At 46.4% G+C, this 1,153,433-nt stretch overlaps 4 protein-coding genes and 1 pseudogene across 5 annotated transcripts; 1 reads left to right on the top strand and 4 right to left on the bottom strand.

Moving 5' to 3' along the window:
• Positions 1-185,176: 185,176 nt before the first annotated feature.
• Positions 185,177-310,833, bottom strand: GPN2 (GPN-loop GTPase 2). The gene is made up of 6 exons (XM_085637717.1): positions 310,258-310,833; positions 289,574-290,018; positions 277,372-277,528; positions 276,553-276,713; positions 222,997-223,127; positions 185,177-185,575 (listed from the first exon to the last, which is right to left on the bottom strand). Exons 2-6 carry the CDS (start codon positions 289,982-289,984, stop codon positions 185,503-185,505), a joined length of 933 nt encoding a protein of 310 aa, XP_085493843.1. The 5' UTR covers positions 289,985-290,018; positions 310,258-310,833; the 3' UTR covers positions 185,177-185,502.
• A 130,031-nt stretch (positions 310,834-440,864) lies between these two features.
• LOC146775860 (uncharacterized) lies at positions 440,865-447,342 on the bottom strand (annotated as a pseudogene).
• Positions 447,343-452,236: 4,894 nt separating this feature from the next.
• Positions 452,237-960,559, bottom strand: USP21 (ubiquitin specific peptidase 21). Of its 2 annotated transcripts, XM_085637764.1 has the most exons (15): positions 960,283-960,559; positions 934,591-934,767; positions 862,647-862,740; positions 841,511-842,408; positions 731,033-731,092; positions 715,442-715,565; positions 679,423-679,534; positions 637,958-638,095; positions 594,625-594,689; positions 575,074-575,177; positions 525,132-525,218; positions 514,813-514,894; positions 510,533-510,640; positions 486,895-487,009; positions 452,237-452,704 (listed from the first exon to the last, which is right to left on the bottom strand). In XM_085637764.1, exons 3-15 carry the CDS (start codon positions 862,727-862,729, stop codon positions 452,617-452,619), a joined length of 2,064 nt encoding a protein of 687 aa, XP_085493890.1. In that variant the 5' UTR covers positions 862,730-862,740; positions 934,591-934,767; positions 960,283-960,559; the 3' UTR covers positions 452,237-452,616. The 2 variants fall into 2 exon arrangements, with proteins under 2 accessions (XP_085493890.1, XP_085493891.1); XM_085637765.1 differs by lacking the exon at positions 960,283-960,559 and having other exon boundaries at positions 452,244-452,704; positions 514,813-514,891; positions 934,591-934,725.
• Positions 872,742-873,131, top strand: LOC146775859 (protein LDOC1-like). The gene has a single exon (XM_085637061.1). The coding sequence runs from the start codon at positions 872,742-872,744 to the stop codon at positions 873,129-873,131; it is 390 nt and encodes a 129-aa protein (XP_085493187.1).
• A 95,804-nt stretch (positions 960,560-1,056,363) lies between the features above and the next one.
• On the bottom strand, positions 1,056,364-1,134,484 carry UFC1 (ubiquitin-fold modifier conjugating enzyme 1). Its single transcript, XM_085638664.1, has 6 exons — positions 1,134,328-1,134,484; positions 1,100,043-1,100,110; positions 1,085,947-1,086,010; positions 1,084,225-1,084,301; positions 1,058,738-1,058,828; positions 1,056,364-1,058,064 (listed from the first exon to the last, which is right to left on the bottom strand). Exons 1-6 carry the CDS (start codon positions 1,134,448-1,134,450, stop codon positions 1,057,993-1,057,995), a joined length of 495 nt encoding a protein of 164 aa, XP_085494790.1. The 5' UTR covers positions 1,134,451-1,134,484; the 3' UTR covers positions 1,056,364-1,057,992.
• Between the last annotated feature and the right edge of the window lie 18,949 nt (positions 1,134,485-1,153,433).

Genomic DNA, 1,153,433 nt, shown 5'->3' with positions numbered 1-1,153,433 from the left:
CACAGAAAACTTTTAAAGTTGTGTGCTAACTCTTTATAAATTGCCCAGCACTGTTCTTCTGAAATTGTACGATTGAATCTATTGCTACATACCTGGCTACTATCCTGCTATGTAACCTATTTTGGCCTATAACAATAAAACGTTAAAAAAAATATGGCAGTGTTTCAGTTTAGTATATTCGATTACAACATTGCCTTGACATTAATATGAAGTGAAAATTTCTAAACATGAACTTTAAAAAATTCATAACCCTCCCTCTTGACAACACCAGTAGTGAACAAAGTGAACCAATTATCTGGTGTGCCTTACCATGGCCAATATTATTGTTAGCAATGGTGGAACATTACAGGTTAATAAAACATACAAGTGAGTTTTTTGCATACAGTCCATCTTAAATTGAATTGCTTGAAAGTGCTCTCAAATGTCACTATCAATTAAATTGGACACATGAAGAAAATTGATTTGACTTATATCACATAATTTAGTCATGCAGTAAATCCAGGATTTGGTCTCAGTCTTCCTGGTAACACATAGTGCTCTTAACCCACTGACTAGATTAATTTATTTTCCTCAGTCCCCTTTAAAACCATAAGACAGTGTCTTATACTTTTCTGTAAGATGAATAGTACACCGTGTTAATTAAATACAGATCACAGGTTAATCTGACACAATATCTGGAAAAAAAGGCCCTTAATAAAGGTATGGAAACGCAGGACACCATATGCCAATATCACTGGCATTTTAGACATTATATAGCTATTCCAGAGGTGGGCGAGCCACTGAGCGCTTGAGCCAGGCTCGAGCTTGAAGCCTGGTTCTGGCACAGCTCAAGGTCCTGTTGGACCCTACAGCCCATAACAAGCCAGGCTTTCATATGGCTTCTGCTTGACTCCCTCTTACCAAGGACGTGGTGTTAGGGCCAGGGCTGTCGACTCTGGAACTGGGGAATGAGGTTTGAGTCTCGGCATTGGCTCAACATCCTGTGATTCTGGGCAAACCACTTAATCTCCCCTTGCCTATAAACAATGGATGTGACCTTGTGTAATGTAAGTAGCTCTCATGTAAAGTGCTCCAACACCTCTGGGTTGAGCTCACGCTACATAAAAACTGCAGAAAAATGCACAAAGAAGTAAAATCGAAGCCTTAATAGAAGGAAAGACAAATACATACCCATTTCCTGGTTGATTTCTACAAAGTTAAATTAGAAACCTGCATAAATCGCGGCTTCCCTGATTAAATTGTGTGATCTTAGGCAAATATTTGACTTCACCCAAACTTTTTTTCTTCATTAATGCTTATGAAATCACTTTCAAATATTGAAGTTTCAAATACAAGTTGTACAAATACCTACTGCATTTTATTTAATAGTCTATAATGTGACAAATTAACATCAGTACGTCTAGTTAAAGAAATGCATTTCTTTTGAATTTTGAAACAACGTTCATATTTTACATGATGTTTGTTATATGATTTAAATAAACATATCCAGGCTCAGTTCATGCATGGACTTTAAGATCCAAGCCAGACCCTTGGCTCGGCTCTCCTTGTTAATTTGGTAGCTCACCCACCTTTAAGCTATTCAATGCACAGTTGAAGTGCGCTACAGAAAGTATAAATACAGCAATGGGGACGGGGTGATTGAGCGCGGAGGTGGAATCAAAGGTGTGACTTAAAAGAATAAAATATTCTGTAACTATTCTGTTGGTCTTTCACCGTCAAGTAACTACATATAAATTAACGCACATCTTAACTGAAAAATAAATAAAAGTCAAACAAATCAGTGAGGAAAGCACTATTTTATGTTATGAAACCTCTCTTGGTTAAAGCTATCACTACACATGTCCATGTATGAAACCAGAGACCCATAAAATTAAATCCTGTTTAGTGCAGCAGGGAAAAGTGATGTGTATTTTTGTGCTAAGAAGTCCCCGGAAGCCCTGTGAATGTTCAAGCCATTATTTTAAACATGCATTACACACAGTATATTCTAGGCTGGCACGAAATGCACATATACATTTATGATAAGGATAAAAAGTGCATCTAAAGTATAGATTTCAGTAAGGTGGAGATTATACCTAGTGCAAACGTGTTTTGTAACTGTTCATTAAAAGCAGGCACTCCACAGCTCAGCTTCGAATACACTCACAATACCCTTCAAAATGAAAATCTCTTTGTTTTTAGGAAGCTTCAAATGACTCCATTGATTAAGTCCTGTACTTGCTCCCAAGCAGCCTTTAGATTTACAGATTAACCCATTAACCCATTGCACATATTTGCATTTGCATTGGAGAAGCAGATACCCTAGTGAGAAGGCTTGTTTCTTTTTAGCGGTCTGCTCCTCCATCAGGAACACAGCACATTTGCCTCCCTCCCTTCCACTTTTGCTGAGGAATCTCAATTGTGTAACTTAAGGCCTTTAGCTGAAAGGCTAACATTACGGAGAAATGCTGTCCGTTAAGACATCAATCACGGACAATAGACATTAGGACCAATTTAGGGACAATCTGTGAAAATTACAGACAGGTGGGTGCCCTACCTAAGACTTAAAATACAACACCAATCAATGTAGGATGTAGATTAACGTGTATCAGGTCACTGGCTTGTTTGAGTACGTTTGGAAGATGGGATTTGCAGGAGCACACAATATCTGCAGTAAATGTGTTAGTCTACTGAGGCTTTTCTGAAACTAGCCTCAACTATGGGGTCTATTAGGATGGCGGGCGGTGGCGGGAAATGCCTTTTCCCACACGCCAGCAGCGGGCCGCATGCCCGCCATATTAGTATAGCCAAACACAGCCAATTTCCCGTCCGCCGCGGTGCGACGTGCGATGCCATCAAAGTGCGCCCGCCACCGTGGCGGTGAAAGCCAATGGAGACTCACTGCCGTGCGTAATAATGTCCCGTCCGCTGTACAAATCAGGATGCCTCAAAAAGCCAGTCGCACCGCAGCGAAGAAACCACCCAACTAGAGACGGCGGAAGCTCCACAGCGGAGCGCGAAACCTGATGCCTGGTCCAGACCGCAATGGATCCAGCTCTTCACGTCTTTCCGGTGCTGTACCTGATACTCATGGACCATCGCGGACACTGCCGCAGGTACGCAACTACACAATCCCGCACAAAACCACAACACACAACCCATGGGCTGATACAGGGTCCCTGGCCACACCAGACACCCTGGTGGGGACAGGAACACAGCCACAAGTGTACCCACACATGTTCTACCTGCCACCAAGTCACCCCTCCGCAGTCAGGTCACACATCACCGCGATCTCCAAGTAATGTCCCGGTCACGTCACCGCAGCAGTGAAGACAAGGGAAAACATGCACACAATGCAGAAGGCAGGGCCAGCACCAGCCATGGGCAGGGCATAAAGTACGCAGGGCCACACCTCCCCACTCCACACACTGCCCCCCCCAACATGAATGGATATGCCATGTGCACCCCCATGCCCAACACCAAGGTAGGTGAATCCACACCCTGCACCACACAACAAACAACTAGGGAGACAGCCACAGCAGGGCAGGAGTGGCTGCAGAGAAACACACAGCACAGAAGCACAGGCCCAGGGCAACCCACACACCACAACAAAACCACATTCATGGCAAGAAAGCTGAGTATAAGCACAAAATGAACACACACATATACAATGAACAAACATCCTACTGGACACACATCCTGCCAAGTCACACAGACATACCCCACACTGACACACAGCCACATACACAGACCACATGCCACCAGCAATGGAGCACAACATATAGGAAAGCCAAAGTGAGATGCACACAAATGGGAGGCCAAGGAGACAACTAACAAGCATGTGAACATCACATGCAAGACAGGGAACAGAGAACAACACCCTCACCCCATCAAAGCACACATGGCTGGCACAGTGAGTGAACTCAAACCACAGTCACCTCAGTGCAACAACTCAGGGAGACAGCAAAGCAACCCATGTAAACAGCCACACATATGTCCACAACAACTACACAGGAGTATGCCAGCAGCACAACACACAGGGCACATTGACACACTCCATGACTGTCTAACACAAGTAGGATTCTTCACACATACCCCCCTCACACCTGCAGCACACAACCCCAGTGTCAGACACACAGAAGGGTGTCAATAATGTCCAGTCAATACACAGACAAACATTCACACGCCCTGGGGGTATCCACAAACATCACACACACACAGGGATGCCAGAACCAATGTCTGCACAAAAACAACAGCCAAACACATAACTCAACAGAAACACACACAGAACCACAACAAGACCACACATGACCTGTGCAGCCAAACTGTGGGAAGGCAATGGGAGCACAGACACAACAGGAGTGCACAACCTCATCAGTCAAGAACAATGCACAGACAACATACCACAACACAGACAAGAAGTGCACCATCACAGAACAACACAGTCACATCAAATACACAACAGATGCACATGACAATAAATAACACAGCAAATACATCAGGCCATCAGGGGATGCACATCAGGCCAGGACACGGCAACATACACCCACAGCACTGCATGCACAACAAGCAGTGTGTGAACACACAACATAACAGTCTCACACAGCCATGAGTGACCCACCATGAACACCCACAACAACAATCAAAATAGCACACTGACATCACACTCAGGAAGTCAAGCAGTACCCCAGCATACACACATACACCTAACACAACACACACAGATGCACAAGTCTGGGACACAAAAGTGGAAACAACTTGACCAGACGACTGGGCAGCATAAACAGTTGAACTGCACATGAGCAACCATGACTGCTGAACAGTACAAGAACAACACAGATAACTAATTGGGGAAATGTCATGAGTGGCACAGTGCTCCTGGCCAAATATCTGCACCACAAAGCACAGTGTAACAAATGAAGTGATGGGGAGGCACACACACAGGCAACACAAGGGACAGCTGACATCAAAGTGAAGTGGTGTGCACTTCAGTAGTGGACATGGCAGGAGTGTACCATACACGAATAGAGGGAGTGCTGACTCACAATGTCAAGGCATCTGAAGCACATATAAGGGGATGGTATGACACTGCACACCACATGCCACACTGGAGGCAATAAAGCACCATGTGACAGCAATGCATGAGAACATCACACCCACAATGTCAGTGTGGTTGAGCAGGTATGCACAGTGAGTACAAACAGTTTCAAGACACACAGCTGTTCAACAAAACAAAACCCTGACTTGCCAGTCACACACTCTGCATACTCACAATTGTCAAAAACAAGTAGGAGTCATCCAGAACTGCAAGGACATACCAACACACTGCACAGTGCACAACATACAACTCACACATGTGCACACAATCACAGGCCTGAACAATCACACAAACAGGCACTCTACTCCTGGGTGACACATGTGTGTAGTTGACATTGCATGGGCACACACACATTAACACTCACGACAAACTCACCCCCTTCAAACTGCTCGCTACTTGACCACCCAAGTGGACACATTGAAAGTAACCCATGTGACTAGGATGACTGCCCATCACAACATGACCATACACCTACACTGCTGGGCACACAGAAAGTAAGAACACACATACATGATGACCCTGGCCAGCCTGCCTCCAATCCTGTGGAAAGAATCCCACACTGTGCTGGCAGTGCCCCCAAACCTGACGTGTACAATATAGCCAACATGAACAAAGAATGAAAATTACAACGGCGTACCATCTAAAAACAACATCATTGCACCCACAAGTATCACAGTCAGGAAGAACTGAAGTCCTTGTCACCCCAGTACAAAATTGAACAAGTCAGACAAGCCATTGGCAATGTTGAAGTGGCACACAGGCCATGTGGCACAGTAAACCATATACACACAGGGAAAACGTTATTCAGTAAGGACACTGACAAAACAGACAACAGGAGCAACTGTCTTTATTCACAAATTGCACAGATAGGCCCCATTAGAGAAGAGCAAGGCACACAATGCAGAGCTTGTCCATGAGAAGCTGCACAGGCAGGGGGCAAATAGCAAGGCCAGTTGCCAGTCCAAGGTGCAGATGAGGTACATGAGAAGCTGAACAGGGAATAGTTCAACACAGCAAGGAGCAACAAGGCCAGTGGTCAAAACGAAGTGCAGAGCTTGTCCATGAGAAGCTGCACAGGCAGGGGGCAAACAGCAAGGCCAGTGGCCAGTCCAAGGTGCAGATGAGGTACATGAGAAGCTGCACAGGCAAGTGGCAAACAGCAAGGCCAGTGGTCAGTCCAAGGTGCAGATGAGGAACATGAGAAGCTGCACAGGCAAGGGGCAGACAGCAAGGCCAGTGGCCAGTCCAAGGTGCAGATGAGGAACATGAGAAGCTGCACAGGCAAGGGGCAAACAGCAAGGCCAGTGGCCAGTCGAAGGTGCAGATGAGGTACATGAGAAGCTGCACAGGGAATAGTCCAACACAGCAGTGACCGACTAGGCCAGTGAGCAGGACAAAGTGCAGAGTGAGTCCATGAGAAGCTGCACAGGCAGGGGGCACACAGCAGTGAACTACAAGGCCAGTGGGCAGGACAAAGTGCAGAGTGAGTCCATGAGAAGCTGCACAGGGAATTTGTGCAACTGAACCCTGCCATGGTCAGCAACACAGTCTGGGGTGTCACGATGGGTAGCGCAGGCCCCGCTGTGGGAGAGATAGGTGTGTGAGGTTGACCAACATTCAGACTTGGCTGTCAGTCAGACTGGGAGCTGGCTGTGTGTCGGGCACAGTTGGAGCACTTGACTTTGGAGAGAGAGGCCCAGCTGAGGTAGAGCTATCAGTGGCTTGGCAAACCGGAGGGCTGCTTGGACCAGGTGGTGTAGTGGCACGTGGAGGTGGAGTCATGCAGACGTGAGACACAGTGTGGGTGGGAGATTGTGGAGGGGTGCCTTTCCACTTCTTGGGGATTCTAAATGGCTTGCCTGACTTTGGATCAATGGGAAGTGGGGTGGACACAACAGGCACACTCAACACCAAAGCTGCAGCAGACGCTGCCCCCCCCCCCCCTCTGGGGACGTGCTGGATCCAGTGTTACGCTATGCATGGCCTTGCCTTTGTCCCTCCATCCCCTGTCTATCAGGTGTTCCCCCTACAGTGCTCTCCTTTCCCTGCTTCACTGGGCTTGGAATGGGAGTCGAGGTAGTGGGTGAATCTGCCTTTGAACCCTTCTTATGTGTACCCTTGGCAGTCACCACCTTCTTAGTGTGCACGGAATTTGTCTGCTTGTCTTTGCGAGACAGGAGAGTACTTGGCTGGGGATGGCTCTTGGCATGTGACCCTGAGGTCTGCTTCTTTGCTTTTTGGCCCCTGGTGTCGCCTGACGGGCATTTGTCTTTGCGCTCTGGGGTGGCTTTGGTTTTCTGTGGGGATGGTGTCTGCAGCCTGGACCGCTTGGGCTGCTGCTGCTGCTGTGTGCTACGTGTGCTGTATTGTGACCTTGAGGTCTGTGGAGTGTGGTCAATATCGTCAGACGCGGCCACTGGCATGGGGGTGGACAAAGGGACTGGAGCTGGACTCCGAGATTGTGCCAGTTGAAGGGCTGCCGTCACTGTGGAGGACAAAGACTGGACAGTCCGGTGCAGCCCACCCACATCTGAATGTATGCCCTCCATGAAAGCAACCACCTAGGCCAATTTTTTGTCGTGGCCTATGAATGCATTGAGGAGAGCTGTCTGGCCTACACACAGCTGGCGCAAAAGGTCCACAGACTCAGCACTGATGGCAGCAGGGGGACAGGGGAAGGGGCTGCGGTGCCTGGGGTTAAGGACACTCTTCCCCTCTTACTGGTGCGAACACGGGCAGCACCAGAGGAAGTGGCTGGGAGGGTGGGCACTGTACGCTGTGTGGTGGAAGATGATACAGAGTCCCCGTTCCCTGTGCCCGCCAACATGGATACGTCACCGCTGGCATCAGATGACGTTGAACTTTGCGTCTCGGGCTGTGATTCCTCCAGCAGACTCCTGTTCCCCTCTGAGGCGCTGGTCACATCTGTGTCACTGGGCTCCTGTGCAGCTGTTGTGCTTGTTTTCCCACCACTGGTGTCCGTCCCCTCTTCCTCTGTGACCACGGGAGATGCTGCATGAGAGAGAGAGATGTAGGGTCAGTTCAGTGGCAGCAACAGAACAAAGATATGCAAGCAAAGTAACCATGAAGATGACTAAATCTACATGTTGCACGCCACCCTGTGCAATAACATTGTGCAAACACACTTTTGTTACTCAAACAGTGCGTGTAAACAAGAAAACCAGGCCTAAGTGAGCAATGTGATGACCACACAGCACAACATCCTGCATGTGGCTCCATTCAAACAGTAACACAAATAGCTCAGACCTGAAGCCCACCACCCAGAATGCTATTGAAATGCCCAGTACTCGAATTCCCTTGGGAAGTACAGGTAGGACAAATGCATGACAGCTGCACCCAGCACAGAGGCCACTTACAAGCCACTGCATCACACTACCAACATCACATAGCCCAGCGCTGGCACATGCTGTGTACACATGCAGCCACACACAGCCAAAGTCACCCATCCCAGAATACTCACCCCTAATTTGCTGCTGATGCTCCTTCAATCGTTTATCCAGCTCAGGGTGTGTCACGGCCAAGATGCGGCACATTAGTGGTGTCATGCAGCGCCGTGCCAACCTGCCAGTGCGAGGGAGCAGCCCCAGTGTCATCTCCGCAACGTTCTTTGCCAGCCGTGAGATGTTGTCCCACCTCTTGTGGCAGTAGGTGTGCCTTCAGTTTGAGACACCCAGAGCCCGCACCTTGCTCGCAATGGCCCTCCACACGGCCTTACGGTGCTTTACTTTGAGCTGCAAGCGTGGGAGACAAGAGGGGGCAAACATCAGTGACACAGTGTCATGTAACAAAATCACTCAGGACAGTAGCATGAAACTGATTCATCACAAATACACAGATTTGTCTTGCAGAGACAGGAATGCATCTCACATGGTACATCTGCATGTGAGAAGTACACGTAAATGCATGCAGGTGTGAGGGGGGACACAGTGCCTGCACATCTCATGTACAAGCAGGATGCCAGCACAGAAAGCCATGTGTATTCTGCCCACATCTACTGTCCATTTCAAGGTAGAGCAAGACATACGTCACATATCAACATGTGTTTGGGGGGGATGCTCACTGTGTCCAACACTGTGCAGGCCTCAACGACCTTGCCCTGTGAATAGCTCTCAGTGTCATGTATGTCACATTGAGGCACATGATCTCACAAACCCACACCCTTCTCACAGGGCCAGTCGTGTGCAATCTACAGGGTTGATATGGATCATTGATGGAGAGTCCTGCAAAAAGCACACATGTAACACTCTGTACATTCAGTGATTTGTCCTTGTCAGATTGGGCGGTGACTGTGCGGGCCAGGTGGGCTCACACTGAGATGGACAACAGGGATCCACACAGCCATTCACACAAGCAATCACTGTCCTGACTCCTGCATTACCAACTTACTGCGTCACTGTATGGCTGACAAGACAACACATGTCCCTCCAATCTTGATGAGCAGGCAGGGAAATGTGTGGAGTAGGGTACACCCCCCTTCACCCTAGGAAACAGCATGTTAGGCAGTGCATGACACAACTCCACACTCACCATATAGCCTTGGGTACTGTGTGAGCACCACGTCCACCAGGACCTCCAGCTCCTCGCTTGTGAAGGGACTGGCACGGATCTTCTCAGTCCTTGCCATCACTGTGGACATGAGACAGCAATGGTGGCAGTTGGTGGTGAGGGGTCTCAGGCAGCCGCCCCTGGGGGCGGCAGCAGGTGAGGGGTCTCAGGCAGCAGTCCCTGGAGGCAGCAGCAGGTGAGGAGTCTCAGGCAGCAGTCCCTGGAGGCAGCAGGTGAGGGTTCTCAGGCAGCAGGCTCTGTGAGTAGTGGAAATGTGGGGCTCTCTCTCACACATACATAGCCCCCTGGTGTCGTTTCAGTGGTCCTATGCTTGGTGTTCCAGGTCAGCCTTTTTCAAATGCATCCAATGACCGGCTCCGCGGTGGCGGAGCACGCCTACCGCGATTTTCAAAATTGCATCATGCTACCGCGATAGCAGATCCCATTCGCTGTAAGGACATGGTCCTTGGCGGTGACACACCACAGGGCCAGGCGGGCGCTACCGTGGTGGTGCATCTTTCAATTGCATCCAATGACCAGCTCCGCGTTGGCGGAGCACGCCTACCGCGATTTTCAAAATTGCATTACGCTACCGCGATAGTGGATCCCATTAGCTGTAAGGGCATGGTCCATGGCGGTGACACACCGCAGGGGCCAGGCGGTAGCTACCGCGAGTTGGGTGCCATACAGAGACATGGGTGACCGGGATTTGGGTGGCGGAGCATGGCAACCACCATTTCACCATGTGCATATGTCTATCACTACCGCAATTGTGTCCCGGGCATTGGCGGTGACACACCGCAGGGGCAGGTGGTAGCTACCGTGAGTTGGGTGCCATACAGAGACATGGGTGACCGCGATTTGGGTGGCGGAGCATGGTAACCGCCATTTCACCATGTGCATATGCCTATCACTACCACGATTGTGTCCCGAGCATTGGCGGTGACACACTGCAGGAGCCAGGCGGTAGCTACCGCGAGTTGGGTGCCATACAGAGACATGGGTGACCGGGATTTGGGTGGCGGGGCATGGCAACCGCCATTTCACCATGTGCATATGCCTATCACTACCGCGATTGTGTCCTGGGCATTGGCGGTGACACACCGCAGGAGCCAGGCGGTAGCTACCGCGAGTTGGGTGCCATACAGAGACATGGGTTACCGGGATTTGGGTGGCCGAGCATGGCAACTGCCATTTCACCATGTGCATATGCCTATCACTACCGCGATTGTGTCCCGGGCATTGGCGGTGACACACCGCAGGGGCCAGGCGGTAGCTACCGCAAGTTGGGTGACATACAGAGACATGGGTGACTGAGATATGGGTGGCGGGTGACTATGACAGCACCAATAGACACATCATGCTGTGTCAATGGCCATCTGGCAGTCATCGACAGTGCACAGTGGCCACATGGTTGATGGCACGTCATAGTGCACACAATGCCAATGTGCCATGTACCCCACTGCTGAGCACACATGCCATGTTTGTGTATGTGATTTCTTAGATTGGCATGTACTCCCTCACATGTCATTTGTGACATTGATGGGTCTGTACACAGGACAGTGTTGTAATGGACTCCCCAATGTGTACACATGTCAATGTTTAAAAGTGCAGGGAAAATCACTGCAATATTTTTCAAGATGAAGATTGTCCATATGTGCTTGTTCGCTTATGTTTGACCATGCAAACACTCATCATGTACGCTCAGACTGTGGTCATTGTGTTGTTGATGTGTGCCAGGTTCGACGAATGCCTGAAGGTGTGTCAGGTGCAGCAGCTAGGTGTGAGACAGTGGTGTTGAATTTGTACACTAATGCTGGATGATATACTCCCAGGCGTGCCCATGGTGAACGTGGCCATATCCATATGTGCATTCTCATATGGAAAGTATGATTTGGAGGTACTTGCTGTGTGTCAGTTGAAAGGTGTACGATCAGTGTAGCTGGAAGAGTCCCTACATGTCAGCTGGTCTGTAACACAATTTTGATGACAGTCATTTTTTGCATTGTGTCCGCTAAAACATGAGATGCTGTGCCCATCTCATGATGTATTGCATTGGCATGTGTCCACTTTCATCTTAACTAGGAGGAGACCAAATCTGTATCGTCCCTTCACAGTGCTGGCAGACATGGAGAATGAGGAGATCATCCGGAAATTCCGTCTGGATAGACCCACCCTACAGACCCTTTGTGCTCAGTTGGAGCCCCACATGCAGCCTCGCCGAACATATCCAACAGCTTTCACCCCCACGTCTAAGGTGATGGCGGCCCTGCATTTTTTTGCCACTGGATCATTCCAGCACACGGTATCCAGCGCAGGTGGGATGTCGCAACCGATGTTCAGCATGGTGCTACGGGATGTCCTGTCTGCCATGATGACAGACAAGGACACATATATCCATTTCCCCAGGGGGCAGGAATTGGCTGCTGTGAAGTGAGATTTTTATCCCCTTGGACACATCCCCCGTGTTGTTGGTGCCATTGATTGCACCCATGCTGGGCTTGTACCACCACAGGCACGTGAGCACATCTACAGGAATCGGAAACATTTCCACTCCATAAATGTGCAGGTGGTGTGCCAGACAGATATGATCATCTCGCACGTGTGTGCCAAATATCCAGGGTTGACCAATGACTTCTACATCCTGCGGAACAGCATTGTACCACAGCTGATGGCTAATCTGCTTCCCGAGCGTGCATGGATTGTGGGTGAGTATGCCTAGTCAAATAGCGTGCTGTGTGTGTGACATGCTGTCCTCTGACCCAGCAACATTGCAATGTGTATCTGTGTTTGTCACACCTAGGTGACTCTGCATATCCCAAACGTCCTTGGTTGCTGAACCCACTGCGGAATCCCAGGACACCAGCTGATGTCCGCTACAATGATGCCCATGGGAGGACATGTTATGTGGTGGAGCGTACCTTTGGTCTGCTGAAGTCACGTATCTGCTGCCTGTACAAGACCGGAGGTGCACTGATGTACTCACCCGGGAAGGTGTCAGATTGTAGTGGCATGCTGCATGCTCCACAACCTAGCCATTCGCAAGGGGATCCCCCTGATCCAGGATGATGATGAGCAGCAAAGGTCCCCGCCTGCAAACCAGCCCGTGTCCAGTGATGAGGACAGTGGAGAGGAGGAAGGTGTTGACCTGCGTCAACAGCTCATCACCCGCTACTTCACTTAAAGGTGAGTGACAATGTACAACTGATCCATTGTCTGATGATGTTGCTGTTGTTGTGAAGGTGTATGCGGGCTTTGTGACTGCAGCCGGTTGTTGACTCAGTGGTGGCTGACAATGTTTCTGGAACAGGGCAGTTTTGTACATCAACAGGATGTGTATGTTGGCACTTGGTGCCCATTGTGATGTGTGCATGTTGGATTATCTTGATGGTAGGTGTTGTGTGATGTCTGAGATGCCACACTCAGACTAGTGAATGTTGTTCTGTTGTGTTTTCCTAGGTGCCTTCAACCTCTCCTTGCCTACATACATTCTATACTCCTGGTACATTGTAATCATGTTGAAGACTGTACATCCTGGAATAAAGACGGAGCAGACACAACAACATGTGTGTAAGGATTTATCATTTACAATGGTGGCATGTGAGGGGGGAGAACATTTAACATTGAGGTGATTAGTGGAGCAGTGAGTTGACAGTTGTGGTAAATGAGATAATCGAGTAGTCACAACATTGATGTGGTGACCCAGTCAAAAAGGCAGATGCCATTCACAAGGCAGTGTGGAGAAGGACAGTCCAAAAAGTCAATGCAGTGATGAAGAGGGTTGCCATCATGGCTGGCTCCGTGACTGTCATTTAGAAGGTGCTTTGCCTCCAGTCACTCCCAGGGTTTTCTTCGGACGGCCCCTTCGTCACTTGGCAGGGAGGAGTCCTGCTGTAGGGCCAGTGGGGTCTGAGGACTCACCCCTCTCTGTGGCCACAGGGGAGGATGGTGAACTGTCATCCTGCAGCCCACCAGAGGGAGGTGGAGATGTTGGTTGTGGCACAGGCCTGTCCCTCAGTACCGCCACTTGCCGGCCCAAGAGGTCCACAATTTGTCCCATGCGGGTGTCGATGGACCTCATCAGCAGGATGAGCTCACAGAACACTTCTTCAGACCGGCCCATTCGTCCCTGGGCCCCAAGGACTCTGATAATGTTGTCCAGGGATTGGGTCCCAGCATCTTGGTGTCTGTGAGTGACCCTGCCCCTCCCACCTTACCTGCTGCCACGGACCTGTTGTCTCACCACTGTAGGCACCCACATCCTCTCCCTGCCCTCCTCCGTCGGTGGGGTGGGGTGGTCAGGCAGCACTGGTGGTGGTGATGTTGGTGGTGGTGATGGTGGAGGACGCACAGGCCGTGACAGCAGGGGTCTGCAGAGACGTTGGTATTGCAGCAGATGTGGTGGGGGGACAATGGGGTCCTGGGACCTGTTGCGCCCTGGCACACCAGATGGGCCAGCTTCGAGCTCATCATCCAGAGAATCCCGGGAGTCAACATCCGAGACTCCATGTACATGGGGGAGACTGGCTCTGCAGGTTGCTGGTGTTGTCTCTGCAGTGAGTTCTTGGTCACCTGTGGGTCAGATGGGAGATGGTCATTGTAGTGCACCCCAAAAGCTTTGTGTTAGCTGTATATCATTCACTGTTTGTACACCACACAGTTGACTAATCATCAAATCTTTTTCTATCTGTACTACTGTGCCTCCTGACATGATGCTGTGGTACATGCATTACTTGTCCATGGTGTGAGTTGCATACCTACAATGCGCGACGTTCATAATTTGTGAGTAGAGGGACATGTTGCCATCTAGGGAGTCGCGCAACCAAAATTTCCGTGAGGACTATTTTAGGCTTACTCTGCCCTGTCAGACATTACATCTGGGCATGAACTGGCCATTATCATCTCCTGCATACCTTGAACTTGTCATGTGCACATCTGGATTCGTACCACCAACCATGCTTTCTTGTTTCTAATTTGGTCCTTGCTGCTCTGGCCCCATGGCACTTACACATAGAATTCAGTGCTGTGCATGATTGTGCCCAGACTTTCTTCTACATGTGCATTGGTGTGTCACACTTTGGTTGCTGTGACAGTTTCATTTGCTTAGCTGTGTGTACACTGTGAGTGGCAACATGATCTGTGTGTATGTGTGTGCAATGGGAGGGCTGGTGTTTTCTTGTGGCACCATGCTTTTTGAGGAGAATGGATGTGTGCACATACTGGCTACTTGCCTGTTATGTTTTCCCATTTGGCTTTGACTTGACACATCTGTGTGTGTGTGTGGTGGAGGCTTGCATCCTGCTCAGGGGTGTGACAAGCAAGCATGATATGTCTACCTACCTGTTAGTTTGTTTGTAGCGATACAATGGCTGACACATGCATCTGGGTGGGAGAGGAGGCTCCATCGTGATGGTCTGGGGGACAAGTTGGCCTGGGGTGAGTTGTTGTTCAGGCATCCCACCCCCAAACAGACCTCCCAGGGAAGATGTCTGCCTACCTGTTAGTTTGTTTTTAGGGAGCCAATGGCTTGGAACTGCTTCTGGGTGTGGAGTGCTCCATCCTGCTTGTGTTGGGACAGGGCTGCCTGGTGGGAGTTGTAGTGCAGGCCCCCCACCTCCCTGTGAGGATGGCTACCTACCTGTTAGATGACGGTGAACAATGCAATGGCTGCAACATGCTTTTGGGTGGGGGTGGTGCTCCATCGTGCTCAGGTGTGGGACAGGGTGTGTGGTGGGAGTTGTAGTACAGTCTTCACACCCACAAACACCCCTCACTATTAAGATGGCTACCTACCTGTTAGTTTGTTTGTAGTGGGACAATGGCTTCCTGATGCTTCTGGGTAGGGGCAGTGCTCCATCCTGCTCAGGGGTGCGACAGGGGGCATGGTGGGAGTTGTAGTGCAGGCCTCCCAGCCCCAAACAGCCTCCATGGCAAGAAGGCTACCTACCTGTTAAGTTTATTTGTAGTGGGACAATGGCTTCCAAATGCTTCTGGGTGGTGTGGAGTGCTACATCCTGCTCAGGGGTGGGACAGGGGGCATGGTGGGAGTTGTAGTGCAGGCCTCCCAGCCCCAAACATCCTCCATGGCAAGATGGCTACCTACCTGTTAGTTTGTTTGTGGTGAGACAATGGCTTTCTGATGCTTCTGGGTGGGGGGCAGTGCTCCATCCTGCTCAGGGGTGGGACAGGGGGCATGGTGTGAGTTGTTGTGCAGGTCTCCCACCCCACACAGCCTCCATGGCAAGATGGCTACCTACCTGTTAGTTTGTTTGTAGTGGGACAATGGCTTCCAAATGCTTCTGGGTGGTGTGGAGTGCTACATCCTGCTCATGGGTGGGACAGGGGGCATGGTGGAAGTTGCAGTGCAGGCCTCCCAGCCCCAAACAGCCTCCATGGCAAGATGGCTACCTACCTATGAGTTTGTTTGTAGTGGGACAATGGGTTCCAAATGCTTCTGGGTGGTGTGGAGTGCTACATCCTTCTAAGGGGTCGGACAGGGGGCATGGTGGGAGTTGTAGTGCAGGCCTCCCACCCCACACAGCCTCCATGGCAAGATGGCTACCTACCTGTTAGTATGTTTGTAGTGGGACAATGGCTTCCAAATGCTTCTGGGTGGTGTGGAGTGCTACATCCTGCTCAGGGGTGGGACAGGGGGCATGGTGGGAGTTGTAGTGCAGGCCTCCCAGCCCCAAACAGCCTCCATGGCAAGATGGCTACCTATCTATTAGTTTGTTTGTAGTGGTACAATGGCTTCCAAATGTTTCTGGGTGGTGTGGAGTGCTACATCCTTCTCAGGGGTGGGACAGGGGGCATGGTGGGAGTTGTAGTGCAGGCCTCCCACCCCCAAACAGCCCTCCCAGGCAAGATGGATACCTACCTGTTAGGTGAGTGTGAACCATTCAATGGCTGGCAAATGCCTCTGGGTGCGGGCAGTGCTCCATCCTGCTCAGGTGTGGGACAGGGGGCATGGTGGGAGTTGTAGTACAGTCTTCCCACCCACAAACACCCCTCACTGTTAAGATGGCTACCTACCTGTTAGTTTGTTTGTAGTGATAGCATGGCTTCCACATGCATCGGTGGGAGGGAGTGCTCCATCTTGATGAGCTGGGTGACAAGGGTGAATGGTGGGAGTTGTAGTGCAGGTCTCCCACCCCCAATCAGCCTCCATGGCAAGATGGCTACCTACCTGTTAGTTTGTTTGTGGTGAGCCAATGGATTCCAACTGCTTCTGGGTGTGGAGTGCTCCATCTTACTGAGCTGTGGGACAAGGGGGCCTGGTGGAAGTTGTTGTGCTGGCTGCCTGTGCACATGCTCCCACAGTGATGTTGCTAGCTACGTTTGGGGTGGATGTGAGTGAGTGAATGTTGGATCTGTGAGACATGTATTGAGGAGTGTGTGATACATATGAATATACTTGGGCCTAGGAGGTGTAGCTTTGTAGTTGTGCAAGACAGTACATAGCAGTGTGGTGGTAGTCATTTGTTTGTACTTACCAGCCTCCACACCCCCAGCTACTCCTGTGAGACTCTCTGGATGCAGTATGGAGAGCACCTTCTCCTCCCATGCAGTGAATGTTTTTGGTGGGATGGGAGGGCCACCGCCAGTCCTCTCAGCCAGCTCACGGTTCTTGCTCCTCTTCTGTTTGACAACCCTCTTCAGGTCATGCCACCGCTTCATGATTTCATTTTTTGAGCATGGGGTGGTCCCTACTACATTGACCTTATCGACTATCCTTGCCCACATTTGAACTCTTGTGGCTAATGGTGTCTGTTGGACCAGGCTACCAAACAGATGTGGTTCCACTCTGACTATCTCATCTACCATAACCTTCAACTCACTCTCTGTGAATGTTGGCATTTTATGTGTTGCCATGGTGTGTGATGTGCAAAGGGGTTATGGGTACAGGGGTGTGAGTGGTGGGGGTAGAGGTGATGTGTATGGTGTGTGATGTGCAGTTGGGTCAGAGGTGCAGGTGTGGAAGTGGTGGCGGTGCTGTGTGTGGTGTGAGTTGTGCTGGTGTGTTGCTTTGCCAACCTTTGTTGTCAGGGTTAGTGGTCTCCAGTCTTGGAATGTTGCAAAGGATTGTGGTCAGGGAAGTGACTGGTTTTCTACTCAGCTATGTGGGTGTGTCCAAATGGGGTATTTCTGTCAGGTGTGTTGTGTGGGTTGTCCTGGGATTTGTATTTTTGTATTTGCCATGTGGTTGTGTCATTGGGGTGTGTTCTGTGTTTTTTGGGGCATGGCTAGTTTGCTGTGTGCACTTTGTGGGCTTGTTGTGGGTTTTTCTTTTGTCGCCATATTTGTCACGGAGCGTCCGCAGCAGTGGCTGTGCTGCAGCTCTTCCGCCGGTTCTCCCATTCATCACTGTTTGCGACTGTGGCAGTCGGAAACTGCGGAACGTACCGCGTGGGCATCGGGGTTATCCTAATTTGACGTGCGGTGTCTCCGCTGTCCTGGTGGCGGTTTGATTGTTTACCGCCACGAATGCGACCACTGTGGACGGGTTTTGGCCATCTCCGCCCACTACGGGCGGTTTTTCTTGGCCTCGTTCCGCCGCGGTCGGTGTTTTTTGGCGGTTGTTCCTAATTTGGATGCCGGATTTTCCACGGTGCCGGCGGGCGGTTGATTTCCGGATCCATGGTGGTCGGGGTAGTTTTCCGCCCGCCATCCTAATAGGCCACTATGTGTTTACACTGTCCCAGAAACAACTGCGACCCCGTGCCTATGTGAATAGCAAGATGGAGAGAGAAAGAAGCATCTCAAAAATGTGTTCTCATTTTTCTGTTTAAATCCCTAATCTTACGTAGTGCGCTCACTCAATGAGCGCTCCATAAAGGGTCAGTATTTACATGATGGCATAAGTGCTCATGAATAAGAATTTGCAGATGTAAATATGTACAATTTATAGATGTATGACCTACATGAGTATTTTGCAAGAATCATATACATGTAATTGAACTATGCAACAATACCTGTTGATATGCTCTTTCAGCTCCATAAATACAATTCTGCCTCTTGCACATTTGGTTTCTCCGTGTCAGTGGACAAGCGATCCTCTGCACATGGCTTGCATTATTTATTTAGAAAAGGTGGACATTCCTTGAGAACAGGAAGGAAGTCCTAAAGCAGGTGGTCTCACACACCACACTTCCTTTGGTATTTTATAACAGTTATATAAACAGCAGGGAAGCTCCCCTGTTAAGTAGGCAATATTTTCCACTGAAGAATGGGAAACACCATAAGAAACATGGCAGGAGATTTTCTGCAAGACTCTGAAAGTAATTAATTGTAAAAACAAGAAATACGAGTACAAAGAAATGCCTCTACCATAATCCAGAGTGGAAGGGTTGGACCAAGGTGTGAAAGAGTAAGTCACACTGTAAGAAATTGGCATAATAATTAAGGTGGATGGCTCCCCACCTCAGGGAATAATCACAACCCCTGTCAGGGTGAACCCTTATAGTCACAAAATTGACCTGAGTCCAACTACTGGTAGTTATAGCACAGAGCGGACAGACTTAATTTAGGGCAATGTGTCAAGTATTTATGCAGTACCAAACCAAAACAGTAATTAAGTCAAATTGCAAAACAATAAAAATCCCAAACCAAATTAGAAATATAGAGTATCATTTAATGAACAAAATGACACCAAAATTACAAAAATTCCAGTGATGGAAATTGAGATATGATTTTTTAGAGTTTTAAGTCCAAGTAGCAACAGGACGCATAAAGTGCCAATGACCGTCCTTGGTCGTGGTAGACTAGGACATAGGCACACTTTAATGCTGGCCACAATGGAGCACGGTCGGATACACCAACCAGGTTCGCTCTGGTCAAAGATTTTACCTTCTGACTTTAGTTCATTAAGTACCAATCCACCACATTAGTACACATCTAAACTCCCCCCAATTACCTTAGGGGAGGCACCTAGAAACTCGCAGGGTGTCAGGCGGAGGCCAAACAGTAGGGTCCAGTCCAGGTCCAGTTGCCACTGGCCTGCTGGGCAGTTGCAGGAAAAGGCTTCTTGTGTCTCTGTAGCTTTAATAGGAGGTAGGCCTTAACCCTTAAAGTCCACTTCCTTGTCATTAGTACAAAAGGGAGAGCAGGTCCAGTCCTTTCGAGCTCTTCTAAGGTCATAGACAGCAGTTTCAGCCCATGTCTGATATTCCACAGGTCCAGTAGTGTTCTGAAGTGGGTGCCTTGCAGTGTCACATTTATGCCTGAAACGAGCTAGTGGGTAGGAATGACAACTGGGCACGCCTTAACGAATTGGGATAAAATTTCAAGGTACAATCCTACCCACTTTTGTCATTTTCAATATATCGGAAGTGTTCGGAAGCACTAAACTTGGCTCAGGGCTGGGTGTGTATGTGTGTGGGGAGTATACTATGGTAACCCTACTGTCCTCCCCCTCAACACTAACAACTGTTTGGGGAAGTCACTGTACTCCAATAAACATGGCAGAACAAACCCCCAATAAACCCTGGTAGAACAAAGCAGTGTTTTCCAACAACTAGACAGTAGATACACAAGAACTATTTTGGCATCTTGTTTCTTGTCCCTTGAAGTGCGCCCCAAGTGTTATATGTAAAACATAGCAGACCTGTCATGCAGGATTTGACATTCAAGTAGGATAAAAAGGATGCTTTCTTCCCCGGAGCATATTCTGTCAGGTTCAGAGGGGTCATCTATGCCCATTCATATTGCCAATTGTTGGCTCCTGGGAGACATTTAATACTCATTCACACCTATTCAAATGCTAATTACTGGCTAGCAGAAGTGGGAAAGCAAATGTGCCTCCAGAGTGAAAAGGAAACTTTCTAAAGTACATTTTCCTTCGCATTTATCAGAAATCAAACTTCACCGTTGAATTGGATTTTTTATTACTAAGAAAAATAGTTGTTTAATTATTTTTCCACCTACTTACTAACCACAATTTGCAATAACCTAGTGTTTCCCCATGGTACAGCCAGTCTTGCTACAGCGAAAATAGCTTTTGGGGCTTTTTCACTGTAAGGACATTTTTAACATTAAATTCCTACAGGCCCTACTTTTAAATTCCATGCACCCTGCCTTATGGGCAATATGGCGTACAAAAGTGTGGTGTATAAATATTTAAAATGAAGGTTTTGATCTTTCAAAAGGGGTTATTTTGACAAGTCTGATTAACAGATTAAACCTGCAAAAACTAGACTACAAATGGTAGGCTTGAAGTCATTTTTGCTCTGTCACTGTAGGGGGTGGCATAATGGGTGGTGTAGTCCCCTAGTGACATTAATCCTACAGAGTTTGTACCATATATTAGGGACCTGTAGGTAAGTTAAATATGCCAATTAGTGGTATGTCAATTCCACTATGTTGAAAGGGGGAACACAGGCACTTTATCAATGGTTAGCAGGAGTAAAGAGCACAAACTTCTACAGACAGCAAAAATATATGGTCCAGCAAAGACCAAAAATCCGGGTAAACCGGTAGAAATGGCAAATTTCCTACACACACCATGAAAGATATTTATTAAACCCCATTCTTGTGCTAGGATGGGTTGTAGTCCAACCATTGGAGCTGGAAGAAAACTTATTACCAATCGATTTCTCAAAGATGGAGAATTGTGAAATGGTATTTGATGTGTAACACTCACTACTGTACGAATGGTTTCTTCTGCCTTGAGGACAAGCTAGAGATTTGGACAAAATACCCCTGACGCCCATCCATTTTTTGCTGAACGCGGTTATAAACTGTGTACCGCCTTTTCTTGGTGTTCTCTACCTAGTTGAGAAAGACAATTTAAAACTACATTCAATTTTGTGGTATAGCGGAGTAGGTTAAATCGGTCTATAGGTTTAGGGAAAACACCTGAATGAGTTTTCATTTACATTCTTTGGTTAAGGATAATAATGGTGGGACACCCATGTTTCTATGTATGCAGTTATTTGGCAAGTAGATGGGATTGTGGTCCATACCGAGTTGCCATGCACTTCATATGGGTGGGATATGGAATGAAAGTTCAACCAGTGTGTCAGCGAGGTGAGTGTCATGCAATGTTAAGTTTCTGTTTAATTTGAATGGGGATGAAGATCAGTAGAACTGTAATTTAGCTTCACATGGATAGAATTATGTTGGAAGTGCTCCTGGGTTTACTTTGCATACTTTGGGGTCAGTGTATTTGTTTCATTGTTGTTTTCAACTGCTCGGGGAAATGTGTTCTGCTGTATCTACACTTTACATCTTATGTATCTGCCCTCAGGTATGCTACTGGTACTTTGGAGGCAGTACATCAGAAATCATTATAACATAGGTACCTTTTACTGAATTTACATTAGGAGTCACTACATCGCAGTGGACATTACTTCACAGAAAAGTCCTAGTAAGTATTTTTTTTATAGTACTTAATCTTTTATTATATATGTTTTATAAATATGTATGGATGAAGGAAAAATTCAGACAAAGACTAAACACATATAAAGTAAAGACTACATTTAAAATAATTTACATTAGAAATAATAGCACATAGTTAAGAATTATTAAAATGGCTAATGTAATAATATCAATATATTCATAAAGAATCATGTACATTAATAATGATAGCATTTAAGGACATTTTAAAGTTTAAAAAGTGACCAGGAATAAAGTACAAATATGTTAAACAAAAGAAAAAAGGATTTTGGTAATGTATACGAGTCTTAGAGTGAAACAAATATCATGCAGAAAAGGAAGTAGGAGTCCCATGTTGCCACTGCAGTTGAGTACTAAATGTAAGCCCCGGAAGACCTGTACTGTAATGATTTACTCAACTCAGTTGCTGGGAGTCCTGTGCGGTTCACAGAGGGGTCTGTAAGTGATGGAAGGGTGACTATGGTTGCAGCTACCAAGGAGGGCCCTGCCTTCATAATAATCTGTAGCTGGAATATCACTGTGCTGGGTAAGAAAAAGGATAATGAGTCCTGGATGAATACGATTTCAGACTTCCAGATTGTGGGCTTACAGGAGACGCGTGATCCAGATAACTCGTTTTACTTGAATTGTTATATTTTGTTTTTTTCTCCAGCTAATTCTTCATCCATAGGTAGCGCAAAGGGCGGTTTGCTCACTTTCATATTCCTGCACTTCCGGTGTACCCGTACCCAGTTAGAATCTGGTCATAGTAATCTACTGATTGCTCAGTTAGATCTTGAAGGTTTACTGAGTATTTTGCTGTAACACTTGTATAACTCTTTTGGGAAGGAAACCACATCTGAGCATCTTCTGGGTGCTATGGTCCTTTTCGATAAGCATTTGATCAGAAATTTAAATTACCATACTCGGTTATTTTATTGGGGGGATTTTAATTTGCATCTATGCCCTTTATGTTTTTGTAATTCTGAGACCCACTTCGATATAGTCCAGAGCTGAGGCATTCTTTTTGAGCTCTCTGTTGAGGGAAGTATGCTTGATGAAGTCCTTGCAGACTTTAACTTGGTGTCTTCTGGAAATGGCTTAGAAGGAGAAATGATTCCCACTTTTAAGGTTATGGGGGCTGTAGGAAGGTGGAATCTGACTGCATGGTCACCTCCACTTTCTTCCTGGTGTTTTGCTGGTTTTCGACTTAGTTTGACTGGGATCCTGCTAATCAGGACCCCAGTCTATCTGCTTTCTCCCTAAATTGGTTGTTCATGTACTTTAGGTACACTCCAGATTGGATTCTGGGGTACCCTTATAAGTCCCTAGTATATGGTATACTATATACCCAGGGCATAGGTACCCCAGATGCCTCTCAGGGGCTGCAGGAAGTATTACGCCACCCCCTGGGAGACCATTCAAAATGACCCAACAGGTCTTCTACCGCAGCCTGTGTAAGGTGGTGCATGCACCCCTTACTTAGATATAGGTTCACTATATCTATCCTAATCACTGCACATATAAGCCTATCAGTCACCCCTATGGCAGGCCTTATCAATCCTGAAGGCAGGGTGCTGGGTTTTATGTGAGAGGGTGCCCCATATGAATAGAGCCCCTCTGCAGCTTTCGGACCTTATATTCCGGGGTTGTTTGTGATGCAGCCAACCATATATACTTAAGCGCATTATAACCTCGCGGTAAATGGTAACTTTAAAAAGGCTGCATGGAAACATGTCGTGTTTGGTGTCAAACACCTTGGAATCATAACTCCACACCAGTAAGTTCTTCTCAGTTCCGATCCAGGCTTGGATCACACCGGACACCTTTCCTCTTCACGGCAGCAGCACTTTGCAGCATCACGCCATTGAAAACAACGAAGATTCCCGACACCATTTGACACCTATGCACCGGCTTCCCTGGGTTAGGTACAACGGTGCTCACATGGGTGCTGGCCATAGAACCTTCTACGTTTGAAAGGGTTTGCTCAAAGTCCTCTCCTAAGTGTCCTTAATCTTTAACATTCCAACCTGCGACTTTCCCATAGGATTGTACGGAGCTCGCGGCTGTCTTCTCACACTGCACGCGTCCCCCGTGGGTCCCCTGTGTCACTTCCTTGGGTAGTTCCTTGGGGTCCCAGCGATTCTACGTGCTCTAGGCACTGTGTCTAGTCAAGTCGTGGTTGTTATACCACTTTCTTAATATATGGTTTGGTCTCCCCCTGGGGCCCACTGTGTATTGTGCTATTTACTGTCGTTCTATTGCTTTAATATTGTGTATCTTGTTCTCTAAATTCATAAAGAGGTTAGTAGTGAGTGTTTAGTAATAAATACATATATTTTATATATACCTTGTGTGGTTCTCCTTTCATTTGGTCATTCAGGAGGTTATAATCTGGTAAACCAAGCTACTTTACATTCCTTCGAGACTTAGCCTGAAGGCTGCTCTCCATAGCTACCACTAGGATAGCTTTCAATAAAGGTTGTCTTTAACCTACTCCTCAATAAGGGTAGTGTGGACTGGTGCAAGGTGCCCACTATAACTAGTGGACAGCATATATCAGGCCAACTTCTCACAGAGGCTAATACTGTGATTGATTATATGTTCTTGTCAGCTCACTTAGCTCAGTTTCTGCGTAGTTTTAAGGTTCACTGGTCTGAGTTTAGTGACCATAACCCGCTTAGTTTATTTCTGGAGTGGGTTGGTAATTTGATTCCAGCATAAATATTGGCCCTAGTGACACTGATATTGACCCCACAAGATCAGGGACACAGATTAAGATGAAGTAAGATCCCACTTGACTCATTTTGTAACAACCTATATGCTACGTGCGGCCATGTTATTCACCCATGTATGAAGGACTCCACGAATCATGAACTCCTCCTGAGTTCTTTTAGTAGGATTAGGCAACAGACTGCCAATAAGCTTAGGGATACTGGCAGTAAGAGTGTAAGCATAGGGGAGAGGTGGTTTGATTCCAGCTGTTCCAAGGCCCATCAAAATCTACCAGTGGCTGTAAAGAGATTCCCTAGAGTTAGGGCCAAGATCGTAAGGAGAAGAAAGGAATATAAGCAGGCCATGTTAACGCGGAAAAGTCAAATTAAAGAAAGAGCATGGGAAGAACCCTTGGACTCTTACATACTTAGTAACGGTGGGAAGTTCTGGCAAAGTATTAATCGCCCCTTTTTTTCAGGTGTAGCAAACAGCACAGTAACCTGTGCAATTTTCCTGGAGATGTGGGTTAAACATTTCTCTGGGATCTTTAGTAGTTTAGTGGAGGTCCCTTCAACATCGCCCACAGGCTTGGTGATGGGGGTCACTCTATCTGTTTTACCAAGGAATAAGTAGCGATGCCTATAGAAACCATGGCAAAGAATAAGGTGCCAGGATCAGATGGGGTCCCAGCAGATTTATTCAAACACAACCCCTTGATATGGGCAAAACTTTTAACTCACGCTTTTAATGCCACATGGAGGAAGGGTTCCCTTACTTCATGGCAAAGGGCTGTAAATAATTCTGGTGTTAAAAACGGTAGATAGGTCTGATCCCCAGTGTTATAGGCCTATCTCTGTTATAGATTCGACAGTTAAGGTGTTAAGCAGGGTGGTCATGGCTAGATTGTCTGCCTGGTTTGAATAAAACAACGTAATCTCATGTCTCCAGTACGGTTTTAGACAGGGGAAAGAAGCACTCGATCTGTGCCATAATCTTCACTTGATAATTGGCAAATTTACTCTGTCCAAAAGAGGTCAGGTACATTTAGCCTTTATGGACTGGTCCTCGGCCTTTGATAGTGTCAATAGATCTAAATCATGGTTCATGTTCATTGAATCAGGGTGTGATAGAAATATTGTTAATTTTCTCTGTGATCTTCATTGCGACCTTACAGCTGTAGTCATATATAACCAGAATGGGTCCCTGTCATCTCCAATAACGGTGCATAAAGGGCTCAGGCAAGGTTGTATCCTTGTTCCATTACTATTCATGCTATATATTAATAATCAAGGCCCTTTCCAGTTTAAGGCGTCCAAGGATATACCTCGGGTTGGATAGCAGTTTATCCCAGCCTTAATATACGCCGATGTTTCGGTCTTCATATCTAGAACAGCTACATATTGTTGAGATGGAAGAACTTGCCGCTGACAATTTATGGGCGAGTGTATCTTATTAAGATATTGATCCATACCAAATTGACGTATCCATTTAACTGCATCCACCTCACCTTCCCGAGATCAATTATTCACAAGATCTATGGGAAAATAGTTCGTTTTATATGGGCTTCTCCTGGGGCAAGATTGGCACGGAGGAACTTGAGGCTTAGGCATGAGAAGGGAGGTTTAGCCCTACCTGATTTAAACTTATATTGCATAGCATTTCAGTTGAAAAACCTTTGGATGCTCCTGGGAAAAACAGTCAGTACAACAAGGGGAAAGCTTTTAGGCGAAAAGATAACGGAGTTTGGAGAGCTTGATTTTTTGTGTAAGTTAGGTGCTCTAAAATCTTTTAAGAAGGTTCGACTAAAGTTTTAAAGACAGCGTTAAACCTTTGGTACAGGGTAAGCAAGACACTTAATAGTGGACACTATTCTGATTTTGCTCCCATATGGGACTCTCCTGGCACCCCAGAAGGCATGAAGGACGGGCTGAGTCTCCCATTAAGGCGGGCAGGGATGGTGACCTCAGGGGGACTTGATGGCAATGCAGGGAATTTTACTAAGGGAAGTCCTGGAAGCTAGAACTGGGGATAGCCTTTCTAGGTTCAAATATGTGCAGTTGTCATACTGGTTTGAGGCCTCAACCTCGGAGATTGGGGGAACTCGGAACTGGAGTCCTCACTCCAGGATGTGAGACCAAACAGAAAGGAAGTAGCCACCTGGTATTGGAAGCTCCTGGAAGCTGAAGATAAGAACATGATAGCACAATTTATGGTGTGGGAGGATACTTTCCAGGGGGTGGACTTACACCATTACGGCATAATTCCTTGAGATTGTTATATTCGGTCGTCAAGCCCACAAATCTAAAGCAAAATCACTTTTTTCACCATCAGTAAACTATACTGGACACCCCAAAAAACTGCAAAGTTTGTAACGCAGTCCACTCCCAGGTGTAGAAGATGTGGCTTTCTGAAAGCTGATGAAGAACATGTTTTCTTTACCTGTCCCTGCATTAAGGTGTTGTGGGCAAACATTGAAACCATCTTAAAAGACATTCTAGGGGTTACAGTGGTATTACACTCCGTATTAGTCTTTTTGGGGGTATACAATACTATGCATAGTATACTGAGTAGGGAACAAAACAGCCTTATATTTTATCAGATACTGCTAGCCAGGAGAGAGAGCTGTAAACATTGGATCGATCCATTACCTTCGGGTGTAATAACCTGGATTAAAGCAGTAAAATGGACTTACACATGGAAAGTATGCCAGGAAGGACGTCTGAGGTATGGGCTTAGTTTATCATATGGAGTGGACTTGAGGGAAGGAGCACAGATAGAACATTAGGTCTATGATTATACCAAGGCACCGCTCAAGTTGATGGCCCGGTAGGCTGGATCAGTGCAGTGGGACCAAACGTGAATGCAACAGACCGAGTGGTGGACAGAAAGGATCAAATGGCCTGAGAATTGCAGAGGCTGTAGTGATATAAGGACAAAAAAAAATATAATAATATTGGACCTTCCCAGTTTAAGGCGTCCAAGGATATGCCTTGGGTTCGGTCTCAGTTCATCTCAGCCCTAATATACACCAATGACTCTGTCTTGATATCTAGACAAGCGGTGGGTTTCCAGCAACTCCTTAACACCTTTTCAGAGTTTCTGGCTTCCCTTGATATGAGCTTAAACTACACCAAATCCCACACTATGGCTACCGGCTATAAAAATAAACTCCAGTTAAAGATATTTGGAGAAAAGCGTGAACTAACCAGAGTTTCTACCTTCCCATATTTGGGGGTTATTTTTGACGAGAGGGGTTCGCGGGTCCCGCAAAGAATGATCAAAATAAATAATTTGGCTAGATCAGTAGCCTCCTGTCTTAGATTTTTCGGAAAGACTGGTGGCAAAGCCCATACAGGCTATGGTTAAAGTTTAACAAGCAAAGTGTCTATCAATCGCTGGCCATAGGAGGTATGTATGGGGCTTCAAGACCTGTGGATAGATTCGGCGACTGGTGGAAAACTACTTCATTAAAAGACTTTATCAAACCCAAAAGTCTGTAGCTACTGCAAACACGGAAAACTGGGGCTAGAGTATATCTCCAAAAGTCAGATGGTGTAAAACTTATTCACACTCAGAATTAGGGTTGGCCCAGGCTAATATCAGAGACTGTCTTTCCTTGGACAAAGGCCACACTATCCCTTGACTTCATTATACTAAAGATTCCCTAGAGAAACCAAGCTGTACTCGGCTAATGAGCCCCTAACTGGGGTGACACTGGTCCTTGGTTTCTTGTGTTCTGGTTCAGGGAGGACCTGTCTTGACAGTTAGGGTCAAGACTGATTTGCACATGTCTGGGTCCAAGCCGAGGTGGCATGATGAGCAAAAGAACTATGGGCTGGGGTGCTACCCTGAGCTATTGCTAATGGTTAGATTTATTGCAACCAGCCTCCCATCACGGGGGCAGAAGCGCCATTTGAGACGCGGGGGAAACCGGCGGAGCTGGAGCCCCGAACAACGCTCTTTGTACCTGAGCCCTTGCACCAGTAGCCTGCACTTTGATCCAGGTCCCTGCCAGTCGGCCCCGCGGGAGGAGTCACGAGCGCAGGAGCGCCATTTGAGATGCGGGGGAAAACGCTGCGCGGGAACGCGCACGCGGACGCAGAGCGGGCGAAGACTGGGCCAAGACGGGCCCGTCTGAGCCCATCAGAGTACATTAGAGGACGGGCCGGGACCTTCCTCTTGAATGTTTGCCAATTTTCAGGGACTTCTGTGTACAATTGACCCGGATTTGAAATCCTAGAAGCACTAGAGGTAACGTACTGTTCCTGAACTTGACATTTGTGAATGATTTAGTGAAATCAAACAGAGAGCAAAATTACTGTGAAAATGGGGAAAAGGAAAATGCAAATAAATCAGGTACCACATACTAAAAAAGTGGTAGGAGACGCCCAGAAGACATTACTCACATACTGGACAGGGGCAATGAGGGCAATTGAGAGACAGATATCATCAGTAGAGGAGTCCCTAGAAATTAAAACACAAATGGCTTGTGAAACTAATAAATTAAATGAAACTCAGGCTGTGGTGGTCACGGTGGAGAACGCTAAAGCTAACAATACACACAAAAAGGCTCCAAATCCTAATCCACAAACAAACGGTTCTATACAGCATGTGATAGAATCGATAGATTAAACTCTATCTAGTGACCAGGACTCCCTTATCCAGCCCCCTCAGAAGCGATCAAAGATGCCACCCGAAAGAATAGAAGTAATAGCAATATCAGACCCTGTAAATCCTACTGTAAATAATACCCCACAGAGAGTAAAAACCACTAAAAGAGCGGTATTGGGGGAAAAAATAGCTGCAAAGGTGCCCATAGAAAGACTTGCAGAAAAAACTCAGCGGGAGAAAAAATCATTGGCCAATCAAGAAGAATCTGATATTAGAAATCTAACTACTATAGTACAAAATGTGGATCATTTTCTAAGAGATTCAATCACAAATATAGAGGGAAGAGTAACAAGGATAGAACATACCTTAGTCAGCCTCTTAGATAGAGTAGTCCCAAACAAAGGCCCAATTATGGAGGACAAACAACAAATTGAGGTACATAACACTGCAGGGACTAGTACAACAAAAAACAAGCAGGGCCGATCCTCCCAAGAGTCAGTTTGGGCAAATCTAAGTAGGACCCAAGGAAAAAAAGGGGATTTCCAACGGAGTGTTACCCCCAAGAGAGGCTTTAGAAACCCAGAAACAGAAATGGAAGCTCATTATACAAGGCAAAATCCTGCACATAAGCAACTGGACATTGAATTTACAAAAGACGCATCAAAGGACCATTTATATTTAGATCTACCACCAGCCTGCACCCCCTACACAATAATATTACCAAATGTCCCCAAATTCCCACCAAATAAAAATGAAACTTGGGAAAGCGTGAGAAATAAATCACTTAACTGGTTAAGCAGTAGAGTAGGACTAACCCAAGAACTTTTTTTGGAATTCAAAATGGTGAGAAGGATAAAATGGGTAGGGAAAGGGCAGAAATCCCTTCCCGGGGATTGTATAGTTTTAACTTTAGATCACCAGAATTAGTAAGGAGGATTTTATGGATGGGGGGAACCAGGCTTTTAAACATAGCCACTATAAACATATTACCATTGGGCTTTTTCTATAATCTAGCAAATATACCTATGAGAGATGAGATAGACCAAAATGGAGGGAAAAGTGTGGTTTACCCCCAAAACATCTTGATAGAAAATCGGTATGCTCCACTGACCTCTTTAGAGGAGCTAGATTGACTGGGCGAATGTATTAGTGACCCCGGTGACACCGCGGCGCCTGCTTTCCTCCTAAATGGTCAAATTTCAGTTAGGCCTAAATCAGGAAAAAAATGATATACCCCTATTAAAGGGTCTCAAGTTAAACTGCTCTCCTGTTGAGATTATGTTGGACACAGACACGGTCCTAGAGAATAAAACTTACCTCGATCTAGTAGTACAAGAAAGCAGTCGAGGTCTGAGAGAAACGCAAAGAGAAGCAATTATAAACGGCGTGAAAGAGCTAGTCCCTTCATCAAGTGAAACATACACCAGGCCAGAATCTGTAGACGTATCTATTTGTGTACATAACGATAATTCAATCCAGGGAACTGATAATACACATAGCATTGTAGTACTCTTTTGGAATATCGCAGGACTCCGGTCTAAACTATCGAATCAGGTTTGGATCAATTTCGTGAAGAAATTTGATATTTTATGTCTACAAGAAACATGGTCCATGGAGGAACTACACATTGAAGGGTATAAAACTTTTCATACACCAGCCCTTCCGTCAACCAGAGGGAGATCAAAGGGCGGATTATGTATCTATGTGTCAATTCTGTTAGGGCTCAATAAAATATCGTTGATTATTTCTGAACCTAACTATCAAGTACTGAACTTGAAAATAGAAAAGTGTGATATTATAAGCTTGGTCAACTTTTATAATAACATAAAGAGGGAAAATGTGATAGTGATAATGAAACAGTTAACAGATGATATGTTGAAAATATTGAACGATCATAGGGAAGAGCTCTTATTAGTCTGGGGGGTGATTTTAACACAGCTTTATGTCCACATAGCGATGAGGCACTGTGTGGATTATTAGACGTAAGAGAATGCAATATCCCTCACTTTCTCCACAACTCACAGGGGGATGCTCTGAACACAATTTTATTTTTCCTAGACATGGGGTTTGCAAACGATATGACTTCCCCACCTACCCCGTTTTTGCAAACATTTCATGGGAGAGGGGCAAATTCAATTATAGACTTTATAATAATTCCGAATAGGTCAGCTTCAAGGATACTAAGTTTTAAAACTCACAAAAACATTGTTAGCGATCACTTTCCTCAAAGTGCAGTGATATGGATGCCAGCAAAAGCAAGAAATGTAAAATCCAAAGAGATATTAAAACTACAAGGTTTAGAAATAAATAAAATAAACGGTTACTCATTAAAATGGGACCAGGTAGACCCTTCTGAAATAACGAAAGTGGTACTTAAAAATAGCATGGATGATATTATTATGTGTTTAGAAGAGGATACAATGCCTGAAGACATAATAATGGCATATAGCCATATAGCGGACACTATTAGGGATTCACTGAGAAGGGAATCGAAAAAAGGGAAGGGTAAGAAAGAAGGCTGGTTCGATAATAATTGTACGAGAGCCTATGCAAATCTTAAGAAGGCCCTACATAGAAAGGAACGGGATAGAACGGAAATAATTCAATTAAGGAATAAATATAATCAAGTATTAAAAACAAGAAGGAGAAGAAGTATGGGCTGAGTTACATAAGGCGAGTATAGAAGGGGACAGCATAGCTTTTTGGCGGGTGGTAAATTCACCTTTCATGAGACCTCAGACAATGCAGAGACTGGAGATGGCTATAACCGAAAGGAAATGGGTAGAACATTTTACCACAATGTACACAAAGAAAAATGAACAAATCCACCAGTTAGACTCCCCTGCACCTTTCAGTCCTTCAAACGTGTCCTTTCCGATAAAAATAGACTTTGCATTGGATGAAATCGAACTTGCTCTGAAAGTTAGCAAGGGCGGGAAAGCACCAGGACCAGACGGGGTGCCCATAGACATATTTAAACAAAACTTGGATCTCTGGGCACCCCTAATAAAACAGGTACTTGCAGCAGCGTGTAAAATTGGACTAATGGATTCATGGTCTGAATCACTGATGGTCCCTATCTTCAAGAAAGGTGACAGACAAAATCCGTCAGCATACCGGCCGATTTCTTTATTAGATTAGGTGGGAAAGGTCTTGGGTCGTATTATTTTAAATCGCCTCCAGGAATCGGCTGAATATACAAACGCACTGACTGACTTGCAATTTGGATTTAGGGAAGGTTTGGGGACTATAGAACAGGCCCTAAACCTAACAATTCTGACAGAAAAACTTACAAAGATAAAAAAAAGGGAATTTGTACCTGGCCTTCGTCGATCTCTCCACCGCTTTCGATTGTGTATCCCACAAGAGTTTGTGGCAGATCCTCGAAGTGATGGGAGTCGACCTAGTGCTAATCCAACTTATAAGGGAGTTATATTCAAATGGTAGAGCGAGGGTAGGGTATGGACCAAATGGAGAACATACAGTTCCTTTTGCAGTAGAGAGGGGTGTGAGACAGGGCTGTGTCCTGGCACCCTTACTGTTCACCTTGTATACAAATGGTTTAGAACAGGAGATTTTAGTGGGATGCCAGGACCTGCCCAGGGTACAAAATCACCCTATACCCATCCTACTCTACGCTGATGATGCAGTGATAATGGCACAAACACCTTTAGAATTGCAACGGGCACTGCATAGGTATAATGAGTTTATGGAAAGATTAGACCTAAAGATAAACGCCACAAAAACCTATATAATGACATGTGGGACGGTCACAAAAAAGGAGAAAACTATTTTCATCGGTAAAAACAAACTAGTAAGTACTAAAACATATCCATATTTGGGCATCCTTATGGACAATAAAGGTTCATGGAAGCAGGCCGTTGGGGCTAAAAAACTTTTATTTATGAGGTCCACAACCGCCCTTGTGAATCTCGCACAGAAATTAGGCAAAAGGCCGCCATTAGAACTACTTAAGATCTACCAGGCCAAGTGCGTTAGTGCGGTCATCTATGGGGCAGGGATTTAGGGATACTGTAACGTATCAGAGTTACAGAAAGTTGAAAATGCCTTCATCCGCTATGTATTGGCGGTCCCACGATCTACTTCAATTTATGTTTGCCATACAGAGTTGGGGCTGCAATATTTAACGGATAAAATAAGGGCCGAGCCACTTTTATTATGGCATCGTATTTGGACTTCTTTTAAAACAACTTTTAATCAGAGTGTTATAAGAGATTCCTTAAAATTGGAGCAAGCTCTAGCTATCAGATGGTTGAAGTACATTAAGGATTTTATGACAGACTTAGGACACCCCGAATTTTTTAACGAACCTTTAAAGATGAACAAAATTTCTAGGACGGATTTTAAAAAACAATGTATGGCGCACTTGGAAGAACTTAGCTGATTTTGGTGTCCGCAAAAATTCAACCCTATCTGACTTACCGCGGATCTGGTTATGATAGATTTGTATTGGTTCGTTTCAGATTAGATTCTTTTCACCGCCTAGTCTCATTCCCCACAATAAATGATTGGTCGAAAAACTTAAAACCTTGACCCTGTGATGGAGTAGCTTCTCAATCAACTATTCATATTGTGTTATTTTGCAAATATTATGGGGAAGACAGAAAAAGGTGGATCCTTCCAATCCTAAAAATCTGGGGTTTGAGGCAATGTCGTCCGGCCTATCTGGCACTCCAATTTTTGGAGAATGAATGCTATACAAGAAATATTTCACTATTTTTAAAAGCTGTAATTAAATCTAGGAAATATATATAAATTTACGAATGTGTATAAACTGTATAAATTGTTTTTAGAGTATAATTTTATACAGAGTAATATTTTTATGGGAATACGTGAAATATGTGAAAATGAAATAAGAATACAATACAACAGGTATATTTTATAATTAATTGATTTAAAAACTGTATTATGTATTTCTGTATTCTGCTTTTATGGTTTTATTTGCATTAGAAAACCGAATAAAGTGAAATTTTGATTTGATTTTGACTGTTTGGCAATGCTCTGCTTAGAAGTAATTTTCACCATGAGTTTAAGTAATGCTTTATTCAAAGGTGTCAAAGACAATTCTTTATTTATAGGGTCATTAATGCTGGTAGTAATTCATATTCCTGAAAGGGTGCAGTGTTTTATTACTGATGGTGTGAGCACCTTATTGGAAAGCTTGAATATTCATAAAAAGTGCAGAGGGGTAATAGTTAGTGAATTCAGTGATGGAATGAAGTATTACCATAACATGTGATTCTAGTCTTGACATGCAACAACACTGACCTTATGTAAACTGACAACCCCCCCCCCCCATATAGTTATGTTCCATTGTACATGAATACAAGTGTACAGTGAATTTTGGGGTCATGACCCTATAGGGGTCAAATGTAAAGTTGCCAAAGGTATTTCAACCAGCTTTATGTATATTTGTAAATGTACTTTTATTTTAATAAAGAGAAGTACAGACTAGACAATTATTTATTGAGTGTCATTTCTGCGTGCCAGTGAATGGTGATTACTAGCCCACACCACCTACCTCGAGTAGGCCTTGGACTGCTCTGCTTCGCAACTCTGAGAGAGTGAAGTGCTACAATGGGGTGTTTGGTTCCCAGGGGAGGGCGAATGTGGACCTGTTCAGGCCACACATCTCTTGGGCAGTTCCCTTTTATTGGTTTCCTGCAGTGGAATACATAATATCCAGTTTCGTTATGCATTGCTCTGAGAGGGTTGCAAAGGTTTATATGAACTAAAGATAGCAAAAGGAAAGCCCCTGCACACATATATATCATGTGAAAACATTGATGTTTAATGTTTAAACTGTGTTGTTATGTTATGATTTGGGGCATTACAAGCGTAAAAATATTTAGGAAAAGAAAAGGGGTATGGGCAGTACTCAATTTATTTAAAGAATAAGTGCAGAGGTACTCATCAGGAGGCCACTGCAGCATGCACCACCCATTGCTTCTGCCAGTGCTGTCAATGACAGTACCAACTGTTAGAAATGGGGGTCTCCAATTGGCAGAGGTATGCACCTTTGTCCAAGTAGGGACCCTTGCTTCTAGTCAAGGTAAGGGGGTTACACGATTAAGATAACCCCTGCTCGCACCCTTGGTAGCTTGACACAAGCAGACAGGCTTATCCCAAAGGAAATGTGGTCTTCTAGTTCCTACAAATCTATATAGGTTCTGCACGTTTAGACAACATAAACTAAGGGATTGGTGTCCAGGCTTGTTCCAGACATCCCAAAGGATATGTTAGCCTGCAGACCAGCTATAACTTATAACTATAAGCCCCACAACCTTACCAAGGAGCAGATAGTTTCTGGCAACTATCAAACATGACAACCCTTACCCCCCAGGGATCGTGGAAACAGTTCAGTACTTTTTGCCCAGTTACTCGTGCTCAGTGATATATATAGAATAAACGAAAGGGACGTTTTTAATAAGTACTTTTTGAACCAGTATCATTCTAGTATAAAATACATGTGCTGCACCAAGCATTAGGCAGAAACAGATATTTACAATTACAAGCACCAACAGAGTAAATAAAAGGTAGAATTCTACCATGGTGCTAAAACAGTGAATATATGTAGACATATTGATACATGGCAGTAATCATGCATACTCCTAATATGAGTACCCTAGCTAAGTGTACCTAGCATGTATGTAAGTGTTAAGCCAAGAATCCCCCTAGGAAAGAGCCAACCATTTTACCTGATGGGAGAGAATGAAGGACTCCGTCTTGGTTTCAAGTTGGACACCCGGCAAGGGATGTCAGACCACTGTGTCCCGGAGTGTCTGTGTGCAGGGGCTTCAGCGTTTCGTGTCAGAATGGAAGCTTCTGCTCTGGTTTGCCCAGCAAAGATGTAGTACTTATGTAAGTAACCATGTCTTAGAGGCATAAAAACATTGTTAAAAATGGATGTAAAAACATCTAAAAAACATTGTTTATGTAAAAACGATGTAAAAAGCTAAAAAAGATCTACAAGTCCTCTAAATAGTCAATATACTGTTTAGTTTAGACTAACTGGGCACATCAAAAGCCATGGAGCTCAGAGGGAGCAGGAGAGAAAAATAAAACAAAAATGATGATTTCGAATTCCAATTTGGGTTGTTTTAAAAAAAAAGGCGGAATTGTTCCCATCACACAGAGAGACAAATGTTTATGTGTCCTGTGTGGGAGATGCAACATCACTGTTTCTCGCCTTCGCAGATGACGGTCCATGTAACACCTCTTGGATCAGGTCAATGGAGCAAAGGTGATCTTCTCCGGTTCCCACAGCAGCCACTGAGGAAGCACTCGACATCTGTGAGCATGTTTCAGAGCCGGTGTCCATTCCGACAGGAGCTGAAGCATCCTGCGGTGGCTCTAAGAATGCCGACATCAACATGGAAATACGCTGTGGATACTGTAATACGTGGGCATTTAAGGAGACTAGTAGTACGTCTCTGTCCGGAGGCGCAACCGATGGACATGTTAGACATATGTCCAACACGCATTCATATCTGCAGAACATGCAGCGGAGCACAGGCAAGACATAGACTGATCTGAACAATAAGAACCAATGCTCGCTTAACTCCGAAGCCGAGGTGTGCCCAGATGGAGTACCATGCGTTCACGGCAACGTCACACCAAGAGTACTTTTTCCATCTATTTGGAGGCTGGAACATCCATTGCGTAAAATGAAAATTAAAACCAGGATACCCATTACAAGTAGTAGGACCAGCAGAAGCCCTCCAAAAACGCTTCCTAATACGGAGTGTTTAAATGATGGAATAACTCTGAAGATCATCTGAAAGGTGCTCAAAAGTCCAGGACCTGTGCTCTTAAATAGGTGTACTATCCCACTCGTATCAGACATGTTAAAGATATGATGTACCGTTCCCTGAAATGGAGCAGGAAATTAGTTCGGACTAGTGCCTGTAGCTCAGCTGAAGACCTTGCAGCCTGGAGATCAAAAGTCTCAGCCTGCTCAGAGAATTAAGCCATGTAAGGGAAACATTAAACGAAGGCCAAAGTGGCACCTCCCTGACTGTGTGGGTCGGTGGAAACAATACTTGCATACAACTAGTAACCCTGGAACTTACTGTGATCAGATATGGGATGCCTGGCAGCATCCAACAACAACCTTGATCATTCAACATCAAATAACTTCCATTCGAGAGCAGTTTGAACACCGGATGACTCACGGCAGCTGGGGATCCTTTCAAGTGACATAAAAGGTTTGCAACTGAAGCATTGCATGCTCCATGAAGCATAATATCCTGACAAATTAGAGACCCACTTAAAGAACCCTCACAGTCTGAACCGCTGAGAAAAACTTTAGTGTCCCCATTCCTGCATCTGAATCTGTATGGTAATTCCCAAGATTCATGAATGTATTCCTTACCCAACGCGTCATACCTGCCTACTTGGTGATACAGTAGACAGTATTGAAATTGGAATGTCGTGACTGGCAGTGTAATATGCAATCTAAGGAAGTCAGCGCACTACAAAATAATGGGTAAAGAAACAACTATTCTATGCAATTCATCATTCTAAAGCAAGAACTGCGTGCAAACCGGAAGAGGTAGCCACCCTGAACATGCTAGGATATTCAGATGTGCTGCATCTGTATACCGGATGCACAGCTGAAATGTAATTTAAGAATGTAATCCATGAAGCATACTATTAAACATAATTTTTTGTTAACATCAATCAAAAAAAATAGGAAACAATGTTATTGTTCATATTAATGTTATGGTCTCATTTACTTCATGAATAAAAAGATACCACAGTCGCAGCACATTTCCAGTTCAACAGCACGTTCTCCACGTCGCTTTTTGCGCAGATCTCTTACTCACACGGAGTGGTCTATGTTGGTCCAGTTTGTCTTGCTCAGGGTGAAGGTTCTATGTAGGTTCCTCTACTTATATTTTATCACTCTATTTGATTTAGCTTTTCACATTCAATCATTCACCCTATTGGTGTGGTGTAGGACATTGTACAGGTGCGTCATTTTCACTCTGGTCATTAATAGATGTATCCATCCGGTATTGCATGAACGTTTAGGATTAGGAGCCTCATAACGCAGTCAATTGTTGCTATATGGTTTTGTCTTCATTTTCTTTCTTACAGGCCCCTGAAGAAGGGATTATGTGAAAATCCCGAAATGCATTGGGCTTCTACAACCTCAATCGTCATTGTTCAGTAACAGTACCAATGTAATGTTGTTGATATTGACAGACAATTGCTTATTCGCAACATATTCTTTACAGCATAATTGGTTCTGTCTTTTGTACTTATCTTATTTGTTTGTGATGTTTTCAGAATAACACAACTCATGAAGTAAATGAGACCATAACATTAATATGAACAATAACATTGTTTCCTATTTTTTTTGATTGATGTTAACAAAAAATTATGTTTAATAGTATGCTTCATGGATTACATTCTTAAATTACATTTCAGCTGTGCATCCGGTATACAGATGCAGCGCATCTGATTATCCTGGCAGTGTAATATGGCCATGGATTAACCATTCTGTGGAGGGTGACTCAGCCACCGGAAAAGGTAATTGGTCCAATTTTTCAATGTGCCGCATTGTATATTTTGCATCTCTTCATGCCATTGTTGTCTGTCTTTCTGTTAGATTGTATGCAGAAAACAGAGAAGTACTGTTGCTATATCACCAGGGCATGTGACCAGAGCGCAATGATTGTACCGTCCAGCTAAGTAATAGAATAGATCGCTATTGCAATTGCAGATGTTGAAGAATAGACAAATCCTGTTTTATTATATCTATTGCAGAAGACACAATGTTGCCCAGTGAATAAATCCTGGATGTCAGTGTGGTCATGCCATTGTAGACCACCACCAAAGCCTTTTCTAGATTAACACTGTCTTTCTCTTTTTCAACTTTATTTCGGCAAAAGCCATAAAAGCAATACACATAACATTTCCAGCGGTTAAATACAGTTAATACATATACACAGACCAATGTTCAAATAATACACAGAATAGAATGGACGAGCAATTAATCTATCACAATAATTACGCAACTACCGCGTAAAATCGAACAGAACATTATGAATAATTTAAAAAGCCAGATTTAAAACTTTCATCTAAAACATTTAAAAAGAAGAGAGCAATATTATCCAATCAATTTTTCATTTTTTCTAGACACGGGAATAAGACCCACAGCAATTCATTACAACTTACAGCCGATCTGTTTCCTAATAAAATACACACTAAATAGATACCTACTTATACAAAACACCACCAATTGGGTGGTGTGTGACTTGAGTATACGCTCTGCTTCCTTATATGACCTAACCCCCAAGTTATTACATAGGGGTTTGATCCAACGATCTCTTGGTTTTTTGTAAACTGGGCAGAAAAATAATAAGTGGGCATCATTTTCTTTTGCGTTTTGGAAACAGAGAGTACACAGGCCGCTATCGTTTTTGCCCCCCCACCTACAAGTATTAGCGGAAGTTTGTAAAACCCCATATCTAAATTGCAGGTATAAAGTTTTGGCTAGGGGTGGTTCTATCTCGTCCATAAATTGTTCAAATTCAGGGGCATCCTTTAGAATCAAGAATTTCTGGGACAATGTGCCAATGGTTGAGCTATGAATTAGTTCATCACTAACGTATGACCAAAAAGTAAATTTTACAAGCTTTTTAAGAGAGGGTGTCATGTTCTGGGGTTCTTCCCATAACTGGGAGAGTCCCAGCTTGTTGAGCCACTGAGAAATGTGCTTTAGCCATGCTATTCTGGTAGACCCAACATTCTGGATTATTTCTGTCAACCCGCTCTTATAGTCGCTCAACTCCGGGGTTGTCCAAAGTCTAACCCAATACAGTAATGGCCTTAGTATTGCATGGTAATCTGTCCTTTTGAGATTAATGTCCAGAAACACTGGTACTAAGGGAGTTCTTGTAGGTATCTTAAGCATCCTGCGTATAAAATAATTTTCTTCCTTCTCAAAAGTACTTTTGCAGGAATGCCCACATAATTCCGCTCCGTAGAGTGCGGCTGATTGTGCCTTTACCCTAAATACTTCCAGTGCCGGAGTAATAGCTTTAGAATAGCTACCACTATGCATTTTTAAAATGGGCATTGAATTTTGTTTTAAGGATAATTTACTTTTTTCCAGCTGCCCCTTCCAAGAAAGCGTACAATCCAGTGTGATTCCTAGATAGTTAAAGCTCCCAACGTACTCCAGTTTCTGGTCGTTTAGTATCAAATTTTTCCTAAAGGACTTCTGTGGGTTTATGGACATATATTTTGTTTTGGATGAGTTTATTTCTAATCCTTTCCCCACGCAGTAGTTACTAAAGGAGTTCACTAGGTTTTGTAAGCCCTTAGGTGTTTGTGAGATGAGAATCGTATCGTCAGCAAAAAGTAATGATGTGATCGCCTCACCTCCTAACTTCGGGGAGTCATGATCACAATTGCTTAAATAGGTGGGTATATCGTTGACATATAGTGAAAAGAGTGTGGGCGCTAGCACACAGCCTTGGCGCACACCCCGACCTATAGGTATAGCCTTTGAAACTTCACCACCCTTCCCCCATCTGACTTTGGCATAATTCCCTGTGTGTAACCTAATTAGTTCCTTAAGCAACTCGCCAGGGACTGCCATGTTTTTAAGATTAGTCCACAACAAATTACGTGGTACGAGGTCAAAAGCGGCTCTCAAGTCGATAAATGCCACGTACAAACTGCCCTTCCTTATATTAATATACTTCCAGCCGATGCACGTGAATCTGAATACTTGGTCGATCGTGCTGGTTTTGGATCTAAACCCTGCCTGGTATTTAGTTAATATTGAAGTCTCCTCCATCCATACTAAAAGACGGTTTAAAATATGTCTGGCGAAAAGTTTTTTGTAAAAGATCTATTAAACTTATCGGGCGGTAGTTGCTCGGGTCATAACGATCCCCTTTCTTGAAAATTGCTACAATTTCAGCCCCTTTCCAGGTTTCTGGAATCGGTGTTCCTGCCACAATAGAATTACATAAGAAATTTATATAAGGCCCCCAAACTTCATTATCATGCTTAAATAAATCTCCAGGAATCTTGTCTGGACCAGGAGCTTTACCCATTTTAACGGCCTGTATTGTTTCAGTGGTTTCCATTAAGCTAAAACGCAAGGGAGCAATGTTCGATACTGAGATAATCTCTTGGTCCCCCATGGGTGGCTCCGCGTCGTTAGTAGCATACAGTTTCGAAAAATGGTCGCACCATGTTTTTTCGTCTAAATAGATATCCCTAGGAGATCTACCCTTTTTGTTCCCCTTTGAAATTAAATTCCAGAAGGTACTCTGGTCTCTCGTTTTGGCCGCATTTAAGAGATCGGCCCACAAGACATCATCCCAATCTTTTTTTGCTTGGGTCATGGTTTTATTGTATGCCTGTCTTCTATCTCTTATATCCTTAGGGTTCTTTAGTTTAACTGCCTGAATCAGAAGTGACTTGGCTGTGCGACAGTCCTTATTATACCATTGATTGGCTGGTTCTACATGATTATCTTTATTATTATTGCCCTTTTTATAAATTTTGCTCAGAAGAGGGTTTAGAGCGTCTACTAATCTATAATGCATGTCTAAAACGCCCTGTGTGCCTATTAGGGGCATCTGGCGTTCTTCCACAGTATCAACAAATGCATTATAAATTTTTAGCAACGTCTCTTCTTTGCCCAAGATATATGGCCATTTTACTGCACGCCTATTATTTGTTATTTGAGGTTCCTCAAGTGAGCAACTAGATGTAGGTTCTCCAGCTTGATTACGTAAAAAGGGCTCGGAATCCAGCCATAATTGGAGCGGAAAATGATCACACTCTGTTCTGTGATCAATATTAAAATCGATTAATAAATGCCATAAGTTCAGGGACACCAGTATGAAATCTAAATGTGACCTGCAGTTGCCTTTACAGAATGTAGAGGCGGAGGGTCTATCGGACTGAAGACGACCATTACATGCCCTTAAGTCATGGGTCACAGACAGCTGTAGGATCTGGATAGCAGCTGTAGAGCTCTTAACTGATCCTGTGGAATCCAGGGACGGGACATTATTTGCAGAATCCTGGTCGTCAAACAAGTTTTCCAGGCCCAATACTGGTTCGTATTTACGATTAAAGTCCCCGCCAACCACCACCTGTGCATCTGGGCTTAATTTGTCCAAAACAGAATCCAATAGTTCTATCACCTTGGATTCCTTATTAGATGGATGTGGTCTATTGTATATATTAATTAGGTGTATAATACCTTTACCCCTTGTGTCCATTTTTAATATCAATAGATCAGGAGAGGAAAATGATAATTGGGCGACATCTATGTCTAAAGTAATCCTTACCCAAATCACCAGTCCCCCTGATGCTCTCCCTCTTACTGATGGGATAGCACCACAACAAAATGTCTTATATCCTAATCTATGGGGAGTTCCAACATCCCAAGTCTCCTGGAGAAGAATTATATCGAACTTCTCGATGTATGAGCACCAATCAGCGTCCTGTAAGTTCCTACTTATACCTGCTATATTCCATGATATTAATCGAACGGAAGAATTCCCTTCTGGGCAGGATGGATTTACCTGCACCAAACCATCATGCTCAACTACTCCAGATACAGAGCTAGCTACAGTGTTTATTTTTTCTGTTATGAATTTTATAGTATTATTATCCACGGACTCAGTGGGCCAAGTACTACACTGTCCACCCACACTCAAATCGGGATTACTAGCTTCCATAATATTTGAGATCTCGTTTGTTATCACAGATTTATGAGTCAGGGTGGTTATAAGTCCAGCGTTGTTAAATAATGAAGAAACCCCCAACCGAGGTTGATCGGACTCTATAATACTCGTGCTCTGCTCCCCTGACTGTGTATCGGCGGATATCTCTGGATCAGAAGTACCATTCAACGAGAGTCAATCGTTCTGGTCCAGAGAACTCAATGCCAGGTATCTGTTAGTAATGGGAATCTGAAAGATAGGACATCTGTTAGAGTTTTGGAGACTACTTGGAATAGCGGCATGGGGGACCCTAGCTAGATGACTATAGAAATACCCCAAGGGATGCACACCCACACTATTTTCCCCCAGTACCAGCGACGCCGCTCTAAGTAGCACGGTCGCCACGTGTTGGGGGTGTCTGAAGTTTATGATTATACAATCACCTCTGCAAGCCTTTCTAGCATTGCCAATCCAAGGAACCCGTCTGGTTAGCAATATCTGGTCCGCAAAATTTACTGGAAACCCACAATTTTTATTCAGCCAGGAGACTGTTTTACGTTTGAGTGAGTCGTGAGATTCATTCCGTGCATTGGGTAGGGACAAGTCCAGGGGTGGGACGTTTGAGAGAACAACTACATATGGCTCACACTCTGGGGGCAAATTGGTTGAGTGAGTTTTCCTTAGTGAGCCTGGAGGCATCGCCAACCTAGTTGGAGCCTCTGTAGTCGGGGGGTTATTAATTCTCGTCTGACTTAACTTAATAGGTTTGGGACTCTTTACTCTCTCGGTCGATGACAACCGTACTGCTGTTTGTACGTGTTGGTCCCCCATCTCCCTTAGCAATATGCTATGGTCATGACATGTTTTTAGTAAGAGACCACCCAACCTAGTCACTTCAGCTGATAGTGAGTCAATCTTATCTACAAGTGGCTGCACAACCGCTTCGAGTTTGTCTTCAAATATCTTTGTTAATTGAGCCAGAATGTCTGTATTCGTATCTATGCTAGTATCACAATTACTAGTCATAGTTTCCTTATGGAAAAACCCATTACTCCGGGTCGGGACAGGTAAGGACTTGTGTGATAACGGCCCCCGCTTAGGCTGCGTTTTCCTGCATTTCCTTACAATTCTCTTAACAGGGGAGTGTACAATTGGAGCTGGCATGGGAGCATCTAGTAAGTCCTGTTGTAGTACATCCTGGACAACCGATAATGCGGAAGTCTCACCCAACAAGGAATCATTAGTAGGGGTTGCAACAATTACACTACAGTTATCATTAGGTGTGGGAGACAATGGGGGCGGAGAACAACCCCGACCCAGTGATTTCCTTCTTTCATTATTAATTTTACTCACCACCTTTACTAGGTAATTATCCATAGTCAGTTTATTTTTAGACATTAGTTTGCTAAAACAACTCAAATGCAACACAGTATATCCAGTCTTACGGGCACTTTTTGGGGATAAAGAATAACCACAGTTACACAGCAATAATCTATGCACTACAGCTGCGCACTTGTAATATGTGAACAAAGTCACCCAAGCTCCCCTCAAACTAGTAAGAAGCAGCTTAGCCCCTTAGAATATCTAAGTGGCAATAGATAAATTGATCAATGAGAGAGCGCCCACGGTTTTATCGAATGTCAAAGTGTGCCTCACATAAGTCTCTCGTACGGGGCAGAAGCACAGGTGTACACGACCTCAATAGCCCTCAATAGGACCCAATCAATGTCCGCAATTCACAACTATAGGAACAGTCTCGCATCAGATAACCAGCAGAGATGTCAAGCAAGACGGCGATGCATGCAGTATTGGTGCCGTGGTCATGAAGCTCCTCTTACCTCCACCTAAGGGGGGTGGCCCAGCCCGGCCTCCTTTGGCCCCTGACGGCCACAGACGGCCCGCCCTCTGCCCGGGCTCAGCCCGGCGCCGCCCGCGCGCGTCCCACGACGCGGAGGGAGCCTCTGTATTTGAAGCGCCTCCGGGCGCGCTGCTGTCCGGAAGGAAGGCGGGTAGGGAGCAGAGGATGACGGGAGCTGTAGTTCCCCCCCACTGCGGCCAACGAGGAAGTGGCGGCGAGGGGAACAACAGCGTCAGCGTCCCGTAAGCGTCCTGGTGGTCCAGTGGTCTGCCCCCGAGATATGCGCCTGGTAAGTCCGCCGCCTGACAGGATAAGTGCCCCCCGCTCCACCGAGGGAGCCTCTGTATTTGAAGCGCCTCCGGGCGCGCTGCTGTCCGGAAGGAAGGCGGGTAGGGAGCAGAGGATGACGGGAGCTGTAGTTCCCCCCCACTGCGGCCAACGAGGAAGTGGCGGCGAGGGGAACAACAGCGTCAGCGTCCCGTAAGCGTCCTGGTGGTCCAGTGGTCTGCCCCCGAGATATGCGCCTGGTAAGTCCGCCGCCTGACAGGATAAGTGCCTACTTGTTTTGCTGCTGCTGCCCTGTATCCCAATGCTGCTTTTGCTGCTTCTGCGGGGGGGGGGGGTTAGGGGGGGAGGTAAATTGGCAGCCTTTAGATCCTTGTTGTCCTCATGACACAGCCACCGCTACCACTTCGCAGCCTCACCACTTCGCGTCCTTGCGCTTTCAGAGTGCCACAATCTCGGGTGCCTTGGCTCTTGCTCTTTCAGGGATGCCGCCGCGCTGTGGTGTAGAGCTGCAGTCTGTGGACTACGGGATGCGGGCTACACTGTCAATAAAGCTCCAGGCCCATATGGGATACCGGGGGATCTGTTCCGTTTTAACTTAACGGAATGGGGGTTACTTATCTCTTCACTATTAAATGCTTCGTATTGTGGTGCAGCACTTCCTGATTCTTGGATGGGTGCTGAGGTCGTTCCGATCTTCAAGAAGGGGGGCCGGGACGACCCAGCTAATTACCGGCCCATAAGCCTAATTGACTCTTCCCAGAAAGTGGCGGGGAAGGTGGTTCTGGGGAGAGTGCTTCAGTGGGTGGATGACATGAAAATTCTCTCAGACCTACAGGCTGGGTTTAGATCAGGCACCGGGACTATTGAGCAGACATTTAGATTGATGCTCTTGTATTGGAAAGTGGTTGTCCTGGGTAAAGGCAGTTTGTATCTTGCCTTTATTGATTTACGTTCAGCATTTGACCTTGTCCCTCGGGGCTGTTTGTGGAAGGTTCTGTCGGAAATGAGAATTCCCGCATATTTATTATCCTTGGTAATGAAGCTCCACACAGGAAATTTTGCACAGGTGAGGTGGGGTAAGCAGGGTGAGAAGACAGCTAGAATACCAGTGAATAGGGGTGTCCGACAGGGGTGTGTGCTTGCTCCCACTCTGTTCACTTTGTATGTGAACGGTGTGGTGGAGCATCTTTTGGAAAATTCTACCGATTCACCATCCCTGGCGGGCAGGAGTATACCTACTTCAAATTAATACAGATAAAACTAAATATCTGATCCTTAATCCCCCGAAGAAACTTGGAAAATGTCCAATTTTAAATGGGGTGCCTTTGGAAAGGGTCAAGGAGTTTGATTACCTTGGTATCCGTCTCACTGATACTATGCGGTGGACTTCCCATCTCCAGAAGATGTTGCTGAGTCATAAAAGGGTGATAGGGGCTCTTCTTAAAGAGCAACGATTATCCACCTCAAAACCCATCGCTCCTGTGTTGGACATCTACACAGCCAGAGGGGTTAGTGCGGCCCTGTATGGTGCTGAGCTATGGGGTTTGCAGAACACTGACCTGCTAGCGTGTTCAGAGAGTAAATTCCTGAAAGATTTGTTGTCCCTCCCATATAGTACCCCGTCCTTACCTCTATTTATGGATATGGGCTGCTGTTCTATTAGTGATCAGGCCAGGCTTCGCCCCTTGCTCCTCTGGGCTCGCCTATGGAGAGTCCCTGAATTAGTGAGTTATGCAGATGGGCTGAGGGAGATTCTATCGCTGCCTGGCTGGTCAAAAATTGGGTGGTTAAGGGATGTTACATTTTTGCTGGGGGAATTGGGTCTCTGGGAGTCATGGTATTCCAGGTCTGCCCCTCCCAAATCCGCCTTGAAGAAGATTTTTTGGAACTGGGTAGTGGGTAGGAACAATTCTAACCCAAATTTATGTAGATCCTCCAGTGAATTCTTTTTGGTTAAGGATGTGTCGTCTCGGGAACCTTATCTCGACATAATCTCAAAATCCAGAGACAGGGCCTTGTATATCAAATTCAGAATTGGGGTTCTACCTGTGGGAGAATTGACTGCCCGCTGGAAAATCCCGGCTCAAACTAGTCCCTTGTGTGTTTTTTGCTCGCAGAGGACTGAGTCGGTTGCCCATCTATTGTTTGAGTGCCCTGCCTACAAAGCGCCTAGATCTAGATGGTTAAAACCATTATGCAAGGTGTTGGGTACTAGGCACTATATGGTAGCCTTGAGAATATTGAAGTCAGATTCACGGCTCCTAATTGTGTGTGCCATGGCAAAGTTTTTAAGTTGGGCGTCGGTGATCAGATCAAGAAGGCTTAAATTAATTGTTTAATTGGAGGATTTTAAATCTGTGTGTTCAAGGTAACTTATTAATGTTATTTGTTTATGGTATATTTTATTGACTGTACTGTATTGTTATGGTTTTGTTTTTTCACCATATTGTATGTACTGCTTTTTAAGATAAGATTTTATCGAAATAAAGGCTATTGACTGACTGACTGATTAACAGTGTCAATTTCACGCAATCTCTCCACAGCCTCCTGTTAAGGGATTTTCCATACTTAGTTGTAAATAGCGTCTAAGAAGTGCTTCTGACGTGATTTCTGGGGACCTAACGAAACATCCCTAAGATCCATGTCATCTGAGAGTAAGGACAAGTGTTGTTTCACCTGGGACAATGTTGATGTTTTTAGCCACTCTAGGCATAACTTCCCAATACTGTAAGATATCACCACCTGAGTGTTCTCGTTGTACATAGCGCTGGTCAAGCCAATGGATACTAAACCCTTTGAGTGGTACCCCTGATTCTTGACTAACACCTATTTGTGTCGATAGACTAAACGAACTATCCCTTCCAACTGGGGTCTGAAGAATTGTATGAACCATCATGTATAATGTCATGTGGCGTATCTTCACTATGTTGTATATAGTTTCGCCACCCCTCAAAGTGTGCGAGAGAGGGAATCTGAGGTGTGTTCAAGTCCTTCATCTTAGCTAACCCAAGACAGGAAGTCTGTTGCACAGGGTCGTTCAGGAAATGATCTTCTGTGGTATGAGGCATGCTCTAAATAAGGCCTCAGTTCCCTGAACTTGCCAATCTTTAGTCCCCCGGACAGATTTTGTGTCTATGGTGTCCCTCCACAGGTGTAAATCCTGTAAAGATGGCTGCGAAATAAAGAAAGCAGAGTATATCTTTTTCATGTTGGTGAGAATATTTTTCTTTGCAGGTGTAGGTGTACCCTTATAATAATAAGAGGTCAGGTCTGAAGTGTTTAACCCAGAAAAAATAAGCAAACTTCTGTGTAGACATTTCTGAACTACCTTTTAGTGGTGTTGGGCAATGTTCCCATTGATGGTAAATGAAAACATTAAGTGGGATACTTGCTTTGTGCAAGAAGTGATGACCATATTGTTGATAACAATACATGTTGTCAAAACCAGATATATCATCATACAACTCATTACTGGAAAATGCAGCCAATTGTTCTAAATCAGACAGCATAATATTTACAGTATCAAAGTCCCAATCATCAGAGAAAGTACTGGAGGTGATGATATCATTCAAAGAAATTATAAACAAGTGAAGTATTTTCAAAAGTTTAGTTGATACATATACATCATATGAAACGCTATCCCAAACTATGCCTTATAAAACAGGAACTGCTGTAATGTTCACAAAGGACGGGTCTCTTTGTTCACGGTGTGGTGATGCATGTGGCTTTAGGACCAAGTTCACATGTTGTACTGCGGAGCGTTCTGGGAGATTATGTCCATTCACGAGCAGGTAAAAGACAGTCACTACACCTATCCGAAAGACTAGGAAAGGTAGGCCAATTGCAATCCAGAGCTATAGCCATGGAGAAACAAGGTAAGTCTTTTTCAGCCAAAGGTAGAGATCGTACAATTTCGGATTGTGGGAAACAGGAACTGGCGGTGACTCTGGTTCACTTGGATCCAGAGAAAAGGTGTCAAAGTCAATGAAGTAGCCAGACGCTGTTCGATCTATCTTTGGTAGCTCAGCAAGTTTTTTAGAACTGGCAGATGACTTGTTTCGAGACATATTCACATAGATGACTGTATTAGGCCGAATTGAGATCTGTGTGTTTTGTTGCTGTTCAACTCCTTCATTTCGTAGAGTCAAATCTTCAAATTTCATTAATGTTTCTGTCTGAACTTCCTCAATGGTAGCGAGAGGAGATCAGCGGCTACCCAGGAGCCCACAAGGCCTACTATTCAATATTGGCCACATAATGTGGTTTGATCAGATCAATGGAGACAAATCTCCTTTCTCTCTTTCCGGCAAGAGGCAGGAGAAGTACTGTTCTTGTTCCTTTGACAGCCAGGACAGGTACAGACACTCTGTAGGATGGCCACATTCTTTTTTGTCCACAATCTTTTCTCTGACCAGGTCCCCGATCTTCGGGACCTAGGCAGGTCTTGCTGAAACAGCTTTAACTTCCCCAGTGGCGGTGCGTTTTACTTGGATGTTGCTTTGTAATGCCCGGAAGTCATTGAGTTCCTGTAAAACAGCCAAACGATCATTGATGTCAAAAGCTTTTTCATCCGCCACTGTGCCCACAATCAAGGTCGGGTACCCGCATTCTAGTCCCAAACAGGACTTCGTATAGAGTACGGCCTCCCAGGGAACTTCCTGGCATGTTGTTAAGTGCCCTCTGGACCCCATATAGGTGATTGACCCAACTGCCACCTGAGCCTAATACCCTCGCTGTTAAGGATTGCTTTAAGTCCCGGTTTTTCCTCTTCACAATCGAATTTCCCTCGGGATGATACGGAGAGGAGTACCGCAAAACCACACCCAGACTTCCCATGGCTTCTTTGTAAGCCCGAGAGCTAAATGCAGGGCCACTGTCGGAATGTAATGTGCCAATTGCGTATGTCCCTATAAAAACTCGCAAATCCTTTATAACAGTGTGATCATCAACTGAGCGCTGGGGCCAAACCCAAACGGATGTAAAGCATGAATCCATTGCCACCAAGATGTACTTGTAAGCCCCGTCAGATTGTGAGGGGCTGCAGTGGTCCAAATAGACACATGCAAGAGGTCTGTCTGAAATCAGTAGCAGCTTTGTGGTGGATGTGCTATGGTGGAACCTTTCATCTGCTGACAGATGTCGCACTTGAGAACAAAGCCTTTGGTCTGTTTAGTGAGACCTGGCCACCATTAATGCTGTTTTAGTAATGAAACTGTTGCAGTAATACCTGTGTGTGCTGAACCCAGCCCCTTGTGAGCAGCTAGAATTAAACCTAACCTGCGATCCATGTTTGGTATCACTTTACCTCCCACTTTTGGAATTTGAGCATACGGTATGTTTTGCGCATCTAACTTGCAGGAGTACTTACGTGAAAGACCTTTTTGGCAAGGCTGAGCTGTTGTTGCGTGTAGCGTTTACAGCTGTAATTATCTTTCCGTCTATCCTCATACTAGAATGAGTGATTGCAGCAATGGCAGCAGTTCTCACTGTCGCCTTGGCGGTTTCATCAGCCAGTGAATTTCCTTCAACATGCATGCCAACACGCTGATGACTCAATGTGTGAATATCATGAGCCCGTGGCAAGCCTTTTTTCAGCTCTGCGCCTTGTTCCCAAAGCAACTTGTGCTTTACTGTGCAACCTTTAGAATCTCTAAACCCAGTCTGGCCCCAGTAGGGAAGATATTCATTGTAAGACTGGACACAGTAAAATGAATCCCACACAATAAGCGTGGGGAATTCCCGATCCATGTTTTTTAGTGCCAGTTTATCAGGGCTTTTAGTTCTGCCAGCTGTGCAGTGCAATCTCCTAGAGACTGCCTCTGCGTATTGCTAGGACAGAACTTACCATCCTGCATACGTCGCTTTACAATCACACATGCGGCGCTGCATTGCTGTTTACTTCCTACGGCCGGCTGAGCAGACCCGTCAGTGTAAATTATGTATTCATACTGATCTAGAGACATTATTTCATTTGGGAGAGGATATTTTTGTTTGTACTGCAGGAATGCTTGTGTTTTTAATGTAGAATCATATTTGTAATCTACATCTGTTGCAGTGAGAGAATTAGCCCATTGTATCCATTGCAGATGCAGTGCCTTTGGGTTTGGAAAGCTTGCTTTTATAACTGCCTCTACGGTTGGTACTGGAGCCATGACAATTATTTGTTTCTCCTGAGCTAGTGTTCTTTCTCTCACTACAGCAGTGTGTACTGCTGTCAGTATTTTTTCTGTTGATGCAAAACGCATTTCAGCGTTTGTGTACAAATGAGATTTGTATGCAATTGGTGCAGTTTCGCCTTCATTGAAGGTGAGGTAAGTATACCCGGATTGACCAGCGATTACACGGATCACCAAATTCGTGGTGTTTACGTGTGTGTGTAAGTGTTTGGAAGCTATCATGTCAGCTTGTAAGGAACAGAGAATTTCTGTGTGTTCCTGTGTCCAATGTCAAACTGAAAAATCAGGTTTAATTAAGTTGTAGAAATGTTTAACTTTTTATGCGTAATCCAAAAAGTATGTTCTGCCAAAATTTAGGAATCCTAAATGGGCTGTACATTTTTCAGAGTCTTTGGAGGTTGGAGCAGAGCACATTTCCCTAAAAAATTAGCTGGTAGCCTTTTTCCTTCACTTGAGAGCTCATATCCTAAAAAAAGGACATTGAGGTGGGTATTTTTTGATTTTTTAAAGTTACATTTGTAGCCCTCAGAGGCGAATCCCAGAATTTCAAATGATCCAATAGTTCATCGTCCATCAGATAAATATCATCTACAGAGGACAATGCCTCCTCATCAAAATTTTAAAGCAACTCTGATACTCTTGCTGAGAACAACCCAAGGCTATTCTTATACCCTTGGGGCAGTCTACAAAGTTAGCGCTGAGAGCCTAGGGTCGAAAATGCAGTAAAATATCTGCTTTCAGGTGCTATATTTTGACAAAATAATCCATTTGAGATATCTAGTGTCGTTTTGTATTTCTTCCGCACAATGTTATTCATTAATGCGGCACTGTATGCATATTGTACTGCAAATGTTTTCGTGCATGTGTTCAAATGCCTGTAGTCTAAAAACCAGACAGTACGACTTGTTGGTTTCATTACTGGAAACAAAGGATTATTCATGGAGGAGGTGCAATTCCCGAGTACACTTTGGTACTCAAGCTGATCTGACCTGTTTCTTTGCATCATGTTTAATTGGGTACTGCCTCTGTGGAGTCAGAGTAGTTTTAACTTGGATTTTGTGGTGAGGTGACTTAGCATCCCACCCTACATGATTGCGACATAATGCAGGAGCTAGTGCTACCTCCCACTCCTGCGCGTAGGAATGATTAAGTCATTCTCGAAAGAGTTTGGAGAAGGCTGGTAATATTACGGCTTCTCCTTTTTGGCTGTTTATAACGAACTTAAGTAGCCAATCTTTTTTAGCCAAAAGTATATCTTATCTATATGTCAGGTTCTCCCAAAAGAAACCTTTCACTTTTCTTGAAATGTCCCCCTCCATTTGGAGTGTTATTTCGTATACCTGATGTGGGACACTTACCCTAGTATAAGGTGTTTCCACAATGATATGTTCATTCAACGCTGCTGTCACCAGAAATTCCATCAGGTTCTGGTGTGCTATTGCAACTTCTGCTGCGCGGACTAGCATTGTCAGAGCCCATTCCCCATTCAGAAGTTGAGACCTCATTAGCCTGGGTATTTCTTATTTTAAGGCCATCTACCACCTACTTTTTAAATTTAGGTTTTGGCTTGGGTTTATCCTCTTGTTTGATAATGTAGTCTGAAGTGCGATGTGTGTCTCTTGGTCTTGCTCGCTCTTATGATCTGCGTTCTGACCGTTGTTTTTGGACGAACCCTGAAAGGAACGTGTATCAGTATTCTGATACCTGTTAGTGTTTTTTTAATATTATCATAGCTTCTAAGGTTATATTCCTGTCAGAGGGTTCCTGTTGAGGAGACCCACCCCGTGATTTGTGATGCATTCTGCTTGATTTTTGATTGTTTATTATCCCATTTCTTTTTAGAAGAATCTGGTGGTTGCTTGTAGTTATCCTTTTCAGGATTACTCATTAATTGTGGTTTCACAGGTCTAGCTCCCAAATTATCTCTACCCGACGAAGCATAGGTCTCTGTGATAATTTTAAGTAATTCCTGCTCCTGTTGTGCAGGAGTGTATTCCCCCAGGCGTTCGTGTATAGCTACCGCTGCTGCCTCCCTTTTTATGTTGGCTAAAATAATTGTGGATACCTGGGCAAAATTGCCTATCAATTTCATCCCTAAGTCCAGGGCAGGTTCTGCCCTGTACTCATTCTGTATTTGCTTCAAGCCTTCCAGTGGTGCGCAGACAGAATATCGAGTTTTAAATGTCGACATACACAAATATCGAGTTGAAAATATCGTGATACAGAAATATCGACATCAAGAATATTGTGGTCAAGAATATTGACTTTAAGGTAAGAAATATCATTTTTGAAAATATCGAAGTCATTAATATTGTTTACAAAAATATAGTTGTTTAAAATATCGTATTTGTATCGATATGTATTTTAGTATGTATTTTAAAAGTATATCATCCATTTTTTGTATAAGTATTGCTTTTCTTTTTTAATATATGTGTTACATTTTTAGTAGTTATTAATTTTATGTAAATTACATTTTGTGTTTTTTAGTTCTGTAGCGGGTTGTGGGTTAATAGTGGAATTGGGTGGGAAGTAATTTAATTATATTAATTAGTTATTTTTATTTATTAGTATTTATTTAATTTAGATTTTATAGTGTTAACTGTGGGAATTAATTTATTATTATTAATTGGTTGTTAATTTTTAATAATTAACTAATTGGTAACTATGCTAATTGTGTCATTTTTTGTAGGAGCGGGTTGTGGGTTTATAGGGGAATAGGGTGGGAAGTAATTTAATTATAATCAAATTATTAATATTTTTATTTATTAATATTTATTTAATTTATATTTTACAGTGTTAATTGTGGGGATTAATTTATCATTAATTATTGATTGGTTGTTAATTATTATTAATTAATTGGTAATTATGTTAATTGTGTCTTTTTTTAGGAGCAGGTAGTGGGTTTTTTGGGGAATAGGGTGGGAAGTAATTTATTTATAATCAATTATTAATTAATGCTAATTAATTAATTAAAATTTAAATATGGCAATTGTGCAATTAATTTGAAAAGTGAGTTGTGGGGTTTATAGTGGTAAAGGGTGGGAAGTAATAAGTATGTGGAGCCTGAGAGTCAGACGGTGGAGGAAGAGGCGATGGAGTTGTGATTTCAGTCACCCAGTGTACCAACCTGCCAGGAAGCCTAGAGACAGGACGTGATTTCCGGATACTGCGGGACCTGGAGCATGGATTCCATCATGAAGTAATACGGTCAAGCCTTCTTAGAAAAATGGCACTAAGACTCCCTGCACTCGTCCCTCCACCAGCCGCTGTAGACCTCCAGTGCTGGCATTAAACAAGAAGCGACGGAAGAGGTTTGTCTCAGTGTGCCTTTTCAGTGACTGATAAGAAAACTCGGAGGAACCTTCCCTTGACGATGGAAAATACTGGCTGCTGTTTTACCGTTTTGTTTAGATATTTCTTTTCATATTTGGAGCTTCAATAATAAAAAGTTCAAATCTATCTTGTTTCTGTTTTAAAATGGATTTTGTTTTATGCTCGTTACCTGGCACTCTTGATGGAAGGAAATAATTGTAACGTTTCATTTCCTTTTCCAAGATGCCAAGATAAATGAGCAACTTAAAACACCTGGAGAACGTAATCAAATACCCAAGGAGAGATTTACCTCATTGCCTTGAGTTGGCCTAACGACTAGGGCGGTCGCCCTCGAATCTGGGGAACCGGGTTCGAGTCTCGGCAATGACACTGAACATCCTGTGTTTATGGGCAAATCGCTTAATCTCCCTGTGCCTAACAAAAAATTAATGTGACCTCATGTAATGCAACTGGTGCTATGTAAAGCAGTCTGATACCCAATACCGGGTCAAGTTTGCGCTATATAAAACTCGGTAAAAAAAAAAAATAGTAATTTTTTTTTAATTGATTAATAGGTTGTTGTTAATTGATATTAATTTATTAATGCAAAATTAGTTATGGAAATTGTGTAATGATTTTTAGGTGTGCGTTGTGGTGTTTATTGGGGTATTGGGAGGAAAGTAATTTAGGTTTAATTAATAATTAGTTGGTCATTAATATTAATTCATTAATTGATAAGTATTTATGGGAATTGTTTATTTTGAGTGTGGATTTTGGTTTTATAGGGGTAACGTTTGGTGAGTAAATTAATTTGTATCTGTTTTTATTTGTTTTTTAATTAAATATTATTTGTTTAGTTGATAATTAATTATGTTAATTATGGAGGCACACTTTTTTTTAAATGTAGATGTATGTTGGGAATTGTGTGGTGTTATATGGTAGGAAATAAAAAAAATATGAAATTTATGTAGCAATTAAAGTTTATGATTATAATTAATTTCTATTAAAATAGTTATTTGTTTGTAAATTATTGATAAACTTTTTCAAAATAATCTTTGTAGGTAAGTTTTAGATTTTTGTAACATTATAATATGTTTCTATCTTTTGTAATTTTTAATATTTCTATATAGGTTTTCTTTTTTTGTTTTTCACCATAATTTGTGTTGTAGTTGATATTTTGTTTGTTTTTAATTTTGAATTGACTTCAGTGGGAATAGTAATTTTTACCCCTCCACTATCCAACTTTTTGCACTCACTGGAGTGGGAATATTCAGTTTTACTCCTCCACTATACAACACTTTCCCTACTGTTGCACCCACTGGAGTGGGAATAGTGATTTTTACCACTCCGCTATCCAACACTTTCCCCACTGTTGCAGTCACTGGAGTGGGAATAGTAATTTTTACCTCTCCGCTATCCAACAGTTTCTCTACTGTTGCACTCACTGGAGTGGGAATAGTAATTTTTACCCCTAAGCTATCCAACACTTTCCCTACTGTCGCAGTCACTGGAGTGGGTATAGTAACTATGTTATTTTATTTATTTCATTTTTTATATAGGCCAAAATCCTTCTAAGTCAGATCTTTTTCTAATATTATTTTATAGATGTTATTCATCATGGCTTCCTGATGAAGGCTGTAGAGCTGAAACGCATGTAGGGTCAGTATCGGTTAAATCCTATTAACCATGTTGCACACATTTTAATTTAATTAAGTGAACAGAGTTGCAATTTCTCCTTCTAACTTTAACAAGCCACGAAGATCTAGAATGTTTGGCCACTGATATGAAATGAAATAATAGTGATTCTCATTGGTCCATCATATTGTGATGCATTAGAAAATGAACTGGTATATATCACTGTTCAATCGAGAATGAAGATGCATCTGTACACTCCATAGGACAGGTTTCTATGTGAGTTTATAGCTTCATTGCATCAATCCTAGAAGAATGAATGTGGGAGTGTGAGTGAATATACAGACTTGTTTCATTAATTTATAGATGTGGATACCTGTTGCCGTTTTATGAAAAATATGTATAATCATGAACAATACACTTTTATTTATTTAATGTACTTTGAACATGTTTTACATATAATTCGTATTTTTGATACAATTAAATTGTTTTTGCTATAGATCTTGATCTGGGTTCTTCCATTTAGTATTTCATCTGTTCACCCATGTTCTCATTAGTTTCCTAGGTATTTATGTATATATTTGTGGCTCAGTGGACTAATGCATCCACTGCAGGGGCCTGTGTTTGACCTCATGGTCACAAGTTCCCAGTGGATCTACTCAGCCTTTCATCCTTTCTGAGGTGGATAAAGTGAGTATAGTATAGTATATAAACATCTGTTATTCAGCGGCAAGATGCCCCTTTGTGGGTGAACGTGCGCTTTACAAATACACATGTTATGTTATGTTATTTCTTCCGTAGTGTAAGAATTAAATGTATGTGTGTGCATCTGCAGGAGGAAATTTAACCCAAGAATAGAACACCTCTGTTCCGTGTGCCTTAATCATGAAGGTAACGGTCCCACCTAATGATGAGAGACCAAAATCGGCTAGTTTTATAGTAAGTGTATTTCTGCAAGTTTCTGAAATGTTTATAGCACCTTCCTGCTCAGCTTCCTCCCTCCTAGTAGCACTATCACTTGTGTTCGCCTTTTGAGACAATATGGGTGGAAGTTCTATGGAAAAAGAGATAAGGTTTTGCACAATGTAGGGAACTATAATCCTTCAAGCTTGAACAAACATACAGCCAATATCCATATTTGTAATAATAATAATAATAATAATACCCACATTTGTAAAGCGCGACCAATCACCCGTTAGGGTCTCTAGGCGCTGGGGGCCGTCAGGAAGATTAAGCAAGCTATTGCCCAGAGTCACATGGTGCTGGGCTAATCTGCCGCCGTCGCCGGGGATCGAACCGTGATCTCCAGATTCCAGAGTCAGTCGTCCTTACCGCTGCGCCACACCTCTTCCTTCCTCTTCCTCCAATACATAGGATATACCTACTCGGTTGTGGCGGATTTTCCCTCCCCACTCCAGATGTCTCTGGGTTAATGTGAGTAGGGGTCTCTGAGAAAAGCACGACTGAACTACTCAGATTTAACCGTTAAATACGAACCAAATCAACATTGGGAGTCATGTTGTGTAGTTCCTACAAATCTATATAGGATCTGTGCATTTAGATAACATAAACGAAGGGATTGGTGTCCAGATTTCAGACACCCCCGAAGGATATGTTAGCCTGTAGATCAGCTAGCTCACAGTGCCACTATAAGCCTCACAATCTTACCAAGGAGCGGAAAGTGTCTGGCAACTATGGAACATGACAAACCTGACCCCTCCCAGGGATAATGGAAACAGTACAGTACTTTTTGCCCAGTCACTCGTGCTCACTTCTTCGCAGAGCGATATAAAGAATAAACAAAGGGGACTTTTTCAAGAAGTATTTATTGAACCAGCGTCATTCTAGTATAAAATACGTGTGCTGACACAACCATTAGACAGAAACAGATATATATGATTACAAGCACCAACAGAGTAAATAAAAGGTAGAATTCTACCTTGGTGCTAAAACAGTAAATATATGCAGGCATATAGATACATGGTGGTAATCATGTGTACTCCTAATGTGAGTACCCTAGCTAAGTGTGCCTGAGTGTACCTAGCATGTATGTAAGTGTGAAGCCAAGAATCCTCCAAGGAAAGAGCCAACCCCATTACCGGAGGAGAGAGAATGAAGGACCCCCTCTTGTTCTCGAGTTGGACACCCGCAAGGGATGTCAGACCACTGTGTGCTGGAGTGTCTGTGTGCAGGGACTTCAGCGTCTCATGTCAGCATGGAAGCTTCTCCTCTGGATTACCCAGCGAATATGTGGTACTTATATACCCCAAAAGGCCCCGAAGAGATCGTCCATCACCCCTTGTTTGCGGGACTTACATTGGCTGCGTATAGAGAGCCGTATTAAATTCAAGGCTCTTTGCGTCATGTTTAAAATCAAACATGGTTCGGCACCTCAGTACTTGCGTTCACGGGTCCACCCTTACGTCCCTTCGCGCGCTCTTAGATCAGCCTCCCAGGGCAATTACGTGATCCCCAGATTCAAATTGGCGAGAATGGGGGGTTGCTCCTTTTCGCATCTGGCCCCTAATCTTTGGAACTCCCTGCCTGTATCCCTAAAATGTCAATCCATTTTTACACAGTTCCGTAGGGGCCTGAAAACTTGGCTCTTCGCGCAGTAGACAATTAGATGTATCATGGTACTGTGAGCCTGTCGTCCACGGATGACGATAGCGGTGACTTTTTTTACAGCGTTATTATGCAGAAAATGGTAATCCTGCTGTGATACTAAGAATCCTCATGCATAATAAATGCGGCTAGTTTTTGAAGAATACCTCACAACATTTATTCGGCACCTAACTACGTAAAAGTTTAATGCCAGAGTCGTTATGTAGAGTAAGGTAGGACAAATGTAGGTTCAAGGTCGTGCATCTACCTAGGCCTATATTGGGTTACTTTGAATCTCATAACAATGTGTAAAGTCTTTGTACTCAAAATGCACAGTAACACAGTGAAAACACCACAAATGCACACCACACCAGTTTAGACAAATAAAGTATCTTTATCTAAACCGAACAAGACCAAAATGACAAAAATCGAACATACATGTATCAAATTATGACTTTAGAGTAGTTTTTTCAGAAATAGAATTTAGCTCCAACTGGTGCTATAATGAAGTTGTAACAGGCATAAATCCAAAGTAGAGCACCGACTGTGAGGTGCGCAGCATCAGGCACGGAGTTACATGGACCCCCCCAACAACAGTACCTTGTAAACAAAGTCTATGGACGAAGGACAGCGTCATGGAGGTAAGGCATTGGTGCCGAGGTCGAGGCCAGTTCCCTGGTTGCCACAGGGGAGGCGAGGCGTTGTGTCCGAGAGAAGGTGAAGCATTGAGACCAGGACAGGGAAGTTAGGCGGTGAGGCGTTGGTTCCAGTGAGGCAATGCGAAGTTGAAGAGTTTGTGAAGTCACCCTAGTCGGTTATCAGCTCCATGATAACAGGATGCTGGCAGTGACGGTGACAGCGTAGGTACGAGCGCTGGCATCAGGAAGGCCGATAACTGCAGACGTCGAAGGGCATCGGAGCTGTGGTGCAGGTGTGGCTGTGTGGCGTGCACTTCAAGAGAGGTTCCCCTTGCCTCTGGGCAGGTCGCGGCAGCACTGGCGGCGTCACTGTCTCCAAGTTGTTTTTTTTGCTTTGCAGCACAAACCACTCAATTCTCAGGGTCCAGGAACTAGAATTGGTGCCCTTTTGAATACAGGAGTCCACAGAGGAGTCCAGGTGCTGGTCAGTGGGTTGATGATGAAGTCTTTGTGTCCCTGAGACTTCACAACAGGAGGCCAGCACACACAAGCCCTTGGAGATTTTTCTTCAAGCAGGTTCACAGCAAAGTTCCAGTCTTTGTCCTCTCCTTGGCAGAAGTAGCAACTGCAAGCCAACCCAACAAAGCACACACAGCAAAGGGGTAGTTCTCCTCCCTACAGCTCTCCAGCTCTTCTCCTTGGCAGAAGTTCCTCTTGAGTCCAGAAGCGATCTAATTCTCTGGGGTTTAAGGTCAAATACTTATAACCCATTTTCTTTTTGTTCTCTTTGTGGCAAGGGTCACTGAGCCCAGCCCAAACCAACTATGTCATCTCTTGAGCAGTATCACTCCAGCAGGTGTATACAGCATTGCACTGAGGAGACACTACCTATTCAGGTGCAAGTGAAGCTCCTCCCACGACTCTAAATGCAGCCGAGGTCTATTCAGCCCAACTATGAGTCACCCAGGAAATGCAGAACAAACCTCAACCCCGCCCCTCCCCTCGGTGGGGGTCTGCAGTTAATGCACATCCCCAGCTTCTGTCACTCCAAATCCAGTCGGTCAATACACAACCAGGCAGAGACACACAGAAATGGTTAAACAAGAAAATGCCTACTTTCTAAAAGTGTTACAGCAAACAAATGATGGACGGAATGCTGACAATGCAAACATTCTCCCCAGTCAAAAGATCTGGGTTAAATCCATCATTCTTTTGCCCACTACGCCACCCCAGTTTGGACCCAGCCATATGCAAATCAGTCTTGACCCTGTGCCCCGTGGGAACAGTCCAGACCGAACTGCCAGGCCAGGTCCTCCCTGGACAGCAAACAAACATCCTGGGACCGGTTTCAGGGTATGTCACCCTTCTTCAGCCAGGCTAGCTTGAATCCAATGGCACAGTGAGCAAGGGACCCACGTCTGGGCATACCCATCCCACTTAGGGCGAAAAGTGTTACAGCAAACAAATGATGGACGGAATGCTGACAATGCAAACATTCGCCCCCAGTCAAAAGATCTGGGTTAAATCCATCGTTCTTTTGTCCACTACACCACCCCAGTTTGGACCCAGCCATAAGCAAATCAGTCTTGACCCTGTGCCCCGTGGGAACAGTCCAGACCGAACTGCCAGGCCAGGTCCTCCCTGGACCGGAAACAAGCATCCTGGGATCGGTTTCAGGGTATGTCACCCTTCTTCAACCAGGCTAGCTTGAATCCAGTGGCACAGTGAGCAAGGGACCCACGTCTGGGCATACCCATCCCACTTAGGGCGAAAAGTGTTACAGCAAATAAATGATGGAAAGAATGCTGACAATGCAAATATTCTCCCTCAGTCAAAAGATTTGGGTTAAATCCATTGTTCTTTTGCCCACTACGCCACCCCAGTTTGGACCCAGCCATATGCAAATCAGTCTTGACCCTGTGCCCCGTGGGAGCAGTCCAGACCAAACTGCCAGGCCAGGTCCTCCCTGGACCAGAAACAAGCATCCTGGGACCGGTTTCAGGGTATGTCCCCCTTCATCCAGGCTAGCTTGAATCCAGTGGCACAGTGAGCAAGGGACCCACGTCTGGGCATACCCATCCCACTTAGGGCGAAAAGTGTTACAGCAAATAAATGATGGAAAGAATGCTGACAATGCAAACATTCTCCCTAGTCAAAAGATCTGGGTTAAATCCATTGTTCTTTTGCCCACTACGCCACCCCAGTTTGGACCCAGCCATATGCAAATCAGTCTTGACCCTGTGCCCCGTGGGAACAGTCCAGACCGAACTGCCAGGCCAGGTCCTCCCTGGACCAGAAACAAGCATCCTGGGACCGGTTTCAGGGTATGTCACCCTTCTTCAGCCAGGCTAGCTTGAATCCACGTCTGGGCATACCCATCCGACTTAGGGCAAAAAGTGTTACAGCAAACAAACGATGGACGGAATGCTGACAATGCAAACATTCTCCCACAGTCAAAAGAGCTGGGTTAAATCCATCGTTCTTTTGCCCACTACGCCACCCCAGTTTGGACTCAGCCATATGCAAATCCCTGCCCCATGGGAACAGTCCAGACCGAACGGCCAGTCCATCATTTGTTTGCTGTAACACTTTTCGCCTTAAGTGGGATGGGTATGCCCAGACGTGGGTCCCTTGCTCACTGTGCCACTGGATTCAAGCTAGCCTGGCTGAAGAAGGGTGACATCAGTGGTGGCCCCTCCATAGGGGCGTTTGGGCGTCGCCCCACTGCTTTCTCGCAGTGCGAGAAGCAGAAACATAAAATAGTAAAACGACCATTTTATGTTTCTGCTTCTCGCACTGCGAGAAAGCAGAAGTGCTGGGTTGGGGGCGGGCAGGTGGGCGGTCCTGCTCGAGGGCAGGGGGGGAGTGGCTTGCCCACTGTTGTGGGTACTGACTGTTTGGTCGGCCCCTGGAGCCGACCAAACAGCCAGTACCCATAACAGTGGGTAAGCCACTCACCCCCCCGCCCTCGAGCAGGACCGCCCACTCTCCCTTTTTCTCTATGCAGAGAAAATGGCCCGCCTGTGGGGCGCTCTCCTGCTGCGCCTTCCCAATCACAACGCTGCCATAGCAGCTTGTGATTGGCTTGTGTAGGGGAGGGAAGCTGCCTGCGGCGGCTTCCTGTTCCTGCAGGAGTGGGACCTAGCTGCACCAGATTACACCGTGACCCGACCGGCCAGGCAGGAGCGGAGGCGGCTTGGTAACCGGCAGTAAGGTCAGTTTCATTTTGAATTTTTTATACCCACCCTCCCTCCCGCGAGCATGCCGGCCATGGCTGAGCTGCGGTTTCCCCAGTGAATGGCCAGGATAATCATGACCCGCGCTTCCCAAGCCCTGTTTGCCGCTGCCTGGGGCACAGGGGCCTGGTGTTTTGTGGTCCCAGCCTTTCCACGCTTGTCGCAGGCTGCCCCCGGGATCTGCACTAATTAGGTGGGCGCTGCTGCAGGAATGCATAAGTGCATCGTGCAGACCTGAACCACGCTAGGAACTCGTCTGTAGAAGGTTTGCCAGTTCCAGTTTATTTTCCGTTTGCTTCAGAAAACGAAACAGCAGGGGGTAGCGTTGGGCGGGTCCATCAGTTGCAGTACGATGAAACTGGGCTTTTTTCGGGTCCTATATTAGTCCATAGCTTTACTGGGGAAAACACATAGTGAAAAGGCCGTACTAATCGTAAACACAACCTATGTCAGCGAGGTAGCTCCTGTTTACATTTCACGTTTAACGTAATTTACTTTCCCAAGAGCATTAGCTTTTCCCGAATGTTGGTTTCTCGGTTTTCTTTTCGCATATTATTATGCAATAGCACATACAGTGACCTAGATCGCCTGTAAATATCAGTGTGAGTCGGGTGAGGGTGTGTGTGTGTGGGGGGGTTATAACGGTGTGTGTAATTTGTACATTTGAAATGATACATAATTGCATTCGACAGCCTTTGCATACGTATGCCCCAATGACAAGCTATGCGGGACTTTATGCTCCATTAACACGCACTATGAGAAACTCATCGTGTTCAGCCTTAACTCTAGAGATTCTCAAAAGTTACCTGAAACAAACATCACGCAACTTTAGGTGAACGCACAGTTACAGCATAAAAACCGTCCACTGTTTTTTGGTGAAATTCACAGTTGCGTACCGCTCTCAGAAAACTGTAACCTTTTTTGGTGAGATTCGCAACAATCGTGTAACCGCTCACAGAATGATGTAACAGTTTCTAGAAAAGTATATCCATCGGTGGCGACTTGATTTCAAGGCTCTATAATATATGCACCAGCGGCTCGCCTGCACCTGCGCCAGGCCGGGCTCCTCTGGAGGTTGTAATCATCTTTTTGAAGCCGTTGAGGGCACGGCCGAGTGAAGTCCGCGTGGCCCTCCGAAAGTCACTCCTCTGAAAGAGAGCCAGCATGGGGCTGCTCTCGAAGCCCCCGGCCTGCCAAATTCCAACAGAGCCCCTCACAATCGCTTCACACAGGCTCCGCTTCTCTGTCGTGTGTAGGGAACCCCATACTATTGAGAATGTGCCTGTATTAGCACCTGCATTCCCCCGATAACAGAGGGTCACATATGCCTTTTATTTGCAGCAACTTTCTTTCAAGCGCAATGCACAATCGGCGGTGCTCACCAGTTCTTTAGCCGGTCGTTTGCACCGCTTCGGTCATGCCTTGATTCCCGCCCTTAACCCCTGGTCCTGGTCATTGTGACCTCCCCGCAGCAGCAAAACCCGATCATCCCTGAGCGCGTGCAGCACACACCAGCCTTTGCCGGCACTTCCAGAGGTAAGCGCAAATAATGAAACAGCGTGAATGTGTGTTATGAAGCTGCCTGCTGTTTGTTTATTACTTTATTTGTGAAAGTGAGGCAGATGTTGACGAACTGCTTCAACTTAACTGAGAAAGGGGGGTTGCAGGCTGGGGAGTTTGTTTTTCTGCACAATTTAGCTCCCACGTGCCTATTGGTACTTTAAGTACATCTAAAGTCTCTGTAGGTCTTTTTTCCGCATTTTAAGCCTACTTAAAGCTCATCCCTAACTTTTACGCCTCACCACTTTTAAATGTCACCAGCCACCACTGGGTGACATACCCTGAAACCGGTCCCGGGATGCTTGTTTCCGGTCCAAGGAGGACCTGGCCGGGCAGTTCGGTCTGGACTGTTCCCACGGGGCACAGGGTCAAGACTGATTTGCATATGGCTGGATCCAAACTGGGGTGGCATAGTGGGCAAAAGAATGATGGATTTAACCCAGATCTTTTGACTGGGGGAGAATGTTTGCATTGTCAGCATTCCGTCCATCATTTGTTTGCTGTAACACTTTTTGCCCTAAGTGAGATGGGTATGCCCAGACGTGGGTCCCTTGCTCACTGTGCCACTGGATTCAAGCGATCCTGGCTGAAGAAGGGTGACATACCATGAACCCAGTCCCAGGATGCTTGTTTCCGGTCCAGGGAGGACCTGGCCTGGCAGCTTGTTCTGGACTGTTCCCATGGGGCACAGGGTCAATAATGATTTGCATATGGCTGGGTCCAAACTGGGGTGACGTGGTGGGCAAAAGAAGGATGGATTTAACCCAGCTCTTTTGACTGGGAGAGAATGATTGCATTGTCAGCATTCCGTCCATCATTTGTTTGCTGTAATATTTTCTAAAAGTGGGATTTTCAAACACACAATTCAACAAGCATTTGCAATACAATAGGTCTCGCATTACTGAAAGTTTGACCTATTGGCATTGCAAATAATAATGCAATGCAGTAGCTCAAACTTTCAGTAATGCAAGACCTATTGCATTGCAAATGCTTGTTTTTCTTTTTTAATCAGTGCCTGTCAGTGGGTTAAACATTTGCATCGCCAGTTTTATCTGCCTCTAGCCGCCATAACATTCGAAGCACCACTCCATTGTTCTATGTGAGTGCTTTGTCATGGGAGACAACATTTTAGAACTTTGGAATAGTTCGGAGGCTGAATCTTTTGCTCTTTTCCTTCATCCTACACTTGTCGTAAGTTTGACTGTAGCAGTTACAAGAGCCTGTGATATAGCATCTTTCACAAACATGACATCTCAGGGCACTGCCATTGTGTTAAGTCCCAGTTTAAGTGTGTTTGTTTATGCATCCTTTTGGCAAAAATAGGTTTTATGGACTGTATTTACAAGCCCCTTGCGCCGCTGGTGCGTCACTTTTAACATGGGAAAAAGTGACCCACGGGTGGCGCAAGGGGCTTGTAAATAAGCCCCTATGTGTTCTTGCTTTCTAATCGACGAATGTAACTAACCGATTTCTTATCTCCTCTTTTCATCTTTCGTTCTTGAACACGGTCATCACGCTAGGCCAAGCAATTGGCATCCTCCAGTGGCCAAAGCACATTGGGGCATATCAGCAAGGGCCGGCGATAATTTTCGCTCAGCGCGAGGATAATTATCGCCGGCTAACGCTGAATTTTATCGCTGAGATAGCATGCTATCAGCAACGCTGATCTCAACAGCGATAAAATTCCAGGCGCAAGCTGCCAAATGTGCGATTATCGCTGGAAATCCAGTGATAATCGCACAACATTTGGCGATAGCTTGTTGATAGGGCAGAGCAGACTCAGCCATGATATCCACCTTCCAGTGGATATCATGGCTAAGTCAGATGAAAAGCAGGCGTAAAGGAAAGTAGCGATAACCTTGGTTAGCGTTACTTTTCTTATCGCTCTTGCAGGGTAGCGTGAGGCTAGATAATAGGAGAAATGTCGCTTAGCGACATTTCTCACGTTCTTTTGGGAAGGTACGCACACTTTGCATCTCATTAGAGATGCAAAGCTGGGCGTGAAGGGGAAGGGCGCTAAGGCAAGGATTCAAGCAATAGCGTGACCTTGCTGATAAGGTGATAAAATTATCGCAGCTTTTCGGACGCAAAAGCAGCGATAATTTTATAGCACCGCCTTGATGATATGCCCCACTATGACTTCTCCAGTTCTCCTCCGTGGCGTGCGAGTACGTGCGATTGTCAGAGAAGTTCCTGATACAGCGCTCGCCTCGGAGCTGCAGCGAGAAATACTTCAGCCACTCTCTCTGGATCAGGGTTCAAAAATAACTACCAAAGCGTCATGCTATCTACTGTGTTGTGTCATCCAGCTTGCCTAAGCCAGGCTATTTGAGGAAACCTGGTTTGCGTAATAGTTGGAGTGAATAGAAATTCTGTCATCATTATGCATGTTTAACATACTGTGAGTCTTTTGATAATGAAGTATTCGAAGAATTTACGCTTTTGTATTTGTTTAATGACCGTATTTTATAACGTGTGGTGAGTTCCTCTTCTACACCCTGGGCCCAGTCCCCTAGAACACCGAAAACACAGTGACGCATTTTTCCCAATTAGCAAATTGGGGGACCAGACCAATAGCAGAATTCCAGCGGGGGTACTTAATGAAAGTGTATTGTTATTTAAGAAAAGAAAGCCACATCGCCTGATCCTCATTACTACCCGAGGCAATTATTAGAATGATTGTGACGCCGACTCTCAGAGTTCCCTTGTGAAGGGGCAGCCAGGTATCTGACGTCACGCGTGCAGTTGAAGCACTGCGCCTACTTTAGGGGGCCCAGATCTGTGAGCGTAGATCAGAGCTGTCAGAATATGTCTCTCGTGAAGCAGCAGCACGTGACTGCCTATAAAGGATGGATATGGGCAGTGCTTTAAGTGGGAAAAAAAAATGGGGGTGCTCTAAAAGGGGCGTGGTTATTGTCTTGAAGGGGCGTGGCCTATCCGAGTAGGGGCGTGGTCTAAATCAAAATATCTAGCACTGTGTGCTTAAGAAAATCATGAAGTCGCATCCTCTGTCATTACACACTGTAAATAATGGGGGTTTTCTCTACCCAGTGTAATGACACCAAAGATGTCCTTTTAAAAAGCGCAGATCATTTAGCGTGACTGAGTGCATAATATCACACCAACAGTATGATTACTAAAGCAGTAATGGAAAAGCACTTTTTGAAAATGAATGCTGCAGCCACGCCAGGAAAAACACCATTGCCAAGTATCTATGATCATACTTAGATTTTCGCTGCCTAATGTTTCCAGTGGCCTCGGACATGGAATCTCCTACTATTTCGGGCCGCCCCTTTTCCACTGCAGGAAAAAACGGTTCAATGTTGTTGGCAAATAAACATTGCAAGTGTAAGCATATGAACAATATAGTTGTTACACAACTGCCTGGCGCGGTACAGTCCTGGTCAGGAGGCATTGGCTTAATGTATATGTTCCTCAAATCGTTATGAGCTTTAGGTCAGAAGGTGACACAGCATATTTCTTTTGTAGAGAAGGGACCTGAGTGATTAGGCTGTTCATTATGGCTTCAGTAATCGCACGTCTTAATCTTTACCTGCCTGCATGGTGTGATCCTTGGCAAATGACGCTCAATTCTGTCTTCTACGGTCGTGTCATAAATGTAGTAAAAAGCACAAATGCTCCAGAACAGGTGTTTTTGTAACACCTTTTGTAAAGGGTGGTTCTACTTTAAAAAAAGAATACGTACGGCCCAGTTATGCTGAAAGAGCCGCGGCTTCCTGCCTTTGTATTCATTCCTTCTTTGTGGTGGTGTGTAATGCTTGCATACAAAGCGATGACCACGTAGTTCCAAAAGTTTGTCAGCCGTGCACCATGCAAGCAGCATTTTCAGTCCTGTTTTCTTCATTGTGGGGCCGGTGTTCATCTGCTCGAGTCCCATCCCCCAGCTGACAGCTGGTGTAATCCTCGGCATGGGTTGGTGCTTACAAGCAGCCCCTGTGGCTGTAAAAAACAATCCCTTAAAAATGACAGATACATTTAATTCTGGTGATTGTGCAGGAGGACGTTTGTTATGTGATCCCTAACAGTGCAGCAACAGTGGGCAGAGTCTGAGCACCGGCAGTTTTTTTTTGGGCCCTCAAAACGGGTCGGAAAAAAAAAAAAATAAAGAACGGACTACCTTTAGTAGCCACGAAAATAGAGCCCGATAGAGACCCGTTTCGAGGGCCCCAAAAAAAAACTGCCGGTGCTCTGACCCGGACAGACCCGGCCCACTTAAAGCCCTGGATATGGGTCTGGCAGCCGTGGCAGACAGGCAGCTGGGCAGGCCTCGTACATGTGCGGGGCTAGCTTTCGTTGGCTGTGAATCGTAAGGCAATGGAGGCCACAAATAGACCCGTGGGGGGTAATCTAATACATGGCGGCTTTCGAGTCCTGTTTTTAACTGCGGGACCTCTGTTTCCTTTCTTAGGAGTAAAATAAACAGCACGGAGAGGGAAATGTTGAGAATTTGATGCTTTAATGGAGATATATATTGTTTTTCTTTTAGGCTCTTGGGGCCTGCTTACCAGATCCCAAGAAGCAAATAAAACAAGCATCGCGTAAACACACGATGTACGTGAAACGGGTGCTATGGTAAATAAATAACAAGCATTGAAAATGCAATAGGTCTCGCCTTTGATTAAGTTAAAGCCATTTGCTTTGCTAATGGTATTGTATAGCAAAGCAAATGGCTTTAACTTAATGAAAGGCGAGACCTATTGCATTTTTAATGCTTGTTTTCAACTCTGGCTGATTACCGGGACAGGTCACTCTTGTTGTGCCTAATGCCGCTGTGGGTGACTCCTGACTGCTACGAATAAACACGACAAATAAACCAAACAGGTGAAATAAATAAACAAGCATTTGCAATGCAATAGGTCTCGCATTTGCGAGTGTTTAAGCTATTGGTATTGTAAATGACAATGCCTTTTATTTATCTGCTTTCAAAACCAACACATAGATAAAAAGTTTGTCATTTACAATGCCAATAGCTCAAACTTAAACAAAGGCGAGACCTGTTGCATTTTCAATGCTTGTTTTTGTTAGGCATGGGGAGATTAAGTGAATTGCCCAGAATCACAGGATGTTCAGCGTCATTGCCCAGACTCAAATCCGGTTCCTCAGCTTTGAGGTCGACCACTCTAGCCGTTAGGCCAACTCCTCTCCCCATTCTCCCAACTCATTATCACTCTTAATAACTACTTATTTATGTGTATTGCTCTATTTTAATTGTAGTTGTTATTAATATGTAAGGGGTTTATATTGTAATGATTTTAAGTAATTGTGCAATAAATAAATATATGTAAGTCTGTAAGCAAACATGCCAAGATACCAGATTCGGGCGTAAAACTCTCAAATTTATAAAGCCAAAAAAAATGGCTCTATATTTCACCCAGCCCTAAGATTGCCTTCACTCCAATGCAAGTCAATGGAGCGAAATAAATTCCCCCGATTTATTTTTCATAACCTGCATCTGTCCTGCTTCCAAATGTTGACAGGTATAGGGCATTCCCCCGGGCTCTTTGCTTACACTGTGTGCTTTAGTGGGCACAAGGAAATATATTTTAGTGCAAGGTATACTGTACTATGGAAATACGATGCTACAGTCTGCTAATAATGACATGGAACCACTGCTAGAGAGGTGGACCTCAAAGTTGGGGAAATGGGCTCGAGTTTCGGCAGGGACGCTCAACATCCTGTGATTCTGGGCAAATCACTCAATCTTATCGTTCCTAGCTAAATGAATGTCTCCATCTTAAATGCAACTGGCGACCATGTAAAGCGCTCTGATACCTTTGGGTAGAGTTCGCAATATATAAAACTCACCCCCCCAAACAAAAAAAAATGCACAGGAACCCCTATCACCCACCACTCACACCCAGGCTTTAAATGGGCTGGGTCTCGCCGGTGCTGAGCACCGGCAATGTTTTAAAGGGGGCCTTGAAACAGGTTTCTATTGTGCTCTGTTTTGTGCCCTGGCACAGGCAGTCCACTTTTTCTGGACTGCAGTGACAGCAGACACATCTCACTTTTCACTAGTGGAGAAGTTACGGTATGATGTCATGCCAGGTGAGCGTTGTAGGGGAAGGGAAATCCTTTAAAGAGAGTCAATTTCTCTCTGGATTTCCCTTCTCTTTTTGGAACTCAGGAACAGCAACATTGTTGTGGTGTCACCAGAGCTTTATGTGGAAGCTTTTTCAATATTATATACAAGTCAAAGTTGCTGCTTATTTATCTTATGCAACTAACAACCATTGACAAAGCCAATAGTCCTGACTTGTAGGTATGATGTTACTTCTTGTGTCATATATCTGGATGCAATGAAAGAAACAGAAAAATACAAGTCAGGCGGTACACTATGCAAAGCACAGATTTTTAGTTTAGGAGTTTTTAAGCCACGCCGTTAATTACATTGGCCACGCCCCTTTGAGATACTCTCCAGCTATTTCACCCCACTTAAAGCCCTCCTCACACCTATTCCGTTCCCCCTACACTTCGATCCACCAAAGGCACTGTGGAGCTGGCTCTGCTTCGATGCACACAAGGGCAGGTGCATGACCCGAGGAGAAGGGACCGTGCTGGCAAGGATGAGGCGACATGCCCAATTAGAGAGGGTAGCGTGCTTAAAGAAAACTCCCTTCTTTCTACATGTCAAGGTCAGGAGGGGCGAAAAGAAAACAAAGTGTTCCTTGCTTGGCTGGCGCCCTCTGGCGGTTAAGCTTCCAAGACGGCTGCCGTTCCCGCCAGAATTCTAAATGCATGCACAGCCAGCATGGGGGCACTGGAAGCATGGGGGGCACCCGGGGCAGGTCAAACTGCCCTGCTTACCACATCTCTCCCCCACCGTGGCAGACCTCTCGACAGAGCGCTCACTGCAAACAATTTGGCCATCTTCGGAAACTGTCTGAACTTTTCAAGATGAAGAAATGTTCATTGGAAAACGCCGTGTAAATATTAAAAACAATATATAAAATGTAAAGTTTCCATAATGCTGTTGCAAAAGATTTTTAAAAAGTAATTACCCCCCTCCTCCGTCCTCGGACGTGCCTCAGTGTTTAATAAAGTTTAGCGGAAGTGAAAGTATGAACAAGTGTGCAAAAGAACGTCGCTTCAGGGCTCATTAATTTTTGCCCTCACAAATTCAAAGTCCTGTGTTTGCACGCCAACGGTGTTCACAATTCTACGCATGCAGGAAGCAGGGTGCCCCGCCCCAAGGGTTTCACGCCTACCGCCGGACACACAGGCTTTTCTCTTCCCATTCAGAAAATTGTGACTAAGCTCAGACAAGACAAGCGCTTGCCATGACGTTTTCGTTTGCCTTTTTAGGTCTCGCTAGCGTAAGGCTGCGCGCATGCGCAGTCTCGCTGGCGAGATTTAGTGTTAACAGGGTATTTTCAGTAAGGGGCATTAAGCCCCGCCCCTCTTTCCCATTGGCCGGCGTCACCGTTTATGGTAAACAGCGGCCAGCCATTGGGAAAGAGGTGCTGGTGACGTTTTCGCTTGGCTTTTTGAGCCGTCCCATTTGGACGGCCTCGCCTGCCTTCCTTCTGCTGCAAAAGGTTTCTTATCTTTATGGGGCCAAACACATGGCCCCATAAAGAAATGAAACCTTTTAGCAGGGGAGGTCACGGCAGAAAAAGCCAAACAGAAACGTCATCGCGAGCGCTTGAGCTCGGGGGTGTGTTTACATTCTACCGTTGTGTAGGTTGTGGGGCAGCGCTGGTGCTGTAGTAAAGACAAATAAAACGCTTTCCGAGGTTGTAGTAGTTCGTTTCTGAGGCTGTGAGTATTAACTGCCATATTTAGCTGAAGATATTCTTATTTCTGTGTAGTTAAATCTGGACCAGACTTTTCAGCGGTTACAAGTTCAGATCCCGCCCCCGGCAGATGTCTCATCTCTGGTGGTAGTACCTCGCTCTACGCTCGGTGGCTGCGGAGAGAGGTGCGCCAGCCGCCCGCGCTCACGGCTCAGACTCCACTCTTAGATGGCTGCCGCCGAGCTGAGCTTCCGGTCCGGGTCTGTGGGGTGTGCACGTTGGGAGAGCCAGGGGCAGAGGGGCTGGGACTCGGAGCAGAGAGAGTACAGAGCCGTCAGGTGAGAGGCCAAGCACCGGGCGGGGACGAAGGGGCTGGGGCGGAGACAGGCACAGCGCTGTCAGGTGAGAGGCCAAGCTCTGGGCAGGGGGTTGGTGAGAGGCCGTGCATGGGGCAGCAGGGTGTGCTGGCAGGTCCCCTACAAGGGGGCTCGCACCTGTGACAATAAGATGGCGGCCGCCGAGCTGAGCTTCCGGTCTGGGTCTGTGGGGTGTGCACGTGGGGAGAGCCAGGGGCAGAGGGGCTGGGACTCGGAGCAGAGAGAGTACAGAGCCGTCAGGTGAGAGACCAAGCACCGGGCGGGGAAGGAGGGGACAGACACGGGGCTGTCTGGTGAGAGGCCAAGCACCGGGCGGGGACGGAGGGGCTGGGGCAGGGACAGGCACGGCGCTGTCAGGTGAGAGGCCAAGCACCGGGTGGGGACAAGCACGGCGCTGTCAGGTTGGAGGCCAAGCTCTGGGCAGGGGGTTGGTGAGAGGCCGTGCATGGGGCAGCAGGGTGTGCTGGCAGGTCCCCTACAAGGGGGCTCGCACCTCTGACAATAAGATGGCCGCCGCCGAGCTGAGCTTCCGGTCTGGGTCTGTGGGGTGTGCACGTGGGGAGAGCCAGGGGCAGAGGGGCTGGGACTCGGAGCAGAGAGAGTACAGAGCCGTCAGGTGAGAGGCCAAGCACCGGGCGGGGAAGGAGGGGACAGACACGGTGCTGTCTGGTGAGAGGCCAAGCACCGGGCAGGGACGGAGTGGCTGGGGCGGGGACAGGCACGGCGCTGTCAGGTGAGAGGCCAAGCACCGGGTGGGGACAGGCACGGCGTTGTCAGATCGGAGGCCAAGCTCTGGGCAGGGGGTTGGTGTGTGGAAATAAAATTGACAATTGTGCCCCATCATTTCCCTGTTTCTGCCTGGTAGCCATTTGCTTCAGACAAACACCCATTTTGTGTGTGACATGCTCTTAGCAACTTGTCTGAAAACATCCCCATTGAATCTTGCACAACCCCCTGCTCCTTGTGGTCGAGCCAATTCCAAGAAGCCTGCCTGTGTGCCTTCCCCCAGTTGTGCCAGAGACTCAGCCACATCCTGTCCATTGTTGGTAACTCAGCCTGTCACACAAGCTGCCCTGTGACCACCCCCAACTGAAAGAGGAAGCACAAGGTTAGGCCCTGAAACCACACCAATTAATAGAGGAAGCACAAGGATGTACACTGTGAACACACATTTCTGTGGTTCTGCCAATTCCCAGAACCAGCAAGATAGTTCCTGTTTTACACAAGATGGTTCCTGTTCTTGACTCTAAGTCAGAGATAAACCCCCGAATGAGTAAGGGCCTTCAACTGAAAGAGAACACATTTCCACACATCACATGCCCTCTCACGAGACACAAGACACGCCCCTACCTTGACACATCTGTTGGAAATTACTGCTTGTCACTTCCCTTTTTCTTGTCACTTCTCCTTTCTTCTTTTGCCTATTGACTGAAAACTGTATAAATATTCTGATGTGTGAATAAAACTGCAGACCACTCCTGTACCCGCTTGGTGCTGGAGCTCTCCCCTTAACTCGAGTTACTGGACCTTTTTTTTTTACTCGAGCACCACGGACTCCTCTCTTTGCATTGACTGAAATTATGATTAAGTATAGAAATTCTGAGATGAGGTAATATTGAATTAATTTACCACATTAATTGGCGCCCAACGTTGGGCCTTTTATTTTCCCCACGCGCCGGCGATATTGGACCCGCTACTGTCCCCTCCTGACCTTTGACGGACTTCAAAGTGCACAACGCGGGGAATTCCCGCTAACTCCCTCGAGGCAAAGAGGGGGACCAACTGCGGCCCGGCATCCACACGAGGCAGTGAGGAAGATTGCGGAACGTCCTGAACCAGAGCCCAACCTGTGAAGAGATGAATCCGAGGTTCTGCGAGTCCCACCTTAGAAGCTACGCGCTTTTTTAAGATCTTCAAGAGGCCTTCCAGTTATTTTTTTCGGTGAGTACTGCTGAAAAGTATAAAGACGGACTCACCACTTTGTGGGTGCGGTAAAGATACAGGTTTTTGTTGGTTTCTCACTTATTTTGTGAGGACTGCTAAACTAGTATAAAAGACGGACTCACCACTTTCGTGGGTACGGTAAAGATATATGTTCTGTTTGTTTTTCTTTTTCTCTCAATTCTAAATCTTTGAAAAATCTTGCCATCATGCCTATTTTCTCGAAAATACGTAAGATAGCAACCAAAAGGAGTATTCTTGAGAAGGAAATTCCCCTTCCTCCTCGGGATACTCCAGGACACTTCATGTATGCAAAACATGGTGTCGGTGCAATTATTTATTGTGAATTATGGGTGGATTATACTAAAGACCTCGAACACAGATATAGATGGCCTGAAAATGGTACTTTTGACATGGAATGTATTATAAAATTAGAGGAACAGTTGTGGAAGACAAAGGGAGTCCGCCAGTCACAAAGTGACTCGGTGGAATTATGGAGAAAAGAAGCCCATAGGAGGCAACAGAAGGAATTGCATAAAGTTGAAAATGGTAAGAGAATGTCAGAGCAGGCCAAGAAAGAACAGTTACAAGAAATAGGGAAAGAAGTAGTTAGTGAAAGGAATAAAAGGGAACAAACAGCCATTTCTACTGGTTTTTATCCTGTATTGCCATCTGCACCTGAAAACCTTAACATCGCACCACCTAAGACACAACCTACCGCCCCATCACCAGAGGATACTTTCACCAATTTCCTCTTAGATACTCCACCTCCATATGAGGTTCCAGTAATTCAACACCCTCTGCCTCCGCCACCCTTTTTACAATATAACACACTACCTCTCACTCCAGAAGGGGGTGCCGTAGGTCCAGACCCAGGTAAAACAATTCCCGACTGCCCCTATGACCCGACTCCGAGCAACACAGGGGAGGCGGGCCGAATAAGTAAAATACTTCATGTCTCCTGGGAAGAAATAAGACATCTACCAGCAATTGACACGTTTCTTCAAGCGGCCTCTGAGTTTCTTCGTACTGGAGAGAACTCACGAGCCATAAACGCTATGACTACAAGAAGATCACACCCTGTAAAAATGCACATGTATAGGTTCCTCCATTGCTGTTTCATAAAACACATACAAGCAGAGGAAAGAAATGTACCAGTTTCACTTTTTGACTTATTAGATTCCGCATCCGACCACACTAGTCTAGAACTTATAAATGATGCACTAGACAGGTTCACCCGTAATGTGACCCGAATTCTGCAAAACTTGCAAACAAATGAAGAGAATAAGAAACTTGAGGAGGAAATTACTGAACCTACTGAAAAAGTCCTACCCGTTCGTACTTCCGCCCCTAATTCACGAACACCCCCACCTACATTCCTCCAAGGTCACTCTGAACGGTCATCTCCAGATGAGTTATTTGAAAAAACATCCAATGCATTAGACTACTGGTTAGACCAGGAACCTCCGCTTACACCGGAGGAGGAGGAAATAGCCAGAACTGCGACCCTGTGGGTCTCTCAATATAAGATATATGACAATGATCTCATAGCCCAACTTTTTCTAGCATTACCACGCTCACATCAAAGATTAGCAAGTCTCTACATGGTACAACATCTCATCACACTCAATGACACTCATTTTAAACATGATCCAAGACTGGAAGATTTTCTGTCTGACTGCGCTGATATCATGTTCCTCCACAATAGTTCAGTTTTTCTCAACACATTTATAGATTTTAGACAGAAATACCAGAAAACGACTGAATATAAATCTTTCAATAATACTTGTGGACCAATTAATAGACTTCCTCAAACACGCCAGTTCCCCATGAGAGAGGTCCACCCCAGAGCTGACACGAATGGCGCGCTACAACGCGTTTTTATTTATGTACCCTTGACAAAACTTGAGTTACTAAGGATAAAAGAGATGGTTCCCTCCCACTCAAAAGATCCTGCTGGATTCTTTAAAGAATTAGGAGATGTATTAATGATGGGAACATATACTCTTTCTGATATCACAGCAATTCTGAAATTATTGTTGCCATCGGGTATATATGACAAACTAAGAGAGAAAGATTGGGAAGTAGCAGGTGAACACATTAGATGGACCGAACTTCAGAATGACGAAAATACTAGAGTAGCAGGTCAAGGTATAGGAGACAGACTAAAAGCACTTCCTGGCACTATTTTAAAGGTGCTACCACAGTTACTGACAGTGAAAAAGGAGGACTGGGATACCATTTCCTCCTGCAAACAGAAACATGGTGAAGACATAGGAGATTATTACACCAGACTTGAAAAATGTTTTGCGGTAAATAGCGGCCTTACACCGACAAGCGAAGCTTACCCGCATCTGTTTGTTTCCAAATTAGTAGACAACGCCTTGCCAGCTATTAAGGAAAGAGTACTAAAAGTAGAAAGTACCTGGCAAGCACATACACCACCACAGGTGTTACAAATGCTACAATACCACCAAAATCGCATTAGGGATGAAGAAGAAAATGATAAGAAATGCATGAAAGACACCAAGATGAAAGCGTTAGTAGCCCAAACTGCACCCCAGCGCCAACAGACACCAGGTAGCCAGACAAACGTGCAGAGCACTTGTAATTATTGCAAAAAGACGGGACACTTCGTTAAAGACTGCCCTGTCTTAAAGCACAATTTGGCTACTGGTAAGACACAGCCTCGTCCATATCAGCCAAAACAGAATGTTTCCCAAGGCAGTTCAACACCTTCAGTTCCACCGACAACACAAATGGCCCAAATGAACATTATAGACAGCGACTACACTGAATACTACCCAGATTTTTCATGATGTTGCCCAGGTAGAGAAGATGACAAACTGCCCCTAATCCCCATCCCAGTAGATCAGATAGGCCCATTTATAGAGGTCCGACTTCTTGGGGAGGATAGAAAGTTTCTACTAGACACTGGGGCCAGTAAAACAACAATAAGCCATCAAGAGGTCCCAGAGGCTCCTCTCTCGGGTTTAAAAAGTATTTCTCTGGGTTTCTCCGGACAACCTGTGTCAAACGCCACGTCAAAACCACTGCCCTTGCAGGTTGGTCCGCTCACGACAACTACAGATCTTATATTGACAAAATCATGTCCAGAAAATTTGCTTGGTATAAAAACATTGAAAGAATTAGGAGCTGTTATTGTTTGCTCACCTAAAGATGTCAGATTATTTCTACGAGATTTTAAGGGCCACAACCCAAGTAGAGAATTAGACGAGCGTTTGAAAGATTTGCCACATACCCTTTGGGCCACTGATTCCACCACAGTAGGATGTATGGAAATAACACCTCACAAGGTTACACTGAAAGATGGAGCCCAACCATCACGTATAAGACAATACAAAATTCCACCTCAAGCTGAACAAGCATTAATGTTAATTATTCAGGACCTAATACAGTCAGGTGTGATTAAAGAAACAACTTCGAACATTTGCAATTCCCCTATTTTACCAGTTCATAAAAAAGTGGAACCAGGAACACCACCCGTCTACAGACTAGTGGTGGATTTGAGAGAGCTCAATAAATGTGTCATTAGGTCAAAGATTTGTGGGGGCCCGAGGGGATCAGACCCTTTTCGTACCTTCAGGACACATACGACCTGGCCCGCACTGAATACTTCAGATACATGCAGATTAGGCACTCCCTCCAGTCCAACATACCACCAGGAACTAAGCCCCCACAGGCCTCCCCACTCGAGGACAGGTTGTTGGGTGGTCACATGCCGGAGCACGCCATCTCCCTCACATATAAAAAACTAATCAATAATTCCCCTGACCCACTCGGGTCCCTAAAAGAGAAATGGGTGGCGGATGGACTTGAGATTGACGATGAGGACTGGGTATGGGCGCTGGCGTCCCCTAGAGAGGTGGCAATTTCGGCCAGATTCCGGCTCATACAACTGAAGATATTGCACAGAGTATACATCTCTTGCACTAGACTGCAGGCGATGGGACGGGGGGGGAGGGATTGTGCAGGCAGGGCTGCGGAGAGACCGGCTCCTTCTTCCATATCCTGTGGGACTGCCCGAGTGTGCGGAGGTACTGGAGGAGGGTGGTGTCTTGCATGCAGGAGGTATGGGAGGTAGAAATATGCCCGGAGGCGAAGAGATGCCTCCTCAACATATGGGAACCCACGGACCTGCCGGTGAAAGGGAAACTCTGGGTCACACTGGGGCAAATGGTGGCTAAAAGGAACATTGCCCGCCTCTGGGGTGCACCCGCTCCGCCGAAATTGGCCGAATGGCAAAGAGACATGGACTGGTGTATGCTGCAGGAAAAGACTGTATACACGGCACGAGGGTGCCCCCGGAAGTGGGGGGAGGTGTGGTCCAAATGGAATGAATACAGAGGTTACATCTGTGAGCCCCCGCAGGCTCGCCGCTCCGGCTTAGAGGCCATAGACTAACATATTGACCGCTCCTAGCTAATTCACAGGAAACGCTAACTCATACTGTCTCTGTGTGTCACCGGTGTTCGAATGACGTTAATGCGAATCCATTGACCATGTTGTTGATTTGTTTATTTCTGCAAATAAAAAAAAAATTTTAAAAAAAAATGTGTCATTCCACAACACCCTGTGGTCCAAGACATCTCCACTTTACTCACAGCCATAGATGCAGAAGCAACGCATTTTTCTGTCATTGACTTAAAAAACGCATTCTTCAGTATACCCATTCACTCAGACAGTCAATACCTTTTCGGCTTCTCCTTACAAGGACGAAGTTTCCAATTCACAAAAGCTCCTCGAGGTTTCCCCGAAAGTCCAAGTGTATATAGCCAAGCGCTGAAAAGACAATTGGACACTATTCAAATGCCCACGGATACAGCCATACTATAATATGTTGATGATATCCTCATTACGGCCAGATCTGACGCAGCATGTGCTGAAGCATCACTACTAGTACTAGAATTCCTAGCTGCAAATGGCGATAAAGTTTCCCCTGGTAAGCTCCAATTTTGTTTACAGCAAGTGGCATACTTAGGGCACTTGCTGTCAAAGGAGGGTAGGCAGCTTACACAGGAACGCATCCAGCTCATACAACAAATACCACAACCAACAACACAGAAACAAGTTCGAGCTTTTGTTGGTCTCACCTCATATTGTAGACAGTGGATCCCGCAATTTGCACTCATTTCTAAACCATTAGTGCAGCTGACAACACTCGAAGCTGGCGCTACTCCACAATTACCCTGGACAGATGAACACACGCAAGCTTTTCAGTCTCTTAAAAAGGCTATGTGTCAAGCCCCAGTGTTAGCAACACCTGATTACACCAAAGATTTTACCTTGTTTGTAACAGAAAACTCAGGTACAGCACTAGCAGTCCTGACCCAACTTCAAGCAGACAGAAATAGACCATGTGGTTATTTTTCAAGTACATTAGATCCAGTAGCACAAGCATTACCTGCATGTCTAAAATCAGTAGCAGCTACTGCACAAGCTATTAGACAAAGCGATGCTATTGTATTGGGACATCATCTGATAGTCCAGGTCCCACACGCTGTAGAACTTCTGCTAAACAGAACGTAAACACAGCATCTGACAATAGCCAGACTCACCGGATATGAGATGACGCTTTTTCAGCCACATATTGAGATTAGACGATGCAACATTTTAAACCCAGCAACACTGTTGCCACTGACCTCTCCTACTGAACAACTTCACGATTGTATTGACATAATTGATTTAGTAACCAAACCCAGACCAGATTTACAAGTTACTCCCCTTTCTAAGGCAGAAATGACACTTTTTGTTGATGGTTCTTGCATGAGACTCCCCACTGGAGAACTAGCAGCAGCCTATGCCGTCACAAATGGTACAAACACCTGGAAGCACACAAGATAGAGATACTGTCGGCACAAGCAGCCGAACTCATAGCACTAACACAAGCATGTCACTTAGCAAAAGGAAAATCAGCTAACATTTACACTGATTCACAGTACGCTTTCGGCACATTGTGGAAAGAGAGAGGATTCCTCACATCACACGGGTCTAAAATACAGCATGCTACACTCATCACTGCCCTCTTAGAGGCCAGTCAGTTACCAGCGAAAGTTGCAGTATTAAAGTGTAAAGCGCACACAAAAGGAACCGATGAAATATCAAAAGGAAATGATTCCGCAGACAGTGCAGCCAAATTAGCAGCAAACACAGAATTGAATATACTACACCGCCAATACGCAATACGAGACCCCTTTTCTGACATCCAGGATGTCCAAAGTCACACCACACCACAGGAACTGCTAGAATGGAAGGAAAAAGGAGGGGTCTTACAGATCAGGGTTGGATGACACCTGAAAGAGCAGTATGGTTTCTGCCGGATCCTATGGTACAGGTTATAATAAACACCATACATGGACCAGCGCATCTGGGAGAAAAAGCAATGTTAGACAGCATACAGAACATATGGCATAACAAACATTTGAGAGCTGCAGCCAAACAAAAAGTTAAAACGTGCATGATTTGTAATCAGTTCAACCCAGGTAAAGGCACAAAGGTGGAGCAGGGTGGATTCCAACCCCCTGACCATCCATTTGAAGTTCTCCAAATGGACTATATCCAGATGGAGAGATGTAGAGGTCACAAGTATGTGCTAGTTGTAGTATGTGCTCTGACCAGATGGACAGAAGCCTATCCCGTCCCAGATTACACTGCAACGACAACTGCTAAGCAACTAGTAAGAGAATATTTCCCGAGATATGGGTTGCCCCGCGTCATCTACTCAGACAACGGCCAGCCCTTCTCCTCTGAACTCATGAAGCAAGTGTCTCTTCTGTTAGGGTACACTTGGAAATTTCACTGTGTAAGACATCCTCAAGCAGCAGGTCTAGTAGAGAGACACAACCAGACTTTGAAGACAAAATTGGCCAAGATATGTACAGACAAAGGCGTGGACTGGATGGTAGCCTTACCGGTTGCCCTCTTCTACATGCGTATGGTAGCACATTCCAGAACTGGTCTATCTCCGTATGAGGTGGTCTTTGGCAGACCACCAAATATGTGGGGTACGCCAATGCCTAAAAGAATTACTGATGTAGACAGCAGAATATTGACTGATTACCTGGCTTCCTTGATGTCTGCACTCCAATCTTGTCGTTCACATGTCGCTGCAGCCTTCCCTGATAAAACCGCCCCTGGAGAACACACCATCCGACCCGGCGACTGGGTGATAAGAAACTTCGACAGGACCAGTACTCTTCAGCCCAGGTGGAAGACTCCGAAGCTCGCGCTCCTAACCACGCGGACGGCGGTGAAGGTCGAAGGCAGGAAGGGCTGGCTACACGCGAGCCACTGCCGGAAATATTTTGGACAAAGAGACACTGTTGCCGGCGACGCTGCCAACCCAGTGACATTGTAACAGAACAATCGTTTGTGCCTTTGGAACTGACCCCACAACAAGAATATAAATCAAAGTTGAGGTCTGCCATCCGGACTCTGGCTAATTAAGTCCACTGGGCGCAGGTCCAGTGGTGAAGCGGTTGGAGCATGGGGATGGATTTAAACACCTTGACTATGTGGGAAAAAGATAGAATGAAACGCAGAAACAAGAACTTTAAGAAATTGCGTAGTGGTTCTATCATATGTTTAATGATATTGTTTTTCTTCATAACCATTATGACGTGTCTTGGTTGGATCCTCGACACTGTTTTCCTCCAACACCACACACCTCTCATGCACCCAACAGCACTCAGGAACACACATATCATGACCTACCCCCTCATGAACAAGCCCATAGACTAGCCTTGCAAAACAATACCTTTATACAGATGTTACACTACACTCATCAGGCCAGCAATAGCACAAATTGCTGGATATGTGGCCGCCTCCCACCTCATCAGAAAAAGGGAGGGATGCCTCTTTTCCCCTTTCCATTTTCCTATAATGGGACTTGTGAAGCCTGGTTCGCCCCAATAACAGCTGACGATACCACCCCCACCTCCTGCCCTGACGGAAATAATTCATGCAAGAATGGGTGGCCTTGGGGGAACTTAAACAAGGTACTTAATGCTGCCTGTCACCCAAATAAGGATGGAAGTCCTCAGGCGACAGGAACAGTCCTAGAAAGTGAAGAATACAAGCAAGGGAACATGACCATGTCCTACAAGATGTTAAATACCAAACCTAAAAAGAATGCTGGTCCCCCTTCCATCTCGGTCTCACCAGTAAAAGGACACCTGTGCATCCAGAAAAATGGCTATGTTCCATAAGGACACAGTGACTGTCATACCACTATAAGTTTCGAAGACAGAGGAAAGTCCTCATTTCAAGCATCTCGCCATACTTATTTCGTCTGTGGCCAAACGGCCTATGTGCAGCTGCCCTTGAACTGGGGGGGAACTTGTTATATAGCATTCCTGTTACCCCCTGTCTTTGTGGCCCCATCCACTTGCCACCGAGACCTCCTAGGGCCCCATGTCAGACATAAAAGAACGATCGATACCTCCTTTGTTGACCAAACAGAAACCTCATGGGAACAGTATACAGATTTTAACAAAGGGTTCTTCTTCTTTGTTGGCCCTGTACAGAACAGCAAGCTTATACGCAGGTTGACAAGGACCTTAGAGGCTATTGTAAACCAGACGGCGTCTGCCCTGGGGAGCTTAACCCAGGAGCAGTCCGCCATACGATTGGTTACTCTCCAAAATCGCCTTGTCCTAGACATCATCCTGGCTGACAGAGGCTCTAGCTGCTGCATATTTATTCCTGATAATTCCCCATCTGTATACACGGCCATAACAAAATTACACAAGATAGCCGTAAGTTTACATCAAGAACCTGGCACCTGGACGTGGTCTGATTGGTTCTGGAAGATAATATTGTCCTGGGGATGGCAACTGCTGTCAGCAGCAGGTATAATATTCCTGATAATAACTGGATGCTGCCTTTGCATCCAATGTGGTCCTGCCTTGTGCGGTCTATGCGCTGCAAACTGCATTCCTAAACCACTTGTCCAGCAGAGAGAAAGGGAAAGAATTATGCTACAAGAATGTATAGATGATCTCATGCAAATTGAGATATAATATGGGTACACTCTGGGGCAAGGAGGGAATGTGGAAATAAAATTGACAATTGTGCCCCATCATTTCCCTTTTTCTGCCTGGTAGCCATTTGCCTCAGACAAACACCCATTTTGTGTGTGAAATGCTCTCAGCAACTTGTCTGAAAACTGTCCTTCACATCCCCATTGAATCTTGCACAACCCCCTGCTCCTTGTGGTCGAGCCAATTCCAAGAAGCCTGCCTGTGTGCCTTCCCCCAGTTGTGCCAGAGACTCAGCCACATCCTGTCCATTGTTGGTAACTCAGCCTGTCACACCAGCTGCCCTGTGACCACCCCCAAGTGAAAGAGGAAGCCCGAGGTTAGGCCCTGAAACCACACCAACTAATAGAGGAAGCACAAGGCTGTACACTGTGAACACACATTTCTGTGGTTCTGCCAATTCCCAGAACCAGCAAGATAGTTCCTGTTTTACACAAGATGGTTCCTGTTCTTGACTCTAAGCCAGAGATAAACCCCCGAATGAGTAAGGGCCTTCAACTGAAAGAGAACACATTTCCACACATCACATGCCCTCTCACGAGACACAAGACACGCCCCTACCTTGACACATCTGTTGGAAATTACTGCTTGTCACTGCCCTTTTTCTTGTCACTTCTCCTTTCTTCTTTTGCCTATTGACTGAAAACTGTATAAATATTCTGATGTGTGAATAAAACTGCAGACCACTCCTGTACCCGCTTGGTGCTGGAGCTCTCCCCTTAACTCGAGTTACTGGACCTTTTTTTTTTACTCTAGCACCACGGACTCCTCTCTTTGCTTTGACTGAAATTATGATTATTAAGTATAGAAATTCTGAGATGAGGTAATATTGAATTAATTTACCACAGGTGAGAGGCCGTGCATGGGGCAGTAGGGTGTGCTGGCAGGTCCCCTAGGAGGCTCGCACCTGTGACAACATAACCGGTCTGTCTTTGCCCGCCTCACAGGAGGCCCCAGGCTGCGGAGGCCGGGCTTGCCTCTGTCCCTGGGGGCACCAGTGTAGGTACAGTCTGTGCCGTGGAGGGGGGGGGCGCGGTGTAGTGTGGTTTTAACGAATGAATCCAAAAAAGAGGTTATAAAAATATGTTTATTAGAAGAACAGAACCCATGACCTCCTGCTTACAGCTTCAATGCAGGTTCTACAATGAGCCAACTACCAACATTCGCATAATAAGAATTCTACAACCAACATTCCTTAAAGTAAAACACCTAAATACATTACCACATATTACAGGGGGCTGGACTGCCAGGTTCAAGGCTGGGGCACTGAGCTCGCCTTGATGTGGATTACAGAGTGAGGTACAGAGGTAGGGTGGGAGGGTGGGAGGGGGAATGAGGTAGGGTGGGATGGGGAGTGGGTTACTGGTAGGGTGGGATGGGGAATGAGGAACAGAGGTGGGGTCGTATGGGGACTGGGGTAGAGGTAGGGTGGGGGTGGGCAGTGATGTACAGAGGTAGGGTTGGATGGGGACTGGGGTAGAGGTAGGGTAGGGGTGGGCAGTGATGTACAGAGGTAGGGTGGGATGGGGAGTGAGGTGGGATGGGGACTAAGTTACAGAGATGGGATGGGGAGTGAGGTACAGAGTGTGGTTTAGACTGGGGTGCCGTGCAGCTTGTACACGTGGTATGGGGAGTCGGGCACAGATAAGGGATACTGAATGGGGGCTGGCTGGATGCTAGTTGAAGGCTTAGAACCGGGTCTTACATGTGACACACTGTGAGGTATCGGCTGGCCTGTATTGTGAGTTGTAAAGGTGAAAGGTAACCTGTAAGGTGTAGACTGGCTGCACTGTAGGGTGGAAACAGGATGAAATGTAAAGGTGGGCTGCGGACTCCCAGTTATAGGGTGAGTGTACTGTGAGGTATAAGGGTGGCATACTGATACTGAGCTACGTATAAACCAGTCTAGAGTCTACTGTAGAGCTGTATGTAGGGCGAGGTATGATGTCTGGACTGGTAAGTGAGGTATATAGACGGGGTGCAGGTTGACATGTTGAGATACTTAAGAAGCTATGGAAATTGGGTTCAGAGTGTGAGGTATAGATGTGGGGTGCAGATATTGTAAAGTGGGGTGCATAATGTGGAAGATTGTGGATTGAATGTCTAGGGTGGAAGGCGCAGTTCAGTATGTCAGATTAATATATTAAATCGGTAACTATGTGGTATTGGCGAAAGGTGTACTGGCGCCTCATCTGATTGGCACTTGTGTTTCGTACGCTATTCTATGACGGTGCTACTGGGTGTAGAGGAACCACAAACTCTACAAAGAAAACCAACAATAATTCATTTGAATCCCTAGCACACGTGAGTAAGTATTTATAACATAATTTAGAGATTAAGAAGTATGCACATTTAGTAAGTAATTGCAGAGGACATGAGTCAGATCTTCATTCTTTCTTTAATATAGACGTGTTCTTTAGAAACTCCACAGCCAACACGTGTTTCGTCGTTACGGGAAGAATGGTCCCACGACTTTCTCAAGGCTGTACAAGCAAAGAAACATCAATGAAGAGCGATACAGTCTTTCATATATTCCCAATAAAAGGGTCAATAGATAAAGAAGTAAAATAACAGAAATCCAACAGGAAAATGAAACAGAAATGTGACCACAAATGAACAGAGTAGAACTATGATCCCAAAGGATGGAGAGAGAAGAGGAAATGAAAAAGTGAGTGAGTCGATCCTATAGTATGGATTCGAAATCGTGGTCCGCGCCATACGGGTGAGGGAGTCATGTGAGTTATGTGATAACCGAACAAAAGGCAGAACGAGATAGAATAGAAAGCCAATGACTAGCGTATTTCCAAAGTGCTATAAAATTCAAACACAACCGTGAAAACTCGTGTGAAACACCCTACGTGACCAATTGTGATCAAATACCTATTCTTTCTCGTTTCTCGTTTCTAAAATAATCAGAAATATAAAGAAAACACATCAGAGGGAGTTTGTATGTGGGATGTCAGTGCCCAAACCACATTAAATTAACATCATGTGTACATACTCGAAGCGTGGTACAAATTCCGGACCACACGGGGTTCTGTTCGTGGACGATGTAATGAAATAATTTCATGCAGATCCCTCCTTCGTTACGAGGTCTATTGATCGTGCTGTAAACAAAATAAATAAATACCCGCGTCGGTTTGAGTAACAAGAACCAGTGGCAGCATAAACAGCGTTATTAGACTAGCCGTTAATCGGAAGTCCTCCGAATATGGACTGAAATTGATTAAGTTCTTTGTCAGTATATAATCAAATAGCCATCCTCCACTACGTTTCCTTCACACGCCCAACTCTCTACGTCACTACTAATTACAGTGACAAACCTTTCCTACGCGCCCTCTACACGTAAAATTCTTTGTACCACGCTTCGAGTATGTACACATGATGTTAATTTAATGTGGTTTGGGCACTGACATCCCACATACAAACTCCCTCTGATGTGTTTTCTTTATATTTCTGATTATTTTAGAAACGAGAAACGAGAAAGAATAGGTATTTGATCACAATTGGTCACGTAGGGTGTTTCACACGAGTTTTCACGGTTGTGTTTGAATTTTATAGCACTTTGGAAATACGCTAGTCATTGGCTTTCTATTCTATCTCGTTCTGCCTTTTGTTCGGTTATCACATAACTCACATGACTCCCTCACCCGTATGGCGCGGACCACGATTTCGAATCCATACTATAGGATCGACTCACTCACTTTTTCATTTCCTCTTCTCTCTCCATCCTTTGGGATCATAGTTCTACTCTGTTCATTTGTGGTCACATTTCTGTTTCATTTTCCTGTTGGATTTCTGTTATTTTACTTCTTTATCTATTGACCCTTTTATTGGGAATATATGAAAGACTGTATCACTCTTCATTGATGTTTCTTTGCTTGTACAGCCTTGAGAAAGTCGTGGGACCATTCTTCCCGTAACGACGAAACACGTGTTGGCTGTGGAGTTTCTAAAGAACACGTCTATATTAAAGAAAGAATGAAGATCTGACAGATTAATATATTACAACAGCGGTGATGCATGCAAACGCAATTAAAATTTTAAACAGAGTTAAAATGTGTTGTACAATCACCTCACCGTCTGCAGTATTCGCGCAGTCAATTTCGGTAAGTGCAGCCTGTCGAAATTGGCCAGTGACTTACAAGTTCCAAAGCATGCGTGGTTTGGTGTGGAGCGCACCGATTCCTTCATAGCGGTGTAGAGACATAGAGAACGCCATGAAAGCAAGGCACAACACAGTCCACACATAAACAAGCATTTGCAATGCAATAGGTCTTGCTTTTGCAAGAGTTTGAGCTATTGCCATTGTAAATGACAATGCCTTTTATTTATGTGTTTTGAAAACCTGCAAGCGGTGTGTAACCACACACGTTGTACTTATATTCCTTGCTTATGAGAAGCAAGGCTGGCAGTAAAAGGGGCGCAGTTACTGCCAGCCTTGCTTCTCGTAAGTAACGACTAGAAGTACAAAGAGTGTGACAATACTCTGCTTGCAGGTTTTCAAAACACAAAAATAAAAGGCATTAACATTTAGCAAATGCGAGACCTGTTGCATTGCAAATGCTTGTTCTGCCATCCCACTTGGACGGCCTTGCCTGCTAAAAGGTTTCTTATCTTTATGGGGCTATGTGTTTGGCTCCATAAAGATAAGAAGGAAAGCAGGCGAGGCCGTCCAAGTGGGACAGCAGAAAAAGCCGAGCGAAAACGTCACCAACAGCTCTTTCCCAAAGGCTGGCCGCCGTTTAGCATAAACAGTGACGCCGGCCAATGGGAAAGAGGGGCGGGGCTTAAAGCCCTTTACTGAAAAATCCCCAAAACATTAAATCTCGCCAGCGAGAATTTAATTTACGAAACGCACACCAAGTGCGAAGAGAAATGCACGATGATCAGGAGACAGGAAATGAAACAGACGGAGAAAAACAAAGAATCAAACAATGGCACGTGACGAAAGAAAACACCGCATTTGTGAAACAAACGCTCCTGTTTCAAGCAGACTGGACTCAAATAGGTGGAGAGAAATACTAAATAATAGCGCCACGTTGTGAGAGGCCTCTAGCGCCTCCGGCTTCAAAGCTCCTTGTGATACAGAATAAAACCGAGGCGGTTAAAGGATAAGAAAGGAAGCGGATGGTTGTAAACACGGACGGACGGCGAGGCCGCACTTTTTAAAAGCAACAAAAAACAAGTGCGGCCGATTAAGGGGTCTGTGTACTGCCGCCAGTAAAAGATCCAGTCCCAGTGGGCAGAGTCAAAAGTGGACAGGGCGGCAACTAGGAGGGACTAAAAAGCCTCCTTAACAATAGAATGCCAGCGTTTAGCCTAAGCTATGATGCGAGCGGGAGAAAGGCCATTGTTTATGCTGCAACAGCCTTTAATAAGGTAATGTGTATTTGTAAAGCTCAAGTTCACCCAAGGGTATCTTGGCGCCTAACAACAGATGTTTGTTACCAAATTAACAGCACTCAATTTTATCAGCCTCAGAAGGATGAAAGACTGGGTGGACCCGCCGTGATTTCAGTAGAACATCGGCCCCTACAGTGGAAGTATTAGCCCACTAAGCTACCAGACCAGACTTTATCATGAGAACACTCCTGCAATATTGCAGTGCATAATAGCAAGCAATGGCTGATGTCCCATAATGCAGGCACCACCTCCTCTGAGCACCACGAAACAAACTGTGGGCCGGCAGCAAGGCCGCCCCAGCAGACCTGGGATTAATGCCGGACAGCAGAGAGCACTTTCCCAGGAGGCTGAAGGGTGAGGGACACTCTTTACTGGGAGTTCCTTGTATACCTCAGTTTACAGGTAACAATAAAAGTGACCAGAGAACTCTGGTGGTTAATGCACCTGCTGGAGAGGGATTGGAGTTTTGTCCATGGGCAGTTTTGACTCATCTAAGGTAGCTCAGAGGGTTAATATGTCAGTTGCAAAGAACATGTACTATGCAAATCAGAGAACAGCATTTTATGTGCATAGCTCAGCGGGTTACTGCTTTTGTCACAGATCATTTTGTTATTGAGCTGTTCATAAATTACAATTATAATCTAGGTTAGAAAGCTTTGCACCCCCCCCCCTTTTTCATTATTCAAGTGTTGCTAAAAAAAAGGGGTTTGTTTGGGAAGAAATATATTATTATTATGCTCAACCCCATCTGGTGTATGGGGATGGCCTGCGAGTCCTACACCTTGTAGTCTCCCATGTCTTTTTTGAAACACTTTATACACCTTTCATAGTGTGTAATGTGAAAGTGCTCCAACACCCTACACTTGTATGCGATGGAATCTCTGCAGAGCCCCAATAAAGAGTTCAGCATCCTGGTGCACTGTAGGGTTATTTACTATGCTATAAAAGCCAATATAATAGACTAAGTTATGTGTTGTAGAACACAGTTTTGTGACACCGCTCCCCCCCATTATTTGGGATGGAGCACCCCGACTGTAGTGGGCAGACTCGCTGTACACCGTATGGTGGACTGGCCTGACAATTTGCCCCGACTGCTTCGAGTTTCCAGTCCGGCCCTTGGGCTGCGCCCCTTTCATGTCAGGTCACGGAGATCTACAGCTGGTCCCCGGGTAAGCATTCCAGACAGAGACGTTTTAATGCAGGGGCAAAGTGGGCTCTGGCCCAGGGCCCCAGCCTTTCAGGGGGGCCCCCTGACAGAGTCAGCTCCATTCGCCAGAGTTTTGCCCTAATGACCTTGATTATTTTTTAAACGGATTGTTTTAAATACTGTTTTCCTTTAATTTATGTTTTATGTGCCTGATGTGTGAGAGTCTAGTACAGCCATTTTGCTGCGAATGTTGTGTTTATGTTTCATGCAGTATACAGAAAAAAAGTTTCTTTTAGATCAAAACAAGGCCTAACATATAAGAAATGGGAGGGCGTCACAGAGATTATTTTCAGTAATATTGGTGAGCTGCTGCTGTGTTACAATATTGAAAACACACATACCTATCCCTGAATATTAGATGTAAACACATTTAGGGCCTTATTTATGAGAAGTGATGCATCGCTGTGTGAAAACAGGGATGCGTCACTTCTTAGTGCACCCTCCTTGCGACATGACGGATGCGTCATATTTACTGTATGTCGCATCATGTCGCATGGAGTTAAAGATACGTCAGTATTTCTGGCGTATCTGTAGGCGCAAAATTGATGCATTGCTGGGGTGTGTCTGAAAATAGACACAAGTCCAGCAATGTGTCCTTTCACATGGGGGAAGCCCCATGTGAAAGGGCCTGCATCAGTCTTACACCTGGTGTGAGGCAGGTGTAAGATATTGACGCAATGGCCTCCTAGAAGTGGCGCACTGAGTTTTCATAGATTTAAATGTGCCACTTCTACGAGGCTTTTTGTGGGGGAACACCCACCCTGCATACATTATACCTGGCGCAGGTATAATGTGGTGCAGGGGTTTACAAAGTGACGCATCTGCCTAGATGCGGCACTTTGCCAATAGGGCGCAACATGGCACATTTTTGTCGCTGCCGGTGAGTCACAAAAAGTGACACACCGGCTTCATAAAAGTGAAACAAGGCCTCATAAATAAGGCCCTTAGAACTTGGACGAGTGTTCCTTTGCACTGTCAGGGACCTAATGAAATGAAATTAAATAATGTATTTAATAAAGTGCGCAGCCACTCAGACTAGAGTGTCCTGGCACATGACAGCGGGAGGAAAACGTGCGTAGAAGACCCATCAGTTATTAAAAAGCCAGGTTTTTAAGTTCTTCCTGAAAGAGAGTAGGTCTGTGGTTAGTCTCAGAGACTCAGGGAGTCTATTCCACAATTTTGCGCCTAGAAAGCAGAGGGATCTGCCTCCAGTGCGGGCACGGCATATTTTCGGCATATTTTAGGCACGATGGCCAGGTAGGCATTGGAAGATCTTAGGGGTCTAGATGTTGTGCAGTGATTAACGCGCTTATTTAGGTAGCCGGCTCCTAAGCCGTGGAAAGCTTAAAAGAAGATGGTCATCGCTTTGAAGTTGATCCGTTCTTTTATGCAGAGCCAGTGTAGAGACTTAAGAATAGGGTTCATACTAGGTCTGGGTTTAGGTCTCAGGATGGCTCTGGCCGCGTTTTGTACTACTTGTAGGCGCTGGAAAAGGGCTTTGGGAAGACCGAGGTACAAGCTGTTGATATAGTCAAGCTTTGATGTCACCAGAGCCTGCACCACGATCTTTCTACTCTCATGCGGTAACAGTGGCAGGAATTTTTTTAGCATCCGGAGTATGCCAAAGCAAGCGCCAGTTAGATTTTGGATTGGAAAGCGCATGGAGAGTGTCTTGTCTATGACAATTCCTACGTTTTTGACTTTCTCCTTTTCCGTGGGCGGGGGCAGCAGATCTTTTGGCCACCAAGAGCTCCAGTCAGGCGTTTCTGGATTACCAAAGAAAATAACTTAGTTTTGTCAGGATTGCACTTCAGCTGATTGATCTTAAGCCAGTTAAAAACCTTTGTGAGGCAAGACCTGATCATTGCACCATCAAAGTCAGTTCCTTTTTCACATGTAAAAATCAGCTGAGTGTCATCAGCATAGGAACCAATTTTGGCGCTCTCTTCCTCTACCAGAAATGCAAGGGGGGTAGATATATATTAAAAAGGGTATGACTGAGAATGGAGCCCTGAGGGACACCTACATTCATGGCCGGAACTGGGGATGAGAAAGGTGGGAGCCAGATGTCCTGAGATCTATTTGCCAAGAAGGATGACATCCATGTTAAGGCGCCCTCCCAGGTCGATGTCAGCAAGTCTCTCCAGGAGCCTCTCATGTGGGACCGTATCGACGGCCGCCGACAGATCGAGCACTATCAGAACAGCCTTGCCTCCCTGGTCCAGCTTACCCTTGAGAAATTCAGTCACATCCAGGAGAGCGGACTCCGTACTGTAGTTAGCCCTAAAACCGGATTGGGACTCATGAAGGAGCTTCCCATCATCAATGTGTTTTTGGAGGACCTTGTTTACATGCTTTTCTAATACTTTGGAGAGGGCACGAAGAAGGGAGATTGGCCTGTAGTTGGCAGGGTCCGTCAGTTTGGCGTTAGCCTTTTTCATCAGTGGAAGAATCTTAGCATTCTTCCATAATCTCGGCATGTTGCCTGAGGGGAGGGAAGCATTAAAGAGCTGGTTTACCGTGGGGTTTATGGTGGGAGCTAATAGGTTTCAGGATATTCGCTGGACATGGGTCGGTAGGAGAGCCAGACTTAATGCTTTGGAGAAGGGTCACTGACTCTTCAAGCTAAAACTCGGGGAAACTAGTAAAGATGGAGGATCCAAGAGGTGAAAGTTGCTATTGGAACTAAGGTAGAAGGTCAGTTCTTCCTCTGAGATGTTACTGAAGGCTTGTTAGATCACAGATCTTTTTGTGGAAGAATTGAGCTATTTGCTTAAACCATACTTCCGTACATGGCCCTTCCTTTGTGCCTGCTTTTGGGACAGTAAAGGATTTAACTATGCTAAAGATTTCCTTACTCTTATTTTGGGCATTTTCTATTTTGGTTTGAAAGAAGTTTTTCTTGGCTGCCTTCACAAGAATGTAATGAGCTTTTAAGGTGTCTTTATACACCTTCCTGTCCTCAGGTAGATAGGATTTACGCCATTTCCGTTCCATTTTTCTACAATTTCTTTTGCTAGATCTGAGGGAACTGTTAAACCACGGAGCTGGTGAGGCCGACCTCTTTGAGGAGCGGGAAACAACTGGTACCACTGTACCTATGTTGGTACGGAGCTATGAATCTATTGAGAGGGTGTCCGAGTCGGGGCAGCCAGACAGCTCCAGTGAGGAACAACCGAGGGCATCTGCTAACATCGGGATGGATATTTTATGGAACATCCTGTAATTAGGGACCCTCTGCCCTGTGTTAGCCCGAGGGGCTGTGGCAGAGTTGGGAATGACACATTTTAATAGGAGGTGGTCAGACCAGGTACTGGGAAGAGGAAGGCTTGCTTATATGTCAACGTTGTGAAAGATTTGGTCTAGGGTATGGCCCTTCTCATGGGTGGCCGAAGAAATAGATGAAAACATGTTGCAGGCCTGCAGCGTCCCCAACAAGGAAATTGTTTGAGGGTCTTTTCCATTGTCCATAAACATATTGAATTCTCCCAGAATAAGGCAGTTGTTGTATTTTAAGGCCAGGGAGGTGGTGGCTGTATTAAGCATAGTAATAACACTTCCAATTGCACCGAGAGGTCTGTAAATCAGAAAAACAGCTATGCTATGATGGGGGGATAAGGTACAGCAGAAGCCTAAGGACTCTGCACCCTTGATGTTTTCCATTGGTATGGGAGAGCAGTCTAGTTTTTAATTGTAAATTATGGTGACACCGCCCCCCTTCCCACTTTGTTGGTCTCTTCTAAAGATTTTATAACCCGTAGGGATGGCCAAGGTGATAGTAGGGTTGGAGGCTACAGACAGCCAGGTCTCAGTGAGAAATAAAAGATCAGGCTGTTCGTCTAAAAGTAGGTCATAAATGTGTGGTTCATGCTCTTGCGTAGAACGACAATTTAAAAGGGTGGCCTTTAAGTCCTCTGTTTTCTTATTGTTTTTACACTTATTGTTACGTGGGAGGATCTTGGATGCAAGTTTCCTAGGCTGGAGGAGAGACCAGTTGCACTTATTAAATCGAAAGTCTACCTCCAAGCTCGGATCAGCGGCTGTACACTGACATAATGTAGCCGCCAAAGGCTAAGCAGTTTTTCCCTATTGTAATATAATGGAAGAAACTCACCGGAGGGGAACTCGGCAGCATGGCCAGAGCCAGACGCCTCCGGGATGCTGACGGGCGCAGAGGGCCTTGCCTTTGGCACACCAGCGGCGCGCCGAAGGCACATGTCCGTTTGCATCGGGAATATATAGCATAATGCCTTTGATGAAACTGGACCGCTAATGCAGCTGAGGAAGCGGAAAATACGTGGGCGGAAGTGAGGAGCACGATAGCAGCCCCAGCCCTCCGCACAATCGGCGTATCAGCCACGGCGGACCAGGACTGGAGAAAAAGCGAGATGCGAATCGGAGCAGCTAAGGAGGTGCAGGCAATCAGAATCAAGTAAAGTGCAAGTGCGCGCAGGTAGAAGAAATTGTTAAAAAGCACAGAGTAATTAAGACACAATATACAATTTAAAAATGATTAAAAACCTAGTAGCAGGGCTGGAAACACTAAATCTTACCGCTGTCAGCTGCACACGTCTGTTTGCCTATGATGCAAACTGGACCGCTAATGCAGCTGAGGAAGCAGAAACTGCGTGGGAAACAGGGGCTCAAATTGGATCATAAATTCAAAGCTGTTCTGAACAGGGGCCCCCAAAATATGTTTGGCCCAGGGCCCCCAAAATCCTTAAGATGTCCCTGATTCCAGATATGTCCCCCCTGTAGCTCGGGGCAGGAATGCTGCTCCCCCAGACCTGAAGTACCAGTGCGACCAGATGCCTGTCCCGCGAGCCAGTCACGTAGCCACTCAGCGCCGTAAATCACCTCACGCGTGAGCAGGAAGCAAAACAGCGTTCAGGTGAGGCCCAAAAAACAAGTGCGCCCTCAACATGCAGAACAGATTTCCCAATTAGGCCTTGACCATCCACCTATACCCCCCCTCCCCCCCCCCCCCCCCCCCAGCCATGTCCCCTCGTGCCCAATCCGGTCACAGCAAGTTAGCAAGTGGCACGGCACACAGAATGCTGGGTGACTACCACATCGCTGCAGGTGAGGTGATTAACTGCCTGGCCCTCCCTTCAAATGGGGGGCAATATGCGGAAACCATATCAATAGTGCCACGTGAGCGGGTGTGACGACACCTTTTAGGAGAAACAAAGGCTCTCATTCAAAACCATCACCCACAGAGCCTTCACAGGGTCCCACGTGAAATATGGAAACCACCCGTTAATTATATGAGTTTTTAAGAAGTAGCTTGGAGGAAAGTTCACGCCGCTCTGCGGGCTGCAAAATAATAATAAGTAAAAGGCAAGCCGTGCCACAACGCCGTACACAGAACAGGTGCGCGGGTTTAGTGTAAAGCAACTCTACACCCTAAGAAAGGGGCGTCTCAATTTCACACCTAGAACAGAGCTGGTTCTGGCGTGTGTGCCCCCAAACAGTGAAAACTACCATTAGACCTCCCCAGAAAAAAAATCGCGGAGTCTGCTGTCCAACCCCAGTACCGCACAACCGGTTAGATACTATTTTGTATTTATAGCTCACTCCCCGTCATTGCCTCGCAGCGCTAGATATCAGCATATTTTGTCCACTACATTAAAACGTAATGTTTTTAACTCCACAAATGAGATTAGCCGTTTATTCTTCTGTGGGAATTAGTAGGAGATCTCCCTGTTTAAATTAAGTAGGGTCCTCGAGGCCTATTGTAGTGACCAGTGTTCTACTCGAGTCACCTCGCTCCTTCAAGGAGCTATGCTCCTGCACCCAGGAAGCCGCTCGCCATTTTAAACACTCCACAGCCTAATCGGCCGATGGGTAGCTCCCACCTGGAGCACGTCCGCAGGAGCACCGCGGGTGGTCTCTCACTTCGATTCCTCCCTCCTCCCCCCCAAGACCTACCGTACCCCCTTGGAGGTTGAGGCCAAATGGAATACTGGTCAATAATCTACGTGAAATTACCCCCCACCCACTGAACAAGGGCCCCTAAAACGTCTGCTCGGAGGACCGCAGAAAGTATTTTGGCTGCTTGAGGACCCCAGTTATACACTTCAGGCTGGACCCCCATCCTTGACAAGCGGGAAGAAAAGGGCGCATGTTCCAGTGCTCCGAAGGGACGTGGCGCTTAAAGTAACAGAGGACAGTGAGAAGTAGCAATCAAAGGGTGGTCACAAGACACACGAGCACCATCTGGTGTGTGTGGATGGCCTGCGAGTCCTACACCTTGTAGTCTCCCATGTCTTTTTTGAAACACTTTATACACCTTTCATAGTGTGTAATGTGAAAGTGCTCCAACACCCTACACTTGTATGCGATGGAATCTCTGCAGAGCCCCAATAAAGAGTTCAGCATCCTGGTGCACTGTAGGGTTATTTACTATGCTATAAAAGCCAATATAATAGACTAAGTTATGTGTTGTAGAACACAGTTTTGTGACACCGCTCCCTCCATAATTTGGGATGGAGCACCCCGACTGTAGTGGGCAGACTCGCGGACGGTACACCGTATGGGGGACTGGCCTGATAATTTGCCCCGACTGCTTCGAGTTTCCAGTCCGGCCCTTGGGCTGCGCCCCTTTCATGTCAGGTCACGGAGATCTACAGCTGGTGAAATGAAGTGAGGGGTGAGATGCACTCCGGGTAGTCCATATTTCAACCAGTGTTCTCTTTCAAACTTTGTCGGCGTGCAAATCTTGCTTCGCGCATCGTCCCATTACGCTGTAAATACTATGAAAATCCACAACAAAGGAACCAACTTTTAGTTCCGTCAAGCTGCACTGCCCCGTCGTCGCCTGAGTCTAATGAATTAAGTTCATCCATTTTAAACAACTTTTCACTTTTTCCTTTTACTCCATCGTTTTCATCCTGTCTTTTGATTGTTTCAATTCATTTTACTCAATGCATGTTAACCATCGCTGTTCAACATAAACTCAGAAGCATGAGGTGGGTTCCATATCATGATTTATTTGCCAAGCCCAATGCATTTCGGGAAATAAAATTCCCTTCGTCAGGGACATCTGAAAATACGAACAAATATGCATGCTTAAAACCAATTTCTCCCCATCAGACATTTTGTTAAGGATTAAACAATTAATACCAATTTTTACACTGAGTCTCTCAATGGTCCACTCGCCAATGTTCAAATTCATATACAAGTAATTATCGCTAACCCTCAACATACCAACATTTTTATGCCCTTATTTTATGTTACTCCGAAGCTCAATAGCTCCAAACTATTGAATAGACCTCGCTTATTGGGAGAAAAAAAAACAGTTCACTCAATTAAAGGCTCAAAGACTTTTTAACAGTTCAAAAACGTTTTTAAACTTTGGAAAGCTTACCATGACATGCAATCAAATCTTTAAGTTTCCAACATCAATTCCACGGTAAGTTAATACCAATTTAAATATGTGTAGCAAGGACGTGATATTATTTTCATTTTCACCAGCGTGCCAAAGCACGCGTATCTTATTTAAATTGAAAGCTGAAGCGCAAACTCCAAAACGCCGCTTTTTAATGTTACCGCGCCTTTTAACTATCCCCAGGTGATTCATTACGTCAAACTTTATCGGAACCCAATGTTTAAACATGAACAATGTGTAATGCGATCAATTACTCCTTCCACTGTGTTTTGGCCCATACGACTTCAAATCCCAAAATGCAATGTATCACAACTCCTTACATCTGGTATAATACACAGGTCTGCCCAATGAATAAACTGTTAAATTAATATAAATGAAAGTTAATATGTATAAAATTTGAGTCTCTGCTTCCGGAACTGCCTTGTATACATGAGATGCCTTGATGTAGTGAATTCTATGCAAATATTTTCAGTATACCTTCTTTCATACGTTGCTTGTAACCTTTAAATATTCGTAATGACGGAACTAAAAGTTGGTTCCTTTGTTGTGGATTTTCCCCGGATAAGCATCCCAGATATGTCCCCACTGTAGCTCGGGGCAGGAATGCTGCTTCCCCAGACCTGAAGTACCAGTGCGACCAGATTCCTGTCCCGCGAGCCAGTCACGTAGAACCACTCGGCGCAGTAAATCACCTCACGTGTGAGTGCTGGAGCAGGATTTTCTGATGAAAATCTATTGGGTTTTTAAGCTCTGGTTTGTCTATTTGTCATAATTAAAATTACTAATTATTAATCACTAATTATTTGTTTTGTGTATATGTTTAAACTTATCAACATGAACTAATGAGAAGAAAACTGACACGAGGGAATGCTTTCGTATTGCTATTTAATAAATGTGCATGTTTTATTAAATAAACGTTGCTGAGTGCTGTTTATTTTAAAGCACGAAACGCTTTTGAATTAATACTTTTCTGTGTTGCAAAAGCTAGATAATTACATACACATAAGGGTATTAGTGGGGTTAACACTGTTTAATCACTATGCTGTGGTAACGTTGTTTTTGTCTCTTTTAATTAAGATGGTCCATTTTGGCCTAGCATAAAATGTCCGCCGTTTGCAGCCTGGCCTCGAGTGAGAGATTTGTGATGAGAGGGCCTTGCTGAATATGGTTGAATCATCTGACCACAGTCTTCGCCTGGTTAAAATTTTCCGTGAGGACAGCAGTAGTGCTGGGCAAGTCTCCAAGAACCAAGAAATTTCTGAATAACCTTGGAGGACAAAGGAGCCATAAAGAATGAACTGAATGGACTCTGAAGTCATCATGTTAGTTCCGAGGAAATGTGGATGTTAAAAGATACATTTTTTTAGTTCCTGTTCTGTTTTTCTTATTTTTGTGATTTTTCCTGAGCGGAGATTTTCCAAATGTAGCGATGCTACATCCTTTCCTTCTCGCTCTGCTCAGCGGTTCGGCGGACGTGTAGAACATTTAATGTTTCTATAATATTGCAAGTTTCATTATAAATATTGTTAGCCTAGAGAGGGTGGGAGGCCACTTTGCCACTTCTTCCCAAACCTGCGTTGGTGAGGATCGATGCTGTGAGGACGGTGACTCGGGAGACTTCTACTGAGAGACTTGTCCTGATGACCCATTCTGACATTTAGCTAGAATAGGTAATTATGAGAAAATGATTTACTCTGATTAATTTCTTTCGACTAATTTTAGATAAAGAATCATAATTTTAAATACGGTGTTGGTGATTATTTCTTGTCAATTATTGAGTACTCTATTTGATTATTGTTGTATAGATTGTTTAGATTATGACTCAGGACAATTACAATAACTAGGTCTTTTCGACCTCAGTGTAGATGTGGGGTGTTTAGGAGTTTTCTTTCCACAGGTTCAGTGCTGGTGGAGTATTTGAGTGTATGTTAGTGAAATGGGCCCTAGTGTATGGTGAGTGTATGTGCGTGTAACTGTGAAATTACTCTATCCGTGGAAGTAGGGAGATTTTGTACACCCCAATCTGCATCAATTTCCTGGTAGCAGAGTGAGGATGGTTATTGATGATTGTCTTGATCTGATTAGATTGCTTGTACATTAGCTTATTGATTATTGATTATTGATTGATGTTGGTATATGTACTAATACTATATGTTGGAGTCGTCATGTTGAGTTATATGTAGTGCTTCTGGAACTTGGGAGCTAGTAGCAGTTCCGTAGTAGGGCAGAGGAAAGTATATCCTGCTCTCGGGAAAGACGGGATTGTTGGTCCTGTATGTATGCAGGAAAAAGAAAACGTGTGACAATCGAAGTTGCGCGTCACATTGTCTGGGTTCGGAATCAGTGACATTGTCGTATGTTACTATTAGAAATATTTCTGGTATATAAGGAGTGCGTATGGTAGTGAAGGTTATCTGTGAAACTCTGGTCTTAAGTCCCAGGGATCCGTAAGGTTCGCCGTTAAAGCTTATCGCGGGAGAAGTAATAGGTATTCTCTGAGCTTGTTTGAGAAACTGGGTAGAGGTAAGCTGCTTGGTTAATGTGTGTTATAATTCTGTAGTAGAGCAGATTGTTCGCTGTTCTCGGGAAAAGCAGGATTCTGTGTGTATGTACTATATATTTTCTTGTATGAATGTGCGTGAATGCTCATATATTTAGTTGATTGTAAGACTCTTTGGACAAGTCCTAGAGGAAACAATTAATGAATGTATGTTAGAAGGGCAGAGTAGAGGGATGTGCTACTGTGTCAACGGGATTCTTGTGAAATAGATTTTCTTTACTATTCTGTGGTTAGCGAAGCAGACAATGGAGATGTTTATATGTTGTAACTAATAGATTTTGTAAAATTTGACACGGAGTCTACTGAGAAATTTTGTAAAGGAGGGGTAGACGAGTGACAAGAGACAGGAGACAGAAGCGACTGCAGCGACTGCTGACGTCAAACAGACCGCGCTCTGATTGGATATTAGATCAGAATAGTGCTCGCGCTGAGATTGGTGCGTTGGTGTGAGCCGCGCAAGGATTGGAAGAGCTATTCTAGTGACGTAAACGCTTCAGGATTGGTGCGTTAGTGTGAGTCGCGCTGTTATTGGTTGAAAAATCATATTGTGTAGTTGTATTACGGAAGGGATTAGAAAGTTTTGGTAAACGTTAAAATGTATTACCAAGAAGAGAAAAAGAAAAAATCTTTGTTCAAAAAGATTAAAAATTGGTTCGACAAGGATAAAGATGTTAAAACGAGAGAGGGTGAATTGTTACCTCCATCGAAAACGCCTGCATCCTTCATGGCTGCGAGATATGGGTATCATACCTGTATATGGTTGGAAAATTGGGTTAGGTATACCAAGGAAGATGGAGTTTTAGCATTTCCAGAACATGGTTCATTTAATCTGGCCGTGTTGAAAAATTTACGGGAAAAGATGTTATGTCTTGACCCAAGACCAAGGCCGACACAGTTCGAGGCTTTAGTGGAATGGGAAGAGGAAGTGCATGAGCGAGAGAAACAGAGGTCTGGAAGCAACTATAGGTACATGTTCGGGAGGAGACATAGTCGTGAAACTCATCATGATCGAATGACGAGATGGCGAGATGCTAGTATGTCAGAGGGATTATATCCTATGAGAACAGTTGAAGAGGGAACAGAAAGGGTTCCTGAGGCAGAAGTGAGAAGATATGGAGTTAATGAATATGAGGATGAGGTTTTAAATGACATGATTTACAAAAGACCACCTCCATATAGACCGGAACCGGAAGAGAGTACACCAGTTGTTTCTCCGATAAGAGATACAGTGCGTATCATTGAGACAGAAAATGTGACACCTGAGTTAAGAAGTGGTAATCCTTTCAGGGAAAGAGAGAATAGAAGCAGTGGCGAAAATACGAGAGAATTAGCCAGAACTACATCGGAGTTGACTGAAAAGATTAAAGAGCTGACAAAGAATCTAGACGCTGTTACGGTGCCCGTAACCATAGGTCCGGTTATTGATAAGCAGAGGACGGGTGAGAATGGTTTGGTGATTCCATATGTTGGGAATAGATTGACAAGTTTGGCTGGTCCTTCAGGAGATTCAGGAAAAAAGGCAGGAAAATTCAGACATGACACATGTAGTGAAGGATTAGAGGTACAGTCTAATTCAGGACTGGATGCTGGTGAAGCTAGTTGTTCAGGGATGCCAATTTTAGAACCGCAGAAGAAAGTGGTTCCAGTGAGAAAATCTACTGAAATAACAGCTGAAGATTTGAATGAATGGATGAAAGTTCTTCAAAAGAGGGATAAAGATTCACAAGCAATTGATGTTGCTAGGTTACGTGTAGAATTAGAAGAGCTTGTTGCAGGGACAGTTCCAACAGAAATTCTTAAAAATCATCACGATGGTGAATTGTTGTTTATGTGTAAAAATATCACCTGGAGAGCGAGAAATACACATGACAGATTAAGAGCAATAGCAAATGACTATGGAGTTGACATTGATAAAGTGAAAGTTTTGCAGAAGTCTTACAGGATGGATTTCACAGATAAAGATATTGAAAATTTGAATGGTACTGGTAGAACAGGACAGATTAAAGAGATGATCGCTTTATTGCGAAAATGGGGTGATGTTGAGAAGTGGAAGGATAGGTGGTACAAGAAGAGAGAAGAATCAGGAGATAGGACTTATTCAGCATTTCCTGTGAGAGAAAAAGAGAAACCAGTGGATACTTATCCTATGAGAGAAATACCTGGAGGAGGATATGTACATGTTCCATGGACCAGACAGGATATTTTATCATTTACGAATGATTTCCCTCGATTGAGAGAAAAGCCCGTCGAGTGGTATAGGCAGGTAGACAGGTTTGTGAAATTGTCAAAAGTGCTGTGGATTGACCTGAATAGTCTGTTTGATATAATTGTTCCAGCAGACTTGTGGGCTGAGTGTAAAATAGTTGTGAGTTGGCCTACTGAGGAATATCCAAGAGATCAGAGAACAGGAGCACCAGATCCAGAAGTAATGAGAAAGTATGAGCAGGTGATCGTATACCTGAAAAATAAAGTACCTCCAAAAGAGACAGACTGGGTTAAAATAGATCGAACACATCAGGAAGCAAAAGAATCAGTTCATGCTTTTTACGAGAGGCTGATACTGGCATTTAAACAATTCAGTGGAGATGAACACCTGGGTGACAAGGATTTGAGTCATTTTGTATACAGATTTGTATATGGCCTGAGACTTGAGATTAGTGAAAGAATTCGTGAGTATACTGTGGATTGGCAGAGTTAGAAAATAGATGAGATTCTGAGACATGCAAAATACTTCAGTGATGAAATTGAAGCAAAACAGAGAAAGCTGAAAGAGAAAGCAATGTGGGCACAAGTGAAAGTTGCGGAAAGACAGGAAGCACAGTTGGTGGAACAGGCGAATAATGCAGGAAATAATGCAGGGAATAGACCTAGGTATGCAGGGAAAGGAAAGGGGAATCTTGAGGAAGCTAAAAAAAAGTTCCCATGTCACAACTGTGGCCAACTGGGACATTGGAGATCTGAGTGTACCAATCCACCATTAGTGAATAATGAGGGAAAATCCTTAAATCAACAGGTGCAGAACGAAGGGAATAATCAACAGCAGCAACAACAGAAAGTTGTGAGACAGCAGAGTCAAGAGCCAAAACCGCCCTTGCCGCAGAATAGAGGATCACAAAAGTATAATCCGGATTCGGGATTCTACAATGATGAGCAGGTAAACAAACCAAGGCGTTCTAACCAGGTACAACAGTACTTGTTAAAGAATGAAGGGAGTGAGTCTGAGGGTGATTATTGACGGTGCCGAAGAGAGGAGGAAGAGTGCATACTTGGTGCAACTCTAGAAATAGACCAGGCAGGACCATTTGTGGATGGAAAAATAAATGAAGAAGGTGTTACTTTTTTGGTAGACACAGGTGCGACAAGATCAACTGTCAGGTCAACAGATATTAGAAATCTTCCTCTCTCGGATGAAGCAATCCAAGTAGTTGGTGTAGCCAATACACAAATAAGGACACGTCTTACTGAACCAGTAAGAGTACAAATAGGGAAATTTTCAGACATGCACAGATTTATCGTCTGTGACACAAGTCCAGTGAACCTGTTAGGTAGGGATCTACTTTGTAAAATGAATTGTACAATTTTTTGTACACCGGATGGAATAGCTTTTGAAACACCAGATGAGGATGTTTTGTACCGAATGACTCTAGAAAATAGAGAGAGTGAGTTAATTGGTGCATATGCTGTGTTTGATCCGGAGGATTTGCCTCAAGAGCTGAGAGACACAGTGAAAAGGACAGTTTGGGATTTTACTGGAGAGGATGTGGGATTGATGAATAATGTAGATCCTGTGAAAATTTCAGTGAAAGAGGGAATTACTTATCCTAACATTCCTCAGTACAAAATGACACCAGAAATAATTGAGGGAATAACTCCTATAATTGAGAAAATGATTCAGCAGGGAGTTCTGAGAGAACTACTGAGTAGTCCGTTTAATTCACCGATAATGGGGCTAAAGAAGCCTAATGGGAAGTTCAGGATTGTACAAGATTTGAGAAAAGTTAACCAAATTGTGGTGGCATGTTGTCCTATTGTGCCAAATCCATCAGTGATTTTGTATCAGATTCCACATGATGCTGAGTGGTATACAGTGATTGATTTGTGTCATGCTTTCTTTTCAATTCCATTGCATCATGACAGCCAGCCGATTTTTGCATTTAGATTTGGCCAGCGTATTTTAGCATGGTGTCGTATCCCACAGGGGTATACTGAGAGTCCTTCAATATTCAATCAGTTATTGAAAAAGTCATTGGAGAGTTTGATCATGCCTGAAAACTCAGTACTAGTGCAGTATATTGATGACCTACTTGTGGCATCAAAGACACGTGAAGCTTGTGAAGTAGATACTATAGCTTTACTGAATCATCTGGCAGATGGAGGGTTAAAAGTATCTCCAGCCAAATTGCAATTCTGCAAGAAAGAGGTGCATTATCTTGGACACAATATTGAAAAAGGTCTGAGAAAAGTGACTGATGACAGGATCAAAATTATCAGGGAAATGAAGGCCCCAAAGACCCAGAGGGAAGTGAGAATGTTCCTGGGAATGGTGGGTTATTGTCGTCAGTGGATAATTAATTTCTCGCTGATAGCAAAGCCACTGATTAAGCTGACAAAAAGTGAGATGACAGACCCATTGGAACTAGATGGAGAACAAATGGCAGCATTTGAAGAGTTGAAAAGCAGAATGTGTGAAGCCCCTGCTTTGGGTATGCCAGATTATGAAAAGGAATTTGAATTGTACTGCAGTGAGAGAAATGGATGTGCACTTTCAGTGTTAATTCAGAAGCATGGATTACTGAGAAGGCCTATTGCGTACTTCTCATCGACACTTGACCCTGTAGCTGTAGGTTTACCAGGTTGTCTGAAATCTGTGGCTGCAACATGCAGAAGCCTAGAACAGAGTGAGGGAATCATAATGGGATATCCTGTAAGGGTATTCGTACCTCATAATGTGGCAATTCTTTTGACAAGAAGCAGAACTCAGTACATGTCACATAGTCGGTTGACTAAATATGAGAAAGTCATTCTGGGAGCATCAAATGTGACTTTGGAGAGATGTGTGAATGTGAATCCAGCGACATTGTTGCCGGATATTGAAAATGTGGGTGTGAAAACAGAAGATGATCACAATTGTTTGGATGTGCTTGATTACTGTACAAAACCGAGACCAGACATAAGGGATCTTCCCTTGCATGAGAGTGATCATGTGTTGTTTGTGGATGGATCATGCCTGAGGAATGATGAGGGTGTGCTATGTGCAGCATATGCAGTGTGTAAGGTTTCAGAAGTAATGGAAGCATCATCATTGAAAGGAGTGAAATCTGCGCAAGTTGCTGAATTAGTGGCTTTGACAAAAGCTTGTGAAATTGGGAAAGATTTGAGAGTGACTGTGATGACTGATAGTCAGTATGGATTTGGAGTTGTGCATGACTTTGGCCAACTTTGGCTGCAAAGAGGTTTCTTGACGTCGAGTGGGACTCCAATAAAGAATGCTGAAGGGATTGGGAAATTACTTGAGGCGATACAGCTGCCTAAAGAATTAGCAGTTGTGAAATGTGCTGCTCATGGACAAGGAGATGATTTTGTGACAGTTGGCAACCGATATGCAAATGACATTGCTCAATATTGCGCCAAGAATAACCAATCAATTAATCGGGAACGAGAAGGTGAAATGTCTTTTTGTTCTGTGATGTTTACTAATGTCTTAGAGACGTGGGATGAAGTGAAACAGTTGCAGGATGAGGCAGAGGAGGAAGAAAAGAAAGATTGGATCAAGGCAGGTTGTGCCCCAAGAGAGACAGACCATGTTTGGGTCTATAGAGATGGCAGACCAGTAATGCCGAACTCCATACTGTCAGCAATGGCAAGGATGTATCATGGCCAGGGACATTTGGGAAGGGATGCGATGATCAGGTCTTTTAAACAAACCTGGTACAATGCAAAGTTCAGGACAATTGCAGAAAGTATCTGTCAAAGATGTTTGATTTGCCAGCAATTTAACACTGGGAAAAAGACAGTGGTGAGTCTGGGAACAATAGGCAGAGAAGGAGGTCGTTTTACAAGAATGCAGATTGATTTCATTGAAATGCCCCAAGTGAACAGACTGAGGTATGTACTAGTGGTAGTCTGTTTGTTTTCAAGATGGGTTGAGGCCTATCCGACTAGGAGAAATGATGGAGTAACAGTGGCAAAGTTACTGTTAAGAGAGTTGATTCCTAGGTACGGATTTCCGGTAACGATTGAGTCTGATAGAGGTGGACACTTCTATAATGAACTCATGAGTTTGATTTGTGAAGCATTAAGCATACAGCAGAAGCTACATTGTGCATACAGACCAGAGGCTTCTGGTGTTGTTGAGCAGATAAATGGCACAATCAAGAACAGGATTGGTAAGATGTGTTTAGCCACTGGTATGAAATGGCCGGATGTCTTGCCTCTAGTGCTAATGACTATTAGATCTACTCCAGATAGAACTACTGGTTTAAGTCCGCACGAAATCATAATGGGACGTGCGATGCGACATGCATATGTACCTGTCAATAAGTTGATGACAATAACTGATGACATGATTTTGGATTACTGTAAAGGCCTGGCTGACGCAGTTCATTCTGTGTTTCACCAGATTGGAGAAGAAGCTACCACACTTGAGAAGAAGCAAGCTCATGATCTGAGTCCAGGAGACTGGGTGAGGATTAAAGTTCACAGAAGAAGAAATTGCTTGGTTCCAAGGTGGGGAAGACCAAGACAAGTCATTCTAACTACGACAACTGCAGTGAAGTGTGCTGGTGTGAAAAACTGGGTACACGTGAGTCATACTCTGAGAGTTCCAAACCCAAAGGATGGGACTGGTAGAGAGTATTTTGAAGAGTCAGATTCCAGTGATGATGAAGACCCAGAACCAGTGAGAAAAAGTCAAAGTTCAGGAAAAGAAGCAGAAAAGACTTCAAGAGAACCATTGAGAATCTCAGAAAAGAGATCAGATTCTGTAAGAGAGCCTGAAGTTCCAAAAAGCAGTGGAGAAAAAAGAAAAGAAAAGAGCAGTTCCACAGAAATTACTCCTGAATCAGAGGAGGAGGAGATTGAAGAACCACTTGAGATTATACCTGAAGAAGTAGGGTCAGAAGAAGATAGAGAGGAACAGATTGCGGAAGACCCCCGAGGAGGTGTAGGGAACATTCTTGACAAGCTAGGTGAAGGGACAAGTAGACAGCAAGAAGATTGCGTGTCGGAGACCCGAGGAGGGACAGAAGTAGGGAAGTCTCAAATAGTGGTGAAAAAGACTGTGGAGCGAAAGAAAACTGCTGAAGAACAAGAGGCATTTGAAACAGAATCGGATGAAAGTGAGAATGGAAAATCAGAGGGTCGAGTTCTGAGAAAGAGAACTTGGATTGGAGAAAGAAATAATACAGAAACAAGACAGAAAAAGGTTGTGAGAGGAGATTTTTGGCCTAACAACAGAGTAAAGAGGCTGAGATACAGACTGATAAGAGGGAATACATCGAAAGCTGAACAAGTGAATGAAGTGTCGAGTCAAAACGAAGTAAAGAGGAAGGAGCAAAAGGAGTCAAGAGAACCTGAGGAGATAAAGAGAATTAGAAGACCCAACCAAAAGTACAGATCACCGGAATGGTCTTATGTGGCACTGTCTGAAGAAGGAGAAGAAGAAACAGTGAATCGAGACAATCCGGAAGGGATCTTGAGAAAAGTGGTTGAGGAAAAGGAAGAATCTGTTGGAATCTTAAAAGTTATCCTGACTGACATTGGAGAAGAGTCGGATGCACAGGATGTTGTTGATGATCTGATACAATTTGATGTTGCTGAAGAAGAAGGAGTGAAAAGTGATGAATATCCAAATTGAGTGAACAAAAGAAATCACTTGGAGAAAAGTGAAAAGGAGAAAGTCTGAAATTCAGCTGTCTGAAGTAATCCAAAGTTCGAGAAATTTCAGTAGTGGAGTAGTAGAGGCTAAGTCAAAAGACAAGGTCAAAGTAGTAAAATGGCTAACATAGAGAATAATCAAAGTAGATGTGCCTTCTTAAGAAGATGGTGTAGAATGTGCTGCTGCTGTACTGGATTATTAATGCTACTATGGGGTGTTTTAGCTTCATTAGTTACATTTAGAGTTTCAATAGGTACATTTGAAATAAATACTGAGAATGAGACTAATGTGGAGAAGAGTTCGCAAAAAGTAGTTCCAACTAGAATTAGTAATACTTACATGCATAAAGATAGGTCAATTAATGATTTTTCTAGTAATGTTTTTTCAAAGTTGTTATACGAATATGTGAAAACAATGGAAGTTAGGGATTGCTATGTTTGTATGCAATTACCTGCATCCGTTTCAGAGGGTGTTACTTATCACCATTTACCAGCTACGTATGGAATTTCTTGTAGTGTATTAAGTAGTGTTTTTTATTTGCTAGGGAAAATAGATTATAAGATGTCTAATAAAGATAGTATTTTTGGGCACTTGCCAATGAACAAAGAGCTGAATCCAGCTAAAGAAGCTAACATTTTTGGTGAGATTTTTATTGAGAAAGAAGAATTAACATTAGATTACATTTTTAAGAATAATTTAACTTGTAGTTTAGAAGAAGAGGAGAAAGCTTTCCTAAACATGGTGGAGGAAAGGAGATTGAGTATGCATGAAAAGGCAGGGAAATACAAAGTGAGTGAGACAATTTGGGACATTGAGATGGGAAAAGAATTGAGAAATGGAGCTAGTCCAACTTTAGCTTTAGATGCACCACAGAAGGGTAAGCTGTGCATTACAAGAGGGAAATCCCAATATGATACATATTTTGTTGGGACTAGTGAATGTCATGATACATACTTCATTGCAACAGGATGGGGTTTCAGAGGTGGAGAAGATACAATTTTTCCAGGACTGTATTATGTTTGTGGGAACAAGGCTTATTACAAGTTGCCTGACCATTGGTATGGCACGTGTTATGTGGGCCTGGTTTTTCCAAAGATCTTTCATATAGATAGAATAGAAGATGTAGAACATATTAATTTACTAATGCGCTTCAAGAGGGAAACTTGGTCTGAAATAGTGGGTGACATTTTTGGAGCTTTAATTCCAGCAGTGGGAATTTCTTTGAATGCTTATGGGATTCGGAAACTGTCAACAGTGGTGGATCGCTTATCGAAAAATACCGCTGGAGGGTTTCTTTTGGTGAATACGGAACTAATTGCCGTACGTGCCATGTCTATGCAAAATAGACTTGCTCTTGATATTCTATTGGCTAAGGAGGGTGGAGTTTGTGGAATGCTGAAAGTTCAACATTGTTGCACTTACATTCCAGACGAAAGCAAAGACCTGAAGGTCTATATCAAAAATATTACTGATTTGCATGAAGAATTAGTACCACTTGAAGCTGAAAGTATTTGGACTAAAATAGCTAATAAAATAGTTGCTGTTAAGAGTTTTATTGCAAAAATAGGTAGTACTATTATAGGTAAGATATTGTTTCCTTTAACTTGTATAATTGTTGCTTTATTGATATTGAGATTGGTGTGTTTGTGTTGTAAAAAAAGGGGAGGGAAAAAGAAATTAATTAAAAGAAACAATGAAAAGAGAAATAGAAGGTTGAAAAGAGAACCACAAGAAATTGAATTAGAAGAATTAAGGGAGAGTGTCTATTTAGAAACAAAGAGGGATGATGAAAGAGTGTCTGGTGTGTAGTGTTGTGTAAGGAGGAAAAAGACATTTCCAATTTCTCCTAAAATGGGACTAAATTTCACTAAATTTTTTTTTTTGGGGTTATTTGGTGATAAAATCACCAAAGGGGGGATTGCTGGAGCAGGATTTTCTGATGAAAATCTATTGGGTTTTTAAGCTCTGGTTTGTCTATTTGTCATAATTAAAATTACTAATTATTAATCACTAATTATTTGTTTTGTGTATATGTTTAAACTTATCAACATGAACTAATGAGAAGAAAACTGACACGAGGGAATGCTTTCGTATTGCTATTTAATAAATGTGCATGTTTTATTAAATAAACGTTGCTGAGTGCTGTTTATTTTAAAGCACGAAACGCTTTTGAATTAATGCTTTTCTGTGTTGCAAAAGCTAGATAATTACATACACATAAGGGTATTAGTGGGGTTAACACTGTTTAATCACTATGCTGTGGTAACGTTGTTTTTGTCTCTTTTAATTAAGATGGTCCATTTTGGCCTAGCATAAAATGTCCGCCGTTTGCAGCCTGGCCTCGAGTGAGAGATTTGTGATGAGAGGGCCTTGCTGAATATGGTTGAATCATCTGACCACAGTCTTCGCCTGGTTAAAATTTTCCGTGAGGACAGCAGTAGTGCTGGGCAAGTCTCCAAGAACCAAGAAATGTCTGAATAACCTTGGAGGACAAAGGAGCCATAAAGAATGAACTGAATGCACTCTGAAGTCATCATGTTAGTTCCGAGGAAATGTGGATGTTGAAAGATACATTTTTTTAGTTCCTGTTCTGTTTTTCTTATTTTTGTGATTTTTCCTGAGCGGAGATTTTCCAAATGTAGCAATGCTACATCCTTTCCTGCTCGCTCTGCTCAGCGGTTCGGCGGACGTGTAGAACATTTAATGTTTCTATAATATTGCAAGTTTCATTATAAATATTGTTAGCCTAGAGAGGGTGGGAGGCCACTTTGCCACTTCTTCCCAAACCTGCGTTGGTGAGGATCGATGCTGTGAGGACGGTGACTCGGGAGACTTCTACTGAGAGACTTGTCCTGATGACCCATTCTGACATTTAGCTAGAATAGGTAATTATGAGAAAATGATTTACTCTGATTAATTTCTTTCGACTAATTTTAGATAAAGAATCATAATTTTAAATACGGTGTTGGTGATTATTTCTTGTCAATTATTGAGTACTCTATTTGATTATTGTTGTATAGATTGTTTAGATTATGACTCAGGACAATTACAATAACTAGGTCTTTTCGACCTCAGTGTAGATGTGGGGTGTTTAGGAGTTTTCTTTCCACAGGTTCAGTGCTGGTGGAGTATTTGAGTGTATGTTAGTGAAATGGGCCCTAGTGTATGGTGAGTGTATGTGCGTGTAACTGTGAAATTACTCTATCCGTGGAAGTAGGGAGATTTTGTACACCCCAATCTGCATCATGAGCAGCAAGTAAAACAGCGTTCAGGTGAGGCCCAAAAAACAAGTGCGCCCTCAACATGCAGAACAGATTTCCTAATTAGGCCTTGACCATCCACCTATCCCCCCCCTTCCCAAGCCATGTCCCCTCGTGTCCAATCCGGTCACAGCAAGTTAGCAAGTGGCACGGCACACAGAATGCTGGGTGACTACCACATCGCTGCAGGTGAGGTGATTAACTGCCCGGCCCTCCCTTCAAATGGGGGGCAATATTCGGAAACCATATCAATAGTGCCACGTGAGTGGGTGTGACGACACCTTTTAGGAGAAACAAAGGCTCTCATTCAAAACCATCACCCACAGAGCCTCCACAGGGTCCCACGTGAAATATGGAAACCACCCGTTAATTATATGAGTTTTTAAGAAGTAGCCTGGAGAAAAGTTCACGCCGCTCTGCGGGCTCCAAAATAATAATTATAAAAGGCCAGCCGTGCCACCACGCCGTACACAGAACAGGTGCGCGGGTTTAGTGTAAAGCATGGGTACTCACAAACTTTCTCTCAGGGGGCCAAATTTACAGTGTGGTTTGTGGCCGAGGGCCGCACCGGTGGGGGCGGGGTCAGAGGGGGAGGGGCGAGGCTAAAGCAAAAAATAAATTGTGACCATGAGGTTGAACACAGGTCCCTGCAGCAGACTCCTTCGTCCATTGAGCCACCAGACCCGGTATACACACACCTCTCTCCCTCTCCCTCTCTCTACCCCCTCCCTCTCTCTACCCCCTCCCTCCCTCCCTCCCTCCCTCCCCCTCCCTCTCCCTCCCCCGTTTCTCTCCCCCTGTCTCCCTCCGTCGCCCTCCTCCCTCTGTCTCCCTCTGTCTCCCTCCTCCCTCTGTCTCCCTCCGTCTCCCTCCCTCCCTCCGTCTCCCTCCCTCCCTCCGTCTCCCTCCCTGTCTCCCTCCCTGTCTCCCTCCCTGTCTCCGTCTCCCTCCCTCTCCCTCCCTCTCCCTCCCTCCGTCTCCCTCCCTCTCCCTCCGTCACTCTCCCTCCGTCTACCTCCCTCTCCCTCTGTCTCTCTCCCTCCGTCTCTCTCCCTCCCTCTGTCTCTCTCTCTCCCTCCGTCTCCCTCTGTCTCTCTCCCTCTGTCTCTCTCCTCTGTCTCCCTCTCCCTGTCTCTCTCCCTCTCTCCCTCTGTCTCCCTCCCTCCCTGTCTCCCTCCCTCTCCGTCTCCCTCCCTCATCTCTCTCTCTCCCTCCCTCCCTGTCTCTCTCCCTCCCTCTGCCTCCCGCCCTCTGTCTCCCGCCCTCCCTGTCTCCGTCTCCTTCCCTGTCTCCGTCTCCCTCTCCCTCCCTCTCCCTCTCTTTCCCTGTCTCTCTCCCTCCCTCCGTCTCTCTCCCTCCTTCTCCCTCTGTCTCTCTCCCTCCTTCTCCCTCCCTCTCCCTCCCTCTGTCTCCCTCTGTCTCTCTCCCTCCCTCCCTCTCCCTCCCTCTCCCTCCCTCTCCCTCCCTCCCTCTGTCTCTCTCCCTCCATCTCCCTCCCTCCGTCTCCCTCCCTCTCTCTCCCTCCCTCCGTCTCCCTCCCTGTCTCCCTCTGTCTCCCTCCCTCCCTGTCGCCCTCCGTCTCCCTCCCTGTCTCCCTCCGTGTCTCTCTGTCTCCCTCCCTCTATCTCTCCCTGTCTCTCTCCCTCCCTCTGTCTCCCTCCCCCTCCCTCCCTCTGTCTCTCTCCCTCGGTCTCCCTCCCTGTCTCCCTCTCCCTCCCTCTGTCTCCCTCCCTCCCTCCGTCACCCTCCATCTCCCTCCCTGTCTCCCTCCCTCTCCCTCTGTCTCTCCCTCCCTCTCCCTCCCTGTCTCCCTCCCTCCGTCTCTCTGTCTCCCTCCCTGTCTCCCTCCCTGTCTCTCTCCCTCCCTCACTTTGTCTCCCTCCCTCTGTCTCCCTCTCCCTCTGTCACCCTCCGTCTCCCTTCCTCCGTCTCCCTCTCTGCCTCCCTCTGCCTCCCTCCCTCTGCCTCCCTCCCTCTCCCTCCCTCTCCCACTGTCTCCCTCCCTCTGCCTCCCCCTCGTCTCCCTTCCTCCGTCTCCCTTCCTCTGTCTCCCTCTCTGCCTCCCTCTCCCTCTCTTTGACTCCCTCCCTCTCCCACTGTCTCCCTCCCTGTCTCCCCCAGACTGTGCCTCTCTGTCTCCCTCTCTCTGTCACCCTCTGTCAACCTCTGTTTCCCTCGCTCTCCGTCACCCTCTGTCATCTCACCCTGTGTGTGTGTCAGCCCTCGGCCCGGGCTGAGACAGCTTCCCAGCGCGCGCACACAGCCCAGCCGCACTGAGACAGCTTCCCAGCGCGCGCACACAGCCGCACCCGAGTACTTCACAGGTCTTTAAAAGACCCTTTACATGTTAATAAGCTTTGTTGTATTTCACCTCTTAGGCCCCTGCATCTCCACTTTGACAATCACTGGAATACCCCGGCCCCCACAGAGCAGAGTCTCAGAGTCCGGGCTGCTGCACCCGGCAGTGTTTGCTAACACTATTTAATTTTTTTTTTTTTTTAAACACAGGTAGGATGTCTGCAAGGTCCGCGGGCCGCCAAGGAAGGATTGCCGGGCCGCTGGCGGCCGTACTATGAGTAACCGTGGTGTAAAGCAACTCTACACCCTAAGAAAGGGGCGTCTCCATTTCACACCTAGAACAGAGCTGGTTCTGGCGTGTGTGCCCCCATACAGTGAAAATGACCATTAGACCTTTCCCGAAAAAAAATCGCGGAGTCTGCTGCCCAACCCCAGTACCGCACAACCGGTTAGATAGTATTTTGTATTTATAGCTCACTCTCCGTCATTGCCTCGCAGCGCTAGATATCAGCATATTTTGTCCACTACATTAAAACGTAATGTTTTTAACTCCACAAATGAGATTAGCCGTTTATTCTTCGGTGGGGATTAGTAGGAGATCTCTCTGTTTAAATTAAGTAGGGTCCTCGAGGCCTATTGTAGTGACCAGTGTTCTACTCGAGTCACCTCGCTGCTTCAAGGAGCTATGCTTCTGCACCCAGGAAGCCGCTCGCCATTTTAAACACTCCGCAGCCTAATCGGCCGATGGGTAGCTCCCACATGGAGCACGTCCGCAGGAGCATTGAGGGTGTTCTCTCACTTCGATTCCTCCCTCTTCCCCCCAGCACCTACCGTACCCCCTTGGAGGTTGAGACCAAATGGAATACTGGTCACTAATCTATGTGATATTACCCCCCACCCACAGAACAAGGGCCCCTAAAACGTCTGCTCGGAGGACCGCAGAAAGTATTTTGGCTGCTTGAGGACCCCAGTTATACACTTCAGGCTGGACCCCCAACCTTGACAAGCGGGAAGAAAAGGGCGCATGTTCCAGTGCTCCCAAGGGACGTGGCGCTTAAAGTAACAGAAGGACAGTGAGAAGTAGCAATCAAAGGGTGGTCACAAGACACACGAGCACCATCATGAAGACGCTACTGAAACGTGAGCCATGCAGGAACAAGCGACTGACAGACCAATGAGAGAGCTGACTGGCGCATGCTCCAGACGTGAAGCCAGCGTGGTTGCAGGACGCCTGGTGCATGCTCCTTCACGGCTCTCTCGTGAAGACATTTCTTATCAGCTTGTTAAATAAACAAGCTGATAAGAAATATCTTCACTACAGACACAAACCAGGCAAACCAGTCCGGCTCGGAGAGAAAGGGCGTCCACAGAAAACCCTCATTTCCAATGGCAGGCCACCGTTTACCATAAACGGTGATGCCAGCCAATGGAAATGAGGGGCGGGGCTTAAAGCCCTCTTTTGAAAGTCCTCTCTTACAAAATCTTTCGCGGAGGCGGAGCAGGGCTCTGCCCTGCAATGCCACGTGAGACAAAAAAAAAAATCAAAGCGGGCGTCGCACTGAAACATGGAGCGGCGCTCGTGATTATACAACTTGCGTGCGTGCTGGCCTGTAATGCGCATGGCACGCTGAATGTTGTAGGAAAGCATGTGGTGCCTGCCGTAGGAGAAACGCATTAAAGAAAATAGTGCTTACAAACTAAATAAGACGTACAGTGTAACAAACAAAGTAAAAGGGCAGTCCTCATGTTAGGTTACAAATGAAGACAAGGAGGGACTAACAAGCCTATTAACCAATCAGAAGCCAGCATTTATGAAGGGCAATGACACAAGCCAATGACAAATATGGTACGCAAGGGGGGTGGTCCTAGTGGAAGCACAATATTACATAAACATCAACATCACCTGATCAACCAATTACAAACAATACTTATACATATTGGAAATGTTTAATTGCGTTTGAACGTATACATCATCATGTTCAAAACACATCATATTCATCAAACAAATTTATGCATAGGTGCCCCTGATTGGAGAGGGGAGGAAAAAGTGCATCAAGGTGCAGACGTGAGGGTGAGTGATGGGAGGGCAGTGAACAGTGTATACATCAAATACATAAAAAGCTTGTCCAGCCTTAACCAATGCTAAACTATTTACAGAAACAGAATGTCAAAAAGGACACGGTGAAGCTATCACTGTTGTCCACATTCAATACAGAAAATAGAGCTGTCGACGTTTCGACCCTGGGTTGGTGTGGGGAATTCTGCTCCTTACAAAAGGGTCTTCATCAGGACCATAGGGTGGCACCCTTTGTCCACCTGGGAATGTGGTGGAGAGAGAAAAAACGGGCCCGAAGGCTCCAAAGGCCAGAGAGGGACGGACTCTTGGTGAGTAATGTTTATATATTCAGTTTGTTCACTTGATTTAATTATAAGAGGCGTGAAAGCATCAAGGTGCTCCTTCCGTCTTGGAAAATGACTTTGTGCTGCTTTGCATCCGTCCGCTTGCTATTGACAAATATGGGCGGAGAGTGGGCAGGGGCTTCAAGTACACACTCCAATACAGCATGCCTCGCAGAGAAGCACATGCACTGCCCAGGCTCGACCTAAAAACCACCTTCCTAAAAAGATGCGTTATTAAGTTTTGAGTTCAGAGAACCTACCCTCCATTCCTCTATCTGATACCAATGGAAAGTGATACTTGTAAGATGTTACAAAGTAACTGCCAAGTTAGCCTACGGGACAGATAGCGTTTCAATAGTGAAAAACAAAATTGGCAGTATTTCACTATCAGGACATGTAAACCACACCAGCACATATCCTACTTTTGACATACACTGCACCCTGCCCATGGGTGTACGCTGGGCCTAACTGAGGCGTGCCTTAAATGTAAGAAAAGGGAAGGTGGGGACCCGGCAACTGGGTGCACTTGCCAGGTCGACATGGCAGTTAAATACTGCACGCGCAGACACTGCAGTGGCAGGTCTGAGACATTTGAAAAGGCTACTTGTGTGGGCGGCACAATCAGTGCTGCAGGCCCACTAGTAGCAGTTGATTCACAGGCACTGGGCACACACAGTGCACTGTACTAGGGAGCTACCTAGTAAATCATGGATAACCAATCACAATAACACTTTATACAGGGAACACTTGCACTGTGACACTGTTCAGCAGTGGCAAAGTGACCAAAAGCATCAAAGCCAGCAATAACGACACACCGTAGATGTCAAGTCTAACATGTGTTCCCTCCAGCTGAGAAGTGGGAAGAAGTGCCCACCCTCTTGGGAGTTCTCATCACTAAGGTGGAAAAATCTGGACAGACCATCAGCATTGGTGTGTTGTGTACCAGGGGAGTGTTCCACCGTAAAGTCAATTCCCTGTAGTGAGACTGACCACCTCAACAGATTTGAGTTCTCACCCCTCATCTGCATCAACCGTCTGAGGAGCCTGTGGTCAGTCTGAATCTGGAAGTGAGTCCCAAACAGCTAGTGGCGTAGTTTCTTCAGCACCCAGACAACAGCAAAAACTTCTTGCTCATTTGCACTCCACCTCTGTTCCCTGGCAAGTAGCCTCCGACTAATGAAAGCTATAGGTTGGTCTAAGCCCTCGTCATTCAATTGTGAGAGTACTGCACCTACGCCATGCTCTAAAGAATCTGTCTGTACAACAAATTCTTTAGAGAAATTGGCTGCCTTGAGCACGGGCACCGTGCACATGGCAGATTTCAGGGCATCAAAAGCAGTCTGACAAGTCCAGATCACTTTCCTTGTTTGATTCCTTGAAGTCAGCTCTGTCAAGGGGGAAACACTGGTGCCATGGAGACATGTGTGGGCCTGCTAAGACAGCTTCAAAGACTCGCCCCCCTTCTCTCATTTACGGCACTCCGAATGGCTGTGTCAGCAATGATCATAACACGGATAGACTATGGAAACTCTCTGTATATTGGCCTCCCAGAGAAGCTGCTAACGAAACTCCAGGTAATCATGAATGATGCTGTCAGATTGATTTTCAGGCTCCCAAGGCGGGCTCACGCCACCCCCCTACTGCAGCAGCTGCAGTGGCTTCCGGTCAAACAGAGAACCAGGTTCAAGGGTCTATGCATAGCTCACAAAGCCATCCACGGTCAGGCTCCAGCATACATTAAGGACCGCCTTGTAAACTTTGTGCCAGTTTTCTGGCTTGCTCCCGCTTTAATACTTCCTCCAAAGGGGGCAGAGCCTTTTCTACAATGATCCCTCGACTCTGGAATAAGCTTCATGCAAACCTTCGTAAGGAACCGGTCCTCCTTCCATTCAGGAAGAAACTCAAAACACTTCTTTTTATTGAAGCCTGGGGCACAACCTAGGCCAAATTTCGGTGCACACGCCTGCAGATGTGTCGAGGTTGGGCTCTCTCTCATAGCCCTTAGAGACCTGTTGGTGATTATGCGCTCTAGAAATCCCAGTTAACATTAACATTAACCCATTTCCTTGGGGATGATAAGGAGTGGTGAATTTGTACATTACACCACACTCCTCCCAAAAAGACGGCATATACCTAGATATGAAGCTGGCACCCAGGTCAGATACCACCTCTTTGGGGAACCCCACACGGGAAAAGATCCCCATCAATGCATGGCTCACCACAGGGGCCGTGGTTGCCCTGAGAGGGACAGCTTTTGGATACCGGGTGGCATGGTACACCAAGATATACTTGTTGCCTAAGGCTGTCTTGGGTTCCAGTGGCCCCACAATATCAATGCCCACCCACTTGAAAGGGGTGCTCACCACAGGGAAAGGTTGGAGGGGAGTCTTAAACTTCCTTCACTCTTGCTGCTTGCCTGGCAAGTCTGACAAGATTTAGAATAAGTATCAGTGAGCCTTCGCATCAGGGACCAAAAGAAGTGGGTGACAAGCCTGTGAAAGGTCTTGTCACGCCCCAAATGTCCTGCTAAAGGCACATCATGAGCTAGACCTAGTATGAAGGTCATGAAGCTCTCGGGTACCACCAGTACATGAGCTGACCCCGGCTCAGCAACCTTAAGCTCCCTGTTAGACCTGGCACCATTGGCGTGGGTCTCCCTTCCATTTTTCGCTGTTGTCTCCTCTGTTTTTGCTGGTGATAGATGCTCTGGGCGCTGTGCCACTGCCATTCAGTGCCACAGCGCGCATGCTCCCTGTGTAAAGATGACATGTGAATTGGTATATCCATGATTGGCTTATTTGGTTTACTTGTTAGTCCCTAGTAGCGTGGCCTGTGTGTGCCCAGGGCTGGTAAACCAAATGCTGCTGGTGGGCCTGCAGTGCTGGTTTGCGCCACCCACAGAAGCAGCTTGTAAAGTGTGTCTCAGACCTGCCACTGCAGTGTCTGTGTGCAGTCTAGAACTGACATCTTGGCTGTGAAGTGCACCCACTTCCCAGCCCCTGAACCTTCCCTTGGCATCATGTAAGCCACCCCTATGGTAGGGTGCATTGTAAGTGTAAGGTAGGACATGCTCTGATGTGTGTAGCATGTCCTGGTAGTGAATTACACCCAATTTCGTTTTTCACTACTGTAAGGCTACCTGTTCTCCATAGGCTAGAATTGGAGGTTTGGCTATTACATTCTATAGTCCTAACTGACCCACAGAACATAGTAGAAAAACAAATTTAATATGCCTGAGCTCAGAATATTAAAATACATCTTTTAGTGAAGTTTATTTTTATATTCTGTGTTTGAAAATACCACTTTGAGAAAGTAGGTATTTTCTTGCCTAAGCCTTCCAGTGTGCTCTGCTGTTATGTGTATTGGCTGCCTGGTTTTGGAGGGACAGGGCAGGCTGAGTCAGACCTGGGTTGAATAGAGAGATCTACATTGGAGTATGGGGAGGGGTAGCTCCTGGACCTGAATAGGGCTGTGCCTGGCAAGGTGAATGCTGGCTCGACCTCCCACTGTGCGTCTGATGGCAGACCCCCTCTTTCTGAAAGGAAGGATGCAGTCTGGTAAACAAAGTGCTCCAGGGCTGGGCAGAACTGGTTCTGGCTGGGTTCAGTGACTTGTGACTTTTTAGAACAAAGACTTTTGGGGTATAAATATCTGTGCTGAAACCCCTACAATTTGTATTGCTCCTGGACAACAAGAAGAACCTCTGTCCGTGTAACTCAAGGAATCTGCAGGAGAAGGACTGTCCTTGTGCTTGTGTGCTGTTTCTTGGACTGGCCTGCCGTGGTTACTACTGGACTTGGAAGAAGAGGAAAAGGACTTTGAAGGAACTTTTATTTTTGCTACAGCAATCACCCAAGGGCTAGAAGAGAGCTAGCCTCCTGCAGGAGTCTCAGGCACATCAGACTCCACCACCAGCCTCCTGTTTCCTCCCAGCGAGGATTTCTATCTGCAGGTGAGGCTCCTGTGAGTTCCAGGGCCTCTAGTTCTACTGTGGAGAAGAGAGTGCTGAAAATCGTCGCTTACCCCCCGTTAGCAAGCCGCTGCAGCTGGAGAGCGTACGAAAAATCGTCGCACTGCTGCCGCCGAGTGCTCGCTACCGGAGATCATCGCATCGCCGGTCTGCGGGCCTGAAAACGCTCGCTAACCCGAAGATTATCGCATTGCAATTTAGCGGGCCCCAAAACGCTCGCTAACCCCAGTTCATCGCATCACCTGTCTGCGGGCCTGAAAACGCTCGCTAACCCAAGTTCATCGCATCACCTGTCTGCGGGCCTGAAAACGCTCGCTAACCCGAAGATTATCGCATTGCATGTTAGCGGGCCTCAAAACGCTCGCTAACAAAAGATCATCACATCGAGTTCATCGCTTCACAACATCGCAGAGCGGACGCCGAGCGTTCACCATTTTCGTCGCATCGCATCAGGATCGTCGCTCCCTCGCGGAGCGCCATTTTCTTTCATCACAACAAGATCGCACACGCAACAGGCTCAGCGAATCATCCTCCCTTTGCGACAAGGATTTTATCGCATCGCCGGCTTAGCGTGCAGAAGTTTGTCGCTTTGTCCTGCACACAAACCAGCGCATCATCCTCCCTTGCGGTAAGGATTCAACGCATCGCTGGTTAGCATGAGGAAAATCATCGCTACAACTCCTTAGCGACATTTTTGTTGCTTTGCTACAGAATCCAGGTACCTTGTGAGTAAAAGGGTCGCAGAGACCACTGCCTTGAACTGAACTCCTCTTTGCACACCTTGAACTATGTTTGCAGCCTTTTTAGAGTAACCCTATTTTCTAGTATTGTGGCTTTTTACTGTTATTGGTCTTGTGTTAAGTCTATATATAAAGATACTTATTTTTTATAACTACTTGAGTAGTGTCCATGTGTAGTGTTCTTCACTGTGTTACTGTATATGGTCATAAATGCTTCACACACTGCCTCTGAGATGAGCCTAGCTGCTCGTGCTACGTTACCACAGGGTTGAGCAGGGGTTATCAAAGGGTGTAGTCTGCTTACTCTGACTTAGGAAGAAGGGTCCCTACTTGGACAGTGGCCAGCCATTGCCAACTAGAGACTCCCATTTCTAACACTCACTATATAGGAAACCGTTCTTCCAATAAATCCAGTTTGATCCAGACTGATCACCTGGCGCCTGGTCTAAAGACTGTTGCTGCAAACCAACAAGAGTAGGCACTCCATCTGCACCTTGCAGAACTCCTCCCTGGTGGGAACCCCTTCCTACTGCCAATGTGTCAGCTCAGGCAGGTCTCCCAGTTTGAACACTTGCTCCCCTGTAGGTTCCAGGGCATCCCCTTCAAGGTCTGCCTCCTCCTGAGCAGTAGGAACTTCTGGGGTGGGTTTCCTATGCCCCGGCCCATCCTCTTCCTGGCAGGTACCAAGGCCACTGTGTCAGGCTCCAGGTTCTCTTGATTGCTCCCTAATGGCTGCCATCGACTGAGTGGTCACAAAGGCCCACTCAGGTAGACCCAGCATCTCCAAATAAGCCCGTAATTCCATCTCCTTCCAAGGGAAACTCTCCAGGTCATTGCCAAGCAGACAATCAACAGGCATGGATGAACTCACAACAACCTTCAAGGGACATGAGACCCCCCCCACACACAAAGGGAACTTGTGCCACCTTACACAGGCGCTCAGAGCTGTCTGCAGCAACTGCAGGGTGAAGTGCATTGGGGATTACCTGCTCTTCTGACACCCATTGACAGCTCACAGATGTCACACTGGCTCCAGTGTCTCTCAGTGCTTCCTCTCTCCTCCCATTGATGGTCACCCACTGCAGGTACTTCTTAGTGTTATTCGGCAGACAGGTTTCCTGGACCATCTCTCTATCTCCTAGCGAGATAAGGGTCATCACAGCTGGCCGCCCCCATCACTAGGAACCAACTCCTCCCCTAGCACTACACTAACTAACCCCAGTGACGTTGCACCAGTGGGTGCTGGTGTGGCCTTGGGACACTTAGGATCCCCACGTATATGACCCTCCTGACCATATACATAACACTTGCGGGATACACCATCGCCTGGTTTACTTCTAGGGGGCCATGGCTTTTTACCACTGGGGGGGCTAGGAATCTTTACCCTGGGAACTATTTTGGAGCCCTTTAGAGAACTCCTTTTGGTTACCCTTGTCCCCTCATTCTTCTGCTGGGGACCCTGCCCACCCATGACTGGGTTTACCACATACCCCTTGTGGACCCAGATAGTCATCCAGCAGTCCACCTCCTGAGCAAGCTTCCTGCGGTCAGTCAGCTTACTATCCATTAGATGCTGGCACACCTCTGGAACACAAAGACTAGACTAGTGCTTTAATGCAATTAAATCATACAGCCCCTTGTAGTCAGTTACTTTGCTACCCTTTATCCAACCATCCAATGCTCTGCAAAAGAAAGTCACACATTCCACCCAAGTGTTTGACTCAAGCTTCTTAAAAATGTAAACTTTTCCATGTACTGCTCAGGTGTGAGCCCATTCCTGAGGCATAAAGCCTCCTTCATATTGAGATAAGTGAGAATACCAACCTCCTCCAAAGGTGACAGGGTGTTCCTCCCATAGGCCTCAAAGTGTTTCCACAGGCCCCCCTCCCCCCAATGTTTCTCTGGGACCTCATTCCTGCAGAGTGCTGCCTCATAAGATGCAAACCAAGTATAAATATCCTCCCCTTCTGAAAGCCCTGCACTAGATCTTTGGGAATGTAGACCTTACCCCCAGACTGCACTGGCGGTATGCAGCCACCATTTGCTCTAGACTCTGCATGTTTGGCTTTGATGACAAGTTCTCTCATGCAAAATTCATGTGCCAAAGGCAACTTCTTTTCTTCCAAGGCACAAGCTTTCTCATCTTCCACTGCAACATTTTGGGTCTCCATTTCCATTTGCATCATCTGGAGCCTCATAACCTTCAACTCATGATCTCTGGCCCTCTGCCTATCATCTATCTCCTCTAGAGACAACTATCTGGAAGTCAGACTGCTGCCAGGCCTGGAGGGCGCTCTCCTCACAGGCAACTCCTGAGACACAAAGCCCCCTTCTGGGAAATCCATAGCCACACCTGCTTCTTCTGTCCCCCCAGCTTCTCTGGCCTCCCACCAGGCACTCAAGGCCTTCTACTGCTCCTCTATCCTAGAGGCACTCCTCATGGGGCATTCAAAGGTTTTGCAAAATTGTCTGATTTGATCCACTTTGTATATAAGCAACACTCCTGTGGAGAAGTGTGGCTCAATGGTTAGAGCGGCAGACCCTGATGCAGAGGTCTGGCCCGGGACCAGGGTTCAATTCCCACCTTGGCGGCTCTTGGATTCAATTTCCCCGGACCTGATAATTCTCGCCTCAGTGCCTATTCTAATCATGGGTGCCACTGTGCAACTCTGGGCAATAGCTTGCTTAATCTCCACAACGGCCCCCACAGCGCTAGGATGCCTGGCTTCACCTTGGGGGTGCCCAGGAGTGGACATCTCACAGGAAAACCAGGAAGGGTTCCACAGCGGTATGAATACAGCGCTACGAGACCCCTGGGTAGAAGTGCGCTATATAAGTACAAATACATTTACTCCAATATCAGACTCCAATTCTGCAATATCACTTGCTGGATTACCATTTAGGGACATGGTGCCTGGATACAATTAGGGTCAATCAAAAATAGAACCAAAACCACAGTCTGTGGTTGTGTAGTGGTCTGCACTAGACTAGTGATGTACACCAATCATTGTGGGTCAAGTACAAATACAAGTTCAATCCTCACCGCTGACAACCAAAGTTAGAAATGGGGGTCTCTAATTGGAAGAGGTATGCACCTTTGTCCAAGTAGGGACCCTTGCTTCTAATCAGGGTAAGGGAGTTACACACTTTTCATTGACCCCCTGCTCCGCCCTTGGTAGCTTGGAACAAGCAGAAAGGCTGATCCCAAAGGCAATGTGTAAAGTATTTGTACTCCAAATACACAGTAGCACAGTGAAAACACCACAAATGGCCATCACAACAGTTTAGAAAAATAAAGTATCTTTATCTAAACCAAACAAAACTCCAACACACATGTATCAAATTATGACTTTGAACAGTTATTTCAAAATAAAACTTGTGGAACCAAAATAGCTCCAACTGGGGCTATTACGACATTGTGACAGGCATAAGTCGAAAGTATGGCACCGACCGTGAGGTGTGCGGTCTCGAGCATGGAGTCAAACGGACCCCCAAACAACAGAACCTTGGGAAAAAAGCCTATGGATGATGCACGGCATCATGGAGGTGAGGCGTCTGTGCCGAGGCCATTCCCTGGCTACAACGGGCAAGGCTAGATGTTGTGTCCACAAGGAGGCGATGGATTAAGTCCAGGACAAGGGAAGTGAGGCAGCGTCGGCGTTGAGGCATCGGTTCCGGTGAGGTGATGCAAAGGAGAAGAGTTCGTGAAGTCACCCTCGTTGGTTATGGGCCCCGCGATAACAAGATACTTGCGCTGGTGATGACGTTGGTTGGTGCGAGTGCTGGCATCGGTAAGGCCGAAAACTACAGGCGTCGGAGCTGCAATGCAGGTGGGGTGGTGCTTTATACACTTCACAAGCAGTGCCCTGGCATCGGTGCAGGTCGCGCCATCACTGGCAGTGTTGCTGACGGCGTTGGAGTTGCTTTCCTTGCTTTGCAGCCCCAACCACACAATTCTCAGGGCCCAGGAATTTGAATTGGCACCCCTTTGAATGCTGAAGTCCACAAAGGAGTCCAGGTGCTGGTCAGTGGGTTGCGGTTGAAGTCTTTGGGTCCCAGAAACTTCAGAACAGGAGGTCAGCACACACAAGCCCTTGGAGATTCTTCTTCAAACAGGTCCACAGCAAATTTTCTGTCTTTGTCCTCTTCTTGGCAGAAGCTGCAACTGCAGGCCAACCAACAAAGCACATACAGCAAAGGGGCAGTACTCCTCCTTACAGCTCTTTTCCTTGGCAGAGGTTCCTCGAGTCCAGAAGTGTTTAATGTCCAATACGTATATCCCATTTTCTCTTTGTTGTCTTTGTGGCAAGGGCCTTTGAGCCCAGTCCAAACCAGTTCTGTCCTCTCTTTTGCAGCATCACTCCAGGAGGTGGAGACAGCAGTGTGCAGAGGAGACACTGCCTGTTAAGGTGCAAGTGAAGTTCCTCCCACCACTCTAAATGGAGCCTAGGTCTATCAGCCCAGCTATGAGTCACCCAGAAAAGGCAGGACACACCTCAACCCCCTCGTAGCTGTCTACAGTAAATGTACAAGCCAACCCATGTCACTCCAAAACCAGACAGTCAATACACAACCAGGCAGAGGCACACAGAAATGGTTAAACAAGAAAAAACCTACTTTCTAAAAGTGGCATTTTCAAACACACAATTTAAAAATCACCATCCTAAATAGATGGACTATTAAAGTCTGAGAGCCTAAACTCCATTTCTCTATCTGGTCCCAATGAAAAGTTATACTTGTAAGGTGTTACAAAGTAACTCTCATGTTAGCCTATGGGACAGATAGCCTTTCAATAGTGAAAAAACAAAATTGGCAGTATTTCACCATCAGAACATGTAAACCACACCAGCACATGTCCTAGCGTTTACATGCACTGCACCCTGCCCAAGGGGGTACCGTAGGCCTACTTGAGGGGTACTTTACATGTAAGAAAAGGGAAGGTGGGGGCCGGGCAAGCGGGTGCATGTGCCAGGGCGACATGGTAGTTAAAAATGGGGCGTGCAGACACTACAGTGGCAGGTCTGAGTCACATTTGAAACGGCTACTTGTGTGGGTGGCACAATCAGTGCTGCAGGCCCACTAGTAGCATTTGATTCACAGGCCCTGAGCACTCACAGTGCACTGTACTAGGGACATACCTAGTAAATCAAATAAGCCAATCATTGATAACCAATCACATTAACATTTTATACAGGGAGCACTTGCACTTTGACACTGATAAGCAGTGGCAAAGTGCCCAAAGCATCTAAGCCAGAAAAAATGAAATCCAGCATACCATCAAAAATACAGGAGGTAGAGGCAAAAGTTCAGGGGAAACCATGCCAAGGATTCCAAGTCTATGACCACCACAACTACTAAGAATCACACGCCTACAAGTGTGACAATTCAGATTATTCAATGCCCCAAGCCTATAGGAATTACTTGAGTGGTAGGTATTAATAATTTTCAATGTATAATTAATAAATAAACAACTCTTGTGCTAATCCCTCAATCAGACAGACAGCACCGCCATGTGGCTGACTGTCATAAGTGCTGGTGCTGAGCACCGGAAACCACAGGTCAAATTAAGCACTGGGTATAGGGGTTCACCCTTTCACCCATTATAGAAAAAAGTGGGGCTGCTTAGGCAAATTTCAACTCTTGGTGCTTATAGGCCCCTGGCGTTCTGGCGTCGCCTATGGACTACCCCGGAGTTATCCCTTTGGGGCTGCTTAGGCAAATTTCAACTCTTGGTGCTTATAGGCTCCTGGCGTTCTGGCGTCGCCGATGGACTACCCCGGAGTTATCCCTTTATGCAAAGGCACTGTTGGAGGTAAAAGATCTGGGGGGCTCTCATAGAATTAGCTGGCTGTCAGAAAATCTTTAGGGAAACATACTGGCAATGGTCACTATGCAAACGCCACACTCTTTTGACTAGCAGCTCTTTGACTACAACTTATCTGACCACTAAGGATCAACCCTCTCTCGAGGCATATTGGGATGTAATAACCAAGAAGCAGGTTCGGAAATTATATCACCAATTTAGAACCGGATCCCTTCCATTATGCTCCTTTACCTCAAGTTGGACTATTAATGGCAATGATAAATGCCCAACTTGTAAGAATCTGGTTGAAACAGTTGATCACTTTTTATTTGTTTGTCCGGAATACCACCAACCTAGAAGAGCTTGGTTGCGGCCTGTGTGTCGTGAATTAGGTATCAGATCAGCTCAGGCCGCTAGAAGGATTCTTAAAACAGACGCATCCTCTCTTGTGGTTATTGGTCTAGCTAAATATATTAGCTGGGCCTGGCTCTTACGGAGTAGACGAAACACTTCTAACTCCCCGGTCTCAAATACTGAAGCATAGTATCTCTTATTTTTATGGAGTATGTTATAATCAATTTCAAGTCACTGCTATCGTATTGTTTAATACTATTTTATCACTGCTTTTAACTTGTTATTTATTTTTTGATAAATGGTTCTTCATGTTTATGATTTAAATAATCTTATTCCAATTTTAACTGTTCTGATGAATTATTAATATGTCTTTTAAGATGAAATATTCGAAATAAAGACCATTTTGACTTAATGGGTGTCTTCTATATTTTGCGCTGTTTCTTCTATACTTCATTTCCTTTCGGATGGTTTTTATTTAAATCCATCCCTCTCCACTGTCAGGTTGCAATGGTTTCAAAGTAAAGCTTTGGTTTAAAATTAAAGTTTATTCAGTAGAATGTTCCTTCTTTAAAAGGAGCAGAGATTCTTGTGTACAGGCATCCTAGGAGCTTTTATATTTCAAGGAATATAGCTCATTCTATATCTCCTCCTTGGACCTTCCTTTAGTTTGAAGTGTTTACAGGCTAATCACATTAAATCTGCAGATTTGAAGTGTTTGTCTTATAAAGTTGCTATCACATCTGAATGTAGTTTGAGTGAACTTTCTCTGTCGTTCACCCTTCCTAAGATTTTCAGATGATGCAGTGATCTTGAAATCTGACCCTTCTTTCCTTCCTAAAATGAATTCCAGGTTTCATTCTTTAAAAAAATAAAAAAATAAATTATATTTATTTATGCATTTTCAAAAAGAAAAACATTACAGGTACAAGCAATGCATCACACCCAATGTACAGGCGCAGTCAAGAAAATAAAGACGATGAGACAAATATTAAGGATAAATCGGAAAACAGTAAGTCACAGAGCAATACAGATTATTAGAGGCAATACAATGATTGTAGCAGTAGATCATGTACACTGGAAGTCTTAGTTACGTCAGATGCGTCAATGGATTGCAGACAGTCAAATGGAAAAATAAAGGATTGGTCTGTAAGAGGAGATGGGCAAGCATGATTTAGATAGTCGCCACAAGGTCAGGCTGTACGTTGTCAACTGCATTGAGTGGGTGAGAGAGTAGGTAGGTCGTGAGGGGTCCCCAGATGTCGCAGGGACAGGAGGTAGGGGGAAGCAGTTCATCAAATATATACATTTGTTCCTGCCAAAACACCATATCTCGGATCCATTCCTTAAATTTAGGTGCCCTGCCCCGCCCCCATCTGCATGCTATCTGCCGTTTAGCTAAGAGGAGGCTGAAGGAGATGAATTTCCGGTGTGGCACCGCTAGTTTCTCAGTGTAACCCAGTAAGGCGAGAAGGGGAGAATGCTGAAGGCGCACTGATGTCATTTGGTCCAGGGCCGTAAGTACCTGTCGCCAATATTCCTGTACAGCACCACAGTCCCAGGCCAAATGGAGAAAATCAGCTCCTATGGCGCCACAACGATCACATCTGTCATTATCACGTAATTGATAGCGGTGAAGTTTGGCTGGTGTTTAATATGTGCGGTGGAGGAACTTATAGTGCAGTATACGAAGGCGGCTACTGGACGTGCTGTGTTCTGTCTGCTTACTGCAGTAAGTCCACTGCTCGTCAGTGAGGACAAAACCCATCTCCACTGACCATCTGTCTCAGGCTGCGCTCTGTGTGGGACCTTGTATAGTGTAAAGAGTATGATAGAGTGAAGAAACTAAGTGGGGTGCCGCATCACTACGCAGTATTAGACGCAATGGGGCATTCTCTGGAGGCTCCTGGGGATAAGTAGGTGTATGTTCCTTGAAGCCCTGGCGCAAGCGAGCGTAGAGAAAAATATCCATAGGAGAGGGCGGCTGTGTAGAGAAGAGTTGCTGCGATGTGTGAAATTTACCATGAAGGTAAAGATCCCCCCAAGTTGTGATTCCATATTTAGTTCGGGTTTTCCTGAAAACTCCCTCCTGGAGGACAGGCATCTTTGGATGATAGACTAAAGGAAGCAGGGGCAAGTACAGCATGGGAGCCTGGGATCGCTTGGCAATTGCCTGCCATGCCTTCACAGTACTGGTGACTGGTGATGCGTCTTCGGTGCGTGATGTGGTGACAGTAAATATGGCGCCTTCGAGTGGAATGGGTTCGGATGACCAGTGTTCTGTAGCAACTTGCGGCATGTACCTGGGAGGGTGGAACCAGAAGTGTACGTAGTGAGTTTTTGCGCAGATATAGTAAAGTTCAAAATTTGGTACATCGAATTTGCCTTGCGAATAAAGCCTAGTGAGAGTATCCCACTGTATTCTAGGTTGTTTGCCATCCCAGGTAAGGCGTATCAGCTCTGAACGAAGCAGGGAGAAAAAGTGTCTGCCCAGGTCATATGGAATATTCAGAAATAAATAAAGGAGTTTGGGGAGGATAACAATTTTTATGAGGGAGATGCGTCCTGGAAAGGAGAGTGGCAGGGCAATCCATTGTGTGATATTATCTCTGATACCCTCTAGGACGCGACCATAATTGAGTCACATCAATTCGTCGTGGCCTGCAGAGATATGTATCCCAAGATACTTTACCTCCTCAGTGCACCACTCAATAGGGAAGTCAGGTGCAAATCTCGCGACTGATGCGGTAAGAGGGAAAATTTTGGAATTATTCCAATTTATATGAATACCGGAGAGTCCTCTTAAGCGCATGAATTCTCGGAGCAGCGGGTTAAGGTTAAGTTGGGGCTCCCTCACGTAGAGCGTGATGTCATCCGCGTATAGGGAGATCAGAATGTGTCTAAGTGGGCATCGAAGGGCTTTATCTTGATGATGCTGTCGTATCCTGGCTGCAAGTGGTTCAACCGCAAGGGCGAAGAGGAGGGGAGAGAGTCGGCAGCCCTGACGGGTACCCCAGGTGATAGGGAAGGAAGGAGAGGTATGGCTGTTGATGAGAACCTTGGCTTCGGGGTTAGTGTACAATAGGCGGACCCATGAAATGTACCACTTAGGCATGCCCAAGTTTTGGAGTATGACGAAGAGGTAGTCCCATTCGACCGAGTCGAATGACTTAGTGGAATCAAGAAATACGGCTGCTAGGGGCAGTGTCGGGTCTACCGACCATAGTATGGAAAAGAGCGTGCAGAGGTTGTGCGATGTTGCCCGGCCAGGGATAAAACCCGCTTGATCTGGGAGAACTAATTTTTGGATAATGAGATTAGCCAGAATTTTTGCTAGGATCTTGGCATCCGTATTGATTAAAGAGAGAGGCCGATACAAATCACAGTAGTCTGCCGGCTTGCCCGGCTTCAGGAGAGAAGAGATCAGGGCCAGCCTCATGGACGGTGGGAGGCTACCCAACTCTTGTGCCTCATTGAAAAAGTGCTTGAGAATGGGGAGTAGCTGAGCAATGTAAGTCTTATAAAAGTCGATGAGGAGACCATCCGACCCAGGGGCCTTCCCGGACTTCATTTGCATTATAGCCTCATGTATCTCATCGTTTTCAAAGCAAGGAACTCCCTCTGGGAATCACCGAGCCAGCCAAGTTATATCTTCCAGGAATGGGGTGAAGTCTGGAGGTTCAGCTCTGCAGGTTCCATACAGATCAGTATAGAATTCAGTAAAGGTGCAGAGGATATCTAGACTGTCTCTATGTTGCGCACCAGAAGAGTCTCTAATTTCAAGGACATAGTTAGAGAATCGGGGTAGTCGGATGTCTTGCGCTAACGCCCTGCCTGGGCGGCCACCCTCGCTGTATCTGCCTGCAATGTGATATTTCTCCCTAAATCGTGCCTCCGAATCTGCCATACGTTTGTAGTCGGAAAGCTTTTCTCGGAATGTCGCCAGATGCTGCCCTAAATTATCATCCCAGAGATCTTTCTCCAGTTGTTTAAGCTCACCTTCAAGCGTGTGGAGTGTTTGATGAAGGTCTTGTAGCACCCCAAAGCTTTTGGCCATGCAGGAGCCACGGATGGTGACCTTAAAGGCCTCCCAGACCATGCCTAACGACGTAACAGAGCCGATATTGTTCTGAAAGAATTCAGTGATTTCCGTGCCGATTTCCGCCTTGAAGACGGCATTAAGTAGTGCTTCCGGCGTAAGTCGCCATAATCTAGGAGAAGAGATCATGTTAGGTGGGGCTATTGTTATAAGGACCGGGGAGTGATTGGAAAATGTTCTGGCAAGGTGAGTTGCTTGTGTGATCCACAAGACCACCCCTCGGGAGACCACCCAATAGGCTAGGCGAGCCCAGGAAGCGTGCAAAGCTGTGCAGTGAGTACCTTCCCGTCCAACCGGGTGAACATGTCACCATGCATCTGTAAGTCCATGAGCTGCAAATATGCCCGCCAGGGCTTCTCGCGTCTTAGTATAATGTTGGGATGACGGATTGGATCTGTCTGCAACGGGATTGAAGGCGGTGTTGAAGTCGCCCCCCAAATAATGTGAGTGGAGCCTATTTGGAGTATACGCCCCCATAATGTGGTGTAGAAATCGGGATCATCAATATTGGACCCATAACAGCATACCAGTGTGACTGACTGAGTACCTAGTGTACCCCATATCATACAGCTTCGCCCAAGAGAGTCCAGATGTGTGCCTCCCAGAATAAAATATATATTCCTTTTTACAAGGATCACAGTACCTCTGGAGTAGGTAGAATAAGAGGAGAATGCTCAAACTGCAGCCCAGTTGCTGGCAAAGGTAGGGGTACGAGAGGAGTCTAGGTGTGTCTCCTGTAATACCGCAATGTGGATGTTATGCCTATCCAGGTACGTCAGGACTTGCCTGCATTTCCGGGGATCTCGAAGACCCCTAACATTCCACGTGAGTAGATTAAGTTGTAGTGCCTCAGTGTGTGTTGACATGGTACTTTAAGGTAATTATACCATGGTGCGCTCTGCGAAAGTAGGAAGTGAGTGCGCCTTGGAATATGAAGGCTGGGTCTACCTGTTGGAAAGAAAAACAACATACAACAATGGAACTAAGCCCCCCCCTCCACCCCCACCCACAACAGCACCCCAACCATGCCGGCATTGGTATCCCTATCCACCTCAAACAAAAACAATTGCAGCAGTGCAATAAAGAGAGAGTCATACATGGAGTATAAGGGGAACACCCGCGTGGGGAGCGCTAGTGTGCAACGATAACCTCCCCCTCCTTGTAGGTGTAAAGTCTGACTCCAAGTGGTGGGAGGAGTCAGATAAAAAGGGGGGGGAGTTGCTTGGCATAGTTTGATACATGAGCTAAAAAAACACAGTTAACAGAGAGGGACATTGTCCGCCAATAAAAAAATAGAACTGGCAAAGTTGAGTTTGCAGCACTTATCTGGCGATGGGCGGCAGGTCTTCAGGAGCCAATCTTCTACGATGTGGTGAGGTGAGACGTTGAGCGGGTAATAAGAATGGCAGCCCCAATAACAGGCACAAACCCGAGCAGCCCCTGGAGGAGGCATGAAGACCACCAGCAATGACAATACCTCTAGGCAGGAACACTGAAGACGAGAGAGGTAGAGCAGGGGTCATCAGTCAGAGCCCAGCGATGGAGATTGAGAGCGGCGGTCCTGGGGGATCTCTGGAGGGAGAACGTTTTCTGATGGTACGAAGGAAGTCGTCAACCTGCTGCCCATTTGTGAAGAAATGTTGCTTGTCACGGTATGTGATCCTCAGCCAAGCAGGGTAAAGTAGGGCGTATTCAATTTGCAGCTTGCAAAGCTTCTGCTTGGCTGGCAGACATTTGCGGCGCGCCTCTTGGACCGCAAGCGTGAAGTCTGGGTATGAGGAGAAGTTGGAGCCTTCGAACTGCAAGTTTTTTTGTTTCTGTGCCAGTTTCAGTGCGGTGTCCCGGTCCCTATAGTTGAGAAGCCGGGCAACGATCGGGCGTGGATTTGTGTCTGGAGGTGGTCGAGGGCCAAGGGAACGATGTGCATGTTCAACGATTAGCTGGGCGGAGAATGCATCCGCACCAAAGGTGGTGCACAGCAGACGTTCGACAAAGTCCTCCATGCAGCCAGTGTTTGCGCATTCAGGAATTCCAGTGACGCAAATATTGTTGCGCCGGCTGCGCGCCACCAAGTCCTCATTTTTCGCCGCAATTATTTTGAGTAGTTTGTCCATTTGGTCCACCTGTTGTGTCACCTGAGTTGTGGCATCTTCAGCATCGGAGATCCATCTCTCCGCTCCTTTAAGTTGTTCGTCATGCTTCTCCACCTTCAGCAGTATATAGTCCATGCGGGTATTCATGGAGTCCATTTTGTTCGAGAGATCCGTAAGGCTGTGCTGCATGGCCAAGAGGAGAGCCTTCACTTCATCCACCTGAGTTGGCGGGGGATTTGTCGATTGCGCCTCAGTAAGCTGTTCAGGTTCTTCAGAATTAGATCGTGTGACAGCCTTCTTGGTATCAAAAAGGAGTTTGGTCTGTCGGCCATCTGGCTTCCCCATGGCGGAAGGCGCACTTGAAGCGAGGATGTAGCGGTAATGGGAGGCTTAGGGTAGTTCTCGTGCAGTGACTGTTGCCAAAAAAATGTCCCTGAAGCAGAGCTCCCTTACGTTGTATCTGACGGAGGGACGTGCACTGAGTATTGCAATTGGGGGCGTGCTGATGGGTGCAGAGTGCGAATGAGTCTCCCTTCGCAAGGCTGAATCTCCGTCAGGGGATGTAGGTGCCGCAATGGTGAGCCGGCCAGGTGTGGAAAGTAGCACCAGGGAAGGCAAAGTAGGTGGGAAGGGAGGCAGCCGGCAGTATGACAACAGGGATATTCACCGCCAAGTGGGTTGGCACTGGGTCGAGCAGGGCGAGGGAAAGGCAACGTTATAGGTAGTCCACATACCACGCCACTAGCGCGGGAGAGGGCGAGAGCCAGCAGAGGCGCCTAGTTTGATGCCTTGGAAGCAGTCCCGATCACGGCTGATAGCAATCCACAGTTAGCAGTCAGTGGAACAGTAGGGTTCATAGGAACAGGGGGCCAGTGTCATAGGAGCCAGGCACCACGAGATGGTGGTGCCGGGGGGCCCAACAGGAAGTGCCTCGCTAAGCTGATCCCTGCCTCGGGAGGATGATGCCTGGAGGGTGTTGCGCTTACATGCAGGAAGCCCCGGGGACCAGTCTATATCGGCGCAGTGAAGTTTATAGCAGGCAGGCTCACTGTGTTCAGGAGGTGATCCAGGTGTTATGGGCTCGCCAATACCAATGGCAGGGCGGAGGCGACCAGAGTCAGTGTCGCCTACCGCCCCATGCAGAATACGTTGGGGGTCCGTATATCGCCCAAGGGCTCAGAATGCAGAGAGCCGTCGCGGTGCGGCAGGCGGCACCGGAGCAGCACCGCTGCTCGGAGCGGCCTAGACACCACGTGGAATCCTCGGCCCTCTCCTGCACGCTCGGGCCATCAGCAGGGCTCCACAGAGCGCCGTCCTCAGCTCGGGCAGAATGATGCGACACCTCACACCACCCAGCGGGGGTCTTCAGTGCTAATTCAAGCACCAGAGCGTAGCTGAAAACTTCGGGAATCTCAACGGGTACTTTATTTTAATGTAGCTTGCAATTAACTCAGGATAAATGATGAATGTTACAGCCAAGCGCCCAAAGCCTCACAGGTGCGCGGCCATCTTGGTCGTGCGCCACCTAGCGCTTGTTCCAGGTTTCATTCTTGCCAATAAATTATTCTACTCTCTTCCACTCTGTTTCTTTCCTTCTCCTTATTCTGATGATGAGATTGCTGAGTCTGTTAGATGTTAAACGTGGTTTAGCTGTTTACTTTGACAGGGCCACTCAGTACAGATAAACAACCATTTGTAACTCAGGTTTTGGCTGGTAAAGTTAAAAAGGCTAAAAAAATAACTTTAAGCCGATAGATTAAAGAGACAATTTTGAACACGTATTCAAGCCATCAATACCATGTCCAATGTTCAAGTACCTGCTACAAGAAGTGTTTCTGCATCATGTATACACAGACGGGGAAGAGGGACATTTTTAAGAGGTGAGAGAATTATCCTCTAAACAACACAAATACACAAAAATATCCCAGACCTTGAGCCTTTGTATACACAAATTGGGTACAGGTTTTGGGCTTCCTGCCACCAGGACGTAAGGCACTCATTCACTTAATAGTTGGCATGCTTCCTCATGGGACCTGCCTTGTCATCAGTCATCTTGATCCAGGTTCGAGCTACAATCTAAAGAAGGGAGCTTGAGAGATATATCTTATATGCTAGGGTATTCATGGCTAGCTCTAGGAAGATAAGAGCTAGAGGTGGTGTAGGCCTAAATGTGCAGAGAGGATGAGGAAGTAAAACTAAAATTACCTGTTACTGGGTGTAAGAAATCGTTATTGTGGTCCTCTAAGGGTGGGATTAAAATCAATAGGGTTGGGGGGGCGCTAGAGGGCGCGCACGCAAAATGGCCGCACTAACGTGAGGCTCCTGCAGTCTGGTGCCCTAACCCTTCCATTATCCTGCTTGAGGGGTGAATAACCTGCCCGGAAATCTAAGGAAACGGTGGAGAGGTGGCGTGGCAGACTCGGTAACAACGCCGAGATTGAGGGACGGACCCTTCCCCTGTACGGACCGCGAGAACATCTCGCCGAGTGAGGGATCAACGCGGCACGGTGCCGGAGACGGCCTCACCATCCACGCGAGGCCACGGTTCCCCACGAGGAGACAGGGCCGGCGCCGAGGGGAGTTGCCGGATCCAGGAAAGGGCCCGCTTGTGGTGAGTTTCTCCGGACAGCTGCGGCTTCGGCGGGGAGGGGATCGACCCACGCCGCACCCGGGATTGGGGGGAGAACGTTGAGGTGCTGACCGGAGCGGAGCGAGGGCTCCCGGAGCAGCGCTCGAGGAGGGGCCACGGACCCTTGCGACGCAGACGGACGGCGGGGGAGAAGGCAGAGTGTGGCCGGGAGCGGGGCCTGTGAGGGGGCCCTTCCCCCCCCTCCCCCTCAGCGGGGATATAGGAGTGTAGAGGGAACCGGCATCGGTGGCCCTGGGGGGGGGGGTGGAGGAGCCCCCCGGCCCGGAGACTGGTGACGACGGGGCCTTGGCGGGGACCCTCACCGGGCTGTGGCAGTGGCTGGTCGTTCGCCCTGGCTCTTTCCTTACGCAGCGCTTTGCCTGGTGGCCCGTGTGCAGGAACAGAGGCGCATTCAGAGGCCTGATTCGGCGCGGCGGAGGGGTCCTTCGCTTGGTTTCGATCCTGGACGACGGAGCGAGACCCTCTGGGGGATCCGAACCCGGGGCCTCGCACCTGATGGTGAGCACTCTGGTCCTCAGCGCACAGCGGGTCACGAGGTGCCCGGACACAGAAGGGCCCACAGATACTGCGTTGACCGATCGTCGCTTGGACGAGCCCAGGAGCTGGGAGGCGCGTCGAGGGGACCTGAGAGGGCGGCGCGCCCAGAAACCGGCGACCGGCCTTGTCCCGGAGCACAGACCTCGGAGACGTAGCTGCGCACACTGGGTGTGTGATGTTGCGGGGGTGTGGACCTCCCTCCTGAAGGTCAGAGGGGCAAGTTTCTGTTGGGATCCAACGTGGTGAGAGGCCGGTATAAGAGATCAGAAGCAGACCTATCGTGGATGCTGGTGACCCGGGCAACGATGGGGAAATCGGATGCCAAGCAGCCCAAGCTGGACTTTGAGGCGACAAAAAAGGCCCCACGAGCAGTGTCGAGTGATCGTGAAGCTGAGGGGGGAACAGGAGCCCAGGGAGGCGCTGCGCCTCTAAGCCCGGACGTTCTGAGCATACTACAGGAGGTGCGACAGGGATTTGCCACCATTGTTGACAAGGTGGATCAAATGTCCACCCGTATGGATGCCATAGCACACAAATTGGAGGGCCACGATGACCGATTAAAAGAAGCGGAGCGGCGAATCTCTGAGGGGGGAGGACTCGACGTCCAGCCATGCAACACAACTTGCCAACATGGATAAACTCCTCAAAATAATTGCAGCAAAAAATGAGGATTTGGAAGCGCGCAGCCGACGCAATAACATCCGCGTACTTGGTATTCCAGAGTCCACAAACATCGGGAAAATGGAAGAATATGTGGAGAAGATGTTGGTATCTACGATTGGCGCTGAATCCTTTTCTTCGCAGTTCATAGTGGAGCGTGCCCATCGGGCTTTGGGGCCTCGCCCTCCTCCTCCTCCTGGCGGCACTCCGAGGCCTATTATAGCGCGCCTGCTGAACTACAGAGATGTTGCTCTCAGGGCGGCGAGAAACAAACAGTCCTTGGTTTTTGAGGGGAACACGTTTACTATCTTCTTGGATTTCACTCCGCTGGTCCAGGAGGAGCGTCGCAAGTTTATGGCAGTAAAGGTTAAGCTACGAAATGCACAAATTGACTACGCGCTACTTTATCCGGCACAATTGAGGGTGACACATCAGGGGAACCAGCAATTCTTTACTAAGCCGCAACAGGTGGAGGACTTCCTTAAGCGGCTAAAGCGTGGAAATCACATGGAGGACAATGGAGATGCTCAGCAGCGCCCCTCGCAGAGCGGGGCGGGAGAGGTCTAATGAGTACAATAATTCAAAGTTTACATCGATGTCCTGTGAGGAGAATGACAAACATGCTATATGAGTGAGAGACTGCTTACACAGATTCTTGACATTGGGTTGCCTTGTGTGCTTCTCCCCTGCCTGCTCCTAGGGTGGGGTGATTACTTCTGAAGCAATATCTACGTCGCACCAGACGCCCTCCACCTGCATGAGCCTGGACTGGCCCCTCGCGATAGGCTCTGCAGAAGGGAGGGATCGGTGCTGCCCTCTGGCAGCATCCCACTGCGGGTGTTCCCCGGGGACAGACTACTGTTGGTTGTATGCGGGGTTGTTCTTTTTTTGTTTGGATGTGGGGGGATTGGGGTGGGCTGGGTGGGAGATTAATGCTGGCAGATTGGGGTTGCTTCAGTGGGAGGGGGAGGGTAGGAGCGGGATGGGTGGGGATGTTTCACAGTTTTGTTTTACGGCGGACCTCCCGTTGGAGGAATTGAAGTGGTCTTCATGCCTGTTGGAATATGAGCATAGTCTGCGTTCTGAGAAAATGCAGAGGGCAGGGGAGTGGGGCAGGGCTGTCAACTTAGTAAGTGTTGTCCTGGGTAGGAAGGACTGGCTTGTACCATGATAGAGAGTGATTCCGGGAACTTAAATATCATCACATGGAATGTCAGAGGCATGGGTGACCCTCGGAAGAAAAGACAAATCTTAGCATATCTGGCTAGACATAAAGTGCATATTGCCATGCTACAGGAAACATATGGCACCACAGCGCCCGAGCCAGTTTGCGCGCAGATGGGCGGAATATAGAATCTTCTCCTCTTACTCCACGTATGCGCGGGGGTGGCAATCCTTATAAAAAAACAGGTACCGTTTCATTTGGCTGGAACCTTCAGTGACCCGCAGGGGCGTTACTGTCTGGCATGGGGGAGACTGGGGTCGACCTCAGTCACACTCGCCTGCTGCTACGGCCCCAATGTAGACGCACCTGACTTCTTCACTTCCCTTTGGGCAAGGATATTTGATATAGGCTCTAGTCACGTAATTTGGGGAGGGGATTTTAATGCAGTGTATGACCCCGATATGGATAGATCGCATTCAGCACCGCACCATTACACCAGGGCGCAAGCTGTTCTCCAGGACACCATAGCAGCTTATCAACTGGATGACGCATGGCTCCATACCCATCCACATGATAGAGAAGGGACGCACTTCATGGCACAGGCAGCATCCTGGGCGCGCCTGGACTACTGGTTGGTTTCCAGGGGGGTGGTGCCTGCGATAACACAGGTGCAATATTTGGCCCGTACCTACTCGGATCATGCCCCCGTCATGCTTACATTGGCTTCTGCCGCATTCTGCGTGCCTCGCAGGGCGTGGCGCCTGCATGCGACTGTCCTACTGGACACCGTATTCCAGGCTGAGCTGCGCGATGAGACAGAGGAGTTTTTTGCTTGTAACAAAGGGTCGGTGAAGAGTGTGGACACTATCTGGGAGGCATTTAAGGCCACGATCAGGGGTTTCTGCATCGCCAAAGGGGCTGGAGTGCTGAAGGACATACTTCGCACCTTGAACACACTGGAGAGTAAACTCGGGTCCTTGGAAATGCAGCTTGCCCGCGACCCACATGCCGATACCCTGCTACAGTTTAGGGAGACACTCACGGAATACATGGTCATGGCACAGAGGGAGGCCCGGTTTCGGGGCAAACACTGGGTAGCTAGATGCTACGGGGAGGGGGACAGACCTGGTAGGGCTTTGGCACAGATGGTCAGCAGGGCTCGACACTCTGGGTATGTTATGGAACTGGAAGATGCAGATGGGGCAGTTTTCTGGGATAGCGACTGCATTCGGGAGGCATTTACGCAACATTATCAGCAAATATACACTACCAGGGGGAGGGATGGTCTGGACTTGGAAAATTTCTTGGGGGACGTGGTGCTCGGCTGGCTGAGCGACCGACAAAGGGAATTCTTATGCGCTCCGTTTGAGCTGGACGAGGTCAGGGAAGCGATCATGGGTATGCAATCTGGGAAGGCCGCTGGATCGGATGGATTTCCAATAGAATTCTATAAAACGTAAATAGACCTAATGGCCCCCATTTTACGTGAGGTATATGAGGAATCCTTCGAGGAGGGTGGACTGCCTTCTTCAATGAGGGAGGCTATTATCGTCTCTCTTCTGAAGCCTGGGAAGCCCCCCCGGCGACTCCTACAGACCGCTCTCTCTCCTCAATTGTGACGCCAAAATCCTGGCCAAACTTATAGCCACACGACTAAACCTATTAATGGAGAATCTGGTTCTCCTGGACCAGTCTGGCTTCATACCAGGCAGAGCCACCTCGCACAACCTGAGAACGCTCTTTGCCGTCCTGAACAATGTATCGCCTGACTTGCCGTTAGCTGCGGTTTTCCTAGATGCCATTAACGCATTTGATTCCCTTGAATGGGATTATATTTTTGGAGTGTTGTCGCGGATGGGCTTTCCACCCCTCTTCTTATCTTGGATTAAATTACTATACCACAAACCGGTGGCCAAGGTACTTATTAATGGTTATGCCTCACCAGCCTTCCCGGTCACCAGGGGCACCCGGCAGGGATGCCCTCTATCCCCTCTATTGTTTGCTCTGGCGGTGGAGCCCCTGGCGGCAAAACTGAGACAGCACCACAACAACAGGGCCCTGAGATGCAATCTGCGGCAGATCCTCGTATCGTTGTACGCAGACAACATCACACTATATATACGTGACCCACAACAGAATTTAAATCCAGTGCTGAGAGAATTTATAACATTTGGGGGACTCTCGGGAGTCCACATTAACTGGGGAAAGTCTTGCTTTTTCCCGCTGACGGCGGCGACGACACGTTTACCGCTGGACTTCCCTTTGGAGTGGTGCGAGGACGACATACGGTATCTGGGTATTCGTATCACCAAAGATAGGGAGGAACTGTTGCGCTTAAATTATGGCACTGTGATGGACCGCATATCGGAGAATATCAATCGTTGGATAGCACTTCCTCTCTCCATGGCAGGGAGGGCCTCCCTTGTTAAAATGGTTATACTCCCGCAACTACTATATTTGTTCTTAAATATCCCGTATTATCCGGGGCTCTTTTTCTTCAAGACATTGAGATCGGAACTGTCGCGTCTGGTATGGGGAGGGAAGCAGCCCAGACTGAAATGGGAGGTACTTATAAGACCATATGCGCAGGGTGGATTTGGCATACCACACTTCGAACTTTATTACCTTAGTGCGCAGGCTCACTATGCATGGTTCTGGGTGAAACAGCCGAGATACATGCGGCAAGTGGCGGCTGAACATTGGCTGGCACACCCTACACCGTTGGAGGGAGTGATACATGATCCGATTGCTCCTAGGCACAGGGACCCGACCACGATCACTTGCACCGCCATGGCTTGGCAGCGCATAGGGCGCTTACTGGATACGGGGCTGCTCTATTCTCCTTTATTGCCTCTTTGCTATTACCCGGGTATGCCTCTACTTCAGGAGACTGTCTTTCGACAATTTCAACAACGTTCTAAGGTGACTAACGGGGGGGACCTCTTTCATAAAGGGCGTTTCCGTTCTCTAGAACACATTTTTCAAGATTTGCCACAGACGCCGCTGGATGTATTCTTATATATACGCTTACGACAGGGGATACGGTTGTTGGTACCGGAATTTCCGGCGGAACCGCAGGTGACTGCCCCACTTCATACAATACTGAAAAACACTACAAATAAGCAGCTGGTGTCTCAGATATACAGATCGGTGCATGAGCAAAGTGTACGGCCTAGTACGCCCTCGGGAGGGCGTTGGAGCAAGGAGCTGAGACTCGATTTAACAGATGAACAATGGGAATATTGCTGTCTGCAAACAGAGCGGGTGTCGGCCAGTAGCAGGCTTCGTATCCTCCACTATAAGTTTCTCCATAGGTTATATTACACCCCAGTTAAGATGCATAGATTTAAGTTGAGGGACTCGGACAGGTGTCATGCTCCAGGGGCGGACTTTCTGCATCTGGCGTGGGACTGTTCTGAGGTACATCACTATTGGGAGCAGGTCTTCGCTGCACTGGCGCAAATGACAAACACACAGTATGAACCCATGCCACTGATGGCACTGCTTGGCTATGTAAAACCGGTGCCTGCAGTGCACCGTAAATACGTTTCTCTTGCATTGCTTATGGCCAAGCAGCGGGTGGCCTGTCGCTGGGGCAGGGGACGGGCACCAAAGTTTAAGACGTGGCTAGAGGATTTAGTGATCGATTAACCACGTATGCTGAACAACTGCCAGTGGCCTCTAGGCCTAGAGATATATGGGCCCCATTGACATGCTATTTATTATCGGAGAGACGGGGGAACATGTCCTCGGAGGCAGAGGCTCCATCTTAAAAATCAGTGTTTGCTACGATGTGTGGAACGTGGGGATATGCATGGGGCATCAGCGCTATGTGAGAACTGTGCACTGCAATCAAGGTTATATATGATATGTGATGTTCAACTGTGCCTAGAATATTTGATCAGGGAATCACTAAATGGAGGGGGCAGCCAAGCTCATGTCATGATGTAATATGCTCACAATGAGGTTTGAAATGTTAGGGATCTAATTGTAAAATAATAAAAAGAAGTTTAAAAAATAAAATCAATAGGGTTAACTAGACCCATTCTAGGAGGCCAACATGTTTCTGCTCTATAATACCATCTAAGGAGGTGTCTGGGGCTTTCTTTAGGGTCAAAATCTTTCAGATACTAGGACAAGGACGAGTTGGACTCTGTCAAATTTCCTACTTATGTTTCCGCAGGAACACCATGCAAAGATGAAAGGTCCCAACCTCTCTTGGTCACGTATTGCACCCAACTATGTCAAAGTGTCAACATTGACCAGGGGAAGAAGGGAAAATAGAGAAAAAAGAAATGTCCCACGACGTACCCCACTCTAGGATAGAACCAAACAGCCAGGGGAAAAATCTGTTGAACAAAAGACAGAAAGTGTAAGTATACAGGGAAATACTAATCCTACAAGTCTATACTGGAACATATGTGGAATTCTAACTACCTGAATAGTTCCCTTCTTTCACTAATACTGATAAGTTGTTTGAGAGGGGGGTGCGTTTTTGTCTAAAAAAAAAAAAGAGAAAAGTAAGAGCATAAATGAAGAATTCAGAAAATAGAAATGAGAAAAGAAAATAGAAGAAGAGCACACTGAAACCCACCTATGGGCTCACGATGAGTGGGTTTGTACTTCCAGAACCAATATTCGAATGTAAAGTCAACATAGGGTAGATGTGATAAAAATGATATAAAATAAAGTTCACCTTTGCCTCAGGTAGGTCTAATAGAAATTCCTTTGCTTTTAGGAATATTCTTGGAATAATCAAAGGCAGTAAAACAAAACAGATCTCCAAGGACACTGGTTCCACATCAGATAAGTATTAAAGTAATACAAAAAATAATTTGTATATTCAGCGCTATTACCATAAAGGAGTAATGCAGCCTTCTTGTTGCTTTTCCCTTTTTAGGAGTTTCATCTGAGATGCAGTCACAAGGGAGCTGGGGTCAAACCATGGAGTAACGTGAGGAGCTACCCGGGAAGGAGCCAGGAGAGCCAAGAAGATGAGCAGGATGCTGGGAGATGGAGACTCGACGAAAGGAAGCAAGACGCCGGAGCTGGAGACTCGATGAAGAAGGAAGCAGGATGCAGAAGACCCAACGAAGGATCCGGCGAACAGAGGACCTGGAAGTTCAGGTAATGCTCTGAATACTGAAGCTGGAACGCAAAGCGTCTCAGCTCGGGGTTGGAGAGGCCACGCTCCCATGCAAATGAGGGAACACCCTCTTGTAATAGCGTGCCAGTGCACCAGCACTATCAAGTTACAAATTGAGTGGTCTCCCTGGTGTACCTATGCCCTGGGTACCTTAGTACCATATACTAGGGACTGATAAGGTTGCACCATTGTCCAATCTGGGATGTACCCAAATACTTACCAAACCAATTTAGGGAAGAAAACCCAGAGACGGGGGTCCCGATTAGCAGGATCCCAGTCAGACAAGTCAGAAACAGTATTACATCAAGCAAAAAGTGGGGTTAACCACAAAAGCAGATCCTACTTTCCTACACACGGCCAAAGTGTAATGTGCCAATTGCGTATGTCCCTATGAAGACTTTGAGATCCTTTATAACAGTTGGAACGTCACCTGAGCGCTGGGGCAAAACCCACAGGAATCTAGAGCATGAATCCACTGCCACCAAGGTTTACTTGTAAGCCCGTCACATTGTAAGAGGCCGCAGTGGTCCAAATAGACACATGCGAGAGGTAGGTCTGATATCAGTAATGGTGTTTGCGGTGGACGCACTACGGTGGAGCCTTTTATCTACTGACAGCTGTCGAACTTAAGGACAAAGCCCATGGTCTGTTTGGTTAGACCTGGCCACCAGTACCGTTGTTTTAGAAGTGAAACTGTCTCAGTGATACCTGCATGTGCTGAACCTAGACCCTCGTGTGCAGCTAGAATTAAACCTAATCTGCGATCCATATGTGGTATTACCGTATCCCCCAATCCTGGAATTTGAGCATACCGGAATGTTTTGCGCATCTAACTTGTAGGACTACTTAAGGAGTTAGACGGATAGCTTAAAAGAACGTGGAGGCTGGTGTTTGAACCAGCATTTATATTGAACTGTGTTAAGATGAAGCACATTACATATGTGAGAAAGGGGTTAAACTAGAGGCTTGAAACCACGGTGATGACATGGGTGTTATAGTGGTATACTGGTGATGTGTATGAATGCTGAGGTGTGGGTAATGTCATTGCAGTAGAAAGAATGTGTGAATGAATATGGGGCCTGGAGAGAGTGTTGACCACCACTTGAGAAGTAATCAAGTCATGATCATGAAATTGATGAATGGGGTATGATGGTTGAAACCACAACGAAGTAAGGCATTTTTTATGAGATGGAATCAATTATTTATATAAGAATAGAATAAGAATGTGATTCCATTTAGAATAATTATAGTGGGCCCTTTATTTGTGTTTTACCGAATACATGTCATAGGATCCGTTGAAACATTGTCTTGCTAAGTGAATCTCAAGAATAATAATTTTACGTAACATTGACTAATAATGATATTAAATTGTATATGTATTAAACTTCACCACACAATAGTCTGACATCTCGTGAGGGGTGCATTGTTTGTGACCAAAACAGGGTCATTCATTCTCTCCCATCAGGTAATGGGGTGGGATCATCCCTTGGGGGAATTCTTGGCTCTACACCTACACACACTCTAGGTACACTTAGAGTAGGGTTCGCATAGTAGGAGCATGTTCGATTATGGCCTTGTTCTATGTGCCTGCATACATACACTGCTTTAGCACTATGGTAGAACTATATCTTTCATTTTATTTTTTAACTTTATTTTGTCTGTAAGCCATAAAGCACATGAATAAAACATAAATAAAACATTTGGCATTTACAGTATAAATGTGCGAAATTCAATACAATAATATAATCAATGAAGCAACCTATGACTCTTTGCTATGAAGCGGGCTCCTACAGCGTAAGGATTTATTGCAATTTGTCTGGGGTGCCTGGTACCTCCCTAGGCTTAAATTAATTGTTGAGTGTTGCAGATCACCGGAGGGGGGCTATAGGAACACTGTCTCGGCGCGCTGGGACGACGTAGCCGTCCGAGAAGCGCCAAAACAAACTACACTTCCCAGAATTCTCGGCGCGCTGACGTAACGACATCAAGGCGCGCACGAGGCGTTTCGTAGAAACCGCTACCCGGGCAGCATAACGCTGCCGCTTACTTCATCCCGGAGGAGCCGTGCTGAGAGCTAGAGGCGGGTACCGCATTTCAAGTCCTACCTTTGTTCAGTACGTACGCTCAACTTCCCCGAGTGGCTGTCTAGGGGCTCCGCACTTTGCTTTGGGAGTGCTCCGTTGGTGGTACCAATTGCCGGTTCCTTGCGGAGCAACCCCTACGGCGGGTCCCACGTCCCAGCATTACCCCAGTCAGATATAGACATATGACTTTGGGGTTTTACCTGGATTGCGTGCTCACTTCATCCTTCCTGAATGGTGAAAGGGAGACAAACTGTTGTACTACTCGTTTTCCCTGTTGGCGAGCCGCCTTCGGCTCTTGCAGGGGAAAACCTAACTCATTTTTTCCCTGTTGGCGAACAACTCCGGTTCATGCAGGGAAAACGTTTATGGTTTCATTATACTGCTTTTCTACTGCCAGGCATTATTGGTGGTCCTAATCTTTTATCATTTATTTTCCTTGGATGGTGATTGTGAGAAACAAACTTAATTCGCCTCTGGAAAGAGAGGGGAACTATCCTTGGTGTTAAAGGGATAGAAACCCTGTTGCAAGGTGCATGTACTATGTTTTGTCTCTGCGTGTGAATACAGCCTCTACCCAAGACGTATTGGGGATGAGGGCCCGACAAATTCTCCGCTATTGCTGGTACTGTGCTACTTGTGAATGTCATGTGATCTCTTTATGTGTCCTGCAGAAGGGGTATTGAGAGGGAGCCGAGGACAGCTCTTCCGCACCCCTGTCTCAAACTTCAGGATTGTTCCATGGTTGAGTTCTAGAGAGCAACAGCCATTAACCTTGCAGAATAGACGAGCGGTGTTTCTTTCCTTACAGGTATTACAGGTAGAACTCTGGGTGAAGTTACAGTGGGACCCGGGTAGAATAGGAAGGAACGGTACACATGCTCTGGTGATTTATATTACTGATATTGTCTTTCCAGGTCTCCCTCCCTGCTGTCCCCTTCCTTCCCTTACCCCACTTGACCACTCCATGGAGTCTGTGTTTATCTACATTCAGACCATGGTGGAAAGAGAGGTGGACCATTCTGAGCAACGTACGATCCTGAGGAGTCTCGGCCACAACATTGAGATAATTGCAAATGCAGCTATCCTGAAGCTAAGCGATTGTGGCTTTCTGGGCAATAACATAGGTTATTTACCTGCTAAAAGGTTAAAAGAATATATTAGCCTTCCTATTCTCCAACAATTGTACAGCTGTCAGGTTACTGTTCGCCACTATACACGTTTCTTATGAGGAATCTTGACTTGTACCTTATTCTCCACACACTCGTCTGAAAATGAGAGGGAGCAAAGATTGACAACCTGCATGTGTCGTATCTCAGAATCCTGAGTGCTTCCTTATGTTCCCTAACTCCCAATTTATGACAGAGCGGAATAATTCAACACCTCCTTTGCGAGACGTAGATTGGACAGCAGCAGATAATGTGCTCAATGGTTTCTTTTTGATTCCCACAGGCCAGTCAATGCAACTCCTTTTCCCATAGTACACGCCACCACTTTGCAGTACAGGCCCAGACGGGTAAAGATCCATAACGGAACTGCAAGTAATGACGCTTAGCTGGAGGAGGCTCTATTTCGTCCAGGAAGTCCTCTAGCTTAAAGGAATCCTTAGCTGTGAGATAGGCATTTATTAGAGTTCCATGGCCGACTGGCTACACATGCGATTATCTCTATATTGCCATTATGCAGTTTTAAATATGTAATTTGGAACTAGCCCCGGCCTGGACCGGGTCTTCCATAGACTCTCAAGGCCTATCGCTATTAATGTACCCTTTACATGCTTTAGCTATGGAATTCTGCTAGAGCCCACTAGGAACAAGATTTCCTCTCATCCCTGTCGATAAGCAGATAGCTCCGGGGTGACCCAGATCCTCCTCCAATACAGTGTGGGGCGCAGTGCCACTTTATCTGTGATATTTCTGCCCCCAAAGTCCAGTCTAAGTGGGAGCAAAGGCATGCTTACTGGTAAATGGACCAGCTGTCACATAAAACGATTTCCCACCATTTCCAATGAGATTGTACCCTGATGTCCACACAGCTCGACAGCACAAGCACCAGTCCCCAAAGCTTTAAGATTGTAAATTTGGATCGCTGGTAGAATTGGGCGATACTGTGAACTGCGTGACATTTTGAGAATGCCCCCACTACTTGCTCGGTTTTTAATTGTGGTTGTGTAATGGGAGTCTGCCACCCCAGGTGTTCTGTAAGTGTGAGGCCTAAGTACACAAATATACGGACACGTTCTAATGGGGCCCCTGCCAGAGTGAGATGGTCGTGATCGAAGGCCCAGGATTAAGCACCATATACTTGGTTTTACTTACATTGATCAAACTGATCCAGAAGCCTCTGAAGTCCCGTTGGCGTTTTGGAGATCAGTAAGGGATCATCAGCAAACATGAGGGCAGGGACCCTCATGTTTGCCAATCTAGGCGCGTTGTTTTCACATTGGTCCAGAAATTTAACTAGGCCGCTAATGTAGAGTGTAAACAGCGTGGGTGCCAACACGCACCCCTGCCTGACTCCTCTAAGGTGAAAGGATTGGTTAGCTCTCCTGATCTGCCATGTCTTACCAGCGCAAAGTTGTTAGAATGTAGCCTGACTATGGTATCTAACAAAAAGCTTGGCACTCCCATTTCAAAGAACACCTGCCAGAGGGTTAATCTTGGTATCAAGTCAAAGGCAGAGCGCAAATCTCCAAACACGACATAAAGGTGCCCGCCTCCCAGTGTAACTGTTTTCCAGTACAACATTTGTAAATTAAAAGCTTGATCAATTGTGCTTGTGGACTTTCTGAAGCCTACCTGTCGGGGTGTCAGAATCTCATTATCAGCAAGCCAATCATGTAGTCTACCTAGGATCACTTTGCTAAAAAGCTTTTGTGTACTGTCTAGATTTATTGGACGATAATTCGTCGGCAAGTCACGTTAGCCCTTTTTAAAGATGTGGATTTTTTCGGCCCAAGAATGTGGTATGGGTTCCCCATTAAGGATAGCCGAGTACAGTACTGAGAAATAGGCACTCCATGGGTTTGTTCTCGCTCAGGAATAGATCACCTGGAATTTTGTCTATACCTGGGGCTTTATTCAGGACTATTCCCCTTATTGTGAGGTTAATTTCCTCCACTATAATGTCTTTGGACTCCTCTTCCTGTGCATAGGTGGTGGGCCGTGGTGTGACAATCTTATGATTCACCACCCCTTGTACCCTGAGCAGTTGGGGGTTTTCCCCTACACCCAACTGTCCTCCTGTGTTAACTAGCTGATCTCCCTTCTGCATGTATAGACTGGTGAAGTGTACCACCCAGTCTTGAGCTGCAATATTGTTGTCTATGATGCTATATCCATCCCTGCTTCATGTTACTACTATGTTCCAAAAGGAACGTTGGTCTTTCATTTTGGCAGCATCTTGGAGAGCCTCCCAAATTTCCTGCTCCCATTCTTTTTTCACATTCATTGATACAATCTTATAGCTCCGCCTAGCAGCCTGGATCAGCAGTCTATCACTCTGTTTGATCGTATTGATCAGAACAGACTTAGAGTCTCGTCATGTTTTGTTAAACCAAGATTTGGGGCGCTTCCTACCCACTGTACGCCTTGTTTTGGCTAAAAATAAGCTCCTCAGATTCGTATACATTCGTGTGTGGGTTTCGATTATCTCCCCAAATGACTCAGGAGTACTCCCTGAGCTGATCAATGGAACCATATCCTCCATACCTGCCTCGACCGTCCTGTAGGTCTCACTAATAGTCTCCTGGGACTGTCCTACTGTAGTCCATTTGACTCTACGTCCATTGCTAGTTATTCTAAGCCTTCTATCAAAGAGCTCCCCGGATAAGTTTAATCAACCGATATGCCAGGTCTGGATACCTGCAGTTTATAATCACACAGTCCCAGTCTATAGTTTTAGGGGTGGTCCCAATCCAATTAATTCTCCTTACTAGTAGGATATTATCATACTCAGAGATGGAGAATTTTGTATTCTGGAATAGCCAGTGGCACACTCTGTTCTTCAATTCCTAATGGATCTCCTCTCTGTCATGGGAAAGGGAAGGGGCTCCAACCAAGACTGCCACATAAGGGCAGCAATCTAGGGATAGATCGAGATTAGACAAGGTTTGACGAAGTTGGGATTATGTCATCCAGTCCTGTGACAGCCACCTGCCTCTTCTATTAGGTTCTTCATGTTCCATATTTCCCCTTCTTACAGAGGTATGCAGGATACAGAATGGCTCAATCTGCCGGGCGTGGGTGAGTTTACATGCGCACCAGGTGGTAGTGCTGGATTCTGTGGCAATTGTAATATCTGATCCGCTGGGTTGGTGTCGATGTTAGCACTGCTCCCCACATTGCCCAGTGCTTTATCAAGGAACTGCTTGATGGCTGGGCATGCCAGCAGGGTCTCTATCTTAGATGACGAGTCTCTTACAAGGCATGCACCCTATCCAGTAGGAGAGCAATGGCGATTCTCACCATTGTAGATACTTGATCCCGGGCAATGTCCCATCCCAGTATCATCTTCCCTTTCTCCCCACTCTCCGTGGGAGCAAGCTCTGACTCAACCTCTATTGAGCTTGAGCCTATTGATTTACTGGAGCGGGTAGAAGGACCAACAGCTGTCCTTGGCCTTTTATGTTGGATGGTTGTTGGACCTAGTCTTCCTTTCCTCTTTCTCCGGACCACCGTCTCGCTGGGTGAATTAGTCACATTGTCCTCAAGGATAATAGCCCCTTCTACTATCACTGATTTGTCTGTGTTACTTGGCTTGGTCCCCTCCATGAGCTGCACCCTTTCCTTGGTCAAAGAGGGTGGATAGTCTACAGCTTCAGAAGGGGGTAGGTGAAGTGATGGACAGCCTGCGCAAACCCTTGAAGATGACGCCAGCTGGGTCTGTGTCAGATCCCCTCTCCGAGAGGGAAAACTAAGCGTCTCCCCTAAATCAAGAGATAATCGTCTCTCTACCAGGTTTATCTCCTTAGCGACAACACTCACTGCCCATGCCAGAAAATAATCCAAGGTGGTTCCACTTCTTGGTCCACTGACCTCCTTTTTCTTGCCCATTTCTTAGAAGGTCGAAAGCCAGAAGAGTGGGTAATAAATCATCTTTTGGGTTGCCAATGGTTTGTCACTGATGCTATCAACATCAATGTCAGTCACAGCTAAACCGAGGCCAAGCCAACAGCCAGGTCAATGTCCAGGGAGTTTCTCCCATGACCCAAGAGGACCGGAGGGAGTCAATAGTGTGCAGCTCTATTCAGGGTTCAGCTAACACCTAGGTTCTAGCAATCTTCCGACCAGTGGAAGAAATGCGACGAAGCTCTGCCGATTGGGTATAATCGATCAGAGAGTCAATTGCTTCCCTTTGATTAATAACTCTCTCAGGAGAAAGCCAAGAAAAGGCCACGCAAAAGATCCAACAGTGGTACAGCAGCAGGAGGCAGCAAACAGGTAGCAAAACAGCAGCTCCGCAGTGGCAAATAGCATGTATGGCATTAGGCAACAGGTAGAAGAAGCAAGGCTACCCAACTCCACCGCACCACTCAGCTTAGTCTATTAATATTGCTACATTGCCACTTACCTCCTCCCCCTGTTCCTAGTTCCAGTCCGGTCCTAGTCCTGCAGCCACCTTCACCCACGCAGCAGTGATTGCTGTGTCCTAACTCACTGTCACAATGTCACGATGTTTTGATGATATAATGATAGGCTGATGGGATGGTATGCCTCAGCAACTGTCCCGGTAGCAAAGGCACAGGCACAGGGTAGTTTGGGGGTGACACCTTTCGGCAATATAATATATAATGTTTAAAAAAAACCTCTAGCAGCCATGCCTCTGCGCCACACAGCTTCAGAAGCCCAACAACTGGTTATTGGCTCACCACCCCCAATACTCTGCCATCCTAACGCACATCTGCGCCTGCCCGCATCCATGAGCAAGCCGGTCGCAGTGACTATGAGCAGGGAGCTCGGAGCGAGTTGAGTGACAATAGCAGGACTTTTTTCTTGGACCTGCAGCAAGGAGTCAAGTCAGCCAGACCGAAGCCTCCCTAAACGCACCAGTATTTAATATTCAAGGCGGCAGATGTGGTTGCGGTTACCCCGAAACCGGTCCTAGGATGCTTGATTCCAGGGAAGACATGGCTTGGCAGTTCGGGCTGGACTGTTCCCATGAGGCACAGGGTAAAGTCTGATTTGCATATGGCCATGTCTGAACTGGGGTGGCGTGGTGAGCATAATAACAATGGATTAAACCCAGATCTGTGACTGGGGGTGAATGTTTTGCCAATGTGCAACGTTCCGTCCATCATCTTGTGTGTTTTGCTGTTCTTCCTATGTGGGAAGAGTATGCCCAGACATGGGTCCCGTGCTCACTACGCCACTGAAGTCAAGCTATCCTGGCTGAAGAGGGGTGAAACCCCGAAAACGGTCCTAGGATGCTTGATTCCGGTCCAGGGAAGACATGGCTTGGAAGTTCGGGCTGGACTGTTCCCATGAGGCACAGGGTCAAGTCTGATTTGCATATGGCCATGTCTGAACTGGGGTGGCGTGGTGAGCAAAATAACGATGGATTAAACCCAGATCTGTGACTGGGGGTGAATGTTTTGCCAATGTGCAACGTTCCGTCCATCATCTTGTGTGTTTTACAGCTCCCTCTCCATGCTTGGATGCTCCCGTGCCTGTGAGTCTGCGTGGGTGGGCACGAGCACGGCGTCTTGGCCTTTCGGGGGAGGAGTCCAATTCCGTTCCAGCAATATCGAGCTTCCCAATGTCTGCTCCAGGACAGCCACGGCTGCTGACAGGACACCTGACCTCCCTTGGCTCAGCTGGTAGTGGCGTCTCTGGAAAGAGAAATATCAGTCCTGCTCTTGAATCTACTATTTACGCTTTTGGTGCTTGGAATCACTTTTATCTGTTTCTGTCGATTAATCATTGCAGCAGACATATTTTATACAGGAATAATGTTTGTTCAATAAACTTATTGAAAACGTCCTACTGTGTATTCTCTGTATCCTTCTCTGAGAATAAGTGAGAAAGAGTGAATGAGCGAAAGGTTCTGTATTGTTTCCACAATCCCTGAGGGCTCAGGGTTGTCATGTTAAGTGGCTGTCAGAAACCAATCGCTCCCTGATATTTTAGGGGGGCTTACGGTGGCACTGTGAGCTAGCTGGCCTAGAGGCCAACAAATCCTGTGAGGGTGTCCGGAATCAGTCTAGGCACCAAGCCACTAGTTTATGTTGTCCAGCAAATACTCAGCTCCTATGGATTTGTAGGTGGGATCGGCTCCAGCTGCACTGGTCCCGTGGTGGGAAGCTGGATCGAGTAACAATGGCTTATTTGGAGGCGTGGGCCCTCCTCGTCAGTGGCCTGCAGAGAAACGACCCCGGGGGACTCACAGAGCCACCCAGCACAGCGCTCCATCGCGGCCGGACATGTAAGCAGTGATCGAGCGGTTGAGTGCAGCCCGACTTTGAGGTGAGAGCCATGTATCAGTCCGTGTAGATGGAGGGCCCCTTTCTCCTTCTCTCTCCCACCCCCATCTCTACCTGGCCTGCACGTGTGGGGCCGCGGGGCCCTGCAGGGGGGGCCCACAGTGAGGAGACTTACAATGACGGCGGAGGGTTGGATGTGGAGGTGGCTGCGGCGGGCTACTGAATTGGGCCCCTGGGGCTACCGATACCTCTCTGCCAGGCTGGTGGCTGGACTAGGCCTGGGCTGAGCTATGGTGAGTGTGGCAGGTGGCTGCAGTGATGAACTGCGGGGCGTTTCACCGGCACCTTGAGGGGCGAGCAGAAAAGTGAGAACTTTGGCTGACCTGGACCCAGTGTGGTGAGGGGGGGAGCCTCCTGGGACTTTGGTCCCCCTTCCTGAAACCTCCGCTAGTGGCACTCCGAGTTGGATCCTTGGTGTTTGGAGTGCAGAGAGTGCAGACTGGCCATGTGCCTGAGGACTGAGCCAGGGCCCTGGATGAGAAGCACAGGTGTCGGCGGTGAACTGCTGTTGACTTACTGCCTCTGGGGTGGCAGGTGTACGGTGACTTGCTCAAGGGGAGCGGGCCGAAGGCAATGGCCTGAGCGGGAGCTCTCCTACCTCACGCGCCCATCTGTGAGCTGTTCTTGTCATCTCCTTTCCCCAGCTCTCTGGGATTGGCTCTTAAGGCTATGCTGACTGGTGTTCTGGCTGGTCGGAAGCACCCCCTTTGGGCTGCCCTAGTTCCTGACCTGGTGGTGCGCCTATTCCCTCCCTATCTGTTCATTGAACTCTCAACTCTGGAGGATGGGGCGAGGGAAGGTTCCGCCGCAAACTCCAGCCCAAACAAAAATGCATCAGTACGCAGTCACACCGACAGCTCCTCATGAACATGGAGAGGATTCTAGAGAGCGAAGGCCTGATTCGGCGCAGCGGGGGCGGCGGATCTAAATGTGGTCCTCAAGGACATACAGGACTCTAAGGATGCTGTGGAGTCCAAAGTGGACGGTCTCTGAGTGTATCTCTCCCTGCCTCGCCAGGATCTGTGGAATGTGGTGAAAAGGACCACAGAGGTTGAGACACGTGTTTCTTCAGCTGAAGATGAGATTTCAACACTCAAGAGCCAAATGTCCCAACTGTCAGCTTCGGTATCCTCCCTGACAGCGAGGGTGGAAAACGCTGAAAACAGGTCTTGGCGTAACAATCTTAGACTTATTGGCCTACTGGAATCGTTGGAGCAGAGCGGCCTGGCAGGGTTGCTGGAGGACTGGTTCAAAATATGGGTGCCCGAAAAGAAACTGTCTCTCTTTTTTGTTATCGAAAGGGCGCACCGCTCCCTGGTGCAGAGGTCTCCACCTGGTGCATCCCCGCGGCCTGTGATTCTGAGGTTACTCAACTTCAAGGCCCGTGATGTGATATTACAAGAGGCCCGCACCCATCCTGACCTGCTGTTCAACAACTCAAAGATTCTCCTATTCCCTGATTATACAAAGGTGGTGCAGCAGCAGCAGCACTCCTTCGCAGAAGCAAAGCAGAAACTCTGTATATTTGACCTCAGTATATACTTCTATTTCCAATCCGACTTAAAGTCTTCTTCCAATCCCGCACTCTCTTCTTTGACACACCGGATCAGGCTTGGGAATGGGCAACTGAGCGCCGCAACTGCTGCAGCCTCTGCCGTGCCAATGTGGGAGCACAAGGGAGCAGACTGGTCGCATTCCTGCCCTCACTGGAGGGGGAGGACATTCCCACTCTCGGAAGGCCCGGGTGGAGTGAGGGGCCCATGAGGAGGGCTCAGCTCAGGAAGAACTTACTTGAATCCTGCTTCATTGAGGGAGGTTGAGAACCTCTTAGATACTCCAATAGTGTTTCACTCTGCAGAAGTAGACCTGTGCTCCTCCCAGCTTTCCGGAATGTCATGACTTAATGCTCCTCCCCTACTTGCACAGATGGTCGTGATGTGAGGGGCAGGTCAGGAGGGACTGTCGGAGAGGATGATTGGACTCGCCCTCTCTTCCCCTTCCAATGGGGCTTTGGCCTGTGTTACTTTCTCTATTCTTGCTGTTACTTCTGTTGGATACCAAGGGGAAAATTAATACTATGTAGTGTGCTTTAGTTGTCAGGCGCTAGATCCTAATGTACGGGTGCCTATGGACCACAGAGGTTTTCTACCCCTCTAATTAGAGGTTTTGGATTATTTGGTTAGGGCGACAGTTGCTTCCTGCGGTGAAGTGTGGGGCGAGGGGTGTTGGGGGTGGGTAATTTATATGGGCCTCTGAGCCTGGTTCATTTCTTTGACTGTTTTGTTCTAACCATGTTCTCTCCTTCTAGGTTGGTAGCGGTGATTACGCAGACAACAGTAGTTAGCTTGCTATGGCTGGGAACGGCAGGCCCTCAGGGTATTGCATCTCTTCTTGTTTTGGGTGGGTGGTAGTCTTTGCTTTTCCACCTGCCTCATGAACCCCCCTAAGATAACGGTGCTCTCCTGGAATGTGAACGGCCTCCTAGACCGTATTAAACGGTATGCAGTGTTGGGATATATCAAGCGGCACAGACCTGCAGTCGTTTTACTGCTGGAAACCCATCTATTGGGGGCAAACTGCCTCTTTCTAGGCAGTTTTGGCTACGACGGAGTTTACCACTCAGGTTTTGCATGGGCTACAGAGGAGTCGCCATACTGTTGCACACATCTCTCCCCCTGCAGTTGCAGTGCAGCACACAGTCATTCAGGGATGTTATGTGGTTATTGAGGGCTGTTTGGAAGTGAGGCATTACAACTTTATATCCCGTTATGTCCCGCTACCCTTGCTGCAGTCCTCCTTACAGTTACTGAAATATTTCATCCTAACTCTCCCTCAGGGCGTTACGGTGATTGGTGGAGATTTTAATGCACTTCCTGATCCAGCTTTGGATGCATCCTCTGCCCCGTATCCTGCTAGGCGTTCCCAGTTAGTCTGCTTATCCTCGTGGGCAGATTCACTGGGCCTTTGCGATGCATGGGGCTCTTGGCAACCTGCCCACCAGACCTATACCCATCAATCCGCTGCACATGCAGTGGAATCTCGCACAGATGAGCTGTGGTTACTGGCTGCAGATCTTCTCTCAGTTCAATCTGTGTGCATTCTGCCGCGCGGTATTTCCGATCATGCCCCGCTCTTGAGCAGCCCTCCATCCTGTGCCCGGCCTCGAGGTTTAATGCATGGCACTTGCAATACTCTGAATGTGAGGCCTTTATCAAGGAGGAACTGCATCAGTTCTTTGCACTCATCATGGGCTCAGTAGCCTCAGCATCAACGCCGTCTTTGAGAGCTCGTATTAAGGGAAGAGGTGTGGCGCCGCGGCCAGGCCGACTGCCTCCGGAATCTGGGGATCACGGTTCATTCCCCGGCGCCGGCGGCAGATTAGCCCAGCACCATGTCACTCTGGGCAATAGCTTGCTTAATCTTCCCGACGGCCCCCAGCGCCTAGAGACCCTTACAGGTGATTGTTTGCGCTTTACAAACTAGCGGTCCCGGGCTGCACCCCCCTTGTTCCGTTATTTTGGGACCTGAATATACGTCGCTTGGACGATCATGCTCATTTACGTCCATTACTGTACTGGGTGCGCCTGTGGTCCACTGATGAGCTTGCAGACTACAGAGATGCATTAAAGGAAATAATTCAAATAAAGAATGCCACTCGGCTGGTTTGGTTAGCGTATATCGAAAACTGGTTTATAAAGCTGGGCTTACGCAATTTTTGGACAGATCCTGATTCTCTTACTAATTCTTCCAAAAAATTGCTGAAGGACACATATTGGGACTACATTTATAATTCTGTACTACATAACCCCAAACTTGGATCATTGACCCTTAAATTTTTATATTTTAAATGTGGAAGCAAATTTGAATATTTTATGGATGAAATTGAGCCCCGTTTGGCTAAATCACTGTACTTAAAGTATCGCTATGGCATTTTACAACTTAATTCTAGAACATCGAAGTGGGCGCCCAATAATAACAACAATAAATCCGATTTGTGCCAATTGTGCGATATGAATACTAAGGAGGATGAGACCCATGTCCTATTTATATGCCCTGCATATATGCGGGCAAGGATAACATGGATTAAACCCATCTGCCTGAATTTGGGTCTTCGGCGTATCCAAGATGGGGAAAGATTATTTAAGGGCGACACGTCACAGAGTATAGTATTTAGCCTGAGTCGTTTTTTATTTAATGTAGCGATAATTAGGAAAAGAAATGGCCAAAAAATGTAATGGTACTGTCATTTATCACTGGTTCTTAAACTCTTTTTATTCTTATTTTAAATGGTTGATAAACCAGTATTGTACTTAAACTAATATTTAAAGCCTTTTATATTGTATCTATGTATGGATTATTTGCACTCACTAGAATGCTGCATTTTGTCATAATGATTGTTTTTTATATTGTATGGAACTCTTTTATGGTTATTTGTAACCGAAATAAAGAAAGAAAGGATTATTATTAACGGCTATGTTCGTCAAGTCAAGGCACTCCGTGTGGCGTGCCCGACCAACTTAGAAGCCCAGATATTACGCATGGAAGCTGCTCTTCGCCGCCGAGATACTGAGCTTTCCGTCGTCTCCTTGCTGTAGCTCGTAAAGAGCTGTGGCAGGTCTCCTTAGAGGAAGCCTGGCAATGCTGGAGGACCTCTACGCAGAGAGTGTATGCCTCGGGAGATAAGTCAGGTAAATTATTGTATTGGTTGGCGACCCGCAGTGTCTCCCAACTGAGTGGTTCGGTGATTCAGGACTCGGTGGGATGTCTCCAGGAAGATCTTCCCGTAATAGCCCAGACTTTTGCTGAATTTTATCGGGGTTATACTCACGATGACCTCCGCCGCCAGCGAAAATTGCAAATTCCCACCTAGATAGCATACAGATGCAGACTATAACCAATGCCTTGACCCAAGAGCTGGACCAAGCCCGGACACTGGAGGAAGTGAGTGCTGCGGTGTCAGGGTTGCAGGCTGGGAAGTCGGCTGGCCCAGATGGGTATCCCATTGAATATTACAAGCGCTTCTATGTGATCCTAAGTCCCCATCTTCTGAACTTTTATACAGCTGCTTTACAGTAGGGGTCCTTTCCACCAGAATTAGACTGTGCCACAATGTTGCATATGGCTGGGTTTGAACTGGAATGGCATGGGGAGGAAAGAAACCGGTGGATTTAGGCACATATCTCCGTACTGGGGGGAATGCTTGACATTGTTCAGCAGTCCGTCCATCAATTGTTTTTTTTGCATTCGTACCCCGAGTGGGATGGGTATGCCCAGACGTGGGTCCCGTGCTCTCCATGACACTGGAGTCAATCTAGCCTGGCTGATGAGGGGTGATACCCCGAAACCAGTCCCGAATTGCCAAGCCAATTCCTCCCTGGACCGGAAACAAGCATCCTGGGACTGGTTTCGGGGAGATACTCCAAAACAGCCTGGCTAGCTTGAATCCGAGGGTACAGTGAGCAAGGGACCCAAATCTGGGCATACCCATCCCACTTAGGGCGAAAAGTGCTGTGGCATAAAAAATTGTGAAATGCCTCTGCTCACATTGAAAAATAATCCGTTATAAAGACTGTGGTTTAGACAGGGGAGTTTAAGCTCAGTGAGTGATTCCTTACAACCCAGTTATTGGCAGCACTTAAAAGTAGCAAAATGCTGTATGAAGAACTATTTAATTCAGGCTTCAATTAATTAAACTCCTGCGTCTGACATATCCAATTCTTAGCACTTCTCTCACCGGACACACACTACTTCAACCCTTGTTTAGTGGCCAAAAATCGTCAGCTAAACACATGCCTTCTGTTGTAACAGTGAAGTGCCCTGTCCAATGTTGAGCTCTGCAAAGTTCGCAAAGTTAAAAAAAACATCTGTCTTCCTGCCGTTTACAATTTAGGCTCTGAGCAGTGGGATTGCTCAGCAATGCTATAAAAAAAAAAGACTTCATAACGAATATCATGAGCCATAATTATACAACGGTCTTGTGACCCATATGATGGCACTTACACAGATCAATGCAGTGTCTCCAACCACCCAACGGGCGCGAAGTGCACTATGGGCCAGTAACAGACTTTGCAGATTGTAGAGAAAAAATAAACATCAATAAGCAATAAAAAGAACCACAGCTGCTATAACAAGACAGTCCGGCCAGTGCAGTGGGGTGCTGGCATGCGTCATAGCCACGTCCACCAGGGTCAGGGGGAAAGGGGTAGGGGTGGGGAGGGTGGGTGATGCTCACAGTCCCTTAACATCACAGTCCCAGGGAACCATCACCTCTGGTCCATGCAAGGAACGAGTCTGCTAACGCACTAGCTCCCCCTCCATGGACCCTCGAGCACACAACCATCCCGAGCATTTTCTCTTTAAGCCCCCTCCACAATTGTGGCTGGCCTCCCGGCAGGGCCGACTTTAACACTGGTGGTGCCCTGTGCGACAATGTTTGTTGGCGCCCCCCCAATGACCACCACTGCCAGGGATTCCCTCACCTGCACCCTTTAACAGTGCCCCTCAAGTCTCCATAACCACTGTCTCTCAGATTAATTTAGTTTTATAGCACCACTCATACCAGTGTAAGGTCTCGTACCACTTTACATCTCACACACACACATTGCACAGAGACAATCATATGTGTGTAAATCACTGTATGGGAAATGTTACACCAGACAGGACTACAAGGTGTAGTGTACGAGGGACATGTCATCGGCACTGATAGGCAATATAGTTTGAGTCCTTATTCTGGAAAAGCACAAATTCAGAATTTAAAACATAACACCATCGTTAGGGGTTCTCTTTAATAATAAGAATTGTTTTCTACCCAAATGAACCCTTTTGGCAAGGTTAGAATAATGAACAAGCATTGGTAATGAACAAGCATTGGCATAGCCAATAGGTCTCGCCTTTGGGACCTTATAAGTGTTTAGCCATGCAACAGTTGATGTTGCACCAAGGATATTGTGCTGAATAACTAAATACTTATAAGGTCCCAAAAGTGAGACCTATTGGCTATGCCAAAAAGCAATTACATTGGCTACTTTCCAGTTTTTTCATCCCACTTAAAGCCCTGGCGACGGCAACATGGACGGAGGAGGGGGCAAGGCAATGCAGGTGAGGCACAAGGAGGGGGTAAAAGTACACATGGGAGCGAGCTGAAAAAGACACACTCTAGCAGAGTATTTAAGCACAAATAAAAAATATAGCGCTTAAAAAGTGAGCACTCGAAGGACACAAGTGATGCATCGATACTTCGGGTGAGAGACAAACAAGTGAAGACGAGGGAAGCCAACAGAAGCTGACAAATAAGCAAGAAAACGAGAGTGACAATGAAGACGGCTTATGGTAAGCGACGGACGCCCACTGTTTAGAAACCAAAAGATCTTTAAATATCCACTTCACCACTTTATGTAATTATGCACAAGTTATGATTCGCCCTAGGTGGTATTACTGTAATAAGAAGACTGTCTTAATGACAAGTTTCCAAACGTGCATCATGAAACTGATGCTTTACGGATACGCATGGTTGGCTTGATTTATCAAACAAAAACAGTAGCAACAGCACCAAGTTAAATGTATGAAAAATAATCCAGCTTGTATCCTTGTCTTCATCTCTGTTGATATAAGTGACACGTGGGATGCAACATCACACAGACGTGCTTGTGGATAACAATAGATAAGCAATTTTACCATTAATATTTTTGCACAGCCCCTGAACTCATAAACAGATCAGCAGAGACAAGCACTTCATAGCAAGAGGCAGATATTGCAGGTCTCGGTGGAGTTTCACAGGTAAATGCGACAGGTAAGCGAGGCTGGCGGATGCAGTCGGATGCCCCTGAGGACAAGATCATCGAGCTGCGTAACTTTAACAATTCACGGACTGTCGTGCATGTGCTTCGAGGAGATTGTGAAGCCACGCTAGGCAATGCATCACCTCGGGGAAGCATGTGTGATGCCAACGTGAAAATGATTCCATAGACCTTTAGCAGTTTACCACATTGCGGCCCTTCCCATTCCAACAAAGCATAGCGGGCCGCACTAACCAAGTCAGAGCAGGGGGAACGCAGCCCTCAATAAAAACAAGCATTGCCCGCGCTGCCGACAAAGTGACACGGCTGCGCGGCCCGGGAAAGTGAAAGTGATCGCGATAGCGATCAAAGACCGGTGGCGGCTGCGCGTGTGTACGCAAGCGCTAGGCCACCAAAAGCCTGTGGCAGCACTTTGAAAACCACACACTAAATTTCTCGCAGAGCAGCGCATGCGCTGGCTCAGCGAGACCTAAACACCGTACAGTTGCTACATGTGACCACAGAAGAAGATGCTGTGTACCCCTCGTGGAGTCATTGCCCAGACCAGCAGCACACAGCATGCAAAGCGACCAAACTGTTAACATAGTACAATCACAAAGTACAAACGCATTAAAAAATGACGTACAGTTACTACATGTGACCACAAATAAAAGATGCTGCGCACCCCTCATGGGGTCATTGCCTAAGCCAGCAGCATACAGCATACAACTAGACAAAAACTGTTAACATAATACTATCACAAAATACAAACGCGTATATTAAAAGCAGCAAGACCAATGGCAAAAAGCCACACAGGGCTTCTTATTTGGAATCTCCTAGTGCTTTAGTGGGTTAGGCTGATGCGTGAGGGAGTCTATAATACACATCTGAAGGCGTATATTGTATGAGAATATGTCCATGGGTCGTGTTATACAGGGCAAAAGATGGTCAGTCCCAATGCGTTAGTGGTGCAGTGGTCAATATTATGCTATGGTATATGTTGGCTAAGGTACTCGCCTTTGGTTAGGAATGTGTAACCTCAGGTGGGTAACCAGATAGGGTTGCCACGATAAAGGACGTACAAAAGCAAGTGCAGGGACAATAGTTCCATAAGCACACTCCAGGGTACATTGGGCCTGGCGCTGTAAGATGGGACTGTTGCCGATAAAACAGTCACATGTTGCCACGTTTTACATCTAAGGCCGTGAAATTAGTGTTCAAAAGTTATATAAGCAAAAAGTCAAACACAAGGCATTATCCGACAGGGTAGTATCTCAGTACTGGGTGCTACATACCGTATAAATCATGTCAGAGTGTTGAATGAAACTCCAAATTGTAATGGTTTCCTTGCGGGAGTAACCCATATCAAACGTGTGCTGGCGATTCCATAGCCTCCTTGATAAGAGCCCAAGAGCTGCGTCTGGCATGGAAGAGAAGAATACCATGGTGAGCAATGTTACAGTGATGTGCGGGTGAGCCCCGCAATGTTTAAAAGACAGGGTCTAACCAGTGCAAGCACGAAAGTCCGGAGTAAATTAGTTAACGAAGATCCATGTGGGACAATAAGTTCGAGGGGATTTAAGAAAAAGCAAAAGCAAAGGAAAACGGCGACCCCAAGTGGCCCGGAAGGGATAAGTGTTGGTGGCTGCCATGGTAGTTAGTGACCCAAGTTTTAAAGGGCCAATGGCGCGCACCGTGTAATACAGGCAAAAGTGTTTTGAAAAGGGGGGGGGGGGATGCAAGCACGGACCCTTCGGTGGTGGAAAAAAGAGACTATGAGGGGTGTAGGCCGGCATGTGTAAGTAAGTTCTGGATAACCAGCTGCTGCCCCGTGAACCCTAAAGCCACCCGTGGTTGGGAAGTCGAGCCAGTAAGCAAAGTATGGTGCCCCAGGTGGCCAGTACGAGCCCTATGATGTGTGGGCTGCCGTGTGGCGGTGAAGAGTAAGAAAAGAGGACATCCGGGGGAAGAGCGGAGGCAAATGACATGATGGTACCGTGACATATTATCTAACAAGCAATAGCAGCGCGGCCGTGAAAGTGACACGGCCACGCGAAAGGAAAATGAAGCCGATAGCCGCGCGGCCGTGAAAGTGACACGGCCGCGCAAAAGTGAAAGGAAAAAAAAAGATTGCGGCTGCGTGCGCACTCTCACGTGAACGCAAGTGCTAGGCCACCAGGTAGCACTTTGAAAACCCCAATACTAAATGTCTCGGATCAGCGCATGCGCTGGCTCAGCGAGACCTAAAAACTGGGCAATACAACATTTAGCTCTAACATATACCTTGCAGTTTGCATGCAGCTCTTTCATAACAGTTAATAGCTCAATGTTCTATATTAGGATTTTGACTTATAAACGACAAGTAACAAAGGAGCTCTCTGACAGAAGCAGTAACCTTCTGACCTATTTACATTATATGCACTTTGTTATCTGCATGGTAAACAGGCATTTTAACCCTCTGCTCTACATTAGGAGGAGTAAAACTTCCACTAGACAAACTTCCAGTCTCTTTCCAGGAAGACAATTAATCACCGAGTTATCTTGACAATTTAATTGATGCCTGAAAATTTCTGGAGGCCAGGAACGTGCAGCAGGTGCTTTTAAAATGATAATATACTTGCAAAAATGACGCCCCCACCCCAAGTCAGCGCCCGGTGTGTTGGCATCGATCGCACTGCCGTAGAGCCGGCCCTGCCTCCCGGAGTTCTCCAGTAGCAGCCCTTGACGATACAACACGACCAGTCTCCGTAGAGGCATTGTCTCGCTCCGTTGCTGTCAACTGGTTCACCATTTTCTCCCATCATCTAAGGTCTCTTTCCGCATTCTCATAACTTCTGAACATGCACAGCTGTATCTCCTCTGCCAGGGCCAACTCCCGTAGGTCCTCCTACCTTTTGCCCACCAGAGGTGATGCGGTAGACGTCCAATGGATGGCTATTCGCCGCCTGACCAGGACTAGTCCCAGGACCGCAAAGCGGGCCCAAATCTTCGCCTAAATGAGAGACGTCAGCATGAGCCCAAGCAAGCAGAGTCTGGGAGAGGTTTATGGCCGCTAGCCAATCACCCCAGAAGCTCGTTGTTAGACCTGTCAGCCCTTTGGGTGGTCCCTCCTCATCATTATTTATTTTGTCCCACTTCTGCCTCAAACCCTGTTATAATTTTTTTCCTTTTTGGGAACCACCAGACTTGTTAGTGTTGATGCAGGGTCAGGGAGCCATTTTCCCTACCCCTGGAACTTCTGTCTGAGGGCCTGAGACACAAAATGGTGGCCATCCATTGTCACCTGTGACATAACCAGAACTCACTGGAGGTTTCTAGAACCTCCTGGAACATTCTAGAATCCTGTGATAGTGGGAGGCAGTTTAGAATGTTGGGAGGCCATCTCAGAGTGGCAGTTGGCATCTGACTGGAGAGGAGAGAGGACAGAGATAGGAGGAGGTCGGAGTAAGGCAGCAGAGGTGGAAACCAGTGCTTGGAGTGGGGTCCAGAAACCCACCCTTGATGCTAGTCCCTACTGACCAAGCCCAGCCTAAAGCCCTGTGTGGGACCAAGACCAGAAGAACCATCTTAAGGATCTGAACATTTGGAACAGGCCTTAAAGAGGAAGAACAGCAAGCTCCTGACCTGTTCAGCGGCGACCTCCTGAAGTCCTGACGTCGAGAAGCCTGGAGACCTGGGGCCTGAGGTAGAGAAGTGGCGCTGACAGAAAGCAGACGTCGTACCCGGAGCCGTCAGAGGTCGAGTGAGGGCGCCGACGGAGGTCGTGGAGAGGCACCGGAGGTCGAGTAGGGAGTCACCAGAGGTCGAGTGAGGGCGCCGACGGAGGTCGTGGAGAGGCACCGGAGGTCGAGTAGGGAGTCACCAGAGGTCGAGTGAGGGCGCCGACGGAGGTCGTGGAGAGGCGCCGGAGGTCGAGTAGGGAGGCACCTGAGGTCGAGGTGAGGCGTCGACGGGGGAGTGAAGTCCGCCCACCGGAGTCGCCGGAAACTGAGGTGAAGCGCGCCGGAGGTCGGGAGTGGAGATCGCACTCCGGAGACACCCGGAAGCGGGGAGACCGTGTCCCTGCGACGCCGGAAGGCGACATCGAGTCGAGGCCGCCCAGCGACATCGAGTCGAGACCGCCCAGCGACATCGAGTCGAGGCCGCCCAGCGACATCGAGTCGAGACCGCCCAGCGACATCGAGTCGAGGCCGCCCAGCGACATCGATCCGGAGCCGCCTCACGGCGTCGACACGGAGCCGATCGTCGAGGAAGGGACAGTAAGTGGTAGAGGGGGTGTCTGAGGCCCCGTGGAGCCCTAAAGACCATCCTAGGGGTTAGAGGGGTGTTAGGACCGGCCTGGGAGTGCCAGGGGTGAACTGAGACTGGTACAGTGACCTTCGTAAAGGGCTGTGTAGTTTGGAGGGCCAGATCTTTAGGTTACCCTTGTTCTGCCTCAGCTTAGGCCCCAGCCTTGACCAATCTAGGTGGGACACCCCCATGCCATCCAAATGACCACAAGCTGTGTATGGGCAAAGTAAGACCAAGTGACCTCATGAAAGTGATCTGATCTGTAATTGTCATTGATTGCTTTACCTTAATTATTGAAGGTGCTTTATTTATTGTCTTCCACTAATTTATTCTTGCACTGTATTTATTGTCTGACAGTATTTATTTGCCGTCTGTATTTATTGCACATCTATTTATTCTTTGCTTAGTGATGACCTGAACCTATTTGTTGAAATTCCGAAGTAGCATTGTTTATTTGACCTGCTCTTTTGAAGGAAAATCCTATTGTAATGTATTTATGATGTGAAGCCTGCAACTAAGAGAAAATAAGATAAAGACATATATATTTTCATCTTGACTTCCATAATTTTTACGGTGTAGTGTCGTTTTTGGAACGGATGAACGCATGGTTATTGTGAGGGTGGGACGTACGCTTAACACGGTGCCTGACCCCCAACCGCTCGAGCCAAGCTACCACTGTGCTGGGAACCTGGTGACTGCTAACCCGGTTGCCCGGTTTCCAACATAAAATTGGTGTTCAGCGGTGGGATAGAGCTGTGCTTGCGTCTACTCGACAATAATTTTGGGTAGTCCATAGGCCTACACCGGGAGTTTTCTCCAAGCGGACTTCCTAATTTTGAGTTTTGTTTTTTCCAAATTTACTTCTGGTGGTGGGAGGAGGTATTACAAAAGGTACCCCCCTGCATAGCTTCTGTAAGCAACTGTCTTCTATCCTGAGTGGGCAAAATGGAGTTTGTGTTGGAGGATGTGGAAACTTACACTGTGGCCCAACTCAGAGAGTTTTGTCAGCGAGAGGGGGTGTTTTGTCCCCAAGGTGCAAAGAAGGGTGAGCTCCAGACCAGCTTGAGGGCTTGGGGGGAGGCACGACGAGAAAGTAAGGTTGAGAAGGAGGACAGGGATGGAGAGACTGACAGCGCGGGGGCTGGTTTGTACCAACCTGAGGTGGGGAACCTATTAGCGGGGCCCAGAACACTTTCAAGGAAGGGCAGCAGTATCTCTAGCAACGGCTTATCAGAAGCAGAATTAACTGACCGGAGGGAGAAAAGACAGCTCACCTGGGAGTTGGCGAAGCTGGAGAAAGAAAAGGAGGAACGGAGGATGGCTCACGAGTTGAGGCTCAGGGAGATAGATCTCCAGATCCTACGGGTCGGAGCACACACTGTTCCTAATGGTGGCAGCGAAGAGAGAGCAATCACCAGGGAACCCAAACCCTATCTGCCAAAAGACATAGTAGCCAGCTATAGTGCGGGAGATGACATCGCCAAGTGGCTAGCGGCCTATGAGGTCTCTTTAAGAGCCCATGGGGTTCCAGAGAAATATTGGAGAGGGGGATTGTATAAATACATGCCTCCAGCTGGCAGGGATACATTATTGGCCCTGGAGCAGGATGAGCAGACCCACTACCCCACCATGAAAGTGGCGCTCGTGAGGAAGTTTGGACTAACACCCGAGAAGTACAGACAGAAGTTCCGGGGTAGCCACAAACTGGGCACACAGAATTGGGTGGATTTCCTGGACTATGCAAAGAAGGCATTAGAGGGTTGGATACAGGGCAGCGAGGTGAGGGACTACGAGGGGTTGTTTGATTTGATGTTGAAGGAACACCTGCTCGAAAAATGTTTCCCTGAACTGCGTCAACACCTGGTGGATAGCAAGCTGACCAATCCCCGGAAGCTTGCTGAGGAGGCGGACATTTGGGCTAGTACCCGGGTGTCCACAAGGGGGACTGGAGGGGACTCTCAAAAGACCGGACAGGGCGCCCCCCAGAAGAAAGAGGGAGGGGAAAAGAAAACGGAGTTCTCTAAAGGCCCCCAAAATAGTTTCCAAGGGAAGGGAACGGGATTCACCCCTAGGGCTAACCCACCCAGAAACCCTAATCCTGGCCAGAGTCAGCAGCCGAGGGTTGTCCATTGCTTCGAGTGCGGTGGTGTCGGACACTATAAGGGAGATGTGAAGTGCCCGAAAAGACCACCCCCTCCCATCGGAGGAAAGGCCCCCGGAGTAGCTAGTGTAGTGCTCGGGGAGGAGATGCCTTTAGATAAGGGAAGGGAGTGGGCGGGTGTCACTTTAGTGTCCCTGGGAGAACGGGAGATGGTTCCTAAGATCCAGGTGCCCGCAAATACCACAAAGTATGGGCAGTGGGTCACCATCAACGGCCAAAGAGGGGAGGCTCTGAGAGACACAGGAGCCAGTATGACTATGGTACGTAGCCAACTGGTGTCTCCAGAGCAGGTGATCCCCACTGTATTCCACCCTGCCGCGATGGCTGACGGCAGAATGGGCCACTATCCGGTGGCCGAGGTTCCATTTGAATGGGAAGGGGTTGCAGGGTTGCTTCGAGTTGCCGTAAGCCCTGCCGTGCCAGTCGATTGTCTGCTGGGGAATGACATGGAGCATAATGCTTGGAAGGAGGTGGAATACCGGACTCATGCTGAGATGCTGGGTACACCTGACTGGGCCTGTGTCAGCAAAGGGTCTGCGACTACCCGGAGAGGGAGTTCGTTTAGGCGGGAGCCTGGAACAAAGGCACCGCCGGCTGCCGACCAAGGGAAGAACCGAGGGCAGGAGGAGCCTGCCTCGGCATCCGCGCCCCGTGTGACGGATAGGCCACCGGAGGTGGTGGACCAGGAGTCCGCGGAGGGGGATGTTACCGAACTGGAGAAACTACCCATCCCGGCCGAGTGGCACGTGGAAGGAGGGCCGACCAGGGAGGAATTCTGCAAGGGCCAGAGGGAGTGTCCTACCCTTGAGGGACTGAGGCGACAGGCCGAAGCCCAGGCAGCAGGGAACGTTGAGGGGAACTACAACATTTACTGGGAGGATGGCCTCCTCTACAGTGAACCCAAGGCACCCATGCACGGATCGTCACGGGCCTTGGTTGTCCCTCAACGTTATCGAGCCTTTCTCCTGGAATTGGCTCATGAGATCCCCTTGGCAGGACACCTGGGGCAAGACAAGACCTTTGCCCGGCTTGTCCCACACTTTTATTGGCCTCAAATGAAAGTGTCGTCCGACACCTACTGCCGGACGTGTGTGTCTTGTCAAGCCAGTGGGAAAACAGGGGTGAAGCTGAAAGCTCCCCTGGAACCACTTCCTGTCGTTAGCACCCCCTTTGAAAGGGTGGGCATCGACATTGTGGGTCCGTTAGATCCGCCTACTACAGCTGGTCACAGGTTTATCCTGGTTCTGGTGGATCATGCCACACGGTACCCAGAGGCTATACCTCTGAGGACCATTACTGCACCTGTTGTGGCTAGGGCCCTGATGGGAATCTTTACCCGAGTGGGTTTTCCCAAGGAAGTTGTGTCTGACAGGGGGACCAACTTCATGTCAGCATACATGCGGGCCATGTGGAAGGAGTGTGGAGTGACCTACCGGTTCACCACCCCTTACCATCCCCAGACCAATGGTCTGGTGGAGAGGTTCAATAAAACCTTGAAAGGCATGATCAGAAGTCTGCCTGAAAGCCTGCGGAGGAAATGGGACGTCCTCCTACCCTGTCTATTGTTTTCTTACAGGGAAGTGCCACAGAAGGGAGTGGGCTTCAGCCCCTTCGAGCTTTTGTATGGGCACCCTGTGCGTGGACCTCTCGGCCTGGTGAGAGACGGATGGGAAAGAACTCCCAGAAAGCTTCCCCAGGACGTGGTGAGCTACATGCTGGCCTTCCGGAGCCAAATGGCTAAGTTGTGGAAGCAAGCTTCTGACAATTTGGAAGCCAGCCAAGCAGCAATGAAGGCGTGGTATGACCACAATGCTCATCCGGTGGAATTGGAGCATGGCCAGAAGGTGTGGGTGATCGAACCAGGAGAGCTTAGCGCCCTCCAGGATCGCTGGTCAGGACCCTTTGAGGTGTTGGAGAAGAAGGGTAAGGCTACCTACTTGGTGGATCTGAAGACCCCTCGCCAGCCCCTACGGGTGCTGCATGCCAACCGCCTCAAACCCCACCATGAGATGCCCGAAGTCATATTGCTGATGGTGACTGACGGAGCAGAGGACGTGGAAAGCGAGCCTCTCCCCGACTTATTTGCGTCTCAAGAGAAGGATGGGTTGGTGGAGGGAGTGATTCTCTCCCCGTCCCTAACTCCTGAACAGCAGGAGGACTGCCGCCAGGTCCTGGGGCAGTACTCTTCGTTGTTCTCCTTTGTTCCGGGTAGGACTCACCTGTGCGTCCATGATGTGGACACAGGAGACAGCCCACCTGTGAAGTCAAAGATCTACCGGATGACAGACAAGGTGAAGGCCAGCATTCACAGTGAAGTCACTAAGATGCTGGAGCTAGGAGTGATTGAACCTTCCAGCAGCCCCTGGTCCAGTCCGGTGGTATTAGTACCAAAAGTTGTACCACCGGGTGCCCAACCGGAACTGAGGTTCTGTGTGGACTACCGGGGACTGAACTCAGTTACCAAGACTGATGCTCATCCGATTCCGAGAGTGGATGAACTGATTGACCGGCTGGGAGCTCCCCAATATCTGAGTACCTTTGACCTTACTTCCGGGTACTGGCAGATCTCTCTGACTGATGGAGCTAAGGAAAGGTCAGCCTTCTCCACGCCCAAGGGCCACTACCAGTTCTGCGTGATGCCCTTTGGGCTCAAGAACGCACCTGCCACGTTTCAGCGTCTGGTGAACCAGATCCTCGCTGGAATGGAGAGTTTCTCTGCTGCTTATCTGGACGACATTGCCGTCTTCAGTAACAGCTGGGAGGATAACTTGCGTCACCTGAAAACTGTTCTCCAGGCCCTGAAGCAAGCTGGTTTAACGATTAAGGCCAGTAAATGCCAGATCGGGTAGGGGTCGGTAGTGTACCTTGGACACTTGGTGGGTAGGGGAGCGGTGCAACCCCTCCAGGCGAAAATCGAGGCCATCATGGCCTGGGAACCCCCCAAGACTCAGACTGAGGTCCGAGCTTTTCTGGGCCTCACCGGATATTATCGCCGCTTCGTGAAGGGGTATGGTACCATTGTGGCCCCCCTCACGGAGCTTACGTCCAAGAAGCAACCTCGACGGGTAGTCTGGACGGAGGCTTGTCAGCAGGCCTTTGTGAAACTGAAGCAAGCCATGTGCGAGGCCCCGGTCTTAAGGGCCCCAGACTTTTCCAAGGAGTTCATTGTCCAGACGGATGCATCGGAACATGGCATTGGGGCAGTGTTATCGCAACTCAATGAAGAGGGTCTGGATCAACCCGTGGTCTTCCTATCCCGGAGACTACTTCCCAGGGAACAGAAGTGGAGTGCAATAGAGCGTGAAGCCTTTGCAGTGGTATGGGCTCTGAAGAAGTTGCGGTCATACCTGTTTGGCTCGCACTTCCTAGTTCAGACCGACCACAGACCCCTTCGGTGGCTGATGCAGATGAAGGGGGAGAATCCCAAGTTGCTAAGGTGGTCTATCTCCCTACAGGGAATGGACTTTCAGGTGGAACATCGGCCTGGAGTGGACCACGCCAATGCAGACGGTCTCTCAAGGTATTTCCGCCTTAGTGATGAGAACTCCCAAGGGGTTGGGTAGCTCTCCCCACTTTCAGCTGGGGGGGACGCGTGTTAGACCTGTCAGCCCTTTGGGTGGTCCCTCCTCATCATTATTTATTTTGTCCCACTTCTGCCTCAAACCCTGTTATAATTTTTTTCCTTTTTGGGAACCACCAGACTTGTTAGTGTTGATGCAGGGTCAGGGAGCCATTTTCCCTACCCCTGGAACTTCTGTCTGAGGGCCTGAGACACAAAATGGTGGCCATCCATTGTCACCTGTGACATAACCAGAACTCACTGGAGGTTTCTAGAACCTCCTGGAACATTCTAGAATCCTGTGATAGTGGGAGGCAGTTTAGAATGTTGGGAGGCCATCTCAGAGTGGCAGTTGGCATCTGACTGGAGAGGAGAGAGGACAGAGATAGGAGGAGGTCGGAGTAAGGCAGCAGAGGTGGAAACCAGTGCTTGGAGTGGGGTCCAGAAACCCACCCTTGATGCTAGTCCCTACTGACCAAGCCCAGCCTAAAGCCCTGTGTGGGACCAAGACCAGAAGAACCATCTTAAGGATCTGAACATTTGGAACAGGCCTTAAAGAGGAAGAACAGCAAGCTCCTGACCTGTTCAGCGGTGACCTCCTGAAGTCCTGACGTCGAGAAGCCTGGAGACCTGGGGCCTGAGGTAGAGAAGCGGCGCTGACAGAAAGCAGACGTCGTACCCGGAGCCGTCAGAGGTCGAGTGAGGGCGCCGACGGAGGTCGTGGAGAGGCACCGGAGGTCGAGTAGGGAGTCACCAGAGGTCGAGTGAGGGCGCCGACGGAGGTCGTGGAGAGGCACCGGAGGTCGAGTAGGGAGTCACCAGAGGTCGAGTGAGGGCGCCGACGGAGGTCGTGGAGAGGCACCGGAGGTCGAATAGGGAGTCACCTGAGGTCGAGGTGAGGCGTCGACGGGGGAGTGAAGTCCGCCCACCGGAGTCGCCGGAAACTGAGGTGAAGCGCGCCGGAGGTCGGGAGTGGAGATCGCACTCCGGAGACACCCGGAAGCGGGGAGACCGTGTCCCTGCGACGCCGGAAGGCGACATCGAGTCGAGGCCGCGCAGCGACATCGAGTCGAGACCGCCCAGCGACATCGAGTCGAGGCCGCCCAGCGACATCGAGTCGAGACCGCCCAGCGACATCGAGTCGAGGCCGCCCAGCGACATCGATCCGAGCCGCCTCACGGCGTCGACACGGCGCCGAGCGGAGCAGATCGTCGAGGAAGGGACAGTAAGTGGTAGAGGGGGCATCTTAGGCCCCGTGCAGCCCTAAAGACCATCCTAGGGGTTAGAGGGGTGTTAGGACCGGCCTGGGAGTGCCAGGGGTGAACTGAGACTGGTACAGTGACCTGCGTAAAGGGCTGTGTAGTTTGGAGGGCCAGATCTTTAGGTTACCCTTGTTCTGCCTCAGCGTAGGCCCCAGCCTTGACCAATCTAGGTGGGACACCCCCATGCCATCCAAATGACCACAAGCTGTGTATGGGCAAAGTAAGACCAAGTGACCTCATGAAAGTGATCTGATCTGTAATTGTCATTGATTGCTTTACCTTAATTATTGAAGGTGCTTTATTTATTGTCTTCCACTAATTTATTCTTGCACTGTATTTATTGTCTGACAGTATTTATTTGCCGTCTGTATTTATTGCACATCTATTTATTCTTTGCTTAATGATGACCTGAACCTATTTGTTGAAATTCCAAAGTAGCATTGTTTATTTGACCTGCTCTTTTGAAGGAAAATCCTATTGTAATGTATTTATGATGTGAAGCCTGCAACTAAGAGAAAATAAGATAAAGACATATATATTTTCATCTTGACTTCCATAATTTTTACGGTGTAGTGTCGTTTTTGGAACGGATGAACGCATGGTTATTGTGAGGGTGGGACGTACGCTTAACACGGTGCCTGACCCCCAACCGCTGGAGCCAAGTTACCACTGTGCTGGGAACCTGGTGACTGCTAACCCGGTTGCCCGGTTTCCAACACTCGTCAATGCCCACATGCCAATATTCTCCCAGCGACGGGCAGCCCCAGGTCATGTGAAGGTACGTCGCTGGACTACTAGCACATCGAGGGCATCCTTCACTAAGTGCAGGGAAGATTCTATGAAGTCTCTGGGGTCTTAGAGACGTGTGGTGTAGGTAGTGGACTAGTGTAAGCCAGGGTTTACTTGCTACTTCCCTTACCTGTGCACATGCTCAATCCCATTCTTGGTCAGCCAGTGGACTATCGAGGTCCGCGTCCCATGACCAGAGCACCTGTCGGGTCTGCATGTTGGTCCAATTTGAGGGCCCTATACAGCCGTGAGATCAGGCTACTGCTGGATCCTATATCTAGGATGAGACTCAATACCTGCAACTCCTGTGGCTCCGCGGGACACACAGGCCACGGGTCCCGGATCGTGTGGGATATCTTGGTGTACTGTAAGAACTGCCCCGGGAAGAAGCTGAAGTACTCCCCAAGCCTCTACAAAAGACAAAGGTGCTGCCCTGATAGAGATCCCCCAGCGTCCGACATCCGCCCTCTGTCCAGTGGGTGATGTCTATCATTGTGTGCATTTGCTGGAGCAGGCCCTGCCACCAATGAGGCAGCTGTCTAGCATAGGGCTGGCTCCGGAAAACACCCTGCGCCGCAGCATTCCAGGCTGCCACAACCTGTTCCACAATACGCGGACAAGCCACAGAATCCCCCATGTTGCCCTGAAGCCTCAGTGGGAGGATCCGTACGCCCAATAGTCGTTTTTCACAGTTCATTCCCTCCTCACACAAGAGGGCTGCATATTGCAGAAATCCTGCCAGGTAGTAGAAGTGAAGATCTGGCACCAACAGTCCGCCCCTATCAAGGTCCAGCTGCAGGACAGCGAGTCTTACCCAACTCAGCTTTCCCACACCAGGGAAGTCAGGAGGCAGTTAAGTGCAGCAAATGTAGCGCGGGGGATGTTGCAAAAGGTGTTCTGCAACAAGTATAGGTACCGGGGAAGGATGGGCGAGGATGTAGCCTTACAGCTAGAGCGGTCAACCTTAAAGCTGGGGAACCGAGTTCGAGTCTCGCCAACGACGCTCAACATACTGTGATTCTGGACAAATCACTTAATCTCCCTGTGCCTAACAAAAAATGAATGTGTCCTGTAACGAAACTGGTGCTCATGTAAAGCACTCTGATATCCAATGTCTTGGGTCTAGTTTGCGCTATATAAAACTATTAGGAAAAAAAACACCATTTTAATGAGAGCCACCTGCCCCATGATAGAGAGTGGCAGTGAGTTCTAAAAGGCTATTGAAGTCTCGAGTCCCAGCACAACTCTCCCCATGTTAAGATCGTACTGCTGCTCTGGGCCACCTGGATCCCCAGGTAGCGGAATGCAGTTGCTCCCCAGGGAGCACCCACCTCTGGGAGGGTCACTCCGGCAATATTTTACAGGGCTGTGAATGGTAACATGACAGTCTTCCGAGTGTTCAACTGGAGACTGGATTCCGCATCGAAGAAGGCCATCATCCGGAGGAGGAGGGGCACGGCCATTCCAGGCTGTCAAAGGTATACAAGGGTGTCATCCGCATACATTGACATGGCGTGGGTTTGTTGACCAATGGGGATGCCTCCAGGTCAGGTGCGTTCAGAGGTAGATCGCCAATGTCTCCACAGCCAAGGCAAAACTCAGTGGAGACACAAGACACTGCTGTTTGGTGCCCCTCGCTATTGCCCTTGTGACACAGCACCTTCCAGGGGTTCTCCCAGCTCAGGGAGGCAAAGGCCTTTTCAATATTAAGGGGCACAAGCTCTCCTTCCATGTCGCTCCCCCTGACCGAGTGCATAATATGGGCTAAGCGCCTCATGTTCATATGTGTACCCCTGCCTGGTATGAAACAGCACTGGTGTTAATGCACCAAGTGTGGGGCCACCCCCTCAGCCTGGTGGCCAGACCCTTTGAGAGGAACTTGCAGTCAACATTAATCATCGATAAGGGGCAGGAAGATCGCAGGTCCTCAGGGTCCTTGTCCGGTTTGGGGATCATGATTATCATCGCCTCTCGCATGGAGAGGGGTCGAGTCCTGCTCTGCTGCCATTCCTGGAGTGTCTGGAGAGCAGTTGGGCCTTGTGCTGGTGATATCACTCCACTGGTAGGCCGTCCGGCCAGGGCGCCGTGCGGCTGGGCAGTTGTCCCAGAGCTTCTTCCAATTCCTCCCTCAACAAGTCCGCCTCCAGTCAATTTAGAGACCTCCAACTGGTCCAGAAAGTTCGTAATCACCTCTGGGGCCATGGGAGCGGTGGCATCATACACCTACTTTAAGTGTCTCTGGAGCAAAACATTGATGGTCACCTGGGTCCCCGCCCTGCGCTCCTCTGGCATGACAAGACTTAGGATCTGTAAACGGGGTAGTTCACTTTTAAATAGCCATGCTAGCAGGCAACTCGGTCTGTCACCCTCACGTTGCAAGCGCTGCTAATATTCCCTTCTTGTGAACTTGTTAAGGCGATTCCAGGTATCCCAGAGTATCCCTCCCGCTACTCCCAGTTGGTCCCCTATATCATCCCGCCACAGGCGCTCGCACTGGAGGGTCTCCAGGCATCTCATTATAACTAAGTTCTGCCTCTAAATGTCAATGCAAGCCACACATTTTAGAAAGGCACTCCCCGTGAACCACCACTTTTAAGGCACCCTACTCTATACCCCGGGTGTCAGCAGAGTGCTAATTTGTGGCAACGTAAGCTAAAATTCCCTGGAGATCCAACGGAACATAGGCGAGCACCTTAAGCTGCAGCCGTCACAGTAACACCCGTGGCCTCGAGTCTCCAGTCTCCACTCCAGCAGCAATGGGGCATGGTCTGAAAGGTAATGAACCAGGCATCTGGTTTCACCCACCTCCTGTGTGATGTCCCCGTCACCAGGATTGTATTCAGCCTGCTATGGGTACCGTGCACTGTGTGTGGCAAGAGTACTCCCTACTCCCAGGGTGCTGTGCCCTCCTGCTATCTATGCAATCAAAGTGGGTCATAGTGTCCCAGGGCCCTGAGGTCATCTGGGGCTTCTTCCTTCTCTTGGGTGGGAGTCAGCCTAGGTGTCCATTGAGGACACAGTTAAAATCCCCAGCCCAGAGTATTGGGGTGCCAAGATAGGGCAGGAGCAGATTTCTAACTAGGGCATACCATTCCCATTGTCCGCATTTGGGGCATACACATTCAACATACACATTTCCGTACTGTCTAGCAGCCCCTGCAGGAAGACGTATCATCCCTCAAAGAGTGCCTTGCAGTAGGTTAGGCAAAAAGGAACCCTGGGCGCCATCCAACTGGCAAAACCCCAGGCATAACTCAGGTACATGGAGGAATACATTTGGCCCCTCCACTTCTCGTCCAATTTCTTTGCCTCCCCGTTCCCCAAGTGAGTTTCCTGGGGGAAAGTGATGCAGGCACTGTCACCTGAGGAAGGTGTGGGCCCTGTAGTGCTTGATGAACGTATTGAGGCAGCACACATTCACATGCCTTCACTTTGCCTACAGAGAGGTCCCTCAGAAGGGGGTCGACTACAGCCCTTTTGAAATTCTGTTTGGGCATCCAGTTAGGGGTCCCTTGTGTCTGGTGAAAGAGGGATGGGAGTTACCTCTCAAACCAGACATAGTGGGCTATGTACTTAGTCTCCACTCCAGGATGGCTGAATACATGAAGAAGGCAAGTAAAAACCTTGAGGCTCAAAAAAGCTTGGCATGACCAAAAGGCTTTCCTGACTGTCTACTAGCCAGGCCAGAAGGTGTGGGTGTTGGAGCCAGTGGACCCAGCAGCTTTCCAGAACAAATGGAGTTGGCCCCACACCATACTTGAACAAAAGGGTGAGGTCACCTATCTGGTGGACCTTGGCACTCCCAGGAGCCCTCATAAGGTGCTCCATGTGAACTGGCTAAAACCTTTTGTGGACAGGGCTGACATGGGCTTGCTCATGGCAACTGATGAGAGACGGGAGGAAGAGAGTGACCCTCTCCCTGATCTCCTTCCACAAAACCCTGATGATGGATCAGTTGATGGAGTAGCCTTAGCAGGCAGCCACACTGATCAACAGCAGATTGATTGCAGGAAGGTCCTCATTCAATTTAGCACATGTTCTCTATGACTCCAAGTCAAACCACCTGGTGTACCCATGAAGTGGACACAGGTGAGAGTCTACATTACCTGTGTAGAATTAGATCTACAGGCAGCCTTACCATGTGAGAGATTGCATCATGGCAGAGGTCCAAAAGATGCTTGAATTGGGAGTAATTGATCCCTCAGGTAGCCCTTGGGCTAGTCCAGTAGTCCTAGTACCAAAACCTCACACCAAGGGTGGAAAGAGAGATGAGGTTCTATGTTGACTACAGAGGACTGAATGCAGTCACTAGGACTGATGCTCATCCAACTCCAAGGGGAGATGAACTTATTGACACTTTGGCCTCAGCCAAATTTTTAAGCATATTTGACCTCACTGTTGGCTATTGGCAAAACAGACTAGTTGAGGATGCCAAACAAAAAACAGCATTTTCAACCCCTAGTGGGCATGATCAATTTATTGTGATGCTCTTTGGCTTGAAGAATGCATCTGCCACATTCCAAAGGTTGATGAACAAAGTTCTCACAGGCCTGGAAACCTATAGTGCAGCATATCTTTATGATATATCTGTCCTTAGCTCCACCTGGGAGGATCACCTAGTCCACCTAAAGAATGTTTTGGAGGCTCTGCAGAAAGCAGGTCTCACTATCAAGGCCACTAAGTGCCAGATAGGGCAGAGTAAGGTTGTGTACCTGGGCCACCTTGTGGGTGGAGGCCAGGTTCAATCTCTTCAGAGCAAAATCCAGACCATAATGGAATGGGTTGGTCCAACTACCCAGACTCAGGTCAGAGCTTTCTTGGGCTTGACTTGGTGGTACTACAGGAGATTTGTCAAAGGGTATGGGCCCACGGTGACTCCTTTAAATGATCTGACATCTAAGAAAATGCCCAAGAATGTTCAGTGTACAGTTAGCTGTCAGAAGGCATTTGATGACCTCAAGCAGGCAATGTGCACTACTCCCATTCTGCAGAATCCTGACTACTGTAAGCAATTCATTGTCCAAACAGATGCATCTGAGTTGTGGGTAGGGGCTGTGTTGTCACAACTAAATGCAGAGGGCAGGATCAACCAGTAGCTTTTATTAGCAGAAGGTTGGCCCCCAGAGAGAAACATTGGTCAGCCATTGAGAGGGAGATCCTTGCTGTGGTCTGGGCCCTGAAGAAGCTGAGACCATACTTGTTTGGAACTCACTTCATTGTTCAAACAGACCATAAGCCCCTCTTATGGCTTAAACAGATGAGGGGTGAAACCCCCAAACTTTTGAGGTGGTCCATTCCCCAACAGGGGATGGACTATGTAGTGGAACACAGACCTGGGAGTAACCATGCCAATGCAGATGGACTTTCCAGATATTTCCAATTAGAAAATGAAGACTCAACTGGGCAAGGTTAGTCTCCTCTCCTTACGTTTGGGGGGGGGGGGGGTGCTGTAGGAAAGTAGGATCTACTTCTTATGGTTACCCCCACTTTTTGCTTGATGTGATTCTGTTTTTGACAAGTCTGACTGGGATCCTGCTAATCAGGACCCCAGTCTATCAGCTTTCTCTCTAAATTGGTTTGTTCAGTACTTAGGTACATCCCATATTGGATACTCGGGTACCCTTGTCAGTCCCAAGTATATTGTACCCATGTACCCAGGGCATAGGTACCTAAGAGGTCTACCAAGGGCTGCAGCATGTACTATGCCACCCATGAGAGACCATTCAAAATGGAACTATAGGCCTGCCATTGCTGCCTGTGTAAGTTGGTGCATGCACCACTTACTAAAGACATAGGTTTACTATATCGAAGGGTCACTGCACTTAAAACCTATGTCACCCCTATAGCAGACCTTTGCAATCCTGAAGGCAGGGTGCTTGGTTCTAAGTGAGAGGGTGCCCCTGCATGAGCAGGACACCCCTGCAGCCTATGGAGTCCATTCTCCCTGTTATTGAAGCAGCCATATACTATATAGAGGGGCACCGCGTAATTACGCAATAACCATCTCAAAAACGATTGCAACGAATCCTATCATGTTTAGTATCAAACATGTTGGAATCATACCCCCACACCGTAAACAGTGTGGGAGGTATGATTCCAAGCACTGGCAGAGCCCTCCGTTAGGCTCTCAGTGTTTCCGGTGCCAACCTTTTAGTCCCGGACAGCACAAAATGGTTGCTGCTGACCAGAGACATTTCTGCCTTCCTGCTGCTGAGCCAAGCTTCAGCAGAGGAAGGTGGAACAATAGGCACCCTGTCACAGGGAGGTGTGACCACCTTCCAGACAGGATTTAGTGTATTGGGACCAGGTGGGTGCACTTGCCAACACCTGAAAGTCTGCAAGAGGGGCACATTTGGTGTCCCTGTGCATAGTCCAGCTCAAACCAGTTCTGAGAGCCGTTGGCTCCTGCTCTGGCGTGAAACTGGACAAAGGACATTGGAGTAACCTCTACCCTGTCCAGACCATCCACTGGGAGGGTTCCCTGAATCTTCCCAATCTTTTCCCTGGGGTACCTAAGGGCTTACCTAGGTGTAGGTCTCTAGATTCGTCATGGGAAAAGATTCAGATCAGACCCCACTGCACTGCTATTGTCTGGGCACTCTGAACTTCGCTGCACTTTGTTTGGACCTGACTTTGTCTTCCTTCCAGTCTGCTGCATCGTCTTTGCCTGTGCATCATACAGGAACCTCCAAGGCCTGTGAAGCATCTAAGACAACCAAAGTAATCTCCCTTAGTGTGAAGGAGTCACTTCCCTGCATTCGCGGCACCTCAAGTAAGTCAACCGGTCTGCAGATCCTGAGCTCCTCCGGACTCTGTGGGCTCTGCAACATAGGTGGTGGTTTTCCGCAGTTCCTGAGGCTTGCTCTACTCTCTTACCAAGTTTGAGGCCAGTAGTCCCCGTGGGGGTTGCAATAACCGAATCCCTGGGTACTGCGTCCAACTTGCAGTTGCAAAGGCTTACTGGCTTCTTTGCAAGAAGATCTTCGGGCTCCAAGTAGCCCCAACATTGAGCGCCTCCTGTGGCCAGAATCTTCAGTCACACCCCATCGTGTGCACCGTGGGCTGCATCTTTTGGTGAGCTGCTTGAGGTCCTCTTGCGACTCCAGTGCCTTCGGCCTGTGGGTCCACTTGAGGGTCACACTTGTTTCTTTTCGGCTCCCCTGTTTGCTCGTGCCTGCCCTGACTCCCCTGCCTTTGGTGAGTCCCCTGGACCTTGCTGGTCCTGACGTTGCTCCTTCTTTGATTCCTGCGTGGCTTGTGTTTGCCAAGGCTTGTTGGTGCTCCTGTCGGACACCGACCTCTCAGCACTCGACATCCTTCGAGGGACAGCTCGTATCCAGGTCCTGGTCTTCCTCAGCGTCACCTGGTCTGCAAAGCTGTAAAGTCAAGGTCACCATCATCCATCCTGAAGCACCCGACATCGGAGGGCATTCGTCTTCCAAGTCTCCTGGTCACCCCTATGTGAAATAGACTCTGTCCTCTCTGCTTTCAGGTACCCCTCTTCAAGAATCCACGTTTGGATTACCACGGACACTTTCTCCTGTTCCAGCAGCGGCACTTTCCTGAAATCCTCCATTGGGTTTGACGGCGGTTTCCGACACCACTTCACACATATGTAGGTAACATGGGTACTAGGGAATCCACGGGTGGGGTGGCTCTCCAACCTTCTTCCTTCCACAGGGTTTCTTCAGGGTCCACTGGGAAGGGTCCTTACTGTTTAAAAATCCAACGCGACTTGCACATAGACTTGTACGGAGCACGCGGTCGTGTTCCCACAATGCACACGATCTCCGTGGGATCCCTATCTACTTACCATGGGTGATTCTGTGGGTCCACAGCAATTCTGGGGCCACTGTGTATTTTGTGCTATTTGCGGTGTTTCCTTGCTAAAGTATTGTGTGCATTGGGTTTATCTTTGTGTTGGAGATACTTGAACATTCTACAGAGTATTATATAATAAATGCATATTTTATAAATACTTGGTGTGGTTCTTTTTCACTTCTCCTATACTATAGGATTGCATTGTGGTAAAAACAAGCTGATTTACACTAATTCTGAACTAAGCCTGAAGGCTGCTCTCCACAGCCACCACTTAGAGAGCTTTCTAAGGTTGTCTAAGACCTCCTAAATCACCATAAGGGTTGTCTGGCCTGGTGCAAGGTGCCCACTTACATAAGTGTACATCATATACCAAGCCAGCCTCTCACAGACGGTCCATTTTCCTTGTTTCAATTTGGGCCTGTTGCAGCCTTGTTGCCTCAGAGTCTTCAGACTGCGTAAAGCACACACAGAACCGATATGGAGCTGGAAAAGTGTATGCTGCGCAAAAGGTGCCTTAAACTGACATTATGATAACAAGCAGCATGGTTCCGGTAGTCAAAATCCAGTCTAGCTTGTAGTGTGCGATTCAATACGCTGGTTCTTATTTAATAATGTGTTAAGTCAGAAACTCTCAAGTGCTGAGCTTTTTGCTAATGTGCAAATACTGCTGCTTCAGTTACATGAGTGGTTTCAATTGTGTACTTATTTATTGTATCTGTGCAGATAGAACTGCACGCTGTATGATCTTGGTTGATGTGCAGTGAATATACCAAAGGTATCCATAGTTCTTTTGCCACTGTACCTTTTGGATTCATTAAAAAAGTATTATCTGTAACTAAAGAAAATCAGTCTGTGATGCTTAGAAACTGGCTAAAGTGGGCGGGGCTGCACGTTTGTCATTTAAGGAGGTTACTGTGGTCTGGTATAGCAATTATCCAGCCAGGGAAATCCCATACCTCACAAAATCCGGTACTCGAGTAGGGTAAATGTTACTCAGACACTGAGGTGTTAAGTAAGCCCTGTGGCGGTAATAGAATTGTGTACGTTTGAATCTTGCATTATTTGCAGTCTCGCGCACCTGTGCCCTCCCTCTACGCCATTTCGCCTCAGTCATAAGGACCTCCAGATCTGCGCCCCAGTTACGACACAACTTTGCTATATCAGTCAGTCTATCTCATTTCTTGGTACAGACTGGTACCCAAACCCTTCTGTGAACCTGGGTCCAACAGGGCACCCAGTGTATGTGATTCCAATGGTTCATCTGGGTAACCGGTCCACACTTCCTGGGCCATGCGCGACAGGGCCACATATTGTAGAACAGTTCGCCCACCTCCGCCAAAGTGATGAAGGCAGCTTCAAGATATTTAATCACACACGGTTCTGCAATTCCCTTCAATCCAGGGCTGTATCGTAAAAAAGCCTTACTCCCCCAAAGTGGAAGCATCTTTGAGTGTGGTGCACGCTTCAACACGTCACCGCCGTTTCCCAAATAGATGCCACCTGAGCAACTATAAATGGTGTGCCTGCCGTGGGTCCGCTGCCCACCCATCAGTGGTTGGGTGGAGATCAGCCCAGGGCAATAATTCCTCCAGGAGCCCTTTCTCCCAGTTAGATTCCTCCTCACATCACAATGCTGCATATTGAAATAGTACATTTATAGGTCAGGGAGTGCCAACCCACCCTGCTCTTGATCCAGTTTCAGGGTCTCCAACGGAACCCTGCTGGGCTTACCTGCCCAGACCAATGACACCAGGAGCCCTTCCAGTTTCCGAAAGAGGGCCGGAGAGATCATGCAAAAGCAATTCTGCATCACATGTAAGCTTCTTGGTAACAAAACCATTTTCCTCAATGCCACACAGCCCATAACCGGCAGCGGCGGAGCCTTCCAAAATTCTGTTGATCATGTAAGATCCATCAACACACGGACCATGGTCATGTTATAATGAATAGTATCATCATGAGTTACCTGGATTCCAAAGTATCTGAAATTGCTAGACTCCCAAGGAAGTTCCAGCCCTGGAAGGGCTTGTACAATGCAGCCAAGGGAAACAGTACTATTGTTTTGACGATTTACACTAAGACCGGACGCCCTTCCAAAATTGGCCAGAAGGTGTATTAATCTTAGGACTTGCAGTTCGGGTCTGTCACATAAAGTAACATGTCATCTGCGTACATCGATACTATATGGATTGTGTCGCTAATCCCTCCCACACTATTCAAAGTAAATTTACTTGATGGTACAAACATTTGTGTGTTGTCATTTCTGTACCTGTTGAGTGTAAGTGCTAGTGGAGTAAAAGTCATAGGCTGCTCGTATGATAATTTTAGTGTATAATACAAATACATTAGAATATCTTACTAAAATGTTAATTATTAAATGCAACTAATAGTGAGTTTGGAGGCACCTTTTTACATTTAACTTGAAATCGCATACCTACTGACTTTGGTACGTCACACACCGTAATCGCTTGTTCAGCGAGTTGTTCCATCCCTTTGATGCACACAGCCTTGGCTGCAGTGCACAGAGACCCTTTATTGCCACACACACAAGAAAAAAGATGAGAGTGATGAATGGTGGGGACCTTCTGATCAAGCAGCCAAATATACCTTTGGACTCAGGCTGGCACAAAGCACATTAAATGATATCTTTAGAAAGACAACTGTGTGGATGAACATTTCCAACAATGAAGTCTGTGAAGTTTCAATAATTAGACTAAAGTCAAGTTCCTCCACCATAAATAATACTTCTGCTTAATAATCTCCAGTCTTCCATGATGAAGGTGACATAAGGAAGTATTAAAGGCTGCTATATGCAAACAGGTTATATGGCTTATTTGGTCTGGCTGCATTATTTCAGTTTAAAGTATCCTTGATATTAGAGCACAGCTTTATTTGTTGTGCAGATTCAGAGTAAATAAGGAAAGAGTTAGACTCTCCGTCCATTAATCTTCTTCAGAACCGTCCCAAGAAGCTGTTGGCATCACCTTCAAACAAATAAAGCAAGTGGATGCCAGTTATCAATGTTATAGAGTTATTTAGCGATAAATTCACTGTGTCTTTCATAAATAGCCATCTCGTTGTGAAATTCCTATGCTCTCTTATTTACTTCAGTATTCTCTTTAACACTACTTCCTTGAGAGATGAAAATAAATGCTCTGTTAGAGGAAGGATTACACAGGTTATAGCTTCCTCATTCTGGAGGAGAAGAGAGAAAAAAAATGTAAATACATTTGTGAATCTGTACTTCCGCCTCTCACACGCGCAGTTGTGCTCAATGATCTTTCCCCAGTCACTATATTTACTGCTATTCCAACAGTGAAATCCTCTAATCTCTGTTGCCTCTCATTTATCCAAATCAGCAAATAGCCAGAACTTGCACATGGACGCAAACTGTCCCTTGGGTCCATGGAAGGCACTCCAGGCCGGATTACGAGTGTGGCGGTTGCAATGGCGTACCAGTGGTGGTCCACAGTCTGCTGGATTACGACTGAGTTGTTCTGGCAGTGGACCGTCGGCTGTGCCAGGGAACGGTGGCGCGGCGGAGGCCCAATGTAACATGCTGAGCGGGACTGGTGCAGTCCCGCCCAGCATATTGAGTTTCCCCATGCCAGCCTTTTCACGGGCGTGAGTCCACCATGAAAAGGCTGGTGGTGTGGAAACAAAGGGGACTGCATTCAGGGGGGGCACAACATGTGTCCCCCGTCTACTTGCACCCCCAGTTCAAGCACGACATGGACATCAACGTCCATGCCATCCTGGAACATTTTTCCTGTTCCCATTGCAGTGCCTGTTTTTCTAGCACCGCCAAGGGAACCACAAAAAGACCATCCGCCTGCCAGAGTTTAACTTGTAACCAGGTGGGCGGTCTTTGCGCGGCTTTGGCGCAGCCGTGCTGGCAGAGAACTGGTGAAACTGCGTCAAAGTTGTAATCAGGCCCTCAGTATCTAGCTCAGCGGGCATCGGTGTCCGATCACATTCAAAAGGTGGCCCGACAGTGGGTGGCGCAGCTCCTCCATGGCTTTGCTCAATGGTCCCCACTATCCGCTCTTTTTATTTCTGTGGTTGTTTTACTGTTTCAATCGATGGGCCTCTATTGTTGGTCCTTACCCCACACAGCTGGGAGTCCCGGGTAATGGTGCACTTTTCCTATCAGCATTTCTCATATTCCTTTAACCAGCAGTTTCCAATGCAAAGGGGAGTACACTTCAGATTCAAAGGCCTGCTCCTTTTTACGACTTTCCAGTCTCTCAACCTTCAACCTTGCCTGACATCAAGTTGGAGACAGTTTATCTGACAAGCAGATATGAGCTTTCTGAACACAAGACCGGTGGCATGCCAGAAATGGATAATGACCGACAAAACATAAAATGAAACCAGGGTATTGAAAACAGAACGTCTCTCAACTCAATCCTTATGTGATATACACAGGGAAGATGTGTAGCCAAGAACGAGAATATGGGGTCATCGAAATGGATATTTATTAGGAGGACATGATAGTGAGTGCACAGCCATCAAAGCGTCATTGCTTGAGGTAGCCAGAAACAGAACTTAGCAGCTTGCATCTAAAAAACATAAATGCACACTACAAATGCCTCATGGAGGAAAAAAGATGTTTTGAAAGACAATGAGGTAAATCTCGCCTTGGGTATTTGATTACGTTTTCCAGATGTTTTACGTTACTCATTTATCTTGGACTCTTGGAAAAGGGAATGAAACGTTAGAGTTATTTCCTTCCATCAGAGGAGAGTACCTTTAGGGACTGGGGGTAAAAGGATTTGTAAGTATCTAAAAGAGCCAGGTAACGAGCATAAAACAAAATCCATTATAAAACAGAAACGAAATAGAGTTGAACTTTTTATTATTAAAGCTCCAAATATGAAAAGAAATATCGAAACAAAACGGTAAAACAGCAGCCAGTATCTTCCATTGTCAAGGGAAGGGTCCTCCGAGTTTTCTTATCAGTCACTGAGACAAACCTCTTCCGTCGCTTCTTGTTTAATGCCGACCCTGGAGGTCTACAGCGGCTGGTGGAGGGACGAGAGCAGGGAGTCTTCGCGCCATTTTTCTAAGGAGGCTTGACCGTATTACTTCATGATGGAATCCATGCTCCAGGTCACGCAGTAACCGGAAATCACGTCCTGTCTCTAGGCTCCCTGGGTGACTGAAATCACAACTCCATCGCCTCTTCCTCCACCGTCCGACTCTCAGGCTCCACATACTTATCCTGAATGCCAAGGGTGCTGGGAAAGATAGGGTTAAGGAAAGAATCAGATAGCCAGAGTCCTGGAACCTCAGAGTGTGACTCAGAGGTGGTGATTGCACAGAAAAAACTTGAAATACACCAATTACGAAGGAAATGGAGAGGATCATACACTCAGAACCTAAAGATTCTTTTAGCTATGAATGCTAAAGGATATAAAAATGAAATTAAGTTGTCAAAAAACATTTTACCCAACGTCAATCTAATGCCACAAACCAGTGCTTAATTTATAAAATAAAAAACATAATTGCCAGGGCCCTTGTCAAGAGGCTACTGCAGCTTGCACAACCCATTGCCCCCAACAGTGCGACCAATCAGGCGCGCAACACCCATTGGACTCACAAAGCTTCAGCCCCCCCCCCCCCCCCCGTCGTGTGTGGCAGCCCGGGATGAGACAGCCTCTCGGCGTACACACAGCCGCACCCGAGCACTTCACAGGTCTTTAAAAGACCATTTGCATGTTAATGAGGCCTCGCTGGTGTTTCACCCCTTCTAAGAGCCCCTGCAGCTCCACTCTGCCTGTGGCTTAAAAGATTCAGCCCCCCCCCAAATTGTTTCTTAGCCCCCCCCCGAAATTTGGCTCTAGTTGCGCCTCTGCTACCAATGACAGTACAATCACACCTACTAGCCATCACACTCCTACAGGTGTGACACTTCAGACTTTTCCAGGTCCCCAAAGATGTAAGAATGGCTAGGGTGACAGGTATTAATTATTTTTAATGTACATTGAATTAATAAACAACTGTTGTTATGCTCATCTCTAAATAAAACAAACAGCGCCGCTATGTGGCAGACTGTCATAAGTGCCGGTGTTAGCAATTAAGTGCTGCTGCCGAACGCAGCAAACCACTGGCTCAAATTAAGCACTGCCTTTAACCTGTCTAAACAATTCATTTAAGAGCTTACAACTCCACATAGTATTACAACAACTTTAATTCCATTACTTTGTAAAATCCTGACCAGCTTATTCCAAAACAAAATAGTAACAATTTGAAATACCATCTTCACCAAATTCCTACCTAAACCAGCCTTAAGAGACCGAGTACCTTGTAATGCGTCCCCCACTAAGCTACATAACCTTCAACTATTACACCCTACATACTTTGGGATGCTATTTATAACATGTATTGGCATGGCCCAAAGCAAATGAGGGAATCACTTTGTCTCTGCGCCGCACCATATTAATGAGGTGGGCGTACAGGCAAATATGTCCTTAGGCGGCGCACTGATAGTGCGCCACAAAAAGATGGTGCACTGTCAGTGTGCCACCTGTGGGCAGCTCTCTCATGGGCTGAAAGGGGGTCCAATGGACCTCCCAGGAATCCCAAAGCATGGTGGTGCTGTACTCACTGCACACGCCTGCAAGCGGTTGAAACTCTCTTGCTTTTAAACAGTTGCTCCGTATTTTACCTGATTAAGCTTCCCCATGGCAGCACAAGTTTGCGGTTATCCTGAGAGGAGGGCATTCATCATAATAGAGTGCATCTTCCCTGTTTGCAGCTGGAGTTCCTGTTTCCAGCTGTAGTACCTGTACCTTAAAAGTGAGACATGGCGAAAACAGGGAAAAATCTGCCCTTTTAGTAATATGACCCCTGGAAGGCAGAATACATAAGCAGTTGACAGCACAAGGTGCTAGAGTAACAGACATCTGGATCTAGCCAAGCGAAAGCCCACTCTATTCATATTTTAAAGTACTGCTAAATATGTGTCATCCACACAGCTATGTTGTCAAGCTAGACAGCAAAAGGGAAGTTTACCTTACCTAGATAGCCCACATTTTTAAGAGTCACACACTAATATGTGGTGTATTTTGATATTTATTGGCATACTTTTTTGAGGTGTAATTTAGAAATTAGGTTAAGCTAAGCACAACAGCACTGGGTTGCTAGTCATCATGTTTTCTGTGGCATTGTGCTGACTTGGGACTTGCGGCTCCAAGCCTCAGAGGGAAAGAAGTGGCCTGTGGATGCTTGGTGCATGTGGAACACATCGGCAGACTCCTCAGAGGGCAGCCTGCATCGGGCGTGGGTGATTGAGGGTGGAAGTGGGGCAGATGGAAGGGACCCTTGACTTGGCAATGAAGGGCCTATGGATGCCTGGTGCATGCAGGGCACATCTACATGCTCCTTGCAGGGCATTCTGGCATAGGGCATGATGAGCTATTGATGGTGGGAGTAGGCAGTCCTGCCATATACCATGCATCAGGAGCTAGATTAACGCATTTTAATGCAGGTGTCCACATCACTGCACTAAAATGCATTTGTCACGCATAATTAGAGATCCTCCGACATAGTGTAATGATGATGCACTGCAATTTAATTGAGCAAAAGAAGCCATCAGGGTCTGCTTGCCATAGCAATATTATGGGGCTGGGCGTGAACTCACTTACTGCTTTGGTCACAGTCACGTTTCAATCAACAGAAGTTGAGGTTTTAATATTTAGCACGGTTTCTCTGACTTTAAAAACAAGCATTTGCCATGCAAAAGGTCGCGCATTCGCGAGAGTGAGCTGTTAGCACTGTAAATGACAATGCCTTTTATTTATGTGTTTTGAAAACCCGCAAGCGGTGCATAAAAACGCAATTTGTACTTCTAGTCCTTGCTTACGAGAAGCAAGACTGGCAGTAACTGCGCCTCTTTTACTGCCAACCTTGCATCTTATAAGCAACGACTACAAGTACATAGTGAGTGTTTACGCCCCACTTGTAGGTTTTCAAAAGACACAAATATTAGGCATTGTCATTTACAATGCCAACAGCTCAAACTCTTGCAAATGTGAGACCTATTGCATTGCAAATACTTGTTTTTTTCAAGCAGTGATCCTAAGTTTCATAAACACCAAGACCAAGATATAAGGGGAAAAAACTATTGAGGTTCCGTAAAGAGAAATGTATGGCTTCGTGTTAGCGCTGTTTGCACCCAAGTGCTACTTTTTTTAAAAGAAGATCTTAAAAAAATGCACGACAACCACTTTCTCTGCTTCTCCTACTGGGTTTGTTGTTGTTATCACACGCAGCAGGATGACAGTTTGATTCCATGCAAGGCTTCCGGGAAGCCAGGGTCCTCACAACGGAGCAAGGGGGACCGCTGTTTATGAAAGGAAGCAGCCCAACTGTTAATCCTTGGTTCAAAGCATAATCGATAGACCCTCCTTAGCTTTCAACTGCAGGCTTGCAGGAAATTAGCTCAAGCTAAAATTATGCAGTTATGCAACAGAGCAAACAAAATAAATTATATTTCACGCCAAACATGCCAGTCAAAAACTTCAGTTAAACTCAGCGGAGCATTTCACAACATCAGTTGAATTATAATTTTTTTTCCATAAAATTGTAACGTGTCTAAGATCCCTGACCTTTGTGCGTGACAAATAATCACTAACTGTTCTTCCTCACAGGCCGGACAGTGGCAGTAACATGCTCACTCTGTTCCGCGTGTGCTCAAGTGATTGATGCGCAAGACATGTCGGTGAACAATTATGAATGTGATGTGAGTGAAGCCAGGGGGCCTATACGGCGTACTTCAAGGGCCGTCCATAAGATAAGGAAGATTAAGCCGGCATCCCGCGAGTGCTGTGTGGGGCACTCACCCAGCCATATGCAAATCAGTCTTGACCCTGTGCCTCATGGAAACAGTCCAGCCCGAACTGCCAGGCCAGGTCCTCCCTGGACTGGAAACAAGCATCCTAGGACCGGTTTCGGGGTTTCACCCCTCTTCAGCCAGGATAGCTTGATTCCAGTGGCATGGAGAGCACGGGACCCACGTCTGGGCATACCCATCCCACTCGGGGTGACAAATGCAAAAACAACAGTTGATGGACAGAATGCAGAACAATGTCATACATTCACCCCAGTACAAAGATCTGGGCCTAAATCCATTGTTTTTTTGCTCAGCATGCAATTCCAGTTTGAACCCAGCCATATGCAAATCAGTCTTGACACTGTGCCTCATGGGAACAGTCCAGCTTGAACTGGCAAGCCAGGCCCTCCCTCGACTGGAAACAAGCATTCTATGACCGGTTTCGGGGTATGCTTGTTTCCGGTCCAGGGAGGACCTGGCCTGGCAGTTCCGTCTGGACTGTTCCCATGGGGCACAGGGTCAAGACTGATTTGCATATGGCTGGGTCCAAACTGGGGTGGCGTAGTGGGTAAAAGAACTATGGATTTAACCCAGATCTTTTGACTAGGGGAGAATGTTTGCATTGTCAGCATTCCGTCCATCATTTGTTTGCTGTAACACTTTTCGCCCTAAGTGGGATGGGTATGTGCAGACGTGGGTCCCTTGCTCACTGTGCCACTGGAATCAAGCTAGCCTGGCTGAAGAAGGGTGACATACCCTGAAACCGGTCCCAGGATGCTTGTTTCCGGACCAGGGAAGACCTGGCCTGTCAGTTCGGTCTGGACTGTTCCCATGGGGCACAGAGTCAAGACTGATTTGCATATGGCTGGGTCCAAACTGGGGTGGAGTAGTGGGCAAAAGAACGATGGATTTAACCCAGCTCTTTTGACTGGGGGAGAATGTTTGCATTGTCAGCATTCCGTCCATCATTGGTTTGCTGTTGTCTCTGCATAGACAGGTTGATGCCGGAGGCTTTCTAAGGATCTGATTTTTTAGACCTCGCAGCACTCTTCGCCAGTATTGATCATATAATTCTCATCTCCAAAGTCAAAGATTTATGCATCTAAAGTCACAATTTTAAGCTGGCCGACATCTGTATCAGATCACCAGCAGTTACTTCACCAAGCTTCTTACTCAATCATAGTGTCCCACTGGGTTCAACTATATGGGCCTGATTCACAAAGTTAAATTTATATTTTTGTGTACGTTTACCTTTGTTATGGGATTCCCTAACTCCGATCTAATAGTTAGTTTACAGCTGTGGAGGCTCCCAGTCAGGGTAGAGAACTCCACACATAAAAAGACAGGCATGTCATATCTTAACTGCGGGGTTCTCTGCCCTGACTGCAGAGTATACGTTTTCAAAACATACGTAAACTTACACAAAAGTGTAAGTTTACCTTCGTCAAGCAGGCCCGGTCTATTTTTAATATAAACATGTAGCCTCTTGCTCACCTACTACATTAGACATGAAGATAGGAGTAAAGGGCCAGATGCAAGATTGTCAGTATTTGTGACTCACAATTTACATTTTTTGTGAGTTGTAAACCCTGATGTAGAACAGTGTCTGAGACACTGTTTGCGATTCCCAAATGGGTTGCAAAGGACCTGCCTCATTAAAATTCATGAGATAGGTCGCATTTTGCGACCCACTGGGAATGCCGGCACTCACAGGGATGGTGGCCTGCTGGGGTCAGCAGACCACCATGTTTGTGACTGCTCTTTCAATAGAGCAGTTTTGTTTCCCCGAAATGCAGCAGTTTTTCTTTAAGGAAAACGGGGTGCACTTAAAAATATAAAAATGAAATGTTTCAGTTTCATTTTTTAAGAATGGGCAGTGGTCCGTGGGACCACTGCCTGCTCTTAAAAAACATTTTTGCTGCCATTCACAAAGTAGAAGGGGTCCCTGGGGACCACATACCATTTGCAACTGGCTTGCCATCAATTTGAAATTAGCGGTAAATGCGGCGGTTTTAAAAATGGAATGTTTTAGTTTCATTTTTTAAGAGCAGGCAGTGGTCCGTGGGACCACTGCCTGCTATTGAAAAACATTTCTGCTGCCTTCCCGTTTGTGACTGGCTTATCACCAATTTGAAATTAGAGGTACATGCGACAGTTTTGCAACCGCATTTGTGGTTGCAAAACAATCTTACATCCTCCTGCGACTTGCTATTAGGCAGGGACGCCCTTGGCATGCCCCTTCCTAATAGCGACTCACAAAATAGGTTTGGTACATGCTACAACCCTTTTTAGTGGTCGCAAACGGGACGATTTCCAATTCGCAAACGTTAAAACGGTCCTACATCTAGCCCTAAGTTCTGTATGCACCATCTTTCCATTTATGGATTGAATGTTCACATTCCTGCGATTAATGCATTATTTCAGTTACAATCGGATTAGAGGAACTCCATTTATCCATCTGCATCAACCACTCTTATAGCCCATCTTTAGCTGACGCAAAAAGAAACCCAGCAGCCTGGTAAGCGGCATCAATAGGTTTGATCATGACTCTGCCACTTTGCAACAACTAAAATGATTTCCTGTCTGCAATACATTTGGTTGTTTACCAGGGCACATCAGACTTTAAGGCTGACAAATTAAACTAGCATACACGAAACAGATGTCTGCGACCAGTGCATCAGAGCCTTTCAATTTTACCCAATTCTTGAACCTAGACATAAGGAGGTTGATCTTCTCCATCGCTCCTGCAAAGGTGTGGTACTCCCTCCTACCAAGCTTGTGTAGTCAGCCCATATTGACCCAATATAGATAATTGCTTAAAACACCTCTATTTATTCCATAAAAATCTTAATCTAACTTGAGCACGCCAGTCAACAGCAATCAGTTAGGTCTCATTCATTGCCAAGAAGGAAAAAGGAATATGCTACTCACCAGTATGCATCTGTTCTTGGCATGTAGAGCTGCAGATCTACACACTTTTGCATAGATCGCCATCTGGTGTTGGGCCCGGATGTTTGCAGTTTGTTTTTCCTCTTGGAAAGTCTTTGGAAGTCACGAGGTCGGTGACTCCTCCCTTGGATCGTATTGCGCATGGGCTTCGGCTCCATCCTCAGATTATTTTTCGCCAACAGGGAAAGATGGAGCGTAGTAATAACAGTGAAGAAACCCATGTGTGTTGTATCTAAATAAGATAGACTGGAACAGATACAGGTAGCCGGGGTGGCGGGTGGTCGTGTGTAGATCTGCAGCTCTACATGCCAAGAACAGATGCATACTGGTAAGTAGCATATTCCGTTCGAGGCATATGAGCTGCAGATTACACACTTTTGCATAGACTATATAGCAGTTCCCAACCCTAGCGGCGACCACCGGTATCTGTTGCAGTGGTTTGAAATAGTGTTTTTAGTACAGCCTGGCCCACACTAGCTTGTTGCTTGGTTTGCACATCTACACAGTAATGTTTAGTGAAAGTGTGAGGTGTTGACCATGTAGCTGCTTTGCAGATATCATCTAATGGGATGTTCCCTAGAAAAGCCATAGAAGCCCCTATCTTTCTTGTAGAGTGGGCTTTAGGGGGAACAGATAGTGTGCGTTTTGCTTTGTGGTAGCAAATCTGTATGCATTTTACAATCCACCTAGCTATCCCTGATTTAGAGATGGGGTTGCCTTTATGTGGTGGAGAGAAAGAGACAAACAGTTGTTTTGTCTTTCTGAAAGGTTGTGTTCTCTGGATATAGTAAAGTAAGGCCCTTTTAACATCCAATGTGTGTAGAGCCCTTTCTGCAACAGTTTGAGGTTGCGAGAAAAAAAACGGTAATTCTACCGATTGGTTTAGATGAAAGGGTGAAATGACTTTGGGTAGGAATTTTGGGTTGGTACGGAGGACAACCTTGTTCGGGTGCATTTGGAGAAAAGGTTCTTGTATAGTAAGTGCTTGTATCTCACTGACCCTTCTAAGGGAAGTGATGGCTACAAGGAAAGCTGTTTTCCATGTGAGAAATTGCAGTTCGCATTTATGCAAAGGTTCGAAAGGCGGTCCCATTAGCCTTGTGAGAACTATATTGAAGTTCCACACAGGTGAGGGTGGTACTCTAGGGGGAATTATTAGTTTGAGGCCGTTCATGAAGGCTTTAACCCCTTCAGTGCCCGCCCCTTTCCCCGCCCAGTGCCGGCCGTTGCATTAGCGGGCGGGGTCTATGACGAGCTGGACTCGTCATGGGCACAGCGCCACCGCGGCCCATGACGAGTCCAGCTCGTCATGGGCACTGAAGGGGTTAATGGCAGGCACTCTGAAAATTGATAGGTGCTGTCTGTTTTGTAGGTAAGCGGCAATTGCTGCGAGGTGTAGCCGAATGGATGTATATGCTAGGTTACACCTTTGTAGATGGAGTAAGTAGCATATGATGTGCTGTATAGATGCGTCTAGAGGGTTGATTGTGTTGTTATGGCAATAAACACCAAATCTTTTCCACTTGGCAGCGTAGCAGGCTCTAGTGGTAGGGCGTCTAGCTTCTCTGATGACGTTCATACAGTCGGGGGGAAGGTTAAGGTATCCGAATTCTAGGATCTCAGCAGCCAGATCGCAAGGTTGAGCTGGGTCCGGGTGTCTGATCTCTCCATGGTTCTGGGTTAGGAGGCATGGTGAGAGGTGTAACTTTTGGTGTGGCACTACCGAGAGTTCCAGCAGCGTGGTGTACCACGGTTGTCTGGCCCATGTTGGAGCTACTGGAATCAGTGTGAGGGAGTGCTGTTGTAGCTTTCGCACCACTAATGGAATCAGTGGGAGAGGTGGAAAGGCGTACGCAAATTTGCCTGACCAGTTCATCCATATCGCATTGCCTTCGGACAATGGGTGTGGGTATCTGGCGGCGAAGCTTGGGCATTTTTTGTTTTCGTGGGTGGCGAAGAGGTCTATCTGTGGATGCCCCCACATCTGAAAGAACGGGTGAAGAACCTGCGGGTGAAGTTCCCACTCGTGGATCTGCTGCGTCTGTCTGCTGAGCAGATCTGCCATGGTGTTTTGGACTCCTGGGACATGTTGGGCTAGGAGAAAGATTTTGTGTGGAATTGCCCATCTCCATATGCTCTGTGCTAGTTGAGAGAGCTGTGGAGAGTGTGTGCCGCCTTGTTTTTGAATGTAGTACATGGCCGTCATGTTGTCTGTGCGAATAAGGACTGCCTTGCCTAAAATCTGTGTCTGAAAGGATTTTAGGGCTAGAAAGATTGCCAGTAACTCCAGATGGTTGATATGGAGTAACTTTTGTTGCGGCGTCCATGTGCCCTGCACTGTGAGATGTAGTAGATGAGCTCCCCAGCCGGAGAGCGATGCGTCTGTTAGGATTATTTGTGGAACTGGGTCCAGGAACGGTCGACCTCTGGAAAGATTTGTGGTGTTCCACCACTGCAGAGAGCGATGGGTGCGACCGTCTACCAACACCAGATCTGTCAGTTGCCCCAGGGCCTGGTTCCATTGGCGCGCTAAGCACTCTTGGAGTGGACGCATCTGGAGTCTTGCATAGGGCACTATGAAAATGCAAGAGGCCATCATCCCTATCAGTTGCATAAACACTCTTGCTGGGAGAGAGTGTTGAGGTATGAATCTTTGACGCAAAACCTGAATGCTTGCAATCCTGGCAGGATTGGGGTAGGCTATGGCTTTTGAGGTGTCTATGGTGGCACCGAGGTATTGATTTGTGTGGGATGGTATTAGCTGGGACTTTTGGTGGTTCACTGTGAAGCCTAGCTGGTGAAGTAGTTGGATGGTAGTGGCGGTGTGATGTACACATTGGTTGTAGGACGTGGCTTTTATTAGCCAGTCGTCCAAATATGGGAAGACGTGAATGTGCTGTCTTCTGAGGTGTGCCGCCACTACCGCTAGGCACTTGGTGAATACCCTTGGTGCTGTTGTGACCCTGAATGGGAGCACTTTGAACTGGTAGTGTTGCCCGTCCACTACAAATCTGAGGTACTTTCTGTGAGCATGGTGTACCGGAATGTGAAAGTATGTGTCTTTCAAGTCCAGTGTGGTGAGAAAGTCGTCTTGGGAGAGGAGCGGAAGTACCTGCTGAAGTGTTACCATGTGAAAATGGTCTGAATGTATGTATGTGTTTAGAGGCCGGAGATCTAAGATAGGTCGTAGAGTCTCGTCTCTTTTTGGTATCAGAAAATATAGGGAGTAGACCCCTAAATTTTGCTGATTGGCAGGGACTTGTTCTATCGCTTGTTTTTGTAGAAGGGAGATTATTTCCTGTTTTAGTAACTTGGAATGTTGTTGTGACATTGGGCGTTGCCTGGGTGGAATGTTGGGGTGGGGGGGGGCCGGGGGGGGAGGGTAGATGTCAATTCTAGGCAGTACCCTGAACGAATAATTTGGGTCACCCATCTGTCTGATGTGATGGTCTCCCAGATGTGAAGGAAATTTTGTAACCTGCCCCCGACCAGAGTGGGATGGTCTGGAGGGAGCACGGGGAAGTCATTGGGTAGGCGGTGTGGCAGAGCGGGCGGTATTTGTTTTGCCTCTGCCTTTATTGTTATTGCCTCTATAGCCGCCTCTTTGATAACCCCTTGTGAAGGTGGATTCAGCAGGGGATTTGTAGGACGTGGACGCGCTATCTGAGGAGTAGCCTCTGGCCGTGCCCCGAAGGGAAGAGCGGCGAAAGGAGCGCCTAGGATGTGTGACTGCAGGGCTCCCATAGATTTCGCCGTATCTGTGTCCTTCTTCATCTGCTTGAGGGCCTCATCTACCTTTGGGCCGAATAGATGTTCTTGATCAAATGGATGATTTAATATGGAGGTTTGTACCTCGGGTTTAAAGCCTGAAACTCTCAGCCAAGCATGGCGACGGAGGAGGACGCTAGTGTTAATGGCCCTGGAGGCTGTGTCTGCTGCGTCTAAGGCACAGCGTATAGAGGTGTTAGTTATGGTCTTACCCTCTTGAATTAATTCATTGGCCCTATTTTTGTATTTTTCTGGGAGATGGTGCATGATGGTTTCTAGTTCATCATAATGCGCCCTGTCGTATCTGGCCAATAGCGCTTGAGTGTTGGCGATACGCCATATATCGGCTGCCTGTGACGCAGTGTGCTTTCCTGACGCGTCCAGTAGCTTTGACTCTTTGTCAGGTGGTGGTGCTTCGCCTGACGCCTGGGAGTTTGACCTCTTCCGTGCAGTGGAGACCACTAGGGAATCCAGTGGCGCTGGCCCTTTGATATAGGCAGGATCTGTGGGGGCAGCTTTATACTTCTTTTCTATGCGTGGGTTAATGACCCTAGCCCTGACTGGGTCTTTAAAAACATCTGGCGCATGTTTTATTACCCCCTTGAGCATAGGTAGTATAGAAGTAGACCTATATGCGGTATCAAAGGTGTCGAGGAGGAAATCTTCCTCTACTGGGTCAGTGTGTAGCTCTACCCCGTGATAATGTGCCGCCCTCTGAAGTAGGTGGTGAAAACCTAATGAGTATTCTGGTGGAGATGGCCTGGATGGATAAAGGTCATCATGTGGGACATCTGGAATGTCTGGATTATTAGAATTGTCCCATGGGTCTGGGGATCCTGTAGGGGTGGGGTCTTGTGGCACATCCTCTGGATCGTAGTATGGGTCCCCCTGATCATCATGGTCTGGAGACTGGGTCGGAGAGCGATGAGGCAGGGGTGGAGAAGGCGGAGGGGGCGGAGGTGGAGAGGGTGGAGGAGGTGGGGAAGGCACCCTGAAAGGGGAAGTAGCACAGTCTTTCCTCTTTGGAGGTGAAGGCGGAGCCGGCTTGTCCAAATGTCTCTTTTTAGTAGAAAGTGCCAAATGTCCAGTTTTTGGATTCTTGGTAAGTGTCTTTTGCAAAGGATCCGGTGTAAACAGTTCCTGAGACAATGTTTGTTTGGTCGGCGCCAAAGGTTTCGGGGCCGATGGCTTTTTAGGCTTGTCCGTGCCGTGCTTTTTTGGAACCTCCGATTTTTTGGTCGGCGCCGAGGTAGGCTTCGGCGCGGGAGTGTCGGTGCGAGGGCCTTATGATGTTTGGTCGGCACAGAAAGGCTGGGTTTCGACACCGAGGACTTTGGTGCGGAGCTCGGTGTCGAGGTAGAGGCCGGTCTCTTTTTCGGTGCTGAAGTGTGTTTATCGGCACCGCTGGCAGGCTGGCTCGAGCCCGAGCCGCCGGAAGGCTTATTGGGCTTCTTCACCGGGCCCGAAGGTGGGGTGTTTGAAGCAGTGTCTTTGGTCTTGCCTAGGCCCGGAGGCGAAGGCGTGACCAAAGCCTTTTTGGGTGTCGGCGTGGGTGTGGGAGGGGGTACAGTACTCACGACCCTCTGCGCCGGGGTGATGTCCTCCACATCCGAGTCGTCGGCTTCGGAAGCACTGACGAGGTCCTCTTCGGTATGCTGCTGTCCCCGAGCTTCGACGTCGTCCCCGCAGATGTCAACTGGAACAGAGATCGAGGAGTGCGCCATGTTTCGTCTGGCCCTTCGATCTCGAATAGTCTTTTTCGATCTGAAAGACTTGCAGGCGGGACAGTCTCGAGCCTCGTGTTCAGGGGAGAGGCAGAGGTTGCACACCTTATGAAGATCGGTGTGGGGGAATTTGGACCCACATCGAGGGCACTTCTTGAATGGAGTTCTTTCCATCAGCCGGGACCGGAGCTTGGATAGGCCCGAAGGCCATCGATGACTGGAATCGAAGGTGTGTCGAAAAGAAGGTGATTGAGGAGATCAGGATCTGAACAATACCGCGATGAGCGAGGATTCCGCTTCGATCGTCGAACTGGAAATGTTCGGAACCGGAGCGCGAAGTATTACATCCAAGCCCGATGGCGGAAAAAACAATCTGAGGATGGAGCCGAAGCCCATGCGCAATACGATCCAAGGGAGGAGTCACCGACATCATGACTTCCAAAGACTTTCCAAGAGGAAAAACAAACTGCAAACATCCGGGCCCAACACCAGATGGCGATCTATGCAAAAGTGTGTAATCTGCAGCTCATATGCCTCGAACATGAATGTTCCGCTAAATGAAGAATTTTCACATTGCATAGTAAACAATAACAAAATGTCAATGTGGCAAATGACCCATGCCATCTCGAGAAGGGTCCTCCCCTGGCAATTTCAATACAATGGTAGGTTACATAGCACTCTACATCACTAACCACACATTACATAGAGGTCCTCACCTTCGCCACAGCAAGGGCATCAATTCTTGCGTTTACCATACTTCTACAATACCACATTCAAGTTGTCCTTAATAAGCCACCCTCACAATTCTAGGGTGCTGTCCCTAAAGAAGACCTAATTAGACTTCCTGCTCATCAACTTTCCAATGTATTATTCTGTTACAAACCAAAACTCATTCTTCCCATTGAACAAAGCTGGTCTTGATGGCCACCACTGCTCACCCTTCAGTTATGCACTGCTCAACATTTTTGTCTTCCCTATGTTTAATTTTCTACTCTTTTCTCTGGTTTACTTCTGGGCTCTCAACACAGATTCTCCTCCTCTTGCCATCCTCAGAATGCACAGGGATCTTTGGATTTACGATTATCCCCTTCTTTGTTCAAACTAGGTAAATATTCTACATGGAAAATGTACTCCCTAACGTCTACCATCCACCTTCATATCCACTAGGTGGTATTCCTTTTGAACTCTTACAAGAAAAATAATTCACCAGTGGCGTAAAATCTAGTTGTGATCCAGCAATTTCCAACAAAAAAACAACGATAAATGCTCTATTAACCAGTAACAAGGTAATGACTCTCACTACACAACTGATTAATTACATTCTGTTCTTTCAATGCCATTTAGGCAGAGGCTAGCACTTGCTCTTTACCACCTTTTGTGGCAGAAACCCTGTCACCTTTTTCCTACTCTCATCCGTTGTCAAATTCATGTGTCTCTTTGCATGAAACCATACTGTTACCCAGATAATATCCCCCTTATCTTTTTCCAAATGCCAATTTACACTCAGATGACTTCTGAACTTCTTCGACATCACAACCATCAATGGTTCTGCTTTGTTAGCACACTGAGTCATACATTTTGAATAATACCATGCCAAACCTAAGAATGATGGGAATAGGCTACTGTCTAACAACAGGTTCAGTTAAATCAATTGTTGGTTTAATTTGACCATTTCAGATCATACTGCTCTAATAAGCTATTGAACCCTCATTCAAAACACTTCTCCTTTCCAGTGAACCTATTACCTTACAATTTGAATGGTGCTTCACATATCGCATGGACATGTCCTACAGACTCAACCAAACACAAGAATATCATCCTGAAGAAAAACATGGCATTGTTTATCTACTTGGAGGTATTAAATATGTAGCAAATGCAGCATTCTGCAAAACCTAGAGGCAGCTTTGGAGGCACAATTGTGACTAGTTGTGTAGGATGTTGAAGTTTGAGGCTAGCCAGAAGAAAGGTTTATTACAATGAAAATGTTTGCCTACCTTGGGCTATTCAAGATTGAATTATTTTGTCATAAGCTGCATAACTATTCTTATATTTAGATTCAAGCCTCTCTAGTCCACACAGACCTCCACCTCTCATTTAGTCAAAATAACCACTGGAACTAACCATTCTAGGTTATCGCCTTCATAACTCTTTCACCAACCACCTCCAAGTTCCAACCATATAGTTTCCTCAACAGGTGCACTCCATGACAACTTGTGTATTACCAGCAGATTTCCCTGCTACATCACGATCTTGTGGTCAAAATGTTTTAACTGACCCAATCCTTCCTTAAATGCTTAAAGAAAGGCTTTACCATATCAACTTGTGACCAGGATAAAGGTTTCCTCACCATAATGGTGCAGTGCTAAGCCCAATTCATAGGGAATCGCAGTTTTTCCACTGCCCAATGATCCTTGGTTCCACTATTTATCTGCATGCACTACAACTTCCAAACAGATCACAGGCTTACACATACCATGTGTATTGATGCTTGGTTCATTAAACTCTCCCAAAGGTGTTCCAAAGATTTTCCTATATGACTGCTTACCCTACTGATCAGAAGTCACCCACATCAGCTACTGCCTCCACCGTTTTCCTCTAGAACTAGCTCACCATCACACTTTGGTATCTCAATTTCCCATTTTTCATCCACCCTCCCTACATTATCACTTTTAACACCAGTCTTTTAATTTCCTCTGCTGGTTGACCTACAGCTTGCATTCTACTACCAGTTATTCGCTATCTTCTTACCCTTGCATAAATCAATCATTCAATCATTTATGGGCTTGATAAGTGCAACTACTCACCCGTATGGGTCCCAAGGCGCTAGGGAAGTGGGGAGGAGCAGGTTCCAGTCCATCAACGTGGGGGCCTGTCGAAGAGCCAAGTTTTGAGGTTTCTTGTGAAGATGGGGAGTGATGTTGTCTGTCTGAGGTGGAGCGGTAGGGCGTTCCAGGCTCTGGCCGCGAGGAAGGAGAAGGAGCGGCCTCCTGATCTGGTCTTTCTGGCACGGGGGACCAGGGCGTAGGAGAGCTGGGCTGATCGTAGGGTCCTTTGGGGTGCGTGGCATTTGAGTCGGCTGTTCAGGTATGCTGGTCCGGTGTTGTGGAGGGCTTTGTGTGCGTGGGTGAGAATGTTGAAGGTGATTCTAGCCTCGATGGGGAGCCAGTGGAGTGTGCGCAGGTGCTGGGAGATATGGCAGTGTCTTGGCAAGTTGAGGACCAATCTTGCAGCGGCGTTCTGGATGTTTTGTAGCTTGCGTGAGAGGTTTTTGTTTATTCCAGCGTAGAGTGTGTTGCTGTAGTCGAGTCTGCTGGTGACAAGGGCGTGAGTGACGGTCTTTCTGTGCTTGAGGGGGGATCCATTTGAAGGTCTTATGTAGGAGGCGGAGGGTGTGAAAGCAGGAAGATGTGACTTAGTTGATCTGGCGGTCCATTTTGAACTCGGAGTCCAGGATGATTCCAAGGTTGCATGCGTGGAGTCGTGGGGGTGGGTGGGCTTCCGAGGGCGGGGGGCCACCAGGTGTCGTTCCAGGCATCGGGTGTGGGCCCATGATGAGTACTTCTGTTTTGTCAGTGTTGAGTTGTAGGCAGTTGCTTTTCATCCATTTGGCAACAGCTCCCATGCCTTCTTGAAAGTTGTGTTTGGCTGCGTTGAGTTCGTTGGATAGGGAGAGGATGAGTAGGGTGTCGTCTGTGTATGAAACAATGTTGAGTCTGTGGGTTCTGACGATGCTGAAGAGCATGGGGCTGACGGGGGACCCCTGGGGGACTCCACAGGTGCTTGGTGCAGGATCCGAGAGGAAAGGAGGGAGTCTGACCCGCTGCGTTCTGCAAGAGAGGAAAGAGTGGATCCAGTCGAGGGCCTTGTCACGGATCCCTGTGTCATGGAGTCTGCGTGTTAGGGTGCGGTGGGAGACTGTGCCGAAGGCCGCTGAGAGGTCGAGGAGGATGAGGGCTACTGTTTCTCCTCTGTCCTGGAGGGAGCGGATGTCATCTATTTCGGTGAGGAGGGCGGTTTCTATGCTGTGTTTTTTTCTGAAGCCGGATTGGGAGGAGTTGAGGATGTTGTGCTCTTCGATGAAGGTGGCGAGTTGGCTGTTGATGGCTTTCTCAGTGACTTTCGCTGGGAACAGCAGCAGGGAGATGGGTCTGTAGTTTTTGAGGTCGGTGGGGTCTGCTGAGGGCTTCTTCAGGCGGGGGTTGATCTCGGTGTGTTTCCAGTCGTCAAGGGTAGGAGGCGTTTGCCAGGGAGCGGTTGATGGTGTGGCGAAGTATGGCTGCGATGGTGTCGGCGGCTCTGTTGAGGAGGTGTTGGGGGCAGGGGTCCGTGGGGGCCCCGGAGTGGATTATCTTCAGTGTGTCTTCGGTGGTGAGGGCTGTCCAGCTGTCAATCGTTGGCTTCAGGGTGTCTGGGGTGGCTGGTGCAGGTTCAGTATGTTGGTTGTCTTTGCCAAAGTGGTCGTAAATGTTCTTGATTTTGTGGTGGAAGAAGGTGCTGAGTTTGTTGCAGAGGTCTTGCGGGGGAGGAATGTCAGTAGCCTCGCTGGTGGGTTGGGCAAACTCCTTGATGATGCTGAAGAGTTCTTTGCTGTTGTGCGCATGTGTGGAGATTCTGTCTTTAATCGCTGTTTTTTTCGCATTTCTGATGAGTTGGAAGTGGGTGTTGGTGGCGGCTTTGAAGTTGTTGCGAGCTTCTGTGTATTTGGAGTTCCTCCAGGCCTTTTCGAGGCGGCGTCATGTGCGTCTGGACTCTCGAAGTTCGGAGGTACACCATCTGGCTTTCTTGGTGTGTGTGTTGTTGTTCTTCTATGGTGTTGGCGCTGTCGAAGATCCATCTGTGCAGAGTTCGGGCTGCGGTGTTGGGGTAGTCGTCTTCCGCAGTGGTTGGGGTGGAGTTGCTGAGTGAGGAGGTGAGCTGGTTATCAGTGATTTTGGTCCAGTTTCTTCGTGGGAGCAGGTGCTGGTGTTTGTGGACGGTGGGTGTTCTGAAGGTGAAGTGGACAAATCGATGGTCTGTCCAGGGGAGTTCGGTGGTGTGGCTGAAAGTGATGGAGTTTCCTGTTGTGAAGAGGGGGTCGAGGGCGTGTCCTGCTGAGTGCGTGGGTTCGGTCACGATCTGGCAGAGTCCAATGTTGTGGAGGTAGTCCAGGAGGGATGTGGTGTTGAGGTCTATTTGGTTGTCGAGGTGGAAGTTGAGGTCTCCCAGCAGGGTGCAGTTGGTGGATGCGATGGCTTGCGGGGAGATGGTGACCGTGATGGGAGTTGGTGAAAGGTCCGCAGGATCCGGGGGGTCGGTAGATGAGAGTTCCTCGGAGGGTGGTGGTGGTAGGGATGGCCTGTATCTTGAAGTGTAGGTGTTCCATCAGATCTGTGGGCTCGTCGGGGAGTGTGCTCAGATGGAGGGTGGATTTGTGGATGATGGCGATTCCTCCGGGCGGGTGGGGCGGTCCTTCCGGGAGATCTTGTATCCTTGGGGAATGGCGATGGCGATGTCCGGTCCCAAGGTGGTGTTGGTACAGGTTTCGATGAAGAATTGTACGTCCAGGGTGGTGCTGTCGAGGAGGTCCAAGATTTCGGTAGCGTGTTTGTGGAGTGATCGGACGTTGAGGAGGATGCATTGCAGGGTCTTTGGTCCAGTTGTGTTCTTGCGGGCGGGTTGGGCTGGGTCCGTGTTCCTGGCGGCGCTGCAGGTGTGCTGGCAGCGCTGACAGCTGAAGGGTCTGTGGTTGTCGGCTGGTGATGCTAGCTTGCAGTTGTTGCGCTCTTCTCCTGCATTTACAAAATACTGAGTTTCTGGCATAACATAAGAGACCGGTAGACAAATGCCATGGATTGCCACAACAGCGACATTTGGTCCTACTTTCTTGTAGTCTTATAACACTCTTCTATCCCCAAGTCTTTTTAGTTTGACTACATTGAGAGAAAGCACACATTTCTGTCACACTGTCATTCCAGATCCTAGCACATGGAGCAGAGTGCAGCGCTCCTTCAGACATTGCAATTGCTTCTATCAAATCAGTGTTCAGTGAGTTATTTATCCCAAACACAGAAATATACCGTACCAATTATTACTGTAGCAGCCCTTGTACTTGTCCGCCCAAGTTACATGCATTAGAGCTGCTATATAATTTCCATCTTTATCACTTGCACACAATGCCTCTCTAATAAGTTTATCGAGGTCTCATAATGTCCTTCAAGCTTCTTCATCGATATGTCTAATACATCTCTTCCCTCCGCATCACGCTTCTCGCAGTGCTATAATGTATCACTATTCACTCCACTCTCAATTATACAGTCCATTTCCATATGAATTTCTCTCCCTCCAGCAGCAGTCAAATAAAATGTTTATATTACGAGCCATTTCTTCCATGGAATTCATAGTTCTCCTACTTCTCTGTAAATAATACATAAATAATGGTGGATGCAAAATGTAAGCAGCAGTTATGTTTGCAAAATGTATATTCCAAACCAATAAAATACTCCACAATAACTGGTGTACAGTGAAGAGTTTCTATGTGTCAGTTCATGAAGAACCCCATCACTCACTGGAACCCAGGAAGCCTAACTCCATCCACAGTGCCACAGTTGAAAACCCGAGTAGCAAATCATGACAAGCCAGCACAGCCAAATCATTTCCACACATTAATAGTGATGTATGAATCTCGATGAGTAGGCTAATATTTTTTCTATGCCACACATTCAGATGTCTGACAAATTACACAGAGATTTGCAAATCGCCCATAAAATATCTAAAATTCAAACACATGTGTCTGACAAAGGGCAAGATGAGATCAGTGATTGTTTCTTGATGAGCAGTGTGTGCACGTTTGACAGTAATATTATCAGTTATGCTATACCGATATGGCCACCATGTTGTGCACACCTGCATAACTCACATGCATAAAAACAGCAGCAGATGTGGCAGTTAAATCAATTCAAAATAGCAGATCCGATACACACGGGTGCACATTGCGTGTATGAAATTGGCGTCCTAGGTTCCTGCCAAAAACTTGTCACACAATAAGGAATGCACCATGCAAACGTTCTGACTTGTGAGCTGCCCTAGCATGCATTGAAAATGTTGCCTTGCAACATGCTGCAGTAGATACTGATACTTGAAAACATATTTGCACAACTCCTGCATGCGACTAGTTACACAGTACTCTTGTGTACAACCCCCACTGTATTAAGTCCCAGTGGCTGCCAAAATTAAATGTCAGTGCCTTCTCAAAACTTTCTGGAATGGTTCACTTTGGATCAAACGTTTAAAAAAAACAAAAAAAACAGGTATCCCACAAGGGGAGACTGCTTTTACAACGAAACTGTTACAACGCATGCCTTTACATCGCATGTCGTTGCAACGCAAAAGGTGTGCAGCAGTGGTTAGAAGGTGTTGGTTTTCACTCCAACACCTTACCTACTGTTCCACACACTGGAGTTGGAATAGAAAATGTATCTATTCCAACTTCCAGCGCCCCCCCACGACAGAAAGTCGGAGTAAACATTTGCGTTGCAACGGCATGCGATGTAATCGCATGCGTTGTAACGTCACCTATTCCCCACAAGCAGTGGTGGGTCTACCAAGCATGATCCCTTTTTCTACGTGGACCACTCAGCTTACCAGAAGTTGAAAGGGGAGGCAAGAAGGGAATACAGGCTGCCGATCTGGTACATGCTACAGCACCACTAAAGAAGGCCTTCCCCCAAAGGTCGATACCACTTTCTGAAAGTGACATTTGCAAGATTCCAACTTCTTGTGGAAAGTCAAAAAAACATACAAATACCAATATAGTTCCACTCCATTTGTACAAGAGCTTAGCCCTTTAGGGTGCCTTCCTGAAATGTGTCTGCGATGGATGTTGCGGCATATGCTCACTCACAGGTGAGCACCCAAGTCAAAAGTAGGTCAGCGGGGTCAGAATCAGGAAAGCAAGACATTATGCTGCCCCAGACTGCCAGGTGAAAGGAGCAGAGTTGGGTTACTTCCAGAGCGCTCTGTTTCAAGAGCTGAGGGGTGGGCCTATGCAGATCGCATGGAGATGGCAAGGTCACACCATACTACAAGAGACATGATCACAGGATGCAAGGTAAAGAGACAATTTGGGAAAGCAGATGCTGGGGAGTCTTGCCACAGGCTCACACTTTAGAGCAACATGGAATCAAATATCCAAACAGAAATGTGCATTCGCAAACTCAAGCTGAGTCCCCAATAATTATTGTGTTGCCTTTTAGCAAATGTTTATATTATTGATTTATCTAACCATCAGATAGCTGCAAAAAAAAACATTTAATTTCCAAGTACAGATGCAGAGAGCTGTGCCATGCAGCCTGACATGACACATAAATAGCTGTCACACATATGAAGGATAGGCTTGAAGGAACCACCACATTCTTAACTGCTGTCTGCCAAAGTCAGCTGGTCAACCCAAATCAATAATATTTAGGTTGCACAAGATAATGTAAGACTGGACTTTTAAGTAGAGGTCCTATGTAGCTCTACCTGTAGCATATTCCCTCAAGAGTGGTCAGAAGACACATTATCTATAGAATAATAAGCCTAATGAAAACTTTCAAGGATTGAATTATTGTCCTTTGGATTACGCAAGTCCCAATTCACCTGCAGTAGATCACTTATTCAAACAGCCAAGTCTTGAATTTCTGCTCGATATGACAACTAAAAAGCCTGTAGACTGTGAAGTCCTAATAGCTCAAGCGAACAAAAAATAGTTTAAATTGCGTGTAAACAATGGATGAAACATAGCCTCCAATGGTGCATGTTAATATAACTTACAGATGGTGGAAACTTTGCATTAAGCCTTTTAAAACGTCAAAGATATATGGAATGGGAAAACTGAAGTCAGAGGATAACATATCCTATGCACTCTCACAGTCGCCATACGAACCCACAAGGAATAGTGCAGTCAGGACCTTTCAATGAGGACCTCTTGATGTACCCACTTGATGTACCAAAGAACTGTCTTATTTATCAAAAACACGAATCCTCTTTAATTTGAGGGAATATACCTGTCCATATGTTCTCTGTACAAATTAGTGCTTATTTTTTGATACGCTTAGTGCCCTTCTTAAGTCAGTGCCACTGTGATAAGATGGAAAGAGTTAAAGTATGGGGGTGTGCACGTCTGCCCGTGTGTCACCCTGCCCGCAATCATACTCAACTGCTTCATGTTAGTTTCGGCCTGTGTCAAACTACTGATTGCCTGCCAAAATGGTCAAGGAAATCTCTGTGTCTTAAATTCAGGCTTCGTCATCTACACACAGGAAGTCTGACTCACATCGTTTCAACTTGCCCCAAGCTGTTGACTGAACTTAAGGCTCAGTTGCGCAACCTTTTTAATCAGAATAGCATCAGAACCTGCCGTCATGCCTTAAATCTTTTGTCTAAAGGGTGAATGTCCCAGAGTGGTTTTGGCTTGAACAAAATTTATCAGAAAAGCTGACAGGCTGCTGTAAAATAAAGATTTAGACGTGGCAGTGTGAAGGAAGAATGACCAATAGCTCGACACTGACGCTATTCAATGTTTTCCGTCACCGTTGCATTTTTGTTTTAGCAGCTTTGCACAGTTACTCCAGCACTTTATTCTGGATATAATGGAAGCAGCATTACAGGACATGAAAGCGGAATAACAAGGTCCAAGGGAATATGCGCGTTCTCTACTGAGGAAATATCCTGGTCTGACACGGCTTATTATTATCTTTTGCACTGTATAGCGAATTTGCACCAACTGGAAAACTGGACTGTTAGAAAAAAAATTATTTGCAGATTTAGCAGTATGAAGGAGGGGAGGGGGGTAAGTAAATGTTTTTTACCTTGATTTCTTTTTCTTCCATTTTTAGCAAATTTTATTTTGTTCCACCTGCACTTTATATTTATGGAAATGGTAGTGTAAGACAATAGGCAATAACATGGAACAAGAGAATATGGGGCGATTCTGCAAACCAGAATGAGTTTACAATTTCCCTGATTCTCCTTTATGCTACCATTGCACTCTTAGCACACCTTACGCTCTTACATTTGCACTATATATCTGGTTTTATGGACAGGTCATTAACCGATAAAATGTTAGTTGCAGATGTTACCGTATGAGGGGGGTTGAGAAAATGTTTTTTAGCTGGATGTCATTTTTAGCAAATTTTATCTGGCCACACCTGCATTTTATATCTGGTATTATGGAAGAGACACTGTAAGACAATAGGCAACAATGTGAAATAAGAGGAGATGGGGCGATAATGTGGTCTAGAAATTAGTTTACCCTTTCCATGTTTCTCTTTTATGCTACCCTTGCACTTTTAGCACACCTTGCGCTGTCACATTTGCACTACATATATGTGGTTTATGGAAGAGGTATTGCAGGATAGGATGGGATGCAATCTGAACAAGTTAATGCAGGATGACATTGCTCCCCTGAAGGAGGTTCTTGTTTTGATTTTCTCTGAACCTTTTTAATTTATTGTTTTGTGATGTGTAAATGTAAGGTTTTAATTAACCGAAATAAACTTGTGTGTGTATGTGTTTCTCTCTGTCTTCTGATGGTGACAGCTCCGTTTGTAGAATGTCTTAGGCTGTCCCCGATTTAAAAAAAAAACAAAAAAATACCTGGAATCCTTGAGAAGGATACAGCTTACTTGCTTTATTAAAACTCACAGCTGAATAGACAAGCATTGGCATAGCCAATAGGTCTTGCTTTTGGGACCTTATAAGTATTTAGTTATGCCGCACAATATCCTTAGTGCAACAACCTTAACTGTTGCATGGTTAAACACTTATAAGGCCCCAAAGGCGAGACCTATTGGCAATGCCAATGCTTGTTTTTTTTTTTTTTCCCCCCCCCCCAAGGACGAGCAGTCCTATCAGGCTCCGCCTGCCACTTAGAGGTAGAGAGAGAGAGGTGTGTGTAGAGAGAGAGAGAGAGAGAGGTGTGTAGAGAGAGAGGTGTGTAGAGAGGTGGGTAGAGAGAGGTGGGTAGAGAGAGGTGGAGAGAGAGGGTAGAGAGGGGTAGAGAGAGAGGGGTAGAGAGAGAGGGGTAGAGAGAGAGGGGTAGAGAGAGAGGGGTAAAGCGAGAGGGGTAAAGCGAGAGGGGTAAAGCGAGAGGGGTAAAGCGAGAGGGGTAAAGCGAGAGGGGTAAAGCGAGAGGGGTAAAGCGAGAGGGGTAAAGCGAGAGGGGTAAAGCGAGAGGGGTAAAGAGAGAGGGGTAAAGAGAGAGGGGTAAAGAGAGAGGGGTAAAGAGAGAGGGGTGTAGAGAGAGGGGTGTAGAGAGAGGGGTGTAGAGCGAGGGGTGTAGAGAGAGGGGTGTAGAGAGAGAGGTAGAGAGAGAGAGATAGAGAGAGAGATAGAGAGAGAGATAGAGAGAGAGATAGAGAGGTAGAGATAGAGAGGTAGAGAGCGGTAGAGGTAAAGAGAGAGGTTGAGAGAGCGGTAGAGAGAGAGAGAGGTAGAGAGGTAGAGGGAAAGGTAGAGAGGTAGGTCCCGAAATTGCGTTCTGAAAGTAAGAAAAAATTGGTTTTGATGATACATTGTGAGCATGTAGTCCCACTATAGCCGCTATGGATAAGGCGCATACCAGACATTAGGTCAGTCCCCAGAAGTCACAAAGGCATTTCAACTCTCTGTCTCAAGACACTCCTAATGGGATGGAAACTAACCGCTACCAGTTCCCCCTTGTTATGCTGCCCGTAGGGGAGGGGCATAGAAATCCATTGCCCCGGTGGAAGAAGCCAAATAATTATCTTGACGCACATGTCACATCATTATTAAGTCCATAAGTAGTTATCCATGTTTAAGTGAAAGCCTAATAAGGAGAAATGGGCCGCCGTGAATACTGAACGTTCTGTCCATAGAAAGGAATATATGCAGCACACGTTTATAACAAACAATGAAACCGCGCTACACCCCGCATGCCGCGTCATTATAAAACGCAAAATTAGTATGCCACGTTTAGATGAAACCTGATAAGGAGGAATGGACTGCCGTATAAACTAGACGTTCCATACATAGATAAAAGTCTATGCAGCACACGATATGGCAGACGGTGATGGTACGCTGCAGCGCATTAAATATATCACAAGCATAGGAGGAATGGGCTGCCGTATAAACTAGACGTTCCACACATAGATAAAAGTCTATGCAGCACGCGATATGGCAGATGGTGATGGTACGCTGCAGCGCATGAAATATATCACAAGCATTGGCCGCGCGGCCGTGAAAGTGACGCGGCCGCGCAGCTGTGAAAGTGATTGTTATCACCAGAAGGAACCGGGACGCGCTCTGTGGTGAGGGAGGGGGAGGAGCGGTGAAGCGCGTGCTTGGGAGAGCAAGCGAGAGGAAAGCCAGATGGCGCCTGATCGAGCCATGCGAGGAATGCGCATTACTGTGCGCGTAACTGCACGCTCTAGGCCAGCAAAAGCTTGTGGTCTGATTTCTAAAGCCCACTCACTAAATGTCTCACCAGACCAGCGCATGCGCTGGCGTAGGCGAGACCTAAACACCAGTTGTTTGTGGTGGCAATGTAGATGTATTTTCTGTGGGAGCCCTCATGATCCAGTCATCGAGATACTGATAGACATGAATAACTAATCTCTAAACGCATGAAAACACTCTGGAAGGCAATTACTGAACGAACAGTATTTTAATCATAATCAAAAGTTGGAGCTGGTACTGGCAGTCTTATGAAATGAAGCTCACAAAATACCTATGTCTTCAGGGCACTACGATGCCGCATGAGAAGTGGCACCAACTGGAGTCATTATTTTTGGCGCACTGCTGGGCTGCTTAGAGTTAGCACTCTTGTTCTCAAGTCACTGATTTTGGAAACTTTGTAAGAAAATGCATCAGTATTTTGGTTGCAAAGGCCACTTTTTCTTGCGCACCCCTTCCTGTCCATCTTGGTTTATATGTCGCTTTAAATATTATTGTTCACCTATGCACCAAACAAATATCTCCGAGAAAACAGTAGATTCACCACACGTCTAGGCTTTGGGCTCCCGTTAATTAGAGGCATCAAAAATATTCTTCTTAAAGTAACTATATGAAAATGTATGTGACCACTGGTTTACCAACATCTGTTGCCACCAGGATAAAAAAAAATATTTTAGAACTAAGGAAAACATCTCTAACATTTTTTGTCTTACAAGAAATCCAGTCTACCCATCTTGACTTGGAGGATACTGTTGTAGCATCTTGAAATGGCCGAGCAATTTGTAGCTCCAAAGTTCAATAGAACAGTTTTGAGCACTTTTGTTCACCAACAGTCTTAGTTACCAGCTCTTCCTGCCTAGGATTGTTAATAAAAAACTCCACAGACGTTGTCTTCAAAATAACCAGTGAAAAACTTTGAGATTGGCTGGTGATTGCCTCTACTGAAGACAATAAATGAATTCAGCATCTTCCGAACTCTCCTTAGGCAGAAAGCCAAGATCTTTGACATGGATGAGCTAAGCCGTCCTGCCACACCAGCATTCACAATACCTTCAACGTACTTAATTAGCCTCTTACAGCGGACAACAGCTCTAAAGCTTTAAACAACAAGCAATTGCAATGCAATAGGTCTCGCATTTACGCGAGTTTCAGCTATTGACATAGCAAATAACAATGTCTTTTACTTTTTGTTTTAACGACATAAATAAAAGGCATTCATTTCCAATGCCAATAGCTTAAACTCGAGTAAATGTGAGACCTATTGCATTGCAAATGCTTGTTTTAACCAGTTTTAGGGGTGGCCTCAATAGTCGTCAGACTTCACTAGCCCTCCACAGAAGAAGTATTGGAATATTTAAGGTACGCCCTTTCAGAACTGCCTGTGGAGCCTATGGTTTGTGGCCAACACTTTTGAAGATTGTGTTGTATAACGCATAATGTGAGCCACATTTTTGGAACATTTTCTTACAGGTGGAGGAGAGATGCAGAGCAGGCAAAATAACGCCTCCAATACCACGTTGGAAAGCCAGCTTCAGTAGAGATTTATTATTTTTGTTTCATACTCTTGTTCGTTGACACCCTACTTTCAGCTAAGAGCTTAGGATGAGAGGACTCTTTTTTTTAATGATGGCTACTCTCCTACTCCAGAGTTTGGGGGCCAGGAGTGAAGACCATGGTTTTCGATCAGACCTTTGTCAAAGCAAACAGAACTACAGGGTTGCCGTTGTAGTTGTACCATTAAGACAAGACTAGGCGCCGTGCTACCAGTAGAGAGTATATCTTAATAGCTCTACAAGACGCAAATCCTGTCTGTCATTTGAAAACCTGTCACCGAACACCGAAGCGAACACTGTTGTCAGAGTGCCCTTGTTGATATCATCAATTTCATATCATCTATTGACATAAGTCACTCTTCCACCAAAGAACGGGCGCCCTCACCTGCCTTTCGTTCCCATTTGGATTTCTGTACCTTCCATTTACACGCGTTACCAAGCGACAGCCCAACCTTATAGCGTGTGTTAGATGTACACGAAAGTTGAAGTTGACTAGTGGTTGGAGACCCTAATGACATAAAAGACGGACTAGCTTAGGGGCGTTCACGACTCAACCGTGGTTAACGTAGCGGCCATCTTGCAATGTAGGCCTCAGTTGAATCAGCTACCATAAACAACTATGAGCAGAACAAGTCGGTTGATAAGAAACTATCCGTTAGTAATGTTATTAGTTAAGTGCCTGTGTTTAAATATGGATAACATAATCAGCGATCTACCGTAAGTCACCTTTAGCCACGTATCTTTTTGCAGTCGACAAAGATAGATTTAGCTATTCTGAAAAAAGCTACGGCCACCTCAATTCGCATTTTGCTTTTCACGGTACAGTGTTTTTGACACTGCCCGTTGCCAAGGCTGCAGAAACGCGCCAATCTGCTGTATGAGCTCTGCAGACAGATAACCCTCTCTTCCACTGGGAGCTGATAATAATAAAGGAGGACGTAACCCAATACCACGAGCTCCTGAGGACGTGGTAGCGGGCGGGGGCAGGTCATAAACGTGCTTCTTCTCATCTGGATACTTTAGGGTCGCTAACATTCCTACGGGCAAGACGCCTAGTGAGGCTGGACTGGTAGTTGGACGGTTGGAGGCTTCGGGTTTGGTTAGAATTAATAGCTTTCTTCTTTATCTGCTGAGGGGAGCAAAAGGAGTCTGAGCTTGCTAAAGTGTTGGTAGTACCCCTCTTGCGCGATCCCCAGCTTCTTCCTGGCCCAGTCCTTTAAATGGCCAGTAACTGAACAATGTTACTTTGGCAGGGTCATAGCACTGAGTGGCGTCTGTACAGTGAGGCATGAGGTTGAGGAATAGCGGCAAAGTGATTGTGGCATTGTCTAGTTTCACAGTCTGAAACAAGCCGCGCCAGAGAAATAAAAGGCGCGGCAGCATAAGCTCCAAATAAAGTTACAGCACGGCTAACTTTGCCCTCTGCCTCGGGAAGCCCATAAAAAATGAAGAGCGCAACTGTGGGAAAAGGATAAACAAGGCGGAAGAGACTGAGATTAGTGACTTGCCCAGAATCAAAGAACGGTGAGCCGATTCCGAGACTGCCGACGCCGTGCAGGGTCCCCGGGAGCTTCCAAGATGATCTGGAGCCAACGGGGGGAGGAAAAGTGAAAGCGCGCCATGCGCACGCTGTGCTGAAACGGCGAGGGAGGGAGGGAAAGTGAAAGCGCGCCATGCGCGCGCTGTGCTGAAACGCCACGAGCCCTGCACGTGTACATTGTCTGTCCAGGCAGGCACGGCGAGCAGGAGAGAAGGAGGCAACAAAACATGCCTCCCTCTCAATGAAAATCACGCATTTTGGACCCGCGCCAATTTAAAGCATGGGTGGAGCTTCCACCCCCGCTTTGGAAGAGAAATCAACGACAATAGATCTGGCAAGCGAGCAGCGCATGCGCTGCGTCGCTAGGCGAGACCTAAAAAAAGGCAATGGCCTTGGTGCTCACGGAAATGGGATTTTAAAATTCCACCGCCCCTTGCATAAATCCAATCCACTGTTTGGAGGCATAAATTAGGCAATTGAGTCGGAAAAGAGAACTGCTTCTTGGATCCCTTTAAGCTTTCTCCTCCTTTACATAAGAACATGCCACATATATTGCACTGGTCAAGTTTAAGTAAATCTTATATAATACCTGGGGGGCGGAGCTAGCCGGCAGCGATGGCGGACGCGTGAGTGCGGAGCTCGTCGCTGCAACCCTTACAAGATCCGCCCAATGATCCTGCCCAACGGTGCTGCCTAGTGGGGAACAAGGGGGAATCCTCCCTCCTCGGAGCGGTGTTGCCGGTGGGGCCCCCCGACTAGATAGAGGGCCGAGTGTGTTGCTGTGGGGGCCGAGGCTGTGACTTGCGGACAGGCCTGGCGTCCCCGGCCTCCCCTGGGGACGTCCCCGGCGTGCGTGCCGCGACGTGCGGCAGCAAGATCGAAAGTGGTCCCGATTCCCCGGGCCTTCATCTGGACCCCCTGCCGGAGGTCGAAACTGCGGAGCGGACGGCTCCGACGGACGGTGCCCGACCCGGAGACCCTTGCAGCGGCAGCCCCTGGACCAGGTACGGGCTGGGACGGACGTCCTGGGTTCGGTGGCGAGGCGGAGCCCTGAGGCGTTGGTGGATTCGGACCAGGGAGCGGGGCGCCTGTCGAGGACGGCCGCGGAGCGCCCGGACGGAGAACCCCCTGGAGCGTCCCGGGGCCAGTGTGGCGGGCGAGCTGCTCTGGGGCCTTGCTGAGCGGGGTGACCGGCGGTGGGCGCGGGGACGGCGCCTGGTGCTGGTATCTGGAGGAGCGGTGGGCGCGTTGGCCCCTCTTCCCCCCCCCCATTGCTGGAGGATCCTCACTGGCGAGTCTGCTTGGCGCCCCGGGCGGCATGAGGGGCCCGGAGTAGCCCCCTCGGGCGCGCATTCACCTGCATATTGGAAGTGCCTGGAGGTGGTGGAGGGGCCGGGCCCAGTCGCGGTGCGGCATCCCGGGGTCGGGTGCGTTTGCCGCTGTGGTGAATTCTGACGTGGATGGGGTCTGCCTGCGGGGATAGCCTCTCCTGACAACGCCGGCCTGGGCCAGGAGGTGAGGCCCGCTCGAGAGGTGGCTGACGAGGTGTACCGGAGTCTGATAGCCCCTAGTGTCAGTTGGAGGAGCCCGGACCTCGGGGAGTGCTTGACCCGGACGGCAGCCATGGTGAAAACCGATAAGACCCAGCCCAAGCTTTCCTTCGACCCCCGCAAGGCAAAGGGGCCGGCCGCGGAGAAGACTGAGGCGGCGGCGGGCGGCTCTGCCACGGGGGGCCCCGCGGAAGCGGATATTCGAGAAATGCTGGTGGCGATGGTGAGGGGCCTCCAGGGCAGTCTCACTGCAATCGACGCCAAGCTGGACGCGCTCACTTACCGAATGGACCGCATGTCGGAGCGCGTAGATAAGAATTCGGAGCGCCTCGACACGACGGAAAAAAGAGTGTCCCACGTGGAGGACGCGCAGACGGAGTGCGATGCGGATAGGAAGCAAATGAGCAGGCTGTTGCAGGTCATCCAGGACAAAGCGGAGGATTTGGAGGCCCGCTCGAGGAGGTCTAACATCCGTATCACGGGGGTCGCGGAGATGACGCAGACCGGGAGGATGGAACTTTTTGTGGAGAAGCTTCTGCGTGCCCTGTTGGGGGAGGACGTGTTCTCTCCCATGTTTGTAGTCGAAAGGGCGCACCGCTCGCTGGGGCCTCGCCCGAAACCTGGGGCACCAGCGAGGCCCATAATTGCAAAGCTGTTGAATTACAGAGACCGCGATGTGGCACTGCGGGTGGCCAGGGAAAAGGGCACGCTCCAATATGAAGGCATGGACATATCCATTTTCCCCGACTTCACGGCCAGGGTGCAGGAAGAGCGCAGACAATTTGCTCCATATAAAAAACAGCTTAGGGAACTGGGCCTGGACTACGCGATGCTCTACCCTGCGCGACTGCGGATCAACAGACAGGGCCGTTCCCACTTTTTTACTGACCCGAAGGAGCTGCATCGGTCCTTGAAGGACTGGTCAAAGGAGCAGCGGAGCGGTCAGCGGAGACAAAATGACACCTCGGAGGAGTCCTCCCGCCTGGAGGAGCAGGACTAGCCCGAGATGAACTGTCGGACTTTGGGTACGACGGGGCAGATTGCTTTTGCTCACCGGGCGGGGGGGTGATTGATGGCCTGGCGGCGCAAGGGACTTTGGAGTTACCCACCTTGCTGAGTGTGGCACAGCCATACATCGAGACACTGCTGCAGCCTCCTGGTGAGACCTTTCTGACATAGTGGGCGAGTGGGTGGTCTGGGGGCCCTGTGGCGTGCTTTTAAGGTGCGGCAATACGTTGAGCCCGCTCTGAGGCTGGCATGAGTGATCCGACGCCTGGGGACCTTGGGAACCCTTCCCCCCCCCCCCCCCCCCCCCCCGGGATGAGGTATGTTTTTTGCTTCCCTGACGTGAGTTTCCCCGGGTGGGGGGCTGGCGGGTGGGGGGGCCCCAGCGGATTTGTGCTGCGTAGCATCTGGCCTGGTTCCTCGAGGGAGTGCCCTGAGTCCTTCCCCGGTCCCCCGGGGGTAGGGCGGGTGGGGCGGCACACGTTAGGTGGTGCACGAGGGCAAGGCGGGGAGAGTACGCGACTGCCCAGCGGCGCTATCTAATTGGGAGTACCTGGCGCCTGGCTCTCTCTGCCCCCACGCTGTGGCTTTCGGTGGCCCCAGTTGGGGCTACTTTGGGAAATGTTCTTGAGTGACGTTTGTGGTTTTGAGGGGTGGGGGGTGGGATTGGGGTCCTGTCTGGCCAGGTTGGGGGAGGTCGGCTGTGGGTGGGGGGGGAAGCAGTTGGGGGGGGGGGGGGTTTGACAAGTGGGGAGGTTGGGCACACTACGCGCTGCGAGACCTGTGTATTGGTTGGTTTCTGGCATACTGGATGTGGAGGTATGTGAGCGGCACAGTCGGTGCTCTCATGTGTGAAACTCCACCTGTTGGCACGACTGTTGAGTGGATGTTGCGATGGCAGCCCCTGAAGCGGTGACTGGTGACGGTAATCCTGGCACTTTAAGAGCACTGACGTGGAATGTACGAGGACTGAATGACTTCCGTAAGCTCAGGAAAGTGCTGAACTATTTCCACAGGCACCACATTGACCTAGTCTTAATACAGGAGACACACCTTCCCACAGGGAGTAAAATGCTTTCTGCACGCGGCTTGGCGGGCAACAGCGTGGCGACCGGCTTTACAACACACTCCCGGGGGGTGGTCACGTGGGTGAACCCGACCTCCAAATTGAAGCTTACTGTGCTTGAGGCTGATCCACACGGGCGTTACTTACTGGCTAGGTGTACAGGGCGGGGTCATGACCTAGTGGTGGTTAACGTGTACGGCCCAAATTTTGACGACCCAGAGTTCTACGGTACGCTGGCCGCACTTTGTAGGCAATACGAGCATGCGAGAATGGTGTGGGGGGAGACTTCAATTTTATATTCAACCCGTCGCTGGACCGCTCATCGGGGTCGGTGAGGCGCCCGGCGGCTGCGGCCGTGCATATGCAGGCGGAGATGACTAGGCTTGACCTGGTTGATGCCTGGAGACACGGTCACTCGGGGAAGGGAGGCTTCACGCACTACTCCGCACACCACGACGTGCACACTCAAATCGATTACTGGTTGGTGTCGCGTTCACTACTGGCGGCGTCTAAGGGGTGCATAGTGCTCCCCCGTACACTTTCGGATCACTCCCCCCTCCTCCTAATCTTGGACTCTCCGATTAGGCGGATTCCGCCGTTCACCTGGCGCCTGCCGCCTTATTCGTTGCTGGACGAGGTCTTCAGGGGGGAGCTGGCGGAAGACATCGCATCTTTCTTTGATAAGAACCTGGGCTCGGTACAGAGTTTCCACACGCTTTGGGATTCCTTCAAAGCGTACATACGCGGCATAGCTATGTCCAAGCACTCTAGTGTCCTTAAGTGTATCCGACAGCGAATGCGGACCATTGAAACGCAGTTGACACAGCTTGAAAGGCAGCTACTGCGATCCCCAGCAGCCGGGGTCGAAGATAGAATTTGCGAGTTGGTCTCGGAATACAACAGCGAGGCAGACAGAGAGGTGCAACACATGGGCAAGTACGCAACCGCCCGTACATATGGGGAGGGTGAGCGCCCGGGCTCCTTGCTGGCTAAGTTACTGCGTAATCGCAGACGGCCCCTGGTAGTGGAGGAGCTGGTCTCCCCTGCAGGCGCAGTGCTCACGGACCAAGAGGAGATTGTGGCTGAATTCAGAGCGTTTTATGCAGACCTCTACTCCTCTAAGTCGTCACGGATGGAGGAGGAAATAGATGATTACCTCAGCTACATCAAAATGCCCTTCTTGTCGAACTCGCAGAGGGAGTTTTTGATGCTGCCTATACAACACGATGAGATACGGGAGGCACTGGGGGGCATGCGGTCGAGTAGTGCGCCGGGTGCGGATGGGTTGACGGTGGCTTTCTACAAAGCATTCCAGGACGTGCTCCTGCCCCACCTGATCACGCTTTTCGATGAGATATGCCAGGAGGGGTGTATGCCGGATACCATGAGAGAGGCACTTCTGGTTACGGTCCTGAAACCCGGGAGACCTCCTAATGTATGTGGGTCGTACCGGCCCCTTTCTCTGCTTAACGTAGACGCTAAGCTGTATGCTAAGGTCTTGGCCACGCGCCTGGCACTCTTGGTGACGGAGCTGGTGACCCCGGAGCAGGCGGGCTTCATTCCATCGAGGAACCTCACGTACAACATCCGTACGGTACTGGGGGCCATGCAACATGTACGTCCGGATTGCAAGGCTCTGGCGCTTTTCCTGGACATGGAAAAAGCATTTGACTCTGTAGAGTGGCCATTCATGGTGCGTGTACTCTGTAAGTTGGGGCTGGGTGAGCCCTTCCTGTAGATGTTGGGGGCTTTGTACTATCGCCCCACTGCTAGGCTGCGGATTGGGGATCGTGTCACGGACGCATTCGACATCGGCAGGGGAACTAGGCAGGGCTGCCCCCTCTCCCCGCTCCTATACGCCCTGGTGGCGGAGCCCTTGGCTTGCGCTATCAGGGAATACCATAGACACGAGGGCATCAGCTTTCCCACTTATAAGATCGGCATCTCAACCTATGCTGACGACACGCTGCTGTATGTCAGGGACCCGGAGGTGAATCTCCCTTCCATTCTCAGGGAGGTGGTCCGGTTCGGGGCGCTGTCAGGCCTTCGGGTTAACTGGAGTAAGTCGTTGGCGTTCCCTTTGTCGCCGGTGACGCAGCCGTTTCCCATGGAGTACCCCCTGCAGTGGACCACTGACTCGATAAGGTACCTGGGGATTCAGCTGCACAGGGACCCGGAGGTGCTCCTTCGGGAAAATTACGGAGTGGCATACACCAAGTTAGTTGAGGATGTGGAGACGTGGAATAGGCTCCCCCTGACGTTGCTGGGCCGAATAGCCCTCATGAAAATGGTGGTCTTGCCGCGGTTCCTGTTCCTGTTTAATAATATCCCGGTTGTGTTATCTAAGGCCTTTTTCAAGCAGCTCAACCAAACGCTTACTGCCCTAGCCTGGGGGGGCAAGCAGCCCAGAGTCCGATGGGAGGTGCTGACGCTGCCGTATGAACAGGGGGGACTGGGGGCTCCAGACCTGGAAAGGTACTACAGAACAGCGCAGGCGGCGCATCTGCATACATGGATTCATGCTGATCCGGGGGTCCCCCATGTGACCCTGGAGAAACTGTTTGCAGACCCGCTCCCCTTACCGGCTATTGCCTTTCAGCAGGTAGATCGCAGAGTGGGCAGTCTTGACTCCCTTAAGGCCACGACGCACGCCTGGTGGGAGTTGGCGAAGGCCCGGGGCTGCGCGATTTTGTACTCCCCGTTGTTACCGGTGGAGTGGGCGGTGTGGCTCCCCCCGCTGAGAGAAAAGGGTGTGTTACAGGCGCTGAGCGCTCTGGGCATTTCAAGGATGGAGGACCTATTCGTTAACGGGGTGGCCAGGGCGTGGGACCAGCTCGGATCGGCGCCGCCGGCTCCCACGCCACTGCAGCGTTTTCAGTTCCACAGAGTGCGGGGTGCGCTCTCTACCATGTTGGGGCCGGGAATGGCGGAACCCACGGAGGTTCTGGAACTCACTTATGTAATAAAGACCGCGGCGTCTGCCAAGCTGGTCACGACGCTCAAAAAGCTGGGGGACCAGTGTATGCGAAGCGGTGAGAACTGCATGGCAGACGGACCGGGACATGGAGAACACAGACGATATGTGGAAGTACTGCTGCGCCAGCACTAAGACGGTGTCCTTGAACGGCCGGCACAGATTGGTGCATTTTAAATTCTTGCAGCGTGTATATTATACCCCGCAGCGGTTACATAGGTATAGGCTGCGCCCATCCGCGGAGTGTGAGCGCTGCCACCATCCGGAGGCGGATTTCATGCATATGGCCTGGAGCTGTCCGGGGGTCGCCAGGTTCTGGGCGGGGGTGTTCAGGGAGCTCAGTAAGATACTGGAGGTTGAGATTCCTCCTAGCCCCGCTTTGGCGTTGCTGGGGTACTCTCGACCCCTCCGACCGGCGTTGCGTCGCCTGGTGGACATTGCTCTGTTGATCGCCAGGAGAGTGGTGGCGCTTTGCTGGATGAGAGGTCCTCTGCCTACTGCGAAGCGATGGGCTAGCGACCTGTTGTATTGTAGTACGCAGGCGGAGATATATAGTGAACTACTACCACCTAAAAGCCGCCCCAAGAATTTTTGGGGGCTGTATAGAGCGTCGTTGAAGACCGGAGACCCTGCAGTGGATAGTCAGGGGGGGACACTGAATGTAGAACCCAGTGGAGGTGTGACAGAGGCCGGGGATGCTGAGCATGGCCGGGAAGCCGGGGAGGAACGCCCAGGAGGCACTCAGTAGCACAGAATGGTAGAGAGCGCTGCATGCGGAGAGTGTAGACGGACGAACTCATGGTTTGACTAGGGTCGAGTTCCCGTTGGGACCACATTAGGGGTGAGTGTGCCGCCAGGGGGAATGTAGACTGACTGCGGGAGGGCACTTTGCCTGGATTTGCCAGGATGGCGGGATGGCAGATGCGGGTAACATCACAGAGACATGGGGGTAAGGCGGCGCGTGTGTGATGGGTGGGGTGGGAGGGGGGGTTAGGGGTACGGTTGGAGCTTGCAGGGGCTAGGCCGGCGGTGCGTGCCCTAGTGGGTGCGTGTGTGGCCACAAGATCTACTGCCACACTATCCTAGGGCGGGAGGTCTTCCGTGGTCCTGTCTGCGGTTGGGGCACTGCTTGGGTGCTACTAACGTATTGAAGGTGGCAACGCCGCCGGTCCTCCGGGATGTCGGCTAACTGGCTGTGTAAGAGTGATCCCAACTGCCTGCACGAGGGGCTCCCCCCCTGTGTTGGGATATGCCCGGAGGGCGACTGTACCTGTATTGCTTCTTTGTGTTAATAAAGGCTTGTTGAAAACTTAAAAAAAAAATCTTATATAACACCTATTAAAGGCCAATTTCAACTAACAATAACATCACATCACATTTCGTGAAGTGATAATTCAATCTGTCATTTGATAAATGATTCCATTTTTAGAGACCTCATTTTACCACAGACATTTCAGGTGTGAGATAAGAATCTAAAACAGAGAGGCAAAGCTTCAATTCCTAAAATATTTTTTCTTTTTAATTGGGTCACAGTAATCTAGCTGTTTAAGTGGGAGAATAATGCACCCATTTGCCCCCACTATAGCGAGTATTTGAGTAAGTCTTGTGTCAAACATAATAGTCAGAAGGGTCAGATCCATGGAAGAGTTTCAGGATTTCCAGACAAGATAAAGGCATATTCAGTAATTCTAAATGAAACTCATTTACATAATCGGGCGATTCTGAAAACCCGGCGCCGATCCATCTCTCCTGACCCCTTTAGCGGGCACCACTGGAATAAGGTCTCAATTTATGAGTTGTGTCCCTTGACTCAGAGTACCCTATGTTCACCAAATGAGACCTGTGAGAGATATAAAGGATGAAGACTAGATTATCCAGTTGTGGCCAGAGCCAAGGGCACAAGGGAGTAAGTATCAGTAGGATGGGCCTAGCCAACATGATGGGACTGTAAGATTTACAGTATCCCTGCTCTAGTGTAACAAACGGTTAGAGCGGAATGCATTAGAGGACCCATATTAGGCATGTACCTCAAGGGCAGGCTCCTGAAATAAGGAGGCTTGAACTACACGGTGGGGCCGCAACCAACCTCAGTGTCAAAGGTAGTAACTACGGAAACATGTGTCTAAAGAGTACAATAAGCAGCAGAGTGCTAGTCTTTAGTTGTATCTTAACTTCATAGAGAATACAGTAGCCTAAGCGGAGCACAGTTCAAGGCTGCATCAATTTACTTATGACCTGCACAGTCTAGGGCGGTGCGACTGGTGCCATCGCACCGGGTGCTGACTCTTCGAGGGGGCTCCTATTTGGAAGTATTGTATGGTTTTAAAAGCATTGCTGGCCTCCGCAATTTTCATACATAAATAAAAATGTCAAGATAACTTGGTGATTTATGTTCTTCCTGGGGAGAAAAGGAGTTTTGTCAAGTGGAAGTTTTAACTCATTTAATGGTAGCACAGAGGGTTGATGTGCCTGCTGCAAAGAATGTGTACCATGCAGATCACAAAATGCATATAGTTTAAATAGGTCAGCGCTTTTGTCAAAGAGATCTTTTTGTTAATAGCAGTGTACTTGTTAAAACCTTAACATGGAACAGCGAGCTAATAACTGTCATCAAAGAGCTGCAAGCAAGCTGCTAGGTATAGATTAGAGTAGTATGATGTTTTCCTCCGTCTTCCATTATTCTAATGTTTCAAAAAGAGTTAATTTCGGTAAATAAAAAAAAATATTATTATTAAATGTAACCCCCAACCATAAGGGGTTATGTTCTAATTTCGGAGTCTGTGCTTCTCCAGACCAAGCACTCAAACTATACTGTCTACCAGTATGGATGACATGCAACTCCTATACCTTGTAGTCCTCTGTATTATGTAACATTTCCTATACACTGATTTACACACCTATGATTGATTGCCTCTGTGTAATGTTTGTGATGTCAAGTGCTCCGACACCCTACACTGGTACAGGTGGTGCTAATAAATACATCTGAGAGAGTGGTTATGGAGACTTCAGGGGGTACTGTTAAAGGGTAGTAGTGTGGGAGTCTGTGGGAGCGCCAACAAACATTGTCGCACAGGGCGCCACCAGCGCTAAAGCCGGCCCTGTGTACAGTTTGTGTAAATTATTTCAATTTCTAGATGTGTACAGTGATAGAGCTTAACCTCTCAAACATCATCTCACGCCGCTGTATGCCACAGCAGCCATGCCTGTGGAAAGAGGGAGCAGGGGAAATCGATGTTCAACAAGAATGCACTTCAAAAAGGATACGACGTGAACTGGAAGTCTGCCCCCACTGCAGCAGACATCATGACCTCCAGTGTCCTCTGCTCTCCATCCCCGAAGCAGTACCCATTCGCCTTGTCCACAGCCTTGATCACCTGTCGCATGCTGTCCTTATCCTGTAGGAAAATCACATTTAGTAAAGCAAGCAGAAAAAAGTGCTGATGAAACACAGTGCCTGTTATCTCAAGATGATGATGAGCTATTTTAAACTGTATGGCACTCACCTATTTTTTTAAAATTAAATTCAACCCTGAATATTTGAAACTCTAGAGATCTCAATGATTATGTTGCATTATTAAGAGCTGCAGAATGAATTAATACCACTGCGAAAGGAATTGTTGAGGCTTCATTTGGAGTCTGTTACCCTGCTCTGAATGGATCTCTCAATGGAGAAATGCATTTTGAGGGAGTCCAGAGGTGGGAAACGTAGGTTATGCTTGGTTTGGGATAAATATTATGTGGTGGGATGCAAAATGCTCGAAATATGTTGTGGATATCATAGCCAAGTTAACATAGCTCAAAATAGTAAATAATTACAAAAAAATGTTTTTTTCTTTTTAACATCAAAACTTTTATTGATTTCAGGAAAAACAAAAACATTGACATTTTAAACACAGAATGTGATATAAACAATCCGCCCCTCCCCAAAAAAAACATAAAGACCCCATATGGTGTAACATGAGTATCAAGCCTTGGAAAGAAAAATCAAATATAGATACCACAGTACTAAAACTTTGTTTCGGCCGTAGGACCATAAAAGTACAGAAATGAATAAAAAAATATGCAGCTAACAAAATTACTTGATCAGAGAATGAATGTCACAACATATAAAAGTCACAGATTACAAATATGAAAAGGCATTAAAGACAAAGGCAAATAATGTCCAAATAAAATGCATACTAAATAACATTATATGGCAATAGAATACTCGTGGGTAGATAACATAATACAGTCTAGTACACACTAAGCCTAAATGTACAGTTAAAGCCCACAAGCATCTAAAATATTGATTAAGCCAGTAAAACAGGTAAAAACGCAGCAACAATTTGAAGCACCTTGGACCAAAGCGCCAGAATGGAGTGGATTGCCTGTTCGAATAAAGTCCTGGCAAGGAGGAGGAAAACAATAAAAGAACCAGCGAAGGCGGACACAAACCTCAATTAAGAGTCCATTATGTGCTCCAACGATTAAGTATCTAGCTTACGCTTAAAAATGGAGTCAGTGGTCCACGTGGAGCAACTAAAGAGAGCACGCAGGGTTAAGGTTTTCTTCAATAACTGGAATCGGAAGTCACAGCACCAGGGCCAGGTACAGTGATGTCCCTCTGCTCTGCCAGCGAGAGAATGATATCCACTAAGCTAAAATAAGTAGCACAGTAGGGATGTTGTGAGGCTAAAGTGTAATAGTGCGTAGATGACCAATTAGTTAAAAATATAGAGTGGACCAACACGCATCTGCCTTTATAGGGTCAGATGAAGTGTATGAAGCTAAAACACAAGGTACAGCAATGTTACTATAGCTTCTTGGATGGGGGGGGGGGGGGATTCGGGGAAAAGAAAAAAAAATAGGTTTTGAGGTTTCAGCAAGGGTTCTGTGTATTATCAGAGAGGAGTCTAGAGTGTATGGATTAGGCTGCAAGTAAATATCTACTATAGGCAATGCTTAATTTGAGCCAGTGGTTTCCGGTGCTCAACTGGCATTTAATTGGTTTCCGGTGCTCGGACCTTCACTTAATTGTCAACACCACACTTATGACAGTCTGCCACATGGTGGCACTGCTCAGCTAATTTTGAGATGAGCAGAAAAACGGTGGTTTATTAATACGATGTACATTAAAAAACTACTAATACCTGGATCCCCAGCCATTTCTCTAGCTTTGGGGACCTGGAGTATTTTGAACTGTTGCACTTGCAGGCGAGAGTGATGGTTAGTAGTGGTTTTGGTACAGTCATTGGAAGTGATGTCAGAGGCAATAGGTGGAGCAAGCTGCAGTGGCGTCATGTTCAGGACCCTGGCACTTATTTATTATTAACAGAGTTTTATATAGCGCAAACTTGACCCGAATCGGGTATCAGAGCACTTTACATAGCACCAGTTGCATTACACGAGGACACATTCATTTTTGTTAGGCACAGGGAGATTAAGTGATTTGCCCAGAATCAAAGTATGTTCAGCGTCATTGCCGACACTCGAACCCAGTTACCCAGATTCGAGGTCGACCGCCATAGCCGTTAGGCCAACTCATTATTTTACAAATTAAGCACTGACTATAGGCCTTGAGGGGTCAGATAGGAAAATCCAGCAGGCCACCAGGAATCTATCAATGCCCAAGTTGAGGCATAGGGGGCAGATCCATTTGTGCCTAGGGCGCGAATAAACTGGGCAAACCCACAGAAAGTGGCTAATGTCCTCATGTTTGTACCTGCACAGTTTGCATTCAATCAAAAGCGAGGTGGTTTGAGACCATTTACTAGTAAAACACCTTAACGGAAGGATACAAAAGCGAAATTTGATGTATAAGCTTTTCGCTAAGGTAGGAGTAATCTCGTCAAGGTAAGCCTCGAATTTAGTGGCAGGTTTAGAGGTCATGAGCTGAAGGGAAAGGGAGCCCAGGTTAGATGATAGATAGCATTGGGCCACTAAGAAATCAGAATAATTTTTTTTAGGATGGCCTTGGACTTAAGGGTAATACGCTAGGGAAAGGTGTAAAAGGACTGCAAGCCTAATTTTGTAAACCATTCCTTGAGGTGGAAGAACTACTTGACCTTGTTGCCGGTGTCTAAACTCTTGATTTCTAGCAGATCCTTTCAATAAAGTTCCAGGTCAGGATTAAACCACATTCTGATCTATTAAAAAAAATAAAAAGGTCTTAAGACAGCAAGATGCAACATCGCTTTGTGGGCAGTATCCAAGATAACGGGTATGGTAGGAGCGGCCTGGGGCAACTTGAGAAGGGATTTAAGAAACTTGAGCTCCTTGGATTTTAACAACATGTTCAGATTTGGGTTCCCCCAAAGCTCAGCACCATAAAGTGCAGCTGCTTGAGTCTTAGCTCGGTTGATTTTCAGAACTAGGAAAATAGCCTGCAATTTGGAAAACCTTTATGTACCTTTGAAAATGCCAGCCAAAGTACGAGGCATAGTCAAGCTGCTTTTAGAGATCTGGGGCGACCAAGATAGAGAATATTAGATCCTAATCCCAAGATAATCGAAAGTTTGGACGAGCTACAAAGGAGTAGGTCCTGAAGTAAGTTGGTACTTGAGATTTCTATGGGGTTTGATCGCCATACGTTTTGTCTTCTGAGACTTGATTTTCAACCCTCTTAGGAGGCAGAAGTTCTCAAATTTATTTAGGAATATTTGTATGCCGGATAGGGTTCAAGAGAGGAGAAGGTTGTTGTCCGGGAAGGAGTGCTGGAATCTTAACTTCGCTTGACTTTGGGACATCAGTCTTCTTCACATCAAGGCGATAGACTACCTTGTTAAAAAATAGGGCGCATACAGTAGGTACCAATCCACAACCTTGGAGAACTCTGTACGGGGATAGGATCTGTCATTTTGCCATCAGGGCCCCATCTCACCCTCTCATAATTAGATTGGTGGAGCCTGACTACAGTGTTTAAAATACCCAAATCAGGGAGGACCTCCCAGAGAGTAGATCTGGGTACCAGACCGAGTGCAGCTCTTAGACCAACAAATGCCAGATAAAAGTGGTCTTTGGATAGAATCGTATACTTCCATACAATAAGAATAAATCGAAGCACTTGATCTGGGATGTTGATCTTATGTCGGAACACAGCCTGAAAAAGAGATAAGATTTTGCCTTCTTGTAGCCAAGCCTGGAGCTTAAGAAGGAGCTGAGAGCAAACTTTTTTTTTGATTATCGAAAAGACTTACCAGTCTATAATTCTTTGGGATCGCTACCGTCATCCTTTTTGAAAAAATAGGGATAATATGAGCCCCAGCCCAAGTGGGAGGAAGATTGACATCTGGTTCTCCTATAGCAATTTACTTTCTAGTGAAATCCTGAAAGGTGCCAATTTCAGATTTATAAAGATAACCAGGAATGGTGTCAGGTGCTGTGGCCTTACCTTGGTGTAAAAGTTTGATAGACAGTTTCATGTCTGCCAAGGAAAAAGACAGATCATTGCACACATAGGGAGTGGGATGTGAGGTGGCAAGACTACAGTTAACGAGTGAAGGATCGGCGTAGTGTCTCGAAAATTGGTCATCCCAGGCTGGTGGCGATAAGTGTGGTGGTGGTTTGTGCGGTGGTTCGTGCGTGGAAATAGAAAATCTGCCAACAGAGTGTCTCGTTCCTACCCGGGACAGCCTCCAGGAGGTCCGCCATGGAGATTCATCCCATTTGCAATGCTTGGTTTTCAAAATCTGTTTATAGGATTGACAAGCGGATCAGACATCAACTGGATTGTCTTCCTTGCACTCCCTCAAAAGACGTTTCTTAGCTCTATGGCAATCTTGGTTGAACCAAGAAGTACATTTAAGAGGTTTATTCTGAGATGGTACAAATGGCCTAGATAGAAAATCTTTCAGAGACTGAAAAAAAGAAGAATGATTACCTAATATGAGCTTCAGGACAAGAGAAATATCCCATGTAGGCCAACTTAACCAAGAAAAGAGTGTACGTTTTAGCTAACAATTCATTGTTGTTTGCTATAAGGGGCCATTTAATGCCTTTTCTGTTTTTAGAGACAAGAGGAGAGGGTAAAGGATGTATAGCTGGCCGTGATAAATCACAGAGGAAATCACCTGATAAGATTGTCTCTAGGAATGATCTTAAATTTACTTAAGTTATTTCACAATCTGATGTCAAGAACACAGTAGTCGATACACAATTTTTTATCACCTCTCTTAAATGTAAAAGCACGGGACTTATCAGAATCAGTTCTCCCACTGCACGCCACAAGGCCAATACAGTGTCAAAGAGGCAAGATGTAGGGCATCTGTGGACCAAGCTTTTAAAAAGTCAGCCTCCAGAGATAGGATGCCAAGGGCTTCATCTTCACTTTGAGTTATAGTTGTTACAAAGTCAATGGGCTCATAGAAGGTGTTTAAGTCGCCTGCTAATATCGTGAACTTGGAGAAGGTTGTCGAATGTAGTAAGAGTTAAAGATTACTTCTCTTTGGGAGCAGTCCGGTTGTAGATATTCAAGATGTTTATATTATACGTGCCTCTTTGTGGGGGCTAAGATTTAGCCCTAGAATACCTTTTAACAAGTTATCTAGCTTTTTATAACGACAATGGAGAGATATTTTAATCCAAGTTATCAAGCCACCGGAAGGTCTGCAATTTGGGAAAGGTATAGCATTATTACAAAACAATATGTAGCCAGGACTGTGAAGTGTCAAAACAGCCCTGGATTTCTGTATTAGAAGTATTTGAAAGGAATCAAAAAAACTTACAGACAGGGTCCTTCATTTTGTCAGGAATTCCAGGTACATTCCAGGAGCATAAACTAATCTCTTTGGTCGTGATCTAAGGGTCAGGGATTAGCTTAGTGGTAATGTGATCAGGCAATGGCCGTGACTGGACTGATGTGGAAACGGCTTGATAATGAATAGGAGGCTTGGATGGACATAGTCAGTCTATTGCATTTAAAGCCCGTTACAGTTTAGGACAGGTAACAAAGGAATCACTTTCAAATCTGTATGGAAAGTGGGATGTTCGCATTTGGAAATCAATGTGATGTGAGGGATTAAACACAGGTGCCCAGGCATCAAGGCATTATCAGGCCCACAATGGATTAAGATGGCTGGAAGTCAAAGGAGGTGGTTGGAGGTGGTTGGGAACCCAGCCTGGCCTTGCCTTATTGGTGACGTTAGCTTTAAATTGAATGAAAGAACCTGACGAAGGAATGGACCAATTAGCAATAGTAAGCAGGCCCAGAACTAAAAGTTAATTAGTGAGGATTAAGAAAACAGTCCAAAAGGAAGTTAGTAATAGGCATTCTATACACCCCATCAATGTCTGAATGGATAATAGAAAGGCATCTCCTTTGGGTTCTGATCCATTATGTGACCTTGTTGATAAGTAAATCACTTCTTCAAAAGTCTTGAGTCCTAGCTTGGCACATTAATCATAAAGATCTCTAAGCCCGGGTGATTTTGATAGAGTGGATTAGGCTTTTCAGTTACAGAAAGATGATTAGGTGGATAGACCGAATGAGGTGGCTTAGCAATGTATTTCCTGATTGATGTGCCCAAATTGGGCAGGGGAGGAGGCTGATGACTTCAAGGTGGTGCTTTGCTAAGAGACCTATGGATTTTTAATTCAAAGAGCCTTTCCTCTCTTTCTGGAAAATTGGCGATCTAGTAGGGCCAGCACATGGTAAAGAAATTTGAGCTAAATTAGAGGTTAATTTAGGCTGTAATAAGTGAGAAGCAAAAATTGACAGGTGAGACGTATGATTCGTATTCTCACCAAGGGCATGGCAGCATCCCTCGCTCGCAAGGTCTCTAAAAGATTTATCCTGGGCTGTAGATAATTGTCCCGTAATTAGAAATGTAAGGTTAGCTATCTCCTCTTTCAAAGTACCTATGATGTCAAATAGTATCTGGGCCAAAAAATGGTCCAAAATGATATACTATCAGGTTCTTGGGATGTAGGCTGGTCTACAGCTTGGTCAGCCTCTAGATCTTGGAGAGCTGCAAATCTATTGAAACAATTAATCTGGGAACTAGGAAGTACAGGGTCCACATTAGCTAGATAAGTTTGAGTAGTGGAAGTTAATACAGTATCAAGCGTAGAATCAGAAAGTGGAGAGGGCACACACTTGTTGTGTATTGGTGCTGGGATACTTTTGTCAGGCTTATTAAAGAAATGTGTAATCTTGGAGGCTGCCTTCTGGGACTTATCAACGATGATTAGAGATTCCACCTTGTCTATGCAGATATCAGTCTCTTTTCGGTTGCAATTCTCTGCAGTGTGGGTAGGGATTAGTTTTGTCTTGCGAGGCCCAAGAGAGTCCTCTTCAGCTTTTCACTTAACCATTATTGATTGAGTACTGGGTAAATGGAAGCTTAAAAAGGTACAAATCATGAAAAATAACACTACGGATAAATATGAACAAGTCGAAGATGAATTTTGAAATTAAGACAATTGGAGTGGCCAGGGAGTACAGGACTGAAAGGCCTGCTGCTCCAAAGTCTCACCCTTAGGTGAAAATAAATAAAACAAATGCCACAAAGAAAGAGGAAAAACAAAATTGAACCTGACAATTAGGTACCTAAAGAATCCCTGTTTTTAATTCCTAATTAGTTTGTAGGATTGTCAATTCACAGATACACACCGTGGACAAAGCACGCAACAGGCTCCGCCGAGGTCAACTACCCCTCTCCCCAGAGCCCCAGGGCATAGACCAAAGAACCAAAGAAGGGGTGGGGGCAGGATGGAACCCAGTGCAACACAGGTGATATACGGCTTGTTTAGCTAATACCCGTAAGTCCCTTTCACTCTCAGGAGTTACAAAAGTCTATAATAGTACAGGTAATTCCAAAGCAACCGACCGATGATGTCCCACCCCAACAAAAGCCCAAATTAAAACACAGTAGTAGTCAAAGAGCATGGGGAAGGCTCAGTTGGTGATTCGCAAGTATCGGCGGAACAGACTCACCGCGTGTACACCAATGGTTTATTTAGGCAGCAGAAAGGCTGAGCAATAATGATCAAAGTGCAGGTGCCATTTTCGAAAAGCAGCATGGCACAGTACAAGGCGTGCAACGTTAGAACAATGTCCCCAAAGGCCCCACTAAACTTTCTTTTATTATATACGTGCTCAGATTCAGTTGTTTGCAGGTCCTGGAGGACAGCTGACAGGATACGTTGTCTTGAAAGTCCAAGAAGGAGCAGACAATAACATAGAAGAGTGAGCCGGGGGAAGGGTGAGGGGGTGGGACTGCCCTGTCTCTTTCTGACGATGATGGGCGCAAGACAGTATAGATACAGATACCTGAGCTCAGCTCATACAGTCACTAAGAAAACTAACAAAACTCCCAAATTAAAAAAGTTGATAGGGCACATTCAATATATAGGCACGTTTTATTTATATAGAATGTGCACCGATCACCTTTGCAGAGCAAATATAACTTTATTTACAATAAACATGAAGAAAAATATCCTTTCCTTGACAAGCTGATCCTCTGCACTCACACTGACAGACAATGATGTGCATGCTGGGTAATAGCATTCCAGCCAATCCAAGTACTGCTGTCATGCTACTTTTAGGTTTAAATCTTTATTAATTTAACAACAGGCAGGTCAATTTGCTTTGCGAGAGGTATCAAATCGTGGGCTATGCAGAGCCCGGGCAGTTGACTTACCAAAAGGTTGGGCTTATGGTGTTACATTGTTGCTGGTTGTCCTGTTGAGTGGAAGTGTCGGATGCAGTGAGGCGTAAGAGACATAGATACCTGGGGCACGTGAGTTCTCGGAACTCCTGAGCTAGTATGGTTCAGAATGGTTGCTATAGGTCTCCAAAGGTTGGGCCTTTCCCTGCCAGTGTAAGGGTTATCTTCTCCATCCCAAATACATGCCACAAGCGCTGGAGCCAACCCGTGTGTCTGGTAATTCAAGGAGTTTTCCAGTGGATCAAAACGTTTTCAGTGGCCGTTCCTAAGGCTATCGCTATCTGGAGTCCTCTTCTGGACTTGAAGGGGTATGTTAGGGAATTTGGTACTCCCAAAAGAGTGTATGCTGGGAATCTTGGCAGCTCAGTGTCAAGATGTTTGTCGACTTTGTCTAGAACCTGAGACCAATACTGTTGTACATGGGTGGACCAGTGTTCCAGTTTTCCCGCACCCTTTCCAGCAGTCCGGGCTTTGTGTGGAGTCGACTCTGTGAATGCGCTCTGGGGTGCAGTACCAATAGGTGACTGTTTTGGTTAGCGTTTCGGTTAGGTCCAAAATTTCTGGCAGGGACCATGAAGGACTTTAATCCACTAACGGTGCAAGACATGTTGGAGTTGTTAACAGGTGCTAAATCTGGCTCACCTTTGGATCCATGCCCATTGAAAATTATCAAAATGGCCCCTGTCCCTATTGCACGGTATCTTACTCCCATTTTTAATGGTATGTACGAAGGTGGTCAGTTTCCTAAACAATGGAAGATGGCTTCCACACTACCTCTTTTAAAAAAGCCCAGCCTTGACCCTCACGATCCCAACAACTTTCGGCCAATCTCCCGACTTCCTCTTCCCGCGAAGATGGTAGAAAAGGCAATGAACAGACAACTCAGTACCTTCTTAAAGAAAACCCATAAGCTGGATTCTTCACAACATGGTTTCAGAGAAGGACATAGCACGGAGTCTGCCCTGATCAAAGCCACAGAGGAAATTAGAGCAGCAGTGGACCAGGGAGGCAGGGCAGCCCTGATCCTGCTAGATCTTTCAGCCGCATTCGATACGGTCCATCATGGGATTTTGATGGACCGTCTAAGAAAATGCGGTGTAGAGGGAAAAGCTTGGGAGTTGCTTAAATCATTTCTCTCCGACAGAAGCCAGATAGTAGCACTGGGCAAATTTCATTCAAAATCTTTTTCATTATCATGTGGCGTCCCGCAGGGGTCGTCTCTAAGCCCAACCCTCTTTAATGTATACGTCTCTACCTTGGCCCCAGTTATTAGTGCCTACGGGTTTGGGATCACCTCGTATGCAGACGATACACAAATTGTGGTATCTCTACTACCTGGCAAGGAAACTGGATTGGATAGGCGCTTCCAGTCATGCATGGTAGAAGTCGGCCGTTGGATGGCAGGTAACTGCCTGAGGCTGCACTCGGATAAAACCGAGGTGATGTTGTTTGGAAACAACCCCAACTTTTGGACTCCCTCTTGGTGGCCGACTTCACTGGGGTCTCTCCCTATCCCAGCTAAGAAGGTCAAAAATTTGGGGATCTTGTTAGATGAGAAACTTTCCATGGGAGCCCAGGTCAATGCGGTAGTTTCCAAAACAGGGTACGTCCTAAGAACAGTGAAAAAAATCTTGAACCTTCTGCCGCTAGACTGTCATAAAACCGTGGTAACGGCCCTGGTTTTATGAAGGCTGGACTACTGCAACAGTTTATATTTCAACATACAGTAAAAACTGCTGCACAAGCTTCAGATGCTCAAAAATGCCGTGGCTAGACTCCTTACAGGTACCCCCAAATTTGCCCCAATCTCCAACGTGATAAAAAAACTGCACTGGCTCCCGGTTGGGAACCGGGTTCAGTTTAAATCACTATGCATGGTATTTAAAGCTCTGCATGGAGAGGGGCCTGACCATCTTAAAAGGCAATTTCAACGGTATACCCAAATACGCAGGCTCCGATCGTCAGAAGCGAAATTGACCGCAGTCCCGTCAACAAAAAAAGCCCTTTGGGGCGGCCGAAGCTTCACTTTCGGTGCTGGAAAGGCCTGGAATAAGCTACCTTTTCATTTGAGAAATGCCAATAACTTGTTAAGTTTTAGAAAGAATTTGAAGACTTGGCTATTTGATAAATAACTCTCCCTGCCCTGGCCTTGCCTATAAAGAAGTAACCAGTGCCAGGACACCTTTGGGTAATCGTGCGCTTTAAAAATCGCCTTAACATAACATAACATGTTACTGGCCGCGTGCCACGCCCTATAGTATACACCCTCCCATTCTTTTCTACTAAGTTCCCGTCCTAGGTCCTTCTCCCAGCGTGTGCGGTTTGCGTTATATGTGTGCGTATATCGAGTGAGTAGCATCTTATAGAGGTCCGAGATTAGTTTCTTGTCTGATGTTCTTGTGATAAGCCAACGTTCATAAGGGGAAAGGAATCTCTGTGCCTGTGGCCTATTGTCAGGGTGTAGTGCCCAGTGTCTAAGTTGTAGATAGTGCAGCCTTTCTGACTCAGGAATTCCATAGTGAGATCTAATCTGTGGGAAAGAGATCACACCCTGTTTGTCAAATAGATGTCCCAAGGCGCGGCATTCCATAGCGTGCCAATGGGTGAAGGCCATCTCACCCAACCCTGGACTAAATTCTGGGTTATCAAAAAGTGGGGTGAGAGGAGAGGGAAAGGTAGTCAACTTGTGTCTCATGTTGGTCTGATCCCACGTTATTAGTGTGGTTCGTGTAATGTGGGAAGCGTATAGATTAGGAGGTCTAGGCATTTTCTTCAGGGTGGGGATCTTCCAGAGTGATGTGCCCACCACCGCTCGGTCCTGGAATAGCCAGTGCTTCTCTGACTCAGTGCAGTTTCATTCTACTAGATGTCGTAACTGCGCGGCTTTGTAATAGAGTTGGATGTCAGGGACCCCCAGTCTGCCCTCGTTAGGTGGGAGGGTGCTAATGAGTTTCTTAATTCGTGGATTACGACCCTGCCATATAAAGAGGAAGAGCTCAGACTGTACTCCATTTAACAACCCTAATGGGGGTCGTAGAGGAATTGTCTGAAATAGGTATAAGATGTTTGGTAGAATGGTCGTTTTAATGGCAGCTATCCTCCCTAGCCATGAAATAGGGTAATGCTTCCACCGCTGCAGGTCCGAGCGGATTTGAGTGTGTAATTTGGCGTAATTAACTGCCGCCGTGGTTTGTAAAGTAGGCGCCAATTGAATTCCCAAATATGGGACCATGTCCCCAGTCCACTGTATTGGGTGTTGGTTCTGGAGGCATGCCTGCATGTGTGGTGACAGGGAGAGGATGAGAGCGACTGATTTCTCAATATTGACCTTGAACCCTGAGGCCTTCGCGAAGGAGTCCGGGAGTCCAGCACCATCAGAAAAGCACCCAGAGCCACAGCTGGGTCCGATAAGGTGACCAGCATATAGTCCGCGTATAAGCTTATGGTGTACACATCCCCCCCAAATCGAATTCCAGTGATGTGTGGGTTCCCCCTGACTCTCTGGCCCATGGGCTCCATGTACAGTGTAAAGAGCAGGGGTGACAGGAGACACCCCTGTCTTGTACCTCTGCCTATGGGGAATGGTGTCGAGGCATGTCCGTTAACTCTAACTAACGCCGTAGGGCAGTGGTAGCAGTTTAAGATTTGTGTCCTCATTTTCTCACCCAGGCCGACACGGGTCATCACCTGCTCCAAGTTAGGCCAGTGGACCCTATCGAAAGCCTTTTCCGCGTCGATGGTGAGGTTCATAAAGTCTTCCGGAATCCGTGATGCCTTCTCAATAAGATGTATGACCCTTTTAGTGTTGTTGCTGGTCTGCCTGCGGGGGATAAATCCCGCTTGGTCAGGATCGATTAGTCCTTGCATGTGAATAACTAATCTACGCGCCAAGATCCCAGTGTATAATTTTAGGTCGATGTTCAGGAGAGAAATGGGGCCGTATGCACCGCAGCTAGTTTTATCTTTCCCGGGCTTGGGAATAACCCCTATTGCGGCCTCAAGCATGGACTTGGGGAGCGCCCCTGGGGATGCAAAGGTATTAAAGAGCCTGGTTAATAGTGGTGCCAGTGTGGGATAAAATAGTTTGTAAAAGGCCGCAGTGTAGTCATCCAGCCCACGGGATTTGGCTAATTTAAGTCTTGATATGGCCGCTATGACTTCTTCTACTCGTATATCTCCCTTCAATTGCTCTGATTGTTCCGGGTTTAATGTGGGGAGGTGTGCCTCTGTTAAGTAAGCGTCCCTATCTGCATCCTCCAACCTCTGCCCCGTGTATAGTTGGGTGTAAATGTCCCGGAAGGTCTCAGCTATTGCTGCGTCCTCTGTGACTAGTTTCCCCGTCAGATCTCGTATCTCTTGTACCACGTGCAACTGTCGGGTCTTGCGTAGTTTGTGAGCTAACAGACGCCCACATCTATCCCCCAACGTAGAACGAGTGGCACAAGCGCAGCGCTATATATTCCGCTCTGTCCTGGTCTAGGGACGCTAATTGTGCCCGGGCTGTACTCAATTCGCGCCAGATTCTAGGTGCCCCTGGCCGCTGGTGCATTTGTTCTAATTCCCTGGTTGTCTGCATGAGGTCATCTCCCTTTCGCCTACGCTCAGCATTATCTGCCGTCGAGATGGCTATTCGCTTGCCCGTAACCACAGCTTTGAGTGCTTCTCATCGTGTTGACATGAGTGTGTCAGGACTGTCATTGTGCGATAGATGGTCATCAATAGCGCACTGTACTTGCTCGACCACGGCTGAGCGTTGTAAAGGGTGTCTCGAAAACGCCACTGTCGCAGGGGCAATTGAGTAGATGGAAGGTTAATGTGGCCACTACTGGAGCGTGGTCCGACAGCGAAGCCACTAAAGTTTTGACGTGAGATCACAGAAAGCCTCAGAGCCTATCAGGTAGTCTAATCTAGCGTAGGTTTTAGGAGCGTGAGAGTAAAAGGACTATTCTCTAAGGTGAGGGTGGTGACACCTCCAAAGGTCCACCAGGCCTAGTTCCTTCAGTCTGGTCAACCCTGCTGCGGAAATCGCGCCTATCTGCCCAGAGCTTAGTGTCGACCTGATTAGGGAGTTATTAAATACTAAGTTAAGATCACCTCCCAGGAGTATCTTGCGCTCGACTGTTGCAGTGGCCTCCGTCAGAGCCTCGTGGAGAAATCATTACTGGCCCTCATTTGGTGCGTACAGAGACCCAATAACCAGCGCGTGTCCCCCGATCGTAAACTGATAAGTCAGTAGCCGTCCCCTGATTTCCACCACCTTCTGCACTACTTTCCCCTAAAAGGCCTTGGAGACTAAGATCGCCACCCCCGCTGTCTTAGAAGGGCTGCATGAAAAAAAGTTGTGTGGGGAACATACGGGATTTAAGTCGATGACAGTCCTGTGAGAGTAGGTGTGTTTCTTGTAGCAGTCATATGTCAGCTCTGGTACTCTCCATGTAGGAGAGGATCGCTCTGCGCTTGATGGGGTTGTTAAGACCTCTCACATTTAGCGTGAGAATCTTGAGATTAGTGAGGGGCATCTAAAGGTCTAGGATCAGATAGTATGTGCAGGAACCCAGGACTGGGTCTCTGTGTTCGGACAAGCACATGCGTGCAAAGTGGGCTCTACAAAGCCCTCGTGCCCTGGGGAGCAGTGAACGGGGGACCCCAATAACAAAAAATCCCTAGAAACGAACACAACAAACATATCAATAGAGAATGAGAGTTCAGGATATAGTCCGTCATCCAAGGACGACCGGTAAAGAGTCTTTATGGGGTACATAGTGTGGCCAAGTTTTCCCTCCCTCGCATCCCACCCGCTGCCTGCCCCAATGCAATGAAAAGGAAAAAACAGATGTCTCATGATATGCTCACGAAGTTTGTCTTTGCCAGCGCCTCTGGGAGGGACTCTAGGACCGCCTGCTGACCCTTCATGATCCCTGCCGGGTCGGGTCGTTTCAGTCGGCGTCTGTGACCCTGCTGCCTCCATCTCGGTTGCGACTCCACGTCCCCGGGTGTAGGACTGCGGCTCCCATCGTCTTCTTCAGGAACGAAAATGCCTAGCAGCTGGCTGGCCTCGGAGAGGGAGCGCAGTTGGTGAAGTTTGTCATCCAGGCGGAAGATGAGCCGAAAAGGGTGGCCCCACGAGTATGAGATGTCGCACTGACGTAGATGCATAGTGATGGGTCGAAAGGTTTTACGTTTCTGTAGAGTGAGAGCGGCAAGATCCTGGTACAGGATTGGGGTTTGATCCCTGAAAATGACAGTGTGCATGGATCTAGCCTTACGGAGAATCTCCTCTTTCGTGCGAAAGTCCTGTACACAGACCAGTATATCCGCAGGCGGGGCTTTATCGGAGTGGGCTGGGCCCACTCTGTGTGCTCTGTGTAATTTAAGGTCCGTGCCAGGTGGGCTGCCAAGAATATGATTGAAGAGGTCTCTCGTGTAGGCGAAGATGTCCCCGGCCTCCTCATTGGTTCTCACTCCTCGAATCCTGATGTTATGCCTGCGGGAGCAGTTTTCTAGTTCTTTGAGGTGCGCCTGCAGGTCCACCTGTTGTTCATAGAGGCAGATGCCTTCTTGCTGTAGGGCCGTCATTTCAGTGTCCCTATTGTCGCCCTTGTCTTTCAGTGTAGCACAGAGGCGCAACTAGAGCCAAATTTCGGGGGGGGGGGCTGAGCAAAAATTTCGGGGGGGGCTGAACTTTAAGCAATGGGCAGAGTGGAGCTGCAGGGGCTCTTAGAAGGGGTGAAACAACAGCAGGGCGTCATTAACATGCAAATGGTCTTTTAAAGACCTGTGAAGTGCTCGGGTGCGGCTGCTTTTTTGCCCGGGAAGGTGTCTCATCCCGGGCTGCCACACACGACGGGGGGGGCTGAAGCCCTGCGAGTCCAATGGGTGTTGCGCGCCTGGTGTAGCGACACGCTCCCCTATTTCGTCCACATCTCTAGTGATGTCTTTAATTTCTGATGTGAGGTCGCACTGTTTGCAGATCCTCTGGAAATTCGTGAAGAGGGACTCGAGGAAGGCTTGTGTCACTGGTTCCTGCTTGGCGCTGTCCACCTGCGTTTCGGAGGGCTCACTCGGGGAGGGTGATCCATTGTAGTTCCACCCTGGGCCCGTGCAAATAGATCCTTCAGTGTCTTATCTTTCTTCCCCCGGGTAGAGGTCATAGTCTTGCTTCGAGTATGGTGATGTGCTTTCAACAGAGTTGGGAGTCGCATCGGTTCCCAAGGCTAAGCGCTTCAGCGGAGGCAGGAGTTTGCGCCGTCTCCTAGGGTGGCCTCTAAGGGGATCTGGGTTGTGGCAATCTGATCGCACTTCTCTAAATGTCTGGAGTCACGACTTCCAGCCCCCCGGGAAAGCTTGGTATCCGAGAGTGGTCTATGGTGACCTCTGTTCGTGTCGGGCAGTGTTTGGCGGGCACTGGCCCCACCGGATTCAGGAGCAATCACTGTGCCACCTCTACTACGAGCTCGTTGGAGTGCAGGTTAAAGTGCTCCCAATGTGGTGGGTGACTTTCCAGCCGGGAGGTACAAAGTCTGCCTATCTAGCCGGCCCTCTTCTTCTTCAATGCGTGGCCCAGTTGTGCCACCACCCTGGGTGCTATAGTGATGCCCCCACTTCGGACCCGGAAAGTGGACTCCCCAAATGCAGGCCGGGGTTCACCTCGTCAAAGCTCCCGCTGTATCAGTGTTCGCTTGTGCCTTGCGCCTCTGTACACAACGGTGAGGCCCGGTCCCGACAGCGGGCACGGGCAGGCAGTGGGGGGTGGTGGTGAAGAATCCGCTGGGGTGTTAGGCCAAAGCTAGGGGTTGAGCGGGGAGCAACGCGTCGCGCCCGGGCCTAGCGGGGCCGCCTCCGCAGGTCACCTGGCTCCACTCTTAGAAACGGCCCCTAATGGCGGCCGCGGCTCACGTCCTCCTATAGCCTGTCTCTCACTGCTCACGGCTGTGCCACTCGCTCTTGACTGTCAGGCAATTCCGAGGGGGTGGGCCAAGGTCCGATCCACAATCCAGTGGCTTCCACCCAGGCGCGACACTGCGGCCTATGCGCTTGTCCCCACATCTACGTAGCCTTGCACCGTACCTCTCAAAATGGGGAGTGTTGAATCTTCGCCTCTTGGGAAATCAGGCCTGTGGTAATTATGGCCTCCTGTTTGTGCTCGACTCGGCGGCTTGTAGCTGCTCTTGCCCAGGCCCGGCTTCACAAAGCCCGGCGTCAGCTCATCCACCTTGCACAGGCTTCCATGCGTGGGCCGGGAGTAATTACAGTGCAATCCGCACCTCCGGTGGTCTGCACAAGGCCGGTACTGCCGCTCCGGCCTCCTCAGTGGTACCGCCGTCAGCCTCGCTGATGCTGCATGTGCAGAGCGGCGCATAATCTCAGGCTTCACCCCCTTCGATGGTTCAGGCCATGTGCATTCGCTTCTGCGCTCGCCCTCGTCGCAGCCCGCACTGCAGTCCGTTCCCGGCCATGGTCCCCGGTCTCTTCACCCGGTGGCCTCGAACCTCGGGTCACCAGAATGAGTCCAGGGCTACCCTGGACCAAGCCCAGACAGATTCTGCCCTCGGGGCCAGGCCTGGGCTCAGGGAGGTGCTGTACTTGGGTGACGATGGGCGGGAGCAGAGAAACACAGTCCTATCTCGTCGCCATCTTGGCCACGCCCCCTTATCATGCTACTTTTAATAGCAAACAGCGTAAGAGCACTGCCAGGACTGGCTGGGTCAGGGAAACGCAATGCTCCGTCGGAGACTGATGGGGCTGTGTTCAAGCTCTTTCAGCCCCCACGTAAGGCTGATGATGGAAGTCAGGCTGGCCATGGGCAAAAACACAGCCACTCTCACATGTGCAGTTCTTTAATACAGCCTCAGTCAATCGCCACATTGCTCCATAGCCCTGCCCCTACAGGAACAAAAGTCTGGGGTGTAGTGGCTTGCAGAAGGGGGTCAAAGACCCCACGCTTGTATGGCTGAGATGCCCCGGGGGGTCCTCTTGGACAAGTAAGACAGCAACAGACTCCAAATGACATCAAAGTCCAGCCGTCACTCTTTCCCACAGATACTCATTTTCTCCAAAGCCATATGATACAATAGATGTGCATGCAGGGGGGCAGCGGGTGGCGATAGGACTGGGATCATCATCAGTTACTTTTGCCTCTCCAGGACAGCTCCAAAGAATAATTCTATCTGATTCAGTCTAGTGCTGCAGAGTGTGAACCCTCACACCCAAAATCACGGTAGAGAACAATGGAAGAATATGGTAGCCTCTAAAAGAGCAGACCAAAACAGCAAGTTGCATGGACAATCCCAAAAGTTATGCCTCACATCTTCAACTACGTCAGAGTCTCTCTTGCAGTTTGGACGGATATGATGATAAAACATATGTAGTTTAGCTGGACAGCGTACCAGTCTTCAGAATGTGCTTCTCTGCCCAGGAGACTATACACATTCTGATGCAGAGCGTTCAGCTAATACGCCACTGGGTTTCTGTGAATGTTGCACTGGCTAAGCCCTGCCACTTACGCTCCTTTGGCTCATGATCATAAGGAGTGGCCTCTAAAATATTAAAATTAGGCTCTTCGACCCTGTTGCCTACTGTACAAATTGTTCAATAGGTGTCAAATATCTAGTGGTTGCCTTTCTCCACTCTGGCTACATGGCCCAATGCCAGAGCCGAGTGTATCTAAGCATTTCCCTTTCGTCTATATGAAAATCCTTCTTGCACTCTTCAAATGATTTGATGGCCCCCATTACTGAATAGATCAGAGATCACTTCTCCAAGCAACCCATACAGTTCCCAGCCTCCTCTAATTCTTCTTGCCAATGAAAATCCCTGTTGGTCTCCTCTGCTCAGGGTTGATCGGGGGAAAGGAGGGTGAGTTGAGAGTCTTCCATTCAATGTTATTTTAGCCGCTGGAGCAAAATAACCAGTCATTACCACTGCGATAAATTTAGGTACGAAGTCCGGTTCACTCAGAATCTTCGTCAAGTTCCTGCCTACTTGTTCGAAAGTTTTTTCTACCTCTAAGATCATAAAGGCCGCAGGGAATTACTTTTTCATCATTTTTTGACTATGCCAACCATCCTAAACAAATTGTCTCATGTCTGGCCAGTCTTGATGAACCCAGACTATCAGGATGGATCAGATCAGGAAGGATGTTTTCCAGTTGCGGCCGCCACACCACCAAGGTGGGGGGCCAGGGGAACGGAGGGCAGGGGAGGGTGAGGAAAAATAAAATGATTACTTTTCCCCCGCAGCCTCTGACCGCCACTGCACTCTCGGAGTACTCCTAGCAGTCTCTGGGAAGACAGAGCTTGCTCAACCAATCTTGGGGTTGCTCTGGGAAAGCAGCGCCAGGATTGCTCTGAGTGGCCTGCTTTGCCGCTCAGACACTGCCTGTGAGCCTGCGGCATTTCTCCAACCCAGCTGTGAACACAGCTGGGTTGGAGAAATAGAAGTACGCATGTATGTTTGATCGGCCAAACATACATGCAAACTTCTAAGTGCCACAATCTGCCTGTCATGGCCCAACCTGGCCCGGCCCTGCACGCATGTCAGAATCAGACACAGAAAAATAAAATGATATTGTTTCATTATCATTTTTATTTTTCTCTGACTGACTCTGACGAGTGGGCCGACGCTCCTCCCCCATTACGGAGGAGCCGCCCCTGTGGGTTTCCAAATACATAGCTAATAATTGTGTATAGATTTTAACATCTATATTCAGTAATGCTGTTTGCCTGTTAGAGAAGCACAGCTTCGGCTGATTTTCTTGTTTGTCAATTAGAGAGATTATAGCTTCTGCTAACATTAGGTTGACCCCCGTACCCTGGAAGAAAGAGCTGAAAAGCTTAACAAGGTATGGAGTCAAAAGGTGTGCAAAATGTTTATAAGGTTTATAAATAAACACCCATGCACCCATCTAGGACCGGAGTCTTATCGATTTTTGGCATCTTTGATGCTGCCTTAACTTCCTCCACAGTTATGAGAGACTCGAGTGCTTCACTCTGTTCCGGTGATGTATGGGACCCCAACTACTATGTCTGTAGTCTCTGTGTGTCTAAAGAGAGTGAGTCCGAGGTGTACAGGACCGCCCACAAATTGTAGACAGCTTTTTATTTTATTTCTTCTTTAGTGATAGTTCTGCTATATCTATATCTAGAGTTCTCAATTGACTCTTGAGGGCTGTGACAATTTGAAAAAGGCATAGGGATGGTGTGATTGTATAGTTAAGGTCTGCGGCTTTCAGATCTTGTTCCACTTGTTGTTTGTGTAGCTGTCCAAGACATTTGACAGTTGCCATGAGCCCAATACAAGTGCCTCGAAAAACTGCAGTAAAAGCATCCCAGAGGTTCTAAATGAACAGTTATCTGTTGTCACCGTTTGGGTTGGAGTGTAAATCACCCTTAAAGTCTGGGTCACGCAAAAGTGAAGGGTGATGGGCACCATGGTGCAAGAATTTATCTTTTAAAGATAAGGCACGCGGGCACAGACCAGATGGAAGCAGAAGGGGTGCCAAATGTAAGGAGTAACAACGTTATCCTAAACAGAATGTAAGAGGTGAAGCAGTAGGAATATTTGCAAGCAGCTGATTTAAAATAAATAAAAAGAATTCAAAAAGAACTGTACACGGTTTGTAAAGCTGGGAGAACCCAAGGAATTCTGGTTTAAATACAGTAAACCTGCAGGGTTGGAGGAAGGAGGAGAGGGAGTCCAAGCATACGTCTAAGTTCAGTCAGAAGACACCGAGGGACCAGGAAAGATCGTTTGTAGTGCTCTCAGTAGTCACCAGGCTTCGTTCCAGACAGCCTCGACCAACTGCAGTACTCTGCGGTTTTGGAAAAGACGAGAAGTACCTCACCGCACACAAAGGACACGCACTGTGCACACAGGTATTGGCAATGTTTGCCAAACATCTCAGAGGAGATGCAAAGGTAAGTCAGTGATGCAAAGAGCACTGCAATTTCTGGAGTAAAGTTCAATTCTTTATAGACTGTTCAGAGCAATGGACAACATTTTCTTACATATCAGAAAATGAGGCAACAAAGGAGTAGTTGAAGGCATCTCAAGATTCAGTCGCATGATTACTGGCGATAGATATTCTTAATGATACATTCACCTAAGCGGAAGCTTCACGGCACTGTAACCACTGCAATTATGAAAAGTGGACCAAGAACAATGGCTCGCTATGGATTCTTAATCACAATGGTAATGTTAAGCCTTTGGCACCACACAACGTTACTTCTATGAATGTACAGCTTTGTGATGGCGATATATTAATTGTGCATTAGAGTGTACACAACAGGCGCCTTGCCAATGCGTGATTTTCTGTAAACAGGCTCCTTGTTGGCCACTGTGATACAACTCGAACAACTAACCAGCCAGCATGAATTTTATCTATAGCAGCAGGTTCACCCTCTACCAACAGTAAATCCGGTCTCATTTTTAAATACCCAAAATCAAGAAGAGAGTAAGTGGAGAGCATTTATTTTGCTGCCTGACTCCCATTATATTAACTCATTCTTACAAAATACATAGCAACGTTTATTCTTCACCTTTCAAAAGTCACACGAAACCTACCTGCTCAATCCACCCTGATATGACCTTAAGTTAATCGAATAGCAAACATGGACCATGGAATGATGAAAACGGGAACACCATTTATGGTACTTCCTTTGCCGTTGCCTCTTTCATTGTCTCAATCCACAGTCAATGTAAGTGTACCTTTGCCACGCGGCTAAAGTCACATTTGCTAAATGTATTAATAAATAAACTATTATGCTGTCCATTTATTCTGTGTGAACTAGTTGCAGTCATCCTCATCTTGTTAACCACATGTTTCCTTTGCTGAGGAGGAGTTGACCTTTACCTCACTGAGAATCCTTGTGGGAAACCACAATGACAACGACCCTATGCTAGACAAAGAAAATATCCTTTGTACACATCTTTAATTTTACAATCATGCGATGCCATGCAGATTAGACTGGACACTTCTATGTCTAGGAATTACATTTATACCATGGTAAAACTAACAAGGACATTTGCTGTCATACAAAATCTGCAATATGCAAAATCATCACCTTGCTTGCATTAAATCTAGAAGCAGCTGACATAGCATGAATTTATTGGACTGGCCAGCACAGCAATGTTAAAAGGCTATAGAAGTTTCAACAAGATAGTCAGATGTATTCAGGCAAAAATATGCTACCTAGAAGATAATAAAAAAAGAACGGCCTACTTTAAAAGAAACTTTAATGGGAGTAAAAGGGCACATTCTTCAAGTGAGAGGAAAGCAATCTTCTGCTGATCTGGCCAACAAGACAATTTCAGATCTTAGATAAGGAGGAAGGCAATATAGCAATTCTGTCCAAAAATACATATGTCATGGTCGAAAACTACCATTTAACCTCTTCCATGCCCATGCCGGAATGGTTCCGCCATGCGCCACGGTGGTCGGATGTAGGTCGATACAACGCAAACATTTACAACGCATGCCTTTACAACGCATACCATTACAACACATGGAGAATCTCCTCTTTCCAATAGTACCATTCCCTAGTGGGTTCTTGCTTGGGGGTGGGGTGGGGGTTAGAAAGCAGACTAGACACCAGGGATTTTTTTTTCCTCAATACTTAAGGGGTGGGGTTTTTCCTAGAAGGGCATTTTAATGCCCCAACTCCAAAAATTGCCAGTCTTTCTGCCCCTCCCTGGGGCACTAGGCCCCGATATGCCTACCCGGGGGTCAGAAAGACCACTAGGCACCAGGGATGCTAACGCCCACACCGCCAATACAAATTGGACAGTCTTTCTGTCCCCTTTGGGGCTCAGATTGGGGTTACTGGGGCAGATTGGGGGTAACAGAATGGTCGGGGCTGCCCACAATGGGCATCCCAATGCCTTCACCCCCCCAGACTCTCCAGGGAGGAGGGGGCGGGGCAGAAAACCCACTAGGAACCAGGGCTTATTTTATTTCTTTATGCATAGAGGTGGGAGCTGCCCAAACTCAAAAGGGACAGTGTTATTACCCCCGATCTGCTCCACAGGGCGGGGGGAGGAGGGGGCAGAAAGCCCACAAGACACCATGGATTTTTTTCTTCTTCAATAAAAGAGGGCTGGGATCTGACTAGAAAGGGCATGCCAATGCCCACACCCCCCAAAAAATGTGCACAGTCTTTCTGCCACTCGGGGGTGCATTTTGCGGCAATAGCCCCCAATCTGCCCCCTTAGAGGGGCAGAAAGCCCTCTACGCACCAGGGACTAATATTTTCCTTGCGCAGGGGTGGGGGCTTCCCTGAAGGGGCAAGCCGATGCCTCCACCCTCCCCAAAAAATGGGCACAAACCTCCCTGGGGGGTTATGGCCAATAGCCTCCGATCTGCCACTCCAGGGTGGCAGAAAGCCCACTAGGCACCAGGGACTTATTTTTTCCTTATGTAGGGGTGGGGCTGTCCAGAATGGGAATGCCGATGCCCCCACCCCCTAAACAAAATGGGCACAGTCTTTCTGCTGCCCCCCCCCCCCCCCCCCGGTTTTATGACAAAAGCCTGCCTGAAAGCTGGGAAGATGGTGATTTTAGCACTGCAAACCCTTCGCTGATACCATTAGCAGGGGAAAAAAACAAACGCTTTCTTCTGAAGCACTGTTTTCCCATTAAAAAAAAAAAATGTAGCTGTATTTTGGCTAATTTGTCGGCCACCTCTAGGGGAATCCACAAACCCTGTGTACCTTTAGAATACTAAGAATGTTGAAAGGAAAGGACACAAATTTGCCGTGAATACCTTATGTGGACAAAAAGGTACAGGGGCCTAAGCACAAACTAACCCAAATAGCCAAAAAAATGCTTAGCATAGGTTGGAAAAGGCATAGCGGCGAGGGGGTAAAGTGTTGAACAAAAACCAACCGGAGTTTAAAAAAACAGAAGTTAACTTATTAGACATGAAAATAAAAGCTTTTTCTTTTAAGAAATCTTCTTCACTACATTCCAGAGGGGGACAGGTGAACACAAAGATGTAAAAATATGCATTTGCCGTACTACAACTAGAAAAGTATTGAATTGCAGAAAAAAAACTTTTATTTACATACAGTATTGTCTCAGTGATAAGAAAATGTAACCAATTTCCTTATGAAAACCCTATACTTTTCATGTTCTAACTATGTCACAACCCGCTGCTACCCTCCAAAACACAGAATATAGTGTGCTATTTTCTAACAGATTACATGCTATCTGCAGTAGGGAGCTAGGGCTGAACATAAATCTAGTGGTTAAACGATGAGCAGGTGCTCTTCAGTTTGATCTCTTGAAAGAGCGAAAATGGAACAGACCTGAGAAGGGCAACTAGGAGCTAATAGCTAGCATCTGGCTGGATAGATCAAATACCAGACACCAACACGACCCCCCCTTGCAGTACCTCGGAAACAATGTCTCTCAGTTCTTCAGCAACAAATTCACTGCCATTTACTGCAACTTTAACCCACAAATGTCTGCCAATCGTACCCAAAGACCAATACTGACTACATGTTCCATATTACCCCAGAAGAAACTGCTGCCACCATGAAGTCCATCCACTCAGGGGCCCAATTGGACCACCCCCCACACCATGCCTACTCTAAAGGACTGCAACCCATCAACGCCATGCTCAGATCCATTCTGAATGCCTCCACCCCTCCCGCGACCTACCCTGAAGTTCGCCAACTACAGACCCATCTCTCTGCTACCATTACTAGCCAAGGGCTTAGAGAAAACATCAACAGACACCTCATCGAATACCTCAACAACCAGCAACTCCCTGACCCCACTAGGTCTGGTTTCAGACCCAACTATAGCAAAGAAAATGCCCTCATTGCTGCCATGGATGGCATCCCCCAACTGTACAGAGAAGACACTGCAACCCTCATCCTCCTGGACCACTCTGCAGCGTTTGACACGGTGGGGCAAGCAACACCAGAAGCAGGACGGGGAGAAACACAGCAGGCAAGAAAGCAATGTGGAGCGAGCGAGGCAGAAGCACACGGGGTGGACACGAGAGCGAGCACAACATCGAAGAGGGCAGGGAGACGAACGCAGGCAACAGTGAGCAACACAGATTGCAGGGAAAGCGAAGTACACAAGGGAGACGACTGGAAAACACATGCACTCTTGTGGAATAATGAACCAAAAAGAAAAAGGTAGCACTTTTAAAGCAAGCAGCAGAAGAACAGACGCCGGCCAATCAAAATAGATAGTAAAGAGGCTATGCTCCATGGGAGAGAAAAACAAGATTGACAAGTGGGACACGCAAATAAGACTGACAGGATAGCCAACTAATGGTAAACAATAAGGGGGCTCCAAGCCACTCTATGTTCTTGGCAAGCCCACAATAAGTATTTTGCAACATTCTGAAAGCAATACAGTATCATACAAATGGTAGTCAGTGCTAAACAAGTGCAAACAGCATAAGAAAACACTAATGAGTAGAATTGGTTTGTACTTTAGTGTGAAGTGCAAGAAACCAACTCAAAAGGAATATAACAAACGTTAAGGGTAAAGAGTCTTCTTGGACGATGAAGCAAGACCTTGACCAAGATTAATTTTAAATGTTTAAATGGGACATCTAAAGAAAGATGAAAGTATTTCCTGTTCTGTCAGACTCAGTGTGATTACTTCAAAAGCAATATTTGAAACCCCAGGATGTCTGATGGCTAAGTATTTAAATGGCTATGGAGACGTAAGTACCTGGGTATTACCCCAACCTCTTATGAGAAGAATTTGTAGTGAAATGATTACTCCATTTTCAATAAATATTTTAAATGTTTTCTTATCTGCACACTGGCTTACATTTAGAACGCAAAAATTGAGAGAAATTTAATTTAGAGTAACAAATGTTCTACTATTGTTTCTTAAAGCAAGCACAATAAGATGAGACGGAGCGCTGAAACTTTTCAGGCACTTACTCCTGGTCACTATTAGATCCGGGTTGAATCTATCATCGTTCTTTTGCTCACTTCGCCAACCCAGTTCAGATCCAGCCATATGCAAATCAGTCTTCACCCTGTTCCTCATGGGAACAGTCTACTCAAAACTGCCAGGCCAAGTCTTCCCTGGACCAAAAGCAAGCATCCAGGGACCGGTTTCGGGGTAACACCCCTCATCAGCCAGGCAAGCTTGAATCCAGTTGCAAAGTGAACAAGGAACCCACGTCTGGGCATACCCTGCCAACTTAGGGCAAACAAAGAAAACACAATAAGATGATGGACGGAGCTCTGAAACTTTTCAGACTCTCACCCCCAGTCACTATTAGATCTGGGCTGAATCCATCATTGTTCTTTTGCTCACTTCACCACCCCAGCTCAGACCCAGCCACACCAGTTCAGACCCAGCCAAATGCAAATCAGTCTTTTAAAAAAAAGATTTAACAGTTCTTTTTATTAAACATTAGATGGTCAAAGCTTCACATAACTACATACTTCAGGGTACGGACTTTAGGGGTACAGCGATTACAATTACACATTACACAAGACACTTTTTCATTAAGACAGCGCGAGTTGTTCCAATTATGGTGTGCATAGATGTGTCAGTGGGTGATTCACTGGGTGCATGGTTTCAACACTAGCTCTGTAATGGACTGTATGGGTGGGTGAATATCTGTATGGATGTGTTGGTGTGTGAATATATATCTCATTAGTACATGTGAAATTTACTAAGTGAGTGGATGGGTGTTTAGACCTAAGACTCTGTGATGGGGTATGTACTTATTGGTGTTTGAGTGTATATAGTTTTTAGAGTGGCAGTATGTAATTTAGAGTGGGTGTATCAAAGGTTATATTAGGATGTGACAAGAAGCATCAAATGATCACATGAATGACATCATCAGTGATGTCATCAGTGATGTCATTTGAGATGTCATCAGTGACGTCATCAGTAGTGCATTGCGGGGGCACGAGTTATAGTTAGCTGAACTAACTATAACGGGGGAATTTCTAGGATTTTGTACGAGGGAAATGTCCAGCTAACTACAACGCCCCTGAAACCTATAGTTTTCTCAGTGAATTTCTACGTTTTTTTAAATGCTAATTCCTAACAATAACGCCCCTGAAACCTAGGGTTTAATTTCTAGGGTTTTGTACGAGGGAAATGTCCAGCTAACTACAACACCCCTGAAACCTATGGTTTTTTCAGTGAATTTCTAAGGTTTTTTAAATGCTAACTCCTAACTATAACGCCCCTGAAACCTATGTTTTTTTCAGTGAATTTCTAAGGTTTTTTAAATGCTAATTCCTAACTATAACGTGCATGAAACCTATGGTTTTTTCAGTGAATTTCAAAGGTTTTTTAAATGCTAATTCCTACCTATAACATACCTGAAACCTATGGTTTTTTAAGGGAATTTCAAAGGTTTTTTAAATGCTAATTCCTATCTATAACTTATCTCTAAAGCTATGATGTTTAATGATTTTCATAGGATTTCTAAATCTTTATATTTCAGTGTGTCAATTCCTTTAATTATGTGTTTTTTAATATTGTTTTTCACCATTTTTTAAAGGTTTTTTTTCAATTAATTCCTTTAAAAATTAAAAAATATTATTTGTTGTTAATGATTGTTTTAAATAAAAAATGTTAATTTTTTGTAAACTATTTTTTATATTTTTTTATATTTTTGAAACAATATTTTTAATACTTTGTTATTTATTTTTTTTAAACATTTTTTTGGGATTCGCGCACCCTATGCGCACCTTTCTTGATCCCTGCGCGGAACATAGTCGCCATTTTACGATTGTAGTCCGCGTACGGTATGCGATGGGTACGTATATTCGTGCGCGATTGCAATGCGACCGGTACGCAACCAAGCCCATTTTTTTTTTTTACGTCCGGATCCACACACCCTGCGCGCATTTTGTCGTTTTTAAAAAAATAAATAAAAGGGGTACCCGGGGGACCTTCTGGGACCCCCTAAGCAACACTAGAGGGTCAGAGTATTTCTACCCTGCCCTCTTTACATCTTTCACACACTTATTTCCCTTACTTCCTCAGCCTCGCTTCTACCGAGGCACAAAATGGCTGCCAACAGTTCCTGGTTTCGAATGTTGACAGACACTTGACAGCCAATTAGCATTCAGCACGTGATCGGGAGGGTGCGCGCACGGTTCGCAGAGGGTGCGCTCAGGGTGCGCGGATCCTCCGAGGCCATAGATATATATGTACTTTTAACTGTAATTTTCTCAGAAACTACTGAACGGATTTACACCATTTAAGCAAAAGGCACAAGTCTGAACTGAGGACTACCTCTTTGCCAAATTTGGTGTAATTCCGTTCAGCAGTTCGGACTGTAGCTGCGTCAAAAGGTTCTATGGGAAATTTCATGGGGAAAACGCGTTTTGGGACCCCCTTTTTTCTCGGCCCCAGCTTGACGAATCACAGTGAAATTTTCAGGATAGGAGCGGACCGGAGCTGGCCAAAAGTTTGGAAAATTTCGCGAAGATTCGTCAACCGACGCCAGACTTATTGGGAATAGAGTGTTGTGGATTTCCTATGGTAAATAGGTCCTAACTATAACTACCTACTGGCGACCGCCAGTAGGTAATAAATATATATATATATATCGTTTTTTTTGTGTTGCTAAAGTCAATTAAGTGGATTTATTGTGCAAAATCACGAATGACCACATGGTACTGCAAAACATTTTCAGGATGCCCACCGCCGTAAAAATCAATATAGCACTTACTAATCTTATGCTTAAAAACGTAGATGGAAAAATGGCAAAAGGCTTTGTCACTCAAGATCAGCGTGGATGGCACTGTGTTGATGGGTGTGGTGAGTAAAAGAATGATGGATTTAACCCAGATCCTTGTGACTGGGGGTGAATGTTTGCATTGTCCAGCATTCCATCCATCAATTGTTTCTTTTGCATATGTCGCCCTAAGTGTGAAGGGTATGCCCAGACGTGGGTCCTGTGCTCACCACACCACTGGATTTTAGCTAGCCTGGCTGATGAAGGGTGATGCCCTGAAACTGGTGCCAGGATGTTTACCGTCCAGGGAGGACCTGGCTTGGCAGTTCGGGCTATACTGTTCCCACAAGGAACAGGGCCAAGACTGATTTTCATATGGCTGGGTCCAAACTGGGGTGGTGTGGTGAGCAAAAGAATTATGGATTTAACTCAGATCCTTGCGACTAGGGGTGAATGTTTGCATTGTCCAGGATTCCGTCCATCAATTGTTTCTTTTCCACTGTGTTGAACCTATCCTTAAAAGCACTACTAGAGAAACGGCCATTTGAGGTGCGCAGATACAGAGTGTCGGTGGTGTTGTAGGCTGAACTAATACAATAATTTTTGGTAGTTGTGGTTAATATAATCGCACATCCAGGGTCAAGTATTAGTTATAGCCTATACTTAATGAAGGTGCTCACATGGTATCAACACGTAGCTACCACTGGGGTGTGCACTGATCATAAACCAAAGGTTCACAATCCCAAAATAGAAAAAAACAATATTGAAGCACATTTAATGTATAGCACAGTATATGATAGCTTGAAGATGTTCAATCTAGAGGTTCCAGTAATATTCCAAAACTGTTCAAAGTTTACCACAGGACTTGATTCTGAACTTGTGTGTAACAACTGGTAGCAGACGTGTTTCCTCACAAAGCAACTTTTTCAAGGCTCAGCTCAAGTCGTCACACGAAAAAGGTATGGACAGTATCCAAAAGTGCAGTGGCTATTGTGAACTGGTAAGTTAGACATCAATAGTTGATAACTAGAGAGATTAGTAAATGCTGAAATATGGAGATGCCCACAGAAGTCAATGCTCAACTGTTAGACAGCATCAAAATCTGATGGAGAGGAGGTTCAAAGTAAGCAGAGTGAGGTGGTGATAAGCCTCAAGCTGGGTGTCCTGCTAGTCGCTCGTGTGTATGAGAACCCACATCATTTACTAGTTGTAGGGAAAAGGAGTATTATGGGGTGTGTTTGGCCTCAACATGTAATACTGTCAAAATACCCCTAAGATGGTCCTTGGATTCACACTAATAAATCCTTAGCTCAGGCCTGTTAGTGTGGCAAAGAGCAGTCATGCTTTACTAGAGGAACATGCATTAAGCATTTCAGATTACTAACATGGACAATGAGTAATTGAGAGAAATCTGACACCAATTCATAAAACTTGAGTGTATTTTTATCATAATTAAGACACCAAAACAAACGAAATAGCATACATATAAATGGGGTTGTAGATTTTTTAAGCAACATAAAATCAGTGCAAAATAATATAGTGAAAATTTAACATTACAGTAATGGGAAAAATCACTAGTGATGATCGGTTACAGGAAGGTCAAGTTGCTTTGTACCCTTGCAGGGTAAAGGTGATGTGGGTCCCAACTCCAAGCCATGACAGTCAGTTTAATTTCACCTTGCCTGTAGAACCCGGGTGCAGAGTTGTCCTGGCTGTCCCTGCTGCTGAACGGAAGCCACAGGGGAGCTGCTTTTACCACTGAAATGGTGCAGCGAGGGAAAAAGATGAAAAAACACAACGGGCCGCTGTGGACGTTAGCTGAACATCGGATAGAGTTCCCTCTAGGTGCAGTGTTATATGCAGGGGTCGGTTGCAGGACTGACGACCAAAACGCCTTGCTAGTGGTAAGTGGAGCAGATAGTAACTCCGACATCCGGTGGTCACGGGGAAACGTGGTAGCTGCTTGTAACTTTGTGGAAGGCAGGACTACAGTTCCCACAATGCACTAGACCATCTGGATTTGGGCTATCAGTCGGAGGGTCAGATGGCTAGCGATTCTTCAGTTCCAAAGCATTGTTTTCCCCACAGTTTGCAGGCGACTAGTGCGCCTGAGGGTGCTTCAGGCCTCCACTGGGGTCCCTCTGTCTGGGGGAACCGAGAGATAGCCTAGGACAAGTCTCGGTCAGGAAATTCCAGGACATTGCCCTAGGTGCAGCGTAGCCCTCTTTTGATTTGAGCAAGTCCTGTTGTCGTAGACACGCATCTCTTCTTCGGTCCTCTTTGATAAAGCTTGTTCTGGACTGAGGTTCTGGTGTCAGGGATGTTCCTTAAATCCTGAATTTAGGGGAGTTAGGGGTGTGGGAGCAAGTAGCAAATAGATGCCAGTCCCTGCAGCTAATCCTACCTTGAAGTGATCACAACAGGGGTGTGGGTCACCTTTTCTACCCAGTACCCTCTATTCTGCCACTCCTAAAGAGGTCAGAAATCAAATGTTAGTGTACAGACCAGGCTGTCCACCCTGGAGGAGTGGGCTAGCCTTCTGGGTGTGTACACCCTTCTTTGACTAATTTCTTACCTGTTCAGGTGCAAATGTGTCTGGGGCAGGGCTGTTTCCTCCTCTAGAAGTCTGTCCTGATGCATATCAGGGGTAGAGCATCCTATGAAGCTCACAGCCTTGATGTGCCACTTCACTAGCCTACTTGGGAGGAAAGAGGTGTGACCTTCTACCTGCTGAAGCCTTTGTTCCAGACTCTTGGGAGTGATCACACTGTCTGGCAGGAGGGCAGCAAAAGCAGAAAATGGGGGCTTTCCAGCCAGAGCACAAAAAAGCTGGGGAAACAAGATGGGCAACTCTAAGGTAGCCACCTGGGTGCATGCCCCACGTGCTTGACACGAGATTTGTGTCAGGGTTGAGAAGGTATGTTTAATACAGAACATTAAATATTTAGGCAGGACAGTAATGGAGCTGCCAACCTCGAGTTTGCCCGGAAGAGAGCCCATGTTATCTTATGGACTGCCTATCACTTATAGTGTCCTTTAATGGTAAGGGGCACTATGGGGCCTCAAATGCTTGCACTTACATGTCCACACCCTTGATATATTGCACCATGGGCTTTAGGAGACCTTCCTTAGGGGTGACTGGCATATATCAAGGATAGTGCACTGACTGCTGCACATGTTCAGTGCAAAGTAGAGTTTAAGCAGTTTGCACTGCTCCTCCAGCTTGCAACGGAACCTACAGTCACTAGTTTCTTTGGGTTTCTCAGCGAGGCACAAACAGTGCTGCTGCAAGCCCTGGATACCCCTTTACCACCAATGCCCTTGGGTAACACTGGTAAAATATACTAGGGACTTATCAGGGGTGTGGAATTCATATAGCCCAACTCCCATGACATATTGTTTGGGGTCAAAGACAAGAAGTTTTCATGTTTATTTTCTCCTTGGGACAAGTAGGCCCAACCCCCTGCAGCACAAACCCTGTAGCTGCCAGTTTACAGCACCACGTTATGGATCAGGGAAAGGCATGGTCTGCAGTTAAGGTAATATTTGTGTCGACATGTCAATGCTGTTTGAACTTGTATTTATGGCTCATTAGTGCAAAGCCTTTAGTATTAGGATGAGCACTCTAAGGACATTTTGTAAGCTCGGACTGCGCTGCTGACAGTAGTCCCACAATAAAAATAAATACACTTGTTTGAAAAGTTTAACAATATAAGGCTATGTATAATGCGCCCAGCATGCTTCCTTATTAGATGTAAATATTTGCATAAGCTTGAAAGTGAGATTGAGTCTTTGCTTTAAAATTAAATGTTCACAAAAAATGCAACTAGGAAAAAACTATTTGCTAATCTAATGTGAAATTTTGGATACCATTTCTTTGAAGCATCATCTATTAAAATGTGTTGATGTATGGTAGTATTCCCCCCCAAATATTGATAATAGAAAATTAGTACAACCGGTTTCAACAGGATTATAGGAAACATGGAAATAAACAATCATTGGCGAAGCCAATAGGTCTGATATTTGTGGTCAGCCATTTAGTTTGGTCAATGTGTGGCTTGTTTTGAAATGTTTTTTGTAAAACGTAATTGGTGTGGGAGCTGCCAGGTCCTCATCATTATAACAAACACTGGCAAAAAGCAAAAATATTTTTTGGGTTTCCAAAAGCACACATTGCCAAAGTAGTCTCTGGCACTAAAAAGAACTACTTTGTGTGCCGATATGCTCCTTGTAAAATAGCATAATGTGGTCACTCATAGTTAAGCCAGTCTATAGAGTGAGAGAGATACAGAACTTAAATAAAACCAAAAGGTCTTGGTTAACTTAAATCCTAATTGGGGGCCCAATTCTGTAAAAACAAAAAACAAAAATCACAAAAGGGTACCCATGGTGTATGCCCTTGCATTAGTGCAGATTTACTGCTTTTATTAATTCTCCATAATTTACAGAAGTAGGCCAAGAAATTGTACTTCTAGAAAATATTTGTGAATTATATTTTAGCATGAGCGAACATGCATGGGTAAATTTTGCTCATGCAAAAATCTGTTGAGCATTTACAGGTTCACTTCCCCTCAACCACTTTTTTCCCAACCATGGAAGAAGAAGTTCTGCCCTTGTCCGATGTAAATTTCAAACCTTTCCCAGTAGGGGAAAATGAGAGAGGATTTATGTGTGTGTGTGAGTGGCTGTATAAGTGGCTGAGTGGGTGTGTGAGTAGCTGTATGGGAGAGTGACTGGTTGTATGAGTAGGTGTATGGGTGAGTGAGTGGTTGTGGGATTGTCTGAGTGGGTGCATGAGTGGCTCTATGGTAGAGTCAGCGGTTGTTTGAGTACTTGTATGGGCCTGTGAATGGGTATGTGAGTGGTTTTGTGCTTGTGTGAGTGGGTGTATGAGAGGATGTATAGGTGTGTGAGTGGTCCTGTGGATGAGGTCATCAGTGATCCCATCAGTGTCATCAGTGATGTCACAAACCAGGTCATGAGTGATGGAATATGTGAGGTTATAAGCAGTGCATTGGGGGCAGTGAGTTATAGTTAGCTCAGGTAACTAGAACTGCTGAAGTTCTATGGTTTTGTACGAATGCAATCTGAGCTCAACTATAACGTCACTGTGGGAACATGGGTAAACAAGATGCAAAACAGCCAAAGCTGAACTTTGACAACAGGAGAGCAACGAGGCTCACGGAATCGGACCCGGAAGCCAGCTCGGAGAGACCGCCCGAGTCACAGACGGAGGACCGAGGGAAAGATCTGAGGTCACTGATGCTGGAGAGGAGGTCTAGTCTGTGTAATATTGACACTAAACTAGATGCGCTTACTACCCAAATCGACGCTGTCAAAAAACAAGTGGGGTCACACAAGACCTGTTTGGATGTACTTGAAAATCGCACCTCGGATTTCCAAGAGTTCAAAGTTGAAACAAAGGAACAGTTATTACACATGGATAAAGTGTTGGGCATAATCCGAGCAAAGAACGAGGACTTGGAAGCCAGGTCCCGTCGAAACAACCTGCGCATTACCGGGATATCGGAAACGACCGCCATTTCCAAGATGGAGACCTACATCGCTGATTTGCTCCATGAGCTCTTTGTTCCCAATTTGTCTGAAGTGTTTGTTGTTGAGCGAGCTTACCGCGACCTGGGTGCCAGACTTCTGGTAGGGGCCACACCCAGGCCCATCCTAGCCAAAATCCTGAACTACCAAGATCGCGATCTCATCCTGCGGCTGGCCCGAGAAAAGGGGACTATCTCACACAAAGGTAACACCATCTCCTTTTATCCAGACTTCACGCCGGTTGTGCAGGCGGTGAGGCGAGAGTTCCTTCCCGCAAAACGTAACCTGCTTCAAGCCCAAATCCCCTACTCTCTATTGTACCCCACCAAGCTTAAGGTAACGCATATGGCACAGCCCACTTCTTCACAGATGCAAAGTCCGTCTTGAAGTTCGCTAAACACGTTGGTGGAGAGAAGGCTAAACAGGGCCCAAACGCTGCGGACTCGCCTGAGGATCGTTTGGCGATAATGACTGATATGGGTCTTGTACTGCTATGTAGACTACCTACTCCGTTATATATTAGGTTGGGGCCTATAAGTGCCTTATTATTTTGGGTCTACACGGACGTTATCTGTTCCAGACCTGGTTTCCACGGCGTATTGGTATCACTTCTACTCACAGTGAGATAAACATACCTCTCTGCAGTTCTCTTGGCCACCCGGTTCACGGCAGGGAAGTTAGCTGGCGTTACTGCGCCCCCATGGGAGAGCTCCCAACAGTGGTCTTTCCATTTAAGTTGTTCGGGAAGAGTTTTCTACAACCTGATAGGGGGTTGGAGTGGAAGGCGGGTTGGGGGGGGAAGAGGGTTGTTGTTATGTTTTTAGCCAGTACTATGCTATACAGACTAGAATACCACCATTGTGAATTATGATCCACTGAAACGTGCTCTGTTCCTACTGTAATTTTGTACGATACTGGTCTGGCCATCAGGTGACGAGTATTAATTTTTTAACGTAGAACATTCGGGGTCTGAATGATCGCAGAGAGTCAAGACTGGTCCACTCATACCTCATACGCCATCAGATAGACATATGCTTGTTGCAGGAGACACACCTAAACGTTGCACCGTCTTCCAGGCTCAAGCACAGTAGATGGGGTTAGGTGTACTCATCCAAATACTCAAACTACTCCAGGAGGGTGGCTGTGTTGGTCAGAAGAGGGCTAGACTGGAAGGACAGCGAAATACAAGTTGATCCCGACGGCAGGTTCAATATAATACTAGGTACTCTGGGCAGGTTGCAGGTTGTACTAGTGGCAGTGTATAGTCCAAATATTGATTCTCCTAGTTTTTTTCCAAGGCATATGGGCTAAAGTGAGGGCGACGAATTGAGACAGCATTATTTGGGGAGGCAATTTTAACGCTATACTCGATGACGAACTGGACAGGAAAGGGGTATCTAGATCACTACACCCCTCAGCTAGTGCTGCGTTGAATGCTATTATTTCAGACGGTGACCTGGTTGACATTTGGAGACACAATCACCCACTGATCAGGGAAGGGATGTGCATTTCTGAACATCACAGGGCATGGTCCAGGTTGGATTTTTGGCTGGTGTCCCGAGATGTGGCTACATGGGCTAATGAGGTCAAGCATCTCCCTAGGTCCTTGTCGGATCATGCACCCAGCCTCATGCGGTTGACGCTGCTGAACTCACCCCCACCCATGTTCACTTGGCGGCTGCCACCGGAGGCTCTCCTGGATGATTCCTTCAAAGAGGAGATTAGAAGTGATATAACTGACTACTTTACACTTAATGAGGGTTCAGTTGACACTCAGGCCTCTTTATGGGAAGCATTTAAGACGGTAATCAGGGGTAGTTGCATAGCTCGTCAGGCTGGGGTTCTGAAGTCAATACAAGGCACAATAGAAACTTTAGAGAAGCAAATCAGAGAGCTTGAGAAGCAGTTCTGTTCCACGGGCGACTATACGACAATGGCCCATTTGAGAGAGAAACTGTTGGCATTTGAGGAGGAGGCACAGCACGAGGGAAACTTTTTAGGGAAACATGCCCAGGCCAGAAGATACGGGGAGGGAGACAGGCCGGGGAGGACTCTGGCATCACTGCTTCGAGCACCACAATCCAATGCTTATGTAGCTGAACTGAACAGTGCACATAACACTGTGATAAGAGGCCCGAAAGAAATCTTGGATGCCTTTTCCCAATTCTACTCTGACTTATACACCACCACTCAGGATTCCACTCTGGAAGGCCTTCAGCCTTTTCTAGACTCATTATAACTACTATGGCTGGGTCGAAGGCACAGGGAGTATCTGGATGTCCCATTCACAGTAGAGGATGTCACTCAGGTCATCAAAAGCCTACCGCTGGGTAAGGCTCCAGGGTCGGATGGATTAACCACTGCGTTTTATAAGACGTATGTGGAAGAACTAGCGCCTAGCTTACTTGCGTTATACGAAGAGGCTCAGACCTCGGGCATTTTACCACCTACAATGCGAGAAGCAATAATAATAACATTGTTGAAACATGGGAAGCCCGAGAACGAGTTGGACTCATACAGACCATTGTCGCTTATAAATGTAGATGTGAAGATCTTGGCAAAATTGGTCGCGAATCGGTTACAGCCCCTACTTCCACTAATTGCGCACCCAGATCAATCAGGCTTTATCCCCGAGAGGTCTACTTCACACAACCTCAGGACCTTTTTTACAGTAGTACACTACCTACACCCTGACGTGTGAGCCGCTGCAGATTTCCTTGATGCCACTAAGGCGTTTGACACGCTTGAGTGGCTGTATTTGTTTGAAGGTTTAGGGTGAATGGGGTTCAGTCCTCTGTTTCTCAACCTAATACGTCTGCTATATGGGAAGCCGTCTGCTCGGATCTGGGTGAATGGAATGCTGTCGCAGCCATTTGTCATTTCGCGGGGTACGAGGCAGGGATGTTCTTTATCCCTGCTACTCTTCGCGATCGCCATGGAACCTCTGGTGGTTCGCATTAGACAGCATCACACCTCCAGGGGGATTGGATTTAGCACGAGAAGCCTTCTAATTTCACTGTATGTGGACGACGTTACATTGTATGTAACAGACCCGACAACTAACCTCGCTCCACTACTTCGCAAATTTATCAAATTTGGGGGCCTTTCCGGTATCTCCATTAATTGGACTAAATCAGTTATTTTCTCCCTGACGGACGCCACTACCCCTGCTCCCACTGAGTTTCCTCTTAAATGGGCAGACGAACCGGTGAAGTACCTGGGGATATGACTCAGTAGAAATACGCAGGATATATGGGACATCAACTATGGGCGTGCTATAACAAGGTTGGAAGGAAAAGACACTGCGTGGGCCGGTCTCCCGCTGTCCGTAGCGGGGAGAATAGCGCTGGCCAAGATGGTGGTGCGGCCAAAACTACTTTACCTATTCGTCAACATTACCATTCCCCTCACTCAAGCCTTTTTAAAATCTTTTAGATCTCTGCTTGTCTCATTTGTTTGGGTGGGCAGGCAGGCACGGATTTCATGGGAGCGCCTCACCCTTCCATTACACCAGGGCGGTCTGGGAGCACCGGATATGCAACTGTATGCATGGAGTGCACAGGCTCAGTTCCTGCATCACTGGGTGCACCCGACCCCATTTCTACCCCACACAGCGGTGGAAACGGATGCTGCAGCACCTGTTCCTCTGCCGGTAGCATTATACCAAACCTACAAACGACCTCCAGAAGACAGACACGGTCAGCACTCTGTGGTGGGCTTGGGATGTGTTAAAGGAAAGAGCTAACCTCAGTATCCTATAAGCCCAGTCAGTGCCCTTGGCACATAACCCAATGTTATCAACGATGGGAGAGGGCACTAGTAGAACATTGGCACAAAAAATAGGTCTCTGTATGTTTGCAGACCTATATCCAGAGGAGACGTTTAGCTCCCCACCAGAAGCTGTAGACGAGCAGGCTGTACCATTCTCCAAACATTTTTTATATTACAAGCTCAGGGCTACTTGTAGGTCTTTGCACAACACCTTTCCGAGCCCCCCGCCCACCCTGCTTGCATTAGAAAATGTGCTTAAGTCGGACTTGCCGCGCAGACTAATCACACGTATTTACAATCATACGCAAAACTCAGCCCCGGTGACACAGACACGTGCGCTACAGGCATAGAAAGAGGAACTGCAAACTCCACTCGCGCATGAACAATGGGCCTACTGTTGTAACCAACTCACTGCCCTGTCGCCTAACTACAAACTTCGTTTAATACAATTTAAATACCTACATAGGTTCTATAGGACCCCCGCTAACTTACACCGCATGGGACTTAAAGGATGATGACGGCTGCTGGAGATGTGGCTCCACCTCAGCTTCTTTTTTACACATGGCATGGGGTTTTACACAGCTGTCGGCATTCTGGTCCAACATATTCACAACGATACACAAGATAATTGGTAGAATAGATTACCCAAACCCTCTACAAGGGCTGTTGGGATATGTGGAAAACTTGCCAGTTAAAGTTCGGAAACTCCATGCTATGCTACTTCTGTTTGCTAAACACAGTGTGGCCATACATTGGGGGAGGAAAGGGACTCCGAGTATAAAGGATTGGTTACGAGACTTAACATTCGGCCATTCGCAATTAACTACTTTTTGGGAACTAATGCCGTCAGCGTCCAGGCCCAGAGACATATGGGAGCCATTTGTGATGTGGGCTCGGGAGCAACAGAAGGCGGATGGTGGTGATCCGGAGGCATCTGTGGCTATGTAGACCAGCGCAGTAAGGTCCGAAGAAGATTGATGTATGGATGTATGTGGGGGAAGGAGTATACTGCATGATGGGTGCAACGGTTTCCTTTATCGGGATAAATTGTTTCAACAAGAATTGATGGGTGGGACTTGATGGATTCTAAACTATTACCCTGTTGTCGGAATATGCTTTGTATTAGGATGGCTATCAATCCTACCACACACGATGCAGAGGAATGTGCACGTCTGAATTGCTATCTGTAATTACAGTAGTAAGTGGATGTATAGACTTGTTGTTTGCAAGGTTTGTAGCATTGTTTTGAAAATGACAATAAATACAAAAACAAAAAACTATAACATCCCTTTGGTTTTTTCAGGATAGATAGGTAGATATTGCAGAAAAAATATTGTAACTCAGAAAATCATGTAGAAGATCTAATGGATTACATGGTTCGGACAACTTTACAAAAGCACTTTTGCAAGAGGTTAGGTGACCGCAGTTCCTCCCAGATAAGAACTCCTGAGGCATTCTGTTCGGTCTGCAACCTCAATGCTGTACAAATACATGCAGTTATTGGTGCCTCCAGCTTCTAGTGCCATTAGACAGCTGGGCACCACATGAGGCTTTGAAATGAAAAGAGATTAAGGCAATGCATGCTTTAAAATTCTTTTTAAGATAGTCTGAACTGCAGAAGTCTCCATAAGCAACACATAGAATAAGCCATATCATGAATGAGCAGCTACCAAAGATTTTGTCACTTAATAAGCAGTTTGATAGCATTTTATTTAAAATAAATTCACAAGTTTATGGAACTTGCCATGCTGTTGAATATAAGACACTGTGACTTGTCACTACAGAAACATTAATTGTTCGGAAGTGGCAAAAAATAACCCAATCACCTGTCATAGGACTGTTGTTTGAAAATATCACCTGCCTAAATACCTAGTGAAGTATACAAAAGTGATGGATGAAATGTGGGAGTTAATCTCAGCCACTGGTAATTACTCAGGCCACATCCCAATCCATCATTATTCTGCACACCATGTCACCTCAGGTTGAACCCAGCTATATGTAAATCAGTCGTGACCCTGCTCCAATAGGAACAGTCCTGTCTAACTGCCTAGTCAGCCCTGAACCGGAACACAAACAACCCAAGACCGGTTTTGTTCATCGGCCAGGTACAGCTTGCTTCCAGTGACACAGTGTGCACAGGACCTACGTCTGGGTATACCTGTCCCACTTAGGGTAACACAATAAGAATACAGAACAGCGATTGGACGGATGGCTAGGTGGAATGCTTAAATTAATCTCAGGATCCCAATCTATCCTTATCCTGCACACCATGCCACCTCAGTTTGGACCCAACTATATGCAAAAGCAGTCTTGACCCAGCTCCAATGGGATCAGTCCAGCCTGAACTGCCAGTCCAGGTCTCCCTGAACCTGAACACAGGCAACCTAGGACCGGTTTCACCCTTGTTATGGGCTCATCAACCAGGTAGAGCTTGGTTCCTATGACACAGTGTGCACGGGACCCACACCCGTCCCTTTTAGGGTGACATACTATTGTGTACAAAAAGTGATGGATGGAATGCTTGAATCAGCCACTGATAATTACTCGGGGGCTGCAACCCAAGGCATTTTTATTTTGCACATCATACCACCTCAGTTTGGACCAAACTATATGCAAATCAGTCTTGACCCTGCTCCAATGAGAGCAGTCCAGCACGAACCGACAAGCCAGTTTTTCACTAAACCAGAAAACACAAAACCCACGACCAGGTTCCCCCTTGTTATAGGGTCCAGGCCTCACTGTACCACTGGGACAAAGCTCTAGATGTCTGAAGAGCCCTAGTAAGGGTGAAAACGGTCCTGGATTGCTTGCATTTTTGTTCCGGAAGGACCTGGTCCAGCAGTTTGGGCTGGACTATTCCCATGAGGAGCAGGGTGAAGGCTGATATGCATATGGCTGGGTCCAAACTGAGATCGATTGGTGGCTGCAAAACAATGAATTGGGATGCGCCCCCTAGCAAATGCCAGTGGGCAAGATTGATTCAAGCATCACATCCATCACCTGGTTGTTTTTAGGTCGAGCCAAGCGCAGCGTGCATGCGTTTAACTAGGAGTGGGCCTCTTGGAATCACTCCAGACTTCCAAGAGACTTCTCCGTGTGGGTCGGCCTCCTCCCACACATTCCATTGGCCTTTGCATGTGGCTTTCAATAATGAAAGCACGCAAATGGCCAAAGACGGGTGCATACCCCACTTTTCCTCTAAACTTTCACTGCCATTTCCTAGGGGTCTCTGGAGCGAGCAGTGGCTCGCATTGTGCCAGCTGCATTCCTCCCTTATCGTTATCCTGGCTCATGTTACTAATTAAACAAAGCAACGTCGCTTTCGGGGGCGCGCTTGTTTAAACTTTGTTTTTCTCCCTTTTTGATGCTTAGAGCTCCTGCCAATTCAAAAGGCCCCTTTAAAAAAAATAAACACTAAAACGTTTAATGCTAGGGTAGGTGCCTTAATGTAGTCATTTTGCCTCATATCGCTTCTAAACTTTTGATGTAACTATTGTTCTCCAGCAGTATGTACACACTATTAAGGGTTTAGGGACTGATATTAAAAATCCCAACGCCAATTTTTGTAATTATGTTTTTGCATTAATGGAACGGACGCCTTTCTTAATAAACCAACATTTAAGTTTAAAATTGTGAGGTTCCAAGGTATCTTCATTTAACAGGGCTATACTCCTCAACTCTGACATGTGACAGTAAGCTTACAGTCTCTTTCCTTTTCAAAACTTCTGAAATATATGAGAGCAAGAATGGCTCGGCCTCGCGATAAGCGCTATGGCAATTCCAACAAAATGAGGACTGCATCAGCGTTCACATACTCACGGATCTTTTGTTCAATCCCATGGTAGTTTTCAAATTAACATTGGGTGTATCGCCCTCAAATCCACCTCTCTTTGATCTCCGGGTCCAGGAAGAAGTTGGATATTAAACTTGACATTCTCTCTTTTGTATGGCAATGCCTTGGGAAAGGCGCCAGTGCATAAACTTGGTGACCTCTGATTTTAATTAATGTTACAGGAGACAATGCTTAATTGATTGTGACCTCTGATTGTGATTAACGCTACAGTAGTCATGCTTTAATTTTGTGCTGGTTCTCATTTTGAAGAATTATTAATGTTTTATTTTATTTGGGATTTTTGTAAAGCACCACATAACAAACTGCAGTGGCTTCTGAACGTTGTGGGAGATATATATGAAGATGGTGACTGGAGCATTGCATTGGGTAGACTAAAGTATGCAGTAATAATGCAAACTGCAAGGTGGCTTGGTTAAATTCTGGTGCACCCCTATGTGTACAGTATAAAGTAATAGAAATATATCTAAGTGTGGTGCTCAAAAAGGAAATGTGGTCACCATAATAGCCTTTAAGGTTCAATGCAGGCAGCATGTTAGGCAAGGAGGCACCGTGGAAAGCTCTTATGCCACACAATTATACGCCACATTTACACTCTACTCAATGCAACACAAAAACACTCCACATACAATTCAGTGCCACATAATTACTGTACTCAATGCAACATAAAAACACTCCACATACCACTCAGTGCCGCATAATTACACGCCACATAATTACACACTACTCAATGCAACATAAATACACTCCCAATAATCTCACTCAGTGCCACATAATTGTATGCCACATAATTACACTGCGCTCAATGCAACATGCACTCCACATAATACCAATCAGTGCCACATAATTACATGCCACATAATTACACTCTAAATGCAACATAAATACATTCAACATAATACCACTCAGTGCCACATAATTACACGCCACATCATTACACTCTACTCAATGCAACATACACTCCAAATAATACCACTCCGTGCCACATAATTAAATGACACATAATTACATGCCACATAATTACGCTCTACTCAATGCAACATAAATACACTCCACATAATACCACTCAGTGCCACATAATAACACACCACATAATTACACTCTACTCAATGCAACATTAATACACTCCATATAATACCACTCAGTGCCACATAATTACACGCCACATAATTACACTCTACTGAATGCAACATACTCTCCACATAATACAACTGAGTGCCACATAATTACATGCCATATATTTACAATCTACTCAATGCAACATAAATACAAAGTGCCACATAATTACACGCCACATATTTACACTCTACTCAATGCAATATAAATACACTCCACATAATACCACTCAGTACAACATAATTACACTATACTCAATGCAACATAAATACACTCCACATAATACCAGTCAGTACCACATAATTACACGTCACAATTACAGTCTATTCAATGCAACATAAATACACTCCACATACCACTCAGTACCACATAATTACAAGCCACATAATTACACTCTACTCAATGCAACATAAATACACCCCACATACCACTCAGTACCACATAATTACAAGCCACATAATTACACTCTACTCAATGCAACAAATACACTCCACATAATACCACTCAGTGCCACATAATTACAAGCCACATAATTACACTCTACTCAATGCAACATAAATACACCCCACATAATACCACTGTGCCACATAATTACACTCTACTCAATGCAACATGAACTCTACAAAATACCACTCAGTGTGATATAGTTACACGCCACATAATTACACTCTACTCAATGCAACATAAATACACTCCAAATACCACTCAGTACCACATAATTACACAACACATAATTACACTCTACTCAATGCAACATAAATACACTCCACATAAATGTACTCCATGCCACATACCACCAATCAACATAAATGCACTTCACGCCATGACAATTTCACTAAGCATAATTTCACTCAACACCACAGTTCCACACAATTCAACTCTACACATTTCCAATACACACCACATAATTACACACCAAACAACATATTTCAACTCTACAATCCACAAAGTACCTCCACTCCACGCCATATAATTGATGAATACAAGCCCCAGCTAGGCCCGCAAGAGACAAGGGTTCGCTCTTCTGTAACGAAATCTATAAGGAAGTTGGCACGGAAACTGCAAAGTACAAAAACAATGTTTATTAACCCTTAAGGGTGGTCCTACAATCCACACAACACTCTTCAGTATTGCAAGGAGTAGCACAAAGAACTTGCGTACACAGTCCCCTTTTATACACAACAGAGGGGCTCATGAGTGGGTGGATAGTACATGAAGTCGAAGAACATTACCATTTAGGGTCATTCTCGATTCTAAATCAATACATGGGCGGAGCTAACACACTCCTTGAGCCCGCGAAAACACATGGTCAAGCAAAGCTAATTATAACAGATGTGGTCAAGTCTGGGCATGCGCCAGATGGACAGGAGGGAGCTATTTATAACTGTTGCTAGGCAGATTACAAGAGCAACTAACACAGAGGTCGGACTCTCCTCGTGGTGAACACGTGGCAGCATGTCAATACAAAATGGAGTCCGGACTTCGGCCAACATATGAGGAAAACACGATAAAAGGGAAACACTAATGTTTTCAGTAAATGCTTAATCACGTTCTGCCTTAATTTACAACAGACGACCCTTTCAGCATTTACTGAAGACATCTGGCTTCCAAGAATAATCATCGTATATGTCAATTATCATCATTCCTTTAACCTCTTTAGCTAGACCCTTCTGGCGGGCAACTTCAGCAATAGCTTTCTTATCTGGAATGCAGAATGAAATGCATACAGAACAACATAATGGTCCACATTGAATACACATACAGAGAAAGAACAGAATTGCTATAACAATGCAGAGACCAGTTAAGACCTTCCATCCCCAGGCAGTAACCAATGCCCAAAACCATCCAGAAAAGGACCAAGTGCCGTTTTCCGTGTGGATTTCAGCTGCTATTTTATGCAGCTTATTAATGGCGTTATAAACGGATGGCGTATGATCAGGAATGAACACACAACAGCTACTTCCAATAATTTTACATGCTCCTCCTCTGTCAGCTAGCATAACGTCTAATACCATACGATTCTGTAATGCAACAATCCTAGTGATTTGCAGTTCCTCCGTAAGATTCCCAAGAGCAGCAGCAGTCTGATTTGTCACAGCTTCTACCACTCTGGTTAATCTTCGGATCTTCCTACTGTTCAGGGCAGCTCCAACAAAGAAAAACAGTCCTAAGTTAAAATCAATATACTGCTGCAGACTGGTGTCAGTCTGATCTACATCGTCAATTGATAGAGTACGTTTATATCTATTTACAGTTACATTATTCAGCAGTTTCAAATCCTTATGATATGACGCAGGTGCTAAGAATACAGGGGGTAGTAGGAATGATACATAGCATACCCCGGACCACCCTGCCGGCAAACGGTAATAACCTTTATTTCCACATACAAAATAGGTATTATGGGATGCTAGGAAGGTGCTGTTATTCAGTCCGTCGATATTCAGAACAGTTAAACAATCACTGACACCAACAGGGATAAAACCCACACTCTGGACACACAGGTCCGCTTGGGCTTGGGCCACTTGGATCACAAATTTTTCCTTCCCCACAGTGTCTCTGGTATTCGTGAAGATATAGGGAATGGATTCATTGTCCGGTCGGTACTCTTCCCATTCCCAAATCGTTCCATTTGCTTGTGGATATCCACTCTTATCCTGGTGGCATTCTTTATTAAGTCTGAAAAGCAACCGTCCCACTGTCGGTTTTCGAGTAGCAAACAACAAAGTGTACCATGCTCTACAAGAGCCATTGTGGGAGAAAGGAAGTGGTATGAATGGCGTACCTCCTTTCTTCTGATGGGCTGGCATCATCCCACATATCCAACAGTTCGTAGCGTTCGTAGCAACGTGGGTATGATGCAGCATCTGAATGAAAGTGTTATTCGAATAAGATTGTCGATGCTTCAACTCCTGATATGGCAATGTGTAAAAGTAGTGCTCCGCAGGCACTGGAGTCGTCAACACAAGTGTCTCTCGAGCTGGAGTTGCCTCCTCCACAAACCATGTGGTTATACCAACGATAGCTACTGTTAGCATGAACCCCAACGCACAAAAAATCTTCTTCTTCTCCATGTCAAAGGAAACAATACCCTAATATCTTCCTGAAACTAAAAGTCTGTCAGAACTCTTCCCCTTGGGCAGCGGTTGATTTCTTCACCAACGGGCCAAGACGGGTGTCGCTACACTAATGCAGGGCTGATCCCCCCCCCTTGCCTCAGCGGCTCTCCGTTTCACTAACCCAAGGGCCGTTCTGACAGTATGTCCCAGTACTAAAGATCTCACTTTCTTGGTCGCAGATGATATCGCCTTCCTCCAGAAGTCGTGTGGTCCGAAAAGAGCTCCTCAGTGTCGTTTGGCCTCGCAACACGGCCTGTCTCTGCTGCTAGGACTTCTCGTTGATCGGTCAGCACGGCAGACTCCACCAATCCGGGCGGTACCTTTCGACAGTGCAAGGAATGGATCCAATTCTTCCTGTTCGAGACTCGCACTGCCGTCCTTGTGGCAAGAAGGACTTGCTCAGGCCCGATCCATCTCGGCTCCAAACTGTTCGATCTATCGAAGACCTTTATCATCACATGGTCTCCGGGCCGGAGACCATGTCCTTCGCCAGTAGACCGATCAGGGAGCGCCTCTCGGACCTGTTGATGAATAGAAACCAAGTTATCCGTTAACTGTGCCAGATAATCACCCATCATCACACAAGGTACATCATACACAGCCTTAGGCCTTGGTGGACCCCAAATATTCATTGGTCGTCCAAATACAATCTCATAGGGCGTAAGGCCGGTTCGAGAGTGTGGCACCGACCTAATTGACAATAACGCCAGTGGCAAGGCGTCTGGCCAAGTCAAAGATGTTGAAGCTTGAATTTTGGCGATCTTAAGCTTCAGTGTACCATTATACTTCTCGACTAGTCCTGCAGACTGAGGGTGGAACACGGCATGGAACTTCTGAGTGATGCCTAGGCCCTTCAAGACATACTTTATAACATCCGCTACAAAGTGAGGGCCATTATCACTCCACAGAAGTCTACAGACGCCGTATCGGGGGAAAAACTCTTTCAGCAATAGCTTCGCTGTAGTCATTGCAGTATTGTCTTTCGCAGGGTACGCCTCAACCCACTTACTGAAGGCGCAAACCACTACTAGAACATACTTCAAATTGTTACAGCGCTCAAGCTGGATGTAATCCATCTGCAGAACCTCAAAGGGTGCAGTGGGTGTCGCAAATCCTCCTGCTGGAGTTCGAGTGCCTTTCCCTGGGTTATACTTCAGACAGATCATACAGGTCTGCACCACCCTCTTTGCTGTGCTAGCAATCTCTGGATGCTCCCAGACTTGGGTAAGCAATTTCACAATTGCGGAAGCTCCAACATGTGCTAGCCCATGTGCCATCTGAACCATAGGTTGTACAAAAGCCGTGGGTAATTTCCATCTATCCATCTGCTTATTTCTCCAGCAACCCTCGTCATCCAGTTCTCCTTCGCTAGCCCATTGTTCCCGTTCCTTGTCAGAAGCGGTCTTTTGTATTTCTCGCACTTGCTCCTTCGCATCCTGCCATCTCTCCACCTGTGACTTCACTACATACATGGCAGTAGTGCCGGGCTGCATCGCAGTCTCCCGTGCTACTCGATCTGCTAACGCATTCCCTTCTCCAACCTTGTCAACCACTTTCCTATGGGCGCTACACTTAACAATGGCAATTTTCTTTGGGAATGTCAATGCAGTTAAAAGGTTATGAACTAACTCCCCATGCATTATCTGTACCCCATGTGACGTTAGAAACCCTCTCTCCTTCCAGAGTAGGCCGAAATCGTGCGCTACTCCGAAGGCATAGCGGCTGTCTGTGTAAACATTCACACACAATCCTGTACTGAGCTCACATGCCCGTGTTAACGCTATCAGTTCCGCTGCTTGAGCTGATTTCTGTGGTATGCGTGCTGTCTCCACTATCGTCTGTAACGTGGTAATTGCATACGCTGCTGAAGTCGTACCATCTGGTAGCTTCAGGCATGATCCGTCCACCCACAATTCTCCATCTACATCTGGAAAGGGCGTATCCTGGAGATCAATACGACCCTTTGTCTGTTCCTCAGTCACAAGAATACAATCATGCGCTTTCTGTCCCTCAGGCTGGGTCTCGGGGTATGGCAACAATGTGGCCGGGTTTAATGTCACGCACCTTTTCAACGTAATATGAGGAGCCAAAAGCGTCAACTCATATCCCGTTAAACGGGCACTAGTCAAATGCTGCGTCTTTGTTTGGTTAAGCAGGGCATCAACAGCGTGGGGAACTAACACCAACAGTTTATGGGACAATACAATTCCTTCACTCTGCCGTATTGACACAGCTGTCGCCGCAACCGAGCGAAAACACCCTGGTAATGCTCGGGCGACAGGATCAAGCACAGCCGAGAAATATGCACACGGGCGCTGCTTGTCGCCGTGCATCTGCACCAAAACTGATAATGCACATCCATCTTTCTCATGCACATACAACGAAAAGGGTTTTGCATAATCAGGGGTCCCTAACACTGGTGCTGAACAAAGGGCCTGTCTTAATTGCTGAAAAGCAGCGTCACACTCATCTGACCAGGGGATCGGGATGGGCGTGTCCTTTGTCAAGAGCGCTAGTAATGGCTTAGCTATGTGTGAAAACCCCAATATCCACTGTCTACAAAAAGAAACAAGACCCAAAAATGCACGCACGCCCTTCTGTGTGGATGGCCTTGGTGTGTCCAAAATTACTTGGATACGATCTGGTGTGAGTGCACGCCCCTCCTTAGACAAAAGGTGACCCAAATAAGTCACCTTTGGTCTACAGAATTGCAATTTCTTCCTAGAGACCTTATGATTGTGGGATGCTAAAAAGGAAAGTAAGGCTATCGTGCTTTTCTCGCACAACTCCAGGGTGTCAGCCGCCAGCAGAATGTCATCGACATACTGAATGAGGGCGACCCCCTCGAGTAAGGCAAAGGAGTCCAACTGTCGCTTCAAAGCCTGACTGTAAATACTAGGGCTTTCTGTATAACCTTGGGGAATTCTACAAAAACGATAAGATCTATTGTTTAATGTGAACCCAAAAAGAAATCGGCTATCAGGGTGAATGGGAATAGAAAAGAAGGCATTTTTCAAATCAATCACTGAGAACACGGTCGCCGTAGGCGGGACCAAGGTGAGCAACGTCGTGATATCGGAAACCACCGGGTACTGAGGTATCACGATCTTGTTCACCTCCCTCAAATCAATTATGAACCGATAAACCTTTGCATCCGTGTCCTTTTTCAGAATAGGGAGAATCGGGCTGTTACAGATATTATAGGGGACTTCTTCCACTACTCCCACTGCGATCAAATCTTGCACAATCTGTATGAGAGCTTCCTCGCCCTCCTGGGAAATACGATACTGGGGGAGGCGCGGTAGCACCGCCCCCTCCTGGACACTAATGTGGACTGGAGGAATCACCATTTGTCCCACATCCGTGTCCGATGTTGCCCATAAAGTTTGGGGGAGGGTAGCCAACAACGCATCCTCTGAGATCGTACACATCCGCCCAGATCGGGGGTAGTTGTCATTTAAAATCACCCTCACACCCTCAGGGGAACAGCGAATGGTAGCCCTAAAATGCTTTAACATATCAAGGCCCATAATGTTATCCGGTGTGTACGGAGCAAGCAGAAACGGACAAGGCGCAGAAAAACAATCAACTTTAAATGCAAGGGGCTGTGAAAGAGGGCTTCGGGAAAGTGTACCGTCAAACCCTACCGATGTAACTATTGAGCCGGATGGGGGAGCCCCCGGAACCAAGTACCTAGACAATGCACTACGTGTCGCTCCTGTATCCACTAGGAACTGATCAGTAGAACCTAAAACCTCAGCCGATACATAAGGACCCGTCTGATCGACCGGCACCTCAACTGATTCGGACCCCCATCCTACGCATTCCTATGCATGCTGAGAATCGTGATATCCCGAATGATCGACGTCCGATACATGGTACTGATGCTGGCGATCGAAAACATTCGAGCTATCTCGGTGCTGTCCTGCAGTATCGAAACGGGCATTATCGTTGGAGTTCCCTCTAAAGTTCGAGAAGCCCCCTCTACCTCTCTGGCCACCCGGAGTGTACCCCTGCCGCGAAGCGCGCAACGCTGGGCACTCCCTGGCCCAATGACCCAACTGCTTACAGTACGCACATTGGTTCTTATTCAAATCAGGTCGGCCCGAAGGGGGACCATAAGATCCGCTCCTTCCCCTATTGTTATTACCCCGGCGGGTCGGGCCATATACTTGTGCTAACATAACTTTCGTTTTGAGATCTTTCGACTTCTTCTCCTCCTGGCCCTTCGCCTCGTGCTCCTGACGCTCATAATACTGGGCGATGGTCAGAAGGGCCGTCGGGGTCGCGGAGGACCAAGAACTCTCACTCGCTTTTAACCGGGCCGCAACTGCCGGCAGCAGATTAGCCACATATTTGTCCGCAAAAAGGTGGCGGCCTGTGTCGTCAGTAAGCGACTGGCCACTAAAATCATGGAACGTTTCTTCAAAGCGCGTGAAGAAATCTGCCACTGACTCATCAACTTTCTGCTTACATGCCGCCAACATATTCCAGTCAATCTTCTTGGGGGGGATTATTGTTTTTAATTTAGCCACAATAGCAGCAGGGAGATCTAGAATATTCCGGGGAGGTTTCTGTGCGGGCTTCCGCTCCCTATCCTCATCCTCAAGGTCAGACCACCGGGCCTTAAAAGCAACTATATCATCCACCTTTCGGACAGATCGCCACGTGTCCGGTGGTAGAATAAGGCCAAAGAACAGATCTATATCCGCTAAGGTCATAATGCAAGAATTCAAGGCCCCCTCGACTTCTTCATAGAAGGCCGCTGGATTCTTGCGGGGGTCAGGTAATGCATTCTTTAACGCCATAACATCGGCTCTATGCCATGGAGTATAAACCCAATTATACACGAAATATCCCTTAGCATCGACGGAGTTGATATCGGAGCTAGTCCCCGCTCCCTTAGGAGGAACATACAAAGGCGCCGCCTCTCGCATTGGTTTAGCATGCACTATGTCATCCTTATCTGACTGGGAGGCGGATGGGTGGCCCTCTGCTGCAGACGAATCCGACTGCTTCTCCGTTTCCGCTCGTTGGCGTGCTTTCTCTCGAAGGGCCAGTACCTCGTCCCGCAAGGCGAACAGCCGCCGAGCCGCCTCAGGAGCCTTAGAGGGAGAAAAAGCACCGTTACGTATTGCTCTGGCATCCGAAGACACTTCGTCAGGCTCAAAAACATGAGAATATTTTCGGAAAGCATTAATCACTTCATCCGCGAAATGACCCAGAAAATACACTTTATCTCTCTCCTGCCATGGCCCCCAAATTTGAAATAAGTCCTCCTGGGATACCTTGCCTTTCAGCGCACGGAAGGAGATTTGTCGAAGCTCAGCCATTTGCTCGGCTGGCAACATGGACCGTGTGTCTACCTTACCCGAAGCCGGGTCAGAATCTTGCGGCCGCGGAGCCGATGCGCCAACATAAGGGGGCGGAGAGCGATCTAGTAAATAAAAATCGTCATCAGGATTATTAAGGACAGGATAAAGTGGCTGACGAACGACATATTGACCCGAAACTTGTAGCCTACGCTCTTTCTCTTGTTTATCCGTCTGCTCTTTGTCCTCCCGACGCTTTGCTTCTTGTGCTCGCACATGATCATTCTTTCGTTGCTCTTTATCAAACAGCGCTTTCTCACGTTTCTCTCGCTCACGCACTTCCTTCACCCATAACCGCACACACTCAAACATATCCTGACGAGCACGTCGCTTACACATACACTGTTCCACATACTCAATCTTACGCATATCAAACGATCCATACAAAGGCCATCGCAACTCAGGATCCTTCTTGGTATATTTCCTCCACAATGTGCTGTACATTATGGAAGAAAGACCATGCTTTACGTACATATCCCTATTAGGAGTCCCCTCTGGGGGAGCTGGAGCAGATTCTTCGAGGTTCAACCGGTTACCCAGACAGCAGCACCACTTACGGAGTGCGCTAAAAGCAGGCATGTTAGGAATAATGCAAAATATGCAGTATTATCAAGAAAAATGGCACTTAATCGTTGCGCCGTTCCAAGTTTACACAGCTCCGGAGAAATTTCTCCACATTACCTGCCTATATGTGTTGCAACGCATATATGTTCACAAAGACAAATTCAAAATATGACTAGTCACCATCAATCAAACTCAAATAGCCAGACCAGGCTTCAAAACTCGGAGCAAGTACCGTACAACGGTTCTTACCAATCAAGAGTCCAGGTTCCAACTGCCAAGCTCCACAATCGCCCAAACGGCTCTCACGGCAGGACCGACAGAAGAGGTCTCAGTCGATGACCGGCGCCACCCAGATGGTCAGCTCGGAAGGGAAGGGAGAAAAACCTCGGGATGCCAAGGCTAAGACGCCGCTGGCAGTGATCACGTCCCCGGCCAAACTCCTCACCTTCGTCGCGACCAGTCCTTCGAGCATCCGAGTCGCCGATGAGCCCCACGTGACGGGCGCCAATTGATGAATACAAGCCCCAGCTAGGCCCGCAAGAGACAAGGGTTCGCTCTTCTGTAACGAAATCTATAAGGAAGTTGGCACGGAAACTGCAAAGTACAAAAACAATGTTTATTAACCCTTAAGGGTGGTCCTACAATCCACACAACACTCTTCAGTATTGCAAGGAGTAGCACAAAGAACTTGCGTACACAGTCCCCTTTTATACACAACAGAGGGGCTCATGAGTGGGTGGATAGTACATGAAGTCGAAGAACATTACCATTTAGGGTCATTCTCGATTCTAAATCAATACATGGGCGGAGCTAACACACTCCTTGAGCCCGCGAAAACACATGGTCAAGCAAAGCTAATTATAACAGATGTGGTCAAGTCTGGGCATGCGCCAGATGGACAGGAGGGAGCTATTTATAACTGTTGCTAGGCAGATTACAAGAGCAACTAACACAGAGGTCGGACTCTCCTCGTGGTGAACACGTGGCAGCATGTCAATACAAAATGGAGTCCGGACTTCGGCCAACATATGAGGAAAACACGATAAAAGGGAAACACTAATGTTTTCAGTAAATGCTTAATCACGTTCTGCCTTAATTTACAACAGAGTGACACCACCTGGGCAATAAACATCATTCCCCGCCACCATTTTGCATCAGTGCACCACCTAAGCATCACCTAAACATCACCTAATCATCTGTTGATTCTCCCCTAGTGTCCATCCGCTGCTTGTGTTCTAATTAAATTACTGTTTTCCAACCTCCAATCCCCCGTTATTTATGTCCCGCTCCCCCATAACAAAAAATTATAACAAACAAGCATAAGAACAGGCAGGAAGAAGTTGCCAGCAGTGCAAGTACAAAAAAACTAGAAGACATTTTTCATGGTAAAATCTTTTTTTAATCAGGTTGTTCAGTTGTATATAATGTCGTCTTGGTTTGTATAAAGGTAACAAAAATGCTTAACACTTTTTATTATAACTTTTCAACATGAGGCACAGCAGCCACCATGCTCTACAACACAGCCAAAAAGTTCTGGCTCAACACATAAGGTACCAAAGGCGAGACCTATTGGCTATGCCAGTGCTTGTTTAATATGATGCTCAAGTTCAACGACATGCCCAGACGTGGGTCTCAGGCTCACTGTGATAATGGAACCAAGCTAGCCCTGGCTGAAGAACCCTAATAGGGGCAAAAAGGGTCATGGGTTGCTTGTGTTTCTGTTCAGGAAAGACCTGGCCTGGCAGTTCGGGATGGCCTGTTCCCACAAGGAGCAAGGTTAAGACTGATTTGCATATGGCTGGGTCCAAAATGAGATTGCCTGGTGGGTGAAAAACAATTCAGTGGGATGCGGCTCAAGTGATTGCCAGTGGCTGAGGTTAATTAAAGCATTTCATCCATCACCTTCTTTTTAAATATCTAGTGTGCCTAAAGGATGTGGAAGAGTAGTGGGAAGGTAACATTTCAGTGAAAAAAAAGGGTGACTGGTTTACCTGCTTCTAACAATTACTTTCTTCTGAGGTTTTTCTACGGTACCCTTTAATTCTCTACCTATATTCTAGTCAGGGAGGAATACACATGGTTCTTCTTAATGCCCCTATACTTCTGTCCTTCTCCACCATTCTCTATTACGAAAGAATGCAAACCTTACCTGTACATTGAGTGGCACAAATGAAACCAAGCTGTAATCCTCTATCACTTCAACCAGCTTTTGGTTTAGGCGCCGATAGCGCTGGAAGAAGGGATCGGTAGCCAGGTGATCCACTAGGTATGAGAGGTCCAACACTTCAGTGTAGAAATCAAGGTTAAAGGCTGCAAATAATCAAATGAGTAGCAAATGATGTTATAATTTCCTCAATTTCTGGTAGCTCCTTATGAACACAAGTCATACCCTAGAAGGGCAACAATTGGGTTTTAGCCTCTCCATGTGATGCAATAGATGGACTTCTGCATGTAAAAAGATTAAACCCAGAGCGCAGGCCAGGGCAACTATTTTAAACACAGAGAATGCAATAGGTATACAAGGATTAGGATCCCTTGTTATACAGGTGTTCTCTACTGCATACAATAAGTTGTCCTAATTAAAAAAATCCACACACAGGAGATAAATATCACAGAATATTCAGGCACAGACATTGCAAACCAGAAGGTTCAAGGCGATTGCCTCATTTAAATTATTCTGTCCAAATATTCAAGCAGGCATAGTCCACACCTCATTTGCAATCTGGTCTTACTTCTCCAAATTGCTACCCCAATTGCTCTGTCCATTCTTTCCAGTTGCTCTGGTCTAATGTGCATTCCAATTTCTCCCAGTTGTTGTTCTCTCCTTCTGCACCCATCCTTCTTTTCTCTTATCACTTCTCCCTTCCAATATTTCCCATTACTTGGGTATCTCCTTTTATCTACTACTTTTCATTAACCTCCAGTTACCTACCAATCCCACCAATGTTTAATTTCTAGGGTAACTCACCTAACTTCCCAAACTGTTCGATGAGGTCCATCTTTGATAGAACGTTGACATGTGGCAGTTCCACATGCAGCATAGTTGACAGCGAGGTGCAGAGAACTGATATGAACTTGGCTGGGTCTGTGCAATAATGGGAATCCACCAAATGCACTGCTGACAACTACAAGAGGAAAAAGAAAATACTAATAAAGACAAAAAGAAAATACTAATAATAAAAACAGACAAAAGCCAAGAAATGAGATATAAAAATTCAAGGAAACTCTACAACCAGGAAACAAGGAGAGAAAATCCATGGGTGAGAAAATCATAGCTAAGTAACAAAGAGCGAGTGGCATGAAATAATATTTAAGGGAAGAAACAATTCTGCACAGAAAAGTATGGACACCAGATTTAACCACCACAATGGCACAGATCTGCAAACAACCTACTAATGGTAGACTTTTTCTAATAATGGCACAGATCTGCAAACAACCTACTAATGGTAGACTTTTTCTAATATAAGCATCAGTTTCTCAATTCAGGGCAACAATACCTACATTGGCCATTGTAAAAACACTCTGCATTATGGAGTGATTGCTGCAGTAAAAGGTCATTCAAGCTGGCATGATCCTGCCGAGACAGCACGTACCAGTGTTCTGATCAGTCGCAAGAGCCAGGACAGTTGCATTTTTAGAGAAACTAAGATCGTAGTTGCAGGGGCTAGAGCTTGGACTTAATGCAACAGTAACATCGTCAGATTCATGTACTGCTTCTGATTAGGGTGATTCCCAATGTGGAAATTCAGCCAGATCACAGTTGCCCTCAGGTCCTCTGCCTGCTACTCCAGGGGAAGGTACTTCAGTACCATACCTTATGACGCAGACACACTGAAACCAACTGTAAAACTAGAATTAGATGAGAGCTTTGCCGGAGATAAAAACAAATTTTTTATTGAACTCCAGGTTTCGTCTTGCTTTGGGGAACATGCAGGAGAAAGTCCGGATGTGTCCATTAAACAGGTCAGGTGGGACACTTAATGTAAAGATTCTTTTACTTTTGGGGATGACTGTACTGTGCTAGGTGAAACTGAGGAGTCAGTCACAAAAAAATGTCACTAAAAGGGTACTGCAGATGTATCTAATTTGGAAAGAGTTGTAAATGTCATAACAACCACAGCGCACAATGATACTATCATATTATCCAAGAGAAAGTGGAAGAGCATGAAAGTTTATTACTTTGCGCAGTAAAGTAAAAATCCCCTACAAGACTGGTAAACGGAAGATAATTCTGCAAATTAAGCCAGATGTTAATGTGCTGGATTGCTCATGTACTTTGAATGACACAGACTTAAAGTAATGTGGACAAAGTCCTATGGAAAGCTCTGCACTGAAACGAGTGTATCCCACTGCACTGTGAACATGTTTTGCAATGGAATGTTGTGCCTATCATCTGATGCTGTTTTTGGCAAGGAAGAGGGGGTCAGGTTTGGATTGCAGACTGGAATATAAAAGTCTTGAGTGATTCGAATGCCACACACCTGCATGCATTTGAGGTGACCACAGGTGCACTCCAGCAGTACATAGATACATTTAAAAGATAGTTATGTTTCCTGTACAAAGGAGGGACGAATTGGATGTCAGATCATCATAATTGCAGGTCCATGCTGGGTAAGCGCCGTGAGGGTGCGGTAGAGTATGTGGTTCATAATTCTGCTGACCCTAGGGACAGGCTACCAGTAAAAATGAAAAAGACGCTTTTGGAAGACATGCATTGCTCAGGAACAAAAACTGCTGGTAGAAAAGTCTCTTTAAGAGACTATCTAACACCAATCCTTAAACATACAGAGGGACTGGACCACGCTAAGCACAGGTTTGGGCTTATCTGCAAGCTAGATGTCTTTTGCGCTCTTGATACTGCCAAACCAGAGGAGGACCTTCAAGTACAGGATATCTCTAACACTTTTGCCCATGTAGATACATTATAGACGGCCAGAAACTCTAACTCCAATAACCCATGTGGAACATAGAATGATAGACTGAAAGCACATAAAACTCAAAGGTTGCTTGGAGAGGAAAAAATTATCAGGGAGAAAAAACAATAATAACAGTCCCAAAAATTCCTTCATCAATTGCTTATCTAAAGATATCTGCCACCCCAGCCTCCTTTGCCTAGCGACAGAAGCCCAAGATTAGGGTGGTACATCTCTCAGGGGTCAAAATAATTTGCATAAAGATAACCACTCCGAGCCTGTAGCACAAGGCTCAAATTCATGTTGGATGGTCAGTTCAGGGCCCCTTGGAGCGCATTTTGATCCGGATATCAGTGGAGATAACTCCATCTTGGAAATTATCAATAAAGGGGAAGATGTTGACCAAAGTATTGGCATGCCACTTTACTCAATGATATCTGGTGAACTGGAATTGGGCAATGTACATGTAACTTCTAGCCCAATTTTAACGGGAGGTTTCCACGCTTGGCTTCAGAGCAGATGCTTCATGGGATAAAAAGAATAAACCAACGGAAAGAAGATTCTCTTTGCCTTATATGACAGAATGAATATTCTGAAATGGAAGATCAATCTTAGACAACTTTAGCCTCTGTGAGGGCAAGATGGGATTTAGAGGGGCACGGTCGGGCAGTCTGACACAACTCTTGACACCGAACTAAGTGATGGAGTATTATTGATTTCATCTATTCACAATACTTTGGTGTCAATTTTGAAGCGATTAATTAAATTAGTGAATGATACTGACCACAATGCAGATATTACCTTATTAATCCTACAGAGCTTATCAGATTTAAAAACAAAAAGGAGATAAAGGTATCAAAGGTAAGAATGCAACAGCCAGTGCCAAAATAATTGAAAATGAGGGACAGATGTTACAATCCGAGCAACTGGTAGAGGGACCATCAAAATGCTTGACAATGAAAAAGACCCTGAAAGCTTCACTGAGGGTGGCGAGTGAGGATGTGACAACCTATGGGGTGATCAAAGCAGAGACTCAAAGCCTAAAACAAAATTAGAAAAAAACTTAAAGTGTAACATTAGTTGGGGGTAAATTATCAACACAGCAGAGTGTAAAGGCATCGATTAATTTAAAACAGGCTGACCTACTATTGAAAAAAGAGTTTTCCCAAAATTCAAATAAAAGAAATCTTCAGGATGGAAAAAGTCCAAGAAAAGATGAAAGCAAAGAATCTCCAAGAAGAGACAAAAGATGCAAATGTTGAACATTACTGGCAACAATAATGAAGTTGAACATGAACAAAATCCCAAAGCGAAGTCTATTGGGATTCAGAATAACGCAAATACTCAAAACAAAGCTGAAAAAATCTAAATGCCATGTCATTGCCGGAACTTGTCTTAATTAAACAAATTAAAATAAATCCTGTGAATACTTTAGAGGTAAACGGAAGGATCATTCCTGGATTTGCTCGATGAGATCCTGAATAATGATTCTAATCAGAAAAATAATCCTAGTAGTAATGATCTAGATATAATTTATGAGTCTGTACAGGACTGCCTGTTAGGACAAGATGAAATCCATCAAGAAGGTAACAAATTGGCACAAGATCCTCTGAGGTTACAACTGTTGGATATACTTGTTGACTCAGAGGACAATCCTTTTTTTAAACCTCTCTAAAATTCTTACATTTTTAGCGCTGTTGCAAGACTTTTTTAAATATCACCAGATGTACTGCTTTAGTACCCTTCCCCGAGGTGGTGAGGAAATATCAAATTGGCCCAACGTAGTTGTCAAATTCTACACAAGGATCGTGGCAGATGAAGCTTTACGGTCATTGGACGAAATAAAATTCCTAGGCTTTGAAATATAAGAGTTGAGGGAAATAGATCTAGTGATCATTCTAAAGAAAGAAACCCAATAGCCATAGAATGGCAAGGCACCTTGGTGAAAAATGAACATACAAGACCTAAAGACCAGCACAAGGCAATTCAGGAGAGAACTGTTATTACCATAACTGACTCAGAGGGGCGGATTCAAGCAGAGATAAAAAAAAAACCTGCAGCCCACTGGGAAGCGACGGTGGTTTCTCTGTACACGGATGACGCTCAGGAGTATTTCCATCAGCCGGTATATTCGGTCCCAATATTAGGGGCAGCCCTGTCTGAATTTGGGGACTTATATGGCCTTTGGACAAACGATGTTAAGTCTAAACTGCTCTTGTTGGGTGCCCTCATGAACAGTTTACTAAAATAGCAGCCACAGTGAAGGGTATCTGGCCGACGTTTCCCGAGGTACCTCAAGTTTCACAGACTCTGGTGGAATTACTTAATCTGGCAGGTGCAAGGTGGCTGGTTTCACAGGTCTATAAGACACTGCATGAGAATGCTCGTTCACCCACACTGGCAACCCACACTGGCAATCCTGAGTAGGTGGCACGATGTCCTGGGAGAGCATCTAACAGACTCGGGCGGTAAATGAGAGGGTGAAGGGTACGTTTACTAATGCCCGCTTCTAGCTCATCCAATATAATTTCGTGCACTAGGTGTACATGGTCCCTAAACTGCTACTCGTTATTTACCCTGGACGTTCGTCGTCCTCTCCCTGATGCTTCATGGCGGACACAGATTTTCTGCACATGGTGTGCGGGTGCCCTGTGGTTGAGGACTACTGACAGGCAGTCGTGATTAAGCTGGAAAGAGCATCAGGATGGACGCCTGATATGAATATTAGGCTGAGTCTAATGGGAACGGTTCAGACTGGTAAGAAAAAGTGGCTTAGCAGGCAGTTCATACTGTTGGGATAAGTGCCAGAAAAAAGCAGGATTGGCATTAGGTGAGTATCACCAGGCCCGTCACTATTGGCGAATTGACTATGGTATATGGCAGGGGAAGGCATGGAGGAACAATAAACTGGCTGATGATAAGCAGGTGTGGGCAGCAATGCTTGCAGAGTTGTTTGAGCCACAACATGCGAGGCCCCCCTGAAAAAAGGAAGAGCGGGGGCAGTGATTGTGGACTTGCGTAAATGGGGTCTACAATGTGGAAGGGGTGGGGCACGAGGTCCCGGAGGGCCTGGAGATCTTAGATGACATTGTATAAGTATACTCCCTGTTCAGAACTGTTGAAGTATTTGAAAGTAGAGGTCATGTTGCTAGTTCTGCCAAAGTATGGCTGGGAGAAGAGGGATGTTCTGGTTGTTTAACTTGTACCACAATATGACATTAAAGAAGTCAGTCAATTGTTTTCGTAAATGGTAAATGCCAATAAAAATGTATACATGAAGGAGAAAAAAAAAGTTCAGTAGCCCCTTGGTTAACTGAGCATGATTAGAATTGGATCGCAGCTGCCATTGACTCACGTACTAAAATGATAAAACCATATAAATCCTGATGATAATACACATCACCTTCTGTCATGGAATATTGCTGGATAGGATTATCCCAGAGCATTGTTGGACTTCTCCTGCTCACCCATCTTGTGTAACTCTTGGATGTGGTACACTCTGCATCCTCTTGAATTTTTGTCTCCTTCAACACTTTTTTTTATTTTTTATATTTCTTTATTCATTTTTGTCTTTCTTGGAAGGCACAGACCATGTTCATATACAATACATTTCTCTCACATGACAACTGATACCATGAACATTCCAATTTTGAACTCAGGAATATAGACGTATACGCTCCTCCAGAGCGGTTTGCCAATTTAGACAAGGATTTGGTGTGCGGTAAACAAACTTTAACTGAACCCCTCCCCGAACTCCCCCCCCCCATCATCCCCAACACCCCCCCCCACCTGCCGGTCCCATGCACCTTAGGTCCGATTATCTTAAGCACTGTCTGGGGTCTCCACTTATCTCCCCTCCTGACTGTGGGTCTTCGTCCTAGTGGAGTGCGTCTCATCGGGCGATACCTGTGTGGACTGTGGGGCCTGCCCCTCTATCTCCTGTACCATCATCCCCCATGCCAACAGTACCTCAGGCAGTTTGTTATCTCTTCTTGTGTCACGCATATGCCCCTCCTCAGCCAGTGCCCAATCTCTCAGGTCTGTTCTCCAGCTTGCTATCTGTGGCCGCTGCTGCGCCAGCCAGTGTATTGCTATCCGCCGCCTAGCTATTATGAGCCCCAACACCAGGAACCATCTACTGTTCTTGCGTTTAGGGTCGTGGGGAATTAGACCGAGGAAACATGAGCTCGCCTCCATGGCAATCGTCCAGCCAGTTATTCTATGTAGGTCCTCTAGGACCTCCGTCCAGTACGTCTGAATTACTGGGCAGGTCCATACCATATGTGGAACGTCCGCCTGAACATGGCGACATCTGGGGCATGTTGGATCCCTAGAGCTATCAATGGCATGGAGCCGCCTGGGTGAGAGGTAGGTCATATGTACTATATTATACTGTATTTGTTTGAATCTGTTAGAGACCGATACCTTGCGTATGCTCTAGTGGATTTTCTCCCAGTCCCGCGGTGTAAGTTCCTGCGGACACACCTGCTGCCATTTCTCTTCTACTTTTAAGGGTCCAGGTTTTTTATCTTCCCTCAGCGCCCTATATAGATGGGTGACAAACTTCCGCCCTCGCTATCATCTTAACCAGGATATGGGTGGGTTCCGGGGCCTCAGGGAATGAGGGCCATAACTGCCGTGCTGTGGCCGCAATCTTGGCATATTGCAGAAATTGCCCCCGTCCCAAGTCAAAGGTAGCCACCGCCTCCTGATAGGTAATGAACCTATTTTCTGGGTATAGGTCAGATAACATTAGACAGCCCCCGTCCTTCCATTTGACAGTCGACATGACCCGCTCAATTTGAGCAAAGGGTGGCATAAGCCAGAGATCAACCTCCGGGGTGAACGGCCACTCTCGGATAAGTCTCTTAATCATACGATTACAGATCGCCGTTAATAGTCGTACTAATGGAAGACAGGGTATCCCGAGACCCCTGTGCCCGCCAAAGGAGTGCCCCCAGCTGCCGGCCCCCATATGTGTCCGCCAGTAGGGCTCTCTTCCAGGAAGGGTCTGTGTCCAACCATGCTATGTCATGCTGCAATTGCGATGCAAAATAATAAAGCTCTAAGTCTGGAATTTCCAAACCGCCTTTGCCCCACTTGCGTTTCATGACCTCCAGACTGACCCGGCACCGTTTCCCATTCCATAGCAGTTGTATAAGCAGTGCGTCTATTTCTTTAAATATCCGATGGAGGAGTTCAAAGAAGCATCTCTGCATCGTAAAAAGGCATCTAGGCAAGACCACCATTTTTATCAAGGCAATCTTCTCCATCAGCGAGAGCTTGAATGTGTTCCAGAAGGTAATACTGCCCTGAAGACCCCTGATAATCCGCCCCTTATTATGGTGATAGAAGACGTCCCTGTCTCTGGCTATCAATATCCCGAGATATCTGAGTGAGTCCGGTACCCAGGGGAGCCCTATCTCAGAGGGCTGGGGGTCATCCCTTTCGTCTGGCGGCCCGATCGCGTATAGTTGGGATTTTAATTTATTAATGTGAAGTCCGGAGGCCCCCGCAAATTGCTCCAAAACCGCAAATAGCATCAACATGGACTGGGTCGGTCGGCGCAGGTACACCAGTGCATCGTCGGCGTACAATGATACAATATGTTCCATTCCCCCCACTCGAATGCCCTGCCCCTGAAGTAGCCCACGGAGATGACAAGCCAATGGCTCCATTGCCAGGGCAAACAACAAGGGGGAGAGCGGGCACCCCTGTTGCGTCCCCCTTTCTATTGTGATTGTATCCGACACGTATCTACCCGTACAAACTCTTGCCAGCGGGTGAGCATATAGTAGTTTCACCCAGTTCACGAAGCCCTCCCCCAACCCCATCTTTAAAAGCACCTGCCACAAGTATTCCCAACGGATCGAGTTGAACGCTTGTACGATATCAAGGAATACTAGGGTACTCTGGTGGGCCGTACCCTCCACCGATTGCATAACGTGAGCGAGACGGATATTCCTCAACGCATTCCTGCCAGGCATAAAACCGGACTGGTCATCATGAACCAACTGCCTAAGATAAGGAAGGAGCCTGCCGGCCAGCACTTGGCTGAGAATTTTAAGATCCACGTTCAGCATTGAGATTGGCCGATACGAACTGGGGAGCATGGGGTCCTTCCCTGGTTTGGGGATCATAACGATCAGTGCTTCACGCATGGAGTCTGGGAGCAGTCTCCTTCAACACTTATGATGATGCTGAAATGTGACATGTTCTCTTTTGTCTACCAAAAGGCTTTACAAGAAATTTAGGAAATCGATAATATAGTGATTCAGGACTACTAGGTTTATCATTTAAAGGCCGTTAAGAGCAAATTTGGGAGATCGCCAGGTGGTTTAAGTGTTCCTGATGGAGAAAATATAAATCTCAAAAGCAGGAATATAGTTGTTTTTTTAACTGTTGAGCTTTCAGGTTAACCGTACCAAGGAATAACTGCACTGCAAGATAACAATAAAAACAAAATAGTGACAGTTAACACGTTCTTACCAACGCATGATACTCATTCAAAATTATGAATGAATCTTATACTGCTTTTGGAAGAAATAACTTTGAAATATCCAGCAGCCCAGCCCTCCTCTAAAGTCCCTTCACGGGGATTTTTAACGATGTTCAGCAGGGTCTGAAAGAAGCCTTGTGCATTCCAGGGTAAAGTGCTTAGAAGTTGTAAAGGAAATACATTTGGGAAAAATCAGGCAGTAGCTCTGAAAAGTTTTAACCTGATGATATTCAGTGGTATGATGAAGAGTGATCAACCAGCTAAACACACATTTGACAACAGGAGGATAACCTCTCTATTAGATTATGCAATAATCTCATCAGTGGATTTCTGCTCGGTGAAGGATTTTGTAGTAGGAGGCTTGTCTGGAAGCGATCATACATAGCTTGTTATTAAACCACTCTGTATCGACTAGAGAATCCTGGCAGAGCTGTGAACATATTAGATTAAAAAATTGACAAGGATAATCTGATCATCGCGTTTGAATGGCCAGACTGTAAACTTGATTAATGATCTCATAAGCGAGTACATCAACAGGATACCAGGCACGAGGATCGAGTAATATGAAAAATTAATTAGCAACTTAAGATCTGCAACAAATATGTCCTCAAATATATATGCCCTAAAGATGAAGAACTGGCAAACTCTGAAGAAATAGCTAGAGTGAAATTAAATAAGGGCATAAGAGAAGCATTTAAAGCAGATTATGCACATAAAGTCTTACATTAAATTATGTAGAAAAGTATTTAGAAAAGCAATCTGGTAAACATACCCAGTTGAAGAAATGGCTTGGGTGGAGTACCTTTCAGAGCTGTATAAATTTGAAGGCATTTCACGGTGATCTGGTTATTGAAGGTCTCGTTAACTGTAATACTTAAACAGCACAGAATTTATAAAGCCTACCCCAAACATCAAGGAAGTTGAAGAATATATATGAAATTTAAAAAGATCTCGAGCCCACGGACCAGCCAGCCTTTTGGCCAATATACTTAAACACAATCCCAACTTGGGGTCCCATGCTCTTACCCCCGTTTTTACAGAGGTGATTAATGTCAGGATGAGTCCAGTTTCTTGGAAAGGCAGTATTTGGATCCCAATTTTTAAGAAGAGCTTATGAGAACTGCCAAAGAACTACTGAATGATTACATTAGTGGACATGCCAAGTAAGAACTATGCAAAACACCTCCTAAGATCTCCAGAAGATAGGGTCGAGATTGATCACATCCTCCCAAAAATGCAGCTTGGCTTTAGGAAATGCTACTCAACTACTGATGGCTGACTCATTTTAATCCTTTTAGTTTAAGAGTGTGCCTTTAAAAGGAATCTTCTTCTTTAGGTCTTGTGTATAGACCTAAAACTGCATTAGACACCATTAATCTGTGTCGCCTCTGGAAGAAAATGGCCAGCTGGGGGATCCCTTCCATCTTATAGAAGCTGCTCATTTAAATATATGAGGACTCATGGACACAAGCTGGGTTGCGCAGCAGCTGGGCATTGTGTAATAAAATGATTACCCCTAACGGGCTCAGTTGGGGATGTATTCTGGCGCCACCCTTGTTCTCAATATGTATAGCAGACGTTCCATGCATCTTATCTCTGGCTCAGTCATTTCCCCAAATTTGGGAAAATAAATAGTTCTGTATATATTCAATGTAGGCAATACTATTCTTATTGATCAGATGTCTGTAGGGTTATAAATAGTTCTGTATATATTCAATGTAGGCAATACTATTCTTATTGATCAGATGTCAGTAGGGTTACAGAGGCAAATAAATAAATTTGAGAAATATTTAAGTGATCTTAAAATAAATGTCTCAAAAACATTTCCCCCCAAAAACTAAATTCAAAAGACAAAGCAGTCAGGGTGGTTAAAAGGGAAACAATTAGAAATAGTAAATGAATATTTATAGCTAGGAATGGTGTTCATGAAGAATCTCAATTTTGAAACTCATGTGCACAAATTAGTGAAGGCTTTTAAAAAAAAGAGACCTTTAACTTGGAATTGGTGAATCTACCCTTATATGGTAGTGGAATATTGGATGTGAAAGCCTCAAAATGTCTCCAAACAATGGAAACCAATATTTGGGAGAATACCACGTGCACTACTAACAGTGCATTAAAACTCGATTTAGGACTCATAAACATCATGTTCCGATATGTTTAACAACTGACTATTGGCTTAGTCTCATAAATTCAGACGTGGGATCCTTGAGATATACTCTAATGGTTTATCTCCAATCTAGACAAATGGTGGATGGATTAAATGATGCATCTACTAGACACAGCTTCATTTCTGGAAAATATGTGGATCCCTAGAACACGCAGAAAAAGGCAGACCAAAGACTTAACCAAGACAGCTAGCTCCCATCAAAAAGTTCAGGAGGACTGTATGGCAAAGAAATACCTTGTATGTATGTCTTTTACAGACTTTAGAGGAGATCTTCAACCTTATTTGAAATGTATTAAAACAGGAAGGCTTAGATGGTGGATATTGAAACTAAGATTGGCGCACTTCTGGGTCTTATGCGCTAGAATAAAAATAAGGGAGAAAAGACAAATGCCCCAAGGGAAATGCCAACTTATCTTTTTTGAAATTCAAGTCCAGAATTGCTTTTACACATAATTGTATTTTGCACAGCTTTCCGGCATCCTGGATATAGAGACAGGAATACGCTGTGTCTTGGAACTACGTTTATATAATGAAATGTGAGAACATAAGGGTACGTTTTAAGCGTAGGAAATGTTTAGAGCTAATTAAGAGAAGTGCTTAATTGCTGGTTAAAAAAAAAAATATATTATGCTGTTTTGCACATTTCCTTAGCAAACACTGGCAGTCTTTGTGATAGTCTATATATTTTTCTAGGGAATATTGGTATTTTGATCACTCGTTGTACTTTATGGACTCCTCCAGTAGGTTTTGAGCATATAACAGTTGTATTATCCGAAGGAGCGCTAGGAAAGCAAGGGGAAAACAAGGTGCTACTTGCCTTGCGTGTTGTCCTTTTAACTGTAGAGAATTTGAATATGTAGGTCATGTATGTTTATGTTTAACACATGCCATGATTTTAAAACTTGTTTTGCTGAGAAAGGTTATTATCAAATAAATTGATTTTGACTTTTTGAACTGTGTAGTCAATAATTGTGTACTATCACTTAGCACCATCATGTGTGCACCAGGGAATACTTAAAACAGAGTGCATGAAGGGTGGTTCACTAAAGTAATTCACTAAAGTAATTACCCATTGTCTGCAATGAATCATGTGTGTCATTTATTCTATTTAGAAATCGAGGTAACAGCACATGGCTTGAAAGAATCTGTAAATGTGTATCCAAAGAAATACTGTTGCCCAGTTGTTCTTGAGATAGGGGTATGGTATTAGAAGTATTTGAAACCAAGAAAATGAACTGATTTACAGAACACAGAAACCTCAGATTAACCAAATTATGCACAAGGAACCAAAGACAATCTGTGATAAGGCTGATCTGTTTTCTGTTGGTGTATCAAGATGGGACCTACACAGATGCTTTGCACCTTGTTTTGTTTTACTTTAGAGGGCATTATTGCAGTTTCTCCAGAAGATGTTAATTGCACTCATGACCAATGCACATGGTGGAAGGGCTGGGGTCCTCAACAAATGGTGTGTGATTAACATGGTGTCCCTTTTATAGGTCTCCTATTTAAGATCATATTCTCCACCCTTAGTCACCAGCAGAAAATGCCAATAAACCAACCAATCAACAAGGTCTGAACAACGCACCCGGAAGTTCCACTTGGCCAGTTGTGCAAAGATGTTTCTCACAGAGCTCTGGTGCGTGTAAAGTTCCACCTGCCCTGGGCAGTCAAACAGAAAGTAATGCCCCTTCAATGCAATCAGCTTTTCCTGCAGCCAGTCCAAGTTAGCCTCTAAGTATTCCATGCAATAGATCAGCCCACCATTTGGTCCAAGCTTCAAACTGTCCATCACATCAGCAAGGGTCACCAGCTCAGAGATATCAATGGAGCACTTATATGGAGTCCCATCATTGGCTGGATCCAGGTTCACCACAGCAACCTTGCGCCCCACCTTTGTCAGGAACTCCTGCATCGCTAGGCAGTAGGTGGTCTTCCCAGATCCAGGTGGCCCAATCACTACCTGGCCGAAGGCTGTAGTAGACAACTTTTGCGACATCACAGCTGCTATGCTTCATCACTTGCAGCAAATCCTGAAAAAGAGAAATGATCTTATCAGACTTCACTTAACTTTTTGCTGGAATGGACACATATCCAAATCTGGATGGCCTGTTAGGGTGCGGTCTGAGTTCACAGAACAATTTTTCATTTCAAGTGGCTGCATTTAATGCAATTAGGGGTGATGACATTTGTACACCTCCGTAAAGTGGAGGGTCTCTGTGTCTAGAAACAGAAGGGTGTTGGACAGAGGTGGAAGAGCAGTCTTATGGTCTCAGCCTTTCTACAGGAAAATATACAAGGAACAAGACACTCTTATATATCCCTAATGGACAGGTTTCCTTTTCTTATTTTCTACAGCACCATATCGCACAGAGTATGGAATAATCAGCTAGTAAGAAATAGGGGTCAGTTTAGGTCCTGATGATCAACTGGTGACCAATAGGCAAAAGAGGAAAGGGCAGAAACATGTTCCTCAATACTTTAGCAAGGCAGGAGGTTTCTTTTTCAAAACCCTAACCCCTCCTTACATCTGTATAATATTGTGTGAGTGGGATAATAAGAGGCACTTTCTCACCTACTACAATTTGAAACCACTAAGATCTCACAAACATATCAGCTAAACAACAAGAAACAGATGAGAAAGGACTCACACATACTAAAAATACCCCTAAAATAGTAACAATTATCTGTTGCAGTTGAGGAGAGACCCAATGATGAAGCACGCTACCTATTGTGGTAGAGGTGTCTGCGTACTTGGAAAATCAGCACAGAATTTTCTTTCCAAAAAAATAAGGCAACCTGAGCACTGAAATAAATTTCCCAGTGTGAGTGAGTGGCACAGTATCATTTGTGCGTTGTATGTAGTAGGGATGACATACTGTGTTGCCATGAACAATATCTCTTGCTCCCGCAGAGTGTTACTGAACTTAAAAGTGTCTCTAAAATATTGCCAGACATCATGGTCTAGTTACTTAGATTATTTACTCAGCCCATGAGCCGGAAAAAATGTTATATTTTTAAATGTTCAATCAATATTATTTCTAGATCAGTTATTTTGTAGAAAGGACAAACATGTCTCTGAAAGTTTTCTCTGGCTGTTTTAATGGTTAAAAAGTTTCAAATTCCATCATAATTTCATAGGTAGACCCAGAGCCCGTCATTAAAACGGCCAACACATGATTTGTGAACCAGTCTGCTTCATCAGCGCCATGTTTTGTAAATTCAAAAATAACAGTTGATGGACAGAATGCAGAACAATGTCATACATTCACCCCAGTACAGAGATCTGGGCCTAAATCCATCGTTTTTTTGCTCACCATGCCATTCCAGTTTGAACCCAGCCATATGCAAATCAGTCTTGACCCTGTGCCTCATGGGAACAGTCCAGCCCGAACTGCCAAGCCAGGTCCTCCCTGGACTGGAAACAAGCATCCTAGGACCGGTTTCGGGGTTTCACCCCTCTTCAGCCAGGATAGCTTGATTCCAGTGGCATGGAGAGCCCTAAGTGGGATGGGTATTCCCAGACGTGGGACCCGTGCTCACTACGCCACTGGAGTCAAGCTATCCTGGCTGATGACGGCTGATAGCCAGAAACCGGTCCTAGGATGCTTGATTCCGGTCCAGGGAAGACATGGCTTGGCAGTTTGGGCTGGACTGTTCCCATGAGGCACAGGGTCAAGACTGATTTGCATATGGCCATGTCTAAACTGGGGTGGCGTAGCGGGCAAAAGAACGATGGATTTAACCCAGATCTCTTGACTGGGGTAGAATGTCTGCATTGTCAGCATTCCGTCCATCATTTGTTTGTTGTAACGCTTTTCGCCCTAAGTGGGATGGGTATTCCCAGACGTGGGACCCGTGCTCACTACGCCACTGGAGTCAAGCTATCCTGGCTGATGACGGCTGATAGCCAGAAACCGGTCCTAGGATGCTTGATTCCGGTCCAGGGAAGATATGGCTTGGCAGTTCGGGCTGGACTGTTCCCATGAGGCACAGGGTCAAGACTTATTTGCATATGGCCATGTCTAAACTGGGGTGGCGTAGTGTGCAAAAGAACTATGGATTTAACCCAGATCTCTTGACTGGGGGAGAATGTCTGCATTGTCAGCATTCCGTCCATCATTTGTTTGTTGTAACGCTTTTCGCCCTAAGTGGGATGGGTATTCCCAGACGTGGGACCCGTGCTCACTACGCCACTGGAGTCAAGCTATCCTGGCTGATGACGGCTGATAGCCAGAAACCGGTCCTAGGATGCTTGATTCCGGTCCAGGGAAGACATGGCTTGGCAGTTCGGGCTGGACTGTTCCCATGAGGCACAGGGTCAAGACTGATTTGCATATGGCCATGTCTAAACTGGGGTGGCGTAGTGGGCAAAAGAACGATGGATTTAACCCAGATCTCTTGACTGGGGGAGAATGTCTGCATGGTCAGCATTCCGTCCATCATTTGTTTGTTGTAACGCTTTTCGCCCTAAGTGGGATGGGTATTCCCAGACGTGGGACCCGTGCTCACTACGCCACTGGAGTCAAGCTATCCTGGCTGATAGCCAGAAACCGGTCCTAGGATGCTTGATTCCGGTCCAGGGAAGACATGGCTTGGCAGTTCGGGCTGGACTGTTCCCATGAGGCACACGGTCAAGACTGATTTGCATATGGCCATGTCTAAACTGGGGTGGCGTAGTGGGCAAAAGAACGATGGATTTAACCCAGATCTCTTGACTGGGGGAGAATGTCTGCATTGTCAGCATTCCGTCCATCATTTGTTTGTTGCAACGCTTTTCGCCCTAAGTGGGATGGGTATTCCCAGACGTGGGACCCGTGCTCACTACGCCACTGGAGTCAAGCTATCCTGGCTGATGACGGCTGATAGCCAGAAACCGGTCCTAGGATGCTTGATTCCGGTCCAGGGAAGACATGGCTTGGCAGTTCGGGCTGGACTGTTCCCATGAGGCACAGGGTCAAGACTGATTTGCATATGGCCATGTCTAAACTGGGGTGGCGTAGTGGGCAAAAGAACGATGGATTTAACCCAGATCTCTTGACTGGGGGAGAATGTCTGCATTGTCAGCATTCCGTCCATCATTTGTTTGTTGTAACGCTTTTCGCCCTAAGTGGGATGGGTATTCCCAGATGTGGGACCCGTGCTCACTACGCCACTGGAGTCAAGCTATCCTGGCTGATGACGGCTGATAGCCAGAAACCGGTCCTAGGATGCTTGATTCCGGTCCAGGGAAGACATGGCTTGGCAGTTCGGGCTGGACTGTTCCCATGAGGCACAGGGTCAAGACTGATTTGCATATGGCCATGTCTCAACTGGGGTGGCGTAGTGGGCAAAAGAACGATGGATTTAACCCAGATCTCTTGACTGGGGGAGAATGTCTGCATTGTCAGCATTCCGTCCACCATTTGTTTGTTGTAATGTTTTGTAAATTAGCAGTCATTTTCTTTTTTCAGTCCAAAAGCATATTAGTTTACCCAAATTCACTGGCTCAATACATGTCGCAATGATCTAGGAATGTTGATTTGCTACTGACAACCATGAAGAATTCTTCCCGTTGGATTGACAGCAATGTTTGTTCAGTAAAACCTAAGGTTCGGATTGTTTTTTTGTTATCGATACTCTATTGTGAATCAGTGAATTATACATTGAAGATGGAATTTGAGTCTTTAAATTAAATTTGGAATTACCAATAAAACATCTAAAGAAGTCTTTCAGATGTGATATTGTCATTGCTACAATAACTGTTCAGAAATAATAATGATTAAATGAACTTTGATTTCATACGGCCATAATATCTAATTGTATCCAATACTGGAGTTATTGCCAGTTTTCAAATAACACCAAGGGCGTAAATGGGAAAGCAAGCTGTTTATTGGCCAGGCACCTAACCTATGTTACCATTCTCATATTTTATATTCCTAAACGTAATAATCTCTATACAGCTGTCAATCTACCCCGTCACTGTCTGTTCCTCCCTCGGATCCCATTACCCGGTTTATGCCTCCTCTTCCTGTCACTATCCCTTTTTTCTTTGTCCCTTTTTATTTCTCTCTATCCCTCCCTGTGGATGTGTCCATCTTGCTTGGTGTCTCTTTGTCCCTGTCCTCTTTTTCCCCAGTCCCACTCTGTCAATCTCTACTTTCCCATCTACAGCCCACTGTCCAAGGACACTGCCTCTGGCCCTTTCCCTATTTTTGTCTTTGTCCTTTTCTCTCTCTTCACGCTATATCCTTGATTCTCTCTCATCCCTCATTCTGTCCTTACTGCTGTCCCTCCAACTGTCTCTATCCCCTTCACTTTGCCCTTCCCTATCATCTTAACCCAAGTCTCTCTTCTGGCCACATTCCTCTCTCTGCTCCCCTTTTGTTCCTTCATTTTTCTTTCCTCTCTCTTTCCCTACCCCATCCTTATAACACTGTCTGCCCCTATAACTCATCAATCTCCCTGTCCCTCCCTCCCTCATTCTATCTCTGTCCCTATTTTCCCTCTCTCCTTGTCCTTCCCTACCTGTCCCCTGTCCCACCCTCTGTCTTCCATACTTCCCTCTGTCCTTATCTCCTTTTGAGCAGGACTGCCGTTCTTAAGTACACAAGTACATTACACCAGAGCACTGTTGCAATACAGGGAGAATTGGAGGGACTTCAAACAAAGTACCATGGAGTGAGAAAATGATTTCGGTATCAATAGATGCCTGATTGAGGGTAAGCAGGGTGACAAGACAAGCCCCAATGGTTGTAGCCAATGAAGAGCAAAATATGAGAAAGCCAGAAGCTGAGGATGGGATTCCAATATAACTCTGCAGCCTACTTGTGGGCGGAGGAGCAGTTTTGTGATGTTAATTAAAGCCTTGAAGAAAATGCATGAGGTACTTTTTTCTGAAAGTTAAGAGAATGATTTTGAGGCGATCGCAGAATAAATTAGGGTGCCAGAAGCCGGTTCCTCCTTTATGGTAGGCTAGTTTAGCCAACTCAAAGCACATACAGCAGTTTCCCACTGCTCCTGTTCCCACGAATTTGGTGGCAACCACAAACCTGAGGATGGTAGGGGTGAATTTCAGTACTCTTTAACTCCGATGTACCTCTTAACCTTGTGCTACAATCTGGTACACAACTGGAAATATAATTAACAAGATATGGGAGGGGGGGGGGGGCATGAGAGCATTTAAAACGGTTGTTGAGAAATAAAAACCATAGCTTGACCCAGCTTAGATTCTTTCACAGGATACGTCTTTACAACATGCTAGAGTCAATGCAAGATGCCATAAAAAAATAGAAATGTAATAGGACCATTGAAGGGTACTTTATTGCCAGGAATTACCTCACAGGTTCCATCCTGCAGTTAGTAGAACAATAAACAATCAACCTATTTCAGGAATCAGTGAGGATTACGACAATTCCTAAGTGATTACCCTTTGGGAATGGGATGAAAATATAAGAAAAAAGTGTATTTGAAAGCTTAGGATATCCAGAATAAGAAATATACATTCCAGAATACCCATTAGTCTTTCCTGACATTTGTGTGACTAGGGAGGATATACCTAATCTAAAGAGTTAATTTTTTTAAAGTTAAAAGTTAAAAGTTTTAGTTAAATTATATCTGTACCTTGATGCCCATCATTGTCTGATTTATTGCACGCTATCGCACTTTATCTGTAACATACTGCTGACTTTGCACATTGGTCTAAACCTCATACTTTGTTATTAATGCTGCTAGATTCTGCAGGTTCGTCCAACCTTTTTATTGTGATTTTACTACTTGTATTTGTATTGGATGATATTGTATATTTACATGTTTTAAAACTTGTATTGTATTTGCCTTTGGTAGTGATGAATTGTGCTTTTATGGATATTTTATCCGAATAAAGATTATTTGACTTGACTTGCCTAAAGAGTTAATGAAGATTTACAGAGAGCTCTACCCAAATCAGGTCCCTAGCTGCTACAGTTAAGTAAGTAAGTGTCAACCGTTGGACACAGATTTGAGTGTTACTCTATAGGTGGAACGATGTACAATGCAGAGCACCTTGAAAGATATGCTTGTAAAAGTTAAACAAGAATAAACAGGGGAAACTTAGAGTCCAGTCAGAAAGAGGAATCAATTTTACTCCTAGATTCTCACTGATTGAGAAAACTTCGAGCAGCATCCAAAATCCGTCTTATTGCTAGATTTGCATAATTTGGGGAAAGAAGAAAAGAAGACGCATGAATACCATTTGTTGCAGGGATTATTATTTGTTGATGGCATACTAGCTCATTTAACTGACCTCAGGAGTGTGAGCTATTGGTGGTAAATTCTCAAAGAGGGGAAAGCTGCACACAAAACAAGCATTGGCAAAGCCAATAGGTCTTGCCTATGCCAGAGCTATTGGCTTTGCCAATGTGTTTTAGCCATGTTGTACACCAGCATGGCTAACAGTTAGTGGCATGGACGATAATAGCGTATCGTGGAGTGGAGTAGAGTAATAAAGAGTGGATTGGCATACAGTAGAGTGGGGTGCTGTAGAGTGGAGTGGCGTAGAGTGTTGTAAAGTGTCATGGAGCAGCAAAAAGTAGCATGGAGTGGACTAGTGGTGTAGAGGGGGAGAGGTGTGGAGAGGAATAAAGTGGCGTAGATTGGAGTGACACAAATTAACGTAGAGCAGAGTTGAATGGCATAGAGTGAAGTAGCAGAGTGTGGAGTGGCATAGAGTGTCGTAGAGCAGTGGGTCTTAACCTGTGGCCAGGTGACCCCTGGGGGCCCGCGACTGCTTAGAAAATTAAATAATATTAACAGATTAAAGAAGGAATTGTTAAGGAATTTGAAAATGGAGGCTACAAATTAACATATTATCCTCAGATTGATTTGTGGGAGCAGTGCAAGTGCAGCAAACAGAATATATTATGGATGATGAGTGGCCTCATTTGAATTAAGAAAGCTCCAACCTTCCCTTTAAAATTAAAATTTAGATTTTTTTTTTTAACTGGTTTGCAAATTAAGTATTTCATCATTTGTGAAAATGTTTGATGAATGCTTGTTTCTGTATTTTTTGTGTATGGTTTTGTGGTTCAAATCATCGAAAATGCTTAGGTCGGGGTCATTGGAAATGTAATAATGAGTCACTGGTGGGTCCGGATCTCAATAATGAGTCACTGGGGGTACCGGATACCAGTAATGATTATGTAGGGGTCCAGAGAAGTTAATTAAAGGTTAAGAACCACTGTTGTAGAGTGTAGTAGCATAGAGTAGCTTGTCATAGAGTGGAGTAGTATATCAGAGTGGAGTGGCATAGGGTGGAGTGAAGTAGTGTGTCGTAGGGTGCAAGTATAGTGTTCTTTAGTGGAGCTGAGTGGAGTAGTGTGGGATGGAGCAGAGGGTTGAGGAGTAAATAGTCATGGAGTAGATCAGAGTGGCGTAGAGTAGTTTAGAGTAGAGAGGCCTAGAGTGGCCTAGAGTAGAGTGTTGTTGAGTGGAGGGGCATAGAGTGGAGTAGAGTTTTGTAGAGTGGAGCAGAGTGGAGCAGAGTTTCCAAGAGTGGAGTGGCATCAGTAGCGGATGGAATCTACTGAGAGTGGCGAGAAGAGCAAACAGGTGGTGGGTAGTCCACTATCACGTGTGCGCAAATAAAAAATTATAAAATATAAACACTTACCTTACACGAATGACAAAGTATCCTCCTTGCAGCATGTCCTCCTCCTGCTGAGGTCCAATGTTCAGGCAGGCCCCAGCCAACTGCATTAACCAATCCTGGTGTTCTCTCACCAGCGTGAGAAAGCACCAGGATTGGAGGGATCAGCCTCTCTTGCTGCTACTGAAGACACTAGAGCCTTGCTCTTGCTCTAGCTCAGCTGTCTGGATTACAGCTTTCAAAGAGTGCATGTGTGGGCCAGCCAAAAGGACATGCGCACTTTGAAAAGTGCTCAAGGTAGTCCACCCTCCTCCCTGCTGTCACTGTGCAAGCCCGCCCCGTCCTGACCCTCGGTTCGGGACAGGGGAATGAAAAATAAAATGGTAATAAATTAACTTTATTATCATTTTATATCTAGATGGGGCATTTGGGGCCATTTTACTTAGCAGGTGACCCTCCTTGGCCTTAATTTGGGAGCCGCCCCAGAGTGTCATAGAATGGAGTATGCATGGTGTGTTGGAGCACTGCCATTACAGACAACACATTTTGAATTGAAATTCCCTTCACATGTGCACAGACATACAGTTTTACTGATAAAGCTATACAGCATACAAATGATAATGTATGGGAATACCATCTCACTTTGCAGTTAGAGAAAGAAACGTAAAATCCGAGCTCTTTGGGAAGACAGAGCCTAACATTTGACCTCTGTCTTTGAATGTGCAGCAATTGTAAAGTCGTAAAAACAAAATGTAAAGGCCTTTTTATTGGTCATTTACTTTTAAACTGAAGAATGGTATTTTACTTCAGCATCCCTGACTGTCCTACTTGCAAAACCTATTGCATGGGTGTCAGAGATAAACAGGATCAGTCAAGCGGAAAGCTAGGAGACAGGAAACCTTTTCAAAGGAAGGCAGCAAATTTACTGCTGTGAACTAGCAAACGAGAGAGACAACTGAAAAGACAGGTACTCTCCTGGGCTGTCCCACAAAAAGAAAAAAAGATTCCCCGGAAAGCAAGCACTAGTGGAAGAATACAAGGAGCCAGTCAGAGAGGTGGCAAAGAGGATATGCTCCATGGAAGAGACAAAGATATGCTGGACAGCCGCAAACAAATTAGGCAAGCAAACAGAAAGCAAGCAAATGTGAGTTACAAAACACAAAGATAATGGTAAGCAATGAGAGGAATGCATTCCTCGGGAAGCTTTCAGCATGCCCCCAATATGTCTTTGCAACCAGACAGCTGCACTCTCTGTTAGGCTTCGATATAAAACAGTAATGGTACATATTTATCATCCACTTTCAATTGTATCACTCTGGAATTTGTTTCTCAAATCTTATAAATCTACTGAGTGACACTTGTGAGGTACAACTGTTATTGGAAAACGGCACCAACATCAACGTGAAATTTCAGTAAATCTCACCATGTAACTAACACTTATCTTCTCCTCCCTAAATGACATCCAATTAAAGCACGATGCATCTTTAACAATGTCTGTTTAACTTACAAGTTTACCTAAATACCTTTCTTAAAAACGGCCAATCTCCGGGGCCCCCGATATAGATACAACTATTGAAATTTATTACAGGTCTAAAGATACAAGAAAATAACCTCAATTTCATAAACCTGTCAAGACTATGCACGTCTATACCACTTATATTAGATTAGCTTCCTCTTTCCATCAATGTATTTTCTGAATTCTAAAATTATACATTCTAGGAACACCTGGAGCAATCATCTTACACTCTTACTCGGATCCCTTAACCTGAAAATGTTACTTCATTTTTTTTTTTTATTAAACGGACACTGTTGACATTTAATGAGCCATTTTAGCACAGGTTTTCAAGATTATAGAAGCATGGATTTTAGAAAAATGGAAGCTCCTTTAATCTTTTAGAAAGTGGTGCAAGGAATTGAACATCTAAATTGATGAAGCTCTAGATTTTGTACCCCAACCACACAATAAGCTCTAGTTAAAACGAATTTAATACTATTTGATACAAGATTGCCACATCCAAATCCTGTTGCCTAAATCGTTTCAAATGCCTGTAAATATAGTAAAGTGCTCGGACCGCCTAACAGTTGAATTATTTGGGCTAGTATAATAAATATATACATAGCGGTCTCTGAAGACCAAGTGTACACAAAGGTAGAGGAAACTCTGCAATGGGCCACATCCATAACAGTCTTTGCAAAGACTATTTCTTTCCTCTTTTTCCGGCGGTCATGACAAGACGACCCCTAGGCTCTGTGCCTCCCCTGGGGCCCTCAGCGGAGTCCAATTGTCAGGTGAGTGCTGGTGGTCTGCACGCTTGCCGGTGGGGACGCGTCAACCTTGCCTCCTCTGCTGCGGCTGGCCTTGGGTCTCTCGCAGTCGCTGGCGCCCCCTCTCCCAAAGGCGGACTCTGGGCCTCCTTCCGTGCTGAGTCTCGGCCCACCTGCGTGCTGGCAGTGCTGCTCCCCCCCTGCAGGTGCCCTAATTTCGTTACTGCTCCCGTGGAATAAGAGTTGGGCCTGGTGTTTTTTTTTTCCTTGCCTGTCCTGCGTTCGTGCCCTATTCCTGGGTCCTTTGCATGTGATGACTCCGAGTGGACCACTCTGTCTTTGCACCCCCCTCTTTGCTGTCTTCGTCCTTTGCCCGTTATCCTGCATGGGGAGGGTGTCCTGCTCTTTGTGCAGTTGCCTTGACCCCCGGTGTGCAGCTGCTCAATTTCTGCTGGGTTCGCTCTGTTCCTACATGTGGGGGGGGGGGTGACGCCCCCATCGTTTCGGTTTTTTGTGGCTCATTTTGTTGTTGGGCTCCCCTCGATTTTGTGTTTCCCCCCTCTCTCCACTTTTCACCAGTGATTTGGCACAAGATGGCCTTTTTAATCCCATAGCAGTCATGTTCACAAGTTACTCATTTGACTAATCTCCTTTGAAACGGAGGTGGGACTGCCTCTATCACTTTCTGTTTTGGACTGTGGGCTCCCCTCCATTTTGTTTGCCTCTCTCTGGCCAATTTTCACCGGTGGTTTCACAAGATGGCCTCTGTATTCCCCCAGTAGTCATGGACACAAGACACTACTTATAATTACCTCTAAGGAAACGAAAGTTGGACTGCCTTTTTTGCGTCTTAGACCAAGGACTACCATTTAGGAAAGAAACAAAAAACGTTATTCCTTCACATACTGGTCTTGATATCGTGTACTCGTTGTGGATTGATGTTTTTACCTATGTTAATTGTTTTTTTAGCACTATCCCATTACTGCAAATACGCAACCAACCTCTCCTCCCATAGATTCCTATAGAGCCTGAACTCTCAGCCATTAAATATGCACCCTCCAAACCCCACCCATAACTCTAAACTCGTGTGTTACGGACCCAACTCACGGTCCATAAAGTGCCCAGAAAATCTGACCAGTAATGCTAAAAAGAAGCTAAAGCACAGTACCCTAAAACAGCACCCGGAAACACTAATCGTAGACAACTACCACACCGCTACTAACGGCAACACGAAAACTAACTGAATCTTTTACACAAATCGCCCGACTAAGTGAAAAACACCTTCCATCTTCACTTTCAAGTCACAAAATCACTGGGAGCTCGGACCTGCAGGCAGGCAATTATTGCGGCCTTGAACCCAGAGAATACAGTTTTAAACATAAGTTTTACTATTTTTATTAATCATGTACATCGTAAATTTAACCAGCAAATTGCAGGCCCGGTAACAATTCTAAAGAGAGTCACAGGTGTCTAAAACAAAACTGTAGACCTATAAGACTTCATTCTGGTCTCTCCTGTGCTCTCAAAGCCTGCAATATCAGGGTATGTGACTCCGATGATTTTTATTGACGCTGCTATTTGACGACTGTCTTAATGAAATGTTTACATTCTCTGGGTTTCCTTATAATTCTGGGCCCCCATCTTAGACTTTGATAGTAACACTAATTTCTTTGCCACATCATTAACATTCTGGTGCTACATATTTTTAAAATTTGAACTTTTATATAATTCTTGGCCATTTTAACTATCTTTTTTTGTATATGTGTGGTGTGTATGTTCTGCTTTTATGATTATATTTTTAAACAAATAAAGTATTTTTTTTCCAAAAGTCACCAAATCAGTAAATATTCCCTATGGCGAAAAAATCTCCACAACAGTCACCCCTACCTTTAAAGGGGAACTCACAATTTCTATCTTCAGAACAGGAAACATTCTCATACAGGCCACTGATCCGCACCTCACCATTTTTGATCGGCACTTCCCAACACTACTCTCCTCTCTAACTCATCAATGCCATCAAACCCAATGCCCCCCACCCCGCCAAAAAAAACGGAACCGACCCAATCTCCCTCCCCAGACGACCCATGCTACAACTCACGGACATCCATCATCACTAATCATAATCTCACTACCCCTATCATCACACTCCGACATCAAACACCCTTTACAATGGCCTCAACCGATACCACCAGGTCCAGCAAACACACAGTTAATAAACACCGCAAGGCTGATCCTGAGCCAGGCAGATCAGACTCAAATGACATTCATTCCGTGACTGAATCCACTACAGGCATCCCTTCCCACCTCGACCTCAGGAGACCCGACTCGAACCTCGCAATTTATCCTCAACTCCACTACTGTCCCTACTCCGCCTGCCCAAACCATCTCCATACCCAACACCACCGATAATCCCTCAGACTCTGACCTCCCTCTAGCCACTGCTCACTCGCCCCCGCCCTACCGCCACATGCCCTAACAGCCCCCACTTCTAATCACACTGTCAATACCCTGGACACTGACTTCCTCCTTGCCATTGCTCACTCCCCTCCCTTGGACCCAAGATCCACAACACCTCCTCCTAAACCTCTTGACCGGAAGCAACAACGACCTGACTCCTCAAGTCCAATCTATCCCCACTCCTAACCTCAATGATGCCACTCAATCCCACAACCTAGTACCCTCTCCTTCCACAGACCCTAGCCATACACTGCTCCCGACGAAGACAACATGCCCTTACAGCACACTTTCCCTGCTACTGACCCGAATGGAGCAGAAAATAGACTCCCTAGCGCAGATATCCTTCACCTACAACAAAGCCTTCCCAACCGGATTGAGCCTCCTTGCTCACACACTGCGGGTAACTACACACCTTCCCCCCATACAACCTCTTCCATGGCCCCACTTGGCACCCCATGGCCCACCAATCCTATGAGGAATCAGGCACATCGTCCCAGCCGAGCTCTACGACCCATTTCAGAATGAGAAGCAGATGGTATCAACGACTCTTATCTCTAAATTAGCCAGAACTCGGCCCTGTTTGCTATCCCTGTTTTAGTGAGCACTAATAGAATCCCTAGACCTGTCCTCTCGCCCAGACCCCCTGCTCAATACACTTCTATACATACAGCACACACCACCACAGAGGCGCCCCGGCCTCTAACGTGCTTGCTCCTCAACTGTAGATCAGCAGTACAACATGCCACAGATTTTGCTGAAGTTATATTCGCGGAAGAAATAGACATCGCATTCCTCACAGAATCCTGGCTCAATGACCCCTCTACCCCCATCCTAGACCTTCTCAGCCCCCCAGGCTACAAAATCATCAGACACGACAGACTGATCAAAACAGGTGGCGGCCTAGCTATCATCCATAAAGAAGGAATCCAGATTAAAATCCACAGAAAACCTGACTCGAGTACCTAGGTGTTGAACTTACAGCCAAAGGCACCACGCCCATCAAATTTCACACCTTCTACCATCCTCCTGGTGAACGTACCCTCTTTGCTGAAGAACTAACTGACCAAATAACTCGTTTCCCCCTAACCGACACAGAAGACGTGTTCCTGGGTGACTTCAATATCCACTGGAACAACCCAGAAGACACTACAACCCAAAACCACTCCAACCTGCTTGAAATTACCAACCTCAAACAACTCTGAAATGAATCAACACACATCAAAGGAGCAACTCTGGATACAATCATCACCAAAAATGAGCTGGTCTCTTTGAGATCGATTTCTCCCAATGACTGGTCTGACCACCACCTCATACTGTTTAATATTGACTCATAAGGCAGAAACCAACCAATACGACCTGACAAACCCGAGCACTGGACAAGGAACTCCAAAGGAGTCCCCATAACTGAACTGGAATCTAGGATTCATGCCCATCTACAACCCCAGCCTTCCAATATGTCTGCCAATGACCTCACAGCCCACTTTGATTCCACAATGACAGAGGTGTTAGATCAAGTAGCACCACTCAAACATTTGAGATCTATCAAATCTAAATCTTGATTCAATGTGGATCTTAATAACGAAAGAAGACAACTCAGACCATCAGAATGGACTTGGAGACTAAACCCTTCGACTCTTCACCTAGCACAACTTCGATAAACCTGCATATAAAAAACAAATTTTTAGAGAAAAGGCCACTTTCTACCGCAGCCAACTAGACCAGGCGAAGAATAGCCCTAGAGACCTCTATAACATTGTCAAAAGTCAAACAAACAGCACACCTCCACAAGAAATAAAAGCCACCAAAGATCGATGCGAAGAAATCGCCAGCTTCTTCACAGATAAAGTCACAAATATTGAGCAATCCTTCATCCAAACCTCAAATCCTCCCTCCCTTGCAACCTGCCCCCTTTAACCACCCCTGACCATACGGATCGAATTCTGACCACGGACAACCAGACCCGCTTCCAACTGAAAAATGATGCTAATTGGTCGAACTTCGAACCCATGTCGGAAATCGATGTCTTCAATATAATTGTAAGCTTAAAGCCTTCTTCCCACACGATGGACCCCCCTCCCATCCACAATAGTAAAAAAAAAACTCAACTTCATCATTGCCCCTTTCTGGACAAAAATCATCAACTCCTCTCTCACATCAGGTTGTGTCCCAGACTCCCTTCAGCTATGACAAATCACACCTATACTCAAGAAACCAGGGGCCGACCCCAACAAGCTCAACAACCTCAGACCTATCTCCAACCTTCCGTTCCTAGCTAAAACATTGGAGAACTACGTTCTCCAACATCTTAAATATATTGAGGGCTTCAACCTCCTCGACACCTTTCAGTCGGGTTTCAGGAAAGGTTGTAGCACCGAAACAGCGATGCTCAATATTGCAGATGATATCCACAGAGCCTTAGATGAAGGTGAAGCCTGCCTCCACATCCTTATTGACTTATCAGCGGCATTTGACACAGTAAACCATCGAGCTTTACTTGAGACTCTGAAGGGCCGATGTGGCATTAATGGCACAGTACTAGAATGGTTCACTTCCTTCCTTAAGCACCGTTTGCAACAGATTAAAATCAACTCCTGCCTCTGTACCAACACAGTCAAACTTGGAGTCCCGCAAGGATCGATCCTCTCAGCATCCCTCTTCAATCTCTTCATGGATCCCCTTGCAATTATTTTGAAACAAGCAGGGGTTCATTACCCCCTATATGCTGAAGACACACAAATATACTACCAAATCAAATCGCCCAGTGACTTCCAACACCTCAATGTCACGCTAACCAAGATCCAAACCTGGTTTAACACAAACCACTTAAACCTGAACACGGACAAAACAGAATTAATTCGGTTCTCTCCAAAAAGTAACCACCAACCAATTCAAGTCTGGCTCAAGGAGCTTGATGCTCTAAACTGCTTCCTCGTCCTATCCGACTCAGTAAAGTCACTAGTCATTACCCTGGACAAGAACTTGTCAATGAAGGACCACATCAAAAACTCTGCAAAAAGTTATGTTATGTTATGTTAGTTTAGTCTTTTATAGCGCACGGCTACTCCATAGAGTGTCCCGGCGCTTTTATTGACAACCTGTAGCAGAATAACACAACACAATAGAATAAAACGGGCCCAGGAGAAAGAAAGAAAAGCGAACTAAAGGGCAAAAAGCCAAGTTTTGAGGCCCTTCCTAAAAGTCAGCAAATTAGAGGTGCTGCGTAATGCCAAAGGCAGAGTATTCCAACGCTGTGGCGCCAGCAGCTTAAAAGAGCGACCTCCAATGCGAGCCCTTTTTACTCGGGGGACCACGGCAAGGAACAATGATTCAGACCTCCGAGATCGGGCCGGATGGTAAAAGGCAAGCCTCCTTTGGAGATATTTTGCTCCCGAAGCGTGGAGAGCCTTGTGAGCCAAGGTCAAGGCCTTAAAAACTATCCGTTTCCGGATAGGCAGCCAGTGGAGTGACTGCAAAAGACCGGAGGCTCTGGCTCACCTATACAGGCCAAAGATGGGCCGCGCGGCCGAGTTCTGGACCACCTGCAACCGTTGCAGGAGATCTTCCGGCAGGCCAAGATATAGGACGTTGGAGTAGTCCAGTCTTGAACCAATTAAGGCCTGGACCGTCGTCTTCCTATGATCTTCTGAGAGCAGAGGAAGGAACTTACGGAGCATCCTGAGGAGGCCAAAACATGTTCCCGTAAGACCAAGGATCTGAGATCTTAACGTCTGACCATTATCAATCTTGATCCCCAAATTCTTTGCTAGCTGGGACGAGCACGCTGGAGGAAACATAGTAACAGGCCACCATTCCTGCCAATCTGGGTCAGATGGACATCCGAAGAAGAGTACCTCAGATTTATCTGAGTTGCACTTGAGGCTGTTAAGCTGGAACCATTTAAAAACAGCCCCAAGGCACTCACGGATACTCTCTCCATCAAAATCTTCTCCTTTCCTGCACGTTAAGAGGAGATGGGTATCGTCGGCATAGGATACGATCTGGGCCCCAAAAGACTCCGCCAATGCCGCCAAAGGGGTCATAAAGATGTTGAAAAGAGTCGGGCTCAACACAGAGCCCTGCGGAACTCCGACTCCCAAAGGTGGCATCACGGCAGAGCTGGGTGAGACCCAGACCGTTTGTCGACGGCCAGCCAAAAATGATCTAAACCAGCTGAACACCGTCCCCCTCAGACCGATCTCATGAAGTCTGGCGAGGAGACCCTCATGGGGGACGGTGTCAAAGGCCGCCGACAAAGTCAAGCATTACGAGCATAGCTTTGCCCCCCGAGTCCAGTGCCTCTTTAATGGCTTTGGACACCTCCAAAAGAGCCATCTCCGTGCTTAAATTGGGGCGGAAGCCAGATTGAGTGGGGTGCAGCAAATTGTGAGATTCAAAAAAATTGGAAAGCACGATGTGCACATGCTTCTCCAAGATCTTAACCAGCGCAGGGAGAAGAGAGATAGGCCTATGGTTGGCCAAAGCCTCAGGGTCTAGGCCAGGCTTCTTGAGAAGGGGAATAACCATCGCCTGCTTCCAGGCCTGCGGGACCACCCCCCGACTCAAGGAGAGATTCAAAAGTGGGTTCGCCAACGGATTTACAACTTCAGCCATTTTCGCCAGGAATTTGGCCGGACATGGGTCAAGAGGCGACCCAGATTTAAGGTTGGCCATAAGTGCTAATGACGAGAAAACTGAGATTTGCGGAAAATCTGCCAGGACTGGGCCCAAAGGGCCCAACGAAACTGAGCCATCCTCGGAGCTGGGAGGTACTTCAGCCACCCTCAAGGGAAGAGAGTCCTGGATCAGTTTAATCTTGGTGGTAAAAAAGTTGGCAAGGGCAGAAACCCACGACTCAGAAGGAGCGGCCTGGGTCGAATTATGTTGTGGGGCCGTAAATTCCGTAACGATCGTGAAAATCTCCTTGCAGGAGTTAGAGGCAGCCTCTATCCTCCTTGCCAAATAGCCTTTTTTTTCAAGGAGGATATCCCGATGGTATGCTTTAACCGCTATCCTGTAGACAAGCCTGGCCGCGGATCATACTGTGACCGCCAAGCCCTTTCAGCCACCTTGCACTGCCGTCGAGAAGCCGACAGTGCTTCAGTAAACCAGGGGGCCGAGACCCGCTTAGATATTAATCGGGGGGCCATCTCAAGGGCTAGATCATTCAGCCTATCCGTTAACCACGCCTGCAGGGACTCTAAATCCCACTCCAAGTCTCCCGTAAGAGGGTAGGGATGATCAAGAGATGCCTGAGCCAACATTTCAGGAGTCACCTGATGATACGCCCTAGGGGCACGTCCCTGCTGCCTAGGAGCAGTGCTCGATGGTTTCTTTATGCCCAGTACATAAAATTTGGCCAGCCTATGATCTGACCAAAGCACCGGCAAAAGTGCCAGCACCTCTATGGGGGACGTGGAAAAGACCTGATCCAAGGTATGACCCTTGTCATGCGTTGGTCCAGAGAGGTAGGGGGCAAGACCTAGGGGGGCCGTGACATCAGTCAATTTGATCGTGTCAGGGTCCAATCCAAAAGTGTGCTTTACTCTCTAAAACACCTCAAGAAAATGAAACCTTTCATTCCTCAAGATGATGTCAAGACAATTGTCGATCCCTAGTCCTTTCTAAACTGGACTATGGAAACGCCATCCTAACAGGGTCATCAAAAGCTCACCTAGCCCCACTAAGGTCAGTCCTTAACATGGCAGCCTGACTCATAACTGGGGTAAAAAAAAAATTGAACACATCTCACCAACCCTCAAAGCACTCAACTGGCTTCCCATGGAAGGTAGATGTATTTACAAACTGGCCTGCATCACTCACAAGGCCCTTCACACCCAATCCCCAAACTACCTAAACAGCAAACTAGTAAAAGCAGGGAAATCCAGAACTCTGAGAAGCACCAACTCTCTTCTTCTCATCCCTCCAAAACTGAAAAAGAAAACGACCCAGTGCCGGTCCTTCTCTGGCAACGTACCCAGGATGTGGAGCGCACTCCCTATTGACCTCAGATGCAATCCCTCCTTCTCTTGCTTCAAAAAGGACCTCAAACTCTTTCTCCTCAACCAATACTCTACCAACCAAGGCAACCATCCTAGGCATCAATAACCTAATGGACTCCCCACTCATTTTGACCTTCAAGGATGGTGGTTTTCTGACTGTGTATTATGTCTTTGGTTTGATCTTTATGCATCCTTGTGTCCTGCAATGTTATGCAATCTTTTCTTTTCCTTTGTGTATGTAAAGCACTCTGATACCCACGGGTCTAGCTAGCGCTATATAAAACTTTATAAATAAAAAATAAATAAGGCCGAGAAGAAAACGTGACTTTCTCGTTCTAACAGAACACCATATAGTTGTACTAAACATTGGTCCCCATTCTCAGCTATAAATTTAAAGTTTCTCTTCTCTTGACATAGTTCACAAGTGTGTGTGCCACAGCTAGCCAGGACGTTCAGACTGAATTTAAAAATGATCACTACTCTCCAACAGGCACCACAGCCTGGGCTATGCTTTAACATGCCACTTAGGAACTGGCTGCAGAACATAGAGCTTGGAGAGACTATGGACTCTTGCTTGCTCATTGAGCCTAACCCCCTGCGTTGTTTGCCCTACAGGACAGGCACTTAATTACAGTACGGACGCAGTTGCCAGTTTGGGACTTTAACTTATAAATCCCTGCTATGGGTTTGAAAGTTTAATTAGCTGGAAGGGAGCAAACAATGATCAAGACACCCAGAGAGCATTTGGTTCTCAATCTACTAATGGAAATAGTGTCTATGATAAGATACTGCAGTGTTTCGAAAAGTGAGGGTCGCGAGCGGATTTATTGTGGGTCATTGAAGTCTGAGCTATAACTAAAGACCCCTCTAAATTCTGTGTTTATCTTGTCACATTTGCCAAAGACACGTGTCAAATGTCAGGCTGTGACTTCTGATAATGTGCTGCTTATTCTTTTCACATAGGATTGGTGCTTACTTTTCTTTCTATCACTGCAAAGTGAGAGGAGCTTCTAAAGTGAATTATGGGGAAATCGTAATGAAGTACAGGAGTGTCAAATGAAAAGGCTGAATGTAGGATGTTGTTTTTATGCAATATGCAAAATGTAAATACCTCTAAATGTACTGTTTACATTCAGCCTTTAGGAAAGCAAACATTAAGCACAGTTTTTGCAATACTGAAGTGTGATGAAAACAGACATTTTAATAAGATCCAAACAAATCAAGGCACTTTAGTTGGTGATGCTCAAATGGGTACATTTTCACAGAAACCCAATTTCCACACATTATCACATTTGTGTGGTATATAGTTTTACCTGTGCAACTGTATGTCTGTGCAAAATTAATGGCCAATTCAATGCAAACTGTTATGTCTGTAAATGGCAATGCCCCCCGTTCCCCTCCCCCGCAAGGTCCATTAAAAATTGTCCCAACTCATGTCCATTGTTTAAAATAAATAAATAAATACATACAAGTTGGTGTGTCGCATAAAGTTTGTCGTTCAACAAAAGTGGGTAGTGGCTATACATTTTTGAGAACCAGTGACGCAGAGATAGCCCCCTACTCTGACAGACTGACACACTCAATCTGACCAATGCTAGGTCACTAACATGATCCATGTCCTCAGCTGACATGCCATTCGCCTTCAATCAACCAGGGGCTCTTGAGGTACCTTGCCGTTTGTTCCCCATGTCCTGAGCCAGACATGTTAACACAGACTTTATCACTGTGGCGAGTCTTGCCAACTTGCTGTTGCAGCAGCCATACATTTGTCCACTCAGTGTCCTACCCTAAACTAGGTTTACTCCATAACGAGTCACCTCCCGGGAGCTACCAGAATGTTGGGACCCTTTCTTGGCTATGTCGTAGACTTGACCCTAAATTATTATCCCTTATACGACACCAACCCATTGATAAGGCACTGCCACGCCCCTGCTCGGCTGCCCTTACCTTTCTGCCGCAACCAGATCTCCAAGCGTAAATTTATCCGAACACCATCTTCGCAACACACGACTGTATAGATGGGCACGCAACTCCTATTACCGGCTCAAGTGCGGCTGGGCCACATATTCCTGCACCACAGACGATCGCTTCCGGTGCATCTTAAAGGCTGCCGTTTATTTGGCGTTTATTGAGGATAAGCGGGGGTGTTGTGAGCTGCAGTTTTGAGCGACATGGGTGGAACGGACAAAATAAAGATATTTAATCTCTCGCAGTTGTTTAGTATTTTGATATGTGCAGGTATGATAAAAAAAAAAAGAGCGCGTAAGCTTTAACAATTCTTGGTGGGAATTTCTTCAATTACATCGTAGGACGCGATGCCCATGAGGGATACTTAAATAGCCTGTGATTTGGGGCATAAACCTAATCTCCCCGTGCCAAAAAATTAATGTGTCCATCTGAAATGCAATATAAATGTAAAGCGCTCTGATCGGATCATGTTCCTTGTAGTGATTGGGCCCTCAGGCCCTCATGCATACAAATGAGGGACGCAGGACACTGGATTACTGGTGCAGTAAACTGGCCACGAGCACGTGCGCTCGGCCCCTTTTATTGACAGGGTCACCTGACTCGTGACGCCTGTGGTGGGTGGGTGTTCAGTGTGGGTTACAGTAAAGTGGAACACTAGAATGTATCCAGCCGGATACTACATCCCTCCCAAACTTTAATGAAAGTTCAACCAAAATGAAGTCCGAACCTGTGGGAGTAAACACAAATTACAAATAAAACAGAAGTTGGTGATCAAGACTTCCACGTAGTCTTTTTGCTGATGGTCAACTGCCGGCGAGGGTGTTCTGACAGCCGGGACCACTCCGTCTCCTTGGCACGATGTCCGAGTGCTCTACGGATGTGTTCTTTTGGACTTACACCGTGGAAGTGCGCCTCACAGTCTCTTTCTTGTACCGCCAACGGTGGAAGTGTGGGTGAAATGATGGTGGACCATTGCTATTCAACTTTCTGCTGTATGCCCTGGTAGAGGTGTTTCCCCCAACTAGTAGTTGTCTTCTTATAGGACTCACCGTTGCAGGATATCCCTCTCACGGATACCCCTCTCTCGTGGGTGTCCCCTCTCACTGGACGACCCGGAGGCCCTTTTGTTGCCAGGCTTCCACTGGAACGGTTGACCGCGCCTGGTCGCTCCAATCGCGTTGGAGGAGTCGCTACGGGTCCTTTTTCCGTGTCCGAAGTTCCACCTAAAAGGGTGCTGTTGGCACTTGGTCCTTCGCGCTCTGCCTCTGTTCTCCTAGGATCTCCAGAGCCAGCTTCAACAGTCCATCTCTCGTCTTGAGATCCGCTGCCACCGGTGTCCCTGAGGCCTCTGCCCCTTGGATGTCCACGGTCCTGTTTCCGTGACGTCCCAGAGGTGGTTGTTACCAACGGACCGGCCTGCTCGTCTCTGTCATCCCCTGGTGACCTTCGGGTTAGCGCATCGACGTATACTCCCAGTGGGGCTGATGTTGTTTTCCAGGTACTGGGTCTGGGTGTCCATGCACCTTCTCACTCCCCTCTTCGGGTACTCCTTCCGGTGTGTGTGTTGATCTGTCACGCACACCTCTGTGCTCTTCTCCTTTCTTCTTCGGGTGTTCTCCTTCTGGTGTGTGCGTGTTGATCTGTTACGCACACCTCTGTGCTCTTCTCCTTTCCTCTTCGGGTGTTCTCCTTCTCCTTCCACTGCGACGTGATCCAGCCTTCCTGCCTTTTGCTCGTCCTTACCAGGCTTCCTCGTGTAGCGTGCACTCTACGCGTTTCCCTCTGGTCTTGTCCCGCCACTAGGACACTGTCTTCTTTTCGCTCTGTGACTGGACCGGTCGTCGCGACCTTCTGTCTCGTAGTTGCTTCTGATTTCGAGTGATGTTGATGTTGCTGGACCTCTTGTCATTCTCCTCCCGGTCCTCTTTGCGGACCTCTCATGGGGTCCTCTTCACTGACGTCCCTCCGGACTTCCTCTTCTCTCCAGCTCTGACCTCTTGGCAGGTCAGTGTGCTCTCCGACCTCTTGTAGGTCCGCATCCTCCTTGCGACCATCTTGGTGGTCGGCTTCATCCTCCTCGCGACCATCTGGGTGGTCGGCTTCTTCCTCCTCGCGACCATCTTGCTGGTCGGCTTCTTCCTCCTTGCGACCATCTTGATGGTTGGCTTCGTCCTCCTTGCGACCATCTTGATGGTTGGCTTCGTCCTCCGCGCGACCATCGTGGTGGTCGGCAACCTTCGCGCGACCATCGTGGTGGCCGGCAACCTTCGCGCGACCATCTGGGTGGCCGGCAACCTTCGCGCGACCATCTGGGTGGCCGGCAAACTTCGCGCGACCATCTGGGTGGCCGGCAACCTTCGCGCGACCATCTGGGTGGCCGGCTTCACAAGGTGCGTCACGTCGTGCGACTACCTGTGTTTGCTGAATTGCCGAGTGCTGGTGCATGCTTCTCTTCGTACCGTCGCGGTACATCTTCAGAGTCGCGTTGCTCCTTGCGCTGTGTGATTTCTTGATGTGGTGGCTTCTTGGCGCCACTGGGTGTACTTCTTCATCCTTAGCCCGCCAGTGTCGGATTCTTGCTGCGCGCATCCTCGTCAGTGGGTTCCTCTTCCTAGGCGCTGCTGTGTACCTTCCGCGTCCGGGGTACATCTGCGCTGAGTCCTTTAGTTCGCTCGAGGGTTCCGCTCCACTTGATGCGGCGACAGCACAGTCCTTGCTGGGGTGGATGTGGCTTGACACCATTATTCTTTCACCTTGTCTTGCTGTGGGATGGCGCGGCATCCCGGTGACACACTGTCTCTTCTTCCTGCGCTTCTGGCGCATTCCTGCGCATGCCTGTGCGCCTCCGTCGCGCGCTCACCATCGCGCATCATTCAGACCGTGCGGTACGTGCCTTGCTGCCTCTTTTCCTTTGCGCTGCGATCCGTCGGTCTCCTGTAGCTGCTGGATTCCCTTTTCTTGCTGCATGCTTGTTTGTTCCCTTGTTGCTGCAGTACCACCAGTGGCCACTAGATGGCAGTGTTGCTTTCCTCCATGCAGCAGCACCCTTCTTGGCTGCCGGAGCTTTCTTCCATGTTCTCTTCTTTTCCAGGCTTCAACGGTTGGATAGGAGAGCTGGAGCCAAGCAGACCAGTGGAGTCCAGATGGGGCTAGAGCTGCAGCAGAGCAGTGGAGTCCAGGACAGCAGGTAAGTCTCTTTTGCTTTTATTTTGCTCTGAGGCAGGTGAGGGGGGACAAAGGCAGTGTCAGTGGGCGGCCTGGAAGATGAGACACTACTCGTGAGCTAGGGCAGTGTATTGCTCATGTGGATGGCGGCTGGGCTCAGTTCCTGTACCTTCCTTTATCTGCACCAGCCGGGCACTGTCACTGTGTGCACATGTGGTCGGGGCACATCTCCTTCGTGATCGAGGCACTCCGCGCTCTTCGCGCATATTTGAAATTCGCGCTTCGATGCGCCTTGATCGGTCCTGCCACTTTGCTCTCCTCGCCCTCTCCGTCGCGGCCGCCTGGGGGCATATCGCGCTTCTTAAACGAATTAGCACTTCAATGCGCCGCCGTCCACATGGTGACCGGTACTTTGCTCTCCCCCGCCAGCGCTTGTCACATCCCGCGCTTGAGCGGCCACGGGCCGGTGCTGTCTCTTCTTCGCTCCACGGAGCTGTCCGCCTGCAGTGCTCCGCCCCCCCCCGCAGCCGACTCACACGCGTCGCGGGACGCGAGGGGGGGGCTGGAGCACACACACACTTGCCGGTGCTTGCTTTCGTGTAGGTCCCCCCCGGCAGACCTTCGCTCTTCTCGGGCCGCGCGGGGGAAGGGGTACTAGGGCCTCATTTCTCCGGCCGCGGGCCGGACGCTTCCATTTCTTTTCCGCACCCCGCCGCAGCAGCCTCACCTTTCATACGCTGCGCGGCGGGGAGTGAACGCTACTGTTGTTTCTCGACCGCGGGTGGGCTCCGCTTTGTTACCTCACCCCGCGCCAGCTCGCAGTTCTTCGTGGGTGCAGGTGCAACGGGCACGGCTCGTCTTCGTCGCGGGTGGGCTCCGCTGCTGCGGGGTGGGCACCCGCTCGGCTTCTACTTCCCTCGCCACTCGGGGCACTTCAACGCGGCCATGCGGGTGGGCTCCGCGTGGTACAGGCGTCTCGCGGGGGTCGCAGCCGATGCGGGTGGGCTCCGCTTGGCGTGCGCTTCCCCACGGGCACCTCGGCAGGCTGAACGGGGTCGGGGTGGGCACCCGACTTCGTCGTGTTGCGGGTCACGGTGCCGCGGCCGATGCGGGTGGGCTCCGCTCGGCTCGCTCTTCTCCCTGGGGCACTTGGCACGCCAGCAGGCCTCCGCGACAGCTGGCGCCGTCCTCGCAGGGGGGGGGGTGCCGACGCGACGCGGCAGCTCTCCTCCCCTCACTCGGTTTCCACGGCCTCATACTTCCCCCACCAGGACCGGGGGAGGCGAGGCCACCGCACACGTGGGATAGGACCCACTCGTCGCCATTGTAGTGATTGGGCCCTCAGGCCCTCATGCATACAAATGAGGGACGCAGGACACTGGATTACTGGTGCAGTAAACTGGCCACGAGCACGTGCGCTCGGCCCCTTTTATTGACAGGGTCACCTGACTCGTGACGCCTGTGGTGGGTGGGTGTTCAGTGTGGGTTACAGTAAAGTGGAACACTAGAATGTATCCAGCCGGATACTACATTCCTGCTATATAAAACTGAAATAAAAACAAATGTTGACAGGGAATGCCCAGACATGGGTCCCTTGCTCACTTTACCACTGGATTCAAGCTAGCCTGGCTGGTAAGGGAAACCAGTCCCAGGATGCTTGTTTCCGGTCAGGGAAGACCTGGCTTTGGCAGTTCAGTTTGGACTGTTCCCAGCAGGCACAGGGTCAAGACTAATTTGCATATGGCTGGGTCTGAACTGGAGCAGTGAAGTGAGCTAAAGAAGGTTGATGGATTCAACCCAGATTTGTGACTGGGGGTGAGTGTCTGAAAAGTTTCAGCACTCCGTCCATCATCTCTTTGTGTTGCTTTGATCGACCTAAGTTGGTTGGCAGGGTATGCCTAGACGTGGATCCCTTGCTCACTTTTCCACTGGATTCAAGCTAGCCTGGCTGATGAGGAGTGTTACTCTGAAACTAGTCCCAGGATGCTTGTTTCGGGCCAGGGAAGACCTGGCTTGGACTGTCCCCATGAGGCATAGGGTCAAGACTGATTTTCATATGGCTGCGTCTGAGCTGGGGTGGGGAAAGAATGATTTTGGATTCAACCCTTATCTGTGACTGGGGCTGAGTGCCTGAAAAGTTTCAGCACTCCTCCATCATCTCCTTGTATTACAAAAGTTTTGACATAGAAAAAAACATAGGAAGTGACCATTCATCAAAATAAAAGTAAAATGAGTTAAACAGGGAAAACTTCAGCAAAGTAACAGATTAATTCCAAAAAGTGGATCAGCGCTTTTATGTATCTAAAGAGTCTAGGAAGGCATCCATTGTGATCAAATTGCATATTAAATTATTTGTAGCTTCTGAAGTGCCTGGTAATGAGTAGGGGATGCATGCCCCGAAGAAACTAGGCTACTCACCCTGAGACTTTGCAACAGTGCAGCAAACTGCTTGTCCGTGTCACGTGCACCCAGGATTGATGCAAAGAAGTCTGCGGTTTGTTTATATGGAGTTAAAGCTCCGCTCCAGCCCATACTTGGCTATTGAAGAAGTTGAAGGCCCTGCACATTCAAGAAGCCTGACAGCAGCTGCTGGTAAGGCTGCAGGCAGAGAGGCCACGCCATGCCATAACAGAGAGCAATCATCTGTACAAAGTAAATGCTGAAAGCAGTGATGGCCAGGTATGAAAACAGGAACTTACTTACCGGCGATTAAAACGCGACATGACCTTGAATAGGGTGTGATGACCCAGGCGCGTGGCCGATTCGTGCAGCAGTGGCAGGTGGCATCCTGTGCAACGAACACTGCCTGAACAGCATATGCTCCAAATAGAGCCGAAGGGAGCGCGAAATATAACGCAGCCACATTCCTGAAACCATACCACCGCGTGGCACAGCGAAAAAACTGAACATTAATGCCAAGTGGGCGGCATGGATTGAAACGTTTGATGATTTCAGAGATGCGCTGGAGGAATGAGATGATAAGAAGATCATTAACATATATGTCAACATTTCAACTTCGATAAGAGAGAGAAACAGTGGGTACAATGGCCTGCATAACACGTAACGTGAAAGGTGGTCATAGGAGTGATATTTTTTTACCATCTTCAAGAAATAACTTCTTCTTCATAAAAATAGGTCATACCGACACCTGTAAGAAGAAAGTAGCATGCTCACTTTTAGGAAGGAAATCATAAGTATTATAGTCATAAATATATGACAAGTCAATGTAATGGTCCATAATATATAAGCCAATACACCTGGAAGAAGAGATAGTGACAAATACAAGGAGGTAATGAAGAAGGCATCAAATTACAACGAGGTGCTCTTACACACATATAAACTAGTTGTGTTTGTGTTATAATCTGAGTCCATATTTGTGACAGTCTGTAGCACAAAAGTATACATTCTCACACCTGGAAGATGAGCTGGTGATGAAGATGAGGTTGGGAGAGCACATTAGAGCAGATACTCTTGTTCGCACAGTACAGTAGTATATTTGAGTTCAACTTTTGTGAAACTCTGGCGGCACAAAATGTACTAGTCTGTGTGTACACCTGGGAGGTGAGCTGGCAACAAATATGAGAGAGTGGTAAAGACAAGAGTGAGATAACAAATTGCAGCAGAGACAACATGGTTCTTACAAAGTAGATGTTTTATTTATGTCACCAGCTACAACTTTAGTGACATTAAGGTATATGAACAGATAGAACGTGTAATTGTCCAGGGACATAAGACCCTGCAGTACAGAGTTCTCTTAAGTCCACAGCCAGAACAGTGGACACGACAGGTAGCATGGGTAACAAAGGAATTTCCAAAGCAGAATAGACACATGACAGCATGGGTGGAGAAAAGTTCCTCCAAATGTAGAAGAACAAATGTGATGAAGAGGAATCTATATAATAAAAAGTAGGTGGGGGGAGGAGCCAAGATGGCGATCGGGACGGCAGCGTAGGCTCCCGGCTCCGTGAACCTCCACATCCCGCACAGATATCCTGCATGAGATCCTTAGCCTACGCTATATGCCCGTGTTGGTGGCTGAGAGCGGCAACCGATTGTGTGCTTCTGAAGTTTCTGGCGGCGGTACCGCCGGAGAAATGTCCATTTGAAGTTTGCGGCCTGTGCAACCCTGGAACAGGGACCTCGGGTGGACAACAAGGCCGGGCGGCAGTTCAACAACAGCGGCCATTGGTGACTGGGTGGAGTCGGAGTACCGGAGCGGTGCGAATATTGGCCTGAATTTCGCTGTGGTCATTCCTACCACTGAGCGTAGCGGAACGAGTGCATGCCCGGGGTGGCAATTCCAGGATTCTCCGGTAATTGCCTGAGCCTTTGCCGGTGAGCTGCCCGGACGCTGCCCGTAACGCGTCCCTATTTCCGCGGGCTGCTCCCGGATTCTCGCGGGCGCTGGTCCGTGGTGGGGATGACTGTTAACTGTGGCCACACACTGTGTATATATTTTTGTCTGCCCCCGGAACCCTGTTTCCAGTGACATGGAACTTGATGCGCCTGTGCCTGAGTCCCGGTCCCAATCTGGGATGAACCTACCCGGCGGCCATCTTGCTAGGATGGAGTCTATCATCCTGTGCACTGGGTCTCCGCAAGATTGGGAGTGTGTGCCTAAGAGGAGCGTAGCGGAGCGGGCGCCGAGAGCTTGGCTGGGGTACGGTGACCTTCTCGAAGCTCTCGGTGCCCTTCATTCCACCCTGGTTCACGGCGCCTCGGTATTGGGGAGAAAGCTTGATAGTGTTGCTTCAGCGTCGGAACAGTCGCGGTCTGCCTGTCCCCAGGCACACAGGGACTTGTCACACTCTACACAGGAGGACAGTGTCGTGGCCGCCCCTGTGAATAGGGGAAAGCTGGAAACTTCGGACAATGTGCCAACGTGTGATCGGCTGGCTGTGGGTCCGGTCTGTTCCGGAGGTTTTGGATTTGAGCGGGGGGTGGTGGCTTTGTCCCACGCGCAACCTCCGGTGACCCAGGCAATATTCCAGCAACAGTCGCCTGCCCTGGCTGATTCCGCCTTCCTGAACCTTGTGTGCAGTACAGATCCTGGGGCAGTACTGGGAAAGATGGTCCTCCATAATGTCGACTGTGTTGGTGTCCAGAGACGTTCATCCTACATGTGTGTGTCGCTTCCTGGTCTTTTTTGGACGCTCCTCTTCCTCGTAACATTGGACATGGCACTGGGTCGATGGGTATGCATGGGTGGATTCGCAAAGAGTGGCCAAGGATAAGGCTGATCCTTCAGAGGTTGTCATCTAACAGGCGGGCGGGCACAGGGGTTGCGTGCTCTCACGACATAACTAATAGTGTAGTAGGTGCATAATGCTCCCCATTTTTCTTTGACATGATCGATTTTGTGTTTGTTTACTGTTTGCTTTGGGGAGGAACATATTGTGCGGGAGGGAGAAGCCGGGGGCATGTTTTGAAGGCCCTCCTCCAGTTTATTAATACTCTCTTTACTCCCCCGTCTGGTGGGGTTTCCTTTCTTACTCCATTTTCTCTGTTTCTTCTATATTTCGGGTCTGGTTCCGGGGCGACAGGCACACTGCTGGGGGGGGGGGCCGTACTCATCTGCAGAGGTGCAGGGTGGGGGGGTGGGGGGAGGGGATTCTTTAGTTTTTACTTTGTTTCTATGGCCTCCTTTTTCTTCTCTTATTCTTCTTTGTCTTCTTTTCTGGGGTCAGCACGGTAGATCTCCTTTGCTGCCAATCACTGCTTTTTATGTGTGCCTCAATTTCCGTGGTGATTTCTGGGTCTTCGGGCAGGGGACTGCAGGCGCAAATGGCCGTGATATTCCTCCGCATCCTGAACCTCCGGTTTTAGCGCCATTGCCTGGATAGATTGCTGTTTATTGTTGGCGTTTACTATTCTGCCTGCCATTTTTTGCTGTTGGGAAATTGTTTGGTACCTGATCCTTCTATCCCTTATTATAAAATGAAAACCTTTTGTATCCTGGTCCCTATTTGGGCTGTTTAGTGGCCAAGAGTATGCTAGCATGGAGAATCTGCTCCCCGAGGTGCTGCCTGTGATTAAAATGTGCTTCTGTTACTCTGACTGCTTAGCGGCCGGCCCCGGGGGTTGTAGGCCCATACTTGTCTTTTGTTTGAAATGTCAATAAAGGTTTTTACAAAAAAAAAAAAAAAGTACGTGTATATTAAGTTCTCCAAACCCCAGTTCTTTCAATAAGAATATCATTTATTGGCAGCACGGCAGGGGCATCCGTCCAGGTTGGGCTCCAGATGCAACTGGAGCAACAGTGTGCAACACACCTTAGCCAGCATTCCATACATAATATAGATGTGAGGTAGTCCCGGCCACCCACGACCCGTGTTTCCCCCCCTGGATTGTTCCCCCTCCAATGTTCTCCCTTCCAGGGTACACCATACGGAAAACGATCTACAGCGTCCGTGACAACGGAGACCCCGCCCCTCTCTTTGTTACAGGAGCCAATCCGGAACGACAGCGGACCGGAAGAACTGCCCCGTGACCCCGGAAGTCCCTCCTCCATACGGCCGGCCAGACAGAGAAAAGACGGAAGGAGGGAGTCAGCGAGCGTCGGAGTATCGTGGCAGGAGGTTTCGACTGGAGGTGTGGAGAACGGTGAAGGCGGTGGCGGAGAAACCGAAGAGTGGTCCGAAGAGTGGTGGACTCCTACGGAGGTGACTGAAGAGCGGCCGTAACTCGGAGGAGAGTTACGGCGGAGCGCGTGAGTACCAGTTACCATCTTAATAGCACGCTAGGTGCTCTGTGTAAATAGTGTAACTCCAGTGTAAATGCCCCCTCTCCCCTAGGCACGTACTTTTTCACCGGACAGACCCTGTTTAAATCATATACAGCACCGTGCACTTTGTAAATATTGTCCCACACGCCCCCATTCCGAGCACCCCTTTTTCCCTTTGTCAGCCCCGCTCCGTCCCCCTTCTCTTCCCTTTGCCCTCACGGTCATTTCTTCGCCTTTCTCACCCCTGGTTATGGTTACGGTTTCAAACAACGAGCCTCAGTAGGACTAACGGCTCCTTTTCTTTCTCTTACTGCCCTCCGAGGAACCGTCCCCGCTGGGTGCCGAAGTCGACGTCACCGATTCAAAGTTCCTGGGGCACCACAAAGACGGAAAAAGAGGAAGAATCCGACTCGGAGTGTCGTCCTTCTCACGGCTTGAGACCTTTCTGGGGCCCCTTGTTTACTATACAACCTGACTTGTGTACAATAAAAAAGTCAATATTGCCCACTATATCCGGCCTCCTTGCCTGCTTTTCCAGTCCGCCTACAGCCCACGATCACATTTGGTGTCAGAAGTGGGATCACCTGGAAGCATGGAGGCCGTGATGAAGAGGATGGCCGATTCCCAAGAACAATTGGGGCAGTTAATGGAGCGATTCTTAAAGATCGCCGAAAATGATCGGGGACAGCTCCACGATGTCTTGAAAGGACAGGGGGACACCCACGAGCAAGCCATGGGGAAACTGACAACCGTTCTGGAACACCAGAGACCAACAACCTCCCTGCCCTCTGTCGTTCTCCAAAAGTTCGTGCCAGGAGAGGACCCCGACTTCTTCTTTACAAATTTCGAACGACTAGCACAAGCTGCCTCATGGCCTAACGACCGTTGGGGCCACTACCTGGGTCCCTTGTTGACCGGTGACTTGCAGGCCGCATATCAACAGGCAAACATACAGGGTACCACTCCTTATGCGGATATCAAGAAATGCATCCTCGAACGACTGGGCATTGATGATGAAACCTATCGGGTAAAGTTACGTCAGGTCAAGGAAGGACCCCAAGAAACCCCCAGAGCCCTGTCATTTCGAATCAAAGACTTAACCAATCGATGGCTGAGACCAGATACTGCCACCAAAGAGGAAATCCTCGAGAAAATATATCTTGAACAGTTTTTAATGTCCTTATATCCTAGCACGCAAAGGTGGGTAAGACAACATGCCCGTCTTACCCTGGAGGTCGCAGTAGAAATAGCAAGCGCCTACAGTCGTGCTCAGGACCTGCAACGAGGCAAGGAGGATCATCCCCCTAAGGCCCAACCCGCAATAGGGCCACGAGCTCACCGTCCTCCCTTCCCCAGAAGACCAGAACCAGTCCCTCTACTTCCTGTCCCTGTGCTACCGAGACCTATCAACCCCGGACCCCAATGTTACAGTTGTGGTGGGTTTGGACATATCGCTCGGGTTTGCCCCCATAAGGAAGAACCAATGGAGGTTGGCCTGGCCCGAAACTATGTGTGCTCCGTTCCGGGTACGGCACCACCACCCTTCCATTGTCCGGTGACCATTGAGGGACAAACGCTGATGGCTCTAGCAGACACCGGGTGTCGACAAAGCGTTCTTAGGCCTCAGGTCTTGCCTAACCCTGTTCCTTCCCCGTCAGGTACAGTCGCCATTCAATGTGTTCACGGCGACACGAAGAGTTACCCAACCACCCGAGTGCAAGTACAACACCCCAAGGATCCTGGAACCACCTTCACAGTAGGTCTGATACCTGCTCTTCCGGAACAGGCCATTTTGGGGAGCGACTATTCTGGCTTACCAGGGCTTCTGCAGGACACCACCGATTCCCTGACCCGCTGGTGGAAAGAAGCCCCTTTTCCCCAGGGGCCATCCTCCCCTACGATGGAATCCAAAGTCCCGAAAACCAAAACACAAAAGAAAAAGGAGAAAAGAGAGTACACCGGGGTTTTTCCCGTCATACCGGAAGAACACCCCTGGCAGACCAACAGGGAATTCAGGGCGGCACAGCAAGAAGACCCTAACCTACAGGAAGCATGGGCAAAGGCGTTAGACCATGAGGATCCCCTTACCGTAGGTCCTTACTTCTACAAGAAGAATGGGTTATTATATCGTAAGGGGGGGACCCAACAAAAGCCCCAACTTCTGATCCCTGGCCCGTTTCGAGAGAAGGTCCTGTTCTTGGCCCACAGCCACCTCCTGGGCGGTCATTTTGGAGAGGAAAAAACCAGCCAATCCATCATAGAACGGTTCTACTGGCCAGGGGTACACCAACACATTAAAACGTATTGTAGAGAGTGCCCGGTATGTCAAAAGCATAGTCGATATCGCCCCCCTAGGGTACCCCTACAACCCCTTCCGGTTATTGATGTCCCGTTCAGTAGAGTAGGGATGTACATTATAGGTCCCTTGTTGCCCTCACGGAGCGGCTGTAGGTACACGCTAGTCATAGTGGACTATGCCACGCGTTTCCCTGAAGCCCTGCCGCTGCGTCAACCAACAACCCAAAATGTCGCCAAAGCTCTCATCTCTGTGTTTTCTAGGGTAGGGTTTCCCCGGGAAATCCTAACCGACCAGGGCACCCCTTTTGTCTCCAATCTAATGAAACAAGTCTGCTCCCACCTAGGGATCAAACAGATCCGAACCTCAGCCTACCATCCCCAAACCGACGGGCTTGTGGAAAGGTATAACGCCACGCTAAAGCAAACCCTAAAAAAATTACTGGGGCTAGAGGCAAAGCGATGGGAGGACATGTTACCGTTGGCCCTGTTCGCTATTCGCTGTAAGACCCAGAGCAGCACCGGTTATTCACCCTATGAATTGCTCTATGGCCGACCCCCTCGTACCCTACTGGATATGGCCCAAGAAGCCTGGGAAGCGGAACCCGATCGTACTAGACCCCTCCCCGAATACATGGAGAATCTAAAAACACACTTATCTATGATAAGAGACATAGTCCACCGTAATCTAGAGAACGCGCAAACCAAACAGAAGGAGCAATACGACAGGGGTACCAAAAAACGCTTCTTCTCCGTGGGTGACCAGGTTCTCCTAATGATGCCATCCTCCGATCAAAAACTCCTAGGCCAGTGGCAGGGTCCTTATGCTGTCCTTCGCCAGGTAACCCCAGTCACCTACGAATTAGACCTTGATCCCACACGCGGTACCACTCAAATATATCATATAAACCTGCTGAAAAAATGGGAAGGCCCTCGTCTCGCCCTATCTGGCTCAGTGGACCATACTCCCCTTTCCTTTTCCCCTTGCATAGACTCTGGACTAACATCACAACAGTGTCTCGAGCTAACAAATAGTCTATACCCCTTACGCACGGTATTTTCGTCTTTTCCCGGCCATACCACCGTCACCGAACACGCCATACGAACAGTACCTGGGAAGGTGGTGCGGCAAAGACCGTATAGAATCCCTGAAGCCCGCAGGGTGGTTATACAGAGGGATATCGAGCAGATGTTGAAAATGGGTATAATAGAACCCTCGGTGAGCGATTGGAATTCCCCGATAGTCCTTGTACCCAAGCCAGACGGGTCTGTCAGATTCTGTATTGACTTCCGGGAAGTCAACAAGATATCCTCCTTTGACACATATCCGTTGACTCGCGTCAACGAGATGGTCGAGCGTATAGGGAAGGCTCAGTATATCTCCACGCTGGACCTCTGTAAAGGGTATTGGCAGATACCCCTCAGAGAGGAGGACAGAAAGAAAACGGCGTTTTCCACCCCTGAGGGGTTGTACCAGTTTCTAGTACTTCCGTTTGGCCTTCATGGCGCCCCTGCCACATTCCAAAGAGCAATGAACCACATATTGCGGCCCCACAGCTTGTACGCGGGAGCCTATCTGGACGATATCGTCATTTATAGCGACAGCTGGACACAACACCTAGAACACCTGCAAAAGGTCATCACCTCCCTGGGGTCTTACGGGTTCACCATCAACCCTGCCAAAACCACCCTAGCAGCCCAAACGGTTAAGTATTTGGGATACCTCCTGGGTGAAGGCCTGATACGACCCCAGCAAAGCAAAACTGAAGCCATCCATTCCCTTCCCTTTCCCCAGACCAGAAAAGACCTTCGTGCTTTCCTGGGCCTCCTCGGTTATTATCGGAGGTTTGTGCCTAACTTTTCCCAAAGGGCAGCGCCGCTTACAGATTTGTTAAAGAAGTCCATAAAAACAGAAACTTTCCTTCAGAACCCAACCCCTGCTTTGTGGCATGCTTATACCGACCTGAAAAATGCCCTGACCTCTAGTCCCGTATTAGTCAGTCCTGATTATGCACAACCCTTCCTCCTCCAGACAGACGCCTCAGAACAGGGACTAGGGGCGGTGTTGTCCCAAAAAGACACGTTTGGGAACGAGAAACCTATCCTCTACCTCAGCCGCAAATTATTTCCACGAGAAAAGAACTATGCGGTTGTAGAAAAAGAGGCTCTGGCAATCAAATGGGCCGTGAAAAGCCTCCGCTACTATCTGGAAGGAAGGGACTTCACCATATTCACGGATCATGCCCCTCTAGAATGGATGGCTCGGAACAAAGGACATAACGATCGGGTCCTCCACTGGTTCCTGGCCCTCCAACCCTATCGCTTCACCACAGTGCATCGGAAAGGAGCGAACCAAGGTAATGCGGACTACCTCTCCCGCTACCCAATGTCCACAACCCGTACAAGAAAGACAGCTAGGGAAAGGGAATGTGAGGTAGTCCCCGGCCACCCACGACCCGTGTTTCCCCCCCCTGGATTGTTCCCCCTCCAATGTTCTCCCTTCCAGGGTACACCATACGGAAAACGATCTACAGCGTCCGTGACAACGGAGACCCCGCCCCTCTCTTTGTTACAGGAGCCAATCCGGAACGACAGCGGACCGGAAGGACTGCCCCGTGACCCCGGAAGTCCCTCCTCCATACGGCCGGCCAGACAGAGAAAAGACGGAAGGAGGGAGTCAGCGAGCGTCGGAGTATCGTGGCAGGAGGTTTCGACTGGAGGTGTGGAGAACGGTGAAGGCGGTGGCGGAGAAACCGAAGAGTGGTCCGAAGAGTGGTGGACTCCTACGGAGGTGGCTGAAGAGCGGCCGTAACTCGGAGGAGAGTTACGGCGGAGCGCGTGAGTACCAGTTACCATCTTAATAGCACGCTAGGTGCTCTGTGTAAATAGTGTAACTCCAGTGTAAATGCCCCCTCTCCCCTAGGCACGTACTTTTTCATCGGACAGACCCTGTCTAAATCATATACAGCACCGTGCACTTTGTAAATATTGTCCCACACGCCCCCATTCCGAGCACCCCTTTTTCCCTTTGTCAGCCCCGCTCCGTCCCCCTTCTCTTCCCTTTGCCCTCACGGTCATTTCTTCGCCTTTCTCACCCCTGGTTATGGTTACGGTTTCAAACAACGAGCCTCAGTAGGACTAACGGCTCCTTTTCTTTCTCTTACTGCCCTCCGAGGAACCGTCCCCGCCGGGTGCCGAAGTCGACGTCACCGATTCAAAGTTCCTGGGGCACCACAAAGACGGAAAAAGAGGAAGAATCCGACTCGGAGTGTTGTCCTTCTCACGGCTTGAGACCTTTCTGGGGCCTCTTGTTTACTATACAACCTGACTTGTGTACAATAAAAAAGTCAATATTGCCCACTATATCCGGCCTCCTTGCCTGCTTTTCCAGTCCGCCTACAGCCCACGATCACAATAGAATACATTACAAAGATATACAAGGCGCATGCCAGGGTTGGCAGGCTGTGTAGATGATGAAATAAATACACAGTACAAGCATGAAGTAATTAATGCACAATACAGGAATGTAGGATGTAACACATCCCCCTTATTAAATAAAGACAAGTAGAAAAGACAGTAGCATAAGAAACAAATGAACTAAACAAAATCATTACATTTTTTAAGAATTTTACTTAAACGGTTAGGCACTTTGACTCTTGAAGCCACTGTCTCATTGCTCTGCTTACCATGGTAATTCTCAGCATGTACATCACAGTGGTTTACATCACAAACTTCATTTGCTTTTGAAGAATTTAATTTAAGAAATTATCTGTGCATTTTGCTACCCTTTTAGTATTCCAAACCTTTCCATCCTGGGTAATGACGCTATTGCTGAACACCTTCTTGACCTGCATGGCTTTGCCAAACTTATTGGAACCTTTATTGATGAAACCAGGTTTTAAAATCCTGACACAATCACCAACCTTGAACTCGTACTTTTGTTCTCCACTTGTTATCATACCATTTCTTAGTCTTGTTTTGTTTAATTTCTACCCTTTTTGCAGTGTCATGTACGCACTCATTTTCAAACCCAAAACCCTTGCACCTTTCCCTGAACCACCATGGACACACGCTGGAAGCTGGATCTCTTCCCTTTAGTAATTTGAATGGACTGACTTCAGTGGTGGAGTGTGGAGTAATGCGATATATCCACAATCATTCTCGTAACGCACTCAACCAATTGCTGCCCTGTTTAAGAGAATCAGTAACAAAACCCTTAAGCACACGGTTAAAGCTCTCGACCTGTCCATTTTCATGTGGTTCATAGAGGGATGTGAAATTATGTCTAATACCAAAACTCTTTAGAAACACCTCCATCTCGGATGAAGTCAGTTGCACTCTATTGTCAGAGACCAAAATGGATTGACACCCCTCTCTTTCAAACACTTCTTTGAAAAAATTAATGACAGCACTTGTGGTGGCTTGTGAAACAAATTTCACCTCCGGCCATTTAGAAGGATAGTCAATTAAGACTAATGCAAAAAGGGAACTTTCAGGCAAGATGTTAAAAGGCCCTGAGATGTCAAAAGCAATTTTCTGCCAGGGTTCTTTAGGCCACTTAACCATTCTTAAAGGAGGGGTATGTACTTTTAGCATCTTTTCGCAAGATACACACTCATTGCATTCTCTGACTACACGATCAATAAACCTATCCATACCAGGCCACCATGGAAGATATACCTGGATGAGTTTTGTGAGCAATCTTAAGTATGATATTTGCATACTTTTAGAAGAACACATTTTCCAGCTTTAAAGATTAAATTTCCCCCATATCCAATCGTCTGAAACATTAAAAAATAGTAACATTTCTGACCTTACGTCATTCTTCTTCAGCCATCCTTCAATTAAAAATGTCTTTAAATCACTCCACATGTCATCATTTCGTTCACTTTCTTCCCAAAGCGGCTCATTGAGTTCATGGAACTGTAATGGAACAATGTCATTAATGCTTACCACAAAATCACACTCCTTAACCACACTTACACTGTTTTGACCACAAGGTAAGCGTGATAGAAAATCCGCTGTGACATTTTTTTTCCCAGGAACATATTCGATTGTGAAATTGTATTCCTGAAGCCTTGATGTCAATCTTGCAATCTTTGCTGTAGAATTCCATCCTCCTCCAGCAGATAGAATATTAACTAAGGGCTTGTGGTCTGTTCTCAAGGTAAATTTACTGCCCTAAACATAGATTCTGTAATTCTCAACAGCCCACACACACACAAGAAGTTTCCTTTCAATCACTGCATATTTGCGTTCTAATCAAGGTTCTGGACGCAAATGCGACATTCCACTCTTCTTTACCATTGTTTTGTGACAAAACACCACCAAGACCATATAGACTGGCATCAACCGTAATAATGCATTCTTTTCTCATGCAGAATGGTCTCAAAGTGGGTACATTCACAATATCTCTTTTGATGTCCTCAAAAGCTTTTTGTTGTTCCTCTAACCATTCGTAAGTAACATTTTGTCTTAGCAATTTTCTCAACGGTTCCATATTTTGTTGCAAAATTCTCTACAAACTTGCTATAATACTCGCACATACCTGCAAAAGACAAAAGTTGTTCCTTATTGTTGGGTGACGGAGCATTAAGAATAGCATCAACATTTGATTTTTTAGGGATGACTCCGTCACCAGACAATGTGTGTCCAAGATACTGAACTGATTGTTTAAACAATTTACATTTGTATGCCTTCTGTGTAAGGCAGAGTTCTTCAATCACGCGACTCCATCTCAGGGGGGGGCACTCCACCCTAAAATCTTACCTTTGTTTGTCTTCCACTGTCGCACGTCTTCACCCATTTCAAATGGGGATGTATGATTGGAAAACTCTGGGGCACATAGGAACGTCACTACTGACGTTCCACCAATAAGGGGGACAGAAGCAGAGATGGCAGGAAGTGCCGCGAAGTTTGCGTGCATAAAGATCCTGCAATCTATTCCTTGCTGCCCTTTCTTCCTTGTTTTCTGTCAAGGCTTTCCTGAGTTTTACTGCCGCTCTCGCTATGAAGAACTTCGCTGAAAACTTCATCAACAGGTAAGATGGCTTTGCTGGGCCATTCAGTGCTGCCCAGTTTTTGAAGTCCAGGGCAGGGAGGGGGGGGGGGCATTGGGTGGGGGTTCAGCGGTAATAGAGTGTTGGAGGGGGAAGGGAAGGGGAATCGATGGGGCATGTCATGCCCATGCTTTTTTTGTCTTGCAAGAACTAACAGGGATTCATTGGTTAATTTCTGCAGCTGAAATGCTGTTCATTTTCCCTCGCATGGCACAGGCTTACCAATACATACGCCCCACAGCTTCACATAAAACCACGTGTGCATCGGAACTGATGATGTGACTGATGAAGGGCTATGGAAGCGTTCGCCAATGAAAGTCTGGGTGGGAAGTTTCGACGTTATACATATTTACGTTGCGGGTGGGACCTCACTCCTCACCCATCTGACACCGGGGCTACTGCATGGCACACACCCCCGGCCACCATGGCAACGGCAAACAAGAAACAGCTCACAGGAGCAGGCCTGCACACACTGACATGGCAGTCCACGCGGCACCCCTATACACTTACCTGCTCCCTGCTGACGAGAGGCAACTACCTCGAAACACGTGTCCAGGGATGGCTAATGCGACACATACTTTTTTGTAAACACTGTGGCATAGGCGTACTCGCCGTCGCCACTTCATTGACCATAGTTCCTTGGGGCAACTTGCTGGTGTGACGAGCAGAGTGCGACCAATCAGGATTTGACACACTGACACGGCGATGCATGTGAGGCACCTGGAGGGCATGACTTATTCACCGGCACTGCTCCGGACGGTGCCCACAGGTCCAGGTCATGCAGCCTGGGAGCAGTGTGTGTACAGCTCTCCATTACCGCACCAGGGGCGACGGTATCTCCAGTACCGGTGCTGCTCAAAGAGCAGGGCAAACACACCTGCTTCAGTTTTACAGATTGTGTTGTGTGGGATAGCTTAAATAAGATTTGCACCAGGGCAGACATGGCAAAAACTGATTCTGCGTTATTTTTGCGTGTTAACATAATAACTGGATAAAATAAATGTCTCCCAGTTTTCAAACTGATGGGAACTCTTTGAGGCAAATCAGTTTGCTCTATTTGTGGCGTGTAAGTAGTAGAATCACTGCTCTCTCAGATTGCGATATATTAAATGATTCCTTATCTACAATTTATTTGCTGGTAACTATGGTACTCATAAAATGACAAACTGCTAAAACTGAAGGCGAAGAAACAGATAGTCCACTGTGGACTGTCTGTAGTGGACTATCTGTTTCTTCGCGTTCGGTTTCATAGCAGAGGAGACTCCCTGCTTCCCACCTCAGCTGAAGCATTTCAGCTCTAGGAATTTAACCTCGTCCTGGTTGGCCTAGCTCTTCCCAGAAAGGAGACAGCTTCATATAAAATTACACAGGCAGGCGCGCAACAGGGCTAAAAGGGCTTCACGTTGACAAACAAATGCCAGCCATGTTTTGTTTAAACAGCCTGCAAAGACCTGGTCTTGACACTAAATGCGGGTTATAAATAAAGAAGTATGTATTTATTTGTAATGTGACTTTTCTTTTTTTTTCCCTTTAATTATCAGTCATTGATCATTCAGGCAGCCCTAGAACACAGTTGAAGAGCTTTCTATTTATTTTTGCTGTTCCAAGAATGCACAGGTAAGCGCTGAAAATACAGCTTTAGTGACTGCTTATTTTTGTACCACCTGGGACATCAAAATAATGAGCTGGCAACCCTAAACATAAAACTGGAAGTTTGTTGCAAGATCAGAACATTTTTTATTTCCTCCAACTACGATCCCTGGTTAATGCCATAATAGCAATAGCTTAACTTGTATCTGAAACCCTACGCCGCTGTCAATAACATGTTGAGTTACTTCAAGCGTCTGGGAATGCACCCTGCATTCAGACAACTCGCTCCTCATTCTCACCCTTCACTTTCACGCTCACCCTGCATTCACGGCGATCACAATGCCCTCACACTGATCCCCATGCACTCACACCATTCACCCTGTACTCATAGTGATCACTCTGCACTGAAAATGCACTTGCGCTGTTCACCCTGTACCTCACCCTGCAGTCACACGAGCACACTACTCAACCTGCCATCATGTGACACACATGGAAAAAGCAAAATGCCATTGTTTGTTTATGTACAGGAAGGTGTCCCTTCCTGTACATAAACAAACTTTTTTTTTAAATGCCATTTTGTTACTTACATGTGTGCTGCATGAAGCAGCAAACATGACAGTGACAGAATGGCATTTCTAGGATTGTTTATGTGCAGGACACTTTCCTACACATAAACAATCCTCCCCTGCATGCAGACACCCTTGCGCTCTGGTGCAAGGGTCCCTGCGTTGGTGCTAAGTTGCTTAACTTGGCGCCATTGCAGGGGGAAAAGCAAGCCTACACCCCATTCTTGTAAATATGGTGCAGCCTCGCGTTTTAGAAGTGGAGGAGAGAGACGTTAAGCTTCCTCCACTTCCTTGTACATATCCCCCTGAGTATGAGTAAACAACGAGTAGCGCTATAAAAAAATGAAATGTTTGTCAGAAAGGTGCTGTAGAGAGATGAGGTGCATTGTTGATGAGTGGTATGAGGGAATTCATGGAGAAAGAGGAAATGGAAAGGGGCGCCAAAAAAGACTGTTGCACTGTGTGCCATCAGTGCTAGCGCCAGCCCTGGCTGGGAGTGTTAGCCCCCTCTTAAGTTTGGGTTTAGTTGCACCCCTGTACTAAATTACAAAAGTACACATTTACACGCACTGCAATCCAGCCTTTCCGGGGGCCCCTTGATGGAGACAGCTCTGTTTTTGCCCTGATGGCATGGAATAATTCCTAAACAGATTCTTGTAACTCCTGTTTTTTTCATTTCTTTTTAATGTGATTGATGTTAGAGAGTCTATTACTATTGCAGTGCAGAGAAATGTGTTTATTTTATGCAACAACCATAAAAAAGTTTATTTTAGATCAAAACTGATCTTCACTTATGAGAAATTGGAGGATATCAGATATTATTTGCTGTGAAATTAGTGGGCTGCTGCTGTTACAACAGTGAAAACACACATCACTATCTCTGAATATTGGATGTAAACACTTTTAGAATTTCGACCATCGTGCCTGTGCACCGTTAGCAGACTGGCTAAAGAGATTATGGCAGAGCTGAAAGTGAATCATAAACTGAAAGCTGTTTTGAACAAGGGCCCCTAAAATAGTTTTGGCCCGGGGCCCCCAAAATCATTAGCATGTCTCCCGATTCGTATGCAGGAAGAACTGATTGATCTCCAAAGTGAACGCACTCTGCAGATGCATTTCAGCAAAGCCTCACTGGGAGAGATTTAGCTGAAAATGTCTGCAGAATATTCAGCTTTGAAAGAAACTGTTATCAAAACTCTCTTGCCTTTCAGCTCGTCCTTTTTGTGTGAGATTGGGTTCTCAGCACTTGCGGTATTAAAAACTAAGTACCGTTCAAGACTGGATGTGGAGCACAACCTGAGGATGGCAGAAGCAAAACTCCATCAACAGATTGATTGTCTCTGTGGCGAAAACAGGCACACCCGTCACATTAATGTTGGTGGTGTTATCAATCTATGTCGTGTAAAACAAAGCATCCTAGTAAAAACAATGTGCGCACATATTATCTTGGAAAATTGTGTTTTGACCTGTGTAATAAGCCTGTCATTTAACCACACCCACTCACAGACCTGCAGTTTACTACACAATCTTATTGGGTTTAAACATTAATTTCCGAATACGGCCCGTGATATACGGATGGCGGCTGATTATGTAGTGTACCAGATTCCAGAAATTTCTGTCAGGTGGTCGGGGGGCCCGACATCTAAAAAGAAATCGGCTGGGGGGGGCTCAACCTACAAAAGCTTGAAGACCTCTGGTGTAAGGTCATGACTTTCCAACCTTTTTACACACCTAATTTAAATGAATCTCAGGCTCAATTTCATCCTTTGAAAATATCAAGATATCATCTTTGAAGCATTTTACATAGTTATCCATATATCTGAAAATTTGAAACATTACTCTCTGACAAACTGACGCGGCTGACACAAGTCCAAAAGGCATTCTTGTATATTGAGAGAGCCCCTGTGGTGTGATAAAAGCTGTGTACTTTTTCGACACCTCTGTGAGTTCTCTCTGTTGATATGCAGATCTTAAATCTAATGTGGAGAAAATCTGTGCACCTTCTAACATGGAGACAACTGCATTTATGTTGGGTAGTGGATGGCAGTCTATGACAATGTTGGAGTTTAATGCTCTTAAGTCCACACACTACCTCAACTTTTGATCCGGTTGGCGTTCTAAAACGATGGGTGAAACCCATTCAGATGATTCTATATTTTCAATGATGCCTTCATTGAATAATTCTTTGAGCATGTCTCTAAATTCATCTCTTATGTTAATGGGAACTCCCCTCAATTTTTGTTTGACTGAGCATGCATTTCCTTTTAACACAATTCTATGTTTAAAATGTTTCAATTTGCCTAACTTATCACAAAAAACTTTGTTATAAGTATTGATCAATTTTGCTTCTTTACCATGGGTAACATTTGCAGTAATATTTGCAACTTTATCAATTTCCTGTTCCCCACATAGTGATACAGGTCCACTGGACCGTGGAATTAGGATGATACCTAATTTCCACTGGTCGCGCTAGAACATTCACAAACATTCACCCCTTTCACTGCAATGTATAGTTTTACCTGTGCGCATCTCCTTTTAAAGTATAAAGGTATAAAGGTACTTGGAAGAACCCTTCCATCTCAATCCTTGACCCATCAAAGCTCTCAGCTACAATGTCAGGTGGTTGTAATTGACCATAATCACATAGACTAAACATTTTCTCTTTGTAATAATGTGAAGTGATAATTATCCAAGTTGAACCCAAATCCACCATGAGTTCTACATCTGTTCCTAGGAACTGCCCAGAGCATTTAGGGGATTGATGATTGATACAACAAACCTTTTGTTAGACTCTGAGATTTCTCTAATGCTAGTGACTTTGTTTGCCTCACACATGCACGAGACTGCACCCCAAGTCTGATTAGGGTGACGGTTATTGTCCCTGCATACATTGCCAAAATGCCCCATTCTGCCACATTTTCTACATTCTTTGTTAATAGCAGGGCATCCTGGAAATGACGCCACATGAGATCTACTACCACATCTATAACACACATTATGACTGAACAAGGTATCATTTCTCTTATATGCATAACATTTGCTATACTTTGTGGCAATGTATTTCCCCTGTGCAGCATCATTATTATATTCATTCTTAACTTTAACTACACAAATTTCCTCCTCAGTTTCAGTCTTACTAGACTTTTGTCTAACAGTTTCCATCCACTTCTGCGATTGTTCCAAAGCTTTCGCTGTGGATATGGCTTCTGCTAGTTTTGAATCTCCCATGACCCATAACTTCTTCTGTATTTTTTTGTTTCTTTCATGCACAATAATTTGGTCCCATATCATTTCATCTGCCATTGTTCCAAAATTACAGTGCATGCTTAAGGATCTCAGAGCAGTTAAAAAGTCACCAAACGCTTCTTTCTCTTTTTGTACCCTAGTGTCAAATTTAAATCTATTCAAAGCAATATTTGTTGTAGGTTTTAATCTTTTCTCCATTCTAGTCAAAGTTTCAACATATACATTCATGTGATCACTTTCTCCTCCTCCTTCTTGCTTGGTGATTTGAGGTAACGCCCTGAAAATCACCTGCCCCTCAGATCCTAGACAATATAGAAAAATACTTTTCTTCCCTTTTGAGCCCATGCGTTCCCCATCTATAGCCTTCATATAAGTAATGAATTCTTCTTTCCACCTTGACCAAGGTATTGGTGGATCACCTTTCATTTGTAAAAATTTGTCTGGTGGATCAAATTGCATTGTTTTTTATATCTTCTTTAAAATATAAGCAAAGAAATAATATGAAATATGCTTTGCCAAACTGAAGAAGTAGTTGCTTTATCTGTGTGTAAACTTGTTAAATTGAGGGGTGTCCGCACAAACATTTTAAAATTTGGAAGAGATGGGTGGACTATCGAGGCCTGCAGTTGGAGCCCGTCTCTATGGCAGGGCCCCATGACCCAGTATAATCTTATTTCGGTTGGTGCAAGATGCAGTTTTAGGTGTAATAGAGTGCTGAAGCCCACGAGGTGGCTGCATTTCCGAATGATATGCGGATCGAGGTGAGATGTTAGTGCGATGGGGGGGGGTTGTTATGTTATAATCTCTCTGCAGTATCTCTGTATGCTGACAACTATTGCTATATGTACGTGATGTCACTGACATCCCCACTTCCATAGCGGATGTACTGAAGGCGTTTGAGGAAATATCGGGCCTCCTGGTCAATTGGGCCAAATCCGGACTATACTCCTTTAGCGCGGACTCGGCGGAAACGGACGTCTTCATCAATGGCTTGTCTCTCCCATGGTACCCCACTACCTTTCGCTATCTTGGAGTCCTCATATATCGGACACCAGATGATTTACTAGAGGGCAACTTAAAGAGGGCAATCTCGGCGGTAAGGGCCCAAATACAATTTTGAAAATCACTTCCATTGAATGTCATGAGTCGCATGGTTCTGCTGAAGATGATAGTCCTTCCTAAGCTCTTATATTATTTTTCGAACCTCTCGGTTTATGTCCCCAATAAAACTTTCCGTGAACTGGAAAGTATGTTCCGGGATCTCATATGGAACAAGGGCAGACCCAGAGTCGCGTTGTGGAAGCTGTATGCCCCCACCTCGCAGGGAGGACTAACGGTTCCTAATATGGAACTGTATTACATAGCAGCCCAGCTGCAGTGGGTAACGAAGTGGCTCAATAACACTAACTTGGAAGACTCGGCAACCCTGCAGCAACCGTGGACCCACACCCAAATATGTCACCTGTTCCATCCGGCGGCAAGACTCCTACGCCCGTTTCAATTACATTTGAGTTTAGCGTATAGGTGTTACAAGAGAGGCTTATATCTTACCCGAGCGACGCTCCCTTAAGCCCCGATATTGCCGATCCTGGGGACATCTAGAGGGCGGTCGGGCACCTCTGAATCCACTCTTGTGCATTGGCATGCAGCAGGTATAGACACTCTGGGGGACCTATACGAGGAGGGTGCACTTTTGACATTTGAGGCACTGGCGGAGAACACAGACATACCGGCTGGACAATTCCTATTGCACACCTCTCTTATGCGTGCGTTATCAGCCTTTCTGGGAGATTTAACATCCGAATCCCCGACACATCTGTTGTTACAATATCTACTTGTAATGGGGGCGGGTTCTCACATAATACACTGGCTGGTGACAGCCCTACTCACGCATACGCTGAAACCAATGTTGAAACTTCGTACCCGCTGGGAAACAGACAGAGGCCGACTCTGGACGGATAAGAAATGGTCTACAATTTTGGCAGGTGCTACATATATACCAACAAATTCAAAATTTAAATTAATACAAACATATATAATACACAGAGCGTATCTATCCCCAAACAAAATGAATAGATATTTTCACACTACCACAGCAGAATGCCCACGCTGTCGTTAGCCCGATGTGGATCTGCTCCACATGCTTTGGTCTTGCACCTCTCTTCAAGGCTACTGGAGAGAGGTTGCTGCAGCCCTGGCGCACTGCACCAACACCTCCTTTCCTCCCACCTAGGAAATCTGCATCTTAGGGGTATATGTCAGATCTAAAAAAAATAGCGTCACTTCACGATTCAGAGTCCTAGGTTTAATAACTGCCCTGCCAAGCGCTTAATTACAAAACGGTGGAAGCAGGCAGATCCCCCAGAAATGAACAGCTGGAAAAGCTCACTTAAGATATGGGCGCAGGCAGAGAGTACAGCGCTACACAGGGAGGAGACGGCGGGGCTCCGCAAATACCCCATAGCACAACAATGGGACACCATACTTACGGCCTTCAGTAATGAAGTAAACGGGGAGGGCAATGACACCTAGCCAGCGACTGCATGATATACTAATTGAAGTTTCCGGGTGGCGGAGAGAGGGATGGCGGCGGATGTCTGCAGCATTCCACTAGATGATACCCCGCGGAGGAGGTATGATGTACTGGAGGCCCTGTTCTTTCCTGCCCCGACGCCTAGTGCTGTGACATTAGCCCCCTACACCCACATGAGTCAGAGTCGAGTCCTGATGAGTCTCCAAGTAGTTATTCATGCAATAACTGGTCCCACACTCAGTAAGGCAATGGTTACCATAATTTTTCCAGATAGCAGCCCTTTAGTTTCGTTCAATATTTTAATTTTAGATAAAATATGTTTTATTGATGTGTCTATTGTTACAATCATTCATCATTCCTCTCCTTCTCTGGCAAAGCCCGCTTCGTTGTAATGTCGAACAGGCCACACGTATAGGTCTCCAGCGCCTGATAACGTTGTGTCCATTTGACACAAAGGACTTAAATATTGTGGGCAATATTAGCATATGAAGTTAGCAACATGTCCCTTTGTTCTCTTTTTATTTTTACTCTAGCATAGGCACTTGGAAGCTGCAGAGATATGTGGTGGGCAGGCAATCGCAACAATGTATGTGAAACTGTCTATTAGCGATAAGCCGATGTGAGAATATGTATGTGAAGCCGTGCTGCTCTAATAGGAACAGCTATTCTATTATACTGATGTTATGATGACGTTACATGCGGATATATACTGTACTCTTCACATTTTGCTTTGCCATGTATTGTAAGAGAATGGTATAATATGAAAAAGACCAATAAAGATACTTAAAAAAAAAAAAAATGAAGAAGCTCAGAGTCATGAATGGTTGTCTCACAGACTCTTTCAGAAGATGCATGTTGAGAGAGACACTCAATTTAGAGAAAATGCTAATGGCTGTGCAGGCAATAGAACAAGCAGTTCGTCAAGCTACTGATATGGAAGCAGGAACAGCGCTCAATTAATCACGATGATCATGAAAAGCAAGCATAAACACAGAACAGATGCGCACAAGTCAAAGTCTATAAAGAAAAAAAATATATGCTTCTGATGTGGGTTTTCATTTCCCCATGAAGGTAAATGTCCAGCTATGGGACAGACATGGAAAGGCTGCGGGAAAGGAAACCACTTTGTAGGGGTCTGTAAAGCAAAAGAGAAACCAAATGCGTCATAGCGAAAATGGGCGCCAGAAGGTTCCAGAAGCATTCTCGCCATGTCCAGCAGGCCAATTAGTTACAACAAGTGGAAACAAAACAAAGTCGATCATCATCAAATGAATCATACAAAGGTTCTTCAATGTCACTGTCAAGCGCTACTGAAGAAGACAGATGTGCACTGTTATCTACCAAACAACGACATGCCCATGTAGGATAAGCTGCTTGTAAAGAAGACCAAAAGTCAAAAGAGAAGCAGCAAACGGAGCCTAATTTTTCATTTGCACACTGCCCTGAAATTACATTAAAAGTGAATGGTTGCCCTAAATCCTTCATTAGAGACAGTGGTGCATCTATTAATATCATGCCGGCAGAGAAATTTAACAGCTTATCTACTTTGCCATGCCTTACCCCGTCAAACAAGGAGGTTTACACCTGGGCTGTGACTAAACTGTTACAGAGTCAAGGGTCATTTATAGCAACCATGAGACACAAAACGACGTCAGTACAAGCGCTGATTCATGTCTTCAAGGAACTTCATCAAGAGCATGCTTACTTAGTTTTGCCACTGCTACTGTCATGGGACTGATATCTCTCAAATACAACATCCATGATCAGTCTGAAATTGTGAGTCAGTTCCCATCGTCGTTTCATGGCCTAGGAAGACGCAAGACAACAAAAGTGCAAATTCATATAATTGCATTATAAATGCATTTATATAACGCTAACTAACCTGAAAATGCACTAAAGCACTTTACGGCTAGTAGCACACTACTCTGGCTACTAAGGTTAGTGGTTAATCCAGTGGTTATAGGTTATTAGGATCAGTCTTGTGCCCTAATTGAAATCATTTCATGCATTTAATCCAGTTTCTTTTGTGTTCGATTAATTGAATGTAGGTGTGATCATTAGTGGGCGCTATGTGAGGTCATGCAAATGGTCAGTAGGACGGATACATTGGCTGGAGGAGATTAGGTGTTGTTGGGTTGTGGGAATATTGTTTACAAGAAGGAGAGTTTGTGATCTATATATTGAGATGTGGGAAATTTACAGAAGTACATTAACAGAGATTTAAGACGGTTAGGCTTCAGAGGTTGGAGGATAAGGTATGGACCACTTGAAGGAAGGAGAGGCGAGGGAACAACTGAAAGTTTGTTGAAGTTCTTATGATGCTCAGTCTACTCCTTCATGCTGGGACCCACTTGCTCAGCCAATACCATTTCATATTATCAGTCAGCTGCTGATGCCCCCTTTCTATTATAGGAGCCTCCTCTGCCCCCATGCTGGCACCCACTCTTCCAGCAATGTCCACAACTTCTTCCCTTCCCCCAAGATTGCTTGAGGAAGGGGCAGTGCATTGCTCTTGGAGTAAGGTGACCAGATAGTCCCTTTGAGGTCTCTCCCGGGGCATGAAGAAAACGATTTGCTTTTTTAACATTTTGAATTGTTTCCATTTAGGACATTATATTGCATCATTTAATTGTGTGACATATATTAAAAGTAACATGAACTCCACCGTGCCCTGAGTAAATCAAGCGATAAGTCACTTGTAATGTGCTACTTACATGTTTTCAATGCAGTTGTTATTGATTGAGCAAATGTATAGTTTATTAAACTTTATACAAGAGAGGATTGTGTATAGCGCAGAACTATCAAGGAAAATTAAACAAAGGGAAGTGATTCATTTAGGACCATTTAATTTGGTCAAACAGAGAAGGTGGAATTTGAACTCATGTTTCCTAGTTGAACATTGAGCTTTTTTGCCACGAGTGCTGTTTTCTTTCTATCAGATTTAATACCAAACGACAGTTATTTTCATTCAATTGTATGTGGAGTTCAGTAGTATAATTTATTAAGTAAATACACAAGACCCTTGTTAAATCAATCCTGTCTGACACAAGACGTCTTTCTATAAAACAAAAGCACAACATTAATAGAAACTGGGACGCAATGTGCATGTTTAAAAAAAATATTTGTTTTGATTTTTTTCATGTACAAATGAAAGCACCTTTATAGAACATTGACAAACTTAACAATACACATTTCGCAGTTGTCTCAAGTTCCAAACTGTTGTAGTACGATGGTGAGATTTTTAATAAATGCCCCTGTATAAACCTTAATTTAGATTCCATACCTCAATATTTGACAGCAATGTCCAGTTTCTAGCCAGGTTATTCATAGGTATTCTATTACCATTGACACATGGGCGCCACTCCTCGCCCCACAGCGTCCATGGCCGAATATTAACCTTCCATATTGGATTATGGGGTCTGCGATTAAATTACTTTTTCAGGAGTCATGTTGGTTATTAATGCGTTCATCATGCTTCCCCATATCTCTAAGTCTGAACATTTTCTCATCTCTCCTAGATATTTTGAGAAGTACCCCTTCAGCCACTGCCCATCCCATAATATCGCTCACATGTGTCTATGCTAGGGCCATGTGATGCCGTCCATCCAATGGCTATGCACCATTTTTCCAAGACTAACACCAGTTGCATGATGTTTTAGTTTAGCAATGATAAACAAGATGCAACTTCCTTGAGAGAGCGTGATGTTGACCCCAGTAGTGCAGTCCCTCGGGCGCCTCCCTCCAATAACCTGTAACTTTATTACATTTTCATCCATATAAGGAGGAAGAAGGAGGCATCGTATTTCCTACATTTAGGACATGTTCTTGATCTAACTGGGTATATTCTACCTAGCTTTGTTGGAGTTAAGAAGGTGCGTGGGAAAATGTAACAATTCAAATCGTGCGTTACAAGGCACAAGCCGCCTTGCAGTTTGAATCTGTGATCTGCTCTTTGATATCGCATTCCTCCATCACGACTCCTGAATTCAGGTTTGTCTCTATCTCCATTTAGAGCATTGTACATCAGGGTCACAAGATGGTGTTCTATGCCAAATGTCAAAATGTCATTGTCGAGGCCTCGGGCTACAAGTACAGAAGGTGCCAAAATCCACAGGAGCGAAGCACGCGCCTTTCCTCTCCTCCGAGATAGTCCACTCCTCAGTTAATAAAATACCAAGAAGGAGGGCAAGATCTCTCGGGAGAGGAGAGACAGAGAGGCGCCACCTGGGAGCGACAGGTGTGATTTCTCAGGGCTTCAGAGACAGGGAATGTCCGTAGATAAAAGGAACCTGCAGTAACGAGAGAAATAGGAGAGGAACAGATTAGAACCCCCCTTAACCTATACTAGACACAAAACTCTTTTTCTAGGTTGCTCGTATGCCTTGTGTACCCTCACACACTTACACAGAGACCAGCAGGAGAGACTTGCAATTACAATTGCTCCAGAAAGTGTGTAGGACAGTGTCTCTCTTGTTTAAAGAACTCAGGCCTCCGTCGAGATTAGATCAATCACACAGGGTCTATGTACAGAGGGCAGGGTCTGATAGGAGCCAGTTTTCGATAATCCGGGACAGGAATGAAGAAAGATATAAATGCACTGAGCGAGCAACAAAGTCATGTGCACATCATCCAGAAAGGAACAAACTTACTGTCTCTCGCGTTGAAGATCACAGAACTTAAAAGCGTGGTCTTACTTTAGATGAATCATACCCCAGAAGGCAAAGAAGGAAGTCGGAGCGAAGTGGCAGATGACCGCAACAGCAGCGATTCCCGAAGCTAGCGTGGAGCCGCTCTTGCCTGCATCGTAGTGAAGCGTGTTCGTGATCTTCCACAATAAAATAGTTAGCGCTCTCCCAGCGCCGATGCCCGGAAATACTACGGAAGCTGTGCCACTGTTTTGCCGGGGGGATGGTGAAGAGATGGCGTGACGGGTCTTCCAGCAACGTTACGCTGCACTGCCGTAGGCGGATATTTCCAGGGTAAGCTGTAGCGCGACCTCGCGCGTATGCAACAGGAGGGTGGTGGGGGAGAGGTACGAACCAGCGCGTCCTCGCGCGATGACCTCAGGAGATCAGACTCACTTTCACGATGTCGCGAAGTATTCAGGGATTGATACACCAGTAAACCTTGATCCAAAAACAGGAGTAGTCCAGAAGCGGTTAAGAACGCTTTTTCTTTACACAGAGGTAGGGCGTGGCTCCGACAGGAAACAAAGCCAAGCACCTGGGAGTGGTTGCTGAAGGCTTATAAGCTGTGTGTCACCTGATCAAATCTCATTGCAGTCTGGGAAGGCACACAAGTACTATACTATAGCGGTGCATTATGGGATGAGTAGTACAGGAGTTAACAAAAAGGGGTCATGCGGGAATTCCTACCTTTAACAGTTCTCCCCCCTAATGGCCCCTCCTAGGTCGTGGTTTGGAGGGATGCCTAGCATGGAATCTCCGTATCAACATAGGGGCGTGTATGTTTTCAGCGGGTTCCCATGTTCTATCCTCGGGGGCATACCCCACCCAATCAATGAGGTATTGTAGCTTGCCTCTGATGCGTCGTGAATCCATGATGCTCTTGACTTCACACTCTAATTCTCCTTCTACCATTACGGGCGGGGGCGGAGGTTCAGGGAAGGAGGGAGAGACATATGGTTTCAGAAGGGAAGTATGAAAGACGGGATGGATCTGCAGGTCTGGTGGAAGAGTTAACTTTCAGGTAACAGGGTTGATAATTCGGGAAATGGAGAACGATCCTATGAATCTGGCTTGCAGTTTATGGGGACCTGGTAACTGGAGATTTCTTGTGGAAAGCCAAACCTGGTCACCCTCAATGTACTCTGGTGAAGGGCGCCTGTGTTTGTCTGCCTGCACTTTCATGGACTGTTTGGCTTCGAGCAGGTGGATTTTAGCTCTTTCCCAAATAGATCTGAGGTGAGAATAATGATCTGTTACTGCTGGTACATCTCCATGTGGAATAGAGGGCGGCAAGAATTTGGGATGGTATCCGGTAGTAAAGAAGAAGGGGGAAACCTTGGAAGCAGAATGCGTGGCGTTATTATACGCACATTCTGCCAAAGGGAGAGCTCGAAGCCAGTCGTTCGAGGTAGTGCTTATTAAACAACGGAGATATTGTTCTAAAGTCTGATTAGTTCTCTCAGTTTGCCCGTCCGTTTGCGGGTGGTATGCTGAAGAGAGGCGGTGGTCTATCTGTAGGGCCTTACATAACCCTTGCCAGAATTTGGACACAAATTGAGGGCCTCTATCAGAAAAAATGATAGACGGTAAACCATGTAACTTGACGATGTTGTCGATAAACACTTCAGTGAAATTCAAGGCAGTGGGTACTTTTTTGAGAGGGATGAAATGTGCCATCTTGGACAACATATCGACTACCACTAATATAGTGGTGAAACCCTGTACGGGTGGGAGGTCAGTGATAAAGTCCATGCTAATGGACGACCATGGTGTGTCAGGGATAGGCAAAGGCTGTAGCAGACCAGCAGGAGCACTGTGTGATGATTTTTGACGTGCGCATGTAGGACAGGCTTTGATAAACACCTCGATATCTTGAGACATGCCTTGCCACCAAAACCATCGTTTCTCTTAGTACCTCATTAACAAAAAATTGAAACGCAGCCGGGGCGTTGCAGAGGCCAAAGGGCATCACACAATATTCAAACAGCCCAAACTTCGTGCGAAAAGCCGTCTTCCACTCATCTCCCTCTCTAACTCGGATCAAATGATAGGCCCCTCGTAAGTCCAATTTTGTAAAGATTCTCGCTTTTCTCACCTGATCCAAGAGAGTGGAGATGAGGGGAAGAGGGTATTTGTTTTTTATCGTAACTTTGTTGAGAGCCCTATAGTCTAGGCAAGCTCTTAGGCCACCTTCGCGTTTGGGGATAAAAAAAATAGGGGAGGAAACAGGGAAAGTGGAATGGCGGATAAACCCTTTTTGTGACATGTCATGTAGGTATTCAGAAAGGTATTGGGTTTCTGGTTCTGTTAGTGCATACACCCGGCTGACAGGAAGCTGTGCCCCCGGTACCAAATCAATCCTGCAATCATAGGATCGATGAGGAGGCAAGGCTGTAGCTCTTACCTCATCGAACACCTCTGCAAACTGCACATATTCACTGGGTAATGTCGGGACGTCTGGCAGAGACAGAGCACAACACAACGGGGTTTGCCACTGGGCGTTGTTCCGATAGCAACACATCAAGCAATAGGACGAACGCAGCGTAACTCTCCGAGACGCCCAGTCAATGAGCGGATTGTGTAATTGTAGCCAAGGGACTCCCAGAATAGCGCCAAAATTAGGGGCATCGATTAAATCAAAGGTGAGAGATTCTGTGTGCCCGTTATCACATGTCATCACGAGATTAGGGGTCTGATAAGTGATTAACCCAGATGATAATGCGGTTCCGTCCACCGCTCTTACTTTTTCAGGTTGAGCCTTTGAAACAAACTCTAACCCCAACGATTTGGCCAAGGAAATATCCAGTAAATTACCGGTTGCACCAGAATCTATCAATATAGGCAGGGTTTTCCTAAGCTGGGATGGCAATAGCAGTATCACCGAAATGGTGAAATGTTTGGGTACCAGCGCCACAGTATTAGCCAAGAATTGAGAGACCTGTAAGGTAGCAAGACTTGAACAAGCGATCTCTGAACTGTCCAAGTCTTTCAGTTTTCCGACTGTGCCACCGCTCCGCTTCGGGGTGCGATGGTTTTCACGGATGTTTTGGGTTTAACCATACATTCTCTCGCGTAATGACCACTCTTTCCACAATACAAGCACAGGTTTAATCTCCTACGTTTGTCACGTTCCTCTATGGAGAGCGGCCCTCTAACACCCCCTATCTGCATGGGTTCAACCGTATCCCTTGTTTCTTTCTTCTCGCTTTTAGCAAGAAAAAGACGGGTATAATCACTCTTTGTTTTTTCTCCTTTTCTCTCGGATAACCTATGATCTAATTTAACCACTAAATCCATGAAAGAAGAGCAGTCTTCGGGAGGGTCTACTATTTGTGATAATATATCCTTTAGTTCATCCTTGAGTCCCCTGTAAAACAAGGAGGTTCTTTTCTCTTCCGGCCATTGTGTTTCGGATACTAACCTATTAAACGTGGTGATATATGTCACCAGATCCTTCGATCCCTGTTTAAGATTTAACAACTCATTGTCGCTTGCTTGCATGTAGGAATGACGAGTAAAAAGACTTCTCATTCTTTCCTTGAATCTAGTAAGGTGGTATAATATGGGGTCATCGTTTTCTACTAGGGGTACTGCCCACAGGGCCGCATTTCCACTAAGGTAAGAAATAATTAAAGCAATCTTTGCCGCATCATCCGGAAAGGATGCAGCTCTACATAAAAACTGGAGATGGAACTGATTAATAAACACCCCATATTTACTGCTGTCCCCACAGAACCTTTCGGGCATGGCTAAAGGGGTCAGGGGAGGAGTCACTACAGTTACATTAACTGGGGCGGGAGAGGAACCCACATTCGTAGAGACAGAAGTAGAAGGGACCTGGAAGTGCGCGGGCTGAATGTAACTCCTCTTGAATTTGGGACTAGTGTCATGTGCCTTCACTTCTGTGTGTCTTTGGGATTTTAGACTGTCTACTTCAGTGACCAGACGCTGATTCTCATCTCTTAACAAGGTGATCTCCGCTTGTAAATTAGTTACTACGGTGACTAACTCACTCATGGAGGTTTGAGGGGTAACAAGAGGCATGGTGCTATCCATAAGGGCATCATAAGAGGCGCCCTTATCCGTCTTCGCTCGGGGGATAATATTTACGTGGGCTTGGCTTTTCTGTCGAGGCCTCGGGCTACAAGTACAGAAGGTGCCAAAATCCACAGGAGCGAAGCACGCGCCTTTCCTCTCCTCCGAGATAGTCCACTCCTCAGTTAATAAAATACCAAGAAGGAGGGCAAGATCTCTCGGGAGAGGAGAGACAGAGAGGCGCCACCAGGGAGCAACAGGTGTGATTTCTCAGGGCTTCAGAGACAGGGAATGTCCGTAGATAAAAGGAACCTGCAGTAACGAGAGAAATAGGAGAGGAACAGATTAGAACCCACCCTTAACCTATACTAGACACAAAACTCTTTTCCTAGGTTGCTCGTATGCCTTGTGTACCCTCACACACTTACACAGAGACCAGCAGGAGAGACTTGCAATTACAATTGCTCCAGAAAGTGTGTAGGACAGTGTCTCTCTTGTTTAAAGAACTCAGGCCTCCGTCGAGATTAGATCAATCACACAGGGTCTATGTACAGAGGGCAGGGTCTGATAGGAGCCAGTTTTCGATAATCCGGGACAGGAATGAAGAAAGATATAAATGCACTGAGCGAGCAACAAAGTCATGTGCACATCATCCAGAAAGGAACAAACTTACTGTCTCTCGCGTTGAAGATCACAGAGCTTAAAAGCGTGGTCTTACTTTAGATGAATCATACCCCAGGAGGCAAAGAAGGAAGTCGGAGCGAAGTGGCAGATGACCGCAACAGCAGCGATTCCCGAAGCTAGCGTGGAGCCGCTCTTGCCTGCGTCGTAGTGAAGCGTGTTCGTGATCTTCCACAATAAAATAAAAAAATTCTTCCGGAACGTCCTTCGTGCTCTTAATGGTACCGTGCTCCTTTACGTAGTTAGCGCTCTCCCAGCGCCGATGCCCGGAAATACTACGGAAGCTGTGCCACTGTTTTGCCGGGGGGGATGGTGAAGAGATGGCGTGACGGGTCTTCCAGCAACGCTACGCTGCGCTGCTGTAGGCAGCTTTTCCAGGGTAAGCTGTAGCGCGACCTCGCGCGTATGCAACAGGAGGGTGGTGGGGGAGAGGTACGAACCAGCGCGTCCTCGCGCGATGACCTCAGGACAACGGACTCACTTTCACGATGTCGCGAAGTATTCAGGGATTGATACACCAGTAAACCTTGATCCAAAAACAGGAGTAGTCCAGAAGCGGTTAAGAACGCTTTTTCTTTACACAGAGGTAGGGCGTGGCTCCGACAGGAAACAAAGCCAAGCACCTGGGAGTGGTTGCTGAAGGCTTATAAGCTGTGTGTCACCTGATCAAATCTCATTGCAGTCTGGGAAGGCACACAAGTACTATACTATAGCGGTGCATTATGGGATGAGTAGTACAGGAGTTAACAAAAAGGGGTCATGCGGGAATTCCTACCTTTAACAGTCATCAATTGTAATTGTAACAGGAGGTGCTTCGGGGAAACCAGTTCACATTTCCCTTGTAGTAGGGGCCGATAAAGCAAACTGTAGAAACAGGCCTGGTCCCACCAAGAAAGCATCCTGTGACTCCGGAAAGGAGATAAAAACCGCTCCTGGGTATAAGTTCCCTAGCTTTTGACAGCCCACTTCACGCCAATGGAGTACCAACAAGTCTGAGACTCAGAGACGTTTTAAGGCATGGGCAAAGTGGGCTCTGGCCCAGGGCCCAAGCCTTTCGGGGGCCACTGATAGAGCCCACTCTGTTCTGCAGGGAGTCTTGCCTAGATGACCTTGAATAATTATTCTAAACAGATTGTTTTAAACACCTTTTTCCTTTAATTTATTTTAATGTGGGGGATCTGTGAGAGTTTATTACAGACATTTTGCAGAGAAATGTTGTGTTATGTTTTATGCAACATCCATAAAAAAGTTTCTTTTAGATCAAAACAGGACCTCACATATGAGAAGAGTGCGGTTGCTGCAGAGATTATTTGCAGTAATATTAGTGAGCTGTTGCTGTTACAATATTTTCACTGTCCCTGAATATTAGATGTAAAAACATTTAGAATGTGGATGAGTGTGCCTGTGAACTGTCGTTGACCTGGCTAAAGAGGGCATGAAGGATCTGAAATTTGATTATAAATTCCAAGCTGTTCCGAACAGGTCCCCTAAAATACGTTTGGCCCAGTGCCCCCAAAATCCTTAAGATTTCCCTGCTGAGACTATATGCTGAAATGGTTGAAGGACCCAGATGTGCAGGTTTCGCGAGAAAAGGGGTCTCTTCTGGACTCTCTTTACTATTTGTTCCCGTATCCTGCAACCTTGACTATGATATATGGGCATTTCCCGGAAACTTGTTCCACTCTCATGAGCAAGTCTGATAATGAGGTGTCTCTGTGTGTTCCCTTAAGGATTCCCTTCTCCCAGTTATCATCTGAAGTGGCCCATTTGGCTGCAGGCTGGATGTATGCTGTGCAATAGTAAAGATGCATGCCCAGAAATCCCAATCCGCCTCAATTTTGTTGCGTTAGAGTGTAGACAGGGCTACTCTACAGCATGTGCCCGCCCACCCTAAGGATAGCATGGTGTTCAGTGTCGTGAGCATGGCAGAGGGCAAAGTTAGTCTTGTAAAGTGTACATTCATCGTTTGAGTAGAGCCATGTTTGCAATGGCTATTCTCCCCATAATGGATAAAGGAAAAGTATTCCCGATGGGTATTAATGACTGCAATCCCTCTCTGACCTTACCCATTTAGTAATAATACTGCTGTTTTGCTGCTGTTGTTACTTAAATGCCAAAGTACCTAGACTTGTCCATTTCCAACTTGAGTCCCAACTCTAGTAACAGTTCCCTTGAACATTGCGTCAACATCCTCAATGGGAATAGGATAGTTTTTGGCACAATTTGGGGTATATTGACTAAGATGTTACACTGTGTTTCCGTCGCAAAAGTGACAGAAGTCGACACAAAATCTTTTTTTACCTATTTACTTTCCAGGAAAAAACCTGTTTTGCGCTGGAAAATCACTTGAAAGTAACGCTAAGCAGAACATAGGGCTGCTTTGAATTACTTAGCACCAATGGGGCATTCCATTGGTGGTGCATGGACGTTCCCATGCAACCACTCAGGGTTTATTACTTAAAACCATATTTACTTAAAAAAGTAGACCGGATTTTACGGCAAAAAACTGCTCTCATTCAAAATAGGCCGTATAAAGGAGAAGTGCTTTAATTTCTCTTTTCTTTAACGACTTTGCATGTGTGCTGCACTGTACAGCACACGTTAGAGTGGGAAAAGGTTCAGTCTAAGTATAGTATTTTGTACTGTAAGGATATGCTAGGCTCACTGAGACATCCTTGCACTATGGTCCAAAGGTGTGTCCGTTGCCCACAGCAGCACATTTCTGCACCAGCGCTAGGCTGAGGGGAGGAGAGAGCTATATTTCTGTAAATATGGCGCTCTTCTGCTCTCTCCCTCTCGCGCAGGGCAGCATTTGCGGCTGCTGCACTGGGCTATTATCTAGTAAATCTGGGCCTTTGTATGTTAACATTCATGGATTCTTCTGACTTAAAGAGAACACAATTCTAAAGTGGCCGAACTACTCTGTAAAGGCAAGTACACCCATTAGCAAAGTAAAGAGATGTTGGAGATCTCAGGTAGTTAGCTCTCCACTTATTTAAAGCTTTCAAAGAAACATATGCAAGTGCAGAACATGGCTGCAGACAAGTTTAAGGTACATATTTTTTAACTGACAAATGCAGTTCAAGCTCAAATACACTGTGGGAAGGTAGGAAAATCTAGCATGATTACCCGCATGTTTTGCTTGTTGTCAGTGTGTTTTTGACTAGTCTAACTGGGATCCTGTATATAGTACTAAAGTACCCAGGGCATAGGTACACCAGGGGTCTCCTATGGGCTGCAGCATGTATTGTGCCACCCATGAAAGACCACTGTGACTACAGGCCTGCCATTGCAGCCTGTGTGAGTTGGTGCTTGCATTTCTGACGACAGATATATGTTTCCCTATATCTGAGGTCACTACACTTAAAACATATCTCACCCCTCTGGCAGGCCTTTCATTCATGAAGGCAGGGTGCTTGGTTATAAGTGTGAGGGTGCTCTTGCATGAGTAGGACACCCCTACAAACCCCGGAATCTATTCTCCAGGCTTTGTAAATGCGGGCAGCCATTTTGATACATATAGTGGCCTTCTGTCATTTAGCGGTGGCTAACTATATAGTGGCTATGCCGAACGTGAGCTATTTGGTATCAAACATGTTGGAATCATACCCTAATAGCATTACTGTTGTTGGAGGTGTGATTCCATGCACCTGGGGGGGCTGCTCCGGTAAGCCACCAGTACTCCCGGTAACAGCCTTTAAGGGTCTGCTAGCCAGATAGTGCTGCTGCTGACCACAGACACAATTCTGCTCTCCTGCTACTGAGCTGAGCTCGAGCTGGAGAAGGTAGAACAATAGATTTCCTGTCAGTGGGAGGTGTGACCACCTCCCAGGCAGGACTCACTGTATTGGGCTGGGGTGGGAGCGCTTGCCAGCGCCACCAGACTGCTTTGAAGGGCACATTTGGTGCCCTCCTTGCATACTCCGGTTCAGCCCAGTTCAGAAAGCCCTTGCAGGGCCGGATCGACCGTAGCAGGTACCAGGCGTTTCCCAGCGGGCCAGAAGGGTGGGGGCCATGTTTGTTACTAGGGGCCGGTTTTGCAGCACTGGTACAAAATTGGTCCCCTGTAACAAAAGCGCAGTAGCAGTGTTTTCCGCCAGCAACCACCCGTCCTCCCGTCGGGGCCAGTCTGAGGTAATTGCCAGGGCTTGTTTGGGTTCCTAGTCTGGCCCTGAGCCCTTGTCTTCCGCTCTGGCGGGCAACTAGACAAAGGGCATGGGAGTATCCTCCCCTCTGTCCAGCACCTCTTCTGAGAGGGACCCCAGAGTTGCCCTAACCCCTTTCCTAGGGTATATAGGGCATATCTGTGCGTGGGTCCTAAGATTTGTTGTGGGACAAGACTCAAGCCTGAAACCACGTCACTCTTCGACAGTCTGGACACTTGGACTTCACCTGGAACTGCATCATGGAAGACTCCTGCTGCTCCTGGTCTCGCTGTTGCTAGTCTTCTTCGTCGTCTGTGTCTCTGCTTCATCCAGGATCTTCAACAGACCTGTGGGCATCAAGGACACCTAAAGTAATCTCCCTTGGAGTGAAGGAGTCACTCCCCTGCATCTGCAGGCACCACAACAAAGCTGACCAGTCTGCTGCTCTCGATGCTCTATGTACACCGAAAGGTCCAGCAATACAGGTGGTGGTTCTAGAACTCCCCCGAGGCCTGACCTGTCCTCTCTGAAAATTTTAGGCCAGTAACCCTCGTTGGAACTGCTGGGACCGAACCCCTGTGCACCGCGTCGACTTGCCAAGGCTTGTTGGCTCTGAACTCCAGAGCCCTTTAGCCTACAAGAACCTCTAGCCTCCAGCATCTCCTCCTGCCAAGATCATCCTCCTCACCGCATCCTCTGCACCGTGGGCCTTCATCTTTGGTGAACTGCTCGAGGTCCTCTTGCGGCTCCTGGGCATTTGGCCTGTGGGTCCTTTCGAGGGTCTTCTGCTTCAGTGGGCTCCTCTGCTTGCTCAGGCCTGCTCTGACTCTCCTGCTTGTGGTGAGTCCCTTGGAACTTGCTGGTCCCTATGTTGCTCCTTCTTCGCTTTCCGCACCTGTTGCAGCTTCCAAGGCTTGTGGTGCTCCTGCCAGACACCGACCCCCTGGTTCTCAACTTCCGACATGGGACAACTCATCCACAGGTCTTGGTCTTCCTCAGCATCGCCTGGTCCTCACAAATGCAGGGTCAAGGTCACCGTCATCACTCCTGCACCTTCCGACATCGGTGAACAGTGCTCTTCCATGCCTCCTGGTCACCTCCAAGAGGCATAGACTCTGTCCCCTCTGTTTGCAGGTTCTTCTTTTCAAGAATCCACCCTTGGATTCCAATGGAATCGTGCACAATCTTTGCCAGCGCCATTCTTATTGAAGTCTTCCATTGTGGTCTACAGACATTACTTCCCAATTATGTTCCCGACTTTCCTAGTGTAGACATCCTGGTTTCGGGGGTATCCATGGGTGGGGTGACTCTCCAACCTTCTGTCTTCCACAGGGTTTCTTCAGGGTCCACTGGAATGTTTGCATTCCTTTTTTTTGTAAATAGACCTATTTTTATATATACACGGTGTGGTTCTTTTTAATTTAACCTACACTATATGATTAGATCTGGTCAAACAAGCTGCTTAGCACTCCTTCTGGATAAGCCTGAAGGCTGCTCTCCACAGCGACCACTTAGAGAGCTTTCTATGGTTGTCTAAGACCATTAAACCACCAGAAGGGTTGCCTGGATTAGTGCAAGGTGCTTCACTTAAATAAGTGTGCACCATATACTAAGCCAGCCCCCTACATGCACCCTTTTAGATGTTCTGGATGTCAATCGCAAATGAACAGTGGTATGTTTTTAGGGAAATAGCGCTACAAGGGTGATGTCACCCACTATCAGTGTTTAGACAAATATTTTTATCTGATGGTGCAATAAGGTAGGGAGAACCACTAGCCTCCCCGAACTTATGCAGCCTATGCCACACTTTCAGTACAAAAAAACAAAAGCCCCAGCACACATTTCATATAAGGGTATGACAGCTGTAGCTACAGTAAGTCAATACAGTATAACAGGTATAAGAACACGTTTCTTTTGTTCTTTATTCTTCTTTTTCGCTCCTTGGTTTTCAGTATTTTTATGCAGGTTACAAGCCAACACGTGTTTGTCGCCAGCATGGGGATTACCCCGCGACTTTTTCAAGGCTACATAAAACATAGAGTACATAATCAGCAATCATGTTGTTTATGATGGACACCAGTATAACCTAAATAAACCTAGTGTTTAAAACATAATCGAAAAGTGCATAAAAAGCCTAAAAAGCCAAAAGGATAAAAGGTAAGTAATGCTTACCGCATATCAACCCAACAATAACCGATAGAGTGATAACATCTAATACCGATAACACGAGGGTGTGTGTGGAGGTGTTCATTATATCATACCGTGCCATAATTGCACGGTATTCCTTTAAGAAAAATCTCATAAATGGTGCAGTCAATACGTGAAAAAGGAACCCGTGATAAAAAAGTTTGTGCAACATTCAAAATGCGTGCCAAAGCACTAACCTCCTGAGTCCTGTATTAGTTTGTTTCTACATAGATGGGAGCAAGATGAAACCTAATTAATTCCAAACTCTTCGACATATAATCTCATGCTGTGAGATTAGTTGAGAAAATATTATATTAAAATACCTACTTCAAGTGTGGTGATAATTCCGACCCACACGGTCTGTAGGTGAGGGCAGTAATCAAATAAGTCCAAAAAAACAGATCCAGAAACAAAAGGAGTACCCTGATCGTCGGTAAAAATATAAATGGTTGCTAGTTATATTATCTAACAGATATCGCTGGTAGAGTAGGTATATATCCTTATTTATATTGAAGTCCATTATAGTATAGAGTCAGGAAAGAGTCATACCTGCAGTTCCCCAGCACAAACATTACAAGCCCATACCTAGCTGTAAGTACAACTCACCCCAAGGAAATTAAAGCAGATGTCGTCAACGTAAAAAACTTGCAGAAACTCAATAGAGTCATTAAGTCTACAGAATGTGACTAGCGGTAGGGCAACAGTTAATTCTTGATAATCCTTCAATGCCGGTCTTAGTCAAAACCACCTCCGCGCTTTTACTGAACCCCAATTTCCCTACTTCCTTGCCGTGACCGTATACGGTGGTCACACATCTGTGTCTCCTATAGCGTCCTCGAGTACGAGAGGCAGCTATCTCATACGGCCCCGTTAAATGGCCTTGAAAACAAAAGCCCGCGAAATGCGCCGGGCTTCAAAAAATTCGACCCAAGACAGTCAGTGTATTGAAAGCGCCATCTTGGAGTGTTACAGATATGATTCTTAACGTGTTAGTAAACCGAAATAAAGATATTTATTTTGCCTTAATGAGTAGGTCTGACATTACGTTTTATGTTGGAGTGACACAAGACTCTTTTGTGTGATCTCCACTATGACGTTATGGGTATAGGCGTGAATGGGTAAAAAAAATCTCATGTGTATATACGAAGGATTCATAATTTGAAACCCAACCTAGTCTGTCCACTTAAGGAGCTTAAATAGACGAGAGTGACGAGGCTAATGAGAAAAACCAAACCTTGTTATTCCTAAACTAAATACACCTAGTATTTATCATCTCCAAAACATTCAAAATCCCTTCGTGGCAGAGCGCCATCTTGGAATGGGCCATCTTGGAATGGGTAAGTTCTGTAGGACTAAATTCACTCGAATTAGCATTGTTAAGAACTGATCTGAGTACACTTATAAGTGTGCTCTAGAAGGATATAAAAAAATATAAAATTATCTCATGTAGTACATGAGCGGGCTAGTGTTGGTAACGACTTCATATGAATCCCAACTAGTTTTGGGCAAAAGGGTGTGTTTTTTCCTCTGAAATCATATTTCCTTCTCCAAATCACTTTATCATGTATTGGCCAGATATGTAAGGCTCCTTGTCGCTCATCATCCAGGTGACAGTCATTCAAAGCAACATTCCAAGTATCCACGTGTTCAGCAGACAGTGTCTTATTTCTTATGTATTAATATTTCTTTTGTGGCAATCACCATACCGTGATTTCTCCCACCTGTTGTGGCTATTAATCGCTCATCCTCCAAGTGACGCTCATTCAACGTGACATGTTAGTCAAACTACTGGTCTGTCTAAAAATATGCTTGGAAGATTTGAAATACACTTAACGTGACTGAAAATGATGTGCAAGGTAATATATGGGGCATTTAAGAAACTGACTAGTTGTTACAAAGCTTTACAGTCCCAGTAAACGTGTAATAACTTAACATATTTATTGTACATTAATTATTGGTTCAACGTCCTGTGTTCTTACAAAGAAAAAAGTGCGTTTATGGCATTTCAATTAGAGGTCAGCTTATAGGGTGTATTTATCTCAAATACAGTAATCTTTCTATAAAAAGATGTGTTCATGTGCCCCTTATATCTGTAAATTAGGTTCTCAGCATCCTCATGTCCCTATCCTCATAAGTTAAGTAATCATTTATCCAAAAAACAATGAACAGGAAACTTCTTTGTCTACCTTTTCTGACACACTGTGAAGTTATCTTCCCAAGAAATAATGTAATTCCTGGTCTACTTTGAGACCTATCTCTGTACTTCGTAGCCTAAGTATCCACAGTGCCTCACTCCTTCGAAGCATTAATTCCCTGCTTCCTCCCCTGGGATGTCTCAGGGTATGATCAATCCCATAGTAAACAAAATCCTTTGTTCTCTTCTGGGATGTGCATTCTATAATGTGTGCAGCAATAGGAAATCTGACATCCCCCTGTTTCACTGCCCGCATGTGTTCTTAAATCCTCTTCCTCAAGGTTCTGATGGTTCTGCCCACATATTTTTTGCCACATCTACACTCAATCACAAACACTACAAATTTTGTGTTGCAGTTAATGTTAGATAGAATCTTGTATATTCTCTTATCCATACCAGTGAAAGAGGTTTTCTTATTGCATGCCCATTTGCATGTTACACAATGTCCACAGACATAAAAGCCAATGGTGTGTTGCGTCAGCCAAGTTGTGGGTCCCTTGGCTCTAGGGTAACTCGGGCTAAGCAGATTTCTTAGGCAGACCCCTCTCCTGAATGTGATATGAGGTCGTGTACTAATCGATCCTACAAGTGAGGTGTAGTCTTTCAGGATATGCCAATGCCTATTTAAGCTGCGTGTAAGTACCTTGGATATGGCATTGTAGTTAGTAACCATCCATATCGTATCATTCTCGGGTCGTGTTTTAGGTCTTTCTCTCAACATGTTATGTCTATCAATAGTTAGTATCCTTTGTTTTGCTTTCTCGAGTGTGTGTTTCTTGTAACCTCTCTTGCTAAAGCGCTCCATCATCCCATTGGCACATCCTCAAACTCTGGATTGTAGCTGCAATTGCATCTGGTCCTGATAATTTCCCCAAACGGGATACTCCTAATCCGGTGTGCAGGCGTGCAAGACTGCATTCCATGCTGTCGTTTTGCGATACAGTTGACTGTGTTTCTGGTTATCCCTGATGTCAATCTCAGTGTCTAAGAATGTGATTTTCTCTTAACTGAAATGTGACGTGAACCTGATGTTGTAATCATTACTGTTCAGGTGTTCAATAAAGCTCTCTAGTTTTTCAGTGCTTCCTGTCCATATCATGAGACAGTCATCAATATATCTGCCCCAGAATAATATCGAGTCATTCCATGAGGAACCCCTGTCTCTCCAGATCCACCTCTCCTCCAGCCAACCCATGAACAGGTTGGCATACGAGGGAGAGAATCTGGATCCCATGGCTACTCCCTGTTTCTGTCTAAACTAAGTATCTTTGAACAAGGAAACATTATTGTCCAAGATTAGTTGTATCATATCCATAAGCATTTTCGTATGATCCCAAGTACTTGCTGACCTAGTACTTAAAATGCTCCGAATAGCTCTCAGCCCTATGTCTCTTCTGATGCTCGTATATAATGCAGTAACATCTAGTGTTACCATGATCATATTTTCCTCCCATGTTAGGTCTGACAGTATTCCTAGAATGTGTGCTTGGTGTCCCTGATATAAAATGGTAAATTGCTGACTAGGGGTTTTAGGAAAATGTCAACGTAATCTGAAATTATTTCTGTTGGTCCTTCATTACCCAATATAATCGGCCTCCCTGGTGGAAAAGGGAGGTTTTTGTGAATTTTTGGGAGTGTGTATAAGCATGGATATTTGGGACGATCGACCCTTAAATATGTGACTTCATCATCATCGAGAAGTCCCATCCCATGACATTGTTTGAGGTTTCTGTTAATGTAGTCTGTTAATGTTCCTTTTTCACGTATTGACTGCACCATGTATTAGATTTTTCTTAAAGGAATACTGTGAAATTATGACATGGTATGATATAATGAACACCTGCACACACACCCTCGTGTTATCGGTATTAGATGTTATCACTCTACTGGTTATTGTCTGGTTGATATGCGGTAAGCATTACTTACCTTTTATCCTTTTTGCTTTTTAGGCTTTTTATGCACTTTTCGGTTACGTTTTTGACACTAGGTTTATTTAGGTTGTACTGGTATGCATCATAAACAACATGATTGCTGATTATGTACTCTATGTGTTATGTAGCCTTGAAAAAGTCGCGGGGTAATCCCCATGCTGGCGATGAAACACGTGTTGGCTTGTAACCTGTATAAAAATACTGAAAACCAAGGAGCGAAAAAGAAGAATAAAGAACAAAAGAAACGTGTTCTAATACCTGTTATACTGTCTTGACTTACTGTAGCTACAGCTGTCATACCCTTATACGAAATGTGTGCTGGGGCTTTAGTTTTTTTGTTCTGGATGTCAAGCAGGCTCTTTTTTGAGCCAAGCTTGAGCCTTGCTTGTTCACCCCAAGAGCTGATAAGTAACTGGACACCTCCAGGGCTAGACTGGCGATTTGGATATATCCCAGTGGGCTCTTGCTACTTTATGACTGGATAGCTGCTATGATCCAGATCTGAAACTATGTAGTCAATACTTTTGAAAAATGGTCCTGTTATTTCCACTGTTTGAAACTATGTTTTCTTTTTTGAGAGGGTCATGGTTTTACATAATCATAGACTTGAGTTGGCTGTGTGAAGGTGCACATATGACAACATATTCACTTGTGGTGGCATGTGCCACACTTCAAACTGGGGCTCCACTTAAGGTTGTCAGATGACTTGATGTCCTCCGGGTAACCATATCCAGATGCACCTGCAGACGTCTCGAGAAGAACTAGAGAAACAGCAAAACTTCAGTTGACCGCACCACGATACCACCAACTCATCAGATACACCAAAAGGGACTTTATCCGAAACAAAATCCATGCCAACGCCAGCAACGCCAAAGAACTCTTCAACATCATTCAGGAATTCACCAAGCTCCCCAGCGAAGCCACAGAAGTCACACCCTCCCAGGACCTCTGCGACAAACTCGGCTCCTATTCCTCCTGAAACTTAGATCCTTCTATGATAACTTCAACCAACAGACTCTCGTCACTCACTCCACTCTTCCCTCCCAGCAATGTCAACCTGCCCACCATCTCCTCCTCGACCCCGGCTACCACTGAAGGCACTGTGTCGACCCTAAAAGGCATTCACTCAGGAGCCCCCACGGACCCCTGCCCTCCTCACATCTTCCACAGAGCCACCGCCACCATTGCACCTGTGCTACAACGCACCATCAATGCCACCTTCGAAGCCAGAACCATTCCCCGATGACTGGAAAAGTGCAGAAGTTAAGCCCCATCCTCAAGAAGCCCTCGGCAGATCCGACGGACCTCAAGAACTACCGCCCCATCTCTCTCCTCCCTTTCGTGGCCAAAGTCATCGAGAAGATCGTCAACTGCCAACTAACGAAATTCATTGAAGAGAACTCCATCCACGACCCCTCCCAATCCGGCTCCTGCAGCAATCCCAGCACCAAGATCACCCACAGACAACATCTGCACCCTCCTCGACCTAGGCCACACCGCTGCCCTGATCCTACTTGATCTCTCTGCAGCCTTCAACACCGTCTCCCACCGTACTCTCACTGCCAGACTCCACGACGCTGGCATACAGGGAACCACCCTCGACTGGCTCTGCTCCTTCCTCACCAGCAGAACCCAAAGATTCAGACTTCCGCCCTTCCTCTCCGAACTAACAGAGATTAACTGCGGCGTACCCCAAGGATCATCGCTCAGCCCCACGCTCTTCAACATCTACATGGCCCCCCTCACCGCCATCGTCAGACAGCATGTACTTAGCATAGTATCCTACGCTGATGACACCCAGCTCTTCCTCTCCCTCACTAAAGACCCCCTCACCACCAGACTCAGCTTCCAGGAAGGAATGAAGGACGTCGCATCCTGGATGAGCAGCAGCTACCTGAAGCTTAACTCGGAGCAGACAGAAGTCCTTATCCTCGGACACTCCCCCGATGCACGGGACAACACCTGTTGGCCCACTGCCCTCGGCAGCCCCCCCCACCCCCACGGACCACCCCCGGAACCTTGGCATAATTCTCGACACCTTCCTCACCGTGACCCGACTGATCAACGCCGTGGCCTCCACCTGCTTCAACACCCTCCGCAAGACCTTCAAATGGATCCCCCCAATCAAGAAAGACTGTCACCCACGCACTCGTAACCAGCAGACTAGACTACAGAAACGCCCTCTAGGCCGAGATCAACAAATCTCTGCTCCGCAAGCTCCAGACCATACAGAACACCACAGCCAGACCCGTCCAAGGTATCCGTCGACACAAACACATCACCCAACACCTGCAAGAACTCCACTGGCTTCCCGTAGAGAAGAGAGTAACCTTCAAGATACTCACTCATGCCTACAAATGCCTCCACAACACCGGACCCCAATATCTCAACTAAAGTATCTCCTTCCACGTACCCAAGGGAAACCTCCGATCCGCCCACCTTGCCCTGCCGGAACCCCGCACATCCGCAGTCAGAATGTGTGGAAGAGCCTTCTCCTACATCACGGCAAAGACCTGGAACGAGCTCCTGATGAACATCAGACGTGCCCCCACTCTTCACATCTTCAGGAAGACCCTCAAGACCTAGCTCTTCGACTGACCGGAGCTGCACCCCCCCCCCCCCCCCCCAGCGCCTTGAGACCCCTACGGGTGAGTAACGCGCTTCCCATTTCCCTGATTGATGAGATTGGATCTCAGGCTCAGCACCCTTCCATGGTCTAGTTGTCATAAAGTCCTATCTCAGCTATTCCTTGCCATATTAATGTGCCAGAATATCCATTCCATAATGGGTTGCCACACCTGTATTTAATTTCACCTGTGACATTACTGCAAATGTGCCAGTCTAATGTTTCTGTGTGACGTGCCTTGCTTTTAAATGTAATAGAAGCTATAGCATGTCTTCATTGAATGCCTTTATTAGTGCCTTCATTTGTGCCTACATTCCACCTATCCTGAATAAGGACCTGATTATGAGCTACGGCGGTCCTGGGAACGCCATAACCGCGTTGACAGTCTGACCGCCAGCACTGCAGTGGTCCAACCGCCCAATCACAAGTTTTGCAGTGAGACCATCGCAATACCGCCTCCAGACCACTGCCGCCGCCAAGAGCAGAACTCCCGCGGCACTGCGGATAGCAGCAGGCAATGGAGGAGGTGCCGGCATCAGCACCGCCAGGCCCGTTATGACCTGTCTTTGTGCCGAGCTTTTCATGGCGGGAACACCACCACGAAACGGTTGTCGGAAAGGCAGGTTTTGTGTGTGAATTCATGTCTCCAGGGCGAGTGTGCCCTGGAGACATGTTTATGGTGAAACCTATGTGTGCCCCCACGCCATCTGCACGGTTGCACACACTGTTTCTCCTGTAGACCACGCTGTAGGAAAACAGTGCGCCCGACCACCTAGATGAATTGCAGCATGGACGGCATTGGCTGCAGCTCTTTCCTAGAGCCGTAGCATGCTGCCGACATGGCTGCGCTGCCGCAAAACCTCCAGCCCTGCAGTTCACATGTAATGACGTATTATAGATGCGGCCGGCTTGGCTGCGTTCTCCCGACCACCACAGTAGCGAGCTGATAGTCGACCGCCAATGTCATAATCAGGGCCTAAGATGGGGCTTCCAGAACATGTGTCACATCCTGACAGAAGATCATTAACATCTGATTTTCTCTCCTTTGCTATTTTAACCAACTTAAATATTCCAAGATGAGAAGAAAATGAAAAAGTGAGAAAGCAGGTTTTAGATTTATTGACACTGTAAGCAGCATGTTCTTTGTGGCTGCCCTTCCCAGCATATTGTGTAACTGGGTATAAATTGAACAGCACTGAGAAAGACAGTATTCTTACATTTTTTGCCTTCAGCACACCCTCAGGGGCAGCCTCTGTACTGATTGTTGTAACAAACTCTAGCAAGTATTAAACATTAATTTACAATATGTGTGGTACTGCTACACTCTCTCTAAAATGTTCTAGGATTTTAAGAAAAATATTTTAACGTTTAGACAATTAGCCATGGTTGTAACTTCACTGAACATTTATTTGCATATAAACTTAGTTTAAAAAAATAAACAACATTTATGTTAAGTCTTACTAATTTTTAACATTAAACATGCATTTTATTGAGCGTGGCTTGGGCCAGCAAGCACGGCGGTTGCTCTGTGAAGAGCTCCGCTTTACGAGCAACAAAATCCGTCTTTCACCTCCACTCCCCGGGGTCACCTGCTCTGGGTTGAGGAATCCGCAGCACTAGCAATGCCGAGTCTGCACGTGGTTTTCTGACCCTCACGGTGCTGGTATCGCAGTGTGACCCGTAGTCGCCATCGATTGCCCGGGGAAGATCAGTGGCATCCTGAGAGGGTGGCCACGGCAGTGCAGAGGGCCAGAACCACCATTGGATGCGCTGGAGGGAGCATTGCTGACAGCGCAAGGCTACCGGCCTGTTGATTTGGCCTGCGGGGCCCTGAGCGAGGAACGGGGGCCCACAGATGGCTGTGGCAGCCTGCTCTGGGCACGGAGCCTGTCGGCCAGTGCTGCGCTGTTGCTGCACTTATTCACCGGTGAGGTGGGGTGCTGACCAGGGTGTAGCGCGGCGGGGTCCGGGGAATGAGGACCACAGCTGTGCTCTAATAAAAGTACGCCACACAAGTTACTTTTACTCTGGCCGGAAGACCCAGAGCGGTCTCCTGACGTTTATTTATCCCCTCGGGTCGATCCCGCCCTGAGGGGTGTATGCTGTGTGTGTGTGTTACAATGTAGTGGAGAGCCCGGAAGGCTCTCTACATCCCTCCTTTCTTTTAGTGACCGACCATCAGGTTCCTCGGGTTCCCGGGGATGTACACCCAAAGTCTCTCAGCCTCTGGCTAGGTGCAGGGTTCGGCCGGAGACCATACTTGTGGCTTCGGGAGCTGGAACAGACCACTGCATTCGATTGAGTGTTCGGGGGTAACCCAGTCACCACATCTTGACTGAGCCTGCCGGCATCTGGGGCAGCCTCTTCACTCCCCGCTTGCGAGCTCCTCGGTGGGGAAATCAGCAGCTCTGGCAAGCCGGGTGGAGTGAGACTTGGGGTATCATCCGGACCCTCTGAATCTTCTTGGCCAGAGTTTTGATCATAAATTCTCTTGAAACTGGACACGTTCCTTGTGACGACCTGCGACCCTCGCTGGGCAGTGGCCATGGTTCCTTGTATCTTCATAACAGTCCACCCTTCTGGCTCATAGGGTGTCCTGAATTTCCAGCCGGGGTGTCTGTCGTTGACCACAACGCAGTAAACCCACTTTCAGCTGTGGCTCTCTTGACCTGCGGGCTTCACTCGCTTTCTGATTAGTCATTGTCCTTCTCGCTTGGATGGCCACGTTGTCCCGTTCTGGGGGCTTCCACGTTGAATCCATCTGGATGCTATCCCTGGGGGGCCTTTTGAAGACTAAGTGTGAGGGAGCACACTTTGTCGTGCTGTGTGGCGTCTGCCTGTAGGCATCAAGGAACTGGTCGAGTGCGGACTCCGCATCTTCCCCTTGATCCACTGCAATGCGCAGGGCCCGGTTGAGTGTTCGCATGAGGCGTTCCACCTCCCCATTGGCTTGGGGCCACAGAGGGGTGATCTTCCTGTGGTGGATCGCTTTTTTTTTCAAGTACTCTTGGAACTCCCGGCCTTGGAACGGGCGTCCATTATCTGAACGACTTTCCTCCGGCACACCTATGAGCGCAAATGTCTTGTCGAGGACTCTCCTGACATGCATGAATTCCGTCAATGCCACTACCTCCAAGATTGGAAACTTTGAGACGGAGTCGACCATCACCAATATGGTGCGCCCAACAGGGAAGCTCCCGAAATCAAGGCTGATTTTGGCCCATGGGATTTCGCTTGGCTCTTCAGTGATCACCGGCGCCGGGTCTCCCTCAGTGATGGTGCAAGCGTGACATTACCTCACCATGTCTTCTACCATGGAATCCATAGCTGGGAACCAGACTTTGTTCCGTAGTCTGGCCTTTGTCTTCGCCATCCCTTGGTGCTCGACATTAGACAGCTGAAGAATCCGTCGTTGTAGTCTCTTTGGGATTATGATGACATGTCCTCTCAGAACAACTCCCTGTTCTCCCACACTCAGTTCATGGCATACCTGCCAGATCTGTTGCCAAGCGTGGCTGTCTTCTGCTCGGAGTGCCTGGGTCCCGTCCATGAAGTGCGCCCATCTATTTCTCAGCAGGGTGGATTTCACTCTAGTCAATGTCTCGTCTTCATCCGTTGCTTGGCAAATCTCCTCTTGTGTCATGGCTGTGGAGCATGCTTCCAGCGAGATCATTTTCACAAACGCATCGGAGTATGCTACATTCGTCGGTGAACCTCGAGGTATCATGGAATCAGGGTGTCGCGAGAGGTAGTCTGCCGGGTTGCGCGCTCCAGGGCAGAAGACAACTTTGAAATTATATGCCTGTAGCTGCACGGCCCGTCTCTCTATTCTCGGGGGCGCCAGTCTCGATGACCCTTCAAAGAGCGGGAGCAGTGGCTTGTGGTCAGTGACCACCTGGAATTCCTGCCCGTACAAGTACAGGTGAAAGTGCTGGCACGCCCATTTTATTGCTAGCGCCTCACTCTCAATTTGGGCGTACCTTGTCTCCATGTCCGTTAGTGCCCAGCTGGCGTACGCCACGGGTCTCCAGGTCTCTTGATCATGTTCCTGAAGGAGGACTTCCCCAAGACCTACTGGGCTGGCATCGACGACCAACTCAGTGTGCCGCCCGGGTGAAAGTAGGCCGTCACAGTCTTATCCATGAGCGCGGCCTTGATGTTGTTGAATGCCGTGTTGGCAGCCACAGTCCACTCCCACTTGTGGTCACTGCGGGTGAGGGTGTGGAGTGGTTCTGACGAGGAGGCCAGATTCGGAATGAACCTGCCACAGTATGTGGCCATGCCGAGAAAGCTGCGAACCTCCGTGGGGGGCTCTGGCGTGCTGGCCGCTCGTATGGCCATGGCCTTCTTGGGGTCTACCTGTAGTCCTTCTCTGGTGAAGGTGTACCCGAAGAAATCAACAGACTCCTGGTAGAATGAGCATTTTGCCAGTCTGGAGGATGGCCGGATGTGAGTGTGATGTTTCTCAAGTGTGTTCGAGAACACCAGGATGTTGTAGCTCAGGTTGATGAGACCCTGCAGACCTGACGGTGCTTCCCTGATGGCATTCAGGAAGACTTCGGCTGCCCACACCCCGAAGCTAAGTCTCTTGTACCTCCTGAGGCCAACATGAGTTGAGAACGTGGTGATGTACCTGCTCTCAGGTTCGAGCTCCAACTGGTGGTACCTCACATTCAAGTCCAGCTTCAAAACCATTTGGCTCCGTTCAGATCCGCCACAATGTCGTCCATGGTGGGCGTGAGGTGGCGTTCCCTTTTGACCGCCAGGTTCGGGAGCCTCATGTCCATGCAGACCGGATGGCTCAGGGCTGCTTTGGGAGCCACGACCAGCGGGGACACCCATGGAGTTGGGCCAGACACCTTCTCGATGACATCGTGGTCCTCCAGTTTCTTCCGCTCTTCTTCCACTTGCGGGCAGAGATTGAACAGCACCCTCTGGTGCCTCAGGGAGATGGGCCTCACCGTGGTGTCAATGTGGAGCTTGAATCGTTGTCCTTTTAGCTTGCCAAGTCCAGTGAACAGTGCCAGGAACTCCCTCAGGATGGTTTCGGCGTGGGAGTCAAGGATCTGGTGCGCAAAGAAGACCAGGCCCAGGTCTTCTGCTGTATGGTAGCTGAGTAGCGTGCCTTTTCTCCCTTCCGTGACGTGGAACCGAGCCACCGTGACATGCTTTCCGCTGGCGATTTTGGCCTCGATGACTCCTCAGAGGGGGAGTGGGTCTGTCCCTCTGTAGGTGTAGATTCGGGCCTTGGTGGGTGCGAGCGGGGGCCGTGGCGACAGAAGGTCGTACTGCTCCGAGTCCATAACGTTGACCGATGCACCCGTGTCGATGAGTGCCCGGACAGCAGTCCCTTCTACTAGGATGGAACACATCGGTGGCAGCCTCCGGTGGTTGTCAGACCTGCTGACATAGGACACGACAAACACTTCATCGTCATCATCTTCAAAGGCTCTCCCGTGGCAGGTCGTCTTCTTGCCACTGCGGGTCTTCGAGTGAGACCTGGCGCAGGTGTTGCGACATGCCCGTGACCTTGGAGGGGCCTGTTGGGACCGGCTGCTTCGACACACCCGGGCGAAATGGTTCACCTTCCCGCAGTGGGAGCACGTCTTCCCCCTCGCTCCACATATTGCCGTCGCCAGGTGGTCCTCTCCGCAGTTGCCGCATGGTCCTCCGGTCATCGTCCTCGGTGCCTGGCGAGCCATCGTGGGGCGCTGTTGGATCGCCTCAACCCTTTCCTCTTTGACGGGCACATATCTTGGTGCGTGTGGCGCCATGACGGTCTTGTGCAAAGCAGCCTCCATTTCGCCATCCTGGACATCGGATAATTCATGAGACCGGGTTAGGATGAGGATCTCGTCCAGAGAGATCCCTGGTTGTCGAAGGATCAGCTTCCGCAACAGTGTTGAGCGGCACCCCTGGATGACTTGGCCGCGTATTTCTTCCTATTGGTCCGGGAAGGCGCATGTGCTGGCCAGCCTGCACAGCTGCTCGTAAAACATGTCCACGGACTCTGTGTCCGACTGCGATGCCTGTCTAAACTTAAACCGTTCGAAGTCGGGGTTAAGTTGAGGGTCAAGGTGCCTGTTGAGTGTGGCGACCGCCGCCTCATAGTCGTCATTGTTGCCTGTGTTGGGTAGAGTTTAAAAAAGATCGAAGATCTCTGCGCCTCCGTAATAGATGAGCAGCGACCTTTTCAAAGTACCGTCAGTCTCTCTGGTGCCCTTGAAATAGTGGTTCAGCCGTCCGATCCACGCTTTCCACCATGGGGCCGCTGTGGCAGGGTCTGCTGCTTCGCTGAAGGGGGGCAGTGGGGAGGCAACCATGTGGCTGTGTCCTGGAGGCGGTGCGTTGGCACCCCTGTTTGGATTGTCCACTTCGGCCTGCAGAGCAGCAGTGCCTGCTGCGGCTGGGTTGCTCATGGCGCCGGCGCGCTCATGGGCCGGTGCGGTCCTGGCGCTAGGGTCCTGTGTGCTAAGTGAGCGCTGGTGCGTGGCTACGTGTGAATGCCTGGTCTGCCTGTCCTCTTGGGTGAGGTGACTCTGTCCCCCTGTGTGCTCTGTGGTGGAGGGCACGCTTCTTGCCAGCGTGGTGAGCACACAGGTATTGCTCGGCCTCTTTGGTTGGTATTGGGCCTAGCTGACCTCCCTCCCAAGTGTTCTGACAGAGTTGCAGGGCTGCCATGGACACCTAGGGCCTGCTGGCTTGGCAGTGCTTATAAGCCTTTTCAGTGTCTTTGGGCCTCGGTAGTGTCCCTGGACAAATGCAGTGTCTGGGAGCTGGCAGATGGAGAAGGCACGGGACACGTGTGGGACTCCCTCGCCGCTTACTGCCCGGGAGGCCTGCAGTACCACAGCGCACCACAGCAGGGTACCCTCTCGGGCTGTTCACTCACCGGTGACGTCTTCTGAGTGCAGTGCGCACCGCCGGCTTGAGCACGCTCCTGCTGCTCTGGGGAGGCTGGTGCAGGGCGCGTCGGCAGGAGTCACGGTGCCGAGCGACGTGAGGGCACAGCAGAGGCAGCAGCGCACGGCGTCTGAGGCAGGCCCAGGCTGCAGATGGCGGTGCACAAGGACGCAGGCAACATTCTCCGCTGCCGAGATGACGGAGTGTCGCGGGTGGGCTCCGCGCGCCTGGTGTCGGGTGAAGTCGTGAAGGTGGTGCACCGGGGTTGCGACCGGCCTCGTTGACAATGTAGCGTGGTGGAGTCCGGGGAATGAGGACTGCAGCTGCGCTCTAATAAAGGTACGCCACCCAAGTTACTTTTACTCTGGCTGGAAGACCCTGAGCGGTCTCCTGATGTTTATTTATCCCCTTGGGTCGAGCCCGCCCCGAGGGGTGTAAGGTGTGTGTGTGTTACAATGTAGTGGAGAGCCCAGATGGCTCTCTACACCGGGGTCATTGGTCGAGGCCCAGTTGGCTTTGGGGTCACCTCCCTGCCCTTGCTGGGCCCCTTACTTTCCAACTGGGGCGCGAGACACTATGCCACTGCAATCTTGGGGTGTTACGCCCTTCCAGGCAGCGACTGGAGGTTTGGAGGAGGCCCTTCAGGACTCTGATTGGTGTGGAGACAGTACAGGATGGAGTATCTTTGGGTAGCATCTCTCCCCCCCCACAGAAATGTCATGTGACAAACTGACCGCTCTGTCCTCCCACCAAAACATTTACAAGTACACCACGCAACAGACCCACGCAAGGTGAGGTGGGAGCGGAGGGGGGGTGCTAGCTTGCCGGCTGAAGACCCACAGTCCTTGCCTATCGTCAATGCTATCCAGGATCTCAAGGTCACCTTGGAAGGCAAGATGGGGGAACTTAAGGTAGACCTGGCTCTAATTAGACCAGACCTGCGCAACACCAAGCACAGGGTAACTGAGGTGGGGGGCAGTGTGAAAGTATGAGGGCACCATGAAATCGAACGAGGAGAGCTTGGTCACCCTGCAGTGCCTGGTAGGTTAATTGGAAGCCCCCGCTGAAGATGCTTATTGTAGAGGGTATCCTGGAGGGGCGGAGGGCTCCACACTGAGGAAATTTATATGGGACTGGTTGAACAGCTCGGTACCCAAAGACAATGTGTTGAACTGCTTCATTGTGGAGTGGGCACACAGGGCGCTGATCACAAAACCCCCGTTTGGTGCTACACCCAGGCCATTTTTTATACATATACTCAACTATTCAGATAAAGATGCTGGTCTTCAGGCTTCTCGCAGAGCCGGACAGTTTACATTTCAATCAGCTCTGGTGATAATCTTTCCGGATTATACTCTGAAGGTACAACAGAAGTGCCAATCCTTCCAGTAAGCTAAACACAAACTGAGAACTATGGAGCTCACCAATTTATGCTCTTGTTCGGGTCCATGCCCCAGTCAGTGTGCCACTTGGCACAACCTTCGAAGAGTGCATAATGCAATAGCCTTGAGTGAGGCACAACCTGGCCACAGAATCCTTCTGTCCATCGACTTCTGAAAAGCCTTCGACCTGGGGGATTGGGAATTTCAAGTTTTGGTCCACTTTGCCTTTCTCTCTTTTGGGATGCTCGGCCATCTTCAAGACGGTCTCCCTCCCACACCTCCTGTATCATCTGCAGAACTACATCTTTTTGATCAAAAATGGCTCCTGTAAGTGTGTCAATGCGCAGATTAGGTCGCTGCTCTGGGAAGGCGGAATGCCCCGTATAGTCCTGGGAAAGTGTTGCAGTCTGGCCATTGAGGGCGGGATTCCGGCACTACGCTGGATGTGCTCCTATTCTACTGGGGGGCACACATGCAGCAGATTGTATATTTCTGGAGGTTCACCTGCTTTGGGTATCTGGCTTATGATGTAAAAGAATGGTTGTTGCGAGACCGAGATTTCATTCATGTACTCTACGGGGGAAGCTATCCCTGAGGATCTTCAACCTGCTATGCGAGAGGACTTTGAGATTTGGAATGTGGCCCTTAGGAAGGTGGGATGGGCGGACCGCATTATGTTGGAGACTCTATTAATCTAAATTGCCACAGGAGGCGACCTTGTGGAGCTTCTTGGCTTGGGATACTATTGGCATCTCAACTGTAGGGGACATGCTTAGGGGTGGAACGCTTAAATCTTTCCAGGACTTGCAAGGCGAGTTTGATTCACACCACACCCAGTTCTTTTATTATCTCCAGCTCCGGCATGCCCTTCTCCCCACGATACAATCACTAGACTCTATTCACAAGCTCTCCCCAATGGAAACCAAAATCCTGCTCAAACACCTCAGGGAATATAAGTTATCGGAGCTCTATAAAATGCTACTGCGCAACATGCCGGATCCCCTGGTGGGGTTTTGGGTGGCTTGGGAGGGAGACTTGGGTCTTCTAGAAGATAATGATTGTAGAGAGGCGATGAAGGTCCCTAGAGAAGCTGCGGTGGTGTCCCCGTTTTAGATGATTTAACTAAAGGTGCTCCATAGGGTATATTTCACTAGAGGCAGACTTCACAGCATGGGGCTCATTCCGGCGGCAGGTGAGTGCCTACGGTGCGGTGACCCCCGGGGATTTGCCCCCATATGTTCTGGCACTTCCTGGGATTGGCCCACTACTGGGGAACTGTGTTAAGGAAACTCGAAGGGATACTGGGATATGCTGTCCCCTGGGATCCCAAACTTATACTTCTTCATATCACTAACGACCTGGGAGGCACACGGTACCAGGGGGCACTCCTATGGCTGGGCTTAATTGTGGCCAAGAGAGACATCACTAGGGCCTGGAAGGACGCGGATACGCCAGCGGTGGAAGCTTGGGCAAAAGGGTATGGACCATTGTATGGGACTGGAATGCCCGATCTATCTGTTCCCAGAAACATTTCAAGATATGGGGACCCTGGGCAGAACGCAGAGGGATCCATTTGGAACAGCATGGGGACAGGCCATGAGAGCCGGGGGGACACAGGAGCAAATAATGTTGTATTTCCACTGTATGACCATAAGTGAGGGGCTTGTGCACTGTTGTTTTAATGTATATAATTTTTAGGTCTCGCTGAGCCAGCGCATGCGCTGCTCTGCGAGAAATGTAGTGAGTGACTTTTGAAAGTGCTACCAGAGGCTTTTGCTGGCTTCAAGCTTGCGTTCACGCGCGCAGCCGCCATGTGGGTTTCTGTCAAGGCTCATTAAGCCTTGTGTGCCTCTCTCCGTCTTGTTTTATTTACTTTTTGCTCGCGCGCGTGCACGCAACTCCCGGTCGAACTTCTTGCTCGCGATCACTTTTCTTTTTCTTTTCGGGTGCTTGTTTTTATTTCCTTTTAGCGCGCATGCACACAACTCCCGGTCGCAATCACTTTCGCTGCACCCCGCGCACAAAACTCCCGGTCGCGATCACTTTCGCTGCACCCGTACTCGAAACCTTGCCTGTAATAGGTTCTAAATTCTGCCCCAGCCAGATTGTCCAAACAGTGACTTTTATTGCTGTAGTATTACGACATCACGGTTAGCAATGTTAATATGGCTACTGCAATTGGTATATGTATTATTTAAATGTTGTTCCTCTTAAAGTCAACATTGTTTTTGGTCTCATTAACATCATTAGTAAACAGTCCACTGAAAATATGTTGTATATCCTTTTTTCTGCCTTTCTGTTTCTTTCTCCTTCTCTCTCACCCTGCTCAACCACTCTGTATATCTCTCTGGCTGCTTCTCTCTCTCCATTGTATCTCCCCCCTGCCCCTCCCTTTTCTTTCGCCTTTTATCTTTCTCCAGTCTCTCATGATTTTTCTCCTTTCTCCTCTCCCTGTGTTATCTCCCGTCTTCCCCCTCTCACTCTCTCTTCTTTCTCTTTTTGTCTGTTTCCTCACTCTTTCTTTCTTCTTGTTTTCTCTACATGTCTTTCTCTCCATTTCTTTCACTGTATCTTCCGTCTGATGTTCTTGTTCTCGTTCTCTTTCTTTCTCCCTGTCTTCTTTGCTCCCTCTCATCTCTCTCTCTGTCATCACGTTTTTTCTCTCTTCTCTCCATTCTCCCTCACCTCTCACACTCTAGTTCTATGCCTCTTTTTCTCACCTCTTTTTCTCTCTGCTCCCACTCCTTCTGTCTCTCTCTCTCTCTCTTTCTAGCTCCATTGCTTTTTCCGCTATCTTTCCATATGTCTCTTCCTATACCGATCCTCCGTCTTCCGTTCAGATAAGGACAAAAAATGTGGGTTCTTTGAAAGGAAGTGCTAGCTCTGTTCAATTAAAGGTGTGGCAGACATTACGTAATGAGAAGTGCTAATATGTGTAGCACTAAATGTATAGCGGATTTGGTCATATATATGCTGCTACTGCCCTACTACGAGTAAAGCCTCCCTGCTGAGGAGTTAAGGTACTCTTAAAATACATATACAGCAGTCTGCTGAGCGGCACTGAAACTGCCCCATTAGGAAGTAAAGCAGCCTTGCTGATAAGTTATGGCACTGCCCCACTAAACGTAAACATCGCTGCTGGGAAGGTCTGGGACGCTCGGTTAATAGATTTATAGTAGTCTGCTGAGTCCGCTGATACTTACTGTCCGATGAAACAATAAAGTAGCCCTGCTGAGAAGTTCTTGTACTGTCCATTTAAAGTGTAAACTAGCAATGCTGAGAAGTGCTTCTACTGTCCTAATAAAAAGTAAAGGAGCCACCTGAGAAGTCCTGATTCTGTTCCACTAAAAGGAAAGACTCCCTGCTGAGATATTCTGGCATCTTCTTCATATATTCACAACAGTCTACTGGGAAGTGCTGTGACTGTCCTGTTAAATGATAACACAGGCCTGCTGAGAAGTGTTTGTACTGTCCCATTAAAAAGTAAAGCGGCCTTGTTGAGAAGTGTTTGTAATGTCCCACTAAAACGTAAAGCAGCCTTGTTGAGAAGTGCTAGTACTGTCCCACCAAGAAGTAAAACAGCCCTTCTGAGGCGTTCTAGCACTGTGCCATTACAAAGTAAAACATTCCTTCTGAGGCGTGTTACCACTGTCCCATTACAAAGTAAAACAGTCCTTCTGAGGCGCTCTAGCATTGCCCCATTACAAAGTAAAACATTCCTTCTGAGGCGTTCTACCACTGTCCCATTACAAATTAAAACAGTCCTTATGAGGTGCTCTAGCACTGTCCCATTACAAAGTAAAACATTCCTTCTGAGGCATTCTACCACTGTCCCATTACAAAGTAAAACAGTCCTTTTGAGGCGCTCTAGCACTGTCCCATTACAAAGTAAAACATTCCTTCTGAGGCGTTCTACCACTGTCCCATTACAAAGTAAAACAGTCCTTCTGAGGCGCTCTAGCACTGCCCCATTACAAAGTAAAACATTCCTTCTGAGGCGTTCTAGCATTGTCCCATTAAAGGTAGCCCAGCTGAAAAGTGCTGCTGCTGCCCCACTGCCAGTAAAGCATCCTTGCTGAGATGCTCTGCTACTGTCTTAATATATTTACAGCAGCCTGCAGAGAAGTGCTGGTACTTTCCCACTAAACGTAAAACATCCCTGCTGAGAAATTCTGGTACTCTGCTAATATATTTACTGCAGTGTGCGGAGAGGCGCTGATCCTCTTCCATTAAAAAAGTAAAGCTGCCCCGATAAGAAGTGCTCGTACTGTCCCATTCAAATGTAAAGTAGCCCTGCTGGTAGTTTCCCATAACTTGTCTGGGAGAAGTGTTGCGAAATCCTTGTATTGTCCCATTGGAACCACAGCACCCAGCTAAGAAAGAGTACCAGTAAAGGGATTTTAGCCTTGCTGAGAAGTGAAAGCAATATCCAGTTCATAGTAAATCAGTTCTGCTACTAAGTGCAGGCACTATCTCATTATTGCAGAAATGAGACAATCGGGTCATGACCGTTAAAAAAAAGTGCCCCTACAGTCTGTTAAAGGTATAGCATTCTTGGTGAAAAGTGATATCACTTTCACATTGAAGGGATTGCAGCCCTTGCAATAAGGGCTGATACTGTCACATTTTAAACATAGTAGCCCTGGTGCAAAGTACTGTTACAATCCTGTTCAAAATGTAGCTACTGATTCAATACTGTAGTATTAAATTGCAGGCACTTTGCTAAGAAGTGCTTTTAGTATGCCATTCAAAGTATACCAGCCCTGCTGGACAATACTCGTACGTGTCCTTTAAAAGAACAGAAGACCTGAGGCCTTACTGAAAAGTCTTGGTCCTTCTGTCCGATTGAAGGTCTATGATCACTGCGAGAATGTTCGGAGCTGTCTCTTCAAAGATATAGCAGTCTAGCAATGAAGTGCTGATTCTGTCCAGATAGAAGTACTGGCATTTAAACCAGCTGCAGCCCCACAGCAGCCCTGCTGAGAAGTATTGGTACTTCTCAATTAAAGGTCTAACATCACTGTGAGAATAGTCTCATTAAAGATATAGCAGCCTAGGAGAGCAGTGTGCATTCTATCCAGTTTCGAGTACTGGCACTTAGAGCCGACTGCAGTACTCATTAAAACTAAGCATACCAGCCCTACTGAGGAGTACTGCCCCCTTCCAATTAAAGATCTAACATCACTGTGAGAATTGTCTATTATTGTCTTATTAAAGATATAGCAATCTAGCAGGGAAGTATTGACTCTTTCCAGCTAGAAGTACTGGCACTTAGAACCAGCTGCAGTGACCAATTAAAAGCAGAGCAGCCCTACTGAGAATTGTTGGCCCTGTCCAATTAAAGGGCTAATATCACTGTGAGAATTGTCTCATTACAGATATAGCAGCCTAGGAGAGCAGTGTGCATTCTGTCCAGTTCGAAGTGCTGGCACTTAGAACCAGCTGCAGTGACCCATTAAAAGCATAGCAGCCTTACCAAGGAGTAATGGTCCCTTCCAATTAAAGGTCTAACATCATTGCCAGAATTGAGTTTGCTGTCTCATTAAAGGTGATAATCCTGAGGGAAGTGTTTGAAGTACAACCACTGACTACTGACTGTACTGTTCCTTTAAAACTTTAGAAGGCGGGGATGAGCCTAGCGCTTGACCAAGATGGCCGCGTGAGCCTTGAGCTCCCGCTACCCTCGCGCCCTCCGGCAATCATCCTGTCCTAAATCCTGATTTTCATGCACGGAATCCTGCAGATGAGTCACAGCTGGGGCGATTGACGTTGTCCGGGCCGAGATCGCCCACCGGGGACCGAAGTTGTACACGGCGGAAGATTGCGGCCTACCTCCGAGGGATGCAAGGGGCTTGCGTTGGCAGGATGCCCGGCCACTAATTGAACAACAGCGGCCCTGGGAGGTGTGAACTGACGGACGGAGGTCGCTGCACTTTCACTTTCGCTTTCTCGCCCTTTGTTTGCTCCGGGTTGGGAGTGCGTCATACAGATCCTCTGTTGCCTGGAAGACCTCCACCCGGTCCTGACTGGCTGTTGAAGAACTAGTCGTCCCTGTCTCCTCTACCCGAGTGAGGGACGTCCTCTTGCGATTGACCGTCCTGCTGTCCGAGATGTCGACCAAATCGGAGGCAGACAGGTCGAAGTCTAAGACTACCAGGCAGGGAAGCCTATATCCAATCCAACAATATGGATCGTTATGCCCAGCAGAGGGGATCGCCTGGTCCATCGGGACTGTCGCTGGAAACACAGAAGGCCGATTCATCTCCAGCCTCGGAGTTATCCTTGCAGGATATTAAGGGGGCGATAGATGGGATGCAATCTTCGATTGGGCGACAGTTCGAGACCCTGGCGCACAAGGTGGACATGATTTTGGTCGATGTCAACTTGATTCGCGCGGACCTGGGGAAAACCAATGAGCGGGTCAAGTCACTGGACCTCAAGACTACTGGCCTCGCGGACGATATCTCGGAACTCCAGGCTGAGGTCCGCAAGTTACGAACCGCGAATGACCTCTCCGCCCGCCGGCTAGAGGACTTTGAAGGCCGGGCCCGGCGCAATAATGTGCGCATTATTGGGGTCCCGGAGACTTCGGAGGAGCTCTCCGTGGACCTCCTCGTTGAGGATTTGGTGGTGAATCATCTTGCACCAAAGGGCCTCGGCAAGTTTTTCGCGGTGGAGCGGGCTCACCGAGTGCCTGGCGGACGGCCTAAGGTGGGAGCCCCCCCGCGGCCGATTGTCGCCCGGATCTTCCACTTTCGAGATCGGGACGCTATCCTGCAAGCATCGAGGGTGACAGGCCCGGTGCCTTTCCAAAATGCCTCTGTGAGCTTTTATCCTGATTTCACCCAGATGGTGCAGAAACAGAGGCAAAGTTTCCTGGGGGTGAAGCGGCGGCTTAGGGATATGGACCTGAAGTATGCCATGCTTTTCCCCGCTAAGCTGCGTGTGGTATATGAGGATCGGACTTTCTTCTTCGAATCGCCGGACATGGCAGGGGACTGGTTGGATGCACTCCCTCGGCGGCAGCCCGGCCGGGACGGCGTGGCTGGGGTGGAAGGTGACCGGGATGGACAGAAGTGATACCTTCGGTGCTGGCCAGCTTCGATTCAGCCCTGGACAGTGACTCGCACCTTATTGCAGTAATGGGAGGGCGGCGGGGGGAAGATAGGGGCTCTTTCCTCCCTTGGGGTGCTTTTTGTAGATTTGTTTCTGGTAGGGCGACAGGCACACTGCAAGTTGGGGGGGCTTTGTAAGCTGACGCAGGGGTGCAGGGTGGGGGGGGGTTTCAGGATGTTGGGGTTGTTGTTTGGGTTTGTTGTTTTTTCTTGCAAGGCGTAGTAATGACTGTCAGAATTGTCCGATTGTGGTTCTCTGGGGGGGGGGGGAGGTCTCTTTGTGTTCAGGGATGGGGGATAGGGGCTTAAATGTACTCAGCTGGAATGTAAATGGCTTAGGGGACCGTATAAAACGGGGTATAGTCCTGCAATTTTTGAAACGGACCTTGCCGGATGTGGTCCTCTTGCAGGAGACCCACCTTGTAGGGAATATGTGCTATGCACTTAACTGAAAGGGCTACAAATTCATTGCTCACTCGGGGTTCCTCGGGATCCAGGGGTGCGGGCATACTTGTCAGAGCTTCCCTACCATTTGAGGTCGACTCCACCATTGCTGACGATAGGGGGCGCTTTGTGGCCGTGTCGGGGAGGTGGGAGGGCAGAACGTTGGTTTTGGTTTCTGTTTATGTCCCTCCTGCCTTGCAGGCCTCCACGTTTGCTGATCTGGGCAAGGCCTTGTTGGAACTCCCCGAAGGGATGCTAGTGGTGGGAGGAGACTTCAATGCGGTTGGTTCTGGAATGCTAGATAGGTACCCGCCCAGAGACACCGGTGGGGCTCAGAAGTGGCTTCCCGACTTTATTGATACTTTTGGCCTGGCAGATTGTTGGAGGCTGCGGCACCCCACTCAGCGGCAATACACCTTCCATTCCGGGGCCCACGGGAGTCTCTCCCGGATTGATTATCTGCTCACTCTGGCGGCACACGCCTCCTTGGTAACTGAGGTTAGGCACATGGCACGGGGCATATCAGATCATTCACCGGTGTGGGCACGTCTGGACATAGGCCGGGTGGCGGGGGGCAGGGTGGCTCCCATTAACCCCTGGTACTTTCGGGACCCCAAGCTGCGCAGCGCGTTGCTGAAGACAGTTGACCACTATTTTCGCGAAAATCAGGGCTCAGTTGACTCCGCGGTGTCTTTGTGGGAAGCTTCTAAGGCTGTACTGAGAGGAGAAGCCTTGTCCTTGGTAATGGCCGCCAAGCGGCGGAGAAACGCCGAGGTGATACAAGTGGAGGACGAGATAGTGGCTTTAGAGTTGGCCTTGGAAGGGGATATTGAGACGTCCACGCTGCACAATTTGAGCCTGAAGCAATTGGAGTATAGGGACCTGGTGACTAGTGCCGCCAAGACCCTCCACAGGGAGCAGCAGGGGCGGTTGTATGATGTTGGTGATAAGGCCGGGAAGTTGCTGGCATGGCTCGACAAAAAGGAGCGTGTTAATCGTGTGGTGCCGGAGTTGTTGACGGATGGGGGAGAGGTTGTCACGGATCCCGACGGTATAGTCCGGTGTTTCTCAGACTACTTTCGTACGGTATACGCCTCGGTCTCGGATAGACCGACTGAGGACTCGTGTGATCTTCTGCGTGACCTCGCTCTGCCCTGCCTTTCCGCCATAGATAGGGAAGACCTCGATGGTGATATCACTGCAGACGAAGTGGCAGGTGCTATCCGTGCGTTGCGCTCCGGCAAGGCGTCGGGGCCCAAATGGTCTGCCGATAGAGCTATACAAGCTTTGTCCGGATAAGTTGGCTCCTCACTTGACCGCCATGTTCGTGGAGGCGCGGGAGAATGGGTTTCTTCCGCTCGATCAACGGCTGGCGACGATTGTGGTGATACATAAAGACGGAAAGCCCCGGGATAGGTGTGGTTCCTATCGGGCGATCTCGCTCCTCAACGCCGAGCCGAAAATCCTTGCCAAGATTCTCGCGAACCGCCTGGTCCGGGTACTTGGCGACTTGATCCACCCGGATCAGTCGGGCTTTATCCCGCACCGAAACACTGCACTGAACCTTAGACGCCTCCATGGAGTGATTGCCAGGACGGGTACGATGCGAGAGCCGGCTATTGTGGCGACCCTCGACGCCACGATGGCCTTTGACACGGTAGAGTGGGCATACTTGTGGGCGGTTCTGGCCAAATTCGGCTTCGGGCCTGGGTTCGTGGGATGGGTGAGGCTGCTCTATGAGCGGCCTCTTGCAAGCGTCGTGGTGAATGGGCGGGCATCGGCACCGTTAGAGCTCGGGAGAGGCACCCGGCAGGGTTGCCCCCTGTCGCCGTTGCTGTTTGCCCTTGCTCTCGAGCCGTTGGCGGCGTGGATACGGTGGCACCCGGATATACGTGGGATTCGCTGGTCGCCTGATCACGAAGACCGTATTTCACTCTACGCCGACGACATTCTGTTATATCTTACCTCGCCTAAGAAATCTCTGATAGTGGTCTGTGACGTCTTGACATCTTTCGGTAGAAACTCGGGCCTAGTCATTAATTGGGGGAAGTCACACTTGTATGTCCTTTGTGGGGATGTCCCGCCTGTCCCGCGTAACTGTTCGATCCAGATAGCCCAGCAGGGCTTTTTGTATTTGGGTATCTATATTTCCACTGACCCCATCTTGCGCTACGAGAGGAACTTGCTCCCTCCCTTGGCGCGCCTGCGGCGGGATGTGGCGGGCTGGCGGCGATTGCCGCTCTCCCTCCTTGGCCGCGCTGCACTGTTTAAAATGATGTCCCTTCCCCGTTTCCTCTACGCCCTGCAGAACACTCTTGACCTGGTCCCGGCCAGCTATTTCCGTGAGATCGAAAGCCACCAGCGCGCGCTCTTATGGGACGGGCGTCCGCGTATCGCAGTCACTAAGTTGACGGTTCCGTGGTACGACGGTGGTATCGCGCTTCCAGACATTCGACGTTATTACTGGGCCACCCAGCTGAGCGCGATTAACCATGGTGTCTATGGTCCGGCGCTGAGCCCTGGCTTCGCCATGGACCGCTGGTTGCTCCGTGGGGGTAATTACCATAGAGCGTTGTATTCGAAATCATCGGACCTCACCCTCACGGGGCCCACCAGAGTGGCCGTCCATGTGTGGAAGGTGGCGACGGACTCGCTGGGCTGGAGGGGTAAGCTTACCCTGGCCACCCCTCTGTTTGATTCCGAGATTCTGGGGAAGCTTTGGCGCACAAAAGGGTTCGAGAAATGGGATTTGATCGGCATATCCAGGGTTGGAGACCTTTTGGTTAAGGGTAAGATAAAGTCGTTCGAGGAGCTGCAGAAGGAATACGAGCTGGGGAGCACCGAGTTCTTCCGTTATGCTCAAGTGCGCCACGCCTTGCGGTCAGTCCTTGTGGAGGGGGAGAAGGTGCCCGAGTCCTCTCCGTTGGAGGATCGGATCCTGGATGGCCACATGCCAGAGAGCACGATTTCGCTCATCTATAAGAAACTTATAAATGTTCGGGCGGATCTTCTCCTAGGGTTGCGCGCTCAATGGACCAGGGACGGCCTTGAACTAGATGATGAGGATTGGCAGTACGCAGTTTCTTCTCCCAAAGAGGTCGCTATCCCTGCGCGCCTGAGGCTGGTGCAGCTTAAAATACTCCATAGGGTCTATGTGACGGGGCCCAGGTTGGTCCACATGGGTTTCTCTGAGGAGGGCTTATGTAAGAGAGGCTGTGGTATGGTGGGTACCTTCCTCCATATTATTTGGGAATGTGGTGCGATTATGGAGTTCTGGAGGCAAGTCCACGAGGTGATGGGGGAGGTGACAGGAATTGTTCTGCAGCCTGAGGCGCGATGTTGTCTCCTGAATGTCTGGAGTCCTACTGACCACACCGCGGCACAGACTCAGTGGGTGACCCTGGGGAATATGGTAGCCAAGCGCGACATTGCTCGGCTGTGGGGCTCCAATAGGCCGCCCACATTGACAGCGTGGATGGAAAACATGGACTGGAGCATGTTTAGGGAGAAGACAGTGTATTGTGCTCGAGGGCGCCCTCGGAAATGGCACGCTGTGTGGGGGCCTTGGAACCAGTACAGAGGGGACATATGCCTCCCCCCCGACCCGGATCCGCCTGAGGAGCAACTTTCCCCTTAGTCTTTTTCCGGCTTTGGCTTTCCCGCTGATATGTGATTGTTTCTAGAGTCTCTGCCTTTCCCTCCTTTCCCTTACTACAGACCTGTGCCTGTTGGACGTGATGGGGCTTGTCCCCCCTGATGGGAACCTCTCTTGGTGTTTACAGTATCTTTCGCCTTGCTTGTGTTTGGGGTTGTATTTATGTTTATGCAAAATAGAACCTTTGGCTCTCCTGTCATTGATATGTGGACGCAAGCATGTATTGCATCTCTAAAGCTGCCGTACCTCCGGGTTGTCGGCTGAATAGCTGTGTCACTGGTCTAAAATAAAGGTTTTTAAAAAAAAAATAAAAATAAAAAACTTTAGAAGGCTTGCTGAGAAGTCCTGGAAATGTCCTACCAAAAAGTAAACAAGCATTGGCTTAGCCAATAGGTCTCGCCTTTGGGACTATAAGTGTTTAGCCATGCAACAGTTGATGTTGTTGCACCAAGGATATTGTGCTGCATAACTAAATACTTATAAGGTCCCAAAAGCAAGAACTATTGGCTATGCCAATGCTTGTTATGACTTCTATGGGAGAACGATTTCATATACTGTTAACTTTCATCTGGTACAGTACTGTGGTGTTGTATATGAATGTCACGCTGAACGCATTATTCTTGAATATCTAAAGTTAATAAAAAGTTTTCCTAGAAAAAAACCCGATACATTTTACAAAAATGTAAATATTATAAATTGAATATACTGTTCATTATTAGTATTTACATTTATTAATATGATTTAAACGTTTTAAATAATTATAGCATTCTATAAGATATTTTATTAGATGATAAACATTTTTAAATAATATCTTCATTGACTTCAATGAAGTTTTTTTTAAATTCCGTTTTGCATTAAGCTGCACTCAAAGAGGATGGTGGTTCCAGGGATACAGCGATGCATTTCAGGTAATGAGATTTATTTTTCTAAATTTAACATATTCCAGTTGGTTCTGTGGGTTAATATTGATATTTCTGATCTTTAGTGAATTTAAAATTAGTTATCTGGCTAGTAGTTTACATATTGTGTGTATGTTAGCGACTAGTGTAGAGTATAGTGATTGCTTCTAATAGTATATTGTAGTTATCTTATGTAGGAAGTGTATGTATTTTGCACTTTCTAATTTTGGAATGTTATTATTTTGTGGGTGGGATTTTTTTTAAACAGACAAAGTCAATCTAGTGGAAAGAAGATTTTGAGATTGGAGATGCATTTTCTCTTTTACCCTTTTTAAGAAAATGGCTATCATATTTTATATTCAAACATTTTCTTTCAATTTTTCAGTTTTCCTGAAGCATTTCCGTTTAAAAAAATATATTTTTCGGGCTTAGGAGTGATTCCCAGGATATGATATAGATTTCTTTCATAAATTACTTTTTAAAAGACTGGAGATTATTTTATTTGAGGGTGGGTTCTAAATGTATTAAAAGTTTATTTTGGGTGGCATACAATTTCAGTTTGTTATTTAACAATTTGTGATGTGTATTAAATTAATTCTTTGTACAGTGCAATGCATTTATTTGAATTATGCATGTTTGATGGAAAGGTTTGGAGGTGTTATAATTATTTTGTGATTCTTAAGTTAAATTTTTAATTTCTGGGAAGAACAAGAATAATATAAATTTATTTTATATCCTAAATATTATTTACTTTTGTAAGTTTTGTTATTTTCAGATAATAAAATCTGATTTTTTTTCATTAGTTTGCAAATTATTGAGCAACTACTTAGATTTAATGTTTGTTCTGCTTAATTAGGTTTTTGAGTTAGGTAGGTGTTCTGTTGATATTTTGGTGGAGTAGATTAATGTTTGAGCAAAGGTAGTGTAATCCTTGATTATTTTGAAAGAGTTAGTTATTTTACAGCTAACATTTTTGTGCATTTGTTAAATTGGTTTTGATAGATTAGGGCATTATTGTAAGGTGTGCTCCTCTCACAGTTGTAATAAGTGGTTCTGACATATTGAGTCTATGATGTCATCCTTAAAATGCGCACTGAATCGCAAGCTGGAAATCAGCTTTCAATTATAGCAATTGTTCAGAAATCACTATTTTCTGATCTAATTTCTTTCCACATACTAATTTGCAATTCGAACATTGTGATTTATTAAATTGCGCTTTGTTAAATATTGCTAATTCCAATTCACAAATTTAACATTTTGTACATCATGCTTCTAGTGTTATTCCTGATGATGCAGATAACTAGTGCCTGCTTCTTTTAAGTTTTGAACTTTATTACAATTTTACACCTCAGCTATGTTAGGTGGATTACTGTGGACCTTCACATAACATTTATGGTAGTAACAACTGTAGCAGCCATTTGCATATTGTTTTGTGCATTGCCAGCTTGTAATAGAACTTTCTTTAGTATAAGTATAATCGTATGTTAGTAGTGGTTTGCCTTTCTATGAAAACCTCTAGGTAGCTACATTACACATTGTTGTATCTGTAAATGGTATAGATATAAATATATATATATATTAGTTTAATTTTATTAAAACTATATTTAGGTTTATCAATTTTTAGTATGTGCAGCATTTCACATTTTGTAAATTTATTTTGCTTGGTTTGCAATGCTCTTGACTTCTCTGTTTATGAAATATAATAAGAAAGTCCACTTAGTTGATTTTTCAAATGTTAATTATTGTTAATTGTTATTTTTTTTTTTTATTCGTTTATTTAACTTATACATAACAAGCAAGAAGCACGATGCTACAGTTTGACAGCAATAATTTGTGCACTTAGTGAGCAGCTCAGTACAATGAAACGCATTACGTACAGATCAACTGTGAATTAACATGTCACTGTGTTCAAATACCATATTCCATACTGATGACTGTGGTACATTCCCTCCCGGCCGCACCAGAGCGCTACAATAGAAGCGTGTGGGTAGGCATGGCTCGACTCAATGGACCGTGCCTCTGCATAGTTGTGTCGCTAGGCGGATTAAGTAGCCAGTGTAGGGGAAGTGCGTTCCCGCGTGTCATGCTCAGTCCCATTCGAGTAATTATTGTTAATTTTAGTTGAAGGTACTATAGAACACATTTCTATTCACAAAAATATGATTAAACGTAGCTTGTTTCTGGAAGCGGTCTTTTTAGTTTTGCAGAATGAGGATCTGAGGTGCTGGAAGGATTGCACTTGGACAGAGTGACAGTCTCCTTAGTTGTGGGTTCACAGTGAAGCAGTTAGTGTGTTGTGCATACTCTGTATTTATAGTTTTTTATGATTTCTGTTTTTGTACTTGTTATCTGTTTCAGTTGAATTTAATTGGTTAACGTTTTACTTAGGGATCTTTTTTAGGTATTACCTTAAATAGAAGATAGTTATTACACAGGTAATTAGGTTTATAGGTTTGTTTAGAGTATTTTGTTTTAGATTTATTATGTTGTGCTTCAGAGTTTCAGTACATTATTTCATGTATAGGTATTTTATTTTGTTATATAAAAATATTTTAGTCAACAATATTTTGGTTGCTGATCTTTTTGTTGACAATAGTTTTATAGTCAATCTCTTTTTATATTTACATAGGAGTTTACTAAAGTGGATATTTCAGTAATCAGTATTTTTACAGCAATATCTTGGTATCTCAATATTATTGCAGTTGTAACACACCCAACTAGTGACTCTCAGAAAGCAGGGGTGGGTGCACTTGGTGTGCCCCTCCAGATGACAGAGTCCTGCTTCAAGTTTCAAACAGTTTTCCACCTTCTCTCAAAGTATGTGCCATTCACCTGTGCACTGAGGGGAAAATAAAACATGCACAGATCTTGCTATACCAGTGATGTACTGCAGGATTCATGCTCAGGAAGCCTTGCAAAGTCCTAGTGGGAACCAAATGTATATTTACCAATACTGAAATCTAATGTATCTAATCAATATGTTTATATTTCTGTAACTGAAAATAAGTGAGGCAGGTGAATGAGTGAGTGGATGCACTGATAACTAGCTGGTTATGTGATGAAGTCACATAGTTGGGGAGCAGGTGTTACTGGGGAACGGATAGTGGAAGGCTCAAGAGGTGTGTCCAATAGTGACGCCTATTCACTTGGTTTTGCTTTTAAATCAGGTGTTCCTGAAGAGGTGAGCCTCTAGCTCTTTCCTGAACCAGAGGAGGGATGTTTAACAATATTATGTTGAGTGATAATTCATACATTTTGGAGACTCATGATAGGTTTCCTTGATGACAGAGGCCATTTTCTGCTACGGCTGTTATTTTATGACTCGTTAATAGACGTTTCATCTGTTATGACTCCTGCTGCCTGGGTCCTAATTCTGTAAAAGTGGTAAAACCAGTCTGTCACTAAACCTGTAGGTCACAGACAAATTGTCTTTCCATGATCATGCTAATAAACTTTGACCACTTCCTTGGTCTCTCTAAAAGATTGACATCAACAAACAGAATTCCTGGAGAGCCTGAGAGGGGTTAGTAGATATTTGTCCGTGGCTCCTGTCGTTGATCTTATGGGAATCTCACACTCCACCTCCTCTGGTGGTCAGTTGGGTGCATCTGATGAGTTTGCGTAAGAAGCATCAGCGTTTTGGCAAGTTTCCCAACAGCAGCTTTTAACTTACGTAAGAACATAACTCCATATAGAAGTTTCTGTACACAGAGGAAGGCCAGAGTTTGGGGAGAACAAAAAAGAAGAGAGACTGGAGTGAGCACACTAGCTCACTAGTACACAAACATTCCTTTTTTGACTGCTCTTGCTATTAATAGATTTTGACTGCATTTTTAACTGCTATTTTTGGTCATGATTATAACTGTACCCTTGCTAGAGTTCAGGAAAGATGTGGGTACGTAGGTATAATGGGGACTAATGGTTTTGGGGAGGGCAATGTCCAAAGCAACAAGAAAGTGGTATAAAAGAATCTGTGAGAAGACAGGAGCTGTACGATGGCCAAAGATAGTTGTAGGAGGCAGGCAGGCTTAGTATATGGTGTTCCCTTATGTAAGTGCGCACCCTGCCCTAATGAAGACAACCTTTATGGTGATTTTAGTGGTCTTAGACAACCTTAGAAAGCTCTCTAAGTGGTAGCTGTTAACAGCAGCCTTCAGGCATAGTCCAGAAGGAGTGTAAATCAGCTTGTTTTACCAGTACTTAATCTTATGGTATAGTTTAAGTGAAAAAGAACCACACAGTGTAGTTATAAAAATATGTATTTATTATAAACTCTCACTAACACATTGCAATATCTCCTACGTGGAGATATTAAACACAATACACACAAATACTTTGGAAATAGGACCAGGAGCAGCAGGAGTCTTCCCAGTTGCAGTCTTGGTTCCCAAAACGAAGTCCAGCGAAGTCCAAAGTGCCCAGACGGTTGAAGATAAAGTGGTTTTGGATCCGACTCTTGTCTAGGGACACACCCACAGGTAAGCCCTTAAGTACCCTAAGGAAAGGGTTGGGATGATTCAGGGGTCCCTGCCAGAGGAGGTGCTGGACATTGGGGAGGATACTCCAATGTCCTTTGTCCAGTTTCGCACCAGAGTGGTAGACAATGGCTCCTTGAACTGGTTTCAACTGGAGTATGCAAGGATGGCACCAAATGTGCCCTTCAAAGCAGTCTAGTGGCACTGGAAAGCGCCCCCACCCTGTCCCAATACACAGAGTCCTGTCTGGGAGGTGGTCACACCTCCCTGTGACAGGAAACCTATTGTCCTGCCCTCCCCTGCTCAAGCTTGGCTCAGAAGTAGGAGGGCTGAGTCGTGTCTCTGGTCGGCAGCAGCCCTAGTTTGCTGTCTGAGTCTAGAAGACTGGTACAGGGAGCACTGAGGGTCTTCCGACAGAGCTTTACAGTGCATGGAATCATACCTCCCACATTGTTTACGGTGTGGGGGTATGATTCTAACATGTTTGATACCAAACACGACAGGATTCGTTCCAGTCAGTTTGGAGATAGCCATTGCATAATGACACATAGCCACTCTATGTATTGTAATGGCTGATGCACTTACAACTTGGGAGAATGTACTCAGAGGATTGTAGGAATGTCCTGCTCATGCAGGGGCACCCTCACACTTATAACCCAGTACCCTGCCTTAACCCCTTCGATGCTCATGACGGAACGGTTCCGTCATGAGCATCGGTTGGGCTGTGCTCATGACGGAACCGTTCCGTCATGAGGACAGCCCCCGGGGGAAGCGCTGGCGCTCCCCCCCTTGTGCCTCGATCTTGCCCCCCTTTACGGGGGTGGCAGCGGAAGAGCTTCCGCTGCCACCCCCGACCCCCCCCGAGCCCCCCCACGCTTTCTGATGACGTCAGCGCGCACAGCGCGCGCCGGCGTCATCAGGAAGCGTTGGACGCGCTGGAATCCATTTCTTCCAGCGCGTCCAAGGGGAGCAGAGGTAGGTGTTTGTCGTCTGGTGGGGGCCGCGGCGGTGAAATCTCTAGTATTGAGGCATCGGGGGAGAGGAAAGAGTATTTCCTCTCCCCCGATGTCTCAATACAGGGCATTCCTGCTCCACGATCGCGCACAGCGTCGCGATCGTGGAGTAGGGATGCCCCACTAGACACCAGGGATTTTGTATTTTGAGTTTGGGAAGCGACCCCTTAGGCAAGGGTCGCTTCCTTGGGGACGAAAATTTGGCAAAGTCTTTTCTGCCCCCCCTGGGGGCAGATCGGCCCGCTTTCTGCGCGTTTCTGCCCCCAGGGGGGGCAGAAAAGCCCACTAGACACCAGGGATGTTGTTTTTACTATGTAGGAAGCGACCCCTTGGGCAAGGGTCGCTTCCTTGGGGGCAAAATTTGTGGAAGTCTTTTCTGCCCCCCCTGGGGGCAGATCGGTCCGCTTTCTGCGCGTTTCTGCCCCCAGGGGGGGGCAGAAAAGCCCACTAGACACCAGGGATGTCGTTTATGCTATGTAGGAAGCGACCCCTTAGGCAAGGGTCGCTTCCTTGGGGGGCCAAATAATTTGAAGACTTTTCTGCCCCCCCTGGGGGCAGATCGGTCTTCTTTCTGCCCGTTTCTGCCCCTAGGGGGGGCAGAAAAGCCCACTAGACACCAGGGATGTCTATTTCGTTATGTAGGAAGCGACCCCTTGGGCAAGGGTCGCTTCCTAGGGTGGTAAAGTGATTAGAAGACTTTTCTGCCCCCCCTGGGGCAGATCGGTCGTCTTTCTGCCCGTTTCTGCCCCCAGGGGGGGCAGAAAAGCCCACTAGACACCAGGGATGTATTTTTCTTTATGTAGGAAGCGACCCCTTGGGCAAGGGTCGCTTCCTTTGCGGCCTAATTATTTAGAATACTTTTCTGCCCCCCCTGGGGGCAGATTGGTCGTCTTTCTGTCCGTTTCTGCTCCTTGGGGGGGGGGCAGAAAAGCCCACTAGACACCAGGGATATAAATATTATTGTAGGAAGCGACCCCTTGGGCAAGGGTCGCTTCCTTGGGCCCCTAAATGTTTTGAAGACTTTTCTGCCCCCTCTGTGGGCAGATCGGTTTTATTTTTTTGCCGTTTCTGCTCCCATTGGAGGCAGAAAAGCCCACTAGACACCAGGGAATTAGTTCAATTAGAAATAGAAGTGACCCCTCGCTTCCAGGGTGCAATTTGTTATATGTATTTGGCTCACCTGCCCCGGGACTGAATAGCCTTTTTTTTCCTGCTGTTTTCTGCCTGACCTGGCACACAAACCGATTGACCATTTGGGTAGTGACATGGCATGTTATAATGTTTATTGTTATATTTTTTGTGATTTCCAATTGTAATGTTTTTTTTGTTTACTTTTTTGTTCTAGGTGAAGGCTTTTCTTCTGTTCACGGTGACGTTTTGGTTCTGGTGGTTTTGCTGTTTGTGTAGTTTGGTAAGAGACTGTTTTTTTGTACAATGCAAATGTGTTTGATTTCTCTGCCTGTTTTTTTTGCAAATGGTGTAATAATAGCAGTATGTTTGGTTTTTGAGTTTCAAAAACTTTTTGCATTGGTGCACGATGTGTATTTTGTTGTCTTGTGAGTAATTTGTTTTTTTTTCTTCTTTCTAGTTTGATATCGTTGGTCTTTGCTGTGTCACTGCAGAGTTTGTTTCTGGTGAGTGTAGCTGTCTCTTTTGATTTTGGATTGTATAGTTTTTGAGTACATTGATCTTATTGATATAAGGTACACATTTCTTTACTTACTTGGTTTGCACATTGTTGGTTGTTGTTGACTTGTTTGTGCAGTCTTCCATCTTAGTAGGTATAATGGCTAGCCGCAGGATGACTGCTCAGCAGGTTGTTGGTTTGCTGTTTGAGTCTTCCTCTGATATTGGGTCAGAGACTGACTCTGCTTCTGAGGGAGAGGGGGCAGGGGACGATTCTGGCAGTGAGTTTTCTCTCCGTATGGGGTCATCGGATGATGAAGATACTCTTAGTGCGGATGAAGTGCCTGTGTTAGAGGAGGAGACTGATGTGCCGATAGTGCGGCAAGAGGCATCTGGGCTGCAGCCTGCGGCTGCAAGTCTTCCCGTTGGTGTAGTGCGGCAAGAGACATCTGGGCTGCAGGCTGGGACTGCAAGGCTTCCCGTTGGTGTAGTGCGGCAAGAGGCATCTGGGCTGCAGGCTGGGGCTGCAAGCCTTTCCGTTGGTGTAGTGCGGCAAGAGACATCTGGGCTGCAGGCTGGGGCTGCAAGTCTTCCCGTTGAAAGTGATGACCTCTGGGTTGCCCCTGGCATGGTGCAGCCGGAATTTCCTGAGTTTACTGGTGTTCCAGGGTCTAGAGTGAATACCGAGAACTTTTTGCCTGTACATTTTTTTCAGTTGTTTATGGACGATGTGTTTTTGGCAGAGATTGTTGAGCAGACTAATTTGTATGCCGAACAGTTTTTGAGGGACAACAGTGCCAGTCTTAAGCCACACTCTAGAGCTACCCGGTGGACTCCCACAAATGTTGAAGAGATGAAGAAGTTCTTGGGTTTAACTTTTTTGATGGGCTTGCTAAGGAAGCCATCATTGGCTTCATATTGGTCTAGCAGTCCCTTGATGGCAACGTCTATTTTTCCGGCAGTCATGAGTCGTGACAGGTATTTGCTTCTGCTTCGGATGATGCACTTTGTAGATAATGGTTTAGCGTTGCCACGAGATCACCCTGATTGTGACCGTCTTTTTAAGATTAGGCCTGTCCTTGATCACTTTGTTGATCGATTTTCTGAGATTTATGCCCCTGGTAGAGAAATTGCAGTGGATGAGTCTTTGGTGTTGTTCAAGGGCCGCTTGGTTTTTAGGCAATACATTCCTAGTAAGAGGGCACGCTATGGAATAAAGCTGTATATGCTGTGTGACAGTAGGACTGGATATGTCTCTAATTTCAGGGTGTACACCGGTAAGGAATCTAGGTTTAACCTCCCTGGTTGTCCGTCCACTTTTGGAGTGACTGAGAAAATTGTTTGGGAACTTGGAAGAGGATTTTTTAACAAAGGCCACCATTTATATGTAGATAACTTCTACACTGGTGTACGGTTGTTCAGGGAATTGGCCAAAGTGGACACTTTTGCTTGTGGCACAGTCCGCTGTAACCGTAAAGGTTTTCCGAAAGAACTTGTTTGTCAAAAGCTTGTGCGGGGACAGTGCAGTGCGTTGCGTTGCCAGGAGCTTCTTGCTGTGAAGTTTACAGACAGGAGAGATGTCTACATGCTGACTTCCATCCATGATGAAAGCACTGCACCTGTGACTGTTTGGGGTCAGGTCGCTGAAGCGCGCAAACCTGTATGTGTTTTAGACTATAATAGGTACATGGGTGGTGTTGACAGAGTAGATCAGAGGTTGGAACCTTACACTGCTCTTCGTAAGGCTTACATTTGGTACAAGAAGTTGGCTATCCATCTTTTCCACTTGGCAATGTTTAATGCTTTTGTTGTGTTCCAGGATTCTTGCCCTGAGTCAAAGATGACTTTTGTTAAGTTTCAGGAGTCTGTAATAGGCAGCCTTGTTGTAGTGGAACAGGCAAGTGTTCCTAGAGTTGGACTGGTGGAGGATGTTGCTAGATTGAAAGAACGCCACTTTCCAGATCACATTCCTCCCACACCCGCAAAAGATTTTCCCAGTAGGAGATGTAGAGTCTGTTGGCGAAGAGGTTTGCGGAAGGAGAGTCGTATGTACTGCCCCGATTGTCCCTCTCATCCTGCACTGTGTCTCTCTGCTTGTTTTAGAGCGTACCACACGCGAAAGAATTTTTGGGAGGATTCTTGAGTGGTAAAGTGAACTGCCTGGTCTGTATTCTTTGGATAATTTGATTCTGTTTCAATGTTGGTGTTAGTGCAATGTATTTAGTTGCTGATTTTCTGTTAGAAGATTTGTATCTATTTGCAATTTGTTTGTGTTTTTATTTTTTTCTAAAAAAATCCAAAATGTGATGGCGGTGTGTGTAGGCTTGCGCTTGGCTGTTGGTGTGTGTGGACTGGCACTTGGTTGGTGGTGTGCGTGGAATGGTGCTTGGCTGACGGTGTGCGTGGACTGGCGGTGTGCATGGACTGGCGGTGTGCGTGGACTGGTGCGTGGCTGGTGGTGTGCGTGGAATGGTGCTTGGCTGGCGGTGTGCGTGGACTGGTGCGTGGCTGGTGGTGTGCGTGGAATGGTGCTTGGCTGGCGGTGTGCGTGGAATGGTGCTTGGCTGGTGGTGTGCGTGGAATGGTGCTTGGCTGGCGCTGTGCGTGGACTGGTACTTGGCTGGCAGTGTGTGTGGACTGGTGGTGTGTGCGGACTGGTGTTTGGCTGGTGGTGTCCGTGGACTGGAGCTTGGCTGGTGGTGTCCGTGGACTGGAGCTTGTCTGGTGGTGTGTGTGGACTGGAGCTTGGCTGGCGGTGTGCGTGGAATGGTGCTTGTCTGGTGGTGTCCGTGGACTGGAGCTTGGCTGGCGGTGTAGGTGGATTGGCGATTGGCTGCCGGTGTGCCTGGACTGGCGATTGGATGGCGGTGTGCCTGGACTGGCGCTTGGCTAGCGGTGTGCGTGGACTGGCGTTTGGCTAGCGGTGTGTGTCGACCGGTGCTTGGCTGGCTGTGTGTGAGTAGTGACTTTCTGCTGGTCACTACACACACTGCTAGCTGAGTGCCACTCCACGCAATCCTTCAGCCTGTGTAGTTGCTGTGTCTGGATTGTGGGCGTGTGAAAGTGATGGGCCCTTGAATGGCGCTGTGTGCCGGTGTGAGTTTTGTTATGTGATGGGCCCGCGGCTGGCGGTGTGAATGGTTTTGTATGTCTCACACGTATGAAAGGTGTATGAATGGCCTGTAAAGAGGTTGGTGCCTTGTCGTGGCTTTACAGCTCACGAGCTGTGAGTCAATGGTTCAGTTTCTTGCCCTTTCAATTATTACCAGTGCATTTCATGTTTTGTGAAATCACTTGGTAGTACAATTTTATCTACTGAACCATCACTCACCCTCGTGCCAAATCCAACCAGTATGTGTGTGTGCTTGCGGGTTAGATGACTGTGCAGTAATATTTGTCTTTCTGAAGCAGGGTGTACCTTGTCCCTTTTTGGTGATTTTTGTACTGTGTTGCTTTTGTACCTGGTGGTGCGAATGGTCTTGTTTGTATCACGTATGAAAGGTGTGTGAATGGCCTGTAAAGCGGTTGGTGCCTTGACGTGGCTTTACAGCTCACGAGCTGCAAGTCATTGGTTTGGTTTTTTGTGAATTTAATTATTGACAGTGCATTTCATTTTTGTGAAATCTCTTGTTAATAAAATTTAATACACTGAACCATGACTTGCCCTCGTGCCAAATCCAACCAGTATGTGTGTGTGTTTGAGGAATAGATGGTTGTGCAGGAATCTTTGTTTTTTGTTTCTCTGCCAAGGTACACTTTCCATGTAAGAATAACCCACCAACTGTAGATATTGTCGAAAACCTTTGGGAGTTCATGGTGATGTCTCTCTAGTGATTTGAAAAATATTTTTTATCCCCATTGTCCTGTAAACCTCAAATTGTCTGCCACATTTTCTTTGCAGTATTATTCCTAAATTCTCACGCTGTAGTAACAATAGGTAATCTGGTTTTGCAAGGGGGGTTACTTTGGTTTTTTGCCCAGGGCTCGGCGGCCATCTAGGGAAACCTTTCCAACCCACGCATTTCTGAAAACTAGACACCCGGCGGCTTCCAGGGAGGTATGGCTTGCGTGGATCCCCCAACGTTTCCTTACCTAGAATCCCCTGCAAACCTCAATTTTTGCCCAAAAAATCACTTTTTTCACACATTTTGGGGTGGGAAAGTAGTGGCATCATCGGGCTCACACAAATTTACCACCACCCAGCGTTCCCCCAGGTCTCCCGGTAAAAATGGTGCCTCACTTGTGTGGGAGGCCCAAGTACCCGCGGCAGGCAAGGGCCCCAAACGTAGTGAGGCGACCTCAAGATGGCCTATCGCCAAACCACCTGGTTTTGCAAGGGGGGTCACTTTGGTTTTTGGCCCGGTGCGCGGCGGCCATCTAGGGAAACCTACCAAACCCAGGCATTTTTGAAAACTAGACACCCGGCGGCTTCCAGGGAGGTATGGCTTGCGTGGATCCCCCAACGTTTCCTTACCCAGAATCCCCTGCAAACCTCAATTTTTGCTCAAAAAATCACTTTTTTCACACATTTTGGGGTGGGAAAGTAGTGGCATCACCGGGCTCATACAAATTTACCACCACCCAGCGTTCCCCCAGGTCTCCCGGTAAAAATGGTGCCTCACTTGTGTGGGAGGCCCAAGTACCCGCGGCAGGCAAGGGACCCAAACGTAGTGAGGCGACCTCAAGATGGCCTATCGCCAAACCACCTGGTTTTGCAAGGGGGGTCACTTTGGTTTTTTGCCCGGTGCGCGGCGGCCATCTAGGGAAACCTACCAAACCCAGGCATTTTTGAAAACTAGACACCCGGCGGCTTCCAGGGAGGTATGGCTTGCGTGGATCCCCCAACGTTTCCTTACCCAGAATCCCCTGCAAACCTCAATTTTTGCTCAAAAAATCACTTTTTTCACACATTTTGGGGTGGGAAAGTAGTGGCATCACCGGGCTCACACAAATTTACCACCACCCAGCGTTCCCCCAGGTCTCCCGGTAAAAATGGTGCCTCACTTGTGTGGGAGGCCCAAGTACCCGCGGCAGGCAAGGGCCCCAAACGTAGTGAGGCGACCTCAAGATGGCCTATCGCCAAACCACCTGGTTTTGCAAGGGGGGTCACTTTGGTTTTTGGCCCGGTGCGCGGCGGCCATCTAGGGAAACCTACCAAACCCAGGCATTTTTGAAAACTAGACACCCGGCGGCTTCCAGGGAGGTATGGCTTGCGTGGATCCCCCAACGTTTCCTTACCCAGAATCCCCTGCAAACCTCAAATTTTGCCCAAAAAATCACTTTTTTCACACATTTTGGGGTGGGAAAGTAGTGGCATCACCGGGCTCACACAAATTTACCACCACCCAGCGTTCCCCCAGGTCTCCCGGTAAAAATGGTGCCTCACTTGTGTGGGAGGCCCAAGTACCCGCGGCAGGCAAGGGCCCCAAACGTAGTGAGGCGACCTCAAGATGGCCTATCGCCAAACCACCTGGTTTTGCAAGGGGGGTCACTTTGGTTTTTGGCCCGGTGCGCGGCGGCCATCTAGGGAAACCTACCAAACCCAGGCATTTTTGAAAACTAGACACCCGGCGGCTTCCAGGGAGGTATGGCTTGCGTGGATCCCCCAACGTTTCCTTACCCAGAATCCCCTGCAAACCTCAATTTTTGCTCAAAAAATCACTTTTTTCACACATTTTGGGGTGGAAAAGTAGTGGCATCACCGGGCTCACACAAATTTACCACCACCCAGCGTTCCCCCAGGTCTCCCGGTAAAAATGGTGCCTCACTTGTGTGGGAGGCCCAAGTACCTGCGGCAGGCAAGGGCCCCAAACGTAGTGAGGCGACCTCAAGATGGCATATCGCCAAACCACCTGGTTTTGCAAGGGGGGTCACTTTGGTTTTTGGCCCGGTGCGCGGCGGCCATCTAGGGAAACCTACCAAACCCAGGCATTTTTGAAAACTAGACACCCGGCGGCTTCCAGGGAGGTATGGCTTGCATGGATCCCCCAACGTTTCCTTACCCAGAATCCCCTGCAAACCTCAATTTTTGCTCAAAAAATCACTTTTTTCACACATTTTGGGGTGGGAAAGTAGTGGCATCACCGGGCTCACACAAATTTACCACCACCCAGCGTTCCCCCAGGTCTCCCGGTAAAAATGGTGCCTCACTTGTGTGGGAGGCCCAAGTACCCGCGGCAGGCAAGGGCCCCAAACGTAGTGAGGCGACCTCAAGATGGCCTATCGCCAAACCACCTGGTTTTGCAAGGGGGGTCACTTTGGTTTTTGGCCCGGTGCGCGGCGGCCATCTAGGGAAACCTACCAAACCCAGGCATTTTTGAAAACTAGACACCCGGCGGCTTCCAGGGAGGTATGGCTTGCGTGGATCCCCCAACGTTTCCTTACCCAGAATCCCCTGCAAACCTCAATTTTTGCTCAAAAAATCACTTTTTTCACACATTTTGGGGTGGGAAAGTAGTGGCATCACCGGGCTCACACAAATTTACCACCACCCAGCGTTCCCCCAGGTCTCCCGGTAAAAATGGTGCCTCACTTGTGTGGGAGGCCCAAGTACCCGCGGCAGGCAAGGGCCCCAAACGTAGTGAGGCGACCTCAAGATGGCCTATCGCCAAACCACCTGGTTTTGCAAGGGGGGTCACTTTGGTTTTTGGCCCGGTGCGCGGCGGCCATCTAGGGAAACCTACCAAACCCAGGCATTTTTGAAAACTAGACACCCGGCGGCTTCCAGGGAGGTATGGCTTGCGTGGATCCCCCAACGTTTCCTTACCCAGAATCCCCTGCAAACCTCAATTTTTGCTCAAAAAATCACTTTTTTCACACATTTTGGGGTGGGAAAGTAGTGGCATCACCGGGCTCACACAAATTTACCACCACCCAGCGTTCCCCCAGGTCTCCCGGTAAAAATGGTGCCTCACTTGTGTGGGAGGCCCAAGTACCCGCGGCAGGCAAGGGCCCCAAACGTAGTGAGGCGACCTCAAGATGGCCTATCGCCAAACCACCTGGTTTTGCAAGGGGGGTCACTTTGGTTTTTGGCCCGGTGCGCGGCGGCCATCTAGGGAAACCAACCAAACCCAGGCATTTTTAAAAACTAGACACCCGGCGGCTTCCAGGGAGGTATGGCTTGCGTGGATCCCCCAACGTTTCCTTACCCAGAATCCCCTGCAAACCTCAATTTTTGCTCAAAAAATCACTTTTTTCACACATTTTGGGGTGGGAAAGTAGTGGCATCACCGGGCTCACACAAATTTACCACCACCCAGCGTTCCCCCAGGTCTCCCGGTAAAAATGGTGCCTCACTTGTGTGGGAGGCCCAAGTACCCGCGGCAGGCAAGGGCCCCAAACGTAGTGAGGCGACCTCAAGATGGCCTATCGCCAAACCACCTGGTTTTGCAAGGGGGGTCACTTTGGTTTTTGGCCCGGTGCGCGGCGGCCATCTAGGGAAACCTACCAAACCCAGGCATTTTTGAAAACTAGACACCCGGCGGCTTCCAGGGAGGTATGGCTTGCGTGGATCCCCCAACGTTTCCTTACCCAGAATCCCCTGCAAACCTCAATTTTTGCTCAAAAAATCACTTTTTTCACACATTTTGGGGTGGGAAAGTAGTGGCATCACCGGGCTCACACAAATTTACCACCACCCAGCGTTCCCCCAGGTCTCCCGGTAAAAATGGTGCCTCACTTGTGTGGGAGGCCCAAGTACCCGCGGCAGGCAAGGGCCCCAAACGTAGTGAGGCGACCTCAAGATGGCCTATCGCCAAACCACCTGGTTTTGCAAGGGGGGTCACTTTGGTTTTTGGCCCGGTGCGCGGCGGCCATCTAGGGAAACCTACCAAACCCAGGCATTTTTGAAAACTAGACACCCGGCGGCTTCCAGGGAGGTATGGCTTGCGTGGATCCCCCAACGTTTCCTTACCCAGAATCCCCTGCAAACCTCAATTTTTGCTCAAAAAATCACTTTTTTCACACATTTTGGGGTGGGAAAGTAGTGGCATCACCGGGCTCACACAAATTTACCACCACCCAGCGTTCCCCCAGGTCTCCCGGTAAAAATGGTGCCTCACTTGTGTGGGAGGCCCAAGTACCCGCGGCAGGCAAGGACAACAAACGTAGTGAGGCAACATCAACATTGCCTATCCCAAATGTCGCCTCACTACGTTTGTTGTCCTTGCCTGCCGCGGGTACTTGGGCCTCCCACACAAGTGAGGCACCATTTTTACCGGGAGACCTGGGGGAACGCTGGGTGGTGGTAAATTTGTGTGAGCCCGGTGATGCCACTACTTTCCCACCCCAAAATGTGTGAAAAAAGTGATTTTTTGAGCAAAAATTGAGGTTTGCAGGGGATTCTGGGTAAGGAAACGTTGGGGGATCCACGCAAGCCATACCTCCCTGGAAGCCGCCGGGTGTCTAGTTTTCAAAAATGCCTGGGTTTGGTAGGTTTCCCTAGATGGCCGCCGCGCACCGGGCCAAAAACCAAAGTGACCCCCCTTGCAAAACCAGGTGGTTTGGCGATAGGCCATCTTGAGGTCGCCTCACTACGTTTGGGGCCCTTGCCTGCCGCGGGTACTTGGGCCTCCCACACAAGTGAGGCACCATTTTTACCGGGAGACCTGGGGGAACGCTGGGTGGTGGTAAATTTGTGTGAGCCCGGTGATGCCACTACTTTCCCACCCCAAAATGTGTGAAAAAAGTGATTTTTTGAGCAAAAATTGAGGTTTGCAGGGGATTCTGGGTAAGGAAACGTTGGGGGATCCACGCAAGCCATACCTCCCTGGAAGCCGCCGGGTGTCTAGTTTTTAAAAATGCCTGGGTTTGGTTGGTTTCCCTAGATGGCCGCCGCGCACCGGGCCAAAAACCAAAGTGACCCCCCTTGCAAAACCAGGTGGTTTGGCGATAGGCCATCTTGAGGTCGCCTCACTACGTTTGGGGCCCTTGCCTGCCGCGGGTACTTGGGCCTCCCACACAAGTGAGGCACCATTTTTACCGGGAGACCTGGGGGAACGCTGGGTGGTGGTAAATTTGTGTGAGCCCGGTGATGCCACTACTTTCCCACCCCAAAATGTGTGAAAAAAGTGATTTTTTGAGCAAAAATTGAGGTTTGCAGGGGATTCTGGGTAAGGAAACGTTGGGGGATCCACGCAAGCCATACCTCCCTGGAAGCCGCCGGGTGTCTAGTTTTCAAAAATGCCTGGGTTTGGTAGGTTTCCCTAGATGGCCGCCGCGCACCGGGCCAAAAACCAAAGTGACCCCCCTTGCAAAACCAGGTGGTTTGGCGATAGGCCATCTTGAGGTCGCCTCACTACGTTTGGGGCCCTTGCCTGCCGCGGGTACTTGGGCCTCCCACACAAGTGAGGCACCATTTTTACCGGGAGACCTGGGGGAACGCTGGGTGGTGGTAAATTTGTGTGAGCCCGGTGATGCCACTACTTTCCCACCCCAAAATGTGTGAAAAAAGTGATTTTTTGAGCAAAAATTGAGGTTTGCAGGGCATTCTGGGTAAGGAAACGTTGGGGGATCCACGCAAGCCATACCTCCCTGGAAGCCGCCGGGTGTCTAGTTTTCAAAAATGCCTGGGTTTGGTTGGTTTACCTAGATGGCCGCCGCGCACCGGGCCAAAAACCAAAGTGACCCCCCTTGCAAAACCAGGTGGTTTGGCGATAGGCCATCTTGAGGTCGCCTCACTACGTTTGGGGTCCTTGCCTGCCGCGGGTACTTGGGCCTCCCACACAAGTGAGGCACCATTTTTACCGGGAGACCTGGGGGAACGCTGGGTGGTGGTAAATTTGTGTGAGCCCGGTGATGCCACTACTTTCCCACCCCAAAATGTGTGAAAAAAGTGATTTTTTGAGCAAAAATTGAGGTTTGCAGGGGATTCTGGGTAAGGAAACGTTGGGGGATCCACGCAAGCCATACCTCCCTGGAAGCCGCCGGGTGTCTAGTTTTCAAAAATGCCTGGGTTTGGTAGGTTTCCCTAGATGGCCGCCGCGCACCGGGCCAAAAACCAAAGTGACCCCCCTTGCAAAACCAGGTGGTTTGGCGATAGGCCATCTTGAGGTCGCCTCACTACGTTTGGGGCCCTTGCCTGCCGCGGGTACTTGGGCCTCCCACACAAGTGAGGCACCATTTTTACCGGGAGACCTGGGGGAACGCTGGGTGGTGGTAAATTTGTGTGAGCCCGGTGATGCCACTACTTTGCCACCCCAAAATGTGTGAAAAAAGTGATTTTTTGAGCAAAAATTGAGGTTTGCAGGGGATTCTGGGTAAGGAAACGTTGGGGGATCCACGCAAGCCATACCTCCCTGGAAGCCGCCGGGTGTCTAGTTTTCAAAAATGCCTGGGTTTGGTAGGTTTCCCTAGATGGCCGCCGCGCACCGGGCCAAAAACCAAAGTGACCCCCCTTGCAAAACCAGGTGGTTTGGCGATAGGCCATCTTGAGGTCGCCTCACTACGTTTGGGGCCCTTGCCTGCCGCGGGTACTTGGACCTCCCACACAAGTGAGGCACCATTTTTACCGGGAGACCTGGGGGAACGCTGGGTGGTGGTAAATTTGTGTGAGCCCGGTGATGCCACTACTTTCCCACCCCAAAATGTGTGAAAAAAGTGATTTTTTGAGCAAAAATTGAGGTTTGCAGGGGATTCTGGGTAAGGAAATGTTGGGGGATCCACGCAAGCCATACCTCCCTGGAAGCCGCCGGGTGTCTAGTTTTCAAAAATGCCTGGGTTTGGTAGGTTTCCCTAGATGGCCGCCGCGCACCGGGCCAAAAACCAAAGTGACCCCCCTTGCAAAATCAGGTGGTTTGGCGATAGGCCATCTTGAGGTCGCCTCACTACGTTTGGGGCCCTTGCCTGCCGCGGGTACTTGGGCCTCCCACACAAGTGAGGCACCATTTTTACCGGGAGACCTGGGGGAACGCTGGGTGGTGGTAAATTTGTGTGAGCCCGGTGATGCCACTACTTTCCCACCCCAAAATGTGTGAAAAAAGTGATTTTTTGAGCAAAAATTGAGGTTTGCAGGGGATTCTGGGTAAGGAAACGTTGGGGGATCCACGCAAGCCATACCTCCCTGGAAGCCGCCGGGTGTCTAGTTTTCAAAAATGCCTGGGTTTGGTAGGTTTCCCTAGATGGCCGCCGCGCACCGGGCCAAAAACCAAAGTGACCCCCCTTGAAAAACCAGGTGGTTTGGCGATAGGCCATCTTGAGGTCGCCTCACTACGTTTGGGGCCCTTGCCTGCCGCGGGTACTTGGGCCTCCCACACAAGTGAGGCACCATTTTTACCGGGAGACCTGGGGGAACGCTGGGTGGTGGTAAATTTGTGTGAGCCCGGTGATGCCACTACTTTCCCACCCCAAAATGTGTGAAAAAAGTGATTTTTTGGGCAAAAAATGAGGTTTGCAGGGGATTCTGGGTAAGGAAATGTTGGGGGATCCACGCAAGCCATACCTCCCTGGAAACCGCCGGGTGTCTAGTTTTCAGAAATGTATAGGTTTGCTAGGTTTCCCTAGGTGCCGGCAGGGCTAGGGTACAAAATCTACAGCTAGTCACTTTGCCAAAAAAAGGGTCATTTTTCACTCCAAAACCACTTTGCGTTTTGCGCCATTTCCTGTCGCGGGCACTAGGCCGACCCGCACAAGTGAGGTACCATTTTTCTCGTAGGACTTTGGGGAACGCGGGGTGGGTGGAAATTTGTGGATCCACGCAGATTCCAGAACTTTCCATCACAGAAATGTGGGGAAAATGTGTTTTTTTTGTCAATTTTTTACGTTTGCAAGGGATTCTGGGTAACAGACCATGGTGGGAGGCAGTCAAGTCACCCCATCCTGGATTCCCCTGGGTGTCTAGTTTTCAGAAATGTATAGGTTTGCTAGGTTTCCCTAGGTGCCGGCAGGGCTAGGGTACAAAATCTACAGCTAGTCACTTTGCCAAAAAAAGGGTCATTTTTCACTCCAAAACCACGTTGCGTTTTGCGCCGTTTCCTGTCGCGGGCACTAGGCCGACCCGCACAAGTGAGGTACCATTTTTCTCGTAGGACTTTGGGGAACCCGGGGTGGGTGGAAATTTGTGGATCCACGCAGATTCCAGAACTTTCCATCACAGAAATGTGGGGAAAATGTGTTTTTTTTGTCAATTTTTTACGTTTGCAAGGGATTCTGGGTAACAGACCATGGTGGGAGGCAGTCAAGTCACCCCATCCTGGATTCCCCTGGGTGTCTAGTTTTCAAAAATGTATAGGTTTGCTAGGTTTCCCTAGGTGCCGGCAGGGCTAGGGTACAAAATCTACAGCTAGTCACTTTGCCAAAAAAAGGGTCATTTTTCACTCCAAAACCACGTTGCGTTTTGCGCCGTTTCCTGTCGCGGGCACTACGCCGACCCGCACAAGTGAGGTACCATTTTTCTAGTAGGACTTTGGGGAACGCGGGGTGGGTGGAAATTTGTGGATCCACGCAGATTCCAGAACTTTCCATCACAGAAATGTGGGGAAAATGTGTTTTTTTTGTCAATTTTTTACGTTTGCAAGGGATTCTGGGTAACAGACCATGGTGGGAGGCAGTCAAGTCACCCCATCCTGGATTCCCCTGGGTGTCTAGTTTTCAGAAATGTATAGGTTTGCTAGGTTTCCCTAGGTGCCGGCAGGGCTAGGGTACAAAATCTACAGCTAGTCACTTTGCCAAAAAAAGGGTCATTTTTCACTCCAAAACCACGTTGCGTTTTGCGCCGTTTAATGTCGCGGGCACTAGGCCGACCCGCACAAGTGAGGTACCATTTTTCTCGTAGGACTTTGGGGAACGCGGGGTGGGTGGAAATTTGTGGATCCACGCAGATTCCAGAACTTTCCATCACAGAAATGTGGGGAAAATGTGTTTTTTTTGTCAATTTTTTACGTTTGCAAGGGATTCTGGGTAACAGACCATGGTGGGAGGCAGTCAAGTCACCCCATCCTGGATTCCCCTGGGTGTCTAGTTTTCAGAAATGTATAGGTTTGCTAGGTTTCCCTAGGTGCCGGCAGGGCTAGGGTACAAAATCTACAGCTAGTCACTTTGCCAAAAAAAGGGTCATTTTTCACTCCAAAACCACGTTGCGTTTTGCGCCGTTTCCTGTCGCGGGCACTAGGCCGACCCGCACAAGTGAGGTACCATTTTTCTCGTAGGACTTTGGGGAACGCGGGGTGGGTGGAAATTTGTGGATCCACGCAGATTCCAGAACTTTCCATCACAGAAATGTGGGGAAAATGTGTTTTTTTTTCAATTTTTTACGTTTGCAAGGGATTCTGGGTAACAGCCCATGGTGGGAGGCAGTCAAGTCACCCCATCCTGGATTCCCCTGGGTGCCTAGTTTTCAGAAATGTATAGGTTTGCTAGGTTTCCCTAGGTGCCGGCAGGGCTAGGGTACAAAATCTACAGCTAGTCACTTTGCCAAAAAAAGGGTCATTTTTCACTCCAAAACCACGTTGCGTTTTGCGCCGTTTCCTGTCGCGGGCACTAGGCCGACCCGCACAAGTGAGGTACCATTTTTCTCGTAGGACTTTGGGGAACGCGGGGTGGGTGGAAATTTGTGGATCCACGCAGATTCCAGAACTTTCCATCACAGAAATGTGGGGAAAATGTGTTTTTTTTGTCAATTTTTTACGTTTGCGAGGGATTCTGGGTAACAGACCATGGTGGGAGGCAGTCAAGTCACCCCATCCTGGATTCCCCTGGGTGTCTAGTTTTCAAAAATGTATAGGTTTGCTAGGTTTCCCTAGGTGCCGGCAGGGCTAGGGTACAAAATCTACAGCTAGTCACTTTGCCAAAAAAAGGGTCATTTTTCACTCCAAAACCACGTTGCGTTTTGCGCCATTTCCTGTCGCGGGCACTAGGCCAACCCGCACAAGTGAGGTACCATTTTTCTCGTAGGACTTTGGGGAACGCGGGGTGGGTGGAAATTTGTGGATCCACGCAGATTCCAGAACTTTCCATCACAGAAATGTGGGGAAAATGTGTTTTTTTTGTCAATTTTTTACGTTTGCAAGGGATTCTGGGTAACAGACCATGGTGGGAGGCAGTCAAGTCACCCCATCCTGGATTCCCCTGGGTGTCTAGTTTTCAGAAATGTATAGGTTTGCTAGGTTTCCCTAGGTGCCGGCAGGGCTAGGGTACAAAATCTACAGCTAGTCACTTTGCCAAAAAAAGGGTCATTTTTCACTCCAAAACCACGTTGCGTTTTGCGCCATTTCCTGTCGCGGGCACTAGGCCAACCCGCACAAGTGAGGTACCATTTTTCTCGTAGGACTTTGGGGAACGCGGGGTGGGTGGAAATTTGTGGATCCACGCAGATTCCAGAACTTTCCATCACAGAAATGTGGGGAAAATGTGTTTTTTTTGTCAATTTTTTATTTACGTTTGCAAGGGATTCTGGGTAACAGACCATGGTGGGAGGCAGTCAAGTCACCCCATCCTGGATTCCCCTGGGCGTCTAGTTTTCAAAAATGTATAGGTTTGCTAGGTTTCCCTAGGTGCCGGCAGGGCTAGGGTACAAAATCTACAGCTAGTCACTTTGCCAAAAAAAGGGTCATTTTTCACTCCAAAACCACGTTGCGTTTTGCGCCGTTTCCTGTCGCGGGCACTAGGCCGACCCGCACAAGTGAGGTACCATTTTTCTCGTAGGACTTTGGGGAACGCGGGGTGGGTGGAAATTTGTGGATCCACGCAGATTCCAGAACTTTCCATCACAGAAATGTGGGGAAAATGTGTTTTTTTTGTCAATTTTTTACGTTTGCTAGGGATTCTGGGTAACAGACCATGGTGGGAGGCAGTCAAGTCACCCCATCCTGGATTCCCCTGGGTGTCTAGTTTTCAGAAATGTATAGGTTTGCTAGGTTTCCCTAGGTGCCGGCAGGGCTAGGGTACAAAATCTACAGCTAGTCACTTTGCCAAAAAAAGGGTCATTTTTCACTCCAAAACCACGTTGCGTTTTGCGCCGTTTCCTGTCGCGGGCACTAGGCCGACCCGCACAAGTGAGGTACCATTTTTCTCGTAGGACTTTGGGGATCGCGGGGTGGGTGGAAATTTGTGGATCCACGCAGGTTCCAGAACTTTCCATCACAGAAATGTGGGGAAAATGTGTTTTTTTTGTCAATTTTTTACGTTTACAAAGGATTCTGGGTAACAGACCATGGTGGGAGGCAGTCAAGTCACCCCATCCTGGATTCCCCTGGGTGTCTAGTTTTCAAAAATGTATAGGTTTACTAGGTTTCCCTAGTTGCCGGCAGGGCTAGGGTACAAAATCTACAGCTAGTCACTTTGCCAAAAAAAGGGTCATTTTTCACTCCAAAACCACGTTGCGTTTTGCGCCGTTTCCTGTCGCGGGCACTAGGCCGACCCGCACAAGTGAGGTACCATTTTTCTCGTAGGACTTTGGGGAACGCGGGGTGGGTGGAAATTTGTGGATCCACGCAGATTCCAGAACTTTCCATCACAGAAATGTGGGGAAAATGTGTTTTTTTTGTCAATTTTTTACGTTTGCAAGGGATTCTGGGTAACAGACCATGGTGGGAGGCAGTCAAGTCACCCCATCCTGGATTCCCCTGGGTGTCTAGTCTTCAGAAATGTATAGGTTTGCTAGGTTTCCCTAGGTGCCGGCAGGGCTAGGGTACAAAATCTACAGCTAGTCACTTTGCCAAAAAAAGGGTCATTTTTCACTCCAAAACCACGTTGCGTTTTGCGCCGTTTCCTGTCGCGGGCACTAGGCCGACCCGCACAAGTGAGGTACCATTTTTCTCGTAGGACTTTGGGGAACGCGGGGTGGGTGGAAATTTGTGGATCCACGCAGATTCCAGAACTTTCCATCACAGAAATGTGGGGAAAATGTGTTTTTTTTGTCAATTTTTTACGTTTGCAAGGGATTCTGGGTAACAGACCATGGTGGGAGGCAGTCAAGTCACCCCATCCTGGATTCCCCTGGGTGTCTTGTTTTCAAAAATGTATAGGTTTGCTAGGTTTCCCTAGGTGCCGGCAGGGCTAGGGTACAAAATCTACAGCTAGTCACTTTGCCTAAAAAAGGGTCATTTTTCACTCCAAAACCACGTTGCGTTTTGCGCCGTTTCCTGTCGCGGGCACTAGGCCGACCCGCACAAGTGAGGTACCATTTTTCTCGTAGGACTTTGGGGAATGCGGGGTGGGTGGAAATTTGTGGATCCACGCAGATTCCAGAACTTTCCATCACAGAAATGTGGGGAAAATGTGTTTTTTTTGTCAATTTTTTACGTTTGCTAGGGATTCTGGGTAACAGACCATGGTGGGAGGCAGTCAAGTCACCCCATCCTGGATTCCCCTGGGTGTCTAGTTTTCAGAAATGTATAGGTTTGCTAGGTTTCCCTAGGTGCCGGCAGGGCTAGGGTACAAAATCTACAGCTAGTCACTTTGCCAAAAAAAGGGTCATTTTTCACTCCAAAACCACGTTGCGTTTTGCGCCGTTTCCTGTCGCGGGCACTAGGCCGACCCGCACAAGTGAGGTACCATTTTTCTCGTAGGACTTTGGGGAACGCGGGGTGGGTGGAAATTTGTGGATCCACGCAGATTCCAGAACTTTCCATCACAGAAATGTGGGGAAAATGTGTTTTTTTTGTCAATTTTTTACGTTTGCAAGGGATTCTGGGTAACAGACCATGGTGGGAGGCAGTCAAGTCACCCCATCCTGGATTCCCCTGGGTGTCTAGTTTTCAAAAATGTATAGGTTTGCTAGGTTTCCCTAGGTGCCGGCAGGGCTAGGGTTCAAAAACTACAGCTAGACTCTTTGCAAAAAAAGTGTAAATTTTCAGTGTGAAAATGTGGTGTGTTCACCTTAGGTTTTGAGCCACTTCCTGTCGTGGGCACTATGCCTACCCACACAAGTGAGGTACCATTTTTCTCGGGAGACTTAGGGTAGTTCAAATTTGTAAAGCAACTGTTATTACCTGTTGATTTTTGATGCATTTCTCCCTTCCAAATGAAAGACATTGTGTAAAAAAAAAAGTCATTTTGAAAAATGACCAATAATTGTCATGCAAATATGAGTATTCCCAATTTCGAAAATGTGCAAATATGCACTGTTTCTGAACTCTGTAATTTGTTCCCATTTCAGAAATACATAGGTGACTTTCATACCGATTTTTCCAAGTATACATTTTCCCACAATAATTGCTATATACCCGGACCAAAAAAAAAAAACATTACAAAATGCTGCTCATTTTTCTACTCTGGGTTCGTTGGGCTCTTGATGAACCTACAAGTCCTATATGTCCCCACAACCAGGAAGGTCTACCGGATGTAACGGTACATTGCTTTCAAAGAGATGTCATAATTCGAAGAAGTTACAGGTAAAAACGTTGACTCAAGAGGCTGCTTTTTTCAACAAATTTTTAATTTTTCCTATATTTGCCTGTAAATTTCTATAAAGAAACCTTGATGGATCTACGCAAATGACCCCTTGCTGAATTCAGAATTTTGTCTACTTTTCAAAAATGTATAGCTTTCCAGGATCCATTATTGTTTTGTTACCCTTTTCTACCGTTAACTGGAAGGAGGTTGAAAGCACAAAAAATAGCAAAAATAGGGTATGTCCCAGAAAAATGCCAAAACTGTGTAAAAAATGTTGGTTTTCTAACAAAAGTCTGTCATTCCCTAAAAGCTGGAGAAATTGTGATTTCAGCCCCACAAACCCTTTTTTGATACCATTTGCAGAGAAAAACCCAGAAGCTTTCATTTGCAGCCCGTTTTTCACATTTTTCACAAAAAAAAAAAAAAAATTGCTGTATTTTGACTAATTTCTGTGACCCCTCTAGGAGAATCCACAAACCCTGGGTACCTTTAGAATCCCCAAGATGTTGGAAGAAAAGGACGCAAATTTGGCGTGGATACCTAATGTGGTCAAAAAGTTACAGGGGCCTAAGCGCGCACTACCTCAAATAGCCCAAAAAGGGCTTAGCACAGGAGGGGAAAAGGCCTAGCAGCGAAGGGGTTAAGGATTGAAAGGCCTGCCTTAAGGGTGACTTATAGATTTTAAGTGCAGTGATCTCGTATCTTAGGAAACATATCTGTTGTAAGTGGTGCTAGCACCAGCTTACACAGGCTGCAACGGCAGGACTGTAGTCACAATTTCAGTGGTCTCTCATTGGTGGCATTATGCATGCTTCAGCCCAGGGGGGGCCCCTGGTGTACCTATGCCCTGGGTACCTTAGTACCATATATTAAGGACGTACAAGGGTACACTAGTAACCAATCTGGAGTGTACCTAAGCACTCACCATATCCAATTTAGAGAAGAAGCAGCACAGAGACTGGGGTTCTACTAGTCAGTAAAACATAATGACACCAGCAAAAAGTGGTGGTGACCATGAAAGCAGATCATACTTTCCTACAGTACTGAGGCTGAGAAAATAATGAAGAAAGGCGGCACAATGAATGGGATTTTACTCTTTGTGCATCTACTGCAACAATGGACGGAAGTCTGATTGGCGGGACTTGAGACACTTCAAGACATAGTGTTCCTGACAGAGACCCTGACCATGCGTTGTGACCCTCAGTGGGATCATGCAAATATGGCTTCATGCTGGAGCATGGAAGAGGTAGTGAAAAAACACAAGGGTGACAGAAACACGATGAATGTAATGAACAAAGGCTCACAGACACTTAATAAGGACCTAGGTGAACAAGTGACAAGGCACATACACCCCTTGTAATGACAGTAGTAAGGATCAACAATTAGAAAAAACATGTCTGGATGTGCTCTGTCCCAGACTAATAGCAATAGCTGATAATGTAAAGGATGAAAGGTTCTTCATTGCTTTGTGCTGTATGTTTGATGTTGTTGATCAACGCATCCACATCAGAGGTGGATCCACTGAAGGGGGTACCAAATGGTACCTAACCTCGCATGACGTTGGTGGTATTGTGCATATGGTCTCGCCGACAGGTGCAGGTAAACATTATCAAAATGAAAAAATTATGCTTGGCTTCACCACCAGAGGCCATTTAACTTGACTTAAAGTCGCTTTCAGACCCCAAACTATCAAACCTTCTTTGACTGGTTAAATAGACATGTATGATCAACCATCTGTTACCTGGGGAAATGGCTCACTTGCTTAATGGAAGTGTTTCCATGTTGTGCAGGACACACACCAGGTATTGCTTTTTGGGATGCAACACTTAACATTGTGGTGGATGATGAGGTGTGAAAGATAGATGTGCAGTAAGTGGCCAGCTTCAAACATCTCTGTGGGTTCCTTTATAATATTTCTTATGGTTACAGTCTACTTAGCTGCTAACTACACTGGATTGTCCAACCTTATATTTTGTTTAACATTTAAAAATAGTCCAGAGCATACATGGTTGGAAAGAGCTGGTTGGAAGATCTGCTGAGCTGGACTTTGTTACTAATCAATCCATATCTCAATTCAAGTACATTCAAACTTACCTCTCCAGCCTTGGCAAATACAGTCTTTTCACTGATCCTATATATCCATTATGTAGGAGGATAAGAGGTGGGTTAAGGACAATTTCCTGGTGGAACAGTCCAGGGCAAGGGACCCATCCTCTTCGGATTCCTATAGACATTATGTGATGATTAAAACGTTACCCTGATCTGTACCATACCTAGAGTCGGTTAACAGCCACTGGGAACGGTCACTCCTCACGAGATTTCGCCTGGGCTCTGTTAGATGTAAACGGTGTTTATCTCGTGGTCAGTATGATGTTTCTACTACCTGTTGCTGTCATTGCGATGGATCATCTGACAAACTTTATTGCACTTCCTGATTATTTGTAGGTTTTATAAAGAACTGAGTATGGGTCTACTCATTCTGGCAGTATCGAAAGCTAAAAATGTAGAGCTGCGCTTTATCATCTTCAGTCACTGCCGCGTCAGGGTTTCTGTTTTAGAATGGGCTTGTCTTTAAAGTCTGATGTTACACTCCATAATTCCTTGATGTTTTAACTGATATTTAATCGATATTATATATCTTAACATCTAGGTTTGGATCTTGTCCTTTTTTCTGTATATTGTTGTTTTAATTTTTATTTTATACTGTCAAATATCTAAAGCGTATTGTTTTGTGCTTTTATGGTCAATGTCCTTGGCTGAAATAAAGGTTGTTCTGATTCTGATTCCATATCTGAATGTTATTGTGTGATGTGTAGAGGGACAGTCATAGTGCGTCGCTAGTTGGGCTTCAGAAATGGACTAGATTAGAGTCCTCCAACTAACCAGCAGCATGTGGCAGATCTCTTCAGTTATGCCATGCCTGTTCAGTTGGTGATGGTTGATTAATGTGCTGGTACAATACTGGGTGATGGACAAGACCTGTGGCAGATATCTCTTATGTCAGAGGATTAAGCAGTGTAAGGGAGTAATTATGCAGCTTCTTTGAGCCACAAACGTCTGCCTGATCACTGGGTGTTACAGTATTGGTATTAGCGTGGGCCATAAGTGTTATGTATAAAATATGAATTGACATTACTATATAATACCAAGGCAATCCTAGGTCAGATCTTCTTTACTTACCTGGATAGAGAAAGAGGTGTGCTGGTGAGCATGTTCCAGATCTGTGGGCTGTAAACTGTAAATTGTTTTTAAAGGTGATGGATTTATATTTGGAGTAGCCATGTTTTCAACTGTCTTCTGAAGTGTATATCCCGCTGAATGCCTTGAAACTTGACTGTTTGCTAGTTCCATAACTTGACAGCTTGTACTGACATAGCTGTGCTTCATTCAGATTTCTTATTCATTGCTAGTTACGAAACCTCCTACAAACCCTCCCTATTGGCACCCTTTTCTGTTCAATCAGTACCAATAGAACAAGTTACTGATCTCCAGTGAAGCCTTTTCTGTTAGAGATTCTATCTAACTGCAGATTCCTTACCTTTTAAATATTACCCCGGGCATCAACAGTATCCCATATATTGGCGCCACCCATCTGATCTGACTTCAGTTGCTTTCTAATGTATCCCTTCCTTAATCGAGGACCCAATCAAACAAGTTACTCACCTTTGGTAACACCTTTTTTGGCAGTAACTATCTAATGTCAGTTTCCTCATCTTTTTAAAATGCTCCTGGTAGATGGCATTGCGTAGCTCTGCAAGGGTGTTGTTCTGCTCTAGGAGTGACTCGCAGAGCTATATAGGTGCCACCCACAAGCGCTAACCTCAGTTTCTTTTTGAGATGCTAGTTGCCCTCAGAAGTGGAACCTAATCGCAGATTGACTTAGACCATTGTGCAGATCTCTTTATTTTAAGTGAAAAAAAGAGTCCATTTCATAGAACGGTGAGCATCAGTGGGGAATCTACAGTTAGATAGTGTCGCTATCATAAAAGGCGTTACCAAAGCTAGTTAACTTGTTCTTCTGATGGAGACTTCCTCACCTTTTGAATAGTTACCAAAGCAGTAACGTCCAGGAGGCGGGTTTGTGAACTGGCCAAAAACGACCTGCAGGACCGAGCAGGCAAAATGCTCATCTAAACAGACCTTAATTTTCTAGACAGTAACATATGGAGTGATGTTCACGTAGTAATTTGTCAAATGTCCTGACCAGGTACTTCACAAGCGAAGCCAGTGGTAGCAGCCTTGGCTCTGGCAAAATGAGCGCACAGTTCCTCCAGAAGATGCTTTTTAGCCAATGTGCAGCAGATTGTTATGCAGAGTACGATCCAATGAGAGACAGTCCTCTTCTAAAACTAAGGGCTCTTTTCAGATCCAACCAATTGAGTCTCCTCCTCCTTCGAGGGCTGAGGGGTAGCGAGGAACGCTGTAACAGTGATGGTTTGCTCAACATGAAAGGGAGTCTCCACTTTGGAGAATGGACTGATGAGTTCTTAAATCCAGTTTGTCTGGCTAGAATACGGTGTGTGGTGGGATAACAAAGAGGGCTTGCAGCTCGCTCCCACGTCGTGCTGATATTATTGCGGTGAGGAAGGCTGTCTTGGGGAGAGAATCCATGGAGGACAGCTATGCACAGGTTAAAAGGGAGAACACATACGGTAAGTAAGAACCAAATGTAGTTCATACAGGGGAGTAATGAACGAAGAAGGAGGAAACATATTGTTGGAAATGGCCCTTTTTGCAGGGTTATCCCTAAATCTTTTGCTTTTTCCTCTTATTTTTTCCTGACCTGTTTGTGTTGCTTTTAGGACTCTGAGCACTTTCCCACTGCCAATCAGTGCTAAAGTGCATATGCTCTCTGTGTAAACTATGTTATGGATTGGTGTTTCCATGATTGGCCTATTTGATTTATGTGTCAGTCCCTAGTAAAGTGCACTGCGAGTGCCAGGGCCTATAAATCAAATGTTGTTGGTGGGCTGCAGCACTGGAATGTGACACCCACGCAAACAGCCCGTAAAGTGTAACTCTGGCCTGCCATTGCAGAGCCTGTATGCAGTCTGAGGTTGCCATGTCGACTTGGCAAGTGCACCCACTTGCCAGTCCCTAAACCTTCCCTTTTCTACATGTGAGTCGCCCCTCAGGTAGGCCCAAGGCACCCCTGTGGGCAGGGTGCATTGTATGTAAAAGGTAGGACATGCCCTGGTGTGTGTGGCATGTCCTGATAGTGAATTACAACCTACTTTGTTTTTCACTATAGCTAGACTACCTGTTCCCCATAGGGCAGAATGGGCAGTTCGATTATAACATCCTATAATCCTAACTGACCCAGGGAACATGGTAGGAATTAGAGTTTAATATGCCTGAACTCAGAATTATAAAGTACATCTTTTAGTGAAGTTGGTTTTAACATTCTGTGTTTGAAAATACCACTTTTAGAAAGTAGGTATTTTCTTACCTAATCATCCAGCCTGCCTCTGCTAGCTTGTGTATTGTCTGTCTGGTTTGTGAGTGACAGGGGCTGGGGGAGACTCCAGGAGACAGGGTGAGTCAGCACAGGGCTGAATAGACCTATCTGCACATAGATGGGTGGGAGGAGTCGCACCTGGGTCTGAATAGGGCTGTGCCTGCCTTCCACAATGCTGGCTCCACCTCCTGTGATGCGTCTGATGACCCTGGCCCACACTGACAAATGAAGAAGGTGTACACTGGCAGAATGCACCCTGAACTGGTTTGAACTAGGTACAGGACCCTCTGCCTTCAGAGGACAAAGGATTTGATGGTATAAATATTGGGGCCCAGACCCCAGAACTTTAGATTACTTCTGAACTAAGGAACCTGCCAGGAAGAAGAGCTGGGGAAGCTGTGAGGTGGTACTACCACTTTACTGGGTGCTTTGCTGTGTTGGCCTGCAGTGGCTGCTTCTGTCTTGGGCAGTGAAAGGACTGGACTGAACTTTCTGCAATCTACTTTTGAGAGTTTCTCCAAGGGCTTGAGGTAGAGCTTGCCTCCTGTTGGAAGTCTCAGGGATAGAAAAGATTTCAAAGAACTCTTTTGGATCAAGAATACTGCCAAGAAGAAGAGCTGGGGAAGCTGTGAGGAGGTACTACCACTTTACTGGGTGCTTTGCTGTGTTGGCCTGCAGTGGCTGCTTCTGTCTTGGGCAGTGAAAGGACTGGACTTTCTGAAATCTACTTTTGTGAGTTTCTCCAAGGGCTTGAGGTAGAGCTTCCCCCCCTGTTCAAGAAGTCTCAGGAACAGCAAAGACTTCAAGCTCTTCTGCCCTCAGCACTGGGGACTGTGTGTTTTGTGCTGCAACAGAAGAAAAGCAACCCGATGACGTTGACGACGACGCTGCCAACTCCGTGTCCTGATGGCACCACAGAGGGCACCGCCACAATGCCGCACCGCGACCCTGTTCTCACCGACAACGCCTGCTGACGCCGCTACCGAGCCGCTACTCGCACCACGACCTGTGGACACCACACTCCGCCCCACTTTATGACGACGCCTTGGTATCCCTGATGACGCCGCTCCACGCCGGAATTGACGCCGCTGCTTGCACCGTGGTTCGAGGGCACCGCTCGTAAAGTTACACAACGCACCGCCCTCATCCCGCACCGCAGCCTTGGCCTACCGACGCCGGTGCCATCGACTCCAGTTCGTCAGCCGACGACAGCGCTCCAGCAACGACGACGCAGCTGCTTGCACCGTGACCTGCCAGCACCAGGACGAGTACCGCCTTCATCTCACACAGCGACCCTGGTCTCACCGATGACGCCATCTGATGCTGCCACCGAGCCGCTGCTCACACCGTGACCTGAGGGCACCGCACGCCGCACCGCTGCACTTCGCACCGCAGCACCCGATGCCAGTGCTCCTGACTTCAGCAAAGAGGAGTTCGATCTGCAACGCGTGTGACTTCGTGCGCCACAACGACTCCTGCACCGACCTCCGGAACCAACGCCTGCGGGCGCCGTGTGTTCGGAAGCTCAGCGAGAGGTCATCGACGCCCTACATTTCTGAAAGGTACTGTTTGCGGGTCTTCCCGAAACCGTAGCTGGCCCACGACACCGCGGTCAGCCAGAACTGTTTGGATTTGTTTGCTCACAATGCCGTGATAGCCCCGGACGGAGCTATCGACATCAAGTAACTGTTTTACAAGGTTATTTTGATCACTGAAGATTTTTAAGTACTGTATTGTGGATTTTTATCGTTTTGGTCTTGTCTTAAGTATATAAAAATATTGGATATTTTTCTAAACTCGTGTGGTGTCCTTTTGTAGTGCTTACACTGTATTACTGTTGGTTATGTGCAAATGCTTTACACACTGCCTCTAAGATAAGCCTGACTGCTCGTGCCAAGCTACCAAGGGGGTGAGCAGGGGTTATTTTAGAAGTGTAACTCTCTTATCCTGACTAGGAAGAAGGTTCCCTATTTGGACAAAGGTGCAAGCCCCTGCCAACTAGAGACCCCCATTTCTAACACATATGTTGTAAACCTTTTAAAAACCTTATCACAAAAAGTGATTGGAAAAAGAAGGCTGATATGGCAACTGCAAAAATGCTGAAAGTACTGACAGGCACCTCTAACTGTACCCAAAGCAAAGCCTTGCTGCTGGACCAGTGACAATGCAGGAAGCAACACTTTGGAAAGCTTGGCCTGAAGTGGGTCAATTTGTTAGGTTCCTCAACAAGCTGCAAACCCGACAACAGTTGTGTACAGATTTAGTCGAGGGATGCATAGCTGCCAAGAAGACATTGACAACCTCTGGAGGAAGTTTAAAGGCAGCCAACTGCTGCAGCTTAATCACAAAGCATGGTGGTGGAGCATGCGTAGGCTTGGATGCATGACCCTGACTTGCTACTGTGCCAGGGGATCCTCCTGAAAAACCATCTGACCGGAGGAAAGATGCTCCTAACCCAGAGTTTTGGATACAACACTCCCTTGCCCAATCCAGTGTCATTAGGAGGACTTGGGTCCGGTCTTTCCCCATCTTCTTGAGAACTTGGTTCAGAATGTGTCTCTGAGTGAGAGATGCTTTTCAAACTCCAACACACATAAGAGCTGACATTGCACGTTTGTGGCTGTGGCAAAAAAGATCAAGCCAAGGTTCTCCCCATTCTTGAGCCGCTAGGCGTCAACAGCTGAGTTTGTCTGCCCTGGCGATAAGAAACCCCACCAGGTGATTACTTCTGGAAATTTCTGTGTCGTTCCTGCCACTTCCAGAGGCGCAGAACCTCCTGACAAACAGTTCATGGCCACACCCCTCACTGCTTGTTGCAGTACCACATGGCGGTGGTGTTGTCTGTGAACATCTGCACCAGCCTCCAATAGATGGATGGTAGAAGGGCTTTCGATGCTTTGCAAATCACCCACAACTCAAACCAGTTGATGTGGAGTTGAGCCTCCGCCAAAAACCAGATGCCTCTAATCTCCACCTCTCCCAAGAGGCTTCTTCAACCCAGAAGTGATGCATCAGTCAAAACTGTCATCTCTGCTTGGGGTAGAGAAAGGGGTCTTTCAATGACTGAATCTCGGTCCTGCAGTCATCACTTCAAATCCTTAGCAGTATCTTCCGAAATCTGGACATGATCAGAGATTGCCTTGAAGCTGTGCCTACTGGGACGTCAGTTCCCACTGCAGAGCCTGTATAAGCCTCCCGGCATGCGACAGCAGCAGGGTGCAGGAAGCCATTGCTCCCAGCAGCCTCAGAGTTCCCCTCACTTAAATGGGTTGAAACATCAGGGTCACAGCCCATATTCCTTAGACTCCCTTCTCCGGGGGAAAAGGGACAAAACTGCACTTTGTCCAGAACGGTTCAAAAGAAAGAAAGCAGCGGCAATGGGGTCAGGTGTGACTTAGGCACATTGATAGTGAATCCCAAAGATGTTAGGAGATTCGCTGTAGAGTGGAGGTGGGTGACGACTGCCTGGGCGAGCCAGCCGTCAGGAGCCAGTCGGTGATATAGGGGAAAACTGTGACCTCAGACGATGTGCAAGTACAAAAGTAGGGGAGTGGTTCAATTCAGGAGTACGGAGGCTAGAATCAATTACATACTAACAATACAATAAATACCTCTGTAACTATAAATGAAACGTTACTAATGCCACAGTAGTCCTTTTTATTAACTCTAGGCTTCATTCATTTGAATTCTTTTTTTGTTTTTTAAGCGAAGGTTTTTTTTCACATAATAAATTCAAACATACACCTCTAAGACGATGTGCAGCCATCACCGCCATAAGTTTCCTGAACATCTGAGGGGCACTGATAAGCCCAAAAGGGAGCACAGTGAAGGGGAAATGCTCGTGGCCCGCGGTAAACCGCAGGTATCCCATGCGGAGTTGCAGAACAGGGATGTGGAAACAAGTGTCCTGCATATCCAACACTACCATCCAGTCTACAGGGTCAAGAGCAAGCAAGTCCTGAGCCAAGGTGAGCATCTTGAAGTTGTCAGTGGCACAGAGAGGATGAAGATCTAAAATAGGACAGAGGCCTTCATCCTTCCTCTGCACCAGAAAATAGCGGGAGTAGCAACAACAGAGTACTTCTGATGCCGGTACCCTCTCTGTGGCTTCTTTGGCCAGAAGATCCAGCACTTTCTGCTGCAAAAGGGACAGATGATCCTCCATCAGCTGCTCTAATGATGATGGAAGGTGTGGCTAGAAATGGTAAGGCATAGCTCTGCTGGACAATTGGCAGAGCCCACTTGTCTGAAGTGACTGCTTCCTATCCTGTTAGCAAATGTCAGATCCTGGCACTGTGTTCTGGTTAGGACATACTGAAGAGTCTTAGTGGCTGCAGCAGCTGAGGATGAGTGTGTTGGAGGACTGTGCTGCATGCAGCCACTTATGTCTGTGGGTGCTGCAGTCTTGCCCACAAAAAGGCTGGGGAGTGTGATGAGCTGGCTGAATCTCCTGGTGGTATTGGAAGACTGCACCATAGCCATGGAGGGGGCTAAATGCATTATGCTGATACACTTCTAAAACTAAGGTGATGTTTTTTAACCAGTATAACTATTTTAAGGGTAATCTAGTCACAGGAAGAGTTCCCCTAGAGAAGGTTTATTCCTTTGCTTATTTGGGGGTCACTTTTGCAGAGGGCATGTCTTGGCATCTCCATATCAACAAGGGCTTTACTAAGCTTAAGCAGATCTCAGGTGTAATACTTAAGGAGTTTTTGACATCAAACTCTAAACCCATCTCTTCTACACGCAATCTACGATGCCAAGGGTCTGGGGCAAGCCCTTTATGGGGCTGAACTGTGGGGGTTTTCAAAACACGACATCATAAGAACCAAGAACAAATTTGTAGTATCTTCATGTTATGTTTATACTGTTCCCTTTTACCTAGTTCCTAGCTGCTCAGCCTGTGTGAGTGTTCTGTATGGAATGTTGGTGTGATGGACATGCGTGGAATGCTTCGTTGCCTGGTGTGAGTGTTGACAGTTGGAAGATGGGCTGAGCAGCTAGCAGGTTGCTCCTGGTGGGGCTGTTACCACAGATCTTATGGACTTAAAAAATATACTTCAAAGACACTACTTGGCTACCTCTACAAAGTCACCTCTACACGTAGGACTCCACCACTACATTTTGGCGACGATTTGGAGACTTATTCACGCTCTACAGTCGGTCTTAAGGAAGCTAAAGGTGACATTTACAAATAGTCAACATGTTGGAAAGAAGCTACAAGATTTACAAGCGCACACAACAAACGGAAAAAATTGCAACAAGACTGGGTCACAAGAGGCCACACATACAGCGCAAGTAGTCTTTGAAAAGGTTGTCTTGAAACCTAAGAAGCCACAAAGGAAACCAATGAAACTGGAGCAGCACGCCTTGCAGCCCCAATAGTGTCCATTACATCGAACAGCCCCAGCCCAGGCGTGCTGGCCTCTGTTTCATGTGGTCACATCTTCAAGAACTGTGCCTTCAAGAAAAGTTAACCACTTCGTTTTTGACATTGTACATGTCACTTCGTCTACTATGCGTGGTCTTTCTGAAGGTGTTTGTTGCTTACTGTGCCTACGTGCTTATTAATATGGTCTTGCTCAGCGTTGGACCAGAGGATAAATTACTGGTGCCAAATATGCAGTTTTTTTAAATGGATACCCCCGTGTATGGAACATCGGTTCTTACAAGGTGGCTGCAGCTGACTTTGATCGTGAAAACCCTCTAGGGTCTCAGATAAAACTTACCTGCGGCCTGTGCTATATTGGAGACGCGTGTGAACCACTCCTGAACTTGCCCATTATGTTGAATGCCTAAAAAAATTTCTTGAATGCTGACCAATTTAATAAAACCTCATGGCTCAAAAACATGAAGTCAGTTGTTTACTCATTAGGGCTTGATGACCTGTGGGATCATACAGACATATCTGTTTTCCCACCAAAGGATGTGATGAAAAAGAAATACTAGTCACTTTTGGTGGCCGAGGAATCTTGGAAGGCAGCCACCGCCAAGTTAACCAGTGATTTCATGGACATTAAGTCTATTCGGGGGCTGGAGTAATTTTGGGACGCAGTGTCCATTCCACTCTATAGAAAACTGTACTTTCAGGTCCATATAGACACTTTACCTCTCAGAGCGTTTACACCAGGCTGGGCTGTCAAAGCAGCGCCCGCCTCAAGCACCTATTGCGACTGGGACTGCAATAGGTGCTTGAGGCGGGCTCTAATCCTTGACGAAGGTTTGAGTATAGGCAAGGCCCCTCGGTAGGATCCATGAGGTTCTGCACAGTTGCGATTTGAAAGCTCAATGAGTACGAGTAAAACCGTAAGTTGACGGTCAGGCTCTACGTGGGTGCAACTTAGCGAGTGCACGCCTAATCACTTACATTGGGCCTGAAATAAGCCTTGTGATTTTGCACAGTAAGGCTGAAACATGTAGACCTTGTCACTTTAATATCACATATGTCTTTGGTCAATCTAACCTTATAGAACATCTGCCTTCGTTTTATTTTTTCTTATTTTATTTTTTTATTGATATTTTCAAAAACAACAAAAGTACCAAACAGTACAACCAGCCGGCATAGAAATCAATATAGGAGCTCAGAAAGAAGATCACAATCTCACAATTGCACAAAAATGCATAGCAAACGGAAGCAAGTGTCCCAGCAGCCCACCCCCATCATAGAAATCCACATGCGACCTTCACCCAGATGATATCGTAGAGGACCAAATGTGACAGCAATAAGAATAAACTTCATTTCACAGCCCGGTTAGGCTCAAAAAAGAAAACAATCCAACCCTGACATGTCCTCCCTATCTGGTTCCCAAGGACTATCCCTCAGGTGTGGGGCCATCTGTCGTTGTTGAAACAGGGCCAACACCTGACAGTGTCACAGTCATGGCCTCACCTTCAGTCGACTCCTGCTGCCTTTGGAGCCATGCCAAAAAAGGCTCCCATATATCACGGGGTCTTGAAGATATTGGCATCAGTTCCCAGAACACTCCCAATTGTGTGTGCCCATACATGACGTCTCTGACCCAATCCCTAATGTCAGGCACCCGTCTTCTGCCCCAGTGACTTGCAACCTGCCGTTTCGCAAACAACAACAAAAGGGCATGCAGCTTACGCGGTGTGTCTTTAACATATCCCAAGAGCCCCAAAACAGGGGAGGGGGCTAACGAGACATTCAGGATAGAATTTATGGAGTCAAAAACCAACGTCCAATAACTAGCAATCTTAGGGCAGTCCCATGCTATATGCAAAAAAGCAGCTGAACTGCGTCTGCACCGCCAGCAGTTGTCAGTGTCACGTAAACCCAATGCGATAGAGGCTGACTGGTGTTCTATAAAGCCGATGCAAATACTTAAAATGTATCAGCCTCAATTTGTAATTGGGGGATAGTTCAGTCAGCTGCCCACAGCAGAAACTCCATTGTGCATCCATCAGATGTGCCTCAAGATCTACATTCCAGTTATTGAGTTACGGGGGAACTACCAATGGGGCAGTGTCTTGCATGCGTGTATATAGTCGCGTAATGAGTTTACATGGGGATGGAGTTTTCAATAAGTTTTCCAAAGCAGGTAACTGCGGTGGCGCCTTTGGAAAGCCGTCCCATAAGGTCCGACATGCTGCGCGCACCCTGTGGTACAAAAAGAGCTCCGCAAATGTCACCGGCTTGCCCTCAGACGCCACGGGGGAGGTCTGAACTCATCCCCAGGATATAAGTCAGCAAAGGTGATGAGATTCATTGCCAAAGCCCGCGATTTGCTAACACTGTCATGCATGCAAGGCAGCATTGGATTGTGCCTCAAAGGAATCGAAGGAGCAAACAGCACCAGTATACGTGTGCACATACGCAGCTCCTCCCACGCCCAACACAGCGTACCCGCAGAGTCCATGTCTCCCCGAGGGCAGCGTGCTTTCTGGTATAGTGCCGCATTAAGCGGGATGGGGGCCACCGCAGCCGTCTCCACCACCACGTGCGGCTGAAAGAGGGTGGGGTGTACCCAGAAATGCAAAAAGTGTGCCTGCGCACATAGCGCATATAACTGCATGTCCGGCGCACCCAGACCACCCTGCCGCAGCGGGAGGGTCAACAGGTCCCATGAAGCTCTAGCTTGACCGCCTGCCCACGCCAAAGAGATCAGCAAGGATCTCAGAGACTTGAAGAACTGACGAGTGAGGGGGATTGGGATGTTCACAAAGAGGTACAGGAATTTGGGTAATACTACCATTTTGGCCAAAGCAATCCTGCCAGCAAGCGAAAGGGGCAGTTTAGACCAAACGTTGACCTTATCTTCCAACCATGTAACCGCATGACCATAGTTTAATCTCCACACCTCCTGCGTGTCCCGACTTATCCAGATCCCTAGATATTTAACCTCATCTGCCTCCCACCTAACGGGGAATTCCGATGTCACGGGTGGGATGCTGTCCGTCAATGGAAAAACCACCGATTTGGCCCAGTTAATAAAAACACCAGACAATCCCCCCAAACGGTTGAATTCCCTCAAGAGGGGATCAAGATTCTCCTCTGGATTAATAATATAAAGAGTAACATCATCTGCATAGAGTGAAATGAGCAAGCTTCTAGAGCTGAATCCAATGCCCCGTGCGGTATGATGTTGTCGGATGCGGGTCGCCAGCGGCTCCATCGCAATTGCGAAGAGCAAGGGGGACAGTGGGCATCCCTCTCTCGTACCCCGCGAAATTGGAAAGGGATCAGAAAGCAGGCCATTTACCTGTATGCGCGCACTAGGTAGCGCATACAGCAGCCGTATGCTTTGTATAAACAGCGGGCTAAATCCCATCCTACCCAGAATCGCGAATAGATATGGCCATTCAAGCATATCGAACGCCTTAGTGGCATCGAAGAATACAACCGCAGCTCTCACGTCGGGGTGTAAATAATGCAGCACTGAGAAAATGGTCCTCAAATTGTGGGAAGTGGACCTCCCCGGAATGAATCCCGATTGGTCAGGAAGGGCCACCATTGGCAGCAGAGGCTGCTAGCGATTGGCAACAAGCTTAGCCAGGATCTTGACATCCACATTTATCATGGACAATGGCCGGTATGAATCCAGGTCCTCCTCCGGCTTCCCGGGCTTAGGAAGAGTAATGATAATTGCCTCCCTCATAGATGGGGGCAATATCCCTCCCCCCAATGCCTCCCCGTAGACCGCCAGTAGTCTGGGTGCTAATTCGTCAACATAAGCTTTATAAAAGGAGGTGGTCAGCCCGTCCGGTCCCGGGGCCTTACCTAGGGGCAAGCTGTTTATCACTTGTGCTACATCTGCCACTGTATACGGGAGGTCTATATACACTCTATGATTATTATTGAACCAAACTAGGGCCACGGACTCTAAGAAGTCCTGCAGCTCTTCAGTAAGTATACCCTGTTTTGTAGTATATAAGCTAGTGTAGTACACCGAAAACTCAGTTAAGACTTTGTCTGGGCCTCGAACAAGTGTTCCCCCCGTGGTCCGGACAGCATGGATGAACGTGGCAGATCTAGACGGTCGAAGCAACCCAGCTAATGTGCGTCCTGGTCTATCCCCTTCCCCATACCTGCGCGCCTCCGCATATTTCCCCAAAAACTTCACTTCTCTTTGTGCTTCTTCCGCAAATTCCAGCAGTTTATCTTTCAGAGTTTTCGTGATGCCGGGTTCGTTCGTAGAGTAATATTGTTCCTCAAGCTGCCTGATTTGGGACTCCAGGGCTAGCAACGTGCCCCGGAGAGCCTTCAGCACTCCCGCCTGGCGAGCAATGCATTGGCCCCTAATTACCACTTTTAATGCCTCCCAAAGAGAGGCTTCAGTCTGAACTGAGCCCACATTGTTAGCGAAATAGTCAACAATGTCCGCCCTAATTTCTTCCTTAAAGGCGGAATCCAACAGGGCATGTGGCGCCACGTAAATGCCGGAGGACGTGACCCGGGGAGGGATAGCCGCAGTAAACAAGGGGCATGATCAGATAATGTACGCGGTAAGTGGGAGACCACCAAAGTCCATGCAGCCACATCCCTAGAGACCAGCCAATAGTCCAAACGGGACCAGGCTCCATGGTGGTCGGATATACACGTACCCTCCCGCACCAGGGGGTGCCTGTCACGCCAAATATCCACTAACCACCCTTCCGCAACAATGCTCTGTAAAGCGGCAGTAGCCGTCGGGTGTAGTGTGCGAGCCGCGCTCTTCCTATCCATAGCGTCGTTCAGGATTGCATTATAGCCGCCGCCCCACAGTATGGTGTCGCAGCCAGTCATGACAGTTCTGGACCATATGTCCTGAAAAAATTCGGGAGAATCAGTGTTTGGACCATAGATAGCCACCAATACTAATGAGATCCCCCCTAACACCCCGTGTAGTATAACGAACCGTCCCTCGGGATCCTTGTGCACCCCGCCCTCACACCAGTCCAACCCCTTCCTCACCAACACCGTCACCCCTCTAGCATAGTTGGAATAAATAGCTGAATACACATGCCCCCACCTGCTATGTCGCAACCTCTGCGATGGTGCGACATTTAAATGCGTCTCTTGCACTAAGCAGATGTCAATATTATGCCTAGATAGGTAGGCATTCACAAGTCTAGCTTTCCTGCCATCATTCAACCCTCTGATGTTCCATGTTACATCGTGTGTTCAACAATGCTGAACCAGTTCTTGCGGTGGGAAACACCAGGACACAGTAACACCATGACATAGGCTGTGAAATCTTACCGGCATTAAAAGAAATAAAAACCCCTACCCTCCACCCACTCCAACCCCCCAATCAGGTTGTAGAAGACCCCCCCAGAACAGCCAAAGGCATAACAATCGTGTATATGAAAAAGGGGAACACCCCATGGGGGCGTAGTGGCTTCGGCAGTTTCCCCCGTTCGCACAGGGTGGCTGGGAGTACTGCAGCATGCATTAGAGGCCCATCTCAATGACCCCAATGTACTTGAATGCCAAAGAACTATGTATACTAGAGCCCAGTTCAGGGTTACATAGATTACCACTCGCATGGGCACCTCTAGGTCTCAGACTGAGGATACTGAGGGACAAGAACAGTTGAATCAGTCATTATCACTGAGACGGCCAGAACCAGACGCCCTGGCTCCACGTGAATCCTTAGCCGCCTTCCCACCAACATGTTTTGCAAACTTCAAGGCAGATTTCGCATCAGTAAAGTAGTGCGCAGTTCCGTTGTGGGAGACTTTCAATTTGGCAGGGTAAAGCAGAGAGTAGGGAATTTGCGCCTGTAGAAGGATGCGCTTGGCCGGCAGGAACTCCCGCCTCGCCGCCTGCACCGCCGGTGTGAAGTCCGGATAAAATGAGATGGTGTTACCTCCATGTGTCACCTGCCCCTTTTCCCTCGCCATACGCAGAATGGTGTCTCGATCCTGGTAGTTTAGAAGCTTGGCCAAAATCGGCCGAGGCGGCGCCCCCACCGGAGGCTTAGGGCCCAAGGATCTGTGCGCTCTTTCAACCGCAAATACAGGCGATAAATGGGGATTGAACAGCTCATGCAGGAGGTCTGAGACGAAGGTCTCCATTCTGGTCATAGCAGTTGTCTCCGGAATTCCCGTCATGCGCAGGTTGTTCCTGCGCGACCTCGCTTCTAAATCATCATTCTTGGCCCTAATTACCCCCAAAAGTTTGTCCATATGTAACAACTGCTCCTTGGTCTCCACCTGAAACTCATGGAGGTCAGTTTGGCGGTTTTTCCACGGCGTCCAGGCGAGTTTCATGCACAGCCACTTGGGTCTTGACGGAGTCCAACTGCGCAGACAGGTTATCCAGCTTAGAATCAATGGTGCGTAAACTTGAGCGCATTTCCAACATAAGGGTACGGAGGTCCTCCCCTCGATCCTCCACCTGCGAGTTCTTATGTTCAGCTGAATGAGCACCCGAGGGGGACTCAGTTTGGCGCGTGGATCACTTATCGAAAGTGATCTTCGCCTGCTTTGCGTCAGGCTTCCCCATAGTGAGGTAGTCAGGCAGCTCAGTATGCTCCACTTGAAAGGGGCGGCACAGGGTATCCAAGCACTCCACTCTACCAGCGCACCCTCGTCAGCGAACCGGCAAGGCCGCGCCGCTGTCGTGCGCAACCTTCATCCAGCCCGACCAGCAGCTCGCCCCAGCAGTGGCACTGGGCAGCGCGCCCTCGCAGGCAGCTAGCGCTCAAGCAATGAGCGAATAGCAAAGCGGATCCATGCAAGAAAATAAGAGCAGCGGGGCACGGGGGATCAGATCAGCGGCACAAGCGGCTTCATCCACCAGCAGGCAGCCCCCGCAGTTCTGCAACCAGCAGCAGCTCTAAGGTGCGCTCATGTATCCAGCAGCCGCCGTCACCAACATCGGGCAGCCTTCCCCAGTCATCCAAGGCAGTTAACAGCGGAGGCCTCAAGGGCACCGGTCTCAAATGTCAGCAACCCATGCCATCCGTCAACTCACAGCAGGCCAAGGATGGACGAGGCAGCAAAGTAACACAGGAAGCTCCAGGTAAGTCCACAATAAGCCCCCCGCAGTGCGAATATAATATGACGGAGGTCTACATCAACACCTTCCAGGGATCCGTGTCAGGGGGGGGGAATCTCCTCGCTTCCCCGCAGTGGTGAGCAATGGTTCTCAGCCTCACCTCAGGACATCCACTCAGGGCCCACATCAGGCGCACACAGGGTCATCAGTCCACTCGTTAATAAGGATATGTGGCGCTCCCCCCCCCCCCCCCCCCCCCACACGTGCTCGTCAGGGCCACCGCACGCCCCTCTCTACAGCAGGCAGTTCATGAATGAACAACACAGCGACTCACCCTTCCGCGCCGCACACCATCCACTATGCCGCCGTAGGAATCAGTGGGGGAGAGTGAGCAGGATGCGAAGTAAAGGGCCGCCCGTGACCCGCTCCGGGCGCACAGTGGGCCGGCTCTCGAGAGGGCGTCGGCCTTTCCCTCCTCTCGTCCGCGGCGGCCAGAGTACACAGCAGCGGGCCGAGCTCTCCCCGCAGGCCTCAGTGATCACCGTCGTCCGGGAACAGCATCCGCCCCAGCAGCCACAGCAGCGCAACGTGGTGTAGACACCACAACAGAACGCGGCCTGTAAAACAGACCGCAGCTGCGGGCTCAAGTTGCGGGTCCTCAGCAACGGCTTCGCCAGGCATCGCCCAGCAAGGGGTGTCGGTCTGAGGCCCAAGAGCACACTGTAAGGCAGGATAATGATAGGATTACGAACCCAGCCCACGGAGCACACTCAACGAGCGGCCATTCCGCTGTTCGGCAAACCACACCCCCACATCTGCCTTCGTTTTTAATCTTGTCCTATGACCCCACTATTAAATTCCTTGGGTGCATAGAGATCATTTTAAAATCACTACTCACTATTCACGATGCACAATCAACCCGCTCCGCTGTAATCACGCGATGTAGCACACCCGAGATGCACTTGGCCCCTCGGGTGGGAACCCCTATGATGAAGCATGTCGCCAACTAGGTTGGTGAGTGAGGGTTCTTTTTAAAAAGGAATCTCTTATCCTTTTTCAGTAGTAATCCCTTCTGGAATTGCACTATATATGACTCCACATTTGACTTCCAGAGCAGAACACCAGTGCTGTGGAGCTGCGCAACTCCACCCAACGATGCTCAGAGAACTGCTGAAGATTTTCCGAATCCAGTCTGATGAATGGCAGAATATTTAAAAGGCGAGGGCTCTGCGGTTTGAAGTTTCTATCAGAATAGACTTGTTCTCATGAATCATCCTTTTAGCATTCATTCAGTTCATACTCTTTTCCCAACCCCTTTATATTCCACAGTTTGCCAATATGTCTGATTCTTCTACTGTCAATACCCAGGCCAGAAGCATTTTATCACACCTTTTGAGATGTAGCTCCTAAGCGATATGTAACACTTTTGCTCTAATGTTAGCATCCACTGAAACCTTCCTGAAATGACATTCTGTTCCCACCTAAAATCTCTGCACTCCAGGGCATTTTCACGAGGTGTGAAGAAAGCCTACTTGGTCTGTAATGCATCTCATGCATTTGGATTGTGAACTCATCCTCTTTAAACAAGTTCTCTTAAGTGGTAGACATAATGCAAAAAATGTAACCAGTAACAAACTTGCCAGCATTTCTAACTGTCTAGGGCAGTGAATCTTAACCTTTTGACTTATGTGGACCCCACTTAATGGAAGCCGGGGGCCGCCACTGAATCATTATTGGAACCCAGGGGCCGACTAAGTCATTTTTGTAAGGCATGGACCTAGCTAAGCACTTTTGATGATTTTAACAGCAAAACAATACAGAAAAAAGCATTCATCAAACAAATAATACACAAATGATGAAATATTTTAAATCACAAATATTTTTTAAAAAAGCTAATTTTTCATTTTTATGGGATGGTTTGAGCTTCTCTAAATTCAATTGATGTCACTTATTGTCCATACTAAATTCTTTATTATTTTTATTAATTTCTTAATTTAGTTTTTGCAACTTTATAAGAACAATGCTAGTATATTCTCAAGAAAAGCCACTACACTGTACAGGCAAGAATCACTTGCATGTCTATACTATATTCTTTTTGATGCATGTCCACTCCGACCATTAATAAATCTGAGGATATTAGATTTCCCAGCCTCCAGTTTCAAATTCCTTCACATTTACAGAACATTTTTTTCATTTCCCATTTTGCTTCTTTATTGATATACACATTTTAAAGCTGGCAATAATATTTAATTTTCCAGGCAGTCACAGACCCCTGAGAAGGCTTAGTGGACTCCAGGGGTCGCATGACCACAGGTTAAGATCCACTGATCTAGAGCACATCAGTTCTTCCCTACAATCTCGGTATTACAGTAGGGCCAGTTTTCCATCCCAGCCTAAGCTTTACTAAGTTGTTTGGTGTATTGATGTTAAAGGGTCTGAATCACAGTTAATCTCTATTAGTAAATTCTCCTCTAGCAGAGAACATTTGGGAAAGACTGTATTCAAAGCAAGGTACCCCTTCAAAGGGTTCCTCACATTTTGAAATATATACAATTTCAAGTGACTCATTCTGCCTGGAGTTGCATGAAGAGATTTGTTGCACTCTGATCACATAGATTTCCCACTTTTGAAATATCTGTCAAGCTCCATTTCATAAAACCTTCTAATTGAGACTTCTCTCACATGGATTCCTCCACATACAATGAAGCTTTCCTGGCTATTTTAACTTTTCATTCCCATCATGGTAAACTCAGTTTTGAGGCATCTTAATCAATGTTTTAGATGCAACAGGGAGTAGACCTTCCATTTTAGGTAACTAAATAAAAGGCTGCATAAAATCATGTGTTTTCTGGGAAAGATACATGGATGACTTTCAATTGATCATTGTGCACCTTATGAGCGAACGCCTGGTGTTTACCTTTTTTCATCACGTAGGTTTGCAACTGTCAGAAGAAGCAGAGATTGTTTGTCTTTGTGATGGCACAGGTACAGGCGTGCTACTATTTGGATTTTGAGTCCTGAAGGTCATATGGCAGATTTAGATACCAAATGAGCAAGACTAGAAAATAAAGATCTAACCATTACTTTATCGTTACTTTACTTTTATGGCTGGGGGTCTATGCTGCCACTCGCTTTGCTGCATAGTTGCTGTGTCCCTCTGCCTAAGACAGCAGTCTAAAAATCTAATTACTTACCTTCGGTAACACCTTTTCTGCAAGAGATTCTAACTGCAGATTTCTTAGCATGTGAATTCCCCCTCAGGGAGCAGAATGGATACAAGGAATTTCGATAGCAATTCCCTCACATGTCGATGCGCGGCATTTTGAGGCTTCTCATCAACTCATCCCACTCTGGAGGTGACGTCTGGGCTACTATAGCTGGACCTTCTGCGCATGCTGACATCAGTGGCTTTCTGATGTCTGTCCATCTCCTCCACCTTGTTGGACTCTGAGCCCATAGAAATCAGAATATGCCAGTTGCAGCTCTATGAATTGGGATCTTATTAATGGACTGTATGAGTCCTTTCATAGGAACATGGAGGGGGGTGGGTCGGTGAGGAATCTGCGATTAAAGTCTCTACCAGAAAAGGTGTTTCCAAAGGTAAGTAACATATTCTTCTAACAGAGACTTCTAACCACCATTTCATCACCTTGTGAATAGATACCAAGCAGTACCTCCCCAGGTGAAGAGTCTGTGGAATGGATAAGACCATGAAAGTCTGCAGGACAGATTGGGAGAAGCATCCATCCTGTTAGACCTGGCTGTGCAGGCAATAGTGTTTTGTGAACATGTGGATGGATGCCCACATGGCAGACTGGCAGATGTCCAAGACTGGCACACCGTGCACCAGTGCAGTGGTAGCAGTCATTGTACGGGTGAAATTAGCACAAAAACCTTCTGGGGGCTTCTTTTTGGTTAGCCCAGAGCACATCTTAATGTATAGCACAATCCATTGGGAGATGGCTCTTTTCTGCACTGCTTTCCACTCCTTCATACCGGAGAAGCCCACAAACAGTAGATTGTCCATACAATGCCCTCTGGTCTGATCAGTGTAAAACCTGAAAGCCCTCTTAGAGTCAAGACATTGGAGCTGCTCCTTCTCCTTATAGGGATGAGGTGGAGTGTAGAAAGTCTTCAAAGTGATGAATTGCCCAATGCGTAAGGACATAACTATCTACGTCAGGAGTGCCGCTTTCACCCAGAGGACTAATTTGTCTGCGAAAGAATGTGTATGGCTGTTGGAAAGACAGGGCCTGGAATTCACTCACTCACCTTTCAGAAGTAATAACGAAGAGAATACAATTTTAGTGTGCAACAGGCATAGAAGACAGATGTGCATCAGTTAAAAGTGAGTGCACATCAGGCAAATGAGGACCAAATGAAGATCCCATCGTGGCATGACAAAAGGTTTTGGTGGGTTCATGTGAGTCGGCCTTTTCAAGAAACGTATCATGTGATTTGAAAAGTAATGGCTGATCTGACAAATGTAAAAAGGCCGAAAGATAACCCTTAACTGTTACCACAGCAAGACCTTACTGAGCTGATGACAAACAAAACAAGACGTCAGACATCTTTGCACTGGACAGCTAGATGTTACGGGGGAGCACCAAGCAACAAAAGTCAACCAGTGTCCTGCTTATACTGTTTTGGTAGAAGGACCCCTGGCTGCCACGATTACCCCAACCACCATCAAAGGGAGATCAAAAGCCATCAACTGTCGCTGCTCAATTTCCACGCATGGAGAAGCAAGCTGTGCAGGCTTGGATGCATGACCGGGCCCAGCAACAAGAGTTCCTTCCACAGGGGTTGCCTGATGAAAGCCACTAAGATACCTGAAGCCTGGTCTTTTTTGATCTTTTTGAGCAATCTATGGAAAAGAAAGGAGGTACGGGAGGAAACTATACAAGAGTTCCTAGCCCTAACTGAAATGGAAGTTGTCTCAGAGGGAGAACTGCCTTGGTAACTCCAATACGCACAAGCTTTGACACAGGGTGTTCTCTTTAGTGGCAAATAGACAAGCCAAAGTTTTCCCCATCGCTTGAAGATACATTGTGCCATGTGTGAGAGTAACTGCCATTCGTGATCCGTTAGGCAAAAGTGTCTGACTTCATCATGCCTGGAATTTAAAGTTCCTGACAGATGCTTGGCAATGAGGAGAATGCCCCGAGCATTCAGGGACTCCCAGAGATATTGAGATTTCTTGCACAGGACACACGACCGCACTCCTCCATGTTTGTTGCAATAGCACATGGCGATCATGTGGTCAGTGAGAACCTGCATTTGTTCCCTTTTGATGGTTGGGAGGAATTTCTTTAGGAGGGGTTGTAGGGAAAGCATTAGGGTTAAGGTGACTCATGGATGCCTGTACTTCCAAGTTCTCTGAAGTGGAGTGCTGGAGGGGAAAAAAGGGGTTCCAGGGAGCAGATGAGTGCCACCTTGCCATGTGACTATTAACAGGTTCCCACCAGCACATCAGTAAGGGCTTTATTGAAGAGAATCAGGGGCTTTTGGCTTGTTTGGTCTTGGTTCAACACTTAAGTTAAAACACTAGTCTTCACCTCTGATGTGCGCAGGGGGAGATCCAAAACTACTGCCACATCCAATGTGGAGTCTACGATCGCACTTAGAGATGCACGAGGGGATTGCTATCAAAAGTTTACGAATCCAGTCTGGCACCGGGGGGAATTCACAAGCTGAGGAATCTGCAGTTAGAAGTATCAGAAAGGTGTTTATGGGTTTGTTGTGTCTGTACCTAGAGCTAGTAGAGACCCCAGGAAGGTAGGAATGATGTCCACTGTTAGAGGCGGGCATCTAACATTCTAAGACAACCCAGGGTATGCAAAAGTGCAAGACTGACCTCTGGAGGTTTTTGGAAAGTTGACGACATGACATTGGTAAAGGGCGAGGCTTCATTAGAGGTACCACAGTTTTGGTTCAGGAAGAGTTATTTGTTTTGATTCAAATTCTTCAAGTATATAAATCAAATACAACAACATGCATCAGTACACCAGACAAATACATTTAAACATTGGCATGTCTCCTTTATATAAAAGAATCCGCTCTAAAAGACACCCTCTCAGTTGAAGTTTGCTTTCCTACACATGCTTGTCATTTTTGCTGCAGGAGACCACATTCTTTGAATTTCTAGGCAATTACATACATTATAAAAATAAGGCCTTCCAATATAAGTACGCGATGCACACTTCTAACGTCTTTGGATCCATTTTGTGAAATGTAACTACGGTAATAAATGCACTGTGAAGGAATGTCAATGCTATCAGTTTAAAAGGCTTAATTTTCAAGACATTTTGAGAAGGCGCAGTTTGTTTGCACTGTGCCCTTCGTTACCTAACCCTGACCTCTGCTTAAGCACACACTAAACTATGCCATTTATTGCAGACTACACTACGGTTTACTGCAAACACCTTCTTCACTTTAAGCCTGCAGTGCCTAGTTTGTCAGAGGTGGACATGAAAAGCTATTGCTATTTCAAGTGGTGTGTGCTGCTCTGTATCTAACGTACTCTTCAGAAACTCACTTAACACCAAGGGACCTCTGAACAGTGGCGGCTCCTCCGCTAAGGCGGAGGAGCGTCCCCCCACTGCCTTGAAGCAGTAAAAAAAGGAAAAAATAAAATGATGATAGCGTAATGTTATTATCATTTTATGCTGTCCACCTGCTGCGGCAGCTTTGCGTGACGGGGTGGGGCTGCAGAGCAAGGGAGGAGTGGTAGAACCCGCCTAGGTTCGCAATTACTGTTTGGGGCCGCACTCTCAGGCCGCCCAAAACAATCATGAGCACTTTCCCTGTTCTCCATGTAGGATGCATTACAGCCTGCATATAGAACATGCCCAGGCCCCAAGTCCCTGGCCGAGCGCCGAGCCACAGCACTCAGACCAATCACAACGCTCCATTGCAGCATTGTGATTGGTCAGGGGAGCCTATCTGTGCTTCCTGGCGGCAAGGTAAGTGTATTTCTTTTTTACATTGTGCCCCGCGGCCTGCTGCGCCGACTCCCTCGCCCCCCTGTTGTCCCCATCCGCCTCGCCACCCTTGAGCCCTGCCAGCCGCCACTGCCTCTGTATTCACCTAAACTATGTTTCCTGTTTGGTACCAAGTTTCCTCTTTGAGTATTTAAAACAAGGAATTAAAATGTGTTTAGTTTAAGGAGCATATCACTTACTGGATCATGCTACTCGGTCACCTATGCCAGCTGTATTAAAAAAGATGGTTGGAATGCTTAAATGAATATCTTTGTCAGCCATGGGCAGTCACTCTGAACAGAAACAATATTTTGTAGCAGTGGTTCACATTATAATGCTCTACATGGAAGACTACACCACCATGGTATTTATAGCTCAAGTAAGGCTTAGGTTTTCCTTGGAGTGAGTTGTGTCCCAATGTAGAAGATCTATGAATGGGGTAATTTCAGCTAGCAAATATACATATACACAAAGGTGGAGATCCTCTAAAGGTTGAGTAATGCTTGTTTGATGTCCAAAAACTTTTTCTGTGGTTTATAGGTTCCATGCACAGGCTTTTTTTTTTTAACATCCCAGCCCAGAAAGCCTTTTATTACTACTGTTGCCTACAGGGACAGGTCCTCCTAAATAGTGGAGGAGCGTTGCGCCTCCTGCTGCGAGTGCAGCAGGCAAACACTAATAGATGAAATGGCATAATAATGCCATTTCATTTTGCCACCAGCTCGCTCTGTGTACAACGCGAGCGTGAGGCAGGAGTCGGGGCTGAATCCTGAAATCCTTCCAGTCCCTGCTTGTGGACGTCACACCCCCATTGCCGGGAGAGCAGTGCTGCACCAGACGGGAGCATCATTGTGGTGAGTTGGGCGAATCGTGCCCCCCATATTTTTTTCTTGCCAGCCGCATCTGGTTGCATATACAATTGGTTCCCAGAAAGTATTACCTTTTCAGAGATTTAATGTAAATGTATGGATATGCCTGTGAGAAGTTGGCCTGGTATATGCTGTCCACTAGTTATAGGGGCACCTTGCACCAGTACAAACAACCCTTATTTATGATTAACTTAAAGACAACCTTTATTGAAAGCTATCCTAGTGGTAGCTATGGAGAGCAGCCTTCAGGCTAAGTCTCGAAGGAATGTAAATCAGCTTGGTTTACCAGATTATAACCTCTTGAATAACTAAATGAAAGGGGAACCACACAAGGTATATATATATAAAATATATGTATTGATTTCTAAACACTCTCTACTAACCTCTTTATGAGATTAGAGAGCAAGGCACACAATAATACAGTTCTAAAACCACAGTAAATAGCACAATATAAAATGGGCCCCAGGGGGAGCCCAAACCATATATTAAGAATGTGGTATAAAAACCACGACTTGACTAGACACAGTGCCTAGAGAACGTAGAGTCGCTGGGACCCCAAGGAACCACCCAAGGTAGTGACACAGGGGACCCACGGTGGATGCGTGCAGTGTGAGAACACAGCCGCGTGCTCCGTACAATCCTATGGGAAAGTCGCAGTTGGAATTTTAGAGTTTAAGGACACTTAGGAGAGGACTTGGAGCAAACCCTTTCAGACTTAGAAGGTTCTAAGGCTAGCACCCACGTGAGCACCGGAGTTCTCGTGTTACCTAACCCAGGGAAGCCGGGTGTATAGGTGTTAAATGGTGTCGGGAATCTTCGATGTCGTCAATGGCGAGTTGCTGCAAAGTGCTGCTGCTGTGGAAAGGAAAAGTGTCCAGTGTGATACAAGCCTGGATCAAAGATGTGAAGAACCTGAAAGCAGAGGGGACAGAGTCTGGGTCACTTGTCAGTGACCAGGGGCACGAGAGACGAATGCCCACCGATGTCAGGTGTTTCAGGTGCGATGAGGCGAAGCTTGACTCCACTGCCATGGAGACCAGGAGGCGTCGACGACGGCCAGTCTGCAGGCGTGCTGTCCCACGAAGGATGTCGAGTGCTGGGGGGTCGGTGTCCGGATTGGAGACCAAGCCTTGGCAACGGCAACCCACCCGGTGAGAGTAAAACAGCTTTGGTGTGGACCAGCAAGGTCCTGCGGACTCCCCAAGCGATGGAGAGTCAGGGCACGTCTGGAGCAACCAGGTAAGCCAGTTGAAAGTCAAAGTACCCTTCTCAGGGACCCACAAGTTGACGGACAAGGGATCGCAAAGGGACCTCAAAAGGGATCACTAAATACCAGCCCACGGGTCACTTGAGGAGTGTAGGCCAGTAATATTCGGTGGAATCACTGCTCGGGGTCTGGACTACAAGTAGCCCAAAGCACAGCCTCAGGGATCACCAAGAAGCATATGCTCCTGCAAATGTGCATGGTGTCCAGGGGTTCGGGTTGCATGGTCCCCACGAGGGCTTTGGGTCTCAGAGTTGCAGAGAGCACGGATCGGCCTCGTAAAGCTTGAAAACCCACCTCCTGTGTTGCAAAGTCTTCGGAGTCCTTCAGGAGCTGCGCAGTTGCAAACCGGACAGATGCGTCTTTGGTGCCTGCCTTGCAGGGGAGTAACTCCTTTACTCCAGGGGAGATTCTTCGGTCATCCAACGTCATGTAGATAGTAGAAGTTCTGGGATTCTGTAGCAGAGTTTAATCCAGGTAAATCTAAAGTCCTGTAGTCAGGGGTTCCTACTTTATACCCAAGGAAGGGGTGGGACAAACTCTGGGGATCCACCTATGGGAGGGTCAGGACAGAGGGGTGGCTACACCCATATCCTTTGTCCAGTTTCGCGCCAGAGCAGGGGCTGGTAGCCCCTGCAACCGGTTTGAGCTGGACTATGCACAGGGATACCAAATGTGCGCCCAATGCAGACATCAAAGCACTCTTGGAGTGCACCCACCCAGCCCCAATACACTAAAGCCTGCCTGGGAGGTGGTCACACCTCCCTGTGACAGGAAACCTATTGTCGAGGCCTCCCCTGCCGGAGTTTCGTCCAGAAGCAGGAGGGCAGACTCGTGTCTGTGACTGGCAGCATCCATTTTGTGATGCCAGGGTCTGTGAAGCTGGTACAGGGTGTACCAGTGAAGTCATGGTTCTCCCTCTAGTAGGGTGGAATCATATCTCCTCCGCCAGTTACTGGTGGGGAGGTATGATTCCAAGGTATGTGACACCAAACACGACATGTTTCCGTGCAACCATTCCAAAGTTAGCATTTACCGCGAGGTTATAATGCACTTAAGAGTATATGGTTTGGCTGCATCACAAACAACCCCGGAATCAAGGTTCCGAAGGCTGCAGAGGGGCTCAGCTCATGCATGGGCACCCTCTCACATAAAACCCAGCACCCTGCCTTCAGGATTGATAAGGCCTGCCATAGGGGTGACTGATAGGTTTATATGTGCAGTGATATGGAATGATATAGGGAACCTATATCTGAGTAAGGAGTGCATACACGACCTTACACAGCCTGCTGTAGCAGACCTGTTGTGTCATTTTAAGTGGTCTCCCAGGGGTGGCATAATACATGCTGCAGCCCCTGAGAGGCCTCTGGGGTACCTATGGCCTGGGTATATAGTATACCATAGACTAGGGACTTATAAGGGTACCCCAGAATCCAAACTGTGGTGTACCTAAAGTACATGCAATCAATTTAGAGAGGAAGCAGCTAGGCTGGGGCACTGGATAGCAGGGTCCCAGCCAGACTAAAGTCGAAAAACAGTGAAACATCAGCAAAAAGTGGGGGTAACCATAAGAAGCAGATCCTACTCTCCTACAGTGCCTCCCTGAGGTGACCCTAAAACATTATTCACCATTCTGACACTTATCTAAAGACATAATTGAGAATAAAGATACATCATTAAAATATGAAGGAAAAAGTCTTAAATCCAAATACTCTGAGAAATGATTGGCTGAAGATTAGTCATGCCTCAATAAAAGGTAGGTGTTAATTGGAGTAAATTCTACCTTTGCACAGCTGCAGTAAATGTTACCTTTGCACAGCTACATCAATATTTGCTCCAGGAATTCAAGCCTATCAGGCTGATAGGAGCATGTTAACAAGTTTGCCTTTTTGCGCAGTCATGCCAAATGCTCCCACCAGGCACTTTGAAAATGCTTTTTTTGCACAATTTGAACTACGTGTGCTGTACAACTGCTCCAAACTCATTGCACTAGACACTTCTGATAAAGCATTGTGCGCATAAACCCTCAGTAGACAGGTAGGAGCATTTTTGCAGGTTCAAACTGCCTATGCCTCATTGCACAATTGAGTTAATGCATTTTTTAAACACCTTGATTGCGCCTCTTTTCACAGTAGTGTTAATGTTTGCATTAAGCATTACGACAATGTTTTGTGCTCTGAACCCTAGCAGGTGACGCGAGATGACGTAACGTCTCGAAATGTTTACACTGTTTCACCCCCTTTCATAGTTAGCCCTAGATATCTGCATGTTCTACAGCCTGTAAGATTCTCTGGGATCATATATTTATATCTGTATTTTTATACTCTGTGCGATTTCCCTGACCCCACTTACACGATACAGAAAGGCCAATGATTTAAATAGTGAATATCTCAACATTTTAATCCCGTTGTATGAACAATGAGACTCATTGATTTCTAGCTTATTCGTCTATGTATGGCATGTTTTTGAGACCTGGCTCTATGTGCCTGTGATGGGCACATTAGCGTTTAGATAGCCTGAAATAGAGATTTATTTTATATGTATTGTACTGGTTTTATGTTTATGGTTTTTATTAAATAATAATTTAAAAAAAGATTGATTGGAGTCAAAAATGTTTCAGGGTTGAACACATTTTGAAGAAATCCTAATTCTTATGTCAAAAATTCTACCTAAAGTACACCAAAAAGTAATGGATGTAATGTTTGAATTAATCTCAGCCATTTCTAATTACTCGGGCCCCAGCTCACAAGGCCAAAATCGACAACCCAAGATGGTTTGATCCACAATGCTCACACGCTCCAAAAGAGCTGAAAGATGCTATAAAGACCTCTCCAAGATATAGGGACCGGGTGACCCTGTGTCGGAAAAAATACAAGTTAGCTGTCAAGGGGCGTAAAGGTCAATTACAAAAACAAGCTTGGGAAGACCTGACAGAGGCGGTGGCATTAAAGGACTCTACCGCCTTCTGGAGAGTCATAAACAATCCTTGTTTCCAAGATGCCAACAAACCCGGGTTAAGCAATACCATTCTGCCGGAGCAATGGCATGAGTACTTTCAGGGGCTTTATAATCACCATTCAAGCACGGATCAGTTGCAGTAGCAGTATGGGGAGCAGGACATACCCCCATTAAGATTTTCACTGGGCGAGGTAAAAATAGGAATTGAAGGTTTAACAAGGAATAAGGCTCAGATGGAATTCCACCCGATCTTTTTATAAGTAACGTGGAACTTTGGGCGCCAATCCTGACTAGGGTCATAAACGCAGCGGTGGACACGATAATGCCAGCATCCTGGACCACAGCCACGATTGTCCCCATTTTCAAAAAAGGTAACAAGGATAGCCCACAATGTTACCGCCCGATTTCTCTCATTGATGTGTCAGCGAGGGTACTAGGGCGGGTGGTTTTAAGCCGGTTGACTGACTGGGCTGAGGAGCACCGAGCTATAACTGACGTTCAATTTGGCTTCAGGCCTGGGAAATCTATCACCGACCAATGCCTTAACCTGTACCTTATCTCGGCCAAATACACAATAGTCAGCCAAGGGACGATGTATCTAGCATTTATGGATCTGACTGCTGCCTTTGACAGAGTCAATAGAGGGAAATTATGGGCAATTATGTGCGGGTTCGGTGTAGACCCGGTGCTCATTAACATTTTAAAATCCTTGCATCTGAATACCACGGCTACGGTCAGATACAGTCAGGAGGGAAAAATAATAGAACCCTTTACGTGCTCTAGCGGGGTCAGACAGGGTTGCATATTAGCTCCCTTTTTGTTCACACTATATAGAAACGGTCTGGACCGTGCACTACGCACTTTACAGGTAGACACCCCTAGGATAGGTACCCGGGGGATCCCCGTTCTGCTTTATGCAGATGACGCAGTACTTCTTGCCCGCACCCCCAAACGCCTGCAGCTCTTAATTGAGGGTTTTGTGTCGTTTATGGAGAATCTGGACTTATCCCCCAATCTTGCACAATCGTATGTAATAGAAGTGGGGAAAAAGCTAGGTAAATCCTATAATTACACAATTGGATTCCACTGTTTAGGGAAGGTACAGTCCTTCTCGTATCTGGGGATTTTATTTGATTGCCGATTAAATTTTAAATATTTATTAGAAGGGAAGTGCCGAGCTATGACTAGATGCACCGGGTCTATAATGAATTTTGCACAAAGGCTAGGATGCTGTTGCATGTGCTGTGCTAAAGTGCTATATGGAAGTGAGGTGTGGGGATTCATTGAGGCTAACCAACTACAAATTGAAGAGAATATGTATTTCCAGCGCCTGTTAAAAGTTTCCCAGAGCACGCCAGCTCATATCGTTCATGAAGAATTGGGTGTCCGTTACATCAAGGACAGGATGGCAATCAAACCTCTAGTTTGTTGGGTAAAGATTTGGGCAAACGAGGAGGCGGCTTTAAGCAGGCAGGTTATAGAAGACTGTCTTTCCCTCGACCATGGGCTAAAAATTCCCTGGCTCAAATATGTGAAGGGGTCTCTTGAGAAAATTGGATGTGCAGATCTATTTACCAATCCTTCCAAAATGAGTATGCAGGATAAGGCCCTGGTCAAGGATCGGCTCTTTAAATGTGTCTCAATGCTCCCGGAAGACGGAAAGTTAGCCATGCCGTCGGTGAGAGAACATCTAGTAGTTAATTCTGCCGAGGGCATCGAACCATACCTGTCTTGTTTAAGTAGTGCACATGATAGATTTTTAATGACCCGGTTTAGACTAAATCTTTTGCATAACGTATTAGCAGAGCCGGCAGGGTTCACACCGTCTATAGAGATGAAGCGGCCCTGTGGCTGCGACGACAGGTCTCCACAAGACACCCTTCATTTTGTTTTATTATGCCCATTTTACTCATACCCTAGGAATCTTTTCCTGAAGGGCATTTTAAAGAAAGCCAGATTTAAACAAGCGCGGGTGGCCTTGTTATTTTTAAAATTGGCCCCAGATGCTTTTACACTTTTTTGTACCACTAATTTTTTAAGAGCTGCATTTAGACTAAGGAATACAAGGGGTAGCGGAAGCCCATAGATTTCTCGCTACCATTCTTTATATTGTCTCACAAATGGTTTCCAAGCCTGACGATGAATTGGACTGACGAGGGACAGGTTATATGTGATGTGTACAATTTTACTTATTTATTGAAATTGTATTATGTAGATTTTAGATTGATGGATGAATTACTAATTCTCTTAATGTTTGCACTTGTAACCTTTTCTGGATAAATTGCTACTTTTATGGTATTTATATATACAGAATAAAGAATTTATATATATACTCGGGCCACATCCTAGTCCATTGTTATTTCTGTTATTTCCTTTTCCTATTGGAGCCGGGTCAGGACTGATTTGCATGTGGTTAGGCTCAAACTGAGGTGGCATGTTGCCCAAAATCACGATGGACTGGGATGCGGCCTTGAGTAATTACTAGTGGACAAGATTAATTCAAGCAGTCCATCCATCACTTATTTTGCAAACATGTTTGACTTTGTTGAAGGAAAATCTATTAATAAAGTAAGACAGAAAATGTTTACATAACAATATGGTATTAATCAATCGATCAATCTGGGAAAATCAGCCAGAGTATGAAGTTCAAAGTTCTGGATTATAATAAGCAGTGGTATATATACTGTAAAAGCCACACAAAAAAACACAGGTTACAAATTCCTATAGGACGCAAATAGCAAGCTGGGCAGATAAGATATTGTCAACACATATACATATTTCCAATTATTTTGTACATGTCCTTGTTTAGCTGAAGCCCCATCTTTAGGGTTTTTCTTTTAGTTCTCAGAATAAGGGTGACATAATGCATAGCAAGTGATTATCCCTTGTTTGACGTCATTGGGCCCAGCCTATCTGACTTTAACATATTCTCAACAGGTTTGCGCCAAGGCAGAATCCACTCTTGTTTACACCCTGTACTCAATGTTCCATGACAATGCAAAAAACTATTTCTACTATCAGCCTCTCTGTGTGTTTCCTAAAACTAATGTGCACTATGACCAATGTATTTCTACAGAACCCACAGTTATCCTTTTCAGCACATCCATTTATTAGGCCTAGGCTGATTCACCACTTACATATGTTTAAAACTATTCCTCACCTGAAAGGTTGGTATTGAGGTTTGGGATTTTATATTTGTGTGAATGTGTCTATAAAATGTATTCCTATCATTTCCCTTCATCAGTCCTCTCTCTAGTTGATTCTTCAACTATCTTTACCACTTTCCCATCTACTAGGGGATCCCCTTATGCTCACTACTCTGTCCCTCGACATCCTTAGCGCTTTTCCTAACAAAAAAGGCTCCTTCCATTTTAAATCTCATCCTTTTACAACATGCTATTAATAAATGAGAAATAAGACGCGTCTAGAGCAATATCACTCTAAAAGGCAACAAGGCCTTACCCCCAACATCCAGGATGGCATCCAATTAAAAGAGCTCTCAAACCACCCATCAGGGGCACCCCCTTTATTGACCATATTCTTGTTTAGGTCATGCAATGTCTGAATGGCCTCAGTCACTGTCCTATTGTCTGCATCGTTGGCCGGCACATAAGTACAGCAGGCCAATCCAATCTTCTTACACACCCCTCCTGCCATGCTCTTCATTAAGTCCAATACATACCTGTGCTGCATTACCATTAGTCTAAGGGCTCAGAGTTCTTCCTTGATAGCACTGAATCCATCTTCAGTTGCATTGATTTTGCAGTTGAGGTTGCTCCCCACACTTACTGTCCCATTTCCTCTGAAACAAAGAGAAAACTGTGTTAATTTCATTATTATTCTGAGGCATGTGGTAATTCCTGTCCATGTACATCTCTGTATGTTTACAGCCCATATTCCTTGACATTGACTGATTATCATATCAATTCTTAGGTGACCATTTATCTCGGTATCCTTCCAAAATGATATTGCTCTACATGTGAACTTGGCTCCAGTGTGCCATTTTTCATGGGCAAAACTGATCCCGTGATGCTAAGACATGGTCTGCTCGCACAATCAGGGGGGTAAAGGGTTAGCTAAACAGCTACTACATTCAGGTAATGGATAAGACCTTCCAAAAATGCCTCGGTGTAATACCCCCTTTTCCCACTCTGTGTGAGCCCTCTTTTACCCTGTTTTCTTCATTCTTGATATCTCTTCCATTATGTCTTGTTTGTTTGCAGGACTTGTAGGACTTCAGGGGTGGTGTTAAAACTAGTTGAGTTAACTTGTGCAGTTACAGGGCTGACATGAGTTGGTTGTAGCTGAGCTTTTATTCTGCATAAAAGAGGTGCAGGAGACAGCGTGTAATATTTGGGGATACCTCTTAAGGGAGATGCAATCTGTCCACTGCAGCAGCATGGGGGATGAGGAAGCATTCATAACAGCTGGTGTTGGATGTGCCTTTATTGTGCATGTGCTGGCACCATATATTCTAGAATAAAGCAGAGTGGAGAGGGGGATGGTCAGTATTATTGAATAAGGGATGGTGCATGATAACTTCCGCCAGTTTTAAGGAATCGGCATCTGCTCCACCGCATGATGCTGGATGCAGTATTGTGGTAACATAGGCTAATTCAGAGTATACCGTTATTGTTTCTCCTTCCCCTTGTTTGAGGGCCACCACTAAAGCTACTAATTCAGCAGCCAGGGCTGAATACTAGGATGGCAAAGTTATCTGTTCTGTTATCTGTTGTGTGTCTGAAGAGTCATGCTGCATCACTTTGACCACTGCAGCACCGGTATGTCTTACTCCTGTGTCCTGGTCTATTATGAAACACCAATCCATAAAATATACAATGCAACCCGGAATGAGGTCTTCTGTTGCTTGGCTACTCTCATCTGGAGTATATGTGGCACAGTCATGCACATCATCGTCTGTGTCTGAAATGGGGTGTGTAAAGAAGATAGCAGGCTTGACTGTGTGACATTTAACTACCTTCAGAGAAGGCAATGATATTATTATTTCATAGCCTGATACTCTGTGTTGTCAGTGCCGTTTTAGCTTTCTGAATTATTGAAAACACTGCATGTTCAGTGTACAGTGTCAGAGGTGCACCCATGACATGGGGCACTTTTCTCAACTACAAAGGCTGCAGTAGCTAGCGCTTGTTCACAAGTGTGATGGTCTTTCATGACAGCATCAAGTAGGTCATGAAAATGCGCAAGTGGCTTGTGGCCTAAAGGAAACTTTTGAGTGAAGACAGCCGTCCTCACCTAGCCATTACAGTGGCAAAAAAGGAAAAACTATTTATTGTTGTCTGGTGTTCTTAAAACTGGAACATATGTTATCTGTTTTAACTTGCTAAATGTTTGTTTCATCTCTTTAGTCCATGTTATCATGTCTTTCTGAATTGTAGCCGTTTTTTTTTATAGATGGCAGTGGGGATATTAAAGTACTGTAATCAACATCCCATTGTCTGACACAGTCACATAAGCCCAGGAACTTCTGCATTACTTTCGCAGTCTCAGGCTCTGCCATCTGTCAGATAGATGCTGCTCTTTAGGGCGTAACTCAGTGGCCAGAGGCTGACAGCAGTTGTCTCAAGTATTGAACTTCTTCCTACAGTATTGTAATTTGTCCCTGTCCACCTTCTATCCTCATTGTGCAAGAGTGCACAACAGGGACATAGTATATTTTCTACACTGCTCTTCTGTCGAACTACAGATCAGTAGGTCATCGACACACTGCAACAATGTGTTGTCACATTGAAAATTGGTGAGGTCATTGTTGACGGTCCAATTAGAGATGCTAGGGGACCCGCAGCACCCCTGAGGTAATCGAGAATGGATGTACTGAGAACCGTAATAGAAAAATGCGGTCAAAACGTTCTTTAAGTCTATGACTAAAAAGTATTAAGCATCTTGGGGTACATTAGTGAGGATGACAGAATGGTCAGGCTTTATAGGGAATACTTGTATCACTATGCCATTAAGGGGGCGCGGGTCTTGTATCATAAGCCACAAGTTGCCCATGGCCTTCTTGACGGGGTAAATTGGGGTATTGCAGGGTGACACACCTGGGTATATGATTCCTTGCTTCACCAATGACTGTATAACAGGCGCAAAGTCCTCATCAGCTTCTTTGTTTAGAGTGTATTGTCTCACTCTTGGCAGTATTGCTCCTTCCTTCAGGGTTATTTTAAATGGTACTGCTGTGAAGACGAGGCCTACATCATGGGAGCATTTTGTCCACAAATTAGAAGGTACCTGTGCAAGGTCATGGTCTTTGATAGGGCTGGTGACATTTCTTGACACCGCAGGCCTTTTCTCCAGTGTGGTGTGTAGGGGTATACTGTCTCGGAAAACAATCTCTGTACTTCTGGGGTCATCATCAAAAAACTGATCATTTGATATGTCTCCCACCTGCATGTTGGGATCATGAAAGATGACATGCCCACATCGCACAGGTGTGGTCACTTGCCATCCGTGTCCCATAGGTGGGAGACACTTCCAGAGCCTCTATTTCCAGAATGAAGTCTTTGTCTAATGCTTCAGAATAGGGGCCCTGTCGTTGGAAGAGGAAGTTCTTAGGTAATTCAACTAATTTCTATGTCAATTCCGGTGTGTCTGCTGATATTGTACACTGCCCTAGTGAAGGCTAAAAGGTCTGTGGGTCTAGCCCTAACCTGGTCACAGCCTGAAGGGTGTGTGACCATAGTCATGATGCGATTATGAGATACGCCTGGTGTTGAACATATCATAGATCAATCCTCTTCAAAGTGAATAGTTATGTTTGTTTAACTTTGCCATAAGATCACATCCTAGCAAGTTAGCCGGGGCATCTGAGGAGAATAAGAGACAGCTGTCAACATACCTCTCCCCTATTTCCATCTCCACAGGTTTAGTGAAAGGAACCCTCATCCCAGCCCTAGAGAACCCCCATGTGTCCATGGATGTATTTGACAATGGGAGCCCCTTCTCACGGATACAGGACCTAGTGGCAACATTGTAGATGAGAATGATGTACTCCTTGTCATCTATAGCTACGATCACAGTGGGTTCCTCGTCTAGCCTGTGGGTTACCGATAAGACTGGACACATGAGACTACTCTGCGGGCACCTTCAATGGGCATATTCTCCAATGTAATTTTGCAGGAAAGGGTTCTCTCCCCTGACAATTACTCCTCCTTGTGAGTTACGGTGCTTCAAGGTGAGCTGCCCTGTCTTTTGTGGCCTGTACTGCATTTGTGGCATGTGTTGCTGTAACTGCTGGGGCTGTATCTGTGGTTGAAATGGCAGTTGTATTTAGGGCAGCAGGTGATACATCACCCGAGGATTAATGGCAAGTTGTAATAATACCACCAGGTGGTGCCATTTGTTGACCATATGTCACCCTTGTCAGATTAAGTACATCTTCCTTTTTGAACCTACATTTCTGATGAAATGTCCTGGCATGTTGCAATAGTGACTTGTTTGTCCACTCTGGAATGTGTTTACTCTTTTTCCCCAAAACCTTCCATGCTCTCCTCTTCCATTATTTCTGTTATTGCGTCCCTGGGCATACTGACTGCTGCGTCGGTAATGGCCGCTGAGCTGGAGCTCCTCAAAGAAGCTCCGGGGCTTGGGATCACTCTTTGATGAATATATCCCTGGATATGCCCCCCTTCCACCCTGCTACATGACATCCCCCTACCGAGAAACCTGCCTGTAACGTAATGATATGTTTTATTTCTCTGCAAAGAAGTACATTTGGCATCTATCTTACCTTAAGTACTGTCCGCCGCGATGATGATGCTGCCTGGGACTGCTTCGGACCGGAGAGTGGTGCGGAGCCTGCCGAGTCCTGGTGGAAGCTAATGCTCTCTTTCCCGCTAGACTCTCTCTCATGTTGGAGTTTCGTGCCTGCTACGCACAGAACCTGGAGCTCCTTGGTGGCGATGTGGATCTTGTGGATGTACTAAGGAGCACACCCCCCCCTCCCTCACGCGGCTGCAGCGATCCTGGAGTTGCCGTTGCTCCGATCTGATCTGCCCTGCGGGTTGCTTCGCCCTATAGCTGCTGGAGCTAAGCCCCCGTGCCCTGTGGGGAGACGTTAAGTGCTTCGGACATTGATTCTGCCTCCCGAGCATCGGGGCTCCAAGGACTGTGGAGACTTCATCATCAGGGCAAAGTAAGTATCACTTACACCACCCCCTGCACCGAGGCCAAGAGCCTGGAGACGTCGGGTGCCTGAGGGTCCAATCTGCCCGATCCGCCCTGCTGCTGTGGGTGAAAATGCCAGCTTCCGCACCAGGAGTCTTGGCCCGTGATTCTTGCTGACTCCTGAGGTGCTCCTGGATAGAACTCTGGAGGCGTAGAGTCCGGAGCGCCGCGTGAGTTGTAATGCTTGCTGTTCTATGCAGACCTGCGATGTTGCCTGGAGAGGTGGTGAAACTGTCCCGTGCTTGTTGTGATCGCAGAGAGTCTCGCGGTTCCAAGCGTGGCTCGGGAGGGAGAGGAGATATGCTGTTGAGTTCTGGTGAAAGGCTGTGAAGGATGCGTACTTTGGGTCTGACCTCCAGCGGCCCCATATGACCCCCCCTCGGCCCCATCATCTGGTCCGTAATAAGTTTGGTGAATAACGGGCATTTGGACTGTAGTTCTTTCCAATATGGCAGTCCTGTTGTAACATGCGAGCCAGATTTGGCCTGAATTCTCCCGGGGGGGGGGGCTGTCCTGGCTCGCTAGGTGACCCTTGAGTTTAGTGGTTTACATAACGGGCACCCATTTTGGTAGCCTCTAATAGTGTTTTGGTGGAGGTTTGGTATCCATTTTGGCCACCTCCCATGTGAGCTGATGAAGGGCCATCCCCTCATAAGCACTAGGTACTGCCAGTCATGGAAACAGAAATGGGCTTGCTGTGTACTGCTGGGCATGGAAAGAGAGAGAGGGGCATGCTCCTTCCCAGCACTGGCGGTCATCTTGGAGTGTGTTCTTCCTATTTATTACACTCATGGCCCGCTTTGTTTGTCCTATTTCCGCATTGTTGGTGGTGAATATTTCCTATATGGCCTTGTATGAAACGGCCTGCCTGAACTGACGACCCTCTGAGGATTTTTGTATGAAACGGCCTGCCTGAACTGCCTTCCCTCTGAGGATTTATAGACACAGATTGCCTCCATGGAGTTTGTTCTTCTACATTTATCCCACACATGTGACTGCTTAGTTTGCCCTATCACCGCATAGTTGGAGATGCCTCAGAGTAACGGTCCAGTGATGTGTCTGGGAACTGACGGCGCAAAATGGCGGATGGCGAATGGAGCCACCATTTTGAGGTTTCTTGTCCTCTCCCTTGGTCCGTCGGACTTCATCCTGCTGACCCTCAGACATGACTCCTCGGCTGGACGGCCTTATCTCTTTCTCCCCCCCCCTAGGCCCACGTCTCTCCTATCACCTATCTCATCTCCCTCCCCTCCCTCTCTACCCCCTTGGATGTCTTATTTCTCCGTTCACTCTGTTGAAAAGTAATATAAAATCGCTTTTAGCCTAATCGTTGTGAAAATGGAACCCTGAGAGAATTTACTATTTTGAATAGTTACAACTCTAACCACTAGTATATGTAGTAGTTCTTTGTACTTAATATCACTATTTTGTGATTCTGAGCTTTCCTGTTTGCATTTCTCTCCCTAGTGACTCTACAACGTATACATTTCCTTTTCTGCTATCCGTATCTCTTCCTTGTGGGACTCTTCAACTTGCTGACTCCCTCCCTTTGCCCTCCCTGACCCTTGCCTTTCATGGATCCTGTCTTTTTCTGGATTGCTAATTTACCCTGGTATTGAATGTGTTATCTGTCTGTAATTAATGCGATTTTCTTTTGCGGTTTGTTCCCCCTCTGTTGACCTGCCAGTTCCGACCCGCCTCCTAGCCCCCTGTCCCTTGATGCCCTTTCACTAAGCACTCCTTCTTTCCTTGTTGGGGAAAGATTCAATATTCTTACTCTGGAGTCTCAGTGACCCCTCTGAGAGAGTCCACAGCGTCAAGGGAACCACGCACAGCTGAGGCATGGTAAGGCGCCCCTTACCAAAGCACTCCCTCTCCCCTTGTTGGGAAAGGATCCAGTAGGTAGGCCTTGGAGTCTCAGAGACCCCTCTGAGAGAGTCAACTGCGTAAAAGGAACCTCACGCAGCGGAGATGTGGGAATGATACCACTTCCCCCGAGATCACAGCTTACCGGACCTTGGACAAGGTTTTTACCCGTTTACCGGTTTGTGCCCCTTCACCCTCCCCCCTTTCATGCTCTCTCTCACCCTCCCCTACCACTTTCCCTCTTTTATTCTTTGTCTACTTCCTCTGCTCCTACATCCTCTTCCCTTAATCTCTCCCCTTGCCTGCTATGCTGCCTAGCCCCCTGTCCCTTGTGCCCTTTAACTAAGCACTCCTTCTCCCCTTGTTGGGGAAAGATCCAATTACTTATACTCTGGAGTGCCTGTGATCCCTCTAAGAGAGTCCACAGCGCCAAGGGAGCCACTCACAGTTGAGGTATGGTATGGCGCCCCTTGCCAAAGCACTCCCTCTCCCCCTTTTTGGGGAAGGATCCAGTAGGTAGGCCTTGGAGTCTCAGAGACCCCTCTGAGAGAGTCCACTACGTAAAGGGAGCCTCTCGCAATGGAGTTGGGGGAATGATACCACTTCCCCTGGGATCACAGCTTACTGGACTTTGGACGCAGCTTTTACTCGTCTACCGGTTTGTGCCCCCGTCACCCTCCCCTTCACCCTCCCCTTCTTTGTTCATGCTGTGTCTCTCCCCTCCCCCTCCTCTTTTCCCTCCTTCATTCGCTGTGTACTTCCCCTGCGCCTACCCCCTCTCCCCTGAATCTCTCCCCTTCCCTGCTTTTTCCCTTACGCATACGTCCTTCTTGTTTGTCTCGACTTAACATGTAACTATGTAGCTATGCTCTAATAACTGTGCAACCTTTGTAACGATGTAACCTGCAACTATGGTCTGATACTCATGTAAATCGCTCTGATATATCCGGGTCTAGCCAGCGCGATAATAATAATAAATAAATAAAATAAATACTGGTTGGGTGGCGTCTGGGTGCCCAGAGAGGGCCTACCCAGGGACATTGCAGTTAGCTGAGTGATGGCAGTGGCAATACCTCCCTTTGTTTTCTTGGTCAACTTCTGCTGGACCAATTTGGCTACTGCTTTCTCTATTTCGGGTTTCTCCGTTTTTTCATTTCTCTTATTACAGAAATGTATTATGTGTGCCTGTATCTCTGTCCATGGTTTGGTATCTAAGGCCACTAATTATCTAGTTAGTCCTGCAATTTAGCTGGTAGACCCTTTTTCTCTATGTTATAAAACAGGACCGACTGTCCAGTCACGTCCCAACTCCCCCTACTTCTTGTGTCCATTTTCCTTCACTCTGCTGAGGAATTGGGCTGGATCCTCAATTAGCTGCATTGTCTGTGCCATAAGAGACCCAATGTCTGGCCTGTCTGGATACATTTTTCTCAGTTGTTTCCAAACAATTCCCCATACTCTGTTAAAGAGTGCCCCATCACATTTTGGGTTAGTCAATGTCACATCCTTTACTCCTGCCTTTGTGAACAGTGTGCCTGTCTCACCTCATATAAGGGAACTTAGTAAGATTTTAATGTACCCGATTGCAAGACTAATCCCTGCGGAATGTTTTTCTAAAACTGCTATACATTTCCTAGCACCTTCAGCGAAGTGGTCCATCTGGGGCCATGGTATATACTGATATAAAGTACAGTGGTTCTGTCGGGTATGACCAAGCAATTGCTTTGTTTTACGATTGAATCAAAAGGAGCTAGATACATCAATCAACAACAAAAAATTAATCATAAAGGAAATTATATTTTAGAGGACCACATGAAAAAATAAGCAATGACAATGCACAAATCACGATGAAATCAGATTTGCTGGGTGGCAGAGTATTCTTTATATATAAATTGCATCATTTATAATGCTATGTCTCGGGCCCCTGAGCATTATAAATGATGCAATTTATATATAAAGAATACTCTGCCACCCAGCAAATCTGATTTCATCGTGATTTGTGCATTGTCATTGCTTATTTTTTCATGTGGTCCTCTTAAATATAATTTCCTTTATGATTAATTTTTTGTTGTTGATTGATGTATCTAGCTCCTTTTGATTCAATCGAAAAACAAAGCAATTGCTTGGTCATACCCGACAGAACCACTGTACTTTATATCATTTATACCCAGGTTCTGAGGGACACAGGGTCACCCCATTGTTTATGAAATATGGTATATACTGATGCGATCCTGGGCCTTTAAATATCAAACGCAATTGTGTCAGGACTGTAGTCCTATGGCCAGTAGGGTGACAAGAGTCATAATTACAAGCACACCTCTGCCACACTCTGGGACTTTCTTGCATATAAGGATAGCCCCAGTAAGGATCCCCTATGCCCCGAAAAATGCACTTTTCTGCATTTGCTACGTCTCAGGGTTCAAATGAACCCTCCTTCAGCCATGGTGTCATCTGTGATGTCAATCCTTCTTTCCAACCTGCTAGGTTTTTAGTAAAAGGGACATTACGTAAACAATTCTCATGTTTGGCTACTATTTCATTGGGCGTCAAATCATTTCCTGGACACACAGGGAGTACACAAGCAAGATCTTTCCTCAGTGTCATCTTTCCTGCTACCCTAAACCTTTCCCTTCTCCCATATTGGCGTGTATGCACACCATTGAATGCTAATCTCCTCAGTCCCCATTGCCCTCTTTGTAAAGCTTGTCCTGCCTTATCTTATTGCGTTCTTTTCCCTCACAGGCATACTGTGACTGTTCCCTGTTATGTTACTCAAGAAGGGAAATTTTGTTTATATGTTCAGTGATGTCATCTAATGCCTCCTCTGATCCTTCGTAGGATTATTCTGAACCCAAATCATTTCCCCCTAGGATGCAATGTGTAAGGAATGTATTCTCTGGTCCTCTTTGTTCAGTCATATGTGGCCCTTTGGGGCCCTCCACTGTCCCAGTGGCCCTTCTTCCCTTTCCTGAGTTGCTCTTGGGTCTTCCTGTCCATCCTCCTGCATTTCAACCCACTTGCCTATACTATTCTCCTCTGCTCCTGGGTGCATGAACCTCCAGTATCATGTGAGAGGATATTCTGATGTGAAGGCTACCCTTCTTACCTCGTTTTTACTGTTAGGACTTGTTTTTTCTGAAAATCTTCCTGTTTTCTAGTATCACCCATTCTCTGTGGGACCCTTGACCCTTTGTTAAGTGCACCCCCATCTTTCCTAGTGGGGGACATCTCATCCTCCAAATGAAGTGAAAATGTGACGTCTACGTATTTAGTACTGTAACCACCTGTCTGCCGTGGTGTACTAGCCATTCTAGGACATGTAATTGTTCGAAAGTACTCTCCATGTTTAGTAGAAGATTCTGAAGGTGGGCTATACTGGTCTGTATAGCCTACAGCAGGGGGATGTGAAGAGGTGGGTAGTGAATTAAGGGAAACAGGTTGCATTGTGTACATGCCCCATACCTTTGCTAAATTTAATTGCACATCTTGGTAGAGGTGCAGGAGCCGGAGGAGTGGTCTGAGACTTTATCATTTACTTTCTTATATTTGTTTCACAAAAGACCTTCTATAGGTCCAGTGCGATTTTCCATTTCTCTGGTTTACTTCCCTTGAATTTGCTTTTTAGGAAGGTGGCTGTGTTTTCTACCATTGTAGTATCAAATGTGCCCTTTTTGGGCCAGGCATATGCAAGTTTTAATGTTGCTGTATGCCATTCTTTGCATTATTTCTTTATCTTGTCCTTGTCGCCAGAGAACACCTTAACCAGGTGTTCTAAAGGGGACCCCATGGCTTTTTAGTGAACTTGATCTTATGTACTATAGTTTACACTGGAATTGGACTCCAATTTACTTCATGGGGTATTTCCTAACTTCACATAAACCTTTATTAAGCCGTGAAGGTGAACATCAGATATATAGTTATCCCTAAACCACTTACCTCATTACTCCTGGGGGACTGGTCAATTATTTTTAGAGGCCTTCTAAAGAATGCCTTACTCTTGGGAAAACAACTGCGACAGGTTTTGTAGATTTTAATAAAAACTCCTGTATTCTAATATGCAAAGGTCTTGTTCACAGTTATCTGAAAGGTAGTTACTTATATTCCTATTTATAGTAGCTGATAATTCTTCTTCTGTCTGGTCTTACATTAGTTCTTCGGATAGTTCTTTTTAAAAAATATTTATTTTTATTAGTTTTCACAGTAAACAATACAGGTCGTTAATATAATTCAGAATCAAAACCAAATTTATCAGGTAGTTCAAAGGACACTTTTCTGATGGGACCTCTTGGGGTACATATACTCAGTTCTTTCCACACCCACGATTTTCTTTTCCCGCCATTTCGACGGTTGGGGAGATACAGATCTCTCCTCTATAAAGGTTCCATTTACCCCACTTTTTATCCCTTTTTTTTGGGACACCCTCTATTTTTAAACACTTCCTTTTCGGCAATCATAAATGTATCCATTTTTTTAGCCCATCCCTTTCCAGTCGGCTTATCATCAGCCCCCAGCACATCGTGATATTGCATTTGACCATTGTGAACCCCAAGGTGACCCATTGTTGTTCTATTGTAGTAAGATCTGTGGAGTCCCATATGTTGAGGAGTCCCAACTTAGGTCTTTACCAATTGCCATACGTGTTGTGTGGCTTTTCCCGAGAGTGGCGCTATGGTTGGGCACCCCATAGCACGTGGTAGAATGTGGCCTCTTCCATACAATGCCGGAGGCAAAGTGGGTCCTGTCTGCACTCAATTTTAGTGAGGGTGGCCCCAGTTAGGTATGTTTGGGGAATAGGTGTGGCGCCGCGGCCAGGGCGACTGACTCCGGAATCTGGGCAACAGAGTTCGATCCCCGGCGGCAGATTAGCCCAGCACCATGTGACTCTGGGCAATAGCTTGCTTAATCTTCCAGACGTTCCCCAGTGCCTAGAGACTCTTACGGGTGATGGTTCGCGCTTTACAAATGTGGATTATTATTATATCTTACGTTAAATAAGGTGGAGTTTTAGTGGGATAGCAGCCTCGCGTGGGGACATTAGCACAGCTTGCCACTCCTCGTCCTCAAGCGGCCCCAGCTCTGTTTGCCTTTTTTCCTCGGAGTCATTAGAGTGGGTCAGGTAGATTGTTGCTGAGTTTTTGGTATGCCATAGATATGGCTTTTTTATTCAAGGGTTCAGATAGTCTATCTTCAAATGGGAATGCCTCCGGTATCTCACCCTGTGTGGGGATAGTTGTGATCAAAGCATGACGGATTTGTATATATCAAAATACTTCCCTCTGGTCTAAGTCGTATTCTTTTTGTAATTCTGAGAACTTTATAATTTTTCCCTTTTTCCATAAGTCACTGACAGTAGAGCTACCGATAATGTCCCATTTGTCAAATCCCGGCTTTCTACTCAATGCCCCAAGTCGCTGAGTTGACCAAAGTGGCACGGCTACGGTCAATGTACCCTGCCTGCCAAGTTTTTTACTGGCCTGATGCCAGATTTCGATGGTTAGGGCGGTAGGGCAGAAATATCGGCCTTTTTGGGGGTTTGAATATAGACCCCCATTGTACCCCTCACACCCCATCTGGTATCTGTCCAGATGGTATGTGGGTTCTATCGGGGAGTGAAATCCCACCATCATACCAGCTTCTGGTTCATTCGTGTAAGGCTATACGTGGCGTATTGTCATCCCGTAACAATGTCCTAATTTCACTGTCTATGCTTTTAAAATATGACTCGGGGACCTTATAGGGCTGTGCTGGAGGATGTGTAAGAAACGTGGGAGTGACAACATATTGAAAAGGGCTGCGCGGCCCAGTAGGGAGAGGGGCAGTGTCCTCCACTGCAGCACGTTGTTTCGCAGCCTGTTCAGGGGAGTCTCGAGGTTTTTGGTGTAGAAGAGATCTTTTTCTGGGGTTATGAAGACGCCGAGATAGCGGAAGCCCCCAACAGCAATTGTTGCCACACAGTTTGGCGGTAGTTTTTGGTTCGGGCCATGGAGTGTGTAGATTACTGATTTGGACCAATTGATAGTGTAGCCTGAGTATTTGCAGAAATTTATGAAAATGTTTAGGATTCTATGTACTGATTTTGCTGGTGAAGCAAGATATAACAAGATGTCGCCAGCATATAGGGATATTCTGTCCTCTTGCCGCTCTGCCCACTTCAGCCCTCTCAACAATCTGTCCCTCTAATCCAAGCCGCAAGTGGTTCAAGCATCAGGGAGAAAATCAGTGGTGATAGGTGGCCCTCCGCCTGGTGCCCCTCTTCAGCAGGAACGTCCGTGATGTGTGATTGTCCACCTTGAGTTGACCTTTCAGGTCTGTGTATAGGAGCTTAACCCACCCGAGGAACTTCGGGCCTAAACCAAAACGGAGCAGCACCTCAAAAAGATACGCCCATTCTATTGTATCAGATGCCATTTTGGCATCCAGAGAGAGTATTACAGCGTCTTCTGCTATTATGTGTTTCCGACCCAGGACGTTAAGGAGTCGACGAATGTTTAAGGACGTATTTCAGCTGTGCATAAAACCGTATTGATCTGCGTGTACTATTTTAGTGATGATAGAGGTGAGGATTTTCGCCAGATTTTTGGCCTCAGCATTTATTAAAGAAATCGGTCGGTAGGAGCCACAGCTATCAGCAGGTTTTTCCTTCTTGTGAATTACTACAATTGAGGCCATCCTCTGGTTCTCCGTCAGGGACCCCTTCTCGTTGCTCTCAAGGTACATATCCTGTATACATGGCGCGACCTGTGATGCTGTTAGTTTGAAGAATTCAATAGGGAGACATTGGGCCCCATTGCTTTCCTGGATTGTATGCTGCTAATTGCTGAGCAGATTTCCTAATCAGTGAGGTCCCCTTCTAGCGAGTCTCTGTTCTCGGGGGGGGGCAGGGTTAGCACAGGTATGTCTGCCAGTAGTTGTCATGCGGGGGTGTATACCTGCTCAAAATAATCGCATAGGCCTCTACAATCTCTTGTGGGTCTGTAATGATACAAGTGTTATTTATGCATAGTCAGGGGACCCAGCGAGTGGCTTGCTCTCTTTTTTCTAGCCAGGCTAGCAGTTTACCCGCCCTATCCCCAAGCTCGTATATTCTATGTTGAGCTGCCATATGTTTGGCTGTAGCCCCCTCTGTTACTAAGGCTTTATATTCGAGTTGTTTAATATTCAATTTGTGTTTATGGTCATCATTTGGGTTCTGCGCGTACTCCATTTCACTATTTTAGAGCTTGTTCTCGAGTTGTTCTACCCTGTCTCTACGTTTCCTAATGTGTCCCACCTTGAGTGCTACTGAGTGGCCTTTGAGCACTGTTTTGAAGGACTCCCACAGTGTTTGCGCAGAGTCTAATGAGCCTGTGTTTTCTTTGAAGTAATGATCCGTACGTTGTATCAGGTTCTCTTTTATGCTAGGGGTTTTAAGGAGCCATAAATTTTGTGGGTCTGTGTCGATGTTTGTTGAGGGTGAATGTGGCCCAGACAGGGGAGTGGTCTGACACACCACGTGGGAGACAGCGTGGTTCCCTAAAATTGCCTATGTCTACTGTGTGAGTTAGGATATAATCTATAAGGGAGAGGCTATTGTGGGTGCCCAAGTAGAAGGTGGATTGGGATGTGTGCTGGTTAAAGTGGCGCCATACTTCCATCGTGCCCGTAGCAGTGAGAAACTGTGAGAGGGGTGTAGTGTTTCGGGCCGGGGTGTGCGCTATCGATCTATATAGTCATCCAGCATCATGTTAAGATCACCAACTAGGATTAGCGTACCAATTGGCAGGATTGTTCTTTTTTAATTATCTGGCGGGGTACTTCTGTAATGTCAATGTAAGTTGTATTAAGTCCTAGAGGTGATGTACTGTCAATACGTAGACGTTCATAAAGAGTTAATATTCAATGGTATTGGTATTACAGGTCTAATAAGGTCAGTTCCGTTGGAGTCTTCTGTCGGCCTCTCATTTTGTTTCTTAAAACTAATATACACTATGATCTATGTATTTCTACAGAACCCACAGCTATCTTTTTCAGAACATCCATTTATTAGGTCTAAGAAGGATCACTACTTACATAGGTTTAAAATTATCCCTCACTTTTATGTTTGTATTGGGGTTTGGGATTTATATTTGTGTGTATGTGTCTATAAAATGTATTCCTATTATTTCCCTACATCAACTTTAAAGAGACATTTTCCACTGCTTGCTCAATCTAAGAGGTTCTGATGTTTGTTTGTTCAAGCAGATATTCTAGTAAGGGAGTTCTCACAATGATATAATGAACAGGGCAACTTGTACTGATCACTGAAGCTGGTATTAGCATTGGATTTGAACAACTGAGTAATCATGGTACGAGGTAAATTACCTTAAAGTGTTAATGTAATTATAAAGGCTTGTGAAAGGCTGCAAAGTTTGAATCCACTTCATTAGTTATATGAATAAGAGCCCAGATTTTTTTCAGTAAATTTATTAATAAAAAAGTTACAGCATCTGTATTTACAAAAACTTTAAACTATCTATAATATTTACAAACCTCTCACTGTTTAAATAATTGTTCCAGTGTTCAGGTATTACTTTTAAAATGGCTCAAGCACAATTTGTATTTAATATTCTTCACAGCTGGGTTTGAATCAAGTCAATCTCTCTGTTATTTAGGAAAATAGGAACATACAAAAATGCTTGTGCTGGTCTTCCCTATTGTCAGATTCTGTCAATTCAATTGAGGAAAAGAAATATTTAAAAAGTCAAAAATAGAAGTCTGTGAGGTAAACGTTTAGGATGAGGTCATGATGGAATACTTTCTTTTATTAGTAATTAAGTAGTTTGTCGCATTATTTCTTCCACTGAGAAACTTCCAACTCGTAAAACAGTACATAGCCTTCACTGGACTGGATGTGGTTCTCGCCAATTGGTGACACGCTAGTAAAAAAAACAGAAAGAAATCATGTTAGAAACTCGGATTTTAGAAGTTATTTTTGTGTTTGCTCCCAAGTTAGTTAGATAAAAACAAGTTTATCAAAGTCATCATTTGGAAACAATGAATTTTCCACAGGTAAGAATTAATAAAACTTTTTCTAAATGCAGTGGAGGGCTAGTATGAGTAGTCAATACGCCACTCAGTAGGACAGTGGAAAACTGAACTGCACAGCAGTTCAGATCTTTGAATATGCTGATGGTGTACTCACAGATTGGGTGTCTGATGCTGCTTCCTTTGAGTACATGTCCTTGATTACCGTGTTCACCGGGAACTGACTAATTTAGCTTAGGGTGGAGTCATTAAGGTTTTTTCAAGATGGGGGTCAGATCCTAATTTCGATTTAAACTGACTACTTAAAGATCTTTAAATTAATCTTCATTATAAAGAAACACGTAAGCTCAGGGCAAAGATCAACACTGACAGGATGCCTTCTGCTAAGTTAGAACACATAACCTGACTGAACATAGGACACAGTAAATACCCACACTCAGAGAACAGCTATGGTACAATGTAATTTCGACTGACCCATGATTAAAACCCTACTGAATGAGCCACCTTCAACGTCTAATCATTCCAATTTATGATAGTAATGAATTGTGCAAAATACCCCCACACCAAAATATGACTCCAGGAAAATTAGGGAGGAGCAGCCAGAGACAGTTTCGTGCAGATGACACAAAAATACCCCCACACCAAGTTATGACTTTTGAAAAAGTAGGGAGAAGCAGCCGGAGTCTTTACATAAAACCTTTAGCTGCCACACAGCCCACCCTATTGCAATCTCAAGGCATTCACAATTAAACATTTCAGGTACAGGGAGTAGATGAGCACCACAAAAGGAACAATTCTGTTCAAGTCAATCAACTGAGTCAACAAATTAGGCATTACAGCATACCTACTCTCTAATGATATCTATGCAACATGAGATCTAAGAAATGTAAGTGAGCAGATATGTTAATAATATAGACATTCAAAACTGTATGATTAATGCAAGATCATAAAAAGTACCATTAATAGATTGCAGAATTCTACATTGAGCACATCTCATACATACTCGTGCTTTCAACTATGCAAAATGAGGAAAGTGAAAACTTCTAGGAAAAGAAATAAGTTCATTATGCAGGAAATCGCTGTATCTGAGGAACGTACTTGGCTATGTCACCCCCTGATGCGCCTCAGTCTGAAAAGAACTGCGGATTAGTATTTTAGAAAAATGCACAGCAGATACCTTTTAGGAGAAACACTGACAGCACAAATTCATGCATGTTATACTTACAACCTACAATAGGCCAGGACTAAAAACGGTAAACAATGTGTGCTTTTTATGTAAATGCTTAACCCCTTCCCTGCTCATGACGGAACCGTTCCGTCATGAGCCACGGTTGCCGTGTGCTCATGACGGAACGGTTCCGTCATGACAATCCTGTCGGCGGCCGCTCCGCCTGCGCGGCGCTGTTTCCCCGCCTGTGCGGGGCGACAACGCAAATGGGCGGAGTCATGACGGAACCGTTCCGTCATGAGCACAGCTCAACTGTGGCTCATGACGGAGCGGCTCCGTCATGAGCACAGGCCCGCCGCGCTGCCCCCCTGCCCCCCCCAGCGCTGCAGCGGAATGTCCGCAGCAGCGAAGGGGTTAAGTAGCACCATAGAAGATGCTGTCTTAATAACAAATACACATAATAAACAACAGAACTATCCTGTATCCCTCAGAACCTAGGTATCCTGAACAGTGTGTACATACAGTGGTTCTTACGGAAAATATTTCAATATATTTCAAATAGGATTGATTCAAAGAGAGTGGGACCCCATCATCTCTAAACTGTTTACATTAGACATAAATAAGCAATTTAAAGCAGACGTAAATGGTAACACTGTCACATTTGGACCCCTAAATGCAGGCTGAAGCAGGCTCTTCCTCATAAAGAGGACAGGAGATGCACCTCGATCTATTTTATGATCTTGTCAAAAAGAGGATTTCTACCGGGGTAAAAGAAAAACGATCATACTTGCATTCAAGGAAGATACAGCTGATGCGCCTCAGCGGTATCTTCTTTGAACTCAAGCACGATTAGGGATTGTTTTAACCCAGTGAAAACAAGGGTGGCATTATGGAGAGAAGGTACCTGGATGCTACAGTATGTGCCTATGATATTGGGAAAAGTGGTCGCCGACCCATGGGACATTCCATTCTTTCAACTTGCCATGATCGTATAAGAACGAGGTGCATCTTCTGCCACCATCTTGAGGAAGACACCACTAAAAATTGTGCATTTAAGGGTTGAAACCTCAACTACATAGATCTGACTGGATTGCTATTATAGACCCAACACCAATTTGCATTGAAACCTCCCCTGCATTATCTTTTTCAATGACAGGCAACCAGTTCTTGTACATACTTCTATTTGGGTTGTTTGGACTATTTTCTTGTCTCGCTTGTACAGAACTCAGAAGCGCCGCGTCTTCACTGTGCACTCCACTTGCTGAACACCTCACCAAATGTGGTCTATGCCGTTTTATATTTGCATGACAGTGTTACCACACTAATATGCTATAAATGGTTGACCATATAAAACATTTTGGACACACTGCTTCAGTCATATTTGTATTGAAAAATTTTCTGTAAGAACCACTGTATTTATACATAGTGAATAAAAAAATAGCCTGGTCTCAAAATATCTTTGAAAGATTGTAAGCAGGTAGGTTGTTTGCCTGTCTTTTGGCAGCATGGGCCTACTTATCAGGTTTCACTAATAGTGTCTTAGAAATTGTTTTTTACCTTGGGAAAGTAGGTAAGGTCTCTCAGAGGTGTCTGGGGAACAGGACACAGGAGGGGGGCAAGTCTGAAATGTTTTATTTACAATAACTGCTACAGTGCATGAGAATGCTTCAAATATCGATGAGTTTGGCCAACAGTGTGAAATTCACAACCTTTTGCAGAACTGTTTTTACTTTCTAAATGGAAGTGTTGTCCTCATTCCACATATGCCACGTATAAAAGCAAGTATCATGGAAGATCAATAGGGTTCTGATTTTTCAATAGCCTAATACAGAATGAGCTGTGCGAGAAATGGACTATTAAATGGCCTCTATAAACTTGGCATTGGTAAATCTGCTCAGTGCACAGAAGCATGCTATGAAACAGAAAAACAGAAATCTGTGAATATTTTTGTTACGAGTACTTATTAATTTGATACACAAGGGGGTTTTGATAAAGGCTGGCAAGCAGGCGGCCCATAGAATGAACAAGAATGTTGGAAACAAATGATGGTATAGGCGATGATCTGTGACATAATTCATGCAGGATTACAGTGGTTAATCTGAGTAATTCATTCCTTCTTTTACTCGCCCTCCCTTTTCAAAACAGCAAGCTGCTTCAGGTGACTGGTAGATGGATTATGGCTTCATATTATTTTCATGCTCTGCATTCTTCAGATTGGTTTAGAAATCTCATGAGGGAGTTACAAAGATGTAATGACAGACATCTGGTACAAAATGACTAATAAGCAAATGCTAATGTCGGTATCAAGTAAATCATAACAGCCTTTTTGTGTCAGAAGCCAAAAGAAAGGGAATATGTTACTTACCTTGTAAACATCTGTTTGTAATGAGTAGTTTGTAGATTCACATGCTAAGCATACTCCTGAAGCATACTCCTGCCATCTAGAGTTGGGCTTGGACGTTTGCAACTTGCTTTTCTTTGAAGAAGTTTTTCGAAATATGAATTTTATGGTCAATTGTGTCCCCTATCTTAGACCCCAACGGCTCCATGTACATGTTACAAGTACATGTATGTTCCCTCCACTTCCAGCTATGAAGACGCAAATACATATGTGTCCAACGTTAACATGTCCTCTTTCAGATCTGCCATGAATGGGTCAGATATTCCGTTCCTAAGTATGCCTTGCCACCGTCTTTATATGGTATACTTTTCACGTTTTCCAGCTCTGGCAAGGTAGGCCCTGAATTCTGCCATCGAGCTTTTCCTGCTTTCTGCCTCTGAATGCTCCAGCCTGGACCTGCATCTGTATCCATGAACTTTGTCCTACTCCCTGCGCGGCTAAACGGTGCCTAGCCCGGCCTGTTGCCTGCCAAAAACTGTATTCAGCCTTCAAGTTATCTGCTCCGCTCCTCGAGAAATGCATTCCTGTCTAGTAGTTTAGGTAAACATCTTTCCAGCTACAGAGCAAAGGGCCCGGCCTTACTGTCTCCGTGCAAGTAATTCATGACTTCTGTTGCCATGGTAGGCCCATGCCCCCTCGCATCTCATGTAGACACTTAGACGCTTGTACACGCACTAGCAGTCAGTATAGAATAGCCTCTGCCTGAGAGACCTTTCCTTCCAGATAATATAGTTCCTTAAACACAAGATATTAGATACGATTTGGAATTAGGTTGTCCTGACATCCCAGACTTCTGTCTCCTCATGTAGGGCTAAATGTCAAGTTCCCTTCACCCTCTAGTTACACGTCAATCACACGTCATGCGGCTGCGTGCGCATCTCTGCCATGTATTTCTGCTGACATTGCAGGATTCTCTTATGGATCCACCCACCTGTGTCATCATCATAATGACGTTTCTAGTACATGCCTTTATGCACGCCTATTGTAACGCCTTTTTCATTACGTATGTGTATTCTTATCTCTCTTCTCAGCTGTAACGCCTTCTGCATATGTCTTTACTGTAATGCATTTACTATAAATATGATAACCTGTCAATAATGTATTGCCGATCCCTTCCTGAACCTTCGTGGTGACGGAACCCGATTGCCTGGTTCGAACCATAATTCCTTTGTAAGGAATAAATTCCCTTTTATAACCTCAAATACCACGGATTCTGCCTCTTATTTTTACTGAGTTATTCTTATTGAATTTTACCGCATAAATTAAGTCTAGGTAATTTAAATTTACCACATAATTGGCGCCCGAACAGGGACACCTCTCACACCCCACGCGCCGGAGGTGCGTTGCAGACACGGTCTCCTGCCACAGCCGGACGGACAACTACGCGTACCCGCAGGATTTCCTGTATCTCCCTCAGGCCAACGGGGGGGCGACTGAGGCTGCGATCAAACCCAGACGAGGCGGTGAGGAGTGCGGAGAATCCCGACCAGAGCCTAGCTGAGAGAGCAAGATCCGAGGTATACAGAGGCCCACCAGGTTCCGAACTATCTAAGTCACGAGTCGAGTCCAGTCCAGTTTGGTCTAGTCCAGTCCAGACTTCCGAGGCCTTCCGTTCCGTGCTTCCCGGTGAGTACCGTTGCTGGGGACGCATCTAGACGTGCACATTGGTTTGTGCCGGTCAAGACGGGTTTGGGTACACAGATCCGGTCTGCACTGTCTCAGCAGTGTATCTGTACTGTTTAGCAGTACATCCAGTATATCTAGTATTATGCAGTTAACTAGTTTTATTCTAATTTATTATTGTTCGTTCTAAAATGTTTTGATATGTTTTAAATGTCGTGGTATGAGTGATTGTTCGATCTTCATTATTGTGTTTATTGTATTAATTGTGTTCAAGTCCAAGTGTTAAAATTCAAGTAAGAATCAAGTAGCAAGGTTCAAGATGCCGTTATTCTCGAAATTAAGACAGATAAAAACTAGAAAAGGGATACTCGAGGAAGCCGTTCCCATTCCACCTAGGGACACTCCAGGGTACTTTATGTACCATAAACATGGCCTAGATGCCGTATTATATCTTGATTTATGGGTGGACTACACCAAGGATTTAGCAGAGAGTCAGAGATGGCCCGCTGCTGGAACATGGGATGCAGATTGCATCATGAGAGTAGAAGAAGTATTATGGAAAAAGAAAGCCAGACAGTCACAGAAAGATGCCATTGAATTATGGCGTAAAGAATCGCATAGACGCACAGAGAAAGCGTTCAGAAAAGAAGAGAAAGGTAGAGAGAATTCAGACAAAGCCCGAGAAAACATATTAATTGACGAAGGTATCCGAGTAAAAACAGAACAAGTAGACAGACAACGAAACACTCTTATGAATGGTATGTATCCTCTTCTGGCCGAGGGTTTGCCTAAGGCCACCCAGGAGGTACCAAAAGATCTGCCACCTCCATTACTCCCGATTAAAGTACATCCCAAGACCGCAAAGGACATTTTCCTTTCTTCCTATTTAGATGATGCGCTAGCACACACGTTTCTGAATCTTGCACCCGACGAACAGCGTTTAGCTAGTATATACATGATACAACACCTCCTTATATTGTATAAAAACGAACACTCCGATCCTGGTCCCCTACCTGATATACTGATAGAATTACTCACGAATAAATGGAGAGGTATGGGTACCGATCTAATTAAAGAAATTCTAGAATACCGACACAGATATAGTGCCTTTTTGTGTCCAGAACATGATCCAGCTCCCTCCATGGAAAGAAAAACGTATTACATAGACAGACAGAATCCCTTACGTGAAGTACACCCAGTTAGGAATGATGATAATACTTTTAGACGCGTGTTTGTGTACACGCCTATAACTAAAATAGAACTATTGGAAATGAAAAAATTAGTGCCCAGCCATGACAAAGATCCAGCAGGTTTTCACCGTGAAATAAAAGACATGTTACTCATGGGTGATTATACCTATCCTGACATTATGAAAATATTGAAAGTATTATTGCCTGCCGGTATTTACGAGAAACTCAAAGAAAAAGAGTGGGAAGTGGGAGACCAAAAGATTGATTGGACAGCATTAGAAAACGAAGAAAATGCCCGAACTGCAGGCGTAGGGCTTGGAGACAAAACTAAAGCATTACCAGGATTATTAGTACAAGTACTGCCACGTTTATTAACTACGAAAAAGGAAGACTTGGGAGCAATATCAGCCTGTAAACAGAAACCCGATGAAGACACTAGTGATTTCTATTCCCGATTTGAAAAATGTTTTGGTATTAACAGCGGCCTGAAAGCAAGTAGCGATTCATATCCACATCTCTTTGTAACAAAGCTAGTCGAGAATTCCCTGCCACAGGTTAAAAACAGAGTATTGAAAGTTGAGAGCACTTGGCAAGCTAACACTCCTTCACAAATGTTACAAATGTTACAGTATCACCAGAATAGAATTAGAGAAGAACAAGACCACGAACAAAGACGTATGAAAGACACGAAAATGAAAATGCTCGTCGCCCAGTCAATTCCAGCTGACGGTCATAAAAAGGGTGCGACACAGTCCAGTAATTCAGCGGTTCCCGTTAAAGGGACATGCAACTATTGTAAACAGCCAGGTCATTATATAAACGATTGTGCAGTTCTGAAACATAATATCTCTACGGGTAAAACCAAGGAGAGACCACGTCCGCCTAGACAGGATCAGATCCAACAACAAGCACCTCAGAATGTACAGCCTATGCAAACTGCACAACAAACCGTAGCGGTACCACAGTCACAGCCTATTGCCGCAACACAAAACACGACACAACAGATGTACCAGTATGCACAAAATGACTATCCAGATTATCAGCGATACACATGAAATAGCCTAGAGAGGGAAGTTGGCTTACCCCTTATTGAGGTTCCCGTAGATCAAGAGGGTCCTTATGTACGGAGTCAAGTATTAGGGAAAGACAGAAAGTTTTTACTTGATACAGGGGCAAGCAGAACAACTATAAGTCACGACGAGGTTCCAGGGGCACCCCTCTCAGGCTCACAAAATGTTTCCCTTGGATTCTCAGGACAACCTATTATTTTTTTTTTTTTTATATTTTTTTTTTTGAAACCGTTTATTACAGCTCTCAAGAATATACAGGTATGGGCCTACAACCTTCCGGCCGGCCGCTAGGATGACAGGAGCATATGACATACGTTCATAAAACACTTGGTGTGCAGAGGAGCATAATCAGGAGGTATCAATGCCGTGGGCCATATCAGTCAGACCCCACAATACGGTTTCATTTTATACAAACAACAAGAAAAAACCACACCCACAAGGCAACCCGCAATCGACAGTAGCAGCACGTGCTCCCCGAATGGGGGACCCCAAGTAGACACAGGAGTCTAAAGAGGGGAAGGGGAACAGAGCAAGGACTGGGGGAACCATGTGCCCGGGGCTGGGGGAAGGAGTCAGCTAAGGGGACGGGGCTGGTGAGGCAGCAGGCAGCAGTGGTGGCGCGCAGATACCCCCACGATAGGCGTTCCAGGGGCCCCATACTTTCACCCATGTCCCAGGCTTACCCCTCGCCACATACACCACCTTTTCTCGAAACATGCACCAGTCCATGTGTTCTTTCCAGGCCGACACCGCCGGGGGCTTCTGGGATCCCCACAGTTGAGCAATATCACGCTTAGCTACCATATATCCCAGAGTCACCCACCACCTCTGCGGAGCCGAGTAGTCAGTTGGTTCCCACACATTCAACAGGCACCTCCTCGCTTCAGGCAGCAGCGCGACACGCGTAACCACTCGCAGGACCTCATGCACACCACGCCAAAATCGCTCCACCTTCGGACATTCCCACAAAATATGCAGAAAGGTCGCCAAAGCACCACACCCACGCTTACACAGCCCATCCTCAGCATAGCCCATACGCAGAAGCCTTGGCCCCGTCATGTAGACCCGGTGGAGTATCTTAAGCTGGACGAAGCGAAGGCGAGCCGGTATGGCCACCTCCTTGGGAGAGGCCACCGCGGAGGTCCAGTCCTCGTCGTCCAACTCCAGCCCATCGGCAACCCAGGCCTCTCGGAGGCCAGTTAGCAAGCCCGAGCGGTCATTGATCAGCTTTTTGTAAATAAGGGAGATCGTGCTGTCTGGGACATGGCCATCTAGCACTCTGTCCTCCAGGGGGGAAGACTCCGGGATGGAGGCAAAGTCTGGGAAGACGGAGCCCAGTGCATGACGGACCTGCAGGTACCGAAAGTATTCACTGTCCTGCAGCTGAAACTCCGTCTGCAGCATCTCGAATGTTTTAAATCCCCCCCTCGTCCAGAGATCCCCGACTTTACTGATGCCTATCATGTCCCACTTCTCGAAGCCCTTCGAGGTCCACAGGGAGCCCAACCTCTCAGATGCGTACAGCGGTGACGCCCGGGTCAAACGGTCCTTCCACCCCATAGCTGCATTAGCCGCGTGCCATACTCGCACCATGACACGCGTAGGTCCCGTCAGGCGAGCGTCGGGCGCGCCAGAGTAGAGCGCTCGATTGTAGTCGCCACCGGGCAGTAGCATCTTGTCCATTTCAAATGCCGGGTTCAAGGCGGGCCCGTAGAGGCCATGGTTGATTGCAGCTAACTGGGAGGCCCAGTAATACCGTTTAATATCCGGGAGGGCAATCCCCCCGTCGTACCATGGGAGCGTCAACTTCGCCAGGGCAATACGCGGCCTCCCGTCCCAGAACAGGCGGCGCTGTAGACTCTCCACCTCACGGAAGTAGCGCGCCGGGACTAAGTCCATAGTGTTCTGGAGAGCGTACAGGAAGCGTGGCAACGACATCATTTTGAACAGCGCCGCTCGGCCGAGCGGCGAAAGCGGCAGGCGCCGCCAGCGCGCGACGTCCTCCCTCAAGCGCTGGAGGGGGGGAAGCAAGTTCCGCTCGTAGCGGGCCTCCGGGTCCAGAGTAATGTAGACACCCAGGTACCTAAACCCCTGAGCGGCAATCTGGATCGGACAGCCCCGCGGGAGGACGGGAGCCTCCCCGGAGAGCACATACACACATGATTTAGCCCAGTTGATGACAAGGCCTGAGTTGCGGCCAAATGAACGTAAAACATCAACCAGGACTATTAGTGATTTACGTGGGGAGGCTAGGTACAGAAGGATGTCGTCAGCGTATAGGGACACGCGGTCCTCGTACTCGGGGGTCCAACGGAGACCACGGATGGAAGGCTCCCACCGCAGCCACTCCGCCAGGGGCTCCAAGGCCAGCGCAAACAGGAGCGGCGACAAGGGACAGCCCTGCCGCGTGCCCCGGCCCAGCTCGAATGGGGCCGATACTCTTCCGTTTACCACTACCTGCGCCAATGGGCCCGAATACAACAATTTGACCCAACTGATGAAACCCGGGCCAAATCCAAACTTCGCCAGCATCGCCCAAATGTATGGCCACTCCAGCGTGTCAAACGCCATGGTGGCGTCTAAGGACGCCAGTATGGCCGGCTCCCGCACGAATGGAACACGTGCGAGCACCCCGTGCAAGCGCCGCAGATTAAGGGCTGTGTTGCGATGGGGAATAAAGCCGGACTGGTCTTGATGGACCAGATCGCCCACCACGCCGACCAGCCGATTGGCCAGCACCTTGGCAAGAATTTTGGGCTCCGCATTTAAGAGCGAGATAGGCCGATAGGATGTAACCCGGTCCCGAGGTCTCCCTTCCTTGTGGATCACCACGATTGTAGCCAGACGCTGGTCCAGCGGGAGGGAGCCCAGCGAGTGGGCCGCCAGGAACATCGCGCGAAGGTGGGGTGCCAATGCATCCGGTCGCAACTTATACAACTCGATAGGGATGCCATTCGGGCCCATGGCCTTGCCAGAGGCGACCGAGCGTATGGCGAGGGCAATTTCGTCGGAGGTGGGAGCGGCATCCAACGACACCCTGTCCTCCTCCGAAAGGGAAGGGAGCGCGATATCCCTATGCAGGGCATGGGAATCCTCCTCCGAGCAGGGAGAAACCGGGGAATACACTTCACGGAAATAATCCGCGAAACAGGAGACAATTTCTTCTGGCTCGGTTACACTCACACCATCCATCCTCTCAATCAGCGGGACCACACGATTCGCTCTCTCCTTTTTATCCAACCACGCGAGCAGTTTACCAGCCTTATCACCCACATCATACAGTCGCCCCTGTTGCTCCCTACTGAGGCCCCTGGCCGCCTCCGTGACGAGGGCCCTGTAGGCCGCCTGCTTAAGCTGTAGGACATGTAGCGCAGCATCTGTCACCCCACCCTCTAGATCACCCTCCAATTCGACAATTTCGGCCTCCACCCGGGTCACCTCCTCCCGCTCGCGCCTCCGGGCATGAGAAATAAGGGATAGGGCCTGCCCTCTGAGAACTGTCTTGAAGGCTTCCCACAGGGAGATAGCCGAAGGGACGGACCCCACATTCTCATCAAAGTATCGCTGTAAGGATTTAATCAAGTCAGCGCGAATGATGGGGTCGCGCAAGTACCAAGCATTGATTGGAACTACCCTGCCCTCACCCCTCGGGCAGACATCAATGTGTAACAGGAGCGGGGAGTGATCTGAAATACCCCGCGCCAAATGGCGCACTTCTCCTACCCTCCCAACATAGGCCGCCGGGACAAGGACATAATCAAGCCGTGAGAGGCTACCATGGGCCCCCGAGTGGAAAGTGTACTGCAGCTGCGTGGGATGTTTTAAGCGCCAGCAGTCCACCAATCCCAGTGTATCCAAGAGGCCGGACAGCCACGCCTGTGCCCGGGGGAGGTCCCTAGGGGGGTGACAATCCACAGTCCCAGAAACCACCGCATTGAAGTCCCTCCAACCACCAGAAGCCCCCCCGGAAGGGCAAGGAGGAGGCGCCCCAGGTCCGCAAAAGTGGTCGACTGTAGCCCCGGTGGGACGTATACTGATACAAAGACAACTACTTTGCCCTCCATTCTTCCCACCAAGACAGCGTAGCGTCCCCTATCATCATGGAGCACCTCATCAATTTCCAACGGGAGCGAGTTCTTCACCATGATGCCCACACCCCGTGAGCCCGACGTGAAGCCCGAGTGGGCCACTAAACGGTAGCCACGCTGATTCATGGCACAAAAAGAATTACCAACAAGGTGTGTCTCCTGCAGAAAGACTACATCGGGTGAGATTCGTTTCAAATACTGCAGGACCACACCTCGTTTGATCCTATCCCCCAGTCCATTAACGTTCCAGGACAACAAAGTCAAGTCCCTACCCCCATCACACACAAAAGCCATCATTCGTCCCCCGGAGAGCACCTTAAGACCAATACAAAAAAGGGTTTGCCTTGTGGTAAAAACGTACAACACCCCACCCCAACCCACCCACCCCAACGGAACTCCCCCCTCCCTGCACCCCTGCATGAGCCCAAACAGCCCCCCCAAAGTGCAGTGTGCCTGTCGCCCCATAGATGGTTAAACTAACTAAGCCCCCAGAGGAGGAGGGAGAACCCCCAAGAGACCCCACACGACCTCCACAGGAGGGGAACTTACTCGAACAGACAAACAGTCCAAAGTGACATCAATTTTGTCCAGAGCGAGGCCTAATATTAGTCCCTCAGTCCTGATCCGGCGAGCCCTCTCCCCCAACCGCTCCCCCACCACCCCCCCGAGCCCGATCCCCAGACAAAGTATCCAGCCAGTCCCCAGCCGCTTCGGGACGATCAAAAAAGTGCGTGCGGCCGTCCACCTCCACCCGCAACTTAGCTGGGAAAAGCATCGCATACTTGAGGTTAAGGTCCCGTAGACGACGTTTGACTCCGAGAAAGCTCAGTCTCTGCTTTTGGACCGCTGGAGTGAAATCCGGATAAAAATTGATGTCCATGTTGTCGAGTCTGACCGGTCCCTGTAGTCTGGAGGATTGCAGAATAGCATCTCTGTCCCGAAAGTTGAAAATCCGGGCAATAAGAGGCCTCGGAGGGGCTCCGGTCTTAGGCCTTCCCCCGGGAACCCTGTGGGCCCGTTCCACCGCGAAGAATTTACTCAGCCCTCGGGGCTGGAGATGAGTGAGAATCAAGTCCTCCACGAATAGGTCCGCCGCCGCCTCCTCACGTCCCTCAGGCACCCCGATAATGCGGACATTGTTCCTCCGGGCCCGACCCTCGGAATCCTCCAAGCGGCGGTCCATCAGCGCACTCGCCTGGCCAAGCCGGCGCACCTCCTTTTGGAGGGTCGCCACATCTGTCGTGAGGCCCGATGTGGTGTGGGCCAAAGAATCGACCCGATCATTGGTCTTGGATAGATCGGCCCTCACCAAGCCAACATCCACGAGGACCGAGTCTATCTTCTGCGCCAGTGTATCAAAACGCTGGCCCACCGAGGCCTTCATCTCGGCGATAGCACCCATGACATCCCGCAGGGTCAGATCCGCGGGCAGAGCAGGAGCATCAGCCGGGCCCTCAGGGGACCTACGCGGCACCTCAGGAGATCCCTTCTGGAGGGTGTAGCGGTCCATACTGTTAGACTGCTGGGCTGCGCCACGTCGAGTCGATTTCACCTTTGCCCGGTCACCATCTTGCTTTGTGGACATGGTTCCAGTCCCCAGATCGTGCCAATCACGTCGTAAAGGGCAGGCAAGCCGGGTCACGGGCTCCGGGGGGGGGGGCCACCGCAGACCTGCGGGGTGGATCACAGCCGGCGGGCCGGCAAGGTACCCCAACGAGGCCACACCACCTCACAGTGCCCCGCGACCCAACCTCGCCAAGACAGCAAGGAGGGTGCAAAAGCGAAAGTGAAAGTGCGGGGTACGCGAGTCGCCGAGCCCTGCCCGCCGCTGTTGTTCACTTTGTCTCCGGATAGCCTAACAGATCTAATCCGGGGTCCGGCGTGGAGAAGGCCGCAAACCTCGATCGATGTTCCCGCCGGTGTCCGAGGTCCAATTTGGAAGCGGAAAACGGGTGCCACCTCAGCTCGGGCTCACCAAAACAGTCCCCTCATCTAGGACAGGATATTTTCAGGATATGTGTAGGAGGTCACGGAGGTCCTCGGGAGCCTCGCACCTATGCGGCCATCTTGGTTGCGCGCTAGGCTCCTAAAAAAAGGACAATCTATTATTTTTTTTTTTTTTTTTTTTTTTATAAAAAAACCTTTATTTGTGCATATTAAAAGAACAAATACGGGCCTACAACCGTCAGGCCGGCCACGGTACATTTAAGCACTGGTACAAACATTACATCCCCTGTGCATCAGCGGTCAAGGTTAGCAACGAGTCATGAGGTATACACTGGAGAGATCCTTGACACCAGGGGAAGGAGAAGTGAAGGTTAATTTTAAGGTTTTTCAATATCATTTTATCAGGGAAAAATCAGTAAAGAATGAGAACCAAGGAGATTCGAGTCCGCAAGATAGCTTCACCACACGGGAGAGCAGCAGCATCATTAAAACGGTCATGGAAGGAAAACCTCAGGCGTTGAGGCGATGCAGTTATATAACAGGATAGTCACATGAGTAAATATGCACCCCTCCAGAGCCGCCCCCACTCAATCCACCCCACACCCGGACCCCGGATCGAAACAAGTATAGCGCAGAAACAGAAAAGAAAAAGGCCCATAGAACTAAGTAGAAACAGTGAATTACCCCCCCACCCTACACCAATGCGGAGGCTACGGCCTGCCCCCCCCCCAGCATAGTGCCTGTCGCCCAATGAACCCGAAATATAGACAAGAGAGAAAGTAGGAATAGAGTGAAGAAGAATAAGAGAACAGAGAGGTAAGTGGGGAGGAGCCTACGTTACCCCAGAGCGCCCGAAACCATCGGCCAGCTGTGGCCTCCACACACTGAGAACCCACTACGCCAAAAGCGGTCGTGGGAAGATGACGTGTCACAACAATTGAAGTGAAGGCGGACAAACCGCGACGAGTGCGCACAACATATGCAAACAGTTCCAGTCCCAGTCCAGCCCATCCGTGAAACCATGGCGATATAAATCAGTTTAGCCCTGGCCCGATCGCGGGCTTAAGATTACACCAGCCCCTACATGAAGGCCCTGCCCCCCGTGCAGACAAAGACAATATGGCCGCTTGGGAGAAGATGGTGAAGTAGAGTCACAAAATGGCCGCCGACCATCTATTGAGGTCCCCTTGTACACCACATAAAGTCCAAACCTGGCATGTAAAGCACAGGAGTTCCACAGAAAAGAAGCAGTAGGCCGCCGTGAACAGTTCCTCGAGGGCGTCAGGTGTCGCTCTGCTGGATACCCCTGCGGGCACGATGAGGCATGCAACAACGAAGCAGGCAGCAATAAACGGGGAGACAAAGTATCCGCAATTGAGCTGGAGAGCGATTTATCCTGGGTGCCGGTAAAGCCAGAGGCATGCACCAGTGTAGCACGATCATAAACAGCCATTGCGTCCCCGCAAGAGGACAAAAGCACTGGCAGACCCACGCCTTGTTGATGGCGAATGGGGCGCTCACGACCTGCAGCCGACAGTATGGAATCAAACCGCTCACTCAGCGCTTGCAAGCCAAGACACATTTGTAGACGCAAGTCCCGCAGGGCAGCCAGAACGGAGCCGCATGTCAGCGGAGGCTGCTCCCCCCCATCGGTAGCAATCCGGGACGGCACTGTGGAGCTGGTGTCTGGTAGAGGGAGGGCGAAGCGGGCAGCGGGCGAGACCGGAGTAGCATCCGCCAGCCGCGAGCAGGCAATCGTCGCCATGTTTTACCGCAGCACGGTACGGTGGCCAGGGGGGGAGGTCGTAGCAAGGAGGCAATTCCCCTCAGGTCTGCGCCGCAACAGGGAAAAGCCAACAATCGCTGCCCTCCCCTCGGGTTCTCTCTGCAGCCGACTAGGCAATAGAAGAAGGGGGTCTGCAGCCTCCCCCAGCGCGGTCCACGGAACGGGGCAGGAGACCCGCCGCACCGGGGCTTACCCTGTAGCTCCAGCCCATCAGTTGCGGGGCGCGGGAGGTGTCTGGGCATCCCTCCCCCGGCTCATCTGGCGACAGTCCGTGGTGTGAGGTGGGACCGGGACCGTGGGGCTCAGGTTTACGCTAGCGGGTCCGGTAACTGCGGAGCTTCCAGGGGGCCGGCCAAGGCCACAATAGAGCAGGGGTCCAGTGCGGAGAACAAAAGCACCAAGAACTCCGGCGTCCGGGCGGGCTAAGACTCCGGGAAAGCGGCAGCGCGGTCAGCGCATCGTCGCACACGTTGCACCTCGAAAAACGGCGAGGATAGGAAGCAGGATGATAGTCCGAGGCCAAAGGCCGACGGAGCCGGGCGCTCAAGCGTCTGCTCCGGTCGCCATCTTGGCTCCTCCCCCCGACAATCTATTATTAACGAAGTATCGCAACCGCTTCCTCTTACAGTTGGTCCATTGACACGGACTACAGACTTATTGCTTACTAAATCATGTCCAGAAAACTTGTTAGGTATAAAAACATTGAAAGCTCTAGGAGCTATAATATGTTGTTCTCCGGACGGAGTACGACTATTTTTGCGTGACTTTAAAGGTCACTACGTGTCAAGAGACATGGATCACCGGTTACAGAATCTACCTGCACATTTATGGGCGCAAGGCCCCACTGATGTAGGTTGTATGCACATTACACCATATCGAGTCACGCTCAAAACAGGAGTGGTATTACCACGAATTCGACAATACAAGTTACCTCCAGATGCTGTAGTGGCTTTACTGCAAATCATTGACGAGCTCATTGCACAAGGAGTGGTTGTGGAAACCGACTCCAATGTATGTAATTCTCCGATCATTCCGATTCTTAAACGAACTGATCCAAAAGCACCCCCAGTATATCGATTAGTTATTGATCTGCGCGAATTGAATAAATGCATTGTACCACAATATCCCGTGGTCCCAGATATCTCTTCATTACTGACAGCTATTGATTCAGAAGCAACGTTCTTTACTGTAATTGAGCTCAAGAACGCCTTCTTTAGCGTCCCAATCGATCCGGAAAGCCAATATTTGTTCGGATTTAGTTTAAATGGACGAAGCTTTAAATTTGCACGCGCACCTCAAGGATTCACAGAAAGTCCTAGCATCTATAGCCAAGCACTGAAAAGACAACTTGACAGTATCCACATGCCAGTTAATACTGCACTGCTTCAGTATGTCGATGATCTGCTGATCACCGCCCGAAGCGAACCTGAATGTGAAAAAGCGTCACCGACGGTTTTACATTTTCTGGCCGACAAGGGGCACAAGGTGTCCCCTTCGAAGCTGCAATTCTGTGTTCAGCAAGTTGTGTACCTTGGGCACTTGCTGTCCAAGGGGGGGAGACAGCTCACACCTGATCGTATCCAGTTAATTTTAAACATGCCACCACCCAAGACACAAAAGGAGGTACGGGCCTTCATAGGCCTCACTTCGTACTGTAGGCAGTGGATTCCCCAATATGCATTTCTAGCAAAACCACTCATTCAGTTGACAACCCAGGAGGCAGCGACATCGACTGTCCTCCCTTGGACTCCAGAACATACACAAGCTTTTGAAGACTTAAAGAAAGCCTTATGCCAAGCACCTGTTTTAGCGACACCATGTTACAGTAAGCCTTTTACACTTTTTGTTACAGAACGTGAAGGCACTGCCTTGTCAGTACTCACTCAGGAACAAGCAGGATCACACAAGCCGTGTGCTTACTTTTCTAGCACATTAGATCCCGTAGCTCAGGCTCTTCCTGCGTGCCTGAAATCAGTCGCAGCGACAGCTTTAGCGATCAGACAAAGCGATTCCATAGTATTAGGACATCAATTGACAGTACAAGTACCACACGCAGTAGAGGTTCTCTTGAACCGGACACAAACACAACACTTGACTATAGCACGACTGACGGGTTATGAACTAACATTGTTTCAGCCACACATAGAAATCAGACGTTGTAGTACATTAAATCCTGCCACACTTTTGCCATTAAGTGGGACAGACCCACTGGCACATGATTGCATCGAAGTCATTACTATTACGACAAAACCCAGACAAGACTTGACAGATGTCCCATTACCAGACCCAGACCTGACACTTTATGTGGATGGTTCATGCATGAGAACAAGTACAGGAGAATTAGTGGCCGCTTATGCAGTCACGACAGACACCAAAGTCATTGAAACGAATTGTATTAACACTTTGTCAGCTCAAGCAGCAGAGCTCATTGCTCTGACACAAGCCTGTATTCAAGCCAAAAATAAAAAAGTTAACATATATACAGACTCACGTTATGCATTCGGAGTTGTCCATGACTTCGGAGTCCTTTGGCAAGAGAGAGGTTATTTGACTTCTCATGGTGCCAACATTCAACACGGTCCCCTCATTCAAGCTCTATTAGATGCAATACATCTACCTACTTCGATATCTATCATGAAGTGCAAGGCCCATACAAAAGTCACCGATATTATTTCCCAGGGTAACGACCTAGCAGACCGAACAGCTAAACAGACAGCTCAGAATCGGACTCATGCAACGGACGTGACAAAGACAATAGTTCCGACATCGACACACTGCATGACAGTTAAGGATCCCGCCCTTGATGTAATTGATATACAGACACATGCTACACCAGAGGAAATCAAGAAATGGACTGAATTAGGAGGGATCCAAACAGATCAGGGATGGATGACAAAGGGAAAATCTATATGGTTTCTCCCCGACTCAATGGTTCAAGTTATCATTAACACAATACATAGTCCAGCACATCTAGGAGAAAAAGCTATGTTAGACAGTATTCAACACATTTGGTTTAATAAACACTTACGAGCTGCAGCCAAACAGAAAGTCCGAACTTGTATGATTTGTTGTCAGTTCAACCCAGGTAAAGGCGTACCTGTAGAGCAAGGTGGATTTCAACCTCCCGACCACCCTTTTGAAGTCCTCCAGATGGATTATATCCAGATGGAACGATGTCGAGGATTCAAATATGTCCTCGTAGTTGTATGTGCTCTTTCCCGTTGGACAGAGGCATATCCCGTCTCAGATTACACTGCCCCGACTACTGCCAAACAGTTAGTTCGTTTATTCTTCCCACGGTATGGTTTGCCCCGTATCGTGTACTCAGATAACGGCCAGCCGTTCTCATCCGAGCTAATGAAACACATTTCACTCTTGTTAGGCTATCAATGGAAATTCCACTGTGTCCGACATCCCGAGGCAGCAGGTCTCGTGGAGCGTCACAACCAGACTCTGAAAATTCGACTTTCTAAAATCTGTAGAGAGAAAGGCGTCGACTGGATAGTAGCCTTACCAGTTGCACTATTTTACATGAGAATGGTAGCACATTCTCGCACAGGGCTATCCCCGTACGAGGTGGTCTTCGGTAGGCCACCAAATATGTGGGGGACGCCTATACCTCGTAAAATCACTGATGTTGATTGTAATATGCTGACAGATTACCTTGCTTCCTTGATGTCTGCACTACAATCTTGCCGTTCACAGGTAGCTGCAGCCTTTCCCGACAACACCGAGGTGAAGCCCCATGAAGTGGTTCCTGGAAACTTTGTTTTCATAAGAAATTTCGACAGGAGGAGCCCGCTGGAGCCTCGCTGGCAAACGCCGAAACTGGTACTCCTGACCACGAGGACAGCAGTGAAGGTCGAGGGTCGCAAGGGTTGGCTACACTCGAGCCATATCAAGAAATTTCATGGACTACCGTCTGATTTGAACTCTCAGCCCTGCCCCCTTCCACAGACTGATTTAAAACTCCCCCTGGTTGAGAAAACCGAATCACAAAAATACAAACTGAAACTAAGGTCTAACAAGTCAGACAATTCGATTGTTTAAGTCCTCTCCTAGGTGAATCGGTTGAATTAGTCTCTGACATGTATCCTCTAGACCGAAATCGAGAGAGAGATAGACAGAAACAGCTCAAGAAACATGCATACTGTAAATCACTTCATAGTCACTGTATAGTGACATTGTTGATTATTTTGTTTCTAAATTTGTTGATTATTGCTGCAAGTATACTGTTGCACATGTACTATCCTATTTTCAAGCGTGCTCATTCTGCTTACAATGATACTGCCGAACATTCTTTTAGCGAATTACCTTCACATGAGTTGCCCTATAGACTTGCACTGCGCAACAACACATTCATTAGTATGTTACATCATTCCCATCAGACCAGCAATGCTACAAATTGTTGGATATGTGGCCGACTCCCTCCCTATCAGAAATACAAAGGAGTTCTGCCTCTCTTTCCGTATCCATTCACACATAATGGCTCCTGTGGCGCATGGTTTAGTTTGATTAATTCTTTAGATTCAAACACTGTAGTTTACCAGAGCAACTGGGTATGGGGAAACCTGAACTTAGTTTTGCTTAAAGCCTGTTACCCTAACAAGGAGGGACTTCCCAAAAAGACAGGAACTGACCTAGAAAATGAAGTATATGGATTAGGTAATTTTACACTTAACCTCATGATTCTGAATGTTGAATCTGAAACTGCACTAGTCTTGCCTGCTATGTCCGTATTACCAGTCAAAGGTGAATTATGTGTAAGAAAGAATGGTTCAGTACACCTGGGTCATAGTAAATGTATTACTGTGATCGAATTCAGTGATAAAGGCAAGTCTACATTTAGAGCTTCCCGTCATTCCTACTTCATTTGTGGTCATACCGCATATATACGTTTACCTCTAGATTGGGATGGTACCTGTTACATTGCATTCCTTCTGCCACCTGTTTTCCTAGCCCCTCCTGATTATCATAGAAATACTCATTTAGTACACAATAGACCCCAGAGAGATATCCCGATTGTTGACTACACTGAAACAGCATGGGAACAATATACCGACTTCAATAAAGGTCTCTTTCCTTACATAGGTGTTGTCTCAAATAGTAAACTGATACGTAGATTAACCAGAACCCTTGAAGCAGTAGTGAATGAAACTACTTCCGCCCTAGGCAACTTAACAGAGGAGCAGTCTGCGATGCGGATTGTTGTTCTCCAAAATCGTCTTGTCCTTGACGTCATCCTAGCCGATAGGGGCGGAGCCTGTAGGGTCATCGGATCAAGTTGCTGTGTTTTCATTCCAGAAAACGCGCCATCCGTATATAAAGCAATAACTCGTCTTCACAAGATTGCAAGCCAGATACATCAGAATCCAGGTACCTGGACATGGTCCGGTTGGTTCTGGAGCGTGTGGTCAGCCTGGGGATGGAAAGTCTTATCCTTCCTAGGTATTGGCCTTCTCATAGTATTCAGTTGTTGCCTGTGTCTACAATGTGGACCAGCGATTTGCGGCCTGTGTGCCACATCATGTATTCCACGTTCAAGTTCTCATTCAAAATCCCGGAAGAAGAAAGAAGAGCAAATGATGTTACATGAACAGATTGATGGATTCCTGAGGATCGATATTTCATGAAGGGTCCGTAGGGGACAAGGAGGGAATGAGGAAATATGAATTTTATGGTCAATTGTGTCCCCTATCTTAGACCCCTACGGCTCCATGTACATGTTACAAGTACATGTATGTTCCCTCCACTTCCAGCTATGAAGACGCAAATACATATGTGTCCAACGTTAACATGTCCTCTTTCAGATCTGCCATGAATGGGTCAGATATTCCGTTCCTAAGTATGCCTTGTCACCGTCTTTATATGGTATACTTTTCACGTTTTCCAGCTCTGGCAAGGTAGGCCCTGAATTCTGCCATCGAGCTTTTCCTGCTTTCTGCCTCTGAATGCTCCAGCCTGGACCTGCATCTGTATCCATGAACTTTGTCCTACTCCCTGCGCGGCTAAACGGTGCCTAGCCCGGCCTGTTGCCTGCCAAAAACTGTATTCAGCCTTCAAGTTATCTGCTCCGCTCCTCGAGAAATGCATTCCTGTCTAGTAGTTTAGGTAAACATCTTTCCAGCTACAGAGCAAAGGGCCCGGCCTTACTGTCTCCGTGCAAGTAATTCATGACTTCTGTTGCCATGGTAGGCCCATGCCCCCTCGCATCTCATGTAGACACTTAGACGCTTGTACACGCACTAGCAGTCAGTATAGAATAGCCTCTGCCTGAGAGACCTTTCCTTCCAGATAATATAGTTCCTTAAACACAAGATATTAGATACGATTTGGAATTAGGTTGTCCTGACATCCCAGACTTCTGTCTCCTCATGTAGGGCTAAATGTCAAGTTCCCTTCACCCTCTAGTTACACGTCAATCACACGTCATGCGGCTGCGTGCGCATCTCTGCCATGTATTTCTGCTGACATTGCAGGATTCTCTTATGGATCCACCCACCTGTGTCATCATCATAATGACGTTTCTAGTACATGCCTTTATGCACGCCTATTGTAACGCCTTTTTCATTACGTATGTGTATTCTTATCTCTCTTCTCAGCTGTAACGCCTTCTGCATATGTCTTTACTGTAATGCATTTACTATAAATATGATAACCTGTCAATAATGTATTGCCGATCCCTTCCTGAACCTTCGTGGTGACGGAACCCGATTGCCTGGTTCGAACCATAATTCCTTTGTAAGGAATAAATTCCCTTTTATAACCTCAAATACCACGGATTCTGCCTCTTATTTTTACTGAGTTATTCTTATTGAATTTTACCGCATAAATTAAGTCTAGGTAATTTAAATTTACCACAGTATAGGCGATGATCTGTGACATAATTCATGCAGGATTACAGTGGTTAATCTGAGTAATTCATTCCTTCTTTTACTCGCCCTCCCTTTTCAAAACAGCAAGCTGCTTCAGGTGACTGGTAGATGGATTATGGCTTCATATTATTTTCATGCTCTGCATTCTTCAGATTGGTTTAGAAATCTCATGAGGGAGTTACAAAGATGTAATGACAGACATCTGGTACAAAATGACTAATAAGCAAATGCTAATGTCGGTATCAAGTAAATCATAACAGCCTTTTTGTGTCAGAAGCCAAAAGAAAGGGAATATGTTACTTACCTTGTAAACATCTGTTTGTAATGAGTAGTTTGTAGATTCACATGCTAAGCATACTCCTGCCATCTAGAGTTGGGCTTGGACGTTTGCAACTTGCTTTTCTTTGAAGAAGTTTTTCGATTCACAAAGTATAGTGACTCCTCCCTTAATAATGCGCATGGGCACCAACTCCAATGTTAGAACTGTTTTTCGCTGAGCGGGTGAGCATTCAGATGGAGCGTAGACTGGAAAGTGTGGGGACAATGCAGGAAGTTATATACACAGAATCTGAGTAAAATAATGTCTGTCTGTAACAGCCAAAGGTTTTCAGGGAGGTGAGTGGGTGAATGTGAACCTACAGCACTATGCACTATGAACAGATGCTTATGAGGTAAGTAACCCTGACCTCCTTGGCGTGGTTCCCCCAAATGTTTTGCATTCCATCCACCTGTTTTTGCTTACTTAATTTTAGATGGCCCTAGGACTCGACACACTTTACCACCGCTAACCAGTGCTAAAGTGCTTGTGCTCTGTCCCTAAAATGTGGCACATTTAATTTACTTGCAAGTCCCTAGTACAGAAGTACAACATGTACCCAAGACCTATAAACTAAATGCTACTAGCAGGCCTGCAGCACACATTGTACCACACACATATGTAGCCCTTTAAACGTGTCTCAGGCCTGCAATTGCAGCCTGTGTGGGCAGTTTTAAACTGCAATTTCAAAATGTCAAAATAAATATTTTGCCAGGCATAAACCTTACTTTTTAATACATATAAGTCATACCTAGGGAAGGCACTAAGTAGCCCATAGGGCAGGGTGTAGTGTATTTAAAAGGCCGGGCATGTACTTTTAACGTTTACATGCATTGGTAGTAAAAAGCTCTCAAATGAGTTTTTCAGAACTGCAAGGCCTGCCTCTCCCATAGGATGACATTGGGTTAACGTATTACTAGTGCTTTAAATGGGCCGGTACTGTCCGGTACGCAGTACCAGCACTTTAATATTTTGAGAGGGAGAGTGCTGACAATTCTAAAGACAGACGTAATACTTTTAATTGGAGAGTACTGTCACTTCTCAGAAACAAGAAGGTACTCTCCTACAGAATACCTGCACTTCTAATTTTTCATTTCAAGCACTGCGTATTACTATTAATAAGCAATAACTTTCAATTGGGAGCAGGAGGCAATGTGGAGTTTAGTTTCTAAAGAATTAAAATGTAAAACCCTCTTTAATGGTAAAGTCAGATTTTAAGTCAGAATTCTGAAATTGCCACTTTTTGAAAGTTTGCTAATTTTCTTGTCCTAACCATTTTGTGCCTGCAGCCCATATCCTGGCTCACATGACTAGATGTAGCTGGCAGTTGGACATTCTATATTGCTCTCAGACAGTGAAACAAAGAGAGAATAGGTGTTGGCAGGATGGGCCATCTCTGGCTTGATGACGGGGAGGGGTTGTCACCTAATACACCTGCACACCACAAAGGCTCTGCCTGAGCCCACACACAAAGGGTTTGGCACTAGTCTTATGTGACCCAATACAAGCTGGGGCCAGAACAGTATGGCAGGAAATTCCAAGCACCTCTGGGGTGAAAACCACTAGAACCTTCTATTTCAAAGTGGGCACCAGTTATAAATTATGCACCCTGATACCCAACTATTGAGTACACCTCTGGGCCTGTGGAAGACTCAGAACTGCTACTCTGCTACCTGAGCAAGAAGTCAGGACCTGCATCTTGAACCCAGGACCACCAGAGTGGGTCGAAGGGTTAGTTTTCGCCCTTCTTATCCAAGCCTCAGGGATAGAAAGCGCTCCAACCACCTTGAACCTAGCACATTTCTGCTGTGAGTCCTAAAACCCCACTCTCCCCCATCACCCCAAGTGGTGCCACCCGAGTCCTGGACCCTTCGAAGTGAGGCTGAAGATGCTCTGCCAGCCCGACTGTGGTCCTGTGAGCAGAACCAATGCAGCGCGACACAATGCCTCCAGCTGCACTGGAACCACCGCTGCCTGACGCATCTCTGACACAGGATCTCGCACCATAACCCACAGCTTCCTCGAAACTGCGGCTGCGCAACGCATCCTCGATACAGGACCTCACATCGCAAGCCTTTCCTCGCCAAAGCAAGACTCCACATCGCACCTTTCTTGGAGTGGCTGCAGAGCGACACATCGGGATCGTAACATCAATCCGCAAACCAGGATTTAAGGTAATTTGTTCAGCGGGCCTAACTTGGTCCCTTTATTCGGCCCACGCTCCATTGTGGTAGGACTTTATCCCAGTCCGGTGCAACCAAATAACCACAGTTGGCTCTTTGTGGTTCTAGGAACTATTTTCATTTACATCTTTAAAATTGGATATCTCTGGTACAACTATTTGGATTTTGGTTATTTTGGTTCAAATAATTTATTAAATGTTACAATTTTTTTTTAAATTGTTGTGGGATTTATCTTTTGTTTTGTTTTTGCACTATTACTGTTCGAAGTGCTGCATAAATATTTTACACATTGCCTCTGAGGTAAGCCAGGCTGCATTTGTGCAAAGCGACCAGGGGGTAGCACGGTTTAATTTGGGGTGTGCGTGTGTTTCATGCTATTAGGAATTGTGGTTGCTGCTTCAGTAGGGTCCCACCGCCCTCAACCAGTAACCCAATTTCCTATAGTAACATATTCCATTTGAAGCATGTGTGGCTGAAAATTCACATGCGGGGCATCGACTGTAAAGCAGTAGTCCCCTCAGAGGTGGTTAGCCGGAGGATGTTGCAGAAGACTGAAATTGAGTGCAGCTGAAGTATTCTGGCCAAATTTTCTTTTATGAAAAAAATAGGTTCAAAGCCATTGGATGCAATTCAAAAGATCTTCGCAGCAAAGGCAATTTCAGTAGCCACATTTGGGGCAGGAATTTGGGGAATGGCAAAGGTTGATGCCTTACAAAGCTTAGAAGATTCCTTTTTAAAACAAACTTCTAGCTCTCCCTAATAGCTGTTCTAATTTGAATTTGCATAAAGAGATGAATGCACCTTATATATCAGATTTAGCCCACCTAGCCCTGGTCTTACTATGGCATTCAATATGGAGACTATGGCCTTAACACAAGGCATTAGGGATTGTCTAACCCTTAATCAGGTACAGAAGGTTCCCTGGATCAAATATGTTAAAGATACATTAACAGCTTTGGGACTGCAATCCCTGTATAGGGACCCAGTTAATTGTCTAAAGATCTCTAAAGTCGAAATTAAAAAACTCTTACTAACAAAAAGGTGATAGGTGAATGTAATCGTAATAAACATATGGTAATATTATATTCAGGGTTACCTTCCATTCCTTTTGATGCAAATTCCTACTTAGCATTTGTCACTAATATGCAATATTGTTTTATATTGGTGAGATTCCAGTTAAATATAGTGTATGATAGGCTACCATACGGGAACCTATTCACCAAACAAAATTTCTGTTCGTCCATGTGATGGAACCTCCGCACAATCCAATTTACATTTTCTTTTATTTTGTAAATTTTGTCACACTGCAAAAAGTTATTTTTTCCTCCCATGCGATAATACAAATTTACACATTGTCGCCCTGCTCTGTATTTTTGCAAATGCTGTCTGAGCACCTTGTGTGCCACTGCCTTGCATCTTACCTCTGTCAATAATGACTAGGAGATTAAAAGAGTCTTAATATCATGCATTCATCTAACTGAGCATATATTTGAACTTTTTTAATACTATTTTATATTGAACCATGAATTTTATATTATGAATTGGGATTATTTTGGAAGTCTTTCATGGACGGTGTTAACTGCTAAACAGCTGTTTTTTTATTTCTTTTATAATTGTCATTTGTGCATAAATTATTTTATGTAAATTCCGATTAGATATGTTTTGTAAAATATAATTAGACGCCCTGATATTTTGGGAGAATGCACTTTATGATGCAATGTACTTTTACGATCTTATCTTGAGATCGAATAAAGTTATTTGACTGAGTGCAGCTTGGTCAACTGCTTGTTTGTGTGCTAAGACATCCACACGGTAGTGTTTAGTGAATGTATGTGAAGTGGACTGTTTTAGCTGCCTTACGAATGTCAACTATGGGTATGTTTCCAAGGAGAGGCACAGTGGTCCTTTTTTGCGACTGAAATAAGTCTTGGGCATGGCAGGCAAATTTCTTTTAGTCATGGTTGTCCGGCCCATGTGGGCGGAAGCCAACAGGATGTGAGAGAGGTTTGCTGAAGCTTCCAGAACATGTACGGAAGGAGCGGGAGAGGAGGAAAAGCGTAGGGACCTATCTCTGATCAGTTTGTCCACAGAGCATTGCCCATGGACTGTTGGAATCTAGAAGTGAAACTTTGGCATATTGTGTTTTGGGCGGTGGCAAAGAGATCAAGCTCAGGAAACCCTCAACGGTGGGATTAGGACTTATGGGTGGAGTTCCCACTTGTGGACTTGTTACCACATCTTGCTGAGCAGGTCTGCAAAATCTTTGTCCACTCCCAAAAGGTACTGTGCCAGGAGGTGTATACAATGGTGAGAAACCCAATGCCAACAGCATGAGAACTGCGGTGAGTGCGTGCCACCTTGCTTTTGGAAAAAATATATAGCGGTTATATCTGTTTGTATCAATACTACACTGTGCTGAACCTGGTAAAAGAAACCACTGCGAACTAGCTGGATAGCCCAAAGATCAGGGTAATTGATATGCTACGTAAGAGGCCATCATTACGAAAAGGCACATAACTGTTCTGACCTTTAGTTGACAATTTGGCTAAAAAGAGACAGTATCTGCTAGGATGCTTGTTCCAATGCTTGACTGGGGTAAGCCTTGCCAATTATTTTATTGAGGACTGCATGCAGGAAGGGCTGGATCAGAAGGGGCTAAAAGTGGGACTTGACTATATTTATAACAAAGTTCAAATTGAAGATGAATGATATGGTCATTTGGGAGTGCTTGAGAAACTGTTGCTTGATTATACTCTTGATCAGCTAATCGAAGTAGGGGAATATGTGACTGCTGCTACTCCTTCTGAGATGGGTGGCTACTTCAGCAAGACACTATGTAAATACTCTGGGGGCACTAGTGACCCCAAATGGTAATATCTCAAACTGATAATGTTGTCCACTTAAGATAGATCACCACAGTGAGTGGTGTGGATGGGTATGTGGAAGTAGGAGTCCTTCAGATCTAGTGCAGTCATGAAGTCACCTTGCTGTAGCAGGGGATTACTTCCTGCATATGACCATGTGAAAATGTTCTGAGAGGATGTACTTGTTGAGGGGCTGGAGTTAGAGGCCTTAGAGACCCATCATTTGTTGGGTTCAGAAAGTACAGGGAATATGCCCCCTTGCTGTGGTGTTGAAGTGGCACTGGTTCTATTGCCCCTTAGAGAATTAGCGCCAGGACCTCTTCATGATGAAGGCGGTGGGAATTTGCGGGGAGGGTGTGCCTGAAGGGTGGAATGTTTGGAGGGTTGCAGTGAGCTCCAGGCAGATGCAGAGTTCTATGATGGAGAGGACCCACTGGTCGGACTGATCCCTTCCCAATGAAGGAGAAACCCCTGTAGTCGTCCCCAGAAAGCTGTAGTTTCATTGGGGGGGAGGGGGTGGTGGTGAGTGGGCATGTAATGGAGTCACTGCTTGGAGGAGACGGCTCCTGTGGCTGAGCCTTCTGTGCCCCTGGTGTTGAATACGCACATTTTGACTGTTGGTGATATGGTCATTGCTGCCTCTGGTAGGAGGGAGGAGAGTGTGGGGAAGTGATTTTACTGCCCTCCACCTGCACTGTGACCTAAAAACGAACCCCCATGGAGTGTGTGCCTGAAGGGCACCCGTTACCTTGGCTGCATCAGTGTCTTTCTTAAACTTTTCAAGCATCTGATCTGTCTGTGTGTCTCAAGACGTGTTCACCATCCAACAGCACGTTTAGCAGCTGCTGCTGTTCTTCTGGCTTAAAGCCAGAGACACAGAGCCAAGCATGACTCCTGACCAGGATGATGGCAGCTGCATTGAGGGTGCAGCGGATGGTGGCATTTGAGATGGTCTCACCCGCCGTAACGAGCTGTTGCCCACAGTGCTTATACTGCTCAGGGAGGTATTGGAGGAGCTTCTCTATCTCTTACCAATGGGTCCTGTCATAACAGGAGAGCAGTGCAACTGAGTTAGCAATCCTCCAGTGTGTGGCTGATTGTATTACCACCCTGTTGTGTCAAACTTTACTGCCCTTGTTAGGAAGTGGAGTGTCCCCTGTACTCTGTACGTTGGCACGTTTCTGTGCCAATTGGACCATGAAGAAGTCTGGAAGAACGTGTGGGGGGGGATCATTCGGTAAGGGTTTATACTTTTTGATTGACCCTTGGTGTGACGACTCAAGCCTTTACTTGCTCCTTGAATGTCTCAGAACAAAGTCTTAAGCATCCCTTTCAGCACTGGAAGCGACTAGACTGTTTGCTGTGTCTTTTGAAAGGGTTTTGACTATGAGTCATTGTCTTCCTGGATGATGTGCATAACTACTTTATTAAAGAAGCCACCCTATGTTTAACCTCATGGTACAAGGTAATGTCATCAGGACGCAGAGGTTTTGCCAATTACAGATCACGGTCTATAACACCTGAGATATCGACCTCTTCATCCCAGGGGTCGTCTCTGGGTTCAGGAGGCGGTCGTGCACAGAAGGGTGGCTAGAGCCTCATCCTTATGTCGCTTTGGAGGAGGTATGGGTTCCAAGGCAATTTGCTTCTCAAAGGATAACGTTTTCTTACTTTGCAGAGTGTCCTGGGGCTTTGATGGCAATTTCATAGAAAGTTTCCCAGTTCGCGCGTGGATAAAGAGCTGCTTTTGGTGTAAGCGCTGGAGAATAGGCAGCCCTGGGATGACAGCCATCGATGGCACTTTTGTCACCAATACGTTTTCAGCATTGAGGGTGCCTTCAACATTAAGGTCTTTGTCGCCAATGTTGACTGTAATGCCGATGTGGGGTTCGGTGCCAGTGCAGGGGTCATTTTGGTGCTGAAATCTATTTCAGCATCATCTATGATGACAGAGTAGACAAGCCAGCTGTTTCCGAGGAATGCCGCAGCTTATGCGTGGCCTTGTGGCCGGAGAAGGGAGTGGTGTCAGCTCCGTAGGCTTTTGTCGATGCCTTCCAGGGCCCAAAGGCAAGCCATTGCTGATTCTGAGCTTGATGCCTGACCTACACTAGGGTGGTGCTTCGCCTGCCCACGCAATCGCTGTGTGGCCGTGGATTGTGACTGGGTCGGGACCATACCACAGTTGAAGTCTTCAGCGGAGGCCGGGGAGGCATGGGGTTGAACCATGTGGTCCTGGTGTTTCTCTTTCAGATTCGGAGGGGGAGCTTGCCTCCAAACTAGACTGCACCAGCTGGGCCTAGGAAGGGTTGGCCTCTGCCCGTCCCTCCTGTTTTTCCCGAAGATGTTGTGGTTTTGTCACAGTCTCGTCTCTGCATTCTCTGATGGGCCCACCTTCATTGTCTTCAGTATTGAAGGGTCTAGTTCGTCCAGATGGTTAGGCAGGCTTGGCACGTAGTCTCATCGTGCTTGGGGGAGAGGCAGAGATTGCAGACTTGATGGTGGTCAGTATAGGAAAAGTTGGTGTGGCAGTGGGGGCAGTATTGGAAAGGCGCCCTTTCCATCACTGACCTGACATTCTCGTAGAGGGGGCACCGGAGAAGAGGGGCAATAGGCTCTGAGAGGGGGCCGAGGCCCGGGACGGAGGCATTGGTGTGCCATAGTCAAAGTGCAGCCCACACTACGAAGAGATATCCATTAGGTTTGTTCCATGACAATGGTAATTGAAGAGTTAAAGGCCTGACGGTAAGTGTTATTAGGTGCCAAACATTGAGCCTGATCAGTACATGTTGAAGCTGATGGCACAAAAAAAAACACTTTAACAATAGAGCCGGTGCCCATGTGCATTCCGAACTAAGGGAAGAATCACTACACCTTGCGACTCGAAAGACTTCTTCAAAGAAAAACAAGTTACAATCGTCAAAGTCTAACACTTGATGGCAGGAGTATGCAGAGCAGAGCAGGCATATCTATAGCCACTCATATTGTGAGCAAAAGCTTTAAATGCTCAGAGCAAATGTAAATGGAAAAACAAGGCATTGGAAAATGGGCACATTCTCCAAGTACTGTACAGACAACACTGTAATCCTGAAATAAAATAGTGCCGCTTGAGTAGCACATTTGTGATACAAGCAATATTACAATAGAGAACTGATGAGAATGTGTCATAAATGAAGGGGACAAGATAAAGGCATTCACTTCTAACTTGCAAAGAAGTCTAATATGACTTATTATAGTATGTTGAAAGCATCCCTTTCACTTCTCTACAACTTTTACTGCCAGTTAGGGATTCAAATGGAATGGATTCCAGGTGATCATACACAGAAGACAACCACATTACCATAAAGTGTACTCTGATGAGTCCCGCAAACACTTAAAAGACTAAGCATATTTTCACCTGATAGCTATACCACAGCACTTGGTGATTCAAATTAAGATGTTTATGTAGTTTTTCTCCCCCAAGAACATTGTGTAAAATTACCGTATATTTTTAGTCTGAAGGCTTTTTTTCCATTATCAATCTGTGGGCATTCCTGCAACCAAGTAGAAAAACAGGAGACTGATCTTATGGGTGCTTAAATACATAGCCGTGCATGCCCAGTACTGAGTGTGCCCTTGGGAGCATGCCCCCATTTGTATATGTATGGGTCCCCACCAGTTCTGTTCAATTTTGAAAAAACAAAGCCCTCATTGGTATGAGTTTTCTGAAAGATGCCAGAATGGTCAGTGAGAGTGCAGTGATAACGGGAAAGACCTGACAGACTAAGAGTTAATGAGCTGTCATATAGGAAACTTTACTCTACTCTTACATCATTGACTTTTACAGTGAGTGCAAAAAGGGAGGAGGTATAAAGTAGGCAGCTTGGCACAGAGCTTTTGCAGAAACTTTCTTGTCAAATTTTACATCTTTCTAGAGCAGTGATACTCAAAGTACGGGCCAGGGGCGCATGCGGCCCGCCTGACTTTTACATGTGGTTCCCTTGGGATAACAGTAGCACTTGGCTGCTGTGTTTACTGACCCAGCACTAACATTACAAAAAATATTTTAAGGTTACTTACAGTTAAAAAAAAAAAAAAAAGAAAAAAAGGAAGTATCTATGGTATACTGCACCCCTTAACGTAGAAACATCTTAATTTGTAGACAGCAAACGTTTAAAAATATGTATTTAATTAACCTGCAGAACCAAATCACCTTTGTAAATCAGATTATAGAAGTGCATTCAGATTTTTTTTTTTTTTTTAAAGTGATAGCATTCAAACATGAACTTTGAAACCTTCATGCACCCAGACAACATTGCCATTAGTGGTTAAATCCAAAAACAGGAAAAGGTTTTGCACAGCACGCATCCTTAATTATTTTATTTCAAGATCCTCTTATACGTGATAATGAAAAGAAAAAGGAAGGAAATTGAAGTAAAACAATTGCTCAGGATCACACTATTTGGTCAAGTGGGGAAGCCGGGATTCATCCCAGATTCTCTGGTTCCACATTGTGCAATTGAGTTCAGCAACCACCACCCTGCTGGCATCAGTGCGGCCCTCAGTCAAACTTAAGACCAAACTTTCGGCCCCCGGGAAAGTGTTTGCGGGTACCCATGTTCTACAGCATGGCATTGGCTGACCGTAGATGACCAGCATATGTCTGGTGTTGTATGCCTTGCAGTGGAAGGAGGTTGGTATCCATGCATAGTGTAGCAGAGTCTGATGCATGATGTTAACTATATAGCAGTGGTGGACTTATTAGTCGTTCAATTGGCATGATCATTCAAGAATTGTCACATAAAAGTTATAACTCAAGCACAGGTCCCTAGTTCAATCCGTACCAAAGTACAGTATGAAAATCACATCCAAGAAGAGTAATTTGAAGAACAACCCTCTCCTTGGGAAACACTGTGAATGGCTCTGAGGCACAAAGGTCTTGCAGGTTACTTCTGCAGCTGGCCATTGTTTTCTGTACTGGCCACTAAATGCCTCATTATGAGATCTTAGTTTTCTCCCTATTACCCATGTTCCATGGAGTTGCCGTTAATGGGAGACTCATAATTATAAGCAGGACGTGGCCATTAACTGGGATTAACCCTTTAATTCCCCAGAGAAATAATGAACTACCAGGAAAATCAGTAATGCCAGTATGTTACATGGTTTTAGCAGATGTTACCAGCTGTAACATCACAGATCTGCAGAGTTGAGGCAGATTTCATAATTATAATTAGGACTGTAACTCCTAATAAAGACTCCATCATAGTTAAAGAAACACTTGTACTGAGGCCTTTAGCGGCCGTACTACGTACTGAACCATGTACTGATGCCCAAATAACGTGGTCCTCCTAACAAAGATTTTTGCAGGATGTCAATGGCTTTATAAGTACTTGTACTGGGCCTGGTGATACCCAATATAACGTACCACGGTTGAAGGTATGGCTTACTGAAGGAACAAATGTGACAGGCTTATCAAGTATCTCTTCATGCCCTACTTATCCTTTTAGAAAGATTCTGCAGACCTCAACCAAATACTTGAATATCGTGTTCTTGTGGATGACCTACTGGCCAGTGCCAGTACCTCCACATTCTCTAAGAGGAAGCCAAAATTTTGAAAGTTCAACTCCAGAGGAATCGGACATTTAAGATGAATGATGTTAGAAAGGTATCCACTCTTCCTTACCTCTAGAACAGGAATGCCTCTCTTGAAGGGGAGTTGGATGTGGTCTATCTGTAGAAGGTGAAGTGGATCGAAGCATCAAACTTGGGAAACCTACGCCAGAGCCACTGGATTGAATCAACAGAAGTGATCACTCGGAGGGAAAGCATATAGAAATGCTCCTGTTGAGTACAATGTCAGAACCTCTACAATGAACCAGGTCCACTACCTAACCAAGAGCACTTGGTCTTGAGAAGGGTTGTAAAGGTATCTATGGGAGATTGACCCCAGGCCTTCAAGATGGAGGAGGGGCAAGAAGTACAGGAAGGATCTCAGAATCAATTGAAGCACAATAAGGACACTGGTGCAGCAGACGTTGTGTACTTATGAAAATCCCATGGATCCAGACAAAATAGATTAACTATACCATCTGTTATGAGTGCTTCAATGTTTGTAAGAAAATTGAAAGTTTGAACTATAGATTAACAAAACTAGGTACGCTCATGTTTTACTTTCTAATGTCAAACATTTCACTCTACGGATTTATTATGATAAACATGTAAATCTCTAAGGCAAGTTGTATGCCGGGTCAATTATTTGAAAACTATAGATTATATACTATAGACTCACACTACATTATTTAAATGAATTGTATGATCGGCCCTCATATAAGGTAGTTGTGGTCATGAGGCACAATAAATAAACAATACTAATCTTAGGAATCCACCAAATTGTTTCTGAACACTCCTAGTGCCTTTAATGGTTTGACTGTAGTAACCAGATACTGCATCAATGCTCATAAACACCACAAATGTTCCAACACCTTTGCATTGGTTACTGATACCCTATTACATTCTCAGTTGTACAGCTACTTTCCATCTTATATTGGAAAACATTACGCTAGAGAAGGTGCCAACAAAAATAGCAGGCCTTACCGTGAATCATTGTAGATATGCCAGCCAGAAGGATCCTTACAGTAGGCGGTGTAATGTCCATAGTGCACGCTGCCTGAGTGGTTGCACAGAGCATATAGATTATACACAGGGTTACCTGCAACCACAAACAAAAAAAAACATGAACTAGGTCATCCAGAAACAGTATATCAGTTCCACAGCAACAGGATATCTGGTATAATTAAGAAGGTTTACAGCCTCAAATATTTTTCAACATACATTGCTTATAACAACCGAATATTCATTTTATGATGGCAACGTAAATGGGCAAACCATTTACACCGTACCCAGAGCATCATTAACAACATATACAAAACAGATTGCCTCAGGAAGCAAGACAAACTCTACAAATCACTACACAATAGACATAGGTAGGTTAATCACCTTCATGGATCTGTCACTTTGTAAATCCATAAAAGGTGAGCTTTGCAATGTGGGTGAGTAAAATCTGGTTAATTTACCACAATCACATTTAGACATTGAGCAAAATGTAAACACTGGTGAAAGAAAAGAAAATCAGCAAATAACTCAAGTGACTCTGGCACGGACAAAGTGAGCAAGCCTAAAGTAAGAGCAAAGGCAGATCTATAATTAGAGCTCACCGTCTTGCTCCAGTAATGGAAATTGGCCTACTTAGTGGGTCTGCCTGAACTAATATACTATCAGTGTCTACCTGTTGATTTAGCTTCCTCCTCCAACTCCCAGATCGTATTGGTTTACCTAGAGGGTCTAACACTGATTAGTAATAATACTGTCTGACATGATTAAAAATGGGATATCATGTCGCAATTTTATAATTCGATATATACCTTAATTTGCCTAAGTATGTGTAACATGCTGATTTGATTTATTACGGTGACGTGTATGTTGTTAATAGTATATTGCTGATTCAGATACAGAGTAAATTGGCGCTTATTTTAGCTTGTGTTAGCAATTGAAAGATGGTACTAAAATTGTTATGTCTTGATGATTTTGGGGCGGGACACTGGCATGTTTTGAGTTTAAAGCGGTTGAGGAATGGTGGCGCTTCCCTTTTCATACTAGAACGCTATGTGCCGCTCCTGATATCGGACACAGACTTTGGTTAGGGGAATTTTGGATTTTGGGTAATTTACATTTCCTCTGTGTGATTTATCAATGTGGTGCGCCATGTCGAGACCGTGTTACTTGTTATAGATCTTGATCTGGGTGACCAATTAAAAAAAACGCACAGTGAAGCTTTACCTTTAAGAATGAACTTTCCTATCTATATACTGATATAGGATAAGACAACAGACATTGATTTGACAGACTGCTGACATTGTAGAATGTCAATATAAAATTGTATGTTTGGATACAGTTTAAGATGAAACTTGAATTCTTTGGTATTAGACATCTAAAAAAGGCACGGAATGTGACATATATTCTTTGGTTACACTGAGCAGTACACAAATACCTTTAGGGGAGGAGAATATAAAGTTACCGACTATGGCAGTGTTCCCCTTTTGTATGGAATTATTCGATGTGCCAGTCTGGACATAGGATACAGATTATGGCATGTATAATTTGGATTTTAGGCAATGATTATATCGTGCTGGTCTTTCAACAATATGATTATTATATTGACAAGCGTAAGCTACTCTAATTCATCCATCCCTAGCCTGGACATGAGTACTGATATGCTGAAACATATGTTTGTTGCTAGGGTGTGCGATTGGTTGAGTATTTATACGAGGTGCCCTTTCAAGAATGTGTGTGTAGGATTATACTCAATAGAAGTTTTGGCTTCTTAAACTGACAGCGGCTGGACTTTGCAAAAGACGTGGTTTATATCCCGGATTACTGGAGTAGTGAACTTTTGTCAGTTGCGTTATTTGTAAAAATGGTCTTTTGTATGTTGGAGGTGTGGCATGCAATCGGATTAAATAATTCTTTTTTTGTCTTGTTGGGATTTAGTGACAATCTTTGATTGGTGGTTACTTAGATAAAAGAATAAGAAATCCCTTTATCTTACTAGGTGTCCACGTGACACTTGTTTTCCCGCAAAATATGGGGCTGTGAGGTGAAGAATATCTAAGAATCACCATATTACTACACGTTTGAAAGTTGGAAATTACTCATGCAGGATCGTACTGCATGGTGATGTTGAGATTGGATCAGCATGTATGTGTTCTTTGAAGTACCTTGATAATATAGATGACATTCCAGCTTATATAGTATGTAATACTGACACCTTTATTTAGAAACCTTTCAATTGTGTGTGTTGCTACCCCAGTTTTTAGACTAAGGAGGCAAAAATATCTCTACATTAATAAACTAGACTGTTTTGTTTTAGTAATGGAGGTCAATGAGCGTGGGGGGGAGGGGCGATGAAGATAAAGTTAGTATGGATTCTTCTCTTTGGGACATATACATTCAAATTGTTGTGATTATGCTATATATGATATAGCTTTCTTGGTAATGTATGTATTTATACTGTTGTAATTACATTGTTCCAAACTAAACGACAAATTAGTGATGTAGGAGAATAATGGTTGTAATTTTAAATACCAATGTATATGAACGTTGATAAATTGCCTTTTATACAAAATTGTGCTGTGTTCAATTTGTGAATAGTGATGTCTTGCAAATTGCTTGTTGTGGGATGTTTTCTACAGTAAATGTTGTGTATGTCTTCGTATATACATGTACTGTATATATTTTTATATGCATTATACCTACAGCCCTGAGGAAGTTCAGTAGAACGAAATATGTTGGCTGTGGCTGTGCTTGGTGTTATGCAACAGAAGGATGACTATCTGGAAATCAATAAAGACGAAATAAGAAATATCATTGCTTGGACGAACAAGTTACTTACCTTCGGTAACGCTTTTTCTGGTGGATACAGTATCTGCCTGTGGATTCCTCACCTTGTGAATATTCCCTGCGCCAGCAACATTCGGAAACTTTTGTAGCAGTCCACGCCGATGAGGTCGAAGACGACGTCACAGAGGCACGGCTCCGCTCGCGACTCCGCTGACGTCACCGGCTCCATAAGAAGACCTCCTCGGCGTGATGACGTCAGTTCCGCCCCTTTTTTCCGTGCCTTCGAGGCACACGGACGGACTGACAGCAATATATATACACAGTATACACAGTACACAAAATGCATATGAACACACACAGTGTGGAAAATAAGTAACAAAGCACAAGAAATAACAAAATGCCTTTGACAGTGATAAACACCTTTGAAACACCATCAATAGAATCACAGGCATAGAACCACAGGTATAGAAGGATGGACAACGGGGAGGCGGGTGGGTCAGTGAGGAATCCACAGGCAGATACTGTATCCACCAGAAAAAGCGTTACCGAAGGTAAGTAACTTGTTCTTCTGATGGATACATCTGCCAGTGGATTCCTCACCTTGTGAATAGATTCCACAGCAGTCCCCACTCCCGGAGGAGGGCGTCCACCCTTCTATACCAGAAAGTCCTGAAGGACGGATCACGCAAAATGCCCGTCCCTCCTCACCTCGGTGTCCAAGCAATAATGTTTTGCAAAGGTGTGGAGGGAGGCCCAAGTTGCCGCCCTACAAATGTCCTCCACAGGAACACCCCTAGATAAAGCAGACGTATAAGACTTTGCCCTGGTAGAATGAGCCCTCAAACCCTCCGGAGGCTCCTTACCAGCTAGGGAGTAGCAGATCTTGATGCATAGTACAATCCATCTGGACAGAGTGCGCTTGTGCACCGCACGACCCTTTCTGCAGCCAGCAAAGCCCACAAAGAGCTGGTCATCAATCCTGTAGTCTTTTGTCCTGTCCAGGTAAAAGCTCACCGCCCTCTTAGGGTCCAAACGGTGAAGTCTCTCCTCCTCCTTGGAAGGGTGAGGGGGAGGATAAAAGGAAGGAAGGGTAATGGATTGCCCCAGATGGAAGGGAGTTACCACTTTAGGCAAAAACGCAGCCCTGGTCCGGAGCACCATTCGTTCAGCATGCACAGTCAAGAATGGGGGTTTTGAACTAAGAGCTTGAAGCTCACTTACCCTCCTTGCCGAGGTGATTGCAATGAGGAATACTGTCTTAAAAGACAACAGTCTCAAGGGACACTTATGCAAGGGCTCGAAGGGAGAACCCATAAGATAAGTCAGTACAAGGTTTAAGTCCCATTGAGGTACAATAAAGGGAGTAGGAGGAAATTTATTCATGAGGCCCTTAAGAAACCTAAGCACAATAGGTGATTTAAATAAGGACGGCTGATCCGGCAGGCATAGGAAAGCCGATAAATATCCTTTTACAGTAGCCACAGCAAAGCCTTGCTGAGCAAGAGAAAGGGCAAACTGTAAAATATTAGACAAACGAGCCTTCAAGGGATCAATTGACCTCTCTCCGCACCAGAGAACGAATTTAGACCATCTATAGGAGTATATGGATTTGGTGGAGTGTCGCCTGGCCGATAAAATAACGTCTACCACATCTGGAGGGAGAGAGAAAGAATTCAGGTTGCCCCGTTCAATCTCCAGGCATGAAGGTGTAAGCTCTGGAGGTGGGGGTGTAGAACCTGCCCCTCCGACTGCGAGAGGAGGTCTGCCCTCAGAGGGAGACGGAGCGGAGGGCACGAGGAGAGGTGGAGAAGATCTGTATACCACACCCTTCTTGGCCAATCCGGGGCGATCAATATGACTTGGGCCCGGTCTTGGCGAATCTTCCTCAGAACCCGAGGAATCAAGGGTATGGGAGGAAACGCGTAAAGGAGTCGAGAGCCCCAACTCAACTGAAACGCATCCCCCAACGCTCCCTGCATCGGATACTGGAGACTGCAGAACGACGGACAGTGCGCGTTCTCGCGGGTGGCAAACAGATCCACCCGAGGAGTTCCCCCAAGTCCGAATGACGTGACGAACCACCTCCGGATGGAGCCTCCACTCGTGGTCGGCGGAAAACTGCCGACTGAGACTGTCCGCACGCACGTTCAGAACACCGGCCAGATGATTTGCCATCAGACAAATCTGATGGTCCCGAGCCCAGGACCATAGACGCAGGGCCTCTCTGCAGAGACAAAGAGACCCCACTCCTCCCTGTTTGTTTATGTACCACATTGCGGTAGTGTTGTCCGTCAGGACTTGAACAGACTGACCGCGCAGGGAAGGGAGGAAGGCCTTGAGTGCTAAACGTATCGCCCGTAACTCCAGAAGGTTGATGTGAAGCAACCTTTCCTCTGGAGACCAAAGACCTTTGATCTCCAGATCCCCCAGATGAGCACCCCACCCTAGAGTGGATGCATCCGTTATCACCGTGGTCACCGATGGAGGTAGATGAAAGGGCTTTCCTTGGGACAGATTGCCCTCCACGCTCCACCAAGACAAATCCGCTGCAGCTTCTCTGGAGATCCTCACAGACTCCCTGAGATCTCCCCTGTGCTGATACCACTGCTTGCGGAGGCACCACTGGAGTGCCCTCATGTGCCAGCGTGCATGGTTGACCAACAGGATGCAGGAGGCGAACAGACCGAGCAGGCGAAGGACCTTCAGAACTGGAACGACCGCTCCGTTGAAAAATAAAGGAATCATTTCCTGTATGTCGAGAATCCTTTGAGGAGGAGGGAATGCTCGACACACAGTAGTGTCCAGTACCGCACCTATGAACAGGTTGCGCTGAGAGGGCACCAGGTGAGATTTGGGCACATTGATCGAAAAACCCAATTTGTACAACAGCTGAGTTGTATCCTGCAGATGGAGCAGCACCTTCCCTGGCGACTCCGCCTTGATCAGCCAGTCGTCTAAATAAGGGAAAACCGAAATCCCCGACCTTCTGAGATGGGCTGCCACCACCGCCATCACCTTTGTGAAGACTCGTGGTGCCGAAGTAAGACCAAACGGGAGGACCGCAAACTGATAATGTTGCGACCCTACCGTAAACCGGAGATACTTCCTGTGCGACTTCAGAATGGGGATGTGAAAATACGCATCCTGCAAGTCGAGCGACACCATCCAGTCCTCCTGATTCAGCGCCTGAAGAACCTGCGCAAGGGTGAGCATCTTGAACTTCTCTTGCTTCAGATAAAGATTCAAGATCCTGAGGTCCAATATCGGACGCAATCTGCCGTCCTTTTTCGGAATCAGAAAATACCGGGAGTAGCATCCCTGACCCCTCTCCTGCTCTGGGACCACCTCTATCGCACCCTTCTGAAACAACTTCAGGACTTCCTCCTGCAGGAGAAGACGGTGGTCCTCCGAGCAAGCCCCTTGGCAAGGAGGATAATTTGGAGGGAATTCCCGAAAGGGAAGGGCGTACCCATTTTCTACAAGATCTAGAACCCAGAGATCTGTAGTTACAGATTCCCAATCTTGCAGAAAATGGGTAAGCCAGCCCCCCACAGGACCAGCATGATCCGGAATGTCGAATCTAGGGCTGTTTTGCGGTGGTGGGAGGGGCTGAGGAAGAGGAGGAGGAGAGTTGACGGCCACGTGAGCGACCTCTAAGTCTTCCTCTATATCCCTTGGACAGAGAGCCTTGCTGCTGCTGCTGAGTTGGTCTGTAGGAACGAAAACTCGCCCTTCCAAAGCCTCTGTACCTCTTAAAAGTACCCCTCGGCTGGGATTGAAGGCCCAACGACCTAGCCGTAGCCTTACTCTCTTTGAAGCGCTCGAGAGCAGCATCAGCCTTCTTCCCGAACAGACCAGACCCATCAAAAGGTAAGTCCAACAAAGTTGTCTGGACATCCGAAGAGAACTCGGAAGACTTAAGTCATGCACCCCTCCTGGTGGCAACTGAAGACCCCATGACCCTGGCAACTGAGTCTGCTGTATCCAGGCCACTCTGTATAACCTGGCGAGCAGCCGCCTGGGCATCCGACAGCACTTCATTGAAGCCTCCTCTATCCTCCTCTGACAGTTTTGGCGCCAACTTTTTAGCAGAGTCCATAAGCGCATGGATATAGCGCCCCAACAAACAAGTCGCATTTGAAGATTTCAATGCCATACTGGCTGATGAAAAGACCTTCTTGGCCGATTGGTCCACCTTCTTTGCCTCCCTGTCCCCTGGGACTTGAGGAAATGCACCTTTCGACCGTCCAGAACAAGCCGCCTGAACTACTAGGCTTTCAGGTGAAGGGTGTGAAGATAAAAAATCAGGATCCCCTGGAGCCACCCTATACCTTCTTGCAACCACCTTGGAGACTGCAGGAGCTGAGAAAGGCTTGCGCCATACATCCAGCACAGGTTCCAAAATTGCCTCATTAAAGGGCAACAGAGGCTCTGACACCGCAGTTGGAGAATGCAACACCTCAGTCAAAATATTGGACTTGAATTCAGTAGATGGCAATTGAAGGTCCAACAACTCTGCAGCCTTTCTAATTACAGCATGATAGGGTGCCGCGTCTTTAGAGGGTTCATCCGATGGCGGAGTGATCTCCCACTCCGGAGACAAATCCAGACCACTTGCCTCCTTCAATTCGTCGAACACCTCATCAGATTCGACCAATTCCCCCTCTTCAGCCTCATCCATCAGAAAGCGTCTCTCCTCCAGCACTCTCTGCGCCTCTCTTCTTGAACGGATCCGCACCTGCGGCGTCGGCGGCGCCGTGATCGAATCCGACGGCGCCGGCAGTGGCGTCGAACGCGGATCAGCTGGAGCAGCCGGCGTCGAACGAGGTCAAGTCGGCGCCGGCGAAGAGGGAAGCGGCGTCTATGTTCTCGGCGCCGGCATCTGCCAAGACGGCGTCGCTGGGAAGAACGGCATAAATGGTGCTTGAGGGTAAACCTGCGGCACACCCAGATTGAAAGCCATCGGACCCATCGGTGCACCAGAGGTATACATGGCCCGAGAGAACACCCCGTACATTGCATTGAGATAATGCGAGGGGTCCTGACCTGGATTAGGGAAAGCCGGATACTGGTCAGGTAACACCGGACTCGGGCCTGCCGGCGCCGACGGTGGAACTTGCGGCGTCACAGACTCACCCGGAGCCTGACGATCCTCATCCTGGGCCGGAGTCGGAGACGGAGCCCGAGGACTTGCAGGATCTGGAGATGGCACCGGCGCCGGAGAGGACGCCGGCACCGGGGATTCAGCCGGGGCCGGCGAAGACACCGGAGAAGATGGAACCGGAGGCGAAGCCGGGACAGGAGAAGGAGACACTGACTCCCTTCGACGCCGAGCAGGTGATTTCGACTTCGAAGCCTTATGATGCGACGAATGCCTCCTCTTCTTCTTATGCTTCTTGCTCTTTGAAGCATGTCCCGAAGTCGACTTGGAAGCCGACCTCGACCTCGACCTGGATCTTCTTCTACCTCTTTTCTCCTTTTTCTTCATCCGGGCGATAAAGAGCTTTGCCTCTCTCTCCTTAAGAGCCTTCGAGCTCATTTTCCTGCAACTCGAACAACCTCCAACGTCATGGTCCGAGGACAAACACCAAACGCAATCGTCATGCGGGTCAGTGATGGACATGTGTTTGCCACACTCACGGCAAGGCTTAAAACCAGACTTCCTTGTCGACATTCTCGAAGAAAGACAGAGAATCTTCAGAATAAACACAAAGTAACAGGTAAAGCTACCAGTAACGATTCCCGAAATCCGTTGGCGTCGTCGGCGCGGAAAAAAGGGAACTGACGTCATCACGCCGAGGAGGTCTTCTTATGGAGCCGGTGACGTCAGCGGAGTCGCGAGCGGAGCCGTGCCTCTGTGACGTCGTCTTCGACCTCATCGGCGTGGACTGCTACAAAAGTTTCCGAATGTTGCTGGCGCAGGGGATATTCACAAGGTGAGGAATCCACTGGCAGATGTATCCATCAGAATGGACTTTTTAATTGTTACTTATGGAACTGGGTGCGCCCGGTTTCTTTATTATATTGTTTCTACCTTGCAGTAGTACCATTAGCAGCTGGTAATGCAGAGACTGAGCACCAAGCTGGTAATCGGGGACGGTTTGGAAGCTATTCTTTGAACCTAGCTGCTTTGTTAATTGTTTGACCACTCAACGGTCATATAATAAATATAAGAGGTGAACGGGCTTAAGAAATTTTAACACTTGAAATTAAGGCTGTTACAATGGTCATGGATCCTCCTCTTCCACTTACTCTGTTTCTTTGGACATGATGCCAAAGATTGAGGCCGCCATCAATTTTGTTAGATGATATTGGATAACAGGTGAAAAAAAGTTAGAGAGAACACTGTTAAGGATTAATTTTGTCCTCCTCTTCTTGCAAAGGAAATCATAAGATCATCATAGCAAAGATCCAAAGTGGAGCTCCAGATGAAGAGCTGACAGTTTCTGGAATGGAAGGACACTGCTCTTCGATGAAAAACTAAACAGAGCTTTGGGATATCAGCTTCTCTATGTTCTGATGCCTTTCATAAACCAACCACTGCATGCCATCTAGCTTAGCTGAACCGTGGAATGTGAGAATTAAAGTACAGAGGAAGACATCTGCTTCCAGCGTGCTCTGAAAAGTAAAGCTACAATTCATGAAATTGGCATTGACGTATTGAAGTGATGTATTGCTGAAGAGGGCTTGGATCCGAATGAAGAAAGGTCCACATCTAATTGTTGAGAAACACAGTCAGTCCTGAACAACTAGAGGACAACAAAAAGCCCTTGGTAGGCTGCTGGAAAATGCAGATGTTAAGAAGGCTAAGGGGAACAGCAGGTTATCTGCAAGGGTGAAGTTTCAGTTTTATTCCCACTTATTAATAACTATGTTTCTTTTTTCACACTCCTTCCTCCTCTCAACACTAGAAATGTTGTCTGCGCGTCCTAGAAGTATATGCTCGTGTGCAACGATTGACTTCTTTTGGTGGTCAGGACAGAATGAGAGCAGACGAACAACTATGAACCCTGGAACTTCACCACATTTACCAAACACAAGGCCCAATGTAAGGAAAGGCAGGTTGTAAATAGGTGTAAACTGTGCAGCATTTTGCAACCTACCTGTAACTTTGAGATGTGACCTGTGTACTGCTAGTTTGCGTCACAAAATATCCATTCGAAAGGGAGCACAGAACAACCTGGCTAATGAATATTAATTGGGCAATTTGCCATTTCAGCTTCAGATCCAAACAACTTGATTTGAAAACAGTTATTGGAGTAACTGAAAAAAGAGAGAACTATTCATACCTACCTGGGTATGTCTATTGAAAGGACGCCAACCCTCACCCACCTACATATAGAGGCCGGAGGTCTCACCAAAGATCTGCATAACACGAAGAAGACGCGGACCAGTCCGATCGAGATTTGTGAGAAAAAACAAGACGTCATCCGCATAGTGCTATACGAACGGAAACTCCCGGCACCCATTCAAACCGCGCATCTGCGGGTCTATCGCATCCAAGCCGCTCGCGGCTCCATGGCGAGTGCAAATAGATAAGGGGTAAGTGGGCTGCCCTGGCGCGTCCCCCGCCAGATAGAAAAACTTCTGGAAACCGAGTCGGCCACCCGGTTTGTATACAGCAGGTGGATAAGATTCAGAAGCCGGGGGCCACTGGTAAAACAGCAGAGCAAGGCAAAGAGATAAGTCCAGCTAAGGGAGTCAAAGGCCTCATTCATGTCCGCCAGGAGGAGGGTGGCCAGGGTCTCAGGCCTATCAACCGCGGCTATAGCATTGTGTGCATGCCAGATATTATGTCGCGTAGCACGGCCCAGCATAAAGCCTGCCTGATCCGGGTGAACCAGACCCGTGATATGGGGGACAAGGTGGTTGGCGATCACCTTGGTCAGGAGTTTAGCCTCCACATTAAGTAAGGAGATCGGGCGGTATGACGAGTATTGTTCCGGAGGGTGTCCCAGCTTCAAGAACACAACCATTTCGGCATACGGCCAATCCGGCGGGAGACCACAACTCTCCGCTAGGTAAGGTTTTAACAATTGCGGATGATATTTCTGGAAAAATCACAGGGAAAGCCATTCGGGCCTGGCGCCTTTCCCGCGCGCATATCAAGCAGCCCAGTCAGCAGTTCTTCCACCGACAAGGGAGCATCCAACGTGACCCGAACCGCATCATGCAAGGCTCGAGGGGGAAAGTCGTTGATAAATTTCTGGAGTAACGCCGCGGGTAGAACTTTATGGGGAGCATACAAGTCTGCGAAATACGAGGCAAAGCAATCAGTGATGCCGGTTGGGTCCATAGGAGCAATCCCATCGGGATCAGGTATGCAGGGGAGAGACTGGGGGGGCAGTGTCTGTTGACACAGACAATGCAACAAGACACTAGATTGGTCCCCCCATTGGTATATCCAACTATGGGAGGACGTTTAACAGTTGCCTGCACACAACACGTCCCTCCGTGTACCTACCTGCGCGTTCCAGATCGAGCAGCTGAGCCTCAATTTGTAGCAACTTGTTGCGGTGCGGTCGGTGTTTCCCAGTACAAAAGGCAATATCTGCTCCCCTGAGAGTGGGCTTCATTGCCTCCATAGAGTGACTGGAGAGTCAACCATGCTTGTGTTTAGTAGTAGATAATCCACTAGAGATTTATGTATATGCGCCCTATAGGTATCATAGCGTAGCAGCCACGTGACAGACGCCACCCAAACTGGGAGCGCCTGGGATCTAGAGACAAGAGGAGGGACACCGGTGAGTGGTCAGATAGACCCCTGGGGAGAATTTCGGCCGCGGTCAATCTATGAGCATGCGCCCCTGAGAGGAAGATGTATTCCAAGTGAGAGAAGGACTCGTGAGCTCCAGAGAAATAGGTATAAGCACATATGGTGGGGTGCAGGGTCATCCACGAGTCAACCCACCCCCAATCCCTGAACTAAGGGCAATAGTTTAGAGTCCTGGTTCCCTGCAACTCGGGCCGTGGCATGCCACCTATCTTGTGACGGGGACATAACATCGTTCCAATCTCCCCCAACCAGGGTCAACCCCGATGGAGGTTCAGTCCAGAGCGACGTCAATTTTTCAACAAGGAACCATGAGGGGAGGGGGGGCGTAAACACTACCCAGAACAATGGGTTCTCCATACAGGGTCCCATGTATCACAATCAATCTATCCTGAGGGTCCAACCATGTTCGATTATGAACATAGGGGACGCTGCGATATACAAGGATTGCAACCCCCCCAGGAGCCTCTAGTGAATCAGGCGTGATAGGTGTGTGCGAAGCAAAACCGTCGATGGTAGGGTGTCTTGGTGCCCATTAAGTGGATCCCCTGCAAGAGGAGAATGCTCGCCCTGTGGCGCTTAGCCTGGCGCAGTACAGCTCCCCACCTGATCTTATCAAGTAGGTCATTTGTATTCCAACTAATGACTCGGAGCTCCCTACTCCCAACCCCAGCTAAATCCTGCGGCATGATTGGCAGTGGCATATGTAAAGGAAATTAGTGAATTGAGCGACAGTGACAATCCCAGAATCCCACATAATAGAAGACATAGTGGCATTAAAAGAAAACAACAAATAGTCCCACACGAAATAGCCAATAACCCCCTCACCCCAATACTTCACAAACATGGAAGTATCTGTCGCTGCATGATCCGGGACAAGACCCCACCAGGGGGTAGTGGCAAAGAGCAGCCAATGGATCCCTCCTAAGAGTCTCTTGCCCATAGAGAAACAAACAACGGAAGGTCAGGGACTCTAATACACAATGCAAGCCTGCAATAGAACATACAGTAAGTGTCAAATGGTATGAATAGTTACAGTTCTTGGAGCTAGATCATTTAGGACGCTGAGGGTTCTGGTTGATCTTCAGAGTCGCTCTTACTGAATTTGCTGAGAGTCTTGGACCACTTCTTAGATCGTGAACGACGTCGCTATCTGCCATCCGCCCCCAGGAGACCAGGTCCACTCGACGATGAGTCTGAGTCAATCCTGGGTGGAGTGCGGGGTTTAAGCCGCACCGTCTCCTCAAGCCACTGGAACACCTCCTATGGGAACTCAAAGAAGTATGTGCATGACTGGTATGCCACTAGCAGACGAGCCGGGTACAACAAGGAGTATGGAAGTTTGAGACCTCGCAGGCGAGCCTTAACCCCAAGGAAGGACTGTCTGCGCTGCTGTACGAGCCTGGTGTAATCAGGGAATATTAGGATGCGCTGAGAATCATATGTAAGACAAGTCCTTCGCTCTTGCCTGTTGTAGGATTGCATCTCTGTCCCTATAATTAAGAAGATGGGCAATGGTGGGGCGAGGACAGGCACCCGGCGGTGGCTTCTGTAGCAGCACACGGTGTATGCGTTCCAGCACAAAGCATGAGGAAAGCGAGTCAGGTATGAGCCAACCCCTTAGCCACGTGGCGAGGAACTCCACTGCATTATTTCCTTCGCATCCCTGTGGAAATCCGATAAAGCGGAGATTGTTGCGGCGGGCATGCCCCTCCGCATCTTCTACTCGCGTTGCCAGGCCCCGGGTGAGTGATTCCAGGGTGGACACTTTCTTCGCCAACGTGCCCACTGTGTTCTCCACATTTGGGATGCGGGATTCTGCCTCTGTGATACGCTGCATGGCATTTCGGAGATCTTGCCGAAGTAACATAACGTCCGCACCTACTGTTGGTTTCCAACGTGTCCCACGACTGTGTGATTGCTGCATTGTCCGGCATATGGGTTTCCTGGCCCCCCAATGAGGGCCCAGAGGCCACAGTTCCAGCATATTTGTCCATGGTACATTGCCTGGAGGATGCCAATGTAGATCCCGTGCAATCTCCTCTGAAACCAGGATAGAATCGGCCAGGTTCCCTAGGTACTGAGACAGCAGCAGAGCCCTCATGTTCCATCTGGCACAGCCCACTAGCAGGATGCAGGAGGCCGAGAAGTCTCAGAGCTATTCTCGCTGGGATCCAGGAATAAGACTGAAACATCAGAATCATGACTGGAAATTGCACTGTAACCTGAATGGCTCAGATGAAAAGAAGCCTCTGTGAAGGAGTCAGCTGAGACCTTGGCATGTTGATCGAGAACCACAAAGGTAGGAGGTTCATCGTTGTCAGGAGATGGTATACAATAGACTGTGGCGAGCTAGCGTTTAACAGCCAGGTGTCGTGGTAGGGTGAAACTGGTCTCCCCAACCTCTGAAGAAGTGTTGCAAACCCAGCCATCACTTTCGTAAACACCAAAAGGAGGCAGAAAGGGAGCCTGGCAAGTTAAAATGCTAGTGGCCCACCATCAACTACTGGTAATGACTTTGGATTGTATGATGGGAATGTGAAAATAGGCGACCAGCAGGTCCAGCACTAGCATCCAGCCTTTTGGATCCGGGGCAGGCAGGACTTCATGCGATACTTTTTTCAGGAAGAAATTGAGATAGTGAAGGTCTAAAATAGGAAGGCGGCCTCTGTCCTTCTTCGGCACCAGAAAATAACAAGAATAACATCCAGTCACTATTTCTGATGCTGGGATCCTCTCTAAGGCACCCTTCTCCAAAACGCCTCAACTTCCTGCCACAAAATGGACACATGGTCCTCCAACAATCACTTTGGTGGAATGTGTGGCAGATCTAAAAGGAATGGAAGGGCATAACCTTGCTGGACTATTTGAAGCACCCAGCTGTTGAATGTGAAGCACTGCCACCCATGGACGCAATACTTTATCCTGGCTCCTACAAGATTTCCATGTGCCACCGAGGGCAAGGTAAAGAGACTTGGTGATAGTAGCATAGAGGTAAGAGTGCCTTGCCCCCGAGGGCCTGGATTTTGTCGACCTGATCCCTGACCCCTGCCTTTTTTTAGGACCATTACATCACTTGAGAAGCTTGTGGATCTCATCCACAAACGTGCTGAAGCCTCACACTGGTAATATTTGCCCTTCCCAAGCAGTCAGTGTAGTCCAGCCTAGAGTAGATAACGTACTTCACCGCGTCCTGACCATGCTGGATAATCTATGCAAGATTGGTGCAGAGTTTTTTGGGATTGTTGGCAAAAGCTCGCTGACCATATTTCACAATGCAAAGAATATCATCCCAGGATGCAAATGGCACTTGCTGAGCACAAAGTGAAGTTAGCAGAGGATTATATCCTCTTCTCGAATGCCTCCATAAGTTCTGATTCTTTATCAGGGGGCGTAGTAGGGAACGGGTTGGGGTTGAACCTACTCATTGACGCCTGGATCACAAACCTTTCAAGCGTAGGGTGTTGCATAGGGAAATGAGATCTACCAGGAGCAGGTCTGTATTTTCTGGGAACCTGTCTCTTGGCTGGTGGGCAAGAAGCCGGTCTGGCCCAAGTACTCCTCAGTATGTCCATCAGGGGTAATCCAAAGGGAGAAGTGGTTCTATGAAAGTCTGCTCAAGTTGCAGGGCTTCTACCAGGACATTAGTCTTTACTTCTCCAGATGGAAGTTGCAGATCTTAAACCTCAGCAGCCAGTCTAATCAGTACAGCAAAATAAAGCAGACTCCTCTGTGGAGGGGATAGGGGGGATTGTTCAACCCAGTATCCTGGGAAGTGTCTAAACCGGTGGTGTCCTAAGGTTTTATGACAAAATTGATCTCTTCATAATAGTAGGATTCATCATCCCCATCACCATGTTGACTGTGTTCGGAGTGTGAAGTAAAAGGAAAGGGGAGCTTTTTAAGTAAAGGCAGAGTTCTATCCGATTTTGAATGAGGTTAGAGCGCCTTAGATCGGGGACCGCCCTTTCAAGTCTTTTGGTGGTGTTTGGCGAGGTACAGGTTGGCGACACCAGATATCCTTGGCATTCATTCAAGCATAGTCCCCGGGAGCAATGGCAAGAAAATCTCCAAATACAGTTTGGTGCCTAGGGATATTCGTGAGGAATCTTCAGTTAGAAATATCCATCAGTATGTGAATGCTTCCCTGCGCTAACTGAAGTCTCCCCGATAGCCTCCTGTATATAACTATAGGGTTGTTGTAAGAATTGTCTCACAGAAATAGACAGAATAATATGTGTGAGACCAATGAGTGCAGGGGGTAGTGCCAGCAGTTGGCTGCTCCTACCAGCGATGCCCCCAACCCCCCCAAAAAATCTTTTTTGCAAGTTAAGCACTGGCTTGGACTTTTCACCAGCCTAGTCTAGGAAAGGTCAGTACTTCACTGATCATGGGGACCATAAAGTAAAGTGCTTAGACTTCAAATACATGAGGAATGAGTGGGGACTACAGTGATAGATCTCTTTTTCTTCCCTTATCAGACCGTTAATGAAATGATGGTGAGCCCATGCAGTTCAAGCAAGGAAGCTGCACCTCTTTGGTGAGAAGATTATGCCAGCACATGACCCAAAACAGGATGGAGACTCCCAACACAGTGTAGAGAAATCTTACTCATCATCATCATATCAGCTTTATTCAATTTGTTTCTTTACAAACCATAAAAACAAACATGAAGATAAGATACAAAGTACATTATCACTAGGCAATTGACCTAAAATACATGAAGAAACAAGATAAATAAAATAAAAGACAAAACAAAAATCATTAAAAAAGTTCTAAGATTTTTTCTTAACCGTATCACAGACCATAAAAAGCTAGACACCTTACAACAAATCACAAGGGAATTCAATTGTTGTAAAAAAACAACAGAGCAGGCAGACATTGCTTAAAATTGTGGTCAGGGAGAATAGGTAAAATGTAAGGTTTAAGTGGTAAACGGCATAAGGACAGAAAAACAGTGCAAGGTGCAATGAGTCGAGAGACCATCGCAGGTGCAGTTAATCAAGGCCGATGACCAGTCATTAATGGTTCAAATAGTGAGTAAATGGTGAAAAATATCGAGCTTAAGGCGTGTCCTAAGGGACCTATGCTGCTGATTATGTATGGTAGTAAGGTGCGGCTAAGTCATATCAGTAACCAGTTTAAATTGATTTTTAATAACACCTGGTTGGCCGTTTCCTTGGAGAATCTTTGGTCATTAAGAAAGGATAGACAGTGCCTTTTTAGGTCTCTTCTGCACACTTTAGGTAAAACATTGGGTGAATCAAAATATTCAGGATGATCCAGATTCACTTAAAACAATCTGACAAACTTAACCCAAGAAAAAGAATCAGAATAAGTTAGATTTAAACAGTCATTCAAAATCATACGATTTAAAAAATAATAATAAACTGGGCTGTATGATGATGAAATCAGTTAAACAGGACCCTAGCTTTGCTTAGCAAATAAAGGTAGAACAACTGGTAGGGACAGCTAAAGAATTCTTTAAAAAGTTATTCTCAAGTATCTGGCGCGAACTAACATTTTTTAAACCCCAGATGCCCGCCCTGTGATGGGCTACAGAAACATATTTGGAGTTGTAAATTGTTAGCATTTCTTTCACTGGCTTGTCCTCCAACTTACTTGCAAACTTGAGAAGTACTGAAATATTATTAAAGTACTGCAGTCTATTCTCAACTGCTGGGGTTTATAGGCCACGGGCATCAAATAAAATACCAAGATAACAAGAGATCGGTACAAGACCTAACTTGGTGCTGTTTACCCCAAAATTGCAACACTTCTGCAGATACCTCCCACACTACATAACAAAGATATATTTTGACAGACAAACCAAGATTAAACATAAAATCTGTAAAACTATTAAGTAACTGCTGCAGGCCCCTTGGAGTGTGCGACAGAAGGACAGCATTGTCTGCATGGAGCAAACAAGGTATAGGCCTATGCATGTCTGGGGGCTGGGGGGGAAACAACATTTACTGCATTAGGCAGACTCTAAATGTTTTATATATAGACTAAATAACAGAGGTGCAAGTACGCTGTCCAGTCCGACCCCATTTTCAATGTCAAAAGTGCTACTAAATTCACCCTTGAGGATGTAACGTACTCTGGCTTTTCCTATAGAGTATAGGTCTCGAAGTAAGGCTATGATCAACCAATCCACCCCAAAATCTGATAAGATTACCCATAATCTACTGTGTTGTACACTATTGAAAGCACTCAATAGGTCTACACATGCTAAAAACTGGCGACCCTTCTTGCAGAGGAGTAAATTAAGGTTGAGGCCCTGTTCTACTGTTCCCAAGCCTTTGCCAAATCCATACTGAAGATCACATAGTATATTGTTTGGACTCGGCTCACTTGAATGAGTGGATGAACATTTTATTGACTCAGCCCACTCCTTCAGGCAGTTCATTAAAGTTCTCCAGCCACTTTTTTCATAAAATCAAGGAGTGATATGGGGCGATAATATGAAGGATCACCATTCTTACAAATCAATACAATTATGTCCAGGAGCTTTACAACCCCTACTATCTGCCAATGCCTCACTGACTTCGTCCAAAGAAAAACACAGATTAGAGGAGTCATAAGATACATCAGAGCCCAGACATAAATGAGATGAATTGGAGTACAGCTTGGAGAACGGAACACAACTCATTTGAAAAACCAAGGTTGAATTTTAACATTAATTCATTCAATAATACACCAAAGCCATTATGGGAAAAATGGGTTTGATCATCATTATTGAAACCAACACTACCGCAAATGTCCTTAGGTGGAAAATGGCATAAACGAATACTAAAGTCACCTTCCACACCAAAAGAAATTCGGTCCCTTCGCAACAACAAACATTATCAAGCTCCTGTTCAAGCTGGGACAAAGCTGAGTTGGTATCGTGAGGAGAAATGTTATAATAAAAATTCACAACAATGAGATTTAAATTGGGGGTAAGAGCACAAACAATAATCAAAATACCACCCTGCAATTGTGTTTTCAGTGAGCACCTGTACCACCTGTTCCTGGATGGCAGGAAGACTTTTAATGCCAAGCGGATGGCCCTCAGCTCCAGAAGGTTGATGTGGAACCAGCACTCTGCCAGAGCCCAGATGCCTCTTCTCTCCACCTCTCCCAGATGGTCGCCCCAGTCCAGAAGCGATGCATCAACCACCACTATCAACTCTGGGTGGGGAAGGAAGAAGGGTCTGCTGCTGACCCAATCGCGGTCCAGCAACCACCACATTAGAACTTTTTCAGTCTCCTCCGAAACCTGAATGTGGTCAGAGAGGTCTCCTTGATTTTGGGCCCACTTGGACTTTAGATCCCACTGCCGGAACCGCATATCTGACCTAGAATGCTTGACCAGCCAAACGCCATCAGTGCCAGCAGCCTCAGAAGTGACTGCACTGAAATCTAGGACCAAAGTTGAAAGGTGGGGATCACAGCCTTAATGTCCAAGACTCTTTCTTGGGGGAAGAGCACGAAACGAAACCGGGCCCGGAATGGCTCTGATGAAGGGGAGTGTCCGAGGAGGAGTCAGGCATGACTTTGGCATGTTGATAGTGAACCTCAAAGATGACAGGAGATTCACTGTAGTCTGGAGGTGGCTGATGACTGCCTGGGTGAACCCACCTTCAACAACTAGTCATTGAGGTAGGGGAAGACTGGTACCCCAGCCCTAGAAAGATGAGCTGCCACCACAGTCATCATTTTCATGAACACCCGAGTGGTACTGGTGAGACCAAAGGGGAGCCCATGGAACTGGAAGTGCTCCTGTCCCATCACAAACTGCAGGTAGCGTGGATTTGCCTGCAGGTCCAACACCACCATCCAGTCTCCAGTCTGGGCCAGGGTGTGCATCTTAAACTTCTCCTTTCAGGAGGAGGAGGGCATTAAGAGAGCGCAGGTCTAAAATAGGCCGAAGGCCGCTGTTCTTCTTGCGCACCAGTAAGTAGCAGGAATAACAACCTACATCTGATGCCGGCACCCTCTCAATAGCCCCTTTACCCAAAGGGGATTGCACTTCCTGCCGCAAATGGAGAGATGGTCCTTGGTCAGTCGCTGAGGGAACGCAGTATGTGAGGTGGTGAAGAAAGGAATGGTGGAGCATAACCCCTGCGCACTATCTCCAAGACCCACCTGTCTGAAGTGTTTGCCTGCCAACCAAAAAAGAACTGCTGGATTCTACCACCCACAGAATGCCTGTGCTCTGCTGAAGGCACACTAAAGAGGTTTGGCAAGTGGGGCTGGCAGGGGTGGGAGGTTAGTGGCAGACTGGGGAGTAAGTGAACTTTGAACTTGTGGGCGTTGGTCACCTAAGGCGCAACTGTGAAGTCCTCTGTTGGGGATGGACAGGCTGGGGGTAAGGGGGCCCCTCATCCAAAACCGCGAAACGAGGGCTGGAACTGTTGGCAAGGAGGGGCAGAGAGGCCCAAAGAGCAATCAGTAGCCCTGCTCTCATTAAATTGCTCAAAAGCAGAATTAGCTTTGTACCCATACAAGGCATGTGCCGTCAAAGGGCATGCCAATCAGTGAGGACTGGATGTAGCTGGAAAACCCAGTTGATCACAGTCACACTTGGCGGCAAATGGCAACACTGGTGCAAATAGTTCGCCCAATGTAATCGGTGTCAAAGACACAATTAACTGTGAACTTGGCCGAATCACGACCACCATGAATTGTTTGAGCCAGGATAGGGCGAAGGTAGTCAGGCACACTGTGCCACCGAACCCCAAAGGACATTGGAGGAGCGGCTATCATTGACAGAGCCGAGGGCCAAGCTTGATGTCAGAGAGAACAATAGTGTTGTCCTCCTCCTGTGTCGATGGAGTCAGCATTGTCATCGAAGTACCTGGCTCCAGCATGCCTGGAAGCTGGGTCAAGAGTGGAGCTGGAGGCAAGATGGTAGCAAAGGGTCCAACTGGCACAGAGGGCGTACCAGTCAGCGGTACTGCACATGGAGGGCCTCTTGGCTGCCTGGAGCACAGAGGCATGCCTGGGGGAGTCTGTAGGATCTGAAAAGCTGGAGCATAGCTGAATGGCACTCTTTGATCTGAAGCAGCTTGGCAGTCGGTCCAGCAAACTTGCGTTGTGATGGCATGAGTTGCAGGATTGGCTTTGAAGTTGGCTGACTTCGGGAGCGAGAACGAGAAGAGTGGCAGCATTCACATGTGTGCTCAGGCGAATGTAAATGGCACGAGGGAGCGGGGTCCCGCTTCGATTTCTTGTGTTTCGTTTTGGATTTACATGATGACTTGGTGCGATGACTCTGTGAACTAACCTTGGACACAGACTGCAACTTGCAGCGGCCCCGACGAGGAGCCTTCTCATACATGGCAATGTAGATGGCCTTCAGGTTCATCAACGCACAGTTGGTGCAGGTCTTGTAGTCGAGGAGTTGGATATTTGCTTGTAACAGTCTCTACATGGCTAAAAACGTACAGTTTTGGGGGGTGACGTCCCCTGCATACAGGAACAATTTTGAGGTGAAATGTCTGAGAGACAAAAAGGGAGCTCAGATGACCCTAATGTCACTTTTGAAGAGGGACGAGTCTGTGCGGTAATGCTGAAAGGTTTCCGGGTCCTGTCGGAAGTCTCTGAAGTATTCAAAAGGTGAGTAATCTGAGGCTAGAAGTCTTGATTAGAAAGTACTGAAGAGGTGTCTGCATCACATGATTGGATGGCTGCTGCTGCCTGTAGGCCACCCCCTTGGAGCAACCTCTGAATTTACAAAACTGATGGGGAGGTTGCTTCGCTTTGTCAACAGTCATACGAATCGTGCAATGGCTCCATCAACGAGCATGTCCTTTAAGGGTGCCTGTAAATCACCTGAAAATCCAGTAAAGCTCACTAATGTATGATTTTTCAAGACCACACTGGTACTAACAGCCATGCCAATTCAATCCAGAATATCCACACCAGCATGTATCACAAACTTTGCTGCAACTGGTCTATCGTATTATTTGTGCCAAAGCGGCTTTGAGATCTTCTGGGACCACTGGTAAGATCTTGTTGGCTATGTCCTTGAGAGCATGTGTGTATCTGCCCAGCATGCGTACAGCATTTAAGGACTTCAAGACCAAACTCACTTGCAGAATGGATTCCCACGTTAGGGTTAACCTTGCTGGTGGAAGCCTGCACAATAAAGCTCTCAGGTAAAGAGTGTGTAGTCAAAAATTGAGCAACTAGGTGCAAGTCTAGGTCACCAAGCCATTGGCCTGCTACGTTGTTGGCAAGAACAGGGTTTTGACCAGGTACCCATTATATTGCCAGTATGGGCCTCATTAAAAAGCAATAATGGCTCAAAGTTTGCAGGCCCTGGCGAAAGAATCTCTGCGAGGATATATGTGCAATTTTAGCACCTCAGCTGTCCTCCTCATCACATCTGCAAATGAAGCACTTTCATCCGTTGGTGGTCCATGTAGTGAGACATTCTCAGTTTCAGAGGAAGTGTCCAACCCACTGGCATTTTGTAGGTCTAGTGTAATGAGGAGGGATCCGAGAATCATCCTCTTTATCATTAGTATCCTGAGAGACCTTACCTGGATCCTTCAAAAGGTGAGAGCCAAAGGCAAAAGAATGGATCCTCTGTTGGTAGGTGCGTCTCAATAGAGGTTTCAGGTTGGTTGCACGTTTTTAATCTCTTAACATGACATCAGGGCCGAGGCAAGTTTTAGATTGGATATGGATGTTGGCAAATGGCTGTCATTCAGCTCTGTCAGGGTCATTGTGGCAGGAACAAGAGCGGATCTCGGAGGCAGTGTGGTATCACTGTACCAGAACCGGTATGGGTCTGGGATTCAAGGGGCATATGACATTGTGGAAAGACCGACAATGGAAATCCAACTGAAGCCACCTGTGGCTCCTTGGGGCTTGAAGGTGCTTCAGAGGGAGCCAGTGTAACACCATACATTTGCAGCATGGCCTCCCTGTAAGGCTGTTTGGCTGCAGCGTCAGCAAATACTCAGAAAATTCAGGGGGCGCCAAGACCAACTGAAGAATCAGCTCTAAAGCCTGGGTGGTAAACAGGTGAATGTTCCTCTTGAAACCCTCTCGTCTTCTCTTTAGAACTAATGTGGCAGTGCTGGGGTTGAGTCCTGCTTTGTCTTTTTATGTTTGCATTTGAACTTAGATTTTAACTTACCCAGGGACTTAAAGCAGGAAGCGGACCGTCTTGTAGAACCGACTTTGCAACCAGGCCCAAGACCTTGCATGAAATTTGGAGGGTAAACGGGACTTGTGCTTTTACAATGACCTCTTGTGTTCAGCAAAGCAGAGCTTTGTATCCTGGATCACCATTGGATGTATAGCAACACACCTGTCACACAACTTTGAATCATAGCATCTGCTTCCTGCAGTCACAGCAAGGACTGACCTTGTAACTACTGGAGGGAACATAGATCTCTAGCTTATATGCTGCTCCACTCTATCACACCCAGGGCCTTGGAGATCAAATACGGAGCAATATGGCGGCACCTTCAGAGCACTGCTGTGAAGTTTTTCCAGATCCAGACAAGTGCTTGAGGAATATATTAAAAAGATAAGGACTCTATGGTAAGATATATCTATCAGAAACTGTAATACCCCAAGATGGTTATTTCAGAGACAAATTACAGCAAAAGGCAAATAGAGTCAAGTGAGTCATTTTACTTTGTCCTGTTGTGAGCCATAAATCTTCAATGAGTCTTATAATCCAGACTTAACTGAGCTTTTTCACACTCACAGGGAAAGTGGCTCATCAAGAACTCATCATTTATTTATATCCCTGAAGTGCACTACTGCTCCACTTACAATCTCAGCTGTTCTAAAGCTTCTACGGAGTGAAAAGCTAAAGGAGAGAAGGTCTGAGAGCCGTAGACAATTAGGGATGGAAAAAAAGGTTTAATTTAGGACATTGGAGAGGGCTGCCTCTTTACATATGGCTTCGAAGCAGTGTGAGTATGACTCCGTCAGAACAACAGTCATGAAACTATGCCTACTTAGAGTTTTTTGTTGTAAAATTACTTTTATGAATCAAACTCAATGAACAAGCAAACCATAGGAAAAGGAGACAACTTGAACCACACTTACCAGCTTTTTCGCTTGCAAACTCTTTAAGATTAAGTCTCTGAAGTGGAAAGTCCACAAAGACAGAACATTTCTTTATTGAGTATCTGGTTGTGGAAAACCGGTTCAAGTCTGAGAAAGAACAGGGTAGTTAAGGACAAGTTTGTTGAGCAATTTAATGAAAAAGTAGCAACTGTGCAAAAGCGCAATTCACCTTTTATTACTATTTGAAATTGCAAAATTATACTCGTAGGAAAAAGTTGGCATTGGACTCACAAAAGCAGAACTACCAATGTTAACCAATGCTAGTCTGTTATATAGTCAAGTCACTCATTCAGATGAAGCTGTAGAGGTGGCCTTAAACTTCCTTTCCCCAACATCAATCTTACTGTGTTCCAGGTAATGTCATGCCCAGGAAGACTATGAGAAATTCAAGGTTCCACATTGAGGACGTCAGGAGGCAGATATAGGGTATAGTTAGTTACTTTTAACAAATTGCCATGATCGGCAGGCTCAATAAAAATTAACAACTTGCAAAAGCTTTGATGGCAGGGAAAAAGTCAGGAAAAGCAACTTCATCGGTTAAAGAGGTATGATAACTAATGAGCCTAGGAACTATGCTTCCTGTGTGTTACCAGGTGTCGACAAATCATCTGTTTGTCTCAATCCACTCTTCAATGTTCTCTCCAAAAATGAAACTGCTATCCTTAATCAGCGTATAAATGAAGATAACCATAAAGTGTGCCTGTAATCTGAGAGAGAATATGAATTGCATAAACACATACGCTGCACCAGCTCACCTTCTGCCTTTACACTTCAGATTTCCTTTATCTAGAAACAAAGACAGCGCTAACATAGCGGAGAGTAAGACCATGCTGAAAGATGAGCGCACTGAAACCTACAGGATATGGAGGAGATCCCAGCTTCCATCAAGAGGCACTCTGCAACTACTATTTAGAAAGCTCAATTTCAAAAAGCATGGATAGCAGATCACGTTGCACGGGAGAGTTTCCAGACTGAGAATGCTGCAAACACATGCTCACTTATCAAAGTGATCTATAAAGCTTTAATAGATACTTTTAAATATTTTAGTTGCCTCTTCCTATAAAGAAGTATGCAAGGACAGCACAAATGTTTTGGAGAGGATTAATACTAACACGCTAGAATGAGCAATTGACGACAACACCATTTAGAAATTGAACTGCGGTATAGATTATGTACTTATGACCAGGAACAGTGGCTTTTTATAACACTTAATACCACTTTGCAGTTATATCAAAGCGCAATTAAGGGAGAGGCAAAGGGGGTGGGGCCAGAAGAAGGTAATAGACTGCAAAATGTGACCGACAAGCAGCCAGGAGCTGGTCCTACAGATTGACATATTCAGAATCCTCAAGATGTGTTAAGGATGAAAGCAGGAAGACTAGTGGATTTTCAGGCCTTTTTTAAATGACAGGATATTCTGTTCCGGTCTGAGGTGTGCTGAAAGGGAATTCCAGGGGTTATTGCCTTGACCTTGGAGGAACTCACACCAAGCCACTAATATTTGGTGAATTCGTTTGTAAAAGTGTTCAGGAAAGCCAACATTTGCCATATCATTGGCTGGTATCTTTGGAAGTTATTGTTTAGGTGTATTGCAAGGCCTTGTGAATGAAGGACATAACTTTGAATTGTGTGGACCATTTTATTAGTAACCCGACAAGGGTATGAAGTGCTCGGTGATGTGCTCAGTTCTGTGCCTGTTCTGGATGAGCGAGTCAGATTGAATTTGAGCCATGCAGGTGGTTTTGGCTGGTAGATAGCATTACAGTAATCCAGTCTCGATTTTCCACCAGACATATCAGATAAATATAGTGTGAAAAGGTCAGCATAGTTACTAAATGATAAAAATACTTATGTTGCTGACTAGAGGAATGAGAAAACAAGATGACATTAAAAGTGACTCCCAAACTTTCACACACTCAAATGGCGAGCTGGTGTACCAAGCGAGGTCCCCAGATGGGGAAAAATCTTAGAGCGGTTAGGCCCATAAACAGGAACTCAAACTTTTAAATGTTGAAGGATTTGGTTCATGAAGTCCTAGAACATCGCTGAACAGCAGCCGATTCACTGTTGAAGACCAGAGCTTTTGTGTAGTTTCAATACTCTTGTATCATCTGTCTAAATACACAATCCAATGTTGGAAGATACAGTGAGCTTGCCCTAGGGGGCCACATACATTATGAATATGGTTGGGGACAGTGCAAACCCTGTGGCACCATGCAAATGACCGAATTTGTTTTGGAAAAGAAGGTCCTGAGCTTGACCTGAAGCACGAGGTGATCCAGAAAATGGATGAATGATTTGAGAGCAATCCATCCAAGCTGGGTATGCATATCAAGGTGACCGATGAGCAGTGTATGGTCACGGATGTAAAATGTTTTGAGAGGCCTAAGAATTTTAGTTGCCATGTTTAGCCTTGATCTTTAAATACCGGCAGTTAGACTCTGGTATCAGTTGGAGCAGTCCCCATCTCTCATCTGGGTTAATGTCGGAATATAATTGCAAATATCATCAAAAACCTTGAGTTATAAGGCAAGTTATCAGACACTGACAGTTTCCAGAGCCTTAGCCTGGCAGAGGATGCCTGAAATTCAATGATAGTTGCAGAGTATAGCTGGATCGGATTAAGATTTTTGACAGGAGATTAAATGATTAGGTTTTTAGGTTTCTGAGGTGTTGTTCAAGTGGCTAGAGTTTACGAGCATGCTTATGAGTGAAGCTGTCAAATGGAGGCCAAAGCTGACCATCTTGAAGTTACAGGTGTCTGTAAGGGACTAGGTGTGCTTAAAAATGAACCATATTTTCATTCAGGAGCTGGAATGACTTTAAAGAAGTGAACACAGCTCTGACAGTCAATGATCGCCCCGTAACTCAAAGAGTTAGTGTTTGTGAAATTGGATATAATGATTTCAACTTTGTTGATGAAGATGGAAGAGGCACATGTCTTGTGTTTGGGACAGGATCATGATTTATTTAGTTGCATAAGCGAGTCTTGGAGATAATGTCAGAATTCTGCTCATTCCTCCATTCAGATATGCATTTCAACATGGTCTTGGTGAAAAGGGGTAATCTGAAGAATGCATAAAACCATTTGGCTAAAGACTATAGGCAGAAACATATTCGCATGATAGAGTTACCAAATCAGTGATGCATATAGGTCATAATAACTGTATATGTCTCCTGATAATACCTTTAGGTGTTTTTATTCAAGCCTAGGATACCACCTGAATAAAGGATACTTTGTGGTTTATCCTAAGGTTTTTTACTAATTTGGAAACTGGATCCAAGTACTTTATCCAGAAGAAAAAAAACTCCCTTAGGCCCCACCCCCCCGAGGTTGTCTGCCCTGGTAGTACCACCTAAGCAGGGTGGGACAAGGTGGCAAATGATGAAGCAGGTCACATTAAATGAGTGAGCTCACCTTGTCCAATTCTTGGAATTTCCCTCTCTTTGGATGTTATAGTATAGTAGGTAGCTATAAAAATATTGGCACGTGTGCTTGTAAACAAGTGGTTTCAAGCAGAAACAGGGTGTAACACCATTTTCTGTGTTGTGATTCTACGAGTAAGGGCAGGCATGAGCCCAGCTGTGCCCTTTTTCTCTCCATTTGTGTGTTATGGAGGTCCATGTCATGCCAGTCCGTCGCTTACCATTTCATTCACAGCACGGAGCAAGTTTCCTTGCATCATTAGGGCACCTCAGTCACTCCTGTGCTTAACGTTGCTGCGCATCAACCCTGGGCTTAATTTTCCTCCTGCTTGGGCACCAAGCAGGAATGCCCATAAAAGTTCACACAAAGAGGAAAAATGTTAAAACACAGCAGATGGTGTCGCCCAAGACAGAGCTCCATGGATCCAGTGCTGCTTGATTGCAAACCTTGGTCATGCCCCCATGCTTTACGAGAGATAATACAACTGTCACTTTTGGTTGACAGGACATGGAAGCTGGTGTTTACTCGCTCTTCCAGGTTTTATTCCTACCAGACCATAAGGAACAAAGACAATAGAAAGCAAACTTGGCTTGGATTCAGGCAAGTTATGTGATTTACCCCAGCCAAGTTCTAAATTACTCATGAAGAATTAAAATACACACTTGGCAGAAATAACACTGAATTTCAAAAGATTTCTTCAATCTTCTATAGCTGGGCTGTGTAAATCACCTGTGACACAAAAGTGTGTGGAGGCAATAATGTCTGGTAGTCACAATATATACAAATGTAGAATGTGATTTCTGGGTATTACATTTTTCATGCAGAAGGATACGAAGGACAAGTATACGTGGAAATCGTTGGATGGTCAATTTCTTCGTGCTGTTCGTCCTTTTCTTGCACCGATCACAGACCTGCTCCAAGAAATGCAAACAAAAGCAAGTGTTATCCTTAACCTGCCTTTTACGGAAATATGCAAATTAACTGAATCTTGCAACTACCTATGGCACCCCAAAAGCAAACAAAATACATAGTTGAGAATAGATAAGCAGGGGCAATTGGCGAGACTCACATTCCCAGATCATTCATTTATGCAAAACCCTAAGCACAGTCGTCCTAATGCTTAAAGTTAATGTCAATCCAAAAAATAAGTGCGAAAAAAGGGGCTCCTAGGAGGCAGGAATGAGTGATTTATCAGATTATAAGCAAAGGTGAACACACTGAATTGGTCCTAATGCGATCAATTTTAACAAACTAATCCTTACAGATGAGCATACCGAAAGGGAAGCTGGGATATGGAATTCAGCCCCTCTGATGTCCCAGGCATTGTTGTGTTAGTAGACTAGGTGGCGAATTCTTATAGTGCCTTCACAATAAAAATCTTAGGGTTTTAAATGGTCATAGTATTGCAGATAATCCACAAAATATAAACACATTTTTCAACACCTACCAAACTATATTGGGATAAATAATAGCTTTCATACAATTGTTTCCAGGGTGTAAGGTGTTTAAGGTTGATGGAAGACCAAGGAGTGATGCGGTCAAAGTCAATAATATTATCATGGTCCATTTCAAAAGTTAGCAAGAGACATGAAGTAGTCCAATATGCACTAACACACATCAAATGGAAGATGGAAGCTAATAACAAAATAGCAAGGCCTTCAGAACCAAAGCTGAAACTGGTAGGATCAAGCCAAGCAGTCACCTAGGCTAAGCTATAGAAGGATATTATTGGCACGCTTTTTACCCAGATGGTGGCCACTATGATCCCAATGCTTAATGGAGATACCAGGCCCTTAAAGTGATACACAGACAAACTAAGAGTAAAGAAAAAAAAAATTAATAGGCAGCTGCAACAACTTTCAAAACCAGCACTTGTATATTAAATCTGTGCACGTGATAAGAAACAAGCTACTTACCTAGAACTACAGTTCTTCAGTGTTGGCATCTTTTATAGGATCACATGCTTGAATCACTCCCAGTCGTTGACCTAGGAGTCTCATGGTAACACTTCAATAGAAGTACAAATAAATTCCTTAAAATAGAATTAGACAACCATGCCACTTTTGTAGTCCATCATCTCATTACAAAATACTCACTGGGCAGCCAATGAGGTGAAAGGAAACTGAACTCCACACCCCCAGAGGTTTCCATAGTTCAGATTTCTACAGTGCTTGTGTGAAAGGAAACAACCTGCAAAAAACCTCTGAAGGGGAGGAGAGAGGGATGTAGGCGATTCTATGAAAGATATCAACGTTAGAAAAGTGCAGTTCAAAGTAAGTTACTTGTTTCTTCTCCAGCACTGGATCTTTCCAGATTCACATGGTTGAATCAGAATAGAAAAAACGTTTCTCATATATAATCCATATGCAATCCATGTGATCCTTATGGGAACAGATGATGCAAAACCACTTGAACGATGGCTGACTCTCTGGTAGAAATTGCATAAGAGCCTAATATTTTGTAAATGTATGATGACTCTTCCATGGTGCAGCTCAACAGATGCCTGAAAGAGGAACTCCGGCAAAAAAGACTGCAATGGCTACCACTCCCCCCGAGGACAACGCAAAAGTCTGCCTTCCCACCTTACCCTCTGAACCCAAGGATCAGTAACGTACCACAAGGATCCTTGCTCAGCCCCACCCTTTTCAACACTTATATGACACCTCTGGCCAGCACCGCCAAAACTCACAAACTCATCATATCCTACACCGACGACACAGTACTCACTCTCTCCCTTTCTGAAGATTCCACCCACACCAACTACCACAACTGCATGACAGACAACGCCAACTGTATGAAGGACAACTGCCTGAAGCTCAACTTGAACAAGACAAAGGTACTGATTTTTCAGAAACAAAAGTTCGCATCCTGGTGGCGCTTACAATTCGGGCTTACTCCTACCCCGACTGACCATGTTAAAAACCTAGGCATCATTTTTGACAGCAAGCTGACCATGACTACTCCGGTCAACTCCATCTCCCCCTCCTATTCTCCATCCTCCGCATACTTTGAAAGATACTCAAGTGGCTACCCAAAAGCTCAAGACGCACCATCACCCAGGTACTCATCTCCAGCCGACTGGATTCTCTCTATGCAGTGATCGCAGCATACCTCATCCAACGACTACAGACCATAAAGAACACCGCAGCCAGACTCGTCCTGGATATCCCTAGGTAAACCCATATCACCTCTACCTCAGGGAACTTCACTGGCTCCCTGCGCAGAAAAAATGACAGTTCAAGATCCTGACTCATGCATACAAGGTCCTACACAACTACGGACATGCCTACTTAAACCAACGCCTGAACTTCCATCAGTCCACCAGACACTTCTGCCCCACGACCCTTCCTCCAAATCTCACCCCCCGCATTCGATGTAGCAGATGCGGAGGTCGTTCCTTCTTCTACCTAGCAGCAAAGACATGGAATTAGCTACTCTTTCATCTACAACCTCCCCATATCTTTCAGAGTTCTGAAAGTCCTGTAGTGATTTCCCTTCTGGTGCCACTTTGGTTCTCCCTTAGTTTAGCGTTTTAGACATTTTAGGCTGCCTCTGCTCGCTTCTTTGCATAACTACATATAACACATTTGTTTTTGCAACTTTATTTTGAGAATACCCTGTACATGCTGTTGGTTATTACAGGAACTGTAATTGTGATTTCGCCTACACATTTTTTGCACAAGGTTGCTGGGAAGACATACCACAGTGTACTGTTGTCGTTGCTCGTTCAGCAACAGTTCCTAACGTTTAGACATAATACAGTCCCACAGCTGCATCTCCAGCACAACCGTTCTATCATATAAACTGTGCCCCGTCCTCTTGGAAGCCAGAGAGGAGAGTTCTGGCAGAGACGTCTGTTCTGGAACTACAGCAGTGCCCGACATACAGCCCTGAGTAAACTTGGTTTACACTCATGATATGGTATGAGGTCTTAGGCCAATCTCAGAGATTGCAAATATATCCCTGTGCTCATGTAGTAAGAGCAGACCTAGACAGATATATATATTGCTATGGTTGAGATGTTTGTCCTATACAGTTTGTTAGTAATGCTAATTACTTTGCTTAGCTGCATCTGCCTAATGATCGCAGCACATTTGATTCATAATAGACTACGATAGTTTCAATACATGTACTGTATACTTCCCTTGTGTCTTTCTTATGTTTACTATGGGCATGCATGAGTAAGTAAGTGAGTACCGAAAGGGGAGGATCTGTTTCCACAGTTCCCTTAGGGACTAGAGGGTCATGTTCGAGGTTGCCGAAGTTAATCTGGAAAGGTTAGGAGTTCAGGGGCCCTATTATGTAAACGGCACACTTCCCCTGTTTGCGCCCGGCGCACCTTAAAACAGGTGCACCAGGTGCAAACAGGGAAAGTGCGCCCTATTACATGGAATGCCCTGCCAAGGGGGCAGTCGCAAACTGGAACTGCCCTGGGGGCAGCGCATTCCTGGGAAAAATGGAGCGACTTTGAAGCAGCCACAGTGCAGATGGCAACCCGTCTGCTTTTTTAAAGTAGATTAGAGAACCCCTTGCAGGCTGGTGCAGTCAGTGACTGCACCCACCTGCAAGAGGATGTCTCGGGGGTCCGACGTCTCCAGAGGGCTGGGAATCAGGGGGCGCACTGACAGTGTGCCACCTTTTAGATGGCGCAATATCAGTGAGCTGCCTGAGAACTTATTTGCCTCTGTGCCTGCGTCTGTAATACAGCATGGGCGCAGGGGCAAAAGGATTCCCTCATTTGCATGGGGCTCGCCCCCATGCAAATGAGGGAATGCAAGCGGAAGATAGCGATATTGCTTTCTGTGCGCCAGCGCTATCGGTATTACAGAAGGGGCCCCTTCTGAAATGCCCCGGCGGTGCACAAAGTGGGTGCAAACGTACCGGCTCAGGTGAGGTACTCTGAGCTAGTCAGAAATTGGGCTGACAGGCACAGATACCATAGAGAGACTCAGTCCCTACATTCTGACGTCCTGTCGTCCTAACACACAGTCCTGCGTAACCAGCAGAATCCATACAACAGTCCCTCAAGACCTAGCTATTCGGCTAATCAACTGGAACCTGACAGCGCCTCTCGGGTGAGAAAAATAACTCTACATATTTTCTGATTGATCGATTTATTTCCTTGGTAGAATGATTTGACTCGGTAGGAAGCAAGGGACGGTCAGCCGTAGAGTGACAATGTACAATCGCTGCAGCAATCCTGCTTGTTTTTTCATGTTTTGAGAACAGATACTCTTTGTGGGCGGCCAAAAGTCACAACGATCTTGTAGGACTCGCAGAAGATCTTAGCACTGTAAATGTAAAATTTTACCCATTAGCAGTAATTTAAGTAATGTAGCTATTGTTCAGTCTTTGCAGTACGTTTCAGGAAGCAGAACCTGCGGATTCAAATGAAAGTAGTAAGTACTTTCGGTATGAATTTTGGGTTGATGAGCAGCACCACATGATCTTTACGGAAATGTATAAAAGGAGGTTTGACTGTGAAGGAATGCATTTCACTCACTTGCATAGTTGATGTAAAGGCATACAGCACAGTAGTCTTCCATGTGACAAATCTGATCTCAACTTTGTTGACAGGCTTACAATTGGTGGTTTCATTAATTGACAAAGAACACTATTAAACTTCCATGGATGAGCTGGAGGGTGCACTAGTAGGAATATCTTGAACAAACTTCTAAGGAATTCTTTAATTATCTTTGTGGACTTTGCAGACTATTGGAATCTGGAGATAGCTGCCAAATGGACTAATAGAATCTGCGCAAGCTTGGGAAATGATATTGGCTGAATTGCGTGGGGGTGAGACTGAAGGTTCTATCACTGATTAGGGGATAAACGGTGTGCTCACTTAGGTGCCTGGGGCTAGGTTCCCCCGAGTGGTAGAGTGCTGGACAGCTACAGAGCTGACTGTCACCCCTACTGACTCATGAGAACACACCAAAACATGTGAGAGAAAGAGAGGCGTGGGGAGAACAGAATGATTGCCTCATCTATATTTAGATCAATCATCTGACTCAGCGAGGGTCGTAGAAGCAGACAGAACAAGGGATTGGGTGGGGGGGGGGGGTGGGGGGGGGGAGAATGGCTGGGGCTTTTCAGATGATGGGCATTTACTTGTTTGCTAGTAAGGGATGCATCCCATCAATACCTGGATGGTGCTCATGCAAACCTCTTATACCTGAAAAGTGATTACTACCCGCAGACATGCAAAATGCAACCATGGGTGTTTACTGTTGTTTATGGTCCAATACGGGCTGATAGGTGCCATGACCCAGAGTTATACTCTATAATATGCTTGCTATAAAATTCATCAAAGGTGGATAATGCTGATGTACAGAACTGGAGGCATGTGTAATCCACAGCACAAAACGTGAAACTAATTATGCTGGAGCACACTATGCAGCCAGACCTGTACTACACTTGGAACCAAAGGCAGCTCTGTCATATTCTGCTATGCCACCCTATCCTGAAAGGAATGAGTGAGTGCAGAGAGCAAGCACAACAACTTCAAGGAGAGTTCTATCCCCTAATGAACAAAAATATTTTTTCTAACCTTGTGGGTTGCATCTCATTTTCTTCCCCCTCTCTCATCAGCTTTTTGCTCAAAAATCCTTTCCTTGGCTCCCTCTCCTCCTTTCCTAACCATAACATTTCTAATTTCTTACTCATCTCTCCTTCATAATCCTCCTTCACCCCTCAGTTTTACTCCTTATTCCTCCTTTGTTCGCCCTCTTCTCTACCCATCTTGTTTTCCTTGCACCTCTTAATTTCTTCTCACTTCCTTCTCCACCCCCCCCCTCCCTAGCTCATCTTTTCTTCTCCTTCTTAAAAATATTAAATGCTAGGTCCCACCGCCAAGAATAGTTTGCCACTAGCTCTGCCCACTGCCACTGAGGCAACTGACCACTGTAATTTTCTCAATAATCACACTCACAAGCACTTCTGACAATAGCAGTTAAAGCCCATTATTTTATCTGTTCCTCCTTTGTGTCACTCTGTGACTTTGACCTTCACTCCATCCCCACCCCACTTCACACACAAAAGAACGCACGGCTTTGAAATATGACATTGATAGGAAGGCCATAAATAAACAGGCATTTGCAATACAATAGATCTTGCATTTACGATAGTTTAAGCGATTGTCATTTACAATGGCAATAGCTCAAACTCTTGTAAATGCAAGACCTATTTCACTTCAAAGAAGCGGCTGCCATTGTCCAGGGCTGCTTGAAAGTGAAAGCGGTACAAAAGGGGGTGGTGATGGACGGAGCATCAGAACCAATCAAACACTCACACCCAGTCAACAGATCTGGGTTTGACCCATCACCGTTCTTTAGCCCACTCTGCCACCCCAGTTCAGACATGGCCATATGCAAATCAGTCTGACCCTGTGCCTCATGGGAACAGTCCAGCCCGAACTGCCAAGCCATGCCTTCCCTGGACCGGAAACAAGCTTCCTAGGACCGGTTTCTGGCATTTCAGCCGTCTTCAGCCAGGCTTGCTTGAATCCGGTGGCAAAGTGAGCAAGGGACTCACGTCTGAGCATACCCTGCCAACTTATGGCGAACAAAGCGGTACAAAAGGGGGTGGTGATGGACGGAGCATCAGAACCAATCAAACACTCACACCCAGTCAACAGATCTGGGTTTGATCTATCACCGTTCTTTAGCCCACTCTGCCACCCCAGTTCAGACATGGCCATATGCAAATCAGTCTGACCCTGTGCCTCATGGGAACAGTCCAGCCCGAACTGCCAAGCCATGCATTCACTGGACCGGAAACAAGCTTCCTAGGACCGGTTTCTGGCATTTCAGCCGTCTTCAGCCAGGCTTGCTTGAATCCGGTGGCAAAGTGAGCAAGGGACTCACGTCTGAGCATACCCTGCCAACTTATGGCGAACAAAGCGGTACAAAAGGGGGTGGTGATGGACGGAGCATCAGAACCAATCAAAAACTCACACCCAGTCAACAGATCTGGGTTTGATCTATCACCGTTCTTTAGCCCACTCTGCCACCCCAGTTCAGACATGGCCATATGCAAATCAGTCTGACCCTGTGCCTCATGGGAACAGTCCAGCCCGAACTGCCAAGCCATACCTTCCCTGGACCGGAAACAAGCTTCCTAGGACCGGTTTCTGGCATTTCAGCCGTCTTCAGCCAGGCTTGCTTGAATCCAGTGGCAAAGTGAGCAAGGGACTCACGTCTGAGCATACCCTGCCAACTTATGGCGAACAAAGCGGTACAAAAGGGGGTGGTGATGGACGGAGCATCAGAGCCAATCAAACACTCACACCCAAAAATGCACCACGAGGAGAAGGAAGAGAAGTTATTGATTACTAATATATCAGTATCATCATTAAATAAACGGAGTTCCGACCAGTAGAACAGAATAAATGGCACCATACAGATATTGAGACAGCATAGTGGTTAATGCAGCTGCTGTAGAAGTATGCAGCCTACAGGCCACAAATCCAAATATTCAGCATTTTCAATTCCAGAGGTTAAAAAGAAGTGCTATATCTTAATAACATGTTACTCAAAGCACTCACAAACAACACTCTTGTAGAAAGCGTTATATTAAAAAACAAAACATTGTATAGTCAATATGGGGAAGCAAGTGCAGCACAAAAATGATTGCAACTTCAAATTTATGCACACATATTCTACTCTGAATTTGAACTTGGAGTTGGAAAAAACAATGGCAAGTACATATAGGGTGTTAAGGGGTGTCTGAAGACACCCAGCCAGGTCCACTGAAGCAAGGAAAAACAGAAACCCTGATTAAGTGTATTTTTTTTTTACCAGTATGAGATGAGGTACCAATCCAAAGTACATCTCTGCAACTGCTCTGACAGGAAAAAAGACCCGGACCGTCTCTCAGGCTGGTCTTGCAACCACTTGTTCTGCAGCCGGGAATACAAGGTGGTAAATCGATCCTTCTCTTTTCCACTCATGCACAATGCCATTGTGCACAGGTGCTGTGAGCATTGTGTCACCCGCAAGTGATAGACATATGACCAATCACTGTGTGGCTTCAGAATAAGCCTCACAGTGGTTGGCCACGCTCTCTAAATCCCTCTGCTTTTTGAGTTCGGACCAGTGGGATAGGCCAACCTAACACAACCAGAACCAATTCTTGCATTGCTCTCATGCTGTTTATAGTGGTGAACAGCATGAGAGCAATCCAAGAATTGGATAGAGCAGGTGAACCCAACATTTCAAAGGAGGACAGGGGGCTGTGCTGTTTGCCCCCTGGCTCCTTAACACAGTGTGGGTTAAGTGTGCTTGTTAGGATGGTCCCAGTAAGAGACCTGTCCCACCCAGCATGTGCACTTCATCCCTACTGTCTACTAAATGCCAATGAGCAGTATTGTCTCTGCCCTTAGGCTAGATACCACAGATTAACACAGCACGGTGGCAGGAGTAAAGCACTGGAAGAAAAATAGCTGCCAATTTTAAATTATACATTTGGCAGCCTATAATGGCTTCCATTGGAGAGGAGGACAATGCCCTTTAGGCTTGAATGGAGAAATCACCTCTGTCTAGGATCGGAGGAATGCTGCAGTCCTCCTTGGGAACCAGGAATTACTAAGAGTTGCATCCCTTACCAATTTACTCTTCTTCCCATCAATTCCATCACTCCTTTCTGCAGTAAAATCTGAAGGTGGTCTATTGATGGAAAGTAATCCTCAGATCTGGGAGAGGACTTGTAGGCAGGGGAGACTGAAGAGGCGGCCTGTTGGAAAGGTGAGGTATACCCCCATTTTTACAATCTAAATGTTTCACTGATCTGATGTTTCAGGCTTCAAGGCTTGTAAAAAGGAGGTTGCCCATTCGCACAAAGATTGTACATGCTCCTGTAAGGACAAACTAAAAGGGAATTCTGGGTGGTGCAGAGGAGGACAAGAATTAGGTCTGCTGGGACAGACGTCCCTGCCTTGGCCTCTGCCCCTATACTGCCTGAAAACCTGGTTCTGTTGCTCCGGAGGCTGCAAAGGCTGACACTGGCACAAACTGAACAATCTGTAAATTCCCCCAAATTAACAAAACATTCATTAATCCTTTGCCAGGGACCGAAATTCTTGGGGCTGTCTCCCTGCCCACCTCGAAACGTATAAGAGTGGAAACCGCCTGGTCTCCAAAAAGCTTTGCTCCATAAAAACCAAATGTACATTAAGGGTGATTTGACGCATGCGGAGAAGCCTTGTAATCAAAACCACAAATAACTTCTTAGAGCCACATAAGACCACCATAGCACTGGCAACAGAATCTGCTGTATCAAGCTCTGCTCTGATGGCCTACCTTGAAGCATTTTGACAATTCTAAACCACCTCAGCCAAGTGGTCCTAAAGATGGTCAGGTAAGTTGGGGAGCACCATGTCTGCCATGTCAAACAAGGCATGGCGGTATCTTCCCAGCAAACTGTATTCGAAAGCAAGGTCAGGCCCCAGTTGAAAAAGACTCCATCACCCGGTGCCTTCATTTTCTTCAGCTCTCTGCTCGGAGGTGCCAGATTCTGCTTGGTGCAAGAGGACGCCACCCTACATACAACGTGACACTCGACTTGGTTCAAATAACAAGCTGGTATTCAATTGCCCTTGCCTTACCAGAGGTGTGGTCACCTATCTCATTGTGCAAATCATGCCTACTTTTGAATTTACTGCAAGGTATTCCTTTAATCTACTGTCCTCTGCGAAGGCATGTACTGCTAATGTGGACCTTTGAGTAAACACATGTATAAAAAGTAGCTATTGCTGCTGTTAATTGATCCTCCTCATTAATGCCTTTCTTCCACTATCATCACTAATTTATGACAGTACTAGCACAGAGCTGGAAGAAACGTTGAAAATAGTAAAATAGTCGATTGAGGCAGAATGAATAACACTAGATAGACTTATAGCTAGATCAGATAGATAGACAGACAGAGACAGACAGACAGTCAGACAGATAGATAGATAGATAGATTGATAGATAGCTGTGACTCAGGAAAGAAATCACAATCCCTCAAAAACCATCAATAAATTAGGCTAATTTAACACCGTCAGACATGGAACTCTCAATTCATACATATTTAATTATTGTCCCATGGAGGAAGAGTTCTTCTGCTTGCTACACACTTAAATATTTGCTATGATTTAGAAATTCCTTAACTTACCGGTGCATTTTCTGAATTTAACTCTTCCTCCTTCGTGAAGAGACTGAAGCAGTCTAAGAGTGTGACTTTTCCACTAGTGAAACCTTTCTGTAAGAGAAAATGGATCAGCTTTGAGAAAGTACCAGAACATGGGATATTGAAAAGGGGGGAAGCAGAAAACCAAACCCCCAAGATTAACGGAATTATCATTCGCAAAAGGTATACATAAGGGAACGGGGCTGACATCTCTATCCTCAATATACCACTCATCGCAATTTAATTTAGTTTACGTTCTCTTTAATGTGCATATGGCATCACAGCTCACTAGAGAATTACTTCACCAACCAAACCATATCAGAACAAGTGGAATCTCAATACAATGCATTTCCTCCTGTCACTGTGTTCTCCTTGCCCCCTCCTCTGTCCCTTCTACGACCAAATCACATTTGAATTTTAACCACCTGCAAGGTAATCAGATTTTCAGAAATTACTAAAAACAAGCAAAGATACTCTATGTATACGCTTATTGAGGGAGGGTGTGGGCCATGAGTATAGAGTAGGGAGTATTGTTATAACGTCACACTATGCCAAAATATTGAGGACAAAAATATTCACAGGGAAGCACATATACATTTTCTGCACCTAACTCCACATCTATGTACTTTGACGATATATATATATATATATATATATATATATATATATATATATATATATATATATTTAAGGTACGCACACGTGGGGTTAAGAATAGCCAATCTATACTTCCCTATATGCACTTATCTTTCAATATTTTAATCCGCTCTATTTTGCCTATGATATTAAGGTATAACGATATTCCAGAGCACAACCTCATTGAGATATTGAAGTGAATCTTCCATTTTTAGTGCTCTTCTGGTTTGCACTGAAAAACAAAAGTGCTGAAGAGCAACTCACAATAAGAAATCTGATATGTGGAAGAGATTGAATACTAAAGTAACCATCCTGAATCTCAGTGTTATGTGCAAAACAGTTTAAAAGCAAGCACTGACAAAGGCAATAGGTCTTGCCTATAAGACCTATTGCTATGCCAATGTTTTTTAGTCATGCTGTACATCACCGGACTGCTGTGCAGCATGACTAAAAATATATTGACATTTTTATTAAACAGATGCTATGACGAGGCTGCTGCATCAGATCAACACGCATGCACATGACTAGAAAAGGACACTTTTAATTCACTGATTTGAGATGACTAAAAGCATTGCGCACACATCTTCTTTAGTTCCTCGCCCTAGGTGGGCGTGCCGCACTTGGGTTTTATTTGATTTTAAGAACGTGGAGTGAACCCACTTGGGAAAAGAAGTCGTAAGACCACAAGTACCATGATCCTTTGCACTTGCGGCATGCCCACTGGGGCGGGGAACTAAAGAAGATGTTGGCGCAATGCTTTTAATCACCCCAAAGACACCTGTGAGCAAGGGCGTGTGACCGAAACACGTTAGGTGATGTGAACCGCTCTGGATGTGTTCGGCTCATCTTGTCCCAACCTCCAAGAAAGAATTGAATACTCACCGTGTGTGCTTCCCCGAGCAAGGGCAACCTTTTCCTCTCATACCTAACGGCTGGTCCAGCCGTGGGGTAGCGCCGCTGCAAGGTAGCGGACCAGGGTGACGCCGAAGTGAAGTCACCTTTCTGGACGGTGGGGCCCTTCGTGGAGGACAGAGATGTGCAGGAATATATTCATCAACCCACTTGGGCTTTATTTGATTTTAAGAACTTGGGGTGAACCCACTTGGGAAAAGAAGTCGTAAGACCACAAGTACCATGATCGTTTGCACTTGTGCGTGCATTTGCGGCACGCCCACTGAGGTGGGGAACTAAAGAAGATGTCGGCGCAATGCTTTTAATCACCCCCCAAAGACACCTGTGAGCAAGGGCGTGTGCACGAAACGCGTTAGGTGATGTGAACAGCTCTGGATGTGTTCGGCTAATCTCGTCACAATCTCCAAGAAAGAATTGCATACTCAGCGTGTGTGCTTCCCCGAGCAAGGACAAATATAAATATAAACCAATCAGCATGCAGTATAAAGAGCGCTCCAATGCGTACAGGGTAAATGTCTCTAATGAAGTGGTATGTTGGCCACAGAAATGCGTCAGGCAATACAACGAACTTGGATGGCTGGGGCAGGCTGAACCGTGATGCCGAAGGCAGACGCACTGTCGAGTGCATCTTGAGAAGCTTCGGCGTTTGTTGGATAAAATTATGACATGGGTGCCGTCCCGTGCCAGATGCACCATCTCGAAGGAATGAGAGGCTGAGGGAGAGGAACTTCCTGCTCCGGTTTCCAGCACAGTGCGTCTTGATGAAAAGTGCCTGCTGCCATCACATCCAGATCCTACCAAGGATTCTAATTGACTCTCTGAAATCTGTACGCATTGGAACCTACTATAGGTGTTTAATGAAAGCTCGATGTGACTACACATCCCAGCATGCTGTATGAAGAAATCAAATACGCGGTTGAACCCATGAGGGTTTTTCAACCAATCAGCATGCAGTATAAAGAGCGCTCCAATGCGTACAGGAGAAATGCCTCTGATGAAGTGGTACATTGGCCACAAACGCGTCAGGCAATACAACAAACTTGGATGGCTGGGGCGGGCTGAACCGTGATGCCGAATGGCAGACGCACAGTCGAGTGCATCTTGAGAAGCTTCGGCGTTTGTCGGATAAAATTATGACACGGGTGCCGTCCTGTGCAAGATGCACCATCCCGAAGGAATGAGAGGCTGAGGGTGAGGAACCTTCCTGCTTCGGTTTCCAGCACAGTGCGTCTTGATGAAAAGTGCCTGCTCCCATCACATCCAGATCCTACCAAGGATTCTAACTGCCTCTCTGAAATCTGTACGCATTAGAACCTACTATAGGTGTTTAATGAAAGCTCGATGTGACTACACATCCCAGCATGTTGTATGAAGAAATCAAATACGCGTTTGAACCCATGAGGGGTTTTTCAACCAATCAGCATGCAGTTTAAAGAGCGCTCCAATGCGTACAGGACAAATGCCTCTGATGAAGTGGTACGTTGGCCACAGAAACACGTCAGCAAATACAACGAACTTGGATGGCTGGGGCGGGCTGAACCGTGATGCCAAATGGCAGACGCACTGTCGAGTGCATCTTGAGAAGCTTCGGAGTATGTTGGGAAAAGATATATATATATATATATATATATATATATATATATATATATATATATATATATATATATATATATATATATATATATATATTTATATTATCTACTGGCGGTCGCCAGTAGATAGTTATAGTTAGGACCTATTTTCCATAGGAAATCCGCAACATTCTATTGGGAATAACTTTGGCGCCGGTTGACGAATCTTCGCGAAATGTTCCAAACTTTTGGCCAGCTCCGGTCCGCTCCTATCCTGAAAGTTTCGTGGTGATTCGTCAAGTGGGGGCTGAGAAAAAAGGGGGGTCCCAAAACGCATTTTCCCCATGCAATTTCCCATAGGACCTGTTGACGCAGCTACAGCCCGAACTGCTGAACGGAATTACACAAAATTTGGCAAAGAGGTAGCCCTTGGTTCACACTTGTGCCTTTTGGTTAAATGGTGTAAATCCGTTCAGTAGTTCCTGAGATATTAAAAACTAAAAAGATAGATATATCTAGGGCCGCGGATCCTCCCGAGCACAAGCTTTATGCTAATTGGCTGCCAACACTCTGAATCAGGAAGTGTTGGCAGCCATCTTGTGCCTCGGTAGAACCGAGGCACAAGAAAGCACAAAAAAACCCGCAAAAAACGCAAAAAGGGCCTGCTCAGGGGGTACCACAAGGACCCCCAAGGCTCCCAAAATTGTTATTTTATTTTTTAAATCGCGGGATGCACTTAGGATGATGTCACTGACCATGTCATGAATGATGTAATATGTGAAGTCATCAGCAGTGCACTGCGGGGGCGCGAGTTATAGTTAGCTCAACTAACTATAACGGGGAAATTTCTCTGGTTTTGTACGAGTGAAATGTCCAACTAATTATAACTTTCCCTAAAACCTATGGCCTAGCGACACAGCGATCCAGGAGAATTATGGACCGGGGCGCAACGCAAGCCACTGCAAAACCATCAGCAAGAAGATTGCACCAGCGACATACCGTGACGCCACGGAGAGCAGAAGCCCGAAGGACGACCACTCCTCCCCAGCACATGAGAAAGCTAAATAATAGCTACCATTACCCCACATAGGGCAGGTCACGTCCCAGAACATGGGAACCCTCTTAGGAAAACGTTTCCGCAGCAGAGGTCAAACAGAAAGACCTGCGGAGAAAACTGCAGATGGCTTGCCAATCAGCCAATAAAGAATACACAGAAGGCCTAATCTTAGGCCCTACACGGCTTACCAACAGCCAAAACCAAAAGTCAAACAAGCATTGGCATAGCCAATAGGTCTCGCCTTTGGGACCTTATAAGTGTTTAGCCATGCAACAGTTGCATAACTAAATACTTATAAGGTCCCAAAAGCGAGACCTATTGGCTATGCAAAGCGGCCGCTAAAGTGAAAGTAATCGCGGTAAAGCGCAGCGCGCGCACCCGCGCACATGCACTGTAGATCCAGGCTGGCCTGGTAGCACTTTTTGGAGCCCTCTCAATAAGTCTCGCCAGACCAGCGCATGTGCTGGGTCAGGCGAAACTTAAAAAGGGCTGAACCAACAGCACCAAAGTCCTAACAAAAGGACCTGAAGGCACAACAACCACACAGAACACACAACTGGGGATACTCGCTACAAGGCCCCAGGAAAACAACGGAAGAACACCTCCCAAAACACAGACCGACTTACAGGTCACTGAGTGGGAAGAGGAGGAGGAGGAGGAGGAGGAGGAGGAGGAGGAGGAGGAGGACGAAGTCACGCAAGAAACCTCTGAATGGCAGAATCTGCAGGGGCATGGAACAAAAGAGTGCCATCAAAGGGAAGGTCACACTATCCCGGAGCCAGGCATGTCACGAAGGGCCACCGAAGAAGCCATGGTACGATCAAGCACCTCCGAAATGTCCAGAGCAGAGCGAAGAATAAATGCCGCCAGCTCCCAGTCGTCCAACACATGGTGTCTCAGATCAACACAGGCACCCTCCTGAGAAGCGGCAGACAGAAGGGACTCCGCCGAATCCCACAAGCAAGAAGTGGCCCTAGCCAATACACAAAGGGTGTTAAGGGCCCGCAAAGCTGCACTTGTGGAGGTGACGATATTGCGCCCCCAGGAATCTAACCAGCGGGCCTCCCTTGACGGGGGAGACAACACCGATGGCAGGGCGGGAAAGGCAGTCTGTAAAAGAGGGCCCCTGGTAGAGGGGTGGAGGGAAAGACAGACAGCATCATGCGGTGCAGGACGGTGGCGGTGCAGAAGTTGCTGGGGCACTGGGTCCCCCATGGCAGGCCGCCCCCAAGTCCCCAAAAGAGAAGTGTGGAGCGAAGCCTCGAAGGGAAGAAGCAGCTCCCGACCACCAGAACCCTGATGGAGGACCTCCAAAAGATGAACCGTGATGAAATGGGCAGCTGGATCGCCCATGCGCAAGATTCCCGCAGCCGTGGAAAGAGCCCGAGTGAAGGCAGCACTCGCCTCCGTAGTACTCCGCGGCGGGTAAAGCAGTTCCTCTGTGGGCGACGGCTGCAAGCTAAGGCGACCGTCCCCCAATCCAACCGGAGGAAGGAAAGGCCAAGCCCGGAAAGGGGGTATGGGGACCAAGGAATGGGGAACCTGAGGCGCCTCCAGCGAAGACTGCAGGCGACGGAGAAGAGCCGTCCTTTTAAGACGCCGGGGAAAAAGCCACGACGCGGCGACCCGTCTCTGGAGAAGATGAAACCAACAACCGTCGAACCTCTGGAGAAGAGGGGGCATCCGAAGACGAATCAACGACCCGACGCCGTAGAGTCCGTGACTGGCGTCAGATCAACGTCAACCGGCGCCGAAGGAGACACCGGAATGACCTCTGCCACAACGCGTTGAGCAAGAGACCGAGGCTGGGTCGGAGCGGCACCGAAAAGGCATCGACTCGACCTCCGATGAGGTAGCCGCCTGCGTGAAGGGACGAGGGGGGCCCGGGGACACGGCCCAACCCCTAGCCGGCCCCTGTGGCGCCGCCAGGGCCAGCAGCCGCCGGCACCTGAGCAGCGCCACCTCGGCCTCGGACAAGGCCGCCGCCTGCCCCGAGGACCGAGGGGGACTCAAGGACACGGCCCGGCAACCTCCCACGACACCACACTGGCGCGCGCAAGACGAGCACGTATTAAAGCCCGAAGGCATTCGCACACTGTTCTCAACAAAATCGGAAAAAGAAGGCCTGAAACAGGCCAGGACAAGATCCAGATCCGCGTAGCACGCGGAAAAGAAGAAAACTGACGTTAGCGCGCCGGGGTGGGGCTTATGTGACCTCGCGGACGTCACGCCCACGGAGGACGTCGAGCGGAGTCGCGTGGTATCGCCACCCGGCGCGCAGAGATGCTGGGCAAGTAAGTTTTCCGGGTCCAGTCTCATGTCTGGGGATATTTCTACATTAAGGAATCTGCGGCTAGTAGTCTCTATCAGATATGCAGCTCCCCGTGTGGAAAAGCAATCTGGTTTGAATTTTGGAAGAGAGAGCAGGTTTCCTGCTCTCTCTTCCAAAATCCAAACCACAGTTTGCCATGACAGTTTGCCATGACAGGGCTGGAGCCGCACGGCTCCCGCCCTGCCATAGCAAACAGCAGTGTCCCGGGGGTGGGCACCCCGGGACACTGCAGCAGCTGGCCCTGGGTGGTGGAGGTCTCCTGGGCCATCACGGGCTCCTGGAGGAGGGCCACGCGGCCCCCCCTCCCGCCATTGGCAAAGCCCTGGGGAGATAGGGGTCCCCGGGGCTCGGGGGTCCGTAACGGACTCTCTAATTTAAATATTAGTGCACCGGGGAGGTGGCGGTCCCCGGGGCGTGTGGGGGTGCTCGAGCCCCCACACACAGGTTATTTAATTTTTTTTTTAAAACATACCCCGGGGGGGGGTGGTGGTCCCCGAGGTTTGGGGGGGGCCTCCACAGATTAAAAAAGAAGCCCCGGGGTGGCGGTTCCCGGGGCTGCAGAGGTTCTGCGTGCCCCCCCCAAACTCAATTATCTTGCTTCGGGGAGGTGGCGGTCCCCGGGGCAGTGTGGGGGGATTGGGGCCCCCCCACGCTTTTTTTACTGCCCCCGGGACCTGGCCCACCCGGGGGCTTCAAGACAATGAAGCGCGGGAGCCCGTGCTTCGTTTTTTTAAATTTTCTCGGCCGGATTCGCGCACCCAGAGCGAATTTGGCCGATTTAAAAAAAAAAATGCTATTTATGGCCCTGGGGGTCCCCTAGGGGGGGGTCAGGGTGTTTCTACTCTGCTCCCTTTTCTTGTTTTTCGCGTTTCTTTTTATCTTTTCTTGTGCCTCGGTTACCGAGGCCCAAGATGGCTGCCAACACTTCCTGGTTTGGAGTGTTGACAGCCAATTAGAATAAAGCTTGTGATCGGCAGGGTGCGCGGATCCATCCAGCCTATAAATATCGAAACTTTTATTTTTTGATTTCCTCAGCAACTACTGAACGGATTTACACCATTTTAAAAAAAGGTCTCTTTCTGAACCAAGGGCTACATTTGTGTCAAATTTGGTGCAATTCCGTTCAGCAGTTTTGGCTATAACTGTGTCTAAAGTTTCCTATGGAAAATTGATTTTCCGACCTCTATTTTTTGAATTTCTCAGGAACTACAGAACGGATTTACACCATTTAAAAAAAAGGTCTCTTTCTGAACCAAGGGCCACCTTTTTGCCAAATTTAGTGAAATTACCTTCAGCAGTTCGAGCCGTGTCTAAAGTTTCCTATGGGAATTAACATGGAGAAAAACCCCTCCTTTTTTCTCGGCCCCCGCTTGCCGAATCACCCCAAGACTTTCAAGACAGGAGCTGACCGGAGCGCCCCACTAGTTTTGAACATTTTGCGATGATTCGTCAACCGGTGCCAAAGTTATTGGGGAAAGAAAAACTGCTTTTTGAATAGAAACAAGGTCCTAACTATAACTACCTACTGGCGAGCCTGGGCAGCGCATGCGCTGCTCTGCGAGGCATGCTGTATTGAGGAATGACATAGAAGCTCCGCCCATTTCCCCACCCATCTTTAATTGGCTCCTGTAACTGTCCTTGTGAAATCGTTGCTTTTCATTTATGAATAGGCTTGGTACCGCAATGTCTGCATTGGTAACCTTCCATAACGATTAGAATTTTTACTTGTGTTGTTACATGGTCTGCATTATGTAGTCAGTGAGCACAATATTCTTTAATGATCTATCCCCTAATCCACCCACAACATTGCAGCACGGTTTTATAATAGTAGTTTCTTTTTTTACAATTAATTCACTTTTTGATATTTGTTTTGAAGCGCCACATGCTCTGCTTTTATGTTAATGGAGGCCACGCCCCTTTCTTTAGTCGAGCCGTGTCTAAAGAAAGGTCTGCAGCCGCTATTAAAGTGAAACTACGGTATGGGGCGCTTTTACCAAAAAAAAGCATTTGGTTGTCAAGTTGACAAACAAATGCTTTTTTTGGTAAAAGTGCCCCATACCACACATTCACATTAATAGCGACCGCAGACCTTTCTTTAGACATGGCTTGTCTAAAGAAAGGAGCGTGGCCTCTATTAACGTGATGCAATAGGTCTCGTATTAGCGAGAATTTAAGCTACAGTCAATGCCAATAGCTTTACAATGCCAATAGCATTTACAATGCCAATAGCTCAAACTCTCGTAAATGCAAGACCTATTGCAATGCAAATGCTTGTTTTAACAAGGAGTGGATAACTGATGTTGCTCATTTAAGAGATTGTAGAGAGTGCACTATTCCCACCATGCTCTGCAGAGTTAGGTCATTTGTACGCGAGAGACCGGATAAGGACTATCACACACAGATTTTTATTATGTTTTCCACAAGAAGGTGGGGGATGTTTATGAGATCAAAGTATATCCATATCATGGCGACAGGATTAAAATTAAGTAACTTTTCATTGCTCATTGCTGGGCTTTCTTTGACATTTACATTTGGTAGAGTATGGTAGCAAGCCCTTCCCGAGAGAAGAGGTGGAAAGGACCAGGTGAACAGTAAAATAACTAGGACATATAGGAAAAAGCTTAACGAGCCCGGTCGGATAATGAACCTGCCTAGCAGCACAGTCAATGCAATACCTATCATCAAATGTGTGCAAAGACTTCCAAATTGCTGTTTCACTCACTTCTGAAATTGGTACTTCTTAATTAGAGAAACATTTTCTGGTTTCCTCTCCCCCAAGCGCAGTGAGGTCCGGGCTTTCTGAGCAGTGGTCCGTTAGCTTTCTGGTAGCATGTAAGTTATTCAAGATACTGCCCACCTCATGAGAAATTGTACTTTTAAGATTCAAAGGCCCACCACATACAGCAACAATGTTCAAAATTGGGCTTTGCTTTTCACACATCTTTAGTTTTATCTATATAAAGCCCATTAGTCTTTTCACAGCCAAAGTGTGTCACTTGTAGAAATCAAAAATAACCTTTGGTAAAAAAGATAAATGCAACCTGAGCAAAGCTTTATTTTGGTGAAAAAAGTATATGGTTCACCAATTGAGATGCCTAGATCTCAAACAACCTCCTAACTGATGTTATGGGTAGCTAACAGAATGGGAACTAAAAATATACTTTTAAGAGGTTTAAACCAAATTCACATTACTTTTTTAAAAATAAATTCTTTAATTGGCATCTGTTACTAAACAAACTTTAAAAAACACAATAGTGGCGCTGGTGGGCATCCCCATCACAGGGAACATAACAGGGATACTCCCTTTTTGTTAACAATTGTAAGTTTAAATTTATATCACAAATTACACAAAAGAAGTAACAAATGTAGTACTCGGAAAAGAGTTTTGATATTTTAACGTTATGCATAATAATGCCCAACAGCTTTTTAAAACAGCACCTTGAGGGACATGTGCCATCAACAGTTGTTGAGGCCGATGAGTGATGGAGGAAGGGAGTTTGGGAGGAGGTGACTGAATCCCAGCAGCCTTGTCAGGCATGTCATGATCCCAAGAGAGTTCAATCTTTGCCTAGTCACTAAAAGAACAAGATGAGTAATCATGAGGGGGGGACACCCCTGCAGTGAATTTTAATTGGGGAGGTGGGTGTGAGCGCTTCATGGCCAATTGCCTTTCAACCTAAGATTGAAAGGGTGTCCACATCCTTTCAAAGCAGGACTTTCTATCCCCGACTGTCATGGTCAGTTTTTCCTTAGAGTACAGATCCCTGATATTTGACCAACATTTATTTTTACTTGGGACTACTGGCGCTTTCTCGTCAACAGAATCTGCAAAATTAGTTTACCTAGCAACAACAATGACAATACAGAATGTCTATGACGGTAACCCCTAGTAATGTGAACAATTAGTCCAGTGGTAGTTGAACATTAGTAATTTTCTTGATTTGATAGAACTTCCTGCAAACAATTCTTAATGCGCTCACATGTCCACCATGTATGAAGACTGGAGTAAAACATAATCTTGACTCCACATACATTGCTCTCAGGCTCACTGGTCTTGGATACCAATGTAGCATGATCTTATATGCCTTCTCTTTGCATCTAGTGCAAATGGAGAAAGTATCTGCCAAATAAGGACCCGCACACTACAAGATATCGCTCTGGAGCTCAGAGCACTATTTCTTTAGGATGCATGTATATGATGGGTAGGCTTTCCTTTTTCAATTTCTATTTTTAGTAAATTCTGGTGGGGTTTTTTCCAGTGTTTTCAAGTGATTTCAATACCTTAAAAAAACAGTGGTTATCAGTGATTACACATTTTTGCGCCATTAAAAACTACAGAAACAGTGTGTTTCTGGTGTTCATGGAACATTTTGCTTTTATTATTGCCTACTTTCTGCACGTATAGCACATGGTATAGAGACAGTGTAAGTATAGTGTATATGAGGTCCAAATAGATTTTTGCAAATTAAACTTATTGTAGTACACCATACAATACTTCTTCAGTGAAAAGGCCCTCTCAACATCGGCACTTGAGATGAGCAATGCCAAAACGGTAAGTACACAATTTGTTAACTCTGGCCACTGACAAAGCTTTCCATGCCAATACTGGTTCACTTGAAGATTGCGATTCTCAGGGTAGGTTCTGCAACATTTTTGCGGATTTGGGCACCTATGCCCTCAGAGTTACTAAAGCGGTGAAAAATGAAGCAGCACTTTTGGAACTATGGAGGAAATTCCCCTTTATCGAAGGGATCTAGAACAGAGTACCACAGTGAGGTTTCATTGACTTCAAATGCCATTGGCTGTGAAGGGACATTTCTATGCATCATTGCAAGCCATTTCTCATACAATGTATAATAAAAGTTGGTGAATTGCTCTTTACCATTACTTTGCTTACCAAGTGGCAAGCACTCTAACATGGAAAATGTTGCAGTGCTAAAGTCACTAAAGGTGTCACCCACCCTACTCTCAAGGAGATGTTTTACATCTACACCAATTATGCTGAAAACATGGCAGACAAGGGTGTTTTCAGACTCTATTATGTTCACTGTAGCAGTCATGTTTTCCTGTAAAAATCTAAGAATGCAGTAGAGTGTACTTTTTTCACCTCACTATCAATATGTGACCATAGATCCTTACATTTCTTGCCTTTGGCATCATCACTCTGCAACAATTCTGTAAACAGTTGCCACATGGTTAATATAGCATTCCTCGCCCCTTGGACTGAGAACCATCAGCTAAGGAACACAGTTGGGATGACTCTTTCTTTGATGCCACACAAAGCACGAAATGATAAATATTTGCGTTTTAGTTCCTGTGCATAAGAAAACAGTGCAACAGAATGGACTAAAAAGTCAATAGCATTCCTCATTAACTCTGAAGATTGTAAAGATGCTTTCAGCATACCATCTAATAAGTGGCAAGGATCTCTTACAGGCAAGCCCTTCAGCTCAGATATCGATTTTGACAGATCATCACACAACTTTTTCATAAACATAGCTGAATCACTGCAAATACAAACAATTTCACTCCAATCTTTGTTGAATTTGGAAAGAACCTTTTTTGCAGAGCATTCCAAGTGACACTGCGTTGCATGTTTTCCAAAAGTCTGGTGTCATGTTTAACCACAATCCCAGATGCTTTGTGATAGCGCTCTTTTCACATATACTTGTCACTATACCTTGCATTGAATGTTTAAAGCTTGAGGTGTTGGCAATTCGCCTACTATCAATACTGACTCACTAGAAACTGGGGGCTGATGTATCAAGGGTTTTTACCCATTCTCTGTGGGTAAATGTGATGACACATATTAGAAAAGATTCTTTTGAAACCAGCCATTTTACCTATCAGTGAAAGAATCAAATGCAGCTAAAATATCAAATATGATTTTGATATTTCCGGATTCTCTACAGTTTATAAAATATTTAAACAATACCTAAAACATGCTTCCAAACCCTGCATCTTTAGACCAAAGACCACAAAACTGAAAAAAAAACAAAAGGAAGAAGAAACAATATTTTAGTGGCATCCCTAAACAACAAAACTCAAGCAGAACAGTGTTAGCCCAGACTTTCTTACCACTTCTTGTATAACAAAGTTACATTGTATTGGCCCCTTCAGGAAGAAGAAAATGACTCTTTAACTCTGTTTTTCCTTTCTTTGAATAGCATTTAGTTTGTGGTTGTGCAGGTTTTTTTTCAGTGTTTATATGTTTTCACTGGTGAGGGCTATTTCTCTTTCTGTGGGGTTTTATCAGTTTTTGCAGGTTTAAACCTAAAACCGGACAGCCTAATGATGGGGCTGGGGGCTTTAAACTGTTTCTTTCTTGACTCTGTCCCTGCTGTTGGATGAGGAGTATATTTACCGATCAGATGTGACTGTGTGCAGATCACTAAATTGGGACCCTTTTATAGATGGAGAAAACAGTCCCGAACGGGGAAGTTAAAAGGCAGTGAGGAATCTGTGGTCGCGCAGACTATATACCAGGAAGAGTTACTGGAGGCAAGTAACTTGTTCATCTGACGGATACTTTCAACCACATATTCCTCATCTTCAAATAGATACCAAAGCATTAACTCCTAAGGTGGCAGGTCTGTGGAATGGCTTGAACCAAAAAGTCCTGTATGACCGGACAAGCAGAGGCCCCTCCCATCGGACCTGGCTATTAAGGTAGTAGTGCTTTGTGAGCGTATTAGTAGACTCCCACATTGCCGCCTGACATGTCCAAAACAGGTACTCTACGTACCAACGCAGTGGTGGCAGCCTTAGCTCTTCACAAATTATACCATAGCATTCAGAATCTACTTCTTGGCCAGTGCTTAGAAAATCTCAATACAGAGGACTATCCACCTTGGTATTGTACTTTTAGACACCACTTGACCCATCTTTGGTCCAGTAAACCCTCAAAAAGCTGATCATCCACCTGATGGTCCTTGGTGCTATTACGGTAGCATTTCACAACCCTTTAGGGGTACATACGGAGAAGCTTCATCTCTTTTTCGAGGGGTGAGGCGAAGCCAACAAGGCCAGAAGAGTGACAGATTGTCCAACATAAAAAGGCATCACAAACGTCTGCGGGACTGAAGCCCTAGTCTGCTACATCAGTTTGTCCGTTAAAAAGGTGGTGTCCGGTGGATGGACAGACAGAGCTGGTAGATAACACATGCAACAACCTGAAGTTAACACAATGAGAGACTGTTTTGAAAGTAAGGAAAGCCGTGCTTCAATTTAGGTAGGGTTCACATAAGAAAGGTGAGAACCAGCCTAAGGTCCCACTGTAGCATCACATAAGGCTTGTGCGGAAACATACAAACCATATGAACACATCACAAAAGGTGATTTATACAAGCACAGTTGGCCCAGTCGAAAGGGCTCATAAATAACCTTTAACAGTGCCCACGGCAAGTGTCTGCTGGGCTAAAGACAGTACAAAAGAAAAGCATCCAACAACTTTGCCTGTAATGGATCTATGTGGTGGATATACATTAGAAACCTGTCCAAGCGCCACGCGCAAAAAGATTTTATAGATGGCCGCCTGGCCGCTAGGATAACATTCACTACTTTGGGTGAAAGTTCGAAAGCAGCCAACTGTCGCACCTTGATCTCCACATATGGAGGTGTAGATTGCACAGCACAGGTGCAGGACCTACTCTGCTGCTACAACAGGAGATCCTCCCAAAGCAGCAACCTGTTCAGGGGACAGATGCACATACCCGAATGTTTGTACTACCACGCTCTCCTGGCTAAATCTATCATGACTAGGATGGCTTGGGCCCAGTCATTCCTGGTGATCTTCAGAACTCAGGAAAGAAAAGCCAGGAAGGCATTCAGGAGCCCCAAACTCTAGTCTAGGTGGACTGCAAATCAGAGAGAGGCTTTTTGCAAAAGGGGTGACACTGAGCATTCTTGGCGGTGGCAAATACATCGAGCCACTGAAGCAGTTCAGATGTATAGGGCCTCCTGGTACAGGGCCCAGCACCCCATTCCGCTCTGGTTGTTGCAGTACTACATTGTTGTGGTGTGGTCCATGAGGATGTGAACCAGCCTCTCTTTGATATATGGTTGGAAGGCCTTCAGCGCCAAGGGAGTGGCCTGTAACTCCAACAGACTGAAGTGGAGATGGATTTCCTTCATGGACCAGAGTCTTCCAATCTCCACCTCTCCCAGATGACTTCCCAAACCAAGAGCAAGGAGTCGGTCACCGCTGTCAGCTCTGGATAGGGGAGGGGGTGACAAATGCCGCTCGTCCAATTGTGGCAGACCAGCCACCACTGCATGTCCTTTGCAGTCTCCTATGAAGCCTGGATGGAATCTGACAGGTTCCCTTGGTGCTGAACCCTGAAACTTCAGATCCCACTATGGAGCCCACATGTGCAATCTGGCGTAGCCAGCAAGTAGAACGCAGCAGGCCAGATGTCTCAGAGAACTCTAACTGAGCTCGAGGTCTAAGACCGAAACATCGGGACCATTGCTTGAATGTCACGGACTCGCTGTACTGGATGAAAGGCTCAAAACTGTGAAAGAGTGAGGTGCGACTTTGGCACGTTGATTGAGACCCCCAAAGATGTTATGAAGTTTACTGTCATCTGGAGGTGGTCTACACGGACTGTGGCAAGTCGTCCTTTAACAGCCAGTCGTCGAGGAAGGGTGTGTGGAGGAGGAGGAAGGTGGGGGGGCAGACTGGTATCAACAACCTCCGAAGATGTACTACGACCATCGCCACCACATTCGTAAACATTCAAGAGGCAGTAGTAAAACTGAAGGGGAGCAAAGAAAACTGAAAATGGCCAGCCCACCTTGAACCAGAGGCAAGGCCAGAGGGACTGCAGTACTGGAATGTGAAAATGGGCATCTTACAGGGCCAGCACAACCATCCAGGCTCCTGGATTAATGGCAGATAGAACTTGTGCCAATGTGAGCATCTTGAATTTGACCCTTTTCAGGAAGAAATTGAGGGGGTGAAGATTTAAAACAGGACGAAGGCCTTCGGTCTTCTTCTGCATTAGGATATAACGGGAGTAACAACCATTCCTTATTTCTGATGTTGGGACCCGCTCTATGGCTCGCTCCTTCATGGAAAAGAGCCTGGATTCCTTCTGTAGAATGGTCAAATGGTCCACTGAAAACCGCTCTCAGGTGGGTGCGATATGGAGCAAGTCTGAGAGGAATAGAATGGCGTAGTCTTGTTGAATTATATGGAGTACCCATTGGTCGGATGTGATGCACTGCCAGCACTGGAGCCGATAACTTATCCTGCCTCCTACAGGGTGGCCATGTCCGCTGAGGGCAAACTCGAGTGGATTGGAAGTGGCTGATGGAGGAGCAGGGGACTGGAAAGTACGCTGCCCCCCCGTTGGTCTGGATATTGTTGGCTACATCAACGCACCCAGCCATGAAAGGATTGGGACTCTGTTGCTGGAAGGCCTTGGCGTTATCTTTGCCTCAACCCCTTCCAAAGTCTCAAAATGAGCAAAATTGCTGGGGATACTGCTGCACAGGAGCAGAAAGGCATAGGGAGCATTCTGTGACCCTGCTTTCCTTGAAGTGCTCCAATGCAGAGTTTGGCTTATCTGCGAATAGATAGGTGTGGGCAAATGGCATATCCATTGTTGACAATGAAGCATCACGCTGGTACAGAATACCCAGCCTAGGAAAAGATGACTTACTTTGCTGCATCCTGGATAATCTGTGCTAAACTTTCAGGGACTGTTGGAAAAATCTCACTGACTATATCCCACATTGACCTACAGAAGGGCTAGGCTGGCAGAAGAAAACACTAATTTTCTAATCACTTCAATACATTTGGATGCTGTTTCAGGAGTCGTCGCAGGAGAAGAGTTAGGATTGAGCCTACTCATTGAGGCCAGGACAACCAGGCTCTCTGGTGTAAGCCACTGGGTTAAGTCTGCAGGGTGTCCTGGAAAAGGCCTGTGGCATCTGGTCACTTGCCTATTTACCGACAGGCAAAAACAAGGTATGGCCCACATGACTATCAATGCGTCAGTGAGCGATTCGTTGAAAGGAACAAGTGGCTCAGTGGATGCGTGTCTGGGCTGCATAACCTCTGCCAGCAGGTTTAGCCGGATGACCACAGCAAAAGAAGTTGATGCCTCTGTTAGGCGGTAGGGGCGCAGGTAAATTAACCCAGTGTCAAGGGTGGTAGCTTTACCACTTGCCTCCTGCAAACCCATGTATGGTTTCAGATCATCATAATATTGGGCATCATTCTCCTCTCCATTATCCTATACTGCATTATGTTGGCTTCAGTCAGTGTCCAAACCACACAAGTTGTGAAGTATGTGTGGACGATTTCCCAGTAGAAATAGTGCTCTATCTGAGTGGTACTGAAGCTGTACCAGTTGTGGATTATGACAATATGTAGAGACAAAGACAGAGTGGAGTTCTTGTGGAAATATATTGTGAATTCCAATAAAATAGATAATGGTCTTTTGAATTATATTTCAAGTGTCTTTATTTTTTGGGGTAGGACCTGTAATTGAAAACACAGATTTTCTGAACATAGCCTGATTCAATAGGATTATTATAGTCAGAATTACAAGCTCTGTGAAGACAGCCAACACGGGTTTCGCCCCCTATTTGGCACGCAGGCCTGGGGCTTTATCAAGGCGCATGTAAAGCAAACCAGGAAGTATCGGCTGTCTGCATTAGAACTCCTATTTGTAGCACGTATAAAGTAGCGTAACTACCCACTGCCTTGTCGGGCTCCGGCTCGAAAAGGATTGCGGTGTGAGGTTCCTATAATCAATGCGGTCCATTTTGAGTCATATCGGAGTCAGACAAGATAATCGGTTACTCCTCTCTCGTTGGGGCTAGCATCAATGTGGCCTGGACTGCAGTGGTTTGTCTGCCGGGTTCAAGTCAGGTTGACCATCAGTCCTGGATGCAGGGCAGTCCCAGTAGCATGGTCAAGAGGCACAGGAGCAATACAGGACAGATCCGCTGATGGTAACCCAACTCGAGGGCTCCATGGATTCCTGGGGCCAGAAGGCAGGCTAGTGTGAACCGAAAGAATGCCAAATGTATGCACAGCAAGGCTCCTCTGAAAGGCTGTATCTGCTGCAACATCACCAATGGACGCGGAAACTCAGGGTGCATCGGGACCGATTTGTTCGTCAACAGGAATGAGTTAGAGAGGCACTGTAATGTCTGCACAACTTCACTGGTCGAGTGGTGGGATAGGGATTAATCCCACTTCTACTAATTTTTGGTCTATTTCTTGGACTTACCTGAGGACTTCAAATGGGTAGAGGATCTGTTGGGAGAATAGCCTCGAAAGCCAGAGCGAGTCTGTGCCCTTAACTTCAGGAGTGAGACTAAAGCACCTTCAGTCAATGTTCAGAGACATAGTGTTTGGCCTCGTAGTCACAGACAGCCTTAGGGTTCATCCAGACACAGTCCTCGCAAGCCTTGGAGTTTTGTAATGATCCTAGACACCAGAGTTGACCTCATGGGTATCTGTCACCGACATCTGCTTGTGACAGTCCTTACTAGGCTTAAAACCTGTGGCTTTAGGTGGGAACATATTCCCTTGTACACTGAAGAAGAATTTGACAAAAAAAACAAATTCTCATATACAAGGAAAAAGTTAGGGAGCAAGCTCTGGCTCTGTGTCCAAAAGAAAGGAACATATGTCAGTGCACAATGTTGGCACTTATATGTTGATTTCTGGAAGTTATTGTTGTAATTGCTTGAAAACAGACCCATGCCAGATTTTTAGCATATCCACATTTAGATAAATGTAGTTATCTTAAAAATCTGGCATGGACTTTGGAGAAACCTGTAAAAGTGGATCACATGATTCTGCCTAGTAGAGGTGGAAATAGTGTAGAAAAAAAGGTGTCCATGAATCCAGAGTCTGATGTCTAGGTGGTGTAGTTCTAGAAGCACTCCCATGTATTGAAACCATGTGATGACCTTTGACTACCATTATTTTAATTGACTTTTGGTGTTTACTTTATCCTATCTTGAATGTACGACATCATGTTTCCTGCATGTGCCTTTTTCCTTGAAGATTTCTTTTGAGTCTCTTTGTAGTTTTAGAGTGGGTGAGCTTTCACAGAGTAGAGCAGCCTTGCCAGGAACAGAAAGTGTGGGATGTGCATTTGAAAGCATGAGAGAGAGAGAGGTGTGGAATGTACTTCTTGGTCTCGGAGTGCAGTGTTATATGCAGTGGTGCTCAAATGTGCATTATGTTGTACATTGTGAGATGCAGTGTGTGATGCTATAGGCAGTGGTGCACAAATGTGCATTGTGTTGTACATTGGGAGGTATTATGAAGTTCTTACTGTTGGCTTTGACATTCCCTCATGCCATCTTGAATTCTGACTAGCTTGAGCTTTGCGCACAGGCAAGCCCCCAGATTAATCAAGTTGTTTAGGCTATTGTTTTCTGTACTGGTGGAGACTTTTGTAAGCTTTGTTTAGATAAGGGACTGAAACATGTGAGAGCACAGAAAGAACATGAGAACTCTTTTGCCTTTGGAATGCTTGAATGGAGAGTGGCCAACTCCAGTAAGTTTCCTCGGCACAGAGGAGGGCCTCTCTGAAACTTCTAATGTGCTTTGAGATTATAAAGCTGGGGTTTGTTGACTTGGAATCCGGGATTTGTTTGGCCTGAATGAAGGATGTGTCTAAAGTGCTACAGCTCCCAGATTGCTGAGTCTCTTGACCCCGGCTGTGAATCCCCCAGTCTGGAGTGGGCCAAGATGAAGTTTGCAGCCGGGGATGTGTTATATTTTTGATTATTGAAATTGTGATGTGGGAGTGTCTCTGTGCACTTTCAAGTCTCCAGGGGCTATAATCATCATTGTAATGTGTGAGTGTCTGTGTGCACATTTAAGTCTTCAATGGTTGTAATCATCTGATGTATTTAGTGTAAATATATATCTTTCCGATTTCTTGGAGTGGACGTCCATATTATTATCTGCTTCTATTTCATTCCATATTATTATCTGCTTCTATTTCATTCCATTATATTATTATCTGCTTGTATTTTATTCCATATTATTATCTGCTTCTAATTCATTTAATGTATTTTATTCCATGCATTTAACAGTTGCATTTGCCTACTTATAAGTGTGATATTATTGCTTGCGACCGCAATCCTCTGCTGATGCTAATACTGTATTTAGACACTTATTTGCCCATGTCTTCTTCCATTAAATTTTAGCTATACATATATTACAAATATTTTTTTTTCATAAAGACACATATGTCATCAGCAGAGGATTACGGTCGCGTGAGTTATAGTTGCCTACAGTAACTATAACGGGGGAATTTCATTGGTTTTTTATCAGTAAAATGTACAGCTAACTATAACATGTGTGAAACCTATGGTTTTTTCAGTGAATTTGCAAGGTTTTTTAAATGCTAATTCCTAACTATAACGTGTGTGAAACCTATGGTTTTTTCAGTGAATTTGTACGGTTTTTTAAATGCTAAGTTACTTTGCGCCATTCGTGGCGTGCGCGCCCACTTAACGCAGTTCGTTCCGTGCGCGCATTCGCGCACCGTGCGCGCACAGTGAGCACGCGGTGCGCTTCGCGCACCGCGCGCCCACTTTACGCAGTTAGTGCCGTGCACGCACGGTGGGCACGCGGTGCGCGTGCGCACATGGAGGACATATTATGCGCTTCCTTGTGATAGGTAATCTGTTGAAACTTTTTGGGGAAATGCTGTGCTCTTATATGCCATGCACAAATGGTGGCCTTCGACCACCATTTGCACACGGGGTGGAGCGAGTGTGGATTTTTTTTTTTTTTAATTTTTTACCGTACGCGTACGGTAAGCGTACGGTAAGCGTAATCGGCGAAATTTTCGAAAAATAAAAAATTACCGTTTTTTGCCTAGGGGATCTTTGAAGACTCAACTAACATGGTTATGTGCATGGGCACTGTCTAAACAGCCCCTTTATATGTTTTTGGCATTTGTTTATCAGCTCCCCCCTCAGAGTGCGAGAGAGAAAATGGCGGCCGCCGCTTCCTGGTTTCGACCGATTCAAATGTTTACTAAGATCTAAGGGCCAATCAGAATCGCGCTCGCGCACGCCACCGTACGCGTACGGTAAGCGCACCGTAAGCTGGCTCAGATATATATATTGATTTAAAGGCTATTTTCTCAGAATCTACTGAACAGATTTACACCAAACCTACAAAAGGCACTTCCTTGACCTGAGGACTACCTCTCTGCCAAATTTCAAGTAATTCTGTTCAGCCGTTCGGGCTGTAGCTGTGTCTAAAGGTCCTATGGAAAAATGCATGGGAAAAACGCGTTTTGGGACCCCCCTTTTATCTCAGCCCCCGCTTGACGAATCCCCCCGAGACTTTCAGGGTAGGAGCGGAGCGTAGCGCCCCACCTATTTTGAAAAATTCGCGAGGATTCGTCGACCGGCGCAAAAGTTATTCAAAATAGAATGTTGCGGATTTCCTATGGAAACGTGGTCCTAACTATAACTACCTACTGGCGATCGCCAGTAGGTAATATGTATATATATATATATATATATATATATATATATATATATATATATATATGAAGACAAGTCCTGAACTCCCAATCGAGCTGGGGAGTCTAGAAACAGGTACGGACCACGAAACCCACACGTTGCTGTTTGTCCAATGAGAATACGCCAAGCAGTTTAAAGTTTCATTTCATTTCTGATTTATTCCATTTAAGTCAGACAAGTGTCCGCCTCAGACGCGTTTCGATCGCCTCCGCGATCTTGATCACATGACGCGCTGAGACCGGACCTTCCTTTAAAAAGATAGTAACACCCAATCAATTCCTTCGTGCTCAATGAAAATAAACAAAATACTAGAGAACTGAGTAATCACCATGAAACTGACGTGAATTCATTTCAAAGAGTTCAACACTCCAACAAATCACACGAAATAGTGCAAATCATAATGTTTGAGCATACATTGACTGTAAAAAATATCCGGCAAGTGCCCCAGAATTAATTAAATACAGTGGTAGATCCCAATCAAAATTGAAATGGACTAAAACACAAAATCCACGGTTCATTGGTTGAAAATAACGCAGTTTCAGGCTCATATTCTCTAAATAAAAACTTGGAAATTAAGTGAACAATAATTACTTAAAATCCTAAAATGTAACAGATAGAAGGATAAAAGAAAATCAAAGTAATAGAACAGTGAAGGGAGAGAGAAGGGAGAAAATGAGGTGAAGCAGAAGACAATAAAGAAAAAATAATAATCTTGTAGAAATAAATTTGATATTAAAACTGCCATTGAAGCATAAAACAACTAGATGTATAAGTGACTAATCCAAAAGTTTATAGCTCATCTACATAGAAAAAACATATCCAAAGGATCAGATACCGAGTTGATACACTATTTACAAGAAATTATGCAGATCCTCACTCGTATTCATCCCATTTGGCATTTTAGTGTCAAGCAATAGGATGAAAGAGGATTCTAACTGGCGAAGTTGTTTCTCTCTGTTACCCCCACGGATCGAAGGGGGCACTGCCCCAATGACAAAATATTTTAAGTCACTGATTTTGTTGGAGTGAACGGCTTTAAAATGTCGGGCAAGGGGCGTGGCCAAGATGGCGGGGTGAGCGGACGCTTCCTCCCGTAGCTCCTCCGGCCCGGCCAAGCTAAAGCCCTTTTCTTATGCTTCTCTCCCCCCGCTGAGGCTCAGCGCGGGAGAGGAGCGTGGCGGAACATCAGGGGCATGCACCGGTGCTGTTTTTGTCCGGATCGCCCCGGGGGAACCCCCCCAAAAGTTCGCCCGAGATCAAGGGACGACGGCGGCGAGCCCGAGGGGCGGAGCGTATTGAAGAGCTGTCCGGGCGCCTCGGTTGGGCCTGGTGCTGGAAGTTGCGGTTTGGAGGGGATCTGGCCCGCCGCTTGACGGTGACTGAAGGAGCCTGGCAGGAAGGGGCCCAACGGTGTGGACGGCTTAGGACGGGTGCCCCGGCACTCGGGCTGGTGATGGCGACACCTTGCACTGCGGAAGCCCTGACCCCTAGCCGAGGTACGGCGGACTCTCTGATGGGGTCGGACCATCTGGCCCCCTGTGCGTGACAATCGGGAGCCGGGGGTGGTACCTATTTTACTGCGGGGTGCCTCGGGGCCCCAGAGGTGTCGCCGGGCCTAGTCGTTTTGGCTTGCTCCGACCGGCCGCCATTTTGTCCCCGAAGGAGCAGTGGTGGCGGTTTCCGCTGAAGTCCTGGCTGCTGGCGGCGGGCGACCTCCCGCTATTGCTGGGCTGCCTACCGGAGGGATGAGCTGTTGGGACCCCTCCGCTGCGGCCTCCTTGGTTGTCTCCCGCTAGCTCTTGCGGCTGCCGGTGACCGGACTAGGCCGCCATTTTGTCACCTGTGACGCAGCGACCTCACTTGTGGGGGATACCCGGGCCGAGTGCTAGCCGGCGGCTGAGCTTCCCTGGGGCACTTGGACCAGTGCCCGACTGCGGAGCTGGCGATGTCTGGAAAAGGAGGCCCGAAGAAAGGGGACCGTACTCTACCGGACATGCTTGGCAGGGCCCAGCACTTGCGGGACAGGGCACAGCCCTCACCGGGGCCCTCCCGGGCTCCGGCAGATGTGACTGGAGGGGAGCCACCCGTCACGAGGGCCTTTATGGAGGAACTGTTTAGCTCCCTCAGGGAGGACTTTCAGACACTGAAGCGGGAGGTGGCCAGCGAGGTCCGAGAAGTGCGCAGAGAGGTGGAGGGCCTAGGTGAGCGTGTGGAAGCGGCGGAGACGGAGGGCCAACAGCGAGCGGAGGAGATAGTCCATCTCCAGCAGGACGTTCTTCGCCTCCGGGAACAGTGTGTGGAGCTCCAGGCCCACTCTGAGGACCTTGAGAACAGATCTCGGAGGAACAACATCCGAGTGCGGGGCGTGCCGACTGCGGATGAGGGGTCCGATCTGGGGGGCTACCTGCGGGCCCTGTTCCGAGAGATCCTGGGGGAGGCTACGGACTTTCCCATCAGCATCGACAGGGCGCATAGGGTTGGCCGTCAGCGCCAGCCATCGGCACCCCCGCCGGACATTCTGGCCTTCCTGCCCGACTTTTCACTAAAGGAGCGTATTATGGCTGAAGCCCGCAGGAAACAGCCCCTGACCTTTCGGGATCGGCCAGTGGCGCTTTACCAGGATCTCTCCGCCATCACTCTGCAGAAACGCAGGTCCTTTAGGATTGCCACTGACTTTTTGCGCGAGCATGAGACGCCGTACTCTTGGGGTCACCCCTTCCGCCTGATTTTTCGGTGGAACGGAGTATTACACCAGCTACGCTCCTTGCAAGACGTTTGTGGTGTCCTGGGGCTCACGGCAGCGGAGGAGGAGGGAGCTACGCCGTCGTGGAGGTCCTCGGAGGGACGGAATCGGCGGAGGTCAACGAGGCGGCGCTCAGCGACCAGTGCAGGGCGCCCGGACTCCCCTACCATTAGGGCGGACAGGGCTGACGCCCTGAGGGCGGCGGCCGGGGACTCAACCGGCTCCTCTAGCGTGGCCTTGACGGCCTAACACGCACTCCGGGGGGAGATGTCTTTAGCTTCTTAACATGCTTGGCACGGGGCGGGGGGGTTGGGGGGAGCGGGGGGAGGTGAGTGGCCGGACGTCCACTTTGCTCTTCTCTACGGACTTGCCCTTTGGGGCTTGACTGAGACTATGGGGTGTTTGAGTTTGGGGATGGCTAGTTGCCGAGGGTGGGTTTTGGGTGGGGGAGGGGGTTGTTTTGGGGTTGGGAAGGTCCCGTCCGATGTTGTCTATGCCCGTTTTGTTTTGGCTTGTCCCGCGCTGCGGCCCCGCGCGCCCCGCCCGCTGATTCCCTACCCATTGCATGGCGCTCCCGATCCCTGTGAGGAATGCCGGGCCTAAAGGTAGTGACCCTTAATGTTCAGGGTCTGAATAACCCGGTGAAGCGCAGAGCGATCCTGTCGTTGCTGGAGGGGACGCAGGCGGACATTTGCCTTTTGCAGGAGACACACTTATTGCCCCGAGACTGCCATAGGATGCGATCAGCTAAGTTCCCCACCCAGTTCTTTTCCTCGGCAGCGAACAAGACAGCGGGGGTGGCCATTCTCCTAGCGAGCTCCTTTCGGGGGGAGGTGTTGCATAAGTGTGCTGAACAGAAGGGGAGGCTCCTTGCGTATCGCATGCGCCTGGGAGGCATAGCATTTACAGTTGGCTCCGTTTATAGCCCAAACGAGCATCAGGAGCGCTTCCTAGATTCCGCGCTGGTGGATGTCACTGCTTCCCCAGACCGACACATTATCTTGGGCGGAGACCTCAACATTGTCTTTGACTCTGGGATGGACAGATCGGCCCAGCGCTTCCCGCAGACGGGGGAGCTGTCCCAGGATGGGAAGGCCCGGATTGCGGAAATGGACTTGCATGATCTCTGGCGCTCCCTGCACCCCACGGATAGGGACTACTCTTTCTTCTCGCACGCACACCGCACCTACTCACGGCTGGACTACCTCCTGGTGAGTGGACCGATGCGTGCCGCTGCCACGGCGGCGGACATCGGGGTCCTGTCCCTGTCTGACCACTCTCCAGTCACCGGCGTTTTCCGGTGGCCGGCGGCCTCCCCCTCTCGGGGGGCGTGGCGCCTCCGGGACACACTTCTACACAAAAAATCGGTGGTACAACGCGTCGGGGAGGTCATACGGGACTATCTCACTCACAACAGCAACACTGACACTTCGCAGGCGACACAATGGGCGGCACTGAAGGCCGTCTTACGGGGGGAATTCATCTCTATCTCTGCAGCCGAGAATAAGGAGCGGCAACTGAAGAGGGATGAGTTGACAGCTCAAGTCCGGGAGCTTGAGCAGGTCCACCGCCGTACGGGAGCGCCGAGGGTATGGAGGCAGTTGCAGGCAGCGAGGAAGCTCCTCTCGGCTCTGGATCTTGATAGGGCGGAGTACGCCGCCTTACGCTTGAAACATGCCTACTACACTGGGGGGGACAGATGTGGCAAGCTCCTAGCACACCGGCTCCGGGTCGCGCAACAGCGCAGCGTGGTGAAAGAACTGGTGGGTGCGGACGGGGGGGTTGTCTCCGGGGACGCGGAGGTAGCGGAGACTTTCCGCGGCTTCTACGAGGCGCTATATGCTGAGGAGCCCTCCCCGCCACGGGATGCCGATAGCTATCTGGAGTCGGTGACCCTCCCGGTACTGGACCCGGCTCAGGCTGACCACCTGGAGCGGGACATCCATGTGGAGGAGGTGATTTCGGCTATCGCGCGGCTGAAACATGGCAAGGCCCCGGGCCCGGACGGGTACACGTCGCTCTTCTACAAGACTTTTTGCACGACCGTGGCCCCTGTCCTTACGCGGCTGTTTAACTCCTTCTCCGAACCGGGAGCCATCCCTCCGGATCTCCTGAGGGCGACGGTCGCGGTAATCCCGAAGCCTGGGAAGGATCGGGCCCTCTGCGGCTCGTACCGGCCCATCTCGCTCCTAAATGTCGACCTCAAGTTGTACACGGGGATTCTCGCATCCAGGCTGGGTCCACACCTCCCCGATTTGGTGGAGGCGGACCAGGCTGGTTTTGTGCCCGGTAGACAGACGGTTGACAACACCAAGAGAGTGGTGCATGTTCTGGAGAAGGCCTCAAGGATCTCGGGGGAGCGGATGTTGTTGTCCGTTGATGCGGAGAAGGCCTTCGACAGAGTTCACTGGCCGTATCTTGAGCGGGTCCTCACAAAACTGGGAATCGGCGATAAGTTCCGCACCATGGTATTTAATTGCTATAAGCATCCTTCAGCGTCGGTGCGGGTAAATGGGTGTAGCTCTGGTGGCTTCGCCATCGAGCGCGGCACGCGGCAGGGCTGCCCTCTCTCGCCGCTCCTGTTTGCCCTCTACATGGAGCCGTTTGCTCAGAGGATCCGTAATAATCCGGATGCTGTCGGGGTCCGGATGGGCCGGTACGTCCACACCGTGAGTCTCTACGCGGATGATGTCCTGCTGACTCTGGATGACCCTAGGAGGTCGCTACCTGCTTGCCTCCGAGAGTTGGACGCCTTTGCGGGGGTGGCCGGCTTCAAAATGAATATGAGCAAGTCGATGGCATTAGACGTGTCCCTGGCTGCGGACACCAGGAGGGATCTTCAACGGCTCTTCCCCATGCAGTGGTCCTCGTCCACGGTGCCGTATCTGGGGATTTTGCTGGCGCCTACATTATCGGAGATGGTTACGGCCAATTATGCCTCCCTCAGCAGGAAGATCAAGGACGAGCTTGGCCGATGGAACAAAGGCCTGCTGTCCTGGCTGGGGAGAATCGCGGCGGTCAAAATGACGGTGCTGCCCCAGATACTATATCTTTTCCGAGCCCTTCCGCTCCAGCCCCCGGTGGGCTGGATCCGACAAATGCAGGCTGACATCTCCCGCTTTGTCTGGCAGGGCCGCAGGCCACGCATGAAGAGGGTCCTCTCCACGCTCGCTCCGGAAGCGGGGGGCCTCGGCATTCCGGACCTCCGTAAGTACTTTCAGGCGGCACAGCTTCGCTATCTGGTGGAGTGGAGCAGGTGGGAGTCCGACAAACATTGGCTTTTTCAAGACCAGGCAGTGGCGGGCCGCACCTTACAAGAGGTCCCATTCTTGCGCCGCACGCACCGCCCCCCTAATCTTTACGCCTCCTTTGTTACGCGGGTCCCCCTGCGTGTGTGGGACGCGGTCTGCGAAACCCGGGGCCTCACCACCTTCCCCTCGCCGCTCTCGCCCATTGCGGGCAACCCGGACTTTTCCCCGGGGATGGAGCCGGGGGTTTTCTCCCACTGGGTACGGGCGGGCTGCAGGGCACTCTTCCAGATCTATGGTCCGGAGGGCGTGGTTCCTTTTCAGCAACTCCGCCAGGAGTTCGGCCTGACGGAGCTGGACAGACTGCGCTACATGCAAGTTCGGCATTGGGCCCTCCAGCCTCAGGTGCATGCCACCGCTGCCCGTCCAATTACACCGTACGAGCGGTGGTTGGCTACTCGGACCTCCGACGCTAAACTGATCACTGATCTGTATAAACACCTACAACCCCCGCCGTTTCACTACTACAACCCGGGGAGGGAGCGTTGGCACAGGGAATTGGGTAGGACACTCAGCCACAAGGAATGGGACCAAATTGCGTATCGGGCTCGGCACTCTGCATACCACACGGGCCTTACGGAGACATTCACTAAGGTGTCCACATACTGGTACTACACCCCGGAGAGACTGTATGAAATGCATAAACACACTGACAAGGGGTGCTGGCGGAGCTGCGGGCAGGAAGGTACCCTTACACACATTCTATGGGATTGCCCAGTGCTGACCGCCTACTGGAAAGAAGTCTTGGACGAGGTGGATGAGCACTTTGGGATAGAGCTGCCGCGTCTCCCGGCGTATGTCCTGCTGGGCCTCCCCAATGCCCTAATGTACCCACTGAAGTCCCGCAGGGGTAGGCAGATTGCAATAGCGCTGGGGTCTGCGGTTCAGAACATTCTGGTCCACTGGCGCACATCCACCGTCCCCTCCATCACCGGTTGGTTGCATAGGCTCTGGCACGTGCTGGGGATGGAGAAGCTGTCGCTTACGGTTGCGGGGGAGGTAGACCAATTTGAAGAGCTATGGCAACCCTTTCTAGCGCTGCTGTCCACTGAATTCCGGGAGCTCACCTGCCCGAGGTACCTTAGGCTTCTCAGGCTGAGGCCGCCGGTGACCCCGGCGGACTAGCTTACATGTGAGATGGGGACCCCCGGGGAGGGGGGGGAGTGCGGGGCTCCTGGCTAGGGCTGCTTTGATGCGGGACCATAGGACGGGGGGGAGGGGGGAGGGTTGTTGTTTTGTTAATGGGAGGATGGGGGATGGGGGGGGGGGGATGGTGTTCTGTTGAGGTGTTGATGGGGGGGGATGCTCTTGCTCAGCTTTGGGGTCTCGGATACGCGCGTGGGATTCCACAGCTTGCAATTCTAGCGTTCAGTCACTGTGTTCTTCCCTCTGAGCCACCGCGCCACCTATTGCCAACCCTCTGGAGATACATCCCCTCTTCTTTGACTGTATTCCATGTATCCTGCCTCCTATCCCCCTCCCCCATGGTTTGTTTTGTTTCAATAAAAAGTTTTAAACATAAAATGTCGGGCAACGGGGTACGTAGAATCCGAGTTAACAATCGCACGAAGATGTTGCAAAATGCGATTGAAAACCGGTAATTTTGTACTGCCCACATACTTGAGATGGCAAGTGCATTCAAGCACATAAACTGCATGATCCGTGCGACAGGTGTAATGGTGTTTTATTTGTACTGGAATGTTACTGAACGCTGTAGTGTATTCAGAAACATTGGTTCCAAATTTGCAAGCACGGCATGAAGTACATTTAAAAAAGCCAGAACGTGATAACCAAGTGACTGTTTCCGTGACTTCAGGATTAGACTTAACTAAAGCATCCCTCATAGAGGGTGCTCTCCTAAATGTGATGTTGGGTAAGTCAGGCAACAAAAATTTGAGGGTCATGTCAGTTAGGACAATGGGCCAGTGTTTGTAAATGATACCACGGAAATTTTTATGTTGTTTGCAAAAAGTGGTAATTAATCCGATTGGTTGCGTAACCTCATTTGTTACTCCACTCTCAAAAACTGTGGTATGGGGTTGTTCAATGGGAAGGCAGGTTTCGCGTGAGCAAAGATTGGCTTTATCAAGTGCTCTTTTAAGGTTAGCTTCATTATAACCTCGGGCAAGGAATCGATCAAAGGCTTCCTTCTGACATTGTACAAGGTCAGATTGACGGCTGCAAATACGCCGTAGGCGAAGGAATTCCCCATACGGTATGCTGTATATGAGGTGGGGTGGATGGGCACTGCTGGCATGTAAGATGGAATTCCCAGCTGTGCTCTTTCTATGTAATTTGGTTTCTATGTGGTCGTCTGAAATAAAGACCTCCACATCCAAAAATTCCACCCTGTCCTTACTGATGTTTGCCGTAAATTGTAAATTCATAGTGTTGGTATTAATTGAATTCATAAAAGAGAAGGCCTCCTCTTGAGATCCTTCCCAAACGATAAAAATATCGTCTATGTACCTGCCATAGTATCGAATATGTGAATCCTACATGTTCTTGTGTGTGGCTCGGAGGACATGTTCCTCCCACCAACCCACCAAAAGGCAGGCATAGGTTGGGGAAAAACATGCCCCCATGGCCACGCCCCTAAGTTGTTTGTATAAAACTTTATTGAAGAGAAATACATTGTTGTTGAGGCAAAGGTCAATCATTTGTAGGAGCATGACATTATGCTCTTTGAAATTGATGGGGCGAAAACCCAAGAAATATTCTATAGCCTCCAATCCTTGTGAGTGTATTATGCTCGTATAAAGGGAAGCAATGTCTAGCGTGATCAACACGAAATTCGGTTGCCAATGAATTTCTTGTATTTTCTTCAAAAAATCGCCAAAATATATATACACATATACATCTCTATATACATTTGAATGTTGTTCATTTGGCATCAGGGAAAGCTTTTTTGTTAGAGAGTGTTGCACAAATAAAACCCCATGCCTTATTCTGAGAACGGTCTTTTGGTGTGTCACATTTTATAAAAGTGAAATCCCTTTTCTGGTGTTGTTGTTGTTATTGCTTTGTCGTGTTTGAGCCTTCGTGTGGGAGGGCGAAACAATACAGGTGGCACCAGATTCATCCTTAACAGAATGGATGACTTTCCAAGGCCGAGCCTGCCTAATCTTGATTAACCATAACGTATTTGCATTTTTCATAATACATTTTTTCATATTCAACAGCTAGTAAGCCGTATCTCTAACTAACAAAGCTTCTATTTTCCCCTTGCCCTATGTAACTCATGATATGAGGACCTGAAGCATGTAGCCTGGGTCTTCAGAATCTAGCCTAGAAATTTCAGTTTCAATATCTAGTTCTCCATTTTATGCTAGTCTCACAAACCTGGCCAAGTGAGCAATAAGCTACCCTCTGATCACGCTCTTCACTGCATCCCATACTTTAGCCCAGGCCATATCCTCAGTCACAACATTTTTAGCCAGATATTTCATCAGAGCTTCGCAAATATCGGTTCAGAAAGCGAGGTCACACAATGCGATCTCATTTATCCTCCAACTACATTGGAACATCACAATAGGCCCCTTATCTAACACCCAGCACTAATATCCACACATAAAACCAGGTCCAGCAGGACTGGTGAGATCAGTAAGAAATGTATGCATGAATGGAATGTATGAGCATTGGAGAAAAAGATATAGTCCCTTTCTCCAGGGTGAGTGGTTCACGTCTAGAAGATTCAGGTTAGTTAGTTCTGTTGCTATTGAGGAAGGAATATTGGCCTACTGTCAAGAGGTAGATGATCTGTCTTAGACAGGAGTCAATGCCTTGTTAAAGTCTCCTCCACTCACAAACAATTCTCCCTCATAATCTGCTAACACAGGAAGAAAGGTAGGAAGAAAAAGTCTCTTTATCCTCATTGGGCTATATATGGAAAAGATCCCGATCATAAAGATGGCGTTGCAACTCAAGTACCCTGCCCTCCTTATCACTATGTGAGTATTCCAATCTGAAGAGGGCTCCTGCCTTGAACAGTATTAGGGTGCTTTTAACCTTCTATTGCACCGTTGAATTAAACTGCACTAGCATAGTCTAGATTTCAGTCTCCCAATGTCCTGAGCCAATAAATTAATCTCCTGGAGAAGCACAACTTCAGTACCTAATGTGAGAAGCCAATTTAATTAATTAAAGAGTTTAGCTACTGAACATTTAAAGCCTGCAATAAAACGACTGCCGTCAGATTCATTGTCTCTCGCTCTTGCCTTCCATCGTTTATTAATTTATTTTTTCTTTTCTCGACTACTCCGATTGCAAATTGGTAGACCGTTTCTCTGACCTTTATTCCCTGTTCTCTCAATGAGGTCCCAAGTTTAACATGGCAACGTCCTCCTCCATGCAGTTCACAGAGTACTGTTAATTGTTTATGTGGAAAAACAACCAGGAAGGATAGTCCCACTTGTCGCGTATTTGCTTCACGTGCAGGTATTCTGTCACCACTTTGAAGGAGCTACTCTTTGATAAATTTGCAGTTAACACATCCAGGAAAAACAAAATTGAAGCATCCCAATAGGAGATTGGGCCCTTCTTTCACTTTTCTCGTAGAATCACTTCCTTGACTTTAAAAAAAATTCATCCGGTTTAAAGCAACAGTCATTAAGATATTTCACATTCGAAATTTTGTGTAGACACTGCGAGTGTGGTCAAATTCAATCAAAGAATCAACTTGAAGAAGGGTACAGAACAGGCCTTGAACAAACTGTTAAGTTCAGTGTTTGTGACTGTATTGGGGATTCTGCTAATCCACTCGCTGTTCTGTGTAAACCTATTTTTCCAATCTTCTACTTTGACAAGGAATTCTTGATGGCATTTCTCAAGCTTGTTGAGTCAATTTTCAAGTTCGTCTCTTCATACATTCCATCCGTAATTGCAAGTTCCAACTGATTCATCATTCTTTCAACCTTTGGAAGTATATGATCCATTTACATACAGATTTCCAATGGATACTTTCAACTGCATATTCCTCATCCTTTCAATATTCCCTAGGTATAAGACTAGATCTGGAAAATCTTAGGCAGTACCCCAGCATGCAGGTAGGTGGTATCATGCGGCTATGCGCTGATGCCATTTTGCTCCAGAAGTGACATGCAAAGTCGCATATGAACGCCACCCATTTGTGCCAGCGTCAGTTTCTTTCTTTCCACACTCCCAGAGAAGGATATAGAGCTTCCCCTAGTCTCTTCATGAGACTATTTCCTCAAAACTTAACTTTAAATCCCAGCGAGCAAGGGAAAATGCCATCCCTAAAATAGCAAAGTTCAAATTTTGTAGGGACTGTTACAAGTAAGTGTCTGTAAAAGCTCCTCACCAGATTTGACTTTGGTGCTTGGGGCCAGACCACGACTCCAAGACTTGTTGCAACTGTGTCTTCATGAATCCGAAGGCCATCTGGAACAGTGAAGTGAAGCTGTTTGTCGCGAGCACTGGAAGACCCTCACTCCAATACTGGTTGTAGGTAAGGTTTGGTTCCCAAAGTCGTTCCTACTGCAGCTCATCATAGTGGTCAAAGTTCCCAGGAAATTAAAAACAAAAACAAAAAGATGCCGTCCAAGTGCAACTTGGCCCATTTTTCTGCCACCCTGGAACGTCTCAGAAGGTGCAAGAGTTTTAAACTTGCCTCTTGAACTCTTCAGAGCCAATTCCATTTCTTGTCCTGGGCCAACCCGAGTTTCCAGATTTCTCTGCAATACCACAGCAAATGTACGAGTTCCACAAAGCTATGTTATGTCGCTTATACACACTGCCGGATCCCTCTGGCTTGCCTCTGGGCCCCAATCAGTGCAAAAACAGTCTCTGGTTGCTTGTGTTTCAGTTCATAGAGGACCTGGCTTGGCAGTTCTGGCTGGGCTGTTTCTATTGGAGCAGGGTCAAGACTGATTTGCAAATAGCTGGGTCAAATCTGAGGTGGCATAATGGGCAAATGAAAAATGGGTTTGAATACCACCCAGAGCAATTGGCAGTGGTTAGACTTATTGCAAGCATCGTCCCATCAGCTTTTGGATGAGTCTGAATGGTCTGTTGCTACAGGTAGAAGGGTCCTGCACCTGGGCTGCACAATCTTCACCTACATGCTTGGAGACTGAATGACAACAGCTGACTACATCAACCTCCCTCCCGAGGTGGTGGATGTCATTTTAGCAGCCAGGAGTCCCCTCCACCAAACCGCCTGCTTTTAGGACAAATTTATGTCTTGGTGCAGTACTTTACAGATCGACTTACTACAGGCTAAATCTTTCGAAGTACTGCTTTTTGTATTGTCCCTAGCCCAGCAAACCTGCTTTGATCCCAGTAAAAGGTTACCTGTCAGCTTTTCTGAAGTTGTGGATTAGCTCTCTTTGTTTAAATTATCCATGGGTATCAGAGCACTGTACAACATATCCCGTTTCATTTCGTAAACATAAGAAGCTTCATGTTCAATACCATTGCATCCCTTATGCAAGAACGATAGCAAGTGCCCACTGATATACCTGAGACTGTCATTATTATGTCCTTATTTAGGAATTTGCTTAGTAAAATCCTTTTGACCTCTTTCTTGAAGGTGGATGTCCAAGGATTTGAACTGATCTCCAAAGGTAGGGATTTCCATATTCTTGTTTCACATCCAAAGAAGGTGCGGGGGAAGGTCTTTTTCCTGCATCTGGGAGATTCCAGCAGGAGGGAGTGGCTGCCCCGATATTGTGAGCTTATTTTTGAGGAACCTAGATGTATCATTGTGCAGGGCTTTGTGTTAGGCAAGCTATTTTCAATTGGATCATGACTTCTACTGGGAGCCAATGTGGAACCTTTAAAGAGGGAGTGATGTGTTTGAATCGTCTCTTTTCTTTTAATAATCTTGCTGCAGCATTAAGTGTTGCCTTTAGTGGTGCAGTGGGTGCTTTTGATAGGCCTGTTAAGGTTGCAGTTCCGTAGCCTAGTCTTGACACTACCAAAGAATGTACTGAGATTTTTAAGTCTGGTAGGGTACGAAAGGTTTCACCTTGTTAAGGCGGCTGAGCTGGTGAAATGCATTGTGAATTGATGTGTGCTTGCATATTCAAGGTTTCTATCTAGTATTATCCCGAGGGATTTTGTAGATGCAACAAGGTATGTCACTGAGCGCATCTAGGTTGATCGTCCATTCTTGTATTAGGGGTGGACAGTAAGGAGGGCAGAAGAATAGGACTTCTGTTTTCATAGTGTTCAGTTTGAGGGGATTTTGTAAAAGCCAGGTTTGGGTTTTTCCAAGATAGCCATCGAGTTTCATGAGTTCATCACGATAGGAAAGTTTTAGCTATAGGTGCATGTCATCTGTGTACATCTGGCACACTAGGTTTGCCTATTTGAAGATCTCAATCAATCAGATCTCAGCAGTTCCATGTACAGGTTGAAAAGTGTGGGAGTTATGGTGGACCCATGAGCTATTCCCATGTTGAATTCAACATTGAGCCTCCCATTTGCGGTGAGAAATTGTGGAAAAACGAGTACGTTACCTGAGAGCCCCATTCTATGTTGGAGTAGCTCCATAAGACAATTTTGATTGACTGTGTTAAAAGCAGAGGATAGGTTAAGTAAGATGGGAAGACAAGATTCATTCTGGTCCATTATTCTGAATGCATTGCCCACAATGTGTAGTATGGCTGATTTTGTGCTATGACCAGGTTTACAGCCCAATTAGATGTAATCCACTAGATTGAGTTGTTCAATTTGTGATATAATGGACTTGGGTTACTTTTTCCAACAATTTTGCGAATAAGGGAATGTGAGAAACTTCCTGAAAATTATTTAGACCTGTTGGATCAGCATCATGTATTTTCAAGAGAGGAGTCACTTGGGTGACCTCCAAGCAGTCTGGGATGAAACCTTATGTAAGTGACGCATTTATGATTTGTGTCAAATGCGGAGACAGGTTGACTTAGAGCCTTTATGAATGCAGTGGGAATAGGATCACTGAAATGTGATGTTGGCTTCACAGACGTAATGATCATGCGAATCTCCTCTTCATGCAGGGCTCTGAATTTGTTCCATGTTGCCCCATTTTTTGGTTTGGTGGTAATTAGTGAAACTTGCATATTGTTGGTGACTGAATTCTCCATATGCTCGTGTTGAATGTGGATGTTTGGAGCCCATGTCCATTCATTGTTGGCGGAGATAAATCTGTCATTTTTAAAAATATTTTCTCTTCGAGAAAGGACGCAAAAGCTTCACGTTTCGCTATGGAAGTGTCCGCGATGATTTTGAGATTGTCAAACATCAGAACGTATTCACCAATTTCAAAGAGTTTGCATGGTTGTTTTTTATTTCTGCATCTAGTTGGGATCGGAGGAAATATGCTCTAGCATTCCATATGTCTTTTTGTAAGTGTTTCTTTTTCTTGTTGTCTCCAATGTATGCCTGCGAGTCTAAGTCTTCTACTCTCTTCGTTTAGGTTCTGGTTGAACAAGGAATGGGCTCCATTGGTTTTCTTCTGTCGCTTGAGGCTACTACCTCCACTATCTCAGTCATATTCGGATTGTAGTGGTCAGTTAGACTGTACACGCTCAGCAGGTTTGCAACATATGTTTCCACCTATTCCTTTCATTAAGCCCCAGTGGGACCTGAATTTGGTGCTCACGTTCCCCTCATGGATACGTCCTTCGAAACTCAACACAATCTCCATTATGGCTTTTCACGCGCAAGACAGTTTTCCTCATTGTGATAACATCGGAGCGATGTGTGAGAAAGCTCTAAGCCCTTTCGGTCAATCCACCATACACTACTTTCTTTTCAGGCCAGTTGGTGTTGAGGACCTGAGCCTCCTTTCTTTCGACAGTGGGGACTACCTTTTCATGTCAGGCAAAGAATCAACTTTCCAGCAACTTCGCTTCACCTTATCCCTTGTTGGCTCCATTGGTTCGATCCTAAGAGAGCTATTAGTTTTTACACTGATCCTGCTGAACCCCATTGGGTGGACAATCAGTTTTTTATTGGCTTTACTGGACTGAAAAAATGGAAGGCAGTGCAGAAGAGAACCATCTCTCACTGGATCGTGATCTGAATCAAAATCTGCTGTGCAGTGGAAAAGAAGCAGCCGTCAGAAGGCTTACATGCTCATTTCATGGAGCCAAAGCTGCCACCACTGCACTGGCACATGGAGTGCCAGTTATGGATATTTTGAAGGCTGCTATGTGGGCGTCCAGTCATACATTCACAAAGCACTAGCCTGGCCTGGACAGCCAAGCCTGTTGAGAACTGAATTTTGCCTGCTCGATCTAGCAGGACTTTCTGGTCTGAGACAGTTCACAGACCCACTATCAGGAGGTATTAGTTTGGTTTCTATTTAAAAGGAGAAGAATCTGTGGAGTGAAGTATCCTTCAGAAGAACAAGTTACTTACCTCTAGTTACACTCTTTCTGGTGGATATTCTATATAACTGCAGATTCCCCACCAAACCTCCAAGCCTTCCCGTTCTTTGAACTGGCTCCTTTTCTCCATCTAAAAAGGTCCCAGGTTTAGATCTGTGCTCACTTGTCATAGCCATTCTGCTAATGGGCTCTGCATCTGAGAATGTAGACAGGCTAGAAAGCAACTGACATTGGAATGCATTGGTGGAGGCGATATGTGGTTCTGCACGTCACTTCCAGAGCAGAGTGACGTTGGCCCGAAGCTGCACAATGTTGCGCAGCGTATTGCCGAAGATTTTCCGGATACAGCCTGATGCCTGGGGAATATACAAATGGGGAGGAATCTGCTGTTAAATATAGTATCCATGATAAAGATTATTATGGAAGGTAAGTAACTTGTTTTTTGCCAAGTCATGTCATAGACACACTATTTCCTTTTTGAAGTCTTGGATCAAGAGGCGGATGTCTCTTTTGCATAGAGGAGGCTTCTATATGTTCATTGTCCTTTGCTTGAGTCTATATCCCTCTGTCACCGGGACGCCCAGGGACCCCGACAACCACCTCACGAGGAACCAGGGGGACACGAGAACTGGTGGTCTCCTACCTTTGAAAGAATTGACATGTCTCCCTTATCACAGGCAAGTCCGAGATATATGGCCCGAGACGAATGGATAACGGAGGAGAACTCAAGAAGCGGTGTCCCCTTTAACTGGCCGTCTACCGTCAGAGACAACGCCCCCTCGGATGATGACGCAGAACCGGAACCTATCAGTGAAGGAAGCGTCAGCAGAAAAAGGGGAGGAGAACCAAGAGAGCCGGGAAACCCGGAAGCGAGGGAGAAAGAAGCAGACGCGAACGGAAACAGACGAGGAGTCGAGGAACTCGAACAGCGGACAACCAACGGCAGACTTCGAGAAGAGGAAGGAGAGCCAGGAGGCCAACGGTCCGGCGTATCGCCCAGCCACACCTCTGGAGAGGTGTGGCTATCACAGGTACGAAGCCGCGTAGCGGGTTGGTTCGGGAGGCCGGCTTGGGGTGCGAAAGAAAAACGCTAGCCCCGTAGTCATGCCCTTTTGACGTACAGCCACACCCGAGCACTCCTCATATCTAGCGCTGAGATCAAGGACACTGTGGTGATCCAATTTCCCCTCACTACCTACCCTTGGGCCCCGTAATAGGATTGTAGTACAAGAAACTGACCCTATCCTTTTGTTTTGCTTGTGGGGAGTTCCTGCCTGACCCTGCCTGATCGAGGGGGATGCTCCACGAAGAGTGAGGAATACCCAGGGGAGACCCCAAGTCCGGAGACGAATACTACGACCCTACTGAAGCGGAGCAAGAACATCCCTACATACCCCTACAGATCGGGATTGGAACTTTCGTTAGTCTGACTGGGACTTTGGATTTTCTGTTCCATGCACAAACCCAAAGTTAAACTTACAAATAAAGCAGTATAAAAAAGAAAAACTAGTCCTACTTACTGGCGAACTACGATCCCCGTGCCGAAGCATAGTGACACCCTCCTGTTTGCAACCTTGCCTTAACGGTCTGCTCAGAGCTGTTTTGTTTTCAGGCCCATGGTCATCTTAATGCACGTGCTGGCAATGTCAGAGCAGTGGTTCCAATCACAAAATATAGCAAACAAACTAGAAAGAGAAAGATTCACTGTTGGATATGGCCTTTCTGCAAGATCACCCCAAAACCTTTTGTCTTCCTCCTCCTACTTTTTTTTTGCTGAATTAATTTTTGTTGGCCTTAGGACTCTGTGCAATTTACTACTGATAACCAGTGCTTGTGCTCTCTCTTTAAAACATGTTAGATTGGCTTATAGCCAATTGGCATATTTAATTTACTTATAAGTAACTAGAAAAGTGGAAGTACATGTGCCCAGGGCCTGTAAATAAAACTGCTACTAGTGAGCAATGATTGTGCTACCCACTTACATATCCCTTCAAATATGCCTTAGGCATGCCATTATGGCCTTTGTGAGTGCAAACTTAAACCGTCATTTCGACCTTGCAAACCTTACTTTTTAATAATAGGTCACGGCTAGGTGATGGACAGCCCAGATGTCAGGGTGCAATTTATTTATAAAGTGAGACATGCACTTTTAAGTTTTACATGTCCTGTGAGTGAAAAACTCGTAAATTTGTTTTTGACTACTGCTCTAACATTGGAATTACCTTATAACATTTTATATATTCCTTACCTTAGAATTACCCCCAGGCGTTAGACTGCATCCGGAGAATTTTTTCTCAGCAGTACCCCCTGCGCGTCGATAGGTGGCGTCGGCCGACTCCGCGTTCGTCATCTGCGTCGTGATCGCCGGGATGACGTCGCAGTATCTACATAGACGCCACCTCTGCACTCTGACGTAATTCTTTTACATGACATTCCACGCCAGAAGTGCAGAGCCATGCAAGACACTGACCACTGGTGCATAAAACTAGGGCCCTGAAAGGGAGTCCCTTACTCTAGATGTCAGTTTGGATGGGTGAGGCTGTAAGGAATCTATAACTAATATATGTCTCTCACAGATATATATCATTACCGAAGGTAAGTAACTTGTTCATCTGAAAGAGACTATTGGTTATAGATTCCTTAGGGGAAGACTGGAGCCCCTGATCTGGGCAGATGAGCTGCGACCACAGCCATCACTTTCGCGAACACCCGAGGGGCACTGGTAAAGCCAAAGGGGAGCATGGTAAACTGGAACTGCTCATGGCCAACTGTGAACTGTAGGTAATGCCGGTGGGGAGGCAAGACAGGGATGTGAAAGTAAGCGTCCTGCAAGTCCAACGCTACCATCCAGTCTCCAGGGTCGAGGGCAGTCAAGACCTGAGCCAAGGTTAGTATTTTTAACTTCTCCTTCCGGAGGAAGCAGTTGACGTCCCTGAGGTCTAAGATAGGATGCAGGCCTTTGTGCTTCTTGGGAACCAGGAAGTAGTGGGAGTAGCAACCACAACCTACTTCTGGCACAGGTAAGCTTTTGATAGCCCCCTTGGCCAAGAGGGCTGTAACTTCCAGATGGAGAAGGGCCAAATGATCCTCCGACATGTGATGGAATGCTGGTGGCATGGAGGGCAGGGTATTTTCGAAGGGGCGTGAGTAGCCCCTTCGGACTACCTGCAAAACCCACCTGTCCGACGTGTTGTTGTACCAGTGGGGGGGGGGGGGGGGGGGGGGGGGTGTGATGGCAAATTCTGCCGCCCACTGGCAACTGGTGGCCCTAAAAAGACGGACTAGGAGGGTTTGGAGGCTGCTGCAGGGGGGGCATTGGTGGACTGGCCCGCCCTGTGGCACCCAGACCCATGATGCTGGGTCCCACGTCCCCGGCCACGCAGAGTTTGGGCAGGTTGCGCGGGCCTGTGGCTCTGGGTGGAATGTGGTGGAGCACCCCTTCCGTAGCCACGAAGGGGGGGAAAGGCAGACTGCATGGGACGAGAGGAAACTGCGAGGCCCAAGGATCTGGCCATTGCCCTAGAGTCCTTGAAGCGCTCAAGTGCATTGCCGCCTTGTCACCAAAGGGCATGTCCAAAAGTGTAGAATGGACATCCCCAGAGAAGCCAGAGTTCCTCAGCCAGGCACAGCACCTCAGGGCTACCAACGTGGAAACCATTCTACCCAGCGAGTCAACGTTATCCAGCCCACACGAATGATGAACTTTGCTGCATCTGGACCCTCAGCAACAGCTCAGGTGAGCATGGCCCAGGCCTCCTCCGGGCACCGTGGTAGCAAGTGCACAACCGTGTCCCACACCGTGTGTGCGTAATGGCCCAAGAGATGTGCGGTGTTCACAGACCGCAGTCCTAAGCTGGCAGAAGGAAACACCTTCTTCCCAAGACTGTCCAGCTTCTTGGATTCCCTTTCTTGGGGAGCTGTAGGGAATGTGCTACCTTTTGAGGATGAGGCTTGGACCACCAAGCTCTCTGGAGTAGGGTTTTGGGAGAGGAAAAGTGGGTCGCCCGGAGCCGGTTCGTGGCGTCTAGCAATCATCCTGTCCACAGGGACACCTGTGCTGGGCTTGGACCAAGTGCCCAGTAGGATGTCAGTGAGGGCCTTATTGAAAGGCAGCAGGGGCTCCAAAGAGGCTGCTGCCGGCTGAAGCAACTCAGTCAGGAGGTTAGTCCTGACTGCCACCGTAGGACGTTCAAGGCCCATGGCCTCAGCAGCCCTACGCAACACCACAGCAAGGGAGACTCCCTACTCTGAAGCCACAGTAGGGGGGGAAAGCATACCAAGGTCTGGGGAGGTATCCAGACCACTGGCATCACTCAACTCCTCTCTCCAGTCCGGTTCTTCCAGCTGGTCTGCTAGCGGGTCAACAGACCTCTCCCAGACTTCCTCCTCACCTTCCTCTGGCTGCCAGTCAGGGCAGAAAAGAACGCCAGGAAAGAACAGTGGTACAAAAGTACTGGTCAGCGCCGGTACCGGCGTCAGTTGACGCCAGTCCGGCTCCGTGTCCAAGTCTGAGATGAGACTGGGGTCGACACCGGCGGGAGGCACAGCCAGCGTCGGGGGCTTCGTCACTGGAATCGGTGCCGGGAAAGGTACCATGAGATCGACCGGCACTGATCCAGATCCAGGCCTGGATCCTCGGGGGACCTTCGGCGCTGGAGTCTGTGGGGCCCGAAGGCGCACCAGCAGAGTTGGGCTGCCCAAAGATGCAGTGAAGCGATTCTTAGAAAGCTCGAAGCTGGGCAGGGGACACTCAGGCTCCCGGAAAGGAAGGGAAGCGCGGAGCCGTCCCAAAAGCAGGCTTCGAAGGCGGAGCTGGAAAGCGACGGACGCGGAGAAGGTGAAGAGCGACGATGCTTCTTCGCCTTCTTCTTGTGCTTCCACTTACCCGAAGACGAAGACTGGGATAAAGAGTGGTGATGGCTCCGCAGCCGGTCTCGCGACCTCCCTCTCGACCGGAACCTCGAGTGGCGCGGGGCCGGCTGCCGGGCCTCCAGAAGCTTTTGGGACCGCTCCCGCAAAGACTTTGGGTTTATGGCCCGACAGTCGGAGCACGACTTCGGGTCGTGGTCGCGCTCCAGGCACCAGAGGCACACGAGGTGCGGATCCATGACGGACATCAACTTGTGACAGTAGTCACAAGGCTTGAAGCCGGTCCAAGGATCGGAACATCCCTCACGCACCAGGAGTCAAAAGACTCGAAAAGATGTCGACAAAAGTCAAAAAAGAGTTAGTCAAATCAAATCAAATCAAAAAGTGACTAAGGGGCCGCTCTCTCCGGATCTGTGCTGGCTGGCGCGGAAAAAGAAAGAACTGACGTCAGCGTGCAGGGGCGGCGTCTAAGTAGTTACCGCGACATCATTTTGGCGATCACGATGCAGACGATGAACGCGGAATCGACCGACCCCACCTACCGAGGCGCAGGGGTACTGCTGAGAAAAAATTATCTGGATCCGGTCTGACGTCAGGGGGTAATGAATCTATAACTAATAATCTCTTTCAGATTTATCCATTTAGTGCCTGTTGCCTGTCTCCGGTGACATGACTGGGTGCAGCTGACAGCTGAGCTTTGCTTATTCCTCCTAGACAAAAACACCCAACAGGGAGCTTAGGTGCCTAGATGGGCCAGAACTGGCTGGATGGGAGGGAGGAGCTGGCCACAGCCCCACTTACACTTGAATAGGCTGAGTCCTGACTCCACACAAAGGGTTGCACACCCCCTGTTAGTTTGGAGTCAGAACATGAAAGGCAGGATGCCTGGGAACGTCAAAGTAAAACCTCTAGAAGTGTCTCCTCCACTTCAAAGCCACAACTGGGTATAAATATTGGACATCAGACACCACCCCTTCAGTATACTTCTGGACCTGTGGATCCTCTGCCAGGAACAGGACTGATGTGCTGCTACAAGGACTGCCACTCTGCTGCTCTACAGGAACTCTTGCCCTGCTGTGCTGACCTGCTGCCCCCTTGCCCGAGGAAGAAGACTTGACCTGCAACTTCATATTGAACTCAAGACCCCAGTGTGACTTTAAGGGCTAGGCTGCTGGCCTCCTGTTTAGAGCCTTATTGACAGCTGAAGTGAGTTCCTGACCCCCTCCCCCCCAGTGCTGTCCTCTCAGGCCCGTGGTGTGGATCACATGTGCTGAAATCAAGTTTTTGGGCTCTTCAAGGCCGCAAACTGGACTGTTCGCACCAAGAACTTGTTGATTGCACCAATAATCAAAGCGAAGCTCCGCCAGCCCAACTCTTTTGCACAGCAGCATAGACCACTCACGGGGATCGACATTACAATGCCCCAGCAAACCCTTCCTAAAACACTGGCCGGCTCCTCGCGCTTTGCCGGCAGCCTCCCGCCAAAACTCTCCTTGCAGCCCTCTTCAATGCGAATGGCACTCTTGGCACAAGCTTATGAAGGTAACACTTCAGCAGGACTAACCTGGGACTGTATCCGACCTGCGTTCCATGGCAGTTAGCCTGAACTTTTGAATTTGACCCCTTCCGGCACGACCATACAACTGCATATGGCGCTCTGTTCTTTTAGGCAATATTTTACACTTTATTATTCAAAAATGTTATAACTAACTCCAGTTCTACTGATTTGATTTTTGTTGTTATGGTCTTATTTTATTTATTGAATTCAGCTCCATTTCCATAACATGCTGTGGGATCTTTTACTGTAGTGTTTTCACGGTTTTCACTATTTGAAATGTTGCACAAATATGCTACACATTGCCTGTAAGTTAAGCCGGACTGCTATGTGCCAAGCTATCAGAGGCTGAGCATAGATTAATTTGGGGTTTGCTTGTGCCTTACCCTGAAAAGGATTGTGGTTGCTGTTTGACCAGGGTTCACACCCCAGCCAATCAATAACCATATTTCTCACACTCACTCTCATGTTTGTGCTCCCCAAAGGGAAGTAGGTGCGTTAGTGGACTGTAAACAAACGCTCACTTTCCAAAGTAGATTAGCAGTTTGGTGAGTCGCTTTTTCAGCAAAGGGAGTGCCCCATCAGGTACATTTGGGGCCATACACTTGCACTCACCTAACCAGCTTTTATAGTCTTCAGGGTCAATTTGGTGTCATCCGTGCAAAACGAGGAATTAAAGGGACTGTCTCCTCCGCTCACCTGCTCCAGATTAAATGAGGTTGCAACACCGACGAAGGTAGGCCCCTGTGCCATTGCTGTCTCACGGGTTTCTAGGCTCACTTTTCCTTTTGCCTTCTCGTCTCTATCAAGCATGTGTACAGGCAGTAAGGTGCTGGAACATCTGATGTGCCCATGATCACCTTGACCTACTGTGGCAATAGCATCACCATGTGTGTGCTTTTCTCTGCCTCTCAAATGTTGTGGTGGTCATGCTAGCTATTCAGTTCAGGGAAGGGGATCCCATTTGGTAGACTCATCAAGCTGACCATTTGGACGACACATCTACATAGGTAATTGTCACAGCCATACCCCACAATTTCTCACATAAGGCCCACCCTTATAGGCTGGATCTAAGTCCGAATCACATAACAGGTGACTGATCACTTTTCATAGTGCAGCCCAGTAATGAGACAAAGTCTGCCATGCCTCGACCTCTTTGAACGTCAATAAGCAGCACACTGTCAAAGACACTCTTGTTACTTTTTTCTGTCATAGGAAATATTGCAGTAGGGACATAATACATTTGAAGAATGAGGGTGAGGGAAGGATTTGAAATGGGTAGCTCTGTTAAAAAATGCAGTGTTTTGGCCAGATTCAGTATTTTGTTAATTGCTACTCTGCTTAGCAGGGATAAAGGGTAGATTATTTCAATGAAGCAAGTCTCTAAGCCAACAAACATGGAGGGAATAATTTGACTCCTCGGTAGTGATTCGATATGTATCCCCAGGTATAAAAAGCTGTGAGGATGTGCATATAACTTTTGAGAAAGTGTTTTGCAGTTTCCAAGGAGCGGAAGGCGCTGCCCTGGAGAGGTATATTTGTGACACCCTCCACAAAAACTTTAAATGTTAGTACAGTGAGGACTCACAGCAAACCGTGATTGTAACTAGATATAGTGTTAAGAGAATGAAACTGCAAAATAGTCCTGGATCCACGCTTCCCTGAGCCCCAGATGGTGAACATCTGTAGTTTATGAAGGGAGATTCCCCTGCTTTTTACCATATGGTCTTGAGAGGAGTTCAAGTGGACATACTGCATGAGTTCAGGAGGAATATGGTTAAGGACTATCTTGCCTGAAATCTGGATATCTGATCTGGTCTACATACGAACCTATTCCAAGATTTCTGTGAAAGGAGGAGATATGGATATTACTTCTGGAGTGGCCTATCTAGAAAGACAGTTATTTTGTGTTTCAGTTTCAAGTCTGACTTGGGTATTCATGTAATTTGTAGACAGTAATAGCTATTTCTTAACCAGCTTATGCACAAGGCATCCCCTTTAACCATGTGTCGGGGGAACCTGGAGGCAGTGTCTTAACATTTTGCAATTGATTCTGTGTCTCAATCTTAATCTGACTTTCCCCATGTTTTGAACATCACATAATACACTGCATTATTTAGACCGTATTTATGTTTTCTGCAAGAACCTCTTCAACCATCTACCATAGCGTTTTGCAGTAATAATTGTCATGCTGATTGTACCAAGCTAGAGACCTCTTGCTGACTGACTGAGCCTCTCTTGAGGAAACCCCTTGATGTTGTTCCTTTTCGAAAGTTCAGGCAATACATCATTGTCTTGTTGTCCATTCAGATCAAAAATGAATGAACTCGACAGGAGGAGAGATTTCAAAGTTAGGAGAACTGCTTTGCGCATGCTGTAAAAATCTCTTTGGTGTCTACTTCCACTGCACTGAAACTCGTTCATGTAGGCGCCTCATCTCTGCATTTAAGAATTTGAATTTATGCCTGCGAAAGAAGACAAGTCAGGAGAGCTAGCGTAGTGCTATAGGCACTCCCATGTGTTGGGATCATGGGATGACCTTTGACTACCATTGTTTTAATTGACTTTATGTGTTTTAATTCACTCTGTACTTGCATGTTGCCTTATGATTTCTTTTGTGTCTCCTTAAAGCTGCAGAGTGGCAGTGTTTCACGGAGTAGAACAGCACTGCCAGTAACAGAACGTGTGGAATGTGCGTTTGAAAGCATGAGAGAGAGAAATGTGTAGAATGTACTTCAGAGTAGAGCGCTGTAGGCAGTGGTGCGCAAATGTGCATCATGTTGTATATTGTATATTGGGGAATGAAGTGTGTGGTGCTATAGGCAGTGGTGCACAAATGTGCATTATGTGGTAAATTGAGAAGTTTTAGGAAGTTTTTACTACGAGTATTGACATGCCCTCATGCCATCTTGAATTCTGACTCCCGAGTTTTGCGCACACAAGCAGGCCCCCAGGTTACCCACGGTTATTTAGGTTGTTCACGTTCAAGGTTGTTTTCTGTACTTTTGGAGATGTTTTCTACTTTTGCAAGCTTCACTAAGATAAGGGGCTGGAAAATGTGGGAGCACAGGAGAATACGTGAGAACTTCTTTGACTTGGAATGCTTGCATGGAGCTCGGCCAGTACCAGTAAGTGTCCTTGCTCTAGAGGATATCTTCTCATGCATTGAGAATATTATAAAACGGGGGTTTCTTGGCTCGGAACCCGGATTTGTCCCGAGAGACAGACGAATCTACTCAGTGCGGCATTTCCCAGCTTGAGGAGTCTCTTAACCCCAGGATTATGATTTGGAAACCCCCAGACTTGTGTGGGCTAAGATGAAGCTATTGCAGCCTTGTCTGTGTGCACATTCAGGTATTCAGTGGTTCTTGGTTATTAGCATTAATTTATATGTTTGTCATAATCATCTGATGTATTCTGTGTATATATTTTATATGTTTCCATGCTTTCCTTTGACAGGGTTTATTTCCTATCTCTTGCAGTGGACGTCCAGCATTATTATTATTACTTGTTTGTGTTCTATTTCTCTTCCATTTGATTTGTGAATGTTTCATTATTATAATCTGCTTACATTTATACATATATACTTGCATGTTGTTTTACCTGTTTTCATTTGACATCTGGGAAATCCTTTCTGTTAGAGAGTGTTGCACTAATAAAACCCCACGCTTTATTCCGAAAACTGTCTATTGATGTGCCTCATTTGGTAAGTGCTGCAAGCAACCCCTTTCCAGGTGTTTTCTTGATGTGGGAGTGCCTCTGTTTGGGAGTGCTGAATTTCTTTTATTTGAGATTATAAAGCAAGACAGATAGGTTTTGGTAATACATGAGTTTTAACAAGAGTACCTTACCCATACCATCTTAACAACTTGGCACATGGCATCTTCTGACAAATATCATATTGGTTATTGAAATAGAAATCTCTCAAAAAACTGAGTGGCAGCTTCGCAATGAAACTAGGGATATTATGGAAAGAGATATCCCTCCACATGCAAATACTTTTCCTGCCTTCTGGAATTCACAAAGGTTCCCAAGCGCAGGTTCTGCAAAGGTCATGTGGATTCTCTACTGCAGAGAACTACACACATGTACACCTGCACACCTTTTTCCTTCTTTTTTCCATTATGAAAATATTTTTCCTAAGGAGAATGCCTTTCTCCCACAACAAATATAGGTGTTGTCCATTCCCCTTCCCACCCTCAAAATGATTTGACCCAGTCCTTGTCTGGAGTACAAACCCAACCTCTTCCAGGGTGTAAAGGGGAAGGGGAGGAGCAGGTAAATACAGACAAACGTTCTGGTTGTAGGTGTTCACAAAACTCCAAGGCAAACAACACCTCAGAACACCCTCCTTCTCACCCCCTGAGTGAGTTTTTCCTGGGCCTCAAAACTCTGCACTCATGCCTGAGGTCTCTACGCCAGCCAGGAATCCCTTGTAAATTCCTGACAGGCATAAGTAAGACAAATTCAGCTGTAAGTTGTGGATAGTCCCCTATGTATTTGTCCTGCAAGGATTTCATTTCACCATAGAAATAGCATTTGTCATAAGGATATGTCATAGTGGTGTATAAACAGTTGAAAAAAGGTTCCCCTTGACATGGAAACCCTGGAAAAAATACCCTAGCTTTAGGGAAAAGAGAAAAACTGTTGAAACTGAATATATTGAGAGAAACCAAAGGTTACCTTAAACAACTAATTTTAGGTAAGATGCCTATAATGCTGGAGTGTTACAGGATCTTTGATGAAGGGGAACCGTGAACTGGCCAAGTGGCCAATCTGAGCATGATGGGACAGTGCACCATCTAAAATTCATTTAAAACAGCGGGATTGATTTGTTTTCAGTACTGAAAGCAGTTCCAATGGGAGGTTTTCTGCTTTTTTTCTGCTCTGTATGTGGGTGGAAAAGTTTTTTCCTAAACCAAAATTAATTAATAGGATTCTTTACAAATTACAGTTTGACATGAATATAAAAGACAAAAGAGTGCTTCTTATAGGTATTCTTTTTCTATGCAAAAACACTTTTAGAAATGGAATTTTTAAAATGTATACCAGAATCATACACAAGGGCAGACACATTCAACTGTTTATGAATATCAAAGAAGATCCCATGATGGAGAACCCTCTTTTCCAGCATAGCCTTCCTCAACATTGCCAGTTTCTCCCTCTGAATCAGCACCTCTTTGAAAACCAGTCTGTTATTTCACCTCTGTATGAAACTTCACATCGACTAGGACATGTTCCACATACCTTCCTATTAGCTGCCTCCTACTATATAGGGAAATTATTAGGGAGAGCTTTCGGCTTCCAGAGCCTACAGCCCACTGACTGCCACCATCTACTGCCAAACTATCAATCAGGGCTCTACATCCACTGTAGTAGACACAACAAATGTACTGGCAATTGACAGTGCTTCAAGGATACTAGCTGTTCTATTACTCTTACAACTGTCCAAGACCTTCAGAACCATTGACCATCTGGCCCCAATAGCAACTTTCTTACATGTCTCTTTGACACCATGCTGGATTTTACACCTTTTTCCTGAGAGCAATTTGCTAAACCGGACTCCTCCAGCTTCTCTCTTCTCCACGATCAAGCATGTACGATTCCCAAAGGGATCCATGCTCACACTCATGATGTTGAATTTACTCATGGAACTCCCAAGGGTGCTACTCAAACAACAAAACATCTTGCTCCACAACTAATACCCTTAGCCAATTCAACTATAGTAACGTTATAATGTGGTGTCAGAAAATGATATCCAGTGCTTTCCAACCTGCTTTGATAGAATCAAAATCTGAATGTCTACAGTCTAGAATAGGTTCAAACCAACTATAACAGAGTGCACTGCTCCAACCTACAACTTAAATCTAATTAGCTTGGCTCAACACGAACTGCAATGGCTTCCCACTTCCCTTACGTCACATTACCTTACTTTCAGATTCCAATATTTCCTTCAAGGACCATGTGAAAAAGGAAGCATTAGAAGTATGATGCAAACAAATCGGCTGAAAGACTTTCCCATAGTAATGATTTTTTTCTGCTGTCCACGATAACCTTTGTCCACTGGAAACCATTCATGCTTACCTAGCCATGTCAATACCCAATCTGACTTCTTATAGCAACTCCTTCCAGCATGTATCAAATCTAATCCCGACAGCTTTGAAAAAGAACAGATCACCTAACAGACCAGCTTCTTATCTATGGAGGTCACCACACAGAGTGGAGATATTACGCTGCAGGGCTTAAGATTGAAAAGGCCAAGAAAAAATGGACTCTAGTTTCTCTGGTCTATGCCGCAAAACATTTGAACAAGCCTACCTTTTATCTCAAATTTTTCATCCTCTCTAGAACAGTTCAGTAAATTCTTAAAGCCCACATTTTCACCTCCTTCCTATGACCTACAGTTTGAGGAGCCCACACCTTCAAATATCCACCAACCCTCCTATTGTGGACCTTTGGGAAACCTCCCCTGCCCAGTCACAAAAAATATTAGTTCTGTAAATGTGTGCCCTGGGCTCGTCCTTAGATGCACTACACATGCCTGGTATTTTTAGCCTGACAAGCATGTAAAGAACTCTGCTGAAATCCATAGCTGAGACCATCATATTTAAATATCATGAATAAAATAAATAGCATGGAAGATCCATGCACTTTCCACTAAAAAACAAATTTGCATAGCTATGCCTCCTCTAACATGTAGTTTTGTGTTTGCCGCCCCTTTTTTGATACAAGGAAGAGAGGAGCCCTGTAATGAGCACAGCACTCTGCATATCTCCTAACACAAGGAGTCTGATCAACTTTCAAACAAATGTGGAAGAGAGCATAGCCTTTTCTGAAAAATATAACACACACACACACGCACACACACACACACACCCCCCTCCGAGTGTTCACTGATACTACTTGTATTTACAATACAGTGAATATCCTGACCTATAACACTTTAACACAAGAAAGATCATGCAGAAAAGAAGATTTAAAAAAATTTGATGGCCACCTCACAACCTTGTCACTTAATAAAACTTTAGTTCAAAAATACTTTTAAGGTGTACAGATGCAGAAGCCAAAATTCATCCTTAAAGCCATTACCTTGGGGATTGGAAGCGAGAGATCACAGAAAACCTCAAAGGTAGGAGAGCGGTAACCACAGGTCTGGCACTTGAGGCAGCTTTTCAACTGGCCAACAAACAGATCTGTGAAGAAAACCAAGAAGTATCAGTAATATATACTCACATTCTTTCCTACATTTATGCAGCCTACACGTTTCCACTTCATCCACTAAGGGCCAGAGTAGAAGTGACCCAAGTCAGATGCAATAATTATCTGAAGTGTTCAGAAGTTTATCGGATTAGATAATTATTGCATACTCGGAGTTTTTCTTCCTGCACCAAAATGTGCATATTACAGTAAACACTGTACGGTTATCCCCTGTTAAATTCTGGCAGGTTTGACCTGCCAAAATGGTCCGATCTTTATTACAAGGGCGGGACAATTTAGTGCTTAAAACTACTAAGGGGGGTCCCCCCTGGAACAGAAATTAGTATTACTGATGTCAATGCTCCAACTTTAAAGATAAAGTTCATTATCATACCAAAATAACATATGCATGGGAATAGGTTATAATATGAACATGTTGGACCTATCCGATATATTTTACATCTGAACCCTTATCCACTGTGGCAAGTTTTTTTTTTTTTTTTAAATGGCTACAAAGAGAGCTCACTCTCCAGTACGGAAGCAGAATGCCTTGTGGGATATATTGGTGTAGCTCACTTACATGTGCGATGAATGTTAAATCTCCTACATTTTTGTGAAACATATCTGTGGTTGGGATAAGAAAAATTCCCCAAATAATTGAATACGCAGACCGTTATTTGGGTGTCTTTTCTTGCCTTGTCCGAAGGTGCTAATTATAAATGGTATTCGATCAGTAAAACCTAGCTATCTATTCTGTGCTTATATTCCATGACTGACATCCTTTTTGTGCGTTTAGGTAGTACATTGCATAGGGGGTGATGGTAGAGGTCTGTCTGGATCAACAACTGTTGTGCCTAAATTTAAGGAGCAAAGTCATGTACAGCTAATCCCATCACCAGAGTGTATTGATAACCCCCTTTTATGAAATGATGAAGCTTCACAAATTTAATATCAAATCATACAGAAAGCAAGATTTCATAATTGGCCGATAAGTTAAAGTTCCATTAAACCTAGCTAAATATGTTTGACCTAAACATTAAATAAATATTACATTCCATAATAGCCCAACAATTCCCCACTATTGTGAATTACCATTAATAAGTGATCAAATGTAAGTGTCTCTCTAATACCCGTTTGATTTAAGTTTTTTGTTTGGATATGCACTTGGCACCCAGGGATGATCTTAATTTTTGTTTCGATCTAACCCCTCAGGATCTCTCTCATGCCCAATTTAATTCTTTTTGCCTGACATCTCAGGCTCCCACAATAACGCATGGCCAAAAACCCGTTGTCAGCATTCCAACACTCCTTTAAAGACACTTCCGGCAACAGGGTTTGCAAGCAGAGACCCTTAACCTCCTATGCCCCCAGCCCATATCCTGCTGGCCAGCATCAGATACTGCCACAGAAACCCTTCTATTAACAGATTATCATCCCCACCCGAGTTCTATTTCTAGTTTCGAGTGTACCCAATATGTCACTTTTAATGCCTTCCCTGTAATGGGTCCCATGCCAGATATCATTAGCCAGTGGATGCTTTGCCTTTTTAAAAGCCACTGCACCTCTCGTCTGGATCTGTCGACCCTCGAATATAGTCTTCCACCAACTTTCAGTGGATGTTCCTGTATTGGTACACTGTGCTCTTCTAACCTACTCTAGGCTTGTTGAGGAGTTTCAAAGAAATGAGGTTTACTGTGGAAGAGGACTTTCATCTTCGTTCAGTATAGCAACATATATTTCCTATTCATTCATCAAAGTTTCTGCTTCACAAGATCATACAACTTCTTTGTTTTCGTACCATCCATGTATAGTCCAGTATGCATAGTTAGGGGAGTCTTAGAGCACTTACCACAAGGTCCCCGATTGTTTTGAGGTTCTGTCTCTATAGCACAGGACCTGGCTATTCTTGGGTGCAGGGGAGTGTCCGGGTAGGGGTTTCACTGTGAGGGCTTGGTGGGCTTTTTCCATCAGAAACACACTGATAGTTCATCTTCTTATAGAAAGTGCTTTAGCGATGCCTCTATGAATTCATTCGGATTAGTTCCCTACACCACAGTCCGGGAATCTTATGAAACTCACTTTACTTTGGTGGAAACTGTCTTTTCTGTGGACTCGACCTCTTTGACCTTATCTCGGAGTACAGAAATGCGGTCATTCGCCACAGTGACTTGGACTACCTCATTTCTACAGTCCGGTCAAAGGAGAGTTGCATCTAGCTTGACCAAGCCAATTTTTGTTTCCAGTGTTTGAGGCAAATCTTGGATTGGTTGTAATAGCAGGTCTGTTATGGAAGGTTTGCCATCCACTACACCCCAACAAAGGTCGTGGTCACTTCCATTAGATCCCTTTATGTGTGAGTAGAGGGGCATGATCTTTGCAACGTTGTTCATTTTGCTCTTTGGCGGCTGCAACAGTCTTATTCTTAGCTATCTGAAATTCCCTGTCCTCCCTTCTACATATGTAGACTTAGGAATGGTATTTAACTGCAGATTCAGGGAGTACAACATTACTCCACTCTCTATGTCTTATGTATTCCAGTATGGGGTATGAGCACAAAACGGTCTGACCCGCCAGCCCCATTTAGCATGTGCAGCATGGGCAGTGAGATATTTGTGAGGTAGCAGGCTTAAACCGTGATCCTTTCTATTTCAGTAACCCTGCCCCCTGACATAGGTATGTGCTAATTGTGGCCATGATAATGGTACCCTTGTCTTGGGAAGACTATTTCAAGCAAATTGGCCAAGTTCTATACCGAATTTAGGAGTATGTGGCACAGTCACCACCTTTATCATCCCCCATAAAAAGGGAAAGTTCAGGTCAGAGCAGCCCCTCAGTCTTTTCTGTTTCTGACCCCAGGCACAACAAGCAGGCAAGGGTGAGAGGAAATTGTTTCACCCTCTCATTCACATTAACACCCTGGAGTCAAAGAGGAGCAGTGCTGCAACCTGCCTCTGGATCCCAAGCGCAGCAAGGCTGGCCCCATTGCTGCCTGGGTCAGACCTGGATGCATTACACACGACTTATCAAGCCCAGCCACAGCAGTCTATTGACTTTCTTTCTTTTCTTTAAAATCTGTATTCGATCTGTTTGCAAGTAGATCATAAAAGCACAATTTCATCATAAAATACTGATCTCATAAAATAACCATTGAAAACAATTTAAAATCATTCTTAAAATTAGGTGCCCCTTGTAGAACATTAAGATAACAAACCCAGCGACTTTCTTTTCCTTTTGCATGCCCACAAGAATGTTGCGACCGAAAAACATACATACAGGTTAGGTAGGGATTTTAAAAAGTACAAAGCCACCCTACATTGTTTAAAATTATGGCATCTTAAAATAGGGAGGATAAACGCTTCTCTTTCTCTTTGATAACATTTGCTGAAAAGTACCAAATGTAAATCCGTCTGAGAAGAGGCATTGTCACCACAGGGGCAAAGACTTAAATCAGCGTGCTTGAACTGCCTCTCTGGAAACCCAAGCATCAGTGAAATAAAGTTCAAGCGAAAACGTAGCAAAATAAATCTATGGTGGGCTAATGTAAAACATGAAAGGTAAGAATAAGCTTCCCCTGGGCTAGACGGAATGAAGGCATAGGCTCTAAATGATTTCATCTGCCTGTTCTTTTCCTTACGAGCAAAACTAGCCCTCTGTGTAAATAGCTTGATTATTTTCTGTTTAGGGACCTTTCTGCAATTAGCGGGATCTCTATAAAGATCTACTTGCCTGATGGCGGAGAGTTCTGCTTCCACATGTCGGAGCCATCCGATCCTGCTGCACCCATCCAGCCTCATACAATCCCTGATTATTCGTTGGGTTAAGTTGACCGTTGACCTTCGCCATATGGAGTGCCAGAGCAGGATCGGCGCCATTCCAGATGTAAAATAAAGTTGGAGGCTAAGGATGGTAATGAGACCCTGGATTTTGAAAAAGATGTCTTCCTTTTTTTGCAGTTGTTCAATCTGGGCCATTCCCCAAACGCCAGCCCAGTAGGTTACGGCTGCCTTTGTTTTAGCTTGGTATATGTTTTTAATTGTACCCACGGGGCTTGCTCCTAGCTTCTTAGTGAAACCCTTTATTGATTGAAGGCTTCTTTTCATACCAAGGACTCTTGCTGCCACCAATTTCGACTAAGATTGCTATCTGTCGAACAGGACTCCCAGGTATGCGAAAGAATCAACCACTTAAATTTTCTTTGAGGCCAGATGGAAATGGGGAGGTTTTGTGCCTCTGGCAGCTCCAGCTATGATGACAAATGATTTAGTTTCATTGACTCGGAGGTTTAGGGAGGCCATAAATGAGGCATAAGCTGTAATGAGGCTCTGGAGGGCTACTCCCGTTCTAGCAATTAGGACTGTGTCATCGGCATAGGCCAATATTGGCTGTGGGAGGTTGTCAAATATAGGCCCGTCTGGGGTTGAGCCAGACAGGGCTGCCTCCACCCCGTTAGTATAGATGGAAAACATAAACGGGGCGAGGACACAGCCCTGCCTGACCCCTTTCGCGATTTTTAACTGACGTGTGCACTCCCCATTAAAGCCATACCTCACACAGGCGGTGAGCGTTTGTGTACATCTGGCGTACAAAACAGGTGACCTGGGGATCTATACCCATTTCCTCCATCATTGGCCATAGCTTCTGATGGGATACGCAGTCGAAAGCGGCTGACAAATCAATAAAGGCCATGTATAGCTTACCATCTTTGGCCTTTGTATATTTATCTATACAGAGCGAGAGGTTAAGACATTGGTCCACTGTCCCCTTCCCTTTCTGGAACTCATATTGAGCCTCCATTAAAATATTCCGTTCCAGTGCCCAATCCTCCAGCCTGGCTAGTAGCAGCCGGCCCATTAATTTAGCGGTTGTATCAAGAAGGGAGATTGGGCGATAGTTTTTTGGGCTGCCCCTATCAACATTCTTGAAGATTGGGACTATGACGCTATGCTTCCAGGAAGGGGGCGTCCCTCTACCACTATGCTGTTAAAGACATTTGTTAGTAGGGGGACCCAGATGTCATAGTTGGCCTGAAACAGATCGATTAGGATCCCGTCGGGTCCCGGGGCCTTTCCCGGTGTGCAATCTTCTAGCCCTATTCTGACTTCGTGTATCGTGATTGTCAGCGGTCTCTGGGGAAGGGACGATGGAGCAAAAGGAGGTGGCTCCGTGGCAGAATTTTGCCCAAAGATGCCTTTAAAGTGCTCTATCCATGCCTCTTCCTCTACATGCTTGTCCAGAGACGGGTCTTTTACATCTTTAAAATAAGGGGCATTTATAACTTTCCAGAACTCCCTACTATTTCCAGAAATGGTGGCTTCTTCAAGATCCTCCCAAGCTTTCTCCCTTAAATCTTTTACGGGTTTGTTTCTGGCTTATTTATACTCATATCTTAGTGTTTTAAACAAGGCCACATCTCTAGGCTGGAATTTTAGGGCAGTAACAAGACGTCTCTTTGCCTGGGAGCACAGTGTGTCAAACCAGCGGCTCTGCTGGAGATCAGGTGCTGGCCGATGTCGCGTGAGTGCAGCTTTTAATTCCAATAGGAGGGTTTTGAATTGAGTGACTAGGAAAGGAGGAGCCAGCTCCTCACCCAGACATTGTAAAATATTAGCAAAAAACAAAGGAAATGATGGACGTGTTGAATATTGCGAGCAGTCACCCCCAGTCAACTGATCTGGGTTTAATCCATCACCGTTCTTTAGCCCACTCTGCCACCCCAGTTCAGACATGCCCATATGCAAATCACTCTGATCCTGTGCCTCATGGGAACAGTCCAGCCCGAACTGCCAAGCCATGTCTTCCCTGGACCGGAAACAAGCTTCCTAGGACCGGTTTCTGGCATTTCAGCCGTCTTCAGCCAGGCTTGCTTGAATCCAGTAAAATATTATCCTTTACTTGGGCTAATAATGCATGGGCCAAGTTCTGCTTCATGACCTGTGCCCACTTCAACTGGTATCCATTTTTCCTGGCTAGTGCAATGTTACCCAATACCTGTTGAGATCGTTCCAGTTTCTGGGGAATGCTCATGTGAGTATATAGAATTGCATGGTCACTATATGATGTAAACAGGTTAGCTGAGTGACTCACTCTGTCTTGGGCTGCTGTGGAGACTAAAACAAAATCTATTGTGGTCTCACTATTGTTCCTCCTGAATGTTTTCTCTATCCGGCCAGACTTCGAGTTATTATTTATGCTCCTGGACCTCGAAAAAAGTACGCTATTAAGTGTCTCGCCGTATACACTATGGGTGAAATGGAGAAGGGGGTTACCCTGGGGGTCATCCAACCCACACACCCTCGCCTCATTATGCTTACACAAATGTGTATTGAAGTCCCCCATCCAGATTTAACTAAATGAGCCCTTGTGCAAACTTGTGTCGAGTGAACCTAGCTCCTTATTTAACTCCTCTGCCACACATTTCATATTACCCCCAAATTCGTTGATATAAAAATTTATTAAAAGCCAAGAGTCTACCTTTTTGTCCTCCAGTTTGAAGATTTGAAAGTGATTATTCTGGGCGCCTACCTGTTTTACTTGAAGGGGTAAAGTGTTGGAAACTAAGGTTAATAGGCCCCCTTTGGCTCTGCCTGACACTGAGGGAATCGCAGGGGTATGGAATGTACGGTATCCTGCAAAGAATACCGGAGCCTTCACCCATGTTTCTTGGAGGCAGATAATGACGATCCTTGACCAATAACTCTGCCACTCCAAGTTTCCTGCCTTGGGCGCGATCCCTGCCACATTCTATGATGCCATACTAATCTTGTTGTTGACCACGGATGGCGGGGAATGTAGAAGCGTTAAGGGCACCTGGGGCCGAGGAGCAGGATTGACTTGTGCCATAACTGGAGAGGAGGTGAATTTTGATGGTCAACCACAAGCTTCCAGGCCAGAGGGGAGTAAATCTATTGTGTAACCCGATCTCTGGGGTGGTGGTCGCATAAGTCAAGAGGCGTGGTATATAGGGAATTGGTCCTCGCACCCCCCTTAATGAGATCTAGCGGGGGACCCTGCTTGTAGAAAAACTCGCGACCAACAAGGGTGATTTGGGTGCTCCTAGAAGGTGTTCTGTGAACATTGTCAAGAAGTGCAGTGCCAGAAAGTGGGTTATTAAAGTGTATCACCACACAGTCCCCTGCAATAGTCTTAGTGGAGTTACCAACCCACCCTACTCTTCTTGCCATAATAATCTGGTTTGCTAACTGATAGCTCCCTGTGCCCCAGTCTGAGAGATGCATTGATAGCCAATGTAGGCATTTGTCCATTAGCTGGGTGGTAGTTTCGTGCTGTTGGGCCCACAGAGGTGGAACATTAGCCAGGACCAACACAAGTGGTGAGGAGGCCGGTGGAAGATGGAGGACTTGAAGTGAATGTTTAGCCTCCGATGCTACATGTGGTCCTTGAATACCTGCAAAACAGGGACCTGCGTTTAAATCGCCCGGGCCATGTGGTGCTTGGTAGTCTTTATCCCTTCCGGCTAAAACAGATGTAGATCTAGCCTCTGGGTTCCCATTAGCTTGAGCACAGGAAGAATGGCCCAGATCAGCTTGTGCAGGAAGCTGTGATGTAGAACCCCAGTGCAATAAAGTATTTGCATCCATGGCCTCTAAGCCCACTAGTCTCTATTTGATTTTAGTTAATTTCAGCATAATGGGCTCAAGAAGAGTGGACATCAATTTAGTGACTTCATCCCAGAAAGCTTTGTTAATGACTGGCTCACAAGGAAGAGCATTTGCAATCAAAGGTAGCGATGTTGCGGGGGATTTTAGGGTGATGGTCTTAGAACGGCTCGCCTGGGGTTTAATTACTCGGGTACTTTTAGGTGGTTTCGGTTTGGCAACCCCGGCGCCTCTGCTTCGCTTTGGAGGAGGGTCAGTTTCAGAGTCAGGGAGAAGTAGTAAGTCATCGTTACTCCTATTAAGGATAGGGGACATTTGGATGGCAGGAGAGGGCTTCTGTTGGCCCACTGGAAGATCGTCTGATAAGGCCTCTTGGAGAAGTAGGATGTGGAGGGAATTTGTAGGGGTTGTGCTTGAAGGTGACCTATTAGAAAGAAAAAGTGATGGATAAGCGTCTCTGCAAGTTCAATTTCAAGGGAGAGAACGCTTGCTGCGCGTGAAAAAAATGCATCGTGTGGCCACTTGTCCATCCCCTGTTTTCTCCGCTGGAGCCTTCTTTCTCCCCATAGTGACAGACTATCAGTATGAGACGAAACAGCAAATACAGGGAGGTAAAGGGTACCTTATATCCTGGGTCCGGTTTGAGGCGTTAGAGGGGTGGCCCAGCCCAGTCTCTGACGGGGGCGTGGACAGGCCCGCCTTTGGCCCAGGCGCGTCCCCGCGCGCGTGCCGTGGGCTGACGTCCCGTTTTTGTAGTGCGTCCGCGCGCAGGAGATGCTGGATGTTGTAGTCCAAGAAATGCGGGCGTGCAGCAGGAGACCAAGAGAGTGAAGGCAGCAGGGGGACTTCCGCTATTCAACAAACTAACACCATCTGTAAACAAACTCAGCCCACCGCCTACTGCTCTCGCCCTGTACCTCCAAACTACAGTTCATCCAACACCAAGCAGAACTGCCATTTTCCTTTGCCTAGCAGAAGTCTTTGCCTTCATCAACTCTGATGACCAATCCGTTCCAGGGTTGCCCTTGCAGCAGCACCATCACTGGGTTATGTTGCAAGTTCTAGGCTTTTGGATGTCCCATGGGATCTGATCAGATACAGGATCATGGATGATGTACGCATGTGCTAGGAGAAGTGCACAGATATGCGGCAGGCCATGCCCCCTTCCTACATTTTAAGGCCATGGCAGTTAAGGTGGTAAACAGGGGGCACAGCATTAGTGCACTGCAAGGCATTAAGAAGATTTTAAAGAACGAGATGGAATTGTTAGAGAAACATCTGAAAAGCTTGGAATAGGTAGTTCCTTCTAGTCCAGAGACACGGTCAGAGCTGTATAAAAGTAAGGTCACAGATGCTCAACTTCTAGAACTGCAATAACTAGATTACAGAAACTATAACACTATTGAAGGAGACTAGGGAGGGCAATGCCTGGCGTGGCTGATCAAACCGGAACTCAGAGATCCGTTCACAATGATTCTTGTCCAGTGCTTAATACGCTAAAAGGAATCCATCATTTCTTCCTACAGTACTAATTGGAGCTGTATGACGAAAGGGGATAGCGGATCATTTTTTTCATATCTAGAAAGAATAAACTTGACCTCTTTACTCCCAAAGCTATTGAAAGACTTTGAAAAGCAAATGAAAATAGCAGAAAGGAAAATATGACAGTCATCTACCTAGAGATGGTATCTTACGTGCAGAACTGGATATAACGTCTATAGATATCCTAGCACCAAAACGTCACACTAAATATCAGGCAGCATACCAGAAGATGGCCCTGATAGTTTTATCCCCAAACTTGCTTTCTTCTAGGAAAGCATATCAGAAACATTACTTTGCAAGGCCCTCACTGAAAAGACCAACACTGACGGTTTGGCCTATAGAACAAGTGGCCATGTGGGAATAGACTTGAATGAGCGAGATTGCAATCTAGAAGACACAAACCTAAAATCTCCTAGAAATCCAAAGTTTAAAACACTATACATTTTTATTTTTGCATAGAACATACCTCACTCCCAAAAGGCTATCTAAAATATACTAAGCTAGAACAGCAACCTGTGGTGTTTCAATGGGCAGATTTCTACCATATAGTCTAGGCTTACCGGATTGTTGCTGTTCATGGAGAAATGTTTACACGAACACTGGAGTGAATGGTGAATAGAACCAGAGACCTAAAGCCAGATAAAGGTCTGTTGGGACTAACACCAGGGCCCAAGAAAATGAAACTTGGATATGGCAGTAGTAATTGTTAAAATATACACTACGCTTGCATAGGAGGAAATAATGCAATCATTTAAGAATGCAACTGATGATGACAAAATGGCAAGTACTTATGTTATGTGGGTTTGCAAAACTACACACTCATGGGTATGTCAGAATTAAAAATCACAACTCCTACCTGTAGAAGCAAAGTTTCCTCTGGACAATCAACACTCTTGGCTCAAGCACCAAGCTCATCTGAGAACTCCTTTACAGCACAACATCATGACGCAAGATCCAAACTATCGGCTACACTGTAACTGCATAATCGAATTTGCCTAATCCGCTCATTAAAGCTGAAATGCTTATGAATATGTTTTGGTGTACTTTGATTTTTATATGAGAACAAGATGTAAAGAACACAGAAGCAAGTTTGAACAGTTCCCTGTTCAAACATGTATTAAAATGAACACCAGTTAATCAGCCACATAAGTGTTAAGGGCATTATATTTGCCTTTGTAAAACAATATAAAAAGGTTTAATAAGCACTGCTCCCTCTGCTGTTGTCCCTGCCCACCATCCATTCAGGTTTTCTTTGCATCGTGAAGCGGGCCACCATTTGTGATGCATGAGAAGTTGCCACTCTGCTATGATGTATCTAACAGCACAATGGTAGGTGATCATTCTTGGAGTACAAGCAGTCATAGAAGATTCCTGTAATTTTTAGGTTATGTTCAGATGTCTGTCAGAGGATTCCATTTCTATTTCAAATGAGTGGACCCAAGTGCAACAAGCCAGAAGAAACATCTTATAAGCAATATGAATTAAAATTGCAAGAGCTACTTTTCAGTGTTCAACTTATTCTAACAAGTTAAATAATTCAAATGCTCTTTTTCAATTGAAGGATTGGAGATGGCTCCATCTGCTTCGTGTTGATGGCTTCATATCTAGACACACTCCAATCAATTGCCTATATGGTGCTCCCACAGCACCACAAAACGCAAAAAAGGAGACAAATGGTCTTTGTGTACTGACAGTTATTCATCAGAACATCGTTGACAGAAATACCATCTGTCTTAAATATCATGTTCTAAATATCATTGCAAACATCTCACCCCACTTGGGGTTAGATTTTCTATTATGTACTTCATTGGGAAGGCACCAACAGCCTAGGAGTAAAGCAATCACCATTAAAGTAAATTGTTTCTACATTTACATATAGGTTTTTCCCCCATAAAGGCTATGCGTAGCTTCCAGAATATCTGAGAATGAGAAACGAAGAAGGTGAAAGGAAGCATCAGGCAGCCTGGTGTAGGTAAACAGATTGTGCAGAACTTCCAGGTCAAACTTCACATCGCACATTGAAGAAGCTTGAGGGAGTAGTGATCGTAACCTTATTAGAGGCCCTAATTTGAACAGGTGGTTGCAGTTCGGACCAACGTGCACCCATTTTTGAGAAAAGGCACTTATGTTACCCAAATAGACTGATCCAAAGCAGGAGAGAGAAAAACAGACAGGGAACGAAGGAGGAAGAGAAATACGGCAAACTAGTGACAAAGAGAGAAAGCTGAAATGGAAACGACCCTGCAAGAGTGAGGTAATGAGGCAGGAGTTCCTCATGGTGGATTAAAGAGGCAAGAGGTGGAATCAAGACTACGCAGCTTAAGTATTTGGCGCCCCTGCAACCTTTGATCGTGCTGGCCGCAGGCTTCAGAGCAAAACCTTGGCCAGTAAGACAACCTTGGCCATGGTGGAAAATGCTTGGACACTAGATGACAGTTGGTATTCAAGTAGTGTAGCAACGGGTGATGCACTTTGTTATCCACCTATAATTGGTGTCATCAGCAGATACTAGGAAAGCATCACTGCCCACAAAGGTCAAAAGGCTGGTCTGAAGAACACAGAACCCTGGTTCAGTTCACAGAACAGCAGAAGGTGGAGTTAACAGAAAATTATGCTAGACCTCCTTACCTTAGGAGGTTTGGGAACGTGGAAAGGATGTCAGGAGTATGATCTCTTTCTGAATATTAAATGTAAACAGAGATTTCAGTCTAAAGGACGGCTGACCTTACTTATCTCTCTGGTCAAGGTTTAGGTCACTCAGAAGGCATTTTTCCATTAAAGCAATTTCAAGCCACAGGAGGAGTGTGGTTTAAAAGGCTTCTGCTAATTTGGTGAGCACTGGATTTAGGTCCAATAGGACTTTAGGAAAACCTATCAGAACAAACTGGTGTAAAAGGCCTGTCATATGCTATTTGGCAGCTTTGTTGGCTAAATAGTATAACTTCTGCATCTGTGGCTTGAGCCCAACGATACCAATGACTTTAAGGAAGGTCTTGCAAATGTTCACTTACATCCCTCACTCAGCCCCATGATGTGAAAAAGACATTGCATCATCCAGTGAGAATATAAGCAGCTTGAATCACTTCTCTCGTGCCCAGTGGCAGAAGCTCCGCCATTAGGTTTTCTACTCTGTTATAAATGTAGATGCTGAAAGGTAACCTCTTCAAGAAGCATGCTCTCAAGTGGCACAATTATGAAGAGGAATCAAGTACTCTTCCTCCCTCCAAGGACAGGTGATAAATCTTCCTAAGAATTGGATGTGATGTGGTCCTTCTGCAGAAGCGAAAGCAAGTGTGAGTAACAGAACCGACAAGGCATGGCTGAAGTTACCTAGTTGACTAGGTATTCCAGCACTCCCTGATCTTCTGAAAACCCAACATTTTTAGAGAAAGAACACAGTAATGCTTTTGTTACACCCAGCATCAGGTTGTACCCAAAAGTTCTGGGGCAACTGACCATTCAAGATCGGAACTGGCCACACTTTCTGTTCCAATGGGCTGTAAATGAATCTTATGGGTGGGTTTCTCCCAGCCTCGGCGATGGGATTCCTCAAAAATCGCCCACTTGTGGGGAAAGCACATATGCTTGTCTTTTCTGTGTGCCCTGCTGCTGTTGAGTGCCACAATGTGGGAGACCACAAGAACATACCAGATGGCAGCCAGCCAGCAAAGCTTTGAGGTGTGAATTCCTGACATGTTCCTGATGTAGATGAGTACTGTGGTGTTATGTGTGTGGACAACACCATCCTGCACATGAGCAGTGGAGTGAAGATCTCAAACATAAAGAAAATTGCAGTCAGCACAACATTTTTATGCAAAGTGATGCATTAGCCTTTTGAAAACAAAGCAGTTATGGATAGTTCCCTACAATGTTCCTCTCACTGTACTCAAAAGAGTTGGGGATGGGTCCAAGCTGCAGACAGTCGGGAAGAAGGGGAATCCGCCCAAAAGGTTGGGAGTATGTCTGAATGTCAACTGGTTGCTACACAACAAGATGGAGTTACAGTGAGTGCCTGAGGAGCTTTGCATAGGATATCATGATTATACAGCATGACTGCAGTCCAGGACTCCTTTGGAAACACCACATTGTGACTACCTTATAAAGTGATTCCCCTCTGTAGGAGATCACCACTCCTTTCCCTATAGGAAGGAAGTTCCTTGCCATGCAGGGTCCAGAATTGCTGCTACAAGCCATATCCTTTTGAATGGGACCAAGAACAATTTGGGACAGTTCACTGAAAATAGAAATGTGAATAGTGTCTTAAGCAACAGGGCTACATAGCACGGTGAGACTTGATTTTAGACTGCTTTGGAGAAACCACCATCTACCAACATAGCAATTGACCTTCTAATGTCATTGAAAGGCTGTCACTGAGGCCAGGATCTTGCAAAGACCAAATTGACACTACCAATGCTGGTTTCCCATGATAAACCAAAGACACAGAGGGCTACACAGGAGTGGGCATCCTGATTTGGCAGCTCAGTTCTTGATCTCAACAGCGTCAAGAACCGGAGCAACTTGAGCTATTGCAAGCTGACCAACTGATATAGATCACAGAAATATAAGATGGAGCGGTACTCTTTTTTTCCCCTGAGAAAGGAATCATGGACGTGCTATCCTTGCCATATTACTGCCCCATTTCGGGCAAAGGAAAGCCTAGATTGCTCCTAATTGGAGAAACTTGTCTATCTCCTGGATGATGGTGCATTTTGCAGCTCTCCAGTAATGCCGTTTTGTAACTACAGAGAGGACCAATGTCTCTTTAGTTATCTGGGTACAGTTGTTGTAGTGCAAGGAAAGCCTAACCTTACTGCTCAACTGGAAAGAAGTGGGCCTCTTGAGATGGAGTCTAGAAGGGCAGGTAGTCACTGGGACATATTTGACTCGATTCTGGCTTGGGCCTTGAACTTTTCACTGAAGTGACTACCTACATCTAAGAAAGAGGGGACCCCATCTAAGGTCTTGGGGTGGAAGACTACCAAGCCTGGAAAGATGATAAGGTCTTCCCATGCAGGGAAATAGGAGTTCTCTACGGTACCCCATCACTTGCATGATATTCAGCGATTTGGTCCTGATTGAACCAATCTTTAACTGATTTAGAACCTCAAACATTGAGAGAATGAACAAACCCCTCCGGCTTTAGGTGTAAGGACTTGAACCAAGACTGCTGACACACGGCTGGTCAAAAGTGGATGTCCATGACCGGTGTATCTTTGAAGTCCCTGGATATCAGCAGCTTCTATTGATTAGCCTTTTTGTCCAATCTAAGCATAAACATGTACTCTTTCGAAACACAGTCTAAAGCAAGGAGGTGTATGAACCCAGTGCCTTGATGTGGCTGTGACAGCATTAGCATTCTCTTACCTCATTAATAGACTCCAGTTTTGATACACTCTTTTCCCAGATGTGTTCAGACATCTGTTCTTCTTTGTGAGGTAGGAAAGTGTAACTTTACCCTACAATAAAGATGCCATATCAACCATAGACTGATATGTAGGATTTCAGGACACAAAAACGGACCCGTTAAGAACCCTGCATCTGCCTTTTCAAGACCTTGAGGTTCTATAGAGAGACTGGCTAGGTGGGGAAACTACTGCAGCGCTCAAGGCATAAATGCACTCATTTATTGGACAAGTCCTCACAAGAGCAGTGCCTCCAAACAATTTGCCAAGACAAGGAAGCATCACTGCATGGTTTCCTCATCCACCGGTTGACTGGCTGGCACTTTAAGTGTCAGTCAGGACAGGGTACAGAGATGCAGCTCCTCTGTAGTCCACCACTAGGGGAGGAACATGATGCAGAGAACCTAGGGGACTGTGCCCCGAGAGGAAAACGACTCTAGAGGCTGTTCAGAGAAGACTGGTGCCAACTCTTACTCCTCCAGGATGAGGGCTGGAAAGGAAGGTGTGAGAGTCACATACTCATGTGGTAGGTGATTCTCCGGTGTGGAGACAAGTTAACCAACAGAACTGGAGCTGTTGGGCATCAAAAAGTGAAACCCTGGCAGATGGTAAACCTCAACAGTGCTTCTGCTTAGGTTTTATCAGCTGGTTAGGTCAGGGTTAGCTGTTAGCCTGAACCGGTCCCAGGATGCTCGTTTCCGGTCCAGGGAAGACATGGCTTGGCAGTTTGTGCTCACATGAGGCACATGGTCAAGACTGATTTGCATATAACGGTGAATGAATTGGGGTGGCGAAGTTAGCTAAAGAACGATGATGGATTCAACCCAGATCTGTGACTGAGGGTGAGTGTCTGAAAAGTTTCAGCGCTCCGTCCATCATCTCCTTGCGTTTGCTTTGGTAGAGGGCTACATCCTGTGCTTTTTTGTGCACTGATGTATACCAAAAAACGAGATGAATGGAATAAATCTCAGCCACTGGCAATTACTCGGTCCTCATCTTATTCCATCGTTATTTTGCACAACATGCCACCTCAGTTTGGATCCAGCCATATGCATAGAAGTCTTAACCCTGCTCCAATGAGAACAGTAGAGCCTGACCTGCTATGACAGATCCTCCCTGAACTGGACCACAAGCAACACAGGACTGGTTTTGCCGTAGTTAGGGCTCATCAGACAGTATTGGCTTGGTTCTACTGACAGTGCACACAGAACCCACGTCTGGGCATACCCATCCCACTTTGGGCAACACACTAATGAATATAAATAAGAGATGGATGGAATGTTTGAATTAATCCCAGCAACTGGTAATTACTGTGGCCGCATCCCAGTCCACCGTTATTTTGCACCTTGTCACCCCAATTTGGACCCAGCTATATGCAATTAATCTTTACCCTGCTCCTTTACATGCCTCTCTATGATTTTCAGGCTTTTAAGAATACTTACCCTTAGTTCTTTTATTCTCATTTACAGAGTTAATTTCTTAATCAAGCACTTTGTTCTGCTTCTGCAGAATATGTCCAGAGTCATCATTGTTCCTAGTTGGTCTCCTAATTATATAACTTTCCACCACTTCAATGTGCCCCAAATTACCAACCTTATACCAACATCTAAAGCGGTGGCCATTCACCTTTTCCTTCAGAATTTAGATTTCCTTTACACAGGATAGAGGCTGTCAAATGCCAGCAAACTCCTGGAGGTAGCTGATGCATTTCAAAACCTGCATTTTATTTCCCTTCCTCAAACTGTAAGAAATCGACCCCCTTTAGTGAATGAACCATTTGTGGTACTACTGATAAGCCTATTATCGGATTATTAATTACAGCTACTGAAAAAAACAGACTTAAGAAGTGCAGGTGCTTCAAAATGTGGCTGCTAGTGATGCCACTAATGTCTCCAAAAGAGAAAGTGCCACCTTTCCCAAGAAAAATACACTGGCTGGCAGCTGCGGTACGTATTGAATTTAAAGCTCCAAACCTAGAAGATTAGGCAGTGTACAGGAACTTTTTTCTAGTGGAGGCTGTGGAAAACAGCACGGGGTGGTGCTGGAGTAAAGTAAATGTTTGCTTGAGATCTGAAAGTGTTAACATCTTTATTAAGGCTTTGGGTAATATAAGAGTTGTGTGATCTTTAGTAAGGCTTTGGGTACTCTAAAGAACGCCACACCCTTGTTGTAGAATTTACCCTAATATGCCATGGTAATAGAAATAATGGTCTTTAAAAAGGTTGCATTTTCATCTAAGAAACACAGGTGTCTCTGAAAAAGCACTTGTGTAGGAGACCATCTCAGATGTGCCCTGAAAGCGTCACAGAGTAGGACAAAGGTGTATATTTTTTTTGTCTTTTTACAGACTGACAGAAAAGTACAACTGAACAAAATTTATATAATAAATCCTTATTAGACAGTGTCGTTTGATCATTTAATCTGTATTAGTCTTTTAAAAGATAGTCATAAAAGTACATCATACAAAGAAAAAACGTGTTTTGTATATGGGTACAAACAAATTGATAAAATCATTTCATTTCATATATTACAACCATACATCCAAGTTCATATTAGTACATCACCAAAAAAATCAAGCCATAAAATTACACAATAAAAAAATCTAATACTAATATTCTAAAATTCCATGGATCATGTCATTTCCTTTCTGCTAGATACTCATAGTTTTTCTCATTTTAATAGCTTTCAGGATAAACAGAGCAACACAGTAACAAGTCAGGGGATCACCCAATGTCACCAAGAATTTCAACACTTCTTTGTGTGACCTGATATGATGGGTGAGAAAAAGAGGCTTCGGATAAAAACATCTAAAATTCTTATAAAACTTACAAAATAGCAAAAAATGCATTGTACTCTGCTTACTCCTCTTGTCACATGGACATGGCATATCTTCAGGCGGATTAATCTGCATAGTAGGGAAAGCTACAAGATAATGAGCAATGCCACATCTTAATCTAATTAGCACAAATAGATGATGGGCGTAGGTCACATATGACAGATAATGTTTTGTGCTTGCCTCTATGCTATTTGATATATACTGTACAACATTAGATTTGTCCTTTTCCGCCTTAGATCTGAGGTCCAGCCTAAGTTCTATAAAGGTGTTTTTAATCTCTTTCTTTGTGTACATCAGTGTTTTAGAAATTTCTGACCATATTGTTACCTTATACACGTTTTCCAGAGTGGAATTAATATATGACAACCATGGTATTTTAAGTGCAGCATGCAATTTAAGACAAACTAAAATAATTTCTTTTGTAAAAGCAGTATCTTCCCTTTTCCATACTGAGTCCCAAAATACTAATGGTTGTACCAACAGTAGGTCTTCAATAAACTGAAGACCCGCCTCATAATGTGCGATGGTGTTTGAAGCAGATGGTGGTAGATAAAGCAAGCGTTTCAGGAAGAGGTTTTCTTGTATTTGCAAGGCCTTATTTGTGTAACCCCATATCCCTTCCACATAAAGGGCTGTACTTGCACCTTTGGCTTTATACAAAGCTACCATCTCATAAATTGGCCGGTTCCATAGTTTGGAAGAAAATTTAAAAATTCCCTGGGTTGCCCTGTTCATTTTGGCTCGAATATTAGTAACATGTTGAGACCAAGAGCTGTTATCCATAAAAAGAATACCTAAATAGCAAAAGGAAGTGAGAGCCTGGATAGCGCTTTTTTCAATAAAAAAAGGCTTTGAGCGGTTTAGGTTTAGGCCCACAGATCATGGTGTAGGTTTTGGACTTATTTATAACCATTTTCTTCTGTACCATAAAGGTAGAGAATGCGTTCATCAGTCTCTGTAAGCCTATCGCGATTCTTGCTAACAATACGGCATCGTCCGCATATAATAAGACGGGTATCGGACGACCTGCCACCATAGGGGCATCTGCCTGTATTGTCTGAAGGGGTTTATCTATTCCATTAATGAATACAGAAAATAAAATTGGTGCAAGAACAAAGCCTTGTCTTATCCCCAGCCCCACTCTAAATTTGGGTGTACATTCTCTTTAGGGGCAAAAACGGACCTGACTAAATACCTTTTAATACAGCCGGGAAAGAAACCCTACAATCGCCATAGGTGCTCCCATTGAAATTAGGGTTGCCTACAGCAAATTATGGTCCGCCAAGTCAAAAGCACTGCTTAAATCGTCAAAGCAAAGGTATAAGGAACCTGCCTTTGCCAAGGTGTATTTGCCGATAAGCAGCGCTAAATTTTTACATTGCTTGATAGTCCCTATTCGCTTTCTGAACCCATACTACACCGGTGTTAAAATTGAGTATTCGTTTGCCGATTCCTCTAATCTCATCAACAAGACCCTACTCATCATTTTCATCGATGTATCAAGGAGTGAGATTGGTCAATAATTTTTAGGATCCTCTTTATCCCCATTTTTGAATATTGGTATGATAATTGATTCTGCCCATGACTCTGGGATTCTATCTATAGTTGCTATGTTAAACACCCTAGTTAGGATGGGTCCCCACAAGGTAGGTGCTGATTTGTATACATCTACTGGGACGCCATCGGGCCCAGGAGCCCGACCCCCGGCACTTGCATGGATTGCTTAAATGACTTCCTCATTGGAAATATTCATGGGGAGGTTTCTACCTTCACTTATAAGACCATCCTGTATTGTCCTCGGCACCATATTACTATTAAAAATTCCGGAAAAATGATTTACCCATTTGTCTGCGGAGACAACGGAACAAAAATCCGGGATGTTATCGTTCTTCAAAAGAGGGGCATTAACTACATCCCATACATCTACATAGACAGTGTCATTTCTCAATTTGGGACTGTTTTTAGAGGTAGCACTACTAACCGACAATATACACATAAATTAACTGGCAATGAGAATAAAAGTAAAGTTTTCAGAACCAATTCTCACCTACTATTTTGCTGTCCTCCCTCTCCAGGTACCGTTTCCACATCTGATTGGCTCTCTCTTCATCACTAATAGGAAAGAAAAAAATGCAGTATGAACAGAAGAAAGTTACATCTTTCTGACAACAGATTTAATACAGATTCCAGGTAGAGCAGCAGGTTATGCAGTTGTTGAAAGTAGGTTTGGATTTATGGACATGGTCTGTTGCAGCCATATCCTAAGTCTTCCTGGACAGATAAGAACCAGGTGCACAAAAGCGATTACTGCCTAGAAAATAGGTTGAACAAGAGACGTTCAAGCATCATGTTTTATGAATGACGATCTGTATAATCTGCAATATGTGGTCCCTATAAACTCGAGGGAAGGAAACCAGCGCTGCATGCTGGCATGGGTAAATTACGAATCAGAAGGATGATTTTGGATTTTCTTGGAGCACTTTCAGGCCCCTACAGTCAATGCACAAACATGGATATTGGTGTGGGGTTCCCAAATCTGGCAAATATTTGCAGTTAGCTATTGTAGGTCTACGAAAGAATAAGTTACTTATATTCTGTAATGTCTTATCTAGTAGAGGCTCTAGCCACCGAATAATTACCTTAGTACATTCCCCAGGTGTCAGACTGGATCCAGAAATGTTTAAGCAATTTCCTTGCGTGTAGATGTCATTGTTTGGTTTGGCGTTGTCTCCGGTGGAAGTGACGTACAGGATGCCTATATAGGTGCCACCCCAGCACTCTGACCTCAGTTCTTGACTGTTTTTCCGCACCAGAAGCACCGAGCCAATCAGAGGAGGCAAGACTAGTGTGTCAAAAGCGAGGTCCTGAAGGACCTCTTTTATATGGCAAGACAGTTCGCAGATCAGGGAGGATGGGAGGCTCGGTAAGGAATCTGCGGCTATGTTGAGTCTCTATCAGATAAGACTCTACTGAAGGGTAACTATCTGGGTAAGGTTGCAGGGTGATGTTCTGCCCGACACAGAAAGGTGTAACTACTGTTGGGGAATAGGATGCCCGGGTTCTAAGAATCTGCTTGTCTGGAAAGAAGAAAGTGTACGGGGGTTAATGGAAAGTGGTTGTAATTCGCTGACACAAGGAAAACAGTCTTTATTGTTAGGGGGCAGCAGTGCTTTGGCTTAAAAAGCAAACACATGAAAAAAGTTGGAATTCAAGTCGCATTGCGGCATAATGTAGGGCACAGAAGGAAACCGGGATGGTTGGTCTGGCACCCGCAGAAAAGATGAAATGGCGGAAAGATATCCTTTAACATGCCCGAAGCAAAAGCTTGCATGACATGAGAGAATAAACAGGAGAACTTCAGACATTGGTACCAACAAGATCAACAGATATGGTTGCACTCTAAGTCACAAATTTGTCCCATCAGCAGGTGTCAATTGCTTTAGTAGAGGGGAGCATAGCTGCCAGAATGATTTTGTACACTTCGGAAGGAAGATCACTACCCTCTATTGTCTGCACTCAGTCTCCACACATGTATGTGTAGAGTGTGCAGGTTCAGTTAGAGAGGAGATCCTCCCGAAGAGGCAGCCTGATCGGAGGATAGATACACATGAACAGGAGTTCAGGATACCATACTCTCTTTGCCCAATCCAGAGCTACTAAGATGACTTGGGCCCAGTCATTCTTGATCTTATGGAGATCTCTGGTAAGGAGTGGTTCTAGCGGAAAGGCGTGTAGGAGCACTGAGCTCCACTTGAGACGAAATGAGTCACTGAACGAGATCTGCTTTGGAAACTCCAGCGTGCAGAAGTGCTGACATTGCGCGCTCTTGGTGGAGGCGATTACATCGAACCAAGGCTCTCCAAAATTTCAGAAGAGGCCTTGCACCACCTCCAGATGAAGATGCTAATTGTGATCTGCAAGGCATCAACGGCTGAGTTCGTCTGCTCTGGAATTCAGAGAGCCCTCCAGATGTTGAACCACCCAGAATATGTCCTGACATTCAAGCCATGTCCAGAGATGCAGGGCCTCTGGACAAAACGTCCTGCTTGCTGCAATACCACATGGTAGTGGTGTTGTCCGTGAACACCTGGACTAGCCTTCCCTTAATGGAAGGAAGAAAGATTTCCAATGCCAGTCAGATCGCTTTCTGTTGCAACAGGTTCCCATGGAGATGAGACTCCACCAGAGACCAGAGTCCCCTGATCTCCACCTCTCCCAGATGGCTCCCCCAACACAGGATTGATACATATATCACCACTGCGAATTGTAGGTGGGGAAGGGAGAGGGGTCTGCCGCTGACCCAATTGTGGTCTGTGAGCCACCACTGCAGGGTTTTTGCAGTTCCCTATGAAATCTGTACCAGGGCAGAGAGATTTCCTTGAGGCTCTGCCTACTGGGTCTTCAAGTCCCACTGCAGAGCATGCATATGCCAACGGGCATGTTTTACCAATAGGATGCAACAAGCGGTAAGGCCCAGTAGCCTCATAGTCAGTCTCGCTGAAATCCAGGAAAGAGGCCGAAATATCAGAATCATAGCCCGAATATCCTGGACTTGCTGTTCCTGAGGATAAGATCGAAACTGAACTGTATCCAGAACAGCTTAGATGAAGGGGATGGTCTGAGAGGGAGTCGGATGTGATTTTGGCATGCTGATAGTGAACCCCAACGAATGCAGGTGGTCAGCCATAGTCTAGTGGTGGGAGACCACTGCCTCGGGTGAGCCAGCCTTCAACAGTCAATCGTCAAGGTAGTGGGAAGACTGGGAACCCTGACCTCATCAGTTGTGCTGCAACCACCGCCAGCACCTTGGTGAACACGTGAGAGGCGTGGTAAGGCCAAAGGGAAGCACAGTGAACTGATTATGCTCCTGGCCCACCGTGAACTGCACGTAACGCCTGTAAGCAGGCAGAATGGGGTTGTGCAAATATGCATTCTGCAAGTCAAATGCTACCATCCAGTCTCCAGGGTCGAGGGCGGATAAGACCTGAGCCAGGCTGACCATCCTGAATTTCTCCATTTTCAAGAAATAATTGAGAGGGCTAGAATAGGACGGAGGCCTCTTTCCTTCTAGTGTACCAGAAAGTAAGGGGAATAGCAACCCCATCCTACTAATGATGCTAGCACCCTCTCTTTTAGCCAGAGGGGCCAGTACTTCCTGTACCAAGAGTGCAAGGTAGTCATCAGTCAGCCGATCAGGAGGCACTGTCGAAGTGGGGTTGGGGTCTGTTGGAAAGGGAGGGCATAAACCCACAGGACAATCTGAAGCACCCGTTTGTCTGTAGTAACCTTCCACCACGGAGGCAAATAGTGCCCAATTCTGCACCAACCGGATGCCCCTACTGGATTGAGGGAATATTAAAGAGGCTTTGGTTGTGCAACTGCCGGGGGAGAGGGATTTGGCAGACCTCTGGCCCCACAATATTTGTGGGAGCCGCATCCGCAGCTGATAACCCCTACTGTATCAACGGAAAGCAGCTGTTGTTGGGCCACGGTTAGCTCCAACCACCTAGCAGAGGGCCTACTGTCCTTGAATCTTTCCAAGGCAGAATCCGCCTTTTCACCAAAGAGGCGGTCCCATCCCCTGAAAAAGCAGTATTCCTAATCCAGGTGTGACGTCAGAGTGCAACCGTCAAAGCAATGCTCTGCCCAGTGAGTCGGTTGTATCCAGCCTGCATCTGAGCTGAACTTTGCTGCATCTCTTCCATCAGAAATAGCTTGGGAGTAAATGGTCCTGGCCTCATCCGAAACCATAAGCGCACCTGTGCAACCTTATACCACACGGTGTGGAATAACGTCTCAATAAGCATAAGGTGTTCATGGACTGCAGTGTCTGGCTGGCGGAAGAGAAAATCCTCTTACTGAAGGTATTCAGCCTCTTGGATTCCATAGCTGGTGGTGTAGTAGGGAACGCATCAGGTATGATCCACGAAATTGATGTCTAGACGACCAGGCTCACAGGCGTGGAGTGCTGGGAGAGGAAGGTTGGGTCACCAGGAGCGGGGCAATGGCACTGAGCAATGGTCCTCTGCACATGTGTGCCTGTGCAGGGCTTGGCCCAGACCCTGAGCAGGACACCAGTGAGGGATTCATTAAAGGGTAGTACAGGTTCTCAAGAAGATACCCCAGGATGAAGCACCTCAGTCAAAACGTTGATCTTGACATCTACTGTCGGGAGCGGTAGGTCCAGAACTGCCATTGCAAAGAAGCACCTTCCTCCGTAGCCACTGTAGGACGAGAGTCTGGTGAGGTGTAAAGAGCACTGGCATCAGCCAGGTCCTCGTACCAATTGTCATCGACCATGGAGTCTGCTAGGGAGTCAAAGTAGCCATAGGGATCCTCAGATCCCCTACATTCATATACCTCAGCAGGCACTTCAGGGTAACAGGGTTCCATCTTCAATTCAGGCCGTGTGGGCCTAGTCGGCACCAGAACTGATGTTGTGCGGCACCTCTCTGACTCCGTTTCTGAGTCGGGGATAACAATGGGTCCGGCGGTGCTGAAAAGGGCGCCAAGTAACAGTCCCCAGAGGAGCTTGCGAATCCAGGGTCTGGGCCAATCCAGATCCACAAACTGATCTGGAGGGGTCAACTGATACAGAGAGTGCAACCGGCGGCGGGCCAGTCAAAGGCCCTCCAGAACCCAGAAGGCCCAAGGGTGCTTCAGAGGGTTTGGCTGCCCAAAAATGAGGGTCGTGTTCTCATAAAACTCACAGAGTTGGGCGAGGGTTGCTCCGGATCTAAGAAGCGCGGATTGGAACAGTGTCTCACGCTGACTGGACTGGAACAACCTGAGACTAGGGCCCGGATTTATGGCGTCATTCTCCAGTGTCAATCGAAGAATGGGAGTGACGCAGAGAAGTCTAAGAGAGAGCTGCCTTCTTGGACTCCTTCCTATGAGACCTGAAGAAGTCCAGGACCGTGACGAGGACTGGCTACGGGAGCCGTCTCGGGACCTCCCACGCGAATAGCACCTGGAGCAGCACAGAGATGGATGCTGTCCAGCCAGGAGTTTTACGGTCTGCACACGGATGGCCTTGGGGTTCATGTTCGAGCACTCCGCACACGAACCTGAGTCGTGGTCCCTCTCTAGGCACCGCATACACACCAAGTGGTGGCACGTCACGGACAGGCTCAACAAGGCTTTAACCCAGAGTTTCTTCAGGGACATCCTCGAAAAAAGGGTGAAAAGAAAGCACACTAGACATTGACAAAATGTTGAAAAAATGCCAGGCAAAAAGTGACTGAGGGGAGCTCTTTCAGATCAGCGCTGATGGTGCAGAAAAAAAGGAACAGAGGTCAGCGGGCTGGGGTGCCACCGAAATAGGAACCATGCGTGTCACTTCTGTTGCCGATAACCCCAATCATACCTGAACAATGGCACTTTTCGTCACACAATGGAATTACTCAAAAATTTCCAGACCCAATATGACACCTGGGGAATATTTTAAGATAAGGAATCTCCGGCTAGACGTCTCTATTAGAATAGACTTGTCCACATATATGTTAGGATCTTTGTTAGGAATAGTAAAAAGCTAGTCTTTCTTGTGAATGTAAAGCAACTATTTAATTGACCTATTATGGCTAAAACTATTCTACACAGCTTAATGCAATAGCCCTCTGTAGTTCAGCCTCATTTTTTCAGAATTACTTCAGGTTTATTGATGAAAAGTGGTCGCCTTTTTTAATAGGATAATGGATCAACATCTCGTAAAAACGTTAATTTCTTGTCTCAGCTGATACATGATAAAAGCGTACTTATTCAGCCACCATATTTAAAAAGTTAAACCTGCAGAGCTACTGAGGCTACCAAAAGGGAATCTTTCCTTAGACAGGAAGTAGCCTCTGGGGCACACAGAGAAGCACATGCCTTCAAGGCTTTTAGCATGCATGTGCTACACAGACACATAATCAGGTGCTTCCATTGCAGTGAAAGGGGACTGTGCACTCAAGGCACCCAGAAAGATGTGTGTGGCAAGTGCCCGCAAGAGGCATGCATGTCAGAATAACCAATGCAGTCCAGTTTTTCCTGGCAACCCCAAACTGATGGCTTACAAGGGTCCTGGAGCTCTGGGATTAGAACACATTGCTGGTTGACCTACACAAGCAGGTACCCACCGTGCACCCAGAGAGGGTGGTGTCAGAGGGACACTCCTATAAGTGTGTTTTGATGCTGTTACTTTCATTTCTTTGAGCTATTTTGGAACTCTTGGAGGACTTGCATGGGTGTGTTTGGGGTTTGAGTGGTGCTTGTGTGTGGAGGCTGTGGTGTCTCTATGAGGCTCTCGATGCCTTCGGACACCTTCGAGTGGGGAAGGGGGTCGGTGATGGCCCCCTATTGTGTCCAGGAGTGGATTGATAACCGTTGAGACCTTTGCCTCTGGACGACACTGCAATGTATAATCAGTTAATTAAAAGGGAAGCAGGCAAGTATAGTGTGCAACTGGAAGAAGAAAGATCACAATGATGTTTCCTGTTAGATACATCGATGCCTTCCCAAAGTAGGAGCAAATATCTACCCATGTTCCCAAGTATAATGGATCAGGGAGAAGAGGCTTTTAAAGAACCTGCAACATGCAAGTCAGTAGCACAAAGGGCCGAGAAGAAATGTAAACACTCCTCAAAAGACCCACCATATATTCAAGAAAATGTTCGGGCAGACACTATTATTGCTGCCATGGCCAGAAAGAGGACAAACGCCCCAACAGCATCCAGACCAACTCCAGACAAAGAAAGTATACTGTTACTATGTGTTTTCATTTACTCCATAAGTAAATCATGGTATTACTGTTGTGCCAGCTCTGTGCGCTAACTTCACCCCAATTATGTAAAACCCTACCTTAACTAGCTCTGAACTATTTGTTCACATTCCTACCATATATTGTATTTTATTTTTATAAAGTGTCACTATGTATTTTTATTTACTCCACATGTATCTCGTTATTGTTGCTGTGATACTTCTGTAAAGCGCTCGGATACCTTCGAAGTTAGTCCGCGCTATATAAAACTTGATAAACAAAAATAAATATTGTCGCAAGTATCAAGTTTCCAACACAGGGGATGTGAATAAAGGTTAGCTAACAGTTGATCAAATGGTTTGCTGAGTCTTCTATTTAAAGACATAACAGAATGTCTACTAAATAATTTATGATCCAATCTGAAAAGGCAAGTGTGTCCTGGAGCTCTGGATGTATTGTTCCCATGTCAATTGTAGAACTGACAAGCACTTCATACTTACTAAAAAATAGATTGAAGAGCCTAAGGCTGCTAGAGAATCACCCATTTGAGCACTTGAGTTCCACAGAGAAGGAGGCTGGGAGACCGAAGTTCTCAAGCATGGCTCTTTACATCTGCACCACTGTTCAACCCAACCAACAGAATGATCAATTTACAATATCTAGACACACTACATATGACTTATAGAGCCAGAAGTATGAACACATTTTCCCATTGACACAGAATAGGTAAAACTGTTTGATACATCTGGCCCATAGTTTTTGTAGGCTTACCGCTGATGCAAAAGTTACTTACCTTCGGTAACGATATATCTGTAAGAGACATTAGTTGGTGATAGATTCCCTACCTTAGAATTACCCCCAGGCGTCAGACTGGATCCGGAAAGTTTTCATCAGCAGTACCCCTGCGCGTCGGAAGGTGGCGTCGTGCGGCTCAGCATCCGTCGTAGGTGTCGTGATCGCCGGGATGATGTCGTGCCAGCTACTTAGACGCCGCCCTCGCGCACTGACGTCAGTTCTGTACACGACTTTCTGCGCCAGGAACGCAGAGCCATGCAAGATACTGACCACTGGTGCACTGAAACTAGGGCCCTGAAAGGGATGACCTTAACCCTAGAAATCAGTTCGCAGAACGGGGAGGATGGGTGGGGCGGTAAGGAATCTATCACTAACTAATGTCTCTTACAGATATATCGTTACTGAAGGTAAGTAACTTGTGCATCTGAAAGACACGTTAGTGATAGATTTCTTACCTTAGAATAGATACCCCAGCAATAGCATCCCGGTGGTGGGTTCGCGAACCAAGATCACACCAGAAAGTCATGGAGAACAGAACGGCCAACACTAACGGCGGATACTGGCCTACCGGCGGGCCAGTTCCTTCTCTATGCAACTATCACACGGACGTTGTCACTAGCATGGGGAGATATAACTAATGAGCTACCGACACATCAATTGTTGCAATACTTACATGTAATGGGGGAGGGATCACAAGTGATACATTGGTTAGTACAAGCCCTACGCACCCACGTATTACGACCACTACAGAGACTTCGTGAGTGTTGGACTGTGGATAGGGGCTATCCCTGGACTGATAAGGAATGGGAACGCGTTCAAGCAAGTGCCACGCACATACCACGCAATTCACGATTTAAGCTCATCCAGACCCATATACTACATAGGGCGTATCTTTCACCAGATAAGATTAATAAGTACTTTAACATCAACACTTCCGAATGCCCGAGATGTCGTCGAGTAGGTGCTGAATTATTACATATGCTATGGTCTTGCCACCTGCTTTTACCCTACTGGCGCAAACTATTAGATATCCTCAGGAATTGCACTAATGTTGAAGTGCCAGCTACATGGGAGGTTTGTATCCTGGGATTTTACAAACGCACCAAAGCTAACAAAGTAGGTTCCAGATTCCGTGACCCAGGCCTAATAGCAGCGAAACGGCTGATAAATAAGAGGTGGAAGTGCAAAGACCCACCGGAAGCATCACATTGGGTGAAATCATTAGAAGTCTGGGCACAGGTAGAGAGCACCACCCTACAAAGGGAAGAAACGGCAGGGCTGCGAAAATATCCCATAGCGCATACCTGGGATGATATGCTCAAAACCCTAACACGCTCTGATATTACATTGTAGACGACATTTATGCAACAAACGGGGGCTAGTACCTGCCATGTCACCAGGTAGTAGAAGGCACGCCACAGCCCCATGATACTTTAATACCGGAGGTTGGTTAAGCCACAGAACTCGCATTCCTTACAGAACAATGCATAGACATGGCTCTTATCACGCGCTATACTAGCATCCATACAGCAAAATATACAGCAGGAACAGCAACTCGCACCCGCCATCCACATGCAGGCCTAGCCAAGATTACATTTCAACGATACTCTACATACTAGTCGCATGTAGTTTCGAACATTCGATATCTCTTTTTTGGATTTTTGTATCCTTTACTTTGGGTTTTTATTAGATGTGATTATATTGTTATGACAAAAAGGAAAATAGATATCTGCTATGCGACACTATATGTGATAATTTCATAGTTCAGATGTGTATTAAAACTGCGCTCTGTATGCGTTGATATGCTCACTCATAAACGATTGCAGTTATATGGGAACGCATTGGGTAGACACATTCCGACCCTCGATTGGAGATGACAGTATGTATAGGCTATCGATGCCCAAGATACTTGATAAATGCACAAATAACCATGCACTGTTGATGTAAACTATACCGGGAATCGTAGGTCAATAATGTATTGACCTATGCTCACAATGGCAAAAAATGGATAATATTGTTAATTATGCAATATGCATTGACACTTGAAATTTATGTAATAATAAAGAAAAAAATGCAATAAAGATATTTAAACAAAAAAAAAAATGGAGAACAGAACGGCCAAAGAAGCAGTCTCTCCGGACTTGGCTGTCAAGGCAATAATGCTTAGTAAAAGTGTGCAGCGAGGTCCACGTGGCTGCCTGATAGATGTCTTGCAGGGGGACACCACGTCCCAGTACTGTAGTAGCTGCTGTTGCCCTGGTGGACTGGGCACGCAGCCCCACTGGAGGCTCCTTGTTAGCCACAGAATAACAGGCTTTTATACACAAGACGACCCAGCGGGAGATAGTTCTGTTGTGTACAGCCCGGCCTTTCTTGGTGCCTACGTAGCCAAGAAAGAGCTGGTCATCCACCCGGAACTGTTGTGTGCGATTCAGGTAAAATGACAGTGCACATTTTGGGTCCAGACGGTGGAGCCTCTCTTCCTCTCTGGAAGGGTGCGGAGGCGGAAAGAAAGTGGGAAAGGTGATAGATGTCCCGATATGGAAGGCAGTAACAACCTTTGGCAAAAAGGAAGGACAAGTGCGGAGCACAACGATGTCCGGATGGACAGATAGAAAAGGAGGTTTACAGGAAAGAGCTTGGAGCTCACTCGCCCGCCTAGCGGAGGTGATGGCAACCAGGAAAGCAGTCTTCAAAGTCAATAAACGAAGAGGACAGTTGTGCAGCAGCTCAAAGGGAGTACACATCAAATACGTAAGAACGAGATTCAAGTCCCACTGCTGCATCACAAAAGGAATAGGAGGGAAAAGGTGAGTAATGCCTTTGAGAAACCTATTTACAATAGAGGACTTGAAAAGAGAGGGCTGATCAGGGAGCCTGAGAAAGGCTGACATTTCAGAAAGGTAGCCCTTAATAGTGCCCAGAGCAGAGCCCTGCCGGGCCAAAGAAAGAAGGAACAAAAGGACTTCTGAAAGAGGGGCAGAAGGGGATCCACAGCCTTTGCTGTGCGCCATGCCACAAATTTGTTCCACCTGCAGGCATATACCGATTTAGTGGAGGGACGCCTGGTTGCCAGAATGATATCACAGACTTCAGGAGGCAAGTCAAATGGAATCAACTGTCGCCGCTCAATCTCCACGCAAGGAGGTGGAGGCTGGACAGGTTCGGGTGGAGAACCGTCCCCTGCTGCTGCGACAGAAGATCCTCCCGAAGGGGCAGCCGGATCAGGGGATCCACGCTCATACTGAGTAGCTCGTGATACCACACTCTTCGAGCCCAGTCCGGAGCCCCAAAAATTACTTGGGCCCGGTCGCGCCTGATCTTCTTCAGCACTCTTGGTAGAAGTGGTATAGGCGGAAAGGCGTACAATAGACCGCAACTCCACTCATGACGAAAAGCGTCGCCGAGCGAGTGCCGCCTTGGAAATTCCAAAGCGCAGAACTGCTGACATTGCGCGTTCTCTTCAGTGGCGAATAGATCTAACCAAGGCTCTCCCCACTGTTGAAAGAGATCTTGCGCCACCTCCGAGTGAAGATGCCATTCGTGATCCATCATGCACCTGCGGCTGAGTTCGTCCGCCCTGGCGCTCAAAGAACCTGCCAAGTGTTGAACCACCAAGGAAATGCCTTGATGTTCCAGCCATGTCCAGAGACGCAGAGCCTCCTGACATAGGGTCCCCGACCCCACCCCGCCTTGCTTGTTGCAGTACCACATGGCAGTGGTGTTGTCTGTGAATACCTGCACCACTCTCCCCTTGACAGAGGGAAGGAATGCCTTGAGTGCAAGTAGGATTGTCAATCGCTCCAGAAGATTGATATGGAGCCTGGACTCCGCCGGAGACCAGAGGCCTCTGATCTCCGCCTCTCCCATGTGGATGCCCCATCCCAGGAGGGACGCATCAGTCAACGATGTGTGCTCCGGTTGGGGAAGAGAGAGTGATCTGCCGGTGACCCAATGCTGGTTCGTGAGCCACCACTGCAATTGTCGTGCAGTGCCCTCCGAGATCTGAACGTACTGGGACAGGTTCCCCTGATGCTGCGCCCACCGGAACTTCAGGTCCTACCGCAGAGCCCGCATACGCCATGATTGGTCAGCAGGATGCAGGAGGCCATGAGGCCCAGCAGCCTCAAGGTCATTCTGACCGAAACCCAGGACAAGGGCCTAAAGCTCGGAATCATAGCCTGAATGTCCCGGACTCGCTGTTCGGGAGGATAAACCCAAAACTGCGCCGTGTCCAGAACTGCTCCGATGAAGAGAAGCTTCTGAGAGGGAATCAGGTGCGACTTCGGCACGTTGATGGAGAACCCCAGCAAATGCAGGAGGTCAGCCATTATCTGGAGGTGGGAGACGACTGCCATAGGGCGAGCCTGCCTTCAACAACTAGTCGTCGAGATAGGGGAAGACCGAAACCCATGATCCGCGCAGATGAGCTGCGACCACCGCCATCACTTTTGTGAACACCCAAGGAGCGCTGGTAAGGCCAAAAGGGAGCACAGTGAACTGAAAGTGCTCGTAGCCTACCGTGAACCGCAGGTAACGGCAGTGGGCCGGCAGGACAGGATATGAAAGTAAGCGTCCTGCAAGTCCAACGCTACCATCCAGTCTTGCAGGTCTAGGGCAGACAAGACCTGAGCAAGTGTGAGCATCTTTAACTTCTCCTTCCGGATAAAGCGACTGACGTTCCGAGGTCTAAGATGGGACGCAGGCCCTTGTCCTTTTTTGGAACCAGGAAGTAGTGGGAATAACAACCACAACCCACTTATGGCGTCGGATTGCACTTGATGGCCCCCTTGGCCAAGAGGGCCGCAACTTCCTGCTGGAGAAGTGTCAAGTGATATCCCGACATGCGGTGGAATTGATGTGGCATGGCTTTAGGGGTTGACTCGAAGGGGAGGGAGTAGCCCCTTCGGACTATCTGTAAAACCCACCTGTCCGAATTGATGGTGCGCCAGTGGGGGAGGTGATGGCGAATCCTGCCGCCCACTGGCGTTTGATGGGCTAGGAAGGTTTGGAGGCAGTGGTGGCAGGGGTGGTGGTGGACTGACCCGCCCCCTGGCCCCGTGACCCACCTCGGCGGGTCCCACGTACGTAGCTGCACTGAGACTGTTGCTGCGCAGGCCTGTGGCTCTGAAACGAACGTGTTTGGGTGCCCCTTCCTTGGCCACGAAAGGAGCGAAAAGCAGAAGCCAAAGGAGTGCGCGTGGCTGAAAGGCCAAGGGACTTGGCTGTAGCCCGCAAGTTTTTAAAGCGCTCCAACGCACTATCTGCCTTGTCCCCAAAAAGGCGAGTGCCAACAAAAAGCATGTCCATAAGAGTGTTCTGGACATCCCCTGAAAAGCCAGTTGTCCTCAGCCAGACGTGATGGCGTAGCACCACTGTCGTGGATATTTCTCTGCCCAGCGAGTTGGCGGAGTCAAGACCACAACGAATCGTGAACTTGGCTGCATCTCTCCCTTCAGCAATAGCTTTGGAGAGGACCGTCCGGGCCTCCTCCGGACACTGAGGCAGCACCTGCGCCACCGTATCCCACACAGAGTGGGACTAGCGGCCCAAGAGGCATGCGGTGTTCACAGACCGCAACCCTGAACTGGCAGAAGAGACAATCTTCTTCCCAAACTGCTGCAGTTTCTTGGATTCCCTGTCTGGAGGTGCGGAAGGGAATACGCTGGGGGATGCAGAGGCTTGGACAACCAAGCTCTCAGCGGTAGGGTGCTGGGAGAGGTAAATGGGGTCGCGCGGGGCTGGGCGATGGCGTCGGGCCACGTTTCTATCCACAGGTGCCCCTGTGTTGGGCCTGGACCAGGTGCCCAAAAGAACGTCTGAAAGTGTATCACTGAAGGGCAGCAGTGGCTCCGCAGAGGAAGCCTCCGGGCGAAGCACTTCTGTCAGGAGGTTAGTCCCGACGGCCACAGTAGGGAGCTCGAGGTGGAGAGCCTCTGCTGCCCTACGCAACACCACTGAATAAGTACCACCCTCCTCCGTAGCCACGGTAGAAGGAGACAGTGTGCCAGGTTCTGGGGCCCGAAGGCGCGCCGGCGGGGCCCAACATGCCAAAAAGGCAATCCTTAGCAGACAAGAAGTCCTGCAGCTGGGCCAGAGTCGCAGATGGAACCGGGAAAGGCGAGTAGGCCGTTGGCAACTGCGCAGGCTCCGCCAAAGCAGCGGGGTGGCACCACCCGCACCCTTTGCCATGTCGTGCGACAGGGTAGGGGAAGGTGAAAAGCGAAGACGCTTCGACTTCTTGTGCTTCGTCTTACCTGACTCCGAGTGCGAAGACTTCGTTGAACGATGATGGCGGCTTCGCGACCGGTCCTTCGACCTCCCATGCGACCGGGACCTTGAACGGCGTGGAGCCGACTCCTGGGCCTCGAGCAACTTTCGGGAGGCTCCTGTAAAGTTTTCGGAGCCATGGCCCGGCATTCGGGGCACGTCGTGGGGTCATGGTCACGCTCCAGGCAGTAGAGACACTCGTGGTGCGGGTCCGTCACCGACATCATGCGGGGACAAACTTCCCAAGATTTAAAACCAGGCATCTCTACAGCACCAGCAGTCGATAGACAAAAAATAATAATAATAATGAGGATAAAAAATATAGAGACAAAAGTCCCAAAAACTCAGTAAAAAATTGACTGGGGGTACCGCTCTCTCCGGATCTGCGCCTAATGGCGCGGAAAAAGAAAGAACTGACGTTATCGCGCAAGGGCGGCGTCTAAGTAGCTGGCACGATGTCATCCTGGCGATCACGACGCCTACGACGGACGCGGAGCCGCACAACGCCACCTTCCGACGCGCATGGGTACTGCTGACGAAAACTTTCCGGATCCAGTCTACTGCCTCGGGGTAATTCTAAGGTAAGGAATCTATCAGTAACATTTCTCTTTCAGATATATATCTATTCAATTTAGCATTGGTATGTATGGACTAACATGATTAATATAAAAACGATCAATACACTTCTGAAACACAGTTTATTTCTTTAACGTGTTCTTTTACAATAATCCATAAGATATGTAATAGAAATGTAAAACATGCTGGCAAAGTTGTTTGCAGTCTTTTGATCACTTCTTATGTGGTTTTAAAGTTCTTTGACTATACACGCCAACATATTTTACAATTATTTGAATCTTTGGTTGAATGTTGTGAGAAGTTGGCCTGGCATATGCTGGTCACTAGTTATAGTGGCCACCTTGCACCAGTCCAATTCGACTCTTATGGTAGATAGGTTTAAGACAACCTTTTAAAGAAAGCTATCCTAGTGGTAGCTGTGGAGAGCAGCCTTCAGGCTATGTCTCAGAGGAATGTAAAGCAGCTTGTTTTACCTTATAATCTCTTGAATTACCAAATGAAAGGACACCACACAGGTATATATATCAAATATATATGTATTTAGTTCTAGAAACACTCTACTAATCTCTTTATGAGATTAGAAGCCAGGAATACATTCAAATATCAACGTTTCACAATAAGTTAAGCACAAATATGGCTGGGGCCCTAGGGGCGTACCAGACCATATACTAAAAAAGAGGTTTAGGAAAGTCGACTTGCAGAATGACAAGGCCTAGGGCCTGTAGAATCGCTTGGGCTTCATGACTGCAGTGATAGCAGGTAAGTAACAGACCCACGGGAGACGCGTGCAGTGTGAGAACACAGACGCGGGTTCCCTATTGATTACAATGGGGCAAGTCGCGGTTTGATTTTTTAAAAGTTTTAGGGTACTTCGAGGAAGTCTACAAGCAAGCCACTTACAAGGTAAGTAATTCGAGGGCCAACACACACTAGGGCACCGGAGTGCACGAGTTACCTCACCCAGGGAAGCCGGGTGCATAGGTGTCTTTTGGTGTCGGGTCGCGTCGCTGTTTTCTATGGAGACCAAAGAAGACTTGCTGCTTGCGGCGACTGAAGAAGTGTCCAGTGGAATCCAAGGCTGGATTCAAGATGTAGAAGACCTGGAAATTGAAGGGACAGTGTTCACAGTCACTTGCCAGTGACCCGGGGCCAGGAAGATGGATGCCCACGGATGTCGGGTGATTTCAGGTCATCGATGGTGTTTTGACTCTTCGCTCACAAGGTCCAGGAGAGATATACGATGACCAGCAGCTGGATTCGGAGTGTCCTACGACGTCTGCAGCTGATGGCGGTGTCGGCAACCGGATTGGAGCCAACAAGCCTTGGCAAAAGCAAGCCTCGTCTAGAGTGAAGAAAGTCGATGGTGCAGACCAGCAAGGTCTGAGGGACTCACACAGCGAGGGTGAGTGAGGGCAGGCCTGGAGCAACCAGGGGAGCCCTTTGAGTCGATAAAGTCTTCGGGGGACCCACTAGCCAACGGGCAAGGGATCGCGAAGACGCCTCTTGAGGAAATGCTTCACAGGAGCCCACGGTCACTCGGGACGTGGTAGGCCTCTGATTTTTGCTGCAAAACCTACTGGAGGCTTGGGCCACAAATGGTCCAAAGCACAAGTTCGTTGAACGTCGTGAAGGAGTTGCACTCGACAATAGTGCCCGGTTCCCAGGTATTGCAGTTCCTCGTCACTCATGCGGTCCAGACGCCACAGCTTCGCTGGGGACTCAAAATGGCAGACGAGAGGTCAGGAAATCCGATTCTGGGGGTACAGGGACTTCGGACTCCAGCGGGAAAGTTTGCGACCGTTGTTTCAAGTTTTGGTGCCTGCCAAGCAGGGGAGTCACTCCTTGACTTCAAGGGAGATTCTTCTGTCTGCCAAAGGTAGTGGAACGTCGAAGGGCCAGGATTCTTCTTGTAAAGCGTCGTCCAAGGGTTATATAACTTGCAATGGCAAGGTGTACCTATGTTATAGTGAAAGAAAGGGAGGGACTAGCTCTATGACCACTCCTCTAGGAGGGTCAGGGGGGTGGATGGTTACACCCACTCCCCTTTATCCAGTTTCGCGCCAGAGCAGGGGCTAGTAGCCCCTGAAACGGTTTGAGCTGGCATATGCACAGAGGAGCCTACTGCTCCCCCAGTGCAGGACTTCAAAGCACTCTAGGAGTGCACCCACCCAGCCCCAATACACTAAATCCTGTCTGGAAGGTGGTGACACCTCCCTGTGACAGGATGCCTATTGTTGGGCTTCCTCCACTGTGAGTTTCGGTCAGCAGCAGGAGGGCAGCCCAGTGTCTGTGCTGGTGGCATCCATTTTGTGATGCCAGGGCTCTTTCAGATTTCTACCGTGTTACCACAGTAGGTACATGTCATCTCCCCTAGAAGGGTGGGATCATACTCCCACACCAGTTACTGGTGTGGGGGTATGATTCCAAGATGTTTGACACCAAACACGACATGTTTTGATGCAGTCATTCCAAAGTTAGCATTAACCGGGAGGTTATAATGCACTTAAGAGTATATGGTTTAACCGCATCCACAAACAGCCACAGGGAATAGACCCTGCCAGCTGCAGAGGGGCCCTGCTTAGGCAGATGCACCCCCTCACATTGTAATCCAAGCACCCTGCCCTCAGGATTGATAGGGCCTGCCATAGGGGTGACAGGTTTATATGTGTGTGTATGGTGAGATATAGGAACCTATACCTCTGTGAGGAGGGCTAACACTTCCTCACCCAGGCTGCAGTAGCAGGCCTGAGGTGTCAGATTTAGTCTGCTTCCCAGGGTGGAATAATACATGCTTCAGCCCCGGTAGGCCTGTAAAGTACCTATGCCCTTGGTGCCTAAGGTACCATATACTAGGGGCTCATAAGGCACCACAGTAACCAATCACTAGTGCATCTAATATGCACTCCAAGTCGTTTAGAGAGAACAGAGAGACTGGGGCCCTGATTAGCAGGGACCCAGCCTGACTATAGCCAGAAACCAGTGTATACATCAGAAAAAAAGTGGGGGAAACATAAGTGCAGATCCTACTCTCCTACAAATGTTAACCACAGTTGTTTAGGAATGTTCTTGTTTTGCTGTAAGTCGAGGTGTAGTGCAGGCTCCAGCAGCCCACGCGTCGCAGAGGGCCTCCACCCTCCATGACGGCGCCTTTCAGCCTAAAGTCTATATGCATTTGTGAGTATGGGAGTCTCAGAAGTCTCTCACCATATTCTGCAGGCCAGCCGCTATCTTTTTACGTTATAGATCTGATCAATGCATTACTAAATAATTACTACACTTCTAAAATACAGCATAACAAACTGACATGCTTTAAACTTCTGATTGTTGCATCTCTTTTGTTTCTCCGAAATGGTCCTAACCTACCATTCTTTGCATGTCTCCTCTCTCTGATCCACAATCTTCTCCAAGTCACCGCACACAACTCTCTTCAAAGATCACAACCTCACCATCCTTTGAAAGTCACGCCACTAACCCTGGTCTCGAAGCAGCATGCTACCTGGCATAAAACGCTTCAACGCCTCATCAGGGGTAGTAAGCACTATACAAATGCAATCACAATACAGTCTTATTTGGTGATTAACGGCTTGATCTTATGACGGTTTTTATTTATTTACTACGTTTGACTAAGCCAAGAAGGAAAAGGAGCACAATTGTTTTGAACCCAGTAATAGTAAAACGTTCCACCTTCACTGGGCTGCAATAATGGCGTCATACAAACTTTTTACCACCAACACCTAACAACCCTGAGCAGTATAACCCCACATTTCAGTACCGTAAGCTCACAAATGCTCACCATCTCGATGCACGAAGTGACTGTCTGTGCCGGTTCTTGAAACTATCAAGCTAGTAGGATTAAGCAATCCCAAATGCTAACAAAAAAATAATAAAGGGGTGGAAGAATCCAACTTGCTCAAACCCACCATCTTCTACTCCTCCAAGCACTATCAAAACTTAAAAGAATACAGAAAGTACCCTAGTCTAATGGATTGCAAAAAGGAGTGCACCTGATCCAGCCATCAATTCTGTAAAGTGCACAATATGTGCAAACCTTTAAAGGCAAGATTTTGTTTTGGTTCTTTAGCTAGATAAAGGCCCACGCCTCAAGGCTTGGATCCCGAATATGGTATGGTGTGACTGGAAGGGCCCTCATGGCTGTGCCGAAAAAAATGAATCTCCCATGCCTTCGAACACTCTGTATTCTCAATCGGACGTTGCTAAATTCTATTTATTTATTTGAAGAGTTTTATAAAGCGCGAACAAGACCCATACGGGTATCAGAGCACTGTACAGAATTGGCGAAAGATAGGGTACAAACACAAAGTGACAGTAGGTGAAGTTACAACAAAAGGGGAAATCAAACAGGTTAAGAGTTGGGGGTATCAACGGTGCCCTAGAACACGAAGAGCAAAACAGCATAAAATAAAACGCACCAGAGAAGTGCAATAAGAATCAGGGAATTTAACAAAAACAAAAGCGAGATCACAAGTTAATTCAGTTAAGGAGCCCTAGAGGACTAGAGCAATATAACGTAAAAGCATACAATAAAACGCATCAGTGTAGTACAACAAGAATTAGGGTATTAATAAAAACAAGAGCATGATCACAGGATGATGCTATTAACGCTCGTTCAGAAGCAGTCGTTTGACCAGTTAGGACGTACTTCTAAGGTTCCGTCTGGAGCCTGATAGTTCACGTTTATTTGCCAGGTAGTACGGGGTGTTGCAGTGTATGGCTTCATGAGTCAGGCAAGCTATCCTGAGTCAGATTCTGGCTTCAATAGATAGCCAATTTAGTTGCAGAAGGTCGGGGGAAATGTGGTCATACTTTCTCAAGCCAGTTATGAGTCTAGCCAATGCGTTCAGGGTAGCTCTGAGTGGGGCCTAACTAGCTTTGGGAAGTCCGGCAAGGGTCACCAGCCCATATTCCAATCTAGAGATAACCAGGGATTGAACCGGGGTGGGGGAAAGGTTTGATTTTCTTAAGTGTGTTAAGTTGGAAATTGGCTCCCCTAGTAGTAGCACTGATGTGTACTTGCATGTGTAAGTGTTTATCCAAGGTGATACCTAAAGATTTGGCACAGAGTCTACAACATGAGGTGTGCAGTTCAGAGTAGTGAGATGTTTATTCCAGTCAAGGGTAGGAGCTGAGTGATTGGGTGGGGAGAGCAAAAGAAACTGAGTTTTGAGAGTATTTAGTAGGAGACGGTTCTGAGCTAACCATCGTTGGGTTTGTCCAAGTGCAGCATTTAATGTCTTTATGTCCTCTTGAGAGGAGATCTACAGGAACAGTTGCGTGTCATCAGCATGCATGTGGTCCTGCATGTTCGTCCAGTTCAGAATGACAGAAAGTGGTTCCATAAAAAGGTTGAAGAGAGTGGGCGAGAGGGAGGAGCCTTAGGGGTCTCCAATCATGACAGGGGTACTGTATGCAAGGGAATGTTTAACTTTGATCCTTTGCGTGCAGTTATGCAGGAACGAGGCAAACCAATTTAGGACGGGGCCCGAGAGACCCATCCTGTGTTGAAGAAGATCAATCAGGTTTTCATGTTTGATGGTATCGAAAGCTGAGGACAGTTCCAGAAGGATCAGGAGACAAGGGACATTTTGGTCAAGGGCTCTCAAGGTGTCATCAACAATGTGCGTTAGTGCCGTTTCAGTACTGTGCCCTGATCTGAAACCTGACTGATGGGGTCAAGGAGTTGATATTTCTCAATGTGGTTGCAGAGCTGAGAATGGATGCATTTTTCAAGCAATTTAGCTAGAGTCATACTGCTGGTTATAGGTCAGAAGTTGTTTGGATCTGATAGGTCCGCATTGAGCTCCTAAGGAATGGAAGTAACTTGCCCAACCTTTAGGCAGTCTGGAATCTCTCTCTGTAAAAGGGATTCATCAATGATCCTGGACCAAAGAGGGAGAATGGTTGAGAATAGATCTTTATAAAGCTTAGCAGGTAAAGGATCACCAAAATGGTTGGAGGGTTTAAGGGATGCCATGTTGTGAAGGAGCTCTGTGAAATCTGGGAGGAGAAAAAGAGTTCCAAGAGGCGTTGTTTTTGAAAGAGCAGCCCAAAGGCGGGGATATTGTCGAGGATTCTGCCAGCTCCGCTGATCCTGCGGAAAATTTCTTAGGTAACAGAGTTGGGATGACAGGTAGTAGCTCCAACTCTATTTTCCTTGTTTTTTCAGAGAAGTGAGCTGTGAAATCATCACCACTAGGGAGTAGGGATATAGGAGTAGATATCGGGTTGGAAGACTGGTTAGGTTGTTCCTTGATGATTGCAAAGAGTTTTTTGGGTCTATTTTTGGCTCCATCCAGTTGAGTTCTGAAGTGGTCTGTTTTAGCCAGGCGGATGCGTTTGTTGTAGGAACTTCTGTCTTTACTAAGTTGAGTGAGATTTGTGGTGGAGGGCGTGTTTCTCCAGAGCCTCTCAGAGAGTCTAAGATTGCGCCGTTCATCATTTAGGTAACCACTAAACCACGGTTTGGAAAGTTTGACGGGAATCCTTTTGAGCTGCTTCGGTACAATAGAATCAAGAATGTTAGACACTGTGTTAATGTAATGATCAGAGAGATAGTCAAGGTTGGTCATATTGGGGGAGGGGGTCTGTAGTCTATTTTTGGTGATTGAAGTTAGCATATTGATGTTGAGGTCTCATATTGCGCGTCAGTTGTTTGGCTTTAAGTGGTTGACCCAAGCCCTTATCCAAGATGAGGAAGGGAATTTGAAAATGATCAGACCAGTCACAGGGTAAGATGTCGCCTATTTGTTTAATGTTGTCTTTGTCAATGATAAGGTCGAAAGTGGCGCCATTATTGTGTGTAGGACCTTTACAGAGCTGTGAGAGGTTAAGGTCAGAAAGGAAAGTCTTAAAGGAACAGACAATAGGATCATTTGTGTCATTCCGATGAAGGTTAAAGTCTCCGCGGAATATGTGGCAGAGTTGATCCGAGCTCGAGTTAATGACCTCAATGATTTGTCACCGGGAGGACGATAGATTGAGTGCAACAAACAGATCGTCTTGCGTTTATTCCAGATTTCAGTGACTAGCTGTTCACAGGAGGATAACACAGTACATATTTTTTTACTGTGAGGTTGGAGCCATGAATCCACGTCCCCCCCTGGTTTTAACAAGTCGATCACTTCTGAGAATGGAGTAGTCAGGGGGGAATAAGATGTCAAGAACTGTGATGATCAGAAGGTCCAGGTTTTGCGCAATGATGAGTTCTGAAATATCAGCTGCATGTTTCACAGCTGATCTACAGCCGAGTAGCATCGATTTGACGTACAGATTGGAAGTGACCACTTCTTGATGAGAAGTGGTTATGTGAAGTAGGTTTTCATTGTTCACCGTTCTGTGCTTAAGACTCGGTACCCTGTCAGGGTCCGCAATGGTGGAGGGGATGTTGAGAAGGAGGAGACCGTCCTCGAGTCAGTGTAAGAGAAAAGTAGGGCGAGAATGTCCTCTTCAGCTAGCTGAGGTAAGTGTCTGTGGGCCTAGAGTGATGATTAGGTAAAGGCTTAGAGCTCCAGCTGGAACTAAGAGGGGGGTGGAAAGAGGGATGGACGTTAGCTGAGTAGAACAAATACTGTGAGTTGTAAATATCATTCCTCTGAGTGGGGGGGTGAGACCCAACGCTTCTCCATCTTCAAGAAAAACTGAAGTATGCTTTGCACCATCTCTTTGACAACCGAGAGATCATGCTTGAGGTCCGCAATCTTCTCTTCAAGGCAAGGACTGGTCATGTACTTATTCGCAGAACTAGCAAGCGAAGGTAGGACTGATTCAGCAGTGAGAGGGGTAAAAGAGGGTTAAAGGACCATTAGCACGGTTACAGGGGGAGATAAAATCATACTCGAGACAGAAATCAGAGACTGGAGTGGGAATAAGGAAAGGCAGAGTGGAATTAGGAGAGGTAGAGGGTGAAGAATGTAATGAGAGTGGGGGTGATTGTCGGTTATTGGTCAACGGACAGGAGACAGCAACTAGGTTCTGGGCCCTGAAGTTGGAAGATCCAGGGCCTAAGGGAAGAATACCCATGCTGACCTGGGTGTTAGAGTTGGTAGGGTGCCCATCACCCCCGTTGTTGGAGCAAGCAGTGGGTGACGCAGGGGACGGAGGATAAGAGGGAGGGCAAGGTAAAGGAGGAGCAGTGGTGGGGACAGTCGCAAGGTGGGTGGTACTGAGGTCAGTTAAACCCTCGCCCACGAGAGACAGAATGGGGTTGTTCGGGTTAGTGGTGTGGGGAGTAAAAATATCCTCCGACAAGTTGGATAGATTTGTGGGGTGCGTGTTTACAGATTGAATCGCAGGATATGGGGAGGAGCAGAAAATGTGGGTGGCACGTTCTAAAAGCAGGTGGACGTGTTGGAGTTAGTTAGTGTGTTCTTAATCCTCAAGAAGGCATAGTCAAATCGCTTGAGGTTCAGGTCCAAGACTTGAATAAGGACATTACCATTATTGTAAAGGGAGTAAGTCAGCTCAGCCTTAAGGGCCGGGGATGGAAGCATGGTTAAACGGAAGCCATGCAGAGTTTTGGTCAGCTGTTTGGAACGAAGCATAGAAGTGAGGGACTTTCTCCACTGCGCTCTTCTGTTGGTGTAGAAGATGAGGTCTGTCACTATAGTGCCCTTACTGGAGATATATGTGTCCAATATAAGCGTTTCGGGCCAACGTTTGAGAAGATTTTGTTTGAGGGTCTTCTTCGCATTTATTGACAGGTTGGGGGGGGGGTAGATAATCTTAAAAGAGTCCAAACCTGATTGAGCTAATGGGTTAGAGGCGTGTTAAGTATTTTGTGCCATGATGAATGTAGCACGCAGAAGGAAGAGGTTAAGGGAACAAAAACGTTCAGGATGTAGATATAAGAGAGTAGGGGAGGAAAGGTAGACCCATTAGGAGGGGGCCCTGGTAAAAGGAAGGGGAGCGATAGTCAGCGCGCCAGTGCGTATTTACAATGCAACAGCAGGGTTGAAACAGTAAGCGGAGGAGAGTTAGACTGGGCATAGGGAGCACATTAAGTGATAGGGGAGTCAAGCTGAGGAGGGTAAGACCCCAAAAGGGGCATAGGGAGTAGCGTAGGAACAGTAGTCATGTACCTAGTGTTCAGTGAGGCATCCAACGAGTGCCCTAGCAACCTAGGCAAAAGACTAGCAGAAAAGAAAAGGAGTAACTGGGCGCAAAAATAAGAGGACCATAAAGCTGACTGAGGGCTTCCAGGTATTTAATTTGTCAATCAGAAAGGTGAGTATTGGAGACTTGACGATACAGGAGCAGCGAGAAGAGACAGAACCGGAAGCTGTGCCTGAACAGGAGAGAGCTAAGGAGGACGAGCAGGTTCCATGAGGTAGAAGACGAGCGAGGTATTATTTCACGGATTACGATTAAATCCTGCTCGAGTGAACATCGAGGCCTTTTTAAGTAGGACCCAAAAAGTACCTAGCTCAAGGACAGGAGACCATCATCATGGCCATTATAGGACAGTGTGGTTCAAGTGTTGAAAGTCAAGGTTCAGGCGATCCTCGAGGCCATTTTGAGTAGTGGCCATTTTGAGTAGTGGCCTAAGAATGGATGTGAAACATGTGAAGTTCATAGCAAAAACCACCTCAGCCTACGATAGGCAGTGACCCCACAGCCCAGAGTGAGCCGCCATTGCTGCAGGGAAGGTTTAGGCAAAAACACTTACCCGGTTCAGGGCGAACACTGGGCGGAGGCATCACTCCTTCGCACCCGGACAAAAGGCAGCTAGTGAGGAGAAAGGCAGAGAAAGCCTCTCTTCCTTAGCCGTAGTCAAGGCATCAGCTGCAAGCAATCCAGAGCAGAACCTACCAAGCACTCTTCTCTCTGCAATAGTAGCTGCAACAATGTATCAGGTCAGCGGGTCTGGCCCTCCGATCATGGAAGCGCGGAAACTCTCCAGGCAGATTGAGAATCAAACGGTTAACAACTCACGCAGCCCAAACGGAGCGCCAGCGAGCCGGAGATTAAGGAAAAGACAATATCCCAACTGGTAGCACTAAAGAGGACAATTAGATATGTATGTATAATACATTAGGTGGAAAGGAAAGAGGGAGACTCAGAGATGGTTTTAAAATGTGCACATGGCATAGCAGCACTGTAAGCAAATAATGCGCGAGACAACCCGACTTGGTGCTCAATTGTGTACGTGACACAAGCAGGTGGCGACGCAAGTGACAATTGTGATATCAGCGAAGACGGCGCAAAGTGTGGATGTGAACAAATATATACAGTGGATGTTGTGGCTCAAGACAATGATTTACAATGTTGGGTTTGCGAACTTGAAACAATTTCATTTGAGCCACAGTGCTGTACAGGGAGGGAAAGGAGAGGGGTAAGGGAGGGGCGGGGGATTGGGTTGCACATGTGAGCAAGGGCGGAGGGGAAGAAAAGGGAAAGAACACCACGTGGGTTACGTCAGTGGAAAAAGGATGTAGCCTGGGAGCGGTAGCGCAGGCGAGTGATGTGGGGATGGGCCATGCTGCGTGTTGGCGTGTATACTGGAAGGCGCGGTAGGGGAGGAGAGAGGGGGGAAAGGGTAAAAAAAATAAGGGTTGGTCAAAAAGGGGGGTAGGAAAATAATATAGCGGAGATCACATCAATTAAATGAGTGAAACTGAGAAACAGCCTGTGAACAAGATCGCAGGTAGGAATTGCAGAGTTCAGCATTAGCGTCTGGGTGTGTGAGCTGGAAATTACGGCTGAGGCGCGGAGTGGAGGAGAGATATAAGGACCAGGAAGGGCAGTTACTGGGTGTCCAGGCCGAAGGAAGCGCCGAAGGTCGGATGTTGCATGCGTGGACTAAGGGAAAAGAGTCCGGTGGAGTGTTTAAATAATTGGAAAGAACGCTACCTGTAGAAAAAGGTGCGTTAGTCACGTGTTGCCGGGGTAAAGGGTTACCCGGGGGGGCCGGATATCCTGCGGGGTGAGGGATAAATTAATTATATAAGTAGCGGTTCGCAGAGTGAAAGAGGAAGCGTAGGATGAAAAAGGTAGTTACCTTGGCGAAAATTAAGAAGCGGGTGCCGTATACATCGGCAGTAAGTAAGAGGGAGGCTCCGCGGCGTCCCACGTTGAGGGAGCTGGTTTAGGAGACCTGAGGAAGAAAACGGTGGGGTGAGTAAGAGAGCAGTCGTGTGGGAAGGGGGTAGAAGCTAACCAGGGGTCGCAATGGCTTACCTGGTGCAGCGAACAAAATCCGAAGGAGGAGCAGTCATCCGGGACCTGCCACGTTCGTGTGCATAGTGTGGAGCTGGGCTGAGGTGTCTTGGCTATAAGCCAGAGCGACTGCTTCCAGGGGTATACGTCACATGGGCATGTGTGCGTATAGAGGGGGTGTGTCGCCTGTGACGTAGGGCGGGGGAGGAGCGGGCGGGCAGAAAGGGGGGATTAAGGAAACAATAATCAATTCAAGTTGCGGACGATCCCGCGTTCGAGGCATCATCAAATATATCACAATTCAATTAATTACATTGAGTAAGCAAAATGGATTTACATAAAGCAAAAATGATACGTTAATATCAATAGAAATGTGAACTAGAGCCGAGTGATTGCACTCGAGTTCCAGAGTTTGTGGCAGAAGGGGGAACAAGACGGGGGTTAAGGAAAACAGCATACAGAGTAAGTTATAGACAAAGCCGATGTTGGAGGCATCACAGCAGTCTATGATAGTTTAAATACATGGGGTCAACAACGGAATAAAGGGAAAGGAAATTATGGCATATGGAGAAAGGGGAGAGAACAAAAATGAAACGGCAATATCAATTGAATTATGTACTAGTGCCAAACAATTGCACTCGAGGAGTGTGAACTACAAGATGCACAACGCAGTGTGCCAGGTGGGATTCAACACTCGTATGTTTACCAGAGAAGCAGTATGAGAGTGGGATAGGAATTCCCACGATCCTGTGGATGAGGCACCCGCAAGGGTGTGGGGGAAGGGGGGGTGGTATTACATGTTTATTTAAAAACAGTAAAAGGAGGATCAAGGATTAAAGTCAGTGGCATGAAGGTAGTAAGTGTAGGAGAGATGGGAGCACGCAACAGTATGTGGTAGTGGGAGTTATAAAACTAGGGTCAGAGTAAAATGGTGCTGTTCCATTCATCAATGGTGTTCAAGCCAGTGTTGACCGAGTTACATACGGTGATCCATTTACATTCGCATTTGTTCAAGAGGGCTTTGATGTCACCGCCTCTCATGGGTAGGGTAGGTTGGTCTATCACCTGCCAGGTGATGTCTGTCTCGCAGTGATTTTTTTCAATGTAGTGTGCAACTAATGGTGCAGTGATTCTGCTTTTGTGTTGAATTATCCGTTGTTTTATCATTTGGGTGGTCTGGCCGATGTACGGGAGGTCAAAGGGGCAGCGAATCGCGTAGATGGCGTTTTGTGATCTGCAGTTAGTGAGGGTCCTGAGTTTGTAGAATTTGTTGTTGGTTTTGAAATCCTTTGTGTTCACTGTGAGATCACATACGGAGCAGTTTTGACATTTGTAATGTCCAATGACCGGGGAAAGACCCCAGGTGGCGGTGATAGTGTTCTTCTCGGCAATGTTGGTGAGCCATGTAATGGCGTGTACTAGATGTGTGGCTAGATTATTGCCACGTTGGTATGAGAAGAGAGGTGGTTCTTTAAATGTTTCGAATGATCGCAGTAGACTCCAGTTGCGTTTGATAATCTTGCTGATTTTGTTGCTGCAAGGGCTGAATTTGGAAACAAATGGTATCCTGGTCATGGTTTTCTTAGGTTGAGGTGTGAGAAGGTGTTCACGGTGGTAGTACCATGCTCTCTTATGTGCTCTTGTGACTAGACGTTTGGGGTATCCCCTGTCGATGAGTTTGTTAATGAGGATATCAGATTCACGGAAGTAGTCTTTCCGCCACTTGCAGTTCCTTCGGATGCGTAGAAATTGGCCGAAGGGTAGTCCATCTCGGAGGCCACGAGGGTGATAACTAGAGTATTGAAGAAGGGTATTTCTTTCAGTGGGTTTACGATAGAGGCAGGTACCGATCTTGTCATCCTCAGCATGTATCAGGAGCTATGCACGCTCAGCAGGCCGCACAGATGAAGGTCGTCATTACCTCCCCGACACTCCAAACCTACATCAGGGCAGCGGTACAAGCAGAAGCACCCAAAGGTAGCAAAGAGGTCGGCAATCCGGGCTGCAGTACAAGCGGAAGCATCCACAGGCAGCGATGAGGTCTGTGCATTGGTCAATTATGCTCCCCTAAAAATCAAAATTTCTAATAGATGGAAGCTTACAGCACTGTGGTTTTCAGATGACCTTAAGGTGGGAACATCTCTATGCAAAAGGCTAGAACGGAGATGGAGGATGGCTTATGTAAAGAGCTAAAGCAACATACCAGGCTACACTGAACAGGTATCATATCACCATGGTAAAGCTAAAAAATCCTTCATTGCTTCCTCCATTTCTGAGGCAGCTAATAAACCCTGTGAGCAGTTTAAAATGGGGAATTCCTTCCTCTCTCCCAATGTAAAATAAAATGTTCTCTCTCCCTCATTGGACTTATGTCAAGATCTTTACGATTTCTTTCTTCTTATTTTTATCCAAAAATGTTATGAGCAATTCACTGGACAGGTCCCTCCTGGTCGTGGGTCTTCAGTTCTTGCTCAGTCAGGTCCGCCTTCACTAGGTTTGACCCTATCTCCATAGAAGACTCAGCTTGCAACTTGCAATTTGTAAATCTGGTTTCCTTCTGGACTTGCCCTCCTTCCATTCTTAATATTGTCACATCTATGGTTAACCCGGTTCTCAACAATTTGATGAACAATTCTCTTGAATTGGCATTGGTTCCTGAAAGTTGGAGGCAAGCACTATTGCTCCCTCTGGTAAAATAAAGTCTGCCGACCCAAAAGTCCTAAGCAACTTTAGACCAATTCTCTTCTCACAGTTGCTAAACTTTTGGAGAAAAGGGTCAACAGGCAGATATCACAATTCCAAGAGCCTAACCGCCTTCTGCACAACTCCCAATCGGGCTTTTGTGCAAGTTACAGTACTGAGTCTGCCCTACTCAGGTATCAGAATTCATTAAGGAAAATCTTGACCGGAGCTCCCCAGTTATGGTCATGCGTTTGGATCTGTCCTCAGCGTTTGATACTTTTTCTCATGCTTCCCTGTTACATAGACTCGAGAGGATTGGAATCAGACCAGGATCTGCTTTGGCTCAAATCCTTCTTCAAAGGAGGAGGAGCCTAGCGCGCAACCAAGATGGCCGCGTAGGTGCGAGGCTCCCGAGGACCTCCGCGACCTCCTATCACTATCCTGAACATATCCTGTCCCAGATGAGGGGACTGTGTTGGTGAGCCCGAGCTGAGGGGGCGCCCGTTTTCCGCTTCCAAATCGGACCTCGGACACCGACTTTACCACCGATTGAGGTTTGCGGCCTTCTCCTAGCCGAACCCCGGATTTGCGTTGTGGGGCGATCCAGTGACGAAGTGAATAACAGCGGCGGGCAGGGCTTGGTGGCTCGCGGAACCCGCACTTTCACTTTCGCTTTCGTACCCTCCTTGCTGCCTATGCGAGGTTGGGTCACGGGGCTTTGTGTGTTGGTGTGGCCTCTCTGGGGGACCCCGCCTGCCCGCCGGCTGTGATCCGCCCCGCAGATCTGGGGTGGCACCCCCCCGGAGCCCGTGGACCGGCTTGTCTGCCCTTCACGACGTGGCTGGTGCGATCGGGAGACTGGGACCATGGCCACGAAACAAGATGGCGATCGGGCAAAGGTAAAATCGACCCGGCGTGGCGCAGCCCAACAGTCCAACAGCATGGATCGCTATACCCTCCAGAAGGGATCTCCTGAGGTGCCACGCAAGTCCCCTGAGGGCCCTACTGATGCCCCCGATCTGCCCACGGATCTGACTCTGCGGGATGTCATGGGCGCCATCGCCGAGATGAAGGCCTCTGTGGGCCAGCGTTTTGACACACTGGCGCAGAAGATCGACTCGGTCCTCGTAGATGTTGGCCTGATAAGGGCCGATCTCTCCAAGACCAACGACCGAGTTGATTCTTTGGCCCACACCGCATCGGGCTTTACGACAGATGTGGCGGCCCTGCAAACGGAGGTGCGCCGGCTTGCTCGGGCGAGTGCGCTGATGGATCGTCGCCTGGAGGACTCCGAGAGTCGGGCCCGGCGTAACAACATCCGTATCATCGGGGTGCCTGAGGGACGCGAGGAAGCGGCGGCGGACCTTTTCGTGGAAGACCTGATCGTCACCCATCTCCAGCCACGGGGGCTGAGTAAATTCTTTGCTGTGGAGAGAGCCCACAGGGTTCCCGGGGGAAGGCCTACGGTCGGAGCCGCTCCGAGACCTCTCATCGCCCGGATTTTTAATTTTCGGGACAGAGACGCTATCCTGCAATCCTCCAGACTACAGGGACCGATTAGACTTGATAATATGGATATTAATTTTTATCCTGATTTCACCCCTGCGGTCCAGAAGCAGAGACTGAGCTTCCTTGGTGTCAAGCGCCGTCTTCGGGACCTAAACATCAAGTACGCCATGCTCTTCCCAGCTAAGCTGCGAGTAGAGGTGGAAGGTCGCACACACTTTTTTGATCGTCCCGAAGCGGCCGGGGACTGGCTGGATACTCTGTCTGGAGATCGGGATCGGGGTGGCGGGGGGGGAGCGGCTGGGGGAGAGGGCTCGCCGGATCAAGACTGAGGGACTAATATTAGGCCTCGCTCGGGACAAAAATGATGCCACTTTTGACTATACGTCGGATTGCTTCATTTCCCCTCCTATGGAGGTTGTGTGGGGTCTCTTGGGGGCTCTCCCTCCTCCTCTGGGGGTCTAGTTAGTTTAACTATCTATGGGGCGACAGGCACACTGCACATTGGGGGGGCTGTCTGGGCTCATGCAGGGGTGCAGGGAGGGGGGAGTTTTGTTGGGGTGGGTGGGCAGGGATGGGGCGTTGTTTGTTCTTATCACAAGGCAACCCTTTTTTTGTGTAGGCTCTACTGTGCTCTCGGGGGGGCGAATGATGGTCTTTGTGTATGATGGGGGGTAGGGAATTGACTTTGTTGTCTTGGAACGTTAATGGACTGGGGGACAGGATCAAACGAGGTGTGGTCCTACAGTATCTGAAGCGACTCTCGCCTGATGTGGTCTTCCTGCAGGAGACACACCTTATTGGCAATTCCTTCTGCGCCATGAATCGGCGTGGCTACCGCCTTGTGGCCCACTCGGGATTCACGTCAGGCTCGAGGGGTGTGGGTATCATGGTAAAGAACTCGCTCCCGTTAGAAATTGATGAGGTGCTCCATGATGACAGGGGACGTTACACTGCCTTGGTGGGGAGAATGGAGGGCAAAGTGGTTGTCTTTGTGTCAGTGTACGTCCCACCGGGGTTGCAGTCGACCACCTTTGCAGATCTGGGGCGCCTCCTCCTTGGCCTTCCGGGGGGGCTTCTGGTGGTGGGGGGGGATTTCAACGCGGTGGTTTCTGGAACTGTGGATCGTCACCCCCCTAGGGACCTCCCCCGGGCACAGGCGTGGCTATCCGGCCTCTTGGATACGCTGGGATTGGTGGACTGCTGGCACTTAAAACATCCCACGCAGTTGCAATACACTTTCCACTCGGGGGCCCATGGTAGTCTCTCACGGCTTGATTATGTCCTTGTCCCGGCGGCCCATGTCGGGAGGGTGGGGGAGGTGCGCCATTTGGCACGGGGTATCTCGGACCACTCCCCGCTATTGTTGCATTTTGATGTCTTTCCGAGGGCTGAGAGCAGGGTGGTCCCAATCAATTCCTGGTACCTGCGCGACCCCACCATTCGCGCTGACTTGATTAAATCCCTACAGCGCTATTTTGAGGAGAACGTGGGGTCAGTGCCTTCAGCTATCTCCCTGTGGGAGGCCTTCAAAACAGTACTTAGAGGGGAGGCCCTATCCCTTATTTCCCACGCCCGGAGGCGTGAGCGGGAGGAGGTGACCCGGGTGGAGGCTGAAATAGCGGAGCTGGAGGGTAATCTAGAAGATGGGGTGACGGACGCTGCACTACATGTCCTCCAGCTCATGCAGGCGGCTTATAGGGCCCTCGTTACGGAGGCGGCCAGGGGCCTTAGTAGAGAGCAACAGGGGCGGCTGTATGATGTGGGTGATAAGGCTGGTAAACTGATAGCGTGGCTGGATAAAAAGGAAAGGGCGAATCGTGTGGTCCCGCTGATTGAGAAAACGAATGGTGTGTGTGTAACTGAACCAGAAGAAATTGTCTCCTGCTTCGCGGAGTATTTCCGCGAGGTGTATTCCCCGGTCTCTTCTTGCTCGGAAGAGGATTCCCGTGCCCTGCTCAGAGATATCGCACTGCCTTCCCTGTCCGGGGAGGACAGGGTGTCGCTGGACGCCGCTCCCACCTCCGACGAAATCGCCCTCGCCATACGCTCGGTCGCTTCTGGCAAGGCCATGGGCCCGAATGGTATCCCTATCGAGCTGTATAAGCTGCGACCGGATACATTGGCGCCTCACCTCCGCGCAATGTTCCTCGCGGCCCACTCGGTGGGCTCCCTCCCGCTTGACCAGCGTCTGGCTACAATCGTGGTGATCCACAAGGAGGGGAGACCTCGGGATCGGGTTACTTCTTATCGGCCTATCTCACTACTGAATGCGGAGCCCAAAATTCTCGCTAAGGTACTCGCCAATCGGCTGGTCGGTGTGGTGGGAGATCTGGTTCATCAGGACCAGTCTGGCTTCATTCCCCATCGCAATACAGCCCTTAATCTGCGGCGTTTGCATGGGGTGCTTGCGCGCGTCCCATTCATACGGGAACCGGCCATTTTGGCGTCCTTAGACGCCACCATGGCGTTTGATACGCTTGAGTGGCCATACATCTGGGCGATGCTTGCTAAGTTCGGGTTTGGCCCAGGATTCATCAGTTGGGTCAAATTGTTGTATGCGGGCCCATTGGCACAGGTGGTCGTGAACGGAAGAGTATCGGCCCCGTTCGAGCTGGGCCGGGGCACGCGGCAGGGCTGTCCCCTGTCGCCGCTTCTTTTTGCGCTTGCCTTGGAGCCCCTGGCAGAGTGGCTGCGGTGGGAGCCTTCCATCCGTGGTCTCCGTTGGACCCCCGAGTATGAGGATCGCGTATCCCTATACGCTGATGACATCCTTCTGTACCTAGCCTCCCCACGCAAATCACTTATAGTCCTAGTTGATGTTTTACACTCGTTTGGTCGTAACTCCGGTCTCGTCATTAATTGGGCTAAATCGTGTGTGTATGTTCTATCTGGGGAGGCTCCTATTCTCCCGCGGGGCTGTCCGATCCAGATCGCCCCGCTGGGATTTCGGTACCTGGGTGTCTTCATTACTCTGGACCCGGAGGCCCGGTATGAACGTAATCTGCTTCCCCCCCTCCAGCGTTTGCGAGTAGATGTCGCACGCTGGCGGCGCCTGCCGCTTTCGCCGCTCGGCCGGGCGGCACTGTTCAAAATGATGTCTCTGCCGCGTTTTCTGTACGCTCTGCAGAACACTATGGACTTGGTCCCGGCGCGCTACTTCCGTGAGGTGGAGAGTCTGCAGCGCCGCCTGTTCTGGGACGGGAGGCCGCGTATTGCTCTGGCTAAGCTGACGCTCCCATGGTTTGATGGGGGGATCGCCCTCCCGGATATTAAACGGTACTATTGGGCCTCCCAGCTCGCTGCCATTAACCATGGCCTCTACGGGCCCGCCTTAAACCCGGCATTTGAAATGGACAAGATGCTCCTGCCAGGTGGCGATTACAATCGAGCGCTCTACTCTGGCGCGCCCGACGCTCGTCTGACGGGCCCCACGCGTGTCATGGTGCAAGTCTGGCACGCGGCCAATGCAGCTATGGGGTGGAAGGACCGTTTGACCCGGGCGTCACCGTTATATGCGTCTGAGCGGTTGGGTTCCCTGTGGACCTCTAAGGGGTTCGAGAAGTGGGACATAATAGGTATCAGCAAAGTGGGGGATCTCTGGACGAGGGGAGGATTTAAAACGTTCGATTTGCTGCAGACGGAATTCCAGTTGCAGGGCAGTGAATACTTCCGGTATTTGTAGGTCCGTCATGCGCTGGGTTCCGTCTTCACGGACGCTGCCTCCATCCCTGAATATTCCCCCCTGGAAGATAGAGTGCTGGATGGGCACGTCCCGGACAGCACGATCTCACTTATATACAAAAAGCTGATAAACGACCGCTCGGGCCTGTTGACTGCCCTTCGTGCGGCTTGGGTTGCCGACGGGCTGGAGTTGGACGACGAGGACTGGACCTCCGCGGTGGCCTCCCCGAAGGAGGTGGCCATACCGGCTCGCCTTCGCTTCGTCCAGCTCAAGATACTCCACCGGGTCTACATGACGGGGCCAAAGCTTTTGCGTATGGGCTATGCCGGAGATGGGTTATGTAAGCGTGGGTGTGGTGCTTTGGGGACCTTTATGCATATTTTGTGGGAGTGCCCGGAGGTAGAAGGGTTCTGGCGTGGTGTACATGAGGTGCTGCGTCTGGTTACGCATGTGGCGCTGCTGCCTGAAGCGAGAAGATGCCTGTTGAATGTGTGGGAACCGACTGATTACTCAGCGCCGCAGACGTGGTGGGTGACTCTGGGATATATGGTAGCCAAGCGTGATATTGCTCAACTGTGGGGATCCCAGAGGCCCCCGACGGTCTCGGCCTGGAAAGAACACATGGACTGGTGCATGTTTCGCGAAAAAGTGGTGTATGTGGCGAGGGGTAAGCCTGGGACATGGGTGAAAGTATGGGGCCCCTGGAACGCCTACCGAGGGGGTATCTGCGCGCCACCGCTGCTGCCTGATCCCTCGCCAGCCCCATCCCCTTAGCCGACTCATTCCCCCGCTGCCGGGCATTGGGTTCCCCCAGTCCTCGCTTTGCTCTCTTCCCCCTCTTCACACTTCTGTGTATAGTTGGGATCCCCCCTCTTGGGGAGCACGTGCTGCTATTTTTGATTGTGGGTTGCCTTGTGGGTGTGGTTTTAATTTTTGTTGTTCTTAATTTAAAATGAAACCGCATAATGAGGCCTGGACGATGTGGTTTTTGACTTGGTTATCTATTGAGAAATGCTCCTCCTGTAATAACACGTGTTCCATGAATATATGTCGTATGTTCCTACTATTGCTAGCGGCCGGCCGGAAGGTTGTGGGCCCATACTTGTATACTTTTAGGACCTGTAATAAACGGTTTCAAAAAAAAAAAAAAAAAAAAAAATCCTTCTTCAAAGATTGCTTTCAAGTGGTCTTCCTACCACCTTTTACTTCCTCATCCAAGCTGCTTTTACTTCCTCATCCAAGCTGCTTAAGTGTGGCATGCCTCAGGGTTCTGCGCTCAACCCCCCCCCCCCTTTTTAATATCTACCTTGAGCCATTGGCTAAACTTGTTGAGACCTGGGGTGCAGGTGGTGTCCTATTTGGATGACACCAGACTTCTCCTGGCTCTTCATAATGCACCAGCAACCCCGAGGTCTTTCAAGCTCTGCTTGAAGGCAGTGGTGAAATGGATGAATGAAAGCTGCCTTAAGCTCATTTCAGAAAAACAGAGATCCTGTTCCTTGGCACCAAGTCCTAACCGGAGTCTATTAAATGGTGAACGTCAGAATTGGGTGCCCCTGGCACTGGTGGCTAGGAACATAGGGGTAAAATTTGATTCAAACCTCACTTATGAGCCGAGAATCCGCTACTTGCTTTGATACCCTTAGGTCTCTAAGAAGGATGCTTAGCAATATTTCGGAGGCTTTTTGTAAAACGATTGTCCATGCCTTGATCACAGCTAAATTGGATTACGCCGTCCGTTTATAGTAGGGTCTGCCGGCTTTCCTAACTCAACAGCTCCAAACAATTCAGAATTCCCTTGCATGCCTAACCTTGAAGAATCCCGTGTTCTCCGGTGTCTCATCATCTTCGTCATCTTCACTGACTTCCTGCCATTAAGAGGAACCAATTCAAGACACTCACCTTTGCCTTTAGGGCCTTTACTCATAAAGGTCCTCTCTACCTTAGGAGAAGATTTAATCCCTACTTCCAATATAGATCTCTCAGATCTAATAATCTCAAGCTGTTCCAAGATCCCCACATTCACAAAGTTAGAAGAGGCAGGAGATCTTTCACTTAATTTGCCTCCAATTTGTGAAATGCATTTCCGCTTAGCAAGCGGTGTAGTCCTTCTAGATCTGTTTTCGGACTTGCTTTTTGACTCTTGCCTAGTGGGCATCTAGACCCGTGCTTTTTTAGGTTTTCTGTCTCTAGTGCTGTCCACTAGCATCGGGACGCCTCTTCGGAGGCAGCTGAGCTCTTTACAAGTGTCATGAATTTAATATTTCCATATTTGAATATATACTGATGCACCCTCAATGGATTCTGCTAACGGACAATAAAAAGTAACACAAATCTTATGACATTTAAATAATGTTTCCAGCTTCTGCATGCATGGTTTCCTGCTACAGTCGTTGCAGGTCAGTTTCATTCATACTTTGATTTAATTATTTTATTCGCATGGGATATGACCTGGAATTGACCGCTATCATAAGGGCAGGATTCCTATACATAGGGATGCAAAGAACACCTTCTTGACTGGGGAAACGCCTAAGGTTTCACCAAGTAGCCCTATACACCTGTTTGATTTCTGAAATATTGCATTACTCAGGAGCACAATAAAAGCTGTTACAGAAGATGTTTATAGCACCTATGCGTCTAGCTGTTTCAGTTATATGTTACAGTGGAAACCGCTTACTTTACAGTAATGCTCGGCATTCAAAATAAAAAAAATTATATCAGATCTCCAGGTAAGTATGTATGGGTGTTAACCTTTGGTACAACAAAGGCATGCAGGGACTAATCAGATGTTCGAGCCCGTTTGTACCTATTAAATTGCTTATGCCTTTTTACTAACAAGCATTAGAGTTTGCAATATACTGGAATTTAAAGATGGTTTCACAGGTTCTCCCTAAATAATACTTAGGAAAAACTGCATATTTTAAAGTTTGCTATTTCAGGTGGTCTGGTAACATGGTCCAGTCGGGAGACTTTCTCCCCTAAATCCTACATAATCCTACCAAAAAGGTAGCTGTTCCTGGTGCCAGTTTATGAACAACTGTGGCAAATTCGGGAAGTGAATTGGCTGCTACCTAACCAGGCCTGCAATCTCCCGTCGGCCCAGACAGTGCAGAGCGAAGGGGGCCTGCCAGTGACGTGGGTTAGGAATCTGGAGTATCCCGAACCCTGCCTGGACCAGTAAGACCCCAAGAGACCCTTTTGGGGAGCCTGGTCCATCAACTCCCCCCTCCAGGAACAAGGGTGAGCACTGAATGTCCTGTGGAGGGCAGCCATCGGGCCGTTGCTCCGGCACCCACTCTTGGGGAGAATTCATTCATTGGTAGCAGAGGAGAGTGCAAGCAGCGCTGCGGGTGGACGACAAGCGAAGGCGGCTGGCCCCGCACTCCTGACGCCACCCCACTTGGTGATCCTGGTGTTTGGAGGCTGCATTTGCGCAGGGTCTGACCCTTACTGGAAACTCCCCTCGGAGGAGACGTCACCTGCTGCCAGTGGCTCCCCTGGCCCTGATGGTGTTGCCGGAGTGCCTTGCGGTCCCTGGGTGGCTGTGATGAACTGTGGGGGTTCGAGTGCAGGCATTGTAACCCGTGGTACGCAGGGGTGACCTGGCTGGCTTCCTCTCCTGCGGTGCGTTTCCTGCCTCGTGGCGCATCTACTTGGAGTAATGCGACCATTCCTTGGCACCCGGGAGGACCTCGGATCCCGCAGGAGTAGACAGATGATGCTGCAGTGAGTACCAGAGACTCTTATTTTTAGTGCAGCCCTTGGCCAGCTAGCGGGGCTGCGGGGCGCCCACAACACCTGTGACCATAGACTATGGGCGCCCCCTACCTGTGGATTTGTGATTGTTGATGGGACCTTTGAAGTGGGGGCTATCTGCTTGCTGCCAGGTGCACAGGGGGTTGTTGTGCAGATTAACAGTTCCTACCTGACGTGGTTGGAATGCCTGGCTCTCCTGCTCCTTGTGGGTCGATGTCGTCTGGGACCCTCCACTGCACCTTGGGGCGTGGGTGTAGAGGATAAATCTTACATGGACTCTGTGATGCGGCAAGACACTGTTAAGCACTGTGTTGATCAGTAGTATGGTGGGGGACACGGAAGATCAGACATAGCACCTTGATGGTCCCTGACTGGCACTTCTTCCAACTCTCCTTCGCATCAAGCCATCAACTCGCTGTGGTGACAGCCCCTGCTTCATTGGTGTGCTCTACGGGGCACAACAAAGCCAGCCTAAATGTGCCTGTATAGTGGGTGGGGAAAACTCCAACAAGACAAACATTATGGGTAAAGACACGGCCGCGGACTTACAGGCGAAGAATGCTATTACACAGTACACCACACTAGGACAACCTATACATAGGTTAACAAGGCAATCGGATACTACAGAAACGGGGGACTCGGGGGAGAGAACCTCAGAGCACTCCAGTGCAGACCTCCTGGCTGCTATCCGCGGATCGGCGTAGGAACATCAGATTGAAGCCATCTCCATAGATGTTAATTTACTGAGAGATGATATAAGTAACGTTTCCGATAAGATAACCAACGCTGAAACATAGAGGCTGTGCAGTGGAGGTCACAACCTTGAAGTGTCAGGTGGCCAAAATAACTACTACAGTTCTAGATCGAGCAGGAGAGCAGAAGATGAGGAGAGCTGCACCCGCCGCAGCAACATTCAAGTGTTGGGGTTTCCCGAGAAAGCGGCGGCCTCGTCTACAGAGCGTTTCTTGGAGGACTGGATCAGATTGTCCCCAAAACCGCAAGGCCTTTCCGTCATCTTTGTCATCAAGTGGGCCACAGGGCCTTGGTTCCGCCGCCGTGTTCTGAAGCCCCTCCTAGGGCCATCATAGCTAAGGTGCTCAATTACTGAGATAAGGTTGCATCTTGAGAACCGTTCGAAAACCAGAAGTCCGTCGATTGGAGAGATGTAACATAGCTATCTTTCCAGATTACACGGAACTGGTTCAGGTGCAAGTCTTCTATAGCTGCCAAACAGAAATTGAGAACGCTAGGATTGAGATATATCTTATTGTATCCAGACAAGTTCAAAGTCTTGCACAAAGGTAAAGCCCACTTTTTTGATAGATCCGGGGTAACTGTGTTGGTCTTTTGTGGGGAGTGCGTTGCATCCTACAGGTAGAAATTCTTCATAAAGAGGAAGCCGTGGCAGCCCTACAGAGGTGGTCAGAAGATGATGGGAGACAACAGGACACTGAAAACTAATAGAAACTAGGGACAGTCTAGAACAGGGATCTTAAACATTTTCTTTACTAAGAGCTACTTGTATTCAATGAAAATCATCCTAAGCTACTAATATTATTAGCATTGTAATAGCGACCAATTGATGAACAAGATTACATTGGTGGCCATCCTATGCAAGATTAGCACCAGTGATCACCTCAGAGCATCAGGCAGGGTTGCCAGGAGTAACGTAAAAAAAGGATTTGTAAATTTAGAATGCCTTTACCTGGATAATACACAACAGTCACATCTTCAACAGCCCTGGCACCAAGATAATAATATTAGTAAAAAGTCTACTCAAAACCAAATGATTTATCACTCAAATATAAGCTTTAAATATATTTTCGAAATTCAACAATTTTTTTCTCCAAACATCAGCTTAGGGGTTCTAAAAATACTTACATCTTTGTCACGAGTATGCAGTTTTCAATGTTGATGCATGACGCACGAAATCAAGATGACATATTAGATTGGGTGACATTTAAAGCGGGTCTACGCCAACCTGGGGGACCTAGACTGTGATACTCTCTGGGACTACTTGACAGGATACAGATCCTACAGCTGGGTCCTGGGACACTTCAGGAATTGTACGCTGAAATCTCCTTAGAGGAGATTCAGGCAGCTAATAAGGCTTCTCCTACGGGAAAAATGCCAGGAAGCAACAACTTTACCGCTGAATTTTACCAGACCTATAGTACAGTGGTAGCTTCCAGATTACTTGAAGTCTATACGGAAGCTCTAAATAAGAGTATACTTCTGCCCTCAATGCGCAAAGGTATCATTGCCATGATCATAAAGCCCGGCGCAGAGGCCTCAGACCCATCTTACTATCGTCCCAGCACAATTATAAATATAGATATGTGTATTGTGACAGTGTGGGTTCATACCAGGAAGGAGTACTACCATGAATAGTCGATTGTTAATGCATGTCCTGCATGAAGTGGAGGACAGAGAGGGGGAGCTGGCCTTGGTGTCAATTAGCATTGACAAGGCATTTGACACTGAACTGGAGATACCTTTTGGAGGTACTTGAGTGCATTGGGTTTTGTCCGAGATTTAGAAAACGGGCGAGCCTCTTATAGACCAAGCCCACGGCTAGGGTCAGGTTGGGTAAACTGTGCTCCATCCCTCTGACCATTGTCATCCCCGTTATTCGCGATGGCACAGGAACCATTGGCCCTGAGACTAAGGAGAGACATAGCGAGGTGGGGAATTCGAGTGGGAGGTACGGATCATTTAATTTTGCTTTATGCGGACGACACACTTTTCTATCAGACAGTTCTGAGAGAATCACTCCCTTACCTTTAGCGCAGATTGACATATTCAGGGACATTTCTGGACTGCATAATAATGTGGCTAAGTCTTTGCTATTTGTCTGGGCCAGTTGGCGACGCAAGACCCCCACAGCACTGCCGATCATGCCATTGCGCTGGGAAACTGACCACTTCCATTATTTGGGGATGATGGTGGCACATACAACTCAAAAGCAGCAACAATATAATATTACTCGTGTAACTGGGGTTTGACTAAATTTGTGCAGTTTTGGAACACACCCCCCTTTCACTTATATGATGTGCTGCAGTTAGACACACTACCTAGGACAGTTTTCAAGTGCCTACACTCCTTATTAACAACGTTGGTGTGGGCGGACGGGGAGGCGGAGCAGGGTCGCCAGTGAGGTTTTGCACCTACCATTGGAGGATGGGGGACTGGCACTGCCCAATATGGAAATGTACTATCTAGTATCTCAGCTACAACACGCGGCACATTGGTTGTCTGTTGGGGAAAACTGGGAAAGGGTATTACTCAGAGATTACCTATGGGAGGAGACCTTGTCACATTTGCTTTACCACGGAGCAGGTCGACCCCACGCTACCATATCTATTTACACAGACATCATCGTTATGGGAGCGCGCAGTGAAGGTGGTGCTCAGATGTGCCCTCTTTGCACAATAGTTTCATTGGTGGGATCTACCAGCATTCTGCCTGTTATCCAGCACAGTTGATACCAGTGCTGGACTCTAAGTGACCTTTACCACAATTTAACGTTTATCCCATTTGAGGCAGCAGAGGTGATCTTTTGAGTGGGATGGGCAAGTTTTTAACCTATGCAAGCATTGTGGACATAGTGTGAGAGGTCTGGCCCACATTGTCGGACGTTCGCCCTCCTCTGAACTGTTTTGAATGTTACTAAAATATGGTGGAGGTAGACATTTATACAAAGACATGACTGCTGACAAACCAAGGATATCATTTCGGGCTAGGGAGATGTGGAAAGAAGAATTGGGTGCACCACAGCACTAGAAGACACACAATGGAAAGCTGCTTGCACACTTGGTAAGCAAGGGACGAGCCTTGCGCGGTTCAAACTAGGACATTTCAATTGTTTACACTGCACACATGTTACCCAGTGTTCTTACATAGAATAGACCCCACCAAACTGATGGATGCCATTGCTGTCAGAGGTAGAACTGCAACATTTCTTCACTTAGCCTGTTACTGTTCCCTGGTGCATGCTTATCGGGAGTTGGGGGTCAGGCGATTAGCGGGCATTGAGGGTATAGACATGAAATTGAACCAGGCCACCTGTCTCTTGGGGATAGTCAGGAAATGCAAGGGCGGGAAAATGAAATGAAAATTCACACACTGGCCCTGCTACTAGCAAAACGACGAGTTGCCATCTAATGTATGAACCTGGTGGGACCTAGGGAACAGGGGTGGATCAAGGATGTCATAGAATGGGCAGTGGCAGAAGAGATGCGACTCCTTCGCTGTAGGAGAGATGTCCATGTACAGGAGGATTGGCAAACATGATCGGAGACCCTTGCTAAATTTGGGGAGCTAGAGGAGAGTTCTGCACACGAAAGACAGGAATCAGAGGATTAATGTCTGAGAGCAACTGTGGAGTGGGGGGACAAATATCTGGGACAGAAGGATTAACAGGTGATTTTTCCTACTGTGATGTTCTGTACACAAAGGTCCCTCTAAGACGACATACTAATGTGTTTCTAGTACAATGTTTGTAATGTACTGACTGCCTATCTAAAAAATAAATGCATTCTTTAAAATAAAATGATGCTGTTTCAGAGGTTCTCGCAATGACTTGCTAGGTTTTAAGAATCATTTTACATACAGGTTTGTGGATCCTTCCTCCATGAATGTGCTCACCAATATGTAGAGAGAATGAGTGTCAAATGGTGCAGTGTGTAGGTCCACCCATTAAGCAGTCATTATAATGTTATGCCCTTCTACTCTCGCACAGGGTATTTCTCAGTTACCCCACCCACTCTATGTTAAATTAGTAAAACGGGTAGCAGGTAGAACCCTTGCATCCCAGGCTCACCCTTTCATCTTTCGGAGGTTGATACATGAGTTCTGTTGAGCTGGGTAATATTAATACCCGTTGTTTAAAGGACAACAGAACGACAGGAGCCAGCACTGCGTAAAAACATGTAGTCGTTAGTATTTGTCTGTATGACAGATCTCTAGCGTGGTTTGTAAATGTTGATAATGTCTCCTGTCTGTTATATTCGAACTGCTTCAAGTAATGAACCAACTTGGCCAAATTTTTGATAACCACAGTACGAAATGCTGCAGCCAGCCTATGAACAGCGCTTCTTGCATTCTGATTAAATATGCAAGATTAACAGCAAGAGTGCTGACTCGGTCCTGGCAGTCATTCCCACTACTGTAATAAACACAGCCCCGAGCGAGCAAGCGTCTTGGTAATAATGTTTCATCAGAAACGTTTTATAAAATTCTGATTGTCGCCCTTTGTGAAGGTTCTGAAGTATGCTGGTTACCTTCCCCGCTACAAAAACATTCTCTAGAAGGAGAGAAGTTTCACTCTAATCGAAACTCGAAAACCTTGAAAAAGGGTGCAAATGTTTCTTCTACAAGTTTACATCTCGTAAAGCGTTTATATCCTCAATGGCAAATATTGCCTTGACTTCCCTTGGCGTATTTATCATTTGCATATCTTTTCTGTGCATAATGGCATTGAGCAGGAAAAGCACACTAACTTCTCTATGCAAAGTATATCTTCCGTAGATCAATTTTATTAATGTTGATTAAGGTTGTGTGTGACCAATTGTCAGGATTTTCACAAGAAAGTGAGGGAAACAGAACAATTAACATATTTCACAAAGCGGTAAAGATTTCCTCTAAAGTTTTGTAAAGGTAGCATAAAAATACAATTTGCAAGTTCCCACGCCCTTGCTCTTATGCAAATCTCTTCCCATGCACTAACACAGCCTGCGAGTGAATTAAAATGCAGTTCGTTGAAGGTCACAGTCAGGTCAGCAGTTTGATCAGCACGCAGAAGTTCTTCTATCTGAAAAGGACAGCTATGTGGCCAAGTCATATACAGAAACAATCGACTGGGAGCACAGTACGAAAGCAGGTTACTTACTACTGGCAAAAGGGGTGGAGAAACACATCAAGCATTCGCAAATATGAGAGAAACAATGAGATAGCGGGTACACACATCTCAGATCCGCACAGGAAACAAAAATCCATGCTCCTGACACATGGACAGGAAAACAATACATTCTAATGTGTCACACGTGTGACAAGTTGCGCTTGCGTGTTATACACACATTCTAGGGGGTCTGACAGGAGATGAAATGTAAATTCCTCCCACAGACACACAAGAACGAACCACCGTTGCAGACTTTAAAACATACACTGCTGCTTGATTTGCCGCCAGTTTCCCCTCTAGGTTACCTCACAGAGTCTGAAGGCTCGAGCACAGAGGCACGTTTGACATCAGAGAGGATGCTGGGAGTCCGTCGACCTTTTCGGTTGATTTCCACGTGAAGGCGATCCATTAAAAACTTAAGGAACTCTTGTGCGTCTTGTTGGCTGTTGTAAAAGAATCACACACAACGAGTTGTGATCACTCTTCAGTCATTTTCAATAATCATTATTTCTAATGTTTAACACCAACTACAAAGGTAACGAAAAATAGAGAGCGGACTAAAAAGGTAGGCCGCTCAGAAGAATAGTAAACAAGATAACTGAATGCCACCCATAAGACTTGGGGGAAAACCTGGACCCCATTTAAAATCAATAACTTACTTGTTAGTGGTATTTGCTTTAGGAAATGTGATGTAAACTTCAGATTCCCCCCTTTATACACGTACAAGGAGACACTTTATTTTGATGTTAATTTTCACAATAATTGTTTTATATTTCCATATTTCCTTTTTAATTATAGTAGATTGTGGGAGGGCTTGGTAATCTTTCTTTCTTCTTTTTTTTAAAACTAATTGTTTTTAACATGAAATGAATACATCGGGTACAATTATACGCAATACAAACATTTACACAGTAATACAAAAAAACAAAAGGTCAGGGCACTAGAAACCTGCACCAGTCAGGCTAGTATTCTATTGTAAGTGAACAAAGATGCGGTGCAAAGAGCCAGGGGCGTGACCTTCTTGCGTCCCTTTTATTTGGTACAACCAAAAAATGCAAAAGACAGAAATGGCTCAGCACACAGCTAAAATTATATGTTGCAGACAATAGTATATGTCAATATCTGAGAACAAGCAAAAGTACAGTGTCTCCCAAAAGATTCACAATGAGCTTTAATTTCTTAATGATGAAATTCTCTTTATTCTTTTGTTCAAAATTTTCTGATTTTAAAAGTACAGCATACAGTTCATAGCCGGCGCGGCGCGTTTCGTCCCAACGGGACTTCTTCAAGGCTATAAAAATATATACATAGAACATACATTAATATATACAATTAAAATTTATATAGAAAACAATTAAGACTAAACAGTCTACAATACTTTATCCACACCATTATCTAATATGTACATCTAAGCATGTGAATCTATGAAGACATTTGGACATATTTATACACTGGGAGATATATACAACACATAGGAGAAATTTTACAAGGTAATTCATGGTCATTTCTGACATATTTCAAAACAAATGATTATTATGTACTTATTCAGTTTTTTCACAATTATCAAGAGAATATCATTACAGCTTATCTGCAGTGATTTTTCAGACAAAATATATCTACTAGTCAAAATTCCTACAATAATAAACAGTTTTTTGCATGTTAGCTACCAATGATACAATCAATAATTAAGTGTGGTATAATTGTAGTACCTTCCATATTTTTTAAACAAACAATAATACGTATACCATTCAATACTGGCACTAGTCAATAATATCAAACATACAGATGAGTACAACAGTGGACCCTTTGTATTCCACCTTTCATGGTGAGCGGATAATACAATTTTTATAATATGTAAAATATTGCGCTATCCAGAACTTTTTGTTTACATGTGGTCACTTAAAAGTTACACATACCTCAAAAGTAGTGCATTTACAATCCAACGTCAAATTGAGTACTCTATGAACAAATATTCAGAGTTCATAAATCTATAACAAAGAACACAAATTAGTATATGTTTATTTTTAAAAAAGTTTTTTTAAATTATACAAATTTTTGAAGCATATGGATATTCACATAATAAGACATACTATAGCTGAATCAGATTTATGCTTTTAAATTTATTTTCCAATTTGCATTTTCATAAAAACTTTAAAAGATGTGCCCTTTTTATATACTAATTTGTGTTCTTTGTTATAGATTTATGAACTCTGAATATTTGTTCATAGAGTACTCAATTTGACGTTGGATTGTATATGCACTACTTTTGAGGTATGTGTAACTTTTAAGTGACCACATGTAAATAAAAAGTTCTGGATAATGCAATATTTTACAGATTATAAAAATTGTATTATCCGCTCACCATGAAAGGTGGAATACGAAGGGTCCACTGTTGTACTCATCTGTATGTTTGATATTATTGACTAGTGCCAGTATTGAAAGGTATACGTATTATTGTTTGTTTAAAAAAATATGGAAGGTACTACAATTATACCACACTTAATTATTGATTGTATCATTGGTAGCTAACATGCAAAAAACTGATTATTGTAGGAAGTTTGAATAATAGATATATTTTGTCTGAAAAATCACTGCAGATAAGCTGTAATGATATTCTCTTGATAATTGTGAAAAAACTGAATAAGTACATAATAATCATTTGTTTTGAAATATGTCAGAAATGACCATGACCTTGTAAGATTTCTCCTATGTGTTGTATATATCTCCCAATGTATAAATATGTCCAAATGTCTTCATAGATTCACATGCTTAGATGTACATATTAGATAATGGTGCGGATAAAGTATTGTAGACGGTTTAGTCTTAATTGTTTTCTATATAAATTTTAATTGTATATATTAATGTATGTTCTGTGTATATATTTTTATAGCCTTGAAGAAGTCCCGTTGGGACGAAACGCGCCGCGTCGGCTGTGAACTGTATGCTGTGCTTTTAAAATCAGAAAATTTTGAACAAAAGAATAAAGAGAATTTCATCATTAAGAAATTAAAGCTCATTGTGAATCTTTTGGGAGACACTGTACTTTTGCTTGTTCTCAGATATTGACATATACTATTGTCTGCAACATATAATTTTAGCTGTGTGCTGTGCCATTTCTGTCTTAAACATTTACACAGTATTTGTGCCCGACACAAGATATCAACAAAAGTATTAGGTAAGGCTGTCTGAATTATCTTGAGATCGTATGTATGCGGGTTGCTATGACGCTGCCGGATTACAGTTCCACCACAGGACCCAAGTTCTTCCGCATATTTTTTGTGCACACCCATAGCTTTAAACACCAAGTCCTCTGATTTTGCACAAACATCCAGGCCTCTTGACCATTCTTCCAGTGAGTGTGTCTGATCATTGCAACTAGTAAACCAACCGCGATAAAGGAGTGAGTGCATCGCGGACCTCCCCAGTCATCTATAATCCGCAATAACATCATTTTACAGTCAGGTTTTAAGCTTTTACCAGTTACTCTCCCGAGGGTAGTGTTTATCTCGCACCAGTAGCTGCCTACTGCTGTCATTCCTACATTGTGTGAAAATAGGTACAAAGTGAAATCTTTCATCTAAGGCAGTTGGGGTTTTCTGCTCTGTCCATGCGCTAAAGATGTGGGATTGTACTAATATCCATGAAAATATTTAAATTGAATGAGGCGGAGTCTGGAGAAAAATACTAGAGTCCTGGGAGCAATTTTAGCTTCAGTGCTTTGCCTTTAATGTGCACTCACTCTGCCCCTTATGACAACATTAAAAGCTTCCCAGAGTGTAGCTTCTCCAAACTCTACCTTTTCTTAATTGCTCCACCGGGGAGGGCTGATTGCAGGTGTCTCCTTGGGAATAATTCCCCTCAACTCGCTGCCAGTGCCTACAGAGGTTGGGCTGGTGACCAGGGCCTTGGAAGGGAATGCTCCAGCAGGGGGCTCCCTCTGCAACTAGCTCCCTAATCTCTGCACCCCAGCAGCGCAACATGCCCCCTAGGCCAGGGGGGCATGTAAGTTCAGGCAGAGTAGAATCACCATTGGGGAAAGCCTAGCCGTGTCCCGATGGCCCGTGCAACAGGAGAGGCCCCACTCACCTTCCTTGGCCCAGGAAGGATAGTGATAATGCAACGCCCGGGTGCACCCTCAACTGCCGCTCCTTCACGAAGCCCACCATAGCCCTCGTGGATTTTCTGGGACACAAATAGTCCTCCACATCGGCAGACAGGGGGAGGAGCGCCAAACAGTACTCATGCGGCTTCCAGTGGCCTGTGCAGTGATGGGCCCTCAAGGCTTGGGTACACTCCACTTCGCAACATGACCAGCCATCCACCCAGGCCTCAGGCGAATGCTATCCAAAGGCAATTTAAGCAGCATTAATGTTCCAGAGTAAAGAGGCTTTGCATCCTTCCTACCAAGAGATGTTCCAAGACAATTGGAATTGAATATTTAGGATCTTGAGGGTAAATTAGTCAGGAGCCTCAGGCAGTGACGTCTGCCATCTCGCACAGTCAAGCCACACCCCACCAACCTTTCTTCCTTTAACCTAATTGTTTCTAGTTTTTGGTTAATGTTAAATCATCCCTTATGTTATATGTGCTCATCTTAACTATTACCCTTTGAGCTTAAGCCTCCCTCCCTTATTTTTCTCAATGTTTTTGTTTTTACTCAGATCACCCACATTTCAACAATTTTTAAGGTTAAAATCTCAAAACTAAGGGAAATAACAATGAAGATGATGTAAAGAACAAATATGGAATGGAATAGAATAAAATAGGTGCTATTTTAAAAAACAGTATAAATATTGTTTATCTTCCAATGTGCGGGGTGCAGGGAAAAGAGAGTTTGGCTATGTTTCCTTGTGGTGAATGTTATAAGGGATTTCGCTAACCTAAATGGCCACTTGCTTCCCTCCGACAAAGTGCAAAAGGAAAGGCAAAAGCGTATGAAAAGCAAAAAAAAAAACATACTGCTAAAACAGGTACAAATCCTACTAAGTTCCTTCTTATAGACGCAGTTTCCTTTAACTCCATGGTTATATTACACGCCTGACTAGGGACCAGTCAAATTTGGGAAAAGCAGAATATCAAAGATGTTCAACGAGAAGCACTGGGTGATCCTTAAAAACAAATTGGATGACAGTGACTGGTGGGGGTGCGAGCTGACAGTCGGACAAGACATCAGCGTTGAGCAAACTTAAGGTCTCATCCTAACTCACACCCCTGCCATAAACTAACATAAGGTGAAACTTTACTTTTGATGTTGAAAACGTGTCCAGTGGGAGGGATAGGGAGAAATGGGAGTAGAAGTGAAAACTAAGGTATTACAATAACCACGTTTGAGACCCTTTTGTGCTGTAGTCATTAATACACCATGTCAATCACAACTCCCCTTTAACCTTCCCCTGTTCGAGGGGAATTTCATTTTTTTGCTTTCATAACCATGCCTGACCTTAATGGTCTTTAAGGGTTCCCTGTTCTTTCTTGCCCCCTCCTTGGCCAAAAGCTGGGGATGTATTTCTTCTCTATTTATTGACCAATGGGGGTTGGGGATGTCTTGGCTCCCCTGCTCAACAGTGGCCATGTTTAGTACTATGTCGGGAGGAGCTGGGCATATCTGACCTGGAAACCCCTTTTGAAGTCCGTGTCATAACTATTCAGGTACGGGACGAGGCCGGTCCCTTTAACTCGATCGGAAGCCGGATGGAGGCAGAGTCGGAGTTCATGACGTCACCCTGCTGGAGCCTATCAGGACGAAGGGAGGAGGAAGAATCCGGAACGCCAGCGAGACGAGACACAGAAACACTGTTCGAGCCGAGGAAGACGGGGGAATCCTCGGTGTGTAGCTGCGACGAGGAACCGAAAGAAAGAGCAGTACCGGAGAACAGCGCTGCGGCCCAGCTGCCCAGAGAAAGCGTCGGTGGAGTCCAATACCGCGCCATCGCCCGCCACCCCCCAGGAGGAGGGTGGCTGGAACAGGTACGGGGGCGCATCCTGGGGTTTGTAAAAGCACCGGGAGGGAGTGGGTTGTCAGACGGGAGGTCACTGCTGCTGCTTTCCTCTTGGGTTTCACTCTGGGACAAACGCGGTGCTCCCCTCACAGACTGTCTCCCCTTCCTTGCGCTATTTCAGGCAAATAGCCGCCTGACCCTTGTTTTTTTTTCTTTTTCTTTTCTTTTGGGAACCCTCCTCGAGTATTGGGACGCCAGCCAAAGCCTTACCAAGAACTCTGAAGACAAGAGCTCGCCTCAGGAGGTGGTGTGAGACCGGTGATAAGAGTTTCCCTCTTCAACCGGACACTTGGACTGTTATATATCTTCTTGCCCCATAGTGGATGAAATCAATAACAATAAAAATATATCTTCAACACCCACGGAGTATCTGTTGGTTACTGAAGGCAGCAAGCCTCCCCTTATTCCCCTACCGAGTTGTGATAAAGTGGTGGAGAATGCGGGCAAACCTCCTCTGATACAGGATGGAGCAAGTCATAGCCCAAATGTGTAAGGCCCAGACCAAATTGGAGTGGGCCATGGAGAAGAACGCTAACCAAGCCGAGATGGACCGGGCAGCGTTCACCTCGGCCATACAAATACAAGCCGACAACGTGACCAAATTAGCAGAAGGACAAACCCAGCTTTTGCAGGCGTTAGGACAAGGCAGAGCGCCTGCCTTGCCTGGGACTGTCATACCCCTACAGAAATATGTCCCTGGGGAGGACCCTATTTTTTTTTTTTATTTTATTTTGAGCGGGCTGCAAGGGCGAGTGGTTAGCCAGGGGATCAATGGCCTTTCTATCTGGCCCCCATCCTTACGGGGGAAGCACAGACAGCTTACCAGATAGCGAACCGTGATGGTACGGCAGCGTATGGACATGTAAAAAAGTACATCCTTGACCGCCTTGGGATAGATGATGAAGCCCATCGTCTTCGCTTTAGGCAAGAGAGAGGAGTGACTATGGGACACACCAAAGACTCTTTTTTTTATAAAATCAAGTTTGCCGTGGATCGATGGCTTAAACCGCTGGACTCCACTCGTGAAGCCATAATGGAGAAGATCTATCTTGAACAGTATTTAGAGGCGCTCCCTTATGAGACACAATGGTGGTTACGCCAGCATGCAGGCCTCACGCTGAAACATGCCGTCGAAATGGCCACCTCATATGTTAGAGCCCAGAGCAGAGGAGCCCCAAAAGAACCAGAGAAAACCCCAAAACTGGTCCACGCGGGAAGAACAGCGAGGAAACCAGCTAAGCCGTTCTACGAACCACAAAAACCACGCTTGGGGCATACTGATGTGGCTCCCTCTGCTGGCCCTCAATGTTTTGAGTGTGGGGAGTGGGGCCACATTGCCAAATTCTGCAGGAGACGGAAGGAAAGGGCGGAAGAAGAGCATATGGATGTCAGTTACCTGCCCCACTCCATTTTCATTGCCCAAGAAACCGGTCAAGTGTATTATATGAGTCTAATTGTGAATGACCGTCCCATAATAGCCCTCTTAGATTCCAGTTGCAAACATTCGGTTATACGAGAGGAGTTTGTGCCCCCTGCTTCTTTTTTACCCGGGAGGCATGTGTGTATCAGGTGTGTGCTTGGTGACTTAAAGGAATCAGAGAGGACTGGACGTTGTCGTTGAAGTGGGGGGTCTAACCCAAGCTCCCTGAACCCCTCATCATCTGTATTGACTTGGTATGTGGGGCACTAAAGCGAAGGCCTCAGAACACTCTTTTAACCTCCGAACCCTGGGCCATAGATACCCATTTTAGGACCGCCCAACTTAATGAGAGTAGTCTCAGCAATGCCTGGCAGAGTGCCAGGGATTCCCTTCACCAACCCCATAGGGTATACCCCTGTTTTATTGAGAAAAAAGGGCTGTTGTACAGGGTAGGTAAGGAGGGGGATGACCCGCAATTACTAGTACCCACGGCTTTCAGGGACTAGGTCCTTTTTTTGCTCATGCCCACCTTCTGTCAGGTCACTGCGGAGTAGAAAAAACGTCCCAGTCAGTAATCCATAGTTTCTTCTGGTCAGGCGTTCACGCCCAAGTAAAAAAGAATTGTCAAGAATGCACCATATGCCAGAGAAAGAACCCCTATGTCCCCCCAAAATACCCTTATGTCCTCTCCCTATAATTGCTAAACCTTTCCACAGGGTGGGTATGGACCTTATTGGTCCCCTCCCTAAGTCCAGTAAGGGGTATCAATACGTGCTTGTGATTGTTGACTATTCCACTAGGTACCCTGAAGCCTTGCCTTTACACACCGCGAACACCACCACAATAGCACAGAGGCTTATAGAAGTGTTTTCCAGAATGGGGTTCCCAAGAGACATAATAACAGACCAGGGAACCCCCTTTGTTTCACGGTTGATGAAACAGGTCTGTAAACAATTAGGAATCAGACATAAAAACGTCCGTATAACATCCCCAGACCGATGGTCTGGTGGAGAGGTATAACGGCAACGTCAAGCTCACTTTAAGGAAACTCCTCACAGGAGATGGGAAGAAATGGGATCAGCTTCTTCCCTTGGCCCTATTTGTACTCAGAAGCCAGGTTCAGAGTAGCTTGGGCACCTCTCCCTTTGAACTATTGTTCGGAAGGAAGCCTCGGACTCTTCTTGAAATAAGCAAAGAGAGCTGGGAAACAGACAGTGCACAAGAAGCCCATGCTCTGCTCGAATATGGCAACCAGGTCAAAAGTCGCCTTCATAAGCTAAGGACCCTCGCCCATGCCTCTCTGGAGAAGGCACAGGAAAAACAGAAACAAACATACGATAAAGGGAAAAAGTTAAGGGAACTGAAGGTTGGGGACTGGGCCTTGATACTGCTTCCTTCGTCTTCCCACAAACTACGGAGGGAGTGGCAGGGTCCTTTTCCAGTGATTCGTAAAATTGGCAAAACCACCTATGTGCTACAACCCTGTTCAAATAAAACACAGATGTACCACATAAACCTTCTTAAAAAATGGATAGGACCCCACTAAAAAAACTGCATACAGTCTCCACGGTGGCCTCAGGCTCTTCCACCATCGAGTCCACCGTTCTCAATGAAGAGCTGGCTCCTGATCACACTAGAGATATCCATGCCCTACTCGGCTCCTTTCAGGATGTGTTTTCCGAGCAACCTGGAAAGACCCATCTTGCTGTGCATTCCATTCCTACACAAGAAGGTGTCACCATTAAACAGGGGCCCTACCGTGTCCCTGAGGCCAGACGTCTGGCCCTACGGAAAGAAGTAAAACAAATGCTGGAGTCCGGGATAATTGTCCCCTCCCACAAAAATTGGTGTTCATCGATCGTACTCGTACCAAAACCGGATGGCAGCATCCAGTTTTGTATCGACTTTAGGGCGGTGACCCGCACCTCGAAACAAGATGGCTATCCCCTTCCCAGGGTGGACGAGCTGATAGAACGCCTTGGGGAGGCTCGATACATCTCTCCTATCGACCTCACCAAGGGCTATTGGCAGATTCACCTGGACCCCCGGGATCAGGAGAAAACGTCTTCTTCTCCTCCTGATGGTGTCTTTCATTTCACCGTCTTGCCCTTTGGTTTACACGGGGCATCAGGCACTTTTCAGAGACTGATGGACACGCTACTTGCAAGGCACACGGGGTATTCATCGGCTTATCTAGACGACATAGCGGTGTATAGAAAGACGTTGGAAGAGCACTTAGAACACCTAGCGGCCATATGTCAGGAGCTGCGTTCTGCACGCCTGCATATAAACGCCAAGAAATCCCGCTTTGCCTTCCAGAAGGTCAAATACCTGGGCTACCTACTTGGGGAGGGCATGATAGAACCACAAACCGAGACGGTAAGGGCCATTCAAGAAACAGTGTTTCCTACCTCTAGGCGGGATCTCCGAGCCTTTTTGGGGTTAGTGGGTTACTATAGACGGTTCATCTCCCAATTTGCGGCTAAAGCGGCCCCTCTCACTGACCTATTAAAGAAATCTGTCACCTCCTCAAGATTGCTCTCCCCTACCCTCCAAGAACAGGAAGCCTTCAACACCTTGAAAACAGCCCTGACTTCCTCTCCGGTGTTACAGACCCCAGACTTCCAAAAACCTTTCATTCTGCAGACCGACGCCTCTGGGGTGGGCATAGGTGCTGTCCTCTCCCAACATGAAAGCGAGAGACTAGAAAGACCTGTTCTTTATATAAGTTGCAAACTCTTTCCCCGTGAGAAGGTCTATCCTACCATCGAAAAGGAATGCCTGGCGGTCAAATGGGGGTAGAGAAACTGAGATATTACCTTGAGGGTAGACCCTTTGTTCTATACACGGACATGCCCCCTAACTTGGCTGCAGAAAATAAAGGCTGTAACGATCGAGTGCTCCGGTGGTTTTTGTCCCTGCAGCCTTTTCAATTCGAGGTCCGTCATCGTAAGGGTGCTGAACAGTGCAATGCGGACTTCCTGTTCAGTTTCTCTATTTCCCCCGATCGGGGAAATCCTGGGGGAAGGGTGTGTCGGGAGGAGCTGGGCATATCGGACCTGGAAACCCCTTTTGACGTCCATGTCATAACTATGCAGGTACGGGACAAGGCCGGTACCTTTAACTCGATCGGAAGCCGGGTGGAGGTAGAGTCGGAGTTCATGACGTCACCCTGCTAGAGCCTATCAGGGTGAAGGGAGGAGGATGAATCCGGAACACCAGCGAGAGGAGACGCAGAAACACTGTTCGAGCCGAGGAAGACGGGGGAATCCTCGGCGTGTGGCTGCGATGAGGAACTGAAAGAAAGAGCAGGACCGGAGAACAGAGCTGCGGCCCAGCTGCCCGGAGAAAGCGTCTGCGGAGTCCGACACCGTGCCATCGCCCGCCACCCCCCAGGAGGAGGGTGACTGGAACAGGAATGGGGGCACATCCTGGGGTTTGTAAAAGCACCGGGAGGGAACGGGTAGTCAGACGGGAGGTCACTGCTGCTGCTTTCCTCTTGGGTTTCACTCTCGGACAGACGCGGTGCTCCCCTCACAGACTGTCTCCCCTTTCTTGCGCTATTTCAGGCAAATAGCCGCCTGACCCTTGTTTTTTTTCTTTTTCTTTTCTTTTGGGAAACCCTCCTCAAGTATTGGGACGCCAGCCAAAGCCTTACCAAGAACTCTGAAGACAAGTGCTCGCCTCAGGAGGTGGTGTGAAACCGGTGATAAGAGTTTCCCTCTTCAACCGGACACTTGGACTGTTATATATCTTCTTGCCCCATAGTGGATGAAATCAATAACAATAAAAATATATCTTCAACACCCATGGAGTATCTGTTGGTTACTGAAAGCAGCAAGCCTCCCCTTATTCCCCTACCGAGTTGTGACATACTATTACCCCCATCCCCATGTATATTGGCTCATCTCGGGCTTAGACAAGGGGATGTTCCTTATTGGTCTTCTACTTTCCTCAAGAGTAAGTTGTCTTATCCAAGTGTGGTCAGGAAAGTGTAACCCCTCTCACACCCTGCCTTGCCCAAGGATGGAGTGGGATCATAATTGTTCAAGATCACCTTGGATAAGAGGTGAGAATTTAAACCCCCTCCCCAATACTGTCCAATTGTAGGGAGGCATTGGGGTTTTTAAGCTCCGCCTCACCAAAGATAGAAGCAGGGTTTAGTACAGACCAGCAGGAAAAGACTAAAGTGCAGGTATTACTAATTACCAACCTACAGTGCTCTTAAGTCTTCCGATTGGGGCACATGAACCCAGAAGGTGAAACAATGGGACACACATCAAAGGTCAGATGCACCCATTGACTTTTTTACGGCACAACTAAGTAACAACGGGTACAGACTGCATAAGAGATACCAGTGTGAAAGATGGAACTTAAAAACTGGCAAAATGCACATCTGCAAAGCATTAAGGAATAAACAGAGCTAGGGGAAGATAAAAGTGAATAGGAGAAGCAAAAGAGAACTGTGGAAGGAGAAAGAATGGTCTGGGAAAGAGGGACATCTGAATTATTGCGTGTAATTCAGAGTGACGGAACTAAACAAATTAGCAAATTGACAGTATGTGAACAAACCAATGTCTTAAGTAACTGTGGAGTTGTAGATTTTCAGATGTATAGGACTGATCCTTTGAATAGTGCCAGTGGACAAAGAATGAATGTTGCAGAACTTGATTGGTCCAAAGATTGGGAACTCTTTTTTTGTTTTGGACTCTACTTCCTGAGATGTTAAGTATGCCTGGCAGATTCTGGAGTAACTCTTAGTAGAATAAAATGTAAAGTCACCAGCCCATTGTGACAACCAGCCCATTGTGACAACCAGGAAAGCAAGACAGCTTTCAGAAGAACTAAAAAAAAAAAACTGCTTTGCCACTAATAACATGATTTCCAACTTCAATGCATGACAGGATTTAAGATTGAACAGCTGAAAAACGCTGGGTAATTTGGCCAGGCTCCAGCTACACTAATCCCAATTGAATGAAATTTCTGACAACACACCACTGATTTGTATTTAATTAAGCTTTTATTGATCTATAGGTTTATAATATTTATATAAATGATACGCAAGACAAATTGGCCCCTCTTGGGCAAAAAACAAAAACGGGAAGAAGAGGAAAATCCTCATTTTGTTCTCGTTCCATATTTGTTTAAGACCGTGAGCACCGGCATTGCGATTCTGCAGCTGTCCCTGGACCCCCTAGCACGCCAGCACTTCTTCCCCGGGCCCCTGGAGGGGCGGAGACGCCATCAAAAGCACAACGCGGTCCCGCAGCGCGGGAGACCGTGAGCACCGGCATTGTGATTCTGGAGCTGTCCCTGGAGCTCCTAGCACGCCAGCACTTTCCCCCCGGGCCCCTGGAGGGGTGGAGACGCCGTCAAAAGCACAACGCGGTCTCGCAGCGCGGGAGACTGCGAGCACTGGCATTGTGATTCTGTAGCTATCCCTGGACCCCCTAGCACGCCAGCACTTTTCCCCCGGCCCCTGGAGGGGCGGAGACACCGTCAAAAGCACAACGCGGTCCCGCAGCGTGGGGCGCGCACGGGGCATGCCCAGGCTTGGCCCGGGCGAAGACCGGGCCAGGACAGGCCCGTCATAGTCCCACAGAGGCAGGGTTGGGCCACATTATTAACATCTGGCCCTAACATCACTCCAGAAGGTACTGTGACATCCTATTGTGGTACTGTGGTACTGACTCTGACATTGTTTATACTGCTCATATTGATACACTGATACATTAGGGTCAAGGTCATACATGATGAATAGACCGAAATCTGGAAATGGGCAAGGGGTAGTTGGGAGACTGGACACCTTTCTGTTGAGGGCTGAGTCGGCCCTCATCCACGAAATCGAGTTGACAGAACGTAGACTGTCCTTGGAGCAACAACATTTTCAACAACGAAATGCCCATGCTACTCCTGTTGCCCTTGTCACTTCTACGTCACAATCTAACCTGGAAATGGGTCCCTCACGAATTGTTACCATACAGTCACCGGGTGAAAATATTGACGATTCGGCTGAAAAAACTGACACTCCACTGAGACCGTGCGTTGTTACACGAGGTCAAAAAGCAAAAATTAACCATGGAATTAGTAATGCACCTCCCCCCAAAAAAAGAAAGGGGCATGTTTCGAACAAACCTAAAAAGCAAAGTAAACAGAGTTTTTCCTTCTGTAGACCTTCAGGTCCCAGGAGTAAATCTCTTGAGTCAGACTGTAACCAAGGGGCTTCTCAAGTATTGGATAATGTTGCAACATTGGGAGCTCCTCTCACTCAAGAGTTGGAAGACTCTTTTATGAAAAAATTGGAACTTGTAATCTCACCCCACTTAGATCCCATTTTAAAAAAGTTAATTGATATCGAGGGTAGGATCAACAGTTTGGTAAAACCTGTGTTTAGTACCTATGTAGCTTCTCTAGCCAGTGGACAAAATGTGGCCGGTGGTATTGTTAAGAATGGTAAAACACAGCACCCCGAACTTGCCCCTAGACCAACAAGCCAGGCTGACCCCTCTCACACAAGGGTCGTACATAACCCTATAAATGGCACTGACACATCACGTCGGACAGAAGGACTGACCCATGTGCAAGGCCAGATTGCAGATATATCAAGAAAAATCCCAAAAGATAAGTCTGACATTAACTTAACAGACGGACCACGAAATGCAGTAGCAATAGAGGGGCAGTTCTTTGGACAAAGACCTTCTAGCCCCCCGCACTCTAATTTACATTTACCTCCAGAGGCAACATCTTATACTGTGGTGTTGGCCAATGTTCCAACTCTACCGTCTCGAGCCATTGAGCATTGGTCAACACTGAGGAACAAATCGCTTCACTTTTTGAGTACTAGGACGGGCGTTGATAATAGGCATTTATTTTCCGAATTCAAAATGTACCGCCGCATAGGTATGGTGGGAAAATCTAACAAATCATTCCGGGTAGATTGTATCGTGTTGACTTTTAAATCTCCAGGGTTAGTTAGGACTATACTAAACAGGATGGAGAACAATTTTGAGGGTGTGAGGGGGATGTCCGTCCTGCCCTTGGGGTTCTTTTACCAGCCACCAGGAGCTGGGTGGAATACTGTAGGAGAAGGTAAACCTGTAGGGGAAACGTCGACGCCCCTTTTGAAAAGCCTGGGACACGCAATCTTCTTACGTGCCACATCAAGAATTTGATTCTGTTTTGCCAAATATATAATTAATTTGTGATATCTTTAAACGTGACCAGGCTCGTTTGAACGGTGATTTACAACCGTCTCCCTGTGAAGTTAATTAATATCTGTCTCACTGTGTTCCATACTATTTCCTTACTTACTCACCCTTTAGCACTCTTGCTTTATGCACGTTCCCTCTGGAGCAACCATGTGTCAAATATCATAGAACTTATGAAATTGTGTAAATAAATGTATGGTGATTCAAAAATTGGATGTTGCTGCTGCTTTCAGGTTGGAATCTTGTATTGAATACCATGAGCTATCTTTTTTTTTTTTTTTTGAAAAACCTTTATTGACATTTCAATCATTAACAAGTATGGGCCTACAACCCCCCGGGGCCGGCCGCTAAGCAATCAGAGCAATAAGAGCAAATGTAAACACAGGCGGCACCTCGGAGAGCAGAATCTTCATTCCAATATAGTCCGGCCAGTGAGCCGCGCAGGTAGGACACCAGGAGAAAAAGGGTTTTTCATTTTATAATGAAACAAGACAGTAGGATCAGGTGCCAAACAATTTCCCAACAGCGATAAGGGGCAAGAATAACAGACGTAAGCAATAAGCAGCAATCTATTGGGTCAATGGCGCAGACACGGGAAATTCCGGATGGGGAAGAATATCAAAAACAGTTGCGCCTGCAGGCCCCCGTACCTAACGCCCAGAGAACACCCCGGAAACTGTGGCACACATGAAGAGGCGACGATTCACAACAAAGGAGGTGTACCGCGCTGATCCCAGAAAAGAAAAAACAAGAAGAAGCGGAGAAGAAAAAGGAGGCCATGGAAAAAGAGATAAAGACTAAAGAGTCCCCTCCCCCAACCCCCCACCCTGCACCTCTGCAAATGAGTATGCCCCCCCCCCCAGCAGTGTGCCTGTCGCCCTGGAACTAGACCCGAAATATAGAAGAAACAGGGAAAAAGGAGTAAGAAAGAACCCCACCAGACGGGGGGGTGGAGAAAGTATAGTAAACTGGAGGAGGGCCTTCAAAACATACCCCCGGCTTCTCCCTCCCGCACGGTGAAGTCTCCCCACAGCAAACAATAAGCAGCACCAAATCGACCATATCAAAAAAGGGGGATGGGGAGCATTATGCACCAACTATGCTAATAACCATGAGAGTACGCAACCATGAGTCCGCCCGTCTACTAGATGACCACCCCCGAAGGATCAGCCTCATCCTTGACCACTCTTTGCAATTCTGCCCATGCCTACCCCTCGACCCAGCACCATGTCCGATGTTCCAAGGTAAAGAAGTGTCCAAAAACAACCGGGAAGCGACGCACACAGGTGGGGTGGAAGTCTCTGAGTACCAACACAGTCCACATCATGGAGGGACGTCTTTCCCAGTGCTGCCCCAGGATCTGCACCGCACACAAGGTCCAGGAAGGCTGAATCAGCCAAAGTAGACAAACGTTGCTGGAATTGTCCCTGGGTCGCCGGAGGCCGTGCACGGGACAAGGCCACCACCTTCCACTCAGGTCCAATACCTCCGGAACAGATCAAACCCTCAGTTAGCCGATCACACGGTAGCATACTGTCCGGAGTGTCCGGCTGTGCACTAATCGCAGGGGTGGCCGCGACATTATCCTCCTGTGTGCAGTGTGGGAAGCCCCTGTGTACCTGTGGACCAGCATGCCGCCACTGTCCCAACGCTGATGCCACACCATCGAGCTTACTCCCCAAGACCCCGGCGCCACGAGCCAAGGAGAAATGAAGGGCACCAAGGGCCTCTAGGAGGTCGCCGTACCCCAGCACAGCTCTCTGCGATCGCTCCGCCACACTCCCAAAAGTCACACACTCCCAATCCTGCTGCGACCCAGTGGACAGGATGGTAGGCTGCATCGCAACAAGATGGCCGCCGGGAAGGCCCGACTCGTATTGGGGCCGGGACCCAGGGACAAGCGCCTCGAGGTCCACGTCGCTGAAGACAGGGGTCCGGGGGCAGGCACAAATTCAGCCGTTGCGTGGTCAGGGGCAACAGTCGTCCCCGCCACGGACCAGCTCCCGCGAAAATCCGGGAGCAGCCCGCAAGGATCAGGGCGAGCTAGGGGCGGCGTCCGGGCAGCTCACCGTCAAAGGCAGGGGCAAGCACCGAAGAATCTGAGAATTGCACCCCCGGGCATGTCCTCGGTCCGCTACGCTTAGCAGTGGGAGCAACTACGGCAAAATGCAGGCCGCGGGCAGCACCGCTCCGGTGGACCGACTCCACCCAGTCACCACAGGCCGCTGTTGTTAAACTGCCACCCGGCCAAGGCGTCCACTCGAGGTCCCGGCTCCGGGGCTGCACAGGCCGCAAAGTTCAACTGCAGATTTCTCCGGCGGTACGGCAGCCAGAAACCTCGGAGTCACACGATCGGTTGCCACTCTCATTTACAAACACGATCTCATAGCGCAGACTGAGGATCTCGTGCAGGATATCCGTGCGGGATACGGAGGTTCACGGAGCCGGGAATCTACGCTGCCGTCCCGGTCGCCATCTTGGCTCCTCCCCACCATGAGCTATCTTAAATAATTTCTGCTTATTTAGCTCAGATTCGTAGAATGATATAACTTAATAGGATTATTGCTTTGTGTTATCAATTGGACTTTTGGGTTACCCCATTTTTGTAATGGCTGTAGGGGCAACACAGCAGCTCCCTCCTCCTCCCTGGATCCATCCCAACCGTTTTGAGCGATCTCGTAGAAATAGATTGACTGACCCCAGCCCGGAACAATATAGGGGAAATTGCTATACCGGTTAGTACCTCAGAGATTGTTACTGGGGAAATAGGCTGTATAGCGGTCATTCCATCTATAAACTGCTATGATAACAGCCTACAGTACCCCCAGTATTTGAGCATTGAGTATGTAGGAACTACGGGGTTGGACCTAAAAATTGATATGGATGATGCAATTGTCAATAATAACATCGAAGAGGCACCTAGGGACCTGAACCCTAATGATACTGATAGTGTTTAAGAGGTTTCAAGAGCCCAGAATTCTACTACACAGCCTTTTAGGTTTACATCATGGAATATTGCTGGTATTCCTTCAAAACTAACAGACGAGGCTTGGTTGCAATATGTAAAGACATCTGACATTATCTGTCTTCAGGAAACTTGGAAACCGGGTCGATGTCACTATCGATGGAAATTGCTCATTAAATACCCATGCAATTCCATCAGCTGCAGAGAGAGCTAAGGTTTAGTGACTTTTATTTCGCTTACGTATGACTCAATAAAGATAGAGAATATAATAAACTCCCACTGGTACCAGCTTATCTTACTTTTTAATTTAACTGATACTATAGTTTTATTAATTAACTGGTACTATAATATTTTCTATCCAAATAATACGGAGGTCATTAATATACTTAAAGAGGAGATTGATAATGTGGCTGCGAAATTTCAACCCTTGGGCATAATTTGGGCGGGGGATTTTAACTGTACCGCTTGCCAATATAGCTCACACAGAGTATGTGGTGTAGATGACATGAAAAAATGAACCTGTGCCGCATTTCAATCATACACCACAGGGCGATGCATTGAACACTATTGTTCTGGTAAACGACCTTTGTATGTTGAACTCTGGATAGTAATCCTTCTGTCCAGTTTCCAACCTATCAGGGGGGGAGGTAGTGCGAGTACAATTGACTTTATGCTAATTACTAGCAAATACACCAGGCTTGTAGATAGTTTCACCGTTGAACCACATCTCGTCAGTGACCATAATCCCCTTACCCTTTCTATGTATGTCACAGCACAGAAAACTAGGGGGGATGAGCACTCGTTAAAGTATAACCGCAACCAAGGGGTAAGGCTGAAATGAAATTCGATAGACTCAAAGCAATTTGAGGAGCCAATTATTAAAGAAAATCAAAGTAAATTTATGCCCTGCCTAACCTTTGATTCCCCCCAAGACATAGTCCTTTAGTCATTTGAATCAATCTGTGTAGATGTGGCCAAAAAATTAAATAAGACAATTAGGAAACGGGACTTGCCGTAAATTAGGTAGTTTAATGCAGAGTGCTCAAAGGCGCAAAGAGAACTTAAGAAAGCCTTGCAAATGGCTCCACGGAATATGGCTCTGATAAAGACAGCGAGCGAGACCTATAAAAAAAAGCTATTAACCGCAGGAAAAACGATTTAAGAAGAACAGCCTGGGAGGACCTAGAGAGAGCCTCCGCACTCAAGGACTCTAAGAGTTTTGGGGAGATTATAAATCGCCCACTCTTCTCTAATGATGCCAGGAGCATTGACTCGATCATAACAGCTGAAGCTTGGAAAGCTCATTTAAAAAAAATATTTTATCCACTGGGCATAATAATAGAAGAGCAAAGGGATGAGACAGTTATTAATCCACTAACGGCATATGAACTAAGCTTAACACTATCCTTGAGTGAGGTTGAAGATGCGATATCTAAGGGTACATCTCTAAAAACGCCAGGTCCAGACGGAGCTCCCCTAGATTTGCCTAAAAGCAATCGCCAATTATGGGCGCCCCTGTTGCTCAATGTTTTTAAGGCGGTAATAGTCGGTCATATCCCATCTTCATGGAAGGAAGCGGTGGTGGTACCAATTTTTAAAAAAGGCAATAGGAACGACCCCACCTGCTTCAGGCCAATTTCCCTGATAGACTCTACGTGCAAGGTCATGGGGAGAGTGATCTTAGCTAGATTGGAATCATGGGCTAGTGCATCAGGTCTAATGGCAGATACACAATACGGTTTTAGAAAGGGGCTGGGTACAAACGAGAAGTGTCTTAACCTGTCCCTGATCATGGGCAAGTACATGAAGGCCAGGTGGGTTTCGGTTCACCTGGGATTCATGGATTTGTCCAGTGCTTTTGACACGGTGAGTAGGGGAAAGCTATGGACAATCATGGGGGAAATGGGGTTTGAAGAACCCCTCATCACCCTGCTACGCAGGTTGCATGAATCCATCACCGTAGCTGTTCGCTTTGGCCCAGGAGGGGAGAAGACTCGACCCATTGCCTCTACGGAGGGGGTCCGTTAAAGTTGTATCCTGGCCCCCTTTTTATTTCTTGTATACACTAATGGCCTCGAATCATTCCTGATTAAACAGCAATTGGATTTTCCAAGAATAGATGGTAAATTGGTCCCTGTGTTATCATATGCCGATGATACGGTTTTAATGACTTTAACGGCTAACAGTTTACAAAAAGCCCTGACTGCCTTCACTGACTTCATGCTAGCATTGGATCTTAAAGTAAAATTAGGACACAAGCCGGTAGCTGAAATGATAACTCTATGCAAATCAAAATGTGTATCAGTGGCTACCTATGGGGCCGGAGTATGGGGTTACCATAAGAGGTACCAGATTCAGGTTTTAGAGAATACATTTTTTAAAAGATTACTAATTATCCCAAGTAGCTCCTCAACATCATTTTGTCATTCCGAGGTGGGCCTGGAATATGTGAAAGATAGTATAAATATCGCACCACTGATCCTATGGATGAAAATCTTGTCCTCAGAAGACCTGACTTTCTCTAGGAGTATCCTTAAGGACTGTATGAACATGGATAACGCAATGTCACTCCCTTGGCTACGTTATGTTAAGGATACCTTCTACAAAACTGGCCTAGATTAATATTATAACAACCCAGATACCATCCAACCTAATATGAAAATGATCATTAAAAACGCACACCGTATTGAATTAAGTATGTCTAATCAGGACCGGGGCATGTTGGATGGTGGGGTGTTAAGACATCAGCAATTTTATCTGTCTTTTACCTTACATGTACAATCACGATTTTTGTTGACTAGATTTCGGTTGGGCACTCTGCACTTTTTATTGGCCTATCCTAAACAGGCTGGCTGGTGTGAGAGACTAGCCCCTTGTCCTTGTAACAATCAGGTCAAACAGAGCACAATGTATCTCACGTTATTTTGCTCACTTTATGCAGACCCAAGAGCACGCTTTATTAAGCCTGTACTGAAAGCTGTTCGGCCCTGTTCCTATCAGGAAGGCTTTGACTACTTGAGGCCATTGTCTACAGCTGTAATCTCAAGTGCCGTGCTTAGTTTTATTAGAATCCCATTCTTAATCAAAAACGTTATGAATTGTGAAAATGATTGCAAATTTTTGTAGGTATTTTTTAGAACTAATCAAATGTACAAACTATGTTGGGGAGGGGTATGATGACTTTAAAAGTCGATAAACTTTTTACTGGTACACCAAAATATATAGAAGGGAACATGTGGAAAACTTTTTAAATGTTCTTTACTGTTTTTATTATGTATATATGTAAACTTTTATGATTCTAAAGAATCGAATAAAGTTATTTGAACTGAACTGAACTGATACGCAATGGACTTCCAGTCCAAGAGTGACTAGAGGCAGGAGGCTCCAATGCGCGCATCAGAGAGAAGGCAGCCACACCCCTGAGCAGTGCTACAGGGTACGTTCTGCTTTCCCGCTGCACGGGACGATCTGGCAAGGGACTTCCAGTACCAGAATTACTAGCGGCAGGAGGGGCCAATGCAAGCCATACCCCTGAGCAGTGCTACATAGCACGTTCTACTTCCCCACTGCGTGGGACGACTTGGCAAGATACTTCCAGTCCCAGAGTGACTAGTACCAGGAGGCGCCAATGCGAGCACAAGCAAGAAGGCGGCCACACACCTGGGCAGCGCTACGTAGTGCATTCTGCTAACCCGCTGCTTGGGACACGCCTGAGCAAAGCTCGGGCCAAAGGCGAGCCGGTCCGTGCTTATCAGAGCCTGTCGAAGGCTGGGCCACGCCCCTTGGCTTCGGTATTTTGAGGTACGGTTGTCTTAAGGAGTTTTCTCCACAAACGCCTTTTTGGATTCTGCTTTAACTGGTCACTGTAGAGCTATACAATTTGTTTTAATGTGCTGCCTTTTGAGTGGTCCTGTGATTTCAACTCAGATGACTAAGTGCAAGTTAGGCCAAATTCTGAAAGGGCTGCCGTCAAGAAATTTAGTCCCCCTGATGGGTACATTGAAAAGGTTGTGGGCGTATTAGACAAAGAAATCCTTCTTCTTGAGTAACGCCCCTCTATAATCCAGTCACAATCTGATCCAGAAGTCCATGCTAGCTCTACTTTACAGGACGGTGTGGATAGAACTCATTTAGCTAAACAGGTTTCTTTCCCTCCTGCTCAAACTGTCATTCAAACCCCACTGTTATCCATAAAATGGAAAAGAGGGCCTTCACTCAAAAAGACTGCCAGTCCTATTAAGCCAGCTCTTTTGAATTCGTCCACACCGCATGTTCATTTTACTGAGGGTTAGTTTAAGCAATTCAGCTAAGAGATTGCTGATCTTATTGAGTAAAAGATGCCCGGTTTGTACGAGCGCTTGGGGCGCATTGAGGCCAAATTAACAACTTTGGACATCAGATTGGACCCTAGTGGGGTTGGAGGGGGTCAATATTGTTAAGCAGAGGCCCCTTGGCTCCGCTCAGGACTTCCAGTCGTGGGTAGGGGCTGTCTTTTACCTATTCGTTGAGTGAGGAATCTGTGCCCAGCCTGTCGTTTTATATCCCCTGAGTTTGAGGGAAACTGTCTCATATGATACATTCTTGGGGGGACCACCACTCAAAGGGAAACCCTGCCCACTCTGTTAAATCCAAAAACAACAACAGTTCATGGACAGAATGCGGAACAATGTCATGCATTCACCCCAGTACAGAGATCTGGACCTAAATCCATCGTTTTTTTGCTCACCATGCCTTTCCAGTTTGAACCCAGCCATATGCAATTCAGTCTTGATCCTGTGCCTCATGGGAACAGTCCAGCCCGAACTGCCAAGCCAGGTCCTCCCTGGACTGGAAACAAGCATCCTAGGACCGGTTTCGGGGTTTCACCCCTCTTCAGCCAGGATAGCTTGATTCCAGTGGCATGGAGAGCACGGGACCCACGTCTGGGCATACCCATCCCACTCGGGGTGACAAATGCAAAAACAACAGTTGATGGACAGAATGCAGAATAATGTCATGCATTCACCCCTCTTCAGCCAGGATAGCTTGATTCCAGTGGCATGGAGAGCACGGGTCAAATATGATTTGCATATGGCCATGTCTGAACTGGGGTGGCAGAGTGAGCTAGAGAATGATGATGGATTAAACCCAGATCAGTTGACTGGGGGTGAGGGCTTGCAATGTTCAACACTCCGTCAGGCCAGAATGATACAACCTGTGCACCTCTAAAGGTGGGGAAGAAGGGGCGGAAGTTTGTCAGTTGGATAGGAGGTACTGAAGCTGCAGTGGCTCTTCAAATCACCTATTCAGAGGTCATCATTTCCTTTCTTGACTTGAAGTGACCTTGGAGTACTGCAATCTTTAGATGTTTGATGATGTGGTTCGATCACTGTCTGGTCTCTTGAGGAGTGGTCAGTGGGCACTTATTCACTTAACTAGTGGCTGGCTCGTTCTCCAAAATAATATAACTCAACTGAGTATTTTATACACAGGATTAAGTATACCACATTGTTTGAGTCATACGTATATCTCCTGTTTTATTATATACATATATTTTGACAAGTCTTGTCACCCAGAATAAAGAAACTCCCAGCACCTGACAAGTAAAAACAATCCCATTCATTCTCAAAAATTTCATCCAAAGTACGGCTCGAGAATCCACACATTTCGACCCCTACAGGTCTTTCTTCTAGACATATTGCGGAGTTCAGAAATGGTAGAATTGTATAACTTAATAGCATCGTAATCACAGACAATGATGAGTTCTTTAATTTTCATTGGCAATGAAAAAAGACTGTCTTGATAGTAAAGTCTGTTTTGTGTATTTCTTTCTGAATTTAGCCTGTCGTAACAAATATTTTATGTATGAGCACTTATTACATTTCATTTTTACAAAAACAGTTAATAATCAAGAATTGTCATATAAGTGAATTGGATCACTGACATAATATGGATCCAACAAATATCAAACAACACCAATATCGGAAATTACATCTACAGAACAAAAATATCAACTTCATATACCCAACTATTCAAATCACAAATATCGAGCACACACAAATATCGCTTTCAATAAAACCAATTTTTACATACATCAATCAAAAAAAATCGGAAACACAAATACTGTCACCTATAAATAAACATATAACACGTAAAGAAAATATCGATTCCCACAATATCGACTACAATACTGTCACCAACATAACTGATAAATCTTTGAAAAATACACCCCAAAAAAAACAATTACTTAAAATAAACACAAAACTTGTAATAAACATCTCTAATTAAATGAAACTATATTTCATCAACAAAAAATTAAACATTCATCCCCCCAAAAATCGTAAACCTAAAATATATACAATAAAAACACCAAACGTACTACTATAAACATTTAAACATTTAAACACAGACATAAAGATATATATACATATATATATATATATATATATATATTCACTTAAAAAACCATAGGTTTCACACAAGTTATAGTTAGCTGTACATTTCACTCGTAAAAAACCAATGAAATTCCACGTTATAGTTAGATCAGGTAACTATAACTTGCGCGACCGCAATGCACTGCTGATGACGTCACATATTACATCACTTATGACATGGTCAGTGACATCACTCATGACATCAATGATGACATCTGAAATGACACATTGTGCATTGCGGTCGCGCAAGTTATAGTTACCTGATCTAACTAGAACGTGGAATTTCATTGGTTTTTTACGAGTGAAATGTACAGCTAACTATAACTTGTGTGAAACCTATGGTTTTTTAAGTGAATTTGCAAGGTTTTTTAAATGCTAATTCCTAACTATAACGTGTGTGAAACCTATGGTTTTTTCAGTGAATATGTACGGTTTTTTAAATGCTAAGTTATGTATTTATTTTTAATTTTTGTGCGCACGGTGCGCTTCGCCCACCGTGTGCACGCTGTGGGCACTCGGTGCGCTTCGCTCACCGAGCGCCCACGTTGCGCATTTCGTACCGTGCACGCCTCGCCATTTTTTACAAAATATCAATTGTTTTTTTCTCCCTTGGGGGTCCTTAGATTTATATATTACATGTGATTGTTAATTCTTTTTATTTTTTTTTATTTTTTTTACCGTACGCGTACGGTAAGCTTACCGTACGCGCACTCCGCGATTTTTTTTAAAAATTATTAAATTTATTTTTCATACTTTTTGGTCCTTCGTGAACCCCCTGACGAACGCTAGGGGGTCTGCAACTCTCTTCGTTGACCCCTTTTCATGTTATCAACCTTTGTTTTTCAGTGCGAGAGACAGAAAATGGCGGCCGATACTTCCTGGTTTCGACCGATTCGAATGTTTACTTTGATCTAACAACCAATCAAAATCGCGCTCGCGCACGGCACCGTACGCGTACGGTAAGCTTACCGTAAGCGCTCGGAGCGCGCCCACAGATATATATATTGATTTAAATGCTATTTTCTCAGGAAATACTGAACAGATTTACACGAGACCTTCAAAAGGCACATCCCTGACCTGAGGGCTACCTCTCTGCCAAATTTCACATAATTCTGTTCAGCCGTTCGGGCTGTAGCTCGGACTAAAGGTCCTATGGGAAAATGCATGGGGAAAACGCGTTTTGGGACCCCCCTTTTTTCTCAGCCCCCGCTTGACGAATCCCCCCCGAGACTTTCAGGGTAGGAGCGGAGCGTAGCGCCCCATTAGTTTTGAAAAATTCGCGAGGATTCGTCAACCGGCGCCAAAGTTATTCCAAATAGAATGTTGCGGATTTCCTATGGAAACACGGTCCTAACTATAACTATCTACTGGCGACCGCCAGTAGATAATATATATATATATATATATATATATATATATATATATATATATATATATATAATATATATATGAAAAACCAAGAGTTGCCCCAAAGGTTTTTCATGTTTGCGGCCAGCCTAGCCGCGAGGAAGCCCCACCGCCGATTCAGCGGGTCTACAGCGCCGGGAACAAAGAGGCGCTGTAGAGCAACAAGCCCGCTTTGTGGATTGGATATTGGTTGGACAGTAAGCCCTGGAGCCCCTAACATGCCCACTGGGGTTTAACATTAACATTTGGTGGCACGGCAACACCCACTTGGGTTGATTATGGTAGAACTACATTAACCAACATTCGTAGCGCACACGCCCACATGGGCAGGGATATTTAAACAGTGCGTAGGTGGTTCCACTTTGTTGCTGTTCTCCACTGCCAGTGATCAAGGGCTGGACAATGCCCGAAACGCGTTTGGCTGATTTTATTTGTGCTGGGGGCAAGAGGTTTTTATGTTCATCCACTCTGCAAATATAAGGACTGAGCTTGTTTGCGTGTGGCTTCTTCAATTGGGGCAACTCTTGTTTTTTTTATATATATATATATAATACACATTTACAGATACATTCATATGTAAATAAAACAAACTATATATTATACTACAAAAAGAAAAACATAAGTTAGAGTTTACCAAACAAGGACTTAACGGATAAAAAAAATAAATACTATACTTAACCAAAAAAATAATACTATAAACAACATTAACCAATAAAATCAAACAATTAAATCAACAATATAAAAGGCGCACTTATTAAAACAACTTAATGCTAAAAAAAAACGACAAACACTGCAAGAGGAGGAAACTCTGCTAGATTCTCACAACAAAGACTTAAAAAGAAATAATACATTGTAACAACTACATAATCAATTAAATAATTTTTACATTTAAACTAAAAATTAACTATTAAACTAAAAAATTTAATTTAACTAATAAATATCAACACTCTAACTTTTATTGTTTTACATAGACTACCTAAAAGAAAAAAAACAACTTCCAAACCAAACTGCCAGAAAATATCAACTATAACAAAGCATCAAGAACATATAATAAAGAAAGTATGCATAAGTAATACATTATAAACTCTTCTAAACAGTGACTAAAAATAAACCTAACTCCCTAAACCTTGACAAACTAGCAACAAAATGACATTTTTAATTAATCTAAAATTTCTCTTTCAACAGAAAAGTAAGCACCTGCTGCACGTTACAACAAGCTCAAAGGCGTAGCTGCAAATTCGTGCAAAACATCTCAACAAAACATACAAGCAAGTAAACAAATTCCAAGTAACTACATTTGTAACATATTAATCACAAACATGCAAAAGTTAAATTATAATATATATTTACACCATTTAACTACTTACATATACAATGAAAGAAGCCGCCAAATGTATCACTTCACAGAAAGGAAAGTAATTATTAAATCACATGGACAACACCTACAGCCAAGAAACTACATCAACAGAAACTACAAACTGGAAACATACTAAAGATTATTCTAATGCATGCTACGGGAGTATAACTACAAAAGATAATTTTGTAATTAATGTTAAAGAACACAATCACCACCCCAAATGTGACAAAAATAGAAGCTAGAGAAATCTTACAAGATATAAGATATAAGAAAGGCAAGCACTAGTTCTTAGGAACCCACAAGCAAAATCGCTAAAGACATACTACCCAAAGTCCATGTCAACAAGCCAACTACCACCTATCCCCACTTTAAAACGTTTAATTGCATGCACTATAAAAGCTATAAAAAAAAGCCAACAGTAATAACCCCACCTGCCCCTAGAACATACCAAGACATACCCGACCATTTAAACATAATACATGAGGAACCCTTCCTTTTACAGGACAATCTAATTGATGAATAACGAATCCTAATCTTACCTACAGTAAACAACTAAATTAAACTTACCCAATGTCAAACCTGGATGATGGATGGGACCTTCAAAATGTGTTCCAAACCATTCACTCAGATATACACCATACATGGTGAATATCAACACACCAATATCCCCTTCATATATACTTTATTACCAAACAAGCAAAGCAGCACCTACTATGAAATCCTAAACTATATAAAATAACAAACATATAACTACTACCCTAAAAAAATAATCAGCAGCGACTTGGTTCTTGGAAAAATGACCCAACATAACACCAATAGACTACAAAATAGAAGGTAGCGGTAAAAAAACAAAAAAAATGCCGCTTAATGAAACTTAAAAAAAGACTATTCCCCTATAGATATAGAAAAGATTGAGAAATGGTTATCTGCAGGGTACACCAGGGGTGTGAGCTTGCCCCAATGCTATTTTTGCTATACATAAACAACCTTGAATCAGTTCTTGTGAACTTTATTCACAAGTAGTTCAAATTAAGCTAATGCCGGCACTAATTTACACGGATGATGCCATGCTGCTTGCTAGGACTGCTAACGGCCTACATTTACTGATATCTAGCTTCATGGAGAAACTATACCTGCAGACCAACCTCTCCAAGACCTTTACAATGGTTTGCAGCATTGAAAATACAAAAATACATCCCACATGTATAGGAGGCAATTCTAATTGAGAGTGAGCCAGTTTCCCAAATTTAGGATTGTTGTATGACGAGGCATGCTCCTGGACCCCTTGTATTGAGAGCAGAATAAGTCACTATTCACGAGCTGTTGGCTCCATTTTCTCCTTAGCTACCTCCTTTGGTAGCAAATCAATCACTCGTCTTCTGGAAATGTACAGGAGTAAGCGTCTCACTTCTCAGACTTATGGCTCGGGGTATAGGGCTGAAGAGACACCAGCAGGGCGCAAGTAAAGTAGAATAGAGTGTGCAGGTGGGTATTGAGTGTTACTCCCTCAACCCCTCACTTTATAGTTTACCAGGGGCTAAGCCTGGAATACATGGAGGACCATGTAAATCTTGCCCTTTTGTTACTATGGTTCTCAATTTGGTCAAACGATGAAGCTGGTGTTAACCATGCAATTATATATGATTGCCTGTCTTGCCATCATGGTTCTAACATCCTCTGTCTCGGGTATATCAGGGAGACAACCCTAGCCCAAGGTTTCCCGCACATCTTTCAAAACCCAGTAAGTATGACAAAAAGGGATAAAGGGCGAATTAGGGGCTGTTTTCTATCCCAAAGAAGTCATGAAACCAACAGTTAGAGATTACTGCCTCCTTAAAACTACCGAAGCGGAGGCCCCCTATCTAACTGTTGAACAGAACATATGGGAGCGGATGTTACTGACACGCTTCAGAATTGGCTCTATTACATCACTGTATTCACTAAGATACTGTTAATAAGTCAGTTATACAATTAATTTTACCAAAAAAACCATCCTTTTAGACACTTATTTACCCATTTAATCTTCCATTAACCTTTAGATATACATGTATAAAAAATATTTATTTTTCAGAAAGACACATTCACTGGATGATGTCATCAGTGATGTCATTTGAGATTTAATCAGTGATGTCATGAGTGATGTCACTGACCATGTCATGAGTGATGTAATATGTGACGTCATCAGCAGTGGATTGCGGTCGCGCGAGTTATAGTTAGCTGAACTAACTATAACGGGGGAATTTCAATGGTTTTTTACGAGTGAAATGTCCAGCTAACTATAAGATGTGTGAAACCTATGTTTTTTTCAGTGAATTTGCAATGTTTTTTAAATGCTAATTTCTAACTATAACGTGTGTGAAACCTATGTTTTTTTTAGTGAATTTGTAAGGTTTTTTAAATGCTAATTTATGTATGTATTATTATATTTTTTATATATTTATTTTACAATAAACTACCTATGTATATAGTTATAGATTGACTGTATCCTGTAATATGGAATGGCTCAGCTCTTTTTTTTTGAATTTGGATAAAGTTGAACAGCATAGTTAATATCCTCTATAAACTTATAAACAGTTTAAATTTTTTTTTTTTTTTAAGGGTTTTTCACCGTGCGCGCATGATGCGCGCACCCTGCGATTTAAAAAAAAAAAAAAAATGTTTTTTTCACCCTTCGGGGTCCTTCAGGGACCCCCTGACAAAGGCTAGGGAGTCAGGAACTCTCTACCCTGCCCCCTTTTCACGTTCTCCACCTTTCTTTTTCACTGCGACACACAAAATGGCGTCCGACACTTCCTGATTTCGACCGATTCGAATGTTGACTCACATCTAACCACCAATCAGAATTACGCTTGCGCACATTTGGTGCACGCATATAGATATTTATGTACTTTTAACTGCAATTTTCTCAGGAACTACTGAACAGATTGACACCATATATGCAAAAGGCACATGCCTGACCTGAGGACTACCTCTTTGCCAAATTTCAAGTAATTCTGTTCAGCCGTTCGGGCTGTACCTTCGACTAAAGGTGCTATGGGAAAATGCATGGGGAAAATGCGTTTTGGGACCCCCCTTTTTTCTCAGCCCCCGCTTGACGAATCACCTCGAGACTTTCAGGGTAGGAGCTGAGCGGAGCGCCCCATTAGTTTTGAAAATTTCGCGAGGATTCGTCAACCGGCACCAAAGTTATTCAAAATAGAATTTTCAGATTTCCTATGGGAACTCGGTCCTAACTATAACTATCTACTAGTGACCGCCAGTAGATAATATATATACATATATATAAATGCATATGCATATATATACATATATATATATATGTGCAAATGTGTACGCGTAGAGGTAGAGGTAGTTGTAGAGAGGTAGTAGTAGAGAGTGAGTAGTAGAGAATAGTAGAGAGTGAGTAGTAGAGAGTGAGTAGTAGAGAGAGGTAGAGAGGTAGCTAGAGAGAGACATGCTCTGAAGGTGAAACCACGCCTCTGTCTCCGAGGGACATCGGTGTCACTGCCCCAGGGCAGCAGCTCTAAAAGAAAAGAGCGGAAGTGAAAGCACAGCGAGGCCAAAAAAGGGAGGGGCAGGGTTGCTTAATGGATGGGGGAGGAGATGGGGGGGGGGGGGGGGGCTATTCTTTCACTGAGCACAACTGTGCCTTGGCTGGGGGTTACATGACGCGGCTCGGGAGTAAACACAAACAAGCCCCACAACGGTACTGTTGTATTCTTCCCTTTTCTCTCACCTTGGTACCTTCCGTCCACCCCCACCTTCCCTCTCACCTTGGTAGCTTCCGGAGCTCACCTTAGAATGTTGACAACCTGCTCGCCAGAGAGCGGATGACTTTGAATAAAGTGACAGTTATACTTTTATGCTCTGTGTCACTTGGATTATTACACTGGCGACGAGGATGGGATCATCGGAGCGGCGCTACGGCAACAGTCTTGTGGGAAACCTGTTAGCGGCAGTGGGGAAACCTGTCTGTTACCTGACCTGGTTTTGTGAGGTACGTCCAGCTGTTGGTTTCGTCCAAGTCTCCTTCGTTTGTGGCATGGTTCCAGTCAGGAAGTGACAGAATTAGGTACAGCTGATCTGCCTTGCCACGCTGTAATTATTTACTACGGGTATATACATTACCTTGCCTACAGTACTAGTTGGGCACTACAGAGTCTTTGGAACTGGACTTTAGGTCAGTACATTATAGAAAGACATCCCAGGAGTGTGAGGGCAAGATCCTGGTAGTATTTTTTCTTTTTTTCTAAACTGAATTTTGTCTGTATCTGGCCACAGTTCCTATTTACCTCAAATTTTGTATTGAGGGAATATTGTTTTCTTCTTCACCTATCTTGCCACTGTTCTATCTTCCAAGGTATATTCCGCCTCAAGCATCAGTTACCAGTTTTACAAGTCATTACGTCTCCTTATTCTATACCTTGCTGCGAGATCTGCATTTTCTTAATTCTCCACTATGGGTACTCCGGGAATATGTCAACCTCCTTCGTTTCTAAATGAATGTGGCGATCCAGATATCCATTGGAAGGAATGGACAAAGCTTTTTGAGTCCTATTTGATAGCCATGGGCGGAGAGAGATTTTCCGCCTTAAGGAAGCAGCATATTCTTTTACACAACATTGGGGTACATGGTCGCAAGGTATATGAGACTCTTCCAGAACCCGAGCTGACAATATAAATTACAAAAGGAGAAATACCAGTTACAAGGTTGGGTGCGGTGTGGTAAGCCCACAGACAGTCTTTCAGTGATTCATCTACATTGAACCCATTAGACATTGCCAGTTGAATATGTTCCTTAATCATGCGGTTCATCCTCTCTACTAACCCGTTTGCTTTAAGATCAATTGGTCAGATGCACAAGCAATAGCAAGATCCAAGAGAAGTTACTGTCAAAAAAACCCTCACTGGAAGAAGCTGTTTCTATTGCTCAGTCTATTGAACATACGGCAAAGTGTATGAAGGAAATAAAAGTATCGGAAGAAGTGGTTGCAGCAGTTCAGGTAGATGCTCCTAATAGGATTGTCTCTAAAATCAGAAGCAAGGGGGGAGTCCAGTAAGTTTCCAAGAGAACACTCTGACCTCAAGTGCTATAGATGTGGGAGCAGCAACCACTTAGCCAACAATCCTATCTGCACAGCTCGCAATGCTCACTGTAAGAAGTGTAACAGAAGAGGACATCTAGCTAGAGTGTGCAGGGACAGCGAGAGCAGCCAGGTTAAAGTCATCAATGAAAATAGCGATGAGCAAATTAGATATGTGTTTCAAGTAAAAAGTTCATGTGGCAGCGAGTCTTTTGAATACCCTAAATGCAGTATTTCTATCAACAACAAATGTATTGAAATGTTTGCGGATTCCTGCTCTCCTTTCACCCTGTTAAACATGGAGGATTACAAGAGAATTGTAGGGGATCCAGGTATGATGATCTTTAAACCTGACATCACACCCCATGGGTATACCAAAGACCCCATTCCGTTGGTGGGCATGGTGGAGACAGAAATTAATTTCAAGGGGAGATCCACGGTGGGTAAAGTTTATATTGTCAGCTCGGGTTCTAACCTCCTAGGGTGGCGCCACCAGAGAGAGCTGGGCATAATTCTTGATCCCAATGGCAAGGAACAGGTCAATTTGGTAAAAGAAAACGAAGGGGAGTCACCCCTATGTGACGCATTCCCTCACCTTTTCTCTAATGATCTGGGGTTGTTAAAACACTATCAGCATAAGATAAAGATCAGACAAGGGGCAAAACCTGTAGTACATAAGACTCGCCAAGTTCCATTACTGTTAAGACAGCCTCTCAAAGAGGAACTTGACAAACTTTGCCAGTTAGGTGTTATCCTCCCTATTGACGCTTCGGAGTGGGTGTCTCCCATCGTTATAGCGTCCAAAGCCAATGGGCAGGGTATTCGCCTTTGTATTGATTTACGCAGCCTTAATGAAAATATTTGGGTTGAACGTTTTCCTCTTCCTAACATCAATGAAATGCTGAGCACCATGGGTAAGGCCAAGTTTTTTCTGTCATAGATCTTTCAATGGCATATTACCAAGTAGATCTCCACCCGGATTCTAGACATCTGACAGCATTTTCTACACCCTTTGGCACATATATGTTTCGCAGGATGCCGTTTGGCCTTGCATCGGCGGCTGCTGTCTTCCAAAAAATGATGCAAAGGGTACTGGAGGGCATTCACAACAGTTTGTGTTTCCAAGATGATGTTTTGGTTTACGGTGCCGCTGAAGAGGAGCATGACGCCATATTTAGGAAGGTATGTTCCAGGCTGTCGAATGCAGGGTTAACCGTCAAGAAGGAAAAATGCAAGATCAAAGTCACGGAGGTAGATTACCTGGGACATAATCTTTCTTTTGAGGGAATAAAACCTAAACTGAGCTTGGTTCAAGCAGTGGAAAATGCTCCTCTCCCCACTAATAAGGAGGAGCTCAAATCCTTTTTGGGGTTGGTGGAGTATATGGCCAAGTTCATACCCAGTTTTTCAGAAAAATGTGAACCCTTACGGGAACTCTTAAAAAAAAAAAAATGAATTCAAATGGGAACAGAATCATTCTGACTCGGTAACTGTCTTAAAAAAAGAAATCATTGGCTCGCGTGCCCTGGGGCCGTTTGACCATAGGAAGAGAACCATCTTGTGCACAGATGCCTCCAATAAGGGTCTTGGGGCCACCCTATCTCAGAAAGGGGAGGGGGGAGAAACTATCATTGCCTTTGCCTCCCGTACCCTAAGTCTACCTGAACGGAATTATTCCGTGATTGAGAGGGAGGCATTGGCCTGCTACTGGGCCATTAACCATTTCAAGTTTTTCCTTTGGGGCAGTAAATTTACAGTCCGCACGGACCACAAACCCCTAACGCACATTTTTTCATCCAGGAAATCTCTATGTGAATCCCCCAGGATAGCCAAATGGGTTTTGGGGTTGGAGAAATTTAGCTTCAGAATTGAGTACTTGCCAGGTAAGGATAACGTTCTGGCAGACTATTTGTCCAGGTCTCCTTTAGCTGTTGACAACGTGGATGACACCTTGGATACTCCCATTCTTTCGATCCATCTGCCTTCCTTCTCCAAAGAGGAATGGAATGACGAAATGAAGAAGGATTCCAGAATGGAGGCACTTAAAAGTTTAATCATAAATGGTTGGCCAGATAAATGCGGGGATGTTGTGGAAGGGTTGAAGGATTTCTGGGAAGTTAGGAATGAGCTCACCATTCAAGATAACAGAATCTACCGCAATTCCAAAATTGTGCCACCTGAGAACTTAAGAGACAGAATAATAGACCTTGCCCACGAAGGCCACTTAGGGAGAAGCCTCACCAAAAGTAAAGTGAGGAACAATTTTTGGTTCCCCAAGATGGATTCTAGAGTTGAATTAAAGGTAAAGGACTGCCGTAATTGTGCAAAGAGCGACAAAACCAAGTCCTTACACAAGGTACCACTTTCACCAGTGGAGGTACCAGTCATTCCCTGGACTAAACTGGCCATGGACATATTTGGTCCCATGGATGCCTTAGGTCCACAGAAAAGGTTCATGTTTGTGCTGGTGGACTACACCTCCCATTGGGTTAATGTCAAATTCACCCCTTCCACTACGACCAAGAACCTCATTGGTTTTCTTAAATCTGTATTCTCATTCGAAGGAATTCCATCTATTTTAGTAACTGACAATGGGGTGCAGTTCACATCTGATGAAATGATAACTTTTTTAAAGAACCATAACATCAAACACGAGAAAACGGCTCTTTACTGCCCCAAAGCAAACGGGTTAGTAGAGAGGATGAACCGCATGATTAAGGAACATATTCAACTGGCAATGTCTAATGGGTTCAATGTAGATGAATCACTGAAAGACTGTCTGTGGGCTTACCACACCGCACCCAACCTTGTAACTGGTATTTCTCCTTTTGTAATTTTAAGAGGGAGAGAACCGGGCACCAAGATGTACCCTCCCTGGCTAGAAGGGGGTAAGACTGTAGCCTACGACAGGTCAGAACATCAGATTAATGTGCAGCAACATCAACACCGCTACAAGGGCTGGTACGATAAGAGACATGGTGTGAAGGATTTAAACCCTATGATCAATGATACTGTAATGATAAAGAAACCCACGAGGGTAAAAGTGGGACAGAGTAAATTTTTCCTTCCTCAGAAAGTCAAAAGTATGGGGAAAAATGTGGTGGAGTTGGAGGATGGTCAAGTTTGGAGTGGGGACAGAGTAGCTAGATTATGCTCCTTCTGTTCCTCGCATTTTGTTAGGTTGGGTAAGGAGATGTGTTGTATTCTTCCCTTTTCTCTCACCTTGGTACCTTCCGTCCACCCCCACCTTCCCTCTCACCTTGGTAGCTTCCGGAGCTCACCTTAGAATGTTGACAACCTGCTCGCCAGAGAGCGGATGACTTTGAATAAAGTGACAGTTATACTTTTATGCTCTGTGTCACTTGGATTATTACAGGTACCTTTGTGTGCACTAGCGCCATGTACATTTGTAGCCACATCTTTGACACAGCCACCAACTCTCGGTCTGGTCAGCAACAGGAAATGCCTCCGAGAGCACGGAACGTTGAATAAAAAAAAATGCATACCACACGTTAATAAAATAACCGTTTGTGGGACTGATGTGGAGGGAAGGGGGATAGACGAAATTACAGCGTGACAGGAACTGAAAGGAAAAGAGGCAAAATCGCAAGAAGGGGGAAACGGGGCGAGAGATTGGTATTCTGGTAGACAGCAACATTTCAGCAACATGTCTCTGAGATAGACAGACGGAAGGGGAAACAAATAGTGCTTCCCCAGTAATTAAAGGCAATAGTGTAACTCTGCGGGTAAGAGATCCAATCCAGATGGGCGTGCCTAAAAGGAGACAGGGTGGCAACAAGGAAGGATTGATATGCCTTCAGTGCAATCATTGCACTGCCTTTGGCATAATTAGTAACGCCAAACAACACGCACAAATGAAAGCTGAAGGCAGAGCTGGGACGAGGCTTCTGGAATCGTATCGATTCCAAGAAGCCTCGTATGACGAGAGCAGCGCATGCGCTGCTTACCTCAGGCCGAGACCTAAAAACAAAAACTTGGGGAAGGTGGTAGACACTAAGGTGCCGATTACGATCCGGTAAAAACCGGGTACGAACCGTCGGTCGGAGCGTTTTCTCCGTCCGACTCGTACCCGGTCGTAAAACTTTACAAACATGGAATTACGATCCGCACGGAAACACCATTTCCGTACGAATCGTAAAAAACACCGACCGACGAAAATATACATACGAATGTGATCCGGGAATGCTGCGACGTGACGTCGGGACGCTTTCAGGCAGCGTTTCACGACCCAGGAACCACGATTCGAACCGACAGCAGTCCGGACGGCAATATTTTCACGGCACCCAAAAAGTGCCGGAAAAGCGAAGTACGGCGCGAAACGACCAGAGTAGGTGGCCCGGTAAGCGCCGTACCCCCCTGCCCCCGTACATACGCGCCGACCCCCCCCAGCCCCCGTATGTACGCGCCGACCCGCCCCCGTATGTACGCGCCGCCCCCCCAGCCCCCGTATGTACGCGCCGACCCCCCCCAGCCCCCGTATGTACGGGCCGACCCCCCCCAGCCCCCGTACGTACACGCCGCCCCCCCCGCCCCCGTACGTCCGAGTCGTAGCCCCCGTACGTTCAAGTCGTACCCCGTGTATGTACACCCGTGTACGTGTCGAACCCCCCGTGTATGTACACCCTTGTACGTGTCGAACCCCCGTGTATGTACACCCTTGTACGTGTCGAACCCCCCCGTGTATGTACACCCTTGTACGTGTCGAACCCCCCCGTGTATGTACACCCTTGTACGTTCGAGTCGTACCCCCCGTGTATCTACACCTGTGTACGTGTCGAACCCCCCCGTGTATGTACACCCGTGTACGTTCGAGTCGTACCCCCCGTGTATGTACACCCGTGTACGTGTCGAACCCCCCGTGTATGTACACCCGTGTACGTGTCGAACCCCCCGTGTATGTACACCCGTGTACGTGTCGAACCCCCCGTGTATGTACACCCGTGTACGTGTCGAACCCCCGTGTATGTACACCCGTGTACGTGTCGAACCCCCCGTGTATGTACACCCGTGTACGTTCGAGTCGTACCCCCCGTGTATGTACACCCGTGTACGTTCGAGTCGTACCCCCCGTGTACGTGTCGAACCCCCGTGTATGTACACCCGTGTACGTTCGAGTCGTACCCCCCCGTGTATGTACACCCGTGTACGTGTCGAACCCCCCGTGTATGTACACCCGTGTACGTGTCGAACCCCCCCGTGTATGTACACCCGTGTACGTTCGAGTCGTACACCCCCCGTGTATGTACACCCGTGTACGTGTCGAACCCCCCGTGTATGTACACCCGTGTACGTGTCGAACCCACCGTGTATGTACACCCGTGTACGTTCGAGTCGTACCCCCCCGTGTATGTACACCCGTGTACGTGTCGAACCCCCGTGTATGTACACCCGTGTACGTGTCGAACCCCCGTCTATGTACACCCTTGTACGTGTCGAACCCCCCCCGTGTATGTACACCCTTGTGGGGGTTCGACACGTACAAGGGTGTACATACACGGGGGGTTCGACACGTACACGGGTGTACATACACGGGGGGTTCGACACGTACACGGGTGTACATACACGGGTGGGGGTACAACTCTAACGTACACGGGTGTACATACACGGGGGGTTCGACACGTACAAGGGTGTACATACACGGGGGGTTCGACACGTCCATGGGTGTACATACACGGGGGGTTTGACACGTACACGGGTGTACATACACGGGGGGTTCGACACGTACACTGGTGTACATACACGGGGGGTTCGACACGTACACGGGTGTACATACAGGGGGGGTACGACTCGAACGTACACGGGTGTACATACACGGGGGGTTTGACACGTACACGGGTGTACATACACGGGGGGTTTGACACGTACACGGGTGTACATACACGGGGGTTCGACACGTACACGGGTGTACATACACGGGGGGGGGGGTACGACTCGAACGTACACGGGTGTACATACACGGGTGTACATACACGGGGGGTTCGACACGTACACGGGTGTACATACACGGGGGGTTCGACACGTACACGGGTGTACATACACGGGGGGTTCGACACGTACACGGGTGTACATACTCGGGTGGGGGTACGACTCTAACGTACACGGGTGTACATACACGGGGGGTTCGACACGTACAAGGGTGTACATACACATGGGGGTTCGACACGTACACGGGTGTACATACACGGTGGTTCGACACGTACACGGGTGTACATACACAGGGGGTATGACTCGAACGTACACGGGTGTACATACACGGGGGTTCGACACGTACACGGGTGTACATACACGGGGGGGTACGACTCGAACGTACACGGGTGTACATACACGGGGGGGTATGACTCGAATGTACGGGGGCTGGGGGGGTCGGCGCGTACGTACGGGGGCTGGGGGGGCGGCGCGTATGCGGGCACATGTCGCCATGGTTGCTATGGGAGTTCGGTGCGGGAGGTGTTTTTTCCATACGGTTGTAACATCGGACGCACGGGATGGATCGTAATTACGCGGTCGGACTTCACTTTTCACATTTGTACGGTAAATCGTCCGTGGACGTGTCGGCCACATTTTCCGACCCAAGGACGTGTGGGGAATGATTCCCAATGCGATTCGTATGGACTTTTTACCATGCGAATCGTAATTGGCAGTTTGTACGGCACTTGTACGATTCGTACGGTAAAAAGACCGGATACGAGTCGTACGGGGAATTTTTTTACCGGATCGTAATCGGCACCTAAATGGGTAACATTTACTGTTCTCACGCCAATCGAAACCAACTTGAGGAAGGTGTTGGAACATAAAGGGGTGACATTTAGGGCCTGATTAAGAGTTTGGCGGTTCTAAGACGGTCGTACTCATAGTGGCGGTCCAACCACTGCAATTTCGGCGGTCCAACCACCCGATTACAAGTGCGCTAGTTAGACTGCAACCACCCCGACACAAGCCTGCCGCTACCGCCATAATCCTGGATACCCCAGCGGGCGGGAAGCTGGCCACAATGGCATATTACGAGCTAGCTCTTCCGGAAGAATTTTCATGGTGGGTATCCCGCCATACAAAAAGGTTGGCGGAAAGGCAGGTAGGGGGCCCCAACAGGGCCCCGTGCATTTTCGCCCATTGGGCATTGTGGCTGGGGGCATATATTGCCCTCCCCTATGCCTGCACTGTTGTGTGTCCGCTTTGTGCCATGCGCGACACGGTGCATGGTAATAGTGCACTGATGACAGTGCAGGCACTGCAGTGTGGGGGCACTTCCTTCAGGCTCACTCTGTAAGCCAAAGCATGCCCCCAAAGCAAGACCACTTCCGGCTCACCGCCAGGCCAGCGGTCAACTCGGAATTTGGTGGTCGGGAAGCTGAAGGCTTGGCGGTATTCTCCTGACCTCCGTAACAGTAAGTTGGCAGTCCGACTGCCATTCTCATAATCAGCCACTTAGCATTGCCACTCCAATCTATACTAATTTGAGGGAAGGCGCTGGACCCTAAAGGGGTGACCTTTAGCATTCCCACTCCAATCTACTCTAATTTGAGGGAAGGCTTTAGACACTAAAGACTTCATGAATTATAAATCCAGTTCAAAATAAAATGTTTTACCTAGAATATTATAAAATAAAATGTACAATACACAGTTAAAACTATACATTTCACATTTTAGTAAATTACAAACTTTTACAAAAATATATTAAAACACACCAATTTTAACTAACCTTTATATAAAAAATTTTAACAAAAAATAAAAATTCATATTTAAATTAATAGAAATATTTCCTACCACTCAACTGTAATAAATACAATTAAATAAAATTCAAATAAAATTATCGATAAAAGTTAAATAAAATTCGTATATTTTTATATTTTAAAGGTTTTGTAAAAATATTTAAAACATCTAAAAAAATGGATTTACTATTCTATACTTATAACAATTTCATAAAAATAATGTAATAATTTAAAACATAAATCCAAATAGTCGATATTATTTTCAAAATATCCATAAATATATATCCTATTTAATATGTAATTTTAAAACATCAAAAACATATATATTTAAAAAAAAATCGAAACAATTCCAAATTTTATTTTAATATTACCTTAAAATGGAAAATTAAAACAATTTTTATACAAATCTCCCCACCCTTATCCTATAATAACCCACCATACAGCTATTATAAAAAAAAAACTATTAAACACAATAATACAATTTAGAAATGCAAATGTTACAATTTAAAAAAAATAAACCAATATGCAAAATAAAAAAATTATAAACAAATAGAATAAAAAAATAAGTTACATACTAATTAACACTAAAAATATATAATATATGGAGAAATATTTAGTACATTGATATTTCTGACAATGATATTAAAAACAACACTTGAAACAATATTTTTACCTTCGATATTCCTGTTCACAATATATTTAAAGTCCCGATATTCTTGACACAATATTTCTGTACACAATATTTATATCCAAAATTTTGACCAAACACCAGTGAATCATCTGGGGCCTACGTTTGTATAGGTTGTACTCAAAATAATTAATCTATAGTGACATACAAGCATCTATTTGGTAAAACCATGTCTGAACCCTATATTACACTGGAGAAGTGTGATTGCTTCAATGAAGTCGATACCTATGGCAGATCTGGCTCATGTGGGCAAAATCCTCAAAAATTATAATTTACTATTATTTCCATTAATCCACTAGGACATTTGGATTCTTTGTATGAAAATTATAATTGTAAAGTAACCAGTCTTTTTAAAAAATATATATTTTTCGCTCTCTAGTCTGTGCAGTGAAGATTAAGTGGGCAAAGACCTTATGCATGTATCTACGGGATTTTATATGAAAAGTAATTCCAACATCTAACAACAATCTCAACAAATTAAACAATAATTATGATTTAAATCAATGCCATTGATTGATCATTTGTGCACACACAAATTAGTACTCAATGAATACCATTACTGAATCCACAAATTATTAACTATAAGATTATTTCGATTTTTATATAGCCAATTCTTGAATTGTATCCAAGTGCAATAGTTGTTTATTTTCTAAGTAACTCACGTAGTAAGATTCTATTTGTCAAAGTTCCTTCTGTCATTCTCTCTGATACTGCCTGGTAGGCGATCTATTCTAATTGTTTTTAGGATAGAGACAACAGGACACTTCATACAAATTACATGGTTCCATGACTTTGTATTTCATTTGCCTTTGACATCCCATAATGCAAAATAATATTTTAGGCATCAAAAAAGGCGTAGGTTATGTTAACAAAGAGCGAGAAGTGTAACCCTCTTCTTGAAATTGGTTATGCAAAATTATTTTTGCACTTCTTATAATTACTGTTATAACGTTAGGTAACAGGATTTTTTTTTATATCCTCTGCAAGATGAAATCTTAGGGATCATATTACTGGTTAGGAAACTTGCATACAATTTTATAATAACAATCTACGCTATACTATGGTTTGATGAAAATTCAAAACACATTTTTTGACTGGCAGATGTTTTGATGTACTCACCTGTTGTATGTGCAGAATGGGACAATGAGAATTTTCTGTTCAGGTGATTAGATTGTCTGAACAGTCACTTTTCCCTCCCCTAGGGTCTGATTATGATCTTGGCGGATGGGATACTCTGTCACAAATGTGACGGATATCCCATCCAATGTATTACAAGTTCCATACGATATCATGGAACTTGTAATGAGGTGGACGGGATATCCCTCATGTTTGTGATATAGTATCTCATCCGCCAAGATCATAATCAGGCCCTAAGTGACTAAAACTGGCATTTAGAAGACTGTTGGGACTTTATGGCTTTGCCAAATTTATAACAAGGAATTCTCAATATAAACGCAAAAACTAAGACTGCATTTGTACCACAGAGGCATACATCTTACCTATATCCCATGAAAGAAGGAACATATTTCTGGAAGATAGATTTAAACCGAACAGGATTCACAGCGTCAGTAGAATCAGGGTGCCACAAGGCCACAATGACATCAGAGAAAGCTAAACACAAAATGGAAAAAAATGCTGGAGATGAATTTAGAAACACTATGAGTGGTTGAGGCATGCCTAATGGCAAACATTAAAGGTTGGGCTTTAAAAAAGGAAACAAATTAGTCTTGTCTCAAGCACAGTACAACATGCTTCAATCAACTAATAGCTCGAGCTATACTGAAAGAAGAACTTCAATAAGTGGGAAAAGTAGAGAATACACTCAAGCATTCAAAACAAATAATACAATTTAGAAGTCTGAAGCCATTTGCATTTTGACAGAAACAGTTATGATCAACGCTGGACTCCTGACCCCAGATCTGAATGTCCTGTTGGCCTTAATTTTCCAACTTTCAGAGTGGATTCTGTTTTATTTGTAATTTATATTAGTATTAAGGAACATTCTAAACAGTGATTTAGCACAGGAAATTCTCAAATGAAAGCTAAAAAACATTCTGGACAAAAATAATTAAAGTTCACAGTCCTAAGGTTCTGTTGCGTTTTCTGTTCCATCCGTTAATTAATAGACTAAATATTATTGAAGTGGAACCTATAGTAAAATAAGCTGAATATCCATTTGTTTGTAAATATGAAGTCAAGCAAACATGCTAGAAGGATAAGATTAGGCACTAGACAAATACATTATGCATTTAAGTTCTCTGTCTAAAGCCACAATAGCATAGGCCTAACTACAACTACAGCAGATTACATTAATCGAGCAAACACAAAATTGCAATGTATTGACTTGCATTGGTATTTAGATTAGATTTAAATAGCACTTTCCAGCCCTCTTGCAAGGCCTAAACCAGAACCACAAAAACATGAACAACATCCGCACACAGACCGAGGAAAAACCTAGATTGTGCCAAATGTATATATACTGCATCATCACCTACCAAGAAACAAATAGTGCAGATGTGATTAAAAGGCAATGCAACAAACACATGCCACATTGTTTCTAACAACACATCTATTCAAAGCAACAGAAGCAAGGAAATGCTATTTACTTGTCTCCTCTGTCATGGGAATTTTTACAAATCTTACGGACATCTGCACTCATGAGTGATAATCTGGAGAACTTTGGACAAGAAAAAAAATCTATAGTTTTTTTTTACATATATGCATATATCTATATAAAGCCACATTAGCTTTCTTTTTGTTTTTTTATGGAAAGAGGCAAAATGAAAAAAACATTTTTGATAAAGACTTTGGGTGTAATTTACTGTGCTGCATCATTATCTTTATCCCTCCGCCTTTCGAGCTGCCACCCCCTTTAAACTATCTCAGAGGTCATAGCTTCCAGCAGATTTATATGCAGCTATCAGGGATGTGTAACCTTAAATTAATACTGTTAAAAAGGGATTCTTCCCCTTAAAGTCTCAGCAGTAAGAATTGGTTCTCATTAATTCAGTAAAGATTATCAGTATGGAGAACTAGGAATACAAACAAGTAACTTTCTCTCTAATACGACCTTTACTTATACACCTTAACACTGAATAGAATGGCAAGCTCACCTCAAACCATAAGTGAGAAGCCTTCTTTGAAAGAGGAAAAATGGGGAATTGGAAAGTACTGACCTCTTTTATATCGCAAAAATGTATTTGAAGGCTCTTTTACCCCCTTTGGGCATCTATTTTGGATACCAAGGAGGTGTTACTAGCATTGCCATGCATTTTGAAAAATACTCACTAATTTGAGGCTTAAATGGAAAACCCCAGAATGTTTCTGTGTTTTAGGCACAGATATGCAACAATAAGATCCTTAAGGTTTATGCCCACTTCCAATTTCTCTGATGTGATTGCTGAAATTTCTACTGAAAAGCCAGGTTCTCCAGTTCTCGTATTGTTCATAGATTCACATGCTTGAATCATTCCCCGTCGTCGCAGTGGGAGTCCCACGGTACAATAGCAAAGCAGTGTATATTATTACCATAGCCTATAAGGGCACTTAAATATTCACTTTAATAACTTATCCACACCATTTAAAAAGAACCACACTTCACCCATGCAGGCAACAGCACTGTCTGGAATAGATTTCCTCAGATTATCAAGCACTAGTAGGCAAGGTAACCGGCAATAATGAGGGGAGCCTTTACAGGGAGGAGGATCGGTCGCATGTGAATCTATGAAAGATACCAATACTGGTAAACTACAGGTAAGTAATTTATTTCTTCTCCAGTTTTGGATCTTTCATAGATTCACACACACACATACATATGATTCCAGGCAATAATGCTGTGTGAACATATGCCTGTTCTTCCATGTCGCTGCTCGACATGTACTCTCAATAGGCACTCTAGCGAACAAAGGGATCGAGGTAGAGACAGCTACAGTGGGGTGAGCCTTGACTTTATTTGTCAAAGATCTTCAAGCCTTGAAAGGGCAGAATAGGATAGCAGCTGAAATCTGAAATCCATAAAGCTCTGCTTGACGTTGAGTATCGGCCATATGATGATTCACATATGTTACTTACAGTTGGTCTGTCTTTCTGAACTGTCTGGTGAGATGTAAATAAAAGTTCAGGCATAGTTTAAATCAAGTGTATGCAGCAATTCATCCAGGGCTGACTGGATATGGAAAGAAAGTCTTTAGTACAATAGGTTCATTAAGATGGAAATCCGAAGGGACTTTGGGGATGAATCTAGGATTGGTTCTGAGTATCACAGCCTCATCTTTAAACTGCAAAAAAGGTTCATTAATCATAAAGGTTTATATTTCACTAACCCTTTTGGCTGATGTAAGGGCCAATATCAATGGCACTTTCCATGTCAGGAATTTGATTTCTGCCTTATGTATAGGTTCAAATGTTTTCTTCATTAAATGTGTAAGTACTGGATTAAGCTGCAACGTAGGAGGAAGAGCCTTTATTGGAGGGAGGAGTCTGAAGAGGTCTTTGAGGATCTGCTTAATGATTTTGTTAGAGCATAAAGATGGTGAATCCGATGAACGTCTATACCTTGAGATTGCTGCTGGAGTGATCTTGTTCAGATTGTCGAATGATCCTTCTGTCTGAATCCACTGTCTGAGAATGCGACCTTCACAGGAAGAATTAGACAGACAGGAGAAAGGTACTAGTGAGATGGCAGAGGACAACGTCCCTAGAAGCGATTTGGATAAGCATACTGAAACGGGCTTTCTTTTCAATAGCCTGTGCGCTAGTTGTATGAGCCTTTTTTGCCTTTCCGAAGATAAGAATGCTATGTCTTGAGTTGTATCCAAAACTGCTCCCAGGAACATTATCCTCTTTGATGGAAGAATCATTGACTTCTGGTGATTGACGGTCAGACCTAAATTTTCGAACTTTCTAGCATTGAGTGCCTTTGTGGCACTCGATGCTAGACAGGTCATTATTGCTTTTGTCAGCCAATCGTCGAGGTATGGAAGAACAAGTTACTTACCTTCGGTAACGATGTATCTGTAAGAAACATTAGTTAGTTAGATTCCTCACCTTAGAATATCCCCAGGCGTCAGACTGGATCCGGAAGATTTTTCGTCAGCAATACCCCTTGCGCGTCGCTAGGCATCGTCTGCGGCTCCGCGTCCGTCGTCGGCGTCGTGCGCCGGAATGACGTCGTCGGAGTACTTAGACGCCGCCCTCGCGCGCTGACGTCAGTTCTTGTACATAGCTTTCCGCGCCAGGAACGCAGAGCCATGCAAAGACCGACACTGGTGCCAAAAATAAAATCTAGGGGCCTGAAAAGGATAACCTTAACCCTAGATGTCAGTTCGCAGAACGGGGAGGATGGGTGGGTCGGTGAGGAATCTAACAAACTAATGTTTCTTACAGATACATCGTTACCAAAGGTAAGTAACTTGTTCATCTGAAAAAAACACGTTAGTTAGATTCCTCACCTTAGAATAGATACCCAAGCAATACCATCCCCGGTGGTGGGTCTGCGAACCAAGATCACACCAGAAAGTCCTGGAGGACAGAACGGCCAAAGAAGCCATCCCTCCGGACTTGGATGTCAAGGCAATAATGTCTAGCAAATGTGTGTAGCGAAGCCCACGTTGCCGCCTGACAGATGTCCTGCAAAGGGACTCCTCGTCCCAAAGCAGTAGTAGCCGCTGTGGCCCGAGTAGAATGGGCGCGCAGCCCAACAGGAGGGTCCTTTTTCGCCAATGAATAGCAAATTTTGATGCACAAAACGACCCACCGAGAGATGGTCCGTTTGTGCACAGCTTTCCCCTTCTTGGCACCCACGTATCCAACAAAAAGCTGGTCGTCCACCCGGAACTGCTTTGTGCGGTCCAGATAAAAGGAGAGCGCACGTTTGGGGTCCAGACGGTGGAGCCTCTCTTCCTCTTTGGAAGGATGCGGAGGCGGAAAGAAGGTGGGCAAGGTGACAGACTGCCCAAGATGAAATGGAGTCACCACTTTCGGAAGAAAGGAGGGACGAGGCCAAAGGACAACCTTGTCCGGATGAACAGAGAGAAAAGGAGGCTTTGAAGATAAAGCCTGGAGCTCGCTCACCCGCCTAGCCGAGGTGATGGCTACCAGAAAAGCAGTCTTAAGCGTCAGCAGACGAAGAGGACAATTATGAAGAGGCTCAAAGGGAGCACACATTAGAAATGTGAGAACAAGATTCAAGTTCCACTGAGGCATTACAAAAGGGACAGGAGGGAACGTGTGAGTAATGCCTTTTAGAAAGAGTGTAACTACAGGGGACTTGAAAAGAGAAGGCTGATCAGGAAGCCGCAAGAAGGCAGAGATGGCAGCAAGATAACCTTTCAGGGTGCCCAGGGCAGAGCCCTGCCGGGCCAAAGAAAGAAGAAAGAGGAGAACCTCAGAAAGAGGGGCGGAAAGGGGATCCACAGCCTTTGCTGTGCACCATGCCACAAATTTGTTCCACCGGCAGGCGTATACCGTCTTTGTGGAGGGACGCCTGGCTGCCAGAATGATATCACAGACTTCAGGAGGCAAGTCAAATGGCATCAACTGCCGCCGCTCAATCTCCACGCATGGAGGTGGAGGCTGGACAGGTTCGGGTGGAGGACCGTCCCCTGCTGCTGCGACAGAAGATCCTCCCGAAGGGGCAGACGTATCGGAGGATCGGTCAGCATACTGAGTAGCTCGGGATACCAGTACCTTCACGCCCAATCCGGAGCCACCAAGATGACTTGGGCCCGGTCGTGCCTGATCTTCTTCAGCACTCTGGGCAGAAGTGGTATAGGCGGAAAGGCGTACAACAGACCGCAACTCCACTCGTGACGAAAAGCGTCGCCGAGCGAGTGCCGCCTTGGAAATTCCAACGCGCAGAACTGCTGACATTGCGCGTTCTCTTCAGTGGCGAATAGATCTAACCAAGGCTCTCCCCACTGCTGAAAGAGACCTTGTGCCACCTCGGAGTTCAGACGCCATTCGTGATCCATCATGCACCGGCGGCTGAGTTCGTCTGCTCTGGCGTTCAGAGAGCCCGCCAGATGTTGAACCACTAGGGTGACGCCCTGGTGTTCCAGCCATGTCCAGCCATGTCCAGAGGCGCAGAGCCTCCTGACAAAGGGTCCACGACCCCACCCCGCCCTGTTTGTTGCAATACCACATGGCGGTGGTGTTGTCCGTGAACACCTGCACGACACTTCCCCTGACAGAGGGAAGGAAGGCTTTCAGTGCAAGTCGGATCGCTCTCAACTCCAACAGGTTGATGTGGAGACGAGACTCCGCCGGAGACCAGAGGCCTCTGATCTCCGCCTCTCCCATATTGCCACCCCATCCCAGGAGGGACGCATTCGTCACTACGACATGCTCCGGTTGGGGAAGGGAGAGGCTCTTGCCCTTGACCCAATCGCGGTCCGTGAGCCACCACTGCAACTGCTGTGCAGTGCCCTCCGAGATCAAGACATGGTCGGACAGGTTGCCGTGATGCTGGGCCCACTGAAACTTCAGGTCCCACTACAGAGCCCGCATGCGCCGCCTGGCGTGATGCACTAGTAGGATGCAGGAGGCCATCAGCCCCAGAAGCCGCAACACTAGCCTGACCGAAACCCAGGATAGAGGCCGAAAGATGGGAATCAGGGCCTGTATATCCCGGACCCGCTGTTCCGGTGGATGGACCCGGAACTGTGCCGAATCGAGAACCGCTCCGATGAAGAGGAGCGTCTGAGAGGGACTCAGGTGTGACTTCGGCACGTTGATGGAAAATCCCAGCAAATGCAGGAGATCCGCCGTAGTCTGGAGGTGGGAGACGACTGTCTGGGGCGAGCCCGCCTTCAACAACCAGTCGTCGAGATAGGGGAAGACTGGAACACCTGATCTGCGCAGATGAGCTGCGACCACCGCCATCACTTTCGTGAACACCCGAGGGGCACTGGTGAGGCCGAAGGGGAGCACGGTAAACTGAAAGTGCTCGTGGCCCACCGTGAACCGCAGGTAACGCCGGTGGGCCGGCAGGACGATGATGTGGAAATATGCGTCCTGCAAGTCCAACGCTACCATCCAGTCTCCGGGGTCTAGGGCAGCTAGAACCTGAGCCAAAGTTAACATCTTGAACCTTTCCTTCCGGAGGAAGGCATTGACGTTCCGGAGGTCCAAGATAGGATGTAGGCCCCCTTTGCCCTTCTTGGGAACCAGAAAGTAGTGGGAATAACAACCACGACCTACTTCTGGGCTCGGAACGCGCTCGACGGCCCCCTTGGCCAAGAGGGCCGAAACTTCCTCGTGGAGAAGATTCAAATGATCCCCCGAGATACGGTGGTGCTGCGGTGGCATGGCTGGAGGGGTCGTCTCGAAGGGGAGGGAGTAGCCCCTTCGGACGATTTGCAGCACCCACCTGTCCGATGTGATGGACCGCCAGTGGAGCAGGTGATGGCGAACTCTGCCGCCCACTGGCGTGGAATGTGTCTGAAAGCTCGGACTAGGAAGGCTTTGAGGCGGATGCTGCCGGGGTGGATGTGGGCTGACCGCGTCGTCCTCCGGAACCGCCTCGGCGGAAACCACGTCCACGCGCAGGTTGGTTCTGCGGCTGGTGGCTAGGCGGACGTGAGGAGGCACCCCTTCCTTGGCCACGAAAGGGGCGAAAAGCGGAGGTGTGCGCCCGCGGAGCCGAGAGGCCCAAGGACTTGGCCGTAGCCCGGGAGTCCTTAAAGCGGTTCAGCGCACTGTCCGCCTTCTCACCAAACAGGCGAGTGCCATCAAAAGGCATGTCCATGAGGGTGTTCTGGACATCCCCGGAAAATGACGTGGACCGCATCCAGGCGTGACGTCGAAGCGTCACCGTGGTGGAAATCGCCCTACCTAGCGAATCCGTCGTGTCAAGCCCACATCGTATGGCGTGTCGTGCTGCATCCCTCCCATCGGCCAAAGCCTGGGTAAGACGTGTCTGGACCTCCTCCGGACACAGGGGCAGCACGTCCTCCACCGCATCCCACAAGGAGTGGGAATAACGGTCCAAGAGACATGCGGTGTTCAAAGACCGCAGGCCCAAACTAAGGGACGAGAACAGTTTCTTGCCAAACTGCTCGAGTCTCTTGGAATCCCGGTCCGGCGGGGCGGTCGGGAAGGAGGATTGGGGGGTAGAGGCCTGGATAACCAGTCTCTCAGGGGTGGGGTGTTGGGACAGGAAACTGGGGTCGCCCGGATTAGGGCGGTGGCGCCTGGCAACGTTCCTATCCACAGGAGGGACTGTGGAGGGCTTGGACCAGGTGCCCTGGAGAACGTCAGTGAGGGCCTCATTGAACGGCAACAGAGGCTCAGTGGAGCTTGCGGCCGTTTGAAGCACCTCAGTGAGGATGTTAGTCCTCACAGCCACGGCAGGCAGCTCAAGCCCAAGGGCCGCGGCCGCCTTGCGCAGCACCACAGAAAATGCTGCACCCTCCTCCGAAGCCACAGTCGGAGGAGAAGTGAATCCAGTGTCCGGCGAGGTGTCCAGCCCACTGGCCTCCCCCAGTTCCTCTGCCCAGTCCTGTGAAAGCTGCGACTGAACAGCCATAGGGTCTTCATACCCCTCCCAGTCGCCCCCGTCATCCGATTCCTGATACGCAGGAGGAAGGATCGGAGCCGGACGGTAGAGCTGATGAGGCTCAAGCGGCGCCGGACGCGGCGTCGGTCGACGCCGCAACGGCGTCGGGTCCGGAACAGGGCTAAACTGTGGTTCGACGCCATCCGGTGCCGGCGTCGGCGGCGCCGGCCGCGCCGGCGTCGGGGGCACCGGTGGCGTCGGCGTCGGTGGTTCAGGCGTCGGTGCCAGCGGAGGAGGCGTGACTAGGTCAACCGGCGTCGACGGGGGCCCAGGCATGGGCCCCGCGGGGACCTGCGGCGTCGGGACCGGAGTCTCCGACGGCGCCGGGGCCGGAGCCGCCGGCCCGCAAGGTCGCCCAGTCGAGTCCGCGGGGCCCGAAGGCGCGCCAGCGGGCATCGACGGCGGGGCCAGCCTCCTCATGGCCGAGAGGAAGGCGCTGACCTCCGCCGGCGTCGCGTCAGTCCCAGGGACCGGTGGGTATGGGGACTTGCGCGGCGCCTGTGGCTCCGACGGAGCCGCGGGGGTGGAACCACCCGGACCCTCGGCCGAGTCGCGCGACCGGCGAGGGGAGTCCGAAGAGCGATGTCGTCTCTTGGACTTCTTAGAGTGTTTGGACTTACCCGACGACTTGGAGCCCGACGATCGATGGTGGCGTCGGCTGCGGCTCCGCGAGCGATCCTTGGACCTCCTCCTGGACTGGGATCGCGCACGACGCGGAGCCGAGTGGCGAAGCTCGAGAAGCTCCCGCCTAGCCTTCGAAGTCAGGGCCTGGCAATCGGAGCATGACTCCGCGTCGTGGTCGGGGCCTAAACAGTAAAGGCACCGGCGATGGTGATCGGTCACCGACATCAGTCGATGGCAATCATCGCAAGCCTTGAACCCAGGCATCCCACCGGCACCAGACGTCGATTGACAGGATCAAAAAGGATCAAAAAGATTTAGTCAAAAATGACTAAAAGGGGTAGCTCTCCCGGATCTGCGCTTACTGGCGCGGAAAAAAGAAGAACTGACGTCAGCGCGCGAGGGCGGCTTCTAAGTACTCCGACGACGTCATTCCGGCGCACGACGCCGACGACGGACGCGGAGCCGCAGACGACGCCTAGCGACGCGCAAGGGGTATTGCTGACGAAAAATCTTCTGGATCCAGTCTGACGCCTGGGGATATTCTAAGGTGAGGAATCTAACTAACGTGTTTCTTTCAGATATACCTGAAAACCCTTCTGCCTTACGGAGGCTACCACTGGAGATAGACATTTCTTTTACAGAAGCAGAAAGTTGATTTGAGCCTAAAAGGGAGAACTTTGAACCAATAGTGAGTGCTGGCTACCCTGAATCTCAGAAATTTGAGTGTCTCGGATGTGTGGCGCCATGAAATTAAGCATCCTGTAGATCTATGCGAAAGGATTGTTCCTCGGATATTTGTTAAGTTTTCGGAGAGTCAAAATGGGTCGCCATTCCCTTAATTTCTTTGTTATTAAGAAAAAAACTGAAGTAGAACCCCATTCCTTTTTGGGAATGGGGTACCTTTTCTATTGCTCCTTTGTTTAGCATGGTGAGGACTTCTTTCCGGAGTAGGTGGAGTTGAGGTGGGAGCACTCCCTTTGGTGGTGTGTTCGGCAGCCTTTGTATAAATTCTAATGTGTAATCATAGCTGATCAGGTCTAACACCCATCTGGCAGATGTTATTTGTTGCCATTGATGGGAAAAGCTGGAAGTGTTTGCTCTCACAGGTTGGAGGTTTGTAAAGGGCATAACTGGCACTTCGATAGGGTCACTGCTTTCTGCCAGTGTCTCTTGCCTGTGAGGTTTGCTTTCTTCTAGGCGTTTGCTTCGTGTAAGCTGCTGGTGGTGGTGGTGATCGAAACAGCTGTTGTTGGTAGGATGGTCGATATTGCTGTTAAAAGCATTGATATTGTTGGTACTTCTGGTAACCCCCTCCATATGAGAACAAACCTTTTTCTTATGCTCCTATAACGGCGTCTTGACGAATTGTAAGGTGCCCAAAGATCTTGCAATGTCTGTATCCGCCTTAATTGCCTGTAAGAAGTCACGGACATGCTTGCCACATATTGCCTCCCATCGTAAGACATGTCTAGAATTTTGCTCTGAACCCCAGGCCTGAATGACGTGGCCTTCAGCAATCCTTGTCACCTTAGAACCGCAGCTCAAGTCAGTTGTTTGAATCCAGTTGATGCTACATCTAAAGCGACGTCTATATTTTCGGAGTAGTTTCTTTTGTCCTCCTGAAAAATGTCTTTGCTTCCCTTCTTTTGTCTACTGGTAAAAGATCTATAAATATATAATAGTTTATTTCGGGCACAGCCCATAAAACACATCTAGACAATACAATGAATATACATTTTAAGTGCTTAAAAGGATTATAAAATATAAAAAGAATTCATCAAAGTGCAGTAGCTTTTCTATAAAAAGGATAAAATCATTGAATAGAGGTAAAAAGATAAAAAGACAAACTAGCATCCCAAAACAAATTATGATCCTGACATAGTATTGAATTAGACATCTGGGTGGGTAGAGACCCAGCCAATCAGGAGATAGTCAAAAAGACCGACGGGGATATTGTGCAAATTAGAAAACATGAGAACATTATAGTGTTGAGGAGTTACAGGATAGATATGTGCAATAATTCATTAGCATATGATATAGAAGAATGAAGATATGACAATTCTTTATCACAGTACAAGTTTATGAATGGCCTTTCTTATCAGAGCCCAAGCGATATACATGTACTTAGCAACTGCAAATGCTAAGGGGTCGCTAGTATCGCTTTTAAAGAGTCTCTCTGCTTCCCAGTAGTGCCTAACACCCATATTGTTACAAACAGCCACGAGCCATTTTTTCCTGATCTTCCTATAGAGAGGACAGAATAGCATGAAGTGAGACTCTGTTTCAACTGTGCTTGGACAGTTTGGGCAACAATCAACCTGGCCGGTGGCATTGACCCATTTGGAGGTGTGTGATCTCAAAGGGAGAACCCCGCACCTGCATTGCACGTAAAGGCATTTTAAGGGATGAGGGTGCATTGTATTCAAATAGAGTTCTAACCTGGGAGGGTTTTGTGATTTAGGAATTTACCTGTAATAAGAGTCCAACTGATAAATTTCCCACGTTTGGAGTAGGGCTTCCTCCCAGTAAGACTGTTTAATTTTTGGGACAATACCTTGTGCTATCGTCTACGGGGCGGTCCAAAGCTCGCTCATTCCAATTCTTTGCGTTAGATCTTTTATATGTTTTAACCAAGGAGTTCTCAGGTTTCTATCAAGAGACACAAGTCCTTTAACAGACTCCCTATAGGTTACTAATTCGTAAGTTGACCATAATCTAACCCAATATAGTAGAGGTTTTTATAACGCTATTATGTGGATGGGATTGAGGGCCAGGTCAAAACGTAACGGTGTGGTGGAAAAGCTTAAGGGAAGCCTGAAATGTGATTTAATAAACCTGTTTTCTATTCTTGTTAGACCCTCAGCATTGGCATAACCCCAAATCTCGGCACCATAGATCACTGATGCTACGGCTGTAGAATTGTATACAGTGATAACTGGAGAAATGGCCCCACTAGATGCTGCTTTATGCCGCCTCGCTATTCCAAAGGCTTTCTGATGGAGGATGGTTTTACTTTTTTCCATCTGGGGGCCCCATGCTTGAGTATCACTGAGCCTTACACCAATGTAGTCAAAATAGCGCACTACCTATAGCGGAAGAGAACAAACCTTTTCTTTGTGCTCCTCAAAATGGCGTCTTCCTGAATTGTAAGGTGCCCAAAGATCTTGCAATGTCTGTATCCGCCTTAATTGCCTGTAAGAAGTCATCAACATGCTTGCCACATATTGCCTCCCATCATAAGGTATGTCTAGAATTTTGCTCTGAACCCCAGGCCTGAATGACGTGACCTTCAGCAATCCTTGTCACCTTAGAACCGCAGCTCAAGCCAGTTGTTTGAATCCAGTTGATGCTACATATAAAGCGGCGTCTATTTTTTCAGAGTAGGTTATTTTGCCCTCCAGAAAAATGTCTTTGCTTCCCTTCTTTTGTCTACAGGTAAAAGATCTATATATGCGATGATATCCGACCACATTTGTCTGTTGTACCGGCCCAATAGGGTCAATGAATTGACAACTTGAACTGTAATTATTGACATTATGAAGAATATTTTGCCGATATGATCCAGGCATCTGCCTTCTCTGCCTGGCGGAGTTGATACAGGTGTTGAAGGATTTTTGTACTGGCACGGAGCCTCAAGAGTTATTACCAAATCTGGTTTTGCGTGCCCAAGCAAACATGCAGGCGAGTTTTCTGGTGCCTTAAATTTTTTGTCAATCTGGGTCAGGACATCAGTGACTGTAGCTGGATTTGCCATGATTTTGTGCCTTCTTCACAAATGTGATCCACTATTGGGATTGCTCAAACAGATATCTAGGTAGGCTCCGTAAAATCATACAAGAAGCAGTCTGATTGCTTAACGGTCAAAGGTAATTGAAATCCTTTTGCAGCACTTTCCATGAGATTATGGAAACCTCCAATGACATCAGGTGAAGGGTCCACTGGCTGCGGTGCAGGTGGAGATGGAGTTAGAATTAAATAGTCTTCTCATTCGTTGGGAGTACATTGATTGTCGGTCATTTCCCCTTTCTCTCTCTGTCATCATCTGAGAAGGATGGGTCGTCCCTAGGAGGCACTACGATGTTGGAACTTGGAGTCATTGGAGGTGTTAAAGGTGGAGATATAGATGAGGAGTTTAAGTGGTTGCATGGGCTGCATTGGTGATGTTGCCTTAGTAGGTTCCGGGAATCTTTTATAATAATCTTGCAGCATGCCTTGGAGGTCTTGGGATGGAGAGTGACTATAATGTTGCAAATGTTCCACATATTGCTTAGGCCTTTGAGCGTATTGCTCTTGTTGCAGAACATAATCTCTGTAATACTCTTCTTCATCCTCCTCCTTAAACCTGACATTTAGTTCGGGGGGAGGGGGTCTATGGACCGTTCCAAACGTAGTCTCATCATCTGAATCCTCCTCATCAAGAAGGGAACATGGTGGAAGAGGAGAGACCTTGCTTGGTTATGTATGCTATGGAAGCAAGAATTATTTAGATATTACCTCCCTTGCCGACGAAGCTGTTGTCGACTCTGTGGTTGTGTTCTTCTCTTGTGGAAGCTTTTTTGCTGGTTTTAACATTGCCAACGATGATTTTGCTGATGGTACGTCTGTCAATGGTATCGTAGTCGGACGGCTCGATTGCAGTAGTCGACAGAACCCTCGCCGATGATACAGTTGCCGACTGGATCAACGTCGATGATGTCATTGATGTGGTTGCTGTTGACAGAGCTGTTGTTGGCGCAGAGTTCAACATTACCGGTGTTGTCGTTGCTGGTATTTTCGATGGCGAAGATGCCTTCCTAAACATTGTTAAAGCTAGTTTAGCCTAAATAGTCGACGGTTCTGAGGAAGATTTCTCCAGGCATACTCCCAGGTTGGAAGTCGGAGTAAGAGGCTCTGACCTCATAGCTCCGGTGAGAACTCTCTCTTGCAGACTCATGATGAGTCTTTTGAAGTTCTTTCTAGACAATTCTGATGACCCCATGTCACGCCACCTTTCCCTTTTCCGTAACCTTTTCTGGCAGAGAGCAAAATCCTCACTATCCTCCTCCTAAAAAAAAATATATATATTAATTTCTGCAGCCATAAGCAAAGCCTCCCTCTTCTTGATCTTTAACAGTTTTGGAGGAAAAAGTGCAACAGATTTTGCAGTCCTTCACCTTGTAAACAGAGTGTAGGCAGTAGATACACTCCTTGTGTGGGTCTTCAGAATAAAGTTTTTTTTTGTCACAGGTTCCACAGGGTCTGAGAAGTCCTTCCCTTAATGGCTCTGACATGATTATAGATAGTATCTGGTAATAGAAGGTAAAAATTAACAATATAGTTGAAGAACTGAGCAGAGCTCAGGGAGACTCCCTTCACAAGATGTGGGGTGGAAAATCCGGGGGAATCAACCTCTGTGAGGAGTATTCTAGAGGGTGCTGTCACCTGATTGGCTGAAGTTCGTTTCCTTTTAAATGATGTAGATAAGTTAATAAAGGGAATGTTACATTGCCATTATATGCAATGGAACTATTCCATACTGCTTTACTATTGAACTATGGGACTCCCACTTCGACGACGGGGAAGGATTCAAGCATGTGAATCTTTGAAATATACAATACTGGAGAATCATAGAGCTCTATTGGTGACCTCTATAATATCTGTCCATCTACCTTTAAGGTGGTCCTCTGCAGAACCTCCTGACTACATCAATGAGCAGTCTTTAGGACCCAGTCAGGCCAGTGACTTTACTGACTTTAATGCAGTACTTGATATTCTGCAGATTTAAAGGACAGTGTATCAATCTTCCTTGTACAAGTTAGAAGGAAAAAACACAAATGCAAGAAGTTTTATTAACAGCCAAAAGATGCATCAAATTACCAGGTTGTTCTGTCGTCAGAAATGTATGGTCTTACTCAGAAGCATTATATTTTCTTCTGTCACAGAAATATCTGTCTTGTTTGCAGTGGTTTCTGGAAAATGATTATGGTAGGTTCTATTAATCATGGAACAATGGAATCTAAGACTTTGCTGGGTCTCATTGTCAAGGTTTTGAAGATCACTAAAAACTTTGTATCATATGAATGTTAACTTTAGTGATACACCCTTGTTGAAGATCATGTCTGGATAGGTGATACTCTTTTTCAGTGATTTGTCTAGAGTGCTGAAGGTATGTGTAGGCCTCCTGCCATGAGTAGGATGTGGCCTCATTTCTCAAGCTGCAGCTATCAGGTGGAGGTGTTCCCAAACAGCTGTATAATGTGGGAATGTGAGAGCTGAAACTATCTATCTCGTTTCTGGAAGAATTTGTAAGGTGGTGGAATTTACAAAACCTTTTGGGTGGCTTGTGAGTTCGAAAATGCATTGTCTTGCCTCAGGAGTTTTTTTGTCTTTATTAATGTCAATGGTTTCTTCTGTAAAAAAAACCTCATTGAAGCAATAAGAAAAAAAAATACTCTCCTTCAGTTGGTGACTATTTGAGGGCTCTTAATAGGCAGAATCTCCGATGCTAGTGTTTTATTATAGTCTTATAGCCCGCTGTAGCGGGCTATAACATCCATTAAAGGCCCGCTTTAAGGGAGCGGCCCTTTAATGGCAGTATAGCCCAGCTACGGCAGGCTATAAGGCTATTAGAACAATACGCCACTAGAGGGCAGAATGTTCTAACAAATAAAACGAAGGCCTCAGTGAGCCTTAGGGTATTTAAATCTCCTTGGGCTCCAAGAAGCCTTTGTTCACAGCAACAGCTGTGAACGACAAACATTGGAATGTTGATGCTCTGGGCTTTTACCAGCCATTAGAAGCCGGGAGCACTCCATCGTCTTCAATGGAACTCCCAAAATTCCAATGTTCTAATGTAGCATGGATTTGCTAAAATAAGCTAAAAACATATGCTATACATAAAATGTTGTACATATTAAAGGCATTGTTCCATTCTAAGCATAGGATCACATTTGAATGCTAAATGAATGAACCAATATATATACATGTGCTGAAATGGCTCGTAAATACAGAAGAAAAAAGGGGCCAAAACCATTTCATATCAGGTTACACAAGTCAAAATGTTGTTCATGACAAGGTGGCATACTGTCCCTGGAAGTGTTATCAAATAATTATGTTCTCTATGAATAGTTCTACTATAAGTAGATTACTGTGCCAAAAAATGAAAAAACTATTTTAGGACGGGGAAAAAATAAATATATAATCATAGAAAAAATTCCAAAGTCAGTATTACGTTTGAAAAAGAATGAAGGCCAAATTCAGAGTCTCTCCGGAACACTGTGTACTTGAATCAAAAGTCAGTGTGTGGGGATGGAGAAAACATAACATTTTCTAATCCTGCAGCCAACAAGTCGTCTACCGTTGTGGGTGAGAGTTGGAATACATCGTGTAGAAGATCAACAGCACATAGATGCGAACTGTCGCCTTCAGCATGGGAAGCATCAGCAATGTCTGAATTGGATGTTACCTACGCGCCTGGTGTTTCCTCTCGTACCTCAGCAGTAGCATGTTGCGTCTGTGAGAACTCAATGAATGCTGCTATCAGGATTGGTAGCCGCTGGGGACAACACATAGCATGGGCCGTTATCGGGTCCAGCAGAGTATTGATATCCATAGGCATGACTGATGGGAGTGTCAGACAAATGTCCAGCACGCATTCTTCACCGCATAGCAGGCAGCGTAGAACAGGTAAGATGCAATCTTGCCAAATTGGTCTGAATGACAGAAACCAAGTGGTGTTTAATTCTCGTAGACGAGGTAAACCCAGAATTTGGACGATGCGCTCACGACACTTCATCTCCAATAGAGTTCTTTCCATGGTGAACTGGTTGTCGCTGGTGATTTGGCTTGCCATATCGTAGCAGTAGGAGCAAAAATAGTATCCCTGTAATGAGTGCTAAAAGGAGCGGCAGTCCGCCAAACACAGAATGCACGAAGTTTGGAAAAATTCCGAGGACTGCTTGAAAAGGCTCCAACAGTCCTGCACACACGTTCTTAAATACATGTACAATACCGCTCGTATCAGACATGTTAAGATATGACCTAACATTTCTGAGAAATGTACAGGGCAGTTTGTATACAAAAGGGTATACATCTCTGCCGAAGTCCTTGCGACTTGGAGATCATAGGTTTCTTTGGCAGAGGTCAAAGGCACAGTTTTTTGTAAAAGAATGGCTTTCATTTTGCTTAGAGTATCAACTTGTATAGAAGAGATATTCAGTGAAGGCCATAAAGGCGACTCCCTGACTAGGTCTATTTGTGGAAACAAGACTTGCATACAGCAAGTGACCCTTCATGTAACCGTTACTAGATATGGGATACCTGGCAGCATGCCACAGCAGCTGTGATCATTCAAGATAATGTAACTCCCGTTTGAAAGTTGACCAAAGATTGGATTAATCACTGCTGCCGGTGAACCATGCAGGTGGCAGGATAAGCTTGTACTGGAACCATCACAGGCCCCGTGTAAGTTAAAGGAGAGTACAGCTTAGTGCGTGTTCACAGTTTTCACCGCTAAGAAACACTTCACGTCCCCCACTCCAACATCTGTGTGTGTAAGGTAAATCCCAGGATGTCTTGATGTATTCTTTACCCAACCTTTCATATTTGCCTGCTGGTTTATTTTTTAGGCAATACTGAAAATGGAAAGTCGTAACAGACAGAGTATTCTTACCATGTATGATCCAATCAGTAGCTGGTTTTTCTGCCACTGTGAAAAGTAATTTCTCAAGTTTTTCAATGCTCAGCACCGTATAGTCTGCTCCCCTTTGTGCCAGTTTGACCGGTCTATCAGTGAGATTGAATTCTTCAAACAGTGACGTAGTATTGATTAAACACCAAGGCACATAGCCAGAATGCAGGTTTTGAAGCGTCCAGCCTAATAGCATGATAGAACGTAGCTGTGACTGACCATGTTGCAACATGACAAAGTCTTGTTCCATGAAGTCTATGACAGAGGATACAATGCTGTCCAAAGAATATATCCTGGACGACAGAGTTGTTAACCCATTGTCTACTACCGAGAGAGATTTCTCTAAAATTAATACGATCAATTTCTCGTATTCGTTCTGCAGTCTCTGCTTGGGTGACCTTCCATGCTTCATTATAAGCAGCGTAGATACCGGCATATATGAAACATTTTTGACGCGGTTTTCTTGGTCCTAGCAAGAATTCCCTAAGGTCTGCGTCTTCTTGAAGTAAAGTTAAGTGTTGTTTTACATCCTCTTGTGTAGCTTTCTGTAGCCAATCAAGGCAAAGTTTTCCTACACTGTAAGTTGTTACTACCCCCGGATGCTGTCTTTGGACATAACGTGGGTCTGGCCTAGGAAAGGTAAAACCTTGTGTTTCATTCAGGAATCTATCTTGACAGTTGTTTGTGTCTAAGGGCCAGAGCAACAATTTTTTCCATTCAGGATCTGATCTGTTGTGATTCCAAATAGTATGTACGTCGACCTCCCCCTGAGTAATGCTTTCACTTGTAGGTGCAGGTATAGACGGAGTGTTCATGTCTTTTATCTTGGCTATTCCAAGGCATGATGTTTGTTGGACAGTGTCGTTCAAAAACAATTTGCTCAGGGATGATACAGGCTCTAAACAAAGCTATTCCCTGTACTTGCCAATCTTTAGTACCCGAGACAGTTTTCGTCTCAATGTTGTCTTTCCAAAAGTCGTAACCCTGTCTAGACAGTTGGGCAATAAAGGCTGTGGAATAAATCTGTTTGGTATTCGTTAACATATTTTTCATTCCTGTCTTGTTGACATTCTTAAAGTAAACTGTCTCTGCATTCGAGATATTAAACCCTGAAAAATATGGAAATTTAATTGCAAATGTTTTCGAGCTACCCTTTGGTGGCGTAGGACAATGTTTCCATTGGTTATACATAAATACATTTCTAGGTGTTGCAGATTTATGCAAGAAATGAAGCCCATAGTGGTTCTAACAATACAGTTGTTCATAGTCTAATGAACCTTGTAAATATTCATTATTAGTAAATGCAGTTGACATCTCTAAATCAAAGCGATACCAAAGTGGATGATGGACGGAGCGTTTGAGCAAATCAAACACTCACCCCCAGTCAACTGATCTGGGTTTAATCCATCATCATTCTTTAGCTCACTCCACCACCCCAGTTCAGACATGGCCATATGCAAATCAGTCTGACCCTGTGCCTCATGGGAACAGTCCAAGCCGAACTGCCAAGCCATGTCTAGATCAGACATCATATTATTAACAGTCTCGAAGTGCCAATCATCAGAAAAGATATGGGAGGTAATAAAGTCCCTTAATGACATTTTAAATAAATGTGGAATCTTCAAAGGCTCCGACGGGCCAAAAATGTCATATTCGGTTTTGTCCCAAAATATACCATCAGGTATAGGAATCGCTGTGATGTTCACCGCTGACAAGTCTCTTGCTTCACAATGGGATGATTTATGTGGCTGGAGAAGTAAGTTCACTCTTTTACTTGCTGTGTCCATTTGAATATATCTTCCATTAATCAGCATACCCAGAGTTATTACCAGAGCTAACCAAAGTAGAAAGAAGAATATTCCCAAAACAATCCATACTTCAATCCATGGTGAAACCAGATACGTTTTTTCCAGTAGATGAAAAAAGTCTGCTGCTTGTTCTTTGAAAGTTCTTTGTACTGGCGCCGTTTCAGGCTCACTGGGATCCTCAGAAAACGTATCAAAGTTCATGAAATAGCCAGAAGCAATTCTGTCAATGGTTGGAATTGCATCCGTATTTGATGAAATTGCTGGAACCAGTTGATCACTTGTTACTTCATTGTAAACAGGTGTTTCTGGACGAACTGTTATTTGGGTCTCAAGAGGTACAAGGTCCATAGCATTGTTGCTTAGTCCTCTATTTCTTATTGTCGAATCTTCAAAGGTGATGAGTCTCTCAGTTTGAACCTCTTGGATTGTAGCTAGAGGAGTGCGTCTGCTACATTGGCGGAGTCCACTTGGCCTACTATTCATTATCGGCCACATAGTGTGGTTTGATCAGGTCGATGGACACAAATCTTTTCTCCTTTTTACCAGCAAGGGGTGGCAAAAGTACTGTTCTCGATCCGTGGATTGCTAGGACAGGTACTGGTTGTCTGTATGAAGGCCCAAATTCCTTCTTATCTGCAATCTTTTCTCTGACTAGATCCCCAAGCTTTGGGATCCAGGCAGGCCTTGCTGGGATGGCTGGATTTTCCTCAGTGGTAGATAGCTTCAGGACCCTGTTGCTTTGTTGCTTTCTTAGTTCACTTAAGTCCTGTAAAACAGCCAAACGATCTTTGATATCAAATTGTTTGTTTTCCACCACTGTGCCTTTCACATATAAGTCCGGAACCAACATTCTACTCCCAAACAGGACCTCATATGGAGTGCCACCCCCTAGAGAACTTCTTGGCAAGTTGTTTAGTGCGCGCTGGACCCCATATAAATGTTTGACCCACCCATCACCCGGACCAATACCCTAGCTGTTATACACTGCTTTATGTCCCATTTTTTTCTTTCCACAACAGAATTTCCCTCAGGATGGAATGGAGAAGAATACCGCAATACTACGCCCAGACTGGCCATGGCTTCTTTGTAAGCCCTAGAGCTAAACGCAGGACCCTGGTCAGAATGTAGTGTGCCTATTGCATATGTGCCGATAAAGACTCGCAAATCTTTTATAACAGTTCGAGCATCAGCCGAGCGCTGAGGCCACATCAATAGGAACCTTGAACACAAATCCACTGCGACCATGATATATTTATAGTTACCATCCCTTTGTAAGGGACCGCAGTGGTCCAGGTAAACACATGCTAATGGTTTATCTGAAATTAACAGGAGCTTTCTGCGCAGGACGTTTCACAGTAGAGACTCATCTTCTGGCATATTTCGCAGTCCAAGACATAATTCCTGGTCTGTTTCCTAAAGCCGGGCCACCAGTATCTCTGTTTTAATAACGATACTGTGGCGGAAACACCTGCATGGGCAGTGGCGATCCCTTCATGTGCTGCTATGATTAGTCCTAATCTATGTTCCATGTTTGGTATTACCCTATCCCCCACTCCAGGGATTCGAGCAAACGGAACATTGTTTGCATCAATTATATATGAGTATTTGAGTGGAAACTTTTTAGGTAATGCCGCACTGCTGTCTTTGCTTGATGCATTGAGAGCCAGCATTATTTCGCTGTCTATTTTCGTTTTTGAACGAGTGATTGCAGCTACGGAAGCCGTTTGCACAGCCCCTTTCGCAGCTTCATCAGCCAATGAATTCCCTTCAACGTGAACGCCATCACTTTGGTGACTCAGCGTGTGCATCACGTGAGTGTTTTGTAGTCCTTTCCACAACTGAACTACTTGTTCCCAAAGCAATTTGTGCTTGATTGTGCCACCTTTTGCATCTTTGAAACTGTTTTGAATCCAATTCTGTAAATATTAATTGTAAGATTGAACACAGTAAAAAGAATAGCACACTATCACTGTGGGGGATTCGCGATCCGTATTTTCAAGTGCCATCTTAAATGCTTGTAGTTCGGCTCGCTGAGCTGTACAATCTCCTAGAGATTGGGTTTTTGTGACTATTGGTATGAATTTGCCATCTCGCATTCGACCTTTACCGATAGCACATGCTGCACTGTAAGCTTGTTTACTCCCCGTAGCGGGCTGTGCAGATCCGTCAGTATAAATCATAAATTCGTACTGGTCAAGAGGGAGAATTTCAGTAGGCAGAGTACATTCGTGTTCATATTGCAGGAATGCTTGTGTTTGAAAATATGGATCAAAAATGTATTCAACATCAGTTGCAGCAAGAGAATTAACCCATTGTATCCATCTCGTATGTAAAGCTTTTGCATTTGGAATGCTAGCCTTTGTAACTGCCTCTAGGGCTGGTACAGGAGTCACAATCATAATGCGTTTCCCCTGTGCCAGGGTTCTTGCTTTTGCTACAGCGGTTTGAATTGCTATCAGAATTTTTTCTGAAGAAGTGAATTTCATTTCTGCTTGTGTATACAAGTGGGATTTGTAAGCAATTGGTACTTTTTCACCTTCGTTAAAAGTTAAGTAGGTGAATACGCATTGACCCGGAATTATTCGGATCACTAAGTTGCGTACGTTTACACGCGTTTGCAAGTGTTTCGTTGCTAACATGTTTGTTTGGGGTGAACGCACATTTTTTGTGTGTTTTTGTGTCCAATGTGTGATTTTAAAATCAGGTTTGATTAATTCGTAGAGAGGTTTAACCCTTTCCGCGTAATTTAAAATGTAAGTTCTTCCAAAATTCGGGAAACCTAGAATCGACTGTAAATTCTTCATTGTTTTTGGAGGTTGGAGCAGCGCACACTTTTCTAAAAAGTTGGATGCCAGGCTTTTGCCTTCACTTGATAGTTCATATCCTATGAAAAGGACGTTAAGGTGGGCAATTCTTGACTTTTTAAAGTTGAATTTGTAACCCTCTGAGGCGAAGCCTAATATTATGGTGCTCACCCTGTTCAAGTGCCTATCCAGGTCGTCTGTCAGATATATATAATCGACATATGACAATGCCTGGTCATCATAAGTTTGTAGTAACTCTGTTACCCTTGCTGAGAATAACCCCGGGCTGTTTTTGAATCCCTGGGGCAGTCGACAAAATTGACCCTGAGTCCCCATTATGGAGAAAGCGGTCAAATATCTGCCTCTGGTGCCATATTTTGACAAAAGAAACCATTTGATATGTCTAATGTGGTTTTATATTTTTTACGCACAATGTTATTCATTAATGCTGTACTGTGTGCATTTTGCACTGCATATGTTTTGCAACAAGAATTTAAGTGTCTGTAATCCAAAACTAGACGATATGTATTGTCTGGTTTGGAGACAGGAAACAAAGGATTGTTCATTGATGAGGTGCATGTTTCAATTACCCCCGGATATTCAAGTTGATATAAAATCTCCCTGACCTGTTTTTTTAGCTTCTTGCTGAACTGGGTACTGCCTTTGTGCAGTCGGTTGATTTTTTAACTGGATTTTATGGTGCGGTGAGTCCTCATCCCATCCTACATGATTTTTATACAGTGCTAGTGCTGGGGCTTGGGCTAGGGCTACTGCCCATTTCCTGGCTAATGTATATTTTAAATGAACTGGAACATGGTTGGAGAAGGCAGGCATAATGATGGCCTTGCAATGTGGTCACTCCCTGACAAATTCTGGTGGACATTCCTGTTCTGCTAGAAGTATATCATAACCCCTTGAAAGATGCTCCCAAAAGAGTGCTTTCACTTTTCTTGGTATGTCTCCCTCCATCCGGAGTGTTATTTCATATAACCTATGTGGAGAACTAACCCTGGTGTCTACAGTCTCAACTTGTATGTCTTCATTCAAGTGTACTGTCTCCAGAAGTCCCTTCAGGTTCTGGCAAGCTATTGTACCTTCTGCTGCACTGTCCAGCATAGTCTGGGCCCATTCTCCGTTCCCGAGTTGGTTTCTCAATATTCTCGACATGTCTGATCTTCAGGCCTGCTACCTTTTTCTTGGTGAATTGAGGTTTTGCTTTATTTTTCTGAACGTGTTGATCGTCTTTAGACTTCACGCGTTCTTCCTTGTTTTCTGACCGTCCTCTTCTTTCGGATGTCTGTGACGATATCTGAAAGGTACGAGAGGGACGTGTATCATTATCTTGATATCTGTCAGGTTTTCTCAAATTATCCCTATTCCTGAGGTTGTACCTCCTTTCAGAGGGCTCCTTCTGTGGAGGAGACCTGCCTCGGGAATGAGAACGCTTCTCTTTGGAATTCTGTTTATTTTCCCACTTCTTTTTAGAAGAGGTAGGAATGTTTTTAGGAAAGACCTTATCAGGACTTTCAGACAGTTGTGGTTTTACTGGTTTCCCTCCCAGACTGTCTCTGCCTAATTCCTCATAGGATTTTTCAATTATGCTGGCTAGTTCTAGAGGTTGTTCTGTTACATCAAATTCCCTTAGTTTCTGGCGGATCGCCACTGATGCTGCTTCTCGTTTAATATTAGATAATAATATTGCTGACACCTGGTCGAAATTTTTAAGTAACTTCATACCTAAATTCAGAGCAGGCTCACCCCGTATTTGTTTTGAATATGTTTTAGGACATCGGGTATTACCGCCATTGACGGAACACCACGTGTTTTTGTGTAGATAGCAGCAAATACTGTGCCCCAAGAGGTGCAGTCTTCCAGAAGTGGTGTGATCCCCATTGGTAAACAAATTGTTAAAATTCTGTGTTTTTCAAAAGGGGTAGTATTAGGAAATACTGCTTCGATTTGAGTAATTTTTTGAGCTAACCAGAATGGAATTTGTTCGCGTTTTGCGGGTAATTTACCCATGACTGAGTGTAAAGTTTGTGGAGTCATTTTTAACGTATTCACCTGATGAGGTGTTGGATATTGAATTGTTAATGGTTGTTGGACTGTTAAAGTCCGCATGACATATTGAACCATTTGTCTATATATCTTGATTAATTCCTTGAGTTGAGCAAGTAAATCTACGTCTGACATAGTTTTAATGTCAGGATGTGGTGTATAGCCGGCTAAATTCAGCCATGTTGCTCCTGGTCTACCTAGTGGACCGAGCCTGGTAATGTGATTGTAATGTTTTAGGGTGCCTTTAAACGAGAGCTCATGCTCTGGTATGTGAGTGGAATTTCAATATCCTTGAAAGGAATATATTCCTCAGGTGGTTCATCTTCTTTGTAGAAGTGAAACATATGTGTTACTAGATTTGATTCTGGGAATACTATCCATGAATATAATACCTCTGTCGTGAGAATACATGTGCCTCTATCACAAAAACTGCTCTACCACCTCTTGGTGTCAGACCATGTTTTATACGTTTTAGAGTGATGGCTCTCCTTAAATTTGGTGGGATGTGTATAACACCGAACTCGTCTTCATTAAGACCTGTAAGGTCAGCCGCAGCTTGACCGTTGACGACACCATCTCCGGTGTCAGACATTGTATAATGAAAAATTGTAGAGCAAGTTCCAAGGAAACAAAGATTATGTGCACAATATTTTGGAACACTGTATCCTTCAACGTTGAACAAAACCAAACAGCTAATACATAGGACTTTCGTCCTACTCAGCTATGGCGGATATTATCCCTACCAACTCCAGACGTCTTATACATGCTTGTAGGAATGGACAGTTCAACATAACTGTTTTTTGTATTGTCGCATAGGTTACCCATTTGTATGGTATATGTATAGCACTTTTTCACCTATCACCACAAGTCACCTTTGCTGCACTTCAATCACTTCATCGCCGGGTATTGTAGTGCCGTACTGACAGCCATATGCATTGATATGTATACATAATATTCATACAATATAATCGTAATTTTTTTTACCTAAAATTGCTTTGTCTTTATGGTGTGTTCCATTTATCCCAATTTAGTTCATGAAAAGTGTTCTTGAACCATTGTCTACATTTTTTAGATTAAGTTTGTTATGTTTGCTATTGAAAATTAAAAATTCAGGATGTATTACACACATTGAACGAAGGAATTGTCACTCTCCCAACAGAACCACTTCTTTACATACCCCTAAAAAGGGTATCATGGAAGGTGATGGGATTGTGTGGGATGTGTAAAATAAGTGATTTGAATGCGTGGAAGAAGAGGTAGATGGAGACCACCTTCTATTATGTCTTCTAGGAGAAGTTACTTAAGAATAGGAGGGATGATTCAGGGGTTCTAGCCAGGTATGATGGATGTACTGTAATCTAGAACCATATTCCTCAAAGGTGACACAGAATTGCCCCTGGATATTATCACTGTTCTATTAAAAAGATCCAAGGGAGAAAGTGGTACCTGGATAGGAACTTTGGGAGGAATTTTCATTCTAGGTGAGACCGATGGTGAAGCCAGGAAGGAAAGGTGTCCAAGAGAACAGCTGAAAAAAAACTACATGCCTCTGACTGCCTCAACATTGATCTTCAACAGCAAGTACCTAGACACAAATATTCTAGAGATGTCTTGAAGTTGAATGCTTCGACATCGTGTGTTTTGATGTCGAATGGGAAGACACCGATCACTTAAAACCCACATGTTAAGTGTTTCAACTGTGATTGTCTTGAAACCATGGAGGACTTCAGTGGATGACGTGCTTGCGGCATGAATGCTCTACAAGCAGCTGATCACATCCGTGCCAAGCCCTGCTTTGAGATGAGTGATGCGGACTGGTGTTCTCAGAAGAGCGGGGAGAATCTAGAGATGGTGGAGACTCTTATTCTCCCTGGGTCTCTCTTCTGAAATTCTTTTCTGGGAAACACACAGACTCGACAGAAGGGGCACTTTCGTTGGCGAGCTTGCAATGTTTCTTTCTCTCTTCCTTCACCCTGAGATCTTCTAGGTTCCCTCTCAGATGAATATCCTCACAGTCCTTTACCACTCTTTTTGTCATTTTCTGAAAATATTTGCATTTTTTAACATAATTTGACACGGGTAAAAGGACCAAACACACAGAATGTGGGTCAGAGCAAGTCTTCTTCCTCACACAAGAGGGGTACCTTTAAAAAAAGATGGCATTTCAGTACAAAACACCTTCAAAAGTGATGACAATTGAAGGAAAAAGCATCAAACGCTTTAAAGATGTCAAATAAAGACTGTTCAAGTTCAGCCCTGAACAAACAGGGCGAAACCCCTCATAAGTGTTCAAAGATCAATCAACATGAGTCAGAAAAAAAGAAATGACGCTATGAGGCAAACTGCTAGCACAGTGTACACTGAGAGATGGAACCGGATGGCAACTTAAAGCAGCCGTGCATGTTTTTCAACCTTGTGCACTTTGAACTTACCAGCCACTTTTCCTTCATGCTTCTCACCATCATGTACGGTTTTACAAGGTTATATCTAATACTCCAGCACAGCTTTTGGCAAGGTGTTGCAATGCTGCCATTTGAGTTATTTAACAAGCATTGAAAATACAATAGGTCTCGCATTTGTTTGAGCTAGAGCTAATGGGATTGCAAATGGCAATGTCTTTTACGTATGTGTTCTGGAATGTATGTATGTGGTGTGTAGTGAAATTATGTGTGTTGGATTAGATTAGTTAGTTGTGTAAATGTGTGGCATGGAATTGTGTGGTGTGGACTGGATTTGAGTTGTGGAATTAGGCGGAATGCTGTGCTGTGGAATTATATAGATAGTATATATGTGGTACTGAGTGTACTAGAATTATGTGGAGTGTGATTGTGTGTTATGGAGTGCAATTATGTGGAATGGTATTTTGCGCTGTGGATTGGTATGTAGTGGAGTTTAATTATATGGTGTGCTGTTGAATTTTGTAGCAGTATGTGGTGAGTTGTGTAACTGTGTTGTTGAGTTGTATTATGTGGCTTGGTGTCAAATTATGTGGTGTAGATTGCAAATGTTTTGAGTTGAATTGTGTGGTGTGGAACTGTGTAGATAGTGTTACCCATTTTGTGATGAAAAATAAGACATAGGTAGCAGCTAAGCTTTAGATCTGTGTGTTAAAAAAATTACTAATACCAGAGAGAAAAATTTGGAAGAAGCTGGCCTGTTTCTTCTATGGAAGGTGGACCTGAGTTTTGAAACATAGTTGCTTTTCACGTGCAGTTGAAGATACGGATGAGATTTTACTATATTTTAAAAAACGAAAAGAAAGAAAGAAAGAAAGAAAGAGAGAGAAAGAAAGAGAGAAAGAGAGAGAGAAAGAGAGAGAGAAAGAGAGAGAGAAAGAGAGAAAGAGAGAGAGAGAGAGAGAGAGAGAGAGAGAGAGAGAGAGAGAGAGATATAGATAGATAGATAGATAGATAGATAGATAGATAGATAGATAGATAGATAGATAGATAGATAGATAGATAGATAGATAGATAGATAGATAGATAGATAGATAGATAGATAGATAGATAGATAGATAGATAGATAGATAGATAGATAGATAGATAGATAGATAGATAGATATGTTCTGGGTCCCTGCATGCGGGTGGCAATGTTCTACATTTATGACTATCTGCGAAGATCATACAATGCAGAAGGATAAGTTACTTACCTGTAATCCTAGTTCTCTTCCAGGGGTATCCTCATCAAAGTCATAAGCACTGAATATTCCCACCCATGTGCGGGGACCCCGGAAATAATAAAATTATATATGAAAAACACATATCTATACAGCTCTGTATAAGTATAAACATATATTATTTTTTCCAAGCAAATGCTGCCCCCATAGTAGGCTAGACAATGTAGATATAAATATCCAATAACACACTATAGGTATAATAATACACCTAAATCTCTTTTTTTTTTTTAATGAGGTAAAAACTCATGAGAAAGAAAAGAAAAAACACTGTGCAAAACACAGATCCACAAAACATTGTTAGCCTGCAGGCTGCATTGCAATACAATACCATAGAGACTGAAAAGCCTTGTACAGGTAAAAACTGGCACCGTGCCTTTAAGGCAGCCCTGATTCCAATATCCCATCATGCCTCAGGGGTGACAGTTGGGTCAGTTGTTCTTTGCGGGACCGTAGTCCTAAACACAAAGATATACTTCTTCCATATTTAAAAATACAGTCCTCTCATTTGCCTGGGGAGGAGGGTGGGTTGCTTATGACTTTGATGAGGATACCCCTGGAAGAGAACTAGGATTACAGGTAAGTAACTTATCCTTCTCTTCCAGGGGATCCTCATCAATAGTCATAAGCACTGAATAGAATAGCAAGCCCATCTTCCACCGCAGGCAAATGAAAACTGCACTATACATTGAAGATAACAACCGAAATAATCAGTTGTTGAACAGATTCCTCAAGGAGGCTTGCCCTACTTGAGTGTCTGCTCTGGTGTTCGAGTCCAGACAATAATGTCTCGTGAATGTATGGACAGATCTCCAAGTAGCTGCTTTACAGATCTCGGAGAGTGGGACATTATTGAGAAACGCAGCAGTAGCTGCTTTCCCTCGTGTGGAATGTACCTTAGGTAGAGGCCATAACGGTTTCTGAGCTAGCTGGTAAGCTAATTTAATGCTTGACACAATCCCTCTGGCAATAGAACGTTTAGATGCTGCAAAACCTGTACGGACAGCACCATAGTTCACAAACAATTGGTCAGACTTCCTGACAGCCTTAGTTCTATCTAGGTAAAATTTGAGAACTCGTTTAACATCCAAAGAATGCAACGCCCTCTCAGCTGGCGAAGAGGGGTTGGGAAAGAGAGTTGGCAGTGAGATAGACTGATTCACATGAAAGTCGGATACCACCTTAGGTAAAAATGAAGGATGAGTTCTCATCACCACCCTATAAAGGTGAAAACCCGTGTAGGGTTCTTTTGAGCAGAGGGCCTGTATTTCACTCACCCTACGTGCTGAGGTGATAGCTACCAAGAAGGCTGCTTACCACGTAAGGTGCTGTAATGTAGCCTTATGTATGGGTTCGAAAGGTGGACTCATAAGCTTTGAAAGAACCAGGTTCAGCTCCCAAGGAGGCGAGGGAGGCCTCACTGGGGAATAAACCTTTTTAAGTCCCTGCAAAAAATCTTTTAGCACTTGAATCTTAAAGAATGAATGCTGAGATGGAGAGCGCCTATAGGCCGTAATGGCTGCCAGGTGCACTTTGATGGAGGAGAATTTTAACCCCACCCTGGCTAAGTGAAGCAGATAGGGTAATATCACTTCCTCTTGACATTTCGTAGGATTATGTTGATTTTGAATACACCATAAATAAAATCTCTTCCACTTACAGAAGTATGAGTGTCTCGTAGAAGGCCTCCTAGCTTCCTTCAATATGGTCATACATTCCTGGGGAAGGTTTAAATGGCCATACTGGAGGACTTCAGGAGCCATGCTGTTCAGCTCAGCGAGGGAAGGTTGGGATGGTAAATCCTCCCCTGCCTCTTGGTTAGCAAGTCCGGCCTGCACGGCAGACGCTTGTGCGGCTGGATCGATAGGTGAAGGAGATCTGGGTACCACCACTGCCTCGGCCAGTCCGGTGCTATTAGGATCATCTTGGTGGTCGAGTGTTGCAGCTTGGTCACCACTTTCGGGATTAGCGGGAGAGGAGGAAAGACGTACACAAATGTCATTGACCAGTCGATCAAAAGGGCATTCCCCAGAGACCCTGGTCGATAGTACCTTGAGGCGAAGCCTCGGCATTTTGTGTTGTTTTCGTCCGCGAAGAGGTCTACTTGCGGACGGCCCCACTCCTCGATAATGTTTTCTAGCACCTCGTCGTTGAGGACCCAGTCCTCTGGGTCTTGAAAATGTCGACTGAGTGAGTCCGCTTGAACGTTGAGCTCGCCTGGCAGGTGCACCACCGTTATGGAAATGTTCCTTGACAGGATCCAGTGCCACAGGGATTGAGCCTCCAGCGAGAGTGTCCTGGAGCGAGTACCCCCCTGCTTGTTCAGGTAGTACATTGTGGTGGTGTTGTCCGTTTGTACTAAAATGGAACTCGTGCTGATTGAGGGCAGGAACGCCTTGAGGGCGAGATGTACCGCCCTGAGCTCTAGCATGTTGATGTGATATAGCTGCTCGCTGCTGAACCACAGCCCCAGAGTCTGTAGAGACCCCAGGTGCGCCCCAACCTTGTAGCGATGCGTCGGTGATCAGCGTTTGCGATGGAGGTTCCTGATGGAAAGGAATCCCCACCTGTAGATTGCTCGACTTCAACCACCACTTGATCGACTGCCTGGCCGTTGTCGAAAGCCACACTTTGTCCTCCCACAGAGAAGACTTTTGGTCCCATTTGTCCTCTAGATCCTGTTGGAGAGGACGCATCCCCAACCTGGCGTTGGGCACTAGGAATATGCAAGATGCCATGGCCCCTAGCAGGGATGATATCTGTCACGCTGTAGACAGCCTGTTGGTTATCGCATGCCTGCCTTTTTGAGCGAGGGATAACTGTCTCTCCTCCGAAGGAAACACTTTTCCTAGTTCGGAATCTACAATCGCTCCCAGGTAGTGTATCCTTTGAGTTGGTGTGAAGGTGGATTTTTTGCGATTCACCTGGAGCCCCAATCGGTGACACATTTCCAGGCAGCGTGTCAGTTGTGAACGCACAGCCTGAGGCGATGGGCCTTTTAGTAACCAGTCGTCTAGATAGGGATAGACGAAGACTCCTGCGCGTCTCAGGGCAGCAGCTACCACCGCCATGCACTTTGTGAACACTCGAGGTGCTGATTTCAGGCCAAATGGTAGAACCTTGAACTGGTAGTGGGAGGTTCCTACCACGAATCTTAGGAATTTCCGATGACGCTGACAGATGGGTATATGAAAATACGCATCTTGCAGGTCCAGCGAGCACATCCAATCGCCTCGACGGAGATGTGGATATATTTGTTGAAGTGCAAGCATGCGAAACTTCTCCCTCTCGATATGTTTGTCGAGTGTTCGTAAATCCAAGATGGGTCTGAACTCTGTTTTTGTACTTCTCTTCTGAATTAGAAAATATCTGGAGTAGACTCCTCTCCCTCTCTGCGCTCTTGGAACCCTTTCTATGGCCGATTTGAGTAGGAGGGTTGCCACCTCTTCTCTTAGCATCTTGAGTTGATGAGACAAATGTACCGGGTGGACAGATGGAGGAGGACTCCGGAAACGAAGAGAGTATCCATGTTGCAGTATAGTCAGAACCCACTTGTCTCTGGGGATGTTTTGCCACTCTGGAAGATGTCGCGAAATACTTCCTCCCACCGGAGCGGTGGACGGTTTTGGAGGAAGCGATAGCTCATTGCTTGCCTTGAGCCTTGTTGCCACTGTTGGACTGGCGGTTGTTTCCTTGTCCTCTAGTTGATCTGCGGGACTGAAATTGTTGTTTTTTCTGACCTTGCTGGTCTTGATTCTTCTGCCAGTGAAGGGTTTGAACCCTCTGCTGGAAGGCACGCCTGTCAGTTCCCCTACGACGACGGAACTCTTTCCTTTTTCTCTATCCCCACGGCTTTCATGGTCTCGAGTTCAGACTTCATCCGAGCCATCTCGTCGTCGGTATGCAAACCAAAAAGCGAACTCCCAGAAAAAGGTAGATTGACAATTCTGGCTTGTACCTCAGGTTTCAAAGCCGTTAATCGTAGCCAGGAAGATTGTCTGGCTGAAATACCATGGGCGTAGGAGTGAGCTGCCAGTGTTGCTCCATCTGCTGCCGCACTAATGACTTGATTAGAGACCCGACTGCCCTCCTGCAAGATCTCCTCAAAGTCTTTCCTATCCTCCTGCAGAAGTTTCTCTACGAATCTTTGGAGAGAATCCCACAGCGATCTGTCGTAGCGCCCCAAGAGCGCCGAGACACTGGCCACTTTCAAACTGGAGGCAGCCGATCCGCACACTCTTCTTCCCCAAGAGTCTTGCGTCTTGCTTTCTTTATCTGGTGGCACTGTGGATGACAAAGCCACCGAATGGGTCTTCCTGGCGGCCGCAGTGATTACAGAGTCAGGTGGAGGGTCCGCCTTGAGGAACAGAGGATCCTCCAGAGCAGGACGATATTTTTTAAGTATTCGCGCCGGAGCTGACTTGATGGTAGCCGGCGTGAGGAAGACGTCCATCACTGGTTTAAGCAACCCAGGGACAACAGTGGACGAGATGCCGTTCTTTCGTGAAGGGTCTCAAAGATGACTGAAGAAGTCGTCTCTTGAACAGGCATTGGGATGTTCAACTTTGCTGCTCCCCTGCACAAAACATCCGGGAAAGTGCTGATGTCATCCACTGGTGAAACTCGAGATGAAGGAGTATCTGAAAGCGTGGGAGAGTAATCTCTCTTGGAAGAACAGCTTGAAGAAGAAGAAGATATAGGAGCGGCTTGAAGAAGAAGAAGATATAGGAGACCTACGCCTTCTTCTCTCAGATTGCCCCGACTCTCTTCTGCGAGAGCTGGACCTCGATCTTCTCCTGGGCGAACGTGAGCGCCGATCATACTCTCTTTCCCGAGAGCGAGGGCTTGTTGGTCTCCTAGGCTGGGTAAGATTCCTCAATCTAGTTAAGGAGATGCTTACTGCATGCGCCATGGAAGGCATACGTGGTGGTATTGACTGAGGCAGCACTCCGGTAGGGCTTTGTCCCGGAGGATGATGCTCTTCCTGCCTTCTTGGTGCCGGTGACGCTGTCAATCGAGGACTTGTCGGCCCAGGATGCTCTATAGGTGAAATAGGAGCTGGAGATGAAATTATCACTTCAAGTGATCTAGATCTTGAAGGAGGAGATCCTGATCCTGCTGAGGCTGAAGGCGAAATAGTAATCGGCGGTGAGCCAGAAGCTGAATCATGCTCCGATGCCACATCCGGAGTATACTTTACTCTATGCGGAGACTTGCATCTCGACGCTGACCTGGATGTCAGTTGGCGCTCCTGATACCCAACAGCGGAGGACTGTCTCGACGGTGATAGGCCTATCGCCGGAGATCTGGACCACGACACCGAGTGGATAACCGGCAACGAGTCATGCCTCGACGTCGAGAGCTTTGTCGTCGAAGGAGGGCTTCTCCTGGACGGAGGCCTAGATCCCAACGGGGAACTTCGCCTCGACGTCTGTTTCATCGCCGACGTCATGGACATCTCTAACGACGGAGGCGCCTGCCTCGACGTCGGTCCAGACGGAGGCTCCTGCCTCGACGTCGATCCAGACGGAGGCGACCGCCTCGACGTCGAATCATGCCCCGACGACGATCTTCGTCTCGACGTCGGCAAGGTCTTCGACGACGATCGATTCTCCGTCGACAGCGAACCAAGTCTCAACGTCTATGATCGCCCATGGTCTTATGACGAAGATCTTCGTGAAGTAGATTTCGACGTCGACCTTCTTTCCTTCGACGTCGACTTCCTCCTAGATGTTGACTTCGACGTCGAACGATGATGTTTCTCCTTCGACGCCGCACGATGTCTCCTCGACGGCGAAGTCTTCGACGACGAATGAATGCGTTTCGCCGCTGGATCCTGCATCGACGTTGATTTCCTCTTGGACGCATGAGCATCGCTGGTCTCCTCACTTCTCAACGACGATCCCGCCGCTGGAGTCTTCGACGCCGAGCCCGACGCACAGGGATCAACTGCTTCGACGTCGACCGCATTTCAGAAAGGCCATAAAGCCTAATCCTCTCCCTGTCTTTCAAAGTTCTCTTAGAAAGGTCCTTACAATGTCGACAGGAAGCAGGAGAATTAGTGTCCGGTAGACAGATGATACACACATCGTGAGTATCTGAAGCAGCCTTCTTTTTGCCACAGGATGGACAGGGCATGAACAAAGAAGGCATTTTCTGACAGAAAAAAGTTTTGAAATCTGTCAGCAAAACAGGAAAAATGCTTCACCAAAAAGAAATAATAAAGATGAAGCAAAAATTTCACTAGAAAAGTAGCAAATCTTGACTAGAAAGTCAAAACTGAAGAGAGCTGAATTCCAGGGTCCTAACTGAAGGAGCCGGAAAGAACAACTGACCCAACTGTCACCCCTGAGGCATGATGGGATATTGGAATCAGGGCTGCCTTAAAGGCACGGTGCCAGATTTTACCTGTACAAGGCTTTTCAGTCTCTATGGTATTGTATTGCAATGCAGCCTGCAGGCTAACAATGTTTTGTGGATCTGTGTTTTGCACAGTGTTTTTTCTTTTCTTTCTCATGAGTTTTTAACTCATTAAAAAAAAAAAGAAAAAAGAAAAAAAAGAGATTTAGGTGTATTATTATACCTATAGTGTGTTATTGTATATCTATATCTACATTGTCTAGCCTACTATGGGGGCTGAATTTGCTTGGAAAGAATAATATATGTTTATACATATACAGAGCTGTATATATATATATATATGTGTTTTTCATATATAATTTTATTAGTTCCGGGGTCCCCGCACATGGGCGGGAATATTCAGTGCTTATGACTATTAATGAGGATCCCCTGGAAGCGAACTTTGGTATACCATAGCCTAGAGAATGCCGCCATATGGTACCCTACTTCTTAGATACGTATCTGGTCACAGTCGTACTTCATACCTTCAAGGCCTAACATGAAAAGAGCAGCAGCAAACAAGGTCTCTTCATGCCATATGTGAAATTTGTATCTATTTAATGCCATTATTCACTTCCAATATCAAGTAGCAAGTGGCCTGATGTGCATTTTAAAAGGGTGTATGAAAGACAATACATAAGGCTTATGAACTGCAAAATATTTATATGCCCAGTTCGGTCTATCTGCATTCCTACAGAAGAGTAAATGAAAGAGTTGAAGAATGAAGAATGATGAGTGATGGTGCTGTTTCATCAAAGGGGATTGCAGCTTTCCTTAGAGTCTTACGTTACTGCCTAGACTACATTTCTGTTATTGGCTGTGGAGCCACATCACACCACGTGCTCTTTCACACGGCTCCTCTTCTTCCAATACCTCTCACCACCACAATAGCACCTAGGTGACCACATGGAAGTTGGAGAAAAGTAAACTGGGAAAGGGTGAAAGCTACAAGTTCCCTCCCTATGATCAGATGAGGAAAGAAAAGCTGACCCTTTCATTATGCTAGCTCACTCATTAGGGTGAGGTTGTAGTACTGCCAGATGGATTGGGCTGGGCCTAAGAAACGGAGTCCTTCCCAATTAAATTGATTTCTAGTAGCGGCTGTATTTGCTTTGCTATTGGGCTGAATCTGGAACAGAAGATCATTAGCAGTTGGAGTGATACTAGCATGGTGCAGGACCAGTAGGAAACACTAAGGGGCCGATTACGATGCGGCCCGGAAAGGCTCCGACTCATGGTTGAAGCCTTCCGGGCCGCATTGTAATCGGCCCCTCGGTTTACTTTCCGACCACTGCATTACAATGCTGGTGGTCCGAAACTAAACCAGCCGGTCATTCCGGCTGGCTTCCGACGGGCTCAAGGAACCCATCGGATAGTCAGACCCGGCTTGTAATCCCAAAGGGTGGGCCTTTCCGCCTTTGGGATTACGATGCATGGTTTTCCGCACGGTTTCCATACTGGCCTGTCCGACATAGAAATCATGTCAGAAAGCGTGTTTGGGGGCCCCAGAAGGACCCCCTTGTGTGTCCGGCCTCGGGTTGGGGCCGAAGGGGCACCTATGGTGCCCCCCCCCCCCGTTGATCCTTGCATCCTTGAGGTGCCTCCCACTAGGTGCAGGGATGAACAGCACCTCCCATTTCCCTAAGGGGGCATGTATTACAGCCGGTTTACGGCGGTAATGCATGCTCCCCTAGGGAAATGCAGGAATGCGACCTTACAGTGTTCGGTCGCATCCTAATTAGGCGGTCAGGACCACCGACCAGAGGTCGGTCAGTCTCAGGACCGAGACGGTGTCGGGCGGACTTAAGTCCGCCCGACATCTTAATTAGGCCCCAAGTCACAAATCTATAGAGTTTATGTAGATGTCCCACAGATGGTAACAAGGGCGAGGTAAGGAAATTGTACAAAGGATGTCCACATTAACATACCTTCTGTGAGCTCTTGCTGTGCTCTTGAAGTAACCATTTGCTCCTGTCTGTGTTCTCGTCTGAGGCAATAATCCCGGAGTGGTTTAGTGTTACTTAAACATTGGAGCACGGCATTCATGAAACACTGTAAAAGAAACAAAAACTTATTAATAGGAAGGTGGCCAAAATTAGAGACATCTGTCGTACGGAAATGCATATAGCTGGGATCACGTCACTGCTTTCCCTCTGTACACCTATACTCTTAGAATAAGTGCCCCCACCCATGCTGTTCTTGCACAGTTTAAGTTCTTTAAGTAATGTCAAGCTATCTGGTAATCACTATAACATATCTGAACAAACCCCATGGATTGCACAGTTTCTTCGATGTGTTCTCTGTTAAAGACAAAGCAGTCCTGTCTGTATGCACTTTACCCCTTTCCCCAAAAGTTTAAATTTGACAATCTTGCATAGCCCGCACTCTGTTGGTGCGAGTGAAAAGAAAAGATAAACGCTCCAAGAGGATTTTACTATGTGTGCTGCAAAACTCTCATTTGTTGAAATTCACAAAGAATTGCAACTGTCACATCATCCGAGGACTACACATTAAGCAAACATTTGAAAAACATTGAAAATATAACATGCACATTTTGGAATAAGAAGCTACTACATAATACATTTAATTCCTTCTCGAACATGCTTCCTAAAATGTTTGCAAATAAATGACATTTCTAAAATTTTGCATCCAAATGGATGTTGTCCAAAAAATACTAAAGTCTTATTTCCCACAAAGTCAAAGATCCATTGTTTCTCTTTTACAGGGGTGGTGGGGGGGCATTCCCCTTCCTCTTCCTCGGTATACCTTGTCTTAAATGTGGGGGGGGGGGGGGGAAGAACCCCACTCCTTTTACCTATTTATACATCTGGAAGTACACAAGTCGTTCTTTCCCATTCTACCTAAGTTCTAATTTTTACATCCCAGTTTCTAACCCAGGGCCTCTACTCATCCCGTACCCTAGTACCTCTATCTCCCCAAAATCCATACCACAGCACCTAGCTTGCTTGCCACCATCACTGGTGTTTCTGTCAAATTTCCTCAGGTGAAGGGTGAGGATTGCCTTGTTTTAAAAATACACCTAAATAGAGTTTCACCAATCTGGATCGTCAGCTGATGTTCTCCATTTTCTGTTAACTTCAAAATGAGGAAGAGTCTACAAATATTTTGTGAATACCTATAAACTAGCAAGGATATGGTGATTACCCTTAAGTTTGCAGGTGCCCCCCTCTAATATTCAAACCCAGCTGACTTGAGATTTACTTACATGAGAAATCACACAATACTGATGAAATTTTAAGTATGACTAATCTATTTATGAGATCAAATTCAACTTTTGTGAATATCAAATTGGAATAGTGCTTGTTGTATATTTACTCATTGGTGAACTACCTTACTTCTAACCCTATTCTTCCTGGGCACATTCTGCACTAATGAGGTGGGATTCACCCCTGAGACAGGAAATTAGTGTAGCTTTTGATTCCTTGCATGGCCACCAAAGTATGATTGCTACAAAAGGAGCTGGTATCCCAAACTTCAAGGTCCCCAGATAAGGGATTTTTTTTAACCGAGCAGTACTTGCAAGTCCTTCTTCATTCTCCTAGTCATTATTAATGAGGAAAACCAAAGCAGCCCTGTCTTCAGGCCCATAATCCTCAATTTCACAGCAAAACCCAAGACACCAATCATTAGTGCACATACACAAGTACCTATACACCCAAACACACACGTACACACACACACGCACACACACACACTACTGTGTTTTCCAGCCATAGTAGGTTGCAGCACTTTACTCTTCACATCTATGAGGAATGTTATTCATTAGTCAGTAGTTATATCTCACTAAAATCACATGTAGACAGTAAAATGGCTGATTACGAATGTTGCTGATGGTTGCACCCCAGCCATCTGTCAATGACACTCCATTTCACCGGAAGTGCATCTATGAATACCAGAGGATAAAGAGACATAGATTAACTAGTAGTGACTGCAGAGGAGGACCACTGAGGGAGACCAAACAGGAAGTGCTGTATTACCTGATAAGCAAACAAACAGAACAGCTGATTGCCAGCAAGGCAAGTTATGCTTCACAACTGGGGTAAACCTGTCCAACCAGAAATAAAATTACTGTCTGTGCACTCAGTAGGAGAAAAAGATCGTAAGGAACAAGGGACAGTAACAGAAATATGAAGAGGCAGGAGCTCAATTCTCTGAAGCCAAGACAGTGTAAACTGGCAGGACTGACAAAAGCAGACAACAAGATAAATTAGGGAAGTGCCTAGTGAGATTTCAGACCAACATGAAGGACTCAGGAAGGCTGGATTACTACACTATCTGAAAAGACTGCTCAATTATTGCTTCTTAAGGATCTTCCTGGCCAGTTTGACAAAACCAGGAACCACCCTTGATCCCTTGGTTTGCTGAAATACCCCTCCCTTGCAAATATAGGGACCTAGAATGGCCCCATATCCATGCATTTTGATATTTGCCATGAATAGAGCTATAGGAGATTGGGGCACTAGCTGTCACTTGTTAAAGGACAATAGCAGTAGGTTTAAGGCCTTAAGAGCTGGTGTTCCACCACACATGCAGGAACACCACTAACAGGTAGAGAGGTGACCTGGCCCATGGCAAAAAAAGGCCCATAGGCTACAGCATGACCCCAGAACATGACGGGATGGCATGACAGTATGTCAGTTGCAAATGAAACAACGGCACCAATGGAATGGAAGGAAGATACTAATGATTGATCAAAATTCCAACTGCTGAAAAGAAGTTCCATGTAAGCCACACTCAAGGCATTTCTTGTTGAAAAGATGTTATAACATGGATGGTAGTGGAAAAGATACCTTCCCCTTTAACAGTGCACAAAAAGTCATGTACGGAGACAAGAACTTGTCAGGCCTTGAAGTTGTAGGATGTGTTTATAACGCCTTATAGAACCTCTTACAACCATAAGTGCCAAAGGAGCCCCAAAATCAGAACTGGGGCTCTTCTGACTAGAGTTAAAAACACAGATCTCTGATGGAAATATGCTAGGAAGCCTAAAGATGACCTTCCTTCGATAAACTAGTGGGATAGCATTTGAGGGAGGCCCACATATGAACCAGATGGGACTAAAACAAATTCTCTCAGTCAGTCAGAAGCCGGGTACTGCAGAACTTGGGCACCAGTAATATCATGAAACACACCCAGTCTCCACCCAGTTACAATCACAGGAAACACGTTCCTTCTCCAGAAGACTGACAATGACCTTTCATAAATACTCAAGCTCGTCTGTCCCAGCAGTTAAAACACAATATTGTCAGGACTCAACCCTGCATGTACAGAACCAAAGTCTGACAGCAAATCCTTTGCCACAAGGGAAAACCATATGGACTCCTCCGATTCATGAAGGAATAAATTAACATGTCTCATCACTTCGTCCCCAAAGATCAGGCTCCTAAAAAAGATAGCTGCAAACCAAACCACCAGCTGGGATACGAATGTAAAGCTGTATCATTAAGTGAATCTAATAATTTTAGCTGGAGATGGGAGTACGATAGCAGCTCATGTTGCCAATGCCCATGGAGGCATGGCAGACCAGACTCAGTGAGCTCCTGTGCTGGCCCAGGGTCAATCAGCCTTCCTGCAGATCACACAACTAAGGAGCCACCGCTAAGCAAAGCTCAGGCACTTCATGACAGCAGCGACCCTTCCTGAATACCAACTTCCAGATCCTTCTGGCAGTTTCACTCGCACCGACCCCACAGTCTAACGCGGTGTCTACTTCCAAAATGGCAGTGGGGAACTGAAACAGACTTTAACATCAGTGACTGCGTCCTCCTGGCAGAGAGGTGGTTGGCTAAAGATTGGAGAAAAGCCACGTCTTAATCATTTTCCTATAAGCCCAATGTTCTTGCATGCCGCGGGCGGAAAGAGGGATGGTATTCTAGAGGCCAGGTAGCAGTGCCCTGAAAGAGCACCCTCCTGCTCTGGTCCTGCGTGACACAGGCCAGGTGCAGGTCTGCAGAGCGCAATGCGCGAGCCGTATACACCGAGCACAACTCGCTCAAAATTTGCGGACCCAGGCCATGCAGGATCTTATGTGTGGTGCATAAGGTCTTAAAGTAAACTCTTTGTTCTACAGGTAACCAGTGAAGCCACCAGGGGTATGGCAATGTTTAGGTACTGCAGTCTAGTCCAGTCCATTACCTGCGACAGAAACAGTACGACTTTTGGTTTAAAAACAAACCACAGAGAATCCTTTGAATTGTTAGCAATAAACTTTCTGTCCGGAATATTAAACCTCTGTACAATTTTTTTTGTCACAACAGCCGACGTTTACCATCTTTTCATGGAGATTAAGTCAATATTATGACAGGAACAAAACGATTCTACATCTCTTCTTCAGTAGCATCAGGTTAACACAAATGATGCTTGATCAAACAAACCAATCGTCTTGGAAGTATTTCATATGTTACCTGGGTCCAGTGTGGAAAGCCAAGGGACTACTCCAAACATGCAGCTAACGTACACAGCGATCTGCAGCCCATGAAGACAAGAGACAAATGGAACGCAGATTGCTCTTTACGTAAGCTGCATGTTTGCAACACTAAAAATGGGATCGGCTGAGCATATTTTGTTCAGAAAGCCAAAACACAAAACAATCCTAAAACACGAACGGAGGCAAAAGAAAATAAAACAAGCATAAATGGCCAGTAGGGAAATGCTACATGTAATAGGGCCAGGCTTTGTGGGAGGGACAAAGCTAACCGATTCACCATAGAGAAGCAAGGACACACAAAGGAATGAATGAAAAGCGAATGGTGTGCTCTAAGCCCACAGAGTAGATACAGCATGACTTGAAGAGACAGCACACACGCTGGCTGGGTGAGACCTAAAAAGTGCTATAACGTGGCTGCTGTGTCCCTTTGTAGGCGCATGCACGAAAAACCAATAGGCCTCGTCTTTAGAATCTAGTGGCTTTGCCAATGGTTTTAAGCCTTGCTGTACAGCATCCCTGATACTGCACAGAATGGCTATCAAAACAAAGTAAACAAGCATTGGCAAAGCCAAAAGGTCTTGCGAGATCTATTGGCTTAGCCAATATTTTTTAGCCATTTGCAAATGGCTGAAAGTAAAGAAAAAAAAGCTGACACAACCAGCGTTGACTGCACCAGTGTTTTTTTTCTTTACTTGCAGCTAGCTGCACTGATGCCAGTGCTGCTGTATAAGCTATACTATAACGTCCCTGTAGATCTTTAATTGTGGGCCTCAAGTGCCCTCCTGACCTTTGCATGTAGCCCCATGTTCAAAACGGGCAAGCATTTATTTACAAGTTAATTGATGTGAAAGAAAGCAAGTAACTAGGGTGTCCTGCACAGTTAACATTTGGGCCACCTTCATTGTTAAAGACGTTCTGCAACAAACGTGTAAAATATTAAAAAGTCTCTTCAAAAATTCCAAAAATGTATTTCATTCACATGCAGAACGGTTTCGTAGTAGTAGTAGTACATCAGACTAAATCAGTGCAAGTATTATTTTTTTAAGGAATAGTTTTCAAACATGAATTTTGAAACATCCATGCTTCCACCAACCTTGACAATGCTAATAGTGAACTAAGAGGCAAGTCAGCTATGTGCACCTTTGGATGGCCTGGGTTGCTAATCTACATGGACAACATTTTAGTAAAATCAAATGTTGGAGAGGTTTTCGTATAGTACACAACCTGAAGGTATGCATTTCAAGATCGTATTACATGTAATAATAAAGAACAAGCATTGGCAAAGCCAAAAGGTTTTGCAGATGTGAAATCTATTGTCTTTGTCAATGTTTTTTGTACAGGTGACTATAATAAAGATCTGAAATAAGGAAAAGTGCTGCCGACTTGGAAAACTGTGTTAGAGTCTTGGCATCAGCTCAGCATCCTGTGATCCTGGCCATATCATTTAATCTCCCCAGTGCTATAAAAAAAGAGGCTTTGTGCAATATAACTGGTGCTCTTATAAAGCACTGAAATACTTTATAACATGTTTAAGTGCTTTTTATAAGAGCTGCCCTTAATGTGAAAAAAGGTGATAAGGTACACGTCTAAGGTGTGCTAGTGTCCTAGGTGAGGAGAAGAGGAAACCTGAAAGGGAGGAAGCCCGTGAGGGAAAAAAGGAAGGGTCAGGTAGCACAGCAGCGGTGGAGGGGGAGGTGGCGCTCGCACTGCTGGGGAGCGGGGATTTAGCAGCCAGAACAGATTCTGAGTTGGGGGTAGTAGTAAAAAATAGCAATAATCAGTATTCATTGGGTTTCCTAGACCTTCTGGCCCCTGTGCCACAGCACCTGCTGCACCACTCACATCATGACTCTAGTTCCTGCAGGTTAATCTGCACTTCGGACTTCTTGTTTAGTAGTAAAAAACAGCAATAATCAGTGCTCAGTGGATCTCCTAGACCTTATGGACCCTGTGCCACAGCACCTGCTGAACCACTCACATCATGCCTCTAGTTCCTGCAAGTTAATCTGCACTTCTGACTGCTTGTTTAGTAGTAAAATATAGAAATTAACTGTGTTCAGTGGGTTTCCTAGATCTTTTGGCCCCTGTGCCACTGCACCTGCTGCACCATTCAAATCATGACCCTAGTGCCACTGAGTGGAGATTGGGAGGAGAAGCAATGGAATAGACAGCAACCTGGAGCGGCAGAGAGAGAAGCAGAAAGTGAGAACGCAATGGGGTGGGCGAATACATAAGGGCACGTGCAAGCCAGGGGGGTTCACGAAGGATCACATGGGCAATAAAGAGCAACTCAAAGTGTATGGGAAGTGAAGTACATGAGAGAGACAGCTGGAAAATACATGTAAACTTGTGGCTGCTTGTTTAGTAGTAAAATGTAGCAATAAATCGGTGTTCAGTGGGTTTCCTAGACCTTTTGACCCCAGTGCCAGTGCACCTGCTGCACTATTCAAATGATGATCCTAGCGCTTGCAAGGTAACTGCACTTGACTACTTGTTTAGTAGTAAAATACAGCATCATTGGTGTTCAGTGGGTTTCCTGAAGTTTTTGGCCCATGTGCCACTGCACCTACTACACCATTCAAATCATGACCCTAGTGCCTGCAAGGTAAATGTACTTGTTCAGTGGGTTTCCTAGAACTTATGGACCCTGTGCCACTGCACCTGATGCACCATTGACATCATGATTGTAGTTCCTGCAAGTTAATTGTACTTTTGATTGTTTGTTTAGTAGCAAAATATAGCCGTAATCGCTGCTCAGTGGGTTTCCTAGATCTTTCGGCCCCTGTGCCACTTTACCTGCTGCACCATTTAAATCTTGATCCTAGTGCCTACAAGAACAAATGAGGAAATAGTTGATATCCAGTAATATATGTGTTCTGAAACAGGCACAGATGCAGACGGGATACATCATTATTGTGTAACTAAAAAAACACAATAGCTATCATTAAAAAAATACCTTTAAACGTATCTAACTATCCAAAACGAGTTGCCAAAGATGTCATAAATAAAACATATGCTTTACACATCAAAGTGAAAAAGCTAGAAAAAGTGTTACCAAAGGTAAGTAACTTGTTCTTATGATGGATACATCTGCTTGTGGATTCCTTACCTTTTCAACTGAATCCTAAAACAGTCCCGCTCCCGGAGGAGGGTGTCTGCCTACCTAAACCACAAAATCCTGCAGCACAGAATGGGCAAAGTGGCCATCCCTCCTCACTTTCGAGTCTAAGCAGTAATGCTTCGCAAAAGTGTGGAAAGAGGCCCAAGTTGCCGCCTTGCAGATGTCTACAACAGGGACAACTCTAGCCAAAGCTGAAGAAGACTTAGCTCTAGTGGAATGAGCTTGAATACCTTCAGGAGGCTCCTTCTTGGCCAAAGCGTAGCAGATCTTGATGCAGAGGATGATCCACCTGGACAGCTTCGCTTGTGGACAGCCTTGCTCTTCATTTTTCCAAAATATCTAATGAAGAGTTGGTCCTCCAGCCTGAAGTCTTTAGACCTGACCAGGTAGAAGCTCACCCCCCTCTTAGGGTCCAGGCGATGAAGTCTCTCCTCCTCCTTAGAAGGGTGAGGGGGAGGATATAAAGTGCATTGAGTGATAGATTGCTGTAGGTGGAAAGGAGTGACCACCATAGGCAGGAAAGCAGCTCTGGTTCTTAGAACCATTTTATCTGCATGAATAGAGGTGAAAGGAGGCTTAGAACTCAGAGACAGTAGCTCACTAACCCTCCTAGCCAATGCAATCGTAACCAGAAAAATTGTCTTGAAGGACAGGAACCTCAGCGGAAAACTATGAAGAGGCTCAAAGGGAGATCCCATCAGGAAGGTAAGAAATAAATCCCACTGAGGCATAAAAAATGGAGTGGGAGGAAACCTGTGAGTGAGACCTTTAATGAATCTCATGATTATAGGAGGCTTAAACAAAGGGGGTTGGTCTGGTAAGTGAAGAAAGGCTGACAAGGCAGACAAGTAGCCCTTAACAGTTGCTACAGCACAGCCTTGTTGAGCCAAGGAAAGAGCGAAATTCAGAATATCAGATAAATGGGCCTGTAAGGGATCAATTGATCTCTCTCCACACCATTTAACAAACTTGGCCCACCTACCAGAATAGACAGATTTGGTGGAGTGTCTTCTGGCCGATAAAATACCATCCACCACATCCAGTGGGAGAGATAAATAACTCAGGTTGCCCTGTTCAATCATCAGGCATGAAGGTGCAGACTTTGGAGGTGGGGGTGTAGAACCTGCCCCTGCGAGAGGAGGTCTTCCCTAAGAGGGAAACGGAGCGGAGGGTGCGATGAGACGTGAAGGAGGTCTGTATACCACACCCTTCCTGGCCAATCCAGGGCAATCAATATGATTTGGGCTCGGTCTTGGCGAATCTTCCTCAGAACCCGAGGAATCAAGGGTATGGGAGGGAACACGTAAAGAAGCTGAGAGTCTCAATCTAACTGAAACGTGCCCCCCCAACGCTCCCCACATCGGAAACTGGAGACTGGAGAACGACAGGCAGTGCGCGTTCTCATGAGTGGCAAACAGTCCAACTGAGGAAATTCCCACATCCTGAAAATGTGATGGACCACCTCCGTATGAAGAATTCACGCATGATTGGCCGAGTATTGTAGACTGAGACTGTCCACACGCACATTCAGCACCCCGGCCAGATGATTTGCAATTACACAAATTCGATACGACCCTACTCCTCCCTGTTTGTTGATGTACCACATCACTGTAGTGTTGTCAGTCAAGAGCAGAACTGACTGACCGCAAAGGGAGGGAAGAAAGGCTTTGAGAGCCAAACATATCGGCCGCAATCCCATAAGACTGATGTGAAGCAATCTCTCCTCTGGAAACCAGAGACCCTTGATCTCCAGATCCCCCAGATGAGTAACCCACCCTAGAGTGGAAGCATCAGTTATCACTGTGGCCACCGGAGAAAGAGGCTGAAAGGGCTTCCCTTGAGACAGGTTGCCTGAAACACTGCACCATAACAGATCCAATGCAGTGTCTCTGGAGATTCTGACCACCTCCCTGAGATCCCTGTTGTGTTGAAACCACTGCCTGCGGGGGCACCACTGGAGTGCCCTTATGTGCCAGCGTGCATGGTTGACTTTGCCTTGAGCAGCCAGTCACCAAGATAGGGGAACACAGGAATCCCCGACCTTCTGAGATGCGTTGCCACCACCACCATCGCCTTCGTGAAGACCCGAGGTGTGGATGTATGTCCGAACCGAAGGACCGCAATCTGATAATGTTGAGATCCCACCATAAAACAGATATACTTCCGATGCGACTTCAGGATGGGAATGTGAAAATACGCATCCTGTAAATCGATTTACACCATCCAGTGTTCATGCTGCAGCGCCAGAGGAACCTGAGCTAGGGTCAACATCTTGAACTTCTCCTGCTTGAGGTAGAAATTCAAGATTTGGAGGTCTAGGATTGGCCTCAATTGCCCTTCCTTTTTGGGGATCTGGAAATACCAGCAGTAGCATCCCCGACCCATTTCTCGCTCCAAAATAACCTCTATCGCACCTTTCTGTAACAAGGACAGGACCTCTTGTTGCATAAGCAACAGATGTTCCTCCGAACACCAGCCCTGGCGAGGAGGGAAAGGGGGGGGGGGAAACCCTGGAAAGGAAGGGCGTACCCCTTTTCTACAAGATTTAAACCCCAAAGATCTGACGTAACAGATTTCCAATTTTGTTGAAAATGGGACACCAGACCTCCCATGGGTCCAACATGCTCTAAGATGGGGGATCTAGAGCTGCTTCCCTGCGGAGCCAGTCGGGGAGACAGGGGAGGAAGTGGAGGAGGAGACTTGTTGGCGAGCTGCTCCCTGCAGATGACTTCTTCACTTCCCTCTATATGATCTGTACAGAGGGTTCGTCTGTTGTTGCTGCTGCTGCTGCTGTCGGGCCCAAAAGGGAGCCACCTTTCCAAAACCCTGAAATCTTCAGTAGCCAAAGCCCCTAGGCTGGGATTGCAAGCCTAAGGATCTAGTGGTAGCTCTGCCATCCTTAAACCGTTGGAGAGCAGAGTCCGCCTTGGTCTCAAAGAGTCTAGAGCCATCAAAGGGAAGATCCAACAAGGTGGCCTGAACATTCGGAGAGAAACCTGAACCTCTCAACCAGGCTTGCCTCCTAGTTGCCACAGTAGAGCCCATCACCCTGGCAACGAAGTCATCTGTATCTAGTCCAGACTGGATCACCTGGCGGGCAGCAGCCTGAGTGTCCAACAGAACTGCAGTGAAATGACCTTGGACATCCTCTGTCAGCTTAGGAATCACCTCCTTAGCCGAGTCCATCAATGCATGGATTGTGAGCCCCAACAGGCACGTGGCATTAGTTGACTTCAAAGCCATGCTGGCCGATGAAAACACCTTTTTAACCGACTGCTCTAGCTTCTTGGAATCTCTATCCCCTGGAGTGGAGGGAAAGGAACCTGCGGATTGCTTTGAGGAGCATGAAGCTTGAACCACCAAGCTCTCAGGTCAAGGGTGTGACGATAAAAATGCTGGATCCCCAGGCGCAGCCTTGTAACGTCTTGCCACCGTTCTAGAAACAGCTGGGGCAGACGTTGGCTTCTGTCAAATCTCCAATATTGGTTCTGTCAAGGCTTCGTTGAACCAGAGGTTCCACCACTAATGAAGGGGAGTGAAGCACCTACGTTAGAATGTTAGACTTGACCTCTGCACTGGGCAGCTGCCTTCCTTACAACTTAATGGTATGAGGGCACCTCCTGAGAAGGATGAGCTTTGGGAGAAGAGAGCTCCCACTCCTGTGATGTGTCCAGACCACTGGCATCTTGAAGCCCTTAAATCATCCATAGGATCCAGTATTTCTCCTTTCTTAAGCTTGCTCCTGCTGCTCCTGGGATTCCTCTTCTTCCAGAAGCCTCTGAGCCTCCCTCCTCGAATACATCTTTGGAATTGACGTTGGCAGCGCCAGACAAAGAGCCGGTGACCTCGGAGCCGGCGTCGAAGGAGGCCCTTCAGGCGCGGCTGGCGGCACCGCACAAAGTCGAGACGGCACCGGACCAAAGCCCGACGGCTCCGGAGAAAAGTCCATCCTTCCCTACTGGAACGGGATCGGCGACGAGAACCTCGGCGTCGGAGAGGCCAAGATGGTGTCATTGGCATGAAGGGTGCCTTGGCATAATGTTGAGGAAAGCCCATATTAAAGGAAAGCGGTCCCACTGGGCCACCAGGCACGCCAGATGGGTTAACCACCCCGGCAAACATGAAATACATTGCATTCAGAAAATGAGAAGGATCCGCCCCTGGAGCAGGGAAAGGTGGGTACGCATCCGGGACTGCCTGATCAGGAACAGGCCAATGTCATAAGGCGGGTTCCGGTTGCTGCGCTGGAGACACCGGAGCCGGGAGCGGAGTGGTCGGAGGTGAAGGACTCGCTTACCTGGGTGCCGGAAAGTCCCTCGGCATCGGAGGATGCACCGGAGTCACCTGCGGTGATGGAGAAGGTGAGATGTCATACTTCCTCTGATGCCGTTGGACCGGGGATACGAGCTTTGGCGACTTGTCCTTCGAAGAGAGACGCTTGGACCCATGACACCGCTTCTTCCTGTGTTTTTTGGATGACCTCGAGGTTTGTGAAGTCGGTGACTTCAGCCTCCCTCGACTTTGTACTCTTCCGACCTCTCTGCTCTTTCTTCGCCCATGCCAAAAACAACTTTGCTTCCCTCTCTTTGAGGGACTTCCGATTCAACCGACGACACGAAGAGCATCCCTCGACGTCGTGGTCAGACGACAGACACCAAAGGCAATCTTCGTTGGAGTCCGTGACAGACATGTGGCCCCCACATTCCCTACAGGGTTTAAAACCAGGCTTCTTCTGAGTAGCACAGAAACAGTTTTAAGACAACTGTAACAATGTAGACTACAAAGAAATAGAGAGTCCTAGAAAAACCGCTACGTGTCAACGGCCCGGAAAAAAGTGAACTAACATCAGCACGCCGCCGAGGTCTTCTTATGGTTCCAATGACGTCACGCAGAATCGTGAGCAGAGCAGTACCATTGTGACGTCCTTGTCGACGTGGAAGAGTTATATAAAAGGTTTCCTTGGAATGCTGCACAAGAGGTAATTCAAAAGGTGAGGAATCCAAAGGCAGATGTATCCTTCAGAAATTTATTTCATTCACAGGCAGAACTGTTTCATCTTAGTACAAGTATATCAGACTAAATCAATGCAAGTTTTTTTTAGTTGTAATAGTTTTCAAACATGATTTTAGAAACATTCATGCTTCCACCCACCGTGAGAATGACAATAGTAAACTGCATGCACACACAAATGTAGGGCAAATGTTTTGTGCAGCTGAAGAACAAGATGCCTTTTGTGAAGGCTATGTCTAAAATAAAATGTAGGAAAAGGGCACAAGCAGGCTCTATGGAGAAAGTATGCTGCACTCCTCTTTCCTGTAAATGATCTCACTTTGAAGTCAGCCAAAAGCAGAATAAACACCAGGCTTCCTTAAAGATACAGCTTGACATTTGGCCTTGTTTTTTGTATGCCCAGCAAATGTGAGGAGATAAAAACAAGGTTCAAAGGCTCGTTTGTTACGGAAAACGAGTTTGTGGAAGAATATTGTAAACGTGACTTTGGCATGGGGAGGTAAGAACTCAAGTTGAGCAGCCTAAAGCAAATAAAGCCAGCAAACGGAAAGCCAGAAAATGTGAGTTACAAACCACAAAGCCTATAGCAAGCAACGAGCGAAATGCATTCCCAGGTCAACGTTCTGAAACTCTCCAAGATGTCTTTAGCATACTGGACAGCTGCACTGTCTGGTAGGCTGCGACCTAAAAAGGGCTATGATGTGGTGGTTGTGTCACTTTGTAGGTACATGCACGCAGCTACAAAAATCATGAAAAATCTATTTTTATTATAATGAACCAATTTTGATTGGTAAATAAAACAAATAAAATTATGTAGCGCCGAAGATTTTTTTTTTTAAGTGCTGGGACAACACAAGACCATGCTGGGTGGGACAACACAGAGGACATGGGGGGGGGGGGGGCAGATCCCACACAGAGGGTGTTGGTGGTAGGGTTCGGGTGTCAGGAAGTAACAGAGTGTTGGTGGGTAGCAGAAGCAACATGCGAGAGAAGAGGGCATGGGTGGGATGAAAGCAACAGAGTGGAGATGTGGAGGAGAAGCAATGGGACAGACCGCAACCATCACGTGGCCCCTGGAAATATGGCTGTCTCCACTAAGTTAGCATGAGTTCTGCAGACATTACACAGCTTTGTGCACGTTACTACATAGCTTTATTTTTTAAATTCCTTTGTTTGCACCTTTAACATGAGGACAGTCTGCTGTGTGCTTTCTCTGCCTGTTCTCGGTATTTATTCTGAACATTGTGAGCAAGGTCGATAAACAATGCCCCTTGTTATTCTGTTCTGGTCAGGCCTTAGCATCTAGACAAAACATACTGATGCAGCTGCTGTTTGGGACAACGTACTTTGGTCTTATGGGGATACAGGAATAGGTAACACACACTTGGAGGGCGACCTTTCCAGGGAGAAGAGCGAGACAGCACCTATGATGTACAACTCCCATCTATAGGCTAAGGTATGTGGTCTGCTGACAAAGCCAAGAGATCTTCTAATATATAATAATACTGCTTCTTAGCAAGGGGAGGGAGATTAGGCTCTATTGTCTGTTCTGCATTGTCTTTTCACGATGACATCTCCCTTTATGATATATGGACTAGCTGCTATGCTGACTGTATTTGTACTATGCATTTTCCTGCTTGTTGTGGCATGTATACTGCATGATAGTTAAAATAAATATTTTAAACTATTCCGTGTCTCTGTCAGATCTTACTGTGGACAAGTACAAGAGTGTGAGAGAAAGGGTGTGTCTTGTTTCCACGAATCCTGAGAGATCTGGGAGTGTTGTGTTCTGGGGTGTCTAATCACTTGTTTCTCTGTGAGTGAGTTGGTGAGCAAGTGAGACACTATAGCTAGTCGGTCTTGGGCTTCTGGGGAGTAAGGATTGAGTACCCGCAACCAGATTTAGAGCGGTCTGCCAGCCCAGAGGATATCCCAGAGTTCCACCGTCACAGCAGTTCCTGTTAATACATTTAAAGTTTGATGGACGGCTCCATCAACGTGATGGATCTGTATGGCAAACATTCAATATTATTTTTATTTTCAAAAACAAAATTAAAGCGGGATTTTCTTTTTTGAAAAAAAAAAAAAACTTCAACAATGCCCCCCGCCCTCCCTTGCCATGGGAAGTATCGCACATGGCATGGGGCGATTACCAAGTTTTCACTGCCCCTTACTGTCAGGCTTTACCTGGCGGTGATGATGGACACTGAAAACTGGTTATTTGACATCTATAAACCAGACGGGGGTCAAATTACCAAACTTCCGACTGCACTTACTCAGTCAGAGGAGCATGTCAATGGCCAAGACGTAGTCGTTTCTACCACTGGCATACTTCAGTTCCACCTAACTCTAAATGAGGAGGGTGAAACTTCAGTTTGGCAGCAAGGGTACTCTGTTGCATTTGCAACGAATACCCTCTCTGTCAAACTCTAAATCAGACCCTCACTTTTTTCTAGAAGGACCATGGAGTTAAAGCAGGCTATCTCAGTTATGCAGGGGACGGTGTTAGGTGTGACTGTTGCTCTTATTTTGAAATTCCCCCTTACATTGTCTCAGAGAAGTACATCTCAGAAAAACAGCTAAATTCCTTAAGTGCTATAACAGAGTCCTACCTTTTAAATCATGACCAATAATCAGTCAACTTGGGTACAGAAAACAATAGGAAACTATTCCTTATCAGACCATAGTAAGTAATGTCCATTACGTAACTGACAATGCATTTCTCATGGTCGATATGAACCAGGCCCAAATGTAACTGAAATAAATGACAAACTAAAGGGATAAGGCAATCCAATTTTGGCTCTGGAGAGATTTAAGGTCAAATTCTGAAGAGGAAAAACTATTCAAAAGTTGATAGGACTCTTCAAGCTCAGAAAGGTTTGCTTCAAATTGCTATTAATGAAAAACAAAATATAATGAAACAGAGCTGCAATAACTTACTGTATTCCCAAGATTTCTTAATCCAACATGACCCGTTCCAAGGACAAGTGGGCTCTGCGGCTGTGGAAATAAGCCAAGAATGACAGTTAATCAATCTTAATTAGTCAGATAACAGATTTTATCACCAAAGAAGACGTCAAAAAGTAATGAGTAGCTTAGTTATGAGCAGAGCTTTGCACAACTATTTTTTGACCATGGAAAAGAAACAAGAAGCAGACCAACTTTCATATGTGGGGCACCAAGAATCAAACAAAGTTGCTATAGCAAACATTCATTGTGAACAGAAATCATTCAATTCCTTTGTTAAGAAGCGTTTAGGGAAAAAAAGTTTGTGAAATATGGTGTTATTCTGTTAAGTGGGTAGAATAGACTTATGCTTTCAATCTGCCAGTTTTGCATATAAATGGAATACACCACCCACCAGTGGTTGAAGTAACAAGCGAGTTATCCATTTCACCAACCACCTACTTAATACAATGTGTCTTCAAGCATCTAGGAACTGTGGGAAAGCAACACATCATGCTCAAAGCGTTTCACTGGCTCCCAACAGTGAGATGCTTCACTTTCAAGCACTCTACATTGTCAAAAGATACATACAAGGAGGGAGTCCATTTGGCATTTAAGCAAATTCCCAAAGATAATCACAGGATACTGTGGTCTCTACTGGCATCTTGACCGGTGGAACACATTTTCTGGACTATATGAAAACAACTGAATTTCCTCCAGCAAAGACAAGAAATATTCAGATACTAGCTTTCTGGAAGAAAGTTAAGACCTGTCTCTTTCAAAACGAATGGCGCATAATCACAAAGATTGACTAACAAATTCTAATGTCTGGCTCAGAATTAATTAATTAGCATGGTACGGTCAGCTTTAGGAAAGAGGATCTTAAATCAGCCCTCCTTGTGCTTTGGGGATATCCCGTACAACCCCTGGTCTTGAGTTCTGAATGCTATCCAGAATAACTAAAAGTGAGTCTGAAGGGAAGCTCTCCTCTGAATATCTTTGTGAACTCTACACAGAACAAGACGGAGCCCATGTATGTGAAATCCCACTGATTAGTATGGCCCACCAGACAAAACTGACAGTCATGGTAAATACGTAAAGTGTTTTGCTGTTCGGCTTTATATCTGGCCATCCTGTTCTCCCACTAGCTGCTGTATCTTGGTATAGCAGAGATTGTAGAAGATAACTGGTATGTACAGATATGATGCAGGCAAATATAGACATCATGTAGTTCTTAAGCTACTATCAAATGTTTCTTTTGCAGGTGAAAATACAATCACCATTTAATTATATAAAATATTTTTTCAGGAACTTAGTGGACTACAATAGTACGTCATGCCACATTGTTATTGGGGGCAATATCCTCGCCGGTAATAGAGCAGAGATATTGTCACAGCCCTTCCCAAGAAAGTAACAATTTCAAGCTTTGCTCTTCACACTAACTCATTACTTGACTCAATGCAGGTGTGTTAGAAATGGGGGTCTCTAGTTGTCAATGGTTTGTACCGCTGTCCAAGTAGGGACCCTTCTTCCTAGTCAGGGTAAGGGGGATACCCTTCTAAAATAACCCTCTTGGTAGCTTGGCACAAGCAGACAGGCTTACCTCAGGGGCAGTGTATGAAGCATTTGCACATAACCAACAGTAATACAGTGACAACACTACAAAAGGACGACACACCAGTTTAGCAAAATATCCAATATTTTTAAATATCCAAAACAAGACCAAAACGACAAGAATCCAACATACAGTACTTAAAAAGATATACTTTGCCAGATATCCTTAAAATTGCAGAAATATCTCAAAACACAGTTGCTACGAGTCGGTAGCTTCGTCCAGGGCTATTGTGATGCTAAAAACAACAGAGTCTAACAGTTCCAGCCGATTGCGTTGGTACGGGCCAGCGAAAGTGTGGATAGACTTGTGTACAGTACCTTTCTCGTTGCGGGTGGCATGTTGGTGAGAGACGGTCGTGGCAACAGTTGCGGTTGCGCTGCAAAATGGAAGCGGTGCAGGGTGTGGTGCCTTCACGATGCGGTGCAGGCAGTGGCTCGGTGATGATCGTCCAGACAGTGTCAGTGAGACCAAGGCTTACGGTGCAGTGCGAGGCAGTGCTTGATGTGGTGCTGGCTTGTTACGGTGCAAGCGACAGAGCTGGTTAGCAGGAGATGCCGCTGGTCGGCCCAGACTGCTGTGGGGGACAAAGCGGTGCGTTGTGAAACTTACGAGCGGTGTACCCAGCCACAATGCAGTCACGGGTGTCGAAGTCAGCAGTAGCGACGGTGTTGGTGAGACCAGGATGGCGAAGTGAAGCGAGGTGGTGCGAAGTGCGGTGCCCACAGGTCATGGCGCGAGCAGCAGCTTGGGGGCGTCGTCGCCGGTGAGACCAGGGTTGCTGTGGGAGATGCGGGCGGTGCTGTCAGGACACAGAACCAACGACGGAGTTGGTGATGGATTCGGTTGAATGTCCCTTTCTCTGTGGCAACTGAAACCGCAGTTCCAGAAGAGGTACCCAGAGGTTGGTGAAGTCTTTGCAGTCCCTGAGACTTCAGAAGAGAAGGCAAGGTCTACTTCAAGCCCTTGGAGATACTCAGCACAAGTAAAGAAAGTTCAGTCCAGTCCTCTAACTGCCCAAGGCAGTAGCAGCAACTGCAGGCCAACCCAACAAAGCAAAAACACAGCAAAGGAGCAGTATTCCTCCTGGCAGTCCTTCCAGCTCTTCTTGGCAGGTTCCTTGATTCCAGCGAGTTCTAAAGTTCTGGGGACTGGGCCCCAATATTTACACTCATAATTCCTTTTTTTTCTCAGGCAGAGAGTGTCTGTGCTTAGTCCAAACCAGTTTGGTCCTCTCTAGCCCAGCTTCTGGGCAGGAGGTGGAGACAGCATTGTCCAAGGCAGACCGGCCTATTCAGGTGCTAGTGAAAACTCCTCCCACTTTTCTGAATACAGCCCAGCCGTGACTCATTCAGGAAAGGCAAGACACACATTCAACCCCGGGCGGGTGGCCGTCTGAGAGAATGCACCTTCCCAACCTCTGTCACTCCAAAGCCAGACAGTCAAAACACAAACCAGCAGAGGCACATAGAATGGCTAAGCAAGAAAAGGCCTACTTTCTAAAAGTGGTATTTTCAAACACAGAACAGGGAAGATGAGGGCCTGGCAAGTGTAATTATATAAATATAACACATGCTGAGCAGCAATATTTAGCTGTGGCCCTTTTATGTTTAAATCAGGTTATCAGATATCATCAACAGCCCAAGAGTTCACACTCATGAAAACACAGAAAGGTATGCTGTACACCAGTTCTAACTCTTTTATATCAGGGGGGGGGGGGGGGGGGGGAAGAGACAAAAACAGGGAAACAAAGGCAAATATAATTGATGGCTTGAAAAAAAATAAAACCCACCCAAGTCCCTCCCTCCTGAGAATACGCCAACTTGACCACATGAGAGAGGTATCCACCTCTCCACCAATAATTCAAGTTGGCCGACCCAGGAGAGGCCATTGCAATGTCCACCGTTGTTTTAACTCCTCCCTCCAGCCACTATAGAACCATTAACGACTGTGGCCGTTTTAGATGCTGAAACATCCTTCCACATGGCTCACTGGGAATTTCTCAGAGCTGTTTTACACAGGAATGGTTTTCTAGAACTTTTATTTCTGCTGTAAATGGTCACTCATACCATCCTTCTCAAACAAACTGGACTTGCTACCAGTTAGGACATGCCAGGGATGCCCTTTTTACCCTTCATTTTTTCAGCTATATATCGAGAACTTAATCCCGGTGTTTAAGAAACATTAAATATCCCTCTCCATAATTTCACTACCATAACTTTAGAATACTTGTATTCACTGGGGGCACTGCTATTTCAAATCCTGAAACCAAAAATACATGCTCTTAAGCATCCCACGTAAGAATGTAGCCTTCTGGCAGTTTATAAACTAAATGCAGAAAATACAATCAGTCAATTTAAGAGTTAGAACCACTGCAAGTCCACATAAATTCTGAGACTAATTATAAATCATCCTGAAAAACACAATGAAAACAACAATATAAAAAATGGCAAAACTTACTTTTGCCTTTAATATGAAAAAATAATGTTAAGATTCCTGTACCTGGAAATTCAAGATTCCATCAGTCAATTCTCAATTTCTCATCTAGGGAAACAGTCAGCCACGCTACAATGTACTGGATGGCATGGGGATTGAGTGGGGGGTAGGTCCACTGGGTTCATAGTTTGAATGATCATTTTGTACCTTCAGGTCACATCAAGAGCAATTTAATATAGTTTAATATTCCACAAACTCATTATATACATTCTCAAAACGTATTTTGTCATTTTCTCTAGTACTAAGGGGCACATACCTCAGGCCCGAGGCATGTAAGAGCAGATCATTAGTAAGGCAAGAGTAATCAGGGGATATTAGGGACTGTAATGGTACCATGCCCCAACCGATGAGGATTAGTTCTGAAAAGAGAAGTGGCAGAGGTTGATGTACACATTTCTATTCTCTTGGACTGCTCAAAGGGAGCAACATCGCAGTAAAATTGATCAGATTTCATCGTAATTAACCTGTCATAGTGCATATAATTTACCTTCCTGTGCTCAGCAACTAAAGAGAAGGGAATAACCCAAAAAAGAAACTATTTGTAAGAATAGAATTCTCCACTAGTCTATACCTCTCTCTCAAGTTTCTAGTTCTGGGTTAGCTACAGGGTTGAATAAAATGCCCTGATCATGCATTTATATAAAGGCCTGTCAACTGCTAAGTTGACTTTTAAGCGGGAGATGGAAGGAAGGCACTTATCCATCAGTAGATCAGTGGATTGATCTGCTATGCCTCTCCTGTTTTTTATTTAACAGTGAGACTGCCGACATCAGCACCATTAAGGCTAACCAATTGAGGAATTTGCACACCCGAGCCACGTCTGGAGCAAGACTTCTAACAGAATCTCTTTCACCTTTCGCTGGGAAATTGAAAACACCCTTGGACTATGGCCATCTCACTTCAATCGGATAGGATACAGTACTTTCCCTTAAAAACCAGGACAGTCACATACAGCTCATTGTGTGTGGGCTTTGACTGTAGAACCAGCGTCTCCTTCCACCGATACTCTTGTTAGGAGTACAGACGATCCTCCTTTGGGACTTGCAGGTCCCCCCCCCCCACATTTGTCTACCCCACTTCAAGTTATGGAACAAGACACCTGAGCGCCCTGAGGAAGCTGTGGCCACTTCCGTGGTTCTCACCGAATCGCATGTCGGCACATGATCGAACAGGAATATTAGGACCATTATATTGGACTATGCTGCTTACATTTTAAAAAATTAGATACAAAGCTGAATACTTTTTCTAGGTTATTGGATGTAGGATCTATACTAAAAGAGCAACTGAAATGTCCCTCAATGGATTTACTGTATTAAAATAATTTTCTTCATGAAAATAGCTTTATATTATTGGTCCGGTCATCTTGTTTTCACTACTGTGCTGGTTACAAATATTAATCAATATTCAATGTATGTTAGTAGAAAAGTCTGAATGTGGTATGTGTGATATGAGTATAGGTGAGTTTGAATAGATTGAGTGAGTGTAGGGGGGTGGAAAAAAAGAAGAAAAGATATCTATTCCTTGTAATCTATCAGAGTGCAGTTTTATAAATTCAGACAATATATGTATATAAGTTGCTGATACCTACTATGATCTATTTTGTATTAAATATTGAAAATTCTTGAAATTTAACCAAGAATATGGTTGTTTATTAATGAATATATGTTGAAAGCCAAGGCTCGATTCAAGTGGTGAGTTGTCCACTACTTATAGCAAGATATTCTGCACAGAGGCAGGTTTTTTATATTTTGTTCTTTGTTTATTTTTTGGTACTTTGCTATGCAATTGAGCCTGGTCCTAACTCGGCAGGTGTAGAAAGGACAATAAATGGTCCAATTTTTCTCTTTAACTTAACAATGAAGTTTACTGGTGGCAATAGAATGTATGTCTTACATAGTTTACACATCTTTGTGTACCATGCATTCTAAACTAAAGATTTTATGTCATTCCCAGTAACATGGTCTACAAAATTGGGCAAACGAGAATTGTGTTTTTTGTTTGGTGGCTTGTATGGAGCTGGATTAGTTACGTTAAATATGCATGCTGTGAGTCATTTTAGTGTCATATATATATATATATTTTTTTTTAACACAAAAAAAGCAACAAAAAACGATGAAGTATAAGAAAAGAATAGCCCAAGAAGCCAAATGCCCAAATATGTAAAATATTTTTTAGTTAAGGGTAATAACGATCGTCTTTGCGGCAAAGCAAAAGGTTTTAACAACATTCAATCACAGGGCAGTCTTACGAATAGCACAAACGCCTGTGTCCCTCATGTAAGATTATTGTCTGGCTCAGAGCAATTTCGTAACTGTACCACACTACACAGTTCTAATCCACACCAACTGAAATTTGGCGTCCACAAGACCACAGAGCTGGTGATAGGGTAAGGACTCAGAAGTTGCGAGCCCATGATGGGTAAGCAAGTTAGGTTGGATGATCCTCACACCTTCTTGTTCAGAATATGAATGATCAAAAATGACAAAAATGAACTTCAACTTCTGGCAAGTGCAAAATCCTAATGCCATCCCCGACTGTCAAGCTGCTAAGCCATCTGTTATTCTCAAGAAATGACCTGTTCACAATTCCTTAATTCCTAACGTGCCACCCCTTTCCCTGATAAATTAATACTGTCTGCATTTATTTATTTAGTAGTTTTATACAGCGCTGGCAAGACCTGAAGGTATCAGAGCACTTAACATCAGAACGTGTTGACATCAAAGTAATGAGTAGAATCATCATAAATAAGTAGAATCATAACAAACCAATGGTTGGGCACGAAGAAGGAAAAGTAACAATGAGGGGGTGCAAGGAGAGCTAGGGGTAGAGATAATGAATAATTGGGCAATTGATGACCTGCTAGTTGAGGTGCCGGTTGAGGAGGAGATCCTTTAGCTGTCTCTTGAAGCTCAAGAAAGAGCTTCGGAGGAGGAGCCTAGCGCGCAACCAAGATGGCCGCGTAGGTGCTAGGCTCCCGAGGACCTCCGCGACCTCCTGCATAAATCCTGACCATATCCTGTCCTAGACGAGGGGACTGTGTTCGTGAGACCGAGCTGAGGTGCCACCCGTTTTCCGTTTCCAAATCGGACCTCGGACACCGGCGGGAGCATCGATTGAGGTTTGCGGCCTTCTCCACGCCGGCCCCCCGGATTGGAGTTGTGGGGCGATCCGGAGACAAAGTGAACAACAGCGGCGGGCGAGGCTGGGTGGCTCGCGTACCCCGCACTTTCACTTTCGCGCCCTCCTTGCTGCCAAGCGAGGTAGTGTCGCGGGGCGGCGTGCGGTGGTGTGGCTTCGTCGGGGTGCCCCGCCGGCCCGCCAGCTGTGATCCGCCCTTCGGAGCTGTGGTCGCCCCCCCCCGGAGCCCGTGAACTGGTTTGTCGGCCCCTTTCAAGGAGATTGGCACGATTTGGGGACTGGAGCCATGTCCACGAAGCAAGATGGCGACCGGGCAAAGGTGAAATCGACCCTCCGTGGCGCAGCCCATCAATCCAACAGCATGGACCGCTACACCCTCCAGAAGGGATCTCCAGAGGCGCCGCGTAGGTCCCCTGTGGGCCCGACTGATGCTCCTGCTCTGCCCGCGGATCTGACCCTCCGAGACGTCATGGGCGCCATCGCCGAGATGAAGGCCTCGGTGGACCAGCGCTTTGACACTCTGGCGCAGAAGATTGACTCGGTCCTCGTGGATGTGGGCCTGGTGAGGGCCGATCTGTCCAAGACGAATGACCGGGTCGACTCTTTGGCCCACACCACCTCGGGCCTCACAACGGACGTGGCGGCCCTCCAAAAGGAGGTGCGCCGACTTGGCCAGGCGAGCGCCCTGATGGATCGTCGACTGGAGGATTCTGAGGGTCGGGCCCGGAGGAACAATGTCCGCATTGTCGGGGTGCCGGAGGGACGTGAGGAGGAGGTGGCGGATCTGTTTGTGGAGGACCTGATCCTCACCCGTCTCCAGCCCCGGGGGCTGAGTAAACTCTTTGCGGTGGAACGTGCCCACAGGGTCCCCGGAGGAAGGCCTAAGGTCGGAGCCCCTCCGAGGCCTCTCATCGCCCGGATCTTCAACTTTCGGGACAGAGACGCTATCCTGCAGACTTCTAGGCAACAAGGACCGGTCAGACTCGACAATATGGACGTAAACTTTTATCCTGATTTTACTCCGGCGGTCCAGAAGCAGAGACTGAGTTTTCTCGGAGTCAAACGTCGCCTACGGGACCTGAACCTCAAGTATGCGATGCTTTTTCCAGCGAAGTTGAGGGTAGAGGTGGATGGCCGCACGCACTTTTTTGATCGTCCCGAGGCGGCCGGGGACTGGTTGGACACTTTGGCCGGGGATCGGGGCCGGGGGGGTGAGGGGGGCGCGGTTGGTGGGGAGGGCTTGCCGGATCAGGACTGAGGGACTAATAGTAGGCCTTGCTCTGGACAACATTATTGTCATCATTGACTGATTGTGTAAGTTCCCCTCCCGTGGAGGTCGAACGGGGTCTCTTGGGGGCTTTCCCTCCTCCTCTGGGGGACTAGTTAGTTTTTTCATCGATGGGGCGACAGGCACACTGCAGTTTGGGGGGGCTGTTTGGGCTCATGCAGGGGTGCAGGGAGGGGGGAGTTCTGTTGGGATGGGTGGGTTGGGGTGGGGTGTTGTTTGTTTTTACCGCAAGGGAAACCCTTTACTGTATTGGTGTTTTTGAGGTGCTCTCGGGGGGACGAATGATGGCTTCTGTATGTGATGGGGGGTAGGGACTTGACTTTGTTGTCTTGGAACGTTAATGGACTGGGGGATAGGATTAAGCGGGGTGTGGTCCTGCAGTATCTGAAACGAATTTCGCCAGATGTGGTCTTTCTGCAGGAGACACACCTTATTGGTAATTCCTTTTGTGCCATGAATCGGCGTGGCTATCGTTTGGTGGCCCACTCGGGCTTCACGTCTGGCTCGCGGGGGGTGGGCATCATGGTTAAGAACTCGCTCCCGCTGGAAATAGACGAGGTGCGCCATGATGAGAGGGGACGCTACACTGCCTTGGTGGGGAGAATGGAGGGCAAAGTGGTTGTCTTTGTTTCAGTGTACGTCCCACCGGGGCTACAGTCTACCACTTTTGCGGACCTGGGGCGCCTCCTCCTTGACCTTCCGGGGGGGCTTCTGGTGGTTGGGGGGGATTTCAATGCGGTGGTTTCTGGGACTATGGATCGTCACCCCCCTAGGGACCTCCCCCGGGCGCAGGCGTGGCTGTCCGGCCTCTGAGATACATTGGGATTGGTGGACTGCTGGCGCTTAAAACATCCCACGCAGCTGCAATACACCTTCCATTCGGGTGCCCATGGTAGCCTCTCGCGGCTTGATCATATCCTTGTCCCTGCGGCCTATGCTGGGAGGGTGGGAGAGGTGCGCCATCTGGCGCGGGGTATTTCAGATCACTCCCCGCTCCTGTTGCACTTTGGTGTCCTCCCGAGGGGGGAGGGCAGGGTAGCTCCAATCAATGCCTGGTATCTGCGCGACCCCACCATTCGTGCTGACTTGATTAAATCCTTGCAGCGGTATTTTGAGGAGAATGTGGGGTCTGTCCCTTCGGCTATCTCCCTTTGGGAGGCCTTCAAGACAGTTATTAGGGGGGAGGCCCTCTCCTTCATATCCCATGCCCGGAGGCGCGAGCAGGAGGAGGTGACCCGGGTGGAGGCCGAAATTGCTGAATTAGAGGGTGATCTGGGGAGTGGGGTGACGGATGCTGCACTGCATGTTCTACACCTTAAGCAAGCGGCCTATAGGGCCCTAGTCACGGAGGCAGCCAGGGGCCTCAGCAGAGAGCAACAGGGGCGACTGTATGATGTGGGTGATAAGGCTGGTAAATTGATTGCGTGGTTGGATAAAAAGGAGAGAGCGAGTCGTGTGGTCCCGCTGATTGAGAGGATGGATGGTGTACGTGTCACCGAGCCAGAAGACATTGTCTCTTGCTTCGCGGATTATTTCCGCGAGGTGTATTCCCCGGTCTCTCCCTGCTCGGAGGCGGATTCCCATGCCCTGCTTCGAGATATCGTGCTGCCCTCCCTTTCGGTGGAGGACAGGGAGTCGTTGGATGCTGCTCCTACCTCGGACGAAATTGCCCTCGCCATGCGCTCGGTCGCATCTGGCAAGGCCATGGGCCCGAACGGCATCCCTATCGAGTTGTATAAGCTGCGACCGGACGTACTGGCACCCCACCTCCGCGCGATGTTCCTGGCGGCCCACTCGCGGGGCTCCCTCCCGCCGGACCAACGTCTGGCTACAATCGTGGTGATCCACAAGGAGGGGAAACCCCGAGACTGGGTTACCTCCTATCGGCCTATCTCGCTCTTGAATGCGGAGCCCAAAATCCTTGCCAAGGTGCTCGCCAACCGGCTGGTCGGCGTGGTAGGCGATTTGGTCCACCAAGACCAGTCTGGCTTTATTCCCCATCGCAACACGGCCCTCAATCTGCGGCGCTTGCACGGGGTGCTCGCGCGTGTTCCGTTTGTGCGGGAGCTGGCCATCTTGGCGTCCTTAGACGCCACCATGGCGTTTGACACGCTCGAATGGCCATACATTTGGGCGATGCTGGCGAAATTTGGATTTGGACCGGGATTCATCAGCTGGGTCAAATTGTTGTACTCGGGCCCATTAGCGCAGGTGGTAGTGAATGGACGAGTCTCGGCCCCATTCGCGCTGGGACGGGGCACGCAACAGGGTTGCCCCTTGTCGCCGCTCCTGTTTGCATTGGCCTTGGAACCCCTGGCGGAGTGGCTGCGGTGGCACCCTTCCATCCGTGGTCTCCGTTGGACCCCCGAGTATGAGGACCGCGTGTCCCTCTACGCTGACGATATCCTTTTGTACCTAGCCTCCCCGCGCAAATCACCGATTGTCCTGGTTGATGTCCTGCGCTCCTTTGGCCGCAACTCAGGCCTCGTCATCAACTGGGCTAAATCATGTGTCTATGTGCTTTCCGGGGAGGCTCCCGTCCTCCCGCGGGGCTGTCCGATCCAGATTGCCTCGCAGGGGTTTCGGTACCTGGGTGTCTATATCACGCTGGACCCGGAGGCCCGCTACGAGCGAAATTTGCTTCCCCCCCTCCAGCGCTTGAAGGAGGACGTCGCGCGCTGGCGGCGCCTGCCGCTTTCGCCGCTCGGCCGGGCGGCATTGTTTAAGATGATGTCGTTGCCGCGCTTCCTGTACGCTCTCCAGAACACTATGGACCTAGTCCCGGCGCGCTACTTCCGTGAGGTGGAGAGTCTACAGCGCCGCCTGTTCTGGGACGGGAGGCCGCGTATAGCCCTGGCGAAGTTGACGCTCCCGTGGTATGACGGGGGGATTGCCCTCCCGGACATTAATCGGTATTACTGGGCCTCCCAGCTAGCTGCAATTAATCACGGCCTCTATGGGCCCGCCTTGAACCCGGCATTTGAAATGGACAAGATGCTCCTGCCCGGTGGCGATTACAATCGAGCGCTCTACTCTGGCGCGCCGGATCCCCGCTTGACGGGGCCCACGCGTGTCATGGTGCGGGTGTGGCACGCGGCCAATGCAGCTATGGGGTGGAAGGACCGTTTGACCCGGGCGTCGCCGTTGTATGCGCCTCAGCGGTTGGGCTCCCTGTGGACCTCGAAGGGCTTCGAGAAGTGGGACACGATTGGCATCAGTAAAGTGGGGGACCTCTGGACGAGAGGGGGATTTAAAACATTCGAGACGCTGCAGACGGAGTTTCAGCTGCAGGGCAGTGAATACTTTCGGTACTTGCAGGTCCGTCACGCGCTGGGCTCCGTCTTCCCAGACGTCGCCTCCATCCCGGAGTCTTCCCCCCTGGAGGATAGAGTGCTGGATGGCCACGTTCCGGACAGCACGATCTCCCTTATTCACAAAAAATTGATTAATGACCGCTCGGGCCTGCTGACCGGCCTCCGTGAGGCTTGGGTTGCCGACGGGCTGGAGTTGGACGACGAAGACTGGATTTCCGCGGTGGCCTCTCCGAAGGAGGTGGCAATACCGGCTCGCCTTCGCTTCGTCCAGCTTAAGATACTCCACCGGGTTTACATGACGGGGCCAAGGCTTCTGCGTATGGGTTATGCTGAGGATGGGTTATGTAAGCGTGGGTGTGGTGCTTTGGCGACTTTTTTGCATATTTTGTGGGAATGCCCGAAGGTGGAGCGATTCTGGCGTGGTGTGCATGAGGTCCTGCGAGTGGTTACGCATGTCGCGCTGCTGCCTGAAGCGAGGAGATGCCTGCTGAATGTGTGGGAACCAACTGATTACTCGGTTCCGCAGACGCGATGGGTGACTCTGGGATATATGATAGCCAAGCGTGACATCGCTCAACTGTGGGGATCCCAGCGGCCCCCGGCGGTGTCGGCCTGGAAAGAACACATGGATTGGTGCATGTTCCGAGAAAAGGTGGTGTATGTGGCGAGGGGTAAGCCTGGGGCGTGGGTGAAAGTATGGGGCCCCTGGAACGCCTACCGCGGGGGTATCTGCGAGCCACCACTGCTGCCTGCTGCCTCACCGGCTCCGTCCCCCTAGTTGACCCCCTCCCCCAGCCCCGGGCACAGAGTTCCCCCAGTCCTGGATTTGTTTCCCTTCCCCCTCTTTAGATTCCTGTGGATGGTCGGGGTCCCTCATTTGAGGAGCACGTGTGGGTACTTTCGATTGCGGGTTGCCTTGCGGGTGTGGGTTTTTTTTTTTTTGTGTGTTGTTGTGTTTGTATAAAATGAAACCGTATTGTGGGCTTAGAGTCATGTGGCCCACGTCGTTGATACCTCCTGATTTACTTCTCTGCAACGCCAAGTGCCTTTTTGTACGTTTGTCAGGTGCTCCTGTCACTCTAGCGGCCGGCCGGAAGGTTGTAGGCCCATACTTGTATATACTTGAGATTGCAATAAACGGTTTCAAAAAAAAAAAAAAAAAAAAAGAAAGAGCTTCATCCTGATATGTATTGGTATGGACTTCCAGATTTTAGGGCGTTGCTGGAGAAGGAGCATGCCAGTGTTTTTTGTTTGTGGGCTTTATGGAGGAAGAGGAGTAAGGTGTTTGAGCTTCTGAGGTTACTGGTCTGACCTGCCTTTTTGAGTTTAGAGGAGAGGTAAGTTGATTTTCCAGTGTGAAGGACTTCGTGAGAAATACATGCAATTCTGAAGCTGCAACAAGCTTCAATTGGGAGTTCTTTCAATGCCAGGGAGATGTGGTCACATTTTTGGATTCCTGTTTTGATTCCTGTAACTATCCTGGCTTCTGCGCTGAGAGTGAACGGTTCTAAGTAGTGTTGGTGGAATTTGGCAGTGCCTGTGAGGGTGACATTCCCATAATCCAATCTACACAGCACCAGCGCGCGCATGGCAGATTTAAGATCAATCGGCGGGAGGAAGGGTTTGATTTTGTTCAGAAGTTTCAGGCTGTAGAAGGTAGTCTTCTCACTGTTCTTTATAGGATCTTTCATTATTATGAAATCTTTTTATTGGCATTTTAGTTGCAAACCAATTACTTCTTACAATGTAGGATCCAATTGGTTAATAATTGCAGTAAAGCCAATGATACATCACTTGTCTTGTGCACAGTAATGAATGGAATCCGGTTTTACGCCCACTGATCAGAAGGGAATAAGATTACGGACCCCTGTGCCAATACCATCATCGAAATATCCCCTTCGCTATCTTGTCAGCAGGTGCTTCCCCCACAGGGACTGTTAGCGTATCACCCAATTATCCCCTTCAGGTGTTCACTTCTATTTCATTAACCATAAGAGAACGAGGCAAAACAACAAGTGCCCCAATTAAACCAAAACAACAGCAGCAAATTCTGGCCTTACTTCAGGATCCCCTCACATTGTCCTCTCCTCCGTCCCCCCCCTCTCCCCTCCGCCATCCCCGTACCCCTCCATTCAGGCCGCTCATTCAACACCATCTCAATCACCCTGAACCTCACTCTTTATAGGATCTTTCATGATCAGTTTGGGGTCCAGTGTGATTCCTAGAGATTTGACAGAATCAGCTAGTGTTGGAGTACAGTTAGGCGTGTCTATGGAGTTTATCCGTTCTTGCAACTGGGGTGGGGGTGCTCTGTCTTTGAAATTACAAAAGAGGGAATAGGCCCTTAATTAGTCAGCAATGCCAGGCCACTGAAACTACAAAACACCAAACAAAATGCAAATACTGACTCTGAAACTCCACATATAGATTGAAATTAAGAAACCTCTGACCCAATTGAAGAAGCCTACATGTTCTTGGTGAATGGAGTCTTTCTTTGTGAACATATGGAGGCTTTGTAAGGACAGGCTTTGAATTTGTAGGAAGAACTGAGGTGGATATTAGTCGAATTGGTTCACCAAGCAGGACAATCAACAGACAACATTTGGATTAAGTATAGGTTAACTATACATATCCAAAGGCTATACTATAGGTTATAGCGCGCATATTGAATGAGAATATTGGAGCGTAAATTAATACAGGGTGGTATTTTCTGCAGTGAACAGTACATAGATTAACTTATATGCGAAGTGTGTGCCTTTGCGCCAAATTCATAGTTGCGGTTGATGAGACTATTTTATATGGAACAGATGATGCTGTTTATGATGTTTTTGGAATAAACCTGAATACTGCACTACAACGGAAATTTTGCCTGCCGACTTTTTTTGGATTAATGTCAATTATGGACTGATATAATTTTGATACTTAGAAGACGCTCCTTTTCGATAAGTAGTAATTGTTTGAAGAACACCACCCTTTCTAAAAGCCACCATGAAGTTCTGAGGTCTAAGCCTATCGCAGCACTATCATACGTCTGTTTTTTGAATAGTTTGAACTGTGTCTTGTGCGCACTGGATCTATGCCCTCATTCCTTGTGTTGCATTGTATTATTGACATTTGAATTAAACTGACATGAGTTTGTGCCAGTTCTGAGTCCTGATGAGAACCTATAAAATGTGAAAAGTTCAAAACACGTTTAAAGAGTGGTGGAACATCGAAGGATGATGTTGAACAATTATTTGGCTATTCCTTTGTTCATAATCAGCTTGGCATAGTGAGGTCGAGGAAGCCCACTGAAGAGAAACTTATTTGATAGGACTAATTTATGATTAATAACGTTTTCATCCGCACCATAATTCAGAACAGTTTCATGTTTTGTTGTATGTTGGTTTGCAAAGATTTGTCAGTGTAGTGTGTCATATGTGGGTGGGTGATAATTCAATGGACAGAAAAACGCTGTGATGTTTTAGAATTGTGTATATTTCAATTTGCATTATATAAATGATCATCATGAAAAAAAAAATTGTAAAGTAAAAAGAAGAAGAAATTAAAGGTGATCACTGGCATTAAATACAGTGACCAGTAAAAAGAATATGTGTAGTTTCAGAGTCAGTATTGGCATTTTGTTTGGTGTTTTGTACTGTCTTTGAAATGAGCAGGATTTTTGTCTTATCTTGGTAGGGTTAAAGGTGGTTGTGAGATAGCCAGTGTTGGACTTCTTTGAGGGTGACATTTAACCGGTGTATGCTTTCTAGTAAGGAGATCTCTATGTAGAGCTGAGTGTCATCTTTGAAAAGAGGGAAGGGGATTTTTGCTTGGTTTAGGTTGACGGTAAGGGATTCCATGTAAATATTGAATGGTGTGGGTGAGAGGACCGAGCCTTTGGAGGACACACCGGATTACGACAGTTGTATCAGAGAGAGAGAGATTTAAATACTTTATTTAGACAATCAAGTCTGTTAAAGTGACAACAACATGAGTTAAAAAAGTGTACAATTAGACATAAAAGTATGGCAAAAGAAACTCACTATGCATAACGATATGAAATGCAAGTCTCTTTTCCCGTGGACTTGAATATCATGAATCCACTTCAGCCTTAGCATTTTAAACGATGAAATAATTTTAGCCTGAAATTTCTGAGGGTGAATATTAGGATTTGGTTACATCTAACAGCGTTTCCGGAATAGAAAAACCAGGCTGGAGTGCTGGATCTGCCGTAGACCTAATATGATAAAAGGTGCAGTGCTGTGTTCTACAAGGATAAAATACTGAACCTGGTAAAAACCTTACAATAGAAATGCATTTCATAATTTGTTAATTCCCACCGAGATGAGGGGGCTGTAAAATGTCAGAATTGGCTCCAGGGTCATCCAATTTGTGAAAGCTTGATTGTTAGAATTAGTTAAAAGCGCTACAATATTAAATACTGTAACCGATGGAATTCGTTGAAATGGTTAAAATGAGAACTTCAAGGCTCATAGATCAGTGTTCCTACTGTAACATTTAATCATGATTAATGCGAGTAATAAGAGGCAGTGAAACCTGTAAAATATTTTAGCAGTTCGCTCTACATACAGCAAATGGGATTCAAATGGTGCGGCTGAAAAAAGTGCATTTTGCAAAGGGGAGACCTGTGCAAATGATGACTGGAGTACAAGTACTGTGTATCAGCCCGAGATTCAAATCCAGAACAGTGTTTAAAGGGCAAGGTACTGTGCTGACTGATAAAGTACTTTCTTTAAAGCCCGGTCAACTCCCTGTAGATATCTTACTGTTTGGGCGATTGCACGAGGGTCGCAATAATTTAAACATGCTATTATTGCTTGCCTACAGGATTGGGTCCTGGTCTGGTTCCAGAAGACCCTGAGCCAGTGACGGTGTAAGTTTAGGGTGGATTTGCAAAGGCAAAAAGGTGTGGGTCACGTCTTTCTTTGGTTGATCACACAGCCTAAAAGGAGCTTCTCCTGCTGCCCTTAGCCAGGGTGCTGCATGCGTAATAGTAGGAAGGACACCAAGTCAATGTCTTAGGAAGGCCTCCTTGATCCTGCTGCTGAATGCTTCCACCAAGTATGATTTGAGCAATCTGCAACTATTTAGGACTATCCATGCATGTGTGCGACTTTCCAGGGAAGCCTTGTCCTCTAGGGATGAAATTTGTTTTGACATTTTGCTAGTTTTCCTGAGAAACGATTTTATGATGCGGACCATAACTGAGCTAGCCCGAGCTGATCAATAGAATCTTCAAGGTATTTTACGGAAGGGTTTATTGATTTTGAGCCAGGGGTTGTAATTTATGGTGCCCCTTTCGGCTGACTGGATCCTCTAGCACAGGTTGACAAAAGCCGCTCTTCTGGCTGTTGTTTGTTTGACTAGACCAAGTTCTAGCCTGATCTGGGCGGCTGAGGTATATCTGGGTAGTTGAAGAATTCTTCTGTAGATTTTAATGAAGTATTGTCCAGAGTAGAGGACCTCCCCAAGATGGCTTGGCTTCCATTTGCCAGAGTTGGAACAATCTTCGCCCCGGTTAATTCCAAGATGAGGTTGATCGATGGCCCATTCAGGTTCCTGAAGAGTATGCTTAGGCCCCCTGCCAGGGCAAGCCCTTTCCTCTTTATTTCTCCCCTGTATGGTTTGAGGTTTCTTTTGTTGTTGAATGTTAGACCAAGGTATTTGTATTCAGTAACTTCTTCAACCTTTGTGGAATCGAGGAACCATCACATTTTATGCTCAACTTTGTTTTATTGACTTTTAGGCATATGAGAAAATACATTGCATACATTGGGCACTCCTGTACCTCATTCTCAAGATATCCCCCTCCCTCCAGTCCGCTCAAACGAATGTGAGCATGTAGGAGCACCGGAATGTCCCTGTGGTGCGATCAAGAGGGCCGTCTCTGTCGAGGCGGGTACGGGGCTGTCCCCTTCAGGCATTTCAAAAGTCTAACTACCTCAAAACTCTCCCCCCCCCACCCTCCCCATAACCGGTGTGCTTGGAATACGCCCCTTTAGGGTCCTGGTCAAAGGGTTGTCTTTGGACTGCAGATCAGGTAGCCTCAGTCATTGCCTGTGCCTCCGTAAACCGGAGAAGTCAAAGGTATTTCAGGCAGGTCACTTCATTCATTTCCATTGCCAGCAGGGACACTAGAGAACACCAGGTAGCACTGAATGATTCTGCAGAGTTTGTGAGAGAGGCCTGAATTCGTTCCATGCCTAAGATATACCATAATTTGCATAACCACCCTGTGTGTGTTGGTCGGGTCTGTGTGCCCCATAGGGAGAGGATGTGTAGGACAGCCGCTCCTAGCGCTAGACCCATCTGTTTCTCCCGAATGGATTTCAACGGGTATGTGATTGGGTTAGGGAGCCCCAAAATTGTTTATGCAGGGAAGCGCGGGATTTCGGTCTCGAACTGTCTGTCGATGTCATCTAGGATGGCGGCCCGTCAGTTCCTTGCAGTCCCAAAGTAAGTGGATCAGGGTGCTCTCTACGTCACAGCCTCGCCAACACGTCGGGCTACGGTCTGGGTTCCCTTTGTTTAGTCTGGCCGGTGTCAGGTACCAGTATGTGGCCACCTTGACCTCAGATTCCCTACTGGCCGTGTTACGGGCCATATGATTGGCCCTGTAGTAGATATTGCGCCACTCTCTCGGTCAGGTCCCTCCCAAATTCTCGCGCCCACCGTTTTTGGCCCACCGAGGATGATGAAGGAGCTGGCGGTCGCAGCATAGTGTATAGTTCAGAGATCATTTTCTTGTCTGAATATTTCGTTATTAGCCATTTCTCATATTTTGTGAGCTTCCTGCTCACCAGAGGCCTCACATCAGGCTGAATGAGCAAATGACGGAGTTGAAAGTAGTGAAATTGATTCGATTCCGATATGGCGTAGTATTGTTTCACTTCCGAGAACGGAAGAAACCCGTCCAGATCAAAGAGATGTTCCGCCGATTTGCATTCGGATACACGCTATTGCGAACACGCTCGCTCCTCCATCCTTGGTGTAAACTCTGGGTTGTCAAATAAGGGCGTTAATGGTGAGGGGAAAGACATGAGTCCCCGTTTGGCAGCCACACCATACCAGACTCGTAGCACAGTGCTCGTAATAGGCGACCCCTTTGAGGTTCGGTGGTCTGTCCGGTCCCTTCAAGAAGGGCACCTTCCACAAGGAGAGCTTCGCCAGCGCTCGGTCTTGGAACAGCCACCGTTTTTCAGACTCAGGATGGCTCCACTCTACTAAATATCTTAATTGTGCCGCTCTGAAATAATCCAGGATATTTGGAATACCCAGCCCTCCCTCATTCGGAGGTCTGTGGGAGAGATCCCTACGCATGCAAGGTCGCGCCCCGCCCAGACGAACTGTTGCAATGCTTGTTGTATTTTGTGGAGTGTCCCCGGTGAAGTCCAAGCCGGTAGGGTCTGGAACACGTATAGTATTTTGGGTAAGATGGACATTTTTATGGCAGCAATACAGCCAAGCAGTGACAGTGGATGTTTTTGCCATTGCCGGAGGTCCTTCTTGATTTGGGAAAGGAGTTAGGAGTAATTACACGTGACTGTTTGTGCAATAGAAGGAGCTATGTCCAGTCCCAGATAGGGAACCATATCCCGAATCTGGAGTCCTCCAAAGGGCGTTTGTCCCCCCCTGGGTACTTCCTCTCGTCGGCCTAGGCGCAGGACCATGGACTTTCCAACGTTTATCCGAAAACCGGAGACCCGACCAAAGGAGGCCAGTTCGCGGAGAAATGCAGGCACAGTCTGCTCAGGTTTCTCCAAGGTCGCCAAGATGTCGTCTGCGTATAGGCTCACGGAATGTCTCTCCCCTCCGAATAACCAGCACATTTTACAGCCCGTTCTGCGGCAGTTCATGATTTTAGTTTTCTTGGTGTTGGTTGTCAGACCGTTTTTGGGTGAGTAATCGTGGGTGGTATTCAGAACATGCTGCATTCCCACCTTGGTACGGCTGAGCTAAACCAGCTCATCAGAATACAGCAAGTTTGAAAGAGGAATAGCACCGAGTTTCGAGGTGTGAGAATTTATCAATGCTAGTGCTGGAGAGTGGTCTGCCAGGCAGGAATAGATTAAAAAGCGATGGCGCCAAGACACACCCCTGCTTAAGCCCTGAGGCTGTAGAGATAGCTCTTGAAAGATTATCCTAGTTTCTCAGCATTATTCTGACACACGTGTCTGTGAATAGAATTTCAATTGCTCTTAGAAGCGTTGGTGGTGCACCCCAGTTCTTTAACTGGCTCCAGTACAGGTTTTGTATGACACAGTCGAAGGCTGCTTTATAATCTATGAAACATAGATAGATTGATTGCTTGGTTGATTTCGAGACTTCAAGCAGCAAGGTCAGTTCCATGATGTTTTTCAGAGTTTTAGTTTTTTCTGTGAACCCTGACTGATTGGTCGGGATGATTGAAGTGGTGTTAGCACAGTCAATAAGTCGCTCCAGTAAAACGCTTGCATATTATTTTGCCTCATTAGCGATAAGGGCCATCAGTCAGTATTGACTTGTCGCTGCCTTTAAAGATTGGTGAAATGACAGATCCTTTCCAGGAGGCTGGGATTGTAGCACCTGACAGACCATGGATGAAAAGGGGGGACATGTATCCAGCCCATTTTGCTGGGTTGGTCTTATAGATGGTCAGGGGGATTTCATTCGGACCTGGACCAATGTTGAGTCTGCCTTTAGCTATTTGTCTTTTCAGAGTGTCTTTTTCTAGGGTTAGCTCCTCCTCTTAGATGATGGACGAAGGGATGGTGGGGCCTGTCTTGCCTACTAAAGCTAACCCTAGGCAGCCCAATGTACCAAATACATTTGTGGAGTTGTTCAAATGAGCATTGAGAAAGGAGGCCTAGGCACCTTTGGACAGGTATGATCCTGGGTGTGACAGCGCTTTGCCATTCAGGGTGTTAACAGATCGCCAGAAGGCTTTTGCATTGTGGTGCTTTACATCCCAGATGAGTTGTATCAGAGGTTTGATTGCATATTTTTATTTGGTGGAAGCAGTTCCGTAGAAAAGATGCAAACCAGCGAAGGACCATCCAGTAAGCATTGATCCTTTTTTGGAGGGAAGCCAAGAGAAGCTTCTGGACAACCGTGTTGAAGGGCGCCGATAGGTCAAAGCATGAGTAGGCCGCTTCGGTCTGTATTCAGGAATTTGTGTAGGTCATCTACTATGTTCAAAACGGCTGTTTCCGTGTTGCATCCTTTTCTGAAATCAGACTGGTGAGGGTCCAGGAGACTGGTTTTCAACATGTTGCTTGAGTTGAGAGAGAACAACATCTATCTCGAATTTTGGCTAGGAAGGGGAGATCGGAAACTGGTCAAGTTATTGAGGTCGTTCGGTGCAGCTCACCGTTCTTTAAGCAGTGGCGTGACTTGACTGAGTTTGGGACAGTCTGGCATCATGCCAGACAACAAGGGAGGGGGTTTGCAAGGTGGGAGGAGTGTTTGGATGTAGCCAGTAGAGCAGATACGTCTGCCTCCGAGAGTGGATTGAAAGCCTTCCAGCTACTAGGGTCTGCGTGGGGTCCTTGGAATCAAGTGCACTCGTTGTCCTGTGGAATGATCATTGCTGGGGTGTCCATGGAATGGGGGGGTTATCTTCATTTTTGGGAGGGTTCCCTTTGTATGACTGGTTGTGATCATCAAGGGAGAGCTCGATTTTCGTGCATTTATCACTGAAGAAGATGGCAAATTTGTCACACCGTTCTTTGGATATTGGAGGATTTTTTAAGGCTGGCTTTGAGGTTTGATTATGTTGAAGAGTTTTTTTGGCCTTATCTAGAGCGTTGAGGAAGAAGGAGACTTTTTCATCAATTATGTGTGTTTTATATTTACTGCGTTTCCTCCTAAATTGGTCCTGGTGGGCTGTAGATGGATTTGTTCGCCAGAGTCTTTCAGCTGCTCTGAGCCGTCTTCTGGCAGTGTTGAGTTCTTCACTGAACTATGATCTTGTGGGAGTGTTTATCACCCTTTCAGTTTCAGAGGGGCTACTTGGTCCAGGATGGAGGACATCATTAAGTTGCAGAGGGTGGCAAGTTCAGTTGTTGAGAGGATCTCTGATCAGGGGAGTAGCAGTGACAACATTCTTTCTTCAAGGTTCAATAGAGGAATTTGTCTTATGTTTCTCGTCCATTGGAGGGTTTTTTTAGTACGAGTTGGGAGGGGAGATATTTTGTTGATGTGGAACAAAAGGATGTAGTGGTCCGACCAGTCAACGGGGAAGATGAGTACAATAGATAATGTTTCTTCATGAGCTATGACCTTTGCAGCGCTGGGCAAGGTTGTTACTGAGCAAGAGGTTGTTTAGGGGTTGGATTAGAGTATTGTTTTTATCGTTTCAGTTGAAGTTGACAACACCAAGGATGAGGTTATTGGTGTGTGAAAGTGAGCAATGTATTATCAGATCTGCTAGGTGTTCATCAAAGGATAGGTTACCTGGTGGGTGGTAGAGAAGGTGGCAGTTCATGGGTATGTTGTCTTTCATCCTTATGGTGGTGCTGATGTATTCAAATATATTGTAGGTGAAGGTGTCTGTTTCACCCATGTTGATGACGTTCTTGTGGATAATGGTGATGCATCCACTCTGGTGGTCCTTCCTGTCTTTCTTGGTGATTGAGAATATCAGAGGGACTAGCATGTTCATAATCGGGTAGAAGGATTCATTTACCATTGTTTTCATAATGAATGAGCTATCAATGTTGTGGTTCAGGATAGTTTCTGCTAATTCTGGTTAAATGCTTGGTGCAGATCTGCAGTTTATGAGCATGCATTTAGTCTCTCTGCAGGTCTTAGGATCTTGAGGGGAGGAGGGCAGGGGGATATTGATGAGGTGTTCAGATGACCTGGTCGCTTTCGTTGGTGGTTGGTTTCTCCCTAGTCCTGTGATAACCTGGATTTTAGAGCAAGGGTTGTGTCTATTAGATGTCAAGTTGTAGGATTTGGCTAAATCCGCCGCCTCGCTCAGACATTGTGGCGCTCGTTCTTTTTGGCCTCTGAGCTTTGTTGTTGAGAGGTGTAGTGGCTCAGCTGAGTTGTGTGAATCTGCATGTAAGGGGGGTTGAGGGTAAAGGTTAGGAAAGGACACATGTTTAGGTTCATTGTGATATTGTGGAGGCCCTGTAGTAGTTTTTCTAGTTGGTTTTCTATGCGGGGAGTCGGTATTTTAACTTGGACCTGAGCATTTGCTCTACTGAAGAGGGGGTGCTGGTGAGTCGCTTCATGTTGTATGGAGTAAGGCTGTCTGGAGTCTAAATCGCTAAATCAGAGAGAGGTTTTGTGGTGTGCAGTGTATGGCTATCCAGAGACATAGAATGTTCCTAGCTCACCCTCCGGACCTCTACATGCAGACCAGTCTTGTGGTCATTTACCCAATGGATTGTATGCATTTACTCAGTCCCCAGGTTCATTTTAGTCCTGATGAGACCCTAGTGTCTTGTAAAGGGTTGAAACGCGGTCAACACCAACAAAAAGACTGACCCTATGTTTGTAAATTACACACCGAGACCCTACCCTTTGTGTTTAATTGTATGTAATGTAACTAGCTGTCATTTGCAAAAATAACCAATATACCATTTATGCTGACTCAATGTGTCACTCTTTTGCTTATGTGGTTTTGGTTTCTTTCAATTGGGGTGTTTGTGAAAATCTTTCAACAATTTACAGGTTTGCAATTTCCTAGTCATTATATTGTTTTGTGTAAGAAATACATTTCGATTGGGCAGTATCAAATAGGACTATAAAATACTGGTTGTTTTCTGTCAGCTTCATGTAGATTAATTCTAGACAGCACCTCATCTGCCCTAATATAATTTGTTTATCTAAGTTTAAGTCTATGCAGGACTTCCAGCGCCATTGCATAATATTGCTAAAAAGGAGTTCCATGTAAATGCCTGTTCCAAGTTCTATACTTGATACCCATGTTCCTGTGGGCATTAGGGTTGCTCTTGTTTGTTTAGACAACTGTTCACAATTCAAAGCCCTGCACCTTTCGAACATACATAATTGCTCAAGGAAGGCAGATGAGGACTCACTCTTAGACAAATATTCTTATGTTTACAACACTGAGTTTTAACTACAAGCTACTCCAACCTGACCTTCAGCAGAACTATTTTGTAGGGCTTGGAAAATGTAGTGCTTAGTATAACATATTCAAGCAGCTTAAGCTTCTACACATGAGCAAATATCTAGGAACCAGAGATTACTCATTTGTGATGCCTTGAGTGAATTCAGAACAGGCTTACTAGTTTTTCTAATGGCTCATTAGGATATTGACAGTGCAACTTCTTACTGTACTGTGTAAGACATTAATGAACCAGAAGAATGCCACAGAGTGCACTTTAGTTCGCCGTTCGATTATTCGGGAATTTCGTATTGATTGTAATGGCCCTTGCTTTGAAAGTATGTGGTTTCATTTGGATATAACCATTCTGCAATACAGAATTTAAAAAGTATGCACCTTTGAAGGCATATTTTTTTGCCTTTACTGATGAAAGTACTGGTGCAATAATTTATTTTTATTGGCTATACAAATATTCTATATTTTTATACCTGTGCAAAAATGTTGATGCCTATATTTTTATAGAAACTAGATTTTTATTTGTATAGTGTTTAAAGATGCAGTAATAGTTTATTTAATCTATTATACATAGCTACATCCTCATCCTACCCACGACAAAAAACAAACAAATAGAATTGCTCAACACTAATGTAATAATCATACTTAATAATTTCCAATTATTGTATAACAATCCAGGATCATGATATTTGAATCAGTTTACAATTCATCAAACTTCAATATGCACAGTTTTCTTTCAGCCCATTGAGTTCACTGTACTTTAACTCTGCCATTGGTCTCTGTAGCAAGTCTCATGGTCAGAAAGCACATAGCTCCTGTATTAGGTTAAACACTCATCATCCAACACTCAACCATACTCAAAGACACAAAGTCACCGGCTAAAGGAAATTTCATCAGGTAGCATTATAATTTAACAAAATTACATCTACTCTCTCCCATTATCGAACTCTGTCAGTGTTCCATCATGCCCAATCTGCAGACCCAACTCTACTAACAAATCATTAATCATCAAGCTGGTTAGTTTTCTTTCAGTGAAAAATCAACAAATCGAATTCCATGTACTTTAATCAACTCTGCCATTAATTCCAGTATCAACTCTTGTGGTCAGAAAGCACAAGACTTTTGTATTGGGCTTAAAAACACATCACTCAACCATACTCCAAGACGCATAGACAACCGCTGAAGGAAATGGAAATTTCATCACATCATAGCTCACCCAAATGTCTGTCCCTTCACAATATACGAGTTTTAAATTCATTTAGTTTCTGTACATGATTCCTCCTCAGGAGCATATGTATATGTAAGTCTTTTTATCCATAGCCACGATTTCTAAGAAAAAATAAAAACCATAAGCACCAATTCACCCAAGAATTCCTAACCAAACTAATTGTTAAATAATTATAACCAACTCACCAAAACCTTTTCACTCTAGAGCGATCTGTCAGTTAATGCTTCCTAAACAAAACATATCTCCTCCATCATTTCATCATTTAAAGTAAAGGAGCCCCCACATGAAGTGGTATCTGAACATTAAACCAATACAATACACAGTTAAAAAGAAAGGCAGCACACCACCTCTTCCATGATGCATATCTTGAAATGTACATCATGAAAGACACATCCCTACACTCACCTGGAACCCCGGGTTTCCCCAGCACCATTCAGAGTGGGCGCGTGCACAGAAATGAATCAGCCACATTTGTCATGGCTTGATATATGCAAACTCCAAACAGCCCACCAAAAAGCAACAATTAATAGCACCTGAGGGCCATGAACCACATTACACCTGCACTGGTTGAGATTTAACGCGAAACAACTCGTATAAATGTGCCATTCGTAACTGAATAATTCTTCAATATATATATATCAATCAATCCTGAGGCTGATCAACAATGAAATATGTTCTTTCTCACTCAAAATGTAAACGAAGAATAAGAATGAATTTAGAAATTAAAAAATGTTTACAAATGAACTCTTGATAAAAACAGCTACCGAAAAATCTGTAAAATGCTTATTCCTTATCCAATTGTAGAACTCTATTCACACTTCATCATACCTGTCTAGAAATCCATCACACTCCATTTATCCACAGAAAGGCGCATTTCTCAAGGACCTCTCAATTGTAAAAGAAATAAAATACTCAAATTTACTGAAAATATATCTACCGTCTCCTGGTGTTGAACCCTGTTTGGATTTCATCATGCCCTGATGCCAGATCTGTTATGCTATATGTGTCACAACTATACAATCCCATTCACAATAGTCCTTCCAGAGAGGTACTCTAATTTATCAAAATTATATTTACCCTCTTCCAGTATCAAACCCTATTAGTGTTCCTTCCTGCACAGTCTGCAGAACCATCATGCTATATGTACCTCTAATACACAACCTCATTCTCAATAATCCTTTCAATTGTGCTGACTAAAAGACGGGAGGCTACACCTTCCACTCCATCCTATTCTCTTTGATTTCCTTGAATTTCGTTTAAATATACAAACAATCTACTAACCAAAATAGTAATAAAACATTTTATCGGAAGGAAACAAAACACCAGTGACTAAAAAAATTGCCACATACAATGTTACAGATTTTAGTAAGGCCGAAGCACTTCTCAAGGAATATACTCCAAGTGGCAATGTCATTCTCAATAGTCCTTACAATTATGCCGACTAAAACACAGGAGGATACACCTTTCATTCCATCCTGTTCTCTTGAAATTCCTTGTATTCGTTTGAATGTACAAACAATACACTAGGTATTATTTTATCAACATTCCTTAACAATAAGGTGTATAGTTCTATATTTATATTCAAGCCATGTCTCATTGGCTGCAATTTATCAAACCAGGAAGTCTCTTTTAATCTAAATTTTAAATCCAAGTCCTGTCTTCGTCTCCCTAATGTTATGTGTTCAATCCCCAGAGAGGTGCCTCAATAAATAAAGATTGAATATTTTAGACGAAAAGAGGAGAACATCCGAATATGACTTATTGCTTTACCTTCTATGGAACATTTACATACATACATTTATGCGGTTTGTAAACAAAAATTACTGATAAAAAATTACAAGTGTAATATTGTGGTCAATGTAGTAAAGAATAGAATATTTGTCTTGAAAGGCGTCTTTCAATGTCCCACTGTTACGGTAATTGTTTCTGAACTTTGCTAAAAGAACAGTCAATCCAATACAAAGTCTCCTGTAAATACCTAAACCTCTACATGAGGCAGCCAAGGCAATCTGAACTAGGAATACTGTTACATCACCTCTGTTGGGAACTAATGGTTAGTGATTAAGGTTATTGCTTTCCTATCGTCTGCACAGGAGCACAGGTCTTTCGTGCTGGGAAAGTATCACTTGTGAGAGAGCACCCAACTCCCAAAATAACATTTCTAAAGGTGAAAGTGCAATGCTTAAAATGGCCTTTAACTAATAGTTTTCAGTCACCAGTAAGACTGTTGCTGAACTGGACCTTTAAATCACCGTGGCATAAAGACACACAGCTAGCATATTTGCAGTGTAGGCAATTCTTGTGGCTGCCATGGTTTCAACCACTGCCCCCTGTCCCACAGATTACTCTGGTAGATGCACTGTTATTTAAATGTATCTGTTCATTGACAGTCAGCTGATCAATGCAATTAAAAAAGAGATAAGAATCATCACTCAAGATGTATATAAAGTCACCCATGCCAATTTCAAAACATTACAAGGCATTTATACAATAAACTGAGCCTTAAAAGTATAAAAGATAATGACACAGATAAAGTTTATAGGTCCAAACAGATAAGGCACGGACCCGGTGATCCAACATCTGTGGTAATAATATAGGTCCATCTCAGTGACCTCACAGCACTGACAACCTGGTATATACAGGCAATAATATAACAGCAGGTGATAAAGTAAGGTGGGACCATTTTGCATAGTCCACATTGGCTTTAGCTACAATTGGGTGTAAATTGTCTGATGTTATCTCTTCTAGGCGTCTACTGATGAATTGCCTCAGATATTTAAGTTACTCCAACGTCTGTGGTAATTATACAGGTCCATTTCGGTGACCTTACAGCAGTGACAAAATGGAATATACAAGCAATATTCGAACTGCAGCTGATAACTTATGAATACTGGAGAATCGATTCCGTTATGTCACTTGGTAAAATGTTCAAGTGCAGGTGAAAAATGTCTGATATAATAAGTTTGAGCTTCATTGTTTAAATGACACTGGACCCTAATAGTTTACATACTGTTTATATCCTGTATATCTTAGTGAATATGCTGTTAGGGAGATAACTAGAAATGTAACCATAGAAGTTTCACTGTGACAGTAACTTTTGATGCACTTTATCATTGTTTTAATATGATGAACGTTTCAATTACTGCACGTTAGCACTTTAAAATGCAACATATGTAATAGTCTGCTGTAGAAATGAATGAAGTATTTTTTTAATGGATTTTATTCTTGTTGTTAGATACAGGGAATTAGTATGTTGTGCACGTTGTCACTTTAAACAGTAAAATGTGCAATATTATGTTGTAATTAATGATGTCTGGTGATTTTATTTTTATTGTATTGGCAAATTTGTATATAGTATATGTGGTACTGTTTTTAAATATCGTGTGATGTGAGGATGCTTTGATTGCATTGATTTTTAATAATCAAGCAATAAAGATTATATAAATGAAACTTATAAATACTGGGACTTCCAAGAAAGGAAAAAAAATGAATAAGAAGAAGAATGGTAAAAAATTTCCATTAAATCATTAGAAGAAGTTTCTCTACCTGTCAGTAGCACTAACGGCGGGTGCAAAAAAAAAAAAAAGGGGGCACATAAAGAGGGCAGGAAAAAAAAGATGAGTAGAAGGAGAGAAAGGACGTTTGATCTTAGTCACATGTTGGTGCTTATTCCTTATGTCCTCGTCAAGAGGCATCTGTAGTGTTATCTGAAATGGGGGATCTAATGCCTTTGAAGGTCTCTATTTTGTCAAGCAGCTAATAGATAAGTCGCCCCTACTTGGCCACTTTGTACATCTCAGTTAGCCATCCATCTTGAGATGGCAATTGTAGTGTTCACCAGTGTCTTGGTATGCTGAGCTTGCTTGGCTGTGGTCATGGCTGTCATTAACAAATGTCTCTGTGACAGGTCATCTGTGGTGTTGTGTAACAGGGCTAATGGTTTAGTCATGGAAAGCGGTAATTCAAGGTTACGGTGCGAGAGCTTCTGATTTGCGACCTTGTCACAGCAGTTTTTTCATATCTCCAGCAGTTTGAATGGTGCTGCAGACCTGTTATTGCTTATTTCCAAGGTGTACAGAACCAATCCTGTAGCGTTTTGAACAGTCAACTTCATTATGGATTTCTTTTTATTTTTTATCTAGATTCGCTATCACGTCTTCCCAGTTAGTTTTTGCATAATCCATTTGCACAAGTCTCTGCCATTTAGTTTGCAGTTCGCAGTAATGAAAGGAGTTTAGGGTGCAGATGTCCCAATAAATTATAAAAGCCTGCTGTAGCTCCCTTACGCAATCCCCGGTGCTTCATGTACTGTTGTATGGGAGAGACAGGGATATCCCACTGCTTTGCCCTCGGTGTGTTGTGTAGGCAACTTCTCAATTGCATGCATTTCCATCTTTGATATGTGGGAATGCGGATTTCCTCCTGTATTGCCTCAAAAAATGTCAAGTTGTCTGATTTCACCAGCTGATCTAGGATAAGGATCCCTGCTCTTTTTCATACTTCCCTCTGGATAGGTTGCCCTCCCTCACATATACCAACATTATTCAATAAGGGTGCATAATTATGAAATCTAGTGTTATTTTCTTGCAGTTTAAGAGAGTGGTTCTTGGTTTGCTTTGTGTTTTGGATCATGAGGTTAGATGTAAATAAAGCTGGTGTTTTGAGTTGATCAAGTAATTGGAGACCTGGTCCCCCTTGGACGGAGTCACAGTTTAGGTGGGCCCATAGGGGGGATCTCTCTTTCTGGGATCATGTAAACCAGTTGGTGTAGGAGTGACCGATGCATGATAGACTTAAGCCCCCACATATTGTATGGGACACTAATCTAGATATGCTCAACCTTGGTCTCGTTCTGCCCTATATGAAATCTTTAACACCCTTCTTAATAGACATCAGGAAGGAGGTCTTCACTGAAAAGGGTACAAGGGCACAGGTACATCAAGTGACCACCACCATTTTAATGACATGTTTGCATCCCCACATTGATAAAGTAAGGTGGAACCATTTTGCATAGTCCAACTTGGTTTTGGCTAAAGTGGGTCTAAATTGTCTGGTATCATTCCTTCTACTGATGAATATTTCCCGATACTTAAGCACTCGAATTTCCGTTGGAACTGTAAGTCTACGACGGTGGCTCTCGTCCTAATCAGTGACATAGGCAAAGCTTTGGTTTTGGCCCAGTTGACTTTATAACCTGATATCGCAGAAAACTCGGCTACAAGGGACATAAGGAGCAGGAGCAAACTATCGAAGTCTGCAACTGTTAGCAGAATGTTATCTGCATATATCGGTATTTTTCATAGGCCCGCTTAAATACATATACACAATATGTTGGGGGATGGGACTGGCGAATGTCCACCGCCAGAGGCTCCAGTCCAGCAGGAACAGTAAGAGTGACATGGGAATCTTTGGAGAGTTCCTCCATTTAAAGAAAGCCCACGCAATTAACTTGTGCGTGGAAGTAGTGTACAGCCATTGGACTTTGGCAATAAAATGGTCTCCCACACCCAGCCGCCAGAGAGTGCGGAACACATAGTCACATTCTAGGCAATCAAGCACCTTTTCTGTGTCAAGGGAGAGCGTTAAAATGTTATCTTAGGAATTCCTCCTTAACCATAAAAGGTGTGTCAAGATGCGCAGATAGTTGCAGGATGTTCAACCTGGTAGAAATCCAACCTGGATTTGATGTAACAAATCCAGTGTTATTTTTTTATAAGATGAGTGGCTAAGATTGCTGGCAGAATCTTAATATTAGCACTTAGACAAGATATGGAATGGTAGCTACCACAGGGACTATTTCCGGCTTTGGTAGACCGCGATCACTGCTTTGTTGGAGAGGAAAGATAAGTTTCCAGTTTGTACTGCCTCTTTAAAGGCCTCCTAAAGCTGTTCCACTGTTTTTTCCTTGGCTCACTTATCACATGTTCCTGGAAAACCACCTTCTCCAGGTGCCTAGTTATAAGGAAGATCAGAGATTGCCTGGTCTATCTCATCTTTGTTGATCTCACCCACCATCAGTGCTCTACCATCCGCATTAAGGCTGAGTAGCTTTAAGTTGGTAAAAATGTAAAAAAAAAATAATATAAAACTCTTCTCAGGCTACAGCATACCCTATCTCAGAACTTTACAGTCTGGTACAATAAGTGCAAAAGGTGTTTGCAATTTCCTGTGCATCTCTGATAAGTCGGCCTGCCTTGACTGGAATTGCTGAACTAGGCATCAGAACTTCTCATTGTATAAGTAACTCCAAGATCATAGTGCTCTGCTTTAAGCTTATAAAAAACATATATTCTGCCTTGGTTGTGTAGAGATTATTTAGATCCATGTTTTCCCTTTCCAAATAGTATGCCTAATTTACGGTTATGGAGTTTACTGTGCAGTTTCGAGTGAGAATTTAATATCATGCTCTAAGGAGGTCTGCTGTTCTGCTCTGTGTTTGTTGGCCAATGCGGAGTCCTTCAACAGTTTCCCTCTAACAGTAACTTTGTCTGCTGCTCATAAGATTTATGCAGCTAGTACTATTGGCTTATTTTTCTTTAGCTAGGCTGTCAAGTGGGCTTTCATCTGTGCCTTTGCATGAGGTATTGAATAGTGTTAACAGTGAGGCACCAGGGTTTCCTCATAGGTTTATCGAGTTTACACTCTACACCTAGGCAGGTTAGAGAATGAGCTGTAAGAGATCTTCCAGAATATTCAGTCTAGCACTATCGGAGTGACACCAGAAAGCAGTCTAGCTGTGATTGGGTGCTGTGGACAGCGAAGAAAAAGGAGTTGTGGCGACTAGGTATGTGTGTACGCGTACTCTGCTCGTAACACTTAGCCCTGGGTGTTCATTCTCAGTTGCATCTGGAGCCCTGCAGGGGTGATGCTTCGGCCTTTATAGTTGATTCATGCAACACTGAGCATTAAGGAGGGGTTGTGTAATGGGGCATGTTGGGGTACTGGTGGAGAGAGGGAACAGGAGATGAAAGAGAGAGGAGGTATAGTGGGCCAGGAGTGTTTGGGAGGAGGAGAGAGCAAGTAATACTATGTACATGCTGTAGTAGAAAGTGGAGAAGAGAAGGGCCAGTGTCTCACAACTAGATTAGGGTGCATTTCACTGAAATATCTCGAGGTTGTTTTCTTGGGCTTGTCACATACTGATAGCATAGTCCAATAACAGTCAAGTGCATTCACTTCTGGAGGAGCATTGTATGTAATGCAATATTTGTCTGTGCAACATGTGTACATCACTCCCATCCTGGGGTTGGTCATCGGTGCGTGGGGGTCATCCATCTTCAGTACCGTCAACCAAGCGGTGAGGGTAGTGGATAAGGGACGTGAGTAAGGGAGGTTACCCTATTTAATCGTAACATGCAAAAAAGTGATAAGGAAAACAAGCAACATTCTATAAACAGCACACAATGTCATGGAACAAATGAGGAATGCAGGGTGGTCCTGGCAGAAGAGTACTCACCTGGCTATGTCATGAGCCGGAGACTGATGGTAAAGCAGTGTCTTCTTCCAAGTGGTTCAGCATTTTCAGTGGTGATGGTGATTGTCTTAGGATTTGTCGTGTTCTCTCTTCTACAGTTCTAATCACTTTCTCTACCTCAGATTTCAGTTGTGGTTGATCCGTCCAGGAGTGCACAATTATCAGAAAGCCCAATAAAATCTTAGTATTTCTCCATTTAGGTTGAAAACTAGTACATTCTATGAAGGCACTTCAACTACTTGATTAAGCCCCGGTGCCTGATTTTAGTATTACTATACTTGAGCAATGGTCGACACTAACCTGAATAGGAGCGATTTGTTTCTCTTTGCTAAATTAACATGATCCTTATTTAGAAACGTCATACACTTAAGCATTGGAGCTACATCATGCGACTTTGATAACCTTTCTGTCATTACCTTGCCATCCTAGGGACTGTACAGCTTTGTGATTTTTAATGCACAAAGAGTATACAAAAACATTAACTATATTTAATAGATCTAGCAGTTTTTATTAACATTAAAAAAATAGAGAAAGTAGGGTTCCAATAATACTGAATATAGATGGTGTGATGGGGTCATAGGTGTACTATTTCTATTCTAGAAAACAACCAGTATGAAATAGGCAACAAATCCCTTCACTGTTATGTACATCTTAGCTTGTATTAATAATGTATAATGTTAATGAAACACAGCATCACCAGTTACTAATTTGATGGGTTGGAAAAATTTTTCCACCCCATCGGGCAAAGTTTGAAGACGCATCCATTCACTAAGCGCAAGACTTTTTGGGTCTTTTAGACAAGGAAGAATTAAAGACTTGGAAGATTAAAAGAGTTTCACATGCTGGATACGCCAATAACAAACCGCCCTAGGTAAACTACCACTGCGCAAACAAGTTCCACTCTTGGTCTAGACCAAGCATCATTGGGGGAAAGAGTGAAAGTAAAGGAATGCAGAGAGATAAAGTGATACATATTTCCAATTAACAATTTAGATTAGTAGTGTGATATAAGAAAACCTTTCCAATTTTCATCATTTGTCACCATGGCTCGCATCCCCTGCAAAAAGGTGAATGCCCCATTGCCTTCCAATCAGACTCCAAATGAGCGCTAAAATGTCGGGAAAGACTTATGAAGTTCTTGGGCTCTCTAATGGTCAATGTGCACAAAGTGCCTTATAAAGAGGATGTATCCTCACAAGAAAATTCAGAAGGCAGCAGCACTACAATAAATTTGTCCCACCTTATCATTTTCACCTGAAAATAAACAGAACATGCTGACTTGCACTTAAATTGGGCGTACAACACTTTTAAAACGAAATACTAATAAAATATGCACAGATCTTGCCTACTGTGCACATTTTTTAAATTCATTAAAACAGAATTCCCAAAGGAGTATACTTCAATGTTTCTGCTTTGCAATTTACAGCTCGCACACACCCCTACGAATGATATGTTTAACGTTACAATATGAAGGTTTCTATAGGTTTTTCTATGGTAGTGACAGTCATTTCGAATTGGATCATCCTAACTGAATATTATAGCAAGAAACAACTTCATTTACTCGCCTGCTACTGCAGGCATAACATACATTAGGTAATATAAAAACTGAGCAGGAACATACTTTTAAAAAGAAAAATGAATACGTTTTTGATTCCAAGAGAATGCAAAACTAAGCGTGAAGGGTTTTTGATAGATAGCCTCGGTTGGGACTTTAACAATAGTCCTTGAATCACCGTGGAGTAAAATTCATTGGGGGTAAATTATCTAATAATTCGGAGTATTTTATTCAGAACTCCGACTCAATAAGACCAAATAGACATTTTCATGTGCACGTCAGGAGGTTACTGTACAAATAAAGCAGCTGTGAGGTGATCCCCCACCTCTCGGTCACATCCACCTCCCCTTGGCTTAGCCAGAGAACTCATAGAGCAAATGTTCTATTCAAATCAGTTGTTTTTCTTAAAAAGACCTGACAGCACAAAAAAGAACAACGATTCCCAACTTCAACACGGGGCAAGTGGGAGAGTATGAACGTGTTAGTCTGACATCCATGAAGAAACATCTGTGCTATCCATCTGTTTCTGGACAAAGGTAACAGGACCCCCGAAATGCTAGTCCGGAGTAGGCCTCTGACAGTTCACACAACAGCACATCAACAGGAGGAACCGTGCAAAGCTTTGAGGTAAAAAATGCCACATCAGAGCTTTTTAACCTTATGAGTTTTCAGATCCAACATTATGACACATTGGACTGTGTAGCAGATATTTACTGAGCAGGCATCCGAAGCCACTTGTACGCTGCAGCCCTGTCTGTGACAGGTGCAATGATAGATCAAGCAGGCACAGAATGTTTCGATCAAGAATAACTGTCACAAAGAAGGTCAACGTGCACTTTAAAAACTATTAAAAAGAAACGTATTTACGCATTCTACCTGGAAAAACATACAATTTTAGAAGACATGTTCTGTATGACAGCAGGTCTTAGCAAGTTTACAAACCAGTCCTTCAGAAAGACAATTTACTGATAAAATACAATGAAGGGAACAAATTGTGACATTATATGACAGGCCTTAGCATTTAACATCATATCCTTCGTTTACCTCATGTATCATCAGTAGTAGACCCATAACAGCTGTATGCACCACGGATTCCGAGATATCTCCTCCCTTGCCATTAAGCTCCTGTTTGATTGCAAGCGTTTGCTGCAGTTTCAGGGGAAGTTCTACTAAGGGAGATGACTTCAGACCAGGCATGTTGCTATTCACTGGACAAGAGCGGTCGGGTCCCACCGGAATCTTCTTTTGCACTACTGAAAAGAAACATCTCCTCCTCTCCAAGTTTTTTTCAAATCACTTTCAGCTTACTAACTAATCTTATTTGCTTGGGCTATTTTTGGGACCATGCTGAGATCACCTTTGTGGGATTAATTAGCCGTAGTGTTAGATAGGGCATCGCTCACGCTCTTACACGCAAGTGCTGGAAGACTAACATGCAAACGCATAGCTGCAATCAAGGGCTCGGTTTTAGTTCTAGTTCAAAACTAAGTATCACCATCTCTTTCCTCGATGGGCACGAACACTGAAAAATTCAGAGACCGGATTTAATGGCCCTCTGAATTCCCACTGTAAAATAGACATGTCTAATATTGTTGTTTATAGGTGAAAAGAAGTAGATAATTGCGATTCTTAAAACTACCAGCAACACAAAGTAGCTAAAATCGAAATCAAGGGACTGTGCCCCAAGGTCCTAATAAATTCTGGGTCATCTTAAACCTCTCAATTACATTTGGGTTGTAGCTCTTCTTTCTCGAGTGATCATGACAACCATAAATAAAAAAATAAAAAAAAGCAGAAGCCACATCACCTAAGCACCCTGTCATAAGAATTAGAAGAAAAGGTAATTGATAATGTTTTCATAATTTAAAAACGTGAATACATGAACAATAATCAGCTGGTCTGCGGATCAACAGTTTATTTATAACAAAAATACAACTGACCGAACCAGATTTAAGCCCAAGAAAAAAAGTAATCTAAGAACACAATCCTAACAAATATGACAGAAAAAAATCAGCCGTTTCTAAATAAAAAAAGAAAAATTCCAATCCTGAATTGTCTCTTTATCAGTGGGTGGTTCAATACTTAAGTTTAGGCCTAAAACGCTCCTGAAAACCACCGGTTTTCGTTTTGGATGGGGATCTAATAGCAGAAGCAGGTTGGGTAAAGCAATGCTAGTATCAAACAATGCTCGATACTAAGGTAGGCAGATCCTAAAGGGTGTTAACACTTCAATACCAGCATCCGCATTTTAACTCCTTTACCGATGCGGTGTTTGCACACCCATGCTACACATCTTTTTTAAACATTTGGTGTTAAGTCGATTATTTTTCTTCGTTTCGTAATTTTTTATTAAAAGTTAAAGGCATACATATACATATAGGTACTGCACACAATAATTAACTGATAGAAGTCAATTGCTAGTATAGATAATTAGTGTACTTTTAAAGAGAGAACTACACAAAATAGGGGGAGGGTAAAGAAGGAAACAAGGATTAAATGACGGAAGAAAAGGATACTGTGTATGGTATGAAGAGTGACCAACGATCTCCATCACTCTAAGTCACAGAATGAGTTAAACATATTGGGTCATGGATAGGGGTAACATGATTTGACACTATAACATATAAGATATGTAGGAGGAGAAAGACATTGATGATGTTGGATGATCATGAATGAGAGAGGTTACCATCTCCTTAGCCAAGTAAAGAAGGTATGAGAGAATGAATGAAAAAAGAGGGAGGGGAGAGGGAGAACAGAAAAGGAAAAGTAAAGTAAAGTAAAGAAAAGGAGCGAAAAGGAGAGAAAAGGAAAGGAAAGGCGCCTGCGCAATGAGGTGTAAGAAAAAGGAAAACGATAATTCAAGAGTCACTGAGGAAAGAAGTCCATACTTGTTGAAACACTTCCACCTGATCTTGCAGTCGGTATATTACATGTTCATGGGATGCCGTCAATCATTGCTATCGCCCAATCCTCCTGAGAAGGGGGGTTGGGTGATTGCCACTCTCTTAAGAAACAAATTTTGGCTGTAGAAAGCGCAGTGTGTAAAAGGAGACGTTGTGGGGGTGTAATGCCAGATGAGTTTCCAAGATCAAGTAATAAGATAATGATAGGGGAAGTCGGAGGGGAATTGTTTTTTTCAGAGTATCCCCCACATAAGCCCAAAAACGTTGTATAATAGGGCATTCGCAAGTTATATGAAAGAGGTCACAGTTAACGCCCAAGCACCGCCAACATTTAGAGTGGCAATATTCCTGCTCGCTGTAATTTCAAAGGTGTCCAGAACCAATCATGTAAAGTTTTAAAAAGACAGAATTTCAAACGCGCTTCACGAGTACCCTTATCGAGAGCTTCTAATATGTCCGGCTAGATGACTTCTTCTATGGTAACCTGAAGACGCTCCTGCCATTTCTCGCAAAGAGCTTTAAGAAGTGGTTGCGAATATAAGTGATTACTTAATGATTTATACAAACCCGACATCACTCCCTTGTGATGTCCCCAGATGAGGAGATAGTCATAGATCGGCGAAGGTTCCAACGTCCATGGATGGGGGCCCAGACATCCCCTCAGACAGTGCTGTAATTGCAGGTGTCGTGATGACTGGTGCAATGGAAGATCAAATTCATCACAGAGGAGGTCAAAGGATTTCAACTCTCCAATTAGCATGACCTGGTTAATATTCCTCTAGCTCTCCAACTAGACCAGTGAAGTGCATGACCATCTATTCGAATGCTCTCATTACCCCAAAGTGGTGCCTTAGAGTGCAAACGATGGGCAATCCCAAGAAGACTGTCTGCTCTAGACCATGCTTGGAATGCAGTTTGCATCACAGGATGCGGAGAGGATATTCACGGATTACGGGTTCTATATAAAAAAATCAAGGCCATAACCACTTAAGTAACAAGTGTTCCGTTATGACCTATTGTGGAGGATCAGTCGCGCCTGGAAGTAAATAGGTTAGTTGTGAGAGGTGCAGGGCTAAAGAAGTGTTCTAGAGACCTAGACCACTATGGGAGCAGCGAGCCATTAGTTTGGCAGGAGCTAGGCAAGGGCGCATGGATCCCCAAATGAAAGCCCGTATGCGAGCATCTATACGACGTAGCTTGTATAGGGGGACTACAATCGGAAGCATTCGAAGAACATAAGTGAAGCGAGGTAGAGTGAGCATTCATACAGCCTGTACTCTACCCCACAAAGAGAAACTTAAAACAGACAATTTGGCAACATGAGTTTCTATTTGTGCTATAAGGGGTGAAAGATTGTCTGAGACCATTCCTTGCAAACCACGATTAACTAGAATACCTAGATATTGGAGTGGTGACAATTTCCAGAAAAAGGGGTATCCTTCAATTGCTGCTTTTGTGGTACCCGAAGACGGTAAACAGTAACGTTAAAGCCTGACTTTTATCCCAGATTACCATATAACCGGAAAGGACTGAAAACCAGTCAATAACCTCAAGCAAGGCCGGTAAAGAATGGGAAAGATATTTCCGAGTAAGGAGGATGTCATTAGCTTATAAATATATCTTAGATATACCTCCCGCAATAGGTATACCCTGAATCCATGGTGAACGTCGGATAAGTGAAGCAAGTGGTTCCATCGCTAGTAAGAATAAAAGGGGAGAAAGGGGACAACCTTGACAGGTGCCTCTACGTATCAGAAAAGGATCCGAAATAAATCCACCACAGTTGACCAGTGCGACAAAAGTTTTCATATAGTAGGCAGACTTTGGAAATAAACTGATCAACTAAGCCAACGCGCTTCATGATAGCAGAGAGGTAACCCCTGTCAATGCGGTCAAATGCCTTTTCTGTGACCAAGGAAAGAGCAACTGCACCCTCCCCTTTTTTTTTTTTTTGCAGTCCATAATGTGTGGGCTAATGTTCGAAGGGGATTCCTGGAAGAGCGACCTGGGACAAAGCCAACCTCTGTATGGTATATGAGATGGGCTAACTTTACGAAGGCGTGCTGCCAAAATACTTGCTAAGATTTTAACATCTCCATTTATAAGAGAGACAAGGCGATAGCTACGACAAGCAAGCAGGTCTCTGCCTATCTTTGGTATAACCACAATTAATGCTCTATTAGAAATGGGGCCTAATGAGGCTGTCTGAACAGCTTCTTGGAAAGCCACATGTAGAGTATCACCAGACCGTTTATAATATTCTGCAGGAAATCCATCTTCTCCCGGGGATTTATGGTATGGCAATTTGGCAATGGCAGCAGCAATTTCTTCTTTACTGATGTCACCATTAAGTATATCTTTACCTTCGTCTGTGACACATGGAAGGTCAATATCCGTGAGGTAGGCGGACAATTGATCTTCCGTTGCCTGGAACTCAGGAGTGAAAAGTCTCACAAAATGATGCAAAAGTGTTTACTATATCTTGGGGTTTAGTAAGGATTACACCCGAATTAGACTGTATGGCGAGAATTGCCAAGGCTGCCTCATGCGGTTTCAACTGTGCTGCAAGTAGTCGGCCTGCTTTCTCTCCTTGTTCTTAATGCCTACCTTTTAGATGGTGTAAAGCGTATTCAGCTTTGGAGGTATACAAATTATTGATCATCATTCTGGCTAGTTCCAAGTGTCGTCGGTTGGGCACTGTGGGATGAGAGGAATATTGACGTGTGAGAGAAATAATTTGATCCTCAAGCTCACTGCGACGAAGGGATGCAATCTTATTAGACTCCGCTGCATCTTTCATCATCTGCCCACAAATAGTTTCGTTCGCAGCTGCCCATATGGTCCTATAATAAGAAACTGATGCTTTATTATTAATTAAATAGTCAGAGAGATAAGAACGCAGTTGGATCATACCCTGGGGTGAACGATATCTCTGAGTGCTCAATCGCCATGGTTTACTGCATGGGAAAACTAAGCCTACTTCGAGAGCAAGGAGAACCGGAAAATGATCAGAAATAGCAGCTTCCAGAATGTGTGATTCACTAGTAGTTGAAACTACTGAATAGGATATAAGAAAATAATCTATCCTAGACTGTGTGCCAGGAGCAGAGGAGAGGAAGGTATACTCCTGATCTGTGGGATGACAAAGGTGCCAGTGATCCACTAGCCCGTGGTCTGAAGTTATATTCCGAGTAAGGCTCTATCTCCCTCATTACACCTGTCCAAAGGACCCGTCCTATTTAAGACTGCATCATGAGCAAGATTCCAATTTTGCCAATGATATAATTCGATGTCCCAATTTCAAATAATAAACGGTTCAGATTAAGAAGTTAGGAGCGTTTAGCTTCAGTTGGAGCGTATACTGAGCCAACACAAAGGGTTCTATCACTTGTCTTTAACTTAGCAAAAACATACCTGCCATCTGGATCAACCCAAGTATTGACAACTGTAGCAGGTAGGGATTTATGCAAAAGGATAGCCTCTCCATATTTCCGTGGTTGACCCACCTTGGTGGAAGAATGTGACAACAATCCACAGTGAATGACTTTTCCCACCCATTCACGTTGTAATTTGGATGATTCTAGAGCATCTAAGTGTGTCTCTTGTAAAAGAGCAATGTCAGCTCTTTTTCGTTTGCAAAAAAGAAAAGACTTTCTTACGTTTAATGTAATGTGTGAGACCATTAACATTCCATGAGATGATGCGTAGTGGACGAGAGGGAGAAGAAACATTCATTGTCATGTGTGTGTTAAAATTCAAAAGAGACTGGTGTTTAAGGAATAGCTAATAAGAAGGAAAGAGAGATATTAGAATATGGGGGAATGAGAGCAAGAAAGGCAGTAGGGTAAAGAAGTAAAAGTGCGCAGGTAAGGGATATCAGGAAAAGGTGTGGTAGGGGAAAAGTCTAAGCAAGGAGAAAAAAGTGAGAAAAAGAGGAGTGGAAAAGGGAGGTAGAAAAGGAAGAAATAAGCACCAGGCAAGGAGAAAGACAAAGGGTGAGGGCAATAATCTTCTCCGATAATTCCTAGGAAACAAAAGAATTATAAAGGAAGAGTACGCTAGTCAGTTATGTGCACTTAAAAGGATAGGTGATAGGGAGAAGAAGAAAGGTTCTAAACAAACTGGAAAGGGAAAATGAGGATGAAAATGAAAAATGAAAAAGGGGAGGGGAGAGGGGATGTGCCATGTGGAAAGAGCATAGCACTAGGGGTATAGAGCTTCTATCTGCAGGTCTAAATAGAGTGGAAAAAGGATACGCACCCATGCAATGATATTGCATATAATGAGGTAGAGAGCATTCAGTCCATGAGATTAGGGTGGGTTGCTAAAAGTTGTCAAAAGTTGAGGGGAAAGAGGTAGAAACAAGCATTCGAGAAGTGTAATGTGAATAGAGAAGAAAAAGGAAATCAGCTGAAAGGAGAAGGGAAATGGAAAAAAGGAAGGAATATGCACATATAATTTATCTTATTTAGAGTAAAATCAAACATACTTTGCATAGTTTATTAATAACAGTTGAATGTTATCAGAGGTATATGGTAAAAAGGGGAAGAGAAGACATGCGAGAAGGGATAAAAGAAGAAAAAAAAACATATCATAAATATTGTGTAACAATTAAGCGAGAGAAATCATCTTAATCAGTATCATATAACATTAACAATATGAAGAGTACGATTAAACGAGCTTTGCAAACACTAAAAGAATGATTAAGAATTATCATTGGCGCATATTAAGGAATAAGTAAGGATGAGAAAATCAGATGGAGGAACATTAAATAACAAGTAATGCATGACAAGTAAGCAAATTTTCGAGTACTCATCTAATCGTCTTCTTCAGCAGACGTCTAGTGAATGAACTTCCATCTTCTTGTTAGTGTAGGAAAGTCAATCAAACAGCCACAGCTCAAGACACACCCTGCTTGGACGGAGGAGGTTTTAGAGGAGAGCGTGATTTGTCCCTATCTCTTTCCTTTGTAAGGGCAGCAACTGCCTGAGGGCCTGTGCTCGATCTCCCAAGGAACGTGCAGGTCGGTCTACGTCTCGTACTTGACTCTGGGAGTGACTTGGGTTACGTCGGGTTTCACTAGAGGACATCATAGATTTTAATGATAGAACTTGGGAGCAAGACTCTGGTAGAGATTGCGCACACTCCATATTTTGAGGAGAAAGATTGTCCAGGAAATGACAAAGGTCTTCTGGGTCGAAGAACTCCTTGGATATCCCATCTTTGGTGCTCCGTAAACTCGCAGGTTAAAAAAGGCCATATTTGATATCAAGTTGACGGAGAGAGAGATAGGAAAGCTTTATGACTCTCATTAGTTTCTTTTGAAAAATCCGCAGCCATTCTGATCTCATGAACTTCGAATATATATGGTCCATGAGTATGGGCCGCTGTGATCAATTGGCGGGCCTATTCATGTCGTAGGACACAGACGATGAGCGGGCGTGGTCGCACATTTTTCCCCGTGTTGGGCGGTCCAATAGGGTGGGCTCTCTGCATCTCTAACGGTGGTTCAAAGGTTAGGCCTGTGAGCCTTGGAAGGGTTTCTCTGAGAAAGGATTTGACATCTGACCCTTCTATATTTTCCGGAAAGCAAAAAAAACTGACATTGTTTTGATGGCTTCTATCTTCCAGGTCTACTACTTTGCTCCTGAGAAAGAGGAGCTCTTGTTCTCGGTCTGGTTTAGCATTGAGGTGGTTCTCTACTGCCACTACTCGCGCAGTTAGACCATCCATGCGACTCTGGAATCCAGCAATATCTGTGCGAATAGATTTGGTTTCGGTCGTAAGAGTGGATATGGACATTTCCATACCCTCCAGTCGTCGGCCTTCAGCAGAGATTTCCTGGAGTATACGCTCTATGGTGGAGTCCGATGATGATGATATCATAGGGTTAGGATGGGTTGATGTCGAGGGAGTAGTACCCCCTACATCTGAAGTAGAACGACCCTGGCTTAGAACTTCAGAAAAGAGGAGTTGTTTTGCGGGTTTTCCATTCGTTTTGCCAGAAGGCATCTTCAACTTCCCAGTGTCAATCCTTTGGTATATAACTGTTGTACTCTGTAAGTGTCGTCTATGCATCAATCAATAGACATACGTTTATGTGGAGCGAGCCAGATGTAGTAGTATCCTGATTTACAACAGTACTAGAGAGTAGTATATTTAGGTGAAAGGGTCCAATAACGATTTTAAAGCAATTTGGAGCACACACCTCGAATGTAGGAGATGTTTAAGAAAAAAACGCCATCTGGAATTTTCGGATGTACTGTTTTTTTCCCATCTTTTCCCTCCAGGAATGCGTATGGTAAAATTCAAGCGTGCCTTAGGTTAAAGAGTTAGGTCATATGGCAGAAAAGACTGTTGATGTGCAGCGGAAAGCAGTTTTATTTTATGGTTTTGGAATGAAGCTCAAGTCCAGACTTCTATGCCAATTTTATGTTTTAGAGAACCCTAACGGTGTTCTCTATCTCAGCTAATCTACTTAGCACAAAAAGATCTATCTAATCACAGAAGTGTTAGTTAGGTGGTAGATGTGTAGGATAATAGTAGTATAATAATGAAATGTAAAAATGCTAAGGTAGAGGCCAGATCTTCTCAGGCAACGTCTAGTGCGTATCTCCGTAAAAGAGTAGCCACAAAATCCACGATGCAGCATATCAGCCACTAGTTGGCATCAAACTCTTCACGGGAAGGATCATCAGCGTCTACCTTGGGTCAGAATCAGCTTTGTGTAAACCTGGTAGATTATCTGCAATCTACAATGGAACATAATTGACCTCTAGGGATCAGGCAGGATTCCTCCATTATATGTTGTTTAGTGCAGCCAGGTCACATGTGTGTTTTCTTCTATAGTATTACACAGTAGGCCATGAAAAGCATAAATGGCATGTTGTAGGACACCATAAAATACTGTAAGTCCTGAAATTAAGGAGGAAGTGGTAGAACAAGGTCCGTGTATAACAACGAGAGGCAGTTAACCAAACAAGTATGATGCCAGGGGGAAAATATCTACATCAAGCAGAACAGTTCCCCAGAATGGATAGGCAGTCACTTTTCACTAACCGTGAGAAACCAATATATGTAATTGGTTGTAGTTCAATAGTTCAGTATAGCAGCACGCCCTGTCGAGGTGAAATTCAAGATTCGCAACTTTATTTTGCTGACAAAGTAGCTATCTCGCTGTCACCGCTCCGTCAAAAGAGGCAGGAATTCATCCCTGGACGGTCAACAATGGTAAAGCAGGAAGCCGCTTTTACTTCAAATGATTCTCGTGAGTCACCTCACTGGCACTGTTCCGGCGTCTTGTGAGGCAGACTTCCGCCTGTCATATGTGCTCGATCAATCCTCAGCGAACTGGGGTCGTCATTCAGCATGGGAGACGTCGTTGCCTCACCCTCGGTCTCTCTGCTATTCAGGAACCAAGTTTAAAGCAGATAAAGGGTCCCCGAAGAGCTCATATTGCCGCCCGGAACGCCTCACGATGCAGAGCTCCGGGATCAAGCGGCCATCTTCTCGCATGGCCAGACCACGCCCCGGTGTTAAGTCGTTTAAAGACATTTACTTGTTTTGCCTTGTGCACCCCATGCACACAGGATTTCTATTTTTTTTAAACATATTTAGGGCTGCATATGGATACAAACCCTGCATAAATAGCTCATTGCACCCTGGGGAGAACATGTAAATAGGAGATTTGCAAAATATTGTTTAATTTCTAAAACAGCCAAACAGGAGCCACCGGCATATGTATCAGAAAAACAGGAGTACCAGAAAGCTACTAAGGACATGTGGTTTTGAAAGTTCACAGTCTAGCAATACCAAATAAATGTAGATTTTCCTACGGGATGTTGTTTTCACAGTCATCAAACAACATTATAGTGCATATCAACACATTGTGGCAGATTGATCAATTAAATTGCGGGGAGGAGTTTTAGCTCAGAGATGTTGTAGTGTCTGCAGGAAGTGTGTATGTGGTCTGTGGGATATGTGTACAAAAAAAAATATCAGGGCTTCTGGTGGTGCAGCGCAGGTATGAAATCATGTTATTCTACAACTTTTTTTTTTTTTAAACGAAAAAGTAGATTAATGTAAGGATTGTTTTTTTTTTTACTTTTGCTCTCCATATAGGCCATGCAGTGTCCTGCCTGCCGATCCCTGCAAAACCAGAACAGATCCTGGCTCTGACAGACTGGCTGCCACACAACCCCTCTTGCAGTCTCCACTTTGTCTGTGTGAGAGGGATGGGCGGAAAGTAAAGAGAGGAGGTCTTAGGTAGGGCTGAATGATGGCTGCATTTATTGAAAAACAAACAAAACAACAAAATCCATTAAGCGGAGGGGTATAGAGGTTGGGGCTTGGATGTCGTCTTCTCCCGTTGGTTTGGTGAGGGGTAGTCTTCTCCCGTTGTTGGAGCGATGTTGGCACAACCCCGGAGTACAAAAGAAAAAAAAGGAAGGACAATCAGTAGGGTTGCCTCGACGGTTTCATGCCAATGTGAAACGTGTTATGTTCCACCACCGTAGGTTTTAGAGCACCACTGAGGAAGTGAAGGGGTGTGGCAGGCAAGAAACCTTGGAAGACCGGTTCTACAAAAAAAAGGGGGGGGGGGGGAGGAAGAAAGGGTCCACACTAAAATAACGTCCAAGTGGAACGGGAGTGAGGGAACGACCACCGTAACAGAGACCCACAAAAGAAGATGACAAAAGGAAAAACAAAACGGGGAAGATAGGATGATGTGTACGGCAGAGGAGTTTGTGACCACCACACGTCCCTGAGTGCCCCGAGTCTCCCAGACTCGCCTCCCCTTCCCTATGTCTCTGTCCCCGGCCCTGTTCCACGTACCACTGGAGCCACAGCTCTCCGGAGCTGTGGCGGTGTTATGGCGTCCTCCGGGGGTGTCCACCACTCTTCGGACCACTCTTCCCGCTCGGCGTCGCCTTTTCCTCCGGAGGGCTGGAGCTCTTCTTCCGCCTCTCGTCCTGGCTCTTCGTCTGCTTCTCGTCCGGGCTTTGCGTCTGCTTCTCGTCCTGGCTTTCCGTCTGCTTCTCGTCCTGGTCTTTCGTCTGCTTCTTGTCCTGGTCTTTCGTCTGCTTCTCGTCCTGGCTTGGTACCCCCTTGACCTGTCTCTGCTCCACTGCTTCGCTCTTCTTCTCCCGGCACCTTTCTCACGCGCGCCTCTAACTCAGCGTCTTCCTGGTTTTCAGCCCGAGGGCCCGCCCCTACAGCCCACGACGTCTTCCGCCATTGGCCGACACCTCGGGAAGGGCGTTCTGCGAAGGAGAGGAGCCGAAGGAGGCTAACCCTGTCTGTGCTGGACCCTGGCTAGCGAGAGGTAGCTTCGCTATGTTAGGGGTTTCCACAAGGGTCATGGGCGGGGTGATATCCTGGTCCTCCTCACAGTCTGCCACCTGTGTCTCTAGCCTGACAACTTGCTTCAGGCATTGACCTGAAAACTTAGTACTCTGACACGTCGGCTTCGGGGTACAGCCTGGTAACACAGTCACATGCCCTGCCTGACCCTGCACTGCCTGGTCTCTGATGGGGCATCCAAGTCCTGCAAAAGGAGCTCAGGAGCATGGAATCAAAATGTGAAGCACAAGTCAGATCATCTGAGAGTCTGGGCTGAATCAATATTCTTTGGTGCGTCCACAGCATCCGAAGTCTCAGAAGATTTAAATGGGACTACAAGAATGCAAAGCTGCATAAAGGTTTAACAATGCCTTTGGGTCCACAGAAATATGTATGACTGCAGGAGGCAGGGGAGCAACTAGAGCCAAACTTTTAATATTTCCATCAATGGGGCAGGACAAGCAGTTTCAGAAGTGGGGTCGGAGCTATCCTTATACCCAATATGAGAAAAATAAATGACAAAATGCATTTTAACATATCCGACTAACTTGATATTAGAACAAGCATGTTTTTGTAGATGTGCCATTGTTCCTAGGCTACTCCCAGTGATCTTTGAAAAACAGATTTAGTGCACTGACAACTAAAAACAGCTTCTCTAAATTTCAATCCAAAGCACAAGACGTGTTTCTACTGCCAATTCCCTGATTCCTTCTGAAATATTTATAATTTATAATTATAATTGCAAATCCACAAATATGCACCTGCGCCATTAATGACTGAAGGTACAATTTAGTTTACCCAATTGGATGTTGCAAAATATTCATGGGTGAGGCTGCGCTTACACACAGAGCTCAAATATTGGGCTTAGTGGCAGTGACTAATTTAGGCTGGTGGTTGTGGGCGGAGCCCAATTGCACTTGTTCCAAAACAAAAGAGAGAAAAACAGAAAAGGGTGAAAGGAGAACGAAAAAGATGGGAAAATTATGATAACGAGAGAAAGCATAAATGAAAAAGAACCTGCAGGAGTGAGATAAAGGGGCAGGAAGTGCCTGGTGGTGGATGAAAGTGGCAACGGTTGAATCACGTTTAGGCGGTCTTGGTATTCGGCTCCACCAACATTTGAAATTGCAGAGCACAGGCTTTCAAGCAAAACCTTGGGCCCCCACCTTTATTATTTTATGAATTAAGGACTGCTTCTATGGGTTAACAGATGTTAAATTGAGGTAGGTAACTGGTAAGTCATAGGTATATTTCCCCAAAATACCATTCCTTCCTCCGTAGTTAATCATGTGCCAATGAGATGGTAATATTACTTCATGTAAATGCACTGATATGAATTTATGTTTTGTGTGGTTTCTTAAAACCAATACAATATACAAAAAAGTGCAAATCATTATTAAAAATTAATAGTTAAAAGCACCTAGTATTTAAAACCAAGCCATCAGTGAGATATGTAAACAGCCAGTATTGTCGTAGTAGTTAAAACTCATCGGGGTAGAATTAATCCTCATTGCTGCACCTTAGAAAAATCAACTGGGGTGTTCGTCTGCCACTGCTTGTGCCAGTTTGTCTTTCAAGAGTATGCGAGTGTGATGTACAAATTTGCCAAAGTTGGCCATGTTCTTCACAATGTCCAAAGTGTAAAGCTGACAGACAGCCTCCCTTGCAGAGCGAGTACCCGTTTGAACATGAATGGGTCTAGGATAGATTCTGCCGGTGAGCGGATGCAGCCTTGTGGCTAAGATCCGGTGTAGTGCTTATCTCCCCACAGCCTGCATAAGGTGGAGCTTATGGGTGTGCAAAATTTGCGGAAGCCATAAAGTTTCAAGAAAGTCTCTAGCTGCCAAGGATTCCATATCCAAAATGCGGGAGCGTAGCTGCCTTTTTATTGATGATTTGATGGTTGCATAATGAATTAAGCTGGGATCCCAGTTCTCGTCGCTAATTGTAGCAGATCTTTGGCCATGGTAAACCTGGTGGACCAAGGATTTCTCGCCTTTAGAAAGATGGACTTTATGAGGGCCTTCATGGAATTCTCAGGCGCTGCAGTTGTCAAGTGGAAGTATTTTGCCTAGGCGGCCAGCTCTTTTAATTTATGTTGAGTGAGGTCGAATTCAACGTGTTTCTTGTACAGGCGGGCAAGCAAAATAACTTTTTACATGCTGTGCAGTGTATTTTTTCCAGGCACTGTGCTAACATTTCCGGAAATGACTGTTGAGCATAATTGAGTGACGGCAGTAGTTTGGTCCTTTGAATTGCCATAGTTGTTGGGTTGTCCAAGGTGGCTGTCAAGAATTCCTGTCATACAAGGGAAACACGCCCTTATGTAAACAGGAGAGCTGTTACATAACTCAAGGGAAACACGCCCTTATGTAAACAGGAGAGCTGTTACATAACTCAAGGGAAACACGCCCTTATGTAAACAGGAGAGCTGTTACATAACTCAAGGAAAACACGCCCTATAAAGGGAGGAACCGGGAGGTACAAGGCTGTCGGATATTGTGTTTACACCGACGTACCTGCTTCGTGAAGAGCAGTGTTCCGGAGTGGTGCTCCAGTAAGGCAAGAACGGAGGTAGGTCGAGTCGTTACTCCCTGGGCCGTGTCTTGCCCCATCGTCACCTGTGAAGGACCCGGAAGCTCTACCGGTCAACCATTGAGCCTCGCTTTTTGACTCGGCTGAGTCCAAGCGCAGTGGCGCTTTTGCTGGTTGGAGTCGTAACTCCCAGCCCGACCAGAGACACAGGGACTGCCAGCTGTAACGCACACCAGGAGGTGTTTGCCGCGTTACAGACTCGGAAGTCCACAGGATCGATCGAGCGGCTGCTCTCGGTTCAGTCTTCTTGCTTGTGATTGGGGTATCGGTGACGCATCACCAGGAGGTGACTCCGCGTCCCGGTGCAGTCTGAGGAAGAGGTTGAGCGGCTGCTCCCTTCAGGTAGAGACCCCGGCTGGGTGTTTCCCTGACTCCTCGATTCTCCCCAACACTCTTCGTGCCCCTCACAGCCTACCGATTGGCATTGTCGGCCATTTCATTTCTGCCCTCTGTTGGCATACGCCGGGATCGGCGTATATGCAGAGGACGGTTAGGACCATCCGTGCTGTGGGCTGGTAACGTACTTAGCCTGGAGGATTCCAGTGACTATAACTTTTGTTTGTTCTTTGTATTTTATTTGCCTTCATTAAAAGAACTAACCCTTCACAAGTGGTTGCGTCCTCATTGTCGTGTCTGTTAAACGATCCTGAGACGTTCAGGGCGTTACAGTGGCATATAGTTTGAGGACAGCACGTGACCAACTTCTCTTTCTGCAGCAGTTTTTGTAGATGAAGCCGTGGGCGGCCGGACTCACTGAGCCTAGCCCCAAGTTAGTTATAGCTTTGTGCGCAGCACATAATCAGGGGGCCCAGTCGCTACCTATAAAGTTTTTTCTTTGGGTGGCAGCAAGAGATCTCAATTTTGGACTTACTCGCATTCTTGACGTTGTATTCTGAAAGAGCGGTAAGAGCTTTTTGGAGGCCTATTTTAGTGTAATCAAAAAGAACAAGGTCATCAGCATACTGCATCAGATGGATCTTTGTGATTCCAATTTTTGAAAAAGTGAGAGAGGATCCGTGCAGTGCTGAGCCTAAGTCGGCAGTGTACAGATTAAAAAGTATTTGTGCCAGACCGCATCCCTGCTTGAGCCCCCGATCAGTGGCGATTTTCTCCATGGAAAACTCCCCGGAGAGTTCGCGAGTACATAGATCTGATGGCACGTAGTAATTTCAGGTAGATATTCCACCGTGCCAATTTCTGCCAAAGGATGCTTCGGACTACCCCATCAAAAGCTGCAGAATAGTCGATGAAACAGGCGAAGAGCGGGGAGGAGCACTGAGCTACTGCTTGTTGGGCTAAGTATGACAAGACTGTAATATTGTCTAAGGTTGAGCCTCCTGGTCTAAACCTAGTCTGGTAAAATGGCAGGAGGCCTTCGGTGTGTACCCAGTCTGCTAATTCCTGCAAGAGTGTACTCACATAAGCCTTTCCCTCGATGTCCAACAGGGCAATCATCCGATAATTCTTGGGGTCGGTGCTTCACCCTTTTTTGAAGATTGGTTGCAACAGTGAGCCTCTCCAGGAGTCCGGGACGTCCTCCAGAAGCCTGCATTCTGCATATAGCGATGAAAGATTTGAACACCAGAAGTCTATGTCCCTCCTGAGGATGGAGCTGGGCAGCCCATTTAGGCCAGGAGCTCCATTTTGTCAAATCCTTTTAAGGACGGGGGTTCCGCTCTGATGTTATCTCAGTTTTTCGATGGAGGATATCTGTTTGGACAGGTAGCTTTCTGGTCGTTGGTATATAGAGACTTCACGTGGCTACCCAGGTCTCCGCGGAAACTGAGTTCTCTCTGCTGGAAGACCGATGGATTAAGTTTTTTAGATATTGCCAACATTCTTGGGTCTTGCTGTAAATGCACTGTCACACACCTATGCTACACTAAAATAAATCCAGTTGTTTATTGTTAGAAGCCACATTGAGCAGTTCCCATATATGTAAAGCATATTGAGCCACACCCAGGCAGGAATGCACCAGGCTGTTATTAACAAGCTGGCAATAAAAGTTGACTTGTAGGGAGTATAATGGATAGAGTTGCCAGTCTCAATGGCAGAGGTCTATGTAACTACAGATGCAAAGTTGTTTTTATGGAGATTTGTCCAATTCCAAGTCCCTTTGTAGATTAACAGAATCAAAGGCAAAAAGAGGTCATGTAATTGGCGTGCCACTACTCCATTTGAATCCATTGCAGTGTTTAAATCCTCACGTGTGGAAGTCAGTGCTGCCTTCAAATCTCTTTTGGTAATCTAAGAGAAGGTTACTTTCTTCAGTGAATTTAGCTGTTTGTCTTGACGCCAACCTTTTAGTTTTTTTAGTCTAGAAACAGTTTGTTATTGCCCGGAAGTTAGAAGGAGCCGTTGTTTGAAGGCCTCTTTGTTTTAGCGAGTTCTTTTGAGAAGAGACCATTATCCAAGGAGGTGATAGTTCTGGCTAGACTAGTTGCATTGCTATTAGTGAAGATATTCTGGCATATATATGAGCAGAACATGGGTCTACCAGTGATCGTGCTAGTCTTCAAGCTTTTGCAACCTTACTGAAGTCCTGTATGGGCAGGAGGTTAAAGGTGAGTAACTGGTGGTTTCCATAATTTGTTTTCTAGTTAACTGTGCAGCACTGCAGTTATGTGCCCGAGTTAGGCCCATGTAACCAGCGGCACATTTTCTTACATTGTCTCTTTTCTGCACAATAAAATTATTGCTGTGACCTTTTGCACAAATTTGCGTGCGTGACAATGTTGGATTCGTTTCTCTGAAACTGCTTCGCTTATACATCTGGCTTCATGCAACAGTATAATGATGCCTCAAACACCAAGTACAAGACCTTTGCATATGTAGTACAAATGTTGTTCCATCTTCATCCACAGGGCGACATGGCTATCTACATATCCAAAACAAGTCTAATCTGTGTGTACATCGCAAGGATGCTTTTTATTATAAATAAAGAAGCATTTCCAGGGGTTGGCAGAGGAAACACTTCTGTTTGAAAGGTCCTGCATGCTGAGGCCTCGCCAAGCAGCTTCCTGACAGCTCAATGAGAGATATCCAATTCGTGACCAAGACTGTGTCCTACACTCTTTCTCGCCAGGTAATGGGGTTTGATCATTCAGTGGGGGGATTCTTGGCTCTACACCTACTCACACTCTAGACATGCACATCGTAGGGATTGCATAGTAGAAGTGAGCCTGATTACTACCTTGTATTATATGCCTTCATATATACACTGTCTTAGCACCATGGTGAAACTGTATCTGCTATTTACTCTTTTAGTGGTTGTAATTACTTTCATCTGCTTCTGTCTACTGATTCACAGCACATGCATTCTATACGAGAAGAACGTTGGTTCAATAAATATATTGAAAACTTCCCACTGTCTATTCTCAGTATATTTCTGAAAGAGCAAGAGTGCACGAGCCAAAGAACATGGCGGTCGGCTAGAGGCGGGTTGCGGGAGCTTCTTCAGGTGTGCTTGTGGAATCGGATGAAAGCGGGCACTATTCCTGCTAGCTACCGAGCAGTAAAACATGCGCCATAATGGCTAAATAACTGGAATACGAAGAGAAACAGGGATATTTATGGAGTAAACCGAAAAAAACGCTAACCGGAGCCAGGAACTGGGAGGCAGGAGCAGCAGAGTGCAGATCGCGGCGGGGAGACGAGGAGAACGCCAAAGATCTGTAGGAGGCAGGGCTCCTTGCCTGGAGAGCGCGGAGGCCAGCTGAGAGAGCCGGAGTGTGCGGAGAAGTGACGGGCCGGTGGATTTCGGCAATGGTTCGAGATATTGTGAGTTAGTCTGCATTGCCAGGGTGGGCATTCGCTTTTCCTTGTTTTGCCTTGTGCGGCATTCTCCCACTAATTATTCATAGCCTCATTTTTACATATTTTTTCTTTTTGTGCATTTTTTCGCTTTTTGGGCTAATCCCCATGTTCTTGTATTTTTTGGAACTGTTTCCTGCCACTTCTTCGGTAGGAAGAAACACTTTTCTGCATTTTTCATACCAATCGAGATGTTTTGTCTGTGGAAAGCACTTAAAGTAGAAGACAACGGTCCGAGACAGTGATTACGGTGAGGGTGCGAAATAAGGACAGTCACGGCAGGCGGAGGGGGGGAGCAAACAGCAGTGGTTCAGAGCCGCGCTGGAAGTTAAAAGAGGGAGGAAAGCGGCGGCAAGAATCCCGTTTCGAGGAGGAGGCGGTGGGGATAGACCAAAGGTACAAACTAAAGTTATCGAAGAGCAGGGAATAGAAACTCCAGAAAGCATGGGGGAAATGCAGAGGGAAAGCAAGCTACACAGCAGAATATAAGACAAAAGGAGGAGGAGGTGGGGGAAAAGAAGCCCAAACAGGGCAAGAATAAAAAGTCAAGCCAAAGACAAAGAGTAGAGATCTCCTACAATAGTGATTTAAAGCAGCCCGGAAGATATTCATTAAGGAGCGCAAAGCCGGACAAAATTTCGGCAGGACAAGGGGTATATGGAGGTAAAGGAGGGGGTAGAGGTGGAAGTGAAGGAGGTGAAGGTGAGGAGGTTGGAGAAATCTTAGAGCTTAAAACACCCCAAGTAAGAATTCCAATAAAAAGAGAACATAGAGCTGACAAGCAACAGAAGTGGACACAACAGCGTATGAGTAAATCTCAGAAAGTTAAGGTGAAGGTCACTCCCTCACTCAGGACCTTTTTTAAAGTGCTACCCAGGACATTAACACCGAGAGAAGGGAGGACGGTAAGCAGTGAGACGGGGGAGAAGGGGGAGACCGTTAAGAATATGGAAGGACAGTTAGATCATGAATTGGAGAAATTACTGGGAGAATGGAGTGATGTGCAAAGCCCCAACAGATTCATGATACTACAAGAAAAGGATCAAGAAGAGAAAAGTGATAGTTCCATCACCCACCCAACACTAGAGCGAGAAGGAAGAACTAAGGAGGGGGGAGAGATAGAGGAACTTAACCCGGGCCAGACACTAAACACAAAAGAGAAAAAAGAGAAAATTCAAGGTAAGAAGGAGCAAGAACCTAGCATGGAGGGAGCAGGCCTGGGGGATTTAATGGCGTCACTTACATCCGAGATTAGGAGCAGGTTCGAGGTGCCCGAAGGGAACCAAAAAGAGATTAAAATAGCTTGTGAGGTGCTAGAAAAGAAGTTGGATGATCTTACAGGAAGAACAACAGTGCTGGAAGAGACAGTAGAGGAACTCAAGAGTAAGATACAGATAAATGAGGAAGAAATAAAGGGCTTGAGATCGAGAGAGCAGGGGCATCAGGAGTGGGAGGAAAGGATGGAGAACAATCAAAGGAGAAACAATTTGCAGATCTTAAATGTCCCAGAAGGAGATGACTTAAAGGCTTGGATAATTAAGTTGCTGAAAACAGAGCTTCAGTTAGAAGAGATGGAACAAGAGTTGGGGAGGGACATACAGAGAATACATAGGGATCCCTTCAGGCTCAATCCGAATAGAAGTAGGTCCAGGAAAATCTTGGTAATTCTGCTTACTTACTCTTTGAAAAAAAAAGGCATTATCCAGAGCTCTGAAAATGAAAACAGTAAAGGTAGAAGGAATATCTTGTGAAATAAGGTCAGACATTTCCTACATTACTTCCAACAGACAGTGGGAGTTGGGAAAGAGAATGGACCAGTTGAAAGAGCTTGGTGCCAGTGTGCAGATGAAATTTCCGGCTGTGTTAAAAGTTGTGCTAAATAATAAAATGCATAATTTTAGAGTGGTGAGCGATGTAGACGACTTTATAAGGTCTTGTAAATAGTTTGTAAATAAATTCTCAACAGAGTTTTTAGGTAGTTAGACATGAAAAGGTAATAAATAGTGGTTGCAATGTAAAATTAGATGTTAGAGGTAAGATAAAGATTGAAACACACTTGGGGGAAAACCCATAGGCTTAGGTTTAGGTCTAGGTCTAGGCCATAAGAAAAGTGGGAATGTTCTTCCGGGGGGTGGGGGGGGAGGAGATAGGGGCCACAGGGGGGGGGGGAGCATTAGGGAAAAAAGAAAAAAAAATCCTCGGAAGTCTCAGGTTCGCTAGTTAAGATGCCCATTAGAATACTAAATATGGGAGAGAGACAAAGTTTGAGTTTGAAAATGTTATCTTGGAACGTTAATGGGTTAAGGGTGAGGCCAAGAAGAGAGCATATCCTCCAATATATAAAAGATTGTAACGCACAGATCTGTGTGCTTCAGGAGACGCACTTGTCAGAGAAAGAGTGCAAGGAAGTATTTAAGTCCCAAAAATGGGTGCAGCAAATGGTGTGCAGGAAGCAACCTATAGTAACCAAAGGAGTGGTAATATTAGTAAAACAAGACCCAAACATTTCTATTATACAAAGCAACTCAGACTCGGGTGGCAGATGGGTCGCAGTCAAATTGAAAGTGAGGAGACAAAGTTTTATGTTAGCAGGATATTACGGGCCGAATGTGGACGACATAGCACCACTACAAGAGTTACTAGCGGAGTTATTTTGCTCCTCAGACCCAATTATTTGGACGGGGGATTTCAATGTGGCCTTGGATAGTACTTTAGATAGATCAGCAGATAGTAGAGCAGGTGTAAACCAAAAAATGAGGGGGCAGATAAAATCTATGATGAAGAAATTGGGACTATATGATGGTTGGAGATGGAGTATGGGAGATAAAAAAGAATATACTTATGCAAACAAGAAATCACCATCAGTCAAGGATAGACTATATTTTGTTAGATTAAGGTTTGCGGGAACAAGTCAGGAGTATTGCACATTGGGATTCACTTGTCTTGATTACTCAGCAATTCTATTGGAGATTTGCCCCAAGGAAGAAAGGCCCCCCCGAGATGGACATTAGACCGCACCCTGTTATTAGATAAAGAAATTGTGAGGAGATTAAAGGAAGATACAGTCGAATTTTTTTATTTTAATTGGGGTTCAGCATCAGCAGGGGTTGTATGGGATTCTTACAAAGCGTACTTGAGGTGAGTGGGAAGTTAATAAACTATGCGGTTGCGAAGAGGAGAGTTCTTCGGGAAGAGATAGGAGAAGTGGAGAAAAAAATAAGAGTACTAGAAGGAGAACTGGTTAACAACAGTCAGAGGGAGGCCAAACAGATCGAATTAACAGACTTGAAAATTAAACTTGCAGGCATTTTGGATAAGAGGGTGAGGGAAAGGTGGGAGACAAGCAAGCTAACAGTTTGAATATTGGGGAAATTGCTAGCTTGGCAGACAAGAAAAGATCGGATGAGAAATTTAATACAAGAGATGAAATGTCAGAATATGGGCAAGGTTTTAACAAATAGAAAAGAGATTGATTTTGGTACTCTGTATGAAGAAGGATTGGTGTCATCGGAAGAGCAGAGAAATAGGTGGCTTAGAGAGGGGGAGATAGTGACATTGGAGGACGAAAAAACTGTTTTATTGAACACTCAAATTCAGGAGGGGGAGGTAGAACAGGCACTGAAGAAGGGCAAGCGGGGGAAGGCAACGGGTCCAGACAGCCTGCCCTTAGAAGTTTACATTACACTAAAAGAGGTGTTGACCCCAATCTTGACAAGATTGTTTAATGAGTTGTTTATGCAAGAGTTATCCCAACCAGAATCCTGGTCAGAAGCTACAATCTCATAAATCTTAAAACCAGGCAAGAGTAAAAATAGTTGTGAATCTTATAGGTCGGTGTCGCTTTTATATTGCGATTAGAAGATTTTTCTAAAATCCTGGCAGACAGACTGAAAGGCCTAATGGGAGATTTGATACACATAGATCAAAAAGGCTTCATGCAAGGAAGGTCTACATGAGCTAACTTACTCTCTGATAGGGGCAATAGATCTGGCGGAAACAAATAATGCACCCCTAGCGGATATTGCCTTGGATGCCACCAAGGCATTCGATCGTGTAAATTGGGCTTTCTTGACATCGGTTATGGAAACTGCTAAATTGGGTGATAGGTTCTGCAGAACAATTGCTGGGTTCTATAAGTCATCAAAGGCAAGAGTTTTAGTAAATGGAGCATTAACATCAGCTTTTAATATAAAGAGAGGGACAAGACAAGGATGTCCGTTGTCTCCATTATTGTTTAATCTATATTTAGAACCATTAGTAAAACAAGCATTGGCATAGCCAATAGGTCTCACCTTTGGGACCTTATAAGTGTTTAGTTATCCAACACAATATCCTTGGTACAACAACATCAACTGTTGCATGGCTAAACACTTATAAGGCCCCATACCCCACGGACAGTAGCAATTCAACTTTTCTAAAACAATGTATAAAAATATCACTTGTCACCAGTGAAAACGTGTCCTGCACACACCACAGACACTAGCATTGCAGCCTCCTGTGCACAGACCACAGTAATGGTACATCGCATGTTACAGCAGTACACGCTTCACTCCCACAATCAGCCCCATACCCCACGGACAGTAGCAATTCAATGTTTCTAAAACAATGTATAAAAATATCACTTGTCACCAGTGAAAACGTGTCCCGCACACACCACAGACACTAGCATTGCAGCCTCCTGTACACAGACCACAGAAATGGTACATCGCATGTTACAGCAGTACATGCTTGTCTCACGCAAACATCTCACACACGCCATGGGCACAAGTAATGTAGCGTTCCCTTCACATACGTATTAGACGAACCACAAGCTTCAGCACTGCAAGATTATCACACACATCATATACGCACTACGAACAGCTATACGAACTTAGTGTCCAATACGAGCCTAGAATGGCAGCGTTCGAGGCCCACTAAGGAGGGAACACCCGCCAAAAATAGGATTTGATACTTTTAAGAGTTGGAAGCGTACGCTCTGGGCATCTGCTACGAAAGTTCTCCTAGTATGTGCTAGTTGCAGCGGATTGGTCTATTAACAGTCCTGACCACAAGGTGGCGATGTTCCAAACATGCATGGACTAGGAGGTGGTTGAATCTATAGGAACACTACATTTAACTACTAAAATATTCATACTCTGCTTTGTTTTTTGTATCCTCTCTGTTTTAATCCAACTAGATAAAATAATTTCATCGAGCTTCTGAAAGAAAATCGCAAATAACTGCATAGACTGCAAACTGGAAGTTTGATTGAACACCGGTCAATTGGTAAAATGAGGGCCGATAATTCATCCTGCATGTCTGACGGTGGTAGGGGTAGGGCAGTGGAAGGGATGGCGCCTGAGTGCTACAAAACAAAACACTTCCATGCACCATACTCGGCACCTAGTTAATGCCTCAGCATGAGGACAACAAAACATATCCTGGGAGATTCTGGTACTCATTCTTTGATCTCTCTTTCTTTGGAACTTGCTATGCATGTGTGCCTGCGTCCATGTACAAGCTGGGACAATCTGACCTTCGGCTGCCAAATTCTGATGCTCAGTTCATGATCTCCCTCCTTCGTAACGCGCTGTAAGGGAAACAAGCAAGCGAGTGGTGCGCACGCCACAGTGAGCCATCTGTTTGAATTATTGTCCACACGTCTGGGCACGATAATTCAAAACAGATGGCGCCCGTGCGGCTAACCGCAAGCATTAGGCCGTGGGCAGAGCAAAGGCGGGACATGCACCCGCCTTTGCCCAATTGCGTGCTGTCTTTCCTAGAAAGATGCACGCAAAGGCCAATAGCCTGTGACGAAAACAAAAACACACGCACGAGTGTGTGGTCAGATTTTTTAAGCCCCTTACAAAAAGTCTCGCAGAGCAGCGCATGTGCACTGGCTCAAGCGAGACCTAAAAATTGAGGGCAGAGCCGCAGATAATCCCATTCCAATGCAATGATTGGGCTAAGAAGCTGGCATTATATGCTGATGACCTGTTGATATATACGGCGGATCTTGAGAACACAATGTAGTATGTAGTAAAATTTGCAGAAGAATTTGGGAAAGTATCAGGGTACGAAATAAATAGAGATAAATCAGAGATTATGGTGTGGAACCTAGACGGAGGGGCAGAAAAAACTACAACTGAAATGAGATACTTGGGAGTGAGAGTGACTCAAGAAATCAACAAATTAGCAGAAACTAATTTCAACAGGGTGAAAAAAGAAATTTGTGATTTAATGTTAAGTTGGTTGCACTTACCTCTGACTATTTTTGGTAGAGTGAATTTAGCGAAAATGATTTTATTACCAAAGCTGACCTTCCTTTTTAATGCTATACCTCTACCGTTCAAAGAAGCGGGGCTTATGAAGTTGCAGGGTAAGATTGGGTCCTTCATCTGGTCAGCAAAAGGTCCCCGAATATCGTGGAAAAAGCTGCGGAGGAGGAAAGAGAAAGGAGGCCTGACTCTGCCAGATTTGCAACTATATGCATGGGCGTTCCAGCTTAATAATAATAGGTTGCTCCTGGATAAGACATTAGATTCAGAAATAGGCAAGCTGTTTACGGGACTGCTAAAAGAGGTAGAAGGCGGGGCCTCGGGATTTATAATGAAATATGCAGATCCCAGATATTTTTAAAAAGTTAGGCTGAAGATTCTCAGAGGAGTGGCAGAAACCTGGTACAGAATTAGAAGGAGATTGAAATGGATGTATTACAACAACTTGGCTCCTATTTGGGACTCGCCGGGATCACCGTAATGGACAAAAGATAAACTTGCTGCGGTATTAAGGACAACCGGACTGGAAAGATGGGAGGATAAATTAGAAGGAAAACAGATGATTTCATGGGAGATTTTTCAAAATAAAAAAAACTATCGTGTTTCAAGATTTAAGTACCTCCAAATCCAAAGTTGGGTCCAAGCATCAGAAAACATGATAGGAGGAACCATTGAACTGGAGGAAATGCTGATTCTGGACGACCACAGGAAGAAGGAAACATCTTGTTGGTACTGGCGAATGATGGAAGAGTTGGAGGGGGAGTGTACCCAACCACAAAAGTTATGGGAGATGGACTTTCCTGGAGCAATGCTGGAAAAATTATGGCAAGTATCCTTTACTACACTTTATAAAATGATCAAACCAGCCTATTTAAAGTGAAACCACCTTTTTTCCATCTATAGAGTTTATTGGACTCTGAATAAGCTGTCGAAGGTTGGGAACAGAGGAGAGATGGCGAGCACCAAATGTGGCTTGAAGTTGGCGAATGATATACATATGTTCATGGGGGTCCAAATATTCAGGTATTTTGTGGAGAGGTGTTTAGAGCCTTGGCTTAAAATCTGAAGAAACAGATTCAGGTAAGCCCTCTACTCATATTTTTTGGGGTGGACAGTAGTTAGTTGGAGATGAACAAAAATTAATATTTTATGCTATGTTGTTGGCGAGAAGAGAGTTATGCAAAAAGCGGACTAACCCCTTTTCTCCTACTTATATAGAGTGGAAAACATCTTTGGGATACAATTTAAATCTGGACGCAATATCCTTAGATAGGGGAATGTTTGCCTTTTGGCGTCCGGTAGTGGAATGGCTGGAGAGGTAGGAAGGGCGTTCCAATGATTATGCCTAAAAAGCAGACCTCGGAAAAATGCACAAGCCAATCCTAAATCCCTCATATCTCTCATAGAAGGTCGGTACCCAAGATATGGTTGATGGGTGAGAGAGTCGAAAGATAGGAAGTCTGGCTATATGAAGTGCAATCGGCAGGTCTCTTGAAAATTAAGGCGAGTATCAGAACCTTGCTCTCACGGCACGATAAAGGGCGGTTTCGGACGAAGGTGCTTGAAAGGTAATCTGAGGCTAATGAGGACAAAAAAATAAAAAATAAGAGCGTGCACGAGTGACTGAGCAAAAAGGTTCTGATCTGTTACCACGATCTCGGAGGGGTCAGGGTTGCCATGTTCAGTGATTGCCTGAAACCATTTTCCCCATGTTTGGGTTAGGGGGGCTTATGGTGGCACTGTGAGCTAGCTGGTCTCTAGGCCAGCGTATAAAATGGGAGTGCTTGGAATCAGTCTAGGCACGTCACCCAATGTGTATGTTGTGCACATACACGCAGATCCTACAGATTAGTGGGAACTACACAACACTGTTGGAATTGTGTTTGAGCAATGGAAAGGGAAGAAGGGGGTCTAAAATCATTTGTAGGGTTGAAGTAATGCAGGTGTGTCAGGCATACAGCAAGGAGAAGTCCAGAACACTTTGATCGTACTGCCAAGGCATCAGGATGTCCTAAGGTACTGTGGTTAGGGGACCCCTTTACCTGTGAACTCTTCCAGTGGGTCTGTCATTGTGATCTAGAGGCCCACCTTCAGCTCTCCCTGTTCAGATCTCCTGTCTCATGTTTAGGTCTCTTGACCATGGCCTAGTCTTTGGGCCACAGGTCTTCTCTACAGAACATCGGGCATGTTCCTCTGAAGTAAGGCAGGCATCAGGGGGTATCTTGGCTCCATTCAGCTCTGCCTGCTACCTACTCCAAATTCTAATACATATTTCGACAGGACAACGGTGCTCTGTGCACTACCTAGCTCCACATAATCACAGTCATTTAATTACTAAGATTTCAATGACAGTCAAAGGCAAAATGGGTGCAGACAGGAACTGTGTAATATTATTGGCAATAAATGCATGCTTTTTTAAAGCACCATCACAGCACTATACAAGTAGTTACGCTATTGGAAACAAATTAATACACTTTTTTAAAAACATCACTGCATTAAATTGAGCTTGTAAAATGCTTGACTCCTTTGGCAAACCCGTTTTTTTATACCGTAACACTTTGCATGTTGGGATTTCCAGACCCAACATATAAAGTAAAAAAATAAAAAAACAAATACACGTTCCAGAATGAAACATTGTGGTGAATGGAAAGCCAGGAATGGCTGAAGGTGTCACACAGTACAATAGACCACTATGTCAAAACAAGTTTCACTTTGTGATGTTCAGCCGAATTTTTTTTGAACCAATCAAAGATAAAGCAGTGAAAGCGCTAAGATTCCATGTCATGCAATGGTTAGAATTTCAGTGATAGCTCTCAAACATTCAAACTCCTCTTAAACACTGAAGCTTGCTAAAAATGGACTCCCTACCACAGTGACAGCTCCATAGGGCTATAGGGCCAATGCTACAGAATCACCTCCAACCCTTTGGTCACACTGTGTAGTAGCAGCAACTGAACGTTGTCTGAACTGAGAAGAAGAACAGAAAACCTCAATGCTGGTGCCGAAAACCTCAATGCTCCCATGCAGAGCCAAAGCTTTGGTGTGCTTTCACATGACCCAGCCTCCCCACTATGGTACCTGCCTTCACAGAGCACTGCCATCATGCAGGACAATAGATCCAAACGCTAATCTACATTGTGGCTTCAGGAGCAGCGAATACACCCAAAGTGTGCCTATTTGACAGGCATGACAACCCTAGGACGAGACAAAACTTTTGCAACACAGAAAAAAATGCGAAACATTCTTTGTTTCCCAGGTAAAGGAAATCAATCAGAACTGCGTATTTAGTGGTGACCTGCCAGTGGCTAGTCAAAGTGCAGCTTCTTGAGATCCAACTCATTTAAAATTAGTCATCAGATCCACCTACCCCATCAGCAGAAAAAGTGTACGAGGTAACAATAACATCGCCTCATTTTCACTGGATGCAAAAACCCAGCAGCTTTGCTGTCACTTGGTGCACCGAATTGAAAATGATTTAGGCGTTCTGAATTGTTGACTAGAATTCTACACTGAAGGCCTTTGTTGGCTGTTCATGGGCAAAGTTTCCAAAACATTTTTGGGGGATTCATATTGAAAATCATGACAAAACATACCACATGGTGTAGGGGTTGGTGAGTGATCTGGGTAAAGGGCATGGGTGTTCCCATGAAGATTGATAGGTATGCCACTTTATTTATGTTTCTTTCCATGAAAAGTACCTCCACCATGATACAGGTCCCTATATGCACATCGCAGTTCATTAACACCTTCAATCAAGTAATTCAAAGTATAGTCTAATGAAAATAGTTGACTAGGGTGCATGCAAGGTACTAACCCTGTCACCCCTTGTGTGAAAATACAGAAAATAAATAAACAAAAGGAATACATCCTCATCAAAATCATATTAGTCTAAGTTTTTTTTGTTATTTTCGCATTGCTCTACTTTCTTCTAAACCAATGTTTTTAAAGAACAGAGCCAAAACGTGTTTAATCCCATACCGAATGGTCTTTCGCAAGGCTGTAAAGTGATATGGATAGCCCGTTAATAGACAGGAAGAGATGTACAAATGATATCACATGTACTAACTAACTCGTTCTGTAACCCGACCACATAAAAAAAACGTGTTCATGTGAAACACACATAAAAGATCAAGCTCAGCTCACAGAAATTAAACCTAGGCCAGTAAAAGCATTTTTAAACTACTGTGAGTGTAACCAAATCTATGATACCTGATAAGGAAACCACGCAACATTAAAATAAGCGCAATAATATGTGCGTAAACGGACTAGTATTCAGCACCTGACCAGTCATACATGGCTTCTCTGATGCCATTCATGAACCATACTAACAAAGCAAACAGGAATCATACAATGTATACTTGTGCTAAAATTGCCATTAACTGTATGACTATGCTCGGGATTACGTTTTAAAAATCAAATATTACAATCCATCATCGAATTAGGAGTCTCGTTCAATAACAAAACATGAGGAGCCTTACAGGCAAATTAATAAAGAATTCATAGGCAATATGGACAACAAAAACAGAGTTGAGCAAGACAGCTAAAATACAATATCTGATGTACTGGGAAGGCTAAACGTTTGTGACATAGAGGAGAGTGATGTGGAGCAGAACAGAGTGGTATAAGGTATCAGAGTGTTGTAGAGTGGATTGTTGCAGCATGCATGGACGTAGATTAGAATGGTGCAAAGTAGACTAGAGTGGCATAGAGTGCAGTGATGCAGAATAGAGTAGCATAGAGTGGAGTGTAGAAGCGTGTCGTGGAGTGGTGCAAAGTGGAGCAGCGCAGGATGGCATAGAGGAGAGTGGCATAGAGCAGAGCGACCGAGAGCATAGTGGCAGAGCGCATAGTGGAAGAGAGTATAGTGGCAGAGAGTATAGTGGCAGAGAGTATAGTGGCAGAGAGCATAGTGGCAGAAAGCAGAGTACAGTGGTGTAAAATGGAGTGCTGTAGAGTGCAATGGCGCAGAGTGATGTAGAGTGCAGTAGAGTGTAGTGGCGCAGAGTGTATTGGTGTAGAGTAACGTAAAGTAGAGTGGTGCTGTAGAGTGCATTGTCGTAAAGTGTCAGAGTACAGTGGTGCAGAGTAGATTGGCATAGAGTGCAGTGCTTTTAAGTGGAGTGATGTAGAGTGCATTGGCACAGAGGGTGGTGGTTTAGAGTACAGTAGCAGAATGCAGTGGCAGAGTAGAGTGGTGCAGAGTAGAGTTGCATAGATTGCAGTGCGTAGAGTGAAGTTTAACAGTGTAGAGTGAAGTGACACAGAATGGAGGACAGTGGCGTAGAACAGAGTGGCATAGAGTGGATTGTTTCAGAGTACAGTGAAGTGGCATAGAGTAGAGTGAAGTGACAGAGAAGATTGGTGCAGGGTAGGGTGCAGTGGTGTGGAGTGGTATAGTATAGTGCATTGGTGTAGAGTGTATTCGTGTAGAGTGCAGTGGCATTAAGTGCAGTTTTACAGAGTAGTGTGGCATCGAGGGGCATATAGTAGAGTGGTGCAGAGTAGAGTGGAGTGGCATCGACTGATGTAGTATAGAGAGCAGTGAGGAAGAGTGGAGTGGTGGAGAGTGGCGTAGAGTCCACTGGCATAAAGTAGAGTAGTGCACAGAGGCGAAGAGTGAAGTGGCATAGAGTGGAGGGGTGCATAGTAGAGTGAAATTGCATGGAGCAGAGTACAGTGCAGTGACATGGAGTGGTGCAGAGTGGAGTGGTGCAAAGTGGAGTATGCATGGTGTGGTAGCGCAGTGCCATTACAGACAACACATTTGAAATTGAAATGACCAATACATTTGAACAGGCATACAGTTTTACTGATAAATTTATGCAGCACACAAACGATAATGTGTTGAAATATCATCACCTAGTGTATTGATTTGTTTTGATCGCATTCAAATATGTGTTCCCATAACAATTCAGAATTACAAAAAATATGCTTTACTTGCACGTTGCTAATTCGGATATATTCTGAAATGTCTGCATGAGTCATTACAGACATTTAAACTTTGTTGTGTGCTAGGAAAAAAAAGCCTTTCACAGCTGGATTGTCAAATAAATCCTCCGACGTTGAAGTTAGAGAAAGAAAAGAAAACACCAAGTTTCTTTGGCAGACAGAGCCTGACAACTGACCTCTGTCTTTGTAAGCATACCAAATGTGACAAGATAAGAAAAAGAAAGATTTAAAGGCCTGTTTACAGAAAGGGAGCACTCAGAAGATTACAGTAAATAAGTATGCTGTTTATGAGGGATGAACTCAAGCTGGACAACCTAAAAAGAATAAAGCCAGCAAATAGAAAGCAAGCAAATGTTAGTTACAAACCACAAAGACAATGGCAAGCAATGGGAAGAATGCATTCCCAGGGAAGCTTTCTGAATGTCCCCATGACATGTCCCCTGGTCAGCCACTGAGAGACGCCATTTTGAGGCAGTGTGCTCTCTAGTTTTTCTGGCTGCCAGCCCATAAATATGCACGCTGCGCCGATGCGCAGCGGGTGCGCCGCTGGCGCACCGAAGGCGCACCTAAGGCAAGCCCGTCTGTGCCTGTCAGCGTCCCGGAGGCGGCTAGGGCCAGTTACTCTGCCTGTTGGCCAACCGGCACCCTGGAGAGGGTCTGTTATACTAGTAAGGCACTATGGGCTCTCCGCCTACCAGCATGTCACTCTCAATGTCAGTTTGTCTTGCTGTCTGCCCAGGACAATATCTGTGCTGTATGTGGTTTTAGATTGTGTTTAGACTCTCTTTTATCTTCGCAATCCCGTGCTTCTTCGTCTAGGCCCTCTAGACCACAGTGAATTTCAGTGGCTCTGATTAATGCGCGCTCCTTAAAGAAGCTCCACTCTGATGTGTTTGAGCTGCTCGCTGATAGACCAGTTGACTTACTGTTTATCACAGAAACTTGGTTGGATAACACATCTGACCCGTTTGTTACTCTGGCCACCCCGGAGGTCTTCAAGATCGTCAGGGCAGATCGCTTTGTGGGGAGGGGGGTGGAGTGGCGATCAAGGATAGGGACAAATGGGACCTTATTAGGGGCGACATTCACGCATGGGGTGACTGCGAAGCTCTGGATTTCAGCATCAGGTTTTCCCCATATTTTATGTTGGGAAGTTCTCTGATCTATCGTCACCCGGGCCCCACTAGGTCCTTTTTGCAATCATGGGGCGATGCAGTGACCTCCAGTGCTCTTTGTTTTCCCCAATATTTGGTATTAGGGGATTTGAATATTCACCTTGACCAGTCCGATTCGAATGACTCACTTGCTTTTTGCAACATACTTCAGCTTCCTCAACTATCTCAATGAGTCAATCGCCCTACACATAAAGGAGGCCATATTCTCTACCCTATTTGTTCCAATTTTGCTATTACGGCTGAAGATCCTCTTCCAGTCGCTTGGTCAGACCACTGTCTCACCTACTTCTCCTGGGAGCTAGCCTAGGCCTGCCCTTCGGGCCCCTGCTACCGGAAACCAGCCTTCAAAAAAATTGAACCTTCCAAACTTGCCACGGTCCTGGCGGCTTATAGACCCGCACTTATCCCGGATCTTGATGGGAGTCTTGCGGGTTTCTCTAATTGGCTATCCAATTCCATGGTAGTCAGGCTTGCCACACCGACTTCGTCCAGGTTCTCCAGGGAATCGCCTTCTAAACCCTGGTTTACCCCGGACCTGTCTGTGCTTAAGCAGGAGTGTAAAAAACTTGAACGTGCTTGGCACCTCAGCGAGTACTGTCCCCTGACTAAGGTCACTCTCAGGGGCAGGCAAAAAATGTATTATACTGCAATAATACAGGTTAAGAAGCAGTATTTTGCAGCCCGCATTGAGCAGGCACATAACAACTCCAATGAGATTTTCTCTATAGTTCAGAGTTTTACGTCCCCTGCGGCAAAATCGTGCTCTCTTCCAGCCACAGAGGGCTGGTGTAATACCGTATTCAATTTCTTCATGGATAAAATACGCACGATTCAGGCTGCCTTCACTTCCTGCCCTGAACCTCCTTCTGTCCCTGTGCCTACTGCCATTTTGCCTGTTGTCCCTAGGCACACTCTGCTGGCCTTTACTTCTGTGGATCTGTCTAGCTCTCTTAAAACCCTTAAGGGCTTGAAATCGGGCTCGCACACAGACCCCCTGCGTGGCGAGATTGCTCGCGGCAGTCGCGGAGATTATTAACCACGAAGTTAATACAATCATAAACGCCCCCCTTCGTTAAGCTCGGGTACCGGAGGCCTGGAAACAGGCAAAGAAGCCTACTCTTGATCCCCTGATCCCAGGGAACTATCGCCCTATTTCCCTCCTGCCCAGTTTAGCTAAAGTCTGTGAGAAGGTGGTGACCAGACAACCTACGGAGTTCGTTGATGGGTCGGATGTTCTGCATCCAGTGCAGTCTGGGTTTCGCTCCTCCTACAGCACTGAGACAGCATAGGTGCAGATTTCCGAAGCCATTCGCGACTGTTTAGATGCCGGTGGGAGAGCAGCATTGGTAATGCTCGACCTGTCGGCAGCATTCGACACGGTCCCGCACTCACTGCTGCTCGCCCGACTCACTGAGATTGGTGACTCAGGCGCTGCCTGGGGCTGGCTGAGGTCCTTCCTTGAATGGCGGGCTCAACAGTTCTGGCTGCCACTGGCCCCTTCAACTCTGCAGCCGGTCACCACTGGTGTCCCGCAGGGGTCTTCCCTTAACCCCCTTCTTTTTAACATCTACGTCACTCCTCTATTTAGCCGAGGACTTGGGGGCTAAGGTGATAGCCTACACTGACGACACCCAGCTTTTCTATACCTGGAAAAAGGATGAGAATTCTGTATCCTTTGTCCAACACTGCTTGTCTTCGGTTTTTGAGTGGCTTGCGGCCGCTCAACTCAAATGTAACGAAGACAAGTCAGAGATCCTACTCTACGGTAAATTCCCTCCAGGCTTCAGAGATACGATCTGGCCTCCCTCTACCAACCTCTAATGGAAAATCTGCAAAAAACATAGGCGTGTGGTTTGAGGATAACCTCTCCATTTCGACTCAGGTAAAAAAGCTCTCAGGCAGCTGCTTTGGCCTTCTCAAAACACTAAGGAGTTTTCTACCTCTCCTCCCTAGACCTGCCAAAGAGACGGTTATCCGTGCCTTGATTCTTTCTCGATTGGACTATGCTAATGCGTTGTACATAGGCATCCCTGGATACTCTTTGAATAGACTACAGGTCATCCAGAATGCGGCCACCAGGCTGCTCTTGGGAATCGCTAAGAGGAACAGCGTGCTTGAACATCTCTGCGTACTCCACTGGCTTCCCGTGGCAGATCGGGTCAAATTTAAATCCTTGGTTATTGCCCATCGAGCCCTCTACGGCCGTGGGCCCGCCTATTTACAGTAGCAGTTTTCCTTTTATGTCCCGATGAGACATCTGCGTTCTTCAGCTCTCCTCCTAGCTAAGGTGCCCCGCTTCATCCGCCACAAGATGGGTGGTTGCTCCTTGGCTGTTAAGGCTGCCCATCCTTTTCCATTGCGCAATACTCAAGACCCGTTAGCCTTCAAGAAACTTTTGAAAACTCACCTTTTCCCTTAAATGATGGTGATGTAGTTCAGTGACTCCTCTTGGATCCTCGGAGTAGCTGTTGCGCGTTATAAGAGTACTTAATATAACATGATGTCTTTAGCAAACCATACAGCTGCATTATCAGGTAGGCTTAGCCTTAGCCCTAAAAAGTACACTTTAACCATTTCCCGAGCAAAGCCTTGCTAGGCCAGGGACAAAACAAGTGATGAAATGGCAGATAACTTTGCTTGGAGAAGGGTCTATCTACCAATTACCACACAAAGCCTCAAATATTTCCCAGTGGCAGGCATACATAGATTTTGTTGAGGGATGCCTAGTTGCCAAGATGACATCCATCACCTCCGGAGGAAAGTTGAAGGTGTTCAGCTGTCTCTGCTCAATTTCCAAGCATGAATGTGGAGATTGCGAAGGCCCAAGTGCAGAACTCTGCCCTTCTGCTGCAACAGCAGATCTTCCCAGTGGGGCAGACTGATCGGAGGAAAGATGCTCAAGCCTAGGAGTTTTAGATATTATACTCTCCGTGCCCAATCCGGGGCCACTAGGAGGACTTGGGTCAGGTCAGTCTGGATTGTCTTGAGACTTCTGGACAGGAGTGGTACAGATGGAAAGTAATACAGATGGAAAGCAATACAACAACCAGCTGTATCCACTGAAAGCCGAAGCCTATTTCAGCACAGTGCTCGGGACATGCGCAGACCATGCCCGGGCCAAGGCTGTTCAAGGCTGGGCTGGGCAACTCCTTTAATGTTTGCCCTCTGATCAGGATGAGTGTTATTTGCTCCATGCCAACTGATGCGTGGGAGCATGTTTTGCTTTTCTTGTTGATGGCCTAACCCTAAGTTAAGCAAACGAGACTGGACAGAGACTGACTTTTGCCCTATATTGCACTGGGGGGCTTTGCCTTTTAAATTTGTTGATTTCAGGTCCACGCCAAAAGGACTGTATTTGGGTTTTGATTATTTCTCTCCTTTGTTTTATTCAAACTTAGGCCTTATATAACTTGTGTGTAACAGTGCACAAAGAGGGTGGCGATTCCCTAGCATATCATCCCATGGTGATTATTCTGCTGCATATCCCTATAGTTAGTTTATACAGTTTTCCTTTTATTTTCTTTGAAGTGGCAGGGCCAATTACTGCACTTTTTTGTCCCTATAGTTCTGGGTTAGATCATATAGCGTTCAACCTCTAGCGTTGCATGACCAAAAAAGTGAGGATGGGAAAGAAAAAAGCCCTAGACAGCCGCCCTACAACCTCACCCCGCCAAGCACACTTCCATAGATAAGATGCTACATTGAACTTACTGAATGTCGACTTTTTCTCCAGGCAGGGTTTACACTGGGGATCAATTCCTTCCATACAAATCACAACTCCCCCCCCCTGAACAAATGACCCCCTTAGGTAGCCAGCACCAGCCTGATCCTGCAGTAGCAGTGGCTCCTATCCCTGGTCCCTCGGTCTTAGCCAAGCTAAAAGGCAGCCTGGGAGAGCGAATGCGACAAGGCAAGCCCGGCTTCATTCGAATACAACTTCTACGCCAACTCCTAGCAAGCCCACATGATCAGCTGAGATTGCAATCAGGGTTTGCAATATTGAGGATACTTTACCTAAACCAACCCTCAGTAGGTACAGTACATGTACAGCGGAGGCTGTTATTGAGGGGTACAACTGTGAGGACCCCTTGTATAAACCAGGATTGATCGAGCAAATTATCACAGACTGTTTGAGTAGCATTAAATAACTACTCAAAGATTAATTTAGTCCCCCTATTGCTTGCTTAGAATCTATTGAAAATTAGTGGTCTTCCCTAATGGGGGTAAGTGCTTCTTCAGATGTAGGACACAATGACATATTGGACAGTGCGGCTGTCTAAAGAGGCTCTGTAAGCAACCAGCCCCCTATTATTAGCGATAAGGTCCATCTTAGCTCTCTGCAGCACAAAGGGACACCAACATCATCCAATTCACGCCACACTGTTGGTGCCAAGGCCTGCATGCTCATCTGTCATTACCCCGCCCCCTCAAGTTGTTCCCCAACAGAGTAAGGCTGGAATGAGTAGTGAGGGCAACCCCCGTGTGGGAGTTGAAAACGCAGCTAGCTGTGCAGAGGGGTGAGACCTCCAAGGATAAATCTCCCTCCTACATCATGCCCGTACTTAGTAGAGTACCGAAGCTGCTTGATGAGCAGAAAGAAACCTATGAGGTGTTGTTTAACAAAACGTTGGACTGGCTTGTCAAACATAGAGATTTCCCTCCATTGCAGGCAAAGAATATTGTGCTCACCCGACAGGTAGCTTGGTTAGGGCCAGGCAAAGTGGACTGTGAAGGGGATTGCATCACTGTAAACTTCAGGTGTCCCTCGCTGGCCCATCTACTGTTGTCATCAGGACGGGGTAGTAGTAATTTGGAGACGAATAGTTGTATTGAGCCCTTTACCCTGGGGTAATTTTATAGACCTCTTATTCGCCCCCGTGTGACTAATTTCCACCAGTCTCAGCAATTTACCCCTCTCCTACTTGCCCTTACCTATTACGGTCTAGAGTGGGTGACATCTATGCAATCCCTACTTTTAATCGGTTTGAATCTTTAGATGGTGTCGAAAGACTTCCCAAAGATAATCTGAAGCCACTCTCCCCTAATGTCCAGAGCCCATAAAGTTTGACTCACCCACATTCTGTAGTCCCCCCTGCCCTGGTCTTTCATTGGTAGTACCTCATGTGCATTCCACCCTTGTTATAGCGACCCCTTCTAATAATGCCATAGGCGCACCAATCAATGGGCTTGTTGGTATGGTGCCTTTACCCTCACAGGTCCCGCAAACTGAGCTAATCTACTGGAACGTGGCTGGTGTGGGTTCCAAAATACCAATTCTTAGTGCTTTGTATTTATAAACCAACTTGACATTTGTCTTTTTCAAGAGACATGGGCACTGCTGACCCTTTTCCTTTCCAGAATTTGTTAACTTCTCCAAAGCTGCAATACCATCTGGTCTGGGTTGGCCGTCAGGGGGCCTAACAACATGGGTAACATTTTCCATTATAGGCAAGTTGCAGGAGGTAGAGGTAGACTCTCCAGACCTATTATGTGTATGCCTTACTATAGAGGTAGACTCTCCGGACCTATCATGTGTATGCCTTACTATGCCTGGAGATGTGGCATACTATATTTATGTTTACTCTGGGTCGGTGGGTTTAACAAATGAGTCAATGGTCCTTGATATCTTGAATGCCCACCTGTCCTCAATTTCAACTGCAATAAGGAAGATAGTGGGTGAGGACTTTGATTGCCAATTCGAACCACTTAGCATTGACAATTGTCCCTTCTCCTCTGAAAAGGATATTGCCTGAGACATCCCAGAGACAGGGATTGCGCCCATTAAGAAATGGACAACAGTAGCACTCCAAATTAATGTCCTCAATCATACCCAGGGGCTGCGTGCATGTAATGGCAATATTATGTCTGATAGTTCAGGTGCCCACATATATAACCTGGTTAACCACTCTAGTTTGATTGATTACATTATGATAGCTGTCAGGCTGTGGTTTAAACTAACTGGCATGATAGTGGTTCCACATATTGATAGTGACCACAACGCCCAATCACTAGAATTGAACATAGCCACCAAAATGAACGGTAATCCTATAGCTATGAATTATGATAGGAGTTTACTGATTGCCAGCAATAGGTGCAGGGTAAAATGGAGCAGGGTGTTATGTTCACAGGAGGTGATTAGTCGAATATGCAGCCTGGTTGCTGATTGTTTGGAAGAGCTGAAAGCACTATATAGAATCGTGGGACTCGGGGTGATTTGGAGATTACTGTGGAAACTAATACTCAATTGTTTGGCAACATCAGGAGTATGGGTGTGCCAAGCGTAGCAGTCTTCCCCACACATGGTATAACACGTAGTGTAGCTAAAACCAATCTGGTTAAGGCAATAAAAGCACAGGATAAAACAATGATCCAGGTAGCAAGGGGTCATATTTCATGTAAAAAAAGGAGGAGAAATAGAAAAATGGGTGGCGCTCCTTGAAGCGGCAAAATATAAAAATCTTTGCTCCTTTTGTAATATAGTGACATAGGTCCCATTGAAAACAATATCGCTGCTAGCGACTGGGCTGTGCATTTTTCAAGCCTCTCTTCGGAGGATGGAGACAGGCTGCTCCTGCCATTTGGGATGGGAGCTTTAGTGGTACCAAGGACACCATTTAGTATTGGTGGAAATGAAGACACAAGCTATGCGGCTGGTGAAAGATTGTTCCCAATAAAGCTCCAGTTCTTGATAAAATACCTGGAGGCCTGTTTTTGCCCAAGCCAGGTGTGTGGAGCACCTACTTCTCAAAGAAAGGGGCTCCTACCCCATCGTCATGGGCAGGAGACAAAATCATCCCCATCGACATAAAAGGTCCACGGGACTCACCACTCAACTATAGGTCCATTAGCCTTATTGATAGTGCACAAAAGCTCTTTAGTAAAGTAGCCCTGGCTAGATTGCAGGAATAATTGATCTCAAATGATGTTTTAACTCCCCCACAGGCAGGCTTTAGGGAATTGGCCAGTACAATTGATCAGGTATTTTGATTTCAAAGGCTGTACTGGAAAGCTATTACCCTGGGAAAAGGTCGACTATACGTCGTTTTTGTAGACCTCCATTCGGCCTTTGACCCAGTCCCTATGAAAGAATGTGGAAGGTCCTTGCAGAGATTGGGGTTCTGGGCTACTTGTTTGACATCCTAGTGAGACTTCACACCAAGAACTATGAGCAAATGAGATGTGGGAGCATAGGTGAATTGACAGACCCCTTTCCAGTGAACAGGAAAGGCAAGGCTGTGTCCTTGCTCCTACATTGTTTTCACTTTATATCAACTGACTCATTGATCACCTTGAGTCATGTGACAATCATGCACCGTGTTGGCAAAGGAGAAGGTTCCTGCACTAATGTTTGTGGATCAAATCCTCCTCCTCTCTAAATCCCCAATGGGCCTGCAGAGGCTACTGGTCCGATTTAACAATTTTTGCGAAGTGAGAGGCCTAGGAATTAATGTGAATAAGACAACAAAACTTAGTTCCCAGTTCCACCAAATACAGCCTGCTCTTGAAAAATATAATCTGGTTTACCCAGAGCTCTCCTCATACCGTAAGGTTTTGGGAGAAATTCGACGGACATCCCGTGGATCAGGTATATTAAGAATACACTATGGAAATTGGACTTGAGAGTTTTTGGAACCCGTCTGGTTTAGACAGAGCAATACCCAAAGCTGCAGTTAAAACATTGTTTTGGCAGTCTAAGGTCTCCAAGTTGCTTCCTCTGCTGAATGGTGGTTCCTTGACAGAAGTTTTTTCTTCGTTAAAGATACATATAAGAAGAGATTTTATTCCTCGAGACCGAGCTCAAAGTTTTGGACCAGTCAGCCTCCGAGATCGGGAAGGAGGACTGAGCTTCCCAGAAGGATCTGCTTATTGAGGGCAGATTGTTGTGGACGGATTAATTTGTAGATCCAAGAAACCTGGTGTCCCAACCGATTTATCCTTGCGATGTATTGTGGCAGGGAGGGTGTGCAAGGCAAAAGTTTAGCTTTCGTTAATGCTGCCTTTATTTTTAAGAAGTTATAGAACTCCAGGGGGCCCAGATTATATCTGGTTTGTATTTCTTTGAAGGTTAGACGGTAAGCTGAATCGAACAGTTGGCATGGAAAAAATATACTACTGTTGATCCAGGTTTCCTTGTGTAGTGTCTTCCCTTTGTATAAAATGTTCTGATTGTCCCAGAGGAACTCAAGGTTAGATCTTCGAATGGTGATGTCTAATAATTTATCCACTTTCAGTAGTGCAGACTTTGTGTGTTTGAATATGGACTTTGAGCACGTGATGTTGGTGAAGTTTGAGGTAAGACAAAGTTTTGGCTTCTAAATAAGGCCATACTGGACACCAGCCCGCTTACACTCACGCAAGATTTGAGAGGACCCTACTTGCTGGAACTGCAGTGAAGAGATAGGAGACCTAGCCCATCTATTACTATTCTGCAAATGTGTGGAACCCTTTTGGGATAGAGTGTTTGGCTTCATCTCTAATCTTTTCTCATGCACCCTCAAAAGGGAGCTATCCACCTTGACATTTGACTTCCTCAGGGCAAATTCACTGAATGACAAAGACAGGTCGCTTCTAGACCTAATCAGCAGCAACTGAGATCGTACTAAATAACTGGAAAGACACGAGAAAAGCGTCTTTCAAATGCTGGTTGAACTGGGTCTCCAACTTAAGGGATGCTGACAACATTGCTCTCCAGAACTCTCCATGGAAACCCCTACTCAGACACATGTGGGATAGCCTCGATCGATACTTCAAATCACAAACCGCCATGAACCACACTTCCCAGCCTGCCCAACTAACCACTTGACTGTGATGCCCTCACGCTAGCTCATTGTACCCTAATAGTCTATACATACTGTCAATCAGGGGCGCAACTAGGTCTTAACTTTGGGGGGGGGGGCTAACATGGCGAACAAAGGGGCACGGCTAATATGTTAATCAGTGGGGGCGGAGCTAAAATTTGCAGACAATCAGGATCGGATAATGCTCAGGCCAAGCTGAGAAAAAGAAGTGACAAATTCTGCATTCGAAACTAGACAACAATTAGTTTTATAAGAATTCAATTGGAGAACAGAGGGTAATGTCAACCATTTATATAATAAAAGACATAAGGGATTTGTTCATCTTGCAATAAAGTGTCACTCAGAAGCATTATATTGTCACACAACGATATTATGTAAATGGTTAAAATTACACCTTTTTTTCTAATGAAATGCTCATGAAACTGGTTCAAAAGAGCATAGAAAAACATGGTATTCTCTGAAAAACCAAGACTGGTCAAAGATATCATTCACACAAAAAGGTGACTCTGGACATGTGTCATGTACTTGTCCACCCCCCAAAGACACAGAAGGAATTTCAGATTTTGCAATATGCCTATTTGCAGTGTTGTTACAAACTATAGCATTAACTAACATTAATTTATTGGCAGTGAAGTCATTAAAGCATGGTTCTTTAATGCATTGGCAGTGGAAATAGGGGTGGGGGATGCTGAGCAGCAGCACTCCCAAAATAACCATGCTGGAATTTAGAGGGTGCGTGAGAAATAATAAAGCATTTACATTTTGATAATATCGTGTTACATTTGCTGTTCTTCAAAAGACAGGTCAAATACCAGGCAATGCATACCTTAAAAAAAACTGAACTTGGTAATTATATCCCTGTCACAAAGTTCCAATCCTCACCTCTTCAGCTGGTGCAGCTCCAAATGTAATTGCATTTATAAAGTGCTTACTACCCCCATACGAGGCGTCGGAGCGCTTTTTTGGTGAGTAGCACACTACTCTGAAACCCATAGAGAATTAGAGGTGAATTAGTATAGTGAAATATGAAATTAATTTGGGGGGTGGATATGTTAGTTTGTTATTTGGATTGAGAAGGATAGTGGAGGGATAGAAGAAGGAAAAGGTTTGCATTTATATAGCGCTTGTTATGCTTGGGATGAATGAAAACGTGGCATAGAGGATATATTGATAGAGGTATAGGGTTAGAAATAGGGTAGTGCATTGGAGAGAGTAGCAGAGTGAGGTTTGAGATGAGTCAGAGTGGAGGTAAAGGATATATTACGAGAGATATAGAGTGAGCTCTAGGGTAGTGCATTGGATAGGCTGAATTAGATGCAAAGTAATAAATATAAAGATACTTAAGTATGTGGAAGGTATATATATATGCATAAGGAAGGTAATATATGTAGAATGAAGTTGCATTTATTAAACTCAGACCACTACCCCAACTGAAATAACGGAAAAAGCTAAAAACCTGTATTTTCACACTGTAATTCCTTCCACCAAGCTGAATCTGCTATCAGTTTCATATCTATAGCGCCAAGAGGCTCCTAGCGAGTGAAAGTCTATGTTTAACAAATAGTCAAATAATACTATAGAATGAAGAAAATAACAAAATGAGACTACACGCAAGCCAATTTGCATAGTAAACAAATAATGAAATGAAACTAAGAAAGGAATATGCTACTTACCAGTATGCATCTGTTCTTGGCATGTAGAGCTGCAGATCTGTACACTTTTGCATAGATCGCCATCTGGTGTTGGGCCCGGATGTTTGCAGTTTGTTTTTCTTCTTGGACAGTCTTTGGAAGTCACGAGTTCGGTGACTCCTCCTTCGGTCCGTACTGCGCATGGGCTTTGGCTCCATCCTCAGATTGTTTTTCGCCAGCAGGGAAAAGATGGAGCGTAGTGATAACAGTAAGAAACCCATGTGTGTTGTATCTAAATAAGATAGACTGGAACGGATACTGGTAGCCGGGGAGGCGGGTGGGCGTGTACAGATCTGCAGCTCTACATGCCAAGAACAGATGCATACTGGTAAGTAGCATATTCTGTTCGAGGCATATGAGCTGCAGATTGTACACTTTTGCATAGATTATATAGCAGTACCCAGCCCTAGCGGCGACCACCGGTATCCGTTGCAGCGGTTTGAAATAGTGTCTTTAGTACAGCCTGGCCCACACTAGCTTGTTGCTTGGAATGCACGTCTACACAGTAATGTTTTGTGAAGGTGTGTGGAGTTGACCATGTGGCTGCTTTGCAGATGTCATCTAAGGGTATGTTCCCTAGAAAAGCCATAGAAGCCCCTATTTTTCTTGTAGAGTGGGCTTTAGGTGGAACAGATAATGTTCTTTTTGCTTTGTGATAGCAAATTTATATGCACTTAACAATCCACCTAGCTATCCCTGATTTAGAGATGGGGTTACCTTTATGCGGTGGAGAGAAGGAGACAAACAATTGTTTGGACTTCCTGAAAGGTTGCGTTCTTTGTATGTAGTACAACAAAGCCCTTTTAACATCAAGTGTATGTAGAGCCCTTTCCGCAACAGATTGAGGTTGCGAGAAAAAAAACAGTAATTCCACCGATGGATTAAGATGGAAAGGGGAAATGACCTTGGGCAGAAATTTTGGGCTTGTACGAAGTATCACCTTGCTGTGATGTATCTGCAAAAAGGGTTCTTGTATAGTGAACGCTTGTATTTCACTAACCCTTCTAAGGGAAGTGATAGCTATGAGGAAAGCTGTTTTCCAGGTGAGGAACTGTAGCTAACATTTATGCATTGGTTCGAAAGGCGGACCCATTAGCAGTGTAAGAACTACGTTTAGATTCCATACCGGGGAAGGTGGTGCCCTGGGTGGAATTACTCGTTTTAGGCCTTCCATAAAGGCTTTAATGGCGGGTACTCTGAACAGTGATAAATGCTGTCTGTTTTGTAGGTAAGCAGCAATTGTTGCTAGGTGTAGACGTATGGATGAATATGCCAGGTTACACCTTTGAAGATGGAGCAGATAGCATATGATGTGCTGTATGGATGCATCTAAAGGGTTGATTGTATTGTTACGGCAGTAAACAACAAATCTCTTCCACTTTGCGGCATAGCATGCTCGAGTGGTAGGACGTCTGGCTTCCTTGATAATGTTCATGCAATCAGGGGGAAGGTTAAGGTATCCAAATTCTAAGATTTCAGGAGCCAGATCGCAAGGTTGAGCTGAGCTGGGTCCGGGTGCCTGATTTCTCCATGGTTCTGTGTTAGGAGGCATGGGGACAGGTGCAGTTTTTGATGTGGTACCACCGATAGCTGTAGCAGTGTGGTGTACCACGGCTGCCTGGCCCATGTTGGAGCTACCAGAATGAGTGTGAGGGAGTGCTGCTGTAGCTTCCTTACCACTAACGGAATTAGCGGGAGAGGTGGAAAGGCGTATGCAAATTTGCCTGACCAGTTGATCCATATCGCATTGCCTTTGGACAATGGGTGTGGCTATCTGGCGGCGAAGCTTGGGCATTTTTTGTTTTGGTGGGTGGCGAAGAGGTCTATCTGAGGATGCCCCCACTTGTGGAAGAATGGGCGAAGAACTTGTGGATGCAGTTCCCATTCGTGCATTTGCTGCGTTTGTCTGCTGAGCAGATCTGCCATGGTGTTTTGTATGCCTCGGACGTGCTGTGCCAGGAGAAAGATTTTTTGTGGAATTGCCCATCTCCATATGCTCTGTGCTAAGCGGGAGAGCTGGGGAGAGTGTGTCCCCCCCTGTTTTTGAATATAATACATCGCAGTCATATTGTCTGTGCGAATGAGGACTGCCTTGGCTGAAATTTGCTTCTGAAAGGATTTCAGGGCTAGAAAGATCGCCAATAACTCCAGATGGTTGATGTGGAGTAATTTTTGCTGTGGCGTCTATAGACCTTGCACTGTGAGGTGTAGAAGGTGCGCTCCCCAGCCGGAGAGCGATGCGTCCGTCGTTAGAATCACCTGAGGAACCGGGTCCAGGAACGGCCGCCCTTTGGAAAGGTTTGTGGTGTTCCACCACTGCAGAGAGTGATGGGTGCGGCCGTCCACCAACACCAGATCCGTCAGCTGTCCCTGGGCCTGGTTCCACTGCCGTGCTAGGCACTCTTGGAGTGGACGCATGTGGAGTCTTGCATGGGGCACTATGAAGATGCCATCATCCCTATTAGCTTCATAAACACTCTTGCTGAGAGAGAGTGTTGAAGAGTGAATGTTTGGCGCAAGGCTTGTATGCTTGCGATTCTGGCTGAATTGGGATAGGCTATAGCCTTGGAGGTGTCTATAGTGGCCCCGAGATATTGCTTTGTGTGAGATGGTATGAGGTGGGACTTTTGATGGTTCACCGTGAAGCCTAGCCGGTGGAGCAGTTGGATGGTGCTGTTTGTATGTTGCACACATAGGTCGTAGGACGCGGCTTTTATGAGCCAGTCGTCCAAGTAAGGGAAGACGTGAATGTGTTGTCTTCTGAGGTGAGCTGCTACTACCGTTAGGCATTTGGTAAACACCCGTGGTGCGGTTGTGACCCCGAAGGGGAGAACCTTGAATTGGTAATGCTGACCGTCCACCACAAACCTGAGGTACTTCCTGTGAGAAGGGTGTATTGGAATATGAAAGTATGCGTCTTTCAAGTCCAGTGTAGTGAGAACGTCTCCCTGACAGAGGAGTGGGAGAACTTGTTGGAGGGTGACCATGTGGAAATGGTCCGAATGTATGTATGCATTTAGAGGCCGGAGGTCTAGAATGGGCCGTAGGGTCTCGTCTCTCTTTGGGATTAGAAAATACAGAGAGTAGACCCCTAGATTTTGCTGATTGACGGGGACATGCTCTATAGCTTGTTTTTGGAGGAGGGAGATCACCTCCTGTTTGAGCAGTATGGTGTGTTCTTGTGACATTGTACGGTGCCTGGGTGGAATATTGGGTGGGGTAGATGCGAGTTCGAGACAGTAGCCTGACTGAACAATTTGTGTCACCCATTTGTCTGATGTTATGGTCTCCCAGGTGTGAAGAAAATGTTGTAGCCTGCCCCCGACTGGAGTGGAATGGTCTGGGGAAAGCGAGGGAAAGTCATTGGGCGGGTGGCGTGGCAGAACGGGTGTTGTTGGTTTTACCCCTGCCTTTATTATTGTTTCCCCTATAACCACCTCTCTGATAGCCCTTTGAGAAGGTATTCTGAGGAGGGGACTTGTAGGAAGTAGAGGCGTTATCGGCAGAGGAACATCTGCATGAGCCCCGAAAGGAGGAACGACTAAATGAACGTCTAGGGGTATGGGATTGTAATGCCCCCATAGACTTTGCCGTATCCGTGTCCTTTTTCATTTTCTCCAATGCTTCGTCCACCTTTGGACCAAATAGGTGTTGTTGGTCCAAGGGGTGATTTAATATAGATGCCTGGACTTCTGGCTTAAACCCTGAGATTCTGAGCCAGGCATGACGGCGAAGCAAAACACTGGTGTTTATCGCTCTAGAAGCTGTGTCTGCTGCGTCGAGGGCACATTTAATTGAGGTATTGGTGATGAGCTTTCCCTCCTGTATTAGCTCCTGAGCCCTGTGTTTATGTTTGTCTGGGAGGTGTTGCATGATAGCCTCCAGTTCATCGTAATGCGCTCTATCGTAACGTGCAAGCAGAGCTTGTGTGTTAGCAATGCGCCACATATTTGCGGCCTGCGAGTCAGTGCGTTTACCAGACGCATCTAAGAGCTTTGACTCCTTATCTGGTGGGGGAGCCTCCCCTGAGGATTGAGAGTTAGACCGCTTCCGAGCTGTGGATACCACCAAGGAGTCCAAGGGAACAGGTCCTTTAATATATGCAGGATCTGTGGGGGCTGCTTTATATTTTTTCTCTATCCTGGGGTTTAGTACCCTAGCTCTGACTGGGTCCTTGAACACCTCTGCAGCATGTTTGGTTACCCCTTTTAGCATGGGCAATATTGCTGAGGCCTTATCTTGTATATCAAAAGTGTCCAGCAGGAAATAGTCCTCAACTGGCTCGCTATGTAATTCTACCCCATGGTAGTGTGCCGCCCGCTGTATTAAGTGGTGGAAACCCAGGGAGTCCTCTGGAGGAGACGGCCTGGATGGATAAATGTCATCCTGAGGCACATCTGGTACATCGGGGTTGTGGTAATCCTCCCATGGGTCCGGTGTCCCTGGAGGTGTGGGGTCTATTGGGGCGTCTGCCGGGTCATAATCTGGATCTCCATAATCAGGGTCTGGAGATGGGGTTGGAGAGCGGTGAGGCAAAGGTGGTGGAGATATGGGAGGTGGAGGAGGTGGAGAAAGTGGAGGAGGTGGTGGGGAGGGTACTCTGAAGGGGGATGTGGCAGAGTCCTTCCGTTTTGGCGGTGGAGGAGGATCTGGCTTGTGTAAATTTCTTTTTTTGGAAGACAAAGTTAAATGACCAGTCTTTGGATACTTTGTTAAAGTTTTTTGATAAGGATCAGGCGTAAATAGTTCTTCTGGTACCGAATCATCTGTCGGTGCCGATGTTTTCGGAGCCGAGTGTTTCGATGGTTTCTCCATGCCATGCTTTTTCGGGGTCTCCGATTTCTTCGGTGCCGAGGCGGTCTTCGGCACCGGAGCGTCGGTGCCGAGGGACTTAGGCTTATGCTTTATCGGCACCGAGAGTGCAGGTTTCGAGCCCGATGACTTCGGAGCCGAACTGGGCGTGGTTTGCTTCGGTGCCGAACGGTGTTTTTCGGCACCAGGAGTAGGCTGGCTCGAGCCCGAGCCGCCGGGAGACTTATGATGCTTCGACACCGGGTCCGAAGGTGGGGTGATAGAAGCTGTATGTTTGGTTTTCCCTAGGCCCGGAGGTGAAGGTGTAACCTGAGTCTCTTTCGGTGTGGGTACGGGAGTGGGAGGGGGTAAAGTACTCACGACCCTCTGCGCCGGTGTTATCTCCTCCAGGTCAGAGTCGTCGGCCTCGGAAGCGCTGACGAGTTCTTCCTCCTGCTCTGTGTGCTGCTGCCCCGAAGCCCCGGTGTCGTCTCCGAAGATGTCAGGTGGAGCCGAAGTCGATGAGTGCGCCATGGTGCGTCGAGCTCTTCGATCCCGGATGGTCTTTTCCGATCGAAAAGACTTGCAGGCGGGGCAGTCTCGAGCCTCGTGTTCGGGAGAGAGGCAGAGGTTACACACCTGATGGAGGTCGCTGTGGGGAAATTTAGACCCACATTTTGGGCACTTTTTGAAGGGAGTCCTTTCCATCGGCCGAGACCGGAGTCGAGGGAGGCCCGTAGGCTGGTGCCGATGTCTGGAATCGAAAAGTGCCGCAGAGAGAGATGAAGAAGATGATTTCTCTTAAGAATCTCGATGGACGAGGATTTTCCGTCGAAGGTCGAACTGGAAAGGTTCGAAGCCGGAGCACGAAGTATCACATCCGAGCCCGATGGCGGAAAAAAACAATCTGAGGATGGAGCCGAAGCCCATGCGCAGTACGGACCGAAGGAGGAGTCACCGAACTCGTGACTTCCAAAGACTGTCCAAGAAGAAAAACAAACTGCAAACATCCGGGCCCAACACCAGATGGCGATCTATGCAAAAGTGTACAATCTGCAGCTCATATGCCTCGAACAAGTAGTTATCTTAAGCTAGCCCCATGGCATGGGAACAGGCCTGGTGTTATAAATCACTTAACACATTGGGGCCTGGTTTCAGATGGAGGAAATTCTTACGAAGAACTGCCGGTTACTTGCAAGAGGCATCTTAAAATGTGTATTATGATGGTGTAACAAATGAATTATAGCAGTGAATGTTTAAGATTGGCAGGTTTTATCGGTCTTTATTGAGATAGATAACGAATCGAAGAAAAACATGTAAGTAAACTAAAAATCCACAAATAAACTTAGGAACCTGTCTGTAATACACATACCACCGATCCAAACTTAGGACGTGGTGGACATATTCGGCCATCATCTGTTGTCACAGTCCTGCAGACTAATTTAGAAAGATCAACCTACCCGTTGACTGGATGTATTAAAAATGGGCCCCATATTCTTCAATCGACATCACAGGCAGGGACCCCCCACCTGTGGCACCACTGGGTGGGGACACTCAGCAGATAAGGGGGGCTTGTTCTCTTTCACATCTCTTGCAAAGACATGCCGGGGGCACCACTGTCTCAAGGCCACTTGCTGGAAATGAGGCTACGATCTTCTTTGTAACAGCATCACTTGCAAGTACCACCTGTCCATGGCACCACTGTCCGGCCCACTCAGCAGACACGGGGGCAGATACCCGTGGCATCCCTGCCCCAAGCCCACTCAGCTGACTGAGGCCTAGCACGCGTACCTGACCATCAGATCCATCACACTCGTGGTGTAAGGTCAGGACACACCAGATGTCACACAACTTCACAGCCATCATCCTCAACACAGGATCTCTGCTCTCACTTAACCATATGACTCTAGAGCACAGGAGTGCAGAAACTGAATCGAAACACCTACATCCATTGATGCGGAAGGATCGTCGGGTACCAGTGCCGAACATGTTATTTCCAACCAAGTAAGGCCGTTCAGTGGCAAGTTTGTTAAAAATGATAAAAACGGATTGATCATAGAAAGGACTAGTTGGGCATTAAATTAAAGAGTTGCTTTACGCACGGCTGCTAGCGCCTTCCTATTAGAAGTTGGGCCACTTTAGCATGCTTCTGGTGACAGCTCCACTCCAGGCACCAACTGTTGGTGCTTCCATGCTCCCTACCTCAATGTGCCACTTTCTTAGCAAGCACAAGCACTGTCACCAGTGCCAAAAACCACTTGGCGCTAGATTCGTGCTTACGCACATTCATAGCCCCTCTCCACCCCAATAACCACTTCCAATCAATGAAGGGGCCATAAGACGCAATGAGCAGCACTCATTTGTGCGCCCCCATTCACTGTGTACAGTTAGGAACTGATCATGCGTGTAAACCGGAGATGTACTGTGCGCATAGCGGCAGGTCACACTCCGCATCATAAGCTTCATTCCCTGCGCAGCCACTCGTCCTTTTGTCCTCCCAACAACAAAATTAGGAGCACCAAATCTAATGACGCTTAAAAGTACTGGATACAAGTAAGGACGCCTCCTGGGAAAAATTCGGTTGAGGTGTTCCTCGGGAAGCTGTGTCCAAAATGCCCAGCGCAGGCAGGGCCTCACTTCAAAGGTCAGTCACGAAACCCAAGCTCACACTACAGGACTCTTGGTTCTGGGAGTGGGAAGATGTGCACAGCAAGGGGAAAGGGATGGCCAGTGCAGGTGACACTTTTCTTTTGTAAAGGAAATCCTGCAGGCGTCATATCCCCCTGCTGTGCACATCCTCCCACTCCCACCCCATGCTGCACGCACATCAAAATTGCTTTGGTGAAATCCCTGCCTTCAGCGAAGGGTAGCACCTCCGTGGCAGCCCATCTCCAAACAAACAAAGTGGGGGGCAGGGCGGTTTGCTGAAACTTTGTAGAGGATGGCTGGCTCAGGCTGAACCTGGGCCTCTCGGAAGTGGTAATTAAAATCGAATTCTCAGATGCGATGCTAAAGCATCCGATAATAAAAAAGCTACTGGGGAAGAACAGTTTGCTTACTTTCGGTATTGTAGTGCATGTAAATCAGCAGCCCGGGCTGAAGATGACGACCGGGGGGGATGGGGGGGGGGGCTGAAGCCCATTTAGCCCAATGGGCGTTGCGCGCCTGCTGTCAATGCATACCTTAGATTATTTGATACTTAACATTAGATGTATACTCTGTTATAATGTATTTTTAATTTTTTTTAATAGAATGTGTTTGTGTACATTATCATTTGCCAGAGGTTATATAAGGGGACTTACACAACCATACGCCTATTCCAACCAATGACTGTCATATTATCCAGACCGTAATTCCTGCCTTGCCATATTGTCACCCCTGTTTATTCATCATTGTACTATGTCTTTATTGTTTTCTTCATTTGTCCCTGCATATGCACTTATTGTGAGTTTTGATTTGTCTAAAAACAACCAATAAAAAATATTGAAATACAAAGATACATATAAGAAGGATAACTTCCTGGATGAGATGCAACCTTCTCTAGCTAGACGACTGTAGTACAAGTTACTTACCTTCGGTAACACTTTTTCTGGTGGATACAGTATCTGCCTGTGGATTCCTCACCTTGTGAATATCCCCTGCACCAGCAACATTCGGAAACTTTTGTAGCAGTCCATGCCGATGAGGTCGAAGACGACGTCACAGAGACACGGCTCCGCTCGCGACTCTGCTGACGTCACCTGCTCCATAAGAAGACCTCGTCGGTGTGATGACGTTAGTTCCGCCCTTTTTTTCCGTGCGTTCAAGGCACACGGATGGACTGACAGCCATATATACACAGTATACACAGTACATAATATACAATGCAACAAACACAGTGTGAAGAATAAAAACAAAGGCAAAAGAAATAACACAATGCCTTTGACAGTAACAAATACATTTTGAAATACCATCATTAGAATTGTAGGTATACAAGGGTGGACAACGGGGAGGCGGGTGGGTCAGTGAGGAATCCACAGGCAGATACTGTATCCACCAGAAAAAGCGTTACCCAAGGTAAGTAACTTGTTCTTCTGATGGATACATCTGCCAGTGGATTCCTCACCTTGCGAAAAGATTCCCACAGCAGTCCCACTCCCGGAGGAGGGTGTCCACCCCTCCATACCAGAAAGTCCTGAAGGACGGAACGAGCAAAATGTCCGTCCCTCCTCACCTCGGAATCCAAGGAGTAATGCTTTGCGAAAGTGTGAAGGGAGGCCCAAGTTGCCGCCTTACAAATGTCCTCCACAGGAACACCTTTAGACAAAGCAGAAGTGGAAGACTTAGCTCTAGTAGAATGAACCCTTAAACCCTCTGGAGGTTCCTTACCAGCCAAAGAGTAGCATATCTTGATGCACAAGACAATCCATCTGGAAAGGGTGCGCTTGTGCACCGCTCTGCCTTTCCTGGAGCCAACAAAGCCCACGAAGAGCTGGTCGTCAACTCGAAAGTCTTTTGTCCTATCAAGGTAGAAGCTCACCGCCCTCTTAGGGTCCAGACGGTGAAGCCGCTCCTCCTCCTTGGAAGGGTGAGGGGGAGGATAGAAGGTAGGGAGGGTAATGGACTGCCCCAGATGGAAGGGAGTTACCATATTAGGCAGAAAAGCAGCCCTGGTCCGGAGTACCATTCTTTCAGCATGAATGGTCAAGAACGGGGGTTTTGAACTTAGAGCTTGAAGCTCACTTACCCTCCTTGCCGAGGTGATCGCAATGAGAAAAACGTCTTGAAAGACAACAGTCTCAAGGGACACTTGTGTAAGGGCTCAAAAGGAGAACCCATCAGGTAAGTTGAGACAAGATTTAAATCCCATTGAGGTACAATAAAAGGAGTAGGAGGAAACTTGTTTGTAAGGCCTTTCAGAAATCGTAAAACAATAGGTGATTTGAACAAGGATGGCTGATCCGGCAAGCAAAGGAATGCCGACAAAGCCGATAAGTATCCCTTTAGAGTGGCTACAGCAAAACCTTGCTAAGCAAGAGAAAGGGCAAACGGCAGAATGTCAGATAAACGAGCCCTCAAAGGATCAATTGACTTCTCCCCACACCAGAGCACAAATTTAGACCACCTATAGGAATAGATAGACTTGGTGGAATGACGTCTGGCAGACAAAATTAAATCTACAACATCTGGCGGGAGAGAAAAAGAATTCAGGTTGCCCCGTTCAATCTCCAGGCATGAAGGTGTAAGCTCTGAAGGTGGGGGTGTAGAACCTGCCCCTCCGACTGCGAGAGGAGGTCTGCCCTCAGAGGGAGACGGAGCGGAGGACACGAGGAGAGGTGGAGAAGATCTGTATACCACACCCTTCTTGGCCAATCCGGGCAATCAATATAACTTGGGCCCGGTCTTGGCGAATCTTCCTCAGAACCCGAGGAATCAAGGGTATGGGAGGAAACGCGTAAAGGAGTTGTGAGCCCCAACTCAACTGAAACGCGTCCCTCAACACTCCCTGCATCGGATACTGGAGACTGCAGAAAGACGGGCAGTGGGCGTTCTCGTGAGTGGCAAACAGGTCCACCCGAGGAGCTCCCCACATCCGAAAGACGTGACGAACCACCTCTGGATGAAGCCTCCACTCGTGGTCGGCGGAAAACTGCTGACTGAGACGGTCTGCACATACGTTCAGAACCCCGGCCAGATGATTTGCCATCAGACAAAAACGATGATCCTGAGCCCAGGACCAGAGACGCAGAGCATCTCTGCAGAGACAAAGAGACCCAACTCCTCCCTGCATGTTGACATACCACATCGCGGTAGTGTTGCCCGTCAGGACTTGAACCGACTGATAGGGAAGGGAAGGGAGGAAGGCCTTGAGCGCCAAAAGTATCGCCTGCAATTCCAGAAGGTTGATGTGAAGCAACCTTTCCTCTGGAGACCAAAGACCCTTGATCTCCAGATCCACCAGATGTGCACCCCACCCTAAAGTGGATGCATCCGTTATCACTGTGGCCACCGATGGAGGAAGATGAAAGGTCTTTCCCTGAGACAGATTGCCCTCCACGCTTCACCAAGACAGATCCGCTGCAGCTTCTCCCGAGATCCTCACAGACTCCCTGAGATATCCTTTGTGCTGATACCACTGCCTGCGGAGGCACCACTGGAGCGCCCTCATGTGCCAGCGTGCATGGTTGACCAACAGAATGCAGGAAGCAAACAGACCGAGCAGACGAAGAACCTTCAGGAATGGAACGACCGCTCCATTGAAAAACAAGGGAATCATTTCCTGTATGTCGAGAATCCTTTGTGCAGTAGTAAGACCAAATTGAAGGACCGCAAACTGATAATGTTGCGATCCTACCGTAAACCGGAGATACTTCCTGTGCGACTTCAGGATGGGGATGTGAAAATACGCATCCTGCAAATCGATCGACACCATCCTGTCCTCTTGATTCAGCGCTTGAAGAACCTGTGCAAGGGTGAGCATCTTGAACTTCTCTTGCCTCAGAAAAAGATTCAAGATCCTGAGGTCCAATATCAGACGCAATCTGCCGTCCTTTTTCGGAATCAGTAAATACCGGGAGTAGCATCCCTGACCCCTCTCCTGCTCTGGAACCACCTCTATCGCACCTTTTCTTAGTAACGTCGGGACTTCCTCCTGCAGGAGAAGACGGTGGTCCTCCGAGCAAGCACCTTGACAAGGAGGGTAATTTGGAGGAAATTCCCAAAAGGGAAGGGCGTACCCATTTTCTACAAGATCTAGAACCCAAAGGTCTGTAGTAACCAATTCCCAATCTTGTAGAAAATGGGTAAGCCGGCCCCCCACAGGACCAACATGATCCAGAATGGTGGATCTAGGGCTGCTTTGCAGTGGTGGGAGGGGCTGAGGAGGAGGAAGAGGAGGAGAGCTGTCGACCTCGAGAGCGACCCCTGAGTCTGCCTCTGTAGCTCTTACACAGAGTGCTTTGTTGCTGTTGCTGCTGAGGCTGTCTGTAAGAACGAAAGGTTGACCTTCCGAAGCCCCTGTACCTCTTGAACGAACCCCTTGACTGAGATTGAAGGGACAAAAATTTAGCCGTGGCCTTGCTCTCTTTAAATCTTTCAAACGCAGCATCCGCTTTCTTGTCAAAGAGTCCGGAGCCATCAAAAGGCAAGTCCAATAGCGTTGACTGAACATCAGGGGAGAATACTGAAGATTTAAGCCACGCACTCCTCCTGGTGGCAACAGAAGACCCCCATGACTCTTGCAACCGAGTCAGCTGTATCCAAACCACTTTGGATCACCTGATGTGCCGCCACTTGGGTATCCGAAAGGACCTAATTGAAACTTATCCTATCCTCTTCTGACAGCTTCGGGGCTAGCTGCTTTGCTGATTCCATAAGTGTATGGATATACCGGCCCAAAAGACAGGTGGCATTCGTTGATTTAGGGCTATGCTGGCAGAAGAGAAGACCTTCTTGGCCAACTGATCCAATTTCTTTGCTTCCCTGTCACTCGGGACTTGGGGAAATGAACCCGATGATTTTTTGGAACAGGCAGCCTGAACCACCAGACTCTCCGGAGATGGGTGAGAAGTCAAAAAGTCTGGGTCCCCCGGAGCTGCCCTATACCTCCTGGCAATAATAGAGACTGCCGGAGCAGAAAAGGGCTTACGCCACACCTCCATTACCGGCTCTATAATGGCGTCATTAAAAGGGAGTAAAGGCTCCGAAACAGCAGAAGGAGAGTGCAGAACTTCTGTTAAGATATTAGGTTTGAACTCTGCAGAAGGCAATTGTAGATCTAAAAGTTCAGCTGCCTTCTTTATCACAGCATGTTATGGAGCCACATCCTTCGAAGGAAGGTCAGAAGGAAGAGTAATCTCCCATTCAGGAGATAAGTCCAGGCCACTAGCCTCCTTCAACTCATCAAATACATTGTCCGATTCCATGAGCTCCCCTTCCTCTACTTCCTCCATCATGTACCTTTGTTCATCCAGCACCCTTTGGGCCTCCCTCCTAGACCGGATTCTCACAACCGGAGTCGGCGGCACCGTGACCGAATCCGACGGCGCCGGAGCCGAGCGTGGATCCGATAGGCCAGCCGACGTCGAACGATGTCGAGTCGGCGCTGGTGAAGAAGGGAGCGGCGTCGATGTCCTCGGCGCCCGTAGATGCTAAGACGGCGTCGCCGGAAAAAAAGGCATGAAGGGAGCCTGAGGATAGGCTTGGGGAACTCCCAAACTAAAAGCCATAGGACCCATAGGACCCGAAGGTGCACCAGAGGGGTACATGAGTCTGGAGAAGACTCCGTACATAGCATTAAGATAATGCGTAGGGTCCTGACCTGGTCCTGGAAACGCAGGATAATGTTCAGGCATCACCGGACTCGGGCCAACCGGCGCCAACGGTGGAATCAGCGGAGCCGGGGACGGAGCCGGAGATGGAGCCGGCATCGGAGATGGAGCCGGAGAATGTTCCGGTGAAGCCACAGGAGACGACAGGCCTATAGGTGAATCCGGAACCGGCGAGGGAGACACAAAGTCCTTACGGCGTCAGCAGGGCGATGTCGATCTCGGAGCCGCATCCCTATCCGAGTGACGTCGAGATGAATGCCTCCTCTTCTTCTTGTGCTTCCTAGAATTAGAAGCATGCCCCGAGGTTGACTTGGACGCCAACCTCGACCTCGATCTCGATTTCTTCCGGCCTCTTTTTTCTTTCTTCATCTTGGCAATGAAGAGCTTCGCCTCCCTCTCCTTAAGAGCCTTGGAGCTCATCTTGGGGCAGCAAGAACATCCTTCCACATCATGGTCCGATGACAGGCACCACACACAGTCGTCGTGCGGATCCGTTATCGACATGTGTTTCCCACATTCTCGACAAAGTTTAAATCCAGACTTCTTCGTCGACATTACAACTGAAGACGACAAAGAGAAACCAGTAGAAAACAAAGTAACAAGTATAGCTACAGAGAGAGATTCCCGAAATCCGTTGGAGTCGACGGCGCAGAAAAAAGGGAACTGACGTCATCACGCCGACGAGGTCTTCTTATGGAGCCGGTGACGTCAGCGGAGTCGCGAGCGGAGCCGTGTCTCTGTCACGTCGTCTTCAACCTCATCGGCGTGGACTGCTACAAAAGTTTCCGAATGTTGCTGGCGCTGGGGATATTCACAAGGTGAGGAATCCACTGGCAGATGTATCCATCAGAATATGCAGTTACAGTATGGGACTTTGCCTCTTGGTGTTTTCACAGTTAAATTGGCAAAATCAAAAAATGAGCAGAAAGCCCAATGTCCAATATGTGGTGTTCCTAATGAGACTGTTGAGCATGTTCTGTTTTTCTGCCCCCCATATAATAATTGCAGGAAAAGATGGATAGTTCCTTTGTGTAAGAGTTTGTGAGCCAGACAATACAAAGAGGCAGCTAGGTTACTCAGACGCGATGGAAGTCTCCTAATAGGCTTTGGGGTTAATAGATTTTTGATGGGAATGTGGAGAATCAGACTAAGGGAGCGGGCAGGTATAGTGGCAAGGGATCTGTTGTCTTTATATAGGGCCGACGATTCTACAATACTACAAATGAAGATGACGTCTTCTTTTAGTGTAGTAAGGCCGGTTGACCCAGATGACACAGTGACGTATCACCTTTATGAGGTTCACTTGGGTTGGCCTCTTAAGGAACTGATGAACATGCATATGTCACTTATGTTACAAACCGCTACGAACCGCTACGAATTGCAATATCATGATGGTTTAATTATACAATGAGGCCCAATTGAGCAGGGGAATGTTACTTTGTATATTTGTATTGCTCTAGGGGAGAAGATCAGTTTTGGAAATGTATTTTATTGTTTTATGTTTTGTATGTATTATTCGTGTTTTACATTGTTTAATAGCTTTGCGCCAAAATAAAGCTTACAAACTGAAATCTACTCAGCTTTTTTCTATGGATTCGCCTTTAAACAGGTGCTTGGGTTGGGCTTGAGGGAGTTAAAAAGTTAGTTATATCGGGATGGTTGGATTGCACTGAAAACTAAAAAAACATAGGATCTTCTGGTTTGCCAAGAGGAACTTTTCCACCATTAGCCAGTTCAGCATGTTCTGCTGTATCAAGCAATCTGATTGGCTGGATGCAACTAGAAAGGTTGCAGCCTCCATTACAGCACTTGGGGGTCTCTGTACCCATCACTTGAGTGGGCTATGTGTAATTTGCTACATAGTTTGGGAACAGGATAAACATCAATGATTTGTCTGAATCTACAACAAACCTGTAGGATTTTAAATGTAGAGACGGAATTCCTAGGAATACTTATTAAGGTTGAGGGGCACCAACTACAAACCAGTTTATACTGTCAACCCAAAGCAGGAATTAGTATAATACACCACCCAGCGCACTTGTAGAACAAGTTACTTACCTTTGGTAACGATATATCTGTAAGAGATATATATTAGTTATAGATTCCTTAACTTAGAATTATCCCCAGGCATCAGACTGGATCCGGAGAAATGTTTTCATAGCAGTACCCCTGCGCGTCGATAGGTGGCGTTGGTCGACTCCGCGTTAGTCATCGGTGTCGTGGTCGCCCGGGATGACGTCACGATATCTACTTAGATGCCGCCCTCGCATGCCGACGTCAGTTCTTTACACCACATTCCACGCCAGAAGCGCAGAGCCATGCAAGACACTGACCACTGGTGTACAAAACTAGGGCCCCGAAAGGGAGTCCCTAAACCAAGAAGTCAGTTCGCAGAACGGGGAGGATGGGTGGGGCTGTAAGGAATCTATAACTAATATACATCTCTTACAGATATATTGTTACCGAAGGTAAGTAAACTTGTTCATCTGAAAGAGACTATTAGTTATAGATTCCTTACCTTAGAATAGATACCCCAGCAATTCTAACCCCAGGGGTGGGTCTGCGAACTAAGTTCACACCAAGAAGTCCTGGAGAACAGAACCGCCAAAGAAGCCGTCTCTCTGGACTTGAGAATCCAGGCAATAGTGTTTTGTGAACGTGTGCAGAGATGCCTACGTGGCTGCCTGGCAGATATGAAGGGGAACTCCACGTCCCAAAGCAGTACCATGCCGCTGTCGCCCTGATGGAAAGGGTGCGCAGTCCTACTGGAAGCTCCTTTTTGCCAAAGAATAGCAACTTTTAAGGCAAAGAACGACCCACCTAGAGATGGTCTGTTTTTGCACGACCTGACCTTTTTTGGTGACCACATAGCCAACAAAGAGTTGGTCATTCGAGAATTTTCTTGTACAATCCATAGAAGGACAGCGCACGTTTTGGATCCAGACGGTGGAGCCTCTCTTCCTCCTTTGAGGGATGTGGAGGCAGAAAGAAGGTGGGCAAAGTGATGGTCTGGCCAATGTGGAAAGAAGTAACCACTTTGGGAAGAAAGGAAGGTCTGGGTTTTAGGACAACCTTGTCTGGATAAACAGCTAGAAAAGGAGGCTTAGAAGGCAGAGCCTGAAGCTCACTCACCCTGCGAACAGAGGTGATGGCAACCAGAAAGGCAGTTTTTAAGGTTAAAAGTCTGAGAGGACAGTTATGTAGAGGCTCGAAAGGAGCACACATAAGGTATGTTAAGACCAACTTCAAGTCCCACTGAGGCATTACCAAATGAATAGGAGGAAAGAGGTGAGTAATACCCTTAAGAAATCTATTTACAATAGGGGACTTGAAAAGAGAAGGCTGATCAGGAAGCCGAAGAAAGGCTGAGATGGCTGAGAGATGGCCCTTAAGCGTGCCCAGAGCAGAGCCCTGTTGGACTAAAGAAAGGAGGAACAAAAGAACCCCAGAATGAGGGGCAGAGAGGAGATCCACAGCCTTTGCTGAGCACCATGCCACAAATGTGTTCCATCTACAGGCGTATACCGTCTTAGTGGAGGGACGCATTGCTGCTAAGATAACATTACAGACTTCGGGAGGAAGGTCACAGACTGGCAACTGTCGCCGCTCAATCTCCACGCAAGGAGGTGGAGGCTGGACAGGTTTGGGTGGAGGAACATCCCCTGCTGCTGTGACAGAAGATCCTCCCGAAGAGGCAGTCGGATCGGAGGGTCGATGGCCAGTTGTAACACCTCGGGATACCACACTCTTCATGCACAATTCATAGCCACAAGAATGACTTGGGCCCGGTCGCGCTTGATCTTCTTCAGCACTCTGGGCAGAAGTGGTATAGGCGGAAAGGCGTATAGATGACTGCAACTCCACTTGTGACGAAAAGCGTCGCTGAGCGAGTGCCGCCTTGGAAATTCCAACGCACAGGATTGCTGACATTGCACGTTCTCTTAGGTGGCTAATAGAACTAAACAAGGCTCTCCCCACTGCTGAAAGAGACCTTGTACCACCTCCGAGAGAAGACGGCATTCGTGATCCATCATGCACCGGCGGCGGAGTTCGTCCGCCCTGGTGCCCAGTGAGCCCGCCAGGTATTGAACCACCAGGGGTATGCCCTGATGTTCCAGCCATGTCCAGAGGCGAAGAACCTCTTGACATAGGGTCCACAACCCCACCCCGCCCTGTTTGTTACAGTACCACGTGGCGGTGGTATTGTCCGTGAACACCTGCACTACTCTTCCCCGGACAGAGGGAAGGAATGCCTTCAGTGCAAGACGAATCACCCAGAGCTACAAAAGGTTGATGTGGAGCCCGGACTCCGCTAGAGACCAGAGGCCTCTGATCTCCACCTCTCCCATGTGGCCGCCCCACCCGAGAAGTGATGCATCTGTCACCACGGTGAACTCTGGTTGGGGAAGGGAGAGGAATCTGCCGTTGACCCAAACCTGGTTTGTTAGCCACCATTGCAATTGGCGTGCAGTGCCCTCTGAGATCTGGACGCAATCGGCAAGATTCCCCTGATGCTGTGCCCACTGGAACTTCAGGTCCCACTGCAGAGCCCGCATATGCCAATTGGCATGATCCACCAGCAGGATGCAGGAGGCTATGAGGCCCAGCAGTCGCAGGGTCATTCTGACCGAAACCCAGGATAGAGGCTGAAAGATCGGAACCATAGCCCGAATATCCTGGACTCGCGGGTCAGGAGGGTAAGCCCGAATCTGCGTCGTGTCCAGAACCGCTCCGATGAAGAGGAGCTTCTGACAGGGAATCAGGTGTGACTTCGGCACATTGATAGTGAACCCCAGCGAGTGCAGGAAGTCCGCCGTAGTCTGGAGGTGGGTGACAACAGCCTGGGGTGAGCCCACATTTAACAGCCAGTCGTCGAGATAGGTAACCTGAAAATGCTCGTGGCCTGCCGTGAACCGTAGGTAACGCCTGTGGGCTGGCAGGATGGGAATGTGGAAATAGGCGTCCTGCAAGTCCAACCATACCATCCAGTCTCCAGGGTTGAGGGCAGACAGAACCTGAGCCAATGTCAACATCTTTAACTTCTCCTTCCGGAGGAAGTGGTTGACGTCCCTGAGGTCTAAGATAGGACGCAGGCCTTTGTCCTTTTTGGGTACCAGAAAGAAGTGGGAATAGCAACCACGACCTACTTCTGGCACAGGTATGCGTTCGATGGCTCCCTTGGCCAAGAGAGCCACAACTTCCTGGCGGAAAAGGGCCAAATGATCCTCCGACATGCAATGGAATTGAGGTGGCATGGATGTAGGGGTAGTCTCGAAGGGGAGGGAGTAGCCCCTTCGGACTGTCTGCAAAACCCACCTGTCAGACGACATGTTCTGCCAGTGGGGGAGGTGATGGCGAATCCTGCCACCCACTGGCAACCGGTGGACCTGGAGGGTCGGACTAGGAAGCTTTGGAGGCTGCTGCAGAGGGGTCACTGCTGGACTGGCCTGCCAGCTGGCCCCCTGACCCAAATGGCAAACTTGGCTGCATCTCTACCCTCAGCAATGGCACGGGATAGAGTGGCACCTGCGCAACTGTATCCCACATGGAGTGGGTTTAACGGCCCAACAGACATGCGGTGTTCACTGACCACAGTCCCAAGCTGGCGGAAGAAAACATCTTCTTCCCAAGATGATCCAGCTTTTTGGATTCCCTATCGGGGGAGCAGTAGGGAATGTGCCTTTGGAAGTAGAGGCTTGGACTACTAAGCTCTCAGGGGTAGGGTGCTGGGAGACGAAAATGGGGTTGCCTGGGGCCAGCCGGTGACGTCGGGCAATCATCCTATCCACTGGAGCCCCTGTGCTGGGCCTGGACCAGTTGCCCAGAAGGATGTCAGTGAGGGCCTCATTGAATGACAGCAGGGGCTCCGAAGATGCCGCTGCCAGGTGAAGCACCTCAGTCAGGAGGTTAGTCCTGACTGCGACCGTAGGAAGCTCAAGGTTCAAGGCCTCAGCCGCCCTATGCAACACCACTGCGGAAGATGCACCCTCCTCCGTAGCTACGGTAGGGGGAGAAAGCATACCGAGGTCTGGTGAGGTGTCCAGACCACTGGTATCACCTATCTCCTCTCTCCAGTCCGGTTCATCCAACTGGTCTGCAAGAGGGTCCACAGACCCCTCTCAGTCCTCCTCACCCTCACCTGGTTGCCACTCACGGCGATAAGGAACACCAGGATAGAACAATGGTACAAAAGTACCGGTTGGCACCAGATCCGGCGTCGGTTGGCGTCCGTCCGGCTCCGTGTCCATATCCATGTCGAGGTGGAGGCCGGGGTTGACGCCGGCTGTGGACACAACCGGCGTCGGAGGTGTCGACATCGGATTTGGCATCGTGGGTGTTGTCGTAAGGTTGACCGGCGCCAATCCGAATCCAGGTCTAGATCCTTGGGGGCCCCTCGGCGCCAGGGCAAAAGCCACCGGGATCGAAGGCCTAGAGCCCTCAACCGAGTCCGTGGGGCCCGAAGGCGCGCCGGGATGCTTAAAGATGGAATGAAGGGCTTTGTAGAAACTACAAAGTTAGGCAAGGGTCGCACCGGCTCCCGAGAAAGGGAGGGAAACTCTGCGCCGACCGAGCAGGCTCCGCAGGCGGAGCTGCAGGACGAACACCATCCGCATCCTGCATCGTGTCGGCCGACGGACAGGGAGAACGCAAAGAGCAACAATGCTTTTTTGCCTTCTTCTTGTGCTTCGACTTACCTGAAGACGAAGACTTTGGCGAAGAGTGGTGGTGGTGGCCGGTCCCGGGACCTCCCTCTCGACCAGGACCTCGAGCGGTGCGGAGCGGACTGCCAGGCCTCAAGAAGCTTTCGGCTCCATTCCCACAAACACTTAGGGTTCATGGCCCGGTAGTCAGAGCACGACTTCGGGTCGTGGTCACGCTCCATACACCAGAGGCACACGAGGTGCAGGTCCGTAACCGAAATCAGTTTGTGACAGGAGTCACAAGCCTTGAAGCTGGTCTGACGTGGCATCCCTGAGTGCACCAGGAGTCAACACAACTCAAAAAGGAAGTCGACAAAAGTCGAAAAATAGCAGTCAAAAAGTGACTGGAGGTACCACTCTCTCCGGATCTGCGCTGGCTGGCGTCGAACCTATCGACATGTAGGGGTACTGCTATGAAAATATTTCACTGCATCTAGTCTGACGCCTGAGGGTAATTCTAAGGTAAGGAATCTATAACTAATAGTCTCTTTCCGATATGGAGTATACTATAGGGGGAACTGCTACATGAATGCAGATATTGTAGCACCGACTTCTCATTCACAAATGAAAAAACAGAATGACAGAAAGAGATTCAGAGAACATGGCTACCCTTAAAGAATACTCACATAGACTTCCCCATCTAAACTGCCTAACTGTAGACAGGATCTACTTGTCCCTAAAGAGCAAGAAAGCCATCAGATGCAAATACACATTATCATTAACTACAATACACAGGCTTGTGAGATCAAACCGACAAATCAACAGAAATTGGAACAGCCAGCTTACAAAAAGTCCATTACGTACTAATTTAGGTTCTAGTATTTCTATTACTTATAAAAAAATAAAATCAAAATCCATTAGAGATGAAAGTGATAGCAAGAAACAAGGCAGTACAAATACTGTAAGGGGTTCTTTAAATGCAATGCTGCCAAGTACGCAAGAATAGCTCTAATAAGTTGTCATACAGTGTACCTGGAATCAAAGAATGTAGGAACATCACTAAATTCATTATTTGTACTACTCTCTACAAGTGGTTTATGGGAAGTACTATCTTCCCAGTAAAGAAACCTATTTTGGAACACCGCAGGGCAATTAGAAAAAAATACAGTTATCCCGAGGCAAGACACTTTCAAGAAAACCACAATGGTAAATATAAATTGCTTACATTTTTTGGTAGCAATGAGATAACAGACCACCTACATGAAGTTATGTAAAATGGTATCCTGACAGATCATAGATTTGGACACTTGAGCCCTCAAGGGATGAGGAAATGATTATACATTTACATAACTAGATCCCATTCTAAAGCATACTCTGTAAAATGACAACCAACCACAATTTTTTTATGTTTTTAATTGCCATTGTATACAAAGTGTTTTTCATTTAGCTGCTCTTCTATTTGCAGGTCATGGGCTATTGGAAGAGAACTGTTTGGGGATGATTTAATTCGATCTAATGATGGATCTACTGTGTGGGGGTGAACTGGTAGAAAAGTGTGACTATCTTGGCAATTGATATTGTTTGCCCACTAGGGGTTGACTTGTGTACAAGTGTTTTATTTGTTGCCTTCCTCATATATTCTTTTGATATACATCGGACATTTGCTTGGTGGCCCTTTATTTGATTTTTTTGCTAGGAATGGAGGATTACAATGTCTATAATGGAGTACCTGCCCACTTAGGCTGAATTGATAACATTATGCCTATCAATTTAAGCACTAACCAATTATTTCGATATACTTAACAGCCCTTATGTGATCAAACTGGGAGGAATTGTAACAAGCCTGGACTATTAAAATGGCAAATGCATGGCACTGCAATACAGGGAAATCACAGTTTGATTTCCCAAACTTACATTATCCTGTAATGATGACGAGATCCCACCAATTTCCTTTCATACTTTATGGGTGATGACTGTTTTCTTATTTTTATGCTTGCAGTATTTTCTTTATGTCTTGCGGAATATTTAAGTCAGCCATTTTGAATAAGTAAATGATTACTCTGTCCTCAAGAAGTCCAGCAGTACAGTGGAATCTTTCACGAGTTTGGTTTAAGAACGTATGTCTTTTTATGCAAATGTAAGTAAAAACTGCAGTACTGTACCCACTTTAGAAAAACATAAACCGAGATTGAAGGAAGTTGGATGGATTGTGGAAATTTACGAGGTGGGTACTGTACCCCTATACTTTCAATACGTCTGTTGTACATCAAGAAAATCTGGATTTCAATAAAAGCCCTTCTCTTAGCCACTCCATTAACCCACCCCACACTCCTCCACTCTTCGTCCCTATTTAAACCAATGACTCAGCAGAATTCCATGCAGAGATTCACTGCGGCTGGGGTACCATTGCCATCCTGAATTTCTGCAGTGAACTCCAGCTATTACAAATTGGAATTGGGAATAACTGTACAGATAAGGAATTCCTGCCCAGAATTTCACAAAGTATTCTCTATTCAGAGAGATATAACAGTCCCACATACTATCTGCTCTGAGCAAGTGGTAAATGAGAGAAGGTGATTATGTGGGCGTGGCAGGAGGGAAGGGAAAGGATTGTTCTGACTGGGTGGAGCTTTGTATCCTTACACCTTGTCACACAAAAAAAGGTTGGTGGGTACAGGAGCAGAGGAAAATCTACTGCTAGCCTCCACAGCTGTAAGTGACTTTTCCAGCCAGAATTTCCAGCTGGTAAATTCTGGTCTGGTGTTCCGGCACCCGGGAGAACCAGATGCAGGAACCCAGGGCCAGATATGACCAGGAGGGGCAGAATTCCACATAGGAATTCCGCTCCACCAGACTCATAGTGGAGCCTAAGACTCTTCATATGCAACTTCTATTCATATCTACTGAGAATACTCTGTTTGGGACATTTGAGATATCAATCAATCAGGATTTTGAAGAGCGCTCTACTCACCCGTGAGGGTCTCAAGGCGCTGAAGGAGGGGGGTGTGAGCAGCTCCGTTGGGGACATATGAAGAGACAGGACTTGAGGTCCTTTCCGAATTGGTTCAGTGTCAGGCTTCGCAGAGGTTAAGGGGGAGTTTGTTCCAGGTCTTGGCTGCGAGGTAGAAGGATCTTCCACCTGCTCTGGTCCTGTAGAAGCAAGGGACGGTGGCTAAGGCGAGGTCAGTTGAGCAGAGGTTTCTTTTGTGGGTGTGGAAGGAGATTCAGTCTTTGAGGTATTGGGGTCCAGTGTTGTGGAGGGCTTTGTAGGTGTGTGTGAGCAGTTTGAACGTTATTCATGTTTCGCCGGGGCGCCAGTGGAGGTTACGGAGGTGTTGGGTGATGTGGTCATGTAGTGAGATGTCGAGGATGAGTCTGGGTGCGGCGTTCTGGATGGTCTGGAGTGTGCAGAGGAGTTTTTTGTTGACTCTGACGTAGAGAGCGTTTCCGTAGTACAGTCTGCTGGTGAAGAGTGCGTGGGTGACGGTTTTCCTCGAGCTGGAGTGGATCCACTTGAACGTCTTGCGAAATATGCTGAGGGTGTTGAAGCATGTGGAGGATACGGCATTGATCTGGCGATTCATGGTAGAGGAGTCGAGTATGATGGTGAGGTTGCGTGCGTGGTTCAGAGGGGTGGGTGGGTTTCCGAGGACGGAAGGCCACCAGGTGTTGTCCCATGCGGAGGGGGTGAAGCCGAGGATGAGGACTACAGTTTTCTCCGCGTTTAGCTTCAGGCAGCTGTTCCTCATACAGGTCGCGACAGCTTTCATCCCTTCTTGGAAACTGCGCCTGGTGATGTCCGGTTCCTTGGTGAGGGAGAGGATGAACTGGGTGTCTTCGGCGTAGGACACTATGTTGAGTCCGTGGTTTCTGACAATGGTGTCGAGGGGGCCATATAGACGTTGAAGAGTGCGGGGCTGAGGGAGGATTGTTGGGGTACACTGCATCGAAATCTATTGGTTTCTGAGAGGAAGGGCAGGAGTCTTATTCTCTGTGTTCTGCCTGAGAAGAAAGATCGTATCCAGTCGAATGCTATTCCTAAGATGCCGGCATCGTGGAGCCTTGTGGCTATTGTGCAGTGGGAGACGGCATCAAAGGCTGCTGATACGTCCAAGAGGATGAGGGCTGCCGTATGGCCTTGGTCGAGGAGGGCGCAGAGGTCTTGGGAGGGAGGGACGTCTGTTTTGCCGTTGGGTTTGACGAATTCCTGTATGATGGCAAAGACTTCCTTGGAGTTGTGGGCGCTGGAGAGGATTCTGTCTTGGATGAAGTTTTTCTTTGTTGATTTGATGTGTCATGATGTGCTGTGATGGCCGCTTCGTAGTCTGAGTGTGCTTCCGGGGTTTTGCTGTTTCGCCACTTCTTCTCCAGTCATGGGCAGGAGTGCTTGGATTCACGGAGATCTGCGGTGAACCAGTTGGCTCTCTTGTTGTGTCATCTTGTGGTGTTCTGGAGGGGGGCAAGGGTATTGGCACGGTTGGCGATCCGTTGGTGGAGGTTGCTTGCCGCTGTGTTAGCGTCTGTCGTAGTGGGGGGTGGAGAGTGCAGATGAGGGCAGAGATGAGGTGTTCTTCAGAGACTTTCTACCAGCTTCTGTGTGGGGGGCGGAGCGTGCACTTGTAAGCGGTGGGTTTCGTGAAGGAGAAGTGTATGCAGTGATGGTCTGTACAGAGCAGTTCTGTGGTGTGGCTGTAGTGAATGTTGTTTCCTCCGGCGAAGATGGGGTTGAGTGTGAGTCCCGCTGTGTGAGTGGGGGTGGAGACAAGTTGCTTCAACCCTACATTGGTGAGGTTCTCCAGGAGGGCGGTGGTGTTGGGATCGCTATGTTTGTCCAGGTGGATGTTCAGGTCTCCGAAAAGTATGTAGTCTGTCGAGGCAAGGGCGTGGGGTGCGATGTGGTCTGCGATGACGTTGGTCAAGGCGGTGCGGGGTCAAAGAGGTCTCTAGGCGAGTGTTCCTTGGAGCCTCATCCTGGGATTGGGCTGGATCTGGAAGTAGATGTGTTCCATGGGAGGCGAGGCGTCATCCGAGTTGGTGGTTGTGAGTCGAAGGGAACTCTTGTGGACGATGGAGAGGCCTCCTCCGGGGCGGTTGGGGTGGTCTTTCCTCAGGATCTTGTATCCGTCAGGGATGGAGTTTGCGATGCCGGGTGTGGAGCTGGCATTGGTCCAGTTCTCTGTGTGGAAGGCAACGTCAGAGTCATGAGTGTCGAGGAGGTCCCAGATTTTTACGGCGTGCCTGTGCAGTGAGCGTACATTGAGGTGGATGCCGCTCAGTGGCTTGTGTACTGTAGCGTCCAGCGTGATGGGGGTAGCTCTCTGGGTCTGGAGGTGGGTGAAGGTGCGGCAGCAGTGTCGGTAGGAGATTGGGCCTCGTTTGTTGCTCGGAGTTATGAAAAGAATACATCTGGACTTGTTTTAGAAGTATCACCAAAAGGTATTGCCTCCACCACTATGGTGCCACCTCATCTAATCAGGTTTGGCCCTCATTATGAGTAGGTAAGAGGTCGGTGTTTAGATACAAGGGGACTATAATTAAAATTAACAGCCGGCATCTTCACAACCAAGTATGGCCATAACAAGTTTATTCCCGAAAATGCAGAATAACTGCTGAGACCTGGAGTTACCAGGTGCTTTACTGAGCGGTTTAAAAAAAATTGGCAATGAAAAGGCTGAAGCTTTCCACCTGCTCAGAGCAGGAGGAAAGTATCAGCTGAAATGCTAGTGGGGGTAGGGGTGGGGTGGTTGGGGGCTGGCAAAGGTCAAGGGCACACTTGTGTCTGGCTGGATGGAGCATTGTCTGCTCCCACTAGACTGCTTCAGGGAGCAGGCAGAGGCTGTCCAATGTGCTGGGCAACAGCTCCTTCCCTTCAGTATTAGCCAAAGAGTCTACATGCATAGAATTATTAGTCCTAGAGTTTTTGTATCTGATCCTTCCGGGCATGGATACATTTGTAATGGTGACTTGAAGATTTTAACCCGCCATTATTGCTCCAGGTGAACTTCCCAAAGCTTTAATGATGGATCTTCCTCTTCAAATGTACACAATGATTTAATTGCAATTTTATAGACAGCAAATAGTTTGGACTTCTCTGCTGGTGCTTTGCATAACATAAGAAAATTATTCAAGTTTGGCTCCAAAGATGACTTTTCCTAAGCCTATTTGCTGAATCCTGTGTGCAGGGTATTCACAGCTTAATCAAGACTAGTAAATACAGTTCAAATTTTCTGTAATTATGACTTGTGACAAAGTACAATCTATGAGAGTGGGTTTAAAACATTCTTTAGATTTTAATTCTTGTCAAAGGAGGATTTGAAATTATGACCACCATATTTATGCCCATTCAAAGCACAAGAAGTGAAGAACTGAAGCACTGAATATCCATATTAGAAAGGGTAGCTGTGATTCTCTATTGTCTATTTATTCTCTATTGTCCACCCCGATACTCTTATACACCTGTCCTCTATTGCTTGGGTACAAATATGAGAGATATTTAAAACTATTACCACCACCTTTCAAAACCCTGGGCTGAACCCTTGGACTGAATGAAGCATACGAGCTGGAATTCACATGCACTTATAAACGCTAAGATCTCCTTGGACTTTACACAATGATACATGTGTTTTGTCTCTATACCTACTAGTGCCCTTCTTTTCCCCTTTCTTCTTACTCATTTTACTTTACTTCTATTACTTATTTTTTCGCCATATTACACATCTTGGGTTTATCGAATCTCTATATGTTGTTTTCCTCTTATTCATCATCTGTTACCTGGATTTTGCTCTGTGATCTAGACCCTCAGGTCTTGATCAACCCTGCAGGACTCTATGCATTTGAACTGTATATCTTAAACTGGACCCTTGTATTCTCGGATTGTCCTTTTCTCTCTGTTCATTTGTTTATAAAAAGAATTTGCTCAATAAAATTCTCCTGAAATAAAGAAAGGGTAGCTGAAATTTTAGGAATCGGCCACTCCCCAAAACAAAGCACTTAGCTTACGCACAGGGCCAAAAACAGGACACTTTGATATGAACTACTGGAAACATTGAACTGAAGCAAATTAAAAAACACTGGCCATCTGCACCGTTTCTTAGTTACAAAAAGACACAATCTTTTGTTGAAATATATCCCGGGAACATGAAGCATGTGTCTTGGGAGAGAGCTCTCCTGCACTCCAGAGGCTCCAGGCAAGTTGCCTGTGGTTCCTAAGCAACAAATGTTAACTGTGTGTGATTTCCCCAAAGAGACACATGAACTGAAGCATCTTGCATTTGCTTAAACATGGGTTGTAGAAGTCCTCAATCTGCGAGGGATAAACTGTGTAGAAAATAAATACGTCCCATGTTGCTTGAAAACTGTAATCTATCTAATATCCAAGTAGAAACAGTTACTAAAATGGAAATATTTGGTTTAAGATAGTAAGCTAACATGCAACCTTTTGCTATACTTCTTGCAAATTAGCTACAGTCTTGCACAGATCATAAACACTTGCCTAATCAACAAAATTTATGAGGCGGATCCAGTTCTGGTTTTTGTCTTCAGGAGAAACCATGTGGGGCAGCTGTCTAGTGGTTTGCTGCTTTATACTAGCCTGAATAATCTTTAAGAGTAAGAGGTTTGTCCCTAAAAGTCTAGTTAATGTTACACTTAATTGCTGACATAACAGAGTAGACTATAGTTGAGTCACGTTTTGTATATTTCTCATACATCGCTGACTTTTCAGAATTGGCTGAGTAATTGTATTGTGTGAACCTATAAAAACAAAGAGTGGGTGATGCAGAACAGTCATGTCACATAATCGCATTTATTTTGAGTATGTAGTCACGTAACAATCTTCTGTTGGCAAATTCACCTTTCACTATCCTTATTGGCGAATGAGCTACAGAAACCTCAGGAGAATGGTTTCCAATGCTGGTATTCTCCATTCAGTGTTGCTCATCAGCAAAAGTAGTGATGAAATTAAAACAAGAGGCAATAGAAAGAATTCTTAGATGGACCAGATGCCCAGATTATTATTTTATTGCTTTACTTAAAACTCCACAGCAGCAAGAAACTATAGAAAACTGAAATCAACTTCCAAGAAACATGGGGGGAAAAAAGAATCAATATAATTAATCTGAACCCACAACTCCAAATGATTCCAAATGGAGTTAAAATCTTGGCTCTTTCTTTGCTGCTCTAAACTCAATATAAGTGCCTGCTTGCTAGTCTCTCATAACTAAATTACATTAACTGTGAAGAAATAACTGCTCCTCACAATGTGCATATGATTAAGACCCGGCTGGGTCGAAACGTGTCATGCTATGCCATGCTGTTGGATTACCTCAACAATAAAAATCCACTTTTACCCACTCTCGATTGAGGGTCTTGTTTCTCATGCGGTGGAAAGCACACGAGTTTGCTGGTGTTGTATTAAGCCGTGACGTTGCTACCAATTCCCGACCCTATATATATATATGTTAAGCCTGGCTTCAACTGTTGATGTCAGAAATAAAAGCCACCAAGAAGTAACAGACAGCTGTCCTCCTCAAGGACCAGAACCCACTATGACAGTTAGCTCAATTAATGAGCTTACTAATACCATGGATTCAAGTGACATTCTTGGGCCCTGTCAAGAACAGGGCCCTTCAGAAGCTGAAAATTCAACACCTTTGCAAGTGCAATTGCCCTCTTGGAAAAAGCCAAATGAGAGCTGCGTGAGTAGCTGGACCACATGGAGGCCTGGAATGGCAGAGCCATCTTCGAATCCCAACCAGATATGGTCATCGAATCAGATGCCAGCAGATGGGGCGCCAAGTGCGGCTTCCCTTCAGAAGTAGGGCGTTGGTTCTGTAAAGAGCCAGAATTGCACATCAAATGTCTGGAACTATTGGCCAGCTCATTCGCCATCAAATGTCTGCCATCACAGAAGTTGAATTGCTGCAACCTCTTGACGTTGGACAATTTCTCGGCTGTCCAATACATCAACAAATTTGGAGACACAAGGTCATACATTGTTGCCTCGAACACCGAGTGCCAGTGAATGAAAACTGTCTCCCAAATAAAACTAAAGTGCCTCCAGAACTCTCTACATCAGAGACAGATGCCAGACCCAAAGGCTAAAATTACAGATCTTCCAGGTGTTAATGGGAATGTGGGGTCTAAATGCAACAGAAATGTGAATGCGTGTAGGTCGATCATTTCAGCAGGCCACCTACCATTATCTTATGAGCCAGTATGGGAACAGCCATTGGTCTGCAAGTGCCTAAAGGGAGTTTACACTGTCAGGTGGGAAAAATGTCTTAGGAAAAAAGCAGTGATTGATCTGAGATCGGTTAGTGTGCATTTCACAAGGGGGGAAAATCTTTTGTGTTGGGTACCATGTTGGAAGATATCATGAAAGAAAAAGCTGCAAACTGGCCTTCTGATTCTACTTTTAAAATGTTTTATTTTGAACCTAACATAGAAGTAGCTTCAGTTATTATTTGACATGTTCTTTCAAGCAGAGTCCGAGCCTCTAGTCGTCTCACAGAATTAAATAAAAAAATAAAAATACAATTTTAGCTGATGCAACTAAGAATTTTTTGTTCCATTAAGGGCACGAGCAGAGGACTTTCCCACCCTTTTGTTTTTCTTTACCACAAGGTATGTTTTTTTTCTTTATTATCAAAACTGCCATTAAATGTATTATGTCATATAAAGTTTCAAGAGGACTACTTTACCACCAGTTATGGATGTTTGACTTTTCATAGAGTAGGTCATACATATGTTTTTTTTATTGCAGGGTTGAACAAAAACAAGACTAAGACGGAGTAAGAAAGCCTAACGGATAACTGAGCTGACTACAATAATAAGGAATGCAATCGCAAGTTATTTTTTTTGCACGGTGTTTTTTCTTGCTGTTGAGGAGCTTCTAGAGGAAGAGAAGTGTAATTCTCACCTTTGTGTCCTTATACGAATTGAAAATTCTTTGTCTCCTCAGCTAGTCTTTTTCTTATTCTTCCTAAAATCTCTGCCCCCGGCAATTGCTTGGGACAAATTCCAATCCAGACGTGGAGCAACCAGAAGCAAATCATTCTCAATCCTTCTTCAATAGGAGGCATACCTGTCTAATATGTTCAGACATGGATTCTGTGCTCGTAGTTCCACTGGATGCAAGTTGCACCTCACTGACGAGTCTCAAAAAGGCAAAAATCAGTCAGGGGTTGTGGGTGTTCCCACCTTGAGAGGACCTAGCCAGCATTTCTCTTGGAGCAAGAACAAGTCTGATTTGCATAGAGGAAAAATCAAAAACTAAGACTGGAATGGTAGCCCGAGTAACTAATAGGGCTGATATTCATGAATGCCTCACTTTTTTTTCTCATTAAAGTACTGCAAAACTGACAAAGGTTTAAGGGAAGCTTCCTTTTACAGAAAATTGATTCTAGTTTACAAAACAATCTCTATTAGGTGAAGCTTTCTCCTCTGATAATTTGTTAATAAGGGTGGGTGCACGGGAGGACCGAAATCTTTATTTGCTGGACTGCCTTCTCAGATTTCTTAAGAATGGTAGTCAGCCTCATCAGCTACCCAACTAAATTACCTCAAATTCAATAGATAGGCATCGAACATTCATAAGCAACAATTTTGTATTCAATGGGATGATGAACAAAGTGGTGCATACACTCCCACCCTACACCTCTAACTGCACCTTGGCACAGGAGGTACTTTTTTTTTTAAACCAATAATGCCAAGGGTTTAAAAAAGTGTCTTTCCTAAGGAGGTAAAAATATATTTGGTTAAAAAAAAAAAGTCCTCAAGCATCCCAACTATGGAGGTGCAATGTTATTATTACTCAAGTGTAGCTCCACAAATATCATGATTATTGGCCTAACAGTAGTTTTCCTTTTTAATTTTCCTGCTATCAAGCACTGAAAATTAGTGTGTTCAATTTAACTCGATAGAGAACGTCACTTTTCTATGTAGTCATGTATCTATATATTTATTACTTTACTCCCACTGTAGAAGAACAAAAACCTGTCTCGCCAATTAACTATTCTGTCTCACCCTATACCTCTACCTCCACTTTCTGGCTCATCCCAAAACTCATTCCAATACTATGATCTACAAAATAACCCTTTCTACACTCTTCCCTCCAGGCTCAGTCCAAACCTTATTTTACTACTATGATCTCCCAAACAACCCTTTTTAACATTTTACCCTCATGTATCCCTCTTTCGACTTATCTCAAACCTCATTTTACTACTATGATCTCATGAATACCTTTCTAGAGATTCTTCTCTGCTCCAGCTCTCCTTTTTACTTATTGCAAACCTCATCTTACCACTATGATCTCCCAAATAACACTTTCTAGAGGCTTCCCTCTTCTATTTCTCCATTATCATATTTGATCCAACTAACAGACTCACATGTCCACCGCTCAAATTAACATATACTAACCCACCACTAAGCCTTTTGGGTTCTGTTGTAGCGTTCTACTCGTCGAAAAGTGCTTCAATACCTTGTCAGGAGTGGTCAGCGCTATATAAATACAATTACAATAACACACACAACAAAACGCTGGAGAAGGAAATTTTACTTACTTTTAATCCTAGTTCTCCATTGTAGGAATTTTCATTGAAGCCATAAAAGCAGAATATTCCAGCGTGCCTGAGGAAACCCTCAAACACTTTTCCAAAAACATTAGCCTAGGCATTATTTTGGAGGAGAAAGCTTTTATTTTCCAAACTCATGCATAAATTAGCCACCCTAAACAGGCTAAGTTCCTCCATTCCTCAATAATATAAAAATGGTACATGATATAAGGAAACACTGCAGCTGGATGTATGCAATCAAGAAAGAATAACTCAGAACTCCCAGGTAGGGAAAAAAAAAACATGACAAAAGGGCCTGTTTGTTATGACGGTAGCCAATGTACTTTTTGGAGGCAAATTGCAATTTGACTGTGCCATATGAAAGATGGTAAGGATGATCAAATACTGCTAGCAGGACATTGGTTCATGTCTTACTAAGGCACCATAAAAATAAACCTCTTCCCTTTGAAAGCATCTGATGATGCTGTAGATGGACTCTTTGCCTAATTCTGGATGTTCATGCACATTCTTGGTAATTTCAAGTGACTTTGTTGCATGATTTAAAGAGCAAACCACGCTGGATTGCTTAAACTGTTCCTGCACCCTGGATAGTAGATGCGGTTTAGAAGGTAGCTTCTTGTGATGTTATAAAAGACAGGCAAAGAATCTCTAAAAATTGCCAATGTCCTGGCCACTTGGGGGCAATGGCAATAATCTTTGCTTTGTTATACCTCATTTTAAGAAGGACAGATGAAATCTGTGGTTTTGGCTAAAAAGCACAAAGTAAATTATCTGACCAGTGTATCAAAATGGCATTGCCATGTGCTCCGAGTTCCTAAACGCTGGAGAATTTTGGACATTTTGCAATGTAGTGCGCAAGCTTACTTGAGGAGACCCCATCAAGGAAAATGCCTTCCAGTTTTCAAGACCTCATTCAGTATTTTATACAAAATATCTGCTAAAGAAGCCTGCTTGAGAGTTGTATTGTGTCATCTACCTGGATCATAACTTGTGTTTGTTGCTACAGAAAACAAAAAAAATCTTTAAAGCTAGATAGTCTGCTAGCAACTTGCAACTCCAGAGCACTGATGTGATGAGGATATTTCTGTCCACTCACAAACCTGGCACCATCAGTTCTTTAGGAGGACTCCCCAGTCATAATGGTTTTTGAAAGCAGATCCTAATGCAAATGTATTTGTTTCTGAAGACTGTTCATAGCGATCACACACTTTGTAAAAGTCTAAGGTGCAGATTTCAGACTGAAGGAGAGAACTTTGTACTGGCAATAAGATTAGCCCATTGTGAACTTTAAGAATGTCCTGTGCTTTGTCACCACTGGAACGTATATGCATGCATCTCCTATGCCACAATGTGCATCTCCAGCCCCATTTCCTGAGCTGGGGAGAATTTAATGCAGACCTGGCATTCTGAATGTTTTCTCCCCGACTCAATTCAATTTCAGCTTTATTCGGTTAAAATACAACCATAGAAGCAATCTAAAATTGCATATCGGGGGTGAATACAACAGTCCTCAGTGTCATAATTTAGATAAAGTTAAAAAATAGTACAAGCATTCTTTTTAAACAACTGCAATAAAATACGATAAAAACGAGCGAAGAACTTCATATAGATAGCAACATATAGTGTTTTTGAGTTATTATAGGGATAGGATAGGGTGCAGCGAAACCTAGGTCATCCTATAGATATGTAACATTTTAATTTCATGTGGTAAAAACACGGAATATGATTTGACTTTCTTCTTTTAATCACCGATTATACGGAAGGGACCCCAGCATAATTTATTATATAATTTCTCCAACCTCAATGACTTAGAAGCAGTTTTATACGTATAAAGTTTTCTACCACAAACTAAGTGATAAAGTGCATAGAAAATAGAAGCTTTATAATAATATGGTTTCTATAATGGAATAAGCAATAAAGTGCATATGAATATGAATAGCAGCGTATTTTTAAATCGAAACAAGAGATGATGCTCCCCGACTCATTATTGGTTATTCTGAGGTCTAAGATTGATCAGATCATTTGGGAATTTATTTAAATGTAGTAATATATAATATTGAGGAATAATTTTTACAAAAGTGGAAAAATCTGCCCATTTTAGGCAATGTGGAAAATTACAGTTTTCACCCCAAAATAATGCAGAGACTATATCTTTTTTTAAAGAAATATTCTGGGTTCCGCTAGTGCAGTTATGAATATTCTACATTAAGGAGTATCAGTGAAGATCCTATGATGCAAAGCTAATAATCTGCAGTACCTTTGGCTGCCTCCTTCTTCATATATCCTGTTGAAACCACTATCACGAAGTAGGATAGTGCTACAGAACCCTTTAAAAGCACTTGTGCTAGGAGATCTAGTTATCTCTTTCATCTCTATATAGAGGAATGCCGCCAATAGCATATTTATCCCAGCAGATAACAATGAACAAGAGTGGAATGCAAAAATTGTACTCACAGTGGAAACAGTTGTCTTCTCCTCAATACTGTCAACACTGGAAACCGGTGACTTGCTTAAAACTGGGATAGTCAGGGGTGCCCTGCTCAGTGGAGCGCTGGTCACTGAGGATTTGTGCAGAGGGGTGCTGTTGGACGCTGGGTGCTTGCTCACACTAGCACTACTGGACAGTGTGTGAGGAGACTGAACATGGTCAGGCAGATCAGGTTGCGTCCTTGGGGAGCCATTAGTTCGACTGGCTAATAGCACGGCATTGGCACTGGCCTTGGCTTTCCCCTCTATTCCAGAAAATGCGCTGAGCCTCTTCAATGACGAGCTTCTTTTTAGGGCAAGTGGTTCTGGAATCAGATTTCTACTTGGAGAATTACCCCGCTCCTTTATAGTAAAATTATCAAAAATACGGCTCAGTTCAGGCTCCTTTTCCCTCAGGCCACTCAAGTCTCCTTGGCTGATGGATTTAGACCGGGAAAGGCTGCTCTTCCTTCTATCAGATTCACGACTTGGTGCTGGACTGAGGAGAACATCAGCTGAAAGTCCATTGGTCTGAGCAGAGCCAGGGCTGGTGATGTTGTGGTCTCCTTTCAAAGGCCCTCGCTTGGCAGCAGAATTGCGGGACACATCATTTCGTTTTGAAGAGCGCCCGCGATCAGGTTTTCCAAGTTCATCCACCAGAACAGGCCTGGGCGGCAAGGGGCGTGGGACCTTTGTTTGAAAAATCACATTTGTTAAGCTGGATGGAACATATGAAGAGCTTGGTCGCTCCTGGCTTACAGTCCGCTGGAAACTTGAGGTACGGCTTAAGGACTTGGGTTGTGTAGAAATAATCACTGTCTCTCTTGTTCGAACACTTCGGTGTTCCGATGCCTGGGGCATTTCAGAAGCAAAAGGAAAAAAGATGCTGTTGAAAACAACAAAGAAAACATTAGTACCACAGAATCAGAAACGGTACATGCCATTATAGCTCATCTTAATGCCTAACATGCAAAAGCTCAAATCACTACTTTAAAAACAAAGAACACACAGTGTTTAAGATTCCAGAGTCCTGTAGATTTTTAAGTGTGTGTGCTGGACATGATGATCCAGCAGGAGACTTCAATGAGCTATGCAAAACGGATACAGTTACCTTTAGCATGACTTACTTTTATGGAGATTGTTTCTTCTACTCTTTAGGTTCAAATTGCGGGTGACATTGTCATCTAGAGGTGGAACCCAAAACGGAACCTAAAGTTTTTAAATACAGAACTTTTTGCACTGGTATTACATGATTTTATGTACACTCTATCCACAGGCATATGCGGTTATTTGGCAGGTAACTTCATTAAACAATCATTGGCAAAACCAAAAGCTCAGCCCTTTATGCAGAGCTATTGGCTTTGCCAATGCTTGCGTTCCTATTATCTATTATTTGTTAACTAAGTATTTTTAAAGTATTGAAAGATGAGGGCCCATGCGTGTGAACAAGCAGGCTCCAATCTTTGAATGTTTTTGAAATATTTTATTGTTTACCGAGATGGTAGAGCATGTGGCTCATTAAGTAGTTGCTGGCAGAGTATTACTGTGCACTTGTCAGGACCTCCATGTTCCCTGAGAAGAGGTCTAAATCTTGAGAAGGCAGCCTCTCAGGACCCATGAGAGCAAGCTGAGCATTATATGAGACAGGTGTAGCACCCTACTTTCCTTCAGCAATGGGAGGTCCCTACTCTTTGGAGCGGAACGTTGTTACACTGAAGTTATTGAAAAAAGGTCTGATCACTAAACATTGCATGGCCAATTCCAAGTCAGCATGATGAGCAAGCCTACCCTGGGTCTCCCGTATAATCTGAAAGATCCTTGGCAAGAAAGGAGCGGGGGAAAGCATACAGTAAAACACCCTGTTCAGTTCAATATTAGGCCATCCCCTTGGAACACAGGCTTCCTAATCATCAAAAAAGCAACCTTATGAAACCCACCTAAAAAGCAGGCGCAAAAAAAAAAAAGTGTTGCAGAGTGGGACAGAGATAGTATATCAATAAATAATAGCTCGCCACACGGCAAACTTGGAGTTTGGGTAAGCCATCTTCCTAAGAAATACTAATAATGGGTTCTATGCAGAGATGTGAGCTAACAAAAGTAATCTGGAAAAGAGATTAAAAATTATAAAAAGGGGGTGGCGTTGGAATGTTCTCATCTAGTACAGTAGTGATTCTAAACAAACTCTAAATTGAATGTGCAAGTGAAGAAAGGAAAAAAACATCCTAAAAAAAAAAACGCACATCCCTTGTTGCTAGTGATCAGATGCTTTCCTTGAACATCAACAAAAACCATCCATGAGTACACAATAATTATTGTCAAAGACTCCTAGCGACAGATCTGATGTTTGTGGTGAATTTATGTCGGCCCAAAGAAAGGTTGAAATTACAGGCTGTCTTCATTGCAGCATTTTATCTTGGTCACTGTGGATTGTTGCTCCCAACTATGCTCGTTTATCAGCTCATTTGCCATCCTCATCTGTGCTCTGTGAAGACTGGTTAGGTTGCAGAAGTTAAAAAAAAGCTCACAAACAAATAAACATTACCTGTTGTGAGCCAGTTCCCGAAAGGGCATTTTAGTTGTGTTGCCAAACATGGCTCACATGGAATCGCAATCATCCTATTTGACAGCTTAGACACTCATAACCAAGACCAATCCTATATTGGTTGCAACTTGCTACAGTGTATTGGGATTGATTCCTATTATGGGGACATATCATTCAATAATTCTGGGTAAGGTCCGGATACCAGTGGAGATTAGTGAACAAGATTTGACGGGCTTGTGGGGCTGGGAGCGTTTAGGGCGGATTCAAGTCCCAATCTCTGTACCAATGCCATTTTATATGTCGTAAATAAACTTTCAAATAAAATATCATCACATCATAAAGTCAAATCCGTAGCTAGACCCAGGTAACTGAATTAATATTATCGATGTGGTCCAGCTATTCACATGTGGCAATATGGTAAGAGAAGAGAGAAATCAGTGGACATACAGAGAAAGGTAAAGAAATAACGAGAAAATAAAGGGAGTGAAGTAGCAAGATGAAATAATACGGGGACGGATGGAGAAGAGAACTGATGAGAGGGAAATAAGTGAAAGCGAGGCAGAGAGAAGGAAGAGGATAGTGAAAGAAACCACAGAAAAGGAGGAGTGTGGGAGTACCCAGTGTGTGGAGATTCTAATATCTTTAGTATTAAAGCCCCTGTGCTGGCAAGCGGAATCAGAGCCCACAGTATACATGCAGACCCATCTAACATACATAATGTATAATAAAAGTGCATGTATCTTTCCAGAAAAAATGGTTAAATATTTAACTGAACAATGGGGAGAGGTTTAACGTGGCAGAGGATTTGGGTTGTTGTCTAGAAGTGTAAAGTATTTCTTGTGAGAAAGGCATGTTGGCACATGGAATTACATAGCTTTTTAATTTAATTAGGTTTAAGAGCATAAAGCCATCACGGAGTATTTAGATGACTTGGTCATCTTAATTTTTTTTTCAAATCTATATTGCCTCATCTCCTTATTAGGAGGGGGTGAAGTAGAGGAGATAACCTGCATGCACTTTAGCAAAACCGCCTGTTGCACTGCAGGTGGGTTGTCTCCAGAAAAGGGGGTTTTGCCTCAGTGGCTGAAACTTTTACTCATTCCTTCTTAGATTTTTCTGACAGGCTACTGTAAGGAAGACCTCCATGATGTACTATAGAGAGCCCAAATCTACTAAACCAGAGTCCTGGCTTTAGAATGCAACTGAAGAGTTTGAAACATAAATCACAGTGTGAACTTAAGGCACCGATGTGTCTATATGGGGTTTCCTCACCACAATTTCTTTAACTTTATGAATCGAATAATAATCTTATCCACTGCAGATGCTCTTAAACTAACGGATTTGAAAGACTGAGTGTCGCAATCAGAGATTAGGCTGCGAGATGGTCCGTCTTGTGTGGTGTCCATTTAGCCACAGCAGTTGATAGCTCATGGAACCTATATATTGGATATGTTCTGCAACTATAATGAGGAGAACCATCTCTCCAGACATGAGATCAGCCCACACACTGGCAACCTATTTCAAGGAGGAATGACCAGGGAGAAACAGTCTGAGGCTGCTCAGGAGTTGGTTCTCGGCACTGGACGCCCTGCTCAGTCTATTAGGACCTTACTCTGATGTTCTTGTGTTGCTCTGCTGAATATTATAGGGGACATCATCTACCTTCCAACAGAGAAATACTGAATTTTATTCCTGACTATGTCTAATTGGCCTCACAGCTGAGGGTCTCAAGGGTGAAGAGAGTCTTGTCTTGGAACATGGTTCCCAAATCAAACAGCTCAGCCATGGGCAAGGAAGCAACATCATGATGGACAACACAGGCTCTGGATGCCAAAACTCTTGACATTAAACTAGAACAATGACTGCAATGGAAGTGCTTCCAGGATTACAGTGGTTTCAGAGATATCGACTAGGTCAGTTCAGAATAACTTTATTTGGTTGATGATACAATCATAAAAGCATATAAGCAAGTAAAAAGATTAAAAGCCATACAATAAAATACATCCATAATGATAAGTGTTAAAATAGTACTGTTATATTCCTGAAAAAGGCCCGTGTAGAGAAGCAGCTTATTTCTTACATTATCCTCACAAATAACATTTTCGGCTTTGACCTTTTGCACATATTAGTGTGCACAACAATGTTGGACTTGTTTTCACATGTAGCTTTGCACAACATTATCACAATGCCCTGAACATCGTATACAAGGTCTGGTTTCGCACTATGTACAAATGTCAACACTATCTTCATCCACGGGCGACAGGGCTATCCATATATCAATAACATCACTAATCTATATGCAAGACTGCTTGCAAGACTGCTTTCTATTATACAAGATGAGCCGTTCAATAGGTTAGCAGAGGAGGCATTTCCGTTGACACAGAGGTCCTTGCATGCTGAGAAATCACCATGCAGCGGTCTGACATCTTGTGCGGAACGTCCGGTTCGTGACCAAGACAGGGTCCTTCACCCTATTGCATCAGGTAATGGGGTTAGTTCTTCCCTTGGGGGGATCCATGGCTTAACACCCACGCACATTATAGGTACACTCAGAGTAGGGTTTGCATCGTGGGAGTACGCTAGATTACAGCCTTGTTTTATATGACTGCATATATACATTGTTTCAGTAGCATGGTGCAACTATATCTACTATTTATGTTTTTGGTGCTTGTAATCACGCTTATCTACTTAGGTCTACTAATCATTGCAGCACACTTATTTTATGCAAGAATTACGTTGGTTCAATCAATATTATTGAAAACATCCCACTGTGTATTTATTCTCTGTATATTTGTCTGCGAATAAGTGAGCACGAGTGACTGAGCGAAAGGTTCTGTATTGTTTCCACAATCCTGAGTGGTCAGGGTTGTCATGTTCAGTGGTTGCCAGAAAACCATTCATTCCCAGATAGGTTAGGGGGGTTTACGGTGGCAATTTTGAGCTAGCTGGTCTATAGGACAACATATCCTGCGAGGTTTTCCAGAATCAGTCTAGACACCAAGCCTTTAGTTTGTGTTGTCCCAATAATGAGCAAATACTACGGATTGGAAGGAAGTTAATGACATGGTAACACTAACATTGGTTAGGCTCTTCTTTAACTGTCAAATCTGAGTGGTTCAGTTGTGCTTTCTCAGAAACCCCTACTTACATTTTAACCGGAGACCTCAGTCGTGGGAAGGGAAACAAATCTACCTCAGATGAGTAGGTATACCCTACGTATTGGCTGTCGGTTAATCAAGTTTGGGAGGATTAGAAGTTCCCACATTGTGCATACCATAGCTCTATCAAATTTGAGCCAAATACTACACCTCTGACAATGACCGAACAAGATGAGGACGTTGAAGAACAGGTAGTTGCACTAAATATTTCGGAATATTGCAGAGAGGCAGTTACCATGAAATTATTATGACATGGCTTCCCGGCAATGGGTGGAGATGTTACCTTCGTGGTTGAGGCACACGAAGCATTCAGAACAGAGGTATTCTATTTTTATTTTTTTTTTATTTTATTTTTTGAAAACCTTTATTGAAATTTCAATCAATTACACGTATAGGCCTACAACCCCCGGGGCCGGCCGCTAAACAGTCAGAATAACAGAAAGCAAGTCTATCACAGTCCGCACCTCGGGGTGCAAAATCTCGACGTTGGCATACTCTCAGTCTCTGAACAGCCCAAGTAGGAGACCAGGATAATAAAGGTTTACATTTTATAATAGAAGAAGATGGAAGGATCAGGCGCCAAACAGTTTCCCAGCAGCGAAAAATGGCAGGCAGAATAATGAACGTGAACAATAAACAGCAGTCTATCGAGGCAATGGCGCTGAAACAGGAAGTTCAGGATGTGAAGGAATGACACGGCCATTTGCGCCTGCAACCCCCCTGCCCCAAGACCCAGGAAACTCCACGGAAATTATGGCACTCCGGAAACAGTAGTGATTAACAACAAAGGAGTTCTACCATGCTGATCCCAGAAAAACAGAGAAGAATAATAGAAGAAAAGGAGGCCATAGAAAAAAAGGGGAGTTAAAGACTAAAGAATTCCCCCCCCCAACCCCCCACCCTGCACCTCTGCAGATGAGTACGGCCCCCCCCCCCCCCAGCAGTGTGCCTGTCGCCCCTGAACCAGACCCGAAATATAGAAGAAACAGAGAAAAAGAGTAGGAAAAGAGCCCCCACCAGACGGGGGGGTAGAGAGAGTAGTAATAAACTGGAGGAGGGCCTGTAAAACACGCCCCCGGCTTCTCCCTCCCGCACCATACGTTTTCCCGCAAAGCATACAATACAGAACACAAAATCGACCCTGTCAAGGTGAAGTAAGGAGCATTACGCACTTGGTACACTAACAGTTATGCCGTGAGAGCACACAACGCCCGAGCCCGCCCGCCTAGTAGATGACCACCTCTGAAGGGTCAGCCTCATCCTTGGCCACTCTTTGCAAACCCCCCCATGCAGACCCCTCGTCCCAGTGCCATGTCCAATGTTACCAGGAAGAGAAGCGTCCAATAAAGATCAGGAAGCGACACACACAGGTAGGGTAGAGGGCTCTGAAGATCGACACAATCAGCTCTATGGAGGGTCGTCTTTCCCAGTGCTGAGCCAGGATTTACACTGCACACCAGGCCCAGGAAGGCGGAATCAGGCAGAGCAGGCGACCGCCGCCTGAACGCTGCCTGAGTCGTCGGAGGCCGCGCACGGGACAAGGCCGCCACCCCCCACTCAGGTCCGGAACCTCCGGAACAGACCAGATCCACAGCCAGCCGATCGCACGTTAATATACTGTCTGGAGAGTCCAGGCGTGCACTATTCACAGGGGCGGCCACGACACTGTCCCCCCGTGCGCGGTGTAAGAAGTCCCAGTGTACCTGGGGATAGGCAGGCGGCAACTGTTCCAACGCTGATGTCACTCCATCGAGCTTGCTCCCCAACACCCAGGCGCCGTGAACCAAGGTGGAATGAAGGGCACCGAGAGCCTCGAGAAGGTCACCGTACCCCAGTACAGCTCCCGGCGCTCGCTCCGCTACGCTCCTCAGAGGCGCACACTCCCAATCCTGCTGCAACCCAGTGTACAGGATGGTGGACACTGTCCTACCAAAATGGCCGCTGGGTAGGTCCAACCCAGATCGGGACCGGGACTCAGGCCCAAGCGCCTCGGGTTCCATGTCGCTGGAAACAGGGTTCCGGGGGCAGGCAAATGATATGTCCGGTGTGTGGTCACGGGCCACAGTCGTCCCCACCACGGACCAGCGCCCACGAAAATCCGGGAGCAGCCCGCGAGATTCGGGGCGAGTTACGGGCGGCGTCCGGGCAGCTCACCGGCGAAGGCTGAGGCAATCACCGGAGAGTCGTGGAGTTGCCACCTCGGGCACGCACCCGTTCCGCCACGCTTAGTGGCAGGAACGACCACGGCGAAACGCAGGCCGACATTCGCACCACTCCGGCAGTCCGACTCCACCCAGTCACCGAAGGCCGCTGTTGTTGCACTGCCGCCCGGCCACGGCGTCCATTCGAGGTCCCGGCTCCAGGGCTGCACAGGCCGCAAACTTCAGACGGACATTTCTCCGGCGGTACCGCTGCCAGAAACTTCAGGGTCACACGATCGGTTGCCGCTCGCGTTCACAAACACGGGCAGATAGCGCAGGCTAAGGATCTCGTGCAGGATATCTGTGCGGGGTGCGGAGGTTCACGGAGCCGGGAGCCTACGCTACCATCCCGGTCGCCATCTTGGCTCCTCCTCCAGGTATTCTATTCTTGGTAATATTCCTGCCCCCAGATGCACACACACAGTTATTTCTTGAATACATTGAAGTTGAACCACCTAATTAATATTTCCCATACGTGGGCTTAGAAGTCTTGTTAACTTACCAAGAGCACATTGATTGGTTAAAAGGTGCCCTACCCTATACCCCATACCACAAAACACGTGAGAGTCAGTCCACTCAGAAGAGAAGGGCCGACCTGGCCGTGCTTGGCTTCATATACACCGCATCCAGACATTGTTGATTTATCAGCAGCAGGACTGCATACACTCTACAGAGATTTAGTAAAGATTAACAGAAATCTTACACAATACATAATGAGAACATTAAACGTTCAACCTGCAAGGGCTGCTCATGCTACACAACCACATATGGCTACTACTGGTATTAGCCCACAAACACTGAATGCCGTTATGGGAAAGATTCCCACCAGCCGGGAGCAAATCCTGTTATGGATAGCACAGAAAACAGCACAGCTTGAAGCAGTTTTTAACCATATGGGCCCGGAGGAGAAACACAGGATAATAATGATTTGCTTGCCAATGGGGATGGCTCCCCAGATAGAAGATTTTCTCACTTGGGGTACAATCTTCGCTGCTGTATATACCAGAACACATGGTAACCCTTTAATAGCAGTCACACCAGATGTACTGAAACAGATTCAAAATGAGTGTGGGGAAGAGCCTGCCTTAGATCTGGGGATGTAACTGATGGGTAATTTTGCCAAGGCATCGGCCATTATGTTGAGTAACATAAAAGGGGAGGCACCAGCGGTGGCTATTCGCCAACACCTGAGGGAATTCACTCCTGCACAGCAGGAGCGAGAATTGTCTAAGATTATTGAATATACATATCCTTCGCTTGGTAGAGATAATCTGGGAGATAGACCTAGAAAATGAATAGTTAAAAGCAATTCTGAAAAGGATAACTCTAAGCAAGCACCCGATTCTTCAAAGAAGAAACGGGATAATAAACCAAAAATAATAAACAAAACACAGTCACGGGGTGGGTCTCCTCAATAGGAGGCAACCAATAGAAAATACAATTTGAGAAACCGTGACAATATTAGAAAGCCTGACCGATATCAGGACACTGATACACGTTCCTCTCGTTCCTTTCAGAAGTCATCCGAAAAATGTTTGGACAGATACGGACGGTCAAAGCACAGATCGGAAGATCTAGTCAAGAAGAAGAGGGATACATATAATTCGGAATACATCATTAAACATTAAACAAGAAAATAAACAAATGACTTCTAAATCTCAATTTAAAAAGAAAGCCTGGATTAAAATTAGAAATGCCCAGGCCACTGAGGAATCTGCCTCTGAATGGGGAATGGGCAGCGACTATGCAGGACTGCGTGGCAGAAGTCGCAATAGCTCTGCAGAACCTGATGGATCATCTGGGGGTAGCAGCGCTGAGTGAGGATATCACGGTGAAAACACCTGATACAAGGGTAAGTGTCCCCCATCATTTATGCGAAATAACGCTCCAAATGGAGGTGGACTTACCAGGGAAGGTAAAAGGTCTCTTTTGGGAAAACATGACATTGTTACGATATTCTTTTGGCAAAAAAGAATTGGCCACCTTATTTCATATTGGATTACCCAATGGGGGCAGAAGTTATTTTACCTGCTTTCACCGACCTCATACCAGAAACAGTTCAAAATTAATACACGTAAAAGTGGGCGTTAGCTCCTGCACTTTACTGCTATCATGTTGGGTGGGATGAGTCACCAAATCACAAAATCTCAATAAAATCAATTCCTCAACGACAGAGACAATACCAGGTAAACATGAGGCAAAGAAACAAGTCAGGGAGATCCTAGATCAACTAGAGTACCAGGGTGTGATAGAGAATTGCACTTCACCTATGAAAAATCCCCCGTTTCCTGTAATGAAACCCGATAATTCATATCGACTGGTCTTAGATTACAAACGTATCCACAAGAACATTTACAGTACAAAATGCACATAGTGCTGCACTAATGAATAACATTGTGCGGAAAAAATACAAAACAACACTAGACATCTCAAATTAAATTTCCGGCCAAAATATAGAGGCTGGGAGCAGATATTGGACAGCCTTATCTGCGCTAGGCTCTCAATGCCAATTTTGTCGACTAGCACAAGGGTATAAGAACAGCCCCAGACAATTTTAAGCCAGGGTAACAGAATTACTTCAAGGTTTTGATGAGGAGGCATTGTCCTATATAGATGACATCTATCTGACGGACGATGAATTAATGGAACACTTGTCTAGGGTGAACCTCATAATTAATGGGTTCACCCACCTGGGATACAAATTTAATTAAAACAATTTTTTTTAAACTGCCCTCCTCTGTGTCCTATTTTTAGGGTACGACCTGTTAAGTGAAGGCAAAAGCCTGGAGGCACAATTTTTAGAATAATGTGCACTGCTCCAACCTCCAATGACTCTGAAAAGACTACAATCCATTTTAGGATTTTTTAATTCTGGCAGGAAATACATTTTGGATTATGCAGAAAGGGTGAAACCTTTCTATGACTTAACTAGACCTGGTTTTTTAGTACATTTTCATTCATGTGTTAACATGACTAACCTAGGGATCCGCGTAGTAGCTCGTCCAACTGGGTACACCTAGATCACTTACAATGAAGGCGATATGGTCCCTATTGCATAAAAATCACATTTATACAAAAACGCTGAAATGCATTTTGCACTAACTGAGAAGATACTCACAGGGGTAAAGACTGCTGTAGTGAGAGAGAGAGCACTAGCGCAAGGGAAACGCATAATTGTCGTGACCCCGGTACCGACCCTAGAGCCCATTACAAAGGCAAGCATCCCAAATGCTGAAGCATTACAACCACAATGGATTCAATGGGCTAACTCTCACTGCAACAGATGTAGATTACAGATTTGACTCTGTATTACAAACACAAGCATTCTTGCACTACGAACAGGAATATCCTCTACCGAATGAAATAATGACTCTGGATCAATATGAATGCATCATTTATACTGATGGATCTACCCAGCCGGCCGTAGGAACGAAACAACAATATTGCGCAGCATGCACAATAGTGAAAGGGCGCATGCATGACGGAAAGGTCCATCCTGGAAAAACACACACTCAAACCCTAGACGATTGTCCGGCGCAGCTGGCGGAAATTAAAGCATTGACACTGGAACTACAAAATACAGATAGTATATTCCCCACACTAATTGTGTTTGATTCATTTTAGTGTGTCCAGCCCTATAACGAATATTTACATTATTGGGGCCAGAATGGGTTTAGGGATTCCAAAGGTTGCACTGTAAAGCCCAAGATGCTTTGGGAACAAGTGGCAAAGCTGAAAGAAGGCCTTCCACGGGCTCATGTTATTCATACATTGAGTCATCAACGTGTTGACATTCACATTGAAGGGAATTTGATGGCGGATGAAGCCGCCAAGGCAACAGTACACACTGCTCCCGTTGCTGCATTAACTTGCTCCGGTACGAGGATAGACAGAACAACTATGTTAGCTGTCAATGCCATGCGCAACAGCTCAGTCCTGCCGAAAGGCTTTCCACTCAAGTACACCTACACGTTCGATGCGGAGAACATTCCATATGCTCAGATTCAAGGAGTGAGGGATAGAGTAATACCAACCACTGGTAACAGATTGGGATTGATACTAGCTGCACACAAGGGTCTGAGTTCATCTCCTGCAGGGATCACTGCTACAGTTTCACTACTATAGCAGCACTATTTGTGGCCAGGTCTTACTAAGCAGACCAAGGACTTTGTCCTTAAATGCGTCATCTACCAGCAGATGAAGGACTCCACCATAGCACGTCCACCACAAACAACTAAAGACAAACCTTGCACATGTGTATATTTGGATCACTGAGGTCCCTTACAGTCAAGAGGAGGCTTACAAGTACATCTTGGTGGTAGTAGATTGATGCTTCAGATTCCTGTGGGTTTGGCCCCAGCGCTCGGCTGACGCTCAAACTGTTATAAAGGATTTGTGAGTCTTTATCGGCACATATGCAATTGGCACACTACATTCCGACCGGTGTCTGGCGTTTTGTTCTCGAGCTTACAAAGCAGCCATGGGAAGTTTGGGTGTGGACTTGCTGTACTCCTCCTTGACAGCGAGGGAATTAAGCTCAGGTGGCAGTTGGGTTAATCATCTATATGAGGGCACTTAACAACATGCAAAGAAAAATTCCTGGGGGGGGCGTACACCATATGATCTCCTGTTTGGGGTGAGGATGTGAGTACCCAACCTCAATCGTGTCAGCACAGTGGCGGCTGAAAACACATTTGACATCAATGACCATTTGGATGTTTTATAGGACCTTAAAGAATACTAAGCTTTTACAAAGCAACGTCCAAGTAAAACGCACCACCACTGGGAAGAGAAAGCAATACGGGCAAGATCTGCCTGGGTCCCGAAGATCGGGCACCTAGTCAGAGAGAAAATTGTGGACGAAAAAGAATTTGGGCCATCTTACAGAGCGCCTGTACCGGTCCTGGCTGTCGAAGGTACCAGAACTGTACTTCTTCATCCGCTTGTCGGTCGCCGGGACAAGAGGTTTGTCTCAATTGATTTGATCAAACCCCACAATGAGGCGGATTCTCAACAGTAGGCCACATGGGCTCCTGGGTAGCCGCCGCACTTCTCTTGCTTCCGTGCAGGAAGTTCAGATTGAGGCTTTGATAACGGCTTAAGACTCCACGAGAAGCTGTAAACAACAATGAAATGATACTTCTCCCTGTTGAAAAAACTACAAATCTAAACTCAATAAGTACAGGAATTTCGATTCAAAAATTGACAACATTTATAAAAACATGCCACAGATCGAGTCAGCTACCAGTTCTACAAAACCTGCTGAGCTACCAAGAATAGACCGGACGGCGTCTGGATACTTCGTGCATTATGACACTTTTTCATCAAATCGAGTGAACCTGAACTGCCAATACCGCCTCTCCCTTTCAAGCAACGAGTGTATGCTTTCTATCTTTGGCTGAAAAAGACTTACTTTATTGTTCCCTGGCTGCATCTCTGGATTAAAATTGGATTACTTTTGCTGATACTTTGGATTGGTATAGTGACTGTCTTTTTCTTATTCTGAATGGACATTTTCTCCCAGAACGCTCCACAGTACAACTCGTTAACTTGGTTCTTAGACCACATGCATCATCACACCGTGAACTACGGGACCTATCCCTGATGAACATTACAGCAGTTCCAGTTCCTGAAGGAACTGTATGGGACAGGGTATTGTATGATGTGTATAGTCCTACTGAACTTTTGCAAATTCTTTATTTGTTTAAAATCTCTTTAAATTACATCATCACCTCTAGTACTTTCTCTGATGATTGGGAAACTAAAACTGCAAATTTTGCTTTTGGTGTTAGAACAATCAGTTGCATTTTCTAATAATGAATTGTATGATGGCATAAGTAATTCTGGAGACATGTTCTGTTGCCAGCATTGTGTTCTCCATTTTTTACATGAAGCTAGTATCCCACGCGCTGTTTATATTTACACACAATGGGAACACTGCCAAACACAGCCAGAAGGTGGCCCAAAGACATTTGCAGAGAAGTTTGCTCAGGTTTTGAATCATCAGATCCAGGCTCGTATTACTATAGGCTGGCAGCTATACATGCAAAGAAAAACATGCTAACAAGCACCAAGCTGATATACTCTGCTTCCTATATTTCTCAACTGTCTATACAGGGTTTCGACTTTTGGAAAGACACCATAGACACAAAATCTATCTTGGGGACAAAAGATTTGCAGGTTCAGGGAACGGAGGACTTATTTAGAGCATGCCTCATACCACATCAAATGATTTTCCTGAACAAGCCAGTGCAACAAACTTCATGCCGTGGAATAGCAAAAATAAAGGATTTGAACACAACGTGTATTCCCGCTTTTTCACGCTTTGAGAATTGGCAGCACTTTACACACTTCAGTGAGGATACACTGGATACAATGATACATAACGGTTCAGGCAATTCATCAGACCCCAATTGGAATGGATGGCTGGTTTGGCCTGTGGACACAATCGGGTGTCAATCTAGATTTCTGGGTAACACCGAAGGATTTAGGATCAATAGGCCTGATCAGCTATATGTACAAAAGGAATATTCGGGGGTGGTGACGTCATATAGTGCTGGGATGTTGTGCCTTGAGTGGCTAAAAACCTAAACACTTTCCCAGGTGAAGAAACACTTGTCCCTTCCTTCTGATGACGTGGATCTCAGGGATTTTTTATTAGGCCCCTGGATACCACGTCAAATGCGCTTTTTGCACAGAATATACAGTGAGCTCTGGAAGATTTCTCAACAGGAAAGCTGCTGAGAGAGTACAAAAGATTGAAAGGTTTCATTTAGAAAAGGCTTTGGCTATCGTTGACAACGGTATGACCACATTATCATCCAGAATTTATTCACTGAGCAACATAGTGTCTTCCACAATTGACATAATACAGCAAGACATGTTTATATTACAATATGGACAGTCACAATTACGTTCAATCATAATATTGAGCTGGACGTTACAAACGTTGCGTTCTGGCCATGTGCCATGGCGCTACATCAACAGTACAAGTCTGTTTTTGGCATATGATCTAACGGAAAGACAGATAGTAATGGCATGCAGAGATGCGAAATATACCATGTTGCACATTGAAAAATTAGACCAGTTACCTTTCACCATGTCAGACTTGGCATCTTTTGGCGTGTTTCCCCTGAGTTTCTGCTTTCTGACCTCCCGGTTCTGACTCTGTTTTTGCTGGTTTAGCGTTTCTGCGCACTTTTCGCACTGCTGATCAGTGGTAAAGTGCAGGTGCCCCTGTAGTAAAATGTGTATGCACTGGCGTTTCCATGATTGGCCTGCTTGACTCGTGTGTCAGTAGAGTGCACTGCGTGTGCCAGGGCCTACCACTCAAGCGCCGTCGGTGGGCTGAAGCACTGGATTGTGCCACCCACCTGAAGGGCCCGTAAAAAGGTAAGTCTGGCCTGCCATCGCAGAACCCGTATTCGGTCCGGGACCGCCATGTCAACCTGGTAAGTGCACACACTGCCAGTTCCTAACCTTCCCTTTTCTTAAATGTCGGGCACCCCTCAGGTAGGCCCTAGATACCCCTGTGGGTAGGGTGCAGTGTATGTGAAAGGTGGGACATGACCAGGTGTGTGTGGCATGTCCCGATAGTGAATTACAGCCAATTTCGTTTTTCACTATTGCAAGGCTACCGGTTCCCCATAGGAGAGAATGGGAGGTTTGTTTATAACATCTTATAAACATAACTGGCCCAGGGAATTCGGTAACAAAATGAAGTTTCGTATGCCTGAACTCAGAATCTAAAGATGCATCTTTTAGTGGAGGTGATTTTTACATTCTGTGTGTGAAAATACCACTTTTAAAAAGTGGGTATTTTCTTGCTCAGTCATCCCGTGTGCCTCTGCTGGAATGTGGATTGGCTGTCTGGGTTTTAGACAACAGATGGCTAGGAAGCAAGAGTGGCTCCCGATAGTCTAGGTAGGTCAGGAAAGGGCTGAATAGACCTGGGCTGAAATGGGGGAAGAGGGAGGAGATTTCCTTGCACCTCAAAGGGCCTGGACTGCCACTGACAATGCCGTCTCCACCTCCTGCCAGGAATTCACACCAGAGAAGGCAGAACTGGTTCTGGCCGGGCACAGGCCCTCTCTGCCTAAGAGATCAAAAGATTTTTGGACATAAATATTGGGTCCCAGACCCCTGAACTTTAGAACTCATCCGGATCAAGAAGACTGCCAAGAAGAAGAGCTGGAGAAGCTGCGGGAAGGGACGACCGCTTTGCTTGGTGCTTTGCTGGGCTGACCTGTCTTGGGCAGTGAAAGGCCTGGACTGGACTTTCTGCAACCTAACTTGTGAGTCTCTCCAAGGGCTTGAGGTAGAGCTTGCCCCCTGTTCACGAAGTTTCAGGCACAGCAAAGACTTCAAGCTCTTCTGCCGCAGCACTGGGGACTGTGTGTTGTGTGCTGTAACAGAGGAAAAGCAACTCGACGACGTCTACGACGCCGCTGCTGACACTATGTCCAGAGGGCATCGCAGAGGGCACCGCTGCCACGCCGCACCGCAACCTTGGTCTCACCGACGACGCGCGTTGACGCTGCCACCGAGCCGCTGCTTGCACTGCGAGCTGTGGGCACCCCACTCCGCACCGCCTTGCTTCACGCCGAAGCTTTGGTACCACCAAGAGCACCGCCCCAATGCTGCACCATGACCTTGGTCTCACCGACGACGCCTGTTGACGCCGCCAACAAGCCGCTGCTCGCACCGCAACCTGTGGGCACCACACTCTGCACCACCGGGCTTCACGAGGACGCCGTGGCCTCCCTGACGCCGCCGCTCCATGCCGAAATCGACGCCGCTGCTTGCACCGTGGTTCAAGGGCACCGCTCGTTAGCCACACGAAGCACCGCCCTCATCCCGCAGCCTTGGCCTACCGACGCCAGCACCATCGACTCTCGCTCCTCAGCCGACAGCGCTTCCGCAATGACAATGCCGCTGCTTGCACCGTGACCTGCTAGCACCGTGACGAGCACCGCCTTCATCTTGCACCTGCGACCCTGGTCTCACTGACGACGCCTTCTGACGCTGCCACCGAGCTGCCCCTCGCACCACGACCTGGGGGCACCGCACGCCTCACCGCTGCACCCGACGCTTGCCGACACCAGCGCTCCCGACTCCATCAGAGAGGAGCTCGACCTGCACCGCGAGTGACTTCAAGGGCCCCATCCCCTGCACTTCTCACAGATACGGTTTGCGGGTCCTCCCGACACCATAGCTGGCCCGCAACCAGCCAGAACTTTTGGATTTGTTGTTCACGACGCAGTGATAGCCCCGGACTGAGTTTTCGACATCGAGGAACTTTGTGTGAAACTTATTTTGATAACTACAGATTTTAAATATAGAATTGTAGATTTTTGTCGTATTCAGTCTTGTCTTAACGTATATAAAAATATTGGCTATTTTTCTAAACTGGTGTGGTGTCCTTTTGTAGTGCTTACACTGTATTACTGTTGGTTATGTGCAAACGCTTAAATCACTGCCTCTAGGATAAGCCTAGCTGCTCATGCCAAGCTACCAATGGGGTGAGCAGGGGTTATTTTAGGAGTGTAACTCCCTTATCCTGACTAGAGTGGTGGTTTCTGCCTGGCTTTAGCGCAAGCCTCAGCCAACCAGAAATTTCATTTCTAACACACCATAACTGAGACCATAAAAAGCATGAGATAGACCAACCTCATCAAGTAAAGTTTTCACGCGTAACTGCCATGAACTTGACATGCCCTTGTTAGAAGTCAGGCAGTCATTAATTATGGCCCTTGCTAGTGCGGCTTCTTCATTGGGCCAAATAGAATGCCACAACAAAGGGGGTCCAATTCGAATAAGATCACTCAGATAAGCAAGACGCAGTTCGTTATGACAAATAAAATGCGAGGAGGAAGCTGTAACAGTCAAAACTCTCCTACAAAAATTATTTTCCTTCTTCTGGAATGCCATGCAGTCAGCAAAACCCCAGACACCCACCACATAGGAGGCTACTGGAGAACATTGCGCAGTGTAGATTAGTAGCACTGGGGCCAAAGGCCAACCATTAAAGGGACGCAGAAGACTAAGGAGTGATCCCAATGATCTAGCCAATGTTGCCCTATTTCGCGAAATATGTTGGGACCCATGATCCTGTCACGCTAAAAGTTACACCCGAATAGGAAAAGGTTTTTGTACTTTTTAAGGTGTTTTGGCCAATTGCAATTCTAAGATCCAGAGGTCTTTTGGCATCACATATTATGCCATGGATAAAGTTAGTTAAATGATCAGGCTTTGACCTTAAAGTCACAAAAGAGTGAACTACCGTTCTCAGAGCTTTTGGTGTGCAGACCATTAAAATCGCATCATCTGCGTACAGAGGTGCGGGAAGTGGAGTGCCAAATATCTTTGGGACATCTAAAGTACTGGCTGTCAGTTGGGTGCTTAAGTTATTAATATAAAGAATAAATAATAAGGGAGCAAGTATGCATGGTGAGTCTCGATAATCTCGGACAATTCACCTTTTTGACAATACTGGACCCTTGCTGAGTTATTGGAATAAAGTGCAGCCAATATGTGGATAAGGGTCCCGTCAAGTTTAATATCATAGAGATGCTGCCAAAGCCTATTTTGGTTTACACAATCAAAGGCTATGGATAAATCCATGAATCCCAAGTACAGAAGGGACTGTTTGGCTACCATATACTTGCTGATTACCAGATTTGAATAGGACACCGCTCCACAGTGCCAATACCAGCCTGGTAGTCATATTAACATGGATCCAGGATATTATTTTCAAGTACCCAGTTCTGAATCCTGTTATAAAGAACTTGTTCAAAAATCTTGGCTGGTATGTCATTTAAATAAATTGTGCAGCAACAATAGGGCTTTGCGCTGTCACCTTTTTCAAAAATGGGAACTATAATAGAGTTCACCCAAGAACTTGGTATAGTAGAAGATATCATGCTACTAAAAACATCTGTCAGCAGGGGAGCCCAAAGGGCCAGATTACATTTTATTAAAATCGATGTGAACTCCATCAGGGGCTGGAGATTTACCCCTTGCACTCTGTTAAATCACTATTGTAACTTGGTCAAGACTAAAATTTAAAACTTTAAAAGAGATGGGAGCCTGGTCTAATAAAAGTAAGGATCTCACAGCATTATCTGAATAAATCTTGGCAAAGTGCTTCACCCACGCATCACTCTCTATATGGCAGAAGATGGTAGTAGATGCCTGGTCAAAAGATAGATACAGCTTTCCAGAACAGATTACTGTCCTTTGTAGGTGCCTTATCAGATAAGACCTGTCACTGCTGGGTGATAACCTCATTTCTCCAATGGGAAACCAGAATTTTATACTCCTTCCTCATACGGACCACCTCAGCATGATCTCTTTGTGTATTGCACAGGGCTCTACATAGTGAGCAATTGGCAAGTTAACACGCACGATCGAACCATCGCAGACACTAGCCATAGGTCTATAGGGCTTTCTAAGAGTTCTTTTAATCTTCTCACAGAAGCCTACAAAGGCACTGACTACCTACCCCTGTTCCTCATGCTCTGCTAAGCATCCCAACGCTAAGGTGTTATTCTCTGAAATGACCTTTTCTAAAAATTGCACAGGTCAGACAATTTCCAACATACTCGCAGATGGTCAGTGGACGGTCATAGTTGGCCGAGGCCAGTTGCTAATTTTGTGAGTCTTTCTAGCTGGGATGTCAAATGTTTCTACAACAGGATTATGATCGCAAAATTTGGTGGATATGACAGTGCCATACATTAAACAATTTATCAAGTTATGGAAGACAATTACATAGTCAATAACTGTGGAACAATTTCTCCCTCCGGACGTTGGTATACCTACATTGTCCCTACCAGCTGTCTATAAAGCACTGTGCATGTCAGCTAAATTAAGTAGTACCTCTAACTCTTTACCCCTTGTGTCCCCTCCCATATCACCCATTGTAATGTTACCATTGCTTTCAATTGGGAGTTTAGCATTAAAATCCCCCACCAGGCAAACATAAATGAAGGCCCACATTTATCCTTATTTTCAATAGAGAGGAAATAAAATCAAATACAACTGGAAAATTCTTGTTGTGAATGGTATAAAAATAATTGTAAAAATTCACAAGATATAACTATAAAGCCTCACTCTATACTACTACTTGGAAGGTATTTACCTTTACTTCTAAGATGGAAAGCCCCCCCAGATAGAGGCTAGTAGGGAAAAACATACACAACTCAAAGACAGTGGCGGCAATGTCCCAGGTTTCCTGAAATAACAGAATGTCACTGACACATGTACAAACACAGACAACTTTCTATAATCATGATACAATTCCTTGTATATGAAAATGTACTAAATAGTATTTGCTGTCTTTTTTATTTGAATCAACCAATACACTATAGATTCATTCCCCATCTCACCCTTCTCTTTCTAATTTCGGTTTTGGTTTGGTTTCACACCTTGGGTCCACTCATTTATACATTCTCCTTTCTTCTTTAATGACACTCACAAAATTGTTCTAATTAAAGTGTTTCTTGTTTAAATAAAACTTGATTCGGCTGAACCGCAGTTGTTCATCATACAAATAATGTCTGCGGTGTGAGTTGCGCATCAATTCCGTATTGAGTAACATAGTTGAAATTCTTTTATATATATAAAGGTGCTTTTTGGCTTTCATGATTAAATCTACACAGAAAGGTCTGTGAAACTAAACATTCCTTCCTAAGAATGAGTTCCATCTGAATCTCTGTTCCAAGGATATGTTGGAGATATTGGCATCAATTCTCAGAGGACCACACATTGTAGACTGATTACCATCAAAAGCATCTGAAACATAATAAAAAACCCATTCACCCTGGATAAAGCATCATAACTATTGGCAGAACAAAAAGGTACAGAGGTCTGCCTGCAGTGTACACTATGGAAGAAGCAAAGGAGGCGTAGGTCATCGGGAACTTAAGAAATAAAGTTTTAACTGTGTAGCATGTCTTATTATCCCCCCCGTCATCCTATACACCTATTCTGTAATTTATACAATGCCAACACAGCCGCAGCTCGACAGATTTTCACATTTGGCCATCAGTTTGTACATGGCAAGTAATTACAGCTACTGACTACAGTTTAAGGACATCAAAACAAGACCTCACAAGGTGCCCCTGGAAGTGCTCATGCTCAAATCACTCCTAACACAACATAAAAGCTCCAACCTCTAGGCTAGAGCCAAGTTGAAAAGAAAGATAAACAACAATACGCACCGATAACAAAATGTTGGGTTCCTCTCCCAGTTGGCACTGGTCTCACATTGAGCCAAGTCAGCAGTCTTCAGAAGACTTCCCATTCACTATGTCCCTACATAAATACAGAAAGCACAACTTCAAAAAACCACAACTTACTTCTAGAATTTATATTCAAAACCAATCATTTTCCATAGCTAAAAGCAAAAGTGAATTATTACATGCAGACATTGCTTAATGTTAAGAGTGACTGATGAGCACAGATTAAAAAAAAAGAACAAAATAATTTTTGATTCGGTCTCAGCCTCCTTATTTGATAAAAATAAAGAACTAGCAATCAATGGTCACTTAACCCCTCCTCACTATTCTCTTAGTTCTCTTTCACAGAGTACTTACCTTTTCCTCTTTGAGATCTCAAAACACAACTTCATAAAGTAAATATTGTATTTCTAGTGCATAGGCTAAAGCCCTTCTTGTTAGTTATTTAACTGCCTTCTCTACTCTTGCCATCTCAAATGAAACCTATTTAAGGATCTCCAAATTCAAGAATTCCACCTTCATGGGGAAACATTTCTCACCCAATCGCCATAAATCTGTAGTTTTTTTTCATCGCCAATGTCGCTTGTCCATAATTCCTTTCTGGCACCTGTCTCATCAAATATTCTATGGCTCCAGTTCAAACATACCTTTGTGTACCGCTCATTCCCAGTGATTCTCTAATTAGATGTGGGCCTTGTGTTCATTTTGCATTGATGTCCCCTGTGCTTACTGTTTCGGTTTGTGACTTCTCTGAATTGAATCACATTAATCTACAGACCGCGTTTCCAAGTGGTTTACAACTTTCTCCACCATATTAACTTCCCTCACCTATCGTCTGCTTGGTCTTTCCGTTATGGTGTACTGTTCTAGCAACTGCCTCAGTTTTCCAGCTGCAATGACAGAATACCATATGTAGCATACAATTTCTCAGTTCACTGAAAAAGCACTTGCAGCAGTTACGTCTGATAAAAATACTACAAGATGGATAATGAGACTCTCTGGACTGTAGTAAGGTGTGTAGGGTGATGTAAGCATTCAAACTTTCTCAGCACAATCATCTTATACAGAAACGCTTAGAAATCTAATTCCATGCTTTACAAAGAGGTGCTTATATGGAGGTTAGCACTGCTAGAACTTCTTCACTGAACAGTGATGATGGACATGACATAGAACTCTATTGCAGACACTGGTGTATAGCCGTTCTCCTAGAATATTACTGGGAACTCTAGTTAAATTACCAACTAATAGTGTCTGAGGTAGCTTCAGGGATAAAGCTATCACTTAACAAGGATAGCTGTAAGGGTTTTTCTCTATTTGCTCAGTACCAAGCAATTTTCTTAGCAGATCTGCTTTCAGAAACACGGAGTCCTCACTTTACCTCTGATGGCTTGGTAATAATCCAGATCACAGTCGTTTTCTAAAACTCATACGTTTAGATGCAGAAGAGGATAGTGCCTTGACGACCTTCATATAATTTTCCATGCTGAGCAACAAAGAATTAAAAATGGTGCTGGGGTCCTATTTCGAGGCAGCAAGGTGGAAAGGGACTAAATGACTTTCTTTTTGGACTCTGATGGGGCATGTTCAGCATAATTTCTTGGTGATTAAGACAAGTCACCTGGAGAGTGGGATTTCTAACTTGCATTATACTTCTACACAAACGTTTACTTCCCAGTGACTGGAGAGAGACCAGCCCCCTGAAAGAAGTGAAAACAAAACTATCCTCTATAACTTACAAACTGTTCGTGTTTGCACTCTTTTCCATAATCTTCTACCTCAAACAGAATGTCTACCAGTCTGCAGTAACAGGGTGAAATATGTGCACAGTTAGCTTTAGCCTCAAGTAAATCTCCACCATTCTTGTTCTGTTGCTAATTTGTGTGTCTGAGTTCCAAGTGCCTTTTCTATCCCAGACCAACTCAGAGCTTTGGGACATGCCTTGGCCATATGTTTAAAATGTTGGATGAACTGAATTTAAGATTTTCAGGCCATGCACTGTGGAGCTACTATGCAGAATGGGTTTGGAAAATCATGTATTCAAACAAATCACAAAAGCCATTTGTGTCCCAGATTTGAATCTCAAAGCCTTGCATCATGCTTAATTCAAGAAAGAAAAGACATTTCTACAGTTTTGAGGCAAACTCCTAAGAAAAAGCAGATGATGCGGAAGGCCATTTTTGTCTGGCTACCTTTTGGGCCAGGGTGTTCAGAAGGACTGGATCGAGAAGAACCCAGATCCATTGAAAGAAGAAATTATAAACTATGGGAAGAAATCTAATTAATATCGCAATACCCCCTTGTGGAATTCACAATAACCCACTCTCACCCATACTTCACAGCTCAATTTGCCCCAGTTTAAACCGTTTCACTATAATGAGTCCATTGTCAACATGAAGAACCATTAACAAGAAATGCCCATAGGGGTGTGGTCTGTCAAGATGGCAGACAACAAGTACTAAAGCCAAGCTCTGCTGGCCCTAATCGAAATCCTTAAACATCCTGGCTCATCGGGGCAAACAAGAGGGGGTTCTATAGCACCAGACTGCTTGCTGTACTGTGCTCTCTGGAGACTGTGGTGGGGGAGGCTCTCCGACAACTGCGGCAAGGGCTGGAGCTGCCGATTGAGGCAGAGCATTGTGCACAACATGGCGGCTGCCACTACAGAGCCTGCCCTCACCTGGGGCCGGCTGGCTGAGGATGCCCAAAGCAAGGCAGTGGAGCAGATTTGGGATACAGTTCAGGGAAGGTGGCAGAGAGCGGAGCTACGGAGGCGGCCGTAGATGGCTGAGTAGCTCCTAGTGGTGCCCCCGGGGTGGCCTTGCCTGCGCAGGAGGAGAGCATTGTGTAGACCCAGCGTGTGGGGACGTTCACAATGGAAGAGGATGTGGCGATTGGCGTGAGGCCTGCCTGTGGGTCATGAAAATGCCTGGGGCCTCCCAGCCACCATGCTGGGCCACAGACATCAAAGCGCTGTAGGGCATGGCTGTTGGACCGGCATCAGGAGAGATGCGATAGTTCTTGCAGGTGAGGGGCCTAGTTTTAAATGGGCTACCCCACTGGTGCTGAAGGCTCCTTGTGTTGGACTGGGCCTCTGACTTTTGCCTTGCAAGTGGATCTGGGACTCGTGCAGGTCACCCATCTTGGATAAGGAATTGTGTTGGAGCTCTTGCAAGTGGAAGCAGCTCTCCTGGCTTATGAGGGGGCTGCCCCAGCCTGCAGCAGGTGGCCCCTGATGCAGAGCTGGGTTAGAATTAATGGTAGATGGAATGCGGTTGTGCTCCAAGGTTGCAAATCTCTCTCGGACCTTTGCTTAAACTGTCTGGACTGGAAACTCTGTTCAAGGCTGATATTCACAGATGGCTGCTCTAGGCATAGTTCCTCTGCTATTGTTGGGGAGGCAGGCAGCTATCATGGGCAAGCCACAGGCAGTCTGTTGTGTGTTCCCTACATAGCCCATTGTCGGATTCCCTATGTTGTTAGACTATTATGCATGTTGTAGTCCACTTTTGCTTTGGACACGCTACCAAATAGCACACTTGGTTTTATGCCACCTTGTATTTTCAAAGTCAACAAGTTTTAGTATTTTGTTTTTTTCCCTGCGATTTAATCGAAACAGCTTATGCAAGGTCAAACAACATTGCTCCTTGTTATTCTCTGTGGTTGGACACTAGCACCTAGACATAATACAGAAGCCCAGCGGCTGTTTTTTGACACACATATTTTGTCATATAACCTTAGGAAGTGTTCTAAAAACACACAGAGCGGAGACTTGCAGACAGAGCAAAGGTCCCGAGACAAGAGGGCTGAGTTGACTGAGATGTAGAGCAACCATCTATGTATGCGAAAGTATGGGGTCCGCCACTAAGGCCAAAGATCAATAATCATTTAGCTTCTGTAGTGAGGGTGGGTTTAGGCAAATCTGCCAGCTAATACGACAGGGCTTTTCATTGTAGATGGTCTACTAATCATGCCAAAGACATTACTGACCTATATTTGTTTTCCAATTGTGGCGTAATTATTGTATACCCTACAAAGTAAGAGAGTTACCCCACTTAGGCCACCCGATGCCTGAGACGCCCGATATACCGGCAATCAGAGAAACCGGAATCATAACAATTGAAAAGATATGATCACAAGTGTCTCGGGAGAAAGAATAACCCAAAAAAATAATTAAGAACGGATCAAGAATTGAATATTATTCAAAAATTCTACCAGGGGTGACAACCTACACAAACTTTGATCATTGGTGGACCTCTGTGTAATCTTGAATAAAGGGATACATCCTTAAAGACATCCCTTGGGAGAATTGGTCCTCTAATGGATGAACCCACTTTGATTAAAACAACCTCATATTAGAAGACTTGTACCCGGATTTGGACGATAGGCACGTAATATTTTCTGACCTACCAAGGCAGTAAGTGATCAATTGATTTTAATGATTTGCAAAGTCCTGAAGAAGGCAGGGATATAATCGCCGAAACGCTGCGTCGACACCAGTTTTTATTTGAAGCGAATCTTTGTGTGAATAATTGTTTCATTTGGAATTTACATGATTGTTTAATCTGCAAGTACAATTACTCATATCTGTTTTTATGTAATGAAAAGGACATGTAAGACACCAGTTTTTATTTGAAGCAAATCTGTGTGTGAATAATGGTTTCATTTGGAATTTACATGATTGTTTAAACTGCACGTACAATTACTCATATCTGTTTTTATGTAATGAAAAGGGATATGTAAATGGTGATGTGATTATGACATTTATGTGAAAAACCACTTAATAAGAAAAATCCATCCCTATTAGTTTTTAATAGAGTTCATTAACATAATAATATTTTTATGGAATATGTTATATGTTTAAATATGAATTTGATATAATAAAATTGTTGCGAAAATATGATTTTGGTTATATGATTTATCAACAGGGAAGTCTTTGGATCAGTGGTTACTATTGGTTTTGGAACTATATCTATAAATTCAAGCACAGAGGGGAATTCTGTTTTGTTGTGTGCAAAGTAATAATTGCATACTACAGCAAGCTAGTTTAAGTATTGTAAGCTTCCTCTGCGTCTCTTTTCCATTTATTGTGGACAGGTATGCGTGAAAGAATGAATGGGGGTGGCCTGCTACTGTGATCCCTGAGAAGGTCAAGAGTGTTGTGTTCTGGGGTGCCAAATCGCTTGTCTCTCTGGAAAGGTTAGGAGGGCAAGTGAGGCACTATAAGCTAGTCTGATTCTGGCCCATAGATACTGATGGGGTAAGGTGACTCGTTCCCTACATGCTGATGTTCTATGGTCCCAAGCATAGTTCTGGTCCTGAGCAGAATCCCTGCAAGAGGGCCAGCAGACACAAACTGACCAATATGCTGGAGAGGCGAGGAGCAAACTGGTGGTAGGGGATGGGGGGTACTCGCATCCCATTGATACCACTGGCACACAAATACTGGCCGCCATCAAAAACTCATGGCTGGCATTGGAACACAAAAATGACTGTTCCAAAAGGGGTTAACCTCCTCTGCACAGATCCCTGCAAAGTGAGAAACCAGACAATGGCAATGAAATAATCAGTGCAATTACAAATGACTTAAGGAGCTGCAGACCAAAGTGAGCTCCCTCTCAGACCTTTCTCGACGATTTGAGACTAGGTTGGAGAATGGGGAGGGCAAATCCTGCCCTAACAACTTCAGATTTGTGGGGTTCCCTGAAAAGGTAGAAGGTAAATCGGTAGAGCAATTCCTGAACACCTGGATCAAAACTGGTTGGTTTGTCTCCATTCTTTGTCTTGGAGTGCACACATAGTGCACTGGTGCACATGCCCCCCCCAGGCACTTACCCACACGTGATTATTGCACATATCATTAATTACAAGGTTCGGGATTTGATCATGCATGCAAGGGTGGGGATCTAAAATATAGGGATCAGATCATAAGAATTTTCCTGGATAAGGTGCATGTGCAGAAACTCCAAAAGTCCTTTAATGCAGCAAAACAAAAGCTGCATGTTATGGGACTCAAACATATGTTGCTGTATTCTGTTAAACTACATGTAGTCCACGAAGCGAAGACAACATTTTTTAATGGAGCCCACAGAAATTTGGAATAGGCTCAACATGAGAGTTGTGGCACAGACATATTCTAGAATATCAGGGCAGGTGGCTCGTCTGTGGATAGGAAGACACTCTGGTCACCTGGTCTAGGAGACTCCGCAAGTGCCTAAAGATAGAGCATCAATTGGAGTAGTGGTACAAGAGAAAGGCCCATTGGTCATGGAGACAGTTACCATACACGTGCAAGATGACAATATGAGCAGTGGTGAACCTGAGTCTGATAAATCCACCTGGGGAAGCCCTCGGGGCGACCAGGAGGAACGGATGGAACACATGACCCGACACCATAATGGACATGATGATACCTGGCGGTTCTGGCTAGGAGGGGGAATGGTTTGTGTAGTACTCCTGCGCTTGGCTGAATTGTGTTTCACTGTATTTGGCAGCTGACATGAAAATTATATTAACTCCTGCTTGGAAATGTGACTAGCCTGCTGTAGAGGGGATGAATTCTAAAAGTCTGGTTCGTATACTCATGAGCATTATGGTAAAGTACGTCCAGCTGGGTTGGAGACTTGCCCCACTATCTGTTTCACTCTTATTTGTGTTCTTTTTCGGATTTCACCTATTCGTCTTTCCTTTCTCTCTGTTTTTTCTACATTCTTCTGGCATCATCCCTAATATTAGGTTGGCTGGGGGACTGTCCCTCGCCAGGTGACACCGGCTAGTCGTAGGCTGGTGGGTGCACACCAATGTTACGACCCTCTACGTGAGTGAACTTTAGGTATAGTATTGCTTGCAATATATATTTCTTTTTTTAAAGCGCAACAGAGCTTGGCTCCATTGTTGTTGGGCATGGTCTGCATGGTTTATTGAGTGGGATATTTAACTAATTTGTAATTTTTTTTTGCTACATATTCGAAGTTCAAGGTTGAGATGGTTGCGTTAGTGTTTCCCAGTGGGGAGGAGGGGTTCGGGAGAATTTGGGTAGTGTGTTTCTTATTGAAGTGTGGTGGAGATTGCAGCAGATATTTGTTCCTGCAGTTGGTCATATATGGGTGGCCTTTGGTAGATTCCCTCGGACCGCTTGGGTCTGCCTTCACTGGTGACAGAGGAGGTTTTAGCTGCATCTTACCTAACACACTATGATGGGGACAGTTAGGCTTGCAGCCTGTAATGTGCGGGAGTAAACAACCATGCTTAAACGGTATAGAGTCCGTACACATGCAAGGAGTTTGGCAATCTGTGTGGGCTACTAAATAGTAAGGAGATAAGTATCCTAAATGTCTATGCAATATAGACAAAGGGGCTTTCTTCTGGAGAATTATAGGCACACTGTCACCACATATTCATGTCCCACATATATGTGGAGAGCAATTGGATCTTAAATGGGACATTGAATAGCCACCTTGCACGGTTACGTACCAAGCTGGCTATGACGCCAAGGTGGTTTCTCTTTCAGGGCGTGGGGGCGTTGACCCCCTGCCTTTGAGTTGCCACATCACATGAAACTTGTAATTGTAAATTACATTTATCCATAAATTGAAATGATCTGGCTTCGCTCTCCCCTCCCCCAATCCCCGAATGTCCTGGCCACTGTGTTATAGCGGGATGAAAGGGTGTCTTAAAGGGTGTAACCAATCCCGACTACTAGCAGGGCAGTAAGAGTAATGGACTCGGTCCTGATCAAGTGTAATGCTCATGTCAGGTTGGACGGGTGTCTTGCTCTTTCCAGCCCGACATACGCACTTGAAGCCTCCCGAACATACACTGTATTAGAGAGCCAAGGGAACACAGGCACAGGCTCCAGGTCTCACATGGAGCTTTGGATTCACCTGTCTGCCCCAATCCTGGAGCTGCCGTCATGCGGTTTACTTTCATGAACTGCATAGGAGCGTCGCTTGGATTGGTTCTGCAGGTTGGCATAGGAGGAAGCGCAGGGGCAGGATAATTACAGAGCATGGCCAATTACTGTTCAGCTTTATTTTGATTCTTCAGTGTTTGGGCTTGCGTATTGGTCAATATGCGCTTTGCCTTTACGCAGCACAGCTGACCACACTGTGTGGAAGGTGTTAAGGTGAGTGTACTGTGGCGAAAGAGCAGCCTGCTTGTTTCTGGGCAATGAGTAAGAGTGCACAAGCCAGGCTCAATGAGACATTCAGCAGCCCCAATGTGAGTTTCTATTATCAAGATTATATCATCAGAACAGTGGGTTACAATGCAATCGTGTTTATTCAAATAGATACAGAACTTTTCAAAATAATTTTCTCTGCCGTACATTCAGCCGGGGGGGGGCTTTATCTAACTATCAATGAGCTCCTTTGTCTAGGAAATAGGTTAATTAACTAGTGGTACAGCTTGATTAATGATTAGATAAAGTCCCTCATGTGCCGGAAGTAGGCACTCACATACTATGTAACTGAAGAAAACAAGGATGTTTGTTTAGATACAATGTCCCATCATGAGATAACATATAATTGTACATTATTGTGTATAAGGATTAATTTAACAATATCAGGGTTATTTTTTGGATACATTTAAGATGATTAAAGTGTTTAAGAAGCAACATTGATGCCCAGTCGTGGCCTCAAACGTGCAGGCAGGCGCTATATTGTTTTATTTTACAGTGACCTGCTCATGGAGACTGATCATCTGGGCGCTTTACAGTTTATTCAAGCAGGGCAGTGAAAGTAGAGAAGAGCGTGTACTGAAGGAAGGCATAATAGATCATTCAAAAAAGAGCACCTGCGAAGGATGGAGTGAAAAAGAGACCATGCAAGAGATGTAGTCCAGGAGAAGAAAAGCCACTGTAAATCTCCCTGTAGTCAAATTGTCAGGATTCCTCCGTGGCGCTGAAGCGCCTTCCGAGCCTTCAGCGGACTACAACTCCCAGAAGGCCAGAGTCCGGAAGAAAGGATTTAAGCGCCAGGGGCGCTCGACACGGCGCGCGTAATTTGAAGTCACCCTGACCTCTCGCGGCGGCGAGAACACTGACTCAGAAGTTCGAAGCAGCCGGGAGTCGCTTTCTAGCTGGAGGTTCCTGGCCGTGATTCCCGAGTCCCGTGGGCCGAGGCAGAGAAGTCAACCGCTCGCCCCGCTTCCCTGAAGCAGAAGGTGAGTCTGTGAAAACGTTCGGTGGCGGTGTCCACGGAAAGTACGGACACACTTCGTTTCACGTCGGCAGCTAATCGGAAGAAAACGATTCCGAGCGCTGCCAATACGAAGGTACACTTCCCCTCTGATTTCTCTCCCAACCGGGTACCGAACTGCGGTTGGAAGAGGCGGCGGAATACAGCGGCGGTCGCAACCGCGTATTTCCGAGCGCCCCCTTTCATTTGCACTTTCCTGGGTTATTCGTTTCTACTTGCACTCATTAAATACAGGTCCCAGTAAGAGGGGTTGCTAAACTTTGTAGATAACCTGCTTTCTAGGCGACCTGCGACTTTGTTTATATCTTTTGAACCTTGCCCGGATTTCCGGTGAATTCCTGTTCTGTGTTCTCTGAAAACTCTAAGTGAGGTGGAGGTAACCTTGCTGGGAAAGAGTCTACGGATATCAGAGGAGACCCTACCAGCCCTATCACTGCACAAGGAAGGGTAATGGTACATATGTTGGAGGAGGGGATGGGAACAGTCTTTAATGTATGCTAACCACGAACATATCAGGTGGTGATACTTGTGTTTCCTATCGTTTCAGATGCATGCTTGCTGGGAGGGCATGTTTTCACCCCCAGGAACCCAGGCCAATTCATTTACAGGTATAGACATGTCAGCACTAGCGAGAGGGGTGTAGTGTAGCCTGCAGTTCCTGTATCTTACTCTGTGCCTTTGTCGTTTCAGGATCCCTTCCCCGCTGTCCCTTCCCTTTCCTTTCCCTCGCCTGATAATTCGAAGGCCCTGTTTTTTAACACTTCAGGGACTTAGTAATATCAGGAGGTGGACTCTCTCTCAACGCGACTGCATCCTGCGGAGCCTGGCCTGACAGAATTACGCGCCCACGTATTTGGCTCCGCCCGGTGCAGACGGGTAGAGAATGGCGTCCATGGAGGACGTTCTTCAGGCACTCCTTTTGGTGCAACAAGAACTGGCCTCTTCCAAGGCGGAAACAGCCGCCTTAAGAGATAAGGTAGAGAGACTAACGAGAAACCCTTTTGATGTCAACCCAGGACCCTCCCAAATACAGGTCACCGTGCCCCCACCTCTTCCATTGGCTAGCCCTGAAAGATTCGCCGGGGATCCCTCCAAGGTCCAGATCTTCTTAACACAAGTAATGTTGCACTTTTCGTGCAAACCGGCCTCCTTTCCCAACAATCACTCCCGTGTGGCGTTCGCCATTTCATACATGATAGGGGACGCGGCCAGTTGGGCGGTCCCGTTGGTTCGAAACAATGACGCGGTATTATCGGACTGGGGGGCTTTTTGAGCAGAATTTGAAAAAGTGTTTGACTGAAGAGCCACGACCTTTAGCGCAGACCGAGAGCTTCTGCAGCTCACACAAGGGAGAGGGGATTTGGTCACCTATTTGACCTCTTTCAATCGTCTCATTGCCGAAACCTCCTGGCCAGAGGAAAAGAGGATGTCTCTCTACTATCAAGGTCTACGAGACGAACTAAAAGATGTGGTGGCCCAAATAGACCCACAGCCGACCTCTTGTGCCGACATGATTAGTCTGACGTTACGATTAGACAGGAGAATGTTGGAACGAGGGGGAGAGAGAAAGAAGTGGGAGAAAGGAAGCTCTAGAGCCGACAGACCTCCCCGTAGACCCATGCCCATTCCCGACACTGCGGCTGAACCCATGGAGCTAGGGACCGTTCGCCCCCCATTGTCCAAAGACGAACGTGAAACCCGACGACTCCAGGGGTTATGCATGTATTGCGGCAAGAGGGGGCACTATGTACGAGAATGCCCGGTGAAACCCAAGGCTTCGGACGCCTGGTCCCGGACTAAGCGGGTGGCGGTGTCCTTCTCTTCTAATCCAGACCCCCTGGGCTTAACCAAAGAAGATAATGAAGGGAGGAAGGGTTTACAGCTCCCTTCGTTAGCCACGTTTCCGCCAAAAGACACAGAAACACAGCTCATGCTACCTATGCACCTCGGTAGCAACTTACAGCAAAGCCCCGTTCAAGTCATGCTAGATTCAGGAGCGACAGGTAATTTTATAGACCACGACCTAGTGATCCGCTTAGGGCTGCAAAAGGTCCGTAAGCCCATAGCTGAAGAAGTATTAACAGTAGACGGGAAACCTTTGAAGTCAGGACGGGTGGTGGAACAGACTGAGTGCATAGAGTTGACCTATCAGTTAGCCAAGGGACAGCACAGAGAGAGGATGTCTCTTAATATAATTCAAGCTCCCCAATATGAGGTGATATTGGGTATGCCATGGTTAAGTTACCATAACCCCGTCATAGATTGGCGAGCACGAACAGTCAGTTTCCCCTCGGAAGAATGTCAAGGACATTTGGAACTGGGCCATCCTGCACAGGAAATGGCCCCGAAACCCTCTTATGTAGTGGCCACGGCTGCCGAAAAGGAAGTGGCCCTACCCCGGCAATTCACCCACTATGAGGATGTGTTTAGCGAGAAACAAGCGGAACAACTACCCCCTCATAGGGAATATGATTGCCGCATAGATTTAGTGGACGGAGCCACCATACCAGCCTGTAGAGTGTATGCTCTATCCGATCCCGAAACTAAGCATTTACGGGAATATCTAGATCACTATGTGGCCATAGGATTCATCAGACCTTCTAGATCACCCGCTGCCTCCCCCCTCTTTTTCATAACTAAAGCCAATGGAGATCTGAGGGCTTGTGTGGATTATAGAGTACTGAATAAAAACACTGTCAGAAATAGATATCCTTTGCCACTTATCTCTGTATTGCTCGACCAAGTGAGAGAGGCCCAAATTTACACGAGGTTGGACTTACGGGGGGCTTACCACCTAGTGCGTGTTAGGAGCGGAGATGAGTGGAAGACCGCTTTCAAAACGCAGTATGGCCTCTTTGAGTATACTGTAATGCCGTTCGGCCTCTGCAATGCCCCGGCGGCATTCCAGTATTTTCTCAACGATGTGTTGCGTGACTTTAAAGACATCTTTGTGGTCGTCTATATAGATGACATCCTCATCTATTCCGGCTCTAGAGATGAACACGACCCTCATGTTCTCCAGGTTCTTTCCCGGTTGCATACTCACAAGCTTTTTGCAAATTAAGCAAATGTGAATTTGGGGTAAGAAGCGTAGAGTTCCTAGGTGTAATACTGTGTCCTGAGGGGTTGCACATGTCCGACCGAAAGGTATTGGCCGTCCAACAGTGGCCAACCCCTACCAACGTGAAAGAAGTGCAATGTTTTCTGGGCTTCGCGAATTACTACAGGCGATTCATCCTCCATTTCTCGCAAATTGCAGTACCTCTCACACGACTGCTTCGAAAAGGACATACCTTTCTGTGGACCCCAGAGACAGAGGAGGCCTTTGAGATCCTGAAGGCTGCCTTTACGGCCTCTCCGGTGTTAGCACATCCCAGGCCGGAGCACCCCTTTATCGTAGAAGCAGATGCCTCGGATGAGGCTGTTGGAGCCATCCTGTCCCAAAGAAATCCTGGGACTGGTCAACTGCACCCCGTGGCTTATCCCTCAAAAAAGTTGAACTCCGCTGAAAAGAACTACACCGTGGCTGAAAAAGAGCTTTTAGCAATAAAGAAGGCCTTTGAGGAGTGGAGACACTATCTGTGGGGGGCCAGACACTCCATCACTGTTTACACAGACCATCGAAATCTGCAATATATGAAGGATGCCAGACATTTATCTCAGAGACAAATGAGGTGGATGTTGTTTTTTGCCGAATATGATTTTGTTGTCACATTCAGACCCGGAACCGAAGACCGCAAGGCAGATTCATTGTCTCGTCTAGGATTGAGCGACTTCCCTGGCCAAGAATCCAAAGAAGAGGCTATCATCAGCCCTACGAAGGTGGTGTGTGTCCTCAGAGCAGAAGCCTTTTTGGAGGAGATAAGAAACCACTCTCCCCGGACCGTCTGGGAAAAATGGGCCAGTGAAGGGGTGGAGCGCTCCCTGAAGCAAGGGCTACCCTTCTATGGGGGGAAATTGTTCCTTCCCACCACGGCGTTGAAAAGAAGAGCTTTTACCTGGTGCCACGAAGCCCCACTAGCAGGACATCCAGGAACTCGGAAATCGATCCACCTCCTACAACGGTACTTCTGGTGGCCCTCGTTACGCTCGGACGTTACCACCTGGGTGTCTAGATGTGAAGAATGTGCCCGAGCAAAACACGAAACAGGGAAAAAGAAAGGCAAACTCATCCCTTTGCCCACTCCGCGGTATCCCTGGCAAAACATAAGCCTGGACTTTGTCACGGGGTTTCCAAAGGAAAAAGGGTGTTCCGCCGTCCTAGTAGTGATCGATGGGCTCACTAAGATGGGACACTTCATCCCCTGTAGCAATTTACCAACGGCCAGCCAAACCGCTCAGTTGCTGGCAACGAACATAGTAAGACTACATGGATTGCCCGAAGTCATTGTATCGGATAGGGGCCCCCAGTCCGTGGCCAGATTCTGGAAGGCATGGTGCAAGGCGTTGCACATAGAACCCGCCTTATCGACAAGTTTTCATCCCCAGACAGACGGACAATCGGAAAGATTGAATGAAACCTTAAAGACCTATCTCAGATGCTACGCTGAAGACGCCCAGAACTCTTGGATAGACTTGTTATGGATGGCCGAACTGGCCTATAACAACGCTTGGCACACGTCTACTGGACAGTCCCCTTTCTATGCAACCTATGGGTACCACGCCAGAATCTTACCCGTTAACATTCCTAAGGACATCGACTCACAACCTTTGGTTGAAACTCAAGTGAAAAGACTCCACGGTCTGCAACGCAAGATACAAAAACATCTTCGTAAAGCCAAACAGGCTTACAAACGGTGGGAGGATCGCCACCGTAGAGAGGGGCCGCAGTACCAAGTAGGGGACAAGGTGTGGCTCTCCACGAAAAACATACGTTTTAAACTGCGCAGCATCTTTCATCCTAAGTTCATCGGACCCTACACCATCCTGCGACAAATAAACCCGGTGACCTATAAATTGAAACTGCCAGGTACACTCCGCATCCACCCAGTGTTTCACTGTAACCTGTTGAAACCAGCCATCGGGGCACGCAGAAAATCCCTGCCTCCAGTGGTGACAGAAGACGGCATGGAGTACGAGGTCCGCAAGCTTGTGGACTCCAAGATCAGGAGGGGAGTACTATGGTATCTGGTTTCCTGGAAGGGCTATTCAGCTGAGGATGACTCATGGGAGCCCTCTACTAATGTGCATGCCCCGGCCGCTGTCCGGTCATTTCATCGCCGTTTCCCGCACAAACCTGGGCCTAGGAGGCGCTAGGGGAGGGACCTACTGTCAGGATTCCTCCGTGGCGCCGAAGCGCCTTCCGAGCCTTCAGCGGACTACAACTCCCAGAAGGCCAGAGTCCGGAAGAAAGGATTTAAGCGCCAGGGGCGCTCGACACGGCGCGCGTAATTTGAAGTCACCCTGACCTCTCGCAACGGTGAGAACACTGACTCAGAAGTTCGAAGCAGCCGGGAGTCGCTTTCTAGCTGGAGGTTCCTGGCCGTGATTCCAGAGTCCTGTGGGCCGAGGCGGAGAAGTCAACCGCTCGCCCGCTTCCCTGAAGCAGACGGTGAGTCTGTGAAAACGTTCGGTGGCGGTGTCCACGGAAAGTACGGACACACTTCGTTTCACGTCGGCAGCTAATCGGAAGAAAACGATTCCGAGCGCTGCCAATACGAAGGTACACTTCCCCTTTGATTTCTCTCCCAACCGGGTACCGAACTGCGGTTGGAAGAGGCGGCGGAATACAGCGGCGGTCGCAACCGCGTATTTCCGAGCGCCCCCTTTCATTTGCACTTGCCTGGGTTATTCGTTTCTACTTGCACTCATTAAATACAGGTCCCAGTAAGAGGGGTTGCTAAACTTTGTAGATAACCTGCTTTCTAGGCGACCTGCGACTTTGTTTATATATTTTGAACCTTGCCCGGATTTCCGGTGAATTCCTGTTCTGTGTTCTCTGAAAACTCTAAGTGAGGTGGAGGTAACCTTGCCCAGATTTCCGGTGAATTCCTGTTCTGTGTTCTCTGAAAACTCTAAGTGAGGTGGAGGTAACCTTGCTGGGAAAGAGTCTACGGATATCAGAGGAGACCCTACCGGCCCTATCACTGCACAAGGAAGGGTAATGGTACATATGTTGGAGGAGGGGATGGGAACAGTCTTTAGTGTATGCTAACCACGAACATATCAGGTGGTGATACTTGTGTTTCCTATCGTTTCAGATGCATGCTTGCTGGGGGGGCATGTTTTCACCCCCAGGAACCCAGGCCAATTCATTTACAGGTATAGACATGTCAGCACTAGCGAGAGGGGTGTAGTGTAGCCTGCAGTTCCCGTATCTTACTCTGTGCCTTTGTCGTTTCAGGATCCCTTCCCCGCTGTCCCTTCCCTTTCCTTTCCCTCGCCTGATAATTCGAAGGCCCTGTTTTTTAACACTTCAGGGACTTGGTAATATCAGGAGGTGGACTCTCTCTCAACGCGACTGCATCCTGCGGAGCCTGGCCTGACACAAATAGCACTTAGTCCATTTGGATAATCGGTTTTGTATGGGCTTCCAGTGTATGGAGATAAGAGAGCAAAGGTACAAGATCACGCAACGAATCAAACTAGCATAGCTAGGATTAGCTTTATAAGCATAGCTGAACGTGTTATTTACAGAGTACAGAAAACCTCCCAGCAGTAACTTATATTTCTGCTTGTCACTTCATATGCCGATAGGGTCAGATCTTTCCTTTTCATCTACTGCATTTGCAAGAACTTTCGATGCTGCATTATTTTGAATATAAAATCAAGCTAGCCCTGGATTGTTTAATCCTCCAACACCAGTCTGAAGTTGTAGGCAGCGATTCTATTAGATAGATATATATATGTAATTACCCATCAATAACTGCCAGTTTTTTTGCTACCTCTTGCTACGTGCATTTCGTGGCTTCTCTAAGTTAAACTTGGCATCTATAAACAATATTTGTAATTGTACCAAAGTTGTATTCCAGTTTTTGAAAATATGTTCAAAATTTGATGCCGATTCCTTAAGGTGAGGCTAATCTCACTGTTCTATCCGTTTATTGAACTGAAGAGTTTCCCTATAGCTTTGGTGAGTCTTTAAATGACCGGGAACAAAATGAACAAGTTGGTTTGTGGAGTAGTGATGTAAGACACATTAGCAACACTTGCAGTACGTCCAGGCCGCACTACAGTGCGCTACAAAAAACAGTAATTAAATTGTAGTGACTGGATGCAAGAATTAGCACACTCCGATTTAAAAAGCTAAACCACAATGCATGCGTTATGATATATATAGCACGCTAAGGAAGTTTGACCGTCACCAATGTAAGGTGTAGTGAATCTGACAAATAGTATTTCTTTCTTGCTCTGTGTGACTGTGCTTTCCAAGGCGTTACAATGTGACTGCAGCCCTACTCTAGTGCTTTCTTGCAATAGGCCTATTTAAAAAGGTGCATTCACGCTTTCATATTTATGGTGACGTTCTTGCTAGATTAAGTACTGGATTAAATTAGTATCAAAGAACAAAAGCTAATACAGCACACCCATAGTCTGTGTAAATAGGTCCTACCCAATAAACAGTATTGAGGACCGGTATTAATTCAAATTCAATAAGACAATCTCACAAAATCATAAAGTCATATATGGCAGTCCAATATCAAACAAGACATGATGAACAGTCCACGTGGCTAAAGTAGAAAACGTTCTTTTTATTTATTATGAGACCAATTTCCAAAGTTGAGAACAGCCAACACGTGTTTCGTCTGTACTTGTCAGTACTGAGACTTTCTCAAGGCTATCGAATGATTCTATAAAATCCAGAATCAAATAAGAAATCATGGAGGGTCGATACGTATTAAATACGGAATCCACACAAAGTAATGGACTTAAGTCAGGATAGTCAATATGGAGTACCAAACGAAGGCTCACGTCACCCGTAATCTGATATGATGTTACAGTTGTACTAAACAATGATCACTAATACGGTCAGTACATCCCAGACGGAGAAGCCAAATTGGAGCAGAATACGGGGAGCCAGTCACAACCCTACTGGAACGGTTGAGTACAAGGTAACTATAAATTAGAGTCGCCAAAAGAGCATCCCGACCATGATACGTCGAATCCTCATTAGCTCCCAAGGCGTCATCGGAGTAACCGCGCGTGATAATGCTCACAAGTCAGCTGTAATTCTACTAGTGTTCTACAGTGGTGACCCTCCATGATTTCTTATTTGATTCTGGATTTTATACAATCATTCGATAGCCTTGAGAAAGTCTCAGTACTGACAAGTACAGACGAAACACGTGTTGGCTGTTCACTACTTTGGAAATTGGTCTCATAATAAATAAAAAGAACGTTTTCTACTATAGCCACGTGGATTGTTCATCATGTCTTGTTTGATATTGGACTGCCATATATGACTTTATGATATTGTCTTATTGAATTTGAATTAATACCAGTCCTCAATACTGTTTATTGGGTAGGACCTATTTACACAGACTATGGGTGTGCTGTATTAGCTTTTGTTCTTGGATATTTAAATTGGCAGGTTGTTTCCTCAACTTGCTTAACAAGCACTCTTGGGTGGTGGGTGCTTTTAGCTAGCCAAGCACCCCGCTGTACTTGCAGCATTTCTTCATTTTACTTTTTCACGCCATTGACTTGGTTTGTATATTAATTCTTGTATTGATGTGCAGGTTTTTCCCTGTTAGGGAACACTACTACCTTTTAGTGTAAATGGATTAAATTAGTGTTCAGCATGGGAGGGTATCACATCTTTCACTCTGCTGACGAGAAGGGATAAGGCCTGAATGCATGTTCCTATAGATTGGCTGCCTTATAGTACAAAGGGAGTTTTCAAGGAAAAATAAGCACCCATTGAGTAACTGCAGCAACAAAAAGCCAGCTGAGCTAATTGCATTTTATATTTTTTCCAACAATGCATGCAAACAAATAACAATAACTGTCAAAGCCGATAGATTTGGCATTTACTGCCAATCTTTTGACTTTGGCAATGCTTATTTGGTTTGTCATGGGTTCTGCAAACCTTTAATTGTTGGAAAAGCTGCTGGGCTCTCACCAGTCCGAAAAAACAATGTAGCTAAATGCAAAAAAAAAAAAATCCTTTTTTGATCTGAAAGACTGTCCTACCATAGCGGTCCGTGGCACTGAAGGAAACAACTTTGTGAGTAGATGTGCTCTTTGTGAAAGAACAGAATGCAATAACCCACATTGAAGATAGCCATTGGGTGAACCTACTACCCTATGCTGTAGGGGCGGAAAAAAAATGGGAATGACAATAACAAGGAATGAGGAAGGACGGCAGCAAAAAGCCCCTATAAGTAAGTACATTATGCATATAGTTTTTGTAAAAATCTGTCTTGGCTAATGCCAGAACCTAAAGAATGGTGTCTGGTATATGCTTTAGTTTACGTTCTCTGGAGCAGAGGTGTGAATTTTAACTAATAGTTTAGAGGCAGTATAAATTGCATCCTTGGTTTTGCTTGATTACGTCCTTGTACTATCCTTGCAATGGTGATCATGTTTTCTAATTACAATAGCCCTACCAATACTCTTTCAGGTTTATAAACATTTCAGGAACGCCACTTCAGAATTGCTGTTATAATATATTGTTTTTTAACCAAATTATACATACAAATATTTGCCGCAGAATGTCCCATTTTTTCCTCTATTTTTCAAAATGTTCTTAGGAGTGAGAGCCCCTTGTAACTCCGTCACTGGAAGTTGGACTTGCTTGCGATGCTCACTTCATTGCATTTGTCAACAATTTTTACGCCTCACCACTTTCAAAAGTTACCAGCTGCCACCGTATGACAAAAGCTTTAATGGAGATTATGGATAGATTGGATTGCACGGATATCAGGAGAGCATCATCAGTCGTCACAGGCACATTCCTGACACTCATAATACACATTGTTGATTAGATCGTATATGGACGATGAGAGACATCGCTGACGAGACAGCAGTTGCAGATTGCGAGTGCAAATTTCTATGCGATCACGCACCATTGATAGAGTCCACCACAACAGCATGCACTGTTCCATCCATCCCTCTGTGGAGGCTGCAACCCAAGGCATTGTACAACAGCGTGATTTGTGCTTAAATAGAGACCGCTATAGAGGGATATTATAATCTGAATGCGAGTCTACCTCAACAAGAGCAAATGAATGGGATGCATACAAGGGGGTGCTTCGAGGGGAATGCCTTAGCAAAAAGACTGGCTTTCAGCACCAGTTACTGACTGAGATACAAAGCTTAGAGTAGAGAGTGGCCGGTCTGTAGCCCAGAGAACCGTCGGACCCAGGTATGGAGTACCAACCAGTGTTGGTCCAGAAAATATTGGTGGAGAATTGGGATCACTTTGATGCTCTCACTTTAAAAGGATACAGGCAGAAACTTTATAGAGAGGGGGACAAGGCGAAGGCCTCTGCTCAACAGGGCATACTTAATGAACACCAGAAACATCTTCAACGGGTGTACCATTGATCACCTGTGCTGTCGGGGGCAATTGACAGGGATTATTTGTCCGCTGTGAGGCCCCAGTTAATGAAAGGAGAGCAGAATGGGGCCTTGGAGACAGATATCAAACGAGAGGAACTTGTGGGGGTTCCTAATGAGCGCTTGGGATACAAAACACAGGGGATTTGATGGTTTTCCTCCAGAATTTTACCAAACATACACAGCTTTCCTATCGATAAAATGCTGGATGTCTTCCTTGAGACCAGGCGGAGAGGTATCTTGCCAGGCTCTATGAGGGAGGTGGTGATTGTTAGAATATCCAAACCTGGAAACGATCCTGCATTACACGAGTCATATAGGCCACTGTCCATGATTAATACAGATACCAAGCACTTGCTATGGTTCTGGCCAAACGGCTTACGAGATTGGTGCGCTGGTGCAAGAGGACCAGTGTGGTTTTATACCGGGACGCAATAAAATGCTAAATATAAGGAGAATGACCCATGTATTCTTTACCACGCAACAAATGGACAGGACAAGAACTCCAATTTAATTGGACATTGAGAAAGCTTGCGACACTGTCCATTGGGATTTTTCTCTTTTTTTAAGTGTTGAGATTGATAGGTTTTGGGCCGCAGTATGAAGGAAAGGTTTAGTCATTGTACATGGCTCCCACAGCTATATTATGACTGGGTGGGTTGATGTCAGCAGCTTGGCCAATGGAGAGGTGCACCAAACAGGAATGCTCCCTTTCACCTTAATTGTTTGCTCGTTTAATGAAGCCACTAGCAATACACTTGCGAGAGGCCCTGATGTCTCATTGAATCAAAGTGGGACATATGAGACATGTGGTGTTCATCTATGCAGATGATACTCAGGTGTATGTTTCGGAATGGCCTCTCTTACTACTCAAATTATTTAGTGTATTGGATACGTTTGTGGATGCAGCAGGTTTTCGAGTAAACAGAAACAAACAGTGGTGTTTCCGCTGGGTTCATTGCCTGGATTAAGCCGGATAGGTTACCTGATATTAATCTTAGATGGATCACAGCTCAGTTTCGATATCTGGGTATACAAATTGCTCACTCACTAATACTACAATATGACCTGAATATGGGCAGGGTGGTCAGGGGTTGCGCAAGTCAGAGTTTTGGAGAAAGCACATGCTCTCCATCATAAAAATGGTCTTAAACCCCCGGTGCCTGTATCACCTACATAACACCGTTTATATTTCCCCGCTCGCAATTCAGAGTTCTCTCCATTCATCTCTCTGGTCTGAGATCAAAGTGAGGGTTGCCTGGGGCTCCCTGATCTAGAACTGTATTATTTAGTGGCACAGCTCAAGCATACAGCTCAATTGTGCGACACCGAGGAGATTTGGGGAAAAAAGATTGTTGAGGAGTACCTGGAAGGGAGAACAGCTGCCCATCACATTAATGAGAGGATGTAAGACCACCCTGTTCACTGTCCTTTGACGTATAGCAATAGCATGGGATATCACAGTTAAAATAATACTAAAACGTTCTCCTTCTTCCAGAGCTATGGAAATATAGTATATATATATATATCATATAATATAGTAGCTGCAGCCGTTCCAAAATATATGTAGTGTTATTTCAATGGCTCAGGTGAGGGACAGAGGATGCATTACCATGGTGGATCTCTACCCAAGGGAGACCTTTGTGACATTAGAGGAAGGTCAAACTAATTTCGGGGTAGGACCTGGGCATTTTCTGTATTGCACCACGATAGCACGTACAATCAGGGAGATCTGTACAGGTTTCCCCAAAATTCCCAAATCAACTGCCATACTGGACGCCTTGCTCCAGCTGGGCCACGCTGCACATGGTGTGTCGGCACTATACCGCACCTAAAGAAACAGGACAGGTGCACAAAGCCCTATGCAGCACAGAGAGGGTGGGATAGTGAAAGGATACCCCCGCTCACAAATAAAGAATGGGAATGGACTTACGGGCCGATCCACACTATCTCCAGCAATGCTAGGTTCACACTGGTGCATTCTAATATCATATATATATCACATATCGTACACCCGACAGGCTACATATAATCTTCCTGGACAGTTCCTTAACATGTCCAAGATGTGAGGGGTGGGGGGCTGACATATTCTACATGATCTGGAGTGGTGCCCTGCTTGTGGATTATTGGCAGTGGGTTGTAGATAAAATACATCATGTGGCGGAGCAGCGAATCGAGAGGCCTCAATGTCATTGTCTCTTAATTTAATTTTGAAACCACGAAACTCTAAACTACGTCATAAATTTGCATCAAACGCTCTGGTAATGGCAAAGTGTTGCATCTCTATCCACTGGACCCGCCGAGGCCCCCAGCATTGGACGCTTGGGACAGGGATGTACTAGAATGTGCCAATACTGCAGAAATGTGCATGAAAATCATCAGGACTGATGAACGAGCAGCCGAGGACTTGAACGCTTGGTCCACATGGCTAAGGGGTTGGGCGGGCAGAGGTGGAGACAAGCGGAGAAGTAGGACTTGGGATGACTATAGTGAAGCTGCATGATATAAGGTTAACATTGGTTATATCAGTCCACATCTTGGTATGGTTCTTGTTCTATGAGAAAAAGAAAATTAACTCTTGGCGACCAAACTAAGGTTGATTTGCATTTCGGGAATGTAATTGTAAATGGCATTCTCACCATGGTGTTGCCTGATTTGGTTTCATCTCATATCTTGAGAGGTGAGCTGATGGAACAGAACTGCTAATGCCCAGATCAGGATACTGGGTTAAAGGATTTGAGAGCATCATCTACTGCTTGTTCTGTGTATGAATCTACTTAAACTGCAGCTAATTCAAGGAGATAACATGTAAGGAAAACTCATTTGGGCACTTTTCTGCTTCCCAAATTTATATTTTGACACAGTACTGGCAGATAAGGATGCTTTCAGGGTCACTTAGATGCCTGTGCAGCAGCTTAAACTCACAACGCCAAACAAACACAGCATGGAATATAGTCAGCAGCTGCAGCAAGAGATGGGAGCTATATACGGATCTCAAGGAGTGCATGTATGGCTCAGTTCCAAAAGTGTTATTTTAGACAAAAATATTTTTCATGGAGAATGCACTACTATACGAAGAACAGCACCACTCTCTCTTTACCACTCAACCATTTCTTTAGAAACTCTGTTGCCCAGGTACAAAATCATTGTAAAACACAGTTCAGGAACTTAAAAGAAATGCAGGCACACAAAACTGCCCAAAAAAGAAATGAGCATTCATCCTTATGGCACAAAAGCAGAAACAGAATTCAACCTGAATAACTTGTGGAATATATTAATGTGCTAAATGCCCTGCAGCATTTAGGAGGTCGAGAGTCTATATTGCTTTGCCTGTTGTGGAGGTGGTGGGGCTCTGCTCAACGACACAGGCACTACATAGTGCGTGTACGAGTCCCACGGCGTGAGGTGGCCTGCAGCATTCTGGGTGTCGAGAAGGAGGTGGGGCTCTGGACAATGGCGCCACATAGCACGTCTATGACTCTTGGGGAGCGGGACAAGCCCAGGTGAAAAATAGGCCAAGACTGGTCCCATCTGCACCGGTCAGCAGCCGACAGAGGCTGTGCTGGACAACCCCTCTTCAACCCTGATTATACTCCCAATTAAAATCTTTATAAGCAGTGGCAAAAAGGAAGAACGCATGTAATCTGAGTAATCCAGCTAAAAGGTAAGATAATTGACTATTTTCTTGAAAGAACTGTTGGTATTTAATCTAGAAAAAAACAAGCTTAAAGAAAGGAAACGCTCACTAGAAGTGAGTGCCAGCAAATACGTGTTCCAGTCCCGATTACCCATGCTAGTACTGTTAACACTGAGTAGGTTGCTGAATGTAGTTTACCATTAGGTACAGTGAGTGCTAGTACTTCCCCCCCCATTTATGCTGTGGTACCCAAAAAAGGATCATGCATACCTTTGTAATCGGAGACGTAAATGTGAATACCAGGTCAGAAATTCCTGTTTTTGCACATCCTGAGTCTTCCTTCTCGAACCAACTTGGTCTTAAATTTGTTGCTATTATTGAGAATTTACAACCTTTATACGACAAAGTGGAGCGCAATGAATTCAAGTTAGAAACGAGCCTGAGGCCGATCTAATCAGATCCCCAACCTTCTGCCAAGTTACCATTGCAGATCCCATTAGAGGCTCCAACTAATCTTTCTGTGACATCTGTGTGCCATTCAGTGAGCCAGTCTCATCTGGAACTATAACCGGTCCGGCAGAGAATACAATTGTCACTTAACCTGTAACCCTGACAAGTCTCTTGTAGGACATGATCCAACACACTTGAGGGCAAAGAATGGCACTATGGTTTTTAACTCTGCTAGTATCTCAGTTTACCGCCCACCGCTTGTCCTTATGTGCTAATTTAAGCAAATGTTACAAATAGTGCACTGATACCTCAGAAGATGATGACCAATAGAAAAATAATTGTCATATAATGGCACGTAAAATATGGATTTTCAACATCTTCAGTTCTAATCAGATTCTTTTCGCTAGAAGGGTTTCATGGATTGGCCTAGCGTTAAATCTCTGCAAGGCGAATGTGTTGTAATCAATTTAAGGAATCACATCTAAGTCAGTAATCTAGTAGCACAATCTAAGACAGCTGTAGTTATATCTGTATTACCTCCTGGTTTCTTTAATAGGACTCCTACGCATCATACGCAACCTTCTATTTCGTATAACCAAACAATTCCATGTCTCCCTAGGATAACATTTGATAGGTTCTCAGCATTTCAGAACCGTGATGAGTTAGACAGACATAAATAACAGTTAGGATAGAAACAAAACAGGAATCAATACTGCTGTTGGTAACCTATTAAAGGAATCAGAAGCCATGCATCTGTAACACCTCCTCATACACACTCAAACATGAAAAAGAATTGCTCATCAGCAAAGAATTAGGTTTCCTTTTACCAAAACACATTTTTTTCAGAATTCGGACAGAACTATTATTATTCTTTACAAAAGTCAGACTGAGATAATCTTTGGAGATGAGGATCCACAGAAAATAGTAGTTGATACTGGACTTGCACTGCCCTGTACTTTCTACCCTCCCTCCCACTATTAGGTTGTCACCTGAGATATTAACATCTGAGAATATGGTTCTCAAACAGGTCAACGTACTTGAAAACCAGAAATATTTTATTTTATATAATAAATCCAAGGCAGACGGAATGCACTTACATACGCCAAATCTATTACAAAGATTACAATAAAGACTACTGACAAATAGCGGTGCCATAGTTCTTCACAATATAGCTAATTTGTACGTGGCAGACTTTGAATACAACATTGTTAGCAATGATCACAACACCTTCAGACATATGACAGCAGTATACAGAGGACATATTTTTCATCTGGCATGGGGGAGAAGAAGAGCTAGTGGGCTTTGGTTGAAAATTCAATGAAGTAATGTTAAATTCACAACCAATCAGAGCAAGACTGAGATCACCTACTTAGACCTCTTAGGGAGCCATGATGAAAATAAACTCACTACCCTTTATATAAAACAAAAACCTACTGATGCCAAAACATTACTTGGCTGCAATAGCAGCCATCCTTGGGCCTTTAGAGAGAACCTCAATATGGGCAGTTTAGGAGTTTTAAGAGATGATGTTACAGGAAGCAAGACTATTTCAATGAAGTTGAGACATTATAGAACAAAGAACTGAAGAACATTGAAACTTAAGGATAACATAGATCCTAGTTAAATCATTTGCTGTGTTTACAAACGTGGCTTCATATTGTCTGAGGGAAAAACAGAGGAAATGACTGTATGGGACTGGTGAGCATATTTAATATACTGAGCAATGACAGAGAAAATTGTGAGAAGACATCGGCATTTGGTGGATGACACCAACAAGAATCATCCACTATTTGCTTTTAAATGCAATAGAAATGTGAGGGATTAGGTCGTAAATCCATATAGGGAGACAAATTCTACCACTGCTATCAAATTATGCTGGATTGCACCAGAACTACAGGGCGATTACAAGTGTGACAACTGCCTAGTTTGCAAGTTCATGCTGAACACAAAAATATATTGGAAATTGCAAACAATTTTAACTTAGGTCATTCTCGAAATGCAACGCAAGACATGCCATTGTAATTTCGTGCTCATGCAATTTGCTGTAGGTTGGTCCAACAACAGAAGGTAAAGCAATGCATAGGCCAGCACCCCAGCAGGCTAAAATAAAGATTGGCCCGCACTACACAGAAAAGAACCACACTGAAGACGATATCAAGTGCCAGATGTTGGAAGTGATTAAACTTGACTTGAGAGGCGGCAACATTACTATACTACTTCACCTCAAAGAATACTGGTGGATTAGTTTATTAAAGAGCAATATCACTGGACTTCAATATATGAACTGAAAAACCTGGCATTTCTTAACCATCTAGTCTCCTGGATGCAATTTAGTTTGTAAAAGAGAGGATAAAACAACTCAACACAAAACTGATGACATTAACATTTGTATAATTCTTGACAGGATTATAGGGGTACAGCATTGGGTTCATGACTCGCCTGTGTGCGTCGATTACAGTGTGCTGTGATGGTGTCGAAAAAGGGCAGCTGACACCTCACACTGAACAGACTATTGCTAGAGAGTCCTTGAGCCGTTAAGGAATTGTGCCTCGACCGCTTCACTATGTAATACACATGTTGAATTGCGATTATGTGTTTGTGAAGAAGTTTCAGACCTGTATTGTATGAGGAGTTTGTTCAATAAAAAGAATAAGAAAAAAAATGAAATTTGTATCATTATTAGGAGTGGCATAGCACTTTGTGCATTAGTGTTATTTTCATCTGATCTAATGTTCTCAGATATTGACGATCATTATAATTGGACACCCAGACTGGGTCAACTGTTGACACTTCTCCCCTTACGCAGTGTTTGGAGAGCTATTCTCCTTTGATAACTTGGCACTGTTTTATTAAACTACACCATGTCGGTGGTTTATATAGAAGTGGGATGCTGGGTAGGACGTAATTCTAGTATGTTGATGACTGGTTAGCATTTCCCCCTGGTTGCATGCATGGCACCCTAATTTCAGATAATTCTGTACCACGGTGGCTAACATGACAGTGTTATAAGCATGATCACATCCCAGGTGATTTCCTCAACTTTGATGGTGAACGCATTGGGAGCATTACATCCTAGTTGGTAGAGACAGCCGCTTCTACCATTCTTTTCCTGGACATTTGTTTTCTAGGTGATCCCTTCCTCCAAGATTGTAACCGCATTGCAGCCTACATGATCTAGTCTTTAGAAACAACAGTGGTTATCTAATTGGAATCCTCTTCCAGTGGGTCTTCAATTCTGATTAAGGACTTAGCAGGATAGAGTAAGCACTTCCACACCACACTACTCGGTTAAATAAGTTATCCACTTTGTTACACTGGTTTCGCCATATACGTTTCTCTATGGTTTTGATTTTTACCCTCAGCAGGATAAGTTGTTACAGAGTCATATAAATGATATTACATGTGGTGCAATTCACTTCTGGATGTCTGTCAATAACAATAGTTGATCACGACATACATTATGTTAGCACACTGGGAATTGATATTGGGGTGTCACTCATATCCCACCATACGGGATGTTGTCTATAATATGTCATGACATAGAGCTTGGACAGCTTTGTTAGCATGAGCACCAGGCACAGGATATGACTGAGTCATGCATGCCTCATTTGAGGGTGATGTAGAACACCGCATGTGTAGTAAACAGTGGATTTATGGTGTCAGACTTCCCCCACTGGGGTGCTTACAATGACTATGCCTTACTCATGGCAAACCTTGAGCAATAATCCGATGGGATCGTTGGGCAGCAGAGTTTGCAAGAGAGTGTTTGAGTTGTAAAGACCACAAATAATGAGACGTCCCTACAGTAGTTTTCCCTTTCTCCACACAGCGGAGTCATTAGTCATACATTTTCAGCGTACTCTTGGAATAGACCGTTTTGGGATAAGTGGCCAACCTACTGCTCTTTAGTACATAGGGGAGATACTGCCCTTCCACGGATAGATACACGGGGTGGCCGTTTCATTGAACTTACCATCCTGTAGAGGTTAAGAAACAATGTCCTTACCTTTAGGATAGACAAACAATGAGGATCATGTCTTTTCAATCTTTTAAGATGCCTAGTCGGATTACTTTTTGTCCTGATGAGACTCGCAAAATAATGATGGTGTTCAAACGTCGACATACATGGTTGTTTATGTGATGTAATCTATATCAATATCTTGTGAAGAAATTGATAGGATTCTTATTGTTTAGAGGCTAGATTACAACCATTGAGTGCAAACAGTGTTTTATATATTTTTGTATCTATTATAATCAGACATTATTGAGCACTGTGCCATTTGCACTTATGATTACTTGCACAGCACATTTTTGGATTTTGCATTAAGAAGCAGTACAATGCTTTGGGGCAAAAAGCTGTGGAACCATGTTTTTTCTGTGAGTACTGCCAGATTAATGTACTGACTTGGCTGATGAACAGTTGACTCATTCAGAATTCCCAATGATCAGCTATAGTAGGTAATCAGGAAAGGCATCCCAAATTAGCTTTGTTCACATTTTATTATGCTTTACCAGGTCCAGGTGGGCAATAGGGTGTGTCCTTGTTTTCAGTATAAAAAGAATGGTCTCTTACTAACAAGCGTTTGTGTGCAGCTTTGTCTAACAGGCCAAGGGTAGATGAGGTCTCAGTTTGTCAGGCTAATTACAGAGCTGCATTAAAAAAAAGTAAAGACAAGATCAGCTGGAGTAACTGGTAACAACTGATAGGTAACGATAGCGGCACCCTGGAAGAGAAGGGAAGCCCCCTCCCTCTCTCTATGGCACTCATGACTGTGGAAACTGTTGTGTCTGGAGAGAATGACGGATATCTTCCGGGATGACTATAAAAGCTTTGAATTTAAATGGGGACCGCTAGTCGCCTTTCTCACAAAGGGTTTGCCCTTGGCAGCGTGTCCTCCCACAGTCAGGACCAGGCACCTCTTCCAATTTTAACGACCCCACATATGACTAGGAAGTAGAGAGCAACATGACGCGCCGCAGCCACCACCTACACTATTTGTTTGTTGGGTGGGGGGGGTGGGTCCCTTTTTCTTTTCCCTTTATTCTACTCTCTTATTTTTGGGGACTCCTTCTCAGTTGGAAGGGTTAAAGTTAAACCCTGTCACAAAAGAAAGACAGGTTGAACCCTTATTTCTAGAGTATGCGGAATGTTCCATGCCTGAATAACATTGAAAACTGTACCTACCATTGGTGGTCCATTACTGAGACAGGCGTGGGCCTATGTTACATAACTAAAAACAACCATGATGTAATTACTATGCCATACTTTCTACAGCTGCTTTGCAAATTCCTTTGCTGATTGGCAATGAAACGTACGATAAAATGTTAATAAACAGATATTTGAAGAGAAAAAAAAAGTTACTTACCTGTACACTGTGGTTCTCCAGTATTGATATCTTTCATAGATTCACATGATTGAATCTTCGCCGTCGTCATGGTGGGAGTCTCACGGTAATACAAATATAGCAGTATAAAAGAAAAAACTGCATGAAAACCAATACAAATGCATTATACTTTGGTAACCCATTACTATTATTAAATGGTCCAAAAGTCAGCCTATGAGACGCCAGCCCTGAGATCACAATCCCCAGCAGAGACACCATACCTCAGATTTCCGGCACCAGTGTGAGCCAAGGATAGTATCATGATGTAAAAGTGGTCTACCTTACCAAACGGGGAGGTGGGCGGGCCGCATGTGAATCTACGAAAGATATCAATACTGGAGAACCACAGTGTACAGGTAAGATTCTTGTTTTTTCTCCAGCATTGAATCTTTCATAGATTCACATGCTTGAATCAGAATAGAAAGCAGTATTGTATCCATGAAAAAGCGTTTGAAGGTTAAGACCTCTTTTTCCTTATAGTTCAGATAGAGCCTTTTCAAAGCCTACCAGATGTTCTAGCTTACATAGTGGATTGTGTGTCTCAGAATGTCTATAATAACCAAGACTACATTTAAACATACAAAAATATCATGAGAAAAAAGTAAACGTATCATGTATCACTTGCACAAATAAAAGCACTCTTTAAAAATAGAAAATACCTTAAAGAAACAGTCGGCGTAGCACAGCCTGTCCCACCGCTGAATCTCCTTTCCATGCCGTGTCCAGACAGTAGTGCCTGGTGAATGTATGGACATTTGACCAAGTTGGCGCTCTGCAAATGTCTGGGAGGGATACTCCCGCGAATAATGCGGCAGATGTAGCCATCTTGCTTGTCGAATGTGCTCTAACTTTTGTAGCTAGAGGCCTTTTAGCTTTGTCAAGACAGAATGCAATTGCAGAGGATATCCACCTCGAAATACTATTTCTGGATAATGCCAAACCCTTTCTAGGAGTGGCCAAGGCTATTAACAGTTGATTTGACTTTCTGAAAGATTTTTTTCTGTCAATATAAAATCTTAAGCATCTCCTTACATCCAACGTGTGAAGATACCTTTCAGCCATAGATGTTGGATTTTTATAAATGTAAGTAGTATGATAGGTTAGTTCAGGTGGAATGACTTTCGGAATTAATTTCGGATTTGTTCTCAGTACTACTTTGTCCTTCTTGAATTGCATAAAAGGTTTGGATATGGAAAAAGCTTGAATCTCTCCGACTCTTCTGGTTGATGTCAGAGCCAGGAGTAGGCCCACCTTCCAAGATATAAATTTCAGATCAGCATTATGAATGGGTTCGAAGGGAGGTTTCATCAACTGTGCAAGGACCGTGTTAAGTTGCCAAGGTACTGACAGATGCTTTACTGGGGGAAACACTCTGAAGAGACCCCTCATGAACTCCTTTATTACACTATGAAACTAAAGAGAAGGTTGGCTCGGCTTTCTGCAGTATCTTGAGATTGCCGCAACATGAATGTGATAAGGAAGAATTTGTTCTGAGGTTGAAAGCAAAGGGTGTAGAGTGATCCAAACACACTGGCAAAACCTTCTCCACTTTGCCGCATATGTCTTATTAGTGAAAATTGCCCTGGAGTGAGTCAAAATATCCCAACATTCTTGAGGAACATTCAGGGATTGGAATTTGTGGTCATGAGGTTCCAAGCTGATAAGTTTAGTGAGCCTAATTGGAGATGTACCACTTGCCCTCCGTTCATCGATATCAGATCGTGTACCAGTGGAAACTGCACTCGAGGGGCAGTGGACATTCGTAGAAGCTCCATGTCCCAGAACTGTCTCGGCCATGCCGGCGCAATTAGTATCAAGTGGCATGGTTCCAAAGACATCTTCCTCAACACCTTAGGAATTAGCGGGAATGGAGGTAACGCGTAAGCGAACATTCCCGTCCATCGAAGGTGGAAAGCATTCCCCCATGATCCTCTTCGAGGGAATCTGCTTGCAAACTGTTTGCATTTCTTGTTGTTTCGAGAGGCAAACAGATCCAATCCTGGATTGCCCCATAGCTGGAATATCTGAAGAGGCCGATGCTGATCCAGTTCCCATTTGTGGCAAAGACTTGTTGATCTGCTTAGAGAATCTGCCCACGTGTTGTGAATTCTTGGAACATGTTGAACTTGCAGAGTGATATTGTGCTTCAGAAGCCATTGCCATATTTCCTGCGCTTGTGCTGACAAGGTTTTTGACCTTGTTCCCCCTTGCTTTAGAAGATAAAACATAGTCGTCATGTTGTCTGTTCTGACCAGGCCTGGGGAATTGTGAATTCTGGGAAGAAACGCCTGGAGACCTAAGAACACTGCTTTTAGCTCCAACAAATTGATGTGCATCTTCCTTTCTTGCCCATTCCAATGACCTTGTATTTCTAGGTCTTGCAAATGTGCTCCCCATCCCTGCAAGGATGCGTCTGTTGTCATTATGTAACTGGGAGAATGAGGTTCGAAGAGCAGGCCTGTCGAGAAAGGTTTTCTTATCCCCCACCATGACAATGCTTTCCTTATTAGTGGAGTGATAAGGACTAGATCCTCGAAAGACCCTTGAGCTTCAACCCATTGAAGGTTGGGAAGTTCCTGAAGTGGTCTCATGTGAAGCCGGCAATTTGGGACTAACGGAATGCAGGATGAAAGCATCCCCAGAATGGACTTGAACATCCTCACTGAAACTGACTTTCTTTTTTGCATCTGAGAACTCAGCTTTAAAATTTTCTGGACGCTTTCTTCCGATGGAAATGCCTTTGCTTTTTTTGTGTTCAACACTGCCCCTAAAAACTGTAGAGTCTGGGACGGAATCAGAGAGGATTTTTCCACATTTATCTTTAGACCCAAGGACGCGAAGAGATTCCTGCAAGTTTTTAATGAGTCGTAGTGTCTTGAAACGTCGGTCCTTTTATCGGCCAGTCGTCCAGATACGTATAGACTTGGTGACCTTGCTGTCTTAAATGTGCTGCCACTGACGCCATGCACTTCGTGAACTCTCTTGATGCGGAACGGAGACCAAAGGGTAATACTTTGAATTGATAGTGGCGCCCCGCCACCTCGAACCTGAGATACCATCTGTGTTTGACGTGTATTGAAACATGGAAGTATGCATCTAATAAATCTAAAGAGATCATATAGGCTCCTCTGTTCAGCATCAGCAGAATTTCTTGCAGGGATAACATTCTGAATAACTGCTTTGTGATGTACTTGTGTAAACCTCTTAGATCCATTACTTGCCTCCACTTGGTACTTTGTTTTTTTCTTAGTAGGAAAAAATGCAAGTAGAATCCTTTCCCTTTATGTTGATGAGGGACTTCCTCTATTGCTCCTTTTATAAGGAGATTCCAAATCTCTTTCTATAAAACGGATAGATGTTGATGTATTCTGGGAATGGGAGGTCGGGCTGGTGGTTTTTGAATGAATTCTAGGGTGTGACCCTGATGTATTATGTCCAACACCCGTCTGTCTGATGTTACTGACAACAATTGCTGGTAAAATTGAGAGAGGTAGTAGTTCCGATGAGGTTTGATGGTTGATGAGGTGATTAACATCATGCGCATGTCACTGTCTCATACCGTTGTCCTGAGATTTTCCTCTGACAGATGTCTTCCTTCTGTTCGTCTGCTGCTGGTAAGTTGTATTGGACCACCGAAACTGCTAATGGTTGGAAAATTGTCAATACCCTCGTTGCTGGTAGGGCTGGTACCTATAAGATTGAAATGACGGCCTTTGTTGGTTATGGCCTCTTGATCCTCAGCCTCGAAACGACTGAAATCTTTGTTATTGAAGAGTCCCTAGAGCACGTGCAGTGTCTGTATCAGTTTTAATCCCATGAAGAGCATCATCCACGTGCTTGCCAAAGAGATTTTCTCCATCGAATGGCATATCAATAATCTTGGCTTGGATTTCCGGCCGGAAAGAGGTGGCCTTAAGCCATCTCAGTCTGCGAAGGGCGACAGCCCCTGCCATCTGTCCAAAAGCCACCGCAGAGATGTCCATGGCTATGTCGATCATTTCGGATGCTGCCTTGGCTCCATCCTGAAGAATTTGGGTAGCCTCTTCCTTCTTATCCTCAGGGAGATGAGATAATAAAGGCGCTAGATCAGACCACATTTGTCTGTCATACCTGCTAACTATGGCCAACGCATTTGAAGCTTTGATGGACGCGGCTGACATCACAGCAAAGAGTTTTCCTGCGCCATCTAGTTTTCTCCCCTCTTTGTCTGGTGGAGCAAAACATGAAGCTGCCGGCTTCCCCGAGCGCCTCTGGGCCGCTTGCATGACCACTGATTCCGCTCTGGGGTGCCCTATCAGATATGCCGGAGACGATTCTGGAGCTTTATACTTCTTTTCTATTCTCGGGACTGATGCCGGAATAGAAGCTGGACATGATTTTTAAGCCTTCCTCCCATATATAGTTCACTATAGGGATAGTTCGGATCGACTTTCTGGCTGGATCTTTGAAGTCGTATAAGAAACAGTCCGTCTGTTTCACCGGAAGAGGAAGATCAAGCTTTTTTGAGGCTTTCGCCATTAGTTCATGGAATCCTCCGATATCTTTGGGCGGAGAATTTGCCGGTGAAGGCAAAGGGGAAGGAGATGACTGGGCAATATATTGATCCCACTCGTTGCCCACAGGCTCATCTTGTGTCAACTCTCCTTCTTCTGGTTGATCTTCTACATCGCTCTCAATATAGGCATCTCTAATGGCTATTACTGGTATGGGGCGTGATTTCTGTGAGGCTTGCTGCGATGCTGCCATCTCAGGGTTGGGCGCAGTTTGCATTTTGCTTGGAGTGTCAGGCAAAGGGACATTAGCTTCTGGAAAGCGCCTATAGTACTCCGTTATCATGTGCCTTAGATCCGTGACTAATGAAAGTGGCACTGACATCGACTCTTCTCTGGCTATTTGAGGGTTGTCCTCCTCCTCCTCATAGTGATAGGTGTCTTGAATAGATTCATATCTTTGAGAATCATATCTTTGAGAACCAGAAAAAGGGCGGTCTGTAAAAGAGAATTCCCCCTGTACAAATTCAGATTTGCCCTGGAACTCTTCCTCATCCGTGTTCTGAATTTTTATCTTAAGCTGAGAGGGACTGTATGCGACTCCAAAGGAACTTTTCTCTTCTGATTCCTGTATTTCCAAGAGATGGGATGGAGGAAGCAGTGACACTTTACTCCAAGATGTCAATTCAGATGGACTTTCCTGCATCAGGTGCAACCAAGCATCTTTTCATTTCCCTCGATGGTGGAAACCTCTTTATAGAAACAGTCATCAACGATCTTTGTGAAATTGGTAACTTGAATGCCGTCGTCGACGGAACCGTCGTCGATGAGGTCATCGTCAGCGAAGTTGGCGACGGGTTCGTTGATGTACCTGCCGTCGACTAAGCTGTCGTTAGACTTGCCGTCGACGACGCTGCCGTCGTCGTCTAGGTCTTCGTTGGTGTAGCCGTCGACGGTATCTTCACCCTCATCGACGAAGTTGTCGTCAACGGGTCCGTCGAAGTAGTCTTTTTCTCCGTAAACTTCTTCTGAGGAGTGTGAGGCACTGAAGAAGAAGCCTTCTTAGAACCATTTTCAGGAGTCTGTTGCTCCAGTCCCTTGTCCTTTGACTTACTGACCTTCAGTTTTTTTTTAGTCAGATTTTGAAACAGATGGTTCCATTTTCCTTTTTGGGGTGGAATGAGCCTCTTCCTCCTCAGAACCAGATTCAGACTTTGATTTCTTTTTTTTAAGCCAAAGAAGCAAACATGCCTCTTTGTCCTTAAGAGTTTTGGCAGAGAAAGCCCTGCAATGCTTACACTCCTTAGGAAGGTTCCCCATGTTTGCAGTGCAGCAGGTGGGGCGCGCATCAGCGCCCTCGGATGTATTGTTTATACAAGCTGTGTTTCGGGATGGTACACAGCACCTGTTTCGCACGCACTAAAGGATGACAGCAAAATGGATAAATAAAAACTCTAAATACATAAGGGAAGGAGTGCATTCTCAATATATTTAAATTTACACTCCTTAGGGACATGTTTAGGATGTAGGCAATATAAGCAATCCTTGTGGGGGTCCTCCGAGAAGAGTCTGGCCTTCCCAGAAGATCTACATGGTCTTAAAAGCCTCTTTTTAGAGCCTTCAGACATTTTGGTAAATGAAAGAAATAGCAATACCTCTATTCCAGAGAAAGAAATAGATGAAAGCCAGGTCAAAAGTTCACCACAGAGAGAAAAACTGAGCAGAGCTCAGGGAGACTCCTTCTCACACGAAGCGCGGTTAGAAATCTGAGGTATGGTGGCTCTGCTGGGGATTGTGATCTCAGGGCCAGCGTCTCATTGGCTGACTTTTGGACCATATAATAATGGTAATGGGTTACCAAAGTATAATGCATTTGTAATGGTTTTCATGCAGGTTTTTCTTTTATACTGCTATTTGTTTTACCATGAGACTCCCACCATGACGACAAGGAAGATTCAAGCATGTGAATCTATGAAAGATTCAATGCTGGAGAACCCAATGATTTTCTGGCATACTGTCAATTCGATCAGTTCAATCAACTGTGCTTCATCCAACCTCAGCACTCTCATTACTGCCAACCAAAGGGTTATTCATTATTCCAGTAGATATAACCTTAATTTGAATAACAACAACTGCCTCAGTTCTTATATCTCCTGATTCTGGTAAAAGACTCACTTTCGAGCTGCACAAGTTCATAATGACACTGCAAAAAATGTTCCTCTGGTAAAGCCCCAGGGCTGGGTGGGACGCCTTTGAACTTGTCCAAATCCAATATAGATTTCTGGGCCCCTTTGCAAAACCAACATTTATAATAGTAGATGTAATTCACATCTACCTCTTTCTTGGTCGGAATCAATAATAGTTCCCATTTCAAAAAAGGCCATTGGCTTAAACCATGCAGTTACAGACCCATTTTCCTTATTGATTCCATGGTCAAATTATTTGGTAGAATTATTATCCACTTCCTGGAACAGCGGGCTCACGCTGCAACGACCACCACTACCCTTGATCGCCATTTCCCGAGAGCGAGGTGCGTCACCAGACACGCCCCCTCGGTTGGACACACCCCCTCGCCATATGCCTATATAGTGCGCGCTGACTCTGAGGCTTGACACTAACATAGGACTCCTGAGGCGGAAAGCCGGGAGAGCGTATTTTAAGCATTTGTAAATATTGGTGTGATTCTGTGCTTTTTAAAAACCTACCTGACACTTCCTGGAACAGCGGGCTCACGCTGCAACGACCACCACTACCCTTGATCGCCATTTCCCGAGAGCGAGGTGCGTCACCAGACACGCCCCCTCGGTTGGACACGCCCCTTCCAACGCTTTGATCATTCTGCATAAATTATGTGCCTTGGTAGGAAGCGCAGCGGACGAGCGCAGCGGGCGCGACGATTGCGCGCCGAAGGCGCGCTTAAGGCAAGCTCGTCTGCGCTCGTCCGCGAGCGTCCGGGACCAGGGGCCAAGGACCCTGTGGGCTACTACACTTATACTTCTGCTGAACTACTAGCGCTGCGCCCAACCGCCACGACGTGTCCACCTGTTCCCCATAACGCGGCGAAACGTATATCTTACTTAGGCATAGGCAACCCCGCCACCCTCACAAATGCCTCTGCTCCTGAGTACTCTATGCTCACGACCACACCCTGCTCTACCTACACGTTCAGGTGTATATATCTCAATACCCGCTCCATGATTAAACACCAATCAGATATTTTTCTGCTACTTATGGATAAACAACCTGACATGCTGCTATTGACAGAGACCTGGCTCACTCCGGACTCACTACCGGACATTTTAGCTGCCCTACCTGCAGATTACTACATTCTATCAGCACTCCGCCCAGGCGGAAAAACTGGGGGAGGAGCAGCTATAATCGTCAATAAAAAATTCCAAATTAGACAGCTCCCCTCTCTGCCTTTACCTAATACTGAAAACATAGTCGCCAAAATAGATACTCCCAATGGCTCACTTGTACTGGCCCTACTATATCGCCCTCCCCAAACCATGGCCACATTCCCTTCCACTCTAGCTCAGCTACTGGCACAGTTGGTCACTAACCATCCTAAACTACTTCTGGTTGGGGATTTAAACTTCTGGTTTGACAACTTATCACTGGACCCCCAGGCTGCAGAGATGAGTGAACTTTTCTGTGATCTCAACCTGACACAACACATCCACACTGAGACTCACCAGAAGGGCCATAGCCTCGACCAAATCTGGTCTCTGAACTTGTCACTATCCGCATTAGACATAAAACCTTGCTGCTGGTCTGATCACCACAGCATAAGTTTCTCCTTCCAGTTAGATAAGACAACCCACTTCAAGCTACAAACCAGCAAAACCATTAGGAAATGGACCGCTATGGATATGCCAGCCTTTCTTAAATTTTTGGGTGACTCCCTTCCCCTTGACAGCACTAATGTGGAGGAGGCCGATGGCCGGTTCAATGAATGGCTTACTGCAACGATTAACATCTATGCTCCTCCTACGCATCTCAGCAGCTCTAGGAGTCCGGACGCACACAAATGGTTTACACCTGAACTAAAAAAACTGAAACTGGAAGTGAGGCAAAAGGAAAGAACCTGGCGCTCCCAGTACTGCCCACTGGCCAAGGCCACATACTGCTCAGCCAGGAAGACATACCAAAAAACTCTACAAAACCATAAAACAACCTATTACTCATCCAAAATCCTAAACTCCACCAATAAGTCAAAAGAAATTTTCAGGATAGTGAACGACCTTTGCAATGACGATAGAACTTCCCCTCCGGTAGTTCCCACACAAGCGCTATGCAACTCCCTGAATGACTTTTTCCGCGATAAGATCTTAATGATTAAGCAGAACATTTCCACACTTCCAGCTTGCGCCCCAGTGGATGACATCTATCTCAATCCCTCAACTTTACATTCTTTTCCCCTTATCGATTTGAAAACTTTCTTGGCACTACTGTCCAGAGTCAAATCAGGCTCCCCCATGGATGTCTGCCCCCCCCGAATCATGAAAGAAATTGGTCGAGCTATCCCCAACAGCATGATACCCTTGCTCAACGACTCTCTCATTTCAGGGACAGTGCCTAGCAGCTTCAAGCAGGCCTTATTGATTCCCCTCACCAAGAAACCTGGTATCGACCCGCTGGACCTCACGAACTATCGGCCCATATCCTTGCTGCCCTTCCTATCGAAATTGCTGGAGGCGCATGTTACCAACTGCCTCTCTAATTTCGTGGAGGAAACGGAATATCTCCAACCCAACCAAGCAGGTTTCCGGCCTGGTCACTCCACTGAGGCCGTAATATTGGCCGTCCAGAACACCTTGAGGTCCAACGCTGACAACAACCTTCATCAAGCCCTAGTACTTCTTGACTTGTCCGCTGCATTCGACACGGTTGACTATTCCATTCTGGTCAACCGTGTCGAACAGGCGGGTCTCAGAGACTCTGCCCTAGCCTGGTTGAAATCGTTCATCTCCGAACGTACTCAGTCTGTCCGCTTAGGCTCCTTTTCTGCCGCCAAAGTCAAGTCTTTCTGTGGGGTGCCCCAAGGCTCTTCATTATCCCCCTTGTTATTCAATTTGTACATGCGGCCCCTTCTTTTTGCCCTGAGAAAGCACAAAGTCACTGTATATAACTATGCAGATGACTTGCAGCTCGTTTTTGTTCTCAACTCCCCAAATGCGGTGGAGGACTTCCGAGCCACTATGACTCTAATCCAGAGTTGGATGTCCTCAAATCACCTTAAATTAAACCCAGGGAAAACTGAGTTGATCCTGCCCGGCAAGAGCGAAATCAGTTGGAGCCCTAACTTCTGGCCGACTGATATGGGCCTCCCCCCTAAGAAATCTCTGACTGTAAAAAGCCTGGGGATAACCATCAATGAGGACCTCTCGCTAAAATCTCAAATTGGAACCGTGGTTTCTTCTGGATTTTTCCAATTGAGGAAAATTAGGAAAATCGCCCATTTCCTCACTCCCTCCGCCTTAATTCAGGTTGTCATGGCCCTAGTCCTCTCCCACATTGACTTCTCAAACAGCCTATACCTAGGCCTACCCGTAGGACAACTCAGAAGACTGCAGTACTTGCAGAATCAGGCCGCCAGGCTGATCTGCAAAGTACCCAAATGGGAATTGATTAAACCAGGCCTAGAGAGCCTGCACTGGCTACCCGTGGCTCAAAGAGCCGAATTCAAAGCCGGGTGCATCATCTTTAAGGCTCTGCAAGGCAAGGGACCTCTATTCATCAGACAGCTGATCGGAAGATATGTTCCCTCACGGAACCTAAGATCTGCCCACAAAGACCTTCTTGAAGTACCTCGCTTTAAGAAAAAACGACTAGGCGGCAACAGCTTCCATTTCCTAGCAGCTACCCTATGGAATTCTCTGCCACTAGCCCTCAGACAGAGTAAAGACCTCCTTGCCTTCAGAAAGGCATTCAAGACTCACCTCTTCACAAAAGCTTACTTGAAATAACGCTTCCGGTAGACTCACCCTTTGTTATGTTTTTTATCTTTCCAGCGCCAAGAAGCCCTCGGGCGTACGTGCGCTTTATAAATTTTTAATAACATAACATAACATATTATCAATACAATTAGGGATTGGGCAAATGAGTATAACATCCTGACCCCATGGCAATATGTTCCAGAGACGGTCTAGGTACATTGGAGCAATCTTTGAATCTCAGTCTTATTATTGGTAAATATACTATAGTCAAGTAATGCCCTTTGTAGCTACCCTTCATGGACCCGTCTTATGCATATGACCGTGTTAACCAATCATAATTCTGGCAATTTTAATTAGAGGAGGGCCTAGATGCTGCTTTGGTGAATTTTCTTTCTGATCTGAATCTCAACCTTATATCCAAGGCTAGGTTTGAGCCCAACTGCGAAGAAACAAATTCTTAATTTAGATTGCCGTGCCCGTCAAGGCTGCGTCCTTGCTCCCATTCTTTATATTAATAAACTGAATGCTTATTTAGTCAACTGCTGCAAGGACGGGTCTATGATAGAATCCAAACCTATCTCTAACTTAAAGGGCAAATCCTGTCCAGCGCTAAAAGAGAACCCCAAAATGGTAGTTGCCCACTGCCACCTCATGATAAATATCAAAAGATAATAAAGCGAGGCACCTTAAAAAGACACCAAAAGGAGATTGCTCAAGTCTGATTATAATTGTTCTTTTTTATTTTTAACAAATCATTTCAACAACATTATAACATGGTGATCTTTGACCGTTGAATAACACACATTTCATAAATGTTAGTGTTCAATTTTTACAACACTATTCAGCAAGAACCTTTGCTGGTGGCTCAGTGGACTAATGCGTCTACTGCAGGGGCCTGTGTTCGACCTAATGGTCACAGGTTCAAATCCCGGCGGGTCCACTCAGCCTTTCATCCATCTGAGGTCGATAAAATGAGTACCATTGAGTTGGGTAACAAGAAACATCTGTTATTCAGCGCCAAGATACCCGTAGTGGTGAACGTGCGCTTTAAAAATAAACATTTTTTTTTTTAGGTTTATAATACAGCCTCTTCGACCGCTGAAATAATACAGGTTTCAATATTATTTAATGAACCAATCCTAACATTGCAATTCAGCAAGAACTTTTGCTCATGACAATACACCCAATACTTGTTTCACAACTTCTTATCGCTTTTTCAAGGCTGCAATGATATAAAGCAAAAAAGATATATATAATCATATACAAAATCATTAGCAACTAATTTAATCATCTTTGATAACCGCACTGGTAATGATAATTTCTTGCCAAGTGGTACATACAGAGCGAAGGGAATCCTGTTGATTTAATATACCTGAACTACTCATTTTAAAGCTTTTGCTGTTGTAGAAGACGGCGATAGATATGACCACCCATGAATACAAAACTGTACTGTATCAAGTCATACAGATGAGGGAGATAAAAACTTTTTTGTAGCACTGGAAATTGTCATCTAAAACACAAACATAAGGTTTACCTAGTTCATAAAGTGACAAATCTCTACCCACTCTCCTATTCAATATGATCAATCACTCTATTTCACTATCTTCCAAGTTATGTGCCTGGAGAACTAGGACAGATGTACTGGATTTAATGCCAATAACAGTATGTGTTCTATTTGTACTGCCAAGAATTGCAAAGTGACTTCTTGTGTATGTAATGTGTTCTGTTTATGTGGCAAATTGTAGGTTGGCTCAATGAAACATCACTTAAAACACGCTGGAAGGAACATATGTGAGCAATTCAAAACAAGGATCTATCTTATCCTGTTGCAAAACATTTTTGGTCACAACATGAAAATAGAGATATTGGAAACATCAAACTTTTGGGGATTTAGTAAGTGAAATTGGATAGGAGGGAAAATGGTAGAGTTCAGTATTTGAGGAAATGTGAAACTAAATGAATGAATTATGTTAAATGTGTTGAAAATGGACTGAATATTGCCAGGGACCTGCATACATTCCTGACAAATTAATAGGTAAGGGGACGGTAAATACTGCTATTTTTGTGTAATAATAGCCATCGTCTTTTTGTGCAAGTATACAATAACAGCAGCAATAACATGGGCGGAGATCAAGATCCTCTTTAGTACAAGGTACTAAGACGATGAGTTCCTGCAGTCATGGAGAGAGTTCGATCAAATTGGTAGGCGATAGCAGTATGATCATATTTCTTCTTTCTTTTTTTGGTGTAGATTTTTGGCTTGGTAAGGTTAAATTGAGAGTATCACAAAATGCGGGTCACTAAGGTGTGTAAACATTACATTAAGATTCCCTTTAACCTCTTCAGTGCCCCGCCCTTTCCCCGCCCTGTGCCGGGCGTTGCATTAGCGGGCGGGGTTCATGACGAGATAGTCTCGTCATGGGCACAGCGCAACCGCGCTCCATGACGAGACCATCTTGTCATGGGCACTGAAGGGGTTAATAGACTCTGGTGCCGATTAGGATCCTGGAAAAACCGGGTACGAACCGTCGGTCGGAGCGTTTTCTTCGTCCGACTCGTACCCGGGACAAAAACATTACAAACATGGAAGTACGATTCGCACGGAAACACCATTTCCGTACGAGTCGTACAAAACACCGACCGACGAAAATATACATACGAATGTGATCCGGGAATGCTCCAACGTGACGTCGGGACGCTTTCAGGCAGCGTTTCACGACCCAGGAAGTACGAATCGAACCGACAGCAGTCCGGACGGCAATATTTTTACGGCACCCAAAAAGTGCCGGAAAAGCGAAGTACGCCGCGAAACGACCAGATTAGGGGGCCCGGTACGCGCCGTACCCCCCCCAGCCCCCGTGAGTACGCGCCGTACCCCCCCGTGTATGTACACCCGTGTACGTACGAGTCGTACCCCCACCCGTGTATGTACACCCGTGTACCTACGAGTCGTACCCCCACCCGTGTACGTACACCCGTGTACGTACGAGTCGAACCCCCACCCGTGTTCGTACGAGTCGTACCCCCACCCGTGTATGTACACCCGTGTACGTACGAGTCGAACCCCCACCCGTGTATGTACACCCGTGTACGTACGAGTCGTACCCCCACCCGTGTATGTACACCCGTGAATGTACACGCGTGTACGTACGAGTCGAACCCCCACCTGAGTATGTACGAGTCGAACCCCCGCCCGTGTATGTACACCCGTGTACGTACGAGTCGTACCCCCACCCGTGTATGTACACCCGTGTACGTACCAGTCGTACCCCCACCCGTGTATGTACACCCGTGTATGTACACCCGTGTATGTACGAGTCGAACCCCCACCCGTGTATGTACACCCGTGTACGTACGAGTCGTACCCCCGTGTATGTACACCCGTGTATGTACACCCGTGTACGTACGAGTCAAACCCCCACCCGTGTATGTACACCCGTGTACGTACGAGTCGAACCCCCACCCGTGTATGTACACCCGTGTATGTACACCCGTGTACGTACGAGTCGAACCCCCATCCGTGTTATGTACGAGTCGAACCCCCACCCGTGTATGTACACCCGTGTACGTACGAGTCGTACCCCCACCCGTGCATGTACACACCCGTGTATGTACACCCGTGTACGTACGAGTCGAACCCCCACCCGTGTACGTACGAGTCGTACCCCCACCCGCCGTGTAGGTACGAGTCGAACCCCCACCTGTGTATGTACACCCGTGTACGTACGAGTCGTACCCCCACCCGTGTATGTACACCCGTGTACGTACGAAGTCGTACCCCACCCGTGTATGTACGGTGCGTACCCCCAGTGCTACGCGCTGGGGGTACGCACCGTACATACACGGGTGGGGGTACGACTCGTACGTACACAGGTGTACATACACGGGTGGGGGGGTCGACTCGTACGTACACGGGTGGGGGTTCGACTCGTACGTACACGGGTGTACGTACACGGGTGGGAGTTTGACTCGTACGTACACGGGTGTACATACACAGGTGGGGGTACGACTCGTACGTACACGGGTGTACATACACGGGTGGGGGTATGACTCGTACGTACACGGGTGGGGGTTCGACTCGTACGTACACGGGTGTACGTACACGGGTGGGGGTACGACTCGCGTACCGGGGTTCGACTCGTACGTACACGGGTGTACATACACAGGTGGGGGTTCGACTCGTACGTACACGGGTGTACATACACGGGGGTTCGGCGCGTACTCACAGGGGCTGGGGGGGTGTTCGGCGCGTATGCGGGCACATGTCTCCATGGTTGCTATGGGAGTTCGGTCCGTACGGTGCATTTTCCATACGGTTGTAACATCGGACGCACGGGATGGATCGTACTTGCGCGGTCGGTCTTCACTTTTCACATTTGTATGGTAAATCGTCCGGGGACGTGTCGGACACATTTTCCGACCCGAGGACGTGTGGGGAATTATTCCCAATGCGATTCATATGGACTTTTTCCCATGCGAATCGTACTTGGCAGTTTGTACGGCACTTGTACGATTCGTACGGTAAAAAGACCGGATACGAGTCGTACGGGGAAATTTTTTCCAGGATCCTAATCGGCACCAGAGTTGGCTGATTAATTAGCAGTAAAGCATGGGCGAAGGACAAGATCATCTGTAGTATAGTGCATTAGTACGATGGGTCTGTAAAGTCCCGAAGGGTGTTTAAATTTGACATTAGCAGTATTTTATAAATTACAGCATTATATATGTATATATTCTTTTAAATGTTTTTGAGATTGAGTTATTGTTCCATTTGTTTATTTAGTAGTCTTCCGTTATGGGTTAAGGAGGATTTAACAGACTTGTAATAGGAATGGAGTTGGCAGTCCGAGAAGTATGGCTTTCTCTTGCATGCAATTGGAAATTTGAATGTCCTCTTTTTCCTCATAGTGTTTTTGCTGTTCTATCTTGTTACGTTTAGGGGAAAGTAATGGTCCAGTCGTTTTCAATCGACCTATTTAAATACACAGGCCTTTGAAAGCTTGTGATTTGTTGCACTAGGTATTTAAACAATGCGTTTTGCACACACTGTTCTAATTCAGGGGAGATGCAGATTGAGCTATACAGGTATGTGTGACCGTATCAACATTACGCTATCCACTTTTCAGTCAATTTCCTTGCTGCAAGCTATCCTTTCTTGTAAATTTAGCTCTCATCTGGACCCACGGCCGCCTGATTTTTGCATCTAGCCATTGATATTGTGAATCCTTCCCTTTCTCTGACTGATTTCACAGGGACTTGGAAAGTGGCTTCAAACTACTCAAAAAATGTCTGACTGACCCCTTGAATCTGGCCAATTTTAGGACTATTTTGCTGCTTCCTGCAGTATTTACACATTTTTACAGAAGAATTAGAATATTCAACTAACAATTTACTTGGAAAATTCTTAAGCATTACATTCTTGTCACTCTGGCTTCAGACCTAGGCACTCTACAGTGTCTTCCTTGCTAGAAGTTTCTGAGACTATCAAGAGGATGCTGGACAACGATAACAACACTGTTTTGATCTATTAGCAGCGTTTGATACAATTTCTCATCCTATACTTTGTCAGCATCTTCTGGATATTGGTATCACTGGCAAGGCTTGGGCTTGGTATAAATCTTTTTTGACGGAAAGGGAAACCGTGTCCATTTGACAGCACTAACCGGAAGAAAGAGCGCTAGCCTTTAGTGTTCCACAGGGCACACCAGTTTATCCATCTCTATTTAACATTAACGAAGCCCCTTTGATATCTTTGATCATTTCCTATGGAATTTCAACCACTTCTTATGCGGACGATACACAATTGTTTCCATCTCTGGATAAGAATTCCTTTAGCTCCAGAAGCAATTTTAAGAATTGTTTTACAAGTATAATTGTTTTGTTTGGGAAGTCTAATTTGTTCTCCCCTATGATGCGGTGTGGAAAACATGTATTATTTAATTTGGCATAAGCAGCAGTCATTTTGGCTGAGGTGTTCATTTCCTTTCCTTCGTAATTCCCCCGTCCTCTGCTGCTCTTCTTTTCCTGCCTGTGCCATCTATTTTAGTTGACTTCCTGACTCAGCTAAAAGCAATGTATATGCTGAGAGTTTGTAGCTGCTAGTACATCTGTTGACTGTCAATCATTTGTTGCTGCCATAAGCACTCCTGCTCCCCCTTGCTGACCATGTAGTTACTTGCTCTTCCTATTTCTGTTCATGTGCTTACACTGCAGAAAAACTGTATAAAAGTCCTGTGTTCTGTGACTTCAATGTACTACCTCCTCCAGCACTTGAGAGTGCTGTGTGGACGTGGCCACACTCATGAGTGATTAATAAACTTGTTATTTACTCCTACTTCAGTGCTGATTACTACTTTGTTGGTTTTTGAACCCGTGGACAAAAGGGTGACCCTGCACCAGTGTACCCCATAAAAGGTATATTCCCATAGTTGGCGCCTGTCGTGGGACCCCATTGGAGACGCGGCCATCCGAAGGAGTGGTCTTGACGGAGGATTGGAATTTCACTGAGGAAGTGCACCGCACGAGGAGACCTTTGTCTTTGCAGGCTGACGTGACTTTTTTGTTTTTCCCGATTTGACCCTCCAGGTGGTGCCGGTCTCAACTGGGGTTTTCTTTGGTGCACTTTTGTAATGACCATTAGGTCGACCAGAGATCAGCAAGTGGAAGTTTGAGTCTTCTGTCTGGTAAGGTCGTAAAGCGGCACTCGATTTGTTAAGCCTGGGCTTTTTGTTTGAATTTGTGATTCACTTTTTGCAAAAATTGAAGGCAGGTAATGTTGAGATTTTTCTCCTTTTGAAGTATTTGAAGTGATAATATTTTTAAAATGTTGGTGAATCATGCCTTTGTAGGTGGTGTTGCTGCTCTGGTGGTACCAAAACAAAGTTTAGAAAAAAGTCAGCCGGCTCCTCCAGAGGGGACACCCAATAAAGACATACATGTCAAATATGATGTTTCTTCCATAATGTACAGTACACTGTGGAACAAATATGTTATTTGTTATTTTCATTTATACAGCGCACAGCTACTCGGAAGTGTCCCGGCGCTATAGACCGCTGGGGAACCCGTCCTGGCTATCCCTGTGAGATGGTCTGGGTATCTCCATGGTGAAACCAGGCATCCCCGGCGTCTGTGGGGGGCCATTGTAGAGATGAGGCAAGCTTAATGCCCAGAGTTGCCGAGTGTGTTCCTGGTTAGAGTAGGTACCGAGGCGAGAATTATCGAGTCCGTTTTGACCCTGGTCCAACACCCTGCCGTGTCGGGAATTGAACCCTGGTCCCTGGCTGATTCTCTGCTTACGGATCTGCCACCTCTAATCAGTGAGCAGTAAAAGAACAACGAAAAACAATATATAAAAAAAGCGCTAGAATGAATAAAAAAAAAAAAAAAAGGAAAAATTAGAAAAAGATGATAGAGGACGTCGATTAGAGGTAAATGGCCAGTACCCTATTAGGCGCCCTATTTATCCCATACTTAATAAACCTCAGGATGATTGTATCCTCTTAGATCAACCCCCACCCCCGTATAAATTCCCCACTCCAAGTGCCCCTGAGGATGAGGTTTTTGATAAGGAGCATTTGTCTTCAGAAGAAAAAGATAAAGATAAGCAAGATGGGCGACAGATTCGCTCTACTTTGACTAGAGCAGAAAAAGATAAATTTAAAGACGCTGCTAGGGAGGAGGCTCGCCGGCCTCACGCGGCATCGCTCATTGTAACTATGGTTCAACAGTGGAACAGTGCAGAGCAATTTTATTTTGTAGAAAAACTCGTTTGGGAGGTAATATTTGATTATAGATGAATTTCTCAGGAATTAGAGCCAAAGGGATATTTTAATAATTGGGTTTATACTCCTTGGAGTAGAGCCGATGTGATGGCTCTTCAAGCTGCTTCACCCGACCCTCGGAAAAATCATGTCACCTTCTATGAGGAGGTGGAAGGAACCATTAGCTCCTGCACTATGACCTTGCCAGATATTGATATGTTCTTTGGACTCATTTTGCCCCCTGATATGTGGAGAACAATGCGTAAAATAGATGACAATGTAGCATATGGCGATACCTGATTGGAATTAGAAAGAATAGATGCGGAAAGGGAGCCTGCGCAGAAACCTCAGGAGATATTAGATCTTCCTAAAGCTATTGTGGCTAAGTTAACAAGCATTGGCATAGACAATAGGTCTCGCCTTTGGGACCTTATAAGTGTTTAGCCATGCAACAGTTGGTGTTGTTACATCAAGGATATTGTGCTGCATAACTAAATACCTATAAGGTCCCAAAAGCGAGACCTATTGGCTATGCCAATGCTTGTTTAGGGAGAAAGAGGCATAGTCCCTGGCCGGGTGCAGACGGGCTTGCCTAAGGCACGTCCGCTGCGCGTCCTTCATTTATGGAAGGCCTGCCAGAACACTAGTGCGTGTAGAGAACAAAATGGCAGCCAAAAATGTCCCAAGTAGTACACCGGGCCCGTGCAAAACAAATTACCCTTTGCTACTGCAAAAAGCTCAAAACAGTCATAAAGGTTAAGCAGCAAGATTTGTTTAAAAAGATTTGGGTTTTTTTTAAAGCAAGGATCAGTGTTTAGCAGCAGTCTTTTTCCCCCCTATATGGCACCTGCGCGTCTGCCCTGCTCCTTCATTTATGGAAGGCCAGCCGGAACACTAGTGTACGTAGAGAACAAAAGGACGGCCAAAAATGCCCCAAGTAGTACAACGTGCCCATGCAAAACATATTCCCCCTTCCCACAGAGCAAAAAACCCAAAAGAGTATTCAAACGTTCAACAGCAAGATTTGTTTCAAAATTGTTGTTTAATTATTTTTTTAAAGCAAGGATCCGTGTTTAGCAGCAGTCTTTCTCCCCCTGTATAGCACCTGCTCCAGTACTAAAAGATCAGTGGTGCCTGCTTTGGGTTAGGAAGTACATCAAAGAAATAGACATAAGTCATGACAAGGTGAACAAGTTGTAGTCTGTCATAGCTGTCAAGTGACCTTATCATGTGACATTGTCAGACAGTTCTTTGTGATGTAGTTTTGCTTATCATCATTGAAGTATGTTAGGCCTGCTAAAATGCCATGATTGGCTGAAGCTATCTCACATGACAGCAGTTTTTTCTATGTAAAGTTAGGTTGCTGAACAATCGACAATTAAAGAATGAATTTAAGGCAGTTCATGTCAATAAGACAAAGGAAGACGTTTTAGCCCAGCGATAAATCTGACCAGGACCATCATCAGGACATAAAGGCGTTGCATAAATACAATATCAATTGATGTAGACAATAAGTGACCTAAGGGAGAAAAAAAACCATAGAAGTGGACAAAGTTAACAATTTGTGTGTGTACGTATATATATATATATATATATATATTCCGCAGGACACACGTATCTTACAAAGAACGTGAGACAGGCCACACCAACTGTGCTTAATTCATTCCTTTATTCCAGGCAAAAACAGGCATGACGCGTTTCAACTCTAGACGAGTCTTAATCATATGCAGGCTTCAAAATGGTGGGATCGCCAGCTTTTAAAAGTACGTGACTTTAAACATTGAAAAAGGACTTGTACTCCCAAGTGCGATTTAAAGCAGCAGTTAGTATTTAAATTCGGCAGGTTTACTTTGCTCGGAGATGAAAAGTACACATTTTCCGTTTTGTAGTTCAAGGATAAATACCTCACAAAAATAAAGTATTGTCACAAACTGTCATTCATCTCTGAAAGATTCGTTGATTTTCTCTCTTTTCGTTTCTTGATGTAGAAACTCCTACAATAACCAAAATGCACTTCTCCTGCTGCTTTTCACCCACTCGGGATTCAATGCAATTATAGCAGAAATTCAACTTGCCTTCTATGCGCACTCCTGTATATATAGCGCCTTCAGAGGAGTAGTTCCATATTGTGGTCATATCAGGAGGGCACATTGTAAAAACCAGTCTATTCCGCTACCACCAATTTTTCAGTTTGTTAATTGCCTTCCCAACAAAAAGCTTGAAAGCACACAGTGCGCATGGATCTTCCTCTCGCGAACCCTGGCTGTCGTACTGGCCATCTCCCAAGTAGCGGTGGGCCTTTCACAGGGCCCTACCATCCATCCTTCGTGAATGTTCAATATTTCCAGCCGGTGGGCTCTCCAATGTGGATCCGATCCAATGCAAGTAAGTTTCTGACAATAGGAGAGCCTCATCCTCTCGGGTCGGGGCCTGTTACAGGTGTGTCAGACACCTCACATATTCCGCAGGACACACGTATCTTACAAAGAACGTGAGACAGGCCACACCAACTGTGCTTAATTCATTCCTTTATTCCAGGCAAAAACAGGCATGACGCGTTTCAACTCTAGACGAGTCTTAATCATATGCAGGCTTCAAAATGGTGGGATCGCCAGCTTTTAAAAGTACGTGACTTTAAACATTGAAAAAGGACTTGTACTCCCAAGTTCGATTTAAAGCAGCAGTTAGTATTTAAATTCGGCAGGTTTACTTTGCTCGGAGATGAAAAGTACACATTTTCCGTTTTGTAGTTCAAGGATAAATACCTCACGAAAATAAAGTATTGTCACAAACTGTCATTCATCTCTGAAAGATTCGTTGATTTTCTCTATATATATATATATTCAGTGAAAAAACCATAGGTTTTACACATGTTATAGTTAGCTGGACATTTCACTCGTAAAAAACCAATGAAATTCCCCCGTTATAGTTAGTGCAGGCAACTATAACTCACGCGACCGCAATCCTCTGCTGATGCTAATACTGTATTTAGACACTTATTTGCCCATGTCTTCTTCCATTAAATTTTAGCTATACATATATTACAATTATTTTTTTTTCATAAAGACACATATGTCATCAGCAGAGGATTGCGGTCGCGTGAGTTATAGTTGCCTGCACTAACTATAACGGGGGAATTTCATTGGTTTTTTATCAGTAAAATGTCCAGCTAACTATAACATGTGTGAAACCTATGGTTTTTTCACTGAATTTGCAAGGTTTTTTAAATGCTAATTCCTAACTATAACGTGTGTGAAACCTATGGTTTTTTCAGTGAATTTGTACGGTTTTTTAAATGCTAAGTTACTTTACGCCATTCGTGGCGTGCGCACCCACTTCACGCAGTTCGTTCCGTGCAGTTAGTACGCTGGATGGGCCATGTACGCACGATGCGCTTCGCGCACCGTCCGCACACGGAGGACATATTATGCGCTTCGTTGTGAAAGGTTATCTATTAAATTTTCTTTGTGTCTAGATGCCATGCACAAAATGTGCCCTTCGGGGACCTTTTGCACACGGGGTGGGGAAAATGTGGATATTGTTTTTTTTTTAATTTATTTTTTACCGTACGGTAAGCGCAATCGGCGTTTTTTCTAAAAATAAAATAACATTGACATTTTGGCCTTGGGGGTTCTTTTGGGACACCCTAACCATGGCTATGTGGTTAGGAGCTGTCTAGCCTGCCCATTTTCATGTTATCCAACTTTGTTTTTCCTCCCCACCTCAGAGTGCGAGAGAGAAAATGGCGGCCGACACTTCCTGGTTTCGACCGATTCAAATGTTTACTAAGATCTAACAGCCAATCAGAATCGCGCTCGCGCACGGCACCGTACGCGTACGCACGGTAAGCTGCCACAGATATATATATTGATTTAAATGCTATTTTCTCAGGAACTACTGAACAGATTTACACCAGACCTACAAAAGGCACTTCCTTGACCTGTAGACTACCTCTCTGCCAAATTTCAAGTAACTCTGTTCAGCCGTTCGGGCTGTAGCTGTGTCTAAAGGTCCTATGGAAAAATGCATGGGGAAAACGCGTTTTGGGACCCCCTTTTTTCTCAGCCCCCGCTTGACGAATCCCCCCCGAGACTTTCAGGGTAGGAGCGGAGCGTAGCGCCCCATTAGTTTTGAAAATTTCGCGAGGATTCGTCGACCGGCGCCAAAGTTATTCAAAATAGAATGTTGCGGTTTTCCTATGGAAACAGGGTCCTAACTATAACTACCTACTGGCGATCGCCAGTAGGTAATATACACACATATATATATATATATATATATATATACATATATGTGTTATCTCTTTGTTTCTGCAGCTTGTGGCTCATGAATACACGGATTCACTAAGAATAGTCACCGGTAGAAGGTATTGGCTAAAGTTCCTGGTATGAGCACATCCAACACTGGATAGCTTTATTAGATTATCAGATTGGGGTACTATACCTTTACCAGTACATAGTATATATATGTTAACAAGAATTGTGTTAGTCATTTATAGTCATTTCTTTCTATATATATAGATCGAGCAAGCAATCCTGGAGGTTTGAGTACTATACCTAAACACTCGCACTTCTGGTCACTAGGTGAAATTCACCTATCCGCGATGTAACCTTAATTATGACTCTCTTCCTGCAGAATCAACATAAATACACAATGAAAATATGTGAATTTTGATTTTCAAACAATGTAGTATTTGAGAAATTCCAATGCTATGAACGAAAGTGTTAAAAACAATTGTTCACGAATGAAATTACTTGTATTTGAGGATATTTTGAGAAAATTACGATGTGGAAATTACAGTTATGTATTTATCAAACTACCCTGAATGTAGGGGCTTTTGAGACTGTGTTCCAATCACGCTGATTATTATTTTTCTGACTACTGTAGTCTTTATTCCGAGTATGACATCGAGGACGCATATAAACTAAAATCAGAGCCTGAATCCAGTCTGTCTTCACTGTCCATCTGTGCACCCAGCGACGTGCTGAAGTGAAATGTACTTGTACTTCCTGGTTTGACGAGGAGGTCATGTGACCAAGGCTGCGTGTCAGCCGAAACGCGTCTTTTTTGTTGGTGTAAATAAACTTTACACTATATTCTGCAAGACTGGTGTGGCTCGTTTTCTTTCCTGGTGGATGTTTGGAAAGGACCTTGGTGCAATATATATATATATATATATTCACTGAAAAAACCATAGGTTTCACACACGTTATAGTTAGGAATTAGCATTTAAAAAACCTTGCAAATTCACTGAAAAAACCATAGGTTTCACACATGTTATAGTTAGCGGAAATTTTACTGATAAAAAACCAATGAAATTGCCCCGTTATAGTTAGTGCTGGCAACTATAACTCACGCGACCGCAATCCTCTGCTGATGCTAATACTGTATTTAGACACTTATTTGCCCATGTCTTCTTCCATACATTTTTAGCTATACATATATTACAAATATTTTTTTTTCATAAAGACACATATGTCATCAGCAGAAGATTGCGGTCGCGTGAGTTATAGTTGCCAGCACTAACTATTACGGGGCAATTTCATTGGTTTTTTATCAGTAAAATTTCCGCTAACTATAACATGTGTGAAACCTATGGTTTTTTCAGTGAATTTGCAAGGTTTTTTAAATGCTAATTCCTAACTATAACGTGTGTGAAACCTATGGTTTTTTCAGTGAATTTGTACGGTTTTTTAAATGCTAAGTGACTTTACGCCATTCGTGGCGTGCGCGCCCACTTAACGCAGTTCGTTCCGTGCGCGCACGGTGCGCTTCGCGCACCGTGCGCGCACAGTGAGCACGCGGTGCGCTTCGCGCACCGCGCACCCACTTTACGCAGTTAGTGCCGTGCCCACGTTACGCTAGATGGGCCATGTACGCACGATGCGCTTCGCGCACCGTGCGCACATGGAGGACATATTATGCGCTTCCTTGTGATAGGTAATCTGTTGAAATTTTTTGGGAAAATTTTCTGTGCTCTGATAAGCCATGCACAAATGGTGGCCTTCGGCCACCATTTGCACAAGGGGTGGAGAAAGTGTGGATAGTGTTTTTTTTATTTTTATTTTTTTACCGTACGCTTACGGTAAGCGTACGGTAAGCGTACCCCGCGAAATTGCCGAAAAAAAAATAATGCCGTTTTTGCTCTTGGGGGATGTTTGGGGACTCCCTCAACATGACTATGTGAGAGGGAGTTGTCAAAACATCCCCATAACATGTTTTTGGCCATCATGTTTGATACATAACACTCAGTGCGGTAGACAAAATGGCGGACGCCGCTTCCTGGTTTCTGCCGATTCGAATGTTTACTAAGATCTAAGAGCCAATCAGAATCGCGCTCGCGCACGCCACCGTACGCTTACCGTAAGCGTACGGTAAGCGTACCGTAAGCGGGCTCAGATATATATATTGATTTAAAGGCTATTTTCTCAGAATCTACTGAACAGATTTACACCAAACCTACAAAAGGCACTTCCTTGACCTAGGGACTACCTCTCTGCCAAATTTCTAGTAATTCTGTTCAGCCGTTCGGGCTGTAGCTCGTTCTAAAGGTCCTATGGAAAAATGCATGGGAAAAACGCGTTTTGGGACCCCCCTTTTATCTCAGCCCCCGCTTGACGAATCCCCCCGAGACTTTCAGGGTAGGAGCGTAGCGTAGCGCCCCACCTATTTTGAGAAATTCGCGAGGATTCGTCGACCGGCGCCAAAGTTATTCAAAATAGAATGTTGAGGTTTTCCTATGGAAACGTGGTCCTAACTATAACTACCTACTGGCGACCGCCAGTAGGTAATATATATATATATATATATATATATATATATATATATATATATATATATATATATATATATATATATATATATATATATATATAATCTACTGGCGGTCGCCAGTAGATAGTTATAGTTACAACCTAGTTTCCATAGGAAATCTCAAAATTCTATTTTGTATAACTTTGGCGCCGGTTGACGAATCCTCGCGAAATTTTCAAAACTAATGGGGCGCTCCGCTCAGCTCCTACCCTGAAAGTCTCGGGGTGATTCGTCAAGCGGGGGCTGAGAAAAAGGGGGGGTCCCAAAACGCGTTTTCCCCATGCATTTTTCCATAGGACCTTTAGTCGCAGCTACAGCCCGAATGGCTGAACAGAATTACGTGAAATTTGGCAGAGAGGTAGCCATAAGGTCAAGGAAGTGTCTTTTGCAGGTCTGGTGTAAATCTGTTCAGTATTTCCTGAGAAAATAGCATTTAAAAGCATATCAATATCTATACGCGCGCACTGTGCGCGCACCCTGCCGTGCGCGAGCGCAATTCTGATTGGTTGTTAGATGTCGGTAAACATTCGAATCGGTCGAAACCAGGAAGTGTCGGCCGCCATTTTGTCTCTCGCAGTCTGAGGGGGTGAAAAAAAAAGGTGGAGAACGTGAAAAGGGGGCAGAGTGGACAGTTCCTGACCCCCTAGCCTTGGTCAGGGGGTCACAGAAGGACCCCCAAGGGAGAAAAAAAAATGTTTTCTTTTTTTTAAAATCGCGAGGTGCGCGCACCGCGCGCTCACGGCACGCACTGCGAACCGTGGGTGCTCGGTGCGCAAAGCGCACCGATCTCGCACAGCGCGTGCACGGTGCGCGCACCTCGCGATTTAATAAAAAAAAAAATTAATAAATACATAACTTAGCATTTAAAAAACCTTGCAAATTCACTGAAAAAACCATAGGTTTCACACATGTTATAGTTAGCTGGACATTTCACTCGTAAAAAACCAATGAAATTCCCCCGTTATAGTTAGTGCAGGCAACTATAACTCACGCGACCGCAATCCTCTGCTGATGACGTCAAATATTAAATCATAGGTTAGAGATAAGTTATAGATAGGAATTAGCATTTAAAAAACCTTTGAAATTCATTTAAAAAACCATAGGCTTCAGGTATGTTATAGTTAGGAATTATCATTTAAAAAGCCTTTGAAATTCACTGAAAAAATCATAGGTTTCAGGGGTGTTGTTAGCTGGACATTTCCCTCGTAAAAAACCATTGAAATTCCCCCGTTATAGTTAGTTCAGCTAACTATAACTCGCACCCCCGCAATGCACTGCTGATGACGTCACATATTACATCACTCATGACATGGTCAGTGACATCACTGATGACATCTCAAATTACATCACTGATGACATCATCCAGTGTCTGTGTGTTTCTATAAAGTTTAAATATGTTTATTATATATAGGGAAAGGCATATTGAAGAATGCCTTCCAACAGTCACGCCAAGCCAAGCTCTTTGTTCTGCACCAGTATTAGGAACTCCAGACTACACTCACTAACAAGGAGCACGTGAGCTTAGTACAGACTTACTTGTCAATATTTTTACCGACAGCCTGTACGCATTTGGGGTGGCATATAATTTTGGTAGCTTATGGAAAGAAAGGGGTTGTCTCACCTCACATGGGACACAGATAGTGCATGGAGAATCAGTGCATAATCTTCTTATTGCCCTAACCTATCCTAAGAAAGTAACAATTGTTAAATATAGTGCACATAAGAAAGTGATAAAATAGGAGCAGGTAAATGCATTTGCGGATCACACAGCCCGTGAGACCGCAATGCAGCAAAGTACCACCTCCATGTATGTGGTGAAGTCACAAGCTGAACGTTGGCATGATGCCAGGTAGGAAGTGCTGGACATGCAACAATCTGCTTCTGCTGATGAACTAGATCAATGGTCTAAGGAGGGAACACTTGCTGATGTGGGCTGTTGGAGGAATAAAGATATGACCAAATGGAAGTTACCCACAGCCTACTTGTATCCCTTGATTTACATGGCATATGGGCCGGCACATGTTGATGCATCCTCAATAGCAAAACAACTTATGCAAGTTTGGGATCATCCTGATATTGCCGGCAATGCTAAAAAGATAGTCCAGTCTTGTCTGGTCTGTCTCCAGTATAATCTTGGAAAGTGAACGCAAACTCCAACAGGAGGGTTTGCAACACCAACTGCACCTTTTGAGGTTCTGCAAATGGACAACGGACCTCATTTCATTGGGCAAGTTGTGGAATAGGTCATTAGAGGGTTGGGGATTAAGCATAAATGTCATGTCGCTTTTCACCCACAATCAGTAGGCTTGGTGGAGTGTTACAATTCCACCCTGAAGTTGAAATTGGTTAAAATACAGGCTTCCACGTCTTTGAAATGGCCTGATGCACTGTCCATAGCTCTGCTTTCCATCAGATCGATATCACATACACGGTCTGGCCTTACACCACATGAAATACTCTTTGGGAGGCCCATGAATATGTAGGGGGGGTCCCTAAGCCTCGCCCTATATATGAGTGACTACTTGTCCCAGTTCACTGACAGCTTGTCTTCTATTTATCAGCAGGTACAGGAAGCCCTTCCAGACAGGTCGCAGGGTGAAGGCACGATCTGCGACCTGGTGATTCCATGCTGCATGTCCTTGTGAGCCCAGCTGTGTTGACAGATCACCGCGACATCCTGGTTACCGAGACAGGACAAGTAGTTGTCACCTGAAAGACCTAAAGGAAGTCTTCCCGGACCACACGATCTCTGGTACATTTAGATATCTGCTTCGATCCAGGAAGAAAGACATTTCATTGAAGAAAGAGACTGTTTGAGCCACTGTCCTGGGTGGTTAAAGACGGACTACAAAGGGGGGTAGCTTATTAGTGACTACACCTCTCAATGTTAGTGAAGAAACCAACGCCTGCCCAGGACCTTAGGGCACCATCTGTTTTGTTGTTTGCTGATGAAAATGAGCTCGCCTAAGAAGAAGGAGATCGCTGCGACAACGTGCAATGGCTGTACAATCTGTATCCTTGGTCTGACTTTGCCTGCCATTATCATCACTGTAATGTGGGTAGTGGAGGAAGTAATGCCTGGAGCCTCCTTACCTAAAATTACTGTTACATCACTTACTGCAAAAGAGCACCATCATTTTGATTTGCCGCAACATTAACAGGGATACCGGCAAAACCTGAGAAACAATTCATTTCTTCAAATGTTGCATCAGACACACCAGCTAAGTAATGCTATTAACTGTTGGGTTTGTGGCAAGATTCCTCCTCATCAGAACATAACAGGAATCCCGTTGTCACCGCTGCCATTCTCTCACAATGGCTCATGCCCAGCTTGGTTCAAACTTCATTATGCCTCTAATGAACAAAGTCTGTTACCCCAACGAATATGGGGACCCACAAGCAAAAGGGACTGGTTTAGAAATGGAAGAATATAGTAAAAGAAGTACAGCAATAAACTATGTGAATTCAAATTCTAGGTCGGCTAAAGGAAATGGACCCCTTGTTATCTCTGAAGCCATGACCACTGGCCCCTTTGTGTACAAAGTACAGGCGATGTGCCAGTGGACCACAGTAACTGTACTACAGTGTTGCAGATGTCTATGAGAGGCCGAAGCAGCTTCCTTGCATCACGTCACACTTATTTTGTTTGTGGAACTAAGACATACTATTTCCTACCTCCAGGCTGGTCTGCTTCCGGTTACATAGCCTTCCTTCTACCACCTGTGTTTTTAGCTCCCCCAACCTACCATCAAGATTTGCAATTGTTCAATCACTATGCTGGTAGTAGGGGAATACGTGCAATCGATATCTCGCAATCGATGTCTCTGTAGTTAACCAGACAGATGCTTTGTTCCCTCTGTATTTCCACTTTTACTACTTGTCTACCATCTAAAACAAATGTCCAAAATGTAAATGCCCGTTTAGCAATAGAACAAGAAGTCAGCAACATGATGCTAATTGATATGTATAACATTTATTGTACCCCTTTTAAAGCATAAGAATGCGTCTTAGCTTATGCCAAAAGGGACGTCTGTGGAAAACGTGTAATATTTAATTTGGCATAAGCAGCAGCCATTTTGGCTGAGGTGTTCATTTCCTTTCCTTTGTAATTCTCCCGTCCTCTGCTGCTCGTCTTTTCCTGCCTGTGCCATTTATTTTAGTTGACTTCCTGACTCAGCTAAAAGCAATGTATATGCTGAGGGTTTGTAGCTGCTAGTACATCTGTTGACTGTCAATCATTTGTTACTGCCATAAGCACTCCTGCTCCCCCTCCCACTTTGCTGAACATGTAGTTTTACCTGCCCTTGTTTGTTGATAACTATTTCCAAAACTTGCTCTTCCTATTTCTGTTCACGTGCCTACACTGCAGAAAAACTGTATAAAATGCCTGTGTTCTGTGACTTCAATGTACTACCTCCTCCAGCACTTGAGAGTGCTGTGTGGATGTGGTCCCACTCATGAGTGATTAATAAACTTGTTATTTACTCCTACTTCAGTGCTGATCACTACTTTGTTGGTTTTTGAACCCGTGGACAAAAGGGTGAACCTAAACCAGTGTACCCCTAATAAGGTATATTTCCACAGCGGTTGTGGATTATGTGCACCCTCCTCCATTCACAGTGGAAGTGGCAAAAACGTTTGGAGTCACATTTGACAACGCACCTTTTCGACCACAAGTACTATCAGTAACCGGTAGGTGCTTTTCATTGATTAAATATTTTTTTTAAATTGTTTGACTTCCTCCTCCAAGGCGCAAGGAAAACAGTGGCCTATGATCTTATAACTTTGAGTCTAGATTATTGCAACAGCTTGTATTCAGGGAGTTCAAAGCAATTGCTTCATAGACTCCAGATTGGTGCTTAAATTCCCTAGATATAGTTCAGCATCCAAAGCACTAAGAGATTTACATTGGCTACCTATTCATAAGAGGGTCTTATACTTGTTCTGGTCTTCAGAGCATTTAATGCTACAGGCCCAAAATCTTTATATCTGACAGGTTTTGCCATTATAGGACTCAGAAGACTCTGAGATCTTCTAAAGCCAATCTGCTAAAACTTCCTTCTTTTAGGTTCAAATCCCTTGGAGGCAAATCATTTGTGGTCCTAAGATTGAAAGCCTGGAACCAACTTACAGGACCGCTTTGGTTCATTGTGAACAAAGCCAGTTTCAAGACGGATTTGAAGATTTGGCTGTTCCTTGCTCCCTATACCCCATGCCACTCATTACTATAACTGGATGGGCATAGGCATATCTCTCTTTTCGTCCCCTTCTGTATTTCCTTTTCTTTTGTTGCTTTCCTTTTTTATTATTATTGTGGAACGGTGTCCGAGTTATCGCCAGGATGCTCTTGTAAGAGTAAATGTGCGCTCTAAAAGGTATTGTATTCATTCATTTGCAAACGTTACAGAAGCTTTAAATGCAGTGTGTGGAGGATTGTTTGTTTGAAGAGTAAGCACGTTCTTGCTCGTAGGATTCGTAATGGGTAGGAAAGCACAGGAAAGAGGCTTTTCAATGTTTTCGGTCTTAAAGAAAGGCTTACGCACAGGGTTAACTGTTTGGAGTTCCTCAACTTGCTCAAGTTTTGGATTATTCTGCTTCTTAACTATGTGGGTGAGGCTACTTCGGGCGAGTAAATTCCAATAAAGCATGAGGGGTTATTGAAGTGATGAAAAGTGTGTGCATATACTTGCTTTAATAGCTCAATTGAAGTTTCTTCTGTATAAGAGGAATGCTTGGGACGGGATACTGAAATAGAGGACGACATTACCCATATATTGAAAAGTTGAAATTGATTAAAGAGGTCAATTATAGAAAAATGTATTGATACAGAGTGTTTTATAGTAGCGTCATGTGATTTTCCTCTGCTGTTAAATGTGACTTCTTATAAATATTTTTTTTCACGTATTTAAGATATAGTTTGAAGAGGACCAGGCTCATCTTTTACTATGTATTAGTTTATTTGTGATATCAAATATAAAGTAGGACATTCCCCCGGCACATATCTTGTAAGATATTGAAATGGAGTGACTGAATATGAGTGGGTTGAGATGTGTTGCATTATGAACTAGATAAGCCTTATAACTTTGGCTTAGATGACAATTTCTAGTGCTACAATTAGTTTTTTGTCTCTCTTGCTCATCTGTGGGACTTGATACACAACACTTTTGTATGCACAGGTGATCAGATCTGCCTCAGCCTTATGATTCTTTAACTGTGAAAGTTTGATCTAAAATCAGTTGCTCAAATATATCCAATCAACATTGTTTCTTAGCTCTTTATGTACCACCGAGCAGGAACAAACAATTACTGGTGCAATTATTAAAGATAAATGAATTAATTGCTAATGAAATTCTATCGGTTTATATATTTTTCTTTTATAATATTGCTGCCTTGAAAAAGTCACACCATGTCACGAAACTTGTTGGCTGTGTTACCTCAAGCAAAAGTTCATTGGTGAATTAAAATTTAAAAAACATTTATGAAAGTTGAGTTATTCTATGGTCATAGAGGTAGTGTTATTACAGCCAAAAGGTTTTGCTGAATAGCAATGTATACATTGGCTCACTAACATTTATGTAATTTGTGTTATTCAATGGTCAAAGATGAACATGTTAATCTTTTGTTGAAATGATTAATTAATAATAAAGATTCTTCATAGTCAGACTCAAGATAGCTCGAGCATGTGCATATTTTGAATGAGTAACATTAACTTAGTGATGGTGTCCAATTTTCCCTATCTTGGAATTAGTATTTGGCTCTACTAATACCTGGAGCAGGAATCTTACATCTAGACGCCTAGAAATGAGGCAATAAAGGGTGCACTGTTTAATTCATCTTCTTTCCTTAGCAAAAAACTCGTAGCTCCCTTCTCAGGAATGTATAAATCGCGATGTGCCTCAATGACAAAATACCGTGCAGGTGTTTGGGGCTAGGAGTACTGCCATTATTTGCAGTTTGGAGAAAATGTTTTTTTGCCGCTGGCTTTCTCTTCTACAAAGCAATTCACTTTTTATGAGGAAATGAGATTGCCATATCTTAAAGATTCCATTAAATGTGCCCCTGTGCAGAGACCGCGACAAACCTCTAATTGGTTGCATGGGCATGTCACATTAACTCACCTTATTATTAGAGACTGCTTAAACAGCGTGCACCCCTTAAAAATTCCTTGGTTGCTTTATGTTGAAAATGGTTTTGAGGGTTTGGGCAGACATCTTTTTTCAGATTCACAGTCCACATGCAAGCAAGATAGGTTTTGGATTAACCGCACCTTTTTAGACAACAGGTGCTTTATTATAGAAGGTAATGAGATACTAAATAGGCCTGCAGACTACCGCTGGTATTGAGCGGAATCAGCTGAATGTAAAGGGTCAATGGACGAGGGCATTTTTATTTAGATTTAGAACAGGTACTATCTGCCACATGTTATGTTTCCCTTTTTGCCAATACTGCAATACTAGTGTTTGATGTACTTTTGGTGATTCCACAGTCTCTTTTGCACTTGATTATTTTTTTGTAAATTTCACTAAGTACACTTTAAGAGATTTTTAATATAAGTGTTAAAGCAATGTAAATGTACAGATTGTAAGTTTATTGCATAGTTAATAAAAACCATTCAATATGAAGCTAAAAAATTGCTAGAAAGTTTCTGTAACATGTCACATGACTTCTACTTAAAAAAGAGGAATAAATACACAATACATAATGTGAAAATCATCTGACCTTACAGGTAGGGCACAGTCTGTCGGTTTCTAGAGTTATGCTTCCTTTCCCTTATTGATTTCCAACAACATTAATAAAAGCCATTGCATGTAAAGCTCAAAAGTGCAAATAATTTGTGCAACGTACCATACAAACTTAAGTTATAGAGGAGTAAATACATAATACCAAAGGATTGAATCATTCGATCGTACAGGTAGGGCATTATATGTCGGTTTCTGGGGCTATGGTTGTTTTTCTCTTATTATTCTCCATCATTGTGCTCTTAAAGTGACTGTGTACTGTGCAAATAGTCATCGTTTTTTTTGCTTCTCAGGTGCTTTTCAAACCTTTCTGACCTTTGTAGTCAGAATACTGCACACCTGGTGCCCGCACTTTGCTTGTTGATTATTCATAGTTCTAAATGTGCAAGAAAGTGGAAGATGAAATAACCTGGTCAGTGGCCCCAGTCCTGTGTGTCACAAAGATGATTCTTCACCAAAATTAAGAATTTTGTTCCCTTGCAAGCTAGGGGTATTGCAGCTCCACTCAACCAGGTGATGACAGCTTGCCTGCAATTACAGACGTGGAGTTTCAAAAACAACTGTTTAAGTGGCTTCTTTCTTTGTCCCAAAACTGCACAGCAAGCGCAAAAGACGAAGAGGATTGTTTTATATCCACATAGACAATATCTTGGATGTGCCGGTCTGTCCTTCCAGTTTTGATTTTTCCAAGTCAAAGTCGAGCCAGACCTCGGCTGGGGAAGTTGATTTTGGCAAGTAGAAAACTGCTTTACAGGCTTCATTTGTGGAAAACTAAGGGTCGCCGTTTCCTTGCCATGCATGATCTCCAAGACATATCCTACAGTTGGGCAGCCATCAGTGTGAGCAGATGTTCGTGCAAGGGGCAGCTGACTTTCTTTTTTAGCAGCTTAAATGAAAATGTTAATGATTGCGCTTTCTGCCATAGTACGGCCAGGTTCTGTTTAAAGGTCAGCTGGTTATTATACGAAGATGCAGTCTCAACTGGTTTGCCTTTTACAAACCAAGTGAATGGACTGTGTTTTGAGTCGACAAGCCAAACCACTTTTGGTTGACTGAGGTTCAGCTCTAAAGCTTGCTGCTCCATGTAACCTGCTATTGTGTTGTTAGATCCTTGAAGCCGAATGGGAGTGTGGCTTGAATTTACTATGTCATTGGTGTATTGCAAGCACACAATTTTCTCTGCTACAAGTTTTGGTGAATCACTTTACACTTCAGGTAGCTGTCTAAATCAGCAAGGTATAATTTGGACAGACTTGGGGCTAGGACGCAACCTTATTTCAGGCAATTCAGTGTTTGGATTTAGTCATTACTTTGCTGCCATTTACTATTTTGAACTGGGCCTACGTGTCACTATGCTATTATTGCATTTACAGTTTTCCTGGGATTCCCCATTACGCTAATTTTGCTCGGAGACGGCCACAGGGAACTCTGTCGAATGCCGACATGAGGTTGATAAGCATGTGAGCAAATAGGATTTTTGCTGTATTGCCTTTTCCACTAAGATGGTTAGGACTGAGAGGTTTGTAATTGTCCCCATGCCTGACCCAAGTACAGTTTGCGTTTTTGGTATTAGGTGTTTTCATTAACCCTGGGTTGAAGATCTTGAAGTAAGCAAGAAGCATACAGTTTGGCTTCTACGTGAATTAACACTACTAGTCCGTAGTTAAACGGCGATGAAGGACTGCTGTTCTTGTAGATGGGGTGGAATATATTCCCTTTCCATTATATTGGTAATTGGTTCGATTGGAAGATTTGATTAAAGAGAGGTGTTAAATAAGGAGCCCAGAAAACAACAACATTCTTAAATAGCGCATATTGAAGTCCGTTTGGGCCTGGTGCTCCGTCTTCCTTCAACTTCTTTAAGATCTTCTCTAGGCGCTTAACACCTGTTAAGGCCTCCACGTTGTCTAATTGGAATATGGGAAGCCTTTAAAACTGTTATGAGAGGGGAATGTACAGCCAGTCAGGCTGGGATTCTGCATTCGATAAGCGGGCAACTGAAGCGTCTTGAGGATGAGATTCGAGACCTTGAGCATGAATGCTCTGCAACTTGAAGTGCATATACCCAGGGTCGCATACGTCGCAAGATAAATGAATTTGAGGAGCTGTGCAGTGGGAGACACACTATCTTGGGAAGGAGGCGCGAGCTAGGTGATATGGAGAGGGGGAAATCAGGAGGGCAAAAACGTAGCAAGCCTACTTCGCAAGCCCTGGGCTAGCGATTATAATGCTGAACTCCGCAATGAAGGTGATGAGTTGGTTACTGGCCAAGAGGCAGTACAGGAAGGGATGACTACTTTTCACTCTTCCCTTTATCACACGACGCAGTAGCGGATGTCCCCTGACCTCAACTGCTTCTTTGATTTGATCCAACTGCTCTGGCTCGAAGAAGGCCACTGTTGCCTTTTAGACGAGCCCTTCACAGAGGATTTTGTAATGCATCAGTCACTGCGGCCTACTAATTCAACCACGAGCAAGTCTCTGTATATCATGTCAGTTACTATCAAACAGCAGTACTTGGATACATCTTTGCACCAGGTGAAGCACTGATGCTCAACATGTCAAGGATGTACTAGTCTGTCAATGCTAAATCCAGAGCTATTTGTTGGACTTTTTTGTGCATAGTAGGTTACTCCTATAAAGTAGTGTTTACCTATCTTAAAGCAGGTTTGTACAGCCTGTTTTTTGGGTTTTTTTTTTTTACACATGTGAAAATGCTGCACTACGCTCCCAGGCAATCTGTTCATTCTAGCTCTGTGTTTTAACGCTGTTCCTTAGATTTCTCAGCATGGTTTCAATCCTAGTTCCACAATTACAAAATAAAGTACCTTTAGAGTTGTACCAAATCAGGAATCATGATTCGTTCTGGAGAGCTCTCGAAACTCAACGGTTCTGATGAGTGACATCTGCTCATCCATCCCTCTTCAGTCAATAATCTCCAGTGGGGCTAGAATGTGTGCGCCACAGCGTTGGAGTATCCAGCTAAAGCACGAGAGACCCTTTTGCTTTGAACACAAAGAGAGGAACTCTGGAGCAGTGTCATTTCTACGGGAATCATTTCCAGGCCATCCCTACAGTTCTATTCAAGAGGAAGAGATCTACGTCAAGTGTATAATAAATATTGAGTGGTAGTATCACTAAATAAGTACTCTTGTAATGCACAGATAATTATGCTTCTGAACATCTCTTACAATCAGCAATGCGGCAATTCAATGAATGCCACAGTGAGATGAGCCATGTAAAAGAGGTGGGTAACTGAGAGGCAACTACACTGTATATGTCGAGGTGAGCCATGTAAAAGAGGTGGGTAACTGAGAGGCAACTACACTGTAAATGTCGTCAAAGAGTTGTGTGACACTGTATGATGCAAATAGGGAGTTGAAAAGATGAGCACCTGAACTAGTGGATTTTTTATTGTTGTTAGCTGTGCAATGTAAATATATTGATAGCAACATTGTACTGAGTGGCTATGGATGTGTACATTCTTCCATTTGCATTTATTTTTTGCACTTGTTAATCCACATTTTACATTAGCTACGTTTCCAATGTTCTGTTATAATCAAGCATGTAATTAAGATGGCAGTAAAAATCCATGTTGCCAAGGTTTTCTTTATCATTCTTAAAAATTCAGAGCATCCCAATAATATTAATGTTATTTCTGGAATTATATGTATACAAAGAATATGACGGATACAAATGAATATTGACTGCCAAAATTGTTCCAGAAATGGGCAATTAAAAAGATGTGATCCCATGTACCCATATTCTTACATGTGGGGCATAGGTTTGAGATGCTTATATTTTGTTTGTGTAAAGCTTCCAGGGTTTAGTATAGGAGCCAATGGGCTTAAAGCTGCATTTTATTAAAGTTTGCCCTGAGAACTTTATGACAACATTTGGATGCCTCATTCTAACTCTCCAAGTTTATTCTTTGATCAATTGTAGTTTTCCATTTGTCCAATAACTTATGTATGATTGTATCCTGGTTGTTATTGATATCAGAGATTTATCTAGCCCACTGTCCTATACCAACTAAGTTTGTTTCTACAGAGAACATAGTCTCTACAATACTATTGTTTTTCTCAATTTCTATATTTGGTAATTCGCATAACAAGCAACAATTTTCCTGTATGAAAATCTAAACCATTCCTTTTGGGTTTGATTTCCATTGCTTCTTAGATCACACTGCACTAAGTTCCCATTTAGAGCCGATTTACTAAGTTTGCACATAATTGTATTTGCTACAGTGATTTCTCGCTTTTTTCTACTATAGTGGTACATATATTACCTGATTATATTTCTTCATATATATGGGGGATTTCAATATTTCTGTATCTGATAATAACACGTGTACAAGGATTTTAATGTGCAACGCTGAGTCAGCTTTGGGATCTGGGAACATTTTTCTGAAATATCAAACCTGGTGGTTTGTCATCAATAAGCAAGTTTAAGAAATAATTCTCATATTGAATCCTTTCCGTAAGTCTAGCCAAATTTATGATGTTGAATGCCATGTAGAAACTCTGAAAGTCTGGAAGTGCTTGTCCCCTTTTTCCAAGGGCGAATATAATTTTTAGTTGTTCATGCTAGGTTGTGTTTTGTTCCACAGAAAAGGAACTAACAAGGATCTCTAATTGTCAAAAAATAATTTGTAAAGAATACATGGCAGTGTGGGGAGGAGAAACAGACCTGGGGGAGGACGCTCCTTTTTTATCAATGATACTCCTCCTAAGAGTGTAATAGGTAGTAGATTCCATCTTTCTTTCAAATAGAGCCATAATTTAGTTTTTTAAAAAGGACGTAGTTTAAGTCATGAGGATCCCGATATCTCTACGATTTTTTGATAGTTATTTTGTAGAGGCGATCTTCCTCCTTTGCATAAAACAATAATTCCTCTATTTTTGTTGGATTATTTTATACACCCCCAGCTCAGTGAATTCTGCCATTATGTCCATGGCCAACTGCAGGCTAGTTTGCTGCACCTAGCATCACCAACATGTCGTCCGCATATAATTTAATTTTGGGTTCTGAAGGATAAACTGGGACTCATTTTGTATTCTTTCTGAGTGCAGTGACCAGTGGTTTGTTAAACATCACAAATAGTATAGGTGACATAAGACAGCCCTGTCGTGTCCCTTGAGTACTAGTCATATCATTTATACATTTCTTGTTAATCATTAACTCTTTTGTAGAGTTTTTGTATAATGATGCGATCAATCTTGTCATCTGGATAGGAAAGCCCATGCTTATCAAAACCTCTAGTAAGAAGTCCAAGCTGAAAAGATCAAAAGCCTCATCTGCCACACCAAAATGATATCAGCATGGGTTTGTCGGAGAAAGATGGTCAATTGCTTTGGGTATAACATGGGTATCTGTATATAATTGCCTTAGAGGGATAACCCCATTTTGAACTTTATGTATCACTACTTTAGCATGTATTACAACACGTGGAGTAAAGATTTTAGAAATATTTTTTTAGTCACTGTTGAGTGGTATAATAGGACAATAGGCGTAAGGGTCTAAAGCACTTTTTCAAGAAGCATATCAGCACATCCCTATGGAAAAGTCATACATGTTCTCACCGGTTAGAAGGTAAATTGTTCAGTGGCTTCTTGAGTTCCCTTAATATATGTTTTATCAAATTTGGTGGGTTGGCTGCCTTCTTAGGTGGCTTGCCATTTAGTAGAGTGATCACTGCTACCTCTAATTCCTCTGGAGTGATAGGTGCAAAAGGCGTTTGTGCTGATTCCCCAGTGAATGATTGAATATTTCATCTCTGCAGGTAGGCTTGAATATTCTCAACAGGGCTGTGCTTGAAGATGTTTAAAAGGAGTTACAAATATTTGTCCTATTTTTGACAGATCATTAATGGTTACAACCCTCTTGGAATTGCATATTGATAAACTGCAATTTTTGATATTGGCAGCCTTCGTTCGTCTTGTTAGTGGCAGCCCCACCTTCCTTGAACAGCTATTGACCCACTTTTGCTCATTTTTTAGGTCTCGCGCCTAGTGTTGCAGTGCGTAGCAATGCCCGCGCAGCGTGAGACCTCTTGTACGGGGTTTAGAAAGCTACCCACACGCTCGTGCGTGTGGTTTTGCTTTCCCCGTCTGGCATTGGCTTGCGCGTTTATTTTTTTTGTTTTTTTTAAACGGCACGCGATTGGGCAAAGGTGGGACAATGTCCCGCCTTTGTAACGCCGCGCTCCTTCCCCCCACTCCTCTGTGGTGCGCGCCTACCACTAGTTATGCGGCTGCTCCTCTTGGGTTCCTGCACCTCGCAAATCTTGATAAGAGGCTTGCTCTGTGTGCCTCGCCTGTTCCTCTGCTGCTGCTGCACTTACGGCAGAAGCAAACTGAAGTTTCGGGCGGAAAATAGCGAAATACATATCTGAATTAGAACAGTATTCCGGTGCACTTGTTAATTTTTTTGTGTGAATTCCACAAATGTTACATACATCCTTCGGTCATAAGGGAAAAACAGACTTCCATGGTGAATCAACCTCTTTGAAGTTTGATCTCGTGGTCAAGAGATAAACTGTGCTAATTGTGAAATGCGAAGACAGAATCAACAGGGACGTTTTTAAAGCGCCTACAAGATCTACTTGAAAAGTGTAGAATGCTACACTGATGAGGTGGAAAAGCGTGTGTTTTCACAGCCCATGGCTGGTGTCACGAGGACGCCAAGCATGCACCAATCCACCCTTACACTGAAAGAACTCCACGCTACCTCCCCCACCTGCACGGGTCAGTGTATAACAGGTCATGGAGAAACATCCATGGAGGACAGAGCGGGCCAATGGTGAGAGCCAGTCCAAGGGCTCAGCATAGAGAGCAAGGAAGCACAGCGGAGACTGCATGAAACGTCTTTGCGAAGATGGGCCAGAGCCCATGAATAGAGGGTAGTCTGTATTCACGGCAGGTCTCTGTCCTCCCTTAAGCTCCATGTGAATGCCGGGCTGGTTCCAGCACACTCACCCCAGCATTCCATTCCATCACCACATACTCTGTGCCACACTCACCTTCCCAAGTACGGGCTCACAAGCAGGGAAAGGGAACGCAGCCACACATACGAGGTGAACTGGAATATGCCACTTATTGGGTCTGTGGCACTCTAGGACTAAGCATAAGAATACAGGCACGATGGCTCAGCGAGGTAATCAATCACGGTGGAGATATGCAGGTCACAGGTTTGAACTCCAGCAAGATCGAATTGGCCTTCCAATATTTTGAGACTGGTAAAAGGAAGTCTTTTTTGTAAACAATGAAGGATGAGGTTGTGAGATGAAAAAAGCACCACAGAAAAACCCAACACTGGAAAGACCCATTTTCTGTGGTGTTTGCGTATGTGTAATACAGCACATCCTGTGGTGGGTGATGGCGTATGAGAGACGGAAGCGCTGTGCATTAGTAGCATTTAGGAAAGAAATCAAGATTCTAGACGTTAAGTTGTCATTTTCACCTGTTTGCGTGACACTTTTTTCACTGCACATGTACACTACATATGTTTTAATACTTGTGGGTAGAGGAAGCTTAAGCAATCAGCTAAAAATAACAGGAGTCTGGTCATGTGCCGAAGCTGCCATCTGAAGTCAAGTCTTCAAGTTCCGCTTAATATGGAGGCCTGGGTTTCAAGACGCTTTAATTAGGGTGAACAGGCGTCCCGGATTTGCCCGGACAGTCCCGGGTTTTAGGCCGCTGTCCCGGCAGATTTCAGGCAATTAAACTCATGTCCCAGTTTTTTTTAGAGAGGGTCGGTTGAAAACGGTGGGAGGTATCTTTTTATGTTTTGAAAACCGGGGATAGTTAGCAGCGGTTATAAGAAAGCAATGTAATCAACAGGAAAGCTACTGGCTTTACAATGGGCATTTTATGTATGTTCTTACTGCCTCTTCTGTAATTCTCTGCTGGGATGAAGTAAAATTGTAGTCCTTCTTCTATTTTTGGGAAATGTCCCGGTTTTTACTTTAAAAATCTGGTCACCCTAGCTTTAAGTAGTAATGTATTTTATCGCTCTCGGTAGGATGTAGAACTGTGTCGACTGCAAAAACCCTAGTGTGACGGGTGACGGCGCACGATTTTCTCCTTCTGCTCAAATAAAACGTGCCCGGCTGCTGACACATTTACAGCTCTCTAGCCAAGGACGCACTGCCCTCTCCCCCGCTCACCCTCCCCGCAGGGCCCTCACCCCATCTGCAATGTGCTGCAGTAACATTATGTCACAGTTGTCCACGGTCACACTTTGCGTCTGCCTCCTTTACTCCTCGTCACTTCGACCTGAACGGGAGCCTACGTGCACTGACTGAAAACGGCTCCCCCAGTACACAAAAGGCGTGCCTACTGGCTTTTGCCATTACAGGAGCAAGGTGTTTCATAGCACCGGTCACATTTCAAGCTTGTGGTATTATTAACACACATATTCCCTTTCTACATTACAAAGTCTGTATAGTTCCTCTTTAATGCACAGACTGTCTACTTGCACAACTCTCACGGCTTCCAGGGGAGGAGCCTGGCCCTCGACACTGGGGGGAAAAAAAGTCCCCTTTTAGTTTCTGCCATTGAAGAGATTGTGCTGTGAAACTTTGAAGGCTCAACAACTGTCTTTTAATTCACTAAACGAAACCCAATATTTTAATTGGCTCAGTTTCGATTTCTGAATTTGGAGTGGCATGATCTCCCCTTCTAATGTAGCTTTAAAAGCTCCCCAAATAGTTTCTTTGCCTGCTGTACCTTCATTCTGTTCAAAATGTTGCAGGATTCCGATTTTAATTATATTAGTAATCTGACTGCCTACAACAAGAGTTTTAACCATAATCCATCTATTGGGAATGCCTACCTCTTGCGCAATTTCTAGCCTTATTAAGAGGAAGGTGTGTTTAGAAAGACTATTCAGTATATAGTGCACTTCGATTGACTGACATATGGTCCCTTATGATCACATGCGGTCTTCAAAATTAGTCCCGAAAAGCTTTTAGTTATTAATATGAGAACACCTCTGTGAGCTGAAGTAGCAGAGGACTAAAATGTCTGTTTATAACCTGGCCTGGCCTCTTGTACTTTGGCTCGAATTGGTTTTTAATATGGGTCACTTGTAGGAGGATAAATAAAGGCCTACATTTATAGAACCATGTTATTATTGCCTGTTGCTTTGTTGGAATATTTAGTCCATACACATTGAGAATAATTTTAAATTATATGTGATTAGCTCATTGTTTTACTTGCTGAATCAATGAAAATGTTATTTTCTTTTCTCCCACCTTCCTTTCCATCCTCTCCTTGCACCGTACTCTGTACGACCCAAACTTGCCGCACCCTCCCTGAAAATCAGTGCTCTGCAACTGCACCCTGTGAAGGCCTTCCCTAGTTTGCCCCTATTTTTTATTTTATTTATTATCACGAAAGTTAGATCCACATGTTCTACTAAGTCCCAGCCCCCTGTCTTTTTTTAGGTTTTGCCTTGGCAGCACATGCACTGTCTCTGTGAAACTTGTTTACATACAGTGGGCTTACAGCCAAACCATATCTTACCAATTGTTAGTTTGAGTGTTGCTCTCATTTCCTTGGCTCCTGTTTGTGATTGGCCATCCCCTGGAGCATGGACCAAGTACTTGTATCCATCCATTGTTTCTGTTTTCCGATCTACTCTTTTTGTGTTCAAGCACTCCATATGAGTGGTTGTATTTTTCATTCCGTCTCCCATATTCCCGGTCCATGTAGAAGGGGTAAGTCAAAGTTACCCCAAGGCCATGAATAAGCTAACCTGCTACAGTTTGGCATGAAACAATGGGGGGGATGTAAATAGGGTGTTCTTACTTACTTCCTCTAAACCATAATTACTAAATAAATAAGGTAAGCAATAGCAGTTGAAACATACATCAAATATACAGATGCCACTTATTTTATCCGTGATTTATAAAAAAAAGAAAAAGTACAATCTCTACTTTGCACAGAGGGGCACCCGTGACGGGGTGAAAATGAATGCCAAATAACAAATCCCCCAAACCCCTGTTTTTTTACATACATGTCAAGTTGCTCGTAGAAGTGATGCCAATGTCTTTTGTCTAGCAGGCACGCTCAAACAATATTAACCCTGATCAGGAAAGCAGCTTTGGCAGACTTGAGCCTCCATCATTGATGCAGTTCTCTGAGTCCAGTACATGAAAGACTTCTTGAATGTGGAGAAATAGGAAATGTTTGCCTAAGAAACCAGAAAAATAAATTAAATAAATATTTTACTTACATTTTGTGTTTTTTCTAAACAAATCTGTAAAAATCTGATTAACCAAATGCAGTCATGATGAGCTTTCTTAATGAAAGGCAATTATAATCTTCATTTAATAAACTTCAATAATTGCTAACCGCACCAAAACTCGTATGGAGAGCAATTTCATACTCTGGTTTTTCCTTTGGGTTCCCTCTGTAAAATACCCAGCACCAGACGTACTAAGACTGGTCTCAAACTGTGTAGCATGTTTTGCAACCCGTCCCTAATTTTGCAATGTGACCTATTAAGCAATGGGTTGCATTGCATAATCCCTCTCGCAGGGATTTGCATAACAACCTGCTTTATTAATATGTCAGGTCGTTATGTGCAGCTTGAAACAATTGGACACATTAGGAGTCAGGGTGAACCCAATGATGAAGCATGACTCTACTGGAATGGGTGAGGGTTGTATCCCACCACTGAGTGTGGTGGAGCGGAAGTGTAGCTTACTTTCCTTTCCTACCATTATAGCCACCCTTAGGAGGAGTAGGATACTATACTTGCTGTTGTATATTTAGTAGGGAGTACGTATTCCCTTACCTTTCGGACTCGAAAGGACCTCTTCATTCTCCTGGGCCCAGGAGTTCTTCTGTCCTCCTGCACCTAAGTGTTTAAGTAATCTGAATGGAAGATACATAAGAATTTGTAGTAGACCTGCCCGTTCCCAAAAAATAATGCTGAAGACAGGGAAATGCTAGATGTGGATGTGTCAGTAGAAGAAATACAACAGGCCATCAGCCAACTTAAGGGAGTTAAGGTCCCAGGATCAAATGTGGTCTCCACTGAATTCTATTGGTGACTCTCTAGCCAAGTTGTGATCATACCCTGCATATATTTGAGGAGGATGGATCGGTCAGGTGTATGCTGTTGTGACTTAGGTGTTGCCACAATAACACTAATACATAAGGAGGTGTGGGGGTAATGCGCCTGAGGAACGCACTTCATATAGGCCTAACTCTTTACAGAGAATTCGGTGGAGATTTTAGTGAAGGTACTCATCAAAAGACTATTTGACAGATGATTAATACATGAAAAGGCTATTTTTCCAGCCGCACACTCTTCAATTTTGCCATCATAAAAATGGCTTTGTACATATAGCCCCATTGACTGCTATGAAGATGAACATTCAACTTAATTCACTGTTACCAACTGCTTAGTTGAATTCCAAAAGATTAGGATGATACATTGGGTAAGAGTTGCTTATGGAGCGATGGGTTCACTCCGGCCTCAACAAAGTGGATTTTTTAAAGTTTTAAACATGGGACATCCATAGATAGATTAAAAAAACAATAAATAAGAGCGAGAATGGTATCAGTGAGAATGGGAGCAAAAGGGGCAACAACAAGTGGAAACTGCTACTGACTGGGGTATCTGAATCCAATTAATTAGTCCCAGGTGAAAATTCACAATTGTAGTACTGCCAATACAGGAACAAGCATTTACAATGCAATGGTCTCGGCATTGTTAAAGTTAGAGCTATTGGCATTGCTCATGACATTATTTTTGTTTTTAAAACGTTTACAGAAACGGCATTGTTATTTACAATGTCAATAGCTTAATCACTCTCAAATGCGAGATCGAGCTGCAGTCACCTGGGGGGTGGGGGTTGTTAGAGTAGACTGCAGCTAAACTAACTAGTAAACTAAAAGCGCCAAAAAAAGAAGAGGCACCAACGAGTGTATTGATAAAATAAGAGTTAAAACTACAGAAAGAACCGAACTGCACCAATTGTGTGCAAAAGAATGAGTGGAATTTTATAAGAAACCATGGATAAAGTAAAAATGACATGGAATAAGGCAGACGGAAAGACATCAACGAAGAGAGCAAGACATTTACAAAAATATAGGACAGGTTAAACTGCTACTTAGTGAAGGGCAGGGGGGGGGGGGGGGAGGAAAATGTGAAATAGAACAGGAGGAAACTTGAAATAAACCGCGTAAAAAATACAATTAAAATAAAAGTAATAAGCATGACGATAACCACATGGTAATGAAAAAGTGTGGAAGCGACAGACAATGGGTATGAAAAGGAAGTGTTAAATATGGAAACAAACTCGTAAAAGTATGATTAAGAGGCCCAAAAAAAGATTTCTGTGCATGGAACGAGTCAATAAGCAAGTGGCAAGGGATCTGGGTGGAGAGGAGTAGAATGACAAAGATGGCCGTTAAATGCAGGGGCGGGCACAGAGCAACAAAATACTAAGAGGGATGCAGCTAACCGGGGGAAAGAAAACAAGAGGAGCAGAAATGGCTAAGAAAAGAAGCAGCATGGGAAATGGCTACGGTGAATCCAACCTTTGTAAATAAGTGAAGCAAGCAAGGAAGAAAACGAGCAAGACCACACATTATGTAAGTGAGTAGAAAGAAAATGTTCAATGCAAAACTGTGGGATACACAGCGGTACCGCCCATGGTAGGTCGATCAACGTCACCGAGTGGAGTACAAACGTTTGCAAGAGAAATCACCGACACCAGAAAGCCGGCTTCAGAGAGAATAAAAACGGTGAATCAGCAGACATTGAAATGTAAGTGCAATGAGCATAATGTTTCCTACGGACAGTACAACTTGTAAAGAGGTTGGCATATTTTCAGCCGGAGTGTGAAAAGGGTGAAATGAACAGTAAAATGGCAAAAAGTGAAAGTGCCTTGGTAGCACACAGGCATTAAGGTACAATTGATGAAAATAAGGGAGATCTGATGGAAGGGGGAGCAGCGATGACGCTGTTGTAAAGTCACCAAGTGCGCAGATGTGTGTCTAGGTCTCACTCTTGCAGGCCAGATGACCGGCGACTCGGCCCCCTACATAACAAGTCGTTGCAAGGGATGACTAACAGGTGTCCAAAATGGTCATCCTGCCTAATAAAAAAGCACTAGCAGCGAGCCAAGAAGGGGGTTCCCGGAAAAGCTAGTAAATACTTAAGCCTGTAAACGGGAGAGAGAAAAAACCATAGGCAGTGCTTTAATAGGAAATATAGAATTGCAAGTACTTCGTACTGGACAGTACCTGCCCATATAAAGCACTCCTTAGTGTAAAAATACACGAGAAAGAGCTCGGGGGAGTAGGGGGTCATTAGAGGGTGAAACGGTAGTCTGGTGAAAGACTGGCACTCTGTAGGAGTGTTACTAGTGACCTACTGAGCACCCGGTGGAGGGAGAAAGCTGTTCTAGACTAGGGTTCAGATGACATCTGCCTGGGCACAGGCACCGTCGGACAGAGGCAGGACGATGCGAGCAATACCATTCGATATAGGGGTCCTCTCCGCTACACGAGTGTCTCAAACGAGCACTAATGCATGGCTGTCCCTGTGCAGCATCTATACACCCCTGCTCTCCAGTGCCATAACTTAATAGCGCCCTGATCAGCTATTTAGCCGCCGTATTGTTTTTCTCTAAAGGTTTGCACTGCTCATAGAAAAGCCGAACACAGCCTAAATAATGGTCGAACAAATCATATTTCGAGAGCCAAAAGTTTAAATACGTGAAATGGGCGCGGTGCAGGGGTGTGGTACCGGCACGCATCTAATAGCTACAGCAACGACTTGGCGGACAAGAGGAACTTGGGCGCCCGACCCTTGCCAGGAACATCCGCCGCCACTGCGAAGGACTTGGATTTCGAGGTGCGGGTTTGTTTTAATGAGGAGAGGGGCCAGGATAATTAAATCATATTCGTACAATAAGGTCTCTGCAAAGCACTTTAGTAGGCTCCATTTTCGTTGGCACTCTACACAAGGAAAATTATATAATTTCCGCTTAATAACTCCAGTGTATTGCCACACTCTGGGGTGGACATTCCTTGAAATTAAGTCGTTCACCCATGCACCCTGTTCCACTACATATCCACAGATTGTCCTTAAAATATCGACTGAAATGCAGAGATGCGCAAAGAATATAAAACGACAATTTAATCATTGGATTTTGGGGACGTTTGTCGAAATAGCAGAATACCCAGCAGCCGGACATGGGAGCACCGAGGGTGCCGAGAGCAGGGGGAGAGGGCGAGCACACCACCGCCTTTCTCTGAGGTCAAGCAGAAATGCCTTGGAGAAACGCAGCGGCGTTTTCGGATTCGGGGGCGTGTTTTTCTTTCTCTCCTCTTGCCATTGTCTGGAATGTTTACATTCCAAAGGAGAGAAAGAAAGTAAAAAACACGCCCCCAAATCCGAAAAAGACGGGGCTTAAACGGACAGACGCCCCTCTCCTCCAATGGCTGGCCTCCGTTTAGGAAGCCAGCCAATGGAGAAGAGGGGCGGGTTCAAGCCCCGTACAGAAATCGTTAAATCTCGCGAGCGAGACTGCGCAAGCGCAGCCTTCGCTAGCCGAGACCTAATAAAGCCTATGGATTGAAACCTCCCTGTGGTGTTTAGAACATGAAACTTTTTTGTTATTAATACCACTCTCTAACTTAACAAGGATGAAGGTTTCCGTAAGCTTTCTCATTACAGGCTGCTAGGAAGAGTGGAAACAAAAGGCAGGCCTTCTCCATGTCTGCTCCCAGGACCTGGAACAGCAGCTCCATCAGAACTGCCCAACCCTAAAGAATTCAGAAAAGGAGCTGAACCTCCCCCTCTTCAGACATCATCCTCACAGGATGGGGTTCACCCCTCACAAACACCTTGCTTCATTGTAACCCACCCTGAATCACAACTCAGGGCTCCGCCTTTCGTCCGGCGCCTCCATGCTGTGTGAGGTTGATGTGCCTAGTCAGAGCATGTGCAGACACCCTGGCTTTTTATTTGTAGTCCGCTTTTTGTTTCTCTGCCACCTCACATTCACGTCTCTCCTATTTCAGTCCTTACTCTTTGAGAGCCTGGTGTGAGGACACACGTTTTAACATTGGACACGTCCTCCGCGTTCAAGCGGCCCTATTGTGATGTGTTTGTAGAGTGTCAGTAGTCCAGCACTAGTGTCAGGAGGGTGCACCTGGAAACTTTCGGGAAACCGGAAGTGGATGGCCTAACACCCCCTGTGGCCGGGCGGCACCTTAATACCACCCCCTCTCAGCTACAACAGAGATCTCAGAACCCTCCGGACAGGTACATCACCTGGTCACAAACCATTCATGAGATAAGGAGACAGGAAGTGTAGGGGAGTGGAAGAAAGAGCAGTGAGGTGCAATCAAGAGATGCTACCCTGGTATTCACGAGATAAGGAGACAGGAAGTGTAAGATGGTGGAAGAAAGAGGTAAAGAGACAGGAAGTGTAGGGTGGTGGAAGAAAGAGGTAAAGAGACAGGAAGTGTAGGGGAGTGGAAGAAAGAGGCGTGAGGTGCAATCAAGAGATGCTACCCTGGTATTCACGAGATAAGGAGACAAGAAGTGTAAGATGGTGGAAGAAAGAGGTAAAGAGACAGGAAGTGTAGGGTGGTGGAAGAAAGAGGTATGATGTTGATTCAAGAGATGCTACCCTGGTGTTCATGAGATAAGGAGACTGGAAGTGTTGGGTGGGGGAAGTCCGAGGCATGATGTGGGGCAACACCAGGTAGTCCACCGGCTCCCAAGGAAAACCAGGGACCCTACACTTGAGTTTAATAATATTATTGGCAAATAGAGCATTCACCCTGCGCCCCCTCCCACCCCACCCCACCAGCAAGAAGGACACGGCTGAACTTATCTCGGACCCCCCCCCCACTTCCCCCCCACAAATCCTGTGAAGATATACCAAAGGTTGGCGATATGCTTGGGAGCTGGGGCGGGCACGAGTGGTGGCACGTCATCCACCTATGGCCTGTGCCACCATCTTCAAGGCGGTGTGGGCACAGCTCGATATCCACGGGGTTCATGCAGCTACTTCTGTATTCTGGACACAGCAGAGTAGTTGAAAGGCGGAGCAGTCACGGACCTCGCGGTGTTCGGCATCTCATCCAACATTTCACACTACAGCTCTGCGCGGGGTGGGGGCGGAGAGGATAATGCGCGCCCACCACTTCTAGCCTGGAGAGCCCCTGATGGGCGAAGCCATGCACCATCTGTCTGGTAAACATCTCCGGGGCCAATTATCCGGAGGATGCTGTGGGGTCGCGAGAGACGGAACCCGCGGGAAGTTTGAAGCGATGGACAGTAAAAGCCTCATCACGAGTCCGCTTCAGCAAGTTAAAGGTCGCAGTGAGACGGGGGTGCAAATCGGTAACCCCCCCCCCCCCACTTCTCTCCAGCCCCACGAACGGATTGCCCTCGTGGGGGCGGCAGCAAGCAACGACCCGAGGTAGCGCACGCCCAAGGAAATCGATGCATTCAGAGAAGGTTCATAAAGCGCTGCGCGTACCTTTCTGATACTTCTCAGCGCTGAAAGTCTAGTCCGAGCAACTATGAGGGACTTTAGAGTCCGAGGGGGTACCTTGTCAGATGTTCAAGGGTCACGACCCCCGTGCAGGTGGGAGCGGAAAGAGTGCAGGAGACCCAGAACAAGTAAAGAGGGCACCGGAAGACACCACACCTTTCTCCGAGGCAGAGCAGAAATGACTCGGAGAAAGGCAGCGTCGTTTTCGGATTCGGGGGCGTGTTTTGCTGTTGTCTCCTCCTTGAGACTTCTTGCAAAAAACACGCCCCCGATCCGAAAAGGACGGGGCCTGTTTGGAATGACTGACCTCTTCTCCAATGGCTGGCCAGCATTCAAGAGGCCAGCCAATGGAGAACAGGGGAGAAGAGGGGCGGGTTCAAGCCCCTCTTCTCCAAGTCATTAAATCTCGGAGCGAGACTGCGCAAGCGCAGCCTTCGCAGCCGAGACCTAAAAAGGTGGAGCACGAGTGACCTTATTACAATAACTCTTTGGCAAATTGATAAGCAATGATTTGTTGTACCAATTAAACAGCAAACACAGGATGCTAAAACTTTGCGATCCACCAGAGGATCCTTTTGGAGGTCACCCTTTGTACTCTGCCTGAAGACTCCTAAGCTTCCCTGCGCAACCATAGGACACATACTGCTTTGAGATGAGCCATCTAACGAGTCAGGTTTCAAAGGCTGTGCAGAATTGAAGGAACTTTTAGGGACCCTCCTCTACCACGGAACGCGAATGGATCACTGTTGGTATTCTTTGGTATAGTAACGGATAGAAGAGCATTATAAAGGGGCAACATGGTCTGCAATGACTATCCCTCTGAATCTTTAATTTATTTGCAGCAAAGTTGTATATTACGGCAGCATGATATTACTAGGCACAACTCTAATGATTTGAACAGTATCAAAGTATGTATCTGTAGTGCTCTGACATAGAAAGACAGGTTGTATGCCGGTACAGGGCAGGTAAAGACATCGTATGCCTTTACCATGCATTTTTTACCACAAACATGCTTTTACATCGCATGCCATTACCACGCATTGTTTTTATTTTTAAAAACAATGTATTTGTGGGGGGAGACCCCACACACCCCCCAACTTAACTTAAATCTGTGGTAAAGGCAAGCGTTGTAAAGGCATGCATGTGGTAAAAATGTGCGTGCTTAAAAATGCGTGGTAAAGGCACAATGAGGTGAAAACCTCGTTGTAAAGGCTGTTTCCCAGAAAGACAGTACACTAGTCTGCTTTTTAGGTCGAGCCTAGCGGCAGCTCGCGTGCACTACACACACTGCGAGGCATGCAGTAGTCCAGTATGCTGTGGAAGCCTCGCCATCTCTCCGCCCATATTTTTGATTGGCTGGTGTCATTGTCCTTGGTAAAGGCTGGGTTCCGATTGATAATGAGGCTTGTTAGTCCCTCCTTGTTACCGCCTTATCGCCATTTGTTACCTCCTATGAGGACTGGATCTTTTACTTGTGGCGTTACACGGTCTCCTTCATAAGTCGGTAAGCACTATTTTTTTTTATTTGCAGAGCGGTCTGCTTTCACTTTAGCGAGCGTGCTTGTTTATTTAATTAATTTGCTACAGGGGCCGAAAGGGAGCGTTTCTACTCACTAATCTAACAAGCATTTGCAATGCAATAGCTCTCGCATTTACAAGAGTTTCAGCTATTGACATTGCAAATAACAATGCCTTTTATTTTTGTTTTCGTTTTTAAAACATAAATACAAGGCATTGTCATATACAATGTCAATGGCTTAAACTCGCCTAAATGCGAGACCTATTGCATTGTAAATGCTTGTTTTCGGTATGGCAGGACATGCGGTACAGACATTTCCTGGTGTTCATCCAACGTTTTATAAACACATTACTTGCAGAAGAGGAGATGATATTCACCACGGCCATCGGCCACAATTCACCATCACATTTAATACAGGAGAAACACACCGCAGGACTGTATTTATTTAAATCGTTTTTTTTTTTATAGAACAACCATGACTCTTGCGGGTCGCTTTACAGAATTACAGCAAGCAAAGCAGTAAAAACAGTAATATCCCCTTTGAAAAGCCAACATCTTACACAACTTCAGAGTGTGACTGACACAAGATCACAAGACAATGTTGTGGTAACGTGGCAACAGAAAATGGGAAACCAGTTTCCTTCCACACTCCAACCCAAAAAGGACATATTTCCAAGAGTCATCATTAACTGTCACCACGAGTATTGAAAAGAGTTCCTACAATAAAAAGGTAACAAAAAGGTTGAATAGTGATTGACTAATTTTATCCCGAGACAATATAATGTCATCTGCAATCAAACTGCCCCAACGTTCTCTCCCCATTAATACATTATCCCAGAGAGTAAAGGACTAGAAACCAGATGAAAACATCTCCCATATGGGTGTGTCAACGGGGAAAAGAACAGTGAAAAAAATATTCTGTGATTTTCCACTTACGGATTAAGATATATAAATAGATGGGTGCAGGAGAAATGGATGATCGGGGTGGTGGAATGTTTCCCCATGATATTTATGACTTTAAATCCTCTTTTAATAACTATTTAAAGGTTTGGACATCATATTTTGCCACTGCTGAACAGCATCATGGTCTGGCAGAGGCTCAAGGAAAGGTTAAATACGTTATGAACGAGGGTTTCCTAAATACCTCCTTACTTACCTAGACAGTTTGAATATTCAAGTAAAAATGTATCTGTTGTACAGAATCAGACAAAAACGATAGAGGCAGAGGGCAGCAGCGAGTATAGAAAATGTGTTAAATTTAAAAGAAGAGAGATGGAGTTAGAGCAGCTCCACTCTCCGTCCTAAAATAAAGTCCCTCACTGTGCACCTCTCACATTAATGTTTGCTAATTCTCATGCATTTAGGTAATAATATCATATGGAGGAGACACATACCATAGGGGTTGCCAGCACAACCCAACTCCAAGCAGGCCCACCACTCCACCCACATCTGCAGCGGTACATCCGGGCTATCTCCATTCGCTTAAGAGACTATCCAAGTGTAAGTGGTAGGGGTGGACTTCTCTGTTTAGAAGGCGAACCCTACCAAAAGCTCAGAATGGTTTGACCCATGGGGAACGTTCACGTGAACACACCAATGTATCAAGCTACCCCAAAAAAAGGGACCTAACAGCACTCACCGCCTTTGGGTTTTCATTTGGCATGAATGTTCAGCCTTCTGCACTCTGCTCCTCTCCTTCCAGCAGGAACCATAGGCAATATGTGGCATGATTATAGTGGTCCTAGGCCACAAAGCATCATCACAAATACCTCAGACTACCTCCGAGACCTAGCCATCTGTCCCAGACATGTCTCTTACACAGTATGAGCCCAAGCAAGGGTAGGTGTCTATTGTAACAAGGCTGTGTTTTTCCGTTTGTCTTCTGTTAAATGACTCTACAGCAAGGCCCCCATGCGAGTCTGTCTGCAGTAAGTAACTAACTATGAAAAACAAGAATTGGCAAAACCAATAGTTCTCGCCTATGCAAGAGCTATTGCCTTTGCCAATGTGTTTTTGTTATTTTGTACAACAGCATGGCTGCTGTTCCGCATGGCTAAAGGTTAGTGACAGAGGAGAGTGGCATGGAGTGGAGTGGCAAAGAGTGGAGTGGAATGGCAAAGAATGGAGCAGAGTTGCATAGAGTGGAGTAGAGTAGCATAAAGTAGATTGGGAAGTAGAGTGGAGTGGGGCGTAGCGTGCAGTGTCAGATGTGGTAGAGTAGAGTAGAATAGAATGTTGTAGAGTGGTAGGGTGGAGTGGGGCATAGAGTGGAGTGTCAAGAGTGGCAGATTGTTGCAAAGTAGTAGAGTGGTGTGGGGTAGGGCATAGAGTAAAGTGGAGCACAAAGTGGAGTGAAGGCGTAGAATAAAGTGGAGTGTGGTGTGGACTGGAGCAAAGTAGAGCAGAGTGGAGTACAGGGGGGTGTGGAGTGGCAGTGTCGTAAAGGGTCCCGGAGTGTCGTAGAGGGTCCTGGAGTGTCATGAAGTGTTGTGAAGCAGAGCGTCATAGAGTGGAGTGCCGTAGCCTAGAGTGGAGTAAAATGTCAGAGTGGAGTGGTGCAGAATTGAGTAAAATGGCGTAGAGTGTCATGGATTGTAGTGTTTTTTTTAGAGTGGCATAGTGTGTCGCTGAGAGGCATAGAGCGTTGTACAGTGGATAGGAGAGGAGTGGAGTGGCATGGAGTGGCACAGTATGAAGTGTGGCAGAGTGGAGTGGAATGTTGCAGAGTGGAGAGGAATGTTGCAGAGTGGAGAGGAATGTTGTAGAATGGAGTAGAGTGGTGTGGAGTGTCATACAGTGGAGTGGAGTGGTCTATAGTGAAGTGGCATAGAGTAGCGCAGAGTGGAGTAGAGTGTTGTAGAGTGGAATGGTATAGAGTGTAGTAGAGCAGAGAGTCGTAGAGTGAAGTGGATAGAGTGAAGTGGCGTAGAGTAGAATGGAGTAGAGTGTCATGGAGTGGAATATCCTGGAGTGGGGTGGAGTGTCATACAGTGGAATGGCCTAAAGTGAAGTGGTGTAGAGTGGAGTGACTTAGTGTGGCAGAAAATGTTGTAGAGTGTAGTGGCAGAGTGCAGTGGAGTGTAGTAGAGGCAAGTGTAGTAGAGTGGAGTGGTGTGGTGTAGAGTGCTAGAGTAGAGTGGCGGTCGAGTGGAGTGGCGTCGAGTAGAATATCCTACAGTGTAGTGCCGTAGAGTGGAGTTGAGTGTCTCACAGTGGAGTGGAGAGGTTTAAAGTGAAGTGGCATAGAGTGTAGTAGAGCGGCAGAGAGTGTCGTACAGTGTAGTGCCGTAGAGTGGAGTGTTGTAGAGTGGCAGAGAGTGTTATAGGGTGGCATGGAGTGGAGTAGTGTGACAGAGTGCATGGTTTAGAGTGGAGTGACATAGAATGGAGTAGAGTGTCATGGAATGGGGTAGAGTGGAGTAGTGTTGAGTGGTGCTGAGGGAAGCAGAGTGACATAGAAAGCCATAGCATAGAGAAGAGTGGCAGTGAGTGGTGTAGAGTAGAGAGGAGTAGAGTATTGCAGAGTAGAGGGTGTGGTGGTGCACTGTCATTACAGACAACACATTTACAATTGAAATTACCATTACATTTGCACAGACAGTTTTACTGATAAAGCTATACAACGCACAAATGATAATGTGTGCGAATGGCATCACCTAGTATGTTGATTTGTTTTGACGGTATTAAAATATTTGTTACTACCACACTTCAGAATTACAAAAAGAAATGTGTTTCACTAGTGCTTTCCTAATTCGGATATATTCTGAAATATTTACACAGTTCATTTACAGATATTTAAATTTGATTGTGTACTAGAAAAATGCAACATTATACTAACTTTTTCCAGCACACCTCCAGTATCCAGCATGACTGTCACATAAATCCTCTCACTTTGAAGTCAGTGAAAGAAAATACCAAGCTCCCTTGGAATACAGAGCCCAACACTGTACCTCTGGCTTTGAAAGCACAGCCAACGTGACAAGATGAGAACAAATTTTAAAGGCCTGTTTACAGAAATTGAGCACTCATGGAATATACAGTAAACAGCCCTATGCTCCAAGGGAGGGAGGGAGGGAGAAAGACAGACATACTGGACAGCCCGATATAAATAACACCAGCAAATAGACAGCAAGCAACTGTGAGTTACAAAGCACAAAACCAGTGATAAGCAACTTACGGAATACATTCCAAGAAAAGCTTTCCGAATGTCCCCAAGAAGTCTTTGCAAACCAACAGCCAGGTGTCCAAACAATAGCTAAAATCTAAACATTGGTTATCGAAACATCACGGTCTGCCACTGTAAGATTGTAAAATCTTAGCTGTACCTTAAAATTAACAATACCTCTTTTCGTGCTAAATCCAATTCACCAATCTAACAACTTCTGATGTTGTTTCAGATTCACTGATGTAAAGGTTTGAAAATGATCCTTGACAAACACGTATGTCATTCTCTTGGACAAGTGGGCGAGTGAGTTTAAAGAGCTTTAGGCTAAGTACTTATTTTCAGACTAGAAAGGGTAATATCCCAATGGTGCTGCTGGAAAAGGAGCAGCAGCTTTTTTTGGATGAAAAGTGAACGGGAATTCAAAGGAGCGAGCACGGCACGCATGCAGAGAAAGCAGGTTTTGACCCTTGCTCAAGTTTTCAAACAAAGCACACGAATATGTACTGTGCACAGGTTATTCCGTTCGGTCTCTTGGCAACCACTTTACTCACACAGTGCTAGGAGCGGTCTGGCGGCGGGAGATCGCATTAGCACAAGTGGTAGTTGTGTCTTGCTGTAGGTAGCCTTGGACTAATCTACCCGAGGCAGCGGGAACGACAGAAAGCGAGCTACGTTACGGCTCCCCGCCCTCCTATCCACAACAATGCCATGCTGCTTCCGCAGAGCGACCTGGCTTGTTTCTTTTCAATCAAAATATGCAACAAAACAAGAAACGCCGAAATGTCAATTTTAGGTGGCACTGGTTCTCAGCAAAATGGCCAAAATGCATTGCCAATCTCAAACGATGCGAGTATCCATTTTTTTTTTATTTTTTTTTATTATGGTCGGTACTCTCAATCAACGTCGGAGTCTAATCCTAAACATAGGCTCCTCATTTACTATTCAGGAGGAAATACGCTATGTTTATAAATTGCGGTTTAAATAAGTACACAAAGAAAGGGTGACTCCAACTTCTCCAGCACATTTTGTAACGTTCTGCCAAATAAATCAGGCTCTTTAGAGGATGCACTTCTCTCTACTGGCCGGTTGCCTTTCCAACAAGAAACCAATTTATTGTTCCTACTGGGTCCAGCCCTTAAGTTTTCTCATTTGGGTTCTTTTATGTCCAAGATATGGGACTGGTTGAATAAGATGGTTTCAAAAGTGGTGCTTTTTGTCATTGTGGTGCCACTTGGGAAGGTAAATTGCACAAGGAGGTCATGCATCTGGTTGGGCGGATGGAGTGTGCACACTGGCTAGATGACGTAAACAATGGCAAGACCATCCGGGTGTTTGAATAGGCAAGAACTCAGATGGGGTGCAGACAGGTCAGTTTCTTTCAGATGGCAGGTTGTAGAGTGCAGCACTAAACACATGGGACGAGAACTAGCCTTGCTGATACAGAGGCTTCACTTTTTCCTCCCTTCATGGGGGTACACTGTAAGAGGCGCCCCAATCCGGGTCTACGGTTCCCATTAAAATGGAACAGGAATTTGGGACAAAGATTACAAACTGAGCCTAACACAGTCCCGTCTGCGCCCGTCCGCGCCAAGTCCGCTGCACGCTGCCAGTCTCCCTGTGCCTTCAGTTGCTATTATGCCAACATACACACGTGAAGGGCTTCTCTGTCTGTGGGACCACTCTATCTGCACCCCCCACCTCTTCTACCCTGGCTCACCTATGGTACAATGCCCTCACTGTGGCTACACCAGTACGGAGACCTTCTTACCCCCTGACAAGTTAACACACCTCAAGGTGTTCAGTCTGAACTGCAGGTCTCTGGTTAGTCATTATGAGGATATTTTTGATCTTCTGGCCGACCAGACTCCTGACATTTTGTTTCTTACGGAAACATGGCTAACTAACGATACTTTAGCCTTTCCGACTTTGTCCCTTCCACCAGATTACTTAATACAAATTCAGAATAGACCTGTAAAGAGAGGGGGAGGTCTAGCAGTGATTTTTAAATCCTCTTTTTCCTGCTCGCTCTCCCCGGCTAATATTGCGGATTGTGAGAGCTCTCTTTTCAAAATCAAGATCCTGGACACCTTCACTCTAACCGGGCTTCTGATTTACCGCCCACCTGGCCCTGTTAGGTCATTTCAGGAATCCCTGGTGGCCACTATTTCCACTATGACCTTGAACTCCGCTAATTTCAACCTATTGGGAGACTTAAACCTTCATTTTGATTGCAGTGAGACTTCAACGGTGAAAGGTCTCCTAGACGATATAGAAGCATGTCAACTCACACAATTTATTAAAGGGCCCTCCCACGCATCTGGCCACTTATTGGACCCAGTGTTCTCAAATATTCCGGACATTATTGCCTTCCCTCCAAGCCCCCTCAGCTGGACAGATCATTATTTGATCCATATTTCCATCCGGATAGCTAATAACTTTCAAAGACAGCTTCCCCCTCCTATCCCAAGACGCCCATGGCACAAACTAGACAGTAGTCTGCTCATAGACAACCTGAAAACCACGCGCCCTGTTTGGCCGGTGAATCTGGAGGAAGCAGATGTCGTATATAGAGAGTGGATTAATAAATCACTAGACCAGCTGATTCCCGTAACACTGTCCAAGTCCAACCGTGGGCAACCTCATCTCTGGTATTCAGAGACACTTGCTGAACAAAAAAAGCTATGTAAGCTGCTCGAACGCGCCTGGAGAAAATCCTATGACCCCCAGGCCAAAATTACATTCAGGTCGGCAACCAAAATGTACCATAAACTAATAAAAAAAGCTAAGGCCAGATATTACACTGACAGGATTTTGTCAAGTGCAAATCAACCTAAAACAATATTCGCTATGGTGAAAGATATGACTAAGTTACCTGAAGGCCCCAACAATACGATCACCTCCAATGCTCATTGTAATGAGATTGCCACCTTCTTTATAAATAAAGTACAGGGTATTTATAAGTCCTTTCCCTCGAATGCTGTAAGCCCCGAGTCTATCAAAGCCGAGACTCTACAAGATCTTTCACATTCTCTCTGCACTCTTCCACCTATTTCGGCGGATCAGATGGATAGGCTGACTGCAAAAATTAAATCCGGATCCCCTGAGGATCCTGTAAAACCAGAAATGGCGTGACTTCTTAAGGATCCCATTTTGTCAGAAGGTCGTAATGTGATCAATAAAACCCTGGAATTAACTACTGTACCTAGATCCTGGAAGCATGCCAAGGTCGTCCCTCTATTAAAAAAACCTACCTTGGATCCCTCTAAGCCGGAAAATTTCCAACCGATATCCTTGCTGCCTTATTTATCCAAGATAGTGGAATCTCATGTAAATTCCACTCTGATTAACTACCTAGAGGTCAATAGAATTTTAGATGACTCCCAAAACGGTTTTCGGGCGAATCATAGCACTGAATCGGCCCTATTAGCCGTTACAGAGCAACTGAGGGAGATACAGGACCAAGGTGGTACAGCGGCACTGGTCCTGTTGGACCTAAGTGCAGCGTTCGACACGGTCTCCCATGAGATCCTCTTAGGAAGACTTTAGGAGATCGGAGTCCGAGACGGAGCACTAGAGTGGTTTGCTTCATTTCTGACAGACCGCTCGTTTCAGGTCCATGCTCCACCGTATAAATCAGGAAGGTTCCCGCTGTGCTGTGGCGTTCCCCAGGGGTCCGCACTTATCCCCACGCTATTTAATGTATACGTCCGCCCTCTGGTCGTATTGGCAAGAGCTCGCAACATCAAATTAACATCTTATGCGGACGATACACAGTTCATTTTTTCCTTCTCCAGTGATACCGAGGCAGATAAAACTAAATTTCAGGAAGATCTATCGGCTATTGCAAACTGGATGACTGAAAATCGCCTCCAGCTTAATTCATCTAAGACGGAAGTATTACGGGTCGGAAAGGAGCCTCAAAAATGGAACGATCAGTGGTGGCCGTCTGCATTGGGCCCTGCACCCATCCCTAAGAAGGAAGTCAAAAACTTGGGTGTTATGGTCGATAACCGCCTAGACCTTGACTCCCACGCCAAAAAGGTAGCAGGCACGTGCTATGGCCGCCTACGGTCTCTGAGACCCATCTTGGGTTTTTTCGAACCCCAAGTCCGTCAGATGATCATCCAGGCCACGGTGCTGTCAAACATTGACTATTGCAATGTCCTCATGCTGGGCTCCAATCAATCCACAATTCACAGACTTCAAAGAGCGCAGAATGCGGCCGCACGCAGTTTGTTTGGTCTGCCTAAAAACTGTCATATCTCCCCTATCCTCCATCGTCTGCATTGGGTGCCTGCAAAGCAGTGCATTCAATTTAAGGCACTTTGCCTCACCCATAAAATTCTCTACTCCTCGGGCCCAAAAATTCTGCATAATCTAAGCTCTCTATATGTCCCTACTCGGGCTCTCCGTTCTGCAGATTTGCTTTTGGCCCACATTCCTAAGATCTGGAGGAGTAGAGCAGGAGGTCGATCCTTCAGATATTTGGCCCCGAAACTATGGAACACAATCCCGCTCGAAGCTCGCGCTATCACGAATCATTTGTTTTTCAGGAAGAGAATTAAGACCTGGCTATTTGCCACCCTCTAGCCCGACTCTGCGGCTCTCCCTACTTTTGGCCTGGTTGTTGAGCATCTAGTCCGCCTGCAAAGCGCTGGGACGCCCCGTTGCTGGGGTAGCCATGCGCTATATAAGCTACCTTAACATAACATAACCTTAACATAACATAACATATACCAAGAAATCAACAAGCAATGAAGATTCCACCGTCCTCACCCAATTTAAGCATTTCCACATGTGCTACTTTACAGCCAGCATCGCACACAAAAATATATATCGCCCAACAATTGTTCAAGAAGAAACATAGCTCACACATGGACCGCTACCTTCCCTGAGAACTGGAAGCACGCAGAGATCAACTCCCTACTGAAGAAACCCAAGGCGGATCCGAGCGACCTCAAGAACTTCCGGCCCATCTCCCTGCTTCCGTTCCCAGCAAAGGTCATCGAAAAGATAGTTAACATCCAGCTCACCCGTCACCTCGAAGACAACAACATTCTGGACCCCTCCCAATCAGGATTCTGCAGCAACCACAGCACCGAGACCGCCCTCATCGCCGCTACAGACGACATCAGGATCCTTCTAGACAACGGCGAGACGGCGGCCCTCATCCTCCTGGATCTCTCCGCTGCCTTCGACACCGTCTGCCACCACACACTACGCACGCGCCTCCAAGACACAGGGATCCGGGAGAAGGCCTTGGACTGGACCACCTCCTTCCTCTCCGGCAGAACTCAGAGAGTCCGCCTCCCCCCATTCCGGTCCGAGGCCTCTGAGATCATCTGCGGCGTCCCACAGGGATCCTCCCTCAGCCCGACGCTGTTCAACGTCTACATGGCACAACTAGCACGCATCGCCCGACCTCAACATTATCTCCCACGCCGATGACACGCAGCTGATCCTCTCCCTCACCAAGGACCCTCTCACTGCAAAATCCAACCTCCACCAGGGAATGAAGGCCGTCACCGACTGGATGAAGGAAAGCAGACTTAAGCTGAACTCAGACAAGACTGAGATCCTCATCCTCGGGTCCAACCCCTCAGCATGGGACGACTCATGGTGGCCCGCATCACTGGAGACCCCCCCGGCCCCTGCCGACCACGCACGCAACCTGGGAGTCATCCTCGCACCATGACCAAACAAGTCAACGCAGTCTCCTCCACCTGCTTTAACACCCTCCGCATGCTCCGCAAGATCTACAGATGAATCCAGACAAACACGAGGAAAACAGTCACCCAGGCCCTAGTCAGCAGCAGACTCGACTACGGAAATGCCCTCTACGCCGGAGCATCGTCCAAGCTCATCAACAGACTACAAAGAATCCAGAACGCCTCTGCACGCCTGATCCTCAACGTCCTGCGCCGCGACCACATCACCCCCCCCTTCCCCCACCTGAGGAACCTGCACTGGCTCCCCGTCGACATAAGAGTCTCCTTCAAACTCCTGATCCACGCACACAAGGCACTCCACAAAACCGGCCCAGCCTATCTCAACAGCCGACTCTCCTTCTACGTACCCAACAGGAATCTCCGCTCCGCTGACCACGCCCTGGCCACGGTCCCGCGCATCCGTAGAACCACCTCCGGAGGCAGGTCCTTCTCCCACCGCACCGCCAACACCTGGAACACACTCCCCCTCTACCTACGACAAACCGAAGACCTGCTGACCTTCAGGAGACAACTCAAGACTTGGCTTTAGCACCCCCCCCCCCCCCCCCCCCAGCGCCTTGAAACCCTTACGGGTAAGTAGTGCGCTTTACAAATTAACTGATTGATTGATGAGGTGGTTTTGATTCACATGGTCTGAATGTGCAGGTGGTAGTAATATTTTCGGAGCAGAATGTGATCCAGTTTAGGACAAAAGTGAAATATCTGTTAATTTTAATCCCCACGCAATGCAACATGGGTCTACAATCCCAAGACATTTGATTCGTAGTTAGCTCCGATTTTTAATCAATGTGTCTCCCGCCCTATCTGGCTTTCAAGTAACATTAATTTGGACACTGGGAGGCTAAAAGTAACTCTAAAGTTTGTGTCGATCTGCCTGGGATTGCCACCATGTAGTCCCATTCCTCCTGAAAGCTTCTACAGATTATTTTGCAACTTTTAGCCACTTCCCACCACAGTGATATCGCGACTCATCCAAACCCTTTCCCACCATATTTTTAATATGTGGGCATCTATTCATTAGAAAAGCTCTACTGTGACAGAACAATCATTTCTCCTAGGCACGTACTTTTGGCAAGAGGTCAGTAGCTGCCTTTGACTCCTCAATCAAGGTTCTTTTTAATGACTGACTTGATATAGGAGGTCTTGAAGTTGTTGTGGGAAGATGTTAGAGTTAACAGAGTTGCTGATGGTGTTTACTGGAAAGGCAACATTTGTAGTAAGGGTTCCAGATAGCTTGGGGGTGGGTAAAGGTCTAATGCCAATAGGCAGTTGGACTGGACCATTGTCCTTGAATTGGGTGGTGGCGAGTGGTTTCGATGGTGCAAGGTCCTCCAGCAGGTATCGCCATGTCCTTCGTAGCCTGAGGAAAGGGGTTCCTGCAGGGATTCCTTTTTATGTAGTAAGTCAGGATTTTGGCTTGAGTGATGATGGGGTTCCTGACTGAGTCACAGATGGCTTTCGAGTGGGAGATCTTTGCGGCGGTACATTCTGAGTAATGGAATTCCAAGAAGATCCTGCAAAGTTCACAAGTTGTACATCACGATATGACAATGTGTTTCTAGCTTACTCATTTTCATTTTTCAATTATTTTCTTCTATTTCTCTATATCTTCTGCATCTTACACCCCACAAAGTCCCTTACTCTACAACTTGCAGTCCAAAGAAAATCCTTCGAAGATGCATCTTCTCCTAGCCAGATTTGGTAAAGAACAGATGGTGTGGTTTGGAAATCTCAGACTAGCTTGTAGGAGTTTAGGTCACGGATTTTAGCATTGTAGTCGAGGCAGAACAGCCAGGGGAGGCTAGGAAGGGAAGGAAGGAGTGGATAGTGATGGAGAGGGTAGAAGATGGAGCAAGGGTTGGAAGGCACCTCTTCGGACTGCAAAATGTGGAGTAAAGGACTTGGTGGAGTTCAAGATGCAGAAGATAAAGAGAAATATGAGGAAAGAATTAAAAAAGGGAAAAAATGAGGCAGCAAGAAATAAAAACAATTGAGAGGGAGAAATGTGTGACAGTCGGCATTTAGGCAGTGGTGGTGTGGTTAAAGAATTGGGTTAGAAGGATGGCTATGTTGTACATTGGAAGAAGATAAGTGGGGATAGAAGGATTACTATTATTGGATAAGGGAAATATGGTTAGAAGATAAGGATGATGAGGAGAGGTATGGGGAGACGAGAAAAACGCTTTCTCCATGAACCTAGTACAGGAACGATGAGAAGAGATACAGGACTTTTGTCCCTGGCAAGAGAAATTATTGGACTGGAACACCTTATTTAGCATTGCTGTAGATCTCCTCATGGTAGCTTCCCCAAGAGAAGCCAAAAGATGTTGTTTATAGGTTCACCTATGAGCGGCACAGGTGTATCCTGCAAGTAATTAAAATTGTATGGAAGATGCAGCTTCCCAAAACTACCAGATAATTAAGATTCCGAATAGTCCACCTGAAAGCAGCATAGGTGCAACTACTGAATGACACAGAATTACAAACCAGCATGCAACTCAAGAATGTACAGAAGATGCTGCTTCCGAAATCCACCGCTTAAATATGTAAGAAGTAGAGTTGTAGATCAGGCCTCAGCTAAAGGACTTACATATCTACGGAAGGGAAGGTAACTGCTGCTGGAACAGGTTACAATGCCAAATGCTTTGTGAGTTTAGGACAGAAATGGACAGGTTTTTTTATGTTCTTTGGAGGCTCCAAGAGGCATGCCGCAGAAAGACACCTTTATCCTTCCTGCTCTTCACGTGAACACTGGGAGAGTATAGAGATAGGCCTGGGGGGGAGGGGGGAATTTGCATGATGACTAAGAGTATCAGAGAAACTACAGTACAGGAAGGACTATACCTAGTTTGCTATTCCAATTAGACAAAGCCAGTGGGATCGAGAACAAGCTGAAGAGGGTCCCATGCCAGAGTGGCCTTGCAAAACAGTTTCCCCAGGATGTTTGGGGCAAATACCAAGATTGAAGAGTGGGTAATCAGGAAGTGTGAGCAGACTCAACATAGGAAATGAAATTATGTCTTGTCCTGGTTATTTAAGAAGAGAACCCTCATGCACTGAGCATCAGGACATTTTTGTGCAACCTCATCATGAAAGGGGAACCACAGGAAAGTTTGACCTTAAGGAAACAATACCTCCACTAGACTCTAAGATTCCCCTATGAACGAGGAGGCTTAAATTAATGTTAGGGATGTCCACAGTTAACCCAGAGTAACCCTTGGAAGTACTTCTGATGGCTTTGTGAGGGACCTGTACAAATCATATTCCCTGAGATCCAGCTGACCCCTTAACACCGTAGCAGATGGGTGTGCTACTGGTAACTCATTGCCACCTGGCAGGTGGAGGGGGTGGTCTTTTACCACAAGATTATTGTATTACGTTTTGATATACAACTTTCATCTAGTGGATTTTTCAGTAAACATCTAAAACTAGCCCAGTCTCTCTAGCTGAGTTGGAAAATTATGGAGGCACTTTCAGGGCTTCAGTAAATCCATTATTCCCAATGTAAACAGTGTGCCAGCAGTACGAGTTTACAAGACTTTACAGAAGTAGGCCAAGAAATAGCATTCCTAGAAAATATTTGTGAACTGTATTTTAGCATGAGCAAATATGCAGGTGTAGATTTGCTCATGCAAAAATCTGAGTGTTTGCAAGTTCACTTTCTCTCCAACCACTTTTTTCCCCAACCCTGGAAGAAGTTTTATGTCTGCCATTGTCAAGAGTAAATTTCGAACCTTTCTCGGTATGGGAAAAGATTAGAGAAGAGCTTGTGAAAACCCTTAAATCATGCAAGTTAGTAGGTTTGCACAGACTCAAAAGGGCATTCAAACCCAGGAACTGTTGATTACCATTACCTTCAGCCCCAGTATGTAGATCTGAGAAAACGTGGCAACATAAGGGAATTGCTAGTATTCAAACCTACTATGGAAGGAGCCCTGGCATAATTAGAGAACCTTTTTCAGAGCTCTTATATAATGAGATTGCTGCCATAATTGGTCGCCAAAAGGGACAAGTGGATTTTGTTACAGGACAAGTAGATTTATGGAGCATCCTGCCCCGTGGAAAAGAAGATATTTTATTAAACTCCACATGCCTGAAGAATGTCAGATGTATCGGTCTGTATGAGTAATTACACACATAATGATTTAAACATTTAAGTTACACACACAAAACATTATTATTCTCTTATAGCACTACCCATCCCAGTAGAGGGTGTCAGAGCACTTTGCATCAAGTGCATACATTATAAAGAGGCAATAAATCATACAAGTGATTAAGTCAATGTACAGGAAATGTTACAATAAACAGGGAGGGTTACAAGGTGTAGGGGTAACATAGTGTCCATACTAGTAGGCAATATAAATTAAGAGGTATGGCTGGGACCAACACAAAGTCAGGAATTAAAACAAAATGCCGTGGTTCGGTTGTCTGTGTTAATAAGACTATTACTGTAAAGAGGGATTTATACAAAAAATAAGGCTCTAAACTCTTGCCTTTCAGTTTGCATGCAGCTCCTTGCTCACTTTATTTATGTCAGAGGTACTGTTATGTGTTTTTGTACAGTGCACAACTCACCCATGAGGGTATCCTCGCACTATTGCAACTTATGAACTGCAAGTAACAAAAGGATCTCTGTGTCAAAAACACTAACCCTCTTACCGAGCTGCAAAAAAAATACAAATCTCTGATTTGCATGTTACACGATATGCTTTGCAGCAGGTAGATTAACCCTCGATGCTAATTTTAGTCAAAACTGTGACTACACAGAGCAAATATCAACTCAGTTAATGCAGGGCTCGAAAATATAAAAATTCTCATTAGACCAGCAGGTCTAGTAACTTCAAAAACCTACTCGACCTAACTGTAATGCACTTGACCTTTGTGAGAAAGTGTGACAAGTTCACAAGATTTAAAGGCATTTTTATTGCTCATTCACTTTGTGAGCAAAAAAGATGCCTTTAAATCTTGCTATCTGGTCACATATGTTCTGCTTTCAGAGACAGAGGTCAAATGTCAGTCTTCCTTCCTACTCGCCAGGAAGGGCAAGTTGGACCTAATAATAGCTTGCCGAAATTAAATCTGGCTCGCAAATGCAAGCAGATTTTTCTAGCCCTGTAATGCATTACCCACTAAAGTTATATTAACATTATTATCCCTTGAAAAATGCTGGGCACACATATCTCTACAGCCAGTACTTTAACCCTGAAAAATATTTTTAAATGCATCATTGTGACCAGTTAAGTAAGACAGGAGAGATTTACTGTCACCATTGTCCTTGTTGCCAATTTCTTTGACCTGGATTACATTTTTTTTAAAGTTTAAATTGACAGTCAGACTCCTCCCCTCATGACTCCTCCTCCTTTACCCTGCAACACCTTCACCCCCTATTGGTGGAGTTTTGGATTCAATTTTTTTCGATTCCAGCGAGTGCTAGATAGCAGAAAGATCGTGCCAGATCTCAGTTCACACAGTTATTTCTGGACCCAGAGAAAAATGCTGAATTTATCCTGGTGTCATTGTCCAGCACCGCAAACACAAGATGATTGCAGGAGTGCTGAAACCTTTCAACCACTTACCCTCATTCAAGAGATCTGGGTTTAATCTATTGGTCTTTTTGCTCACTATGCCACCCCAGTTTGGACCCAGTCATATGCAAATCAGTCTTAACCCTGCTCCTCATGGAAACAGTCCAGCCCGAACTGCCAGGCCAGGTCCTCCGTGGAACGAAGACAAGCATCCTGGGACCAGTTTCAGGGTATCACTTCTCATCAGCCAGGCTTTTTGAATCCAGCGGCACAGCGATCAAGGGACCCACATCTGGGCATACCCATGGCCACATAGCAAACACAACAAGATGATGGATGGAGTGCTGAAACTTTTCAGCACTCCAGTCAAGGGATCTGGGTTTAATCCAACATCCTTTTGCTCACTATGCCACCCCAGTTTGGACCGAGCCATATGCAAATCAGTCTTGACCCTGCTTCTCATGGGAACAGTCCAGACCGAACTGCCAGGCCATGTCCTCCCTGGACTGGAAACAAACATCCTGGGACCGGATGAGGGGCAATACCCTGAAACGGGTCCTAGGATGCTTGTTTCCAGTCCAGGGAGGACTTGGCCTGGCAGTTCGGGCTGGACTGTTCTCATGAGGCGCAGGGTCAAGACTGCTTTGCATATGGCTGGGTTTAAACTTGAATGGCATGGTGTGCAAAAGAACGATGGATTTAAGTCCAGATCTCTGTAATGACGGTGAATTTTTGACATTGTTTCAGCATTCGGTCCATCAATTGTTCATTCTGCATTTTCCGTCAGCAGTGCCCGCACGTTGTCTACATCCTGTTCATAGCAGCAATGCAAAGGCGAGGAGGGGGCTTTCTAATATACACTTCCACCAGGGCCCAAAACAAGGTCTGATTTAAATGACTATCAGCTTTCTTTTTGTTGGCGTATTATACTGGATGGGAGAAATCTGGAGAATAACACCTAGGGGCAAAAGAAATGGTAGGAAACAAAGGCGCACAGCATGTTATCACTTCAAAAGCACTAAAGAGAAACTATGATTTGTTCAACTCCCTATGTAAGAGATGTGCTTCCACTGTATGAATGCAAGTTTTTTCTGTCTGTATGAATAATCAAACAAATATAGATGTATATGGCACCTACTTATTTTTTTATCCCGGTTAGAGCGCTACTATGCCAGTGTAGGGTGATAGAGTGATTTACATCTAACACAAAGGCACAATAAAGCTTACAATTGTGTAAACCAATGTACAGGCAATGTTACATAAGACAATGAGGGTTATACCTTATGAGGTGAAGAAATGAATCACATATCAGCGATACTTTTACACAATATATGATAGGAGCGAATGGTTGGGAGAAAAACAAAACCACTGCTTGCAGTGGTTTGTACTATACGACTTTATTACTTCTCAAAGGAACCCTTCTTTGCAATCTTAGAATAACAACACATTGAAAAAAACAATAAGGATCTAAACTCATTAGCCCCCAATGCTACATTATAAGCAAACACTTTTATTGGGCAAAACACAAAACACTCCCAGAACTGTGTTATCCACTAGAGTTATCTTACTGCTATTCTAATCCCTTCAAAACGTATGGGGATACAAAAATCTCTATAGCAGTTGTCCCAACAGTAGAAGATATTTTAAAATGCAGCCTTTTATGACCAATTAAGTATCTAGAACAGATTTACTGTCACATATGTCCGTGCGACAATTTCTTTGCAGCAGATTTATTTTTAAAAGAATGTATGTTGAATGTCAGGACCTGCTTTTCAAGCTCCAACCCTCTTCACTTGAGTCCCTTTCCCCTTGTACACCTTTGACCCATAATTTGAGTTTCCACAGTAAATTATTTCTAATACAAGCACGGACGATATTCATTAATGCACATGGAATGTTAATTATCCTAAATGGCAGGCTGGAATTGTCTCATAGCATCAACTCCAGTGGTATCACAAACTGATAATGACATGTTGTGACAGGCACTCTGGGATCTACCCTTGAGCCTTGGCAGGTTTCTATCCTAACAACGAAAGCGGTGGCTCGGTTGTTACACACAAAAACTTGGTATCTTTCACGTTATTGGATTAGTCAATACGCGATCAAAGACAGGGCTACCTACCGTCACGATAGTGAGAAAACATCATCTCATTTAGGTAAGTACAATCACATACGTGAAAGTACCTACATCTTAAACCTCCCGACTCAAGCGGGAAGCACGCGAAAATGGGCCTTACCTTCCGTCTCCAAGCGACAGAAGATTTCAAACATCCGGCTGCCTCTTCTTTCCTATTGACTCCAAACAACTTCGATACGGAAGAGCAAAAGGAAGGTAATCAGAAAGATGGTTTAAAACAGATTGACAGGTTAAGGGGAGGCACAAGGAAGGTCTTTGAGGCTTTACTTTCCAGCACGCCGCCCGATTGGTTAGGCAAAACGACCCGCCCAGAAAAAGACGGCCCACCCATCCCCATAGAAACCACCACTACTGCTACACACCGGAAAAGGCCTCCCTGCTGCCCCGGAAGAGACAGTCCCTGTTGCGGCATAGGAAAAGGACTTCCTGTGCCCCCGGAAACTATTGTACAACTGCTCGATGGCCGGCTCTGCAGACTACGCTTTCAGTCGTGTGTCTGTCAGGCGTGCAGCTGCCTGTGACGAAGGAGTTGTGCGGACAGCTCCGCCTGCTTAATAAATACTAGAGCAGACTTGTCCCTTGAGCAGAGCGAGTCTTTGACCGTGAGCGGGCTTGTTGTCCGGTTGCTCTGAGCGGGTAAATGTTGGGGAGTGGGTCTTAAATTAGGCTGATACCATACACGTCAAAGGCCCTAAACTAGATATGAGCCCCTAGCCCCTATACCGCACTCAGGGTTCAAGACCTAAAAAAATAAATATAGGGGGACTCACCAAGTAAGGCAGAATGGGTGTGACATTATCAGAAGTGACATCACGGCGCGTGCCATCGCATTTGACATCACAGCCCATAGCCTCACAGGAAGTGACAGCAGATCTTAATACCTTACATTTGTTTAGCAGGCCTATCAGCACATTTGAGCGCATTGCAATATTTAGCTAATTAGATTTTGCATTGGGGTTGAGCCAAAATATTGACGCAACCCGGACAAATCTGCGCCTCAATTTAAACAATTTTTTTTTAACCCTGTTGCTACAAAGAAATTGGCAACAAGGAGAAACGTGACAGTAGACTCCAAATATCCGTTTGATCTACACATGCTTACTTGCGACAAACAGAATCAACATAGGACCTTTTATTTCCATGGATAAGAAATGATCCCTCAAAGTGGTAGGGGTGGGAATAGAGAATTAAGATAGCGAGGACAGGTAACAATTTGGATCATGCGCCTCAGAGCTGTTGAGATGAGGCTGAATATTGACCGAGAATTGCACTACTTCCTGGCTGATTAGGTTGCTGGCTAATATAATGAGCCATTGTGACAAGGATCGTTACCTGACAATATAGAAGGGATAAGCAATGCTGTTCAGTTAGGACACTAACTGTGAACCCCATGACCAACTAACATGGGGTATATATGTGTACTAATGACATACTTACTCATCGCATTGCGACAATGTAATATTCTGAATTGCATTAATCGTTCTGGAGTTGATGTATAATGTTACTGAAAAAATCGAAATTGTAAATGTCACATTATATTGAGACTAGACACTTTGGAATTGTATTTATGAACTTTTAGTACTGGTAATTACTCTCTGTATCTCTCTACCTATTCATCTGCTATCTTACCTTCACAGTTATAAGGTACTATGCACTCAGTAGGATATTACCATGCTATGCTCAATGGACACATGCAAGTGATGTATATTAATAATGCTACCATCATGGCCATTACTGAATGTTAGCTCATGTTTACACTTACCAGTTCTATTCAATACTGGTCGTTTTGTATTTTTATATGATCACCTTGGTCCTACAACTCATTACGTAGGATCGCCAGCTTCAGCGAATACAGGCAAGCACACATTTAGTCATTTCTGCTGTGGTATAATAATACACCACTGGCTCATTCTAATAGACTGGCTTTTTATAGTTACTTACATTCTCTGTTATTATTTTACTGCAGTGGTTTAATAATACACCACTGGCTCACTCATATAGATTAGCCCTTTATAGGTACTTATATCTTTACGTAGCACTACACACTACAACAGAGGCCTTCAAACTTTTTTGCTTTGAGCCCCCCATAGCAAGTTGTTTTGAAATCGGGCCCCCCTCCAAAACTTTATGAGAAGGATTGGAGGGGGGGCAGTAGAGACGGTCTGAGCACAGGGGGCAAGACTTATGAGATAATTTCAGTGGTACTGTAGTTCACAGTCTTCACTGAAGGTGAGACTAAAACAGCAAATACATCGAACAAAACATCTAATTTACCCAAAAATACTGCTCCCCATAATTGGGGTGTTGTGAACCCCTCACACTCCTGAGCCCCAATGCAACTGCGCATGCAGCAATAATGATAACTAAGGCCCTGCGTAGCAGGCTATTACACCTCTGCTGCTTTCACCTCTTCCCCACCTTGCTTAACCACCATGTCAACATTGCAACAGGCTCTTTGTCCCTTTCAAGAAAAAACAGAAGCTCCCACATGATATCCCTCTTTTTTTCTGCAAGGGTGCCCTAAAGTTACATATGACAATAAGTCCTCATGACCCCTTTTTAAAGTGAAAGTGAAAACTGTGATGCAGTATGCACCTCAGAACCCTGGACTGGTGTACCTACTTCACTAATGATAGCTTCTGCCATGCAAAGCGGGCTATCTCCTCTGCCATTTGTTAAAAACAGGGCTCCCATTTTGCCACACCCCCTCCCTGCCATCTCTCTGAGGCTAAACTAAGGGGCCTCCTCTGCTTCAATTTTCCCCTCCCTTGAGCCAGTGCTCAAGGCTGAAAGCAACACTGACATACAAGTGTGCACTGGGCCCTAATGCAAGCCAAGGAGGGTGGAAAAACTGCCACGATTGCCGTTTACTTGGATCCTCATGCCACGGGGCCCTGGTGCCACTCTACCTGCAGCACCAATCATACTTTCTGGCCGGGGGGGCGTGGCCTAGCCGCCGACCATGATGGCTGCGTAGGCTGGTAGCTCAATTGTAGCCCTTCTTTCCAGCTACATCTGCGGCGGCGCTGATGCCGATATCGCCGCGAAAATGACCCCTGGAGGCGAGTGAGGTCAGTGGGAAGCGGCGGCTGCAGCTCCGGACCGCTCGTTGCTTGTGCAGCAGAACGGCGCCGTGAGTGGAGAGATGCTGCATGGTTGGGCCTAGGACTGGACATGAAGCCGGGGCCTTGCGGGCTGCAGTGGGCCGGGCCTCGACCGGTGGCGGTGCCGCATCGGAGGAATTGCCGTGACGTCGGCAGAGGAGGCGGTAGGCGGGGGGGCAGCGGCCCCTTAAATACTGAGGCTGTGTGTGGGCTTTAACGGAGGCACCGCTGTGTCAGGGGCCGCGTGTGTGTTGGCAGACTGGCGCCTGGCTGGAGCCCTGCCCCGTGGCTGTGCCCGGGGCACCCCCCGCCCCTGAGTTTCATCCATGGCCCATGACTGCGGATGCCACATGAACCCATCCTGTGAGGCCCACACCGAGGCCCCCGTTGAGGCTCTCCTCCACTGCTGCCTACAGTAAAGATTACTGGTGCCTCGCCCTGTGTTTGGCCTGTGTGGCTGCCCTGCACCTTTTCTTCTGGCACTGCGTCATTGCTCGCCTGTGGAGCCTGTGTTTGTTTGGATGTGCTGCTTATTGGTGCCACATGGCTCGGGCCTCTGTCCTCCCCCGCCGTTGGTCGCTCTGGGTGCTGCAGGGGTGACTGACAGCGTGATAGCTGCCCAGGGGATTGCGACCCTGCCTCGTCCTTGTCTTCTATGTGTCTGAGACCACTGTGGCCGGTGGATACCTGTGGTGGCTGACTCGTTGTACTGCTTCTAGCCGCCCCTCCTCACGCTGTGCAGCCAGTACAGGGGGTATGGGGCGTAAGGACCCCCGACAGAGCACACTCCCTTTCAAAGCTTCGGGGCCTAGCCCAGCGGCACTTCAGTCTATCATGGCGGAGGGCGGCGAGGTTCCCGCGATGGCGGCGGCGGAAACAGAGGGTCTCCTGGCTGAGCTGCGGGCAGGATTCAAGGCCCTGGACACCATATTTGATGCCATCGACCGGCGTCTGGATGCGATGGGGGCCCGGTTGGACAAACATGAGGGGCGTCTGACAGTGGCAGAAGGTAGAATTTCGGACCTGGAGGATGGTGCGGCCCAAACTGCCAAAAAGTATGAGAGGATGGAGAGGCTCCTTAAAACAGTAGCGATGAAGAATGAGGATTTGGAGGCCCGGGGGCGCAGGAATAATATCCGCATTACGGGAGTGGCTGAGTCGACAAACACGGGCAGGTTGGATCTGTTTGTTGAAAAACTTCTCACAGAACTCTTTGGCAGGGACTCATTCACAGATACTTTTGTTGTAGAACGTGCGCACTGCATCCAGGGGCCCTCGACCGAATCCGGGGTGTCCTCCACGCACGATTCTAGCACGCCTTTTGAATTTTAGGGACAGGGATGCTGCTCTGCGGTTGGCCAAAGAAAAGGGGCAACTGACCTGGCAGGGTTCTACCATCTCCCTTTTCCCTGATTTCACAGCGATGGTGTAGGAGGCGCGCCGTAAATATGCGGGGGTTAAGCCTGCACTGCAGAAGCTTGGCCTGCGCTACGGAATGCTGTACCCTGCGCGTCTAATGGTGGATGTGGATGGACGGTCTCGGGTTTTTGACACCCTCCATGAAGCTCAGGAGTTTTGCCACCAATATGCAAATGCTGCGAAGAAGAACTCTGGTGCATCTCCATCGCACTCTCAGGGCATTCCGAATTCAGGAGCAAGTGCCGGACCTGTTTGGTACCGGTTAGCTCCGTTTGTTGTGCACCTCTATTGTAGCTGTAGATATTACTCACCACGTTACAATTTTTGTTGAAGCTCCTCATAGTAACGCTTGATGGCACCACAGGTTGAGCCGCCACAGATGTGTGACTATGTTGTTCTGTTATGATATGGTATGGGGTTATGGCGGGGTGTTGCCACCTCCCACGTGCGGATGCACATTTATTTGTTGTCTTGGGGGTTCATTGCTGGGGTTTTTGGTTTGCAGTTATATTTTAGAGTTGTGATGTGGGATGGGGTCCTTCCCCCCCACATATGGTGGGGCGGATGGGTGGGGGGCGGGTGGGGTTTGGGACAGTCAGTCAAATTTGTGTGAAATATGTGGTATTATGTACACCTTGCGGCTTAGCACACCTATTGTGCGACTAGGAAAGTTATTTACTCGCTTAGCAGTGGACTATGGCTAGTAATGTTTTGGCAGAGGCTGATGTGTCTCTGATATCTTGGAATGTCTAAGGTCTTAATAACGCCCGCAAATGTAAGCTAGTGACAAATTATTTACAGCGCCACCAGGTGGATGTCGCCTTTCTGCAGGAGACCCATCTGACTAAAAATTTCACCCCATTAGTTGCTGCTGCTTGGGGATCCCATAGATATTTTGCTGGTTATAGCGCCTATGCCCGAGGAGTGGCTGTGCTCATCCACAAGAGACTGCCCTTTCATGAGGAGGAGGTATACAGGGATGAGGGCGGGAGATATGTGTTGGTTAAGGGCTGCATGCTGGAGCACTCTGTACTTTTTGTCAACATTTATGCCCCGAACGTAGAGGACCCAGAGTTTTTTAACAATGTTTATTCACATATTCTTCGCATGGTGGCCGATGATATATATTTGGGAGGTGATTTTAATTTGACCTTTCACCCGGAGCTGGATAGTACTTCACGCACCACAGCCACTAAACCACGCGCGCGTCGCGCCCTGTGGGGTGTCTTCGAACAATTGGATCTGGTAGATGCCTGGCACCACCACTCTGGCAGCGACTTAGGATACATGCGCTACTCTACCCCCCATAACACTTGGACGCACCATGACTATTGGTGCCTTTCGGCGGCCGCGTTACTTTGGCTCAAGGATGTTAAGCATTTGCCGCGTACATTGTCCGACCATTCCCCGGTACTGGTACACTTACGGATTCCAAGGGCTGGGGGGGTGGAGCGCACTTGGCGATTTCCGGACATGGCCCTACGGGACTCTGTTTTTGCAACTGAACTGGGAGAAGCTATTGTGGAATACTTCCAATTGAACGTGGGTACCGTTGATTCCAAGGCCACCCTATGGGAGGCGTTTAAGGCATACGCTAGGGGTATCTGCATTTCCAAGCATGCTGGTGTGCTCCGGTCGCTTCGCCTCACACTTGCGCAACTAGAGACCAAACTTCTGGACCTTGACAGTAGCTCATGTGCACTGGACTCCCCTGATACGCTTAGGCACGCTACTCTACTATCTGAGTTCAATGAAGCAGCGGACAGAGAAGCCAACTTTCTGGGTAAATATGCCATAGCTCATAAGTACGGGGAGGGAGAACGGCCCGGTAGGACACTGGCACGACTGATGCAATGCACTCGTAAACCCACATACATAGCTGCATTGACTGGGGACTCCGGGGAGCGGATAACGGGGAATGTGGGGGGTGTTGCGTGAGGTGCTGAAATATTATATGGAACTATACACCTCTAGGACTGACTCAACCCTGGAAGACTGCCAGGAGTACCTTGACGAGGTTTCCCTCTCCTGGTTGGGCAAGGCACATCAGGAGTTCCTTTCTGAACCCTTCACGGAGGGGGAGATTTCGGATGCCATTGACGCGCTTGGTGGCACTAAACCACCTGGGTTGGACAGTTTTAAGGGCTGTTTTTATAAAAAGTATAAAGATCTGTTAGTCCCCCATCTTTTTGATAAACAATTTTTATTGGAGATTTTGAAAACACAGCAGGAGAAACATTGCACCTGACAAACCACCACTGTACAATCACACAGAATGAGATCCCCCCCCCTCTCCTCCCCCCACGAAGCCCCGTCCCCCACCCCCGCCCCCCCAAAGCGCCCGATCAAAGTATATTGCCCAACCATTTCCCCCATACCCTACGATATTTCTTGGGGCAGCCCCTCGCCTGATAGAGAGTTCGTTCCTGGGCCGCGCACCAGTCCACGCCAGCACTCCATTTAGCCAAAGTAGGCGGTCGCGGGTGTTTCCATGCCGCTGCAATGTCTCTTTTCGCCACCATTAACGCTGTCATGAGAAACAGCTTCTCTGCGCGGGTGCCATGTAGACCATCCGTGATGCCCAGCAGGGCGTGTCTAGGGTTGTGTGGTACCTCCCAGCCCAACACCTCCGTGAGGTCAGCCTCTATGCCCCTCCAGTAATCTCCTAGGTCCGGGCAGGACCACACCATATGGATAAAGTCGGCCGGGTCAGAGCCACAGCGGGGGCAAGATGCGTCAGCAGAGAGACCCGCACGGTGTAGACGCTCCGGTGTGAGGTATGCAGTGTGGAGATAGTATATTTGAATCAGCCGCAACTTGGCGGAGGCCGTCACCAGCCGGGGGGCCATAAGGGCATCCCTCCAATCCACCTCATCCAAGGGTCCCACCCAACCCTCCCATTTCTCCCTCAGGCCGTCCCGAACCGCGGGGGTATTGTTAATAAGAGAGCGGTGTATACGGGAAATACCCCCCCTCCCCAGGTTACCCAGCAAGACCTGTGCTTCCGGGGGACTGTGGTCTGGCAATCGAACGTCTAAAGGAGTATAGGTGCGTATGGCATGGCGCAGCTGGAGATACTTATAAAATTGTGACGAGTGAAGGGAGAAGCGGTCCTGCAGCTCTGCGTATGAGCACATGCGCCCCCCTCGCCAGACATCTCCCAGCTGGGAGATGCCGAGCAGGTCCCATGACCGAAAGCCCTCCAAGGCAGCAACATCCCGCAACAGCGCCCCATGCCAAAGGGGAGTGGCGCGAGTCAGCCGTCCTGTCCACCGGGTATGGCGAAGCGCCGCCCGCCAGGCCAAGAAGACCGCCCTGGTGATTCCGGGGCAAGAAGCGGGGATGGGAGCACCGTACAGGCGATCCAAAATGCTGGGGACACCCAAATCTGTTAGTTCCACCCTGTAGGCCGGGTCGGACCATCCCCCGCCGAACCAATCGTGAATGACGAGAAGGCGAGTGGCCAAATAGTAGAGGTAGAGGTTGGTCATACCGAACCCTCCGTCAAAGGTGGGTAGACGACACGTCGACAAAGCCAGCCGCGGCCTCCCACCGCCCCAGAGGAATCGAGTCGCCAACCCGTCCATCTCGCGGAACCAAGGCCTTGGAAAGGACACAGGGGTATTTTGTAATACGTAGAGGAACCGGGGGAGGATCATCATTTTGTAGAGTGCCACCCTCCCCAGCGGGTTGAGTGGGAGCGGTTGCCAGCGCACCAGGTCAGCCTTGGCCCTCTTGACCAGGGGAGCCACGTTAAGGGCCCAGCTCAATTCCGGGAGCAGGGAGACCCAGATACCCAAGTATTTAAACGACAGCCGGCGGAGGGGAATCCTATCCTGCCAGTCAAAGCATTCCCGAGAGGGGTGCAGAGGCACAAGGACCGATTTATGCGGGTTTACATAGAGGCCCGACGCACGGCCAAAAAGGCCCAAAAGATGGAGGGCACGGGGGCCAGATCGCGCCGGGTCGCTAAGGTACAACAACACGTCGTCTGCATAAAGGGCTATCTTGTCGGGTGCAAGGCCCCGCCACTCCCAGCCCCGAAGAAGAGGGTCCGCGCGGACGAGGGCCGCGAGGGGTTCCATGGCAAGGGCAAAGAGGAGAGGCGACAGTGGGCACCCCTGCCGCGTCCCCCGGCCGATCCGAAACGGCTTCGACAACGCCCCGTTAACTAGCACTCGGGCACGAGGACGCGCGTAGAGGACCCGCACCATTCCGACAAATTTGGGGCCGAAACCCATATGAGCCAGGACCTCAAAGAGATAGGGCCACCCAACCGAATCAAACGCCTTCTCGAAGTCGGCGAGTAGGAGCGTGAGATACGGGGATATGCGGTGACGATGGGCCAGAGCCACGTGAAGTCGAAGGAGGCAGTGGCGGGTACCACGATCCGGCATGAAGCCACATTGGTCCGGATGGACCAGGGTGGACAGAAAGGGCCGAAGCCTCTGCGCCAGGACCGCCGCGTAGAGTTTGATATCTGTATTAATGAGGGAGATCGGCCGGTAGGCTGATCTGTCACAAGAGGGCGGCGCGGACTTGGGCAGAACCACGATCGTGGCCACATCGGCCTCAGAGCGGAAGGAGCCGCGTTCAACCGCCTCAGCATAAAGGGCGCTCAGCCGAGGGGTCAAAAGGTCCTTATAGGCGGCGTAAAACTCTTGCGGAAATCCGTCTGGTCCCGGGGTTTTCCCGGCCGACGTGCGCCCGATCGCCTCCCCGATCTCCTCCAGCGAGATGGGCGCCTCCAGACTCTCCCAGTCACTGGAACGAAGACAAGGAAGTTTTAAATTGTGAGCTGCAAGCAGCGAAGCTAGGGATAGGTCCGACGCCCGGGCCCGGTACAGCCGAGCATAGTATTGAGCGAAGGCATTGGCCATGGCCACGGAGGTGGACTGAAGCTGGCCGTTCGAGTCGGTGATCGCCGGGATAATGCGCGATGCCCCGGGGTAGGTGACCAACCGGTGCAGCAGAGCCCCATTTTTGTCACCCCACCCGTAGACCCTCGCCACCGAGGACTGCCAAAGAAGTTTCGCCGCATCCAGTGACCGCTGGCGAATCTCTTCCCGCAGAAGCCGCAGCTGACGATCCTCGGCCGGGCCCCCATCCGCGGATAGAGATTGTTCCAGACATAACGCCCGGGCCTCGCAGGCAGTGAGTTGCTGAAGCTGCGCCTGGCGGTGCCGCACCACCAACGCCTTGGCGGCCCCCCTGATGGTGGCCTTACCCGCCTCCCAGAGGGTGCCCGCCGAGGAGACTGACCCATCGTTATCACCAAAGTACTGCGCCAGCGCGGACCCTACTTCCTTGCAGAGTCTTTTATCCCGGAGAAACCAGGCGTTGAAGCGCCACATCTGACGGGCCCCGTGGGGCGGGGGCCCCAGACCCAGGAGGACAGGGGAGTGATCGGAGATCCCTCTGGGGAGAATGCGAACGTCCTGGATGCCCGCACATTCGGTGGATGGGACAAAGATTGCATCAATCCGCGCGTGAGTATGGTGGGCGGCCGAAGTGTGGGTGTATTGCCGCACACGCGGATGCCAGACACGCCAGGCGTCGCACAAGCCCTGGGCCTCCGCCCACCCCACCAGCTGTTTAGCCCGTGCGGCGCGGGGCGTCGAGACCAGGCCCGAAGAGTCGAGCAGCGGGGCAGAGACAGCGTTGAAGTCCCCACCCAGAACAACAGCACCCGGCGGGAGAGCGGCCAGCAGGGACGCAGCATGAGACAATGCTTGGGCCAGCCCTGTGGGCGGCGCGTATAGCGACAGAAAAGTAAGCGGCCGACTTTCCAGCGTGCCACTGACAGCGATCCCCATCCCCTGGGGGTCACGGGCCACCCGGGTAAAGACAAAGGGAACAGAACGGCGCAACAGGACGGCGACCCCCCGAGATCCGCGAGAGAATCCCGAGTGCCACACCCGGTCGTACCCGTATCTGGCCAGGAAGGGACACCTCTCGCCCAGCAGGTGGGTCTCCTGAAGAAGAAGTACGTCGATCTCGTTGCGTTGAGCATACTTAAGGACTGCAGTGCGCTTGAGTCTATCCAGCAGACCATTCACATTCCAGGACAAAATGCGCATATGGGCCTTGGGGGGGAGATCAGCCATGGGAGCGGTGGGAGCAGAGCACGCCAGAGAGGAAACGGCCAGAAGAGGCCAGGGCCACGGGTCCTGCACCGGGGAGGGCCAGTGGAGCGCGCATGAGGGCAAGCGGCGGCGGGGCCAGCACGGGTGAGCGCAGGGAGGGGCACAGCAGTGTATCGAGTGTGGTGCAGTAATAGACGCCCAAATAAAACCAAATCCAACCCAAACAAAACAATTCCCCAAGAGAAAACGGCCAACAGGCCCCCAACCCCAAACCCCCACCCCCCACCCTACACTTCAGAACGGAAGCATCTGTCGCCCGAACAACCCAACAGTCACAAGACCCCAAGCCTAGATGCTCAGGTGTAAGGAGCGTAGTGGACCCCTCCAGAAGTACGGATTTCAGTGATGCGTCCTAGGTATTTGCGGGAAAGCGTAGGAGTGTAGAGCCCCTTCCTCCCTTCCCTTAAAAAAGGTTGTCACCTCTCCCCGTTGAAACTTGGATCCGACAACAAGTTATATGGCTGGACTACGAGAGAGGTCAGACAAGTCAGACTGTATGGTGAGGGGGGCGGGAGATCCCCCCGGCCTAGGTGATACGCAGCGCCGGGGTCCCCCAGCCACATGAGACGACGCCCCAGAGGAGGCCGAGGAGTCTCTCACACGTCTCTCAGGAGCATTGGCAGACCGGGTCCGGGTCGTCGCCCCTCCGCGGCGCAGCCGGGATTGCGTGCGTTTCCTGCGCCGTGGTCGTCGGGCGCCAAGTGCCTCCCCACCCCGGGCCCCCGCAGTGGACGACACCGCCGCGGTTTGGCGCAGAGGCTTTTCCTCCGTGAGCCAGGTCCAGGCTGCCCGGGGGGTATCAAAGAACAGAGTCTTGTCCTGAAAGACAACACGAAGGCGGGCCGGGAACTGGAGCTGGTACTGAAGACCCAGGGAGCGCAGCTTTTGCTTCACCTCTGTGTAGGAGCGGCGCTGCTCCTGGACCTCCCGGGTGTAGTCTGGAAAGATCATAACCGTGTGGTTGTTAAAAGTCAGGGGGCCACGCACACGTGCCTCACGCAGGATAGCGTCTCTGTCCCTAAAGTTGAGGACCCGTAGGATAAATGGGCGCGGGGGAGCCCCGACCGGAGGCTTGGCCGCCAGAGACCGATGCGCCCTCTCCACCACAAACCAGGTCGACAACCCGGTCTCCGGCATCCAGGACTTGAACCATCGCTCGAGGAAGTCGTCGGCGCGGCCAGATTCCACTCCCTCCGGAAAGCCCACCAGGCGAAGGTTGTTGCGACGGGCACGATTTTCAGCATCCTCTGCCCGCCTGTGCAGTTCTTTAGAATGGGTTGTGAGTTCTCTGACCTGGTCTTGCAGCAGGTGGATATCGTCCTCCGCCGTGGATATCCGGGACTCTGCCTCTGTAATGCGGGCCGTGGCGTTGCGGAGATCCTGCCGCAGGAGCGCGACATCGACCTTCACCTCGCCGACCATCCCCTCCAGGGAGGTACGGGAGGCATCAATGGCCTGCAGGATGACGGCCAAGTCTTTGTTCGGGGCCGGAGCCCCTCCCCCACCCGGAGGGTCCGAGCTGGCAAACTGGTCGATCCTCGTCTGATGGGACGTGCCCGGCAGCTTGGGGCCTTTTTCCTTGCCCATGGCGGACCGGGGGAAGATGGGCCCGATCCGTGAGGGGACCCCGGAGGGCAGCCGGTGACTCCCGCTTTGCGAACTGCGTACTTCCCCGCACCAGTTCAACAAGGGATGAGGTCGAGGATAAGGGCACGGGCACCACCCAACTGCTTCGTCGGGACCGGACCAGGGCGTCGTCACAACGGCGGGAGCCCCAAGCTAGAACGTCCACCCAGCATTCAACGGTCAGCCGCGGGGGGGGCCACCGAGGCGTCGTCCGACCAGGACAGCAGGCAACTCCAGGGCCGACAGCCCAGCCCCCTCCCAGATCCGGGGGCACGATGCGGCACCGGAGAGTGGGCGCGACAGGGGGGCCCCTCCCCTCGCCGGCAGCGGCCCCAAGGCAGTGATTGAGGGCCTCAGGGGGTCACCCCAGCAGTCCGCACAGGTAGGCGCCGTAGAGAGATGAGTATTCCAGGCGCTGCACCCCCCGATCCCCCCACCGGGAGTCCGCCAGAAGAGAGCAACAGGGGGGGGCCAACAGGGGGGGTTCCCACGCAGGCAGCCACAACACGACAGCTTCGTCCCACCAGCCTGGGTCTCTCCGCGCCGGCCGGCCTGCCCGCCGACGGGGGCCTCGCCACCCCCAGGAAGCGCCCCTCCAGCTGCACCCGTCCCAGCTCACCTCGAATTCGCCGCCATCTGGGGCCCGGATCACAGCTCCTCCGGGCGTGGGGCCTTCAACGACAGCTCCTCTCCCCCGTGTCACCCCCGGGCTCCGGCAGTCAAGGACTCAGCAGGGGGGCACAGCGGGGCGATCAGGGCGATCCACCTCCCAGGAGGCGACAGCAGGGTCAAGCGGCCGGAGAGAACGGGGACAAGCAGGCACTGACCCCCAGACGGCCCAGCGCCGCCGAGGCGAATGCGGGTCGACCCCCCCGCCGAATTGCGCCCCTCCTCCGCCAGGCGAGCGCCGGTGATCTTCAGCCGGGGTAGGGCAGCCAGCGACAAGCGTGGGGCCCGCGCCCCTCGTGGCGCGCCGGGGCCTCGCGTAGCGGACAGCGCCGCGCACAGAAGCGGAGAGATTCAGTCAGTGTCCGGCGCGGCTCACGGGCCGTCTAACTCCACCGCTGGGGCGCCGGATCCGGTGAAACTCGGGCTGAGGGTAGGGCTGCGGTTTCCCCACCCGTGCCGGTCTGCAGATGGGACCTAGGACGGCATCCACGGGCAAGGATCAGCGCTGAGGGGTCCGGCAGCCGAGAGCCTCACTCTGTTGCGGCCATCTTGGCCAGCGCCACCTAGCGCTCTAGTCCCCCATCTTACTGACGTTTTCCAGGAGGCAGTGGATAAGGGGATACTTCCGCCCACTCTAAGGGAAGCGGTCATAATTTTAATACCTAAACCCGGTAAAGACCATTTGAAATGCTCCTCATACAGGCCCTTGTCACTATTAAACTTTGACAATAAAATCCTTACTAAAGTAATTGCCATCAGGCTTGCATTGATTATTGAGCAACACATCTCCCCGGCGCAATCGGGCTTTATTCCGCACAAATCCACGGCCCTGAACACACGCACACTGTTCACCACTCTTAATAGGCTTGAACCGACTTTACCAGCTGTAGCGTTGCTGTTGGACGCCGAAAAGGCGTTCGATTCACTGGAATTGCCATTCCTTTATGCCACCATTCACGCCCTGTGGATCCCTGAACGGTCTTTGGCGGTGATCAGACTGTTGTACACCCAGCCGACGGCCTGCATGCGCCTCAATGGCACACGGACTAGGGCATTCCCTCTTACCCGTGGGACGCGGCAGGGATGCCCCCAGTCCCCCCTCCTTTTTATACTGGCGCTAGACCCGTTGGTGCGCCATTTACAGAGTAAGCACAGCCACCGTGGTTTACAATTCAAAACGGGACCGTTGTTGCTCACACTCTGTGCCGACGACATAATATTATGTGTGCTGCGCCCGGATGAAAACTTACCACTGCTGCTTGGCAAGGTTACTAGATATGGCACCATGTGAGGTTTACACATCAATTGGGGTAAATCAGAGGTGCTCCCGCTGACCGATGCGGTTTGCGCCAGAACGGGGGACTACCCATTAACTTGGAGTGACGACTCGGTCATGTATCTAGGTGTCCATATCCATAGGGACCGGGACCGTGTCTTGCAGTTGAACTATGGCCCGGCGGTCGAGAGGCTCGAAAGCAACGTGGAACGATGGTTGCGACTCCCCCTGTCCATGGTAGGCCGAATAGCCCTAATCAAAATGGTGGTTTTGCCGCAGTTTCTGTATCTTTTTACGAACTTCCCAATCCCTCTCTATAAGTTTTTTTACCAGACTGCGCACTTTGCTTGGGAGGTTGGTGTGGGGTGGGAGACAGCCTCGAGTTGGATGGGACACCTTGGTGCTACCATATGAGAGAGGTGGTTTTGGCGTACCAAACTTGCACATTTACTATTTGGTTGCCCAGGCCAGTTTTGCTCGGCACTGGTATAACACGGATATCCGGATCCCATACTATCGGCCTGAGGCGGACTTGGCCCTTCCGGATCCGCTTCACACATTGCTGCCGCGCGGCTTCCCTCGGGATCCGCGTGATATTCAAACTCTACCACGAGTTGGGCTTGGCGCAAGCTGGCAAAGGTGACTGGCATGAGTGCCCTGTACTCTCACGCACTACCCTTGGCCGGCAACAGTTGGATACCTATCCTGCAGGAGGCGCTAGTCAAACGCACACTATCTAAATTTCGGTTACATACCTTTGGGGACTTGTTCCCTGGGGGGCATATATTCTCGCGCACGGAGGACCCTCGACTCCAGGAGGCCACGACTTTAGACCATTTTGTGCTCATGCGTGTACAGAAGGCGCTCCGTGCCTGCATTGAGAGCTACCCATTGGCGCCCACTGAATTTCCTCTTCTGACTGGGGTCATTAGCGGAGATGGGAATCACTTGGTTGCTAGACTGTACAAGGGGGCGATAGAACGACTCCCAAGTAGAGACACAGCTGTGAGGGCTGCCTGGGAGGGCGATCTTGGACATCCCTTTACTGACTTTCAATGTCTGCGTTGCTGTGAGCAAACACGAAAAGTCTTGCCGAACCATCGTCATAAATTGCTACATTTTAAGTTTCTGCGGCGTGTATATCTTACCCCCAGTAAGCTACATCGCATTGACCCAGCGCGGTCTGATGCCTGCCCGAAATGTAATGCCCTGCATGCGGACTTTGCCCATATGACGTGGACGTGTCCCAAGTTGGAGGTTTGATGGACATCGATTTTCAGTGAGATATCTAAGATGGTTGAATTGGACATAGCACCATCGCCTCTCCTTGCCCTATTGGGGTATGTCCAGGATCTCCCCAAGTCCCGACGTCATTTTGTTGCGATAGCGCTTCTGCTAGCCAAACGCGAGGTGGCCCTTAGGTGGGCAGGTAAAACTAGCACCACACTCCACACATGGTTACACAGCATGACATATTGCAACACTACCAGCGATACATATGCTCAATTGCAGCCGCCCGCCTCTAGACCGGTGGACATTTGGCAACCCCTGTTAGCATACCTACAGCGTTCACAGGAGCCTAACAATACGCCTCCACAGACATCATAGGTACTGTAGGGCCAAATGACATGATTGCGCTGCCTCCTGATCCTAACTATGTTGTACAGTACCACTGCACATGATGGTAATCTCTGCATGTTCAGGACAATTGCCGTAAGGTCGAAAACAGCAGCGTAGATGTGGTTGCATACCATGGGTTATTCGTTAGACATGTACTAGCCACTGGAGATATTCCTATTGCTTAATATGTGCTCTTTGTACTACCACAGATTATGTAAGTTATGATCATGACTGCCTGTTTCTTTTACTTTGTTCTTTTCTTTTGTATGTCATTTCTTTGGAAAATGCCAATAAATGGAAAAAAAAAAAATCATACTTTCTGGCCTCGAGTGTGGGGGAAAAAAAAGCAGTAAGGGTGACCCGGGCTCTAATGCTAGCAAGGACCATAGGCCCCCACAGCACCTTTTACATAGTAAGGAAGCCGTAATTGTGGGGCGTGGTCACTTACACCCTTGCCTCAGTACCTGTTACACTAATGAGTGTGATGGCCCTTTTGAAAATGAAAAAATTAAAAGTCCCTATATACCACACCCTTCCTAGGGATATCTCTCTGAGGAAGTTGTCTCTGTTAATTTGTAAATGAAAAAATAAGCCTCACATAGTGCCCCTTCTTCTGAGCCATATCTTTGTCACTACCCATGGATCTTGTTCCTTTTGTGTTTCTCCTCTGTCGTTACTAATTAATAATGTCACATATTCACAGTGCTTTCTGTCACAGGCTGGGACTTCATAGCGCTATAAATACATAAGTCAGTATTCCACACTGCGCCAACTAGCATACAATTCTGTGCCTGTCTGGTCTCACACACAAACATCTACAGTGATCACATTAACCAACTGAGATGTCACATTTGGCACAATAAGATTACTTTTTTTGTGGTAGTTTTATATAGGGCAAATTTGACCCGAGATGTTGCAGCGCTTTACATGAGCACAATTTACATTACACAGGGTGACGTTCGTTTGTAGACACAGAAGATTAAATAATTTGGCCAGAAAAGCAAGATGTTTAACTTGCATTTATTTTCTATTTCATTGTGTGTGGGTTACTTTTTTCCCTTTTTAACTGCGTATAAAATAACAAAATCCTTACAGAATCGGTTGTGCTTCGTAGCCACCTCCATGACCCTGCCACCACACTTAATGACCCCAGCCCCCATAGCAAGGGGTTTCTATACTTTAATCTTCAAGTCTGTTTGTAAATGAAAACAGCCTGGGAATGCACCAAATAAAGAAGGCCACACTTCCAGGCGATCTTCATTTACAATTCTTTGCTGAGGCATTTGCACCCCCCTGGGAATGCAGTCACGGACCCCGTGGGGGCGCGCCCCACTGTTTGAAGACCTCTGCACTACAAGATGGCCACCGCGTTTTGGAGAGAAATCGCTAGTCCTGTGGTAAGGGATAGTCCATTTACTATCCCCGATAGGTATAAATAGAACATCCAATATGGCACACCAAGGACCGAATACTCAACAGGAAAGTCAGCTTTCTGAGGTAAGCAGGTAACAGTGGCGGTCTTTACCGGACTCGATAAAAGGAGGGTGGTTACTGCTGAATACCAATACGAGCAGCCACGACTTACACGAACTCGGAGCATCTCTCTGCAGTTTTACTCTCCCCATATTTGCTTTGCTACTTACACTATTCTAGTCAGTTATGCTGGTTAGACACATTTCACCATTAAATGCAGACGAAAGCGGTGGGGCATCATACTAGCTTTGACCCTACATGTACTAACAACCCATCACTGAATTTTTTTTTTTTTTTTTAAACAAACTTTATTGGGATTTTCATGTGGGGGTACATCATAATACACATCACATTGAACATTTAATTATTCTGAGAACACAGGATACAATTCAGGCATTGTGCGCCATCTGTTCAAATTGTAGTGTTGTCCATGATATTTTACAATAATATCCCAAGGCTGCTAGGAAGGCCACCATTCTATCACAGTGGTGTGCTTTACATACCTAGCCTACGAACAATTGTATTCAAGGGGAGCGATGTCCGCTCAACTGTCCCACAACCCCAAATCCCACCCGGAACCCACCCTCCGTACCCAGCCATGCCACAAAGAAAGCAATTTTAGTCTGGGGGACTCAGAGCATACCCCTGGGGGGGGGGGGGGGGGGAATAAGGGTGGGCGGGCCGGAGCAGAGGTCAACCCCACCCCAAGCCCACGGAAGGGGAAGGAAGGAGGCCGGTCCATGCATCACGAGAGGGGGAACCCAACCACACAAGTCACCACACCTCCCAGAATCAGGAGTCAGGCACACACTCTCAGCCCCAACGACCCATCTCCGTCAACATGCACTGCTGCTTATGCGGGGGAACTCCGGGGGGCAGTCACCACAGCCCCCCCCTCCTCTTCCCCCATCTCGCTCTTGAATGAATTAGCCAGGTGCGCCCATTCCAGGGAGATAGGACGCTTGTCAACCCATCACTGATTAGGGCTCCTTGTCATTACAATTACCGCCTACCCCCCACAAGTGAGAACACATATTTCTTCTCATTACTGGGACCTGATTTGTTTTATTGACGCACATATTGCATGGATATTCATAGTATACTTGGTGTCAATCGCTGTTTCATTACAAATCCTATGCCATTATCACTGCTTGTACCAAGTCTCCACACTTGACTTTGGGTGTACAAGGTAAGTCATCCAACTAGCTTGGTGCCTTTCTTTTGAAGTTATGAGGCAATGAGACACAGTTTCGATATACTAATAGGATGTTGATTACCTCCACAGAATTTTTCAGATACTTTGTTAGACTAACTTTGTTATACCATCATATTTCGGACTAGAAAATAAGCTTTAATATACTTTTGACAAGGTAAGTCTAATTTCTCATCATTTGAGTGACGGCCATCACAATTCTGGTCATATCGGGATCAGATTTCTTTTTTTTTTTATACCAATCCATTCAGGATCACTACACTAATTAGTTGCTTGTCTACACACTGTGACTCGTGCTGCACTTGGGGTGTGTGTGCCACCTTTTACTGAAGCACATGATATTTATATCATACATTGACCGCAGAACTCACCCCCTTCCCTTTTTCCTCCCACCCCTCCCCCCCCCCTTTTCTACTTATCACTTAAAATATCACATTATATTGCACTGTGTACGTACCCCACAAGATCCCATGTAACACACAATCCTTTTGGGTCACTGACACTATGGGACTACAAATACTCCCTGAGTTTCCTCTCTATAACATCATCATATTTATATTCCAGCTCTGATGAAGTCTGCTGTTAAGATTTCAGTAATAGACGAAACATGTGTTGGTAGGAAAAAAGATTATTTTGGATTAACCAATACAGGATGGTTGATACAATGACCACGACATTAGAAGTGATTTTTTGAGTGCTTGGAGAACTCTCTCATTTGATTTGGAAAAAGCTTCTTTCCAATCGATGGAGATCAGGTGGCTCGCCCTTCTCCAGTGCACCAAATGATATATGGACATTGGCATAACGGACTGTTATATATAAATAATTTAGTGCTGTTCAAGCTGTATGCACCGATTTTCCCAGCCACCACCTGATTTGTGTCATACAAGTCAAAATAGGTTTATGTTTTTTGGTCTGTATAATACATAACAGTATTGCTCATAAATGTATATAGAACTGACTTTGTTAAAAAACCTAGCAAACATGTACACCAAGCAAAATTTGGCCACTGGTTGTCACAGGATTCTGTCCTGTTAACATAACTATTAGCACCAGAAGAAACAGTCTTTTGCTCAACATGGACCTGGATAGTGTTTGATTTTGAAAGATTACTTTTTATCAGAAGCAGCAGACTTCTGAGGTTCTTTGTTCCCAAGAGAAAACAAAAATACATCTTTACACAAATGTTTCATGTTATTATGGAGAGGGGTGCAGAGTGAGTGAAAGTTAACGTTTGTTTTGTTTACTAATGTACCATGCCCACAATGTCATTTCCTTTCTGCAATACCATCTTTTTTAATGTACAAGTAATTAATATATTTTGCCTTTTGCTACACCAGTTATGCACTATACAAAGCGTCAAAATAATACATTTTATTGAAAATCTGAGGTCAGGTACATACCCTTGCCTCTCCTCAACCTCTTCTTATATAAGAATCACACTAAGACACCCCTCTCTTTTTGTGCACTGAATGATTTGAACCCACCATAATGATTGTGGCCAGTCCAACTTTGACTGAATAACATTTCATCCTAGCAGCAGGTAAGAGAGCTTCAAGAAACCAAACAGGACACCTCACATAATTTCTTCTTGATATGCATTTGGTGTATTTGCATATGTTTTAATGGGTGTGTGTCTAAAAACAGGACCATCAAAGTCTAGGAAGCAGTTCAGCATTTTCCAGCATCAGAGAGAGGTGCAGAATGGACACACACAGTACAAAGTAGCACACAGTCAGAGGAACAGATGCGAAAAGATGATAGAGATTCAATAATAGGAGACAGATCGGAAGCAAGACACGAAGAAGAAAGAGAAATACAGAGGCCTATGTTTACTACCATACCCTACTCACCAGTGTTCAATTTGGAAACTAATAAGTGCCGGGACACAAAGTTTTGCTCAGAAGCCCACTGCTGGTGCCACCAAAGGTCCGAGTGCCGAATACCAAGGCAACGTAGTCTTGATTCTACCTCATGCCTCTTAAATTCATCCCCAAAACTCCCTGACTCTTTGTCTCACTCTTACAGGTTGCTTTTCATCCCTGCTTTTTCACTTTTTCATTGTTTTTTCATCTGGCTTTCCCTTCTTATTTCCCCTTATGCTTTTTTCTCCCTCTTACTCTGAATCAAAGTCTGTTAAGGAAAAATAAGTGCCGATCCCCAAAGATGAGTGCTAGTGAGCCCCTCTGTTGCCTCAAATCAAGCACTGCTACCCACAATATGGTTTCCTTCTTGTAATACCTTCTTTTTGCGAAAGTTATGTTTTACTCTTTTTACATTATACCAAAGGTATAAGCATGCTCTGTACAAAGCATAAAATAATTTGAGTGAAAATCTCCTTTAAGCACATACCCCTACTTCAACATTTCCCCCCACTATACTAGCTCCCTGTAAAACCCTTTTTTATGTGCACAATTTTGACACAACAACAATAATAATGATGATTGAACCCCAGTAGCCTTTGACTAAACACACTTTCAATCTAGTGACAGCTAATAAAGCAAACAGAGGCCCTATCACATCTATGATATGCATATGGATTTGTAATCGGTGCCTGTCTTAACATCAGGGCTGGGAACAGTTCAATATTTTCCATCGCTGATGAAGAAACGTGGAAGACCTTGCACACAGATAGTCACAATACAGTGAGACTCTCACACTAAGGAGGCAGAGATGCATAATACAAAACAGAAAAGCACAGTATAGAGAAGGACACTAAGAGAAAAGGCACATTAATGTCACGAATATCCAAGCTCCTCAGGATCAGGGTGATGCTCAGAGGGTTCCACCTCCTGATTTCCCCACACTCTGACTAGGCAAACATACACAGAGCATAGAGGTAATCAAGCGAGGGATAGGATAGGGTAGGAACAGCAAGGGAAGGGATTCCGGAAACGAGATAAACAAAAGGTTAACCATATACAGCTCCCTGTCTACCCTCATACAATTCTCGCTATGCCAATCTCGTACCTAAAGTAGTTTGTCTTTCTCTGGAGGTGAACCCTTCTCTCCGTCTTGCTTATGGTAAGATGCGTCTCTCACCAATGGGAATCTGGCAACCCTAAAAGCCAAAGCATACATTAGCAACTCGTTCCTCCAAAGTCCCTAGCATCGACAGACTCACATTCCTCCTCATACGTACCACAGTCCTAACCCCTACAAATCATAAGAGAACATGGCCAACCTCCGGGAACCAGGAAAGGAGAAGGAGGTCCCCACCACGATGGAGAACGGAATGCAAATTATGAGTTTAGCCGCTGGAATGCGGAAACGGATTGGGCAGTCCCAGGACGATCCTCTTTCCGACTGTCTCAAAGCAGCAGAGCCCCTGACACCATCAGCAGGAATGACCTCTTAGGTCGTTAGTCTGGGATGCAAGGAAGTTCGAACAAAACGAAGGAATCGTCTTTTCTCCTGACCTCCTCACCGGACGTCAGGAGGCTTACCGGTTTTTCGCAGGAATCCACCGGTTCCAGGAACCACCCGGTTTTCGCTCCCCCACTGAGAACAGGCCCCCCCTGGCGATTCGTCTCGACCAAGCGGGACAATGGTGCGGGCTCGGACGGAGTCCTTCACACCCGTGGGAAATAATGGAGTCCGCGGCAGCCGCCAACGGCTCACAGCTACGGCACGGAGCTATCGTGTCTCGCTCGGCCGAGCAGGCGCGTCAATAGGCTCGGAAAAGGAGCCCGTAATCGACAGTTGCCAATCTTCGCGTCTCTCTCGAGAAACGCCACAATCCAACATACACACCCTGGCAAGAATCCAGTGCCACGGTGACGGACGGGTCAGAATCACTTACGACGTTCCCAACGCCGTACGCGAGTATATGCCCTTGGCTCCTCCCATAAGGGAGGTCTGCTGGGAAACGTAGTCCTCTGTGCTGGGCGCTAAGGTAGGCGCGATCCGTCAGTTCCTGACAGTACGGCCTCCTCCCACGCACCCCCTAGCACCCGGTTTACCAGGATTTCGGGAATAAAACAACCGCACAGCACGGGGGCATGGACTCCTGAGCACGGCTCCCAAGAATCGTCCTCCGACTGGTAACCCTTCCATGACACCAAGTACCACAGGCATCCGTGGCGGTACTTGGAATCCAAGATGCGCCGCACTTCATACTCCTTCTGACCATCCACCATCACTGGTGGTGGTGCTCTGCGGCGTGCACTCCTGGCAGGCTTTAGCAAGCTGCAATGGAACACGGGATGCACTCTCAAGGACGACGGCAACTTCAGCTTATAGGCCACGGGATTAATCCTGCGCAGAATGGTATAGGGTCCGATATACCGAGGGTGAAATATGCTGCGATAACGGAACCGTAAGTTCTTCGTGGAAAGCCAGACCTTGTCGCCCACCTGGTAGGTTGGACCCTCCTGTCGATGTCGGTCGGCCCATTTCTTATAGGACGTCTTGGCCATTTCCAGATGGGCTTGGATTCGCTTGTGTATCTTCAAGAGGGCTTTCATTTGAGCCGACACCGTTGGATGGTTTTGCACTTCGCTAGGGATAACTACGGGCAAGTTGTTTGCACGGAAACCGGTATTGGCCCGAAAGGGGGTTTCTCCTATGGAGCAATGCCACGCATTGTTATACGACAGTTCGGCCAACCACAACAGGGACACCCACGACTTCGCTGCTTCATTGGCATAGCACCTCAGATATTTCTTGACAGTCTGATTCAGACGCTCGGTTTGCCCGGCAGTCTGAGGGTGGAAGCTGGTTGACAGAGCGTCTTCCACCTGTAGAGCCTTACACCACATGTGCCAAAAGCGTGCAACAAATTGAGGGCCTCTGTCGGAGATGATGACCCGAGGTATCCCATTCAAACGGACTATGTGGGTCAGCAACAGTTGAGCGGTCTGGTTAGCCGTAGGCAGATTTTTACAGGGGATGACATGGCCCATCTTAGTCAGGCTGTCGATGACTACCAAGATAGCGTTGCATCCCTGGTCCAGTGGTAGGCCCAGTATAAAGTCCACACTAATTGTCTGCCAGGGCTGAGATGGAGTGGGTAGCGGCATCAACAGTCCTTTGCTCTTGGTTTGTTCTCCCCTTGCTCTGGCACGTGTCTCGCATTGTTCTACCCACCGCTTCACGTCTTTGACCATACTTTCCCACCAGAACTGGCGTTGCATCAAGTGGACTGTTTTCGTGTGTCCCGGATGGCCTGCCAGAACCGCCTTGTGGCACCAGTTGAATGCCTTCAATCGGAGGGCGTGGGTAGGTAAATACAGTTTGTTCTCATACAGGGGGATGCCATGTTTGAGTGTTCGATGAACATCCTGCTCTGCCCACTTCTGCCACTTGACTGGAGATCGGTTGTTGGTGACTAGTTCCAGGAACTGCTTTACGGTTGCTGTACATAATACCCGCTCGGGGGATAGGATAGCTCTCTGCTCTTCCTTGAGGGGTTCCTCCGATTCTCCTTGTCTGGACAATGAGTCTGCGTTTTTGTTGTCCGGCCCTGGCCTGAAGGTGATCACGAACTCATATTCCGCAAAAAACAGCATCCACCGCATTTGTCGTTGCGACAGATGCCGTGCTGTTCTCATGTACTGGAGGTTTCGGTGGTCCGAGTAGACGGTTATGGGATGTTGGGCCCCCCAAATATAATGCCTCCACTCCTGAAAGGCTTTCTTTATGGCCAGGAGTTCCTTCTCGGCCACGGTGTAGTTGACTTCTGCCGCATTCAGTTTTTTGGAAAGGAAAGCCACCGGGTGTAGTTGTCCTGACTGTTTATCCCTCTGTGATAGCACCGCCCCTATGGCCACATCCGAGGCATCGGCTTCCACCACAAATGGAATGTCTGATTGAGGATGTCGCAAGATGGGTGCGGTACAGAAAGCCTTTTTCAACTGATCAAATGCCTCCATGGCTTCAGCTGTCCAGAGAAAGGGTGTCGCCTTCCGCAACAATCTGGTTACCGGAAAGACCAACTGTGAGAAATGAGGGATAAACCTCCTATAATAATTGGAGAAACCCAAAAAACATTACACCTCTCTCACACATGTCGGAACCGGCCAATTCTGTACTGCTTCCACTTTCCTCTCTGCCATCCTAAACCCCCGGGGATTCAGAATGACTCCCAGAAATTCTACCTCAGTAACGCTGAACTTGCACTTGCTGAGCTTACAGTATAACCCATTGTCCTGCAGTGCTTTGAGGATGAGACCGACGTGACTCGAATGCTGTGCAGCCGTGGCCGAATAAACAAGAATGTCATCGATATAGATGATCACAAACCGGTCCACGAACTCTTTTAAAACATCATTGAGAAAATACTGGAAAGCCGCCGGGGCGTTACACAACCCGAACGGCATAACCAAGTATTCAAACAAACCAAAATGAGTTTTAAAAGCCGTCTTCCACTCATCCCCGTCGCGGATCCTAACCAGGTGATACGCTCCCCTTAAATCCAGCCGGGTATATATCTTGGCCTCCCTTACCTGATCCAACAACACCGGGATGAGTGGAAGAGGGTATCGGTTTCTCACGGTGTTTTTATTCAATTGCCGGTAATCTATACACGTCCTTAACTCTCCATTGGCCTTCGCCGTAAAGAAAAGGGGAGAAGCTGCTGGGGAACGTGAAGCGCGTATAAATCCAATGGAACAGAAATGATCCAGATAGGCCCGTAGATGCCTGGTTTCTGGTTCTGATAAGGCGTAAACCCTGCAAGACGGAATGACGGCGCCTTCTATTAGATCAATGCGACAATCATAGTCGCGATGGGGCGGTAGAATCTCAGCCTTGACTTCACTGAACACATCCTTATACGGTCCGTACTCTGCGGGTAAAGTGACATCCTTCTCCGCTGCTGTGGCTACCCGGTATCCCTGGGCGAGGGACACAATATGGGATGTATGGTTTTTCATGCAGGTAGACAAACAGTCGGTGGAGTTGAACTCAACGGTTTTGTGCCTCCAGTCCATAGTGGGATTATGCTGCCATAACCAAGGCATGCCCAGAATGATTTCATATTGGGGTGCCTCGATGATGTTCAGCGCGAGGTTCTCCACATGGTCCTGTGGCGTGCCCTCGAGAATCAACTCCACCATCTCCGTGTGCTCGGTGATGGGGCCAGATTTCAACGGAGTGCCATCTACCGCTAGCACCGTCTCTGGTCTGTTGCTGGGCACTCTACCTAGCCCCAGCCGCTGTACCAGCCCATAATCTATAAAATTGCCCGTAGCTCCGGAATCGATCATTGTCCAGACCTGGTGCTGTCGTTGTCCGGTTCTAAGAAGCATTGACAACACTATGTGGGCCGTCGCACCCGGTACCCCAGAGACCGCCAACGACGGTACTCTCCACCTGTACTCGCCACCTCCTCACTGTTTGGCTCCCTGGTTCTACTTTCTTCTGGGTCCGCTAACACGGTGGCTACTTGTTTCCCGGAGTCGGAAACGTTCATTTTTTTTGGTTTCACGGTACAATCCCGTACGTAGTGACCCTTCTTCCCGCAGTACATGCATAGACCCTGCGCACGCCGATTTTCTCATTCGGCCTTGGACAGAGGGGCCCTAACCGCTCCGACGTCCATGGGTTTGGGGCCCGCATCATTCGGGAGTGGAGAGGAACGGTTAACGCCCTCTATTCCCACGGAACCCTCTCCCTTCCTTTACGGTCCCCGCCCCTTTCGGACATTCGGTGATCTAATCTTAGTGTGAGATTTATTAAGTCGGTATAGGTGGTGGGTTGGGGATCTATTTGTGCCAGCACATCCTTGATCTCATCCCTTAGACCTTGATAATATAACGCCATTCTTTTTTTCTTCTGGCCACGCGGTTTCCACCACCAACCTATTAAAGGTAGTCATATAAGTGATCAAATCCTTTCAGCCCTGACGCAGCTCCAGCAATTCCCGATCAGCGCTGAGTGTAGTGGCTCTCCTATCAAACACCCTCTCGAATTCTCGTCTGAACGCTGACCAATCCGAGAGTAGAGGATCATAGTTTCTGACCAACGGAACCGCCCAGTTGGCGGCGTCCCCGGTGAGATACGATATGGTAAACGATACTCTGGAAATATTAGTGGCAAAAGAGGCAGGTCTGCAAGAGAAATGCAATGTGATCTGCGTGAGAAAGGTCTGTATTTTATGTGGGTCGCCTGCATATCGTTCCGGACTAGCCAAGGGTATCGGTGGTGGAACCGTCACCTGTATCTGAGGACGGCTAGTAGATACGTCAAAAGGGTTTCTAGTCTGTCTATCCAGTCTCTCTTTAAGTGCAGCGTTCTCCGCTCTAGAAGCGGCTACTTCCTGTTGGACTTGTACCAAGGCCTGTAATACGTCTTCTAACGTAGCCATCTCGGAGTATACCCCTGACCGGGAGGAGACAAGTTCGTGGGTACGTGATTCTGTCACGAATATCCAAGCTCCTCAGGATCAGGGTGATGCTCACAGGGTTCCACCTCCTGATTTCCCCACACTCTGACTAGGCAAACATACACAGAGCATAGAGGTAATCAAGTGAGGGATAGGATAGGGTAGGAACAGCAAGGGAAGGGATTCCTGAAACGAGATAAACAAAAGGTTAACCATATACAGCTCCCTGTCTACCCTCATACAATTCTCGCTATGCCAATCTCGTACCTAAAGTAGTTTGTCTTTCTCTGGAGGTGAACCCTTCTCTCCGTCTTGCTTATGGTAAGATGCGTCTCTCACCAATGGGAATCTGGCAACCCTAAAAGCCAAAGCATACATTAGCAACTCGTTCCTCCAAAGTCCCTAGCATCGACAGACTCACATTCCTCCTCATACGTACCACAGTCCTAACCCCTACAAATCATAAGAGAACATGGCCAACCTCCGGGAACCAGGAAAGGAGAAGGAGGTCCCCACCACGATGGAGAACGGAATGCAAATTATGAGTTTAGCCGCTGGAATGCGGAAACGGATTGGGCAGTCCCAGGACAATCCTCTTTCCGACTGTCTCAAAGCAGCAGAGCCCCTGACACCATCAGCAGGAATGACCTCTTAGGTCGTTAGTCTGGGATGCAAGGAAGTTCGAACAAAACGAAGGAATAGTCTTTCTCCTGACCTCCTCAACGGACGTCAGGAGGCTTAGCGGTTTTTCGCAGGAATCCACCGGTTCCAGGAACCACCCGGTTTTTGCTCCCCCACTGAGAACAGGCCCCCCCCTGGCGATTCGTCTCGACCAAGCGGGACAATGGTGCGGGCTCGGACGGAGTCCTTCACACCCGTGGGAAATAATGGAGTCCGCGGCAGCCGCCAACGGCTCACAGCTACGGCACGGAGCTATCGCGTCTCGCTCGGCCGAGCAGGCGCATCAATAGGCTCGGAAAAGGAGCCCGTAATCGACAGTTGCCAATCTTCGCGTCTCTCTCGAGAAACGCCACAATCCAACAAACACACCCTGGCAAGAATCCAGTGCCACGGTGACGGACGGGTCAGAATCACTTACGACGTTCCCAACGCCGTACGCGAGTATATGCCCTTGGCTTCTCCCATAAGGGAGGTCTGCTGGGAAACGTAGTCCTCTGTGCTAGGCGCTAAGGTAGGCGCGATCCGTCAGTTCCTGACAGTACGGCCTCCTCCCACGCGCCTCCTAGCACCCGGTTTACCAGGATTTCGGGAATAACACAACCGCACCGCACGGAGGGCATGGACCCCTGAGCACGGCTCTCAAGAATCGTCCTCCGACTGGTAACCCTTCCATGACACCAAGTACCACAGGCATCCGTGGCGGTACTTGGAATCCAAGATGCGCCGCACTTCATACTCCTTCTGACCATCCACCATCACCGGTGGTGGTGCTCTGTGGCGTGCACTCCTGGCAGGCTTCAGCAAGCTGCAATGGAACACGGGATGCACTCTCAAGGACGACGGCAACTTCAGCTTATAGGCCACGGGATTAATCCTGCGCAGAATGGTATAGGGTCCGATATACCGAGGGTGAAATATGCTGCGATAACGGAACCGTAAGTTCTTCGTGGAAAGCCAGACCTTGTCGCCCACTTGGTAGGTTGGACCCTCCTGTCGATGTCGGTAGGCCCATTTCTTATAGGACGTCTTGGCCATTTCCAGATGGGCTTGGATTCGCTTGTGTATCTTCAAGAAGGCTTTCATTTGAGCCGACACCGTTGGATGATTTTGCACTTCGCTAGGGATAACTACGGGCAAGGTGTTTGCACGGAAACCGGTATTGGCCCGAAAGGGGGTTTCTCCTATGGAGCAATGCCACGCATTGTTATACGACAGTTCGGCCAACCACAACAGGGACACCCACGACTTCGCTGCTTCATTGGTATAGCACCTCAGATATTTCTTGACAGTCTGATTCAGACGCTCGGTTTGCCCGTCTGTCTGAGGGTGGAAGCTGGTTGACAGAGCGTCTTCCACCTGTAGAGCCTTACACCACATGTGCCAAAAGCGTGCAACAAATTGAGGGCCTCTGTCGGAGATGATGACCCAAGGTATCCCATGCAAACGGACTATGTGGGTCAGCAACAGTTGAGCAGTCTGGTTAGCCGTAGGCAGATTTTTACAGGGGATGAAATGGCCCATCTTAGTCAGGCTGTCGATGACTACCAAGATAGCGTTGCATCCCTGGTCCAGTGGTAGGCCCAGTATAAAGTCCACACTAATTGTCTGCCACGGCTGAGATGGAGTGGGTAGCGGCATCAACAGTCCTTTGCTCTTGGTTTGTTCTCCCTTTGCTCTGGCACATGTCTCGCTGTCACGGATATCTGCGAGCTCCTCCTCGGGATGGCACTGATGCTAAGTAAGGCCCCCCTCCCATCCGTCCCCAGCCCGGAGTATGTATGAGACACACGGACTAGGGGGACGGGTGAGCGAGGGAAAACGGGACAGGAACAGCCGGGACAGAGAGACCTGGAAGAGAAGATGCACAGGGTGAGAAGAGGAACGAGGACCCCCGCACCCTTCCCGATAGCTCTCGGATAGTGTAACGACCCTGGTACCTTCGCGCTGTAGACGGGGGTCTCGAGGGTCACCTCGACCAGAAGAAACTGGAAATGGAGCTGGCGCTACTACTTCCACGCTCGGAACTCCGTGAGCGGAGGAGCGCCAGCCAGGAAGGTTCTCTCCTCCTCACCCTTCACAAGGAGGGAGGAAGTGGAGCGAAAGCTCGGTTTCACTCGTTGGTCAAGCGGGGGTTACGAACAGCAAGCAAAGTAAACAAAAGGAGTTGCGGGTGATCCCCGGCAGAGATGTTCGCGCTGCTACTCGAATACTCACGATACTACCGTGAGTAGAGGAGCGCACTCTGAGGAGTTGGCAAGCCCGGAAATCCGTGGGCGTAGAGGAAGAGCAGGGAGTCCGTCGGGTTGCTGGCCGTTAGGAGAACGGCGGATGAGGATTCGGAAGAGAGGCGTCTGCAAGGGTTGCTGATATAACCGGAGACACTCACCTCTCTGCGAAGGCGTCGGTGATGTCGTTCGGGCAAAGAAGGGCAACGGCTGCAGGGGCCGCTGGAAGCTCTGGAACGCTGTAGAGGACGGCGGGCTGGAAACCGCGTAGGCAGGCAGTCGGGGAGCCGATGATGAGTGTAGGAATCATAGGCAACGCCCCCGGGTAGTCTGCGGTCTTTTATTGGCCGAAAGAAGATTACGTGATCGGGTGGCCGCGTTGCCTCTGGGACCTGTAGTTCTTTCGGGCATTCTGTGGCGGGGTCGGTGCGCTCGGATCGTGACAGCACATCCCCCTTTACCCCGTCACCGCCGCCCCCGGGCTTGGCCGGACAGCGACGGTGAAAGGCTGCCACCAGGCGGTCGGCGTGCACCGCGGAGGCGGGCTCCCAAGAGTCTTCTTCAGGACCGTACCCCTTCCAGGACAAGAGGTACCATATCTTCCCCCTCAGCAGTTTGGAGTCCAGCACTCGGCGAACCACGTACTCCCGATCATGATTGATCCACACCGGAGCAGGAGCCCTCCGCGCTGGACAGCGCGAGGGCTTGAGGAGAGAGACGTGGAACACCGGGTGAATGTGCATGTGTGGTGGAAGGCGCAGTTGCACCGCTACGGGGTTTACGTGTTTAACCACCGGGTAGGGTCCTATGTATTTCGGATTGAAGACACTGGGTTTCCGAAATCGGAGGTTCTTAGTGGATAGCCACACTCTGTCCCCCTTGTGGTACACCGGCGGGGGTCTGCGGTGTTTATCCGCCTGCGCTTTGTATCGGGCCTTGGCTAACAGGAGATGCGACCGGGCCTTTTTCAGGGCCGAGCGTATGGAGTGAAGCCGGCTCTGGAGATCAGGAAGGCAGATGTTGTCTCGCGGGAGAAAGAAGGGGATAAAGCGTGGATGGAACCCCGTGGCGAGAAAGAACGGAGACTGCTGGGTGGAGGAGTGTTGTGCGTTGTTGTATGCCACCTCAGCCACCCAAAGTAAGTCCACCCAGGTGTCTGCAGCTTGGTCAGCGTAGCATCGCAAGTACTGCTTGAGCGTCTGATTCAATCTCTCTGTTTGTCCGTCTGTCTGTGGGTGGAAGCTCGTAGAGAGGGAGGAGTGAATAACCAGCGCTTCACACCATACCTTCCAAAACCGTGCAGTAAACTGCGACCCTCTGTCGGAAACAATCCCCGTCGGTAATCCGTGAAGTCTCACCACGTGTTGCAAGAGGAGTTTCGCTAACGCTCCCGCTGTGGGCACCTGTTTGCAGGCTATAAAATGTCCCATCTTCGTCAGATAGTCGACGACTACAATTATGGCTGTGCACCCTTGATCTTTCGGCAGCCCCACCACAAAGTCTATGGATATGCGTTCCCAGGGGTTCAGAGGAGTGGGTAGTGGCATCAGAAGACCTTGGGACTTTTGGTGGTCGCTCTTCATCTGGGCGCAAACGCACATTCCTTCACCCACTGCAACACGTCTGGTCGAACGGAGGGCCACCAGAATTGACGCATCACTTTCTCCAGCGTCTTGGTGCCTCCCGTATGACCAGCACACGGCAGGTCGTGACACCAGGAAAAGACGAGTTTGCGGAGTTTGAGCGTAGGGATCAGGATCCGAGATCCGTTTATCGGGAGACCGTGGTGCAATCGCCATTCTCTATGTCCTTTTAACCATGTGGACCATGCACATGTACGTATCCCTCGCTTCACTCCTTGCAGGAAGGATTCGGTGTGCGTGTTGCCGATGACCTGTTCCGGTGATAGGATGGGCTGATCTGGTGTTGCCAACGGGAGGTGCGAGAGGGTCTGTCTTGAAAGGGCATCGGCTTTCTTGTTTTGCGTCCCTGGTCGGTAGGTGACTACGAAGTGGAATTCCGCAAAAAAGAGCACCCATCGCTTCTGCCTGGGAGAGAGGTGTCGGGCTGACCGCAGGAACTGGAGGTTGCGGTGGTCCGTGAACACCGTTACCTGATGTTGGGCCCCCAGTAGCCAATGGCGCCATTCCAGGAACGCGTCTTTGATGGCAAGCAATTCCTTCTCGGAGACGGTGTAATTACGTTCCGCTGGATTCAATTTCCTGGACATAAAGGCCACTGGGTGTAGTTGGCCCGTGTCGGGGTGGCGTTGGGAAAGAATGACTCCCACTGCTTCATCGGATGCGTCTGCTTCCACTATGAACGGAAGATCTGGTTGCGCGTGGCGCAAGATGGGAGCGGTGGTGAAGGCGTGTTTGAGCTGGTCAAACGCTGTCTGGGCTTCCGGCGACCAGAGGAAGGGGATGCCTTTCCGTGTTAGTTTCGTGAGTGGTGTCACCATTTGTGAGAAGTGGTGTATAAAACGCCGATAAAAGTTTGAAAACCCAAGAAAGCTTTGGACCTCCTTCACCGTTTTCGGCGGGGGCCATCTGGTTACCGCCTGGACCTTGCGGTCAGTCATGACTTGTCCATCGGGGGTAAGCAGGACACCAAGGAACTCCACCGTGGTGACATGGAATTCGCATTTCGTAAGTTTACAAAACAGGTGGTGTTTTTCTAAGGCTTGCAATACCGATGTTACATGGCCCACGTGTTCTTCTTCCGAGGATGAAAAGATGAGGATGTCGTCTATGTACACCACTACATAGAGGTCCAGAAAATCCCTCAATACTTCGTTCAAAAAGAACTGGAAGGCCGCTGGGGCGTTGCAGAGCCCGAAGGGCATCACCAGATATTCGAACAGGCCGAATCTTGTTTTGAAAGCCGTCTTCCACTCATCCCCCTCAAGCATTCGCACCAGGTGGTATGCCCCCCTGAGGTCTAGCTTGGTGTATATGTGCGCTCCTCGCACCTGTTCCAACAATACCGGGATCAGTGGTAGCGGGTATTGATTTTTGATGGTCATGGCGTTGAGGGCGCGATAGTCTATGCAGCAGCGTAGTTCCCCATTGGCCTTCGGTATAAAGAAGAGGGGGGATGCTGCGGGCGATCTGGAAGGGCGAATGAACCCCAACCTAAGGTAGGTATCAAGATAGTCCCGGAGATGACGGGTTTCTGGACCCGTGAGAGCGTACACCCTGCTACACGGAACAGCGGCTCCCGGGGTGAGATCGATCCTACAGTCGTAGTCGCGATGTGGAGGGAGAACCTCGGCTTTCTGCTTATCAAACACTCCTTTGTAGTGGTGGTAATATAGAGGGAGCTCCACGTCCTTCTCTGCAGCTGTAGCTACGTGGTGTGCCTGTGGTTCGTTAAGATCTGGAGCGGCCTCACGGCGTTGACACCGCGTGCGGCAGAAGAGGGAGCAGAAGGTTACAGAGTTGGTAGCCCACTGTATCTGGGGCTCGTGACGACGTAACCAAGGCAATCCAAGGATAAGATGGCATCGGGGCGCTTGGATGATGTTAAACGCGAGTCTCTCGCTATGGTCTTCTCCGATGGACACCTGTAAGGTGGGTGTGGTATACCGTATGGGGCCGGATTCCAGCTCCTTGCCGTCCACGGCGTAGACGAGTTCAGGGGTGTCTTTCGCCACCAGCGGTATCCCCAACCGGTGGGCTTCACGGTCATCCATGAAGCAGCCCGTTGCTCCAGAGTCAATCATGGCCCGTACTTGGTGGGTTTTGGGACCTATAGCGAGGAGCACGGTTAGAAAGAAATGGTCTGGCTCTATGGAGGTGTCTGCTTCCAGGGAAGGGATGTAATGACAGCTCGAAGGGGCCCTTCCTTGCTCCTTCAAGCGTTCAGGTTTCCCACCGGTCCGGTGTTGGTTACGGTGGCTGCTTGTCCCACCTGAGGCCGGCGGTTCTTTGGGCGGACGGGGCATTCCCTCAGGAAATGGCCTTTCTTGCCACAATACAAACAGAGACCCTGTGTGCGCCGGTGGTCTCTTTCGCTGAGGGTCAGGGACGCTCTCACCGCTCCGATGTCCATGGGAACCGGTCTCGGGGAGGCTGGTTCCTGCAAGCGAGGGTGTTCTAAGGACATGGGTGTTTTCTCCTTGCGCTTGTTTTCCCCTTTTCTTTCTCTGAGCCGGTATTCCAATCGAGAGGCCAGTTCGATCATGGCCGAGCATGTGCTGGGCTGGGGGTCTATCTGTGCGATAACGTCCTTCAGGTCCTCGGTGAGTCCTCGATAGAAGATAGCGGCCTGCTTCTGTTCGGGCCAATCCGTTTCCGCCACTAATCGTCGGAAGCTATTGACGTACCCCAGAAAATCCGAACTCTGTTGGCGTAGATCAAGGAGGTCTCGATCCGCAGAGAAGGTATCCGCCCGACGGTCGAAGGTCTTCTCGAACTCCTGACGAAACGTGTCCCAGTCATACAGGAGTGCGTCGTCCCGGCGAACGATGGGGACAGCCCATTGCGCCGCTTCTCCCGTCAAGTAAGAAATCAGAAACGCCACTCTGGCCTGGTTCGTGAGGAACAGTTTGGGCTTGCAGTGGAAGTGCAAGAGCACCTGGGTCATGAAGACTTGGACTTTCTGGATATCTCCCTGGAATCTCTCCGGAGGGGCCAACGGAACGTGTGAAGGCATTTCCACCACTACTTGCGGGGTCGAGGACGGGAGTACAGGCCCAGCGTCAAACGGGTTTCGTTGAAGGCGGTCCAGGCGTGTATGCAAGGCTGCGGTTTCCGCTCGTGACGTTGCTAACTCCTGCTGGACTTGCGCTAAAGCAGCTAACACGTCGTCCAACGAGGCCATTGTAAGTGATCAGTGCTATCAAGAGGAGAGGTAATTTCGTGGGCCTATGATTCTGTCACGGATATCTGCGAGCTCCTCCTCGGGATGGCACTGATGCTAAGTAAGGCCCCCCTCCCATCCGTCCCCAGCCCGGAGTATGTATGAGACACACGGACTAGGGGGACGGGTGAGCGAGGGAAAACGGGACAGGAACAGCCGGGACAGAGAGACCTGGAAGAGAAGATGCACAGGGTGAGAAGAGGAACGAGGACCCCCGCACCCTTCCCGATAGCTCTCGGATAGTGTAACGACCCTGGTACCTTCGCGCTGTAGACGGGGGTCTCGAGGGTCACCTCGACCAAAAGAAACTGGAAACGGAGCTGGCGCTACTACTTCCACGCTCGGAACTCCGTGAGCGGAGGAGCGCCAGCCAGGAAGGTTCTCTCCTCCTCACCCTTCACAAGGAGGGAGGAAGTGGAGCGAAAGCTCGGTTTCACTCGTTGGTCAAGCGGGGGTTACGAACAGCAAGCAAAGTAAACAAAAGGAGTTGCGGGTGATCCCCGGCAGAGATGTTCGCGCTGCTACTCGAATACTCACGATACTACCGTGAGTAGAGGAGCGCACTCTGAGGAGTTGGCAAGCCCAGAAATCCGTGGGTGTAGAGGAAGAGCAGGGAGTCCGTCGGGTTGCTGGCCGTTAGGAGAACGGCGGATGAGGATTCGGAAGAGAGGCGTCTGCAAGGGTTGCTGATAGAACCGGAGACACTCACCTCTCTGCGAAGGCGTCGGTGATGTCGTTCGGGTAAAGAAGGGCAACGGCTGCAGGGGCCGCTGGAAGCTCTGGAACGCTGTAGAGGACGGCGGGCTGGAAACCGCGTAGGCAGGCAGTCGGGGAGCCGATGATGAGTGTAGGAATCATAGGCAACGCCCCCGGGTAGTCTGCGGTCTTTTATTGGCCGAAAGAAGATTACGTGATCGGGTGGCCGCGTTGCCTCTGGGACCTGTAGTTCTTTCGGGCATTCTGTGGCGGGGTCGGTGCGCTCGGATCGTGACACTCGCATTGTTCTACCCACGCTTCACGTCTTTGACCATACTTTCCCACCAGAACTGGCGTTGCATCAAGTGGACTGTTTTCGTGTGTCCCGGATGGCCTGCCAGAACCGCCTTGTGGCACCAGTTGAATGCCTTCAATCGGAGGGCGTGGGTAGGTAAATACAGTTTGTTCTCATACAGGGGGATGCCATGTTTGAGTGTTCGACGAACATCCTGCTCTGCCCACTTCTGCCACTTGACTGGAGATCGGTTGTTGGTGACTAGTTCCAGGAACTGCTTTACGGTTGCTGTACATAATACCCGCTCGGGGGGTACGATAGCTCTCTGCTCTTCCTTGAGGGGTTCCTCCGATTCTCCTTGTCTGGACAATGAGTCTGCCTTTTTGTTGTCCGGCCCTGGCCTGAAGGTGATCACGAACTCATATTCCGCAAAAAACAGCATCCACCGCATTTGTCGTTGCGATAGATGCCGTGCTGTTCTCATGTACTGGAGGTTTCGGTGGTCCGAGTAGACGGTTATGGGATGTTGGGCCCCCCAAAGATAATGCCTCCACTCCTGAAAGGCTTTCTTTATGGCCAGGAGTTCCTTCTCGGCCACGGTGTAGTTGACTTCTGCCGCATTCAGTTTTTTGGAAAGGAAAGCCACCGGGTGTAGTTGTCCTGACTGTTTATCCCTCTGTGATAGCACCGCCCCTATGGCCACATCCGAGGCATCGGCTTCCACCACGAATGGAATGTCTGATTGAGGATGTCGTAAGATGGGTGCGGTACAGAAAGCCTTTTTCAACTGATCAAATGCCTCCATGGCTTCAGCTGTCCAGAGAAAGGGTGTCGCCTTCCGCAACAATCTGGTTACCGGAGAGGCCAACTGCGAGAAATGAGGGATAAACCTCCTATAATAATTGGAGAAACCCAAAAAACATTACACCTCTCTCACACACGTCAGAACCGGCAAATTCTGTACTGCTTCCACTTTCCTCTCTGCCATCCTAAACCCCCGGGGATTCAGAATGACTCCCAGAAATTCTACCTCAGTAACGCTGAACTCGCACTTTCTGAGCTTACAGTATAACCCATTGTCCTGCAGTGCTTTGAGGATGAGAACGACGTGACTCGTATGCTGTGCAGCTGTGGCCGAATAAACAAGAATGTCATCGATATAGACGATCACAAACCGGTCCACGAACTCTTTTAAAACATCATTCAGAAAATACTGGAAAGCCGCTGGGGCGTTACACAACCCGAACGGCATAACCAAGTATTCAAACAAACCAAAATGAGTTTTAAAAGCCGTCTTCCACTCATCCCCGTCGCGGATCCTAACCAGGTGATACGCTCCCCTTAAATCCAGCCGGGTATATATCTTGGCCTCCCTTACCTGATCCAACAACACCGGGATGAGTGGAAGAGGGTATCGGTTTCTCACGGTGTTTTTATTCAATTGCCGGTAATCTATACACGTCCTTAACTCTCCATTGGCCTTCGCCGTAAAGAAAAGGGGAGAAGCTGCTGGGGAACGTGAAGCGCGTATAAATCCAATGGAACAGAAATGATCCAGATAGGCCCGTAGATGCCTGGTTTCTGGTTCTGATAAGGCGTAAACCCTGCAAGACGGAATGACGGCGCCTTCTATTAGATCAATACGACAATCATAGTCGCGATGGGGCGGTAGAATCTCTGCCTTGACTTCACTGAACACATCCTTATACGGTCCGTACTCTGCGGGTAAAGTGACATCCTTCTCCGCTGCTGTGGCTACCTGGTATCCCTGGGCGAGGGACACGGTATGGGATGTATGGTTTTTCATGCAGGTAGACAAACAGTCGGTGGATTTGAACTCAACGGTTTTGTGCCTCCAGTCCATAGTGGGATTATGCTGCCATAACCAAGGCATGCCCAGAATGATTTCATATTGGGGTGCCTCGATGATGTTCAGCGCGAGGTTCTCCACCTGGTCCTGTGGCGTGCCCTCGAGAATCAATTCCACCATCTCCGTGTGCTCGGTGATGGGGCCAGATTTCAACAGAGTGCCATCTACCGCTAGCACAGTCTCTGGTCTGTTGCTGGGCACTCTTCCTAGCCCCAGCCGCTGTACCAGCCCATAATCTATAAAATTGCCCGTAGCTCCGGAATCGATCATTGTCCAGACCTGGTGCTGTCGTTGTCCGATTCTAAGAAGCATTGACAACACTATGTGGGCCGTCGCACCCGGTACCCCGGAGACCGCCAACGACGGTACTCTCCACCTGTACTCGGCCACCTCCTCACTGTTTGGCTCCCTGGTTCTACTTTCTTCTGGGTTCGCTAACACGGTGGCTACTTGTTTCCCGGAGTAGGAAACGTTCCTTTTTTTTGGTTTCACGGTACAATCCCGTACGTAGTGACCCTTCTTCCCGCAGTACATGCATAGACCCTGCGCACGCCGATTTTCTCGTTCGGCGTTGGACAGAGGGGCCCTAACCGCTCCGACGTCCATGGGTTTGGGGCCCGCATCATTCGGGAGTGGAGAGGAACGGTTAACGCCCTCTATTCCCACGGAACCCTCTCCCTTCCTTTACGGTCCCCGCCCCTTTCGGACCTTTGATGATCTAATCTTAGCGTGAGATTTATTAAGTCGGTACAAGTGGTGGGTTGGGGATCTATTTGTGCCAGCACATCCTTGATCTCATCCCTTAGACCTTGATAATATAACGCCATTCTTTTTTCTTCTGGCCACGCGGTTTCCACCACCAACCTATTAAAGGTAGTCATATAAGTGATCAAATCCTTTCAGCCCTGACGCAGCTCCAGCAATTCCCGATCAGCGCTGAGTGTAGTGGCTCTCCTATCAAACACCCTCTCGAATTCTCGTCTGAACGCTGACCAATCCGAGAGTAGAGGATCATAGTTTCTGACCAACGGAACCGCCCAGGACAATCCTCTTTCCGACTGTCTCAAAGCAGCAGAGCCCCTGACACCATCAGCAGGAATGACCTCTTAGGTCGTTAGTCTGGGATGCAAGGAAGTTCGAACAAAACAAAGGAATAGTCTTTTCTCCTGACCTCCTCACCGGACGTCAGGAGGCTTACCGTTTTTTCGCAGAAATCCACCGGTTCCAGGAACAACGCGGTTTTCGCTCCCCCACTGAGAACAGGCCCCCCCTGGCGATTCGTCTCGACCAAGCGGGACAATGGTGCGAGCTCGGATGGAGTCCTTCACACCCGTGGGAAATAATGGAGTCCGCGGCAGCCGCCAATGGCTCACAGCTAGGGCACGGAGCTATCGCGTCTCGCTCGGCCGAGCGGGCGCGTCAATAGGCTCGTAAAAGTAGCCCGTAATCGACGGTTGCCAATCTTCGCATCTCTCTCGAGAAACGCCACAATCCAACGAACACACCCTGGCAAGAATCCAGCACCACGGTGACGGACGGGTCAGAATCACGTATGACTTTCCCAACGCCGTACGCGAGTATATGCCCTTGGCTCCTCCCATAAGGGAGGTCTGCTGGGAAACGTAGTCCTCTGTGCTAGCCGCTAAGGTAGGCGCAATCCGTCAGTTCCTGACAGTTAAAAAGAGACATGCTTAGTGCTTAACAGAGCCACGAGGCAGAGACAGAGAACTCTACAATTAGAAATGTGTAAAAACCTCTTAAGGGCGACGGTCTGTGTATGAGGCTGGCTTAGTATATGGTGTACACTTAAAGGAGTGAGGCACCTTGCACTGATCTAGGCAACCCTTATGGTGATTTTAGTGGTCTTCGATAACCTTAAGCTCTCAAAGTGGTTGCTGTGGAGAGCAGCCTTCAGCCCTATTTCGAAGTAGTGTAAAGCAGCTTGTTTTGCCACTTTCAATCAGTAGTGTAGATTAGATGAAAAATACCCAAGCAGTGTGTATGAAAAATAAGGCTATTTATTACACAACACAATCACTATCACGTTGGTATATCTCCTACCTGGAGATATCAACAATACACATGAAAATACTTCAAACAAATCAGGTAAGTAGCATAAATATACACTGGTCTCCAGGGGAGACCAAACTATGTACTAAACGATTGGAATGCGAACGGCAAGGAAGAACGGGACTTGGACCAAAGCATTCAGAGGAGCTGGGAGAACCAGGAACCCCCCCAAGGTAAGTGCCAAGGAGCTCCACGGAGGCTGTGTGCAGAGTGGAAATACAGGTGCGTGCCCAATGCAAGTCAATGGAGAAGTAACAATTGCAGTTTTAAAGAAAAAGGACCCTTCCCAGAGGACCTTGAAGAAACCCTTTGGAGGACGGTAGGTTGGAGAGCCAACCCATCCGTGGATGCCCCAGGAACCAGGTTATATGCACAAGGGAAGCCGGGTGAAGAGGGGTGAGGTGACGTCAGAACCTCCCGTAGACGACAATGGAAGACTTGGAAAGAAATGCCTCTGGAGAAGTCTCTGAAGATGTCCAGTGGAATCCAAGGGTGGATTCTTGAAGAGGAGAACCTGGAAGCAGAGGGGACAAAGTCTATGCCACTCAGAGGTGACCAGGAGGCATGGAAGCACAATGTCTAACCTTGGCAGGGAACTCAGGAGAGGTGATGAGGACCTTGTCGCTGCAGCTGTCGGGACCAGACAACACTGAGGAAGAACGGGAGCTGTGCATGAGCTGTCCCACATCGATGTCAGTGTCTAGGTGGTTGGTGTCCAGTGTGAGTACCAACAAGCTTTGGTAGCCACAACTGGCGTGGAAGACAAGATACAATTGTTGGGATCAGCAAGGTCCACGGGACTCACCAAGTGCAGGAGAGTAGGAGCAGGCCTGAGCAAACAGGGGAGCCCACCAAAGCAGGAGAAGCCCCCGAGAGGACCAACAGGCTAAAGACACAGGAGTTGCAAGAGGACCTCAGGCAGCTCACCAAAGATGGAGGCCAACGGTGCAATGGATACAGTGAGGATGCTGATCTTCAGGGGATGCGAAACTGGAGGCTGGGGCTTCTTGAAGCCCAAAGATCTCTGGAGTGCAGAGCCAACAAGCCTTGACAATGGCAAGTCAATACAGTGCACAGGGGTTTGGTCCCAGGGTTCCGACAAGGGATACTGGCATCTGGAGAGCTAGAGAACCCCCATCGGTGTTGCTGAGTCTCGGGAAGTCCGTAGGACAGCAGGAGCAGCAGCCCGGTCAGCTTCGTTGGAGTGCCTGCAGATGCAGGAGAGCGTCTCCTTCACTCCATTTCTTCAGATGTCCTTGATGTCCACAGGTCTTCTGGAGAACCTGAGTGAAGCACAGACACAGACGAGGTAGAAAACATGCAGAACAGCGAGACCAGGAACAGCAGGAGTCTTCCTTGATGCAGTCTCGGTTCCAGGCAAAGTCCAACAAAGTTAAAGTGTCCAGACGGTCCAAGAGTGCCTTGGTTTCAGAGGCGAGTCTTGTTCCACCACGAAGCGGAGGACCCACCCACAAGGGAGCCCTTAAATACCTAAGGAAAGGGTTGGAACGACTCAGGGTTCCCTCCCAGAGGAGGGGCTGGACAGAGGGGAGAATACTCTCCTGTCCCGAGTCCAGTTTCGCGCCATAGAGGGAACCAAGGTTCCTGAACTGGCTCAAACCTGAGTATACAAGGAGGGTACCAAATGTGCTCTTCAAAGGAGTCTGGTGGTGCTGGCAAGACCCCCCCACCCCACCCAAATACACTTAGTCCTATCTGGGAGGTGGTCAAATCTCCATGTGACAGGAAACCTATTGTTCTACCATCCCCTGCTCGAGCCCAGCTTAGCAGCAGGAGGGCAAAAGAGTGTCTGTGGGTGGCAGTCGCACTGGCTTGCTGGCAGACCCTGAAACGTTGTAACAAGGAGTACAGGGGGCTCCCCTATGGGTCCCCCCAGTACATAGGATCATACCTCCAACACCTGAATCAGTGTTGGGGTATGATTCCAACATGTTTGAAACCAAACATGACCAGGTTCGGCACAGCCATTTTACAATTATACATCTCGTAATGACTGGTGTGCACTATATGTCTTAAAATGGCTCACCACACTTACAAAGCCTGGAGAATCGACTGGAGGTTTTAGGGGTGCCCTGCTCATGCAGAGAAACCCTCACACCTATACCCAATCACCCCGCCCTCAGGAATGAAGGACCTATCATGGAGTGACTTACAGGTTTTAAGTGTAGTGACTTCAGATATAAGAAACGTATATCTATCGTACAAGGTGCAAGCACCACCTCACACATGCTACAATGGTAGGCCTGTAGTGCGAGTTTAAGTGGACTCCCATGGGTGGCACAATACATACTGCAGCCCATGGGAGACCCCGGTACACCTATGCCCTGGCTACCTTGGTACCTTATACTAGGGACTTGTGGTGGTAATAAAGTACTTACCAAAGCAATTTTGGGAGGGAGAGCACAGATGCTAGTGTCCTGGTTAGCCAGAACCCAGCAAACTACAGTCAAAACATACTGACACCAGGCAAAAAGTAGGGGTAGCCATGAAAGCAGATCCTACTTTCCTACAGTCTGCAGATAGGCCTCGGATATGTTTTATGGAGGGCTGAAGGGGTCGTGGCAGAAACCGGCTTTGTAAGAAGCCTTTGTAAAGTTGGTGACTGGCTGGTCCAATGGGCATGCCAGAACAGGAGCAGGCCGTTCGGGTTAAATTATGCACTACCTTTGAAAAACTACGGCCTAGTGCTAGAATTGGAAAAACTGTACCCCGGGAACCTATAAATTGGGTGAAAAGGTGTGGCAACTGAAAGGAGGTGGGGTCTTGAGTAGCAAAGTCACGATAAGCAGTCGGACAGTGAACTTCTAAATATCTTATGGGGTTAAGGCCCCTGCTGCAGAGAGCTTTCTGTGCCCAGGAAATCTCAGGGAATAATAAACTCTGGTGGTTAATGTACTTGCTGGTGAGATCTGCGTTTTGTCTAGTCACAGTTTGGACTCACAAAGAGCATAGAGAGTTAATGTGTTTTCTGCAAAGCATAGGGTGTTAACGAAACAAATATGCAATTATTACTTGCAGATCATAAATTGCAAACCTCCTAAAATTGCACATTGAGCTATGACCCGGCATTAAGGACCTATGTGGAAACTGTAAAGCATGGGTTTCGATCCTTGTTTTTCCTCACTCCTCTCTGTTGGTATTATAAGGCTGCTATAAGACGGTTTCTTTGGCTAGTACTAAAATCTTCATAGTACAGACGACCCCAAGCACTGCGTTATGTTTAAATCCTGACCCTGTGTTTCTTTCGACCATGCACTCTTCACATCTAATCCCTACCAGTTTGGGTTGAGCATTCAAAATGACTCGGGCTAATTTATTGCTCTTTACTCTTGTCTTGTTTTGTTACACAGAGTTAGTGGAGAGTTATATCTCTCCTGCTGTTCACTTCCATATATGTTTCCCAAGACGGGGAAAGTGATCAATGGTGAATACAGGTGTGGGAGTATTTCTCCTTTAGAGGAAGCGATGGTTTGTTATAACGTGTCTTTTTCACCGAGAGGTGAGGGTTGTTTATGTTGGGAGCTGAGAAATTTTGCTTTTATTGATTGGTATTACATAATAACAAACAAATTGTACTATAAATGCATTTAATGTTACGTTGATTGATATTCCAATAAAGAAATGCAATATGGAAAAAAAAAACCTTTGAGTAAACACTGTGTGACTCCTACCCCCATTGTCTTATATAACATCCTGTGCAATGCTTTACAAACTTCTATTGTTTATTGTCAATGTAATGTGTGCATGTGGTGTAAAGCACTGACACCATGATTGGAATGAGTAGCACTATAAAATAATTAAATAAAAAAGTTCTATTTAAATTTATATTGTGTAAATATCCTTATAGACTGATACATCTGACATTCTTGCAGTGCATACATATCTCTTTCAAGAGGGTTTGCACAAAGTCGAAAACTTTTCTCCAAATTGTAGTTTCTCGTAAGTACTTGAGAAGTGTTAACAAGCTATATTCCTTTGTTTCCTCTCCATTGCATTGGTCTCCACTGTCATGCAGTTTCTACCGATCCGTAGGATCTGCACATTTTTTGGACACCGTAAACTAGGGGTTTGGTGCCAAAACTGATTCCAGACTACCCCGCAGAATAAGTTGGCCTATAGAGCTAGCTGACAGTGCCACCGTAAGCACCCCCTAACCTACCAGGGAATGATTTTCTGAACATGACAACCCAGTCAGGGATTGTAGAAACAGTACAGAATCTTTTCCTCAGTCACCGATACACAGAAAATACACAGGGGGACGTTGTCAATAATATTTATTGAACCAATGTTATTCTTGCATAAAATACTTGTGCTGCAATGATTAGTAGACAAAAGCAGTTAAATGTGATGACAAGCACCAAAAGCGTGAATAGTAGGTAGTAGATATAGTTCTACCATGGCGCTGAACCAATGTATATATGCAGACATATAAAACAAGGCAATAACCTAGCATACTCCCACGATGCAAACCCTACTCTAAGTGTACCTAGAGTCGAGAATCCCCCTCAAGGGACGATCCAACCCCATTTCCTGATGGGATAGAGTGAAGGACCCCGTCTTGATTAGGAACTGGACACCCCTCACGAGATGTCAGACCGCTGCATGGTGATTTCACAGCATGCAAAGACCTTGGTGTCAGCGGAAGTACCTCTTCTGACAATCTATCGGGGATGCACATCTTTTATAATAGAAAGCAACCTTGCGATGTGCGTCTAGATTAGCGATGTTATGGATATGTAGAAAGCCCTGTCGCCGCGTGGATGAAGATAGTGATGACATTTATACATAGTACAAAACGAGACCTTGTACATGATTTTCAGGGCGTAGTGATGTTGTGCAAAGCTAGATGTGAAAACAAGTTTAGTTTCAGGAAAACTAATCCAGCGTTGTCGTGCATGCAAATATGTACAGAAGGTCACAGCTGAAAATGTTATTTGTGAGGACAATGTAAGAAATAAGCTGCTTCGCTACATGGGCCTAACGTGGGAATATAACACTAGGTGTTAAGCTCCAGATATCTCCCAGCCAGCATTAAACTCCATATAAAAGGAGGCCTGTTGGCTCTTTAAATTCAGCCTTTTCTTTGGGCCCTGCTCAAATCTAAAATAAGACTATTCCCTCCCACCTCCATGCCGCTCCTGAGAACAGAAATCAGAGAACATGCAGACACTGCTGAATTGGATCCCAGTGTTAGCAAATTACACCAGGACAAATTCTATATTTTTGACTGGAGCTAGACGAATCCCTGATCTGGCTTAATAAATTCTGCCGGCTCTGGAATCCTTCTGGATTAACCTTAATTCAGGTACTGGTAGGTTTGTACATGCATTACACATGAAGCCCTCCACAACTCCACTCCCTCCTACCTAGTTGGAAACCTGAAAGTCTCCGGAGCTCAACAAGGCTCAAGAAACGCCAAGCCCCTCCTACTCAAATATTCTACTTTCAGACAAGAACACTGTATGAGACAGCCATTCTCTGGTAGTTCAACACATCTTTGGAGCTCCCTCTCACCATTCCTGAGCATGGTCTCTTGACTTTTCACATTCAAAACGGAACTATTTTAGAGATATTTTGGTAAAAGTACAGATCATTGCTGACATCTCCTATGTTGTCTTGAGCTATCTTTTCTTTTAAGAAACGTTTGTTCTCTCTGCTCCTTTAGTTATTTGCTGCTTATTTACTGAATGGTTAGATAATTATTTCTTATCTCGTAACATCCCTGCTGGTATGAACTGTTTGTTCCTTGTTTTCCTTGTGCCAGTAGGTTATTTTATGATGCTTGTTAACCAGAACTTCCTGCTCTCTTGTGAAGTGCTATAATGCCTTTGGACCAAGTCTGCTTATTTAAAACTGCAAAAATAAATAAATATATGCCCGAACATGGGACTGTGGTGTTCAGACGCAGAGAAGATGGCCACTTGCCCTTTGCCTGAGAGCTTCTAAGAGTAGGGTGACCAGACTTTTACAACCAACTTCGAGCTGGAAAGAGAAGTGTTACAACAGCAGGAGGAGGCATGTGAAACAGGGATCCATATCTTTATATCTGTCTCCACCATGGGTGGCTAAACCACAGTCGAAAACATATCGACTGTGCGGTCTATTGCAGGAGTCAATAACTCACTTTCTCTGCATATGCCCTATACTACTGGAAGACCGCAGAAGATTGCTCCGGTATCTGTGGACTAAGGAGGGGACACAGACATTACCATCTGCTGTTAGCTTCCTACTTGACAACGCTCAGTCGCAAGAGATTACCAAACTGGTAAAATTCTTGGAGAGTATTGATAAGGAACTGAGAATCGACCCAGAATCCCAAAATGAAGAAGGGGAGGAACCTTAAATCTCAGTAGCCTCAAAGACTACCTTCAAATAGATACATAGTATTGCTTCTTAAAGTATTGGTTTTTATCCAAGCAGACCGAACAGCAATAACAAGCTATACACGGCAACATTTTAATTAAAGATCATTTTACCAAGTTACCAAGTTATTAGTTGTTTATTGAATTGCATTTAAAAACGTAACCGTTGAGGAAACCTGCTGATGGTCTATGGGTTACCTGTCGAATCACCGACACTTTTGAAAAATTGTGACACTGTCTATCATTTTAATTCTACAAGGCACTAACGCAATTTGACAGACTTCATTGTCTAAATAAAGTATTTTGAAAGTAAAGGATACATATGCACATTTTGCATCAGATGTTTATTACAATTAACCGCAAGGTATCATATTTAGGTCTGGCTACAGACTGTTCTAGTTGTCACATAAGCTTTTTATAACCTGTTTTTATATATATACATACATAGAGAAGGATTTGGTTCATAAAGACCAAAATGGAGTCCTGTCCAATGGATGTAATCTTTCTGCCAGCCCTCATTCATTCTACAGCTGTTATAGCACCACTTCCAGTTGATCCCTTTCAGACCACCTAGGTATTGAAAGCAGATAATTATTTCATTTGATAAGAAGGCATACAAAAAATAGAAAGGCGTCATGTATATAATCAATGAGAACCACATGAAATATAGTTACTAGCAGTTCTCCGGGAACTCACTGAAAGTCCTGTATTAGCATACCAAAATTAAATTCATCATAGTCCATCTTTATTGAGTCTAGGACCAAATGTCTCCCATATAAATGGACCTTGAAGTCGGCCCCTGACAACTTTCGCCCTATGTATTGCATTTTATGTTGCGTAAATATTGCACATTTTTGCCCACCAATATCCACATGTGGATCACTTGGGGTCAATCTGTTTTTATGCACTACAAAGACAGGCCACAGCGATTGTAATTAAAAATAAGCCAGCGTATGATTTTTCAAAGTTTTCAACTTTTCCTTGTTATGATTAAGCGTTAAGGGTCAATTCAGTATGGATGAGTTCACTTACCTTTTGGGTAATCAAGGTCAAAAACCTGTTGAGTGGCTGGCAGCTAACAAGCATACAGCGGTTTAACTAAGTGCAAGAACCGCCTAACCTGGTGGTTCCCGTGAGAAGCATGCTCAGTTCGGATTTGCATAAGGCGGGCCTCTGTGTAGAATGGCACTGTGAAGGGGGCAGTCCTCGCTGCTGAAGAGGTGCATGGGAGAGGGTTCCCTTACCCACATACTTTGGTCTTGTCCCAAAAAACAACCCTTCTGTGCTTCATTATTGTCTGCCATTGAACAAATCACTGGGTCATACCTGGCCAGATGCTCCAAGGTGATTCTATTAGGATGCCCCATACCAAATATCTACTCGATCTATTTTACACTATGTAAACTGATATACCACCTCCATTCTAAGCCTTTGGGGACAGCAAATTCTACTGGCCCAGCAAAAATGGACCGAAAGACTACAGTGGATTCTTAAAATGGAGAAGCGGTTGAAATTGGCATGGGACAAGGACAAAGCCTTCTCTTGACAATGGAGTCGTCTACTGGACTAGAATGAATGAATGAGTATTTATTGCTGGTTACTTAAAACCATAACATAAAACTTTAGCATAAAACAGAAAATATCAGCTAATAAAAGAAGACAATAGTTAAAAGTCCATGGGCATCAGGCAGGCTTGCAGTTGACTGAGGCTCCAAGTGGTGGAGTCGTCAGCAGGGTTCGAGTCTGTTGCATGAATTTGCCAAACGAGGCCATATCTTTTACTGTGTTCAATGTGTACAATTTATGAATCGCCTCCTTGGCTGTGCGGGTACCCAGTTGTAATAAAATTGGCCGTAGATAGAAACTGCGGGCTGTGCGCAAGGCGGGGCAGCAAAATAGGAGGTGAGCCAGTGACTCGTGTTTGTAATCGCAGAGCCGGCAGCCCTTGCTCATCAATGTTCTCAGTTTGGTGTTATATATTTCTTGAAGTGGCAGAGGATGTAATCTGGATGCTAAGATCCTGAGTAGGGCTGCTCTGCCCACGGCCTGCGTAAGGTGAGGTTTAGAGTTGAACCCTTTTTGTGGCAAGGTTTGGCTTTCGTGCAGGCCTTTTTTATCCAATTGATCCAGATCTAAGGCGCGAGAGTGAATACGAACTTGTTTTTTGAGTGTGCACTTGATGGCGGAGTACTTAATGATCTTGGGGTTCCAGGACTCCAGGGCGAGTTTAAGCTGGTCTGCTCCAGCTGCGAGTGCAGTTGACCATGGGTTCCCAGGTACACAGAAAATGTGTTTTAAAACCGCCTTCATAGATTTCTCTTGGGCCGCTGTTGTGAGAAAATAGTATTTACACAGAAAGGCCAGCTCTTCCAGTAGTTGGTGGTTCAAAGAGAATTCTAAGCGCACTAATGTGTTGCGGGTGCACGCAGGTAGATGGAACAGCCTTTTGTGGGCACTACAATGTATTTTTTCCAGTTCTTTCGATAGTTTTCCGGGAAATGCTAGTTGGGCGTAGGTTAGGGCGGGCATTAGTTTTGCACGTAAAACTCTCCGGATGGCCGTCGTGGTTGGGCTGTGCAAGGTGGCTTGTAGTTTGCAAAGAGCATAAATAATGCATTTCCCTTTCGTTTGGATTTTGTGCAATTGAGCAGATGGCCGCCCTGATTCTGTGAGCCAGACGCCCAAGTAGTTATATTTTTGTGCACTTTCCAATGTCAACTGGCCGAGGCTCCATCTAGCTAATTTCTTTTTTGGATAATGGCCGAAGATGACAACTTTGGATTTAGTTTGGTTGGCCACCAGCTTGTGGGCCACGTTGTAGGTTGCCAAAGCCGACAGGGCTTTTTGTAGACCTATTTTGGTATGATCTAGGAGTACCAAGTCGTCAGCGTATTGAATAAGCTGTATCTTTGTGTCCCCGATCCTTGGCGTAGCCAGTGCTGCTCCTGTCAAGGCTTGGCCCATATCAGCGGTATACAGGTGGAACAAGAGCGGAGCAAGCACGCACCCTTGTTTTAGACCCCGATCTGTATTTATTTTCTCTGTTGCTGCGGTGTTGGAGAGTTTAATTCTGACCCAAGTTTTAGAGTATAATGATTGTATTGCTTTCAGCAACCCGGGGTTGATGTTCCAAAGTGTCAGCTTCTTCCAAAGGATTGATCGGTCTACACCATCAAACGCAGCTGAATAATCAATGAAGCAGGCGAAGAGAGGGAGACTTTTACGGTTGACTGCTTGGTGGACCAGATAAGAAAGGGCTATTATATTATCAATCGTCGATGCTCCTGATCTGAAACCGGTTTGAAAGAATGGTAAAAGGCCTTCGGAACTTGCCCAGTGGGTTAACTCTGCTAAGATGGAGCTGGCGTAGGCCTTGCCCTCGATGTCCAGGAGAGCAATCATGCGATAGTTGTTCGGGTTGGATTTGGGGCCTTTTTTATGAATCGGATGAAGGAGTGACCCTCTCCAGGAGTCTGGCACATCCCCCAGGAGGCGGCATTCTGCATAGAGGAACGTCAGAGTCTCGGACCAGAATTCTATATTTGCCCTGAACAGGGATCCGGGCAGGCCGTTAGGACCCGGAGCTCCGTTGTGTCTGATTTTTTTTAGAATTCTGGTAACTAAAGCGGTCTCAAGGTCGACTTTAAATTTGGCAGAGAAGTCTGATTCGCCAGTCCCAGCGTGGTCGTGATTTGGGTTGGGGCTATGTTGGTCGTCTTGATATAATGTCTCTACGTGTCTGACCCAGGAACCTGCTTCAAGTGAGTTTTCTCTGTGGTTATGACCTTGGGCCAGGGTGTTTAAATAGGTCCAGAATTCTTGGGTTTTACAGGGTCTTAACAATTCAAAAATCTTCAGCCATTGGGCATCTGAGTGATCACGCTTAGCCGCCCACACCGTTTTTGAGTGATTTTTTGCGGCTGTTTTTAATCGCATTTTATCTTGATCAGAGCCGGTTTTTCTGTATGTTCTGCGTAGGGCATTTAATGATCGGGCGCTTTCTTTGATAGCCATATTGGTTCCTAGTTTATGGGGTACATATGATCGTGCACGGCCTGCTGGTTTGTCGCGAAGCACAAGGGCTAGGTCCGGAGCTAATCTGTCCCATTCTTTTATAACGCCCCCACAGTTGGGACTTAATGGCCAGCCTTCCCATGCTTGTTTCCAGGCCTCGAACTTGGTTGCCGGCACGGGCCCCCATTTGATTCGTCTCGGAAGATTGTACAGCTCTTCACCAGTGGAAGCCCCGAGGCAGTTCGTCCTAGGACGGGGTTCCGTTGTAAGGTTCAGGGTGATTGTTAGGGCGGCATGGTCGCTTTCATTGCGTGGGTGAACTGTATAATTTGACAGTAAGGGTTGAAGATGTTCACTTAAAATGATGTAGTCAATCGTTGTTTGATTGTTGAAAGTGGGGGCTACGGCTGCCATTGGATGAGTTTTTAAATAGACCACGTGAGCGGTAGCCAAGTTATAAGATTTAATTAAAGCATTGAAGGCGTTTGCTGCCCCAGGGAGATGCCTTTGGGTGGCCCCTATGTTGTGAGTATTAAAATCCCCAAGGATGATGGAGTCCAGTAAGGGGTAATGCAAAAGTAAGGCTTCTAACTGGCTTGTCAGCAGTGACCTGGAGTCCGTGGCCCCCTGCCCATGGGGGTTATAATAAACACTGATTAAGAGGATGGAGAGGGGACCTTTGGTCGTATGGAGCCCTTTCAGAATGCCAGCCAAGAATAAATGGGAAGTAAAAGGTGTTTCAGTAAATTCAATGCATAGCGAGTGCTTGATGTAAATCGTGATCCCTCCTGAGGGTCTTCCGAATAGGTTGGCTTTTATAGCTGGTTTACAAAATTCGGCGTACCCCCTTAGGGATATGGGTTTAACTACCCAAGTTTCTTGGGTGCAGATTATATCGGCTCCTTCAAGGAAATCCACTGCCGCTTGATTTTGTACTAATTTGGTTATCCCTGCGACATTCCAAGACATGATGTTTAAACTGCTGGTGGTTGATGGTCGTGTGGAATGTTTTATGGGAGGGCGTCTATTAGGTGCTGGGGTTTAAAGTGTGCGGCAACCAGGACCAATCTTGGCTGATGATTCCCGTTACACTGCATATGCGTTTGCCCTGACCCAAGTTGGTTGTGATTTTAATTGGGGTTTCATTGGCGGGGTTGGAGGTCGTCCCCCCTTTGGATCCAAGAAGGACGGAGGCTACTTGCAGAGCTGGTTTCCGTGCAGCGCTCATACACTCCAGCCGTCCAGTATTCCCCTCTGAAGAGACCAGACGAGTCTCCGAGCTGCAGGTTTTCAGTATCGATGGATATTTTTCTAGCGGTTGAGGCTTTATTTTTATGCCCCAACTATCCAGTAGCGTATGATGGTTTTTCATAATCTCTGCCGGAGTTGGGCTAGTGAAGGTTAGCTCAGTGGTTTCGTTGGTCTCGTTAGGGCCTCGGGGTAGAAAAGATACGCTCTCAATGTCTGTTGTATTTATCTTTTCCAAACCGGGGATGTTTGCGCAGAGTTTTAAAAGATTACTGCGATTGAGGGTATCCCATTTGCCTTGTGAGGCATACTCTGGATATAACAAAATTTTTTGTTCTTGTTGTTTTATATGAGGCTGGGTCAGGGTCCCAGTTGCCAGTGTTGGGATAGTGGCCGGTATAAAGGAAGTAATTGGGCAGGCTGTCATGCCCTCAGTAGATCGTCCCCAGTGGGGCGTAACTGTTATTGTCCCGGCGGCAAGCCCTGGTGTTAACCTAGGTGGAACTGAGCTTATTTCCGTGGTGATAGCTTGATCGATTTTAGTTGGCGATAGTTGTGGTTGTCTGTTCATGCTTAAGATTGGTTGGTTTCTATGCAGAGGGTTCTTCTGCTCTGCTAAACAATCTCTAGAGGAACCCTGGATTGCTTCATTCGCCTGAACGGTATGTAGTGCTGTCAAGATCTGTTGAGGACCCGGGCCCAAAGGGACAGCCCAGCAAGGGGCAGAAGAAGCCGCTGGGCCCAGAATAGGATCGGAGGTAATCGTGCCAAGAGCGTCGTGACGTGCTGAATTTGTTGCTATTATAGTAGTTGCGGTTTGCAACATAGCCCCCTGGTACTCGTTGGAATGTTCATACGACTCTGAGGAGGCGGGCAGTAGCCATTGTCGGATTGAACCATTTGATGCGGACTTATATTTGCTCTGTTTGTTGAGTTTTTTTAATCTTTTTTTATTTTTTCGAGAGAGGTGTCGAGTAGCTGGACTTGCCAATTTTTCAGTTGTGTAATCATCTTTGTTTTTATCTCGAGGGAGATTTGGGAGACGGGAGGTCTCGTCCGGTTTTGCACTGGGCTCCAAGGCGAGTCTGTTGTCTACTTCGGCTGGATTACCTGGGTCAGAATTACCTGGGTGAGCATCTGTGATGTTAAATGGCCCGTCTATTTTTTGGTGAGCAAGTTCGTTGTTCCGAGTTCTTCGGGCTTCATCTTTGAGGTCAACAATTAGCGTGCTCATTATGTCTGGGAGTTTTCCTAGCTTGAGCAATATGGGGCTGCAGCCACAGCTCACTGGTTTGATCGAATAAGAAGAGTTTGTCTGTGCTCTGTGTATTAAAGAATTCAGGTTGTCCAGTTTAGTGTCTATCCCGGAAATCAGGCCTACTACTGCCTGTAGTATGGTTATTTGGATGTCAAGTTTGTCGGCGTGCATTATGGCTGCGTTTGCCATTGAAATTGAAGCCTCATTAATTGTTGACAAATGATTAACGATTGTAGATAACTGCTCCTCTTTGCATGTGTCTCTGCTCCCAGGACGAGGGGGCTGTAAGCCATTAGCTTGAGCTGGGCTGCCGGACGCTGGAAAGGTAGTAACCTGGGGGTGTATAAAAACAGAAGTTGAGCTAGTGATTGCTCTCATAGCAGCGTCGGGCTCGCTACCCCCGTCTGTAATCTGACTCGGAGTTGAGGCTGCCAACTGGTGTGTGAGGGGGCAGCTTGAACTTGTATCGTTGCCTGTTTCGAGACTCATTTTAGTGAACTCCATTAAAGCTGGCCCTTGGAGAATAGTTATTTTGGGGGACAGTGGAGTGGTCGGCCGACTAGATGGAGCCAGGCACAGAGGTGTTTCTGAGACTGTAGCTTTAACAGTGTTGGTGGGAGCTTCCATCCGGGGCGAATCCGCTCTATAGTAATTAGCTGAGTGCGCTGATGGGGCCGTGGAATAGATAAAATCTCTTATGTCTCTGTTTGCTGTGGGCGCAGATATGGTCTTTTGGGGCCTTGGACTGAGCCCGCTGGCTAACTGGTTATCTGAAGTAGAGGCCCTTACTTGGCATGGTTTTATCGGAGTCGCCAAGCCAAATGTGGAGGCACCGTCTTGAGAAGCTTCCCCGTGGCCTGAACCTCGATCAGAATTCGTTCTGCTGGTGGGGTAGATTAACTTTCTTTTTTGCCTCCTTGCGGATTTGTGGGGGCGGAGCTTCTCGGTGTGCTGTACTAAGGTCGAATTTCTAGTCCTCATGTTAAGTGGTTAAGTTTTGAATGATCAATGGCGGGGGGGAGGCTGGTGTAGTGAAGTCTATGGCTGTCAAGGCTTCTTTAGCTCTTAGCCTCTCTTCCTTTCTTCCACCCGCTCTCCCGTACTTAACCTCTCTTGCTTTCTTCCACCCGCTCTCCCGTGCTCCCTTAAATGACTAGGTGGCCAGGCGAAATGTCGCGCATCGGTAGGCTTACCTCGAACGTGCGAGATGGCCACCGTTTCCAGGGGTGATGATTGCAGTGGTCGGGATGTTAATGGTCAGGCTGTTGGCTGTTGAGTGTTGATTGTACAGGAAAAACCTCCTCGGATCCTCCTCGGATCTGCCAGTCAGAAGAGACAACCTGCCGGAGGGGGGGGGGCTGTCTGCCCTCGAGCCCTACCCGGTCCTCCTGGGCTTTACTTTAGTCACTGCTCACGACTCGTGCAAGAGTGGCAGGGTCGGAATCAGGATGCTGGGGGCTGGAGGCTAGGGGCAGGGGGCTACAGACTGCGCTGGCAAGGGCGATGACGTGGGGTGCAGCAGACGAGACACACCTGTGCCGGTGTTATGCTTCACGCTGAGCCCCCCTGCACTCCTGAGCCCACAGCCCCGCCTGCGACCAGCTTCGATTTTAGCTTTTTAGCTTTTAGTTTTTAGCAGTTCCAATCACCAGTCTCGGTCCCAGTCTCAGATCCAATCTGAATCTCCCCGCCAACACACTGCGGTGGCTGCTGCTACGGGCGCAATGGCGGCTCAGATCACGGGCAGCATGAAACCGGGACCAGAAAATACACTCGGGGTAAATCAGGATCGGGCTCTCCTGGGTTATGGACGTTACGGCGGTCGCAATGCTGGCAAGTTACTCCTCTTCTGAATGCCACTTGCTCCCTTGTTCACTCGCGAATGGGAATTGTTGAGAATGTCGGCGTAGATACGAGCGGCAGGCTCCTCCGCTGCTGCTGCTTCGACAAGACTGACTGCGGTCCGACGACAGGCTCTCTGGAAGATCCGGACCGGACTCTCGTCAAAAATCTTAAATCCTGTTTGCGGAGTGTTGCGAGTTCCCGCATTGGGGATACATTGTGCAGGCTAGGCGATGCGAGGTCTGTTGTGGTGATACGTTGCACAGGGGCAGCTCCGGGAAACTGGGAAGCTGCTATGCAAAGTCCTGAGAGGTCATCAAAGATGCGTCACACACTGGCTGGTTCTAAAGAAGTTACAGGGCTTGCGATGTGGAGTCCTGCATTATCGTTGAGGGTGCAGTCGTGTTTTTCGCCATCAAAGATTTACTTGTTTTCTCTGGTGTACTGTCACTCTTCACTTCCAAGTATGATCTAAGTGGTAATTCGGGTTCTAAATTTCTGTGTAACGGTGCCATTAACCCTTCTATAATCCTTTGATTAGAAACCAAAATATTTGAATCACGTTACGCACCAAACCTTTCGCTGTGGTGCGTACCCATTAGACACACAATTCACACAAGACTAGTTATGGAGAAAGTCTACTGGACTACTTCAGCAGGGACTTTGAGGAATTGTCTTGCCCAAAGTGCTTCAGAGCACTGAAACTCTTAGATTCACTAAGCTCAATGACTATTACACTACTATTCACCAACATCAGGCAGGCATGTGGCTATAATTGGAACTTTATCATGGGACCAGTGTGGTGGGGAGAGGAGAAGGCTGAAGGAGGATATATTTAGGGACTGCCTGTTTACTGCAGTTTTATGTACCCATTTATATTGTCTGACGGATAGTTGAACATGGCAAGAAAAGGTTATTAAAAATGTATTTAAACCTAGAATGGCTCGGTGTGTGAAAAACGATGGGCTCAAATGCTACCCAGGGAGATTGCCATTGGTTTAGACTATTTACAATCATTCCTCCTGTTCCAAATGTGCCCTTTTTGCAGGGTCACCATACATATTTTGGCCTTTCTGCTGAACCCTATTTTTGCTGGCTATAGACTTCCATGCACTAGCTCATTTAAAATCATGGTCACGCATAAACAACATATTACCTTGGGGGTGGGTGTCTCCTTCAACCAATTTCTGCATATTTCTCTTCTTCCTAACAACATTAGATAGAACAGTAGATTCCATTGGGTTACTGATAACGGGGTCCCTGTCTCATCTTCTTCCAGGGAGCCATATACAACCAAGGAGGGGCTTACCTTAATCTCTTGTTGCATGATTTCCGATAGTGTCTCACCCAAGCATTGTCAGAACTGTCCTAAAATTGGTCATTCCAAGAACATATTCCAGTCGTCTGCGTTACTCTCTGAGCACTTATTACACAAGCCATACTTATGGCACCCAATTTTCTTCAACTTGCAAGGGGTTCAGTATGCTCTGTGGAAGGTAAACAGATGATTTCTCCAAAGAGCAGAAGGTTCGACCGTGGAATACTAAATAGACATACTTTCCATTTATTGCTGAAATCCATCTCCAGCAGGACTCCCCCACTTTTCCGATGCCAGAGTAAACTTGACGTCCTCTACCTCTAATATTCTCCAGTACCAAATGGCAACTTCCTTTCTCTTTAGTGTGGGGTCCTGCAACATGTTCTCCAATCTTCTGGTCTCCTCTGTTACCCGGAGCCTTAGTTGTGTTGTTTGTCACCATCCCTGCATCTGGCCCTACTTAAATCTTGATACATTCCCTTCTGGTACCATTTTCAGATCTTCCCATGGCTTAAGTTTATCATCTTGAGACAACCGAGCCCATGCCTGGTTTCCTGACCATTTGAATGAGACCCCCAGTTTTTCATTCATGCATTCTTGCATGCCTGGTGAGTTTCAAATGCTGGCCAGCTCACTAAAGTATGACATTCTACAGAAAGTCCTGATCTCCCTCCACAGCTCTGCTGCTGCCTTCAAACTTTCAGCCTTACATGTTGGAACAAATTTGTATACGAGATATGGACATCCCTGGTGTATACCCCTCAGCATTGACTCCAAAAGGTGTCTAATCTCAGTTTGATTGTGTTCCCTTAATAACATCCTGCAGTGCTTACATTGAAATGCCTACCAGTACAATATAAAATATGCTAGTCTCCCCTTTTCTCTTTTCCTGTATAACTTCTTTCCACAATATCCTCACACATTTTGGCAAATTTGTTCTACCAGATATTGAGAGAGGGAGATCCTGCCATCTCCTAACTTTTCAATCTGCTTTTACCATCACCCTCTTGAAATTCAATTGGACAATCCTATCAAAATTATGCCCCAGCCTTGTACCCTAATACCACATTTACCTTTTATTCGTGACACCCTCAGATTCATATTACATGCCATAATTTCAGTCTTAGCATTGTTTACCATATACCCTGACAATTGTCCTAACCTCTGAATAACCTGATCAATAGCAGTCATAGCCTCCTTTATGTTGGATGTGAATATCATCAATTCCTCTGCATATAGCTACCCCTATCTTCTCCCATCCATCAAAAGAAAAGGGAATAATGGTTTCCTCATTCCTTAGTCTTCCTACCAGGGGTCTAAAATGTAGGTTAACTAACAGTGAGGAGAGAGGGCACCCCTGTCTTGTACCGCTCGCAATATACACATGAGTTGTAAGACTACCATTCACTAGTATTCTTGCTCTTGGCGAGCTCTAAATCAATTGCAAAACCCTATGAAATTTATCGCCCAAATACTTCCAACTAACCCTATCAAAAGTCTTAGTTTAATCTAAAGCTATTACTGCTAAGGGAATATTCTACACTATTGCAAGATCTATCTATTGCACTAACTAAACCATATGTTAGCCCGTGTAAGTACCTACTGGGGATAAAACCTTTTTGGTCTTCTTGCAGTGAAGTCCTCACCTCCTTGCTCAACCTTTTGGCCACAAATCCCAGTAAAGATTTTGTAATCACAGGTTAATAAGGGGATGGGCCTATAAGAGCCACATTCTTTTGGGACTTAGTCTGGTTTCAATATTACATATATAATAGCCTCTTCCCAGGACACTGGTATACGATTGCCCTTGCATGGATTATTTCAAACAATCTAACCCATACTCCGTATCAGTTATCACTGAGCACCATATACACTTTGTTTGGAATAATATCTCTGGACCCAGCGCTTCCCCCTTTTACAACGCCTAATAGCCTCAATAATCTCTTCTGCTGTGATATCTTGTTCAGCTCCTGTCTACTGTATGCCCCAAACCCTGGTAGAGGATCCTCTTCCAGCCACCCCATCAATTCCTTCCCCTTCACTTTCACCTTCTCTGTATACAAGTATTGATAGTATCTTAAAAATGCATCTTCTGTTTCTTCCTTCCTCTCCAACTTGACCTCAGCACCACCTAACTTGATTTTAGTAAAAATATTTCTCGTTTGATCCGGCTTAGTTTGAGACCAATAATTTACTGCAGTTTTCCCCATATACAAAATTACATAGTCCACTGCACCCCCACCTTTTATGTATTTTTGTATTCAAATTGCTCTCCAGTTCTCTCTTCAAACCCTGGGGTTTCCTGGCTAAATTATCTCTCTTTTTCAGCCATCATCAAATTTCCTAATCCTACTTCCACAGCTTCCATTTTTTTCTCTTATTACCTGCTGAGTTTTCCTCTCTTTCATGCTTATATACCCTTACATGATTGTAATCATACCTCTGATTAAAGCTTTTAAGGCAACTGTTATCCATCCGAGACGAATCATGATAATCCCGATATGGCCACCACTTCCAGCCAAACAGAAAACAAACTGCCATCTCTAGCCTCCCCAGAGGATCCCAGAAGCTTGTCGTAGGAGGCTCGAAGTTCAAAAAGCGGAGTCAAGTTTGTCGGCGCTGCAACGGAAGGTCCAGCTAGGAACAAAGAGGTCAAAAAGAGGAACAGGGAGGTATCGGAACCCCAGAGGAAGGAGGACCCCAGCATCGACTGCCGGACGGGAGAGCGGCTCACGAAACAGGCAACACCGCAGTCAAAACCGAAGTCAGCTCTAGGAGCACCGCACCAGAGTCCAGCTGTCCTGAGGAAGATGCGGATGCGGAGACTCCCTACACCATGACCCAGGAGGGTTGTGGTTTCAGGCAAGTGCCAAATACACCTTTCCTAGTTTTTAAGAGGGGTTGGGTGAGAGTATGCACTACACCTAGTGATACACAAACACCGTAATTGCAATTCACCTAAGTGTGCTGCGCACCTCACAACTTCAGGGTTGTGGTGAAGGTAAATTTATACATAAACCCCTAATGGGAAGACTGACTCCGTGTTAGAAATGGGGGTCTCTAGTTGGCCATGGCTGGCGCCAATGTCCAAATAGGGACCCTTCTTCCTAAGCCAGGGCAAATGGGCTATCCCCTTTGATAACCCCTGCTCAACCCTGTTGTAACGTAGCACAAGCAGTTAGGCCTACCACAGAGGCAGTGTGTTAAGCGTTTATGGCCATGTACAATAAGGCAGTAACGACACCACAAAAGGACACAACTCAGGGAGATATAGAAAAATAATATCTTTATCCAACAGTTTAACTCAAAGACTCTCAAAGCGTTTCAACAACTACAATTCACGTCAACCCGTAGGGACTAAAAGAGACAACAACGTATTCACCCAAAGCAGGACACGGGCTGAGTTCAGGGCCGGTGCCTACGCGACCCGTTGCGTACCAGGTACCTGTTGATGAAAGGGACTACAGCACGCAGCTTCTGGAAGAAGCGGAGACGGTGACAGGCGGACTCCCAGCGACCACAGGTCTTGAAGGCTGAGGTCCGCAGCGTGCACTCACAGTGGTTCGGGCACTCAGGGGCAGGTAGGCGCTCAGTGGCAGCAGCGCGCGGCTGCGGCGGCCCGGGCTGGTGGTGACGATGACTCTCGTCGTGCAGCTCCGGGGTGGGCTCACAGAGGCAGCAGCTCTCTCTTAGCTGCGCCGGCCCACAGAACAAATCCCAAGGATGCAAAGCTGTCAGTAGAGCGGGCACTCAGCGGCCACAGCTCTCTCTTAGCTGCAGGGGCCCACAGAACAAATCCCAAGGATGCAAAGTTGTCAATGGTGCAGGCGCTCATCGGCCACAGCTCTCTCTTAGCAGCCCAGTGGGAGTTGCATCAACAGTGGCATGGCCACCAGAAAGGTGGGGCCAGTATATAGCTCCTTCGTGGTCAGCCGAATTACAGGCCCCTTACCAAGCTGCCAACCCAGCCGGTGTCCCGTCATATGAAGATATTAAAAGGGCCATCATGGAGAGACTGGGCTGTGACCAAAAGTATTACAGGAATTGTTCACGGAAATTAAAGTGGGCTATAGGAGACAATACTCGAGCCTTATATTACAGAATAAGGGACCTGTGGAATAGATGGCTGCAACCCTCAACCTCCTCAAAAGAAGAAGTGACTGAGGAAATCTATCTCAAACAATATCTCGAAGCCCTTCCTAGTAATACTAAGACATTGATAAAGCAACAACCCAAGCTGACAGTCACACAGGCTGTAGACCTTGCGTGTGCCTACCCTGATACCCTGATACCCTGAGTACGGAGCCAATCCTCCTCGTCTTCCCATAGGAAATCCTAAAATGCCAAAATAAAGCCCCGGTTCTTCCACCAGAGAATAGAATTTCAAATCCCTCAAAGCGCAATCCTAAACCAAGTATCGGGGAAAGTGGCCGATACAGGGCCCCCAGTGCTTCTATTGTGCTGAGTGGGGACCCATAGCAAGGCAATGTCCTTTACGTAATCCTGGTAGTGAACCCAAGGAGGTAGGCTATATTCGTGGTCAGGTTTAATTTCAGGGAAAGCCTCGGAGAGGTATAGAAATAGCATCTACTTAAATGAGAAACCCGTAGTTTCACTTCTGGACACAGGTTGTACAGGGCAGTTGTGTACATGGGGACAAAAAACGTATCCTGTGGCCGAGGTCTTAATAGAGATTGATGGCGAATCATAACTGCAAAAAGTAGGAATAGTGCCATTCCTACCTGAAAAAGCGCTACTAGGTACGGACTTGCCCAGATTTTACGAAGATCTGTCTACTCTACCTACACCAACATCCACAGTAGGGTGGTTAAAAGAAGCGTCTTTTGGGGTGAGGATATAATTGCTCCTCCTGGTAAAGTCATTAAGTCTAGAAATGAGAAAAGGAGAGAGCGAGCTCAATATCGAGTGTCTTCGTGCCCTACATCCTCATATTTTTACCTCCTCAGATGAGTTCCAGAATCCCAGAAGATGTTTTCGAGCAGCCCAGTAGGACGATAGTACTCTAACTCAAGCCTGGGTGCAAGCACAGGAAGACCATCCACAAAAGGTAGGCACATTCTTTTGCATAAAAAGCAGTTTGTTGAACAGAATTTTACGAGAAGGGAGACACACAAGAGGACAGTTATTGGCACCCAAAGTATTTCGTGAACATGTTCTACACATAGGTCACAGTCAAACAGGGTGGTCACTATGATTAGGAACATACCCTGAAATATTTATTAAAAAAATTCTATTGGCCTGGAGTATATCGGGAGGTGGCGAGGTTTTAGGATTGCTGTACCAGGTGTCAGCTGGTTAATACTCCCACACTTCTCCGTGCCCCACTACAGCCACTTCCCATAATCGATATACCCATCCAGATATTAGGCATGGACCTAGTAGGCCCATTAATTCCATCAGAACATGGACACCAACATATCTTAGTATTGGTGGACTACGCAGCACGATACCCGGAAGCTTTGCCTTTAACCAGCATGACTACCATATCAGTAGCGCAAGCCATGATATATTTCTTCTCTCGCTTAGGGTTTTTTTCCATGCAGGATATTAACAGACCAGGGAACTCCGTTTATGTCATGCTTGACTAAACAAACACATAGTCTTTTGGGAATTAAGCAAATCAGGACTCTCTAAACAGATGGCCTAGTGGAAAGATATTCTAGAACCATTAAAACGATGCTAAAGAAAATTAACCATAAGTCAGGGAGGGAATGGAAGGGGAAACTCCCCTTAGTGTTATTCGATATTCGCACCCATGAACAAAGTTCCACAGGTTTTTCACCCTTTGAACTACTCTTCGGTAGAGAACCACATACTCTCTTGGACATGGCTGTAGAACATTGGACAGAGGAAGAGGATGAAAGTAAACCCCTCTTGGCCTATAGTTCGGCTCTAAAAAATACCCTTACCACCCTGTGGGATGAGGTACATATACATATGGAAAAAGAACAAACCCTTTCAGAAACAGTGTTACGATCAGGATACTAAGTTAAGGGACTTCACAGTGGGAGATAAGGTTTTAGTTCTACTCCCAAGTACTGAAAAGAAATTACTAGCTACATGGCAAGGTCCCCATCAAATCAAGAGAAGGTCACTCCCGTCACATATAGAATATCCATTCCCCATAAAGGATGGATAGGACAAGTTTACCATGTGAACCTTCTAAAAGCCTGGGAGGAGTCATCTCCGAGCTCCTTGGATGAGGAGGTCACTGTGAACCATGTCAGTGTAAGCAGGCCTATAGAAATTCCCATCCAGCCCCTAGTAGACAGTACAAAGGATTCAGTTAAGCTAGGAGATAATCTAACAACTGAGCAAAAACAACAGCTAATTGCATTAGTGAATAAATCTCCTGGTCGCACCCCTTTAGTTGAACATAACATTATTACTGAAAGGTCAAAAGTAATAAAACTCTGGCCTTATCAGCAGGAGGTCGAACCTATGTTAAAAGTTGACATTAGGAGATGACAGGCACGTCCACAATTAACCTCACAAAGGGGCATTGGCAGATTCCCCTTTGCCTGATGCCCTAGAACAAAAATGGCCTTCTCTACCCCTACTGGACTCAATCATTTTAAGGTGCTTCCCTTTGGTCTTCATGGTGCCCAGCCACCTTTTCAAAGACTTATGGATGTTCTTTTTTGCACACACCATGAGTACGCAGTCTAGTTAGATTATATAGTTGTTCACAGGCCCAACTGGGAGACCCATCTTAAGCACTTAGAAAAAGTCTTACATGCCTTGCAACAGGCAGGTCTTACCCTTAATCCTAAAAAAAAGACTACTTTTGGTACCGACAACATTGAATACTTGGGGCTCAATATCCAAGGCGGTATCATTCAACCTCAAAATAACTAAGTTGAGGCCATTTGAAACATTCTCCAGCCCTCTACCAAGAAGGATATACGTTTCTTCTTGGGACTCGTGGGGTACTACCGCAGGTTCGTTCCACAGTTTTCAAAACTAGCCAGCCCCCTCACAGATCTGCTTATACAGAAGGTTTCCAGGAAACAGATCCCATGGTCTACTATTCATGAAAAAAGCTTTCTATGACTAAAATAATCGCTACGTCAGGTCCCGGTCCTCATGCGTCCGGATTTAAAAAAAAACATTTGTCCTCCAAACTGACGCCTCTTGTCGAGGTCGAGGTGCAGTTCTCTCCTAACCAGATAATAAAGGTGACTTACATCTCATCTTATTCCTCGGTTGGAAGTTATTCCCTAGGGAAGTTAAATATGCCACCAGTAAAAAAGAATGCCTTGCAATTAAATGGACTATGGAAGCGTTACAGTACTACCTCCTAGGACGTCCCTTTATTTTACTCACTGATCATGCTCCTCTTACTTGGCTTGCTTTACATAAAGACTCAAACCCTAGAATTCTCAGTTGGCTCCTTGTTTTGCAGCCTTTTCCTTTTCAACCCCTTCATATTGCAGGGAAACTCCAGTCTAATGTGGAATTCTTATCTCGGTGTTCAATGACTGAATGGCCCTCACGTCCATTCTTGTCGGGAGAGCAATGTGATCCGTCCGAGATGAATCACGATATAACTCCAATATATATCACTCACTTACTGTCTGGGGCAGGATTGACCCGCACTCTTAGCAGGCTGACATCTTCATTGCTGGGGCCCTGACGCTGCGTGTTCTTCCCCGCCGCCGTTGCTCGTAACATCGCACGGCCGCCGGGGGGGCAGACTACAGCTCCCAGCCTGCACAGCGGCGACCAGCACCGCCCACCTACTGCCTGAGCGCGCCCGGAGGCGCTTATACATCAGCTGCTTCCTCGGTGGAGCGGGGGCTTCACTCACTTACTGTCTGGGGCAGGATTGACCAGCACTCTTAGCAGGCTGACATCTTCATTGCTGGGGCCCTGACGCTGCGTGTTCTTCCCCGCCGCCGTTCCTCGTAACATCGCACGGCCGCCGTGGGGGGAGACTACAGCTCCCAGCCTGCACAGCGGCGACCAGCACCGCCCACCTACTGCCTGAGCGCGCCCAGAGGCGCTTATACATCAGCTGCCTCCTCCGCGTCGCGGACGCGCGCGGGCGGCGCCGGGTGAAGCCCGGGCAAAGGGCGGGCAGTCTGTGGCAGTCGTGGGCAGGAGGAGGCAGGGGTGGGCCAGCCCCCTGAGAACTCATAATGGGTAAGCGAAAATATACTGTAACAACTGACCAGGGAGCTAAGAAGGCCAAGGTGCCAAGACAGTCTGAGTCTATCATCTCTTACCTTTCTTCAGCGGTGGGCGTGCTTACTAAGGAAATAGCAAACGCTGAATTGGAGTTGGGATTACCCCCTACCCCATTGTTATTGCCTGCACATACCATCGATGTTGCCCCACTTACCCATGTAGAGCCGGAGGGGCTTATTTCACAGCCCAACCTATCTGTGACACTCACTCCAACCACTGCGCCCCCCCACCTGATGATACCCAGGTTCTGGCCTTGCATGAGAACAAACAGTCACGATCTTATGATCCCAACAAAGTCCCGAAAAGGAGAAGGAAAGCTGAGGGCAACCCAACAACAGCCCGTGTGCGGGAGGCTACACTCGGAGTCCAGTTAGAGACATTGTTCACAGCTCGTATCAAGCCTTTATTGTTGGGTATTGCGAAGGACATTGTTGAGACCTTGAACACTTGTCTTGCTGGTCTATTGACAAAATGTTCTGTTATTGATAAACTGGCTAAAGATTTCTCCACAATTTCCCCCCAATTGGTAGGGGGAAGTGCGCTACGGGACCCAAGGCCTAGTAATACTAGAGAAACATCTGACCCTAGTTTACCTAGCTGTGGGAGGGTTCCAGATATGGAGGGGGCGCGAAATCCAACAAATAACAGCACTGACCTCACCCCAGCGCCAGGAGGGACCAAGCTAAGACCTCAAATGAGGGGTAGTAATCCAAGAAGGACTGTAGCAGATAGGGGGCTAAAGGGCTGCAATCTAAACATCGATCTGCCCCCGGAGGCAGCCCCCTTAGTTGCAATCTTCATCGGTGTACCCCCTTTGGCAGAAGGAACGGGTGAATCGGCCCCTGCTTTAATTACTAAGGCAAGGTCATGGTGCGCGGAGGCAAGCAGCGGTGGGTCCGAAATTGCCAATAATGTGATATTTGCTAGTAGGGTAGGGTGGATTGGGAAAAGAACTAAGAAAGTGCAGGGCGACTGTGTTATTGTCAATTTTGATTGCCCAGACCTGGCTGATAGATTATTCTGGGATGGGTCGGACATCTCAGGGACTGACTGTTTGAGACCTATTCCCCTGGGATATTTCTACCCTCCCCCATCGCCGGCCCTTGGTTCTCGGGGCAATTGCCCAGGGCGTGCTAGAGGGTGTATGAACTATATAGCGGGCAGTGTAGGCCTAGCGTCACTGACACAATATACCCCTGTGAGGGATCCTGGTACCCGGGCAATTTTGACCAGACACCCTATGCATAGAGTCCAGGAAGGGGAGGGATTGGCTTTGATCAATAGATTTTCTCCACTTTCTGATATTGAGGAAATCGATTGACAGCCAGCCCCAGTACAAGTCATTAGCCCTAGAACCCCTACTCTTGGCGAGCCTGAAGTATGTAAATTGATTAGTTGGAATATTGCAGGGGCAAGATCCAAAAGGGGAGATGTAGACTGGATCGATTCATCAGCGCCCATGACATCATAGCGTGCCAGGAAACTTGGGATACTTCTCCTAACTTCTGGCTAGATGGTTTTACTACCTTTGCTATCCCAGCTGTCCCTAGTAAGTCTGGTAGGGCTAAGGGTGGCCTTATATCCCTCTTTTCTCTGAACCTGAAAGGTACATTTAGGCAGGTTCGAAGTGGCTCATTAAACCTTTTAATTGTAGAATGGGCTGTTTCACCGAATTGTAACGTTTTTATAATTAATTTTTAAAATTCTTGGGATAGAGATACGGAAACAGGTCACCTAGATCGCCTGGAAATTTTTCTCTCTACGCTTAGTCAAAACAATTACAAGAATTATGAGCTGGTTTTATTAGGCGATTTTAATGTTCACCCATGTAGTGATCTGTGTGTGGTAGGAGATCAGGAGGACATCATGGCCTTACAGACATCCCACTTCGAGCACTCCAAGGGGGGAGAAGCCCTTGAGGAGTTGCTCACTAATCATAATTTGTATGAAGCCGATATTTCGGAGAAAGGCGCAAGAACTGTCACTTACAAAGGATCAAACCCTGGTTCCATACTTGATTATATTTTTCTGAGCGCAGGCTTTCTATCGAGAGTAGTGTCTTATGGGGCTATAGTATCAATCCACAGTGACCACAATCCCGTTTTGCTTGTGGTCATGTGGGGTGAACGGCTGGGCGTCAAGTTTCATCATAGCATTCCAGGACCAGCCCTATGCCCTATAGACCAAGGGAGAAGGCTTAAATGGGCGAATGTGGTGCCCGGAAATTTTATGCAGGAATCACTCCCTAAAATAGAGGGGCTTATAGGGATTTGTCAGGAGGAGGGTGCCCCAGCACATGAAGTCATGGGGGCGTTTGAAGGTATTTGTGCGCAAGTTTCCGATGCTCTAACGGTTAAATGCACCCGGGGGTGGAAAAACAGCATAGGTGGTTTGATATAAAGTGTTCCAAAGCCCATAAGGCGTTAATGACGGCTCTGAAAAGAAACCCGAGAGTTAGGACCGAGATCGCTAAAGCAAGAAAGGTATACAAGGGCACCATTATGGGGAGAAAGCAAGCTATAAAGCAGTCGGCGTGGGAGAAACTAACGTCAAGCGATGTTTTGCGCGATAGCTCTCAGTTTTGGGCCACTGTGAAACAATCCTTTTTTTCCGATGTGTATAATAAAGTAATGGATTGTGTTATCCCGGATGAAAAATGGCTTAACCACTTTAGAAAAGTATATGGTGCTAGCGATTTGGGCACCCTCAATAATGGGTGGGAGCCCTTAGAGTGTGCTCCGTTAGATTTTACCCCAGCTGAGGTGGAGGGGGCAATTTTGGAGACATCCAAAAATAAAGCCCCTGGGCCGGATGGGGTCCCAGGTGACTTGTACATGCACTCCCCAAAACTCTGGGCAGGGATTCTGAGCCATGTTTTCACAGCTGCTAACAGCAACATCTTTCCTAGTAGTTGGGTCACATCAGTCATCGTGCCAATTTTTAAGAAGGGCCAGCGCGATGACCCGGGGTGCTATAGGCCTATTTCCCTCCTAGACTCTGCTATTAAGATCTTAGGCAGAGTCTTACTCCATCAACTCAGAGGAAATATCGAGAGAAGGGGAGGTCTGTCAAATGTACAATATGGCTTCAGGGAAAAGAGGGGCACTGTGGACCAGTGCTTAAACCTCCACATGTTAATATCTAAATACACAGTTGCCAAGGAGGGGTCCTTGTTCCTGGCGTTCATGGACCTCTCCTCGGCATTTGACTTAGTGAATAGGTCAAAATTGTGGGCTGCCCTATTAGTACTAGGGGTTGATAAGTCACTTGTGAACTTCATGGCATCACTCCACCAGGAACTTTTTGCAAAAGTAAGGGTTACCAAAGAGGGAAGATGCACCAGTCATTTTAAATCGGAGAGAGGAGTGCGGCAAGGCTGCATCTTGGCTCCCCTCCTTTTTACCATCTATATAAACGGCCTTGGCAAACATCTCGAGGCCGCGGAGGGGGACGTGCCACGTGTAGGAGAGATAAGAATGCCTGCTCTCCTATACGCGGACAATGCAGTCCTGTTAGCACGTACCGGGGTGGCCCTTCAGCGCTTGTTGGATTCATTTGGGGCATTTATGGACCAGCTAGACCTGAAAATTAATGCCAATAAGTCCCATACTATGGTGGCGACTAGCCACAGTAAGAAGGGCAAAAATATTTCCTTTTTTTGCAAGGGCGAAGCAGTGTCCAGGGTTGTATCTTTTCCCTACCTGGGGGTAACATTCGATGAGAGGGGTACCTGGGGACCCCAGATTAAGATAAAGAATCTTTCAATGGCGAGAGCTACATCGGCCCTTCTGGGGTTTGCAAATAGGCTGGGGGCAAGGCCCATGGAGGCCCTTTTAAAAATATATAACGCTAAGTGCATCTCCATAGCTTTATATGGTTCGTCATTATGGGGGTATGCTACCCAGGAAACCTTACGAGTGAAAAATAAGTTTTTAAGACATCTTCTCTCTGTTCCCCAGTCTATCCCTATCTTCTCGATTCACGAGGAAGTGGGTCTAGACTATGTAACAGATAAGCTTAGATTGGCACCCTTAACATGTTGGCTGAAGACATGGTTAAACAATGAATTATCCCTTAATCATGCCATCCTGCAGGATGTTATGTCTCTCGATCACATGAATAAAGTTCCGTGGTTGGAGTACGTGAGACATACTTTTGCCCAGCTGGGACGCCCCAATTTATATAATTTGCCATCTTCTATTAGGAAAGAGGATATTAACTGGATTAAAATACACTTTATGGGAAAGGCGAGATTGGCTCGCGAGGAACACGAACTGACAAAAACAACAGTCAGATCACACTATATGTTGTCATCTTCCTCGTCCATAGAGCCCTATCTTACTTTTGTAACAAAGCCCTTCCACAGACATTTGTTAATTAAATTCAGATTTAATTTAATCCCATATATCCTAGGCTGCTTTCAGTCTTGGAGCAAACCGGAAAGGGGCCCGCCATGTAAATGTGACGATTTTTCCACTCAGGATACTATGCATTTTATGATGTTTTGCAGTTTATATAGGGTTGCCAGGAACAAATACTTGTTACCTATTTTAAAAGAAGCTGGGTTTGTCCAGGTTAGGCCAGCCCTAGTTTATCTGCAGTCTCTTGGCAGTATCCGCACTACATTTTCTGTGGCTAGTTTTCTGGTAGCAGCGCACAGAATTAAAAAAAGGGCTCTGCCCGCTATGGAGATGGTATGATCTGGGAAAACTGTGAAGTGTGACCATATAATTTTGTTTTGTCTGGCACTCCCTACTTGCATCTTTGTATTTGTATCTTTGTATATGATGATTGTGCCTCGACCTGTTAAATCAAGAGCTATGTATTTTTTAAACTGTACATATTGTTGTTTTATGGCTTTTATGATTTTAAAAATCGAATAAAGCGTATTTTGATGATGATGATGATGAACTCCAATATGACCATCACGTCCTGCCACACAGGAAAAAAACAGCCAGCTCTAGCCTCCCCAGAGGATCCCAGAAGCTCGTCGCGGGAGACTCAAAGTTCAAAAGGTGGAGTCAAGTTTGTCGGCGCTGCAACATCAAAGACGCCTACAAGAGGAATAGGGAGGAAGAAGAGACGCGTTTCAATGACGGAGAAGACTCGGAGCGGAATCCAGGTATCAGAACCACTCGGGAAGGAGGCCCTCTGCATCGACTGATGCATGGGAGAGGGACTCTCAGAACAGGCACCACCGCGGTCGAAGCTGGAGTGAGCTCTAGGAGCACCGCACTCGAGTCCAGCCGTCCAGAGGAACACACAGATGCCGAGACTCTCCACACCATGACCCAGGAGGGTTGTGGTTTCAGGCAAGTGCCAAATACACCTTTCCTAGTTTTTAAGCGGTAATGGGCGGGAGTACACGCTACACCTAGTGATTCACATACACCGTAATTGCAATTCACTTAAGTGTGTCGCGCACCTCACAACTTCACAGGCGTGGTGAAGGGAAATTTATACATAAACCCCTAATGTGAACTCTGACCCCACATCCTTTTTTTTTCTTCGGATCTTTCTTTGAGGGACCCGTACAAACCGGTGTAGCCCAAAAGTAATGCAGAGTGAGGAAAGGCGAGAATAGTCATCCTCCCAGCTCACTGAAGAGAAAGACATACGTTAGAAGTCGAGACTTTATTTTTATCATTATTCTCTTTTTGTTAAAAAGTTGTGAATAAAGAAGAAGTGAACTCTCTTACCTGGAGTGAGAGAACTATTTCTAGAGGTGTAAACAGACTGGGAAGTGCTAGACAGGCTTACAGCATCCCAATCTACATTAATCCGCACTGTATATATGTTCTATTTGCAGCTGGTCTACAACCTCCTGAGACAGCAAGATTGTCCTATTCTGGGTCCATTTCAATGGATTTTATCTGTTTCTTATAGCTAATATCAATTTAACAGCAGAGTGCCTATGACAGATGAGCAGGAACATGCATATCTGAACTAACTTTGTCCACTAGTTTTTGATCTATAAGGAACTAGTCAACCGTTGAACGATGGCCATATTTCTTATTGTAAAAAGTATACCCTCATACCTTCCCAGCCTCCTCCTCCATTCATCACGCAAACCCAGATCTTTTATTAGCATTCCTGAATATATTTGCATTTTTAGGGGTATTATTCCTATTGCTATGCAGGGATTTCTCCAAATGATTATGAGTGTTTCATACTTCATTCCTCTAGCAATCTAGTAAGAGTTGCCTCATCTATGTTGGGCCCATATTACTCTGCCCCGGTGTATACTGATGCACATAGCCATACCTTTGACACCACCCATCTCCCAGTATTGGCCACTACAAAGTCTAGTAATTCTATTCCTGAATTATCCCTAATTCTGTATTGTCGCTCCTTTCGTGTATCATAACTGGTCTGTATACTCAAATTGCTGTATCCACCTTGCTTCTTCAGAAGGACCCTACATTCCCTCCTAGTTAGTTGAGTTTCCTGCAACAAAATAATTTCATCCCAACTATCTCTCAAATTTTCCATTATCTTTCGCTGTTTGCCCTGCACTCTTAGCCCATTTACATTCCAGGATAGAAGATAAATTGAACAAACTTCATGTTCTCTAGCCATTTTCTTGATCCGCCCGTTTCCTCAACTCTCTTCCATAGTCTTGATTCAGAGAATTTTTTTTCTTTTACCCTCTTCTCCCCACCATGGCTTTGTTTAGGACACTAGCGCCACAACGCCCTCAGGACTTTGTGTGCTTTTTTAACGTTTACTTACTTACCAAGCGCTCTCTCTCCCCTTTCTCTCCGCCTACCCTCCCACCTTCCCTGGAGAACCCTCCTATACTTTATTTTTGGGCCAACATCTCTTGCCCTACTTGAGCTCCTCATCCCTAAGTGACTCCAGCACAGCCTTTATATTCCTGATATCTGGTCTCCACCTTTAAACAGTATGCGAGTACTGGGCATGCATCTGTGTTAAAGCTGCAGCATTCCTTGGCTAACTGCAACTCTAATGACTTGACAGAGTTCGAAATTACAAACAAGGGATATAAGAAAATAAACCATTCTAAGAAAATATTGTGGAGAGAGAAAGCCTGGCTGAAGCCGAGATGGCTATTGCAAAAATGATGCTAGAAAATTCCAGCAATTAGTGGCCCTAGGCACCTTGTCCACTGTGGCAAGGACAGATCCTTCTATAGCCGAAGAAGCAAGGGCACACTATCTTTTGCTATTCTAGATACCTTCTGAGTATGTTCAACCAGCAATCGGATGTAATCTAGCTACATCAATTTTTTTGTTGTAAATCTTTATTTTTAGTTTGAACAAATATCGCAGCAAAAACAAATATCGCAGCAATCATTGGAATATAGATGTCGAGGGCATTTGATCGTCCACACCAGGTAGTTTTTAGGTCGAGCCTAGCGCAGCCTAAACTTCTCCTTGTGAGTTTGGTAACTCCCACACATTCTATTGTCCTTTGCGTGTGGCTTTCAATAATGAAAGCACGCAAATGGCCAAACGCGGGTGCATGTCCCACCTTTTCTCTAAAGGTTCCCGCCCAGGGCGTTTGGGTCCCGGGAGCGAGCAGCAGCGCGCACTGTGCCAGCTGCATTCCTCCCATATCGTGGCTCATGTTACTTATTAAACACAGCGCAGTCGCTTTCACTTTCGCGGCCGCGCTTGTTTAATGTCTTTTTGGTTGCTCTGCTCCCGCCCCCCACCTGCTGTCCATGTTCACAATGCTCCCAACCCCCTCCTGTGCTCCGCATTCCGTTTGTGTCTTGAGAGGTGGCAACCCTATCCATTTTCTTTTTTTAAACAAACTTTATTAGGTTTATTATTCCAGTCATTTATACGGCACACATCTTAGTCATAACCTCCCTCCCTCCCTCCTTCCAATATAATTCCAGGTCAATTGCTTATGGATATTTAGTACACTTCCACGTTTCCTCTCTATCCTGGTCTTGAAAGGCTATAATCATGGGACCAGGGGTGCATTGTATAATATTCAACCTATCATGTAATATGCTACACCAGTTGCCCCAATAAATCTTAACCTAATCTAACTACCCCACCCCCCTCTCCAGGCATGTCACATTCAGTGCTTCTCTGTAACTATCAAGCCCTATGAAAAATGTGCAGTCAGTGGTCTCCAATTCTTAAACAAATCAGGTTTGTGCAGGTTACCACTCCAGTCTCGCATATCTTATACTTGCGGAATATGGTTGAGCAATTGCATCTACGTGCTGTAAAGGGCCTATTCCGTATCCAGGGCTCCCAGTTCTGTTTCATCATCACTCATAGCATCCGGGTCTCTCAATGATCCCACCAAGTGTTTCCATGCTCTAGCCGCCTCTAGCGCTCTCTCGCTCCCCGCTCTTCTTGCTAGTTGTAATCTAACTATACCATCACATTCTGCCCATTTGATAAAGTCCCTTTTCCATCGATCTGTTCTCGGGGGCAAACTCGCCTTCCAATGCATCGTAATTTCCCTCTTGGCCAACACCAGTCCCAGGTCTATAAACTTGCTGGTGATCTTAGTTTTAGCCGTGTGGGGGAACCAATGCAATATACAAGTCCCCACTGACAGCTTCAACTTTCTGTCACCTCCTTCAATAGTGCTAGTACATCACACATCATGTGGGGGAAGTCCGCCCCCTTTCCTCGAAACCTTGGGCATTCATCTGAGTCAGTGTTAAAGTATGTTTGATTTTTGCCGGCGTGAGGTAGGAGCGGTACTAAATATAAAAGTGAAGCAATTGAAAGCGGGCATTCCTGGTGCTTTTCCACGCTCGCTTTACCACCTCAGCCCAGGCTCTTTCCGGAATCTCTTTACCCACATCTATTTCCCACTTTCGCTTAAGTTCGTTCAGAGGGGCCAACTTCTCAGTGGTCAGGCACTTATACATTCACGTGATCGCTTTAAAATTTCCCACCGCAGTTACTACATATTGACATCCCAACAAAACCCTAGGTTCCGCTTGGCCCTCTTTCCAGTGCGCACGAATAGCCGCGGTAGGCGCTGCATGGAGAAAAAGGTCCCCTCCTCTCAAGTCAAAACGCTCCTGTAAAGTACAAAAAGGTAGCATGGTCCCGTCCTCAAATAAATACCCAATGGTTGTCAGCCCCCTCTCGTCCCAATCACTCAGTTCCCGCCAAGAACCTCCATGAGGAAGTGCCTCGCATATTGAAAGCGCTATATCAGGGGCATACGGTACTTTCAAGCCCGCCCTCTTAAGACTGCGCCTCCAGCACTGCCGTGCAGTTCTAAGTTATTCCGAGAGAGCACCCATCCTTTGAGGAAGGTCCAACACTATTTGAGAGAGCTGCTGTAGTTCCGGGGTACCCCCTCCTTCCTCTTCCTTACCTCGCAGACTCATTGCCACTCTCTGTGTTAACCATTGCAATTGAGAAGCCAGATAATAGGTTTTGAAGTCAGGTACCGCCCAACCTCCCTCTGATCGTGGACCCATCATCACTTTCAGGGAAACCCGTCGTCTCCCAGTACCCCATAGAAACCCCGTTATCATAGATGTAAGTTGCTTAAATATCCTCGCTGGTATCCAATCGGTAGTGTTCCGAAGTAATACAACAATCGGGGAAGGGTCACCATTTTAAGGAAAGAAACCCGCCCAGCAACAGATAAGGGCAGCATTCCCCAAAAATCAAAACTGCCCGCTAGGCTCCGTACCGCTCTACGGATGTTGCCCTCCAATATATCTGATCTGGAATTATATATCTGGACCCCCAGGTAGGGGAGGCACCTGCATTTCCACTGCACTCTTGCTATATCCTGTAGGTCTTGCCTAGGTTCGTCTATGGGGAACAAACAGGATTTAGCCCAATTAACTCTAAGGCCAGACATCTCCACTAACTCATGCAATATGCCTTCACCCCCAGTAATTCCCTCTGTGTCTCCTAGGAACATAAGCAGGTCATCCGCATATAGGGCTATATGATGAATTTGACCCTGCACCTGCAGACCCCGAAAGTACCTCCCCATCCTAGCTTTTGCTGCCAAGGGTTCCATGGCTAATGCAAACAGAAGAGGGGACAACTGCCATCCCTGTCTTGTGCCCCGGGTCACCTCGCAAGCTTCCGATATCACCCCTACTGTCCGAACCCGCGCTGTAGAGGACTTATAAAGTAAAGCCGTCCATGCTATGTCATCTCCCAGTCCAAACCGGGCCATGACGTGAAAGAGGTAAGGCACTTCCAAGCGGTCGAAGGCCTTTTCTGTATCGACGGCAAAGACCGCGGCAGTGGCCTTGGGGTAAGTGTCCGCCTCAAGTATACGCAGCAATCGTCGTACGTGTAAGGTCGTATTCCTAGTAGGAATTAAACCAGATTGATCATGATGTATTAAGGTGGTCATGTAGGGCATCAGACAGGTGGCCAAGATACAGCTTAATATCTTATAGTTCGAGTTAAGCATGGACAGCGGATGGTACGCCGTTCTGTCCCAAGCCGACTTACCACTTTTCAAGAGCGGAATAATAACTGCCTCTCTTGTAGACACAGGGAGGTGACCCAGGTGCCTCGCCCTATTGTACAAATTCACTAACCGCGGCGCTAACTGCTCAGAATAAGTGACATACAACTCAATCGGGAGGCCGTCCGTTCCCGGTGTTTTGTTTCGCGCCATGTGTTTAATAGCCTCCCGCACTTCCCGTAATTAGATATTCCCTCCGAGTGCCTCAGCTTGATTGTCCTTTAGTTGCATGAATCCCTCAAACTCATCTCCGGTCTTGACTGTCCTGCTCCTGTATAATTCCTTAAAATAATCACAAAACAACCCGTTTATACCTTCCTGAATGAAGCAAGCGTCTCCCCGGGTGTCAAGAACCACGAACCTCCAATATCAGCGAGCCCCTGCGCGATGGGTTAGCCAGCCAGGCCAGCAAGACCCCCGACTTATATCAGTAACCAGGCATCTGCAGTCGCATGGCTAACGTACATTGTGTCAGTCACAAACCTTTGTATCTTTCATTGTCAGCTGCCTGGAGCTTCAAAATGTGGCAAGCTGATTACACATTCCGGAGCTTCACTGAAAGGCAAAATAGGCACTGGTTTCTGAAGCCTGTTCAGGTCTCAGAGACAGCATAGATAGAGAAAACATCAACGATCCGGCTGTCCAAAGTGAGGACAAAAACACACAAAGCATGGCAGATTGTTCACATCCAGAGGTTCATAAACCTCTTCATTTTACCATCGATTCTTCGTGCATGAGCATCACAGAAAAGGGAAGCATAGTGGCGCACTAAACATATTTTGGAATATGTAATGTAGTATTACTGTAGTACTCTTACACAGCTTTCTGAATTGTGCCGCAAACATCTAAAGTGGGAATACTAAGGGACTATTCATATGCACAGCATAAACAAAAAGCACTATACCCTCTTTGCACTTTTCTGAATAGGGATTGTACATTTTGGGGCGATTCACAAAGGCATGTAAGAGTATGTAAAAGACTACCCTTGTAGGACCACTTCCTGTACTCCGAAATGCTTTTGTAAATTGTCCCCACTGAATTCACCAGTTCCATATGTGTGTCAAGGTTGCGAGTGTAAAAAAGTGACTAACTAACCCTAAACATTTAAAGAGCCCATGCGCCATAAAAGGATGGGCTTCGAACCACGCAGAAAGGGACAGATGATGTTGTGCAGTCGGAGACCTTAATATCGAGGGATTTTTAGTTGAGGCACCCCTCATTAGGGAGAACAATGAAAATAGAAATATTACCAAAAAGTATGCCCACTCATGTAAGCCAGTGTTGCAGATTCTGTTGTATTTTATGCTAATTGATAACATTTTTGGCATTGTTGAAGTGTTTAATCCTGTTTAAGTGAGAATGAAATGCATTTTTACTTCATCGGGAAAATGACACTCATCAGTTCCAGGTTGTATGATTTTCTGTTAGATGGGTTTCTTTGGCTATTCTATTCGTTACTGATAGGTTATACTCTCAAAAAACACACTAAACCTAAAAAGAAAAATCAGAAAAATAGGTTTTACTAATTTTACATAAAATGTAATCATCAAAATTCGTAATTTACATTGGCACTGCCATGTATGATGTAATCAATGTTGTCTTCAATGGTGTAATTTAGCATCCCATGAGTGACGAATATGTGAGTTGTAAGCATTGCATGACAGTGGTACAAGTTATGATTAGTTTACTGATCTGGCAGAAATCAGTTTTTTAGGTTTTGATTTTGCAACCAGGACAGCACTTTAACTGTGTTTTTCTGTACATTTCAGATATTTTTAAACATGTGCATGGAGTTATAAACATAGCTAATCATACCTTCACATGAACCTTTATTTCTGTGTTCATATTCCACATGGAACTGTTTTTGAGACCCCAACATCGGTTTACGTTAAACCCTCACAGCGCAGTCTTGGCAGTGTGTAGTACAGACTGACTGCAGGCCCTGCACACAATCTATTGTGGACATCTTACCCCTACAGCATAGTACATTATTGAAGATGGGTTAGGCTGTGGAGCATGACCTATGGAAAGACCCTTTTCCCTACCTGCACCGGTGATTCCGGAGCCAGACCCCGTTCCCAAACCACTGCTGACCGCCAATCCTCAACCCCCTCCCCCTCTGCGCGTAGGACATAGCATTCGGCCAGACCCTGCAAATCACCCTCTACGTGCACCAGGACCAGGCACTGGCCCCCACTCATGTGCATCAGTGGTTACCCTCCATGGGCAAGTGATTCCCTGCACAATAGCTTTTGACTGTGCACAGCAGGGGTTGGTCAAAGGGCTTGGCCTGCACCCAGACCCTGTACCCTACCTTCAACAGACTGCCACCCCCGCTCTGCACAGGTTTCACCTATGTTTTGTGTGTTTGTTTTTAATGGAATCCGTGGTTTTATCTTTGTTTTTGTTTTCATGTAAAAAAAAAAAAAAAAATGTTAAATTGTTCTTTTATAAAAAAAAATGTTCAGTTATTCATCGAACAATATTTTAACTTTTTTTCAAACCAGCATAAATGCAAATTCTTTAATTGTCGAGAGCTTTCAAAGCAACGCTAATGCTTCAAGTATCTGGTCATTAATGTAGAAATTACTTTTCTGTTTTTTTCTCCATAGCCGATGCATTTCCTGCAGTGTCACACATGATCAGCTGTGGATTGTACTCCTCCCATCCCGCAAAACTTCAGCTGGAACTCCTTTTCCTTGCTCATGACTCCAGCCCTCCATCTCTGCATGAGGAAACTTGCTTGGGTTTAAAGCACTAAGACATTCCTAAATGACTTTTAACCAGGTAGTCCTTTTTAGGTCGAGCCTAGCGTAGCGTGCATGTGCTGCTCTGCGAGACTTTATGTAAGGGCTTCAAAAATCTGACCACACGCTCGTGCGTGTGCTTTTGTTACAGGCTATTAGCCTTTGTGTGCGTCTTTCTAAGAAAGACAGCACGCAATTGGGCAAAGGCGGGTGCATTCCCGCCTTTGCTCCGCCCATGGCCTAATGCTTGCGGTTACCCGCACGGTCACCATCTGTTTTGAATTATCGTGCCCAGACGCATGTGCGATAATTGAAAATAGATGGCTCGCTGTGGCGCGCGCGCACCACTCGCGTGCTTGTTTTAAACATCAAAAGTTTGGCGTGATATTTACAGAAGAGCTGTATGAGAACCGTCAACGCAAACTTGTTTCCTGCATTTTTTAAGTAGAAACGGCATTCCAGGCGAAGCTGTGATGACATGTGGGTGTAGTTCGGATGATGTCTCATCACCGAGGCACGTCATATACGAGTGCAACGTGCTGTGGTCATAACAGAGAAACGTCTCGTCCGTGATCTGTTCTTGTGTTTAGTGTAGAGAGTTGACTGCACACTTCTATTTTTGGCTGATTCAGATGCAGGGAAGTCAGGCGAAACTCCCTTGGGTTATAGATGGAAGTGTTTTTTAAGGTTATGCCAAAATTACACAGGTGATGTGCTGAATTGGGTCTCCCCATCATGGGTGTACCTTTATGAGGCAAAGAATATCGGGTACAACTGCTTAACAGCACAACCAGTGTAACAGAAATTATTTAGTATATCGGTTAACTCTCACCAATAACACATTTGTTGAAGAACACACCTAATGTGACCTTTTCTCAGTCAAGCTCGTCACTTGAAGAACTTTTTTCTGGTTTAAAAAAGAAACCCTGCATAACAGACGCAATCTGTTGTTTATTTAACCTAAGTGGACTGCGACCCAAGGACGTCGTGATTTTAAACCCTAGGGTGGTAGCATTATTTAGATGGTATAGATATAACCTATCCCTACAGCAAAATTTCTCGACTGGAGATAAACAGGACTCCGTCGTCAGCACCCACACTCCTTTTGGTGTCCGATGGTGTTAATCAATGGTTTGCGGCAGTGCAATAAAACAGAGAGCCTTTTCCTTGCACCTCTGTAGTTAAACAACTGTACGTTAATAATATTGCCTTTGTGTTGTTTTTTGCTTCATGTATCTCATAGAGCGGAGTGAAGCCAGGCAGCTGCTCCAGGTCTTCGTCATTATCTAACTAACAATGCCTTACTCTGTCATGGGGCACCCTGCCCCCCCCCCCCCCATTCTACATCTGTGGCGCTGGCCTCTCTTTCTCGGATTCCAGGGTGTGTAAATAACCTGGAGCTTCTGTGTTTTGTGAAACATTCCTAAAGGTCCTGCTTCTCAATAATATTTTCTCTCCAATGCAAACTAAAACGATAATTTAGCTTGTGGTATTGTTTTTTTTATTTACCAATCTGAAATACTTAGCCCCGCTCACCCCCCCAAAAACAAAACATGGCGCCCACTTCTTTTTGAAGGCTTGCATGTGTAATGGAACATATACATAACTACAAAATAACAGACCCGGGTTACCACACTTTAAAAAATAAAACACGTATTCGCTATACATGGTGTTCTTTCACGTCGTCTTAGAATGCTTTTGTTTTGAATCTGCAGCGCTGGCACATTCCCTTCAGCTCCGATAAATCACAATGTCCCTGTGCTCGAGCTTGCAACAGTCTGATGCACCGCAAACCAGAAATCTTACTCTCTAAAACAATAGCCTCTTGGACTTGAAGTGAAGCGAACTTTCCATCACTCACTTGGGTGTTTCCTTTTACTAATCAATTACCTGCCACCACATAGTGCACCTTCTGTGACTTACTTTTTGTACTGCTCCAAAACATGTTTGACTTTATGACCGAGATGTGTAAAGTAATTTCTGGACTGTCAATCCTCTGAACTGCAAAGTTTCTGACTCCTAAAATGGATTTACTAACTCATGCCGAAGGCTTTGTTTTTCTTAGACAGTGCCCCCCCCTCCTTCCCACTCATCTGCAGTTTTCCCAAAAGACAAACCACTCTCGTGTTTGTAGCCGGTCAAGCCAGCCTGCCACGCTAGCCAGCCTAGCCTTCCAGCCCAGCCGTTGACCTCAGCAACTCAGCACCGCTTTACTCCTGCTGTCCTGGCTATCTCTCCTACTAATAGCGAGCCAACAAGCCCAGCGCACTGTAGTGACCAATCACAGCAGCCATTACCCTGTCAGCCTTAAGCCGGTGCTTCGGAGAGCTTCACAGACAGGAGTTCAGCATAGCCTTTCAGTTGTATAGCTCTTCAATTCCTGGCTGCACAACATCAAGGAAAATGTGCTGCATGGCTAAACACTTATAAGGTCCCAAAGGCGAGACCTATTGGCTATGCCAATGCTTGTTGTAGCAAGTGTGCACGTCAACAAACATGCATTCACTTTTTTTTCTCCTCGAGGATGGATAAAAAAGCAAGTCAACATAATTGACCCTACCTGGGTTTTCTGCAGCTTATCCAGCTGTTTGAACTTTAACATCTTCTTCCTCAGCCAATGGTGGAGATTCTGTGCTGCAGGTTGCTCCCTTTTCAATTCTGGTGCGCACTTCCATAAACATCTTCCTTTTTAAGGCAATGGATACAGATATTCAAAAACATTTCTGCTCTGCAGTGTGGTCTTGAAAATTACAAAGGGTGGGTTTCCTGTTTGTAGAGACTGTTGGCTTGCTTTTTAGATATGGTGAATTGCTTAACAAATCAAATGGCTCCTTTCATTTCTTTTTGGGAATTTATGTGGATTTGTGGATCCTTCTTGGCTTCAATAGAAACAATGATATAGTGTCATGGCTCTTCTGCAAGTCCAGGAAGTACAGGGCCTGAATGGGAACCCAAATCAGCCATGGCAATTCTGTTAGGCCGGCCCCCACACCAGGTGGGGTGCAAGCTTGAAGCACTACTGCTTAACAAAACTGCCACCCAGCACTGCTGCTTTTGTTACTGGGGGCCAATATTGCAGCATTGTTGCAAAACCAGCCCTCAACCTTCCAGACTCCCAGGCAAACACTCTATGCCGGCTACGGCCAATCCGGCCCTGAACAAGTTTGAACTTCCTTTCCAGGCATTGCAACCCCAAAACAGGAACCGAGGAGGACATGTTTTTTTTTTTTAAGCCGAGTTTCATAATAAAACAAAGTTATTTTACTGTTTGAGATAAAGGGCTTAATATAAACAACTTCAAACTCAATTGTAAAGTTAGATTTCAAAATGTTCACATTTCAAGGATTATAGGAGCCACGGTACTGAGCACCAGGACCGCTGTTCCAGGGTGTGCCCTTGGGACCATGGATGATTTGTGAATCCATTCAAGTATTGGGCAGATTGTAATGGTTCCTGTGACCGTACAATGCTACATTCAAGCAGCACTTCACCTTCGTGCACATTTCGTTACACACCTTGGTAAAGCTCTACATCAAAGGAGCCAGGGCAGTGGTTTGGCTGATCTTTCCTTTCGTGGGGTTGAAAACCATTTTTACACTTCAGCAACGGCAGCTGGACAGGATCAGCAGCAGAATGGAAGTCCAGAGGAACACGCGGAGAGCAACAAACAACTGGTAGATCCCCATACCATCGCCATACAGAGGATTCTCAGTCTTTACCAGAGTCCATTGTGTGTCAGTTCTTCTTAATCCCTCCAGATGTACACTGTGCCACAAAAAAACAAGATAGCTTTGAGACATCTGAATGCTGTGCATGAACACCAGTTTAATGCACCACAGAAATGGAGGGAGTCTGAAGAGCACTCTATATCTGTCTCCACCCTACATCACGCCATGCATCCTGGCGAAAGATAGCTACAAGATGTCCTTCAGGATGAGCTGGGTAAGAGTGATCCGTGCTTTGCCAGTATTGAGTTGCACTGCTGTGGAACAGTGATCTCCACTGAATACCAGAGATGACCATATACAAATCAATTCCTTTCACAACTCCAGACCTGCAAGAAGTAACTTTTTTTTTTAATCCTCTTCCACTGTTGCAGTTGTATTTTTCTTTATCCTTCACAAAAATTAAAAATGCAAAAAAGTAAAAAAGTTGTTATAAAATACTTCTTTTCCAAACCTCCTTCCATGGTTTGAAAAAAGATTAAAATGTATGTTATTTTATATGTGTATGAGCTTGAATGAGTCAGTGCTAGTGACGTACATGCAGGTGTTGGCCACAGAGCCTGGTCTCCAGTCAGGCTGTGCAGGCAACCAATGTGGGGTGATCATCTGTGATGTGCAGTCTTTGACCGTGTGAAGCGGATGATGCCCAATCAGGCCCTGCATCCGTCCAACTGCATGCAGACAACCCCACACAGCACACAACCAGAGGCTGTGCGCAGCATGGGTGGAGACGCAGGGTCTCGATATGTCACGACCACTGCTGTGCACTGTCTTTTGCCATGCACAGCTTGGCGGGGCAGGAGGGCATGGCTCGAGGATTAACACGGCATCCCACCTTATGTGAGTGGCCTATGCCCACTCGGCACAGCCTCTGGCCCTCTATAGCCAGGGTGGGTTGCAAGGCCTGGCTCTGCCTTGCTGCACATACCCTCCTGCCATGCACGGTTGGAGTGTTTGCAGGGCCTGGCCTCTGGGTGAAGTCTACGTGTTATGCACAAAAAAACCCAAAAAAATTTAAATTTGATGCAATCTTGGGTTTACAAATGCTAATCCCATTTTTCAAATAGGATTTTTGGCTCATTTGTAGGGGCTATTGACAACATTATGCTGTCAGCTAATAGGAACCATCAATATACTAAATAAAAAAATCCCCTTGTACGCCCATTATATAGATCATTGCTTTGCTTTTGACAAAGTGGATAAGAACATGTTGAAAAACGTAAGAACTAGAATATCGAGGATAGCTTGCAGACGGCAATTCAGTTATTATATTAGGACTCTGTTCCAAGTTGAGTTTGGGCCACAACTTTGTTTCTAGATGTAGCAAGACATATGAAGGTTTGAAACTAGTAAGTGTACTAGCCCCACCACTTTTCCGTCTATACATGGCTGATTTAGGAAAGTATATGGAAATAAAAATAACAGCCACCCTTTTTGGGCCACTTTGAACCAAATACCTTCAGCATTCAGACTCAACACTATGTTAGAAGAATTACTTAGTTTTGTTGGCAGAATGCACGAAATGCTCTTGATAAACGTAGCTAAGGAAAACATGGTGAATTTAACCATAGCAATTTAAAGTGGTTGGGTTTGGTGGTAAATGGATCCAGAAAAAAAGCTGGCACCAGAAAATCCTTTTATCGACCATGGCACAAGATTGTAGGCAAGCAGAATACAAACTGATTTCCTGGAACGATAAAGGTTTGAATAATAGTATTAAACATGGAACAAGCCTACAAGAACTTAAACTATCCCAAAATATGCTTCTCCAGCCGGAGATGCACCATTTAGGTACAAGGGGTGGCTTCCTGAGTGTGTATGGCTACAACAGAGTTTACCACTCTCGTTTTACTAGGGGATCCAAGAGTACTACAATCCTTCTGGCCAACTCCTTTCCAGGAGGAGGGGGGGGAGAAATCGGGGGCCACCAAGGTCAGTGATTAATATTTAGGTTCCACCCCCATGCTGATAGAAGGTACCCTAAAGGCATTGGCTTGCTTACTAATGGCAACAGCCGCAGTAATGACAAGCGTTAGGGAGTGACTTCAATACAATAATGGATCAGAAAAGAGACACCAAGGGCACTTCGAGGCTATGCTCCCTGGCTGGATAACCTACATGGGACTCAGCTATGTGGGCGGGTGGGGCACCCAGAAGATGTGGAGTTCACATTTTACTATAACTCATAATTCTTATATTCTAGATTGTACATATTTTTATTTCAGCAGGAGAACTGTCTGGATGACTTGGCCTTGCATATTACTTAGATGCCTCTCAGATCACTCCCTAGTAGAAATGTCCCTTGGACGCCCCCAAAGGAAGGCCAAGAAACAATGGTGACTAAGTGGTTATTAGATGAAAATTTCTCAAACTTTTTAAGGGATGGGAATGGCTTATTCCTAGAGCTCAACTGGAAATCTGTATCCTCTTCATTGGAAGCACTCAAAGCGTATATCCAGGTGAAAGCAATTTCCTACATAAAAGGAAGAAAGACAGCGAAAATGCCTCCATAGAGAGTCTGATCCATTCACTTAAAACACAATATTTGTTGTTTTCAGATGAGGTAATACTGTGTCAGTAGGAGGCTGCTAAATCCTCCCTTAAAAATGACTGATGGACTTAGTAAAGATCACATGCGTAGTGTCACAATATGGGATCTATACAAAAGACAAGAAATGCCATCCTGGAATAAGAAAACCAGATAGTCAACAATACCAGCTTCCCAACTGCAGGATGGTGTAAAATAGCTCTAGATCATTCGGTTATGGAGGATGAGATGCTAGAAGCCATCAGACAAATGCTATCCTGGAAAGTGCCAGGCCCGATGCGCTTCTCCTGGAATTTGTCATAAAGAATGCTTCCCGTTCACTTTCAGTTACTGGACATGTTTGAGGAGGCCTTATAGTCTGTCCACCTGGCCCATGGCCCTTTTAAGTGGCACCATTTCAATCACCCCACGTCTGATAAACTCCTCGTTGAAAGTGCCTTATATAGGCTAAACAAATTAATATGGACGTAAAATTCCGGGCCAAGGTCCTCACAAATAGGTTCACTACAGCGAAACTGAGTTTGATCAATTAGGATCAAAATGGGTTCATGCAGAGCAGGGAACATACCATTGTAAATATGGATAACATTCAAGTCTCGCCTGCTTTGATCTTGTTGGACTTTGAAAATGCATTTGACCCCACAGATTGGCTTTTTTCCACCAAGTGCCAGAGAGAATGAATACTGATCCCCTCTGTTGTACTCCTCTTCTCGGTCGTGAGTCCAGGTTAATGGAGTGCTCTCAATGTCCTTTCAAATTGAGTTTCAGCACTCAAAGCTACTTAAACACTTAGCCATTCCGATTACTAGTTACTCGCAGGAGTGAAGGAACTTGAATTTTACCCTATTGTTACAAGAAGTTACGGCGAGCATGAACGTTTGGATTAAATTGCCTAAATCACTGATGGGAAGGGCGCTTTGTTTAAAATGAATGCGAGTCTACAGATATTGAATACACTTTAAAATTACCCCTACATACTTTCCGCTAACATTTTCACCACACTGCCATCCTCTCTGACAAATTACTTGTGGATGGGCCCACTCCACTATATTCTACCAAATGTTCGCAAACTGTATGACAGTGGGTTGGGGGCACGCCAATTCAAACAACTTTATTACTGAGCTACCCGGTTGTTCCCGATTAAGGATTGGCTTTTTGCAGCTCGAGTGAACCCACTGGGAATTCGGAAACACATACCCTTGAATAAAATGGCCTGTTGCCCCTGCAGCATGGGAGGAAAATACTCAAACACTGCACAATCATTAAAATACTATTTTAATGTTGGCATCAAGCACTGAAAATTATTGGTTGCGGGACGAGGTTGAAAAGGGAAAGGCCAGCGCGCAACCAAGATGGCCGCGTAGGTGCGAGGCTCCCGAGGACCTCCGTGACCTCCTACATAAATCCTGGAAATATCCTGTCCTAGATGAGGGGGACTGTGTTGGTGAGCCCGAGCTGAGGTGTCACCCGTTTTCCGCTTCCAAATTGGACCTCGGACACCGGCGGGAGCACCGATTGAGGTTTGCGGCCTTCTCCACGCCGGCCCCCCGGATTGGAGTTACGGGGCGATCCGGAGACAAAGTGATCAACAGCGGCGGGCAGGGCTGGGCGACTCGCGTACCCCGCACTTTCACTTTCGCTTTTGCACCCTCCTTGCTGTGTAGGCGAGGTTGGGTTGCGGGGCGGTGTGTGGTGGTGTGGCCTCGTTGGGGTGCCCTGCTGGCCCGCCGGCTGTGATCCGTCCTGCGGACCTGTGGCTGCCCCCCCCCCGGAGCCCGTGAACTGGTTTGTCGGCCCTTTCCGAGGTGATTGGCACGATTTGGGGACTGGAACCATGTCCTCAAAACAAGATGGCGACCGGGCAAAGGTGAAATCGACCCGCCGTGGCGCAGCCCATCAGTCCAATAGCATGGACCGTTACACCCTCCAGAAGGGATCTCCCGAGGTGCCGCGTAGGTCTCCTGAGGACCCGACTGATGCTCCTGCGCTGCCCGCGGATCTGACCCTGCGAGATGTCATGGGCGCTATCGCCGAGATGAAGGCCTCGGTGGACCAGCGCTTTGACACACTGGCGCAAAAGATTGACTCGGTCCACGTGGATGTTGGCCTGGTGAGGGCTGATTTATCCAAGACCAATGACCGGGTCGATTCTTTGGTCCACACCACCTCGGGCATTACAGCGGACGTGGCGGCCCTCCAAAAGGAGGTGCGCCAGCTTGGCCAGGCGAGTGCCCTGATGGATCGTCGACTGGAGGATTCCGAGGGTCGGGCCCGGAGGAACAATGTCCGCATTGTCGGGGTGCCGGAGGGACGTGAGGAGGCGGCGGCGGACCTGTTTGTGGAGGACCTGATACTCACCCATCTCCAGCCCCGGGGGCTGAGTAAATTCTTTGCGGTGGAACGTGCCCACAGGGTTCCCGGAGGACGACCTAAGGCCGGAGCCCCTCCGAGGCCTATCATTGCCCGGATTTTCAACTTTCGGGACAGGGACGCTATCCTTCACACTTCTAGGCAACAAGGACCGGTCAGACTTGACAATATGGACGTAAACTTCTATCCTGATTTCACCCCAGCGGTCCAGAAGCAGAGACTGAGCTTTCTCGGAGTCAAACGTCGTCTACGGGACTTGAACCTCAAGTATGCGATGCTTTTTCCAGCTAAGTTGCGGGTGGAGGTGGATGGCCGCACGCACTTTTTTGATCGTCCCGAGGCGGCCGGGGACTGGTTGGACTCCTTGCCCGGGGATCGGGGCCGGGGGGGTGGGGGGGGGCGCGGTTGGAGGGGAGGGCTCGCCGGATCAGGAATGAGGGATTAATAGTAGGCCTCGCTCTGGACAACATTGTCGTCATTTTTGACTGTTCGTTAAGTCTCCCTCCTGTGGAGGTGGTACGGGATCTCCTGGGGGCTCTCCCTCCTCCTCTGGGGGACTAGTTAGTTTAATCATTCATGGGGCGACAGGCACACTGCACTTTGGGGGGGCTGTTTGGGCTCATGCAGGGGTGCAGGGAGGGGGGAGTTCTGTTGGGATGGGTGGGTTGGGGTGGGGTGTTGTTCGTTTTTACCGCAAGGCAAACCCTTTATTGTATTGGTGTTTTTAAGGTGCTCTCCGGGGGACGAATTATGGCTTCTGTATGTAATGGGGGGTAGGGACCTGACTTTATTGTCCTGGAACGTTAACGGACTGGGGGATAGGATTAAGCGAGGTGTGGTCCTGCAGTATTTGAAACGACTTTCACCAGATGTGGTCTTTCTGCAGGAGACACACCTTATTGGTAATTCCTTTTGTGCCATGAATCGGCGTGGCTATCGCTTGGTGGCCCACTCGGGCTTCACGTCGGGCTCACGGGGGGTGGGCATCATGGTGAAGAACTCGCTCCCGTTGGAAATAGACGAGGTGCGCCATGATGAGAGGGGACGCTACACTGTCTTAGTGGGGAGAATGGAGGGTAAAGTAGTTGTCTTTGTATCAGTGTATGTCCCACCGGGACTACAGTCTACGACTTTTGCAGACTTAGGGCGCCTCCTCCTTGACCTTCCAGGGGGGCTTCTGGTGGTTGGGGGGGGACTTCAATGCGGTGGTTTCTGGGACCGTGGATCGTCACCCCCCTAGGGACCTCCCCCGGGCGCAGGCGTGGCTGTCCGGCTTCTTAGATACACTGGGATTGGTGGACTGCTGGCGCTTAAAACATCCCACGCAGCTGCAGTACACTTTCCACTCGGGTGCCCATGGTAGCCTCTCACGGCTTGATTATGTCCTTGTCCCTGCGGCCTATGTTGGGAGGGTAGGAGAGGTTCGCCATTTGGCGCGGGGTATTTCAGATCACTCCCCGCTCCTGTTGCACTTTGGTGTCTTCCCGGGGGGGGAGGGCAGGGTAGCTCCAATCAATGCCTGGTATCTGCGCGACCCCACTATTCGTGCTGATTTGATTAAATCCTTGCAGCGGTATTTCGATGAGAATGTGGGGTCTGTCCCTTCGGCTATCTCCCTGTGGGAAGCCTTCAAAACAGTTCTTAGAGGGGAGGCTCTCTCCTTTATTTCCCATGCCCGGAGGCGCGAGCAGGAGGAGGTGACCCGGGTGGAGGCCGAAATCGCTGAATTGGAGGGTGATCTAGAGGGTGGGGTGACGGACGCTGCACTACACGTCCTACAACTTAAGCAGGCGGCCTACAGGGCCCTCGTCACGGAGGCGGCCAGGGGCCTCTATAGAGAGCAACAGGGGCGACTGTATGATGTGGGTGATAAGGCTGGTAAACTGCTTGCATGGTTGGATAAAAAGGAGAGAGCGAGTCGTGTGGTCCCGCTGATTGAGAGGATGGATGGTGTGCGTGTCACCGAGCCAGAAGACATTGTCTCTTGTTTCGCGGATTATTTCCGCGAGGTGTATTCCCCGGTTTCTCCCTGCTCGGAGGAGGACTCCCATGCCCTGCTTAGGGATATCGCGTTGCCTTCCCTTTCGGTGGAGGACAGGGTGTCGTTGGATGCCGCTCCTACCTCCGACGAAATTGCCCTCGCCATACGCTTGGTCGCATCCGGCAAGGCCATGGGCCCGAACGGCATCCCTATTGAGCTGTATAAGCTGCGACCGGATGTACTGGCACCCCACCTCCGTGCGATGTTCCTGGCGGCCCACTCGCTGGGCTCCCTCCCGCCGGACCAACGTCTGGCTACCATCGTGGTGATCCACAAGGAAGGGAGACCTCGAGACCGGGTTACATCCTACCGGCCTATCTCGCTCTTGAATGCGGAGCCCAAAATCCTCGCCAAGGTGCTGGCCAACCGGCTGGTCGGCGTGGTGGGCGATTTGGTCCACCAAGACCAGTCCGGTTTTATTCCCCATCGCAACACGGCCCTTAATCTGCGGCGCTTGCACGGGGTGCTCGCGCGTGTCCCGTTTGTGCGGGAGCCAGCCATATTGGCGTCCTTAGACGCCACCATGGCGTTTGACACGCTCGAGTGGCCATACATCTGGGCTATGCTGGCGAAGTTTGGATTTGGTCCGGGGTTCATCAGCTGGGTCAAATTGTTGTATTCGGGCCCATTGGCACAGGTGGTGGTGAATGGAAGAGTATCGGTCCCGTTCGAGCTGGGACGGGGCACGCGACAGGGCTGTCCCTTGTCGCCGCTCCTGTTCGCGCTGGCCTTGGAACCCCTGGCGGAGTGGCTGCGGTGGCACCCTTCCATCCGTGGTCTCCGTTGGACCCCCGAGTATGAGGACCGCGTGTCCCTATACGCTGACGATATCCTATTGTACTTAGCCTCCCCGCGTAAATCACTGATTGTCCTGGTTGATGTTTTGCGCTCATTCGGCCGCAACTCAGGCCTTGTCATCAACTGGGCTAAATCATGTGTGTATGTGCTTTCCGGGGAGGCTCCCGTCCTCCCGCGGGGCTGTCCGATCCAGATTGCCTCGCAGGGGTTTCGGTACCTGGGGGTTTACATTACTCTGGACCCGGAGGCCCGCTACGAGCGGAATTTGCTTCCCCCCCTCCAGCGCTTGAAGGAGGACGTCGCGCGCTGGCGGCGCCTGCCGCTTTCGCCGCTCGGCCGGGCGGCATTGTTTAAGATGATGTCGTTGCCACGCTTCCTGTACGCTCTCCAGAATACTATGGATTTAGTCCCGGCGCGCTACTTTCGTGAGGTGGAGAGTCTCCAGCGCCACCTGTTCTGGGACGGGAGGCCGCGTATTGCCCTGGCGAAGTTGACGCTCCCATGGTACGACGGGGGGGATTGCCCTCCCGGATATTAAACGGTATTACTGGACCTCCCAGCTAGCTGCAATTAATCATGGCCTTTACGGGCCCGCCTTAAACCCGGCATTTGAAATGGACAAGATGCTCCTGCCTGGTGGCGACTATAATCGAGCGCTCTACTCTGGCGCGCCCGGACCCCGCCTGACGGGACCTACGCGTGTCATGGTACGAGTATGGCACGCGGCTAACGCAGCTATGGGGTGGAAGGACCGTTTGACCCGGGCGTCGCCGTTGTATGCGCCTCAGCGGTTGGGCTCCCTGTGGACCTCGAAGGGCTTCGAGAAGTGGGACACGATCGGCATTAGTAAAGTGGGGGACCTTTGGACGAGGGGGGGATTTAAAACATTCGAGACGCTGCAGACGGAGTTTCAGCTGCAGGGCAGTGAATACTTTCGGTACTTGCAGGTCCGTCACGCACTGGGCTCCGTCTTCCCAGACGTCGCCTCCATCCCGGAGTCTTCCCCCCTGGAGGATAGAGTGCTGGATGGCCACGTTCCGGACAGCACGATCTCCCTTATTTACAAAAAATTGATTAATGACCGCTCGGGCTTGCTGACTGGCCTCCGCGAGGCTTGGGTTGCCGATGGGCTGGAGTTGGACGACGAGGACTGGATTTCCGCGGTGGCCTCTCCGAAGGAGGTGGCCATACCGGCTCGCCTTCGCTTCGTCCAGCTTAAGATACTCCACCGGGTTTACATGACGGGGCCAAGGCTTCTGCGTATGGGCTATGCTGAGGATGGGTTGTGTAAGCGTGGGTGTGGTGCTTTGGCGACTTTTTTGCATATTTTGTGGGAATGCCCGAAGGTGGAGCGATTCTGGCGTGGTGTGCATGAGGTCCTGCGAGTGGTTACGCATGTCGCGCTGCTGCCTGAAGCGAGGAGATGCCTGCTGAATGTGTGGGAACCAACTGACTACTCGGTTCCGCAGACGCGATGGGTGACTCTGGGATATATGATAGCTAAGCGTGACATTGCTCAACTGTGGGGATCCCAGAGGCCCCCGGCGGTGTCGGCCTGGAAAGAACACATGGATTGGTGCATGTTCCGAGAAAAGGTGGTGTATGTGGCGAGGGGTAAGCCTGGGGCGTGGGTGAAAGTATGGGGCCGCTGGAACGCCTACCGCGGGGGTATCTGCGCGCCACCATTGCTACCTGCGGCCTCACCAGCCCCGTCCCCTTAGTTGACTCCTTTCCATAGCCCCGAGCACGGAGTTCCCCCAGTCCTCGATCTGTTCCCTTTCCCCTCTTTAGACTCCTGTTGATGGCTGGGGTCCCCCATTCGGGGAGCACGTGCTGTTACTTTCGACTGCGGGTTGCCTTGCGGGTGTGGTTTTTGTGTTGTGTGTATAAAATGAAACCGTATTGTGGGGTCAGAGTGATGTGGCCCACGACGTCGATACCTCCTGATTTTGCTTCTCGGCACCGCCCAGGGTTCTTGTATAAATGTAATATGCTCCTGTCATTCTAGCGGCCGGCCGGAAGGTTGTAGGCCCATACTTGTATATTCTTGAGATTGCAATAAACGGTTTCAAAAAAAAAAAAAAAAAAAAGAAAAAGGGAAAGGCCACCATGATATGGTTCTTGGATTGCTAGTGTGGCCCTGCAGGAGGGTTTTTGAGCACGCAACAAGATTGAGAAGCTTGGGGATGTCTGGGTATCGAGCCACATTGAATCTTTGAAGCAATTAGCAACCAAATTTGTACTTCATAAGTCTCAATTCATTTGTCATTTGCAACTGAGATACACACTAGATGGGTACAAAGATAGACTGAATCCCATCCCTGAAGTGAATCTGCTGAAGGCTAAAACTGTTATGGCGGGAAAGGGACTTCAAGATTTAGTCAATGCACCAGATCCCCCTTAAATCCCGCAAAGAGAGCTGGGAACAAGACCTGTGAAATATTGAAGAGGAAAACTGGACAGAGTAAGATGTTTTGTGGTTTCAGCTAGTATTCACCATATCCAACTGAAATATTTCCACAGGGTGTAATATACACCCGTAAGGGTATGAGAACTGGGGAGTGAAGCGAACCCGAATTGGGTGGGTTGGAAATTGGCCTGGGGCTCTTTCTTGCATACTTCGATGGACTGTCCAGTTATACAAGCATAGTGGTCTTGAATAAATAATACATTAGAAGCAGTAATTGGAATATCAATCAATAAAAACCCTAACTTGGCAATAAAAACCTAGTAAACTGCTAGAATCGTAAGGAAGTAGGGATGCACAAATGTTGGTGGCTATTGGTTTTACTTTGACATTGCCTACCAAAGCTTATGCTCAGACTGAATGGCACAGAGTAATGGACTATTGTGCCCTTGCGGTGGAAACAAATTAAAAAGCGAGGGGCGGTCTTCAAAAGTTTAAAAGAATTTTGAGATCATGGTGGGATCACTTTCATACTTCGTGACCTGTTCCATAAATATAACTAGTTTAACAGACTGGATAAAACACAAATGTACGCGGAATTACTAGGATATTGTGCGGATGCAAAATGTTGATGTACTGCATATGTAACAAGCAACTTGTGCAAGTTGGTAGTAGGAATTTTTTGTTTATGTTTTTGAGATATATATTACCTACTGGCAGTTGCCAGTAGGTAGTTATAGTTAGGACCTAGTTTCCATTGGAAGAGCGTTTTTTCATTTGCCAATAACTTTGACACGGTTTGACCAATCTTCACGATATTTTCAAAACTGATCCGACACTCACTTCAATTGCGGTCTTGTGGTGATCTGTCAAGCGGGGGCCAAGAACCAGAGGTTGCTTAAAAGCACGTTTTCCACATGGTAATTCACATAGGACCTTTAGACACAGCTACAGCCCGAACTGCTGAATGAAATTACACGAAATTTGGCAGGGAGGTAGATGTTGGTCCAGGGAAGTGCCTTTTGGTGACTTGGTGTAAGTCTGTTCAGTAGTTTTGAAGTTATTTAAAGAAACTTCTAGGGACGCAGTGGAATCGCGACCCTTCCCGATCTTGTGCCGAGATCTGATTCCCTGCCAAAACTTCAAACCAGGAAGTGTTGGCAGCCAACTGGTGACTCAGGTTGACCAAGTCACAGGAAAAAAACATTTAAAAAAACAGAAAGGGTGGGAGAGGCAGGGTAGAAACACCCTGACCCCTGCTAGGCCTCTTGCGGGACCCCGCAGGGCTAAAAGAAGCATTAAAAAAACAGATCAGCAAAAGTTGCGCTGGTATTCACGACTCCCGCTGACTATTCTTTTTTTATTTTTTTTAACGAAGCGCGGTCTCCCTCTACGTTAGTAATTAGCCCCCGGCTGGGCCAGTTTCTGGGGGCAGTTTACAGTAATAGGAGGGGGGATGCACCCCCACTGCTATGGCTTCCAAATGACCAGGGACCACCTCCTTCCCAGGGCTTGCTGTATTTCAAAAAGCTGGGAGGCCCGTACGGCCTCCCCCGCTGCCCCAGGGACCACCAACGCCCCCGGGGACCCCTACCTCCCCAGGGCTGTTCTTAATAGGATGCAGGGGGGGGGGGGGTCACATGGACACCCCTGCAGCCGGGGGCCACCACCTCCCTGGGGCTTTAATTTATTTAAAAAAAAAAAAGCAGGGGGCCAGGCAGCCCCGGGGAACACCACCTCCCCAGGGCGCAAACAGAATACTTAAGGGGGTCCTTTGCAGGGCTAAATTCTTGAAAGACTGACCCTCTCCTGGGAGCCCTAGATGGCGCTGGAGACCTCCACCCCTCCAAATGCAATGCTGACTCCTGCAGGACGCGGGGAGCAGGCAGGGACTGCGGGGGCCTTCAGGCTCCACCTGCAGTCCCCAACAAAAATGACTAGGTACCCTGGGTGGGACCAGGGCACCCAGTATAGAGGCCAGGCCCCGGGGGATGGGGTCCCCAGGGCAAAATCGCCCCCCTCCCTTTTAAATAGAAAACAAGGGGCAGGCCCTGGAGGATGGGGTCCCCAGAGCCAAAAATGGACTCAGATGGGGGTCCCCGCCTTATAAAGTATAATAAAGAAAAGAAAAGGCCAGGCTATGGGGGATGGGGTCCCCGGGGTCCCGCAGCCCCCTCACCCATTGAAAAGAGGCATGGGCCGGGGGATAGGGTCCCCAGGGCTTAAAATGGCACAGGGAAGTGGGACCACGCAGTCTCCCTCCCTTAAAAAACTTTTTACAAAAAAGAAAAAAAGCTCCGGCAAATGACTGCAGGCCACACAACCACTTCACCACCGCTCTGCAAACACGCCTCCTGGCACACTGCCGGTTGGGAGATTAAGTCCCCTAACGTCCAGAGGCTACTTGGGGGCCAACAAGCCAGCTTGTGAGTCCCATACAGCGGGATTGCTGAGAGGTCTTCAGAGGCCACGCCCCCTTTCTCCACCACACCTGGCATACTGCTGGTTGGGAAATGAATCCCACTTTACTCCCGAGGGCATCAGGAGTAAAGTGGACTTCTTCCCCCAACGAGTAGTGTGCCAGGAGGCGCATTTGCAGAGTGGTGGAGAAAGGGGGCATGGCCTCTGACAACCTCTTAGCAATCCTGCTGTGTGGGTTTTACTGTAGGTAACAGTAGGGGTAGTTGGCCTCCATGGACGTTATAGTTAGTGAGTGGGTGTGTGTGCAAGTACTGGTATGGATCTGTGAATGAGTTTGTGAATGGTTGAGTGGGTGTATGAAAGGTTCTATCGGGGTGTCAGTGGGTGCGTTAGTGATTTTGTGGATGTCATCAGTGATGCCACTGACCAGGTCACGAGTGAGGTAATATGGGAGGTCATAAGCAGCGTATTGAGGGGGCGCAAAATATAGTTAGCTCAGCTAACTATAATTGCTGAATTTCTCTGGTTTTGTACAAGTGAAACCTGAGCCTAACTATAAAGTCCCTGTAACCTTTGTTTTATACAGTTAATTTCTAAGGTTTTTTAAATTCTAATTTCTAACTATCTGCAATATCTGCAATATGGGAGTTGCTATGATATAATGATACAATAATTGTTCCGCATGGGTGCTGCGTCAGTGTAATGTCTTTGTGGTGCAGTGTTTTCTGGATATGTGTCTGGCAGCCCGTTGCAGTGTTTAGCTTTGGTATTACTTACTTGTAAAAGCTGTCACTAGGAAGTAGACAAGAAGTAGTGTTTTAATTACTTACTGGTAACCCCATTGCTGCATTCTCCTTTTCCCCAGTCATTATGATGGACCTCAGTTGAATGACCTGACTGCGTGGGAACAAAGCGTGAGGTCTCCTGGTACCATCCTGAAAAGGGCCCAATGGAGCCCGCGGGAGATGCTCAATGTTTAGTTAGATGTGGAAATATGGCAGCATGTGCCAACCTGGGGGGCAGGTTTGCATGGCTTGTAATTACTTGAATGAAGAAGAATGAGCTCAGAGTAAGGGAGAAACTAGTCGATTATGTCAGGTTTCAGAGCAAATACTGTCAAGAGACGGCCCTCAAAAAGGATGTCATAACAGGGACTACTGTGTGGAGGAGAAAGGGCGAGCTTCTTACCTCATCTGGTGCCATGGTAATCTTATTATGGAATTCTTATCAAATAAACGTATTTTGTAGAGACAGACCCTCGGGAGCTGCGGAGAGATATTCTTGTCAAGCGAATGTTCTCATAAAATAAACTAGTTCTTCCCGGAGTCAAGCAATGCAAATAATACGGCAGGATGGTGCAAAGAGGCGATCGCTCCCTGCTGACAAATACGGTGAACTTGAAGGGCATGAATTTTCAATCACCGAAATACAGACTCGTCTTTACATCCTTACAAGGTGAGTTCATTTTGAGCATCATAAAGTGAGTAATAGTAAAACAACATCTGTTATTTAAAGGCCTTATGTAAAAAAAAAAACACAATATAAAACATTTTATATTTTAATGTCCGTCTAACGTGGTTTGTCACAAGAATTATTTCACAAGGCGGCACTCTCCGAGCAAGTGCCGAAATGCCCTCCCAGTAGTGCTATAAAAGACATTTCTTCAGTTGAAAGTGAGGCGCTGGCACTGTGGGGAAAGGTTCATATCGTAGATTGTTTTTAATAATTGCGATTACTTCCAAATTAAGGCATGCACACAAACTGACCTGATTCAGGCGGGAGACTAACGATTTTTCAAGCCAAAAATGGCTTTGTTTTTTTAGCTGTCTCCCTCATAAAATTGCCTCTGCTTCTATAGGCGTTAATGGAGAAAATGCATTCCCCCTATTTTTATATTTAAAAAAAACTCCTACGTTCAAAAATGTTGGTATGGGGACCAGCCAGCGCTGAGGAGAGGTGTTTTCTTTAGTGAAATTTCCTCATAAAAGAACGAGTTTCATTCTGGAGTACCTCCGCGCGGCAGGAGACCACCTCATGGACTGTGCTGATTTGTAATCAGGCGACGGACTGAATCTCACACGTCTAAGTAAGAGCCACTTGAGCACAATGTGGGCCTGGGGAGGGCGCGAGGCGGGGAGCGCGGCTACGGAGATCTCGTCATCCCACACATATCATTTGTCTTGAGCGCAAAGCTCTGTGTTATCAGGGGGGCAGGTTGGCAGGGATTGTCTCTCCCGTAGCAAAGGGAGGAGGAGTTCCCCCCCCCCCCCCCGCCGACCACATCCTGACTCGAGCAGATGTTAACTCATGTCGTAGAGTGATGGCAGTGACCACTAGATGGCAGTGAGTCAAAGGGAAATCCACCACATTAAAAAACAATCAGTCTTCACTTTTCAAGCACTGCACTCGTGCTTGTGGTGCGCAGCTGCTCGCTCCCGCAAGGTGGATGCCGCCACAAGCACGAGTGCAGTGCTTGAAAAGCGAAGACTGATGGCTAAAGGCCCTCCTAGAGCAGCATATGCGCGCTGCCTAGGCGAGACCTACAAAACCACAGCTAGTTAATGAAAACTTAAAATTGAGCGGGACATTCTCATCAACGAACGTATAGTGCTTTAAGAACGGCACACTAGATTTTAAACATATCCTTGAAAAAAGTCCTATGGCTTTGATTCGCTGCAAGAAGACAGAGTCTCAGTCTCAACTGATGCATGTGGGATAAAGTAAAATCCCCCAGAAGACACATGGTACCGTTTTCCAATGGAGACGTTTTACAATTTTACAGCCATGTCATGCTTTAAGTCAAACCAAGAAATGAACAATAACATCTACTTTGAAAAGTCTTAACCAGGGACGTTGATTTATTAAATTTACAGACACCTGGAGAAGAAGCAGTCCAATAATCCCAGGGTAAAACACAATACACTAGTTATGTAAACGTTGCGTACTCAATGAAGTTTGTGGGTGATTTATTTGCCCAAATGTGTCTGAAGTTCTGTGATGAACAGTACAAGTTATCAGGCCAGCACTAGGAGGAAGGGGGTGTTGTCAGAGCATGAGCCCTGGAGGTGGTCACACCTTGCCTGCAGAGCACCTCTCTGACAGACGCAGCCTCAGAGAGGCACAATACGAGCTCTGTAGTAAACCACTATAGCTGCCAGTTCCAACCATTGTGTGTGTATGGTGGAGGGGCTGTGGTGCATGGTCAATGTATAGGACCTTCACTGCAGAGAAAGGTGACCTTTGGCAGAACAAGTCACCCAGTGGCCCCTGCAGAAGAATTCAGAATTGTCTAAATGAGCAGTGGCTGAACTCGCCTTGTGGATGGCAGTCTTTCACCTGGACAACATCTTTTAAGACATACGAGAATAAATAGGATTAATTAAATCTTTATGCAGGCCAGTTTTAAACCCTGAAGCAAGAGGAGAAAAAAAACAGAGTGATTACACTAGTCTCCACATACAAGGACAGGTTTCCTGTCATCCACTAGAGTAGAGCTGGATTCTTAACAATAGATAACAAACGAGATCTCCCTGGATAGCCTCCAAGGTAATCATTCCCAGACAGTGACTGCCATCCCCCCACCCCTTGCATCTAGGGTACATCTGTGAGTTTCAGAACAAAGGCTTCAATTGGAACTTAGTCCTGGAAAAATCCGAAAGGGCCATGTGCAGCGCCCGGTCATAGTAGGCTTGGGAAACCAACTAGGAAAGGGAACTTGCGAAGAACTGGAGAATCTAGGTAGACAAAGAGCGGTCTCAGTCTTTGTGATCGCAGACGTGGTAAGAAGGATTCATCAGAAGAGTGAAGACTCACATCAAGAGCTACATCTATCCAAACAGAAGAGATGCAGAGTTATTTAGACAAAATTATGTTCTCTGTATGACTGCCCAAAAACTCAGAATAAATCCAATTCTTCTTACAACACAGCTGTTCTACATTATTATTATCTGGTGTATTAAACTACTATGTGCCCGATTGACAATTCTCGGTTATATGACCATTCGTGTCTAAATTTGTCCATGTTGAATGAGCCACAGGTAACCTGATGCTACAAACAAGAGCACAGAATAAACTTCACAAGTCTTATTACACACAGGCTAATTCTATGGATCGCTTTGGTGAAGGACACACCACAGTTTTCTCATGTTCATAAGAATCATTATTAGGAAGGAACTGTGAACCTAGCAAGGTGTGTATATGCACCATGATCTATTGGCAAGCAAAGATATGGGTCCCAGTATCAGCAGCACCACGGGAAATCAGAGAAATCAGATGGCCCCATCCCATCTTCTGCAGGGCGAATGACTTTTTGCATCGATGCTGGACTTATTGGTTATTCATTTGGGGAATGATACCTCGTAAGGTAACTGAACCCTATGCAGTTGTAAGCAGCTACACAGATGGTTATCAATCTCCTCACTCTCCAACTCGTCTCTCTTCTCCAGGCTATGCCAATCTTCATTTTTCCTTGTGTTCGATAAGTCCCTTGGCGATCAGGTCCGGAATCTCGACTGCTAACCAGGGGCCCAACTAGAAAACAGCAGGAACAGTTGACAAGTTGATTCATTCACATAACATGTTAACTTACTTTACTTTCCAAAAGGTCACCCAAAGTGTCTATACATTGCCAGCAACCAAGGGTAATAGGAGCCAAGGTACAACAAACAGGCCATTTCATACTTTTGGAACATGGACAAGTGGGTACCACTAGTATTCAACCTACTTCAGAGCACCACTAGAAATCCACAGCCCATGCCTTCTAAATGTTGCGGTCTTGCTCCACCTATGCAAATAGTTGCAGAATGCAACATTAGTAACTGAAGTATAGGTTGAAGCATTGAGGATCACCTCCACTGCTTCGTAAAGGTCGGACTTAAATACATTTAAGTCTTGTAGGCAGAGGATGTTTTAAGGGAACAGATTAAAAGACGATTCTTCATTAACCTTAAAGAAAACAAAGGGCACCAGAAAGATGCTCCTACACAGTGCAAAAGGTCTAGAAAAGAAACCGCAGTACCAAGAAACAAATTCCTTTAGGCCGTAGGACTTTTATTATGGGTCCTGGTAAGCAACAGCTAAATCCACTCACGAGGATAGCTATATGACGATGAAGCCCAAGAATCAAACATCTTCTGGATTCTGTGACCCATCACTGCATAAGTTCAAACTCTTCAACTCTCAGAGATCACAAAAAACTACTCACCCCTAAAGCCATGAGATGTGCCAGGCCAAATTTCGGAACATTCCTCGCCCACAAGGGTTTGAAGTGATCAGTCAGACAGATCTTTCCACCTCTGTGAACAATAAACCCAGGAACGACAATAATACAAATTAGCTTTTCATACAAGACAGAGAAGGAAGAATACAGATAGCAAGAGATGAATCAACCGAGAGTCTGAAGAAAGGTAGAGTGCTCAAAGTTCATGGCCTGGTGCCACAGGTCAAAATCACAGAAAAAGTTGCCTAACCTACTGGTCTCGTATCAAATTCTCTGTTCCTTTAAGATTAAATACTAACACAGAGCCTGTATGATCATCATCGAAGAGGGAGCAAGGACAGGTCTCCCATAGCTTGATGTCAGCACTAGCAGCAGGGGGGCTGGACTATTAGTTCATACAGTACACTGGACTAATAAAATAACTTACCCTATATTGTCTTTTGCCCTGAATAAACTGAACTGTGATAGTTAATGATGAAAATGAAAGGGGCGACACACATTGTGCCGAACGAAAAACAAGATCTTAGGGATAACATGCTGTAGCAGGTTTATAGCCATGCTAGACAATGTAAATTAACCAAACTAGGATAGTGCTTACATGATTCTACTGTTAGTTTTGCAATCATTAAATGACAGAATGGACCCCTAGTAAAATCTTTTAATGACTGTACACAAATGATACCTTCCTTAGATGTTAGAATTTTGCCTGCATTATGGAATGGCTAGTACCTTGCTGTTATGCAACAGTTATGGCCGGTGCTATGGAAGTTCTGTGAGGGCTAAAGGTGGAGGGGTTGTTGGCGGTGGTGGGCCTACTTGATAAACTCTGGGAACTTAAAGAGGTTGGCGAGTACTTGAAGCAGCAGTCTGTACAGTGGATATGCATAGGGGGGAATTCCCATATGCTTATGCACCAAGCACAATCCATTTATTCTGAAGAGTCAAGCTTCAACGTCTGTCTGAACTGCATCTCCTTCGAAACAATGCCAACAGGGTACCTGCTTACATTTATTTGAAGACAATAGGTTCCACACAACAAACCCTTGTAATGGCATGAGGGAATACAATACCCAAGTCTCTCATTTGATGACTTATAAGACTCAAGCAGTGCGCAGTGATCAGCTATTATATCAATGTCTCTCTTTGGGATGGCTGCTGTAAAGCAAAACATCATGTCTACCAGTGCCACCAATGAAAGTGCAAGATGTCTTATTAGCATGGCGAAAAGAGCTGAAGTCCATTTCTTAAGTGACTCTGGGTTATCCAATCAACAAGCTGACAGTCCAGGTAGCACTCTTCACTCTCCCCTTTTTCTCTTACCATACCCAAACAAACATTTGCAATGCAATAGGTTTCGTATTTACGAGAGTTTGAGCTATTGGTATTGTAAATGACAATGCCTTTTATTTATGTGTTGTTTGTAAACCAGATAAAATAAAAGGCAGTCATTTACAATGCCAATAGCTTAAACTCTCGCAAACGCGAGACCTGTTGCATTGCAAATACGTTTGGCGCCTGTGTTATAATCTTTTTTTTAGAGCGTTAGGAGACAGTTTGAGGTGCCTGCAATAGCATTGCAGTCAAATTCAGTACTTTCTCTTCTTCTTTCTTCAGGCTCTAGTGCTGTGGCCTCATGCCACCCTTCTTCCCTTGCATCTACATCCTCTTCATGACACAGTGGATGCCATCTTGTCTTACACTTATTTCTTTTGACCAGGCCTCTCCATGTGACGTGCATATCAAATGGGTCTCCCTCGCCATGTCCTGCCCCAAGGACTGAGCCACTGACCAGTCCTCTCGTCGGGACCTTCTTTTCACGACCTCTCACGCACGGGTCGTCGGCAGCCTCCCACGCACGGGTCGTCGGCAGCCTCCCACGCACGGGTCGTCGGCAGCCTCCCACGCACGGGTCGTCGGCAGCCTCCCACGCACGGGTCGTCGGCAGCCTCCCACGCACGGGTCGTCGGCAGCCTCCCACGCACGGGTCGTCGGCAGCCTCCCACGCACGGGTCGTCGGCAGCCTCCCACGCACGGGTCGTCGGCAGCCTCCCACGCACGGGTCGTCGGCAGCCTCCCACGCACGGGTCGTCGGCAGCCTCCCACGCACGGGTCGTCGGCAGCCTCCCACGCACGGGTCGTCGGCAGCCTCCCACGCACGGGTCGTCAGCAGCCTCCCACGCACGGGTCGTCGGCAGCCGCTCACGGGTCGTCGGCAGCCTCCCACGGGTCGTCGGCAGCCTCCCACGGGTCGTCGTCTTCTTCGGCAGCCTCTCACGGGTTCTCTCCGTCCACCTCTCACGGGTCCTCTCCGCCCGCCTCCCACGGGTCCTCTCCGCCCACCTCCCACGGGTCCTCTCCGCCCACCTCCCACGGGTCCTCTCCGCCCACCTCCCACGGGTCCTCTCCGCCCACCTCCCACGGGTCCTCTCCGCCCACCTCCCACGGGTCCTCTCCGCCCACCTCCCACGGGTCCTCTCCGCCCACCTCCCACGGGTCCTCTCCGCCCACCTCCCACGGGTACTCTCCGCCCACCTCCCACGGGTACTCTCCGCCCACCTCCCACGGGTCTTCTCTTCACTTGAGGACGCACTCCTTACGCCTCAAGGCTACGCTGCCATGGCACTCTCCTCTGTCTCCACTCAGGCAGGTTCGCAGGGTCTGTCACACCCTGTAACAACATAGGCTCTCTTCCTCGCAGGGCTCTCACTCCTGGGCTCATGCCGGTCAGTCAGCTTCTCTGGTGCGGTCTTCAGCGCACTTCGGACTTTACGTCTTCGGTCCTTCACTTGAGGGTGATCCTTTTGCTGAGGCCTTGCGCACCGCATTTCTCTTCTTGCGGTGACGTCCTTTGGCCGCTGGGAGGCGCAGTCACATCTCTCCTCCTGAACGCGATGGTGGTATACGACTGCAGGGGCCACTCATTGCCCACATTCTTCTCCTGAAGGCTTTCACTGGTCTGGAGCCTCTTTGCTACGGCCAACGGTCTTCCTGCCCTCTAAGCACTGCGGGCCAGTCCTTTTCCACAGGTGTCCTTTACTGCTGCAGTAAACACCCATGACCGCTAGGTGTCACTGCAGTCTTATCGATAGGCCCTGGCAGCTTTCCTGACATGGTTGGCCTCCTTGCTCTTTCAGGCAATGCCAAGGAAGGGCCGCTTTAATTTTCGCTGTACACTGTCTCGTTACCGCTGTCTCTGCCAGTCACGCAGCCTCTGTTGCAAAGTCTCACTCCTGCCCTGCTACCAAGAAGGCTGTATCAGGAATAATAAAAAATAAAAAACAAACACACTGGTGTGGTGGCACCTTGTATCGTGTTCATTTATACGTCCTCTCCTCACATTAATTCTAGAAGTATGTGCTGATGCACTTTGGGAGTGACCAGTTACCACTTTCAGCCACCTCCTATTGTGCTTGGGCACGGTGCACCGACTTACCGCTAGGTGGCGCTGAAGACACCACTCCTCACATGTCAGGCATTCTCTCCTTAGACACAGCAGTTGCCTCGAAAACGGCTGGCCTTACTACACCTTCACACGGGCCAGGCCCTGCTCTTCTCCCCTATCAATGCAGATGCCATTCACAGGCCCTGCTCTTCTCCCCTATCAATGCAGATGCCATTCAGTCACAGGCCGGTGCAGGCAGCCCTCACGCCGTCAGAGGCTCCCTTGATGCTGTGGTTGATTTCACCCACACGGGTACAGCCTCACACAGCTCCTCTCCAGGGTAAGTCCTTTTCTAGCTGCAGCCAATCGTTCCTTCATGGGCAGCGCGGGGCCCTCACACCATACTGGCGTAGCCCCGGGCACCACTCCTCCCTCTGCAGGGTGATCGCTTCTTCAGCCGCAAACAGTCTATATGGACCACAGAGCTCCATCACAGCAGGCAAGTGAGGTGCCGCCACTGTGGTGCAGGGTTGCGGGACATGCCCAGATTAAAAACTTCTCATGCCAACACTTACTTTCCCCACGATAGGGTGGCAGGGGATGGGACGCCGGCAGGCTCCTCAGCCGCCTCAGTGTCAGAACCGTTTGTTTGAGCATTTCAGGAATGGGGGAGGCTCCTCCACCTGCTGCAGCAGCTTATGGGGCACAGCAGGCACGGTGCTGTTTGCAACCACTCACTCACTTTCCTTCCCCTTGCTTGCGGCTTCCTGCTGCCATCACTGCGGCTCACCTTACGTTTGACTACTCAGCAGGCACTTCACATACGGGTGGGCTTCCGTTCAGCTCTTGCACTCAGGGTCCACGCACCAGACCTGGCACTCCATCCCCTTATTTTGCCGGGGACCACCACATCTCCGCAACACCGCCTTCACCCTGCGGGCTCACCTCACGCCCACCGGGTAGGCCTGTAGTTCGCCTGCTCCGTGACAGCCTCACTGGGGTGGCGACAAGACATTAAGCCGGCTCTTCCACCATTCCTTGGGAGATACCACTCATCAGACAGCTGCTGTTGAGTAACTCACTGGCTGGCACCATCCGTCTTGCCCGCCGGGTGCAGCGTGCAGGCAGGGGTGCCTTATACGCAGGCTACACTCTCCCTCTTCGCCCAACTTCAGTGCAACTGCATGTTCGCATGTGGGGCTCACACACTCGTCTCCAATGTAAAGGTCGGGGCCCTAGGCCCCCCCATGCACACAAAGTAATCATACAGACACAGTACTATCGTATTTGGAATTGGCCCAGGGCATGTGCGCCCGGACCCCTTTATTGGCAGGGTCACATGTCCTTTGACACCTGTGATGGATAGGTGTTGGGTGAGTGTGCAAGCCATCCCTCTAGGAGTGTCTGGTGGAAAAACATTCATTAGGAACAGTAGAACGTGACCAGTCGTTTACTACATCTGGGACTTTGGGCTCTTCCTGCCTCGCGATTCGGGTGTTGCTGTGCTGCAGCCGGAGAGGCCTGTGAGTGGCTGGCCAGGGGAAATCCTGGCCTGCTGAACAACTGCGGAAGGGGCTCAGGGCCTGCAAGGGCCCATCAGTGCTGGTGGTAGGGGGCCTAGGCAACTGGTGAAGGATCTGGTGCTTGGGGAAATACTAAGCCCTGGGTTGGGGGCCACCCGTTGTGCAGCCAGTCGTCTGCTGCTTTGATCTTGAGGGGGTACTCGCACAGAGGAGGCATACACCTGCAATATCAGCAGATCCCCAGGACGAGAGTAGCCCTTCTGGAGCCCGGTAGGGCCTAGTGGATCCTGCCCGAAGGCAACCACCTCCGGTACGGTTGCTGGGAGGCGGGGGCACCCAAGCCACAGGGGGGGGTGGTGGCTTGGGCGGACACGGGACACACAGGGAGTGATGCTGCAGGGCTAGGGCTGTGACTGTGGGGGGCCCTGCCTCTCTCCCTGGAGGGAACTTGACCTAGCTGCTGGAGACACTGGGCTGCCCAGGTCCCGGTCTGAGACTTGAGCCTTGAACTGAACTGTGGGGCTGAGAATTGCCTGCCACCTGAAACACATGTGCTGCTGGGATTCATGCTGTGGCCGCTATAGTATTGGGAAGGATAAGTTGGCACACTCTCACTTCAATAACACCATCACGCAATACACTACACCAAGGAAGCCATCCCAGCAGATCACTCACTAGGGTAGGGTGGACTCTGCTTGTGCGTCCCCGTGGAGAGAACCGGAGACCTTGAGGGCAGAGTTGCTGGTTGCTATACAGGGCTCACGGACTGCACTTAAATACAATTTTTTAACTATCTCTATCAATGTAAAAATGTTCCGAGTTGACCTGTGGAAGGTGGCCGACCAGGTGACCACTGCAAAGAGTAACAGCGCAACACTACAGGGGAGGTCACCACCCTCAAGTGTCAGATGGCTAAACTAACAACTGTTAACAGTCAGCTAAAGCACAGGGTGGAAGATGCGGAGGGCCTCGTTTGTTGCACCAACATCCGTATGTTGTGGTTTTCGGAGAGGGTCGAGAGGACCATGGCAGAGACCATCCTGGAGGACTAGGTAAAACGGGTGCTTCCGCTGTAGGACTTGTTGGAGTCCTGCATGGGGGAATCGGGCGTACAGGCCACTGGTGCTGCCTGGTGCCTCTACGAGGGTTCATAGCCAAGATCTGGAACTACCGGGACGGGGACTGTATATTGTGTGCGGCCAGGGAGCAGGCGGTTCCCCTGATTGAAAACTGTAAGACTGCCATCTACCTGGCATACACCAGAAAGGTGCAGGAGAAGCGGAAATCATTCATGGCTGTCAAGCAGAAACTGTGTGCTCTGCAGCCGAAGTACATGCTGCTCTACCCGGGAGTGGCTGGAGATATGGAATAAGATGGCTGCCCTCTATCCTGGGGGGAAAATGCGAACTGACTCTGGGGGTTTGCCCCGACGTGGCTCCTGGCAAGGCCACTCCCAGCGAGAACCCTCGGATGCCAGCCCCCTGGATGCTCATCAAGTAATGATCCAGGAGGACGGCACCAATCAGGTGTCGTGATGAGAGGACTAGCGGATGGAAGGAGGGGAGCAGCTGTCCCTCTTATCGGCCAGACCGGAGTCTGGCGTTAATGTGTGTCGGATACGATGTACACTGAAACAATGCAAAGCTGACTGAATGGGGTCTGATGCTGATCACAGGATGTCTGTGGCTGTCGGGGGTAGGGGGGAAATGGATGACACGGGCTGGTTGCATGGGACGGTTCTTCCACCGGGGACCCTAGCTACGCGGTGGAAGCTTCGGGGACTACTTTGATCTGGGAAAACACTGTGCTGACTATGGCAGGACGGAAACTGGGCTCCCCTTCAGGGCCTGAGTACCTTTGCTGTAATGAGTGGTTGGGTGGGGAGTCTGGAGTTAATGGGGGCTAGGGATGATGTGTTGGTCCTGGCACATGTATTGGGTGGGCCTATATAGACTTATTGTTGTACTATGTTTGTCCATGGGAGGGAGGGTGTTCTATGTTCAATTTCAAATGTTGTTGATTGAGTTGATGCAGCGGCGGGGTTATCGCAGTACTGTGTGGTGAGGGAGAACCATATGCTCCTAAGATAAAGGGATGGGGGTGATTTCCAGCTATTGACATGGAATGTCCGTGGGCTGGGATCCTACACAAAACGTTACAAGGTCATCTCCTTAAAACGTCATAAAGTCAGTATTGAATGTTTGCAGGAGATGCACTTGGTTGATGCCGGGGTAGAGCAGCTGGCTAGAGAGTGTAGAGGGCAAGTCTACCATGCCTCCTACTCAACATGCACTCGAGGTGCTGGTCTGAGTGGCCCAGAGTAAGCCATTCACCCTCACCTATGTTAAGGTTGATGTGGGCAGCAGGTATGTGCTAAGGTGCAGGACCTGGTTAGCCAAGCACATACACCCCCTACTAAGGTTGGGCTACTTCAGCTGCGAGACGGATGGAGACCTCGACAGACTGATAACCAGGGAGGGCAGCAAACCCCAGATGACTAAAGCTCTGAGGGCGGTGATGGACAATGTGGGGCTTACTGAAGGTTCTACGAATGCTTCACCGGTTACTGTGGGTATACACGTTGTTAGACCTGTCAGCCCTTTGGGTGGTCCCTCCTCATCATTATTTATTTTGTCCCACTTCTGCCTCAAACCCTATTATAATTTTTCCTTTTTGGGAACCACCAGACTTTTTAGTGTTGATGCAGGGTCAGTGAGCCATTTTCCCTACCCCTGGAACTTCTGTCTGAGGGCCTGAGACACAAAATGGTGGCCACCCATTGTCACCTGTGACATCACCAGAACCCACTGGAGGTTTCTAGAACCTTCTGCAACATTCTAGAACCCTGTGACAGTGGGAGGCAGTTTAGAATGTTGGGAGGCCATCTCAGAGTGGCAGTTGGCAACTGACTGGAGAAGAGAGAGGACAGAGATAGAAGGAGGTCGGAGTAAGGCAGCAGAGGTGGAAACCAGTGCTTGGAGTGGGGTCCAGAAACCCACCCTTGATGCTAGTCTCTACTGACCAAGCCCAGCCTAAAGCCCTGTGTGGGATCAAGATCAGAAGAACCATCTTAAAGGACTGAATAGTTGGAACAGGCCTTAAGGAAGAAGAACAGCAAGCTCCTGACCTGTTCAGCAGTGTCCTCCTGGAGTCCTGACATCGAGAAGCCTGGAGACCTGGGGCCGGAGGTAGAGAAGCGGCGCTGACAGAAAGCAGACGTCGTACCCGGAGCCGCCAGAGGTCGAGTGAGGGCGCCGACGGAGGTCGTGGAGAGGCACCGGAGGTCGAGTAAGGAGTCACCCGAGGTCGAGTGAGGGCGCCGACGGAAGTTGTGGAGAGGCGCCGGAGGTCGGATCGGGAATCACCTGAGGTCGAGGTGAGGCGTCGACGGGGGAGTGAAGTCCGCCCACCGGAGTCGCCGGAGACTGAGGTGAAGCGCGCCGGAGGTCGGGAGTGGAGATCGCACTCCGGAGACACCAGGAAGTGGGGAGTCCGAGTCCCTGCGACGCCGGAAGGCGACATCGAGCCGAGGCCACCCAGCGACATCGAGTCGAGGCCGCCCAGCGACATCGAGTCGAGGCCGCCCAGCGACATCGAGTCGAGACCGCCCAGCGACATCGAGTCGAGACCGCCCAGCGACATCGAGTCGAGACCGCCCAGCGACATCGATCCGGAGCCGCCTCACGGCGCCGACACGGTGCCGAGCGGAGCCGATCATCTTGAAAAGGACAGTAAGTGGTAGAGGGGGCATCTGAGGCCCAGTGGAGCTCTAAAAGACCATTCTAGGGGCAAAAAGGGGTGTTAGAACCAGCCTGGGAGTGCCAGGGGTGAACTGAGACTGGCACAGTGACCTCCATAAGGGGTTGTGTGGTTTGGAGGGCCAGATCTTTAGGTTACTCTTGTTCTGCCTCAGCTTAGGCCCCAGCCTTGATCAAACTAGGTGGAACACCCCCATGCCATCCAAGTGTCCTTAAGTTGTGTATGGGCAAAGTAAGACCAAGTGACCTCATGAAAAAGATTTGAACTGTAACTGTCATTGATTGTTTTACCTTATTTATTGAGGTGCTTTATTTATTGTCATCCACTAATTTATTCCTGCACTATATTTATTGTCTGACTGTATTTATTTGCCATCTGTATTTATTGCACATCTATTTATTCTTTGCGTAATGATGACCTGAACCTATTTATTGAAAATCCCAATGTAATATTATTTATTTGTCCTGCTCTTTTGAAGGAAAATCCTAGTGTATTGTATTTCTGTTATGAAACCTGCAACTAAGAGAAAATAAGATAAAGACATATATATTTTCAACTTGACTTGCATTATTTTTACGGTGTAGTGTCGTTTTTGGAACGGATGAACGCATGGTTATTGTGAGGGTGTGACGTACGCTTAACACGGTGCCTGACCCCAACCGCTCGAGCCAAGCTACCATTGTGCTGGGAACCTGGTGACTGCTAACCCGGTTGCCCGGTTTCCAACACACGTCACTACTAAACACAAGACATTTAGCAGGTTGAACAAAGTACTGGTGGGAGGAGTCACCATAGCTCAGCAGGTGTCCGCCACACTTACTCCGTTTTCTGTATGATCACTCCCCAGTTTGTTGTATACGGAAGTGGGGGGGAAGAGGGGTGGTGCTGTAGCGCAGAGAATGGTGTGGAGGTTCTTATGGATGTGGTCGGTAAGGAATGACTTTCCCAGGCGTTGACCTACTACATGGAGCTTACTTAACTGGAGCTCCACTGTGTTTAGGGTTACAGATTGGGCGGCCATGAAGGTGATGCTGCGGTGGACAGGGATGTGGCTAACATGCCGTGTGAGGCGCCAGCTATAGAAGGACCTCCTGGCGACAGAGACTGGCCTGGCCGGTCGCACGCAGAGAAGAGAAGAGACAGATGTGCGTCTGTGCATAGAGGACAAGTGGAATAGGTTGGAAAAGTATACCCTGAAACAGGATCGCCAGTGGTTACACAGGGAAGGTGACAAGTCAGGCAGTCTCCTGGCCTGGATCTTATGTAAGGAGACCGCAGCTAGCCAGGCAACACATCTGACAACAGCCGGGGAAATGCCAGTGACCTCAAGAGCAGACATTGTGACCACCTTTTTGCACATTAAGAGGGGGTGTATAGGGTGGTCCCGCAGATCTCCAGTAACCGAGCTCTCTAGAATCGGGTGGTGGTGGCAGAGGAGCTGGACTCCGAACATCGATTTGGAGGCGCTGCGCATACTGCTGAACTCCAAGACGCCTGAAAGGGAGAGGTTCCTGGTGGAATTTTATCTGTCTTCGGCTGTTCTCACACAGGGCCTCAAGGTCTTTCTTGAAGCGAAGCAAAGGGAGAGGAGGATCTGGTTGCCTTCTATGAAGTAGCGGGACACTTGTATGCTGCCCAAGCCTGGGTGGAGACAGGGCAGACCAGGTTGCAAATAGACTGCTTACCATGACTGACTCTAGCCCACAAAGTATTATACAGTAATGACTGGGATGTATGAGGGTATAGGAGGATCAATATGGGATTATCCCAGGCTGCGGCACAGGGATGAACCTCAGGCACTGGAACAAATGTGCTGCATGTGGTGGGGGGGGGGGGGCAGCCGTGACAAGATGGCCTTGGTCTATATAGATCAGGAAAAGGCCTTCAACACTGTTGACTGGAGGTATCTGCTCGAGGTAAGGCAAATGTGTCTCAACATGGGGAGGGTGCTCGACTCGTTGCGTTTGTCAGTTTCCTTCTGCAACACCCTTCAGAACTCCCCGTGTTCGCTGCCCTCGAGAGTGTTCAGGCAGCTAGACTCCATTCACACATCACTTATCAGGGCTGGTAAGCGCAGTAGGGTGGCCCTGCTCTTCTTGATGCAGAGTTACGAAGAAGACGGGCTGGTAGTGCCGTGGCTGGAGTCTATTACTATGCTGCTCTTATGCAACATGCTGCCTGCTGGCTAGAGGTTGGTAAAAACTGTCTTGGCAGGATGGCAACGGTGCTGGAGATGGAAATGTTGGGAGCCGGGAGCAGGAGGTGCCAGACTCCTAGAGATTCAGATACGCCTCTCCTTGCACTTGCTGCATTATTCTGTTTGCCACAGAAGGAATCGCTACAAGGAGCCACTGTGGACTACTAAGCCCACAACCCCCTGCTATTTGACATGCACTATAAAGCACCAACACCGCCCTGCTGACCTGGGGGCACTTGCCGCATTATTCTGTTTGCCGCTGGGGGAGCTGCTACAAGGAGCCGCTGAGACTACTAAGTCCACAAACACCTGCTGTTAGCCCAGCGCTATGAAGCCTCAATGCCGTGCGGGACATGCCCAGAATGCGCCCGGGCAAAGCCTGGGTCAAGGGCGGGCCCATCCACGACTGTCAGAGGCTGGGCCACCCCCTTAAACATTTATTTTACAAGGTACTGTTGCTTTAGATGCCTTCTTGAAGGCTTTTTTTATAGGCTTGGTCCTTTTAAGCTTCGTTCCTTTTTATGGAATTATTGCATTTTATGTTATCTCTCGGGCGTTTCAAGCTTATTGAACTTTTTGTCCAGGTGGGCCTATCATACTGTGCTTGTTAGTTTATTTTTGTACCAGACGCTGTTCTTTAAACCACCTGTTTCCTTCAACGTTTTGTTTAGGCGGATGCTCCAGGAGGGAGAGTCTTCTATTTTTGTTGTCCATTGGTGTTTTTAAATTGTATACCATGGGCAAAAGGAAGGCTTTGGAGGGAGGCATTAGGCCAATCAAACCAAAAAAATCTAACAAATGCCTAAATTCAGTAGGTGACAACTGTGTCATAAATAGTATCGATGACCTGCTCACTGAATGTGAGGAAATTCTTACTCTGGCTGTTATTACTCCCTCACTCGGCCAGCCCTCTCCTGGTTCCTCTACACTAGACTCTCTCCCTTTAAAAAACACAGATACCAGAGAGGTTTAAAACATCTGAGCCCCGGGCTCCCAAACCCATTCCCTCTAGCTCTACTGATACAACAGGCGACTCTCCTGGTGAGAACCTGCTCTGCACACTTACTGATGAAGGTCCAGTGCCCTGCAGCAATTGTTATGCTCTTCTGTCAAACAGAGCTTTTAGATCACTGTGACAGCTGTCCTAACACTGACAAACTACCTTCTTTGTCAGCTCCTCTGACCACGCACACTGTACCCTGATTATTACTGACCGAAGGACAGAGGTCCCGGAGTTTAAAGCTATGATTCACCGTATGTTTATGTCTCTGAAATAACTCATAGCATCTAAAGGCCTTGACACGGTTATATCCATCGATCAATCGTTTTCTTGCTCATCAGGCACACTGCATTCAAACCCTCCCCCTAGCCGCCTGATGCGACCGGATTATTTGCAGCATCATGCTCCATCGGGACAGGGCTCCTTTAGGGACACAGCTATGTATACATTTGACCCTGGGCTCCAGGCTAGAATTAGGCACGACAGCTTGCTATGCAAGCCTACCAAATCTGCTACTGCAGGGTTCCCCCAGACATATCAAATCTGGGACGTTGGCCAACTATAGACCCAACAGTTCGATAGGCATGCTCACCAAATCTCCATTTGTTTACAGCAATTATACCCAGCCTCCAACAGATTGTACCTCAAACCGCAGGGCTTACTAAGGCCAGCTACCCTGGCCTTCCATGACTTCCAGCAGCAAGCAACACACTTTTGCAAACCCCATAGCGATGATCAACGTTCCTAAACTGTCCCCCGATTGTGTCCCTGAAGGACAAGATTCACTTAAGAATAAAGTGATCCATTGGATCTGACATGTTAGGAGTTGTTGCTCTGTAATTCGTGCAGATATCATCAGCCCCAGGAGGAAGCTCCAACTCACCCCAAGTATGACATGATAGAACTGATTTTTATCAATAAGAGCATAGGTGACAATTTAGTGGCCATTGACATTAGATTATGCCGTCTGTGCCGCTCAAACATACAGTTCAAATATTCAGGGTCCTTTGTTTCTCTTAATCCTGCTCCTCCCTCTAATATGCTAGATGTGATAGGTGTGTAGTTGCTAGGTAGTGTCCTATCAGTCTAATCAATTGTATCCAAACAATCATCTGCCATTGTGACCTCTCTAAGATACAGGACCTGGATCCATGTAGAGGATGTCCTTCGCTCTTTTCAAACGAGGTCCACCAGAACTTTTCAACAATAGATCAGGCTTTTCATTTTCTGCTTATCTATTGGACAAGGGTAGTGACAAGTGATTGGCCGAGGCAACCTCAATGTTGCCTTTGTTGACCTAAGATCTGCTTTCAACCTAGTTCCCCGCTTTGATCTCTGCCACACTCTTAGTAACCTAGGCATGCCACTTGACATCTTATCCTTAGTAATACGCCAGCACATGGATAATTATGTCCATCCTGTGAGAAGTTGGCCTGATGTATGATTTCACTAGTTCTAGTGTACACCTTATATCAGTCCAAATACCCTTATGGTGATTGGTTGTAAAGTCAACCTTATAGACCAGCTATAGGCCTAGGGAATCGCTGGGGCTACACTACACTAGCGTTAGTTAGGAAGTGGGAGGCCCACGGGATTCGTGTGCAGAGTGGAAACACTCACGCGTAATGCGTAAAAGTCAATAGCAATAGTACAGTTTAGAAAACGGTAGATTTAGGACACTTCCGGAGTAGCTAGGAAGTTGAGACTTGAAAACTAGACACTAGGATAGTCACTATCCTGATGAGCACCGGAGTACCCAAGTTACCTAGCCCACAGGCTGCGGGTGCATAGGGGTGAAGATGCGTCGGTTTTCGTCGTCGACTCCTATGGATGCCTGAAGAAAGATGCTGACAGGCAGTCAGTGAAGAGTGTCCGGTGGATCCCAAGGCTGGGATCAAGAAGAGAGGAAACCTGCAAGCAGAAGGGACAGAGTCAAGGTCACTAGCCAGTGACCACGTGGAACCAGGAAGGAACCAGGCGACGTCGTGAAGATTGCAGGTGAAGGTGAAGCTTGTCGCTGCAGCCAGGAGGACCAGGAAGCGTCGAGGACGACCAGGACCAGGAGGCGAGCTGTCCCACGAAGGCTCTTGCTGTCGGCGGCGTCGAAGTTGGACTAGGACTCACCAAGCCTTGGCAAGCGGAACCCACGAAGAACGGAGGACTTGCTTCTGGTGCAGACCAGGAAGGTCTGGGGTGCTTCTTCTTTGCAGAGAAGCGGGAGCCAGTCTGGAGGAGCCAAACCAGCGCAGAAGATTTCAGGGTGCGTCGTCACAAAGGCCACTAGCCAGCGGGCAAGCAACCGGACAGACGCGGCAAGCAGGAAAATGCAGAAGGGCCCCACGCAGGACTCGTGGAGTGTGGGGGGCTGATCTTCGGTGCAGATGGTGCTTGGGGTTGGGGCTTCTCAATCCCCGGTGCACAACTTCGAGGGTGCCTCAGAAGCTGCGCTTTAAGTTACTAGCCACTTTTCCCAGGTAGCCGGTCCCACGTCGCTCGTCGCCTCCACGGATCTCAGCTTCGCTGTGGATGTGGATCAGGGTCGGAGAAGTCTGGAAGTCAAGGCTCTGGTCGGGCTCTGCAGTCGGTTCCTCGTAGAACGTGGGCAAAGCAAAGGGTAGTCTCTTGATGGTGCCTGTTTGCACAGGGTAGCCACTCCTTGGCTACAAGGGAGATTCTTCAGTCTTCTTCTTTCGTCGAATGTCGAAGGTCCAGAGTTTCTGTTCAAGTTTGCAGGTTCAGGATAATCTAAAGTCTTGAGGCCCAACTCCCACTCTTATACTAATCTGGGGGGCAGGGATACCTGCTAGGTCACGCTTATGGGTGGGACCTGGGAGGGGGTGGTTACACCCACTTCCCTTTGTCCAGTTTCGCGCCAGAGCTGGGGCTGGAGTGCCCCAGCGCCGGTTTGAACTGGACTATGCAAGGAACACCTTGTGTGCCCCAGGCATGTCTCATTCCTTTCAGCCCACCCTGCCCCAATACACTAAAGGCTGTCTGGGGAGGTGGTAGCACCTCCCCAAGCAGGAAACCTATTGTCCAGGCCTCCCTGGCTGGGATCACTCCCAGCAGCAGGAGGTCAGACTGGTGTCTAGAAGGGAGGAATAATATCCTCATGACCAGAAATGGTATGGGGGTATTATTCCAAAGTGTTAGACACCTTACACGACATGTTTTGATAAAGCCAAACCATAGTTACCATAACCGTTTAAGATTATAAGGCACTTTAAGAGTATATGGTAGGCTATATCATAGAACAGCTATAAGGACTTGGTTCCGAAAGCTGCAGACAGGCTCAGCTCATGCTAGAGCACCATCTCACATGTTACCAAGCACTCTGCCTCCAGGATTGTTAAGGCCTGCCATAGGAGTGACTGATAGGTACACATGTGTCTATATATAAGGGTAGATATAGGCATACTATATCTAAGCAAGGGGTGATTACACGACCTTGCCCCAGCTGAGTGATCAGCCAGTTGTGTCTGATTGGAAGGCCAGACCAGGGGTGGCATAATACATGCTGCAGCCCCTGGGAGGCCTAGGGTACACCTATGCCCTGGGTACCTAGGGTACACTGTACAGGGTCCAATAAGGTGATCCTTACCAATTGGTTATGTACCTAGGGTACATGAAGTCCATTTTAAAGAGAGAGCAGACAGCCTGAGACCCTGAATGGCAGGATCTCAGGCCAACTAAGTCGAAAAACCAGCTAGACACTAGGCAAAAAGTTGGGGGTAACCATAGTCAGATATCCACCTTCCTACACATCCCAGTACAGTTAACCGAACGAGTCTCGGTTTGCAAAGGTGCGCGGTGGCGCTATGTGTTGACTCCGACCCATTTCCTTTCAAAGAATCTCTTAAACAGAAGTACAGGCCTAGTGTAAGGACCATAGACACCCGAAAATCAGCTAGTTCCACTGTATCGCTTGAATTGTTTGATTTTAAGCTGCCTTGAACCTTCTAGCCCTTCTGGGATTTTATTACAGCACCAATGGACAGGAAACTATAATTCCAATTCAGACAGGGAGAACTCCCTTTGAAAACCTTCACCTCCAAATGCTCGGCTACATCCTCCCCTGCTTGTCCAGGATGTAACCAACCGGGAGAATCCGTTTCTCAATATTTTTTTGCATGCCCGGTTTATCTGTGCCCCCGTTCTTTTCAGTTAATATCATAATGCAAAGAGCTGGGCATGTGCAGCCATTCTACAGTTTTGCACATTCTCAGATAAAATCCCCAGCCTTTATTTGCCTGTGCAGTTGCCAAGTTTCTAGGGGGTAAGTGGTTGCTAAGAAGGAAGTGTCTTTCCTCTTAGCAGGCTTAAGGGGCCTCTGTCCGACTGTATGCATGTTAAGCTACTGCTCTATTGGCCACACTCTAGGCCCCTACCAATATTATGTGTTTTATTGCTATTTTTATATGAATTTGTAAGATTTAATTTATTTAATATGTATGTGTGTTGTGTACTTTTATGTTCCTAGCGACCGAAATAAAGCTAATTTTGACTTTTCACTTTAAACTCGGAGGAATTTTTGCCGGCAGGCATGGTTGATGGTGCGGAGCTTCCAGCACAGTTGATGGAGGGTTCCGGCGCATCGAACGCTTTGCCTTTCAAGGTCATACAAGACTGTTCACGTATGGCAGAAGCTGGTGACCGTTCTCTGGAGGGCTCGTTTCCATCGGGAGATACTGGTGTAGATTCTCAGGCCGATCTGACGCATGGAGGAAAACATGTCTTTTCAGGCATGGAGGGACAGAGGATGAGAGTTGCTGGGGGAAGTGTCTAACATACATTCCATCTGGTTCGAGGACGCACAGGCAGAATTTGCACTGGAGCTGGGACATTTCCTACATAACACTAACCTGGCCGAACAGGCCAGGTAGACTTGGACTATGTTCCCTGATGGACCGGTGGCATCCGGCACTCTGGAGGCTTTGCTGTCCTGTGGGTCGAGACGACAGTTAAGTGTCCCCTGCTGTATAGAGCAATGGCGACAGTAGTTGCGGGTCGGCCTTTGCGTACCCAGGGGACTTGGGTGACCGATCTAGGCACTCTCTTGGGGGACAATGACTGGGCTTGCGTCTGCGCCCTTACTAAGACTGTATCTAGCAACACCTGATTCAAGCTGATCCACTAGACCCTCCTCCACTGCATCTAGACGATTCCCCTGGCCCTTCATCAAATGTCTCGGACTCAGTCGGATCTGTGTCAACACTGTGCCCTTCCAGGGGCTGACTTCCTGCATATGGCCTGGAGGTGCCCACAGGTACAAGACTTCTGTGTTCGGGTAGTTGACAAACTCACACACATCATATTGATGCAGGCGCCCTCACTCCATAGATTTGTTTTGTGGGGGAACATTAGCAAGGTTGTAAGATGGCATCCAAATATTTACAGCTGGCATCGGTGCTGGCCCGACACAGGGTTGCTATCAAGTAGAAGGGTCAACGTGACCAGTCAGAAGAACACTGGTACAGGCATGTAGCATATTGGACTATATCGGAGGAACTCCACATAAAGCACAGTATGGGGGATGACGCATAGTCTTAGCGCCGGGACACCCCTGTTTGGGGTAGCTGTCGCGCTTTATAAGCCCCTGTATTATTATTATTTTTATTATTATGACCTAGTCAAATGGAGGGCCCTGGGAGAAAGATTTGTAGCTCCAGATGATGACTCCTCAAGCAGGGAAAACTCAGACATAGACAAACAAGTTACTTACCTTCGGTAACGCATTATCTGGTAGAGACTATCTAGCTACAGATGCCTTAACTTTGAATTTCCCACGCGTCAGGCTGGATCAGGAAACTTTTGCTAAGCAATAGCCCTCGTGCGTGACGTCTGGTGGCTCCATGTGACGTGGTTGGCGTCGGTTATGACATTGCGGTGCCTATATAGGCGCCACCCTGGCGCGCGGACCTCAGTACTTTTATGTTTTTTCCACACCAGAAATGCAGAGCCACGAAGTGACTGACGAAAACGTGTGCAAAACTAGGGCCCTGAAAGGGGAGTAACCCTAGATCTACTACATCAGTCCGCAAAGCGGGGAGGCATGGGTGGAGCTGTAAGGAATCTACATCTAGATAGAGTCTCTATCAGATAATGCGTTACCGAAGGTAAGTAACTTGTTAATGTGATAGAGACTTCTAGCTGCAGATTCCTTACCTTTGAATCAGATACCCGAGCCATACCAGGTCAGCGGTGGGTTGCGGACTCATGACCTAGACTAAAAAGTCATGCAGGATTGAACGGGCAAAGTGCCCCTCCCTGTGCACTTGACTATCAAAGCAATGAGGTTTTACGAACGTGTGCAGGGATGCCCACGTCGCTGCCTGACAGATGCCTTGACTGGGACACTCCGGGATAAGGCCGTAGTCGCAGCCTTTCCCCTGGTGGAATGGGCCCTTAATCCCTCAGGGGGCTGTTTCTTCACCAAGGCATAACCGATTTTAATGCAGAGAGCTACCCAGCGAGAGATGGTTCTTTTCTGCACTGCCTTTCCCTTCTTTGCTCATCCACCCGGAACTCTTTTGTGTGGTCAAGGTAGAACAACAATGCTTTTTTTGGGTCCTGTCGGTGGAGAAGTTTCCTCTCCCTTTCGAGGGATGAGGGGGGAGCAAAGAAGGTGGGCAAAGTGATGGACTGACCCAGATGGAATGGGCTCACAACTTTTGATAAGAATTATTCCCTCGTGCGAAGCACCACCTTGTCCGGAAAGGACATAAGATAAGGAGGCGAGCTGGAGAACGCCTGTAATTCACTCACCCTCCGGGCCGATGCAATCGTCACTAAAAAGGCTGTTTGGATGGACAAAAGCAGAGGGGACAATTGTATGAAAGCTCGATAGGAGCGCACATCAGGAGAGTGAGGACCAAATTAAGGGCCCATTGTGGCATAATAAAGGGTGTGGGTGAAAATAAATGAGCCAGCCCTTTTTAGAAAACTATTTACAATAAAAGATTTAAAGAGAGAAGGCTGGTCTGGCAGCCGCAAAAAAGCAGACCGGCCAGAAAGGTAACCCTTGAGAGTTCCCAAGGCAGAGCCCTGCTGGGCAAGGGTGAGAATGAATAAAAGGACAGTAGAAAGAGAAGCAGAAAGAGGGTCAATAGATCTTTCTGTAAAGAATTAAAAAAATGCCAAGGCCAGGCGTATACCGACTCAGTGGAGGGCCCGCCAGAATAACATCACATACTTAGGGAGGAAGGTCAAAGGCCATCAACTGACGCTGCTCAATTTCCACACATGGAGGCGCAGAGTTGACAGGTTCGGGTGGAGAACCCTCCCCTGCTGCTGCGACAGAAGATCCTCCCGAAGGGGCAGCCTGATCGGAGGATCGACACTCATGCTCAGAAGCTCTGAATACCAGAATCTCCTTGCCCAATCCGGTGCCACAAGAATGACTTGGACCCGGTCGCTCCTGATCTTCTTCAGAACCCTGGCAATGAGTGGTGTGGGCAGAAAGGCGTACAACAGGCCTGAGCTCCACTCGTGATGAAATGCGTTGCCGAGCAATAGCCGCCTTAGAACCCCAGCACGCAGTACTGCCGACATTGCACGTTCTCTTCGGAGCCGAACAAATCTAACCAAAGTTCTCCCCACTGCTGAAAGAGACCTTGCGCCACCTCCGACTGGAGACACTATTTGTGATCCTGAAGACATCGATGGCTGAGATCATCCACCTTGGCGTTCAGAGAATTTGCCAGGTATTGAACCACCAGGGTTATGCCCTGCTGTTCCAGCCATGTCCAGAGAAGCATGGCCTCTCAACAAAGGGTGCACGATGCCACCCCGCCCTGCTTGTTGCAGTATCACATGGCGGTGGTGTTGTCCATGAACACCTGCACTAACCTCCCCTTGACAGAGGGAAGAAATGCTTTCAATGCCAACTGAATTGCTCGGAGCTCCAACAAGTTTATGTGGAGCCCCGTCTCCGCCAGAGACCAGTGACCCCTGATCTCCGCCTCTCCCATGTTGCTGCCCCATCCCAGAAGTGATGCATCCGTCACAACTGTGAAATCTGGTTGGGAAAGGGAGAGCGAGGTCTGCCGTTGACCCAATCTCGTTTTGTTAACCACCTCTGCAGATCCTTTGCAATTCCTTCCGAGATCTGAACCACAGCAGTGAGACTTCCCCGATGCTGTGCCCATTGGAACTTCAAGTCCCACTGCAGAGTCCGCATACGCCACCTGGCGTGTCTTACCAACACTATGCAGGAGGCCATGAGACCCAACAGCCTCAGAGTCAACCTCATTGAAATCCAGGAAAGAGGCTGAAGTATCGGAATCATAACTTGAATATCCTGTTCTCCTTGCTCGGGAGGATAAGCCTGTGTCCAGAACTGCTCCGATGAAAGGGAGCATCCCAGAAGGAGTCAGGTGTGACTTAGGCACATTTATGGAGCAACCCAGCGAATGCAAGAGGTCCGCCATAGTCTGAAGGTGGGAGATGACTGCCTGGGGCGAGGACGCCTTCAACAGCCGGTCGTCCAGGTAGGGGGAAGACTGAAACCCCTAACCTGCGCAGATGAGCTGCAACCACCGCCATCACCTTGGTGAACACCCGAGGGGCACTTGCAAGATCGAAGGGGAGCATGGTAAACTGAAAGTGGTCATGGCCTACCTTGAACAGCAGGTAACACCTGTGGCCCGGCAGGATGGAAATGTGAAAATATGCATCCTGCAGGTCCAACGCCACCATCCAGTCTCCTTGGTCTAGGGCAGACAAGACCTGAGCCAATGTGAGCATTTTGAATTTCTACATTCCAGAGTTGGCAGAATAGTAGGAGGAAAAGAAAGGAAAGGAAGAGAATAGCCCTCCTGGACAATCTGCAAGACCCACTTGTCTGTTGGTATAGATCTCCAGTGGGGGAGATGATGACGAATTCTCCCACCCACTGGAGTAATGTGGTCCTGCAGAATCAGCCTAAGAGTGCTTGGAGGCTGCAGCTGCTGGGGGCAGTGAGGCCGACTACTTCTGGCCTCCATTCGGAGGATGGAATGTACCGCGTCCACGCATGGCTTGGGTAGTCTGAGCGAGACAGTGGCTAGGATAGGGCTGACGTGGCTGGAAACCCCTTCCGTTGCCACGAAAGGGGCGTAAGGAAGACTAGCCACAAGGAGTGGATTAGAGGCCCAAGAATCTGGCCGTAGCTCCAGAGTGTTTGAACCTGACCAGGGCAGAGTCTGACTTTTACCCAAAAAGGCGGGTTCCATCAAAGGGCATGTCCATCAAATTGGCCTGGACATCCCCAGAGAAGCCAGTTGTACGAAGCCTTGAGTGGCGCCTCAAGGCCGTCGTCGTTAAAATTGATCTGCCCAGCGAATCGGTTGTATCCAAACCACACCGTATGGCAAATTTTGCTGCATCCCTCCAGTCCTTGACAGATTGGGAGAGCACAGCCCCGGCCTCCTCCGGGACTTGCGGCAGCACCTGCGCAACCATCTCCCAAAGAGAGTGGGACAAATGGCCTAATAAGCATGCGGTATTCACTGACTGCAATGCCAGACTGGAGGAAGAAAACATCTTCTTCCCAACTGAGGCCAGTCTCTTGGATTCCCTACCTGGAGGGGCGGAAGGGAATGCACCCTTGGAAGTAGAGCCCTGCACCACCAAACTTTCTGGGGTGAGGTGTTGGCTGAGGAACTTTGGGTCGCCTGGAGCTGGGCGATGGCGGCGTGCAATCTTCCTATTCACAGGAGCCCCTGTGCTAGGCTTGGGCCATGTTCCTAGAAGGACATCCGTAAGTGCCTCTTTAAAGGGCAATAGGGGTTCAGAGGTGAAAGCCCCAGGTTGAAGCACAGATCCACGACATCCATGACCGCTTCAACACCCAGACCCCCCCGACTGACGCCGACACTTCAGACTCACCGCCCCCCAAGCACACCGGCCTCCTGCTCTCCTGGCACCACGTCAACAACGACAACATCAAAATCATGAACACCATCCACTCCGGCTCACCTTCCGACACCTGTCCCCACCACATCTTCAACAAAGCGAGCTCCATCATCGCTCCTCAACTCCGGAAGATCATAAACAGCTCCTTCGAGACCGCCACCTTTCCAGAGAGCTGGAAACACACCGCGATCAACACCCTACTCAAGAAACCCAAGGCGGACCCAAAGGACCTCAAGAACTTTCGGCCCATCTCCCTGCTACCGCTCCCGGCAAAAGTCATCGAGAAGACTGTCAACAGACAACTGACCCACTTCCTAGAGGAGAACAACATCCTGGACTCGTCCCAATCCGGCTTCCGCAGAAGCCACAGCACCGAAACCGCCCTCATCACCGCCACCGACGACATAAGGACCCTGCTGGACAATGGCAAAACCGCGGCCCTCATCCTCCTGGACCTCTCTGCCGCTTTCGACACCGTCTGCCACCACACCCTACGCAAACGCCTCCACAATGCAGGGATCCGCGACAAAACGCTGGACTGGATCACCTCCTTCCTCACCGGCAGAACCCAGAGAGTCCGCCTCCACCCTTTTCGATCCGAAGCCACCAAGATCACCTGCGGCGTACCCCAAGGATCATCTCTCAGCCCGACCCTTTTCACATCTACATGGCACCTCTCGCCAACATCGTCCGATCGCACAACCTCAACATAGTCTCATAGGCCGACGACACCCGGCTGACCCTCTCCCTCACCAAGGATCCGACCACCACCAAAACCAACCTCCACGAAGGAATGAAGGCCGTTGCAGAATGGATTAAGGACAGCCGGCTGAAACTGAACTCAGACAAGATGGAGGTCCTCATCCTCGGATCCACCCCCTCCGCCTGGGACTACTCCTGGTGGCCGGCAACGCTGGGAGATGCACCGACACCCACCAACCACGCACGCAACCTAGAGTTCACCCTGGACTCATCGCCCTCAATGACCCAGCAAGTCAACGCTGTCTCCTCCTCCAACACCCTCCGCATGCATCGCAAGATCTACAGATGGATCCCCACCGGAACCAGAAGGACGGTCACCCAAGCCCTCGTCAGCAGCAGGCTGGACTACGGCAATTCCCTCTATGCAGGAACCACGGCCAAACTCCAGAAAAGACTTCAACGCATACAGAACGCCTCCACTCGCCTCATCCTCAACATCCCCCGCCACAGCCACATCACTGCCCACCTGAGAGACCTGCACTGGCTCCCCGTCAACAAGAGGATCACCTTCAAGCTCCTCACCCACGCCCACTAAGCACTCCACAACGCCGGACCAGCATACCTCAAACGACTCACCTTCTACACCCCGAACCGCCAACTTCACTCCGCTGACCTCGCCCTTGCCACCGTCCCATGCATCCACCAAGCGATCACAGGCGGCATATCTTTCTCCCACCTCGCCGCCAAGACATGGAACACCCTACCCACCCACCTGCGACAGACCCAGGACCTTCTGACCTTCAGAAAACTTCTCAAGACCTGACTGTTCGATCAGTAGCAGCACCCCTGCCCCCACCCCCCCTCCCCAAGCGCCTTGAGACCCTCACGGATGAGTAGTGCGCTCTATAAATAAATGATTGATTGATTTTGGTCAGGAGATTAGTCCTGACCTGCACTGAGGGCAGCTCCAGTCCAAGGACCTCAGCTGCCCTCTTAACCAATATGGCATAGGACGCCCCCCTCCTCCATAGCCACTGTAGGTGGAGAGAACATGCTAGTGTCTGGGGAAGTATCCAGACCACTGGCTTCCCCAAGTTACCCATACAAGTCCATAGACTCCTCAGAGACATCCTGGTTCTCTAATGGGATACCAGACTCCTCAAATTCCTCTCCTGAGCCCAGCACGTCCACAAAGTGCTAAGGCAACAACATAGAACCCCTGGGTTCTGTCGACGTTGGAATTGGCATCGCATGATGCCGTTACGGCTCTGTGTCGTCAGAGAGGAGGATGGGGCTTGGGCCACCGACGGGCACCCTCGCAGACACAGACTTCAGGTTCGACGGCGGGGAAGGTCGCATTGGCATGACCGGCATCAAATCCCTGAGGCCCCACCAGTGCCGTGGCCGAAGCCGACGAACCCGATGGGGCCCCATCAGACCACCGAGGGCTCTCCAACGAGGTCGTTCTGCTCAAATACGCGGCGCATGGCCTCGTAAAAATCTTTAATTTGAGCGGGAGTCGCTCCGGCTCCCGAAAGGGAGGGGGGGGCGAGGCGCGAAGTCGACTCAGGCTCCGGCAGAACCGTGCCTAGAGCGTCGGTGCTACTTACCTCTCTCGACGACGTATGCCAGTTGAGGTGAAGTCGAAGTCTGCTTGGACTTCTTCTTGTGCCTCCTCCAAGTGTCCAGATGACCTCGAATGGAAGGAAGAGGACTTAGAGCTCAGTGAGAGGTCCCGCGACCTCCTCTTCTTCGAACAGGACCGTGACCTCCTCGGAGTCTCGCTTAACAGTGTCGACTGCCGGGCCGCGAGCAATTTCATCGCCCGCTCCCTCAAGGTCTTCGGAGCTATCGCCCGACAGTCTGAACACGACTCGTGGTCTCGTTCAAGACACCACAGACATACGCGGTGGGGATCGGTAACCAACATCATGCGGGAGCAAGTCCCACATGGTTTAAAACCTGTCTTCCCACCAGACATCCCTTGCACACGAAGTCGTACTAAAAAATGTTGACAAAAGTCGAGAAAAAAGCCTGCTAAAAAGCGGTACAGGGGTAGCTCTTCCCGGATCGGCGCTTAACTGGCACAGAAAGAAAAGAATTGACGTCCACACACGTGGATGGCGTCTATATAGGCACCGCAACGTTATAACCAACGCTATCGACGCCAACTACATCACACGGAGCCGAATGGAGGCACCCGACATCGCAAGCAAAGGTTTCTTGATCCAACCTGATGCCTGGGAAATTCAAAAGGTAAGGAATCTGCAGCAAGAAGTCTCTATCAGATAGTTAGATTTCCTTTGTCTTCAGGGCATGGGGCGGTAAATGAGGTATGCCCAGGACTTTTAGACGATGCTGGATGATGGACCCCTGTAAGATATTATCGGTTTATTTTAGCATGGGATGAATACAATAACTGCACACTGTATATTGTGACTATTGTTTTGAGAGCTGCACTGTTAATTAAAATGAAACTGATAAATAAAGGTTTAAAAACAAGAAACCTGGAATCTTAACTGGTGCCCAGACTACGAAAGCCTTGTGAGATACACGTGGTAGAATAACATATACAAATGTTCATAACACACAATTGACTTGTAACAACTGAAAGGTGTGGTTTTGGTTGCCAAAGGCTGCACAGGGTTGAGGTCCACCAGCACGATTATTCATTCCACCAATATGTGCTTGGGGAGGATGCACAAATGTATTCAGCGAACCGAACTCTCCAATGAATGAGGTTTGGATGAGCTTGGATATACCTGCAAATGTGCTCTCTTGAACCCAAATGAACATACAGTGTTCACCAATTACAATAGTCTGTTTTTCCCGATTAATACCTATCCATTGCAAAGTAGTGTGATACAGACTCATCACACAGGAGCAACCAAAATACCCAATGGTGACAACCCTACTTACTACTAGTCTGGGCCAAATTTGAATTGGCCCAGTGTAAGACCAAAACCAACGCAATTATTGAAACAAGCGTGACCGTAATTTATTTAGAGACTGTACCTGTACATTTTTGCAGTTTTCCCATCCAGTTCTGGTACTGCAATTTCTGGAGCCGTGGAAGGATACGTAACAGGAATCTGTCCATAAAATTTTAAAAAGAAACAATTTACCATTGAGACCTCAGAGCTGTTCCTAATATCAATAACCTGACTGACTCAGTATCCTAAACAAATCACAAAGACAATATTCTAAACTCAAACCACGTGTGTTAAATTCAAAAGGGGTACTGGGGAAACTCTGTTTGAAAGGATATCGTCACTCTATCCACACCATCAGAGAATTTATTTCACAATCCTCAGCAAGTCTGGGATAAAAATTGTGATTTTCTAGACAGCCAACACTCGTGTCAAGCAGTTTAGTCCTACCAAGATTGGTAGCAGGCCGGCCCCCACCTGTTCTACAGAACAATAAATATAGAACCCACAAGCATACACATATGCAAGGCATATCTGAACACATATTTTCTATTTAAGTAATATCTCTTTACTCAAACTGTCTGAGAAAATTTTATGCAGATTTCCATTGTGGCCCAACATTTCCAGCACATATTCCTCTTGCCCATCCCACACACTATACCTTCAGCAAGACGTGTTGCAATACTACACGAAGGCGAAAGTGAAATAATTACAACATAGGCATTTTTAGCGGATTCCCAGAATAGAAATTGAAATCTTTAACATCAGCACTTTGAGAGGAAAACTGCAAATAGCACATTACATGATAAAAAATACTTAAAATAGGAGAGATTAACGTGACAAGGCGGTGACAGATGGCCATTGGTAACACAATAGAGACATAACCAGTAGAAAAAGGTAGGTTACGACACCACCTTCTGAAGTTCCAGCAAAGGCCCCAAGAACTCCCTTCCTACTACTATACAAATGGCTGTTTCCTTTACGCTGCTCAAAACTAAAGTGAAGGAGCACCCACAAGACACACGATGACCAAATATATGCTTGTTTCTCGATGTGCTCATGTGTGGTTCATCACCAGAATTATGCTCTACTAATGAATGATCTGTTACGTTTGTTTTCCAGTTACAAATTCAGATATGTATCAGTACTGATTGCATTCCATTCTAAATGTGAAGTGCTCTACAACCATCACTTGGGTGTTATGATTGGACTCCAAGAACCGTATACATAAAATAAATACTTTATTCAACATTGCAGAGGCCCTGTCTGGAGTATGGTGTCCAGGTCTGGAGACCACATCGCTCAAAAGTGAAAGGCAAGTTTGAGAGAATAGAGATGATCGATCAAAACTGAGCGCAGTTTACAACAGTCACAGAAGGAGACATTCAAAATAATTAAACTGCGTGAAATGCGGAGCAGATGAAAAAAGGCAGGACATTTGAAACCCTAAATGTATTAGAGGTAACCCTCTTTAGCAGTGACAAAGAGAAGCGGTGGATAGGAAGGAGAAACAAGGAGAGAAGAGGTGAATAAAAGACTGACAGATATCTCCATGAAAAAACATTTAAATACTTAATTGCGGAATGGTCAGTAAATTTGTGACAACCTCCCAGAGAACCGGAGACAGGTAAAGTAAGATAATTTAAAGAGGCTTCTAACAGAAAAGGACAAACAGATAATAAAAGGGTAAAGATGAACAACATGTAGGGTCTAAAAGACATGCTCTCGTGCTCATGCAACACAGGATATCAAAAATACTAAAGATTATCAAGAAGGGTACGTCAAACGACCACCAAAAAAGACTTACATCAAACTCCACTTCAAATTCATACTTTAGAAGTTCATGAATGTACCAGCACTTCCCGAACCACCTATAACAGAACAGAAAGGCAGCACAGTTAGCAAGGAGAGACACCAAAGTAAAGCACCATAGGTAAGCCCCCACAGCTATTAGTTATGAATAAATCCACCGTAATTGTGCAACAGAGTGCAGCATTTTGGGCTAAATTCTTGGCTACACTGTAAGACATTTGAAGTGAATGTACTGCACATCAAAGAAGTTCGGGCAATTATTTCAAGAAGGCTCAACAATCTGTGGATCTACACTCCTAAGCACAAGACATAAAGAAGTCTATTTTTAAAGGTAACATGCCCTTTTGCTACTTTGTGTACTGTCAAAAAGCCAAATAAGTAGTTAAAATTGATCATATTACTATTTAATGTGTCAGTTTGATAGGTTGAGTACTAGCTGGAGAGATACACATGTACACTGGTTTCCAATGTAACCAATGTAGCTAAAGATTCTTCATAGGCCAATAAAAAGCTTAAAATGAATTGGGTTGATTACTGACAAAAAGCTATTTAGTTTGAGGTATGTACCACATACAGTAAACAGTAATCTTGAATTTTGGACCGGATGTCTTTGGAAATGCACATTTGCAGAAAATAACATTCATGGCAAGATACAAACCTGCTAGAATTTGGTAACTTGTTTTGTCAAGTAAAAGACCCCGCAGCTCAAAGAAAAGAATGTTTAAGTAGTAATCAGTATTCTCCAGTTATACTTTAATGAAGAACACAGGGGGCTGAAATGTGGGCTGCGGGGTCTGAATCGCTGAAGCTGATGGTGTGAGTGAGTGTTGATGAACACCGTTGTATTTCAACCGTTGAGTCTGTCTGCTCATTTAATCCACCATTGCTTTCAGAGTGGTCATGGTAGATGTTCAAGGTTTGGATCTACAAGAAAAAGTTCTTAAGTGGCCCAATCTCCATATATTGGTTTAACTTGAAAACTTAAAAGATCTTAAAGAATCCCAACACTCACAGCGCATAGCATTTCGACAGAAGTACCCACGAGGGACCGCTGTATGCATGTTAAAGTTGTCTCAGTCCCTAGTGTCAGATGAGGTTATCTCATTCTACCCGCTCCCTCAGTTAGGACCGATATTCTTCATCCTAGTTCATTCCTGGTTTTAAAAGAGAACAAAGTCTAATCAATAAAACAGATGTAGCTTTACAAACACCGCCATGCGATCCTCACCACCTAACACGGAACAGCGTTAAAGATCAATGCAGAAATCCAACCCTTTGGTAATGGTTATGAAGGCCACAGACAGCCTAGTTTCACACGGACATCAAAGTGTAAAAGAAAAATGTTCCAAAACTGGTCTGAAAATGTGGGGGATGTCATTAACCGACCAGTTTAATTTCCAGCACATGGAATATCCACGCCCCAATGATTGCCTAGAAACGCCTTGTTTCTCATTCTTCCAGCTTTGTGTTGTGGTGGTATTAGGGTGTCGCTTCGGGACACTATGGAAGGGAGGAGATGCCATCAGGGGCTTAAGACTGCAGTCAAAAGATACAAACGTTTCTTGGGACATACTTTCTAGAGGCCTCTGAAGTGACCCACGGCCAGGCATCCCTTAAGAGTAATTACGTATAGTTGTGTATGTGGAAACCTCAATGGGAGCCAAAGACCACACTGACTCGGTTAGGATGGAATGGTCTTGATCAGCAGATAGGCGAGTGCAGTAAGGAAAAACCCTAAGCTGAAAATTCTTTAGCTGCAACAAGTACCAGCTTGAAAAGGAGCCAATCGTAATGAAGACCCTGAAGAAAGACTGCAGTTTACCTTTTTGAATGGCCCTTGATGATTGCTGTTGTCCCGCTTCTCCTTTAAAGACAACCCTTTACAGCACACTGCAGAAGCTCACCCCGGGCTTCAATATCTGCAGGCAAGAGACACAGGAGTACCTGCAGGAATGGCTAATCGAATGCACAGGGTTCCGGCTCTTCGCCCTCCATTGTTTGTGTATTTAGACCTTTACCAATTAATATGTCTTATATGTCCCAGAAGAGAACGAAGGCTCCAGACATCCACCACAATAATCTCTTGTTACATGTACCAAGGAACAGTCCAGCACTAACACTCAATCATAGCTCCGGGGCATTGACAGAAACCTGTGCAGTTTGTTTTGGGGGGAAAGGGGGGGGGGGCACATAAGGGGGCAATATTCATGAGACCCCCCCCCCCCACACACACACACACTGCTGTTCATAGTCCCTCTGATGGGACAGAGAAGGAGTCTCATCTATGGAAACTGGAGGGGGGTAGGGGGTCCAACTTTGTGTTTCTACTAAATAAGTAATACCAGGCCAATAGTAAAGCCACGATATGTATTGTTGGTGTCACGAAATGTCTAGGCACACCGTTCTTACATGGTGTTGGGATAGAGAAACATACAAGGAGAAACTTCAGATCACAAAAGAACCGTGACACTTCTGGGAGGCTATTAGTCATCATCTTCTGTTACAGAACCAGTCTTGCTGGCACGTCCTTGCAGCAGTAGACTCAGAAGAAAGTTATAAAACTCTTTCAAGGGCTAGAATATTTCCTCTCTCTACAAGTACACCGAATTTCCCTCCATTTCCTGTAACAAAAGAAGCATTTACATCAAAATAGGAGGGTGTAAAAGGAGCTTGTGAATGGCACCAACGAGTTCCAATATGATCCAACCTGGAAGTCTATGTTCCTCTGGGGACCCACCATTACCGCTTACTACAAGAAAAGAGCGCGTCGTAGGACTGTGCAAAAAACACATGTTGCCTTCTTGACAAAGAAGAAAATATCAGCTCAAGTTCTAGAGAAAACCTCCCTACGCCTATATCAAATATCAGAAGCATGACTTTCGTAGGGCGGGATTTCCCTTCATACCCCTTAGTGGGGTCTAATAACCAGAGACACAGCAGAAAATGTATGCCCCTTAGCCGATAGCTCATAACTTCAGCACCCCTGTGGGTGTCGCTAAAGCATCTTGTAAAAATATATATGCTTCTTCGCCTGGGAGAAATGGAGCTTAGTCCAGAAGGACAACGTGACACATTTTTATTCCGGTTATATCACAGTACCAAAGACAAAAAGAGTGGGAGGGTGTAGGCAGATAGTCCAAGTCTTCATTTCAACTAGTGTTTGCTCCTCCAGAAGTTCAAGATATCAGCCTTGACTCAAATCCTGGCTGTAATTCAGCAAAAGTATTGCTTTATGTGGTATCCTTGGTGTTGTCATATGTTTACATAGCTTACAGGTATTCATTGGCAGGTCATGGAATGTTACGTAGGAATAGAATGTAATGACATCTGTATAGAATGTAATGACATCTGCTTGTGGATGTCTCTGTTGGTGACAGTTGAAGACTGCTGTTCTGTGGATGGGACCTTGGATGATGTATGTCCTGAATAAAGAAGATCTATGACATATTGGTGTCAGCAACTTCTTCACACTGGCGACGATTGATGGGATCTTTTCTCCTGCTCATACATCAACAGACTTATTTTTTTTTTTTATTAACCAAGGTCTCAACACGACGTTCCTCACTGCTCTGACCCAGCAAGGTATTTATTTCTTGACCTCTGAGACTTTCATGTGAAGCGCTGCGCAGTTTCAAGCCTAGTTCTCCTTTCGGCGATTTTCTTCTGTGCTAAATTTAGACTGTGAGCTGTATGTTACGGTATACAAGGTCGTGATTCCTGAGCCACAGACAAATAATTCTCTCGTCTGTTAGTGCGAGTGCTTCGTGTTCTCTAATATGCAAGGCTAATTGAGGAAGACAAAAAATTCGTCTAAAATCCCTTGTACTGTTGAACTTAAAGGCTTACTTTTATGCCTGCCAGCTCGCGCTTCTGTCTCTCAGGCGTTGGTCTTTGGGCTCGAGGATCGTTCATCCGATCAAAGGATGCCATTGCCTTGCTTGCGCTGACGTTCTGAACTCCTGTTCACGTCAGCCTTTGTTACGTGCTTGCAGCGGAGGTGAAGGGAACACTGAAGACGGACTCTACTTCCGTGTTTCTGGGCTTCTGTTACGTCATTCTTCGTTGCTTAGTTGCGGCTTCTGGCAGTGTTTCCTCGCAACAAACAACAAGCTCTGCTTACACGTTGCCTAGCAACTCTCGCACAACAACAAGCTCTGCTTACACGTTCCCTAGCAACTCTTGCTACGTTTGAGAGGCTTCGTGTGGGATAATATAACTCCTTGATTAAAGAGGTGCTGGAAATGTCATTCTACAGCTTAAACCTAAGAGAAAGTTCTTATTCAAACCACGTTATGCACGCAATTTGAAAATTTCCACTCTGATGTGCACAGATTAACTTTCAACCACGCTGATGTGCACAGCTTATGAAATAACTTGTTGAAATACTTGGATAAGTGGATAGCTTTGTAACAATCTTTTCTTCCAGCTTATATTACATCAGTGCAGTGTGTTTATTGGCATATAACATATCAAACCATAGTATTTGTATGTCACATTACATCTCCAGGTTTACAGTGTTATATTCTGTTCTTAACCAAACTGTTTTTTTTTTTAGGTGTTATTCACAAGTTTATTTATTTATTTTTTTTAAAATGCAGAATGTAACTTCCGCCCCATTCTTTCTTTCTGATCCTGGCGATCCACCTATTCGCTGGTCTAAGTGGAAGAAAGTATTTTTAAATTATGCAAGAGTGTGTGGCGTGTCACTCAGTGCCGAGAGGAAGTCTGCACTCTTATTACATTGTCTTGGTTCAGAGGGTCAAGACGTTTTTGAACATCTACCTGACTTAAACGAAGAAGAGTCTACAAATTTAAATGAATTTGAGATAAATATAAAAAAGCTTGATAAACATTATCTTCCAAAGATAAGTACAATTTTAGAACGCTATCAATTTGGAAAACGAACACAAAAAGAAGAAGAATCGGTGGAAACTTATGTAACTGCACTTCGGAAGTTGGGAGCCACATGCAAGTTTGAAGATTCTCTTGAGGAGCGAATACGTGATCAGTTCATGCTCGGCTGCAACATCGAGAAAATAAAAGATGAACTTTGGCAAAAGGATGATCCTGACCTGGATGAGGTCATAGCCATAGCAAAAAGAATAGAACATTCTCTTGTATGTGTTGAGACGATTAAAAAAAAAGAAAAGAGTGTTCCGGAAGAAAAAGTGCTTCATGTCAGTAAAAAACAGTCTCAATTCAAGCTATTACCCAAGTCTTCTGGCTCACAACGAGTTTCCTCGTCTTCGCAAAGTTTTTCTAAACTCAAAACTGATAGTAAGCTCAGGTGTTACAGGTGTAATGCCCTTGATCATCTAGCTAATGACAAATCATGTCCTGCGATTAAGTTTAAAATGTCTTAGTTGTGGGAAGGTGGGTCATTTTACCAGAGCTTGCAAATCACAAAAAGTGAATAAGGGTAAGCGTGTTAAAGAGATAATGGTAGAAGAAGAAAGTAACTCAGACTATGATGATGTGGACTGTGGGGAGGTCTATCTACCTAATGGTGATAAAAAATGTAAGGGTCCTCTAGACGATGTATGTGTAAACAGTTCTTGCATCAAAATGCTTTTTGATTCAGGGGCTAAAATATCACTAATACCGAAAGTGTTTTTTGATAAGGATTGCGTGGTAAGGTCAAGGTATTCAAGCCTGACATCAAACCTCTTGCATATGGTGGACAGCCTATAAAACTATTTGGGTACTTTTTAGGCGACATTGAATATAAAGGAAGGTTAACTGCAGGCAAAATCTATATCTCCTGCAGAGGCGACAGCATAATAAGTTGGTTTCATCAAGCTGATTTAGGAGTGTCGTTAGCTCCTGGTTGTGACCCGTGTATAGTTCTAAGAGACTTGGGTACTTCTGCTAGAGATAATTCTCATAGTTCTGGTACTTTGAACTCTGTGTCTAATAAAGATAAACGAAGTACTGTATGGCAGTCCCAATTTAAAAAAGTGTTCAGTGATAAACTTGGTTGTCTCACTGGATTCACTCACAGTATAACTCTAAAAGCAGAGGCAAACCCTGTTACGTGTAAAGTACGTAATGTACCTTTGGCCATGCTAGAGCCAATGCGTCTTGAATTAGAGAAGCTAAGAAAAGAAGGTATTACTGTGGAGACTGAGGCATGTGAATGGTTGGCTCCGGTAGTTTTGGCACGCAAGGCTTCCGGAGAGGTTCGTTTATGCGTGGACTTGCGCGCTCTCAATCGTGAGGTTGTACCTGATAAATATCCGTTACCTAACATCACAACCATGTTAACACAGCTTGGGGATGCGTGTGTTTTCTCGTCTTTGGATTTAAGGGCTGCATATCACCAGGTCAAAATTGATGAAAAATCCATGAGTCTTACTTCTTTCATAACCCCATTTGGAACTTACAAATTTACACGGCTGCCATTTGGTTTGATTTCCGCAGCGTCGGTGTTTCAGAGGGTCATGGAAGATGTACTGAATGGGATTCATGGGGTTAAAATATACCAGGACGATGTACTAGTGTATGGTTCGTCACAAGAGGAACATGATCAAAGATTGAAAGCTGTTTTGCAACGATTCGCAGAGAGGGGTTTGACCTTGAGAGAAAATAAATGCAAATTTAATCTTAAAGAAATTGATTATCTAGGTCACTGTCTAACGTCCACTGGGGTCAAACCCAAGGTGAGCCTTGTTAAAACTATAAGTGAACTGCCGGTTCCAGAGTCCAGAGATGAGCGGTTTACTTTTCTAGGAATGGCGGAGTATTATAATAAATTTGTACCGCAGTTTGCTTGCCGTACTCCCAATTTGAGATCTCTTTTAAAAAAGGGAGTCAAATTTATCTGGTCCTCCAAGTGTCAGTTGGAATTTGATGACATAAAGATGGCCCTTAATTCTGCTCCCTCTCTCCAGAGTTTTGACATCACATCAAACTCCATACTAGTAACAGATGCAAGCTCACGTGGTTTGGGTGCGGTTCTCAAGCAAGTCAAGAATGGGAAAGAGGTTACCATACTTTTCCTCTCAAGAGCTCTGGTAGGTCCTGAGCTTCTTTATTCTGTAATTGAGAAGGAGGCACTGTGCATTTTCTGGGCCATCAAGAAATTTAAAAAAATTCTTTGGGGTAATGCTTTTACTGTTCATTCGGATCACAAGCCTTTAAAAGATGTGTTTTGCAAGAAAAGTCTTGATGCAATCTCATCACGGATTTGCAAGTGGGTAATTGCGCTGCAAGACTTTGATTTTGTGGTCAAATATATACCAGGGGTTGACAATAAAGTAGCAGACTGTCTGTCCCGGTTGATTCCAGCACAAAATGAAGATAGTGTTGAGGACTCATGGGAGGTTGACGAATTTAAGGTGTGTGAAGTTGTTGAGGGTGTTGTCACTGAAAAAGATTGGAGGGATGCCATGTCTGAGGATGTGGATTTGATGGAAATTTGTGGTTTAATGGCGAATGGTTGAGAAATTTGAGCGAAAATGCTCGTAGGTATTGGAATGTGAGGAATGAACTGTCTGTGAGTAAAGGTCTATTGTGGAGAGGGACAAGATTAATTCCTCCGTCCTTGATTAGGGAAAAAATTGTTCACCTTGCTCATCAAGGTCATCAGGGCATTTCAAAGACAAAAGAAAGAGTGCGTCTACATTTCTGGTGGCCTGGTGTGGATTTAAGTGTGGAACGACTGATAAGGGATTGCACTGATTGTAACATATCTGACAAGGTATGCAAAACCAGGGTACAACCCATGGTTATTCGTGAAGCACCCATACGATGCTGGCAAGATGTAGCATTGGACATTCTAGGGCCTGTGTACAATAAGAGTGGCCAGTTTTTTGTTCTGGTTCTGATGGACATGTTCTCTAGATGGCCAGAAATAAAAGTTACGCAGAGTATACAGACCAGTAATGTAACTAAGTTCTTGGAGGAGGTATTTGGTAGAGAAGGGTTTCCTGAATCTTTGTTAACTGACAATGGGGTTCAGTTTGTCTCGAATGATATGGAAGAGTTTTTAGCAAGAAAAGGCATTAAACATAAACGTTGCTCTCTCTATCATCCTGAATGTAATGGGATGGTGGAGAGATTCAACCGAGTGTTGAAGGAGTCCATCCAGTTAGCCAAGGCGCAAGGGAAAGACTGGGTAGCTGGGATTCATGAGAGAGTCAAGGTTTACAGAATCACACCTCACTCCACTACGGGTGCTATTCCCTTTGAACTCTTTAGAGGTCGTACTCCTAATAGTGTATTGTTCCAGTCCTGGATGAGGGAGAAAGGGGCTGAGACGGAAAATTTAAGTAATGCTCAAATGCTAGCAAGACAAAGTGCCAAGTCCTTGCAAAGGAAAAGTAAGTTTGGTGTTAGACATGCTGTGGCTCGCACCTGTGTAATTGTTGGTGATCGTGTTAGAGTGTGACTCCCTCATAAATTGGATGGCTCAAAGTTCTCCTCTCCTTTTAAAGTTGTTAAACTTTTTAATAATGCGGTTAAACTTAATGATGGACGCATTTGGAACTTAAATAGGATATCACTTATTTCTAATAATCTACCTGAGCGTGATGACAAACTTTCTAGACCGGTGCGTAAGTCCATACAAAGGGATGGTAGTGCCTTATTGCGTAGGAGCTCACGTGCTGTTAGAGTTCCTGCTGCTCTCCATGATTTTGTGTTAAATTGATCAGAATGTTAAAGCGTAGGAGCTCACGTGCTGTTAGAGTTCCTGCTGCTCTCCATGACTTTGTGTTAATTTGATCAGAACGTTAAGACACGCTGTCAGTGTGTCTACTTCTTTGCATGACTATGGGTTAGTGTATTTAATGTTTTCACATCTTTACAATTGTATTTTTATTGTTGGTTCGGGGGAAGGTGTGTGGTATCCTTGGTGTTGTCATATGTTTACATAGCTTACAGGTATTCATTGGCAGGTCATGGAATGTTACGTAGGAATAGAATGTAATGACATCTGTATAGAATGTAATGACATCTGCTTGTGGATGTCTCTGTTGGTGACAGTTGAAGACTGCTGTTCTGTGGATGGGACCTTGGATGATGTATTTCCTGAATAAAGAAGATCTATGACATATTGGTGTCAGCAACTTCTTCACACTTTACTCAACTGATCTTTGGGAAGTAACTTTTCACAGTCAACACCACCTTATATTTGTAGTGGGAGTTTCATCTATCAATGACCCTATCATTTGGCCTCAACATTTTTTATCAGGGTCCTGATAGCGTGGTAATCCTCCTGCATTTATCACAAAAAATTGGGGACTTAGAGCGCATAAAGGTCCAGCATACATTCTCCACTGTTAATTCTCAAACGAATAACGTGTATCACACTTCTGCCATTTCTAAGCACCTTAAAGAGCAGCTGTTACTATTCCAAAATGTAACAGCACTCTTTACTAACGCCAGAAGCAAGAAAGACTCAATAGCCTTGACTGGGATTCACACTAGTGACATGTTGATAAACATTTACTCGTGGTTCAAACGGTTACCTCACTGCCTTAACCCATCTTAGAGTATCAGAACACTGACTAAGGATTTATGTGGCAAACTTATATATCACCGCATGAGATTTGTAACTCCATTATAAATGTTTGTCTGCAGCAGGAGCGCAATGTTCCACTTTAGTTCTCTCCCGGCAACAGTGGATTTGTGATATTCTGCAGAAACGTTCCGTCTCGCACAAGGCTTTCATTGTATCCTTTCACCACTTCCATCTGGCCAATCACTGAGTTCCAAGCAAGAAACACAGAAACTAAATCACTCATGTTCCTCCTGGTCATTGTGCCCCTCCTTATCCCACTTCCCTTTTGGTGCCTCTGCTCATACCGAGATCTTACTCATTTCCAGCCTTTCATAATTTAGGTGAGGATCAGAGTGTGACAGAGAAATTGAGATCTAGGGTCTGGTGGTGAATACTGATGTCTAAATCAATGCATACCTTAGAGTCTGCGGATCTTGAGTCTGAAGGCATCATTTGCCTCAAGTGTTTTATTCAAGTGCTACAAGAAGATACTGTATTTGATAATCTACCAGCTAAGGAAAAATTAATGGACCAGGTCAGAGTTGCATAATCTCATTCAGATTGTCAAGAATAGACATCTGAAACACTTCAAAGGAGCGTCCATAAAACACAGAGGGTGAGAGGAGACATTCCTGGACTTTCCTGGAAAACAGAAACAAGTGTTCCAAATATCCCTTACAGAAGAGGGCTGAAGAGTGTCTCTTGACTTTCGGTCCCCAGCCAACAGAGAGCACATGTTCCTTCAGAATCTTTTTGGAAAAGGAACAATCTCAGCCTTACTGATGAACACTGAATTTGCATGCAGATATAAACCAAGAAGCTGTCTCAATCTAAAGTTTGAATCCTTGCTCTAAGACTGGTTATAAAGATTGGTGGTACAAATTTCCTGATAATCAACATGGCAAAAGGGGCCAAAGCCCTGAAATAGTAGCTTACTTTTCCGGTGCCCTGGCTGGAAGGATCTAAGTTGATAAGCAGATAATGAAATTATTTTTTGACCTATGTTGGTTTGTGGGTTCTCCGTTTGGTCTCTTTGCAAGCAAGTGAAAAAAGACTGGTGTCAGTGGAACCAATCCTGTAAATCGAAGTAAGGACTGCAAGTTAATGCTGGTGTAGAGACCTTTTGTTAACGTTTTGGACTATAAAACACCTCCATCGGAAGACTGAGTGTGACGACTATAGATGCAATACAAAAAAATGCCTTTGGTGTGATCAACTTTGAACTGGGGCACCAACAAGGCTTCAGATGCACCTACATCTGACCCAGTGGAGCTGTACACAGGTACAATTGCATGGCTGACTAGAACAACCTCCAATATCTTTAATCTTTAATAAACTGAAAGTGACAGGCATCCAAAGTATGTGATGACCTTGAAAAGAGACCCTGACCACCAGTAATCACCATCTGCACTCCAAGCTATTTGGTACCAGGTTTGGGCTACCATGTGCCTGCCCGAGCAGTGTATTTAACCTTCTACAGCTCTTAGACATACACTGCAAGTGTGCCTGGCTGGTAATTTGTTTTTCAGAAAACGGTAAAAGTCAGAAGACAAATACATGCTAAAAGGCGACGTTCAGCCTAACCCCATGAAGTCCTAGTTCAACATATGGGTGCACATAGAGCCAAGTCTATCACATCTTACAAACCTGGCTTTCACAGGAAACAGTTTGATTTCTTCCCCACATTTGAACCGCATATCTTGCTTTTTTCTTTTGATTTTCCAATTTGCCTTTCATTGTACATTTGTTTGTTACAGGCAACACCCCGCACATTTTATCTGGGGATTGACTTCTGCGCAAGCCTTTGCCACTGATTGCAGCATAGATTAACCTCTATGAAGACCGGTTTCCGATTGTGGATCTTGCAGTTTATTGATTTAGTGGTTTATTTATACACTCCCTTACATAGAGGCAAAGACCCTTTGCATAGAACGTAAAGAAAAATACATCAATGCATAAAGGAACTGAGGAGTGGAAATATTATCAAACATCATTAAAGATTGGAAATAATCTGATTTAGCGGAGAGTTGGATAATTTTATTTTTTAATTTGGACTTCTTATATAGCACTCCTTCACTGAGTTTGGGCACAGTATAACCTCAGACACAGCTCACGTGCAGAATGAAAGTTCTCTCCCACACCCTCAGCTCTACTGCTCCATTAACCCGTTCACCCTCCCCCTAAACTGATCAATGTGCAACCTCCCAAAGCACTAAATGCTTTTGGACAGATACCAGGATCATAAAGAATGCCAAATTGGTTACGGACGGAAGTTTATTTAGGCATTCCACACTCCTTCCTCCTGTGCCAAGAGATTTGGACCTGGGAACAAGACTCACCAGAAGTGGCATGATTGGCTAGCCTTACATCTAGAGAGTGGAAAGTGGTGTGTCTCTGGCTCTAGTATTCTATGAAGTTTTGTCTGGCCATCGTCAACGTTCCTGCCGATGTGGTAGCCTGGCAGGTTGCCTACTGCAACCAGGCTCTTCTGCGATCAGTGCAGAGCACTGGGCTGAAATGTGAGCTGGTAAAGTACAGGATCATGGTGGAAAGGAAGGATTTTAAACATAAGCTTCTTCTTCTTATGCCTGCCTAATCACGGAAATGCAATTACCCTGAAGTACTAGGTGTGGCCAGTCTTAAATCCACAACTATCCCGGATGGTCCCTTTCTGGTGTTTTTTGTCAGTTTTTCCCAGTCCAAGGTGGTGTCAACTTTTCCTGTGATGTCATTTACAGCCTAGACCCTATAAAAGGGGTCTTCAGTCTCTGTATTTTTCGTTGCACTTCTCACCAATTTAGATGATTTTTGTCCTATACTGTTGCTCCTTTTTTCTTCAGCAGTATTACTTTTTGCATTCTCTCAGCTGGAATACCATATGCTGGGGTTTCCTTCTAAATGGGACCAGATTAATGAGACACTGGATACATCTGACGTGTATATCAAGTCCAGTGTGGAATCGTGGCCACTGTGAGGAGTCACACTTTTCTCTGGCAATGAAGACGGAAAGTAGAAAGCCCTTCACAGTGTCCAGTCCTTGACAAGACCTCCTCTGACGATTTGGGAACAGGAAGATTTGGTTACACAGAACCAACATGGGTTTGCCACGTTTGGGTCTCAGCCCTTTTCTTGCAGTAGGGGACTGGACTTTTCTTTGCTAGACTAGGGGGCATGGCTTCTCAATATCGAACCTTTGGTCATCAAACTCTGCAGAGCTCTTTGGAGCGCGAAATCACTTCCAAAGAGGAACCCTAGTACAAGAATGAGTGACAGTGCTGTTGTGAGAGCCAGGACATCGAGGTAAAAGTCTCGACTCCCACAATGCACTGCGTCATATAATTTACTAGAAGTTTATCGAAAGCTTTAGTTCATTAGGGAAGTATCCACACTTACTATTAGGATTGCTACACCTTAAACGGGGAGTTACATTACCTCTGAGAAAAGCAGTAGTATTTTAAAGGAACACTGCAGGACCCGCTTTTCCATATCTGAAGCTCATACAAATATTTCTGGAGAGTTTTCCTCTTTACCCAATAACGTGATTTATATCACCTTCTTCCTATGTAGAGCACAGGCTCCAAAGACGGAAATGAATTTGGGCCAGTCAGCCTTAATTGATGTGATCCTCAAAACCCAGTGATCGCTGTCGCTCACTTTTTTTTTTTTTTTATAGACGCAAGCCTTTGCTAGAAGACTAACTGGCATCAGGTTTTCAGCTAGTCAGAGCGTATTCCCACATAAGTAATATTTTTTTATCAAAATGAGTTTATGTTGCAACCAGCTGCTATTTAATCCCTCATGCCTTCCAGCTTAACGAGGATTTTTGTTAACTAGTATTTTAATTTCAGACCTCACTACTCCTTAGCCAAGAGAATTCTCTATGTTGTGGGTGCAAAATGGGTATTACAGTTCTTCCTAGAACTGTTCCACCATTTGCTCCCCTTACCGCCAACTTATTACATATGATGGACTGAATGAAGTACTCTTCATGGCTAAAGATACAACTGCAAGGTGAATAATATCCCATAGTACTCGTTTGTAAATGGTTCACAGTTCTCCAAATACAGATGGGATCAATATTGATTCAATATGACCTACAGAGCATGGATTGCTTTCTCTGGACTTGGGTCTCTGCAAGATTCTTCTATTCAGGACACACAATAGACCAAAGTTACAAAACGAAAATGACTTCCACAAAAAAAAAAATTAAAAAAAATAAAAAATCAAGAAATCAAAACTAATGAAAAAGAGCCGATAAAACCAAACTCAAAGTTGTTATTTTATTGGGGTAAGCAGGGAGAAGGCAGACAGGGTAGCTCCTCACTCTTTATTAACCCTTTGACACCTTAGCCCCCCACTCTCCTTACATGAAGACATTTCATAGTCTGTAATGTACCGACTATTGTGACCTCCCTGGACCTTTTCATTTGTTCATTTTTTATTTTTTTTTACACTTTCCCTTTTGCCCCGCTGCACTATTTGCCGAGTAAAACACATGTTTTCAGGTTTCATTTGTTTTTGTAACTTTATGAATGCTGCACATTTGTCAGCTGAGCCACCCGTTTCTTTCTGTAATTGCCACAGCCTACCTGGTTCCTTCTTTGTTGGACTCCAGCCTGAACCAATCGTTGTCCGAATTCTTGTTGTTCTCAACATACTGGATAATGAAAGAAGAACAATGAAATGAGAAACATTCACATCAAGCAGATCTGTGTCCATGAATGATCAGCCTAAATGGGACAAGCATGCTCGGATATTGGGTCGGAAACTCTAGAGCCAGGGCGCTAGTTCTAGCAAGCACCAGTTGCTGTAAAATATAAGCTACCAGAAGTCTTGAAATCTGTATGCTGTAGCAATATAGTTTCTGAAATGTGACTTTCCTATGAACCTGCTGTAATAATATTCTAACATTCATCCTTTATACCGGAACGGAATACTTCCTATCAATCTGTTGAAGATCAGAGGTGACTCTACAAAACTTTAAATCAAAAAGAGAGAGTGGATAACTGGAGCTCCATCGGGTAGCGCGTGGGGCCATAAAATAGTCACATCCGCTACATATTCAACCAAATAACACCACCCCAACTCAAAAACTGTCCCCTAAAATTCCACGCCTCCAGATAGGCCAACATCATGGCATTATTCTTCTATAAAAATAGCTTACAAGACATAGGGTAGCTGTACATCAGGTTATCAATTGGCAGTCTTTGCTTTCGTGTTATAGCAGCAATCCTACACAAAATCCACCCTTACAGAAAGCTAGAAACCCAAAAAGAGAAACAATAAGATGACAAAATATTCAAATGCAATTAGGTACATATGTGGCTGCGTAAGGCTGAAAAACATCTGGAATGATAAAAAAAGTAAATCACACAAGGTAAGTATTCAAATGCATTACCTCTGATCCACCCCCCCCCCCCAAAGTCCTTAAAATAAATGCCTCACGTGTAGCCACTCGCACCTTATCCAACCTTCATAGAACCAGTGAAATCTAGAGGCAGCAGGCAAGCCAGCGGACAGAAACCACAGAGCCTCAGATACTTCCGGTATTTAAAATCACCCACTGCCTTTGCCCTATAACTTATCAAGGCCATCTACTAAACCCCTTGCCCTTCAATGACAAACCCAACACCACTTCATCCTTAGACTTCCCTGCACGTCAATGTTCAGATCATTTTTAATCCTATTACCAGACCACCACCCTACTGAATCAACTCATCCGCTGCAACCTCCATGAACACCTTCAAAAATAGCCCTCAAACAAACCTCCCTCACTCTCGGAGTCCTCATCACTACATAAGGATCATTCTGTGGACTAATGTTCATTTCTCCATCCATTAGGATTTGGTGATCAAGAATAAAATATTCCTTTTGTTAGACTGCAAATGTACTAGTAACACAACAAATATTAGAGTATGCCCACTATCTAGTTAATTTCTAGTCTCAATATCCGTAGGGAAAGACAGTCTTTTTCAAAGGACTCTCACCCACAAAGACTATGTGGCATGCTTCATCAGGGAGTCCTCTCCCGGAATGTAAGCATATGTGGATGGGCTCTTTCTGTGTAATAGAGAGGGCTCTGTAGATCTTGTTAACCGTCAGGAATCTTTGTAGTTAAAACTGCATAAAAAACTATCCAGTGTTTGGAAATTTATTTGGCGGGTCCTTTGGCAAAAGATAAAAACAAATGTTAGATGCCGATGGAGTCTGTCGTAGCAGTGTGGACATTTTAAAAAACATCTACTTACTCAAGGGACAATATCTTTCAGAAATCTGCTTGTCCTGCTACTATATCCACTTTCTCCACCTACTCCTTTAATCACTGAGGTCGGCACAGAGACACCTGCACTGCAACCAGTGCAACATACTGCACACCAGGTTTCAAATCCAAGGAACAATATGCAGTGGATGAGGATGCATCCTGGTGTGTAAATGTGTTGCTTTAGCTACTTGTCAAGCAAGGATGCCGCTGTGTCATTGTGCACTGCACCCACTTATCAAATAGTTTGTGTTAGCTTTGGATATGTACAGAAATAGTGCCTAGATGCAGAGTGCAGACTGGTGATGGTTGTCGCAGTGCCACTGGTGCGTGCTGTGGACTATGAACCATGTAGAACGGAATTGGATTATCCCTCCTAGGCCTAACTGATCCTGCCTGGTAGCAAAAATGCTCACATCTGATGTTCTGGCAAGCTAGTCTGTAGATGTCATTAAGTCCACTTTGCGACAGAGCAGCTGATATGTTATCAAGGCAGCAAAATAAATTGCCGGAAGTGCTTTTCATCATTGGAGTAGTATCCACACTTCGATTTGCTACACCTTTAGAGGGGCAGCTACATTACTTCTCAACAGAGCAGGGCAGTCGTATTTTAATTGGACAATTCCAGAATCTCCAAGTATGACTACTGTACGTGCAAAGGGCTAACATTTATTGTCTGCAGTCTCAGAAAAGAGGCCAATGTTTGAATGGGAATCAAATCCCTCCCAGGTAGGTATGATACAAGTGATAAAGTACCCCATGCCATACATTTTAAGGATACTGCAAGTCACCAAGGAATTCCATAACCATATAGAAGAACGAGGCCAAAGGCCGCGTTTCTTTGTAAGATTATGGAACTCAGATGTGACTTTCAATAGCCTCATCATGTACGTCTGGGTACTTTATGTTACTGAAGTTTATAAAGCGCACGTACACCGAACGGTTTCATGGTGCTATGGCGGGGACAAGGCGGTGAGATACAGATAGCACTCTGCCTATTTGTATGCTTGTTTAAATAACCAGGATTTTATTTAATCTCCTGAATTCTGAGTAGTAAGATGCTGATCTTATCTCGAGGGGAGAGTTCTAGAGTTTGGGAGAGATGACCGAAAATCTGGTAGCACCGAGTCTCTTCTTGAAATTGGGAACTGATAGGAAGTTCATGTGAGCCGGCCATAGTGAGCGTTTAGGGGTGTACTTCTAGATTTGGGAGGTGATGAAGGTGGGGCGTTTGTTGTGGAGTGATTTAAAAATGATGCAGCCGGCTTTGAATGTGGTTCTTTGTTCTATAGGCAGTCATAGGAGGAATTTCATCAAGGGGGTGATGTGGCATCGTTTGGGTTGTTTATAAATTGGACGTGCTGCTTGGTTCTGAACAATTTGGATCCTTTTAATGAGGCAGTTGGGCAGGCCAACATATAGGGAGTTTCATAATCTATCCTTGAAAGGACGAGGGCGATCACAGCTTGGACAAGTGCCTAGATGGGAATGCAACAATTTTCTTGATTTTGCGGAGCAATAGGAAAGATGAGATTACGGAGCCGATTTGTGTCTTCATGGATAGTTCGATGTCGATAGTACCCAGAGGTATTTTTCTGCTTTTTCAGGGGTGGGGGAGCTCCCAACTTGGGTGGCCAGAATGATTTGGTCCAGTATTCAAGGTTATTTTTGGTGATAACCTGTGTTTTTTTCCATCTTTAATTTCAAGCGGTTGCTATTCATTCAGTCAAGGCTGAACAGCATTGTGGATTGAAAATGCTCTTTTAGATTCAGGGGAATTATCTAATTTGAAGAGTAATTGCAGGTCGTCTGCATAATTGTAAATTGTACAGTTCATCTTTTTCAGAGTGTGACCTAGGAGGCGAATGTATAGGTTAAAGAGATAGAAGGATATAGAAGATTCCGGGGGACTCCTCAGTCTAGATAGACTTGGGATGAGGTAAACAGAGTCAGGCAGCCTCTTTAAAAGGAGGTAATCTAATCGAGCGCCAGACCCCTCAGCCCAGCAACCTCGACCCAGACTGCCAAGAGGTTATGGGCCACCGTGTCGAAAGCCGCCGAAAGATCGAGGAGAAACAGTGTCTGGGTGGAGCCGTTGTCACCTTCCGCTTGCATGTCATCCATCACATATAGGATGACTGCTTAAGTGGAATGGGCTGGGCGGACGCCGGCCTGACATGGGTCCAAAATCTCGAAATCTTCTATGAAGGTGCAGAGGTTACAGGTCATATGGACTTCTAGTACTTTTGCTAGATAAGGTAAGAGGGAAATTTGGGCTGTAACTTTTCAAGGTGAGAGGATCTTCACCTTGTTTTTTCTGGTGGGGTACCACTATTGCTACTTAGAATGCGCTGGGCACGTTTTCCAGAAATGAGGGACTGGTTGACAAGGCACACAACTGGGTCCGGGATGATGTGGAGAACCATTCTAAAGATATTTGGGGGGTAAGGGTCATTTGGAGAACATGATTTTACTTTCATCAGTAGGTCCTTAAGGCAATCCTAACTGATTTTCAGGAACGAAGATAAGATGACAGGGTTCATGCATTCGGGTTGTCCCTGTTTGAGAGGGGATGCTCACCTTAATGGCCTTGATTTTTTCAATGAAATAGGTATATAGTGTCGCAAAAGTCTGGGATGGGGTGATGGGTAATGTGACTATCAGTGTTGGAGAGTTCTGAAATTATTCTGAATATCTCCTTCGATTTGTTTGTGGACAAGACGACTTTATTTGTAAAGAGGGCGGATTTGGATTGCTGAATGTGCAATTTATATTGTTTCAGTTGTTTTAAGTAGTGTATCTTAGCCTGTGGCATAGTTCTTGCGCCATTTACTTTCGTGGCGACGTAATTCCAGTTTTGAATTTTAGTTAATCTGTGAACCATTGGGAGGCCTCATGGCGTCTGGTCTGTTTTATTCTGCGTAGGGGTGTGTGGTTGTCGCTGGCTTTTGTGAACCAGTCAGATATCACTTTTCGTGCAGGTCGATGTCGTTGTCTAGATCGAGTATAGTTGATGCCAGTGAGTTGTAAAAGGAATTTAGGTCAACTCGTGACCAGCTTCTGGAGAGAAGTTCAGAATAGGGTGGAGGTTTTTGGGGAGATAGTCCTGTAAGTGAAAATTTAGTTAGATTATGGTCTGACCCAGCGCATGGGAACACTGTGAAGTTGGACAGTGATAAGTGTGTGGACCAGACCTGGTCTAACATGTGTGGCCCTTGATGTGAGTGGGAGCAAACACATGTCGCTCGAGATTTAAGTTCCTAAAATAATATGTGAAATCTGAGGATAGATGTCCTCCTCTGTCATTTCTGCCCAATAATTTAAGTCTCCTACCACCAGGATTTTAGCGTGGTCGACAAAAAATTGGGAGATTGATTCGTAAAAAGACCGAGGGAAATGCATGTATTCTTGGGGTCGGTGAGGGAGCAGATAAGAGGGGAAGAGTAAGACTCCAGTTTGATTATGAGGTGGTCTACCGCAGGGATATTTAGAGGTTAGTTTAGAAAATTCAAGGTGTTCCTTAATTACTGTCATATAATAGACCATCACCTTTCCCACAAATAACTTAACATCTTGGTGCGAGCTCCTTTATATGAAAGAGCTAGCATGATTGCAAGCATGAAGAATAAAAATAAAACCTTGAGTGCAAAATTAAACAGATGAAAAGCCTGTTAGATATTTGTGGCAAATCAAGATTAGAAACAGTTAATAAAAGTCAGTTTAAAAACAAACAAAAAAACTGCAGTAGCTCGGAATGCATTGAAGCATGCAGAAACATTCTAGCTTTTCTCACAAAAAATTAAACATGCTCTCTGCTTGTTATTGTAAGCCACCACAAGGTTTGACATGGTACAACACCCTCACTCACCCCCTTCTGCATACACAACGTTTTGCACACCTGAAGGATCCAAAGGTCTCAGGTAAAACACACAAGAGTACACGACCCCACTACGCACAGGGTATCTTTTAACCCGCACACACTTACCCACTGACAGGGAATATCCACAAAGGCTCTCTTTCAACCTATACATATTCCCATACAGATAGGGAACCTTCACACAGGGCATCTCCCAACCCTTACACATTCCCACAAACAGGGAATCTCCACACAGGGTATTCTTAAACCCTCACATACTACCCCACTGACAGGGAATATATGCAAAGTTGCTCTTTCAATCCTAACATCTGCGCACAGGGTCTCTCTACAAAAACATAGTCACACTCACAGGGCATCTTAAAACAGGGTATCCTTCCACATCGCCCCCCCCACACACACACACCCCACCCATCTCAAAACAGTAGACAGCAGCCAATTAAGTATGGTAAAACAATACATAGAACGCGACCTTCATAACAATATGCATAGGCAGTGGCATGGCATTATAAAGGAACTTAGTATGGTATAGGACAGTACCCTCCAATAACAGTCCAAGTGTTCGGTCAACGACCGGTCACCCGAAATCACCCTCAAAGTTAATGTACAGGCAGATGATTGTAAACCTTCAACCCGAGCAAAGAGTGGACTGCCACAAGAATGCCTTTCATGTTTAAAATATTAAAGGCGTGCCAAAGGCAAGCCCGTCTGCATCGGTCTGTGACCCGACTGCGAAAAGCGCCAGGGACCCTGGTCCTTCGACTCCCCGTGGCTACGACTCCACGCACTCAACCCTGGATGCAACAAAAACTGCCAGCTCTAAACGCCTGAGCAACTTCCAAGGCCCGTTCTTCTGCAGACACTGCCACCGCACCTTCATCCACCTCCGCACCCAGACAGCTACCACCAACCCACAGGACGCCAGCGCACCCAATCCCCTGAGCTGCATCCTCCTCAAAGTACGCTCCCAGCACAGACATGCAGTAGAAGTTTGGGACTTCCTCAACACCCTCTCGCTCAACGTCACCTTCCTCACAGAGACCTGGACCAACGTGCCAGCTCCGCTCCCGACATCGCAACCGCCATCCCCGACAGGTACAAGATCATGAGGAAAGACCGCCCCAAACACTCGGGAGGAGGCCTCCCCATTGTCCACAAAACATCCCTCTCGAACAACGCCTTGCTCCCATGGAACACATCCATTTACAGATTCAGCCAAAACCCAGAACAACACGTACTGCTCCTAAACATGATTTTCCACCTTGACAACCTCAGCGACCCAAACTCCAACGCCCTCCTAGAGAACCTAACCAACATTGGACTGAAGCAACTCATCTCCACACCCAGCCACACCCACACAGCGGGACACACTCTAGACCCCCATCTTCACCAGAGGAAACAACATTTGCTTCAGTCACGCCACAGACCCTCTTTGGACGGACCACCCCTGCATCCACTTCTTCTCGAAACCCAACGCACACAAGCAGACACACCTCCCACGCAGAAACTGGAGCAAGAACACCGAAGAGCACCTCACCTCCGCCCTCAGTCTCACTCCTACCCCTACCACGACAGACACCAACACCGCAGCCAACGACCTCCTCCAATGGATCACCGACTGCGCCAACATGCTCGCCCCCCATCAGAACTGCGACAGATGACAACACTAAAGCCACCTGGTTCATCACGGACCTCCGAGAATCCAAGCGCTCGGGCCGACGACTGGAGAAAGCATGGAGAAACAGCGAAACCCCAGAAGCACACACCGCCTACAGGGCTGCCGCACACACCGCCTACAGGGCTGCCTCCACGGCACACCACCAACTCATCAGCTCTACGAAGAGAAACTTAATTCTGTACAAAATCCTCTCCAAATCCCACAACTCCAAGGAACTCTTTACCATCATACAACCAGAACCCACAGCGAAACCAACTGTGTCCTTCCCTCCCAGGACCTCTGCAACAAACTCAGCTCCTTCTTCCACCACAAAATCAGGACACTCTACAACGATTTCGACGACAATGACCAAGGCACCAAACCAACACCAACCACCAGCTATGCCACCCATCCGACCCTCCTCACCTGGACCCCTGTCACCACAGAAGACACCGCAAAGGCTATGAAGAGCATCCACTGACCCCTGCACATCTTCCAGAGGACCGCCTCCACTATCGCACCTGAACTACGACAATCAATCAATTGCGCCCTCGAAACAGGCACATTCCCCTACGACTGTAAATTTGCCAAAATCAAAACCCCCCTCAAGACGCCCTCCGCAGACAGGACGGACCTCAAGAAATACAGGCCCATCTCTCCCCTCCCCTTCACCGCCAAAGTAATCGAGAAAATCATCCTTGGCTTACCTCAATCTGGATTCCGCAGCAACCACAGCACCGAGACCGCCATCCTAGACGCCACAGACGACATCTGCCCTCTCCTCGATCAAGGCTACACTGCAGCCCTCATTCTACTACACCTTTCAGCAGCCTTCGGCACCGTCTCCCACTGCACACTAGCCACCAGACTCCATGACACCGGCATACAGGGAACTGCCTTAGACTGGAGTCGCTCTTTCCTCTCCGGCAAAGCACAAAGAATAAGACTCACGCTCTTCCTCTCCGAACCCACAGAGATTAGATGCGGAGTACCCCAAGGATCCTCCCTCAGGCCCAATCTCTTCAACATCTACATGGCCCCACTTGCAACCATCGTCAGAAAACACAGACTCAGCATAGTATCCTACGCCGAAGACACCCAGCTTATCCTCTCCCTCACCAAGGAACCAGAGATCACCAGGCACAGTTTCCAGGAAGGAATGAAGGATGTCGCATCCTGGATGAGCAGTACCTGCCTGAAGCTCAACTCGGAGAAAACAGAAGTCCTCATCCTAGGATCCACCCCTGCCGCGTAGTACGGAACCTGGTGGCCCCTAGCCCTCAGAAACCTTCCCACTTCCATGGACCACAGCCGCAACCTCAGCATTTTACTCTACTGATCACTCACCATGAACCCACAGATCAAAGCCGTATCCTCCACATGCTTCAACACCCTCTGCATGACCTTCAAATGGACCCCCCCCCTCCCCTGACTCCAGGAAGACCGTCACCCACGCACTCAGCAGCAGGCTGGATTACAGAAACGCTCTCGGCCTGAACTTGTGACTTCGTCCCGGTCCAGTGAGACCAGATTGCCACAGTTGGCACTTTGTGTTTCCAGACTCTATTTTCACTTAAATCACTTGTCATTCTGATCTCAAAAAAAGTAATACATTTTAATCTATTTTTCTAATTTGGTGTGTCATTTGTCTTGTGCTGTGCCTTCACTTTATTACTGTTTGAAGTGCTACATAAATACTTTACACAGTGGCTCAAAATTAAGCCGGACTTCTTCATGCCGAGCTACCATAGGGTTAAGCACAGGTTAATTCGGATATTGCTTGTGACTTCACGACAGAAATTGTTGTTGCTGCTGCTTGAGCAGGGTTTCAACCCTTCAACCACTAGCCTGGTTCCAACAGAGGGAATTTACCCTATGGTCGGTTTCTCAGACTGAGAAGAAATTATGGTAACATCAATGACAAAAGCAAGCGGAGGTTCTGAGTGAAAAGCTGAGATCAAATGATTATCCAAAACTGATAATACCAAAAACTAAGAGGTGAGCCAAAAGTAATAACAAAGAAGCCCTCATTGACATTAACTCTAAGACATCGACCAATGACCAACTCATTTATGTGACAACAACATCTTAGCCAACCAAGTGAAAGCAATTATTAAGAAGAGCTGGAAACTACTTAACACCGACAACCAGACTTTTGTTAAACCCATTTTTTCACATACGAGGTGGAGGAGGCTCAAGGACAGTAGTACACACATGAAAAACTAAACATGGATGTGCCACGGAATTTGATCATGTGGGGTTTACCCAGAGTTACAAGGTATTCCACATGTGGCAAGTTCAGTGTAGGTTATTTGACCCAACCCACCAAGACACTGGACATAGGCCTATGCAAGGAATGGGTACTAGCCAAACATACCAATTACAACACAACATATGTTATGTATATGATCACATGCCCTTGCAATTTAAGATATGCTAGTATGACATCCAGGATAGTTAAGAAATGAATTTGCGAACATAGATGAAACTTGAGATGCAAGTGAAACACCTCCAAATGTATAATTTCATTGCGGTATGCAAAACTGAACTGGATCTAAAGTGGGTGATGACTGAACAACTAAAGATTTGTGGCTCTGTCAAAAAAACCTAACTAGACCTGGTTTGAAAACGAGTACAGATGGGTGTATCGACTAAGCACTCACAAGGCAGACCTCAATGACGAGATTCTGTGGGTTTGTCTTAACAAGGCCTAGTAGAGAACTCAGCATACAACGTACTTATGAGACATGCTATGGATAACAATACCCAAATATCGACTACATTCAAAGATTTAAGATATAACAGATTGTGGACCAGCCAGTAAATACTTTCTCTTTGACAATTGTTTATTATTAGCCAATGTCACAATGCAAATGAGGGAATGCCTCTGAAGATAGCATTAGCGCTATATGTGCCCCAGCGCTATCGGTATACCCACCTGCACTCGGATGGATGATTAGAGATCCCTTTGCAGATGGGTGCAGTTCATGGAGAACACCCCCATGCAAATGAGGACACACCCTCTGAAGATAGCGCTGGTGCTTTATGTGTGCCAGCGCTATTGGTATTACAGAAGGGGCCGCACAAGCGTCTACTGGCCCTTCTGTAATACCAAAGTGCCCTGGGGGCACGCAAAGCAGGCACAAACGCCTGTTGCACCCCTGGGGCACTTTCATAATACTGCCTCAGTTAGACAAAGCATAGGGTGCCAGTCCACAGGGACAGTACTTGGGGATCAGAACTCACTCCAGTAGAGGCCATCAGCAGATTTCATTCCAGGTCTAGTTGCAACTGGTCAGGTGGGCACTTTAGGAACAGACCTCTTGCAGCTTGTTGTGTCCCTGTAGCCACATAGGAAGTCAGCCAAATGACCCTTGGAGTCCACTTCTTTGTCCTGGGTAAAGGTGGGAGCAGGTCCAGCCCTCCAGGTCTCCTCACATGTTTCAAACAGCAGTAGCACATCTGTTTTTCAAGAGGTCTCAAAAGTTTTCTGAGCAGCTGGTGGTAAGGTCTATTTTTGTACAGTTCAGTAGCCAGTGAGTGGCAAGTGACTACTGGACAATCCCTATCCAAGGGGGAAAACAATCCAGGAGCAACCCTGCCCACTTCTACAGCACATTCTTTGTGTTTTACTGCAAACTGGTCCAGAATGCACTATTCTAGGAGGAATCGAAAATGACACAGGCCTTCTGCCTTTGGACGTAGCGCCAAGCACAGGATTGTTTATGGAAAGCAGTACCTTTAAGGTACCCAAAGCTGGTTCTCCGATAAGCTAATTTTCCTACTGGGCTGATGCCCAACTGGCTACCTTGGGCCTAAAAAAAAAAAAAACATATTTCCTCTTGCATAGGTCTCTCTTTATACTAAATTATGAATGAGTATTATTCACATCTGCCTCATAAGTTAATGAAGTTACTGGAACTTCCCCAACTGCCTTTTCTGAGAGGATAGGGCTCATATGACCCACACAGAGTCCATCCTGTCACCAGGTCTAAGCTACTGTCTCTGCTTTGGGATCAGTTTTCACACCTCAATAAGGTCAAGCACTGACAGGAAACTGCTGTCAGGCTAAAGCAAAATTAGCCCCCAGGAGCCTCATGCATGTAAAAGTTAGCTTTTTAAAAGTTCATTTTGCTAAATATGTATTTAAAAAAAAACCTAACTTTACTATTAGATTGTCTATTAAATTAATATAAACAATAGTGGTTGAATCATGTTTTTAAGCTAGTTCCAATCCAGCGGTAGCAGAATTGATATTTTAATCTGTAGACTAGGATTCTCAGCAGACAGCCAAAGAGTTCCACAGTGAAAATAGTTTCTGGGGGCTGGTGACTGCAGGGATATGGAACATTAAATGTCTAAAGATCCCACTTTTAAATACCATTCATTCTACTGTGTAGGCTAGAGGGCTAACATAAGGGTGACATAATAGTTAATGGGAAGGTTTTTACCCTCTCAAAAGGTTTAACGGGTTGGGCTGCCGGTTCAAACTGCAGCAGCCAAGCTACATTGGTAGGCCCGTAGTCATGTTTTCTTTCCACATTAATGGATAGCACAATAAGTGCTGTAGACCACGTTAAGTTTAACTTTCCTTGCTATGGGTGCAATTTCTACACCATATACTCTATGGTCTTACAGGAGAGTTAAATATGACAATCAGGGACGTTACAATTTTTACATGTTTTAAGGGTCACAACACATACACTGTGCACTGGACAGCAGGGCCCAGGTGAGCAGGGTCTAAACACTATCTATACAATCTGTAAAAAAACCAAAATGTGAGTGACCAATAAAACAAGCATTTTCAATGCAATAAGTCTCGCATTTACGCGAGTTTGAGCTTTTGGCATTGTAAATGACAATGCATTTTATTGATGTGATTTGAAAACCTGCAAGTGGTGATTAAACATGCCCTTTGTATTTATAGTCCTTGCTTACGAGAAGCAAGGCTGGCAGTAAAAGAGTAGCAGTTACTGTCATCCTTGCTTCTCGTAAGCAACGACGAAGTACAAAGTGCGTGTTTACGCACGGCTTGCAGGTTTTCAGAACACATAAATAAAAGGCAGTGTCATCTACAATGCCAATAGCCCAAACTCTCGTAAATACGAGACCTATTGCATTGCAAATGCTTGTTCCACATAGCTTCTGCGAGGGACAGGCACATAGTCCAACCATGTCAAGATCTATTTTGGAATGCCCTTGGCCTTTCGATCTATGTTCTGCCAATCAACGCGTGACCTAAGGGTGGGAAATATAGGCAAACGTTTTGAACAACTCACTGGAAAAACGTTTTGAAATGACTCCTGGAAAAAGCTGACGCTATAAAAACAAAAGTTGGCCTCTGTCTGCAACTCCCTCCCACTCTTTTACCCACCCACTTGCTGTCTCTAGCTCTTCCCTCAGCCCCCGCGTTACTGTCTGCTAGTCACATCCTTCAAATGTGCAGTTCAGAAGCGGAAGCCTGCGCCCAGATCTCTTCCAGTTACCCCAGCAGATCTAGTTTCACCGGAAGCACGCTCTCTTTAAGCGATCGATCTGCTCAGAGGACATTGCTGACAAAAGTCTCCAGTTTCCCTTTCACACTCGGGCCTTGCAGAGTTTTATGAATTTATTGGCCTCGTGCACTGTTTAGAATACTTGTCTCGGGGTTTAACCTTGCAGCTTCCATCTTGAACTCTGTATTATGGCCTTTTTGATTGGCATCGCGCCCACTGCTGGTGATCTGTGGAAGCTCTGTTTGGGCCCTCCACACAGTATGGTGTGCGCTTGCATAGGCTGTCACGGCCTGACGCGTACGCAGAACCCGCGAGCGTGCCAGGCAGCGTTCTGTAAGGGACCGTGGCGTAGGAGGAACCTGTCACTGTGTGAGGCTGCTTTAAAACTTGTTAAAATGTATTTGGCCATTTGTTTCGAACCCTGCCTGGTGCTGCAATGACAGAGCCGGGCAACGGTGCACAGAGCTTATCGGCAGGAGGGGTGAAGCACAGGCTGCGATAATTCAGGCTGATGTTAGGGTCAGTTTCACAGACAAAGTGTTGTAACGCAAGACCTACGCGGGGACAGCAGATGTGCATGCGTACGGAGTGCACACCTTCTGTCCCCCTTCGGACGCAAAACCCACAACAATAGATCTCGCCAAGGCGAGCAACGCATGCGCTGCTAGGCGAGACCTAAAAAAGGGCATTTTCTAAACGAGATTATGCAATATTTTGCTGCGTTTACCTTTCAAGTTCCCTACTTAAAATACGCTCTACTTAGAGGGCAAAGCTTAACTCTGGGCTCTACTCCCAGCTCCCATATTGTTGTAGCCGAAGATGATGCTTCATTATGGGATTTTCTTTCTAGCTCTGCTGAGATCAACACACACAAAGTAGCCCATTTTTGCCACAGACTTCCAGTAACAACAGGCATTGGCATAGCCAATAGGTCTCGCCTTTGGGACCTTATAAGTATTTAGTTATGCAGCACAATATCCATGGTGCAACAACATCAACTGTTGAATGGCTAAACACTTATAAGGTCCCAAAGGCGAGACCTATTGGCTATGCCAATGCTTGTTTCCCTCTAATATCCTTCCGCTATCCTTCTGAATCCAAATAATTGACTAACCTATCCACCACTTAAATCACTTTCATATTTCACTATACTAATTCAACACTAATCCTATATGGGTTCCAGAGTAGCTTGCTACTCGCCGAAAAAGCGCTTCATCAGGGGTAGTAAGCGCTATATAAATGCAATTACAATACAATACAATAGCTGGTGTGTATTATTGTGTGCATGGGCGCCCATGTGTTAGAGAAGCATTAGGCTGCCACTGACTGTGCAGAACCTGTAGGGTGCGAAGGAAACATAACACTGTCACAGGCTGCCTGAGCTGACCCTGGGTGTATATACATGTGTGAATGAAGCCTACAGTGCCTCGGTCTGTGCTGAGCCTTTACTGTTGTGCTGAGCCTGTACTGTGTGGGAGAAGTGCGCACTGCCACTGCACATGCTGCCAGGTGAGTGTACGTGCGTGTGACGCTTGCATTACTGCTGCGTGTGTTACACCTGTTCCCTACAGGATGGGCGTTTGCCCCATCACTGCCTGTGCTTTCGCTGGTGTGAGTATGTTGTGTGCTGCAGCATGAGTGAAATACATTTAGCGGTGGGTGTCTCAGCGCAGTTCTCACGAGTGACCCTCAGGTGACATAGTGGATATGTCACCTGTAGGATTAGGAAGACCCCTGTTGTGCTGGCGCCAGCAGCCGGCTGCCCTCACTTGACCGGATTGCGGGATCCTACGCATGACTTGCTGTTATGTACTTTTCAAGAAAAGCGCAGGAAGTAAGCAGGCACAAGGTTTGAAAATAAGCAAGATGAAGAGGATATAAGATGTAATCGAGTTCCTTGCCGCATACTTTGGAAGCAGAAGACTGGCGTGGTCAAGGGTAACTTAATTTCCTTCTCTGTTCACAAAGTGGGCTACGTTAGAACACTCATTAATTCATTCAAAAGTAGTGGGTGTGGTGCAATAAATGGTAACTCCACCTTTAATTAATCTATGTGCGAGATATCAGTAGTAACTACAACCAGGCTACCTACTCAGTATTGTCAAACATTTGTGGCAGGCTCAGCAGAGAGTCCATGAACTGAATGGGCACTGTCCCCTACTGAGAAGCTTTGGCATTCACTAGTTGACATGTGGGGAGCCACACTGCTATGGAGCATTTTAGACATTCGTGCTCATCAGCCTGAGCAAGCGCTATAATGCAAACCCTGGGGCATGTGGCAAACGCCTAGAAGAGTTCCAGTTGGCAGTGGGCGCTATGCAGATAGACGCTCTCTTGTTCTTACCTCAGTAGGAGGTGCCCAGAGTTGAGGACGTCGAGGAGCGGGGCTTCTGCCTCCTGACGGTCATCAGGACTTGCTCCTTGACCCGCTGGTCCCCTGACATGCCATTTATAAGCTCTTGTCTGAAGACAGTGCCAGGGACGAGTCGTTCTGTCCCTGGAAAAATTCGTAGGCCAGGGCCGTCTTCAAGTGGGCTGGAGAGGCGAGCATGGCGTCCGGGTGCAGGGGGCAAAGGCTCTATGAACAGGTGTGGACAGAAAGTTTCCAAAAAGAGATACAGGCAGCAACCAAGAAGAAGTAGGGAGGTGTTGCTTGCAGTTACACACATTCAATTAAGGTGGCAGGAAGAGCATCCATTGCATGCAACTGACCGAGCAAAAAAAAAAGGAGACGGAGAGGCTGGAGCGAGTGAGTGGCCGGGACGTGTGGGCGAGGAGAGAGGTGCGCGCGCTTAGGAGAGCAGTATATAACAGCAAGGGGTGCCAACATCCATTGATTACTGTAGGAGAGCATAAAAGTATCATTATGCTTGATTCAGCAAAATGGGAGCAAGATATGGAAGTACAGTTATCAGATGATCAGCAGAGTAAAACTTGCACTTAAAACAAGAATGTGTCGCGAGTGGTCTGCACCTGAGAGGGGGGGGGGGGGTGGTAAGGGGGGGGGGGACTTGGGAGGTGAGCCCGCGAGTGGCGCGTGCGAGAGCAGTCTGCTAATTTTTAAGCACTGCACTCCTGCTTGTGGCGCGCCGCTGCGCGCTCCCGCAAGGTGGATGCCGCCACAAGCACGAGTGCAGTGCTTGAACATGAGCAGAGCGACGGCTAAAGGCCCTCCTATGCAGCGCTGCGTAGGCGAGACCTAAAAAGCAAGATATATTTGGTCGCCAAACTATGGGGCAGGCGATGAAGGAATGTACATGGGTAGAGAGTTCGAGGCTCAACCAAAAACTGAGGCTGCCTCAGCTACTTAACAATTGCCTCTGATAAGCAACAGCTTTTTAACTGCATGTTTTGGAAAAGAAAACTTAAGGTCACAATAAAGCATTGTCATAATTTTTACATTTTACATACACAATGTGAGAGAAGATTTGCTGATTGGATTGTGGCCCCAAGCAAATTATTTCGTCTAAAATGTTTGTTTTAATTAAATACCAGTAAACTAGTTAATATCAAACACGTTATATTTAAGTTATTATTACTCCTCTAGTTGTGTAGAACTCAATTTGATGGCAAGTGTCAACAAAGTTGCAATCCAGCCTCTGAAAGACAAAATGTTACTACTTAGGTATGTAACTATCGAAAATGGCCCACCATGGAAAATCAAGGGAAGCAAAGATGCCTAGGGCAAAATGGCTTGAACATGTAAATGATCAGATTGCGGACATAACACTATGGTATCGCCAAAGAATAATAATAATGAATTGGCTTGAGGGTAGATGTTAAGAAATGAACACAGAGTATATATGTCACACTGACAACTACTTAACGATAACCATTTCCAGTTCAGGGATCCCCAATTACTAGGGTGAAAGTAGTGTGCTGATCTTGTATGCGGTTGCATTTCATTTTTTAAGAGTTGAATCACACTGGTGAGGAGTCAGCACGGCTGCTGAAAGTAAGTGAATTTCTTACATTTCGAGCTTTAAAAATACCTTTACTAGGAACTGTTCCTTGTCTAGAAACCTTCAACATATTAAAGGAGCACTTGGCAGTTAATACAATTACGTTTTTGCCAATACATAGCATCTCTGCACTTAATGTTCAGCCAATAAAATATTTTGTGTATATGGATTGTTTCATATGGTCACATGTGTCATACTCATCAGAAAAACCCTCCCTTGACTATTCTTGGTTGAAAATTACATGGTATTTATTCATGCACCGTTCATAGACCAACCCTTTCTTTACCCACTTCACAATCACTTTCAGGTTACTTCTGCTTTCAGAAGGGTTCTACTTTCAAACAGCTGTTTTTCTATAAAACATTATTGGGTTTGCACAAAACAAAGTAAACATATGCCAATCTTAAAAAAAGAGTTCTCTTGTTTGACCTTCGACTGAGTTCAGAGCAGATACCAATGTATATTAATGTAATAAGAGTTGTGTGTTCTCCCTCACCAACACTTCTCATACTCTAAACAATCATTAGTGCTGTTCCAGGGACTCACCCCACCCTTCCTGAAAGGGGTTGGGATAGGTTTGTAAATCAAGGGTTTTAGTGGAGGTCACACCAAGGAAGCAGAGCCCAGACTGGTCAGGGGTGATGTGATATATAGAGGGACACAGGAAGGTACAATGTCTGTTGAGAAGTAGTCTGGGACTTTCCAAGCCATAAATGTAGCTAGTAGAATAGAGCTTTGTGGGTGAAGAGTGTATTAAACTGCGGGCGCCTGGCAACGGGCACTCGTTCTCCTGGGATTAAACAGAGGAAACCAACCCGTCCACTTCTGAGAATGTGAGGAGGAAAGACATCTATCGCAGAGGAGACTTGCACGCGGTCCTGCTTGGTATAAGGACAGGCTGGGTATGCTGCCAAAGGGTAACAGGCCTGCATCAGGCGACAGTCAGGACCAAGGACAGGTACTGGCAGGCTCCCACAATGGTCTAGAATGTTGCACTGGAAGAAAGCAGTCTATGGAAGAGCCTGTGCCACAGGAGAAGTTAGTGGGTAGGTGACTGGGTCACCTGTAAAAGGAAGGGTGAAGACTTTCATGCAGGTTACCGATATCCATTCCTGGTCTGGAAACTAACGTTTGCCGGGGAAGGAAAAGGGTCTGGTTACCATCAGCAGTGAAGAGTCACCAGACTGGGCTGGAAGCAGACACTTGCCCTAAAGTTCAAGGAATATGTTGCCTCCAGGGTGAAGGGTCACCTGGGCTAAATGGAGCCAGGCGCTTGCCTGAAGAGATTATAACATGGGACAGGAAGCTAAAAGCCTTGAACCTAGGGAAAATGGTTTGAAAGAGCGAGGTAAAAATACTGAGCACTGAATGAAAGGTACTTTGCTCATGAGTATGGTATGGAGGGCACAGGTTCACTGAAAAAGAAAGAAAATGGTTGGTAAAGGATCACTTGTACAGTTGGAAATTACCTAATAAACCGCAAACTCAATTCTTCCAAAAAGGTAAAACCCAGCCCTGCTAAGTGCCACGCATCAGGCGTTAAGACTAACACATGTCAGTGTGGTGGTCCGCATCACTGCCCTGAAATGCAAAGTCATGCATTTCTATTGCCTCCTCAGCTGGAAAGCTGCAGTGGTGTAATTAGCACCACTGCATAACTGTGCAAGCTAGTGGCAGAGAGTGATTCGAGCTGCTTACGGCAGGCGTAAGGACTGGGCCAGCTGAGCTCGCTAGACTGGCTACACTGTATCCCATCCATCTGACACCACCGCATTCAGTACTGTCCTCATGAGAGTCAGTCTGATTTTGCCCAATGGCTACTGCAGAGACAATGAGGATGGACACTTGTGTTACACAGACACACCTAAAGGTGGGCCGCCGCGGCGTGTGAGCGGGGCACTGCAGTGCACGTTTTAAACAGCTCAGTGTGGTATAATAAATTGGTCTGTCTGGTGCCTCAGTAAAGCCTGTACTGCAGGGAGGCAGTTCACAGGCATGAATGCCGAGCCAGTCTGAATCCTTTCCTGGTCTGCCTATGCACTGCCGCACCAGGCCCAGGGAAAGTCGTCACGGCTGGTCGGTCCATTCATGCTACTAGTGAGTGCCACTTGTTATTTACTTTTGAGTGCAGCTTCTCAGTCAACTGTCTCTGAGTCGTGGGGTGCTTGGTGCTGCGGCAGCCGTGCTCTGGTATTCCTTACACTGTTCTGGATTTCTGTGCAAGGCTCACTTGAGCAGCGGCGCCACTGTGGTGCATGGGACTGCAGAGCAGAGGGCACCGCAAAGGTGATCCTGCAGCTAAGGGTGGATGCCATTTCCCTCCGCCCTCAATGCAGCACATTGCTGCTGCTGAGATCCACTCACTGGTCTTTTCACGCACTGTAGCACTGTCCGCCAGACCTTGTCCGCAGCCAGTGTGGTGTCCACGCCTGGCAGGCCGACCAGGTGACCACCACTACAATATACAGACCTAAGTTTCCATTATGGGGTATGGCACTAGGATCTTGCACGCCTAGGTCAGGTGCTTCACCGAGCCCGGTGACCAGCACTCATGCAATGAGGGCAGCAATGTTGGTTTGCACGTCCCATGGTGCGTATGGTAAAGCCGACAGCCATCAACTTATCACTTCTATTCAAATATTTACAATGAGACTCTCCTGGTTCTGACCGAGGGATAATAGTGCTGACGCTTCGCAAAAGTGTTTTGCTTTTTAATATATCTTCATTCCAGTGCAAGTCAGTGAGTAACATCTTTGTTTCCGTGGTTTAAGTGTCCACAGGTTTACTGTCACGTGGCACAGTGGTTCCCAAACTGGGGTCCGTGGACCCCTAGGGGTCCTTGACACATTCCCAGGGGGGCCGCAGGCAGCAGTTTTAAAAGCACTGCAAAGTTCCTTGTAGAATCAGCAGTTTTCAAAGCAACAATAAAAGTGTCACGATAAAGGTGATTAATGTTCCTGCTGGAGAGAGATTTGAGTTTTGTCTAGTGGCAGCTTTGACTCCTCTAAGGAAGTGCACAGGCTTAATACGCCTGCTGCAAAGAACATGTATCATGTATTTAAAAAACCAATATTTTATGTGCACAGCTCAGTGGGTTACTGTTTTTGTTACAAAGCTTCTGTTACTGTACAGTTCATAAGTTACAATTGTAAACTAGCACAGTAATATATGAACTGCCATCAAAGAGCTGCATTCAAACTGTATGCTACAAGTTAGTAACCCATGTTTTCTCTCAGGCTTTCATTATCCTAATGCTGCTAATACAGGTTTATTTAGGTAGAAATAAATTCATTATTATCAACATCAATGCTAACCACTGTGTTATGTTCTGAATCCTGAGTTTGTGCTTCTCCAGACCAAGCACTCTTAAAAAATGCCTACCACTATAGATGACATGTGAATCATACACCTTGAAGTCCCCATTGCCTTTTGTAACATTTTCTACACACTGATTTACACATGCATGATTCATTGTCTCTGCCCTACTCTGGTATGAGGGATACTATAAAACAAATGCAATATATGTGACAGAGGTGCTACGGAGAGACAAGAGTCACTGTTGGAGGGTGATAGCAAGGGAATCATTCAAGAGCCCCAACAAAGATCGTTGTATCCTGGTACACAGTAAGGTCATCATTTACTATGCATTAAAAACATACAATTCAATATATAGTGACGAATGTTTTATGGAATGCACAATTTTTCCCTAATTTTCTTTGGGGGGGGTGGGGGGTGAGCCCTCAAAGCTCCCTTTGTAGTGGTCAGGCTTACTCTCTGCACTTAGTGTACACCGTACAGGGACTGGTCTGACAACATTTGCCAGGGCTGCTTTGGGTTTCCAGTACGACCCTAGCAGGAGCAGGAGGCTCGTACCATGTAATAAAAGCATACATTGAAAACTTAGGTGCCGAGGTGTAGCACCAACCTTCCCACTAAAATATTTTGCTTTTTGCAGATTTTTTTCAATATAAAATCTTTAGCTATTAGAGTATTTGTTTGGTGTGCACTCGTTTGCGAATTTTTCACAAATTACTGTTTTAATGTTTGAAATTTAAATAGTACAAATTGCTTGGTGGTTCCGGACTTCAAGTAGTGACTTACTGGGGGTCCTCAAGAGTCAAAACTTTGGGAACCACTGACGTAGCATATTTACCACTTGTGGAAGGGGTCTAGCTAAAATGTCCATACAATCTGCAAGATATTCCCATCATTTTGATATGAGTCATCCCAAGAAAATGCTAAATGTTATGCTTCAATGCGCAGAAGCGCATTTGTTAACGTACTGACGTCACTTGTGGGAACTATCCTCAGTACAGTGGAAGCGGGGTCAGTGAATATGGGACCAGTGTTGTAAAATATTTGGAATTCCACGGAAAAAGTGTTCTCTTCAGAACTCTGCTCTATTGAACAATTTAGGATTATTACAGAAGAAATTCACAGCGATGCGCCCAGGAGCTCTAACTACATTTCATGAGTCTCAAGATCCTGGACCGTTTTTAAATCATTATCAAGAGGTTTCACACACCCAGAAAATGTAAGCCTCGATTAACACTATGAATTGAAGAACAGATAATGAACATCTGTCTGCAGCACAATTGAGAGCCCAAACCAAGTCGGAGTCCTGAAGAGAACCACGGAATTGTTGGGGATTCGAAACGCCCTCAAGTAGGATATGCATCCCCACCCTTCCACAGGCAGGACAGTAGACATGTGTCTTTGAATGACCAATTGGCTGCCTTGTGTTTTCAGTGCAAATGCAGGACTGGTTTAATTTCAGGCTGGCACACATAATTTATCGATGTTTGTCTTGTGATCATTGGTTGTTGTATATATTTTTGTCACAAATAACGTTTGGTATTATGTATGTGTTGCATATATTGTCTCACAAAAGAAATGGTTCTAAATCACGTATACAAATGTGTTGCAATTGTGTGATTTACTAATGTGGTGTTTCCTTTTAAAAGACATGTCCAATTGATTTATGAATGTCTTTTTGAATTATCAAAACTAAGCAGAATAAATGCTCAAAAACCTCAGAATTAGTGGTCTCAGGTTTATCGCGAATATTTAAAATAAACCTCCCTTGACACCTTTCTGTGATTTCACGATTGAAGAACCCCAGCAGCTCTGCTATACTCTGCCCACTAAAGGAGAAGTGCACATCATCCTCTCTTGGCTGGGGCAGATGAAGCAGGCTCACTGACTCAGTCTGTGACGTGAATGGGCAGCCTCTCAAGTCTCAAGGCTTGCCCAGTGCTGCAGCCGCACTTGGAGTCCGCGAGACCGAGTCAGTCTGTCAGCCTGTAGGGACTAGTAATTCTCATAATTTATTAGCAGGCTTAGGCACCTGAGATCCAGGTACTGAGACCTCTCATATACCTGGAACTGGACTAAAGAGCCGTTAGGCTGTTTTTATCTCCATTACGATCCTTAATCACCCGAATCTGCTTACCGCAATTTCTCGGCATTGCAATATAAAAAGCAAAGCGAAAGTACGGAGATCGGATTGCCAGGAAATAGGGAAGGCCAATTTAGAAGATAGAAAGATATCAACGGGTGTTTGTGGGCAGCAGATTAATAAACGAGCTGTCCCTGTGATTTTTTCGTCAGAAAATTTTATTCACAACATCAACGACTTTTAAGTGGCTTCTAGGATACAATGCCGATTGAAACTAATCAGCGATCACAATAGATAAACTGATAAATGTTGTCCTGAAGAAGGTGAAGATCTATCATATATTCACCAAAACGCTGCGTCAACAGTTTTTCAATTGTATTTGCTACTTGTCTTCTTTAAAGTAGATAAAGAAAAGTATGCCAAAGTTGTAATGAAATCAATGTTTTGTGATAAATAGACTGTTTACGGTACCTTGTACCTCAACATCAATGGTTTTTAATTATAACAAACAATATTTTTTATAAAACAATATAGAGTTTCCTATATGATTTAATTGTGTGGTTTTCTTGTAACACATTATAGCAACGGATAAAGGAAAAGTACTCTCTTAGTAAAAATGATGGTAACTTACCTTTGTTTTCTGATTTTATGTACCTATACCATATGGTAATTGTATTTTGCAGTGATACTTACCATACCCATTATTTAATCTCTCAGAAAGGGATTTTTTATTTTGCTTGATGTTACACATACCCATCCCTTTTCCAAGTACCAGGGTACCACCCTCATTTTATTGGCAAAAGGCTGGGACCTCCCTCGCATCCTGTTTCAGTTTGGTTACAAGCAGGGCTTTAAGTGAGCCGGGTCTCACCGGGTCTGAGAACCGGCAGTTTAAGGGGGGCATCGAAACGGGTCTTTATGCACAGGCAACCCGTTTTTTTCCCCCGGACTGCAGTGACAGCAGGCACATCGATAATCATCAACTCCTCTCTCACATCAGGCTGTGTCCCAGACTCCCTTCAACTAGGACAAATCACACCCATACTCAAGAAACCAGGGGCCGACCCTAACGATCTCAACAACCTTCCGTTCCTAGCCAAAACACTGGAGAAGTGCGTTCAACAACTCAAACACATTGAGGAGTTCAACCTCCTCGACACCTTTCAATCGGGTTTCAGGAAAGGGTGTAGCACTGAAACAGCCCTGCTCAACATTTCCGATGATATCCACAGAGCCTTAGATGAAGGTGAAGCTTGTCTCCTCATACTCATCGACCTATCAGCGGCATTCGACACTATAAATCATCCAGCTTTACTCAAGACCTTTAAGAGGCGCTCTTGCATTAACAGCACAGTATTAAAATGGTTCACTTACTTCCTTCAGCACTGTTCCCAACAAATTAAAATCAACTCCTGTTCTCTAGACCTACACAAGTCACACTTGGGGTCCCACAAGGCTCAATCCTCTCACCATCCCTCTTCAATCTCTTCATGGAACCCCTTACTATCATTCTGAAACAAGCAGGAGCTAGCTACCACCTATATGCAGAGGAGACACAAATCTATTACAAAATCAAATCCCACAGCGACATTCTACACCTCAATGTCACACTAACCATGATCCAAACTTGGTTCAACGCAAACTAAATTAATAATGTTCTCCCCAAAAAGTAACCACCAACCAATTCAAGACTGGCTCAAGAATCTTAAAGCCCTAAACTGCCCCCTCGTCCTAACAGACTCAGTTAAGTCACTAGGCATTACCCTGGACAAGAACTTATCAATGAAGACCCACATCAAAAACTCTGCAAAAGGTGCGCTTTACTCACTAAAACACCTAAAGAAAATTTAAACTTTCATTCCCCAGGATGATCTCAAGACAATAGTACAATCCCTAGTCCTTTCTAAACTGGACTATGAGAACACCATCCTAACACGGACACCAATAGCTCACCTAGCCCCACTGAGGTCAGTCCTTAACATGGCCGCTCGACTAATAACTGATGTAAAAAAATTCGAACACATCACACCAACCCTCAACTCCCTCAACTGGCTTCCCATGGAAGAGAGATGTATTTACAAACTGGCCTGCATCACACACAAAACCCTTCATTCGCCTTACCCCAACTACCTAAACAGCAAACTGGTTAAAGCAAGAAAATCCACAACTCTGAGAAGCTCCAACTCACTTCTTCTCATCCCTCTGAAAATGAAAAAGAAAACTACTCAGTACCGACCAGTCTCTGGTAACGTACCCAGGATGTGGAACACACTCCCTAGAGACCTCAGATGCAACCCCTCCTTCTCCTGCTTCAAAAGGTAACTGAAACTCCATCTCCTCATCAAATACTTTACCGAACAATGTCAACTAACCTAGACTTCAATATCCTTGCGGACTCTTGTTGGGTGTGCCAACAGGGTTCCTTGCGCGGAACCTGTAATGTAGGTTCCGTGCAGGGAACGTGGAACGGACTTGGACGGCAGTTGCTGCCGGGGGGGATTGCACAGCTGGACGTGAATAAAGAAGCTCCACCATACCTCCGTGTCGTCTTCTTTTCACTGGCGACGGGCTGGTCCAGCGTCCAGTCTCCCTTCCTGCGGGTCCAGTGACTCTGCCGACTTTCTTGCCTGGAGCGGTGTTCATGGCGGATGCAAATTGGGTGAGCTTTGTTGAGCTCAGAAGTCGATGGACCCGGAACCCTTCCTGTTGTTTCGCCTGCTAGCGATCTTCACCTGGTGAGACGTTTGATTGAGTATTTCTCGTCGTTTCCTGTTGTGGCACTCGAGTTTTGGTTTGATTGCTTCGGCGCGTATATTGACGCGCGGCGTCATCGCGAGCGTCACCGCGAGCGCTTCTCGCGTCCGCCTCATTTGTTTACCGTTGCCTTGGCAACTGTTGTGCGTTTCAAAGCTAGCGCTTTAATTGAAGATCGTACAAGGATTTTACTGCATAGTCACTCCAAGCGCTATTTATTATTATTTATTTCAGCTTTAATTGGAGGAAGAAAGCAACGTTTGTTGAACTGTGGTTATTTTAAAGCGGCATTTGTTGAACAGTGGTTATTTTAAAGTGGCAGCAACTCACCCACGCAAGATTACCAATGGATAACATTGTTGCTCCACCTCCGTTTTTACAGTCACCTGGTCCTCCTCCTATGCTGTGGCAACAATGGAAGGACACATTCGAAGCTTATCTAGAGGCAATCGATGGCGATACTTTCACTTAAAAAAAAAAATAAAAGCTTTACTGATGTACAATGTAGGCGCTGAGGCCAGGTCGATTTTGCAAACTCTACCTCTGGAGTCGGTTTGGACGTGCACCAGCGGAGGTGAAGATGGCGATTCACTAGTCGTTGATGACTATGCTTCATTAATAAATGGTGGCGGCTCGCCTACCCCGGCTGGACCCGGAGAGCGAGAAGGACCTCGGGGGTGCTATCTCCCTGGGCGAGATTCGTGCAGCGATTAAGCATATGGCCAGGCGAAAGACCCCGGGAGCGGACGGTTTGCCCGTTGAGTTCTATGCGGCTTGCCCGGATCTGCTAGCGCCACAGCTGCAAGTCCTCTACGGCGAGGCTTGGCGACTTGGGCGCTTACCGGCCTCCGCTCGAGAGGCAATTGTGGTGCCCCTGTTGAAGCCGGGAGGGGAGGCTGGCGCACGCACGGCGTACCGCCCGCTCTCCATGTTGACGGTGGACTACAAAATCCTGAGTAAAATCTTGGCGTCGCGCCTGTTGACTCATATGACCGCCTTGATCCACCCGGATCAGGCGGGCTTTATCCCTCCGCGTAACACGGCCACGTCGGTGCGACGTTTGTTGCGGGTGATGGAGCTGGACCGGGACATATATCCGGAAGCCTGCACACTGTCGGTTGATATCGAAAAGGCCTTCGATAGTGTAGAGTGGCCCTATTTATACCGAGTGCTGCGGGCTTTTGGCCTGGGGGACGGCTTTGTGCGCTGGACCACCTTGCTCTATAACGAGGCCACGGCCCGGGTGAAGACGGGGGCCACCATTTCGGCCTCCTACCCGGTGCGGAGGGGGACGAGGCAGGGTTGCTCGCTCTCCCCCTTGTTGTTCGCCCTGGCTATTGAACCGCTGGCGGCGCATGCCCGACTGGGGCGTTCTTATGCAGCTGTTCACTTGAGGGGGGACGCCCACTATATCTCTCTGTATGCTGATGATCTGCTGATGTTTTTGGCGGATGCCGAGGGTGCGCTGCGTGGGGCGACTGCCTTGTTGGAGGCCTTTGGACGCCTATCTGGGCTCAAGGTCAACTGGGGCAAGACATGCTTGTTCCCGCTGGGGCCGGGCGGCCGGGCCCCCCAGTCGCTGGGAATGGTCCGATGGGAGGGGGGCTGCCTGCGATATTTGGGGGTTAATATCTACCACACCCAGCCGGACTTGCTGGAGGGGAATATTGGCAGAGCCATTCGCGGCTTGCGGGGTAGCATGAGTTTCTGGAGTACGCTCCCACTTTCGTGCGCCGGGAGGGTGGCGCTGTTGAAGATGGTGGCGTTGCCACGACTCCTCTATTTCTTTCGCACCCTACCTATATGGGTACCTGCGTCGTACTTCCAACGGCTCAGGGCAATGTCCACGGGCTTCATTTGGGGCTCAGGGAGGAGGCGGGTGGCTTTGACCACCCTGCGGCGGCCGAGAGCAGAGGGGGGCCTGGCAGTCCCGGACTTCGAGTGGTACTATCTGGCGGCCCAACTCCAGTGGCTTACGCAGGCGGTTGCCAGGGAATACAGGGGCCCGGAGGGCCCACAGGGCAGGTTGATTCCGCGGCATGTGCTAGCCTTCATAGTCTTGCAGCAGAGGCTGGACCTTGCCCTGCTTACGTTGGAGGAGCGTACACTCCGGCTGTGTTGGAACCGGTGCCAGAGGAGGGCGGCGATAACTCGCCCCTATGCCCCGGAGATTCCTTTGGGAATGTGTACGGCGTTCCCGCATGGAGGCGATTGGTCTGGGCTGGCTGTTTGGGAGGAGTTGGGCGTACAGATGGTGGGCGACTTATTCAGGGAGGGGGTGCTGCTGCCTTTCCAGGAGTTGCAGGACTCCTACGGGCTCCCACGTGGGGACTTTTTACTTCACGCGGCCCTGGTAGCGAGCCTTCAGCGGCACTGGAATGCGGGGCTCTCGGAGCCACCGGTCGCTGCAGGTTGCCAATATGTAGTGATGGCGGCGGGGACGTCCAAGGCCATTACTTGTCTCTACCGCAGACTGTCGTCGGAGGGCCTACCGCCCCTTGCCGCCTTGAGGGGCAAGTGGGAATTGGACCTTGAGAAGCCGATCCCCGAGACTACCTGGACCACGCTGGTGCGGCGGGCCTGGAAGGGAACGCGCAATGCCCGGTTCCAGTTGGTTCAATTTTTTACGTTGCACAGGGCATATTTGACGCCGGTTAAAATATTGCAATATTTTGGGGGTGCGCACTCTCAATGCCCGCGGTGCGGAAGAGAGGGTGCTGATTTTCGTCACATGTTTTGGTCCTGAGTTCAGTTGGGTGACTATTGGGCAGAGGTTATGGATTGCCTAAATCAGGTGACGGACCGTGTTATTGACCCGGACCTGGGGGCCTGTTTACTACTTTGGTTCCCACACACCCGCCGGACGAAGGTCACTAGCAAGTTTTATGACTTAGGATTGATAATGGCCAAGAGGGAACTGACTATGCACTGGAAGTCCAGGACGGGGCCTAGCTTCTTGCGGTGGAGGGCGGCCTTTGCGCGTTGGGCGGGGGCTGAGGGTGCGCTCCGGTTGCAATTATCTCTTCGGAGGGATGACGAAAAGGCGCTGGCGACGGCCCGTGCGTGGGAGGCGCTGATGGTGGAACTTCAGGGGCTGATGTCTAACAATGGGACGGAGGGGGACACCTCTGGCGGGCAGGAGGAGGCGGTGAACGGGGAGTAGAAGGGGAGTAGTAGCGAGCGCTGGCAACAAGGGTGTGGCTAGGCACGAGGGAAAACCATGGTTCTCTAGTGGAGGTTGAGCACCCATGTCTGATTTATAGCAGGGAGGGGGCACATCAGGAGCGAGGCGAAAGACAGGGGGCACACTGACATGGGGTGGGGAGGGAGGGGGGAGGGCCCGTATGGGCTGGAAGCTTATTCTCCCGGATATGGGCTGGTAACTCTGTATGTGCAATACATTCTTTGACCGGGGAGGAAGCGGGGCTTGTATTGAGTTGTTGCTATGAAAACAATAAAAAATGTTTCAACAAAAAAATGCTTCATTAATAAAAACTCTTGACAAAAGATTTAATCCTAAGCGCAATGTAGTTCTGGAGCGGCATAAATTTTTGCGGCGCGCACAGATGCCTGGTGAATCTATAGATGACTTTGTTGCTGCTCTCAGAATTTTGGCTGTCAAGTGCAACTATAGGGAATTTCGTGATGAAATAATTCGTGATCAGCTGATTGAACGCACATGTGATAAGAAAGTTCAACAGAAACTTTTATCCTCAGACAATCCTGATTTAGAGACTGCTCTTATCTTAGCGAAGAGTGTTGAGCATTCTCAATTCTGTATGAAGGAGTTAAATACACCTGCATCAACATCTGATACCACATCTCTGTCTGAAGTCAAGCTGGTTACTACAAAAGCTCCTATCAAACCAATCAAGGGCATCAACACTAATGTTTCCCGTGTACCATCTGTGCCTAATTGCCCGAAAACGAGAGCTGAAGGACAACATCCTTCATGTTATCGTTGCGGCAGTGCCTCTCATCTGGGAAATTTCAAGTTTTGTTTTGCCATAAACCAGACTTGCTTCAAATGTGGGAAGAAGGGACATTTGGCACATATGTGCAAAGTAACTCGAGCCCACAAGGTACCCCCACGTACTGTAAGGGCCATAGAAGAGGACTGTGTGTATCAGTATCAAGATGATGAAAGTTATGAATTATTAATGCTATCTTCGTCATCTATACAAGAAGAGGGGGTTGTAGAAATAGCTTCCATTGGAGAGGGTCAAAGAAGGAAAAACCCTGTGTGCACTATAAGTGTGAACGGAAAGGGCATTAAATTTCTTGCCGATTCTGGTTCCCCTTTTACTCTTATCAATGTCAAGGATTTTAAAAGTTTGGGTGACATCCCTGTAGCTCACTCTAGTATAAGGATTTTTGCTTATGGTGGCAAAAGAGTGGAGGTTTTAGGCAAATTTAAAGGGAACTTAGAATTCAAGGGTGATTGTATTTATGGTACTGTATTTATTGTGGAAGGAGGTGCCAATTTGTTAGTATGGCATGAACAAGGTGAACTAGGAATCATCCTTGATCCCAATCATGCAGACATGGTTTTATCCAAACGGGAAGCTAAACAATACTATGCTAGTCTTTCTGATGTTGCGCCTGTGCATACTATCACGACTGGGTTGCGTGTTGAGAATGATTGGATTCAAAATTATCCTGATGTTTTTAATGGAAAGTTAGGCAAACTTAAAGGATTTCAACACCGTATTGTTCTTAAAGAAGGTGCTAAGGCTGTAACGCACAAAGTGCGGAAGGTACCGCTTAGTATGCGCAGCGAGTTGAGACAAGAGTTGGAACGGTTATGTGCTATGGGGGTGATTGAACCCATAGAAGGGTCTGAGTGGTTGTCACCTATTGTTTTAGCGCGCAAAGCTGATAAGTCTCTTAGGATGTGTGTGGACTTGCGCGATCTGAATGTTTGTATATGGGTGGACCGTCAACCTCTACCGAACATTAATGAGATGTTGTCAACCTTGGAGGGTGCCAAGTATTTTTCTTCTCTTGACATATCTTCTGCTTACCATCAAATTGAACTGTGCAAAGACTCGAGACATCTCACGTCATTTGTAACTCCTGATGGGGCGTTCCGCTATTTACGTATGCCGTTTGGGTTGGCATCAGCTTCCGCAGTGTTCCAACGTCTCATGGGAAACCTGTTCAAGGGCACTGCGGGAGTTGTGTTCTTTCAAGACGACATTCTTATTCACGGGAAGACCATTCAGGAGCACAATGCCAGAGTCAAGCACGTACTAGAAATTGTTAAGTCTAGTGGGTTAACATTAAGAAAAGACAAATGTAGATTTCTTCAAGAAGGGGTAGATTACCTTGGTCACCATATCTCTGCTAGAGGAGTTGAACCTAAAATGAAACTACTAGATGCCATTCAGAATGCACCTGAACCTAAGAGCAGGGATCAACTACATTCTTTTCTGGGGCTAGTTGAGTACTACGCAAAATTTGTAGCTAACTTTTCTGATAGAACTGTATGTCTGCGTGGTCTTCTGAAGAAAAACGTGAAATACGTATGGTCTGATCAATGTGCGTCTGATTTTAAGTTGCTGAAAGAAGCAATTGTACAAGCACAGCCACTTAAACTATTCAACATCAATGATCAATGCATTGTCGCCACCGATGCCAGTAATGTGGGACTTGGTGCTGTTTTAATGCAAAAAAGATCGGACAATAGGGAAGAAATTATTGCCTTTGCATCCAGAACACTCCGTGGTGCCGAAGGGACCTATTCTACCATTGAAAGGGAAGCTTTGGCGCTATGGTGGGGTGTACAGTATTTTCGAAATTTCTTGTGGGGCAATGATTTTGTTCTCCGGACTGACCACAAACCTTTGGTGGATCTTTTTACCACCAAAGGTGGGGGTAGAGCAACGCCTCGTATTGCTAAATGGCAGTACAGACTCAACGAATTCAATTATTGTTTGGAATATATTGCTGGTGTAAAGAATTGCGTGGCTGATTGCTTGTCAAGGTTGCCTCTTTCTGAAAATGTTGTTGAACCTGAAAATGATCATTTGGAAATGGTGTGTGCGGTCAGCACTATAGCTGATACGGAAGCTGCTTTATCTGAAGTTGATTGGAAACTGGCCATTTCTGAGGACGTTGAGCTCAGTAGGTTGATAGACTTTGTAACTCTGGGTTGGCCCAATAGTACTACTATTCCTTCAGAACTAATTCCTTATTTGAGAGTTAGTGATGAGTTGTCTCTGGTTGATGGAATTTTACGCAGGGGTGGGTTACTGGTTGTTCCTTTATCATTACGGAATAAGGTTTTAGATCTAGCCCATGAAGGTCATTTGGGTATTCGGGCAATGAAGCGGAGGGTGAGGGAAGATTTTTGGTGGCCGGGTGTTGACAGGTCCATTGAACACTGTGTTAGAGATTGTGGTGCGTGTGTATTGAGTGACAAAACTCAGGTAACCTGTCCATCTTCTGTCAGTCCTATTCCTGTCAAGGAATCACCTTGGTGCAAATTGGCTTTTGATGTGGCTGGTCCATTCAGTGGTTTAGGGAGTTCTCCCAAGTATGTGCTAGTTTTAATTGATTACATGTCCAAGTGGCCAGAAGTTAGGTTTGTGGACGGAATTAACTCTGGTATTAATATCAAATTTCTTATGGAGGTTTTTCTTCGTGAGGGATTTCCGGAGGAATTAGTAACTGACAATGGTACCCAGTTGGGGTCTACTGAAATGCAAGATTTTCTGAAGAAGCATGGCATTAAACATTTACTCACCTCTCTTTACCATCCACGTAGTAATGGGTTAGTTGAGCGTTTCAATCGTGTTATCAAAGAGCAGTTACAGTTGGCCTCCATAAATGGTCTTGATTGGAAGTTAGTGATTTCGGACATGCTATGGGCGATAAGAACTACTCCACACTACAGTACTGGAATGTCTCCGTTTTCCTTGCTGAGAGGTAGAGTTGCGGGTTCCAAACTTAACAAAGATTGGATGTTAAGGAAGGTGGTAGATTCACGAAGATTAGGGATGGTAGCTGATGTCAGAGCTGCTACTCAAGCCAGGTACGGATCTAATTGTCCCAAGCAGTCTTCAGTGTGTCAAGGAGACTGGGTAAGAATTAAGAAACCAGTGCTCGTTCGTAAAGGTTTTTCCCGGTTTTCTGCCCCTGTTAAGGTCAGTAAGGGGAGGGATCATGTGGTTGTTCTGGAAAATGGTAAGGTTTGGAATAAGTCTGCTGTTTCAGTTGTGCCTCAGCTAAAAGTTGAGTTTGTGAAAAACAAATTTGGTGTCAACACTCATGGTGCAACTCCAGCTCCTAGCATTAGTATTCCTAGGGATCGTGCATCTGGGAGCAACCTTGCTCCTCAACAAGGTCATTTGAGGACTAAATTTCTCCCTGCCAGAGCTAGGTCATCCCCCGTCAAATTACAGGACTATGTTAGATTTTGATTCTCTGTATTCTGTGATCAATGCAGTTTTAAGGAGGCGTTGTGATTGCTGTCATGTAATGAGGGGTGTTGGTTTTTTTTGTGAAGGGAGGGGGGTGTGTTGGGTGTGCTAACAGGGTTCCTTGCGCGGAACCTGGAATGTAGGTTCCGTGCAGGGAACCTGGAACGGACTTGGACGGCAGTTGCTGCCGGGGGGATTGCACAGCTGGACGTGAATAAAGAAGCTCCACCATACCTCCGTGTCGTCTTCTTTTCAACTCTCCTCTCACTTGACCATTAAGGATAGGTGGTTTCTTGAATGCGGTTTTTTTTTTACCTCTCCTTTACCGTTTGCCTAATTATTATGTTTTACTTATATCTTCTCTGCTTCCTTAGGTCCTGCTATGTAAAGCTTTTCTTTTTTTCTCCTGTGTGTATGTAAAGCGCTCTGATACCCACGGGTCAAGCTAGCACTATATAAAACTTTTAAAATAAATTTTAAAAAAAATCGATCAATGTTTGCTGCTCTCACTGCTCACTAGTGTAGAAGTTAGAGCATGACGTCATGCCGGGTGAGTGTTATAGGGGGAAGGGAAATCCTTTAAAGAGAGCCATTTTATCTCTGGATTTCCCTTCTCTTTTTTAAACTCTGGAGTAGCAACATTGTCGTGGTGTCACCAGGGCCTTAAGTGGAAGCTTTTTCAATAATATTCAAGCCATAGTTGCTACTCATTTATCTTATGCAACTAACGACCACTGACAAAGCCAATAGTCCTGACTTGTTGTATGTATGATGTTAAGTGGAAGAGGTGTGGCGCAGTGGCCAAGGCGACTGCCTCCGGATCCTGGGGCTCATGGTTCGATCCACAGCGCTGGCAGCAAATCAGCCCAGCACCATGTGACTCTGGGCAATAGCTCACTTAATTGATGGCCCCCAGCGTCAGGACACCTCTCCGGAGGTAGCTGTGTGCTTTACAAATACCGGTCATTTACTTGTATCATATATCTAGATGTAATGACAGAAACAGCAAAATACAAGTTGGGCGGCACACTATGCTAAATACAGATTTTTAGCTTATGTATATATATATATATATATATATATATTGACTTTTGCTCGTGAGAAAGTGTCACTCAGTCATTGAATGTCACTCATAATTACAATGAAAATTAGGAAAATGTCACTCATAAGCAAGCAATCTGAAACCGTGGCAGCTATGAAAACTGTGTGGTCTGGGCGATCCGGGAGGGCTACCTTGTGTGGGGTGCAGCCGCTAAAACCTACCCCTTTACTCTTAAAAGTGCGTTGAATCTAAAACCGGTATGGGACAATTAGTGCTCTGAAATCAAGGTGATTTACGGGACACGTCAGCACTCTCTTTAGTTTGACTTTTCCACACTCTTCTGCCTCGTCCATCTTCTGAAATGACAACAATCGTAATTGCTCATCCCACAGTTCTTTCACATGTGATCCGCTTGATTCACCATCTCTCTTAAAACAAGCAGACGTCGGTGAATCAGTTGCTACCTACTGCCGGCCCTGCTTCGTGCACGGCTGGTTCTATATGAAACATTCTTGCCACCTACTGACTCAGCTAACATCTTGGAAGGGTGCTGGACGAAGAAATTGAAAGGGACCTTTTCCTTCGCAGGCAGTGTAGCTGAAACTACTATGTACGAGGCACTCCTTACCGACCGTTTCTCTCTCTCACCGCTTCACTGCGGAAGAGTACGCTCGGGTTTGTCAATATTTTTTCAACATCCTCGCGAATATTCGGCTCTTACAGTTACAAAAAGACAGTAAAATGAATAAAGCAATAACATAACTAATAGACGACTTCATAAGACCGGGAACCACACAACTGCAGATCCTACTGTCAGCGCAGTACTAAAACGGTGTCATAGTTTCCTTTAAAAAAAAAAAACTGGGATGACTATTCCTAGTATTATACCCCATTTCAACATGGCCGCCACGCTGACACGTCTCTGTCATGGAGCGCTGTAACAGACTAGAAACCTTCCCATATCGAGCGAGAGGTACCTTTTCCTATTCGCATTCCACTGCTCCCTCACCTTGATGAGAGCCTGGTATTCTTCCTTCAGCCGCTGAACCCAAAGTTCTTTATCTCGTGGCCCCGCGTTGGTTTTCAAGAGGGGTATCTCAGAAACAGCTCGCTTAGTTGCATCGTCTGCCATCTTAAAAGAGGGAAAGGCAAGTACCGGAAATTAACTTCTGAATGTGTGTTGTGAACGCACTTGTCGCCATCTTTACTAATGGCAGCAGAGAAATGTATTGTGGGTAATGTGGTTCTGCTGATAAATGTCCGTAGTTTTGATAAGTAGGTAAGGTTACCATAGTGTTCAATCACATATCAGGACAACCAAGTAACCGTGTAATTGAGAGAGAGAGAGAGCAACGTTCGCCTTGCCCCGCACATCTAAATATTTTAGTTTTATATACGTATCACTGTTACTTAAAAAAGGCCGCATAAAGCATTTTAAAGCACACTACCCATCTGTATATGCAAACAAACAAACATTTGATAAAATCCGTTGGTGGAGCTGAGGGCTTCTTTTAAATTTGCATAGCTGCCAAGGTTTCAGATTGCTTATGTGTGACATTTTCATTATTTCATTGTAATTATGAGTGAGGATCAACGACTATGGGTCACACTTTCTTGACGTTCAAAACTATGAGTCACACTTTCTTGCTAAAGTAAAATGCCACCCACACTTTAATAGTAGCATGGCACAGCCTACAGTCTAGTTGGACACCTGCTGCCGGGTACGACAAGAGAGAAATAATACATTAAACAGAGATTCCCTGTCGTAGCCAGCCTGTGCCTCCCTGGCTGGCGACCAATCAAATGAATGGCATGATCAGATCATGACCAATTGAGAGAGTTTGGGCTCTCTGCCAAGTGGGACCTGCTGACTACAGGATGTGAAAGGGGCTCCAGCGGGTAACTTCTCCATTTACAGTTCTCCAATTTGGCCCTTCTTTTACTGCAGTTTTTGGCATGTATTTAGAAGCTTTGTTTTGCAGCTGGACATCCACATCTGTTTGATACTATGGTTTGAGCAGGGTGTACTTTTTTACGTTAATTAGCGGCGGGTGTGTGGTTTTGTGTTTTGGTCTTCAAATTCTGAAGTTTGTATGGCTTGCAAGTTTCTATGATAGCAGGATATTTCTACGTCATGATATATTGAGATTCCTATTCCTTCTGTTGTACACTAGTGCCATCTTGAGGCCTTTGAAAAAAAATGAACTCATCTTTTATGCATTCGTCCCAGCAAAGCAAGAAACTGGAACTACAGGGTGTTATCACACTTCAAGACTCCTTTCTTTTGCGCAGGGGCGGCTCCTCCATTTGGGCGAAGGAGCGTCGCCCACTACTTTCTCGTAGTGTGAGAAGCAGAAAAAGCAGAAATATAAAATGGTAGTATAAATACCATTTTACGTTTCTGGCTCTCGTACTGCGAGAAAGCAGAAGGGTTTGGTTGGGAGTGGGCGGGTGGGCAGTCTTGCTGTAGGACAGGGGAGGAGTGGTTTGCCCACTCTGAGGGCGCTGACTGTTTGGTCGGCCCCAGGGCCGACCAAACCAGTCATACACACTCTGCATTTTCTCCATGTAGGCTGCATGTTAACTATTTTATTTTTTTATTAAATCTTCACCCCCTACCCGACCCCCTGCCCCCCACCCGTGAGTCATACCGGCCGCGACTGCTTTTGCATGACAATCTTAGGCATTGTGGTAATGCAAGAAAATTACTGCAAATGCGTTATTCTAACGCAAGGTGTGTGTCACTTGGCAGGGCTGAATATGTTGATATTTGACTATAGCAACGCTGAGATTACCAGATGAGTCAATTTCAAATGATAGCCTTGCTCGTTCTGGGAATTGTAGTCCAGTTTTACTTTAGTTGATCCAATTGAATTGAGACAACTAAGAAAAAGATTTGTAAAAGAAAAAGTCCTGGACTTGAGTTGTGGGTTCTTTGTGACATGGAGTAACATGCCATAAAAGTCAACACACATTTGGGTAGGAAACTCCCATTTTAAAGACACAAATTGCTTTAAATTATCTTTTGTCTGCCAAAAAGTGCCTCAACTTTGATACAAGTCAAGATGAAAATATTTTCCCTCGATTTATTCTTCTCAATCTTGCTGGTATGAGTATAGTAACCTAATCAACGCCTCAACAATGGCACATACTTACTCAGTTGGTATGTTCAAAATACTTTGTTAGATATGCCATTCTTAATAGCATCCTCCCCAGCCTCGGTACCTACTAATGAATACGCCACACATGGAGCTTAGTATTACACGCCTTTATTTGCATGTAACTACAAACTCCCAATTCAAAACCAGCCTTCATTGCATTCCGCTCTAACAAATACATCACAGTTATATGGAGCCCATCAGAAGCCAAAAGCGTTCCATCATTTCTAACTTGCAAGACACTACATCTCCCTATTTGTTAACTAAAAATAAAAAAAAACACAACATTTTTATATATATATATATATAGATAGTGATAGAGCATCATAAGATTCTGAAATTTGTAGGGGTGCATCATATTCACAGTTAGCCATCACCCACATATTAATCAATGTATGTTTAGAAGTGTCATAGAAATGTATTGATGTAATCATTTAACTTAGAGGGGATTAGAACTGTAATAATGCTTTGTGAGGATTAACGTTGCAAGTTATTGTGAATGTACTCAACAAATAAATGATCATTAGTTCTCGTACAATGCAATGTATTAGGCTAAACGTATGCCGTGTTAAAGTTTACGCATAGGTTGCTTATTCATATATATGAAAATAGTGAACTAATGTTTAGAGTGTGGTTTAATAGTGTTTAATGTGTAAAGGCCTGATCACCTATATGCTAAAGAGAAGGTCTGTTCATTCCTTATGTTAGCTAATGTTGTAGGCCGAAAATGATTTCCTTGATAAAGGCTTTGGGTTGCAGGGAAATGTAAAATCTTAAAGATGTGAAATGGCTTTTCTCGTTCCCATGTTTCTGTTGCAGGTGCAAGGACATGTAGCTCGTTAGAGAGAATAGATATTTGTTTTAGGAGTTAGGATGCTGTGAGAAGCCAACAGGGGAGTGCATTGGAATTTGAGATAGATACATTTGCTGCGCAAGGTGCCTGGGACCCAAGGTCAAGCTAACCGTCGTTGGATGCAAGACAACTTTGTGGAAAACTACAGAGAGAAGACCTGGCTGAAGAGGTGTGCAGAAGGGCGTGTTCTATGATTTTGGGGGTTTGTATTAGGGACAGTGCCCCGTGGGTTAAGCAGATGAGGTTTAGACGGGAAGCTAGAAGGAGCATCTTAGAACGAGCTCTGACTAAGTGAAGGTACTTCTTAAAGGAGTCTTCACTTCTGACAACTTTTTCCTTTATTCTCTTGCCTGGGATGGGAATGCTAAGTAGGGATGTCACCTTAGAGGTAGAGTAGGGACAGACTAACGTTCTTCTTTTTGACTAATGATTCCTAATTTAGACATTGCTCTTACCATCGCCTATTTGATGATATTAGAATCTGTAATTCTTTTCGTTTTGAGTCGGATGAGAATCTTACGTCGGCTTGCTTTTGTGTTAGTGCCCATTTACCTTTTGCACCTTGTACTAAGGTGTTTGTATGTTCAGTTATTTTTGGTTGTAATAAAGTCTTACAAATTTTAGATTCGGAGTCAGTGGTCCTTTCCAAATGAAGTCCAATTGTGGTAGATATATTTTGACAATTGTGTTCATCCCCTCCACGCTATCTGGCAAAAAAAAAGATCCTGGCGACCTGTGAGGATTCTTGGAGATAATCAGGTAGTCAAGAATCCGGCCCTATCAATAGATAGATAGATAGATAGACAGACATATGGAAATAAATCTCTTCAATCAATCTTTCTGGCTCTTTAATTGTTCGACCTAATCTTCTTTTTGGAAACTGGGAACTGTCATCACCAATGTCCAGGATCTGCATCAATGGTGCAGAGGCAACAGCAGCCACTGATGTTTCTGACCCAGTCTCTCCTTCAACAGTTAGATCTGATGAACAATTAGTTAAGTGCCTAAAGTGAGAAGAGTCTCTGGTAATGAACTTCCCAGCGCGCAGGGCAGTCACCATACGTCTCTTAGTAGACACCACTTGAAAAGGTTCTGCATCAAATGGAGCATCAGATTTTCTTCTCCGCATCAGTCGTGCAAGTGTTCGATCTCCTTCCTTAAAGAAGCTGTTCTTCGCATGTCATTTTTAGTCAGCATATGCTTTCATCTTTTGTTTTTTAACCAAGTCCTTTTCATGAGTTGCTTTCTCACGTTTGTTTCTCTGATTGGTCCATTGAGGTAACTTAGTGTTCATTACTCTTCCAAACATCAATGTTGCAGGACTTTCACCTGTGGTCGAGTGGGGTGTTGAACGATAAGATCTCAAATTAGAATTCAACAGTGTTTTAAAATTGAGCTTCCCAAGAGTAGCAATCTACACTGCTTTCTTTAGTTGGCCTACGACCACAAAGGTGTGCTCTTCTGATGCTTTATATTCAAATGCTCCAAGAAATCTTAAACTCTTGACTGTTGAAAGACAGACCATTGTAAGACTTCACTATGACTGGAACACCCCATGTCGTAAGGATGCCATTTAGTTTTTCAAAGACTCGTTCTTGAATAGTAGATGAAATGCCTTCAATTAATGGAAATCGTGAATATTCGTCCATAGACACCAGCAGGTGATGCCCATTGTGAAGTGGACCAAAAAAGTCAAAGGCTGTTTGCTCCCATGCATGCTTTGGGAGTTCTGACATGTTCAAGGGTGGTGAGTACCTTTTGTAGAAAGGCAATTGCATAGCTGACCGGCCTTTAATATCTTTTCAACCCTATCATCAAGATAAAGAAGAGCTCATTTTGTGGCAGCGATTCCACGATGTCCTTCATGGGCCACTTCAATTATTTTCTGTTGCAGACTTTCCGGAATCAGAATTCCCGACCTTTGTTGTCAGGATTCCTGCCACAACTCACCTCTCTTGACTATCACAATATACCGGCTTGACTCATATAATTCCTCCCAACACTTATGAATGAACGAATGTCTTGCACCCTGACTTTTGACCATATTACATGCAGTTGGTAATAGCTAACCACAGCTGGTGTTCCCCGGTTTATTTCAAAAGGCTTAATAGCTTTTACAAATGTTTTTCCTTGCATATGCAAGGTCAGGTTTCAACTGCCACAGAAACATCCAGCCAATCCACCCGAATAAGTATCAAGAAGCCGGCCTAGATGACCTCAACGTGAACCTTCTGGAAGGTAGTCCTGATCAAATTAATCCCCTTCACCTGTTCCTTGCTATTAACAATTAGAATGCAACCTTTGTGAACATTCTAAAACACCTTCTAGAAGACAGCTCATCAAAATAATAATCTGCACCCGTTCCTTGCTATAAGCAATTAGAAAGCGACCTTTGTGGACATTCTAAAACACCTTCTAGAAGATAGCCTCATCCAATTGATCATCTGCACTTGTTCCTTGCTAAAAACAAATTGCACGCGACCTATGTGAACATTGCAAAGAACCTTCTAGAAGGCAGCCTCACCAAGTTAATTATCTGCACCCGTTTCTAGTTACAAACAATTAAAATGTGACCTTTATGAACGTTCTAAAGTAGTCTTATTTATAGACCGTCCACACTCCTTTGCTTAGCCTCTTCGCCTGCCACTTACCTGTCTCCCGGCTTCCAGGACTCTGTCTTGCGAGCTCCCTTGATCCTCCCGCTTCAACCTCACTGCAAAGAACGTCCTGCATTAGTCTCGCACCTGGATGGTAAAAAGAACAAGAAGAAAAGGAGAGACGCATTAACAGATTTGATTTTACTACGCGCTGAACTCAGTCACAGCATCGTGCTGCAAACAAAGGTAACCAGTGTTTTTGTTCAACTTGTACATACTGTTGGCAGGGCTCTGCCAGAGAGGACTTGGCTGAAGCTAACCCCGTCCAAATTTGTTTGAGGGTTTGATGCTGAAATCATACTCACTACAGTTCCGTAAATTTTGATAAAGGAGCTTCTATGGACAATTCAAATGAAAACAAAACAACAACAAAACTAAAGGTTGGTTGAGATTTGAAAAGCTTTTGTGAGGTTATACCTGAAGAGATAGAGCTAATACTAGACTTAAGCCTTATTATTTGTTTATAGGTACCATATCTGGCGGTACCATTCATCAGACTGGTGTGAATGCCTGCTGCAGTGTTGCTATTAAGAAGACGAGCCAAAGCATCTTTGACTATACATGCTCTCTCCATCACAACCCCCTTCCCCCCGGGATTTGCCACCAGAGCAGTGTCTCTTCCTGTACACCTAGGGAAAGTCTAGGGAGGATTTGGGAACTAGCGTCGCTAACCCATTGGAATCATCTGGGATCTAGGTAGGTGGCTTATGACACTCGTAGTATAACTCCTTCCTGAGTTATTGACAGTTCATCCTTGACTTTTTTTATTTTTGATATTCACAATCACTGATGAGCAGTCGAGTGTGTTGGTTCCATGACTGATGTGTAATTATATCCTTCAACTTTAACATGTCACTATCATGGTTGGTTGCAAGCATAATCCGGGCTAACGAAATTGCAGCTGGTGTGTTTGATTTTACAAAGAAGTTAATATAGGCCTCAGTCGTCTTGGATGGTTTACCATGACCTTGTATAGGCATTTTGATAAAGTAGTCAGCAGTGTTCTTATCCTTCCCTGGATGATGCACAACGGTATAATTGTACTCTTGTAACTGTAGTCCCCATCGTTCAATGCGAGGAGGCATTTTGGCCTTTGGATTGCCAAATATCGTCAGTATAGCAGTAAATAGAAATGTCCACAAGGCAATACCATGGCTAAGCTTTCTTTTTCAGGTCATGAGTTTGGTACAAACTTCTACTTGCATATGCCACAATAAACCTTTGAGCATTCGTATCTCCCCTGTGCGGTGCAAAGATAGCGCCCAACCCAACTGGGCTAACAACAACAACAGCATCTGTATGAAGGTTTGGATTGGAGTATGGCCTATCTGTAGCATTCTCAATTGCTTGTTTGATTTTCTTAAAACGTTTCTCACATTCATTTGACCAATTAAGTTAAACATTCTTTTTCGTCAAGTCTCTCAAGGGAGCACTTACAGTGGCAAAGTCTTGTACGTATCTGGAGCAGTAACTGGCCATGCCACAAAATGAACGCATCATACAAACATCTAGCGTTTGACAGCATTTGTACTTTAGCAGGATAGGGTATCATGCCCCCATCAGAAAAGATATGGCTAAAGAACTTTAGCTTAGTTTTGTGGAAATCACACTTGTCTGCATTCAAAGTCAAACCTGCTTCAGCATGTAAATGACATACCTGTGTAAGAGCTTTATCGTGTTCTTTTTGTGTAGCTCCGAAAACCAATATGTAATTGCTATAATTTTTTTTTTTTTTTTTTAAAAACCTTTATTAGCATTTCAACCAATAACAAGTATGGGCCTACAACCCCCCGGGGCCGGCCGCTAAGCAGTCAAAGCAACAAAGATCCAATGTTAACACAGGCAGAACCTCGGGGAGCAGAATCTCCATGCTAATATATTCTCGGCCAGTGAACGGCGCAAGTAGGACACCAGGATTAAGAAGGCTTTCATTTTATAATAGGGAAAGACGAAAGGATCAGGTGCCAAACAATTTCCCAGCAGCGAAAAATGGCAGGCAGAATAACAAACGTAAACAATAAACGGCAATCTATCGAGTCAATGGCGCTAAAACAGGAAGTGCAGGATGTAGAGAAGTATCATGACCAGTTGCGCCTGCAGTCCCATGCCCTAAAACCCAGAAAACACCCCGGAAATTGTGGCACACATGAAAAAGCAGTGATTCACAACAAAGGAGTTGTACCACGCTGATCCCAGAAAAGAAAAACAAAGAAGAATCAGAGAAGAAAAAGGAGGCCATGGAAAAAAAGGGTACAGACTAAAGAATCCCCTTCCCCAACCCCCCACCCTGCACCTCTGCAGATGAGTACGGCCCCCCCCCCAGCAGTGTGCCTGTCGCCCTGGAACTAGACCCGAAATATAGAAGAACAGAGAAAAGGGAGTAAGAAAAGAACCCCACCAGACGGGGGGGTAGAGAGAGTATTAATAAACTGGAGGAGGGCCTTCAAAACATGCCCCCGGCTTCTCCCTCCCACACGGTAAGTTTTCCCCAAAGTAAACAGTAAGCAGCACAAAATCGACCATGTCAAAGAAAGATGGGGAGCATTATGCACCAATTATACTAATAGCTATGCCATGAGAGCACGCGACCCCTGAGCCCGCCCGTGTACTAGATGACCACCCCTGAAGGATCAGCCTTATCCTTGACCACTCTTTGCAAATCTGCCCATGCATACCCCTCGACTCAGCGCCATGTCCAATGTTACAAGGTAAAGGAGTGTCCAAAGACGACCGGGAAGCGACGCACACAGGTGGGGTGGAAGTCTCTGAGTACCAACACAGTCCGCATCATGGAGGGACGTCTTTCCCAGTGTTGCCCCAGGATCTGCACTGCACACAAGGTCCAGGAAGGCGGAATCAGCCAAAGTAGACAACCGTTGCTTGAATTTTCCCTGGGTCGCCGGAGGCCGTGCACGGGACGAGGCCACCACCTCCCACTCAGGTCAAATACCTCCGGAACAGATCAGACCCACAGCCAGCCGATCACACGGAAGCATACTGTCCGGAGTTTCCAGCTGTTCACTAATCTCAGGGGTGGCCGCGACATTGTCCTCCTGTGTGCAGTGTGGGAAGTCCCTGTGTACCTGAGGACAGGCAGGCCGCAACCGTCCCGACGCTGATGCCACACCATCGAGCTTACTCCCCAAGGCCCCGATGCCATGAACCAAGGTGGAATGAAGGGCACCGAGAGCCTCGAGGAGGTCGCCGTACCCCAGCACAGCTCTCTGCGATCGCTCCGCCACACTCCCAAAAGTCACACACTCCCAATCCTGCTGTGACCCGGTGGACAGGATGGTAGGCTTCATCATAACAAGATGGCCGCCGGGTAGGCCCGACCCGTATTGGGACCGGGACCCAGGGACAAGCGCCTCAAGGTCCACGTCGCTGGAAACAGGGTTCCGGGGGCAGGCAAAAATTTATCCGTTGTGTGGTCACGGGCAACAGTCGTCCCCACCACGGACCAGCGCCCGCGAAAATCCGGGAGCAGCCCGCAAGAGTCAGGGCGAGTTACGGGCGGCGTCCGGGCAGCTCACCGTCAAAGGCAGGGGCAATCACCAGAGAATCTCAGAATTGCCACCCCGGGCATGCACTCGGTCCGCTACGCTTAGCGGTAGGAACGACCACGGCGACAGGTAGGCCGAGGTGTGCACCGCTCCGGTGGTCCGACTCCACCCAGTCACCACAGGCCGCTGTTGTTGAACTGCCACCCGGCCAAGGCGTCCACTCGAGGTCCTGGCTCCAGGGCTGCACGGGCCGCAAATTTCAAAGGCACATTTCTCCGGCGGTACCGCCGCCAGAAACTTCGGAGTCACACGGTCGGTTGCCACTCTCATTCACAAATACGAGCGCGTAGCGCAGGCTGAGGATCTCATGCAGGATATCCGTGCGGGATGCGGAGGTTCACGGAGCCGGGAGTCTACGCTGCCGTCCCGGTCGCCATCTTGGCTCCTCCTCCTGTAATTGCTATAATTGAACACATTTGTGACAAACTGTAGGATATATCAAATGACATCTTGAAACAGTTCTGCAGTGGATGACACACCAACGCTTAGTTTTTTGTATTGAAAGAGACCAACATGTGCAGAAAAAGTTGTAATGTACCCAGGGCCGGACTGGGAACGCAAACTTGCCCTGGCAACTGAGTTGGACCAGCCGCGGGGAGAGGGGAGATGGGGCGGGAGTGGGTTGAATGCGTGGAAAACAGTGCAGCTGCTTTTTTTACAGGGGGGCGATAAAACCGTCCCCCTGTAACAACAACGGCCCCCCAGAGGTCCAAAGCCGGCACCCACACTTGTGGCCCACCGGGGAAAGGCCTTGTGCCTGCTACGGCCAGTCCAGCCCTGAATGTACCTGCAATCTTCGAGTTCCAACTTATGATGACCTATATGTAAATCAAGGTGAGAGAAGACCTTTGGACCATTTGATTGTGCTATCATGCCAGCAATGTGTGGACCTTTATGTCATTCTCTCTCAATTGCCTTGTTTGCCTGACACATGTCAATGCATATGTGTACAGCTCCTTCACTGTCTTTTTTAGGCACTACTACTATGGGAAAATCCCATGGCATTGGGCCAGTGGCATGCTCAATAATATCATACTTAAGTAACAATTCAAGTTCTTTTTCAACAGCTTCATGCAAATGAAAAGCAATTTGTCTATATCTCTGAGCAACAGGATGGATGTCCTCAATAATATGTAACTTTTTTTTCATAGTCTTAAGCTTTCCCAAACTATAAAATAACGAAGGGCACTGACTTACTATTTGAGGGTGAGCATTCATGTTGTAATTCACAGAAATCCATCCCATATCAGCGGCTGTGCTGAAACTGAGTAGACAGGCACTTGATGCTGTGTCTTGAAGTACATGGATGGGTGCTTTCACCATTATTTTCTTGTGTTTCATTGTCGCTACAAATGAACCTTCATTTTTTCAGGGCGGTGATGCAACCCATATATACACTCTGGCTTTCAATGGAGTAAGTTGGGGCAATGGAGATAATTAATTGTATTTCTCCTCAAGCATAATGTTTATCGATGCACCATTATCAATAATAAAAGGAATCGAACAACCATTTACTTTCAGTGTAATCTTTGGACAATGTTTGAATGAATTTGCAACTTTGGCATGTCAATCTGTCTTTGACTGACATTTTTCTTCTCTTGCGGCCAAACCAGCATGCTCACACTTTTCTGAGGTAAGAATCGACATTGCACAATCCTTTCACTTGATACTAATACATAAGATCTGTTTGACGATGATTTAGATGACAAGCAACTTCATTCAGTGTCGATTTGTCTCAGCTGATGTCGCTGCTTGGCCTTGTGGGTGTGCGTCGAACATTGCTTCTGGAACGTACTGGGGGCCATTTTGTCTTCGTGCCATGATACACTTACTTTTTCCTTTGCTTTGCTAACCATCACAAAATAGTTCTCCTTCCCACAGCCTTTATATATCTGTCCAAGAGAGGGACATTTACCTTTTGTGTGGAAACAAAAATCCACGTCTAAAACACAACTTCTTTTTACGTGTAGCCATCACTTTGTGTGTATCAGTCTATTGTTTTGGCTTAGTTTTCACACCCATTACGGATTCATTCAGGCCACCTCCAGCCCCCATGTCAGAAGCCTGTCTATCAGCATACTCTTTAGATCTGGCAGCCATTAACACTCATCCAAGAATAAGAGTTGCACTCAGCATTCGTCATCTGAATGATTCTGACAAGCAAACCGTCAATAACTCTCAGACGTACAGTTTCTTCATCATTAAATAAATTTAACTTTCAAGGTCTGATGAGTGTATTGAGTCTCTCCAGAAAATCATCAATGGTTTCTCCAAATTTCTGATGTTCTTCTTTGAAGTTTATCGTTCATAATCAACATTTGGCATTGGATTACACTCAAGATTCAACACTTCTTTAATCTGACTTCTTCTTCAGGTTGCGGCATTTTCTTTATGACTTCTTTTACACCATCACCAGCAAGATTTTTGAGATACTTGATAACCTTTTTGTTATCGATCTCTTCAAGTGCATCAATAACATCATCAACCGTCTCTATCCAAGCAGTCCATCTATCATCAGTATTTTAGTAGGCCTGGGCAGAGCTCGCGAAGTTTCACTCTGTGTAATTCCCCTGAGTTACCGAAAATCTCAGCCGCATTCTGCGGAGTTTGTTCCGCGAGCGGTATAGTTAGTATTGCTTTTGAATTTGCTACATGTTACCCTGTAAACTTCAATTAATGTAATTAAAAGTGAGAAAATGACGCACGAAGGAAAACAAGTACTGCAATGCAGCATACTCACTTTATAGTGTGCCATGATATCACCCCCTGAGCTGCTAGCCAGCCGCCACCTTGGCTCCTAGTCCTACGGATGTATGACTTTTGTTGCCACTCGCGTCTCAGCTTTGCCAGCGTCTTCGCATGCTTTGTGTATGCCACAGCCTCGCAGCCTCATGGAGTGCGGAGAGAGAAGACAAAGTAGAATCGTCTGCATTCAAAAGCTAGACCACACATATCGCTAAGTAGCCACACAATCATGATGGCCGTGTTGGGTGTAGCTCCGTGATTGATTGGCAATGGCTACCCAAGTAAGTGACCTTGCAGGTGTCCCCCCACTCCCCTCATATGCTGAGTTCTGTCAGGGCAGAGCCCCAGATGCCCCCGCGTTTTGCTCACAACAGCCAGTCACACACTGTATTCAGTGTGTTTACTTTGTACATGCTGTTGATCCCACGTAGGGCGTCGGCAAGCAGCTTTTCTCTGCTGTGTGCCCAGGATCTGGGCTTCTCCTGCTGCCAGGGCCCCTCGTGTTCACAGCTCAAGAAACATCTGGAGAATGGATCTGCAGTGCCGCCTTTGATGAACCATTAACATTTAAAACAACATGTCAGCAGCTTTTTCGACTGCATTCGTCCTGGGGTGCTGGCCACTTAACCTGCATGAGTAGGGGGTGGAGGGCCTGGGCAGGGTTGTGAAGTGGAGAAGAGGGTGCAGTGCACCCCAGCCTCAGATACATACATAGCAACCTGTTGTGTGCCAGGGCTGCGTCCGTTCTTAGGTGGCACTTCTTTTACTTGGCGTGCGCTGGTGGGACATCAAGGTATGTGGGCCTGGTGATGGTAATGCTGCATTAATTGCTGGCTCTTTTACTGGAGCAAGGAGCTGGAAAAGAGATGTTAATGAGCTCAGCGTCACGCTGAAATTAGGGGAGCAGCACTGCGAGGCTGCGGGATCAGCAGCATGCTGAGAAGTGACAGTGAGTGTGTCAATTCCGCTCTGGCAGCAGTTGGCAGAGTTGTTTAAACTCCACATTCTGAGCGGAGTGTCAAAAGCCCCATTAACTCTGCTGTTGGAGTGAAGTTTACTGCCCACACCTACTTCTTGGTGGTATCGAACGGTGGTTTCAGGCAGCACTGTAGCCATTTCTGGGAGTGGCTGACATTGAGGGTGGTGCTCTCTCCGGCTCCCTCGGCTGTTTATCTTGAACCTGTTCATGTGAGCCATCTTTGAGGCCTTGAGATATTCTGGCCTCTGGATTATCCTTGATGACTTTGGAAATTATGGCTTCAGTCTTTGCCTCCATTCTCTCAGCCTTCTACAGTTCTGAAGAATCACTTTGGATTGTCTCCAGCTTGGTAAGCACAACTTCTGTGCTCTGACTGGGTTGCGGCACCTAGCCCTGTGGGTGTACCGGCTGACTTTACTTAGTTTCTGGTGAGTAAACAACTGTTATATTCTTTGGTGTCTCTTCCCGCGCTCTTTGTCTTCACCTCTTTCTAATTGTAATGTTATCTTGCAATTTGTGATTGTCAGTAGCAGCTCATTGAAAATCTGTTTGTATCTGCCTTCAGCATTAATGCTCCGTGTTACACCTGACTGTATATTGCATAGCAGCACGTTACCTCTACGTACAGTCTGACCAGCAGGCTCTTGGCCACCGATATGTAGATTTCTTTGCAATGCTTTAAACTTCTTCACAGCGGCTGGAGATGCGCTTGGACTCCACATGCATTGAGTGTTGGTTCTGCACATCGACAGCAACACACGTGGCATGCATGCAACACACGTGGTATGCATGAGCAGTTTGCTAGGACCACGGGAAACTCTCTGGGAGAGCACAGTTGATCTTTGCGTTACTTATCCCCTAACTCGTCGCCAGTTGTAGTGTCCTACCCAGCAATTAAGATATGAATGGCAGTGGTAAACAACACACCAGCCAGCACCTCCGTCTTATTTACCAAAGAAGTCCAAGTTTAACAATCTGTACGTGGGCGTGCTCAATGTACAACACTGTGCCACTCAGCCAGTGTTATCTAGTATGGAAAAGAACGTATCCCCATACATATAACAACAATTACTTAATTACAGAGCACAGCCACTAATAAGTTTCACTGCTGACTTTGTTGTCAGTTATTTTACTGATAAACAAAAACACCATTCTATGTTTCAACAATGGTCTTTTAAGTACAGAACAAGTCAGAATGCAAAGAGTGATCTTGAATATGTTGACACGTAGTGAATGTTGCTGATGCTGTCAGCCGACACGTGTTTCGTCATGAAACGACTTCTTCAAGGCTTTAAAATAGTTGAGAAAATTGTAGTTTAAAGTCTTCGGATCCCTCAATAACATGGGATGTATCACAGCAATACTGTTGAGCCAGATACTTAGATTTTTTATTTATAGAGTAGGACTTATAATATATAGAGCATCATGGAAACATATAAGCTCGTATCGAAGTACCACGAGCCCCAAGAACTTGTTGGTAAGTGTAATGGTACAGCATCAGAGTCTCTGCTGTGCAAGTCCCGGTGTAAAGAAACGCGTCTTGATTCTATCGGAAAAGGTCCTCCCCAGCCTGGGTACCCGCCAATGACTATGCTCCACACGAGGCTTAGTAGTACCTGTCTTTATTCATCTACATGTAACTGTGAACTCCACATTCTAAACCAGCTTTCATTGCATTCCACTTTAACACAATTCTACGGAGCCCATCATGAGCCAAAAGGTTCCATCATTTCTAACTCGCAAGACACTACAAGGAAGAAAGACCATATAATGAAAAAGGGGACACTGAATTATAAACATTGTGTTGAATGGAGATTTTGCTTAGGTCACCATGCTCAGAAAATAATGTCTACAAACATGCCCAGATCTGCTGTATATACAAACAAATTCATACCGGACAATTTGTCATTTCTTACAAATGTCCATTTTCCATGCATAAGTAGATCATCTGGTAGAGGTTTTTACTTTTGCATTATGCATACATGACAACATTTGTGAACATCAATGAGGGGCATCTAGGAAACAATTATTGGGAATTTAATGTTCCTATTAACTTCCATTGAAGTGGAGGGGATTTTAAGTGGAAGACAGTTAAAATACAGCCATTTGGGGCTTAAAGGCTTAAAAACTGTGAGTCTCCAGTGTAAATCAGTATTGTTGGCATGTATGTATATAATGGAACAGGGATTCCTAGTAATCCCATTATAAATTCAGTACTAAAACTGTCATATGGAAAAGAAAAAACCTTGACTGGATGAGCTACTCACTCATAAATCGTATCTGAAAACTCAAGCTTTATTTTTGTATTCGTTTGGGTGTAGGAATGTCAAGGCAGTGGGAAGAGGAGAGAAGAGCTGTGGCAGGGAATGTGGTCTTGACTGGAAGTTGTGGATTTCAGGACTGAGAACTTTGAAGGGAGACATTTAACCTTAGCTCCTGCAAGGAACTTTTTAAAACAGAATGCAAGGGTGAAAAATCACAACAAAAATATTTTGTTTCAGAACCTGAAAAGGGAATACTGCTCAGCTATACCACTGCCAAAGAACTTAAACTAGTGGGTGGTAGACTTCACAAAGAAAATTGCAAGGTATTAATCGGAATATTGAGATGATAAGGAAAAGTGGTCATGCTTCAAAATGACTCATCCATGCAACCTATGTTTTTATATCACCCAGGAATCCCAATCCATATTAGAGGAGAAGTTGAAACTTAGCAACATAAACTTGCAAAGGAGGAATATTTAAACAAGTACATGATCCTACCCTGTTGGTTTCCTCAGTTGTAGTCAAGAAAAAGCTGAAAAAAAACCAGACAAGGAATCCATTTGCATTGACATACCACTAACAAAAAAAAAATCTAGGGGCGGCTTCTCTATTGGGGCGTGGGGGCGTTAACTCACTGCTTTCTCGCAGTGCTAGAAGCAGAAACATAAAATGGTCAAACTACCATTTTATGTTTCTGCTTTTCGCACTGCGAGAAAGCAGAAGTGCCTGGTTGTGGGCGGGTGGGTGGTCGGTCCTGCTTGAGGGCAAGGGGGAGTGGCTTGCCCTGACTGCTTTGGTTGGCCCTGGGGCCGACCAAAGCAGTCATGCGCACTCTTCCTTTTCTCTATACATAGAGAAAAGGGCCTCCCATTAGGCGCCCGGCTGGGGTGCTGTTCGCCTGCACTGCAGAAATCACAACGCTGCCATTGCAGCGTTGTGATTGACGGAGGGGAGGGAGGCTGCCTGTGGGGGGATTTTCTGAGGAGAGCTGCAGGAATACACGGGACGGCGGGAGTCGGGACCCGGCCAGGAGCTGAGGTGGCGCTGGACAGTGAGTATTATTTTATTTTAATTAAACCACTCCCGCCTCTCCCTCATCCCCCCGCGACTACCCCATTTACACCCCCCCACCCACCCATCATGCCGGCTGCGACTAAAAGTAAGCTGCTCTGGGACGCAACAGCACATTAGTTAATTATCTATGAACCAGCTGACAGTGTTCAACCTTCTGTGGCAGTGTCTGCCGGGGCGGGGTAGAAAACAGCTTTTTTTATGAACTTGAACATTATCCGTGACGTAAGGCAGCAGCTCGGAGTAATATTAGGAAAATATATTTTTAGCACAACCCGCTGCTGGCTTTGGAATTCTTCAAGAAACTGTTGTTTTCTTCATTAAAATAAGTGGGTCACTCTGCAATTTGCCTGTGTGGCCAGCGTCTGCCATGGAAATGTAGAAGTTGAAGTTGAAAGGGTTTTATATAGCGCTCAATTACCAAACGGTTTCTTGGCGCTGCAGAAGGAAACTGAAACTGAGGAAGGAAGAGGAGTGAGAATTTAAGAAGAATAGGCAGAGGAGAAAAGATGAGTTTTCAGAGCTGATCGGAAGACCAAATAAGAGGGAATAGACCTAATTGCCAGAGGGAGTGTGTTCCAGAAAAGGGGGGCGAGTGTGGAAAACCTGGAGCCACCCGATTTCTTCTTGCGGAATCGGGGGACAAGCAGAAGCAACTGGGTAGAGGAGCGAAGGTTTCTGGTAGGAACATATGCATTGATTTTGGATCTAATAAATGCGGGGGCAATACCAGCTAAAGACATAAAGGTCAGACAGCCCATCTTAAAGAGCGAGCGCTCCCTAATAGGGAGCCAGTGGAGAGTCTTAAGCAGGGGGGTGGTGTGACTAAACTTGGGGAGCCTATAAATAAGGCGAGCCGCTTGATTTTGGATGAGCTGCAGGCGACGACCCTCGCAGGCAGGAATGCCCACATACAAAGCGTTGCCATAATCTAAGCGAGATAAGATCATGGCCAGGATAATGAGTTTAAAGGCGTCGACCGTGAAGTAGCGCGAGACTTTCCGGATGATTCTTAAGGCCAGAAAGCAAGAAGAGACTACCGAGCTTATCTGGGGACGCAGAGAGAGGTCGTGGCTGACTTTGATGCCCAGAGTTTTAACAGATGCAGAGGGAGACGGGGGGAACCAAAGATGGGAGGCCAGAAAGCAGGGGACCAGGGATTGGAGGGACCACCGATAAGAACCAACTCCGTCTTATCGGGATTCAATTTTAATTGATTAAGGCTCATCCAGTTGTAAATGAAAGTAAGAGTGGAGTGGACCCTAGAGACTGAGTCGGAAGAGGAGGAGAGGTTAAAGATGAGCTGGAGGTCGTTGGCGTAATTGAACGCCGTGATCTCGATATCCTGTAGAGCAGCAATGAGGGGGTGTATGTAAAGGTTAAATAAGAGGGGGGAGAGGGAGGAGCCTTGGGGTACCCCGCAGGAAACAGCGCGGGTAGGTGCCAGAAAGCCTTCCAAACGAACAGCCTGAGTACGGCCTGCTAAAAAAGAGGTAAGCCAGGTCAAGGCCGACCCCTGTAGTCCGGCGCCCCTGACACGGTCGAGGAGGATGGAGTTGTCGACCGTGTCAAAGGCGGCGGAGAGATCGAGAAGAACTAAGGCCTGGGGAGAACTTCTGACCCTTTAGGGCATTAGAAAACCATCTGTTGGCATCGTGGGAACGGCGCGTTCTGACCCGTCTAAGAGGCGCGACATGGTTACAGGCCTCTGAGAGCCAGTTATCGATCGTGGCTACCTGCCGATTGGGAAGCAAATCTGACAAGGTAGGGGCGGAAGAGGCTAGGGAATGACGTAAGGCGGTCAGATCCACTCTATTCCAATTACGAGCGTAGATATTTTTAGGGAGCGGGGGGTGTTGATCTCCCCCAAAGGAGTGGCAAAGGTAATCAGGAAGTGGTCGGACCAGACACAGGGGGATATAGTAGGCGAAGAAATAGACAGATTGGCAGACCAAACTTGGTCAAGGGTGTGCCCCTGAACATGGGTAGGGGAAAAAATGTGAGGGGTAAAGTTAAGACAATGAAGGATGTCCGAGAAATCTTTGGACATGGTGTCTTCATGTGGGTCAATGTACAAAGGTGAGGACCAGGGCGATGAGGCTGTGGGACACGGCTCAACAGAGTGTGATTTTATACACATCCCCTCACCTCCCTGTGCCTAAGGCTAAGACTCCATAGCTTCTGGTTCGCATGTTAAGCGCTCTGATGGCCTCGTGAAACATTTCTGGCAGGCCTTTGTCACTGAGCACTTGAAATGTTGTTCTTATGGGAGCAGTAAAAACACGGAAGATAGGATGCCTGGTCTGACGGCGTCATTGTGCAGGTCAAGCGCAGCACTTTGTTCAGCCACTCATTGATATTAACATTGGCGAGGTGAAAGTGGACATTTGCAAATTAGTCGAGAGGGGTTTCTGTGACCTCAAAGAGAATTGTTTTCACTTAATAGCCACATCCCATGAGAAGGTTTTTTTGTGTAGTTTAGTTAAAGTAATACAACCTGCGCTACTTTTAACAAGTAAATTATTGTCAATTGTTGAGTCTTATCTACGATTAGCCATTTAGTTCACTTTTAACAGCCACGTCATTGTGAGGAGGCAATTGAACAGTTTATTAACACAAAAAGGTTTGGTGCTTTTTTGATTTCTTATATATATCTCGGCTATTCTCTACAGCCAGTCATATGATGCCGTTTTTTCAAAGGAGCTTTGCACGACCAACTTTAGTGTGCTGCTGGGAACATATTTGATGTAGGGAAGGCTAGTTACAGTTGTTGCTTGGCTGAATTCGTTTTGTAATAAAAGCAAAAACTTTCAATTGGCCAGTAA

This window comes from Triturus cristatus, chromosome 12 (genome assembly GCF_964204655.1).
Source record: "Triturus cristatus chromosome 12, aTriCri1.1, whole genome shotgun sequence".
Classification (NCBI taxonomy): Eukaryota; Metazoa; Chordata; class Amphibia; order Caudata; family Salamandridae; genus Triturus; species Triturus cristatus.
This window is presented reverse-complemented; position numbering and strand designations above follow the sequence as displayed.

Coding starts and splice junctions, on each gene's coding strand:
- GPN2 (XM_085637717.1), bottom strand. CDS start 289,984: ATGTCGCAAAAGTTGTCTACTACAGCCTTCGGCCAGGTAGTGATTGGG. Junction 277,529..289,573: donor TGGCCAAGTGGAACTTCCGG/GTGCGTTGTTCA, acceptor TTCCTCTTGTAG/TTGTCAGCAGTGCATTTGGT. Junction 185,576..222,996: donor GCAGACTTCCAGTTCACGTC/GTATCCTTTTTG, acceptor TATCTTTCCCAG/CACCCTTGGCATTCAGGATA.
- USP21 (XM_085637764.1), bottom strand. CDS start 862,729: ATGGGAAGTCTTCTGAAGACTGCTGACTTGGCTCAATGTGAGACCAGT. Junction 679,535..715,441: donor ACAGCAAGAGCTCACAGAAG/GTATGTTAATGT, acceptor TTTTGTGTTTAG/CTTTCTCTGATGTCATTGTG. Junction 575,178..594,624: donor GGAGGACAGCAAAATAGTAG/GTGAGAATTGGT, acceptor TTTTCTTCACAG/ATCTGTTTGTTGGCCAGTTG.
- LOC146775859 (XM_085637061.1), top strand. CDS start 872,742: ATGGCGTCCATGGAGGACGTTCTTCAGGCACTCCTTTTGGTGCAACAA.
- UFC1 (XM_085638664.1), bottom strand. CDS start 1,134,450: ATGGCAGACGATGCAACTAAGCGAGCTGTTTCTGAGATACCCCTCTTG. Junction 1,100,111..1,134,327: donor AATACCAGGCTCTCATCAAG/GTGAGGGAGCAG, acceptor TTCATTATCCAG/TATGTTGAGAACAACAAGAA. Junction 1,058,065..1,058,737: donor CACATCTCATGGCTTTAGGG/GTGAGTAGTTTT, acceptor GCTGTTTTCTAG/TTGGGCCCCTGGTTAGCAGT.